Source organism: Calliphora vicina, chromosome 3 (assembly GCF_958450345.1).
Source record: "Calliphora vicina chromosome 3, idCalVici1.1, whole genome shotgun sequence".
In the NCBI taxonomy this organism is placed as follows: Eukaryota; Metazoa; Arthropoda; class Insecta; order Diptera; family Calliphoridae; genus Calliphora; species Calliphora vicina.
The window spans coordinates 105306529-106459961 of NC_088782.1; the positions used below are offsets into that span (position 1 = coordinate 105306529).

Below are 1153433 nucleotides of genomic sequence, written 5' to 3' on the forward strand. Positions count from 1 at the left end.
TTGCTGGACATAAATTTTATTTAAGATAAAACTTTTCTCGAAAAAAAAAAACACAATTTCTTCATTCACATTGTCGTTCGTTTATACATATATTTCTACTTTTCCTTCATGCTGCGAATAACACAACACAGACAATTGTTATATTTTGTATCATAAAATTGTGAATTACTACAACAAAACACACAAACCTAGTGACATTTGCTTATAAAAGAAACGAAAACACGTACAGAGAGACAGAGAGAGAGGAGCAGAAAGTATTGTACGTTGTAGCCGGAAATAGCAAAAAAAAAAGTTTTAAAGAAAAAACAAACTTGCACTTGCTGTTGCTGGCGTTTGTTTTTTTTTCGGTGGAGTTATAAACGTTACCAACCACCATAGAGACAACGAACGGAAACACAATTGGGAAAAATGTGTTCAAAAACACAATTTTGTTTTTTAAATTTACGCACATATTTAATATATTTATGCTGTTATTTACTCATCATGGTAGCAGCTGGTTCCCGGGTGGTCAATGGTTTGAAATGTTACTGTAATCCAAAGGAATGTGATGTTATACGTGCACTGGATTGTCCGGGCAAGGGTTTAATGCTGTGGGATCCATGCAAGTAAGTTAAACAAAATATGATTACATTTGTTATGCTAAAATGTAAATATAATAAAGCAAAGAATTCCTAGAAAAAAGATGCATATTTTTATGCATGCGGTGTAGCATTACAAAATAAGTAAATTTTAAGAATTAAAGAACAAATAATATTGAAATCTGTTTTATTCAAATGTGAAAACAATTTTTGGGTAAATCTTTTATTTGCTGAATCAAATTGTTTTGAAAAATTATAATGGACTATATAGTGAACCTGTTTTTCTATAATTTAGGAAAAGGTTTGAAATTTGTATGCAAAATCGACTAGAGGTTTCACATTTTGTTTGCAGTTTTGGGTCAAAGTATCAAGATTTTCCAAAAATTAAATGTTAAAAAAGCATCCAACCAAAAATTGTTTTTGAATTTAATTTATTCATAGATGGTTAAATATAAAAAAAACTAGCTTAACCGGAAGCCCTACCCCTGGTAGTAAAATAAAAAAATAAGAAAACAAGTAAGAAAGTCAAGCCCGACCATATAATACCCTACACTAAGTAACAGAGAAAAAACATTTTTTTTTTTAAATTTCAATAATTTATATTTTTGAGTGATTTTCGGAAGTGGGCCTTATATGGGAGCTATGACGAATTATGGACCGATCACTATGAAATTAGGTCGCGATTTATGTCTATATTAAAGGTAACTATATTCAATTTTGTGTGTATACCAAAATTTTTAAGCGATTTATGCACGTTAAAGTGATTTTCGGAAGCGGGTCTATATGGGAACTATGACTAATTATGGACCGATCGTAACAAAATTTGGTGCATATATAAATTAAACATTTATGACGGATATAGTCCAATTTCGGAAGGACATTTCTATGGGGGCATGGTGAAATAATGGACCGATTTCAGTCAGTTTCAATAGGCTTAGTCCTTGGGACTAAAAAATAATACGTACCAAATTTTATCGAAATATCTTTAAAATTGCGACCTGTACTCTGCGCACAAGGTTTACATGGACAGTAGGGTTCTATAAGTCGATTGTTCGATTGTTCGAACAGTCGACTTTTTGCTGAAAAAAGTCGATATCGACTTTTTGGTCGGAAAAAAGTCGAATAGTCGATAAAAGTCGAAAATAGTCAATAAATGCCGAATAGTTAATAACATCACTTATATACATATATTTTAAGATCATTGCCTTCATCTATTTCAATGTAATCATTATAAATGTCATCCTCAATATCACTTTCGACGACCGTTTCAAAATCACATTCTCCATCACATTCAACTCCAATTTAAAATTTAGATTATTAATTGCGATTCTTCTACTATTTTGCCAGCTAAATAACAAATATGTTATTCCGTACCTTTTATTTTCATTAGTTGATGTCCTAATTTTGAAAGATTTGTTTTTAGAATTGTAACTTCTTGCAGTAATATTTACATATTTATAGAAGGATCGAAGTCCCTTTGTCTTTAGTTATTTGTCGAATTTCAGAAACAATATAATTCTTGTGAGTTATTACTTATCTAAATTTGAAATTATGAGAAATTTTAAACAATTTAATAAATTTAAATATATATGTACATTTATTCGTTTTATTCGATTATTCTACATAAAATTGTTCGAATTATTCGTTATTCGAAAATGGCCATTTTTAAATTGTTCGAATAATTATTCGTAAGATATTATTCGATTAATCGAACGATCATTAGTCGAATGAATAATCTAGTATTTTCCTATAAACGAACTTTAATTTATGGGCCACTGTTGCATTATTAATAATGTGTGGATGATTCTTTGTTATGTATTGTTTAGTTTCAGCTCTGTCACAGTCATTGTGCTTTCATTCTGGGCATTATTTGCATAAACTTTACGGGCCATGTATCCCCATAAGTTCTCCATTGGGTTTAAGTCCGGACTACAAGCCGTCCAGTCCAACAGAGGACGGCTATGTTCATTAAACCAATGGAATAGGCAATGTTCATCCATTTTTTCATCCATATATGAGAGAAGACCATCTTCCAACAGTTCGTTATAAATCGCACTATTCATTCCATGTCCATTTCATATATTTTCTTGCGAATTTTAGACGATTTTCTTTATGGTGCTTTTTTAGCATTGGTTTACATTTTGGCTTTTTCCATTTTATGTTTTCATCGTTTCGTAAAATGTGTGCAACGTGTTTTGAAATCACTGGAAGATTCAAATTATTATTTATTTGTGTGGAATTCAATTTGTTGAGGGTTGCTCCTTTTTTTATTAGATTAAATTGTCTTCTTGTTATACCCTACACCACCATAGTGGGGAGGGTATTATGCGTTTGTGCAGATGTTTGTAACGTCCAAAAATATTAGTCTAGCACCCACCTTAAAGTATACCGATCGACTTAGAATCACTTTCTGAGTCGATTAAACGATGTCCGCCCGTCCGTCCGTCCGTCCGTCTGGTTGGCTGGCTGGCTGGCTGTCCATGTAAACCTTGTGCGCAAAGTACAGGTCGCAATTTTGAATATATTTCGATAAAATTTGGTACATATAATTTTTTCGGCCCAAGGACGAACCCTATTGAAACTGGCTGAAATCGGTCCATTATTTCATATAGCCCCCATACAAATGTCCTCCCGAAATTGGACTTTATCGGTCATAAATGTTTATTTATATATGTATCTACACAAATTTCGCTCCAAATAACTTTTATACATACGAAATTCATGTCACCAAATTTTATTACGATCGGTGCATAATTAGTCATAGCTCCCATATAAGACCCGCTTCCGAAAATCACTTTAACGTGCATAAATCGCTTAAAAATGTTGGTATACACACAAAATTCAACATAGTTAACTTTAATATAGACATAAATCACACGACCTAATTTTATGGTGATCGGTCCATAATTGGTCATAGCTCCCATATAAGGCCCACTTCCAAAAATCACTCAAAAATATAAATTATTGATATTTTAAAAGAAAAATTTTTTTACTCATTTACTTGGTGTAGGGTATTATATGGTCGGGCTTGACCGACCATACTTTCTTACTTGTTAGTTTTGTATTTCCCTTTGTAGGTTTGCGAACTCCATAATTTTGACCTTTCTTCAAGAAATTTCGCACCACACTTTCCGAACGATCGATTTTACGTCCAATTTCTCTATTGGAACATCCTTGGTCGTGAAAAAATTTAATTTGAGTCTTTTCTTGATCGGACAAAAAAGTTCCCAGGGGCATCTTTAAAAGTGACGAAATTTATTGATTCAAATAGAAAAAGTTGCAGTAAATTGAGATGTTACTATTAGAAACGGTTGAAATATAAACTAAAATTGATAATATTTTATTTTTGGTAACTTTTTTAAAAACTAATTTCACGTCTGCGTTTATACGAATCTTCCACTTAAAATAGCACCAAGAACATTTGATCGCATAATTAAGGCAAACAACAAGAATAAGAAAAAAAACTTGTTTACTTTCAAAAAGTACCGTTATGTAGTCTCTCATTAAAAAAGCTAAATTTTGCTTTTGGATGAGAACAACTAAGATATAACAAAACAAGTAAGAAAGTATGGTCGGTCAAGCCCGACCATATAATACCCTACACCAAGTAAATGAGTAAAAATATTTTTCTTTTAAAATATCAATAATTTATATTTTTGATTGATTTTTGGAAGTGGGCCTTATATGGGAGCTATGACCAATTATGGACCGATCACCATACAATTAGGTCGTGTGATTTATGTCTATATTAAAGTTAACTATGTTGAATTTTGTGTGTATACCAACATTTTTAAGCGATTTATGCACGTTAAAGTGATTTTCGGAAGCGGGTCTTATATGGGAGCTATGACTAATTATGCACCGATCGTAATAAAATTTGGTGACATGAATTTCGTATGTATAAAAGTTATTTGGAGCGAAATTTGTGTAGATACATATATAAATAAACATTTATGACCGATAAAGTCCAATTTTAGGGAGGACATTTGTATGGGGGCTATATGAAATAATGGACCGATTTCAGCCAGTTTCAATAGGGTTCGTCCTTGGGCCGAAAAAATTATATGTACCAAATTTTATCGAAATATATTTAAAATTGCGACCTGTACTTTGCGCACAAGGTTCACATGGACAGCCAGCCAGCCAACCAGACGGACGGACGGACGGACGGACGGACGGACATCGTTTAATCGACTCAGAAAGTGATTCTAAGTCGATCGGTATACTTTAAGGTGGGTGCTAGACTAATATTTTTGGACGTTACAAACATCTGCACAAACGCATAATACCCTCCCCACTATGGTGGTGTAGGGTATAAATACAGAAAAAAATTAAGTGCGTTTATAGGAATATGCACCAGTGTATTGCTGAATTTCATGGGGATCAATTTTGTGTAAGATCTTAATCCTGTATCTCGTCTTTTTAGTTGTCACTTTGACCATTTTTTCAAGAAATTCCAAACAAAAGCCCTTTAAAAATATTGTACCAACAATTTTAGACGGAAAATTACAGTGTGGGTCACCAAAGATACAAAAGTTGTAAATAAAGCTCTTAAGGCTTAATTAGCAAAATTACACGGTTCTAAAATTTTTTAAATAAATCCCCAAGAAACCAAGTACCACCCGAATGAGCTATTAAAACCATACATATTATGCATGAAATATTTGAATCCTTAAATGTCATTTTTGAAAGGACTTTTTTTGATTTTCTCGAAAGGAGTGTCAAATTGACACCCTTTTCCACAAAAATTATCCTCATAAAATTCCATCATATAACTCTGACAATAAGAATTCTCTCAGACATTAACTTACAACAAATTTATACCCTACACCACCATAGTGGGGAGGGTATTATGTGTTTGTGCAGATGTTTGTAACGCCCAAAAATGTTAGTCTAACACCCACCTTAAAGTATACCGATCGACTTAGAATCACTTTCTGAGTCGATTAAACGATCTCCGTCCGTCTGGCTGGCTGGTTGGTTGTCCATGTAAACCTTTTGCGCAGAGTACAGGTCGCAATTTTGAAGATATTTCGATAAAATTTGGTACATATAATTTTTTTGGCCCAAGGCCGAAGTCTATTGAAACTGCCAGAAATCGGTCCATTATGTCACCTAGCCCCCATACAAATGTAATCCCGAAATTGGACTTTATCGGTCATAAATGTTTATCTACACAAAATTCGCTCCAAATAAATTTTATATATATATTGTATATATACAAAATTCATGTCACCAAATTTTGTTACGATCGGTCCATAATTAGTCATAGCTCCCATATAGACCCGCTTCCGAAAATCACTTTAACGAGCATAAATCGCTTCAAAATGTTGGTATACACACAAAATTCAATATAGTTAACTTTCATAGAGACATAAATCACACGACGTAATTTCATGGCGATTGGTCCAAAATAGCTCCTATATGAGGCCCACTTCCGAAAATCACTCAAAAATATAAATTATTGAAATTTTAAAAGAAAAATGTTTTTGCTCTTTTACTTAGTGTAGGGTATTATATGGTCGGGCTTGACCGACCATACTTTCTTACTTGTTTTTATTTACTATAATGCTGGACTATAAGTTTATTCTACAAAAATTATCTAATCAATATGGCCATTCAGAAGTATGGCGTCGCTATTCTGTTCCAAAAATGTTGTTGGACGGTGTTATATAAGACAATTATGAATGTCCAAGTCATTTTCAGAGGGAAACTTTGTATGGGGACTAAAGACAAATAGTTATAGTTTTTCGCCACACTTTTTAGTAAAATTTCAGAGTACAGAGAACTAGTTTGTGCAAAATTATTCAAGGATTACCAAGTAATCAGCATATCTATGACGTCTCAAATAGTATTCCAAGGGGGCACATTTGTCAACAAAGAAAATTTGTGGAAAGTTTCAGCCAACTACCTCCTTTCGATTGGGCCCAAACTTTTTATTAACAGACAGACACAGACATATCGTTTTAGAATGATTGGGGGTCTGTGATGAATATTTCGATGTGTTGAAAATAATGAATGCTTTCTTTGTTTGCTTACACAGTGCAACAGTGAATAAAACACACGATCATGACTATATAGGTTCGAATCTACTACCAAAGGTTTGTAAAAACTTATACTCAGTTTGTCCATTTTGGTGACCGATTTTTTTTTATGGGTCCCCCAAAGTTTCTGAAAATCAGTGGGGCCTCTAAAAAAGGTGTCATCAGTTTTTGGTTAACACTAGTTCAGACATTGTGATACGGCTTAACTTTATATGGCAATACCATAGCTAAGACTCCGCCAAATAATTTTTTTGTTAATATAGTATGATCAAGTCCACACTTCTATGTTGTGCTGTATTATTTACTCGGCTGAGGTTTAATTTTTTTTTAAATTTTGCTCGATCTTTTTTTTGTATTTTATATATGAAAGGTCGAAATTTATTTTTTATATATGGCGTATATTTGCGATAAAATTCTAAAGAAAATAAAACAAACCTGATAACAATTATTTCGTCCCTATAAAAAGTTGAAGCATCCTTTTATATATTTCAACTTTGTATGCGTGAGTTTTTTAAGTTTTTTCCCAAAAAAGTCCCCATATTTTTTCTTTTATAAAAAACTAATTTTCTTCGTGGCTATATACATTTATGACCTGGAAAGAGCACATAACGCAAAAACGTATAAAGAAAAACCTGACTAACTTCAGCGGACATTGTACCCCCCAGCCCTATCCAAACTTGGCCAATTTTGAAACAAAATTTTAGGTTTGAGTAAAAAATTCTAAAAACGCAAAGCACCGATCCTCAAAAACTCATCATATTTGTATAGCTCTATATGTTTTTTATATACACACCGATCCTCAAAAACTCATCATATTTGTATAGCTCTATATGTTTTTTATATACACACAAGACGTTTTTACTATCATAGTGTAACTAACGTCAAAGTGGGCTATTTTCTAAAAAAAAATCAGTTTTTGGAACACATTTTCCCCGTTTTAGGAATTTCGGTTTTTGAAAACAAAGAATGGCAACATTAGTGATGCCATTGACTTAAGAACATTTAAATCTATATTACTTCCAAATTTTATTGTGATGTCTGTAACTGTTCAAATGAAAAATTAGGAGTCCCAGGAAGTTATTCCAAAAAAAGTAAAAAAAACATTTTTTTCCTATTTTTTTCAACAAGATGCATGAAAAAGCTATTTTTTGGAAAAAATTCTTAATAAAATTTATTTGGCGGGCTCTTAGCTATATTATTGCCATACAAAGTTAAGCCGTATCACAAAGTCTGAATAAGCTGTTAACCAAAAACTGATGACACCTTTCTTAGAGGCCCCACTGATTTTCAGAAACTGTGGGGGCGCATAAAAAGAAATCGGTCACCAAAATGGACAAACTGAGTATAGGGTTTTACTACCCTTTGGTAGTAGAGTGGAACCTATACTGTCATGATCTTGTGTTTTTCCAAAAGTCTTCATTTGTTGCATAGTGTTATAAACTAAACTTTTTACAATGTTTATGGAAACTGATATAAAGAGTCCATGATAAATACTTGAGCCCAGAAAAATTGTCTCTCCTAATTTGGGTTAAGTACTAAGAAATAGTGTAAATATGTCGTAGTCCATAAAAAATTCGATACGAAATCACTTAATCAAAATAAGTTTACCATATTTTATTGTTGAAATACATTCCATTTATGTAGCAAATAAAAACTTGTTTAATACCAATTAATCTAATTTAAAATTTAACTTATTTTCATATTTCTTTAATTTTAGATGTTGTCGTATATGCGCCAAAACATTAGGTGAAACCTGCGGTGGACCTGGTGATTTTTCGGGACAATGTGAACCACCACTTAAATGTGTAACAAAATTACCCATATCAAGTGGTTTAGGTGTTTGTATGGGTAAGTTTGAATTTGTTTTCTCTCTGCCTTTAGAGTTTACGAACTTCTCCTTTCATTATCATTTTACCTTGGTATTTTTTGGCCATAAAAAAATTCATGGTCATTTGCCAGTGCATGGCTGGTATCATTTCCGGATAATCTTTGGCATTTATGGTATAATTCCTGACATAATAAAGTTTGTTCTAAAATAATAAAAACATATTGCTTAATGATAATATTTTATATGATAATATTGTATGCATACCGGTAATATAGGACATTTCTTGGGTAAATTACTGCTTCTTAACAATTCTGTCATGGCCACCTTTATGGCCACCACCTTTGAATAGGCCAATTCTAATGCCTTGCAGCCATCAACATCAAACTTCATGAGATTCATATTGCGATTGTCTTTTTTGATCACATCAAACATTAATTTAACACTGAACTCACTAACAGTTTGATTTAACATGAATTCTACATATAACTGACGATTTGAGGGCAAAGAGTTCTTAAACATCTTTAATAAACCTTTGTTGATAATATCGAATTCAAATGAGTCGACAGCAATGTAAATTTTGTCGCGATGCTAAGAAATAAAAAAACAGTAAAATAATAATTACAAAAATCCCTTCAACTTAGTTCACTTTTCATAGAATACCTTTAAGTTTATATCTAAATGTTACTTACTCTATTGTTTGCATCTATTGTATAAATTAAACAAATTATAAAAACTATTATCCGCCCATATATTCCATACATTTTATGCTACAAACTTATTTTGTTATTTTTAACAAATAAAAACCTTTTTACTAAATGTATAATATAATAATAACTTTTAATAATAAAATCTGTTGTTAGCTATTAAAATGAAATTAATATGCATTCAATATTTATAAGTTAATTAAGTAATACTGTCACAGTTGTGCAATAATTATTATGTGTTAAATAGATTTCTGTATAAAACAATTTAAAATAGATTAGTCCAAAGTTTGAACATTTTTGGAATATATAGAAAAATAGTTTCATTGTTTCATGAGGTCAACTAAGTAGTTTAAATACATTTAATTGCTTTGATTTCTTGTATGGTTTTATTTTGTCATATTAAATAAACTATTTATTTATAAATGAAACATTAGTTGTTAAATTATATTTAAAATCAATCTTTGCAATACAGATTTATTTCAAGAAGTTGTAAAACTTAAAGGTATATATTTACGATTCTATATCGAACGTATTTAAAAGTTGCATAATCAGTAAAATCTTAGCTGATTTTATATACTTACGTTGAAATGTCGTCTGGTTACCACAAAATGATTCCCCTTTGCAGATATTGATATAGCCGAAATTTGAGCTCGATTAAACAACGTTAACCCGTCGTCGCTCAAACTTTTGAGGTACATTGTCAGGGGGAAAATATGCAATTTGTTCAGTTTTTGAAAAAATGTTGCCATTAAAAAATTACTTTTGCAATTTAATTTAAAAGAATTGAAATGTGAACGTAATTGTCGTTCTAATCAGATATAAAAGACAAAAATTGGTCAAAAATTGTTAAAGTTATTAAAAATTCGCCAGTCCATTAATGTGTCTCAGGCCACTAGAACAAGAAATGTTGGAACAAAATTAACATATTTTGAGAAATATTAAAACAAAAGTTTATTCTTACTTAAAATATATCCATATTTACTTGTATATGAGATTTTGTCTTAGTAGGAAACCGTTAACCTATTCGCAGCTATGACCAAAAAAAAATTATTTTTTCAACGGCAGTTTCAAAATTCCATTTTCAAATTTTTAAAAATTTTGTTAAACAAATTTTAGAATTTTTTGATCATTGAGAACATATGATTTCAAAAGTTGAGTTTCATTTTAACCCCAAGTGCCATTAATGGTTAATTTCCATTTTTGTGTTGTTATTATAAATACAAGACTTCATGTTATATTTTTCTTAAGTTTCATCAAAATCGGCCCAAAAATATATAACATTTCGCTATCTTTCCATTATAAATACCAAATATTGATAAATTTCACCTTTAGCCTTTACTATTTGAGGTTTAGTAAAACTTTCAGAATATATTTATAATTACCTGGACTATAATATTCTGAATAGGTTTTACTTAAAATTCGTAACAGTAAGGAAATATGGCCAAAAAATTAGTTTTTCTCCAAAATCGCAAAATTTATATCGCTATAGGAGATATTGGCGTATCTTTTTAATATTATTGTTCCCTATTATGTTGTTAAGTAATTCCTATATGATGATCAAAAAATTCAATAATGGCCTGGCGAATTTTTAATAACTTTAACATTTTTTAACCTTTATGTCAACGGCAATATACCTGGGTATGTTTTGCATTATTTTTGCTGTATTTTTGAATTGCATATTCGGATCGACTTGAAATTTCTTGATATCCAAGCCAGAACTATTTTCGGTAATTGCACAAGTTTAATTAGGATAGGATCACCCGTTTGGAAGATAAAGCCAATCTACAAAGATGCACCTTTACGTTAACAGCATACATACCTGTGTATCCATAGTAAAACACATGCAAATATAATGATAAAAAAATAACATGTATTTGAATTTAAAAAAAATAAATAAATTTTTGGGAAAAAAGTACTTTTTTTATTTTTAAGTTATCTAAAAAAATTCAAAGAAGACAAATTTAAAAATTGTTGATACGGAGGAGACCAGGTCCATTCAAATAACGCATATTTTTTATGTAAAATACAACTTTAGGGCAAAAATTCTCAAATCCCATAGTAAATATCAAAATAAGGTAACTTATTATAGATGGCCAAATATGTTCTTAATTATTTTGTAAAGGGTTCCGATAACCCCGCTCCTGGTGTGATTATTATAGCAAAAAAACTAAAAAATCCAATTTTTGAGATTTTTCAAAACGGGATTCCTGATTATAAATTTCAAAAAATTGTTTTTATTTTTCTATTTTTTGACATACCTACACAACCAGTTTTTTCAAAAAACAATAACTAAATGTATGGGTAACAAAATAAAAAAAATATAATACAGAAATTCCAACAAACGAGTTAGTTACTAGCATTTTTATGCTAACGGCATGCCATTCACCATACAGAACGTATGAACATACCCAGGTATGTTGCTGTTGACGTGCGTAAAGCAGTTCTGCTGTTGACATAAAGGTTAACCAATTTTTGTCTTTTATATCTCATTAGAACGACAATTATGTACATATTTCAATTATTTTAAATTAAATTGCAAAAGTAATTTTTTATGTGCAAACTTTTTACAAAAACTGAAAAATTTGCATATTTTCCACCTGGAAATTAACCTCAAAACTTTGAGCGACGAGCGGCACAGGTTAACGTAGTTTAATCAAGCTCAAATTTTGGCTATCTCAATATCTGGAAAGGGGAATCGTTTTGTGGGGTCCATACGAACAAGATTCCGAAATTTTTTTCCCCATATGAGATCCGGCAGCAATCTCCACTTTTGTTGTTTTCGAAATAAATAAGAAAAACTTGTATTTCTAAAGAAACTTAAATTTTTTATTTAAATGTTTTGCTAATTAGTATAGAAGAAAAAGACCAATATGCCAACCAAGTTTGATCCATATCCTCACTGAGGTTTGCGGGTAAATGCGACCTGAAATTTGGAGATTGCTGTGTTTGTTTCAACAAAGTGGGCATTGCTGCCTTTGAAATAACCAAATTTGTTATAAAATAATAAATACTAAATCGATTTTTGTTTTTTTTTTTTAATTTTTTGGAAATTTTTTTTTCAAAAATTTTCTTTTGGAATTTTATAAATTTTAAAAAAAAAATTTTGTTTTAAAATTTTTTTTTTTGGTCAAAAAAAAATTCGTTTTAAAAAATGTGTTTGCGGATTTTGACCAATTGTAGGTCCAACTTATATACATCGTTGCAAAGATCTTGAAAATATCTATCATTAGCTATCCATACTGTCTATATTAATGAATTACTAATCAAAAATAGGTACAAAATCGAGGTGTGGACCGATTTTGCTGATTTTAAATAGGAAACTTCTCGAAAGTATCTCTGACAGAATTATTAAAGATTTGGATCCCGAAGATATCTGATTTCAACAAACAGACGGACAGACAGACTGACATGGCTTAATCGACTCCTCTATCCGCTATATAAGGATCCAGAATATATATACTTTATAGGGTCGGAAAATTATATTATGGAAATTATAAACGGAATGACAAACTTATATAAGTATACCCTTCTCACCAAGGTGAAGGGTATAAAAACAAAACCTACTACTGATAAATGTTCAGAAGTCACATCAAATGTTATTGAGCATTGAGTTTTTATCTAGTTACATTGCTGGATATTTCCTTAGGATCAGAAGGCATGTATATTCGTTGACCAGGATATTATTACATTCAACTAGGACCTTGTAAAGTTATCTACCTCTAACGGTCACTAACTACGAACATCAGAATGTAGTCAATAAATGATCGCCTAGTTATATGGAATTCTTCAACTTTTTCGTAGTAATCGAAAATCATTGGGAGAATTGAATTGAACAATCCAGCCGAATGTAAGTTCTTCACGTATATTCCATTGATAACTCATCAAGGGCATAATGTCATACATGATTTCTTCTTAAGATGCCAATACCATCATTAGCTTTCTGCAGGGTACCTCATACATGATCATATCATACATGATGAAGTAAATATATTGTGATCCAAAGCAATCATAATATGACCAAAATTAAGAACAACTGAAATCATATTACAATCCAAAGTAATCACATACGATTTGGTAATTTCTGTTACTGGGTGGGATGTCGAAACGATATCGGAAAGACTGCTCTGAGTATAACCACCAAGTGGTGTTTGGAATGTAATTGGGGGTTGATCATTAATCCAGCTAAGACAATTCTAGTACCATTTACCAAACGGAGAGTTATACGACTCATATAGCCTACATTGAATGGCTCATCTATAAAGTTTTCTAAGGATGTTAAATATCTTGGGGTTACATTTGATAGCAATTCTCACTTATCCAACATTATCAAAAAAGCTGCCAGCGACTTTTTGGTAAAAGTGACGGTTAAAACCGGAGATGATTTACGGTTATAAGTTCAATAGTAACATATGCTGCCTTGGATACATGATTTCGGCTCATCGGTATCTCTATTACTGGATCCATGAGGACCTGTCCCACTCATGCTCTGGGTGCAATTCAACACATCCCACCCTTACATATATTGATAATGGAGGAGGCCTACAGGAGTGCATCCAGGTTACAGGGGTACATGCGCATTGTAGGCATCTTTAGAAATGATCCTAGTATTGCGATATCAGACTATATGTCACCAACTTTGGTGTTACATAGAAAGTTTAGGGTCTTTATACCTGAAAGGGACGAGTGGTGAAATCAGATATGGTGGCAGGCTAATGCCGATCAAGCGTGGTTTATTGATGGTACCATATATACTAATTGTGATACTGGGCTGGTATTTAAGGGCCCAATTTTCAAAGAGGTACCCCAATGGGTACATTGGGAATATTTCAGGCGTAGATTTACGCCATCCTTATATGGTCCAATGAATGTTTGAGAAGGAGATTAAGGAATACTAAGATATTTGTTATGTCGGATAGCCAGGCTGCTCTTAGAGCCTTATCATCATATGAAGTGAGGTCTGGTGTTGTTATGTTGTTATCCTTGAATGAACTCGGTACACACAATGAACTCACATTTTACTGGGTACCTGGCCATGAAGGTCACGCTGGCAATGAATGCGCCCGACGCTCGTTTATAGGCCCTGAACCGTTCTTCGGCATCCCATGTGGATACACTATGGAACGTATTCGTTCTTGGGTTGTATCGGAATTTGCCCGATTTTGGGGTAATTTATCAAATTACCTATCCAGGGTCATTGCTTTCGTTCGGAAAGGGTGACTTGGGAATACTTACTAGATTATTCACCGGACACTGTGGTTTAAAGTACGACCAATTTATTTTAGGCAATGTTGCGAATGAACAGTGCAGGTTTTGTTAACTTCATGCCGAAACCTTTGAATATGTTCTATGCGACTGCCCAATGTGCAGAATATATTCTATTCACACGTCAGCCACTTTTACCATTTATTTTAACTTTAGTATCATACTGGGATCAATAAGCAAATAATTAATAATGGACTTAATCGACAGCCTGTGACTATCATTGAAAAATCGACGATTCTACTACTGTCATATCTATGAGTTGATAGATCTCGTTGGTGCATGGTGTAAATGGTAGAGACATGAAACCGTAATATACCATCATGTCAACGCTCGACCACATGTTGCAATACATGTTAAATCATTTTTAGAATGAAGTGGTTGGGAAGTTTTGCTTCACTCGCTTTATAGTCCAGACTTTAGCCACTGCGAATACTATTTATTTCGATCGATGCAGGACGGTCTCTCTGGGATACGTTTCACTTTGGAACAGAATAACCGATATAATGGGTCAGTGGAAATGCTTAATTTTAATGGATTTTTAGAGAAGATATTGTAAATTGTTGTCGAAAAGTTTTTTAGTATTTTAAAACAGTTTACCCAGTCTATCATTTTCGAATATTGCATACCAAATTACATGTATTTATAACCCATAGTATTAATAAAATCAAATAAATACAAAATATTTTTTTCAAATTTGCATTTCAACAAATTTAGCGCTTTCGTATTCTTCCTTTCATCACCAAATTACCCTGATAATGTTTATCAAAATAGAAATCCGTTAATGTTTGAAACGCCATAATTGGAGTAAACCTAGGATAGTCTTCTTCATTAAATGTATAATTACGCATATAATATAATTCATCCTAAAAAAACCAAAATTAAATAAACAAATATGATGGTCATAGAAATAAAACATTCACCTTACCGCTTTCACTGGACAACTCTTGGGTAAATTACCACTGCGAAATATTTCCCTGGTTATGGTTGCTATCAACGGCAAAGTATAGGCCGACTCCAAACCCTTGCAACCATCAATATTAATCGACAATATATTAATGCGTTTGTTGTCCTTCTTAACCATGTCAAATTTATATCTAAGCTCGATTTCAGTCACATAGCGACTGAGCATAACTTCGATCGTCAGGTATTTTTGGCGTAATAATTTATAGTTCAAAGTTTTTACATAGTTGGGAGAGGTCTTATTAAAACGGAATTCATGGATTTCAATGACAAAATCACGCTGTAAGAAAAATTTGTTTTTTTAATTTCTTTTATTTGTATCAAATCATGTTTCTGCCTACCTTAGCTTCAGCATAAATAGTTGTTGTGCACATCAGCAGTGTTACGATGAGCCACATTTCTTTTTTAGCCAGTTGCCTTGAAACTAAATGTTTATGCTTTGATTAGTTACTGCTGCTGCTCTATTGGCATGACAAATTCCGTTGTCTGGGTGATGATTTAATTTTGTTTTATTCTGCTTGTTTGTGTTTCGGTCAATGGTGATGGTAATTTCATTTAATTAACATTAATTAAATGTAGATTAATGTCTTTATTAAACTTAATTAAGCACAGTGAGTAGGCAAATTAATTGACTTTTAGTGGAAAGTAAGAGAAAACGTTGCAAAACTGTATTAATACTTATAAATGTGCTACTGAACTGAAACTGAAATAAATAAAAGAAACTTTTGTTGAAAAGCTTTTAGACTTTTAGAGCAATCATTTGTTTCTTATGCTAAATAAACTTTTTCAATTGAAAGGCTTTTATTAAGAATAAATTAATCAAAATAGAAATTTTCATAAATTTTAAGAAAAGATTTTTCATGAATTTGTTTATATTTTTGTGTAAAAAGTAATAACATATTTTTACCCAAAAAAACCAATAAGCTGAAATGGTTTACATTCTTCACAAATAAATATGAATCATCTAAGATATTTTTTATAAATAACTAATAATCACAAATAAAGTATAACTATCTTATCTTTTATTAAAATAAAGCTGTATTTCTTTCAGCTTTTTTCATCTTTTAAAATTTAAAGCTTTTTTGCTTTAAGCTTTTTTTGTGAAAGAAGTTTTTTGAAAAACTTAATAAATAGAAAATAAACTCTTTTTAAAAGTAAATCTTCAAAAAAATCAACAAAAAAGTTTATTACAAAAAAGAAAAACCTCACAAAAGGCTTATTTAACAACACTTCAGAAACTTTTATGAAAAAATCGTATTTTTTAATGCTTTTCAAAAAAGTTTTTTGTCTTAAAAGGCAGAATTTTCACCAAAAGCAGTATTCCTATTAGTTTTTTTTCACCTTTTAAAAGTTTTATATAAAAATTTTTTTTTGGAAAAACTTACTAACAGTAACAAGGAAAAATACCAATAAAAACAAGTAAGAAAGTATGGTCGGTCAAGCCCCACCATATAATACCCTACACTAAGTAAAAGAGCAAAAACATTTTTTTTTTTAAAATTTCAATAATTTATATTTTTGAGTGATTTTCGGAAGTGGGCCTTATATGGGGGCTATGACCAATTATGGAACGATCACCATGAAATTAGGTCGTGTGATTTATGTCTATATTAAAGTTAACTATGTTGAATTTTGTGTATGTACCAACATTTTTAAGCGATTTATGCACGTTAAAGTGATTTTCGGAAGCGGGTCTACTAATTATGGACCAATCGTAACAAAATTTGGTGACATGAATTTTGTGTATACAAAACTTATTTGGAGCAGAATTTGTGGAGATACATTTATAAATTAAACATTTATGACCGATAAAGTCCAATTTCGGGAGGACGGGAGGCTAGGTTTTCAGCCAGTTTCAACAGGCTTGGTCCTTGAGCCGAAAAAATAATATATACCAAATTTCATCGAAATATCTTCAAAATTGCGACCTGTACTCTGCGCACAAGGTTTACATGGACAGCCAGCCAGCCAGCCGACCAGACGGACGGACATCATTTAATCGACTCAGAATGTGAATCTAAGTCGATCGGTATACTTTAAGGTGGGTGTTAGACTAATATTTTTGGGCGTTACAAACATCTGCACAAACGCATTATACCCTCCCCACTATGGTGGTGTAGGGTATAATTAAATTAATATACACTCATTGAAAATGGAAAGCTTCAAAAAAGATTATTTCCCCAAAAACACTTTCTCACCAAAGAGCTTTTCTCGCTGAATTTTAGTTAGAAAAACTGTTTTAAAACTAATAAGAAAGTATGGTCGGTCAAGCACGAACATATAATACCCTACACTAAATAAGTCAGCAAAACATTTTTCTTTTAAAACAAGTAAAAAAGTATGGTCGGTTAAGCCCGACCATATAATACCCTACACTAAGTAAATGTTTTTCCAAAAACATTTTTCTTTTAAAATATCAATAATTTATATTCGTGACAGATTTTCGGAAGTGGGACTTATATGGGAGGCATGATCAGTTATGGACCGATCACCATGAAATTAGGTCGTGTGATTTATGTCTATATGAAAGTAATTTATGTTAAATTTTGTGTGTATAGCATAATTTTTAAGAGATTTATGCAGGTTAAAGTGATTTTCTGTAGCGGGGCCATATGTAAGCTATGAGCAATTATGGACCGATCGTAACAAAATTTTGTGACATGAATTTTGTATATATAAAACTTATTTGGAGCGAATTTTGTGAAGATACATGTTTAAATTAAACATTTATGAATGATAAAGTTCAATTTCGGGAGGACATTTGTGTGGGGGCTAGGTGAAATAATGGATCGATTTCTGGCAGTTTCAATATGCTTCGTCCTTGGTGTACCAAATTTGATCGAAAGTACTTTGCGCACAAGGTTTACATGGACAGTCAACCAGCCAACCAGACGGACGGACGGACGGACATTGTTTAACCTTTATGTCAACGGCAACATACCTGCCGGAAAACAGCCAAAACTGTTTTCCGAAATTTTCCCAAATTTGGTTAGGATAGGATCACCCGTATGGAAGATAAAGCCCATTTACAAAGTTTCACCCTTACGTCTACAGCATATATACCTTAGGGTGGCCCTTAATAAACGAAAGTTGGATTTTAGCCATTCTCACCCCTCAGTTTGGTGAACATTAGTAAAAACATCATCCTGAAAAAATGTTAGGTAAATCGGTTGGGGTTAAGACGTGCCGCAAGCCCCCTGAAGTTTTGAGATGCATTTACAAGGGAAAAAAATGCATTTTTTTTCAGTTTTTGTAAAAATTTTGCCATTAAAAAATTACTTCTGCAATTTAATTTAAAGGAATAGAAATGTGAACGCAATTGTCGTTCTAATGAGACATAAAAAACAGAAATTGGTCAAAAAATGTTAAAGTTATTAAAATATCGCCAGGCCTTTAACGTGTCTCAGGCAACTAGAACAAGAAAGGTAGGAACAAAATTAACATATTTTGATAAATATTAAAATAAAAGCTAATTTTTACTTAAAATATGTCCATATTTACATGTATATGAGTTTTTGTCTCCGTAGGATACCGTTAACCTATTCTTAGTTGTGAACAAAAAAATAAAATTTTTTTAACGGCAGTTTCAAAACTCCATTTTCAATTTTTTAAAAATTTTGTTAATCAAATTTCAGAATTTTTTGATCATCTCATTGGGATTTATTAAGAATATAATAGGGAATAAAAATTTGAAAAAATTATGAAAATTGGGGAATTTTGTTTTTTTTTGGTCCGTTATTATTCCTGAACATTGCCTCGTCTATCAGCCACATAAAAACCTTCACTCGAAAGTTATGAAAAGTCTGTCAGTCAGTTTCATCATCAATCACACAACAGGTGTTTTTATTTATAAAATTTTACCTAAATTTTCGGTTTTTTGCTTCTAACTTCTTTATGCTATTTCCATCTGGAATTTTCTGAACTTTATACGACTTCAACACAGCATTAACTTTGGCTCTTTAAATAAAAGATTCAGAGCTATTAATATTACGAGCTGTTTTTCTCATAGAAATGTTCGATGACCTTCGAAAGAGTTGTTCGTTTTCCTTTACCTTACAAATATCTGTTAGACATTTTTTTCTTTACCTTTAAAATCTACGAAAATTTAACAAAAAAAGCTTTAAAAGCAAAAAAACATTAATACAAAATATCCTTCTTTACACCAAATAAATACCAAAGACTCAAAAATTCAAGCACTTGAAAATGTTGTTGTAATTTGACTTGAATGCAAATGTAATTATGTTTTAAACTTGAAAAATTCTTGAAAAATTAAATATTTTTCAAACAAAAAACATATGACTTGAATTTATGTTTCCTTTTTACTGGAGAATGCTTTTGAAATAAAGTGTAATACAACTGTAATTCAATTGCTTGACTATAATTCAAGGCTTGAATTACACTTGCTTTCAACTTGAATTCCAGTGAAATTGCTTATGAAGGCAATCAAAGAAATTTCTCCAAAATAAAAAAAGAAAGCCTATCGCAATGTAGGTCTGTGTTGATTAACAACTCGCTCGTTATTGTTATTATTTCTTAAGATCAATTAGGCTCGTTTTAATTTTTTGGGCTTTTCTGGCAAGAGTGTGATGAAAGCTTCATATAACGGTTCCTGTTGTACGTATGGCTTTTAGTTAGGATAAACCCAGGTTGAGACCATAAAATCTGATCGATAGTGGAGATCCATTTATTATTCAAATCATAAATTGGTGGACCAGCATTTATAACTAGACGTATGAACTGATGCAGTACCATTATCACTCTTGATTTAAATAACAAAGTTTAGGCGTTCCAGCTTCCTATATTAAGATACAGGACGACTAGTGACTTACTTGAATTGACGTGGGATAACCTAGCAATTTATGAGTCTTTCTACTCCGCCATTAAACTTTAAATAGCAAAAAAAAAAGACTTTTTAAGCAAAAAATTTTGAAGAATAACTTTTGTTTGAAAAAATTTTTCCATTAAATTTTGATATGTTGATATTTTTGATCAAAAATAGCTTGGAATTATTTTCAGTAGCAATAATAGCTACAGAACTCTTTTTACATTTTAATTTACTTTTACAACCTTAACAAAAAAAAACTGACTTTTCACAAACTTTCGAAAATACACATACTCTACACTTTATCATCAAACCACTCATGAGTTCTTATTTAAAGATCAAGGCCATTATTTAAGTACATTTTTTTTTCTTTTTTCACAACTCTTCAACCTTACAGCTGCTGTTTCAGAACATTGTTGCCATTATTGTTGTTACAGCTTTTCCTATTATCTCGTCTGTATCAACACATCTTTACACACAAATTTACATTATAATTTTCTGTTGTTCTCTGCACAGAAATTATGAAAAATGTTCATCAGGATGAAAATAAAACCCTTTTCTATGATTGAAATTTAACAAACAAAAGAGCAGACCAACCGAAACATTTTTTTTTACATTCACAAAGTTTCATTTGACTCGTTCGCATTGACTTGACTGCACTTCTACTTTTCTCCCAAATCCTCAAGCGTATGCGGCCATGATAAAGTTGAATAAAGTTTAAGGGGCAAACAAAATTATTGTAGACTGCCTTTAAATTTAACTGAAAAGAGAAGAAATTTTACAGATGATTTTCATAATAATGTTGCAGAAAAAAAAAAACGTTTTTTGTTTCTTGAATTTTATGACTATTTATATGTCTTCATTCATAAAAAACTGATTATGTTACACATTGAAAAGGAGATACACCAAAATTTGGCAAAAAAAAGGGTAAACTAAAAGTGTAGAATTCTATTTTTAAACATAGATAGATCCTTGTTATATATATTATGTCATCAAAGTGCTGTTTTACCTTTTAAGATGGGATATAAAATCAAATATTGTGGTTCGTCAGAGCAGTTTTTAACTATGGCACCAAAATTTCCAAAAATTAATATATTTCCTAAAAGAAGCACGTCTGCCTTTACTTACCATATTAAATAATATTAAGTTTTGGTGTTTTCAAACTAAATACATTAGTGGCCACCAATTTTTTCATCAACTGAATTTTAAGTGCGATAGAGCCAAAATAAAAGGACCTCTAAGGGCATGAAATTTATTATTAATGTTTCTAGTTTCTGAAAAATGTTTGGAAAAATCGGTAAAACATATATGGACAAAGATATGTGGAAATACGTTGACCCACCTCAGCGAACATCCGCTGTTAATAACATGATATGACCGAAACTAATGGAACTAAAAATACGAAATTTGGTCCGAATATTATACAATAACAAAATTATAATGATATAAATGTTAGAAAATATGTTTATTTAAAAAAAAAAAATTTGGTGAAGTTGTCGAAAAATTTTATGTGTTTTGTGACTCAAAACATGCAATTTTTGATTTTTTTTGCGAAATCAAAAATTTTGTTGACTTTTTTTTCGAAATGGGCCCTCTTTATACCCTGCACCACATAGTGGAGAGGGTATAATGCGTTTGTGCAGATGTTTGTAACGCCCAAAAATATTAGTCTAACACCCACCTTAAAGTATATCGATCAACTTAGAATCACTTTCTGAGTCGATTAAACAATGTCCGTCCGTCCGTCCGTCTGGTCGGCTGGCTGGCTGTCCATGTAAACCTTGTGCGCAGAGTACAGTTCGCAATTTTGAAGATATTTCGATCAAATTTGGTACATGTTATTTTTTCGGCCCAAGGACCAAGCCTATTGAAACTGGCTGAAATCAGCCCATTATTTCACCTAGCCCCCATACAAATGTCCTTCCGAAATTGGACTTTATCGGTCATAAATGTTTAATTTATAAATGTATCTCCACAAATTGCGCTCCAAATAAGTTTTATATATACAAAATTTATGTCACCAAATTTTGTTATGATCGGTCCATAATTAGTCATAGCTCCCATATAGACCCGCTTCCGAAAATCACTTTAACGTGCATAAATCGCTTAAAAATGTTGGTATACTCACAAAATTCAACATAGTAAACTTTCTCATATACATAAATCACACTATCTAATTTTATATTGATCGGTCTATAATTGGTCATAGCCCCCATATAAGGCCCACTTCCGAAAATCACTCACGAATATAAATTATTGAAATTTTAAATGAAAAATGTTTTTGCTCTTTTACTTAGTATTATATAGTCGGGCTTGAACGACCATACTTTCTTACTTGTTTTTCTGAAGGTTTTGGTTCAACGCACCTAAAGACTGGCATTTTAAGCACAATTTTCTGTAGAGCAAAAATTGCAAATCTGATTTCAACAGTCGATTCTGCATCAAAAATTAATACAATTGATGTTTTTTGAAACCTTAAAAATAGTTCAAAAAACAAACAACAGGGGCGCAATTCTCATAAAAAAAAAGAATTTTAGTTTTTTTAAACATGCACGATGAAAATGCATTTTAAGCTTCGCAAAGCTGCACCAATATTTCCTTTCTATCACTAACCACAGACGTTCGGACGTTAAGTCCTCGGCTGTTGGCTGTTGGCTGTTTTGCTGTTGAAGCAGTTCCTCCTCAGAGCGTTGCCGTTTAGGCCCAGCAGATGCGGCTTGTTCTGCTGCATCTGCGCTGAAAGGAGGATTTGAACTGCCCAGCTCAGCAAGTTGGGCCTTATCCCAGCTAAGTTTCGACAACTCGTCGATATTAAGCGCTTAGGATCCAAGTAGGCTTTTGTACGAAAGCCCACTTTGATGGTTCTTTGCGAATTGGGGCGTTCGGATCTGCAGTAGTGGTTGGACCCAACTTTTGGTTTGACTATCACACCTGTAAAATCTTCGCTGGGACATCTGTCTTATCGACAGTGTCCAACAAAGGGGTTGTTGCTGGTATATTACCAGCAAGGGCTAATGCAGCTTTGGATGTGCTCGGCTTGAAATCCAAGGCTACCTCGCGGCTTTTAACTCTCCGTTAGTCGCAATAATTTTCAATTGAGACTAGTAGCAATTTATAAAATTGATATCAATAAAAAAGGCGCGTTTTAAAATAATCTCTTCACTTTTTATTTCAAAAACATAAAAACAATATTAAATGCAATATATTTAAAAGAGTAATACAAAAACAATTGCAGTAAAAATATTATTTTATCAAAAAATAGCTTACAATTTACAAAATAATCAAACTGTCACCAGAAGGTTGAACAGATGACTTTTTGCAATCAGCCAGCTTATGTCAAGAAGTTCAGACCGTTTGTTAAAAATGTTTCTCAAGATATTGACATCGCTCGAGCTATTGTCAGGGCCAGTGACCTGTTGCAGAAGAAGCCAGACTGAGAACTCTACATGGATTCGAAAATATTAAAACGAAATATTTTTATACCCTTCACCATTAGTGGCAAGGGTATATATAAGTTTGTCATTCCGTTTCTAATTTCTACATTTTTCATTTGAGACCCCACAAAGTATATAAATTCTGGTTCATTATACATAGCGGGGTCGAAATAGCCATATTCGCCTGACCGTCTGTATCTTGAAATCGACTTTCAGTAGCCTTACATACATCAATATATCCGACATAGACCCATTTAAAATCGAGAAAATCGGCCCACAAATAGCTGATATATAAGAACAACCTCGATTTTTGATAGACATATATATCTGGATTACAAAGCCGTTAATATAGACAATATGGATATATAATGATAGATATTTCAAAGACCTTTGCAACGGCGAATACAAGGTCGTAGCAAGTCTGACTTACAATGGCTCAATTTCGGGAAAAATATTTTTTAGCCCGACATTTTTTTTTAAACAAAAAAAATTTGGTTGTCATAAAATTTTTGCACTAATAACACTGTCCAACTAATTGAGAGTTTTTGGTTGAAACAGAATAGCGACCCTATAATTCTGAAAGGGCATGTTGAGATCATAAACTTATAATCCAGCTGATCTCATTTGTTTTACAGTGGGTCAAAGTTTTAATTTTTTGGTCGAAGGAAGCATTCAGGAATTCTTAAAAATCTTCAAGGTGGTCTACTTCATTTATGAAATTATAGGTACGAACATTATGCGCAGAAAGACTTCTACTTACAATGATGAGCTTCCTGTATGATGAGGCAAACTTGGGTTCAACAGTATATTACAAACTAAAAATAGTCTACTTATATTGTCCTTATATACATATATAACGGTCCTAGGATTCCAACCTTGACATCTTGAAAGTATCAATTTAGTGCCTTATATTGTCTTTTGTATTAGATATTTAAGTTTGCTTTAAGTATCATTCCATGAGTGTAAGAAAGTAAGTTAGATGACCAGATTTCAGAAAAAACATACCTTTGCAAACCTTGGATCTTTTACTAATATAATGCTATAGATTTACTCTAAACATTACACTTTTATAAAAAAAACACTCACTTTTAGTACACTCTTTCTAAAGTTAATTTGCTTTAAAGCTCCCACAAATATATAAAATAACAAAATTATGAAAGTCTACATACATATTTGTACGCATAAAAACCAATTTTCCCAAAAAAAAAAAAAAAAAAACAAAAAACACTAAAACCGTTCACATGCCAATTTATTTGTTTATTTATTTTTCATAATTTTTTTTTTTGGGTTGGTAAGAGTTTTTACAACCATATAAAAACCATATTTTTCTTACGTAGGCTATATGTGGTTATGATTGCCACAGAAAGTCATAATGAAACCCTTTTCTCTAGCATGCCATTACATATGTCAAGTGTAGAATTAAGAGGAGGGTATAGTCGATTTGTCAATTTGTTTGCCGCACCACAAATTGTTGGTTAGTTGAAATGGTTATAATAAGATGTAGCATTGTAAAGCTAAAATGTAAAAGTAATCTGGTTTTTGAATTAACTCAATATTAGGATCCATGGTGAATAAGTTCTGTTAGTAGTGAGAGACCTGACTAAAAAAAATTTCAACATTCTCTAGACTTGATCTCAAGGAATCAAGAAATCAGGTATTAAATCCCCTTGCCTCATCGCTGAACAAAATTTTGCGATATTATTGTGGTCTAGTGATTTTCAAAGTAAATTTAGATGATTTGGTATCGTTTTTCAAGCCTCAATCTTTCAATGCTGATCATAAATATTAAAAAGTGATCACAGTTCAACAGATCGTTTAACAGTTAACCCTTTCGTAAATTCTATCGGCCATATTTACTCACCAGCTATTTTGTGATCTTGCTTAACATCTCCCCAAACAAAACAAAACTTGGCATAGTGTTTTTAAAATTCGTTGTTTCCTATTCTAGCCCAATTTCAACCACAATATATCTATTACACACATTACATTTACAATTTCACAATATTCACCCCTTTTTTCTCTGTGGCAAATCACCCCCTTAAGGATATTTTGTTAAAATTATCATTGACATATGCATTGCTATTCATATATACCCCGACAAACTCACAATCATTTATATAATACATTTTATAACTTTATAGAAGATTGTCATTCATTTCATATTTCCATTTTCTTTTTTTTTTTTTTCATCTACCCTTCATGTTTATTTGTTATTTGGTCGTAACTTTAGGCAGTTTTCATTCTGTAGAAGTGAGTGTTTGCAAGTTTGTTTGTGCGTTTGTTTTCCCTGTCATTTATAGTAGGCGTTGGGGGAAAATTGGTTTCCTTTTCGTTTTGACATCTAAATTTATAACAAATCATAAAATATATTTCTTCTCTGCAAATTTTCATACATACTTAATATGTGTAGTTATGTGTGTGTGGAAAGAAAAAATTCAACAAATTTATCAAGAAGATTGTGAAAATTTAATCATATTTTTGGCAATTTTTTTTTCCTGTCTATAAACGAATGGGAAATATCATACATATATTTTTCAAGAAGTTTTAAGTGAATGTGTGTACATTAGAATGCTACAAAAAAATTAAATTGCGAATATTGGACATCCGCCCCTGAAATTGTTGTACTGATTGTAGAAGTACATATGTGCAGTAAATGATTAGGATGAGAGAATAACTGGTGGCGCCAGGGCTCTGAAGTTTGGAGATGTATTTACAAGAGAAAACATGTTTTTTTTGCAGTCTTTACAAAAATAATTGAAATGTGGTCATAATTATCGTTCTAAGATAAAATCTACATACACTTGGCCGCATAAGTTTACGTACAAACTACTTAATATATTTTAATAGACTATTTTAGCCGTAAGTAACAACGGTAGTCATTTGAAATTGGTTTTTATGTATAGATAAACATTTGAAAATTACGATAGGTATTTTCTTTTCTTTTTGCATTAGCAAAGTTTGGTAAAAATTGACAGCTTAAAAACAATGGTATGCTAACTTTTCGTGTATGCGAAAGTATGCGTACATACAAATTAAACGTAATTTGTAACTGTTTTTGTTATTGTGTGATACTAAAATACTGCAGTTTTTGTTTCAAACTCATCATTTTGGAATACTTTCAAGAAATGGCAAACAGAAAATTAATTAATGTACACTCTAAAAAATGCATGTAAAATTACTACCATAAAGCGAGTAAGTTTTCGTGTAAAATTACAGAAAATGCGGAAATTTAAGCACAATATGTTTATTGAAATGTGTTGCATACTTTTATCTGCAGAAGTACATACAAATTATAGTAATTTGAATAATTTTAAACATGTTTATAATATAATAGGCATTTTAACTTTAAAATTACATACATTGTATGTAAATGAAAGTTTTACACAAAAAGTGTGTAATCGTACTTACTTAAAACGAATAATATATTAATTGTCAAAAATTTTGTTTCTATATAATAAAACATCAAAAAATCGATACAATAAAATTTATTATAAAAAATATGTGAAAAACAAGTAAGAGTACTATATTCGGCCGTGCCGAATCTTAAATACCCTCCACCTAAATATGATGGTATACGCAGTTTACGCAGAAGATATTTTATTTCAAATGTACAAAAAATTGTATCTAATTCAGCAATTTATGACTGAAATTCCTATTAGAACGTTTGACTCAGTTAATTATTGTCTTTTAATTGAGAAATTGTCGTCTAAATTTAATTGTTCTAAATCTTCGTGTAAATTATTATTTTCTTACATAGGTAACCGTAAACAGTTTGTTGGAACTGGGTTAAACGATCTACAATATCTGAGTGTCAAAGTGGCGCACAGTGGTATGAGAAAAAAAGAGGGAAATAAATCTGTAACTTCTAAACCCTTAGTCCGATTTTAATGAAATTTCACATGCGCAAAGGGGAAGTGTTGTCGAGTTTAAGTCTGGACCTCAACATTTTTCCCTTTTAACCTCAAGTGAAGAAACAGAGTATAAAAAAGGGTATACAAATATATTTAGACAAATTTCAAAATATTTGGTTGTGGGACTTATGTGTTAGCTATGACCTATTATCGTTCGATTGTTATAAAATATTTTAACGTGATTTTTATGTATTTATATATAAAATTCAGTATTATGATTTTTGAATACAAATTACTGATCTGTATACTATTTTTATTTAATATATGGATGCTATGACCTATTATGGTCCTAAGTATTTAAGGGCTATTTTTGTAGAATTTCATATAAACAACGCTATTAACAAGAATGGATCTTATGTGGAAGCTATGCCGAATTATGCACCAATATTTAAAAAAATTTGTAGTACGATTATTGGATACAAATTACTCATCGGTGTAAAATTTTGGTTCAGTATAGATTTTTATGGATATTTGTGCAGGGTAATGTGTTTTCCTGAAGTAGTTCTTATATGGAGGTTATGACCAATTATGGGCCTATCATCATAAAATTTTATACATCGATTTTTGTATATATTGAATAAATTTGTTTTGAATTTCAACCTGATAACTATATTTGTAAGAAATTTATGAGGATATTAGTGATTTTCGGGAGTGGACCTTATATGGGAGCTATGGTTAAATATGGACCGATATTCACAAAATCCAGAAGTATGATTACTGGATTCAAATTACTGGATCTGTGCGTAATTTCATTTTGATATCGATATGTTTTTAATACTTTTTAAGGTTAATATCTTTTTTCGGAAATGGGCCTTATAGGGGAGCTATGACCAATTATCGGCCAATCTGCATAAAATTTGGTACAGTGATATCTATATATATGAGTATAAATTTTGTCGAATTTTAGCATGATAAATTTATAAGAGATTTATGAGTACTTAACTGATTTTTGGAAGTGGACCTTATATGGGAGCTATGGTCAAATATGGACCGATATTCACAAAATCCAGTAGTATGATTTCTAAATATAAACTATGGATGTGTGTGAAATTTTGTTTTGATATTGATATTTTTTAGATATTTATGTAGGTTATTGTGTTTTTCGGAAGTGGTCCTTATATGGGAGCTATAACCAATTATCGGCCGATTTTCATAGAATTAGGTACAGCGATTTTGGTATATATGGGGATTATTCGTGTCGAATTTCAACTTGATAGCGATATTTATAAGACATTTATGCTTATTTAAGAGATTTTCGGAAGTGTACTTTATATGGGGGCTATGGTCAAATATGGGCCGATCCACGAAAAATGTTGTAATATAATTTCTTTTACCACGAAACTTATTTTCGCTGAATTTCATGTGGATATTCCTATTCTGTAGGCATTTATAGACCATATAACCATATTTCGGGAAGAAATTTGTATGGGGGCTAGGAGAAATCTTGGACCGATTCTTATAATTTTAACCAGAGTTACTCCTTTTATCATAAAAGTAACGAGTGCAAAATTTTATGATATTACCTGCAATATATTTACAAAAAATGTCCAAAAATATATGAAAATTATCAATTTTTTTTTGAGGTTGTCCCACATTTTCATTCATAACTTTGGTTCCACTGTTCCGATTTCGCTGATTTTCAATACCAAACTGCTTAGGAGAATAATAAACAGTTTTCTTGCAAGTTTAACCATTTTGTTTGCCTATTTTGGACGTGAGCGTGTTTTACACAGACAGACAGACAGACGGACAGACAGACGGACATGGCTAAATCGACTTAAAATTTCATAAGGATCAATAATATATATACTTTGTTGGGTCGCAGATGAATATTTCTCAATGTTACACACGGAATGACAAACTTATATATACCCTCATTCACCACTTATGGTGGTGGAGGGTATAAAAAGAGACAAATTAATAAAAAAAATTATATAAATATTTAAGTAAACAATATAAAGGAATACATATATTTCATGTAGATCAGCCTTCATGCGCCCTTTAATACAATTTATATATCTTGAACCAGTTTTTCAATAGCATCGGCGGTCAGGAAGAATTTGTCAAGATCTGTGAGTTTTTGTAAATTGGGCGCATGGAAATCAATAACATTATCGATTTGTTGCGAAGGGAATCGTGCATAAACATTGGAAATATTACCTACCACCGGTGTTGGTATGCCAGAAATAGAGTATAAAAGGAAGACTTTCTTTACAGCTCGATTGATATAAGAAGAACAAACATGCTGCCGAAGATCTCTGATAACATACATATGTAGTTATGGAATACTACTCAAATTAATTTTCAATGTGAACGTTATCTAGAATATGGATCACGTCTCTTCAAGAAGCCACTAAATTTATATTTTATACATATGTATACATACATATAAGTAGTTGCCGAATGCGAATATCCTAGAAAGAATTTTCTAAATTTTTAATAAAACATTCTTGCATCTAATCAATTGAAACAAATGTCTCGTTTTTATATATATTGAATGGAAATTGGAACCATATGATTTGTTTAATATAAAACATTTGTAATGTATACATATATTACATGTAGTTTGAAGCAGTTTAATTGTAGCTTTACATATTAAAAATGTTTTTTTAGACATAGAAAATTTAATTTACATGAAATCGGTATGTTTCTAAACATTTTTTAGACACATAAATAGGTAAATTTACACACTTTTTGTTTATTTGTTTTACATACAATGTGCTTATGTATTTGAATTTACACACAACATGTATTTTTACCATAATTATAGTAGGAGAAAAGTTACCTACTATAAATGGAGTAAATTTACATGATAATTTATTAGAGTGTAGCTGAATTATTATATATTTACGGAAACAAGGGAAAACTTTGCTCGAAATCGATCAAGTAGTTGAAAGTACTTACTCCTCCATCCCAAGAGTGATAAACAATTAACTGAACGCGAAAAAAGGGTTATAATGCAATCTGTGAAGGAAAACCCCAGATTTACTGTATCGAAAATGGCTGAAAACTTAAATTTACAATTTAATGAACATGTGTCCAAAGACACTGTGCTCAGAATTTTGAAAAATGCCAACTATAGAAGCCATGTAGCACGGAAAAAGCTATCAGTTTTGATAGTTAATAGACAAAAACGAATTGCTTTCACTAAAGAACTCATAAATATGCCTCCAGAGTTCTGGATAAATGTTCTGTTCACGGATGAATGCAAGTACTGCATCTTTGGCATAAAAGACCATCAGTTTATTTGGAGAAAACCCTGTACAGAGCTTAGTCCCAAAAATTTAAAACCAACAGTTAAGCATGGTACGAAACCATATAATAACATTAAAGGAAATGCTTCAAATAGTATTAACTGAGGAATGAAGAAATATTATTTTATTTTATTTTATTTATTCATTAATAATCAAAAAGCCTTCTTTGGCCAAAAACGATTACATAGATATATATGAGTAAGAAATTAATAATAGTAATAACACTAAGTATAATTAAATTACATCCAATACTTATGAAAGAAACAAAAACTAATATTACCTAAAAATAGCACGACTAGCAGAAACTAATTAATAATTTATAATAACCCTAAATGTTTAACCTATAGCCATATGTATAGATTTATTTAAGATTATTAAAAATAATTTATTTTCATTAAAACTTTGATTTTTTTTTTAAGTTCCTTAATACCATTTTCTTAAACTTCACCAATCCCCCAGAGAATTTTCGTTCATCATATGGTATAAATGTGTTCCAGAGCCTACATAGTCTGACTGTAAACGATCTTTGCATAAGTAAAGTATTAATCCTAGGACATATCAAGGCCGCTGTCCTGATGGAATTAGAGAAAGTAAAAAGCCTCACTAGATATTCCGGCGCACCAGATTTTATTACCTTAAAAAAGAATAAAAGTCCCCAAAAATTCAAAAACATAGGCCGTGACATGTGATGAAATACTTAATCCATAAACAAATCTTATTATACGATTTAATTTTCTCAAAATGTATTACACCTCCAGACGAATAAATCTCTAATCCATAAAGAATGATCGGCATAAGTAATGACTTGGCTATTAGTTTCCTTATCTTCAATGGAAAATAAAGTCAAACACTATATATACGTCTCAACGAAAAACAAATCCTAGACACAATTATTATTACCATGTATATCAAATGTTAATTTATCATCCAAATAAATACCTAATACCCTGTAGCTCGATACAAACTCTATTGGCACATTATCCACTAAAATTACATTTCCACCTAAATTAAAATGGCCAAACTTCATTGCATATGTCTTCAATGGATTCAGATTCATTCCATTCTCTTCAGACCATCGACAAATTCTCCCAATATCAATGTTTATTAAGTTCAGGTAATCTACCATCGACATACCTCTTTCCAGGAATGCAAGTATCTGTATGTCACCAGCATAAATATGTGGTTTACAAAATGAAAGAACAGTCATAAGATCATTAATATACATTGTAAAAAATAATGGGCCCATTATAGAACCCTGAGGCACACCACGGTTCATAACTTCCGTCCGAGATCTTCTACCATCTATCTGTATAAACTGCCGCCTATTATGCAACAATGAGTACATAAGCCTACAGGCCGTAGAAGTAAAATTAAATTGATTGTATATTTTCGCTATAAGCCTTCCATGGCGGATAGAATTGAAAGCTTTTGTATAATCTAGAAAAATGCCAATAGCACCAAGACCATCATCTAAATATTTTCTAATATCCTCAACCATTCCAATGACCAATGTAGATGTACTGTGATAAGTCCTAAAACCTGATTGTGATGGAGAAATAAAACCTTCAGTATCTAAATGGTTCAAAATCCTACAATGTAATATGTTCTCAAATATCTTAGCAAAAATGGGCAAAATACTTATTGGCCTAAAATCACCATAGCTCATAGGATACCTCACCTTTGGTAAAGGTATTACCTTAGCTAATTTCCAATTCTGAGGAAAATTAGATACCATCAAAATTGTATTATAAATGTGTTTTAAAGGAAAAATCAAACGCAAAAAACGCATTGGTAGCTCATCATGTCCCACTGCCCGCGACCTAATTTTACCTAATGCCCACAAAATGTCAATGTCCTCAATTCTCTCAAATGAGAAGGTGCCCTGGGATCCTAAATTATCATCAAAATAATCTTCTACCACACAATCGGGTTCAAGTATAAAACTCTTATTCAGCTGATCCAGATCAATATCAACACTTGAATTGCCATTCTCAATAATGCCAACACCCCTTAACTTATTCCAAATAGATTGTGGATTACACTCCTTAAACATTCGGCCACAAATTTCCCGACTTATCCTCCTCATAGCACTCTTAAGACTATTCCTATATTTACAAAAGACAGCCCACCACGCAGAACAAGGTAATTCTCTATAGGCCCTATACGATAAATCTCTCCACTCTCTGGCTCTTTTAATTGTAGGGTGATCTAACCAATTAATTTTACCCCTCATTTTGCATCTCCTTAATGGAACATGTTTATCAAATAGACAAAAAATTAGGTCATTGAAATAATCAAGTTGTTCATCAGGATTCACCGAACAATATTATTATTAATAAATATTAGTTAAAATACACCGAAAAACTGGTTTCATCAATGACAAAACGCCTTCATGATGTTCTTGGTCGTCCGGGTTATCCAACTAATTATTAAAATACAGTTTAATTTATAAAAATCAGTAACATTTTTTTTTTATGTACGCAAACTTTTGCCTACATGCGGAAGTTTTGTCGATTCTTAAATATGCATTTTACAATGCAGGTGTGTTCTTAAATATTTAAGAGTTTTATATAAAAATTTACAAATGAGTAGCGTTTATTTTTATATCCAAAATTAGAGTAGACTTTTAATTTTTCGTTCTTGTACGCAAACTTATGCGGCCAAGTGTATGTATATTCTACATACCTACGTCCGCTGTATGCTCTGAAACCATCCAACCGATTAGCTCCAAACTGGTTTCATTAGAAAAAAAATTGATAAATATGGGTTTAGACTCCAAAAAACTATATTGGGTCCATTTTCGAATTTTCCCATACAAACATTCCCGATGAGTAAATCCACTAAGAAGGGATTTTTGAAATTGTAATTGTAGGATGGGAAAATGGATAAAAACGGGTAAAATCGGGTAAAATCGGTATCACATCACCAGAAATAAAAAGCTAGCACCAAAAGTCCAACCTAATCTGAATTTATACAAAAAACAAGTCGGGATTTCTTAAACCCCGAAGCCCGGGATTTTTTAATTTTAAATCCCGAGATTTTCCAAATCCCGTTTTTCATAAATAAATAGGGGAAATTGTAATTTTTGTGTGCCTTTTTCAAGGATTTTGACATTCTACATGCCCGAATATCGCAAAGTGATGTTCTCCAAAGTTGTTAAGCTCAACGCCAGCAAAAACATAGTTAATAAAGGAAAACGGTATTTTTGGTTTTCCTTGAGTGGAGATCTGGAAAATCAATTCTTTACCTTTTTTTGTAAGTTATCTAAAAAACCCCAATTTAAATCCTCTTCAAACGAAATTGATTAAAATCTCAGATGAAAATATTTCGATTGCTCAAAGGCTAAAAGATATTATTAATAAATGTAAAAAACCCAAATAATTATATCGAAACCAAATTATAATGTAGATTTACACTTGCAAAAGAAATAGATCATTTTATTTCTGAAGGAACAAGAGGAAAATACTTACAGATTTGTTATAACTATTTGCAAACGGTTTTGCCTATGTGAAAGATAGAATGTGAATGATGTTTTTCTGCAGCAATGTATTTCGGAAAAAAATACTCATGCAAGTATTTTATTTCAATCAAATGTACATATCGCACTGGTTTCTCTAAAGAGCGTCAACTCAAAATTTTTAAATTTTCACTTTTTGCAAGAAATCGATGTTCTACCCACTGTAAAAATCTGCTATCATTTTCTTTACTCTTTCGCCAAAAAATACAGTTGTAGCCGTACAGTTGTTTCATTGTAATGTATTGAAAATAAAATAGTTTTTTGCTTCTATTGAACATTTTTAAATTTTGAGTTGACGCTCTTTTCCGAAACCAGTGCGATATGTAATTTATTTATGAATTATATTTATGTTTTTGCTTTTTTTATGTGTAATACAACATACTTGCTAAATAAAAAAATTACTTTGAATTGTAAAGACATAATTATTAGGGTGGCCCTTAATAAACGAAAGTTGGATTTTGGCTATTCTCACCCTCCAGTTTGGTGAACATTAGTAAAAAAATCATCCTGAACAAATTTTAGGTAAATCGTTTGGGGTTAAGACGTGCCGCAAGCCCTCTGAAGTTTTGAGATGCATTTACAAGGGGAAAAAATGCATTTTTTTCAGTTTTTGTAAAAATTTTACCATTAAAAATTACTTTTGCCATTTAATTAAAAAGAATCGAAATGTGAACGTAACTTTCGTTCTAATGAGACATAAAAAACAGAAATTGGTCAAAAAATGTTAAAGTTATTAAAAATTCGCCAGGCCATTAACGTGTCTCAGGCAACTAGAACAAGAAAGGTAGGAACAAAATTATCATATTTTGATAAATATTAAAATAAAAACTCATTTTTACTTAAAATATGTCCATATTTACTTGTATATGAGTTTTTGTCTCCGTAGGATACCGTTAACCTATTCTTAGTTATGAACAAAAAAATAAAATTTTTTTAACGGCAGTTTCAAAACTCCATTTTCAATTTTTTAAAAATTTTGTTAAACAAATTACAGAATTTTTTGATCATCTCATTGGGATTTATTAAGAATATAATAGGGAATAAAAATGTGAAAAAGTTATGAAAATATCTCTTATAGTTTGTCCGTACCTGCGATTTAAATTTTGAAATTTTCGAGAAAAACCAATTATTTGGCAATTTTTACTTGAATGAGCTCTATTTCCTTACTCTTATAAATTTTGAGCAAAACTTATTCTGAATATTATAGTCCAGATAATTCTAAATATACTCTGAAACTTTTAATAAAATCGGAAAACGTTAATCCTTAAATCGTGAAGGTCAAAGGTCAAATTTTTCAATATTTGGAATTTCTCTTGGAAAGATTTCGAAATGTTCGAAATGTTGTATATTTTTGGGACGATTATGATGAAATTTAACAAAAATATAATACAAAGCCTAGTATTTACAAAAACAGCAGAAATATTAAAATAAACCCAATAGAGCACTTGGGGTTAAAATGACCCCAAACTTTTAAAATCATTATTTTTGTAATTTTAACCCCAAGTGCCATTAAGCGTTAATTTCCATTATTGTGCTGTTATTATAAACCCTACAGTTTATGTTATATTTTTCTTAAGTTTCATCAAAATCGGCCCAAAAGTATATAATATTTCGCTATCTCTCTATGAAAAATTCCAAATATTGAAAAATTTGATCTTTGACCTCACGATTTAAGGATTAACGTTTTCCGATTTTAGTAAAAGTTTCAGAGTATATTTAGAATTATCTGAACTATAATATTCTAAATAAGTTTTGCTCAAAATTCATTAGAGTAAGGAAATAGAGCTCATTCAAGTAAAAATTGCCAAATAATTGGTTTTTCTCGAAAATTTCAAAATTTAAATCGCAGGTACGGAAAAACTATAAGAGATATTTTCATAATTTTTTCACATTTTTATTCCCTATTATATTCTTAATAAATCCCAATGAGATGATCAAAAAATTCTGAAATTTGTTTAACAAAATTTTTAAAAAATTGAAAATGGAGTTTTGAAACTGCCGTTAAAAAAATTTTATTTTTTTGTTCATAACTAAGAATAGGTTAACGGTATCCTACGGAGACAAAAACTCATATACAAGTAAATATGGACATATTTTAAGTAAAAATTAGTTTTTATTTTAATATTTATCAAAATATGTTAATTTTGTTCATACCTTTCTTGTTCTAGTTGCCTGACACACGTTAATGGCCTGGCGATTTTTTAATAACTTTAAAATTTTTTGACCAATATCAGTTTTTTATGTCTCATTAGAACAACAATTGCGTACACATTTCTATTATTTTAAAATAAATTGGAAAAGTAATTTTTTAATGGCAAAATTTTTACAAAAACTGAAAAAAATGCATTTTTTCCCCTTGTAAATGCATCTCAAAACTTCAGAGGGCTTGCGGCACGTCTTAACCCCAACCGATTTACATAAAATTTTTTCAGGATGATTTTTTTTACTAATGTTCACCAAACTGGGGGGTGAGAATGGCCAAAATCCAACTTTCGTTTATTAAGGGCCACCCTAATAATTATGCATGTTTTCTTTCTTATAATTTTCGGGATTTAGATTTCCCGAAAATCCCGAAATCCCGACCCGGGGTTTCTTTACCAAATCCCGAACCCTGGGATTTTTAAAAATCAGTCCCGATTAGCATCTCTAACTGTAACTGTATTAATGAAAAACGTATGCTTTATATTTCAAATAAATACTAATCATACGCCTAGCTAGTACTATAAAAATTACTCCCAAAAATATGCTGCAAATATTCCAGTTTAGACTGTATGCTATTAATATGAAGTATACTTATTTTTATGATTAAATATCAATCATACGTTTAAATTGTATGCAATTGCACCATGATTTTTTATTACAATAAGTTTTGAGCGGCTAAATATATGTATTTCTTCGCGGTTTTCTGAGTTTAATTTGTAAATGATGTGGCTACAAAAAGTCTTTAATGTTTAATCGGAGTGTCATCAGGAGACATGACTGTGGTCCTAATGTTGCCATTTGTAGTTTTTATTAATTATTTCTAGGGGAGCATTAGCATGGTATAATAAAGTCTTCGTTGAAAAGGTCTTTCGGTTCTAAACTGCATTATTAATACCACTTTTACCTTGTATGACACAAACCACAAAAAAAAAATATTTCTTCATGTTTCCTAAATCTATAATGTAATTTATAGTACGTGAAACATTTTATTTTATTTAACAAACAATGCTGCCATAACTACTAATTATACAAATGATATTAACAATAAACTACTATGTTTCATTTAATTAAAATTAATCATATGTTCAAGATATTAGTATGAGCTAAATACATATTGTTAACCACACAAATTGCTGTGGGCAGGAGGAGAAACACAAACAAAAACTATTGTTTATTACAGTTGTATCAAGGTAATAAAGTTAACAATAACATGCTAATACTAATGCAGCATATGGAGTCGTTAACAAATATTAAATCGTATTAACAAATTCATAAATAAACTTCTTAGAAAAAGTAATAACAAAAAAACAAAGCAGTTAGAAAAAAAATGTAGAAAAATGGTTAAAGGCTTACTGCTTTGGCATATGTACAAATCAACAGAAAACAGTCAGCACAAAAATAGAAATTAATATTGAAATAATAAAAGCTTCAGGCATTAAAGAGAATATTTTCAAATGTTTACTGCTTCACCTCACCAAATGGTGAAGTAATAATTTTTGAATATAGTGTTTGAAATACTAAAAAATACAACTTTTTAATTTTCACAAATTTAGAGTCCTCGATTTAGGTTTTACGGTTGTGTAGTTAGTTCTCTTCTGAATATTCGACCCAAATGTTTGCTGGGTTCTTCCCACAATAATGGGCTATTTATACTCCACATAAATACAAATCTTTCTCTATAATATACAAAAACACATTTATCCCCTTCCTACATATTTCTATAAAAAGAAGTACTCGTACCTCCACCAACTCAAAAACATCAATAACTTTCGTATGAATGTGAAAATTTTGTTTATTTGTTTTATGTTATGCTTGTGTTAGTATAAAAACTTTAGTTAACATACAAAAATAAGTTAATATTCTACTAAAACAAATACACTTATTAACAGCAGAAACTTTCTTGTACATATGTGAGAGTACTCAACGCCATCTCGCCACCACTTAGCAACAGATTTAACTTTGTTCCGTTCTGTATTCCTAAATGTTTTTTGAAGTTTTTGTACTTGTTTTTTATACTAACACTATTACAATCAGTTTAGATTTTTACTAATAATACACGCACTTCAGTTTCACTCTCACATATACAGTAAAAGCTAAAACAAAAATAGCAACAACATCAAGAGATATAATAACAACATCAACAATAATTCAAATAGCAACAACCATATAGAGAATCATAAAATAACTGCGTCATAAGTCAGGGTAGCCTGAAAGTATGCTAATATAATTTTACTTTAACATAACAGTGGCGTGAATAAAATTAAAACATTAAAAATGTGTCATCAGTTTTTGGCCAACAGCTAGTTCAGACTTGGTGATACCACTTAACTTTATATGGCAATAATATAGCTAAGAATCCGCCAAACTAATTTTGTTAACAAGTTTTCCCAAAAAATATCTGTTTCGTGCATTTTTTTTGTAGAAAAATATAGGACTAAACAATTTTTTTAACTTTTTTCGAATCTATCAGCAGAAGGTCAATTGATAAAGAAGAGTTTTGGTTGAAATAACGACACTTTTGTTACCCCTTCTAAAATTTAGCCGCAACTGTAAAACTCGATCACTAAGGTAGAAACATTTGATTGACAACAAATTTTTTGCTATCAACAATCTGTTTTCTATGAGTAGCAAATGAGTTTGATCTACTTATCTCTGCTGAAAAAAAAACCACGATAATATCAGCCAATCAACGATATGCATCCAAATGTTTCAAACTATCAATACCAGGCAACAGTTTCATCCCTATAAGTTTCATAGCCCTACTTGGAATCCGATCCAGCCGCTACAAACTTGACCTTGCAGCCTCGACCCATACATGGGAATTATATTTCATCTTTTGACGATTGAAGGTAGTGTATATATAAACTAGATCAGATGGGGATAAATATGTCCGAAAAAATCTCACGAAACCTAAGCACCTTTGAAACATTAAAAATAAAACCATTCCAACGAACATCACACTGTACTCTCGTGCCTGGAATTGAAAGCTTTCAGGACCTCCAAACAGTTGCCTTACCAAACGAAATCATAATAGTGGTGAACTCTTTTGTCATTTCTGTATTAATAGGCAACACATTAAAATGAACCCTGTTCCATTTATCACATCTGGATATCGATGGATTGATCCGTATCAGTGTTGCCAGTTTAGCCTTTTTGAGGCCTTTTTATTTACTCTTCAGCCTCGAAATTTTGGTTTTAGCTTCGTGGCTTTGTTCTAGCCTTTTCTTAATTTCAAAATAGCCTTTTTTGAAATTAAAAAAGGCTAAAAATTTCGAGACTAAAGAGTAAATAAAAAGGCTAAATTTATATTTGTGAACCATTTTCATTTTAATTCATTACTGATTTTCATTTAGCTTTTCAACATACTCAAGAATTGTGCAATATTAAAAGAACAAATAACAATTGCCAATATCAAGTGGTTCAAAATGAAATAGAGTATTTTATATCTGAAAGCTTAAATGTCTAGCAAATTCTCTTTCAAGACAAAATTGTTATTACACATTATATTCATCATTATATAATGGACAAGAGCCCCACAAACTCTTGAAGGTTTGTGATACTAGATGGCGATCAATAGCCGTTAAACGTCTTGTGGATCTATGCTTCGAGTTAAAACCCATTTTGTTTTAATTTCGTCAAACCAGCAATTCTAAAAAGCCAAACTTTTAAGTAATTAATTAATACACTGATTATAATTTGGCGTAACATCTTTTTTTAAAACCAGTATTGCACAAAGTACAAAAAGTAAATAAATCATTTGCTGTTTTCTGATTTAAAATTCAAGGAATTTGATCCACTATCGTCGCCAATTGAAAATTGTTTAATGTTTTTGACACATTTTTCATACTAGTTTGATGAACGAGAGATAAAATAAAGAACGTTTTAATTAGTGAAGATTATGACAAAAATAATACGACAAATTAAAATAATTGAGCAATTGCGACAAATATTACCATATGAAAACTCTACGCAAAATCAATTTTTTCCCGTTGATAATAAAGTAGTAAAACCAAAAAAAATATATTATGTCATATTGATAGTGAATAAATAAGTGCTAATAAAAGTGCTAATAAAATTACGAAGCTTAAGGCTCAGGGGCAGAATATATTAAACTACAAATGGACAAATATAGAACCAACAATGTCCATAAGAATGAAAAATGAATAAGAATGACAAATATTAATCTCTTCTGGAAGATAATAAATTGGATTTGATGTGATTGTTAATATAGCTATCATGAAAATTAATACAAGGGAAGTAGAAAGAATAGAGCTCAATATAAATTATTTGGAATAAACGAAGAAAATTGAAATTAAATGCGAAAATTCAAACCCAAAACCAAATGAGATCAGTTTCGAAACTACTGAATCATGACTCAACCGGAAAAATGTCTTCCCTATGCGGTGTATTGATCGACAATACTGTTCTGAAAGAAAAAGGTCAAAGGTTTATTCGATTATAAATAACTAACAACGTGAAAGTTCAAAATCACTTTCCATAAACTTCGAGAGTACAGAACAATTAGCGATTGGTCGGTCTTTCGAGTTGATTGCTATGAAATTTAGAAGCAATAAGGAATATGAACAAACTTTCTTTCCTACCCGAGTTCTAAAAAAAAATATTTTAGGAGTAGTACAACAGAAATTCGATATCATAGTTACCAATTAATCGAAAGTGGAGAATATTAGAATTTGATGGAATATAATACAATGACCGCTCAGGAGAGGACGAATTGAAGCAACTGAAATTGCAATCGATTCTCCAGTGGACAATTTTTTGAACCCTTAAAAGAAGTTCCAAACATCCAAAAATCTTCTACTTTGAAATCGATGTCTTCCGATCGGGATAAAACCAATTGTCTAAAATTTTAGTATTCAGTGATATTCTTTGAATTATTACAAATAAATTATAATAAACAAGTAAGAGTACTATATTCGACCGTACCAAATCTTAAATACCCTACACCTAAATATGATGGTATAACAACAGAAATAATATAACAATTGTTAGAAAGACTAGATTACGCAGAAGATATTTTATTTCAATTGTACAAAAAATTGTATCTAATTCAGCAATTTACAATTGAAATTCCTAATAGAACGTATGAAAATTAACAATTTATATACTTAATAATTAGTTAACACGTTTGGATCAAAATTTTTCCTTGTTAACCTCAAGTGAAGAAACAGAGTATAAAAAAGGGTATACAAATATATTTGGTCAAATTTCAAAATATTGGGTTGTGGGACTTATATGGGAGCTATGACCTATTGTGATTTGATTGTCATAAAATATTTTAACGTGATTTTTATGGACTTATATGGGTGCTGTGGCCAATTATGTACCAATATTCACAAAATTCAGTGTTATGATTTTAGAATACAAATTACTGATCTGTGTACAATTTTGGTTTAATATATAGATGCTAAGACCTATTATGGTCCTAAATATTTGAGGGCCATTTTTGTAGAATTTCATATAAACAACGCTATTAACAAAAGTGGACCTATGCCGAATTATAAACAAATATTTAAAAAATCTTGTAGTATGATTCTTGGATACAAATTACTGATTGGTGTAAAATTTTGGTTCAGTACAATTTTTTTTTGGATATTTGTGCAGGCTAATGTGTTTTCCTGAAGTTGTTCTTATATGGAGGCTATGACCAATTATGGGCCTATCATCACAAAATTTGGTAAATCGATTTTTATATATATTGAATAAATTTGTTTCGAATTTCAACCTAATAACTATATTTGTAAGAAATTTATGAGGATTTTAGTGATTTTCGGGAGTGGACCATATATGGGAGCTATGGTTAAATATGGACCTATATTCACAAAATTCAGAAGTATGATTACTGGATACAAATTACTGATCTGGGCGTTAATTCATTTTGATAACGATATGTTTTAAATATTTTTTAAGGTTAATATCTTTTTCGGAAATGGGCCTTATAGGGGAGCTATGGCCAATTATCGGCCAATCTGCATATAATTTAGTACAGTGATTTCTATGTATATGAGTGCTATTTTTGTCGAATTTTAACATGATAAAGGTATTTTTAAGAGATTTATGAGCACTTAACTGATTTTCGGAAGTGGACCTTATATTGGAGCTATGGTCAAATATGGACCGATATTTACAAAATCCTGTAGCATGATTTCTAAATATAAATTATGGATCTTTGTAAAATTTTGTTTTGATATTGATATTTTTTAGATATTTATGTAGGTTAATGTGTTTTTCGGAAGTGGTCCTTATATGGGAGCTATAACCAATTATCGGCCGATCTTCATAGAATTAAGTACAGCGATTTTGGTATATATGGGGACTATTTTTGATGAATTTCAACTTAATAGCGATATTTATAAGACATTTATGCTTATTTAAGTAATTTTCGGAAATGAACTTTATATGGGAGCTACGGTCAAATATAGGTCGATCCACAAAAAATTTCGTGTTATAATTTTTTTAAGCACAAAACTAATTTTTACTGAATTTGGTGTGGATACTGCAATTTTGTAGGCATTTACAGACCATATAACCATATTTCGGGAATAAATGTGTATGGGGGCTAGGAGAAATAATGAACCGATTCTTATAATTTTCGCCAGAGTTAGTCCCTTTAACATAAAAATAACGTGTGTAAAATTTGATGGTATTATCTGCAATATATTTGCACAAATAACGAATACTATGTTAAAATTATCCAGTTTTTTTTAGGTTGTCTCACATTTTGGTTCATAACTTTGGCTCCACTGAACCGATTTTGCTGATTTTCAATACCAAACTGCTTAGGAGAACAATAAACATTTTTTTGCAAGTCTAGCAATTTTGTTTGCCTATTTTGGACGTGAGCGTGTTTTACACAGACAGACAGACAGACAGACGGACATGGCTCAATCGACTAAGAATTTCATAAGGAGCAATAATATATAACTTTGTTGGGTCTCAGATGAATATTTCTCAATGTTACACACGGAATGACAAACTTATATATACCCTCATTCACCACTTATGGTGGTGGAGGGTATAAAAATGAACTTAAGCCTAATTAAAAATTTACTTTCAACTTACCTATTGATCTTTGCAAAATGTGTCCCAAATAGTTTAGATAGTTATTCCTTTAATCTTTCGAAAACAAATTTAAAAAAAAAAAATAAAAAAAATTTTACATTTTTTTTCGAATTCAAAAACTTTTTATAACCTACACCACCATAGTGGGGAGGGTATTATGCGTTTGTGCAGATGTTACATCATCTAACACCCACCTTAAAGTATACCGATCGACTTAGAATCACTTTCTGAGTCGACTAAGCGATGTCCGTCCGTCCGTCTGGTTGGCTGGCTGGCTGTCCATGTAAACCTTGTGCGCAGAGTACAGGTCGCAATTTTGAAGATATTTCGATCAAATTTGGTGCATATCATTTTTTCAAGGACCAAGCCTATTTAAACTGGCTGAAATCGGTCCATTATTTCACCTAGCGCCCATACAAATGTCCTCCCGAAATTGGACTTTATCGGTCATAAATGTTTAATTTATATATGTATCTCCACAAATTCCGCTCCAAATAAGTTTTATATACACAAAATTGATGTCACCAAATTTTGTTACTATCGGTCCATAATTAGTCATAGCTCCCAATAGACCCGCTTCCGAAAATCACCTTAACGTGCATAAATCGCTTAAAAATGTTGGTAAACACACAAAATTCAACATAGTTAACTTTAATATAGACATAAATCACACGACCTAATTTCATGGTGATCGGTCCATAATTGGTCATAGCCCCCATACAACCCCACTTCCGAAAATCACTCAAAAATATAAATTATTGAAATTTTAAAAGAAAATTTTTTTTTGCTCTTTTACTTAGTGTAGGGTATTATATGGTCGGGCTTGACCAATTATTTATAAATTCACTGACATTTATTGTTGGGGGATAAGCTAGTTTCTATGCGCATTTCACAGGTTTCTTAGGCCAGATCATCAGGAAACCTTTTCACAAAAGACTTTAGAAAAACTAAAGATATTATACAAATGAAGCTATAGAGTAAAAAAATTTCAATTTTGAAAAAAAAAATTCAACAAAGTTTTTGATTTTGCAAAAAAAAAATCCAAAATTTTATGTTTTGAGTTACAAAACATTTATTTTGATAGATATCCAACTTGCATCCTGCTAAGCGACCAAATAGGTCTTCAAGGAAAATATCAAAGCTTTATTTTCACTTGATATGAAATCCCCCATTTGTATACAGATTAGCGCATCGAATTTGATTTGATTTCTCTCTTTCGATCTTTTAAATTTTGGTTACCCTGAGCATCATAAACTAAAAAGGTAACATAATCATTAAGTTATTTATGAAAATTATGGCCATGATGAAGATGAAGATGATTATGATGACGTAGATGTTGATGTTACTTGTTTAAGTTGAAAATGTCTATTTATCTTAAGTTTGTTATTGTTATTGTTTTGTGAGGTTGTTGTTGGTAGTGATGATAATGATGTTTGTATTTCTCTTAGAATACAAAGATGATGTTGATAGCAAGTAAACTTTATGTAATAAAAACACACATACATTTGAATTTCTAGCATTGTATGTTTGTGTGTACTTAAGTAGAAATTCGTACTAAACAATACTAAACAAGTACTAATGTGTTGAATAGCTCATAGGAAAACGGACACTCTGTTAAAATATCATGCATATCGTTAGCTGAAATGCAGAACAGCATAACAATCAAAAAATTCAAAACTGAGTTACGTACAGCTCATCAAGGTTCATGTATCCAAAAACGTTTAGCTTTCTATTTTTAAAAATATCGCATTTATTAAAGAAAGAAAATCACATTTGTAACCACAACACTTATCATTTTATTAGGTTTATTGTCTCTCCTGTAAAATTTTAAAAAGTGTTAATAGGACCTTTAGCATTTTGAGTGAGGATATGCACATTTACTACAAAACATCTTCAACAACATCAACTACTAGAAAGAAGTACATATTATGTACTATAGAGTCGTATTTGTGTGCATTACGAAATATACATACATACACGCATTTCCTGGTTAACAAAAGACAAGTTTCGAGTTTATCTTTTTATGTACTTGTACGTACATAATAACAAAATGGAATATTATCTTAGCTAAATATATATGTACAATAATAATAACCAAAAAGTAATACAGTCAATTGTTTAATTATTGGCCAATGTTTTGACAGTGTAAATGCTTATTCTATCTACCTGTGTGTTTAAAACAAATTCACATCTAAAATATGAAACTTAAATAAACTAATTTTATACAGAATGTTGGTCATTCTTCTAGAGAGATTGGTATTAAAAATCAACAAAATCAAATCAGTAGAATAAAAATTATGCACCAAAATGTGACACAACCTCCAACAGTTTTTAAGTATTTTCCAACAAAACTCTTTACAACATTGTTACGCTAGCTTAGTTTGTTGTTGTTGCTAAAAAGTTTTCATTTTCTTGTCTTGCGGAAACTAAAAACTTACATTTCAACTGTAAAATTTTATCTAGAGCACAACAAGTGTATAAAAACAACAAATTGTATTATTTTTAATGAGTGTATGTTTCCGTCCGTCCGTCTGTCTGTCTGCGTGTGTGGATTGTAAAAAACCCATAGCAATCTTTGAAAAGTGTTAGCAAATGTGTATTAGAAACAGTGTTAATAGTAGTTGTATTAGTGTTAGTTAGTTTCTTACTCGTATGTCACAAGTTAGTTGTTGTTAGTTTTTTTTTCTATTTGTTTCTATACAAAACCCCTTACATATGAAAGTTTTTATATCTTCTGTCATCTTGTTTTCTTTTTCATTTCTCCCTCGAAACATTGTAGCATTTTATGTAGTTCGTTGACATTTTTCCATCAAAAAGCATAAAAACTATAAGAAAAAAAATGTTTACTTTCATATGAAGTAGTTTTTATAGAATGTTTATCGTTATTTCTTACTAGAATTCTTTTGAGTTTTTCTATTTTATTTCGTTTTTTTGTTGCGTCATAATTCTGTTGCCTTGTAATAAAGTCAAACATTTAAAGATTGTTTGTTTAAGAAAGAAATAAAAGAAAAGTACGTATGTGCAAGCAAAAGTTTACTTTATGTTTTCTTGTCAAAAGAAAAATAAATGTCAGAAGTAATTTAGTTTTTTGTTTTATCATTTGCAGGAGAAATAATTTCTGTCATTTGTTTTTTTTAGCAAAAAGTTGATATGAAGAAGGCAGATTAAAAGATACACTTGTTTTACGCAGGCCTAATTAGTTATTAAAAGTTATTGTGAAGAAACTTTCTTTGAAAAAATTATTTTAAATGCATATAAGCAAAAAAGTTTTCATTACTTATTTATTACTAAAAAATCATACGTCACAGATAAAATGTTCACCAAGTATTAAGGTGTACTAAAAAATCTTTAACTATTAGCTTAATACTGCTCTTAGCGAATAACAACAGGTTCTGCAGCATTCCTTGAGACATCACATTATATCACTTCTCTAGTAAGAGTCTGGAAAAAGGATTGTATTTTAGCCTAAGACTGTAAAGTCTATGTTTAGCTTTATTCCAATATCTTTATTTATTTAGTGGCGACATGGTGTAGTGATTAAAGTGCTTGCTAACAAAACCAAGCAGCCCAGGTTCGATTCCTGGCAGAGGACGAAAAATTAAAAAATCATGGTTTTCGAGTTTTTAAAAATTAACCTCCCTCTAAACAATCCATCAAAGAAGCCCCCAGACCACTAATCCACCTGGAAAAGAGGACAGCATCATGCAAAAGGTAAGACAGCCCGCCACCCCCCGTGAAAAAAGGTAGGCATCAAAGATCAGCAAGGTTCCCCACCACTACACAAAATGCACAGAGGGCGTTGTTTCTAGGCAACGAGAGATGGCAGCACCAGTATCCTGGACCAGCTAAAGCAGATCAATCATCTACTTAGCTGGATCAACCGATTAACGAAACTGACACAAGGCAATAATAACAATCAATTGAATCATTATGGCTACATCATACATGTATCCGATGACCCGCTACAGCAGACCAATCATCTACTTAGCTGGAACAACAACCGTTTAAACCATTGGTAGGCAAAAAGAGGCATTTAATTTGTGTGCTCTTTTGGGTAAAAAATAAAATATCCACAACAACATTAAGAAACTGAATGAATTGTGTGTATTTTTACGCTCTTTTGTTCACATTCGGGTTGTTTGACGAAAATCATCGTAACCTGAACAATATGAACGCCTACCATGGGTTTAAACTAATACAAACAATAACAATTGATTTTAATGGCAACATCGTACATGAAGACGCACGATACTCCAATAATAAGGACAACGCAATCTAGATGGGAAATTAGCGAAAAACAAATACTTCAACACTTCGTATAAGATAGAGATGCTTTGTGGAAACCAAATGCCCCCAAGTGGGGTAATGGAGAAAAAAAAATGACTTTATTTAGACTGGGTGCAGAATTAAAACCAGGTTTTTATGAAGTCTATGTTTAGCTTCAACAGTAGGCCTTTATTAAGTCTACGTTTAGCTTCAATCGACTGCCTTTATATATTATAGTTCCTCTTTAATAAACTGCAATCGTAGATCCTCATACAGTCTAAAATAAACTGCAATCAAAGATCCCCACATAGTCTAAAATGAACTGCAATCATGGATCTTCATATCGTCTTATATGAACTGCAATCGCAGATCCTCATATAGTCTAAAATTAACTCCAATCAAAGATCCTCCTAAAATGAACCCCAATCAAAGGTCCACATATAGTCTAAAATAAACTCCAATCAAAGATCCTCATATAGTCTAAAATGAACTCCAATCAATCGTAGATCCTCATATAGTCTAAAATGAACTCCAATCAAAGATCCTCATATCGTCCAAAATTAACTCCAATCAAAGGTCCTCATATAGTCGAAAATGTACTCCAATCGTAAATCTTCATATCGTCTTAAATGAACTGCAATCGTGGATCCTCATATAGTCTAAAATAAACTTCAATCAAATATCCTCATATCGTTTAAAATTAACTCAAATCAAAGGTCCACATATAGCCTAAAATGAACTCTAATCAAAGATCCTCATAAAGTCTAAAATTAATTTCAATCATAGATCTTCATATAGTTTAAAATGAACTGCAACCGTAGATCCTCTTATAGTCTAAAATGAACTGAAATCGTAGATCCTCATATAGTCTAAAATGAACTTCAATCATAGATCTTCATATCGTCTTAAATGAACTGCAATCGTAGATTCTCATATAGTCTAAAATTAACGCCAATAAAAGATCCTCATATAGCCTAAAATGAACTCTAATCAAAGATCCTCATAAAGTCTAAAATTAATTTCAATCATAGATCTTCATATAGTTTAAAATGTACTGCAATCGTAGATCCTCATATAGTCTAAAATGAACTCCAATCGTAGATCTTCATATCGTCCTAAATGAACTGCAATCGTGGATCCTCATAAAGTCTAAAATGAACTTCAATCGTAGATCTTCATATCGTTTAAAATGAACTGCAATCGTAGATCTTCATATAGTCTAAAATTAACGCCAATAAAAGATCCTCATATTGCTAAAATGAACTCAAATCAAAGGTCCTCATATAGTCTAAAATGAACTCCAATCAAAGTCTAAAATTAACTTCAATCATAGATCTTCATATCGTTTAAAATGTACTGCAATCGTAGATCCTCATATAGCCTACATTGAATTCCAATCGTAGATCTTCATATCGTCTCATAAAGTCTAAACTGAACTTCAATCATAGATCTTCATATCGTCTTAAATGAACTTCAATCGTAGATCCTCATATAGTCTAAAATTAACGCCAATCAAAGATCCTCTTATCGCCTGAAATGAACTCATATCAAAGATCCTCATAAAGTCTAAAATGAACTTCAATCGTAGATCTTCATATCGTCTTAAATGAACTGCAATCGTAGATCCTTGTATAGTCTAAAATTAACACCAATAAAAGATCCTCATATCGCCTAAAATGAACTCAAATCAAAGGTCCACATATAGCCTAAAATGAATTCCAATCAAAGATCATCATAAAGTCTAAAATTAATTTCAATCATAGATCTTCATATCGTCTTAAATGAACTGCAATCGTAGATCGTCATGTAGTCTAAAATGAACTCCAATCGTAGATCTTCATATCGTCCTAAATGAACTGCAATTGTGCATCCTCATACAGTCTAAAATAAACTCCAATCAAAGATCCTCATAAAGTCTAAAATGAATTTCAGTCGTAGATCTTCATATCGTTTAAAATGAACTGCAATCGTAGATCCTCATATAGCCTACAATGAACTCCAATCGTAGATCTTCATATCGTCTTAAATGAACTGCAATCATGGATCCTCACATAGTATAAAATGAACTCAAATCAAAGGTCCTTATATAGTCTAAAATGAACTCCAATCACAGATCCTCATAAAGTCTAAAATTCACTTCAATCATAGATCTTCATATCGTTTAAAATGAACTGCAATCGTAGATCCTCATATAGTCTTAGATTAGCTTCAGTCGTAGGTATTTACAAGATCTAAATTTAGCTTTAATCGTACGATTTTCTAAAGTTTAAGTTTACTTCAATTAATTAAGTAAAAGTTTTGGTTTAATCGTAGATCCTTAAATAGTCTTAGTTTGGCGTCAGTCCTAAGCTTTGTTATATCTAAGTTTAGTTTCAACAGCAGGTCTTTATGGAGTCTAAGTTAAGTTTCAACCGAAGTTAATATTAAATTGTAAGTGTTTCTGCAACCTATGTTTAGCTTCCATCATAGTCCTCAATATGGACTGAGTTGAGCTTAGATTGCAGATCTTTATGCAGCCAAATATTACCATCAATCGTAGGTCTTTATACTGTTTAAGCTTAGCTCAAATATTTGGTATTTATATAGATTAGCTGCAAACGTAGGTCTATGAAATGTATAATTTGAGCTTAAAATATAGGTTTTTATAAAGCTGGAGTGTTTCTTTCATCATAGGCCTTTATAGAATCTAAGTTTTCATCTAAACTTCAGCCAAATGTCTTTATGTAATTAAATTGCAACTTTAATACTCTTTATAAAGTCTAGAATAAGTCCTGCTTATGCTGTAGGTCTTTATGAAGTCTTAGTTTATCTTCAACTGAATGAATGTCTTTATAAAGGCAAAGTTTTGCTTCAAATTTAGGTGTTCTCTTACTTGATAGCACTGATTATTGGGGAAGTCATGAGAAGGATTTTTTGAGGGTATTTTAATCACAGGTTTTTATTCTTTCCAATGAAAATCAAACCGGCTGCTACACTGAAGCTTTTAGATCGGTTCTATTGTTCGAATTTTGAATTTTTGACTCATCCAAAGAATCACCCCTATCGCGAAACGATATTTCACATGAAATATGTTCCCATTTTTCGTTCATGAACTTTGTTCAGGTGAAAAAATTCCCCATGTTCTGAAGTTTTTAGATGGAATTTTGTAAGCAATAAACAGCTGTTACGAACAAAATCAACTATTGTGAATGAAAAGTTCATGGGAAAATCACGATAACAATATTCCCTTCGAGGGAAATGGATATTTCATGAGAACATAAATTTCACATGTTTTTCACGATATTCGTGGTTATTATGGAAAACAAAAATTTTATTTTTGTAAGTTTTTGTTATCTAACAATTTTTACCAGTTTTAAACATTATTTGGGCAAATCACTGAAATTTATTGCCGAGAATAAACAAGTACATATGAGCATTTCATTGGTTATCGAGGCAAATCATCAGGAAACCTTCTTTAGGAAACTAAAGAATTCATACAATACAAATAAAACTATAGAGCAAATGAGAATTACAGATACTCAAGCTTAGACAAAACACCACCACCAAACAATGATTTTATCTTTTCTTGCATTACCTATTACAATTGGTTGTTGTTTTCCGACTCCGACTGTAGTTTCTGAAAAAAAAAAACAGTTTCAAATGTTTATGTTTAAATTTCAAACTTTTCGATTTAGATACATAAACATATAAATCTTCTCTGTCAAATAGTTCGACCTTTTTCAACACTTACACAATTTTTACTTTTTTCCAAATTCTTTAAAAAGAACTATACTAAGTAAATTCTAGCAATATCTCATACAAATGCCAAACATCTATACAGACATACTTGAAAATGAGTTTGTCAAGATGAAATGAACACAAAAAACTTTATGACATTTGTATGACAAAAATTGCACAAAAAAAAAGCTGTAAAAAAACAACAAAAACTACAGCAAAGGTTTAGAAAGCAAACAAATAACTGAGAGAATCTGAACCAGCAGTTAGTTTACAAGTTTGACTTGAAAAGAAGAGGAATAAAAAGTGGAAAAGTAGAAGAAGAAAAAATACATGTATAACCAGACAACTCTTTATCAAAAACCATAGCAAATCAAACAACTTGATCAAAGGACCATACTGTACATGCTGCTGAATGATGATGTGGATGCTGATGATGATAAAGTTACTCAATCAATGTTGAACATAAAATGAGAACAAAAACAAGAAAAAACCAGAAAAATTACAACCAGACATTTCAAGAACAGTTTTACAAACAAAAACTTTTTATTTAAAAAAAATATAAAAAAAAAAATACACATAAGTACAATACAATACAATACCATTCCATTTTATTTGCAAACAAAGAAGAATATACTATATTGAACAAAGAGTTGTTGTGAATGGAATAGAAAGTATTTAATAGAACTACTAAACTAGGGTGGCAACCATTTATAACAAAAACCATAGAAAATTTATTATATAGATTTTTCTGTATTTCCTAAATGCGGCAAAAAAAACTTAAACTTAAAACATTTGTTTAAAAATTTTCTTTTACAAATGAAAAACTTAGTAAAAAGATTGCTAAAGTGCAGCATAATAGCATTAAAGCTTAATGCTGAACACAACATCAATTGCAATATAAAATCAAAGCCTACCTTAAGGGGCTGCTCGGTTTTCTTTAAAGGCATACAAATCTATAAAATCAAAGTCTTCCTGTAGGCTTTTGTTTTACTTAATGTACTGTAACAAAGAGAGCATATGTTTATGGTAAAATTATTTAAAATGGATTTAAATAAAACAAGTAAGGACGTATGGTCGGTCAAGCCCGACCTTATAATACCCTACACTAAGTAAAAGAGCAAAAACATTTTTCTTTTAAAATTTCAATAATTTATATTTTTGAGTGATTTTCGGAAGTGGGCCTTATATGGGGGCTATGACCAATTACCATGAAATTAGGTCGTGTGATTTATGCCTATATGAAAGTTATTTATATTGAATTTTGTGTATATACCAACATTTATAAGCGATTCATGCACGTTAAAGTGATTTTCGGAAGCGAGTCTATATGGGAGCTATGACTAATTATGGACCGATTGTAACAAAATTTGGTGACATGAATTTTGTATATATAAAACTTATTCGGAGCGGAATTTGTGGAGATACATATATAAATTAAACATTTATGACCGATAAAGTCCAATTTCGGGAGGACATTTGTATGGGGGCTAGGTGAAACAATGGACCGATTTTATCCAGTTTCAATAGGCTTGGTCCTTGAGCCGAAAAAATAATATATAACAAATTTCATCGAAATATCTTCAAAATTGCGACCTGTACTCTGCGCACAAGGTTTACATGGACAGCCGGCCAGCCGACCAGACGGACGGACGGTCGGACATGTTTGGGCGTTACAAACATCTGCACAAACGCATTATACCCTCCCCACTATGGTGGTGTAGGGTATAAAAATCTAGTAAAAGAGGTATTCGAAAATGTGGTGGAAGTTTAAATGCTCTCTACAAAACTAAAAATGAAACTGGCTTCAATTGTATGCTTATGAGGTCTAAATTTATCTACAATCTAAGGTCTTTATATGGTCAAATTTATACAGTAAAAGCTAATCATCAACCGTAAGCTTTATTGAGTCTATGTTTAGCTTAAATCTCTTTTTATAGTCCATGTTTATCTTCATAAATGTGCAGTCATAATTTAGCTTCAATTGTCGGTTTTTATGAAGTCTTATTTTAGCCCAATCATAAGTCTTTATTAAGTCTCAGTATAACTTTAAGGTTCAATCGTAAGTCTTTATAAATTGAAATTTTTTATTCAATCTTAAGTTGTGTTTTGGGTCAACTATGGATGGCCACCTAAACTAAAGTTGAGTTGTCAGTTTCCAAAATGGCATTGCAGATTGCAATTAGCAGCTAGCTTTTTCTATTGCCAAATTGGCAACGAGAAATTTGTATTTACCCTCCAACAACACAACAGAAGTATAACACCGTAATATTTTGAGTCATTGTAATATAACCATATACGGATACCACTACGTGATAAAATACGAAAAAAAAAGACCAAAAGACCATTTTTGCCCAAAGTCATGCTATTTTTTATGGGCTCCCAAAGATTTGGTGTATTTTTGGCACATTTTAGGTACATTTTAGTAGTTCATTGTTTCTTTGAATTTTGAACAGGTTGCTACCTATGGACGTAAACAAGGGAAAACATTTTTAAAAGTTTTTTGCGATTTTGATCTTGAAGATGAAGTTTTTTTGATTTTATATGTTCACAATTTATGTTCTTTATGACAAGGGTTACAATTTTGCAAGATATGAGCCTGAAAAAAATTATTACTTTTTTGCAAAAATTACACCTAGCCACAAATCTTTGGGGGCCCATAAAAAAAGTGTATGACTTTGGCAAAACTGGGAGATGGGTATTTTTTCTTTTGTCTTTTATCACGTAATAGTGTCCATTTATGGTTATTTTTCGTGTGTAATCGGCCCATTAGTCTAACTTTAGTCATAGCCCTTTATGATGTCGTATTCTAGTCTCAATCGTAGGTCTTGCTGTAATCTAAGTGTAACTTCAATACAATGTCTTTATGTATTCATTGTCTAGTTTTTATCGCAGATCTTTATGAACTCTTAGTTTAGTTTCAGTAATCTACTCTACCTTAAATTGTAGGTCTAAATAGTAAATGTTTAGCTTCGATCATAGGAATTTATGTAGTAATTGTCTAGAGGTAGACAAGTCTTTATGTAGTCTTGCCTCAATCGCAGGTCTTTATATAATCGTAGGTAGTTCAGCTTCAATCATTAACCTTCATGTGGTCTTATTATAGCTTCAATAATCTTTATGTAGCCTTAGCACTTAGCTTCAATAGTAAGTCTTTAGTCTAGTTTCAATTGTAGTTCTTTATGTAGTCTAAATTTGGCTTCTTTCGTAGATCTTCAATCGTAGATCTAGGTTTAGATTCGATTGTAGATCTTAATGTAGTTTAAGTTTATCTTCAATCATAGATTTTATGTAGTCTAATTTTAGTTAAAATTATAGGGGTTTATACACTATTTGTCTATCTTCACTTTGTAGGTCTTTATGTAGTCTATGTTCAGCTTCCATCGTAGATCTTTATTCAATATATGTTTAGCTTCAATCTTAGATCTGAATGTAGTTTAAATTTATCTTCAGTAGTAGAATGAATGTTCAGATTCCAGGATAATCTTTTATCTATAATGATGTCAAGGTACTTTGTACTATCCCTGATCTCAAGACTGATGCGATTCAGTCTAGGGGATCTAAAGTCATCGATCTAGTACCTCCTAGTGAAGAGAAACAATTCCGTTTCACACTCACTCAATGTACTTAAAGCAGATTCCATAAAACTAGATTTTGTATCCAGAAATTTACTAAATATTAATACCACAACGTCATCAGCGTAAGCGATGTGGCAGGGTATTCATAGCCATGTTCCACAAAAGTGAATGTACACCTCACTGCGGGATTGACATTATTAAAAACACCTTCTATATTGAGTAAGGCAACAAGTGAATACTCCTTATGTGATAGCGACTCTTCAATGGAGCCGACTAGCTGTTACCACAAATCTACCCTTGGTATAGGTATGTTGGGTTTTAGAGATGAGTCATTCTCATGTATATATCAATCACCCTCTCTAGAGTTTTCAACATAAATGATGCAAGACTTATTGGTCTATAATTCTTTGGTTTAGTGTGAGTTGGCTTGCCTCCTTTCGGGATGAAAACGTTTCTACATCTCGTCCATCGTGTAGGTATATAGGTCCATCTGATACACGCTAAGTATATACAGGGCACACTTAGAATGGTGACTGCGATGAAACAGCTGATTATTTTTTATTCTAGTTGAACTGTCAATTCACTTGCGGTTGTTGTGGCGAAAAATACATCAAACCCAAAAGCAAAAACAACAATAGGCAACTTTGACAGTTCACTTATCTTTTATCAAAAACAAAGTACCTGTTGTTTTTGTATTATTGTATTTATTGTAGTGATGCAGCCATGGTACCACTGTATCCTCGTTCTTCTGAAGATCAGCTGGGATGATGTTATCCGGCCAGGGGGATTTAAACGGGTCAATTGCCCAATGGATTATTTCCTTGTTCACTGGAACAAAGTTAACACACGGCACAGCACCCCTATTCACAGTCTCATCATTGACAGGGAGGCAGCCTGGGAAATGAGTGTCAAGAAAGACCTCAAGTGTCTCACTACTATTCAGAGTCCATCCACCACAGGGTTTCTGAATGTAGCTTGGTATAACCGGAGAGGTTGATAAAATGTTACGTAATCGGTTGGAGGATTCTTCCACGCTGCTACAGAAGTCCCTCCAGTCATTCCTTTTTGCGTTTCTCGTGTGGTTCTTAAAATGATTAATATGCCGGGTTTTTTCCCAGCCTCTTTGCCTCGTAGAACAGTTTACGACATGTCCTGCTGGCATGAGCTATCTTAGGGTTATACAAAGATCGGCTTACAGGTCATGCTAGTAGCCGATTGAAACGCTCTGTCAATGTTTCTACAGCTACCTCAATATCGTCACTACTTTCAATATTGTCACTACCTTCAATATCGGGCGGGAAGGGTACAGTAAGTATATATCTTTGCATACCCCAGTTAGTCTTTCTCCTATTTAGAATGTTATTCTCACTAATGTCAACTACACTAATATTAAAATCAATATATTGATGATCAGAAAAGGAGCAGTCGCTTGAGACAGCCCAGTTAGTAATGATACTGTGGTGTTCAGAACTCACAAGTGTTAAGTCTAGCGCAGCACTTCTATTTGAAACAATGTAGGTTGGTTCTGAACCTCTATTTACTACTTCCAAACTACTACCAAGTATGAAGGTAAAAATATTCTAACCTCTTTTTCACTACGCTGCGAACAGCATCATACTGTAGTAATGTAGCTGGAGACTGCTGTAATCAGACAAAATGTAGATATTCAAAACCAGATGTAGAGCCAGAATACAGGATCTATAGCCCTTCAAACATAGTCCACAGATCTGATGCTGATAGAGCCAAGGTTTCTGGACCATGACTAGCTCCTCCCCTCTCTGGGTAATTCGGAGGAGCAGTGCAGCGGATGTTGCTTTAGAGTGGTGAAGATTGATTTAAGTCAACATCACCATGCTCCATTGAAACAACAGTGACGTTGGCGTACTCCTGGTCAGAGTTCTGGAGGGCGTCCTCGGCAACCGGCTCGTCCATCCGTTTAAAGAAGGTAGCAACCATCTCTGAGACAGAATTGGTAACTTCAGTGTCGAGTGGACCGACGGTATCGCTGAAATCCATGCCTTCTTCCGATAGCATGGTTTTAATATCACCTAAGAAGGAGATATCGCCTTTGCTGTCGCTTCGGTAGAGACGCGCAGGATGATCGTACCAATTTCATAGTAGACCTTCCATTGTGTTTTTTTATCGGCTCCAAAAAGTCCTTGTTCAGGACAACGATCGCCTTTCTCGAAAACCCCTCAGCTGTGTTAGCTGCGGGTTACAGCACTGGAGAATCTCCAAGATCTCCACCAGGCTACATGGCTCTGCTAGAATTTTAGCTATGAATCTAAGCTTTCGGGTTATCGCACTCACCGATACCATCTCAAGCCTAGATCCCGGCCATACCTCACCTAGCGATATAACCGCCATCGTCATCTACACAATACTTCAACCTCACGTGACCGTGGTACCAACCAGCACCATAGCATTACGGAGGAGTGCCTGGGTTCACTTTGAGAACCTTCCAGAATACCCCTACCAATTTTTGCTTCACCATATACCAACTTGATTGGGATATGGATCCGTCATTGATACTCCTGTCGATAACAGACCTAACGGAGTTGTCTTTGACGATTCACGCTTGTGGATTTCGGACAGACAAAATAAGCGGAGCAGAACAGACGCTACCAGACAGAGGTCGAGGGTAGTTCTTAGTATGACACTCAAAGTGTGCCCTTTTGGAATTGAAGACCCTACCGGAGACAGCCAACTCAAGTTAATATGTCCCCTCCAACATAGCCAATACAGATCATCGCACTTAAGCTTCAGCATCACATCAAGATGAAATGTAGTATAAGTTTATTTTAAATTTTTATGTAGTGGTAGTTTAACTTCAATCACAAATCTTCATGTAGTCTAATTTTAGCTTCAGTTCTAAGTTTTTTTTTTTTTGTAGTTTACCAGCAATCGTAGGGTTATATCTGGCCTTAGAATGTATTCAATCATAGGTCTCTCTCTGTTCAGTCAAATTTAGTCAAAGTTAATCTTCAATCGTATGTAATACAAGTTTGTTGAAAATCTTGATATAACATAAATATTTAATTGAAAAGTTTATCTTTAGCATTATTTTTAGGTCTTAGTTTAGCTTTAGTTATAGGAGTTACTAAAGCCTATGTTTAGCTTTAGTCACAGGCTCTTCTGAGCTCTATATTTAACTTCAACCATAAATGTTATTATTTCCCTAATTTTTACAGAACAATTTCTTACTCCTTATTCAAATCTAAATTAAGATTTATGACGCCGAACAAAAAACCCTTTAAATTAACTTTTAAAGAAACTTTTATTTAATAGTTCTTTTGCTCATCTCATTGTTGCTGCTTTTCTATTGTTAGTCGTATATTCCCTACAACCCAACAGCAGCAACAATAATAAGTATCATTTCAATGTAACAACACTGACAACACAAACTGCGACAAAACAACAAAGAAGCAATAGCAACAACAATAAAATATTTTGTTATGCTTTTGTGTTGAGCCAGGAAGAGAATTTTTTTTGCCAAATAATAAAAATGAAACCGTAGCCCAAGACAATACGTTAGATACCTACAATGTAAAATAACTATGCAGCTAAAAAAAAGTAAATGAAAATATACCAAATTCTATAGCATACTTTTGGGAAGCCTGAAAAGATTTAATGTGACCATCTAAATCAATATTAGCATTTTCAATTAAAAAGCTGTAACAAAGAAATTAATGGAAAATTATTGAAAAAAATTAAATTGTTGTAGCAACAATTGTTGCAAATGTAAATCAACATTGCAGTTGGTCTCATTAAATTTAATTTATAAAATTTCTTACATATATGGTTATTTAAAAGTATGTTTTTTTGATTTTGTTTAGCTTTATTTTCATTCATCCACATTTTGTGTACTCTCCCAACAACAGCAAATATATATTTTTTGCCTTTTTGTGTTACTTTGTTTTGTTGTAGCTAAAGGAGCATTAGAAGAATTAAGAGCAACAAAAAAAAAAGGAAGAAAAAATTTGGTAGTGCAAACTTGGCAAAAAAATTTTATTAAAAAAACACACATGTGTTGGCCTTTTTTACTTTAGACTACTTGCACCATGCCCAGAAGGCACATGTTGTGTAGGTTGAGCATTTCATACTTGAAATTATTTTATGGTTTAAATTTCATCGGAAGAGTTTTCTTTTTAAAGGAACAGACTTTCTCTACGAAAATGTAAATAGTAACTTTGAATTTCTTTATAATGAAATGAGAAGAAAAAATAACAAAATTGCAGGAAGTTAACAGATGTTTTGTGAAATTTTATTTAAAAAGGATATCTTGAAATTGTTTGTTTAACAAAAATTTTGGCAAAAGTAAGAATTAGGATTAAATATGATTTTTGAGGATTTTAGGAAAAAAAGTTTGGGGAGTTTCCGATGCTATAGGAAATATTTCATTAATTTGATTCAAGTGTTTATTGTGAGTAAAATTCATAACTTGAAATTTAAAAATAAAATTTTGAAAATAAAGAAATTAATTGATATGCAAAACAACACAATTATTTCGAATTCATCTCATTTATGTGTCCACGAGAAATCAACCCTTTTTTTGCTGCTAAATTACTTCAGTCTTTGTTCCTTTTATAAATTATTATTATATTTAGGTAACAATTCTGGACAATGAAAACTGGCTAGCTTGTCAATCACGAAGCACCACAATAAACGTATTCGAACTAACTCTGGACATCAACAGAGAAGTAGCTTGACACTATTTCCTTCATACTCTGCTCATCACAACATACATATACAAAAATCAGCTGTGAATGAGAGAATAATGATAAAGCTTAGACCTTACTGATGATGATCTACTAACCAAACACTTTGAAAGATAGGTGGCCATGAGTATTATTTGTCACGAATAGGCGAATTGAGTTATTGCCAAAAAAAAACTGAAGAAGATGTTTTTAGAAAATATATATATTTTTTCTTCTTGGAGCACAACAAAGGGGTGACCCCTACTCATGTAAAGCATTATGTTTGTACTGGAAAAATAGTTTATTGGATAGAGGAAAGAGGGAGTAGTGTTTGTGAACATTTTACCTACATTGAAAATGACAGTAAACACTCTGTGGTTTCACATGCAGACAGTAAGGCTAAATAACAAATTTTCCCTGTAGTGTGTTATGCGGTTCACTGGCCAATCTACCAACGTGTATTACGTAAAAATCTACGGGTATCAGGAACAAGTTCTCTAATTTTATCGGAACTCATTCCATTGTAATACCGACAGAACAGTGAAACGCAGCCCACATTACGCCGGTGCTCCAGCAAATACATAGAGTTGGACACCCTCCTGTCACCAAAAATCACCTTCGTCCTCTTCTGTACATGGTCGAGAAGCTTCAAAATTGACTTTTTGGAAATAATTCGGTATCTTGGGAACTATTGGAGATATTGTTACGAAATTTCACATGGTTTGTGCTGAGGTGTTTTCGAGTTGATTTACGTTTGTTCAGCATGGGCGCCAGTACGTAGCCCCTCAAAGTAGGTCACCTCGCGTCTCAAATTTTTTAAAAAAATCTCCAAAAATCAATTTATGATTCGAATGAGCTGAAATTTTGAACATAAATAGTTCTTGATGAGATCTACCAAAAATATGCTTACAAAAGTAGGTTATCTCTATTAGTTGAAGAGATATTCAGGTTTATTGATTTCTTTTTAATTTTTTGGTTTTTTAGATATGGCGGGCCTGCGGAGGGTCGAATTTTATTTTTAAAATATCAGCTATATTGGCGATAAAATTCTAAATAAAATAAAAAGTTATACGCATCCAAAGTTGGAACTTGTAAAAAGGGCCGTACTTTTTAAGTTCTTTCCCAAAAAAACCCATATATTTTTTTCTTTTGTAGAAAAAAAGTATCTTTGGGACTATATAAAATTTTTATATGATCCGGAAAAATGCAAAAGAGTGGAAAAAGTCCTATCCAAACTTGGCCAATTTAAAAAAAAAATTCGGTTTGAGTAAAAAATTCTAAAAAGGCAAAGCACCGATCCACCAAGAAGCTCCATATTTGTATAACCCCATATGTTTCTTAAATACCTATTAAGAATTTTTACTATCACACGATAAATAACGTCACAGTAGGCACTTTTCTAAAAAAAAAACTCAGTTTTTGGAACACATTTTCCCCCTTTTAGGAATTTTAGTATTTGAAAATAAAAAATTTAAAAAATTCTAATGCTATTGATTTAAGGATATTTGAGTCTATATTGGTTCCAAATTTTGTTATGATATCTTTAATTTAACATTAATTCAAATTTTATATTTTTATTCGTGGAAATTCACCAAATGAAATTTTTTTAGTTTTTAAGGTAAATGAAGTCCCAAAATTTTATAAAATTATTTAATTTTACTAAAAAGACAATCTAAATGTTTTCAACAATATAAAATACTTATACAAAAAGCTTTTATTTACTCCTTAGAAGTGCCACAAACCTTTCCCCCTTTGACAAATTTGTACGTTTTTTCATGATATTTTAAAAATAAATTTCGACCCTCCGTAGGCCCGCCATATCTAAACCATAAAAAGATCGAGAAAAATTAAAAAAAATAAATCAATAAACCTGAATATCTCTTCAACTAATAGAGATAACCTACACTTGTAAGCGTATTTTTTGTAGATATTCTCAATATTACAAATTTCAGCTCATTCGGATCATAAATGGATTTTTGGATATTTTTTTTAAAAAATTTTAGATCCGAGGTGACCAACTTTGAGGGGCTACGTACTGGACCCAATTAGCGCTGGAAGCTGAAAAAACGTAAATCAACCTTTTTCGGTCGGATATAGGTGGTGCAAATAGTGTGCAGATCAGATAGAGTGAAGTATTTCCTACATCGCTTCAGAAAACGGAGACACTTGAAATATTCTTTCGATACTTAAAAAATATATTTTAACCCAGAAAATCAAGAGCGTCTGATTCCAAAATATTTACACCACCCAGCGACGTACTCTGTCGTTCGTTTTTGTGTGAATATGTTACACTGACTTTTACAAGAGTTGAAAGTGGCCCTATTTGCATGACCCCATTCTGAGATTGGGAATCATAGGCTTGGTCTATAAACAAATGAATATGAATGGAAAATGTTGCTGTTATCTGCAAAATAATAGATACACGCAGAGAAAAAATATAATTGTACATGGTTATAGTAACCATTTAAATAGTGTTACAAGATTTTTAACAATATTATAGTCACAGTAACTATATACATGATTGTGGTAACCTTAATATGGTTAATTTATGATTCATATGATTGTATCAACCATATATATGGTTACAGTAAACAAATATATGTTTATGACAACCATATTTATGATGAATAATTTTATCATAATATGTTGTTCTCAGATTATGATAAGCTTTAAGCCGAGAGCAACATAATATGATAAGTCATATGAATGGTTGTCACAAACATATATTTGTTTACTGTAACCATATATATGGTTGATACAATCATGTGAATCGTAAATTAACCATATTATGGTTACCACAATCAAAAAAAACTTGTAACAATATTGAAATGGTTACAGTAACCATGCCCAATTATATTTTTTCTCTGCGTGTAGGATTAGAAGTCTGACGTAGAACGTCATTTGGAAAAATAAGGAATAGAGTAGGTGAAAGAATGCAGCCTTACGGTACCCCTGAATGAGATCCCATGTATAACAACTCGTATTGTGCGATATCTGAGAAAGCTCGATATAAAACGAGAGAACTTAATACCAACACCAAAAGCAATAAGTTTTGATAAAAAACACTTTTTTTCCGCCAAAAATATAAACGGAACGATATCATTTTTCCGATAGGAAGGCTAGTAAAGCTCTCGTAGTGCGTCCTCTACGAAAGCCATATTGGCTGTTGTTATGTAAATTGTTGGACTCCAAATATTTAACCAGATGGTACTCTAACCTACTCTCCATAACTATGGAAAGTGCAGAACAAATTTCCTTCAAACTTTCATAATTAATCACTTATTACTCTCACTTATTGAAATCTGTCCATATTTCCACAAGTTAAAAGCTATACAAAGTTGTCCTAACCCGAGGTATTCAACTTTAATACAAAATTTAAAATTTTGTTAAAGCCCATGTCCTTCTCTGCGATTCGGTAATACATCATTTTGCAATCGGACTAGTAATTTAGAAGATTAAAATTTATTATCACTATTTTGCGATTGACCACACTATATTATGAAAAATATTAGTGTCAAATGAAAGCTTTCATTTAGCCTGATACCAAAATCTTGTGGGCATTAAAATATTTCAAGGACTTATGGTACAATTTTGAAAACCAAAATACTATGATCGCATGGAATCTGGGAAACTTTGGACAAGATACTAAAAGTATATTGGAAAGTCTGGACGAAATACTGGACAATAATGATGAATTCACTTCCAGACTTTTCTTGGACAGAAGATTCTTTGTGTTAATAGCCACTGGACAAAATGGAAGAACAAACTGCCCAAGATAGGTCTAAGCACTAAGATGTTCAGTAGCAATGGATGTCAGTCAGTAAGATTATCATGCCTTCATTAAGGTTTTACTGAATATTCGAGTAACGCCAATATTTTAAATCTATTTTGGGTGCTTCTATGTTTGATCCAATTTGGTCGTTCAATACCGGCTATATCTAATATGAACTAATTCGAATCTATAGCTTGGATAGGCTAACAAAGAAAGGTATATAATTGACGTCATTTATTCGTCTTTCGAAGGCAAATTTCAAACCAGAGTATTAATTTTCCTATAGTAAATTCTATAGAAGTCTCCAGAACTATGTCGAAATGGTTGTACATCTTCTCTGCTGTCTTGTTTTAGCAGTTTGGACAAGATGCTCGATGGCTTCTTTTTGTATAACGTTATGGATCTGGCTAAGATGGAAGTCAGAGCTGTAAGCCAATGAGCTTTGCAGTTTGTGTTGCCTAATTAATATTTCTTATATTGACCCTATCTCTCCAATAAGCAGAACTAGTCAAATATAACATAAGTAGCAACAATAATAATGTATAATTGCAGTTTTTTTAGTTTCAAATTCTCACTTCTTCTACTGAAAGAATGTTGGTCTTTAAAAAAACTTTTAAAATGTATATTTAAAAGATTATAAAAATGAAACATTATTTAACGCCGATATATTTCAGTCTGATAAATTATATAAAATAAATTGAAGAGCTAAATCAACTAGATGAGTAAAATATTGAATACTTTTAAAACCTAGTACTTTGATATTTTAACAGACTCTTTAGACTACTTAGTTATCAATTATAATACTATAAAATATTCCATTGGAACATTGTGGTGACCTACAGCTTCATTAACTCACAAAATTTACTTAACATTACTTAAGGCTACTTATTTTTTGCCATTTAGTTATTACAAATTTTCAACAGATTTTCCGATTTTGCTAATCTTATAATTTGATTCCATTTCATACAACTCTCTTTTAGCCATTATCCCTTAAGCTTTCATTAAATTACTGATTTTAACAAAAAAAAAAAAAGGATTTTAAATACGATAAAGGAGAAAACAAGTAAGAGTGTTATAATCGGCTGTGCCGAATCTTATATACTCTTCACCAAAGTATACTTTAAGAAAAATATTAAAAACTATTTTTGGTGAAAATAAATTTGGTGACAAAAAAAAACTTTAGTGAAAAATCTGAAATATATCCCAGCCATTTGTTGTCCGATTTTTCTGATTATAAACAGCAACCTAAGTTGGACTATAGTGGATATATTGATCAATCAATCATGTATATAAATTATTTTGTGGCTTGGGAAAATTGATTTTAACATACAGCCAGATCCTGTCATAGATAGACAGACTCATGGCTATATCGACCCCGTTGTCTATAACCATCCACAATGTGTAGACTTTATGGGGTCACAAATGAAAATCATAGAAATTATAAACAGAATGATAAACTTATATACTTGGTGAAGGGCATAAAAACTACATTTTTGCCAATATAAGCCACAACAAAATGTACTTGAAAATTTAGTTGCATAGAAAACTAAACGAAATTTGTTTTTGCAGCAGTAAATTCTATGAAATATAAAGCTGCAGAGATGTGTTTGTTTAACTAAATATTACAGAGTAAATTACAGGCACATTCACACTCTGTTACAGAAATATGCAAAAATCAAATCCCTTTTTCGGTTTTTCTATAAAATCCTTTATTTTATTAAATAATTTACAGTCATTCCAGTTGTTAGGAAGAAAAACCTTTTGTGTTAGCACAGCATTGCTGTACTTTTTATACCCTCCACCACCATATGTGGTGAATGAGGGTATATATAAGTTTGTCATTCCGTGTGTAACATTGAGAAATATTCATCTGAGACCCAACAAAGTATATATATTATTGATCCTTATGAAATTCTAAGTCGATTGAGCCATGTCCGTCTGTCTGTCCGTCTGTCCGTCTGTGTAAAACACGCTCACGTCCAAAATACGCAAACAAACTTAGTAGAGTTGCAAGAAAAATGTTTATTATTGTCCTAAGCAGTTTGGTATTGAAAATCAGCGAAATCGGTACAGTGCAACCAAAGTTATGAATGAAAATGTGGGACAACCTCAAAAAAAAATTTATAATTTTCACATATTTTTGGACATTTTTTGTAAATATATTGCAGCTAATATCATAAAATTTTGCACTCGTTACTTTTATGATAAAAGAAGTAACTCTGGTGAAAATTATAAGAATCGGTCCATGATTTCTCCTAGCCCCCATACAAATTTCTTCCCGAAATAAGGTTCTATGGTCTATAAATGCCTACAAAATAGGAATATCCACATGAAATTCAGCAAAAATAAGTTTCGTAGTAAAAGAAATTATATTACAAAATTTTTCGCGGATCGGCCCATATTTGACCATAGCCCCCATATAAAGTACACTTCCGAAAATCTCTTAAATAAGCATAAATGTCTTATAAATATCGGTATCAAGTTGAAATTTGACATGAATAATCCCCATATATACCAAAATCGCTGTACCTAATTCTATGAAGATCGGCCGATAATTGGTTATAGCTCCCATATAAGGACCACTTCCGAAAAACACAATAACCTACATAAATATCTAAAAAATATCAATATCAAAACAAAATTTCACACACATCCATAGTTTATATTTAGAAATCATACTACTGGATTTTGTGAATATCGGTCCATATTTGACCATAGCTCCCATATAAGGTCCACTTCCAAAAATCAGTTAAGTACTCATAAATCTCTTATAAATACATTTATCATGCTAAAATTCCACACAAATTATACTCATATATATAGATATCACTGTTCCAAATTTTATGCAGATTGGCCGATAATTGGTCATAGCTCCCCTATAAGGCCCATTTCCGAAAAAAGATATTAACCTTAAAAAGTATTAAAAACATATCGATATCAAAATGAAATTACGCACAGATCCAGTAATTTGAATCCAGTAATCATACTTCTGGATTTTGTGAATATCGGTCCATATTTAACCATAGCTCCCATATAAGGTCCACTCCCGAAAATCACTAATATCCTCATAAATTTCTTACAAATATAGTTATCAGGTTGAAATTCAAAACAAATTTATTCAATATATACAAAAATCGGTATACCAAATTTTATGATGATAGGCCCATAATTGGTCATAACCTCCATATAAGAACCACTTCAGGAAAACACAATACCGTGCACAAATATCCATAAAAATCTACACTCAACCAAAATTTTACACCGATCAGTAATTTGTATCCAAGAATCGTACTACAAGATTTTTTAAATATTGGTGCATAATTCGGCATAGCTCCCACATAAGGTCCACTCTTGTTAATAGCGTTGTTTATATGAAATTCTACAAAAAAAGCCCTTAAATACTTAGGATCAGAATAGGTCATAGCATCCATATATTTAATCAAAATGGTACACAGATCAGTAATTTGTATTCAAAAATCATAATACTGAATTTTGTGAATATTGGTCCATAATTGGCCACAGCTCTCATATAAATACATAAAAATCACGTAAAAATATTTTATGACAATCGAATCATAATAGGTCATAGCTCCCGCAAAAGTCCCACAACCAAATATTTGGAAATTTGTCTAAATATATTTGAATACCCTTTTTTTATACTCTGTTTCTTCACTTGAGGTTAAAAGGGAAAAATGTTGATCCAAACGTATTAACTAATTATTAAGTATATAAATTGTTAAATTTCATTTCATGAGGTCCAGACTTAAACTCGACAACACTTCCCCTTTGCGCATGTGAAATTTCATTAAAATCGGACTAAGGGTTTAGAAGTTACAGATTTATTTCCCTCTTTTTTTTCTCATACCACTGTGCGCCACTTTGACACTCAGGTATTGTAGATCGTTTAACCCAGTTCCAACAAACTGTTAACGGTTACCTATGTAAGAAAATAATAATTTACACGATGATTTAGAAAAATTAAGTTTAGATGACAATTTCTCAATTAAAAGACAATAATTAACTGTGTCAAAAGTTCTAATAGGAATTTCAGTTATAAATTGCTGAATTAGAAATACATTTTTGTACATTTGAAATAAAATATCTTCTGCGTAAACTAGTCTTTCTAACAATTGTTATATTATTTCAGCTTTTATACCATCATATTTAGGTGGAGGGTATTTAAGATTCGGCACGGCCGAATATAGTACTCTTACTTGTTTGGTATTTATTTTTAAGTTTCACTAATATTGTATAGTCTATTTTAAGGCGCCCTTAAAATTGTCAATTATTAACATAAATTCTAAGTACACAAAGAATCCCTTACTTTCCGTTTAAGCCTATAAATAAAGCTTATTTGTTTTGGTGAAGCACTCTTTCTTTTGTATGGTTAAAAATTGAATGGTTCAAATGAATGAGAAAAGAATTGTAAAGCAATGAATGGGAACCCTCTTTGGCGGTAACAAAATAACATAAATTTAATTTACAAAAGCATATTTAAGAGCCAATTTGAATACATGACCTTTAATGGTTGACTAAAGTATAGAAAAAATAGGGTAATAAATACTAGTTGAGGAATGTTTTAAAAAGCACCGAAACTTTAGGAGGATATTAACAAGAGAAATGAACCATTTATAAAAATAGCTTTGAGAAAAATTAGTTTAAAAAATGTAGTAAATATAATACAAATAATAATGGAATTTTAGCGAATTATAGATTTAAATATGAAGTAAAGTTTATTTATTTATTTATTTTGCTTGCTCCAGCACTCAGGAAATGACCCCTACTCATGCAATGCATTGTGTTGGATAATTGTTGATATGAAGGGAGTAGTATTTGGGGACTTTTGATTTTAATTTTCCTATATCGAAATTGACAGGATAGTCTTCAGCAAGAAAGGGGTTTCCCTGAAATGTGTAGTGCTGAATACACTCCAGTCACCGACAAGCATCTTTGGCCTCTACGAACGAGTAACTCCAAAATAGACATATATGAGAGTTGTATTGTGAATAGTAAGGAGATCAGATGGTGTAAAGTATTTCCTAAAACGTTTTTGATAACAAAGGTAATTTAACACTTCTTTCGCCATTTGCAAAATATGTTTTGTTGAGAGGACATTTCGTACTTTAATATTTATACCACCCATAGATGAATCAACATGATATAACGTGCGTTTGTCTTTTAATATCCTCGCAACCCTATTAAGAGGTTGTCACAAGATCTTGGTTTAGTGTAACATTCATGTTTTGCCTCAATGACCAATCTCCGTCAGGCTTGGTCTATAATTGAATGAATACGAATGTAAAATGATGCTGTCATCTGCAAAGGTTTGGAAATTTGACGTAGATGGTAGGTTAGACAAATAAGGAGTAGAGTAGGAGAAAGAACAGAGCCTTGCGTTACCCCTGAGTTAATCTTGAAGTCGTCTGATGAGATGCCATCTAAAACAATCCACACCCCATCAAGCATCTTAGAAATTTCTCGTTCCATTTTTCCGAGCAACTCGTTCCATTTTTCCGAGCAAGTCTCCCATAGAGCACCCTCTACGAAAGCCATACTGCCGGTCGCTAAGTAAATTGTTGGACTCCAAATATTTTCAAGATGGTAGTTAACCATACTCTTCATAACTTTGAAAAGTACAAAAAATATAGCTATTGGGTGATAATTTTTAGGGTTGTTAGCCACTTCCTTTGCAGAAATTGGCGTAAATTTCCATCATACAGGAAATTAATTTTCAATAATTCAAAGAACTCATTGATAAGTTACGAATCTCCTTACTAGACTGTCATTCCCCGCTGTAGGCTTCTTCAGCAATCTTCAATTGTCGAATATCTCAAACATATAAAAAAATATGATTTGGTGCCTATGAAAACAATCCCGAAAGAATAATTTCGGGCATACGGCGACCATGGCTGTGCTTAACGAAGCGCAATCTGCACGTTCTGGACATTTAATTTAGGGCAAATTTTTCGAGCATTGCTGGCCGTATTGTTGCTGGTTTATCAGCAAAAACCAGTGACTGCACGTGATCCCACAGGAAATAATCGAGAGGTGTCAAATCCCACGATCTTGGAGCCCAATTGGCAGGTATATTTCTCGAAATCATATTATCGCCAAATTTTTATTTCAATACAACGCTGTATAACACGTAGCGCCATCCTTTTGAAGCCACATCTCATCCGGATCAGTGGCTTCTATATTTTCAAACCAAAAATCAATGATCATGGTGTGGTAAGGATCTCTATTTACCGTAGCATGACAGTTTTAAAAAAATAAGGTCCGATGATTCCACCAGCTTGTAAACCGCACCAAATGTTGCACTTTTCTAGATATAATCGAGGGCGTAGGGCCCGTTGTGGGTTGGGCTCACTGCATACGCGGAAATTTTGTTTATTAACACACCCGTTAAGCCAAAAATTCGCCTATAAGTTGCGAAAATTGATGACTGATTTCCAAAGTATTGGCTGCATGAATTAATAATGCGGGATTTTTTAAAATTATTATCTTATGTTTTAAAATACAATATAAATTTATTCAAAGTATTGGTCATTGCGGAATAGAAGGGATATATCTAGGTTGATGGCAGTATTAACGGGACACTGGGCGTTAGGCAAGCACGCATATCGCCTGGGACTCCCCTTTAACGACCATTGCCGCAGTTGTAAGGATAGGGAAAAGGAGGAAACGACTTTCCACCTTCTCTGCGAATGCCCAGCTCTGAGTGTCAAGAGACATAAATTCATGGGCAACTATACATTGACCAACCTTGGTGAGGTAGCCGGGTCTAAACTCAATGACCTACTAAGATATCTCACAGCTACAGGTTGGGTCTAGCTAGCACTTTTTAGTTACATTGCGATGTAAACGACAATACATCTGACGAGTGGTGTGGTCTCATCAAAACGGGGTCCCTTCGACTCTACTTGATTGTTCGCACGTAGTGAACTACCACGTAAACCAACCAACCATTGGCCATTGCTAGCTATGACCATTTACCATCTTTCTGGAAACATATGGATTCCGAGCCAAAAGAACTGCTTATCTTTTGCAGCCAATAACGAATAAAGCCAATATCGGATGTTCTGTTCCAAAGTGAAGCGTATCGCATAGAGAGCGTTCTGCATCGATCGAAACAAATAGTATTCGGACGGGGCACAGTGTCGGATTTGTGTAATCTAGAGGGACTAAAGTCTGTATTTTAAAAACGGGTAAAGATAATTCAATGATTTTATAAACACAGGTTTCCTACGTCTTGGTACATTTTAGGAGAAAAACTTGAGGTGGGCGTGACATTATTACGCCTACCTCCCATACAAATGCTAAAATCAAAATTATAATATTTATACCATACACCACCATAGTGGGAATGGTATACTGGGTTATGTTTGCTGATGTTTGTAATGTAAAAAAGTATTGTCCCAACGTCCACCTTAGAGTATAACAATCTGCTCAGGATCACTTTCTGAGTGTATTTTGCGATGTCCGTCCGTCCTTCTTTCCGTCCATATAGACCTTATAATCATACTACAGGTCGCAATTTCAAATATAATTCTCCTAGCCTCCATACAATTGCCCTATCTGAAAATAGTTAAACTCTCATAAATATTTTAGTTATATAGATATACAAACCACTTTAACTAGCATAAATTTCTTAAAAATATTGGTATAGCAATAAAATTAAACACAAATAAGTTATACATATGCAAAAGTCTTTTCACCAAATTTTATAACGATCGGTCCATAATTGGTCATTGCTCCCATATGAAGCCCACTACTGAAACTCAGTAGCAATGGCTCTCAGACTTCATGTACTTTCAAAAATTCATAAACAAAACAACTTTGTCGCTTCCAGTACTAATATTTCCATACATAAAATCGAAAACACGGTCATGTCTTTTTGCTTTGTTGAAAGTCAAATTTCGAAAATTTCACTACGAACAACTTGTTTGGTCATGATGATTTTATGGGTAAAAATTTCCAGGGGGTCAATTGGGGTGGATTTTCTTTTTTGTTTCAAGAAATAGAAAGGATGGTAAACACTATAGTAACAAAAATTTCACTGATTTCAACTGAACTGAACTCCATAACTTTTTCTCTATTGAAAACTTAAAATTAAAAAAAAAAAAAATCTTACCGTAAATGGATGTCTTGAATATCACTGCTAAACAAATTTTGCTGGCTTTCTTTTAAAATGCAATAAAACTTTTATATTGTAAAAATATTGTAGTCTAATATTCAAAAAAATATTAAAAAGCAACAAAATGCAACGTATCCAAACATTGATTATTTTTATCAAGAACTATTTAAAATGTCTAAGGTCAATAAAACATCTCACTTTCTGATACTATTATATTGTTGTTGTTTACATATTTTGTTTTCAAAATTGTTTTAGTAAATACCGGGGTTGTTGTTTATTGTACTATATACATTTTTTGACACTGTGCGGGGTCTGGACTAAGAACAGAGCTCAAAAAAAAACTTAACACACGTTTTTCATTAAAACTTTTAAGTATTATATGATTTTTTTATCAAGTTACCTTTGTAAAGCATGTCAGTTGTTATATTTTATGTCAATTATGTTCATTTGCTGTTAATCTGATTAAAATGAATGATGAAATTGCGTACTAAAATTATTAAATATTTTCAACAAAACCCTACTCGGTCCTACAAAAAGTTGGCCAAACAATGAAAGTTCTGCCTTCAAACTGATGCCAATGTTATTAACCCTGTATTAACCGACGGTACTTATAAGTACCATAACAATAGTAAGCTTACAAAATAAAAAAAAAAACTTTTTTTGAACCCTTTTTCCCAAAAGTACTTTAAAGAACACTATCATCTTTGAAATAATATATTTGTTTTGCCTATTGGCAAACTCGCTTAGCCAGAATAACGGTGAATTATTTCATGTTCCCATTGTGGTATTTATGTTGTAATGATAAAAATACTGTTTTGTAAAATACCATAAAATAGACTTGTAATACTAAATGTTATAAAAGTTACAAAACTAATCAATATATTAATAAAATGTAAACAAAAATCTATGAGTTTTTTTAATCTTTTGGCTGATGCTGAATCAACGGTACCAGGCTCCTTTCGGTACCTTGCAGGTCCTCCACAAAGTTAAAATTTTGTAAATAACTTCTTGAAGTCCTTATTTTAAATATTTCATAAAAAAATAAAACTTTTTCAACCATATAAAGCCTTGGTCCACAAAGGGTTAAACAGTATCGGGAGAACTTGTCCGTTGATAGAAATCCTGGTTCATATAGAAGGAATGGTCCACATGATGTTTCTAAAGTCAATAAATAAAAAACATTTTCAAAAGAGCTCCCAAAATATCCGGTAGGAAAGCAGTCCGGTTAGCTTAGTACTAACTAAAACATAAAAGGCACAAAAAGTTCATGACAAGAACTCTGCTAAAAATTTAGAGGCCAGAGACAGAGCACGGAAATTGGTTTCAAATTTGATGACGAAACGTATGTTCTGAAAAATTTTTCGAATATTCCGGGTCAATATTTTTATGTTGCTGATGCTCGAGAGAATGTTGTAGAAAAGTTTAGGACCCAAAGGCAGATAATTTTCCCAAAAATTTCTTGGCATGGCAAACAATATGCAGTTGCGGCAAAAGAAGCCAAACATTTATTACAAAGGACTCTATAAATACCGAAATGTACATCAAGGAATGTCTACAAAAGACTTCTTTATGTGTCCACTTATTATTGGTACTGATTTGACATACTGTCACTATGGTAAGCAAGGTCTTTAGTGGAACAAGAGAGATGTATTTGTGCCAAGAGAGGTAAATCCTCCAAACTGCCTGAAGCTAAGGCCAGTGGAGAGATATTGGGCTCTTGTTAAAAGAGAATTGAAGAGCACAAAAAAAGGTGTCCAAATTTGTGGTAGATTTTAAACGCAGATGAATTACCTATTGCAACAAAGTGACAGAAACTCAATAAAAACCTTAATGGAGGCGTTTCCGGAAAAGGTTCATAAATTCATCACTATTGATTAGAACTATAAAAATAATAGTTTTTTGTAAATTGTAATAATAAATTCAATCAAACAAAATAATCAAAACTTGAAGTTTAGTCGTTTAATTTTTATTAACATTTTTGAAATTATTGAAATTAGTTTCTCAACTGTCCAGCACATTATAGAAAGGTTTCGCAACGAAAATAGAATAGACGATAAGGGTACATCTGCGCCAAATAAACTATTTAATAATGCAGATAAGATATGGATTGTCCGTAAAGTTAAAGAAAACCCCAATTTAAGTGCAGATCTACCCTTATCGTCTATTCTATTTTCGTTGCGAAACCTTTCTATAATGTGCTAAACAGTTGAGGAGCTAATTGCAATAATTTCAAAAATTTATCGTTGGATTTTGCACTGTTTCAAATGACGAATAGCGTCTTTTCTTTTCTCAACTGAAGTTTGTTTTCCCATTTTAAAATTTAAGATAATTTCAACTTGTTTTTATAAAAATTCTTTAAAAATTACCGTTATTGCACCGTTATTTCATTATCACAGAATGTATAAAATATACTACATCATTTAAGCTGTGAGTTTATTTTAACGAGAAAATTATTTTTTTCATTAATATTACTTCAATTAGATTGGTTTTTGTTATTTTTTCTTCCTCAGCATTATAACAGGGCATATGTCATTACATTTTATATAAAATTTGATTGATGAATTGAATGAACATTGAATAATTTTCTAAGCTGTGAGTCATTGTATATGTATGTTAACATTTTTGGATATCTTCTCCTTATAAAGCGGATGAGGCAAAACTTCCCAACCACTTCATTCAAATTTCTTTTTACCGGGTATTGCAACATATGGCAGAGCGTCGTAATGATCGAATATTACGGTTACATGGCTGGCAGCATATTCTGGGCGTCTCTCGGCCAATGTTCGCGTCAAATGAATCAGTTGCATTCGGTACAGGTTCGCTGTGATGGTATGGTCTGATTTCAGCAGCCCATAATAGATAGGATTCTTTTGCTCTCACCAAATACAGATAGCGCTACGAATATTTGCCTTTGGTGTCGATTCGGCTGCTAGTCCGAGCTGTAACGCTTCGGGTTATTGAAATGGATCTATTTTGCATTGCATATAATGATTCGGAGCAAAAGTGATTTTCTTTCTAGCGTTCAAGCATTATTTCGTTGAAGCAAAATCGTCTTTCAAGGTCGCTCGGATTAGAAATGATTAGAAATTGCTGCATGAGTAGCTCCCAAACGTTTTGAAATAGCTGCTTCAGTAGCTCCAATTTTTTTTATTTTGCAAGCTCTTGTTGAGTCTTACAGCAATCTGCATGGAGTAATGTCTTCAAACTGTTTTAGGTGGCCTGCTTGATATTTGTCTTCCAAATCAAAATCACCACTTATGAACTGCACAAACCATCTCTCGCACATTGATACCCCATAAGCTTTTTATTAAATTAAAGAAGTAAAGCAAAACTTCCTCCATATGACGCTGTGCTGCTACAAAATTCGACATTTTCGAAGCAAAAAAACTTTGTTGTTTACACTATAATATTCAGTAGCTAAGTGCGGATAAATGATAGAAATGTATCCTCCAAAATGACATATAAGTTATTAAAAACAAAACCGCATTCAAAACATACATCATCTATTGTAAATGCCGCATTTTTAAGTCATACAACCAATACAATAATAAAAATTGTTTTAATTATAAAGAAAAAATCTAAGAAGTCTATAAAAATGTGAGATACCATAATCTACAAAACAATTGACTAACCTTTTTCCTGTAAAATTATAAATCATTCCACTAAATTTATAAAATTTCTAAAACTTTTCCACCTTAAAACAGAAAATAAAACAAAATTTCAATTTCAAGGGTTTTTAATTTCCTGTAATCATGGCGTAAATAACATTTTCTGTTTATGCTGCCTTTTTAACTTACAACTCAAGTTGTAAAGAAATAAAATTCATATAAATTTTCAACACTTTTAAGGAAAAATATAAGAATCTCTATTTAATTGTTTTCCTTTATCATCTATCAAATGACTTCTATTCTTTGCATAACCTTTTTTTTTTTGCTCTAGTTTATTGTTCTTTTTTTGTTTTTATGTGTTACATTTTCCAATCCTTGCTTCCTTGTTCAAGAATGAAAGAATGAAAAGAAATTGCTTAGACAACAAGAAACCAGAAACAATTGTACAAAAAACAATAAAGCAAAATGGTTTTTATATAAAAAGAAAAAAAAATTAAAAAGTATAAACACAGGCCTATTATTACCATAAAAGTATAATAAAATAACAATTGTTTAAAGAAACACTTGAAAACAAAGAACAACATTTTATTTTTCTTGTGGAGTTTTATAAATTTAACTTCCTCTTTAATGTTAAAATGAAAATAGTTTATATATTCCAATATCAAGTTATAAATACTGACATTTATTCTTAAGAATCATAGAAATACTTGATGTTTATGTAAAAACTCTTTAAGAATTACTAAGCCATGTTCTAATCAAAAGCATTTATTAAATTTTTTATAATATTTCATTTCCCAGAAATATGGTTCTTTAAACAAAACATGTTTATTTCATATTTTACATAATATTTGAAGCAACAAATTTCCTTATTCAATTAAATTGTTTTTATACAAATGTTTACTAATTTTCTGACTTTTCCTCAATTCCTGGGATGTAAAATCTCATTGTTTAATTTCTAGTTAAACAATTGCAAAACATAAACAATATGTTTTGTTAAATAACAACTATATATGTTCATATGTATGTTAAATTTAAATTTGTATGAAACATTTCAACTTCAATAAACATCAAAATTTTTCATAATTTTTTTTATTAAAAATAATTTTTATATAATATCAAAAATTATACTATATTTTAAAGTTAAATTGCCGACACAAATAAATAATGATAAAAATTTTATAAAAAAAATAAAATATTTTAACAAAAATATCAACAATCGTTTGTAAATATTGCTGAAATAACAATACAATAACCATAAATATAAATATGAAAAATAAAAATAAATCTATAGTTGAGGCTGTGTATTGTTTTAACAACCTACATAATTGTTGTGCAAAAATTAACTCAATTCGTTTGTTATTAAAGAACAACTAGACGTATGATGAATATTTATTTTATATTTGCATAACAATAATACTCATACGTACAGTAGAACAAATATAAGGAAAACAAGTAAGAAAATATAGTCGGTCAAGCTAATAAAACATATATGGGGCATTTCATGTCAAGTGAACCAACTTTTGAAATCGATGTCTTCCGATCGGGATGAAATTTGCACCAAGGTTAGCTCTATTGGATAGTAACTCAGACACAATTTTTCAACAACATCGGTCGAGAACTCTCTGAGTTATAGGGGGTAAAATTTTGACAATTTGGTCAAACAGGGGTTTTTTCTTATCCATGTAACTTATTTATTTTATTTATTTATATTTTATTAACAATATAATTACAAATTATATGCTAATATTAAATGAGCAATGGCATCGTAGGCCTTCAGCTCAACACATATGTAACTTAAATTTAATGTTAGAGGTTGTTAAATTTTGTCAAATAAGTTGCATTTCTTTAGAAATTGATTAATTATTTGGATATTATTTGGAGAAGGATTGGATAGATATAATTTTGGATCTGTATTTTGAAAAATGTGCATTCGTGTGGCACTAAATTTTGGACAATCTAAAAGAAAATGGGATGGATTGGTTAAATTTGCAGTACAATTACAATATTTTTGGACATCGATGTTGAGTAAGTGTCCGTGAGTGATTCTCGTATGGCCAAGTCTTAGTCGGGTAAATTTTACTACTTCTAATCTATTAGTATCTAATGATGTTAGTTCATTTATTGTGTTTCTGCTGCAGTTGATTGTCTTATACCATGTAGAAGTACTGTTAAATATTAGGTTTCTGTCAATTATATTGAAGTGATTAAATATAAATTTGTTTGAATCGTTTAGATCAAAGTTAGAGTGAGTATAAATGGGAGATGTGACTGCGCTTTTGGCTGTTTGATCAGCAAACTCGTTTCCTATTATATTACAATGCCCTGGTAGCCACATGATTAATATATTTGGGTATTTATCTATTAGAATATTTCTAACGTGAGTAACATAAATATTATTATTGGAGATATTCATAATGGATTTAATTGCTGATAGAGAATCTGTACAAATAACAAATTTACCCGATTTAGATTTTAGGTGTAGCATGGCTTCATAAATAGCAATTAGTTCCGCTGTGTATATAGAGGTGTGAGTTGGGAGTAAGAACTTACTTATGACTTTATTTTCAGTAGTGATACTAAAAGATACAGAATTTTGCGTTTTTGATCCGTCTGTGTAAATAAATATATGGGACCTAAGTTTGTTTTTTATTTCGTTAAATAATGATTTAAATTGGAAAGAGCTAGTGTAGTTTCTTGTAAATTTTGACATTGAGATATCAAAAATATCTGAATTCAAGGCCCATGGAGGGTGGTTTATCCTTTTTGGAAAGTCAGCTTTTAGTGATATATTTAATGTATGGCATTTTTGTATTATCTGATAAAGGACTGAAGGAATTCTTGGAATTTTCCTAGCTCTAGATAATTTTAATACTATTTGCCTAAGGGGTGAAAAATTGTCGTATACAATTGTTCTAAAGAGTTTCGTTGTTAAAATATCTCTTTGGGTAATTAATGGTAAAATGTTTGCTTCGAACAAAAGGTTTTTTGTATTGGTAGTACGGAAGGCTCCTAAAGCGCTCCGTGTTGCAGAATTTATGATTGTGTCTAATTTTCTTAAATCGGACTTAGGCGCAAGGCCGTAGATGGGTAGTAGGTAATTAATTTTGGTTAATATAATTGTTTTTATGATAGAAATGAGTGTTTTGGAATTGCAATTAAATTTAAGACTTGATAGACATTTTAAAACATTAAGCCTGTTAGTCAAAGATGAACTTAAAAAATTTATGTGATCTTTCCAGTTATAACTCTTGTTTATATAAAGGCCCAATAGTCTTAGTGTAGTAACTTCATTTATATAAAAGTTGCTGGACTGAATAATACACCGACAGTTCTTCTTTTTGCATATATGTAGGTATTTACATTTTGTACGCGATAGTGTGGCTCCAGAGAACTGACACCAGTTATTAATATTGTCAAAAAGACTATTAAGTTGGAGAACTGGATTTTTCTTATTTGATTTAATAATAATATTGAGATCGTCGGCGTATGCAGATAGGCTTATTCCCTTAGTAAAGGAGATTAGGCAGTATAGTCTATTGAATGCTATTAGGAATAGAATAACCGAAATGGGGGATCCCTGAGGGATACCATTCTGTAAGGTGAGTGGTGGAGAGTATTGTTTACCTATTCTTACTGTTATTTTCCTATTGGTCATAAAGTTAAATATATATTTCATAATTTTAGGTCCTACCTCCCATTCGACTAGTTGGTCTAAAACGGAATGAATACCTACTCTATCGAACGCTTTCAAAAAATCAAGTGATATGATTGTGACATGCTTTCGTAGTGATAGGGCATTCGCAATTTGGTAATCTACGTACAGTAGACTATCGATTGTCGATTTCCCCTTTTTGAAGCCAAATTGATGGTTACTTAGTAGTTTGTGTGATGTTACAAACCACCATAACCGGTTGGCTATAATTCTGTCAAGAACTTTAGAAATGCAGGGGTTGAGAGAAATTGGTCTGTAGGAATTGATCATAGACTTGTCGCAATTTGGTTTGAGAATTGGTATTATTATGCTGTTCTTATATTTTTGTGGAATGTAACTTGAAAATATATCATTAAAATGTTTTAAAATTCTTTTTTTTGTTGAAATTGGTAGCATTTTGAGCATTGGGTAGGATATTCTATCCATACCTGGGGTTTTACCACTAAGTCTGCCTAAAACAGATTCAAGTTCGATAAGTGTAATGTGTTCCTCTATTCTTGCGGCACCTCGACATGCTATAGCCGCCGGAGGTCCTAATCTGTATTTATCTTTATTTAAACGAAATGTGTTGTCGAAATTGTCATCAGCGGAATTATTAGACCAAAACTTGGCAAATTCGTATGCTATTTTGCTTTTGTCTATTATATTGAATTTAGGATCATCAGTGGAAGTGATACAGTGAATATTGTGGCTCGTTTTATAACCAGTTAATAATCTAATATTACTCCAAATTTTTTCTACTGGTGTTGAATATTTAATAGATGATGTGAAACTTAATAAAGATTTTCTCTTTGATATTTTGATTTCCCTTTTATAAATAGCATTTTCTTTTTTGTATTTCAGGAGGTTCGACTGTGTCATATTTCGCTTAAATAAGTGCCAAGCTTTATTTTTTGTCCTCTTAAGGTTTTCTAAATTGGTGTTCCACCACGGTACTAAATTTTTTATTTTCGGGTTTGACAGCGGAATAGAAGAATTGGCTGATTGAAGGATAATTTTTGTTATGTTAGCACTCTCCTTGTTAACATTAGAACTGATAGGATGTGACATGTCATACTTAAGACAGTTTTCTTTAAATTTTTCCCAATTAGCATCCTTTACTCTGAATTTGCGCCTACACTCATTAGAATTGTCAAGATTTGAAAACAGTGAAATAATAATGGGGAAGTGATCACTGCCACAAAGGTCACTATCAGTTTTCCATACGGTATGTGGGGCCAAATCAGAGGAGCAAAATGATATATCGATATAAGAGTATGTGCCATGTGTGTTTAAATGAGTAGGTGATTTATCATTTAATATAATTAGGTTAGAGTCATTTATGTATTTAAATATGGTATTTCCCCTTCTATTGCTAGATTGAGAACCCCAACTTATATGAGAACCGTTAAAATCACCAGTTATGAGTTCAGTTAAACCTGGGTCGTCAAACATATTCTTTAGGTTACTAATGCTAAAGTTTTGATTAGGAGGTATGTAAGAATTTGTAAAATTAAATTTTATTTTAGATGTAATAGAAAAACGTAAAGCGTCGAAATCATTAGCTATATTAACCTGACTGTGTTTGAGAGAATTGTGTATCAAAATAGCTACGCCACCAAATCTTGTTGTGGAGGTATTAATATGGTAGAAAGAGAAGTTAATTGGTATTGGAATATTAGGGTAGTTATGAATGTGAGTTTCTTGTAATGATATAATTTTTGGGCTATATCTTTTTATCAAAATCTGTAGCTCACTATAATTGTTCAAATATCCGTTTATATTCCACTGTATAACGTTGAGTGCCATACAAAGGATAAAATAAAAAAAATATTTATATAAATCAGTCGTTCTGTTCTATGTTTTAGGTTTAGTAAAGGAGCTAGTTTTTTTAATATGAATTTATGGTTACATTTGGGAGGAAAGTTAATAGGTATATATATTACATATGATAATTTTATTATGTGATGGTAAAATAGTATATTATTGATAAAATATAACTTAAAAATATTGGTAAACGATAAATGTAAAATTATAATATACATTAATTTAGTTGTATAAAATTGATAATACATAATAAGGTGATTACTCATCCATTTCATCATTAACGTTTACAATAATATCTTTTTTTGGTTTAGTCTTTGGTGTAGATTTTTGAGGTTTGCCAGCAGCTTTATATCTAGCTTGAAGTCTTTTTGAAGTTGTTCTAGGCAGAATTTTTACTTTTGTTTCTTTGTTGGGTAGAGAAATATTGGGTTGGGGCAATAAGTCAGTTTCAAAGTCAGATAGCGAATCATATGTTGTAAGTTTAGTATTAGTTGTTAGTTTTGATGTTGTAGCAGGTTGTATAAACAAACTGGATACTGAATCCTTTGATGTTGGCATCGAGTAATTGAATGGTGTTTTATTGTTGATGTTGGCAACTGAAGAATATAAAGATCCATCATGCTGGTGGCGTTCATTGTAAATTTTTTGGGCAGTTTTGTTGTCTACTTTTTCAATAGTTTTAATAGCTTGTAATTCTTTATGTTTTATAAATACGGGACATTTTTTGTCTTTTGAAGAGTGTTTTGTATTGTGTATTTTGTAATGTATGCAATTCACACAGTTTATTTCATTTTCGCATTCTTCTTCAGTATCTGTATTGAGATGAAATTCTTTTGCACAGTGGAAGCAGATTTTATTATTTTTGCAAAACTTTGCAATATGTCCAAATTGTTGACAATTGTTGCATTTTGTTGGAAGCGGTATGTATGGGCGAACATTAACTTTTTGGTATCCGATTTTAATATCGTTGGGTAAGGATGACGACGAGAATGTAAGTATAGTAAGTCCGGTTTCAATTGGTTGGTTATTAACAAACTTCATAATTTTCTTAACTTCACAAACATTTTGGTCGGTCAATTCGCTAGTGATTTCCGTCTCTGGTATACCTCTTAAATCGTTTGAGTATATTACTCCTCTCGTTTGGTTTAGTACTTTATACTCAGTTATTTCCACTGTTATTGAGTCGGAGAGTGCAATCAGTGTTGTTAGTTTATTTGCCTGTACGTAATTTTTTGTTTTTATTAAAATATTTCCACTCAATAATTTTTTGCATTCTTCCACTTCACCGTTACAAGTGTAATCAATTGCTTTTTTTAACAAGAACGGAGAGACATTCGCAAGTGTATCATCACTATTGGTTCTCTTCATTATTAAATATATGGGACCAGGTTGAGAGAAATTGAGTGATTTTGTATTATCCCAATTGAGAGTTGGAGATAATTTGTGAGTTGACAAATTGTCCGGTGGTTTTTTCATAATTGTTTTTTGTTTTATGTTCTTAAATAGAACACGTTGATAATGTAAATTATAATTTTTTTGTTTTTTATTTTTACACTTTTTATTTACAAAAAGTTTTATATTTTTTGATAGAAGTTTTTGGCGATGTTGATATAATGTTTTAAATAAATAATCGTTTGAATTTTATCTATTAATTTTTTATTTACTTAGTATTAATATCCACTAGCGAGAAGACGTTTGCTCTGAATTAAGCTACGAGTCGAACTGATCCATGTAACTTATTACCTATTGTTCTTAGCAAAATGTGTCCCAAATAGTATAGATAGCTATTTCTTCGATCTTTCGAAAAAAAATATTTAAAAAAAAAAAAAAAAAAATTTTAATATTTTTTTTCCGAAATCAAAAACTTTTTTGACTTTTTTTTAAAATACGTCCTTTTTTTTTTTTTTTTTTTTTTTCTTAAAATAAATTTTAGATATTTTCCTTGAACACCTACTTGGTCGCTTAGTGGGATGCGAGTGGGATATCTATCAAAATAAATATTTTGTAACTCAAAACATAAAATTTTTGACTTTTTTTGCAAAATCAAAAACTTTGTTGACTTTTTTTTTCAAAATGGACCCTTTTTTAATCTTTTTTTTTACGTCAAACAAAAGCTTAGATATTATCCTTGAAGACCCTTTTGGTCGCTTAGTGGGATGCGAGTGGGATATCTATCAAAATAAATATTTTTTAACTCAAGACTTACAATTTTTGACTTTTTTTTTGCAAATACGATTTTTTTTCCAAATGGGCCCTTTTTTTAAAATTTTTTTTGTAGTCAAAAGAAAGCTTAGGTCCATTCCTTTAAGATATTTTTAGTCCCTTAGTGGGATGCGAGTGGGATATCTATCAAAATAAATATTTTGTAACGCAAGACATACAAATTTTTAATTTTTTTTTGCAAAATCAAAATTTTTTTCCAATATGGGCCCTTTTTTAATTTTTTTTTTTTGCTCAAAAGAAAGCCTAGGTCCATTCCTTTAAGATATTTTTAGTCCCTTAGTGGGATGCGAGTGGGATATCTATCAAAATAAATATTTTGTAACAATTTTTTAATTTTTTTTTGCAAAATCGAAATTTTTTTCCAATATGGGACTTTTTTTTAAAATTTTTTTTTTGCTCAAAAGAAAGCTTAGGTCTTTTCCTTTAAGACCTATTTTGTCACTTAGGAAGATGTGAGTAGGATATCTATTAAAATAAAAATGTTGTAACTCAAGACATTCAATTATTGACTTTTTTTTTGCAAATTCGAATTTTTTTTCAAAATGGGCCCTTTTTAAAAATTTTTTTTTAGTCAAAAGAAAGCTTAGGTCCATTCCTTTAAGATATTTTAGGTCCCTTAGTGGGATACGAGTGGGATATCTATCAAAATAAATATTTTTTAACTCAAGATATACAATTTTTGATTTTTTGGCAAAATCAAAAACTTTTTTGACTTTTTTTTAAAATGGGCCCTTTTTGTAATTTTTTTTTTGCTATAAAGAAAGCTTAGGCCTATTCCTTTAAGATGGTTTTGATCGCTTAGTGGGATGCGAGTGGGATATATATCAAAATAAATGTTTTGTAACTCAAGACATACAATTTTTGTGTTAAAACATTTATTTTGATAGATATCCCACTCGCATCCCACTAAGGGACTAAAAATATCTTAAAGGAATGGACCTAGGCTTTCTTTTGAGCAAAAAAAAAATTAAAAAAGGGCCCATATTGGAAAAAAATTTAGATTTTGCAAAAAAAAATTAAAAAATTGTATGTCTTGCGTTACAAAATATTTATTTTGATAGATATCCCACTCGCATCCCACTAAGGGACTAAAAATATCTTAAAGGAATGGACCTAAGCTTTCTTTTGACTACAAAAGGGTCTTCAAGGATAATATCTAAGCTTTTGTTTGACCTAAAAAAAAAGATTAAAAAAGGGTCCATTTTGAAAAAAAAAGTCAACAAAGTTTTTGATTTTGCAAAAAAAGTCAAAAATTTTATGTTTTGAGTTACAAAATATTTATTTTGATAGATATCCCACTCGCATCCCACTAAGCGACCAAGTAGGTGTTCAAGGAAAATATCTAAACTTTATTTTAAGAAAAAAAAAAAAAAAAAGAGAAAAAATTTTAAAAAAAAGTCAAAAAAGTTTTTGATTTCGGAAAAAAAATATTAAAAATTTTTTATTTTTTTTTTTAAATATTTTTTTTCGAAAGATCGAAGAAATAGCTATCTATACTATTTGGGACACATTTTGCTAAGAACAATAGGTAATAAGTTACATGGATAAGAAAAAACCCCTGTTTGACCAAATTATCAAAATTTTACCCCCTATAACTCAGAGAGTTCTCGACCGATGTTGTTGAAAAATTGTGTCTGAGTTACTATCCAATAGAGCTAACCTTGGTGCAAATTTCATCCCGATCGGAAGACATCGATTTCAAAAGTTGGTTCACTTGACATGAAATTCCCCATATATACCCTGCACCACCATAGTGGGGAGGGTATTATGCGTTTGTGCAGATGTTTGTAACGCCCAAAAATATTAGTCTAACACCCACCTTAAAGTATACCGATCGACTTAGAATCACTTTCTTTTAAGCGATGTCCGTCCGTCCGTCTGGTCGGCTGGCTGGCTGGCTGTCCATGTATTGTGCGCAGAGTACAGGTCGCAATTTTGAAGATATTTCGATCAAATTTGGTAGATATTATTTTTTCGGCTCAAGGACTAAGCCTATTAAAACTGGCTGAAATCGGTCCACTATTTCACCTATCCCCCATACAAATGTCCTCCCCATATAGACCCGCTTCCGAAAATCACTTTAACGTGCATAAATCGCTTCAACATAGTTAACTTTAATATAGACATAAATCACACGACCTAATTTCATGGTGATCGGTCCATAATTGGTCATAGCCCCATATAACCCCACTTCCGAAAATCACTCAAAATATAAATTATTGAAATTTTAAAAGACAAATTTTTTTTTGCTCTTTTACTTAGTGTAGGGTATTATATGGTCGGGCTTAACCGACCATACATTCTTACTTGTTTTCTTTTAAAAAATTTAATAATTTATGTTCTCGGAATTGGGTCTTATATAAGATCTATGACCAATTATGTACAGATCGTCCTGAAATTAGGTAGCGTGATTTCTTTCTATATGATACTTATTTGTGTTGAATTTTATTTGAATACCAATATTTTTGTGAGATTTATGCTCCTAAAAGCGATTTTCGGAAGTAGGCCTTATATGGGAGCTATGTTCAATTATGAGCCGATCGCCATGAAATTAGTTTTCTATATGAAATTATTTGTGTTGAATTTTTTTTTTTTTTTTGAACACTAAAATTTTTAAGGTTTTATGCTCGTTAAGTGTGCCTTATATGAGACATTTTTAGGTGTGATTAATTTTTATATAATTTTTATTTTTGAAAACATTTTTGTGCATTTCTATATACACCATATATGGCCGATGATGAACCGATTTTTACAAGTTTCAATACATCCACGTGCCAAATTTTATCAAAATTACAAAAAATTTACATGGACAGCCAGTCAGCCAACTAGTCAGAAGGACGGACAGACGGCCGGCATTCCTTAATGGTTTTGGGCGTTATAAACATAAGCATAAATGGTGTGGATTATAATTACATTTAAAAAACATGCAAGTGAGCTATATTCGGATGTGACGAATCTTATATACCCATTAGCAAATTATACTTTAACAACAACACTAAATTTTAATGTACATCTTGGGATAAATCCGTGCAAAAAAGAACTTATACTTTTCATTACATATACGAGCTTCAGGATCAAGAGGCCAACAAGGTAAAAAATGGGGATCTCTTGTATGGTGGATTGCAACTAGAAATAACTATGTCGTTATATAAAATCCACAGATCAGTCTAGCCCTATTACCTTCGATCGTAATCCTACCTTCGGACTAAATTACTTCATATACAGATTTTAATAGGGTTTTTAAAGTCTTATTTCCCTCCAGGAGTGAGTGGTGTAGGGGTAATCTTGTGTACGAATACTACATCGGGATATGAGATCATATTTGTAATCATGTTAGCTTTCAATATACTAGAAATATATATCTAGAAATAATATATCTCGTGCAATTTTGGTATTTTTTGTCAACAGTCTGGAGGAACTTCTCTCATTAAATGCCTACATAACTTCATCTTCATTAGTCATGCAATGTAAGAATGCTATTTCAAGGCAAGGTCCTCAATCCGACATTACTTTAGTTTGGGTTCCTGCTATTAGACACTACTACGTCAATGAACATTCAAACGAGTTAGCCAAAATGGGATCTGCTTTGGATATCTAAAATGCAGTTGCAGTAGCAATACATGTAGGCCGGCCAACTTAATGTGTCCCTTTTTTAACCAAAAACCAACTATGCAACTGATAACCGTAATAGAAATGATATAACAAGGTTGCTGGTGAACAAGAGGAAATGATTTTCTACTTCTCTGTGCATAACCAGCCCTGAGTGTCAAAAGGCACAGATTCCTGGGCAACTATATCGACCCCTTTGCGCGAAATTATCGTATGTTACAAAAACCAAATTTCACAGGAGAGCGTCATTATTATTGAATTTCTTTGCTTTGGCTGGTATCATCAATACCAAATTTTAAATCGGATACAATAACCGATTTATTAAATTAAATTTCACATACGATAAAAATAACTTAGTAATATTTCCATAAATATAGCGAATATCGATATAATATTTTACTATGTAAAAATGTAACATACGATAATTTCGCGCAAAGGGGTCGATATATTAACCACCGTTGGTGAGATATCTGGGTTTAGAATCAATGACTTACTGAGTCATCTCACGGCTACAGGTTTTGTCTAATAACAGCGACATTTTAGCATGCATTACGATGTAAATGACACTACATCTGTATATTAGAGTGTCCCTTAGAATTAAATTTTTGGAAATGTTGAGACGGTACCCCCTGAAAACTTGTGTAATGACATAAAATACCACCAAAAATTTTTTAGCTTGTTCTAAGAAGGGCAACCCGTGCCGACTTAGCGATTTAGTTTTGAGATGCATTTTTTTCAGTTTTTGTAAAAATTTTGCCATTAAATAATTACTTTTGCAATTTAATTTAAAAGAATCGAAATGTGTAAGTAATTGTCGTTCTAATAAGATATAAAAGACAAAAATTGGTTAAAAAATGTTAATGTTATTAAAAAATCGCCAGTGTCTCAGGCCACTAGAACATTAAATGTAGGAACAAAATTAACATATTTTGAGAAATATTAAAATAAAAGTTTATTTTTACTTAGAATATATCCATATTTACTTGTATATGAGTTTTTGTCTTCGTAGAATACCGTTAACCTATGCCCAGGTATGACCAAAAAAAATTATTTTTTTTAACGGCAGTTTTAAAACTCCATTTTCAAATTTTTAAAAATTTTGTTAAACAAATTTCAGAATTTTTTGATCATCACATGGGGATTTATTGACAACATAATAGGGAATAAAAATATGAAAAAAATATGACAATACCTCCTATAGTTTTTCCTAACCTGCGATTTAAATTTTGAGATTTTCGGGACGGGATTTCGGGATTCTTTACCAAATCCCTAACCCCGGGATTTTCAAAAATCAGTCCCGATTAGCATCTCTAGTTTCATCTGCAAGCTATAAAAAGTGGAACCGGTATCGAAAGATGTTAGGCAACTTTTGTTGGATCCATTACTTCCTAGTGATTCATCAGTCTCTGAAGTCGACTAATTTAAATAAATTTTAAAAATCTCATAATAAAAATTCACAAAATTGTAACAAGTGTTATTAGCTTAATTACTCTTTATTTCATTGTTTAATTATAACTAAATTATTTATAATAATGAAATAAAATCATTTCATAACTAATAATTGTTATTCGTTTTTAAAAATAAACTTATTAATAAAACAGAAAAAAGTTTAATTTTGTATGAATATTTCGACCTATGCCGGCTACCCTATTGTCCAAAATCTATAGATTTAAATAGTTTCTTGCTATAAATAAAATTACTTATATAATTTAAATTTTTCGAAAGATATATTAAAATAATTTCTTACAATTGAAAATAGTATAGAATTTCTTCCGAGGTAGTGTAGTTTAGCAGCCTCTCCCGCTCATTCTGCTAAGGTAGCAGTACCCATTTTGCATTACTTTATTAGCTTACCTCCTTGCCTGCAATATTTCCATATAAATGAAATTAATTTAGCCAAGCGTTTAAAAGATACGAATTTAGTTCCACTAAATTAGGGTTTTCTCCCACTGTGCATCAGTGATAATAATTGCATAATAAATTTTAACAATTATATAACTTTTAAGCTATTATTCCAATAATACAAAGAAGAAAATTGCATTTAAAAGCAGCTCTTTTATGAACTAGTTTAGATATAGAGACACAAAGTTGACCTTCTTAAAATCTAAAAAAATACAAAATTTTTAAATTCACTAAACTCTTTCAAATTTATAAATAATTCAGAGGCCTCAACTAAAACTGTTGCCGCTTTATATTTTTTCGGAAGATTTTAAATTTTCTAGTTTAAATAGAAAAATTAAAACAATACCAGAAACCCATTTCTATAAATTCTCTCAAGAGTGCATAAAGTAAAAATAAAATTGAAATTTCATGATAGCAAGTTAACTAAGTCTCCATTTAAAAATAAGGAAAGGAAATTAGCCGTGCTGGTGGCAGTGATAATTAGCCACCGATGCTGTGGTTGACATTACATTCCACTCTTACCTATCATAATTTATATTCTATAACACATTGTTTCAATTCATGCATATATTTTCAAGACTATAAATAACCAACATCTTAATACGTTCAAGCTTAGTTATATTCAAACCTACCTTATCCATTCTTTTCTCAAATTAGCACAGACTTCGAACGAAGAAGACGAATTCTGCACGTTAATAGTAAATACTTGTGAATTGCCATATTGACAGATTCATGTTGACACACATTTGCAAAAGACTCCTTAATTATTTTGGTATTATTTTTGACCATTAAGAGTTAAATCTTTCTTATATTTAGTTCTGTGTTCATTATTTACAAAACTATCTATTACAATTTATTAAAGTAAAATTTGTTTTAAATTTTTGCCACTTTTCATTTCATACTTTTAACGTTTTTATCCTCAAGCTGTTGCTGGTCAATTAAAAAGTGCCCAAAAGCTACTGGAAAATAAAACTTTCAAGTGCAATTACATTAACCGTTTTTTTTTTTTTGTTAAAAATTCAAATAAAAAAGAGCACTTTAATTTTCCATAATTATTATGCTGCTTCAAAAAATAAGTGATTAATTGTTACTTAACTGTTTCGCTTACGCCTTTGAGTTACAAACAATGGATGTTCACATATAACTCGTTTAATGAAATGTTGTTGTTGTTGTTTTTATTTTTGTTGCTACTTCTGTTGTAGTTTTATATGAATAATAATCATTTGGTTCTCCCTCTTTACCTTTTTTGATTAAGGTAATTTAATATTAAAGTAAACACTCAGCAGTTTTACTCACTACAACCCAGCGGGAAAAATATGCAGTAAAGAGGCCTTCCTAAAAGCCTTCTTTTGCAGACACAAGGACTTCTAGCCGCATTGCAAAATCATTTAAATTTTACACGGCGTGTCATTGCGAGCCAAGGCCTTGCACACTCGCTGCTGTTAGAGGGCTGAGAGAAGGCCTACTTAGGAAGGGCTACTAGAAGGCCTACTTTGCAAGGGCTTCTAGAAGGCCTAATTAGGAAGAGCTATTAGAAGGTCTACTTTGGAAGGGCTATTTGCAGGGCTGCTATATGGACTTATGTCTGTACAAAAACCTGTTATTACTGATCTAATGAAAGGCCTGTAGAGGAATGTCATATGGAATGCCTAGAAAGGTAGGACTACTGCAAAGTCTTATGGAAGGGCTACATGAGAAAGCCTAATAATGTGCCTAAAAGAGAAAAAAAGCATTAGAAACGTCCATGGTAGACGTTTTATAGAACGTCTACCATGGAAGACCTATTTGAAGTCTTATTAGAAGATCTATAATAAAAATAAGAATTAAAATGAAGTTGTTTGTTTAATTTTTTGAAACATGATAATTTCTGATTACATACTTAAAAAAACAACAAAAATAAATAAGAAGCCACATCAAGCAATTTATTGTTGTAAATTTTGTAATGAGAGTTAATCAAAGAGAGGCAGAGTATTTTATTTTTTGATGTAGACTATTTTTATTTAACCACTTGTTATTAGAAGGGGATTCATAGGCCTTCTTGAACACCTTCTAAGAGCAGGCAGTGTGGAATGAGTATCGGATCTTTTAGAATGTGTAAGTATGCCTTTTAGAAGGCCTACAAACTGAAGTCCTATAACTTTTTCCCGCTGGGAATGTATGTTTTGTGTAAGTGTATGTATGTTATTGTTGTGGGTTTTCCTGCTCTCAGCTCTGGTATTCTCTTGATTTTACTGTTATTCGTTTAACATGTTTAAGCATGAATAAGTTTATTAAGCACTCATACATTTGCGCTAGGTATGTACACATGTAAATAGGTAAGTATGTGAGTGTGTGTGTGTGTGTGCTTGCATACATTTACATGTTATCAATAATGCTTGAATAAAATATTTCTTTTGTTTTTTTTTTTTTTGCTCTGTCTGTTTTATTCTCACAATCGATTACACATCACAAATATAGTGCAAAATCAGTTTTCAGGTATGGGAATGTTTAAAGGGTATATAATTAATTTTCAGTTAGAAGAAACATTTTTGTTTATATCAATTTAAAAAAGTATGGAAATTATTTTAATGATATTGAAGTTAGAGTTTTTCTTTTCCCGGGAAATCGGGATTCATTTTGAAAATTCCCGGAATCCGGCCTTTAACGATGAGGACTATGTAATTGGATACAAATAAAAAAATCGATTAAAAATTTAATATAAAGAGGGAAACTGGCACGATTTCTAATTTTGGATATATACAAACTTGTCACCATTTGTCATTTGAATCGTAATGGCTTAGGCCCTAATTTTGTAAATCACGTCACCAAATATTTATGTGGAAAGCCAAAACAAAATTTCAAAAATTTTAAAAATTTGTTTTTGTTTTATATACAAATATAATTATGAAAGGCAAACCAACGCTTGAATTTTGGTGCGTTTGTTCTGTTCAGAATTTGTACATAAAACAAAAACAAATTTTTAAAATTTTTGAAATTTTGTTTTTGCTTTCCACATAAATATTTGGTGACGTGATTTACAAAATTAGGGCCTTAATTTCCATTAGATTATGTTCTACCTTCGTTAATTCAGTTAATTTGCAAAAAAATAAATATTTTATTTTTTTAATTTTGAATTGCATTGTTCTGCTTATTAAATCAAAAATTAAGTAAAGATATTAATTAAAATTTGATGATAATCCAATAATATTAAACAAAATTCAATTCCAAAAATTTGGTTTTATTCCAAAAATTTTAGTTTTACTCTTTGTGAAAACAGCAAAATACTAAAAAGCTACACTTTCGATCAGATACAATTCTGTGACAGCCGTGAACATTCATGAGTTTTTGGAATATTTTGAATAATAAACTTATTATTAGTTTATTTGGGTTGAATTTTTGTTCTTGTATGAATCTTCTGCATTTGTTTAAGCTTCTTTTAGAGAAAATCAAGTTCAATAAAATCACAAAAAACTAAGGAAAATAATTCCCGGGAATTCTCGCACAATTTCCCAGGATTTCGGGATTGAAAATTTTACGGAATTCCCGGGATTTCTCGTCCCGAGAATTCCCGTGAAAAACTCTAATTGAAGTCTATAATATAAATGGATTTAAAGATATTAAAATAAAGTACCACTTAAAGAAAGCATCATTTTAAGAAAGCTCTATTTAAAGAAAGTACCATTTCAAGAAAGTACCATTTAAAGAAAATAACATTCAAAAAAGTACCATTTCAAGAAAGTTCCATTTTAAGAAATTTCTATTTAAAGAAAGTACCATTTCAAGAAAGTACCATTTAAAGAAAATACCATTCAAAGAACGTACCATTTAAAGAAAGTACCATTTTGAAACAAATGATTTACAATTTAAAGAACCATTTAAAGAAAGTTTCACTTAAAGAAAGTACCATTTAAAGAATGTACCATTTTGAAGCATTAGACATTAAGTCTAAAATATAAATGCACAATTTACAGAAAGTACAATTTAAAGAAGATACCATTTAATGAAAGTACTATTTAAAGAAAGTACAGTTTAAAGGAGGTACAATTTAGAGAAAGTACCATTTAAAGAAAGTTTAATTTAAAGAAAGTTCCATTTAAAGAAAGTACCATTTAAAGAAAGTTCCACTAAAAAGAAAGTTCCATTTAAAGAAAGTTCCATTTAAAGAAAATTCCATTTAAATAATGTACCATTTAAAAAACATACTTCTAAAAAAGAACCAAGTATCACTTGAAGGAAGCATAATTTAAAGAAAGTGACATATGAAAGAAAGCATATTTAAAGAAAGTACAATTTAATGAAAGTACAATTTAATGAAAGTACCACTTAAAGAAAGAACCATTTAAGAAAAGAAAAAATTTGCAGAAAGTACAATTTTTCGGTTATCTTTTTAGTCTAATATGAGTTTAAGAAGTACAGTAGTTGTTGCTTAAATATATTTCAGATTTGAATCATTTGCTCTAATTTGATTATTGTTAGTTATATTTATAAAACAAAATATTCAAAATATACATTTCCAAGTGCTTCAAATTTTAGTGCTAGTAAATTTGCAAATAATTCTAGATAATTATAATAAAAAAAAATTATTTTATTCAATTTGAGACATAATGTGACAGGGAAAAGATATGTCTGAACTTGAACTTGGTTAGGTTGAAGGATTGAAAGAATTGATGCCGAGAAACTATGAAGGAAGATTTTGCATTAAGATAACCGGAAGCGTAAGAGATCGTATGTGAAACCCGGCCAACCAGCTGAATCGACGTCAAATCCAAATAACCATGGCGCTAAGATAATGATCTGTATTTGGTGGGACCAAAAGGGTCCTATCTATTATGAGCTGCTGAAATCTGGTCAGATAATCATAGGAAATATAGCCGAAAAACGACCAGAATATGCAGACAGATATGAAGCTGTAATATTTGCAATATCTGTTTAAAACTATTTAGAACGAAGTGGTTGGGAAGTTTTGCCTCACCAGCTTTATTTTCCAGACCTTGCCCTGTCCGACTACTGTTTGATTTGGTCGAAGCAGAATGCTCTTTCTGGGCTACACTTCATTTTGGAAAAGAATCCTGCGTTTTTAAGTCATACATCCAATATATGTATATAAACTTGAATCTTCTATTTTTCCTTAAATTAGAAAAATTCATTTCAAGATCTAATTGTTTTAAAAAACTCAATAATTTAGGAATACAAATCTGTCATTAGCATTTAAATGATTTAAAATTAGCTAATAACTTGGACTCAGGGTCCATTGTGTTGATAATTACACAGTAATACACTCAAAAATAAGTGCAGGTTGTAGGTCTGGCTGGTTCTAAAAGTTCCAGTACACCCTCAAATTTCCGAGATATAGGCAAAATTATTTAACCGATTTTAAATATTTAAAAAGCATTCAAAAGGTACGAACGAGGTGTTTCCAATTATATATACTCCCACCATTCTATTAATATAAATATGTAGAGAGTTTTCGAATGAAATTGCAACAAAACAGAAAACGCTTATTTGTTTTCAACGTTAAAACAAATAATTTATAAAACCTTTATAAAAAAAAGATTTAATGTAAGCAAAAAATGTATTATATTCATGTACTTTTGTGGCAGTTATGAAGGAATTTATATACAGGTGTTGAAACTACCAATGTTTGCACTTCTCTGAGCTCATATTTGAGATTCGTGGTCTTATTTTTCTCGATTTTTATTTCGGATAATCTACAAAAACTCTTCTAAAGATCTCTCAAAATATTTTTTATTTAAAAAAATGTGGACATTTTTTCACTTTAGAAAGTCTGGAATTTCAAGGGTGTTGGAAACACCATAATCACCTGGGCGTGACAGTTGTATGATGGAACATTTAAGAATAACTTTCTGTTTAAAACAATAATCTCTGATGTTTCTTTTTATGAAATGATTAATTTTGTGTACACATTTCATAATATATTAATTAGAATTTATGGTCAAATCAAATTCCAAAAAGTCAAAACTTCTAACTTACATCTGACTGATTAAGATCCATATATTTGTTTTACAAAAAAGATTATATTCTACTTTGTACATCTTATTTACTTCCACTTCTCTGCCTTTCTCTGCCAGTTGATGTAAAAAATAACAAATTGTTCCCGAAGATAATTGATAAAATATGAAAAAAATTACAAATCATCATTTTGAGATAACTACAAGCCAGATTTTCAAATGGGGTTTTAAAGTATTAAGGCAAAACATAACATAATTCAAAATAAGTCCAAAAACCACTAATAGCTTATATACATTTCTTTTGGCCAGTGTCAAATTTTTGTTGCAATTTCATTCTTCATACGTTATTACTAGTGTTTTCAGATTTGTATATTATTGGAAAAATCTGTACATATTTAAATAAATAAAATAGTGAAAGTATATATAAACATTTTTAAATTGGTTATATAATGACTGTTTTAAAAATGTTTAAATATGCGGGTCCAAAAAAATATACTTTTGCCTATATCTCTCCTATATTTTAGGGTGTATTGGAACTTTTAAAACCGGTTTTGTAATATACTCAGCCAGAGCTACAACCTGCACTAGGTCATTCGGCAAGTTATTGCAATTTTTATACCCTACACCACCATAGTGGGAAGGGTATAATGCGTTTGTGCAGATGTTTGTAACGCCCAAAAATATTAGTCTAATACCCACCTTAAAGTATTAAAGATCGATTTAGAATCACTTTCTGAGTCGATTAAACGATGTCCGTCCGTCCGTCCGTCTGGCCGGCTGGCTGGCTGTCCATGTAAACCTTGTGCGCAGAGTACAGTCGCAATTTTGAAGATATTTCGATGAAATTTGGTGCAAGCCAAGCCTATTGAAACTGGCTGAAATCGGTCCACTATTTCACCTAGCCCCCATGCAAATGTCCTCCCGAAATTGGACTTTATCGGTCATAAATGTTTAATTTATATATGTATCTCCACAAATTCCGCTCCAAATAAGTTTTATATACACAAAATTCATGTCACCAAATTTTGTTACGATCGGTCCATAATTAGTCATAGCTCCCATATAGACCCGCTTCCGAAAATCACTTTAACGTGCATAAATCGCTTGAAACTGTTGCTAACCACACAAAATTCAACATACTTAACTTTAATATAGACATAAATCACACGACCTAATTTCATGGTGATCGGTCCATAATTGGTCCACTTCCGAAAATCACTCAAAAATATAAATTATTGAAATTTTAAAAGAAAAATGTTTTTGTTCTTTTACTTAGTATAGGGTATTATATGGTCGGGCTTGACCGACAATACTTCCTTACTTGTTTTTTTATAATACAGTGTTATTATCCTTACAGACTTCATATCATTTGGAGTTATAAACTTTTTATCAAACGGAATAGTATTTTAATGTGTTATGATTTTTGTTCTGTAACCTCATTATACACAGTTAAATCCATTTTACTGACTTCAGTTAATATGATCCTTTTTCTTAGCCTAACCTGTAAGTCACTTTAGCACACAACTCCCCCCATCTCCGAATTTTTCAAAAGGAATAAAAACAGTACTTAATTTACTGACTGTGCATAATCATTCACTAATATAAACATAAGTTGGGCTTTTCTCAGCTTATATGAACATCCGGCAAAGAAAAGCAGTTAAACACATACACAGAAAGGCAGGCAAAAAAAAACACCTTAGTTCAGCTATATTCAAACAAACAAAAGCTTTAATAACACCAACAACAGCAACAACATTATCAATAACGGCAGCAAAAATAACAAGAACAACAATAATAACCCTAATCCATTTAATTTATTTAAGAAGAATACAAATACATACTAATGATTACATATGCAAGCACATGCTTGCTTAAACAAAAAGGAAATAAAAACGAAAAGGGGCATGAAGCCGAAGAGGGTTTATCAGAAACTGAGCAGTAATCTACAGACAAGGTATGAGCCTGCAAACAGAGAGCATGTTAATGCTCAATTGTTAGCATAACACAAACTGACATGAATATGTCAATAACCCTTAACAAACCAAATTGAATTTTGAATATCTGTATGTTTAGTCAAGTTTGAGCGTGAGTACGAATATATAAAGATTTTCTAAACTTGTTTAAGTTTTGTTTGGCTTAAAGCTAATTCTATGTATTTTTTTCTCTTTTTGTCTTGAGCGCAAATTTGTGTCAGACACTACAATAAAAACCAAACAAATTGTTATGGAGAGTTGATAAGAACGAATAATAATATTTTCTTTTGTGAATGCTGAAGACAATAGGATAATGGTGTGGCTGGGTGTTTTTAAATGTATGCACACTTATAGGGACACATGACAAAAGACAGGGTTTAGACAAATTAAATTATCAACTGTCAATAATGATACTTTTATCAAGGAGTAATATAATCTGATGTGCAGGATTATGTAAAGACTTAAGGTATAACTTCCTACTTAAATTTCACTGTGGAACAGGCATTTTGTTGCCCGAGATTTGTACTAGGTTTTGTACAAGTTGATGAAACCTAATTACTATTTTATACTTGTTTTTTTTTCCAGTCAGATCACGTTTTTGAAATTTATATTTTCATTGAATTTGGGTGTTTTTGTTAAAAATTTTGGGTAATGCAGATTAGAATGTAAAATTTTTATACCCTACCATAGTGGAGAGGGTATTATGCGTTTTTGCAAATGTTTGTAACGCCCAAAAATAGTAGTCCAAAACCCACATTAAAGTATCACATTCTGAGTCGATTAAACGATGTCCGTCCGTCTGGCTGGCTGGCTGGCTGGTTGTCTGTCCATGTAAACCTTGTGCGCAAAGTACGGGTCGCAATTCTGAAGATATTTCGATAACATTTCGTACATATAGTTTATTCGGCCCAAGGACCAAGCCTTTTGAATCTGGCTGAAATCGGTCCATTATTTCACCTAGCCCCCATACAAATGTCCTCCCGAAATTGGACTTTATCGATCATAAATGTCTAATTTATATAAGTATCTACACAAATTCTGCTCCAAATATGATTTATATATACAAAATTCATGTCACCAAATTTTGTTATGATCGGTCCATAATTAGTCATAGCTCCCATATAGACCCGTTTCCGAAAATCACTTTAAAATGCATAATTCTCTAAAAAAAATTTTGGTATAGACACAAAATTCAACACAGTAAACTTTCACATAGACATAAATCACACGACCTAATTTCATAGTGATCGGTCCATAATTGATCAAAGCTCCCATATAGACCCGCTTCAGAAAATCACTTTAACGTGCATAAACCGCTTAAAAATGTTGGTATACACACAAAATTTAACATAGTAAACTTTCATATAGACATAAATCACACGACCTAATTTCATGCTGATCAGCCATAATTAGTCATAGCCCCCATATAAGGCCCACTTCCGAAAATCACTCAAAAATATAAATTATTGAAATTTTAAAAGAAAAATGTTTTTGCAAATTTACATAGTGTAGGGTATTATATGGTCGGGCTTGACCGTAAATACTTTCTTACATGTTTTAGCATGAAACTGGTCTACGTAAACATATGTCTGTTTTGAATATAATAATTCTGGTGGATGTTTAAGCATATTTGTCTTAAGCATATAAAGCTGAAATTTGATTTTCGCTGAGCTTTTAACACATGTTCGCCACAAATGGAACAAAACATATTAGGATCTTTATTACTGCACTCATCTTACTAATCATAATGAAATAATATAATAAGAGAAATTATATCTATAAAAAAAAGCAAGAAATTAAAACATTTTTTTATTTTTGAGGCCTTCGCTGTCAATTTCGGAAAAAAAGAAGAAATATTGATAGCTTAAGTAGTTTTTTCTAATAATATAAAAAATATCGAAGATATTTTATGATCATGCTAATCTACAAAAATAAATCTTTAGTCTTGGTATAATCATGTAGGTGTTAAACATTAAACTTACAAACATTTGTATAATTTTTTTAATATGAAGAAGTAAGAGAGCTATATTCGGCTGTGCCGAATCTTATATACCCTTTACCAAATTATACTTCAAAATTTTAAATATTTTAAGGTAAACAAAATTTAATTTTTTTTTCATTTTTTGGAAACAAATTTTTTTCGATTGTTATTTATTTTTTTTTTAAATTTAATTTTTTTTTTTTTTTAATTTTAAAAAATTTTTTTTTTGTGAAAAACAAATTCGGCTTAAAATTTTTTTTTCCGATTTTGACCCATTGTAGGTGCAACTTACTATGGTCTTATATACGTCGTTGCAAAGGTCTTTGAAATATCTATCATTAGATATCCATTTTGTATATATTAATCAGTGTTTAAAAAACTAGACTATAAGTAGCAGTAGCAACGAAAAAACACAAGTAGTCTAGTTAAAAAATTAATAAAAACTCGGAGTCAATAATTACTACTACTACTGCTACCTTCACATTTTGGTAGCAGTAGTTGTAGTAGTACTAATAAAAGAAAAATTTAAAATTAGCAGAGTAATTTATTTTCTTTTGCTACCTTAAAAAAGAAAAACTTTTGATGTAGCAGTCATTATTTTTTTATTAATTCTGCTACTTTTAAAATTTAGTAGTAATAGAAGTAGCAGTTGAGGTAGTAAAAGAAGTAGCCAAATAAGTATATTATGTGTTGTTGTTGTGAATGTATATTTGTGTAAGTTAGTCGTGTTGTAAACAAAAGTTCGGTTTTTTTTGTTATACACACAGAAAACACGATCCTTCTGTTAGCAACACGAACATCTGAGACGAATAAAAACGAATAATTCTTTCAAAGAGTCTCAAAACAAAAACAACACACAGTGTTTAATTCTGTCAATTTTGGTGTTATGACTGAAGATTTTCTTTTTTGACTACTTTTATTGCTACCGTAACTGCAGCATCAACTGCTACCTTAAAAATTAAAACTCGATATAGAGCAGTAGCAATGATTTGTATTTTTATGCTACTACTCCATTTACAATTCATGTTTTATTACTACTGCTCTGTTAAGAGTTTTATATTTTGAAGGTAGCAGTAGTTTTAAAAAAACAAGAAAACGAAAAAAGACAAATGCAACTGCTACCGCTACATACACTTTTTGGAAGCAGTAGTTGTAGCAACAGTTAAAAATTTGTTAGTTATCGTAGCTTTTTAAACACTGATATTAATGACTTAGTAATCCAGATATACAGTGAGCCTCAAAAGTGAGTTTTTTAAGATAATAAAAATACGATTAAAATTTTAAATTTTCGGTTTGTTGGATATTGGGATGAATAATAGATTCGGTTGTGAAAAAAAAAGATTTAAGTCGGACTATAATGGTTTTAATAATCTTAAAAAAAATCAAAAAAATCGCTGGTGTTTACTCACTTTTGAGGCTGTGTGTAGGTAAAAAATAGGTAATAAATCGAGGTTGTCTTGGTTTTTACCTCATATCTCGGCCATTTGCAGACCGATTTTGCTGATTCTAAATAGGAAACTTTTCGAAAGCATGTCTGACAGAATTATTGAAGATTAGGATCCCGAAGATATCTGGGGTCTTCAGAAAATTGATTTCAAGAGACGGACAGACAGACGGACATGGCTTAATCGACTCCGCTATCTATAAGGATCCAAAATATATATACTTTATAGGGTCGGAAAATTATATTGTGAAATTACAAACGGAATATCAAACTTATATATACCCTTATGTATAAATATTTCCTAAAATAATAAGACTATTTATGCCGTCTTTATTGTTTTGTCATAACTAAGCAGTGTAAATCTAAGTCGAAAGGGAAAATCTGTTCATCGAGCCCCTGCAACGACTTATATAACGCTACAATAAGTCGGATCTACAATGGATCAAAGTCGGGGAATTTTTAACCCGATTTTATTTAACAAAAAAAAAATTATATTAAAATTTTTCACTAATAAATTAAAAAAAAAATTGGCAAAAAAAATTTTCACTAAAAAATTAAAAAAAAATTAAATAATTTTGAAATGAAAATTAAAAAAAAAATTTGTTCTTTTTTCAGCTGACTCAAATTTGAAATAGCAACACTTATGAGTGTTGCTCACATCAGTCATATTTTTTTCGTGTTATTATTTTATGACATACGACTTTATGACTACCGTGTGAATAACTTTTTTACATTAAAATATAAAACAATGTAAAATATGTGATTCTTTTTGGAAATTTACCGATTTTTACGAAATTAAGAGTTATATTTTTATTTTATTAAGAAATTAACATTGTTTGTTTTTTACATTTTAAAATTTAAATTTGATACCTGAAAAAAATATCTTAAATTTTTAATTGTTTCCTTTATATTTTTCCTAAATACTAGTACTTTAAGCATCCATCTTCATTCCACAATAATGAAACAAAAAAGTTAATAAAAAAAAACTGAACACACTTTTCCCAGACTTTCCTGGCATATTGTTGATGGCTGTGCTGCTCGCAGAGTCTAGTGCGTATAAGTGTTATTAATTAATTCCCAACACGTATACGTCCGCAAGACCTTTTAAGAGTATTTGCAAATATTTTATGCAAGTAGTCGTATTTTAACACAAATTTATGTATTGTTGTTTTCTTAAGCATACTGAGCCTTTAAAAGGAGTACACATGATTACTCTTTAATATAAAATGAAAGAACTTCCTGTTTTATTTAAAAATAAAGATAAACACAAACATGCAATAAATAAAAACTCAACATAAAGCTGTATTTGTTTAACTGTAAGTAAAATAAGGACTTTTCATTTAAAACAGAAGTAGAAAAGGAGAACAAATATTTATTATGTAAAATATTAAAAGATTAGAAAAGAAGTGTAATTAATTAGTTTATTGTAAGATAAGGGATGTAATTATTGTACATACTTATTGATATATTTGTATGTAAGCAGAGTAATTTTGTGTTTGTTTAATAGAATTTCAAAAGCTAATATTGTAAAACTCAATAATGCCAATAGCCTTTTGTAAAACAGTTTCATTTATTGCGTACATTTTTTATATATTTTGTTTTTAATTATGTGAATTTATTTTTGTATTTTCAGATTTACCCTTCTCATCGGCATCTTCAACATATCATTTACATACAAATTGTACAAAATCAGAGACAATACGAGTAGAATCGGGTTGCGAAATCACCAATAAACGCTGTCAGTGTTGGCCCACACTGAAAGTGTGTCGCAATCAATTGGATACGGGTGTGGGGACGACGGATATACGATGGCATTTTAAAACGTTAGAGGTGAGTTAATCTAAATTAAAACAATAAATTTAAATAAGGGCAGCAAATTAATGTTTAAACAATCATTTAATACCTCATGGAAAATCCCTACACTAGCTCTCATAGGATAGAGGTTTTACAAAATTTGGTTTAACTCAGGTCAAAGTCTCCGAAAGCTATCTTTGCAAAATCTAAAGTTTCATCTGAGTTTAATATTTAAATATCAGTTTCAATGCATCTCAGTGTCTTTTAAGAAGTTTTTCTGAATCAGTCTCAGAACCCAGTTGGTGTAAAAATAGCTTTACTTATGATCTTTGTAATATTTTTTTAGTTTTATTACCCCAATTTTTACTGTTAACATGCTGCAATATTTCACCATTTAGTTTCTTTTATAATCCCTAACACACAGACACCAAAAATAATTTCTCAATAGTCAAACAGACAATGCAAGATAAAGATTGTATTAAAAAGTTAAAGACACAAAAAGTAAAATCATTCCAGCAGTTCCAACTAAGTGACCTGCACTAGTGATTTTACCTACACATCATTTGATTCACCACTAGTTACAGAATTAGCTAGAGGAAGTCAATTGACCCTGTATAAACTATAAAGACAAAACTGCCCAAGGATACTTAGTGGCAGTTGATTCTCTGATAGACAATATCCGGTGGATAAAATAACTATTTTTTTATAATACCAAAATCTAATTTTTAGTAACTGCACTCTAGATTACTAAGAGACAATAAAGTGACGATTGACTACTCGCTAGATTTCCTAGGGTACATAAAGTAAGTAATTGACAATTGGAGTCCGTCAAGTAATTAGACAATAGTGGTGTAACTGCCTAAAAGAAATACATTGATTTTTCAGTAGTCCCCGCAGAACTGCTGGAATACGACAGCCAATTCCATGCGTATAAGTGACTGGCAAAATATATAAATATGTATATATATAAGGGTGGCCCATCTTTTTCACTTTTTGGAATTTCGTGCTCGCAAGATCTAAAACTGTTCCACGTCGTCTAAAATTTTAGAAAAGTTTAGAAGTTGCAAATATTTTCTGTCATAAATTTATGGTTTTTATACCCTACACCACCATAAGTGGTGAATGAGGGTATATATAACTTTGTCATTCCGTGTGTAACATTGAGAAATATTCATCTGAGACACAACAAAGTATATATATTATTGATCCTTATGAAAGTCGATTGACCTATGTCCGTCTGTCTGTCCGTCCGTCGGTATGTCTGTGTAAAACACGCTCACGTCCAAAATAGACAAACAAAATTGCTAAACCTGCTAGAAAAATGTTTATTGTTCTCCTAAGCAGTTTGGTATTGAAAATCAGCAATATCGGTTCAGTGGAACCAGAGTTATGAACCAAAATGTCTCACATAAATGTCTCACCTAAAAAAAAACATGATAATTTTAAAATTGTTTTTGTTATTTGTGCAAATATGTTGCACATAATACCATCAAATTTTAACACGTTATTGCTATGTAAAAAGGACTAACTCTGGTAAAAATTATAGAAATCGGTCCATGATTTCACCTAGCCCCCATACAAATTTCTACCCGAAATATGGTTCTATGGTCTGTAAATGCGTACCAAACTGCAGTATCCACACAAAATTCAGGAAAAATAAGTTTTGTGCTTAAAAAATTACAACACGAAATTTTTTGTGGATCGGCCTATATTTGACCTTAGCTCCCATATAAAGTTCATTTCCGAAAATCACTTAAATAAGCATAAATGTCTTATAAATATCGCTATTAAGTTGAAATTCGTCATAAATAGTCCCCATATATACCAAAATCGATATACATAATTCTATGAAGATCGGCCAATAATTGGTTATAGCTCTCATATAAGGACCACTTCCGAAAAACACATTAAACTACATAAAGATCTAAAAAATATCAATATCAAAACAAAATTTTATAAAAATCTCTAATTTATATTTAGAAATCATACTACAGGATTTTGTGAATATCGGTTCATATTTGACCATAGCTCCCATATAAGGTCCACTTCTGAAAATCAGTTTAGTACTCATAAATCTCTTCTAAATAGCTTTATCATGATAAAATTCGACAAAAATAATAAGTATATACATACATTTGTTAACAACGTTGTTTATATGAAATTCTACAAAAATAGCCCTTAAATACTTAGGACCATAATAGGTCATAGCATAAATATATTAAATAAAAATAGTACACTGATCAGTAATTTGTATTCAAAAATCATAATACTGAATTTTGTGAATATTGGTCCATAATTGGCCACAGCTCTCATATGAATACATAAAAATCACGTAAAAATATTTTATGACAATCGAATCATAATAGGTCATAGCTCCCGCATAAGTCCCACAACCAAATATTTGGAAATTTGTCTAAATATATTTGTATACCCTTTTTTATACTCTGTTTCTTCACTTGATGTTAAAAGGGAAAAATGTTGATCCAAACGTATTAACTGATTATTAAATATATAAATTGTTAAATTTCATACGTTCTAATAGGAATTTCAGTTATAAATTGCTGAATTAGATACAATTTTTTGTACATTTGAAATAAAATATCTTCCACGTAAACTAGTCTTTCTAACAATTGTTATATTATTTCAGTTTTTATACCATCATATAATGTGGAGGGTATTTAAGATTCGGCACGGCCGAATATAGTACTCTTAGTTGTTTAATTTTAAATTTCCGGGATCTAACCTGTCCAATAATTCAAAGTTACACCTCTACACTAAAAATTATGATTTTCAAGGCTGTTAATAATGATGCACACTGGTTCAGAATTGGTTTACAGTTTTACAGCTTCCTAGGTATAATGAGGGCCAGCGCGTGACCCCTCAAAATTGGTCATCTAGAGCCTAACATTTTTTAAAAAAAAATCGCCAAAAATCCATTTATGATCCGATTGAACTGAAATTTAAAAAATAAATAGTCATTGAGAGGGTCTACAAAAAAAATGTGCTTTTATATGTAGGTTATCGCTTTTAGTTGAACAGATATTTAGGTTTATTTATTTTTTTTAATTTTGCTCGATTTGTTTTTTAAAAAATCATCTTTTTAAAAAATAATTACAACGTACTAACAGTTATCTCGTCTCTATAAAAAGTTACTCGCATCCAAAGTTGAAACATGTACGTTTTTTTTTCCAAAAAAGTCCCTATATTTTTTTTCTTTTGTAGAAAAAAATTTTCTTCGGGACTATACCAAATTTGTATATGAACCAAAAAGAAAACTTAATACAAAAGCATGTGAAGTAAAATTTGGCCCACTTAAGCGAACTCATTCCGCACAAGACCTATCAAAACTTCGACAATTTATAAAAAAACAATAGGTATAAGTAAAAATTTCTAAAAACGCTAAGCACCGATCCTCGAAAAAGCTCCATATTTTTATATATGTTTCGAAATAGCAGCTGCAACCGATAGAACAAAAGATTTATACAGAATTGCTAAGTAACTAACCCAAAAAACGTTTTCTACTAACAAACCACCCAGCAAAAACTTTACTTACCTAGTAAGCCAGCAAGTATAATTGGAGCAAAGCGATAACTACTTATTATTTGACTGAAACACTACTTACCGTTGTTCAAGATTTTTAAAAAATTCAGGGGTCAAGCTTACAAATGTACTTACAATCAGTTGAGAAATAAGTAGAAAATTCACAACAAGAATATGTAGCTAAAAAAAAAACACAAAAAATATTGCCAGTCACATTATTTGCTTGTGCTTGATAGTCAAGCTCCTAACTCACTGCTCCATGTACGAGTTATTTTATTGGAAGTTAACAATAGTTTTAACATCAACATATAAATGAATATGATATGAACAAAAAAATTAATGGCTTTGACAGGTGACGAACCACTAACCTCCCGTTTTCCAGTCAAACACACTAGATAGCTGTGCTAAATGCAAAAGTTCATTACCAGCCTGTATAAAAATAAGTACTTATTCTAGTAAATAAAATAATGTGCTGGGTAACCACCACTCCTTACAAAAGAATGCATGAAATAACTAGTTGTCATTACAAAAATTTACAAAATTTTTGCTGGGCACTTAAGAACAGAAATGGAGATTTAGTCACATCCCAAAAAGACCAGATGGATGTATGGCTTATTATTAATATACCAAAAAAAGGAGACTTGCCACAATGTAAAAATTGGCGTGGCATAACCCTTATCAATATCGCAAACAAGATAATCTCTCAAGTCATCAACAAAAGGCTATCACTCGCACTCGATCCGCTTCTCCGCAATGAACAGGCTGGCTTTTGTCCCCGCAAATCATGCATTGAACAATCTGTTGAGTGGAGGACGCCGCTCTACTTGATATTCATCGATTTTGAGAAAGCATTCGATACGCATTCCCATTCAGCCAAATGGAGTACACTAGCATGCAAAGGCGCCCCAACAAAAATAATTGATATTTTTAAAGCCCTATATCACAACGCAGACTTGTGAATTCTTCATGATGGCTATATTAGTGACTCATTCAGAATTAAAACTGGAGTGAGACAAAGCCCTAGTCGCCCCTACTTTTGAATATCGTCCTGGACAACATAATGAGATGCCTCGTTTGAACAGAGGGGAATAACTTGTCTACTATCTCACAACTTCAATGACATGCAGGCTAAGATCAATGCAGTACAAACTGAAGATAAATATTGCCAAGACTAAGGCAATGAGAATTAATGCTTCTAACAACAGAGCATTCGCAATAGATGAGAAGAATATTGAAGACGTATCAATGTTCTGCTATGTCGGCAACGACGTAAGAAATCGAATAAAAGCTGGTAAACAGTATTTTGGTATCTTAAACCCCATATGGCGATCAGCACATATTTCGAAAAGAACCAAAATAAACATATTTAATTCCTGCATAAAATCATCTCATCTTTATGGATGTGAATCGTGGAATGTAGCCCAGAAGGATTTTAACTTGTTACAGGTCTTCATAAATCGATGCCTGCGGAGAATTTCAAAAATATTCTGGCCAGTTACGATTCCAAATGAAAGACTATGGTTCCAAACCTCCCAAAACCCCGTACATATCGAGATCCGAAAAAGAAAATGGTGCTGGCTAGGGCATACTCTACGAAAGCCCGTTGACGATGTCACAAGACAATCTGTCGAGTGGAATCCGCAAGGAAGGCGTAGCAAAGGAAATTGAAGCTGCCAAACAACGCTGGAATGAGATAAAAACACTTTCATCGGACAAATCAGAATGGAATAAATTTGTTATGGCCCTGTGCTTCCTATAGGAACTACGGGAACTTATATATATGTTTCTTAAACATCTGCAAAGCCTTTTTACTATCACAAGGTAAGTAACATCACAGTAGGCACTTTTCAAAAAAAATCAGTTTTTGGAACACCTTTTTCCCATGTTAGGAATTTCGGCATTTAAAAATAAAAAATATTAAAAACTATAATGCTAATGATTTAAGGAGACTTGGATCTATATCCAAGTCAATCCTCTAGTCCTAGGGTTTTCAGCAATACCAAATATTTATATAATAAGCTTATACTCACTCTTCAGAAGCTCCACAAACCTTGCCCCCTTTCACAAATTTTTATGTTTTTTGAAATGGATATTAATTTTGTTTATTTTTATTTAAGCTTGAGGTCACTTTTTTTATAAATAATTATATTTATTTATTTTCAATATTTCGCTACTCTTTGTGTAGCATCATCAGGAAAATAGTTTAATAAATTAATTATAATAACAAATTGTTTTTTTCAATATTTCAATAAAATTGTCAAAATGAAAAAATTTTAAATATTATACAAACAAAAATATTCAAAAAATATTTAGAACAAAAAATATTTAACTTCTGTTTCCGTTTTTATAAACTAAGTGTCTGTAGTTTTGAGCAACATTATCTGTATCTGCCTTAAAATTAATTCTTAGATTTGTTGGTACATTTATAATTTGTAACATTTCTAACATATAACGACGTTTATAATTATTTTCTGTATTCAAAACTAATATATTTTCAAAGTCAGGATAGTGATTCAAATTAGCACAATGTGTGCTAATTTGAATCACTATCCTGACTTTGAAAATATATTAGTTTTGAATACAGAAAATAATTATAAACGTCGTTATATGTTAGAAATGTTACAAATTATAAATGTACCAACAAATCTAAGAATTAATTTTAAGGCAGATACAGATAATGTTGCTCAAAACTACAGACACTTAGTTTATAAAAACGGAAACAGAAGTTAAATATTTTTTGTTCTAAATATTTTTTGAATATTTTTGTTTGTATAATATTTAAAATTTTTTCATTTTGACAATTTTATTGAAATATTGAAAAAACAATTTGTTATTATAATTAATTTATTAAACTATTTTCCTGATGATGCTACACAAAGAGTAGCGAAATATTGAAAATAAATAAATATAATTATTTATAAAAAAAGTGACCTCAAGCTTAAATAAAAATAAACAAAATTAATAATAAAAAAGGTCGAAAAATCAGACATTATCATGAAATGGATATTTTGAGATATTTGTTAAGAAAGAAAAAGAAAACTAGTAAAAGTTATTCGATTTTTCTTAAATGTTTAGCATTTAATTTTTAGATGACGGACCACCCTAGTGTGTTTATTTGATAAAATGTATTTGATTGCAATGCTTATAAAGTGCATCTCTATTGTTAGCATCAGCTTGATGTGACATCTTACAATGATGCTGCTGCTGCTGATGCTTCCAGCTGCCTTTTTTTCACTTAATGCCCTCTCACAGTATCACAGATACATTGTCATGGCGCCAGCATAATGCCATGTATGTATAACATAAACTTATGTGTTTTTATTGCGCTTGCAAGGACCTATTGTTGCAACATTTGTTATAGATCTTTGTTAAGCGCTGACATCTACCACAAATTACAGACATTTAATCAATGTCTTAACTGCTGTTACCCACACCATTGTACTAACGTTACTATAGAGATTTCCTTGACAATTTCTATAACTAACGTACGAATTATTTTACTACTGCTGTTTTGCAGCTTGGTGATTCTTGAATTTTCTTTTGACATATTTTATGGCTGACTTTTAATTTAACAAATTTCGTATGACAATATAGGCAATCAAATGATTGTGTGTGTGTTTTTGTGCATTTAAGAGTTTTTTTTGTGACCTGAAATTAACTGCAGTTGCTTTAATAAATTGTGTGTTTTTTTTCTCTTATTTTCGTTTTAGGACTGCCAATTAAATTTACAAAATTTAATAAAACTTGAAATGGAATTTGATGAGGACTACACAATCTCACCGAGCACTTTTACATATAAAAAGCTGAGAAGAAGGAGGAAACGATCATTAAGTAGAAAAAGGTAAGTTGCTTAAACAAAAAGGAAAATGTTTATAAAAATGTAAATTAAGCTCTTAAAAAAATTAAGTTAAACAGAATTAAAAAAAAAAAACGTAAATTTAGAGCAAAGAAACGAAAACATTCATTGTTTCTCATTTTTTAACAAGTTCCTGGGTACATAGATTAGTTTCTACTGCCTTAAATGTCTAAAAACACAAATACGTTTGAAATTTGGTTAATTTTCAAATTATATACTCCATTAGCCTCTTTTTGAAGTAAGTTCGAAATTTCGAACTTAACTTTGAATTTTGAAAAATTGTGTAAACCTGTTACTTTAGCTCAAAATTTATTTAAACCCGTTTTAATTTATATTTTTCTTAATATTTTCATTGTTCAAATTTTCTAAAAGTGAAAATTGTTTCAGGAAACTAAATTTGAGACTATAGTACGAAATATATCACTTTATTTAATGTGTAAAACTCTTGCAACTCATAACTTTCGTTTGCCAGTTTACCATTCAAATTTGGCACTTATTAGAATATGTTTGGAATTTAAAATTTTACTTCGAATTGACGAACATTTTGTAAAAAGTATTATTATTGTATTGAGTGCTTAAACTTAATTTAAAACCTGTTAATTTTTTTAAATTAAAATGTTCTAAAATGTAGCATCTTTTAGACGTAAATTTGAAATTTTGAATTTTCGAAATTGTCGAAAACCATTTAAAAGCAAACAAAATAACATCAACCTTATTTAATAGTTTTCTATGCTCAAATTTCGAACTTTAGAAAATGATGTAAAATGTGCTATTATACTATTCACCTTCGTGAGAAGGGTATATATAAGTTTGTCATTCCGTTTGTAATTTCTACATTTTTCTTTTCCGACTCTATAAAGTATATATATTCTGGATCCTTATAGATAGCGGAGTCGATTAAGCCATGTCCGTCTGTCTGTTGAAATCAATTTTCTGATGACCCCAGATATCTTCTGGATCCAAATCTTCAATAATTCTGTCAGACATGCTTTCGAGAATTTTGCTATTTAAAATCAGTAAAATCGGTCCACAAATGGCTGAGATATGAGGAAAAAACCAAGACAACCTTGATTTTTGACCTATATCTGGATTACTAAGACATTAATATAGACAATATGGATATCTAATGATAGATATTTCAAAGACATTTGCAACGACGTATATAAGACCATAGTAAGTTGGACCTACAATGGATCTAAATCGGAAAAAAATTTTTTAACCCGAATTTTTTTTTCACAAAAAAAAAATTTTTTAAATTTAAAAAAAAAAATTTTAAAAATTTAAAATAACAATCCAAAAAAAATTGTTTCCAAAAAATGAAAAAAACAACTGGAAAAAAATTAAATTTTGTTTAGCTTAAAATATTTAAAATTTGTAAGTATAATTTGGTGAAGGGTAATAAGGCACAGCCGAATATAGATCTCTTACTTGTTTTTCATGAAATTATTGAATTATAATTTATGTTTAATTATTACCCTTCACCTTCGTAAGAAAGGTATACATATAAGTTTGTCATTCCGTTTGTAATTTCCACAATATAATTTACCGACCCTATAAAGTATATATATTCTGGAGCCTTATAAATAGCGGAGTCGATTAAGCCATGGCCGTCCGTCTGTCTATCCGTCTGTTGAAATCAATTTTCTGAAGACTCCAGATATCTTCGGGATCCAAATCTTCAATAATTCTGTCAGACATGCTTTCGAGAAGTTTCCTATTTAAGATCAGCAAAATCTGTCCACAAATGGCTGAGATATGAGCAAAAAACCAGGACAACCTCGATTTTTTACCAATTTTCTACATATATCTGGATTACTAAGTCACAAATATAGACAATATGGATATCTGATGATAGATATTTTAAAAACCTTTACAACGACGTATATAAGACCATAGTAAGTTGGACCTACAATGGGTCAAAATTTTTTTAAAATCTAAAAAAAAAAATATTAAATTTAAAAAAAATTTAAAATAACAATTGGAAAAAAATGTCTAAAAAATTAAATATTGGAGAAAAAATAAATTTTGTTTACCTAAAAATATTTAAAAATTTGTATTTTGAAGTATAATTTGGTGAAGGGTATATAAGATTCGGCACAGCCGAATATAGCTCTCTTACTTGTTTTCAATTAAAATTTGACTTTCTAAATAAGAAATAAGAAAAAAAAATTTAGATAAATTCGAAAATTTTAATTATCAAAATTGTCCAAAACCAAGCAAACTCTTTAAAACGCCACATTATTTAATGGTTTTCTTGTAATTTTCTATGTTCGAATTTCGAGCTTAACTTCGAATATTCAAAAATTATGTAAAATATTTGAGTTTTGCATGAAATGATCATTTATTTTTAATTTTACTTAAAATTTTCTATGTTCGAATTCTTTAAATGTGCAAACACAAGTACAAAATTTATATTTTGTACTTGTTTATAGAAGAACTTCTTAGGGGTTAATTCAGAAGCGCAAGCAGTAAATTTCTTTAAAAAATGTATATGATAATCATTCAGTTTTCAACTAAATTTGGAGTGTCTTTCACAATAACCCTCTAAAATAAAAAAAAACAAGAGAGCTATATTCGGCTGTGCCAAATCTTATATATCCTTCACCAAATTATATTTAAAAATATTTTTTAAATATTATTATTTAAACAAAATTAATTTTTTTCCCAAATTATTTTTACTTTTTTTTAAAAAAAAGTTTTTTTGAATTTTTTTTAAATATTTTTTAATTTAAAAAAAATGTTTGGAAAAAGAATTTATGACAAAAAAAATTTTTTGATGAATAAAAAATCGGTTTAAAAAATATTTTTCCCGATTTTGGCCCATTGTTGGTCCAACTTACTATAGCCTTATATACATCGTTGCAATGGACTTTGAAATATCTATCATTTGATATCCATATTGTCTATATAGATCAAAAATAGGACAAAAATCGAGGTTGTATATATGTATATATCTCAGCCATTTGTGGGCCGATTTTGTCGATTTTAAATAGCAACCGAACCGGAAGAATTCCCGAATCATTTATATAAGTTATTTGGGGTCTACGGAAAGTTAATTTCAACATACAGACGGACAGACGGACATGGCTATATCGACTTCGCTATCTATAACGATCCAGAATATATATCGATGGATTAATATAAAAAAGGCGTAACTATTTTTTTTTTTTAATATATCAATATAAAAAAGGTATATTAAATAACTTCATTAAAATAAAAGTGTTATGTATGTGAACAATAAAACGCACGCGATTGCACTCTGTATCAGACTGGTTTATTGAATTCTTATTTTCATATTCTTAACCTACGCTTTCTGTTAGATTTGGTATTAATATAACTGTTCCTCTCTTATTTCTATTTACATTTTACATATATATCAAAAAGAAAATAAATTTTAAATGAGAAATAAAATGTGATGTATCTTCTCATTAAAACAAGTAAGAAAGTATGGCCATATAATACCCTACACCAAGTAAATGAGTAAAAATATTTTTCTTTTAAAATATCAATAATTTATATTCGTGAGTGATTTTCGGAAGTGGGCCTTATATGGGAGCTATGACCAATTATAGACCGATCACCATACAATTAAGTCGTGTGATTTATGTCTATATGAAAGTTATTTATATTGAATTTTGTGTATATACCAACATTTTTAAGTGATTTAAGCACGTTAAAGTGATTTTCGGAAGCGGGTCTATATGGGAGCTATGACTAATTATGGACCGATCATAACAAAATTTAGTGACATGAATTTTGTATATATAAAACTTATTTGATCGAAATTTGTGTAGATACATATATAAATTAAACAGTTATGACCGATAAATTCCAATTTCGAGATGACATTTGTATGGGGGCTAGGTGAAATAATGGACCGATTTCAGCCAATTTCAATAGGCTTCGTCCTTGGGCCGAATTATATGTACCAAATTTTATAGAAATATCTTCAAAATTGCGACCTGTACTCTGCGCACAAGGTTTACATGGACAGCCAGCCAGCCAACCAGACGGACGGACATCGTTTAATCGACTCAGAAAGTGATTCTAAGTCGATCGGTATACTTTAAGGTGGGTGTTAGACCAATATTTTTAGGCGTTACACACATCTGCACAAACGCATAATACCCTCCCCACTATGGTGGTGTAGGGTATAAATAGCATTAAAACTTTTTTGTGTCTAAAATTTCATGGATTTTATTAAGTTTTTTCATTCTCCTGTAAAGTAACAAAAAATCGAGTTACGCCTTTTTTATATTAAGCCATCGATATACTCTGTGGGGTGGCAAATGAAAAATGTTGAAATTACAAACGGAATGACAAACTCTTATATACCCTTTCCACTCATGGCGAAGGGTATAAAAAAAAAGTTTCTAGTTTATGATTAAATTTTGTTACCTTAAGGCATAAGTTCGAAATTTCGAATTTAATTTCGAAATTGTGGGAAATGGTCTTGGGGACCAACAAATCGATTCAAAGCCACCTTATTTACTATGTATTTTCTGATGTTTGAATTTCGAAGATAACTTCGAATTTTCGAAAATGATGTAAAAATTTATTTAAAACATGTTTATTTTTTAATTTTTGTAAAATTTCTATATGTACCACAGCACAAAAAAGAACAAGTAAGAAAGTATGGTCGATCAAGCCTGACCAAAACATTTTTCTTTTAAATTTTCCATAATTTTTCGAAAGACTAATTTTCGAAAGTTGGCCTTATATGGGAGCTATGACTTAAAAATGCGGGATCTACAATAGATGTCATATCTATTGAACGTGGTTTTTGTCTTTTATAACTTATATGTTATTTTGAAGGGTACATATTTGTCATTTATTCTCACTTAGTTACTGAGTATAAGAAACAAATTTTTTTTGTTCAAACAAAGCATCATAATCGGGAAGTTTTGTTTTGCTTCTTTAATATTTTTTTAAAAAAAGTGACCTGGAAGCAGACCGATTAGGCATAACTCCATGAAGAATGTTGTAAAACTCAATAAGTGCTTGGAAAATCATTGGGAGCTACTCAAGTATCAATTTCAACTGTATTCATCCAAAAGCAGGGAAATTGGTTACCATACAAATTGAAGCCGAGATATAGCTTGAACGCTATAAAAGTAAATCATTTTTGCACTGAATCATTATTTGCGATATAAAATGAATTTATTACGATAACGCGAATTGTAAGAGATCATCGAATCGACAACAAAGCAAAATATCCATGTCGCTAAGATAATTCTCTGTATTTGGTGGGGGGCAAAAATGTCCTATCTATTATGAGCTGCTGAAATCTAAACAGACCATCACAGAGAACCTGTACCGAACGTAATTTGAAGCACAAATTGCCTGAAAAACGTGCAGAATATGCGTCAGACATGAAACCGTAAGATGATGTTATGAAAACGCTCGGCAACATGTTGCAATACCTGTTAAAAAAGTATTTAGAATGAGGAGGTTAGGAAGTTTCGCCTCAACCACTTTATAGTGCAGACCGTGGCCCGACCGACTACTATTTGTTTCGATCGATGCAAAATGCTATATCTGGTACATGCTTTCGAACTTAATTCCGAATTTTCCAAATTTTGCAGATAAAGCTAAAAATTATTAAAAATCATCAACTTTTTAAATCTTCTTTGAAATTTTTGACTAGAATTTGTGATACATACTCGAATTTACTTATAATATTGTCAATAGTGTTACTTTATAACATTATTTTCTGCATTTTTCTCTATAATTTTCGAATAAAGGTTAAATTTTCTTAATATACTTGTTTATTGATTACTTTATACACTAACAATATTCTGTTATATTTATTTTCAAATCCCACAATTTCCTCTTTAAAAAACTGTTCTCTTTTTCACTAAACAAAAAAAAAAAAAAAAAACTTGTAACCAGAAGTTTGTTTTCTGTGTTATATTTGCAACAACTTTTTCCATTTTCAGTTTTATTGTAAAATTGTTGTCGTTGCTGTTCTTCTAACTAGTTGTTGTTTTATGTCCTTAAAGTTATGAAAACAACATTGACCACGGAAATGTATTCGTATAACTTTTCAATATTCTTGCTAACAGAAAACTTTCAAAAGAAAACATTTGTTTTGTTAACAATATTTTACACAAATTTAGCTGGAAATACTTTTATACATCAATTTTGATTTCAAGAACTTTTCCCAAAGAAAGTTTTTATATACTAAAATACTCCATAATAAACCAAAGTTTGTGGAAAAACTAATTAATTTGACATAAATCAAATATATTTTGAGGCAACTCAAACAATCAAATAAAAACAAATTTCAAAATAACTAGTATTTTAAACATAACTGTAGTTACTTAAAAGAAACAATATATTACGTACACTTTCAAATAACTATGTTATACATGTAACAAACTCTAAGTACTAGGGTATTCAATCGATTAACCGTTAATCGGTTAACCGATTAATTTTGGACGGTTAACTGTTCGAATAATTTGAAATTGCTGATTTTCAAATAACAAATAAACCGATTAATTTGTGTCGATTAACCGATTAACCGAAATTTATTTTTTTTGCACATTTTTGTATTTATTTTTCAGTTTCAATTCAAATACAAATTTCAAATTAAAATTAGATATTTTTTAAACATGATTAGTGAGTATGTATAACAACTGACATATTTAATTTACATGTATTTGAAACTTTGTTTGTATTTACATTTATAGACGAAACTTTTTTTTGAAATGAGTCTTTTATCATAACTAAACGAAACTATTAAATTAATAAAAATCTAAAACAATCCAAAAATGAATATTCTTTATCATGCTTGTTGATTTCTCCAACATATACAATCTGCGAGAAAGTTTTTTTTCAAGAAAAGTTTTATTAAATCTAAAGAAAAAAATCGTTTAAATTATACTATTTTTATAAAAGATTATTTCAGAAGATCTCACTAAAACCCCAAAAAGAACTCACACATCGCTCATTTGCTGCAACAACGTCATAATTCAAAAAAGTCGTTTCGAGAAAAACGTCTTTGAATATTTTATGACATTTTACTATTTCTTAAATAAGTTTTCAACAAATCATGCGATTTCAGAAATATTAACAGTAGATGTTAATATCTTTCTAATCTGTATTTAACCAAATTTTCACTTATCAAATATACTAGAGAACATGAATTTTAATTTTGATGTTTACAACAAAAAAACACTCACACACAAAAAATAATTGACTTTTTTGAAAACTGATGAAACTATATGAAAGATTATAGAACAGCGTATATTTTGTATTACTCAGTTCATAAAACACGGATTTTTAGTTATGACGTTGTTGCAGCAAATAGGCGATATGTTTATAAAAATGATCTCAAATACCTTATTTGCTGTTTTTTATGTTTTTGTACACAAAATTCGTTGTTGTATTTTAAATTTAAAATGAAAATATAAATTATTCGGTTAATCGAATAATTTTAAATTAACCGATTATTAACCGAATATATCTAATCCTCGATTAATTATTTGCTTGATTAACCGATTAAACCAGAAACCCGATTAATTGAATACCCTACTAAGTACCCAGAAGTTTTAGGAGACAGTCCCGAACTTACGATTTTTACCTACCATTTAGGGAAACAACTAGTTATATAACTAGTTCCGTTGCTAGTTATTTTAACACGTTCATGTCCTGAGCAGGGGATCAATTGACCCCTTTTGATTACTTCTGGTGGGTAAAATAAAAAATAGGTTACTTAGAGACACTAAAGAGACAATTGACTTCACTAGATTACATAGGATCAGTGTTGCCAGGAGCTGGCAAAAAAGAAGCTATATTGGCTTCAAAAAAGGCCAGAAAAAGCTAAACCGCTTTAGAAGAAAAGCCAAAAAAAAAGCTAAAATATTATAAATTAAGAATTTAGGTTTATATTTATTTTTAAATAAAAAACTAAACAATTTTCAATGTTCATAAAATTCATCTGCTTTACTTAAAGGAAGTACTAAAAAGTTAAATACTAGATTAACCATGTCAGAAAATGAACATTGTTGGTTCTATATTTGTCCATTTGTAGTTTAATGTATTCTGCCCCGGAGCCTTAAGCTTCGTAATTTCATTAGCACTTTAATTTTTCACTATCAATATGACATAATATATTTTTTTTGGTTTTACTACTTTAAGTGTATTATCAACGGATAAAAAATCGATTTTGCGAAGAGTTTTCATATGGTAATCTTTGTCGCAATTGCTCAATTAGTTTAATTTGTCGTATTATTTTTGTCATAATCTTCACTAATTAAAATGTTCTTTATTTTATCTCTCATTCATCAAACTAGTATGAAAAATGTGGCAAAAACGTTTGTATTGTATTACATTTTCAAAACACAAACTATGTAGAAGAAATTTTAAATCGGAAAACAGCAAATCATTTATTTACCTTTTGTCCTTTGTGCAATACTGGTTTTAAAAAAAGATGGTACGCCAAATTATAATCAGTGTAATTACTTAAAAGTTTGGCTTTTTAGCATTGACGAAATTAAAACAAAATGGGTTTTAACTCGAAGCATAGATCCACAAGACGTTTGGCTATTAAGCGCCATCGAGTATCACAAGCCTTCAAGGGGCTCTTGTCCATTATATAATGATGAATATAATGTGTAATAACAATTTTGTCTTGAAAGAGAATTTGGTAGACATTTTAGCTTTCAGATATAAAATACACTATTTCAATTTGAAGCACTTGATATTGGCAATTGTTATTTGTTCTTTTAATACTGCACAATTCTTGAGTATGTTGAAAGGCTAAATGAAAATCAGTAATGAATTAAAATGAAAATGGTTCACAAATATAAATTTAGCCTTTTTATTTACTCTTTAGTTTCGAAATTTTTAGGCTTTTTTAATTTCAAAAAAGGCTATTTTGAAATTAAGAAAAGGCAAAAAAAAGCCACGAAGCTAAAACCAAAATTTCGAGGCTAAAGAGTAAATGAAAAGGCTAAATTTAGCCTCAAAAAGGCTAAACTGGCAACACTGCATAGGATGTATGCAGTAACCAATTACCTTCTTTCTGCTCAACTAAGGCCCAAAATATATAAATTGTAGTCAGCCAAGTGATCTGAAATTAGTGAGGGATACATTAACAACTTGCATAACTGCTGGGTATATATGTAACATTATGTAGTATATACATCAGACAATTTACAACTGTACCACCACCATTACCATTACTTCTTCGAGCAACACTTTGAACATAATGCAGTAGACACGTGAGCAGAAACTTTAAATTTGTGTTTGTTATTTCCTCTACTCTTTTCGTAATTCTTTCAAAAAGGAAGTAATATTGTAAAAGTAGACATAATAAACAATTTACAGCGCTAACAAAAACTGGCATGTTTATTCTTACATTCAAATCACAAACACTTACAATTGCAACGTTCTGTTTGGCGTAATTTACTGACACATAATAAACTAATTTTTTTTGTTAGATTGCAGCAATTTGGTATGTGTTGCAAAAGCTGAATTATTCAAATATAAATATTTCATTATTGTTGCAATTATTGAGAGTTTTAAAAATTGTTGGAATTTAGCATCATGTTTGGTCACTAATTGGCTGTATATAATATTCATTGATAAAGTCAGCACAAATGATGGAAAAGTCCGTTAATAATCTGAATCACAAACACGTTTAGAGATCTCGTAACTTAATTTTTCTTTTTTCAATTATAAAGCAGTCGTTTGGTATCTCATCTTGGTAAAATTGTTACTTACAAGGTATCAATGAAGCAGAGAAACTGGCTAACTGCTCCGATTATAAGTCCTCGTAATAAATTCATGAACCTGGACAGAAACACAAAGCGTAGCGGCGTGGAAGGTTCCTCTGAGACGAGTCGCTTGCGCAGGTCTTCTCACCTTCGCCCGCTGTCCCCAGACGTCGACCGAAAGCTGGACTACTAGTGGAAAATAAACCGAATTGCCGAATTTTCCGTTGAGCCTTTGAAGTCTCAATTCTCATAAACGAGGATAGACTCTTAGTTTGGTCATATATTCGAGAGTCCTGGACCAGATGTACTTTAGCTTTCAGGGGCTTCTCATACTAGACCTAAGGATTTTAGGCCTATTAATCGATCGTCCTTCCTCTCGAAGAAAGGAAAGGATAATCGATCTGCACCTTCGTTCATAAATTGATGCTACTCGACTTTCTTTGTCTCAGCATGCCTACATGAAGGGCAGATCTGTTGAGACGGCTTATACTCGATTGTAGGATTTGTGGAAAAATCACTCGAGCACAAATTTATGCATTGGTGGTCCTTTATTTTTTCGGCTTTAGGCTGACTGAATTATATAAGTCTATTATCTGATTCATAGGTAGACTTTTGACCAATAGAGTTATTATTTCTTCTATGGGGACTGCTACTATCTTTAGACTAGGGAATCGGGGACGCCGCCGGGAAAAGTTTTATCTTCACTCTTGTGGAATCATGCCATTAATCTACGGCTCATTACATTAGACTCCATGAAGTGCAAAACTGTCGCATATACTGATGATGTTGCTGTGGCTGTTTCTGGGAAACATTTTGACACATTATCACAATGCCTACTAACTTCACTTAGTACACTTTGCCATTGAAGCACTTATGGTGGACCTAGTTGTGAATCCTGGGAAAATGGTGCTTGTGCTCTTTTCAAGAAGGTATAAAATTCAATCCTTCCCATTACCGCACTTTAACGGAGTGAAACTTATGCTCTCGGATAGTGCAAATTACCTAGGTAACATTCTAGAATCCAAGCTATCCTGGAGCCCGAACATGTAAGCGAGAGCATCAAAGGCGGATATTGCTATTTATACCTATGGAAGGGCCATTGGCAGGACCTGGGGAATAAGCCTTTGGAATGCGAAATGGTTATTTGACATGATGGTAAAGCCCATAATAATGCATTAGTATGCTGGAAGTCTCTAAGCAAATTCATAGGAGGTCTGGATGTACCGGCCTCCTGTGAACATTGGCTACTGCACTCCCTTACCCTTTATTGACGAGTTACCTTCTGCTAGGGACACGTTTGCTATTTGCACAGATGGCTCCAAGTTCTGTGGTTGGGGTGGGTGGTGTATTCTATATTCCTCGTGTAGCTTCAGGCTGCAAGATCAATGTAGTGTAACTCAAACTCAGAATTCAGCAATCAAAAGTACTGTACACTGGATAAACTACTATAGGTTATTTGGTGAATATCCGAATTTTTACAGTAAGCCTGCTATCAAATCATTTTATGGTGTCTCTTCGACATCCAGATTGATACATGAAGGTGAGTAACATATTCTCTTTTTTTTTGCCCTGCTCTATCGGGGCACAGACTACGACAATGGGTAGTCCCTTATCGGGAGTGGATGTTAGGAAGATAGATACCGTTTTTAGCGCTTCATGTCTTCATGTGAAGAAGCTCTTGAGGACATAAACATGATCCTTAGGGTTTTTAGGCTGAATTTGACCGATGGCATGGGTTATGTTGGCTTTGTGGACCTGCGACTTAAGAAAACCCGACAAGAAAAATCCTAATGTCAAATCGCAGAATCACTTTGGCATCGTCCACTTTGGAATTTTGAATAGTTCTAGTCCATTTTCCAATTCATTGTGTGACATGTAGCACCATCCTGCTGGAATTACATTACAGCAAACTACCCAGCATAAATTGCACTTATCTTAGATTTGCAACATATGCAAGATTTGCAACGAACAGTGGTTTCCGCTATTAATATAGTTCAATTCAGGCTAAAATGAATAGTTTTTCTTAGTAAGATTTAATTTAAATGTGCTTAATTCCCAATTTAATTATTTATAAATTCACTGAAATTGATTATTGGGGGACAGGTTAGTTCCTATTCGCATTACTAGTTGATCTATAGTCATCGTCGCATTCGAAGTGATAAAGACCAATGATACCGCGAGACAGTAACGTTTTCTACTCTATATCGACATAGTTAAAAATTTGCGATCCGTTAGTAGCAATCAATTTTAATAGAGACTAGTCGCAATGTATCAAAATAATATCAATAAAAAAAACTGCGCATTTGAAAATAATCTCTTCACTTTATATTTCGAAAACATAAAAATAATATTAAATTCAAAGTATTTAAAAGAGTAATAAAAATAAAATTGCAGTAAAAATATATTTTTATCAAAAAATAGCTTAAAATTTAGGGTGTAAAAAAAAATTCACAATAAAAAAAATGTTTGCTTGTATCAACCAGATCCGTTGCGACTAACCGAGGGTTAAATAGCCGCTATCTTTTGATGTAATGCAGTTGATGTTAAGTCTAACAACGCCTACAATACAATGACTTACTGAAATCTGCTGTTACTATTTGTATACACAGTGCCATCTTCTAGAAGTTTCATGATCTAGACAAATCTAGAATGTTCTATTACTAGATAAGCCTTAATATTATTTTTAGCATCTTCAACTGTTACTGCTGTTATACTTATAAACAATGTTAATAACAGCGTTTTATCAACATTGTTGATAAGTAGAAGTTTCGATCAATGGAAACGTTTATAAAAATGATGAATGTAGCAAGCATTCGTTACATGCCATTAAATTCAAATTAATAATGCAATTTTGTAACAATATTTCATGGAATGGAAAATCTTGCATATAAACAATCGATAGTCATATTTAAAATGTATGTAAAATTTACTTTATAAACGAAATTTAAGATATCTTAAGAGTTATTTACAAAATGCTAATGCATTATTTACATTACCATTTATAATTTACCTTAAAGTTATATTTTAATTTTCCAGTGTTGATTGCTAAAATAAATTTTATTTTCTCCCAGACATATTAATGCTATAAAACACTTATTTTCCATTAAAATGTATAAATGTTTTAAGTGCAGCTTTTAGCTTTACAATTTCTATTAAAATTTTGAGCATACCAACCCAGGTGTATATTCTTGATGCCACAAATGAATTTGTCCTTGAAATTAGGCAACATTTTCAAAGAAATATTACTTTAATTTGTTATTGTCTTAAATTTATTTTGCCCACAGACAATAAAAATGCCTTCCATTTCTACTTCTGCTTATATTGTATTCATTTTAAATGTTTATTCAAGCGAAAAACACAAATATTATTTACAGTACAGTTGTTGCATAGAAACGTTTTTCGTTGTTTATTTTAATATTATTTAAACACTGTTATTTAAAATCATTTAATTAGAGAAACCTAAACCTATTGTGTGGTATACTTTTAGGGATCTTTTTCTTAATATTTCCACAGTTTATTTTGTTAAGCAACAAAAAATTTTGTAGATTTTGTAAGGAATTTTAGCTTTATTGTTGATTTAATGGACTTAATTAAGTAAGAAACTGTTTTAGCATTTAGTAAGATAAACTTAAGAGACTGCTTTTATTGTATACAAATAAATATTATACAAATCTGAAGTATAATTTAAATTAATCATTTAGAAAATGTCAAAAATCTTCAAGACAAGTATTATTCTGGTTGAAGATAAAATAGTTGCATACTTTAGGGCATTAAACAAGAGAGAGGAGACATTTAACAAGAAGATTGATGTTAAACTTGGAAGATTTTATTAAGCAGGGAAAAATTTATTTAATATCGGTTTCCAGGATACTCTTTTCAGTGAAGGTCTAGATATTTCATTATACAGAAGTCAGTCTATACTTTCTTAGTAGATAAGCTAGTTTGATGTTGCTTCAAAAAGAAGAATTTTAGTATCAGATTTTTAAATAACATTTTGATATTTTCAGTGATTTTGTCACTTTGGAAAGATCCAAACTAAACCAAACGCAAAGTTTCTGACAGATTTATAAATATATTCTTTACACTCTCTCTCCCGCAATGATATTTTTGATAAGTATATCTGCAGGATACTTAACACTATTCAAAGATTTGTGTGAAGAACTATTGTAAACGTTTCTTAATACACTGATTTAAAAACTAATAATATTTAAGATAATTTAATAAAATAAAAACTTAAAAGTATGCTTTAGTTTATGAACCAGAAATTTATTATATCAGCCTCAAGTTATGCAATTACCAAATATGAAAACATATGAATTATTAATTTTCTAAAATATATACTATACACAAAACTAAAGCAACCTATTTTCAAAGGCAATACTCACATAAATAAAATAAACTATTTAGAAAAACTGGCCAAATATGATAAACATTTTTAAAAATAAAACAAATGTTTATCTATGCTCGAATAAGCAAACAAATATTCTATCATAAAACATTGCCTAATTTAAGGCATTAAATATTCACTGTCTGTTCTAAGGATGTAACTGTCAAATATGTTGTTTTTAATTTAAAATCACAAACAAAAATACTCTAACAATTTTAAAATATGTATTACAACTTCAAATATTTATAAATGCAAACAAAAAACAAGTAAGAGTACTATATTCGGCCGTGCCGAATTTTAAATACCCTCCACCTAAATATGATGGTATAAAAGCTGAAATAATATAACAATTGTTAGAAAGACTAGTTTACGCAGAAGATATTTTATTTCAAATGTACAAAAAATTGTATATAATTCAGCAATTTATAACTGAAATTCCTATTAGAACGTTTGACACAGTAAATTATTGTCTTTTAATTGAGAAATTGTCGTCTAAATTAAATTTTTCTAAATCTTCGTGTAAATTGTTATTTTCTTACATAGGTAACCGTGAACAGTTTGTTGGAACTGGGTTAAACGATCTACAATATCTGAGTGTCAAAGTGGCGCACAGTGGTATGAGAAAAAAAAAAGTGGGAAATAAATCTGTAACTTCTAAACATGCGCAAAGGGGAAGTGTTGTCGAGTTTAAGTCTGGACTTCATGAAATGAAATTTAACAATTTATATACTTAATAATTAGTTAATACGTTTGGATCAACATTTTTCCCTCAAGTGAAGAAACAGAGTATAAAAAAGTGTATACAAATATATTTAGACAAATTTCAAAATATTTGGTTGTGGGACTTATGCGGGAGCTATGACCTATTATGATTCGATTGTCATAAAATATTTTTACGTGATTTGTATGTATTTATATGAGAGCTGTGGCCAATTATGGACCAATATTCACAAAATTCAGTATTATGATTTTTGAATACAAATTACTGATCTGGGTACTATTTTGGTTTAATATATGGATGCTATGACCTATTATGGTCCTAAGTATTTAAGGGCTATTTTTGTAGAATTTCATATAAACAACGATATTAACAAGAGTGACCCTTATGTGGGAGCTATGCCGAATTATGCACCAATATTTAAAAAATCTTGTAGTGCGATTCTTGGGTACAAATTACGGATCGGTGTAAAATTTTGGTTCAGTATAGATTTTTATGGATATTTGTGCAGGTTAATGTGTTTTCCTGAAGTGGATCTTATATGGAGGTTATGACCAATTATTGGCCTATCATCATAAAATTTGGTACATCGATTTTTGTATATATTGAATAAATTTGTTTTGAATTTCAACTTGATAACTATATTTGTAAGAAATTTATGAAGATATTAGTGATTTTCGGGTGTGGACCTTATATGGGAGCTATGGTTAAATATGGACCGATATTCGCAAAATCCAGAAGTATGATTACTGGATTCAAATTACTGGATCTGTGCGTAATTTCATTTTTATATCGATATGTTTTTAATATTTTTTAAGGTTAATATCTTTTTTCGGAAATGGGCCCTATAGGGGAGCTATGACCAATTATCGGCCAATCTGCATAAAATTTGGTACAGTGATATCTATATATATGAGTATAATTTTTGTCGAATTTTAGCATGATAAATGTATGTATAAGAGATTTATGAGTACTTAACTGATTTTTGGAAGTGGACCTTATATGGGAGGTATGGTCAAATATGGACCGATATTCACAAAATCCAGTAGTATGATTTCTAAATATAAATTACGGATCTGTGTGAAATTTTGTTTTGATATTGATATTTTTTAGATATTTATGTAGGTTATTGTGTTTTTCGGAAGTGGTCCTTATATGGGAGCTATAACCTATTATCGGCCGATCTTCATATAATTAGGTACAGCGATTTTGGTATATATGGGGATTATTCGTGTCTAATTTCAACTTGATAGCGATATTTGTAAGACATTTATGGTTATTTAAGAGATTTTCGGAAGTGTACTTTATATAGGGGATATGGTTAAATATGGACCGATCCACGAAAAATTTTGTAATATAATTTCTTTTACCACGAGACTTATTTTTGCTGAATTTTATGTTGATATTCCTATTCTGTAGGCATTTATAGACCATAGAACCATATTTCGGGAAAAAATTTGTATGGGGGCTAGGAGAAATCATGGACCGATTCTTATAATTTTCACCAAAGTTACTCCGTTTATCATAAAAGTAACGAGTGCAAAATTTTATGATATTAGCTGCAATATATTTACAAAAAATGTCCAAAAATATGTGAAAATTATCAATTTTTTTTGAGGTTGTCCCACATTTTCATTCATAACTTTGGTTCCACTGTACCGATTTCGCTGATTTTCAATACCAAACTGCTTAGGACAATAATAAACATTTTTCTTTACTAAGTTTGTTTGCGTATTTTGGGCGTGAGCGTGTTTTACACAGACGGACAGACAGACGGGCATGGCTCAATCGACTTAGAATTTCATAAGGATCAATAATATATATACTTTGTTGGGTCTCAGATGAATATTTCTCAATGTTACACACGGAATGACAAACTTATATATACCCTCATTCACCACTTATGGTGGTGGAGGGTATAAAAAAAACTACACACTTTATACAACATAAGACTAAAAACCCACATAATAAAATCAACATTTTTTTTTTTAAACCCGGACAACATTGATTGCAGCTCTAAATGTACATATAGGTATATTAGGGAGGACCTTATTTTGTGTTTTTTGGGAATTTTGAGGGTTCCCTAAAATCATTAATTTTTAGAAATATTTTTTCACGAATTAAAAAAATCGAAAACTTTTTTCACGATTCTAATAAGTGCTAAATGGATTTTTTGGGTTATTGTAAAAATTTAGCCATTAAATAACTACTTTTGCCATTTAATTTAAAAGAATCGAAATGTGTACGTAATTGGCCTTCTAATAAAATATAAAACACTAAAATTGGTTAAAAAATGTTAAAGTTATTAAAAAATCGCCAGGCCATTAATGTGTCTCAGGCCACTAGAACAAGAAATGTAGAAACAAAATTAACATATTTTGAGAAATGTTAAAATAAAAGCTTATTTTTACTTAAAATATATCCATTTTTAAAAATTATGTTAAACAAATTTCAGAATTTTGTAATCATCACATTGGGATTTATTGAGAACATAATAGGAAATAAAAATGTGAAAAAGTATGACAATACCTCTTATAGTTTTTCCGTACCTGCGATTTAAATTTTGCGATTTTCGAGAAACACTAATGTTTTGGCCATATTTTTGCGAATGAGCCCAATTTCCTTACTTTTATAAACTTTAAGTAAAACCTATTCAGAAGATTATAGTCCATGCTATTTTAAATATAGTCTGAAAGTTTTACTAAAATCGGAAATCAACCCTTAAATCGAGAAGGTCAAAGGTAAAATTTTTCAATATTAGGAATTTCTCATGGAAAATAGCGAAATCTTATATATTTTTGGGCCGATATTGATGAAACTTAAGGAAAATATAACATGAGGCCTAGTATTTACAAAAACAGCAGAAAACTTTAAATTAACCCTTAATAGCACTTGGAGTTCAAATGACCCCAATCTTCTGAAATTGGCAAATTACGAGGATATTTTTTTTCTAACATAAATTTCGACAAAAGTCATTTAACTCTTTCCGGTATAGTAGTCACTTTTCTAACCATCTTTTCTAGAGTCTTCAAACAATTTTTAGGCAGAATCCACATTTTTTGAAAATAAATCTGGTATTTCTAAACGGCTGGTCCGATCGGAATAAAATCGGTAGCCAATAGGTTGTAGCCAAGGAGTATTCGAGTTTAAGTTATTAAAATGGGCCCTACAAATGGTCCACGAACGACGCTATGGGAGCTCATCGACATGTAAAATTTTTAAACAAGTAAATATGCTTACGTGTGCTATTTATCTCTTATAATTTCCTAGGTAGTAGATTTTTGCTGTTTTTTGGGCGAAAAGGTGACCTAACTTTTATTTTTATTAAAAAAAACTTTCTTTAAGAATATATATCTTGGTATAAAAATTATGTTCTATTTTTCGATTATTTTACGCCCTTCGGAAATTGACCTATTTTTATCAATATTTCAATATTCCGTTTTCTAATCCCAAAGCTGGGATTAGAAAACGGAAAGCAGCTTTGGAAACCTTGATATGTTCCCTATTTATCCCCGAAGTATTTTCCCAGCCCCAAAGGAAATATGGACTCTATGGGCAAATTTTCGCTCCAATTTTTAGGAATTTCGGGATTCCCTTTGACTTTGAGAAGTTTTATTACACTTTGTTATTTAGAATGACAAATTTAAAAAACGTTGAAAATTTCATTGAGTTTCTAAAACTAAAATTTTGTATCAAAATTTTAATAGGATTGCATATATTATGAATAATTTGGTCCACATTTATTCCGAGTAATTTGTTTAGACAAGCTAATTTTTGGTCTTACAAATAAAATTTCAAGTGAATATGTGAATTAGATTCAAAAATATGCCACTTTTAAAATCTTTGATATCGGATGGGAATTTCGATTCTGCCCCACTGTGGAGCGTTTGGGAATGTGTCTGCAGTCTTGTACCCGACGACGAAGAGAATTAGTAGGTCGATCAGATGATGGTGCTCGGTGCTATACCTTCGGGGCTCCTATCAAAATCTATTAGTGACATGATATACATGAATTAGAGAATGTCTCACATACACAGCTATTTCTTTTGTTGTGTTCAGAAAGTTTACTCAAAATTATAACTTTTACGCTAAGACAATTTTTATCATAGTTATTTTTAATGCTAACCGGCATGATGGTTAATAAACTAACCCCCTTAACCCATAAAATCAGCTAGTTGTTTTTATACCCTCCACCACCATAAGTGGTGAATGAGGGTATATATAAGTTTGTCGTTCCGTGTGTAACATTGATAAATATTCATCTGAGACCCAACAAAGTATATATATTATTGATCCTTATGAAATTCTAAGTCGATTGAGCCATGTCCGTCTGTCTGTCCGTCTGTGTAAAACACGCTCACGTCCAAAATACGCAAACAAACTTAATAGAGTTGTAAGAAAACTGTTTATTATTGTCCTAAGCAGTTTGGTATTGAAAATCAGCGAAGTCGGTACAGTGGAATCAAAGTTATGAATGAAAATGTGGGACAACCTCAAAAAAAAAATTGATAATTTTCACATATTTTTGGACATTTTTTGTAAATATATTGCAGCTAATATCATAAAATTTTGCACTCGTTACTTTCATGATAAAAGGAGTAACTATGGTGAAAATTATAAGAATCGGTCCATGATTTCTCCTAGCCCCCATACAAATTTCTTCCCGAAATATGGTTCTATGGTCTATAAATGCCTACAGAATAGGAATATCCACATAAAATTCAGCAACAATAAGTTTCGTGGTAAAAGAAATTACGTTACAAAATTGTTCGTGGATCGGCCCTTTTTTGACCATAGCCCCCATATAAAGTACACTTCCGAAAATCTCTTAAATAAGCATAAATGTCTTATAAATATCGCTATCAAGTTGAAATTCGACATGAATAATCCCCACATATACCAAAATCGCTGTACCTAATTCTTTGAAGATCGGCCGATAATTGGTTATAGCTCCCATATAAGGACCACTTCCGAAAAACACAATAACCTACATAAATATCTAAAAAATATCAATATCAAAACAAAATTTCACACACATCCATAGTTTGTATTTAGAAATCATACTACTGGATTTTGTGAATATCGGTCCATATTTGACCATAGCTCCCATATAAGGTCCACTTCCAAAAATCAGTTAAGTACTCATAAAACTCTTATAAATACATTTATCATGCTAAAATTCGACAAAAATTATACTCAAGTATATAGATATCACTGTACCAAATTTTATGCAGGTTGGCCTATAATTGGTTATAGCTCCCCTATAAGGCCCATTTCCGAAAAAAGATATTAACCTTAAAAAGTATTAAAAACATATCGATATCAAAATGAAATTACGCACAGATCCAGTAATTTGAATCCAGTAATCATACTTCTGGATTTTGTGAATATCGGTCCATATTTAACCATAGCTCCCATATAAGGTCCACTCCCGAAAATCACTAATATCCTCATAAATTTCTTACAAATATAGTTATCAGGTTGAAATTCAAAACAAATTTATTCAATATACACAAAAATCGATGTACCAAATTTTATGATGATAGGCCCATAATTGGTCATAACCTCCATATAAGAACTTCTTCAGGAAAACACATTACCCTGCACAAATATCCATAAAAATCTACACTACTACAAGATTTTTTAAATATTAGTGCATAATTCGGCATAGCTAACACATAAGGTCCACTCTTGTTAATAGCGTTGTTTATATGAAATTCTACAAAAATAACCCTTAAATACTTAGGACCGTAATAGGTCATAGCATCACCAAAATAGTACACAGATCAGTAATTTTTATTCAAAAATCATAATACTGAATTTTGTGAATATTGGTCCAGCTCTCATATAAATACATAAAAATCACGTAAAAATATTTTATGACAATCGAATCAGAATAGGTCATAGCTCCCGCATAAGTCCCACAACCAAATATTTTGAAATTTGCCTAATATATTTGTATACCCTTTTTTATACTCTGTTTCTTCACTTGAGGTTAAAAGGGAAAAAATTTTGATCCAAACGTATTAACTAATTATTAAGTATATAAATTGTTAAATTTCATACGTTCTAATAGGAATTTCAGTTACAAATTGCTGAATTAGATACAATTTTTTGTACATTTGAAATAAAATATCTTCTGCGTAAACTAGTCTTTCTAACAATTGTTATATTATTTCAGTTGTTATGCCATCATATTTAGGTGGAGGGTATTTAAGATTCGGCACGGCCGAATATAGTACTCTTACTTGTTTTAATTAAAAAAAGTGCCCATTTTGAAAAAAAGAGTTCGAATTTGCAAAAAAAAAGTCAATAATTGTATGTCTTGAGTTACAAAATATTTATTTCTAAGCGACAAAATACACACAGCCTTAAAAGTGAGTAAACACCAGCGAATTTATTATTTTTTTAAGATCATGAAAATCATTATAGTCCGACTTAAATCTATTTTTTCACAACCAAAAATATTTTTCAAGCCCATCTCCAACAAACCGAAACTTTAAAATTTTAATCGAAGGATAAATTTTAGAATTTTCATTTTCTTAAAAAATATCCAATAATTTTTGGTGTGTACTCACTTTTGAGGGTCACTGTATGTCTTAAAGGAAAAGACCTATGCTTTCCTTTGAACAAAAAAAAAAATTTTAAAAATCTATTTTGCAAAAAAATTTAAAAAATTGTATGCTTTTCGTTACAATATATTTATTTTAATAGAGATCCCACTCGCATCCCACTAAGCGACCAAAAATATCTTAAAGGAATGGACCTAAGCTTTTTTTGAGCAAAAAAATGTTTAAAAAAGGCACATATTGGAAAAAATTTAGATTTTGCAAATTTAAAAAAAAAATTAAAAAATGTTATGTTTAGCGTTACAAAATAATTATTTCGATAGATATAGATATAGCATAAAAAAATATTAAAATTTTTTTATTTTTTTTTTAATATTTTTTTTCGAAAGATTGAAGAAACAGCTATCTAAGCTATTTGGGTAACATTTTGCTAAGAACAATAGGTAATAAGATACATGGATAAGAAAAAACAACTGCTTGGCCAAAATTTAAAATTTGACCGCCTCTAACTCAGAGTTCTCGACAGATCTATTGGAAAAATTGAGTCTGAGTTACTATCCAATAGAACTAACCTTGGTGCATTCATCCCGATCGGAATACATCGATTTCAAAAGTTGGTTTACTTGACATGAAATGCCCCATATATGAACCCTAATTAAAGTAAAAGTGCAATTGTTTTCATTATAAACTTAAACACATAAAACTGTGGCTGAAAGAGTTAAAACTGTAAGAGATTAATCAATTTATGAAATTCTGTACAGTTCGGACCATAAAAAATTCAAGAAGGCCAAAACTACATATTGATGGTGGGTAACAAGGGTGACTTATTCAAATCAAAGACAAGATTTTTAATTTTTTGAAATGTAAAATATGGGATTTGAGCATCGAATAACCAAAACATAAGGTCCACCCTAATATACATATATAAGCAAATATATGTTTGAATATTTAAGCATAAACGTGCGATAAGCATTTGTATGTGTAAATCTTAATGTCTCACAACAGCCTCATGCTTAACACCCTACACTGCTCAAATGAAATACAATTTCTTTTTTGCTTAACTTGTCATTTTTTTTTTATTTTTGTCTGTCTTACATATAAGTACTCGTATTATATATTCCATGTAGTACATTTTTATGTAGCAAAAATGTTGTATATAAGACATTTGGTATATATATTTCTGTACACATTATACATTATATAAAACCCTCATTATGTGTTATGAAATGCCAACCTATTTATATTATTTACTCTGATGCCATTAGCAACATCCTACAGATTGTCTTTTTTTTATTTCGTTATTTCGTTTTTTTTTCTTTCTGGTTGGTGCCATTCAAACTGCCAAAACAGCAAACTGGCAACTTGTTGCTCCGACAGTTTTGTTGGTCGGGGGGCAAAAATAAAATAAATTCTTGAAAGGAAAATTAAATTTTATTTAAGACTATACCATACACAGTAAATATGTTGTAATACAATTGTGCGTGTAGATTTAATAATATTATTTGGTTCAAATAGATTATGTGTAATATTTGATATTAATGAAAAGTTATCATAAATACTAATAAAGAAGAGGGCAGCAAAATAGCGCTATGGAGAAAATATTACATTTTAAAGCATTTAAAACCGGTTTTTGTAGAAACATTTTTTAATTTTTGTCGAATTTCCGCACTACTTATTGAACTCTCTTCCTAAGATGAAACTAATTGACTGGAAATTACCACAAACCAGTCAGATTTTATTCCATTCTCCAGAAGTTAGTTTTCATGTAATAAATTTCCAATTTAATTATGGATAAATCCACTGATATTTATTGTTGCATTTCTTTTGTTTTACTATGTCCTTGCTCTCTGCTGTTTTCTCATGTATATTGTATGAAAATAAAAATATTCATTTATATGTCCTTTGATTATTATTGTTATGAAGTTTATTATGTTTAAGAATTATTACAGTTTTCTTGCTTTGTTCTTTGTAAAAGCTTTTTATTAATTTTATTTTCCAAGATCTTATGCATTTAGTATTATCTTACGGAGGTCGTAGAATGTAATGTGAAATACAGATTATGTGGCAATAAAATATTTATCTACTTATATACAAAACATTTTTAAAATGTAGGGATAAAAACTTTTTTTGCCATAGAAATTAGTATTTGCTTATTTTTGTCATTACTAGAGCTTTAAATATGTATGACAGACTATTGCATTTAATAGTTTGTATGAAAATAACTACTGCATAGCAGACTTTAAGGGGCACAAATATCTGGACTAGCTTAATATTATATCGCCCGGCTTTGCCCGGTAGCATTTACTAATGTCTGTTCTTACTTATTTGCAAATCTAAATTTGTACTGCATACTTTAGGGAGCTTTTTTATTACAGTTGACTCAGCCAAATCGCTCCAGCCGTTCTCACGTGATGACATTACATACATGGACCATTTCATTTTTATATATATAGACTAGCTAAAACCCGGTGCACAGTGGTATAGATTTGAATAATATTTGACATGCTTAAAGAAGAAGTGTTGTCGAGTATAAGTTTTGAATTTGGACCGCATGGGCCCAAAACCAGAGCGGCCAGGGGTCCCCAAAGTACGACACCTCGGGTATGTTCATTTTTTAAAACGATCCTATTTCTTTGTCTGTTTTCGGATTTCAATTACATATATAGAATCTCCTCGTCGAGCACTATCCATTATCTCTTCTAGCTTAGGAGATATTTACATTTGAAAATAAAATTTTAAACATTTTTCTACTCCAGTTTTTTTGATAACAGTGGGTCTAAATATATCCCGGTTTTCTCTATTATTCTTTTGTTGGACTAAAAACAAATGTATATGTCAAACCACAAAAGAACTGTTTAAAAAGCGAGACTGACTCTACAATTATATTTATTTGAAATTACAAATTTTAATTTTTCGCTAGATTTTGGGATAAAATTGTATTAGGAATTTATACTTTATGGAAAGCTAACTTTATATTAAATATTTTAAATGAAAACAAATTTGAAAATTATTGATACCGAGGGGACCAGGTTCATCCAAAAACGCATATTTTTATGAAAAATTCAAATTTAGGGCAAAAATTCTCAAATCGCATAGTTGATATCAAAATATAGTAACCTATTTTAGATGGCCAAATATGTTTTTAATTAGTTTGTAAAGAGTTCCGATAACCTCGCTCCTGGTATGGATATCATAGCCAAAAAACTAAAAAAATCCATTTTTGGGATTTTAAAACATTTTTTTCAAATTCAAAATTTGTTTCTATTTCCATTTTAAATAGAAAAATCTATATAACTGTAAAACATCTTTTAAAAAAATATTCATAAATAAAAATTTAATTTCAATTTGAAAAATTTGTATCTATGCAAAAACTCAATAAAAGCATTTTTTGACATATTTTTCAAAAAAGTATTCCACGAATTTTTTAGTTGTCAAAATTTATATATATTTTTGAAAAATAGACAAAATCCCCTATTTATTGATATATAATATGTCTACATAATGTTCTTTATGTGGAAAGTTAATTAGGGAAAACTTAACAACTTACAGAGAATTTAGCTTTTGTATTGCTCGACGAGGAAATTTAATTTTTTTGAAATCGGAACATAGACTAATGGTAGGGTCACACACGGCAAATATTTGCTCAAAAAAGCATAACCACTTTTTATTAGCACAAATTTGTTTGACGTGTTTACTCTTACAAGTGTTTTGTAAGATTAAACAGCATCAAATAAAACAAAACAAAATTTTTTGCTTTGAATCATCCTAAGTAATAAAATTTTTTGAAATAAATAAAAGAATTCAAATGTATTTCATTTAGTTGTTACGTCTTTTTCGTCAAATATTTGTCATGTGTGAGCCTACCTTAAGAAATAGGATCGTTTTACAAATTGAATATACTTTGGGGACCCCTGGCCGCACCCCTGTTGGGCATATGCGTTCCAAATTCAAAACTTAAACTCGACAACACTTTTCCTTTGCGCCTGTACAATTTTATTTATGGCGCAAAGGAAACTTCTAAGGGTTTAGCAGTTATAGATTTATTTCCCTCTTTTTTTTTCTATACCACTGTGCGGTGTGCTTCGCTAAACATATCGTAATGAAATAAAAAGTTTCGAGTTAAAAAAAATATGTTTATTTAGTAATTAAAATCTACAGTGTTCCTTTTTAATTAATTCTCATCATATTATCTTACAATATATTTATGGAGTTTTTTTTTTCTGCCATAAATGTTGATTGGTAATAATCATAGTTGGGGGTAGTGCACTAATTTTTAACTATCACTAATAGTTAGTGGTAGTGTAAAATAATTCACTAATTTTTTTAATGTTTAGTGATGAGTTGAAAAATATAAGCCTCACTCAATAATAGTGATAGTGTAGTTAAAATTGTTTAACTAATATTATTTTGAAAATAGTTAAAATATTTTTTTTTGGAGCCTAATGAAATAATTTTTTCTACACTAAAATTTTTAGTTAAAAAAATATTCCTGCACTTTTTTTTTAACAAAGAAATGTTTTACTCTATTCATAGTTTAAGTTAATATATTTAAGGAAAAAACGTAAAAGCGGTATATAAATACACAAATTACAATAAAAAGAGAAATAAGCAATTACACAGAAAATAATTAGCGATTATTGGCTTTAAGTAAAACAAGCTTTTCGAAATTCGAATCACTTAATTTTTTTCTCAGAGGAGAATCCACCATTCTACTAAAAGAAAATAAACGCTCTACTGGAGCAGAAGAAGTCAAAGGCGTGTTAAATTTAAAAAAAACATTTGCCTTATTATTGGATATTTTTTGAGACTGCAAATATCAGTGTCCGAGCTTAAAAGGAACGCACGTATTTCACTTTCTATGCTATCTTTCTGCACAATGGTTGAAGGTCCTAATATTGAAGATGTTAATAAACTAAGTAATTTCTTCAATAACTTTTTCACTTACTGTCAATTTCCCCAAAATCTAAGAATCCTACATTATCAGTGTTTTTTGTGTTATATTTCTTCGGATGCTGCAAAACACTTTGAAGATTGCTCAACAAACATCTTTATATTTAATGTTCTAGTTTAAACTGGAATAACTTCATGATCACTAATTTTGAATATATTAGTTCAAAGAAAATTATTGAAGCTTTTTTTTAGTTATTGTTAAATTTTTTAACTATTAGAGTTTAGTGCTTATTTCTACACTACCACTCAATTGATTTATAGTTAAAAAATATTAGTGATAAAAATATAAGCTCCACTACCACTAAAGCTGATGAAAATTAGTTAAAAATATATTTTTTAAAATAATATTTAGTGCTAGTGAAATGTTGATTGCACTCAACATTTAGTGCACTACCCTCAACTCTGGTAATAATATTGCCCTAAAACCCCGAAAATATGCTACATGTTTCACCTTAAATTTTATCAAAGGGTTAGAAAGGCAGCACAGCTTTTCTTGTTGTTGTTTTTGAAGTTCGTTTGTGTTAGTGAGATTGTTTTTCAATTTTTTGATTATTTTTTCTTCGGGGACCAGCACTCAGAATGACACCGACTCGTACAAAGAATTGTGTTGGAACTAAGAAAATCGGTTATGGGAGGAAAATTAAATGACACTTCAGCGGGAAGTTTGTTCCACATACGTACAGTTCAGCTAAATAACGAATTATCTCCGTAGTGTATTGTGCGCTCAGCTGGCCAATCGACCACAAAGGCATGTGTTGTTGATGAAAAACTTGTATTACGTAAAAATCTTAGGGTATCAGGAACAAGTTCCCTAATTTCATCAGAACACTTTCCTTTGTAGTACCGTTAAAACAGTGACACGCAACCCAAATTGCGACGATGCTCCAGCGAATCAATAGAGCGAATCCTGCTGCCACCAATAACTACATTCGCCTTCTCCTGTACGCGGTCGAGAATCTACAAAATAGACTTTGCAGCACCGACCCATACATGGAAGTTATATTCCATTTTTGGTCGGATACAGGTGGTGTAAGTATGGAGTGAAGTAATTCCTACATCCTGACACTCGAATGCTTCTTTCGACACTTGAAAAATGTTTTTAGGCCATCGGACATAACATTTTATTCTCATGCCCAGAACATCAAGGGCGTCTGATTACACAATATTATCCACATATAAATACAGATGAAACGACATGGTATGTAGTTCGTTTTTGTGCAACATGTAATACTGAGTCTTGCGAGAGTTGAAAGCGACCCTATACGAAGATTGTCCCGGAAAGATCCCGATTAAGAGAATCATAAATGTTTTGCCTCATTGCTCCAATCTCTGACATGTTTGGTATGTAACTGAATGAATATGAATGGGAAATGTTGTTGTTACAGAATAAGTTCGGTACAGGTTCCCTGTTATAATCTGGTCAGATTTCAGTAGCTCCCACTAAATACAGCGAATTACCTTAGCGCCAAGAATATTTGGCTTTGGTGTCGATTCGGATGGTTGGTCGGGCTTCACATACGATCTCATTCGCTGTCGTGTAAAAATGATTTTCTTTCATAGAGTTCAAACATCATTTCGGAAATGTAAAATCGTCTATCAAGGTCTCAAGGCTTCAATTCGTATGATACCCAATTTCCCTGCTTTTGGATGTATCCTGCTGCACGCAACCGTTTAAATTACTGCTTGAGTAGCTCCCAATGATTTTGCAAACTCTTGATGATTTTTACAATAATCTTTATGCCTCCAATTCTTAGGTTAGGTTATAAAGGCAGAAAGGCTCACTGGGTCCACGAATTTGTCCCTTTGTAATACCCTAAGGATCATGCTCAGGTCCTCAAGAGGTCCTTCACATTTCAGAAATGGGTTCAGTGCCGAACCAACCCGACGCACGAAAAGGACTACCTATTATCGCAGTCCGAGCCCCCGACAAAAGATAGGAGAGCTGTTCAACCTTTTCCTCCTCTTCTCATCGTGACAACTTCTACAGAAGTCATTGTATGGAGTGTTCAGTCTTGCAGGCTAGCCCGTGATAGCCCCTTGAGGAACATATTATGGTCAAAAACAGGCCTTGTGAGCTTCTATATCGCGTAGTTTGTCAGATTAGACCATCTCAGCTCAGCAAACTCAAATAATTTACCCTGTATTTGTGATTTATAGCAATATAGCAGCAAACAGACAAAAATATCGATCACATCAACTTGTAGATGTGAGCCTTTTTTGGCCAATTCATCCGCAATATCATTGCCAAGTATATCAGAGTGACCCGGCACCCAGAATAATATCAGGTTAGAATGTCTCGCCATCTCGTTAAGAGATAACCCGCATTAATTTACCAATATGGATGTCGAGTAGGCACCAGATAGGGATTTGATTGCAGGCTTACGGTGAGTACAAATTCAGATAATCACTGAAATCACAGCTTAAACTACACTACATTGATCCTGCAGCCTGAAACACACCCTCTTCTGAAAATGGGGAATATAGAAGCCACCACAAATCCCAATCGCAGACTTGGAGCCATCTGTATAGATGACAAATGTGTCCCTAGAAGAAGGTATCTCGCCCAATGTTACAGTAGTGGGAGTGCAGTAGTCAATGTTAACACGGAGATAAGATACACTTCCCAAAATAGACGCATGCCCGGTATAAACAGACCATCATCCTACAGTACTTAGCCTAACCGCCGAATTTATGGCCAATTGTTTGACCATGAGTTCAGCCGGTAGCCAGTACACCATAACGAATAATCATTAGTGCCAAGATTCGCAGAATTCTCTCAATCATCCCACAGAAGCATTCCACCATACTATTGCTCCATACATTAGTATGGGCTTTACCAGCCATAAATAGCGATAGCCGCCTTGGACGCTCTCGCTTGGATTTTCGGGCTCAAGGATAGCTTAGACTCTAGAACGATTCCTAGATACTTCGCACTTAAGTTCCAATCCGTTAAGGAGTGGTAATGGGAACGAGGGGATTATGTGCCCTGTTGAAAAAAGCACAAGCTCCGATTCACACCAAGTCCACCAGCAGTGCTCCACTGGCTGAGTGTACTAAATGAAGTCCTCCAATTCTTGGTCTGCAAACTTTTTTGGCTGGCTTGTGCAAAATTTGTCTTCCGTGTCAAAATGAACCGCACAAACCATCTCTCTCTTACATTGGAATAGTGGCACTTTCTTCAAATTAAAAATAAAGCAAAAATTCCCGCATATGAACCCTTCAGATAGGACCCCATCTATTGTAAATTTCGCATTTTGAAGTCACACACCCATTAAAGTAATTGAATTTGATAATTTTGCTTCAAATAATGATCTAAACTATATTTTATTGGTTACAACTAATAAATAGTTTTTTAAACGAGAATTATTGTCGCCATTATAAAAATTAATAATCTTTACTTCACTTATTGATTAATGAGAGTTGATATCCTCAATTTATTACATTTGTTGTTATTTTATTTCACGTAAAAATCTGCAGCATACCTTTAGGCTCATGAACCTAAAAATGTTGATCAACCCGTTGGATTTTTTATAATAAATATTACCCTGTCAATCATTCACACTAAATTATCTACCTTTATCATCCCATCAGCCGACGGCATAATCAATATTCTACTGTCTACTTACAAGCATTTCATCTGCATTATTTTATATTATATTATTCTTGTTTTATTACATTTCACCCTACATTTATTTATATATTATCCTGAATGTAGTTACTTGTTGTACTTATGTTATATGATGTCCTTTATTTCATTTCACTTCACTTTACTTGTAGTCGTACATACTTGTCTCTTTAAGATTTAATGTCATTTGTTATATTGTCTTGTTCTATTAGATTTTATGTGATTACCAGATATCCTGTGCCATCAAATGAGAAAAATTATATTAGAAATGTGCCAAAACAACAAAAAAAATTCTCAAATTCTCACAGAAAAGTGTGGGATAGGCAACAGAAATGTGAATTGTGGTTTTTGTACGTTGTAGAAATATTTATTTGAGTTGGTTTTAATACTGACAGTTGGTTAAACTTATTAGTGTTGAAATTAATTTCGATTTAAGGAAAACAGGATGTGCTTGGTAATAGCAGGAAAACAATCAGATGATATATTTATAGAAATTTATATTAAAGCTGATTAAAAGAATTTTTATATTTATGTTGCTTCAATGTAGAGAGGAAACATTTCGATGAGGATCCTATATCTTGCCTAATTTTCTTGTTAAAATTTTGTTAAAACTTTTTGAACTTATTAAACACCTTTAATTAATTCCTTTATTATGAATATACATTTTCAAATAGCCAAATGAGCAACCTATTAATTTATTTTCCACAAAACCCTAAAACTAGACAACAGAATTTTTTTTTTAACACCTGACAATTATCATTTTCAAAATTAGAAAACTTTTGCTTTATTTTTAGTACCCTTTTTTATTTCATTATCTTTATTAAAAACACATTAATTTCATTCAAATTATAGTCTGACCTTGTTTCATTTACAACTTTTCTTATTATTATTTTCAAATTAAAAAAAAATGTTTATTATAACCCTTAATTATTACTATAAATACAATTTTAAATTATGCCTTAATGTATGCCAGCAATGTTTATAAATGTTTTTCAATTCTCTTCTTTAGCATTATTAAATTTACATAAACATGGTAATTTCTTCAGTAGACGACTGACTGACCTTCAAACATGCTCAACAGAAAATATATATTTTTTTTTCTTAACGAAATGTTATAAAAAGTAAATAATATGCGTATAATAACATGTCTGAGAAACATGCAATAAGTATAAGAAATTTTATACAAAACAAAAGAAGTAACGTAATAAAGGCAATAATAATAATAAAAGAAAAGTTTTAAGCTAGAAAAAAAGAAAAAAAATACATGAATAACATAAAATATATTTATATGGCCCGAAGTAACAATGGTACTAGTATTAAAAACCAGCAAATTCAACATAAATTCAAATAAATACTAGGATTATTTCTGAAGATTTATTCTTAATTCTCTGGTTAATTATTTTACAAAAATAATCGTAGAATTTATTAGGTAACTTAATACCTGTTATACCATGTATTAATAATAAGATTTATGCCCGTAATTTCAACAAAAAAATGTACCTAAAAGGTAACTTGACATTAATTTCAAATCTATGTTTACGGGTAAAACTTAACAAATATTTTTACTCTATAAATAACAAAGCACTGGTGGATACCTCTTTGTTGAAATTACGGGCAATCACAGTGGATTATATAAGGTGTTTGCATCTCATAAATGATTTTTGCAAATAATTGAAATTAACCATAAAACAACCTGTATCGTAAAGTTAAGATGCCAAGCAATAATTATTTGCTGGTGCATATTCCTATAAACGCACACTACATTTTTTTTTTTATGCTAAAAATTTGTTTATTAAATTACTTAAGACTTCACTTAAAATATTGTTTACAAAAAAAATTCATTTGTACTTTATTTATTTTTATACCCTCCACCACCATAAGTGGTGAATTAGGGTATATATAAGTTTGTCATTCCGTGTGTAACATTGATAAATATTCATCTGAGACCCAACAAAGTATATATATTATTGATTCTTATGAAATTCTAAGTCGATTGAGCCATGTCCGTCTGTCTGTCCGTCTGTGTAAAACACGCTCACGTCCAAAATACGCAAACAAACTTAGTAGAGTTGCAAGAAAAATGTTTATTATTGTCCTAAGCAGTTTGGTATTGAAAATCAGCGAATTCGGTACAGTGGAACCAAAGTTATGAATGAAAATGTGGGACAACCTCAAAAAAAAATTGATAATTTTCATATATGTATTTTTGGACATTTTTTGTAAATATATTGCAGCTAATATCATAAAATTTTGCACTCGTTACTTTTATGATAAAAGGAGTAACTCTGGTTAAAATTATAAGAATCGGTCCAAGATTTCTCCTAGCCCCCATACAAATTTCTTCCCGAAATATGGTTATATGGTCTATAAATGCCTACAGAATAGGAATATCCACATGAAATTCAGCGAAAATAAGTTTCGTGGTAAAAGAAATTATATTACAAACTTTTTCGTGGATCGGCCTATATTTGACCATAGCCCCCATATAAAGTACACTTCCAAAAATCTCTTAAATAAGCATAAATGTCTTATAAATATCGCTATCAAGTTGAAATTCGACATGAATAATCCCAATATATACCAAAATTGCTGTACCTAATTCTATGAAAATCGGCCGATAATTGGTTATAGCTCCCATATAAGGACCACTTCCGAAAAACACAATAACCTACATAAATATCAAAAAATATCAATATCAAAAGAAAATTTCACACACATCCATAGTTTATATTTAGAAATCATACTACTGGATTTTGTGAATATCGGTCCATATTTGACCATAGCTCCCATATAAGCTCCACTTCCAAAAATCAGTTAAGTACTCATAAATCTCTTATAAATACATTTATCATGCTAAAATTCGACAAAAATTATACTCATATATATAGATATCACTGTACCAAATTTTATGCAGATTGGCCGATAATTGGTCATAGCTCCCCTATAAGGCCCATTTCCGAAAAAAGATATTAACCTTAAAAATTATTAAAAACATATCGATATCAAAATGAAATTACGCACAGATCCAGTAATTTGAATCCAGTAATCATACTTCTGGATTTTGTGAATATCGGTCCATATTTAACCATAGCTCCCATATAAGGTCCACTCCCGAAAATCACTAATATCCTCATAAATTTCTTACAAATATAGTTATCAGGTTGAAATTCAAAACAAATTTATTCAATATATACAAAAATCGATGTACCAAATTTTATGATGATAGGCCCATAATTGGTCATAACCTCCATATAAGAACTACTTCTGAATGTATGACAACCTAAAAAAAAACATGATAATTTTAAAATTGTTTTTGTTATATGTGCAAATATATTGCAGATAATACCATCAAATTTTGCACAAATTATTTTTATAGTAAAAGGACTAATTCTGGTAAAAATTATAGGAATCGGTCCATGATTTCTCCTAGCCCCCATACAAATTTCTTCCCGAAATATAGTTCTATGGTCTGTAAATGCCTACCAAATTGTAGTATCGACACAAAATTCAGGAAAAATAAGTTTCGTGCTTAAAAAAATCACAACGCCAAATTTTTTGTAGACCGGCCCATATTTGACCATAGCCCCCATATAAAGTTCAATTCCGAAAATCAGTTAAATCAGCATAAATGTCTTATTAATATCGCTATTAAGTTTAAATTCGTCATAAATAGTCCCAATATATACCAAAATCGCTGTACCTAATTCTATGAAGATCGGCCGATAATTGGTTATAGCTCCCATATAAGGACCACTTCCGAAAAACACATTAATCTATATAAATATCTGAAAAATATCAATATCAAAACAAAATTTTATACAAATCTCTAATTTATATTTAGAAATCATAAATTTCATAAATTCAACAAAAATAATAAGTATATACATAGAAATTTCTGTACCAAATTTTACGCAGATTGGCCGATAATTGGTCATAGCTCCCCTATAAGGCCCATTTCCGAAAAAAGATATTAACCTTAATAAATATTTAAAACAAATCGATATCAAAATGAAGTTACGCACAGATCAGTAATTTTTATCCAGCAATCATACTACTGTGAATATCGGTCCATATTTAACCATAGCTCCCATATAAGGTCCACTCTCGAAAATCACTAAACTCGTCATAAATTTCATACAAATATATTTATCAGGTTGAAATTCGAAACAAATTTTTTCAATATATACAAAAATCAATGTACCAAATGTTACGATGATAGGCCCATAATTGGTCATATAAGAACTACTTTCGGAAAACATATTAACCTTCACAAATATCCAAAAAAATCTATAATGAACTAAAATTTTACACCGATCAGTAATTTGTATCCAAGAATCGTACTACAAGATTTTTAAATATTGGTCCATAATTCGTCATAGCTCCCATATAAGGTCCACTCTTGTTAATGGCGTTGTTTATATGAAATTGTACAAAAATAGCACTCAAATACTTAGGCCCATAATAGGTCATAGGTTCCATATATTGAATCAAAATAGTTCACAGATCAGTAATTTTTAAAATCATACTACTGAGTTTTGTGAATATCGATCCATAATACATAAAAATCACGTTAAAATATTTTATGACAATCGACTCATAATAGGTCATATCTCCCATATAAGTCCCAAAAGCCAATATCTTGAAATTTGTCTAAATACATATACCCTTTTTTATACCCTCCACCACCATAAGTGGTGAATGAGGGTATATATAAGTTTGTCATTCCGTGTGTAACATTGAGAAATATTCATCTGAGACCCAACAAAGTATATATATTATTGATCCTTATGAAATTCTAAGTCGATTGAGCCATGTCCGTCTGTCTGTCTGTCCGTCTGTGTAAAACACGCTAACGTCCAAAATACGCAAACAAACTTAGTAGAGTTGCAAGAAAAATGTTTATTATTGTCCTAAGCAGGAAATTCAAAACAAATTTATTCAATATAGACAAAAATCGTTGTACAAAATTTTATGATGATAGGCCCATAATTGGTCATAACCTCCATGTAAGAACCACTTCAGGAAAACACATTAACCTGCACAAATATCCATAAAAATCTATACTGAAGCAAAATTGTACACCGATCAGTAATTTGTATTCAAGAATCGTACTACAAGATTCTTTAAATATTAGTCCATAATTCGGCATAGCTCCCATATAAGGTCCACTCTTGTTAATAGCGTTGTTTATATGAAATTCTAAATAAATAGCCCTTAAATACTTAGGACCATAATAGGTCATAGCATCCATATATTAAAATAAAATAGTACACAGATCAGTAATTTGTATTCAAAAATCATAATACTGAATATTGGTCCATAATTGGCCACAGCTCTCACACAAAAACATAAAAATCACGTAAAAATATTTTATGACAATCGAATCATAATAGGTCATAGCTCCCACATAAGTCCCACAACCAAATATTTTGAAATGTGTCTAAATATATTTGCATACCCTTTTTTATACTCTGTTTCTTCACTTGGTGTTAAAAGGGAAAAATGTTGATCCAAACGTATTAACTAATTATTAAGTATATAAATTGTTAAATTTCATACGTTCTAATAGGAATTTCAGTTATAAATTGCTGAATTAGATACAATTTTTTTTTATAGATAATTGGATGATTTTTCTTTTGTTATGTTGATAAAATAATAGTCTTTAAGAGCTGCTATGATTTGTCATTGTACCGTTATTAATTTTTTTCTCAGGTACTATATTTTAGCCAAATTTGAATTTCAGTCGAGTAAAAGTGCTTAGGGTCAAAAGGGGTTAAACAAATTTTACAACCAGGAGAAAGTCCAAAGTGTCCTCTTTAAGCCTATATATACTTGTTGACCTGTTTTGACCTGTTTGTTGAACGCTTTCTTCATTTGAATGAAATTACTCCCAAATTTTTGTTCTATTTTTATTTTATTTGTTCCTATGACTGGCGCAAAGTACAAGTCGCAATTTTGAAGATATTGCGATAAAATTTGGTACATAAATTTTTTTTCGGCCCAAGGACGAAGTCTATTGAAAATTACTGAAATCGGTCCACTATTTCACCTAGCATCCATACAAATGTTCTCCCGAAGTTATACTTTATCGGTCGTAAATGGTTAATTTATATATGTATCTACACAAATTTTGCTCCAAATAAGTTTTATATAAACTGAATTAATGTCACCTAATTTTATGATGATCGGTCCATAATCCCATATAAGGCCCGCTTCCGAAAATCACTTTAACGAGCATAAATCTCTTAAAAATGTTGGTATAAATACAAAAATCAATAGAAATAACTTTCATATAGACATAAATCACACGACCTAATTTCATGGCGATAGGTCCATAATTAGTCATAGCTCCCATATAAGACCCGCTTCCGATAATCATTCACGAACATAAATTATAGTGTAGGGTATTATATAGTCGAGCTTGGCCGAACACACTTCCTTACTTGTTTTTATCTGCTGATAACTTTTTTAATAAGTATAGCTGATTCAAAAAACAAAAAAATTTGCATTTTCATACTAAATGCTATAAAAAATTCAAATTTAACCTTAAATTGCTCAAAAACTGCTGAACCGATTTTAATGAAATTAAAACTGGAGAAAAATTCAAGAAGTTATCTGTCCACCAAAAAAAAAATATCTCTATCAGTTCAAAAGTTACAGAGTTTTGGCCGATGAAAAACGAAAATGAGCCACTGTGCGGCCTGGCATTGATTAAACTAATTTTTTAAGCAGATTGGAATCAATTTCCTCCCAGAGTTGTTTAATTCTTAGTTTCGGCTCTGTCACAGTCATTATGCTTTCATTTTGGGCACTATTGGCATAAACTGTACGGCCCATGTATCCCCACAAGTTCTCCATTGGGTTTAAGTCCGGACTACAAGCCGGCCAGTCCAACAGAGGAAGGCTGTGTTCATTAAACCAAGATTTCGATTGCTTAGAAACATGGATAGCAGCATTATCTTGTTGGAATATGCAATCTTCATCCATTTTTTCATCCATAAATTAGAGAAGAGCATCTTCCAACAGTTCGTTATAAACCGCACTATTCATTTTTGTAGAAACAAAACATATTTTCAACTTGCCAACTGCAGAAAACGCTGCCCAAACCATAACACTGCCACCACCGAAATTACGTTTTGACATCCGAACATCGTTTGATCTCAAATCGTGGTATAGCATGAGTATCAGTCAGGACCTTCTAAATTAAATTTCTTTTAGTCAGAGCAAATTACTTTTTTCCACTCATCTGTCCATTTTATATATTTTCTTGCGAAATTTAGACAATTTTCGTTATGGTGCCTTTTTAGCATGGTTTACATTTCGGCTTTTTCCATTTTATGTTTTCATCGTTTCGTAAAATGTGTGCAACGTGTTTGGAAGTCACTGAAAGATTCAATTTATTTTTTATTTGTGTGTAATTCAATTTGTTGCAGGTTGTTTTATTATATTAAGTTGTCTTCTTGTTAGTTTTGTATTTCTCTTTGTAGGTTTACCAACTCCATAATTTTTACCTTTCTTCAAGAAATTTCGCACCACAATTTCCGAACGATCGATATTACGTCCAATTTCTCTATTGGAACATCATTGGTCGTGAAAAAATTGTATTTGAATCTTCTTTTGATCGGACAAAAAAGTTCACTTGGGCATTTTTAAAAGTGATGAAATTTATTGATTCAAAAAACTAAAATTGATAATATTTTATATTTGGTAACTTTTTTAAAAACAAATTTCACGTCTGCGTTTATACGAATCTTCCACTTAAAATAGCACCAAGAACATTTGATCGCATAATTAAGGAAAACAGCAAAAATAAGAAAAAAAAACTTGTTTACTTTCATAAAGTACCGTTAAGTTGTCTCTCATTAAAAAAGTAAAATTTTGCTTTTGGATAAGAACAACAAATACATAACAAAACTACAGAAAAAATTAAGTGCGTTTATAGGAATATGCACCAGTGTAGTTATTATGTCAACAGAAGTATTCGAAAATGGCGACAGAATACACTACTTTCTACTTTAAATATTTGGGGAGTTAAAATTATATCATATTCAACGATGTATTTTTAATATTTATAATTATTTTTTTAGAATTGTTATACCTAGTTGGAAAGGGTATGTTGTCCAGATTTTGTATTTGTAAAGAGTTTTGTACATATTGTTAGATGATTTGAAATTTATTCATTTAAGATATGCCGCCGATCTAGTTTTAACATAGAATTAAATTTTAACACATTATCTAAAATATATATCCAAATTAGCTGCCTATAAACAAATGGCATACAAAAATGTTGAGCAACTCAGAAATTTAAGAAAAATATTATCAAATTTTTTTGATTTTAGTTGCATTTCATAGCTTATTTTGCTAGTATAGGTTATATAAATTTATAACCACATATAATGTATATTTAGTTCCTAACAAAACAGTGTTTTAACTTTTTTAACCGGACGAAAATTGTAAAACTTATTCAACTTTTCATTAACACCTTTTATGGTGGGGAGGGTATTAAAGTATACCCATCCTTAAAGTATACCCATCGACTTAGAATCGCTTTCTGAGTCGATTAAAGGATGTCCTTCCATCCGTCCGTCTGGTTGGCTGACTGGCTGTCCTCGCAATTTTGAAGGTATTTAGATCAAATTTTGTGCATAGTATTTTTTCGGCCCAAAGACCAAGCCTGTTGAGACTAGCTGAAATCGGTCCATTATTTCACCTAGCCCCCATACAAATGTCCTTCCGAAATTGGACTTTATCGGTCATAAATATTTAATTTATATATGTATCTCCACAAATTCCGCTCCAAACAAGTTTTATATATACAAAATTCATGTCACCAAATTTTGTTACGATCGGTCCATAATTAGTCATAGCTCCCATATAGACCCGCTTCCGAAAATCACTTTAACGTGCATAAATCGCTTAAAAATGTTGGTATACACACAAAATTCAACATAGTAAACTTTCATATAGACATAAATCGCACGACCTAATTTTACGATTATCGGTCCATAATTGGTCATAGCCCCCATATAAGGCCCACTTCCGAAAATCACTAAAAAATATAAATTATTGATATTTTAAAAGAAAAATGATTTCTTACTTGTTTTTTTTTAATATCTTTTGCAAATATAAACCGATTTTAATAAGTAATGTCTCATTTTTGTCTATATAATTATCTTTAAAGCACTGCGCAAAAAAAATAGGTTTTTTTAGAAAAAATTAAAATAATTATTGAAGAATTTGAAATTTTACGAAAAAATTAAAAAAATGCTAAACTCTTTATAAAAACTTACATAATTTCATTAAATATTCATTTATTTATGAAAAAGTAATTCCATGTCTCTCCATAATTGTTAGAGTTAGAGGTACTATAGTACTATTACTTACAAAAATTAAAAAAAAAATCTAAATTGTATTTTTAACCGTTAAATTTTTTTTTTTTTTAATAATTCGATTTTTATGATTAAAAATACATATTAAAGCCTAAAGCCCCATCTCAAAGAACCACCATATGTGTAGCGATGTAATTGGTTCTGGATAACATTTCGAATTTACATTCTAAGAGCGATTTTGTTTCGACTACGAATTCTCCTGGCGTTCTTACCTGTCCATATCATACTAACAGTGCTTAGTTTTTCGTGTTGTTTTTTTTTTTTGGTCATAAGGATTGAGAGTTGGTTGTTGGGAAACTGTAGAGGACATATATGGTTCAACCGTAGGGGACATATATGAACAGTAAAATTCAGCTCTAAGCGTCTATTTAACTACTCACTAGTAATTTAAGTTATCATGCTCCTTAACCGTATAAGAAGTTCAAAAGTACCGCACAACACACTACAGGGAAAATTTGTTCTTTCGCCGTACTGTACGTATGTGGAACAAACTTCCCGCTGAAGTGTTTTCTGTCATTTCCAATGTGGGAAAGTTCAAATCGAATGTCCACAAAACTACTCCCTCTTTCCTCCCTCCCATAATATATTTGTCTAGATCAGTGATGTTCAAAAATAAAAATGAAGATATTTGGGGAGAGAGCTACCCAGCAAACATAATGTCAAACACTTAAAATAACAACAAAATGAAGAAAGTCTGAATTTAGAATTTTTGTCAAATAAAACCAATTTATTAAATGAATATAATTTAAATTTTATGGAAATGAAAGAATATACATTATACGGCCGAAATACTCTAAAATTTTTTATTTATTTTTAACTTTGTTTTTTGTGTTCAATTGTAATTGAAACGCGTGTGTTTGCTATGCTTCATCCAAAAACCAACCAACAACAATGCTTATTGAATTTCTGAAAAAATGAGACATTTATTACGCTCTTTAAAAGAGCGTAACAAATGTGTTTAAATTTTTTAAACAATTGTTGTATGGGATGAACATCACTGGTCTAGATCCAGCACAATGCTTTGCATGAATAGGGGTCATTCCCTGATTACTGATCCAAGAAGAAAAAAATAGGTTGTCCAACGATCCAACTTCACCTTCTAAACCTACTCCCTCTTCCTTTCACCCACTTGTAAGTTTGGGTCAGGTCAACAGGTAGAGACAGGAAAGAGAGCAGCTCACTTGCGTTCAAACAAAAGGTCCCTTTATATTACCTGAAAATAGAAATAGAAGAGGCCCAGATAAAGATGAAAAGAGAACGGGAAAATCAGAGAGAATAAGAAGTAGAATAAATAAAGAAAAAGGTCATTTGACGGATACGAGGTCACTCCGAGGAGACTCCTATGTTTGATTTGAGTAGCCAATTTCTATTCCTACTAAAAGCGTTGATGAATTTTAACTTCATGTCCGATAGCTCAGATAGACTATTTAAAGAAGGATGTCTCAGAAAACTGATGCGTAGATATCCTAATGCCGGTCAATGATAAAGAAGATAAAAATGGTCTCATTTTGCTCTTCATTTTAACAACTTCTACAGAAAAGTCGTTATAGGAGAGGCCAAGTTTCGTCGCATGGTTGCAAATGATACAGTATCCGGTTATCACCGCCACGACATCGCTTAATTGTGAGCGTGTCAGGCCAAGAAGATGTTCGCCCTAGGTTTAGTCGGGGCCATATCATTCTGGTAATCGTACAGGTGGATTCACATCACCATCTTGTCAGAGCGAGCTCACAGTAAAATTTACTTATTTGCGACTAGCAATTAGATAAAGGAAGTGAAATAATCTGATGGGGACAGATTACTTTAAATCTTCCAAGCCTTTGGGATTTTGGGAGTTGAAGCTTTAAAGGAAGATTATAATTTTAATCACTCAAGTTAGTGATTAAAATTATATAGGGTTTTGTTAAGAGAAAAAAATAAAAAAGAGATTAATAGTTTTTTTTTTCAAAACGTTATAAAAGTATTTTATTTTAGGTTTTTTGTTACCTTTTCTTTTGGGTTATATGTAGGGGAAGCACTTCAATTGTGGTAAGTATAATTCAATATTATGGTAAGTATATGATTTAGGGTTACGGTAAGTATATATTTTAGGGTTACGGTAAGTATACAATATGTATGTAAATGATTTAGATTTACGGTAAGTATTTAAAATTGAAATATATAAATACAGTAAAAATTGAGATAAATTTGATGTTCCGAATTTGAAGTTGTTCAGCCTGTTGCTAAGTGAGACGTGAAAGATTTATAATTATATTTTTATGTTTCAACATTTTCTGTTCGCAACAAATACGAATCATTTTTGGAACATTCCCGTTACTATGTTGCTAGCAACTTCAAATACATTAATTAAATTAAGGTAATATATATTTGTCTGTTAACAATTCAAATTTAAATTAATCGTACATTTGGAATTCATATACATATAATAATACAATTTTCAAATCCATGTTTAAATAGGTTAAATATAAAAATCTTCTATTAAGTTTATTGTCTAAACTTAGGTTTAGACAGGAAGGAATGTCCCTGCTTGATATCTTGTTATAACTGAGCCAGTTAGCCGACCTGTTAGTGACCTATTTTTTAGTTTGAATAATGCTACATTCATTTGGAATTCTGAAAGATAACCGCCAACTTGATCTCCCTTCCTAGAACCGTCCGTATAGACTGAGAAACTCGTTGTGGTATGTGAAGGTTCATCCATTGATTCCATGTAATATGCAATAATCAAGATTCTGTTTACTTCGGATTATACTAGCGTGACCGTATGGTACATGCTTCCGTGCACCAATCGCATTTATCCAGAGGGCCGTGGTGAATGCCATTTTTCTGGCTATTAGGTCTACAGATATCCAGTTTAATATTGTAAAGAGTGACTTTGTTGGAGTCATACTTAGAGCTCCTGTTGTCAGGATTTCCATTCTCCTTAAAACCTTCTTGAATTGCATGCCTTTGTCTAGTGCCTTCCACCATACAGAGAATCCATACAATAATATCGTCTTAATGATCGTATCAAATGGCCAATTCACAATTCTAATACCCCAAGACCCAGACTTCGGATGTCCTTGCTGGGGTATTCCAGGATAGTTTACTATCCAGAATAACACCCAAGTATTTTGCGCTATCCAATGTTAGTTCAACACCATTTAATCGGAGTAGATAGAAATAAAGAATCTTGTACTTCCTTGTGAATAATACAAGTTCGGTTTAGCTTGGATTCACACTCAGTTCACTGTCAGTACTCCACTCACTTAGTATACTGAGTGCACTTTCCAACCGATGTGATATCGTGCCCAAGTGGTTTCCAGAGGCTACCACTGCTACGTCATCCGCATAGGCGCCAGTCCTATAACCCATGAGAACAATTTCCTGAGCACCCTATTTATGGCCAGATTACACAGAAGTGGTAATAAGACACCTCATTGATGCGTATCCTTCGTGGCCATTCTCGTGATCGTGTCCATTCCCTTTTCAGAACGAATGACCCTGTAGTGTAAAAGGTTTATCATAAACCCAACAATCGATTGGCCCTGACCAAGATCTTGTAGGGCTGATCCTACAGTTGCAGATTCTACATTTTTGAAAGCTCTTTCTATATCCAGAAAGGCCAATAATGTAAAATTTTCAAATTCAAGGGATTTCTCAATGAACATCACTAAGGAGTGAGATGCTGTCTCAACAGAGTTCCCCTTCATGTAGGCATGTTGCGAACAAGATAGTGATCCTGGTTTCAATGATACTCGTATGTGAATACCAATGATTCTCTCAAGGGTTTTCAACAAGAATGATGATAGACTTTTTGATCTAAAATCGTTTGCTTTGGTGTGTGGAGTTTTAGCTCGTTAAGGAATGAATATCACAGTGCATTCGGTTCATCGATTTGGTATGTACGACCATGTGAGACAGGCATGATAAATAACTCTCAGCCAAGGAGTGACCAGATCTATATTTTTCTGTAGATCCAGGTATTATGAAATCCGGGCCCGGAGACTTGTAAAAAGGATTGCAGTATAATCAACATATTTATGACTGCTCAAACAGTATTCAGGGAGGACATTTGTGTGGGAGCTAGGTGAAATCATTGACCGGCAATATCTTCAATACCAAACAAACCGACTCGCTCCAGAAAGACGGGCGGACATAACTAGATCCTCTTAAAATGTCATGTAGACCCTTGATATATACTCGTTTTTGGTTCTGCAGCCAATATTTCAATATGTTACAATTGGAATGACAAAATAAATATATCCCTTATCTATTTTTATGAAACGAATAAATAAGCAAATTTCCTGGAAAAGAATTTTTATTATAAACTCCTAGCAAATTTAAAGCTTTTAAAGCTTTAAGTACAACTTCAATAGCAATTTAAAATATCATAGTATTTTTTATCACAATGCAACTAAATTTCATAAATCTTCTTAAATTCTTAAACTAATATTGGAACTTTTCTCTGTGACACACTTAGAATGTATAAAGATAAAATAAAAACAACACTAAAGATGTGCTCAAACTTATTCTCCTGTTGGGTATACATTCTTTGTTGCCTTTAAACTAAACCTAAAAGTATGCTACAAGTTTTGTGCATTAAACTATAGAGTGAAATACAACACAGCCAACTGCAGCCAACTCAGATTGTTGAATAAACTGCTGCACTTGTCTAACTATGAAAAGTATGCTACTAAATATTTGTTGTTGAACAGTTAGACAATCCTTAAAAGTATGCTGTACAAATAAAGCTTAAATGCTGTATGGCTGGGTTTGAAGGTTTATTTTTTATTGAAAAGTTGTCTGATACTTTTTTTTTAATTTATCGAAATTTTATCTAAACAAAGTAATTATTTGAAGGTAAAAAGTTTAAGTAAATATTTTTGGTATATTTTAGTGTTTATTTGAAAAAAAAAATGTTGTGGGAATTGAGTTTGTTATGCAATTTTAACAAAATATATTTAGCTACATTTTGGGTAATATTATGGAAAATTTGAAAGAAATTAATTACATTTTTTTGCACAAATTTTAAATTAATTTTCTATACTTTTGAAATGATTGTTTTATCAAAACTAAATGTATACATTTTATGAAAATTTGTAAAGAAATTAAATATATTTTTCTGCTCAAAATTTAAGCCAGTGGGTCAATCATAAAATTATATTGCATACTTTTGGGTTGATTTTTTTTTCAAACCTATTTCTATTTGCTCTTAAATATATGAATTTTCAAAAATTTATATAAATTTGCACCAGCTACAATCCCTTAATCTATATATTTTGCCATATTTATTTGTTAGCTCCACACAATTTTGCCAAATTAAATGAAAATATTTTTTTAGCATTTATTTTCTATGCATTTGAATGGGAATTTTATACAAATATAAAACCAATTTTATATATACATTTCTCACTGCTTGTGTTATTCTGTTTTGTTTTAATTAAAATTATTTTAAGCTCGAAATTTATTACAAATCAAAATTTATTAAAAACAAAACAAAAGCAGACATTGTATTTAATACTCCTAAAAGGAATAATTTGTTATAAAACCCGCATAAAAGTATGCTGTACTTTTCCCATGCATTTAGTGGTATTAAGTAAATTTGTGCTAAAATTTATTCTACTGAGATTTAATAAAAGGCTGCAAAATCATAAACAATTTTGTAGATTATAAAATTGGCAACTAAATTTACTTAAATTCTTACCAAACTCTCAAAAATTTTTACAATTCTTGTAATAAAAAGTATCGAATATTGCCTTCCACTTTTTGTTTCTCTCTCTCTCTCTTACTAAACAAAAGGTTAATTGAAGCCTATTTTGCTTAATAAATGCACTTTTACAATGACTTGTTTTCTTTTTATAAATACCTTGGGCAATTTTTTTTTACTTTTCAAAACTCTTAATTAAATTTTTATGTAAATTCCCTTCTAACGAATTTGTAACATGCCTGGTTTTTTATTAAACTCACTAAAAGCCTGGCCATTAGCAAAAAATAAAAATGAAAAAAAAAAAATTGAGAAAATATCTATCATTCCACTTCAGGTAAAACTAAAATTATTTACACTCGAATAACATTGAGTAGACAGCTTAAAACTATGCTACACATTTCAATTAAACGTAATCCCCAAAGTGTAGGCAACAAAATATACACGCAATATATACACAAATTTAAGCTTTTAATTTAAATGAAATTTAAGAAGCTTTAATAACTAATCAAACTTTTCACAAAGATGAAAGCATGTGCATGTTTAACTGATAATTAAAGGATAATACAAAATGGATTTAAAAAAAATATATTACAAATTCTGTCAAAAACTTTATTCTATATATATAATAATTATATTAAATTTTCTGTTAACAACTGCTAAATAACATTTTTACCTTGAACTTTTATTTTTTTATTTTTTTTTGCTAAAAAAAGTTTTATTAACTTTCACTGATGTTGGCTCAAATAAAAGCTTTGTATATTAAAAACTATATAAAGTACCCAACAAAATTTATAAAATGTCAAAGCGAAAAAATTGAGTAACTAGAAAACTATAGCAAAATAACATTTTATATGGAATAGTATACTTTAGCATGAAATGGTCATTAGCTTTTAACGTCAACAAACTTTTTTTCATTCTTTTTTTATTAAACCGTGGCCATTAAACATGATACAGTTGGGGATTAAGTTAATGGAACGTAGAAATGAAATTTGGCAAGGTTTTTTTTTTAACCAGAATTGCTGTTAAAGCAAATATGATTTTTTTTTTTTAAATTTTAACAGTAACTATTTTGGCACTATAGCTCTCAACTATTTGGCACTATAGCTCTCAACTTTAATCAAAATGACGTAGTCAGTATCAGCGAGGTTCAATAAATATTCCCACTATTTATGGAACACGATTTCATTAATGTGGCTGCAGCGTCTGTCTTAGCAGTAGAGTATCCTGTCAATATAATTTTTCAAGACTTTGTTGGCCGGTACTGGTTCTATCTCCGAAACGGCTCGAATAATATTAGCTTTAAGGGTGTGGATCGTTTCTGGATAATTTGCATATCATTGTTATTTACATAGCACCCCACAAGAAAATGTCTAAAGGCCTATCGATACCATTATGTATGGAATATAACATCGTGTAAATGTCCACTAAGGCTTCGTGACGCGCATCCAAAATGACTCTGGCTCATAAATCAGGCTGGAATTGGCCGATGGCATTGTTATGTTGTCTTCGAGGGCCGCAGTGGTCTATGATCTATAAGCATACACCTGCGACTTAACAAGAACAAGTCTAACGAGGTCAAATGGCACAATCTCGGTAGCCTGTTCACATCATCTATACATGAGTCAATCATACCCTCAAATAGTTAGTGCAGAATATCCAATACGGCATGATTTGAGTGACACGAGGCACAGAGGGATTTTGGTGTCAAAAAGTCAATTTTTCAAACACTTAATTTCAAAAATCAAATGATGCAGTTTTGTAGAAAAATGTTTAAAGATTTGTTTGAGAAATGTTTAAAGAAAAATAAAATTTTTTTTTTTAAATTAAAGTAAAATCCATGCAAGGGTTTTAAGCAAAAATTTACTTATATTTTCACGCAATTCAGTGGTTTATATATGTATAATTTTCCTAATAATACCATTTACCTTTAACATATTTGAAAAATATAGCATTTCTCCATAAAAAAAATGGGGATATCATAAACCGTTACGAAGATATGGCCATATTTATAAGCCTCTAAAAATTATTTTATTTTTGATTTTCATGAAGAAAAAAAAATGTAGCCCCACTTTCCCCCAAGCTGTTTTTTCAATAAAATGAAAGGCAGGATTGTCTTATTTCGATTTAAACAAATAATAGTTTTCGGAAGTTTTCGGAACAGGACGAAAACTTAACATTTTTTGTCGAATAATAATACCAAAAAAAAATGTATCTATGTATGGATTTCGTGGGCGGTGGGCGTGACCGATTTTATTGAAACTCGACATGCGTTCCTTTTTGGTTTCAATAAATGTATCTACCAAATTTCTAGAATTTTATGCGAAAAAATAAATTTGGATTGTATGGGCAGTGGGCGTTGGGCATGGTCGATTTTGATAAAATTTAATTTTTTTCTTAATTTAGTCCATATAATTCTGGGTGCCAAATTTCAATGTTCAACGATCACTCCTTATAATTTTTGCACAAAAATGTATTGCATTTGGATTGCATGGGCGGTATGCGGTGGGCATGGCCGATTTTAATAAAACTTAGCATACTTAGCATGTTGCAGAAAATATATGTATCAAATTTCTAGACTTTTACCTGGATAGAAACAATTTTATGCGAAAAAATCTATTTGGATTGTATGGGCAGTGGGCGTTGGGCGTGTTCGATTTTGATAAAATTTTATTTTTTTCTTCGTTTGGTTCATATAATTCTCGGTGCCAAATTTCAGTGCTCTACGACCACCAAACAAATGTATGAAGCCATCCCTCTGTGCGAGGCGCCGTCCTGTCTGCATTAGAGTTTCGTCTTCGGTGTTAACCGAGTTTTTATGGCTTAAAATCGAAAATCGATTATTTGGCTTATGGTAAATAAATGGTATCAAAGTGCGAGAGATAGTTTTTTGCGGTGCAGAAGTAGTGATTTTGACCGGCAGACAAATATTTTGAAGACCCAGAATTGGATGCATTACTCCATGAAGATTGTTGTCAAACTAAATAAGAGTTTTCAAAATCATTGGGGTCTACTCAAGCAGCAATTTCAAGAAAAAAAATCCTGCGAGCAGAACGACTCATCCAAAAGCAAGGAACTTGGGTACCATAAGAATTGAAGTTGAGAGACCTTGAAAGTCGATTTTGCATGTCCCAAATGATAAAAGAAAATCATTTATATATCGAAACATAACTGGCTATGAAAAATGGAACCATTTCAATAACACGAAGCGTAAGATATCGTTTGTGAAGATCGGACAACCAAATATTCATGGCGCTAAGCTTATTCCTTGCATCACAAGGACCAGGTTATCACATGAAAACTGCACCGAAAGCAAATGATTCATTTAAAGCGAACAACGTCCAGAATATGAGGCAGACTTGAAACCATAGTATTTATCATAACTCGACCTCATGTTGCAATATCTGTTCCGCCCGCTTTAGTAGATGTAGAAAGGGGGTGCGACTACGATGAAAACGAATGGGGATTCGACTACGATGATAATGATAAGGGATTCGACTACGATGAAAATGATAAGGGATTCGACTATGATAAAATTAAAAGGGGAGTCAGTCTTTGGACAAACAAAATATTTTTCAAGAGCACGTGAAAGCTGTTCAACAGATCATGAAAGCTGTTCAACAGCTCATGAAAGCTGATCAACAGCTCTTGGAAGCTGTTCAATAGCTCTTAAAAGCTGTTCCACAGCTCTTGAAAATTATTTTGTTTGTTCAAAAACTGAATCCCCTTTTAATTTCATCGTAGTCGACTCCCCATTCATTTTCATCGTAGTCAAATCCCTTCCTACACCCCCTTTCTACATCTACTCGCTTTAGAAACCCGATTTTGACCCGTCTCTCTCTCTGGGATACGCTTCACTTCAGAACAGAGTGTCCAAAATTGGGTTTATTGGTTCTTGGCCTCAGATGATGACCAGTTCTTTCGGTTCGGAATCCATATGTTGCCAGAAAGATGGTAAAATGTCATAGCTAATAATAGACAATACTTTGAATAAATTTATAAAGTAAAAATGTTTCAAAATAAATTCTAAAAAAACCAAAACCGAACATAACATAACATAACCCGAACCAATAGGTTTTCATATTTTTAAAACCGAACCACAGTTTTCGATTTTTTTAAAACACTAAACTACATCGATATAATTCAATTTATACAGCAAAAGACAGTTATCATATTGCGAAATCGAGTCTTTTTTTCGAATAAGTTCTCAATTATTTTCCATTATTCCTAATGAATTGTTGAACAATGAAAACGCTTTGAACTCTCGTGTAATACTAAATTTTTTCTAACGCTGAACTGTCAGCTGTCAAACTGTTTTGTTTTTTTGGCACTAAATTAAAATTGTGCGTTAATTTTGGAACACGCTTTATTCACATTTTACCTGATTACCTTGCAATAAAGGTTTTTGGTGTATATTTCCTGATTCTTAAATGCCTGAATTTCAAAAGATCTTGCAAAAAAACGACATCTGAGTAATTTCAATTGCAAGAACGTATTTTTGTTAAAACTGTATTCCAGTTTCGATACTTTACCCACAATGACTATTTAATTTTCACAATTCTTTTCAAGCTCACCAGCCACTGTTGCAATTCAAATACTCTGTTTCTGTGCCACTTACATTCTGCGCATAGAAACCTGCACAAACATGCAAACATTTGCAAGTATTTATACATCTGTGTAGGTATTTGTTCATTTGCATTTAATTTAAAGGTAAACTAATACAATAGCAAAAAGCACTACAAACAGCAAAAAAATAGAATCAGTCTCTTTCTCTCTCACTCTCGATAACACAGCATCAGAATATCAAAAATGGCGTATTGGTTTCCAATTGTTACAAATACGTTTTTGTTTTAATGCCTTTTCATTTGAGTTTTTGTTGTTGTTGTTGTTGTTATTGTTTCTCCTGTAGTTTATTTGTTTTTCATTTTGAGTAAATTTTAGTGATTCTATTTATTTGTGTAATTGATCTCCTTAATGGTCATAGTTCAATGGAGTAGAGTTTTTATTTGAACATTTTATACAACAATTTTCCAACCACTAAATGATATGGCATGAATGAATGAATGAATGTATTGAATGAATGAATGTATATAGTTGTTGTCGATGTTGTTATTGTTAGTATCAAAACAAGAAAATTTAATTGTAGCTGAAAACAACTAACAAACATAAATAAAAGTACTAAAATGCAGCAGTGTTACAGATAAAAGCAGTTGTGTTAGAAGATTGTAGAGGAAAGGGATTTGGAAGTGTGTTTGTATAGGGTATAGGAAAACAAAAGTTTAGGATGGTATTAAGTTAAAAATGAGGTTAAAATATTCTAAAACAAGTAAGAGAGGTATACCAAATTATACTTAAAAATACAAATTTTAAATATTTTTAGGTAAACAAATTTTTTTTCCAATTTTTTTTTTAATTTTTTTCGAATTTAAAAATTTTCTTTGATTTTTAAAATTTTTCTTTTTTGGTGGAAAAAAAATTCGGGTTAAATTTTGTTTCCGATTTTGACTCATTGTACGTTCAACTTACTATGGGCTTATATAAATCGTTGCAAAGGTCTTTGAAATATCTATCATTAGATATCCATATTGTGTATATTAATCACTTACTAATCCAGATATATGTAGGTCAAAAATAGGTAAAAAATCGAGGTTGTCCTGGTTTTTTCCTCATACCTCAGCCATTTGTGGATCGGTTTTGCTGATTTTAAATAGGAAACTTCTCGAAAGCATATCTGACAGAACTATTGAAAATTTGTATCCCGACGATATCTGGGTTCTTCAGAAAATTGATTTCAACAGACAGACGGACATGACTTAATCGACTCCGCTATCTATAAGGATCCAGAATATATATACTTTATAGGGTCGGAAAATTATATTGTGGAAATTACAAACGGAATGAAAAATTTATAAATACCCTTCTCACGAAGCACAGTGGTTTAGAAAGTTTTTTTTTTGGAAATAATTCGGTATCTTGGGAACTATTTGAGATATTGTTACGAAATTTCCAATGGAATGAGCTGAGGTGTTTTCGAGTTGATTTAAGTTTGTTCAGCTTCCTCGGGCCAATGGGGGCCAGTGCGAAGCCCCTAAAAGTTGGTCACCTCTGGTCTCAAATTTATTAAAAAAATCGCCAAAAATCCATTATTATCCGAATGAGCTGAAATTTTGAATGTAAATGGTCCTTGAGAAGATCTACAAAAACTAGGCTTACAAGTGTAGGTTATTTCTATTAGTTGAAGAGATATTCAGGTTTATTGATTTATTTTTTTTTTAATTTTGCTCGATCTTTTTATGGTTTTTTAGATATGGCGGGCCTACGGAGGGTTATTATTTTTATTATATTAAGGTAAATAATTTTATAAAATTTTGGGACTTCATTTACCTTAAAAACTAAAAAAAAATCATATTGTGATTTTCCACGAATAAAAATATAAAATTTTAATTAATGTAAAATTTTAACAATTAAAGATAACATAACAAAATTTGGAACCAATATAGACCAAAATGTCCTTAAATCAATGGCATTAGAATTTTTGAAATTTTTTATTTTCAAATACTGAAATTCCTAAAACGGGGAAAATGTGTTCCAAAAACTGAGTTTTTTTAGAAAAGTGCCTACTGTGACGTTATTTACCATGTGATAGTAAAAATACTTAGCACGTATTTAAAAAACATATGGGGTTATACAAATATAGAGATTTTTCGTGGAATTTTTTACTCAAACCGAATTTTTTTTTTAAATTGGCCAAGTTTGGATAGGACTGGGGGGTGGTATGTCCGTTTAAGTGAGCCAAGTTTTTCTTTGCACGCTTTTGCATTAAGTTATCTTTCCGGATCATATAAAAATTATATATAGTCCCGAAGAAATTTTTTTTCTACAAAAGAAAAAATATATGGGCTTTTTTGGGAAAAAACGTAAAAAATGCGGTCCTTTTTACAAGTTCCAAATTTGGATGCGTATAACCTTTTATAGGGAGGAGATAACTGTTAGCAAGTTGTTTTTATTTTATTTAGAATTTTATCGCCAATATAGCTGATATTTTAAAACTAAATTTCGACCCTCCGTAGGCCCGCCATATCTAAAAAACCATAAAAAGATCGAGGAGAATTAAAAAAAATAAATCAATAAACTTGAATATCTCTTCAACTAATAGAGATAACCTACACTACTAGATCTTCTGAAAGACTATTTATATCCAAATTTTAGCTCATTCGGATCATTAATGGATTTTTGGGGATTTTTTTTAAAAAAATTTGAGACCCGAGGTGACCAAATTTGAGGGGCTACGTACTTGCCCGCATTAGCGCTAGGAAGCTGTACAAACGTAAGTCAACTCGAAAACACCTCAGCTCAAACCATGTGAAATTTCGTAACAATATCTCCAATAGTTCCAAGATACCGAATGATTTTCAAAAAAAAAAGTTTTTAAACCACTGTGCGAAGGTGAAGGGTACTTTTACAGTGGTTTTAAAAAGCATAAGTAAGTTTGTTTCCATTTCAATTGTGCGTCACTTGTTAAATGGATATTTACAACACATATTCATGTTAAATTCAGCTATCTCAATATTAAATGAGCCTGTGAGCATATCGTTCAAAGATGTAATATGCAATAATAGATTTTTTTATAACAAACACAAACTGCGAAGCGTTTTGCTTGTCTGCAGCTACACCCACAGTCTCTGGCGGGAATCGAACCCGCAACCAGCACACTATCGACTAGTCTATCAGGGCATTTGTGAATTTTATTTTGTTTAATGATTTTTATACGTCTTTATGTCTGTACGGGGATGGGTCAATAAGTCCGCGACTTTTTGAATTTCCCGGCTCTTAACTGAAAGGACAACATTGCTTCTGTCAACAAGGATCTGTCAGTTGACTCCTGGCAAAATTTGAATAAGCTGGCGCATTTAGTTTGTCAGATTTGAGACTTGAGGAGCAATTGGAAAACAATTAATTGCGTCTGCTCTTTAAGCATACGAAAGGGCTAAGCTTGATAAACTGCACCATCAATTTCAATGGTAAAAAAGTGGTTTATTGCATTTCATTGTGGCCCTACAAGCACGGAATATGCCGAACGTTATGGACGCCCAGTTGAGGTCTCTACACCCGAAACAATTGAAAACAAGTAAGAAAGTATAGTTGGTCAAGCCCGACAATATGATACCCTACACCGAGAAGAGCAGTTTTCTTTTAAAATTAGGTGACATGTCTTCTATATATACACAGAGAAAACAGATTCGTGATAGCAACCGAATTTGTTGCCAATCGAATGATTCGGTTGCACACATAGAATTTGTCAGTTATAACAACTGAAAGTCAGTTGATAAAGAAGAATTTCAGTTGAAGCAACCAAACTTTAGTTGCCAATTCCAAAATATTGTAGCCACAAATTCGGTTGCTAGCACGAATCTGTTTTCTCTGTGTATGAATCTTACTTGTGCAAAATTTTGTTGGAATACCAGCATTTTTAAGGGATTTATGCTGTTTAAAGTGATTTTCGAAACTGGGCCTTATATGGGAGCTATGACTAATTATGGACCGATCATCACAAAATTTGGTGGTGCGAGTAAGGCTTATATAAAACTTATTTGTGCTGAATTTGGTTTGGATATCAATATAAATAAGATATTTATTAGAGCTTAATTATTTTCAGATAGGGCAATCGTATGGGAGCTACTAGAAATAATGGACCGATTATAACCAAATTAAATAAGAACCGTCCTTGGAATAAAAGAGAAGCTTGTACCAAATTTTTGTTTTTTTTTGTTGAATTATCATTGAAATTGCGACCTGTACTTTGATTACAAATTTACATGGACGGAAGGACGGACGGACATCGCTAAATCGACTCAGAAAGTGATACTGAGCAGATTGATATACTTTTAGGTGGATTTTGGGACAATATTTAGGCATGTTACAAACATCAGCACTAACCCAATATACCCTCCCCACAAAGACGGTGTAGGTTATAAAAATCACGATATGGTGTTGGCCGATCGAAGACTGAAAGTGCGAGAGATTGTTTAAGTCATAGGCATCTCACATGGCTCAGTGATTTCAATTTTGAATGAGAAAGCTTTCCATCAGGAGTACAAAAGGGTACATACATGTGCGATTTCCATTGCAAAAATCCATGAATTAGGCTTCTTCCACCTTATTCTCCGGATTTAGCCCCTAGTGATCATTTCTTGTTTCGAAACCTGAAGAAATGACTCTGAGGATAGAGATTAAACACCAACATCATCATCGTTGGATGACATCGATAAATCTTATTTTTTGGAAGGGATAACAAAATTGGAGAAACGTTGGTTAGAGCTCAAAAGAGACTATGTTGAAAAATACAATATTTTTTTGTCAAAACAAAACTCTTTAGATTTAGCTGCTGCTATATTTTTATCCACAACTGCCTGTGCTCTTATTGTTTTAATTTCAACAGAAATATGTATGTCAACAAAAAGTGAAAAAAAACCCAGAATAAATATCGATTGATTGCATAATAGTTTGGGCAATTTTGCTAACAATATTAAAGCATACTTTTAGGCATGCAAATAGTTTCATACAAAAAAGACTAACTAAAATTTGTTTTACAAAAAAAAAACAGCTACTAAATATAAAAAATATATAACAAATTTAATTTCTGACTTTTTAGTACTCGTAACTAACGCCATTACAACTCATTTGTTCATACTCATTCATCTCATTTAATTTCACCTTGACAAATTTGTTACGTTTATCGACTTTTTCAACTATAACTTTTATTCCGTTCATTTCTGCAACATTTCCAAAGAATTGTATTCATTTATTTTAAACACATTTCTGCTGCACGAGCAGCCAACAGTCATTACAAAATATCCGTTTTGTAATATTTCTAGTAAAATGGGGAAAAAAAAAGAAGAAAAATATATATATATATCTGTACATTGACTCAAATATACCATGTAGCGGAGCAGCTACACTACCTTATAAATTTCTTCTTCAGTAAATAAAGGTTATAAATTTTATTTCCTTCAAGTGCAGTACGAATGCAACAAAGTGTGCAAACACTTGTTGGTGTCATTTCTACACCCCCAAAAACATTAATAATTTTGCAACGCGACCTACAGCAACACTTAGTACTTATACTATGTGAACGTAGAAAATGTATAAAACTTAAGTTTTTTTTGTTTTTTTTTTTTGGATTCTTATAAGAGTAGGTTTGAAATTATTTAACAAACCCATACATATTTGAAATGTTTATGTGCTCTCGGTGTATAAAGTGTTTTATATACACTCGTGCGAATATTTTAAAAGAAACTTCAAAGGTGTAGCCTTAAGTTTCACTTAAAAAAATAACACTCTTGCACGAAGAGAAAGTTAAGGACACTAAATGTCCTTTAGAGAACACATTATTATGCAATTGAAATGACACAATTTTTCACACATTCTTTTTTTTTGTTGGTTTTTTAATGAAAAACTTAACTATGATACTAAATACAAAGACTTAAACTAGTTAAATAGTGTCTTCAGAAGAAAAAAAAACATTTTGTGAAAATATACAAATACTTTTTTGAGAAAATTTTATCAAGACAATTTAACTGAAATTAAATAAAAATAATGTATTAGCACCGTGATAAAGGTTTTCTCTAAACTACTTGTACTGATCATGACAGCTGAATGGATCATCAACAATAGAGAGGATTTTAAAAAAAAATTGCGAAGTGAGTTATAAATTTAATCAATTGGTGATGCTAAAAACACTGGTTGTCCAAACAAAACGATGAAATGTAGATATAGAAGCATTGAATAAGTGTGCTGGAGTAAATCCAAGATCATCCAATCGGCGTCATGGTCAATGTTTTAAAATTACTTGAAGCTCTCTACAGCAAAACTCACTTAAGATATGTATGTGTCTACATGCTTCAATTTCAATTGACACAATAATGATCATGCAAGGAGTCTGCCGAAATTTGTTAGTTAAAATCAGCCATATTGTTGAAGCTATTATAAGAAAATTGTGAAGGTTCAAGTCATTTTCTGAGGGGGAACTTCTATGAGGACTAGAGACAAATGTTGCCCGATTTTCGCCATACTTTACTTCAGAGTACTAAAAACAAATTTAAATTAGGATTGACGCATAATCATCATATTTATGGCTATCGAGCAAATAATTAATCGGAGTTTAGATTTAATCGGTCAATAATCGATGAATTTTAAATTATTCGATTAACCGAATAATTTCTATTTTAAATTTAAAATAAAACAACGAATTTTGTGTACTTATTTAAGTATTTTATTAATAACAAGTTATACTTCAAATTATATTTCAAAATAAAACAAGTAAGGAAGTATGGTCGGTCAAGCCCGACCATATAATACCCTACACCAAGTAAATGAGTAAAAATATTTTTCTTTTAAAATATCAATAATTTATATTTTCGAGTGATTTTCGGAAGTGGGCCTTATATGGGAGCTATGACCAATTATGGACCGATCACCATAAAATTAGGTCGTGTGATTTATGTCTATATTAAAGTTAACAATGTTGAATTTTGTGTGTATACCAACATTTTTAAGCGATTTATGCACGTTAAAGTGATTTTCGGAAGCGGGTGTATATGGGAGCTATGACTAATTATGGACCGATCGTAACAAAATTTGGTGACATGAATTTTGTATATATAAAACTCGAGGGGACATTTGTATGGGGGCTAGGTGAAATAATGTACCGATTTCAGCCAGTTTCAATAGGCTTGGTCCTTGGGCCGAAAAAATAATATGTACTAAATTTGATCGAAATATCTTCAAAATTGCGACCTGTACTCTGCGCACAAAGTTTACATGGACAGCCAGCCAACCAGACGGACGGACGGACATCGTATAATCGACTCAGAAAGTGATTCTAAGTCGATCGGTATACTTTAAGGTGGGTGTTAGACTAATATTTTTGGGCGTTGCAAAAATCTGCAGAAACGCATTATACCCTCCCCATTAAAAACATAAAAATTTATATTAATTAAATAATTGTACTAAAAGTATCACCAAAAAAGTCTGCACTGTCATGACATGTCATTTAAATGCTATAATTGCTCAGAAAGGACGACCTACCACATACTAAATGCAATTAATTTTAATATTGGGATCCCTTGCCTTAAAACGGTTAACTGTACGGAGACTTTTTGGTGATACTTTTAGTAGAATTATTGAATTTATGTAAATTTTTATGTTTTTAATGAAAATGTTTGTATTTATGTTGATTTCTAGTCTATAATTTTTTTTTATAAAATTAATTAAAATAAATTTTTAATATGTATTGAAAAGTGACCATAAAATGCTAGTTTATATTATAAGTATTTCTGTACGGAGACTTAATTGATTCAGTGTATATCCTTTTTGGTTCTACCACCAATCTTACGATATGTTACAAATGGAATAACAAACTCAATATACCATCCATCTTTTTTGTGGTGGATATAAAAATTGCACTTGCAAAATGAAAGCAATGTATTGTTGCAAAACTGAACTCATATGTATAGACTGCATATAACAAAAAATAGTTGAGGTAAATATAAAAAGAATACAAAATTGTATAACATTTTTGTTATTTTTCTTGATAAATATGTGTTTATAAAATGAAAAATTAAGGGCAATAATTGTATGATTTTTATTTTTTGTATCGTAAATATATATAGTACATGAATTTAATTATAAAGAAATTATCTTTACACTTGACCTATTTGTGTTATTTTACACAGAAATTAAATCATATATGCAAGCAGATAATTCTTTGAAGAAGAGATGTGGAAAATGTAGGGCTTTTAAAATGTGTTTGATACATGAAGAAGCATATTTGGTTGCTATTTATTAAATTCTTATGATTTAATTTAAATTTTGTAAAACTTAAGGAATTTATTCTACTCAATGTATGATTGTAACATGTTAGGTTTTGTTGATGTTTAGTATTAGATTGCAACACTTTTCTCAAAAATCTTTTACAGTTTCTTATTATATAAATTATTCTACCAACATTTTGCAAATTATTTTCTTTATTCACAAGCTTTATTAACTATCATTACCGCTTTACATTTTTTTCTTTATTTTATATAAACAAATCCCCTGTCTTTGTCATAAGATTAAACAATTTATTTTCACAAAAAGAACATTATTAAAATTAGACCAAATTTTACACAAATATAAACTACATCCACACAAACACATGTAGTTTTAGTGCTAAAACTTTAATTTTCCTTTTGAAAAGTTTCATATACATAAATTAATCCCTGCAATCATATCAAAAATTTATACATGACTGCTTAAAGCTGCAGTTTTATAAATTTTTATTATATTTATGTATGTTGCAAGCAACAAATATATAAAATCTTTGTTTTATATAATGCAGACATATATCTATACAATATACATTAGGTAGGCACTTATTTTTAGAACTTTTTTGATTTTCGATAATCCCAAGATATGTTTTTAGCAACATATGGATTGCGAGCCAAAAGAACTGCTCAACTTTTGAAGCGTATAGTTATTATGTCAACAGAAGTATTCGAAAATGGCGACAGAATACACTACTTTCGACTTTAAAGATTTGGGGAGTTAAAATTATACCATATTCAAGGTCGTATTTTTAATATTTATAATTATTTTTTTAGGATTGTTATACTTTGTTGGAAAGGATATTTTGTCCAGATTCTACCTTTGTAATGAGTTTTGTATATATTGTTAGCAGATTTGAAACTTATTCATTTGAAATATATAATGTTTTTTGGCTTACCTACGCAACTTTGACTTGGATATTAACTATTGGGGCCGTTTGCCGCCGATCTAGTTTTCACATAGAATTAAAATCTAACTTATTATCTAAAAGATATATGAAAATTAGCTGCATTTTGTGCCTATAAAGAAATTGCACGCAAAAATATTGAGCAACTCAGAAATTAAAAAAAAAAAATATCAACTTTTTTTGAATTTAGTTGCTTTTCAGTGCTTATTTTGCTATGGTAGCTTATAAAAATTTATAACTATATATAAAGTAAATTTAGTTCTAAACAAAACAGTGTTTTAATATTTCTATTCGGATTGTAAAAGTTATTCAAATTTTCATTAACACCTTTTATAGTATTTTAACCCTCAGCACCATATAATACCCTACACTAAGTAAAAGAGCAAAAAAAATTTCTTTTAAAATTTCAATAATTTATATTTTTGAGTGATTTTCGGAAGTGGGGTTATATGGGGGCTATGACCAATTATGGACCGATCACCATGAAATTAGGTCATGTGATTTATGTCTATATTAAAGTTAACTATGTTGAATTTTGTGTGTTTACCAAAATTTTTAAGCGATTTATGCACGTTAAAGTGATTTTCGGAAGCGTGTCTATATGGGAGCTATGACTAATTATGGACCGATCGTAACAAAATTTAGTGACATGAATTTTGTGTATATAAAACTTATTTGGAGCGGAATTTGTGGAGATACATATATAAATTAAACATTTATGACCGATAAAGTCCAATTTCGGGAGGACATTCGTATGGGGGCTAGGTGAAATAGTGGACCGATTTCAGCCAGTTTCAATAGGCTTGGTCCTTGAGCCGAAAAAATAATATGTACCAAATTTGATCGAAATATCTTCAAAATTGCGACCTGTACTCTGCGCACAAGGTTTACATGGACAGCCAGCCAACCAGACGGACGGACGGACGGACGGACGGACGGACATCGCTTAATCGACTCAGAAAGTCGATCGGTATACTTTAAGGTGGGTGTTAGACTAATATTTTTGGGCGTTACAAACATCTGCACAAACTCACTATGGTGGTATAGGGTATAACAAAAAACTAAGTACAAAAAATATTTTTTGGACAATTTTTAATTTACAAGGTAAATTTTTTCAAACTTTTTTCGAAAAAGTTTAATAACTTTTGCAAATATAAACCGATTTTAACAAGTAAAGTCTTATTTTTGTCTATATAAAATTATCTTTAAAACACTGTGCATAAAAAAAAAGGTTTTCATAGAAAAAAATTTAAATAACTATTGTTGACTTTGAAAAATTACGAAAAAAAAAGAAAAAAATGTGAAACTTTTCATAAAAACTTACATAATTTCATGAAATATGCAGACATTTATGAAAGACTAATTCGATAAAAAAGACAAAAAATGTAATTTTAACCGTTCATAACTTTTTATTTAATCATTCGATTTTTATGATTAAAAATCCACGTTAAAGCTTAAAGTCCCACCTATTCAACAAAAAAATATAAAATAATCTTACAGAAATCCGTATTCATTCAAAAATTACAGATTTTTGATCCGAAAATTACCAAAATTTTCCACTGTGCGTTGTCATCATGGAATATTATGGTTTCATGTATGTTCAATACTCAATTCAAATTAATCAGTTGCATTCTGTATAGGTTCCCTGTGATAGTCCGGCCAGATTTTATCAGCTTATAATAGCATTACCTTAGAGCCATGGATATTTGGCTCTGGTGTCGGCAGGCTAGCCGGGCTTCACATACGAGCTCTTAGGCTTCGGGTTATCGTAATGGATCCAGTCAGTATTCATTGCAAGTAATGATTCGGTTCAAAATTGATTTTCATCAAGGTCTTTCAAGGTCTATCGGCTTCAATTCGTATGGAACCCAATTTAATTGACTTTGGATGAACCCTGCTACTCGCAAATGTTTTTAAATTGCTGCCTGAATATTTCGATGATTTCGCAAGCTCTTGTTAAGTTTTACGACAATCGTCATGGAGTATTGCTTCCAATTCTTGTTTTTTGTCTTCCGTGGCAAAATCAACACTTCTTTGATTTTACGCCGTTTATTATAATATAAAATATTTTTTAGATTTTAGGCTAGGTGAAATCATGCACCGATACTGCCCATTTTCAATACTAAACAAACCTTATCAACAGAGAGTATTTGTGAACAATTTGTAACAGCTACACAGTGAAGACAGATTCACCGAATTTGTTGCCAATCGAATGATTCTGCCTTAGTGATCGATTTTTGCAGTTGCGGCTACAAAATTTTAGAAGTGGTAAGAAGACTTTTGCAGCTTAAACCGAAATTCTTCTTTGTTTAGTGATTTTCTGTTGCTATAACCGAAAAATTCTATGTGTGCAACCAAATCATTCGATTGGCAACAAATTCGATTGCTATTACGAATCTGTTTTCTCTATGTAGGTCCTTTCTATCTTAAAAAAAAATTAAACCGCAGTGTCCGGAGAATAATCTAGTTAGTGTTCTCAAGTCAGCCTTTCCGAAATATAGGAATTACTGAGAACTACATTTGGATAGGGTAATCAACCGTCTAAGTAAATTACTGGTAAATTACCTCAAAATCGGGCAAATTCCGATTCAACTGTAGTGCATCCACGTGGAATGCAAAAGAACGTTTCGGGATCTATGAACGAGCGTCGGTCGCCCCTGTTGGCCAGACACTCAGCAAGTTCATTACCAAGGGGACGTTCATAGCCAGGTACCCAGCACAATGTGAGTTCATTGTGCGCACCACATTCATTCAAGGATGTCCAGCCTTCCATAACAACATCAGACCTGCCTTAATATGATGATAAGGCTCTAAGACCTTATCATTATACCTTTAATTCGCAACCTTTAATTTCGCGAATTAAAGGTTGCGTTGTAAAGCAGTTGTTGGAAAGCAGTTGTACTGCTTTCCAGTACGCCAGAAGAAACACAAGCCACAATATATCCTTGACTGCAACGCAGCCAAAGGAGGCGTCGATGCGATGGACAAAATACTTTCGCGTATTCAACTAAAAGCAAAACTTTGTGCTGGCTTTTGGAAATGTTCTTTAACTTTCTAGATATTAGCGCTCTAGCCGTATTCGTTATATATTTTGAAAAGAACGACCACATCCACCAAACAGACAAACGACGAAAGTTTCCGCGAAGTCTTGCAGAAGAGCTCTTCATGCCACCAATAGAACAGCACTCTGGGTATTAGGCCATGCTCCAACTCCCCTGACTACTGAAATGGCACTCGGTAGCGCATACTATTGTTTTTTTTTATATGTTGACATAGTTTTCCATACAAATACGTATTTGCTACAAATGTAGACTTTCGACTGCCAAGGTTGTTTTACAATCCCGAGCACATAAAGGTTAAACATTCATTAGAACATGTAAAAATGTGTAATATACGATTATTAATTTTGTTACAATTTGCTTATGATGTTGTTACATATTTTTTTTTTCTTATAAACATATGGATTTTAGCTGATAAAGTTGAAATTATTCATTTTGTTTTTGTTAAATTATTTTGGTTATTTTGTTGAACATTTATTTCGCTTAAAATAAGTTGTTAATATTTCTAAATATGTGTTTTAAATTTAACAGTGATATTTTAGCTCACACTGTTGTAATTAACACTGATCAACTAGTTAGCAGCTTTGAAAACTGCATTATCCACCTGACGCATAAGAACGCACTAAAACGCATAGAAACGCATACTCAAATCTGCGTTGATTTTAATATTTTTCCGAACACTTTCATAAACCAAAGCGTGGTTTGTCTTTATAAAAACTTGTTTCCTTCTTTTCTAACTCGAACTTCAATCCAGAAACATCTAATAAAGTTAAATAAAATTTTTTTAATTTTTGTTTAATATCCTTAAAGGACATTAATTAACTACATATTTTTATAATACAACTCAAATTGATAAATCCATTCAAGGTAATTTGCTAAAATAAATAAGTTTAAAACAGTTGATCATTAGCTAAATTATACATTTCATCAAATTTTATTAGTGATTGCTAAACGCCTTGAAAATTTTTCACACATTTATTGAATTCTGGAAGATTAAATTGTTGAACAGAATAAAACATCCAAAGAAAGGTAATATGTTCACATGTTAATTTAAATAAAATCTAATAAAATATTTTCCACAGGAACATTTTATAAACCCTAATATACAGTGGTGGACATATTCCCCAAGCCACCACTGTACCATTTTTTATTGCAACCCAAAAATTTATCAAAACGAAATTGGCATATATGAGTTTTGTGTACTCAAATAGAAAAAAGAGGAAGAAAGAATAAAAAACACAAATCGTCATTAAGCAAAGATCAATTTCTACAACATCAGATTTATTTTGCAATAATCCATAAATAGAGAAGTTCATAAAGAAATCCATGTGTTAAAACCAGAATTATTGTGAAGATCCAATTGCAAATAAAAACCAAAATCAAGAAAAGTGAGAATCATCAGATAAATTTATATTAAAATATTCCAACATTCCATGAAGAATAATACTGAATCCAAATGAATCCATCGTATTGGTCATAAATCAGTCTCAAATCAAATCCATCTAAAACAAAATCAATTAAAATTATAAAATTATCAAGTAAGTGTTAAGTTTTTCAAATCATAGTTTGATTAAAAAAAAAACAATTTGGCAATAAATATTTTTAAATAACAACAAATATAAAAAATATGATTCAATTCTAAAATATAATAAATAAGTTAAAATTTCAACATCTTAAAATCTAAAATTCACTAAACTATGTTAAAACAAATACTATAAACTATTCTTAAACCTATTCAAAATTCTAAAAAGTTATAAATTAAAACAAAACATGATTTGGAAACCTTAACTAATATTGCACATTTTTATCACAGCTCAAAAACATCATTATAATAAGTGTCTATTTAAGTAAATTAGTGTTAATCAACGTTATGGAAATAATTTGTACATGCAAAACAAAAATTTAACTTCCAACCTAATTTGTCTTAAGAAATCTGCAGCGGATTGTCGAGGCCTCAACATTCAGCAGCTCCAGATACCCTAAATTGGTGAGTGAATTTTATAATTTTCGGAATTTTTTTTATGTTTTGCATATATTTTAATTTAAAAAGTGAGAAAAAAGTAACAACAACAATGATATTGCTATTCAATTAAAATTTTACTAAATAATATTCAATTAATACCGTCATTCGAGGGTTAGGTGTTACCTAAACATGCTTTTATTAAAGCAATAAAATAATATATTTTGTTATTCTTTTTTGTGCGACCTTCTTCTTATTTTTTTCAACGATCTTTTTATTCTTAATGATCATTAAGCAATGCATTTATTGATCTTGTTTTTGTTACTTATTTACACTACAATATAAATATATTAGTACAGCCCTAAAGAATTTTATTAAATTTGTTTATATTGTTACACATTTATTAAATTATTTCTTTATTGTTATAAAATTTGTTCATTGTTTGAATAATTGAAATTTAATTGTTATTCTATATTGAAATATATTCCTGAACGGATTTTTAATGAATTATTAGGAATAAATATTTTAATTTTCAATAATAATATGCTTGGTAAATCTAAATTTTTTATATGAATAAAATGAGAAATTTAATTATGGAACTATAAAAATTTTGTTGAAGTTTTCGTGATGTGAGAAAGTGTAAGTGTGTGAATAGAGTTAGGGATCTTATTCCAATTTGCCCAATAAGATCAATGGAAGGGTGGGTTAAGAGGCATTCCATCTCCATAACATCTGGGAGATCGGTCACACAGTTGTGGTCAAATTTATACACATTTAGGTTGAAAATATCGGGTCAAGCTTTTATCATCTTTTGTTTTAAATCAACCTGATTTTACTTCATTTTGTTGTAGTTTAGGGAGTCTATAACAAATATTTGTGAATGTCGAATTTTAAGTAGGACATAGGACAACGCGAACAAGAACCCTGCCGCCCGACTGACCGCTAGTGGCATATCAATGGCTCCCGCTAGTTCGTTTGTTTTATCTAGTTTTTATTTTATTTTTTCCTATTTAACCTGAACACTTGATACTCAAAAAGGTTCTTATTTTTATATGGTATTTTGATTCTGTGGAAGTATTCATGCTGTCTCCCAAGTATTCATATGTTCAGTCCATTGTACATTACATAAATTGGCGCCCAACGTGGGGCACGGAAGTGTTACGAAAATTTTAAATATTAAACCAAGTCACCTTTATTATATTATGCACTTTCTGCTCTAAACTTTTAAATTTCATTCTATTGAAAATGTTAAAATTTTGAATAAGTGTAGCTTACTTTTTGTCCAATACTTTTTATACTTTCTTCGGATTTTCAACATTTTGGCGAATGAAGACCGAATTGTTGACCAGAAAGATCCCTGAAAATACTTTGTATATAAGTAAACAGCGAATTCTAAAGTTTTAATATATTCTAAAAGAATTCCATTTTTTTATTTAATTTAAAGTATATTTGTTTAGATATCATTATCCTGATATAATGTGGAATATATTAATTTAGCTGATATGCAATTTAATATCCCATAATATTAGTTTATGAAGTAGAAAAAGTAGCATAATGGTTTATAAATATATTTTGAATGAAAATATGAAGATGCAATTTCCATAGCCCAAACTTTTTCTTCTTTTATAAATTTGATCACACTATTTATCCACACTTACGAAAATCTCACACAGAAACGAAAACTTATATGATTTGTTGAAAACTTATATCTTGTTACATATTTTTTTTGAACATAAAAAAGCAAATAGAATTTGCAAAACTTTTTACATTAGATCTTTGGATTTTAAAATTACATTTTGTCTGAATAATCCAATTAATATTGCGATTTGTCCCATTAGTCCGTCTGCTTAAATTATTTTGAAATACGCTTTATTCTCCCTAGAAATTTTTCTCTTTTTATTGTGACTTTTGATATTGTCTATTCCAAGTACTTGAAACTTGTCATACTTCAAAATGTCTTTAATGTATTCGCCACACAAAACACAGGACCAAGCTCAAGGTTTGGCAGTTGATCCTCCCGTTACGGAAAACATTTGTATTGTGTGTAATGAAATCATTACTGACACACAAGAGATCTTAATTATAAACACATGTAGTCATGAGTTTCATAGAAACTGCATTGAGAATATATTATCACAATCATCTGAATGTCCATATTGTAAAGCTAGTTGTGAATTAGCAGATCTTGTTGTTAAGAGACTAGATACTCAGCCACCTAAAAATAGTCCTAGACCTAAACAAGGTAAAACAGGCAAACCAAGAGGCGCAATGGCAAAAAAATATAATACTAGACATAATACTAGGAGTTTAGCTCAATATTTTACACAACAATCTTCTCAAGATATCAATAATTCTAACGCACATGTTCAATCAGATGAGATAACTTATAGTCCTCAGGCTGATCAGCAAGCTGATATCAGACCTCAAATTCCCCAGACCAATAATAATCAAAATTTTTCGAATAATATTGACTACGGTCAAATAAATCAAATGATTGAGAATACTATAACACGTTTGTTAGGAAATCTTAACCTTATTCCCAATCCTGCTAATCAGCAGCAAAATATTCCAACCCAGACAAGACCAACTCAAGTACCACCAACTGTTTCAGCAAATAACCAATATTTACAACCACCTCAATACAATATTTCGTCTGAACCTATTCGTATATCAGGAAATCAAATTGATTCTGGCTATCATCTAAAAGTTGATAAAATCACTGCGATAATCCAAAATTGGAATATCAAGTTTGATGGCTCCACTAATGGACTAACCGTAGAGGAATTCCTGTATAGAGTTAGGTCCCTTACTTCTGAAAATTTCAGTGGAAACTTTGGTATCATTTGCAAAAATCTTCCAATGCTTTTAACCGGTAAAGCTCGAGACTGGTACTGGAGGTACCACAAGCAAGTAGAAAAAATAGAATGGTCCGAGTTTTGCGCTGCGTTAAGGTACCAATACAAAGATTTTAGATCAAATTTTGATGTAAGAGAGGAAGTAAGAAATCGTAAAATGAAACAAAGTGAAACTTTTGAAACTTTCTATGAAAATATCTGTTCTATGCTCGATAGACTAGAAAACCCAATTCCCGAAACAGAACTGGTAGAAATTTTAACCAGGAATCTGAGACCAGACATTAGGCATGAACTTCTGTACGTTCCAATCTATTCTATTGCACACTTAAGAAAACTTGTGCAGATGAGAGAAAATCTTTTGTCAGATGATCATTTTAGACGTAATTTAGCATCAAAACCCATTCCAAGCTCATTTCCAAGACGTGCTGTTGCCGAGGTTGATTTTGACGAAAATAACCTTGAAAATTCTTCAAATTCTTTTGAAATTGCCGTCGACGCTATTCACAATCGACCAACTGTTCGCAAATGCTGGAATTGTGAAGAGCTGGGACACCACTGGGAAGACTGTCTCCAGGACAGAATCGTCTTCTGCTATGGTTGTGGTACAAAGGACGTATATAAGCCGCAGTGTCCTCGATGTTCTCTTAAAAGGTTATCTAATTCAAAAAACTAGAAAAAGTCAAAAATTTTACTCAATTTTCCAAAATACAAAACTCTCAGACTATACCTAATACTGATGAAAACATGAAAATACTACCCCATATTGAAAACAAAAATTCTCCTTTAAATCGTATTATTTATCCACACAAACCATATCATGAACGACTTAAAAATTATCTTATTATTCGAAACAAAATTTTCAATTCTATTTCTTCATTGTCCATTGTTCCCAAAAGGAAACCAAAAAGATCAACACTGCGCCTAAGACGATACTTTAAATTCCGCAAATTAGTTTCAAATTGTGTTATTTCTGCTATTATTAATAATGAAAATGACAAACGCTTTTATGCAAAAATAAAATTTCTAAATTTTGTAGAATATGGTTTACTCGACACAGGCGCGAATGTCTCGTGTATAGGTTCAAATTTAGCTGGTTATAATTTTTCTAATTTTCCAAATTTTCATCCCCTCAAAAGCCACGTCAAAACTGCTGATAGTAGGGTGCAAAAGACTACAGGCATGTTAGATGTTGATGTTATGTTTAAGGATCAAGTCCAAAAGATCAAATTTTTAATCGTTCCAACTATTTCGCAAAGAGTTATATTAGGATTAGACTTTTGGAAGTCATTTAAATTAGCCGCAGACATTTTTGATTCTGCAATCGTGTCAATTCCGTCTGTCCGTTCGACTTTATACACAGATTTATCCGAGTTGTCCGTTTTTGAAAAACCGTCCGATGTTTTGTCCGAATCTTTAGAAAAGTCTGAAAGAATAGACGAATTCAAATACCCTTTGACTTCAAGCCAGACTCAACAGTTAAACACAATAATAGATCTTTTTCCAAATTTCGCAAAACAGGGTTTAGGTAGAACAACTTTAATAACCCACGAAATTGATGTTGGTGATTCGAAACCCATCAAACAAAGATTTTATCCCGTATCCCCTGCTGTTGAAAAATTGATGTACCAGGAAATAGACAGAATGTTAGATCTAGGAGTCATAGAAGAATCCACATCCGCATGGAGTTCTCCTATGCGACTTGTTGTTAAACCCAATAAAATTAGACTTTGTTTGGACGCCAGGAAACTCAACAATTTTACCAAGAAAGACGCGTACCCCTTACCCAATATTGAAGGAATTTTTTCCAGGCTTCCAAAAGCAAATATAATTTCTAAGCTTGACTTGAAAGATGCATATTGGCAGATAGGCCTAGCCAATCAGTCCAAGGCACTAACAGCGTTTACGGTACCAGGCAGACCGCTGTACCAGTTTGTTGTCATGCCTTTTGGTCTTTGCACAGCACCACAAACGATGTGTCGTCTGATGGACCAGCTCATTCCCCCAGACCTACGCCACTGTGTCTTCGGTTACCTTGATGACCTCGTAATAGTTTCGGAAGATTTTCAATCACATTTAACAACCCTTGTAAAGGTAGCTGACCAATTCCGTAAAGCAAATTTAACTCTAAATATTGCAAAAAGCGCATTTTGTGTCACACAAGTAAAATACTTAGGTTTTGTCATAGGCCATGGTGGTATACAAACGGATCCAGAAAAGGTTGAGGCAATTTTGAAATGGCCTACACCCAAAAACATTAAACAAGTCCGCGGTTTTCTTGGAATTGCAGGTTGGTACCGAAGGTTCATTGAAAATTTTTCCACGGAAGTTTTTCCAATAACCGAAGTACTATCAACTAAACGCAAATTCAATTGGACTCCCGAGGCACAAAAGGCCTTTGAAAAAATTAAACTTTTGCTCACAACCACACCAGTTTTATCAAATCCCGACTTTTCCCGTAAATTCTATTTACATTGTGACGCATCTGACTTTGGTATAGGAGCTGTTTTAGTACAGTTAGACGAAAACGGGCAGGAAAAACCGATAGCGTACATGTCAAAGAAATTAAACACCGCACAACGTAATTATAGTGTGACGGAAAGGGAGTGCCTTGCAGCCCTCGAAGCAATAAAGAAATTCCGTTGCTACCTAGAACTTCAGGAGTTTGAAGTCATTACGGACCACTCCTCTCTTGTATGGCTTATGAAACAACCAGACCTTTCAGGCAGATTAGCTCGATGGGTGTTTAAATTGCAATCTTTTAAATTTACAGTAAGCCATCGAAAGGGTAAAGACCACGTTGTCCCTGACGCCTTAAGTCGAATTTACTATCCCGAAGTCTCAGATATTCACATGATCGAACCGGAAATAGACATGAATTCCCCACATTTTAACGATTCTGACTATATGGACCTTAAGAAAAATGTTTTAGAAAATGCAGAAAAATACCCAGATATTAAAATAATAGAAAATTTTGTGTACATAAGAACTAACCATTATACAGGAAACATAGATGAAGAACAATTTTCTTGGAAATTATGGATCCCTATGCAACTGAGGTTAGATGTCATCAAAAACATTCATGAATCCATTACAGTACATGGTGGAATGGCAAAAACTCTTGAAATGGTTAGAAGAAACTTTTATTGGCCAGGTATGGTTACAAATGTTAGAGATTTTGTCAGGGAATGTGAAACTTGTAAGCAAACCAAAGCACCAAACATGATTTTGAAACCGGAAATGAGTCAGCCAACCATTTCCTGTAGACCATTTCAAAGGTTATTTATAGATATTTTAGGACCATACCCTAGAAGTAAAAATGGTCACATTGGTCTCCTAATAGTGCTTGATCATTTCTCCAAGTTTCATTGGCTTTGTCCACTAAGAAAATTTACTGCTAAAGCTATCAACAGTTTTCTTTTAAGCAGTATATTTCATATATATGGCATTCCTGAGTACATTGTAAGCGACAACGGATCACAATTTCGATCAAATGAGTTCGAAACCTTTTTGACCAAATTGGGTATAAAACACACTCTCACTGCATTATATGCCCCGCAGTCAAATGCGTCCGAACGTGTAAACCGCTCTATAATTTCCGGTATTAGAACTTTTTTGAAAACCGATCAAAAAGAATGGGATGAAAACATAAGTTCGATAAGTTGTTCCTTAAGAAATGCATATCATCAAACCATAAAATGCTCTCCATACCAAGCCATATTTGGCATGGAAATGATAACACACGGATCCTCGTATGACTTACTTAGAAAACTGAAAATGTTAGAAGAACCACTTAATCCTCTTACAAAAGAAGATAGTTTACATTTGTTGCGTAAAAATATTAAACAAAATATTAGAGAATCATTTGAAACTAATAAACATAATTATAATCTAAGAGCCAGACCTATACAGTATCAAATTGGACAAGAAGTCTTCCGCAGAAACTTCTCCCAAAGTAATTTTTCGAAAAACTATAATGCCAAGTTAGCCCCTATTTTCCTTAAAGCGAAAATTCGAGAACGAACAGGAAACAATTGCTATGTTTTGGAGGATATGGACGGAAAAGTTATTGGAACTTTCCACGCGAAAGATATTCGCCCGTAACCAATCCTTTTTTACTTTTCCATAATCGTTTTTCCGTCTAATTCTGTTGTTTAAGAAACCATAATTATCTGGTTTGTAATATACGATTATTAATTTTGTTACAATTTGCTTATGATGTTGTTACATATTTTTTTTTTCTTATAAACATATGGATTTTAGCTGATAAAGTTGAAATTATTCATTTTGTTTTTGTTAAATTATTTTGGTTATTTTGTTGAACATTTATTTCGCTTAAAATAAGTTGTTAATATTTCTAAATATGTGTTTTAAATTTAACAGTGATATTTTAGCTCACACTGTTGTAATTAACACTGATCAACTAGTTAGCAGCTTTGAAAACTGCATTATCCACCTGACGCATAAGAACGCACTAAAACGCATAGAAACGCATACTCAAATCTGCGTTGATTTTAATATTTTTCTGAACACTTTCATAAACCAAAGCGTGGTTTGTCTTTATAAAAACTTGTTTCCTTCTTTTCTAACTCGAACTTCAATCCAGAAACATCTAATAAAGTTAAATAAAATTTTTTTAATTTTTGTTTAATATCCTTAAAGGACATTAATTAACTACATATTTTTATAATACAACTCAAATTGATAAATCCATTCAAGGTAATTTGCTAAAATAAATAAGTTTAAAACAGTTGATCATTAGCTAAATTATACATTTCATCAAATTTTATTAGTGATTGCTAAACGCCTTGAAAATTTTTCACACATTTATTGAATTCTGGAAGATTAAATTGTTGAACAGAATAAAACATCCAAAGAAAGGTAATATGTTCACATGTTAATTTAAATAAAATCTAATAAAATATTTTCCACAGGAACATTTTATAAACCCTAATATACAGTGGTGGACATATTCCCCAAGCCACCACTGTACCATTTTTTATTGCAACCCAAAAATTTATCAAAACGAAATTGGCATATATGAGTTTTGTGTACTCAAATAGAAAAAAGAGGAAGAAAGAATAAAAAACACAAATCGTCATTAAGCAAAGATCAATTTCTACAACATCAGATTTATTTTGCAATAATCCATAAATAGAGAAGTTCATAAAGAAATCCATGTGTTAAAACCAGAATTATTGTGAAGATCCAATTGCAAATAAAAACCAAAATCAAGAAAAGTGAGAATCATCAGATAAATTTATATTAAAATATTCCAACATTCCATGAAGAATAATACTGAATCCAAATGAATCCATCGTATTGGTCATAAATCAGTCTCAAATCAAATCCATCTAAAACAAAATCAATTAAAATTATAAAATTATCAAGTAAGTGTTAAGTTTTTCAAATCATAGTTTGATTAAAAAAAAAACAATTTGGCAATAAATATTTTTAAATAACAACAAATATAAAAAATATGATTCAATTCTAAAATATAATAAATAAGTTAAAATTTCAACATCTTAAAATCTAAAATTCACTAAACTATGTTAAAACAAATACTATAAACTATTCTTAAACCTATTCAAAATTCTAAAAAGTTATAAATTAAAACAAAACATGATTTGGAAACCTTAACTAATATTGCACATTTTTATCACAGCTCAAAAACATCATTATAATAAGTGTCTATTTAAGTAAATTAGTGTTAATCAACGTTATGGAAATAATTTGTACATGCAAAACAAAAATTTAACTTCCAACCTAATTTGTCTTAAGAAATCTGCAGCGGATTGTCGAGGCCTCAACATTCAGCAGCTCCAGATACCCTAAATTGGTGAGTGAATTTTATAATTTTCGGAATTTTTTTTATGTTTTGCATATATTTTAATTTAAAAAGTGAGAAAAAAGTAACAACAACAATGATATTGCTATTCAATTAAAATTTTACTAAATAATATTCAATTAATACCGTCATTCGAGGGTTAGGTGTTACCTAAACATGCTTTTATTAAAGCAATAAAATAATATATTTTGTTATTCTTTTTTGTGCGACCTTCTTCTTATTTTTTTCAACGATCTTTTTATTCTTAATGATCATTAAGCAATGCATTTATTGATCTTGTTTTTGTTACTTATTTACACTACAATATAAATATATTAGTACAGCCCTAAAGAATTTTATTAAATTTGTTTATATTGTTACACATTTATTAAATTATTTCTTTATTGTTATAAAATTTGTTCATTGTTTGAATAATTGAAATTTAATTGTTATTCTATATTGAAATATATTCCTGAACGGATTTTTAATGAATTATTAGGAATAAATATTTTAATTTTCAATAATAATATGCTTGGTAAATCTAAATTTTTTATATGAATAAAATGAGAAATTTAATTATGGAACTATAAAAATTTTGTTGAAGTTTTCGTGATGTGAGAAAGTGTAAGTGTGTGAATAGAGTTAGGGATCTTATTCCAATTTGCCCAATAAGATCAATGGAAGGGTGGGTTAAGAGGCATTCCATCTCCATAACATCTGGGAGATCGGTCACACAGTTGTGGTCAAATTTATACACATTTAGGTTGAAAATATCGGGTCAAGCTTTTATCATCTTTTGTTTTAAATCAACCTGATTTTACTTCATTTTGTTGTAGTTTAGGGAGTCTATAACAAATATTTGTGAATGTCGAATTTTAAGTAGGACATAGGACAACGCGAACAAGAACCCTGCCGCCCGACTGACCGCTAGTGGCATATCAATGGCTCCCGCTAGTTCGTTTGTTTTATCTAGTTTTTATTTTATTTTTTCCTATTTAACCTGAACACTTGATACTCAAAAAGGTTCTTATTTTTATATGGTATTTTGATTCTGTGGAAGTATTCATGCTGTCTCCCAAGTATTCATATGTTCAGTCCATTGTACATTACAAATGGCGTAAATCTCCGCCTGAAGTATTGATGGAAATGTACTCATTGGGATACCCCTTTGAAAATTGGAGGCCATAATAGGCAAAACAAATATTTTATTCCAAAGATGATAGTTTATTTCAAAGTACTTTTAAGCAAAATGGCTCAAAATATATTTTGTTTTCATTTTGTAATCTTATTATTGTTATAATACTTATAAGTACCGTCGGTCGACAAAGGGTTAAAACATTTTATTAAACTATATCACAGGTTAAAAGCTTCTTTTTTTAGATTTTCTCCATGTAATACAGTAATTTGCCATCATCCAAGCGACATTGGTGTCTATCTTCCATTACATTTAAATCTTGATAAAAACATTCTCATTTTTCTTCGCTACACGATCCGAGAATTTTAAGAAACTTGCCTAAATTACTGTGCAGATATAATCAATTCCTTAGAGTTTTCTACCTTCTGATTTCCTAAGAAATTGTTCATAACAGCAACAAAATATTTCCAGGCCGCTGCTTCTAAATCATTTATTTAATGTATGAAATAGTTGTCTTTCATTATTCAGTAATCATATATGAACACTTTCCTGAAAAAAGGGCAAAACTTGGATGAATTTTATCTAATGCCTTCACATTTTACTTCATAAGTCCCAATTTGATGTTTAATAAAGGCAAAATTAACTAATCTCTGGAATCCAAAGGCGTATTAATTTGTTTCCAACTGTCATGTTTGGTCATGTTTTGTTCTTCTGTCCCATAAACAGGTGAAATATGGAAATTTAGTGAAGCCAATTTGTCGACTTAACAAGAAATTAACCATTTTTAAATCGTCACTCATTGGTAGTCCGAGTAAATTTGTTATTAACAAGATCTGCCTAATTTTTGAAATACCCAGTATTCAATAAATTCCTTATAGAGAGAAATTGTCACTAATTTCTGATCACTTGGCTGACTACAATTTATTGCAAAGTGAAGCTAATTGGTTACTTTATACATCCCATGTAACCTAGCGTGAAGTCAATTGTCTCTTTAGTGTCTCTAAGTAATCTAGAGTATAATCACTTTAAAAGTTTATTTTGTACTGCACTTTATTGTGACTAATTCGTACAAATTGATTTTATACAAATTGTGTTGATATAATTCTCATATAGTTTATTTTCTTTTTGCTTAAGTATACTGACATCTCATGTAACTTAGCGTGAAGTCAATTGCCGCTTTTGTGTCTCTAAATAATCTAGATTGTAGTCATATTAAGCACTTATTTTGTACTGTAATTTCGAAAGTAGTCCACCAGAAGTAATATATTGGAGATTTGTCGGTGGAAGATTTGTTTACAAGCAATCGGTTATTTGACTGTCAGTGAAATGTATTTTTAACAGACTTTTTGAGATCAATTAGCACCCGCACATGTTAAAATAACCAGTCATGTAGCTGGTAAAGTAACCAGTTAGGTAGCTAATAAGTTAATTGACTCTATGTAACCGGTGTTAATTGACTCTTTGTAATCCAAAAGGGTTAATTCACCTCCTGCTTACGACATGCACGGTCATGCATGGACATGATCTAGTTCTCTCGCAAAATAATATGTAAAATCGCTTATTCGGACAGTCTCTAAAGATTTGTTGGGAAGAGTCACCCTAATATACATACTGATAAATTTATGCACATTTGCATATACAAAGTATCTACCTTATGTTGGGTATGTTAATGTTTGTGTTACAGGACGAAGACCACACCTACTGTATTTACAGATATACATATGTATAAGGTAAAATATGCAGTAGATATTCATACAAATGGTCAAACAGTAAAATATTTTTGGTATGGAAAGTTATTATTGATATGGTCAGATCAAATACAAAACCACATATCAGTCTTAAAATATTTATTATGAAAAAATCAAGTCATTGGATTTTTGAAGAAATTTTTTTTATTTTTGCTGTCCATTCTCTAAAGCTCTGTACAGTAATTACATGATTCCGAATTTGGCTAGGAAAGTATTTATACTATTGGTGACAGGTTATAATTCATGCAAAAGATTGTTAATTTAAGTTTTTCTTTATTTTATTTTGTTCATTATTTCTTTAATTTCCTTAAGATATAATGAAAAACATTTGATTGTTTATTAAAATTGAATTTTAAGCTACATTTAGCTTAACAAAATTAACAACTTCTATGAGCTGCCACTGTATTTTATATTGTATCCTGCAAGTTAAAATACAAGGATATAATTTGAATATAAAACTTAAATATAACAAGGATTTATTAAAATAATACACATGCCAGCAACATGCAGTACAGACGTAAAAATATACATACATATTTTTTCCAAAAAATAATCTTGCACCAAAAAATTTACTAAAAGGATTAAGAACTAAGTAAGAAATTATGAAAAATATGGTAAACTAAAGCAAAATTCCATTTAATTTTGTAAAAATAATGCTTTATTTTATTTTAATATGAAAGAGTATCAAATTCTAAGAATAAGAATATGCACTGAAGCTTTTAATTCATAACAAGGAATTTTAAATTTCCATGAATATGTATCATGAATTCTACCAAAGAGCACAGAAAAAATAAATGTTTGTCATGATATCATATCATAGGTTGTACACATAGAATTTTTCGGTTCTATCAACAGAAAGTCAGTTGATAAAGAAGAATTTCGATTGAAGCAATTATCCTTTGGTTACCCCTTCCAAAATTTTATATCCACAACTGTAAAATTCGGTCACTAAGGTAGAATCATTCGATCGGCAACAAATTCGGTTGCTATATCGAATCAGTTTTCTCTGCGTATCATTAGATATCCATATTGTCTATATTAATGACATAATAATCCAGATATAGGTCAAAAATCGAGGATGGTTTTTTCCTCATATCTCAATAATCGAGGTTGGTTTTTTCCTCATATCTCAGTCATTTGTGGACCGATATTTTAAGTAGGAAACTTCTCGAAAGCATGCCTGACAGAATTATTGAAGATTTGCATCCCGATGATATCTGGGGTCTTCAGAAAATTGATTTCAACAGACAGACGGACATGGCTTAATCGACTCCGCTATCTATAAGGATCCAGAATATGTATACTTTATAGGGACGGAAAATTATATTGTGGAAATTACAAATGGGATGACAAACTTATATATATCCTTCTTACGAAGGTGAAGGGTATAAAAATATGTGTTTACTAAATATGATAAAAATTGGAAGACCCAAGATCAGGTTGTTTGTGATGTCTTAAATCAATGATCGACGTCTCGAAATTTTATACTCGGATTCTTCTCGCAGCTGAATTTATGACCCAAATTTCATCCCGGAAACCAGGAAGATTCTGATCCAATCCAAGAGGGCAAGTTTATCACAGAAAAATCTCGAGCCAATGACCGTTTTCTTTTTTAAATCAGCAGTGCAGACTGTGATCGCGTCTGCAATAGAACATAGTTTACAGACAGTCGTCTCCAGTCGATATTCATAGCTTTAAGGTCCTATCAAAGTAGGTACTATGCAATCCACCTGAGAGCGAAGTAGAGTCGAAGCGACCCCATTTTGACAAGACCACGCAACGCGTTAGATGTAGTATCAGCCATGAGATATCTTAGTAAGTCATTAAATTTAGTCCCAAAGTATTTTTCCATATCCTTACAGCTTCGACAGTGGTCGTTAAGGAGGAGTCAAAGGTGACTTGCATACTTGCCTAGCATCCAGTTCCTTCAATTTCGGGTAATAATGGAAGGCTGTCATTTTGTATTGTTTACATTCGAGGGATCTCTCTATAACTCTTACGATTTCATGCAGAGCTGTTTCTGTAGAGCGACCCTTAAGAGTGCTGACTGCTTCAGAGTAATGGTGTGCCCAACGTTTTAATTTGGAAAGATGAAAGACTAATTGGACGAAAGTCCTTCGTATTCTCCGGACTTTTTAGGAATATAAACGTCCGTAACCTAGTACGCCTATGATATCCTATCATAGGAGATAATGTCGATATTGGATAGAGTCCTACTTACACTCATAATATCCGTAGCAACATCCTTGCAGCGTGGGAAGTGAGTATTCAGTAGGATATCAAGTGACTCTGTTGAGGATTCGGACCAGGTCTTCTTTCATTTTAATATATGTAGAATTTGATTGCTCCTTGGCTAGAGTTCAGCTTAGAGTCATTTGTGTTATCTACAGATTCACAGAAACTTCTCCATGAACTTTTGTTTGCGACTACTATAGCTTTTTTGTAAACGTTTACATTATCGTGATAGGTTTACCACGATTTGTTATTATAGCTAACGTTAAAGGCCCTACGTATTTCCCTACGTAGCTTAGGTAGCTCCTATAGTTCCATCATGGAGTGAAGCTTTCTTTTTTGGGTTTAATAGTTGCCGCCATTCTCATGAGGGAACTGACTATTATCGCCCAGTTATTTATAGAATACAGTAAGCTGTATCATAAACATTTTCCTACTATGATTATGGTAATAATTTTCCCAACCCACGATGATTACTTTACCTTCGCAGATTGGAAAAGGATCGCATGATTTCAATAGAGAATGTCTCATACTTAACTAGTTCAAATTCTTGGTTCTTGGATTAAGACTACTTTGACAATTTTCTTTTCTTTGAAAAGCTGCATTCATCTGTTTCTGAATCATAATGATGTTAATTGAGCCTATATGTAATATCCCATTGAGAGGAACGCAGGAGTCGTAAGGATTCTAAAAAAATATATTTTCCTACTCCCTTGTTACTAGCTAGTCCTTTCAATCGTCCACTCCCTTGTTCTTACTATTAAAATGCGCTACTGTGGCTTCATACTCCAAGATAAATGGAGGAACTCACAATCTCTCCGTCAACCGAAAAGAACCCTGGTTCAGGGAGACGATTTTTATCCCTGCGTTTGGCCAAAGTTCGTCAACTCCTCAAATGACGTTTTTTAGAAAACCTGGATCATTCTAACTGGCACTTCCGATGATTTGGATACCATTTGTCCATTTTTCGTTATCATATGACCTTTAAACCTCATGATCTATAGACGTCATTTAAAGCTCAGGTGCTGATATTAAGCTGGGTAATATTTGCAGCTACTTGCCTTTAGAGAACTGCATCTCACTTGATATTTCCCACTTTATACTAAATCGGTTTGCAGGACCTTTTATAGAAGTTGCTATGGATGGACGTACGCCAAAAGTCTAAGAGTTGAGACGGAACATTGGTTTAGCCTTGTTCACAAGCCGTTCTGGTTTTATTCAGACTTTCGCGTGCCTTCGTACTTCTGAATGTGGTAGACACTCGATCTGGTACGTCCAACCCATTTTAATATACCGAAGACAGTCTTCCAGCTTTTTGCGTTTGTCCTAGTCTTTGGTCATCCAACTGGGGTCTTCCTTTACAAGGCCATATGTATCCGGATTGTATTCTTGTTTAATACCGAAGAGGTTGTCGCACATTTCTCTATCCTGTGTAGTCAGAAATATGTCAACCCCTGTAGCATTATTACCAAACCGACAGATTCATTCAGACTTTCCTATGATATTGTTACGTTTTTACCTTTTAATTAGGTTTAATTAGGTTTAAATAAACCTAATTCTTTTGATTGCAAATAAATGCAGTTTTGTAGTTTAAAATTGTAACAAATCTTTATATATTACACAACAATTAAAATAGTCACTGTATTTTAGTGTACACACTTATGTTGCACACTTTATAATGTGCAAGTATCGGAGTTCAGTATTAAATGCGAATGGTATTGCATCATTGCAAATGCAAAATTGTAAATGTTTTTGTGTGTATTTTGTTATTGGATTACGGTAAAATTTTGCATTTGCAATGATGCTAGACCATTCGCTCTTAACAGTGAATACCGCTATTATAAACTAAAAACCAACTGCAACCGCAGCCACTATTTATACACAGCGCCATCTTCGTTCTAGTAGCATCATAAAAGTTCTACTTCTGCAATGTTCAACTCAAAGCTTTTATTTTCCACAGATATGTTAATAATGTCCTCAGTTATATTAACTGCTGTTAATTGGCCTGTAAACAACATTGTCCACAATTAGAGGCCTCCAGAAATAGAAATGTTGAGAAACATGATGCAACTTTAAACCATCTGTTAAAACCGTGACATTTGAATTCAAATACAATTTCGTAACAATATTAATACAACAATGCCAAACCGAAACAGAAGTGCAGATAGAGACTCAGTACCAGACCTTAACTTAGATAACAGACACTACTGAGTTGATGTCATGATCGCTGTAAATCAAAAGAATGTCCTGTCCCCTCTTAATATAGTGGCAGACACTATGAGGTATTGGATGGGTTTTTATTAAATCACTGTCATAGGATTCAAGGTGACCATCGTGGTTGTCACTATGACCCAATGCCCATAAAATGGTATTGGGTTTTAATGAAAAGTACTCTGCAGTTTATAGACTACTTTTGAGTAATACAGACGGTTTGTAGTAGTCATTACAAAGTTATGATAAGTTTTTGCTCAGACAGTTCGTCAATTGTGATCTTTTCTAAATAAAATTTTATTTAAATAAATAAAAAATCGTTAAAGATAAGTGGAATATCTGTTTTTACAGGTCATGCTTATTTCGTCGAATATTTCATTACAGTTAACGTACCTTGGGTAACGGTTATAATTTTAGCAAAATTTGCTACATTTGTTGATACCTTTTTTAGAGTTCTGCTAAAAAATACAAGTCACTTTGTATTCTTATATTCGTAAAAATGCTAAAATGTGTCTGTTTGTTATAATAAATGAATTTTCTTACGTTTATAACTTGTATCAGGAGGCATATTAAAAGCTTATTAGGCCACTTCATTCTTATTAACAACATTCTGCTAAACTATATTTAGATTTTTAGCAAACTCATTTAACCATTTAGCCCAAGAATCATACACACGCATAATCATACAATAAATATGCTACTAAATTAATTAATTTAGTAGAGAGACACATTTTCATAAAGCACAAACCAACTTACTACTCCTTGACTTAAGTTGGCAAGCCAAAAACACTTGATTCTAGCTATTCATTTGGTATGTTCATCTTTTGTTTTGGGGAGACGAAGGAAAATGGTGAGATAAAATCAAATTAATTTATTGAAGGTCAAGTTGAGAGATTTTCCTGCCTTTGCTAGCAAGACCTTGCTAGGGTGAATGTAATAAAAAACCAGGAAAAACCCTAAAATTATGCAATAATTTTTGTTTGCTAAGATAAATATTTCTGCAAGGCAACAACACCTTAAGATCAAAAGCAGAAATATTGCTGGAAATTTAAAGGGGTAAATGTGATGGTCCTATGAAGTAATTAATTAAATTTTAGCACACACCTTTTTGTGAGAAATTGTGACAAATCAAGTTTGAGGAAATATTTTAGAAGGAAAAGAAAATTAATTAATTTTTGAAGAATATTTAAGGCTATAAAAGTGATTAATAATTGATGGATTATTTATGAGTTCATAAAATATGCAAAGAGATAAACAAACCAGGGATAGTTTTAGGTGCTACACTAAAACCAAAAACTAAAGTATAGTTTTAGGGGGTTGCAATAATGAAAGAGTTTTTTATTAAATTGACAAAACAAAGAATATTTTGTAGCAAGTGATATTTAGCTAAGCTTTAAGACTCCTAAAATATTTTAAATTTGTGAAATTTTGTATTATTATTAACATTTCCTTTCTGTGTCTTTCTCTCTTTCTAGCAAATTTATTCTACACTAATGCTTTTGGGGTTTACAAAGCATTTGCCATGAAGCTTTTGTTATAAACATAAATAAAATAAGCAGAAAATGACCACCACCCATTCCTAAATAAATGAAGCCGACAAAACCTAAAAAGTTTATAATTAAAACAAGACAAAACCCACAAATACTTTTTTTGTATAAATGTATTGTAAATGCTTGCCTAGTGATTAAATAAAATATATAATTAAATTAATTAACATATAAAATACATAAAACTACATAAAACTGCTAAATAAATAATTTATAATTAATTGTATTTATACCTAAAATATTTATATAAATAAAAAAAGAAACTAAAATATAATTAAAATAATAAAAAAATAACAAAATAAATGTGTGTTATTGAAAGAAAAATTAAAAAAAGCTTTTTATGTTTTCAAAGCTTTACAAAACAAACCAAAAGCTTAACTATAATGAAAACTCATTTTTGTAAAAACTAAAATAAATTTGTAAAAATTTTAGACAAAAATTATAAAATATAGTCATACAACTAAATATATATTTAAAAAAAAAGTATACAAATGTTAAAATAATGTTTAAACAAAACATAACAATAATATAATCATAAATAATGAACAGAAACCAATTTAATCGAAAGGGAAGCTTTTTTTCAAAATAACTTGCAGATTGAAAATTATGAAATAAAATTCAAAAAAAAAAACGATAATTTCAACAAGACAATAGTTTCAATAAGCTCTTTATCATAATTATCAATAAATACATTTAGCAAATATTTAATAATTAAAAGCTAAAAAGTGGAATCTGGAGCTTTTTATTGAAAACTGTAAGCTTGTTATGTATAGAAAAACTTTTAGACCAGACAACTTTTTGAAAAGTTTCATATATTGGGTGTATGACTTAAAAATGCGGGATTTATAATAACTACAGTATCTTTTGAACGAGGTTTTTGTTTTAACCTTTATGTCAACGGCAACATACCTGGGTATGTTTTGCTCTGAATAATATAATCGGATCGACTTGAAATTTCTTGATATCCTAGCCAAAACTAGAATAGGATCACCCGTTTGGAAGATATCGCCCATTTACAAAGTTACACCCTTACATCAACAGCATACATACCTGGGTATCCATAGTAAAACACATGCAAATATAATGATAAAATTGAAAATTTAAGTATTTTGTTCAACGTTTTTACCCTCCACATTTTTGATAACAAAGGGTTCAAATATATCCCGATTGTCTCCATTTTTCTTTTATTGGACTAACAACAAATGTATATGTCAAACAAAAAAAGAGTTATTTAAAAATCGTGACTGACTCCAATGTTATATGTATTTGAATTTAAAAAAATTTAAAAAGCCGATTTTTCTCTAGTTTTTGGAGAAAAAGTACTTTTTTATTTTTAAGTTATCTAAAAAATTTCAAAGATAATGTATTAGGAATTTATACTTTTTGAAAAGCCAACCTTGCTTTAAATATTTTGTGTGAAAATAAATTTAAAAATTCTTGATATGGAGGCGACCAGGTCCCTTCAAATAACGCCTATTTTTTATGTAAAATTCAAATTTAGGACAAAAATTCTCAAATCGCATAGTCGATATCAAAATAAGGTAACCTAGTTTAGATGGCTAAATATGTTCTTAATTATTCTGTAAAGGGTTTCGATAACAGCGCTCCTGGTGTGGGTATTATAGCAAAAAAATTAAAAAATTCCATTTTTGGGATTTTTCAAAACTTTTTTGGGAATTACGGGATTCCTGATTAAAAATTTAAAAATTTGTTTTTATGTTTCTATATCTAATAGAATGGTCTATATAAAAGTAAGATTTCATTAAAAACTATTGATAAATAAAAAAATTATTTTAATTTGAAAAATTTGTATCTTTGTAAAAACTCAATAAAATGCATTTTTTGTCATATCTACTAGGGTTTTCATTCGACTAATGATCCTTCGATTAAACGAATAATGTCTTACGAATAATTATTCGAACAATTTAAAAATGGCCATTTTAGAATAACGAATAATTCGAACAATTTTATGTAGAATAATCGAATAAAACGAATAAATGTTCATATATGTATGTATATTTGAATTTATTAAATTGCTTAAAATTTTTGTCTATTCTAACAAAATAAAAAATAAATAATACAGAAATTCCAACAAACGAGTTAGATATTAGCATTTTTATGCTAACGGCAGCCATTCACCATACAAAACGTATGAACATACCCAGGTATGTTGCTGTTGACGTGCGTAAAGCAGTTCTGCTATTGACATGAAGGTTAAATAATTTGTATGTCATTATTCTCACTTAGCTATTGAACATTATAGTGTAAACAACAAAGTTTTTTTTTGCTTCGAAAATGTTGAATTTTATACCAACGAATCGTCATATGCGGGAAGTTTTGCTTTACTTCTTTAATTTGCAAAAAAAACTGCCTCTGAAGCACACCGATTGCTCGCCAAAGCTTTTGGGGAATGTGTTCAATCGGTTTCAACGTGCGAGAGATGGTTTTCTCGGTTCAGAAGTGGTGATTTTAATACGGATGACAAAGATCGCCCAGGCCAGCCAAAAAAGTTTGAAGACCAAGAATTGAAGGAATTACTTCATGAAAATTGTTGACGAACTCAACAAGAGCTTGCAAAATCATTGCGAGCTAGTCAATCAGCAATTTCAAAACATTTGCGAGCAACAGGATTTATCCAAAAGCAGTTAAATTGGTTAAAAACTACCTTCTACGCCAAACTTCCAAACCGTAGCAACATTTACCATTCATCTTCATTCAATTATAGACAAATCCTGTTGGTGATTAGGGCAGTGAGGCAAAACACGGATGATACGCTTAACCAAGATCTTGAATCTCCGAATGGGGTCAATTCTAATGCACGCAATACTCAATGTTGTATGTAACACACAAACGCTCAACAGATTATGTTGCTCCATCTGTTTTTATGAATGGTGTAAATATTAAGGCATCAGAAGCTCTTGATGTTCTAGGTATGACTATTGAGTGCGATGTCCGCTGGACAAAACACATTTTTCAAGTGTCGAAAGAAGCATTCATGTGCCTTGGTTTTCAAAATAGTTGTAAGAAATACTTCACTGCATCTGATCTCCTTACTATTTATAGCACTTATGTCCGACCCAAAATAGAATACAACTCAATACAGAATATAACTCTCATGTGTGGGCAGGTGCTTCGAAGTCTATTTTGGAGTTACTCAATTGCGTACAGGAAAGTGCAAAGGTGCTTATCGGTGACAGTAGGGTATCCAGCTCTAACTGGAACATAGCACAGTGCGGCTAGAGAACCGTTTGTGCGGCCAAAAGTCGAAAAATATATAAAAATTACCCAAAAACTGTTATATGGGGGTTTCTGGGGTCGCTGATTACGAACTCGATATCAGAATTAGCAAATTCAAAATGGCCGACTTAATATGGCGTCATGTCATACGAAAAAAATTGTAAAAAATTAAATGAATTTGCTAATTGATTAAATTAATTGAAAATTTATTAAAAATTAACAAATTTAAAATTGTGGAATACAATATGGCGATGTTGCATACTAAAACAAGTAAGAAAGTGAGTAATTCAATAATTTATTTTCATGAATGATTTTCAGAAGTTGGTCTTATATGGGAGCTATGACTAATTATATACCGATCATTACGTTTCAAAGCACCGAATCCAACAATTTAAAGTTGTACAAATATTCAACGAGCTGCTACGGGTAGCTGAATTTTATTTATTTGTTACACAGTACTTTTACTTACTACCTCCAATAGTTTAGAGAACAGGATCTAGCAAGATAAAAAAAGAATTCACTCAATCATATCCATTATGTTTGAAAAAATAAAAAAAATAGTCCAGACATATCCTTTTCTGGAAATTTACTATTTAAAAATTTACTGATATTCAGCTGTAGCATACATTTTGTTTCGTTTGACTTGCTGGAAGATCCTACTAGACGATCTTTACTACGGTAGCGAGCCATTCGTGTGAAGGCCTCATTCAAACTAAAATTATGGGCATTGGAGGCAAGGGACCTTATTACGAATATTTGGCCGACTTTAGGCCACACTTTGCATCGTCGCTATGTGGGTTGTGTTTCACTGTTCTACCGATACAATAATGGTATGTGCTCTGCTGAAATTATGGAACTTGTTCCCGAAACCCGTAGTTTTTTACGCAATACGAGGGCTTATAAATTCGTTGTTGACTGGACAGTGAATCTCACAACACATTACTGAGAAAATCCGTTCATTAGCTGTATTATCCGTATGCGGAATAAGCTTCATTCTGAAGTCTTTCCTGTCACTTTAAATATTCAAATTAAATGTCCACAAATACTACTACCACAAACTATACTCCCTCCCATAACCGATTTTCCACAATGCATTGCATGAGTAGGGGTTATCTAATGAGTGCTGCTCCAAAAAAAAGATAATGAAATCCGACCAGACTATCACAGGGAACTTGCACCGAACTCATGTGATTCGTTTGAATATGAAACCCTAAAATTCCGTCATGACAACGCTCAGCCACATGTTACAATACCTGCAAAAAACCATTTAGAATGAAGTGGTTGAGAAGTTGTTCCTCACCCGCTTTATACTCCAAACCGTTCCTGTTCGACAACTATTTGTGTCGATCGATACAGAAAGCTCTCTCTAGGACACGCTTTACTTTGGAACTGAGTATCCAAAATTTGCTTGATTCGTTTAAGACCTCAAAAAAAGGACAGCTCTTTTCATAGATCATAGCTAACAATGGCCAATACTATGAATAAATTTATATTGTACAAAATTTAAAAAAATAAGCATTTTTAAGTTATACACCCAATAGAAAACTTTTACAACAGTTTTGTATAGAAAACCAGAAAACTGTTCAACAAGTTTTGTATAGACAACATTTTGTTAGAAAACTCGCCGACCAGTTTTGTATATAGACAACATTAAGATCATTTTTGTGTAGAAATCTTGCATAAAACTTTTAGATGAGTATTGTGAACTTTTAGTCCAATTTGGTGTAGAAAACTTTTAGACCAGTTTTGTGTACAGAACTATTCGAATAGTTATGTATGGAAAACTTCTAGAACAGTTTTATATAGAAAACTGTTCGATCAGTTATGTATAGAAAGTCTTTAAGACCAGTTTTGTATAGAATACTTAGAGACGAAATATTTAGGCCACAAAACATTTAGAAGAAATTGTATCAAACTTTTTTATATCATTTTTGTATAAAAAATTGTAGACTAGTTTTGTATTGAAAACTTTTAAACCGGTTCTGTATAGAAAACTTGTAGACCAGACATGTAGACAAGATTTTTATAAGGACTGAGATCGAAAATATCATTTTTAATTTGATTGAAATTATTTGTAAACAATAGTGATGAGTTTATGAACCTTTTCCGGAAACCCTTCCATTAAGATTTTTATTGAGCTTTCTGTCAATTTCTTCGAACAGGTTATCCATCTCCCTTTAAAATCTATCACTCTTTTGGACACCTTTTTTGTTCTCTTCAATTATCTGTTAACAAGATCCCAATATCTCTACACTGGCCTTAGCTCCAGGAAGTTTGGAGGATTTCTCTCTCTTGGAACAAATAACATATTATTGCTCTTGTACCACTCAAGACCTTGCTTACCATAGTGACAGGATGCCAAATCTGGCGAAAAATAAGTGGACACATTAAGAAGTCTTATGAATGGAAGCATCCTCTTTTGTAAACATTAATTTTGATGTACATTTCGGTAACAAAAGTTGTCTCCTTTTCCACAACTGCATATTGCTTGTCATGCCAAGAACTTCTTGGGAAAATTTTCTGCTTTTGGGTCCTAAACTTTTCCACAACATTCAGTCGAGCATCAGCAACATAAAAATATTAACCCGGAAGCTGAGCACAAATTTCCATACGTACGTTTCGTCATCCATTATGCAGCAGGTATAAAATTTGAAACTAATGTCCGTGCTCTGTCTTTGGCCTCTAAATTTTTCGTAGAGTTCCTGTCAGGAACTTTTTAGGCCTTTTATGTTTTTCAACCTGCATTAGCTTTAATATTTTGTATCAAATAGTGCGAGTATTGAGCTAACCAGATGTGTTGGGAGCTCTTTTGAAAATGCTTTCTATTTATTGGTTTTAGAAACATCATGTGGACCATTCCTTTTACATTAACCAGGCTTTCTATCAACGGACAAGTTCTCCCGATACTATTTAATAACATTGGAATCAGTTTAACGGTAGATCTGTGATTGTTTGGCTAATTTTTTGTGGGACCTAGTTGGGTTTTCTTGAAAATATTTAATAATTTTCGTACGAACTTATTTCTCTTCACACATTTTAATCGGATTAACTGCTTTACAAAGGTAACTTGATCCTAAAAACAAATCAAATAATACTTGGGTTAAAAGTTTTAAGGAAAAACGTGTGTTAAGGATTTTTCGATCTCAGTCCAGTTTTGTATAGAAAATTTGTATACCTATTTTGTAGATTATAGAAATCATTTAGAGGGGGTTTGTACTGGAAACTTTTGGAACATTTAGGCCATCTTTGTACTTCTCGATCTTCATTTTTCTAACAACTATGTTGAAATCAGGAAATTTTGGCTAGATTTGTAACTTTTTGGTTTTTACTTAAACAGATCTTAGCGATTCCAGCAAAAACCCATCGCTAACCTTTCGTTCGACTTTCTGTATCCCATTGAGCTCCCGTTAATATGAAATGAAACAAGGAAATATAATGGATGTAATCGACCTCTATAAATAATTGAATGACATCCATATTTTGTCCAATAAAACAACGAATAGATTCTTTATTTTCTTACAAAAAGTTTTGTACGCTTTTAGTTTTGTTCATATAAACCTTTTAGTAATTAGAAGATTTACTAAAGTAATTCCTTCATATTTAAAATCAGTGATCGGCACTCATAGCGACAAGGTGCCGAACAGGAACGACTAATCACATGTATACAATACGATTGTAAGCGCAACAGGTTACAATTATCAAAAGGGGAACAAATTGAAGATTGTGCCTCAAAAATAAAAACATAAAATTTGTTTTGCCGACCACTGCTTTATATTCATCCCACCACTTTTTAGCTTTTAATTTTAACATCAACAATAAGATAACTTCTTTTTTTATATAAATAAAAACAAATAATAAACAAAATTATATACATATTTGTCTATATATATTATATATTAGCGCTCGTATATAATAAAATAAATATTTATAAACATTTCTTATATAAAATATATTAAACCAAAAAAAAAACGAAAAACAAATAACAAAATTTAAATATAATTGTTGATATAAATAATTGATTTATTTTATAAATGTAAATATTTAAAAACCAAAACAAACAGTATAAAACAATACAAAATACAAAAATTATTTACTTATAAATGTTAAACAAGGAATACATAATTACAATTAAGTTAATAATTATATAAATGAAAGAATTATTGTATAAGGTAAATAAAACAAACAAAAGAAATTAAAAAAAGTAATAATAAACAGAAAGAAACAAAATTCAATAAAAAGCAAAAACTTATAAAAAAAATTAACAAAGAAGTTCAGAGTTGTATTTAGTTCTTTAAATAAAAAAGGTTTGTAATTGACTTGATAAATTTCTGAACACTTTTGAAAACTAGGCTCCATTATCTTTCCAGTGATATATAATATCCTATTGCTTATGATATTTTGAATTACTACAGCGGGCATCACTCCTCTTGAAAAATTATCTTGTAGCTTTGTTTATGTTAAACATTACTAGATATTGTGAGTTTTTATATAAGTAATCGAATTTTATCAGAAATATGAGTGATCACAGATCGAGCTCCTTTTTTTGATTAAACACTTATTGGCCAAGTTATTAGCGAATTTAGGTATTTTGAGGTTTTATATAAAAAATCGATTTTTGTTTAGAAATATGAGTGATCACAGATCGAGCTCATTTTCTTGATTAAACGCTTATTAGCCAAGTTATTAGCGAATTTAGATATTTTGAGTTTTTATGTAAAAAATATGAGTGATCACAGATCGAGCTCCTTTTCTTGATTAAACGCTTATTTTGACTTTTTATATAAAAAAATCGATATTTTGAGATTTTATACATAAAAAAATTGATTTTTTGTCAGAAATATGAGTGATCAGAGATCGAGCTCCTTTTCTTGATTTAACGCTTATTGGCCAAGTTATTAGCGAATTTAGATATTTTGAGTTTTTACATAAAACAATTGATTTTTTGTCACAAATATGCGTGATCACAGATCGAACTCCTTTTCTTGATTTAACGCTTATTGGCCAAGTTATTAGCGAATTTAGATATTTTGAGTTTTTACATAAAAAAATAGATTTTGTTGTCAGAAATATGAGTGATCAGAGATCGAGCTCCTTTTTTTTGATTTAACGCTTATTGGCCAAGTTATTAGCGAATTTATATATTTTGAGTTTTTATATAAAAAATCAATTTTTTGTCAGAAATATGAGTGACCACACATCGAGCTGCTTTTCTTGATTAAACGCTTATTGATATGATATGATTAAATATGAATAATCACAGATCGAGCTATTTTTCTTGATTAAACGATTATTGCCCAAGTTATTAGCGAATTTAGGTATTTTAAGTTTTTATATAAAAAATCTAATTTTGTTCAGAAATATGAGTGATCACAGATAGAGCTCCTTTTAGATATTTTGACTATTTATATAAAAAATCTAATTTTGTTCAGAAATATGAGTGATCACAGATCGAGCTCCTTTGCTTGATTAAACTCTTATTGGCCAAGTTATTAGCGAATTTAAATATTTTGACTATTTATATAAAAAATCGAATTTTGTTCAGAAATATGAGTGATCACAGATCGAGCTCCTTTTGTTGATTAAACGCTTATTGGCCAAGTTATTAGCGAATTTATATATTATGAGGTTTTATATAAAAAATCCATTTTTTGTCAGAAATATGAGTGATCACAGATCAAGCTCCTTTTCTTGAATGAAGATATTTTGAGTTTTTATAAAAAAAATCGATTTGTGGTCAGAAAGATAGAAACGAGAGTTTATAAGTTACAGATTACAGGTTCGCTGCTACTCATATGTTCATGTCAATTTCATCAGCCAGTTAATAATAAAAGATTTATTTACAAAATATTTAAATTTTGCCCCACTGTGCGCTAATTCCATACCTTTTAATACAGAATGTTAAATTATCTCTGTTAATTTAAAACAATTGTTTTTTGAATTTCAGTTACCAGCAGTAATTCCCGTCTTTTGTCAAGTTCATTTTATAAAAGCTTTTGTGTATAAGCCCAGTAAATAAATTAAGCTAACAAAAGCTTTATATTATTCTTTAGAGATCTTTAAAAGCCTTTGCTGTATAATGCTCTTTAATTTTACATTTAAACTTTTTTATCAAAAGCTTTTTTCGCTCTTTTTCTTTAAAGTGTTATTGCTCTTATTTAACTAATAATTTGCTCTTTTATACTTTCCCCTCTTTTGGTATTTTCTTTGTTACTCATAACTTTATATAGTATAATTTTAACCCTTTTTAGTATTTCTGTGTTTTGTTTATCATTGATTACCTATAAACATTTTGTAGACCATAAATTTGTTGTGTGTTTTAATAACTTAATTAGTTTTCATATTACCCTTTCTTTTAGCATGTTTTGTAGTAGGGGGAGTATGTAGTTTTCCAATAAATAAAATCTGTTTTTATGGTTTTTTCACATGTTTAAAATCTATAACAGAGCAAAATGTAGTAATAGACTTAAAAATATGAATATAATAAAAGAAATATGCCCTTCATTTTGGTGTCCTCGAGGTGGCGGCAAATTTTCGTTTTGTAGTTTTTTTTTTTTGTGGGCAAAGAAAAGGTCTATTAAGAAGTTTATGGTTGTAAAAATGATGTACATTGAGAAAAAAGATTTTGTTATAAAATAGAGAAGGTCGATTCTCATTGAAATTCCAAATCGGATGTTTGTTGTCGGAACTAAAGCTCATTAGCGCTCAAGTTTAGGGAGTTCGAAGGTCACATGTTGACCCCTCGTAGTTGATATACTGTAGAAAGAAAATTCTAACAAAAAGTCAATATGTGACCACCTAAATTTTATAAAAATTCTAACTTGAATTTAAGTTTTGTTTCTGATCAAAGCTTACTAGCGTTCACAATTAGGGAGTTCTTAGATTACATGTTGACCTCTCGTAATTGATTTCCTTTAGAAATTGAAAATCTATTCTCTCAGTGTATTTGGAACTTTCCTAGCACATCATTTACATTGACCTCTACTAAGCTTTTTTCTTTACTGAAAAGAACCCTCCAAAAAAATGTTGAATAAAAAACCAATTTCTTTTGAAACCAATAGGCGAAGGTCAATTATTAGGTCATCTTTAATTAAATGACTGTGTTAAATAAAAATAAAGTGTAAAAATAAATAAAACGGTTTAATCATCTAATAGACGAAAAATTTATTGCAATTTATAACAAATATTTTATGGAATTTTCCAAAAAAAAAGATGATATTTAAATGACAAACAATAGAAGTAACTAATAAATCAGCCACTTATGAAAATAGGCTTCACATTTTGTTGGCAAAATACTGTAAAACGCACAATTTTATGGTTCAATTAATTAATGCATTAAATGGTTATATAGTTAAACAGCTGATCGCTTGAAAACGTAATGAAACCATTATTTGTCGAAAAGTCTGAAATAGAGGGTAAATTGTGTGAGATTTTTTGATATCGAAAATTTCTCTCTCTTATTTAACTCTTAAATATTTAAAAATCGTTTGTTCTCTTAAATATTTGCGTTATTATTTTTAAGAGCTTATTGTTGAAGATTTTCTCTTTAAAGCTTTTTTGTAACATATTTGTATTTATGTTTATCTTAAAATTTTAATCAATTGTTTATTTTAAAATGCAAAAGAAATTTTTTCAAATTTTTCTATTAGACATGGTGTCACCTATTCAAAATAAAACATATATTTGTATAGGGAATAAAATGATAATGAAACATTTCTCTCTCAGAAGTTATAGAAGATTATATTGGAAATACACTTGCTGATCTTGTTCATAATAGACGCTTTTTTATATATATAAAGTATAGCGTCAGCTAAACACTACCTGTGAAAATACTAGAGCATGGTAATGCAAAAGGTAATAATTGACTCATATGAATGAAATCATGAAGCCAAGCTTTTGGTTTTGTTCATTATATTTCATTTTTTAAAAATGTATCTCAAAAACATACTTGTATTTGCATTACCCTTTCTACAGTTTAATCTCTTTTATGTTTAAATATTCTCTTTAACTTAATCTGGCTCTTAAACAAATATATTTCTACATACCTGCATGTTTTAATCAATTTGTTAACACCTGATAATTAATTTTTGTTGTGTCGTTCTGTTTGGTCAAACATTTAATGACTTGATTTTTTGTAACCCCTCAAAACAAATATAATAAAAAAGAGCGAGATAATAATAATGCCAGACGTATAATAAAAACATAAATTCCTGAAAACTGAAATAAAAATATTGAAAAGTTTTCACAATTTTCAAGATCTCTTTATCGATGTGGCAATAAATATAATTTATAATATTATTACATTTTTACCTTTTAAAAATGGTGGTTTATTTCCTATATAAACCGTATTTTTTAATTGAAATAACAACAGTTTAGTAATTTAAAATTGTAACAACTATTTATTAAATAAAACAAGTAAGAGTACTATATTCGGCCGTGCCGAATCTTAAATACCCTCCACCTAAATATGATGGTATAAAAACTGAAATAATAAAACAATTGTTAGAAAGACTAGTTTACGCAGAAGATATTTTATTTAAAATGTTCAAAAAATGTTATCTAATTAAACAATTTATAATTGAAATTCCTATTAGAACGTATGAAATTTAACAATTTATATACTTAATAATTAGCTAATACGTTTGGATCAACATTTTTCCTTTTTAACCTCAAGTGAAGAAACAGAGTATAAAAAAAATATATTTTTAGACAAATTTTGAAAATATTTGGTTGTGGGACTTATGTGGGAGCTATGATTCGATTGTCATAAAATATTTTTACGTGATTTTTATGTATTTATATGAGAGCTGTGGCCAATTATGGACCAATATTCACAAAATTCAGTATTATGATTTTTGAATACAAATTACTGATCTGTGTACTATTTTGGTTTAATATATGGATGCTATGACCTATTATGGTCCTAAGTATTTAAGGGTTATTTTTGTAGAATTTCATATAAACAACGCTATTAACAAGAGTGGACCTTATATGGAATTATGGACCAATATTTAAAAAATCTTGTAGTACGATTCTTGGTTCAGTATAGATTTTTATGGATATTTGTGCAGGTTAATGTGTTTTCCTGAAGTAGTTCTTTATGGATCATCATAAAATTTTGTACATCGATTTTTGTATATATTGAATAAATTTGTTTTGAATAACAACCTGTTAACTATATTTGTAAGAAATTTATGAGGATTTAGTGATTTTCGGGAGTGGACCTTATATGGGAGCTATGGTTAAATATGGACCGATATTCACAAAATCCAGAAGTATGACTACTGTATACAAATTACTGATCTGTGCGTAATTTCATTTTGATATCGATAGTTTTTAATATTTTTTAAGGTTAATATCTTTTTTCGGAAATGGGCCTTATAGGGGAGCTATGACCAATTATCGGCCAATCTGCATAAAATTTGGTACAGTGATATCTATGTATATGAGTATAATTTTTGTCGAATTTTAGCATGATAAATGTATTTATAAGAGATTTATGAGTACTTAACTGATTTTTGGAAGTGGACCTTATATGGGAGCTATGGTCGAATATGGACCGATATTCACAAAATCCAGTAGTATGATTTCTAAATATAAACTACGGATGTGTGTGAAATTTTGTTTTGATATTGATATTTTTTAAGTATTTATGTAGGTTATTGTGTTTTTCGGAAGTGGTCCTTATATGAGAGCTATAACCAATTATCGGCCGATCTTCATAGAATTAGGTACAACAATTTTGGTATATATGGGGATAATTTATGTCGAATTTCAACTTGATAGCGACATTTATAAGACATTTATGCTTATTTAAGGGATTTTCGGAAGTGTACTTTATATGGGGGCTATGGTCAAATATGGGCCGATCCACGAAACATTTTGTAATATAATTTTTTTTTACCACGAAACTTATTTTTGCTGAATTTTATATGGATATTCCTATTCTGTAGGCATTTATAGACCATAGAACCATATTTCGGAAAGAAATTTGTATGAGGGCTAGGAGAAATCTTGGACCGATTCTTATAATTTTCACCAGAGTTACTCCTTTTATCATAAAAGTAACGAGTGCAAAATTTTATGATATTAGCTGCAATATATTTAAAAAATGTCCAAAAATATGTGAAAATTATCAATTTTTTTTTGAGGTTGTCCCACATTTTAATTCATAACTTTGGTTCCACTGTACGGATTTCGCTGATTTTCAATACCAAACTGCTTAGGACAATAATAAACATTTTTCTTGCAACTCTACAAAGTTTGTTTGCGTATTTTGAACGTGAGCATGTTTTACACAGACGGACAGACAGACGGACATGGCTCAAAATTTCATAAGGATCAATAATATATATACTTTGTTGGGTCTCAGATGAATATTTCTCAATGTTACACACGGAATGACAAACTTATATATACCCTCATTCACCAATTAATATAAGTACAAGAATACACTTGTAATGCATTTGATGTTAATTCTAACAGCGCCTATGATAAACTAACTGACTGCTATTTCATATACACAGTGCCATCTTCTAGTAGTTTCATGAATTATCAATCTAACAGGTAAAACTAGAATGTTCTATTTCTAGAGTTTTTAGCAGCTATGTTACTACTGTTAGCAGCTTTAACAGTTAATTAATTTTACAGACAATTTTAACAACAGTGTGTTATCAACAATGTTGATAAGTAGAAGATTCGAGCACTGGAAATGTTTGAATGTTGCTGAATGTTGCAAGCAGCCGTTACAGGCCGTTAAAATCAAATCGTAGCAATTTGTATAAGAAATAATATGAAGTAAATATCTTATTCCGACTCAATTCATTTATTTATTCACAACATGTAAGGAAATACGATTTGGTGAATGTGATATCAATAACGAATTATGTATATTTCTCAAAAAAGTTGAGTTAAATATAATCTACAGGTCTTCTTTTATATATTGATTTGTCATTGTAAACGTGAATGATGATCTACTTATCATAGTTCGAATGACAATCTGAAAATCCTAAAAATTTAAATCATGTGAAATAAGCTCTATTCACTGCATTGCGAAAATTCTAAGAGTTTGTGTTTAGGTTTTCAATACAATCATATGAATATCTTCGATGTAATTTCGTTATCGCAATTTAGATCAGGGAGTGAGGATAATTTTAATAGAAGGTACAAAAGTTGACAAATATTCGTGTTACAATATGTAACATTAGCCTAAGATCTGTTTAGATAATTATAGGGGACCTGCATAACCTCCTCTAGATGTTAGTATCCCACATATCTGACAATAGGACCATTGATACTTCTACAGTTGAATATTTTGTATATAGAGAAGCATTATTACCGGCATAGATTGGATGTCAGATAAGTACTCATTAGAGAATTCTAGGCTTCCTACTAGAGGTAACAAAATCCAAATATTCTCCCTGTATCTTCAGTAAAACCTAAGATATTGAATTTCCTTAGTTTATGTAGTTGAAATCGATATCGAGAAATTCCTGTCGGATAAAATTTAATCTAATGATATAATTCGGAGCACACCTAGATGAAAGAATGATACCAGTGCCAGTCATTCTAATAAAGATCTCAAATAAACTATTATTTATTCCTTCGTTTGTATATTCTTATTAGTAACTTAGAAACTAATTAAATACCGTAATTAAAATATAAGAGAGATTATAAAGAAAAACATGTATTTTCTGATAGCGAAATATCGTATAACCATCTTAAAATGTTTTCGACTTCAATACGCCTATTAATAGTTTAGTCCAAATCATCTATAATTTAGCTCTTAGAAGTTTTAGAACCAAAAACAAGGATTGTGTTTGTGTGCCGATATCTGGTTTAGAAAGGCACATGATACATACAAATCAAGAGCCTTAGATACACTTGCTTGACATTCCACGATATCATCGAATCCAGAAATACTCCCAAATTGTGTTTAGACAGATTCCACATACTCTTCGAGTTTCAGGCTTATGAGATGGATAGGATAAAAATTTAGGCATAACATCTATAGAACCAAGTTGTGCAATAAATTAAATTATGTCTATAGGGGAAGTTCCGCACCGCATAGATGTCATTATCAACGATGTGATATTATTGAAGGATACCTCTATATTTAAGAAAGCCATCGTTGCATATTTCCCAATCTAGACAGTTTTATCAATGTACCACATGAATAAATGAACAGCGGTTTCCACGGTTATGATTAATTTAGAGTTTTTTCATCCTTTTTCAGCCTGGTTGGTCATCCAGGTGAAGCTCCACACCTTGATGTTATGCCCCAAGGGCAAATATGCAGCAAAACCGGGGCTCCGAGGTGCATGGACCTCATTCCTGATAAGAATCTAATCCTTTTAAATTCGCAGCTGACTAGAGTCTAGTACTACTGAAATTCATTGGCCCCAGGACCTGTCTTGTTGATGAGGTCACTTTGGTGAACATCTAGTGGTTGTGGTTTCAAATCCAAAGCGGGTAGAAGATTGTTGGTTTAACAAATATCAATTGTCCTAGTGGCAAATTTCGGGCTACCAATTGTATCTTATTAGATTAGCAGAAGCAACAGAGCGATTGAAAGTAGCTGACAGCAATTGGGCTGGTGGCATTCTCGAAGGTCAAATGTTTGTGGTGACAGAACACATACTTTGACTTTTATGGGCCGGAGCTTTCAAAGTCAGAGATCGTAAACCAGTACCAGACCGGATGTTGCTGCTTTGATAATTGTCTTGGGCTTGCTAATTGACTAGCTAGCTACGGATTGCAGAGATTAGATAGTCCGAGCTCTCGAGCAAGATGTTTATGCATTGATCTGTGCAGTCAATGTACAAGAAGTGTACTTCGAACCACAACGGTTTTTATGAGAAATAATTTTGTTGAGCAGCTTTTTTCGCGTTCTGGACCTGTTAACTGGATGTGAAGTCAGCCAGAAATTGTTCTTTGGGGACATAATTAAGTTTCTGATATCCAGTTCTATTTTAAGTGTTAATTATTAAAAAAAGCTATAAATTATCACCCTACAGAACGCTTAAAAATGGAACAACTTTGGATTTTACAAACCAATTTCTATCGATTTCAAAATGTTGTAGGATAATCGGCCATTTTTTTAAATATAAGAAAAATTATGACAAAACAAAAGAAAATTATTTAAAAATTTTGAGAAATGCCGAGAGCTCGGTGCTGTAGATTTCATTTATTAGAAAATCATTTTAATGTATCCGAAAATTGTGTGCAAAACAAAATGAAATTAGTTCCATGACATTTAGAAATTACATTTTTATTAAATGCCTAGCTTTCTCATTCTATAATGATGCAATTGAGGCTATCAGCGCAAAAGTGGTGTAACCCCAAACTATTTATTTAGTGGCATATTCAACTAACACCACTTTTGCTACATTACTTTCTTATATTATGCTCTGTGCAAAAACAATTTTCTCCGCTCCATCTGATTTTGAATACCAAAAGGTTGTTTACCCCACTTTTGTCTTAATATTGGTAATGTAAGGACTGTGTGCAACACCGGAACAGCAACCAAAAAAATTGTGGGTTACACCAATTTTGCGCTGATGGCCTCAATCTATCTATATGTATAAAAATGGATGTTTGTATGTGGGTATGTATGTGTGTATGTTCCGAATGAACTCAAAAACGGCTGGACCGATTTTGATGAAATTTTTAGGTAATCTTCAGAATAGTCTAGCGGGTAACACTGTATAGTCAGATTTTTAATTTTCGGTCTGTGGGCGGAGGGGCGTTGCAAAATCAAATTTTTACATTTTACCGCTAATGCCATCTATATACATATATAACAAGTAAGAGTGCTATATTCGGCTGTGCCGAATCTTATATACCCTTCACCAAATTATACTTCAAAATTTTAAATATTTTTAGGTAAACAAAATTTAATTTTTTACCAGTTTTTTTTCATTTTTTGGAAAAAAAAATTTTTCGATTGTTATTTTAAATTTTTTTTTTTTTAAATTTAAAAAATTTTTTTTTTTGTTTTTTAAAATTTTTTTTTTTTGAAAAAAAATAATTCGGGTTAAGATTTTTTTTCGATTGTAGTTCCAACTTACTATGGTCTTATATACGTCGTTGCAAATGTCTTTGAAATATCTGTCATTATTAATGTCTTAGTAATCCAGATATAGGTCAAAAATAGGTCAAAAATCGAGGTTGTCTTGGTTCTTTCCTCATATCTCAGCCATTTGTGGACCGATTTTGCTGATTTTAAATAGCAAAATTCTCGAAAGCATGTCTAACAGAATTATTGAAGATTTGGTACCCGAAGATATCTGGGGTCTTCAGAAAATTGATTTCAACAGACAGACAGACGGACATGGCTTAATCGACTCCGCTATCTATAAGGATCCAGAATATATATACTTTATAGGGTCGGAAATGAAAAATGTAGAAATTACAAACGGAATGACAAACTTATATATACCCTTCTCACGAAGCTGAAGGGTATAAAAAACGGCTGGACCGATTTTGATGCAATTTTCAGGGGATCTTCAGAAAAGCCCAGCGGTTATCACTGTAAAGACAGATTTTTGATATTCGGTGTGTCGGCGGAGGGGTGTGTAAAAATCCAATTTTTACATTATACCGCTAATGCCCTATATTTCATAAAAATGGATGTGTTCCGTACTGACTCAAAAATGGCTGGACCGATTTTGATGATATTTTCACGGAGTCTTCAGAAAAGCCTTTTGGGTAACAGTGTAAAGTCAGATTTTAATTTTCGGTCTGCAGGTGCATGAATAAGAAATTTCCATACTGAATTTTTGAATTCATTGGAACCAGCCGAAATGCCACTACATGTATTAACATTGAAGGTTGGTTCACCGACTTTGTCCGACACTGTAAATTAAAATCAAGATCGATATACAATATAAAACAGATGTTTTCTAAAGGCCAGCAACGCGGACCGGGTTCAGCTAGTTAATAATATAACAATTCGACTTTCTGTGCGAAAGCTTTTTGATCACATTAAAGGAAGAAAATACCTCCAATTTGACTCAAATTAAATGATTTCACCATCTCGTAATATTAAGAATTTTAATTTGCAAAGCAGATGAGATGGTGATGGTACGGCTATTTAGCCGTACCCATTTAAAAACTTGCCTGCCCTGATATCCACAACATTATTCCAATTTATATTAATTAAAAATTATGAATAACAAACCTTTCCCAATACAGCCCCACTTACCCATTTAGCCAAACAAAAAACCCATTATCTGGCCACACTCATACCCAACAGCTCCAAACAAATGTTCCATTTGCCAAAACATACCACAGCAAACATTCTCCCACTCACAATACACATTACTACTCTCCCCAACTATTTTCCCCAACTCTTTTATGAGTGCACGTGTTCGTGTGTGAGTATCCCCAAAATGATGAGTGATATTTATGCTCTTTAATTAAGCTTTTTTTTTGGTTCTGTAGTTTTTTAATAGTTTACTACTAAAAAAAATGACTCTTCTCTTACAGTGCGTTCGTTACTCTCACACCACTTTAGCTGAGGCTAGTGTATTGTAGTGGTCTATCACTGTTTTTATGGTGGGTACCCCAATATTCGTTCATTTCTCATTTTCAAACAAAAACCAACAACCACATAATAAAGCAAAACAACAACAAAAACATAATAATAAAACAAACAAATAAAAAAAGTTGTTTTTAAGAATATCGCTGTGTCTTTTACAAATCAGTATTCATTTAAAAGCGAATTAAATAAGACGGTGTGAATTTTTTTTTTCGAAAAACAGAAGAAAAATAATTTGTGAAAATTTCAATAAAAAGCAATTAATTTACGTAAAAAATACCTATTTGTACTAAACTAAACGTAAATAGTTTGAGAAAAATTTACAAACAAAATTAAAATTTTATTATAAATAAAAAAAAAAATTGTGAATTTTGTGGAATTAAATAAATTAAACCTTTATAAAAGTTTTAAAATTAAATAAAAGTTAATAAAAGTTGGAAAAAAAATTTAAAAACAAATTTTTTTCTTTGAAGTAATTGGCGGAAAATGTGTTCAAATTAAAATGTACGTAAGAAAATGCGTGTGTAAATTAAATGTATGAACCAAAAAAAAAAATCAATTATTGTATGTAATTTTAGTGTTGTGTATAAAGAGAATAAAACGATTAATGGTTACTCATTTAAAAAAATTTCAGGTTTGAAATCTAAAGATCTAACAATCAACAAAAAAAAATATATTAAATGATAGTGTTAAAAAGCAAAAGCCTAGGGCTATTAATCGATTATTTGTTATCTTGAAATTAATTCAAATTGGTTTGAACAGAATATCTACATACTACATATGTTTTTAAAAATTTAAAAATTGTGTGTGTGAATGGTGTTTAAAATTTACAAAAATCTAGCATTTCACAAAAATGTGAAATTAAAATTTAATTTTAAACATTTACTTGTGTAATTAAATTAAATTTGTTATATTTGATTTAATCTATTCAAAAGTGGGCATATGATTTTTTAATTAAATTAATCGATTCATTTATTTCATTTGATTTTTTATTACAAAGTTAGGCTTGAATAATAAATGAAGACAAATCAAGAGCTGATTTATAAATTTATAAAATGTACAACTTTTTTATTAGTGTTTATCGTTTAATCAAATATTTTTTTTTTTGTAATTTAGATTTTTTATATAAAATTTTTAAAATAAAGTTTTACTTTCACATTATTTGTTTTAATTTGTGTTGCAATTCTTTGCCTCTCTATTTAAAATTTTAATCGGTTATTCTAAATGAGTAATAATTCTTGAAAAAAATTTATAAATAAATTGAAAACTGAACTATATATTTTACTATTTATATGAAAAATTTAATCAATTAAATATGATGCTAAATATAATTCGAATAATAAATTAGGTATTATTAGAATAATGAATTTAATTCAGTACAAATATGTTATAAGATAAATAAGATTTTATTAAAATAAAAATAAAAATTGTAGATTCCACTTTATTCGAATAAACCAATAATCGACTAAATGTAAATCGAATAAACGTAAATCTAAGAATCGATTTAATGTAAATCGCACAATCAATTAAACATTATTCGTATTAACGATTAGAATTATTCGAATAATAGTTTTAAGTTTTATTCAAATAATCTGTTTTATTTAAATCGAATAATTTAATAAACGTAAATCGAATAATCGATTCAAAATTAATCGAATAATCGATTTTAAATTAATCGAATAATCGATTAAAATTTAAAAAAAAAGTTTTAAGTTTTATTCGAATAATTTATTTCGTTTAAATCGAATAATCGCAAATTTATATTTTTTAGATTAATATAATCAAATACATTTTCAATTAAATTTTATATAATATATTTAGCTTAATTCGAATAATTATTTTTTTAAAATCGAATATTAGTTGAAAATAAGCAAAATTTTAGTAGAATAATAAAATTAAATGCTCGATAACACTTGTATAATCGAATAAATTGTATTCGAATAATTTATTTAATTTTTTTTTTTTTTTTAACGTTTTATTGATTTATTGAATCTGTCTATTTTGACCTTACAATAAGTATTCAAATCTTATAACTAAAATTAAATATATTTGCTCTTCAGCAGGAGAGCCATAATGGTAAACTGTCACTCATCTTAGCGGGGTGGTAGATCTGCTCTACGGAGCCTGGATCGGGTTTGGGTCTGCACAAGTTGTCTTGCAAGCGTATTGGGATGGTTTCGCAGCTTCACAATATATTTCTCACGGACTTTCTTGAACTCTTCCTTTACCAATGTCACTTCTAGGTCTCTGTGGATGTTTTCATTTCTTATGTACCATGGTGCTCCCGTCATAGTCCTAAGAATTTTAGATTGGGCCCTCTGTATAAGATCAATACTGGTGTTGCTAGCCATTCCCCATAATTGAATTCCATATGTCCAAATTGGTTTTAAAACGGTCTTATACAGGATGACATTATATTCAAGGCTTAATTTTGATTGGTCACTGATTAACCAATGAAACCTAGAGGCTTTTAACTTCATGTGAAGTCTCTTGGTTTCTATGTGTCGGCGCCAAGTAAGCCGTCTATCTAGATGAATATCAAGGTAGGTGACATAATCAGACTGCGGTATATTAACGTTGTTGAGTGTGACAGATGGGCAATTTCCTCTCCTTAGAGCGAACGTAACATGTTTACTTTTCAGCTCATTTACCTTTATTCGCCAGTTTTTCAACCATGACTCCACACGTACGAGGTAATTCTGTAGTTGACTAGATGCCATGAGTGGGTTTTCATCTGAGCTAATAATGGCGGTATCATCAGCAAATGTTGAAATTGTTAGTTTATCGCACGTAGGGAGGTCGGAGGTGTAAATCAAATATAGCGTAGGTCCTAGTACACTTCCCTGTGGAACGCCAGCTCCAATCTTCTATTCTCTCGTCACATAATCATTGTACTTAACTCTGAAAAGTCTATTCGATAAATAAGACTTCAGCAATTTATGAGTACATAGTGGTAGTAAACATTTGATTTTATGTGCTAGACCCTTATGCCATACCTTGTCAAAAGCCTGAGAAACGTCTAAAAAGACGGCAGAACAATATTTCTTTAATTCAAAAGATTTTCTAATATGTCCAGTTAAACGATTGACCTGTTCAATGGTGCCATGATGTTCACGGAAACCAAATTGGTGTACTGGGATAATGTTTCCATCATTCAAAAAAGGAATTATCTTTTCCTGGAATATTTTCTCGAATATCTTCGACAAACAAGGGAGTAGGCTAATAGGTCTATAAGAAGATGGCAGGGTTAAATCTTTACCCGGTTTAGGTATCATTATTATTTGAGAAATTTTCCAATTTTTTGGATAAATTCCTAGTTTCAAGATCGCATTAAACAATATAGATAGCACAATTATTGCCACATTTGGTAGGTTCTTAATCATTGATGGCGTTATTAAATCATATCCCGGTGATTTTTTCAAGTCTAATTTATTTTTAATTACTCTATTAACATCCTCAGGACTAATGTCGAATTGGGCTGCATTAGCCATTGTTGAAGCTGGCAGTTCTTCTAGTTCAAACTCATTTGCCGTGGAGTTGGGTTGAAATACTTCACTTAAATGTTCAGCAAATACTGAGGCTTTTTCTATAGCACTTCGTGCCCAGGTTCCGTCAGCTTTTCTTAAAGCGCTTTGTGCCTCTACCGGTGGCTTAATGTTCCTCGTTGCCTTCCAAAGAGAGAAATTTGTGTATTTTGTACTCGTCAAACTTTTAATATATTTTTCGTTTATGCGATCCTCCTCTAAATGAAGGGCTCTTTTCAGTTTTCGTACTGCTGCGGACAGCCTCTGCTTTGCAGCAGGTGATCTATTATGTTGCCATTCTCTTCTGAGTCTTCTCTTTTCGAGAAGAAGTCTTTCAATATCCGAACTTGAAATAGGCGTATTAGTTTTTGGAGGGATCTGGCACCTAGAGTGTTCCAGAGCCGAAACAATCATTGACGTGAAGTCATTAACGGTCCTATCTATGTCTTCCTCACACTGTAAATTAGGATTTGTGTGGATATGACTGCTGATATATTTCCTATATTTTAGCCAATTTGTCTTAAAATACAAAGAGTCCTTAGGAAATCTTGGGGTGTTGGGTCTCTCACAATAATTAATAATTACAGGAGAGTGGTCAGAAGATAGATCATAGGATATTTCTGTGGATATTGCATTCCGAATAATATTTCTGCATATGGCGAAGTCTATTAGATCAGGAATTTTTCTAGGATCAGTTGGCCAATAAGTTGGGTGTCCAGGAGACACAAAATCTAAGCAATTTTTGCGATCAACTAGAGCTTTATACAGCTGTCTACCTCTGGGATTTACCAATCGCGAACCCCAATATGTATGTTTGGCATTGTAGTCTCCACATGCCAGAAACCGATCTCCTAGTGTTATAAAGAATTCTTCAAATTTTTCCTTGGTCATCGAAAAACGTGGTGGGCAATATATAGAGCTCAGAGTTAGGTCTCCAGCTGGGTATTCAAGGCGAATAGATGTTGCTTGCATATAATCCTTTGAAAACGCTTCTAGGGCATAGTGTCTCAATCGGTTTCTAATTATGATACCGGTACCGCCATGTGCCTTACCATCCGGATGGTTTGTGTAATAAAATGAGTATCCTGATATATTAAAGTTATATCTATTTGTAAGATGTGTCTCCGAAATTAACATCACATCGATGCTTTTATTTAACATAAAATGGGAAATTTCCGATTTGTGCTGGTTTAAACCATTTGCATTCCAGAAAAATTTAATTTAACTCTTAATAAACTTTATTGGTATAATAGACTATTCAAATAACTGATTTAATTTGAATCGAATAATCGTTTCTAATAAACTCGATTATATTAGAATTAAGAATAAAACAAAGATTTTTTAATACTTTATACGATTAGATTCCATTTTATTTAATTGATAGATGGAATTTTATTCGAATAATTAATTTAATTTTAATCGATTAAAGATTCTAATCGAATAAAGTATTATACAAACTTTTATTTTATTGCAATATTATAATAAAATTGTGTATAATAGTTTATTTGATTATACTAAATTGTATTCGATAAATATATGGAATTTTGTTCAAATATATATGTACATTCGAATAATTTAATTTAAATTGAATAATCGTTTCGAATAAATAAAATTTTGTTAGAATTATAAATAGAATACAATTTTTTAATACTTTACACTATTAGATTTTATTTCATAAATATATATAATTATATTCGAAAGATGGGTTTAATTTAACTTGAGTAATACTTTATTCATTTCGAATAAATTCAATTTTATTAGAATATCATAATAAAAATTAATTTTCGATAGCATTTGTATAATCTAATAAATATTATTCGAGTAATCTATTTCATTTAAGTCGTAATACATTTTATTATAATAATATATTAAGTTTTATTCGAATAATTGATTTAATTTAAATCGAATAATTGTTTCGATAAATTAAATTTTATTAGAATTATGAATAAAATCAAATTTTTTCAATTAATATATGGAATTTTAATAGAATTTAATTTAACTCGAGTAATAAATTTTATTCGAATAAATAATTTAAATCGATTAAAACGATAATTCGTTTAGAATAAATTCAATTTTTTTAGAACAATGTAATAGAATAAAATTTTGCATATTACTTTATTTGATTAGATTAAATTTTATTCGATAAATAGATGGATTTTTGTTCAAATAATATTATGGTTTATTCGAATAATCGATTTAATTTAAATTGATGAATCTTATAATTTTGTTCGAATAATCTATTTAATTTAACTCTTAATAAACTTTATTGGAATAATAGATTAGGTTTTATTCGAATAATCGTTTCGAATAAATTCAATTTTATTAGAATTATGAATAAAACTAAGTTTTTGTAATACTTTATATTATTAGATTCCATTTTATTTAATTAATAGATAGAAGTTTATTCGAATAATGTATTTTTAATTTTACTGGAGTTATAAATTGTATTCGAATAAATAATTTAATTTAAAGCGATTAAAACAATTATTCGTAGAATCAAATTTTGTACAATACTTTATTCGATTATATTAAAATTTAGTCTATAAGTAGATGTAATTTTATTCAAATAATATATTAAGGTTTATTTGAATAATTGATTTAATTTGAATCGAATAATCGTTTCGAATAGATTCAATTTTATTAGAATTATTAATAAAACTAAGTTTTTGTAATACTTTATATTATTAGATTCCATTTTATTTAATGAATAGATGGAACTTAATTCAAAGAATGTATTTAATTTAACTAGAGTAATAAATTTAATTCGAATAAATAGTTTAAATCGATTAAAATGATCATTCGTTTTGAATAAATTCAATTTTGATAGAACAATGCAAAATAATAAAATTTTGAATATTACATTATTCGATTAGATTAAATTTTATTCGATAAATAGAAGGAATTTTATTCCAAAAATTTGTTAAGGTTTATTCGAACAATCGATTTAATTTAAATCGAAAAATCTTATAAGATAATTGAAATTTTATTAATATTTTTTTTTTTATTTTTATTCACAATTCGAATTTTATAAAACAATATTTTTTTTGTTTTAAATGGAGTGATCTCGCAAATGCGATCATCTTAAGACGAATATTATATTTGATTCCATTCAAATAAAAATGTTAATTTAGAAACCATATTCAAATTCGATTAAATTTTATTCGAATAAAATGAGTAATCATTGTTTAAAAATTTAAATTAAATTATATTTCCGATTGTATTGTAAAATTTTTGAATATCTTTATTAATTAAGATGACCTATTTATTTATTTAGATAAAGAGAGATCTTGAAAATACCATATGACTCTACCTATATCCAGATTTAACTTACAGTCAAGGAGAGAAAAATAGCTAAATTTTTAGATTAAAATGAATTTCAGAATTCATCGCCTGTCACGATCCTAGTAACGTCTCTTGGAGGCAAGGATTCTGACTTTTTAAATCTTTCAGTGAATAGGAAGGAGCCTTTTTAGACTTCATGAGTAATGACCGCAATTCAATATGGAAAATTCTTACAAATATTATAAATAGAATCACAGTCAAAACTTGTCATCTTGCATATCATTTTAATCGGTTAATTTTTAATCGAATAATTCAGTGTTTATTTCATTTACTTGTTTATAATACTCGTAACCGTTTTATCTATAAAAAACTAACATTAAGCATTTACTCATTAAAAAACACCACTAAAAAACACAAAACAAAAAAATCAACAACAGTGATGGCCAAAAATAAAGGAAATTTCTGATTTTATTAATTTTGACTCCTTTAAAGTCGTAGTTCGCAAAAAGACTTATTTATAATAACTTATTATATTGTACTATTTGGGAGCCTTAATAATAATCTATTCATTTGTATCACATTAAAATATTGGTCGTAGACTATAAAACTTTGTCCATTCAGCGGTTGAAGTCTAGAGTCAGTTGAAGTCATTTGATCAGAAATGTTTGGTATTGAATATGGACAAAATTGGTGGAACCAAAAAAGTTTTTGAACAAAATGCACGAAGAGACATTGACAAGAAATTTGTCATAGTAATTTCTAGTCTATATCTCGCTCTATATTTACAGCATTCAAATATTTCATTTCAGTTTTACATTTAATTAATTCAAATTATTTTTAATTTATTCTTAACACTCGCTCGACAAAAGAGCGATAAGAATGCTCTAGTTGATAGCAAACATTGCATAGATTTCATATCTTCTGGACACCCAACTTATTGGCCAACTGATCCTACGGAAAAATTCCTGATCGAATACACTTCGCCATATGTAGAATTATTAGTCGAAACTCAGTATCCACAGAAATATCTAATTATCTCTCTTCTGACCATTCTCCTGTAATTGTCACTTATTGCGAGAAAGGCACAATATTTGCTGAACATTTAATAAAGTATTTCAACCTGATTCCACGGAAAATGAGTTCGAGATCGAAGAAAAAACCTACCAAATGTGGCAATAATTGTGCTATCTATATTGTTTAATGCGAAATATTGGACATTTTTTCAAGTAAAAATGATACCAAAACCGGGTAAAGATTTAACTCTACCATCTTCTTATAGACTTATTATCCCACTCCCTTGTTTTTCGAAGTTATTCGATAAAATATTCCAAGAAAAGGACATACCTTTTTTGAATGATGAACAAATTATCCTAGTTAATCAATGTGGTTTTCGTGCGCAGCATGGCACTATTGGACAGGTCAATCGTTTAAATGAATTCAAAGAATTCAACTAACGCAGACCATCATGGGATAGTTGCTAGGTTCCTAAGAGGTGCAATTTGCATGTTCGGTCTATACACCTTAGTTCCTTCACAGATAACCCGGAGTGGGTACTAAAGGTTCGCTTACCTAAAAGCCTTTCACGTAGATCACCCAGTGCCGGACAATTACAAAGGAAGTGTATGATGGTCTCTTCCTCATTCTGAAAACTTTTGCAGAAGTCGTGGTAAGGTAACCCAAGTCTTGCGGCATGAATGTGCAATGCCCGGTAATCATCGCCACCATGTTGCTGAGTCGTTGTAGTCAAAGTAGATACGACGTGCGTTTACAATCCAACGCAGGTCATATCATCCTCGTAATGACACAGGTGGATTCATTGCTCTTGCTTGGGCAAGTTCGTGATATACGTATCAGCTCCATGCAAGTTGACAACGGGATTCCACAAAGGATGTCTATTTGTCATCCGACATCAAGGCTCCTCTTCCCACCAAGTAATTAGCAATACAATTGCTTCCATTGTCCCTGTTGCTTTTATACCTCTGCCTGAAGGATGCTGCATCCATTTGATAGTCTAAAGGATATTCTTATTCCTAATTCAGGAATGTATACACCTTCGCCCACTCTATCCCCCTTTTTGGACCCATCCGTATAGATGGATAGCCTCATTTCATCGACGAAGAGACCATCAACAGGCTCCATACTGGATGGGATTGAGAAACCGAAGTTTCTCAGAATTTGGGAGTGCAGTAATCAATATTGTTTCGTTTTAACCTTCTCAAAACGTTGGTTTATTTCCTTTAAATAAACCGGATACTTTTGATTGCAAATAAAAGCCGTTTAGTAGTTTGAAAATTGTAACAACTCTTTATTTATTTAAAATGTACAACAACAGAAATAAATAGTCACTCAGTGTTTTTTAAACACGTTTATAAATTCGCTGAAATAAAGACACACTTTATAATGTACACGAATTCACTTGAAAAACACAGCACACTTTAAGGCACTCAATTGATGTTTATTTGAATAGCGTCTCTGATAAACTCACTAACGACTGCAATCTCTGCCACTATTTATAACACTGCCATCTGCACTCTAGATTTCTCTTTAACTGTCTGTGGTGTACTTTCTACAATGTCCTTTAACTGAATATTCGAATTCGAATATACGGTCGCAGCAAACAGCGTTGCCAACTTACGATCGATGGTCAACTGAAAGCTTTTATTCAATGTTAATAATGCCCACAGATATGTTAAAGTTTGCTATTACAGCACTGTTATTTGAAAGCATTATGCAACTTTAAATCAGCCGTTAAAATCGTTATATTTGAATTCAAGTACAATTTCGTTACAATATGATCAGGAAGATTTTGTGTACTTCCTATTATGCAAGCATGTCAATATCTAAAATTCCATGCATTGCAGGCGTTTAGCCTAAAGGCCGTGTTCAATGCCAGTTTCCTGGCCATTATATCTACTGGAATCCAGTTAAGTAGAGTAAAAAGCTAGTTCGTCGCGGTAGTTCGCAATGCCCCTGTTATCACGATTGCCATGCTTATTAATAACCTTTCAAAGAGTGTGCGATTGTCCTCCACCAGACAGATACCCCATAGAATAATAGAGGATTAGTAACCGTGTCAACTAGCCAATTCATGTTCCAGGTTCTAATACCCCATATCATACCTATGGCCTTTTTGCAGACATACATAGCCGTTATGGCCTTATCTGCCATTGCCTCTATATTGAGTTTCCAGTATAATTTCTTGTCGAGTATGATGCCCGGGTACTTTGCATTATCCGAGAGCGACAATTCGGTTCCGCTCAGTCGTGGTAACGTAAAGTTAGGGATCTTAGTCCGTAATAAGAACAATATAAGTTCAGTTTTACTGGGATTTACTGAAACTGCCACTGCTACAGTTGGGAATCTAATTTCCTGAGCAGAAAATTTAAGGCCAGGTTCCGAAGTGGAGATAGGACATCCTCCTGGGGAGTGCCTCAGGAAAAATCATCACAACCCGCCTCCAAAATGACATTCGATTCTACCATATCTGTATAAACTCTTCTATCCATTTTCTTAACACCTTCCACTGTATTTTCCAACACTAATTACACACTATTGTTGTTTTGTTGTTGTTGTTGCTGGTAGGTGTAGTGAGAGTGTTTTTGTTGTTAGTGTTGTTGTTGCTATTGTGCACATTGTCTTGTGTGAGTACATAAATTTCAATGCTTTTTTACTTGTAATTGTTTGGAATACATCGATTTTTTTTGTTGTTTATTTTTGTACATTTTTGGTTTTTCATGTCTCTCCTTCATCGTTGTTGTGTTTGTCATGTGTGAGTGACATTAATTTGGTGTCTTTTTGTTGTTGTTATTTTTCTTTCTTTTGCAGTTGTTGTTTTGTTTGCTTGTGATGGTGTTAAAGTTTTTCCTACGTTTAGGGTTTTTTTTAACGTTTTTCTTCAAAAAAAAAAAAAAAACAAGCAAACAGAAATTGTACTCAAACTTAAAGTAGTGGTGCCGCAGTGCATTCGGTTTTTCATAATGTTTTGTTGGTTTTTTGATAAGAGTTGTAATTTTTTCCTGTGTGGAAGTGTCTGTGAGTGTTGGGGTGGTACAGGTGCCGGGGGATTTAGAGATTAGTTCGGCCAACTGTATGTAACAGTAACAAGTGAGAATGTTATATTCGGCTGTGCCGAATCTATTAAACCTTCCATCAATATGTGACAATTATGTACCGATCCTCATAAAACTTGGTAGAACGATTTACGTTCATACATAACGTCATCACGATATTAATTACACTCTCCAACAAATTAAGACTTTTTGATTGAAACAGAATAGCGACCCTATAATTCTGAAATGTCGTGTTCAGTAGATAATTTTTGTAGAATAAACTTTAAAGGCCTGTTTCACGATGCCGAAAGAAAAATGGTTCGAACAAATTTGTATGAAAGAATTTAAAAAACTGAGTGTTTTTCATTCAAATTTTTTCGACTCATTTTTCTTTCGACATCATGAAACAGGCCTTTAGTCCAGCTGGCCTGAGTTTTTTGTTTTGTTCTACGGCGCCCGTAGAACAAGTGAGGTTGCAAACCATTGATTAACCCTATTTTACAGGAAATTGTCCAACGACTTCAAATATGCTACTATTATTACAATGGGATTTTTGATTCAGAAGATATAGGCCTCCAAAGTTGACTGATTTTCAGTATTAAAAAACAGACCATTTTTAGGTAATTTGGTATCTCAAAAACTAGGTAACGGATCGTCATTCTTTTTAATTCTACAGATAGATATATTTGTTAAGAACTCGATATTTACCAACTATACATTTTTTCAATATTTCCCAACTTTGATGGAAAATAAAAAAAAAACTATAAATTTCTATAATCAAGGAACTTATAAAATAAGTTCTTTGATTATTGCTTTACTTAATGCAAAAATTTCCAGCTTCCCGTCCTTGCCCCATTTTTTGTTGGAGGTAAAATTTAGAAAAAATACATTTTTCCAAAAATTGGTTGCATGAATTTTTGATAAATTTATGACATAAAACCCATTAAATCTTTTAATGGTTGCAATATTTTACAAAAAATTTTAAAATAAATTTAAAAAAAAATAAAGTTTTTCTGGAATATTTGACAAAAAATTTAAAAATAAATTAAAAAAAAAATTTAAATCTTTTCTGGAATAATTTTAAATCATAAAACTAAACATAAAAAATCAAATTTAAAAAAAAATATTTTATTTTACCCAAAAAATTGATTTTTCTACAAATTTCAACTTTGTTAACCCATTAGCTGGCAAGTAAAAGGCGTAGAAACACTCATTCAAACACTCATTTCATAGGTTGATTAATTATCTATCATAAATTTTTTTATTATCTCAATTGGTTCAAAAGTTATGATTTTTGCAACGAAAAAACTCAAATGGCGCCACTGTGCGACGGGAGTATTATACTAATTGCATAAAAAAATGTTGTATGTTAATGTCTGAGAGAATTTTTATTGTTAGAGTTATATTACGTAATTGTATGGGGATAATTTTTGTAGAAGATCTTAACCCTCTAGCTCCTCTCTTTGGGGGTCAATTTGAGCCCTTTTTCTAGAAAATCATAAAAGTTCTTATAAAAATATTCCACGAAAATTTTTCCAGGAAAATGATGCTATACACAAAATATATTACTGGAAATAATTTTTTATACAAAATATTCGTATACAAACAATTTTCCATATAATTTTACAATAGAAAATGCAGTTTTACATGAAACACAGAGCAGTTTTGTAACATTTTAGATAAGTCGCGATAATACTACGGTACTTTTAAATATAAAATAGTTTCAGAAAAATTACGACCGTATCAACTTTTACATACCCTCTTCTCCACTAATAACACTATACAACAAAATCAAATGTTTTCCAAAATTACAAGGTCCGACTAATAAATTTTGATAGAGGAGACAAAAAAAAAGACATATGTAAGATCTCTTTTGTTGTGTCTTATTTCTGACTTTCGGTTTGAATTTTCCGTTTTGGTGTATTTAAGGGCTTATAGTAAAATTTCACGTATAATATTTTTGCGGAACATTTTAACCCCTTAAACCCCAGTTTTAATGGAGTTTGTTGCTCTTTTTAAAACGAAGGACAAAAAAGACCCATACTTTGAGGATCTAGAGGGTTAACATATTCTACAAAAATATTCTCCGTAACATTTTGCATAAATTTGCTGAATATATGTTATACCTAAAATGTTCTTTAAAATAAAATTCTTAATAAATGCGAAATTAACCCTCGGCTCTCTTTTGTTATGTCTTATTTCTGACTTTCTGGTTGAATTTTCCGTTTTGGTGTATTTAAGGACTTATAGTAAAATTTTATGGGTAATATTTTTGCGGAACATTTTAACCCCTTAAATCCCTGTTGTAATGGTGTTTTTTGCTCATTTTTAAAAGAAGGACAAAAAAGACCCATGCCTTGAGGATTTAGAGGGTTAACATATTCTACAAAAATGTTCTTCGTAATATTTTACATAAATTTGCTGAACACATTTCATACCTAAAATGTAAGGATCACATGGTTTCTTATGACAATTAACAATAAGAATGTGCCAGAGTTGGGTAACTTTAAGCCCCCCTCAAATGAAATTCAGATGTAAACTTTAAAAACGCCGATACACGTGTCTTTTGTTTTTTGTCTCCTCTAACAAAATTTATTGGTCGGACCTCAACATTTTGAAGAGATCGAAATTTTTGCTTCGAAGTTTTATATTAACGATCAATTACCATTTAAATTCCAATCAACAGTGAACCACCACTTTTCGAAAGGGTGTAATTGAATTCGCCCTTGCCTCTTAATTTTGTTTTTTTTATTAGTTTCGTTATTGTTTAGATTTCGTGTTGTTTAGTAATCGTTGTTGTTGTAGTTGTTATTGCTATGTTTTTATTGTTCACTCTAAATATTTAGTCTAACCCACATTATGCGTGTTTTTCAAATGCCCTCTTTTTCTGGGTTATTGTTGGTGTATGTCACCAAAAACTCTCCAAATAACTGTTATTGTTAAGTTTTGTTATTATTATACCCACATACATAGAGAAATTACTCTATTTACAAGAATTATCTTAGACTGACATTGTTTACCGTTACGTTTCCAAATAATGGGTAGAAAAATTAAGTGAGAGAAGAAAACCTCAATTATAAGGTAAAGAACTTGAAATATTTTATTTATTTTTTTGAAGAAAATTAAATTTTAACCCACTGTATTGTTATGAAATACTTAAATATTTATTTATTATTGAATTTTTGTTTGTTAATTGAAAATTATTTATTATTATTAATAAAAATTATTTGAATATAGTGGCACAGATTTTGCAAGTCAGTAAGAAACAAACTGTTTTATACGAAATAAAAAATAAAATAACAAAAAAGCAGTAATTTAATTAAATTTGTTCACCATAAACAGCTTAAATAAGCTCAAGAATTTCGTGTGCTTTATAATTGTTTCCAAAATGGGGTTAATTGTTAATAATACTAATAGTTTTCAGGCACATTTATTATATCAATTCAATTAAATTTCATTGTGTTATTTACAGTACAACAATTCATCGAAAAATGTGTTTTTGTTACCCCCATTAAAATTAACTATGTATGCGCTTAGGATCCAGAGCAAGTCAGGAAACACATCCTTCACGAATCTTCAATATCCAGTTATAGTCGACATTATATCTCAAAAGCTGTGTAAGAGCTCAAGAACGAATCAAGCCAATATCGTATACCAGGGATAGCAAATGGAATTTAGAAATTGTATCAATCAGCATCCGAAACTGTACTTTTTCGACAGTAATTGTACCAAAACTAGGATATAATAGAATATTTTTTTTTGGAATTTCCAGTGAAATTTCGGAATTTTTTTAAAGTTACAATGAAGAGTTGTAATGAATAAATTTGTATCAATTCCATTACATGCATTCATTCTTTTGGTTGTAGCAACAGATATTCAGTTGATAATGAAGCATCGTAGTTTAAATTATCGAATTTTTGTCACGCATCTAACATTTTTTATACAAAGCAGAAAAATTCTGTCATTAAGAATTACACATTCTATGGATATTCATATTCAACAGAAAATAATGCCAATAATAATGGCTTAAATTTGTTTATATGCTTTTTGGTTTGAAAAACACTGTCACCCATGCCGCTATTTCTTCTTTATTTCAAAAACTCATAAGTATAATTTTAAAAATTCTATTGTTAATATTTTGGTATAATTGATAGAGAACATAAATTCGTAAATTGTTTTAAATATATTCAGCCTAACTACAAAAGCCTTAAATTTGATTTTAAGACCATAAATTTGACTATTATTTTAAGGGCCTCATTTTCTAAAAGGAAGCGTTTAGAAGCGTAAGTATGAAGAATACTGGGAAAAAGGTTTAACACTTGAATTTTTTTTTAACGTTTGTCGTTGCGTTTTATAAAATGTGGTCCTAAATTTCGTACCATAAAAGAAATGTAAAATATAATTTAAAATGTTGTTTTATTATTTTTGTTTTGAACTTTTATGTACATTTTGTTTTTTTTTTAATTTTTTGAAATTTCTTTTTTTTATTAATTGAAAAATATTTTTAATTATTTGAATGTATATGTTGGACTGAAATAAATAAAAACAAAAGTCCTATTTTTAAATAAAGTTGACTTTAACAAAAATTAACTTTAAAATTTCTTTCGTAGTTAGGGTTATTAACTGTTAAATAAATTTTCAAATTGTACCAAATGAGTCATTGGTGTACCATTGTACTTTTTATGATCAAATTGTAGCAAAAAAAGTACAATTGTACCAATTTTGCCATCCCTGTCGTATACTCTGTTCCAAAGAGAAGCGTATCGCAGATAGAGAGTTGTACATCGATCAAAACGAATAGTAGTCAGCAATTTTAGCATACTACTTAAGCAATATTGAGATCAAATACTTCCGATTTTACGAGATATATAGGCTAGGGTGGCCCTTAATAAACGAAAGTTGGATTTTAGCCATTCTCACCCCCAGTTTGGTGAACATTAGTAAAAAAATCATCCTGAAAAAATTGTAGGTAAATCGGTTGGGGTTAAGACGTGCCGCAAGCCCTCTGAAGTTTTGAGATGCATTTACAAGGGGAAAAAATACATTTTTTTCAGTTCTTGTAAAAATGTTGCCATTAAAAAATTACTTTTGCAATTTAATTTAAAAGAATAGAAATGTGAACGCAATTGTCGTTCTAATGAGACATAAAAAACAGAAATTGGTCAAAAAATCATAAAGTTATTAAAATATCGCCAGGCCATTAACGCGTCTCAGGCAACTATAACAAGAAAGGTAGGAACAAAATTAACATTTTTTGATAAATATTAAAATAAAAGCTCATTTTTACTTAAAATATATCCATATTTACTTGTATATGAGTTTTTGTCTCCGTAGGATACCGTTAACCTATTCTTAGTTATGAACAAAAAAATAAAATTTTTTTAACGGCAGTTTTAAAACTCCATTTTCAAATTTTTAAAAATTTTGTTAAACAAATTTCAGAATTTTTTGATCATCTCATTGGGATTTATTAAGAATATAATAGGGAATAAAAATGTGAAAACATTATTAAAATATCTCTTATAGTTTTTCCGTACCTGCGATTTAAATTTGGAAATTTTCAAGAAAAACCAATTATTTGGCAATTTTTACTCGAATGAGCTCTATTTCCTTACTCTTATGAATTTTAAGCAAAACTTATTCAGAATATTATAGTGCAGATAATTCTAAATATACTCTGAAACTTTTACTAAAATCGGAGAACATTAATCCTTAAATCGTGAAGGTCAAAGGTCAAATTTTTCAATATTTGGAATTTTTCATGGAAAGATTTCGAAATGTTCGAAAATTTTATTTTTTTGTTCATAACTAAGAATAGGTTAACGGTATCCTACGGAGACAAAAACTCATATACAAGTAAATATGAACATCTTTTAAGTAAAAATGAGCTTTTATTTTAATATTTATCAAAATATGTTAATTTTGTTCCTACCTTTCTTGTTCTAGTTGCCTGAGACACGTTAATGGCCTGGCGAATTTTTAATAACTTTAAAATTTTTTAACCAATTTCTGTTTTTTATGTCTCATTAGAACGAAAATTGCGTACACATTTCGATTCTTTTAAATTAAATTGCAAAAGTAATTTTTTAATGGCAAAATTTTTACAAAAACTGAAAAAAATGAATTTTTTCCCCTTGTAAATGCATCTCAAAACTTCAGAGGGCTTGCGGCACGTCTTAACCCCGACCAGTTTACCTAAAAATTTTTCAGGATGATTTTTTTACTAATGTTCACCAAACTGGAGGGTGAGAATGGCCAAAATCCAACTTTTGTTTATTAAGGGCCACCCTAATATAGGCAGACTAGTGTAAATGTCCCACACACAATGTTTAGAAATAATAAAGATTCTTTTAAAACCCCTTTTTAATCTACCCACGTTTATCAATTTCTATTCATTATTTCCTAAATTACTTTACAATTACACTTGATTTCAATTCAATTACTGTTGCTTTGATTTCAGTTTTTTTTTTTTACAAACTCATCATCATAAATTCGATTTTATTATTATATTAAGTATTTGTTTTCCTCTCCGTTTTTTTTTTGCTTTCTACAAATCATTTTATTACTTTGTATTGAAGCTAGTTTGTGTGTTTTGTTGAAATCTTTCGCTACTTAGAAGCCAATTAATAAAAATATTTCTAATGTACATACAAAGATATATAATAAACATTTGATTTCATTACTTAGCACTTTAAGATGATTTGATTTCTTCACATATATACATATTTCTATTCTACTCAAGTTCCGTTTTGAAATTCTTTTAAGTTGTTGGTTTTTTTTGCTCTATTTGCTACCCTTATACTTCATTCCCTAGCCCTCCCCTAAAACATTTATTGAATTTATTAGTTATAATTTGTCTATAATTTATATTTGATTTGTTTGTGGTGGCATTTTTAAAATTTGTTTATTTAGTTTAGTTAAGATTCTCATGTGTTCTATGAGTGTGTTTCATATTTTCGTTTTTATTGTAATTTGAACTCAATAACTGAGAGTTATGAGTTCTGCCTGCCATCGTTTGACTATTATTACTATTTCCCATTGATTGGCTGTGGTGAGGGTTTTTTGGTATTTTGTTCCCTTTTTTGTGATATTGTGACTTTGAAAATAGTTGTTTAATTTTCTGGTTTAAATTAGTATACCCACCAACAAATAGATGGGGGCATACTGATTTTATAATTTCGTTTGTGACATGACGAAATATGTATATTTTCTATTGATCAGAAAAGTTTGGTATTGAAAATAGGCAATATTGGTCAAGTAGAAGCAGAGTTATGCACCAAAATGAGAGACAATAATATTGATATTCTTTAAATATGGGTTGCTGGTTTCTTTAAAAATATAGCAGATAATACAATGCAATTTTTCACACGTTGCACAGTGGATTCAATGAAACCTAAATTGGCGATAAATTCATAGAAGCCGTAGTTTTGAAATATTATATTTTTTATAAGCCCATAAAAACACAGCATTTAAGAAAAAAAAACTAATTTTTTTTTAACCCATTTTTCGGAAAAAAGACATTAGCTCACAATTTATGCTGTAACTTTGGAATGGAAAGCGATAAATTAATGAATAAAATTGGAGATAAAAGCATACATAATGTGCTTTTAAAAAATTCAAATAATAAATTTTATAGATGTATTTATATTAGTACAAATTTAACTTTAAAACCAATTTTTGTTTTACAAAAAATTTTATAAATGAACAAGTTTTTCAAAAAACTCACAAACAAGAATATTATAATTTTTTAGTAATGAATAGGGTTTTTAATTTCTCGACCTTTTTTGATTCCCGGGAATCGGTAAAATTTTTCTCTACATTCCCGGATACTCGCATATTCCCGAAATATATAATAATACTGTAAACTATAAATATTATAGCAAAATTTCATATACAAACTTAGTGTTATAATCATTATATATAGAAATTCGTAGTTGTTAATTAAATTTGAGCTTAATTCACTAAAATCTTAATCCGTAATTAAAAAATGTGAGCCTTTCATTTCATAAATCCATTCCCAATATTTAATTCTTTAGCTTCCTTCCAAAAGCTTCATTTAAATTGAATTAATTTTGAAGTTAATTAATAACAGAATTTATTCAAACTTTGAATGATTAAATTTTTGTTAATTCAGATCTACTTCAAATCCTTTTAAGTAAAAGGAATGAATTCAATACATTTAACTGAATAGTTAAGAGATAAAATTTATGTTGATCTCGAAAATTTTCAAATTATTGCATTCAAAGGTGAGTTTTTATAATAGAACATCTGCAAAACACACTCATTATAAAGCTGACATTGTTACCAAGGACTATTGCTGTGTTTCCTTTCAAGACCAAAATCAATTCTATACTTGAAAATAGCAAATGGTATGCCGCGATCAAAAGTAGGGACCTTTGTTCTACTACTGTTTTCTGGAATAATTCCCACCGGTCAATCTTGGCATTGAAAATTATTCGCCTTTATTTCTAGATCGTGCAGTTTTCCATGTGCTTTTTTAAATGTTCATTCGAAAAACTCCAAATAAATAATAATAGTAAGTGGTCTATTATTGCCGAGATATAAACGAAAAATTTAAAAAAAAACTTTTCACTTTCAAAAAAAAAAATAGAGTTCTAACATGAATCCCGGGAATCGGGTAGTGAAAAATTGGCAAAATTCCCGGGAAATTTGTCCCGGGAATTCCCGGGATAAAAACCCTAGCAATGAATAATCATAAATACATAAAAACATAACTTTAAAAAAATGGTAGAAAATCTTTTTTTAACCTGTTTTGTTTCAGCATATGTTTTTTAGCAACAGGAGTTCTTTCACTATAACTTAAATAAGTAAACAAGTAAGAAAGTATGGTCGGTCAAGCCCGACCATATAATACCCTACACTAAGTAAAAGATCAAAAACATTTTTCTTTTAAAATTTCAATAATTTATATTTTTGAGTGATTTTCGGAAGTGGGCCTTATATGGGGCTATGACCAATTATGGACCGATCATCATGAAATTAGGTCGTGTGATTTATGTCTGTATTAGAGTTAACTATGTTGAATTTTGTGTGTATGCCAACATTTTTAAGCGATTTATGCACGTTAAAGTGATTTTCGGAAGCGGGTCTTATATGGGGGCTAGGACCAATTATGGACCGATCACCTTGAAATTAGGTCGTGTGATTTATGTCTTAATGATATAATTTTGTGTATATACCAAAATTTTTATGAGATTTATGCACGTTTAAGTGATTTTCGGAAGCGAATCTATATGGGAGCTATGACTAATTATGGACCGATCGTAACAAAATTTGGTAACATGAATTTTGTGTATATAAAACTTATAAAAGAAAACCAAATAGACTAGATTTTATTCATTAAACTTTGAGTTTTCACTTATTTCTTGCTGGTTGCCTAAATTTCAAACTAATTTCATGATCTGATAGAGCTTCTTCAGCTTGTTCACGTTGACCATGCACTTGAGTGGTTTCGGGAATTTCCCATGTGGGATCTGCTTCACTGTCATCTACAGTATTTACAAGTGATAAATTCAGTTTCAGAAATAAATAATAAAAGGTAAAATATTTTAAACTTACCAGCATTATAATAAGTTTCAGAGAATTTGTCAATACTATTTTCAGATTCACTCATTTTTAATGATTTTACGTACCAAAAATAACAGACAATCAACAATTATTAACATACTGGATTGCATTATTTTTTTCTTTTTTGGCAAATAATTCACAAAGTGCGCTAAGGTATTTTGAAACAGGTGTTTTGATAACAAGTGATAAAATTACTCACTAGATTTTAGCTCAGCACTTATCTGAATTCACTCACTCAGTCCATGTGAAAAATGTATTTTAATATTTGTTTAGAGCACAATGTGTTTAAGTGCTCATGTACCCCTTGTGCTCCAAGCAAAACAGGTATTTTACAAGTGCTGGAATTGGTCGCCATATCTCGCCAACGGATGAGAGTCCCACATTCAACTCTTGTGCTATGAACTTCTCTGAACTTTATATACTAACTCCATATGTTAACTTAATTTTAGAAAAAAGGAACTTGAACCCCTTGTGCCCCTCAATTAAATATGCATAAATCTCTTCAAAATATCGTTATCAGTTTGAAATTCGTTATCAATAATCCACATGTACACAAAAATCTGCGTCCAAACTTTATAAAGATCTGCCCATAATTGAGCATAGCAGCGATATAAGGACCACTTCCGAAAAACACATTAATCAAAATAAATTATTTATAAATAACGATATCGAAGTAAAATTTTACACAGATCTGTTGTATGTATGAAAAAATCTTACTAGGTATTGAATTTAGTGTAAATCAGTCCACAATTAGCCATAGTTCCCAAATAAGATCCACTTCCGAGAATAACTTTATTGTGGTCCTAGAGGGGCTAAATTGGGGGATGAAATTTTCCCAAAAATTGTGTGTAAAAATCGACGAAATTGGTGCAACAAAATATTTTCAGAACATATTGTTACGAAATTGTACTTGAATTCAAATATAACGATTTTAAGGGCTGATTTAAAAGTAGCATGAAATCATTATGAAATCATCATAACAGTGCTGTAATAGCAAACTGTAACATATCTGTGGGCATTATTAAATAAAAGCTTTCAGTTGACCATTGATCGTAAGTTGGCAACGCTGTATTCGAATTCGAATATTCAGTTAAAGAACATTGTAGAAAGTACACCACAGATGGCGTATGATCTAGAATATTCGAACTTTGACAGTTAAAGAGCAATCTAGAGTGCAGATGGCAGTGTTATAAATAGTGGCAGAGGTTGCAGTCGTGAGCCAGTTTATCAGAGACGCTTTTCGAATAAACATCAACTGAGTGCCTTAAAGTGTGTTGTGTTTTTCAAGTAAATTCGTGTACATTATAAATTGTGTCTGTATTTCTGAGAATTTATAAACGTGTATAAAAAACATTGAGTCGCTATTTAATTCTGTTGTTGTATATTTCAAAGAAATAAAGAGTTGTTACAATTTTCAAACTACTAAACGGCTTTTATTTGCAATCAAAAGTATCCGGTTTATTTAAAAGAATTTAACCAAGCGTTTTGAAAAGGTTAAAACGTAACAATATTTTGATCCCAATAACATTCAAAAGTAGGAATCTTACAAGGTGAAATTTAACACTAATATTTTCTAATAATATAAAATATAAAACTAACCAAATCGTGTTAATCAGATAAATGCGTTTATACCAAATGCACAATAATCAGTGCCCGTATTATATTGGTGGTGGGTATATAAGATTCGGCACAGCCGAATATAATACTCTTACTTGTTATTATTTTATTGTTTTTACCCTTATACATACAAAATAGCTGAAGTATGTTAAAATTTCAAAGTTAATTTGATTGAATTTTATTTTGATTTGTGTGTTTTTTAATTGTTGACCCATATAAAGTGCTATTTAATTGAAAATTCATCAACAATTCCTCGAAATCGAATTTTGAAATTGAATTCCTCTATAACAGTAATGGGCACCCAAAGCCCCTAGGGTCGACTATTCAGATGTACACAACATCTACAAGGGAAACAAATTGGAGAATTTCCATCAAAAACACAATCAAAACATTCTTTGTATGCACCATTACAATACAGTTACTAATGTGACATGTTCTGTTTTTGCCGACCACTGCTTTATAGAGAGCTCTTTCATACAACTGAGAAAGAGTTTAAAATAGAGAAACCGAAGTATTATATGAAGCCGTTTTCGATAGAATTTTCTTTAGAATGATTGTAAGTTTTTTTAGGTCAATGGTCACACAAAATCGATTTTTTTCATAAAACTTATTTATTTTGCTTCCTACAATCCTACTTTTTATAATTCACCACTAATTTGTCATAATACCCTCCCATTTACACGATAGCTAAATTGAAAGTATTTGAATAAAAATAGTTTTGGGGTAAAACCGTTTGCTGTAACCACCCCTCATCGATTACATGTAATTATATTCTTTTGTAATTTAGCTATGTGTAAATAATGATGATGATTTTGTACATATTTCCCATTTGAAAGACTCTGAATGTTTGTAATAAAATTTATTGATTTTACGATTATCGCTTCATTAACAAATGAATAGAGAAAAAACTGCTTAACTTAATGATTTAAATAATTGTTTTTGTATTATTTTTCAACAATTAATTGTTTTTCAAAAGTTTTGTTTTTGTTTTTTTGTTCTATTGTAAGTAATTTGAACAATACAGAAAATTATTGAAGGTTGCAACAAATTCTAAAGTGTGAAATAATATATGAAATATACATTTATCTTAACAGATAACGTCATTTAGGTCTGTTTCAGTACATATGTATTTAGTTTAACGTTAAAACTTTTCAAATTAACAATTAAATTTATGATCTGTTTGCTCATAAATCTTTAAAAACATTTTATGGTTTTTAGTTGTTTAATTTAAATCTATAGTGTGTGGTGTATTGTAATTTGATTTGAATCTTTTAAGGTTTGTATTACAAATCGTTTAACATAAATTACAGTGACATAAATTAATTGTTTGTTTAAATATGGGGCGTATGATTTTATACATTTTATGCGAGTAACCACTTTAACAAGTAACCAATAAAATTTTAAAATAAATACAAGTTTTAATTAAAATTTTAATTACAATAAATTGCATCAAGAAACAAAAAAAATAATTTTATATCTAAAATTCATATTCAATGCAAGTAACCACTTAAAATATTAACGAATAACCATTACAATAACAAGTATTCACCAACATTTCAATAGAAATATTGTTTTTAATCGAAATTTAAAAAAAAAATTTATCAAATATAAAGTTGGAAACTTAAAATTAGTCGGGTAACCATTAGAAAAAATAACGAGTAACCACAAAAATTATAAAAAAATATATAAATGTTTCTATATAAAATTAATTTAGAAATAACAAACAAATTGATTTTATATATAAAAATCACTTTTAGCGAAAGTAACCACTTAAAATATTGAAGAGTAACCATTGCAATTTTAAAAGAATTACAATTGTTTATACAAATTGAGAAAAATATATACATATATCTAAAAAAAAATAATTTAGAAACAACAAGAAATTGATTTTATATAAAAAAAATATTTTTTAATAAAAGTAACCACTTAAAATATTAACGAGTAACCATTGGAATTTTAACAGAATTGCAAGTTTTTATTGAAATTTCGTTAAAAAACACATTGCATGGGAAACATTTAGTACAAATTCACTTCGAAACTTTAACTTAGTGCGGATAACCACTTGCAATAATAACGAGTAACCATAAACATTGAGATGACTATGCAAATGTTTCAATATTAAATTCATTTAGAAACAACAAACAATTAATTTTATGCCTAAAATCCACTTTTAGTGAAAGTAACCACTTAATATATTAACGAGTAACCATTAGAATATCAAAAGAATTTAAATTTTTTATTGAAATACCGCTAACAATACATTGTTTGGGAAACATTTTGCATAAATTAACTTCGAAACTTTAATTTAGTCGGGTAACCACTTGCAAAAATAACGAGTAACCATAACAATTGAGGAGAATATATAATTATTTCTATATACCATTAATTAAGAAACAATACATAATTGATTTTATGCCTAAAATCCACTTTTAGTGAAAGTAACCGCTTAAAATATTAACGAGTAACCATTCGAATTTCAAAAGAATTTAAATTGTTTATTGAAATACCGCTAACAATACATAGCATGGGAAACATTTTGTATAATTTCAGTTCGAAACTTTAACTAAGTCGGGTAACCACTTGCAAAAAAACACAAGTAACCATACAAATTGAGGAGAATATATGAATATTTCTATATACAATTAATTAATTGACAATACATAATTGATTTTATGGCAAAACTTAATATTTTAGACAAGTAACCACTCAAAAAATTAACGAGTAACCATACATTTTTTTGAAAATATTTAAATCTTTTTATATTAAATTAATAATGAAACAGATTGCTACTGATTTTATATCCAAAAGTAAAATTTTATATAAGTAACCACTTAAAAAATAAACGGTTACTCTTTTATAATTATAATTTTAATATGATTTATAATTATAATTTGAAAATAATAACAGCTATTAATTAAATTTGAATATCATGACTAAAATTTTGTTAATATTAAGTTCTTAAACGTAGTCGGGTAACCACTTGCAAAAATAACGAGTAACCATTCATATTTTTCAAAATATGTATGTATATACATAAATTTGTTTGTAAAAAAAAATTAAAATAAAATTTAAAACCCAGAAACAATTGATTTTATGCTTTAAACTCAAATTTTATTCAAGTAACCACTTAAAAAATTAAGGAGTAGCCATAAACATTTTTGAATACATTTACAGTTTTTAAACGAAACGTTTATATACATAAATTCTATGGTAAATATATTTTAAATTTTATGTTAGAAACTTTAATTTTAGCGAGTAACCACTTGGAAAAAAACGAGTAACCATTGAAACTGTAATAAATATTTAAATGTTGCTATATACAATTAATTTAAAATCACAACAAACGATTAATTTCTGTCAAAAATAATTATTTTATGCAAGTAACCGTTTAAAAATTTAATAAGTAACCATTAAAATTTTAAAATAATTACAGTTTTTAAGAGAAAATTTAATATAAATAAATTATGTTGGAAATTTCTGTCAAAAATAATTATTTTATGCAAGTAACCGTTTAAAAATTTAATAAGTAACCATTAAAATTTTAAAATAATTACAGTTTTTAAGAGAAACTTTAATATAAATCAATTATGTGGGAAAAATATATCTAATATCAAATTAGAAACTTAAACTTAGTCGGGTAACCACTTTCAAAAGTAACAAGTAACCATTCATATTTCTAAAAATATATACAGTTTTTTGTACAAAATAAATTTTACAACTACAATCAATTGGTTTTATGTTTTAAATTCAGATTTTGTGCAAGTAACCACTTATAAAATTAACGAGTAACCATAAAAATTGTTATATAATTACAGTTTAAAATAAATTTTTTATATAAATAAATTGTATAGTGAAAACTTAGTAAATTTTAAGCTCGAATCTTTAATTTTGTCGAATAACCACTTGCAGAAGTAACGAGTAACCATAAAATTTATCAATATTATATAAATATTCCTACCTAAAATGAATACAAAACAATAAAACAAAGGATTTTAAGTCTAAAATTCATACTTTATGGAAGTAACCACTTTAAAAATTTACGAGTAACCACCAACTTTCCAGTTTTTAACTAGAGTAAGAATTAGGTAATTTATGTTAAAAAAAATTAAAACTCAGCTTTTATTAACGTTTTCTTCTTTCTGAAGTATTTGTTCACTTAAGCCAGACAGTTTTTTTAGCAATGTTTTGCGTCAACACTTATTAACACGCTTGAATTAAACAAAGGAATTTGCTTAATTCATTAAATAGTTAGTGACTTGTCAAATTAATATTTAACAGTCCCCTTTTGCAATGACGTGCAAATCATAATTCAGGCATTACTCAGGTTTCCACAAGTTGAAGGAACTTCAATTTGGTACATATTTATTTTACGCTTTCTAATAATTTTGCTTAACTTCAAATTGTTAATAAACACTTTCATGACACCAACATTTTTATAAAGTTTATTTTTAAATTCTCCCCTAAATTAATTTCTTAGGTAAATTTTGGAAGTTTTTTTTTTATTTACGAAATCAATTGCGTTTTATTTTCTTTTCCTTTTGCACCTTCGATTTACTTAATGATAATATAATCTTGTTTTTAATGTTATTTTTATTTTGTAAAATTTTATTTAAAAATTTATATTCAAAATCAGCTTATTTGCCGCCTTCTATTTGTTTAAGAATTTAACATTATAAATGATATTTTAACAAGTCTAGGGAGGAGGGAGACAAAAAGAAATGATTTAAAAAATATCGTGTCATTTTCTGGCAAAGAAAGTTGGTTTGGTTTTTTTTTTGGTTAAACCACAACAGATTTAAAAGATATCCCAGCAAAAATTTTGTTAAAAAATTAACGAGTAACCACCAACATTTTAACAGAATTACAGTTTCTAAATAAAATTGATTGAGGAAACAAAGATTTTATGTCAAAAATTCACATTTTTTCTTAAACATTAAGTTATAAAATTTAACTTAGTCAAGTAACCACATGCGAAAATAACGAGTAACCACAAAAAATCTAAGAAATATATAAATGTTTCTTTACACAACTAATTTAAAAACAGCATGTAATATTTTTATATCCAAATTTTATATTTTATGCAAGTAACCACTTGCAAAAATAACGAGTAACCATCAAAATTTTAATACAATTAGACTTTTTAAATGAAATTTGCAAATCAACAAATTGTCTAGGGAAAAATTCGTAAACATTATGTTAAAAAAGTTAACTTAGTCAAGTAACCACTTGCAAAAATAAGGAGTAACCACAAAAAAATTAATGAGTAACCACCAAAATTTTAACAGAATTACACTTTTTAAATGAAATTTTTATATAAATAAATTGCATGCGAAAAATTTCTTAAATATTAGGATAAAAACTTTAATTTAGTCAAGTAACCACTTGCAAAAATAACGAGTAACCACAAAAATTGCAAGATGTATATAAATATTTCTTTACACAATTAATTTAGAAACAACATGTAATATATTTTATGTCCAAAATTTGTATTTTATGTAAGTAACCACTTCAAAAATTAACGAGTAACCACCAAAATTTTAACAGAATTACAGTTTTAAAATAAAATTTGTATATTAATAAATTGCCTGGGGAAAATTTCGTAAATATTAATTTAAAACTTTAACTTAGTCAAGTAACCACTTACAATAATAACGAGTAACCACAAAAATTGCAAGATATACATAAATATTTCTTTATACAATTAATTTAGAAACAGCATATACTACATTATATTCCTAAAATTTATATTTTATGGAAGTAACCACTTCAAAAATTAATGAGTAACCACCAAAATTTTAACAGAATTATACTTTTGAAATGAAATTTATAAATAAATAAATTGCCTGGCGAAAATTTCTTAAATATTAAGTTAAAAACATTAACATAGTCAAGTAACCACTTGCAAAAATAACGAGTAACCACAAAAATTCTAAGAAATATATAAATATTTCTGGCCACAATTAATAGGGAAATATAATGTAATATATTCTATGTCTTAAATTTATATTTTATGCAAGTAACCACTTCAAAAATTAACGAGTAACCACCAACATTTTAACAGAATTACAATTTTAAAATAAAATTTGTATATTAATAAATTGCCAGGGGAAAATTTCGTAAATATTTATTTAAAAACTTTAACTAAGTTAAGTAACCACTTGCAAAAATAACGAGTAACCACAAAAATTCTAAGAAATATATAAATATTTCTGGCCACAATTAATAGGGAAATATAATGTAATATATTCTATGTCTTAAATTTATATTTTATGCAAGTAACCACTTCAAAAATTAACGAGTAACCACCAAAATTTTAACAGAATTACACTTTTTAAATGAAAGTTATAAATCAATAAATTGCATGTGAAAAATTTTCTAAATATTAGATTAAAAACTAGTTAAAGTCGGGTAACCACTTGCAAAAATAACGAGTAACCACAAAAATAGCAAGAAATAAATTAATATTTCGAGTAACCACAAAAATAGCAAGAAATAAATTAATATTTCTTTATACAATTAATTTATAAACAGCATGTAATACATTTTATATCTAAAATTTATATTTTATGCAAGTAACCACATACAAAATTAGCGAGTAACCACTAAAATTGCAAGAATTATATGAATATTTCTTTGCACAATTAATTAAGAAACAGCATGTAACAAATTTTATGTCTAAAATTAATATTTTGTGCAAGTAACCACTTAAGAAATTAACGAGTAACCACTAAAATTTTAACAGAATTTCACTTTTTAAATGAAATTTGTATATAAATAAATATAAATAATTGCCTGGCGAAAATTTCGTAAATATTAATTTAACTTAGTCAAGTAACCACTTGCAAAAATAACGAGTAACCACAAAAATTCTAAGAAATATATAAATATTTCTGGCCACAATTAATAGGGAAATATAATGTAATATATTCTATGTCTTAAATTTATATTTTATGCAAGTAACCACTTCAAAAATTAACGAGTAACCACCAACATTTTAACAGAATTACAATTTTAAAATAAAATTTGTATATTAATAAATTGCCAGGGGAAAATTTCGTAAATATTAATTTAAAAACTTTAACTAAGTTAAGTAACCACTTGCAAAAATAACGAGTAACCACAAAAATTCTAAGAAATATATAAATATTTCTGGCCACAATTAATAGGGAAATATAATGTAATATATTCTATGTCTTAAATTTATATTTTATGCAAGTAACCACTTCAAAAATTAACGAGTAACCACCAAAATTTTAACAGAATTACACTTTTTAAATGAAAGTTATAAATCAATAAATTGCATGTGAAAAATTTTCTAAATATTAGATTAAAAACTAGTTAAAGTCGGGTAACCACTTGCAAAAATAACGAGTAACCACAAAAATAGCTAGAAATAAATTAATATTTCTTTATACAATTAATTTATAAACAGCATGTAATACATTTTATATCTAAAATTTATATTTTATGCAAGTAACCACATACAAAATTAGCGAGTAACCACTAAAATTGCAAGAATTATATGAATATTTCTTTGCACAATTAATTAAGAAACAGCATGTAACAAATTTTATGTCTAAAATTTATATTTTGTGCAAGTAACCACTTCAAAAATTAACGTGTAACCACTAAAATTTTAACAGAATTTCACTTTTTAAATGAAATTTGTATATAAATAAATATAAATAATTGCCTGGCGAAAATTTCGTAAATATTAATTTAACTTAGTCAAGTAACCACTTGCAACAATAACGAGTAACCACAACAATTCTAAGAAATATATAAATATTTCTGGCCACAATTAATAGGGAAACATAATGTAATATATTCTATGTCTTAAATTTATATTTTATGCAAGTAACCACTTCAAAAATTAACGAGTAACCACCAAAATTTTAACAGAAATACACGTTTGAAATGAAATTTGTATACTATAAAAAATTACCTGAGGAAAATTTTAAATAAATATTAAGTTAAAAACACTAACTTAGTCGAGTAGCCACTTGCAAAAAGAACGAGTAACCACAAAAATTCTAAGAAATATATAAATATTTCTCTACACAATTAATTTTAACAGAATTACACTTTAAATTAAACTTGTGTATCAATAAACTGCCAGAGAAAAATTTCGGTAAATATTAAATTAAAAACTTTAACTTAGTCAAAAATTGCAAAAATTATGAGTAACCATTAATATTGTGAAAAATATATAAATGTTTCTGTACAGAATTATGTTAAAAAGAACAAAAAATTAATTTTATGTCTAAAATTCATATTTTTTCCAAGTAACCACTTCAAAAATTAACAAGTACCATCAACATTTTAAAAGAATTTCCAGTTCTAATTGAAATTTTTATATCACTAAATTGTTTGGTGAAAATATCGTAAAATTTAGGTGAAAAACTTTAAGTTAGTCGGTTAATCATTTGCAAAAATAACGAGTAACCATAAAATGATGATGAAAAATTTAAAAATGTTTCTTCATACTATTTTGTACAACTTACAAAGTATTACTGTAAACTACTCCATACCTCCTTCTCTGGCACTCTCTCTCTGAGTTAGTCATTACTTTGAATATTTCGATATTTGAAAAATTTTTCACTGGGTTATAATTTCGCTAAATTGTTTATGTTGTATATTAAACAAATTAATGTTTTAAATATTTTTTCTGCCGTTTTTTTTTTGCTTTATTCTTCTATTTCATTTAAAATGTGGGAGTGTGTGATATTTATGTTTATTTTTTCATTTCGCCAATTTCATTATAATAATACTTTTTTCATTTTATTTTATTATTTTTTTATGAATTATTAATAATGAATGTATACGCGTTTTGTCTTTTTGTCAACATCATTTCAAATGATATGCGCATTTTTCAACTTTATGGTATTGACTAGACAAATATTATATTTAAACAAAAAAAAAAGCGTTTTTTGTTTTCATCGTAATCGATAAATAATAACGGAGATTATAAGTAGAGCTGAAATTGATTCTAAAAAAAAAAATATTAATAAAAAAAGATTTTTTTTTAATTTCAAATTTGAATAAAACTTGGATTAAGTAGAGTGAGAGGGAGAAGTAAGTAGGTGTAGCCTATGAAAGTGTTAAGAAAATGAGTCAAATCTTTTTGGATTCGTTAGAATTAATCATAATTTGTTTGTTTGCTGTGGGGCTCTTTAAATAAATTACAAGAAAGTTTTGAAAATATATAATTGTTTAGCTCAGAGATCGGCATAAAGAGAACATATAATCTAATCTGATATTGATTGTGGTTTTTAATTTCTAATATTTATGATCATTGTAAACATTCGTATTGTTTTAGCTAAATAAATAATTATATTCGGCACCTGGTGGTTATGAGTGTCGACCACTGATTTAGAGCACTTATATAGCGCTGCACAGTGGTATGAGAATAAAAAAAGAGGGAAATAAATATGTAACTTCTAAACCCTTACGTTGATTTGAATGAAATTTGACATGCTCAAAGAGGAAGTGTAGTCGAGTTTAAGTTTAGAACTTGGACCTCATGACCCACCAGGAGCGGGACCAGGGGTTCCCAAAGTAGGACACATCGGGTATGTTAAATTTTTGAAATGATCCTATTTCTTCGTTTGTGTTCCGATTTAAAAAAAATTACACACACAAAATCTTCGCGTCAAGCACTACATAAAACTTCGTCGTAGCTATCAATTATCTCTTATAGCTTAGGAAATTTTGAAAATTTAATTTTCAACATTTTTTACCACCCTACACCAGTTTTTTGGTGACCGCGATTCCAAATCTTCTCCGATTTTATCCATTTTTCTTTTATAGGATTAACAATAGATCCATATATCAAATAAAGAAAGAAGTGTTTAAAAATCATGACTGAGTCCAAAGTTACATGCATTTGAATATAAAAAAATTAGAAAAGGCGATTTTTCGCAATTTTTTTGGGATAAAAGTACTTTTATTCTTTTTAAGTTATCTAAAAATTTTCTAAGAGGATGTATAATGAAGTTGTACTTTTTTAAAAGCTAACTTTACGCAAAATATTTAAAATGAAAAAAACATTTATAATTTTTGATACCGACGGAATCAGGTCCATTTAAAAAATGCCTATTTTTTATGTAAAATTCAACTTTAGGGCAAAAATTCTCAAATCGCATACTCGATATAAAAATATAGTAAACTATTTTAGATGGCCCAATAAGTTCTTAATTATCTTATAAAGGGTTCCGATAACCCCGCTCCTATTATGGATATTATAGCCAAAAAAGGAAAAAATCACATTTTTGGGATTTTTCAAGATTTTTTTTGGAATTGCGGGATATTTGATTACAAATTTTAAAATTTGTTTTTATTTTTCCATTTTAAATAGAAAAATCTACATAACTGTGAAATTTCGTTAAAAAATATTCATAAATAAAAATGTTATTTCAATTTGAAAAATTTGTATCTATGCAAAAACTCAATAAAAAGCATTTTTTGTCATATTTTTCAAAAAAGTATTCCATGAATTTTTTAATTGTCAAAAGTTATATACATTTTGGAAAAGTAGACAAAATCCTCTATCCACTGATATATAACATGTCTACCTTATGTTTTTTACGTGTTAAATAAATTAGGGAAAACGTAACAACTCGCTGAGAATTTACCTAGCACTGTTATTTACATTCATAAAAATGTTATTATGTAGGCAACATGCTTTTTTATGGATTTCTATGTTAGTTAAATTCGGCGTAATGGTTTAGAAGTTACAGATTTATTTCCCTCTTCTTTTATTCTCATACCACTGTGCGCTGTAAAAGAGAATATAAATACAAAAGAGAGAACTATTTAGTTCTATGAATAAAAATATGCAAATCTTTACATAATTTTTTTGCTCTCATGAATATTAATATTCTCTAAATATTGTTTTAATACAATAAATAAACAAACTTAACACTTCATTAATTATAACAATATCCCTTTAAACAAAAAAATTAAATATTGAATTAATCGAATTTTTTTCTATTCTTTTTTATTTACAGGATCTCATTGGTTTATTACAACAAATAATTACTAATAGTGCAAATTTTCTATAACAACAAAAAAAAACTAAAATAATAAATTAAATACATAAATTAAAATTATAAATAAATAATTGTCCATCATTATTACTATGGTTAAAATAAATTTGTTCAACACGGTTTTAAATTAATTACAATAATTTCAAACAAACAACAACAACAAGAAAAAAAAAACAAGAATCAATTATAAATAAATAAAATAATAATAAATTTAGTTTACATAAATCTTTTTAATATAAGCAAATAATATTGTCATCATATAAGCAAATATTGCAATAATAAATAAAATAAAATTTTAGACCAAAAAATATATGAAAAAAAATTAAGCAAAAAAATCTGTATGCTAATGAATTGCTGTTAAAAAATTGTAACCTATTAATTATAAATAAAATGTATAATTAAAATTTATTTTTTTAATTTATGTAAAAAAAAACCCTCTCAACAATATTAAAACACATCAATAACCATAAAGACTTGTTGAAAAATTTATCAGGTTAGTAAAACAACACAGAAATTTTTATTAAATAAATATGAAAAAAAATAGATGTTATTTTTATTAATAATCATAATTAATTAACAATAAATTAATTATATGGCCTATCATTAAGTTTTCGTGTTAAAACTAATTAATTGTTAAAACAAGCCATTAATTTGTTTTAGTAAAGGAAATAATTATTTACAATACATAGTTAATAAGTAGTTTGTAAAAAAAATGTCTATTCCAGGGGAAAAGGGGGCATAAATAAGTAAATTGTTTGCTTTCTAAGCGGCAAATTTCAAAGAAAAACTGTAATTCTTCTAAAATTGTAATGGTTACTCGTTACATTTTCAAGTGGTTACTTGTATTAAATGTGAATTTTAGACATAAAATTAATAGCAATTTGTTTCTAAATTAATTATATTTAAACAAGTAAGAGTGCTATATTCGGCTGTGCCGAATCTAAATATTTTTAGGTAAACAAAATTTAATTTTTTTTCCAGTTGTTTTTTTAATTTTTTGGAAAAAAACATTTTTCGATTGTTATTTTAAATTTTTTTTTTTAAATTTAAAACTTTTTTTTTTAAAATTTAAAAAATTTTTTTTTTTTTGAAAAAAAAAATCGGGTTAAAATTTTGTTTCCCGATTTTGACCCATTGTAGGTCCAACTTACTAAGGTCTTATATACGTCGTTGCAAATGTCTTTGAAATATCTATCATTAGATATCCATATTGTCTATATTAATGTCTTAGTAATCCAGATATAGGTAAAAAAAATAGGTCAAAAATCGAGGTTGTCTTGGTTTTTTCTTCATATCTCAACCATTTGTGAACCGATTTTGCTGATTTTAAATAGCAAAATTCTCGAAAGCATGTCTGACAGAATTATTGAAGATTTGGATCCCGAAGATATCTGGGGTCTTCAGAAAACTGATTTCAACAGACAGACGGACATGGCTTAATCGACTCCGCTATCTATAAGGATCCAGAATATATATACTTTATAGGGTCGGAAATGAAAAATGTAGAAATTACAAACGGAATGACAAACTTATATATACCCTTCTCACGAAGGTGAAGGGTATAAAAAAGTTTTATATTTTTCACAATTTTTAAGGTTACTCATTATTTTTACAAGTGGTTACTCAACTATGTTAAAATGTCCTACATAATATTATCAACTTTCTCCCTCATTTAATGTATTTATATTAAAATTTATTATAAAAATTGTACTTCTTCTAAAATGGTAATGGTTACTCGTTAATTTTTCAAGTGGTTACTTGCATAAAATGTGAATTTTTGACAAAATATCAATTGCATGTGGTTTCTAAATTAATTTTGTATAAAAAAATGTATATGTAATCCACAATTATAATGGTTACTCGTTATTTTTTCAAGTGGTTACTCGACCATGTTAAATATTTTAACTTAATATTTAAATTTTTTTCCCCCATTTAATGTATTTATATTGAAATTTAAATTAAAAACTAAAATTCTTTCAAAATTTTAATGGTTACTCGTTACTTTTTCAAGTGGTTACTTGCATAAAGTGTAAATTTTAGGCTTCAAATCAATACCAATTTGTTTCTAAATTAGTTTTATATAGAAACCTTTATATAATTTTCACAATCTTTGTGGTTACTCATTATTTTTACAAGTGGTTACTCGACTAAGTTAAAGTTGCTTACTTAATATTTTCTACATATTCTTTATACAATTTATTTATATTGAAATTACAATAAAAGAAATTAAATTCCCTTACAACTTTGATGGTTACTCGTTACTTTTTCAAGTGGTTACTTGCATAAACTGTAAATTTTAGACTTAAAATCAATACCAATTTGTTTCTAAATTAATTTTAAATAGAAACCTTTATAAATTTTTCGCAATCTTTGTGGTTACTCATTATTTTTGCAAGTGGTTACTCGACTAAGTTAAAGTTGCTTACTTAATATTTTCTACATATTCTTTATGCAGTTTATTTATATTGAATTTACAATAAAAGAAATGAAATACCTTTACAATTTTGATGATTACTCGTTACTTTTTCAAGTGGTTACTTAAATAAAATGTAAATTTTATACTTAAATTGAATTTACAATAAAAGAAATGAAGTACCTTTACAATTTTGATGATTACTAGTTACTTTTTCAAGTGGTTACTTAAATAAAATGTAAATTTTATACTTAAAATCAATACCAACTTATATCTAATTTAATTTTAAATAGAAACATTTATATATTTTTTACAATCTTCGTGGTTACTCAATATTTTTGCAAGTGGTTAAATTTTTCTCATGCATTTTATTTATATTAAAATACCAATAAAAACTGTAATTCCTTTAAAATGATGGTTACTCGTTAATGTTTTAAGTGGTTACTTAAATAAAAAGTGAATTTTAAACATGAAATCAATAGCAATTTGTTTCTAAATTAATTTGTTTTAGAAAAACTTATATATTTTTCACAATTTGTATGGTTACTCGTTAGTTTTGCAAATGGTTACCCGACTAATTTCATGTTTCCAATGTAATATTTACAAAATGTTCCCCATTTTCTTAATTTGTATTAAAATTACAATAAAGAACTGTAATTATTTAAAAATTTTAATGGTTACTCGTTAATGTTTTAAGTGGTTACTTAAATAAAATGTGAATTTTAAACATAAAATCTGTAGAAGTTTGTTTCTAAATTAAATTCTTATAGAAAAAGCTACATGTTTTTCAAAATTTTTATGGTTACTCGTTAGTTTTGCAAATGGTTACCCGACTAAGTTCATGTTTCCAATGTAATATTTACAAAATGTTCCCCATTTTCTTAATTTGTATTAAAATTACAATAAAGAACTGTAATTATATAAAAATTTTAATGGTTACTCGTTGATTTTTGAAATGGTTACTTAAATAAAATGTACATTTTTTAAATAAAATCAATTGTCTGTTGTTTCAAGATTAATTGTATAGATAAATCGTTATATGTTTTCACACATTTTATGGTTACTCGTTATTTTTTCAACTGGTTACGCGTTTCAGTAAAAGTTTCATACTTAATGTTAACAAAATTTTCTCCTTATCAATAAATTGATAGCCATTTTTCAACGAAAAACTGTTAATCTTTAAAAATTTAAATGGTTACTCGTTAATTTTTTAAGTGGTTACTTGCCTAAAATATTAATTCTACACATAAAATCTATTTTTTGAGGTTTCTAAAGTAATTTTATATAGAAACATTTATATAATTTTTACAATTTTCATGGTTACTCGTTATTTTTGCAAGTGGTTACCCGAATAAATTAAAGTTTCAAACTCAATGCTTACAAAATTTTCCCCATGAAATTTATTGATATTCTAATTATAACGAAAAACATTAATTTATTTAAAATTTTTATGGTTACTCGTTAAATTTTTTAAGTGGTTACTTAAATAAAATATAAATTTTAGACATTAAGTAAATTGCATTTTGTTTAAAAAGTAATTGTATAAAGCAACATTTATATAATTTTCAAAATTTGTATGGTTACTCGTTATATTTGCAGGCGGTTACCCGAATAGATTAAAGTTTCTAACTTGATGTTTACAAAATTTTCCCAATGCACTTTATAGTTATACAAATTTATTTTAATTTTTTTGAAATTCTTTTAAAATTTTGATGGTTACTCGTTGATTTTCTAAGTGGTTACTTGTTTAAAATATTAATTTTAGATATTGAAACAATTGCTTGTCCTTTTACATAATCAGGTTCTTGATACACGATTCGTTAAATTAAGTTAGAATGTAATTTGTTATTGTAAATAAATTTATATTTTAAATATGTGAAAATAATTCAAATTATTTATTTTCTTATTTATATTTTCAGCTCAACAACACCATTATTCAGCGAGCAAATAATAAAAAATTAAACAAAAAAGTATTTGAGTTTTAAAATTTTACATTATAATCAAAACAAATTTTTCAAAAGTATTTAAAAATTGTATTAAAAAATAACAAAAAATAAAGTAATTTTTATTACAAAAAAAAAATCTAAATTATTTTAAAATTTTTTCAAAATTTTCTTAAACATAAAAATATATTATTCATCATTGTGTTCACTAAGTGCTAAATACAGTCTTAATTAAAAAATTATAAATATAAATTATTACCAAGATTAAAAGATATAAAGAAAATAAATAATATTTTCAAATAAATTGTATTTGAAAAAACACAGCGTAGCGTGATCACTAAACACAAGCATTAAACATGAATCATAAAATTAGCTGGGATTACATCATTTTCTGGAGCAGCATACTCACTTTTTTGGTGCTCAGCCATACAGCCAATGGAATATTAACAGGTATTTAGAAATTTCTTTTAATATCTTTGAAAAATAAATGAGAACTGTCAAGACTGTCTAAATAATTAATTATATTTTGGCTAAGTAAACAAAACAAGTGGTTTGTGCTTTTGTTTTCGAATTTAATATTTCAATTAGCTAAACAATTTGAAAATACTATTAATAATTTAATAAGCAAACAAATATTTATGAATGTGTTTTAAAGGTTATTGAAATGACAGTTCTATTTATAAATTCAGTGAAATTTTAAACCAAAATTCAGTGAAAGGTTACAGAAATGACAAGTTCATTAAAAAAAATTCAACGATCTTGATTTTTTATGCGATAAAATAGACTCAACTTTATTTTCAGTTCCAGTTTTCTTTAACTCTTGTTAAATTTCCATTATATTTCGCAAAAAATGGTATTAAAATTCATTTGAGCTAAAAACTTTAATTTCAAAGTAAATTATTTCAATATAATTTCTCTGACGTCTAAACATTTTCAAGTGTCTCCTACTCATCTATTGTATTTTAAAATATTTCAGGAATGTCTTGATTAAATATTGAAACTTGCAAAATAATAAATAATAAAAGTGCTTGAAAATGCAAAGAAAAAAACACAACATTTGTTTATTTAGAACAATCAAAATAAACAACTGAGGGAGAATATAACAATATAATGATAAAAACAACAACAACAACACCAGTAGTTATAATAACAAATTCTTTTGTTTAATAAAATTCATTTATTTGTTTAATATTTAACAAAAAAAAGATGTGACTGATTGACTTATAAAATTATAAAAAAAGAAATTAAACTAAGTGAATGATAGTTGTTATTAGACGAATATTTTTAATAATAAATTCTAAGGTAATTTAAATATTTTCATCTTATGATGAAAAACAACAACAAAATAAATTATTTACTAAAGAAATATTTTCTTTGCAATAAAAAAACATTGTTTTTAAACATACGTAAACTCTAAAAATAACAAATTAAACCAAATTAAGAAACAAACACAAAACATTTTTAGTATATTTAAACAAAAAAAAAAGAAAAATTCTACAAAATAGAAAATAAGGTGAAATTATTTGCTAGAACAACAACAAATAAAAACAAGTAAGAAAGTATGATCGGTCAAGCCCGACCATATAATACCCTACACTAAGTAAAAGAGCAAAAACATTTTTCTTTTAAAATTTCAATAATTTATATTTTTGAGTGATTTTCGGAAGTGGGCCTTATATGGGGGCTAGGACCAATTATGGACCGATCACCTTGAAATTAGGTCGTGTGATTTATGTCTTAATGATAAAATGTTGTGAGTATACCAACATTTTTAAGCGATTTATGCACGCTAAAGTGATTTTCGGAAGCGGGTTTATATGGGAGCTATGACTAATTATGGACCGATCGTAACAACATTTAGTGACATGAATTTTGTATATATAAAACTTATTTGGAACGGAATTTGTGGAGATACATATATAAATTAAACATTTATGACCGATAAAGACCAACTTCGAGAGGACATTTGTATGGGGGCTAGGTGAAATAATAGACCGTTTTCATCCAGTTTCAATAGACTTCGTCTTTGGGCCGAAGAAATTATATGTACCAAATTTGATCGAAATACCTTCAAAATTGCGACCTGTACTCTGTGCACAAGGTTTACATGAACAGCCAGCCGACCAGACGGACGGACGGACGGACATCGTTTAATCGACTCAGAAAGTGATTCTAAGTCGATCGGTATACTTTAAGGTGGGTGTTAGACTAATATTTTTGGGAGTTACAAACATCTGCACAAACGCATTATACCCTCCCCACTATGGTGGTGAAGGGTATAATTAAACATTTATGACTGATAAAGTCCAACTTCGAGAGGACATTTGTATGGGGGCTAGGTGAAATAATGGACCGATTTCAGCCAGTTTCATCCTTGGGCCGAAGAAATTACATGTGCCAAATTTGATTGAAATATCTTCAAAATTGCGACCTGTACTATGTGCACAAGGTTTACATGAACAGCCAGCCAACCAGCCAGACGGACGGACGGACATCGTTTAATCGACTCAGAAAGTGATTCTAAGTCGATCGGTAAGGTGGGTCTTAGACTAATATTTTTGGGCGTTACAAACATCTGCACAAACGCATTATTCCCTCCCCACTATGGTGGTGTAGGCTATAACACTGGGCGATTATAACTTCTCTCGACTTATATCGAGCTTTCTCAGAGATCATACTATACAATTTGTTGTAAATGGAATCTCATCAAACGAGTTCAAAATCAATTCTATGGTACAGCAAGGCCCTATTCTTTCGCCTCCTGCATTTGTTATCTTTTTAAACGACCTTCTATGTCAAAATTCCAACTCTTTAGTCAATTATAGACCCAACCTATGAATGGTGTTGTACGAATAGATTCAATTAGAATGCTTACAAGACTCAATGACCTTAGTCTCGTGCAGTTCACTTCGGTCCAATAATCGTTCCCTTTGTGTCGAAGGAAGCATTTAGGTGCCTTGATTTTCTAAAACGGTGTAGGAAATACTTCAATCCATCTGATCTCTTTACTATGTACAACACTTATAAACGACCTAAAATGGAATACAACTCTCATGTATGGGCCGGTGCTTCGAAATATTTTTGGAGATATTCGTCTGCATACAGGAGAGGGGAAGGTGCTTATCTGTGGCAGTATCCAGCTCTAGTCACTCACTGGAACGTCGTCGCATTTTGGCATGTATTTCAATTTTCTACCAATACTACAATGGAATCTGCTCTGCTGAAATTAGGAAACTTGTTTCCGAAACCCGTAGTTTTTTTTACCCAATACACGTTCTTCGGCAAGGGCTCACTAATTCATGGATCCAACATCTTATTTCATGGAAAATTCGATATTTAGCTGTCAGAGGAATAAGCGTCCTGCTGAAGTCTTCAATATTGAAAAATTCAATATATAAATAACCTTTTTTCGTAGTTCCAACACAATGCAATGCATGAGTAGGGGTTATCCCCTGACTGGTGGTCCAAGCAAAAAACCAAAAAAAATGGGGAGGTTCAAGTCTCCATTGATTTTCATAGACATCTCAGGAGCGGCACCATTGGAACTCAAATTATGTCACCTCAGACATGCAACATTTTTAAACGGTTGAGATTTGTTTCTTTCATATTAGCATATTCAAAAGACCACGATAAGACCTATAAAAATATGATTGCAAGTGATATTTATCTCTTAGAGTTAGTGAGTTGTGAAATCGTGCAAAAAAAAAAATTGGAAAGACAAACAAAATGAAATTGTTGGGTGTATGACTTATTCAAAGTATTGGCCCTTGTTATCTATGATCTTTTCCCATCTTTCTGTCAACATATAGATTCCGAGCCAAAAGAACTGTTCATATTTTGGAGGCCAAGAACGAATCAAACCCATTTCGGATACTCTGTTCCAAAGTGAAGTATATCCCAGATAGAGTGCTCTCTATCGATTGAAACAAACAGTAGTAGGACGGTGCACGATCTGGTCTATAAGGCGGGTGAGGCAAAACTTCCCAACCACTTCATTCTACTTAAATACTTGCATAATGTTGCCGAACATTGTCATGATTGAATTTTACGGGTTCCTGTCTGGCCGCATATTCTGGGAGTTTTTCGGCAAATGCTTCCTTCAAACGAATCAGTTGCATTCGGTATAGATTCCATGTGATGGTCTGTCCAGATTTCAGCAGCTCGTAATAGATAGAACACTTTTGCTGCCACCAAATACAGAGCAATACCTTATCGCCATGGATATTTTTCTTTGTTGTCGATTAGGCTAGTTGGCCGGGCTTCTCATACGATCTCTTACTCTTCGGGTTATTGTAATGGATCCATTTTCATCGTAAGTAATGATTCGATGATTTTCTTTTAAAGCGTTTAAACACCATTTCAGATATGCAAAATCGTCTTTCAAAGTCTCTCAGCTTCAATTCGTATGGTATCTATTTTCCATACATTTGGATGAATCCTGCTGCTCCAAAAAATTTAGCAAGCTCTTGTTGAGTTATACAACTATCTTCCTAGAGTAATGCCTCCAATTCTTAGTCTACAAACTTTTTTGGCTTCGTTGTCTTCCGTGTCAAAATCACCTCTTCTGAACCACACAAACCATCTCTCGCTCGTTGAAACCGATGGAACACAAACTTTGGTGAGCAATCGGTGTGCTTCAACGGCAGTTTTTTTCCAAATTAAAGAAGTAAAGCAAAACTTCGCGCATATGACGATTCGTTGGTATAAAATTCCACATTTTCGAAGGAAAAAAACTTTGTTGTTTACACTATAATGTTCAATAACCAATTGAGAATAACACTGTGTATAATTTAAGTCATGGAAATATAACCATATACGGACACCAGTACATGATAAAAGACCAAAAAAGACCCGTGCCCAAATTCATTCACTTTGTTTTATGGGCCCCCAAAGCATTTATCATTTTCTCAGGCTCATAACTTGCAAATAGTTCGGAATTTTGATTTACTCTCTGAGGCAAAGTTGTAGCTCTTGACAAAAATTGTAAACCGATGTAATCAATAAAACTTCATCTTCAAGATCAAAATCGCAAAAACCTTTAAAAAAAATTGAAAATAAATTATAATACAGTGTTTAAATTTACGATTAATGTTTTCGTGAGTACTTCGCGAATCCCAAATATGTTTATATGGTCCCCCAGAGGACCGCTGACAGCTTTGTGAGAACCGTTGCCTTATTATGTTTTGATACAGTGTTTAAATTTAAGATTAATATTTTCGTGAGTACTTCGCGAATCCCAAGTATGTTTTTATGGTCCCCCAGAGGACCGCTGACAGCCTTGTGAGCAAAAGTCCAGAATGGATTGTTCATGACAAATGTATTTATGCACTAACTAACTAAGTCGTGAAAGTTCTTTCACCTTGACATTAAATGTGACAAACAGACAAAGAGCGAAGCTGAAACTGGGCAGTCACTTACAGTGATCCTCAATAGTGACTATACACCAAAAATTATTTGTTTTTTATTAAGATAATGAAAATTCTAAAATTTATCCATCGATTCAAATTTTAAAGCTTCGGTTTGTTGGAGATTGGGTTGAATAATAGATTCGGTTGTGAAAAAAAAAGATTTAAGTCGGACTATAATGATTTTAATAATTTTTAAAAAAAATCAAAAAAATCGCTGGTGTTTACTCACTTTTGAGGCTGTGTGTATCTAATAGAACAGGCAGTTTATATTAGATCGTCCATCCCAATGTCAGGTCAAGATGGCCTTTAGCAAAGAAACAAACCATCAACAACAAAATTATAATTTTTGAGGAAATAAGTTTTTTTCACATCATTTATTGAGCGATATATGACCAATTTTAATGGTATTTGTTCAAAATTATTGTGAAAACCACTAATTACCTATAAGTGTACAGAATTCATTCACTTAATAACGAAACAATGACAAACGCAATGACAAACTTATAACCTTAGCACCATAATAATGAAGGGTATCAATATAAATTTGAGAAGAAAAAAAACGTAAACAAATAAATCAAAAATAAATAACACAAATATTTCGTATTAAAGAAAAAAATTGGGGGTTCAAATCACACAAGTGCATAAATGCAGGTGTTCACACTTGCAACAAAATAAAAATTGGCGTGAATTTCAAAGCACTGTGGGGAGGAGGGGTGAAAAAAAGTCAAATTGTAATAACTACAGAACTTTGAAAATTAATGCACTAATGAAAACAAATCCTATTATAGTGATAAAGAAAGAGTTTATAATCCTGTATACAGGGATGTATATTGTTACGTTTTAACCTTTTCAAAACGTTTGTTTATTTCCGGATACTTTTGATTGCAAATAAAAGCCGTTTAGTAGTTTGAAAATTGTAACAACTCTTTATTTATTTAAAGTGTACAACAACAGAATTAAATAGTCACTCAGTGTTTTTATACACGTTTATAAATTCGCAGAAATAAAGACACACTTTATAATGTACACGAATTCACTTGAAAAACACAGCACACTTTAAGGCACACAGTTGATGTTTATTCGAAAAGCGTCTCTGATAAACTCACTAACGACTGCAACCTCTGCCACTATTTATAACACTGCCATCTGCACTCTAGATTTCTTTTTAACTATCTAGAGGTTTCTAATACATACGCCATCTGTGGTGTACTTTCTACAATGTTCTTTAACTGAATATTCGAATTCGAATATACGGTCGCAGCAAACAGCGTTGCCAACTTACGATCAATGGTCAACTGAAAGCTTTTATTCAATGTTAATAATGCACACAGATATGTTACAGTTTGCTATTACAGCACTGCTATTTGAAAGCATTCTGCTACTTTTAAATTAGCCGTTAAAATCGTTATATTTGAATTCAAGTACAATTTCGTAACAATATGTAGTTTCAATACAGAGACTAGCATAGAGGAGAAAAGTGGAAAAACTGATTGAAAAAATTGGAATTCTTTTGAGAAAGAAGAAAATCGATTAAAGAAGTAAAATTTCTATTATATTTCTAAGACATTTCAATACATTTAGGCAATAAATCTACTAAAAAAAATTAGTTTTGATAAAAAATACAAATTTTGGAGAGACTATATCTTAAACCATGTCTAGCACTGAATACTGTGCAGAAAGTTATAATTTGATCATATTATTATTATTAGTTTGGCAAATATTTATTAAGCAGTTTAGAAGTTTTATACCAAGATTTATATTAAAAGGTAAAAAATCACACTTTTAAAACCAAAACAAAATGTTACTTGCCTCTACTAATTGTCTCTTTTCCCCTCTCCTAGCATTTCTATTTCCATAAATTATTGATTCAAAACATTTTATGCCAAAATGCTAAAATAATTTCATAGCGCCAGTTATAATAAAATAAAGAAGCTCCGTCTACACATGGGCATCCCACATAATTGAATTAATTATACGAGCAGTAGTGGCGCTTATTAGAGCAAAAAAATTTAAAAATAAAACAGCAAATTTTTAAATACAAACAAACAAACTGAATAAAACAATAATAATTGTATTTATGAATGAAATTTTTGTGTGGTCTAGAAACCAAAAAAAAAAACTACAGAAAACTGCCTCAGCTACAATGCTCACACTCACAATAAAATAAATACGTTGGAAATGCTATACAAAACAAAAAATTAAAAAATTAAAAAAAAAATATTTTCAAAATGATTTAATTAAAAACGTTGAGAGAAAAATATGGAAAAAAAACATATAATGCAAATCAATAAAATTTGATTTTTTAAGACTGAAATTAGGTAAACAAAATTATTTTTTTTCGAAATTTTTTTTAAAGTTTTTTCCAATTTTTTTGTTTAAAGATGCGAGATTTTTAGTAAAATTGACAATTTTTTTTTTCAAATAATCGTTTTAATTAAAATATAGGTAACTAGCTTGAACCGGTGCGCTTCGCTACCTCTGTCGAAGTAAAATAAAAAAAATTTGAAAAGATTTTATAAGCAAATAAATGAATATAATTAATACCGGAATTTCTTGTTTGTGATTAATTGCATACTATGCCGTTGAAGGTATAAAAAATATCCTGTGATTTTAAAAAAATCTTGAAGTTTTTTTAAGACATTCGCCTATTTTTAGTCAGACTCCTTAGAATGATATGAAAGCTATTTATTATAATAGTTAAAGTAATGCTTCAAATGAGTTATTTTGTTACCATTGTAGATAAAATATATAAATATTCGAATATCAAGTGTATCTAATTGTAAGAGTCTTTAAACTTTGTGTAAATTACGTTGATGCCAGTGTCCTGTTATGTCAGAAATTAAGATGGGGTGACACACCCCTTGTTCCCATCCGTCCCATTTTTGGATAAACTTCATGTACTGATAAGAAATTGATTCGTATAAAGTTTGAAGGCTGTCGCAATAATAGTTCTGCAGATATTCGAAAATACTATATACTTTGCAATGGAAGTTCCACGCCCACTTATCCACTCCCGCCCATTTCAAGCTATTCTATGTAAAATGATAAGAGAGCTATTCGGACAAAGTTGGAAGAAACTAGTAATTATAGATCTCAAGATATTTAGAAATAACTAATTACTTTGCATGGGAGGTGACTCACCCCGAGTTCCGATCCTTCCCATTTTTATACCCTTCACCTTCGTGAGAAGGGTATATATAAGTTTGTCATTCCGTTTGTAATTTCTACATTTTTCATTTCCGACCCTATAAAGTATATATATTCTGGATCCTTTTAGATAGCGGAGTCGATTAAGCCATGGCCATCTGTCTGTCTGCCTGTCTGTCCGTCTGTCTGTCTGTCTGTCTGTTGAAATCAATTTTCTGAAGACCCCAGATATCTTTGGTATCGAAATCTTCAATAATTCTGTCAGACATGCTTTCGAGAATTTTGCTGATTTTATGAGGAAAAAACCAAGACAACATCGATTTTTGACCTATTTTTGACCTATATCTGGATTACTGAGACATTAATATAGACAATATGGATATCTAATCATAGATATTTCAAAGACATTTGCAACGACGTATATAAGACCATAGTAAGTTGGACCTACAATGCTTCAAAATCGGAAAAAAAATTTTAAACCCGAATTTTTTTTTCAAAAAAAAAAAAAATTAAAAAACCAAAAAAAAAATTTTAAAATTTAAAAAAAATAATTTTTAAAATTTAAAATAATCGAAAAAAAATGAAGCACTCTTACTTGTTTTAATTAACTTCTTGCACTGATAAGGAATTAACCCATATGAAGTTTGAAGCCTTTCACATTTACATGTCTCCAGATATTCGAAAATAACTATTTAGTTTGTATGGTAGGTACCACGCCCACTAACTTAATACCGCCCATTTTCTGCCAAACCATGTAAAATGATAAGGGTGCTATTCGGACTAAATTTCAAGACTTCCACAATTATAGTTCACCATATATTTGAAAATAACTATTTACTTTGTATGAGAGATATCACACCCCCTGTTCCGATCCATTCCATTTTAAGTTAAACTTCAAACAGTGATACGAAATTGATTCGTGTAAAGTTTGAAGATAGTCTCAATTTTAGTTCTGTAGATATTCGAAAATAACTATTTACTTTGTATGGGTGGTACAAATTTTGCCCTCTTTTGTCCCTTTGTGGTCCAAGTTAAGAAAAACTATATAGTCTATTATTGCTTCCAAGTAAAGGAATATCTATGTTCCAAATTTCAATCAAATCGATGCTGCACTTTACTCTTGATTGTTTAAGAACTAAAGGTACCAATTTTACCGGCTTTCCCCCTTTAAATCTCTTTCTGGTCCAAGTAGGATATAGCCTATTGACGCTTCCAAGTAAGGATCTATCTATGTTCCAAATTTCAATAAAAGCGGTTCAGCCGTTTAGGCGTGATGCTCAAACAAACCAACAAACAAACTTACAAAGACATTTATACAAAGACATATATTTATATAAAGCGGCATATAAAGTGTTATATATCAGTGGATAGGTAATTAAATCTAGTTTTTAAAAATTTTAAAAGTTTTTTAATATTTTTAGTTTTATAATAGTTTAATAGCCTTTTAAAAAGTTGGTTTATATAGAAATATTATTATCATATTTTTGGTGTAAGTTGATCAAGTTGAAATAAAGTAAAACAAATAATTATTATCAAGGCAAGGATTTTTATGCACTAAAATATTCAAAATATGCGCTTATAATATGCACTATAAAGAGAGAAAATATGCAGTAAAAATGACAAAAATATGCAATCAAAACAAGTTTTTTATTTGAAATATATTTATTAATAAAAGAAAAATATAAATTTAACTATTTTCAGATATGACTAGGAGAAACAATCGACTGAAAAGATTTTACCACATTTTGTCGAATTTTCTTAGACAAAAACACACGACTTCGTTACATCATATGTATCCGACGGTAAATGCACTGTTCTGCAGGTATTATCGAATTCCTCCGTTAGCAAAAGTTTAATGATTTCTTGCAAGCATTAATTTTCTTACAATATGGTGGTACATTAGGATGGTAGGAACAAATATCTGGTGGATAACAAAAATATTGATATATCATACTTTAAGATCCGACTGTAAATGGCAAAGATATAACGAAAAATGCAAAAAAGGCGACCCCTAGGTTCGACAAACAAATTTTTTTTTTCCTAAATGTCATGCAGAAATAAATTATATTAGGGGGTGTACGGGGAATTTGTTTTTGAGGTACGGTCTAATGTACAGTGTACACTGATATAAAAATATCGAGCCCTTAGCGCCAAATTATCGTAAGCGACATTTTTAAAATTTTTGTTTTATTGCAGAAATTAAAATTTTATGGACCGAATGATGTTTTAGCGTTCTCAGAATATCAAAATTGTTAATAACATCAAAAATATAGGGGGTAAGATTTTATCGTAAGTCAATGTTTATATTTTACAGTAAACAAATTTTATCGTAAGCGACACTCAGTGGTATAGAAAAAAAGAGGGAAATAAATCTGTAACTTCTAAATGGTTATATTGGTTTGAATGAAATTTCACGTGCACAAAGAAGAAGTGTTGTCGAGTTTAAGTTTTGAACGTGGATCTCATGGGCTCACCAGGGGCGCGACCAATGGCCCTCAAAGTAAGACACCTCGGGTATGTTACATTTTTAAAACGATATTATTTCTTGGTTTGAGCTTCGATTTCAGTAACATTATACATGAATAGAATCTTCTCATCGAGTACTACAAAAAACCTTGTCGAAGCTATCAATTATCTATTATAGCTTAGGAGATATTCGCATTTGAAAATTAATTTTTCAAAATTTTTACCCACCCTACTCCAGTTTCATGATAACAGCGTATCCAAATATTTACCGATTTTCTCCAGTTTTCCTTTATTGGACTAACAACACATGTGTGTGTCAAATGGAAAAAGAACTGTTTAAAAATAATGACTAAGTCCAAAGTTATATGCATTTGAATTTAAAAAATTTTTAAAAAGCAATTTTTCGCTATTTTTTTGGGAAAAAATAACTTTTTTTCTTTTTAAGTTATCGCAAACAATTTCTAAGAGGATGTATAAGAAATTTCTACTTTCTGAAAGCTTAGTTTTCATAAAATATTTTAAAGGAAAACCAATTTCAAAATTGTTGTTACCGAGGGGACCAGATCCTTTCAAAAAACACCTATTTTTTATGTAAAATTAAAATTTAGGGCAAAAATTCTCAAATCGCATATTCGATATCAAAATATAGTAACCGATTTTAGATGGCCCAATATGCTTTTAATTATTTTGTAAAGGGTCATGATAACCCCGACCCTGGTATGGCTATTATAGCCAAAAAACTAAAAATTACCATTTTTGGAATTTTTCAACACTTTTTTGGGAATTGCTGGATTGCTGATAATAAATTTCAAAATTCGTTTTTATTTTTCCATTTTAAATAGAAAAGTCTATATAACTGTGAAATTTCATTAAAAACTATTTATAAATAAAAATTTTATTTCAATTCGAAAAATTTTTATCTATGCAAAAATTCAATAAAAAACATTTTTTGTCATATTTTTCAATAAAGTATTCCATGAATTTTTAATTGTCAAAAGTTATAAATATTTGTGAAAAATAGACAAATAGCTTGAACGAAATTGTATTATATCGCATCGTAACATTTTTAGTTCTATGTATAAATTTCAAAATAATCAAAAAAACCTTCTCCTGTAAAATTTGTGTTTTGTCGCTTACGATAATTTGGCGCTAAGGGCTCGATATATCCAAAAGAAAATTAAATATGCAATAAAATGGAAAAATATGCTAAATATAGGCATTTAAAAGAAAAATATGCAAACTATGCATTTATAACAAAATATGCAAAAATATGCAACAACAACTCGATGCCATTTTGTTGTAAATTCTTCGATTCGGAAAGATATATTGTCAGAAATGATTTTGAGTTACTGACTACAAACATGCATTTGCATAGAAATCCTTGCCCTGATTATTATATATCAATGAATAGGTGCTTATGTCTAGTATTTAAAGAGTCTAAAAGGTTTTTATTTATTTTGCTATATAGTGGTCTAACAATGTTGCACAGTGGCTTGTTTTTTGGAAAAATTTCCATATCTGGGGAACTATTGTAGATATTGTGACGAAATTTCACATGGTTGAAGCTGAGGTACTGTTGTTCAACTTCCAGGGCGTAATGGGGGCCAGTGCGTGGACCTTCTAAGTTGGCTGCGTCTAGTCTCACATTTAAAAAAAAAATAATTTTTGATCCGAAATTTAAAATATAAATAGTCCTTAAGAATAAGCTTACACGTGCAGGTTATCTGTTTTAGTTGAAGAGGAATTAAGTTTATTTATTTATATTTTTTACATTTGCACGTTCTTTTTTTTTGACATTGCGGGCCTAAGGAGGGTCGACATTTTTTTAAAATATCAGCTTTAGTGACGTTAAAATTCCAAATAAAATAAAAGCAATTTTCTAGCACTGATCTCGTCGTCCTATAAAAAGTTACATGCATCCAAATTTGGAACATGTAAAATGAGCCGAATTTTTCAAGTTTTTTCCCAAAAACGTCACTATATTTTTTCTTCTGTAGAAAAAAGTTTTCTTCCAGTTAATATAAAATGTTTATATGATCCGGAAAGAGAACTTAATTGAAAAGCGTGTACAGTAAAATTTGGTTCCCTTAAGCGGACATAGTACCCCTCAGCCCTATCCAAACTAGGACAATTTAAAAAAAAAATTAGGTTTGAGTAATATATTCTAAAAACGCAAAGCACCAATCCTCCAAAAGGCTCTATATTTCCATAACCCTATCTATAACGATCCATAATATATATGTATACTTTGTGGGGTCGAAAAAGAAAAAAATAAAAAAAAATAAAAATGTAGAAATTACAAAGGGAATGACACTCATGGTGAAGGGTATACAAATGCGGGATTTGCAATAGATGGCGTATATTTTGAACGCGATTTTTGTTTTAATAACTTATAAGTCATTTTGAATTATATTTGTCATTTAATCTCACTCAATAACTAGAACGAATTTTGTGTCAACAAAGCGCCATATGCGGGAAGTTTTGCTTTACTTCTTTAATTTAAAAAATAGTGCCGCTGAAACACACCGATTTCTCATCAAAGCTTATGGACCGTTCAGAAGTGGTTTCAGTGCCGTTCAGATGTAGTGCATTTGACACGGAAGACAAAGATCGGCCAGGCCAGCAAAAATAGTTTGAAGACCAAGATTTGCAGGGTCTTTGTTACAATAACAAAATAATTGTAAAATTTACATACAATTTTCTGAAAATAAGCGAATTCACTTAATTGTGAATATGATCGATATCTCATTTTGTTCTCATTACATGTGGCTTTACGACAAAGCAATAAATCTAAACAATTTCTTCGTTTTCGATTTTTCATGATTTTTTTAAAACAAAAAAATTGGATATTTTTACATAAAAATTAAATTTTTTGCTTCGATTTGTTATTATAACTCCGAAACTACTGAGCCGATTAAAACGCAATATATATATGTAAAAATTTGTACATAGCATGGGAAAAATATTTTCAATATTCAATCAATCGAAAGAAGAACATTAACTACTCAATTTTATGTGTATCAAATACAAAAGATAAATTTTGTGAAAATGAGCGAATTCACTGAATTGTGAATAAATTCGAAAAGAATCAATCGATTTTTATCATCGATATCTTATTTTATTCCTATTATACTTAGCTTTTCGACAAAGTAATAAACCTAAACAAGTTCTGCCGTTTTCGATTTTTCATGAATTTTTTAAAACACAAAATTTTGCTATTTTCACGTAGAAAATATATTTATACCCTGTACCACCATAGTGGGGAGGGTATAATGCATTTGTGCAGATGTTTGTAACGCCCAAAAATATTAGTCTAACACCCACCTTAAAGTATACCGATCGACTTAGAATCACTTTCTGAGTCGATTAAACGATGTCCGTCCGTTCGTCCGTCTGGTCGGCTGGCTGGCTGGCTGTCCATGTAAACCTTGTGCGCAGAGTACAGGTCGCAATTTTGAAGATATTTCGATGAAATTTGTTAGATATTATTTTTTCGGTTCAGGGACCAAGCCTATTGAAACTGGCTGAAATCGGTCCATTATTTCACCTAGCCCCCATACAAATGTCCTTCCGAAATTGGACTTTATTGGTCATAAATGTTTAATTTATAAAGGCATCTCCACAAATTCGCCTTCAAATAAGTTTTATATATAAAAAATTCAAGTCACCAAATTTTGTTACGATCAGTCCATAATTAGTCATAGCTCCCATATAGACCCGCTTCCGAAAATCACTTTAAAGTGCATAAATCGCTTAAAAATGTTGGTATACTCACAAAATTCAACATAGTAAACTTTCATATAGACACAAATCACACGACATAATTTCATGGTGATCGGTCCGTAATTGGTCATAGCCCCCATATAAGGCCCACTTCCGAAAGTCACTCAAAAATACAAATTATTGAAATTTTAAAAGAAAAATGTTTTTACTCTTTTACTTAGTGTAGGGTATTATATGGTCGGACTTGACCGACCATACTTTCTTTGTTATTATAACTGCGAAACTACTGCACCGATTAAAACGCAATATATAAACGGATTAAAGGCTATGTAAATTCGAACTTTCCTAAGTTTACTTAAATAATATCGGACTAACCCCTTAGCGGTTAGTGAAGGCTTTTTTTGCTTTTGGCCTGTGTAATGAAGGTTTATAAGAATCAACATTAAATGTATATAGATGAATATTTCTCAGTATTCAACATGAAATGACAAATTCCTTAACAAAAGGTAGAAGTGGAAACTAGAAAAATAAAAGTTTGAAATAAAAAATTTTCTTTCTACTTTAAATTTAAAAAATTATTTTTTTTAAAAAATTTAAATCTCCCTATAAAACATCGTGACTGAACACGTGTTCATTCAACTTTGTGCGGTTGAGAGAAATATACTTACTTCCGTTTCCTGCATTCCCCTAAATCTTAATCGTTATCGCTCTAAAAATTCTTACCACTTTTTGGCAACAAAAATTTTTTTAAAAAAAGAATCTATTTATAATTCCCAAGAGCAGCTTATTACTTAAAACCGCAATGAAAAACAAAACTACACAAACAAAAAATTTAAATAGTAACGCTCTACTTAACGTAATTTTTAAGCATTTTTTTTATTATTATCAATTTCCCTTTCCTTTAAAAGACGAAGAAACTGAAGTAACTTCAACAAAAAAAAAAAATCGTATAAACAATTTGTTTTTGCTACACTTTTTTAGCGTTTATTATTATTTTTTGTTGTTGTTGCTGTCATACACACCCACACGCGTGTTTTGAATATCAAATCGCGTTATTTGACATACATTTGAGTAGTGAGTATGGTTTTGTTGCTGTTTTCATTATTATTTCATTTAATTTTTTATTAAAATTTAATTTGATTTGCTGCTGTTTTGTTGTATTTTTTTATTTATATATATTTTTTTTGTTTTATTTATTTACTCTTATATTACTTAACAAAGAAATAATACTAGTAAAAACATCAATATAGACTGGTAATAATAATGATGTGTAGCACAGTGGCTAAAAGAGCAAGAAATAAAAGGGGAAATAATTATCGAACTATTGGAAATTTATGAAAACATACAATCATAGAGAAAATAACAATATAAGCTAAAGCAGTATTAGAAATTGTTTTGAGGTTGTCTTACATTTTGCTCCATAACTTTTTTTCCACTAAACCGATTTTGCTGATTTTCAATAGCAATCTACCTAGGGCAACAATAAACATTTTGCAAAAAACTCATTAATTTCGGTTAAGTATTTTCAACATGAGCATGTTTTACACACACTTTTGTCTGTTTAGCCAAATAACCTTATAATTTCATAAGTAGCAAGACTTTATAAACTTCAAAGGCTGTCTGCAAAATATTTTCTGAAAGACAAACTCTTTTGGTGATGGCCTCTACTTTCAATCGGCCCACTGTTCATTGTAGTTGGTATTTGGAATGTTTTTTTTTATCATTTCAAATTGTTTTTGCTCTGTTTTTTTAGCATATCAACAATAAAAACAATAAAATACACTTTTAAAAATCACAGCAACAACAAACACCAGCTGGGTTTTAAAAACAGTTGTTGCGAATTGCGATTTTGTTAAAAAAAAACTACTCGTCCAAACTCTACGAATATTTGCTAATATTGTTGTATTTGTAGCTACACATTTCCTTATCAGTATTTAACCGGCAAAGTGAAGCAAAACAGCCATCACACATCATACATAATAGAAACTACGAAAAAGAAGCAGCATTTGAAAACAAAAACGAAGAAGAAATACAAAAAAAACGTTCACTACGAAATGCCGGCTACATTAGTCACTCACTACTCACACGCTTTTTATATCGTAATCCAAATTCATTTCTGTATGAATGAAATTTGCAAAAAAAAAAAAAAATAAAAAAAACATGCTTCGCAACACAGTTAAAGTAGCATACATTTTGACAGGCAGTAGTAAGAAAAATCTGTTGCTCCATTTTTAACATTAAACATTCACATCAAATTTTATTTCAAATATTTTGCATGGTTTTTAATTTGAGATCCCTTTTGTTGATGAACAAAAAATTTTGTTGTATACAAACAGAAATACGTAAGAGTTTTTAAGGAAATTGATTAAAGTTCAAGTTTTACAGTAGGAGTTTGTTACATTTGGAGTGTAACTAACCAGAGGGTATAATTCGAAAGAAATCGTATTCGAATTTTCATGTGTAAAGAATAGAAATTCAAATGATTTTCTTTTCCAATCGAATTACACCATCCATAAATAAACATAGATCGGAAACTCTCTTGTCAAAGACCTAACTCAGTTTTCAAAAATCAAAGTGGTGAGAATGTATTAGTAAAAAGACCAGTTCTAGGAGACAGTACCGAACTAGTGATTTTACCCATCATTTATGGTAGGAGCTAGTTACTCCAATAGCCACATGACTAGTTATTCTAACACGGGCATGTCCTAAGCAGGGGGTCAATTGTCTCTTTTTGATTACAATGCGACTGTATAATACCTTGTCCAAAGTATGCAACGCATTGGATTCACATACTGGTTACATAGCGCCATTTACCTTACTAGCTTCGCAACTAGTTACTTGATCAGCTACTTGACTAGTTATTTTAACTCGTGCATGTCCTAAGCAGGGGGTCAATTTACCCTTTCGATTACAATGTGACTATCTGATAGCTAATCGAAAGTAGTCAACACTTCTGGTGGGTAAAATAAAGTGCAGTACAAAAAAAAGTTTGAAGTGACTTCACTAAAGTGACTATAGTCAATAGTCATCATGCTATTTTACATGGGATACCAGATACTTAAGCAATAATAACAAGTAAGAAAGTATGGTCGGTCAAGCCCGACCATATAATACCCTACACCAAGTAAATGTGTACAAACATTTTTCTTTTAAAATATCAATAATTTATATTCGTGACTGATTTTCGGAAGTGGGCCTTATATGGCAGCTATGACTAATTATGGACCGATCACCATAAAATTAGGTCACGTGATTTATGTCTATATGGAAGTTATTTATGTTGAATTTTGTGTATATACCAAAATTTTTAAGTGATTTAAGCACGTTAAAGTGATTTTCGGAAGCGGGTCTATATAAGAACTATGACTAATTATGGACCGATCGTAACAAAATTTGGTGACATGAATTTTGTATATATAAAGCTTATTTGGAGCGAAATTTGTGTAGATACATATATAAACAAGTAAGAAAGTATGGTCGGTCAAGCCCGACCATATAATACCCTACACTAAGTAAAAGAGTAAAAACATTTTTCTTTTAAAATTTCAATAATTTGTATTTTTGAGTGATTTTCGGAAGTGGGCATTATATGGGGGCTATAACCAATTATGGACCGATCACCATGAAATTAGGTCGTGTGATTTGTGTATATATGAAAGTTTGATATGTTGAATTTTGTGAGTATACCAAAATTTTTAAGCGATTTATGCACGTTAAAGTGATTTTCGGAAGCGTGTCTATATGGCAGCTATGACTAATTATGGACCGATCGTAACAAAATTTGGTGACATGAATTTTGTATATACAAAACTTATTTGGAGCGAAATTTATGTAGATACATATATAAATTATACATTTATGACCGATAAAGTCCAATTTCGAAAAGACATTTGTATGGGGGCTAGGTGAAATAATGGACCGATTTCAGCCAGTTTCAATAGGCTTCGTCCTTGGGCCGAAAAAATTATATGTACCAAATTTTATCGAAATATCTTCAAAATTGCGACCTGTACTCTGCGCACAAGGTTTACATGGACAGCCAGCCAACCAGCCAGACGGACGGACATCGTTTTTTCGACTCAGAAAGTGAAGTCGATCGGTATACTTTAAGGTGGGTGTTAGGCCAATATTTTTGGGCGTTACACACATCTGCACAAACGCATAATACCCTCCCCACTATGGTGGTGTACGGTATAAAAATAAACTGTATGAGAATTATATCAACACAATTTGTATGAAACCAGTTTGTAAGAATAACTCACAAAACGTTTAAAGTGACTACACTCCAGATTACTTAGAGACACTTAGGTGGCAATTGTCTTCACGCTAGATTACTTGGGATGTATAAAGTAACCAATTGTCTTCTCTCTGCACTACAGACTGCACACACGTGTCAAATGGTCAAAATATATAAATTGGAGTCAGACAAGTGATAAGGCATTTGTGACAATTACTGTCTTTAAGGGATACATTGACTACTTACTTAACTGCTGGCTATGTGTATTTTTTTTTGTTAGAGTTTTTTTCTAATTGCCCCTATATGTGTATTTCTCTATGAATTACACAATAACCTCTCAGCTGTAATAATATAGCATGTTTTTTGCCATTTGGGAAAACCCTTTTCGATTCTACTCAAACTTCAGATGGCTTATTTTTCTCATATATTTAGCTTATATTGATAAGGGAGGCTCTAATTGACGTTCCACGCTAAATGAGAGGATTTTGCTTAAGATAGTTTTGGTCCTTCAGTTTCAGATCGATCCTTTCTAAGCTTTGTTTCGTGATGTATAATTTCTTCTCATATAACTCTTCTGATTCCCCAAATAAATGGCTTTTGATGTGTTTCAGATCGGGCTCCGTATTCAGCAGTAAATATTTGTTCCTAATTTGAACTTCTTTTCGCTTCTATAAGATAGTCTTCATGCTGATTAGATGGCTTAGAACAAACCTCAGAGTCAGTCTCTTAAATTGTATATGATCTTTTTTAAAAATGTAGGGATCTTAATGCTGGTTATTTCACCAATACCTGAAGTGTTAAATTTGTTCCCCATTTGTTAAGATGATTTAAAGACTCTCAAAAATGCTTTTTATGGTATAATAAAAACTTAACTTATCCTAGGACATCCCCAATTAAGACAATATGTTTGCTTTTAATTTTTTCAAATTTAATGCTCTCCTGAATCGACATAATCTTATTCAGGAAAGAAGTTTTTTTTTCTTCGAAAATGTTGAAATTTGTGTCAACAAAGCGTCATATGCTGGAAGTTTTGCTTTACTTCTTTAATTTGAAAATCGTGACGCTGAAGCACACCGATTGCTCACCAAAGCTTATGGTGAGTTTTTTTTATCGGTCTAAACGTGCGAGAGATGGTTTGTGTGGTCAAGAGTTTGTGAAAGAGAGATTTGGTATGTCTGAAATGCTGCTTCAACGCTATAATAGAAAATATTTGTTTACAACCAGTCATTACTTGGATACATTATTATAACTCAAAGCGAAAGATATCGTATTTGAAGCCCGGTCAACCAGTCGAATCGACACTACAGCGAATGTAGAGGACGATCTACGGGATCAACGTTGTTATAGATGAAGTCTCGTCAAACGAGATCAAAATCAATTCAGGAGTACCGCAAGACTCCGTCCTTTCTCCTTCCATATGAGGCGAAACAAGAATGTTACGCTTAACCAAGATCTTGTAACAATCTCTGAATGGGATCAATGTTCACTAGAGTGTCCCAAATTTTTTTTTTGGAATTTCGAAACGCATACCCTCTAATTTTTTATATATATAAAACTATAGTTAAATATGAAATTTTGTCTTTCTATCATGATTGCAACCCGTGCCGACTTGCGATTTAGTTTTGTGGTGCATTTACAAGAGGAAAAAATTCAATTTTTTTAGTTTTTGTAAAAGTTTTGCCATTAAATTATTACTTTTGCAATTTAATTTAAAAGAATCGATATGTGTAATTGTCGTTCTAATAAGACATAAAACACAAAAATTGGATAAAAAATGTTAAAGTTATTAAAAAATCGCCAGGCCACTAGAACAAGAAACGTATGAACAAAATTAACATATTTTGAGAAATATTAAAATAAAAGCTCATTTTTACTTAAAATATATCCATATTTACCTGTGTATTTGTAGGTATGACCAAAAAACTCTATTTTAAAATTTTAAAAAATTTTGTTAAACAAATTTCAGAATTTTTTGATCACCTCATAGGGATTTATTGAGAATATAATAGGGAATAAAAATATGAAAAAATTATGAAAATATCTCCTATAGTTTTTTTGTACCTGCGATTTACATTTTGAAATTTTCGAGAAAAACCAATTATTTGGCAATTTTTTGGCGAATGAGATCTATTTCTTTTCTGTTATGAATTTTAAGTAAAACCTATTCAGAATATTATAGTCCAGATAATTCTAAATATACTCTGAAAGTTTTATTAAAATTGGGAAACGTTTCACCCTAAATCGTAAAGGTCAATTGTCAAATTTTTCAATATTTGGAATTCCTAATTTAAAGATATAGAAATGTTATTTATTTTTGGGCCGATTTTGATGAATTTTAAGAAAAATATACCATAATCTCTAGGGTTTTTAATATCAGCACACGAATGGAAATTAACCCTTAATGGCACTTGGGGTTTAAATGACCCCAAACTTTTAAAATCATAATTTTTTTATGGTTTTTGAAGTTTGGGGTCATTTTAACCCCAAGTGCTATATTGGGTCAATTTTAATTTTTCTGCTGTTTTGTAAATATTAGGCTTTGTGTTATATTTTTGTTAAGTTTCATCAAAATTGGCCCAAAAATATACAACATTTCTCTATCTTTCGTTAAAGTTATATTTTATTCAATGCCCATGCATAATAACATAAATTCGTATTAAATAATTAGTGAAATAAATATGTTTAAAACTTTAAATGTGTTTTTCTCATATTTTCAAAAAATGGAGTTACCTAGTTTTTCCAACCCACCACAGAAATATTTAAGAGTCAGAAACTCTTGATGACTATTCAGTGCAATATCCGCTGGACAATACACATTTTTCAAGAGTCGAAGGATGTATTAAATTGCCTTGGTTTTCTAAAACGGTGCATCTGATCTCCTTACAGCACTTATATCCGACCAAAATGTTATACTATTTTGCAATTGCTTGGCCGGATACAGGAGATGGCGAAGGTGCTTATCGGTGGCACTAGGGTATCCAGCTCTATTGACTAACTGAAACATGGTAGCAATGTGGGTTTTGTTTCACTGTTCTACCGATACTACAATGGAATATGCTCTGCTTAAATTTGGGAACTTGTTCCCTTTACGCAATACACCTTCTTCGACAAGTGTTCATAAAATCTTCGTCGGCTGGACAGTGGATCGACAACACATTCCAAGGAATATTCGTTCTTTAGCCATGCCGTCCGTATGTGGAATAAGCTAACATATTTCAATCCCCCCTTGGGGCACGGATATGCATCTTTTTAGCTCCAGACCTTGATGTTGTGCTTCGAGGGGAAATATGGAGCGAAACCGGGGCTCCGAGGTGCACGGACCTCTTTGCTGGTGAGAATTTAATTTTTTTAAATTCGCAGCTGACTAGAGTCTTATCTAGTACCACGGGGATCCTTTGGCACCAGGACTTCGGTCCTGAAGGATCATTGGTGTTGGTCACTTCGGGTGATGTCGTGGTTTAAACCCAAAATCGCGGGAAGAAGATCGTTGGTTAAAGTACTGATGTTTGGGCTAGTGACAAACTTCGGAACACCAAATGAATCTTCTGGGTGCTGTTGCTGAGTACAACAGAGCCATTGAAAGTAGTAGATAACAACTAGCGTTGTGCTCAGGAAATGTATTGGGTCAGTACGATTCGTGATGTACTGGTCGTTGGTCTTGGTCGAGGTCGAGGTCTGAAGTGTGTGTTATAGTATTCACACTCTGACTTTTATCGGCCGGGAACGGGAAGTCAGAGATCATATATTGGACTGGATTACTAGGCCGGATGTTGCAGCTCTGATAATTGTCCTTGGGCTTGTTAGTTGATTAGCAGGTATTAGATAACCCAAGCAAGGGGTTTGTGCATTGATCTGTGCAATCTTTGTACATGAATTTGCCAATTGTGTGTTCGTTGCAAGGCATTCAATGGCGGTGATAGACGCATTGTTTCTATCTGGTGTTTAAGGCCCATGCGGCAGGTGCTCACGCAAATCTAAGACAATTTCTGTCACTTTCAATATACAACCTATTTTCCTAGTTCCATCACAATGTATTGAATGAGTAGGGGTCATCTCTCAGTGCTGATCTTAGATTATGAAGGCAGCTACCAGCTCACTTGGGTCCATAAATTGGTCCCTTTGTGTTACCCTAAAGGATCATGCTCAGGACCTCAAGAGGTCCTTCACATATCAGAACTGGGTTCAATGCCGAACCAACATGTCGCACGAATGAACGAATCCATCCTCCTGACATCCAGAGTAGATAGATCCGATAGGCCGTGCAAAAATGGACTACCTATTGCCGCAGTCCGAGCCCCTGCTAGGGCAGGTCAAAGGCAGAGGAGATGTTCAATCTGGCAACTCCTACAAAAGTCATTATATGGAGTATTCAGTCTCCTAGCATGTGCACCTATCAAGCAGTGCCCCGTGAGCACTGATATCAGAGCTCGTAGCCTAGCCCGAGGTAGTCCCGTGAGGGACATGGACCTATGATGGTCAAAAATGGGCCATGTGAGTCTCGATATCGAGCAATTTGTCAAATTAGACCATCTGAGTTGAGCAGACTCAAATAATTTACGCTGTATGATTGTCTTACAGCAGGATAGCGGTAAACCGACCAAGTGATCGATCTCATAAATTTGCTGATCTTGGACCCCTTTCACACTAGGCAATTTATGTCGGGTTAAGGAGAAGAAAATTTTACATGCTATTTTGTTGTTGGGCAAGAGACTTGCGCAACTAGATTGCCTAGTGTGAAAGGGGTCTTACACTTATTTCTTTTAATCTCTCAAACAACTTAACATCACTACTGCAAAACCGTTCCCTTTTCAAATCATTTCGTAACATTCTTAAGCAATGTTATGGTAGTGTATAAATTAGCAATGTTTTAGTACTCGTGCACTTATTTCCATATCTGGGAATCATTCAAAAGGTATTTTGTTGATTATTCATACCTTCCCTACTACGTATTTAAAATCAAGCGTTTTGAATTATTTTTTTTTTTTATTTGTTTAATTTGTCATTTATAGTAAACAAATGATAAACAATTAATATGAAAAGTGTGTTAAAAATTGCATTAAATTAGGGTGTTTCCCTATTTAAGTGGTATTTAAAATATGCATACATGTCAAATAATGGCATTAAGTGATTTTAGATATAAACTTCATTTAGTAGAAAATAAAGAAACGAATAATATTCTTGAATTTCTTATGTTTTTTATTGTTTATGAAAGGCTGATATATCTTCAAACAAATTGTAGAATTTGCCAAAATGCTTTTGGATTTCATTCCTTCCAAATACCAGCCTTCTTACCCCTCCTAAATTCTCTTGCTCTGGTTATACCAACATACATCTTTTGTAAGGCGATTATTAAATATAAAAATGTTAAATGTAAATATTTGTTTAGCACATTCCCCAACAAATATTTATAAAATAACAAAATCAAATAAAAAAAAATGCAAATAACCCGAAAATACTTTAAAGGGGCACGGTAAAATTAAGCAAAGGGGAAAGGAAGGAAGGTTTTAAATTTCCTTGAAAATGGAAGGTCATTTTTAAATATAAAACAAGCAAAGAAATTCCTTAAATATTTCACTTTATAAATATTTCAAAAACGAACAGAATAACAAACTTCCATAAACTAAAGAAAAAACTAAAAAAAACAGCAATGAACATTAAGGTGGCACTTAAATTCCAACAGGAAATTAATTAGAATTTTAAATGCACCCCCACACACATGTGTGCCGCCATAATGACCCTGCACAATCATATACGGAAAACATACCTGAAACATCTGTCTGTTCTAGTTTCAACTAAAAATTTATTTTCAGTTTATTGTTCTCACGAAAATAAAGAATATTTTTTTTTTGTTTCAAAATTTTTGGCACAAATAAATTACAATTTAAAGTACAAGTGTTATGGAGTACAAATGTGTGTTTTGTTTTTTTTTTAGTTTTTATTTTTCGGGAAATTTCACAATAATAGAAGTCTATAAATTTATAGAATATGGTGGTCGAATGTAGGAAGCAGCATATAAATAAATGTTTAATTTATATGTACAAGCTACTTTTGCAGCAAAACTAAATCACTCATACAAATGATTTCAATTCTATTGACTCGCAAATGCCTGAAATGCAGGCCGTTCCGTCATGTGAACGGAAAATGATTCATAGTTTTTTAGTTTGAAAAAAGTTTTGATTTTTTTATTGTAGTTTTTTTGTGCGTTTATTTTTTTGTATTTAGTTATGTATTTAGAAATATGCAAAATTTATTCTGTTTCATTTGAAATAGAAATGTATGTTTGTGAGATGGTTGCATGGAAACTATAAAATTAGAGGAAGATTTAGTTTTTATAGAAGTTTTGAAATGTTTGACTAAATGAATATCAACTATGCATTGAAAGTACCACGCCCATCTCCTTAAATCCGCCCATTATTAACGAAAGTTATTCAAAAATTTGTTTAAGGCTTAAAAATTATATTAGAACCTCCAATTATGACAATAAGTTCATAAAATGGTTAATCAAATCTTGTCTCTTTTAAAATACGTTATCAAATGTTCCAAAGTTTAACTGTCAAACATTTCAGTCAGGCAGTTTGTTTTAGTGTTTAAACCAATGGACTTATTAAGACCCCAACACTTTGAATTTTTACTAAAATTTCCCTCAAGTTTTATTAAAAATCTATTAATAAACATAAGATAATTTGGTACTTTTTGATGAAAATTTGCAAATATTTACAAATTTGATCTTTGACCTCCTTGCTCAGTGGCACAGAATAAAAATATTTTGGAAACAAATCTGCCGTTTTTAACTAACTGACTCCATTGACATTTGATTTCACATAGCCATAGCAGAGGAGTATTCAAGCTTTGACGACTTATCCCACATACCGCTAAGAAACGGCGCTGAGCGGTTTCAAAATGGGCAGCCCTAGCAGAGGAGTATTCGAGATTGGACGACTTTCCCCACAGACCGATTAGAAATGTTGCTGAGAGGTCTCAAAATGGGTTCCGCAGACATGCAACATTTTTAAACGGTTTTTTGCTTATAGTGGTTTCTCTAAAGCCTTCCGAATTTAACCTACTTTTTTTTTTCGAAATTTTGAATTTAGGATAGGTTTGGTTTCAGGCATCCCTCGTAGATCAGCTCACTTGGGTGCATTTTTTTTAAACAAAAACAAACTGCGAAGCGTTTTGCTTGTCTGCAGTCTCTGGAGGGAATCGAACACGCAACCCCCAGATTGATAGTCCAGCATACTATCGTGTATTCTATCATGGCACCCACAGCTGGTCCCTTTTTGATACCCAAGAAGTAAACAGCAGGATACCTATACGACATCCGTTATTTCCAAGATGAACCAACCAGATTCTCCGATGAAGGATTGATGCGTCTCAGATTCATCCTTGATAAGTCATCTAAACACGAAATGAAAGGAGTTCAAAGAATACGTTCCCTCAGAGCCAGGCAATGACGGAATTGTTGGGACACAGTCTCCTTCTCTTCATCGTTTCGGCAGCTTCTTCAGTATTCATTCAACAGTAGGTCCATTTTTCTAGCAAGTGTTTTAGTTATACGGTGTCTTATAAAGAAAGAAAAAAATTAGCCTTATTTGCTCTTGACTGATTTCTATAAGTTATTTGTCCTGGTTGACCTCTCGATAACACAGGTGGATTTATTAGTCCACCTATTCTCTGCAGACTAATATAGTTTCTGCGGTACAACCATCTTGAATTTTGCAAGGGAAATTGCTTCCTTAGCCATCATTTTCACCTTTTGGCCAATCCATCTGCTAAACAAGTACTCTGATTTCCATCGTGTCCAGAGACCCATATAAGCATTATCCTAGAATGTTTCTCTATCTCATTTATGCATACCCGGATTTCCACGGTTAACCTAGATGTCGTGAAGACATCTACTATTCCGTTAACGGAAGCCTTCAGATATTCAATAATACCTCAGCAGTTGGATACTCGTTTTAGGGCAGTAATTTCCTCCAGAAGAGCAGATATCCAAAGAGCTCCTAGATAGAATACATGCTCCAATTCTACCTGCGTCTTTAGCGAAATAGAGCTAGAGCTTATTGCCCTTCAAATATAGTCCACAGATCTGATCGTGATTACTCCAGGGCTCCTGGACAATGACTAACTCTTCCCTCCTATGGGCCAATCGGAGGAGCAGTGCAGCGGAGGCTGCTTTAGAGTGGTTAGATTGATTTGAATCTATCTCACCATACTCCATTTTAACAACTGTGACGTTAGCATCCTCCTGATATTAGTTCAGGAGAGCATCCACATCAACTGCCTCGTCCATTCCTTCAAAGAAGGTATCAAACATCTCAGAGACAGAGTTATATTCAGTGTCGATTGGACAGACGGTATCGGTCTACTCCAGCCTTCTTCTGAAATCATGGGTTTTACATAACTTGAGGATGTATTGATTTAGTTGTCTCTTCGATAAACGCATAGGATGATTGTTCCAAATACATAGCAGACCTTCCCTTGCAATTTCCTTAGCGGCTACAAAGAGCCCTTGTTCAGGAGAGCGATTGCCTTTCTCGAAGATCCATTAGCGTCCGTAACTTTCACAACTTTTCAAACTTGAGTTGGAAGATGTGGGTTACATTTCTATAAAGAAGGTACCAAACATCTTAGAAACCGAGTATTTTCACGATCGATTGGACAGACGGTATCGCTGTACTCCGGGCTTCTTCTGAAAGCATGGGTTTTACATGTTTAAAAAGTAACGCCTTTGTTGTCGCCTCGATGAACGCGTAGGATGATTGTTCCAAATACATAGCAGACCTTCCCTTGCAATTTCCTTAGCGGCTACAAAGAGTGCTTGCTCAGGAGAGCGATTGCCTTTCTCGAATATCCATTAGCGTCCGTAACTTTCACAACTTTTCAAACTTGAGATGATGTGGGTTACATTCCTTTAATGAAAATACCAATCATCTCAGAGACAGAGATATTTTCAGTATCGATTGGACAGACGGTATCGCTGTACTCCATGACTTCTCCTGAAAGCATGAGGTTTACATCACTTGAGAAGGTATCGCCTTTTTTGAGTCTCGGTAAACGCGAAGGATGATTGTTCCAAATCCATACTAGACCTTCCCTTGCAATTTCCTCAACGGCTACGAAGAGTTCTTGCTCAGGAGAGCGATTGCGTTTCTCGAAGATCCATTAGCGTCCGTAACTTTCACAACTTTTCAAATTTGAGTTGCAAGCTATGGGTTACATATCTTCAAAGAAGGTACCAAACATCTCAGAGTCTGAGGTATCTTCAGGGTCGATTGTACAGACGGCATCGCTGTACTCCAGTCTTCTTCTGAAAGGTTTACATCACCTAAGAAGGTATAGCCTTTGTTGTCGCTTCGGTAAACGCGAAGGATGATTGTACCAAATCCATAGTAGACCTTCCCTTAGGGGCTACAAAGAGTTCTTGGTCAAGATAGGGTTCGCCTTTCTCGAAGATGTCTTAGCGTCCGTAACTTTTCGAACTTGATTTGGAAGCTGTGGGTTACATTCCTTTAAAGAAGGTTCCAAACATCTCAGAGACAGAGGTATTTACAGTGTCGATTGGAGAGACGGTATCGCTGTACTCAATAACTTCTTCTGAAACCATGGGTTTTACATCACTTGAGGAGGTATCGCCTTTGTTGTCGCTTCGGTAAACGCCCAGGATCCAAATACATAGCAGAGCTTTCCTTGCAATTTCCTTAGCGGCTACAAAGAGTCCTTGCTCAATATAGCGATCGCCTTTCTTGAAGCGTCCGTAACTTTCACAACTTTTCGAACTTGATTGGAAGCTGTGGATTACATTTATTTAAAGAAGAAGAGATTAGACAAACGGTATCGCTGTACTCCGGCATTCTTCTGAAAGCATCACTTGAGGAAGTATCGCTTTTGTTGTTGTTTCGGTAAACGCGCAGGATCTATAGAAGACCTTCCTCTGCATTTTCCTCAGCTTCTATAAAGAGTTCTTGTTCAATATAGCGTTAGCCTTTCTCGAAGATTCTTAAGCGTCCGTAAATTTCATAACGTTTCAATCTTCAGTTGAAAGCTGTGAATTACAGCACTGTAGAATCTGCAAGATCTCCTCCTGGCTTGATGGCTCAGCTGGAATTTTAGCTATGGATCTAGGCTTTAGGGGTATCTCTTTCACCGATACCACCTCAAGCTTAGATCGCGGCCATACTTCACAGCCGTCTTGAGTTGCAACGCTAAGTGTTCAACTACACAAGACATTAAATTGGCGTGACCCTGATATCAACCAGCATCATTGCATTACAGAGGATTGCCTGGGTTCTATTTGAGAACATTCCAGAACAGCCCTAACAGTTTTTGCTTCAGCATATCCCAATTTCATTGGGATTCTTCACTGACACTCCTGGCTAAGCATTCTATTTGTTACCATCTTTACATTTTCCATACAATTTTATTAAAATAAGATGTTTGTTGTTAAAAATTATTTTTTTTTTTATATTTTTTCGATCATTAAGTTTAAACCATTTTTTTAAAAAATTAACACTCTATAGCGTATCACAGAAGCTTCAACAAGCTCCTCCACAATGTGTTTATTAGTTAATTTCTTAAATAAATTATTAAAAATTACGCGAATATATTAAATATACATTCCAACATACACACTCACACACATAATCATTAAATATAAACAAAAATTGTACATAAATACATACGACTATAATTATAATTTATGATCACCCTGATCTTCAAAAAAAAAAACAAATAATAATAGAAATATTTTCGGTATATTCATGTGTGAGTGAGCGTATCTATGATGACGCCGAAATTTGTTCAAATTCACGTGACGTGGGTGGTATTGGAATTGAAAGAAGATCAGAAAAAAAACACACAGAGGCTAGAAAAAAGATAATGGACGGACAAAAAAAGAGCTTATGAATAGATATAAATGATTTTGTATGAGTGTAAAATGAATATGGAACACATGTGAATTGGAGGAGGTTATATGTAGAAAAAAAATAAAACAACAAAAGTTTAATTATTTCAAAACAAACAAAAATTTTATGGCGCTATTATTAAAATAATAAAGAAATTATTATTATTATTTTTATTTTTTAATATTTAGTTTGAAGTTCATTGATACTTGAAATTTATGGCTTATGAGTTTGATGTGTTTATAAAATTGTTGAGATTTTTGAGCTACAAAAGGTATATTAAATGGAGAATATTAAAACAAGATATTAATATTAATTAGCAAAAAATATTAAAAACCTGAGTTTTGTTTTAAATACAGCGTTTTTCAGTTGTCTTTACAAAGTTAAATTGTGTCAACTAAAACAAATGTTTGATGTAACATAACAATTTCAATTGATACCATTACTTGATCATTACTCTCTCATTTTCATACTTTATTTAAATATATTCATTTAATTCATTACCTTAAACATCTAAATTCAATTTCATCATTGTTAACCACTGTCTACATGTCTACTCGTACTTTGCAAAATCATATATGTATCTATGTTTGTCTACAAAATTACTCATCTTTGAAATATTTTTTTTGTTTAGTTTTTTTTCTTTGCTAAATTTTGTTGTTTAGTTTCAAAAGAAAGTGAAATGACTAGACGTAAATAATTTACACAATACTTATAGCAGCAGAACAGCAGTGGCAAACAAAGTGGCTCATAATAAAATTTTACTTTTAAATAAATTATTATTTAAGAGAAAGAAAAACGCAGCAAAAAAATAACAATTCATAATTAAATGTAATTGTTTTGAATTGAAAAATAAAACGGATATTTTAATTTAAGTGTTTAAACACTTAAAAACAAAGTACTACTAGTGTAATTAAAGGAACTATTTATAAATAAATATGAATCATATATAAGAAAGTGAAGAGTAGTTCACTTAAAGAAACTATTTGTACTTTATTTAAATCATATAGATATGAAAAACGTTGAAAATAAGTTCATCATAAAGTAACATCTACTTCTTACTAAGAACTTGGTCAAAGTTGGATATAATGGATATGTTTTATTTTTGATTCTGTCATAAAATTTTAAGTATCTCTGTAAAACATACTCAGGTCTAAAATATCCAAGCAAAATTAATGAAATTCACCTAAAATGTTAACTATACTGCTATGATGTTTGTTATTGAAAATCTTTAAAATCCGTTCATTAGAATAAAAGTACTGAAGCAAAATGTGAAACAACATATTGTTACGAAATTACATTGCTGCTTGCAACAATCATCATGTTTATAAACATTTCCATTTGTACTGATCAACAATGTATAACACGCTGTTATTAACATTGCACAGTGGTATGAGAAAAAAAAAAGATAGAAATAAATCTGTAACTTCTAAACCCTTAGTCCGATTTGAATGAAATTTTACATGCGCACAGACGAAGTGTTTTCGAGTTTAAGTTTTTAATTTTGACAGCACGGGCCCACCGGGGGTGCGGCCAGGGTTCCCCAAAGTAGGACACCTCGGGTATGTTCAATTTTTAAAACGATCCTATTTCTTCGGCTGTGTTCCGATTTCAATACGATCACATATATAGAATCTCCTCGTCGAGCACTACAAATTATCTCTTATAACTTAGGAGATATTCGCATTTGAAAATTAAATTTTCATCATTTTTACCCACCCTACTCCAGTTTTTTGATAACAGCGGATCCAAATATTTCCCGATTTTCTCCATTTTTCTTTTGTTGGACTAACAATAAATTTATGTATGAAATATAGAAAGAATTGTTTAAAAATCACGACTGAGTCCAAAGTTACATGCGTTTGAATTTTAAAAATTTTAAAGGGGCGATTTTTCGCTATTTTTTTGGGAAAAAATGAAAAAGTCGATTGTTCGAACAATTGCACAATCGACTTACAGACCCCTATTAGTTACTTCGGTTCTAAATTTTTTTTAAAAAAAAATCGTAAAAAATCCATTTATGATCCGAATGAACTGAAACTTAAAATATAAATAGATTTTTTTTTAATTTTGCTCTATCTTTTTATGTTTTTTTAGATATGGCGGGCCTACGGAGGTTAAAAATATATTTTTAAAATATCAGCTATATTGACGATAAATTCAAAACTAAATAAAAATAATTTCCTAACAGTTAACAGAAGAAGCTCCATATTTGTATAACTTTATATGTTTCTTAAATACTTAAAAAGATTTTTTACTATCACACGCTAAATAACGTCACAGTAGGCACTTTTCTAAAAAAAACTTAGTTTTTAGAACCTATTTTCCCTGTTTTAGGAATTTCGGTATTTAAAAATAAAAATGTCAAAGATTAAAATGTCGTTGATTTAAGGACACTTGGGTCTACATTAGTTCCAAATTTTGTTATGATATTTATAACCCTTACAATTTTACATGAATTCAAATTTTATATTTTTCTTCGTGGAAAATCTCCATAAGATAATTTTTTTAGTTTTTAAGGTAAATGATGCCGGAAAATTCATAAAATTTAATAACTCTATTAGATTTCAATCTTCAAGTCCTAACGTTTTCACCATTACCAAATACTTATATAATAATCTAATACTTACTCTTCAGAAGCTCCCTTTGAAATTTTTTTTCGTTTTTATATACATTGCACGCAAAATCTGTTACACCAAACTCTCTTTCAAGTCTTCAAAATATTTTTTTTATGCATTTGGAAGAAACAATAGAATAAAAAATTTGTTCAAGGACATAAAGGACGAATGGATTCTGAGATATTGTAGGTGCAGCCAGCTGGACATTCGTAACCAAATGAAATAAAAAAAAATTATTTATATAGACATTTTGATACCCTTCACCTTCGTGAGAAGTATATATATATATAAGTTTGTCATTCCGTTTGCTATTTTCCACAACATATTATTCCGACCCAATAACGTATACATATTCTGGATCTTTATAGATAGCGGAGTCGATTAAGCCATTTCCGTCTGTCCGTCTGTCTGTTGAAATCAACTTTCCGAAGCCCCCGAATAACTTACATACACGATTCATACATCAATATCTCCGGAATTCTTCCGGCTCGGCTGCTGTTTAAAATCGAGAAAATCGGTCTACAATGAACAAATAAGGACAACCCCGATTTATGACCTATTTTTGACCTATATCTGTATTACTAAGTCATTAATATAGACAATATGGATATCTAATGATAGATATTCCAAAGACCTTTATAAGACCATAGTAAGTTGGACCTATATGTTTAAAAATTGGAAAAAAAAATTTTCTAATCCAATTTTTTTTTTCACCAAAAAAAAAAAATTTTTAAAATTAAAAAATTTAAAATTTAAAAAAAAAATTTTAAATTTTTTAAAAAAAAATTAAATTTAAATTTAAAATAACAATTCGAAATTTTTTTTTCCAAAAAATTAAAAAAACAACTTTGGAAAAACATTATAAATTTTGTTTACCTAAAAATATTTAAAATTTGTATTTTGAAGTACAATTTGGTGAAGGGTATATAAGATTCAGCACAGCCGAATATAGCTCTGTTACTTGTTCTTTTTAAGTTCATGAAAATAAATATACTCCTGGATGAAAATTGATTGATTAGGAATGGAGCACTATTCTTCCGATATTTCCTCTTCAAAAGTCAAACAGTTTTGTTCCACCTAATTTTCTTCATCAACAGCAATATCTTCAATATCGCTTTCCATGAGCAGGTCAACAATCTGTTACTCTGTAAGTTTACTTGGCATTTTTTTCGTAATTGGTTACATGTAAAAATCTTCTGGACATGTAAAAAAAATGCTAAATGCCCTTAGTCTAACAATAAATTTAATGAACATTTATGTACCTTACCCTAATTATTGAATTGTTAACAATAAAATTATATATTTCTTTTAGTTTTTATACTTCATAACCAGGGCAACCAAAAGTATGCAATATCATATTTTTTACTGTGCGTCGTATAAACATATGAGTTAATTATTTATGCGTTTCAGACAATTTTAAGAATTTTGCCATCGATTTTTTAGTGCATATTTTTGCATATTTTGCTCTCTACAGCATATTTTATCATATTTTGCTTTTTATAGCATATTTTGGCATATTTAGCTCATAACTGCATATTTTTGTCGCATATTTGCTTTTTTTAATTATTTTGTTTTCTTAATATAATTTTATTGTTTGCATTGTAATTTTTCATTTCTATATTTTACTATTTTTCAGGATCCAATGATAATTGGCCTAAGTTACTTAAAGAAAAAATTAGAATACCCATAATCGCCATATCTTCATTGAATTTTCGTGGACTTAAGGGAGCTTAATTTCCGTATATTTAAATTAAATTAAAAAAATACAAATACAAATATCAACATTTAACACAAATCAACACTAAGCACCAAAGTCCCAAAAATTCAAGCACTTGTTGGAATTTGACTTGTTGGAATTTGACTTGAATGCAAATGTAATTATGTTTTAAACTTGAAAAATTAAATATTTTTCAAACAAAAAACATATGGCATGAATTTATGTTTCCTTTTTACTGGAGAATGCTATTGAAATAAAGTGTAATACAACTGTAATTCAATTGCTTGACTATAATTAAAGGCTTAAATTACACATACATTCAACTTGAATTGCAGTAAAAATGCTTATTGGGTAAATAAAATTTCAAAATTATTATGTATTATGGACAATTTCTTAACAAAATTTTTGGATACATTTTCAAAATACAAAAAAAACTAAAGTTTTCTTTAGACAGTTATGGTTAGGCATTGACAGTTTACCACTAATATAAAATTATTAAACAAATGTTCAGAATATTAAGATCCATTGAAAACCACGCATTCATTGTTCGTTAATAAATTTACACAAATTCTAACGAAGATATTAGATAGATAGAGGAAACAATGCGAAGCGTTTTGCTTGTCTGCTGATACAGCCAGAGTCTCTGACAGGAATCGAACTTGCAACTCTCAGATTGATAGTCCAGCACATCAATATCTTCTAGTATATCGGGTCTCCCATTTTGAGTCCCAATGATAATCGCCGCAGTCTTAAATAAAAAACATCATTTAACAAATTGTAAGGCTTTTTGATAATTCTATTTAAATTTTTGAAGCCGAATTTATTTAGATGTTAACCTAAATACATGATGAATGCTCCAAAATCCATATAAATTTTTCCACTCTCCAACGAGTTTTTTTTAAATATAATTCATGTAGAATAGAAGCATTTAGAGAAATTTATGCACAACATCCTCTCCCATCCATCTCCCATCCCATCCATATTGGGGCACATGAATTCAGAAAGTTAAATATTATCCTAATAATTACTAAACAAAGTATTAGACAGTTTAAAATTGAATTGATCAATTGATTAGGATTGTCTAAAAAACTCTACGTAAATTTAAAACAAAGAATTTGAAAATTTGAAAACTTAAGTAAATACATAGTAATTTATTGCAATAATAAAATGAATGAGCTCAATATTTTTTTTACTTTCTACTTATTTGTTTAATAAAACTTTGAAATTCAACAAAAACCAACTATTTTTAAGTACATAATTTTATATTTTAAGAGCATATTTTTCGTTTTTAAGTGCATATTTTATGCGCATAAAACACTTTTTTTAGAGCATATTTTTGGTTGCCCTGTTCATAACTTTAAAAAAATTAATTGGAATAGTTGAGTGCTCAAGAAAACTTGTTGTACGAACAACTGATCACAAAATTAATTAAAAAATTTTTAGTGTGACCTGCTTAAAAAAAATTCCCGGTTTTTAGAACAAAAACTATGTTCAGCTAGCTTTATAAATGGTCGTAAGACGAAAAATATTTTTTTTTTAATCAGGTCTTCAGACGTTAAACAAATGTCCAGTACGCTGCCAGGACCGAGGAGGTTAAGACAGTATGTATTTGAATTCAAAATTTACATTTGATATGTTAGTATGTATACCAAATTACATCCAAAACATAATATTAAATTGTTTTTTAAAGTGTTTTACCTACCAACCATACCAAATTTAAAAATCAAAACAATACATTAATCATAAAGACTTGCGAAAGTTGTCATCAGTAAAATCCATTACTAAACTACTTCTGGGTAATTTCAACGGTATATACTACTTATTAATATGACTCCTAATAAGTTTTTAAAACTATAGGTAAATTAAATCATAATTTAAATTAATAAAAAAAAGTATAAATAAATCCATTTCTTAATTTCTTAATTACATCAATCCTTAGGAATTATTGAAGTTTTAATCAGTAAAAACTAAAAGCTATTCATTACTAGACTACTATTAAGTAATGCAAAAAGTAGATTATATTCATTACTATGTTAAAACTACTGGTAGTTTTAATCATAGTTTATATGAATGAATTAAACATAATTAAATCTAGTTCTTTGTTATTAACATAAATCCAAAAATATCTGTGAAATAAAGCACAAGCAAATAATAAAAGAGTCTCAATTATCAAGGCAAAGATTTATTTCACAGAGATTTTTCATGTTATTTACGGCTTAATTATTATTATATTTTTTTTTTGCTTAATTTTTGGTTTGGTACTTTTCTGTTTATATATTATGTATATCTTCTAATTTATTTAGTTTCAGTTTCTTTTGTTAAACAAAAGTAAAATGAAAGAAAAAAATAAATAAAACTGAACAAAAATTGTTCAAAAGATTTTAATCATTGAAAAAGACCTTTTTCTTCTCTCGTATATATGTTGGTTCGCCTTCCTCATTATGTTAAAATTACTGCTGCGTCTTTTATTGAAGTGTGTTTCAAACCCGTCGTGATGGTAATTTAAGACAAATTGAGTTGGTTGTAGGGGAAGTGGGGTCTAGCTACAGAAGTTAAAACAAAATGTGGTAAAAATTTTAATTATAAAAATATTGCATGTGCCCTATTTTGAGGGGTCTTTGGGCCACTCATGTGGTGTCTTAGGGGACTGGAAACCTTTGCTGTGTTAGTGTAAAATTATATGTCAATTAGATTTGCCAGTTAGAAATGGCAGATTTATTTTCGAAATATTTTAAATCTGCCTTACTTTGCAGTGGTCTATGACCCCCTGGGGATAAGCAATATTTAATTTTTACTTTAGCTTCGGGGAAGTTTTGTTAAGCGTATTATTTCCCAATATATATCTTTAAAACTTCCACCTTCAATACTGCACTAATTCGCCTTAAAGTAGGGCATCGCAAATGGTTAAAGTAGTGTTTAAATTAGCTAAATTAGTTTATTTTAACGTATAAATCAAGCTTTACTTTCATGTTATTTCATTCTTTGTTGTTGTTTATAATTTTGGTAAAATTCTCAACTAAACAAAAAAAAAAGAGACGAAATAAAAGTAAAATATATTTCCTGTGATATTTTATGGGGTAGAAAACAGAAATAAACAAAATAAATTTTTAACAAAAAGTTTGTATTTTTTCATTATTTGGTGTGACTGGCAACCTTTGCTCTTGAGCATCATTAAAGCCAGCTTGAGGGCATTTACCTTTACTTTTTTTTTTGCGCCAGCGATTTTAATTTAGTTTATTTTTTGTTAAATTAAGTGTTTGGTACTGTCTTTTTGTTGTGTTTATATTATTTTTTTTTTGCTATTATAAAAGAAAGAAAAAATTGTATACAATCAAATTAAAATTAGTCATTGCGTTTTGTTGTTCAGTTTTCGCTTAATTTGAAATTATTTATTTTGTTGGAAGTTTGTTCAAAGATTAACCCATTTAGGGTGGTAATAATAAACAAGAGAATCGAAAAAATTGGTCTATTACAGATGACGGAAATTCGAATAATTATGTTTTCTTTATTTCCCCACATTTCCCTAAAATGGCTAATATTAGCGAATTGCAATGCACTGAAAATTTTTAATTTTTTTTGATTGATTTTAGTATCGAGAGAAAACTATTAAATAAAACAAGTTCTTTTGCTAATTATTTCATAAAATTTCCATGGTTTTTTTCCCCTCTAATATCTATAATTATTTGCCATAGTTTAATAGGCGCCTCCAATAACTAAAGCAACACCCACGCGATTGAATTTCTATATTAAACGTCATTAATGGTTCCAGTGATTTTAGTATTCATGATATTGATGGCACCTTGACAATGCCAAACAGTGGCAAATAAAACAAGAAAGCGTGTTTCATTCGGCTGCATAGTGGGGCAGAATTTGAAAATAAATCTCGAATTTCTAAAAGGCTGGTATGATCGGGTTTAAATTTGACATGGGTGTAGCCAAGGATTTTAAGTTATTGAAATGGGCCCTACAAATAATCCAGGGACACCGCTATGGTGCTCAAAGTAGGGTTTCCCATCCGATTTCAAAGACTTTTATATTTTTGGAAAGCTCTCGAGTAGGTCTTGAAACATGCTTTAGTGTGCTATTTATCTCTTATAAATTCCGAGTTAAAAGCATTTCAAAATTAAAATTTTAAAATTCTGGTCGTACTTTTGGACCGAATGATATCGAATTTTTTTTTTTTAGCTAGACAACTAAATTACCATAACATACAAAAGATTTCAGAGCAGTACCAATTATGGATCCAAAAATAAACGATTTTAATTTTAAAAATTCCAAAAATAGAAGATTTTTGCAATTTTTTGGGCGAAAATGTGACTTAACTCTTTATACCCTACACCACCATAGTGGGGAGGGTATTATGCGTTTGTGCAGATGTTTGTAACGCCCACCTTAAAGTATACCGATCGACTTAGAACCCCTTTCTAAGTCGATTAAACGATGTCCGACCCTCCGTCCGTCCGTTGACTGGCTGTCCATGTAAAACTTGTGCGCAGAGTACAGGTCGCAATTTTGCAGATATTTCGATCAAATTTGGTATATATCATTTTTTCGGCCCAAGGACCAAGCCTATTGAAAATGGCTGTAATCGGTCCATTATTTCACCTACCCCCCATACAAATGTCCTTCCGAAATTGGACTTTATCGTTCATAAATGTTTAATTTATAAATGTATATCCACAAATTGCGCTCCAAATAAGTTTTATATATACAAAATTCATGCCACCAAATTTTGTTACGATCGGTCCATAATTAGTCATAGCTCCCATATAGACCCGCTTCCGAAAATCACATTAACGTGCATAAATCGCTTAAAAATTTTGGTGTACTCACAAAATTCAACGTTGTTAACTCTCATATAGACATAAATCACACGACCTAATTTCATGGTGATCGGTCCATAATTGGTCATAGCCCCCATATAAGGCCCACTTCCGAAAATCACTCAAAAATATAAATTATTGATATTTTAAAAGAAAAATGTTTTTGCTCTTTTAGTTAGTGTAGGGTATCTTTAAGAACCTTTACGGAGATCATTTTAATATAAACAAGACCAAGTCACCAAATCATACTTCAAAATAAAAATTTTAAATATTTTTAGGTAAACAAAATTTATTTTTTTTCAATGTTGCTTTTTTAATCTTTTGGAAAAATTTTTTTTTCTATTTGTTCTTTTGAAAATCTTTTAAATTTTTTTTTTTTAAATTTAAAAATTTTTTTTTTTAATATTAAGCGAAAAAAACTTTTGGTGAAATAAAAAATTCGAATTAAAAAATATTTTGTCCGATTTTGACCCATTGTATTATATAAGTCGTTGCAAAGGTCTTAGTAATCCAGCTATAGGTCAAAAATCTTGGGATTTGACCTATTTTTTTTTATAAAAGTTTCAACTTTGGAATCAGAAAACTGAAATCAGATTTGGAAACCTTGATCTGTTCCCTATTTATCCCCAAAGTACTTTCTCAGCCCCGAAGGAAATGTGGATCCTATGTAGTGTTTATAAACCGGTTAACCGGTTAACCGAAAAACCGGTTTTTCTTCGAAATCTCGGTTTTTTGCGAACCGGTTAATTTAAAATGTTGATTTTCGGTTAACCGGTTTATCCGGTTTTTATCACTCGGTTAACCGGTTTTTAAAATTTAGGTTTAAAATTAAGAAATCTCATGGTTTTGTGCATTTTTTATATTCATTGTACAAACATTATTGGTTTGATTTGAAACCTAAACTGCTGATTTACAATATAAACCTATTTAGATTGATATTTTTAAGAATTACAATGATTCTAAATAGTAGAGGACGATGAGTTTACTTAAAAACTTTTTCAGAATAAATTGCACATAATCAAACTATAAAAATTAAATTCCGCAGAATTCTAGAAGTTAAGCAAAATCTTAATAATGATTCATTATAAACTTAGTGATGATTTTACCAAACGTCAAGTTGAATTTGATGTGCATACCTTCTTTCAATCAATTTGACTTCATTAGTGTGTTTTGTTCTTAAAATTTTATTTTATTATTCATTTCGTTAGCTTAGTGTACAAAGTCCTTTTCAGAAATAACAACGTTCCAAAATCCATAATTTGAAATATTTTGAAATCTGATAATGGAGTTTTATTAATTATTAGGTATGATTTATAATGACAAATAATCACAGCTAAGAAGAAGTGCGTTTGCTTCTTATAGGCCCTTTTTTGGGACTTGCTACATTTTCTATTCCATATCAGAAAAATTTAATGAATAAACCAATAATTAAAACAAGTATATTATATATTTAGTAACATATTTATACTCAATTCCATTTGACTGAGATAATAATTTTGAAATTTTTACAAAATAAAATGGACTTAGCACTTTTGTATATTCATAGGTATTTAATATTAACCATTCCTGACTACTAAAAACTACAAATTTTAAAGCTGTATATACTTTATTGGACATTTTATGTTTTCTACATATATATGACGGTTAACCGGTTTAACCGGTTTTTTCGATGTCGGTTAACCGAAAAACCGGTTTTCTAAAAAAGCCCAATTTTCGGTTAACCGACAAACCGGTTTTTTAAAAAGTCGGTTTTTTATAAACACTAATCCTATGAGTAAAATTAAAAAAAATAACTTTTTGTGATTTTCGCTCCAATTTTTACGAATTGAAGGTTTCCCTTTGACCTTTTGAAAGGTTTCTTACACGTTGTGATTTACAATGTTAATTTACAAGTTTAAAAAACTTTGAAAATTTAATTGAGTTTTTTTTTAATAAATAAAGATTTTATTACATATTTATTATTTTAAAACTAAAATTTGTATCAAAATTTTAATAGGATTGCAAATATGTATTAGGAACAATTTGATCCACATTTATTTCGAACTAATTTTTTTGGTTTACATACGATACAAACAAATTTCAAATAGCTTTGCGTAGAAGATTTGGGTACAAAAAATCGTTCCTAAGCCCTTCGGAATTTGACCTATTTTTTATAAAAATTACAACTTTGGACCACATGTTCTAAAATCCCAAAGCTGGAATCAGAAAACGGAAATCAGCCTTGGAATCCTTGATGTGTTCCCTATTTATCCCCAAAGTATTTTCCCATCCCCGAAGGAAATATGGAGATTTTTGAGATTTTCGCCTAATTTTTATGAATTGCGGGATTCCCTTTGTGTTTTAGAATGACAAGTTTAAAAAACTTTGAAAATTTCATTGAGTTTTGCTAATAAATAAAGATTGTATTACATATTTATTTTGTTTCTAAAACTTAAATTTGTATCAAAATTTTAATAGGATCGCAAATATTAGGAACAATTTGATCCACATTTATTTCGAACTAATTTTTTGGGTGCAGAAAAAGTTAATTTTCGGTCTAACAAAAAAATTCAAATCAATATCTCAATTAGATTCAAAAATATTCCACTTAAAAACTTCGTCCTTTAAAAATATTCTACATATGTTTAATTATTAAAAGTCTTCTATAAATTTTTTAATTCTTAAAAAGTTTATACATTTTTGAAAATTAGGTGCAATTTCTTACACTCTGATATATAATTTGTATATCCTATATTTTTCAGAAGTCTCATTAATGTCTTCAAAATACATAACTCACAGTAATTAACTTCATCTTGTATCTAGTATTATCAGATTTTTGGTAATGCAGTAGCTGGCAATGCAGTGCACAATAATATCAAATATTTGTAATTTTAAAGCATTTTGTTTGTTTCAGCAATTATATGTTTGTGTTCATAAGTTCTCTATGAAGCTGTCAAACTAATATTTTATGAAAAATTTCTCATAATTTTTAACCTCCACTGTAGCTCATCATCATCATATACATACATATATTTTGTATTTTTCTTATATATTTTTTATTTCTATTTAAATAATTTTCTGTTTTTACTGATAAGCGGCTAATAGGCAGAAAATTATTCAACTTGTAGATATTAATTTTTTTTATATCATTTGTTTTTTTTATTATTTATTTATTATTTATTCACACACAACTTAAAGATGAACTAAATTGTTTATGCATAAATTTAATAAAGTGATATAGATAAAATGAAATAAAAATAAAAACATAAATAAACAACTAACAACTTTTGAATTTAACATATTAAATAAAAATTTTGTTAAAAATAAATGTAAGAAGTAAGTGATTTTGTTTTTTGTTAAAAAGACAAATTATGTTAATGACAAATCGTGAGATAGTCACTTGTAAAGATAATAAAATAAATTACCATAATAAAAATCAAAAATCAAACATTTATTATATGAAATGGTTGTTGGTGTTGGTTTAGAAGGTAATTTACCACAAAATGTTTAATTTTTTTTAGAAAAAGATAAACAAGAAATGTTAATATGTTTACAAGGAAATTAATATGTAGAGTGAATTTATTTATGTGTCAGTATAAATTGTTAATAATTTTCCATAAAATTTCAATTATGTAGATGATATTGATAACAAAAAGTGTTTTTATACCCTACACCACCATAGTGGGGGGTATTACGAGTTTATGCTGATGTTTCTAACACCCACCTTAAACGGATCGACTCAGAATCATTTTTCTGCCTGGCTGTCCATGTAAATTTGTGTGCAAAGTACAGGTCGCAATTTCGAAGGTATTTAAATAAAACTTGTCACATTATTATCTGCGGCCCAAAGACGAAGCCCATTGAAATATCGATCCATTATTTCATCCACATTATTTCCATACAAATGTCCTCCAGAAATATGATTTTATTGACCACAAATGCTTGATTTATATTGATATCCACTTCAATTTTTCCACAAATAAGTTTTATATACAAACTAGAAAGAAATCACGCGACCAAATTTCATGGTGATCGGTTCATAATTTGTCAGAGCTCCCATATAAGGCCCACTTCCGAAAATCACTCACAAAAAAAAAAAATAATTGAAATTTTAATAGAATAATGATTTTCTCATACTCAGTTGTCGGGCTTAACCGACTATGATTTCTTACTTGATTATTTATAAAGAAAATTTTAATGTATATTCTAGTCTAAACTGCCTTTCCTACGATATAAGAATGAGCCCTTTATTCTTAGCTGTTGATATTTGATACAGTTAGTTGACATCTTAAAGATCTACGATTGCAAAAGATATGACATCATAGAAATCTGACATTAAGCTAGATCTTGAGATCATAAAGATGTAGGATTGATATTAACCTTTCACTTATGACGTGAAAATTTTTGACATAGTCACAGATGTGGTGTAAATTTTACACCTTAAATTTTTTGCAAAAAATTTTACTTTTAAAAACATTTTTTCGTTACAATTTGCTTTTCAAAAATAAGATACAACAATTTTAATTTAAAAAAATTAAAAAAAGAAAGCAAAATGTTATTTGAAACAAAAATCCAGGCACTTTATTTCGAAAACCTTTTTGATAAAACTTTAAAAAAATGAAGAGAGGGTGTAAAATTTACCACCACCTCATAAGTTAAAGGTTAAAATTTGACACCATAAATACCTAAGATTAAAGATAACATTTAACTACATTAAGACCTATGACTGAAGCTAAAATTAGACATCATTAGGATCTATGATTGAAGCTACAATTTAATAACATAAAGTCATGAAATATTGAAGTTGTGATTAAGACATCAGAGAGTCCTACACACAAAAGTGGATTAAATCTTTTATTTCTAAGCGGATATTTCGATTTTAACAAAATTTTACATGGATACAGAAGAGGTGTAATTGTGTTAAAGTTTTGAATTTGGATATTTAAGGTGGGCGCATGGGGCCCCCAAATTGAGCGACATGAAAAATTTAAACCGATTGTAAATTTTTGTGTTCGATCCGATTTGAAGGATTTTAATACGAAGAGTCTTCCAATATGAACTTCCGAACTTTGACAGCTGAAAGTGGCCATATTTTTGGAGCTACGTCTGTGAAATTGGCTGTCATTTATTCATTTAGCGTTTAGCAACACCTGCAAATAATAAAATTGTTTTATCAAATTGGAAGTTCTGTTCGTTTTTCATCAAAAAAACATCTTCAGCCATGAGGCCCATTTCTGGATGAATGATTACGTCAACAAACAAAAATTGTCGAATTTGTTATGATACCAATCCACATGAGATCCAATAGCGTCCAAAGCATCCCGAAAAGTCACTGTTTGGTGAGGATTTTTGATCGGTCCACATTTCTTTGATAACAACGTTGAGGCCATCACCGTCAACGGCGAGAGTTATAGGTCGATTATTACCAACTTCCTTTGGCCTGAATTGTATAAGATGGACACCAACGACATATTGTTTCAACAGGACGATGCTACCTGCCACACAGCTCATTTCACATTGTGGGGCTAGGTGATGTTAACTGGTCACCGACATCGCGCGATTTGACCCCGTTAGACATTTTCTTGTGTGTTTTTCTGAAGTCGAAGGCCTGAATTATTCGGCAGATTCTCATTTAGTTAGTTAGTTGGTTCGTTAAAATTTGGAACTCCATATTAGATTTTAACCACTAAAGCTGGGTTTCCGAATACACCGTAATCGGCGCCGATAACGAAAACTGAAAAACGTTGGTGTTCGTCACCGTCTCGTTCCCGAATTGTTTTCGTTGGTTGCGTTGCTGCAAAAAACAGAAACGAAATTATTTTTTAATTTTGGATGTCCCACATTAAATAGAACTTCATTATTTTTGAAAAATCTATTATTTCTTCCAATAAAGAAAATTTTTTTTTTATTCATTTTGATTTTCTTTAAATTTGAAATAAAAAAATAATGAAAATAATTTCGTTCCTATAGCACCGAAAACAACCTACTTGAAGTTGTTTTCCTTCCGGCCCCAAAAGACAAGTTTTTCGTTACTGATCGGTGCAGTTTCGTTCCCAATTTTCGTTGCCGATTTCTGATTTCGTTTTCGGTGGCAATTACGGTGTATGCGGAAACGTAGTTTAAGGTGTCGCGACATGTCGTTTAAAAGGTTTTATTGTCATATCGAGCCCTTAGCGCCAAATTATCGTAAGCGACATTTTTAAAATTTTTGTTTTATTGCAGAAATTAAAATTTTATGGACCGACTGATGTTTTAGCGTTCTCAGAATATCAAAATTGTTAATAACATCAAAAATATAGGGGGTAAGATTTTATCGTAAGTCAATGTTTATTAATTTTATAGTAAGCGACACTCAGTGGTATAGAAAAAAAGAGGGAAATAAATCTGTAACTTCTAAATGGTTAGATTGGTTTGAATGAAATTTCACGTGCGCAAAGAAGAAGTGCTGTCGAGTTTAAGTTTTGAACGTGGACCTCATGGGCCCACCAGGGATTTTCTCCAGTTTTCCTTTATTGAACTAACAACACATGTGTGTGTCAAATGGAAAAATAACTGTTTAAAAATAATGACTAAGTCCAAAGTTATATGCATTTGAATTTAAAATTTTTTTAAAAAGCAATTTTTCGCTATTTTTTTGGTAAAAAAGAACTTTTTTTCTTTTTAAGTTATCGCAAAAAATTTCTAAGAGGATGTATAAGGAATTTATACTTTCTGAAAGCTAAGTTTTCATAAAATATTTTAAATGAAAAAAAATTAAAAATTTTTGTTACCGAGGGGACCAGGTCCATTCAAAAAACACCAATTTTTTTATGTAAAATTAAACTTTAGGGCAAAAATTCTCAAATCGCATATCGATATGAAAATAAAATAACCGATTTTAAATGGCCCAATATGATTTTAATTAGTTTGTGAAGGATTCCGATAACCCCGACCCTGGTATGGATACTAAAAATTACCATTTTTTGGAATTTTTCAACACTTTTTTTGGGAATTGCGGGATTGCTGATAATAAATTTCAAAATTAGTTTTTATTTTTCCATTTTAAATAGAAAAATCTACATAACTGTGAAATTTCATTAAAAACTATTTATAAATAAAAATTTAATTTCAATTCGAAAAATTTTTATCTATGCAAAAATTCAATAAAAAACATTTTTTGTCATATTTTTCTATAAAGTATTCCATGAATTTTTAATTGTCAAAAGTTATAAATATTTGTGAAAAATAGACAAATAGCTTGAACGAAATTGTATTATATCGCATCATAATATTTTTAATTCTATGTATAAATTTCAAAATAATCAAAAAAAACCTTCTCCTGTAAAATTTGTGTTTTGTTGCTTACGATAATTTGGCGCTAAGGGCTCGATATAATAAAATAAATTTTATGATTTGATGTTCCGAAAAATGTTTCTAAGGGCGGTTTTTTCACTTGAAGATCAAATGCCAATTAATACTCCAATTAGTTAATCTAAAAATAAATTTAATCAAACGTTAACCCACTTTGATATTTTTGGGTTCTATTTTATGTAAAAAGTACCAAAAATAAGTAAAATTTTTACTCCTTAAGGGTTTTAAATCCCTTATTATATCTATGATTAGTTGTTCAAGAAAAACATACGGTTCTTAAAAAGTACTAACAAACATAGTTTTTACATGTTTTGTCCCCCAAAATCTTCAAAAAAGTACCAAACACCTTATCATCCTGTAACATGTACTAAATAATCTAATGTTAATCCATTTTGATGTTTTTGGGTTCTAATTTAAACTTCCTAGTATTGACAAAAACAACGTCAGAAAATGTCACATTTTGTTATCAAAACAGTGAGTAATTTATGAATAAAAAGAAGTAGCTGGTTGTGTGTTGAGAAAATAAATTGAAAAAATTCTGAAAAATCAAATTGAAACAAAAAAATCTATTCAAATAATATATTGTTACGAAATTGCACTTGAATTCAAATATAATGATTTTAAGGGCTGATTTAAAAGTAGCATAATGATTTCAAATAACAGTGCTGTAATAGCAAACTGTAACATATCTGTGGGCATTATTAAATAAAAGCTTTCAGTTGACTATTGATCGTAAGTTGGCAACGCTGTATTCGAATATTCAGTTAAAGAACATTGTAGAAATAGAGCTTTCTAGATGGTAATGCAGTGTTATAAATAGTGGCAGAGGTTGCAGTCGTTAGTCAGTTTATCAGAGACGCTTTTCGAATAAACATCAACTGAGTGCCTTAAAGTGTGCTGTGTTTTTCAACTAAATTCGTGTACATTATAAATTGTGTTTGTATTTCTGAGAATTTATAAACGTGTATAAAAAACATTGAGTGGCTATTTAATTCTGTGGTTGTTGTACATTTTGAATAAATAAAGAGTTGTTACAATTTTTAAACTACTAAACGTCTTTTATTTGCAATCAAAAGTATCCGGTTTATTTAAAGGAAATAAACCAAACGTTTTGAAAAGGTTAAAACGTAACAATATTTTCAGGTCTCTTAAATCTTCCTTAGTACAGTTATGATCCCTTTTTTATGTCTTCCTATAAAAATATGTTTACATCAGCTATTTGTACTTTCGGATTTATTGCAGAGTTTAAACTGTCAGTATTGGCCGCTTAAAATAGCAAATAAAACAAAATAATCGACGACCCAAAAACAATATTCAATTTAGTCTCAAATATTCATCTCAAAAACTCGTCCTAAGGTTTAAATTTATAATTAATTGCCTGTTAATTATTGATACCATTTTCTTTTAATCGTTTAATTTTAGAAATTTTTTTTATTTTGAAATATTGTTCATATGATATCTTTAATTATTTTTTGCTTAAAAAGCTGATTTTTATATTTGTTTTATTTATCAACTTTACGCAACGTTTAGTTAATTTTCCTTTAAATATTTTTATTTAAATCAGCAAATTTTTTTTATTTATATTAAACGTTTTCTTTATTTCATATTTTTAGCTAAAAGTTCAATGACTTTAGAAAAACTTATTGAGTTCACAATTTATTTTAAACAATATTGCAAAAGTTATTAAACTTTAACAAACATGAGTTGTTAAAGAATTTAATCAAATGTTCAGTAGAATGGTTCAGTGGTGTAATATGAACGGCCGGAGTTTTGTTTAATCAAATAATAAATGAAACAGCATGAAGTTTTCATTTCACTTTTTATAGTTTAATTGCTGGTTTTGCTACAAAACTAAGTGATGGGCATTCATAGCCAGCAGGGCCCAAACAAGATCGATTATTTCCCTATTAACATCAATAATGCCAACGAAGTCATAATAAATTGCTGATCAGATTTTAACAGAGAAATAAAATACTTAGCTTGTAATATAATCCAGGTTCTCTTTATGCCCACCTCTGATTTTGAAAGTTAGTTTTTTGTTAATTTCTTTAGTTTTTTTGTTTCGGGTAACCACCCCTTTTCATTAATGTCTAAAGTATTTTGTTTTAATTGTCTCTACAAGTTCAAAATCCATTTTTTTGCCTCTTATCTCTAACAAAATAAAACCATAAACGTTTAAAAGCCACATTTATTACCCCATCTAGAGAGTGAGTTTTGCTTTGCTTTTCTTTTTTTTCGGTCAAAACAAATTGTAGACATTTTAGCCAACATTCTCTAATGAAATGGCTTTTGACTTGAAATATATTTCTTCTGCTGTCATTCTATATATTGTAGTTGGTTGCTTTTGGTGGCAGCGCGTATCGTTTGCTCCATTTATAAAATTCAACTGACCTCATCCATCAAAATACCAGTGACTGCCACAAGTCCAACAAAGCAGAGCAGTTAGTAGCAGTTGTATTGGCTTTAGCGGTAGTAACCAAAACTAAACCCCTTTTTTTGTTGTTCTAAATTTATTAAAACAATGACCCACGATTTGGTTCTCTTTGGTGGTGGCTAAAAATAAAATCAACCAACATTTTTTTGTTATTTTTTGCCACTTCACTACATGTGTAAACTCATACTAACGTTTTTGTTTTATTGTTTTTATCGTTTTTGTTTATAGAGTTTAATATTTATTTTTTTTATACAAATGGGGGATTCAAACGGTCTGCTATTAGTTCATATTGTCATAATGTCCTAATATTTCACAATGGTTTGAAAATGTTGTTATTGGCTTTCAAGCTAAAAATGTCTTAAAATAATACTACTAGATCTGTGTAGAGACCTGTGCCGAACGCCTAAGAGTCTGAACTTCGAGTCGTGAAATATTATTTCATTATGACAATATGACATGATAGGAGACCTTGTGAATTGGCCAAATATTTTTTTATTTTTTGATGTTTTCTGCTTTTCAAATTTCACTGCAGGCGTCAATGTTTTGCTTTGTGCTCTTATTGTTTTAGTTTAGTTCAGTTAATAAGCCAGACGTCTGCGGCGATTTGTTGTAGTGTATTTGTTGCTATTGTTTATTTTATTGACCAATAATGCCACTACATTAATAACAATTTGTGTTGCTAACAATATATTTTGTTGTTATTTTGTTATTGTTTTACTTTAAAACAGAAAACAAATATTTTGTAGCATAAATGAAGAGAATAGAAAGAAATTTTATAGCGTCAAATGACTAATAAAATCAATAATAACAAGTTTTGGTGAAATGAAAACAATCATGTTCGATGGCTAATATCCCATCCATTTATAGATCGTTATTATTGAATTTCAATAGGAAAATTCTCTACTGTATATGTGTTATATTGATGCAAGAGATAGGACCTTAATATATCTGGAGTCTTCGTAAAGTTGATTGCAACTAACAGGCGGACTTTGTTCCCTAACGATAAGGATTTTACCATTCAAACATATCGTCCTTTTTACGCATTCTCTTTTCAATTTTATTAAAAAAAATTTTTTTTTAATTTTTTTTTTAAATTTTTATTAAAGAAAATAATTTTACGATAAAAGTTTTTTTTGTTAAAAAAAAGGGTTAAATTTTTTTTCCCGATTTTGACCCATTGCAGGTCCGAATTACTATGGCGTTGCAAAGGTCTTTGAAATATCTGTCATAAGATATCCATATTGTCTATATTAATGACTTAGTTATTCAGATAGAGATAAATAATAGGTCAAAAATCGCGATTTTCCTTGTTTTTATACCCTTTACCTTCGTGAGAAGGGTATAATGGAGCATTTCATGTCAAGTGAACCAACTTTTGAAATCGATGTCTTCCGATCGGGATGAAATTTGCACCAAGGTTAGTTCGATCGGTCAAGAACTCTCGGAGTTAGAGGGGTTCACAATTTGACATTTTGGCCAAACATGTGATTTTTCTCATCCATGTAACTTATTACCTATTGTTCTTTGGAAAATGTGTCCCAAATAGTGTCCCAAAAAATAAAAAAATTTTAATATTTTTAATCAAAAACTTTTTTGACTTTTTTTTCAAAATGTGCGCTTTTTTTTCCTTAAAATAAAGTTTAGATATTTTCCTTGAGAACCTATCTGGTCGCTTAGAGGGATGCGAGTTCTATATCTATCAAAAAAATATTTTGTAGCTCAAAACATGCAATTTTTGATTTTTTTTTGCAAAATCAAAAACTTTGTTGACTTTTTTTTCGAAATGGGCCCTCTTTTTAATTTTTTTTTGCTCAACAGAAAGCTCATATATTTTTGTAACTCAAAATATGCAATTTTTATACCCTCCACCACCATAAGTGGTGAATGAGGGTATATATAAGTTTGTCATTCCGTGTGTAACATTGAGAAATATTCATCTGAGACCCAAAAAGTATATATATTATTGATCCTTATGAAATTCTAAGTCGATTAAGCCATGTCCGTCTGTCTGTCCGTCTGTCCGTCTGTCTGTCGGTCTGTCCGTCTGTCCGTCTGTCTGTCTGTGTAAAACACGCTCACGTCCAAAATAGGCAAACAAAATTGGTAGACTTACAAAAAAAATGTTTATTGTTCTCCTAAGCAGTTTGGTATTGAAAATCAGCAAAATCGGTTCAGTGGAACCAGAGTTATGAACCAAAATGTGAGACAACCTAAAAAAAAACTTGATAATTTTAACATAGTTTTCCTTATTTGTGCAAATATATTGCAGATAATACCATAAAATTGCACACACGTTATTTTTATGTTAAAGGGACTAACTCTGGCGAAAATTATAAGAATCGGTCCATGATTTCTCCTAGCCCCCATACAAATTTCTTCCCGAAATATGGTTATTAGGTCTGTAAATGCCTACAAAATTGCAGTATCCACACAAAATTCAGGAGAAATAAATTTCGTGCTTAAAAAAATTACAAACCCAAATTTTTTGTGGATCGGCCCATATTTGACCGTAACCCCCATATAAAGTTCATTTCCGAAAATCACTTAAATAAGCATAAATGTCTTTTAAATATCGCTATTAAGTTAAAATTCGTCATAAATAGTCCCCATATATACCAAAATCGCTGTACCTAATTCTATGAAGATCGGCCGATAATTGGTTATAGCTCCCATATAAGGACCACTTCCGAAAAACACAATAACCTACATAAATATCTAAAAAATATCAATATCAAAACAAAATTTTACATAGATCCATAATTTGTACTTAGAAATCATACTACAGGATTTTGTGAATATCGGTCCATATTTGACCATAGCTCCCATATAAGGTCCACTTCCGAAAATCAGTTATGTACTCATAAATCTCTTATAAATATCTTTATCATGCTAAAATTCGACAAAAATAATACTCATGTACATAGAAATCACTGTACTAAATTGTATGCAGATTGGCCGATAATTGGTCATAGCTCCCCTATAAGGCCCATTTCCGAAAAAGATGTTAACATTAAAAAATATTTAAAACATATCATAGCTCCAATATAAGGTCCACTCCACTCCGAAAATCACTAAAATCCTCATAAATTTGTTACAAATATAGTTATCAGGTTGAAATTCGAAACAAATTTATTCAATATATACAAAAATCGATGTACCAAATTTTATGATGGTAGGCCCAGTATTGGTCATAGCCTCCATATAAGAACTACTTCAGGAAAACACATTAACCTGCACAAATATTCAAAAAAATCTGTACTGAACCAAAACTTTACACCGATCAGTAATTTGTATCCAAGAATCGAGCTACAAGATTTTTTAAATTTTCGTCCATAATTCGGCATAGCTCCTATATAAGGTCCACTTTTGTTAATAGCGTTGTTTATATGAAATTCTACAAAAATAGCCCTCAAATACTTAGGACTATAATAGGTCATAGCTTCATATATTGAACCAAAATAGTACACAGATCAGTAATTTGTATTCAAAAATCATAATACTGCATTTTGTGAATATCGGTACATAATTGGCCACAGCACCCATATAAGTCCATAAAAATCACGTTAAAATATTTTATGACAATCAAATCATAATTGGTCATAGTTCCCATATAAGTCCCACAACCAAATATTTTGAAATTTGTCTAAATATATTCGTATACCCTTTTTTATACTCTGTTTCTTCACTTGATGTTAAAAGGGAAAAATGTTGAACCAAACGTATTAGCTGATTATTAAGTATATAAATTATTAAATTTCATACGTTCTAATAGGAATTTCAGTTAAAAATTGCTGAATTAGATAAAATTTTTTGTAAAATATCTTCTGCGTAAACTAGTCTTTCTAACAATTGTTATATTATTTCAGTTTTTATACCATCATATTTAGGTGGAGGGTATTTAAGATTCGGCACGGCCGAATATTGTACTCTTACTTGTTTTTACTTTTTTTGCAAAATCTAGTTTTTTTTTAAAAAAATGGGCCCTTTTTAAAATTTTTTTTTGCTCAAAACAAAGCTTGGGTCTATTCCTTTAAGACCTATTTGGTTGCTTAGTGGGATGCGAGTGGGATATATAGCAAAATAAATGTTTTGTAAATCAAGTTATACAATTTTTTTGCAAAATGGTATTTTAGTGGGATCGAAAGACATCGATTTTAAAAGTTGGTTCACTTGACGTCAAATCCCCCATATATAAAACTTATTTGGAGCGGAATTTGTGGAGATACATATATAAATGAAACATTTATGACCGATAAAGTCCAATTTCGGAAGGACATTTGTATGGGGGCTAGGTGAAATAATGGACCGATTTCAGCCAGTTTGAATAGGCTTGGTCCTTGGCGAAAAAATAATATGTACCAAATTTGATCGAAATATATTCAAAAATGGGACCTGTACTCTGCGCACAAGGTTTACATGGACAGCCAACCAGACGGACGGACGGACGGACATCGGATAATCGACTCAGAAAGTGATTCTAAGTCGATCGGTATACTTTATATCTCAGCCATTTGTGGGCTGATTACTATTATATAAAACCGGGCCTATAGCGGATATATTGATGTATGAATCGTGTATGTAAGTTATTCGGGGGCTTCGGAAAGTTGATTTCAACAACAGCCATACAGACGGATATGGCTTAATCGACTCCGCTATCTATAAAGATCCAGAATATATATACTTTTTAGGGACGGAAAATTATATTGTGGAAAATACAAACGGAATGACAAACTTATAAGTTTGTCATTCCGTTTGTATTTTCCATAAATTTCATTTTCAACCTTAGCCTTTTTAGAAGTCGTTGACATTTTGAATTTTGTAAGTATTTATGTAAATAACACACGTCTTAACTTTAACGCTGTTTCTAAAAAACTGATTTCCGTATGTCTTCAGAATGACAATAAATAGTTTTTTAAGATCATATAGGTAGTACGTTTTAATGAATGAGTCTAAAATCTTTTATTAGGGTCAAGAAGGGCTTACATACTAAAGTACATAGTTTAACCAAATATTACAAATAATAATAAAAATAAACCACCATATAAATAACCTCCCTGTCAACTTCTACCTCTCCACCCACTTCTTAAAGTCAAATGTCATAAAATAATAAATAAACTGGTACTTCGGAGAAGGGCCATAAAATATTTCCACTTGATTCCAAAAATTTGTTTCTGGGGCACCTGATATTTTAACAATGAAAATCACGTGCGCTGAAAACTACCTCTAGGATTGACTAAAAAAGCCGCAAGATACAAAACTCAGAGAAATTTTGGGGGTGGAAAATTAATAGCGGTCGGCCTCATATTGCACCCCTCCAGTGGCTATTATCGGTCAGTTGTTGTGGTTTTTATTTTTAAGGTTTTAGAAACACTTACACACAAATATGAAAAAAATCAATTTAAAAACATTTGTCTTGAGTTACAAAACATTTATTTTGATAGATATCCCACTCGCATCCCACTAAGCGACCAAAAAGGTTTTAAAGGAAAAGACCTAAGCTTTCTTTTGAGAAAAAAAAATTAATAAAAAAAGAGTCCATTTTTGAAAAAAAAGTCAAAAAGGTTTTTGATTTTTCAAAAAAAAAGTAAAAATTGTATGTCTTGAGTTACAAAACATTTTTTTTATAGATATCCCACTCGCATCCCACTAAGCGACAAAAAGGATGTTAAATGAAAACACATAAGCTTTCTTCTGAGCAAAAAAAAAAAATTAAAAAATGGGTCCATTTTTTAATTTTCATCGCGATCGGAAGACATCGATTTCAAAAGTTGGTTCACTTGACGTGAAATGCCCCTTATATATCTATACTAGGATATTCGAATTATTCGATTTTTCTCTTGTTCGAATAAAACGAATAATTCGAATAAGAGATTTTAACTTGTTCGAATAATTTGAACACACGTTTTAAATTAATCGAATTATTCGAATAATTTAATTTTTTTAAAAAAGTAAAGAATGAAGTTTTGATGTCGGTTTTTTAATATTTTGTTGTTAAAGAAAAACAAAAAATAACGTTAAAGTTAACAATCAAGTATTGATAATGTTAAAAAACATTCGAAAACAAAGTCCATCATTAAATTTTCAACAGAAATATTCAGATCGGATTAACTCCCGAACAATCTACAAAACAATTGACTAGCAAACCCTTCAGTTTCTGTTTTGGAGCTATGCTTTAAATTGAAAATTGGAGCTACTTGGACATGATCCTGAATTCAAATACAATATAAACGTTTTAAGAACTTTTTTATGTCGTTCATTAATTCGGGGTTTAAATTGAGTAACTAATTCTTAAGTAAATTAATTATTCACTATTTCTAAATTATTTACAACAAATTGTATTATACATCAAGTTAAGCAACGTTGCCGAATCTTTGCTTAATAAAGTGGTCTTAAGGAATTAAACAATAAAGGGAATCTGTCCAAAGTTTGATAACATTGTCAGTGAACGTGGCTAACGAGGCAGTGCATGATGGACGCATTTACAAATATGCAAAAAGTTTATTATCATGTTAGACAAAGATGTTCAACGATGTTCAAAATCATATATAAGACGAACTCCAAGCTTTTCTTGCATCAAAACGTTAGTTTGAAATATTTGTGTTTATCATTCGATTTATTAAATTTTTTTTTCAATCAATTTATATATTTTAAATTTAATATACATTTTAATTCTTAGAACTAATCCCGCGAAGCCATTTGGCTTGTCTGCAGGATATATTAAAGTTAAGGATTAAATATATACATTTTATTTGTAGTTTTCATTGCGATTCTATGAAATGTTTTTTTTTAAATTTGATATTTTGCAACACTTTATTTTAAGATCATGGCCTTCATCTATTTCAATGTAATCATTATAAATGTCATCCTCAATATCACTTTCGACGACCGTTTCAAAATTACATTCTCCATCACATTCAACTCCACTATAATCTAAATTAAAATTTTGATTATTAATTGCGATTCTTCTAATATTTCGCCAGCTAAATAACAAATATTTTATTCCGTACCTTCTATTTTCATTTGTTCAAGTTAAACATTTTGAAAGATTTGTTTTTAGAATTGTAACTATTGGAACTCCCATCTACATTGATTGAAAGTGCTTTTGTCTTTAGTTATTTGCCGAATTTCAGAAACAATACAATTTTTGTGAGTCATTATTACTTATTTAAATTTGAAATTATGAAAATTTTAAGCAATTTAATAAATTTAAATATGTATGAACATTTATTCGTTTTATTCGATTATTCTACATAAAATTGTCCGAATTATTCGTTATTCGAAAATGGCAATTTTTAAATTGTTCGAATAATTAGTCGAATGAATACCCTACTAAGTACTTAATAATTCAATAAAAACGACAATCTTAAGAAAAACACAGTATTTTCTATTTAAATAAAACCAATTTTGTTGAATTTCTATTGAAAATCTGGAAATATTTTTAAAGCAGATTTTAAAATTTGTTTCTAAACAAATAAACAATATTTTTGTTTATAATAATAGTAATTGATAAGAACAGTATTATTAACACTTTTCAATTGTCTGCATTTTATATTATAACCATTTAGTTATTATTTATTAATGCTAGTCAAGATAAGACCAAAAGCAATTAATAAATGACAAAATTACAGTAAATGGTATAAACTAAATGTCCAATGTCATAATTATATGCTTTTATTGAATGCAATTAGTTAACAAATTGAAAATCTTTAGTTTATTGGCTCTTAGCGACAACATATTGCATGCATTGAAGTGAGAAAGTATTTGATTTTTGTTTAAAGTAATAAAAACATGATGAAGATATGTTCACCTCAAAATAATCGAGATTCAAAAACACCATTTTACATATGATTGCTGAAGAAGTGCTTTTTCCAATGCTCAATCTAATACCGAATCCAAATTAACAGTTACTTAAGAACTGTTTGTTCGAAATAAAAGTGAAATTCTCTACGACAGGTAGAGAATCTTTTTTTACAGTACGTCAAAGTTTTAATTTTTTTTTATGGAAGGGAGCATTATATTATATGAAAAAAATGTTGTAAGTTAATGTTTGAGAGAATTCTTATTATCAGAGTTATATTGTGGAATTTGATGGGGATTATTTTTGTGGAAGATGTTAACCCTTTATCTCCTCTCTTTAGGGGTCAATTTGGCTCTTTTTTGACCTATAGAAATTAAAAGCAGAACAGTTTAACAATCTCATGCAGGAGTTTACAAATCTCATTAACGCATGCGCATAATATTGTTTTTTATAGGCTGCGCGTTTCCTTCATCATATGAGATTATTATCTTAAATCTAGGATTCCCCCTCCCCCTTCCACAGTTCTCTCAACCTCACTTCTAGGGTTAATGGACTCGTTACCTTTTAGTGTTTTTTTTTTGAAATTTCACATTGGAATGGCATAAAAACTATTTACAATTAAATTAAAAAAGGTTACATAAATAACAAAATAAAATACAAGAAGTTCAATTAAACCACAAACTCATTCATTATGGTAGTAACATAAGGTTTCTTGTACCCCCTCAAAACATAATGATTAATGAACATTTTGTTAATTCCTTAAAGAAAAAAAAAAAAAAATATGACAACAAAGACATGTCGGTTTAATTAAGTGGCCAACATAAAAAAAAAATAAATTATTTTAAACTTCTTTTGGTGTTACCGTGAGCTTTAATAAACAAGTACTGTAATTGCGGGGTTTTAATCAAAAATTAAAAGAACAGTTAAGAGGGAAGCGGTAACAGGGAGGAGACTAATAAAGATCGAAAGGTTTTTATTTTAGATCTTAATTATGAATTGTTGACCACCAGCAAACTTATATATAAATGAAATCCAAACTGAAATTAAACAAAAATACTTATATTTTCATTCAAACTAGTAAATAAATTAACTACAAAGTCAAATATACAAAATATTGTAAAAAAATGATTTATAAGGCGACCCTTTTATACACATAAATTTAACATATTGTATGTATGACTTAACAAATGAAAAACATTATTTAAACATTAACATATGAAGTGATTGAACATAATTGTAATTACGTTTAATTATACTTTAACAATAAAATAGATTAATCAAATGTTTTTAAATAAAAAATTATAGGCCACATTTTTTTCTAAAAAAGCAACACTAACATGTCTATTTTTGTACACGCAGAGAAATAATAAAGTACCATCAACAATACAACTTTTTTACAAGTTTTTTAACAATATTATAGTCACTGAAACTATTTGTATGATTGCGGTAATCATAATAAGTTTATGTTATCATTCACATGATTGTAGCAATCATACATATATGATTGTAGTAATATATACTTCACCATATTGTGCTAGGAATATGGTTATCAAAATCTGAGAATAACATACATATATCATGACCATGAGCATGATTTCCATAAGCATATATTGGGTGTATGTCTTAAAAATGAGGGATTTATTAAAATTTTTAGCTTTTATTTTGAAACATTTGTTCAATATAAATTTATTCAAAGTATTGTCAGCTATAACCTATTCCCGGGTATTTTGCCAACTTTTCACTACCCGATTCCCGGGATTTTTAGTCGGGATTCCCGGGAATTAAAAACTGACGAAACTACAAAGAAAACAAGTTAGGACTCGATTTTTTTTTTAAAAAAATGAAAAGTTTTTTTTCTACAATTTTTCGTTTATATCTCTGCAATAATAGACCGCTTATTATTATTATTTATTTGGGGGTTTTCGAATGAACATTTAAAAAAGCATATGGAGAGCTGCACGATCTAGAAATAAAGTTGAATAATCTTCAATGCCAAGATTGAACGGTGCGAATTATTCCAGAAAACAATAGTAGAACAAAGGCCCCTACTTTTGATGGCGGCACACCATTTGGTATTTTCAGTTATAGAATTGATTTTGGTCTTGGAAAGGAAACACAACAATAGTCCTTGGTAACAATGATAGCTTTATAATGAGTGTGTTTTGCAGATGTTGTATTATAAAAATTCACCTTTGAAACCAATTATTTGGAAATTTTCGAGATAAACATAAATTTTATCTCTTAACTATTCAGTTAAATGTATTGAATTCATTCCTTTGACATTTTTTTTTCAATTCATTTTGAAAATTATTAAAAACTAAAGAAAACTGAATGAAGAAAAACCATTGTAACTCAATTTGTAGTAGATTTGAATCAACAAAAATTAATCATTCAATGTTTGAATAAATTTCTGTTATTAATTAACTTCAAAATTAATTCAATTTAAATGAAGCTTTTGAAGGAAGCTAAAGAATTAGATATTGGGAATGGATTTATGAAATGAAAGGCTGACATTTTTTAATTACGGATTATGTTTTTAGTGAATTAAGCTCAAATTTAATTAATTAATACGAAGCTCTATATATAATGATTATAACACTAAGTTTTTATATGAAACTTTGCTAATAATTCATAGTTTTATATTTCGGGAATAGCCGGGTACCCGGGAATGTAGATACAAATTTTACCGATTCCCGGGAATAAAAAAAGGTCGAAAAATTAAAAACCCTAATTCCGAGACAAAATAACTGCTCATCTTTTCAGACCAAGAATGAATCAAGCCAATTTCGGATACTCTATTCCAAAGTGAAGCGTATCACATAGAGAGCGTCATGTATCGCACAGGACAGAATACGATTTTTTTGGAAATAAATTTGGCATTTCTAAACGGCTGGTCCGATCGGGATAAATTTTGATGTGGGCCTAGCCAAGGAGTGTTCTAGTTAAGGTTATTCAAATGAGACCTACAAATGCTCCAGGGGCGGCGCTATGGTGGTTCAAATTAGGGTACCTTGGACATGTAAAATTTTAAAACATGTGCAATTTTTTGTTTCCCGATAGTTGTCCGATTTCAAAGATTTTTATATTTTTGGAAAGCGCTCAGATTGGCCTTTGTTAGTTAGACAAATAAATTACGAATAACATACAAAAGATTTCAGAGCAATATCTATTATGGATCCTTAAAAAAATAATAATTTTTTGCTGTTTTTTGGGCGAAAAGGTGACTTAACTCTTTGTATACCCTCCACCTCCACCTCCGAAAATCACTAAAATAAGCATAAGACCACTCCCGAAAATCACTAAAATCCTCATAAATCTCTTACAAATATAGTTATCTGGTTGAAATTCGATATCAAAATGATAGCCTCAATATAAGAACCACCTCCGGAAAATACATTAACCTGCACAAATATCCAAAATAATCTGTAGTGAACCATAGCTCCCATATAAGGTCCACTCTTGTTAATAGCGTTGTTTATATGAAATTCTACAAAAATAGCCCTTAAATACTTAGGACCATAATAGGTCATAGCTTCCATATATTGAACCAAAATAGTACACAGATCAGTATATTGTATTCAAAAATCATACTACTGAATTTAGTGATTATCGGTCCATAATTGGCCACAGCTCCCGTATAAATACATAAAAATTACGTTAAAATATTTTATGACAATCATATCATAATAGATCATAGCCCCATGTAAGTCCTACAACCCAATATTTTGAAATTTGTCTAAATATATTTGTATACCCTTTTTATACCCTTCAGCTTCGTGAGAAGGGTATATATAAGTTTGTCATTCCGTTTGTAATTTCTACATTTTTCATTTCCGACCCTATAAAGTATATATATTCTGGATCCTTATAGATAGCGGAGTCGATTAAGCCATGTCCGTCTGTCTGTCTGTCTGTCTGTCTGTCTGTCTGTCCGTCTGTCTGTCTGTCTGTTGAAATCAATTTTCTGAAGGCCCCAGATATCTCCGGGATCCAAATCTTCAACAATTCTGTCAGACATACTTTCGAGAATTTTGCTATTTAAAATCAGCAAAATCCGTCCATAAATAACGGAGATATGAGCAAAAATCCGAGACAACCTCTGAAAATTTCATCAAAAAACACAATGTATTGCATGCTTTGACAAAAAAACAACAAAACGTATGCATGGATGTGCAAGCTTTGTGTATTTGGTTTTTTTTTGTGTTTTGTTTCTTTTGGCGTTGTTGTTGTTTTTTATACAACTAAAGTTTAGTTTGGTTGTGTGTTGGTTTTTTTTGACAAAAAAACAACAAATCGTATGTTTGGGTGTGCATGCTTTGGGTTTTTTTTTTGTGTTTTGTTTCTTTTGGCGTTGTGGTTGTTTTTTATACAATTAAACGTATGTTTGGATGTGTGTTGGTTTCATTGCCTTGCGTATTTTGTTTTTTCTTTTGGTGTTTTGTTTCGTTTGGCGTTGTTGTTGTTTTTTGTGTTCTTGATAAATTTAGGATGCTGTACGCTGAAAGTGGGCAATGTACATACATATATAATAATTATAAAAAATAATAATGCATCCACAACAAAGGTGAAGGGTATATAAGATTCGGCATAGCCGAATATAGCACTCTTACTTGTTTATACTCTGTTTCTTCACTTGAGGTTAAAAAGGAAAAATGTTCCAAACGTATTAACTAATTATTAAGTATATAAATTCTTCTAATAGGAATTTCTATTATAAATTGCTGAATTAGATACAATGCTTGAAATAAAATATCTTCTGCGTAAACTAACAATTATATTATTTCAGTTGTTATACCATCATATTAAGGTGGAGGGTATTTAAGATTCGGCAGTGCCGAATATAGTACTCTTACTTGTTTTAATTAAAAAAAAACTTTTTTTAACAAGAAGATTTTGGTATAAAAAACGTGTCCTATTTTTCGACTCTCCCTTCGAATGTGACCTATTTTTTTTTATCAAAATTTGCAATTTGGACCACATGTTCTAAAATCCCAAAGCTGGGATCAGAAAACGAAAAGCAGCTTTTGAAACCTTGATGTTTTCCCTATTTACTCCCGAAGTATTTTCCCAGCCCCGAAGGAAATGTGGACAAAATTGTAAAAAATTTAATTTTTGGGATTTTAGCTCCAATTTTTTGGAATTGTGGGATTCCCTTTGACAAGTTTTTTTACACTTTATTATTTATAATGACAAATTTAAAAACTTTGAAAATTTCATTGGGTTGCGTTAATACTTAAATAAAGACTTTATTACATATTACATATTTATTGAGTTTCTAAAACTAAAATATGTATCAATTTATTTTGATAAAAAAATATAGGTCACATTATTCGTAAAATAGGACACGTGTTGTCCGTAAAGATACCTTACAGAAAAACATAAAATTGCTATATATTCTTTAAGAAAGTTTTTTTTTAATAAAAAAAGAGTCAAGCCACCTTTTCCCCAAAAAAACAGCAAAAATCTGCTATTTTTTGAATACTTAAATTGAAAATCGTTTATTTTTGAATCCATAATCGATATTGCTCTGAAATCTTTTGTATCTTATTGGTAATTAATTGTCTAACTAACAAAAGATATTTTAGTACCTTCGGTCCAAAAGTACGCCCTATATTTTTAAAAAACCGGATCAAGGTATGGCAAAATTTTAAAATTTAAATTTTGAAATGCCTATAAATTAGAAATTGTAAGAGATAAATAGCTCAGGCAGGCATATTTTTCCAGACCTAGCCAAGTGCTTTCCAAAAATATCGGATGGGAAACAAAAAAAATTGCACGTGTTTATATATTTTACATGTCGAAAGTACCCTAATTTGAGTCACACGTTAAATTTTATAACAACCGGACCAGCCGTTTAGAAATGCCAGATTTATTTCCAAAAAATCTTGATTATGCCCCACTCTGATGTTGACAGGTTGGTGCACCAAACCAATATAAATATTGCTATTTGCGTACAGCTTGTATTTATATTAAAGCTGTAAACGAAATTTTCAATAAACCTTAACAATGAATGCGCATTAGAGTGACAATCAGTTGTATGGAAAAAAATTTTTGTTAAAATTTTGAAGAGTGCCGGGTTGAATATTGTGACACTAGGCCTAAATGTTAAGTGCTGAAAATTTGAGCCAAATCGGGCAACGATTTCTGGACGCGCATCGAGGTCAAAGTTCAGATATATAAAACATTTTACTGTTAATATGGAATAAATAGGTGAAACTCGTTAACTTTCTGCATTGTTTTCTAGAAATATGTGGATTTATTTATATTAATGAATATTACATTAAAAAAATTTTTTTGGAAATTAACCCTGTATCTCCTTTGGTTCAAAATGACCCAAAAACTGTATTATCGCCAAAATTAGAGAAAAATGCAAATTTTTCAGTTTTTGAAAAAATTTTGCTACTAAATAAATACTTTTGCAATTGAATGCAAAAGAATCGAAATATGTACGTAATTATCGTTGTAATGAGATATAAATGACAAAATTTTATTAAAAAATTTTAAAGTTATTACAAATTCGCCAGACCATTAACGTGTTTCAGGCCACTTGAACAAAAAATTTAGGAACAAAATTAAGATATTTCGAGAAAAATTAAAATAAGAGCTCATTTTTACTTAAAATATATCCATATTTACTTGTATATGAGTTTTTGTCTTCGTAGGATACCGTTAACCTATTCGCAGGTATGGCCAAAAAAAATAATTTTTTTAACGGCTATTTCAAAACTCCATTTTCAAATTTTTAAAAATTTTGTTAAACAAATTTCAGACTTTTTCGATCATCACATTGGGGTTTATTGAGATCAAAATAGGGAATAAAAATATGAAAAAATTATGTCAATACCTCTTACAGTTTTTCCGTACCTGCGATTTAAATTTTGCGTTTTTCAAGAAAAACTAATTTTTTGTCGATATTTAGGCGAATGAGTCCAATTTCCTTACTGTTATAAATTTTAAGTAAAACCTATTCATAATATTATAGTCCTTGTAATTTTAAATATGTTCTGAAAGTTTTACTAAAATCGGAAAACGATAACCTTTGAATCGTGAAGGTCAAAGGTCTAATTTTTCAATATTTGGAATTTCTAATGAAAAGATAGCGAAATGTTATATATTTTTGTGCCGATTTTCATGAAATTTGAGGAAAATATATATTGGGGTCTAGCATTTACAACAACAGTGAAAAAATGGATTTTAACCTTTAAGAGGACTTGGGGTCAAAATGGTTGTGTTTTTCGTGATTTTAAAAGTTGAGGGTAAGTTGGACCCCAAGTGCTGCTAAGGGTTAATTTCCATTTTTGTGCTGTTATTTTAAATTCTGGACTTTATGTTATATTTTCCTTAAGTTGCAATAAAATCGGCCCAAAAATATATAACATTTCGCAATCTTTTCATTAGAAATTCCAAATATTGAAAAATATGACCTTTGACCTTCACGATTTAAAGGTTATCGTTTTCCGATTTTAGTAAAACTCTTAGACCATATTTAAAATTACCAGGATTATAATACTATGAATAAGTTTTACTTAAAATTTATAACAGTAAGGAAATTGGACTCATTCGCCTAAATATGGACAAATAATTAGTTTTTCTTGAAAATCGCAAAATTTAAATCGCAGGTACGGAAAACCTGTAAGAGGTATTGACATAATTTTTTCATATTTTTATTCCCTATTTTGATCTCAATAAACCCCAATGTGATGATCGAAAAAATCTGAAATTTGTTTAACAAAATTTTTAAAAATTTGAAAATGGAGTTTTGAAACATCCATTAAAAAAAATTATTTTTTTTGGCCATACCTGCGAATAGGTTAACGGTATCCTACGAAGACAAAAACTCATATACAAGTAAATATGGACATATTTTAAGTAAAAATGAGCTTTTATTTTAATTTTTCTCGAAATATCATAATTTTTTTCCTAAATTGTTTGTTCAAGTGGCCTGAAACACGTTAATGGTCTGGCGAATTTGTAATAACTTTAAAATTTTTTAATCAAATTTTGTCATTTATATCTCATTACAACGATAATTACGTACATATTTCGATTCTTTTGCATTCAATTGCAAAAGTATTTATTTAGTAGCAAAATTTTTTCAAAAACTGAAAAATTTGCATTTTTCTCTAATTTTGGCGATAATACAGTTTTTGGGTCGTTTTGAACCAAAGGAGATCAGGGTTAATTTCCAAAATTTTTTTTTAATGTAATATTCATTAATATAAATAAATCTACATATTTCTAGAAAACAATGCAGAAAGTTAACGAGTTTCACCTATTTATTCCATATTAACAGTAAAATTTTGCATATATCTGAACTTTGACCTCGATGCGCGTCCAGAAATCGTTGCCCGATTTGGCTCAAATTTTCAGCACTTAACATTTAGGCCTAGTGTCACAATATTCCACCCGGCACTCTTTGAAATCTAAAAAAAAAATCGGCTGTCACTCTAATGCGCATGTCCAAAAAATAGTCGACTTCTACGTTGACAAAGCAGTACTTAAGCAAATACAAAACAGTTGATGCCGATTTAAATTCTTTTTTGCTTAGGCATGCGCAGTAATGACTAAAATTCTATTATGTAAAAGAAACGCAATTTTGTGTATCTGTTTGCAGAAATATTACGCTTGTGCATCAGCTATTTATAGTAAAACTTTAAACCGAAGCGTGTGGGAATTTTTTGTACCAACACAAAATTTCAAAACAGTTAATGTTGAAATAAAAAATCTTTTTTGCTCAGACATGCGCAGTAATGACAAAAATTTTATTATTGAAATCAAACGCAAACATGTGCATCAGCTATTTATACTAAAACTTTAAACCGAAGCGAATGGGAAGTTTTTGTATTAAAGTGATGAACGGAAATGTTTGTTTGGACCGATAATCACAAAATTCTGTAGTAGGTATGATTATACCCTACACCACCATAGTGGGGAGGGTATTATGCGTTTGTGCAGATGTTTGTAACGCCCAAAAATATTTGTCTAACCTTAAAGTATACCGATCGACTTAGAATCACTTTCTGAGTCGATTAAACGATGTCCGTCCGTCTGGTTGGCTGGCTGTCCATGTAAACTTTGTGCGCAGAGTACAGGTCGCAATTTTGAAGATATTTCGATGAAATTTAGTACATATTATTTTTTCGGCTCAAGGACCAAGCCTATTGAAACTGGCTGAAATCGGTCCATTATTTCACCTAGCCCCCATACAAATGTCCTCCCGAAATTGGACTTTATCGGTCATAAATGTTTAATTTATATATGTATCTCCACAAATTCCGCTCCAAATAAGTTTTATATACACAAAATTCATGTCACCAAATTTTGTTACGATCGGTCCATAATTAGTCATAGCTCCCATATAGACCAGCTTCCGAAAATCACTTTAACGTGCATAAATCGCTTAAAAATGTCGGTAAACACACAAAATTCAACATAGTTAACTTTAATATACACATAAATCACACGACCTAATTTCATGGTGATCGGTCCATAATTGGTCATAGCCCCCATATAAGGCCCACTTCCGAAAATCACTCAAAAATATAAATTATTGAAATTTTAAAAGAAAATTTTTTTTTGTTCTTTTACTTAGTGTAAGGTATTATATGGTCGGGCTTGACCGACCATACTTTCTTACTTGTTTTAAAATATAATTTACGGATCTGTGTAAAATTTTAGTTTGATATTGATATTTTTTTAGATATTTATGCAGGTTAATGTGGTTTTCGGAACAGGTCCTTATATGAAAGCAATAAATAATTATGAGTCGATCTTCATAGAATAGCGATATTTATACGATATGTACGTGTATTTGAGCAATTTTCGGAAGTGAACTTTATATGGGGGCTATGGTCAAACATGGACCGATCCACTAAAAATTTTTGTCTTGTGATTTATATTATCACGAAACATATTTTTGCTGAATTCTGTATGGATACTGCAATTCTGTAGGCATTTATGGTCTTTAGCACCCTATATCGGAAAGAAGTTTGAATTGGAGCTTGGAAAAATGATGGACCGCTTCCTCTAATTTTCAACAGTGTTAGTCCTTTTATCATAAAAATAACGCGTTATGTTATAAAAACAAGTACGAAAGTATGGTCCGTCAAGCCCGACCATATAATACCCTACTCTAAGTAAATGTGCAAAAACATTTTTCTTTTAAAACATCAATAATTTATATTCGTGACTGATTTTCGGAAGTGGGCCTTATATGGGAGCTATGATCAATTATGGACCGATCACCATGAAATTAGGTCGAGTAATTTAAGTCTATATGGAAGTTATTTATGTTGAATTTTGTGTGTATACCAATATTTTTAAGAGATTTATGCATGTTAAAGTGATTTTCGGAAGTGGGCCTTATATGGGAGCTATGACCAATTATGGACCGATCACCATAAAATTAAGTCGTGTGATTTATGTCTATATTAAAGTTAAATATATTGAATTTTGTGTGTATACCAACATTTTTAAGCGATTTATGCACGTTAAAGTGATTTTCAGAAGCGGGTCTATATGGGAGCTGTGACTAATTATAGACCGATCGTAACAAAATTTGGTGACATGAATTTCGTATATATAAAACTTATTTGGTGCGAAATTTGTGGAGATAATTACATAAATTAAACATTTATAACCGATAAAGTCCAATTTTGAGAGGACATTTGTATGGGGGCTAGGTAAAATAATGGACTGATTTCAGCCAGTTTCAATAGGCTTGGTCCATGGGCCGAAAAAACTATATGTACCAAATTTTATCGAAATATCTGCAAAATTGCGACTAGTAATTTGCGCACAAAGTTTATATGGACAGACAACCAGCCAGCCAGCCGACCAGACGGACGGACATCGTTTAATCGACTCAGAAAGTGATTCTAAGTCAATCGGTATACTTTAAGGTGGGTGTTAGGCTAATATTTTTGAGCGTTACAAACATCTGCACAAACGCATTATACTCTCCCACTATTGGTATAGGGTATAAATATATGAAAATTATCAATTTTTATACCCTTCAGCTTCGTGAGAAGGGTATATATAAGTTTGTCATTCCGTTTGTAATTTCTACATTTTTCATTTCCGACCCTATAAAGTATATATATTCTGGATCCTTATAGATAGCGGAGTCGATTAAGCCATGTCCGTCTGTCTGTCTGTCTGTCTGTCTGTCTGTCTGTCTGTCTGTCTGTCCGTCTGTCTGTCTGTCTGTTGAAATCAATTTTCTGAAGGCCCCAGATATCTCCGGGATCCAAATCTTCAACAATTCTGTCAGACATACTTTCGAGAATTTTGCTATTTAAAATCAGCAAAATCCGTCCATAAATAACGGAGATATGAGCAAAAATCCGAGACAACCTCTGAAAATTTCATCAAAAAACACAATGTATTGCATGCTTTGACAAAAAAACAACAAAACGTATGCATGGATGTGCAAGCTTTGTGTATTTGGTTTTTTTTTGTGTTTTGTTTCTTTTGGCGTTGTTGTTGTTTTTTATACAACTAAAGTTTAGTTTGGTTGTGTGTTGGTTTTTTTTGACAAAAAAACAACAAATCGTATGTTTGGGTGTGCATGCTTTGGGTTTTTTTTTTGTGTTTTGTTTCTTTTGGCGTTGTGGTTGTTTTTTATACAATTAAACGTATGTTTGGATGTGTGTTGGTTTCATTGCCTTGCGTATTTTGTTTTTTCTTTTGGTGTTTTGTTTCGTTTGGCGTTGTTGTTGTTTTTTGTGTTCTTGATAAATTTAGGATGCTGTACGCTGAAAGTGGGCAATGTACATACATATATACTAATTATAAAAAATAATAATGCATCCACAACAAAGGTGAAGGGTATATAAGATTCGGCATAGCCGAATATAGCACTCTTACTTGTTTTTTTTAGGTTGTCTCACATTATGGTTCATAACTTTGGTTCAACTGTACCGATTTTGCTGATTTTTAATACCAAACTTCTTAGGACAATAACTAAATTTTTTTTTAAAGTTTACTTAGTTTGTTTGTGTATTTTGGAAGTAAGAGTGTTTTACACAGACGGACAGACAGGATCAATAATATGTGTATTAGAGTGACAATCAGTTGTATGGAAAAACATTTTTTTTTTAAATTTTGAAGATTGCCGGGTGGAATATTGTGACACTAGGCCTAAAAGTTAAATGCTGAAAATTTGAGCCAAATCGGACAACGATTTCTGGACGCGCATCGATGTCAAAATTCAGATATATGCAAAATTTTTCTATTTATATGGAATAAATAGGTGAAACTCGTTAACTTGCTGCATTGTTTCCTAGAAATGTATAGATTTATTTATATTAATGAATATTACATTAAAAAATTTTCCTTTGGTTCAAAATGACCCAAAAACTGTATTATCGCCACAATTCGGAAAAAATGCATAAATTTTCAGGATTTGGAAAGATGTTTCTATTAAATAAATACTTTTGCAATTGAATGCAAAAGAATCGAAATGTGTGCGTAATTATCATTGTAATGAGATATAAATGACAAAATTTGATTAAAAAATTTTAAAGTTATTACAAATTCGCCAGACCATTAACGTGTCTCAGGCCACTTGAACAAGAAATTTAGGAAGAAAAATTAACATATTTCGAGAAAAATTAAAATAAAAGCTAATTGTTATTTAAAATATATCCATATTTACTTGTGTATTAGTTTTTGTCTTCGTACGATACCATTAACTTATTCGCAGAATATTTTTTTAACGGCTGCAGAAGGCTGTTTCGAATCTTCAAATTTTTAAAAATTTTGTTAAACAAATTTCAGAATTTTTTGATCATTTCATTGGGATTTATTGAGATTATAATAGGGAATAAAAATATGAAAAAATTATGTCAATACCTCTTACAGTTTTTCCGTACCTGCGATTTAAATTTTAGCGATTTTCAAGAAAAACTAATTTTTTGTCCATATGTTGGCGTAAAAACTATTCATGAAATTATTGTCCTGGTAATTTTAAATATGGTCTGAAAGTTTTATTAAAATCGGAAAACGTACACTGTATATACTTAGTTGGGTCTTAGATGAATATTTCTATTGTTGACGAAGAATAATATTAGACCTTGGGAGCATCGAAAATCCAAAAAGAGCAAAACATGGGCACTCCTAGGGTTTGTGAAAATAACTATAAAACAAACAGTAATATAACAGATAACAAAAATATCATTATTTAACCACTTCTTAGTAATGTACTGAAGAGTATGTTATTCAGTAATTTGCAAGTCATTGCCAAGTTTAGCTGGAATGTTTTTCTATATCTCATTGATAATATATTAGATCATCCACTAAAACTTATTTTTATTTTCTTTACAGGTAAATTTCCTAACATTATAAGAAGAAAACGCCCTAAGTAAATATTTAAGTAAGTTGTATTAAATTGTATATTATATTTGTAATTGTTAGTAATTGCAATGTGTTTATCCAAGTGTTAAAACAGAGCAGGAAAACTAAATTTAAAGAATTCCCAAATTCAATTTCATAAATGGTTCCATTACGATAACCCGAAGCGTGAGAGATCGTATGAGAAGTCCGGTCATCCAGCCATGCTCTGTTGAAATTTTAAACATGATTAATGCGAAAATTAAAACATGATTAATGCGACATGAACGGTCCTGCTTATATCGAGCAAATTTATATTTTTACATAAAATACAGAACATTGATTGAAAGTATCAAATGAGCTGCAGGAGTACGAGTACTTTGGTACTTTTGAATATTAAATAGTAACAAAAAGAGTATGATCCTATTAATTTTTCCATCTCTGACTTTGACTCATCCAGTTATTTGTAATATCGCTTTTGTAATTTATTTAACCAACTGTTTTAAGCCATTTCCTTATATTCCCTAACATCGAATTAATTGTCGTATACCCCTTGCTTCCATACTTCAAAGGAATTTATTTTTTAAGAGGAATGTTTCTGTTCTATTATTCTAACAAAACCTTTGTTAATCATAATTGTTAAGAAATGCACACGTTTCCTTATAAATAAATACATTTTTTTTAATAAAACACAAATATTTACACTCTCTTTACACAAAATAAAGGTTGCAAAACATAAAAAATTAAAACAAATTAATATTTTACGATAATTACAATAATAACAAATTTCCATTACTCTCAACGCCCTCAGTTAAATTTCAGTTCTAAGGTCTATTACAGTGTTTTTATTTTCTATATTATTTATATGTTGTTTTTTTTAATTTTATTTATAATTCCCAACACTCAATTGTTAGCCTATCGATAAAAAAAAATCGTTAAAATTGTTAGAAAAAAAACACAACAAATTTAAAAAAAGAAAATATAACAAAAAATAAATTGTTTTGATTTATTGAGAAGCCCAATACACAACCAAAAAAAAAATAAAAATAATAAAAAACGGAAATCAAACATCAAATATTGGTGATGATGATAACGTACAAGTGCCAAACCTGCCAACAAAATAATCAAACTCTGAAGGCTTTTATGTATAAAAAAAATACAATATAAAATTATTTGTTTTTTTCTTTTCGATTTTATTTTATACGAGTTTATTACAACAGCAGTATCAATGAGGGGAATCTATGGAAACATGTAGGGAAAAAGTGAATGTTTGCAGTTTATATAAATAGAAAGAAAATGGGTAACGATAGACTGGCAAACATACAGACATACATATGGGTATTCACTGATATAGACAAAACTCCCTGTTGACATGTTTACCTAGTTTTGGGTTTGAAGACACTGTTTCCAATTTTAGTAAAATTACTGTTCGATAAGACAAACTATTCATTTAATGTTTGTTATATTTTAATTTCTCATTGTCTTAATATTTGAGGCCAACAACTTTTTTTATTTTTTCATAAAAACGTAATCCGATTCCAACAGATTTTAATTGACAAACTTACGTTTGCTTTACTTTTCTTTCGAGATTGAGGTATAAATTGTATGTAAATTACTGCTCCAAATTTTAAATACCATACATCTAAGTTATAGTTACAGAAAGTTTTGTATTTGTTAACATTTTCGAAAACTAGACCTCCTTACCTTTCCAGTGCTATATAATATGTCATATTTTATTGTTTATTACATATTAAAATACTACTGCGCACATCACTCCTCTTGAAAAATCCTATTTTAGCTTTTTTAATGTTAACGATTACCTACTATGCGCTTCTCATTATTGCTTGTACTAACAGCTCTTACGTATTCCTCTTTGTTTTGTTGTTGTTTTTGTTATGGATCGTGGTTTTTCGTACTTTTTGGGTTATTGTTAGCATAAGTTGACATTTTAAATCAAAAATTCAAATAAATTAAATGAATTTTTTTTATACCCTTTACCTTTACGACCCTATAAAGTATATATATTCTGGATCCTTATAGATAGCGGAGTCGATTAATCCATATACGTCTGTCTGTTGAAATCAATTTTCTGAACATCCCAGATATCTTCGGGATCCAAAGCTTCAATAATTCTGTCACACATGCTTTCGAGAATTTTCCTATTTAAAATCAGCAAAATCGGTCCACAAATAGCTTAGATATGGAAAAAACCAGGACAACCTCGATTTTTGACCTATATCTGGATTACTAAGTCATTAATATAGACAATATGGATATCATAGATATTTCAAAGACCTTTGCAACGACAAAGTGGAAATAAATCTGTAACTTCTAAATGAATTGCCCGCTTTTAATAAAATTTCCCGCGGCTATAGAGGAGGTGTTGATAAGTTTAAGTTTTGAATTTGGACTAATAACACCAAGGGGGGGCCGAGCCAAAATGCCCCAAATTGGGGCACCTCGGGTATATCAAAAATTAAAAATGATGCCAAATTTTTGTTTGCAATCCGATTTGAAAGATTTATATATATATGGAATCGACTAGCCATATATTATCTCTTATAGTTTACGAGTTATACGCATTTGAAAAGTAAAATTTTATTTTATTTACCTACCTTGGTCTGGTTTTTTGCTAATAACGATCCAATTCTTTCCCGATTTTCTTGAAATATAATTTTTTGAATTAAAAAGACATGTATTAATAATATTATGAAAGAATTGTTTAAAAACATCTACTGAGTCAAAAGTTATGTGCATTCAAACTTAAAAAAAATAAAAAAGTCGTTTTTTCGCCATTTTTTTTCTAAAAAAGTATTTACATTAATTTTAAATTATACAGAAAATAAGAAAAAGATAAATAGTGTATTTATATTTTTCTGAAAGACAACATTTCGGGAAATATTCCAAAAGCAAAATAATATGAAAGTTCGTTTTATTACGTGGTCCAGAGCCTTCCGAAATAGACCTATTTTTATATAAATTTCAAATTTAGACAACATTTTCTCAAATCGCATAGCTGCTTTCAAAAAATTAAGACCTGTTTTGTATGTCCCAATATGTTCTTCAATATTGTGCAAAGGGATTTCATAGCCCCGAGCTTGGTGCCTTCAATAAATCAAAAAATCTAAAAAATCCCAATTTTGGGATTTTTGGAAATTTTTTTGAGAATTGTGGGATTGTCATTAACAATTCACAAATATCTTTTTCACTTTTGGATTTGGATCGAAAGTATCTATATAAGTGTAAAATTTCATTAAAAACGATTCATAAACAAAACTTTTATTTCATTTTAAAAATTAAAATTTTCCAAAAAAAATTAGCTATAATATTTTATTCCCATATTTTTGAAAAAAGTCTTCTATAATTTTTTTAATTCTTAAAAATTGTGTATATTTTTGAAAAGAGGACATAATTTCCTACATGTTGATATATAATATGTATATCTTTTCTTTTCCCGTAGCATAATTAATGGCTTTCAAATACATAACTCGCAGTAATTAGCCTTATCTTGTAGTTTTCTCCGATGTTTGGTAATGCAGTCGCCGGTTATGCAGTGCACTAAAATATATTACAAAACGGCAAGAATCTATAAATTTTCAGTTTGTTGTTGATTTGAAATCCATGAATTAGACTACGGGAAAAACTTAAACTTATCAACACCTCCTCTATAGCCACGGGAAATTTTATTAAAATCTGGTAATTCGTTTAGAAGTTACAGATTTATTTCCACTTTTTTTTCAGATCCCCCACTGTGCGACTTATATAAGACCATAGTAAGTTGGACCTACAATGGGTCAAAATCGGAAAAAAAATTTTGTAATCAAATTTTTTTTCTCCAAAAAAAAAAAATTTTAAAAACCCAAATTTTTTTTAAAAAATTTCAAAAATTTCAAAATAATTCAAAATTTTTTTTTTCAAAAAATGAACAAAACAACTTTGGGAAAAAAATAAATTTTGTTTACCTATAAATATTTTTAAAATTTGTATTTTGAGGTATAATTTGGTGAAGGGTATATAAGATTCGCCACAGCCGATTATAGCTCTCTTACTCGTTTTAAATAATTCGGTATCTCGCGAGCTATTAGATACATTGTTACGAAATTTCTCACGGTTGGATCTGAGACGTTTTTGAGATTATTAACAGTTGTTCAACTTTCTAGGGTTAATAATTAACAATTTTTAAAAAAAAATCTCCAAAAATCCATTTATGATTCCAATGAGCTGAAGTTTTAAATATAAATAGTCCTTGAGAAGATCTACATAAAATATCCTTACATGTGTAGGAAGATATATTAAGGTTTACTGAATTATATTTTTTAATTTTGCACAATCTTTTTATGGTTTTTATATATGGCGGGCCATCGGAGGGACGAGATTTATTTTTAAAAATTATCTGTATTGGCGATAAAATTCTAAACAAAATAAAAAAACTTGCTGACAGTTATCTCGTCATTATTTAAAGTTACACGCATCCAAAGTTGGAACTTGTTAAAAGGGACGTATTTTTTAAGTTTTTCCCAAAATTTGTAGAAAAAAATTTTCTTCACCACTATATAAAATGTATAAATGGTACGAAAAGACAACTTAATGTAAAAGCGTGTAAAGTAAAACTTGTCTCTCTTGAGCGGACCTAGTCCCCACCAGAACTATCCAAACTTGACCAAATTTTTTTAAAAAAAAATTAAGTTTGAGTAAAAAATTCTAGAAACACAAAGCATCTATCCCAGATAAAGCTCAATATTTGTATAACAATATATATTATTTAATTACATAAAACAATTTTTTACTATCACACTATAAATAACGTCACAGTAGGCACTTTTTTAAAAAAAACTCAGTTTTTGGAACTCATTTTCCCCGTTTTAGGAATTTCGGTATTTGAAAATAAAAAATGTCAAATCTTAAAATGCCATTGATTTAAAGGCATTCGGTTCTATATTGTTTCCAAATTTTGTTATGATATCTTTAACCTTTAAAATTTTACATTAATTCAAATTTTATATTTTTCTTCATGGAAAATCACCATTTTAAATTTTTTTTAGGTTTTAAGATAAATGACATCCAAAAAATTTATGAAATTATTTAATTTTACTAAAATAACAATCTTCAAGTCCTAGAGTTTTCACCAATATCAAATACTTATATATAGAGCTTACATATACTATTCTGCAGCTTAACAAACCTTGCTCCCTTTGAAAAATTTTAACGTTTTTTCATGTATTGCATTCGACAATTTTATCCAGAAATGAGCCTCATCACTGTCACACACGTCGTTGTCTACTGTGATTTACCTACAACGTCTAGGTCAATTAATTATACGAGTACAGGCCCAACACGTAAAGTTCCACAAGTTTTGGTCTGCAAAAAACCAAGTTCGTGTGAGCGATGCGTAATCGACTGTTTCGTCCGTCTGTTCGTCTTTCTGTCTGTTGAAAACACGATAGCGAGCAAACGAATAGCTGGCTGAAATTTTTGACAACTACTCTCTATTTATAAGGATTGTTTGGTGTGGAATATGGGCAATATTGGTTTATGATTTTATCTAGTCCCCATAAAAATGTCCCCCCGGAATACTGTTTAAGCAGTCATAAATATGCTGATTATGCTGCAATCCTGATCAAATTTTGCACGAATTAGTTGTAATTAATTCTTACTAGCTATGATCTTTTCCCATCTTTCTGACAACATATGGATTCCGAGGCAAAAGAACTGTTCATCTTTTGAGGTCAAGAACGAATCAAGCCAATTTCGGATACTCTGTTTCAAAGTGAAGCGTATCCCAGAAAGAGCGTTCTACATCGATCAAACCAAATATTAATTGGAAGGAGTAAGTTCTGGATTATAAAGCGGGTGAGGTAAAACTTCCCAACTACTTCATTCTAAATAGTTTTTAACAGGTTCCAAAGGGAAGCGTAGCTCAGAGAGAGAGTGTTCTCCAGCTATCGAAAATGGGCACAGTCTGGACTATAAAGCGGGTCAGGCAAAACTTCACAACCACATCATTCTAAATACATTTTACCAGGTATAGCAACATGTGGTCGAGCGTTGTCATGATGGAATATTACGGTGTCATGTCTGTTCGCATATTCTGGACGTTTTTCGACCAAGGCTGGCTTCAAATGAATCAGCATTCAGTACAGGTTCTCTGTGATGGTTTGGTCAGATTTCAGCAGCTCATAATAGATAGAACCCTTTTGGGCTCACAAAATACAGAGCATTTCCATAATTCCATGGATGTTTGGTTTTCGTGTAGATTCAGCTGGTTGGCCGGGCTTCACATACGATCTCTTACGCTTCGGATTATTGCAATGGATCCATTTTTCATAGCAAGTAATGATTCGGTGAAAAAAATTCATCATTTCGGACATGCAAAATTGTCTTTCAAGGTCTCTCGCCTTAATTTCGTATGGTACCCAATTTTGCTTGAGTAGCTGCCAATAATTTTGCAAGCTCTTGTTGAGTTTGACAACAATCTTCATGGATTAATGCCTCCAATTCTTGATCTTCAAACTTGTTTGGCTGGCGTGAGCGATTTTTGTCTTCTGTGTCAAAATCACCACTTCCGAACCGCATATCCTCACTTTGAAACTGATGGTGTGCTTCAATAAGTAAAGCAAAACTTCACGCATATGACGTTTTATTGGTACAAAATTCGAAATTTTCGAAGCAAAAAAAAATCTTGTTCTTTACACAATAATTTTCAGTAACTAAGTGAGAATAAATGACTGATATGTACCCTTCAAAATAACATATCTATATATAAAAAATGAAATAGTCCAAGTATGTAATGTCATCACGTGAGAACGGATGGAGCATTTTGGCTGATTTTTTTTTTATTCGATTCGAAATTTTCAGGAGATGGTTTGTAAAGAAAAAAAATTCCAGGTAAAACTCGGATATTTTTTATTTTTTTTGAGTTCAGTCAACTGTAATAGAAAAGCTCCCTAAAGTATGCAGTACAAATTTAGATATTTTATATGCAAATAAATAAGAATTGGCAGATGTATGTGGGTTGGAAACACTTCAAGAACTAACATTAGTAAACAGCTACCGGGCGAAGCCGGGCGGTCAACTAGTAAGTTATTAAAACCAAAAACCGCTTTCAAAAGATAGGTTAAAACAATATTAGTGGTAACTATAATTTAATACGCAAGTTTTTCATTTAACTTCAGGAAACAGTGTAACCATATTCTTCAGGGTAATTCTCTTTTATTTTTTTGTTCAACTGTAACACATTCTATTCACTTACGCCCCTCGTTATCTTTTACTGACAAATGTGTATCTATCGAGTTAATGGCAAATGTTTTGGTTGTTTTCATGATTACCATTGATTGTTACAATCTGAAAACGCTAGCTATACTATGTTTGATGTTTGTGTTTAAGCTTTGAAATTTATGGTTAATGAATTTCTGTGTGTTTGAAGATATTAGATACGATTATTGGTAGGTGAACAAAAAAGCTAATTAAAATGTCTATTTACCTTTGGCAAAGCAATAGATAGATAATCATTTAAATATTAAATAACACAGATGTAAATAGAAACAAACTCCCACGCTTCAAAAGATGTTATTAGTTATGCTAAAACCAAAAGGCTTTTAATGTATTTTTGGGGCAAAACAGTAGCAAGTGTTGTTAGGTTTGGTTATAGATTGACATTAATAGTTTGATTTTTTTATGGAGCTTATAACCATATTGTAATTTATTTGGTATATTTAATAATATTTCCATTTTGGCGCCATATTGTTTAAGAAGACAGGAAATTGATTTGGAATATTTCATTTCAATATATTTATGCATTAAAGTTTACTAAAATATGTTGTGGTATTTATTAATCTGCAATAGATTTATGAAATATTTCATTAATAACTAAGTTTTTTATTTATATTGTTTTATTTTTAATTAAACTTTATCGCTGTGAGTCTAATTTGTCTGGCGGCGGGCTGGCGTAGTATTTGGTCTGTCAAAAATGGATGAAATTATATAATAATGTTGGTCGAAATTTGTGATATCATAAATAACTTAAAACACTGAAGGTATATTCACAGTTTTATACAAGTTTAAGCAAATTTAAAGTCTACTTTTAGGCTGTGCTAAATTCTTACTATAAACAACTAAGCAATGCATACATTATTCGTATGCTTTGCTTAAATGCTCATACTATTTCCTTTCTATAAAATATATTTCGGATCTAAATTTGCCAATGACTAATATTTCAAGACCTTCAAATTTATTTTAAAGATTTTTCTAAAACTCTAACTTATTTTTTATTCATTTTATATGATATTTTTCTTAGACTGTGAATCATCTCTTTAAAATCTCCCAATTTTAATTACTATTTAAACACAAATTTATAATTTACTACCCGTATTTCTATTCTGTTGCTGTTTCTATATAATCTGACAGCTAGATTTATATAATTAACCGTGATTATCATTTAATTGGCGGTTTAGTAGTGTATTATAATAAAAACCAACATACATACATATAAAGAGAAATGTTTAAAACTTTAAACCCTCTATAATTAACATAAAATATAAAATGAATTTTTAACAAAATATTTATTCATAATACAAATAATAATTTCAGGTGAACGGCTATTGCAAATACTCTATTTGAAATGTTATAAAAGTTAACAAAATAAGGCATTGTTGTATTAATTTGAGTTAAGATTTTATAAAAGCGGAAATTAAAATTGAGATTATTTCAATAAACAATATAAGTAGAGTTATTTTTATGGGAATTTATGTGACTGATACTAAAATGTAAAATAAATTTGAACTAAAGTTTAAGGGTGATATGCTTGCAAAAAGGCTTAAAAGCAACAAACAAATCGTTAATAATTAAGTATTGGGTGCATGACTTAAAAATGCGGGATTTACAATAGATGGCGGATCTTTTGAAAGCGGCTTTTTAATACTTTATATGTCATTTTGAAGCATACATATTTGTCATTTATTCTCACTTAGTTATTGAACATTATAGTGCAAACAACAACCTTTTTTTGCTTCGAAAATGTAGAATTTTGTATTAACAAAGCGTCATATGCGGGAAGTTTTTCATTACTTCTTTAATATAAAAAATACTGTCGCTGAAGCTCATCGAATGCTAACTAAAGCTTGCGGTGAATGTATTCCATCGGTTTGTACATGCGAGAGTTAAAAAAACAAGTAACAGAGCTATATTCGGCTGTACCGAACCTCATATACCCTTCACCAAATTATACTTAAAAATATTTTTTTTAAATATTTTTATTTAAACAAAATAAAATTTTTTTTTTAAAAAAAATTATTTAAAATTTTTTTTTTCCAAATTGTTTTTTAAAAAAAGTTTTTTTAATTTTTTTTTTTTAGAGCTATATTCAGCTGTGCCGAATCTTATATACAATTCACCAAATTATACTTAAAAATATTTTTTTTTAAAATATTTTTAATGATCGCCCAGACCAATTAAAAAAACAAGTAACAGAGCTATATTCGGCTGTGCCGAACCTCATACACCCTTCACCAAATTATACTTAAAAATATTTTTATTTAAACAAAATAATTTTTTTTTTTTAAAAAAATGTTGTCGATTTTAAATTTTTTTTTCAAAATTGTTTTTTAAAAAAAGTTTTTTTAAATTTTTTTTAGAGCTATATTCGGCTGTGCCGAATCTTATATACCATTCACCAAATTATACTTAAGTTTTTTTAAATTTTTTTAATTTAAAAAAAAGAATTTATGAGAAAAAAAATTTTTTTGATGAAAAAAAAATTCGGGTTAAAAAATATTTTTCCCGATTTTGACCCATTGTAGGTCCAACTTACTATAGCCTTATATACATCGTTGCAATGGACTTTGAAATATTTATCATTAGATATCCATATTGATCAAAAATAGGCCAAATTTCGAGGTTTTCCCTGTTTTTTCCTAATATCTCAGCCATTTATGGGCCGGATTCTCGATATATTGATGTATCAATCATGTATGTAAGTTATTTGGAGGCTTCGGAAAGTTGACTTCAGCATACAGACGGACAGAAGGACATGGATATATCGACTTTGCTATCTATAACGATCCAGAATATGACAAACTTATATATACCCTTGCCACTCATGCCGAAGGATTTAAAAATTCGAAGCCCAAGAATTGGAGGCATTTTTCATGAATGTTGTTGTCAAACTTAACGAATAGAAGCCAAAAAATATTGATAAATGATTTTACATGTTCGAAATGTTGTTTAAACGCTATAAAAGAAAATAATTTTTGCACCGAGTAATTATTTGCATTGAAAAATGGATCTGCTACGAGGAGTAAGAGATCTTCGTGAAGACCAGCCAAATCGACACCATAGCTAAATATCCATAGCGCTAAGATAATGCTCTGTATTTGGTGGGACCAATAGATTCCTATTTATTATGAGCTGTTTAAATCTGGCCAGACCATCACAGGGACCTATACCGAATGCGACACCGTATGAAACCGTAATATTCCATAATGAGAACGCACATTTGGAAATAAAACTGGCATTTCTAAACGCCTGATCCGGTCGGGATAAAATATGACGTGAACAAATGCTCCAGGAGCGGCGCTACGGAGCTCAATGTAGGATACCTTCGTCAAGTAAAATGTTTAAACATGTGGCATATTTTTTGTTTCTCATCCGATTTCCAAGATTTTTATAGTATTGGAAAGCGCTGGGCAAGGCCTTGAACATGCTTGCGTGTCTTATAATTTCATTTCAAAATTGAAATTTTAAAATTTTTCCATACCTTGTTCTGTTTTTTAAAAATATAGGGCATACTTTTGGACCAAATGGACTCGACTTTTTTTTTGTTAGTTAGACAACTAAATTACCAATAAAAGATTTCAGTGCAATATCAATTAAACGATTTTCAATTCAAAAATTCCCCCAAAAAAAATAAAGATTTTTTCTGATTTTTAGGCGAAAAGGTGACTAAACTCTTTTTTTTTAAAAAAAACTTTATTTAAGGATATATGTATATGTTTTTGTGTAAGGTATCTTTACGGAGAACATTTTGGTATAAAACACATGTCCTATTATTCGAATATGTCTCCCCTACGCCCTTCGGAATTTGACCTATTTTTTTATCAAAATTTCAACTTTGGGCCATATGTTCTAAAACGGAAAGCAGAATTGGAAATCTTGATGTGTTCCCTATTTATCTCCAAAGTATTTTCCCATCCCCAAAGGAAATGTAAATCCTATAGGCAAAATTGTAAAAATAGCATTTTTGGTATTTTCGCTCCAATTTTTAGGAATTGCGGGATTCCCTTTGACCTTTTGACAAGTTTTTTTACACTTTGATATTTAGAATGACAAATTGAAAAAAATCATTGAAAATTTCATTGAGTTTTGTTAATAAATAAAGATTATATTACATATTTATTGGGTTTCTAAAACTAAAAATTGTATCAAAATTTTAATAGAATTGAAATTACTTGGAACAATTTGATTCACATTTATTTCGAACTAATTTTTTTAATTTTTGGTCTTACAAAAAAAAGTTTCAAGTCAATATCTCAATTAGATTCAAAAATATGCAAAAATATTGCACTTTGAAAGAAAGGCAAAGGTTATAAAGATGGGTAAAGATCATAGACAACAATGGCCAACACTTTAAATAAATTTATATGGTACAATGTTTCAAAATAGAAGCTAAAAATTTAAAAAAAATAACGTATTTTTAGGTCAACCCAATAAATCATTAATAACTTTGTAAATACTTCGATTCTGGAGAAACTAAGCTCAATCACTAATAGGATTACTCTTATTTTATATCAGAAATCGATTTTTAAAAAACTCAAATATTTTACATCGTTAATGACTTTGTAAATACTGCGATTTTAGAGAAAATAAGCTCAACAGAATTTTAGTATAAAACAAGTAAGAAAGTATGATCGGTCAAGCCCGAACATATAATACCCTACACTAAGTAAAAGAGCAAAAATATTTCTTGTTTTAAAATTTCAATAATTTATATTTTTGAGTGATTTTCGGAAGTGGGCCTTATATGGGGGCTATGACCAATTATGAACCGATCACCATGAAATTAGGTCGTGTGATTTATGGCTATATGAAAGTTATTTATCTTGAATTTTGTGTGTATACCAACATTTTTAAGCGATTTAAGCACGTTAAAGTGATTTTCGGAAGCGGGTCTACATGGGAGCTATGACTAATTATGGACCGATCGTAACAAAATTTGGTGACATGAATTTTGTATATATAAAACTTATTTGGAGCGAAATTTGTGTAGATACATATATAAATTAAACATTTATGACCGATAAAGTCCAATTTCGGGAGGACATTTGTATGGGGGCTTGGTGAAATAATGGATCGATTTCAGCCAGTTTCAATAGGCTTCGTCCTTGGGCCGTACCAAATTTTATCGAAATATCTTCAAAATTGCGACCTGTACTCTGTGCACAAGGTTTACATGGACAGCCAGCCAACCAACCAACCAGCCAGCCAGCCAGACGGACATTGTTTAATCGACTCAGAAAGTGATTCTAAGTCGATCGGTATAATTTAATATTTTTGGGCGTTACACACATCTGCACAAACGCATAATACCCTCCCCACTATGGTGCTGTAGGGTATAATTAACGGAAAACAATAAATACTGTTTAAAATTACATCTTTCCTGTAGATAAACATTAATAAATTGCTAGTAAATACAAAACTCTAAATTAGAAACTATTTTAAAATGTCTTCTAGAATGTGCAAAATAAACCCAGACCATTTTTTGTTTTATTTGCTGAAAAATTATTCAGCCAAATCGAGATTTTCCTATAACACAAACACTGCAAAATGCTTATTTACAGTAAAAAATTTCGTAAAAGCTTTAGCTAAGACAAAGCCAGCATTTCAATATTTATGCAGCGTGTTCCCGAGTCTTTCTGAGGCTAAATTAAAAGAAGGGATATTTGTGGGTCCTCAAATAAGAAAAATTTTGGATGATACCAAATTTGAGTGTATATTAACCGATGTTGAAAAGGCATTCTTTTAAACTTGTTGTTCAAGAATTTTTGGGGAATAAGAAAAGTCTAAATTACAGAGATATTATTGCGAATTTATTACATAATTTTGAACTGATGGGTGTAAATATGTCCCTCAAAATTCACTTTTTACATTCTCATGTGGATTTCTTTCCGGAAAACCTCGGACACATGAGTGACGAACATGGAGAGCGTTTCCATCAAGATTTGAAGTATTTCGAGAGGAATTATCAAGGTTTTTGGGATCAGAATATGCTAGGAGACTACTGTTGGAGTGTCGTGAGGGAGACAAATGAAAATAATTATAAAATGAGAACTAAAAGACTTCACTATTAATTTTTTTGTCCCAATTTAATGTACATTTTTATATGTTTCGTTTTTAATAAATATCTCAAAAGTTTGACGTCCAGAATTTTTTTTAAATATTTTTTCCGAAGTTAGATGACCTAAATACACAAATCCCCATATGTTTCAATTCATGAGCAAAAACCTTGTAAACTAGTGTAATTGTTAATATTAATTTAATCAATAAGTGTTTACTAAAAATTTCCCATTTATGGAAATCATTTAAAACAAATATTGTTAAATCTTTTTACTAAAAATTTTCTTTTTTTTTTCTTTGCAGGTAAGATCTGAAATAAAACAAGTAAGAAAGTATGGTCGGTCAAGCCCGACCATATAATACCCTACACTAAGTAAAAGAGCAAAAAAAATTTTTCTTTAAAATTTCATTAATTTATATTTTTGAGTGATTTTTGGAAGTGGGCCTTATATGGGAGCTTTGACCAATTATGGACCGATCACCATAAAATTAGGTTGTGTGATTTATGTCTATATTAAAGTTAACTATGTTGAATTTTATGTGTTTACCAACATTTTTAAGCGATTTATGCACGTTAAAGTGATTTTCGGAAGCGGGTCTATATGGGAGCTATGACTAATTATGGACCGATCGTAACAAAATTTGGGGACATGAATTTTGTATATATAAAACTTATTTGGAGCGAAATTTGTGTAGATACATAGATAAATTCAACATTTATGACCGATAAAGTCCAATTTCGAGGGGACATTTGTATGGGGGCTAGGTGAAATAATGGACCGATTTCAGCCAGTTTCAATAGGCTTGGTCCTTGGGCCGAAAAAGTAATATGTACCAAATTTGATCGAAATATCTTCAAAATTGCGACCTGTACTCTGCGCACAAGGTTTACATGGACAGCCAGCCAGCCAGCCAGCCAACCAGACGGACGGACGGACGGACGGACGGACGGACATCGTTTAATCGACTCAGAAAGTGATTCTAAGTCGATCGGTATACTTTAAGGTGGGTGTTAGACTAATATTTTTGGGCGTTACAAACATCTGCACAAACGCATAATACCCTCCCCACTATGGTGGTGTAGGGTATAATGAATGAATTTACCAGAAAACAGGTTATTACAAAAAAATTAATTCCATTTAAAAGCCAAACAAATTTATGGTTTCATTTGCCTACAATTAAATATTTTACACATTTTAATTACATTTACTTCCAATATTATAATTTTCCATTTTATTTGTTTGTTAATTTTTATATATTTAACCATAATTTTGTTTCTTTTTTTTACGATATCTTTCCTGTTAATTATACTTTGGTTAATGTTTCTTAATTTTAACCCTCACGAAAACAACACAAACGTGCCAATTTCTACCAACAAAAAGTTCAAAGACTTGGTTGGTTAAAAGGAAAAAAAAAACAAAACAACAGCCAGTAGAAAATAATCTTGATTTTTATTCTTTCAATTAATGTTAAACAACGTGTAAAACATTTCATGAAATTATATTAAATTACAGGAAATTATGGTTTTAATTTAACAATAAAAATATATAAAAATATATTTTGACAAAGACAAAAAAAAAACTGAAACTGAAAACAATTAAACGGAATCATAAAATAATGACGCCCATGTCATTGTTGAAATCATTAAATCGAAATTGGTTAAATGGAATAGCCAACGAATGTTTGTGATTTCAAAAAATGAGAGACAAATGTTGAAAATAGATAATTTATTTTTTTACAGTCAATTTACTGAAAAGTCATGAAGTGTGGTTAATAAACGAGATAAAGTTAATTTGGAGATTTAATGATTTTGCCATAGTTTTTTTCTAAACAAACCTATAAATTTGAATAGGCTTTTATTTCAACGAGGGTCAAGCTAGAATTATTTAAGAAAACTAATGAAATAATATATTATTTTGGAACACAAACTTAAAACTTTATTTAAAACTTTCCTTTCTTAATAATGGAGGCATGAATTTCGGCCGATATTAAATGTATTTTGCCCATATACATATTAACTTTAGTGCTAAAATTCATTTCCGGTGTTATAGGCGGAAAGTAATCAGGATTCATGGCAAAATGGGCCACAGTATAATTGACATTCTATGAAAAAAAAAACAAATTCTTCTTAAAAAAAACTCTTGAAATGAAATTCAAATTCAAACTTACCGCCATAAAGGGACAACTTTTGGGAAAATTACCACCATATCTCAATTTCTTTAAAATAGCCGACACCACCGGATTGCTGGACTTAAACGTAGACAATTTACAGCCATCCACCTTAAGTTTCATAACCTCCACATCTGCTTTGCCCACTTGTATCATATGCACCCGGAAATCAATTAACAGCTTTGTTATATTCTTTCTATACATAACATAGCCACTTATATAGTTGCCTTGATTCCTTGGCAACTGCACTATGGGACATTCATATCCTATCACATATTCAGCATTCGTTACGGAACAATTCGATTTGTTAAATATTATATCGAAATTTCTCTAAAAATATTTAATCTTTTATTATCACTTTAACTATTTTTTCAATTTCTATTTACCGCTGCCTGCAGTGTTTTTATAAGGCACATTACTAAAACCAGATTTTTTAATAAAATTTTCCACATTTTGAAAACTTTTCCATTTTCAGTGTGACGTTTGCTGTTGTATCGAGACTTTTGTTTTTTAACAGTAGCTTTTCCAGTGTCTGATAGTTTTATTTATGTATGCAGCTTGATATTTCTAGTAATTGTTTTATAATTACTTTATTCTAGACATCTGCATATAATCAGAAATATTTAATACTTTGCACGAGTTAATATGTCCTAAATAGTGTTATGTTGCCACATATTTATATTTTCCAGAGAATGAATTGTAATAGAGCCATGTTTTAAATGGGTTTAGGTCTCGGCTAAGCTAAACAAAAGTTAAATGTTGCAATAAGTTCTTAAACAAAACAGAAAACTTTTCCATTATGTTAACTGATCGATGTAGTTTTACTCATATATAAAAATAAATAAATTCCAATAAATTTTTTGTCATTATACCCTACACCACCATGGTGGAGAGTATATATTGGGTTAGTGCTGATATTCGTAACGTGGACAAATATTGTCCAACAACCACCTTAAAGTATACCAATCTGCTCAGGATCACCTTCTGAGTTGATTAAGCGTTGTCCGTCGTAATTAAACTATAGATTGCTATTTCAAAGATAATTTTACAAAATTTGGCACAAAATATTCTAGTGTTCCAAGGACAAAGTTTGGTATTCAATACAAATAAGTTATATATATACAAAAGTGATGTCACCAAATGTTTTAACGTTCGCTCCATAACTACTCATATCTCCTATATAAGGCCCACTTCCGAAAATCATTTTAACAATTTTTTTAATAAAATTCAACACAAATAAGTTTTATATATACAGAAGATATCCCAGATATCTTCTGTATATATGGAGAAAAACTGCCTTTCCGGTTTTTCGTTTTGTGATCCTCTATCCTTTTTAAAGGACTTCAAAATTTCAAAGAAGTACTTTTTTCAAAAAATATTTAAAAATTCTTCTGCTGATCCAACAATGCCAAGTGTGATGTCAAAAGAACAAGAATAGTTGTAAAATATTTTTTATTATCTTCATTTTATTCTGTCAGGATCAAGAGATGTCAAAAATGTCCTTTAAAATATTTATCATTTAATATCCTTTAAGCTTGTTAAAATCCTTTTAAAACAAGTAAGGAAGTATGGTCGGTCAAGCCCAAACGGTCATCGCACAGCCCAAACGGCTGGAGCTAGAATCACGAAATTTTAACTTCCTCCCTCCCCAAAACGATCCGATAAGAAGGGATTTTTGGAAATTCGAACGTTTAGGGGGTAAAAAAGGGCAAAAACGGGTAAATTCGGTAACCTTATATCTTCAAAACTAATAAAGATACAAAAAAACTTAAAATAGCATGTTAGTCCATTTAAAAAAAAAGCTGACAGGTGTTTCGTACTTTTTGGAAATTCGAAACATTTAGGGGAGAAAACGGGTAAAAACTGTATTTTGGTACTTTTTTTGCACCCCATGTATCTTTTAAACCAATAAACATAGAAACAAATTTTAAATCGTATTCTTTAAATAATAAAAAATAAAAAATATAAGTTTGGTACTTTTTGGAAATTCGAAACCTTAAGGGATAAAAATTGTGTTTATTTTTGGTACTTTTTCATAAAATATTTTTTTCTATAATTTGACATAGACATACGAATATTTTATTATGAGCTCCCACCACGACAGAAATTTATTTGAATTAAATTTTACCAAAGCAATGGGGATAAAAAAGGTACCAAAAAGGGGATAAAATCGGGAAAATACTTTTTATTGAAATTATTAAGCCAATTTTGATAATTTTTTAACATTGGTTCTGGATTCGTACAAAAATTAACTAACAGGGTGTTATTTGGAACTCGAATGCCAAGGTGTATATTGGGCCAAATCCGGGTAAACAGTTTGGTACTTTTTTTAAAACTTATTTTTTCTTGGGCACATTAACACAGATTTTAATATTTTGAGACATGTCTGTAGCATAAACAATTTTAACAAAATGGAATATTTTTAAAGTTCGAACTTGATTGTTTCAAGGAAGAAAACGGAAATTGGTACTTTTCTCTTAATGGTACTTTTTTTAATATTTTAAATTATTTCACTTATCGACATTAAAGTTAGCTGATATGTATCTGAGTGAAGTTTGTGTTAGGAATAGGGTACAATATTTAGGTACCAAAATGTGAGAACTGAACTATAGGTACTTTTTTATTCATCTAATGGTACTTTTTGAATTTTATATGACAATGGTCTTAGAAACATGAAATTAAGCATATATGGTCCTAAGTGAGTGTGAATTTTAGGGGTAGACTTTTTGGTACTTTTTCTTTAATTGAATGGTACTTTTTGTAATTTCTTCACCAATGAACCTAGAAACATGAAATAAAGCTTACATGGGCCAGAGTTGGTGGGCATCTACAAGTGAATGCTTTTTGGTACTTTTTCTATATTATAATGGTACTTTTTGAATTTTCTATAATAATGGACCTAGAAATATGTAATTAAGCGTATATGGTCCTATGTGAGTAAAAATTCAAGCCGATACTTCATGGTACTTTTTCTTTATTATAATGGTACTTTTTTTTAATTTTGTATAACAATGGACATAGAAACATGAAATTAAGCATACTCGGTCCTAAGTCAGTGAGAATTGTAGAGGAGACTTTTTGGTACTTTTTCTTTATTCGAATGGTACTTTTTGTAATTTCTTCACCAATTAACCTAAAACCATGAAATTAAGCTTATATGGGAGTGAGTGGGAAACCACAAGTGGGGGCTTTTTGATACTTTTTATATATTCTAATGTTACTTTTTGAATTTTCTGCTATAATGGACATAGTAATATGAAATTAGGCGTCTATGGTCCCAAGTGAGTGAAAATTCAAGGCCATACTTCTTGGTACTTTTTCTCATAGGTACTTTTTTGAATTTACTATAATAACGGACCTAGAATTTTATAGAAACAAAATTAGTTGATAATATAGGATAGGCTATAAAAATTTAAAATTCAAACTTGACGGGTTATGGTTTGAGTGGTTTGTTTATTGCAATGGTACTTTTTGAAAATTTTATAATAATAAACCTAAAAATTTAAAATTAGGCACACATGATTCTGAATGAATTTGAATTCACAAAAGGTGACTTTAGTGGTAACTTTCTCTTGCATTTTCTATAATAATGGAGAAATATGAAATTAGACATTTACAATCAGATTCACAAAGGGAGACTTAATAGTACGATTTCACTCTTCTAATTGGGGTGGCGAAGAGCACCGGGTCAGCTAGTAATTTATATTTTTGAGTGATTTCCGGAAGTGGGCCTTATATGGGGGCTATGACCAATTATGGACCGATCACCATGAAATTAGGTCGTGTGAGTTATGTCTATATTAAAGTTAACTATGTTGAATTTTGTGTGTTTACCAACATTTTTAAGCGATTTATGCACGTTAAAGTGATTTTCGGAAGCGGGTCTATATGGGAGCTATGACCAATTATGGACCGATCGTAACAAAATTTGGTGGCATGAATTTTGTGTATATAAAACTTATTTGGAGCGGAATTTGTGCAGATACATATATAAATTAAACATTTATGACCGATAAAGTCCAATTTCGGGAGGACATTTGTATGGGGGCTAGGTGAAATAGTGGACCGATTTTAGCCAGTTTCAATAGGCTTGGTTCTTGAGCCGAAAAAATAATATGTACCAAGATTTACATGGACATCCAGCCAGCCAGCCGACCAGACGGACGGACGGACATCGCTTAATCGACTCAGAAAGTGATTCTAAGTCGATCGGTATACTTTAAGGTGGGTGTTAGACTAATATTTTTGGGCGTTACAAACATCTGCACAAACGCATAATACCCTCCCCACTATGGTGGTGTAGGGTATAATGATTTTCATAATCGAGTAATATTTTTTTTTTTAAATAATTCGATAAAATGGCTAGTATTTGGTTAAATTTTAATCGATACAATGTAAATCAAATTATCAACCAATTCATTAATTTTTATATGATTATTCGAAAATTTCTATTTATATAATCGATTAAATTTTGCCTTACAATATTAATAAAATAATCCATAAAATTTTATTCATATGATTAATTAAATTTTAATCTTAACAATTTTATTCGAATACTGTATTAAATTTTAGTCGTAAACATTTTATTCGAATTGTCAATTATATTTAAATATTTGATTTTAAGATTTAGTTTTCTTAATTTTTTTTATTTAATTTATAAGTTTTTCCGCGATTAAATATTTTTTGAATAATCAAGTAAATTTAAATCAATAAAATATTAAATATACATTTAATTAAATTTTATTCAAATATCAATTAGTTTTGTTTTAAACGATTAATATCTACTCGAATATTTTATAAATATTTTTAAGAAAGAATTTTAAAAATTTCTTTCTCTAAATAAATATAATTTCAATAAATTAATTGATCAAATATTAATAAAATAATTTGAGAATTTATTACAGAATAATGAATAAAATTTTAGTGGAATAATCGATCAAATTGAAATCGAAAAACTTTAATAAAATAATCTATTAGTTTTTAGCCGAATATAGATTCATTATTTTTAAATAATTCAATTTAATTGAAGAATTAAGTAAATTCTAGTTTAATTTTAAAATTTTAATTCTCTAAATTTGTTTAAATTTTATTAAATTTTTTTATCGAATATCAAAAGCTTCTATTTTAAAAATCTATTAGTTTTTAAAAGAAAAATATTAAAGTTTTAATAGTAAATATTTTAGTCGAGAAATTAATATATTTTACGAATTAATTTTAATATTAATCTAAACAATATTAATCAAGTAATCAAATTAATTTTACTTGAATTGATTTATTCTTTTTGAAAAAAATTATAAATCTTTATTAGAATAATCGATTAAAATCGAAAAAATTGTATTCGAATAATCGATTAATTTTTAAAAGTAAAAAGTTCATTAATTTTGAATAAAATAATCGATTACATTTTATTAGCATAATCAATTTAATCGATTGTAATACAAAAACACTTAACTACAAGACGGCATTTAGATCTATTATTCGATAAGTACAAACATAGATATAAACGAGTTTCAGCGATCAATTTTTTCAACATTTCATTTGAAAACAAGCCATCCCGATTGTTTATTAGATAATTCTGTATTAACGTTCAAAAATCTCTTTTTTGACGACCAAATGTTTACGAAATTTCTGATATAAATAAAGAAGACAATGACCATAATCGAAGCAAGTGAAACAAATCACATGATTTTATTTTGTATTTTCAAGAGTTATTTAAAAAAAATTATTTAAAACTCTATATACAAAACGCAGCTATTATATTATTGAGGTGACAAATATTCTTTGACTAGATCAAATAGTTACCACACACTTTATTTTACTTCTTCCATATCCATATCAACCATATTCAAATATTTATAACTTTGAATGCTAATTTTTCAATTTAGATTTTCTCTTCATAATTCTAGCTGCTATATTACAATATATTATATGCTTTTTATTAATAAACAAATTGATTTTGGTAGTGAAATTCATTTCCGGTGTATAGCCTGGAAAATAATCTGGATTCAAAGCAAAGTGGGCCATAGAGTAGGTGAAATTCTGTAATGAAATGAAAACATTTGCAAATAACTATTCATTGCAATTAAACAGTTTCTACTTACTGCTGTTAGAGGACAATTACTTGGAAAGTTATCTCCCTTGATTAGATTCTTAAAAATCGCTGCTACCATGGGATTTTTACTCTGAAAGCTGCTCAATTTACAGGCATCAGTGCGAAATTTCAAAAAATCTACATTTTTATGTTTATTTGGTTGCGGAACACTGATGGTAAAATCCATTATAATACCACTGATATTCTGTTTGGGCATGAAGAGCACCTGCAAATAGTTGCCACGATTTTTAGGCATCTCCTTAATGGGACACACAAACAAACTCATCCAGGTGACATCCATAATGGTGCAATTCGCTTTGGTCCAGCGTATATCAAATGAACGCTTTAATTGTAGCAACATTAAATGTTTGATTTCCTTCCTACCTTAAAATTAAACTTACCGATGATTTGGTATCCTTGAATTGGTGATAAATAACGCATATTACTAGTAAATAGGTTTTGGAATTCATTGTTAGTTTTCTGTTTGCTGATGATGTTTTTGCTTTATTTGTTTAATTTAAAATATGGTTTTGTAAAATTGTTTAATTTAGATTATGCTCATTTACTGATTTTGGGTTGAAAATTGATTTTTAATTGTTCGATTAAGTCAATTAGTTCAAATTAAACACATGTAATAATTGTTCATAGTCATTTACGTATTAGTTTATATGCATTGAAAGTGTTTGCTAGACGCAGTTTAAACTCAGGCAGGTTAATATTGTTTTAATATGGCTACTGGTTAACAGATGGCAGTATTCAAATTAAATTGTTTAACATATTATTCGAATAATAACTAAATTCCGTAAATAAATTCAAATTTTATTCTAATAATTTATAATTATTGTTCGATTAGTGGATAAATACTTCAATATAATTCTTAAATAATATAGTTGATAAAATGAGAATCAAATAATCGATTAAATTTTACTCGAATAAATAATATTATTCGACATTGATATTTAAAAAAACAAATTTAAAATTTAATCGGGAAAAATTTATCCGAATTTTATTCGAATATTGAATATTATTTGATATTGATATTTGGAAAAATCAATTTAAAATAAATACATTTGAATCGTAAAAATGTTATGCGAATTATCGATCGAAATCTAATTTATTTAATTCTCCAAATCAATTTAATTTTTAATCGGATACTACAATATTCAATAATGTTAATAAATTGATTTAATTTTACTCAAATTCGAACGAAAAAATAATTAAATTTTAATCGTAAAATTGTTTTCGAATAATCGATTAAACAATCAATTTTATTCGATAATTTAATTTAATTCTTAAACAAATTATTTGTTTTTCCAATAATCTTTAAAATTTTAATCGAATAGATTTTTTTATAAATACTTTAGCGTTATTCGACTGATTGTCTTAAAAATCTATTAATTTGTATACGAAAAATTAATAAAAATTGTATCTTAAAAATTTTATTCGAATAATCGATTATATTCCAAATTTTTTAGAATAATCAATATAATGCTCTAAATCAATTTATTTTCCTTTTAATAATCTATAAAATTTGAATCGATTAATTTTTATTCGAATAATCAATAAAGTCGTATAATCGTCAAAGCAACATTTATTCCATATACAATTTACTTTTTCTTTATAACACTAGCCATCAGCTGGACAGCCAACAAATGTGTCTTATCCGTAAACATACTAAATTTGATAGAAAAATTCATTTCCGGAGTATAGCCTGGAAAATAGTCGGGATTTAAAGATAAATTCTCCACATTATAGGTGTTATTCTGAGAAACAAAATTAAAATAATTTTAAAAGTAAATCATTAAAAAAAAAACAAGAAACCTACCGCTTTTAAAGGACAACTGCTGGGAAAATTGGCCGACTGATATAACTGCTTAAACAAAGCAGTGATGACCGGATTTGTCGACTGATATTTGGACATGCTACAGCCATCCGAACGAAATTTAATCAAATCCATATCCTTATTACGTCTGCCCGGCATTGAGACCCTAAAATCCAATAAAACTCTCTCAATATCCTGGCTAAATTGGACATGAGCTGAAACATAATTGCCACGATTGCGGGGGTATTCGTGAATTGAACAATTAAAGAAACCAAAGTGGGGTTTTGAGAGGGCCGAACAGGTGGCACGACGCCAGCGTATATCAAAATTACGCTAAAGGGGAATGAAGGATATTACATATTTGATAATTATGTATAAAAACTTACCAGTGAGTGGATATATTTATAATTTAAAGTTATTAGTGTAATGATTACAAAATATTTCAATAAAGTCATTATAAATGTCTGCTAAATATTGAATTTTTTGTTTATTTTATAATTTAGCTTTAGTTTTAGGTGCTTTATTTGAGATATTTGAAAGGCAATTGAATTATAATTGTCATTTGTTTTTCAATTTATGACCAGAGTTAGAATTTTGCAAATAGTTTTATAATTACAGACACATTTGCAAGTTATTTTTTTATATGTATTTGAATAGGTTTTACAAAATAGGTTTTAATTGGTTTCAATATTTTAAACACATGATTTAGGCTTTTTACTTTCTGTAGCCTTCACCATGAGTTGTAGTTTATTGTTGCATTTGTGCTTTCTACAAATTTCATTTACGATTTCATAAAGTCTTTATAATCTCTATTCTTTAGATATCGATGTCAACATAACGATGCCCCTTTGATCATTTGTCTGTAGAAATCAATCAAGAGACAAACGGTCAAACGGGCAATGATATATTGATTATGATATCTACAGGATACGAAACATTTTTACATTATGGAGCCTCAAATGTCCCTAAATAACGAATGGTTATAAAGACGAAAACATTTAAATATAACGGACATGATCCCGTTTAGATTGCTATTGAAAATCGCCCTATAAATGGCTGAGGTAGGACAAGAGAATAATAGTCAAAAAATAAACCAAATCGGTCCATAAATGGCCTATATGTAAGTGAATATATTTCCATATTTTTTTCGAAAAACTAAAATCAATAAAATTCCAATTTTGTTTACAAAAACGATTTTCTGATAAATATGATTCACCTAAAACTTATTTTCAACCGTTATAACCAAAATATTGCTCTTGATAGTTTTCCGATCTTGTGAATATGATCATTAACATTTCCGCTCTCTCTCTCTCTGTATCTCTCTTTTGATTAACATTTCCACTCTCTGTCTCTCTCTCTTTTGATTAAATTTTTAATATGAAATTTGGAACAGCTCTCAATTTGTCGTATCTAAATTGAGACTTGTTCAAAATTTCGTATTAAAACAAGTAAGAAAGTTTGGTCGGTCAAGCCCGAGCATATAATATCCTTTTCTTTTAAAATTTCAATAATTTATATTTTTGAGTGATTTTCGGAAGTGGGCCTTTATGGGGGCTATGACCAATTATGGACCGATCACCATAAAATTAGGTCGTGTGATTTATGTCTCTATGAAAGTTTACTATGTTGAATTTTGTATGTTTACCAACATTTTTAAGCGATTTATGCACGTTAAAGTGATTTTCGGAAGCGGATCTATATGGGAGCTATGACCAATTATGGACCGATCGTAACAAAATTTGGTGACATGAATTTTGTGTATATAAAACTTATTTGGAGCAGAATTTGTGGAGATACATATATAAATTAAACATTTATGACCGATAAAGTCCAATTTCGGGAGGATATTTGTATGGGGGCTAGGTGAAATAATGGACCGATTTCAGCCAGTTTCAATAGGCTTGGTCCTTGAGCCGAAAAAATAATATGTATCAAATTTCATCGAAATATCTTCAAAAATTGCGACCTGTACTCTGCGCACAAGGTTTACATGGACCAGACGGACGGACGGACATCGTTTAATCGATTCAGAAAGTGATTCTAAGTCGATCGGTATACTTTAAGGTGGGTGTTAGACTAATATTTTTGCACAAACGCATAATACCCTCCCCACTATGGTGGTGTAGGGTATAAATATAATCAAAAGAGAGAGAGAGGAAATAATAATGATCATATTCATACCACTTCCCCTCTATCTCTCTCTCACTCTCTCTGTCTCTTTTGAAAATGATCTAATTATTAGATTCTAATTATTATTAGAATCTAATATCATCAAATAATTTAAATTTTCTTAACTCCACTGAAGATTTTTATACATAGTTTTTTATATAAAACAATTTTTCTTAAAAAAAACTCTTTTTCCATTTATTCCTCCAACCAATTACTTTTTATGAACAACACTTGCCACCGCATTGGCGGTCAGCAAAAGAATTTTATCCGTATACATACTAAGTTTAATAGTAAACGTCATGGCCGGTGTATAGCCAGGAAAATAATCAGGATTTAGCGACAGATTCTCCATAGAATAGGTTATGTTCTAAAAAAATCACCAAAAATAACCATGAAAAACTAAATAAAATCAAAAAAAAAAACACCCACTCACCGCCTCCAGAGGACAATCGCCCGAAAAATTGCCCGTTTGCAGTAATTGCTTGGTCAATGCTGTAACCACTGGATTAGACGATTTACGCTTGGACATGCTACAGCCATCCGATCTAAATTTAATTAATTCCATCTCCTTTTTACCCTCCGTAGGCATTGATACTCTCACGTCCAACAATACCCTCTCAATAGTTTGGCTAAATTGTAAATGAACTGTAACATAGTTGCCACGATTACGTGGCCATTCATAGATCGTGCAATTGAAAAAGCCAAAGTGGGGTTTGGACGCTATGGTGCAGTTGGCACTTCTCCAGCGTATGTCAAAGGAGCGCTGTAATAAAAGAACATATCAAATTTACCATTGAATTTACTTTTAACAAATTTATTATGCTCACCAAAGTATTAAGAGCTTTTGGGTATAAAGTTATTAGCAGAATTGTTACATATAATTTCATTGAAACCATTTTAAAGTACTGTTAAGCTGTTCTATTTTTCTAATTTTTTTTTTCTGCAAAATTTTGGTTAATAATTTAGTTTTAGTTAGGTGTTTTAAATTAGATTTTTGAAAAGCAATTGAATTAGGTGGCATAGTATTTTGCCTTTTTAATATTTAGTTTCATTTAGAATTTAAAAATAGATTCATAATTATTTGCAAATGTTTATCATTAAATCTGCAAAGTCGGTTCAGGCTGAATTAAATATACTCTACACAGCAGTATTTCATTCAAAACCTCGTACTACAGATAGCACAGCAGTTAAGCAAGTAGTAAATGGTTCCAGTTTATATAATTTTGGATTATTTGGCACGTTGTGCTCTTTGTAGTGCAGAGAGAAGTAAATTGGTTACAATATACCTCTCAGGTAATCTGGCGTGGAGTCAATTGTCACTTAAGTGTCTCTAAGTTATTTAGAGTGTAGTCACTTCAAACATTTATTTTGTACTGCACTTTAGAAAAAAGATGTTTTACCCACCAGAAGTAAACTATTGTAGAGTTTACGTAGGAAGGTTAGTTTGAGTGACTGTCAGTGAGAGGTATTTTTAACCGACTATTTGAGTTCACTTAGCACTCGAACATGTTAAAATAACTAGTTATATAGCTGATCAAGTAACCAGTTGGGTAGCTAGTAAGGTATGTACTTTGGACCAGCTATCAGAAAGTCTGATTGTAATTCAAAGTGGTCCATTGACACCTAGATAATTATGTAGCTCAACATTTTTATACATTTTGGTGTACATAGTGCGGATTCGTCTGTGTCACCGAAATAATCCAAGTTAGCACTACCATGACCTTTTAACCATTTCAAAACGGTAGCCATCCTCAATCTTCCTACATTTTTTTTTAAAAGCATAACATTTGACATTAAGCGACAAAAGGTTAAATTGTTTGTCATCAAGTTATTTACATATTTAACAAAAACCCAAAGGTCAAATTTTAGGACAATGAAATAGTACACCTTTTAAAAGGTTTTAAAAAACAAACGTTATTTTGAAAACAATAAAAACTTCATTTATTTAAACATGCTCATCATTTTGTTTGTAATATTTTCTATTTCATATTTTTATTTTTTGTTAATTGTGTCAATTGTATTTCGTTATGGTTGTTATTTTTATTGCAAATTGAATTATAATGACATGATTAACTAACAAATTATTATAATTAATATATAATTACATCAAATGATGAGTACAATTGAAATAAAATATTCAATTGAATATAATGATGTACTTGTCACATACTCGTATATTACGAGTTTAAACTTTAAAGCAATAGAGGGAGCTGATTAAAATTTAAGGTTTTAGAAAGGGTGGGTTTTAGAGAGAGAAGTTAAGATATTCGTTTATTTAATTTTTATTTACTTATTAACTTTGTAATTAGCAATCTAGAAATAACTATAATAAATATAATATCTGTATTATATATGTCTTATACTAAAGACTACCGTCTTATACTAAAGACTACCGTATTATACTAAAGACTACCGTCTTATACTAAAGACTACCGTCTTATACTAAAGACTACCGTCTTATACTAAAGACTACCGTCTTATACTAAAGACTACCGTCTTATACTAAAGACTATCGTCTTATACTAAAGACTACCGTCTTATACTAAAGACTACCATCTTATACTAAAGACTACCTTCTTATACTATAGACTAACGTATTATACTAAAGTCTTATACTAAAGACTACCGTCTTATACTAAATACTACCGTTTTATTCTAAAGACTACCGTCTTATACTAAAGACTACCGTCTTATACTAAAGACTAACGTCTTATACTAAAGATTAACGTCTTATACTAAAGACTACCGTCTTATACTAAAGACTACCGTCTTATACTAAAGACTAACGTCTTATACTAAAGATTAACGTCTTATACGAAAGACTACCGTCTTATACTAAAGACTAACATCTTATACTAAAGACTACCGTCTTATACTAAAGACTAACTTCTTATACCAAAGACTACCGTCTTATACTAAAGACTAACGTCTTATACTAAAGACTAACTTCTTATACTAAAGACAACCGTCTTATACTAAAGACTAACTGCCTTATACTAAAGACTACCGTCTTACATTAAAGACTAACTTCTTATACTACAGACTTCCGTCTTATACTAAATACTATCGTCTTATACTAAAAACTAACGTCTTATACTAAAGACTACCGTCTTATACTAAATACTACCATCTTATACTAAAGACTATCGTCTTATACTAAAGACTACCGTCTTATACTAAAGACTAACTGTCTTATACTAAAGACTACCGTCTTACACTAAAGACTAACAGCCTTATACTAAAGACTACCGTCTTACACTAAAGACTAACTTCTTATACTACAGACTTCCGTCTTATACTAAAGTCTTATACTAAATACTATCGTCTTATACTAAAAACTAACGTCTTATACTAAAGACTAACGTCTTATACTAAAGAATACCGTCTTATACTAAAGACTACTACCGTCTTATACTAAAGACTAACGTCTTATACTAGAGACTACCGTCTTATACTAAATACTACCGTTTTATTCTAAAGACTACCGTCTTATACTAAAGACTACCTTCTTATACTAAAAACTACTACCGTCTTATACTAAAGACTACCACCATCTTATACTAAAGACTACCGTCTTATACTAAATACTACCGTTTTATTCTAAAGAATACCGTCTTATACTAAAGACTATCGTCTTATACTAAAGACTATCGTCTTATACTAAAGACTATCGTCTTATACTAAAGACTATCGTCTTATACTAAAGACTACCATCTTATACTAAAGACTACTGTCTTATGCTAAAGACTACCGTCTTATACTAAAGACTACCGTCTTATACAAAATACTACCGTCTTAGAGGTGGTTAGTTTATTAACCACCATGGCGGTTGGCATTAAAATTAATTATAATAAACCGCAAAGAGTAAGATCAGTATACCAAGGATCCAACTAACGTCGATCCTTGCATGATAATTACATATCACCGTTATCGATCAAATCATTTTAGGAATGTACAGTAATTTTCTAGTTATATTTAAATATTATTTATATACACAGCCAACTTATCTGTTTCATTACATTTCGTTTAGTCCCTCTTTCCGTTCGTTTATCTAAATATTTGCCTGCTAAACTTCTCCAACATTTCCAGCCTGCCCTTCAGTTTAAACAATTTCTAACTTTTGCTAACTCAATATTTATTACTTGCTTTAAACTTTTTTCTGACAACATACTTATGTATTTCCCTGCCTCCCACGCAATTTTCACAGTAGCTAAACTTTTCATGATTCACTTAATTTCTTTTAGTTCCCGGTATTTTCTCTTTTTTGTATACAGTCATCAAAATGAAATTATATTCTACTTGCTTTTATTAACGTTCAGAACAAGAAAAAAAAAAGGGAAAAATAGTTAAAAAGAATGAATGAATGGCTGACATTTGCATTAAATGCCAATGCTGTTTGTAAGTAAATTGAATAGCAAACGTCATCTCTATGACATCCTTCCTTATGTTTGTTGCTGTCATTATAGTAACTGAACAATTCGTTCTTTAGCTAAAAATTGTTCTATTTAAACTTCTTTCGATTTTTTTTTCAAACCATTTCATTTTACTTCGACTTCCTGCTGGGTTACAGACTCTTAAAACTGGTGTGGTGGTGGTTGATGGGTCTGTAAGATGTTTGGGTCCAACTGGCTGGTTGGTTGACTGTTGAGTGTAATGCTTGTTCGACTGGCTATTATAGTAATAATAACAATAATCATTCGTCCTTCCGTACATCCTTAATGCATTTGTCATATGGCCAGACATAAGCCATGAAGTCGATGGCGTGTGTTTTGTTGCTGTTGGTGATTCCCATAAAGGGAATATAAAATAAGCATTAAAAAGCATAAAACATTGTAAATATTATTATGCAGTCAAGTGAAATAAATGATAAAAAAATAACCAAGGAAATCAACAAGATACTGTTCACTTTTCCTTAGTACTTCGTTTTCTTTTTTTATTAGCAGAGATTTTCGTATTTTGGGAATAACTCAGTTTCTTTTTTTTTGTAATATTCTGCATTTTTACAGTTTGTCATTTGCCAGCTGTATATTGGTTTAATCGAATTTATTAATATTTAATAATATTTTTAAGGAATTTTTGTTGTTTTATTAAGAAGCAAATCAGGCTGTCAGCCGGAAAGCATGATAATAATGACGTTAAAAAAATAAGGATATTATATTGTACTATAAATACTTCAAGATAATTTTAATACTACTAATATGACGATAAAAATTACTCTTTAAATATTAAAAATGTTTAAATAAAATTCAAAACAGTTTAGTATTAGACTGTAGTCTTCTTTAGTATAAGATTGTAGTCTTCTTTAGTATAAGACTGTTGGTTTCTTTAGTATAAGACGGTAGTCTTTTGTATAAGACGGTAGTCTTTAGTATAAGACGGTAGTCTTTAGTATAAGACGGTAGTCTTTAGTATAAGATGGTAGTCTTTAGTATAAGAGGGTAGTCTTTAGTATAAGACGGTAGTCTTTAGTATAAGACGGTAGTCTTTAGTATAAGAGGGTAGTCTTTAGTATAAGACGGTAGTCTTTAGTATAAGACGGTAGTCTTTAGTATAAGACGGTAGTCTTTAGTATAAGACGGTAGTTTTTAGTATAAGACGGTAGTCTTTAGTATAAGACGGTAGTCTTTAGTATAAGACGGTAGTCTTTAGTATAAGACGGTAGTCTTTAGTATAAGACGGTAGTCTTTAGTATAAGACGGTAGTCTTTAGTATAAGACGGTAGTCTTTAGTATAAGACGGTAGTCTTTAGTATAAGACGGTAGTCTTTAGTATAAGACGGTAGTCTTTAGTATAAGACGGTAGTCTTTAGTATAAGACGGTAGTCTTTAGTATAAGACGGTAGTCTTTAGTATAAGACGGTAGTCTTTAGTATAAGACGGTAGTCTTTAGTATAAGACGGTAGTCTTTAGTATAAGACGGTAGTCTTTAGTATAAGACGGTAGTCTTTAGTATAAGACGGTAGTCTTTAGTATAAGACGGTAGTCTTTAGTATAAGATGGTAGTCTTTAGTATAAGACGGTAGTCTTTAGTATAAGACGGTAGTCTTTAGTATAAGACGGTAGTCTTTAGTATAAGACGGTAGTCTTTAGTATAAGACGGTAGTCTTTAGTATAAGACGGTAGTCTTTAGTATAAGACGGTAGTCTTTAGTATAAGACGGTAGTCTTTAGTATAAGACGGTAGTCTTTAGTATAAGACGGTAGTCTTTAGTATAAGACGGTAGACTTTAGTATAAGATGGTAGTAGTCTTTAGTATAAGACGGTAGTCTTTAGTATAAGACGGTAGTCTTTAGTATAAGACGGTAGACTTTAGTATAAGACGGTAGTCTTTAGTATAAGACGGTAGTATTTAGTATAAGATGGTAGTCTTTAGTATAAGACGGTAGTCGTTAGTATAAGACGGTAGTATTCTTTAGTATAAGATGGTAGTCTTTAGTATAAGACGGTAGTCTTTAGTATAAGATGGTAGTCTTTAGTATAAGACGGTAGTCTTTAGTATAAGACGGTAGTCTTTAGTATAAGATGGTAGTCTTTAGTATAAGATGGTAGTCTTTAGTATAAGACGGTAGTCTTTAGTATAAGACGGTAGTCTTTAGTATAAGACGGTAGTCTTTAGTATAAGACGGTAGTCTTTAGTATAAGACGGTAGTCTTTAGTATAGGACGGTAGTCTTTAGTATAAGACGGTAGTCTTTAGTATATGACGGTAGTCTTTAGTATATGACGGTAGTCTTTAGTATAAGACGGTAGTCTTTAATATAAGACGGTAGTCTTTTGTATAAGACGGTAGTCTTTTGTATAAGACGGTAGTCTTTAGTATAAGACGGTAGTCTTTAGTATAAGACGGTAGACTTTAGTATAAGATGGTAGTAGTCTTTAGTATAAGACGGTAGTCTTTAGTATAAGACGGTAGTCTTTAGTATAAGACGGTAGACTTTAGTATAAGACGGTAGTCTTTAGTATAAGACGGTAGACTTTAGTATAAGACGGTAGTCTTTAGTATAAGACGGTAGTATTTAGTATAAGATGGTAGTCTTTAGTATAAGACGGTAGTCGTTAGTATAAGACGGTAGTATTCTTTAGTATAAGATGGTAGTCTTTAGTATAAGACGGTAGTCTTTAGTATAAGATGGTAGTCTTTAGTATAAGACGGTAGTCTTTAGTATAAGACGGTAGTCTTTAGTATAAGACGGTAGTCTTTAGTATAAGATGGTAGTCTTTAGTATAAGACGGTAGTCTTTAGTATAAGACGGTAGTCTTTAGTATAGGACGGTAGTCTTTAGTATAAGACGGTAGTCTTTAGTACAAGACGGTAGTCTTTAGTATAAGACGGTAGTCTTTAGTATAAGACGGTAGTCTTTAATATAAGACGGTAGTCTTTTGTATAAGACGGTAGTCTTTTGTATAAGACGGTAGTCTTTAGTATAAGACGGTAGTCTTTAGTATAAGACGGTAGTCTTTAGTATAAGACGGTAGACTTTAGTATAAGATGGTAGTAGTCTTTAGTATAAGACGGTAGTCTTTAGTATAAGACGGTAGTCTTTAGTATAAGACGGTAGACTTTAGTATAAGACGGTAGTCTTTAGTATAAGACGGTAGTATTTAGTATAAGATGGTAGTCTTTAGTATAAGACGGTAGTCGTTAGTATAAGACGGTAGTATTCTTTAGTATAAGATGGTAGTCTTTAGTATAAGATGGTAGTCTTTAGTATAAGATGGTAGTCTTTAGTATAAGACGGTAGTCTTTAGTATAAGATGGTAGTCTTTAGTATAAGATGGTAGTCTTTAGTATAAGACGGTAGTCTTTAGTATAAGACGGTAGTCTTTAGTATAAGACGGTAGTCTTTAGTATAAGACGGTAGTCTTTAGTATAAGACGGTAGTCTTTAGTATAATACGGTAGTCTTTAGTATAAGACGGTAGCCTTTAGTATAAGACGGTAGTCTTTAGTATAAGACGGTAGTCTTTAGTATAAGACGGTAGTCTTTAGTATAGGACGGTAGTCTTTAGTATAAGACGGTAGTCTTTAGTACAAGACGGTAGTCTTTAGTATAAGACGGTAGTCTTTAGTATAAGACGGTAGTCTTTAATATAAGACGGTAGTCTTTTGTATAAGACGGTAGTCTTTTGTATAAGACGGTAGTCTTTTGTATAAGACGGTAGTCTTTTGTATAAGACGGTAGTAGTCTTTAGTATAAGACGGTAGTCTTTAGTATACGACGGTAGTCTTTATTATAAGACGGTAGTAGTCTTTAGTATAAGACGGTAGTAGTCCTTAGTATAAGACGGTAGTCTTTAGTATAAGACGGTAGTCCTTAGTATAAGACGGTAGTTTTTAGTATAAGACGGTAGTCCTTAGTATAAGACTTTAGTCCTTAGTATAAGACGGTAGACTTTAGTATAAGACGGTAGTCTTTAGTATAAGACGGTAGTCTTTAGTATAAGACGGTAGTCTTTAGTATAAGACGGTAGTATTTAGTATAAGACGGTAGTCTTTAGTATAAGACGGTAGTCTTTAGTATAAGACGGTAGTCTTTAGTATAAGACGGTAGTCTTTAGTATAAGACGGTAGTCTTTAGTATAAGACGGTAGTCTTTAGTATAGGACGGTAGTCTTTAGTATAAGACGGTAGTCTTTAGTATATGACGGTAGTCTTTAGTATATGACGGTAGTCTTTAGTATAAGACGGTAGTCTTTAATATAAGACGGTAGTCTTTTGTATAAGACGGTAGTCTTTTGTATAAGACGGTAGTCTTTAGTATAAGACGGTAGTCTTTAGTATAAGACGGTAGACTTTAGTATAAGATGGTAGTAGTCTTTAGTATAAGACGGTAGTCTTTAGTATAAGACGGTAGTCTTTAGTATAAGACGGTAGACTTTAGTATAAGACGGTAGTCTTTAGTATAAGACGGTAGACTTTAGTATAAGACGGTAGTCTTTAGTATAAGACGGTAGTATTTAGTATAAGATGGTAGTCTTTAGTATAAGACGGTAGTCGTTAGTATAAGACGGTAGTATTCTTTAGTATAAGATGGTAGTCTTTAGTATAAGACGGTAGTCTTTAGTATAAGATGGTAGTCTTTAGTATAAGACGGTAGTCTTTAGTATAAGACGGTAGTCTTTAGTATAAGACGGTAGTCTTTAGTATAAGACGGTAGTCTTTAGTATAAGACGGTAGTCTTTAGTATAGGACGGTAGTCTTTAGTATAAGACGGTAGTCTTTAGTATATGACGGTAGTCTTTAGTATATGACGGTAGTCTTTAGTATAAGACGGTAGTCTTTAATATAAGACGGTAGTCTTTTGTATAAGACGGTAGTCTTTTGTATAAGACGGTAGTCTTTAGTATAAGACGGTAGTCTTTAGTATAAGACGGTAGACTTTAGTATAAGATGGTAGTAGTCTTTAGTATAAGACGGTAGTCTTTAGTATAAGACGGTAGTCTTTAGTATAAGACGGTAGACTTTAGTATAAGACGGTAGTCTTTAGTATAAGACGGTAGACTTTAGTATAAGACGGTAGTCTTTAGTATAAGACGGTAGTATTTAGTATAAGATGGTAGTCTTTAGTATAAGACGGTAGTCGTTAGTATAAGACGGTAGTATTCTTTAGTATAAGATGGTAGTCTTTAGTATAAGACGGTAGTCTTTAGTATAAGATGGTAGTCTTTAGTATAAGACGGTAGTCTTTAGTATAAGACGGTAGTCTTTAGTATAAGACGGTAGTCTTTAGTATAAGATGGTAGTCTTTAGTATAAGACGGTAGTCTTTAGTATAAGACGGTAGTCTTTAGTATAGGACGGTAGTCTTTAGTATAAGACGGTAGTCTTTAGTACAAGACGGTAGTCTTTAGTATAAGACGGTAGTCTTTAGTATAAGACGGTAGTCTTTAATATAAGACGGTAGTCTTTTGTATAAGACGGTAGTCTTTTGTATAAGACGGTAGTCTTTAGTATAAGACGGTAGTCTTTAGTATAAGACGGTAGTCTTTAGTATAAGACGGTAGACTTTAGTATAAGATGGTAGTAGTCTTTAGTATAAGACGGTAGTCTTTAGTATAAGACGGTAGTCTTTAGTATAAGACGGTAGACTTTAGTATAAGACGGTAGTCTTTAGTATAAGACGGTAGTATTTAGTATAAGATGGTAGTCTTTAGTATAAGACGGTAGTCGTTAGTATAAGACGGTAGTATTCTTTAGTATAAGATGGTAGTCTTTAGTATAAGATGGTAGTCTTTAGTATAAGATGGTAGTCTTTAGTATAAGACGGTAGTCTTTAGTATAAGATGGTAGTCTTTAGTATAAGATGGTAGTCTTTAGTATAAGACGGTAGTCTTTAGTATAAGACGGTAGTCTTTAGTATAAGACGGTAGTCTTTAGTATAAGACGGTAGTCTTTAGTATAAGACGGTAGTCTTTAGTATAATACGGTAGTCTTTAGTATAAGACGGTAGTCTTTAGTATAAGACGGTAGTCTTTAGTATAAGACGGTAGTCTTTAGTATAAGACGGTAGTCTTTAGTATAGGACGGTAGTCTTTAGTATAAGACGGTAGTCTTTAGTACAAGACGGTAGTCTTTAGTATAAGACGGTAGTCTTTAGTATAAGACGGTAGTCTTTAATATAAGACGGTAGTCTTTTGTATAAGACGGTAGTCTTTTGTATAAGACGGTAGTCTTTTGTATAAGACGGTAGTCTTTTGTATAAGACGGTAGTAGTCTTTAGTATAAGACGGTAGTCTTTAGTATACGACGGTAGTCTTTATTATAAGACGGTAGTAGTCTTTAGTATAAGACGGTAGTAGTCCTTAGTATAAGACGGTAGTCTTTAGTATAAGACGGTAGTCCTTAGTATAAGACGGTAGTTTTTAGTATAAGACGGTAGTCCTTAGTATAAGACTTTAGTCCTTAGTATAAGACGGTAGACTTTAGTATAAGACGGTAGTCTTTAGTATAAGACGGTAGTCTTTAGTATAAGACGGTAGTCTTTAGTATAAGACGGTAGTATTTAGTATAAGACGGTAGTCTTTAGTATAAGACGGTAGTCTTTAGTATAAGACGGTAGTCTTTAGTATAAGACGGTAGTCTTTAATATAAGACGGTAGTTTTTAGTACAAGACGGTAGTATTTAAAATCATAAGATAACAAATGAAATTTATTTTACATTGATACAAAAAGTAGTTCAAGGTCTTGGCAAACTTAATTTTTCAAAACATAACCAGTAACCAAATAACAATTCTTAGTTTGCAAGAACTCAACTCTTTGCCTTGTCACACCTTCCCTGCTTACGACGACAAACCATTGTTCCAGCAACACTTTAGAAAATAAAATAACTTTTTGATAAATTTCAAAAGAAAAATTTAATTGGCCTTTTAAATGTTAGAAAAATACCATATAATTGACAGTTACTTTTTTCGTATTTTTTTTTTGTGTAAAAAACACTTTAAAGAATCAAATACCTACTTAAATATAAATATAACTCTTTTTTTATAAATGTTTCAATTTTTCGTGGCTTTCAAAAAGCAAAAGTTTAAAAATACAATCAACATTTTGGTGTTTTTTTTGGGATTGTAGATCTGTTATCGCTCATGATGATTGTGACGGGTTCATGTTTCTTAAACCGAATCAACCAAGATTAAATGAAAACAAAAAGTGGGCCTGATAAATATCTTGAATTACTGTTAGAGTGTTGAAAAAACACTAACAGCTAAATAACACAAGTTTACGAAAACAAAATATTTTTTTTTTTAGATAAAAAAAATTTTTTTTTTTGTTCAATGAATGAAACATATATTTTGGAAATAAACTAGGCAATTCTAACCAATGTTACAATTTTTTAAGCAAATCTATTCGAAAAATTAAGGATAATTTTGGTCAAAATGTATGCATTCATTTAAAAATTTTGAATTTAATATTTTTTCGTGACTAGGTGGATTGAGATATTTGCTTAAAACAAATTAAAGTCAAGTTAAGAATGAAAAAATGTCTAAATTGAAACTTGAAAATTTTTTAAAGTACATATAGAGACTTCCGAACTTTGATAGTTGATAGCGGCCATATTGTTGAAGCTGCATCTATTGAATTGGTTTTCAATTATTCAGTTTTTTTTGGCAAATCGTCATGGGCATTATCTACCGAAGACATCGCCACTGTGGTGAGAGTGTGCAGGAGAATCGGAGGCAGCCGATTTCGCGACGCTCACACGAACTTGACCTATTTCAGACCAAAACTTGTTGAATTTAGCTTGTTTTAATTCAATTTACCTGACCTAGAAGCTGTAGGTAAACCACAATAGACAACGACATGTTTTCGCTGAATGAGCCCTGGAGCCGTTGAATACTAACTTAACCTAATTTGCATGAATAAATCATTTTCAGCGATGAGGCTCATTTCTGCATAAAATTGTCGAATGCCACACACGAAAAACCGTAAACATTTTTCAAAGAAGGCAAGGTTTGTGGAGCTTCTGAAGAATAAATATAAGCTTTATATATAAGTATTTGGTACTGGTGAAAACCTTAGGATTGATATTCTGGTAATATTAAATAATTTAATCGATTTTTTGGACGTAATTTACCTTAAAAACTAAAGAAATTATAAAATTGAGATTTTCCATAAAGAAAAATATAAAATTTGAATTAATGTAAAATTTGAACGGTCAAAGATATCATAACAAAATTTTCAACTAATGTAGATCCAAGTTTTCTTAAATCTATGACACTATAATTTTTGATATGTTTTATTTTGAAATATCGAAATTCCTAAAATGGGGAAAATGTGTTTCAAAAACTGATTTTTTTTAGAAAAGTGCCTACTGTGACGTTATTTATCATGGAATATTAAAAAAACTTTGTATGTATTTAAGAAATATATAGGGTTATACCAGTATGAAACTTTTTCGAGGATCGGTGCTTTTCGTTTTTATAATTTTTTTACTCAAACCTAAAATTTTGTTTTAAATTGGCCAAGTTTGGATAGTTCTAGGGGGTACTATGTCCGCTTAAGTTATCCAAATTTTACTTTACACGATTTACCATTAAGTTCTCTCTCCGGATCATATAAAAGTTGTATATAGTCCCGAAGAAAATTTTTTTCTACAAACTATAGAATATAAAGACTTTTTTTGGGAAAAAACGAACAAAATATGGCCCTTTTTACATTTTCCAACAGGTACGTAAAAACTATAAGAGATATTTTCATAATTTTTTCATACTTTTATTCCCTATTATGATCTCAATAAATCCCAATGAGATGATAAAAAAATTCTGAAATTTTTTTAACAAAATTTTAAAAAATTTGAAAATGGAGCTTAGAAACTGCCGTTAAAAAAATTTTATTTTTTTGTAAATATGGATATATTTTAAGTAAAAATGAGCTTTTATGTTAATATTTATCTAAATATGTTAATTTTTTTCCTAAATTTCTTGTTCAAGTGACCTGAGACACGTTAATGGTCTGGCGAATTTGTAATAACTTTAACATTTTTAAACCAAATTTTGTCATTTATATCTCATTACAACAATAATTACGTACACATTGCGATTATTTTGCATTCAATTGCAAAAGTATTTATTTAGTAGCAAAATTTTTACAAAAACTGAAAAACGAATTTCGGCGATAGTACAGTTTTTGGGTAATTTTGACCCAAAGGAGATACAGGGTTAATTTCCCAAGAAAAATTTTTAATGTAATATTCATTAATATAAATAAATCTACATATTTCTAGACAAAATGCAGAAAGTTAACGAGTTTCACTTATTTATTTCATATAAATAGTAAAATTTTCCATATATCTGAACTTTGACTTCGATGGGCGTCGATTTGGCTCAAATTTTCAGCACTTATCTTTTAAGCCTAGTGTCACAATATTCCATCCGGCACTCTTCAAAATTTTAAAACACCTTTTTTCCATACCACTGATTTTCACTCTAATATACATGTATGTTTGTTGTAGATTTTCTTATGAACTATTTATATTTGAAATTTCAGCTTATTCGAATCATACTTGGATTTTTGGTGATTTTTCTAAAAAAAATGTGAGACCCCAGGTGGCGTTTATTTTGCTAATTAAGCGTAAAGTGATTTATTTACAACTTTGGTATCTTCATTGACCCCACTAATATTTTCCGGCAAAAATTTTTGAAAGGCCTTTTTTATGTTCTCGAAAAAAGGGTCTAATTGACAGCTAAAGACAGAAGTTAGAGGGTTAAGGTCTTCCACAAAAATTATCCCCATAAAATTCCACAATATAACTCTGACAATAAGAATGCTCTCAGACATTAACTTACAAGATTTTTTTTATATAGTATAATGCTCCCTTCGACCAGAAAATGAAAACTTTGAACCACTGTAAAAAAGAATTCAGACCAGCTGGACTATAAGTTTATTCTACAAAAATGATCTACTCAACATGCTCTTTCAGAATTAGAGGGTCGCTATTCTGTTCCAATCAAAAAGTCTAAATTTGTTGGATAGTGTTATTATTATCATCATGTATATCAGAAGTTTGACGTCCTGAATTTTTCTCAATATTTTTCACATCTTGAACAAAAACCTTGTAAACTAGTGCAAAACAGACAGACGAAAAAACAACAAAATAAATTGTGTTAAAGTTTTAGATTTTGTTTGTAAAAATTAACAAACGTTTGTTTTATTATAAAACAAAAATTGATATAAGAGAAAGGAAAGTAAAGTTTAATAGACGAAGGCTTAGTTTTTGGTTAGTAAAACTGGTGTTAAAAAGTAAATAAATTTATCGGACATTTGAAATCTTAATTAGTTTCTATAATCTTATTAATCTTGTGAAATTGATTGTAAAATGAAAGTGAAAATAAAACATTAAAGTTAATTAAAAATAGGGGAGGGCTGTAATCATAAATTATGGCGGGCTTGGAAGTTTTTAACTTTCTGAAGCCATTGATAGATGTTAGACATCTTTCCATTTATATCATATTGAGTCTCTGATCCCAGATTTCTGTAAATTGTACACTTATTCTCCTATACAATCCCGACCTATGTAAACTTAGCCCTTCCGCTCTTCGATGTAGTTTATAGTGTAAAACTACTCTTAACAGTAGTACTTTATGGTCGCTCTTTCTCGTCTATACTATTTATACCCTACACTACCATAGTGGGGAGGGTATTATGCGTTTGTGCAGATGTTTGTAACGACCAAAAATATTAGTCTAACACCCACCTTAAAGTATACCGATCGACTTAGGATCACTTTCTGAGTCGATTAAACGATGTCCATCCGTCCGTCCGTCTGGTTGGCTGGCTGGCTGGCTGGCTGGCTGGCTGGCTGGCTGGCTGGCTGGCTGGCTGGCTGTCCATGTAAACCTTGTGCGCAGAGTACAGGTCGCAATTTTAAAGATATTTCGATCAAATTTGATACATATTATTTTTTCGGCCCAAGGACCAATTCTATTGAAACTGGCTGAAATCGGTGCATTATTTCACCTAGCTCCCATACAAATGTCCTTCCGAAATTGAACTTTATCGGTCATAAATGTTTAATTTATAAATGTATCTCCACAAATTACGCTCCAAATAAGTCTTATATATACAAAATTCATGTCACCAAATTTTGTTACGATCGGTCCATAATTAGTCATAGCTCCCATATAGACCCGCTCCCGAAAATCACTTTAACGTGCATAAATCACTTAAAAATGTTGGTATATTCACAAAATTCAACATAGTAAACTTTCATATAGACACAAATCACACGACATAATTTCATGGTGATCGGTCCATAATTGGTCATAGCCCCCATATAAGACCCACTTCCGAAAATCACTCAAAAATATAAACTATTGAAATTTTAAAAGAAAAATGTTTTTGCTCTTTTACTTAGTGTAGGGTATTATATGGTCGGGCTTGACCGACCATACTTTCTTACTGGTTTTTATTTGTTCCTGGCTTTTCATTCGCTACTTAACAAACAAGTAATAGAGATATAGTCGGCTTTGTAGAATCTTATATATCCTTCACCAAAGTATACGTTAAGATAAAAATCGAAAATATTTTTTGGTGAAAAAATTTTAATATTAAAAAAATATGGTTGAAAAAAAATTGGGCTCAAAAAAATTGTTTTCCCGATATTGACCCATTTTTGGCGGAATATATCTATCATCAGGTATCCACATTGTCCATATAAATGACTTGGTAGTTCAAATATAGATCAAAAATATATAAAAATTGGAGGTAGTCGTGATAATATCTCAGCCATTTATGGGTCGATTTTCTCGATTTTACATAACAACCGAACTGAGACTATAGCGGATATACTGATGTATGAATCATGTATGTAAGTTATTTGAGGGCTACGGAAATTTGATTTCAACATACAACCGGACAGACGGACAAGACTCCGCTATCTATACCAGGGGTCGCAAATAAAAAATGTAGCAATTACAAACGGAATGACAGACTTATATATACCCTTTCCACTCATGTTGAATGGTATAACTAGTGACGTCTGCCTTTTAACACATTTCACGTTATATTTCAAATCAATAATTTATTGCAGTTTTGTTCTGTATTTTTCAAAAATAAACAGCATAAAAGGTTTTCAATATTTTGATAAAGTTTTTTTCTGTTTTGTTTAGTTTAGTTGTTTGTTATTTTTATTGTTTTGATTTTATGTGTTTCTTCAGCTTCTAGTCCAACATACAAACAAACAGTAGCAAGTTGCCAGTAGTGAAAAGAGTTTTAAATGGCTGTGATTTATTACTTGGCAGTTTGTTTGCGGGTGGATTGTATTTGAGCTATAAATAAAAGGCGCTTCAAATATTTGAGTTATAACATATTTTTAGTATTTTATTTATACAAAACTATTTTGATTTTTTTAATTTTAATTGCCTTATGCTAAGTCCAAAGTTCTTTTAGGGTCCGATGACATTTTCTGTAAAAAATCATTAAACACTGTTTACGTATGCAGCTTTAAAATTACTGTTTTTGCTGGAGGTTTGGTTTTTTTTTCAGTTGCTCTTTTTATTTCATATTTTGTTGTTGTTTGTTTTTAATTTTTTGTTATAAATAAATTTTTGTGAAATCAACACTTTTGTGTTTATTTTTAATTAATCAGCAATAAAATAAAATAAGTTCAAAAATAAACGTTTACAGTTTTTGTTAAGAATGTGAAAATTTAAGAAAATTATACGAAATTTAATTTATGATTTAATGAAAAACTTTCTAGAACCAAATTATTTTAAGGAACTTATAATGCTTTTATGGGTAAAATTCTAAAAAATATTAAAATTGGGATTTCCATTTATATTAAAATTATAGATTTATGAAATTTCCATTTTCATAATTTTTTTCTAAATATAAGTATTTTTTAAATACCGACAACAATTTCACTCCGAATTCCACTAAAATTAAATTTTTTGCTAAGAAAAAACTTTTCTCAATTTTTAGGTGTTCTTCAATCGTGCTTCTAATCCATTTAATTCATTTTATGTCCAAATTTCTAAAGCTCCAAATCTCCCACCGAATAAAAATTTAAATACCCTAGTGTGTTTTGAATATGCCAGCCCCCCACCAAATGTGATCCGAAAAAGGGCAAAAGTCCTTGTGATATTCTTTGTTAAAACAAACAGTCACATATTTTGGATATAAAACAAGTAAGAAAGTATGGTCGGTCAAGCTCGACCATATAATATCCTACACTAAGTAAATGCTTTTCCAAAAACATTTTTCTTTTAATATATCAATAATTTATATTCGTGACTGATTTTCAGAAGTGGGCCTTATATGGAGCTATGATCAGTTATGGACCGATCACCATGAAATTAGGTCGTGTGATTTATGTCTATATGAAAGTTATTTATGTTGAATTTTGTGTGTATACCACAATTTTTAAGCGATTTATGCACGTTAAAGTGATTTTCGGAAGCGGGTTTATATGGGAGCTATGACTAATTACGGACCGATCGTAACAAAATTTGGTGACATGAATTTTGTATATATAAAACTTATTTGGAGAGCAATTTGTTGAGATCCATTTATAAATTAAACATTTATGACCGATAAAGTCCAATTTCGGAAGGACATTTGTATGGGGGCTAGGTGAAATAATGGACCGATGTACCAAATTGTATCGAAATATCTTCAAAAGTGCGACCTGTACTTTGCGCACAAGGTTTACATGGACAGACGGACGGACGGACATCGTTCAGAAAGTGATTACAAGTCGATCGGTATACTTTAAGGCGGGTGTAAGATTACTTTTTGGGCGTTACAAACATCTGCACAAACGCATTATACCCTCCCCACTATGGTGGTGTAGGGTATAATAAAAGCTCTCGAAATATCACAATTTTCAATTTTAACCACAGCTCACAAAATTTGTAAAAATTATTTGACTTTGACCGCTCACTGCCAATAAAGTAAGTTACTCACAACTGTACTTTTAGCAGTTAATTGATGTATTATTTAATGCACTTTAACCCAATACCAAACATGACTTTGACAGATAAAGTTCAGCTTATGAATTAATCGCCAATTTTGGTACATTTCACCATCATTTTGAAATTTACGGTCTTTAACGACTGCTTGCAACATTCATCATGTTTGTAAACATTTCCAGTGCTTAAAACTTGATAACACGCTGTTATTAACATTGTGTGTAAGTATAACAATATTAACTGTTAAATCTGCTAAAAGCTCTAGAAATAGAACATTCTAGTTTTGTTTGTTAGATAGATGACGTGGTGGCCAGTTCACATCACCTTCACGTGAGATGACCATGCCCTCAAATCGCTCGTGCAGAATGTTTAATGTGGCATGAGCTGTGTGGCACGTAGCGCCGCAAAATTTATGTACCAAATTTTATCTCAATATCTTCAAAATTGCGACATGTAATTTGTGCCAGTCAATTGAACAAATAAAATAAAAATAGAACAAAAATTTGGGAGTAATTTCATTCAAACGAAACAACTGTTCAACAAACAGGTCAAAACAGGTCAACAAGTATATATAGGCTTAAAGAGGACACTTTGAACTTTCTCCTGGTTGTAAAATTTGTTTAAGCCCTTTTGACCCTAAGCACTTTTACTCCACTGAAATTCAAATTTGGCTAAAATATAGTACCTGAGAGAAAAATTAATAACACATCAGTTATAAACGGTACAATGACAAATCATATCAGCTCTTAAAGACTATTACCCTACCAACATAACAAAAAGAAAAATCATCCAATTATCTATAATAGTTTGGGAGTAATGATAATTTACTTCTGATCAAATTTACAAAAATCACATTTTTATAAAATGACATAAAATATTTGACTTTAACAGCTTGCCAGGCACACAATTGACAATATTTTTATCTAATTTTTTGGCTACCTTTTCAATGTATTTACTATTGAGTGGCATTAAAATTTTTGAAATCGGAGTTAACAAAAAGTTGGACTTTTGGCCGATGAAATTGAGATATGAGCCACCGTGCGCCGTCCTGTTAAAACCACATGTCGTTGGTGTCCATATCATCCAATTCAAACCAAAACGATAATGGCCTGGACAACGTCGCACAGTGGTATGAGAATAAAAAAAGAGGGAAATAAATCTGTAACTTCTAAACCCTTACGCCGATTTGAATGAAATTTCACATGCGCAAAGAGGAAGTCGAGTTTAAGTTTTGAATTTGGTCCTCATGAGCCCACCAGGAGCGGGACCAGGGGTTTCCAAATTAGGACACCTCGGGTATGTTCAATTTTTAAAATTATCCTATTTCTTCGCTTGTGTTCCGATTTAAAAAAAATTACACATATAGAATCAATTATCTTTTATACCTTAGGAGATATTCGCATTTGAAAATTTAATTTTCAACATTTTTACCCACCCAACTCCAGTTTTTTGGTGACCGCGGTTCCAAATATTCCCCGATTTTATCCATTTTTCTTTTATAGGATTAACAATAGATGTATATATCAAATAAAGAAAGAAAATCATGGCTGAGTCCAAAGTTACATGCATTTGAATTTAAAAAAATTAAAAAAGGCGATTTTTCACAATTTTTTAGGGAAAAAAGTACTTTTATTCTTTTTAAGTTATCTAAAAAATTTCTAAGAGGATGTATAATGAATTTGTAGTTTTTGAAAAGCCAACTTTACGCCAAATATTCTAAATGAAAAAAACATTTATAATTTTTCACACCGACGGGATCAGGTCCATTCAAAAATGACTATTTTTTATGTAAAATTCAACTTTAGTGCAAAAATTCGCAAATCACATATTCGATATCAAAATATAGTAACCTATTTTAGATGGCCCAATAAGTTCTTAATTATTTTGTAAATGGTTCCGATAACCCCGCCCCTGGTATGGATATTATAGCCAAAAAACGAAAAAATCCCATTTTTGGAATTTTTTAAGGTTTTTTTGAGAATTGCGGGATACTTGATAACAAATTTCAAAATATGTTTTTATTTTTCCATTTTAAATAGAAAAATCTACATAACAGTGAAATTTCATTAAAAAACATTCATAAATAAAAATTTGATTTCAATTTAAAAAATGTGTATCTATGCAAAATTCAATAAAAAGCATTTTTTGTCATATTTTTCAAAAAAGTATTCCATGAATTTTTTAATTGTAAAAAGTTATATACATTTTTGAAAAGTAGACAAAATCCTCTATCCATTGATATATAACGCGTCTACCTTATGATTTTTACGTGTCAAATAAATTAGGGAAAACTTAACAACTCGCTGAGAATTTAACTAACATAGAAATTCATAAAAAAGCATGTTGCCTACATAACACCATTTTTATGAATGTAAATAACAGTGCTAGGTAAATTCTCAGCAAGTTGTTAAGTTTTCCCTAATTTATTTGACACGTAAAAAATATAAGGTAGACATGTTATATATCAATGGATAGAGGACTTCAATGTGTGATACCAGTCACCCATTGTCTTTAAATTGAAAGATCACTCTTTGCAATACAACAAAATTAAATCGATCAATTACACAGAAAAAAAGATAAAACTTTTTTTTTGGTTCAAAATACACAAAATTCGAAATATTTTCAGTAATATAAAATAGTCTTATAAAAATGGTTAAATTTAAGATTTATTTTAACATCTTAGTTTTAATTTAATTAATAAGATTAAAACAATTTTCTTCTCTTTTCAGGTGAGATATAAAAAAAATAAGACAGACATCTTGAAAAAATGAGGTAAAACTATGGAAGTTCCCTTCCCAAAGCTATACTCCTGCTGTATTTATTGATATCAAGCGCACCAAAAGTTAAAAAGAATTATTTCAGTTTATTTAAGCATCGAAATGAACTCCTCTTTTTAATTTTTTATTGAACTAACACTTTTTATATGCTTCAAACCCATTTTGTTAGTGGCTTATTTAAAAATCAATAGCAATTAATGGATCATTATTGCTATTGATTTTTTTAATATTTTGACGTTTCTAAGATTTGTTTAGTAAATATTAGAAAAAAACCCCAAACGTCAATAATATGAATAATTACCTGCAGATATTCATTTCATTTCTTTATTTGAAATGCAAAATCTACACACAAAATAAATCAAAACAACGCAATTACTAATAACAAATAAACAAACAAAATATATGATTTATTAAAATAACAAACAAAATAACAATACGAAAACGCTACAAAGTCCGGCTTAACATGGGTAATAATAAATGATGGCGGCGCCAACAATTTGTTTAACTATTATTTGGCTATTGTCAAGTTCAGTTGTGTTTGGTTTGGTTTATTTTGTTTTCGCTTTCAATTTATTATTAGAACCACAACAGAAAACTGATATTATTTATTTAAAAAATTTAACATCAAATTGCATTAGCAAGTCTGTATAAAATAACGTTTTTGCTGTTTGCTAAGAATTTATTTAAAGATTAAATTTGTTAAACAAATACAATGAACGGAGCGACTAAAAACCACAAAAGTTATGAAAAGTACTTGACAAGCTGAGTGAATGACCAAAACAACACCTACACTTGCTGTTTTAAATGAAATAATAAAAACTAAACTAAATAAAAAAAAAACTTAAAACCACAAAGTTTTTTAATTTCATTTGGGTGTTTTTTTGTTAAAAAAAACAATGCATTTTAAAATAAACTTTAATAGTTTTAAATAACTTGGTTAAACCACAATGAATTTGCAATATTATTGAGCGGTTAGGTAGGTTTTACATAAAAGTAAGCAAAGAAAATTTATGTTGAATTTAACTTTTTTTAAGCTGAATATAGTGTGAAAATTTAAAAGTAGATTTTTCACAATATTTTCCGGACTCTAAAAAAGAGCTCTTGCACTATTTTCTTTACTTAATGCATTTGTGAACATTATTTGCATTTGTTTTGCTTAGTGTAAATATACTTTTTTGTGAATACATTTGTATTTTTTACCAAGTGTCTCTTCTTATGTTCGTTTGAAAGTCCTTACACATCCTGCAAATATCCGCCGAGGCTTGGCTGGGTGTCACGAATCCGAAATGTCCAATTTTCCATAACTCTGACAAATAAATCAGGCTTAAATTGACAGATTGTATGGGTTGTGTTGGTTTTGAGAGCCGCTGTGGTATGTGGCTTATTTTCATAGACCTAAGACTTAAGAAAACCAAGAAAAAATATAACGAGGTCAAATCGAAAGTTCTCCACTTGAGATGACCATGCACAGTGGGGCACAATCGAAATTTTTTTAAAATAAATCTGGTATTTCTAAATGGCTGGTTCGATCGGAATAAAATTTGACGTGAGCATAGCCATGGAGCATTCGAGTTCAATTTATTAAAATGGGCCCTACATATGATCCAGGGGCGGCGCTATGGTGGCTCAAAGTAAGGTACCTTCGACATGTAAAATTTTTAAACACGTGCTATATTTTTATTTCCCATCCGATTTCAAAGAATTTTATCTTTTTGAAAAGCACTATTTATCTCTTATAATTACCGAGTTATAGGCGTTTCAAAATTAAAATTTTAAAATTTTTCCATACCTTGCACACTGTGGTAAATCACAAATCTAGCTGGACAAAATTAAAAAATAAATGTCTGTCAATATTCCTTCTGATCATTTAATAAGCTTCTTAATACAATAGGGAACTGTAATTCATGTTTTGTTTTTTTGGTTTTTAGCTCTGATTAGGAAAAACTAAGCTTTAAAGTCAGTTGTTGTCAACAGGTACATTAAGATTTCAAAGAGAAGTGTATGTTTTGTGTGACTTTGGTTTATGATTAAAAAGGCTACGGTGATTTTATTGTCATAATTTTTTTTATATTATTATTAAGCTCCATTTCAAGGAAATATGCAACAATTTTCATTTAATTATGTCCAGTGTAACTATTAAAAAAACTATTTTTTATATAAAATAAAATATTTCCTTTTTTCAAATAGAGTTAAAGCTGTTTATTCCGCATAGTTCCGCTGTAAAACTATATTTGGGTTAATCTGTCAAGTGTTCACTTTAAGGTAAATCAAAAACATCTTGCGCATTTTTGCGACCGCCATACATTTTTTTTCACTTTTCCAGTATGACTTCTACTTTTTCACGACAGAAAATTTTTGAAGAATGGGTAAAAACTCCCAAAATACTTTGCTAAAAAAAAGTTGGTTTTTTTTAATCGTTTATATATTTGAACTCATTTTTTATATGACTCATAAGTGAGAAGTGAACCCAACGTGATTTATTAATTTTGTCCAGTTAGATTTGCGATCTACCACACTGTGCCTTGGTCCGATTTTTTAAAAATATAGGTCGTACTTTTGGACCGAATGAAGTCGAATTTTTTTGTTAGTTAGACAACTATATTACCAATAATATACAAAAGATTTCAGAACAATATCAATTATGGATCCAAAAATTAATGATTTTCAATTTTTTATTACAAAAAAACTTTCTTTAAGAATATATAACAATTTTCTGCCTTACTGTAAGGTATCTTTACGGAGAACATTTTGGTATAAAAACAAGTAAGGAAGTATGGTCGGTCAAGCCCGACCATATAATACCCTACACTAAGTAAAAGAGCAAAAACATTTCTCTTTTAAAGTTTCAATAATTTAAATTTTTGAGTGATTTTCGGAAGTGGGCCTTATATGGGGTCTATGACCAATTATGGACCGATCACCATGAAATTAGGTCGTGTGATTTATGTCTATATTAAAGTTAACTATGTTGAATTTTGTGTGTATACCAACATTTTTAAGCGATTTATGCACGTTAAAGTGATTTTCGGAAGCGGGTCTATATGGGAGCTATGACTAATTATGGACCGATCGTGACAAAATTTGGTGGCATAAATTTTGTGTATATAAAACTTATTTGGAGCGGAATTTGTGGAGATACATATATAAATTAAACATTTATGACCGATAAAGTCCAATTTCGGGAGGACATTTGTATGGGGGCTAGGTGAAATAATGGACCGATTTCAGCCAGTTTCCTTGAGCCGAAAAAATAATATGTTCCAAATTTCATCGAAATATCTTCAAAATTGCGACCTGTACTCTGCGCACAAGGTTTACATGGACAGCCAGCCAGCCGACCAGACGGACGGACGGACGGACATCGTTTAATCTACTCAGAAAGTGATTCTAAGTCGATCGGTATACTTTAGGGTGGGTGTTAGACTAATATTTTTGGGCGTTACAAACATCTGCACAAACGCATTATACCCTCCTCACTATGGTGGTGTAGGGTATAAATATGTTCTATTTTTCGAATATGTCGGCCTTACGGCCTTCGGAAATTGACCTATTTTTTATCAAAATTTTAATATTAGCTGCCTTGGAAACCTTGATGTGTTCCCTAGATATCCCCAAAGTATTTTCCCAACCCCAAGGGAAGTGTGGACTCAATGGGCAAAATTACAAAAAATGCCATTTTTGGGATTTTCGCTCCAATTTTTCGGAATTGCGGGATTGCCTTTGACCTTTTTTTACACTTTCTTATTTAGAATAACAAATTTAAAAAACTTTGAAAATTTCATTGAGTTTTGTCAATAAATAAAGATTTTATTAGATAATACATATTTATTGAGTTCCAAAAACTAAAATTTGTATCAAAATTTTAATAGGATTGCAAATATTAGGACCAATTTGATCCTCATTTATTCCGAACTGATTTGTTCTGTTTAGATAAGTTATAAAAAAAAATTTCAAGTCAATATCTTAATTAGATTCAAAAATATGCCACTTTTAAAACTCAGTCTTTCAAAAATATTGCACATTTTCAGATTTGTTTATTAACAAAATCGATAAGCCAAAAATGAGTCTCATCACTTAACATAATTTTGCGATAAGACAGTCGTCTATAAGTATCATGAATCGATGACTGATTTTCAAAGTAAATTTTTATAATGAGGTGGCGTTGTTCAAGCTTCAATCTATTCATGATGATTTGTCAGAGTATACTGATCATAAATGTCAAAAAGTGAGCGCAGTATGACAGTTCGTTTGACAGTTAATCTTTTTGAAAGTTCTATGTGGCTTAAAAAACACCCTTTATATATAAGTAATAATGGAAAATTCGTCAAAATATCTAAAAATATGTAGAACATTTACACATTCTTTTTATTTCAAACATTGCTTACTCATTGTTTACATCATGTAAATAATAAAAAATTCTTCTACATTATCATTCATATAATTAACATAAACTTTTCAGATTACTTACCCTACAAAACATGATATTTCGCTTTATTTACCTGAATTTTACATTATGTAAATTATGGTAAATCAATAATTTACCATTTATAAACATAAGTGGTTATTGAAACAGGCAGTTTTTGCTTCTTAAATAATTATTTACATATTGTTTACATTATGTAAATAATATTTTTTGTTATAAAACTCAATAGTTAAACAATTTTGTAGTTAACTGTTATTTCAATTAGTATTTACCTGTAATTTACCTAAATTTTACATCATGTAAATAATAAAAAATCTATTAATATATAAAGTAATTGTTTACATAATTGTAACATGGTGTAAACTATATTGTTTTTGTTATAAAACTCAATACTTAAATGATTTTGAGTTTAACTGTTATTTTAAATATAGATTATCAGCTGTTTACATAAATTTTACATAATGTAAAGAATTTTAAATAAATTAATTAACATTTATTTACTTAAATATTTATTGCTTGTGGTGGTTTTAATTATTTAAAAATTGTTTACATAGTTTAAATAATGTTTTGTAATATTTAATGCAACTGGCAGTTTGAACATCCAAAGCAATTATTTATACATTGCGATTGTAATTTACTTTTCTTTTCTCATTTGCCACCGCATAAATTATATATATTCGAATTTAGAAGTTGTTTACTTATGAAACACTTTTTACACGCTGTAATTAATTTTTAATTGATGTAAATAAATGACTATTGCAACATATTTTCAGTATTTACTTCAATTCTACAGCTACCTCTTATTTTAAATATAATTTACTCGTTGTTTACATTATGTCAACAATTACAAATTTTTTAAATAAATATTTATATTCAAAATAATTCCTGTGTAACAATTTCAACATGTTTTAATTAATTTTTACATGGTGTAAATAAATATTTTTTCAATTCAATTTTATTTACTCCACTTCATAGTTTACACTTATTTTCTACATTCTTTACTCATTGTTTACATTATGTAAACAATTAAAAATTTCTTTAAATATTTTTTTAATTAAAATTATAGCTACATGCTTGTTTACATTATAAAAATTACAATTTACATTATTTCCATAAATTTTACCTTATGTAAACAAAGTAAAAACTACTAGGCTGAATTCTGCACAAAAGAATTTATGAATTCTTTGCAATCAATGTTCTTTACGCATTGTTTACATTATCTAAACAATTGCAAATTTCTTAAAATAAATTGTTATAGTCAAATAATAGCTACATGCTTGTTTACATTATAAAAAATAACAATTTATATTATTTACATAAATCTTACCTAATGTAAACAAAGTAAAATTTACTAGGCTGAATTCTGCACAAAAAAAAATTATGAATTCTTTGCCATCAATATTCTTGACGCATTGTTTACATTATGTAAACAATTGCAAATTTCTTTAAATAAATTGTTATAGTCAAATTATAGCTACGTGCTTGTTTACATTATATAAATTACAATTTACATTATTTACATACATTTTACCTAATGTAAACAAAGTAAAATTTACTAGGCTGAATTCTGCACAAAAAAAAATTATGAATTCTTTGCCATCAATATTCTTTACGCATTGTTTACATTATGTAAACAATTGTAAATTTCTTTAAATAAATTGTTATAGTCAAGTAATAGCTACATGCTTGTTTACTTTATAAAAATTACAATTTACATTATTTACATAAATTTTACCTAATGTAGACAATGTTAAATTTACTTTGCTGAATTCTGCATAAAAAGATTATGAATTCTTTGCAGTCAATATTCTTTACGCATTGTTTACATTATGTAAACAATTGCAAATTTCTTTAAATCAATTTTTATAGTCAAATTATAGCTACTTGCTGGTTTACATTATAAAAATTACAATTTACATTATTTACATAAATTTTACCTAATGTAGACAATGTCAAATTTAATTGGCTGAATTCAGCATAAAAAGATTATCAATTCTTTGCCATCAAAATAATAAATTACATTATTTACATATAGTTTACATAGGGTAAAAAATTGATTTTTTGTAATTAATACTTGTCAAAATTTAAATTTGTTTTCAACACTTATTTTACATGATGTAGACAACGTTAAAATTTTAGTATTCAGAAGTATTCAGACTTATACCAAATTGGTTTACATTTACTTCTTTAATCTTGCTAACAATTTATTATTTACATAAAACATTAATATGTTCTGAAAACTCGGTTTTTACATAATTGACATATACAAATTACAGTTGGTGAAAAATGTAGAATTACACTTATCTAGTTTTCTAAAATCCAGTAAATTTATTTTAATATTCGTTTTGCACTTTGACTTCAAATTCGATTGTTTACATTATTTACATGCATTTTACATCATGTAAATAATGCTTAAAAATCGTTCTTTCTTAATAAATATGAAAAGGATATAGACACTTTTGAGGACAATATATTTTCTCATTTTTACCACATATTTACATATTTTACCTAATGTAAAGAATTAAAAATTTGGTAGTTTCACTTAATTTGAATCAGAAAATACATAAAAGTAATACTTAAATTATTTAACGCTATTAATCATATTGTTTACATAATGTCAACAATAAGAAAATTCCATCATTAAATTTTCGAAATCTGCATTATGTTAAGAATTCTAAAACTTGTTTGTCATACGAAATATTTTTATAATGTCAACAATTAGTGGTCATTTTATAAACACTAATTAATTAATCAATTTATTTTCTTAAAGAGTTCTTTACATTTATTGCTATATATTTTACAAAATTTACCTAAATGTCATATGTTGTTCTAATGTAAACAATTCATATTTTATTAATTGCTAGCACCAGCATTTTCCAATTTAAATTAAAATACATTGTTGTGTTTTATAAAACTTTATATTTACAATTAAATTAATTAATACCTTACAACATGTATGCATTTATTTTATAACATATTTGAAATTTTCTATAGAATTAAATTAAATTTAATTTATTTGTTATACAGTTTGCCACCAGCACAGCACATAAATTGCTAACAGTTTGTTAAATATTTGTTTTAGTTATTGTAACAACAAGAAATCCTATTATTATCACCACTATTTTAAATGACAAATTTCCAATTTATTTTTAAATCCATTTATACATTCTAATATTTATTTCATTTACTTACTGCTACATTTTAAATCCCTATTTTTTGTTTTGTTTGCTGTAGTATTGTTATTGTCACAAATAAGTAGTTATGTAAATGGTAAAATCAATATTTACATTTTGTGTATTTAATGTGTTAATTGCATATTGACACTAGTTGCAGCAGCACCAACAACTGCTGCCACATAACCAAAGCCACAATTACAATACTTGTTACAAAACACTGAAAAACATTATGTTTATTTGTACCTTATACACAGATATTTCGGGTCTAGTACAATGTTAATGTTTACACGTGTAAATAAAGGATTTTTGACAGCATAATACTGGTGAGCTTGTGATACACACAGAGAGATGGAGTAAACAGGAAAATTATATTTGCTTGTATTTTACAATATTTTAAACATTTTGTAAATATTCTATTTATTTAATTTATATTGTGGTCTATACATAGGCAAATACTGATTCACAATACCTCTTGAGAAATTTAAGGAAATGCTGTCGAACAATCCTGATGAACACTACACTATTTGTGTCCTCAGTAGTCAAACTGGTAATGTATTGTAAATATTAGTTATCAGGATTATTTGTAGATAAATATTACATTTCTCCAAAATTAAACTATAAAATTTCCAACTGGGTTTGATTTATATTCAATTAGACTGATTTAATTGCTAAGTAAATTACTAAATTCACGCAAGTACAGGCTAAAAGAATCTGTTTTGAATGACAATTTTAGCTTTAAACAACTAAGAGAGCTATACTCGGCTGTGCCGAATCATATATACCCTTCACCAAATAATACTTAAAAATAAAAGTTTTAAATATTTTTAGGTTAACAAAATTTATTTTTTTTCCAAAGTAGTTATTAAGTTGTTAAGTTTTCCCTAATTAATTTGCCACGTAAAAAACATAAGGTAGACATATTATATATCAATGGATAGAGGATTTTGTCTATTTTTCAAAAATGTATATAACTTTTGACAATTAAAAAATTCATGGAATACTTGTTTGAAAAATATGACAAAAAATGCTTTTTATTAAGTTTTTGCATAGATACAAATTTTTTAAATTATAATAACATTTTTATTTATCAATATTTTTTAATGAAATTTTAAACTTATATAGATTTTCTTATTGAAAATTTAAAAATAAAAACAAATTTTGAAATTTGTAATCATGAATTCCGCAATTCCCAAAAAAGTATTGAAAACTTCCAAAAATGGAATATTTTCATTTTTTGGCTATAATATCCATAATAGGGGCGGGGTTATCGGAACCCTTTACAAAATAATTAAGAACATATTGGGCCATCTAAAATAGGTTACTATATTTTGATATTGACTATGCGATTTGAGAATTTTTGCCCTGAATTTTACATAAAAAATAGGCGTTTTTTGAATGGACTTGGTCCCCTGGGTATCAAAAATTATAAATTTTTTTTTGATTCAAAATATTTGACGTTAATTTAGCTTTTCAAAAAGTATACATTCATTATACATCCTCTTAGAAATTTTTTAGATAACTGAAAAAGAATAAAAGTACTTTTTTCTCAAAAAAATAGCGAAAAATCGCCTTTTTTAATTTTTTTTAATTCAAATGCATGTAACTTTGGACTCAGTCATGGTTTTTAAACAATTCTTCATTTATTTGATATATACATTTGTTGTTAATCCTATAAAAGAAAAATGGACAAAAAATCGGTAAATATTTGGAACCGCGGTCATCAAAAAACTGGAGTAGGGTGGGTAAAAATGTTGAAAATTTAATTTTCAAATGCGGATATCTCCTAAGCTATAAGAGATAATTGATAGATACAGGTTTTATGTAGTGCTCAATGAGATGATTTTATATATGTTATTTTTTTGAAATCGGAACACAATCGAAGAAATAGTATCGTTTTTAAAATTGACCATGCCCGAGATGTCCTACTTTGGGACCCTTGGCCCAGCTCCTGTTGGGCTCATGAGGCCCAGATTCAAAACTTAAACTCGACAACACTTCCCCTTTGAGCATGTGAAATTTCATTCAAATCGAAGTAAGGGAAGTTAGAAGTTACAGATTTATTTCCCTCTTTTTTTTCTCATACCAATGTGCGTCGTTGGAAAGGTGTTTGAAATATCTATCATTAGATATCCATATTTTTTTTAGTTTAAGAAATTAAAAGAAAACATAACGGCTCTCACGGTTCGAATATTTTCGCATATTTCTACATGTACCTCAAAATAAGTTCCGTTTTATGTCACGTACGATATACCCTTATTTCGCTCAATATTTTGGACAACAATATTTCGAAAGAACTTTTTATTATTTTAAAATATAATACCCTCTAAATGCAATATAAAAACCAAATTATTTTTCAGTTACTCTTATTTTTGCAAAATCTATTCCACTCTATAGGCGTACAAATGTCACGTACGATGATATGGAATTGCCCATATACCATTCTCCAAATTATACTTGAAAATAAAAATTTTAAATATTTTTAGGTAAACAAAATTTAATTTTTTTTCCAAAGTTGTTTTTTTTTAATTTTAAAATTTTTTTGTTTTTTCAATTTTTTTTTCAATATTTAGCGAAAAAAAAATTTTGGTGAAAAAAAAAATTTCGGGCTAAAAAATATTTTTTCCGATTTTGATCCATTGTAGGTCCAACTTACTATGGTTTTATATACGTCGTTGCAAAGGTCTTTGAAATATCTATCATTAGATATCCATATTGTCTATATTAATGACTTAGTAATCCAGATATAGGTCAAAATCCGAGGTTGTCGTGGTTTTATCCTTATATCTCAGCCATTTGCGGAACAATTTTATCGATTTTAAATAGCAACCGAGCCGGAAGAATTCCGGAGATGTTGATGTATGAATCGTGTATATACATTTTTTGGGGGCTTCGGCAAGTTGACTTCAACAGAAAGACATGGCTTAATCGACTCCGCTATCTATAAGGATCCAAAATATATATACTTTATAGAGTCGGAAAATTATATTGTGGAAATTACAAATGGAATGACAAACTTATAATTATAATTATGCAACAAAAGTATCATTGATAAATTTTCCATTTTATTAGGTCTATTTTAATTTAAGCTTCAATCGTGAGTATTAGGGGTTTATAATGTCTTAATTTCGCTTTAATTGTAGATCTTTATATAGTCTAAATTTAACTTAAACCGTAACTCTTAAAAGAGTCTAAGCTTAGCCTCAATCATAGATCTTTATAAAGTCTAAGTTTAGCTTACATTGTAGCTCCTTATAGAGTCTAATTTTAGCTTTAATCGTAGCTTTTAAAAGAGTCTAAGTTTAGCTTACATCGTAGCCCTTTATAAAGTCTAAGTTTAGCCTCAATCATAGATCTTTAAAAATTCTAAGTTTAGCTTCAATCGTGGCTTTTTATAGAGTCTATGTTTAATCACAGTCGTGGCTTTTGACACAGTCTAAGTTTAGCCTAAATTGTAGCTCTTTATAGAGTCTAAGTTCAGCTTCAATCATATACCTTTATAAATTCTAAGTTAAGCTTCAAATGCCGTTCCTTATAGAGTCTTAGTTTAGACTCAATCATAGATCCTTATAAAGTCTAAGTTTACTTTAAATTGTAGCTCCTTATAGAGTCTAAGTTTAGCTTCAATCGTAGCTCTTTATAGGGTCTAAGTTTAGCCTCAATCATAGCTTTATATAGAGTCTTTGCTTAGCTTCAAATGTAGCTCATAAAACAGTCTAAGTATAGCTTCAATCGTAGCTCCTTATAGTGTCTAAGTAAGGCTTCAATCGCAGATCTTTAAAGAGTCCAAGTGTAGCTTCAATCATGCATTTTTATTGGTGCGGAATTTTTTTAAATTTTTATTTTTTATTTTTAAAAATTTGTATACCCTACACCACCATAGTGGGGAGGGTATAATGCGTTTGTGCAGATGTTTGTAACGCCCAAAAATATTAGTCTAACACCCACCTTAAAGTATACCGGTCGACTTCGAATCACTTTCTCCGTCCGTCCATCCGTCCGTCTGGCTGGCTGTCCATGTAAACCTTGTGCGCAGAGTACAGATCGCAATTTTGAAGATATTCCGATAAAATTTGGTACATATTATTTTTTCGGCCCAAGGACCAAGCCTATTGAAACTGGCTGAAATCGGTCCATTATTTCACCTAGCCCCCATACAAATGTCCTCTAGAAATTGGACTTTATCGGTCATAAATGTTTAATTTATACATGTATCTCCACAAATTCCGCTCCAAATATGTTTTATATATACAAAATTCATGTCACCAAATTTTGTTGCGATGGGTCCATAATTAGTCATAGCTCCCATATAGACCCGCTTCCGAAAATCACTTTAACGTGCATAAATCGCTTAAAAATGTTGGTAAACACACAAAATTCAACATAGTTAACTTTAATATAGACATAAATCACATGATCTAATTTCATGGTGATCGGTCCATAATTGGTCATAGCCCCCATATAACCCCACTTCCGAAAATCACTCAAAAATATAAATTATTGAAATTTTAAAAGAAATTTTTTTTTTGCTCTTTTACTTAGTGTAGGGTGTTATATGGTCGGGCTTTAGCTATGACCTTTTCCCATCTTTCTTACAACATATGGATTCTGAGCAAAAAGAACTGCTCATTTTTTGAAGCCGAGAATGAATCATGCCAATATAGGATACTCTGTTCCAAAGTGGATGGTATTGCAGAAAGAGCGTTCTGTATTGATTGAAACAAATAGTAGTCGGAAACTTCCCAACCACTTCATTCTAAATACTTATTAACAGGTATTGCGACATGTGGCCGAGAGCTGTCGTGATGTAATATTACGGTTTCATATCTGGCCGTAAATTCTGGGCGTTTTTCGGCCAATGCTGGCTTCAAAGGAATCAGTTGCGTTCGGCCTGATGGTACCCTTTTGCTCCAATTAGAGAATTATCTTAACGCCATGGATATTTGGCTTTGGTGTCGATTCAGCTGGTTGGCATGGATTCGAATATGATCTCTTACGTTTTGGGTTAAATTTTTCATCGCAAATAATGATTCGCTGCAAAAATGATTTTCTTTTCTAGCGTTCAGGCATCATTTCGGACAAGCAAAATCGTCTTTCAAGGTTACTCGGCCTCAATTCGTATAATACCCAATTTCCCTGCTTTTGGATGAATCCTGCTGCTAGCAAAAGTTTTGAAATAACTGCTTGAATAGCACCCAATAATTTTGCAAGCTTTTGTTGCGATTTATAAGAATCTTCATGGATTATTGCTTCCAATTCTTGGTCTTCAAACTTTTTTGGCTGCCCTGAGTGATCTTTGTCTTCCATGTCAAAATTACCACTTCAAAACAGCATAAACCATTTCTCGTACATTGAAACCGATGAAAAACACTCACCATAAGCTTTGGTGAACAATCTGAGTGCTTCAGCGGCACTTTTTTACAAATTAAAGAAGTACAAAATTCGACATTTTCGAAGCAACAAAACCTTTGTTGTTTACACTATCCCTTATTTTGAAGTCAGGCATCCAATAAATAGTGAGATTTAAATTTCATTTTATGTCTAACAATTCCTATTGTGCTTTATTATTTATGGATAGCTCTTTGTTTTAAAATTAACTTTATAATTTCTTTTTTCCACCTAAAGATAGTATTTATTTTTTTGTTTTTTTTTAGCTAATAATAATGTTTAGAAATCACTTTATTAACTTCCTTTGTCTTAAGTAAACAACCACTTAAAATATTCAAATATTGATTTGCACACAAACCATTCGAAATATACATAGAGTGCAAAATGGGATATACTATAAAAATAATTTTAATTATAATCTTTTATAAGCCATAAACAATGAATTTTCGTATATATTTAACAAAAATAAATCTAAAGTAAACAAATTATTGCAACGTTAAAACTGTAAAATAAATAAATAAAAAAAAAATAATTTCTTAAATACCAGATACCAGAAACAAACAAAAAAAAATATTCAAATTGTTTAATTCTACAAATGAGGCTGCTGCTAATGATGAGTAAATAAATAACCTTGATTAAGATTTTTGTATAAAATTTTTAAAAGGAATTTCAAATATTTTAAAAATGCATTTCGTACTTATGGTAATCGCAAGTGCAATAAATTGAATTGATTTGAATTGAATTGCTTTTATACAAATAATAACAAAGAAAAGATGCCAAATTGTTTTTGTTATAGAAATTACGTCAGTTAGTTAGTATTTACAGGAAATTCAACAAAATAAATAATTAAAATATTTTGTTGTTATTGATTTTCCTTGACATTTGAATGAAATTTCAAAAATAATTTCTATAACGTTTGGTGGCACCCTTAACACGTACATCCAGAATTTTCCGTTTTTGATCGGCCGTAAATAATGTAAATACAACTTGAAATTTTAAATTTGGCAAAGGAAAATGTTGACTGTTAACCTCAAAGTAATCCAAACCATATGTTTTGTTCTGGAAATACAGAAAACAGAAATGAGCAATAATTTTACAAAGAAACGTGCCAAATTAGGAAATTTTTTTAATTTTAATTAAAATAATTTTATGAAATAAAATTTGTTGCAGCTAACCTTTACTATGGGACATTTTTGCGGAAATCCACTCTGTTTGTTTAACTCTTTTAGCGCCAGTTTTGGTATGGTCTGTTTGTTAAATACTCCATTTAGAACCTCACAGGCATCTGCTTTGAAATCCATTGCATGCAATTGTCTTTTATCGGGTTTTTCAAAATGCAGTGAAAATTGTATGGGTAGTTTACGTAAGGCTTGGGCGAAGGTAAATGTGCCATTGATAAGTTTACGACCCTGCCGCTGCACCAATTGTACATCCATGTGGGGCAAAATATCCTTTAAATATACCTCGGTCTCTAAATCGTGCAGAACTATATCAACTAAGAGCTGAAGGAAAAATATAAACAAAATATATATGAACTTTTTATTTTATGAAAAAAACAGAAAATGTTGAATTAGAGAAAGCGCTTTGGTTTTTTCAACAATGAAACAATCATATTCCGTTTCCATCAGAAATTTTAAAATCAAAAGCAAAATTATTTTATGTAAAGTTAAGGGGGAATGACGATGTTTCTGCTTTGTTATATCCTATCCATAGTGGGGAGGATATAATGCGTTTGTGCAGATGTTTATAACGCTCAAAAATATTAGTCTAACACCCACCTAAAAGTATACCGATCGACTTAGAATCACTTTCTGGGTCGATTGTCCGTCCGTCCGTCTGGCTGGTCGGCTGGCTGGCTGCCTGTCCATGTAAACCTTGTGCGCAGAGTACAGGTCGCAATTTTGAAGATATTTCGATAAAATTTTGTACATATTATTTTTTCGCCCCAAGGACCAAGCCTATTGAATCTGGCTGAAATCGGTCCATTATTTCACCTAGCCCCCATACAAATGTCCTTCCGAAATTGGACTTTATCTGTCATAAATGATTAATTTATAAATGTATCTCCACAAATTGAGCTTCAAATAACTTTTATATATACAAAATTCATGTCACCAAATTTTGTTACGATCGGTACATAATTAGTCATAGCTCCCATATAGACCAGCTTCCGAAAATCACTTTAACGTGCATAAATCGCTTAAAAATGTTGGTATACACACAAAATTCAACATAGATAACTTTAATATAAACATAAATCACACGACCTAATTTTATGGTGATCGGTTCATAATTGGTCATAGCCCCCATATAAGGGCCACTTCCGGAAATCACTCAAAAATATAAATTATTGAAATTTTAAAAGAAAAATATTTTTACTCATTTACTTGGTGTAGGGTATTATATGGTCGGGCTTGACCGACCATACTTTTTTACTTGTTTAATTTAGATACTGATTTTTTATAATATTATTTTTGTTTTTGAATAAATATATCTGCAACAAAAGAGTAAATTCATGTTTTATTTGACTTAGAATATTTTAAGAATTTTCAATACTAAAGTCCGGACAACTCGATAATTCGACAGATCCTAAACTATATGTTTCTGGATTGTGGAAGTTGCACTGTGTTAAATCCCGACACTTTTCAGACAATTTATGCGAAATGATCCAGATGCTTGAAAATTATGTCCTTTTCCGTGAGAAGTTGGAAAAAATTCCATTCAACGTGAAATTACTCAAAATTAATTTGTATTTAAATTCAATGGTCAAAAATATAGCTGTCAATCGAACCATCTTGTTAACACTTAATTAATGATAAAAACACATTAAAAATTAAAGTTTTTTTTATATAAAATTAGGATATCTGAGCTAGTGTTGGATTTGGTAATCATTTTTGTATGAATGACCATCGAAATACACTGTTTTTGGGACTTGTCCATATGGATTTTTTATAATATTATTTTTGCTGCAACATTAATTTTATCTGCAACAAGAGAGTATTTTCTTTAATCCCGACAGTTTTCAGACAATTTATGCGAAATGATTCGGACAAAGTTTGAAGAATCTTGCAACTATAGTTCACAAGATGTTTATAAATAACATTTAAGTTTGCACAGTGGGACAGAATCAAAATTTTTTGGAAATAAATTTAGCATTTCTAAACTGCTGGCATTAAATTTGACGTGGGCGTAGCAAAGGTGTACTAGAGTTAAAGTTATTAAAATGGGTCCTACAAATAATCCAGGGGGTGGCGATAAGTGCAATATTTTTGAAGGACGGAGTTTTTGAATCTAATTGCTATATTGTTTTTTTTTTGTAAGAAAAAAAAAAGCTCGGAATAAATGTGGATCAAATTGTTCCTAAGATTTGCAATACTATTCAAAATTTGGCACAAATTTTAGATTTTGAATCTCAATAAATATTTAATAAAATGTTTATTTGTTAAAAAAAACTCAATGGAATTTTCATTTTTTTTTTTTAAATTTGTCATTCTAAATAACAAACTTATCAAAAGTCAAAGAGAATTCCTAAAAATTGGAGCGATAATCCCAAAAATTAAATTTTTTTAAACTTTGCTCATATGATTTCCTTCGGGGCTGTGAAAATACTTTGGGGATAGATAGGGAACACATCAAGGTTTCCAAGACTGCTTTTCATTTTCTGATTCCAGCTTTGGGATATTAGAACATGTCTCCCAAATTTGAAATTTTTATAAGAAAATAGGTCAAATTCCAAAGGGCGTAGGGGCGACATCTTCAAAAAATTGGACAACTTTTTTATACCTAAATATTCTCGATAAAAATACCTTAAAGAAAAACATAAAATTAAACTATACAACACCAAAAAAAATTACGAGGTCCGACCAATAAATTTTGATAGAGGAGACAAAGAAAAAAGACACGTGTATCGGCGTTTTGAAAGTTTACATCTGAATTTCATTTGAGGGGGGGTTAAAGTTTCCCAACTCTGGCACATTCTTATTGTTAATCGTCATAAGAAACCATGTGATCCTTACATTTTAGGTATAAAATGTGTTCAGCAAAGTTATGTAAAATGTTATGGAGAATATTTTTGTAGAATATGTGAACCCTCTAAATCCTCAAGGCATGGGTCTTTTTTGTCCTTCTTTTTAAAAAAAGCATCAAACTCCATTAAATCAGGGATTTAAATGCTTTAAATGTTCCGCAAAAATTTTATCCGTGAAATTTTACTATAAGTCCCTGAATACACCAAAATGGAAAATTCAACCAGAAAGTCAGAAATAAGACACAACAAAAGAGAGCTTAGGGTTAAATTCGCATTTATTAAGGACATGTTTTTTACACCAAAATATTCTCCGTAAAGATACCTTAGAGAAATATATAAAATTGTTATATGTTGTTAAAGAAAGTTTATTTTTAATAAAAAAAAAGAGTTAAGTCACCTTTGCGCCCAAAAAACAGCAAAAATCTACTATTTTTTTAATTTTTAAATTGAAAATCGTTTAGAATTGGATCCATAATGGATTTTGCTCTGAAATATTTTGTATATTATTCGTAATTTAGTTGTCTAACTAACAAAAGATCGAGAAAAAAATTCGAGATCATTCGGTGCAAAAGTACGACCTATATTTTTAAAAAAAACGGACCTAGGTATGGCAAAATTTTAAAATTTCAATTTTGAAATGCCTATTACTTGGAAATTATAAGAGATAAATTGCACACTAAAGCCGAGCGCTTTCCAAAAACAAAAGAATAGGGAAACAAAAGAATAGCACGTGTTTAAAAATTTTACATGTCGAAGGTAACCTACTTTGAGTCCCCATATTGCCGACCTTCAAGCATTTGTACGAACAAGCAAACAAACCAACCAACCAACCAACCAACCAACCAACAAACAAACAAAAATTTTCGTTCATCACTTTATTACAAAAACTTCCCATTCACTTCGGTGCACATTTTTGCGTTTCTTTTCAATAATAGAATTTTTGTCTTTACTGCGCATGTCTGAGAAAAAAAGAATTTTTATTTCAACATTAACTGTTTTCAAATTTTGTTTAGTACAAAAAATTCCCACACGCTTCGGTTTAAAGTTTTAGTATAAATAGCTGATGCACAAGCGTAATATGTCTGCAAACAGATACAAAAATTTGCGTTTCTTTTACATAATCGAATTTTAGTCATTACTGCGCATGCCTGAGCAAAAAAGAATTTAAATCAGCATCAACTGTTTTGTGTGTACTTAAGTACTGCTTTGTCAACGTAGAAGAAGTCTGCTATTTTTTTGACATGCGCATTAATTTTAAAGGTTTATTGAAAATTTCGTTTACAGCTTTAATATAAATACAAGCTGTATGCAAAAAGCAATATTTATATTGGTTTGGTGCACCAAACTGTCAACATCACATTGGGACAGAATCAAAAATGTTTGGAAATAAATCTGGTATTTCTAAACGGCTGGGCCGTTCGGGTTAAAATTTGACGTGGGTGTAGCCAAGGAGTATTTGAGTTCAAGTAATTAAAATGGGTACTACAAATACTCCAGGGGCGGCGCTGTTAGTGCTCAAAGTAGGGTACCTTCAATATGTTCACATTAAAACACGTGCAATTTTTTTTCCCATCCTATTTCAAAGATTTTTATATTTTTGGAAAACACTCGGTTACATCTTGAAAAAACAATAGCGTGAGCTATTTATCTCTTATAATTACCGAGTAATGGGCACTTCAAAATTGAAATTTTAAAATTTTGCCATACCATTGTCCGCTTTTTTTTAAATATTGGGCGCACTTTTGGACCGAATGGTCTCGAATTTCTTTTGTTAGTTAGACAACTAAATTACCAATAATATACAAAAGATTTCACAGCAATATCAACTATGGATCCAAAAATAAACGATTTTTAATTTAAATATTAAAAAAATAGTAGATTTTTTTATGTTTTTGGGCATAAAGGTGACTCAGCTCTTTGTATTAAACGGATATTCAGCTAAACTCCGCACAGTAATAAGAAATTAATTCGTCAAAAATTTCAAACACTTTTACAATTATAGTTCGTTATTCGAAATTAATATTTATTTTGTATAATTTTTACTTTGTGTAATATCAGTGTAAAACCTGTAATCGTTTAGCCACAAAAAATATCATCACTTTAATGAATTTAACACCATCTCAAAACTACAAATCTCAATTTAATGTCTTGAAAATTCAAAATATGGTGCAGAATTTTGTTGTCTATCGAGCTGCGTACTTAGTTTTTTAAATATCAAATAACATATATTTTAATTCAAATTAATTTACAGAGTGTATCAATAGTACCTCCCAGAGAAATTATTTCTCCAAAAAAAGCTTTAAAGTTAAAAAATAGAGCTTTTTATAGCAGAAACGCCTTTTAGTGAAAAAAATATATATTTTCCGTCAATAACTTCGTTTCATTAAAAATTCGTTTAACCTAACATTGAAAAAAAAATGTTTTAGCTTTTTCATAAGCAAAAGCACAAAAAGCATTATTAACATAAAAAAGCTGTCAAAACTGTTATTGCAAAACAAAGGCGGCAAACTGTTGCTTGCTTAAATCTTTGGACACCCTTTATTTCACTAAAAACACATATTCTCGGTTATAAAACAAGATTATATAAGAACCATTACACACACAACTCTTGTTTATAACTTTTCATTTAATAAATTCATCAATAAAAAGCTTTTTTTCAAATAACGTTTCCCAAAAAAGAGCTTCTTTTACTAAATAATACCTGTACACCAAAAAAGATTTTTCAGGAAAAAGTAGAGTCGTGTCATTAGAAAGATTATTCCCAACAAAAAAATATTTTCATTAAAATGCATTTACACTAAAAAGCTTTTTTAGTGAAAAAAGTTATTTTTTTTGCCAAAAAGAGCTTTTAGATAAAGAACAACAAAAAAAACCTAATGTAACACTCAAGTATATTTTTTGTCTCATTAAGAAAGCTTTTATATCGTATAGACTATTTTGCAACAAAAAGCTAAAAAAAAGCTTTTCTAAAATTCGTAAAAATGTTTTTTTGAAAACATCCCCAAAATTGTTTATTTAAAACAGGCGAATGCTGCACTCATTTATCAATTAAAATACAATTACAATAAGTGCTTTAAACAAATTTGAAATGTGGAACATAAAAAAAGTTATCTTTCACAAAAATCACACAAAAAGAGTAGCATTAATATTTACACCAAAAGTTTTTCATAAAACACACAAGAGCTTTTTGACTAAAAGCACATTGTTAGAAATTTACTTAAAAAAAAGTTATTATTTCAAAATAGATTTTTAATTGAAAAAGCTTTTTTTACAAAATCTTTTTCTTAAAAAGGCGAGTGTAGCACTTCTTTACATTAGAAGGTTTTTGAAAAATGATTTAAAAAGCTTTCTAACCATAAAATATACATAGAAGCCTATTGAAACTGGCTGAAATCGGTCTATTATTTCACCTAGCCCCCATACAAAGTCCCCTCGAAATTGGACTTTATCGGTCATAAATGTTTAATTTATCTATGTATCAACACAAATTTCGCTCCAAATAAGTTTTATATATACAGAATTGATGTCACCAAATTTTGTTACGATCGGTCCATAATTAGTCATAGCTCCCATATAGACCCGCTTCCGAAAATCACTTTAACGTGCATAAATCGCTTAAAAATGTTGGTATACACACAAAATTCAACATAGTTAACTTTAATATAGACATAAATCACTCGACCTAATTTCAAGGTGATCGGTCCATAATTGGTCATAGCTCCCATATAAGGCCCACTTCCGAAAATCACTCATGAATATAAATTATTGATATTTTAAAAGAAAAATATTTTTACTCATTTACTTGGTGTAGGGTATTATATGGTCGGGCTTGACCGACCATACTTTCTTACTTGTTAACTATAAAAATGATAATGAAAAGGTTCTCTTCCATAAAATTTACAAAACAAGCTTTTACTTCAATAAATCTTTTACCAAAAAAGGTTCTCTTCCGGAGTCGATTAAGCCACGTCAGTATGTCTATTTGTCTGTCTGTTAAAATCAATTTTCTGAAGACCCCAGATATATTCGGGATCCAAATCTTTAATAATTCTGTCAGACATGCTTTCGAGAAGTTTCCTATTTAAAATCGGTCCACAAATGGTTGAGATATGAGGAAAAAACCAGGACAACCTCGATTTTTGACCTATATCTGGATTACTGTCATTAATATAGACAATACCTTTGTAACGACGTATATAAGACCATAGTAAGTTGGACCTAGAATGGGTCAAACCCGGAAAAAATATTTTTTAACCAAATTTTTTTTTCACCAAAAAAAAAATTTTAAAAATCAAAAAATATTTTTAAAATTTAAAAAAAAAAATTCGAAAAAAAATTTTTTTTCCAAAAAATTAAAAAGCAACTTTGTAAAAAAAAATAATAAAAATAAATTGTAGTTAAGATAGTAAGTGTCTTAGGTATCTGTTTTGAATTATTTTAAACCTAAACTTCTTGTAAATGCAAATAACAGCCAACTTAATACATTGTCTAAAACATTTTAATTTTATTAAAGTGCAAATGAATTATTACTAATCATTTCAAAACTTTTCTTCAAAAATTTAACTGCGAGAACGTTTTGTTGCCCCTTTCAAACCAATGTAAATAATTTTCCGTTTCTTATCGGATCTATAAAGTGTCACAGCGGCAATAAATTTTAAATTGGAAAAAGGAAATTGAGGCACATCAAACTCATAGTTTTCCAAAGTATAAGTTTTGTTCTAAAAAAAATGAAAATTTAAATTTGAATTGAAATTAGAAAGTACTATAAGCCACAACTCACCGCTTCGATGGGACAGCTTTTGGGAAAACCCTTCTGCTTGATCAATTCTTTCAATACTAATTTGGGTAATTTCAATTTACTGTAGGTACCATTGAGAAAACTACAGACGTCTATCATTAAATCCATAACGTCGAAACGGGTTTTGTCGGGCTTTTCAAAGGTCAGGGAAAATTTTATGTTCATATGTGGTATAACTTGATTATACTGAAAAAAACCGTTTAAGACACGGCGTCCCTGCCAGGTTACCAAGTGGACATCGAGCAGAGTGACAATATCTTTGACATAGTTTTCGGTGTGTACATCGTTAAGGACAATGCCAACGAAAGCCTAGAGAGGAGAAGGTTTAGAAAAGTAGTGGTTAAGAAATATTTACATTTAAAACTCAAGGTGACCAATTTTACAAAGATATACAATTCCAGCGAAATTTTTATTTAATAGAAAATTTCCAAAAGGAAAATAATTTAGCAACAAAACTACCAGTTATTCTTTGAAATGTCAGTCTTTATTCAAATTACTTAAAGGTCAATTGTTTTTTATATTCAATAATTTTCTTTAAAACCTTTAAACACAGTCTTTAAATGAAATTAAACTTACATTAGGCGCTTTGGCGGCCAACAACACTTGACACCAAATTAAAAACAACCAAAAACTTTTACACATTTTTCTTTTTCCCCAAAAACGAACTTTAAAACAACGCGTTTCAACAGCCACAACTAAACGCCTTTAGTATTATTTTATTTAGAAAAAAAAATTGTCCCCCTAAAAATTCTAAAATTTTTAATTGCCTTTTAATGCATATTAAATTATAATTAAGTTATTATTCTAAACATTTTAATTACAACAATAGTAATTCCGGATTAATAACATTTTAATTTATATTAAAACTTTCCAACATTACACAGAAATATACATAATTTAAATTTAAAATAAATTAATAATTAAATTCCCTTTAGTGCTGGAACCTAAAGCTCTTAACTGCTTTTTGTTTTACCTTATTTAGTAGCATTTTGTAGTTACTTATTCATACATGACTACAACCAACAAAAGCCCACACCAATGCTTCTATTGCGCTTTTAAATGTCATACCTTCAGTTAGCTGTTGCCATTTAAAATGTCCCCAAAAATAAAAGCTTTTCTTTGACTTTAAAAGACTTTACCCTTGAGTAGGTGCAAGCGGTGCCACTTTGTCTCCAACTATGTTGATTTTGTTCCTAGTTTCTTTCTTTTTCTTTGGCTGTAGTTGTACAATAATAAATTGGAATTCTCTTAAGAGACTTAAATTAACAGCTAAAGTGTCGTTTTTGTGTTCAGTTTTGTTTTTTCCATTTCTTTAGAAAATTAATTGTTCGTTATTCTAAATAAGCAATTTCGTTGGAAATTGTACTGAACTTAAAGTTCATTACAAAACAGGAGAAGGAAAATTAAAAAAAAAAAACAAAAAAAAATTAAATATTTTAAAGACTGGTTTATTTGATAAAACTACCAAAGACCTATTCAAATTAAACTCAATATGTTCCTTTTAAACCACAAAACATTCGGAAACTCCAGGATTCAGACAAGCTTCGATGCTTTCTCATGTTGGTAAATCTGTTACATTAACCCTGCTCGTATAAACCGTTGAGAACCATAATGATAGGCTTGACATTCTGCGAAGCCTTTTGGATTTTCTGCAGATACACGCAGAGTCCTAAGCGGGAATCGAACCCACAAGCCTCAGATTCATAGACCAGCACACTATCGCCTAGTCTGGAGCTACACATCAGGTATATATTCTAATTTTCTAACCAATAAGTACATATTTCGACAAGTCTAATAATTCAAATTTACTCCTTAATCATTATCGGGTAACTTCCAATTAAAATAGTCCCAATGTACGACTATTAGCCACTGTTTTACTCAATATAAAGTTTCTTACCTTCGGATCCGGAAGTGTTGTAGTGATGAGGCTCATAAGCTGATAAAAAAAACTCTTCCTCATTTATCCCAATTCAATCCAAAAAGTGTATTTGATATAGTAACATAAGAGTCTCCTCTTTTGTCCAAGATTACTCCGAAAATTTTGCTTTAATCAGACGTGAAAAATGGCAATCAGATTCAGAGAGGATGTATTCAGAACTTGGCGCAATAACCAAAACGCAAAAAATGATTCGCTACACAAAAAGGCAAGATCTTCGTATGTCAAAGTACTAAGGCGCGAATAAGCTCTATACAAGCAAAGCCTTCGTACTAAAGTTCTTACTACTCCCCGGGGTAGTAAAAGCTTTCGGTCATTCGTTAAAAGAGTAAAGGATAATGCTAGTTCCTTAATTCCGACTCTTTTAAAGGATGACCAAACATTCATTGACCCGGTTGATACCGTTAACCTTTTAGCTGAATTATTCGCAAGTCATTCTCACTTGACGGAAACTGATATACAATCACTGCCCGAAAGAGTATTACTAACTATGCCAAGTATATTGTTTCGAGCTCGTGGTGTTAAAAGGGTTTTATCAGATCTCAACGTAAAAAAATCTTCTGGGCCATATGGTATACCAGCACTGGTCTTGAAGCAGTGTTCTTCTACCCCAGATCGTCCATTAGCTAACCTTTTAAGCACTTTATACCGTGCCGGTAAATTTCCTGTATGTTGGAAGGTTGCTAATGTAACTCCAGTTCCTAAAAGGGGAGAGGCTAGGTTGGGTTATGAAGGCAGCTAGTATTACCTCACTTGGGTAAATTAATTGGTCCCTTTGTGCTACCCTAAGGATCATGCTCAGGTCCACATGTCGGAATTGGCTTCATTGCCGAACCAATCTGACGCACAAATGAACGAATCTATATTCCTGACATTCACAGTAGATAGATCAGCTAGGCCGTGCAAAAATGGACTGCCTATTGTCGCAGTCCGAACCCCCGATAGAGCAGGGCAAAAACAGAGGAGATGTTCAACAGTTTTCTCCTAGTCTTCATCATGGCAACTTCTACAAAAGTCATTATATGGATTGTTTAGTCTCCTAGCATGTTTAGTCTCATGCAGTACCCAAGGGAGAGGCTAACAACCCTGAAAATTATCGCCCAATAGTTATTTGTTCTGCACTTTCCAAAGTTATGGAGATTGTAAATAACCACCATCTTGTGAAATATTTAGAGTCCAACAATCTACTCAGCGACCGGCAGTATGACTTTCGTAGAGGAGGCTCTACCGGAAACTTGCTAGGCTTCATATCGGAAAAAAGGTGTGGATCTATTCACCGTGTTTGTGAAAGTAAAGTGGTGGCCCTAGATATATCCAAGGCGTTTGATAGAATGTGACATGGTGCAATTTTATTTAAACTTATTGCTTTTGGTGTCGGTAATAACTTATCTCGATTTATATCGCACTTTACGAGCTATTATTTCAAGATAAATTCATGGGTCCCCAAAGACTCCGTTCTTTTTCCTTCTACGTCAAATTTCCAAACCTATATATTCTTTTGACTATGTTACTTCATCTGTATTTATGGATGGTGTAAATCAGACGTTTTTGATGTTCTGGTCATGAAAATAGAATGCGATGTCCGCTGGTCTAAACACATTTTCCAAGTGCCGCAAGAAGCATACAAGTGTATCGGTTTTCTGAAACGGTGTAGAAATTATTTCACTCCATCTGATCTCCTCACTATTTACAAAACCTTTATCCGACCTAAAATGGAATACAACTCCCATGTATGCGAAGGACAGTAGGGTATCGAACTCTACCTTATGTTTTTTAAGTGGCAAATTAATTAGGGAAAACTTTACAACTCGCAGATAATTTACCTAACACAGTAATTGATAAAAAATCATGTTGCCTACATAACAACATTTTTATGAATGTAAATAACAGTGCTAGGTAAATGATCTGCTAGTTGTTAAGTTTTCCCTAATTAATTTGTCACGTAAAAAACATAAGGTAGCCATGTGGATAGAGGATTTTCAATATTGTATATAACTTTTGACAATTAAAAAATTCATGGAATACTTTTTTGAAAAATATGACAAAAAATGCTTTTTATTTACTTTTTGCATAGATACAAATTTTTCAAATTGTAATCAAATTTTTATTTATGAATATTTTTTAATGAAATTTTATACTTATATAGATTTTTTTATTGAAAAAGGAAAAATAAAAACAAATTTTGAAATTTGTAATCACGAATCCCGCAATTCCCAAAAAAGTATTGAAAAATTCCAAAAATGGGATATTTTTGTTTTTTGGCTATAATATCCATAAGAGGGGCGGAGTTATCGGAACCCTTTACCAAAATGATTAAGAACATATTGGGCCATCTAAAATGGGTTACTATATTTTGATATCGACTATGCGATTTGAGAATTTTTGCCCCAAAGTTGAATTTTACATAAAAAATAGGCGTTTTTTGAATGGACGTGGTCCCCTCGGTATCAAAAATTATACATCTTTTTTTCATTTAAAATATTTGGTGTAAAGTTAGCTTTTCAAAAAGTATAAATTCATTATACATCCTTTTAGAAATTTTTTAGATAACTTAAAAACAAAACAAGTAAGAGTACTATATTCGGCCGTGCCGAATCTTAAATACCCTCCACCTAAATATGATGGTATAAAAGCTGAAATAATATAATAATTGTTAGAAAGACTAGTTTACGCAGAAGATATTTTATTTCAAATGTATAAAAAATTGTATCTAATTCAGCAATTTGTAACTGAAATTCCTATTAGAACGTATGAAATTTAATAATTTATATATTTAATAATCAGTTAATACGTTTGGATCAACATTTTTCCCATTTAACATCAAGTGAAGAAACAGAGTATAAACAAGTAAGAGTACTATATTCGGCCATGCTAGTTTACGCAGAAGATACTTTATTTCAAATGTACAAAAAATTTTATCTAATTCAGCAATTTATAACTGAAATTCCTATTAGAACGTTTGACACAGTTAATTATTGTCTTTTAATTGAGAAATTGTCGTCTAATTTTAATTATTCTAATCTTCGTGTAAATTATTATTTTCTTACATAGGTAACCGTAAACAGTTTGTTGGAACCGGGTTAAACGATCTGCAATATCTGAGTGTCAAAGTGGCGCACAGTGGTATGAGAAAAAAAAGAGGGAAATAAATCTGTAACTTCTAAACCCTTAGTCCGATTTTATTGAAATTTCACATGCGCCAAGGGGAAGTGTTGTCGAGTTTAAGTCTGGACCTCATGAAATGAAATTTAACAATTTATATACTTAATAATTAGTTAATATGTTTGGATCAACATTTTTCCCTTTTAACCACAAGCGAAAAAACAGAGTATAAAAAAAGGGTATACAAATATATTTAGACAAATATCTGGTTGTGGGACTTATGCGGGAGCTATGACCTATTATGATTCGATTGTCATAAAATATTTTTACGTGATTTTTATGTATTTATATGAGAGCTGTGGCCAATTATGGACCAATATTCACAAAATTCAGTATTATGATTTTTGAATACAAATTACTGATCTGTGTACTATTTTGGTTAAATATATGGATGCTATGACCTATTATGATCCTAAGTATTTAAGGGCTTTTTTTGTAGAATTTCATATAAACAACGCTATTAACAAGAATGGATCTTATGTGGGAGCTATGCCGAATTATGGACCAATATTTAAAAAATCTTGTAGTACGATTCTTGGATACAAATTACTGATCGGTGTAAAATTTTGGTTCAGTACTGATTATTTTGGATATTTGTGCACGGTAATGTGTTTTCCTGAAATAGTTCTTATATGGAGGTTATGACCAATTATGGGCCTATCATCATAAAATTTGGTACATCGACTTTTGTATATATTGAATAAATTTGTTTTATATTTCAACCTGATAACTATATTTGTAAGAAATTTATGAGGATTTTAGGGATTTCCGGGAGTGGACCTTATATGGGAGCTATGGTTAAATATGGACCGATATTCACAAAATCCAGAAGTATGATTACTGGATTCAAATTACTGGATCTGTGCGTAATTTCATTTTGATATCGATATGTTTTTAATACTTTTTAAGGTTAATATCTTTTTTCGGAAATGGGCCTTATAGGGAAGCTATGACCAATTATCGGCCAATCTGCATAAAATTTGGTACAGTGATATCTATATATATGAGTATAACTTTTGTCGAATTTTAGCATGATAAATGTATTTATATGAGATTTAACTGATTTTTGGAAGTGGACCTTATATGGGAGCTGTGGTCAAATATGGACCGATATTCACAAAATCCAGTAGTATGATTTCAAAGTATAAACTATGCATGTGTGTGAAATTTTGTTTTGATATTGATATTTTTTAGATATTTATGTAGGTTATTGTGTTTTTCGGAAGTGGTCCTTATATGAGAGCTATAACAAATTATCGGCCGATCTTCATAGAATTATGTGCAGCGATTTTGGTATATATGGGGATTATTCATGTCGAATTTCAACTTGATAGCGATATTTATAAGACATTTATGCTTATTTAAGAGATTTTCGGAAGTGTACTTTATATGGGGGCTATGGTAAAATATGGGCCGATCCATGAAAAATTTTGTAATATAATTTCTTTTACCACGAAACTTATTTTTGTTGAATTTCATGTGGATATTCCTATTCTGTAGGCATTTATAGACCATAGAACCATATTTCGGGAAGAAATTTGTATGGGGGCTAGGAGAAATCATGGACCGATTCTTATAATTTTCACCAGAGTTACTCCTTTTATCACAAAAGTAACGAGTGCAAAATTGTATGATATTAGCTGCAATAAATTTACAAAAAATGTCCAAAAATATGTGAAAATTATCAATTTTTTTTTGAGGTTGTCCTACATTTTCATTCATAACTTTGGTTCCACTGTACCGATTTCGCTGATTTTCAATACCAAACTGCTTAGGACAATAGTAAACATTTTTCTTGCAACTCTACTAAGTTTGTTTGCGTATTTTGGACGTGAGCGTGTTTTACACAGACGGACAGACGGACAGACAGACGGACATGGCTCAATCGACTTAGAATTTCATAAGGATCAATAATATATATACTTTGTTGGGTCTCAGATGAATATTTCTCAATGTTACACACGGAATGACAAACTTATATATACCCTCATTCACCACTTATGGTGGTGGAGGGTATAAAAAGTACTTTTTTCACAAAAAAAATAGCGAAAAATCGCTTTTTTAATTTTTTTTAAAATCAAATGCATGTAACTTTGGACTCAGTCATGATTTTTAAACAATTCTTTCTTTAGTTGACATATACATCTGTTGTTAATCCTATGAAAGAATAATGGAGAAAATTGGAACCGCGGTCATCAAAAAACTGCAGTAGAATGGGTAAAAATGTTGAAAATTTAATTTTCAAATGCGAATATCTCCTAGGCTATAAGAGATATGTAGTGCTCGATGAGAAGATTCTATATATGTAATTTTTTTTAAATCGGAACACAAACGATGAAATAGAATCATTTTAAAAATTGGCCATACCCGAGGTGTCCTACTTTGAGACCCCTGGCCCAGCTCCTGACGGGCTTATGAGGTCCAGATTCAAAACTTAAACACTTCCCCTTTGCGCATGTGCAATTTCATTCAAATCGGACTAAGGGTTTAGAAGTTACAGATTTATTTCCCTCTTTTTTTTTTCTCATACCACTGTGCAACGTAATGAAGAGCTGTACCTGCCTTTAATATAAACTTGCGGGTTAGTAAATTAATACTGTTTATAATAAATTCGCCTGCAGTTATTTGTAGTTTATCCACAATTGCTGTAAAATATTGAAAAAGATCAACTATCTGAATGATAAGCCTTGTCAAAAGTTCCTCCGGCATACGTTTTCGTAACCTGAAAGTATTCTTTACCTTCTATAGGCCCACCCTTAGATCTCCCATAAACCCTTTAAAACCACTCTTCTTATCGTTATATATTTCTGGGTTAATTAAACTCGTTTCATGTCTGTTAACAGGCTTTGATTCAACTGGAATTTTAGTGTCCTTTTCAAGCATGGATATGGTTCTTCCAATATTAATGCTAGACTACACTGGCGGAGTGATAACTCGTTAAAACGTACTATATTTGTGCCCAACTACTATTTACCATTATTCGTCTCCCTAACATATCCAGTAGTATCACTATATCCTTAGCTGTGGTACCATACTGCTATCCCCTGTTTTATTATATAACACAGAGGAACAAAATTGACATTTTGGTTTGGTGCCTCGGAAAATGTTTTTGATAAAACATGTATGTTTTATGTTTTTTTGTTCCTAAATATAATTTCGCTTGTTATATTATTTCATTATAGCTAGTAAGATGAGATGCTGTGTTAAAGATCCTAATATGTTTTCTTACATTTGTGGCGAATATATATTAAAAGATCAGCGAAAATCAATTACATACCCTGTTCTCCAATTGTATTTTGGTTACTTTGGTATTCAAATTGTCAACTTAGACAATTCCTGGATATATAATGTAGAAATAAATCTATATGTTAGTAAAAATTATTTTTTTTCTATAAATTACTAATGTTTTTAAAAAAAATTTTAAGATATTTTCACAAAAAAACGCTGTAAATAACGTAAATACAAAATTCGCAATATTTTAAAAATATCAAATGAAGTATTTATATAGCTGTAGTTAGATTTAAATGTGTATTAAGAAATAAGACTAATGACTATCTAAAAATTAACTTATAAAAAAAATTGTTTTTTAGGATCTAAAATTCCGGGATATTATCTAAATATTTCATTAAATTTTTAACTAATTTTTCATTTTAATTAAAAACTATGTTCGCTATAATGCCTTGAATGTTCAGTGCTAAATTTTTATTTAAAATTTTCATAATGCACAATTTTATTAAGGATAAAGCTAAAAGAGTAAAATTTCAACTTTCCTGAAAGATCAGACAAATATACCAAAACATCCATTAGAATTATTATAGTCAAAAGAAGCATATGTTTAAGTAGACCAGCCTCATGCTAAATAAATTTCACATTCTTAGCTGCGTTACCCAATTTTTTTAAGAAAACACCAAAAAATAGGATATTCAATGAAAATATAAAAACCGCGATATTTCGAAAACGCGAGCTGACTGGAAAAAAACAAGTATAACATAGTAATGAGGGTTCATCAGCTTGTACAAAACGTAGTTCAAATCTCGGGCACCAAAATCTCTGTTCCGCAGTGTAATCCTTTTTAAAAGTACATGTATATAAAGCGGCTAGAACAAATATTACCCGATCAATGATCTTAACTTAACTCTATGTGGTTTAGTGGTCACTTTACTTACCACCTCTTCTGTAGTCTTTAGAACATAGTTTATTGGCATCTATTGGCATTTTGCTAAACAATTATATTTTTTGAAGTCATCGTTAATGGTTTTTGCCAAAACTTTGCCGTGGGTGATCTGTAGAGTGTCCCTTATAAGCCAATGTTTTTTTGGGAATTTAGAAACGGGTACCTTCTATTTATACCCTACACCACCATAGTGGGGAGGGTATAATGCGTTTGTGCAGATGTTCGTAATATCCACCTTAAAATATACCGATACACTTTCTCAATCGATGTCCGTCCGCCCGTCTGCCTGGCTGTGCATGTAAACTTTTTGCGTAGAGCACAGGTCAAATTTGGTACATATTATTTTTTTGGCCCAAGGACCAAGCCTATTGAAACTGGCTGAAATCGGTCCGTTATTTCACCTAGCCCCGATACAAATGTCCTTCCGAAATTGGACTTTATCGGTCATAAATATTTAATTTATAAATGTATCTCCACAAATTCCTTCAATATGTAATTGAACATTCAATCCATTAAATCAGCAATCACATTTCACTCATTGTTGGAATATTAATAGAAAAGTTATGTTTTATTAAGTTGGATATTGAAAATATTTCCATATCTTTCGACTGGAAAATTGCTTAGAAACATTTCTGACTTTTTGGTTGAATGTTCCGTTTTGATGTAAAATTTCACGTATAATTTGTTTGCAGAACATTTTATCCCCTTAAATCCCTGTTTTAATGGTGGTTTTTGCCGTTTTTTAAAAGAAGGACAAAAAAGACCCATGCCTTGAGGATTTAGAGGGTTAACATATTCTACAAAAATGTTCTCCGTAATATTTTGCATAAATTTGCTGAATACTTTTTATACCTAAAATGTAAGGATCACAGAGTTGGGAAACTTTAACACCCCCTCATATTAAATTCAGATGTAAACTTTTAAAACGCCGATACACTTGTCTTTTTTTTTTTGTCTCCTCTATCAAAATTTATTGGTCGGACCTCGTAATTTTTTGGTGTTGTACAGTGTTATTTGCTCCTGAAACTGATTTAAAATTTTCAATATTTAGATTATTATAACAGATAACTCACATGACAGTTTTATATGTAAATCATGTGCAGCTTCTTAGAATTTTGTAGTCAAAGATGCTCTAATATTTTCTGCCGGTATTAGGGCATTTAATCATGCGCGGCTTGAAATTGTGTCCAAAGACTACATCCAGTGTATCCTAATCCGAAAGTTTTCCTATAAAAGGATAGATAGGAAACAGTCTGGAAACTCGATATCCTGATCGATGCTCTTCACTGGAATGGGTAACTCAAGAACTTATCATTTAGTTCGCAGTTCCATCATGTCGACATCTACCCAAACATTATTTTTAACGACCATTTTTTGGTATGATCTTCCAATGTAGCTTTCGAATTCCTTGGGTTGTATGTTTAAGGTACTTTGTTTGCTCTTTCCTATGATATAGGAAGACTTTACAGTTGAACTGTATGCGTCCATGTACTTAAGCCTCCACATAGGGATATAAAGACTATTCTTCACGGAGGCAGTATTTTCAATTATTTGGAATATAGGCTAAATTTAACACTTCATGAATAAAAGTTCATTTTTGCAAGTGAGCAAAAGTGAAAATTACGATTGGTTGTGCTCAATTCAAAATGTCTTATCTTGTTCATAAGCAATCCCATTCTAAATACTTACTTTTTTATTAAAAATCCTTTATTTATTTTCCCCCACATAAATAATTGAATATGCAATTGACTCAAGTTTAAATATTTCTTTTATTTACGACATTATTACCAGAGTAACATGCAATCATTACAACTTGTCAATAGACATACAAATCTACATAAATTTGTGCACCCCAGGAAGTGTCTCTCAATGTATGTAAGTGCGTAGCCCACTGTATATGCTTGTCTGTCTGTCTGTCTATGGGAATGTGAGTATATTTATGTCAAAATAACTTTATTGTAACGAGACTACAATGCAACATTGCAAAGTCATATTTTCTACTACAACATACAACAAACAGTAACATTAAATGTCAAGCATTAGAACTGACACTGCACAAACAAATGAACATAAACATACAAATTAGGGTGGTACTTATTTTGCGGTTTTTGTGTTTTTAATGGGAGCTACATGAGAGATTTTGGAGAAAGCATTTGAGTGTTAGATGAAAGAGAATAATTTGAGACATTGGTTGCATAGAAAATTAAATAATTTCGAAATAAGAACCACCCTAATACAAATATTTATACAAACACAAACAGTGAGTGGAAGTTTTAAACATGTGGCACGTTTGACAGTTACACAAAAGTGTGTGCTTTTAGCTAGGAGGGTAGTTTTAAAAGTATGACTTTGGAAAGATGCGAAGTTTTAACACCTTAGCGCTAATATTAAGGAATTATTCAAAAACTTTTCATATAACCCTCTTTAATGGCTGCTTAAATTAGTGTGCATTCAAGTGTTTGTGTGTGCGTATGTAAGTTATTAGCACAATAAGGTTGCAAGTGCACTTGATGCATTATACGAGTACTTTATAGTTATTGTAAATAAACATAATGCTACAACACATACACACAATATTATTACTTACATACCTGGCCATAAATTACCTGTAGGTAATTACAAACAAAATTGGAACAAAATTAACATTTGAAGCCAGTCAACAACGAAAGACAAACTGACATATGCATTGTTATATTACACTCGTCTTCAGTGTCTTCAAATGTTTCTGAAGATGAAAATTTAAAAAAACGATAATTTAGTTGATTTTTAACACAACTAAGAAGATAAGATTTAGCACTTAACTCTTTGCGGTTTAGTGGTCACTTTACTTACCACCTCTTCTGTAGTCTTTAGAATATAGTTTATTGGCATCTATTGGCATTTTGCTAAACAATTATATTTTTTGAAGTTATCGTTAATGGTTTTTGCCAAAACTTTGCCGTCAGGGTGATCTGTAGAGTGTCCCTTATAAGCCAATGTTTTTTTGGGAATTTAGAAACGGGTACCTTCTATTTATACCCTACACCACCATAGTGGGGAGGGTATAATGCGTTTGTGCAGATGTTCGTAATATCCACCTTAAAATATACCGATACACTTTCTCAGTCGATGTCCGTCCGTCCGTCTGCCTGGCTGTGCATGTAAACTTTTTGCGTAGAGCACAGGTCAAATTTGGTACATATTATTTTTTTGGCCCAAGGACCAAGCCTATTGAAACTGGCTGAAATCGGTCCGTTATTTCACCTAGCCCCGATACAAATGTCCTTCCGAAATTTGACTTTATCGGTCATAAATATTTAATTTATAAATGTATCTCCACAAATTCCTTCAATATGTAATTGAACATTCAATCCATTAAATCAGCAATCACATTTGACTCATTGTTGGAATATTAATAGAAAAGTTATGTTTTATTAAGTTGGATATTGAAAATATTTCCATATCTTTCGACTGGAAAATTGCTTAGAAACATTTCTGACTTTTTGGTTGAATGTTCCGTTTTGATGTAAAATTTCACGTATAATTTGTTTGCAGAACATTTTATCCCCTTAAATCCCTGTTTTAATGGTGGTTTTTGCCGTTTTTTAAAAGAAGGACAAAAATGACCCATGCCTTGAGGATTTAGAGGGTTAACATATTCTACAAAAATGTTCTCCGTAATATTTTGCATAAATTTGCTGAATACTTTTTATACCTAAAATGTAAGGATCACAGAGTTGGGAAACTTTAACACCCCCTCATATTAAATTCAGATGTAAACTTTCAAAACGCCGATACGCTTGTCTTTTTTTTTTTGTCTCCTCTATCAAAATTTATTGGTCGGACCTCGTAATTTTTTGGTGTTGTACAGTGTTATTTGCTCATGAAACTGATTTAAAATTTAGATTATTATAACAGATAACTCACATGGCAGTTTTATATGTAAATCATATGCAGCTTCTTAGAATTTTGTAGTCAAAGATGCTCTAATATTTTCTGCCGGTATTAGGGCATTTAATCATGCGCGGCTTGAAATTGTGTCCAAAGACTACATCCAGTGTATCCTAATCCCAAAGTCTTCCTATAAGAGGATAGATAGGAAACAGTCTGGAAACTCGATATCCTGATCGATGCTCTTCACTGGAATGGGTAACTCAAGAACTTATCATTTAGTTCGCAGTTCCATCATGTCGACATCTACCCAAACATTATTTTTAACGACCATTTTTTGGTATGATCTTCCAATGTAGCTTTCGAATTGCTTGGGTTGTATGTTTAAGGTACTTTGTTTGCTCTTTCCTATGATATAGGAAGACGTTACAGTTGAACTGTATGCGTCCATGTACTTAAGCCTCCACATAGGGATATAAAGACTATTCTTCGCGGAGGCATTTTCAATTATTTGGAATATGGGCTAAATTTAACACTTCATGAACAAAAGTTAATTTTAGCAAGTGAGCAAAAGTGAAAATTTTGATTGGTTGTGCTCAATTCAAAATGTCTTATCTTGTTCGTAAGCAATCCCATTCTAAATACTTACTTTTTTATTAAAAATCCTTTATTTTTTTTCCCCACATAAATAATTGAATATGCAATTGACTCAAGTTTAAATATTTCTTACGACATTATTACTAGAGTAACATGCAATCATTACAACTTGTCAATAGACATACAAATCTACATAAATTTGTGCACCCCAGGAAGTGTCTCTCAATGTATGTAAGTGCGTAGCCCACTGTATATGCTTGTCTGTCTGTCTGTCTGTCTGTCTGTCTATGGGAATGTGAGTATATTTATGTCAAAATAACTTTATTGTAACGAGACTACAATGCAACATTGCAAAGTCATATTTTCTACTACAACATACAACAAACAGTAACATTAAATGTCAAGCATTAGAACTGACACTGCACAAACAAATGAACATAAACATACAAATTAGGGTGGTACTTATTTTGCGGTTTTTGGGTTTTTAATGGGACCTACATGAGAGATTTTGGAGAAAGCCTTTGAGTGTTAGATGACAGATAACAATTTGAGACATTGGTTGCATAGAAAATTAAATAATTTCGAAATAAGAACCACCCTAATACAAATATTTATACAAACACAAACAGTGAGTGGAAGTTTTAAACATGTGGCACGTTTGACAGTTACACAAAAGTGTGTGCTTGGAGCTAGGAGGGTAGTTTTAAAAGTATGACTTTGGAAAGATGCGAAGTTTTAACACCTTAGCGCTAATATTAAGGAATTATTCAAAAACTTTTCATATAACCCTCTTTAATGGCTGCTTAAATTAGTGTGCATTCAAGTGTTTATGTGTGCGTATGTAAGTTATTAGCACAATAAGGTTGCAAGTGCACTTGATGCATTATACGAGTACTTTATAGTTATTGTAAATAAACATAATGCTACAACACATACACACAATATTATTACTTACATACCTGGCCATAAATTACCTGTAGGTAATTACAAACAAAATTGGAACAAAATTAACATTTGAAGCCAGTCAACAACGAAAGACAAACTGACATATGAATTGTTATATTGCACTCGTCTTCAGTGTCTTCAAATGTTTCTGAAGATGAAAATTTAAACAAACGATAATTTAGTTGATTTTTAACACAACTTGGAAGATAAGATTTAGCACTTAATTTTTTGCGGTTTAGTGGTCACTTTACTTACCACCTCTTCTGTAGTCTTTAGAACATAGTTTATTGGCATCTATTGACATTTTGCTAAACAATTATATTCTTTGAAGTCATCGTTAATGTTTTTTTGCCAAAACTTTGCCGTCAGGGTGATCTGTAGAGTGTCCCTTATAAGCCAATGTTTTTTTGGGAATTTAGAAACGGGTACCCTCTATTTATACCCTACACCACCATAGTGGGGAGGGTATAATGCGTTTGTGTAGATGTTCGTAACGCCCAAAAATATTAGTCTAACACCCACCTTAAAGTATACCGATCGACATAACATGGGATTTGGCCAAATTGACAACATAATAGGTAATAAAAATATGAAAAAAGTATCTCAATATCTCCTATAGTTTTTCCGTACCTGCGATATAAATTTTGCGATTTTCAAGAAAAACTAATTTTTTGGCCATATTTTGACGAATGAGCACAATTGCCTTACTGTTATAAATTTTAAGTAAAATCTGTCCAGATAATTTTAAATATAGTCTGAAAGTTTTCCTAAAATCAGAAAACGTTAACCCTTAAATCGTGAAGGTCAAAGGTCAAATGTTTCAATATTTGGAATTTCTAATGGAAATATTGCGAAATGTTATATATTTTTGGGCCGATTTTAATGAAACTTAAGAAAAATATAACACATAGTCTATTATTTACAAAAACAGAAGACAAATTAAAATTAACCCTTAATGGCACTTGGGATCAAAATGACTGTGTTTTTCCTGATTTTAAAAGTTTAGGGTCATTTGAATCCCAAGTGCTATTAAGGGTTAATTACCATTTCCAACTAACTCCACAAAAATCGTTGGAATTGGGTGTTGTGTTATGTTTTGATTTATTTTTTTTTACTTTTTATAATAAACTAAAATTTATTAAAGTAAAAATACAATTTTTATTTTAATTTTAAACTTCTATTATAGTTAAACAAAATTAAATGTTTAATTAACTAAAATTATCAATCATATCTTTGTATTTAGTTACATTTTAGTTTGATCAGAAATACATTTTTATATTAATTTTTTGTTTAATTTGCATAAACATCATAATTAAGCAATTTAAGAAACTTTTATTTTTTGCTGACACTTCAAAATAATGTTAAAATACTTCAAGTCATTAACCTGCTTGCTTGGTGTTTTGTTAAGTGTGTGAACGCTACAGTCTGCTATAAAATACTTAAAAATTGGTAAAGATATGTAGACCTAAAAATATTGAGCTATTTCAAAAAGAAAATGGACAATAGCGATATGGAAATTTCGCTATAGCGAAACACAGATGTCAAGTAAATGGATATCGCTATGTTGTGGATAAGATATGTAGACCAAAAAATAGTTAATGAATATCGTTTTATTTTCCCAATATTACTCCTTGCGGGGGCTTGTCTTTTTTGTGATTTCCCCAACTTTGATGGACACCTTTAGAAAAAAATCGTGTCATAATTGGAATGCAGATAGAAATGTTGATGGTGTTTTAAGAATTTAATCAGTCTGAAAACCAAACTAGAAGAAAACTACCTTTGAGATCTAAACAGAGACACATCTGGTATCACAAAGAGCATGATAACGAGGAACTACGGCCCCAGTCTGATATTAGTTTGGCAAAGAGTGCATGCTTAACACATGACGTTAATAGTACTGGCTGGAGTTTAATAAGACTCTGACTCCTAAACAAGAGAAATTTTCGCGTTCAAATAGCGAAAACTTTGAACTATAACCATGGTCATGATGACGCACAGTGGGCAGAATAACATTTTTTTGGAAATAAATCTGACATTTCAAACTTTGAGTGTCATATTTATACCATTCACCACCAAAGTGGGGAGGGTATTATGCGTTTGTGCAGATGTTTGTAACGCCCAAAAATATTAGTCTAACACACACCTTAAAGTATACCGATCGACTTAGAATCACTTTATGAGTCGATTAAACGATGTCCGTCCGTCTGGTTGGCTGGCTGGCTCGCTGGCTGTCCATGTAAACCTTGTGCGCAGAGTACAGGTTGCAATTTTGAAAATTTGGTAATAATTATTTCTTCGGCCCAAGGACCAAGCCTATTGAAACTGGCTGAAATCAGTCCATTATTTCACCTAGCCCCCATACAAATGTCCTTTCGAAATTGGACTTTATCGGTCATAAATGTTTAATTTATAAATTTATCTCCACAAATTGCGCTCCAAATAAGTCTTATATATACAAAATTGATGTTACCAAATTTTGTTGCGATCGGTCCATAATTAGTCATAGCTCCCATATAGACCCGCTTCCGAAAATCACTTTAACGTGCATAAATCGCTTCAAAATGTTGGTACACTCACAAAATTCAACATAGTAAACTTTCATATAGACACAAATCGCACGACCTAATTTCATGGTGATCGGTCCATAATTGGTCATAGCCCCCATATAAGGCCCACTTCCGAAAATCACTCAAAAATACAAATTATTGAAATTTTAAAAGAAAAATGTTTTTACTCTTTTACCTTTATACTTTCATACTTGTTTTTAATCTAATTGAGATATTGACTTGAAATCTTTTTTGTAAGACAAAAAATTAGCTTAGCTAAACAAAAAAAAATTAGTTCGGAATAAATGTGGATCAAATTCCAATATTTGCAATCCTATTAAAATTCTGATACAAATTTTAGTTTTAGAAACTCAATAAATATGTAATATGTAATAAAATCTTTATTTATTAACGAAACTCAATGAAATTTTCAATGATTTTTAAATTTGGCATTCTAAATAACAAAGTGTGAAAAAACTTGTCAATAGGTAAAATTGGAGAGAAATTCTCAAAAATGGTATTTTTACAATTTTATCCATAGGGTCCACATTTCCTTCGGGGCTGAAAAAATACTTTGGGGATAAATAAAGGACACATCAAGGTTTTTAAAACTGCTTTCCATTTTCTGATCCATGCTTTCGGATTTTAAAACATGTGGCCCAAAGTTGATAAAAAAATGGCTAAAATTCCGAAGGACGTATGGGCGACATATTCGAAAAATTGGACATATATTTTATACCAAAACATAAAATTTTTATATGTTCTTAAAGAAAGTAGATTTTAATAAAAAAAAACAGTTAAGACACTTGTTCTTCCAAAAACAGCAAAAATCTACTATATTTTGATCCATAATTGATCTTGCTCTAAAATATTTTTTATATTTTTTATATAATTTGGTCTAAAGAACAAAAAAGAAAATCGAGTCCATTCGGTCCAAAAGTACGACCTATATTTTTTAAAAAAGCGGACCGAGGAATGGCAAAAATTTAAAATTTCATTTTTGAAATGCCTATAACTCTGAAATTGTAAGAGATAAATAGAACAAGACCAAGCCGATCGCTTTCTCAAAATATAATAATCTTTGAAATCCGATGGGAAACAAAACAATGGCACGTGTTTAAAAATTTACATGTCGAGCATTTCTAGAGTCCATTTTAATAACTTAAACTCGATCGTTCTCTCGTAACTTAAACTCGATCGAGTATTAAACTTAATCGTTTAATTCTGATCGTACCAGCCGTTTATAAATGCCAGATTTATTTCCAAAAAATGTTGATTCTGCCTCACTCTGTGACGTTGATAAACGCTTTGTATTTTCCCCGTCACGGCAGTTGATCTTCGCAATTCTGTCAAAATATCACTCGAAAAAACGAGTCTCATGTATCCAGTTCGAGATGAATCTATTACTACTGCGGTTATGGTTGGTCTGCTGCTAGAGTTACCGGTGCAGTATAATTCGTGAATGACTGGCGTACAAACTATAGCAGGAAGAAATTTGGATAAACTTAATTTTGTGTTAAAATCCTAGAAATACATTAATCGGTTGTGCAAAAAAACTAATCAAACTAAGAACTATTTGGCTGAGATGCAAACTATGTTTCCCAACTCGTGAATGAGTACAAATACCTACAAATTAGCTTGATATGCCAAACGGAAGTGCACAAAGTTGGGCAAAATTCATGTGTGAAACTGCTGTCTCCTATTGAAAAAAATGTTGTCCTGAGAAGAAGGCACAATTGCAGTGACACCCACTTATGGATAAGTATACAAAGACCTACAGTTTAGCTTGATAGATGCAAAGCAAAGTGCCCAAAGTTTATCAAATTTCATGCGTGAAACTGAAGGGCTGTTTTAATGAGCTTAATTATTCAATCACTTTGTAGGTTCCATGTGGTCTCTGTCTTAATAAATAATGTAAATGCCAGAAAATCTTTGAACACGAAATTCGAAAAAGCTCACATAATTGATTTGAAAGATCTTGAAATAATAAAAAAAAATGTTGCCTGTAATCATACATGAACCTTTGTACAGATAGTACAGATTGTTTGACGATAAAGTATTTGAAATATAAACTTCCTTGATACTAGATACATTCAAACCCAAGAACATAAAAGCTGCTATCCCGTTTCGGTCCAAAAATACATTCTATAAGGTGGACCAAGGTATGGCAAAATTTAAAATTTCCATTTTGAAACGACAATAACCCGAAAATTATAAGAGACGAATAGCACACGAAAGCTTGTTTTTTCGAGACCTAGTCGAACGCTTTCCAAAAATATAAAATTTTAAATCGGATGGGAAACAAAAAATGGCACGTGTTTAAAAATTTTACATGTAGAAGGTAACCTACTTTGAGCTCCCATTGCGCCGCCCTTGGATTATTTGTAGGGCCCATTATAATAATTTAAATTAAAATACTCCATGTCTATACCCACGTCAAATTTAATGCCAAACAATTTTTATTCTGCCCCACTGTGCATCAGCCAACACCATATCATGCATTTTTTTAATCTTTTCACATCTAAAGACCTCAACTGGGCGTCCAGAACATCCGGCGTGTTCCCTACTTGTACGGCTACAATGTAATTCAGTAAACCACTTATTTACCATTGAAATTGATGGTACAGAGTTCTGATAGTATTATTTATTGAAGGTTTTTATAAGCAAATTTTCCTTCTCCAAGCATTTAATTCCTTCAAATGCCCCTTAGAATAAAAATTTAATAATATTTTAGATGTAAGGTAGTATATCCAATTCTCTTTTATCTAAGTTTTAAAGGAATGATTTATTGAAATCAAATAAATTTATAAAAAAAAGAGTTCTCATAGCATTTACCAAGATTAGCCTTGGTTTGATTGATGATTTTTTCCCGCAAAAAATAATGCTTAATTAATTGTTGATAGAAGCGGGCTTATTCACCCGTTCTAGATTTTTAATTTTTTCTACTGAAAAAAATGGACTACAGCAGATTAGTTTTCCGTTTTAAGACATGAAATACTGCGGTTTCGCTATCGGTTAAAACCAAACATAAAACTCTATAGTAGAGTATATAACAGTCATACTCTACTGCCAATTTCTATCTCATTAAACTCAAATTGCCAGCAGCATTTTCTCTATCTCCCATAAACATCTAGAAAATTTTGCAAAAAAAAATAAACTTCTCAAATATAAATTAAATCACCAAATTATTTATAAATATCATGTATTACTTGTACTTGTCAATAATTACTCGCTCATTACAATACAAAAAAAAAATAAATAAAAAAATACTCGTTTATCTGCAAAATTTGAACGACAAAAAAGATATATATGAAGTCATGACAATAACAGCACAAAAACTGTAAGATACTAAAGTACCAACCAAAAATCTATTTAAAAAGTCACCCAGGCAATGAATTGTGTGTCTGCCTAGTTTCATACTTGTACGTTATTATGCTGGGTTTGTAGGGTCAGTCTGTCGATTTTGGTAGACAGTTTTGAATTGTTTTGTCCAACAAAATTGTATTTTAGCCATTATGACAGCAACAACTATAATAACAATGAACAAAAAGTTATTATTATTGTTATTTGCTGTTGTGTTATTAACAATGACGCGGCACAAGTGACACAAGTAGGTTTTTTTGCCCTGTGTAGTTTGACAACAATTTCAAGTGTTTATGAATTGCTTTTTAAACAGAATTGAGAGTTTTTAGAAAATAAAGTTTTGACAAAAAAAAAAATCACCAGAAGTACTTGACAACTTTAGGTTGTTTGGTGAAAAAAAAAAATAGAAAGAAAGAAAAAAATTAAATAAAAAAATAATTAAAAAGTTGCTTTATTATTATTTTTTATTAATTTAAAAACTTTTCTATTGTAGGTAAGTGTTGGGAAATTTATTTAAAATTTTAGTTATTGTTAAAATAGGAATGACAGGGAAACTTGTTATTGTAACATTGGGGATTTTTTATTCAAAGTTTTAGACATTGTTATGAACTTTTCCCATCTTTCTGGCAACATATGGATTTCGAGGCAAAAGAACACTGTTCATATTTTTTAAGCCAATTTCGGATATTCTGTTCTGAAGTGCAGCGGATGGGGCACGATCTGGACTCTAAGGTGGGTGAGGCAAAACTTCCCAACCTAGCCTAGCGCACAGTGGGGCAGAATTAAAATTTTTTTGAAAATAAATCTTAACCTTTATATCAACGGCAACATACCTGGGTATGTTTTGCATTTTCAAAATACTGTATCTCTGACTTTTATATTCGAATCGACTTGAAATTTCCTGATATCCTAGCCAAAACTGTTTTCCGCAATTGTCCCAAGTTTGCTTAGGATAGGAGCAACCGCTTGGAAGATAAAGCCCATTTACAAAGCTGAACTTACGTCAACAGCATACATACCTGGGTATCCATAGTAAAACGCATGCAAATATAATGATAAAATTGAAAAGTTTTTACCCAACCCACCGGGACCATATATATCCCGATTTTCTCAATTTTTCTTTTATTGGACTAACAACAAATCTATATATCAAACAAAAAAGTTATTTAAAAATCGCGACTGACTCCAAAGTTATATGTATTTGAATTTAAATAAATTAAAAAAGCGATTTTTGGGTAGTTTTTGGGAAAAAGTACTTTTTTATACCCTCCACCACCATAAGTGGTGAATGAGGGTATATATAAGTTTGTCATTCCGTATATAACATTGAGAAATATTCATCTGAGACCCAACAAAGTATATATATTATTGGTCCTTATGAAATTCTAAGTCGATTGAGCAATGTCCGTCTGTCTGTCTGTCTGTCTGTCTGTCTGTCTGTCTGTCTGTCTGTCTGTCTGTCTGTCTGTCTGTCTGTCTGTCTGTCTGTCTGTCTGTCTGTCTGTCTGTCTGTCTGTCTGTCTGTCTGTCTGTCTGTCTGTCTGTCTGTCTGTCTGTCTGTCTGTCTGTCTGTCTGTCTGTCTGTCTGTCTGTCTGTCTGTCTGTCTGTCTGTCTGTCTGTCTGTCTGTCTGTCTGTCTGTCTGTCTGTCTGTCTGTCTGTCTGTCTGTCTGTCTGTCTGTCTGTCTGTCTGTCTGTCTGTCTGTCTGTCTGTCTGTCTGTCTGTCTGTCTGTCTGTCTGTCTGTCTGTCTGTCTGTCTGTCTGTCTGTCTGTCTGTCTGTCTGTCTGTCTGTCTGTCTGTCTGTCTGTCTGTCTGTCTGTCTGTCTGTCTGTCTGTCTGTCTGTCTGTCTGTCTGTCTGTCTGTCTGTCTGTCTGTCTGTCTGTCTGTCTGTCTGTCTGTCTGTCTGTCTGTCTGTCTGTCTGTCTGTCTGTCTGTCTGTCTGTCTGTCTGTCTGTCTGTCTGTCTGTCTGTCTGTCTGTCTGTCTGTCTGTCTGTCTGTCTGTCTGTCTGTCTGTCTGTCTGTCTGTCTGTCTGTCTGTCTGTCTGTCTGTCTGTCTGTCTGTCTGTCTGTCTGTCTGTCTGTCTGTCTGTCTGTCTGTCTGTCTGTCTGTCTGTCTGTCTGTCTGTCTGTCTGTCTGTCTGTCTGTCTGTCTGTCTGTCTGTCTGTCTGTCTGTCTGTCTGTCTGTCTGTCTGTCTGTCTGTCTGTCTGTCTGTCTGTCTGTCTGTCTGTCTGTCTGTCTGTCTGTCTGTCTGTCTGTCTGTCTGTCTGTCTGTCTGTCTGTCTGTCTGTCTGTCTGTCTGTCTGTCTGTCTGTCTGTCTGTCTGTCTGTCTGTCTGTCTGTCTGTCTGTCTGTCTGTCTGTCTGTCTGTCTGTCTGTCTGTCTGTCTGTCTGTCTGTCTGTCTGTCTGTCTGTCTGTCTGTCTGTCTGTCTGTCTGTCTGTCTGTCTGTCTGTCTGTCCGTCTGTCTATCTGTGTAAAACACGCTCACGTCCAAAATAGGCAAACAAAATTGGTACACTTGCAAAAAAAATGTTTACTGTTCTCCTAAGCAGTTTGGTATTGAAAATCAGCAAAATCGGTTCAGTGGAATCAGAGTTATAAACCAAAATGTGAGACAACCTAAAAAAAAACTTGATAATTTTAACATAGTTTTTGTTCTTTGTGCAAATATATTGCAGATAATACCATAAAATTTTACACACGTTATTTTTGTGTTAAAAGGACTAACTCTGGCGAAAATTATAAGAATCGGTCCATGATTTCTCCTAGCCCCCATACAAATTTCTTCCCGAAATATGGTTCTATGGTCTGTAAATGCCTACAAAATTGCAAAATCCACACAAAATTCAGGAAAAATAAGTTTCGTGCTTAAAAAGATCACAACACCAAATTTTTTGTGGATCGGCCCATATTTGACCATAGCCCCCATATAAAGTTCATATCCGAAAATCACTTAAATAAGCATAAATCTCTTATAAATATCGCTATTAAGTTGAAATTCGTCATAAATAGTCCACATATATACCAAAGTCGCTGTACCTAATTCTATGAAGATCGGCCGATAATTGGTTATAGCTCCCCTATAAGGCCCATTTCGGAAAAAGATATTAACCAACATAAATATCTAAAAAATATCAATACCAAAACAAAATTTTACAAAGATCCATAATTTATACTTAGAAATCATACTACAGGCTTTTGTGAATATCGGTCCATATTTGACCATAGCTCCCATATAAGGTCCACTCCCGAAAATCACCAAAATCCGCATAAATTTCTTACAAATATAGTTATCAGGTTGAAATTCGAAACAAGTTTATTCAATATATACAAAAATCAATGTACTGAATTTTATGAAGATAGGCCCATAATTGATCATAGCCTCCATATAAGAACCACTTCAGGAAAACACATTAACCTGCACAAATATCCAAAAAAATCTGTACTGAACCAAAATTTTACACCGATCAGTAATTTCTATCCAAGAATCGTACTACAAGTTTTTTAAATATTGGTCCATAATTCGGCATAGCTCCCATATAAGGTCCACTCTTATAAATAGCGTTGTTTATATGAAATTCTAAAAAAATAGCCCTCAAATACTTAGGCCAATAATAGGTCATAGCTTCCACATATTGAACCAAAATAGTACACAGATCAGTAATTTTTAAAATCATACTGCTGAATTTTGTGAATATCGGTCCATAATTGGCCACAGCTCCCATATATGTACATAAAAATCAGGTTAAAATATTTTATGAAAAATCGAATCATAATAGGTCATAGCTTCCATATAAGTGCCACAACCAAATATTTTGAAATTTGTCTAAATATATTTGCATAACCTTTTTTATACTCTGTTTCTTCACTTGAGGTTAAAAGGGAAAATTGTTGATCCAAACGTATTAACTTATTATTATGTATATAAATTGTTAAATTTCATACGTTCTAATAGGAATTTCAATTGTAAGTTGCTGAATTAGATACAATTTTTTGTACACTTGAAATAAAATATGATCTGCGTAAACTAGTCTTTCTAACAATTGTTATATTATTTTAGTTGTTATACCATCATATTTAGGTGGAGGGTATATTCGGCACTGCCGAATATAGTACTCTTACTTGTTTTATTTTTAAGTTATCTAAAAAATTTCCAAGAAGATGTATTAGGAATTTATAATTTTTGAAAAGCTATCTTTACACTAACTATTTTAAATGAAAATAAATTTAAAAGTTGTTGATACGGAGGTGACCAGGTCCATTCAAATAACGCCTATTTTTTATGTAAAATTTAACTTTAGGGCAAAAATTCTTAAATCGAGTAGTCGATATCAAAATAAAGTAACCCATTTTAGATGGCCAAATATGTTCTTAATTATTTTGTAAAGGGTTCGGATAACCCCGTACCTGTTGTGGATATTATAGCAAAGAAACAAAAAAATTCCATTTTAGTTTTGTTGATAAATATAGATTTTATTACATACTAGTTGACCGGCTTCGCCCGGTAGCATTTACTAATGTTAGTTCTTCAAGTTTCTCCAACCCACATGCACCTGTTCTTATATATTAGCAAATAAAATATCTACATTTGTACTGCATACTTTAGGGAGCTTGTTTTATTACAGCTGACTGGACTCAAACAATTTTTTTTCGAGTTTTACCCGGAATTTTTGAATTTTTTTCTTTACAAACCATCTCCTGAAATTTCGAATAGATCATAACAGTCATACTCTACTGCCAATTTCTTTCTCATTATTGTATAGCTTTCAATTTAAACTCAAATTGCCAGCAGCATTTTCTCTATCTCCCTAAAACATCTAGAAAATTTTGCAAAAAAATAAACTTCTCAAATATAAATTAAATCACCAAATTATTTATAAATATCATGTATTACTTGTACTTGTCAATAATTACTCGCTCATTACAAAAAAAAAAAATAAATAAAAAAAAAAAATACTCGTTTATCTGCAAAATTTAAACGAGAAAAAAATATATATGAAGTCATGACAATAACAGCACAAAAACTGTAAGATACTAAAGTACCAACCAAAAATCTATTTAAAAAATCTCCTGAAAATTTCGAATAGAATAAAAAAAAATCAGCCAAATCGCTCCAGCCGTTCTCACGTGATGACATTACATACATGGACCATTTCATTTTTATACCTTACACCACCATATTGGGGAGGGAATTATGCGTTTGTGCAGATGTTTGTAACGCCCAAAAATATTAGTCTAACACCATCCTTAAAGTATACCGAAGAATCGCTTTCTGAGTCGATTAAACGATGTCCGTCCTTCCGTCCGTCTGGTTGGCTGAAAACTGTCTGAAATCGGTCCATTATTTCACCTAGCCCCCATACAAATGTCCTTCCGAAATTGGACTTTATCGGTCATAAATATTTAATTTATAAATGTATCTCCACAAATTGCTCTTCAAATAAGTTTTATATATACAAAATTCATGTCGCCAAATTTTGTTACGGTCGGTCCATAATTAGTCATAGCTCCCATATAGAGCCGCTTCACTTTAACGTGCATAAATCGCTTAAAAATTTTGGTATACTCACAAAATTCAACATAGTAAACTTTCATACAGACATAAATCACACGACCTAATTTCATGGTGATCGGTCCATAATTGGTCATAGCTCCCATATAAGGCCCACTTCCGAAAATCACTCAAAAATATAAATTACTGAAATTTTAAAAGAAAAATGTTTTTGCTCTTTTACTTAGTGTATGGTATTATATGGTCGGGCTTGACCGACCTTACTTTCTCACTTGTTATATATATAGATAACATATTTATTGAGTTTCTAAAACAAAAATTTGTAATTTAATAGAATTGCAAATATTAGGAACAATTTGATCCACATTTATTCCAAACTCATTTTTTTTTTGTTTTTTTTTTGTTTAGATAAGTTAATTTTTGGTCGTACAAACAAAATTTTAAGTCAATATCTCAATTAGATTCAAAAATATGCCACTTTGAAACTCCGTCCTTTAAAAATATTGCACTTTTTCATATTTCAGTATAAAATGTGAAAATTACATCTCATCTCTATGTTAACCTGTGTATTAAATTCTAGACTTTAATAAATAATTTTCTTTTTCATTGCAGGTATTTACTACAACCATATAGAATATACATAGAGCGGAAACTCTTCTATCAAAGACCTAACTCAGTTGTCAGAAACCTAAGTGGTGAGAATGTATTTGTGGAAAAAACTATGTGAAAACAACATTCGTATGATTATTTTGAATAATTTTTTTTTTGAGTTTTTTTTCTAGTTTCCGCTCTATGTTTCTCCATAACTTCAACCCCCTTCCAATATGTTGTTTAGCTTAGTAAGTATTTAAAATTTAATTTGTAATATTTTCTAGCAATTTAATTACTTACTTTATCGCCTAATGATGTAATTGAAAACAAAATCGATTGTATATTCAATATAGATGCACAATATTCTAAATTTATTTGCATTTATGACTTAATTGTTCTCAAGGTTCTCACCGACACTTGACAATCCAAGTGTCTCAGTAGTTTATTTTTATATTTCTAACTCATTTATAAAAACCACCTCAAATTAGTGTCATATTTTACACTTAACTGATACTCGTATTATTGTGGTTGTGGATAAGTTTGTTTTTTTTCTTGCTTATTTTGCATATGCCTGGCGGTTTAACAATGGCATCAAAATGATTTCATCTAGTGACTTTCAAAATTTTGTTTTCAGCTCAAAAGCTAAATCTAATGTTGCATTAACAAATTTACTAATAAAATGTCAAATAAATAATGTATTTTGTATTAATGTTGTATGGTTTTTTTTTTTTGTATAATTACTTTAACAAGCAGTATTAAATAACATTTGTTCAGGTTTTCGTTTATAAACTGTCATTTGGTTTGATGTTTAACTAATTCTCACACAGATGTTGCACAGCAGACAGTTAGTCAGTCACTTGAAGGTGATATTTTTTTTCGTGTAGCTTAGATATTTTCTCAAGAGGAATACTACACCTTGAAATGTAGTTTGATACACTAAATAGTACATAAAATATAATTTTAAAGATGTGAAGACTTAATGAAGACAGTGGCTGGCAAAAGTGATGGGAAGCTGGCAAAAGTGATGGGAAAATTTTTAAATGAATTGTATTCAGCATTAAGTTTATGTACTAAATTTTCAAAAAAACATTGAATTTTGTAGACTGAATGACTTCTTCGCCAGCCATTGGCTTTCTCGGATATCTTCAGTTGTGGAAAAATATAATCAACACAAGTTCCCATCATTCTAGCATAAATATACATACTGACTATATTATTTAGGGTTCTAAAATTCGTTTTTCAAACACTCAAACAAATGATAAAACAGTCCATGTTATAAAAAAGTAAAAAAAAATCAAGAATTGAAAAAGTCAACTTTTATAAAAAACAAGTAAGAGAGCTATATTCGGCGGAGCCGAATCTTATATACCCTTCACCAAATTATACTTCAAAATAAAAATTTTAAATATTTTTAGGTGAACAAAATTTATTTTTTTTTTAAGTTTTTTCATTTTTTGGATTTTTTTTAAATTTTTAAAAAAAAATTTTGGTTTTTTAATTTTTTTTTGGTGAAAAAAAAAATTCGGGTTAAAAAATATTTTTTTTCGATTTTGACCCATTATATGTCCAACATACTATGGTCTTATATACGTCGTTGCAAAGGTCTTTGAAATATCTATCATTAGATATCCATATTGTCTATATTAATGACTCAATCCAGATATAGGTCAAAAATCGAGGTTGTCCCTGTTTTTTCCTCATATCTCAGCCATTTGTGGACCGATTTTGCTTATATTAAGTAGAAAACTTCTCGAAAGCATGTCTGACAGAATTATTGAAGATTTGGATTCCGAAGATATCTGGGGTCTTCAGAAAATTGATTTCAACAGACAGACAGATAAATAAATAAAGTACATCCAAATTTTAAACATATACTAGATTCTATAACGCATGTCTAAAAAATGTGCTCGATATGACAAATGATGTGTAAAATAAAACAAAATCAAACGAGCGACCAAATTTTAAAATGTCAAAAAGTCTACTTTTCAACAAAAATAAATAAAAATTTACTGGATACGTTTCACAATTAACATTCTTGATTTAAAAAGTAAAAAAAAAATACATAAACAAATTAAAAAGTGGATAAAATATTTTTCATGTATTAAAGACATGAAAAGTCAACTTAAAAAAATCGAAAAGACGACTTTTTGCTGTCTTTCGTAATTAAAACAAGTCGATAAAAGTCATACTTTTAAAGTATTAAAATAATCACTTTTTCAAAAAAAAAAACCAAAATCGAACAATCGGCTTTTTGTATATAAAACTAATAAATACCAACTGAAAAAGTCGATAAAATTCATACTTTCCAAGTAAACATTTCAAAAAAAATCGAACAATCGACTTTTTTTAAAAAATTCACTTTTAAAAAAAAAATTAAAACTTTTACTATTTGAAGACTTTCTAATAAAAAAAATCGAACAATCGGCTTTTTGTAAATAAAACTAAGAAACCAACATATTTTCATAAAAAATCTAAGAAACGAATTTTTAAAAAATTCGAACAATCAGTTTTTTTGTAAATAAAACTAATAAATACAAACTGAAAAAGTCGATAAAAGTCATACTTTCCAAAAAAAATCTTGAGAAGCCCAGAATCACTTTAAAAAAAAATCAAAATTTTACTATTTGAGGACTTTCTAATAACAAAATCGAATAATCAGCTTTTTGTAAATAAAACTAAGAAAACAAAATATTTTCATAAAAAATCTAGCAAACAAAATCTGACTATTTGAGGAATTTCTACTAAAAAAAATCGAATAATCAGCTTTTTTTTTTGTAAATAAAACTAATAAATACAAACTGAAAATGTCGATTAAAGTCATACTTTCCAAGTCAACATTTTCAAAAAAAATCTTGAAAAGCCCAGATTTTTTCATAAAAAATCGAACAATCGACTTTTTTATAAAAAGTAAATAAATCAAGAAATTAATAATACTTATATAAATCAAAAAGTCAACTTGCCAAAAAATAAAGTAAAAACTACAATAATTAATTAAAAATGGCAACAAAAGTCATATTTTTCAAATATTGAAAAAGAGGAAAAGTAAACAAAAAATCGCAAAGCCAACTTTTTGTCTAATAATATTAATCGATCGCTCTTGTTATAATTAATAAAAAAATCAAGTTTAAAAAATGTACATAAAAGTCACAATTTTTAAGTATTGAAAATGTCAAAAAGTCAAAGAAAATTAAAAAATACGAATTTCTGAGGATTTTTTTAAATACAAGAATCGAACAATTGGTTTTAATACTTTACAACACATACAGTATTAAGAAAACTGGAAAGGTGGGAAAGCTCTTCAAACTGCCTTGGAAAGACGACTTTTTGTCAAACAGTCGAAAAATATAAAAATATAAAAACTGGATGAAATTCAAAATTTTCAAGTATGTATTAAAAAATTCGAAAAGTCGGCATTTTGCTGAATTTTTTAATCAATAAATTATTCTAAAAATTGAAAAAGTCGTAAAGAAATTTTAAAATAAAACTCGTAAAGCCGACTTTTTGATATTTTTTGAAATCGAACATATGTATTTGTAAAAAATAATAGATTTAAAATGACGATAAGGTAATATTTTTCAAGTATTGAAAAAAATCAATTTTAAAAAAATCGGATATACTACTTTTTGCTGACTTTTTTTAATTAGTGGCTCAATTGGCTTTATTATTATAAAAAGTACAAATTTCTTAATTAAAAATTCTTTAAAAAATCCAAAATCATTCTTTTGACAAACATCCAGTAATCAACATTTTTGTTAAAAAAAAAGTCAGGAATTAAAACAAGCGATAAAAGTCATATCTTTCTAATATTGAAAACCTCAATGTGAATAAAAACCATAAAGTCGACTTGTTGCTGACTTTTTTGTAAACGAATAATTGTTTTAAATAAGTATAAAAATCGAGAATTATTGGGTATATTACTTAAAAATGCGATGTTTTTTCAAACGTTTACCTTTTATTTTGAAAAATTTGTACAATATAAATTTATTCAAAGTATTACAAGGTCTAATAGCTATGACATTCTGGCAACATAAGGATTCCGAGCCAAAAGAACTGCTCATCTTTTGTGGACAAGAACGAATCAAGTCAATATCGTACACCCTATTCAAAGTGAAGCGTATCCCAGAGCAAGCATTCTGTATCAATCGAAACAAAAGGCGTTTATATTGTTCAGGTTACGATGATTTTCGTCAAACAACCCGAATGTGAACAAAAGAGCGTAAAAATACACACATTTCATTCAGTTTCTTGATGTTGTTGTGGATATTTTATTCTTTATCCAAAAGCACACATCCAGAGCACACAAATTAAATGCCTCTTTTTGCCTACCAATGGTCTAGCCTATAAAGCGAAAGAGGCAAAACTTGTCATTTACTTTATTCTAAATACTTTTTAACAGGTATAGCAACATGTGGCCGAGCGTTGTCATGATGGAATGTTACGGCTTCATGTCTGGCCTCATATTCTGGACGTTTTTCGGTCAATGCTCGCATTAAACGAATCAGTTATGTTTGGTACAGGTTCCCTGTGATAGCTAGTCAGATTTCACCAGCTCATAGTAGATAGGACCCTTTAGCTCCCACCAAATACAGACTGGTAATGGATGTTTGACTTTGGTGTCGATTTGGCTGGTTGGCCGGCCTTAACATACGATCACTTACGCTTCGAGTTATTGTAATGGTTCCTGTTTTTATCGCAAGTAATGATTTGGTGCAAAAATTATTCTTTTATAGCGTTCAAGCATCATTTCGGACATGAAAAATCGTCTTTCAAGGTCTTTTGGCTTCAGCTAGAATGGTACCCAATTTTCCAGCTTTTCGATAAATCTTGATGCTCAAAAACATTTTGAAATTGCTGCTTGAGTAGCTCCCAATGATTCTGCAGAGAAAAAAATCGTTGTGTTTACACTATATTGCACAGTGGTTTAGAAACTTTTTTTTTTTTGGAAATAATTCGGTATCTCGGGAACTATTGCAGATATTATTATAGCTGAGGTGTTTTTGAGTTGAATTACATTTGTTCAGCTTCCTAGGGGTAATACGGGCCAGTTTGTGCCCCCTCAAAGTTGGTCACCTCGGGTCTCAAAATTTTTAAAAAAATCCCCAAAAATTCATTTATGATATGAGCTGAAATTTAAAATATAAATAGTCCTTGAGAAGATCTACGAAAAATACACTTACATGTGTAGGTTATCTCCTTCAGTTGAAGAGATATTTAGGTTTATTTTTTTTTTTAATTTTGCTAGATTTAAAATTCTAAATAAAATAAAAAAAACTTGGTAACAGTTATCTCGCCCGTGTAAAAAGTTACACGCATCCAAAGTTGGAACATGTAAAATGGGCCTAATTTTTTACGAAAAAAGTCCCTATATTTTTTCTTTTGTAGAAACAAATTTTCTTTGGGACTATATACAATTTTTATATGTTCCGGAAAGAAAACTTAATGCAAAAGCATGTAAAGTAAAATTGGGCTCACTTAAGCGGACACAGTATCCCCCAGGCCTATCCAAACTTGGACAATTTTAAAAAAAATATTTAGGTTTCAGTAAAAAATTCTAAAAAAGAAAAGCACCGATCCTCGAAAAAGTTCCGTAGTTGTATAATCCTATATGTTGTTTAAATACTTAGAAAGTTGTTTTACTATCACACGGTAAATAGCGTCACAGTAGGCACTTTTCTAAAAAAACTCAGTTTTTGGAACACATTTTCCCCGTTTTAGGAATTTCGGTATTTGAAAATAGAAAATGTCAAAAATTATAATGTCATTAATTTAAGGACATTTGGATCTAAATTAGTTCCCAATTTTGTTATGATATCTTTAACCGTTAAAATTTTTCATTAAATCAAATTTTATATTTTTATTCGTGGAAAATCACCATATGAATGTTTTTTTAGTTTTTAAGGTAAATGAAGTCCCAAAATTTTATAAAATTATTTAATTTTACTAAAATATCAATCCTCAGGTCATAATGTTTTCAACAGTATCAAATACTTATATAAAAAGCCTTTATTTACTCCTCAGAAGTTCCACAAACCTTGCCCGCTTTGACAAATTTGTACATTTTTTCATATCTAACCATGTGAAATTTTATAATAATATCTCCAATAGTTCCCGAGATACCGAATTATTTCCAAAAAAAAAAAGTTTCTAAACCACTGTGTATTGTTAAATAACTATGTGAGAATAAATGACAGATGTACCCTTCAAAATGACACACCGCGTTCAAAAGATACTTCATCCAATAAAAAAAAGTCTATAAAAGCATACTTTTCAATAATTCTAAGAAAACTTTCAAAATCTTTGTTTCTTATTTTTTACTTTGTTTGATGTAATTCTGATTGGTACTAAAGTGATGAGAATTCTATACTAAATATGATGAAAATTTTGTTTTCTTTTTCTAAAAATCCTTAGTAATAAAAGTTGCTTTTACATTTAATCCCCCAATGTGTTTTAAATATGACATCTCTTAAGATTAATTATTTTATTGTCATTATAACGCTTCAATTTCATTATCTAACCCCCTTTATCCACCCTTTTAATTACTTCTTACGCCCACTGTATTTATGGTGGCATATAAGACATGCATGTTGACACGAAAATCATACAATGTTTTCAAAATGACATGATTTCTTCTTTACCTTCAGAAAATTGTGTTATATGGTGACATTTAATGTGAATTTCCAGTGAATTTATTTTAACACATGTCTGCAAATTTTGTGTTCTTCACATTCTATTCATTGTTTTTTCTTGTTCTTTTACTACATGTTGGTTGTTTAATGTTTATTTTCTTAAAATGACAACAGCTACAAAAAAAAAAAATAACCCAAAAATGGAACAACAAAAAAAGATGATTACTGCTTAAGGCTGTTTGTGCTGTGCTAGCTGTATGAGTACCATGGCCCAGCTCTGTAAAGAAGACAAGCACAAAAAAAGAGTTCCTTAAGTAATTTACCACTTGAATTATTTCATCAACGAAATAAAAATAAATCTTGGTAAAAAAAACAACAACTATAATATGCACAGACGCATTTCACAAAAATAAAAATCCAAAAATATTTTCATACACAATACCCAGCATAAGAAAAATGTTAATGGCTTTACGTGAAAACAGGTCCGTAGTGTATAAAAAGCTTAGTCAAATAACATAAAAGCTACAAAGGTACACACAGCAATATCAACCCGCAAGCTTCAGTGAACTTTAAATGTTGTCTTGGTTGTAGAACCACAGCGCAGCAATAAAAAAAGGTATAAAATGTCTTTATTATCACCCCAGTTAGTAGAAGGGTGTTTGTGTGAGAATATTTCTGTCAATTAAATTTCAAACAAAATTAAATCCAAATGCGAGGGAGTTGTGAAAAGTTTGTGATTAAAGCAGATAAAACTGAGTGGAAACGTATAGATTATACACTTTAACTAATGGGAGATGAATGTTTGTTTGCTTTAGTTTAGCACCTAATGAAATTGTTCAAGCATTGCGTTTCTAAATGCTAAGTTTCATCTTTCGGTGAACTGGCAGAAAGGGTTAAATTCTGCCGCTCAGTTAATGCTAGCAAGTTCACTTGTGTCCATAAATTGGAACCTTTGTGATACCCTTAAACGATCGGGATCCGATCCCGTGTGTGATTCGCTACCGAACCAATACAGAGAACTAACTAATGACTGAATATTTCATCCTAATATTCACATTTTTTGCACAATGACGCAGTCATTGTCCCCAATAGAACAGGATAAATACAGAAGAGGTATTCCAACATCTCCGCCTTGTCTTTATCATGACAAATTTTGCAGAAGTCATAAGAATGATGATTCAATCTCCTCGCTTGCGCATCTTTTAAACAGTACCTTTCGTAATATTGAGAGTATCATCAAATATGCCGACTTATGATAGTCGTACATAATCCTTGTTAGTTTCGATATCGCATCTAAGAAGATCATCACAAGTTTCCCTCTGATTAAACTTACAGCATGAATGCCGAACTAGTTCTGGCCAGTTCGTCCTGAATGTTATTGTCAGGTACATCAGAGTAACCCATAATAACTCCACGTTATGAGACACCCGTCATTCATATACCAATCTGGATGTAGTAGATTAGACTGCAGGTTTACTGTTGGTTCAGATCCGGCTTATCTAACCGCATATCCTATAGTATCTCAGTCAATGTACAGCCTTCTTGGTGGACGAAATCGCATCCTGGATAACGCAGCCCCTTCTAAAACCGGGGAATATAAAAGCTCACCCCAGCCGCATATTTACACACAGCCACAAAAGTGAGTAAACACCAGCGAATTTTTTGATTTTTTAGGATCATGAAAATAATTATAGCCGACTTAATTCTTTTTTTTTCACAACCGAATCTATTATTCATCCCAATCTCCAACAAACCGAAACATTAAAATTTTAATCGATCGATAAATATTAGGATTTTCATTATCTTTTGAGGCTCACTTTATACATATCTATATAGATCTATGTAGAACGTGTAACCTATTGATGGTTACGCTGGTGTTCGATACAGAAAATTATTGGTCAAGGAAGAGAAAGCGTGTGCAATAGTCAGTATTCGCAGGGATGTTAGACATAGATCTCAGAATAAATTGGTTTTCCCAGATCAACATGCCCCCATGAGAATGTCCAGCGAATGTTAGACATAGATCTCAGAATATTAGGTTTTCCCAGATCAACATGCCCCCATGAGAATGTCCAGTGAATTCAAAGACCACTGTTTGGGATATGGAGTACTTCCCCAAGGCGAAGAAATGCTTGATGCTACCTAGATGCACTAAGGCTTATTTCAGAACAGTATGTGTCTAAGATTAACGTGGGTACCTGTCATGATGTCCCAACCTCACGGTGCTCTTAACACTGGATATAATCAATGCGTCTATCTCGTTTATTGACTGCACATATTAATGCACAAACCCCTTGCTCGGGCTATCTAATCCCTTGCCAGTATAGCTATATAGAAATCAAAGCAGAAACATTCAGCCTGGTAAACCAGTCCGATATATGATCTCTGACTTCAAAAGCTCCCAGCCGATAAAAGTCAAAGTATGTGTTTCTGACACCACATATAATAGACCTCGACCAAGAGCCAAGCCTGACGATCAGTATATCACGAATGCCACCGCTCCAATACGTTTCCTGAGCACATAGCCAAATGCTATCTGCTTCTTTTAATGACCTTGTTTGGCACTAACACCTAGTAAGATACAATTGGTGGCCCAAAATTTTCCACTGGCACAAATACCAGTCTTCCACCCGCTTTGGTATTTAAACCACAGCCAATACATGTTCACCGAAGCGACTTCACCAATAACCAGTCAGGACAAGTCCTGGGGTCACTGACTACCGTAGTACTAGATAAGACGCTAGTGAGCTGTGAATTTAAAAATATTAAATTCTAAACAGGAATGAGGTCCATGCACCTCGGAGCCCCGGTGTCACCGCATATTTTGCCTTTGAACATAACATCAAGGAAAGGAGCTTCACCAGTATGTCAAACCCAATAGCTTAGTAATAAAACATTATTTTTATTCGAAATTCCTCGCCGTGATTCCGTTTATGGATGCTTAATATTGTGAGAACTTATATTGGAAGCTGTATGGAAGCAATTACGATTCGCACTGGTTTTTTTGCTGGACAGTACCTTAATAACTTTTCAATGATTTTGAAGTTTTTCTGGCTTAGATACTATATATTATTGGTTGCTGCTAGAGCTTTAGAAATATCTTAAAATTGACTCTGTTCTATACAAAACCCCATGCACAGATTATCGTAAAGTGGTGACTAAGGGAATCATGCATATTTTGCCTCATATCTCCGACAACCTTACCTATAATTGGAAGAATATTAATATATTAATAGTAAACGCTGTTGTCTAGAAAGCCTTCACCTATCGAATGGAATGATACCATATTTCCGATAAGAAAGAACGATCTCTAAAATAGTCATATTGCAATCGCTATGAAAATTGTTGGACTCCAAGTAAAGGGAGTTTTTTCCAAATAGAACTTGAAATTGCAAAAAAAATATATTTTAATCCAAATTTTTTTATTCGAAAGATCAATACATTGCATTTGAAAATGATTTCGGTCATATGCGTTCTTGACGAAGCGCATTCTAGACGTTTAATTATGGGCCACCTTTTCGAGTATTACTTGCCGTATGTCACTAATAACGCGAACAATGTTGATCTCCAATGCGTCAATTTTTGCATAAACCAGTGATTTTACGTGGCTCTACAGGAAATAATCGAGAGTTCACAAATCGCATGACCTTGGAGGACAATTGACAGGTCAATTACTTGAAATCAAGTTATCGCAAAATTATGATTTCAATAAATATGTCTTTTTTCTGACTTTCTGTTGGACTTTTCCGTTTTGATGTATTCAGGGACTTATAGTAAAATTTCACGTGTAATTTTTTTGCAGAACAGTTTAACCCCTTAAATCCCTGTTTTAATGGTGGTTTTTGCACTTTTTTAAAAGAAGGACAAAAAAGACCCATGCCTTGTGGATTTAGAGGGTTAACATATTCTACAAAAATATTCTTCGTAACATTTTACATAACTTTGCTGAACACATTTTATACCTAAAATGTAAGGATCACATGGTTTCTTATGACGATTAGAGTTGGGAAACTCGTAATTTTTGTTGGTGTTGTATAGTGTAATAAAAGTGGTTGATTGGTTTTCATCAAGTGCAAATTAATTGTAAATAATGCAGTCGATTAATGTAAGTCGACCTCTAAAAAAAGCGAAACTGCATTATCCTAGCGTTATCCTTTACACTTTTTTATTCTATTGTAATGACAAGTTTTTAATGTTTGCTCTGTGGATTTCATGTCTGATTAAACCGAAAATTTCTTTAATATAATGAAATTCTCCAGCATAATTATGTTGTCAACTATTTTCGTCATTGATATTACTTTGCATACCTAATATTATTCCAATTGAAATGCCCTAAGGAATCGTTGGGCTTGGCCAAGAGATCCTCTTTGTAGTTAAAGGTTGAACATTTTGTAGCTTTCGGTGATACGGTGCGAAGAAGGTGATAATGCTGTCAAGCGTAGAATACATTATAGGGAAATTTCTTCCTTTGTTATTTGAACTATTAGCTGGATATATACAACTCCTCCCATTGTTTAAAATAAATGATAGGAAGAATGTTGTTAGGAAATTATGTTATCAATTTGAAGTTAACTGTCTGTAACGGCTGCTTGCTACATTAATCATGTATATAAACATTTGCATCAGTAGAAACTTCTACTTATCAACAATGTTGATAACACACTGTTATTAACATTGTTTATAAGTATGACAACATTAACTATTAAAGCTGCTAACATTAACATTAAAGCTGCTAACATTAACATTAAAGCTCCTAAAAACTCTAGAAATAGAACGTTCTAGTTTTGTGAGTTAGATAATTCATGAAACTACTAGAAGATGACACTGTGTATATAAATAGTAACAACAACTTGGAGATGAGTTAGTCTATTTTAGGTTATATTCATTGGTAATTTTTAAGTAAAACAAAAGCTTAATAAAAAACGATAACGAAGCTAAACTTCACATGTCACGATTGGTTATCAGAAGAAGAAAATTTTGTTCTGAAGTCTTCGCTAACAATTGAATAAACATATGAAACAATCCTCGCACTTAATGCATTCCTGACAGTAAAACCTGTAAAATGTCTTAAGTATTCCCTTAATGGATCGTAAAGCATGATGTCTGGAATCTTCTAAGATTAAAATGTTTCCCCTTGCCAGAAAATCACGCGCTCCTGCCGCATTTTCCCTTCGGCGTGTATAATGCTAATAATACGCGAATACGGACAGATTGTCAGATGTAGGCATGTATGTACAAATAAATGCTAAAATAATTATAAGTCATTTTTATTGTTTTTATTATAAACTTGATTTATTTTCATATTTTTTTAATTTATTTCATGTTAAAGTCAATGGTTTCGTCACTATGAGTCTTTTCATATTGTTTCTTTTATTTTGTTTTGTGTATAATGTTTGGCTGTAACTTAGATTTAATAATGTTGATGATCGTCAGCGTCAGCGTCATCATAATCATTATTATTATCATTATCATTGTCATTATTATAACTTATGAGCTGCTTAACATCATTATTGTCAGCAGGCATTATTAAAACACATTATATTTGTAGTAATATCATTATATTTGAGCAGCTTAAGCTACAAACTCTTACATTTATGCCCAAACAGATACATACCTTCATGTTTCTTATTATTATTGTCTTTATCTTTATTTTTAATTATTTACACTTTTTTGAAAACAGCAAAAACAATACATACATATAATAAAAAGGTACTTTGATGTGTAACGTAACTCAGCATGGAGTTTTGAAGTTGAGATATCAATGATTTATAATCTGCTTCTGGCGGCATTGATCATTTTTTTTTCATAAACTCAAACTGAAAACTGTGAAATATTTATGGCTGGAAGCTATTAAAAGCGTGCCGGATGGATTAAAATATATGTAAGAGAATAAAAAATATATGAAAAAATAAAAATTTATACAAATAAATTGGTGTATAAAGCGTGATTGTAGTAAATGTTACGACTGTGTTCTTAAGTATCAGATAAATAAAAGATTTTTAGGTTGATATGATGTGAACTATTTTACAAGAACCGAAAATCCGATTTTCGCTTAAATCTCTGCCATGTATGAGCTGATTTTGGATGACTCACACATACATTTCTGATAAAAATTCATTCGAAAAAAAAAAAATCGAATTTAAAAAATTTCTATAGAAATGTACTCGAATAGAACAATTTTCAATAGAAACAAGTAAGAAAGTATGATCGGTCAAGCCCGACCATATAATACCCTACACTAAGTAAAAGAGCAAAAACATTTTTCTTTTAAAATTTCAATAATTTATATTTTTGAGTGATTTTCGGAAGTGGGCCTTATATGGGGGCTATGACCAATTATGGACCGATCACCATGAAATTAGGTCGTGTGATTTATGTCTATATGAAAATTTACTATGTTGAATTTTGTGAGTATACCAACATTTTTAAGCAATTTATGCACGTTAAAGTGATTTTCGGAAGCGGGTCAATATGGGAGCTATGACTAATTATGGACCGTTCGTAACGAAAATTGGTGACATGAATTTTGTGTGAATTGTATATATTCCAATTTCGGAAGGACATTTGTATGGGGGCTAGGTGAAAAAATGGACCGATTACAGCCATTTTCAATAGGCTTGGTCCTTAGGCCGAAAAAATATGTACCAAATTTGATCGAAATATCTTCAAAATTGCGACCTGTACTCTGCGCACAAGGTTTACATGGACAGCCAGCCTGCCAGCCAGCCAGCCAACCAGACGGACATCGTTTAATAGACTCAGAAAGTGATTCTAAGTCGATCGGTATACTTTAAGGTGGGTGTTAGACTAATATTTTTGGGCGTTACAAACATCTGCACAAACGCATAACACCCTCCCCACTATGGTGGTGTAGGGTATACAAATATTTGAATAGAAAATTGTTCATAAAAATGTTTTCGATTCGAAAATTTTACTTACAAATTTATTCGAATAGAAAATTTTCGTTGGAAATTTATTCAAATAGAAAATTTTCATTGGAAATTTATTCGAATAAATTTTTTTTTTTAAATTTATTCGACTGAAAAATTTTCTATACAAAATAATTCCGAATAGAAAATTTTTTATAGAAATCAATTCGAACAGAATATTTTTTAAAGAAATTATAACATTTTCTATAGAAATTTATTCGAACAGATAGATATACGAGTTATAAATTTCCTAGGGAAATTTATTTGCCTGAAATTTTTTTGTAAATACTTATTCGAATAGAAAATTTCCCGTAAAAAGTTATTCGAATAAAAATTTTTTTTATAGAATTTAGTCTAGAAAATTGTGAATAGAAATTCATACAAAAAAAAAATATTAAAGAAATTAATTCGGATAGAAAATGTTCGAATAATATTGCACAGTGGGGCAGAATCAAAATTCTTTGGGAAATAATTCTGGAATTTCTAAATGGTTGGTCCGATCATGATAAAGTTTGATGTGGGCGTAGAAAAGGCATACTAGAGGAATACTGGACCCTACAAATTCCAGGGGCGGAACATTATTAGGAACAATTTGATCCACACTTTTCAGAACTATTTTTTTTCTGATAAGATAAGTTAATTTTTGGTCTTAACATCTCAATTAGATTAAAAAAATATGCCACTTTAAAACTTCGTCCTTCAAAAAATATTGCACTTTTTCATATTTTAATATAAAATGTCAGAACCATTGATGCTGAATAAAATATTGTTACGTTTTAACCTTTTCAAAACGTTGGTTTATTTCCTTTAAATAAACCGAATACTTTTGATTGCAAATAAAAGCCGTTTAGTAGTTTGAAAATTTTAACAACTCTTTATTCATTTAAAATGTACAACAAAAGAATTAAATAGTCACTCGGTGTTTTTTTACACGCTTATAAATTCGCAGAAATACAGACACAGTTTATAATGTACACGAATTCACTTGAAAAATTAAGGCACCCAGTTGATGTTTATTCGAATAGAGTCTCTGATAACCTAAACTCATGACTGCAACCTCTGCCACTATTTATAACACTGCCATCTGCACTCTAGATTGTTCTTTAACTGTCAAAGCTCGTATATTTTAGAGCTTTCGAATACACACGCCATCTCTGGTGAACTTTCTACAATGTTATTTAACTGTCAAAGCTCGTATATTTGAATTCGAATATACGATCAATGATCAATGATCAACTCAAATCTTTTATTCAATGTTAATAATGCCCACAGACATGTTACAGTTTGAGAGGCACTGCTGTTTGAAAGCATTATGCAACTTTAAATCAGCCATTGAAATCGTTATATTTATATACAATTTTTTTATTATGAAAAAGTGCAATATTTTTGAAGGCAAGAGTTTTAAAACGGAATATTTTTGAATCCAATTGAGACATTGACTTGAATTTTTTTGTTTGTAAGGCCAAAAATTAACTTATCTAAACAAAAATAATTGGCTTGGAATAAATATGGATCAAATTGTTCTTAATATTTGCAATCCCATTAAAATTTTGATACAGTTTTAGAAACTCAATAAATATGTTGATACATAAAATCTTTATTATTAACAAAACTCAATGAAATTTTCAACGTTTTTGTTTTTAAATTAATCATTCTAAATAACAGAGTGAAAAAACTTGTCAAAATGTCAAAGGGAATCCCGCAATTCCTAAAAATTGAAGCGAAAGTCCCAAAAATGGCATTTTTTACAATTTTACCAATAGGGTCCTCATATCCTTCGGGATGGGAAAATACTTTGGGGAGAAATAGGGAACACATTGAGATTGGGATTTTAGAACATGTGGCCCAATGTTTAAATTTTGATAAAAAAAAAAAAGGTAAAATTCGTGTTTTTTGGATCCATAATTGATATTGCTCTGAAATATTTTGTATGTTATTGGTGTCTATCTAACAACAAAATAGATGCTAGTCGATGTATTTTGTTGTTGTATCAGACATAAGATTTGATGCATTTTTGTTTGACAAATTGTAGTGTCTCGTCTCTATGTATAATTCTCTATGATATTTGTATCAAATAAAATGTATTTTAAATAACTTTTCAAAATGTCTGGTGTAACTCTCTATCTGTTTGCTTATTTGTGTTTCAATTTCATTACAAAAATTTAATTTTTACTAGAAATGTATGTACGATTCCTTTCCATTCAAAACAGACACTGTCTTTAAGAATTTTTATTGGTTTTTGTATCTGTCTTGGATTTTTCTTTATTAATTTCTGAACTTCCAAATGACAATTACTATTTGTTCTTTTTTTTTCCTCATAATTTCATTAATTTTAAAAAAAAATCTCGTAACAGAAACTTGTTTCAATTTCAGCATTGACTGACTACCCCCCTTTGACAGGCCCTTTCGTAAACTACAGGCCGATAAGAAAACAACTGAAAAAAGTCGTGTAATTTTGAAAATAAAAGACAACAATACCAAAGATAGATACTGAATATATAGTAAATTCATATCTACAAGAACAACAGAAAACATTTAGCATTTTATATTTACAATATAACACCACAACATGTTTTGTCGCCATTTAATTTTCAATGTCAATGTCAAGTTTAAGGCTGTCATGAAAATTGTTGTTACTTTTATTTTTTGCTGCTGCTCCGCTCCGCTCTGTTGCCACACATTTTAGTTGAATTGAATTGAGTTTCTTTATTTGCTTGTGTTTTTTATTTCTCTGTATTTTTTGTATGTTTGAGTGTTTTTAATTCATTAGTGGTTGTTGTTGTTTATCTTGGGAGTATGTTGTCAGAGTGGCAAATGTTCTTTCTTCAAGTATCTTGCACTAAGTCCATAATATTAAATTAAATTGTTTTTGCCATTTCTGTTTTACTTTTATCGGTGTCTTGTCGATTAAATTTGAAATACGTCATCTTCAATTGCACTTAAATCTACTTACGTTTAATGAAATTAGCAAAAGTCTTGATAAAGCAGAACTAATTGATAATTATGTACAAACATATTTTTGTTATCAATTATCAAAACTTTGATTTACCTTTCAAATGAATTCTACCAAGGATTTTTGTTTTTTTACCAAAGAATTTAATCTTAATTTGTGCCCCTTAAAACGTTGCCATGTTACACTTTTGTATATTCTATATTATTTATAGAATTTTAAAAATCTTATTTCATAATCGTGTTCAATGAACAAAAGTCGAATGTAAAAGGTCTTCCGAACTTTGACAAATGATAGCGGCCATATTTTTGAAGCTATATTTATCGAATAGGATGGCATTCATTCAGTTGGTTTTGTCAAATCACTCAAAAAATCATAAAAAAAAATCATATTCAGCAATAATGCCCATTTCTGGATGAATGGGTGTGTCAACAAACCAAATTAGTAAATTTGGGAAGATGCCAATCCACATGATATACAAGAGTGTCCAATGAATTCCGAAAAAGTCACTGTTTGATGTGGATTTTTGCCAGGCAGCGTAATCGCTCCATATTTCTTTGAGAACTACATTGGCCAGACCATCACCTTCAACGGCAAGCGTTATAGATCGATGATAACCATATTATTTTCGTCTGAATTGAATGATATGGACGCCAAGGACATAATGATTCAACAGGGGCTACGTACCTCACAACTCATACCACATTGTACATTCTGCATGAGCGATTTGAGGACATGATCATCTCACGGTAATATGATGTTTAGTTTTCCCTAATTTATTTGACACGTAAAAAACATAAGATAGACATATTATATATCAATGGATAGTGGACTTTGTCTACTTTTCAAAATTGTATATAACTTTTGACAATTAAAAAATTCATGGAACACTTTTTTGAAAAATATGACAAAAAATGTTTTTTATTGAATTTTGCATAGATACAAATTTTTCAAATTGAAATAAAATTTTTATTTATGAATATTTTTTAATGAAATTTCACAGTTATGTAGATTTTTCTATTTAAAATGGAAAAATAGAACAAATTTTGAAATTTATAAGCAGGAATCCGGCAATTCCCAAAAAAGTATTGAAAAATCCCAAAAATGTGATTTTTTCGTTTTTTGGCTATAGTATCCATACCAGGGGTGGGGTTATCGGAACCCTTTACAAACTAATTAAGATCTCATTGGTCAATCTAAAATAGATTACTATATTTTGATATCGAGTATGCGATTTGAGAATTTTTGCCTTAAAGTTGAATTTTACATAAAAAAGAGGCATTTTTTGAATGGACCTGATCCCGTCGGTATCAAAAATTATAAATGTTTTTTTCATTTAAAATATTTGGCGTAAAGTTAGCTTTTCAAAAAGTACAAAGTCATTATACATCCTTTTAGAATATTTTTAGATAACTTAAAAAGAATAAAAGTACTTTTTTCCCCAAAAAATTGCGAAAAGTCACCTTTTTTAATTTTTTTATATTCAAATGCATGTAACTTTGGACTCAGTCATGATTTTTAAACACTTCATTCTTTATTTGATATACAGATCTATTGTTAATTCTATAAAAGAAAAATGGATAAAATCGGAGACCGCGGTCACCAAAAAACTAGCGTAGGGTGGGTAAAAATGTTGAAAATTAAATTTTCAAATGCGAATATCTCCTAAGCTATAAGAGATAATTGATAGCCACGACGAGGTTTTATGTAGTGCTCGACGAGGTGTGCAGAGAATGTGTCGTGATAAATTCTACAGATGTCATTGAGAGGCATGTTTAACCTTCGCTTTACCAATACCCACCCGGGTGACCACATCGATTTTATTGGTTTAATATTTTTTTTAAGTTTGTTTCGATTTAAATGAAATTTGTACTCACTGAACAAATTCTAGAGTTCTATAGAATTTAATAGAACCATTTTAAACTTTTTATAAGGTTTTTTCAATTTTTTAAAATTTCGTTCGTGGCATATATTTATAGAAGTGTAGTGTCACCCGGGTGGGTATTGGTAAACCATGTACATAAAAAAACCTTTGGTAAAGCGAAGGTTAATCTCCTTTAATGCGCACCAATTAAGTAGCGCTCTTTAAGTATGTGTATTAGAATCCGTAGACGATTCCATAAGAGCCCCGTTGTATACGGGTCATGTAAGCATCGATATCGACCAAGTAGTCAAAATAGACCATCTGGTCTAAGCAGACGCATATAGTTCGCGCTGTATAAGTGACTTACAGCATGAAAGTGGTATCCCAATCAATTGATCGATCTCTTCGTCTTGCAAGCATGAGCCTGCTTTGGCCAGTCCATCCGTGATAATGTTCCCAGGTACATCAAACGGGCTAGATCTTTCAATCGCAAAATTCGAGATTACCCCGGTATAATTCGGAATCCCTGGATTTATCCAAATTTCGTGATATTTGTTTCTCATTGTCCAGAATTTCGGGAAGGATAAATATCTCTTTTTAAAGTGAAAGAAACTTAGACACATTGTGTAACATTAACTTCAATTTCTGCAGCCATTTCTCGAACTCATTTATATGAGACTGGAGTTGTTCAGATGCTAAAAAGGGGTTTCTGTGAATACTTGCAAATGAAGTATGGTCAGCAAAGATATATTTGCGAGTCACTGTGTTCGTTTACAATGTGTATATGAGCGGCCCTAGAAATTTGTCGTGCCCAACTCTTTCAAGTACTAGACAAAATTTATGATATATTAACCGCGAACCATTCGTTTTTTTCATTCCTTCATGGAGAGATGTTCCAATACGATAGATTTTCTTAGTGGAATTGAACGCATGTAATCTCAGCCAAACATTTATCTTCAATGTTCCTATGCCCGGGTACCCAGATAAGGTGACCAATTACTATCTTGCGATCTCTTCTAGAGACATTCTAATTTTCTAGGGATCCAATAGTCGTCTTACTATCACTGATTATGAAAATATTACTGCCTGATATCCGGTGATACAAATTATGTTACTAGGCTGGCATTATTTGGACTGGAATTACACTCAGTTCAATTTTAGTTGGGCCGAGAAGATACCACATCCAACTCTTGTTTATGGTTTAGTGTCGTCTTAACGGTAATCCACAGGTTTAGCCAAATTAAAATTATAATGAATTTGAGCAAATCCATGTATTTCCATGCTCCAGAGTCATGCAGCCGCATTGCTGTGTTAGCAGTCATCCAAGGGGTAAATATGTCAAAGGGGTGGGTATAAAATAAAACAAACAATAAAACAAACCTTGTAATAAAACTACAGGTCGCAGGTTTAAAGATAATTCGACAAAATTTGGCATAAACCTTTATATTGCCCCTAGGGCAAAGGCTGTTGAATTTGTTTAGAATCAGCCCATTATTTATCCTAGCCCCCATACAATTGGCCTATTTGAAAATAGTTATAGCTCTCATAAATATCTTAATTATAAACATATTCAAACCAAATTTAGCACAATTACGTTTTATGTAAGCCGAACTCTCAGGACCATATTTCGTGACGATCGGTCAATAATATTCCATAGCTCCCACATAAGCAACATTCTCGAAAATGTCATTAATATACATAAATCTCTGAAATATGTCAGTATCGAAACATAATTCAACACAAATATGTTTCATATATTCACAATTCATCCCACCAAATTTTGTGATGATTGGTCAATAATTAGTCATAGCTCCCATATAAGGCCCACTACCGAAAATGTATAAATATTGAAATAAGATTCAACACAAATAAGTTTCATATCAAAAGAAAACTCTTTATAATCATATACCCGGTGTAGGGTATCATAAGGTCGGTCTTGTCCCACTATACCATTTTACTTGTTTATTAAAAAGTCTTCTTCGTTGCTTTTCACAAAGGATTTTGTTATATTGTTTTCGAATGAAATATTAAAATAAAATATAAAAAATCAAATAATTTAAATTTAAAATATTTATAGAAGGATGAAATTTTGGCATGTGATATTCAATATTTGGATCTTTAACTCACTATTTTTTTAAAAAAAAATTATTGGAAATCTAAAAGGATATTCAAGGATAAAAATTTGAAAGGACATTTTTGACATCTTTTGATCTTTATAGGATAAAACCGAAATAATACGAAATACTTTACAACTCTTCTTGATCATTTGACACCAAATTTGAGATAATGGGATGATCAGAAGTATTTTAAAACATTTTTTTAAAAATGTACTATTCTGAAAATTTGAAGTCCTTTTAAAAGGAAACAGGATCACGAAATGAAAAACTGAAAACGTAGTTTTTCTCCATTTAATTTATTGTTTCAGACGTATATCATCCGGTTGGTTGTGCCGAATCTTATATACCCTTCACCAAATTATACTTAAAAATATTTTTTTTTTTTTTAAATATTTTTATTTAAACAAAATAAAAATTTTTTTTTAATGTTTTAAAATTTTTTAAATTTTTTTTTTTTCCAAATTGTTTTTAAATTTATTTTTAAAAAAGTTTTTTCAAATTTTTTTAATTAATTTTTTTGGAAAAAGAATTTATGACAAAAAAAAATTTTTTGATGAAAAAAAAATTGGGGTTAAAAAATATATTTTTCCGATTTTGACCCATTGTATGTCCAACTTACTATGGTCTTATATACGTCGTTGCAAAGGTCTTTGAAATATCTATCATTAGATATCCATATTGTCTATATTAATGACTTAGTAATCTAGATATAGGTCAAAAATCGAGGTTGTCCTACTGCCATTTGTGGACCGATTTTCTCGATTTTAAATAGCGACCGAGCCGGAAGAATTTCGGAGATATTGATGTATTAGTCGTGTATGTAAGTTATTTGGGGGCTTCGGAAAGTTGATTTCAACACACAGACGGACAGACGGACATGGCTATATCGATTCCGCTATCTATAACGATCCAGAATATATATACCAAAAGTCGCAAATGAAAAATGTGGAAATTACAAACGGAATGACAAACTTATATATACCCTTGCCACTCATGGTGAGGGGTATAACAATTTAAACAAATTGTGATTGAATTTTTCTATATGTTATCAAAATTTTGCTCTACATTAAAGGGATTCCTTGTATCTGGCGCATGTGCCCCAGGGGTAGTTATGAGGTTTAATATAAATTTTGTTCGTACTTCAAATTACATGGTCGACAAAAACTATTGTCACTTATTGTTCACTATTATGGACATTCTATCACCAACCAATATCTTTTTTGTATCACAAAAACTAAAGAAGTTAGCACAAAAAATTCACACGCTGAAATATTTTCAAAGATTGTTGAAAAACCATTAGCAGCGTCTGCCTCACATCATACGTAAAATTAAACTTTCCAATTTTCAGGGATGATAAATAATCGATAAAAGAAAACATAACTTGATAATGTAACAAAATCGATTACTCGGTTTTTAAGTTATTCAGTATTGGCAGATGTGCCCCTATGGCGAATGATCCCCCTTCTACCCTACTTCCTTTATCTTTGGATTACTAAGGTCTTTTATCGCCTAGAGAATAGCAGCTTCTCCGTTTTAGCTGTGCTTCACCCTAGCCCGTTTACATGGAACCATATACATTAGAAATTGTATATGATTCCAGAACTTCCGATAATTGGTTAGAATGTTCACCGATCATTTCAGCTATTAGCGACTTAAGATTGAAATTTTATATCCAGCAAACGCTTACTAAGAATTCGTGTCTTTCTGCCGGTGATTTGGAAGTGATCCTTAACTTGATTAACAGATTGCTATACAAACTAAATGACTTGGGTTACGATATCACAACGCAACCTTATACTGGACTTATGTAAGTTTTTGGCAGCTGCCAAACCAACCTAATCTTACTGTGGATAGCTAAATCAACAAACTAAGGAGACAATTTTACAACTTTAACCAAGAGTGTTAACAAATTCCATATGGAATGATATACATTCGTATTTAGAAGTGTGTTAAAATCTGCCAATGGCCTCAAATTTATTTAAACAATCTGTGTATGATGAAAATTATGAAAATATCTAAACTTCCAAGGTTTTATTTCTAACTTATGTATTTCTAAATACAAAATCATAGCAACAAACAGAGAAAACCTAAACATATAAACAACAATTTCCCAATTATTCCATTTACCCATTAAAATAAGTATTTCAATAAATTATAATTATTTAAGCCAGCCCCTTTTTTGTATAAAATTCAGCAATATGCCTGATGTTAGGCAACAATTGTTATTTTGCTATGACAGCCTTAAGGTATGCAATTAGAATAACAAATTATATTAAACATTTAATAAATATTAAATTATTAGTTTATATTCAAACGTGTTTTCGTTTTAAAATTAGATTTATTTTGTAGCTGTGAGTATTTTATGTGTATAATGTATAATTAGATAAACATTTGATTTTTTTTTTATATTTCAAACATTTTTACACTCGCATAGTCTTATTCATGAGAAAATGCCAAATGATAACATTTACTTTTCACAAAAAAATTGTAAGTAAATAAATACCAAATGTATAATTTATCTCTAAATATAATCAAACATACAGTTTTGCTGGTTTTCTACTGAATTAAAAACGATTTATTATGTAATTAAGAAGACAACAATGACGACGACGATGGCGATGAGGAAAAAGTCGTGACTTATATTTATCTTGCAGCAATTGTTATGAGTTTAAAATAACAACTTTAAAACAAAAGCAAAAAAATATATAAATTGTCTCAATTTGCTAAAACTGGGGACTATAACGCGAGAAATTTCAATTAAAGCGATTTTTCAAAAGCCACTAAAACTGAGGATTACTTAGAAATATCTTGTGCCGTTTGTAGTTGGTGGCTTTCATTCTAAATGTACTTATAAGTAGTAAAAAATACTATTTACTTTTATTCCATTTAACTTATTATTTAGTTTGTTTTGTACTTTATTTAATACAATTTATTTTTTTTTATTTTTTGTTATTTAACTTGTGCGAATTTCTGTGTATTTATGTTTCGTCTTAAAACAAATATTTATTTGTTGAAACAAAAAATTATCGCAAAATACCAAAAAAGAAGACTTAACAGAAAAAAAAACTATGTGTATATGACCTACTTTTGCAACTAGTGGGTTGTATATTTTTGTTTTATTGTTGTCTTGCGGCAAACCGACTCATTCACAAAAAGAGTCGTTTTGTTTAGATCAAAAAGAAAAATAAAACTGAATGTTTTTAGAAATTGATACTTTAAGGAAAAATATACAATGATTTTGTAAACAAAATATTAGTGTTTGTAAACACTTTCTGTAGTTTTTTTTTCTTTAATAAATATTTAAGCTCTTTTTTCAGCTTTTTGTTATGGTGATATTTTTTGTTGTGTTGTACTTTTTGTACTTTAAAAGAGACAAATAATCTATTTGTTAGATACATTCACACTGAGCAATATTTTTGACAAAATAAGCATTATCACTGCTTTCAGCAACTATTTAAGATGTAAACCAATAACAAATATATATCTATTAGCGAACAAATCTACAACAGAACAAAACCCACACAAAACTACTTCCAAAACTACTTCCATCATATAAAATACATTTATTCTGTAGGAGAGATGTTAGTGCTACGGTTGTTTGCTAGCTTGCGCAATTGATCATTTTGCATCTAAGTACACGAAAAGCTTTCGTCCCTTCGCCCTTCGGAATTTAACCTATTTTTTTTTATCAAAATTTCAACTTTAGGCCACATGTTCTAAAATTCCAAAGCTGCGAATAAAAAACGGAAAGCAGCTTTGGAAACCTTGATTTGTTCCCTATTTATCCCTATAATATTTTCCTAGCCCCGAAGGAAATGTGATCCTATGGCCAAATTTTTAAAAATAGCATTTTTGGGATTTTCGATTGCGGGATTCCTTTTAACCTCTTGATATTTTTTATTACATTTTCTTATTTAGAAAGACAAATTTAAAAAACGTTGAAAATTTCATTGAGTTTTGTTAATAAATAACGATTTTATTACATATTACATATTTATTGAGTTTTTTAAAACTAAAATTTGTATCAAAATTTTAATAGGATTGCAAAAATTAGGAACAATTTGATCCACATTTATTCCGAACTAATTTTTTTTGTTTAGATAAGTTAATTTTTGGTCGTACAAAAAAAAAATGATACACAGAAAAAAGTTTCAACATAAATATTATGATTTGATTTCATTGATTTCAATTCATAACATTTATTAATATTTTCTTAAATAGTATGACTTTTTGCATATTTTATGTTTTCAAACTAAATTTAGAAGGCTTGGAAAATATAATTACAATTTATTTACATATGTATACATACATATTTGTATGTTGTTTGAAAATTTTCCTGGATTTTTTTTATTTTTTTGTTTTTCAGCTTCAAAATGAGAAAATATGTGCGAAATTGACACATTTTTTTAACAGGATGCTATGCTTTAATGTTTATGAATGTTTTATAATTTTTAATGATATTTTTAAAATTTCAGATGTTGTTGATATTCATTTTGAAATATTGGCCATAATAGCCATATTTATGCAAACAGTTTTGATATAATTCATTACACAATACAATTATAATGCAATTTATTACAAAATATTAAATTTATGTAAAAAAACAAAAATTTGCGTCATGTACAAATTAAAAATATTTATGAACATGTTCTTATTCTGAATGAAAAAAGTTTGGAAAAAAAAGTCATGTTCGATTAATAATATTTATTACAAAATTCATTCCAATTATGAATTTCTTTTTTCTATGTACTTTAAAATAAAAATTTTAAATATTTTTAGCTAAAGAAAATTTAAATGTTTTCCAGTTGTTTTTTCGAAATTGTTTTCTAATTTTTTTTTTAATTTAAAAAAAAAAATAATTTTTTTTTTAATATTTAGCGAAAAAAAAATGTTTTGGTGAAAAAAAAATTCGTGTTAAAAAATATTTTTTCCGATTTTGACCCATTGTAGGTCCAACTTACTATGGTCTTATATACGACGTTGCACAGGTCTTTGAAATATCTATCATTAGATAACCATATTGTCTATATTAATGATATTCTGGATCATTATAGATAGCGAAGTCGGTATAGCCATGTCCGTCTGTGTGTTGAAATCAACTTTTCAATACATCGGGAATTCTTCTGGCTCGGTTACTATTTACAATCGACCAAATCGACAGAAAATTTATAAAAATTTTTTAGTAAGAAAAAGTGCAATATTTTTGAAGGACGGAGTTTTAAAGTGGCATATTTTTGAATCTAATTGAGATATTGACTTGACATTTTTTTGTAAGACCAAAAATTAACAAATATAGCTCGGAATGAATGCGGATCAAATTTTTCCTAATATTTGCAATCCTATTAAAATTTTGATATAAATTTTACTTTTAGAAACTCAATGAATATGTAATATATAATAAAATCTTTATTTATTAACAAAACTCAATGAAATTTTTAGCGTTTTTTTAATTTGTCATTCTAAATAACAAGGTGTATAAAAACTTGTCAAAAGGTCAAACGGAATCCCTCAATTCTTAAAAATTGGAGCAAAAATCCCAAAAATGGTATTTTTTACAATTTTTCCTATAAGGTCCACATTTCCTTCGGGGCCTGGAAAATGCTTTAAGGATTAATAGGAAACACATCAGGGTTTTTAAAGCTGCTTTCCGTTTTCTGATCCCTGCTTTGGGATTTTAGAACATGTGGCCCAAAATTGAAATTTTGATAAAATCTCTTAAATCTTTTGTATGTTATTGTTAATTTAGTTGTCTAACTAACAAACAAAAATTCGAGTCCATTCGGTAAAAGTTCGCCCTATATTTTTAAAAAAATTTAAAATTTCGATTTTGAAATGCCTATAACTAGGAAATTATAAGAGATAAATAGCACACGCAAGAATATTTTTTCAAAATATAAAATTCTTTGAAATCGGATTTGAAGTAAAAAAATGGCACGTGTTTAAACATTTTACGTGTCGAAGGTACCCTACTTTTCCATTTTAATAACTTAAACTCGAATACTCCTTGGCTACGCCCAATTCAAATTTTATCCCGCTCGGACCAGCCGTTTAGAAATGCCAGATTTATTTGCAAAAAATTTCGATTCTTCCTCACTGTGCGATGTATATAAGGCTATACTAAGTTGGACCTACAATGGGTCATAATCGGGAAAAATATTTTTTAAGCTGAATTTTTTTTTAATCTAAAAATTTCCAAAAAAAACTTTTTTTTAAAATTAAAAAAAAAAGTTTTAAAAGCTTTTTTAAAAAAAATTAAAAAACAATTAGGAAAAAAAAATTTGAAAACTATTTAAAAAAAATTACTTTTGTTTAAATAAAAATATTTTTAAGTATAATTTGGTGAAGGGTATATAAGATTCGGCATAGCCGAATATAGCTCTCTTACTTGTTCAAACTCATTTCAAAATTTTGACTTTGATAAAAAATATTTCACGATTAGGAGATATTGCCAACAAATGTTTTACGTTTTATTTTGGAATTTTATGGAAATAAGAGGACATTTAAAAAAAAATCATTGATTTATTTATTGAAATATTTTCATATTTGTACAAGTTACAAGATTTACAATGTTTTCCTAACCAGAAGTGGTAAACTTTGACACCGCGTGTCTCACCTTGTATTCTAACGGTGTGGTCACAAAATTTAATTTTCTTAAAGCCTTTATCCTCATCTAAGATTCGTTCATACATCATTTTGCACTCGGCTCAGTAGTTTAGAAGATTCAGATTTATTACGACTTTTTTGATGAAAGACCAAAAAAATAGGGGTCCGTGTCTCCCAGTTTTACCCAAAGTCATGGGGCCTCGGTGTTTTGGCCATAAACTATTAAAGTTTATAAACTAGAGCATACTTTTAGGCAGCATTAAAAAAAATAATTTCTAAATTTATTTTGAATTTTTTAAAGTTTTTTGCGATTTTGATCATGAAGATGACGTTTTTTTTTGTTTTATATGTTTACAATTTTTGTTCTTTATGACAAGGGCTCCAACTTTGCCTCAAAGAGTAAATCAAAATTCCGAATTTTTTGCAAGATATGAGCCTAAAACAATTATCACTTTTTGCAAAAACTACACCGAGGGCCCAAATCTTAGGGGGCCCATAAAAAAAGTGCATGAATTTGTGCAAAACTGGGAGACACGGGTCTTTTTTTTGTCTTTTATCACGTAGTTGTGTCCGTATAAGGTTATATTTTTTCGTGTTGCACTCTGTAATTCAATTACAGCATGAGTCATTTTCTGGTCGAGTACTTTCTCGTTTCGATAATCAAAGGTCTACGCCAACAAGCTCTCTACCGCTCGATCATTGAGGAATGCAATTCAATGCTTCATCTATGAAATTCAGCCAAATTTATGTAAAATGGTCATGGAACATTTCGACAAAAGTATGCGTATAAGCCAACAATACCTTGGTATTTTCCATTTAATTAAAATTTTTCGTTAATTTTGGCACACCTTTTACATGGTCATGTAAAGCCTCACTAATAATAATAACAATACAGTCCCCAAAAACATGAAATATTTTGACAGCTGTCATTTACATAAACAATGTAATTAAATTTGTTGTTTTACAAGTATTTATCATACAATTTACATTTAACAAGATTATCATCTTGATTTTATTTTTAGTTATTTTTATTTTTTGGTTCTGTATTTTAGCTTCCCAAAGAATTACTTGTAAGTAGTAGTTGTTTTTTTCAATTCAACATTTTAATTGTAAGTTGTGAATAAGAGCAGCTGAAAGTTGAGTGTTTGAGTTAAATCAAAACATAAAACTTCTTAAACATTTTTTGAAAAATATTCAAGTATTTGTTCATGTACGATATACAACTTGACATTAATCATGTAATCTTGTTTGTTATTACTCGCATTCAAGTGGACCTTTAAAAATGTTTCCTACTACTGTGATTGTGATGGCTGGAGCAGTGAACGTGGTGTGCCCACTTTGGAAAATATGTGTGTGTTTAAGGGAATAAGTGGTAGGCAGTTGCTGGGGGTATTACAGATTGATAAGGATTTCATATGTAAATAAGTAGTTAGTATAAAATCTGTTGGGGTATCATTAGTTTGTCATAGAATTTGTAGTGAACGACACGCTACGTCATAGATAAATACACATAGTTCAAACTCTAAAGGTCTTTAATTTAAGGACTAAATAGCTCTACTACATCTCTTATTCCCCTACTACCATTAATCATTATTTTCTTAATACTTGTAACATTAAACTCCCCCCATTTCAATTTTGGTACCCTCCCTCCCTCCTTCCCTCAAACAATTTGTAAGTGTTTTGTCTCCAAAAACTTTATAACATGACTTCAGCTGTCATGTTAAACAAATTGTTTATTTGTAAGTAAATACAATACAAAATCTTTTTGCTACAACTCATAAGACTTTGTATTTATTTTATTTATTATTATTATTGTCCAAAAAAAAACACTTTTAACAAAACATTTCATTTTGTTTTAATGACTTAAAGTCGTAAATTCTGCATGTGAGTTGGGTTTTTTTTGTGTTGGTCCGGTAATTCATACTCATATATGACACGTGCCAAGATTAAATGACATGGATACGAGTATGAAGGGATTACAATTGTTGAGTTTCCTCTCTGTGTCTCTGTCTGTTTGTGTTTTTGAAGTAAGTAAATGATATGAAATAAAATTAATAGGAATCGTATGAAACAAAGTAGATAATTTTTTTTAATAATTATTAAACCGATTAAATGTATTTATAGGGAATAGGAAAACGAAATGAAAACTGTCATATATTGAGGATAATACTAGAGGGGACAGTATATATTAGGCAGGCTCTTATTTTATATTTTGTAGATATTCTGTGTTTCCAAGGTCTAAAATTGGTTATTGTCATCTGAAATTTAGGAAAAATCACATTAAGTTTAGATTTTGCACATTTTATTTGAAGATTATTTAAAAAAGAAGTTCAAAAAATTAAATGTTGAAAACAAAGTCCAATAAAAACAAGTAAGAAAATATAGTCGGTCAAGGCCGACCATATGATACACTACACCAATCTAATTATGGATCAATCGCAATAAAAATAGGTGGCATGACTTCTGTATATATGAAACCTATTTGTGTTGAATTTTATTTGAATACCAATATTTTTAAGAAATCTACACTCATTCAAATGATTTTCGGAAGTGGCCATTTATAGGAGCAATGACTGATTATGGACCGATCGTTATACAATTTAGTGACATGACTTTTGTATATATATACAAATTATTTGTGTTGAGTTTTATTAGAATACCAATATTTTTAAGAAATTTATGATACTTAAAGTGATTTTCGGAAGTGGGTCTATTGGTAGCTGTGACTAATTATGGACCGATCATCACAAAATTTGGTGAGGCCAGTTTGAAATCTATAAAACTTACCCTCCCCACTATGGTGGTGTAGGGTATAAATAGTTTTCATATAAATGTTTAAATTAAAATATCACAAGCAAAATCGGTATTAAATTTTGGTTCGATAACGATATTCATAAGATTTTTATTTAGATTAATATATTTTTCGGATGTGGTCCTTATATAGGACCTATGACCAATTATGGGTGGATCTTCACAAAATCCAATACTATGATTTTTGCTTTTATATAACAGATCTACAGTCACACAGTGGTTTAGAAACTTTTTTTTTTGGAAATAATTCGGTATCTCGGGAACTATTGGAGATATTATTACAAAATTTCACATGGTTAGAGCTGAGGTGTTTTTGAGTTGAATTACATTTGTTCAGCTTCCTAGGGGTAATACGGGCCAGTTTCTACCCCCTCAAAGTTGGTCACCTCGGGTCTCAAAATTTTTAAAAAAATCCCCAAAAATTCAATTATGATCCGAAAGAGCTGAAATTTAAAATATAAATAGTCCTTGAGAAGATCTACGAAAAATACACTTACATGTGTAGGTTATCTCCTTCAGTTGAAGAGATATTTAGGTTTATTTTTTTTTTTTTAATTTTGCTTGATTTTTTGTTGTTGTTTTTTAGATATGGCGGCCCTACGGAGGAAATTTGTTTCTACAAAAGAAAAAATATAGGGACTTTTTTAGGAAAAATCGTAAAAAATTAGGCCCATTTTACATGTTCCAACTTTGGATGCGTGTAACTTTTTACACGGACGAGATAACTGTTACCAAGTTTTTTTTATTTTATTTAGAATTTTATTGCCAATATAGCTGATATTTTGAAAAAAAAATTCGACCCTCCGTAGGGCCGCCATATCTAAAACACAAAAAAAAATCGAGCAAACATTTTTTGTAGATCTTCTCAAGGACTATTTATATTTTAAATTTCAGCTCATTCGGATCATAAATGAATTTTTGGAGAGTTTTTTAAAAATTTTGAGACCCGAGGTGACCAACTTTGAGGGGGCATTTAAAACTGTACACTTTCTTTTGACGCATTAAAAATGGAGTATTTTTGGTTTTGTTGTTACTGTTTTTGTTGCAGTTGAAATAGTTTAGTTTTTTGTTCATATATTGCAAGAGAACAATTAAATGTTTTGTTAAATATACTAGAACTGGAGAAAAAATTGTTTTTTAATATGTAAATAAAATGTTTTAAATGTAAAAACAAGTTGTACACTTTCATATATATCAATGAACGCGAATCGATGACTGATTTTCAAAGGAAATTTGGATAATTTGAAAGCGTCAACAACATTCATGATTATTCTGATCATAAATGTCAAAAAGTGGGAGCAGAATGACAGTTCATTTGACAGCTAACTCTTTCTCGTGAGTTCTATCGGACTTACAAAAAAAAGCATTTAGTAGTTTTGTTCTATTTGCCATTTAAGAGTATTTCAGCTGTTCTATCTTTGAAAGTGTTCACAATATGAAAAATTTTGTTGCCCATTCAATTTTCTGAGCAGAGGATTTGCTCTAAATAAAATTCACAATTAAATTCTCAATAGTTATATTTTCCAGCGTCCATCGTTATATGCCGGAAGTTTTACTTTACTTCTTTAATTCGAAGAAAATCGCCGCTAAAGCTTATGGTGACTGTGTTCTATCAGTTTCAACGTGCGAGAGATGTGCGGTTCAGAAGTGGTGATTTTGGCACGGAATACAGAAATCACCCAGGTCAGCCAAAACAATTTAAAGACCAAGAATTGGAGGCATGAAGATTGTTATCAAACTCAACAAGAGCTTACAAAATCAGTTCGACCTACTCAAACAGCAATTTCAAAACGTTTGCGAGTAGCAGGATTCATCCAAAAGTAGGGAAATTCCACCGAATCATTACTTGCCATGCAAAATGTATTCATTGCGAAAACCCGTAGCATAAGATAAAGTATGTGAAGAAAGGCCAACCAGCCAAATTGACACCAAAACAAATATACATGGCGCTTATGTAAATCTATGTATTTGGTGGCAGCAAAATTGTAAGACCAGACCATTACAGGGTATCTGTTAAGGTAATCGAATTATTCTATTTTTCTCTTGTTCGAATAAAACGAATAATTCGAATAAGAGATTTTAACTTGTTCGAATAATTCGATCACACATTTAAAATTAATCGAATTATCCGAATAATTTAAATTTTTTTAAAAAAGTAAAGAATGAAGTTTTGATGTCGGTTTTTTAATATTTTATTGTTAAAGAAAAACAAAAAATAACGTTAAAGTTAACAATTCAAGTATTGATAATGTTAAAAAACATTCGAAAACAAAGTCCATCATTAAATTTTCATCAGCAATATTCTGATAAGATTAACTCCCGAACAATCTACAAAACAATTGACTAGCAATTTCCGTTTTGGAGCTATGCTTTAAAAAATTTGAGGTAGTTGGACATGATTCTGAATTCAAATACAATTAAGAATACGTATTAAAAACTTTTTTTATATCGTTCATTAATTCGGGTTTTAAATTGAGCAACTAATTCTTTAGTAAATTAATTATTCACTATTTCTAAATTATTTATAACAAATTATATTACACCCTCAAGCTCTATTAACGTTGCCGAATCTTTGATTTATAAAGTGGTCATAGGGAATTACACAAATCTGTCCAAAGTTTGAAGTTAGGCAGTGCTAATTTGAAGTTAGGCAGTGCATGATTGACGCATTTACAAAAAGTTTATTATTTATTAACTTATATACATAAATTTTAAGATCATTGCCTTCATCTATTTCAATGTAATCATTATAAATGTCATCCTCAATATCACTTTCGATGACCGTTTCAAAATCACATTCTCCATCACATTCAACTCCACTTTAATCGAAGTTAATATTTTGATATTAATTGCGATTGTTCTAATATTTCGCCAGCTAAATAACAAATATTTTATTCCGTACCTTTTATTTTTATTAGTTCAAGTCCTAAGTTAAACATTTTGAAAGATTTGTTTTTAAAATTGTAACTTCTTGCAGTAATATTTATAGAAGGAGCTATCGGAACACTCATCTACAGTGATCGAAAGTCTCTTTGTCTTTAGTTATTTGTCGAATTTCGGAAACAATACAATTTTTTTAATCATTTTTTAAACTTATTTAAATTTGAAATTATGAAAAATTTGAATCAATTTATCAATTTTAATCAATTTATTAAATTTAAATATATACGAACATTTATTCGTTTTATTCGATTATTCAACATAAAATTGTTCGAATTATTCGTTATTCGAAAATGGCCATTTTTAAATTGTTCGAGTAATTATTCGTATGAAATTATTCGATTAATCGAACTCTCATTCGTCGAACGAATACCCTAGTATCTGTACCGAATGCAACTGATACGTTTGATGAGAGCATTCGCCGAAAAACGCCCAGAATATGTGAGACATAAAACCGTAATATTCCGTCATGACAACTTTCGTACACATAAAAAGAATTGAGAATGAAGTGGTTTTGAAATTTTGCTTCATCCGCATTATAGTCAAGACTACTATTTGTTTCTATGACTGCAGAACGCTCTCTGTGGAATACGATTCTCTTTAGAATAGAGTATCCGATATTGACTTAATTCGTCCTTGGCCTCAAAAAATGAGCAGTTATTTTGGCTCGAAATCCATATATTGCCAGAAAAATGATACCTAGCACAATTGTGCTATGAAATGGATATAATTGCTTTAGAACCATGGTAGGCGTTCATATTGTTCAGGTAACGATGATTTTCGTCAAACAACCCGAATGTGAACAAAAGAGCGTAATAGAGCGTAAAAATACACACAATTCATTCAGTTTCTTGATGTTGTTGTGGTTATTTTATTTTTTACCCAAAAGAGCACACAACTTAAATGCCTCTTTTTGCCTACCAATGCTTTAGATTCTAAAGCAGGGATTGTCATTTCATAGCACAATTGTGCAGACGAACAACGCACATATTCTTATTCTCTTTAAAAGAGCATAACAAATGCCTCATTTTTTCAGAAATTCATTAAGCATTGTTGTTGGTTGGTTTTTGGACGAAGCATAGCAAACACACGCGTTTCAATTACAATTGAACACAAAACAACAAAGTCAGAAATAAATAAAAAAAATTTAAAGAATTTCGGCCGTAGAATGTATATTTTTTTATTTCCTTAAAATTTAAATTAAATTCTTTTAATAAATTTGTTATATCTGGCAAAAATTCTAAATCTAAACATTCTTTATTTTGTTCTTATTTTAAGTGTTTGACATTATGTTTGCTGGGTAGCTCTCTCACCAATACAATGACAGTTTTAGTTTTGGTAATCCCTGTTCTAAAGTTTAGAACATAGGTGGCCAAACATGCCCTTGAGGGCATTGTGTTGTTCTCACTAATACACACGCAATACGAATGTTCTCAGCAAAAACTCAAAATAAACACAAAACAAAAACAATTTAATTTAATTTTCGGTGCATTTTCGGTGCAAAGTACACATATCCCAGCAGTTCGAGGAAACAGTACCGAACTAGTGATTTTACCCATCATTTAGGGTGGGAGCTAGTCACTTCAATAGCCACGTGACTAGCCATTTTAACACGGGCATGTCCTAGGCTGACCCCCTGCCTTGTTGTCTCCTTTTGACGTTGACTACTTTGGACCAACTTATAGTTGGTCCAAAGTAGTCAACGTATTGGATTCACATACCGGTTACATAGAGTCAGTTACCTTACTAGCTACCAAACTGGTTATGCGGAAGATTATTGACCCCAAATAGTCAGTCTAAAAGACATATCCTTCTGGTGAGTTAAATAACTACTTTCTAAAGTACAGCACAAAATAATATTTTAAAGTGACTTCAGCGTAGATTACTTAGAGACACTAAAGTGACGATTGTCTTCCTGCCAGATTACTTGTGGTGTATAAAGAAACCAATTGTCTTCTCTCTGCACTACAAAGAGCACATACGTGTCAAATGGCCAAAATATATAAATTGGAGTCAGCCAAGTGATAAGACATTTGAGTACGAATTACTCACAAAACGATTAAGGTGACTACATTCCAGATTACTTAGAGACACTTAAGTGACGATCGTCTTCACGCTAGATTACTTGGGATGTATAAAGTAACCAATTGTCTTTTCTCTGCACTACAAAGTGCACACACTTGTCAAATGACCAAAATATATAAATTGGAGGCAGCCAAGTGATAAGACATTTGTGAAAATTACTGTCTTTAAGGGATACATTGACTACTTGCTTAACTGCTGGGATATTCATTTGTGTTCTCTTTTATATTTTACACTACACCATATGCATTTTAAACACTCTCTTTCTGGCCACCTCTGCTTTAGAATGACAACATCGATGATTTTTGTACAGCGATGAAATTTGCTTGAACAGATCAAATGATACAATATCAACAAATATATGATTACAGCTTTACAAGATCCGCATCCAGTATTTACTACGACTTCATCCATCGATTCTACTAAGTGACTAGTAAGTTGGGTCCCTTTTGGCTAACAGTGTCGACCGCTGCTTTAGAATAAATACATGTTTAGCATAAACATTTTTCAATTCGGCACTCATCTCTTTGTTAAACTCTTTCTCTAGACACTGATGTCTAACCACAACACTCCTGTTAGCAAAACTAACAAGTTGTTTGAAATTTTCTCAAATTATTTTTCTTTTGTTAAAATCCAGCCAAATCATTTCAATCTAAATCTGAACTGTAAACCATTTTAAATTGCTGTCAATCATATTTAAAATTTGTTATTTTCAAGCTGTTTAGAATTTAAATGCCAAAATCATACAAAAAATATATGTATGTATATGTAAACAGATTGGCCAAATAGTTTTGACCATTAATCGCCTGCCTTTTAATCCGATCAATTTATTCAAATGTCCACAAGCTTAACAGTCAGTCAGTTGTATATACGATATACAACACTACGTCCATTGGTCAAGCTGTTATTGAAGCAATTGATGTTAAAATGCAATTTTGTATGGTCAACTAGAAATGGAGTTTAGCGTGTGGACAAAATTGTATGAACGAGTTCTAGTGTATTAATGGCAATGTGTAGTCATTTGTATGCCATAGAGATTTAAGCCAGTTTAAAAATTATTTTTTTTTTTTTTATTTTATAAGTATTAAAGGCATTAAAGATAATTTTTTTGTTTGCAACGGCGCATTAGAATACATTTTATACAAAAAAATAAATGTAGTTAAAGAAATTATGCATAATCGAGCATAAAATTTGTTGGTTGTTGTTAGTGTGGTTGGTTGGATGATTTTGGTTGCTGGCTTGTTTGCCTGGTTATTGGCAACATGTCTTTAAACAGGAAGTTTATGTTTCTGTTATTGCCATGAGTTGAATTATGTTGAATTTTGATTAAAATCTTTGCTAAATTGTTACATGTTAGTAATTGTATGCGCAGTGATGGTTATGACCAACATTTGCGGTTTTAAAGGCCAGCTTAAATAGCGTCAGTTTGAGATTTTAGTCTATAGATAGTACAGTATTTTATAGATGATAAAAAAGAACCCTAATATTTCTACATATACTGCATAAACTCATAACATGCTTGGCAACATGTACATTTCCACAAATTATACACATATACACAAATTATACACATATATATAGATATCAATGTACCAAATTTTATGCAGATTGGCCGATAAAATTTGGTACATTTTAACCTTAAAAAATATTAAAAACTATCGATATCATAATGAAATTAATTGTATACAGTAATCATACTTCTGGATTTTGTGAATATCGGTACATATTTAGCCATAGCTCCCATATAAGGTCCACTCCCGAAAATCACTAATATCCTCATAAATTTCTTACAAATATAGTTATCAGGTTGAAATTCAAAACAAATTTATTCAAAATCGATGTACCAAATTTTATGATGGTAGGCCCATAATTGGTCATAACCTCCATATAAGAACTACTTCAGGAAAACACATTACCGTGCACAAATATCCATAAAAATCTACACTCAACCAAAATTTTACACCGATCAGTAATTTGTATCCAAGAATCGTACTACAAGATTTTTTAAATATTGGTGCATAATTCGGCATAGCTCCCACATAAGGTCCACTCTTGTTAATAGCGTTGTTTATATGAAATTCTACAAAAAAAGCCCTTAAATACTTAGGATCATAATAGGTCATAGCATCCATATATTTAACCAAAATGGTACACAGATCAGTAATTTGTATTCAAAAATCATAATACTGAATTTTGTGAATATTGGTCCATAATTGGCCACAGCTCTCATATAAATACATAAAAATCACGTAAAAATATTCTATGACAATCGAATCTAATAGGTCATAGCTCCCGCAAAAGTCCCACAACCAAATATTTTGAAATTTGTCTAAATATATTTGTATACCCTTTTTTTTATACTCTGTTTCTTCACTTGAGGTTAAAAGGGAAAAATGTTGATCCAAACGTATTAACTAATTATTAAGTATACAAATTGTTAAATTTCATTTCATGAGGTCCAGACTTAAACTCGACAACACTTTCCCTTTGCGCATGTGAAATTTCATTAAAATCGGACTAAGGGTTTAGAAGTTACAGATTTATTTCCCTCTTTTTTTTTTTCTCATACCACTGTGCGCCACTTTGACACTCAGATATTGTAAATCGTTTAACCCAGTTCCAACAAACTGTTTTATAATAATTTACACGAAGATTTAGAAAAATTAAATTTAGACGACAATTTATCAATTAAAAGACAATAATTAACTGTGTCAAACGTTCTAATAGGAATTTCAGTTATAAATTGCTGAATTAGATACAATTTGTTGTACATTTGAAATAAAATATAGTCTTTCTAACAATTGTTATATTATTTCAGTTGTTATACCATCATATTTAGGTGGAGGGTATTTAAGATTCGGCACGGCCGAATATAGTACTCTTACTTGTTTTTCTATTCGTTCATTCATATATTCAATAAATCGATGGTTGCTGTCGGCGTATGGCACGTAGCGCCATCTAATTGAAACCACATCTAGGCCAGATCAATGTCATCCATATTTTTAAACAAAAAAATCATTGATCACGATAACGATCTCCATTGAAGATATAAGGTTCGATGATGCCACCAGCGTGTAAATCTATACTCTCATCTAGAGAGTATGTTGCATGAAATCTATCTACAGTTCGAAGAATGGCTTGCTCATATAGAGGATTATATGCGCCATAAAAGTCACGAATTCATCTATAAGTTGAACGAATCGATGAATGATTTTCAAAATAAATTTGGTGAATTTGGCAGCGTTGGTAAAGCGCCAATCTGTTCATGATGATTTGCCAGAGAATACCGATCATAAATGTCAAAAAGTGAGCGCAATATGACAATTCATTTGACATTGCTTAAAAAAACGTCCTTTATATGAATAAAAGAAAATGTAAAAAATAAAATCATTCATATTTTCAATATTTCTCAAATGTGCATAAATAACGCGGTTCAGCAGCAAAACAAATGCTTCACTAACCACTATATAGATTTGATGCATTATGGTTACCTAAGTACAAAACTGGTAACATTTTTTAATTCTATGGATAGATTTAAAAAAAAATTTGTTAGATGTTTCTCCACATAATTTATCATAACTCAAAAAAGGTTAGTCCGATATTATTGAAGTGAACTTAGAAAAGTTCAAATTTATATAACCTTCGAAAGAATTACATTAACTACTCAATTTTATGTATATCAAACAAAAAAGTAAAATTTTGTGAAATTGTGAATAAATTCGAAAAGAATAAATCCATTTTTATAACAGATATCTCATTTTTTTGCTATTATATGTGGCTTTGCGATAAAGCAATAAATCTTAACAATTTTTGGCGTTTTCGATTTTTCATGATTTTTTTAAAATAAAAAAAATTCTGTTTTCACCTAAAAAATATATTTTTTGCTTCAATTTGTTATTATAACTCCGAAACTACTGAGCCGATTAAAACGCAATATATAAGTGAAAAATAGTACATAGCATGGGGAAATTGTTTTCAAATTTAAATCAATCGAAAGAAGAGCATTAACTACACAATTTTATGTATATCAAATAAAAAAGTAAAATTTTTAGAAAATGAGCCAATTCACTTAATTGTGAATAAATTCAAAAAGAATGAATCAATTTTTATGATGGATATCTCATTTTGTTTCCATTACATGTTGCTTTGCTATAAAGCAGTAAATCTTGGCAATTTTTGGCGTTTTCGATTTTTCACAATTTTTTTAAAACAAAAAAATTTTATATTTTCACCTAAAAGATATATATTTTGCTTCAATTTGTTATTATAACTCCGAAACTACTGAGCCGATTAAAACGCAATATATATGTGAAAAATTGTACATAGCATGGGGAAATTGCTTTCAAATTTCAATCAATCGAAAGAAGAGCATTAACTACTCAATTTTATGTATATCAAACAAAAGAGTAAAATTTTGTGAAAATGAGCGAATTCGCTTAATTGTGAATAAATTCGAAAAGATTAAATCCATTTTTAAAAAAGATATCTCATTTTTTTGCTATTATATGTGGCTTTGCGATAAAGCAATAAACCTTAGCAATTTTTGGCGTTTTCGATTTTTCATGATTTTTTTAAAATAAAAAAATCTATTTTCACCTAAAAAATTTATTTTTTGCTTCAATTTGTTGTTATAACTCCGAAACTACTGAGCCGATTAAAACGCAATATATATGTGAAAAATTGTACATAGCATGGGGAAATTGCTTTCAAATTTCAATCAATCGAAAGAAGAGCATTAACTACTCAATTTTATGTATATCAAACAAAAAAGTAAAATTTTGTGAAAATGAGCTAATTCACTTAATTGTGAATAAATTCGAAAAGAATGAATCAATTTTTATAATCGATATCTCATTTTGTTTCCACTACATGTGGCTTTATAATAAAGCAATAAATTCGAACGATTTCTGCCGTTTTCGATTTTTTATGATTTTTTTAAAAACAAAAAAATTTTATTTTCACCTAAAAGATATATTTTTTGCTTCAATTTGTTATTATAACTCCGAAACTACTGAGCCGATTAAAACGCAATATATAAGTGAAACATAGCACATAGCATGAGGAAATTGTTTTCAAAATTCAATCAATCAAAAGAAGAACATTAACTAGTCAATTTTATGTATATCAAATAAAAAAGTAAAATTTTGTGAAAATGAGCGAAATCACTTAATTGTGAATAAATTCGAAAAGAATAAATCTATTTTTATAATAGATATCTCATTTTTTGCTATTATATGTGGCTTTGCGATAAAGCAATAAATCTTAGCAATTTTTGGCGTTTTCGATTTTTTATGATTTTTTTAAAAACAAAAAAATTCAATTTTCACCTAAAAGATATATTTTTTGCTTCAATTTGTTATTATAACTCCGAAACTACTGAGCCGATTAAAACGCAATATATATGTGAAAAATTGTACATAGCATGGGGAAATTGTTTTCAAAATTCAATCAATCAAAAGAAGAAGATTAACAAAAAAGTAAAATTTTGTGAAAATGAGCGAATTCGCTTAATTGTGAATAAATTCGAAAAGAATAAATCCATTTTTAAAACAGATATCTCATTTGTTTGCTATTATATGTGGCTTTGCGATAAAGCAATAAACCTTATCAATTTTTGGCGTTTTCGATTTTTCACAATTTTTTAAAAACAAAAAAATTTTATATTTTCACCTAAAAAATATATTTTTTGCTTCAATTTGTTATTATAACTCCGAAGCTACTGAGCCGATTAAAACGCAATATATATGTGAAAAATTGTACATAGCATGGGGAAATTGCTTTCAAATTTCAATCAATCGAAAGAAGAGCATTAACTACTCAATTTTATGTATATCAAACAAAAGAGTAAAATTTTGTGAAAATGAGCGAATTCGCTTAATTGTGAATAAATTCGAAAAGAATAAATCTATTTTTATAATGGATATCTCATTTTTTTGCTATTATATGTGGCTTTGCGATAAAGCAATAAATCTTAGCAAATTTTGGCGTTTTCGATTTTTTATGATTTTTTTAAAAACAAAAAAATTCTATTTTCACCTAAAAGATATATTTTTGGCTTCAATTTGTTATTATAACTCCGAAACTACTGAGCCGATTAAAACGCAATATATATGTAAAAAATTGTACATAGCATGGGAATACTATTTTCAAAATTCAATCAATCGAAAGAAGAGCATTAACTACTCAATTTTATGTATATCATATTTATATTACTGGAACCAAATTTTGTTTTCAATTTATCGCCCGACCTATTATTGATGAATAATGTATTAAAAATTATGATATTTCAATTGTCTGACCTCAAACTTAATATTAATATTAAATCGGAATCGGTTTCGTGTAATCAGCGATTTTCTAGGCTTTTCCTCTCACTTTATCCGTTCAACTATCAGAAGCATTATACTGTAAATTCATAAAACCTGCTTACTTTGAGTTAAACCAGATGAATTGCTAGTAGAAGTAGTTCTAACATTTCTAAGATTTATGTAGTCTAGTCTAATGTTTATATTATAGTTGTGTGTTTTTTAAATTTATTACTATTTAATTTTATTGATTTATATATAAATTATATTTAATGAGTTCTTTCACACTTATTATGAATATAAGTATTTGATTTGGTAGATATTTTCAAAAGCGTGCCGCTTGAACAAAATTTATAAAAAAAATGCTGCATAATTAATCCTCTTTATGTAGCCATAAAATGATTTAACATGTTTATTTAATTTTATTGTTTTTCTATGCCAAAAAAAAAAATTACTTAACAAATGTTCTGTGTATTATTGAGTTTAACACTTTGTTGCTGCTGCTGCTTGCTGTGATTTATAAATTATAAACAAATTGTTAAACAAATTTTAAAAATTCATTGTGTATTCAGCAGCAAACACTTGCATTTGAATTAATTATAAAGCGGGGCTTAGTTAGAAGTAACCCAGTGAGTATTTTTGGGGAAAAAATTAATGAAATTATCGAACGGCTAAGTTATAAATAGCTTAGAGAACATTTGTAAGTCGAAATAATAAAAATGATCGCTTTGAAATTGGGTTCCTTGCTGGTCTATCAATCTGAGGGTTGCGGGTTCGATTCCCGCCAGAGTCTTTGGGTGTATCCCGCAGACAAGCAAAAGGCTTTGCAGTTTGTGTCTGTTTATGATTTTAAGATGTCTGTAAATTTTTCCTAAGACTTTAGGATGTTGAATGTTGAATTCATTATGTAGTTCCCTTATTTTAGTTACTTTCCTTTATTCAAAGTTCTTTTTTTTTTAAAAAATTCTTCCTTCTCTCTTCTACTCAACACTTTCCACTTGAAATCCAATAAAAACTCATTCAGACATTCTTTAATACAACTTTTGCCAAATAGAAAAAAAAACATTTAAACAAAAAAACACAAAGCCGCCTTGTTCAACAAAATATATAAATTTATTATGCACAACATGAATTAAATGTTGCTGTTTCATACCAACAGCAACACGATTTCTTTGCGAACAACAGTTTTTGCTGCTACTGCTGCCGCTGCTATTTCTAAAGTTCTTTTTCTATGCAAGTTGAACAATACATAATATATTTTTCAGTTGCTATTTTATCACGTGACTAATTTTGAAAGCAGTGACATTTATGCATTAAGCAAAAAAAGAAACGAAACATATTTATTTATTTAAACATTCAAATTGCACAGTACACTAAACTAAAATTGTTTGACTAATTTAATATTTAACGATTTTATTTTATTTCTTTATTTTTTCTTCGTCTATTTGCAGGTATGTTGCCAACAATTTTCTTTGCAAGCACGTAAACTTTTAAACTTGTTAGTTGTTGTTTTCTATTTTTTCAAAAATAAACTTAAACAGGTAAGAAATACAAATTTTTTTGAAAAAAAAAAATAAAGTTAAAATAAATAAAAATTGTTATTGTAACAATATTTAATTGGATTGTGTAATAGTTGCTAAGTATAACAGTTTGTTGTACGTTTTAAAAATTATAAAATTGGTTTAAACAAAAACTACTGTCATATAATAAGATTTGAGAGCAATATTTGAATATAAAGATGTAGAAACTTATTATACATTTGAATACCTACTTGAATTATTTTACATTCTCAAAGCAATGACAAAACTTATTTATGGGAAAACTTTTGTTTATATCTACTAAAGTTTCGTATGATTAAAGCCTAAAATAAAATAATGTTTTTGAATTTCTAAAAACAACTGGTTAATTTGATATATCTACAGTTAATATCAACTTAATTTGTGAATTTAAAATAAACAAAACAAAATAAAATAAATATTACAGCAAATTGCCAATTTACAGAAAAATATAGAGGGAAATTGAGGGAGTTTGAGGGAGATTGAAAAAACGGACTACTAATAGCAATCTGATGACTTTAAACAGCAAATTTTGGGAACAATTATGACATATTTTTTGACAACTTGACTATAAATAGATAGTTTATAGAAACCTGACTATATATAGCAAATTTAGAGAAAGAGAATATAAATAGCTAAATTTGGGAAAGTTGGTTAAAAATAACAAATTTAAGGAAATTTGACTATAAATAGCAAATTCAAGGAATCTTGAATATAAAGATAAAATTTAGCAAATTTGACTGTAAAATAAATAAATAACAAATCTAGAAAAACTTGACTATAAATAGCAAATTTAAGGAAACTTGACTGTAAAGATCAAATTTATGAAAACTTATTATTAATAGCAAATTTTGGGAAAATCTACTATAAAAAGCTGCAAAAAAGTACAAGAAATACTGAAATGTCAAAAAATATTGGTTAGTATAACAGTTGTATTAAATTTTTTATACCCTACACCACCATAGTATTATGCGAGGGTATTATGCGTTTGTGCAGATGTTTGTAACGTCCAAAAATATTAGTCTAACACCCACCTTAAAGTATACCGATCGACTTAGAATCACTTTCTGAGTCGATTAAATGATGTCCGTCCGTCCGTCTGGTTGGCTGTCCATGTAAACCTTGTGCGCAGAGTACAGATTGCAATTTTTAAAATTTGGTACATATTATTTTTTCGGTCCAAGGACCAAGCCTATTGAAACTGGCTGAAATCGGTCCATTATTTCACCTAGCCCCCATACAAATGTCCTTCCGAAAATGGATTTTATCGGTCATAAATGTTTAATTTATTAATGTATCGCCAAAAATTGCGCACCAAATAAGTTTTATATATATAAAATTCATGTCACCAAATTTTGTTACGATCGGTCCATAATTAGACATCACTTTAACGTCCATAAATCGCTTAAAAATTTTGGTATACTCACAAAATTCAACATAGTAAACTTTCATATAGACATAAATTACACGACCTAATTTCATGGTGATCGGTCCATAATTGTTCATAGCCCCCATATAAGGCCCGCTTCCGAAAATCACTCAAAAATATAAATTATTGAAATTTTAGAAAAAAAATGCTTTTGGTCTTTTACTTAGTGGGGCTTGACCGACCAGAACGCCTATTAACCCTGGGTGAACTGACCCAAGGAAGCTACAAGTCATGTCGGACGAATTTAGATCAAGTGATAGAAGGGGACTGGGGGTCTATATAGAGAACCCAGAGCACAAGTAGATTCATAATGCAATCTGCTATGTACAAGCCCTGATAGACAAATATTGTATTGTTTGCAAGGAGAATCCCCGGTGAGGAGTCAATCGTCTCATTATCCATCACTACAGCCCGTCCAGTCAGTTTACATAGCAAAGAATGGTCTAGGTATGCACAGCGGGGCAGAATCAAATTTTTTTGGAAATAAATCTGGCATTTCTAAACGGCTCATCCGATAAAATTTGACATGGGCGTTTCCAAGGAGTATATAAGTTTAAGTTATTCAAATGGACCATACAAATGATCCAGGGGAGGCGCTATGGTGGCTCAAAGTAGGGTACCTTCGACATGTACAATATTTAAACACGTGCAATCTTTTTGTTTCCCATCCGATTTCAAAGATTTTTATATTTTTGTCTCGGTTAGGTCTGGAAAAAACATAATTTCCGAGTTATAGACATTTCAAAATTGAAATTTTAAAATTTTGACATAACATGGTAATTTTTAAAGAAAATTTATACAATTTTTATACCCTACACCACCTAATTTCATGGTGATCGGTCCATAATTGGTCATAGCCCCCATATAAGGCCCACTTCCGAAAATCATTCAAAAATATAAATTATTGAAATTTTAAAAGAAAAATGTTTTTGCTCTTTTACTCGGGTCAAGCCCGACCACACTTTCTTACTTGTTTTAGTATGAAAAAGTGCAATATTTTTGAAGGACGGAATTTTAAAGTGGCATATTTTTTAATCTTATTGAGATATTGACTTGAAATTTTTTTTTGTAAGACCAAAAATTAACTTATCTAAACAAAAAAATATAAAACGGAATAAATGTGGATCTAATTGTTCCTAATATTTGCAATCCTATTAAAATTTTGATTCAAATACGCCCATGGCAAATTTTATCCCGATAGGATGAGCCGTTTAGAAATGACAGATTTATTTCCAAAAAGTTTTGATTCTGACCCACTGTGGTATGTAGTTGTCAATATTCCGTATAGTCCGGTAGTAACTAATCCAAGATCCTGTAGTGTCCAGAGTCCTTACCAGATCATTTGCCAGCAGTTTCTAATATTCTGTATGAAAACAATGGATGTGATCTTGTTTCGAATAGACTGACCTGATTATGTATGTACTTTGTTGGCTCTCAGATAAATATTTCTAGTTTAGTATAGGGTATGTCTAACCTAAACTATACATCAACCTTAAATTTTCCATTTGCATATGTACTAAATATAATTTTATCTCTTATCGCAAATGTCCCACTTTATGAGCATTTCATTTGAAAACAGTTTTCACAATATAACAATTAAAATTCCAATTTTCCTCTTACAACTCCGTCAGCTTCCGTTTAATTTATGAAACACTGAATTCTAATCAGTAACAACCATCTTGAAATTGGCTACAAATTAACAATTTTTTAAATACTACACACATGTTATGTTGTATTGTGTTTAGTTTGTTTGTAGAATATTTCTATTTTAATTTTCAAATGCTGCAGAACAGAACAGAAAAAACTAATTTAAAATTCAAACAATTTATATTATAATTATCTTATCTAATGTTTAAACACTCACACTTTAGTGCACACACGCCCATCAACCAGACAACCAACCACTTCAATTTATTTATTTTCAATAACCTACTCTGCGAGTAAAATGACAAAATAATTTACTAAATTAACTTTACATGTTCTGAAAATAAATAATAAAAAAAAAACATAGATAGACATGCAAATACATGCATAGCAAACAAATATACAACAAGTTGCACTTGTAAAAAAAAACAATTTTTAAATAAATTAAGTTTTGTTTTATTAATTAAAAATGACATAAAAATAGTGGGCTCTAATGGCTAAAACTTAAACTGACAACTTCATACAGTGTGGAGAATTAAATATTGTTCAGCTATGAAACTGGTCTTTTTCCTGGTTGATTTAAAAGCACTTTCTATAAGTTTCCCTGGCATTTGTTTGAAGCGATTAAACTCCCCCGTCCACATACATATTTCCTTTATCAAATAATTTTCAACCATTTTGTATTGCTTATTTAAATCAAAAATCATAAAATTAGACCCAAAGCTTCAAACAATTTATTTTCATTATCAAATAAGATTGATTAATTACTAATAAAGAAAACCCTCATTCACCGTTTTTAATGAAGTGCTAAAAAGTCATCAATTCAACCAACCAGCAACACTTCTATTGTTTAATTTTACGCTGTAATTTTTATGACAAATTTATTACAGTGCGTTGTAAAAACAAAACAAAACTAATTAAAAATACCCAGAAACCCTTTTTTAATGATTTTTGTCATCAAGATAACAGCCAGACATCAAGATGCTTATTTAACGGCTGTTAAGTTTCAAAGGTTGTCTTAAAGGCGGTGTAAATATTGTAACATAGCTGGTCTTTAAATCGATATAAAGATTGCCAGAAAATATTTTAATTAAAAATATTTCAGAAAAGATAAAAAGCAGATAAAAACAGGAGTTTAACAGTTCGTGACTTTAGTTCGTTTAAATGTTTCTTTCATACACAGAGAAAACTGATTCGTGTTGGCAATCAAATGATTCGGTTGCACTCACGCAATTGTTCGGTTCTATCAACAGAGACTCAGTTGATAAAGAAGAGTTTCGGTTGAAGCAACCAAACTTTTGTTATCCCTTCTAAAATTTTTGTAACCATAACTGTAAAATTCTGTCAGTAAGTTAGAATCATTCGATTGCAACTAATTCAGTTGCTACTACGAATCTGTTTTCTTGGCGTGTCATCTTTAGCTTTGAAATCCTAAATTTGTTGTATAACGCTTCCTCACTAAATTAGCTGGATGATTGTTCTCCTCCTCGTTCTTAACTCCGCAGCTCTGATAGAAATGCTTGCATTCAACACCAAGTTTCCGCTCCAATTTAACTGTCATGTGAAACAGTGTTCAGATATCACAAATAGCATCATAGAAATATGACTCCTAGTAATCAAAAGCATTAAAAGTGGTTGATCATCGCTTCAGTTCTTTGCTAAAGTCTAAGTTTTCAAGATAGGAGAAAAGAGATACACATTACAAAACTTATGGGATCCGTGTGGTAGTTCACAGTCAAATCCGTCTTTAGTCATTCCTTTTAGAGACTACTGGCAATCAAATCTTACATTGGTCCTCAAAAACTATGATTTCATGATATCTGCAACTGTGATGATGATTTTAATTCCCACCAAGGCTTCGACTTCCTTAGTCGCCTGAATTTCTGCATTAAAAAATAAAACTAAACTGATTAGGAAGCCACTCTTCAAGTAGTTCCTTTGGGTCCATCCAAAACTTTTACCATTGTGATACCCAAGGGGTCAACAGTAGGTCACTCAACCGACACGCATTGTTTTCATAGCGAACCAACCAAATTCTCTGATCAGTATGTAAATGAGATTAATTCAATGCAGGTCTTCCAAGCATGAGAGTAATGGGACATCAAATATTCGCTCCCTCATACTAATCAAGGGCGAACATTGACAGAATAGTTTAGTCATCGTAGCTTTCTCATTTCATCAAATTCTACAACAGTCAGTGAATTACTAAAGCTTTAAGGGCGGAATCCAGTAAGTAAATTTGTAATGTCAACGCGTTGAGCATATATGACGTTGCAACGTTATTGTTTAATCCCAAATAGTTTCTGTTTGAAACGATTCTTACAGTTTACAAGACAAATGGCAGAAAAGCAGGCACAATACTTATACTCTAACCAATCTGTCCATTTCATCAAATGTGTTGAGGATTTTTGTCTTCCTTAGACACTGAATTTCCGTATTAAAAAATACTACAGTGATTCGGTAGCCACTCTTCAAGTAGTTCCTTTGTGTCAATCTAAAAGTGATACCATTTTAAAACCCAAGGGATCAACAGTAGGTCACTCAATCCGCACGCGTTGTTTTCATAATGAACCAACAAAATTCTTTGATGAATACGTATATGTATCTAAAGTTTAGCCTTGATAGATCTCCCATGAGATCATGAGAGAAATGGGGCTGCAAATATAAAGTTCATCGTAGTAGCCACGTGCGGACATTGAATAGTTTAGGCATCATCTCTTCCTCATTAAAACAACTTTCACAATACTGTTTGAATTATGAAAACTTTAAGGGCGGAATTCAGTATGTAGTTTCAACTGCCAACGTCATATAAGGGCAAAATCGACCAAGAAGTAACCAAATCGACCCAGAAGAAGTAGTTGGCAGTAGGTCACTCAACCGACACGCATTATTTCCATAACGAACCAACGAAATTCTCTGATGATTATGTATCTGAGATTTATTCAATACTGGTCTTCCAAGCATGAGCGGAAAGGGACAGCAAAAGCCAGACAGAATAGTTTAGTCATCGTATCTTCCTCACTAAAACATCTTCTACAATAACACTGTACAACACAAAAAAAATTACAAGGTCCGACCAATACATTTTAATAGAGGTGACAAAAAAAAAGATACGTGTATCGGCGTTTTGAAAGTTTACATCTGAATTTCATTTGAGGGGGGGGGGGGTGTTAAAGTTTCCCAACTTTGGCAAATCTGGTCAATGCTGTAGATTGCGGTGGATCAACTCTTTGTAATACTTTCTCCTCAGTAAAGTATACTCTTTGACCATTTTTCAGATAAACGGCTAAATGAACCACAGTTGGATGTCTTTCATGAATAGAAAAATTAAAAAAATGCGCCAAATTGTTTCTTTACTGCTAACATAGTGGCTCATTTGAAATGGAGTGACTTCATCGTTGGAATTCTCCGCACTAACTCAGCGGACATATTAGTGGGCGTGTAAAAAACTGCTGTGGTCTATAGCGAATATAAAAAATACCCAAATCGGTCCAAGCTTTCTGCGATGTTAAATATATCATTTTTTTTTCAGTAAAAACTTTCACTTTCTGGTTCTAAATGCTGTCCGTCTGTCAGGCCGGTTGGCTGGCTGTCCATTTAACACTGTGCGCAGAGTACAGGTCGCAATTTTGAAGATATTTCGATCAAATTTGGTACATATAATTTTTTCGGCCCAAGGACCAAGCCTATTGAAACTGGCTGAAATCGGTACATTATTTCACCTAGCCCCCATACAAATGTCCATCCGAAATTGGACTTTATCGATCATAAATGTTTAATTTATATATGTATATGAACCTAATAAGTTTTATATATACAAAATTCATGTCACCAAATTTTGTTACGATCGGTCCATAATTAGTCATAGCTCCCATATAGACCCGCTTCCGATAATCACTTTAACGTGCGTAAGTCGCTTGAAAATAATTGGTCATAGCCCCCATATAAGGCCCACTTCCGAAAATCACTCAAAAATATAAATTATTGAAATTTTAAAAGAAAAATGTTTTTGCTCTTTTACTTAGTTGAGGGTATTATATGGTCGGGCTTGACCGACCATACTTTCTTACTTGTTTTCTCTACCGCTGTGTGTCGTATTTTTCTATTTCGTATTTTCTATTATAGTATTAGTTTAGCTTCAATCGTCAGTTTTTATATAGTCTTAGTTTAGCTTTAATACTAGAATTTCCAACGACTATTTGGTTAAAGTGCTATAGGCTCCAAATTATCAAAGTTTTAAGGAAATACTCGCAGCTAAAACTTTACAAAATAGTGAATTAAAATGCTAATAGTCTGAATCTATATCATATTTGAAAAATTTCGCCATGTTAAAGAGTGTCTAACATGCACCCCAGTATGTAAATTGATCTGTATTAGGGACAAGATTAATCTCTTGACAAGTTAAAGTTTCCGGCAGTAATAGAGATTATGCTGATGTCAATAATAAAATGAAGTAATTTTTGTAAATGACAGTTATTTTTTTTATTAATATTTCTTGCAACATCCATCTTAATTCTATAATATTTAATGATGACAGACAAAAATACTAAGAAAAAGAGAAAAATTCTAATAAAAAGGAAGCTAAGCCTTTAATAAAGATATGTCATCCCTTTTTTCTGGTTTGCATGAGTCATATTGAAGGCGTTAAACTTATATATTAGACAGCAGGTGTGGAAATGGATTAAATAGCCACTACTTTACATAAGGAATACCAACAAAATGTGTTTCTTTGACAAATAAGCATGTTTAATCGTTTAAAAAACAAAAAAAGAGGAGGATAATAAAATTTATTAAAAGTTAATTTTATGGTTGCATGGTTCCACACCTTATTTTATGTTTTTTTCTGCTAAAAAACTAACCCTTTAACGTTAAGAAGAAATTGTCAATTTCCTTTTTTAGTTAAGGAAATATTGCCAGGCAATCTTTTTGTTTTCGTGCTATTTCTAAGGGACTTTTTTATTTAAATTCAGCTTTTAAATGTTTATCTTCCTTTATTAAAACCAGCTAATGGAGTTGAGGCAAGTCATTGCTTAAGAAATAAAAGATTCTTTGTAGTTTTTTTTTTGTCTTATAATTTGTCGCTTTTGTCCAGTTTATCTTTGTTTTCTTTAAAGGAAGATGTTAATTTGTTTCCTAACTTTATAATTAGTTTTCCTCCCAAAAAAAGAGGAAACATGGTTTTTGGAGATTTCTTAATATGTTTGGCAGCCTTTGGCAATATAAATTTATGCTGGCATACAAATTAGGGGACAAATTTAAATTTTATTGTAGAAAAGGGACGAAATTAATAAGCAGTGCATTTGAAAATAATACGTTAAGGATTATTTATTTATTTAGAAAAACATATGACAGCTTTAAATTGTTGGAACTAGAAGAAATTGGTTTTTAGCATTCAAGTTAGAAGGTTTTCATCTCTGTTGAAATTTTCTGTTAAGACGAAATACTGAAACTAATGTTTCTTGCTGACAAGGTCAAAACAGCAGATTATGAAAGCCAATGCGAAAATCAAAGATTGTAATTAGATCCCTAACATGAATAGTAAAGGAAAATAGGTCTACAAGTTTGATAATAAACAGGGCTATGACATTTTGACATGGGATAAAAGAGAGTGTGAAGATAATTGTGATGTTCTCATACAACAAGATTTACTTTTCTTATACAGATAAAACCGATTCGTAATAGCAACCGAATTTGGCAACAATCGAATGATTCGCTTGTACACAACGAATTTTTCGGTTCTAGTAACAAAAAATCAATGGATAAAGAACTTCAGTTGAAGAAACCAAAGTTTTGTTACCCCTTCTAAAATTTTGTAGCCTTTACCATTCATAACAACCAAATTTATTGCCAATCGAATGATTCGGTTGTACACAACGAATTTTTCGGTTCTAGTAACAAAAAATCAATGGATAAATAAGAATTTCGGTTGAAGAAACCAAAGTTTTATTACCCCTTCTAAAATTTTGTAGCCACAACTGAAAAATTCGTTCACCAAGGCAGATTTATTCGATTTGCAACAAATTCGGTTGCTATTACGAATCTGTTTTCTCTGTGTATGGAAAGCTACTTCTACTAATTCCTTTTTTCTATAAGATTACATAAGAAAATGTTTTATAATATGTAACTTTTTTTGCTAAAAGTAATGCATGTTAATTGCAGAATTTAATTTCTGTATTATTATCATATTCTTAACTTCATATGCCACTATATGCAATGTATATTATGCATTGACAAATCCCACATAAATATCTGAGCACATATTTCTATAAATTATTAATTTCACTATATCATCCTCAACAAAATCCACATCTGCAGTGCATAAAATGTCACCATCATCGTGACCAGCAACAATAAGTGCAACACCATCATTATAGGCTTTCAAAGCACACAACAGTTGTTGTATTTGACCAAATGACCAACGACCAAACAACCCAACATCCAATGCATTCAATGCTGACCAATACCAATCATGCCAGCAACAAAAAACTACCAACCAATATCATCATCATCATCCGTAGCAGCAGCAGCAATATTAAGCTTAAGCAACAACATCATTAATGTTGCACGATAGCAATACCAACCAAATGAATGAATTGAACATATAAAATAAATCGATGTTCAAACAGTAGCAGACACTGCAATTATTATCAACATCATCATCAGTATCATTATTATTATTATGACATATTATTAAACATACTACATACGTACATTTGTTCAGCATAAATATAAGGACCAGATAATATTTTCGTATAAATTACATATCCAATGACGTAAAACATTTTCAATTTTTAAGAACACTGACAAGAATATTGTAATGAAAAGTAACTTTATTCTAGATGCTAAGTTGGTTATGCTCGAATTAAGTTAACCCTGAATCCAGTTATTGAATAAACTAAAAAAACGAAATTCCGCAATAAAATTACCTTAAGTAAACCTTTTTTATACCCTCCACCACCATAAGTGGTGTATGAGGGTATATATAAGTTTGTCATTCCGTGTGTAACATTAAGAAATATTCATCTGAGACACAACAAAGTATATATATTATTGATCCTTATGAAATTCTAAGTCGATTGAGCCATGTCCGTCTGTCTGTCCGTCTGTCTGTCTGTCTGTCTGTGTAAAACACGCTCACGTCCAAAATAGGCAAACAAAGTTGGTAGACTTGCAAAAAAATGTTTATTGTTCTCCTAAGCAGTTTCGTATTGAAAATCAGCCAAATCGGTTCAGTGGAACCAGAGTTATGAGCCAAAATGTGAGACAACCTAAAAAAAAACTTGATAATTTTAACATAGTTTTCGTTATTTGTGCATTTTGCATTTTGTATTTTTATGTTAAAGGGACTAACTCTGGCGAAAATTATAAGAATCGGTCCATGATTTCTCCTAGCCCCCATACAAATTTCTTCCCGAAATATAGTTATATGGTCTGTAAATGCCTACAAAATTGCAGTATCCACACAAAATTCAGGCAAAATATGTTTCGTGCTTAACAAAATTACAACTCCAAATTTTTTGTGGATCGGCCCATATTTGACTGTAGTTCCCATATAAAGTTCACTTCCGAAAATCACTTAAATAAGCATAAATATCTTATAAATATCGCTATTAAGTTGAAATTTGTCACAAATAGTACCCATATATACCAAAATCGCTGTACCTAATTCTATGAAGATCGGCCGATAATTGTTTATAGCTCCCATATAAGGACCACTTCCAAAAAACATATTAACCTACATAAATATCTAAAAAATATCAATATCAAAACAAAATTTTACATAGATCCATAATTTATACTTAGAAATCATATTACAGGATTTTGTGAATATCGGTCCATATTTGACCATAGCTCCCATATAAGGTTCATTTCCGAAAATCAGTTAAGTACTCATCTCTTATAAATATCTTTATCATGCTGAAATTCGACAAAAATAATACTCATATACATATAATTCACTGTACTAAATTGTATGCAGATTGGCCGATAATTGGTCATCATATCTCCCCTATAAGGGCCATTTCCGAAAAAGATATTAACCTTAATGAAATAACGCACAAATCAGTAATTTGTATTCAAAAATCATAATATTGAATTTTGTGAATATCGGTACATATTTAACCATAGCTCCCATATAAGGTTCACTCCCGAAAATCACTAAAATCGTCATAAATTTCTTACAAATATAGTTATCAGATTGAAATTCGAAACAAATTTATTCAATATACATATATAAAAATCGATGTACCAAATTTTATGATGATATGCCCATAATTGGTCATAGCCTCCATATAGCAACCACTTCAGGAAAACAATTTAACCTGCACAAATATCCAAAAAGTCTGTACTGAACCAAAATTTTACAACGATCAGTAATTTGTATCCAAGAATCGTACTACAAGATTTTTTAAATATTGGTCCATAATTCGGCATAGCTCCCATATAAGGTCCACTCTTGTAAATACTTAGGCCCATAATAGGTTACAGCTTCCATATATTAAACAAAAATAGTACACAGATCAGTAATTAGTATTCAAAAATCATAATACTGAATTTTGTGAGTATTGGTCAATAATTGGCCACAGCACCCATATAAGTCCATAAAAATCACGTTAAAATATTTTATGACAATCAATACATAACAGGTCATAGCTCCCATATAAGTCCCACAACCAAGTATTTTGAAATTTGACCAAATATATTTGTATACCCTTTTTTATACTCTGTTTCTTCACTTGAGGTTAAAAGGGAAAAATGTTGATCCAAACGTATTAACTAATTATTAAGTATATAAATTGTTAAATTTCATACGTTCTAATAGGAATTTCAGTTATAAATTGCTGAATTAGATACAATTTTTTTTTCATTTGAAATAAAATATCTTCTGCGTAAACTAGTCTTTCTAACAATTGTTATATTATTTCAGTTGTTATGCCATCGTATTTAGGTGGAGGGTATTTAAGATTCGCCGAATATAGTACTCTTACTTGTTTAATTTGCTATGTTATTTTAGAAATTTATTTTTTTTGTTAAAAAAAATAAAAAAATTTTAACAAAATTTTGAAATTTTTGTTTTTTTAAACCGCATAAAAAATTGGATAATGCAGCTACACTGTTAATTTTTCATATGCGCATAGAAAACAAAGTTATAAACAAAACAAGTCATAAATGATTAAAATCTGTCCGCAGCTTTCAATATTATAAACAAAAGATAAAACAAATATCCCCTAATAACATTTTAATATTTTTTCCCATATTTTTACAAAAACTATTTTTTTAATTCTTAAAAATTGTATACACTTTTGAAAAGCAGGCATAATTTCCTATACGTCGATATATAATATATATGGGGCATTTCATGTCAAGTGAACCAACTTTTGAAATCGATGTCTTCCGATCGGGATGAAATTTGCACCAAGGTTAGCTCTATTGGATAGTAACTCAGACACAATTTTTCAACAACATCGGTCGAGAACTCTCTGAGTTATAGGGGGTAAAATTTTGACAATTTGGTCAAACAGGGGTTTTTTCTTATCCATGTAACTTATTACCTATTGTTCTTAGCAAAATGTGTCCCAAATAGTATAGATAGCTATTTCTTCGATCTTTCGAAAAAAAATATTAAAAAAAAAAAATAAAAAATTTTTAATATTTTTTTTCCGAAATCAAAAACTTTTTTGACTTTTTTTTAAAATTTTTTCTCTTTTTTTTTTTTTTTTTTTTTTTTTTCTTAAAATAAAGTTTAGATATTTTCCTTGAACACCTACTTGGTCGCTTAGTGGGATGCGAGTGGGATATCTATCAAAATAAATATTTTGTAACTCAAAACATAAAATTTTTGACTTTTTTTGCAAAATCAAAAATTTTGTTGACTTTTTTTTTTCAAAATGGACCCTTTTTTAATCTTTTTTTTAGGTCAAACAAAAGCTTAGATATTATCCTTGAAGACCCTTTTGGTCGCTTAGTGGGATGCGAGTGGGATATCTATCAAAATAAATATTTTTTAACTCAAGACTTACAATTTTTGACTTTTTTTTTTGCAAATACGATTTTTTTTTCCAAATGGGCCCTTTTTTTAAAATTTTTTTTGTAGTCAAAAGAAAGCTTAGGTCCATTCCTTTAAGATATTTTTAGTCCCTTAGTGGGATGCGAGTAGGATATCTATCAAAATAAATATTTTGTAACGCAAGACATACAATTTTTTAATTTTTTTTTGCAAAATCAAAATTTTTTTCCAATATGGGCCCTTTTTTAATTTTTTTTTTTTGCTCAAAAGAAAGCCTAGGTCCATTCCTTTAAGATATTTTTAGTCCCTTAGTGGGATGCGAGTGGGATATCTATCCAAATAAATATTTTGTAACGCAAGACATACAATTTTTTAATTTTTTTTTGCAAAATCAAAATTTTTTTCCAATATGGGCCCTTTTTTAATTTTTTTTTTGCTCAAAAGAAAGCCTAGGTCCATTCCTTTAAGATATTTTTAGTCCCTTAGTGGGATTAGGGCCCATTTGGAAAAAAAATCGTATTTGCAAAAAAAAAAGTCAAAAATTGTAAGTCTTGAGTTAAAAAATATTTATTTTGATAGATATCCCACTCGCATCCCACTAAGCGACCAAAAGGGTCTTCAAGGATAATATCTAAGCTTTTGTTTGACCTAAAAAAAAAGATTAAAAAAGGGTCCATTTTGAAAAAAAAAAGTCAACAAAGTTTTTGATTTTGCAAAAAAAGTCAAAAATTTTATGTTTTGAGTTACAAAATATTTATTTTGATAGATATCCCACTCGCATCCCACTAAGCGACCAAGTAGGTGTTCAAGGAAAATATCTAAACTTTATTTTAAGAAAAAAAAAAAAAAAAAAAAAAGGGAAAAAAAAGAGAACAAATTTTAAAAAAAAGTCAAAAAAGTTTTTGATTTCGGAAAAAAAATATTAAAAATTTTTTATTTTTTTTTTTAAATATTTTTTTTCGAAAGATCGAAGAAATAGCTATCTATACTATTTGGGACACATTTTGCTAAGAACAATAGGTAATAAGTTACATGGATAAGAAAAAACCCCTGTTTGACCAAATTGTCAAAATTTTACCCCCTATAACTCAGAGAGTTCTCGACCGATGTTGTTGAAAAATTGTGTCAGAGTTACTATCCAATAGAGCTAACCTTGGTGCAAATTTCATCCCGATCGGAAGACATCGATTTCAAAAGTTGGTTCACTTGACATGAAATGCCCCATATATATCTTGTCTTTTCTACTAGTCAAATTTATGGATTCAAATTCAACAACAAAAAGAAAATTTACTGAATCTTGGCATTTTGTAATATATTTTTGTGCACTGCATTGCCGACTATTGCAGTACTAAACATAGGAGAACCCTGCAAGATGTAGCTAATTACTGCGATTTATGTATTTTGTTAAAATATTATGGGATATTTGTTTTATATGTTGTGAATAAAATCAAAAATTGTGTATAGATTTTAATAATTTTTTATTTATTTTTTTTTTGCCAAAAAAATACAGAAAAAAGTGTTAAATTCGTGTAATATGACTTCAAATGAAAATTGAAAATGTGAAAAGAGAATTATCAAAATGTACCGAATCTTTCCTGTATAAAGGAAATTTGTTTAAAAGCGCCGAGTACTACTTCGTATATAACTTTTTAAATGTAACATTTAATGTTCTCTTGTTCGTCGCACTAATATTTTGTTCAACACTTGTAGCAATTGTTTGGTCTAACCATCACAGGAAAATTCTATTCTTAGTAACGAAAATTCATTTAACAATTAGAATTTAAAGATTTTAATAGTCTCTATATAGAACTTCTACTTATTAACACGATGTTATCAATATTGTTGTGGAGTATAACAGAAAAATCAATGTATAACAGTTTCAAAAGCATTACATGATAATTTTCAAAAAAGATCACTATTAAGTGTTTCACTGGCAGCAATAAGCAGACTAGTCAGTTTTCTGTGAATTCTGAATTTTTTGTGGATCTAGCATTTAACTAATGAAGATGGAAGTCTCATGATGTGGAAAATGAATACAAAAATACTACATTCTATATCAAATAAAACTAACTCAACTAGTACACAGCTAAACAACCAAAATAACGCTTTAGAACGTGCTATTATTTCCTCGGTCAATAACGCGACATTCGTGCGCCACAAAAAAACATTAGTTTCATATCAAATAAAATTTATTTAACAATTATGAATTATTACGCAGATTAGCAACTAAAATATCACTTTAGAACGTTGATATGCTGGTAATTCCCCAGTCAATAACGCGACATTCGTGCGCCATAAAGTAGAAATTTTTATTCTTGTATTTTTGGGTAAAAGTTAGAATTTATCATTTTGTTGTTTCCAATATATTAGCAATAAACATGGTCTCTAGAACGCGACAATAAATATAAGTAATATTTGACAGCAACTGTAGAAATTTAAAAAATTAAAAAAGAATACACTTACGATATCGAATGCTACATACATTGAAATTCAAAATAAAATATTTATAGTGGTTATAATTTAGGTACAAGAACGCGACATTAGAACATAGATGAAATCAAATGAAAATCTAAAAAAATATACTTACGATATCGACCGCAAAATATTCGAATTCCTTATAATAGTAAGTTAAATAGATGATATTTACAATAGACCCTGACAATGAAGATCGTTGATGACGACCTTGGCAGGGTAGAAAATGCATTCCAATTTGCTAATTGTCTAAAATTTTAGTATTCAGTGATAGTTTTTGAATTATTACAAATAAATTATAATCAAATGAACTTATGCCTAATTAAAATTTACTTTCAAAGTGGTTTAAAATATTAATCGTGGTTTAGATACATGAACGCGATATTAGAACATAAACAAATCCAAATGAAAATTATATCGTTGAAGAAATCTCAACAATAGTTTGTTTTTTTTTGTATTCATATTTCAATAGCATTTGAGTAGTTTTCTTAAGTGCAAAATGTAGATTTTGATGTTTCAGATATATTAGCACTGAACATTGCATCTAGAAAGTGACAGTAATATAATTAATATAACTGATATCCAAAAATCTTAAACAAACACTTATGATAGCGAACGCTACATTCTTTGAAAGTCAAAATAAAATATTTAGAGTGATTATAATTGAGGCACAAGAACGTGTACATTGAAACATTAATAGATTTGACTCGAATGCTGAATAAAATATAACAATAGCACAAATTATTTTAAAATGCGTGTACCATTACCATTATTATAGGGCTATTGTTAACTATGTAGACTTTGTTATGCTTCCCACTGTACATAACCTAGACTCTGCTTGTTCATCAAGCAAAAACTTAGGAATGACAAAAACTCTCTTTAAGTATTTATAAGATTTTGTTAGATTCATACAAGATCGACCGCTCAGTAACAATAATTCTGGATAGTACGGTTCAGTTTTGTACTCCGTTGAATATCGCTATGACTAATAAAGTTTTCTTTGGATATCGTGACATATTGCAATCCAAAGTCTTTAAAATAACCTGGACATCATAAACAGTTTAGCATGTAGAAAAGTCCATGGATATTATGGCGTTGGAATGCTACTCTCTAGAATACAGAATCATAAGGAAACAAAGCTCTTACTAATCATCTACTGCAGGTGGATTTTGTAGCCTTCTTAAAACTCCCTTCAATACATTTTAGTATGTTGTCTTCTTAATATAAGCTCATAAATAGAATTGCACAATCTTTTGAAGATATAAAACAGTTCCCTATAAGATCCGCCCCATTTCCCAAGCTCCTACACATTTACGAAAATTATATTTAATACACGAATTAAATCGAAAGGAAAAAAGTATATTCAAAAACCCAACATCAATGATATGGCGTTGACCAACGTCAAACAGCATTCTCGTACCTTTAATCGAAAGAGTATCGCAACAATTTCGTTAGCCATACATAGAGATGAATTATTGATTCATTTGTGTTTCAATAGGCCTTAATTTAAAATGCTTTAAAATTAACCTAGTCCAGTAAATGATTTATGGTTTAATGACAATGAGTGACAAATAATATTAAGTGATTGTTAACAAATTCAAAAGAAATAAGAGAGCTCTGTGGAACTCCAGAGTTCACTACTGGCCACGAGGAAAACTTCAAATAAGACGAAAACACCAAGTCAAATACATTGGAAATATACAGTGCTACTATCTTAATCTCAGAGTATTGATCGAAAGAAAATCCTTTAGATCTCTCTGCGGAATTCATATTGACTATCATTGAAAAGTAAATTTTTTTTTAAAATAATTGGCAAAGTTCAACAACTGCTTTCGGGAGTGCAGAACGAATTCCGACTAGACGGCAATTATCCTGGTTGGAGAGGTCGCTACTTTTGGGAATTCGTTGGAAGCTAACTAACTTTTAATAATGGGAAAAATGCCAGATGAATATGAAAGGCAGAAAAGATTAATAAATGTACGAGAGGGCGTTGTGGAGTACCATAGGCATCGATTGATTGCAGTCAGGCATATGGAATTTGATAAAAAAAACATTTCCGGCGAAAGATTAGCTCTCTCTTTAGCTTTATTCACAATACACTCACTCTCAGTAGCGCAGGAATTATAGCACCGGTACTGTTCCTAAACCTCTTGACAAAGTATCAAAAATTCTTTCTTTTCTTTGGGCATCAAGTATTTTAGGAAGACGTCTTTCGCAAGTATTAAATACAGTACCCTCTTGTCTGTTTATAAAGCTGCTCAGTATAAATATATTTATGTTTGTGCCAATTCTGAAAGGCCATATGTTTGGCTTGTTTTGCGAATTGTTCTATTAAACCGAGATTTGTTATTCGTCTTAGTATGCAAAGTTTCATCCCCAACAAAAACATATTCTCTACCTTCTCAAAAGCTGCGTCTATGTTATCGTCGAGAAAGCACAGTTTCAAATTCAAATGTTGGAGCTCATTTCAACGTGCCTGTTCGTAAAGAAACAGCAATCTGCCAAATGTTACGTTTCATGACACATTGATATGTGGCATATCTATCAACTTCATTCACTTATTAAACTTTATCAAATAACACATTTTCAAGCCACACCCTGCTAATTTCGAAACCTTAGCATACACACTATTAAGTATATGTATATTCATTGTTCAAGCAACAATATAAAAATGAAAAAAAAACCAAAATGCATCTAGTGAAAATGCTGGCCACATAAACGCATAGAGGCATGTGGCGTACAAGCATTACGTATGTAAAACACAATACAACAAAAACAAGTGAACTACACCAACAATTATTGTCCTAGTAGTGGCAGTTGTTACTTGCTAGCTTTTGTTGCTTTAGCTGCTGCCGTTGTCCAGTAGTTGTAACTTTAATGTAAATTTTATGGTTTTAATTGAGGCGCATTTAAAAGTATTAATTTCAATACACGATTCAGTTGTATCTTTTTCCATCTTTTCCTTACACATCAAACCCAAAGACCAAGGCTTTTCAGTGGCAAAAAACGAGGAGGGGTGGGGGTTTATTTGACAAAACAAGGCATTTTACAATTTATGGCTGCAAAAAGATTTAACACACGCGTCCGGCAACTTATGTGAAAGTCCTCTGTGGCAGTAAGCATCTTCCATTTTCGTGTTAAATTTAAATTTATTTTAATCTTTTTCGATTGTCTAGTGTACAATACAAGGTGATTGGTTTGCAAATGAAAAATCCTTGTATTTCACTGTGAGTTGTTGCTGGTTGATAAAGTTAATTTTCCTGTTTTTTTTATACTTTTCCATGTTGGCCTTTTCATGTGCTGCATGTATCATGTATTGCCAAACAGCAGTATGTATGGAAAACATGTTTTTTTTAATGTTGTTTTACTTTAATGAACTTCTTTTGATCATAATTATTTTTAAATTTCTTTTGCCACTTTTCTTATTTATTTCCGGATTTTTTCTTAATTGCAAAGAATATGGCTTAAGTTTTTGTCATTAAAATGTTGAAATTTGAGATTGCGGTAAGAAATAAGGTCAGTTTAAATGAAAAGCAATAAGGAAAACTCAATTATTATATTTGTACAGATTTATTTGGATTGTATTAATAGGAAATATTCATACAGTTTTTAATTTAGTGAAATGTAACATTTGTGACCATTTATTTATGATGTAAAGGAAATATTTTTACCAAGATCATATATCGTTAGATAGAAAATTACCTCAGCTTTTTAACAGTGTATTAATACTTAACTTTTATTCAGTGTTAATAATATTGTTACTAAATTTTAAGTATTCTCAAATATTTTTTTTGGAAAAAAAATTTTCGTTTCTAAATTTTTAAATAAAATTTCGGGTTTAAGAAAACTTTTTTCCCTTACAATTAAAGCCTTAAATCTTACCTTTAATTTACCGGTCTTATTTCTTTTCTATCATTTTTATTTCCCAAGTTATTTTAATTTTTCTCTATTAACATTTTAATTAATATTAATCATACGCTATGTTAAACTTTTTATTAAAATTACTCATATTTCTTCTTCTAAGCAGAATATTTTAAAAATTTGTATGCTATTATCGTAACTTATTACTTGTTTTGTTTATATATATAAATTTTGTTTAAAAATCTATGAATTGAAAGTGATATTAAGACTTTTGCAACATTCTAATTTTGTAAACCAAATGTATGGAACTTGACATTGAGGCAATAAAGTAGGTAATTCTGTATATAAGAAAAGAATAAGAAAGCCTATATTTTTTGGTTACTACCTACAGCTTTACTTGGACTTCATTGATACCAAATTATCACAAAGTTTTAAATTTAGCGAAATGTATCATTGGTGTATATTTATTTATGAACATCAAGGATATAAATATAAAAATATTGCATATCAGTATATAGAAAATTATGTTAAATTTTTAACAGTGTAGAAATTATTTAATTTTGTTAGGTGTCAATAATATTAATACGAAAGTTTTAAAATTTTCAAATAAATTTTTTGAAAAATAATTTTTATTTGAAAATATTTTAATAAAATTTACGGCATAAGAAAACTTTATTTAATTATAATTAAAGCCTTAAATTTTGGCTTTAATTTCCAGGTTTAATTATTTTTTTATTAGTATTATTTCCCAAGTTATTTTAATTTTTCTCTGTTAATATTTTAATTAATATTAATCATACGCTATGTTAAAATTTTTATTAAAATTACTCATATTTCTTTTTCTAAGCTGAATATTTTAAGATTTGCATTAAATTTTCGTAACTTATTGCTTTATTTTTGGTTTAAATATCAAAGTTGTTTATAAAATCTAAGAACTGAAAGAGATATTCAGACTTTTGCCAACTTTCTAATTTTGTAGACCAAATTATTTGAAATTACGGAAAGAATGTAGATAATTCTGTATATAAAAATTAATAAGAAAGACTAAATTATTTAGCTACTGCATCTCTACTTGGACTTCACTTCATTTTCACACAATTTTAAAATTAGCGAAATGTATTATTTGTGTACATGTATTTATGATTATTAGGCCATAAATATACAAATATTGTATATCAGTGAATAGAAAATTCTGTCAGCTTTTTAACAGTGCAAAACTAAATTAATTTTGTTAAGTTTCAATAATATTAAAACCAAATTTTTAAAATTTTCAAATAAATTTTTTGAGAAAAAAAAATTTCATTTCAAAATTTTTAAATAAAATTTCATGTTTAAGAAAACTTTTTTACGAAGTAATTAAAGCCTAAAATGTTACCTTTAATTTTCCAGATTTCTTTCTTTTCTACCATTTTTATTTCCCAAGTTATTTTAATAATTCTCGGATAACCCTTGAATTAATATTAATCATACGCCATGTTAAACTTCTTATTAAAATTACTCATGCTAAGCAGAACATTTTAAAATTTGTAGTCTATTTTCGTAACTTATTGCCTTTTCTGTTTATATATATCAAACTTGTTTATAAGAAATTAAAAAGATATTAAGACTTTTTCCAAAATTCTAATTTTATAGACCAAATGTATGAAATTTAAGATTGCGGAAAGAATGTAGTTAGGTCTATATATATAAAAACGAATAATAAAGAAAATAATTTTTTTACTACAGCTTTACTTGGACTTAATTGATAGCAAATTTTCCCACAATTATAAATTTAGCGAAATATATCATTTGTGTACTTTTATTTATGAAAATCAGACTATAAATATACAAATATTGTATATCAGTGAATAGAAAATTGTGCCAGCCTTTTAACAGTGCAGAAATAAATCAATTTTGTTAAGTGTCAATAATATTAATACCAAATTTTTAAAATTTTCAAATAAATTTTTTGAGAGAAAAATTTTCATTTAAATTTTTTGAGAGAAAAATGTTCATTTAAAAAGTTTTTGAGAGAAAAATTTTCATTTAAAAATTTTTAAATAAAATTTCGGGTTTAAGAAAACTTTTTTAAGATGTAATTAAAGCCTAAAATATTACCTTTAATTTTCCAGATTTCCTTCTTTTCTATCTATTTTATTTCTCAAGTTATTTAAATATTCCTCGGTTAACCCTTGAATTAATATTAATCATACGATACGTTTAAGTTTTTATTAAGCATGCAATTTCAAAATTTTAAATATATTTTCATAATTTACTGTGTCACCTTTTTAACAGTGTATAAATAATTAAATTTAGTGTACTGTAAACAATAGTAGAACCGGTTTTTAAGATTCTCAAATACATATATTTTTTGTAAAAAAAAATTATTCATTTGAAATTTTTTAATAAAATTTTCTTTATAAGACTACTTTTTTTAATACAATTGAAGCCTAAAGTCTAACATTTAATTTCGCGTTTTTATTTATTTTTCATCCCTTTCATTTCTCAAGTTATTTTAATATTTCTCGGTTAACCCCTGAATTAATATCAATCATACGCTATGTTAAACTATTTATTAAAATTACTCATATTTGCTTTCCCAAGCCTCCAATTTTAAAACTTGTATTCTATTTTTATAATCTACTGGTTATATTGTTAATATCTAAAATCTTATTAATGCTTTTGTCAACTTTGTACGAATAATATCAGCAGAATTTGTATATGATTTCCAATTTAGGAACTACTGATTAATGATTAATCGCTAGCTTAATTCATAATTTTATTGACTCATCTTATATAATCTAATGACCTAATTCCGTATTTAAAATAAGAAAAAATCGGAATAAAACGGTTGAATAATTTATTTTAATGCTTGTATTTGTAGTTTTTTAATTGAAATTTGTGTGTTTCTTTGATTAATTAGTTTTACTTTGTGTTAATTCTGTCAAAATCTATGACATGCGATGTCATTTAAGAGCCATACTATATAGTATTCGTTTTTGTACAATGTGTATTTGTTTATAATTTTCAGCCATATGTCAAATTTTATTTAAATATTTGCGTAATGCCATTGTCGCAGCTTGAATTCACCCCATCTAAATGCAATTTTTTTTGTTTTTTTTTTTTTGTTTGTAGTAAAGTGACGACAGAAAGCTACAGAGAAACGAAAATAAATAGATTTATTATATTAGACAAATAAAAAAAATTGTGTTTCACAATAAAACCTTGAAAATAAAACAGCTGTCAATCATAAGGCATGCAATGCGTTTTTTAAAAACCATATATATCAGTGGGATTTGCGTTTTTATTTTGGCCAAAAATGACCCTGAAACCAAATGAGTTTATTGTCAAAAAATATATATGTATGAATGTAGGTTTAAATGAATTTGGTCATGTAAATAATTGTTGGAGAATTGTTTGTTTTAAAATTTCTGCTATTTGTTTTCGGTAGAATGTAATTAATCATATAAAAAAATAACAAATAAGGGGGAATAAATGTTTAAAATGGGTTTAGTTTTGGAAAATGTAAAATATTGAAAAATATTAATGTTTTAAAAGCATTGTTCTAAGAACTTTTGTAAAATTTCCCAAAATAAAATTTTTAAATTTTTTATCTTAAGCAAATTTTTACTAAAATATACGATAACTTACATTGTGTTTTCCTTTTAATTAAAGCCTAAATTCTAGGTTTTAATATATTTCTTTTTTTTGGCTCTATTCTATTTAGTTCCCAAGTTACTTCATTTATAATGCACTAACCCCTGAATTAATATTAATCATACGCCACCTTAACAGTTTCATTCAAATTACTGTAAAATACTGTAAAAACATATCAATAATATTATAATGAGTTTAAACAGAATGTTAAGGTAAAGCTTAATAATCATTAAGAAATGTTTGGTAACTAAGGCCTTTTCATCTATATTTTTGGAAATAAATATTTTATTTTTCACATTTAAATTTCATAAAAAAAATTGATTTTATAATGAAAATGAATTTTAGTTAAATAAAAGCCTTTAGTGCTTCTTTTAATTTCCTAATATTTTTGATCATTAAATCATTTTGTTTTAAAATTAATTCATGGTTAATTAATTAAGTCTTGAATTAATATTAATCATAATCATTCCTGAGCACTTATTTATGACTTAAAGGATATATATATACACCAAGACTATATATTAATAGATATGGAATTGCCTCAGCTTTTTAACAGTTTATTAAACTTAAATTTTATTAAGTGTTCATAATATTCGTACTAAATTTTTAGAATTCTCAAATTATTTTTTTTATAATTTATAATTTCATTTTAATTTATTTTAATAAAATTTAAGGTATACGAAAACTTTATTTAATCACAATTAAAGCCTTAAATAATACCTTTAATTTCCCAGTTTTGTATCTTTTCTAACGTTTTTATTCACCAAGTTATTTTAATATTTCTCGGTTAACCCTTTAATTAATATTAATCATACGCTATGTGAAACTTTTTTTTATTAAAATTAGTCTTATTCTTTTTCTAAGCAGAATGTTTTAAAATTTATATTCTATTTTCATAACTTATTGCTTTTTTCGTACAAAATGTTTCAAATAATTTTTTTTTAATTTTTCATTTGAATTTTTTTTTATAAAATTTATGTTATAACAAAAATTTATTTAGACTTAATTAAAGCCTTAATTGTTACCTTTAATTTCCAGGTTTTATTTATTTGCTATCCTTTTTATTTCTAAAGTTATTAATATTTATTAATTAACCGTTGAATTAATATTAATCATACGCTCCTTTAAGAATTTTATTCAAATGATCATAAATTATTTTAAAAACATACGAACAATAAAAAAACTTGATTTCTAGCTGCATGCTTAAGTAAAACATAATGAAAATAATAAATAAATAAATAACTTACAGAATTAGCTATAAAAAATTGGGGAATATTTTTTTAATTTTGTAAATCATTTTTTGGCAAATTTGGTTTTTTAGTGAAAATTTGTTTTAAAAAAATTAATTTCTTAAATGTTTTCTTTCATTTCATGTTCTTTTATCTGCTCTACCTCATTTAGTTTTTAAGTTATTTAGATAGTCCTCTTTTAACTCTTGAATTAATATCAATCATACGCCCCATATAATATTTTCATTACAATTACTATAAATATTGAAAAATTACATATTTGAGAATTTTTTTATTTAAAAATAGAATGAAAGAATTAGTTTCGAAATAAATTGTTTTGTTAATAAAACTTTATTTGGACTTTATTGACATTTGTGTCTATTTATTTATGATATTTAGAATACAAAAACATCACTATTATGTAACATTGCACAACTACTAGGTACATCAGTATATAGGAAATTGTGTCTGCTTGTTAGCAGTGTATAAATAATTACATTTTTTTAGTACCCGATTTTTAAAATTCTCAAATATATTTTTTTGTAAAAAAAAAATTATTCATTTGAAAATTTTTTAATAAAATTTACTGTATAAGAATACTCTTTTCTAACACAATTAAAGCTTAAAGTCTTACATTTAATTTCATGATTTTAGTTCTTTGCTATCCCTTTAAATTCTCAAGTTATTTGAATATTTCTCGATTAACCCCTGAATTAATATCAATCATACGCTCCATATAATATTTTCTTTGAAATTATTGTAAATAATGAAAAATTACATATTTGAGAATTTTTTTTAATTAAAAATAATCTTGGAATACTCATTATAGTAGTAAAATATATTTTATAACTTAAAATGTTTAAAAAAAAAATTTCAAATTGACAAAATTTTTGAAAGGATTTTTAAATTTCAATAACAAATTTCTGAATTGAATTTAATTCTATATAAATTTGTGAATTCATTAAAATTAAAGTCTAAGTCTCTGGCTTTCATTTTGCTTTTCCAAACCTCTATAATCGTTCAAAACTCAGATATAATATTAATCATACGTTACGTTTCATAAAAGATATATTTCAATGAAATTTTGACTATTATAACAATATTGAGTTAGAATTAAAAAATAGTCTTTCTCTCATTTCGGTCCTCACCATTCCAATTAATGTTCAATAAATTTTCTAATTCCTCTTATTAACTCTGAAATAATATTAATAATAAAACCTGCAGCAAATACAAGAAAAGAGTAACAATGTTGAATTAAGCTATAATTATATGGAACTTTTAGCAAAAATTAAATATGAGTTATAAAAAATAAAGCCATTTAAAAAAATTTTAAAAATTTAAAAAAAAAATAATTTTTTCTGTTATTTCCTAGGCTAAGTTTCATAAATAAATTGTTTATATACAAATTTGTTTACATTACAATTAAAGCCCTAAATGTTTGCTTTCATTTCTCAATTTACTCTCCTCTCTACCTCTTTTACTTTCTCTTTTATTTAAATAATTCTCTTTTAACTCCTGAATTAATATCAATCATACGCTCCGTTTAAATTTTCATTAAAATTGCCTTACAATACCTTAGTTAAAATTTTCATCATTTGTCAGACATTTTCTCAAAATATTTGTTTAGTTTTCATCATTTATTCTTTATTTATTTTGTATAAGTATATCGACTTTTTTTCATATAAATAAATCATCATATACAATATACATATAGTATATCTTGTTGCCAAAGGTAAATAAGAGATTTTTATTCTGTATTTTACAGTAAATCATCATTATACAACTGTCATACACATAAGACAAATTTATAACTCAGTTGAGTTGCAAAAAAAAAAAGAAAAACTAACTATAAGGGAGAAAAAAGTTTTGCTTGTACATATATTTTCATTTTAATGAAAAAAAAATCATCATTTATTGTTGAATTGAAACTGAGAAAACTGATGCACCTACATTGAGGACATGAAAATCGGAGGCCTCAGGACAAATGTCAGGAATAATTTACTATTTTTTTCTATTAAGGAGGTTTGCAATATCAAAATTTCTGGCCACATTTTTTTTTATTTTGTTTTTGACGAGCTATGGACTTTAAATATTGAAATAAATTTATGATTTCTTTGATTTAAATAAGAGAAAAAAGGACTTGAAATTCCTAATTTTTAAGAAAACTAAAAATTTATTAAGATTTAAGCTAAATTTATTAAACTTTTATTTTGAGTCCTAAGGGGCGTATGATTGATATTAATTCTAATGATATTTAGCCAAAACTTTAATAACTTTAAAACCAGTAAAGATTTTTAGAAAATGTTTAAAGATTCTAAATGAAGATATATTACAGATTAACAAACTAAATACATTGATTAAATATCGCATAAAAAACCCCAACAAATTATAGTAATTACAGAGAAATTTTAAATTTATAAACCGTGTTTCTAATCACTGGTGTAACTAAATATTGAATCATTCATTGTAATAACAATAGCATCATGTGTGTTTATTTTTTAAACCCCCCTCCACCATTTCTCTGCACATATTTATTTTTACTTGTTTTCATAACAAAAGGGAGAGATATTTGTTTGATATATTTATTATTTGCAACTCCTTTGCATTTTTTCTATTTTTATTTTTATTTGAAATTTTCTGCTATACAAATATATATTACAAATATTTACCTTAAGGTTGTAAAATAACAATAACTTGTTATTAAACCAAAATAAAATATGAGGAAGTTTAAACCAGTAAAAAAAATATTTTGGGGAAAGTTGATGTTGGTTTAAAAAATATAAAAATAATTTATTAGTTTTGTTTAAAATAATACATATTCAAAACTATTTAAGATTTATAGCATAAAGTTTGAGGGTTAAAAAAAACGTTTAAAGTGTTATATAATGTGAAGTAGTTACAAAGCTATAGAAAATTTTGTAATTTAAAACAATAATTAATATCAATTATACGCCAGAGTGTCTGGAAATAATGGAAATTAGTTAAAAGGCTTCAAAGTATAAAATATTAAAGTGATTTTATAGAAATTTTTAAGGAATATAAAGTTAAAGAAGGAATTTTGAATTAGGATTTCAAATATTGCTTAGTATTAGTATAGAATATTCTGAAAAAGGCATGAAAAGTTCTCCAATAGTTGCTGGGATATTGTTTTTAAATTTCTTAATGCAGAAACTCAACTTGTATACATATAAGAACTTTGTGAATCTATAAAATAGATAATCATTCAATCTATTATATAGGAAGCTATGATTTCAGTAGCTGTGGTAGAATTCTGTCAATAGTTCTTATAAATCTGATCTTATTTATAGGTTAGAAAGGGATCACATACAAATTCTGTGTGTTTTCATATGATATATGAAGAGTCATTATAAGGATATATTCTACGATGCAGTAAAGCTTTTTTCGAAGCTGATTTTTCATTACCTAGACTGCTACAGGTTCTGCAAGTACTTCTTCCTTCGAATCCTAAATTATTTTTGGAGAGATAAGGTTACGCAATGTTTCTTCATTTCATATATCTTTGTTAAACAGATCTAGAAGGAATATATCTGTGAAACAGTCTAGATTGTGAGCGAAGCAGTCACCTAGGTATCTTTGTCTGTATTTATGTAGAGCAACTTACCAGCAATGAAAGTGCAGTAGATATGACGAATCATGCCGGAAGTGCAAAACAAATAGACCGAAGAGTAAGATATCTAAGTTTACATTTGTGTAAAGCAGTTGTACTAATTGCTCTTCGTGTAGCTATTACTATGGAAGTCCTTTCAACATCACAAGTCTAATAGGATTCCTATCTGGAATGTAAAGATGTGGTGTTCGTAATTCTTGAATCCAATCAGGGTGATATTGCATATTTTTCGAATGAAAGGCGTCCCTCCAGATATCTCAGTATGTGTTCCTGTAGAGCAAGATAACTTCAAAGAAGATGTTGTAGCCATTCTTCGTCATCCAAACAGTATATGCGCTGCTCCAGTCCAGAACAGGCAGCAAAAGCAAAAATAGCTCTGTCAGCATTTGTGTAAAGTGGGTCAATAATAATAAAGGTCTTGCAAATTCGACTTTTCCTTATTAACTGAAAATCTTTTACAGTAGCCATCAACACGACGTCCATATGACAGAGAAAGAATAATTGTAATCCCTACTGGATCTAAGATAATCTCGATAATTTTTGTTTAGCTTTAAAATTATTACATGCTCAATTAATTAACTCTTGAATTAATATTAATAATAATCATTCCTAAGCATATGAAATACAATATATACAACAATGTTATATATTAATGGATCAGCTTTTTAATATCTAAATTTTATTAAGTGTTAATAATATTCGTACAAAATTTTTAAAATTCTCAAATCATTTTTTTTTAATTTTTTCATTTGAAATTTTTTATATAAAATTTAAGTTATAACAAAACTTTAGTTCAACATAATTGAAGCCTTGAATGTTACCTTTAATTTCCAGATTTTACTTATTTTCTAACCTTTTTATTACCAAAGCTATTTTAATATTTCTCGCTTAACCCTTGAATTAATATTAATCATACGCTATTATAAAAGTATTTTTAAAATTACCATAAAGTACTATAAAAACATATGAACAATAAAAATCATGACTTGAAACAATATGTTTAAGTAAAGCTTAAATATTTGTCATAAAAAAATTGGGAATTTTTTTTATTTTGTAAGGACATTTCTTAGAAAAAATAACAAAATGAATTTCTTAAATGTTTCCTTTAATTTCATGTTTTTTTTTATCTTCTCTATCTCATTTAGTTTTTAAGTTATTAAGATATTACTCTTTTAACTTCTGAATTAATATCAATCATACGCCCCATATAATATTTTCATAAAAATTACTGTAAATACAGAAAAATTACATATTTGAGAACTTTTTTTCAATTACAAATAATCTTTGAGTAACCATTAATAGTAGTAAAACATATCGAGGACCTATATTCAGTAGTTGCTTTAAAAAATATTTTAGAATACCGAATTTTAATAACTCAAGTAATACGAGAAAAAAAAAACAGTTTTTTGGCTCTCCTGAAATGTTGTGTTTTTTAAGATAGAGGGTTTCGAATATACAGATTGTAAAAATTAAATATGAACATATTTAGGGGGCTACAAATTTGTTTATTAAATTAGTTAAGACTTCACTTAAAATATTGTTTACAAAAAAAATTCATTTGTACTTTATTTATTTTTTTTCCTTAATTTTCGAGATTAACAGCCAGTTTTAAGGGTATTTTCCTATAAACGCACATTAATTCATGGGCCACTGTAGCACTATTAATAATATGTGGATGATCCTTTTTTATGGATTGTTTCAAATTTACGGCCTGGCATTGATTCCACTAATTTTTTAGGCAGATTGGAATCAATTTCCTCCCAGACTTGTTTAATTCTTAGTTTAAGCTCTGTCACAGTCATTATGCTTTCATTTTGGGCATTATTTGCATAAACTTTACAGGCAATGTACCCCACAAGTTCTCCATTGGGTTTAAGTCCGGACTACAAGCCGGCCAGTCCAACAGAGCAATGTTATGTTCATTAAACCAAGATTTAGACTGCTTAGAAACCTGGATTGCAGCATTATCTTGTTGCAATATGCAATCTTCATTCATTTTTTTCATCCACAAATGAGAGAAGAGCATCTTCCAACAGTTCGTTATAAATCGCACTATTAATTTTTGTCGAAACAAAACATATTTTCGACTTGCCAACTGCAGAAAATAAAAAATGCGAAACTTTTTATAAAAGCTTACATAATTTCATGAAATATGCAGATATTTATGAAAGACTAGTTCGATGCCTCTACATAATTGTTTAAAATTTTCAAATCGGTATAAAAATATATGAGTTTGAGGTACTATAGTACTATTACTTTTATACAAAAACTCAAAAAATTTATTTTTAACCGTTCATAACTTTTTTTTTAATAACTATAACACTGCCACCACCGAAATTACGTTTTGACATCCGAATTTTTTTCCGTCAGAGAAAACTACTTTTTTCCACTCATCTGTACATTTTACATATTTTCTTGCGAATTTTTGACGGTTTTCTTTATGGTGCTTTTTTAGCATTGGTTTACATTTCGGCTTTTTCCATTTTATGTTTTCATCGTTTCGTAAAATGTATGCAAGGTGTTTGGAAGTCACTGGAGGATTCAATTTATTCTTTATTTGTGTGCAATTCAATTTGTTGCGGGTTGCTTCTTGATTCATTAGATTAAGTTGTCTTCTTGTTAGTTTTGTATTTCCCTTTGTAGGTTTGCAAACTCCATAATTTTTACCTTTCTTCAAGAATTTTCGCACCACACTTTCCAAACGATCGATTTTACGTCCAATTTCTCTATTGGAACATCCTTAGTCGTAAAAAAATTTAATTTGAATCTTTTCTTGATCGGACAAAAAAGTTCCCTTGGGCGTGATGAAATTTATCGATTCAAATAGAAAAAGTTGCAGTAAATTGAGATGTTACTATTAGAAACGTACATTTGGTTGAAAAAAAAAAACTAAAATTGATAATATTTTATTTTTGGTAACTTTTTTAAAAACAAATTTCACGTCTGCGTTTATACAAATCTTCCACTTAAAATAGCATCAAGAACATTTGATCGCATAATTAAGGCAAACAACAAGAATAAGAAAAAAAACTTAATTACTTTCAAAAAGTATCGATAAGTTATCTCTCATTAAAAAAGTTAAATTTTGCATTTGGATGAGAACAACTAAGATATCACAAAACAAGTAAGAAAGTATGGTCGGTCAAGCCCGACCATATAATACCCTACACTAAGTAAAAGAGCAAAAAAAATTTTTCTTTTAAAATTTCAATAATTTACATTTTTGAGTGATTTTTGGAAGTGGGCCTTATATGGGAGCTATGACCAATTATGGACCGATCACCATGAAATTAGGTCGTGTGATTTATGTCTATATTAAAGTTAACTATGTTGAATTTTGTGTGTTTACCAACATTTTTAAGCGATTTATGCACGTTAAAGTGATTTTCGGAAGCGGGTCTATATGGAAGCTATGACTAATTATGGACCGATCGTAACAAAATTTGGTGACATGAATTTTGTATATATAAAACTTATTTGGAGCGAAATTTGTGTAGATACATAGATAAATTAAACGTTTATGACCGATAAAGTCCAATTTCGAGGGGACATTTGTATGGGGGCTAGGTGAAATAATGGACCGATTTCAGCCAGTTTCAATAGGCTTGGTCCTTGGGCCGAAAAAGTAATATGCACCAAATTTGATCGAAATATCTTCAAAATTGCGACCTGTACTCTGCGCACAAGGTTTACATGGACAGCCAGCCAGCCAGCCAGCCAGCCAACCAGACGGACGGACGGACGGACGGACATCGTTTAATCGACTCAGAAAGTGATTCTAAGTCGATCGGTATACTTTAAGGTGGGTGTTAGACTAATATTTTTGGGCGTTACAAACATCTGCACAAACGCATAATACCCTCCCCACTATGGTGGTGTAGGGTATAATTAAACATTTATTTCGGGAGGATATTTGTATGGGGGCTAGGTGAAATAGTGGACCGATTTCAGCCAGTTTCAATAGGCTTGGTCCTTGAGCCGAAAAAATAATATGTACCAAATTTGATCGAAATATCTTCAAAATTGCGACCTGTACTCTGCGCACAAGGTTTACATGGACAGCCAGCCAGCCAGCCAGCCAGCCGACCAGACGGACGGACGGACGGACATCGCTTAATCGACTCAGAAAGTGATTCTAAGTCGATCGGTATACTTTAAGGTGGGTGTTAGACTAATATTTTTGGGCGTTACAAACATCTGCACAAACGCATAATACCCTCCCCACTATGGTGGTGTAGGTTATAAATACAGAAACAAATTAAGTGCGTTTATAGGAATATGCACCAGTGTAGGGGATCGATATTTTATAAATTAAAATTTTCAAACAAAAATTTTCAAATTGACAAAGGATAAGGGAGGATTTTTAAATCTGAATAATTTTTGGAATCAATCTGTATCAGACGATATTTTATGTAAAACACTGGAGATCCTCAGTATCTTCATAAATATTCTGGTTACATCCAGCTTATACAAAATGTTACCTTTGGAGTATAATTAATATTTTTTGTATATATTTTTACAAAAATGTTTATAACTCTCTTTACTACAAAAAAAAATTTTATTTTTCAAGCAATTTGCAAAGCTAATAGATAAAGTTATGAAACCATGTATGAATATAGAAAAAAAATGATTTTAAAAAAATAATTGCGACATATTTTAACTGATGATTTTCGATATTTACAAAAACGTTCTTACTAACATACGAGAAGGTTAGGGGTTGTCACTAATATCTTCTGAGGTTTTTGTATACAATAATGATAATCTAGTCTAAAGATCTGTAAGACCGGGCATACTCAATGTTTAAATATATTTTTTTCATTCAAAAAAAAATATTTAAACATTGATTAAGGTTAACATAGCATCTATTCTATAATGTCTCTATTTAATTGTAATAAAATTTAAGCTCAATTGGTTATGTCATTAAAAAGTTGTGAGTCATTTAGAAAAATTTTTACTGGACGTATGATTAATATTATTTGTGTATATTTTAACATAATTCTTCATAACTCTATTTATTTCTAACAGAATTTATATTTTTCCAGCAACTTTTAAATCTAATAGATTAGGCTTTAACCTTATGTATAAATAACCTCCAATATACAGACAATATTGAAAGGATAAGACAGGGAAACGGTGTTTTGACGAAATTTGTTGTATCTGATTTTTCATAAAATTTATTGAATGTATCCCAGCAGTGTCAACATTATAAGAGTTATACAGTTATAACTAAAATGAACTATTCATTGATCTCTGAGAAAGATATTTGCTCACCATAATGATTTGCTGAACGGAAACTCTGTAAGTATAGTATCATTAAAAGTAAAATTAGTTTTTTTTCGAATTTGTATTGCTTCACAATTGTTTTGTTGTTTAATGATTTTTCAGAAAATAAGCTGAATCCTATTTTTTAATTTGTCTATTTATCTGTCAAAAAATTTAAGTTTTGTTGTTGAAGTAGTTTAAAAGTTATGATCCACTAAAGAAATTGTTAACCTGGACGTATGATTAATATTAATTTGAGTATATTTTTTACAAAATTGTTCATAATTCTCCTAAGTTTTAAGTTAATTTATACTTTTGTAGGTATTTTTTTTGTAAGCTTTTATCTGATATGCAAATAACGTCTAATATACAGCCAACTTTAAAATGAGAAAGCTGGAAGGAACTAGTTGTTTTTCGAAATTGTCTTATTTGATGTCTAATAAAATTGTTTGAATAGAACTCAGCAGTTTAAGTGTTACGTAATACTAAAATTAAATGTGCTGATTTATTAAAAAGTCAGGTAATCTGTATTAGTCATAATGCATAATAAAGGAAAATCTAAAAAGTATAATGTTCTCAATACAAAAAGTTTATTTTTTACAATTTGTGATAATTTTCAATATCCAGAAAATCTTAGCTTAATTCCATAATATGTTTACTTTATTGTCCTGCAATATTAACTCAATTGGTTAAATGTTTGAAAAGTTATGATTCATCGAACAAAAATTCAACTCAGGCGTATGATTAATATTAAATAGTGTATATTTTTATAAAATTTAATATAACTCTGATCACACTTAAACAATTTTATATTTATATACCAATTTAGAAAGCTAATAGTTTGAGAATTATTGAGATGTATAAAAAACGTTTAACATACTTACTATTTTATAAGAAATAAGCAAGTAAAATTTAATTTTTTTAAATAAAAAAAAAATTATTTTTATATTTTTGTTTTCAACAAATGCTGAGATTCTAAATGCTATAAACTAATAAGAAAAAGTATGTAATAGAACAATGGACAATTGGTGAAAGACAAAATAATACTATTAGGAATAAAATCTATTCCAAATGTCAACAAAAAGGAGTGCTTATTTCAAACATTTTTTTTTTGTGTTTCCTTTGTTTAATTTGTTTTATAAAAAAATTAAGAAGTTTTTGTAAAACTAACGAAGTGCGTAATTTTCAATTTGTTATCAAAATTTTCCATTTTTTATTAGTAATCAATAGTTTGCTAAATAATTTCCCCCCTTGTTGGTTTTAAATGCTTTTTAAAAGTTTTTAAAAAAAACTCCCCCTTTTATTCAACAAGTTCTATTTTTAAACTCTTTCTTATCAGTTTATAAATAAGTACATTGAGTGAGTACACATTCTTTAGATAAAACAAAAAAAATTTAAATTTAGCACCACTAAATATAATTTAATCGCTTGTGCTATTGTTTGCAAATTAGATTAAATAAAACGTGTTAGATTAGAAACAAAACTTACAAGTTAAAAAGGTTTTATGAAAGCTTAAATTTCTATTTAATCTATATGGGTTAGAGGGATTTTGGAAAATAAATTTTACACTATCAGTGATTTGTTGAAAATGATTTAAATGTATTTCTTTCAAATAAGGTTTAGTTTGAAATCAGTATTAAGGGAAAGAGAGTTTGAAAGGTTTAGTTTAAATTTAAATTTAAATTTAAATACAGGGAACAACTTTATTAGTTTTCTTGTAAAATGGAAATTAGGAAATTTACTCCCAATTAATATTAATCATACGTCACCCTAACATAAAATAATAAAAAACCATTTTTAAGTATTTTTTACAGCACAATTTCTTAGTTCATGGGAATTATGTTAAAAATATAATTTTATTTATTAAATAAACAAGAAAATAATAAAGTCATCTAATGATGTTTGATAAAAATTCAAATGAAAAATTCATTCAATTTTTATGTTTTACTTTCCTAAAAATCTAACCTTAATTTGTTGGCCTTCCAACTGTCTATTACTGTTACATTTAATGCAAGTATTTCTAAAAATAATTTATTTCTTTTATATCAATGATTTTAAAATTTTTTTTATTAACTGTTCTGTATAATACACAAGTTTTCCCCTAAAACTTTTCTTAACATTAACAACTACAACTGCCTTCTCTTTTTACTGCAGTTAGCCACAAACCAACTAATAAAACATTGTTGGGATAGAAAAAAATCGAATTTTTTTAATATAAAAATAACATTAATCGTAACCTGGCGTCATTTAAACACTAAATGATTGTATGTGTCTATTTTAACTGTCTCGTCTATTTGAAACAAACAAACAAACAAAAAAAAAACGTTAGAAAAAATAGCATTTGAAAAAACTCAACTGACAGCTAATAAATCCCCTTGCAACTGACCAAAAAAACTAAATGCTTAAAATATTTAATAGACAAAAATCGAGCAAAAAAAAAAACAACCAAAACCACGTCATATGCAATTTAATTCAAACAAACAAATGTTACTTACATTTAAAACTATAAAACATTTTTTTGTTTCTGTATTTTACGTATATTTTAAAATTTATGATCTCATAATGGGGTTTTAAGCTTAAACATTTGAAACGTTAAATGGGGGAAAAAAATCGTATAGTAGTGATTTTGATCTTAAAGTAATTGATCGTAAACAATAAAGTAGATTTATTTAAACAGAAATTTATAGACAAAAAAAACGTTAATATTATTTATAAAAAATTACATTTACATAAGTTTTAAATTAAATAAAAAGATATAAATAAAAACGGAAAAAATTATCATAAAAGTAAAGCCGACAAATGAAACGCATTTATCATATAACAAGACAGTGGTTAAAAACAAACAAAATCTAAGAAACTTAATTTAATTAAAACAAATTCAGTTAATTTTTTTTGTATAAATTTACCCAATAAAAACAATTTTGTTATTTCCTTAGATCTCCTTTTCAAAGTTTCAAAATTTCAACTTTATGCCGTTATTAGTTAAAAAGTTATAAGTATTTTAATATTTTGTTCTCTGAGGCGTATGATTAATAATAATTTTTTAATATTTTTACAAAATCTCTCATAACTTTGGTAATAAAAAACCAATTTTATATTTTTATAACAATTTGAGAAGCTTAGAAATAAAACATTCATTTTATAAATAATTGACATCAAAAGTTGAAATAAGTTGGGAAGCAGGAGCTAAGTAAATGTCAAATATTTTATATTCCCAGTTTGATTTGTTAGCATATGTGATTAATATTTTAGATCTCATTTTTATTACCTTTTCATTTCAGCTTTATAGCGTTAAAAGTTATGAATCATTTAATATATTAAGCCCTTAGGCGTATGATTAATAATAATTTTGTTATAGTTTTACTAAATCGCTCATAAGTCGTGTAATTATATTTTTATACAGACTTCGAAAGCTAAAAGAGTAGACATTTATTTAAATAATAATTGACATCTATAATAGAAATTATTTGGGAAGAAAATATCAAGATTCTTACATTTAAACCTTGATTTCATAGCACATGTGATTTTAAGCAATTAATCCAACAAATAGGTTTACATTTTCTTTTGATTCCGTTTAGATATAGTCTCCTTACAATCTTACTAAGAGGCTCTTATGAGCGCTGCTTCCAGTTGGATTCTTCAAAGATTTTTAGGACTTCTATTTCCTTATCACCAGTTGCAAATATTATTTGCAATTGCAAGTATTATGTTAATATTATCCTCGCAGCAGTACCATCTTATATTTTTCTTCCACGAAATAAATATCAATGGCAATAAGCGTAATAGTGCTGCTTTCTCTAAGATTTTCTCTATAAGTTATTGAAGACTCATAATATTTCTGTAGATTTTTATAAAATACCTCTTAACCTGGTAATTAAGCAACTAATTTTAAAGTTCTGTAACGATTTTAAAGGCGAAAATGTTAGGCCCTTTTCTGGTATTTCCCTTAAAATGCAATATGCAGCTGAAACTATATCAGACTGCACAAAACAGTTGGACCAACAAGCCTTCCTGTGCTATAACGAGGTCTACTTGACCCGTAAATGATGCCAGCAGGACGAATCTACTTATGGAATTCCGTTGTGAGCAAATAAGACTCATTGTTGCCTTCATTGGGACACATGCTTGAAGGCTGGGCCTAAGGTACAATAACTACTGCAGGAGCTGTCATAATGAGGAGGAGGAGACGGTGTCTCACCTATGCTGCCAATGGCCGGCTCTGAAAAACCTGTGGGAACGCATCCTCGGAATTCCTTTCCTATCATGCCTGAATGAGCTAGCAAGGATAAGTCTTACACGAATCTACTCCTTCATCAGGAAATCTGGTTGGTTTAACTTGAAGACAAGGGACGCATAATAAATACCCTGCTGTTTCCCCTTGGTTATCACAACGGAATCAGTTTTGAATCTACCCAAGTGAGCTGCTTGAAGAAAAATGCTTCGCAGTTTGTTTTCAATTAAAAAAAAATAAAAAAAATTAAAAATAAATTTTTATTAAAAAAACTTTAAGCAAACAATCTTAAAAACATATCAGCTCTTTCGCCAACATTTATATTTTCTAGCTACAAAATTTCAGTTGAAACGGTTAAGTATTTATACAATTATGAGTCATTTTAAAAAACTGTCACCTGGTGCGTATGATTAATATTAATTTTTATATATTTTTATAAAATTTTCAATAACTCTGAATATCCTCAAACAAATTAAAAGTTTTGTAGCAATTTTAAAAGCTATTAAATTGAACATATATCACAAGTAGAAATAATAATTAAATTAATATAAAAAACTTTAAAAGAAGAGGCCTAGTAACTTAATTTTTTTTTCCAATTTTTCATTTTTGATAATTTGTCAAATCTATTACTACTTTAAATGTATTTAATTCAGGAATATATGAGTAGTTTGTTTATAACTAGAACAGAACAGAATATCTTCCGATATTTTCTTTCTTCAATATGGTTCATATTTGAGCAGTTTGTTTATAACTAGTCTAGAACAGAAAATCTTTCGATATTTCCTTTCTTCGATATGGACCATAGAAGAAAGCAAATTATATGTGTTTAGTCTATGTGTTTTAACTATTTTTATATTATATGAGCACGGAAAATATTGCGATATTTCTCTTTAACATAGAATAAATTTTCAACTCGGCCGTACGATTAATATTGATTAGTGCACATTCATAGAAGCTTTATAATAACTTTGAATATTCGAAACAATTTGTGAAGCTAACTGATTATGAAACTTGAAACATACGCAGATTTTCTAAAAGAGAAGACAATTTTGTATTAGAAATTGGCTTACAAATGTTAGCAAAAAATGTATTGAATAAATAACTGCTATGTTGAATAGTTGGAAATTTACGAATCATTGAAGGCACCAGTTCATCAATATTTTTATGGACGTAGGTATAAATTTGCATATGCAGAAGTTATATTGTAAAAAGCACCTTCTGTTAGTGCAGTTTATTCTAATTCCATTAAGTATTTCAAATTTTCAAACTATATTTTTAGCACAATTTTCATCTGTAAACAATCAAAGCATTATTCTTTTCTATAGCAGTGTTAGCCACTGGTTTAAAGTGCTATTCTTTTGTATTATAAAACTATATTATTGTCATTAAATTTCAGCTCATCTGCTTAATTGGTTGCTAAGTTACAAGTCTTCAAAGAAATTGTTTACTTAGGCGTATGATTAATATTAATTTGTATCTATGTTTATTAAATAAGTCATAACTCGTTTAATATTAAAACAAATTTGTATTGTAATATCAAAATGAAAAGGTAACATATTAAGCTTTGCTATCCATATCAATAAACTTTAATGAACCAACAATTTTGAAAGATGGAAGAATCAAACTCTTAAATTTTTAGGCCCAATTATATTTTCCAAAAATTTATTGACTAAAAAATCTCAGAATTTTTAATATTATAAAATATTGAGAATAAATATTACTCAATTGACAAAATTTAATAGTTGTTGGTCAATATTTCTGTAGTTTTGTTCAGTATTTCAAATTTTCAAATTATATTTTTAGCACAATTTCCATCTGTAAACAATCAAATAATTATTTTTTTCTATAGCGGTAGACAAGCTGGTTTAAAGTGTTTTTCTTTTCTATAAGAAAACTATATTATTGTCATCAAATTTCAGCTCATTTGCTTAATTGGTTGCTAAATTACAAGTATCCAAAGAAATTGTTTACTTAGGCGTATGATTAATAATAATTTGTGTCTATTTTTATAAAATTGTTCATAACTCGTTTAATTTTAAACCAAATTTTTATTTTAATATCAAAATTGAAAGGTAATATATTAAGCTTTGCTAACCATATCAATAAACTTCAACAGCTTTGATAAACTCTTAAATTTTTTAGACCCATTATATTTGCCTAAAATTTATTGACTTAAAAATCTCAGAATTTTTAATATTATAAAATATTGAGAATAAATATTACTCAATTGACAAAATGTCATGGTCAATATTTCTGTAGTTTTGTTCAGTATTTCAAATTTTCAAATTATATTTTTAGCACAATTTTCATTTGTAAACAATCAAATCTTATTCTTTTTTTATAGCGGTAGCCAAGCTTGGTTTAAAGTGTTCTTGTTTTCTATAAGAACACTATATTATTGTCATGAAATTTCAGCTCATTTGGTAAATTGGTTGCTTAATTACAAGTCTCCAAGGAAATTTTTCACTTAGGCGTATGATTAATATTAATTTGTGGCTGTGTTTATAAAATTGTGCATAACTCGTTTAATTTTAAACCAAATATTTATTTTAATATTAAAATGAAAAGGTAATATATTAAGCTTTGATAAAGCTTTAATGAGGCAACAATTTTCAAAGATGGAAGGAACCAAATTTCAAATTTTGTTAAGCCTAATTATATTTTCCTAAAATTTATTGACTAAAAAATCTCAGCATTTTGAATATTACGAAATATTGAGGATAAATATTACCAAATTGATAAAATGTAATAGTATGAGGTCAATATTTCTATAGATTTGAAAATTTGGTTTTCCATTTTAAAATTTGGTTTTCCATCCGTACAATAAATAATCATAAAGCTTTTTATTAAACATAATGATACTTCTGATACTTTCCTGTTTTCAAAAACACTGTCTGCCACTGTTGACCATGTGTGGTTTAATATTTTTTATCCACCACCACCTTTGTTTAAATATTTTTTTTCATCCATCATTTATAAATATATATTTTTTAAATTTTTATTTTTTTTTTTGTTGCGAACCAGTATTATCTTTGGCCATTATTTTAATAACAATAATAATAGTTAATTGTAAAACTTAATATTTAAGTGCTGACAGGCTAGTAAATTTTTAATGCATGATAAATGTGTGGATATTAACTATTATTTTTTTGCTGTTTCAAAATGACTTTTAATGAAATTACAGTAATTTTTGGTTAATAATAAAAAAGATTTTAAAACGTTTGTAAAGATTAGTATTTAAGCATTCAAAACTAAGTTTGAAATACAAAATAATAACAGGAATTAAGAAATTACAAGGAATTTGCTAAATTTTAAAACTAAATAATATTAATCATACGCCTTAGATTACAGCAAATGTAAATTTATGAAATTTTTATTTTAAGGCAGTCAATTTAGTTTTAAACATTATTTTAGTTAACAATAGAGTTTCTAAAACATGACTGAAATATTTCTAACATAATTGCACTTAAGTTTGATAAAATTTTGTTAACCTTGCTTGTCATTTTAACAAAATTTCAAATATTTTCACATGGATGTTTTTTGGTTGCAAATCAAATTTAATATCTTGATATTTTTTCCAATCAATATGTGTTCAATTTGTGCAAAAATAACAAAAATAAAACAAAAACACTAAATACCATAATTGCGAATTCCCCTATCGCTTTAGCACATGACATTATTTAATGCATTTTTACAAAACTATATCAAATAAAATGACAAAAAATATCTGAACAAGAGTTTTTAATTAAAACAAAATAAAATAAATAAACTAATGCAATTATTTTCAAACACGCAATACGTTTATGTAGCTTTTTGTGTTTGTTTTTTTTATATTTTTATTATTATTTTTTTAATTAATGTTTATTTGCTAACATTAAAAATATACAGAAAAAACAACACAAAAATTGATAATAAATACAAAAAACAAATTGTGATATCAAGGCTATTTAGTATTTCGTTAAAAAAAAACAACAGAAAATAATGAACAATAGTTTTAGTTTTCAACTAAATGAAATAAACCACAAAATTTTAATTACAATATTTACATAAATATTTTGGTAAATAAATGTTATTTTATTTAAAAAGTTACACACATATGTTGAAAAGTATATTTCTAAATGAACTGTCATTTTAGGAGAAACTTAATTATTGGAATATGTTTTACAAAATGATTAAAAAAAATTAATAATCTGACAGAGCAAATAAAAATGGTCTTTTAAATTACATTTTATTTGTCATAAAATTTTATCTCAGTTTTGCTATGTTATCAAAGCACAAACATCAGCAGTATTCAGTTTTAGTATGCTAAAGTTATGCAGCATCTTCTAAAGCTGCTGTATAATTTTCAAATTTTTTATTTTCTAAATTCAATTTTTAACAAAATTTTCTTACATAAACTATCAGTTCAATGCAGTATTATTCTCCTTAATACCAACACTTTAATATCATAAAATTTGAGCTAAGTTATTTAGGTAAGGTTCCATGGGCAGCCACGCATTTGGGTCCATTCAAAACTGATGCCATTTTTATACCCAAGAAATAAACAGCAGGATACTTATTCGACATACGTTGTATCCAAGTTTAACCAACTATATTCTCTGATCCTTGATAACTCATCTGAACACGAGAGAAAGGGAGTTCATAGAATACGTTTCCTCAAGTTTGTTAGAGCCGGGCAATGGAAGCATATGTAGCACACAGTATCCTCCTCTTCTTCAATAACTTTATTTTCAACACTTTAGTATCATACAATTTTAGCTCAGTTGTTTTGTTTATGTTCCATTATCAAGCAGCTCAATTGGGTTCATTCAAAACAGATCCCATTGTGTTGAACCAACCAGATTCTCAGATGAAGGCATGCATGCATTTCTGATTCATCCTTGATAACTCATCTAAACACTAGATGAAGAGGGTTCCAAGAATACGTTCCCACAAGTTTTTTAGAGGCGGACAACGGCGGTATAGCTAGGACACAGTTTTATCCTATTCTTCGTTTCGACCGCTTCTACAGTAGTCGATAAATAGTAGGCTCATTTTTCTAGAATGTGTTCCAATTATGCTGTGTCCTGTAATAAAATAAACAATTTGACTTATTTGCTTACAAAGTAATTCTATAAGTAGATTCGTCCAGGTCTACCACGTGGATGCATTAGTCCTCTGTTCAGTCTCATATAGTTTCTGCTGTATAACTGTCTTACATTTTGCATTTAGCCATCATCGTTCCCCTTCTGTCCCATTTGTCTGCTATGCAATTATCCTGATTTCAATCGTGTCCAGGAATCCTTATAAGCGTTATCCCGGAATGTCTCGCTATCTCATTTAGGGATACCCGATATTCCTTGGTTAACCTATATGTCGTGAAGTGACCTGGTAGTTCATTAATGGCGGACTTGTTAACAGTAAATATATCATCGATATTCGATAATACCTCAGGCAGTTGGATACACATTGTATCGCAGTAATTTCCGCCTAAAGAGCAGTGAAAAAGTTATATAGTCCGAAGTAGGATTTTATCCCTTAGATCTCGATAAAGAAACCTGCACAGACCCTATTACCCCTTTTTGGAGAGCAGCTATTTATCCCTACTCGGAATTATTATATGGAATTGCATGTCAAAAAGTGGTTTTTCAATGCAGTAGTCGACATTTCCTTGAATGTTCCAATAGCAGTCCATTTTAGAGTGCCCAGCATTCAGATAGCCATTTTCATCACCATCAAGTCAACTGGTAGCCAGTTTCAAATAATGAAAAGAGATTTAGAAGAAGTAGACTTTACAGCGCAGTTATCAGTATTGCAATACTTATAAGCACAGTTGCTTTAGTAATTCGAAAGTTACAACTCATTAAAAAATTATCCATTCCTGGCGTATGATTAATATTAATTGATGTATATTTTTATAAAATTTACCATAACTCTGGCTGTATTTAATAAATTTTATATCTTTATACTAATTTGAAAAGCTATTAGATAAGGCATTAGTCATATATATAAATAACTTATAAAATACAGACATCATTAAAAACAGAAATTAACAAAAACTGAATTTTGTTTTCGAATTTCCCTTTATTGATTTCTCAAACAAAAAATGTATTGCATTCAGTTTGAAAGCTATGAAATATCATTGAAGAGATTTGTACATTTTTCATTATGAATTAGTAACGTATCCAGAGTTAGTTTTTCCTATAAAATGCTGTGACATAACCTATCTAATCGGCCACAAATGCAAAAGCTCTTGTTGAATGACGAGTAGTATACAAAACAATGTGGATATGGGAAAAAGTTTTCTAATTTTGGCCAAATACTTGCAATTGTAGTACCGATAACATTGAAATACAAAGCACGATGTGACGATGCCCCAGGGAATCCTTCTGCCTCTGCTGTACACAATCGATAATCTCCAAAATAGACTTTGAAGGTCCGACCATACATACATCCATTTTCATTCGGATACAGATTGTGTAAGTAGAGAGTTCAGATGCAGTGAAGTAACTATTTCATATACCGTTTGACTGTTACTTACGAGACTTGAAAAACGTATTTAATTTTCATGACCAGAAGTGCAAGAGTTTCAGATTGCTTAATAAATACTACATCAATATAGATGATGAAACATGATTTCTCATACTATCATGTGTCGAAGTACAATATTGAACGTATCGAGCAAAAAAATAAGCTCTTTTCGCACAACACAATTCAGAGATAGTCACAGGATCTTCATTAAATGTATCATTCTTCCTTCATTGCTCCAATCTTTAACAGGCTTGGCTTACAGTCGAATGAATACGAATGTAAAATATTATGCTGTCTTAGATAATAAAGAATAGGTAGAATATGAAGTTTACCATAGAGATTAATTTTGAAAATTTAATCTATATATATAAAACTGCTACACCATCTATAACAACTCGTAAAGCTGATCTCCCAGAAAGCTCAATATAAATCGAGAGAAGTTATCACCAACAACAATAAATTTTCTTAAAAGTCAACCATGACGGATTTTATTAATTTACTGGAACGTATGATTGCGTTTTGTCTCCCACATTATTCCTAATCCTCCTAGATGGGGTAATGGAACAAACAAACATCGATGCTCCTCATGGTATACGCTGGAATCTAAGCGAACGTCTAAACGATATAGACTATGCGGATGATATATGTTTGTTTACCCACAGATTCGAGGATATACAACAAAAACTTTTATGCCTTGATAAGAACGCAAGGAAAGTTGGTCTTAAGATAAACGTAAACAAGACGAAACTCATGCGGATTGGCACCATCAACTCAACTCCTCTTTCACTACATGGAACTACAATTGAGGATGTTGACTCTTTTTGCTATTTGGGTAGTCGCATTTCGAAGGATGGCGGTTCTGGTATGGACATAACGGACCGCATCAACAAAGCCAGAGTCGCATTTCATTCGCTAAACAAAGTTTGGCGAGCGAACAATATATCTATTCCTACAAAAATTAGGATATTTAATTGCAGTGTAAAATCCGTATTACTCTACAGCTGCACTACATGGAGCACAACGCAAACCACACTCCAAAAGTTGCAAACATTTGTGAATCGTTGCCTTAGACAAATTCTCCGCATATTCTGGCCACATTGGGTGACTAACCAACAACTTTTGTACATGGCCAAATGTGTACCGATCGAGCTAGAAATTAAACGTCGAAAATGGTCTTGGATTGGCCATATTCTACGAAGACCATGCAATGAAATTAGCAGAGAGGCACTCGATTGGAATCCGCAAGGTCACCGCCTGCCTGGACGCCCACGAAACACTTGGGTGAGGATGGTAAGAAGAGAAGTCGAAAGCTGCAACAAGTCGTGGATCCAAGTCAAAGCTCTAGCCAATGATCGTTCCAAATGGAGAGAATTTACGGACGCCCTATGTTCAACATGAACTTTTATACATTTATCCGATATGTATAATATCAATTCATTTATATGTATAAATAAAAGGAACTATATATATATATATATGATTGATATTAATTGTGGATAATGTAAACAAATAGCTTTATAACTTCTAAACTTATTGAAACATTTACAACTTTTAAAGACTTTCTCATTAAAAAGGCTTTAGGCAATGGAATCATTATCAAAAATTTTAAATAATTTTTTCCAAACTGTGCGAAAATTAAACATATGCGGCAAAAATATTGCTTGATTTTAATTTGTTTTACATAACCAAAACTTTAAATGAAATTTCCTTCTAATGGTGTATAAAAGTATTATTAATTAATTAAGGTGTCGTTATTTATTGCTAATTTTTAACAATAATTAGTTTTATTCTACTTGAATACTAGAAATAGATTGTAAATGTGTTGTTGATTTAGTTGTTTAGAAGTCAAAATATCTCAACAACTTGGCTTAAATTTCAATTTTAAATATTTTATTCCCTGGAGCGTATGATTAATATTAATTCTAGGATAATTTTACAATTTACTCTATAGCTTTTAAACCGAGTGTTTAAACAAAGAAATTATTAAACAGATTTTTACCAAAGACCTTAAAGTGTAGATGGATTACAAATAATTATGTTTAAAGACATCGTAAATTACAAATTAGTAACAAGACTTGGCTTAATTTTACCTCATTAAAATTTTAACTGCTTGTTTATGAAAAGAGGCTTAACTATTGCTTGATTTTCAGTTTTTATTTGTGAAGTCAAAAACATAAATAATATTTTTAATTCTTAGTGTAAAGTAGTATTTTGTCTTTTTTATTGCTGGTTTTTGAACCATAATTATGTTCAAGCTTCTTGGCTTTCACTAGTAGTTTGTAAAATATAATGGAATACAAAAGTTTAACTGCTTATTTATCGATTTAGTTTGTTAAAAGTCCATATTTGGCTTAAATTTCAATTTTAAATATTTTGTTCAATGCAGCGTATGATTAATAGTAATTATGGGATAATTCTACAATTTATTCAATAGTTTTTAAACCGAGTGTTTAAACAAAGAAAGTATTAAACAGATTTTTAGCGAAGACCTTAAAGTATAGATGGATTACAAATAATATTAAATAATTATGTTTAAAGATATCGTAAATGATAAATTGGTAACAAAACTTTGGATTAATTTTAACAATATTTATATGAATTAAAAGTTTAACTAATTGTTTATTTACCGAAGCTTAACTATTGCTTGATTTTCAGTTTTTAATTATGAATTATTTATTGCTAGTTTTTCAACCATAATTATGTTCAAGCTTCTTGGCTTTCACTAGTATTTTGTAAACTATAATAGAATATAAAACTGTTTAACTGCTTATTTATCAATTTCGTTTGTTAAAAGTCTAAATTTTTCAACAGCTTAGCTTAAATTTCTGTTTTAAATATTTTGTTCAATGCAGCGTATGATTAATATTAATTCTGGTATAATTTTACAATTTACTCAATAGCTTTTAAACCGAGAGTTTAAATAAAGAAATTATTAAACAGCTTTTTTGCAAAGACCTTAAATAATAGATGGATTACAAATACTAATAAATAATTATGTTCAAAGACATCGCAAATGTCAAATTAGTAAAAAACTTTGCATATATTTTACCAAATTCAATAAAATTAATAATTCGTAGTGCAAATTATTATCTTGTCATTATTTATTGCTAGTTTTTGAACCATAATTATGTTCAACATTCTTGTCTTCCACTAGTAGTTTGTAACAAATAATAGAATATAAAAGTTTAACAGATTACTTATCGATTTAGCTTGTTAGAAAATGAGGCGTATGATTAATATTAATTATGGAGTAACTTTACTATTTAACCAATAACTGCTAAACCAATTGATTAAACAAATAAATTTATTAAGTGAGTTATTGTAAAGGCCTTAAAGTATAAAATGATTACTTACATAATGACATAATTATATTTATAAGCTTCGCAAATGACAATTTGGTATCAAAAGTTTTGTTTAAAACTTAAAGTTTAACTACTTGCTTATTAAAACACAATAAACTCCAAGCATAGGTCCTTTATATGTTCCTTTATTACTGCAATATTAATGTGTCAATAATTCCGTTTAGCACAACTTACTTTTTATTCAGCAACACTTTGCATTTATGCTTTTATAGTCACAATCCCGGTTGCTATCGCCTTAGCTAAATAGGATATTTAAGACTTTAAATAAGTTTATATCTTTTCAATTCTATTTTCCCTAGTTTAGCTATAATTGCAGCCTTGACTTACAGTTTTCATAGTCTGTTAGCACAGCGTCATCGTTTATGTATGGCAATTACTTCCTGACATCTTTCGCTGTTACTCAAATATGCTTTGTATTCTGTTAGATTTCTGTTGCTTTTTTTGTAGTTGTTTGTGTTCTCCTGTTGTTCCGCTGACAAATTGAATTAAGGGCTCTTAAGGTTTTGCACTGTTAAAGATTATTTAAGAGTGAATTAAATTAAAATGCGGTAAAAGTTGCTGCAATTTATTTGTTTTCTGTTTCATCATCATTGTTGGCATACTTTAAGCCTTTTTTTTTGTTAGCTTATTTCTAACTTCATAGTTGTTTTCTGTGTTTTTGTATTTTGTATGCATTTATCTCTCATTATAGCCTGATGATGGTGGCAGTGGTTTGGTTGCCGTTTTTTCATCTCTTTAGTTGTTTAGCTTGATGAGCTAATGTTGCTCAACTTCAAGTTGATAAAGATTAAAATGTTTATTTAGTTTCTTCATTTTCTACTTTTACTTATTAAGGACTTTTTCTTCGTTTTTATGTTTTTTTTCTTTCTGTTTATATTCTTTTTCTAAGAAACTGGAAAATAATTAGAGCAAAGTATTGTTAGGAATAATAATAAATGAAAATTAAATTCATTAAAAATGTAAGAAGTGGAAAAAGTGGAAACATAAACTGTGAGAGTTTAAATAGAAATTAAAAATTAGTTTTTAAATGGTGCATTTATTTATTTAAATTGTTTTAAATAATGTTTCAATTTCAAGATGTTAAAAAGCATTAACCTTTAAGGCCAATGTTTTAAAGTAACTTCCTTTGAAACCTTATAAAAATATGATCCAATTTTCTTAGAATTTAATAAGAAGTTTATTTTTTTAGTTTGCTAATTGCTGTGTTAAATATAGTACAAACTATTTTTCACAGTAATAGTTAAAGATACTCTTACATTTCTTGCAAATTCCAAAGAAATTTTAATTTTAAAAATTTGGTTATACGGAACGTATGATTAATATTAATTAAGAATTAATTTTATTTTTGACATAAAAACTTGTATTACACTGTGCGTAATTTATATTGAAGTATAACCATATACGGACAACAGTACGTGATAAAAGACCAACAAAAAAATACCCGTGTCTCCCAGTTTTGCCCAAGGTTATGCACTTTTTTTATTTGCCCCCAAAGATTTGGGACCTCGGTGTAATTTTTGCAAAAAAAGAGATAATTTTCTCAGGCTCATATCTTGCAAAGAGTTCGGAATTTTGATTTACTCTCTGAGGCAAAAATGTAACCCTTGTCATAAAGAACAAAAACTGTGAACATATTAAATCAAATAAACTTCATCTTCAAGATCAAAATCGCAAAAAACTTTAAAAACTTTTCATGTTGGACTGAAGTACTTCTAAAAGACTAATGAATGAGTGAGTCATGGCTGCAGTTACAGAATTTATGGGTAAATGATAGTGAAAATAAGTAAATGATATTGCAACTTATATAGTTGTATCTTACAGTCTTAAATAATTTATTTAGTTAAGACGGTAACAACATAAAACATAAATGGTAAGTTTTGTTGAAAAATAAGTTCTGTTAAATGGTATTACTGAAACATTGCAGTAACAATCCCAAAAAAACTGTTTACTTGGAACTAATAATTGTTTAATAAAAAAGCAGTTAAACTTTTAATTTGTATAAATAGTATTAAAAGCAAGCAAAAGTTTTTTAATCAATTTATCATTTAAGAGGCCTTTTAAAAGAATAATTTTAGTTTTTATTTACTAGTTTTATACTGTGAAGTATTTAAAGTAAATCTCTTGATAAACTTTTTCATATAAGCGCATGCTTTGGATGCTATTGGCCAAATAGAACAATTTCTTGAGAATTAATATTAATCATACGTTAAATGGCACAAATATTTAAAATTAAAATTTAACGTAAGCTTTAGAGAAATTATAACTGCTAACCAACTAAATAGATAAGTAATCAATTCTAGTGCTAGTTTTGCAAATTGTTTAATAAAACAGCCGCTAAACTTTTAATTTGTATAAATAGTATTAAAAGCAAGCAAAAGTTTTGTAATCAATTTATCATTTAAGAAGCCTTTAAAAAGAATTATTTAATTTTTTTATTTAATAGTATTGTAATGTGAGGCCTTTAAAGTAAATCTCTTTATAAACTTTTTCATTTAAGGGCATGTAGATGCTATTGGTTAAATAGTTTAATTTCTCTAGAATTAATATTACTCATACGTTTACTAGAACAAATATTTAAAAATTACTGCTAACCAACTAAATCGATAAGTAATCTGTTAAAGTATTTTTATTCTATTAACTTCATTAAACTACTAGTAGCATTCTAGTACTTTTTTTTTGCAAAATCTAGCAACAAATGCTGACAAATAATACTTAATGCTATGAATTAATAATTACACTGTCCAAAAGCATTTTTGAAACAGAATAGCGACCCTATAATTCTGATAAGGCATGTTGAGTAAATCATTTTTGTAGAATAAACTTATAGTCCAGCTGGTCTGATTGTTTTTTATAGTGGGTCAAAGTTTTAATTTTTTGATCGAAGGGTGCATTATACTAACTGAAAAAATTGTTGTAAGTTAATGTCTGAGAGAATTCTTATTGTCAGAGTTATATCGTGAAATTTTATGGTGATAATTTTTATGGAAGATCTTAACCCTCTATCTCCACTCTTTAGGTGTCAATTTGACCCATCTTTGAGAAAATCAAAAAAAAAATATTTTAAAAAAGAACGTTTAAGCATTAAAATATTCTGTGAAAATGTTTGCCGGAAGATTTTTATTTAAACAAAATTAATTTTTTTTTTCCAAATTGTTTTTTTAATTTTTTTAAAAAAAGTTTTTTAAAATTTTTTTTTTAATTTTTAAAAAAAAAAAATTCGGGAAAAAGAATTTATGGCCAAAAAAAAATTTTTGATAAAAAAAATAAAAAAAATATTTTTCCCGATTTTGACCCATTGTAGCTCCATCTTACTATATCGTTGCAATGGACTTTGAAATATCTATCATTACATATCCATATTGTCTATATTAATAAATTAGTACTCCAGATATAGATCAAAAATAGGGCAAAAATCGAGGTTGTCCCGGTTTTTCCCTTATATCTCAGCCATTTGTGGGCCGATTTTGTCGATTTTAAATAGCAACCGAGCCGATATATTGATGTATGAATCATGCATGTAAGTTATTTGGAGACCACGGAAAGTTTATTTTAACATACAGACGGACAGACGGACATGGCTATATCGACTTCGCTATCTATGACGATCCACAATATATATACTTTGTGGGGTCGCAAATGAAAAATGTAGAAATTACAAACGGAATGACAAACTTATATATACCCTTGCCACTCATGGCGAAGGGTATAAAAATAATTTAATTCTTAAATTCACAAAAAGGCTAAAAACCGGTTATTAGAACCGGTTTTTGATAGAAAAAACATAAAACCGGTTTTTTTGACGCTTTCTTGGTATTTTATGACGCTTTTTTGGTATAGTTACCCTTTTATTTTTTCCAAATACCCTTTCTTAAAAAATGGTATTTTTTGACGCTTTTTCCATATTTTGTGGCGCTTTTGGTGCTTTTTGTTAAATGCATGTGATTTTGTAACAAATCAAACTTATAAAAGATCTAGGGGCTAATTACCGCAGTCGAGCATGTATCCGATCATGTTTTTGGTATTCTCTTATTTGATATTGAATAAAATGTATAGAAAATTATAATGATTGAGTTCGAAATTTATTTCGATTACGAGTCGGACAATTTGCCCCCTGAGTATTTCATTAAAATCGTTTTTTGGCCCGCTGATGATGATGATTATTAAAAAGATGTATTTGAAATGTATTATTTCGTTTTGTATTGAATTGTTATTTTATTTTAAGGTTTTGTTTACTCCTAACCCCCACTAACACGAAGTCTGGTTATGCATTAACTAAAAGTTATACTCAAATAATTTACGCTGTATGGTTGACTTACAGCAAGATAGAGTAAACCGACCAAGTGATCGATCTCGTCAATATGTAGACGTGAGCCTCTTTTGGCCAGTTCATCCGCAATAGCATTGCCGGGTACACCAGAGTGACCAGGCACCCAGAATAACTCCAGGTTAGAATGTCTCGCCATCTCATTAAGAGATACCCGGCATTCATGTACCAATCTGGATATCGAGTAGACGCTAGATAGGGATTTGATAGCAGGCTTACTGTCGCTACATATTCGGATATTCACACCAAATAGCCTATAGTACTTCATGCAGTGTACCGCCCTTTTGATCGCTGAAATCTCAGCTTGAATTACACTAGATTGATCATGTAGCCTGAAACACACCCTCTTCTGAAGATGGGGAATATAAAAGCCTCCACCCATCCCATCCGCAGACTTGGAGCCATCTGTGTATATGACAAGCGTGTCCATAGAGAAGGGAGACTCGCCCGCCAATGACACAGAGAAGCGCCTGTCAATAAAGGGTAAGGGAGTGCAGTAATCAATATTAACAGGGAGATAAGATATACTACCCAAAATAGACGCATGGTCAGTACATCTGGACTTCCATGCTCCAGCAGTACTTAACCTAACCGCCGAATTTATGGCCAATTCTTTGGCCATTAGATCAGCCGGTAGCCAGTGCATCATTACAATCAGAGCACGAGACGGAGTACTGCGCAGCGCACCCGTAATCATTAGTGCAGATATTCGCAGGGTTCTCTCAATTATCCCACAGTAGGTGGATTTACTTACAGCCTCCCACCAAACTAGTGCTCCATACATTAGTATGGGCTTAACCACCATGTCGAAAAGCCATTTCGCATTCCTAGGGCTTATTCCCCAGGTACTCCCAATGGCCCTTCTGCAGGCATATATGGCGATAGCCGCCTTGGACGCTCTCGCATGAATATTCTGGCTCCAGGATAGCTTAGAGTCTAGAATAATTCCCAGATACTTAGCACTACCCGAGAGCTTAAGTTCCACTCCGTTAAGGCGCGGTAGTGGGAACGAGGGGATTTTGTACCTTCTGGAGAAAAGCACAAGCTCTGTTTTCCCAGGATTCACACGCAGTCCACTAGCAGTGCTCCACTGGCTGAGTGTACTAAGTGAAGTTTGTAGGCATTGTGATAATGTGTCCAGGTTAGTTAATATATAACCAGACTTCGTGTTACTGCGGGTAAGTAAATAATAAAATAAATAATTTAATTAAAAACTTAAACCTGTTTTTTATATTTAAAGTTTTTTGATTTTTATCATTGTTTTGAGTGCAAATTTTACCCTTTTTACCCGTTTTGAATGTGTTATTTGCAAGTGAAAAAATAAATTTTAAAATTTTTTTGTTAAAATTTTACTTTTTTCTCTTGGCGCTTTTTACTCTTTTTTTCGTAATTTTTTTACCCGTTTTTGCTATACATTTGACGCTTTTCTTCATTTCTAAAATGGCAACACTGATCTGATATAAACCATAGTTAAATATCACTCATACGATAAGATGACCAAATATTGAAATATTTAGTAAAAACGTCATCTAAAAGAAACTTAAAGTTTTAATTTGCCAAAATGGTAAGCAGATGCATTAAATACTTATTTAAAAACAAAGAAATGATTTTGTTTAATTTAAACTCCGATAAAATATCAATTATTTAAGACTAAATAAATTAAATTTTAGAAAACTTTAACTTATTCGAAAAAACTTTAAAAATTATTGATGTTTTAACTCAAAAGTATCCGTTTTTTTTTAAACATCTTAATATACAGCCTTAGAAACAAAACAGCTTCACAAAATCTTTCAAATTTCATTTCACCCAAAAGTTATGAAAAGAAATCTGAAATAAACCATAATTAAATATCACTCATACGCACCAGCTAACAAAATATTTAAATATTTAGTAAAAAGGTTATGTAAAAGAAACTTAAAGTTTTAAATGGCCAAAATAGTAAACAGTTACCTAAAATACTTATTTATAATTAAGGCAATAATATTCTTAATTTGAAATTAAAAACATTATACTAAAATAAAAATATTTGTTTAAGATTAAATAAATTAAATTCTTTAAAACTTTAATTTATTACAAAAACATTTTAAAATTATTGATTTGTTATTATTGTTATTGATCTGTTAATATACAGCCTTAGAATCAAAACAGCTTTACAAAATCTTTTAAATTTCATTTCACCCAAAAGTTATGAAAAGAAATCTGAAATAAACCATAATTAAATACCAATCATACGCACCAGATAACCAAATATTGAAATATTTATTAAATCATACTGTGGCTGCTATTTAATATTCTAGCATTTATTCACAGGTCACTAAAACAAAAACTAAGTTAAAGATATCTTAAACCAATTTATAAGACCATTTCTAAACCATGTAAAAAAAAATATCACTGCTACTAATAAAAATCAATAATTTAATATTAATTATATACCATATTCCATACAATATTAATAAATTAGAAAAATCCCCCTCTTTAAAGAAATTAAATACATTGTTTTATAAAAACCCTCTTTTCTTTATACAAGTATAAAAGAAAATTTCACTGATGACTAAACAGTGTTGACTGTTTGCGACTGTGTACCAAAGGCTTACAAAAAACCTCTACAACATCTACCACTAATGCAACTTAAGCTCATCATGCTTCATTTGCTTTAACATTTCTTAGTTTTCTATTTAGTTTCATCTTTTTTCACACAACAAACAGTTTTTTTCCTTTGCAGCATCACAGAGAGTTTATTAAAAAAGCAGGGAAAATGCAAAAAAAAACTGAAACAAGCAACTAGAACAACAAGTTAATGCTAATGTTTTTTTAAGACTTATTAAGCTCTTTTGCAGCAAATTTTTCATTTTTTTTTTGTAATAACAGCCAGTAATTTCTTTATCAGAGAGCTGCACTGAAATTTTAATATATTTTTAAATTCATTATAGAAATTATAAGAAAATTATTATTATGGTAAAAGGGAAAAAATAAATATAATATTAATTAACATAAAGAGTAAGTAAATAAATTGTAAAAAAGAGATTTAGTAACAGTTTAACTAAAATTTAAGAAGTCTTTCGAATGCATAATTTAAAAACTTAATCAAGTTTTAAGTGGCCACAACTATCTGTTATTTTACAGCTTTGTTTATTTTAAATTATATAAATAAGCCAAAAAGTTATTAACAAAAATATAATAAAACTCCTAATTAATATTAATCATACGCAACCAGTAACAAAATATTAAAAATTAAAATTGTAAGCTAAATTCAAAGAAATTTAAAAGTTTTTATTTCATATTGTGATAAACAACTGCTTTGAGTTTATAATAAGAAAGAAATCAATAATTTTAAAATCTGTGTTCTAAAAATATTTTCCTTTTTAAACACACTTAAATTTTCTCTCTTTATTTTTCCATAAACATTATTTTGCTATTGACTTTTTTGTCATTTTAACACAATTTATAGGTTTTTTGTTTTCCCGCCATGTCTTATTAAAAATATATAAAAACATTTTAATGTTTTTCTAAACACCTTCAGGCAACATTCATTATAAAAGTGCCGGCAAAGTAACGCGTGCAAGTCTACGTGCACGAGAGCTTTAACACGCCAACATTTATACAATATCAGCTAAAATACATAAATTCTTTTTTTTTATAACAAATTACTTTCAAATACTTATTTGCAATGAAAAACAACAAAAAATAATTTAAAATTATTTATGCTAAACACATCTGTGCGTCTAAGACTTTTTCCATATTTTTTTTTTCATATAAACTGTCTTACGTTTGTATTTTCTCAGTAAATAAGGGAAACCCAACCTGTAGTACTTTCATAATAATGTCATTGTAAGAGCGGTTCGGTAAATAAATCTTTATTAAATAAATATATACATATAAATATGGGAATGAAAATTTTGTTTTTCGCAAAGTTTACACTGGCTACTTTAATTGTTAAAATTCAGATTGAACACAAAAAGTAAATTAAGCCAACAATGTTATAAATAATGCCAAACAAGCCAAACCCATTACTGGTGTTGGGAGGAAATTAATGTTTTGTTGAACATGAATGAATCAAACCAAAATCGGATACTCTATTCCAAATTGAAGCGTATCCCAGAGAGAGAGAGAGAGTTCTGCCTCGATCGTAACAAATAGTAGTCGGACGGTGGAAGGTCTGGACTAAACAAAGGATGAGGCAAAACTACCCAACCACTTCATTTTTAATAGTTTTTAACAGGTACTGTAACATGTGGCCGAGTGTTGTCATGATGGAATGTTAAAATTTAATGATTCAGTGCAAACAATATTTTATTTTATAGCTTTCAAGCTGTATTTAGAACATGTGAAATCTTCTTTCAAAGTCTCTCGACTTCAATTCGTATGGTACCCAATTTCCCTGCTTTGGGACGAATCAAGCTGCTCGAAAACGTTTTGAAATTGCTGATTGATTAACTGCTATTGATTTTGCAAGCTTTTGTTGAGTTTGACAACAATCTTCGTGGAATAATGCCTACAATTCTTGGTCTTCAAACATTTTTGTCTGGCCTGGGCGATCTGTGTCTTCCGTGACAATATCACCACATCTGAACCGAACAAACCATCTTATGGTACCCAATTTCCCTGCTTTTATAAGAATCAAGCTGCTCGAAAACGTTTTGAAATTGCTGATTGAGTAACTCCCTTTGATTTTGCAAGCTTTTGTTGAGTTTGACAACAATCTTCATGGAGTAATGCCTACAATTCTTGGTCTTCAAACATTTTTGTCTGGCCTGGGCGATCTCTGTCTTCCGTGACAAAATCACCACATGTGAACCGAACAAACCTTCTCTCGCACATTGAAACCGACACATTCTCCATAAGAAATGGTGAGGAAATGGTATACTTCAGCGGCACTTTGTTTCAAAGTAAAGTAGTAAAGCGAAACTTCCCGGGTATGACACTTTGTTGTTTGTGTAGCTTATATCTTTATTGCTTTTAATTTTGCTTCATATTTTTATAGTTTTTTAAACGAAGTGTCGAAATTTATTTTTAAAATATCAGCTATATTGGCAAAAAGCTTTTACTTACTACTCAGAAGTTCTACAAACCTTGCCCCCTTTGACAAATTTATACGTTTTTTCATATATTTCATGCAAAATGTTACTAACATATGAAATGTTAATTTTAAATTCAAACACATACTGACCTAACAGCAATTTTGGTGTAACAGATTTTCAACGCATTATATGAAAAAACATACAAATTTGTCAAAGGGGGCAAGGTTTGTGGAACTTCTGAGGAGTAAATAAAGGCTTTTTATAAAAGTATTTAATATTGTTGAAAACCCTAGGACTTAAGGATTGATATTTTAGTAAAACTAAATCATTTTATAAAATTTTGGGACGTCATTTACCTTAAAAACTAAAAAAATTATAATATGGTGATTTTCCACGAATAAAAATATTAAATTTGAATTATTGTAAAACTTTAACAGCTAAAGATATCATAAGAAAATTTGAAACCAATATAGACTCAAATGTCCTTAACTCAGTGGCATTAGAACTTTTGAAATTTTTTATTATCAAATACCCAAATTCCTAAAACGCCGAAAATGTGTTCCAAAAACTGAGTTTTTCTAGAAAAGTACCTACTGTGACGTCATCTACCTTGTGCTAGTAAAAACTCTTAGTAGATATTTAAGAAACATATGGGTTTATACAAATATGGAGGTTTTTCGTGGATCGGTGCTTTGCCTTTTTAGGAATTTTTACTCAAACCGAAATTTTTTTTTAAAATTGGTCAAGTTTGGATAGTTCTCGGGGGTTGATATGTCCGCTTAACAGAGCCAAATTTTTCTTTACACACTTTTGCATTAAGTTAGCTTTCCGGATCATATAAAAATTCTATATAGTAACGAAGAAAATTTTTTTCTACAAAAGAAAAAATATGTGGGCTTTTTTGAAAAAAAACGTAAAAAAATTCGGCCCTTTTTACAAGTTCCAACTTTGGATGCGTATAACTTTTTACACGGAAGAAATAACTGTTAACAAGTTTTTTTTTATTTTATTTAGAATATTATAAATAAATTTCGATCCATATCTAAAAAACCATAAAAATATGGAACAAAATTAAAAGAAAATAAATCAATAAACCTGAATATCTCTTCAACTAATAGAGACAACCTACTCTTGTAGATCTTCTCAAGGACTATTTATATTTAAAATTTCTGCTCATTCGGATCACAAATGGATTTTTGTCGATTTTCTTAAAAAAATTGAGACCCGAGGTGACCAACTTTGAGGGGCTACGCACTGGCCCCCATTAGCGCTAGGAAGCTGAACAAACGGAAATCAACTCAGAAATACCTCAGCTCAAACCGTGTGAAGCTTCGTAATAATATCTCCAATAGTTCCTAACATACAGAATTATTTCCAAAAAAAGAGTTTCTAAACTACTGTGCGTTGTTGACCCTTTTATATTTAGGGTCAAATTTGTGCAATTCATATAATTTAGGACCTTTACACTAAAAAATATTAAAATGTTTAAATAAAGGGACTTCCAATAATGCCTTTCGAAGAGTTGATAGCGGTCAATTTGTTCAAGCTGCATCTGTCGTTTATTCAGCATGTTTTGGTAAATTACCGTAGTGGGATATAGCTTTCAACGACACGTTCAAATGATGAAATTGTTTTATCAATATGGGTGTTCTCTTCGGTCAACATTCTGCGCGCGTCACCCATTTTACCGTGAGGCCTATTTATGGATGTATAGGTACGCCAAAAACTAACTTCTCGACTTTGGCACTAAACCCATTCATATGAGATCCTAGAGTGTACAATGCATCCCTAAAAACTCACTGTTTGGTGTCGACGATGTCATCGATTCATATTTCGTTGAGAACGACGTCGGCCAGCACATAACCGTCAATCGGAGGTTTCACGCCCACTTTACCAATTCCGACCCTTTTTAGCCAAACTTAGTAAAATGATAAAGGTAGGGCCACACATGGCCCTGAATTCTTTTATTTATTTCAAAAACTCCTTTTACTTACGACTATTCAAAACAACAAATGTTGTTTTATTTTATTTGATGCTGTTTGATCTTACAAAACACTTGTAAGAGTAAACACGTCAAACAAATTTGTGGTAATAAAAGTGGTTACACTTTTTTGAGTAAATATTTGCAGAGTTTGAATAATTTCGTAATTATAGTTCTCAATATATTTAGCAATAAGTGTTTACTTTGTATGGGAAGAGACTTACCCCCTGTTCCGATCCCTCCCATTTTTTGGTTAAACTTCAAAAATAAATATTTACTTTGTATGGGAGGGTCCATAAGAAATTTATTCGTATAAAGTTTGAAGACTGTCAAAGTTGTAGTTCTAAAGATATACGAAAATAACTATTAATTTTGTATGGGTAGTACTACTCCCATTTTCAGCCATTAGGCTAAAATGATACAGAAGTAAATTCCGCGAAGTTTGCGGCTTTCACATTTGTAGTTCACCAGATTCACCAGATATTCCTTAATAACTATTTACTTTGTGTGCCACTACCACTTAAATTTTCAAAATAAAAACAAGTAAGAAAGTATGGTCGGTCAAGACCGACCATATAATACCCTACACTAAGTAAAAGAGCAAAAACATTTTTCTTTTAAAATTTCAATAATTTATATTTTTGAGTGATTTTCGGAAGTGGGCCTTATATGAGGGCTATGACCAATTATGGACCGATCACAATGAAATTAGGTCGTTTGATTTATGTCTATATGAAAGTTTACTATGTTGAATTTTGTGAGTATACCAACATATTCAAGCGATTTATGCACGTTAAAGTGATTTTCGGAAGCGGGTCTAAATGGGAGCTATGACTAATTATGGACCGATCGTAACAAAATTTGGTGACATGAATTTTGTGTATACAAAACTTATTTGGAGCGGAATTTGTGGAGATACATATATAAATTAAACATTTATGACTGATAAAGTCCACTTTCGGGAGGACATTTGTATGGGGGCTAGGTGAAATAATGGACCGATTTCAGCCAGTTTCAATAATCTTCGTCCTTGGGCCCAAGAAATAATATGTACCAAATTTGATTGAAATATCTTCAAAATTGCGACCTGTACTCTGCGCACAAGGTTTACATGGACAGCCAGCCAGCCAGCCAACCGATCAGCCAGCCCGACGGACGGACGGACATCGTTTAATCGACTCAGAAAGTGATTCTAAGTCGATCGGTATACTTTAAGGTGGGTGTTAGACTAATATTTTGGGCGTTACAAACATCTGCACAAACGCATTATACCCTCCCCATTATGGTGGTGTAGGGTATAACTAGCCTATTTTTCCTTCCAGATATACAGTCCATCAGAGTCCTTCTTGAGTGGCAAGGGAATATATAAGTTTGTCATTCCGTTTGTACTTTCTACATTTTTTATTTGTGACCCATAAAGTACGTTATTTATGCATCAGTATATCTGCTATAGTCCCGGTTCGGTTGCTATTTAAAATCGAGAAAATCAATTTCTTACATATTTTTGACATAAATCTTGATAGATATATTAAAGACATAATTTTTAAACCGATTTTTTTTCTTATCAAAAAAATATTTTTTCGCCATAGAATTTTTTTCACTAGTAAAATTTTTTCAGTTCAAAAATTTAAAAAAAAAATTAAGTAAAAAAAATTTACCAAAAAAATATTTTCAATCTTTATTTCAATGAATACTTTGGTGAAGGGTATAACATTTGGCACTGCCGAATATACATTGATCTCTTCGAAATCCACCAATTTCAAATCGAAAATCCAAAAACCGCAAAATAAAGTCCACCCTAATGTATACACTTAGTATATATTGCTATTTATGTACTCGCATGTAGTTAAAAATATATTTATTTCTTTAGTTATTTAGTCTTATAATGAAATAGTGAATTAATTAAACAATGCACAGTGGGCTCGATTCAAAAACAGTGGTCATAAAACTGAATCTTGTAAACAACTGGTGCGATTGCAAAATGATTTTGAGAATACCTCTGGTTAGGAAAACTCAAAATTTGTTTTTTTTCCAAAGTGGTTTTTTCATTTTTTGGAAAAAAAATGTTTCAAACTGTTTTTTTAAATTTTAAAATTTTTTTTAAAACTTTAAAACATTTTTTTTAAATTTTTTTTTAATATTTAGCGAAAAAAAGACTTTTGGTGAAACAAAAAATCGGGTTATAAAATATTTCTTCCGATTTTGACCAATTTTTAGGTCCAACTTATATTGCAAAGATCCAGATATAGGTCAAAAATCGAAGTTGTCCTTGGTTTTTTCTTATATCTCAGCCATTTGTGGACCGATTTTCTCGATTTTATTGATGTATGAAAGTTATTTGGGGGCTTCGGAAAGTTGATTTCAACAGACAGACAGACGGACATGGCTTAATCGACTCCGATATCTATCTTTATACAATCGGAAAATTATATTTTGGAAATTACAAACGGAATGACAAACTTCTCACGAATGTAAAGGGCATAAAAATAGCTAGATTTTGAGAAAAATTGAGCTTAATAGATTGTAATATTTCTCAATGATTTTTTAAAAAAATGATAAAATTTTTACATATTTGATAAGAACTTTCTTTAGCAATTACTAAAAATTAATTATTAAATCGATATGGACTTGCACCCTACTTTAGGCAATGATCTTTGCAATATAAGTTGGACCTAAAATTGGTCAAAATCGGAAAAAATATTTTTTAACCCGATTTTTTGTTTCACCAAATGTCTTTCTTCGATCATTGCCTAAAGTAGGGCGCAAGTCCATATCGCTTTAATAATTAATTTTTAGTAATGTCTAAAGAAGTTTATCATAAAAATAAACAAAATTTCTCATCGTTTATTAATTTTTTGTTTACAAATTATAAAAAACATATCTATATATATATAAAAGAGTGAGGTTACTGACTGACTGAATGACTGAGTGATTTATTATCCCACAGCCCAAACGACTGAAGCTACAATCATGAAATTTTAACTGTGGGTTTCTCCCTCCCCAAAACGATCCACTAAGTAGGGATTTTTGGAAATTCGAACGTTTAGGCGGTAAAAAAGGGTAAAAACGGGTAAATTCGGTAACCTTATATCTTCAAAACTAATAAAGATACAGAAAAACTTGAAATTGCATGTTACTCCATTTAAAAAATAAGCTGACAGGTGTTTCGTACTTTTTCGAAATTCGAACCTTTTAGGGATGAAAAGGGGTAAAAACTCTATTTTGGTACTTTTTTCGCACCCTATGTATCTTTTAAACCAATAAACATAGAAACAAAATTTAAATCGTATTCTTTACTTATCAAAAAAAATAAAAAGCATAAGTTTGGTACTTTTTGGAAATACGAACCCTTAAGGGATAAAAATTGTGTTTATTTTTGGTACTTTTTCATAAAATATGTTTTTCTATAATTTGACATAGACATTCGAATATTTTACTATAAGCTCCCACCACGATACAGAAATTTATTTTAATAATATTTTACCACCGCATTGGGGATAAAAAAGGTACCAAAAAGGCGATAAAATCGGGAAAATACGTTTTATTGCAAATCATTAAGCCGATTTTGATAATTTTTTTAACATTGTTTCCTGGATTCATACAAAAATTAACTAACAGGTTGTTATTTGTAACTCGAGTGCCATGGTGTATTTTAGGCAAAATCCGGGTAAACAGTTTGGTACTTTTTTAAACCATATTTATTATTGGGCTCATTAACACAGATTTTAATCGATTGAGACATGTCTGTAGCATAAACAACTTTTGCAAAATGAAATATTTTTAAATTTCAAAATTTGAGGGGTGTTCAAGGAGGAAAAGGGAAATTGGTACTTTTCTCCCAATGGTACCTTTTTAATATTTTAAATTATTTCACTTAGACATTAAAGTTAGCTGATATGTATCTGAGTGAAGTTAGTGTTGAAATAATGGTACCTATAGGTACCATGAGAACTGTGAGAACTGAACTATAGGTACTTTTTCATTCTTCTAATGGTACTTTTTGAATTTTGTATTACAATGAACTTAGAAACATGAAATTAAGCATATATGGTCCTAAGTGGGTGAGAATTCTAGGGGAAGACTTTTTGATACTTTTTCTTTATTTGAATGGTACTTTTTGTAATTTCTTCACCAATGAACCTTGAAACATGAAATAAAGCTTACATGGGCCCGATTGGGTGGGAATCCACAAGTGGCTGCTTTTTGGTACTTTTTCTATATTCTAATGGTACTTTTTGAATTTTCTATAATAATGGATATGAAATTAAGTGTATATGGTCCTAAGTGAGTGAAAATTCAAGCGGTACTTTTTTTTATTATAACGGTACTTTTTTTAATTTTCTATAATAATGGACTTAGAAACATGAAATTAAGCGTACATGGTCCTAAGTGAGTGATAATTCTAAGGGGAGACTTTTTGGTACTTTTTATTTATTCTAATGGTACTTTTTGTAATTTCTTCACCAATGAACCTAGAAGTAAGTGGGAAACTACAAGTATATATGGTCCTAAGTGAGTGAAAATTCAAGGGGATACTTCATGATACTTTTTCATTAATCTAATGGTACTTTTTTGAAATTTCTATAACAATGGACTTAGAAACATGAAATTAAACATATATCTTCCTAAGTGAGTTAGGATTCTAATGATACTTTTTTGAAATTTCTATAACAATGGACTTAGAATCATTAAATTAAGCATATATGGTCCTAAGTGAGTTAGGATTCTAGGGTAGTATTGCTTTATTCGAATGGTACTTTTAGTAATTTTTTCAACAATGAATTTCGAAACATGAAATAAAGATTATATGCACTGGAGTGAGCGGGAGACTTAATGGTAGTATTTCTTTCTTCTAATTGGGGTGGCGAAGCGCACCGGGTCAGCTAGTTTATTATAAATCATGTGCCTTTAATTCTTACCCATTCGACCCAAAACCTGAACAGTGGTGCAGACTTTATAAAAATATACAAATTTTTTAATAGCAATTTATTCAACTACATAAAAATTATACAAAAATTTATGTTTTCAATATTTTCATTTCATTATTTCATTAAAGATATAACAATCAGTTTAACTTTTAATAACTATTACCATATCTAATTTCATTAATTCATATATTTCCATATTTGTACTGGCTACAAACTGTTTAAAGCTATTTTCCAACCAGAGGTGGTCAACTTTGACTCTCTATATCTCACGTAGTATTCTAACAAGGCGACCACTTATTAAATTTTCTTAAAGCTTATGTCCTCCTCTATGATTCGCTCATTTATCATTTTGCAATCGGACCAGTAATTTTGAAAACTCAGATTACAGATTAGATTATTACAACTTTTCATCGCTGTGTGCCCACTGTGCAACGAGTATAAAAATATTTATTTCACTTACATATCTTTTTAACATTTCAATTAAGAATTTTCTTTAGCGATTTAATCATAAATGCGTTGCGTTTTGCTACAGAAATAAATTAAAAGAATAATTTCTCTATCCATTAATGCAGTTATTTAAATGATTTCGTCATCTTAACAGTAATGAATTGAAAGTTCACTTGGTTTTTGGTATCGCATGACCTTTACTGGAGATACTTAAGTTCAGATATCAATCACCAATATCTGCAATAAATTTGTGAAATTTTGTTCCCATGAAATATCCATTTCCCTCGAATGGAAAATTGCTTTTGTAATATTCCCATGAACTTTTCATTCGCAATAGTTGATTTTGTTCCTAACAGCTGCTTATTGTTTACAAAATTCCATCTAAAAATTTAACAATTTTCATGTGAACAAAGTTGATAAACGAAAAATGGAAAAAGGGATCATATTTCATGTGAAATATTGATTCGCAATCATTAAAATTTATCAGTATTTCCCTTCATTTCAATATTTTGTTTTACCAAATTGTATTTCTCTACATTTACCACTCTGCATTCCACTCTTTCAAACAACTGACAGTTTCCATTGACTAGTGCTAGTGAACTTATTTTTATTGAAAACAAAGTGCGTCTAAAAACATTATAAACTGTCAACTGTCACGCAATTTGGGCTACTCCACCAAACAGAATGGTTTGAAATAGTAATAAATATAGAAAAAACAGTTTGTCTTAACATTTATGTTTAAATATGTTTTTGCTCTATAGATTTTTTATAAGCCAATTAAGAGGATTTGTTGTCGGTTAAATGAGGTGAACGTTCATTTATTTTCAAAAAAAAAACCAACTAGAAATACAAATAAATTACAGCAATGTAGTACACAATTTAAAACAAAACTTATATACAGTACTAATATACATAAGTATTTAAGAATACAGTACAGGAGCTTTTAAGCATCGTTAACTATTGCTGCTGCTGCTGTTGCTGTTACCGCCGCTGCTTGTATGTTTGTTTGCTAAATTTTAAATTATGCCATTTTATTTAAGTGCCTGCATACACATGAATTACTTTTTGAAATGTTTTCGCAAAATTTGTTGCAAATTAAATGACACTTGACAATAGTGATTTTCAATTATAATGTAATAATTGAATTAAATTACGTTTATTAAATGTTTACATTTCAAGGACTATTTATTTGCTGGAAGGTTGAAAGTGTTATTGTCATTAAATAAATTTGCATGTGCGTGAGGAAATAAGTTCAAACGAAATTATAATTTAAATACAAGAGCCTTAAAGGAGTGGCAAAGGATGGCATAATATAACCATAAAATGCAAATAGCAAAAGAAATTTGTATTTTCACAAAAATCACTTAATTTCAGCGAATTCCTAAAAATATTCTGACTCCATAAACTCATTACAAATGGTATTTTTTTCGACCCGATAGAACATACAAAAGGTTTAACTGTCAAACGAAATGTCATACTGCCCTCAATTTTTGACATTTATTGTCAGTATAATCTGGCAAATCATCGTGAATAGATTGATGTTTGAACAACGCTACCAAATTATCCAAATTTACTTTAAAAATTGGTCATCGAAATCATGTTCAGCGATGAGGCTCATTGGGTTTGTTGAAAAATGTTTACACGTTGCACAGTGGTTTAGAAACTTTTATTTTTTGGAAATAATTCGGTATCTCTGGAAATATTGGAGATATTGTTACGAAATTTATTTATTTATTTTTATTTATGTATTATTTTGTTTTTTCTATACAAAAGACTTAGAAGTCTTATATTCCAGTACAGAACTGAGGATTTGTTAAACACATTATATAAAATATTGCCTAGTATAACTTAATTTTTATAAAATGAATCAAATAGATTAAAAATTGAGAGAATATAATAATTACAATATAATATAGAAATACAATAATAATAACTAAACATTAGATTTGGTTTTTAATTTGAAAACAATTTAATAATGTTTCTTTTAAATTTAAACGCATTGCTGATGGTTTGAGAACTGTGGGGGAGTGAGTTCCAGAAAGGTATTGCATATGTAAAGAATTGCCATTTAGAGATAAGGCTACTAGATTTAAATATAATTAATCTTTTTCCTCTATTTGATCTGCAAAATAGTAGTCGTTCATAAAGGTGGTTAGGTTGTCGCGTATATATTATTTTATGAAGGAAAATCAGTACTCGTGTTTTAAGTAAGTTATCAAAACTAATTCCATATATTTTATGCGAAAATGCTGAGATGTGGTCGTATCTTTTTAATCCGTACACATAGCGAATAATATTATTAAATGTTATGTTAAGTTTTCTTATACTTCGTGAATCACTGCTGGCAAATAGCTAGGTAGTTAGGTACGTTTTAGCAAGCATAATACGAATATTTAACAGAGTACAGTGTTGAGTGTGCCAAAGAGAATGTATGCCCACAAACGTAATTAATATGATCTGACCACGTCAGAGTATTGTTGAACATAATTAAAAGATTCATAGCATTGCTTACAATTTCAATTGCTTGATTGTTTACAATTATATTAACATTAGATGTTTAATAGTTGGTTTTTAAGTTTTTTCCGATAATTATGCATTTAGATTTCCTTGGATTAATATTCAGTCCACTTGCTGTTGCCCACAAATAAATATCATTTAATTCCTTGTTCAATGTTTTAACACATAGTTCAAACGATGTAACTTTACAGCTAATGTAAAGCTGAATATCATCCGCATACATTCTAATTTTACATTCTTGTAGTTTTGTTTGTAGGTCGTTGGAATACAGTGAAAACAAAAGAGGGCCTAGGATTGAGCCTTGAGGAACACCTCTTCTTATTGGCAAGGGCTTACCATTTGTGTTGAGAGCTTTAACATACTGAGTCCTGTTACTAAGATAGAAATGAATTAAATTCATGGCCGTTGTTGAAAACCCAAACATATTCCTCAATTTGTAACATAGAACATTGTGATCTACAGTATCAAATGCCTTAAAGTGATCTAGTAGAACTAAGAATGTAACATGTCCAACGTCAACATCTTTCCTTATGTCTTCAGCAACATCCACCAGAGCAGTTATGCAACTATTATTTTTTCGAGAGCCTGATTGTTTATCAGTTAATAAATCAGTTATTATCAATAAATTCTATTATTTGGTTGTCAATTAGTTTTTCTAGAACTTTCGAGAGAAATGGTAAAATTGCTATGGGTCTATATTCAGAATTTGATTTGGGTATCCGAATAATTTCTGCAGTTTTCCAGCATGTAGGGTAAGAACTTGTAAAAGAAACTGTTCATTAATTTCATCTGCATTATTTAGTTGTAACTCCTGCTTCATTTTTCCAATGCCAATTTCTCGAATTATTTGCCATTTTTTCCTACCATCCAGGGAATTTTTCAGCATATAAATCAGATTTAGCTTTTCGGATTAACTTATTAACTGAATTGCTGAGTATGCGATGGTTTTAAAACGTTTCCATCTAGAATAAGCTAAGTCTCTAATATAAATGGCATTTCACATGGCTGAAGCTGAGGTATTTTCTAATTGATTTGCGTTTGATCAGTTTCCTACTGCTAATGGGGTGCAGTGCCCAACTCTACAAAGTTGGTCACCTCAGGTCTCAAATTTAAAAAAAAAAGAAATCGCCAAAAATCAATTTATAATCCCAATGAGCTGAAATTTTAAATATTATTAGTCCTTAAGAAGAAGAACAAAAATACATGTGTAGGTCATCTCTATTAGTTAGAGAGATATTCAGGATTAATGAATTACTTTTTCTAATTTTGCTAGATATTTTAATGGTTTTTTTGATATGGCGGGCCTACGGAGGTTTGAAATTTATTTCTAAAATATCAGCTATATTGGCGATAAAATTGTAAATAAAATAAAAAAAAAAAAAATTCGGTTTGAGTAAAAAATTATAAAAAAAAGCACCGATCTACGAAAAGGCTCCACATTTGCATAACACTATATGTTTATTAAATAATTAAAATTTCTTTTTTACTTTCACACGGTAACTAACGTCACAAAAGTGCGTACTTTTCTAAAAAAAAACTCAGTTTTTGGAACACATTTTTCCCGTTTTAGGAATTTAGATATTTGAAAATAAAAAATGTCAAAATTTCTAATGCCATTCATTTAAGGCCATTTGAATCTATATTAGTTCCCAATTTTTTTATGATATCTTTAATCGTTAAATTTCTACATTAATTCAAACTTTATATTTTTCTTCATGAAAAATTATCTTATTATATTTTTTTAGTTTTCCCAAAAATTCATAAAATTGTTTAGTTTTACTAAACTATCAATCTTCCAGTCCTAGGATTTTCACCAATATCAAATACTTATATAAAAAACCTTTAATTCCTCCTCAGAAGTTTCACAAACTTTGCCCCTTTAACAAATTTGTACGTTTTTTCATGTATTGCGCGCGCTGACAAGCATTTCGATCAATGGTGATCGTTACCCCAGCATGATCTATGATTTTTTATTTGAAAATATGGATGTCATTGATCGGCTCTAGATATGGTTTCATCTGGTTTATTCCATCGATTTATTGAAATCAAAATTTGGCGATAACTTGATTTCAATAAATGGGCCTGTCAAATTGGTCTCCAAGGTCATGCAATTTGACACCTCTCGATTTTTGCTGATAAACCAGCAAAAATTAACGTCTTGGAAGATAACATTGTTCGTGTTATTCATGATATACGAAAAATTGGCCCCAAATTGGTCTCCCAGAATTTTTCAAATGTTTTCATTAAAATTTACTTTTTTGTGTTAATTTTTTTACAATTTCAAGTTCGTCGTGCTTCAAAAAAGTGGTCACTTTTCTAACCACCTTTTCTAGAGTCTTTAAACATTTTTTAGTGACATCTATTGGCATTTTGCAAAACAATTAAATTTTTGTAAGTCGTTGTATAAGTTTACGGCAAAACTTTGCCTTCAGGTGTTGCTCTGGTTTGATTAATATATTAATTCGAAAAAAGGGTCAAATTGAGCCCTAAAGAGTGGAGATAGAGGGTTAAGATCTTACACGAAAATTATCCCAATAAAATTGCACAATATAACTCTGACAATAAGAATTTTCTTAACTTACAATATTTTTCAGTTAGTATAATGCTCCCTACGATCAAAAAATGAAAACTTTGACCCATTCTGTTCCAATCAAAAAGTCTCTATTTGTTGGACAGTGTAATTGGAGAATGTCTCACCTACATAGCTGTGTATATATATCTGTGTCGTTTGTTTTGTTCAGAAAATTTTGTCAAAATGATAAGTTTTCAAACAAATTTATACGCTACGAAAATTTGTATCATAATTATTTTTAATGCCAAACGGTGGTTAATAAACTAACCAACTTATTCCTAACTTATTTTGTGATCAATTGTCGTTACCCAGCACATATTTAAAATCGAGAAAATCGGCCAACAAATGACTTAGATATAAAAATACAGTTACAACTTCGGTTTTTGGCGTATTTTTTATCTAAATCTTGATTAATAAGTCATTAATTAATATAGACAGTATGGATATCTAATCGGTAAAAAATTTTTTTAAAATCGATTTTTTTTTTAAAACAAAAAAAAATTTTTGATAAAAATTTTCGTCACTAATAAATTTAAAAAAAAATTAAAAAAAAAATTTGGAAACAAATTTTGAGAAAAAAATTTATTTATATTTTTATGTTAAAACCATTGTTCGAATAATTACCAAATACAAACCCTAATCTTGTAGAGAAAACATCTTGCTAGCATGTTCTCTATTTATTTTCTATTTCACTAACAATCTTTAGCAAAATTGATTTAATTCATATAATATCAGTAACACACATAACTAATTGGCAAAATATTGGCTTAAAACTATCAAATTATCCCCTAAAGTAATTACAAAGTCATTAATATTTAAATAAGTAACTGGAAAAAAACTAAAACCACCTCAATATGCACAAGAAATTCTTCAACAACAAAAAACTAATTTTAAACCAAACAAAATTCTAATTACAAACTATAACCCACTTAAATGCATGCAATCTTAGTAAATCCCATTAAAATTTAAGCAGATCATTAGAGAGAGAGAGGGACAGCAAAGTCAACAACCACAACAAAGTCAATAAACAAGTGGTAACATAGACACGCTAATAAGAAAACGTTTAGAAAAATTATCTAACAACAGCAACAAATTCCCCCTTTTTTTCCTCAACAGATTCACCAAATACCAAAAATTACCAATAAACCCTTAAGGCATGTTATTAAAATTAACATGGGTTAAAAACAGAAAGGCGTCAACAGCAACTGAACAGAAATCGTTAAGAAAAAATTGGCCAAAAAAAAAAAAACACCAAACTGTTTGAACAAAATAAAAACAATTTTCAAAGCTGTCAAATATTTAAACTCATAAACACATATAAACACTCTAACGATTGCTTGTATAAGATCTGGTCTTTTGTGTAAGTTAGTAGAAAAAAAAGCTAAACAAAATTAATGAAAATACAAATTGATTGAAAAAATAAAAAAAAAATTTCAAACCCTCATATACAAATTTGTTTAATTTTATTTTTTTTTTCTTCTAAAAAAATCTTTACTATGAAAAACATTTGCAAATTGGCTCTTTCTAGGGGGTCTCTGTGGTGGTGTTTGCTAAACAGACACATCAAAAAAGTGTCAAAAACACAACTATATTTACATAGTTATAGTTAAATAATTTACATACATGTGATAAGCATGTGTTTAGCCCAAAGACTGTTAAATTGGCGGTGGAAAGACAGACAGCCAGACAGACCCAATAAGTTTTTTTTAGAGTTTTAACACCAGACATCTTAAAAAAATAGAAATAAAATCAAAATTTGTAAAAAAAAATCTGGGCAAACTGTTTAAAGCTGTCAATTGCATATGAAATTGTAAGATAAATATTTAAAACAACATTTTATTAAACACCAATAAATACAAAACTAAATCAATATCCGGTTTAGAGAAAAATCACATCACATTAACAGGTTATTTAAAAAAATAAATCGGGGAAAATGCTAAACAAACTTTTCTGAATACAGTAACATAGAAGAGTCTCAACGAATTTAAATGAATACTTAAAAACTACCACAAAATATAGATCGAAGGAGTTCAAAAAAAAAACAAGTAAGAGTACTATATTCGGCTGTGCCGAATCTTAAATACCCTCCTCCTAAATATGATGGTATAAAAACTGAAATAATATAACAATTGTTAGAAAGACTAGTTTACGCAGAAGATATTTTATTTCAAATGTACAAAAAATTGTATCTAATTCAGCAATTTATAACTGAAATTCCTATTAGAACGTATGAAATTTAACAATTTATATACTTAATAATTAGTTAATACGTTTGGATCAACATTTTTCCCTTTTAACCTCAAGTGAAGAAACAGAGTATAAACAAGTAAGAGTGCTATATTCGGCTGTGCCGAATCTTATATACCCTTCACCAAATTATACTTCAAAATTTTAAATATTTTTAGGTAAACAAAATTTATTTTTTTTTCCAGTTGTTTTTTTAATTTTTTGGAAAAAAAAATTTTCGATTGTTATTTAATTTTTTTTTTTTAAATTTTAAAAATTTTTTTTTTTTCAATTTTAAAAAAAAAAATTTTTTAAATTTTAAAAATTTTTTTTTCGTTTTTTCAATTTAAAAAAAAAAAAAAAAATTCGGGTTCAAAATTTTTTTTCCCGATTTTGACCCATTGTAGGTCCAACTTACTATGGTCTTATATACGTCGTTGCAAATGTCTTTGAAATATCTATCATTAGATATCCATATTGTCTATATTAATGTCTTAGTAATCCAGATATAGGTAAAAAAATAGGTCAAAAATCGAGGTTGTCTTGGTTTTTTCCTCATATCTCAGCCATTTGTGGACCGATTTTGCTGATTTTAAATAGCAAAATTCTCGAAAGCATGTCTGACAGAATTATTGAAGATTTGGATCCCGAAGATATCTGGGGTCTTCAGAAAACTGATTTCAACAGACAGACAGACAGACAGACGGACAGACAGACAGACAGACAGACAGACGGACATGGCTTAATCGACTCCGCTATCTATAAGGATCCAGAATATATATACTTTATAGGGTCGGAAATGAAAAATGTAGAAATTACAAACGGAATGACAAACTTATATATACCCTTCTCACGAAGCTGAAGGGTATAAAAAAGGGTATACAAATATATTTAGACAAATTTCAAACAATTTGGTTGTGGAAATTATGTGGGAGCTATGACCTATTATGATTCGATTGTCATAAAATATTTTAACGTGATTTTTATGAACTTGTATGGGTGCTGTGGCCAATTATGTACCGATATTCACAAAATTCAGTATTATGATTTTTGAATTCAAATTACTGATCTGTGTACTATTTTGGTTCAATATATGGAAGCTATGACCTATTATAGTCCTAAGTATTTGAGGGCTATTTTTGTAGAATTTCATATAAACAACGCTATTAACAAGAGTGGAACTTATATGGGAGCTATGGCGAATTATGGACCAATATTTAAAAAATCTTGTAGTACGATTCTTGGATACAAATTACTGATCGGTGTGAAATTTTGGTTCAGTATAGATTTTTATGAATATTTGTGCAGCTTAATGTGTTTTCCTGCAGTGGTTCTTATATGGTGGTTATGACCAATTATGGGCTATCATCATAAAATTTGGTACATCGATTTTTTTTTATATATTGAATAAATTTGTTTTGAATTTCAACCTGATAACTATATTTGTAAGAAATTAATGAGGATTTTAGTGATTTTCGGGAGTGGACCTTATATGGGAGCTATGGTTAAATATGGACCAATATTCACAGTAGTATGATTACTGGATACAAATTACTGATCTGTGCGTAATTTCATTTTGATATCGATATGTTTTTAATACTTTTTAAGGTTAATATCTTTTTTTCGGAAATGGGTCTTATAGGGGAGCTATGACCAATTATCGGCCAATCTGCATAAAATTTGGTACAGTGATATCTATATATATGCGTATTATTTTTGTCGAATTTTAGCATGGTAAAGGTATTTATAAGAGATTTGAGTACTTAATTGATTTTTTGAAGTGGACCTTATATGGGGGCTATGGTCAAATATGGACCGATATTCACAAAATCTTGTAGTATGATTTCTAAATATAAATTATGGATCTGTGTGGAATTTTGTTTTGATATTGATATTTTTTAGATATTTATGTAGGTTATTGTGTTTTTCGGAAGTGGTCCTTATATGGGAGCTATACCAATTATTGGCCGATCTTCATAGAATTAGCTACAGCGATTTTGGTATATATAAAGATTATTTGTGTCGAATTTCAACTTGATAGCGACATTTATAAGACATTTATGCTTATTTAAGAGATTTTCGGAAGTGTACTTTATATGGGGGCTATGGTCAAATATGGGCCGATTCACGAAACATTTTGTATTATAATTGTTTTTACCACGAAACATATTTTTGCTGAATTTTTTATGGATATTCTTATTCTGTAGGCATTTATAGACCATAGAACCATATTTCGGGAAGAAATTTGTATGTGAGCTAGGAGAAATCTTGGACCGATTCTTATAATTTTCACCAGAGTTATGCCTTTTATCATAAAAGTAACGAGTGCAAAATTTTATAATATTAGCTGCAATATATTTACAAAAAATGTCCAAAAATATGTGAAAATTATAAATTTTTTTTTGAGGTTGTCCCACATTTTAATTCATAACTTTGGTTCCACTGTACCGATTTGGCTGATTTCCAATACCAAACTGCTTAGGACAATAATAAACATTTTTCTTGCAACTCTACTAAGTTTGTTTGCGTATTTTGGACGTGAGCGTGTTTTAAACAGATGGACAGACAGACAGACGGACAGACAGAAGGACATGGCTCAATCGACTTAGAATTACATAAGGATCAATAATATATATACTTTGTTGGGTGTCAGATGAATATTTCTCAATGTTACACACGGAATGACAAACTTATATGTATATGCCCTCATTCACCACTTATGGTGGTGGAGGGTATACAAAATCAGTCGACAGTTGCTTGGTACTTTTCTGAGAAAACGGGTGAAATTACATTTTGGTACTTATTTGTTCCCATGTGGTTTTTAAACGACTACATATAAGTTAATTTTAAATCATATTCTTTACTTAGGAAAAAAATATCAAATACAAATTTGGTACCTTTTAAAATTTCGAACTTTCAAGGCGTAAAAATAGTACAAATTTTTGGTACTTTTTTCCATAAAATATTTTTTTCTGTAAATTGACATAGACACATGAATCTTTTATTATGAGCTTACACTACGATACTGAAATTTACTTGGAAAAAATATCAAATAGAAGTTTGGTACTTTTTTTAAAAAAATAAGGCTTAAAAATAGCACTAATTATTGGTACTTTTTTTCATAAAATGTGTTTTTCTATAAATAGACACATGAATATTTTATTATGAGCTAGCAATACGAAACTGAAATTTATTTGAATAAAATTGGTATCATTGATATGGGTAAAAATTCAAAAGAAAATAATTTTATTGTTGACAATTTAAAAAAAAAATTTGTAAAAAAGTTTTTTTTTCGAAATAGTTTTTTTTAAATTTTTTTCCAAATTTTTTTTAATTTTTTAAAAACTTATTAGTGAAAAAAAAAATTTGTGGGAAAAATTTGTGGGAAAAATTTTTTTTTGTAAAATATTTTTTCCGATTTTAACCCATTGTAGGTACAAATTACTATATATACATCGTTGCAATGGACTTTGAAATATCTATCATCAGATATCCATATTGTCTATATTAAAAAATCCTCTAGAATTGTTTTAGTTTTTCAATAATTTTTTAATAAATTAGCAATGTGCCTGAAATAAAGTGAATTAAATTCGGGTTCGTTCGACTATTGCTTCCTCACAGCTATACCGCAATACATAGGTAAATTACATGTGTATTTTTCAAACAACATTTGCCTGTTTATCAATTAACAACTTTTTCAACATCAGTGAAAGCTTTTAATGGCAAAAGCAAACATATTTACATTATATTTTTCATAATTAACCGTTACAAATTTTCTCCACCACAAAGAGATTTGTATACACATACATACATTTGTACGATGATTACATATTCGTATAAATAAGAGTATATGGTTGGATGAAGTTAGAAAGGGCCTAACTCGATATACGATATTCTATTATAGAGTAAAAAACATAGTTGTGGTATGGTCACAGCCAATTTTAAACATATTATGTTATAATTCTTCATCATCGAAATGATTAACACAATCATATACTTAATTATTATAACCATTTATATGACTGCAACATATGGATGAGTCAGAAGCAAAAAGGCCTTACAAAATCTAAACGCATTGATTTTGTAAGGAGTAAATTAGAATAGCTTCTGAAAAATATCAAATAAGATTCAAACTCTATACCAATTTTTCATATTTTTAAATGGCCAATATTTAAATAATAGAAGAACAAAATAATTTTCGAAAAGTAGAGTTAGGCCTTTTAGCTTCTGTCACATCCATATTATGATTGCAGCTCACTAAATAATTTAGTGGCATAATATTGTTGAATATCTTAAAATCGTTTTAAAAAAGGCTGCCCTTTTGTAGACTCCTTCAAATATACAAATACCTATAAATTACTGAATTTTTAAAGAAAATGAGATAGTACTTCCTTTTTACTTTAAACCATCGATATGTCTACACTTAGAAAAAGCTGAAGTATGTGAAACTTATGTAAAAACGTACAGAAATTAATAAAAAAAAATTAATTTTTCCAAAACTAACAAATCTTAATCCAATAAATCCTGAAGATTTTTGAAGTATTTCTAAATTATTATTAAATTTACTCTAAAATATAATCCGTATTATTTGTTAAAGTGTACACAACATATTTCCCAGCAGTTTAACACGTAGTCAATGTACCACACGTTCAATATATATTGACCGCGATCCAGTATAGCGATATTTATTGAACGTGTAGCATACGGTATTGATGGATCGCGATCCAAATCGCAGAATAACCTCATTTTGCATGATCCATTTCAATGGATCGCGATCCAAATATCACAATATATATTGAACGTGTAGCAGTGCCCTTAAACAGTAAATTTCACAGGGCAACAAATTCGAACAAATTTCAGAGGCTTTTTAAACCACTACACCACTATTGATGTATAGTGTTTCCACTAGTACCAATATGGTTCAAATTTTAAATACTATGGAGATGTTTTTTAAAAAAAAATTTTTAAGTAAAATTATAAATTTATTTAGACGTTTCTCCATATAAATAATGATAACTCAAAAAGGGTTAGTCCGCTTATATTAAAATAAACTTAAAAAAATTTAAATTTCCATAGCCTTTAATCCATTTATATATTGCGTTTTAATCGGCTCCATAGTTTCAAAGTTATAATAACAAATTGAAGCAAAAAATATATTTTTTATGTGAAAATAAAAAAAAAAAATTGTTTTAAAAAAATCATGAAAAATCGAAAACGGCAAAAATTTTTCAGATTTATTAATTTATCGCAAAGCCACATGCAATGGGAACAAAATGATTTATCAACCATAAAAAGCGATGGATTCTTTTCGAATTTATTCACACTTAAGTGAATTCGCTCATTTTCACAAAATTTTAGTTTTCTCTTTGATTTTCATAAAATTTAGTAGTTAATGTTCTTCTATCGATCAATTGGATTCTGAAAACATTTTCCCCATGCTATGTACAAATTTTCATATATATATTTCGTTTCAAGCGGCTCAGTAGTTTCAGAGTTATAATAACAAATTAAAGCAAAAAATATATTTTTTACTTGAAAATAGAATTTTTTTTGGTTTTAAAAAAATCATGAAATATCGAAAACGGCAGAAATTGTTCAGATTTATTGATTTATCGCAAAGCCTCGTCTACTATGAACAAAATGACATATTGATCATAAAAATCGATGGGTTCTTATTCAATTTATTTACAATTAAGTGAATTCGCTCATTTTCACAAAAAAATTTTCTGTTTGATTTAGTAGTTAATGTTCTTCTTTCGATTGATTAAATTTTTAAAGCATTTTCCTCAAGCTATGTACAAATTTTCATAAACATGTTGCATTGGAATCGGCTCAGTAGTTTCGTAGTTATAATAACAAATTGAAGCAAAAAATATATTTTTTTATGTGAAAATTGCAAATTTGTTTGTTTTAAAAAAATCGTGAAAAATCGAAAACGTCAGAAATTTTTCACATTTATTGCTTTGTCGTAAAGCCACAAGTAATAGCAACAAAATGAGATACCGATCATAAAAGTCGATGGATTATATTCTAATTTATTTACAATTAAGTAAATTCGCTCATTTTCACAAAAATTTAAAATTTTGTTTTAAACAAATCATGAAAAATTGAGAACGTCAAAAATTTTTCAGATTTATTGCTTTAACGCAAAGCCATATGCAATAGAAAGAAAATGAGATATCGACAGTAAAAATCTATGGATTATTTTCGAATTTATTCACAATTAAGTGAATTAGCTCATTTTCACAAAATTTTAGTTTTTTATTTGATATGAATAAAACTGAGTAGTTAATGTTTTTCTTTCGATTAATTGAATTTTGAAAACATTTTCCCCATCCTATATAAAAATTTTCACATATATATTGCATTTTAATCGTTTTAATCGGCTCAGTAGTTTCGATGTTAAAATAACAAATTGAAGCAAAAAATATATTTTTTACGTGAAAATTGCAATTTTTTTTTTGTTTTAAAAAAATCATGAAAAATTGAACACGGCAAAAATTTTTCAGATTTATTGCTTTATCGCAAAGCCACATGCAATAGAAACCAATTAAGATATCGATCATAAAAATCGATGGGTTGTTTTTGAATTTATTTACAATTTAGTGAATTCGCTCATTTTCACAAAATTTTAGTTTTCTGTTTTTTTTTTTGTTTTAAAAAAATCATGAAAAATCTAAAACGCCAAAAATTGTTCAGATTAATTGCTTTATTGAAAAGCCATGTGTCTTGTTTTTGTAACCAAAATAAAACACATGCAAAATTTACACTCGAAGTACATGCTTGTAAGCACATACAATTTTGTGAAAATGAGCGAATTCACTATATTGTAAATAAATTCAAAAACAACAAATCGATTTTTATGATCGATATCTTAATTTGTCTCTATTACATGTGGCTTTGTGATGGAGTAATAAGTCTGAACAATTTCTGCCGTTTTCGATTTTTCATGATTTTTTCAAAACAAAAATTTAGTTAGCTTGTAATTTTTGTTTGTTGTGAAAATGAGCGAATTCACTTAATTGTGAATAAATTCGAAAAGAATCAATCGATTTTTATAAACGATATCTCTATTTTCATGTAATTATATTTTCAGCTAAACGCCCAGAATTGCTGGGTGGTATATGTATATTTAAACACATACATACATAAATTTAGCTATCTCTGTATCTATTGATTTGTTTATTTTCGCACTGTAATTACCCACTTTTTGAAACAAACGCATTTATTCTCACCATAACTCACATACATTCGAGTGTAATACTACGAGTAGTTTGCATTTTGGAGTAATTTCATAAATATTTATTATTAACAATATGTTTGATTTTAAATATACTATAATAATAATAACAGAAGCAGACAGCAGCTAACCAAAAGAACAACAAATATTCGCTTTCAAAACAGAAGGCGTGTTTAACATAAATTCATAAACACATACTCATAGATATATGGAGTTTTAGATAGACCGATTTTAAGTTCATTTAATTTCAGTGCTTTATTTGTTAAAGCCTTTATATACATACCTAACTACATACCAATTTAGCATACAAGTGTGAAAATTATGCTAAAAATATGTTTTAACAACTAATTAGCATCAATTATAAAATTGTTTGTAGATATTTACTTTTATATACAGTATTTTTACGTAGCTACATAACTTAGACTGGTCCTGATTTTCTTCTTTTGATTGAAAATATAACTGTAACAACTCTTTATTTAATCAAACACGATAATTCAAATAGTCACCACACTTTATAATTTACAAGAATATACTGGTAATACAGCGCCTACGATATACTGTCTGACTCACAGCTAACCGTTACTATTTACATACACACTGCCATCTTCTAGTAGTTTCATGAATTATCTAACTGAAAAAACAGGATTGTTCTATTTCCACAATGATCACCTAAAGCTTTTAGCAGCTTTAATGTTAATGCTATTAGATATAACATTTTAAATGATTCAATCTTTAAAAAATTAAAAAAAAATCAGTTCCAGATAAGTACCAGTCTAGTGTAGCAAATTTAATATTTACCATTAGAAAGTATTATTAATAAACTGTGAATAAATTTTAAATTTAATAGATAATATAAACAACTGCAATGTACAAGGTTTGTGCTCACAATAAAATGTCGATAGATTTGCATTAAGTAGTTACTAATTATAGGTATATGCTGGTTTTAGTGTATATTTCAAAGTAATACTTATGTATTTATTTTAATTATAACAGATTTATTTTAACCTAAATTAGATTAAATATTATATTTGTTAATTAAAATATTATACAATTTTGTAAATTATATTTAGGCAAACACAAATCTACATATGTAAACTTACATATGCATTTAGTTATTTGTAAAGTATTTTCCTAATTTGTAATTAAATTGATTAATGTGTATTTTCTGTTTTATATTTCAGGTAAACAAAATCAAGCAAACTGCATTAATTTTATTAATATTGTAAGTATTTATAATAAATTGTTTAAATTAATTAGCAAATATTGAACATGATTCCGACACATGACTGGTTCCTTGTGTAAAAGTCGCTTTAATATGACATTGTTTTCAGAGGAGAAATGGATGCATTTGAAAATACTCCATGAAAAGTTTCTAATCCAATTACACTAAGACAAGAACTTTTGTTCCAGAAATGAATTTTATCCTTGGAGTCATGATTTTTTTTTTTTCATTAGAAGTGATTTTTGATTTTTTATTTCCATTGAATACTGTAAATTTTGTTAAATTTGAATAATTTATAAATTTTGGTATAAAAACAGCCAAATTAAATTAACATGTAGTTTTAGTTTATTTATTGTAAATAGACAAAATCATGTTTAACATATTAACAAAATAATTTACAGTATTTACATAAATATTTTTAGTTTGCACTTTGCAAGTTGTACAAAACAGAGCTGTATTTTTGAATTAATTCGCGAATTATTAATGCATTGAATTAAAAAAAAAAAATAATTGAATGAAATTTGAGACAATTCAAATGAATTTGGTAAAAATTAATTGAAATTTATTTCCAATTCAAATGAATTTGTTAAAGTGAATTGCAATTCGTTTTCAATTCGTTTGAATTGAGTTGATTTTGAATTCATTCAAATGAATTAGAACAATGAATTTCAATTCAAATGAATGAAATCAAAAATGAGTTGCAATCAATCAAATTCATAAAATTGGAATTAATTTTACAGATTCATTTGAATTAAAAACGAATTGCCAATCATTTTTACAAATTCATTTGAATTGGAAGTGAATTGAAATTCATTTTTGCCTAATGCGTTTGAATTGATTCAAATTTCATTCAATTCTTTTTTGTTGCGAAAAGAATTACTTCAAAATTTAGCTAATTCGTAACGAATTAAAATCAAAAAAGAATGATAATGTAAAAATTATAGTAAATACAAAAGCATATATATGAGAGTGTCCATAACAACTTGAACAGACATTAACTTTATCGGATTTGTCATCACCGATCTCAAAGAGCAAATCATATTATTATTATTAGTGAGGCTTCGCGCACTACGGCGCATAGGATCTTTTGTGCAGCCTTAAAGTTTCATCATTTATTCTATTTGATGACAGATCAATTACATTCCCCGGGGTCATAAAGGCCCTTCCGAGCCATTTTTTTCTGCATATTGCCAGCATTGGGCAGTCGCATAGAATATGTATGTTCAGAGATTTCAGCTTGAAGTTCACAAAACCTACACAGCATTACCTAACATAAATTAGTGTTACCTAAAACCTTAGTGTCCGGTGAATTATCCAGTAAGTATTGTAAATTCAATCTTTCCGAGCGATAGCAACAATTGATGTCTGTGTTTGGACAGAGTAATGAACCTTTTGGACAGTCTAAGTCCTGGTAAATTAACCCAAAATCGGTGCCTTTTACTTAGGATGTCAAAGAACTTTTCAGGGCCTATGAACGGGCGTCGGTTATCCCTATTGGCTTTCATAGCCAGGTACCCAGTACAAGGTGAGTTCATTGTGCGCGCTGAGATCATTCAAAGCCGTCCATAACAACATCAGACCTTACTTCAAATGATGATAAGGCTCTAAGAGCAGCTATAAATATCCTATTATTCCTTACTCTCCTTCTTAAACATTCATTAGATCATATAAGGATGGCGTAAAATTTCCGCCTGAAATACAGATGGGAATGTATCCATTGGGATACCAATTTTAGCCTGTTTGGAGCCATCGTTAAACTACACCTGATCGGCATTATCTTGCCACCATGTCCGATTTATCCATTCATCCCTTTCAGGTATAATGACACTAAACTTCCTATCTAACACCAAAGTTGGTGACATATAGTCCGATACTTGGATCATTCCCAAAGATGCCTAGAATACGAATGACCCAACCATATCGCCCGGCATTATACATGATATCCCCGGTAGTCTGGATGCACTCCTACACCATCCTGCAACAGGCCGCTCGGCCACTCTAGATCCGCCATGTTTTGCTTTTGAAACGGAGATACCTCGTTTAGGGTGCTGGTGTACACCGGACGGTCATTGGACACCGAAGAGGCTTAGACATTATCAACAGATTAGCTATGTTACTCATTCGGGACCCTGCAGCAAATTCTGCTTGCCTCATTAAGTTTATGATTTGAGTCTAGTACTGGTCAAAAATGTGAATGGTGTTTCAGTTTTAACAAAAAATGTATTATATTAAGATCGAGACCTTTTTAAGTATTATATATGATTCTATCTCCTCCCAAAAAACCTTGTAGTTCAACCAACTGTGAGTAGCCCTAATACTCATAAATACTTATTTACAAATATGTATCTACGATTATATAAAAATAATGGTTTATAATAGCAAATGAGTTTCCCTTTTAATATGTATAAATTAATTAAGTTTATGTATTTTTTTCTTACATTCTCTTTTGCGTTAAAAGGATTAACAAAATGAGTTATTTTTTCATCCTTGTTTTTTTTTTGACAAAATCTTCGCTTTATAAATATGTATGTAATTAATAGTTAATTAAATATTACTACTTTTTAACTATACATACAATACATATAAAGGGTCATTTATTAATCGCTTCTTATTTTTAAATTTAAATAAAACAAGTTGTTATATATTATGGATATCATGTGGATTGGTAACGTCCCAAATTCGAAAATTTTGTTAGTTAACATACCTATTTATCCAGAAATAGACCTCTTCTTTTATAATTTTTTCGTACTAGCGATTTGGCAAAACAAACTATAGTTTGAACAACATTAACTACTCAATTTTATGTATTATAAACAAAAAACAAAAATTTTGTGAAAATGAGCGAATTCCCTTAATTGTGAATAAATTTGAAAATAATTAATAGATCTTTAAGACCGATATCTTATTTTGTTCCTATTACATGTGGCTTTACGAGAAAGTAATAATTCTAAACAATTTTTGGCGTTTTCGATTTTTCATGATTTTTTTAAAACAAACAAATTTGCTATTTTCACGTAAAAAATATATTTTTTGCTTCAATTTGTTATTATAACTCCGAAACTAGTGAGCCGTTTCAGAAGCAAAATATATGTGAAAATTTGTACATAGCATGGGGAAATGCTTTCAAAATTCAACCAATCGAAAGAAGAACATTAACTACTCAATGTTATGTATAACAAACAAAAAAACTAAAATTTTGTGAAAATGAGCGAATTCACTTAATTGTAAATAAATTCGAAAATAATTAATAGATCTTTACGATCGATATCTTATTTTGTTCCCATTACATGTGGCTTCGCGAGAAAGTAATAAATCTTGGCGTTTTCGATTTTTAATGATTTTTTAAAACAAACAAATTTGATATTATCACGTAAAAAATATATCTTTTGCTTCAATTTGTTATTATAACTCCGAAACTACTGAGCCGATTGAAACACAATATATACATGAAAATTTGTATATAGCATGGGAAAAATGTTTTTAAAATTTAATCAAAAGAAGAAGAACATTAACTACTCAATTTTATGTATAACAAACAAAAAACTTAAATTTTGTGAAAATGAGCGAATTCACTTAATAAATTCGAAAATAATCAATCGATATTTATGTTAGATATCTTATATTGTTCCCATTGCATGTGACATTGAGATAAAGCAATAAATCTGAACAAATTTTGACGTTTTCGATTTTTCATGATTTTTTAAAAACAAAAACAAATCAATTTTCACGTAAAAAATATATTTTTTTTCTAGAATTTGTTATTATATCTCCGAAACTAGTGAGCCGATTGAAAAGCAAAATATATGTGAAAATTTGTACATATCATTGGGATAATGTTTTCAAAATTCAATCAATCGAAAGAAGAACATTAACTACTCTATTTTATGTATATCAAACAAAAAACAAAATTTTGTGAAAATGAGCGAATTCACTTAATTGTCAATAAATTCGAAAATAATCAATCGATATTTATGTTCAATATCTTATTTTGTTCCTACTACATGTGACTTGGCGAGAAAGCAATAAGTCTGATTAATTTCTGCCGCTTTCGATTTTTCATGATTTTTTTAAAACAAAAAAATTTTCTATTTTCACCTAAAAAATATATTTGTTGCTTTAATTTGTTATTATAACTCCGAAATTATTGAGCTGATTTAAACAAAATATTTACATAAAAATTTTGTACATACCATGGGAAAATGATTTTAAAATTCAATCATTCAAAAGATGAATATTAACTATTCAATTTATGTATATCAAACAAGAAACTAAAATTTTGTGAAAATGAGCGAATTCATTTAATTGTAAATAAATTTGAAAATAATCAATCGATTTTTGTGATGGATATCTTATTTTGTTGCTACTACACGTGGCTTTTCTATAAAGCATTAAATCTGAACAATTTCTGCCGTTTTATATTTTTCATGATTTTTTTTTAAACAAAAAAATAGCTTTTTTCACGTAAAAATATATTTTTTTCTAGAATTTGTTATTATAACTCCGATTGAAACGCAATATGTGATGTATATGTGAAAATTTGTGCATAGCATAGGGAAAATATTTTCAAAATTCAATCAAAAAACTAAAATTTTGTGAAAATGAGCGAATTAACTTAGTTGTGAATAAAGTCGAAAAGAATCCATAGATTTTTATGAATGATATCTCATTTTGTTCCTATTACATGTGGCTTTACGATAAAGCAATAAATCTGAACCATTTTTGCCGTTTTCGATTTTTCATGATTTTTTTAAACCAAAAAAAAATGCTATTTTCACCTAAAAAATATATTTTTTGCTTTAATTTGTTATTATAACTCCGAAACTTTTGAGCCGATTCAAACACAATATTTAAACGAGTTAAAGTTTATGCAAATTTCAACTATTTTAAGCTTATTTTAATAACATTGGACTAATCGTTTTTGAGTTATCATTAATTATGTGGAGAAACGTCTAAAAAAATTTATAATTTTACTTAAAAATTTATAAAAAAAACTCTTCATGGATTTAAAATTTGGACGATATTTGTACATCAAAATTGTGTAAATCCTTTACAATTGTTTCGATTTTGTTGCCCTGTGCTATTTATTCAGCCTGTTTCACAGATGTAGCTTCAACAATATGTACCTTTATTTAAGTAATAAATTCTCATTTAATTATGTTATTTTGTATAAGGATTGTAATTAAAAGGGATTTCTTTGAGCAAAATTAAAAATGAAAAACTACATTTTAATTAAAATAAGATTACAATTTATGTTTATGTCAGATTATGAAAAATACATAGTTTTGAAATGGAAAAATGAAACACAAAAAAAATCAACTGACATTACGCAGACTATTTATTATTAAAATTTTCTTGGAAACTTACAAACACAGACAATAGCTTATCTCCAGGTCTACCATTACCTTTTACCATCAACAACCAACCAACCAACAACAACCCACTCTAAATACCATTTAAAGACTTCAAAGACATCAACTAAATAGATAAATAAATAGTAAAAAACCAAGAAGTAAACAAAAAATTGTCTCCAACACATTCATCCAATTCCAATTCCCTCATTCTGTCTGTATAATTGCATTTAAACACCGTCAAAAACTATAAATTATCATTTAAGAGCAAACAGCAAATCGCCCTGTTTACTCGTATAAGGAAATATCATGTCAATTGTCATTGATTACAAATGTAAAAATAATTTTTTACATAAATTACAGCATGTTTGACTTCACACACAAATAATGGTATTTATAAAGCAGACAATAAAAACAAAAATTTAAAAGAAAACTTTATATAAAACAGGAAACTGCAAGTTGCAAACAACCAACGCTTTAAAATAAACATTAACTTTGGTAGCCACAAAACTGACATTTTGGTAATAGATGGCAAAAATGAAAAAAATGGAAAAAAAGACAAAAATTTAAAGTTAGATATGCAGATCACAATAGCAAGCAAGCAAGCTACAAAGAGTAGTAAGATAAACAAACTGACAACAATAGAAATATTTAAGGTCACTAACCTTAGACAACAACACAAGTTGCAGCAATAAAGTCAGCACCTTAAAAAGCAACCACGAGATACAGACAAAAAGTTACAGACAATTGTTAAAATTTGTTTTCGAACACAACAACTACTTTTTGAATTTTAGTAATGACAGCTAGTTGCCACCTACATTATTTTGTAATGAGTGGTCGTTACCAAGTACATTATTTTATTTGAACAGGTTGATAATGAACTTTTGTAGACAAGCGTTTGTTGAGTTCAGAGGCCTACAAGCCAAATATCGCAAGATAAAGATGGTCGTGCCACAAGAAGAAATAATTTCATTAATACTCTTCAATATATATCTTGTAAGGCTTACAAAGATATATTAAGCAGACCTTCATACCATTTCAAAATCTGTACAGAAATATAAATTGAGTTTATGAACTTCGATATCCATTGTGTCTCTTTTCACATCTTGAACTATGGAAGTATGGGCGGTATTGAACTTCTTAACAGAATAAATATGCCTAAAATGTTTTCTCATCTTTAAGAGATGAGAAAATGAATTAAGGTCCTAAAAGATCTTGCCAAACTTATTGGGAGATAAAGAAGGAGAAGTAGCAACAAATGATATCTCTTCTAAAATATGATATCACAGTATGGATCTCACTTTCCAGCGAATGCACTTCGTAAAGCAACAGGTAACATCAAGATGACGAAGGTAGGCAACACAGTGTATTATTTCACCTGACAAGTCACCTCAATCCATTCTTATGCAATATCCCTTTTCAGCATACATTCGGATGGACTTACCACGCTATGATTGTGACATCCATGAAGTCATCAGTACCGACGCACAGTGGCGCCCGTAGAACAAGTGAGATTGCAAATATCAAAAGTTGCATGTGCCCCAAAAAATATTTTTTATACCCTACACCATCATAGTGGGGAGGGTATTATGCGTTTGTGCAGATGTTTGTAACGCCCAAAAATATTAGTCTAACACCCACCTTAAAGTATACCGATCGACTTAGAATCACTTTCTGAGTCGATTAAACGATGTCCGTCCGTCCGTCCGTCCGTCTGGTCGGCTGGCTGGCTGGCTGTCCATTTAAGACGAGAAAAATCGTCGTGTATGAATCCTGCTACGCGCAAACGTCTTGAAATTTGCTCCATAAGTAGCTCCTAATGCAAACTCCAATTGAGTTTACAACAATATTTATGGAGTAATGCCTCTAATAGTTTTTTTTTGGCCTGGGCGATCAAGTGCATGAAAACTCATTTTTACAAAACAAACCAGAAAATTCAATACTATATTTTTTCACACAACTAACTGCCATTATCCCCAAACACCTAAAATTGGACATAATTTTCAAATTATACACGTTTAAAAAATCATAAAACAAAATTATTTACAACCTCTACACCCACCAACAAAAACACAGAAAATATGAACGTATTCCACAATGTTCTTCTAAACAATGTTTAAAAAAAAATGTAAATTATTACTTCAACAACATTATAATTTTCCTATTGTTAATTTTTATCTATAATTTATGATACTTTACTGTCCGAACAACACAAACAAAAAAGGAATAAAAGGAACAGACAAAGCTATAAAAAAAATCTTTACACAAATTATTACACAATTACCTTCAATAACAATGGCGTAGAAGAGGTCTCTTATAACAGTTTTTTTTTCACAATTTTCTTTCAGTTTTGAAATTTTTTTTTTCTTTTTACTGGCGCGCCCAAATAACTTTCAAGTGTTGACCACTTTAAGTAATTTTCTTACACGTTTTTTTTCTCTTAGTTTTTATTCATGTTTTGTCTGTGTAAAACGTTACCTTTTGTGTGATTTTCCCTCCTTTCTTTTTTGTAAACTGAAATAGCAAGTGTAACTGGCAAGAGAAGAGCATCAGTGGCAATAACAAGGGAAACATTACAAAAAAACTACTCCTGTTCATTTATGGTGGCTCTAGATTTTTTGAAATATAAACGCCTATAAAATAAGCTTAATATAGTTATAATGACCACACAATTGTGACGGAAATAAGAGCATGGCTCTGAAAATTTGATTCTGAACAAAAAAATATCTCTTTTGAACAAAATGTTTATTAAATTAACATTCCACACTAAAATATTTCTAATTAGATATTCCAAACTGTCTACATAACTAACCATTACTTTAGTAGTTTTTATTTTTTTTTACAATTAATATCGCATTCCGTCCCACTGTGCATTTGCACATCTGTCATTAAACACCGTTCTACAAATACAGCTATCCAATAAAATTTCTCCACCAGTTCTAAAATTGGCACATATCAAAACATTTAAATGCATTTAGTAAGAATTTTCAATTAAAAACTGTTGCAAAAAATTAAATGTAGCTGGATGGCTGGCTGGCACTTGCCAAGTAAAAATCCATTAGAAATTGTGCTAAAAGTAAATAGTCTAACACACACACGTGCTGAAAAAGGGGGAAAATAAATACTTATATGATTAAAGCTAAAAGCCGACAACTATAACTGTCAGTCAAAGTCAAAGTCCACATTAGACAGATAAATTTCACAGAAAAAAGATTTAAATCTTTAAAAGACATTTTATGCATTTGAAATATTTAAATAAAAAAAAATGTAAAGTAAAGACAGTAGATAAACTAGAAAGTGGAAAGCAGCCAGTGATGTAAAAGTGAATGTTCTAAATTAATTCCTGGAAATCAAACGATTCCTTATAAATAAAGTGAAGTTTATTTGTAAAGCATCTATATGTCTATGTCTAGTCTATGTCTAGTCTATGTCTAGTCTATGTCTATGTCTAGTCTATGTCTAGTCTATGTCTAGTCTATGTCTAGTCTATGTCTAGTCTATGTCTAGTCTATGTCTAGTCTATGTCTAGTCTATGTCTAGTCTATGTCTAGTCTATGTCTAGTCTATGTCTAGTCTATGTCTAGTCTATGTCTAGTCTATGTCTAGTCTATGTCTAGTCTATGTCTAGTCTATGTCTAGTCTATGTCTAGTCTATGTCTAGTCTATGTCTAGTCTATGTCTAGTCTATGTCTAGTCTATGTCTAGTCTATGTCTAGTCTATGTCTAGTCTATGTCTAGTCTATGTCTAGTCTATGTCTAGTCTATGTCTAGTCTATGTCTAGTCTATGTCTAGTCTATGTCTAGTCTATGTCTAGTCTATGTCTAGTCTATGTCTAGTCTATGTCTAGTCTATGTCTAGTCTATGTCTAGTCTATGTCTAGTCTATGTCTAGTCTATGTCTAGTCTATGTCTAGTCTATGTCTAGTCTATGTCTAGTCTATGTCTAGTCTATGTCTAGTCTATGTCTAGTCTATGTCTAGTCTATGTCTAGTCTATGTCTAGTCTATGTCTAGTCTATGTCTAGTCTATGTCTAGTCTATGTCTAGTCTATGTCTAGTCTATGTCTAGTCTATGTCTAGTCTATGTCTAGTCTATGTCTAGTCTATGTCTAGTCTATGTCTAGTCTATGTCTAGTCTATGTCTAGTCTATGTCTAGTCTATGTCTAGTCTATGTCTAGTCTATGTCTAGTCTATGTCTAGTCTATGTCTAGTCTATGTCTAGTCTATGTCTAGTCTATGTCTAGTCTATGTCTAGTCTATGTCTAGTCTATGTCTAGTCTATGTCTAGTCTATGTCTAGTCTATGTCTAGTCTATGTCTAGTCTATGTCTAGTCTATGTCTAGTCTATGTCTAGTCTATGTCTAGTCTATGTCTAGTCTATGTCTAGTCTATGTCTAGTCTATGTCTAGTCTATGTCTAGTCTATGTCTAGTCTATGTCTAGTCTATGTCTAGTCTATGTCTAGTCTATGTCTAGTCTATGTCTAGTCTATGTCTAGTCTATGTCTAGTCTATGTCTAGTCTATGTCTAGTCTATGTCTAGTCTATGTCTAGTCTATGTCTAGTCTATGTCTAGTCTATGTCTAGTCTATGTCTAGTCTATGTCTAGTCTATGTCTAGTCTATGTCTAGTCTATGTCTAGTCTATGTCTAGTCTATGTCTAGTCTATGTCTAGTCTATGTCTAGTCTATGTCTAGTCTATGTCTAGTCTATGTCTAGTCTATGTCTAGTCTATGTCTAGTCTATGTCTAGTCTATGTCTAGTCTATGTCTAGTCTATGTCTAGTCTATGTCTAGTCTATGTCTAGTCTATGTCTAGTCTATGTCTAGTCTATGTCTAGTCCATGTCTAGTCTATGTCTAGTCTATGTCTAGTCTATGTCTAGTCTATGTCTAGTCTATGTCTAGTCTATGTCTAGTCTATGTCTAGTCTATGTCTAGTCTATGTCTAGTCTATGTCTAGTCTATGTCTAGTCTATGTCTAGTCTATGTCTAGTCTATGTCTAGTCTATGTCTAGTCTATGTCTAGTCTATGTCTAGTCTATGTCTAGTCTATGTCTAGTCTATGTCTAGTCTATGTCTAGTCTATGTCTAGTCTATGTCTAGTCTATGTCTAGTCTATGTCTAGTCTATGTCTAGTCTATGTCTAGTCTATGTCTAGTCTATGTCTAGTCTATGTCTAGTCTATGTCTAGTCTATGTCTAGTCTATGTCTAGTCTATGTCTAGTCTATGTCTAGTCTATGTCTAGTCTATGTCTAGTCTATGTCTAGTCTATGTCTAGTCTATGTCTAGTCTATGTCTAGTCTATGTCTAGTCTATGTCTAGTCTATGTCTAGTCTATGTCTAGTCTATGTCTAGTCTATGTCTAGTCTATGTCTAGTCTATGTCTAGTCTATGTCTAGTCTATGTCTAGTCTATGTCTAGTCTATGTCTAGTCTATGTCTAGTCTATGTCTAGTCTATGTCTAGTCTATGTCTAGTCTATGTCTAGTCTATGTCTAGTCTATGTCTAGTCTATGTCTAGTCTATGTCTAGTCTATGTCTAGTCTATGTGTAGTCTATGTGTAGTCTATGTCTAGTCTATGTCTAGTCTATGTCTAGTCTATGTCTAGTCTATGTCTAGTCTATGTCTAGTCTATGTCTAGTCTATGTCTAGTCTATGTCTAGTCTATGTCTAGTCTATGTCTAGTCTATGTCTAGTCTATGTCTAGTCCATGTCTAGTCTATGTCTAGTCTATGTCTAGTCTATGTCTAGTCTATGTCTAGTCTATGTCTAGTCTATGTCTAGTCTATGTCTAGTCTATGTCTAGTCTATGTCTAGTCTATGTCTAGTCTATGTCTAGTCTATGTCTAGTCTATGTCTAGTCTATGTCTAGTCTATGTCTAGTCTATGTCTAGTCTATGTCTAGTCTATGTCTAGTCTATGTCTAGTCTATGTCTAGTCTATGTCTAGTCTATGTCTAGTCTATGTCTAGTCTATGTCTAGTCTATGTCTAGTCTATGTCTAGTCTATGTCTAGTCTATGTCTAGTCTATGTCTAGTCTATGTCTAGTCTATGTCTAGTCTATGTCTAGTCTATGTCTAGTCTATGTCTAGTCTATGTCTAGTCTATGTCTAGTCTATGTCTAGTCTATGTCTAGTCTATGTCTAGTCTATGTCTAGTCTATGTCTAGTCTATGTCTAGTCTATGTCTAGTCTATGTCTAGTCTATGTCTAGTCTATGTCTAGTCTATGTCTAGTCTATGTCTAGTCTATGTCTAGTCTATGTCTAGTCTATGTCTAGTCTATGTCTAGTCTATGTCTAGTCTATGTCTAGTCTATGTCTAGTCTATGTCTAGTCTATGTCTAGTCTATGTCTAGTCTATGTCTAGTCTATGTCTAGTCTATGTCTAGTCTATGTCTAGTCTATGTCTAGTCTATGTCTAGTCTATGTCTAGTCTATGTCTAGTCTATGTCTAGTCTATGTCTAGTCTATGTCTATGTCTAGTCTATGTCTAGTCTATGTCTAGTCTATGTCTATGTCTAGTCTATGTCTAGTCTATGTCTAGTCTATGTCTAGTCTATGTCTAGTCTATGTCTAGTCTATGTCTAGTCTATGTCTAGTCTATGTCTAGTCTATGTCTAGTCTATGTCTAGTCTATGTCTAGTCTATGTCTAGTCTATGTCTAGTCTATGTCTAGTCTATGTCTAGTCTATGTCTAGTCTATGTCTAGTCTATGTCTAGTCTATGTCTAGTCTATGTCTAGTCTATGTCTAGTCTATGTCTAGTCTATGTCTAGTCTATGTCTAGTCTATGTCTAGTCTATGTCTAGTCTATGTCTAGTCTATGTCTAGTCTATGTCTAGTCTATGTCTAGTCTATGTCTAGTCTATGTCTAGTCTATGTCTAGTCTATGTCTAGTCTATGTCTAGTCTATGTCTAGTCTATGTCTAGTCTATGTCTAGTCTATGTCTAGTCTATGTCTAGTCTATGTCTAGTCTATGTCTAGTCTATGTCTAGTCTATGTCTAGTCTATGTCTAGTCTATGTCTAGTCTATGTCTAGTCTATGTCTAGTCTATGTCTAGTCTATGTCTAGTCTATGTCTAGTCTATGTCTAGTCTATGTCTAGTCTATGTCTAGTCTATGTGTAGTCTATGTGTAGTCTATGTCTAGTCTATGTCTAGTCTATGTCTAGTCTATGTCTAGTCTATGTCTAGTCTATGTCTAGTCTATGTCTAGTCTATGTCTAGTCTATGTCTAGTCTATGTCTAGTCTATGTCTAGTCTATGTCTAGTCTATGTCTAGTCTATGTCTAGTCTATGTCTAGTCTATGTCTAGTCTATGTCTAGTCTATGTCTAGTCTATGTCTAGTCTATGTCTAGTCTATGTCTAGTCTATGTCTAGTCTATGTCTAGTCTATGTCTAGTCTATGTCTAGTCTATGTCTAGTCTATGTCTAGTCTATGTCTAGTCTATGTCTAGTCTATGTCTAGTCTATGTCTAGTCTATGTCTAGTCTATGTGTAGTCTATGTCTAGTCTATGTCTAGTCTATGTGTAGTCTATGTGTAGTCTATGTCTAGTCTATGTCTAGTCTATGTCTAGTCTATGTCTAGTCTATGTCTAGTCTATGTCTAGTCTATGTCTAGTCTATGTCTAGTCTATGTCTAGTCTATGTCTAGTCTATGTCTAGTCTATGTCTAGTCCATGTCTAGTCTATGTCTAGTCTATGTCTTTGTCACTTCTCACAACTTTTCACTGTTTCGGTAAAACCAAACAGAAAACAATTAAAACTACACATCAGATGTGCAGTTTTATTTATTGCTAAATAAAATTACTACAGAAATAATAAAATCGGCAAAATGTAAAATAAAACTATTACATCTAATATAGCCGACATTCTCTAACACATCACCAAAACCACCAGCATCATCCATAATCAATGAGACGTCAAAACGGCTGGCTGTGGCATGTGTGCGAGTAGTTTTTTTTTTGGCATTTTTTCCGTTAAACCACTAACTATTCCAATTGGGTAACCCAAGTGATAGGCGATCATGTGAGGTAAGAGGGGTTTTGGAAAAAAAACATAGAAATAAATAATATTGTTTGTGCAGTTATTTTAAATATTTACTACGTAGTAAAATAGACATTTTAAAATGCAAGGCAAACCCAGCAAGACTTTTTTTTGATAGATTTGAAAAGAGAAAATAGTCATAAAATAAAAATAACTAGGAATAGTATATATATGATGGTTGAGAAGTAAAGTAAGTTTTTCAGTCAGAAATTGGTTTATTCAATGCTTTTCAGATTGAAAAATATAAATTAGAAATCTCCATATTTTAATTTTTGAAGTAAAGCGTATTAATAATTTAGTATATTGGTTATAGGATCGGTGTATGAATAAAAACTATAGGACCACAAGTTTCACTGGGTTATTTTTTAATGAAAATTGTATTTTTAATTAAAAACCCCATTATGAACTAACAAAATCGCGTTGAACATGATTAAGTATGAATGCGCATGCAACGGCAAAAAAGACCTCAAAATTTAAAATAATAATGAATGATAATTGAAAATTACATATTGTAGATTAAATATTTTGATTTCGTCTTGTGCAAATAAATTGATTGAAAATGGTCAATAATAATTTGTTGTTGTATGTATATAAATTTTTAAATTGTTATTATGTTTATAAAGGGAACATTTAATTATCATCATTCACGAGAAGAGAGAGTGAGGAGGGGATCACGAACATGAAGTGTTAAGTTGCGTTATTTGTATTTGCTCAAGTAAGTATTTACACAGTGTGCAATTATTGTTGATACAAAATTTATCAATTAAATATTTGTTAGTATTATTATAAATGTTTTTGTATTTGTTGCATTTGTAATTTATTAATAAAATTATATTGAATTAATGAAGTGTGCTCATATTTATTGTAATGTGCTGTGTATGTGCAGTTTGAGTTAAGTATCTACTCAGGAAATAACAAATTAATTTTGTATACATTTTGGTATTTGCAATTAATGAGATAATGAGAATTTTAATTAAAAAAAAGATTTTTTTCTTTATACTAAAAATGTTTAATAGTATTATCATTTAAATTGTAAAAATCAATCAAAAGTTATTATAATAAATAATGGGATATTAGTGTGCTGCAAAATTGTAAAGAGAAAAATGTTAAATTTATATTCCATCAGCTTAATGCTTAGGTTTGTTTTATTTATTTTATCTTTAGGTCAATAAATTATAACATTTCCAATTACTGCTCCTTATAAATGAATTAATGCCCTCTAGCCTCATACGATATCCCAGAAACCTTACGCGTATATCTCCAGAAGATGAAGTTGTCAAAACTCCTCGTTTTGACAACTTCTACAGAAGTCGTTGTATGGCAAGCCAAGTCTATTCGCATGATTGCCAAAAGTGCAGTGTCCGGTTATGACCGCCACTACACCACTCAATTGTGAGCGTGTCAAGCCAAGAATGATGGCTGATATTTCAGCCTAAATAATGCTACATTCATTTGGAAGTCTAAAAGATAACCTGCGCCAATCCGATCTTCCTTCATAGAACCGTCTGTATAGACTGAGATACCCGTTGTGTCATATAAAGGTCCGTCCATTGCTTCCGTATTATGCGGAATTGAGAAACCGAAATTCCTCGACATGAAGGGCCTAGAAATGCAGTAATCTATATTATCCGGAAGAGTCCGAATACTGCCTATTATACTGGTGTGACCGTACGGAGCATGTTTCCACGCCCCAATCGCGTTTAGCCTGAATGCAGAGGTAAATGCCATTTTCCTTGCCATTAGATCCATGGGGATCCAATTCAATATAGTAAAGGGCGACTTTGTTGCGGTCGTCCTTTGAGCTCCTGTTATCAGGATTACCATTCTTCTTAAAATCTTCTCGAATAGCATGCGAATTGAGCCTTTGTCTAGTGCCTTCCACCAGACAGAAACTCCATAGAATAGTGTCGGCTTAATGGCCGTATCACATAGCCAGTTGACAAACTGGGGTCTAATACCCCACTGCGTATCTATTGCCTTCTTAGAGATGTACGTCAAAAGCTTTGACGGCTATTTGAAAGGGTATTGGGTTTCCAGGATAGTTTGCTATCCAGAATAACTCCTAAGTATTTCGCATTGTCCAATAGTGTTAGTTCAACACCATTTAATCGGGGAAACGAGAAATGAGGAATCTTTTACTTCTTGTACTTCGGTTTTGCTTGGATTAACACTCAATCCACTGAGATCCAACTTCCTGAGCAAACAGAAGCGGTGATAAGACGCCTCCTTGAGGCGTGGCCCTGGTGGCCATTCTCGTGATCATTGCCGTTTCCTTTTCGGAACGAATGATCCTGTATCGTAAAAGGTTCATGATGAACCTTACAGTTGATTGGTCCAGACCAAGATCCTGTAGAGCTGAAACTATAGTTGCAGATTCTACACTATTCAAGGCTCCTTCTATATCCAGAAAGGCTGTTATACTAAGGCCTTTGGTTTCAACATCAATTTCCAAAAAATCCTGATAGTCTTAGTTTTTTGTTCATGTCTTAATAATTTATGGACCGATTTTGCAGATATTCAATGTCAAAGATTTAGGTTTCTCAAATATCTAAGACCTTTAAAATGTTGATTTCAAAAATTCTCGAACGTATGTATCTGATAAATTGATATTGAGGTACGATATCTAAAGCCTTTGGAAAATGATTTCGGTCGAGGTAGTTGTTGTTGTTGTTGTAGTAGCAGCATAAACCATTTTACAATATTTAATCAGGGGCTTCTGCATGTTGTTCAAGTTCAAGGAATTGTGCTATTTCGACTTGTTGAGTCCATAAATCCACATGACTAAGTGAAGTCGGGTTAGCTGGAGGGTTTCATGAAGACCCTGACTACATACTGGCCATAAGTTAAGGACGAAATGGTCTACGAGGGGCCAAAAGTCAATAAGCCTGTTGTTGTATCCTGATCTTAGTTGTGCCAGAACGACGCCTGTTTTACGCAGCAGAATCTTCTGGGGGTCTGCTATCAGTAGTGAGTGGCCTCCAAGTATGACATTCATACGGTATCCTGCTACCGCGTAATTGATGGCGTCTCTATGAATGTCATTCACAGCTTAGTGAACTGAATGTCTCCTCGTATTTGCGTCTCCTCATATTTGCATAGATCCTGTCTAACATGCCTCGGGGGAGACTCCAACTGGGTGATGTCGAATTTTGGATGACTCCTTCGGTGAAATCCCAGAAAGAAATGTTGCGTCAACATGACGTTGTGTTCCATGACCAGTAGAACCTTAGTTTCCTCTTTAAGGTGGTGTTCGGAGGTAATTTGAAGGCAGCCTGTGACGATCCTTAAGACTGCATTTTCACAGCTTTGAATATTTCTCCACTGAGTATAACTCATCGAAGGCGAGCACACTGGAGCAGCATAGTTTGTCTTATAGTTAGCTACCAAGGTTTCTTTCTCCATACCCCAAGCACTGCCGGCTAGTGGCTTGAGGACCTTGTTCCTATTTCAAAGTTTGTACCCCAACGACCATGATGCCTAAGTTAAGTTCTACCTCCTTCGTCTAGGTGGTGAAGAGTGTTGCTGATGACTTCATTGATGATAACTGCCGGTTACGTGCAGTGATGAAATTTTGAATTTCATTGAGATAACCATTTACCGAGGAAGTCGTGTCTTTTTGGTCATAACTCAGAAATATGTATAACGATTTTGCTAATTTTTAATAACAGAATTTTTGAACGAATATCTGATATATTGCTGAAAGATTTGGGTCCGTCGGATATATAAGGCTTTAGGAGAATTTATTTCAACTAATCGGTTCCCAAAAATTGAGGTAGTGGAGGTTTTTTCGTAATATTTCAGCCAATTCTTTATGGATTTTGCAGATTTTCACTACTTTTATGTAAGTTATGGGTTCTTAGGATATATGGAGCATTTTAATATCACCGCTTTGGATGATTTTTAACTGCAAACTTTTATATGATACATAGCTGCAAGATTTAATTCGTATAATTTAGGGGTCTTTTAAAAGTTGATTTCAATCGACATCAACATCGAGGTTGTCTTGATTATTTTCTCAAGTACTTTACGGGTCGATGTTGCTGATGTTTAATATCAAAATTCCTCAACGTATATTCCAAATATTGATTGTACATATAAGATTTCGATCTGTATGATATCTGAGGGGTTTTAGTCACTTATTCACCAATTTTGGTGAACGAATATATCCGATGACACAATCTATAGATCCGTGTGGAAGTAGCACCTTTCGGAGAGTTGTTTTGCTCATATCATAGAAATTTATAAGCCGATTTTGATTTAGCAGGTCTAAGGTCTTATACTATCTATAAGTATCTGGAATATATCTACTTTATCGGATCGCACATGAATATTTTAGAAATCACAAACGTCATGACAAACTTATGAACCTTAACACTCATGCTGAAGGGCCTAATAAAATAAACAACAATAACACATCAAATTCAATATTTAGCAAAAAAAAAAAAAATAATTTAAAATAACATAACTAAAGTATGTACTTTGAATTTTATTCCATATACCGCTATGAAACGTCTGTAAAACATAAACAAAAGTCACATGTAACATGCAACATCAAGCGACACATGTGGCATGTCAATTGTGTAAACATACTTGTAGAAAACAATAACAACTAAGACAACATCTCAAAAAAACTATTTTACAAAGGCAACAACTCACATAAAAGAAGCACTCTAGGCGCAGGCATGCCAAACAAACAGACAGCTAGGGAAAGCATCCACTCACTCACTGAATGTAACTGCCAGACTGGCTGCAAGACATAGCAAACGAAGCCAGCTAGCATTTTACAAAGTAACAATTTCGCCCACTGACACATTAAATATAATCGAACGAAGTATTAAACAAAAATCCATCATATGAAAAGTACAAAGCTACATTGTTTGCAGCAGCTACACATAAGCAGTCTGTCAGCTACGCTTGGTGTATGACAGCCAGTAAACCAACCATCTAAATAGTCAAGTCAACCAGCCAACCAACCAACATGCACATAAGTAATTGCCCTTATTTACGTTAACAAGATCAATTTACGCCTCATTGATCGTTTTCGTTTGATTGTTTGTTTGTTTGTTTGTTTGTTTTGCTGTTTATTTATTTAGTTTCTTTAGAGCTCCACAACTCACACATGCCTGCCACCACCACCATCCAACCATCATTACCACCACAACCACCAACATAAAAACTAAACGAGTTGAGTTGAACTCAACTGAAGGGAGCCATGCCCAGCAGTTAAGCAAGTAGTCAATGTATCCTTTATAGACAGTTATTGTCACTAGTGTCTGATTACTTGGCTAACTCCAATTAATGTATTTTGGGACATTTGCTACATATGTGCTCTTTGTAGTGCAGAGAGAAGTGGTTACTTTATACATCCCAGGTAATCTAGCATGAAGTCAATTGTCTCTATGTAATCTAGTGAGTAGTCACTTTAAGCTTTTAATTTGTACTGCTATTTTTTGTAAGTAATTCGTTTAAACTGGTTTTATACAAATTGTGTTGATATAATTCTCATATAGTTTATTTACTTTTTGCTTAATAAAACTGACATCCCATGTCACCTCGTTTGAAGTCAATTGTCACTTTAGTGTCTCTAAGTAACCTAGAGTGTAGATATGTTTATTTAGTACTGCACCTTAAAAAGTAGTTATTTTACCCACCAAAAGTAATCTATGGGAGAGTTGTCGGAGGAAGGTTTGTTTACAAAGCAATAGTTTATTAGACTGTCTTTTCAACTGACTATTTTAGGTCAATTATCACCCGTATATGTTCAAAAACTAGTTGTATAGCTGATCAGGTAACCAGTTTGGTAACTAGTAAAGTTATTGACTCTATGTAACCGGTGTATGAATCTAATGTGATGACTACTCTGAACCAGCTATAAGACAGTCTCACTGTAATAAAAAAGGGTAAATTAAACTCCTGCTTTGGACATGCACGTGTTAAAATAACAAGATTTGTAACTAGTAGTCACCCTAATTGATAGGTAAACTCGATTGTTTGGGACAGTCTCCTAGAACTGCTGGGTGTACGGTAAGTGTGCTTGTGCTGTGAGTATTGTCTAGGCGCTGTGTCGTTCAAAGTCTTTATAAAAGTACAATAATGTTTTTATTGTTTCTTAAATGATTTCAATAAGAAGCCATATAAAGATTGGTGCAGCATGACATGATTTGGGGTAAACGATGTGATACAGTGTGGCTGAAGAAGAGGTGTTTTCTATCTAATAAATATATTAAAAGAAAAATTCTGATAAACCATATTTTTGTATCTAAACTAAATAATAAATGAGTATAATCTTCGGGATTATTTCTGTTGTCAAATTTTGCAAGATCTTGTTATACCCTACACCACCATATTGGGGAGGGTATAATGCGTTTGTGCAGATATTTGTAACGCTCAAAAATATTAGTCTAACACCCACCTTAAAGAATACCGATCGACTTAGAATAACTTTCTGAGTCGATTATTAAGATATTTCGATCAAATTTGGTGCATATTATTTTTTTCGGCCCAAGGACGAAGCCTTTTGAAACTGGCTGAAATCGGTCCATTATTTCACCTAGCCCCCATACAAATGTCCTTCCGAAATTGGACTTTATCGCTCATAAATGTTTAATTTATTTATGTATCTCCACAAATTCCTCTCCAAATAAGTTTTATATATACAAAATTCAATTCACCAAATTTTGTTACGATCGGTCCATAACTAGTCATAGCTCCCATATAGACTCGCTTCCGAAAATCACTTTAACGTGCATAAATCGCTTAAAAACGTTGGTCTACCCACAAAATTCCACATAGTTAACTTTAATATAGACATAAATCACACGACCTAATTTCATGGTGATCGGTCCATAATTGGTCATAGCTCTCATATAAGGCCCACTTCCGAAAATCACTCACGAATATAAATTATTGATATTTTAAAAGAAAAATATTTTTACTCATTTACTTGGTGTAGGGTATTATATGGTCCATACTTTCTTACTTGTTTTTGTCTAGATTTTGTCTCCATCTCACAAAATCTCGGACGATATTCCCATTGATATTTAACCTCCAAAAACTCTCCACTATCTATATACATCTCCTAAATCATTTTCTTTTCAGTAATAACTATTTATAACACCCCCTTCTAAAAAACTCTTTTTCCAACTTCATTGGTGAGTTATTTAAGGCAAAAAGTTATTATGATCGCAAAATCTAAGATAATCATTAAAATAAAATTTACATTAAAATGAAGTCATAGAAATGCAAATTAAAATACCATAATGTTGGCAAATGGGTACAAATGTAAGTAGATTTTGTAAAGGCACGTGCCATAATTACTTAGAGCAATGCAACCAAATCTGAGAAAATTTTTCTAAAAAAGTATATAAACTTCAGAAAAAAAATATAACTTCAAAAAGAAAACAGACAATCTCCAAGTGAAGTTTATTACAAATCGAACCAAGTTTATTACAATGGATCAACTATTTGTAAAGCATATTTTTAGCCAGTCGTAACTACTTCTAATTGAGGCTATCAGTGCGAAGGTGGTGTAACTCCAAACTATTTATTTAGTGGTATATTACACCACTTTTGTCACATTCCTTTTTCAGCTCCACTTGCTTTTGAATACCAAAAGGTAGCTTACTTTTGTATTGAAATAGGTAATGTAAACAAAGCAACAACAAAAATTGTGGGTTACACCACTTTTGCGCTGATGGCCAGAACTATAAATGGACTAAGCTAGTCAAATTGAAAAATATTCTCGAAATTGACTTTAATCTAGAAAATGGTAAAATTTTAGCTTGTAATGCTTCATTAAGAAACTATATTACACTGTTATCAATATAAAGTATCAATTAAATCTCCGTTTCAAAGAATAGAGATATATCAACGCATTTTAAATCTAAGGGGACCAATAAGGTAGTTCATAGTCTGACCGGGTTCCTTTGCACTAAATTCAAAATGATCCTTAATTCACAGTCTGCTCGATTATAAATTAAAGTAAATCAAGATTTTTTTGTTTCATCTATCAGAATAGATATTCAAGTCGTTGTGGATACCGCATGCGATCAAGACTAGTCCGCAACTTTCATCGTTCCTTTCCTTGAAAAACATGCAGAAAAAAAATATAGTTGTACATGTTTACAGTAACCATTTCAACATTATTAAAAGTCGTTTAACAATATTATAGTCACAGTAACCATTTACATGATTGTGGTACCATAATATGGTTAATTTACGATTCACATGATTATAACAACCATATATATGGTTACAGTAAACAAGTATATATATGTGTGACAACAATTTACCATATTATGTTGCTCTCGGCTAATTGATATCATAATAATAGAACAACATATAGATTCATCATAACAATGGTTGTCAGAAACATATACTTGTTTACTGTAACCATATATATGGTTAATACAAACATGTGAATCGTAAGTTAACCATATTAAAACAGAAATAAGTAGCGCATGTCTAATTGCAGTGGAGAGTCAGTGGAATTGGTACGTGCACACAACTCTTTCCATTGATCTCAGTAATATTAAGGAATGACTGTTATCCTGTTCGCTGTTCCATAATATTCAGCTGAATCTACTATCCGGATGCAATGCTAATTGGCCCTTCCGTGTTGATTAATGTCTGTGTTGTTTCCATATTTTCTTAAAAAAAGTTTTATTTTGTTGGTATATATCAGTAAAGGAAAAACAATTTACTTAAAATTACTTTGATTTGATTTATTTAATAGCATAAGCGACAATTTTTCACCCTTAAATGTTAATATTCCAAACATGAATGTAATTTTTTGATTTCATGAAAAAAGTGGGAGAATGCATTTCTGTAACTTTTCTCTATTGAAAAATTCGAGTAGCAGTGGACGAATCTAAATCTGCGGTTATTCTTTACTATACAAAGGCAATTATTGATTTTGGAGTGCTGATGGTAAACGCTTCCTTGATGTCCAGAATGGCTATCAATGTGTAATCCCTAAAATATTGAGATTTGTCTGTACATTTTCACCTGATCAGATCAGTTGAACTCCTTATCTTATATGCATGCAGGTAATAGTCCAGAAAGCTTTATAGTAATTACAGAAGAAATTATTTTAGCTCTTAAGTCTCTAGCATTGTATTAGAGTACCTTCCATATCTGATAACTTTAAACAGCATTCATAAATCCTCAATATCTAAAGACTTATACAATCCGATACAGTTTGAAGTTCCGCTGGTACAATGTCGGGACGACTAATGCTGATGTAATTACCGAATCATCATTAAAATATATCAGACTGTGATGAAACATTTTTATCGCTTAAATTCCTAGGAATGTAAATTTCAAGTAGATTAGTCGATAGATTAATATTGACTTTGGCAAACATTTCCATTTCCATGAATCAATATTCTGCGAAAAAATTAACACATTCGTGTGCAATTTGACATCATTTGTTGTCGATTTGACACAATCTGTTGTTGGTTTGACATCGTCCGTTGTCAATCTGACACTATTTCCCGTTTTGTGGATATTGAACATTATGTTCAAACTATAGGTGTTATTTTTTGAAGTACACAATTTATTATTACTTGAAATATATCAAGGACAAGGAAGAAATCTATTGTTATGATCAGTATAGTTTTTCATCTATCTGCATATAAATATTCTCTCGAACTAGGGCTCTAATGATTCTATATTTTGGGCACAATTACTCAGCGCTTATGAAAGTCACTTTAACGCTTATAAAAAAAATAGCAGAACCTGGTTCGCGTTGCTGGCCCTTAGAAAACATCTGTTTTATATTGCATCTTGATCCAACATTCAATGTTAATACATGTAGTGGCATTCCGGCTGGTTCCAATGAATTCAAACATTCAATAGGATAATAGACGGCTTGTTGTTCGTTCATTACTGTGTCAATCGATTTGCATTTTACTGCATATTTTTACGTTTCGGCAGAAGCGTAGTAAATGCACACGCATGTCCGTTGATAGCATTCGGCTTCTATAGCTTCATTTCCAGAGAAATAAATTTAAAGTAACTTCGTATCATCATTAGGAAGCGGGAGCAATGATCCAATTATGTGGTACATTTCACCTTGAACTTTAAAGGTGGGCATGAAGACGACATCATTTGAAAGCATGAGTTGCTCTTTTGGATATTTTGAAGGAAGTGCTTGGTGCTTGAGCAGCTCAATAATTGGTGGCAGAATAACTTTACCATTCGAACAGCACATTTCTGGGGACTCCTTAAGGAACATCAAAACGCTGCAATATAAGAAATGTTTGTTCATTGCGTCACTCAGTTCGTTATTATGAATCCTGTAGTCAACATACTTATTATAATAAAATGCCGGCAACTTTAAAAATGTTTGGGACAAAATTAATTTGTTTGCCAAAATATTTTTTTTGTACAACAATCACTGAAATAACAATCACATTGAAAGTCTGTATATAGGAAACTAAGTAAATTATCTATAAGAATTGAAGAAAATGTCGATCAACAATTATACAATAATCTTTATAGCCTACACCACCATAGTGGGGAGGATATAATGCGTTTGTGCAGATGTTTGTAACGCCCAAAAATATTAGTCTAACACCCACCTTAAAGTATACCTATCGACTTACTGAGTCGATTAAACGATGTCCGTCCGTCCGTCTGGTCAGCTGGCTGGCTGGCTGTCCATTTAAACCTTGTGCGCAGAGTACAGGTCGCAATTTTAAAGATATTTCGATGAAATTTCGTACATATTATTTTTTCGGCTCAAGGAACAAGCCTATTGAAACTGGCTGAAATCGGTCCATTATTTCACCTAGCCCCCATACAAATGTCCTCCCGAAATTGGACTTTATCGGTCATAAATGTTTAATTTATATATGTATCTCCACAAATTCCGCTCCAAATAAACACAAAATTCCTGTCACCAAATTTTGTTACGATCGGTCCATAATTATTCATAGCTCCCATATAAACCCGCTTCCGAAAATCACTTTAACGTGCATTAATCGCTTAAAAATGTTGGTATACTCACAAAATTCAACATAGTATACTTTCATGTAGACATAAATCACACGACCTAATTTCATGGTGATTGCTCCATAATTGGACATAGCCCCCATATAAGGCCCACTTCCGAAAATCACTCGTTTTTGCTCTTTTACTTAGTGTAGGGTATTATATGGTCGGGCTTGACCGACCATACTTTCTTACTTGTTTTTTGATATCAAAATGTGTAAATTTTGCCACTCCTCTCCGCCCACAGACCGAAAATCAAAAATCTGACTTTACAGTGTTAGCCACTGGGCTATTTTGAAGATTCCCTGAAAATTAGCGGTATAATATAAAAATTTAATTTTTACACGCCCCTAGACCGAATATCAAATATCTGATTGCATACATTTGGGAGAAAAGATAATAGCAGTAGTTTTCTTATTTGTGCCCAGTACATATTTTTAATCGCATTTTTCACATGTGCTCCTATTTGTAGTAACATCAATTATCTATTAACATTTTACAGCAAATGACCAACAAAACAAATCGATTACTGCACAGTCTAGTTCTAAATTAGCCAACAAAGTAAACATTTTCAATTAAATCAGTTTTGAGCGATTTCTTTGCCAACTTTAATTGAATTTTAATTATTTATTTGTTACAAAACAAAAAAAAAACAAAGACAACCAAAAACTTAGCAGCCCACAAAACAAATTTTAATTGTTTTCTAGTACCTACACAATATGTACTCTGGCTCATACAAAAAATAAAAATAAAACAAAAATGTAGTAGCAAGCAATAACAGCAAAAATCAAGCACGTGTTTGCTGTCAACATTTACACCACAATACATACACCACACACACATTCATACATACGCATTTAAAGTGTTTAAAATTAAATTTTGTTGTTGTTTTTGTTGTTGCTTTTTTCTGGTTTTCAATAAAAATTTAAAGCCATTAGACATCATTGTCCAACCACGACGACTACTGACTACTTGTTAAAACATCAATTTGTTATGCTACGTTTTTGGAATACAAAAAATTCTTTTTTAGCGGCACTTTTTTTTCATTTCTTGGATTTCATCTTTAAAATGTACGCCATGGCCCAGGGTTTTCTTTGCTGTATTGTTGATGTTTTAGTTTTTCATTTTTTACAGCAATGTGTATGAAGTAAAGACCTGCACAAGCTGCATTGTTTAACATGAAGACAATTGCCACATGATGCTTTTGTCATGTCATGTTATGTTCTTTTACCTACTTAACAGCAACACGCAAAGGCAATGTATATCAAAACAAAAAACAAATGCAGCATCATTTTAACAACATCATAACACACACAACATTAAAAAAATTAACAGATGCATGGATGACATGGAAAATAATTTCAAGTCATTTAAATCATGTATGATGCATTTTGTATGAGATGATTTCAATTCATTTGTAGTATTTATTGTGTGCAATAAGAAAAAATTGACTATAAAAATACAACTGAAATTTATATTTATATTATATAGTAGGTCAAAATAAAAATACGAAAGTACACCAATGGGTTTTTCAATGTTGTTTTGGAAAATTTTACAATATTTAGTAATATTACCTGTTATATTATTACTTAAAAAGGAATGCATATTCCACGCTTAAGCCATAAAATGCCAATAATTTTCATGGAATTAAAAATTTAATGTTTTTCACATATATATTTTAAATACTACCTGACTTAGGTACGACCGCTCGAATATTATTAACGGGACATTTAATAATTACATTGCAAAATAAAATAAAACTCCATGAACAAAGCCAATTGGCCTATTAGACGGTGTTTAATTAAAGAAAATTAAATTAATGTATAACTCCTTAACGGTGAAGTTTATAATATATTTAATGATATTAAAGACAAACGTGTTTATTATACTCGTTGTAAAAACGTGTTTAAATTTAATGAAATGTCTCTGAATCTTTCGAGGCATAATTGCTACAAAAATTTAAATCTACGAAAATGTTCCAGTGGAACAAATGCAACTGCCCAACGATTTGAAGAAAAAGTGTAGGGCATTTCTTGCGTAACTTCACAGATTTTTTTTTCCTATTTTTTGTTTTCAAATAAAATCTAGGAGGCTTGAACAAAATTATTTAAATTTCCTAGTATATTTTTATGTTATTCAAAAATGTTTGAAATTTTTCTTGGAAAATATTTTATTTTTTTATGATTTTCAGCTATACAATGAGAAAATATGGGCTAAATTTACTTCATTTTTGAAATTTAATTATATTATTTACGTTTCAGCCTTTTCGATACATTTAGAAATATTGGACAATATTGGGATATTATACAAAAATATTTGAAATACATAATGCAATTTATTATAAAATAGCAACAAATTTGTGTAAAAAAAAGCAAAAATTTCCTTCATGTACAATTTTGTAATATTTATGAAGATGTTCTTATTCTGAATGAAAAAAGTTTGGAAAAAATTCATATTCGATTAATAATATTTATTAAAAAATTCATTCCAATTATGAATTTCTTTTTCCTGTGTTACACTTTATTATTTACATATATTTTTTTAAAAATCCTTATATTATTTGCTCTAAATATTTAAAAAAAATATATAATGCTAAATAATAATAGTTCTCAAATTTTCACAGTTCAGGAGTTGTGTACAGTTTCATTCTGCTATGCAATTTTATTCTGCCTAACAATGCGACACTTGTTAACATCATTTCAACTCAAGCTACCACACATAACAACAGCATCATCAATAGCTATAGACATGACATGGCACAACACGGTTTTCGCGGCGCGAAGACATGGTACAACATGGTTTTTGCGGCGCGATGACATTGAACAACATGATGTGCGCGTCGACACAACAAAACAAAGCATCAAATTTTGAAGTAAGGCATTTTTCTACAAAATGTTGTCTTGTGCAGGCCTTTAGTATGAAGCCTCTTTTCTTGTTGTTGTTTGAGTATAGCATCATCATTTACTCAATTGTTTCGATTAGTTAACTGTTCGATTTGTACAGAGAGAGTGTGTGTGTTTGTGCATGATTGTTGTTTTGGTTGTTATTGTTATAGTTATTGTTTTTATGGCTCTTTAATGTTTTCTCTAGTTGTTTTTAACAACAACAACAATAATAGCATAAACAAAACAAGAAAAATTCATTGTAGCGGTTTCTTTTTTTGTTCTCCATTAATGTTTGTATGAGTGTAAGAGAGTGTTTAGAGAAATATTTATTTAATAGAATGATTTCTCAATATTGATTAGCTATTTTCGTATTGAAATTTTTATTGTGTGTGTTTGTGCAAATGTCTTGTTGTTGCTGTTTTTAATTTGTTTTGTTTATAGTATTTCTTTTAATTTTGTTTATTAAACGATTTGTTTTTATTTCAAATGTTTAGTTTTGTCTTTTATTTCGTATTTTTTATATTGCTGAAAACATTACTGACCTAGTGTGTTGTTTATTTTATTAAACCATTTAAATTTTATGGTTTGTTTGTTAGAAAACAAAACAATAGAATGAAACTTATTTTAATTTCATGATATTTCCACATTTTTAAAACACTATTTTGCAAAATTAGAGAACATTGTTAAGCATTTTTGTTATGACTAAAAAAAACTTGAAATGATTTTAACAATTTGTAAATATTACTTATGGAACACTATAGGTTGGTCCTTAGTTTACATTTTTTTCAATTTTCTATACTCTCTAGCTCTAAAATTGTTCTCCATCATCCAAAAAACAGCTGAAAAACTTAGTTTTGGTCCAAATAAATTTTAGCATTTGGATTTCAGATGATATAGAACAATTTTAGACCTAGGGATCATAGAAAATGCAAAATAAAAGCCATTCTTTTCAATTCCTTATAAATTTTCGAAATTTCTTTACTTTTTTTTAGGTCAACTTTTATGTACTCTTCCCAAAAACTATATTTATGTAGTTTTTCCTTTAGCATAAAACAAAACAACACAATAAAATTGCAATTTATCTGCATAAAATAAATAGTACGCGCATATTTTTTGAAATGTTCAGTTTCCACATATGTAAAATACACGACAGCATTTCTACCACTCTCTAACAACAACTTAAATTTATGAGACCATGATATATTAGATGATATTTGGTCATAAATCTTGCAAGTACTTAAAGAAAAAACACAACAACTACAACCAGAGCAAAAGCCAAGGAAAAAAAATAGCTAGAAACTATAGCAGACAATTTTGTTGGAACGAGCTAAGCAACATTTAACAAGAAATATTCATTTTCATCTAAACATCTGTGTCTACTTTTATTTAAAGGTTTTATTTTTTTGCACTCACTCACTCAATTCATTTGGGAGAAATATTTTTTTTATACATGAAATTTGTTTAAAAATTGGCAAACGCCTTAAATTTTTCAATAATACATAAATTTTACACATAAAATGGCAACCTGTTTAAGCAAAAAAAGAAAAATTAAATAAATAAATAAATTTCTGAAAAAAAAGTATTTAAAGAGAAATGTTTATTTATTATAGCCTTAAAATGTAGACAAAAAATTTGGCCTAAATAAAAAATAAGCTTGAAGTTTAAAAAAAAAATCAATAATATTGTAGAAAGAAAAAAACAAATAGAGAAAATATTTTTTAGGCGTTATTTTGACAGTTTTATTGGAAATTGTTAAAAATTGTTATAAGAAAAGAAAAATACAGTGGAAACTAAAGGATAATAAGAAACATTAATCAATGAGTTTTAAACAAAATTTGGTAAAAAATATTATCAATTACACAGGTCAACAGCAAAAAAAAACTTAACTAACCATTATATAGATTTGATGCATCATGGCTACCTAAGTAAAAAAATGGTAAAAACAAAAATTATAAATTTTGTTAGACATTTCTTCACATAATTAATGATAACTAAAAAACGGTTAGACCCTTATTATTAAAATAAACTTATAAAAGTTGAGATTTGTATAGTCTTTAATCAGCTTATATATTGCATTTTAATCGGCTCAGTAGTTTCGGAGTTATAATAACAAATTCTTGAAAAAATATATTTTTTACGTGAAAATAGCAAATTTTTATGTTTTAAAAATATTATGAAAAATCGAAAATGACAGAAATTGTTTAGATTTACTGCTTTATCACAAAGCCACATGTAATAGAAATAAAATGAGATACCGATCATAAAAATCGATTGATTTTTTTTCGAATTTATTCACAATTAAGTGATTTCGCTCATTTTCACAAAATTTTAGTTTTTTGTTTGATATACATAGAATTGAGTAGTTAATGTTCTTCTTTCGATTGACTGAACTATGAAAAGGTTTTCCCATGCTATGCACAAATTTTCACATGTATATTGCATTTTAATCGGCTCAGTAGTTTCGGAGTTATAATAACAAATTTAAGCAAAAATATATTTTTTACGTAAAAATATAAAATTTTTTTGTTTTAAAAAAATCATGAAAAATCGAAAACGGCAGAAATTGTTCAGATTTATTGCTTTATCGTAAAGCCACATGTAATAGCAACAAAATAACATATCAATCACAAAAATCGATGGATTGTTTTCGAGTTTATTCACTATTAAATGAATTCGCTCATTTTCACAAAATTTTATTTTTTTGTTTGATATACTTAAAATTAATAGTTAATGTTCTTCTTTCGATTGATTGAATTTTGAAAACATTTTCCCCATGCTATGCACAAGTTTTCACATGTATATTGCGTTTTAATCGGCTCAGTAGTTTCGGAGTTATAATAACAAATCGAAGCAAAAAATATATTTTTTACGTGAAAATATAATTTTTTTGTTTTATAAAAAATCATGAAAAATCTAAAACACCAAAAATTTTAGAGATTTATTGCTTTACTTCAAAGCTACATGTAATAGCAACAAAATGAGATATCCATCACAAAAATCTATGAATTATTTTCGAATTTATTCACTTTTAAGTGAATTCGCTCATTTCCATCCAAAAGCAGGGAAATTGGATACCATACGAATTGAAGGTGAGAGACCATGAGAGAGTCGATATAAAAGAAAATAATTTTTGCACCAACTCATTACTTGCGATGAAAAATGGATCCATTGCAATAACCCAAGACGTAAGAGAACATATGTAAAACCGGCAAACCAGCCAAATCGATACTAAAGCTAAATTTCCATGGTGCTAACGTAATGCTCTGTATTTGTTGGGAGCAAAAGGGTCATATTTATTATGAGCTGCCAACCAGGCCCTACTATGGTACTTGTACCGAATACAATTGATTGGTTTGTAGCGAGCATTGGCCCAAAAACTCCCAAAATATTCGACCAGTCATGAAACAACTCTAGGCCACATTTTGCAATACCTCTTAAAACCTATTTAGAAAGAAGTGGTTGGGAAGTTTTGCCTCAACCGTCTTATAATCCAAACCTTGCCCCGTTCGACTACTTTATGTTTCGATCGATTCAGAACACTCTCTCTGGGTTACGCTTCATTTCACAACAGAATATTCGAAATTGGCTTGATTCGTTTTTGGTCTCAAAATATGAGCAGCTCTTTTAGCGAGGAGTAAAAAGTTTAGAAGTAAACATCTAAAACGAAGGATTTCCTTGAACTTTTTATGATAATGTCTTTTGATTTTTCTACATTAGTGAACCAGGAAACATTAATTTTAGTACTTTAGTAAGTTCGAAAGTGAAACACCAAAAAGGAATCATAAAAAGGAGCGTTTTGATTTTTCTATTGAAGAATACATATGTTTCAGAATGAATTAAGACAATTTAGGGTACCTTTTGATTTCTTTAAATAAATGAGCCTATTAGATAAACATAATGGTACTTTTTTCTTCTTCGATTTAATGAAGAATTTAGAGGCATTTGAAATTTGATAACAAAGCCAGGCTACGTTAATGGCGAGTTAATTGTTATTTTCTATATTAGTGATCCTTAAAACATGAAATTAGCTAAAAATGTTTCCGAATGAAGTAAGATCCCACAATGGGACAACTTATGGTACTTTCTGAATCCTTAACAAAGTCAGAGCTATTCATCGGTTGGTACTATTTAGGTTAGATTAGGTTAGGTTACGTGGGTTGCCCAAAAATTAGTGAGTTCACACGGAGGCCCTGTTACCCATTGTGGTACTATTAGAAATACTGAGATTTCATACATGAAGGGAGAATAGTTTCCCTCCATAATTTCGTTGACTATGTGATTCCTGTGGTCCCCTCGAGAACCAACCGGTACTTCTATACAACTGATCATTCTTATATACTAGTGACACATCACTGAGACAGTCGAGATCATGAAAAAGAGCGCTACCAAGATGTAGTAGTCTTCGTAAGGCTAGGCAGTCACATATATGGTGTTGTACCGATTCCTCCTCGTCTTCATCCAAATAACTTCTACAATAGCTATAACGTGGGTAAGCCATACGTTCACACATGTGTCCAATCATACAGTGCCCAGTGATTATACCCGTAACAAGCCTAATCGAATTCCTACTAAGAGACAAACGAGTCTTAGTCCTATCCTCTGTCAGAGTGAGCCAGAGCATTTTGGATATTTTACAAGTTATGATATTTGACAACCTGAGTTCCGTCTCACTCAAAGCACATTCATCTATCAATTTCGATACTGCCGCCAATGGAGTGTAAATATCCATTTGAGGAAGAGTTAAGTCTAGGAGCGACCCGTTGTTCGTTTCAACGGATGCCCTCAAGTCCTGAAACCCATATCAACTCTACGTGATGTTGTGTTAGTTGTGCAAGTGATTGGATATAATTGAGAAGACATTTCGACATAATAAAGTTGGACTTAAGAACCTTGATTGATGCAAAGCTGTCCAAGTAGAAATGTATTGTCGAATTTTCGAAATTGAGTTCCCGGATTCTGCTCGCGGCTGTATCGATGGCATACATCTCTGTCTGGAAAACCATGCAGATATCGGATAATCAAAGAGATAACAAAAGGACCAGTTCATCTGAGAAAATTCCCGAGCCCATGCCTCTTTCTGTATTTGAACCATCAGTGTAGATTGATATCATGTCGTCCCTAAGGACAGAGTTCGCCTCCCAATCATCCCTTGTCAGTATTCTGATCCTAAATGTTCTATCAAAATTCGGTGTAGGTACTATAGAGTCCAATCATGCCCCATGATTGGATTGTCTATATTTTGTAAAATGGTCTTATGACCAATACGATCATGCTTCAGTCCGCTCGAGTGTTTAAGTCGTAGAGCAGACTTAGCAGAAATCAATTTGATATATAAGGAGCCGCAGAATAAAAGTTACTTTTTCGAATTTTTTTACAAACAAATTTTTTTGGTATTTTTATAAGATTTGGGTTGAAATCTTGTAGAAAAAATCAATTTCCCAAAATTTTTAAATTTTCAAAAAAGTACCTTTGTGTATATATCAAGGGGAGTTATATTTAGCATCGTATGTAGACTGGCCTGCTTGGAGGTAATTGCAAGACATGCTAGCCTTTGTACCTTATTTAAAATAGAAAGGTGAGTCTTAATGTCCACCGCTATCCACCAAACAAGAGGCCCATAGGTTCTATTTACTTGAATTAATGTTTGCAGGACTTTGGACGAATTTCCAATTATTTTCATTGATCAGATAAAATCTCAGGATATTAGTATACAAAATTTTTTGGACCTCCTTTATAAATTTCAAAAAAATGTTTAGTTTATAATCAAAATCAAAATCAAAAAAAAACAAGTAAGAGAGCTATATTCAGCTGTGCCGAATCTTATATACCCTTCACCAAATTATACTTTAAAATAAAAATTTTAAATATTTTTAGGTAAACAAAATTTAAATTTTTTTTGCAGTTGTGTTTTCGAAATGGTTTTTTAAATTTTTTTTTTTAATTTTAAAAAAAAAAATTTTTTAGTTTTTAATTTTTTTTTTAATATTTAGTGAAAAAAAATTTTGGTGAAAAAAAAAAATTCGGGTTAAAAAATATTTTTTCCGATTTTGACCCATTGTAGGTCCAACTTACTATGGTCGTCGTTGCACAGGTCTTTAAAATATCTATCATTATGTATCCATATTGTCTATATTAATGATTTAGTAATACAGACATGGGTCAAAAATAGGTCAAAAATCGAGGTTGTCCTGGTTTTTCCTTATATCTCAGCCATTTGTGGACCGATTTTCTCAATTTTAAATAGCAACTGAGCCGGAAGAATTTCGGAGATATTGATGTATTATTCGTGTATGTAAGTTTGGGGGCTTCAGAAAGTTGATTTCAACACACAGACGGACAGACGGACATGGCTATATCGACTCCGCTATCTATAACGATTCAGAATATATATACTTTGTGGGGTCGCAAATGAAAAATGTAGAAATTACAAACGGAATGACAAACTTATATATACCCTTGCCACTCATGGTGAAGGGTATAAAAAACGTAATCGCTTAGAGGAAATGAATTTCATAAAAATCCAATAAAATCTGTAAACACTGAAATTTCAAATTAAATCAAGTTAATTCCTTTTTGCATTAAATGAAATATGAGCTTTCAATTGAAAATATATAGAAACACTTTCATTGTATTAATGGTACTTTATGGATTTTCAAGCCCTTATTTGGAATCCTATTAGTACTATTTCTTTCCCATTAAGGTACTTTTTGGTTTTTTCTTAATAAAATAAACTAGAAACATGAAAAATGTTAAATGTGAAGTATGTTTTGGTTCATGTCCATAAAACAAAGCTGCTACTGTAACCCAAAGCTGTTCCCATCTGCTATTAGTGGTGGTGTGAAGAGTAGGAGATCTTGAATTATCTTGGTGCCTCAACTAATTGCGAGCGCCACATATTTATAATGCCAGGCTTTAAAGAAGAACAAAATGTAAAAAAGGAAAAATAAATAAAATATGTTGCATGCTTGTTGCATGTTAAGTTTATTAGCTGTTATTGCTACTTCTGCTTTAAACTAAAATTTTTGCTATTTAAATAAGTAGCACTGGTAAGAAATACCACAGGCTGCCAGGTTTTGTAGTTGCTGCCAGTGGAAGCTGGCTGGCGGTAACATATAAATTACACCAACAACAACAACCAAAAAGTAACAATGTTAACAGTGGTGGCAACAGTTTGTTGCCTATTTTCTTATATGGCTGTACTAGTTCTTTCGTTAACTGGCTGTCATTGCATTTGGCAGCACTCTATATTTAAACTAAAATTTATAAGTAGATTGTTTATGATCATGTAAGAAATTAATTTAAAATAGTTTTTTTTTATTCGTTTTTTTTTTGGAATTTATCTCGTACTTGAAATCAAACATGCAAAGCAGCATTTTTGCGAGTAACGTAAGGTAAGTATTTCTTTACGTTTAACAAGCTGTCTGCTAGAATTTGTTTGTCAGCCAAAGTAATATTTCCTGTATATGGGAAGAGTGAAACCCGGGCTGGCGGCTGGTTTGCAAGTGATGTGTTATCAGTAGTAATTGCTTTCAAGGTGTGTTATTTGTTTCTTGGCTTTTACTCTAGAGGACAACTTGTCTGTTTTTTTTTTGTTTGTGCTGCATCGCATCTGCTGTTAAGCTGGCTGCCGGTGTGTGAGGTTTGTTTTTGCTTGATTGCTGTTACTGTTGATTTTAATAACGAGTTGTTGGCAGCAGTCAACTGGTTGTCATGTTGTAACTGATTTTCTGTTATTTTTTTTTTGTTTTGTTGGTGTCTCATTTTAATTTGAGGATGTTGTCTTTATTTGTGGTGATTATCAATTTTATTAAAAGGCTTGTTGTGTAAAAAGAAATCTATAGATTAATTGTGGCCATCGTTGTTATTTGCATAAGTTGCAATTACATTTGCATACTTGTATAATTGATTTATGGTGATGGAGAGTGGCCGGAAAGCTTTGTTGGCTGGTCTATAAAGGGGTTGATGCTGGAGATTTTATGTATTATTGACCTTAGCTATAAGAAAACTAATTTATTTAGTTTGAAAGTTACTCACATGCAATTTCAAATACTTAAATATGCGGTAATATGTATTTATGGGAGATGCCACGCCCACTATTCCCAAAATGTTAAAATTTGCCACATATAAACATACGATAACATAAATACATATTTGGCATCATACCACTATGGAAAAAAGGCCCTGGATTGGCATTCAAATAATAATATCAATTTTGTACCACGGCACAATGTCAGATTTAAATAATCCAGAGCAGGAAAAGGCAAAACATGGGCGCCGCGTTTTTCATTTACTCTTCTCTTACGTACGTGTGCACGCACATTGTGGAGAAATAAACAACTTTTAATCAGTCTAGCTTGAGAACTCAAATAAGCAGGTTGTGTATCGTTTTTTTATCGCACAATTTAAGAATCAGCGTTGCCAGTGAAAAAAAAATGTCCCAAATTTTAAAGATGTGTGATGAACAATATGAGATTTTACATTTTTAATTGGGGAAAAGAGACGAAAATTTACTGGCAACACCGATTCGTGGTGAGAGAGTGTATATCTAATACAATCGTAAAATGCAATAGTATAGGATGCCTTTCCCTGATCTAGAGGGACTAACGTCTGAATTTTAAAAACGGGTAAAGATATTTCAATGATTTTTGAAACATAGTTTTCCTACGATTTGATACATTTTTGGAGAAAACATTTAGATGGGCGTGGCAATATTACGCCTACCTCTCATACAAATGTTAAAATCAAAATTTTAATATGTAAATCATACACCATCATAGTGGGGAGGATATAGTACAAAAATACTGTCCTAACATCCACCTCAGAGTATACCAATCTGCTTAGGATCACTTTCTGAGTGTATTTAGCGAAGTCCGTCCGTCCGTCTGTCCATCGATGTAAACCTTGTAATCACACTACGGTCGCAATTTCAAAGATAATTCGACAAAATTTGGTACAGTTTTTTATATTGCCCCAAGGACAAAGCTTATTGAAGTTGGTTAGAATAGGTTCATTATTTCTCAAAGCCCCCATACGATTGCCCTATCTGAAAATAGTTAAAATCTCATAAATATCATATTTATATAGATATCCAAATCAAATTCAACACAAATAAGTTTTACATAAGCCGAACTCGCACCACCAAATCTTGTGACGATTGGTCCATAATTAGTCATAGCTCCCATATAAGACCCACTTCCGAAAATCACTTTAACTAGCATAAATCTCTTAAAACTATTGGTATTGCAATGGAATTTAATACAAATAAGTTATATATAAGCAAAAGTCATTTCACCAAATTTTATTACGATCGGTCCATAATTGGTCATAGCTACAATGTGAGGCCCACTTCCGAAAATCCACAGCAACGGCTCCCGTTGCTGTGGATTATCGGAAGTCGACTTTCTAAAATTCTTTATCGACTTTCTAAAATTCATAAACAAAAGTCTACAACTTTGTCGTTTCCAGTACTTATATATAAAATCAATAAACACGGTCATGTCTTTTTGCTTTTTTGAATGCCAAATTTCGAAAATTTCATTACGAACAACTTGTTTAGTCACGATGCTTTTATAGGTAAACATTTTCCGGGGCTGAATTGGGGTGGATTTTCTTTTTTGTTTCTAGAAATAGAAAGGATGGTAAACGCTACAGTTAATAAAAACTTCAGTGAACTCAACTTTTTTTCTATTGAAAACTTAAAATTAAAAAAAAAATCTTACCTAAAATGGATTTCTAGAATATCACTGCCAAACAAATTTAGCTGGCTTTATTTTTAAATGGAATGAAACTGTTATTTAGTAAAAATATTGTAGTCTAATATTCAAAAAGAATTTTAAAAAATATCAAAAAAAAAAAACAAAATTCAACATATTCAAGTAACGAAATTGGGCTCTTGTAAATAAAGGAATTAAAGAATACAGGAAAGGTATCCCAGGACATGTCCGATTTTAAGCGTAAGTGGTAACGGAAGCAACTATAAAATCTTTAATGGGAGGATTTCCAGAAAAAGTGGAAACAATTTATAAATATCGAGTAATATACCAACATTTTAATGTTTAATGAATTCGAACATTCTTTGGATAAATTTACATATTTTTGAGAATTTTTATATTGAACGGTTTAAGTTTTATTTAACAAGTATAAGTTTTCTTTGGCTCACTCTTTATATTAAAAACTAGTTGACCGGCCCGGCTTCGCCCAGTAGTTATTTACTAATGTTAGTTCTTCAAGTTTCTCCAATCCACATACACCTGCCTGTTCTTATTTATTTGCAAATAAAATATCTAAATTTGTACTGCATACTTTAGGGGCTTTTTTATTACAGTTGACTGGACTAAAAAAAAAATTTCACAGTTTTACCCGGAATTTGAATTTTTTTCTTTACAAACCATCTCCTGAAAATTTCGAATCGAATAAAAAAAAATCACGTTAATAAACAGAACGCGGAATATTGCCATCCTTAATCACCACCAAGAGGAAGATGATTTTTCATCAAAAATAATCATGAGTGATGAGGCCCATTTCCATCTTAGCGGGTACGTAAATAAGCAAAATTTACGCTTCTGGGGCACTGAAAATCCGCGTGTAACCCACGAAGAGCCATTACACCTGCTCAAAGTCACTGTATGGTGTGCTGTTTTCGCTGGAGTAGTCATCGGACCTTTTTTCTTCGAAGACGTCGCGGGCCAAACGGTTACTGTGAATGGTGAGCGCTACAGAGCAATGATCAACGAGTTCTTTTTGCCGCAACTTGATGAATTGGGATTGGAAAACATGTGGTTCCAACAGGACGGTGCAACGGCACACACTGCATGTGCCACAACCGATATGCTGAAGGATGCATTTCCCGGGCGCCCGTTTTGGCGATTTGCACTGGCCAGCAAGATCGCCTGATTTGACAGCTCCAGACTTTTTTTTGTGGGGCTTTTTGAAGTCGCGGGTTTATGTCAACAAGCCTCAGACTCTTGCAGCTCTTAAAGACAATATCCGTCAAGAATGTGAGGACCTATCGCCGGAAGTTTTGGCCAAAGTGATGGAAAATGCCATAAAAAGGGCTCAAATAACAATCAATTGTGGCGGCGGCCATTTACATGACATCATATTCTCGACTTGATGTAAAAAAATTAAAAGACCAAATAAATATAATCCACAAGAAGAATCAATTTCTTCATTGTTTTTTTAATTACAGCCAAAAAAACATCGGAAGTTTACTTTTGCGCCACCTTGTAGATGTCATTGTAAGTTTATTTGTTCCGCAATCTAGCCAAAGGTCTAAAGCGATGTTATTCAAATTAGGAACAGATATCGACTCATACATATGAGGAGTCGCAGAACAAAGGGTACTTTTTGAAAATTTTAAAATTTTGGGAAATTGATTTTTTGTAGAAGATTTCAATCCAAATATTATAAAAATACCAACAAATTAATTTGTAAAAAAATTGGAAAAAGTACCTTTTGTTCTGCGGCTCCTCATATATATTTTCAAAACATAATGGGATAAGAATGGGTAAAAACGGGTAAAATTGGTTCCTTTTCTTCTTAAACAATGATTATTCTTTGTATTAAAGCGATAAAAATTGTTATTTTTAGATTTCTGTAGTCACAAAAATATGTATTAGAAAAATACCTTTGGGAAGTCTATCTTCAAGGGTGTAAAAATAAGAATTTTGGGTTTATGTTTTAATGTTTGAAATATCAATATATTAAAAGACACAGAAACTCATCAACAACATACATTTTGAAAATTCAGCCTAAAGTGCTAAAAGAGAATAAAGATTTGGCTTTTTGGTACCTCTTGTAACTGTTGTTCTAACACAAAAAAATTTGTGTTGTAGCTCTATAGGATCACAAAAATATGTATTTGAGAAATATTTTGTTCAAAATCGTGAGGCCACCCTTAAAGGATAAATATGCGTAAGAAGTGGAATTTTGTATTTATTTGAAATAAATCAAATACAAACATGCAATTGTAAATATAGATTTTTAAAAAAGTATATCATTGCTACCATTTTCATACTCTGTTCTAAATCGATAAAAATTGAGTTGTAGCTTTAAAAAATATTTTTTATACCCTCCACCACCATAAGTGGTGAATGAGAAATATTCATCTGAGACCCAACAAAGTATATATATTATTGATCCTTATGAAATTCTAAGTCGATTGAGCCATGTCCGTCTGTCTGTCTGTCTGTGTAAAACACACTCACGTCCAAAATAGACAAACAAAATTGGTAGACTTGCAAAAAAAAATATTTACTGTTCTCCTAAGCAGTTTGGTATTGAAAATCAGCAAAATCGGTTCAGTGGAACCAGAATTATGAACCAAAATGTGGGGCAACCTAAAAAAAAACTTGATAATTTTAAAATATGTTTTTGTTATTTGTGCAAATATATTGCAGATAATCAAATTTTACACACGTTATTTTTATGTTAAAAGGACTAACTCTGGTAAAAATTATAGGAATCCGTCCATGATTTCTCCTAGCCCCCATACAAATTTCTTCCCGAAATATGGTTCTATGATCTGTAAATGCCTACAAAATTTCAGTATCCACACAAAATTCTGGAAAAATAAGTCTTGTGCTTAAAAAAATCACAACACCAAATTTTTTGTGGATCGGTCCATATTTGACTATAGCCCCCATATAAAGTTCACTTCCGAAAATCACTTAAATAAGCATAAATGTCTTATAAATATCGATATTAAGTTGAAATTCGTCATAAATTGTCCCCACATATACGAATATCGCTATACCTAATTATATGAAGATCGGCCCATAATTGGTTATAGCTTCCACCATAGAGAATTATACATAGAGACGAGACACTACGATTTGTCAAACAAAAATACAACAAAAAATATGTTTGATACAACAACAAAATACATTGACTTGCATGTATTTTGTTGTTGCGAGAGATAGGTTTTTGACAACAGACTTAGGTTTTTGACAATTACGTCTCGTCTCTATGTTACCCTATGCTTTCCACTTCCTAAAGAAACATTAACCTACATAATAAATATCTATAAAATATAAATATCAAAACAAAATTTTATACAGATCAGTAATTTATATTTACAAATCATACTACAGGATTTTGTGAATATCGGTCCATATATGGTCCACTTCCGAAGATCAGTTAAGTACTCATAAATCGCTTATAAATACCTTTATCATGCTAAAAATCACTGACCCAAATTTTAGGCAGATTTTTTGATGGTTGGTATAGTTCCCACATAAGGCCAATTTCCGAAAAAGATATTCACCTTAATAAATATTTAAAATATATCGATAACAAAATGAAATTACGCACCTATCATTAATTTGTTTCCAGCAATCATACTAGTGGCTTTTGTGAATATCGGTCCATATTTAACCATAGCTCCCATATAAGGTCCACTCCCGAAAATCACTAAAATCCAAATTTGTTCAATATATACAAAAATCGTTGTACAAAATGTTATGATAATAGGCCCATAATAGGTCATAGCCTTCATATAAAAACTTTCGGAAAACACATTAACCTGCACAAATATCAAAAAAAAATTTGTACTGACCAAAATTTTACACCGATCAGTAATTTGTATCCATGAATCGTACTACAAGATTTTTTAAATATTGGTTCATAATTCGGCATTGCTCCCATATAAGGTCCACTCTTGGTAATAGTTAGCGTTGTTTATACGAAATTCTTCAAAAATAACCCTCAAATACTTAGGCCCATAATAGGTCATAGCTTCCATATATTGAACCAAAATAGTATGCAAATCAGTAATTTGAATTCAAAAATCATACTAATGAATTTTGTGAGTATCGGTCCATAATTGGCCACAGCTTCCAATGACAATCGAATCATAATAGGTCATAGCTTCCATATAAGTCCCACAACCCAATATTTTGAAATTTTTCTAAATATATTTGTATACCCTTTTGGCCAACAGCTAATTCAGACTTGGTGATATCGCTTAACTTTATATGGCTAAGAGTTGGCTAAATAAATTTTATTAAATTTTTTTCCCAGAAAATAGAAGAAAAAATATTTTTACCTGTTTTTAGAATAACTTCCAGGGACTCCTAATTTTTCACTAACAATATTTAGCAAAGTTGTAACTACGGTAAAACTGAACAACTCTTGTGAACATAACAATGCAATCTGAACATATCTATGCACTCTAAATAGCTCACAATGATCAGTTTGATCACATTGTTTTGACGCTAAAACAAAGATTTTTTGTTAAAAAACTTATGATCAAGTGTACACTTCTCTATTAAAAGAAGGACACGAAAAAGCTATTTTAAAAAAAAAAAAAATAATAATAAAATTAGTTTGGTAGACTCTTAGCTATATTATATTAATATATAGTTAAGCATTATCACCAAGTCTGAATTAGCTGTTGGCCAAAAACTGATGTAACTGATTTTATAAATTGTAGGGGGCCCATAAAAAAAATGTATCACCGAAATTGTCAAACTGAGTATAGGGTTTTACTACCTTATGGCAGTAGAATACTGTCATGGCCGTGCGTTTTTCACTGTTGCACTGTGGAAAATGGAATTAAGAATTAATTCATTCGAACCTTTTGTTTCTAGTAATATGAATATTAAATTCTTGCTTTTAATAAATAATTAACAATATCTTTTAATTTTCTTTTTCATTGCAGGTATTTATGTACTTCAACCCCCATCCCTTAGCTTAGTAAGTATTTAAAACTTAATTTGTACATTCAATATAGATGCACAATATCAAAATTTATTTGAACTTATTCACCGGTCCAGACCAAAAAAGAATGAAACCCCCTGCATCGCCAGGTACAAAAAGCTGTTACATATTGTAATATATTTTCCTACAGACTACAATACGTTGAGCAATTGTTTGCTGATTAAAAATTTCTTAAATTCTTTAAACACCAAAATGTTTCAATTCTTTTTTCCCCCCACAAAATTTGTCTTTTTCTAAACAGAGGTGCAAAACAAATTATATACAAGCTTCTGAGTGTAATTGTGTCCCTCTGTTTTAGTGGCAATTTCTTTATAAATTCCAAATTGGTCATATTGACATTCTAATGTTACTAAGAACATTTATCAGCCACATGGATGAATGGCTAATGAAGAGGCCAGCTAAGCAACAAGCACACAAACACAAACACTTAGGAGCACTCCCAACAAACAGGCATCATTCGTTTTTAAACCACACAGGAAATGCATGTTGTTGGACAAAACAACATCATGTTGCTGGGATCGGATAGGAAACTACAGAATAAGCATCAGAATATTTAAAAGCAACAAACAAATTGAAATACTCTAGAGATAGAGAGAGTGAGAAAAAACCAGAGAAATGGAAACGAGCAAAACTGAAACAAAACAAACCGTAAATGTTAAAGATGCATGCAGCCAGGTTTCCTCAACTAAGTATACGGAAGTGGGTAGCCCATATAGGGAGAAAAGTTTTTATTTGCATTGTTGGCTTCTAAGCAGTTTCGGTTTTCTGCTACAAAACAAAACCAACTTGTGGTTAATAATGTAACAAAACTACTAACTGCAAAATTTAGCAAAAAAAAAAAATGTTTGCTAAATAGCATTTGGTCAAATTTAAAATTTCCTTTTTAAAACTTTTTTTTAAAATAATGCTCTGGCTGTTATGTATAGGCCTGTTTTTAAAACGTACTAGATTTTTGCTAATTTTTTGAGCATAAATACATGTATCTAGTAGCCAGTATACGGAATTCATTTAGAGATGTGTATATATATTAGGGTACCCCATATCTTGAACCTTTTCGATTTCCAAAGATCCACAGATTTGAAATTTGTATCCGTCATCAAAAACTCAAATGCTGAAAATTTCAGCAAAATCAGTTAACATTTACAGATTTTATTTCATGATTAAAGTTTTGGATCAATTAGAAATTAACTAGCACAGACAAAAACCACATTTACAGTTTCAAAAAGTACCCTTTGTAGTATGTAAACCACTCACCCAGATGTTTCTTAAATTTTATTTTGATTCCAAAATTTTTAAGAGATTTATGCTCGTAAAGAGATTTTTGGAAGTGGGCCTTATGTGGGAGATATGATCAATTATGGATTGAATATTTATATAAATAAAACATTTATGGCAAAAACTTCATATTACCGGAAGACATTTTTATTGGAGCTATGTGTAATATTGGACCGATTTGAAGCATTTTACGAAAACAAGCATCTACCAAATCGCAATCAATGTTTCTTCAAAATTGTCAACCGTACTTTTCGCACAAGGTTTACATGGACAGTAGGGTGGGTAAAAATTTTTTTTTCTAAAATTTTTGAAAGGCTCAGCAATAAAAATGTGCCAAATGGTGTAGCTAATATGTATCTAAAATTGTATTGCATTATTTTAAGTTTTACTACCTCCGGATCGCGATTGAATTTTTAGAAAGAGTAAATTTTTTACATCACATTAATAATACTTTTTTATGCGAAATAATATTAACTACACAGAAAAAACTATTTCCTAAACCATTTCAATTCCAATATATATATATTACATATTGAACTGGTTTCAATTATTTTATAATTGCATCAAGTATTCATGTTTTCAAAAACAAAATTTTCCTGTATTTTCTAATGAATTTTGAGCTTTGAATTTGATAATTTTTGACAATTGAATATACAATTTTCGTTATTGGTTGAACTTTAAATACAAAAATTATTGAATAAATTATTTTCGTAATTGAAAACATATTTTTGTTATTTTTTGTGTTTTCTATTACGAAAATTATCTATTCAATAATTTTTGTATTTAAAATTCAACCAATAACGAAAATTGCATAGTAGAAAAATAGAAGGTAGTTTCATTCTCTCTTTATTTTTTAAAATTCTACGTCTGACATGCTTAAGGATTTTGACGTTTTCGTTAAAATAGTAATACCATATTAATTAAAAATTTTCCCATATATTCTTTGAAGTTTGTGAAAAAATTAATACATAATTTTCATTAATTTGAAAAATATTAAAAAAAAATATAAAAAATATTTACTATCAAATTGGGATCAAAGGTAAAATTTTCATTTTCAAATATTTCAAAGCTAATTTGTGAACATTATTTTAAGATTTAACAAACATGAGTTGCATTTTCCCCAACTGCGAAAATACCAAATAATTTTGCAAAAATTCAAATGTAAATTTTTTAAAGTCCCTACATTACCTAACAAACGACAATAGTGGCTGGATGTACATTAGGGTGGCCCTTAATAAACGAAAGTTGGATTTTGGCCATTCTCACCCTCCAGTTTGGTGAACATTAGTAAAAAAATCATCCTGAAAAAATTTTAGGTAAATCGGTTGGGTATAAGACGTGCCGCAAGCCCTCTGAAGTTTTGAGATGCATTTACAAGGGGAAAAAATGCATTTTTTTCAGTTTTTGTAAAAATTTTGCCATTAAAAAATTACTTTTGTAATTTAATTTAAAAGAATCGAAATGTGTACATAATTGTCGTTCTAATGAGACATAAAAAACAGAAATCGGTAAAAAAATTTTAAAGTTATTAAAAATTCGCCAGGCCATTAACGTGTCTCAGGCCAATAGAACAAGAAATGTAGGAACAAAATTAACATATTTTGATAAATATTAAAATAAAAGCTCATATTTACTTAAAATATGTCCATATATACTTGTTTATGAGTTTTTGTCTTCGTAGGATACCGTTAAACTATTCTTAGGTATGAACAAAAAATAAAATTTTTTTAACGGCAGTTTCAAAACTCCATTTTCAAATTTTTAAAAATTTTGTTAAACAAATTTCAGAATTTGTTGATCATCTCATTGGGATTTATTAAGAATATAATAGGGAATAAAAATGTGAAAAAATTATGAAAATATCTCTTATAGTTTTTTCGTACCTGCGATTTAAATTTTGAAATTTTCGAGAAAAACCAATTATTTGGCAATTTTTAGGCCAATGAGCTCTATTTCCTTACTCTTATGATTTTTAAGTAAGAGCTATTCAGAATAATATAGTCCAGGTAATTCTAAATATAGTCTGAAAGTTTTACTGAAATCGGAAAACGTTAACCCTTAAATCGTGAAGGTCAAAGGTCAAATTTTTCAATATTTGGAATTTCTCTTGGAAAGATTTCAAAATGATCGAAATGTTGTATATTTTTGGGCCGATTTTGACGAAATTTAACAAAAAATATAACATAAACTCTAGGAAAAACTATAAGAGATATTTTCATAATTTTTTCACATTTTTATTCCCTATTATATTCTTAATAAATCCCAATGAGATGATCAAAAAATTCTGAAATTTGTTTAACACAATTTTTAAAAATTTTAAAATGGAGTTTTGAAACTGCCGTTAAAAAAATTTTATTTTTTTGTTCATACCTAAGAATAGTTTAACGGTATCCTACGAAGACAAAAACTCATATACAAGTATATATGGACATATTTTTTCAGGATGATTTTTTTACTAATGTTCACCAAACTGGGGGGTGAGAATGGCCAAAATCCAACTTTCGTTTATTAAGGGCCACCCTAATGTACATATGTAAAACTTGCGAAGAAGATTTGCCGAAAGAGCCAATGGTGTGCTCCGACCATTTCCTTAAAAGCAATATTTCAGTTAATACATTAACTTCCAACACAACATACTTAATACATTTTTATTTAAATACTAAATTATAAATTACACATTTTTTGTAAAAAATGTCTCTAAAATAAAAATCATTTTTAGGAATGTGGCAACGCTTTTTATAATGCTCACAAAATAAGGAAACTTCAAAAAACCTTATTTGAAAAAAAAATTTGATTGAAACTACCTTCTATATTTTTATCATGGAAAATTGTATATTCAATTGTCTAAATTATCAAATTCAAAACTCAAAATTCAATAGAAAATATCAGAAAATTTTGTTTTTGAGCACATGAATACTTGATTCAATTATAAAATAATTGAAACCAGTTCAAAATGTGGTAAATGTTTGAATTGAAATATAATTTTTTCTGTATACAGATACCAATATAAAATATTAGAATTCAAATCCGGATTCTTACAGTTACATTTCAGCAAAGCACGTATTTACATATTACTTTTTTATACAAATACCCTAAAAATTATTTAATTCGATAAATTAGGGAAAAAGTGCTATTATTTATTTGGTTTTCATAATCTGAGAAATGAAGCGTAACAAGTATAGTTGGAAGTGTTCCTTATTTTTTGTTTTGTGTGATTTGAAATATAATATATTGCCAACCTATGCAGATCTGATGAAATTTTATGAGTGGGCCAGTCATAACCTTAACACATTGACTGCCACGTCGGACACATATGTGTGACAGTGCACTATGCGGTTAACGCCACGTCGGACACATATGTCCGACACGACTTTTATTCTCTCTAGCCATGTCAGACAATAGTGCTAGATTTTAAGAATTTTTTCGATGTTGTCTGGAAGTTTCTCATCAAAACTGTAATCTTCACATTCTTCATCACTTTCAGAACTTGTACTGAGTATTTTTTCTAACTCAGTATCCCATAAAAAATTCCAAAAAAATCCTGTGGCCCCCAGCATCTTATTTGCTGAAAGTGCCTTGGCAGTCAATGTGTTAAATATGAGAAGGAAGCTAAAAAAGAGCCAACATATAAAGAAATAGAAGCCAAAAAATACATGCTGGAGAACGAATTTTGATAACATACCAGATAACGGTTACACAAAAGACTATAAGTAGCCAGATATATTGTGCAGTGCATCTGAACTTGAATATGATCAGTCGGATTGTGAAGAAACAGAACAATTACAATTATGAACATTAAAATCTTTTTCTTGGATTCGGGTATATCACACAATTTTTTAATTGCATATTCGTTTACTAGATTGGATATCATTTGAACCTAATTGTGTATCATTTGTATGTTGCATATGAATGAACTGCCTGCCATTCAGACACCTGTTTCAACATATTGATGGTGGTAAATTAAGACCACAGACATTTTTGGGAAAAATTTTAAAATTTTTAGGACCAATAGTGAAGTTTAAACCAATTACCACGAACTTACCAGAGCTTTGCGTTGAATATATAAGTGCAGATCTTCGTCTATATATTTCAGTAGAGAACAAATCTAATCTAACTCTTGCAATTTATATTGTAAATGTTTACGCTCCAGTATGGTTTTCTATAAAAACTCTTTCCAGTTGTAAAGGAGGACTTCGACACATTTTTGAACTAATTAAACTTAGCAGATATTAAATACAACTTTGAAGGTTTGTCGGCCCAGTGATTCAAAGAAGCAGCACATCCTCAAAACTTATAAATTGTAATGTTAACAGATCCACAACAACATATTCGTGAATTAGCTGTCCATCGAATTTTGGAAAATAGATCCACAAGTCAAATAAATTACGGCTGTTTCAGATACCAATTTTTTTTGTTTCGAAAAATTTGTTTGAAAAATATTTACGACATACTACGCTACAACACTACAACATCAATTGTGAATTGGGCAATTGAAAAAATGGATATTTCGAAAATATCGATTAACATATATTTATATTTATAAATATAAAGCAAACATTTTTTTATTATTTTCTTCATAAATAGATCTATCAATGGAATCAAAAATAATGACGATCCGTTACCTAGTTTTTTGAGATATGGTATCTGAAAGCGATTCTCTGTCGATCGGTATGGTGCATAAACAACAGCACAATGACAATAAACCCTTCCCACTTTAGTGGTGTTGGGTATAAATACTGTTCAAAGCGATTTGGATTAGATATTGCTACGTTTTTACCTTTTAAAAATGGTGGTCTATTTCTTTTAAATAAACCGTATTCATTTCACTGCATATAAAAGCGAGCAATAGTTTAAAAATTGCAACGACTGTTTATTTAAAAACAAACTTTATAATTTGCAATAATACACTGGTAATACAGTTGATGTTAACTCTAACAGCGCCCACGATATACTGATTGCACAGCAACTCGCTGTTACTATTTATATACACAGTTCCCTCTTCTAGTAGTTTCATGAATTATTGAACGATAAAACTCGAATGTTTCCACAATGATCACCTAGAGCTTTTAAAACTGCTTCATTCTTATACACAATATTAACAACAGCGTGTAATCAATATTGTTGATAAGTAGAATATTCTACTGAAGGAAATGTTTATAAACCTCCATTTGATAAGTTCCAGAGATCCCTGTTGCTGATGGTGTTGGGCCAGAATATCCTACATAAGATTCCGAGGCACTTTTTGTTCTACGTATTAAACTGATTGGCCTTGTAGCATGATGTTATCTGTGCTGACATTGTTAATTCTCATGGTTTTAGTTTTCTTGATATTTATCTCAAGTCCAACATTACGCTCTAATCATTCCAGATCTGGTAGTTTTGTTTCCATGTTGGAGATTTTGTGCGAGAACAGACAAATATCATCCGCATAATTTAAATCCTCAATTTGGCATGAGATACTTCATGTAATTCCTCTTCTCTCTAAACAGACTTCGCTAGACAGTTGGTAATAAAGGGTATCATTATTTTACTCCACCGTTAGTATGAAATGGTTGACTTATGTTCCCGATGTGAAGAACTGAGAGTTCTGCATCCTCGTACATAGCTCTGATGATTCGAATTATTTTCTGGGGTAATCCTTTCCTACTCAAATGGCAGTTCATTTGATGTTATAGAAAGCTTTCTTGAAGTCTATGAACAGTAGATACAGGGCGTACGCCACTTTTCGGTAAGTTTACAATTATGCCTTTTTTCAAATTAAGAAGCTGCCTCTCTACCACCCAGACTGATGCGATGTGAGGCTGTAGAAGTTCAGCTGTGGTTTCGATGTCAGCCCGTAGAATTTCGGCTAGTTTTCCATCTTCGCCTGCTTCCTTATTACTTCTTAATTTTACGATGGCCTCTTTTATCTCATTTATACTGTGATGGTAGTATTAAATACTCACGATATTTCCTGCAGGACTGCTGTTGTTTGTTTCGTTATCTTCGGTAGCTTCATCCACGATGACGTTACTAACTTCTTCGAAATACTATTTCCATCTTTGCGTTTGTGCATCACTGTTTGTGAGACAATCTATCGTCTGGTGAAGTTCTGGCTAGCTGCTTCTTCTGCTGATATTGGTAGCCCTTCCAGGAAATTTATTTTTACAGCTTTATTTACTTGTTTAGCCAGTAGTTGGTACTGCTTCCTTGTAGAATTGTTACTGTTTAGCTGCAGCCTAAGTTCCCTTCATTGCGAATATTGAAAATCTAAAACTATTTTAATTGGAATGATCCATACCAATTATGGACTTTTTTTTTCAACATTTATTTTTTTTAAATTAGTTTGAAAATAACTTGAGCCTAAACTAAAAACCTCAAATAAATTATACAATCTCTAAATTTTATTCGATTTTACTGAAATTTGCTTTTCCATGATAAAAAACAATTTTAGATTTTGGGAACATCGGAAAATATGGTTCATCCTAATATCGCAATGCATCAAAGTACACCAAAACTAAAAAAAAAACAAAATACCCACTTTGCCACAACGGATGCATTTTATTAATACATCTAAACGCCTGTGGCAATTATACACTGCTGTTGTTACGAACACGTTAAAAGCAAATTCATCTACAGCTTAAAAACAACAACAAAAACAATTGCTACTACAGCGAACACCACGTTAAAGTGATACATGATGTATGCAAACGTTTGTACATTTCTATGACTGTGCAACATGAACATGCCACCATCATCATCACATTGCATGAGTAGGAGCATTGTATGTTCAACATTGTATTTAATGCATGTCCACATAAATATTTTTACTTTGTTGTTTTCTGTTTTTGATGTTGTTTTTGTTTTTGTTGTTGTTGTTTCACTCTCCCTCTGATGTGGCACATACTCGTATATTGACATACAATACACTGTTGTTAGATACAATTAAGTGTCTAGAAACACATGTTTCACAAAACGTGTGATGAAAATTAAGAAGCCAATAGTATTTTATAAAACAAAAATGAAAAAAAGTTTTAAACTAGTAATAAATTGTTTAAAAAACAACAAATTTTCCACAAAAAAATTTGTGTTGCAACAATATTTAAAAGATTCTAATTTGAATTTGTACGAAATTTTTATTATAAATTTATAATCAAAATATTATACAGCCCAATTATGAAAAAAAATTCCCCGGGAATTTTTCCCTTTTCTTTTTTTTAACATAGAATTAGAAAAGGGAAAAAACCCTTTTGGGCTGATAGTAAATATTTCATCCAAATTGCTTTGATTTTAATTTTCTAGAAGTTGTTTAGCTTCCCACTTAGTCTGATTCAATAGATGTAGTTTTCCATATTTCTGGAATATTGGACATATATGTTGCTGAAGTTCACAACAAAATAAAGATAATTTCGGATATTTTTCGTGTGTTGTGATCGCGAAAGAATATAAAGTATTTGTTCAGATAGATCTCCTATTGGTAGCATATTGTGTTGAATTACTTGTTCCCCATGGTACTAAATTTTATGAACTGTGGATGGCATATATCTCCAAGAATATTTTTCGTTATATGTTGAGTTTAGCTGTTTGCTGCATCCTAAAAATTGACTTATTTATTCATGATCTATATCTATGTTAGATACAGCTGTTTCTCGATATGAAAAGAATCTCCTTGCAGCATTTCCATAATTTTTTATTCTTTACATACCAGGTATTTAAATATTTTCAAATCTTTTTCCCAATTTTTCAGGTATTTAAACTACTCGGGTATTTCCTATTTTTGAAACGATATCAACAATTTTAAGTTCCACCAAGAACGAATCAAGCCAATTTCGGATACTCTGTTCTGAACTGAAGCATATCGCAGAGAGAGCGTACTGCATCGATCGAAACAAATAGTAGTCGGACGGGACAAGGTCTAGTCTTTAAAGCGGGTGGGGCAAAACTTCCCAACCACTTCATTCTAAATAATTTTTAACAGGTATTGCAACATGTTGCCGAGCGTTGTCATGATGAAATATTACGGTTTCATGTCTGGCCGCATATTCTGGGCGTTTTTCGGCCAATGCTCGCTTTTAACGAATCAGTTACGTTCGGTACAAGTTCCCTGTGAAAGTCTCGTAAGATTACAGCAGCTCATAATAGATGGGAACCTTTAGCTGCCACAAAATACAGAGAATTATCTTAGCTCCATGGATATTTGGCTTTGGTGTTAATTAGTAATGTATCCATTTTTCATCACAAGTAATTATTCGGAGCAAAAATGATTTTCTTTTACAGCGCACAGCGGTATAGAAAAACAAGTAAGAAAGTATGGTCGGTCAAGCCCGACCATATAATACCCTACACCAAGTAAATGATTAAAAATATTTTTTCTTTTAAAATATCAATAATTTATATTCGAGCTATGACCAATTATGGACCGATCACCTTGAAATTAGATCGTGTGATTTAAGTCTATATTAAAGTTAACTATGTTGAATTTTGTGTGTATACCAACATTTTTATGCACGTTAAAGTGATTTTCGGAAGCGGGTCTATATGGGAGGTATGACTAATTATGGACCGATCGTAACAAAATTTGGTGACATGAATATTGTATATATAAAACTTATTTGGAGCGAAATTTGTGTAGATACATAGATAAATTAAACATTTATGACCGATAAAGACCAATTTCGAGGGGACATTTGTATGGAGGCTAGGTGAAATAATGGACCGATTTCAGCCAGTTTCAATAGGCTTGGTCCTTGGGCCGAAAAAGTAATATGTACCAAATTTGATCGAAATATCTTCAAAATTGCGACCTGTACTCTGCGCACAAGGTTTACATGGACAGCCAGCCAGCCAGCCAGCCAGCCAGCCAGCCAGCCAGCCAACCAGACGGACGGACGGACGGACATCGTTTAATCGACTCAGAAAGTGATTCTAAGTCGATCGGTATACTTTAAGGTGGGTGCTAGACTAATATTTTTGGACGTTACAAACATCTGCACAAACGCATAATACCCTCCCCACTATGGTGGTGTAGGGTATAAATAGAGGGAAATAAATCTGTAACTCCTAAACGGTTAGTCTGATTTGAATAAAATTGGACATGCGCAAGGAAGAAGTGCTTTCGTCGAGCACTTCGTCTTAGCTTTCAATTTTCAATATTTCTACCCATCCTACTCAACTTTTAGGATAACAGCGGGTTCAAATATTTCCCATTTTTCTAAATTTTCTTTTCTCGAATTAACAACAATGTATACGTCAAACAAATTTGAAAAATTATATTTTGGAAAATAGTCCGTGGGGAGGGTATGTAAGTTTGTCTTTCCGTTTGAAATTTCCAAAATATAATTTTCCGACCCTATAAAGTATTTATATTCCGGATTCTTATAGATAGTGGAGTCGATTAAGAAAATGTCCGTTTGTCTGTCTGTTGAAATCAATTTTCTGAAGACCCCAGATATCTTCGGGTTCCAAATCTTCAATAATTCTGTCAGACATGCTTTCGAGAAGTTTCCTATTTAAAATCAGCAAAATCGGTCCACAAATGGCGGAGATATGAGAAAAAAACCGGGACAACCTCGATTTTTGACCTATTTTTTATCTCTATCTGGATTACTAAGTCATTAATATAGATAATATGGATATCTAATGATATATATTTCAAAGACCTTTACAACGACGTATATAAGACCATAGTAAGTTGGACCTACAATGGGTCAAAATCGGAAAAATTATTTTTTAACCCGAATTTTTTTTTCAACAAAAAAAAAATTAAAAAACCAAAAAAATTTTTTCAAAAAATTAACAAAAAAAAAATTAAAATAACAATTCGAAAAATTTTTTTTTTCAAAAAATTAAAAAAACAGCTTTGGAAAAATAAATTTTGTTTACCTAAAAATATTTAAAATTTGTATTTTGAAGCACAGCCGAATATAGCTCTCTTACTTGTTTTCTGTTAAAGATAAGTCTAAAAAACTTCTAAGAAGATGTATAAGGAATTTATACTTTTTGAAAAGCTAACTTTACACCAAACATTTTAAATGAAAAAAACTTTGAACATTTTAGATATCGAGGGGGCTAGGTCCATCCAAAAAGCTTTAATTTTATTCAAATCGCATAGTCGTTATCAAAATATAGTAACCCATTTTTGATGGCCAAATATGTTCTTAACCCTTCGTCAGGCAAACATTTTTTTATTATAAATTTTTTTAAACACCCTAAACTTTAAAAATATGTATACTTTTAATGCAATTTTATTTGTATTACTCTCTTCAATACTTTGAATTTAGTTCCAATATTCACCCCTAAAACGACAAACTATGTATTTATTCACTTAACTTTTTAATTTGTTACCGCGATATTATATAAATTTCCAAATATTTAACTGAAACTATACACACTTATTTAATATTTGTTTTAGTTTTTCTTCAATTGTTAGTAAATTGATGTTTGAAATTGAATTTTTTTGTAACAAAAATTTTAATTCAATTATTTTTTTTTGACATTTCATTTTGTTTTTTTTCTAATTTTCTTTTGTTTGACGTTATAGGGAATATATAATTGAGAACATACTTTCTAATAATTGTACCTAGCTTTGTCTGCCATGATTGTTTTTAGGTTTTCGAAATAAAAAGTGAAGAGATTATTTACAAACGCGCCGTTTTTTTATTGATATCAATTTGATACATTGAGACTAGTCTCTATTGAAATTGATTGCAATTAACGGAGGGTTAATTATTGTATAAAGGGATTCGATAAGCCCGCTCCTAGTATGGATATTATAGTAAAAAAACTAAGAAATCCCATTTTTGGGATTTTCCGTTAGATTATTCACGAGACTTCTAGCAGATGGCGCTGTATATATAAATAGTAACAGCGAGTTGTGAGTGAGTCAGTGTATCGTAGGCGCTGTTATAGTTAACATCAACTGTATTACCAGTGTTTTCTTGTAAAGTATAAAGTGTGTTTTTAAAATGTGTGTATATTAAAAGAGAGTGACATATAAATTGGTATGTAATTTTAAATAACTAAAGAGTAGTTACAATTTTTAAACTAATGTTCGCTTTTATTTGCAATTAAAAACAAGTAAGAAAGTATGGTCGGTCAAAATCGACCATATAATACCCTACACTAAGTAAAAGAGCAAAAACATTTTTCTTTTAAAATTTCAATAATTTATATTTTTGAGTGATATTCGGGAGTAGTCCTTATATGGGAGCTATGACCAATTATGGACCGATCACCATGAAATTAGGACGTGTGATTTATGTCTATATGAAAGTTAAATATGTTGAATTGTGTATACTAACATTTTTTTAGAGATTTATGCACGTTAAAGTGATTTTCAGAAGCCGGTCTATATGGGAGCTATGACTAATTATGGACCGATCGTAACAAAATTTAGTGACATCAATTCTGTATATATAAACTTGGAGCGAAATTTGTGGAGATACATATATAAATTTAACATGACCGATATAGTCCAATTTCGGAAGGACATTTGTATGGGGGCTAGGTGAAATAATGGACCGATTTCAGCCAGTTTCAATAGGCTTGGTCCTTGGGCCAAATAAATAATATGTAATTTGATCGAAATATCTTCAAAATTGCGACCTGTACTTTGCGCACAAAGTTTACATGGACAGACGGACGGACGGACATTGTTTAATCGACTTAGTCGATCGGTATACTTTAAGGTGGGTGTTAGACTAATATTTTTGGGCGTTACAAACATCCGCACAAACGTATTATACCCTCCCCACTATGGTGGTGAAGGGTATAAATACGGTTTATTTAAAGAAAATAAACCACCGTTTTTAAAAGGTAAAAACGCAATAATATTATGCAATTTGAAATTCTACAAAATCGGGGTTATCATAGAATCCAATCATACACAGAAATAGTACATTGGTCTTGTATATTCGATCTAGAATTAAATACTTTATCGATTAAAAAAAGGAATTCATTGGATTAATTGAATTAAAAAGTAATTATTCTATAAGATAGGGCAATTACAAAAATATCAATAAAATTGTAAAAAATACACTTTTGCCTTTGAAATTTATGCCACAAATGTGGGCTTTTTTACTGAATATTTTTCCATCAAAAACTCATTTTCATGAACATCTAAGAAGGATGATATTGACTGCCTATTTCAAGATGTCGAAAGAAAAATTAGTCGAAAAAAATTTTTATGAAAAATACTTAGTTTTTAAATTTCTTTCGAATAGTTTTCATACAAATTTGTTTGAATCATTTTTCTTTCGACATCGTGAAACAGACCTTGAATATAGTCCCTTAATAGTTTTATTAACATTTTAGATTTTTGTTGTTATAATGAATTTAAACAGTAGAATTTGTATTATAATCATTTGAGTTTTCTGTTGATACCCTCTGAACACCTTCTACTTTTTATTAAATAGCTTCAGACCAAAATTAGTAGGTTTTCAATTGTATTGAAATATTGTGGAGCTGATTAAGTTAAACATCCTTTTAGTAAAATCGCTTATTACAAAGTGCTAATGTTCTAAATAAATCTCTATAAAAAATGTATTTAGAATACCAAAGTTATTTATAACTAAAATACCAAATATTTGGAATGAAATATTGCAAGTTAGATTCCTGAGTTTTAAAATATGTAAAATTTCAAAATAATTCCTCGACTTTAACAATATTGAAATCATTTCTAAAGAATAGTTAGGAAAAAATCTAAAATTCTAATAAAATATATAACGGGGCGTATGATTGTTATTAATTAACAAAGAATCTTACAAAAACCTAAATAACTTTGTCATTACTTATTATAATTAAGTCATTTAAAACAGAAAAAAGCAGAAGATTGTTAAGTGTTTAAGTAAATACTAACAATATTTTTATTACTAGACACAGTCTTTTTACTCTAAGTAAATTTGTGTCAAAACTTCAAAAGTTATTTCTAAGCTATTATTATAAACTTTATTAACAAGACATGTTATATTTAGTAAAATTTCCTAAAAGCTTTATAAAGTTTCTAAGCAATTGTTTTAGTTTTATAGATGTCCATCTAGTTGAGAAAAAAATTTACAATTCATGAAAAGTCTCTTCTTTTGGTAAACTAATCTTAAGGCTATTCAAACTTAGATAAATATATGCTAATTAAAACAAAATTAAACTTATGAATAGCTTCTAAATTTTTGTTAGCAATTATTTTACCCCAAAACTATTTCATATTAAGAAAAAAATGCAAACAATTTTTTATGTCATAAGTTGGCATGAAGAATATGAAAAATTTCTGTTGCTAATTTTAACAAAATTTTATATTTTGGTTTAGTTTATTTTTCATGCTACTGCTGCTGCATAATTTTTCTCTAATTCTAAGAAAATGCTCAAGGATTTTGCCATTACATACATACATATGTGTAGGTAGTACAAAATTTCCATATCCTTTTACATTCATACATATATGCTTTTATACACACATAAATACTAGTATACAATTTACAAAATGTAACACCATAATAAAATGTAGTTTATTCTTAAAAATAGTCTTGCATTTTAATATACTTTCTGCATAGAGTCGTACTCTTCTGCACTCTCATGCCACACTAGCATAATGAATTGTTTTAAAACTGAAAAATCTTGAAAATGAAAAAAAAAAAAAAAAAAAAAAAAGTTTTTACGTAAAAAGGATGTATAAGGATATAATATATCCTGCATAATGTTTGTATAGAAAAGTGTATATATATATGTAGCTTGTTCTATGCAAATGTCTAAAGACACAATATGGGTAAACGCATTTGTAAGCTAAAATTAGAACTAAGTAAAGAGAAATTGCATTTGGAATATCAAAGGAGTATAAAGAATATAAATTTAATAAAAATACTTATAACTTCTAAGCATAAGAACATAAAACTATTAAATTATACATAAAAAGTAACAAATCTGTAAGCAAATCATAGATAAATTTACATATTTAAAGAATTTAACTGAAGACGTATGATTAATATTAATTCAGAGTTAATTCAACAAAAACCTACATAACTTTTTATATAATAAAGATATTTCAATAATTTAAAAGCTAAACAAAAGCCAATAGATTGCTTAATATCCCCTTAAATTTACTTTAAAATATATACCTTATAAATATAAAAAAATATTTTTGAAATTTAAATTTTTCAAAAAAAAACTATAAAACTTTTAACTCATGGACTTACCCATATATATTTTTCATTTAAACTACTTCAGTTGTGTTGTGCAATTGTTTTATAGACATTATTCATGACTGCATAAATGAAAATAGCAAAATAAAATATTAAGAAACTCAATGCTTACGCCCTTTTCTCTCTCAAATTGTAAAGTCTAATTTAAAATTTGCCTGGCAAAACTCTTCTAGCATCTTCTTGAGTCTTACATAAAATTGTAATGTTAAAAACATACATCATTTGCAACATATTTACTTAAATCTACATACATGTATGTAGTTTTGTAAATAAATTCATTAACATAATTTTTTATTTCACACCAAAACCCCACCCCCTACTTTGCTTAGCTTCGCTTAATAATTTATGCTTATTTTTTTGTTATTTATTCATTTAGTAGACTTTTAGCGTACTGCTTTATTATACAAAATTTATAAACTTCATTTAAAATATAAATAAATTTTTGCCAACAATAATTCGCCAAATAAACTAAAAAGCTGGAGAAAATAAGTTTCCAAACAAACGAAATTAAAATGAAATTTCATAATTTTTGTTTACGTAAAATTTTGTTAATTGTTATTTGCTTAAATTAATTTCATTACAAATAATTGCAAAATGTTTGCAATAAATTTTTTTTTTTTTGGAATTTTGACAATTTATTCTGCAACTACACACAGAACTTGGAACAGCAAAATATTTGTTTTGAAAACTACTGACAGCAAAAGCTCATTAAATATGTTGAGTCTTGTTTAATATTTACATTTTATAAATGCCACCAAGCAACTTTCTCTATAAGTCTTGAGAGACTTTAGAAGAAAAACTTAAAGCCTGGCGTGTGATTAATATTAATTCAAAAGTATAAACTAAAATTTAAATAACTTTTTTGTTTTTTAAGTTATTGGCATAGTTTAAGGTTTTAAGAAATTAGAATATATTGACTACATCTCTATAAAAGGTAATATTATTTAAAAACAATTAAAGAGCAATATTCAGCTGTGCCTTATCCTATATAACCTTCACCAAATTATACTTAAAAAAACTTTTTATACTTTTTTTTCCAAAGTTGTTTTTTAATTTTTTGAAAAAAAAAAAAATTTGGAATTGTTTTTTTAAAGAAGCCGGAAGAATACCGGAGATATTGATGTATGAATCATATATGTAAGTTATTTTGGGGATTCGAAAAGATGTGGAAATTACAAACGGAATGACAAACTTGTATACACCCTTCTCACGAAGGTGAAGGGTTTAAGAAACGAGAAATATGAAATTTTGCCATTAAATTTTAATTAGGATAAAACTATATTCTGCTCAGTTTATTAAAAAGAAGTAGCTATATCTATTGACTTGGCAAATCACAACAATTTATGAAATTTTGACACACAATATGAACATAGAGCCTCAAAAGTGAATAACCACCACTGAATTATTTGATATTTATACTCTACACCACCATAGTGGGGACGGTATTATGCGTTTGTGCTGATGTTTCTAACGTCTAAAAATATTTATCTAACACCCATCTTGAACTATACCGATCGGCTCATAATCACTCACAGATCCGTTCATAATTAGTCATAGCTCCCACATAAGTGCCTCTTACGAAAATCATTCACGAAAATATTTTACTACAATTTTAAATGAAAAATATTTTTGCACATTTACTTAGTGTAGGGTATTATATGGTCGGGCTACTTTCTTACTTGTTTTAAGACAAAGAAAATCATAAAATCCATCCATCAATTAAAATTTAAAATTTTCAGATTATGACGAGTTCTGAAAATGTTCACTTTTGACTGTCATAGTATCGTGGTACTTTTATCGAAATTAAATAATTAAAAATAATGATTTGATATGTCAATTTAATATTATATTAATCACAAAAATACGATAATTTAGCTCTTTTTGTTTTTCTCATTAGAGAGTATTAAAGCAAATATGAAAAATTTTGTTTGAGGCGTATGATTGATATTAATTCGAAACCAATTTAAGTTTTAAGAACAGTACACTCCTTTAGCTATATCTAATTATAAATACTATATTAAGAAATTTATTTAAAGCACAGTAACATTGCTATAAAGTAGAAATATTTATTTTTTAAGAGAATGAAAATCATAAAATCTATGCTTCGACTAAAATTTAAAATGTCGAATTTATTAAATCCAACCTGTAGCATATTTCAGTAGGTCATTAAGTCTAGAACCAGATACCTCACCAAGGTTGGTTAATATATGCTGCCCAAGAATCTGTTCATTTTGAAAATCATTTCCTCTGTTTCCCTATTCTTACAGCTACAACAGTGGTTGTTAAAGAGGAGTCCAAGGTAATTTGCATGCTTGCCTATCATCTAGTGTCTCGTTAATACTGCCAGCAACCTTGATATATCCCCTCTGTTAAGGGCTATCAGTTGCATAGTTCGGTTTTCGTTAAAACAGGGCCACATTACATGTATCTAAATTGCGCGATCTATTCTCAGCCTTTGTAAGAAAGTGTCTGAGATAATACTTTTAATAATCCCCAGTGAAATTGCTAACGAAACCGTATTGGAGATATCCAAGCAGATCCCATTCTGGCTAACTCATGCACCTGTTCATTGCCATAGTACTTAGTCTCTATGTGCAATGATAGATGTCATAGCCTTGACAGAGCATTCTTAAATTGCCTAACTAATGAAGATGAAGTTGTATAGACGCAGAGAAAAAATATAGTTGTACATCTTTAGCATAACCATTTCAAAATTTTTACATGTTTTTAACAATAATTTGGTCAGTGTAATAATGTATATGCTTGCGGTAACCATAATATGTTTAAGTTACCATCATTGTAGCAATCATATATATTTGTATAAATTGTCTTAATATTTAATTCATCAACAAGTCAATGGTTTTGATTAGTCACATTAAAATAAGAAAAAGTGCAATATCAAACGATCAAAGGGATTCCGCAATTATTAAAAATTGTAGCAAAAATCCCAAAAATGGTATTTTGTATAATTTTGCCCGCAGGGTCCACATTTACTCAGCCTTGGAATTTTAGAACATGTGACATGAAAGTTATTCGTGATTAATTTTATGTTTATACCAACATTTTTAAGAGATTTATGCTCGTTAAAGTGATTTTCGGAAATGAGCCTTATATGGGAGCTATGACCAATTATGGACCGATCGCCATGAAATTAGGTCGCGTAATTCGTGTCTATATTGAAGTTATTTATGTTGAATTTTATGTGTATACCTAAATTTTTTGGTGATTTATGCATGTTAAAGTGATTTTCGGGTGCGGGTCTTATATGGGAGCTATGACTAATTATGGACCGATCATAATAAAATTTGGTGACATGAATTCGGTATATATAAAACTTATTTGGAGCAAAATTTGTGGAGATACATATATAAATCAAACATTTATGACCGATCAAGTCCAATTTCTGGAGGACATTTGTATGGGGGCTAGCTGAAATAATGGACCGATTTCTTCCAGTTTCAATAGGCTCCGTCCTTAGGCCAAAACAATTATATGTACCAAATTTTATCCAAATATCTTCAAAATTGCGATCTGTACTCTGCGCACAAGGTTTACATGGACAGCCAGCCGACCAGCCAGCCGGACGTACGGACGGACGGACATCGTTTAATCGACTCAGAAAGTGATTCTAAGTCGATCGGTATACCTTAAGGTTGGTGTTAAACAAATATTTTTGGGCGTTACAAACATCTGCACAAATGCATTATACCCTCCCCACTATGGTGGCGAATTCCGAAGGACGTAGGGGCGACATATTTTAAAAATTTCAATTTTGAAATGCCTATAACTCGGAAATTATAAGAAAATATAAAAATATTTGAAATTGGATGGGAAAAATGTCGAAGGTACCCTACTTTGAGCCCCATAGCGCCGTCCCTGGAGGATTTTTGGAGCCAATTTTAATAACTTAAACTCGAATACTCCTTTGCTGCGCCGGTGTCAAATTTTATCGCGATCGACTGGGCGTTTAGAAATGCTAGATTTATTTCTAGCGACTTTTTATAAAATAAGTAATTTTTCATGAAACAATATATTTTTTGGTTAAAAAGTTATTCGGAAATATTCGGACTTTTTGATTTTTGACGATATTGAGTCTTATATATACAATTTTTGGTTTTTCGCGAAATTAGCGATTTTTTAAAAAATGCGATTTTATTGTTTACTAGCATAACCCGGTGTACTTCGCTACAACTACCCCTACCCCTGCAATCCCGACCATTTTCAGACAATCTCTGTAAAATGGTAAGAGAGCTATGCGGACAAAGTTTGAATAACCTTGCAATTATTACTTTGTATGGAAGGTGACTCACATCCTTTTCCGACCCCTCCCATTTTGGTTACCCAGATGTTCGAAATCAATATTTACTCTGTATGGGAGGTGCTACGCCCTCTAATCTAATTCCGTCTATATTCAGCTAAACTCCGCACAGTAATAACAAATTAATTCGTAAAAAGTTTAAACACTTTTACAATTATAGTTCTACAGATACTCAAAATTAATTATTTACTTTGTATAGGGCCACGCCCACTATTCCAATCCCGAACAATTTCTGCGAAACTATGCAAAATTATAAATGAGCCATTTAGACTAAGTTTAAAGAATCTTGCAATTATAGTTCACAAAATATTTAGAAATAACTATTTAGTTTGTATGGAAGGTGACTCACCATTTGTTCCGACCCGTCCCATTTTTTATTAAACTTCATGCCGTGATAAGAAATTGATTCGCATGATGTTTGAAAACCGTCACAATTATAGTTCTGAACATTTATAAAATAAATATTTACTTATGTGCAATCCCAATAAGCATTTTTACTGGAATTCAAGTTGAAAGCAAGTGTAATTCAAGCCTTGAATTATAGTCAAGCAATTGAATTACAGTTGTATTACACTTTATTTCAATAGCATTCTCCAGTAAAAAGGAAACATAAATTTAAGCCATATGTTTTTTGTTTGAAAAATAAATAAATTTTCAAATATTTTTTATGTCTAAAGTATAATTACATTTGAATTCAAGTCAAATTTTCAACAAAATGTTCAAGTGCTTGAATTTTTGGGGCTTTGGTGCTTACTGGGAATTACATATTTACCCCCATATGTATAAACAGTTTTTAAATTTGTCAAAGGGTTATAAAACAAATTTTGAATGGAAATTTTGTTTATAAACCTTTGATAAATTTAAAAATTGTTTATGCATATGGGAGTTAGGAAACAAAAAAAAAACACCTTCAAAATATAGGTTTTTAAGTGACTTTGAATTACTAAAGTCTTCTTCTTTGTTTTCTATAACAACTCTCACTTAAAACAGAGCGAAATCAATACTGTTTAATTGTTTCTCTTATTTATTTACAACAACAAATTGGACAAACACGCATTGTTTGTTTACATTTTAGCTTAAGGTTCACATGTACACGTTTTTGCATATGTATTAGTAACATCTTTACACGCTTATAACTCCTAAAAAACTGACCCGATTTCAATAAAATATATATTCTGCACTTCTGTGAAGAAATCCCTTTAAAATGGTATATTTTTTACCCTAATTGAATGTATAATGAGAGCGTAAAAGGGGTCTAAAGAAATCGACTTGCCTATTAATATTATGATTGGCCATATTTTGTCAAATTAATATTTTGAGATTTTTCGTGGTTATTATTTTTGAAATTTGTTTATTCAGTTGCTATTTTTGGAAATCTGTGATTTTCAAATTAAGAATTTTCGGTATAATTGAAGATTTTACTGCATTTGACGATTCATGGTGAAATTAGTTGTTGCTTATAAAATTGGCAATTTTTTAAAGACCTAACGATTTTTTATTAATTTTGTGATTAATTTCATATTCTTTTTTATAGTCCCTAATAGATCTAAAACCCTTTTAATTAAAAACTGCACTAATTGTATTTAATGTATTTAATTAAAATTCTAAAATGGTTGTATTATAACACCGTATTTTTTTTATTTGTTCTTATTTGCATTTTAGTTCATAACACTTGCCTATTTGTACAACGTAATGTAAATAAATAATAAATAGTCATACTGGCTCTAAAATGCAATTGACATCAAATTTCTTTTGATACATATAAAATAAATAAATTAAAACCGAAAAAAAACGATTTGCATTCAAAGCACATTTTATCTATTTAAATAAAGATACAGAGCAACTGCAACAAACGAATATAAATGAATGAATGCAATGAATGAAAAACCAGCGCCTCTTATGATTAATTCATGTCACACATTTTGTTGTTTTGGCTTTTAAACTGTATAGCTCTGGTGGTATTTTGTTTTCAACATTTTTAATTCATATGCGAAATTTTAAGTTGGCGTTTTTCAAACACATCAAACAACCATATACAAAATACTTACCACAAGCAGCCATAACAGCAAAATAAAAAACGTTATTAATACCAGGCCAAACATTTGTGCGGTATTTGTTTAACAGTTACTACATGTCAACCACGCATATTAAATCATATCAGTATTTTTTTTTTATTTTTTTAAAAAAAATAGTGCAAAAAAATTGATTAAACTATTTGAAAATATAGAAATTACACTTTACTTTAGCCCACTACTTATAACAGGTGTTGTCAAGTCAACGGCTTCAAATTTATTGTTTATGCATACAAAATGTTTAACAGTAAGCTGGTTTTGTTTGCTGCTTATTTAAATTGTCGTTATGTGTAATAAAAGTAAAAGCTATTAGATTACAGGTATTAAAGGGACTTAGACGAATTAAAAATACCCTTAGATGTGGGATTTAAAGTTTACAAATAAGTGAATGTATAACTTCTATAAGCAGTTTTAAAAATGTTCATAGGTGACGTATGATTAATATTAATTCATAAGTAGTTTAAAGAAAATCTCTATAACATTTTTGATTTTAGAGGAATCCAGGAAATTGAAATAGAAAATGAAAGCTTAAAATCAAGACTTAATAACAGCATTATATGTTTTCCCAAAATGTCAATTTTCTTTAAGAAATTTTTACATCGAATTTTGTACATAATTCTTTATTTATTATTAATGCACATTTTAAGTAGCTCTGTTGTTAGAAATGTTTTTGTTAATCATCTTCAAATATAATGTACAAATATGCAACATTTCGGTTTATAGAAGCAGTTTTAACACTTTTCATAGGTGGCGTATGATTAATATTAATACAGTAGTAATTTAAGGAAAATCTCTATAATTTTTTTGAATTTTAAATAATTAAAGAAATTTAAAAAGCAAATAAGACCATAATATCAAGAGTTTCTAATAGTATAATAAGTTTTCAAAATATCTTATTTTTCTTTAACAAAATATTACATAGAATTTATGGCATAGCAATACATTACTTCAAATATGTAAATTTTATGCTGGTGTATTGTATGAAATTGTTGGTCAAAATATTCCTGTAAACATAATTTTCAAATCAAAGAATTTACAACTTCTATAAGCTATCCCAACACTTTTCGTAAGTGACGTATGATTAATATTAATTCCTTAATAGTTTAAGGAAAATCTCTATAACTTTTTAGAATTGTATGGACTAAAGAAATTTAAACAGTAAATATAAGCATCAAATCAACAGTTTCTAATAACTTAATAAGTTTTCAAAATATATTATTTTTTTTAAGAAAATATTACATTACATTTAACATATACATACTAAATTACTTTAATTGTATGCAGCTAATGTATACTAAAATCTTATTCGAAATGTTCTTGTTAATTATATTCCAATATGATTTACAAATATGCAAATATATTGTTTCTATAAGTAATGTTAATTTTTTTCGTATGTGGCGTATGATTAATATTAATTGAAAAGTAATTAAAGGAAAATCTCTATAACTTTTTTTGATTTTTAAGGCATTAATGACATTTAAAAAGCAGACGAATGAATACAATCTAAGATTTCTAAAAACACAAAGCATGTTCAAAATGTGTTATTTTTATTTAAGAAAATATTACATATAAATTATCACCTAACATATTAACTGAATTATTTAAATTTTGATCTGATCTATTGCATTAAATTCTTGGTCGCAATATTCCAATTAATCAGCAGCAAAAATAGTTCTCAAATCAAAGAATTAACAACTTCTATAAGCAGTTGTAACACTTTTCGTAGGTGGCGTATGATTAATATTAATTCAGTAGTAGTTATAGGAAAATCTCTATAACTTTTCTGATTTTTAAGTTATTAATGAAATTTAAAAAGCAAATGAAAGTAAAAAGCAAATGTTATGAATTACATAATCAGTTTTTAGAAATATTAATTTTTATTTAAGAAAATATTACTTAGCACAAAACTCTTTATTACCTGAATTATGCAAAATTTATAATGAAGTATTGTACTAAAAACCTTGTTCAAAATATTCTAGTGAATCATTTAGAAACATAGTTTTTAAGTCAGGGAATATGCAAGGTCTATAAGCAGTTTTAACACTTTTTGCAGGTGACGTATGCTTAATATTAATTAAGCAGTAGTTTTGGGAAAACCTTAAAACTTTTTAGAATTTCAAGGAATTAAGAAAATTTAAAAAGAAAATGAAAGCATACAATTGACAGTTTCTAATAATAATAATAAAGTATTTCATTTAATATATTTAAATTTAAATAAAACAACCTGTGTGTGAGATGTCTTCGAAATTTGTTATTCGTTTGAGAGACCATTATCGATGCCATTATGTATGAAATATAACATTGTGCAAATGTCCGCCGCAGTTTTGCTGGGAGCCGCGCATCCGATATATCCAATATGACTATGATTTATGTTGGCTTTGAGGATCGCATAGGTCTGCGACTTCAGAGAATCCCACAAGAAAAGTCTAACGGGGTGAAATCGCACGATGTCGGAAAATATCACTTCAAATTTACCACAAAACTCTATATTACCTGAATTATGCAAAATTTATAATGAAATATTGTACTAAAAACCTTGTTCAAAATATTCTAGAGAATCATTTAGAAACATAGTTTTTAAGTCAGGGAATATGCAGGTCTATAAGCAGTTTTAACACTTTTTGTAGGTGACGTATGATTAATATTAATTAAGCAGTAGTTTTGGGAAAACCTTAAAACTTTTTAGAATTTCAAGGAATTAAAGAAATTTAAAAAGAAAAAATTAAAGCATACAATTGACAGTTTCTAATAATAATAATAATAAAGTCTTTCATTTAATATATTTAAATTTAAATAAAACAACCTGTGTGTGAGATGTCTTCGAAAGTTGTTATTCGTTTGAGAGACCTATCGATGCCATTATGTATGAAATATAACATTGTGCAAATGTCAGCCACAGTTTTGCTGGGAGCCGCGCATCCGATATATCCAATATTCCATGACTATGATTTATGTTGACTTTGAGGATCGCATAGATCTGCGACTTCAGAGAGTTGCACAAGCAAAGCCTAACGGGGTCAAATCGCACGATGTCGGTGACCAGTTCACATCACCTCCACGTGAAATGACCATGCCTTCAAATTGCTCGGAGAGAATGTCCAATGTGGCATGTGCTGTGTGAAACGTAATACCGTCCTCTTAAAACCACATGTCGTTTGGTGTCCTTATAATCAGGCCAAAAGAAGTTGGCCAATAGGCCTCATCGTTGACGTAAATGGCAGGGCCAACTTCGTTCACAAAGAAATGTAGGACAATCGGCTAGGTTGACATGACAGAGACAATATATTGGTTAATGAGATGGGTTTAAGATGAACACAGAACGGAACAGGTGTATAAAAGACGAACATTTTGGACAGTAACAGTTACTCAGAGTGACAAGTGTAAATTTTCCTGATTGCATTAGAGTATTTTGAATTATTGTTTATTAATATAATTTGAATTGGATGAAGTATTTTATTTAGAGAGAGAGAAGCTCAACCAAGTTGAAATAATTAAGCCAGAAAGGGAAGTAGAGTTCTACAATTGGAAGCTAAGCCATAGAGATAGAAAAGCAAAGGTAGTTTTCCACAGCAATGTGAACCGCTGACACCACCAAGCCAAAATCCACATCAAGCAGTGACTTTTTCAAAATTCATTTGGACGGTTTTGTATCTCATGTTGACGTACCCCTTCATCCAGAAACGCGCCTCATCCCTGAACATGTTGTTTATACCCTTCACCACCATAGTGGGGAGGGTATAATGCGTTTGTGCAGAAGTTTGTAACGCCCAAAAATATTAGTCTAACACCCACCTTAAATCACTTTCTGAGTCGATTAAACAATGTCCGTCCTTCCGTCTGGTCGGCTGGCTGTCCATGTAAACCTTGTGCGCAGAGTACAAGGTACATATTATTTTTTCGGCTCAAGGACCTATTGAAACTGGCTGAAATCGGTCTATTATTTCACCTAGCCCCCATACAAATGTCCTTCCGAAATTGGTCATAATGTTTAATTTATATATGTATCTCCACAAATTCCGCTTCAAATAGGTTTTATATATACAAAATTCATGTCACCAAATTTTGTTACGATCGGTCCATAATTAGTCATAGCACCCATATAAACCCGCTTCCGAAAATCACTTCAACGTGCATAAATCTCTTAAAAATGTTGGTATACTCACAAAATTCAACATAGTAAACTTTCATGTAGACCTAATTTCATGGTGATCGGTCCATAATTGGTCATAGCCCCCATATAAGGCCCACTTCCGAAAATCACTCAAAAATATAAATTATTGAAATTTTAAAATAAAAATGTTTTTGCTCTTTTACTTAGTGTAGGGTATTATATGTTCGGGCTTGACCGACCATGCTTTCTTACTTGTTTTTATTAAAATTAAGGTCTGTTTCCAACTGCTTCAGGACCCATTCAGTGAACATACATCGTTGTTGTTAGATGCTGAACCCAGCCATGGTGATTTGACAAAAGAATCTGAATAAATGACAGCTAACTCGACAGATTTAGCATCAACAATATGGCCGCAATTAACTGTCAAAGTTCAGAAGTCCCTATTGGAGGCCCTATTTATATTACTTGAATTAAAATATTTTCCGAAGTATTCTAGTTAATCTAGAAAGTAGTTTATGATGAACTAATCACACCTATTCTCTTTTTGAAGGGTATACTTCAACCAAAACACTTTATTCATTTACTCTCTTCCTACGTAATTTAAATGTGTGGACATATAAATATTTTTCGTCTAGCAAAATTATAACTCAAAATCTAACTGGACTTTTTAATTGAAAATACCAACAAACAAAATCAAAAAATTATGAAAAAAAGGAATATTGATATTACTAAGAGGCTGTAAAGAATCTTACGTACCCTTCACCTTAGTACCCAGTAAAAAACTTGAGCTGCTTTTCGGAGTACTTAGGAAAAAAATAATTTTTTGATGTAATTCGAAAAAATCGCTTCTTAGATGCAGTAGAAAAAGGGAATTAATGATCAATTGTAAGCGAAAAAACAAAGATATGATTAAAACAGAACAAAACCCATGCAATTTAAAGTTGTACAAACGGCCTAACAAACTAATATATCCACTACCACTACTCATGGTAAAGTCTACAAATAAAAATTGTAGGCCGTTTATGTGTTTTTTTTATGCAACTCTGGCTGTCTACTGCATCATTTAAATGGTGTTGAAATTTAATTTTAAACAAAGATAAACTAAATTGCGTGTGCGCAACTGGCAGACAAAAATAATAAGAAAAAACTAAGCGTGGTTTAGAGGAACTTTAGATTAGATGCAATAGATAATTTTTTTTGTAATTAAAAAAAATAGTTTTTGAAATATGGCTGTCCACAAGAATAAAGTGGTCAGCTATGTCTGACAAGACTACCCACCATTTTTCTAAATTGAAAAGGAACATTTTAATGCAAATAAATTTCAAAGAGACAGATTTATTATATCCAATAAAATGGTTTTAGTTGTGGCGTAGCAAAAGAGGTTATTGAACTTTAGAACTTTTGTTTAACAAAAAAAGCTGTATTACTGGTTTAATGTATATAACAATCATGGTTCAAATATTCTGGGTAATTGTAAACAAATATAAATATTTAATGTGTAAATTTAGAATTTATTTTCTTTAGCAGGCGTATAATTAATATTAATTATGTACAAGTTTTAAGAAAATCCCTATAACTTTTTTGAGTTTTGAGGAATAAAACAAAACTAAAAAGTAAATGAAAGTATTTATACCAAAGTTGCTTTAAGCGTAATAAGTTTTTATAAATTCTGATTTTTGTTTAAGTGAAAATTCCATTGAATTTGAAACAAGACATTATATTACAGCAATTTCATAAGTTTTAATGCAGCTGTAATATAATAAAATCTTGCTCAAAATATCCTTGTTAATCATGTATCAAATTTGTATCATGTATCAATTTCCATAAGCAATTCTAACAAATTCCATAGGTAACGTATAAGTAATATTAATATGCAACTAATTCTAAGAATATCTCTATAATTTTTTTAAAATTCAATATATTAAATAAATTTCAAATGTAAATCAGAGTTTAAACTGAAGAGTTTACAATAACAAATTAAGTTTTCAGAAATTGTTATTTTTGTTTAAGAAACTTTTTCATAGAAATTAACCTAATGCTGTATATTAAAAAAATAAGTTGCAAATTTTATGCATTTATGTTGTACTAAAATCTTAATTGCAATATTCTTATGAATCATGTTTAAATAGAGTTTTTTAATATGCAAAATTCCAGCTTGTATAGGCAGTTATAACAGTTTCGTTAGGTGGCGTATGATTAATATTAATTCAGTAGTAGCTTCAGGAAAATCTCTATAACTTTTTAGTTTTATTAAGAATCTAGAAAATATAAATGGAAATCAAAAGCATAAATTCAAGAGTTTTTAACAGCATTGTAAGTTTTTAAAATATGTTTAGAATATTCTACAGAATATAATACAAAGCTCTACATAAATTGTGAGAATTGTAGGCAGATGTATTAGGCTTAATTCCAAACTTTTTACAGCATTACAACAACTCGAAATATTCCTGATAATCATGTATCAAATTTGTTTTGCTTATAGGCAAATGAACATCCTCCATAAGCAATTCTAACAAATTCCATAGGTGACGTATAATTAATATTAATCTGTAATTCTAAGAATATCTCTATAATTTTTTTAAAATTCAATATATTAAATAAATTTAAAATATAAATGAGAGTTTAAACTGAAGAGTTTCCAATAACAAATGAAGTTTTCAGAAATTGTTATTTTTCTTTAAGAAACTTTTTTATAGAAATTAACCTAATGCTGTATATTAAAAAAATTATTTGCAAATTTTATGCATTTATGTTGTACTAAAATCTTAATTGCAATATTCCTATGAATCATATTTAAATATAGTTAATTAATATGCAAAATTCCAGCTTGTATAGGCAGTTTTAACACTTTCGTTAGGTGGCGTATGATTAATATTAATTCAAGAGTAATTAAAGGAAAATCTTTATAACTTTTTTGTTTTTTAATCAATCCAAGCAACTAAAAAAGAAAATGAAAGAGAAGACTTATAACCTTCTGTCGATATAAAAAGTTTTTAAATTTAAACATTTTCCTATAAGAAAAAATTTAGTTAAAAAGTCGATATAGCATTAATTATTTTCAAATATTTTTTAAAATCTCTCAAATTTTTATATTTTATTGCTTATTGTTTAGATTTTATTGAATATAAAGAATTTTTTATTTATAGTATCAATTACATTGTTATAAAATTCAAATAAAATATCAATAATGTATTAGTTATACAACAAATGTGGCATCTGATGGCTTGTCAATCGCAATATGATTGCGATATAAAAATCATTGGCATTCAATTAAAATTGTTGGTGTTTATTGATATAAAATTTTGTATTTCTTTTTTTTCCTTCATTCTTACACATATCTGTAAAAAGAGAGCAGTAATAAAAATTTTGTTTTATATTTGTTACGTCAATACAAATAGACAAAAAACAAACTAACGTCAAAAAAATACACGACAGCAATTTGTTTATGATGCCACATCTGGTCTCAAATCAATGTAAAAATAAATAAATAAAAACGAACCCATAAAAACAATTTTTTTAAATAAATTTACGTTTTCAATTTGGTTGGCATTTAGCAAAAATACCTCACAACTGTAATCAATAATAAAAATATACTGAACCGTAGTATAAAACCATAACATAAATATCAGAATACCAATGGAAACAAATTTAAAATAATAAATACAAACACCTTTAAATAATTTACAGAAATGTAAATGCAATTACATACAATTTTTAAACAGAATATTGTCAAAATATTTATAAATACAAAAGACAACATGACAAAACAAGGTTAGCAAAAAATAAAATAAATAAAAAGTAAATTTCAGGGAATTAAAAATTATACAAAAAACAAATAATTTACTAAATATTTATCACTATATCAAATTAATCATCATTATATATATATTTGCCCAGTCTTTTATATTATTCTTAAAATCTAATCTTATCCTTGATTTAAACATTCATTGACTTTAGCTTAACTTTTATTATTCCAAAAAAAAAACAAATTTTACTTCTCATAAATTATTCATTTATATAAATTTGTCAGTTTTAATTAGACATTAATTAAATATTTATACAAGTTTGTTTGCATTTCTCTATGTGTGTTTGTCTATCTTTCTCGAAATCCAACACAAATGTAAATAAAACTTAATTCTAATTACTTCAAATACAATCAAAAGAAAATATTACAGAAAAACTTAAAAAAAATAAAGTAAATTTAAATGAAATGAGTATTTAATTATTTAGCTTTCAATGGCGTATAAGTAATATCAATTATGAGGTTTAGTTGAAATGTGTTTGATAAATGGTTTAATTTATAGAGAAAATTTAAATTAAATGGATTTTTAATTGAAATATTTAATAAGCATTGAAGTGAAATATTACAATAAAAGAAAATTTAATGTATTGATATGAAATCAAGTGTAATATTTACAATAGATCTCCAAAATAAGCTTTAAGGAAAAACAGCCATATACAATTCCTAACTGTTTTCTAAATGACAATGGGGTAAACATTAGGTTCGTCCTTATTTAGCACTTTTCGATTAATGCTAGACTTACAGCTTAAGTAAAAGCAAACATACCTTCTTGAATTTTTAACGATAAATGACAATTCCATTTGCCAAAAGAAATAGAAGTTGCTTTAAAGTCGGTAATATCGTCCACAGCTTTCGCATATTACCTGTTTGGTTACCTCATTTTAAGTCTCATCTGTATTATGATCTGCAGTATCAGCTGAAGTCTCATTTATAGAATTTTCTTTTATATCAACGTAGCATCTTTTTTATTTTAATTTTCTAGGGTCTGATTGTCTATTATTATAGTCTCGTCTACAATATCGTTTATAGTATTGTCTTTTGATTCGCCAATAGTGTCGCCTTGTCGATAGTCTCGTCTATAGTCTCATCTATAGTCACATCTGCGGTCTCGTCTGCAATCTCGTCTGTAGTCTCGTCTATGATCTCGCTTATAGACTTGTCTCGTCTATAGTCTCGTCTATAGATTTGTCTCGTCCATTCGTATGTCACCGATTCCAAGACGAAAGAACGAAACTAGAGACTCAGCTACGATGCAGCTTAACAACAGAAAATATTGTAGACGTCATGATTACATCGGAAGAATACTGGGAATGTATAAAACAAATCATAACGTAGGTAAATTAATGCTTAAGAAGGGAGGAGCAGATTCGAAAGCAACTTCGCGTGGAAAATGATGATAAAAGGTAGATCAGCGACAACTGCTGACCACCCCGCGATGTAATACCTTACAGCAGTCCCGCGGAGTGTGGCGTTGACGATGGAGATGGTTTTAGTCGTTATGAATCCGACATACTCAATTGGGACCTATGCAAGGTTTCCACCTCCAATACAAAAAAAAGGCTTGTCTCGTCTATAGTCTCGTCAATAGTCTCATCTATAGTCTCGTCAATAGTCTCATCTATAGTCTCATCTATAGTCTCGTCTATAGTCTCGTCTATAGTCTCATCTATAGTCTCGTCTATAGTCTCATCTATAGTCTCGTCTATAGTCTCATCTATAGTCTCGTCTATAGTCTCATCTATAGTCTCATCTATAGTCTCATCTATAGTCTCATCTATAGTCTCATCTATAGTCTCATCTATAGTCTCATCTATAGTCTCGTCTATAGTCTCGTCTATAGTCTCGTCTATAGTCTCGTCTATAGTCTCGTCTACAGTCTCGTCTATAGTCTCGTCTACAGTCTCGTCTATAGTCTCGTCTATAGTCTCGTCTATATTCTCGTCTATAGTCTCGTCTATAGTCTCGTCTATAGTCTCGTCTATATTCTCGTCTATAGTCTCGTCTATAGTCTCGTCTATAGTCTCGTCTATAGTCTCGTCTATAGTCTCGTCTATAGTCTCGTCTATAGTCTCGTCTATAGTCTCGTCTATAGTCTCGTCTATAGTCTCGTCTATAGTCTCGTCTATAGTCTCGTCTATAGTCTCGTCTATAGTCTCGTCTATAGTCTCGTCTATAGTCTCGTCTATAGTCTCGTCTATAGTCTCGTCTATGGTCTCGTCTATAGTCTCGTCTATAGTCTCGCCTATAGTCTCGTCTATAGTCTCGCCTATAGTCTCGTCTATAGTCTAGTCTATAGTCTAGTCTATAGTCTCGTCTATAGTCTCGTCTATAGTCTCGTCTATGGTCTCGTCTATAGTCTCGTCTATAGTCTCGTCTAGAGTCTCGTCTATAGTCTCGTCTATAGTCTCGTCTATAGTCTCGTCTATAGTCTCGTCTATAGTCTCGTCTATAGTCTCGTCTATAGTCTCGTCTATAGTCTCGTCTATAGTCTCGTCTATAGTCTCGTCTATAGTCTCGTCTATGGTCTCATCTATAGTCTCGTCTATAGTCTCGTCTATAGTCTCGTCTATAGTCTCGTCTATAGTCTCGTCTATAGTCTCGTCTATAGTCTCGTCTATAGTCTCGTCTATAGTCTCGTCTATAGTCTCGTCTATAGTCTCGTCTATGGTCTCGTCTATGGTCTCGTCTATAGTCTCGTCTATAGTCTCGTCTATAGTCTCGCCTATAGTCTCGTCTATAGTCTCGTCTATAGTCTCGTCTATAGTCTCGTCTATAGTCTCGTCTATAGTCTCGTCTATAGTCTCGTCTATAGTCTCGCCTATAGTCTCGTCTATAGTCTAGTCTATAGTCTAGTCTATAGTCTCGTCTATAGTCTCGTCTATAGTCTCGTCTATGGTCTCGTCTATAGTCTCGTCTATAGTCTCGTCTAGAGTCTCGTCTATAGTCTCGTCTATAGTCTCGTCTATAGTCTCGTCTATAGTCTCGTCTATAGTCTCGTCTATAGTCTCGTCTATAGTCTCGTCTATAGTCTCGTCTATAGTCTCGTCTATAGTCTCGTCTATAGTCTCGTCTATAGTCTCGTCTATAGTCTCGTCTATAGTCTCGTCTATAGTCTCGTCTATAGTCTCGTCTATAGTCTCGTCTATAGTCTCGTCTATAGTCTCGTCTATAGTCTCGTCTATAGTCTCGTCTATAGTCTCGTCTATAGTCTCGTCTATAGTCTCGTCTATGGTCTCGTCTATAGTCTCGTCTATAGTCTCGTCTATAGTCTCGTCTATAGTCTCGTCTATAGTCTCGTCTATAGTCTCGTCTATAGTCTCGTCTATAGTCTCGTCTATGGTCTCGTCTATAGTCTCGTCTATAGTCTCGTCTATGGTCTCGTCTATAGTCTCATCTATGGTCTCGTCTATAGTCTCGCCTATAGTCTCGTCTATAGTCTCGCCTATAGTCTCGTCTATAGTCTAGTCTATAGTCTAGTCTATAGTCTCGTCTATAGTCTCGTCTATAGTCTCGTCTATGGTCTCGTCTATAGTCTCGTCTATGGTCTCGTCTATAGTCTCGTCTATAGTCTCGTCTAGAGTCTCGTCTATAGTCTCGTCTATAGTCTCGTCTATAGTCTCGTCTATAGTCTCGTCTATAGTCTCGTCTATAGTCTCGTCTATAGTCTCGTCTATAGTCTCGTCTATAGTCTCGTCTATAGTCTCGCCTATAGTCTATTCTATAGTCTCGTCTATAGTCTCGTCAATAGTCTCGTCTATAGTCTCGTCTATAGTCTCGTCTATAGTCTCGTCTATAGTCTCGTCTATAGTCTCGTCTATAGTCTCGTCTATAGTCTCGTCTATAGTCTCGTCTATAGTCTCGTCTATAGTCTCGTCTATAGTCTCGTCTATAGTCTCGTCTATGGTCTCGTCTATAGTCTCGTCTATAGTCTCGTCTATAGTCTCGTCTATAGTCTCGTCTATAGTCTCGTCTATAGTCTCGTCTATAGTCTCGTCTATAGTCTCGTCTATAGTCTCGTCTATAGTCTCGTCTATAGTCTCGTCTATAGTCTCGTCTATAGTCTCGTCTATAGTCTCGTCTATAGTCTCGTCTATAGTCTCGTCTATAGTCTCGTCTATAGTCTCGTCTATAGTCTCGTCTATAGTCTCATCTATAGTCTCATCTATAGTCTCATCTATAGTCTCATCTATAGTCTCATCTATAGTCCCGTCTTATCCATAGTCTCGTCTTATCCATAGTCTCGTCTTATCCATAGTCTCGTCTATATCCTCATAAGGAGTGAGATCGAAAAATTCTTAACACACGTTTTTCATTACATTTTTTAACCCAAGTATTATTTGAATTTTTTTTTGATCAAGTTACCTTTGAAAAACATGTCAGTTATTATGTGTAATGTCAATTATATTAATTTTTTTGTTAATCTGATTAAAATGAGTGACCAGAAAAAAGTGCGTACTGAAATTATTAAATATTTTCAACAAAACCCAACTTGGTCTTACAAAAAGTTGGCCAAGCATACAAAGGTCTGCCGTCAAACTGTTTCCAATGTTATTAAACAGTACCGGGAGAACTTGTCAGTTGATAGAAAACCTGGTTCAGGTAGAAGGAATGGTCCACATGATGTTTCTAAAGCCAAAAAAATAGAACGCATTTTCAAAAGAGCTCCCAACACATCCGGTAGGAAAGCAGCCCGGTTAGCTCAGTGCTCGGACTATTTGGTACGAAAAGTTAAAGCTAATGCAGGTTTAAAAACATACAAGGCTCAAAAAGTTCCTGACAGGAACGCTACTAAAAATTTAGAGGCCAAAAACAGAGCACGGAAATTGAAGTCAAGTTTTATAAAAAAATATTCTTGCTGCATAATGGATGACGAAACGTATGTTCTGGCAGATTTTTCGCAACTTCCAGGTCAAAAATTTTATGTTGCTGATGCTCGAGGGAATGTTGAAGAAAAGTTTAGGACCCAAAAGCAGACAAAATTTCCCAGAAAGTTCTTGGTATGGCAAGCAATATGCAGTTGCGGCAAAAGAAGCCACTCATTTGTTACAACGGGCTCTATAAATACCGAAATTTACATCAAGGAATGTTTACAAAAAAGGCTGCTTCCATTCATAAGACTTCATAATGTGTCCACTTATTTTTGGCCTGACTTGGCATCCTGTCACTATGGCAAACAAGCCCTTGAGTGGTACAAGAACAATAATGTGGTATTTGTACCAAGAGAGGCAAATCCTCCAAACTGCCCGGAGCTAAGGCCAGTGGAGAGATATTGGGCTCTTGTTAAAAGAGAATTGAAGAGTACAAAAAAGGTGTCCAAAAGTGTGGTAGATTTTAAACGGAGATGGACTACATGTTCGAGCAAAGTGACAGAAAGCACTATAAAAACGTTAATGGAAGGGTTTCCGAAAAAGGTTCAAAATTTCATCACTAGTGATTAAAACTATAAAAATAATTTTTTTTGTAAATTGTAATAATAATTTCAATCAAATAAAAAAAAAATTAAAGCTGTAAGTTTAGTGGTTTCTTTTTTATAAACATATATGTATGTTAAGAATTTTTCGATCTCACTCCTTATATAGTTTATGGCCTAGGTGAGAGTCTCTAGTCTCGTTTTTATCCTCGTCTATAGTCTCGTCTCTGATCTTATCTGTAGTTTTGTCTATAGTCTCGTCTATATTCAAGTCTTGTCCAAAGTCTATGGTCTTATTAACAGTGTCGTCGATTGTCTCGTCTATAGATTCATCTATAGATTCGTCTATGGTCTTGGCTATGTTCCCGCATTATCTTCTTCTGTAATCTTCCATAGTCTCGGCTATAGTCTCATAGTATCGTCTATAATCTGGTCTAGAAATTTTGTAATATCTTCTATATTTCCATGCATAGTCTCCTTCTTTGTCTGGTTTAATATATTGTCTGCAATTTTATCAGCCTCTCCTGTAAATTCTTCTATAGTCTCGTATTTTAGAATTGTTTGTTATAATATAAACTAATTCATAAATTAAGCATTAAAACTATTTCGTTTTTTTCTTTATAACATAATTCTTGTATTACATATAAATTTTACAAAGAGTTTTATGAAAAAACATCTTCTGTAAGCCTCAAAATCTTACTCAATACACCAGCAAAATAGTTTTACAGGTTTTCATTTAATTAATAATACCCATACGTCACCCTAAACTCTGAGCCAAAAAAATCATTTATTTTCCTTTTCATTAGAAAATCTATCAATTTTTTTTCATTTAATTTATTGCATAAAACACTACTTTTTATACCTTAAACAAATTTGCATTTAATGTAAGCCATTTTTCATAACAAATTGTATAATTTGTTTATTTACTTCCTTTTTATTTCCAAATTTACAGTATTTATTTTGGCATAAACATTTTTGTTTATCGTTCAATGATTTATTTTAACAGCAATTAGTTTAACCAAATGAATTGTGTATTAATAAACTTCCTTATACTATTATTTAAAGCTGTATATTCATAGCTATTATTGTTATTTATAATAACAAAATCCCTAAAAGTAAAATACACAATAAGTATTGTATTGTATTGTAAAATATTTTGTGTGTATTTGTTATTAATTGGTTTTATTTGTTAAATGTTTTGTTTGTTATTTTCAGTATTATTTATCTTTTGTTTAGTTTTATATATAATCGGAGATATATTTTTTTATTAATGTAGCTGTTGTGTGCACTTTTTGGTTATAAACTGTAAATCATGTTAACGCTTCTGCGTATCTCTATACAAAGTCTATAGATATTGTAGTTATTGGGTAATATTTTATATATATTTTCCTTTTTTTTCATTTTACTATGCGTTTTTTATTTTTATTTCTATAATACATCTACACTCGGTTTAAGAACTTAATTGTGTGCATGAAAATCTGTAATTTAATGGCATCAATATGTTTTATAATTTAAAAAGTAATTTATTTTCTGTAGCAAGTTACAATGTGAAGGGAAAGAGTGTAAATTAAATTACCACCAAGTATTGTTAAAGATTTTCTTTTATGTTTTAATATAATTATAGTAAAATGTAAAAAAATGTAAAGCTATTCATTTGAAAGACTGCAATTGCTTTAATTGGTTTTAAAGCAATTTAAGTTGTATGAAATTAAGTGGGTAATATATTCGGTCAATAGTTATATTTAAAGTGTATAGTTTCTTATATAGTCTCATCCACAATCTCATATGTTGTCAATAGTTTATGTATAGAGTCGTCAGTAGTTTCGTCTGTCGTCTCTTCTGTAGTTTCGCCTCTAATATCATCTGTAGTCTTGTCTGTAGTCTCGTCTGTAGACTCGTCTGTAGTCTCGTCTGTAGTCTCGTCTGTAGTCTCGTCTGTAGACTCGTCTGTAGTCTCGTCTGTAGTCTCATCTGTAGTCTCGTCTGTAGTCTCGTCTGTAGTCTCGTCTGTAGACTCGTCTGTAGTCTCGTTTGTAGTCTCGTCTGTAGTCTCGTTTGTAGTCTCGTCTGTAGTCTCGTCTGTAGCCTCGTCTGTAGTCTCGTCTGTAGTCTCATCTGTAGTCTCGTCTGTAGACTCGTCTGTAGTCTCGTCTGTAGTCTCGTCTGTAGTCTCGTCTGTAGACTCGTCTGTAGTCTCGTCTGTAGTCTCATCTGTAGTCTCGTCTGTAGTCTCGTCTGTAGTCTCTTCTGTAGTCTCGTCTGTAGTCTCCTCTATAGTCTCGTCTGTAGTCTCGTCTGTAGACTCGTCTGTAGTCTCGTCTGTAGTCTGGTCTGTAGTCTCCTCTATAATCTCCTCTATAGTCTCGTCTGTAGTCTCCTCTGTAGACTCGTCTGTAGTCTCGTCTGTAGTCTGGTCTGTAGTCTCCTCTATAGTCTCGTCTGTAGTCTCGTCTGTAGTCTCGTCTGTAGTCTGGTCTGTAGTCTCCTCTATAGTCTCGTCTGTAGTCTCGTCTGTAGTCTCGTCTGTAGTCTCGTCTGTAGTCTCTTCTGTAGTCTCGTCTGTAGTCTCGCCTGTAGTCTCGTCTGTAGTCTCCTCTATAGTCTCGTCTGTAGTCTCGTATGTAGTCTCGTCTGTAGTCTCGTCTGTAGTCTCGTCTGTAGTCTGGTCTGTAGTCTCCTCTATAGTCTCGTCTGTAGTCTCGTCTGTAGACTCGTCTGTAGTCTCGTCTGTAGTCTCATCTGTAGTCTCGTCTGTAGACTCGTCTGTAGTCTCGTCTGTAGTCTCGTCTGTAGTCTCGTCTGTAGTCTCGTCTGTAGACTCGTCTGTAGTCTCGTCTGTAGACTCGTCTGTAGTCTCGTCTGTAGTCTCGTCTGTAGACTCGTCTGTAGTCTCGTCTGTAGTCTCATCTGTAGTCTCGTCTGTAGTCTCGTCTGTAGTCTCTTCTGTAGTCTCGTCTGTAGTCTCGCCTGTAGTCTCGTCTGTAGTCTCCTCTATAGTCTCGTCTGTAGTCTCGTCTGTAGACTCGTCTGTAGTCTCGTCTGTAGTCTCGTCTGTAGTCTGGTCTGTAGTCTCCTCTATAGTCTCGTCTGTAGTCTCGTCTGTAGACTCGTCTGTAGTCTCGTCTGTAGTCTCGTCTGTAGTCTGGTCTGTAGTCTCCTCTATAGTCTCGTCTGTAGTCTCGTCTATAGACTCGTCTGTAGTCTCGTCTGTAGTCTCGTCTGTAGTCTCTTCTGTAGTCTCGTCTGTAGTCTCGCCTGTAGTCTCGTCTGTAGTCTCGTCTGTAGTCTCGTCTGTAGTCTCGCCTGTAGTCTCGTCTGTAGTCTCGTCTATAGTCTCGTCTGTAGTCTCGTCTATAGTCTCGTCTGTAGTCTCGTCTTTAATCTCGTATGTAGTCTCGTATATAGTCTCGTATATAGTCTCGTCTGTAGTCTCGTCTGTAGTCTCGTCTGTAGTCACGTCTGTAGTCTCGTCTGCAGTCTCGCCTGTAATCTCATTTAATTGCTGTTAACTAAATCATTGAGTGAAATATTAAATTGTTTGTGGCCAAAATGAAATCACAAACTATTTAAAAAAGAAGTAACTAAACAAATTATAGTGTTTTTGGGGAAAATAGGTCATATTGAAAGCAAATTGGTTTTGGGTATTAAATATCAATGTTTGTTTCCAATAAATGTTAAGAAAAATATTAGTTACAAAGAAACATTTATTTATTTTAAAGTTTTAGCTCATAGTGACGTATGAGTATTATTAGTTTGTAAGTTAGGGAAGGAAAGGCTGTATTTGTGTATAGATAGATACTGATAAAGTCGATTAGAAATAGTTAGGGCTCTTAAAAATAAAGAAATTTTAAAAAATTCGAAAGTATTTTTTTCAGAATATTTTAATTGAATATAACAAAATTGTGTTTCAATAATAGCATTGAAATTAATTACGTGTAAATAAATACAACAAAAACAAAACAAGTTGCCATTTTATCTAAAAAAAAAACTGAAATATTTTAAGACAATTTTAAATACACTTGCATCAAAAAAACTACGCCCCCATTTGAATGCCTCATTAATTGTTATTTATTTAACAATTTTTTTCTTTCCTTGTCTTTGCAGGTAATTGTAAATGTTTTAAAAATACACATATCTGTCAGCACTTTGTAACGCCACAAAAAATGCATGTAAATAAGTAAGTTTTTTGTTTGCAATTATTTTCATGACTAAAATCAAAATCTAATTAATTACATTAAATTAACACACCCACTAGCAACATAGACACTTAGTCTAATTTCTTAACAAAAACCCATTGTTAATTTAGCAAAAAAATAACACTAAATAAATAAAATCCCACACAAACATTTTATAAAGTTTTGTCAATTTCTCAGAACACGATTTTTATCAAAATATTTTAACAAATTTAATGAAATCTAAGAAAATTACCAAACTGTAATTGTTGAAATAATTGTGTGACACTAAAACAAAATCTACGACAAATGAGCGAATGACCTTTAAATGGACTCAATCAATTAAAATGCACAACAACAAATTGACAGGCCATTAAATAAGCAAAAAACAAAAAGAAAAAGCAGCAACAAATAAATTTGTTAAAAACAATGTAATTAAATAAATCATTTAAATGTTTGTTTTACAGTTTGAAGGCAATAGAAATGAATTCAAATTTTAAGATTTTAAATGATTTATGGTGGTCATTAAATTTTAGTGGTTTTTGTAGGGGGCGTATGAACAATAATATTAAATAAATTAATAAAATTAATATTAATCATACGTACAGCTAAAAACCTCTGTAATAAATCTTAATAAATTATAGGAATTATTAAATTCGCATATATTTTTAATATTTTATATGTAACAAAAATTAATAAAATTAACAGTCCGTTTATCTATGTTAAAAAGTGAAAATATTGTATGAAAATCATTGGAAAATATTTAAAACTTGTTTAATTTTACTCTTCTTTTGGCTTAAAGGACTTGATTTCATATTTAAGAGATGAAAAACATTATCACCTCTAGACTCATCTATAGTATTTTCTTGTCTGAATTCTCGTCTATAGTCTTATCAACAGCCTCATTCATCTATAGTATTGTCTCTAGTCTCATCATCTCCACCTAAAATTTCATCTTTAGTCACGTCGAAAATCTCGTATTTAGTCTCGTCTATAATCTCGTCTATAGTTTCGTCTTTAGACTCGTCTCCAGTCTCGTCTCGTCTATAGTCTCGTCTATAGTCTCGTCTATAGTCTCGTCTATAGTCTCGTCTATAGTCTCGTCTATAGTCTCGTCTATAGTCTCGTCTATAGTCTCGTCTATAGTCTCGTCTATAGTCTCGTCTATAGTCTCGTCTATAGTCTCGTCTATAGTCTCGTCTATAGTCTCGTCTATAGTCTCGTCTATAGTCTCGTCTATAGTCTCGTCTATAGTCTCGTCTATAGTCTCGTCTATAGTCTCGTCTATAGTCTCGTCTATAGTCTCGTCTATAGTCTCGTCTATAGTCTCGTCTATAGTCTCGTCTATAGTCTCGTCTGTAGTCTCGTCTATAGTCTCGTCTATAGTCTCGTCTATAGTCTCGTCTATAGTCTCGTCTATAGTCTCGTCTATAGTCTCGTCTATAGTCTCGTCTATAGTCTCGTCTATAGTCTCGTCTATAGTCACGTCTATAATCTATTTTTGTCTCGTTACTATTCTTGTCCGTAGATTCGTCTAAAATTTCATCTTTAGTCACGTTGAAAATCTCGTATGTAGTCTCGTCTATAATCTCGTCTATAGTTTCGTCTTTAGACTCGTCTCCAGTCTCGTCTCTGGTATCTTCTCTAGTCTCGAGACTATAGTCTCGTCTATAGTCTCGTCTATAGTCTCGTCTATAGTCTCGTCTATAGTCTCGTCTATAGTCTCGTCTATAGTCTCGTCTATAGTCTCGTCTATAGTCTCGTCAATAGTCTCGTCTATAGTCTCGTCTATAGTCTCGTCTATAGTATCGTCTATAGTCTCGTCTATAGTCTCGTCTATAGTCTCGTCTATAGTATCGTCTATAGTCTCGTCTATAGTCTCGTCTATAGTCTCGTCTATAGTCTCGTCTATAGTCTCGTCTATAGTCTCGTCTATAGTCTCGTCTATAGTCTCGTCTATAGTCTCGCCTATAGTCTCGTCTATAGTCTCGTCTATAGTCTCGTCTATAGTCTCGTCTATAGTCTCGTCTATAGTCTCGTCTATAGTCTATTCTATAGTCTCGTCTATTGTCTCGTCTATAGTCTCGTCTATAGTCTCGTCTATTGTGTCGTCTCCAGTCTCGTCTATAGTCTCGTCAATAGTCTCGTCTATAGTCTCGTCTATAGTCTCGTCTATAGTCTCGTCTATAGTCTTGTCTATAGTCTCGTCTATAGTCTCGTCTATAGTCTCGTCTATAGTCTCGTCTATAGTCTCGTCTATAGTCTCGTCTATAGTCTCGTCTATAGTCTCGTCTATAGTCTCGTCTATAGTCTCGTCTATAGTCTCATCTATAGTCTCGTCTATAGTCTCGTCTATAGTCTCGTCTATAGTCTCGTCTATAGTATCGTCTATAGTCTCGTCTATAGTCTCGTCTATAGTCTCGTCTATTGTGTCGTCTCCAGTCTCGTCTATAGTCTCGTCAATAGTCTCGTCTATAGTCTCGTCTATAGTCTCGTCTATAGTCTCGTCTATAGTCTCGTCTATAGTATCGTCTATAGTCTCGTCTATAGTCTCGTCTATAGTCTCGTCTATAGTCTCGTCTATAGTATCGTCTATAGTCTCGTCTATAGTCTCGTCTATAGTCTCGTCTATAGTCTCGTCTATAGTCTCGTCAATAGTCTCGTCTATAGTCTCGTCTATAGTCTCGTCTATAGTCTATTCTATAGTCTCTTCGTTTGTCTCGTCTATAGTCTCGACTATAGTCTCGTCTATTGTGTCGTCTCCAGTCTCGTCTATATTCTCTCTATAGTCTCATCTCCAGTCTCGCCTATAGTCTATTCTATAGTCTCGTCTATAGTCTCGTCAATAGTCTCGTCTATAGTCTCGTCTATAGTCTCGTCTATAGTCTCGTCTATAGTCTCGTCTATAGTATCGTCTCTCGGTCATCTGTAGGTTCATCAGTAATCTTCTCTCTTGCATCTTCTATATAGTAGTATCTATAATCTCAACTGCTGATTCGTTACATGTCAGAATTTGTACTAATTTTCTTTACAACACACTTTAGCAAACATACGTAAAAAAAACCTGTAACTGAAACCAGTTTTCTTTTTAAATTAATAAAGTACATAATATACTTTTTATATATTAAAATGCAATTTGTAGCCAAGTGCCGGAAACCATAAGTTATGCATTTTACTACCACTAACAATATTTTTCTTCCACTCTTACATGTAAATCCCCTTGAAGTACAGCATAAATGAATGTTAAATAATGAAAAAATGTACAAGAATCAAAGGCAACATATGTACCATTTGCAGAGAGCGTTAACGATTTTTATAACATTTAAAAATTCCTTTTTCTCTATATAAACGTGCATACATATTTAGTGTAATAATGTTTTCTTTCTCTTTATAACAAGATCATGTTAAGTACATTAAAAATAAATGATTGTATGTAAAAAAATAGCTATTTTACTTGGTTTTTTTTTTTCTGTTACATTCTTTCAATTTTACTGTGTAATGCATAGCATTTCATCTAGCAGACAAATTGAATTTTACGCTATAGTTTCATGCACAAGTACTCGTGAAGATACACAGTAGTTTTACATATAAATTACAAAAACACATGTTAGTATGTAAAGTAAATGAATATGTATTTACGTATATGTATCTCAACATATACGTAGAAGCATAAAACTAATATTAGTTTGAGTAAAATATATGCATGTGTTCAAGTATGAAAACACACTCTTATCAATTGCCAAAAGACAGAGTTTTTAAATGCGTGAGTGAGTGTTTTTTTAGGGGAAAAAGTAAATTGAAATTGTATGTTTTACGTATCATTTGTTCAAGATTTTGTTGCTTAAAGAGGGTTGAAATAATAAGAAATTTGATTGGAAAAAAAATGCAAGGAAAATAGAGAACTTGTAAGGGAATAAAATTAACTTAAACAAATTTATAACACGTACTTGATGATTTTCAATATGAATATTCAATAAAGTTTGACATCATTCGTAGTTCTCTATATATTAAAAATTTAGCTTCAGTTTTAGATCTTTAGAGGGTTTAAGTTTTATTTAAATTTTAGGTCTTTATATTGTAAAAGTTATGCTTTAATAGTCTTTATAGATTGCAACTTTTCGATGGTTTTTTGGTAGGAGGCGTATCTGCAATATTAAATAATTTAAATAAATTAATATTAATCATACGTACGAGTAAACTTCAGTCATAAATCGTAATAAATTACAGAAATTAATTAAGGTGTAATTGTGTAAATATTGTAAGAAAATCACTAGAAAATATTTTGAATTTATTGTATTTCTAGTATATAGTCTGTTGTAAATTTCTTGTATAGCCTCATCTATATTAACGTACAACTTTTCACCTCTAGTCTCGTATAAAGTCTTGTCTATACTCTCATCTCCACTATCGCCTATTTTCTTGCCTCCAGTCTCACATCTGGTCTAAGTCTCATCTGTACTATCTTCTGTAGTCTGGTCTATAGTCTCGCCACTATTCCCACCTGTAGCCTCACCTCTATTATCGCCCCATGTCTCACCTATCATCTCGCCTCCAGGCTCATATCTAATTTCGTCTATAGTCTCGCTTCCAGTCTCGTCTCTTGTAACGGCTCTATTCTTTAGGTATGTCTGTGGATATGTCTCTATTTCGTCTATAGCCTCATCTGTAATCTCCTTTATAGTCTCGTCTATAGTCTCGGCTCTAATCACGTTTCTAGTATAGCCTCTAGCCTCGGCTCTAGTTATCCCCTTACTCCGTCTATATTCTCGTCAAAATCTCATCTGTAATCTCCTTTATACTTTCGTCTATAGTATCGACTATAGTCTCGACTATGGTATCGGCTCTCTTCTATAGCCTTGCCTCCAACCTGGCCTCTATTATCAATTCTAGTTCCAAATTTAGTCTGGTATCTGGCCTCGTCTCTAGTTTCAAATATATTCCCACCTCTCGTATCTTCTCGCCTCTAACCTCGCTTCTGGCTCGCCTCTATTCTCGGATCTAGTTACGTCTCTATTCCGTCTACAGTCTCGCCTGTCATCTCCGTTTCATCTATAGACTCAACTATAGTCTCGGCTTTAATCTCGTTTCTATTCTTGTCTCTAGTCTCGGCTCTAGTTACGCCTCTATTTCGTCTATAGTTTTGTCATAATCTCATCTGTAATCTCCTTTATACTCTCGTCTATAGTATTGACTATAGTCTCGACTACGGTCTCGGCTCTAGTCTCTTCTATTGCCTTCATCTCATCTCTAATCTCGGCTCTAGCTACGCCTCTATTCCGTCTACAGTCTCGTCTGTTATCTCCTTTATAATCTCGTTTCTAGTCTTGCCTCTAGTCTTGGTTCTAGTTACGCCTCTACTCCGTCTATAGTCTCGTCTAAATCTCATTTGTAATCTCCTTTATACTTTCGTCTATAGTGTCAAATATAGTCCAATCTCGCTTTTAGTATCGGCTCTAGTTACGCCTCTATTCCGTCCATAGTCTCGTCCTTTGTACTCGTCTCTAGTATCGGATCTATTCTCGTCTCTAGTATCGGCTCTATTCTCACCTCTAACCTCGCTTCTAGTCTCGCCTCTAGTCTCGCCTCTAGTCTCGGCTCTAGTTACACCTCTATTCCATCTATAGTCTCGTCTGTAATCTCCTTTATAGTCTCGTCTATAGTATCGTCTATTGTCACGACTATAGTCTTCGCCTCTAGTTCTTAATCTATTCCATCCTGTCATATATCGTCTCGCCTCTACTCTCGTCTCTAGTATTGTAATGTACAAAACGAAAACTCGATGTGAAAATGTTGCAATACCATAAACACATGAGATAAAACCTCCCATTACATTTTACTTGTAAAAACAAATAAAACCGCATTGGGTGTGGGCAGTTTAGAAGAGAGAGGACTGCGGGAGCCATTAAGTTGCTAGCAACAGTCGGATTGGGGTAGTTCGGTCCTTCCCTATCTAAATGCATGTTCAATTACAAAGTTTTTTATAGACTCCCTATTTTGTGTTTGAATAAAGATGTCAGGACCAGGCTAACTAGATTACTTAATAAAAGCGAATTTTGCCCCAAATCTAGTCATATTGAAAAGTGATGCTGATGTTAATCGAATAATCTTAATATATGTATCTCTCAATGATGTTGTTCGAGATACTGCCTCGTAACCCTCTCCTGCCATAGTTTCCTAGGCAAATTAAAGAAACCCCGAAATTAAATTATCAATTATGCATTAAACTATTGGATCCATTAAAAGAAAACACCTGAAGATTTTAAATTAGCATTCCATTATAAAAACTGATTTATTCAACCCATTAAACATAATTATATATCAAAAGCAATTTTATAAAAAAAAAAATATGATCTTTTAGGAACTAATAATCTTGAATTGAAAAATAATTAGAATAAAATATAAAACTATTTGATTCATATTAATAATTATACATAAGTTCATAAAGGGTTAATAAATAATATTTTTCTTCTTTTAATTAATATTTGATGTTTGGCAAATCAAAGAAACAAAATTCAACATTTACATCGTTGTTATTGCAAAGAGATTTAATTAAAGAGAAAACAAAATCATGTAAAAGAGTTGCGTTTAATTAAGCATATCATAATGAATACTGTAAATTAACATAACTTTACTCTTAATTGCATTATGATGAATGTTGTTTCTTAATAAAGATAATGCAAAATTATGATAATAAAAAAATGTTGTAAACGACTTACCGCATCACACCGATCTGATGAAGGCCTCCAACAAGAATTCGTTGATGTGGTTTCGAAGAATTTCTTTTTGATGTGTAATTTAAATATGGATTTGCATTATTTTGTAGATTGCCATTTACGTTAGTAATAATTCATAATAACTAAATATATGTTAGTTGTTTAGATAGATATATTGTGCAATATTAGATTTTAGTAGAACATAGATTAATTTAGATTTTTAAGTTTTCTTCTGTGATATTAAATTAAGATTATAAATTTAAACAAAAATCTTCAAAATTTGCCAACATTTTCATTCTGGAAAAACTACAATTTGATTAACAATAACCACATTATTTAATTTTTGTGTAATATTTAGACTTTTTAATTTATTTCATTATTGTATCAAATTGTAAGTTTTAAGAAATTATGTTGAAGATTTTAAATTAGTAATGTTTTAGTTAAATTTAAATTTTGTTTTTTAAAATAGTTTGTGATATTAGGTTAAGTTACATATTTGAAAAATTCTGATTAATGTTTAATTATGCAAAATTTTGAGGCTTGTTTAAAATGATTTGTTTAGGTTAATTTAGTTTTAAGACATTTTGTTTTAATTAGGTTATTTTAGTTTTTAACAAATAATTTTCATAATTTTAGGTTACTTTAGTGTTAATTAAATAGGTTTCAGAAATTTAGGTTAGATTTAAGTTGAGCATGGATTTTTATAAGACTTTTGGTTAACAAATGTTTAAATCATATTGTTAATATTTTTAGATTTTGTTGTTAGAATTTTTGGCAAAACTATTATTTAGACTTTTGTTAAGCTTTTGTTCGTTATCCGGATTATCTTGCAGAGTAATCTTTTTTCTTATCATCTGATTGTTGTCTTTACTTGGTTAGAAATCACGTTGACAATTTGGATACAAGCTCCAACAATTTCCACTTTTTCACGAGAAATGATGTTTAATCGTTTATATCTAATGTTTAAAAATTGTGTCACATTATAATTTAGAAATTTGTATATGATGGAACAGAATATAGTTACCTAATCTTCCAAAGATGAAAATTGTAGAGATCAAGATTCCCAAATGTTCTTTCAAGTCTTAGGCCAGAATGCCTCTTACACAACTACGAGACATGAAATGAAAACGTGATCCAGTAATGTTTTTCGAGACAAAATGCTCTATTTCCAAAAATATTATTCAAAATCGTTTAATATTCGAAATGAATTGAATTGAATAAAAAATATTACCCGATATCTGGATTGTTAAATTTTTTTAAATTTTAATTGCAGTTGATATCTATTACACTTTATGTAATTTGTTAAATAGTCTTTTCAAAAGCAGTTAACACGTTTTAGGTTTTATTACGTTGAAGTTAAAAAGCCAAAAGAAAGACGCAATTCAATTTTGCATTAAAAGTCGATTTTGATTCTAGAAATTTCAGAATACGGTATTAAGAATGGTAGAAGAAGAAGTATATAAAATATTGTTGTATGCAAATAGTATTAAATCGTTTGTTAATACTTTGTGGATATTACTTTTTGTTACTAGTGCTAAAAAATCGCTAAATAAAAATCACCAACAAAAATATTATTTAGGGTATGTAAAGCAATTAAGATTGAAACAGAAAGTTTTCAGTTAATTGAATTAATTAACTTTGCTTGTATTTTAAAATTGTAATTATATTTTATAATTTAATTAATTTAATGTATATCCATATATTTTTGTTCATGCTTAACAAATCTAAAAGTGACTGTGAATGATAATGCAGTGCATCTGCTATAAAACCTACCACAGCAAGAATAATGAGAAGTATATATTAAGATAAAAACAGGAACAAAACAAAAGCTGAATACATCTGTTAAAAGTGCAAAGTCAAACAAAAACAAATGTGTAAAAAATTTAATAAAATTGATTGCTTAATAAAAACTAAAATCAAATAATCACTCGACATAATTATACTCAAAATTGTGGGTCGTGTCAGCAGAATTACTCTCTTATAAGGTATGTAAAATGTTCTTGTTTTAAGTTTACGAATGATCATTAAACAAGTTAATTTGCATTTATATTTTTCAGACCAGAGGTTTTGAAAGTTTACTCTTGGGGAATTTTGTACTTCTGAGGACTGATGTTACAATCTACAAAAAAATATAAATTAAGCTGGTATTTTTATAAACAATTTTAATATAAAGAGCATAGATTAAATTCTTTTAGTAAATATTTTGTATTTTAAGCAAAGCAAATGTGATATATTTGTATTTTATTTATACACCATTTCCAAATGAAATAAAATTACTATTTTGCAGAAGTAACATAAACATTATTTTTTCCAACGACCATTACAGTATCGGCTCTATTCTCGCCTCTAACCTCGCTTCTAGTCTCGCCTCTAGTCTCGCCTCTAGTCTCGGCTCTAGTTACACCTCTATTCCATCTATAGTCTCGTCTGTAATCTCCTTTATAGTCTCGTCTATAGTATCGTCTATGGTCTCGACTATAGTCTCGGCTGTAGATACGCCTCTATTCTGTCTATAATCTCATGTGTAATCTCATTTATACTCTCGTCTATAGTTTCGACTATAGTCACGACTATGGTCTCAGCTCTAGTCTCTTCTATAGTCTCTATTCTCGGATCTAGTTTCGTGTCTATTCCGTCCACAGTCTCGTCTGTAATCTCCTTTATAGTCTCGCCTATAGTATCATCTATATACTCGACTATAGTCTCGGCTCTAATCTCGTTTCTAGTGTTGGTACTAGTTACACCTCTATTCCGTCTATAGTATCGTCTAAATCTCATCTGTGATCTCCTTTATACTTATCGTCTGTCCTCTAGTCTCATTTCTATCATCGGCTCTATTCTCGCCTCTAACCTCGTCTAGTCTCGCCTCTAGTCTCGCCTCTAGTATCGGCTATATTCTCGTCTGTACTATCGACTATAGTTTCTTCTATAGCCTCTTCTCGTCCATAACCTCGTCTATAATCTCATCTATAATTTCGTCTCTAATCTCGCTTCTAGTCTCAGCTCTATAGTCTCGTCTACATCTCATCTGTAATCTCTTTTATTCTCTTATCTATAGTATTGCTTATAGTTTCGACTATGGTCTCGTCTCAAGTCTCATCTATAGCCTTCCCTCTAGTCCCATATTTATTGTGGTATCTGGACTCACTTGTAGTTCCAAATCTAGTCCCGCCTCTCATACATCGTCTCGCCTCTATTCCGAGACGATTCTAGACGAGACTATAAGTCTCTTCTAATTCTCTTCTGTCTCTATTGTCTATTCTATATTCTCTTTTATAGTATCTTCTATAGTCCCATCTATAATCTCGTCTCTAATCTCGCTTCTATTCTCGGAACTAGATACGCCTCTATTCTGTATATAGAATCGTATAAATCTCGTATGTAATATATTTTATAGTCTCGTCTATAGTATCAGCTCTAGTCTGGCCTCTAGCCTGACCTCTATTATCGCTTTTAGTCTCTTCTCAAGTCTCGCCTCTCGTCTCGTCAATAGTCTCGTCTAGATCATCATCTATAATCTGACCTCTAGTCTCGCGTATGGTTTAGTCTAATATGTTATCTCCTCTATAGTCTATAGAGTTGTCTATATTTTCGTTTATAGTTTCGCCTATAGTCTCGTCTATGGTCTACACTCTAGTCTCTTTTATAGTGCTTATTTTCTCCTTAAGTATAGGCTATAGTCTCGATTATAGTCTATAGTCTCGATTATAGTCTATAGTATTTTCTGCAGTCTCGTGTATATACTCGTCGCATCTATAGTTTCGTCTATAGTCACGTCTCTAGTCTTGTCCATAATTCTAACGCACTAGTCTCGCCTATTCTCGTCTATAGTCTCGCCAGTATTATCGTCTACTAGTATCGTCTACCTATAACTTCTTTACATTGTTTAAGTTTAATTCTTTATATAGCCTAAATTTGACCTCAATTGTAGTTCTTTATGAAGTCTAAATTTATATTTCGCAGTTCTTTATATAGTACAAATTTAGCTTCAATCTACTTTGTCCACTCCAAGTGTATTAAATTTTACTTAAAACTGTTGCTGACTACTTTAAATCTTTATCGTTTTTTTCTTTAGTTTCAATAATATTTCTCAAAAACGTATGCCAGCTTATCCTCAAATATTTCCATATCCCTGTCATATTTCCCTTTCAAAAGTAATAAAGTTTTCTTTAACACATCCAAATATTTGTTTACTAACTATATAAAATTTATTTGCATATTATTGTTGCTGTACACATACTATTTCTCTAAATATTTATGTATATATTTATTGTATTATCAAATAAACTAAACAAATTCACAAAATAAATATTAAATAAATAAAAGAAAAGAAAAACGAACGAATGAAAGCAAATCAGAATAAAAAATAACGCCATATAAACAAATATTGGACTTTGTACTGTCAATAACTGGCTCGAGCAACAACAAGTTGTTGTCAAAATTTCAACTTTTTTAGGGGAGGGGGTACTTTTTTTTCTTTTTTATTGAGATAAATTTCAAGTGTGCACAAGAAAGTGTGACTTTTGTTTGAGTTTTTTTCATTCTACTTTTTTGAACATGATAATGAGCTTGTAGACAGTTGTTGATGTTTATAATAATAATGAGCTTGACAATGATGATTATGATAATGATGAGGTTTTTTTAAATGTTTTGTATGAAAAAAAATCAACAACAAGCCATTAATTTTGGCATTTAAATTGTCATAAAAATCGTTTTCTTTAATTTTTTCAGCTTTGCATTCATAAATGTTCACAATAAATTTATAGTTGGAAATAAATTTGAGCAAAAGTATTCATAAATGGCAAAACAAAACAAAAAAAAATACGTAAAAATAAAAATTCTTTAGGTTAATGAAACTAAAATTTGATCGTTTATAAATATAGGTCAATCAATTATGATTTGCAAATCAATGAAATCAATATGTTAAATGAAAAAAGATGACTTCAATAAATATTTTCAATAAAATATTGAACGAATATTTGTTTAAGAATTGATTTCTTATTAGGTTAGCTAAAAGAAATTGAAATAATTTGGTGTGGAATTTAATTATAAAACCATTAAAAATTTAAAAGTTTTAATTTGCTTTAACTAGCATTTCTAAAAACTAGAGAATTTTTATACATTTTTATTGTCTGTTTAAATTATTTGTGTATTTATTACAAACTAAAGAATTGTTTTTCATATTTCTTTAAGTTTTATAAACATTTTAAGCTCTTTAGTTTAAAAAACATTTAATTAAATATTATGCAGCAAAATGGCCCCAACAGAAGACTCTGTCTACGTAGTGTATACATACAAAATTATAAACTTTTGCTTGAAAAATATTAAAAAAAAAGTAACAGTTAACATATAAATCTACTAACAATGGCTAACAATACTTAGAAAACATTGCTTTTTTGAACTTAAAATCTTGTCATTTATGTAAATTTCACAAAAAGTTAGAAAACATCATTACACCAAAGCTTTTAAATGAATTTTCGTTATACAGAAAATAAGATAATCAAATAATCCTGTTGCTTTCATACTATTATGTTTTTACCTTTTAAAACCCGTGGTTTATTTCCTTTCAATCTATATATGGGGCATTTCATGTCAAGTGAACCAACTTTTGAAATCGATGTCTTCCGAACGTTACTCTTTTATATATATATAAAAGAGTAACGTTACTGACTGACTGACTGACTGACTGATTCATCATCGCACAGCCCAAATGGCTGAAGCTAGAATCACGAAATTTTAACTGTGGGTTCCTCCCTCCCCAAAACGATCCGATAAGAAGGGATTTTTGGAAATTCGAACGTTTAGGGGGTAAAAAAGGGTAAAAACGGGAAACCTTATATCTTCCAAACTAATAAAGATACAAAAAAATAATAAAAATGCATGTTACTCCATTTAAAAAATAAGCTGACAGGTGTTTCGTACTTTTTCGAAATTCGAAACTTTTAGGGGAGAAAATGGGTAAAAACTGTATTTTGGTACTTTTTTGGCACCCTATGTATCTTTTAAACCAATAAACATAGAATCAAATTTTAAATCGTATTCTCTACTTATCAAAAAATAAAAAATATAAGTTTGGTACTTTTTGGAAATTCGAAACCTTAAGGGATAAAAATTGTGTTTATTTTTGGTACTTTTTCATAAAATATGTTTTTCTATAATTTGACATAGACATACGAGCTCCCACCACGTTACAGAAATTTATTTGAATAAAATTGTACCACCTCAATGGGGATAAAAAAGGTACCGAAAAGGGGATAAAATCGGGACAATACATTATATTTGAAATTATTAAGCCAATTTTGATAATTTTTTTAACATTGGTTCCTGGATTCATACAGAATTTAACTAACAGGGTGTTATTTGGAACTCGTGTGCCAAGGTGTATATTGCTCCAAATCCGGGTAAACAGTTTGGTACTTTTTTAAAAACATATTTTTTCTTGGGCACATTAACACAGATTTTAATATTTTGAGACATGTTTGTAGCATAAACAATTTTGGCAAAATGGAATATTTTTAAAGTTCGAACTTGAAAAGAAAAGGGAAATTGGTACTTTTCTCCTAATGGTACTTTTTTAATATTTTAAATTATTTCACTTATCGACATTAAAGTGAGTGAAGTTTGTGTTAGGCATAGGGTACAATATTTAGGTACCAAAATGTGAGAACTGAATTTAGGTACTTTTTTTATTCATCTAATGGTACTTTTTGAATTTTATATGACAATGGACTTAGAAACATGAAATTAAGCATATATGGGAGTGAGTGGGAAACCACAAGTGGGGGCTGTTTGGTACTTTTTATATATTATGATGGTACTTTTTGAATTTTCTGTAATAATGGACATAGAAATATGAAATTAGGCGTCTATGTTCCCAAGTGAGTGAATATTCAAGGCCATACTTCTTGGTACTTTTTCTATGTTCTCATATGTACTTTTGTGAATTTACTATAATAATGGACCTAGCGTTTCCGAAAAACCGAAGAATTTCAAAACCGCGGTTTCGTTTTTTTTTGGGGTTTTGTGATAATTTTTAAATATTAATTGTTATAGAAACAAAATTAGTTGATAATATAGGAAAGGCTATACAAATTTAAAATTCAAACTTGACGTTATGGTTTAGAGAATGCGAATTCAAAAGTGATAATCAATGGTACTATTTGTTTATTGCAATGGTACTTTTTGAATATTTTATAATAATAAACCTAAAAGTTAAAAATTAGTCACACATGATTCTGAATGAATTTTAATTCACAAAAGGTGACTTTAGTGGTAACTTTCTTTTGCATTTTCTATAATAATGGACCCAGAAATATGAAATTAGACATTTACAATTAGATTTACAAAGGAGACTTAATAGTACTATTTCATTCTTCTAATTGGGGTGGCGAAGCACACCGGGTCAGCTAGTAAATAATATTCTTTTAATTGTTAACAAAAGCGATCAGTAGATCAAAAATTGTAACAGCTCTTGATTTTTAAATTACCACAACAATTTAAAATCTTTTAGAACATACACTTTAATAATACCCTTTACTATTTACAAGAAAATATAGCTGATGCTAATTCTAACCGTACCTATGATATATTGACTCACTCACAACTCGCTGCTACTACTTCTATACACAGCGTCATCTTCTAGAAGTCTCACGAATAATCTTTAGCAGAACATTATTTTATATCTTATAAACTACAAACTAACATGGCAAAACCTTTTTCCAAGATCTCAATCCGTGAAATCGTGAAAAACAATCTAATTCAGAAGTTTGAAATGAGTATGAAAAAAGCATATATTTGAAAAATTAAACTTTATTTTTTTAAACAAAAATTTAAATGTATTTAGCCAATGCACGCACGGTGCACAGTGGTATGAGAATAAAAAAGATGGAAATAAATCTGTAACTTCTAAACCCTTACGCCGATTTGAATGAAATTTCACATGCGCAAAGAGGTAGTATAGTCGAATTTAAGTTTTGAATTTGAGGTAAATTCTCAGCGAGTTGTTTAGTTTTTCCTAATTTATTTGACACGTAAAAAACATAAGGTAGACATGTTATATATCAATGGATAGAGGATTTTGTCTACTTTTCAAAAATGTTTATAACTTTTGACAATTAAAAAATTCATGGAATACTTTTTTGAAAAATATGACAAAATATGCTTTTTATTGAATTTTGCATAGATAAAAATTTTTCAAACTGAAATAAAATTTTTATTTATGAATATTTTTTAATGAAATTTCACAGTTATATAGATTTTTCTATTCAAAATGGAAAAATAAAAACAAATTTTGAAATGTGTTATCAAGTATCCCGCAATTCCCAAAAAAGTATTGAAAAATTCCAAAAATGGGAAATTTTCGTTTTTTAGCTATAATATCCATACCAGGGGCGGGGTTATCGGAACCTTTTACAAAATAATAAGGAATGTATTGGGCCATCTAAAACGGGTTACTATATTTTGATATCGACTATGCAATTAGAGAATTTTTGCCCTAAATTTGAATTTTACATAAAAAATAGGCGTTTTTTGAATGGACCTGGTCCCTTCGGTATCAAAAATTATAAATTTTTTTTTCATTTAAAATATTTGGCGTAAAGTTAGCTTTTCAAAAAGTACAAATTCATTATACATCCTGTTAGAAAATTTTTAGATAACTTAAAAAGAATAAAAGTACTTTTTTCCCAAAAAAAATTGCGAAAAATCGCCTGTTTTAATTTTTTTAAAATCAACTTTATGTAACTTTGGACTCCAACATGATTTTTAAACCATTATTTCTTTATTAGATATATACATCTGTTGTTAATCCTATAAAAGAGAAATGGAGAAAATCAAGAAATATTTGAAACCGAGATCAACGGGAGTAGGGTGGGTAAAAATGTTGAAAATTTAATTTTCAAATGCGAATATCTCCTAAGCTATAAGAGATAATTGACGAGGTTTTATGTAGTGCTCCTTTGAGCATGTGAAATTTCATTCAAATCGAAATAAGGGTTTAGAAGTTACAGATTTATTTCCCTGTTTCTCATAACACTGTGCACCGTGCAATGGTCGAAAATAGTGATTTATCTAACAAAATTCTAAATTTATCATTAAATTAAAAAATGAAGCATCGAGTTTTTAAAATTTCTTCACAAATTATAATAAATTTATTCTATTTGGAAGAGATCCTTTATTTAGCTGCTACCCGTCCGCTCAGAAACATGGACAGTGGAGAAGATTTTGTAAAAATGCTCAAATATTTTAAAGCATTTTATTGAACTGCATAAAAATTATACCAAACATTTTTATTTTTTATGAAATTTTTGCTATTGTTTTAAATGATGAAAACTTTTGTTTTTCACTGCTAATATACGCCCACCAAAAGAGACAAACACTTTTTAATCTTCCCAACACTCAGAAACATATATACTTGTCACAGATTCTCAGAAACAAACCCAGCAGTTAATCAGGTAGTTAATGTATCCCTTATAGCCAATAATTGTCACTAATGTCTAACAACTTGGCTGATTTCAATTTATATAATTTGGGTAATTTGATACCTATGTGATCTTTGTAGTGCAGCGAGAAGTCAATTGGTTACTTTATACATCCCATGTAATGTAGCGTGAAGTCAATTGTCACTTAAGTGTCTCTTAGTAATGTAGACTGTAGCCACTTAAAACATTTATTTTGTACTGCACTTTAAAAAGTAGCTATTTTATCCACCAAGTAGCTATTATATCCACCAGTAATCTCTTGGAGAGCTGTCGGAGGAAGGTTTGAGGTCGGTTAGCACCCGTTCATATTAAAATAACTAGTTATGTGGCTGTTCAACTAACCAGTTAGCTAGCTAGTAAAGTAACTGACTCTATGTAACCGGCATGTGAAGCCAATGTGTTGACTATTTTGGATCAGCTATCAGACAGTCTCATTGTAATCCAAAAGCGTCAATTGACTCCATTCTTAGGACATCCACGTGTTAATATAGATGTCCTAAGGATAGTCTCCTAGAACTGCTGGAAGGTTGCCGTCATTGTTGACTCCATTTCCGTTTTAATACCTTCTTCTATTTTATTCTTTTGCACAAGCATGTCTGTATCTTTGTACGTATGTATGTATGTTTCTATGCTCCATTTGTATAAAGCCCGGCAGTTTTAAAGGTAGCAGTAATATCGCTCCTTTCACGATTATTGTTACAAATTACTTTACTAATGTAATATTAGCAGACAAGACAATTTTTTTTCTTATTTTTGCACATTTTTCTGTTTTTTTTTTATTTTTTTTACAACTATGTGTTAAAAAGTTCATATTTTTTTTAAAATTTCGGTTAAGAAATACAGTACTTTACATAAATTTTAAAAGTAAACATAATTTTTCAAGTTTTTGTTGGCTTAATTTTTGTGATATTTTTTTCCTATAAACACCGATTTTGTATCATTTTTTGTTCTCTCTGAATATTAGTCATCCGCTATATTTGCATTACTTTTCATCCAACAAAATCACTAGAACGAAATCTATATATTAAGTATTGGTTAAGGAAATTAAACAAATCAAACCAAATGCTTAAGTACATAAATACACAAAAGAGGCTATTAAATTCGCCAACTCAAAGCATTGGAAGTAGATTGGTTGTTGGACTTTACTTTTCATCAAAAATCTACAGGGTTCAAGGATATGAATAGGTTGCAATAGTGTGGCTATACAATGTAAACTCTATAATATTCCCTTATAAGCTCACGAAACACATTTATACCCTTCCAATATAAATATAATGGTGGTTCATATTTAAATTTTATTGAATTTTATATGCTTTCAAGGCCTAAAATTGTTCTCACCGTTATCTAAAAACAAAGTGCGGAAAATTTCATCAAAATCGAAGAAGGTCCATGGATGTTTAAATATTAAAATTTGCTGACATCGTTTACCTATTATAATTTCATATCAATGCCAAATTTTACATTTAATAACTTTTTTTTAAACGAAATTATTTTTATGGTTAGGAAAGCTCATTTAGTTTTTAAAAATATTTCATAAAACTACCTTTGGTAACATATTTTCTAATATTTAATTTCAGATTTGTTCTTTGCTTCCTAATTTATTATCGAAAAAGTTAGGTCATTCATGTAAAATTTGAAATTTGGTGTACATTTAAGGAAAACACACTTGATCCATCTCAAAAAATATTATAAGTTACATATAGGAGTTGGCCAAATAAACATTGACGTTAGAAAAGTATGTAATTTTTGTAAATGGCTTCAATTAGGTTTATAATTAAAAATAACATAAATGATCCATTAAAAAAATTTCGACATAAAAATACATGGTTTGGCCAATTCAGCATAGACGTAAATAACTCTCAAACTTACAATATTCTCTGCGAGTTGTTAAGTTTTCCCTAATTAATTTGCCACGTAAAAAACATAAGGTTGACATGTTATACATCAATGTATAGAGGATTTTGTCTACTTTTTAATGTGTATAGCTTTTGACAATTACAAAATTCATGGAATACTTTTTTGAAAAATATGACAAAAAATGCTATTTTATTAAGTTTTTGCAAAATTTGTAATTTTAAATTTCTATGACTTTGTTAACCCTTTTTATAAATCGACCACTCTCTACACTAAAATGTATTAAATTTGTATACCTATTGACCGCTTTTTGAGTCGATTTAACGGTCCGTCCGTCTATCTGGCTGGAGCATAAGTACGAAGCTTATTAAAACTAGTATTATTTAGTACATTATCTCATCTAGCCCCCATACAAATATTCTCCCAACAAGTAAATATTTGTGGCAACCATTTTTATGAGATAATTATGTTGTTCACGAATTATGGTTATCAACTCTGAGAACAACATATTATGATGTAATGATTCATCATGAACATGATTGCCATAAACATGTATATTTTTACTACAATCATATATAGACTGACACAATCATGTAAATGGTAACATAAACATATTATGGTTACCGCAATATCAAATATATCTGAACAACAAAGAACGTCTTTTCCAGGAGGCCCTATTGTGTCAACAACTGACGGACGGACATAGCTAGATTGTCTTAGAATTTTATAAGGACCCAGAATATCTAAGGAGTGAGATCTAAAAACCTTAACACAAGTTTTTCATTGAAACTTTTAAACCAAGTATTATTTGATTTTTTTGTTGTCAAGTTACCTTTGAAAAGTATGTCAGTTATTATATTTAATGTCAATTACGTTCATTTGTTGTTAATCTTAGTGACTAGAAAAAAGTGCGTGCTAAAATTATTAAATATTTTCAAATATATATTTCAAATAAATATTGGCCAAACAATCAAGGTTCTGCTGCCAAGCTGATTCCAATATTATTAAACAGTATCGGGAGAACTTGTCCGTTGATAGAAAACCTGGTTCAGGTAGTAGAAATGGTCTACATTATGTTTCTAAAGCAAATAAATAGAAAGCATTTTCAAAACAGCTACCAACACATCCGGTAGCAAAGCAGTCTGGTTAGCTCAGTACTCGGGCTATTTGGTTAAAGACAATGCAGGTTTAAAAACATACAAGGCCCAAAAAGTTGCTGACAGGAACTCTGCTAAAAACTAATAAAAAACAAGTAAGAGTGCTATATTCGGTTGTGCCGAATCTTATATACCCTTCACCAAATTATACTTCAAAATTTTAAATATTTTTAAAACAACTGCAAAAAAAATAAATTTAGTTTACCTAAAAATATTTAAAATTTTTATTTTGGAGATAATTTTGTTTTTTATAACCTACACCACCATAGTGGGGAGGGTATAATGCGTTTGTGCAGATGTGTGTAACGCCCAAAAATATTAGTCTAACACCCACCTTAAAGTATACCGATCGGCTTAGAATCACTTTCTGAGTCGATTAAACGATGTCCGTCCGTCCGTCCGCCCGTCTGGCTGGTCGGCTGGCTGTCCATGTAAACCTTGTGCGCAGAGTACAGGTCGCAATTTTGAAGATATTTCGATCAAATTTGGCACATATTATTTTTTCGGCTCAAGGACCAAGCCTATTGAAACTGGCTGAAATCGGTCCATTATTTCACCTAGCCCCCATACAAATGTCCTCCCGAAATTGGACTTTATCGGTCATAAATGTTTAATTTATATATGTATCTCCACAAATTCCGCTCGAAATAAGTTTTATATACACAAAATTCATGTCACCAAATTTTGTTACGATCGGTCCTTAATTAGTCATAGCTCCCATATAGACCCGCTTCCGAAAATCACTTTAACGTGCATAAATCGCTTAAAAATGTTGGTATACACACAAAATTCAACATAGTTAACTTTAATATAGACATAAATCACACGACCTAATTTCATGGTGATCGGTCCATAACTGGTCATAGCCCCCATATAAGGCCCACTTCCGAAAATCACTCAAAAATATAAATTATTGAAATTTTAAAAGAAAAATTTTTTTTGCTCTTTTACTTAGTGTAGGGTATTATTTGGTCGGGCCGACCATACTTTCTTACTTGTTTTTTTTTTTTTGGATTCAGAAAACTTATATATGTATTTTGAAAAACATCTATGTGGAAATGTAATAAAAAAAAAACAATTTTAAATTGAAAATTTTTTCAACATTTAATTTTTTTCGTTCAAACTTTCAGTATTGGGTTTATAGATGAGGGAGAACAATTTTAGATCTTGAAAGCATTGAAAATACTTAATTTGATAAACAAACACAAACTGTGAAAGTTTTTGGTTGTCTGCAGATACACCCAGAGTATTTGGCGGGAATCGAACCCTTAACCTTCATATTGATAGTTCAACCCACTATCTTCTAGTCTAATGAGGGCCACCCTATTACACATAGACAATGCTGCGTTTACACACTTACTTCTGCTCCCATTCACTTATTATGATGACACTTTAATGGCATTAATGCTTTAAACGTTTAATAAATTATACTTTTTGTATCCAATAGTAGTATCACATTTTAAGACTGCCTTAGTTTAGTGCAAACAAACTACTACTACAGTAGTTATGTAATGCATTGTTTAGCGTAAATAGCAGTCGAGTAGAGTAGTGAGATGAGTTGAGTTGAGTTGAATTGAGTTTAAAGCGTGTAGAAAATGTGTTGAAAACTGACGACAAGTAAAGCTCAGCATGCTTCACTTTAATTTTACACACTTTAGATGGAGAGCAGTTGCAGTAATAGCTATGCCGCTGCTGTCATAAATAACAACTTTATAAATAGTTTGTTGTTGAATATTGAGCAGAATCATTGATTGCTGGTATCATAAAGGGGCTGGCTGGAAGCCAGGGGGGTTATTTTACTTAATAGGATTGAGGTTTGAAGAGGATTTATCGAATTGTGTGCTAAAGGCCGGGCTAAAGAATAAGAAACTTGAGGAAATAAATATGTTTTAGTGCTGCTTTTATAGGAATTGATTGTATGTGTATATTTCAACATAAGCCCCTTTATGTAATGTTTAAAACCCCCCTAATTGACCTTTGAAGTTCTCCTATAATTCCAATTAATTTCACTTAATAAAACATCCAAAAAAATAATTGTAATTACTTCAAAAATGTTTTTTTTATTTGCCGCTATTAAACATTAACTAATGATATATTATACTCTCATAACAACAACAATGTCTGTCTACTTTAATAATTATATTAATTACAATTTTATTTAAATTTTTGTCTTTTCCAGGTAATTTAAAAAACATATTTAAAAAATCCTTTAAAACTTTATAACCAGGAACAGAGTGAGTTATTTTTTTTTATTTTTTGCATAAATATTTAATTTCGTTGCCATAACATTTTGCCTTATAAGCGGGGCCACACAAATTGCTCATTCCCTGGCTGTAAGGGTAGTGAATTTGTACAGAAATATTTTATACAACTACAAAAGATTCATACACAGATATGTACCTGTATATACAGAATTCATGGACATTCTTGTGACTGTTAGTAAATAAGAGAATATTCAGCAAAAGCTGCTTGCAAGAAAATTAAAAAAAAAAAAAGTGTCATGGTTGCAATAGCAACCAGTCCAAATTGAAAACAATAACAACAACAAGTTGGTTATGTTGGCTTCACCATGGAAGGTATATATTTTCCATGATACTGGCGATTTTTCAAAATTAGCGTTTCATTGTAAAATTATAAATTATTTTGCTTTTCTATGATATTAGAGATTTTTTGTGAAATTAATCAATTTAATTAAAGTTAAAATGAGTGTCATGTTTGTCATTCCGTTTAAAAATTTCGACATTTTTCTTTTTCGACCCCAAAAAGTATCTATATTCTGGATCGTTGTAGATAACGGAGTCGATAATGCTATGACCGTCTGTCCGTCTGTTGAAATCATTTTTCCATAGCTTTCATACATGATTGATACGTCAATATATCCGCTGTAGTCCAACTTAGGATGCTGTTTAAAATCGAGAAAATCTGCCCATAAATGGCTGAAATATAAGCAAAAACCCACGAATACCTCGATTTTTTTATTGTTTTTACTATGCGCCAAAAGAACTGAACATCTTTTGAGGCCAATAACGAATCAAGCTATTTTCGGATACTCTGTTCTGAAGTGAAGCATATCCCAGAACGAGCGTTCTGTATTGGGTTTATAACCAAATTTTTCAATATTTGTACAATATAAATTTGTACAAAGTATTGTCCATTGTTAGCTATGACCATTCCCCATATTTCTATCAATATATGGAATTCACGCCTAATTAACTGCTGAACTTTTGAGGACACGAAAAAATCAAGCCATTTTCGGATACTCTATTCTGATGTAAAGCTTATCCCAGAGAGAGCGATCTGCATCGATCGAAACACAAAGCAGTCGGACGGGGCAAGGTCTAGACTAAAAGGAGGTTGAGGCAAAACTTCCCATACACTTATTTCTAAATAGTTTTTAACAACTATTGTAACATGTGGCCTAGCTTTGTCATGATGGAATTTTACGGTTTAATGTCTGGCCTCATATTATGTGCGGTTTTCGGATAGAGCTCGCTCCAAACGAATTAGCTGCATTCGGATAGATTCGTTGTGATAGGTTCGTTGTGATGAGCGGCTCACTTGGGTCCATTTAAAACCGGTCCATTTGTGATACCAAAGAAGTAAACAGCAGGGTATTTATAATAAGTCTGTTGAATCTGAGGTGAACCAACCAGATTCTCTGATGAAGGAGTGGATTCGTCTTCGATTCATTATTGCTAGCTCATCATAACATGATAGGAATAGGATTCATGATGGAATTTTACGGTTTAATGTCTGGCCGCATATTCTAGGCGGATAATGCTCGCTTCAAACGAATTAGCTGTGTTCGGCACTGGTTCGCTGTGATAGGTTAGATTAGGTTCCATGAGCAGTGAAAACTGTTCCCATTGTGATACCCAAAGAGTAAACATCAGGGTATTTATAATATGTCCGTTGTCTCCGAGGAGAACCAACCAGAGTCTCTGATGAAGGAGTGGATTCGTCTTAGATTCATCCTTGATAGCTCATGTAAACACGAAGGATTCCAAAGAAATGTTCCATCAAGTTTGTCAGAGCCGGGCATTGGCAGAATAGGTGGGACACAGTCTCCTCTTCTTCTTCGTTATGATATCCATCGTGTCCAGGGACCCATATAAGCGTTATCCTATAATGTCTGGCTATCTCATTCAGGGATACCTGGCATTCGTCGGTTAACCTAGATATCCTGAAGACACCCGTACCTTTGAGGAGGTAGACCTTATAGCTCCTGTAATAAGTATCGCAATAGTCCTTAGATCTCACACAACGGCCTTCCGGTGAGTAGCATTCACCAAGGCGTGTCACCACACTATTATTCCATAATCAAGAAGGGTTTAACAACATATAGATCTTGTTAATCCTATTCAGAATGTTGAAATTCCAGGATAATTTTGTTAGAATGATGCCAAGATGATTTGCATTATTCCAGACCTCAAGACTGATTTCATTCAGTCTAGGTGATCTAAAATTATCGATCTTGTACCTCCCAGTGAAGAGAACTAGTTCCGTCTTTTGGACACCACTTTCTAAGTATACTTAATGCCGATTTCTTACAACAAGTTATTTTATCCAGAAATTTACCAGATATTAATACCGTAACATCATCAGCATACGGAAATGTTTCTATCCTTCTGCTATCCATTTTGAGCAGCAGGATATTCATAGCTATGTTCCACAGAAGTGGTGCGAGGTTCCACGATTGTTCACTTTTGAGACACTAATGCCAACTAACGTAGCACTCTATAACCGAGTAACTTTTCAACTATTCGGCATATACATAGATCAAACCCAAGTCCATCCATCTCAGATAGGATAGCAACGGGCCCGACATTATTAAAAGCTCCTTCTATATCGAGGAAGGTAACAAGTGAATATGTACTGCTTGTGTGATAGCGACTCTTCAATGGAACCAAGTAACGAATGTAAAGCTGCTTCCATAGATCTACCCTTGTTGTAGGCATGTTGTGATTTAGAGATGAGTACCGTCTCAAGCCTTTCTCAAGTGTACATCAATCATCCTTTTTAGAGTTTTCAGCAGAAATGATGCTAATCGACTAATCGGTCTGTAATCCTTTGGTTTAGTGTGAGTCGCCTTAACTACTTTCGGAGTGAAGACGACTCTACACCTCGTCCACCATGTAGGAATATGTGATTGAGCCATGGTAAAACTATTTCTTCATTCGACTGAAGATCAGCAGAAATAGCCACATTTCTGGAGCTCATAATAGATAGGACCCTCTTGGTCCCACCAAATACAGAAGACATCACATACGATCTCTTATGCTTCGGGTTATCGTAATGACTCCATATTTTATCACAAGTAATGATTCGGTGCAAAACTTATTTTCTTTTATAGCTTGAATATCAATTTCAAACATGAAAAATCGTATTTTAAGGTCTCTCGACTTCAATTCGTATGGTTTCCATTTTTCATGCTTTTGGATGATTCCTGCTGCTCGCAAACGTTTTTAAATTGCTGCTTGAGTAGCTCCCAATGATTTTACAAGCTCTTGCTGAGTTTGACAACAATATTCATGGAGTAATGCCTTCAATTCTTGGTCTTCAAACTTTTTTTTAGCTCTCCTGGACGATCTTCTATAGTATATTGAAACCGAGGGAACACATTCACCATAAGCTTTGGTGAGCAAGCGCTGAAGCCCAGCGTCACTTTTTTCAAATTAAATACGTAAAGCAAAACTTCCGGCATATGACGCTTCAATATATGTGTGAAAAGAGAGCAATATTGTTTGATTTCTTTTCATTGACATTACTCTCTTATTTCGTTCTATCTATGTGTTTATTCTACAGCACACGCATTGCACAAAAATAAACAAAATCTGTCAGCCTGGTCCTAGCTTTCTCACAGAAAGCGTAACACCGCTTGTTTATAACCAAACATTTTTTTTCGCCAACTGTTTGTTCACCAACTTAAACAAATTTTCCACATAATTACGCCCAGCTGTTGGCCAAACAATCGGCTCTTTTGTTCCCGGTATGAACTGCATGACCAAGAATCCAGAACAATGTTAATTTATTTTCCCTCTATATATAGTTCACAGATGCTTCTGCTCAAGCACTCTCTAGTGTACATGAATTTGCAAATTTACATAATATTCGCACAGTTTCGCTACTTCATTTGAAGGAATTTGTAATTTTGTTTCAGATTTTCAGGTATCAAATTTTCATATACATATAAATCAATCCATTTTATTGTGAAATTTTGTGAAATTTTGTGAAATTTGTGATTTTTGAGAAGTTTTGATTTTTTTTTAAATATTAAACATTGAGATTTTGCTAAAATCAAGATAGTTTTTTACAGATTTGGCTGATTTTAATTAACGGAAATTTTGGAATAAAAATCAGAATAGATTATTGATCTATATCTGGATTGCTAACACAGAGAAAACCGATTCGTGATAGTAACCGAATTTGTTGCCAATCTAGTGACCGTATTTTACAGTTGTGGCTACAAAATTTTAGAAGGGGTAACAGCCGATTGGTTTCTTCAACTGAAATTCTTTTTTATCAACTGACTTTCTGTTGATAGAACAGAAAAATTCTATGTGTACAACCGAATCATTCGATTGGCAACAAATTCGGTTGCTATCACGAATCTGTTTTCTGTGTGAGTTCATTAATACAGACAATATGGATATCTAATGAAAAAACCTCTGCAACGACATATATAAGGCAATAGTAAATAGGACCAACAATTTTTCTCACTTAAAAATTTAAAAAAAAAAAAAAATTTTAAAAAATTAAAAAATTCTTATAAAATTTTTTTTTAAAAATTTAAAAAAATTATTTTGTTGTGTAAAAATTTATTAAATGAAAATTAAAATAATTTCCTATAATTTCGTGAAGATTAGACTCCCATTTCAGGATTAAATGGAGATAATTTCTGGCAATTATGAAATGACAAACTTATTTATGCACTTATTATGAAAAGGGAAGGAAAAAAACATTCAGGATTATTAAACATTCATCTGTATTTGAAAGGAAATTGGTATTTTTGTTAGTTGTTATAATTAATTGTAAAATTATTGTTAAACTTAAACAAATAAATAAATAAATTCTTTCCTACATAATTACGCTCTACTAACCTTATTAACAACATAACTCCATACACATAAATTACAGCCAACAATTACCAATTAAGTTATTATACAAATACAATTAAAATTTAAAATATCTGTTATCCTGCAAGTAAAAATTTTAATTAAAATTTATGTCCATTAATACCCCCATAGTATTACATTCCTTAGGCTTAAATTGGCTCGAAAAGTATGCAAAAAAAAAGTTTAAGTTTTCAAGGATATTATTGCTGTCCCAGGCATTTAACGCTGAGATTAATAAACAGCAATTTTAAATAAACCTGACAAATGATATTGTTATTTATAGAGATGCAGCACAAATAGACATTTGCCAAATGGAGATATAAACCTTATTCGCATTAAATAGCAACGACAATAAACCTCTTTAACATTGAGCTCATTTAAGAGCGCACAACAAAAAATGTGTTAAACATTAAATATAATTTTAACAATATTAAAAAAATATATTTATATTATAACAATAACAATGAAAAGGAAAAACTATATTTAATGAATGTAATTATCACTGGCATTTTTATAGTGTGAGAGATAATAACAATGGGAAATATTAAGTTGGGGGGTTTTAAAAGAATTTGAAATGCCCTTCTCTTGAAAACTTTTGTTTGAAAATTAAAAAAATGGTTTTTAGCCTCAATCGTAATCCAAATTTAGCCTCAATCGTGGTTCGCTAAATAGTCCAAATTTAGCTTGAATCGTAGTTCTAAATTATATTTATTATATTAGGAGCCAATTATAGCTTCTCAAACAACTACTTATGTAATTAGTAAGGTAACTGTATCTATTTTACCGGTATGTGAATTCCCATGAAACTACTTTGAACTCTGTCACTGAACTAGTTCTTCTTATGAATCCAGCATATAAAGCCTTCTGCTGTAGTACCCAAAATATCATTACAAAGCACATTAAATTCAATTGAACTGCAATATAATTGTTAAAATAAAAATGGAAAATTAAAAATGACTATCTCTCTGGGAAGGACAATGAAAACGAAAAACTTTGTGCAAATAACACAATAATAAAAGTTAAAGCATGTAAGTGAATCATGTAGTTTATTATATTAATTAATTAATTAATTTTTTAACATAATTAGGGTGGTGTAAACTACATAATTAATGTAAAATAAAAAAAGGGCAAAAATAGTAACATTTTTCAATTCTATGGAGAGATTTTTTTTTTAAATTTTTAAGTAAAATTTTAAATTTTGTTAGACGTTTTTCCGCATAATTCATGATAACTCAAAAACGGTTAGTCCGATATTATTAAAATAAACTTAGAAAAATTTAAATTTACAAAGACATATCAACTATTCAATTCTATGTATATCAAACAAAAAAACTAAAATTTTGTGAAAATGAGCGAATTCACTTAATTGTGGATGAATTCGAAACGAATCCATCGATTTTTATAAACGATATCTCATTTTTTTCCTATTACATATGGCTTTGCGAACAAGTAATAAATATAAAAAATTTTTGGCGTTTTCAATTTTTCATGATTTTTTTAAAACAAAAAAATTTTTGTTTTGTAAAATTGTAAAAAATATATTTTTTTCTTCAATTCGTTATTATAACTCCGAAACTACTGAGTCAATTGAAATATAATATATACGTAAAAATTTGCACAAAGTATAGGGAAAATGTTTTTATAATTCAATAAATCAAAAGATGACCATTAACTACTCAATTTTATGTATATCAAACCAAAAAACTAAAATTTTGTGAAAATGAGCGAATTCACTTAATTGTGGATAAATTCGAAGAGAATTCATAAATTTTTATGTTCGATATCTAATTTTGTTCCCATTATATGTGGCTTTGCGATAAAGCAATACATCTAAATAATTTCTGGCGTTTACGATTTTTTATGATTTTTTTAAAACAAAAATTTTTTTTATTTTCTCGTAAAAAATATATTTTTTGATTCAATTTGTTATTTAACTCTGAAACAACTGAGCCGATTGAAATGCAATATATACATGGAAATTTGTACATAGCATGGGAAAAATGTTTTTATATTTCAATCAATCGAAAGAAGTACTTTAACTACTCAATTTTATGCATATCAAACAAAAAAACTAAAATTTTCTGAAAATGAGCGAATTCACTTAATTGTGAATAAATTAAAAAATAATCCATTGCTTTTTATGACCTATATCTCATTTTGTTCCTGTTACATATGGCTTTGCGATAAAGCAATAAATCTGAAAAAAATAGCTATTTTCACGAAAAAAAAAAATATTTTTTCTTCAATTTATTATTATAACGCTGAAACTACTGAGCCGATTGAAACGTAATATATATGAAAGTTTAAACTCAGCATGAAAAAAATGCTTTCAAAATTCACTCAATCGAAAGAAGAACATTAACTACTCAATTTTATGTATAACTAACAAAAAACTAAAATTTTGTGAAAATGAGCTCATTCACTTAATTGTCAATAAATTTGAAAATAATTCATCGCTTTTTATGACTTATACCCATTTTGCTCCTATTACATGTGGCTTTGCGATAAAGTAATAAATCTGAACAATTTCAGACGATTTCGATTTTTCATGATTTTTTGAAAACCAAAAAATTTTATATTTTCATGTAAAAAATATATTTTTTGCTTCCATTTCTTATTGTAACTGCGAAACTAATGAGCCAATTGAAATGCAATATATATACATGAAAATTTGTATATATTTCAATCAATCGTAAGAAGACCTTTAACTACTCAATTTGATGCATATCAAACAAAACAACTAAAATTTTCTGAAAATGAGCGAATTCTTTTAAATCTGAATAAATTCGAAAATAATCCATGGATTTTTATAAGCGATATCTCATTTTATTTCTACTACATGTGGCTTTGCAATAAAGTAATAAATCTAAAAAATTTCTGCCTTTTTCGATTTTTCATGATTTTTTTAAAACAAAAAAATTTGCTATTTTCACCTAAAAAATATATTTTTTGCTTTAATTTCTTATTATAACTCCGAAACTACTGAGCCGATTGAAATGCAACATATACAATTTGTTCATAGCCAGGGGAAAATGTTTTTAAAATTCAATCAATCGAAAGAAGAACACTACTCAATTTTATGTATATCAAAAAAAGAAAAAAACAAAATTTTGTGAAAATGAGCTAATTCACTCAATTGTGAATAAATTCGAAAATAATCCATCCAAAGCTATATCTCATTTTGTTTCTACTACATGTGGCTTTGCAATAAAGTAAAAAATCTAAACAATTTTTGCCATTTTCAATATTTCATGATTTTTTTAAAACAAAAAAAAATTCTATTTTCACATAAAAAATATATTTTTTGCTTTAATTTGTTATTATAACTCCGAAACTAATGAGCCAATTGAAATGCAATATATATATATATATATGAAAATTTGTATATAGCATGGGGAAAATGTTTTCTTAATTCAGTCAATCGAAAGAAGAACACTAACTACTCAATTTTATGTATATCAAACCAAAAAACTACAATTTTGTAAAAATGAGCGAATTCTTTTAAATGTAAATAAATCCGAAAATAATCCATTGATTTTTACTAGCAAAATCTTATTTTATTTCTATTATATGCGGCTTTGCGATAAAGCAATAAATCTGAACATTTTTTTGGCGTTTTCGATTTGTCATGATTTTTTTAAAACAAAAAAATTTGCTATTTTCACGTAAAAACTAGAATTTTTGCTTCAATTTGTTATTATAACACCGAAACTACTAAAAAAAATTATAATTTTACTTTAACATTTTTCAAAAAAGTATCTCTCAAGAAACATCAATATCAGTACCCTATTAATATTAACTTAAGTTAAATTAATTTGTATGCACAACTTGTTCGTATATTTTGTGTCTGTATAAAACCGAAAAAAACTGCAGTGTTAAACTTATTTAACTTATATTGGAGAAAAATGTATTAAAAAACCACATTAACATGGCCATTAAATGACATTCACAGTCACGAACATGTGCGTTGATTGGTAAGGTTTTATTAACAACTGCATATCCATGGACTTTGGGGAGATTGTGTGAAAATATTAAGGAAATTTATCACAGATTTAAGGCAACTCTCATACAGAGTAGTGTAGCCATAACAAATTAAGTTGTTATGCTAATTTGAGATGTGAAAACGCATGCAGTGGAATCTTGGTAATGACAGATTAATATACTTTCTAAGATTACTACACAATGTAAACATTACTTTTAAGTAGTTTACAAACAATGTTGTTTTGCTCTAACTATGAATTTAAGCAGCACAACTTCATAATTTTTGCAGATTTTTCTTTTTAAATTTTGCAGATGTTATAGGGCAAATGGAAACCGCTGAAGATTATTTGGCGTTCTTATCCTTATTTTACATTGTTTAAACAAGAACTTTAGATGAGAGTTTAGGGTTCTTGAGAGGTTCCAGAGTCTGTGGGTCCTTAACATATAGTTCAAAGTCTTCAGAGAAATATATGTGAAGAGGGTAAATTCGCCGAAAATTTCACATAGACGACCTGAAAATATAACCTTCAAAGTGTCTATTAACTATATTTGCAGTCGTTCAGTGCTATTGGAACTTTCCAGTAGAAATTGGGACTATCTTTAAAGCACTTCGATAAATGAGCTTCAAAAAATAAGATTTAAACAAAGCAAACACCAAAAAAGCTTCCAACTGGGAACTCGACATACAAAAACCATGACTGCTGTAAGAGAGAGAGTGAGCTCCACACTTGTCCTCCAGCATCTGCCACGCATACCCTATACATGAAAGCAAGTTTGGTTTTTTACTTCCAACTTAGATTTTCGTGCCGTTTTTTCTTAAAAATTTTACTTAAAACTTATTACATGATGAAATGAAACGGTATCCTTGAAAATATATTGGGCAATATCATCTCCAATGTAAATAGTCCACTTTGCACGATGACTTTACGGCTATATGTGAATCTCTATTCTGTTTGCTTTAAACATATCAAGTTATCACGATATTTGCAAATAAATTTTGGGAATTATTTTATTATGATCATTATCTAAACTAGATTTGCTCCTGTTCTCTTTTTCTCTTCCTTTAAAGCCTCTTTGAATTAAGAATTCCACCACAATTTATCTTCCCAACTCAATGAATCCTTATAGTCTTGATTAATTTATTTAAAAATTATACATATACCGTTTCAATTTAACATATTTATAACTTCATTGGCCTTAATTTATTGTGAGTATTTATTCACCCATTAGGAAATTACAAACTTCAAAGTAAAGTTAAAAGCCTAGACCTTTTTATGTCTTGCATAAATACAAATATTCAAATAAATCTCCGGGAGGTAAAGTAATATTTTATTTCCATATTAATAATGAACTAAATACAGAGACAGTTAATATATATAAAATTTCCTGAAGATCCTCAAATATTTACCTAAACTCTGGAATTAAGCACCTCTGACATTCTACTTAAGCGATTATGATGATTTTTCATACCAAACAGCTAAGAACAATGATAAATATTCTTAGTGGATTTCATTGACCTAGGTTTTGTATTTTGACGTCAGAGGGTTTTACACACACATGGCCAGAAGGTCATGTCAATGTTATGTTTTTACCTTTTCAAAGCGGTGGTTTATTTCCTTTAAATACAGCGTATTATTTTAATTACAAATGAAAGCGATCTGTACTTTAACAAGTAAGAGTGCTATATTTGGCTGGCCCGAATCTTATGTATAATATTCACCAAATTATACTTCAAAATAAAAATTTAAAATATTTTTTGGTAAACTAAATTTATTTTTTTTCCCGAAGTTGTTTTTTTAATTTTTTGGAAAAAAAAAATTTCGAATTGTTATTTGAAATTTTTTTTTAAATTTTTTTAATTTTTAAAACTTTTTTTTTAAATTTAAAAAAAAAATTTTTTTTTTTGTGAAAAAAAAATCGGGTTAAATTTTTACCGATTTTGACTCATTATAGGTCCAACTTACTATGGTCTTATATGTCGTTGCAAAGGTCTTTGAAATATCTATCATTAGATATCCATGACTTTTGACAAAAATAGGTCAAAAATCGAGGTTATCCTGGTTTTTTCCTCATATATCAGCCATTTGTGGACCGATTTTGCTGATTTTAAATAGGAAACTTCTCGAAAGCATGTCTGACAGAATTATTGAAGATTTGTATTCCAAAGATATCTGGGGTCTTCATAAAATTTATTTCAACAGACAGACAGAAAGACAGACGGACATTGACATGGACATGGCTTAATCGACTCCGCTATCTATAAGGATCCAGAATATATATCGCATATATACACGCACAAACTATTTATATACACAGTGTTATCTTCTAATAATTTCATGAAATAGTCACTCTGTTTTATTACACACACTATAAAAACACATACATTGGTAATACAGTTTATGTTAACTCTAACAGCGCCTACGATATACTGTCTACTCGATGTTAATATTATATACGCAGCGCCATCTTCTAGTAGTTTCATGATTTATCTAACGGACAAAACTAGAATGTTCTATTTCCACAATGACCGACTAGAGCATTTAGAAGCTATAATGTTAGCAGCTTTAACGGTTAATGTTGTCAAAGTTATAAACAATGTTAATAAAAGATTCTTATTTACATTGCACAGTGGTTTAGAAACTCTTTTCTTTTGGAAATAATTCCGTATATCGGGAACTATTGGATATATTGTTCTATTGGATATATTATTCTGAGTTGATTTACAATTGTTCAGCTTAGTAGGGGTAATGGGGGTTAGTGCTTGGCCCCTCAAAGATGGGCACCTCAAGTCTCACATTTTTTAAAAAAAATTGCCAAAAATCCATTTATGATCTGAATGAAGATCCTTGAGAAGATCTACAAAAAATATGATCATTTATTTTACGCCAATTTTGCTCGATCTTTGTTTGGTGTTTTATATATGACAGGCCTATGTAGGGTCGAAATTCTAAATAAATTAGAAACAACTTGCTAACAGTTGTCTAGTCCCTATAAAAAGTAACAAGCATCCAAAGTAAAAACATGTAAAAGGTGCAGTATTCTTTAAGTTTTTTACCAAAAAATCCGAAAAGAGAATTTAATGCAAAAGCGTGTAAAGTAAAACTTGGCTCACTTTAGCGTACATATTCCCCCTTTTAAATCCAAATTTAATAAAAAAATTGTTTTGAGTAAAAAATTTTAAAAATACAAAGCACTTGAAAAAGCTCCATATTTGTATAAACCTACATGTTATTTAAATACATACAAAGTTTTATTTAATATCACATGGTAAATACCGTCACAGTATGTACTTTTCCTTGTTTTATGAATTTCGATATTTGAAAATAAAAAATATAAAATTTGGATCAATATTGGTTCCAAATTTTGTTATGATATTTTTAATTGTTAAAATTTTACATTAATTCAAATTTTATATTTTATATTTTTCTTAATGAAAAATCATCATATTATATTATTTTTTTATAAATATCGTACACTTACTCTTCAGAAGCTCCACAAACCGTGGCTCTTTATAAATATTGCATTTCTGCAATTAAGGCTCTGTTACAATTAAGTTCATAACTTTTTTTTACTAAAGGAATTTTTCTGATTTTCGAAAGCAAAGTTTCTAAAACAATGACAAATATTTTAAGCAAATTTCATTTATATAGGATATGTAGTTTGCACCTTATAGTGTTTTACACACACGCCACTAATGCACGGTAAGAAGTTTTAAATAATCGACATAAACAATATCAGAGAAAATTCATGCAATTTCGTATGATTTCGTCCTGTATGTTGAAATCAACTTCCCGTAGCCCCCAAATAATTTACATACATGATTCATATATCAATATATTCGCTATAGACCCGGTTCGGTTGATATTTAAAATAGAGAAAATCGGCCCAAAAATGGCTGAGATATAATTTTTGATCTATATCTGGATTACTAAGCCATTAAATAGAAAATTTGGATATCTAATGATAGATATTTCAAAGAATTTTGCAAAATACAACGGCATAGTAAGTTGAACCTGCTGTGGGTCATTTAAAAAAATTTTAAATGACAACTAAAATACAAGTAAGAAAGTATGGTTGGTCAAGCCCGACCATATAATACCCTACACTATGTAAAAGAGCAAAAACATTTTTCTTTTAAAATTTCAATAATTTATATTCGTGAGTGATTTTCGGAAGTGGGCCTTATATGGGAGCTATGACCAATTATGGACCGATCACCATAAAATTAGGTCGTATGATTTATGTCTCTATGAAAGTTATTTATGTTGAATTTTGTGTATATACCAACATTTTTAAGTGATTTAAGCACGTTAAAGTGATTTTCGGAAAGGGGTCTATATGGGAGCTATGACTAATTATGGACCGATCGTAACAAAATTTGGTGACATGAATTTTGTATATATAAAACTTATTTGGACCGCAATTTGTGGAGATACATTTATAAATTAAACATTTATGACCGATAAAGTCCAATTTCGGAAGGACATTTGTATGGGGGCTAGGTGAAATAATGGACCGATTTCAGCCAGTTTCAATTGGCTTAGTCCTTGGGCCGAAAAAATAATATGTACCAAATTTGATCGAAATATCTTCAACATTGCGAACTGTACTTTGCGCACAAGGTTTACATGGACAGCCAGCCAGCCAGATGGACGGACGGACATCGTTTAATCGACTCAGAAAGTGATTCTAAGTCGATCGGTATACTTTAAGGTGGGTGTTAGACCAATATTTTTGGGCGTTACACACATTTTCACAAACGCATACTACCCTCCTCACTATGGTGGTGTAGGGTATAAATATAAAATTTGGATCTATATTGGTTCCAAATTTTGTTATGATATCTTTAACCTTTACAATTTTACACTTATTGAAATTTTATATTTTTGTTAATGGAAAATCACCTTTTTTATTTTTTTTAGTTTTTAGGTAATGACGTCCGAAAAATTCATAAAATTATTTAATTTCACTTAAATATCAGTCTTCAAGTCCTATCGTTTTCACCAATACCAAATACTTATATAAAGAACATATATTTATTCTTCAGAAGCTCCACAAACCTCGCCACCTTTAAAAATTTTAAAGTTTTTTCATATATGGTATTTCTGCAATCAAGGTTCTGTTACAATTAAGTTTCTAACTTTTTGTTTACTCAATGAATTTTTTTGATTTTCGAAAGAAAAGTTTCTAAAACAATGACAAATATTTTAAGCAAATTTCATTTATTTAGGATATTTAGTTTGCACCTCATAGAGTTTTACACTCACGGCCAGAAGTTTTAAATAATCGACATAAAGAATATCGGAGAAAATTCATGCAATTTCGAATATTACTTTAAGATCCTCAATATATTTGCCTAAACTGTGCAATAAATCTTCACTTACATTTAAGTATATAACTTTTTATATCCTTCATCAGAGGTACATATAAGTTTGCCATTCCGTTTATAATTTTTACATTTTTCATTTGCAACTAGCGGAGTCGATATTGCCATTTCTGTCTGTCCGTCTGTCCGCCTGTCCTGTATGTTGAAATCAACTTTCCATAGACCACAAATAACTTACATACATGATTCATACACCAATATATCCGCTGTAGATCCGGTTCGATTGCTATTTAATATCGAGAAACTCAGACCACAAATGGCTGAGATATAAGGAAAAAACCAAGACAACCTCGAGAACCTATTTTTGATCAATATCTGGATTACTAACTCATTAATTCAAAGAATTTTGCGAAATATAACGCCATAGTAAGTCGACCCCGTAGTGGTTTAAAATCGAAAAAAATATTTTTTAAATCCGAATTTTTTTTTTTCACCAAAAAAAAAAGAAAAATTTGAAAAAATTAAAAAATATGAAAACAATTTTTGGCATAAAAATGTTTTCAATAATAATTTAAATGAAAATTAAAAAAAAAAAATTTTAATTTTTTTACTCATAAATATTTAAAATTTTTAGTTTAAAGTATAATTTGGTGAAGTTTATATAAGATTCAGTACCGACGAATATAACTCTCTTACTAGTTTTATACATAAACGACTTTGCTGATTTTGAATAGTAAACTGCTTAGGACAATGATTCTAATATGTTTCAAATAAAAAGTGATCAGTAGATCAGTTTTACAGAAAATTCTGAAGTTTTAAATTTTTAGACCTGAATCTTATATTTGTCACAATTCAACGAAATCACGCAGTTCAACATATTATTCAAATGGCACACTACCAGAAAAAATTTTAAGAAAAGTTTCAAGGTCTGTAGGTTTAAGCGCTGCGGCATTTTAAATGGTTATGTACAGACAGGCTGAAGTACGAACATATTGGCCTATAACTTTTGTTCTCTCTTACAGATTTTATCCCTTTTCAATATTAAACATTTCTTAGCTGCTGAAATGTGCAAAATTCCATCTCACTAGGTCCTTCCCTCTAGACTCTATTCAACAGACAGACAGACAGACGGATGGACATAGCTAGATCATGTTAGAACTTTATAAAGAATCCAAAATATAAACCTTCTGGTATTCAGATTTAGGCCATAATTAAAGATTTTTGAAAATGGGCTATTTCCACGAGGATAAAATCTACAATATACTTGACTATTAGTCACTTTCCAACTGGGTTTCTATGATTAAAAACATTCTCATACATTTACCACTCAGATGCTTCAACAAGCACACTCGCACAATAACAACAACAAAAAAATAACAATCATTATGCCACAAGTGAATTTAATTGCAATTTATGTTCATTTTATGTGTATCAGCGTATGTTTGTATAAAAGTGTTATTTATATGCTCGTTCGTATTTTAAATACAATTTTGAAAAACAGAACATGAAACTCTCCTTACTGCCAGCACTTGTATGAATTTAATTAATATCAGCAGAAAACAACCAACAAGAATAATAAATTTGTGTATAAAATATCACAATAAAACTTAAAAACTAAAATGAAATAAATAAAATAAAATAAAATAAAAGGCAAAAAGACAACAAATTTAAAATAGTAAAGAATTGGAAAGGAGTTACATACTTTTAGGCATAGTTTGGGACATTTATTGAAAATAAAGAAGATCTCCAAAGCAAATTGTTTCAACATTAATACACATCTACAGTTTATGTTTTTGCTCCTTTTTCCTAAATAGTGTAGGAAATACAACAACAACCAATAAAACTACAACAATATTTTTACTTAAACTCATCTACACAGCTAAGCAACAATATTTGTGATGCAAATGATATTCGTTAAAAAAAATATCAACATATTCGGAGGTAGTCTCCCTTTTTAGTTTATAACTTTTTTCTTTTCAAACACTTTCGCTGATTTTCAATAACAAACTGCCTAGGACTATGATAAATATTCTGGGAGAATTTTATTAAAGCAGGGTTTGATTTTTATACGTTAGACTGTTTTACACACACACGGGCAGAAAAATATAGCAAAATCGAATTAGAATGACAAGAATAAATATAATTTAAAAAGGTATTACATGAATACTTCTAGCTATTATATATAAAATGGCAAATTTATACTTATAACCCTATTTTACAACTGCATATGGGTGCTATAAGCATAGATTATAACCTAAAGATCTAAAGAAAATAATGAATTTTAAACGAACTTCAAAAAGAATTTTTGAAGAAATTTATGAAAATTAAAAACCAATATATAAAATTCTTAAACTATTCATAAAATTACTTTAAAACTCTGCTAAATATTTTCTAAACTCTGCCATCGAAATTCTCTTACATTTATGTTTACAACTTTTTTTCTTTTTAAACAATTTAGCTAATTTTCAATAGCTAAATTTTTAGAATAATGATAATCATTTTAAGCGAATTTAATTAATTCAGTTTAATTATTTTAAACGTAGGAGTGTTGTACACACACAAACAAATGCACTAATGGATGGTGTTTGGAATTAAAATTATTTAAATATTGTAGGTTGTCAATATTTCTAAGCATTACTCACAGATAGTACAAACTTCTATACAATACTTTTTTATCACAAATCCTGAAATATGAAATAAATTCTATAAAAGGCTAAATTCATAAAATTTAGATATCAAACATAAGTTTTGTTTAGAATATTGGAAAAAAACAAAATTTATACAGTCCAACAAATTAAAACTTTTTGATACCAGAATTCTGAAAGGGCATGTTGAGTACATCATTGTTGTAGAAAAAAGTTATAGTTCAGCTGGTCTGAGTTTTTTTTACAGTGAGTCAAAGTTTTCATTTTTTGATTGAAGGGAGCATTATACTAAATCAAAAAAATGTTGTAAGTTAATGTCTGAGAGAATTCCTGTTGTCAGAGTTATATTGTGGAATTTTATAAAGATCATTTTTGTGGAAGATCTTAACCTAACTTTTATTTATAAAAAGCTTTTAATGAAATTTCACAGTTATGTAGATTTTTCAATTTAAAATGGAAAAATAACAACGAATTTTGAAATTTATTATCAGCAATCCCGCAATTTCCAAAAACTGTCGAAAAATTCCAAAAATGGTAATTTTTAGTTTTTTGGCATAATATCCATACCAGGGTCGGGGTTATCGGTACCCTTTACAAAATAATTAGAAACATATTGAGCCACCTATAATCGGTTATTATATATTGATATCGGATACGCGATTTGAGAATTTTTGCCCCAAAGTTTTATTTTACATAAAAAATAGGTGTTTTTTGAAAGGACCTGGTCCCCTCAACAATTTTTAAATTAGTTTTCCTTTAAAATATTTTATGAGAACTTAGCTTTCAGAAAGTAGAAATTCCTTATACATCCTCTTAGAAATGTTTTTTCTATAACTCAAAAAGAAAAAAATTCTTTTTTCCCAAAAAATTAGCGAAAAATCGCATTTTAAAATTTTTTAAATTAAAATGCATATAACTTTGGACTTAGTCATTACTTTTAAACAATTCTTTTTCCATTTGACACATACATGTGTTGTTAGTCCAATAAAGGAAAACTGGAGAAAATCGGGAAATATTTGGATACGCTGTTATCAAAAAACTGGAGCAGGGTGGGTAAAAATGTTGAAAATTTAAATTTTAAATGCTAATTACTACTAAACTGTAATAGATAATTGACAGCTACCGCGACGTTTTTTGTAGTGCTCGATGAGAATATTCTATATGTATAATTTTTTTGAAATCGGAACTCAAACCAAGAAATAATATCGTTTTAAAAATATAACATACCCGAGGTGTCCTACTTTGAGGGCCCTTGGCCTCGCCCATGTTGGGCTCATGAGGTCCATGTTCAAAACTTAAATACGACAACACTTCTTCTTTGCGCATGTGAAATTTCATTCAAACCGATCTTACCATTTAGAAGTTACAGATTTATTTCCCTGTTTTTTTTTCTATACCACTGTGTGTCGCTTACGATAAAATTTGTTTATTGTAAAATATAAACATTGACTTACGATAAAATCGTACCCCCTATATTTTTGATGTTATTAACAATTTTGGTCCATAAAATTTTAAAACAAAAATTTTAAAAATGTCGCTTACGATAATTTGGCTCTAAGGGCTCGATAACATTCGCGTTTCTAGCATAACGGCAACTGTAAATTGCATAAAATATTATAAATGATAACAGAATACCTACAAAGGACCATGTTTCGATCCCCTATTCCGTAACTATGCATCTCCTTTAGGGTGGGTCGATTTTGCATTCGATATTATGTCATCGATTTTTCGATAGCTTTTGGCAAGAGGAAAAAATTTCGACTTTTTCAGAAAAAACTATTTCAGAAAAAGTCAAAAAATAAAAATAATAGGAAATAAACAACACCAAACATCCTGCGAAGTGGTCACACGATAGTGGATGTTTGGTAAACGCGGCCTAAATCTTGCGGAACTCTTTGCAATGGCTTCCACGATCTCTCGCTCTTTCAATCTCCGATCGGCCAACACCATATAGTGATTTTTTTAAAAAAAATTTGAAGTCTAGAAACCTCTATCTCGGTATCTTCCGTGCATGTATGACCACAACGAAATTCAGTAAACCACTTTCTTACCATTGAAGCCATCAATGGTAAGAAAGTGGTCAAGCCATACCTTGATTTTGGTGATGGCTTTTTTCCGCAAAAAATAATGCCTAATGAGCAAACGAATTTCACTTTTTACCATTTTAAGATCAAGTCTCTCGTAGTCTGCTATCAATGGCTGTCAAACACAAATTTTGACAGAAGTCAACTAACAGATGCCTATTGGCAGGAGTAGTGTTTCTGTTTTAGATAAGAGGCTGGAAATTCAAAAAGTCATGGACTATATACACTAAACATGAAAGCTGATCTCTAACCAACCCGTAAATTTCCATTTTTATTCAGTTTGTGCACAACATTACTTCCAGGTATGCCAGTCTTTTCATTAAGTACTCCTAAACTATACCGTATAATTATTATTTAATTGAAGTAATATTATTCATACGACCCGACTTCTTATAAACTTCATGTCTTAATGAAAAACATTGTAGATGAAAATAATATAAAAACTAAGCTTAAGGCTGTCAAATTGGAACTCCCCGAGTGTTAACAAACTTTTTTTCCCTCTCTGCATTAAAGCAGTTCAAAATGCAAATAATGATCCAGAAATGTTTCAAAATGGCATCCAAAATATCTCTTAACTCATGAACAGCTAAATACATATAATTTCAATATTATATACATACGTATTAAAGGAATTTTGTTTTCGTTTTAATTTAAACATCAAAAATAAATGTCTCACAATGAAAGTAATAAAAAATTAAAAGGCATAAACGGTGATTCTTTTAAAAAAAAATTGATTTTAATTTAGAAAATTACACTCTGCTACAAAATGACACTTTTTGTCAGAACTTGAAAAGCCACCTAATGGAGGTTGTAGGCCTAGGTAAGGACATAATAAAACCGTTTTCAAAGATTTTGAAACACCCTCAAAATTTTGAGATATTTTGAAAAAACTGTTTTAGGGTAGGTCGTAGTACTTTAGTACCTCTAACTCACACATTTTCGACCGATTTAAAAATTTTGAACAATTCTAGTTAGGTAAAGAATTAAGCTTTCATAAAATGTATGCATAAGATATATATTCCTCGAAATTGTGTAAGATTTTATAAAAAGTTTGGCATTCTTTTTTATTTTTTTTTTCCTAATTTTTCAAATTCAACAATTTTTTTCCACAGTATTTTATAGACATAAAAACGAGATATTAGTTGTCAAAATCGGTTTGTACTTGCAAAAGTTATTAAACTTTTTCGAAAAAAGATCCACAAAATTTACCTTGTAAATTAAAAATTTTAGAACAAATTTTGTTTGTATAGTTTTTTGTTTATTTTTTATTCATATGGGCTGGGGGAGAAAATACTAAAAAAAAATGTGTTAATGAAAAGTTGAATAACTTTTACAATTTTCAACCGATTTGAATAATTAAAACGATGGTTTGTTACGAACTAAATTTCCTTAATACATTGATATAAATTTTTACAAGCTTCCATATCAAAATAAGCAATGAAAAGCGATTAAAATCAAAAAAGTTGATAAATTTAGTTTTCCTTTTAGATATTCTTAACAAAAACAATACTTATAACTAACAAATGCATCAAAAAATGCACGCGTGCAGTTTTCTTTTTTTTATCAGTTTAAAACTTTAAAGTCGGACAGAGATTGACTGAGTTACAGATCGATAAGTTCACGGACATAACTGAAAACGGTTTTTTCAGAATAACTTCTGAATTTGAGGGTGTTTTGGAAATTTTCTGACACAATTTCTAATGTACTCAGCAAGCCCTATAACCTACGCTAGGTCGTTTTCCAAGTTTTTTTCCATCGTAGCAGCTTGTTATTTTCTCCAAAGTACACCGCATTTGAAAAATGTTTTAAAAATTCAATCATTCGAAAGAAGAACATAACTATTCAATTTTATCAAACTAAAATTATGTGAAAATGAGCGAATTCACTTAATTGTGAATAAATTCGAAAATAATCCTTCGATATTTATTGTCGTTAACTCGACAAAGTAATAAACATTAACAATTTCTGCCTTTTTCGATTTTTTATGATTTTTTTAAAACAAAAAAATTAGCTATTTTCACATAAAAAATATATATTATGCTTCAATTTGTTACTATAACTCCGACACTACTGAGCCGATTGAAACACAATGTATATATGAAAATTTGTACATAGTATGGGAAAAATGTTTTAAAAATTCAATAAATCGAAACAAGACACTAACTGCTCAATATTATGTATATTTAACAAAAAACTAAAAATTTGTGAAAATGAGCGAATTCACTTAACTATGAATAAATTCGAAAATAAATCATTGATTTTTATGGTCGATATCTCATTTTGTTTCTACTACATGCGGCTTTAAGATAAAGTAATAAATCTGAACAATTTCTGCCGTTTTCGATTTTTTATGATTTTTTTAAAACAAAAAAATTTGCTATTTTAACATACAAAATATATTTTTTGCTTCAATTTGTTATTATAACTCTGAAGCTGCTTAACCGATTAAAACGCAATATATAATCGCATTAAAGGCTATGTAAATCTCAACTTTTCTAAGCATATTTTAATAACATCGGACTAACCCTTTTTGAGTTATCATTAGTTATGTGGAGAAACGTCTAAAAAAAATATAAGCTAAGAACCTATGCTTTCAGAAAATTATACTTATTTCTACCTTGTTGCCTTTTTTGAAAGATTAACATAATTAACAAATTAACATTATTCAAATGAAGCCATAATTATATTTAAAAAGTAAATTTTATAGTCTAACATATTTTTAAATTAAAACTGAATTGAATATGAATTCTTATGACCTATTAATTTTGTTTATAATAAAGATATTTACTTCATGTTGTCATCCTTATTTAATAAAGATATTTTAAGAAAGCTGCTTTAATTTTAATTTAAACATCAACAATAAAATCCCCATAAATAAAATGAAATAAAATGTGTTAGTGTTCTAAAAAAAAAAGAAAATTTTTACTTGTTTTATAATTTTCATTTTTTTTTTTTTTTTTGTTATTTTGGCAGTTATTTTTTTAGAGTACCTTCTGCTCAATTACTTTAACTAGGAGAACAAAAAAAACAACAAACTTTTCAAACACAGAAGAAGCAAAAAATATCGAAAAAAAACACATTCAAATCCATACACAACACACTTTTGTTTTTTTGTTTGCAACTGAACTTTTTTGTGGCACACAAACTTTATTTAACAGTTTTTTCAGCTGTTAAAGTGATAGAGCACAGCATTTTTTCTTCTTCATATTATTTAGCATAGATTCGGTTTTTTATTTTTTTGCACAAACAAATATTTCACAAACATACTATAACTGCGAGTGAAATGAAAAAGAAAAAAAGAAATGTACTTCATTTGCTGTTGATGCCTCACTTTTGTAACCACACTTGAAATTCATTAGCACAGTTTGTGCAACAGCCGGCAGAAAATGTAGCAGCAAAACATCTATGCTGTTTGCAAGTTAAGTCTACTTTTTTTATCACATATTCCTTCGAATTTTGTGAGTGTATTTGTTGCCTCAGCAGACAAAATTTTGTGCCCCAAAAACAAACACACTCTTATGCACATGTTGCCAAACAAAAAATAAATAAAAAAAAAATAAGTTGAAAATTCAAACCCATAGTTTTTTTCAGTTTCTGGTTAACTTTTCCACTAACAATGAATTGCAATTAAAAAAGTTTTTTTTCTATAAAGTCATAATATATTTTAATAGTTTAGCCTCAAAACTGTATAGAAAATATTAAAGTAATATTTAAATTGCAGTAATAATAATAAATTGTGGTCATAAATGGCATTTGTTATACAAGTTTCTTTATAACGGAGGCGTATGATTGTCAATGAATAAAAATAATATTAATCATACGTACATAGTTTCAAATTAAATTGTAAAGAAATAACTATATATCTTTTAAACAGCTGGGATTATTGAAAAGCTTTGAATACACAAATTATAGACAAGGAATTTATCTTTCAGAAAATTTAACTCCTAACTTATTTTTCATAATACAGTCTGCGGTACAGGGTGTCAAAGTTTACCACTTTAAATGAGAACAAATGTCTAGCAATTCTTTGCTATTTTAGGTTTCTGCATAGAAATTAATCAGAGTAATTGCTTTACATCGAAATCAATCGAAAGAAGAACATTAACTACTCAATTTTATGTATATCAACCAAAAAATAAAAATTTTGTGAAAATGAGCGAATTCACTTAATTGTGTATAAATTCGAAAATAATGAATAGATTTTTATGATGGATATTGCATTTTATTAATATTACATGTAGCTTTGCGATAAATTAACAAACCTGAACAATTTCTGCCATTTTCGATTTTTCATAATTTTTTTAAAACAAAAAAATTACTATTTTCAAGTAAAAAATAAATTTTTTGCTTCAATTTGTTTTTATAACTCCGAAACTACTGAGCCGATTGAAACTCAATATATATGTATGTGAAAACTTGCACATAGCTTGGGGAAAATGTTTTAAAAATTCAATAAATCAAAAGAAGAACATTAATTTTATGTATATCAAACAAAAAATTAAAATTTTGTGAAAATGAGCGAATTCACTTAATTGTGAATAAATTTGAAAAGAACCAATCGATTTTTATGTTTGATATCTCATTTTATTCCTAAGACATGTGGCTTTGTAAAGCAATAAATCTGAACAATTTCTGCCGTTTTCGATTTTCCATGATTTTTTTTAAAACAAAAAATTTTATATTTTTAAGTAAAAAATTAATTTTCTTCAATTTGTTATTATAACTCCGAAACTACTGAGCCCATTGAAACTCAATATATATATGAAAATTTGCACATAGCTTGCGGAAAATGTTTTCAAAATTCAATCAATCAAAAGAAGAACATTAATTTTATGTATATCAAACAATATACTGAAATTTTGTTAAAATGAGCGAATTCACTTAATTGTGAATGAATTCGAAAATAATGAATATATTTTTATTGTGAATATCGCATTTTATTACTATTACATGTGGCTTTGTGATAAAGCAATACATCTGAACAATTTCTGCCGCTTTCGATTTTTCATGATTTTTTTTAAAACAAAAAAATTTGGTAATTTCACATAAAAAATATATTTTTTGCTTCAATTTGTTATTATAACTCCGAAACTACTGAGCCTATATAAGCAGATGAAAGGCAACGCAAATTTCAATTTTGCTAAGTTTGAGACTAACCCTGTTTGAGTTATTATTAATTTGTCTTAAAAAAATTATAATTTTACTTAAAAATTTAAAAAAAAAATACCTTCATAGAATTTAAAATCTGGACTATATTTGTACTACTGGAACTACAATACATCAAAATTGTGTAGTGGTTAAAAATCCTTTAACATTTTTTCGATTTTGTTGCCTTGTGTTGACAGTATGTTTGATTAAAGATTTTCTTAAACTGAGACGTATGATTAATATTAAATTTAAATAATTAAAAAATAAATATTAGTCATACGTACCCAATTGCCAAATAAATGATAATAAATTCCTATATATCTTCTAAACAACAAATTCCATTGGAAATTATTGTAGGAGAAAATAATACAAAAGGACTTAAGATTTCCGAAAATATAACCTGTTAACACCTTGTTATAATACAGGCCGAACTATAAGCTGTCAAAGTTGACCAAAAATTCAAATTAAATTTAATCTTAAAAGTTTGTCCCAAAAATTATATGGATATAATTTAAAAATGTTTCTAAAACTGGGTGGATTACATTATCGGTTTGCATACTAAAATTTGTTTCAGCTTTCTGTAAGTTTTCTTTACAATTTTCTGTAACTTAGAGCGTATGCTTATTATTTAATTGAAATAATAATAATTATACGTAACCATTTCAAAAATTAGTGTTAAAGAATACCTGTAGTTATATATTTTACCATAGTTCCAAGGAGTAGCATACCATAGACATATACAAATAGATCGGAAACTCGCCTGTCAAAGACCTAACTCAGTTGTCAAAAACCTAAGTGTTTTTTCTAGTTTTCGCTCTATGAATACTTTCTCTATGGAGCATACGGCCTTAACAAATAAATTTGTAATTTCTCGCCATGTATATCCTGCCTCTAGTGCTTCTACCTTTCGACTCCATGTAATAGCCGGTGTAGCTCTTGTGCGACTACCGTGAGGATTCCAATCCAGAGCTGAGCGTGCGATATCATGATATGGTCATTTATAATGATCGGATGATTGACCATAAAGCCGCATATATGATGACGTTCGGCCAGAACATGCGCATAATTTTTTTGTAAGCAGCAGTTGATAAAGGCTTGTAGATCCTGCAATTATTTGCTGGTTTCGTCTCATGTCTCGCCGCCGTTAATAACTACTGATACTATTTTATTCAACATGCTTAATAACGTGATTCATCTACAATTCTTGCAATCAGAAAAGTTATAATCTCATCCGTGAGTTCAGTCGGCAGTGTTTCGCTATCCCAGAAGTCCGATATGAGCGGATGCAAAAGTTCAGTAGGTAGTCTGGACTAGGTGCTTTATTGGAATTCAAGAATCAAATCATGTTTGATATTTCGGAGAAACTCGAGTGTGCGGTGTCAAATTGATTGTCCTCTTGGTGTTCAAAACAGTTACATATGCTTTCTGTCGGTGTTTGACAAGGTTCACAGAGATGTTTTGTGTAATATTCTTCCCATATCTTGGTAAAACGGCTTCTGATGACAGGCACTTCTAGTCTGTTGGTGTTAAATTTTTTCTGGAAAGCCTTTTTATTATTCTTTATGGGAACAACTTTAAAATGTATGGTGGCGATTCCACGTGTGTTATGTACATCCAACAGAGACCCACATTTCTTTTTTAGCTGATGGCGATGTGGTCAATTTGATTTTCGATTGAGCGATTGGATGATAACCATGTCATCTAATGAATCGGCTTATAAGGGAAGAGAGTATCGCTAATGACAAGACTATGAATGACGCAGTGGCCCGATAAGAATTTGCCGTTCTCGGTCATGGATCCAATTACGGATCTAGCATATAGCAATTCCGTGGTGGCCCATTATCGATACCATGCCAGTGTTGTTGTTGCCCAGTTGAGCATTTAATTCACCAAGAAGGATGACTATATCGCGCTTTGGTAATACTGTTTTAAAACTCCTCTTTCTGTTCGTAATCAACAGCTTCGGTTGGGGTAACTGTTGTGTTCCTCACTCGTGTTGGAAATCTGGCTTTCCATTCTGTCAGAATACATATATATCTTCTAAATTATGAGTTATTTTAAAAAATAATGATATAAAATTTACAGAAAAGAAACTAAGCTTTCACAAAATTTAACCTGTAATAAAGGCTACTGGTTTTTAAAGTATTGCACTCGTACATTTTTAAATGCTTAGCAAGTGTTGGGAATTATAACATCTTTTTAAAGGTAACTTAATTGAAGTCATACTAACCCTTTAAAGTCAATTTATGTACTTCAAAATATTTACAAATTAAAATTTAATTGCAACATTTGAATGTATTTTTAAGACTGAGTGTTTTCCATACAAATTTTCTTTACTAGCTTTTATTTCGACTATCAGTAAGTAAAAAAGCAGTATATCACATTTGAACTTGTAATTGTAATTGTTTTGAAATGTATACAAATTTTCCAGAGTTTTTACTTTATGTAAATTAGGCAATAATATCATTTAAATGAAGTCATGTTTACCCTTTTAAGCTTAATTCTTTAGGTCCAAATCTTCACAAATTAAAATTAAATTGAAAGTGAAAAGTTTGTTGAAAAATTTATATGAAAATCATTCGAATATATTTTTAAAACTGACTGTTTTCCACTCAAATATTATTCACTAACTGTTCTTTTCAATTTAAAATTGTCTTTAATCGGGGGCTTATGATTATTATTTAATTAAAATAATCATACGTACCTCAATTGCAAAATATATTTTAACAAATACCTGTATATCTTGTAAACTACTAGCTCTATTAAAAAACATTGTAGGTTAGTCTAATAGAAAAGGACCTAAGCTTTCAGAAAATATATCATGTATTTACCTAGTTATAATAGAGGCTGAGCTACAGGCTGCTAAAGTTCACCACCTCGAGAGTTAAAATAACTTATGACTTTTACAAATCTGTAGCATTTTTTTTAAGAATTTTAACTTTTTGTTAAGTAGACATTAAGGTTATTTAAATTAAGTCATGTTTACCCTTTTAAGTTTATTTTCATAGTTTAAAAATATTCATAAAATGAATTAAAATTGGAAGTGAAAAGTAAACAAAATGATATGGAAATCCTTTGATAATGTTTTAAAACGAAGTGTTTTCCATACAAAAGCTGCTTACTAACTGTTTTTTCGACTATCAGTAAGTTTTATTTAAAACTAGTTGACCGCCCCGGCTTCGCCCGGTAGCATTTACTAATGTTAGTTCGTCAAGTTTCTCCAACCCTGCCTGGTCTTATTTATTTGCAAGTAAAATATCTAAATTTGTACTGCATACTTTAGGGGCTTTTTTATTACAATTGATTGGACCCAAAAAAGCCGGTTTTAGCCGTAATTTTTTAATCTTCTTTACAAACCATCTCCAAATCAGCCAAATCGCTCCAGCCGTTCTCACGTGATGACATTACATACATGGACCATTTCATTTTTATATATGTATATAGATTAGTTTTTATCTAAAGCGTATGATTAATATTTAATTGGAATAATATTAATCATACGTACCCAATTGAAAAATATATGTTAACAAATACTTGTATATCTTCTAAAATAATAATTATATTAAAAAACATTATACGTGAGTATAATAGAAAAGGACATAAGCTTTCATAAAATATAACCTATAACTATGTCGTTACAATAGAGGCTGAGCTACAGGCTGCGAAAGTTGACCCCCTCGATCGTTAAAATAACTCACGACTTTAACAATTCTGTATCATATTTCAGAATTGAAATAAGTCCTGATTGCCCTTTTAAGTTTACCTTCATAAGTAGTATAAAATATTCATAAAATGAATTAAAATTGGAAGTGAAAAGTGAACAAAATTATATGGAAATCATTGGATAATGTTTTTAATACGGAGTGTGTTTCATTGAAATATTGTTCGCTAACTTTTCTTTTGTAAGTTTTATTAACAATTTTCTTTACTATGGAGCGTATGCTTATTATGTAATTGAAATACTATTAATTATACGCACCCAATTTCAAAAAAAATGTGTTATTGAAATACGTTTTATATAATAAATTTACACTACGGCCAAAGCTTTATAAATATGTAAACTATAACCCACCTATTCGAGTTCAAAAACACAGCTACAGGTTATCTAAATCAAACTCCTAGATTGTAAAATAATCTTTATTAAAGAGCTCATAACCGTAAGAATTCTTCTGGCATCATATTACTTTTAATTTACAAACGTACTTAAAAAGTATTGTCTTATTTACCACAATTTCTAAACAAATATGATTTTCCGCTTTTAAACATTCATGGAAATATATATGTATATTCTTCTAAAGTATTAAATGTCTCTGACAGCAAGCACTCAAGTTCAAAAACACTTTCTCTATTTCATTTGTATTTATTATAATGAAATATTTACATTCATTTACACATTTTATTATTTTCATTTTCATTATTATTATTTTATTTTAGCTTTATGTCCTTGTTATGTTAAGGATTTCCTTCAAATGTACTTAAAGACACACGTGTCAAGGTATTTTCACTGTGTTTTAAGACTCTATAAAATAGACAAAATATTCATTTTAAACATCATTTAAATTATGTGAAAATATGTTAGAATGTTTTGTAATTTTAATATAGAGAACAAGTACTTTTAAGAGTGTCTTAAATTAATGTTAATGTTGAGTAACAAAAAAATAGCTGAGTAAGTTTTCAAGACATTTATTAAGTAATTTAAGAAGGAACATGATAAAAGTGTTCAATAAATGATTTAGATCTTGTGATCTCCGAAAACATTTAATTACAGTCATAAAGATAGTTGATAAACCATATTTTATATGGTTTTAAATATCTTATATAAGTTTTGCCAAGTCCTTCCGTTTAATTAAAATAAAAACTTTGTTTCTTATGTCTTTGACATTATAATTTCTGGTCTTGTCAAAAAGAAAAAAAGCTAAAATACTTTTTTATCTTTCCCTTTTAAGTTAACTTTTGTTTCTAACATTCTGTCAAATATATATTTAGCTATGATAGCAAATTGTTTTTTTGTTCTTTCTTCCTTTTTTTTGTCTTTTGTTTTTTTACTTAAATGATGTCTTTTTTGTTCTTCATTGTCCTGTTTTTGTCATCAAATAAATTTGATATATTCCGTTTTAGAAACTTCACATCGTAACCAACAAATAAGTTTATTGTTTTGTATATATACTATAGAATTTCAAAACACTTTAGCGTATGAAATACAAAACTAAAACTATTGAAATTCAATTAAAATACTTCTCTTGTGCTAAGCTCTTTGGTATAGAAAATCAAAAAAATTGGCTTGGTAGAAAAAAAGTAATGTCCAATTGTGTGTGTAAATCACTACTACGCTCGAAATAAAGACACGAAATTATTAAGATTCTACTAAATTATTACTGACTAACCTAGGCTCTTCGGTATTAAAATTCAACCAAATCGGCTTTGTAGGAAAAAAGGTATAAAGCAAAATGTAAAACACCTCCAATATGATTTAAAGATTTTTCAAGAAATTTGTTTTCATTATGGTTCCACTTACTGAAATAGTTGTTGTATAATGTTCATGACTTTTATGCGGAGTTGTTGTTTTATTTGTTGTTGTATTGTTTTCGTTGAATATGTGTATGGCTATCAATGTTGAAACAAGTGTAATTTTACTTTTAGTTAAAGGGCATTTAAGATTCGCTGTAACCTTTTTAAACCTATATAAATTTGTTTTTATAGTTAAAAAAATACTTACAACAGTATCTAAAATCCATATTAAAAAATAATTCTACTTACAAACGACTTTCTTTTAAACATTATTACGTATTTGTTCAAGGCAGAGAAAAATTTTTACATAAACCCAACCAAAGTTTGTTAATGGAGTAAAAAACTAAAAAATATTGAACTTTTTTTTTACATAAATCTAGATTTAAAAGCAATAAGCAACAAAGAAAACTGAAACAAATTAAATTATTTAACACTAAAACTGGTGAAGGGGGTTGAAACTTTATAAAATAAAGACAGCAAAGTATACACAAAGAAAACAGATTCGTAGTAGCAACCGAATTTGTTGCCAATCGAATGTTTCTATCTTAGTGAGCGAATTTTATAGTTGTGGCTACAACATTTTAAAAGAGGTAGCAAAACTTTGGTTCCTTTAACCGAAATTCTTGTTCATCAACTGACTTTCTGTTGATAGAAACGAAAAATTCTATGTCTACAATCGACTCCTTCGATTGGCAACAAATTCGCTTGCTATTACGAATCTATTTCCTCTGTGTAATAGAGATATGTTCTTTTTTTACTTTCTATGAAAGATTTTAATTTTCATTTACCTTAATAACGGTATTGGCAATTGTAGTGTTAAAAATCCTCTTTTTCAAAAAAACATAAAAATGTTTAAACATGTCACTTTTTGTAATGCTTTTCATGCCTACAAATTGACAATACGAATGACATCATTAAAAAGTTTTTAACATTTTCATTATTATTATTTTTGAGTATATAAAATACAAATAAGTATAGATTTTCCTCGTACAAACAAATATGTTCCACAAACATAATACAAATTTAAATAATAATGAAGTTGAATAAATATATTTATTTATTATCGAAATACTTGTTAGAAGATGTCAAGATTTTGTAGTTGACATAAAGGGAAATGCTTGTGGCATGAGGAAGGAACTTTAGTCAAATTCTAAATAATTGTCAAATTCATAATGAAAATAAATAATAATGACAATAACACAATGATTTTGGTGCCATTAAAACTAAAATTGATTTTAAGTATATTAGATGCCCCGATTCTAACAGTATACACATTTTTTCAGTACTACGTAATCTACCAAAATACACTTATCCCAGCGAGCTTTAAAAAGACCTAACATTTAGCATAATATTTAATATAAAGTATGCCCCAAATATGACTTAAAAATAATAATTTAAAAAAAAATTCAAACATAAAATTTTTAAAATATTTTACATTTATCAAATTTAGAATTTTATTTGCTAATAAGTATATTAGTTAGCATTTAAAAAAAGGAAAATTTAATTAAATTTCCAAGAAATATTGCTAAAAATCTTAAAATTTGCCAAGTTTTAACATGACGTATGAGTAATATTAATACAAAGGCTGATTTACTTAAATGTTCCTAACTTTAATAATGTGGCCGCTATAAAAAAGGTTTATAGCTTCAACTATTCACAAGATTCCAAGCTTTAATAGGAACTAAAACCTAGCATAATGTTTATTGGAAAGTATACCCCAAATAAGACTTCAAAATAGAAATTACAAAAAAAATTCCAAACATAAAATTTTAAAAATTATTTACATTAATCGAATTTTGAATTTTATTCAATATTAAACGTTATTTAACATATGAAAAAGGAATATTTTATTAAATTTTCAAGAAATATTGCTAAAAATCTTAAAATTTGCCAAATTTTAACATGACGTATGAGTAATATTAATACAAAGGTTGATTTACATGTACATATATTCTCATAAGTTTACTCTATTAAAAAAATTTAGCCTAACAAAACTTCACAAGATCCTAAAGACTAAAAGCATTATAAAAATAGAACAAAGTCTTAAGGGAAAGTATGTACAAATTTAAACATTAAAATTATCTATCTATCTTTCCTTACTTGATGAAACGGTCCTCCTTGTTCTTCTTTATACGATTCAAGATTTTCAAGAAATTTGCCGAAATCATTATGCAGATAATGTACTTTTATTTCTTCTTCTTCTGTCCTTTTAACTTGCTGTGCAGCATAGGGCCTCTACAAAATTTCTCCAAGATATTCCTCTGTTTTCTATATCTTTTCCATGTGGTCTTTGACCGACCTCTTGGTGGCTTAAAAAATAATTTGGATACGACTTGTTCGACCATCTTGTTCTTTATGCAATTTTGAATGTCTATAACTACAATGATTGATTCCTCATAACTTTCAGCCATCTGATTTCCAAGGAAAATTTTCACAACGACAACTAAAAATTTCATAGCCGCTCATTCATTGAATATATGAAATCTTTGTGTCATTAGCCATCAGAAATACAAATTTTTAGCTTTTTTATACTCAAACCTGGAATTTTATCTCATGCCTTCACACATTGCTTCATAAGTAACAATTTGATGTGTGATGAGAGCAAAATGATCTTATCTCTGGAAATCAAAGGTGGGTTTCTCTCATAAGCCAGACTTTCTTGATCAAATAGTCATGTTTTGCTCTGCTGTCCCATAAGCAGATGAAACATGGCAATTTAGTGAATGTATTCACTTTATTGACCTAACAAGAAATTACCTATTTTTTAGTCGACTCATACAACCTATTGATGATTCGAGTACTTAAGTTTTTTTTAAAACAATATCTAGCTTTTGATACTCCTCCTTAAATTTCTTAGAATGAGCAGTAGGCACATCTGCATGCTTATTACCAATATCTAGTAAAAAACATATTTTAAACTTCGCTTTGAGCTGTCAATAAATTCATTAGGTTTTGTAGATTGAGAGTTCCATTTTCGATAAAGGACACCAAGGTCATTACAAAAACCATATAATTTTCTGCACTTAAAAATGGAAGAAGTTCTTTTTCGTGCATCTCACTCAAATGAGATTTTCTTACCTTGAGTAAAATGATTTATTTCTCTGAGTCTAGATGCCAGCTTTTCACAGATCTAGAAAGTTCAAAGTCTCTTATCACTTAAGTCATTTTGTGAAAAAGTGAAGTCATCGTTAACACTTCCACCACTTAGATGATGGGAGTTTTTATGGATTGATTGATTATAAAGATTTTTCTTATAAAATTTAATGGGATCTATGATTAATTATGGACCGATCATGTGGATATCGCTTAATCGACTCAGAAAATAATACTGAACAGATTAGTATACTTCGTTGGGACAATATTTCTGCACCTTACAAACATCAGCTCTAACCCAATATACCCTCCCCACTATGGTGGTGTAGAGTATAAATAGCAGTCATCAATGTGGTTTTTCGTCCAAATCATAGGTACACCAAACTTCACATGACTACGTTTACCGCTTTCGCACTGACTTAAATGTTCAGTACACACTTTGCACTCAATGTTTGGCACCCATGGCAAACATGGAGTACCATAATCTCCATCTTAAAGTAATTGAAAAACATGATTCTCACTATGGCTGTTATAGGTTTTCTAAACTTTTGGACTGTGCATTCACCACAAACCACATTATGTCATTGTGAAAACTTCTTCGCGATATGGACATAATGTTATTGGATGTATGACTTAAAAAAAAAAGAAATTTTTCAAGTTTCTAGATTCATTTTTAAACATTTGTACAATATAAATTTATTTACAGTATTGATCAATGTTAGTTATGACCTTTTCCCATCTGTCTGGCAAAGAGAACTGCTCATCTTTTGAGGACAAGATCGAATCAAGCCAATTTCGGATACTATGTTCCGAAGTGAAGCGTATCGCACAGAGAGTGTTCTGCATTGATCGAAATAAATAGTAGTCGGGCGGGGCAAGGTCTGGCCTATAAAGCGGATGAGGCAAAACATCCCAACCACTTAATTTTAAATAGTTTTCAACTGGTATTGCAACACAAGGCCGAACGTTGTCATGATGGAATATTACGGTTTCATGTTTGGGCGTTTTTCTGCAAATGCTCACTTCAAACGAATCATTTGAGTTTGGTACAGGTTGCCTTTGATGGTTTGGCCAGATTTCAGCAGCTCATAATAGATTGGACCCTTTTGGTCACACCAAATACAGATAATTACCTTAGCGGCAGGGATATTTGGCTTTGGTGTCGATTCGGCAGGTGCAGAGCTTCGCATACTATCTCTTATCCTTCGGCTTATCGTAATGCATCCATTTTTCATAGCAAGTAATGATTCGGTGAAAAAATGTTTTTCTTTTATAGCGTTCAAGAAGCATATCGGACATACAAAATCATCTTTCTAGGTTTCTCGGCTTCAATTCATATGGTACCCAATTTCCCTACTTTTGAATGAAACCTGCTGCTCGTAAACGTTTTAACGTTGTTGCTTGAGTAGCTCTCAATGATTTTCCAAGCTCTTGTTGAGTTTGACAATAATCTTCATGGAGTAATGCCTCCAATTCTTGGTCGTCAAACTTTTTTGGCTGGCGATTTGTGTCTTCCTTGTCAAAATCACCACTTCGGAACCCCACAAACCATCTCTCGCATGTTGAAACCGATGAAACACATTCACCGTAAGTTTTGGTGAGCAATCGTGCAGCAAAGTAAAGCAAAACTTCCCGCATATGACGCTTTGTTGACACAAAATTCTACATTTTCGAAGCAAAATAAAACTTTGTTGATTACACTATAATATTCAATAACTAAGCGAGAATAAATGACATATATGTACCCTTCAAAATGACATATAAATTACTGAAAAAACCGCTATTGTAAATCCTACATTTTTAAGTCATACGCCCAATAATTTAATTTATTTAATAAAGAATTTTTTGTAATTTTTAAGTATATCGATCAACGGATTTTCATTTAGGATCATGTGTATCATATTTAATGATTCTAGGTTCACTATTATAAACTATTTAAAAAGTACCTGAAGAATAAAGAAAAAGCACTACCACAAATGCTTAAATTCATATTTCTTGGTCCATAATTATAGAAAAATAATCATTGGTTCTCCCTTTTTGGTACTTCAATACTATTCTTGATTGTTACTTCATTCAGAAGCCTATTAGATAACTTAATTGTTGGTAAGTTAAATAATTTAAAATATTAAAAAAACTACCATCCGGAGAAAAAGTACTAAGTTTCCCTTTTCTTCCTGAAAAGCCGTCAAGTTTGAAATTTCAAACTACTCCATTTGGCGGACATGTCTCAAAGGATTTAAATCTGTGTTTATGTGATCAAGAAAAAATATATTTTATGAAAGTAATAAACTGTTTACCCGAATTTGTGCCAATCTACACCTTGCCATTCGAATGCCGAATAGCAACCTGTTAGCTAATTTTTATATGACTAGAAGAAAGTACCAAAAGGGGGTAAAAATCGGAAAAATACATTTTATTCAAAATTATTAAGCTAATTTTGAATCAAGAAAGTACTAAACTGTTTACTGTTTTTTTAGTCATACAAAAATTAACTAACAGGTTGCTATTCGGCATTCGAGTGGCAAAGTGTAGATTGGCACAAATCCGGGTAAACAGTTTAGTACTTTCTTGAATCAAAATTGACATAATAATTTTGAATAAAGTCTATTTTTCCCATTTTTGGTAGTTTTTTCAAATAAATTTCAGTATTGTAGAGCGAGCTCATGAAAAACTATTCATATGACTTTGTTTATTTATAGAAGAACATATTTTATGAAAAACAAGTACCATAAATAAATGCAATTGTTACCCCTTAATTGTTATAATTTCCAAAAAGTACCAAATCGGTATTAGGTAATTTTTTATAAGTAAAGAATACGATTTAAAATTTATCTCAATATTTAATGGTTTAAAAGAATACCAAATTACCGTTTTCCCCTAATAAATAAACACAATTTTTGCCCCTTAAGGGGAATTTCCAAAAAAGTACCAAAACTGTATTTGAGAATTTTTTAGTTGTGAAGAATACGATTTAAAATGTATGTCAATGTTAATGGTTTAGAAGAGTGTCAAAATAGAGTTCTTACCCGATTATGCCAAAAAAAAGGACTACAAATAAACACTATTTTTACCCCTTAAGGGCTGGAATTTCCAAAAATAACCAAATTTGTATTTGCTACTTTTCTATAAGTAATTTATGTCAGTGTTTAATGGTTTAAAAGAGTGGCAAAATAATGATTTTATCCGATTTCTCCCCTAAAAGGTTCGTATTTTAAAAACAAAGTACCAAAACATCTGTCTGGAAAATGTTGTTAACCCTAATAATGATGAAAATCTTTGGCATAGAATAAACATATGGAATGGAAAAATTACTCTCTTTTCACACATACGGGTGATACAATAACAAAATACATGCAATACATTCTCATGAATTAGGTTTTTGACAACAGACTTAGGTTTTTGGCTCTCAGTTACCTATCTAGTTGTTGTCTATGATCTGGGGTCTTATATTCTCCTTAATATATTCCAAAAATTGTATTGTATTCACTTATTCTGTTTTATAAATTATTTATCTTCCTTTCAATTGTAAAAGCAGGCTTTGTCATAAATTTTGCCTTTTCCTTACTTTTTTTCTATGAACCTTGAGCTCTTAAAATGTCTATTGATATTTAAATAATTTTACACTTGTAAAGATTTCTGTTTACACCTCACAAATCGTAGATATGATGGCGGGCATGGGATTTTATGTAATTTTTAGGCTTGAAAATGAACAAATATGTAAATATCTAGTATTTGTATGACAAGTGCCTGAGTATGGCAAGTGTATTGTATTCGTATTATTTTACTCCCATGTACGGGTATGTATGTATAGTTAGTAGAATGTGATAGGTGTTGACAATTTATTTATCATGTTGCTTACGTTGACATTTATAATGATAATCATTGTCACAGGATGTATTGTATTGTGCAGAAACAGAACGAACGAAGGATGTTCTTCTTTACACATGTATTGTACATTTGTATGTTTTAACATTCACACATGTCTATGTTCTCTTGTGTCTAAACTTATACATCATCACCTTTTTTTTTGTTTAGTTGTGTACTTATACATCTGTAAGCATATGTGCTGGGTATGTAAAGTTCTGTTTTGAAGCATCATTCAAAATATTGTAAGATGACATCTGTCAAAGTGTAATTTACATTGTCGAGATCATTTCAAAAAACTACATACATATATATTTGCACCTTCTTTTCTTATTTTTCCATTCAATTCCTTCCATTTCGTTGATGTTGTTTTGTGTGTGTTGTACTGTTGATTTCATTATTTAATTTGCCGTTGATGGATGTCTTTAAAATGTCAAGTATATTGAAATACACAATTGAGAATTTTCAATAATAAATTAAAATATGACAGAATGATTTGTAGTATGTGTATAAAATTTATTTAAAAATTTTAGAAATTTATTGAAATTTTATATAAACATAAGAGCATAAGTTTAGCTTTAAACGTATGTCATTCTAGAGTCGAAGTTCAGCTTCAATCATAGGTCTTTTTGGATTCTAAGTTCAGCTTCAATCGTAGAGTCGAAGTCTTGCTTCAATCGTAGGTCCTAATTGAGTCTAAGTTCAGCTTATATCGTAGGTCTTTCTAGAGTCAAAGATCAGCTTCAATCTCAGGTCTTTACAGAGTCTAAGTTTACCTTCATTCCTAGGTCTATATAGAGTCTAAGTTTAACTTCAATCCTAAATATTTATATAGTCTTAATTAAGCTTAAATCGTAGGTCTTTCCAGAGTCTAGTTTAGCTTCAACCTCAAGTCTTTAGAGAGTCTAAGTTCATCTTCAATCATAGGGGTTTCTACAGTCTAAGTTCAGTTTCAATCGTAGCTCTTTACAGAGTCTAAGTTTAGCTTCAATCACAGGACTTTACAGAATCTAATTTCACCTTCAATCATAGATCTTTACAGAGTCTAAGTTTAGCTTCAGTCTTAGGACTTTACAGAGTCTAAGTTCATGTCCAATCATAGGTCTTTATATAGTCGAAGTCTTGCTTCAATCGTAGATCCTAATTGAGTCTAAGTTTAGCTTCAATCGTAGTTCTTTATAGAGCCTAAGTTCAGCTTCAATCGTTGGTCTTTATAGAGTCGTAGTCTTGCTTCAATCGTAGGTCCTAGTTGAGTCTAAGTTCAGCTTCTATCGTAGGTCTTTCTAGAGTCGAAGATCAGCATCAATCTCAGGTCTTTACAGAGTCTAAGTTCAAATTCAATCATAGGTCTTTATTCAGTCAAAGTCTAGATTCAATCGTAGGTCCTAATTGAGTCTAAGTTTAGTTTCCATCTCAGTCGAAGTATAGCTCCATTAAGTCCTAGTTGAGTCTAACTTTTTCCTATATCGTAGGTATTTCTAGAGTCGAAGTTCAGCTTCAATCGTAGTCCTTTACAGAGGCTAAGTTTAGCTTCAATCTCAGTCGAAGTATAGCTTCAATCGTAGGTCCTAATTGAGTCTAACTATATCCTATATCGTAGGTCTTTCTAGAGTCGAAGTTCAGCTTCAATCATAGTCCTTTACAGAGTCTAAGTTTAGCTTCAATCTCAGGACTTTAGAGAGTCTAAGTTCACCTTCAATCATAGGACTTTATAGAGTCGAAGTTTAACTGCTATCGTAGATATTTCTACAGTCTACGTTTAGCTTCAATCTCAGGCCTTTACAGAGTCTAAGACCCCTTCAATCAAAGGTCTTTGTAGAGTCGAAGTATTGCTTCAATCGAAGGTCCTAATTGAATCTAAGTTTAGCTTCTATCGTAGGTCTTTCTAGAGTCAAAGTTCAGCTTCAATCTCAGGTCTTTACAGAGCCTAAGTTCACCTTCAATCATAGATCTTTATAGAGTCGAAGTTTAGCTTCGACCGTAGTTCCTAACTGAGTCTTAGTTTACCATCAATCATAAGTCTTTATAGAGTCGAAGTCTAGCTTTAATCGTAGGTCTTTCTACAGTCTAAGTTTAGCATCAATCTCACCCTTTACATAGTATAAGTTCACATTCAATCACAAGTCTTTGTAGAATCGAAGTATAATTGCAATCGTAGGTCCCAATTGATTCTAAGTTTACCATCAATCGTATGCCCTTTTAGAGTCTAAGATTAGCTTCAATCGTAGGTCTTTATAAAGTCTAAGATCATGTTTAATTATGGGTCTGTATAGAATCTGAGTTTCTGAGGTCTTATTAGAGTCCAAGTTTGGCTTCAATTGTAGGTTCTTTTAGAGTCTAAGTTTAGCCTCAATCATAGGCCTTTTTAGAGTCTAAGTTTAGCTTCAATCGTAGGTCTTTTCAGAGTCTAAATTTAGCTTCTATCGTAGGTCTTCCTAGAGTCTACGTTTAGCTTTAATCGTAGATCTTTATAAAGTCTATGATCATGTTTAATTATGGGTCTGTATAGAATCTGAATTTACCTTCAAACATAGGGTTTTACGGAGTCTAAGTTTATCGTAGGCCTTTATACCGTATTTTTTATTGTATATGTCCTGGATAGCTATGTCGGATTCATTCCGACATCGCCATAATCAGGTAATACTTAGCAGCGTGGTCATCATTTTCTTACTGGGCTTGCGATTGTACTGCTCTAAGCTGCTTTCGAAGCTGATCTTCTTTCTTTAGCAATTCAATTTACGTATCTTATAAATCCTTTTATACGATCCCAGTTTACCTCTGAAGCCAACATAGTATCTACGATATTCTGCGGTGTTAAACTGCTACCTAGGTGCCTTTCAAGCCTTCCTCGTTCTTCTCTAAATCTTTCGTGAAAACATTTTCACTTCTTCCTACTTGTCTTTATACAGTCTAAGATTAGCTTTAATCGTATTTCTGTATACAGTCTAAGTTAGGTTTAAACATAGGTATTTAGAGAGTCTGCTTCAAATTATCAGCCCCATATGAATATACCCACCTTAGCTTGTATAAAATATTTTTATAAAAAATAATTTATGATATTGTTATTTTCAAATAAATAATAAATTTTATTAAATATATGTATATCTACTATTATTTGTTGTTTTTTTTTAACATGAAACTTGTCTGCTTCCAACATTTACATAGAAAACATGCTGTATATTGAAGATATCAATAAATTGTGTTTTTATCAAATAGTTTCTATAGAATTTTTATATGAATACTTTTTAAAATTGGTTTAATACATATATTTATATAGAATTTTCTATTTATTTTTGTTCACTTGTGTGAAAATTTATTTGTATATTTGTCCATTTCTCTGTATTGAATAAAATAGTCAAATATTTGTTTCACATTTATTGATTTTTGTCACTTGATCAATTAAATTGAAATTTTTTTTGATTGACATTATTGTTGGAAAAGTATTTGAGTGGGCCACTACTCACTGACCTTTTAGTAAAACATATCAATAACTGTTTGGAAATCCTTGAAAAAAAACATTTCATATTAAATACCTAAAACGACTAGTAATGAATTTGGCTGGACGGTTTTGTATTAAAATTAAAATTTATTAACACATCAAAGAATTCCACAAATCATTAACAAAATCAGAATTCTAGTATCTCTTTAACAATAACGTATAACATCAGGTAGGTCACATAATATATTTTAAAATTTATTTTTTAAATCCTAATAGTAGATTACACAAACTGTTGTCTTGCCTACTTTTTTTTTTCTTCTTTAAAATTAAACCTACCAAACAAAACAGCGCTATTTTTCGTTTAATACAAAAAACAATTTAAAATCTTCATTTATTTTTATTCTCTGGGGATAATTTGTCAAAACTGTCTTCGAACAAAATGTTGGCATTTCGTTTCGTTTCTTTTTATGGCATTGTCCTCGAAAAATTATTACTACAAAGAAAACTCTACAAACAAACAAAAAAAAAAGCTAAAGAAAACAAAATACTTATTAACAAAACAAAATAATAGAAAAATAGGAAAATAAAATTGTTGCTTTTTAGACAAAATACATAAGTACATAGGAAAATATAAAAAGCAGAAAAGAACTAACAACCTAGAGACAATGATACCCAGCAGTTCTGGATAAGATCAGACTCTATAAAGACCTTCGATTGAAGATAAACTTATGTTCTGTTTTTCTATAGCGAACGAGTGATTTGAGTGAACATTTTACATGTATTTTGTTTTTGTTACAAAACACATATTAAATTTCCTGTCAAAGTACTCGTTCGCTATAGAAAAACAGCACATTAGACTCTAAAAAACCTACGACTGAGCTAAACTTTGACTCTAAAAATACCTACATTTGAAGCTAAACTTACTTATCTAAAAAGACCAACGATTGAAGCTAATGTTAGACTCTAAAACCACCTACGCTTGAAGCTCAACTTAGACTCACAAAATACCTACGAATAAAGCTAAACTTTGATTCTAAAAACACCTATGTTTGGAGCTAAATATAGAATCTTAAAATTCCTAAGATTGAAGCTAAACTTAGACTCTAAAAATATATATTATTGAAGCTAAACTTAGACTCTGTAAAAACCTACGATTGAAGCTAAACTTAGACTCCATTCAAACCTACGATTGAGGCAAACCTTGACTATAAAAAGACATATGATTGAAGCTAAACTTAGACTCTAATAAGATCAATGATTTAAGCTAAACTTAGACTCTGTAAAAACCTATAATTGATGCTAAACATAGAATTCATAAAGACCTAAGACCTGAAGCTAAATTTAGACTCTAAAAGGACCTACAATTGATTATAAACTTAGACTCTAATAAGACCAAAGAAGCTGAAGCTGAACTTTGACTCCAAAAATACTTACGATTGAAGCTAAACTTAGACTCTAGAAGGACCTACGATTGAAGCTAAACTTCGACTCTAAAAATACATACAATTGCAGCTAAACTTAGACTCCTCAAGAAACTACGATTGAAGCTAAACTCAGACTCTAAAAATACCCACGATTGAAATTGAACTTAGGCTCTAAAAATACCAATGATTGAAGCTGAACTTAGGCTCTAAAAATATCAATGATTTAAGCTAAACTTAGACTCTGTAAAAACCTATGATTGATGCTAAACATAGAATTCATAAAGACCTACGATTGAAGCTAAAATTAGGCTTTAAAATATATACGATTGAAGCTAAACTTATGCATACGATTGAAGATAAACTTAGACTCTAAAAATACCCACACTTGAAGCTAAATTTAAACTCTAAAAAGACCTACGTTTGGAGCCAAACATAGACTCTATTCAAACCTACAATTGAAGCCAAACTTAGACTCTATTCAAACCTACAATTGAAGTTAAATTTAAACTCTAAAAACACCTACGATTGAAGCTAAACTTTGACTCCAAAAATACCTATGATTGGAGCTAAACTTAAGCTCTATACAAACCTACGATTGAAGCTTATCTTAGACTCTAAAAAGACCTACGATTGAAGCTAAATTTATACTCTAAAAAGACCTACAATTGAAGCGAAATTTAATCTCTAAAAAGACCTACGATTGAAGCTTAACTCAGACTATAAAAGGGCCTACGATTGAAGCTAAACTTAGACTCTTCGAGGACCTACGATTGAAGCTAAATTCAGGCTCTTCAAGGACCTACGATTGAAGCTAAACACAGACTCTAAAAAGGCCCACGATTGAAGCTGATCTTAGGCTCTAAAAAGACCAATGATTGGAGCTAAACCTAGTATCTAAAAGGACATACAATTGAAGCTAAACTTAGATTCTAAACACTAAAAAGACCTACGATTGGAGCTAAACTTAGACTCTAAAAAGACCTACGATTGAAGCCAAACTTAAGCTCTATACAAACCTACGACTGAAGTTTAACTTAGACTCTAAAAAGACCTACGATTGAAGCTAAACTTAGTATCTAAAAGGACATACAATTGAAGCTAAACTTAGATTCTATACAAACCTACGATTGAAGCTTAACTTAGACTCTATTGAAACCTACTATTGAGGCTAAACTTAGACTCTATTCAAAACTACGATTTAAGCTTAACTTAGAGTCTAAAAATACATACGATTGAAGCTAAACTTAGACTCTATTCAAACCTACGATTGAAGCTAAACTTATATACTTTAAACACCTATGATTGAAGTTAAACTTAGGCTGTAAAAAGACCTATGATTGAACCTAAATTTAGACTCAGGCTTAGAAGCATTAGTGCAAAATTAATCACATCTACCTTTTAAACTGACGGGTACAAACATTTGTTTTAAATCTTTAAGAATTCTGTTTTAAAATATGCCTCAGTGTAAGTATTTTGGCTGTATGTGTTTATATTGCCCAAGGTCTTCTTACAGCCTGATGTTTTTGGACTAGACTTAAGCTAAATATTTAACAAGTTTTCACTTTAATTTTATGTTTTTTCTTCTTTAAATTTTTTTTCTAATTTTGTGGCACTTTCTTCACTGCCTCACTTTTCTGATGGCAGTCATAAGATCGTCGCTGAAAACCACCAGGAATTCCATAAGGAGACATGCGTTTTATATCTCAGGCGTTATTAAATGTTACGTGACACGCATTATAATGCCAAAAATTAAATGGAATAAAATATTATAAATTGTTTTATGGATTTAGTGGTGGGAAGTGTGAGGAAAGTTTTTTTTTAGAATTTTTGTATTTGCCTGCAGCTTATAACAGTTTGAAGGCAGCTTATAACAAACAAATAAAAGCTATTGAGATTAAAAGAAACAAGCTTTTGTATTTGGTAAAGTGAAAAGATTAAAAAAGTAAACAGCTCACATCAGTTGATTGCAGAAAATAAGCTATAATTTAAAACTAAAATTTGTTTTACCAAATAAATTTTGTATATACCAAAGTCATGTCACCTAATCTTGTGATGATCGGTCCATAATTAGTCATAGCTCCCATATAAGGTATGCTTGCGAAAATTACTTTAACGAGCATTAATCTTATATTTTTGGTTGCCCTGTTCATGACAATAATTATGATGATATTAAGGATAATGATCACAAGCCAGCATATTATTAAGTAAATACTACTACCAGCAGCATCACAAACAACAACAGCAATTGGCTTTTAAGATACTTTTTACAAAACTCTTACACAACTGAATATATGACAAAAATGTCGCAAATTAACAGGCTCAACTGTATGGAATGGATGGAATAATTGTGGAATGGAAAGTAAAACCAGTAAACTTTTAAACAAGAGATGCAAACATTTTCCAAACACAAGAAGAGACTCCTACTCCTACTAATAAAATTATTTATTATATCCCTTCTCAGGACACCTTACTATCTTCATTTCCTCCACATAAATTATTAAAACATACGTTCATTGTGCACACACATTTGTATGCACTTGCATACAAATGTGCATCTCCTTCATGCATATGCATGCATGGTTGTATATTGCCTTGAATATTTTAAAATTGTGCCAGCAAACAAAATTGTACCAAATACATACTCAAACACAGCCAGACACACTTCAACATTATGTGAACCAAAAACATGTGTACGAATATGTATCGTATCGTTTCTTGCTTGTTGTTTTTTAGTTGTGTTCGTTTGTATTGCATTGTACGTTTGTTGTTTCCGTATCCGTTTCCTTTCCAATTGTTATTGTCTTTGATGTTGTTAATGGTGTTTTTGTTGTTGCTACTGCTGTGCTGTGTTGATGTTGATGTTGTCGTTATTTTTTTACCCATATGAATGCAAATAAAAATTATGCTTATATAAAATATTCCCTGTACATTTGTAGGAATGCATGTATTTATAAATGTATACATAACTCATCAACTTGTACTTGATTGTATGTACATATGTGAAGTTTTGTAGGTACATACATACAAATATAAATAATATTCTTCATAAAATATATAAGCAATATGGTTGTTTAAGAATGTATATGTTTTTATTTACATATGTATGAATGTTGGGTTTTTTTTAATATGAATCTTATATTTTTATGTTCACTATTATTTGCAATTGGCTGATACTTGCAATCTGTGTGAAGTGAAAGAAATACATGACAAAATGAAGAACATTTTCATAGAATCTAATTTTAGTTCTCTTTTATTTCTGTTCTAGTTCTGTTCTAGTTCTGTTCTAGTTCTCTTTTATTTCTGTTCTAGTTCTGTTCTAGTTCTGTTCTAGTTCTGTTCTAGTTCTGTTCTAGTTCTGTTCTAGTTCTGTTCTAGTTCTGTTCTAGTTCTGTTCTAGTTCTGTTCTAGTTCTGTTCTAGTTCTGTTCTAGTTCTGTTCTAGTTCTGTTCTAGTTCTGTTCTAGTTCTGTTCTAGTTCTGTTCTAGTTCTGTTCTAGTTCTGTTCTAGTTCTGTTCTAGTTCTGTTCTAGTTCTGTTCTAGTTCTGTTCTAGTTCTGTTCTAGTTCTGTTCTAGTTCTGTTCTAGTTCTGTTCTAGTTCTGTTCTAGTTCTGTTCTAGTTCTGTTCTAGTTCTGTTCTAGTTCTGTTCTAGTTCTGTTCTAGTTCTGTTCTAGTTCTGTTCTAGTTCTGTTCTAGTTCTGTTCTAGTTCTGTTCTAGTTCTGTTCTAGTTCTGTTCTAGTTCTGTTCTAGTTCTGTTCTAGTTCTGTTCTAGTTCTGTTCTAGTTCTGTTCTAGTTCTGTTCTAGTTCTGTTCTAGTTCTGTTCTAGTTCTGTTCTAGTTCTGTTCTAGTTCTGTTCTAGTTCTGTTCTAGTTCTGTTCTAGTTCTGTTCTAGTTCTGTTCTAGTTCTGTTCTAGTTCTGTTCTAGTTCTGTTCTAGTTCTGTTCTAGTTCTGTTCTAGTTCTGTTCTAGTTCTGTTCTAGTTCTGTTCTAGTTCTGTTCTAGTTCTGTTCTAGTTCTGTTCTAGTTCTGTTCTAGTTCTGTTCTAGTTCTGTTCTAGTTCTGTTCTAGTTCTGTTCTAGTTCTGTTCTAGTTCTGTTCTAGTTCTGTTCTAGTTCTGTTCTAGTTCTGTTCTAGTTCTGTTCTAGTTCTGTTCTAGTTCTGTTCTAGTTCTGTTCTAGTTCTGTTCTAGTTCTGTTCTAGTTCTGTTCTAGTTCTGTTCTAGTTCTGTTCTAGTTCTGTTCTAGTTCTGTTCTAGTTCTGTTCTAGTTCTGTTCTAGTTCTGTTCTAGTTCTGTTCTAGTTCTGTTCTAGTTCTGTTCTAGTTCTGTTCTAGTTCTGTTCTAGTTCTGTTCTAGTTCTGTTCTAGTTCTGTTCTAGTTCTGTTCTAGTTCTGTTCTAGTTCTGTTCTAGTTCTGTTCTAGTTCTGTTCTAGTTCTGTTCTAGTTCTGTTCTAGTTCTGTTCTAGTTCTGTTCTAGTTCTGTTCTAGTTCTGTTCTAGTTCTGTTCTAGTTCTGTTCTAGTTCTGTTCTAGTTCTGTTCTGTTCTAGTTCTAGTTCTGTTCTAGTTCTGTTCTAGTTCTGTTCTAGTTCTGTTCTAGTTCTGTTCTAGTTCTGTTCTAGTTCTGTTCTAGTTCTGTTCTAGTTCTGTTCTAGTTCTGTTCTAGTTCTGTTCTAGTTCTGTTCTAGTTCTGTTCTAGTTCTGTTCTAGTTCTGTTCTAGTTCTGTTCTAGTTCTATTCTAGTTCTGTTCTAGTTCTGTTCTAGTTCTGTTCTAGTTCTGTTCTAGTTCTGTTCTAGTTCTGTTCTAGTTCTGTTCTAGTTCTGTTCTAGTTCTGTTCTAGTTCTGTTCTAGTTCTGTTCTAGTTCTGTTCTAGTTCTGTTCTAGTTCTGTTCTAGTTCTGTTCTAGTTCTGTTCTAGTTCTGTTCTAGTTCTGTTCTAGTTCTGTTCTAGTTCTGTTCTAGTTCTGTTCTAGTTCTGTTCTAGTTCTGTTCTAGTTCTGTTCTAGTTCTGTTCTAGTTCTGTTCTAGTTCTGTTCTAGTTCTGTTCTAGTTCTGTTCTAGTTCTGTTCTAGTTCTGTTCTAGTTCTGTTCTAGTTCTGTTCTAGTTCTGTTCTAGTTCTGTTCTAGTTCTGTTCTAGTTCTGTTCTAGTTCTGTTCTAGTTCTGTTCTAGTTCTGTTCTAGTTCTGTTCTAGTTCTGTTCTAGTTCTGTTCTAGTTCTGTTCTAGTTCTGTTCTAGTTCTGTTCTAGTTCTGTTCTAGTTCTGTTCTAGTTCTGTTCTAGTTCTGTTCTAGTTCTGTTCTGTTCTAGTTCTAGTTCTGTTCTAGTTCTGTTCTAGTTCTGTTCTAGTTCTGTTCTAGTTCTGTTCTAGTTCTGTTCTAGTTCTGTTCTAGTTCTGTTCTAGTTCTGTTCTAGTTCTGTTCTAGTTCTGTTCTAGTTCTGTTCTAGTTCTGTTCTAGTTCTATTCTAGTTCTGTTCTAGTTCTGTTCTAGTTCTGTTCTAGTTCTGTTCTAGTTCTGTTCTAGTTCTGTTCTAGTTCTGTTCTAGTTCTGTTCTAGTTCTGTTCTAGTTCTGTTCTAGTTCTGTTCTAGTTCTGTTCTAGTTCTGTTCTAGTTCTGTTCTAGTTCTGTTCTAGTTCTGTTCTAGTTCTGTTCTAGTTCTGTTCTAGTTCTGTTCTAGTTCTGTTCTAGTTCTGTTCTAGTTCTGTTCTAGTTCTGTTCTAGTTCTGTTCTAGTTCTGTTCTAGTTCTGTTCTAGTTCTGTTCTAGTTCTGTTCTAGTTCTGTTCTAGTTCTGTTCTAGTTCTGTTCTAGTTCTGTTCTAGTTCTGTTCTAGTTCTGTTCTAGTTCTGTTCTAGTTCTGTTCTAGTTCTGTTCTAGTTCTGTTCTAGTTCTGTTCTAGTTCTGTTCTAGTTCTGTTCTAGTTCTGTTCTAGTTCTGTTCTAGTTCTGTTCTAGTTCTGTTCTAGTTCTGTTCTAGTTCTGTTCTAGTTCTGTTCTAGTTCTGTTCTAGTTCTGTTCTAGTTCTGTTCTAGTTCTGTTCTAGTTCTGTTCTAGTTCTGTTCTAGTTCTGTTCTAGTTCTGTTCTAGTTCTGTTCTAGTTCTGTTCTAGTTCTGTTCTAGTTCTGTTCTAGTTCTGTTCTAGTTCTGTTCTAGTTCTGTTCTAGTTCTGTTCTAGTTCTGTTCTAGTTCTGTTCTAGTTCTGTTCTAGTTCTGTTCTAGTTCTGTTCTAGTTCTGTTCTAGTTCTGTTCTAGTTCTGTTCTAGTTCTGTTCTAGTTCTGTTCTAGTTCTGTTCTAGTTCTGTTCTAGTTCTGTTCTAGTTCTGTTCTAGTTCTGTTCTAGTTCTGTTCTAGTTGTCTTCCTAAGTTTCCTTGAAATATCAATATTATTTCTTTCACTGTCATTTCATAAACCCCATATTTTTCATGCATTATAACTCTGTCGCAATATCCGTTTTGCTAAGGATATTTCCTCTTTTATATATGCGATACGTATACATGCTTTTCCCCCATCCTTCTTAAATCAGTTCATACGACAAAAATGTATGAATATAAATATTTTTTTATGATAGATTCCTTTCAGTCCTTTCTGTCCTTTCAAGGATTGCAAATTAAAAGGACTTTATTTATGCAGTTGTGCAAATACTCTTAATTCTGATTGTGGAGCATAAAAATCCATCTGACAAAAAATAAATATAAGGCTGATGTAAAACCTATAGATTAAATCATCTTCACAGAGAAACAAGGCAGTAAAGGAAATATTTTTTTAGCCTATTTCTTATCAATCAAGTACTAGAAATATAATTTGCAGGCAGTATTTGCCACTTCAATTTCGAGGGTTAAATATTAACAATAGTTTCTTTAATATATTGTAATATATTAATAATTTATTTCACAAACAACTAGTTAAACAATAGTTTTCCAAATGCTTTCAACTATTTTCTATTCCTTCGTAGTTCCCACTTACAAAATGGTCATATGTGGCCAAGTTCCCAGAAAACCTTAACTTTTGTTTTTAAAAGTTATTTCGAAAACTTTCCATGTTTGTACGATTTTTAGGAGACTCTCAGGAAAACTGTAATGTCCCCAAGAAACTAAGTTCATTGTCATTTTCAGGGAGAAGCGAACGTGACTTTATTACACATTGTAACATCTATTTCATCTATTGTGTGTAAGAAAATGAACAGAAAACTAAAAAAAAAAAAAACTCAAACGAAAAATGAGAAATATTTTTTTAAACTTCTTCCGCCAGTAAATTGAAAACCGATGTAAAAGAAACCAGTGCTTTACAAAAATAAAAAAAATAAAAACTTTTTTCAGTATTTTCCAATTGTTCTTTTTACAAGCAGCTACAGCAACAACATGTACATTAATGTCATAATAAATGTAACCAATGTAAGAAGAACCACCAATTCCAACAACCAGCCAGCCAGCCAAACAACAAACCAAACAGTCATCCAGCCAACCATTAGGAACACATTCATTTGTACACTTATACATTTTAAAAGAAACATATACAATCGCAAGGAAAATATGCACATTTCTTGTTATTTTTCAAAAGCGGAAATACATTCCAGATAAAGGACCACAAAAGATAGAGAAAGAGAGAAAAGTGGAGCTCTTTGCAAAAAGAAATAATCCATAATAAATACTGAGAAATTGTTAACAAAAGTACATACAAATACGAGGGAATTTATAATATCACCAGAGTTCTAGAACAGAACTAGAACAGAACTAGAACAGAACTAGAACTAGAACAGAACTAGAACAGAACTAGAACAGAACTAGAACAGAACTAGAACAGAACTAGAACAGAACTAGAACAGAACTAGAACAGAACTAGAACAGAACTAGAACAGAACTAGAACAGAACTAGAACAGAACTAGAACAGAACTAGAACAGAACTAGAACAGAACTAGAACAGAACTAGAACAGAACTAGAACAGAACTAGAACAGAACTAGAACAGAACTAGAACAGAAATAGAACAGAACTAGAACAGAACTAGAACAGAACTAGAACAGAACTAGAACAGAACTAGAACAGAACTAGAACAGAACTAGAACAGAACTAGAACAGAACTAGAACAGAACTAGAACAGAACTAGAACAGAACTAGAACAGAACTAGAACAGAACTAGAACAGAACTAGAACAGAACTAGAACAGAACTAGAACAGAACTAGAACAGAACTAGAACAGAACTAGAACAGAACTAGAACAGAACTAGAACAGAACTAGAACAGAACTAGAACAGAACTAGAACAGAACTAGAACAGAACTAGAACAGAACTAGAACAGAACTAGAACAGAACTAGAACAGAACTAGAACAGAACTAGAACAGAACTAGAACAGAACTAGAACAGAAATAGAACAGAACTAGAACAGAACTAGAACAGAACTAGAACAGAACTAGAACAGAACTAGAACAGAACTAGAACAGAACTAGAACAGAACTAGAACAGAACTAGAACAGAACTAGAACAGAACTAGAACAGAACTAGAACAGAACTAGAACAGAACTAGAACAGAACTAGAACAGAACTAGAACAGAACTAGAACAGAACTAGAACAGAACTAGAACAGAACTAGAACAGAACTAGAACAGAACTAGAACAGAACTAGAACAGAACTAGAACAGAACTAGAACAGAACTAGAACAGAACTAGAACAGAACTAGAACAGAACTAGAACAGAACTAGAACAGAACTAGAACAGAACTAGAACAGAACTAGAACAGAACTAGAACAGAACTAGAACAGAACTAGAACAGAACTAGAACAGAACTAGAACAGAACTAGAACAGAACTAGAACAGAACTAGAACAGAACTAGAACAGAACTAGAACAGAACTAGAACAGAACTAGAACAGAACTAGAACAGAACTAGAACAGAACTAGAACAGAACTAGAACAGAACTAGAACAGAACTAGAACAGAACTAGAACAGAACTAGAACAGAACTAGAACAGAACTAGAACAGAACTAGAACAGAACTAGAACAGAACTAGAACAGAACTAGAACAGAACTAGAACAGAACTAGAACAGAACTAGAACAGAACTAGAACAGAACTAGAACAGAACTAGAACAGAACTAGAACAGAACTAGAACAGAACTAGAACAGAACTAGAACAGAACTAGAACAGAACTAGAACAGAACTAGAACAGAACTAGAACAGAACTAGAACAGAACTAGAACAGAACTAGAACAGAACTAGAACAGAACTAGAACAGAACTAGAACAGAACTAGAACAGAACTAGAACAGAACTAGAACAGAACTAGAACAGAACTAGAACAGAACTAGAACAGAACTAGAACAGAACTAGAACAGAACTAGAACAGAACTAGAACAGAACTAGAACAGAACTAGAACAGAACTAGAACAGAACTAGAACAGAACTAGAACAGAACTAGAACAGAACTAGAACAGAACTAGAACAGAACTAGAACAGAACTAGAACAGAACTAGAACAGAACTAGAACAGAACTAGAACAGAACTAGAACAGAACTAGAACAGAACTAGAACAGAACTAGAACAGAACTAGAACAGAACTAGAACAGAACTAGAACAGAACTAGAACAGAACTAGAACAGAACTAGAACAGAACTAGAACAGAACTAGAACAGAACTAGAACAGAACTAGAACAGAACTAGAACAGAACTAGAACAGAACGGAACTAGAACTGGGAGCCAAATTGTTTGCATTGCCTTTGTTCACATCCCACGTTCGAACAGCCAAATAAAGAAAATAAAGTACTTTATAATATTGCTTATAATGCTGTTGTTAAATTATAAGGTTTTGATTGTAAAGGTTTTAGTTGTTACAACAAAAAAAAAGGATAATACATATTATGTTCTATATGTAGCAGTGGTCTTTGAATCATATTATTGCTGTTGTTATTGTCAATGTAATTGTAGTTGTATTAAATATTGTTGCTGAAAAAATAAGGAAATAACAGCCCAGCTACAAAGAAACTAAATTGATATAAAAATGAAATTATAGCATTTCAGGCATTTATTTCGTTTCTTTCCATTTCTTGCTTCGTTCCACAACAATAGCAAATGAATTTGAAGAGAAGAAAAAAGTAAACTAAAGAAAAATAAAAATAAAAACTCATTGAAAATAAAACAATTTTTACGTGACCAAAAAGTATGACCACAATAATAAAACAAAAACTACCAAAAAATATGTTTTTTTATGGCCAACCAACAACCAAAAAAAAAATAGGAAGAAAACCAAATGAAAATATTAACAAAATACAAAAAAATATATATTTTAAATTGCAAGGTTAAAATATACTCGAATTAATACGAAAGTTCTGGGGAAGAGAAAAAGTTATTTCCAGAAGAACTTTTAATTCTGGAAAAATAGAAACGAATTGAAAAATTCAATAGAAAATATTTGTACTAAGACAGCACCGTTTTTTACCAATAATTTTATAAAACGCTGTAATTTGCTTAAAAATTCAACTAAATAAACTTTTTATTTATTTCTTTTTAGGTAAATTTATTTAAAACAATGACATCTTAATTGTTCTGATAGGTATGTATGTAAAGTTTGTTTATAATACCAAAAACTGAACTAGAACTGAACTAGAACTGAACTAGAACTGAACTAGAACTGAACTAGAACTGAACTAGAACTGAACTAGAACTGAACTAGAACTGAACTAGAACTGAACTAGAACTGAACTAGAACTGAACTAGAACTGAACTAGAACTGAACTAGAACTGAACTAGAACTGAACTAGAACTGAACTAGAACTGAACTAGAACTGAACTAGAACTGAACTAGAACTGAACTAGAACTGAACTAGAACTGAACTAGAACTGAACTAGAACTGAACTGAACTAGAACTGAACTAGAACTGAACTAGAACTGAACTAGAACTGAACTAGAACTGAACTAGAACTGAACTAGAACTGAACTAGAACTGAACTAGAACTGAACTAGAACTGAACTAGAACTGAACTAGAACTGAACTAGAACTGAACTAGAACTGAACTAGAACTGAACTAGAACTGAACTAGAACTGAACTAGAACTGAACTAGAACTGAACTAGAACTGAACTAGAACTGAACTAGAACTGAACTAGAACTGAACTAGAACTGAACTAGAACTGAACTAGAACTGAACTAGAACTGAACTAGAACTGAACTAGAACTGAACTAGAACTGAACTAGAACTGAACTAGAACTGAACTAGAACTGAACTAGAACTGAACTAGAACTGAACTAGAACTGAACTAGAACTGAACTAGAACTGAACTAGAACTGAACTAGAACTGAACTAGAACTGAACTAGAACTGAACTAGAACTGAACTAGAACTGAACTAGAACTGAACTAGAACTGAACTAGAACTGAACTAGAACTGAACTAGAACTGAACTAGAACTGAACTAGAACTGAACTAGAACTGAACTAGAACTGAACTAGAACTGAACTAGAACTGAACTAGAACTGAACTAGAACTGAACTAGAACTGAACTAGAACTGAACTAGAACTGAACTAGAACTGAACTAGAACTGAACTAGAACTGAACTAGAACTGAACTAGAACTGAACTAGAACTGAACTAGAACTGAACTAGAACTGAACTAGAACTGAACTAGAACTGAACTAGAACTGAACTAGAACTGAACTAGAACCTGAACTAGAACTGAACTTACCTTTTTCCACTCCAATATTTATTTACCAGCATAAAGCAAATAAAGTTTTCATTTAAATATTGTTATTATTTTTATAGTTTTTTTTCTCCAAATGATCAGTAACTACACTGTACTTCCCTCACAATCTTAAATAAAAATCTACCAATTTTATGCGTTTTTTAACTTAAATTTTGTTACGTCCATTCGAGAAAAAAAGGTCACCATATTTAGTTTGTTTTAAAAAAAACACACAAAGTTTTTTCTTAGCCCGGTTACTTATTTTGGTTGTATGGCATGTTTTATGTTCTAAACAGAGGAGAAAAGAAAAAAAAACATTAAAATTACTGCACTCTGTGTATTTTTCATGGCATGAAATGTGTATGACAAAGTTTTGTGACCTGGAAAATATGAAAACGTGATTGTAATAAATGTGCTGTTTTTATGGATGGAAAGGTAGTGGATTCTTTTCATAACACAGTAACATACGATTCAGGACAGGTGAGGTTTTGAGTAAATGGTTATTTGTTGTTTTAAAGGCAACATTTCACTTAGTTGTTTTTTTTGGTTTTGTTGAAAATAAGTTATTAACTAAATAAGCTTAAACATTTTTAAGGCCGTATTATGAGTTTTGGTAAAAATATTAATTTTTTTATTTGTAGAATTTAATATTATCTAAATTTGTTTTTCAAATGTTTTGCATTTTTTTAATAATTTCATTTAAATTCATTATTGTTAATTATTTTTATTAATTTCTCATTTTACCTTGGGAATTTATTTATTTATACGTACATATATGTGTGTATAATTGTTGACATAACATTTTATTTAATTTTTAATAATTGCCAATAAATATGTTTTATTTATTGCATAAAATTAATTATTTTATACATTTTATTGTAACCAAACCGCCAATGTGGCGTATGAGTGTTACAAATTAATTAAATTTGTACGAGTTTATTTGTATGTCATGCATTTTGCATTGCAATATTATTTATATTAATCAATAAATGTTATGATATAATTCAATTAATTATATTGTATGTGATTAATATGAGATTTGCTTTGAAAATGTTAATGAATATTTCTTAGAGGTTGGCAATGGCGAAACATTTTGGTGCTGACACAGGCTAGATATCATTCTACAAAAAAATGGACAGACAAGACATTTTTATATATGTATATAGAAATCTGTGTTTGTCTATAGACAGACCAGAGACACTTTTCTATGGAAAACTGTGTCTGTCTATAGACAGACCAGAGACACTTTTCTATAGAAAACTGTGTCTACCAGAGACACTTTTCTATAGAAAACTGTGTCTACCAGAGACACTTTTCTATAGAAAACTGTGTCTACCAGAGACACTTTTCTATAGAAAACTGTGTCTACCAGAGACACTTTTCTATAGAAAACTGTGTCTACCAGAGACACTTTTCTATAGAAAACTGTGTCTACCAGAGACACTTTTCTATAGAAAACTGTGTCTACCAGAGACACTTTTCTATAGAAAACTGTGTCTACCAGAGACACTTTTCTATAGAAAACTGTGTCTACCAGAGACACTTTTCTATAGAAAACTGTGTCTACCAGAGACACTTTTCTATAGAAAACTGTGTCTACCAGAGACACTTTTCTATAGAAAACTGTGTCTACCAGAGACACTTTTCTATAGAAAACTGTGTCTACCAGAGACACTTTTCTATAGAAAACTGTGTCTACCAGAGACACTTTTCTATAGAAAACTGTGTCTACCAGAGACACTTTTCTATAGAAAACTGTGTCTACCAGAGACACTTTTCTATAGAAAACTGTGTCTACCAGAGACACTTTTCTATAGAAAACTGTGTCTACCAGAGACACTTTTCTATAGAAAACTGTGTCTACCAGAGACACTTTTCTATAGAAAACTGTGTCTACCAGAGACACTTTTCTATAGAAAACTGTGTCTACCAGAGACACTTTTCTATAGAAAACTGTGTCTACCAGAGACACTTTTCTATAGAAAATTGTGTCTACCAGAGACACTTTTCTATAGAAAACTGTGTCTACCAGAGACACTTTTCTATAGAAAACTGTGTCTACCAGAGACACTTTTCTATAGAAAACTGTGTCTACCAGAGACACTTTTCTATAGAAAACTGTGTCTACCAGAGACACTTTTCTATAGAAAACTGTGTCTACCAGAGACACTTTTCTATAGAAAACTGTGTCTACCAGAGACACTTTTCTATAGAAAACTGTGTCTACCAGAGACACTTTTCTATAGAAAACTGTGTCTACCAGAGACACTTTTCTATAGAAAACTGTGTCTACCAGAGACACTTTTCTATTTTCTACAAGACGGTAGTCTTTAGTACAAGTCTTTAGTACAAGACGGTAGTCTTTAGTACAAGACGGTAGTCTTTAGTACAAGACGGTAGTCTTTAGTACAAGACGGTAGTCTTTAGTACAAGACGGTAGTCTTTAGTACAAGACGGTAGTCTTTAGTACAAGACGGTAGTCTTTAGTACAAGACGGTAGTCTTTAGTACAAGACGGTAGTCTTTAGTACAAGACGGTAGTCTTTAGTACAACACGTTAGTCTTTAGTACAACACGTTAGTATTTATTACAACCCGGTAGTCTTTAGTACAACACGGTAGACTTTAGTACAGCACGGTAGTCTTTAGTACAGCACGGTAGTCTTTATTACAACATGGTAATCTTTAGTACAACACTGTAGTCTTTAGTACAACACGGTAGTATTTAGTACAACACTGTAGCCTTTAGTACAACACGGTAGTCTTTAGTACAATACTGTAGATTTTAGTACAACACGGTAGTCTTTAGTACAATACGGTAGATTTTAGTACAACACGGTAGTCTTTAGTACAATACGGTAGATTTTAGGACATGACGGGCATGAAGTCTGCAGATTTCATTTGAACTCTATACTAGAGTTTTAATTTTATTTTAGTTTTATCTAGAGATAGAGGAAAATTCAATGTAAGAAAAAAAATTTCGATATACAGATAAATATTAAAAAAAATCCTATTTTTTTAAAATAATTTTTAAATTTCCCTCGTATAACTCCTTACTATTTTTTGGAGAATTCTTGTCCTCCAGATAGTAAATTTTTCTCAGCCATCCTTTATTTATAGCAGTTTTAGTATTTTTTTAAATAAGGTGGCGTATGATTAATATTAATTATCAATATTTAATACAAATGCGTTAATAACTCCAAAACCCCGCTATCGATTTTACTCAAATTTGGCTAAAAAAAACTCTTAAGACTTTAAGCTATTTTATAGCTAAAAATTACCTTAATATTTCCACCCTAACTTGCATTTTTCATTAATCTAACTTAAATATTCCAAATTGATTTTTTGAGAAAAAAAAAAGTTTTTAACTTTATTATTGAAATAATGCATTAAATCTTTAAGCTTTGTTTTTTATTTTCAATTTCACTTGTGTGAAATATTTGAAAAAGTCTTTGCAGAATTTTGTTAAAGTTAAACAGGTATAAAAATATCTGGCATTAAGTAAAAATACTTAAGCCAACTTAAACAAATGCTGATACTCGTACTATTACTTGCAACTACAACTACTACCACTTACATACACTTGTACAAAAGCACTTACTAATGGTAATACAAAAGTATACATGCATACACAGACATACATACATTCACTTCAACATTTGTGGCACATAATTTGCCATGCAACTGGCAAAACAATGGAACAATAACGTAGTAAGGAAATACACAAGTTAAAACGAGTAAGATGTATCTAACTACATAGTGAATAATTTCAAAAGCTTTCTAGTTTAACTGATCCTAGTCTTCTAAAGTAGCAAAAATATGCCTGAAATAACAACTGTAAGCATGTGTATGCAAGTTTGAGCCAAGGAGTAAAAGAAAATGTATAGAAATTACAACAAAACAATATGCACAACACAAAATTTCCACGAAAAACAAAAAAAAAACAGCATCAACAAGCTATACATTTGATTGCTGCAAATAAAATTTTCCCGTTGCTGTTGTTCTAAATGCATGAAAAACATTTTTGGTGAAGTAGAGCAAGCATCATGCACAGATACCAGAATATGGAGCGCTCCCCAGCAGTTAAACAAGTAGTCAAAGTATCCTTTATGAACAGTAATTATCACAAAAGTCTGATCTGTTTACATCTTTTGGGTCATTTGACACTTATGTGCTCTTTGTAGTGCAGAGAAAAGTCAATTAGTTACTTTATACATCCCAAGTAATCCAGCATGATGACAATTGCCACTTAAGTGTTTCTAAGTAATCTAGAGTGTAGTTAATTTAAGCGTTTGTTATGTATTCCAATTTTCTGAGAGTAATTCGGTTAGTTTACAAGCAATCGGTTATTGGAATGTTTAAAGGATGTGTTTTTAATTGACTATTAGCATCCGTATATGTTAAAATAACTAGTAAACCGTTAGGTATCTAGTAAAGAAACTGACTCTATGTGAATCCAATGAGTTGACTACTTAAGACCAGTTATCAGACAGCTTCATTGTAATCAAAGGACACGCACTTGTTAGAATAACTTGTTACGTAGTTACTAGATGTGAAAAATCACTAGTTCGGGATAGTCTCCTATAACTGCTGGGTCGTTTCAAACATAGACACACAAATGCAAGCCATCACTTACAACGTCAACGACACACACATAAACAATAGAACGACGTTGTGAATAGCTGTTTTGAGAGGATCGTGGAAAAGATGCGGTAGCGGAAGTTAAATTTCTAAAAGTGCCATAACAGCGAGTGAAATAGGATGTCGAGGAAGATGAAGTTTTGGAGGTGGTTGCAGCAACACGAGGGTGGTCATGGTTTTATGAATTAATTAAAATTTTTCCCACCTCCACACGATATGACCATGCCCTCAAATCGCTCTTGCAGAATTATCCAATTTAAAAATTACATATACAGAATCTTCTTGTCGAGCACTACAAAAAACCTTGTAGTAGCTATCAATTATCTCTTACAACTCTTTAGTATAAGAAGGTAGTCTTTAGTATAAGACGGTAGTCTTTAGTATAAGACGGTAGTCTTTAGTATAAGACGGTAGTCTTTAGTATAAGACGGTAGTCTTTAGTATAAGACGGTAGTCTTTAGTATAAGACGGTAGTCTTTAGTATAAGACGGTAGTCTTTAGTATAAGACGGTAGTCTTTAGTATAAGACGGTAGTCTTTAGTATAAGGCGGTAGGTAGTCTTTAGTATAAGGCGGTAGGTAGTCTTTAGTATAAAGCGATAGGTAGTCTTTAGTATAAGACGGTAGTCTTTACTATAAGACGGTAGTCGTTAGTATAAGACTGTAGTCTTTAGTATAAGACTGTAGTCTTTAGTATAAGACTGTAGTCTTTAGTATAAGACTGTAGTCTTTAGTATAAGACTGTAGTCTTTAGTATAAGACTGTAGTATTTAGTATAAGACTGTAGTCTTTAGTATAAGACGGTAGTCTTTAGTATAAGACGGTAGGTAGTCTTTAGTATAAGACGGTAGGTAGTCTTTAGTATAAGACGGTAGGTAGTCTTTAGTATATGTCGGTAGTCTTTAGTATAAGACAGTAGTCTTTAGTATAAGACGGTAGGTAGTCTTTAGTATAAGACGGTAGTCTTTAGTATAAGTCAGTAGTCTTTAGTATAAGACGGTAGTCTTTAGTATAAGATTGTATTCCAGTTTTTTGTAAATCTTGGAATTTGTTATTAAATTTTTACATACAAATACCTGCAACCCTCGTACGAAGGTAAACAAAATTTAGTAGATGAATTTGGAAAAGTGCAGCATTTATGTGTAGCAGTGGAAGTGGAAGGAGTACAGGTTGCAATACACAGTTACAAGTGAAATTCTTTTTTTTAGCAACGTTAATATTTGCCATATTCTGTAACATACAAAGTACAAACAAACATCTGGTGGGTTTATTTGATTTCAAAATTTTTCTTCTCACAAAACAAACAGCAACATCCTCCAAAAATAGAAACAAATTTAACCATAAAGGTAAGCAAATCTAGTAAAACGGCTTGTTTTTGTTGTTTTTATCTTTGAAATAATGGAGTGTGGGGGAGTTAAGTAGTACATCATCATCATCTGTTTTGAATATACGTAAAAGAACTTGTTTTCTATTTTTAAGAAACAACTCAAAATGTATTTTGTACATACAATATTAGTAACATTAATATTGTATTATTTTCGTTTCTGTGCAATTCTTTCACTTTGGCTGGAAATTTACCAAAAAAAAAAAAAAAAATAAAAGAATGAACAACTGTAAGAGGAAAAAAATGAGAAAAATGTTGCAAGTAAATATTTTATAAACACATTTTTTATAAATGGTAATATAAAGAAAATTTAATACAAAAATATGTATTTAAATGTATGTTTAACAACAAAAGAAATTGTATACATTAACTAACATTAAATAAACATTTACCGTGGTATTATATTTAGTGCAACCAAATATTTACTGATGTTTATTTAAAAGTAAATCTATATTTAAATTAATGTTGTCTTTTGAAGCAGGTTTTATGACGTAGTTGGTAAATTATTTAAATTATTTTGAAAGTATTTTATAGGTTGTAGTGTTATTAATAGAAGTACAAAATTTTATTGAAGGAGTGTGAGTTTTAAGAAAGTTATGATGGTTTAAAGTAAAGTTGTTTGAATCAGATTTGAATTAATATTAATCATACGACCCCAGGGATATGCCAAGTTTAGTTTTTGTTATTTTGCAGTACTTTACTATAGACGGACAGATTTTTAAAGTGTGTGAAAAGTGTTTGGTCTGTCTATAGACAGCCACGGTTTTCTATAGAAAAGTGTTTGGTCCGTCCATAGACAGAACATACACAGTTTTCTATAGTAAAGTGTCTGGTCTGTCTATACTAAAGACTTATACTATAGACTTCCGTCTTATACTAAAGACTTCCGTCTTATACTAAAGACTTCCGTCTTATACTAAAGACTAAAGTCTTATACTAAAGACTAAAGTCTTATACTAAAGACTAAATTCTTATACTAAAGACTAAAGTCTTATACTAAAGACTAAAGTGTTTTACTAAAGACTAAAGTCTTATACTACAGACTAAAGTTTTATACTAATGACCAATGTCTTATACTAAAGACTAAAGCCTTATACTAAAGACTAAAATCTTATACTAAAGACCAAAGTCTTATACTAAAGACTAAAGTCTTATACTAAAGACCAAATTCTTATACTAAAGACCAAAGTCTTATACTAAAGACTAAAGTTTTATACTAAAGACTAAAGTCTTATACTAAATATTAATATAGTATACGTCTTACACTAAAGACTACCGTCTTATACTAAAGACTACCGTCTTATACTAAAGACTACCGACTTATACTAAACACTACCGTCTTATAATAAAGAGTACCTACCGTCTTATACTAAAGACTACCGTCTTATACTAAAGACTTCCGTCTTATACTAAAGACTTCCGTCTTATACTAAAGACTTCCGTCTTATACTAAAGACTTCCGTCTTATACTAAAGACTTCCGTCTTATACTAAAGACTAAAGTCTTATACTAAAGACTAAAGTCTTATACTAAAGACTAAAGTCTTATACTAAAGACTAAAGTCTTATACTAAAGACTAAAGTCTTTTACTAAAGACTAAAGTCTTATACTAAAGACTAAAGTTTTATACTAAAGACTAAAGTCTTATACTAAAGACTAAAGCCTTATACTAAAGACTAAAATCTTATACTAAAGACCAAAGTCGTATACTAAAGACTAAAGTCTTATACTAAAGACCAAAGACTTATACTAAAGACTAAAGTCTTATACTAAAGACTAAAGTCTTATACTAAATATTAATGTCTTATACTAAAGACTTCCGTCTTATACTAAAGACTTCCGTCTTATACTAAAGACTTCCGTCTTATACTAAAGACTTCCGTCTTATACTAAAGACTAAAGTCTTATACTAAAGACTAAAGTCTTATACTAAAGACTAAAGTCTTATACTAAAGACTAAAGTCTTATACTAAAGACTAAAGTCTTATACTAAAGACTAAAGTCTTATACTAAAGACTAAAGTCTTATACTAAAGACTAAAGTCTTATACTAAAGACAAAAGTCTTATACTAAAGACTAAAGTCTTATACTAAAAACTAAAGTCTTATACTAAAGACTAAAGTCTTATACTAAAGACTAAAGTCTTATACTAAAGACTAAAGTCTTATACTAAAGACTAAAATCTTATACTAAAGACCAAAGTCTTATACTAAAGACCAAAGTCTTATACTAATGACTAAAGTCCTATACTAAGGACTAAATTCTTATACTAAAGACTAATGTCTTATACTAAAGACTAAAGTCTTATACTAAAGACTAAAGTCTTATACTAGAGACTAGAGACTAAAGTCTTACACTAGAGTCTTATACTAAAACATAAAGTCTTATACTAAAGACTAAAGTCTTATACTAAAGACTAAAGTCTTATACTAAAGACTAAAGTCTTATACTAGAGACTAGAGACTAAAGTCTTACACTAAAGTCTTATACTAAAAACTAAAGTCTTATACTAAAGACTAAAGTCTTATACTAAAGACTAAAGTCTTATACTAAAGACTAAAGTCTTATACTAAAGACTAAAGTCTTATACTAAAGACTAAAGTCTTATACTAAAGACTAAAGTCTTATACTAAAGACTAAAGTCTTATACTACAGACTAAAGTCTTATACTAAAGACGAAAGTCTTATACTAAAGACTACCGTCTTATACCAAAGACTAAAGTCTTATACTAATTACTAAAGACTAAAGTCTTATACTAAAGACTAAAGTCTTATACTAAAGTCTCCAAAGTCCTATACTAAAGACAACCGTCTTATACTCAGACAACCGTCTCAGTATAAGAAAATATTTTGTGTATAAGTCAGTAAACTGAGTATGTATAAGATAACAATGAGACATATTACATATATTGCATATTTTAGAGGATCACAAATGCATAAATTTAATATTTATACTGCTGGTTTATAAAAAAACAAAATCCTGTTAATTTGTTAACTTCGTTATGCGTCCGCCAACAATAATATTGCGCAGTTAATTTTATTAACAACAAGTTTCATGACAATTCACAACAAAAAAATAATTTAATTTTTCTGTTAAATTTAGTTTTTTCCAGATTTCATTTATTAATTCTTGTAAAAAAATCATCATGGCATATTGCTTACAAACTTGTATAGAGGTAACAATTTTTTCAGAATCCTTTAACATTTTTTTTTGTTGCTGTGAATTACTCCTGTTTATAACAACAAACGACAAATTGTTATGGTTTTTGTGGTTGTCGATATGATGGTTTTGTTTTCAACAACATCAAGCTGCAAATATATAGTATTTTCTTTTTTTTGGTTTGGTTTTGTTTTTTGCATAAAAACTTTTCCTATAAGCTCATGCATAGTTTTTTATTGGATACAAATGGCCAGGCAAGAAATCAGAAAACATGAAATGAAAAAAAAGTTTTCTATTTATACACAATACAAATTCAACATACATTCAGGCATATATGCATGCAGATTTACTAACAAATTGGGGAAAAAGTAAGAAAAAGTACTAGTGTGTATGAATTAGGACAGACGATATAAATTTGTATAAAAGGTACTAGACAAATGGTACCTAATGTGCTGTTTTATCACATTTGGGTTTAATATTCATTTCACATGCCTAGTGTGTACAAAAATTAAAAGCTAACTTTGTCATAATGTGAACCAGTTTTCAGTAGTACAAAATCTACAGGTTTTCATTAGGTACTTTCCGTAAAAAGTATCAAAAACTCTAATGAGTGCTGAAAAACTCTCAAATATAGAAAAATTTACATCGGATGCCTCAATGTTTTATTAAATATTTTAATTAAACCAAACATATTTATCACTACAGTTTTTACAAAAAGTACCAACCTGTTCATGTCTGCTGGAAAAGTTTAGCTGCTGGTTGTGTGGCCACATGTGTGCGTATACTATGTATTTTTCAGTATTTATATGAGTTTGTATATTCCTTTATTTACATACACTTGTGTAAACTCAACAAAAAATATTTATATTTGTACACACACATCCTTAATTTTATTAGGGGGTACCAAAAAAAAATTAGGTATTTACAATAGATGATGCATCTTTATGTCATTTTAAAGGGTACATATCTATCATTTATTCTCACTTAGTTTTTAAACATTATAGTGTAAACAACAAAGTTTTTATTTGCTTCGAAAATGTTGGACAATATAAAATTATAATTAAAAAAAAAAAAAAAATTTAATTTTAAATTAAATTTTTATTAAACAAATTTTATGCAACCAATCTTTTAAACATTTCACCTCTTTCGCAATCAATACCGTTATCTAGCTGTAAAATTTCAGGTTAATTGGTTCAGTACTTATATAATTATAAGTCATTTAAAAAATGTTCACCTAGTGCGTATGATTAATATTAATTGCATATATTTTTATAAAATTTACCATAACTCTTAATATTCTCAAACAAATTAATATTTTTGTAGCAATTTTAAAAGCTATTAAATTAGATATGTATCACATGTATAAATAATGTTTAAAATACAAAAAGACTGTAAAACAAGAAGGGAAGTAACATGTATATATTTTTTTTAAAAATTTTCATTTTCAATAACACTGTCCAAATTGAGACTTTTTGATTGGAACAGAATAGCGACCCTACAATTCTGAAAGGGCATGTTGAGTAGATAATTTTTGTAGAATAAACTTATTTCTAAATTTTTCTGAATTTTTTTTACAGTGGGTCAAAGTTTTAATTTTTTAATCGAAGGGAGGAGTATACTAACTGAAAAAAATGTTGTAAGTTATCATTTTTGTAAGGATCATTTTTGTGGAAAATCTTCACCCTCTAGCTCCTCTCTTTAAGGGTCAATTTGACCCTTTTTTCGAGAAAATCAAAAAAAGTCCTTTCAAAAAGGACATTTAAGGATTAAAATATTCGACGAAAATTTTCGCCAGAACATTTCAGTGGAGATACCAAAGATACCAAAGATGTAAATAAAGCTCTCACCAAAAATCTATTTATGATCCGAATGAGCTGATATTTATAACTAGCACAGAAAATATTGAGATGTTTCGCTGCTACGAAATGCGTCATAGGAAAAATATTCGAATTTTTATAATAATTCTGAATATTCAATTTGCGAAGCTAACTGCTTATATTTGTAATCTTTAGTATAAGACGGTAGTCTTTAGTATAAGACGGTAGTCTTTAGTATAAGACGGTAGTCTTTAGTATAAGACTGTAGTCTTTAGTATAAGATGGTAGACTTTAGTACAAGACGGTAGTCTTTAGTATAAGACGGTTGATACAGCTCCCCAAATACTGACGCCAGGCCAAAATTTTGACAAATGGTCTCCCTAAACAAACTAAACTTTCATTTTAGTGAAGAACATCCTCCATACAAAAGGCATCACCCTAATGTATATGCATCAATATGCATACATGAGTTTGCATATAAAATTGCCATTTATGTATGTTAGTTGGTTGTGTGTAGAGGGAATATTTTACGTTTCATTTATGATGTTTTTGTTTTACAAACTCGCACACACTTGCATACATACAATCACATATGCAAGTGCATACGCATAAAAACTTGATGACTTCCGGTAATAATATTATTTGTGCTTTTTACCAAACAATAGTGACACTATCGCTAAACTGCAGGCCAGAAAAAATAATGGAAAATGTGTGTTTAAAAATTTTGGGGCAGGGAAAAGAAGAACAAATATTTTGCCATTTAAAACAACAATATGAAAAGGCAAAATAGAATAGTTGCGGGCATAAGTATTGCAAACTAGTTTGTTTTAACTGAAGTTATAAATCACAATAAAATATTACATTTGACTGTTATTTTGTAACTTTAACTCAAGAGTTTTTAATTTCTGTTTATGTTTTAAATGTTGATAGTATCATTGAATTTGCTAATCAATATTAATTTGTTGTAGTTTCTGTTTTCTTCTTAGAAAAATTTAACTTTTTTCAATTTCTGTAACCTAGAGCGTATGAGTAATATTAATTTTGGATAATATTACAATAACCTTAATAAAATCCACAGATTTTAAACCAATTCTGCTATTTATATTTTAAATTTAAGCTATTATTACAGGGCATGTAAGTGTAACACATGTTGTTTACAAAGTTGAGAAACAAACTCAAATAATTGAAACTAAACTAAAATAATCAAATATTTTTTTTCAATCTTAGCATGTAACTTTAACTCAAGAGATTTTAATTTCTGTTTATGTTTTAAGAGTAGTTAGTAGTATTAAATTTGTTAATCAAAATTTATTTCTCTTAATTTTTATTTTCTTCTTAGACAAATTTTACTTTTTCAATTTAGATAACCTAGAGCGTATGAGTAATATTAATTTTGGATAATATTACAAAAACCTTAATAAAATCCACAGATTTTACACCAATTCTGCTATTTACATTTTAAATTAAAGCTATTACTACACACCCTTATATTATACAAAATCTAGTTTAAACCATTGACATCTAAGCTAAAATAATTTAAGATAAAATAAGAAAAAAAATATTCTACATAAAAAATATTTAACATAAGCCGTTTTAAACGCCTGCCTTATATCACAACCTTAATAGAATTCCAACCCTGTTAGTATTTTAAATGTAAGAAGTATTGTTAAGTTTTCAATTTATAAAATATCCTATCTGTTTCGGCACCTTAGAAAATTTTAATTTCAATTTATGTTTTAAATGTAGCTACTATCTTTGTATATGTAAATTCAAATTAATTTCTTTTAAATTTGGTTTTCTTCTTTGAAAATTTTAACTTTTTTTCATTTTATGTAACCTAGAGCGTATGAGTAATATTAATTGCGGGTAATATTACAAAAACCTTAATAAAATCCACAGTTTTTAAACAATTTCAGCCATTTTTGATACAAATTAAAGCTAATATTACAGGTCAGGTTAGTATATTAAAATAAGTTACAAAATTCGAGAACAGAACTCAAATAATTGCAACTAAAAATTAATTTTTTTTTATTAGTCTTAAAAACAATAAATAAACATTCAAAATAAAGAAGTATTAATAAGACATTACCATAGCTATCATTAATTTCAGAATTATACTTTAAATGATTATAAAATATTACAGCACGCAAAAGAACTTTGCTCTTAATTTATTTCTGTTTAACAGTTCTTAACATAAATTTTCATGTTTAATGTAAATTTACAAAAAAATCATGGGAAAAAACTTTAATTCTTTTTATTAAGCAATTTCATTGCTTACGTATACACTGCATTAAATTATAATTTGACCAAAAGTATTACATTCATAATGCAGCACATGCTTTAACAGTTGTTATTTTTTTTTAATATTTTACCATAAAGCGGCAAACATATAAAAATATAATTTAAAACACTCACTCAAATATAAACATATGTGGAGGAATGTGTGGCTGATTTTAACTAACCCTATAGTTCTGTTAACAAAATAACATATAAGCTTTATGAAAAGTTAAAAAAAATGTTGAACATGGCTCAATAACTTCCTCCTATAACACTAGAACTCCAATTGACTCCAAGATAGATTACAATGAGGCGGTGTGATAGCTGATCCCAAGTAATATTCTGGCTGATTATAATGAAAGCTCATTGTTAATTTTTATTCTGTTAAGGTCAGTTATATGAAAATTTACGGTTAAAATAGTTCGCAATTCTATTCCCTAAAGAGATATATAAAAAAAATTCGTAGCGTAAAAGTCTTCATCTAATATAAAACAATGAAATATTCATACACCCAATTTTTTCTTTTTATTTTCGAAATTTTTAACTTTTTCATTTTATGTAACCTAGAGCGTATGATTAATATTAATTTGGGATAACTTTACGAAAATCTTAATAAAATCCACAAATTTTAAACAAATTCAACTATTTATAATTCAAATTAAAGCTGTTACTACAGATCATGTTAGTATAGAAAATCAAGATTGAAAATTGAAGAACTACACTCAAATAATTGAAATTCACGCAAAAAAACATCAGAAAATTATTATTTATTATTTCAAACAATTCAAAGTACCTCCTTCTATCAAACTACGTTTTGATTCTATTGCCATGCCTGGTTTGTGCCTTTACTTTCATAGAATTTATTTTCAGTTCATGCTCTAAATGTAGTAAAGTCTTTAGTTTTGAAAAGTAATTTTCTCAAATTTTTCTACACTTCTTAAAAAACCTTAATGTTGTTCAATGTAGAGCACATAAGGTTAATATAACAAAAACCGTAATTAAATCTAGAGATTTTAAACAAATTCAGTTATTTACAATTCAATTTAAAGCCATAATTACAAGTCATATTAGTATAGAATTTCTGAAATAAAAAGTTGGCAAATAAACTCAATATTAAATACATGAGAAGGCAGCAGATTACTTAGAGTTACATGTATTTCAAACTATTTAGTACTTCTTCTTATAAAACTTCTTTAGCTTTGTTTGAACAAAAGAAAATCAAAGTTTTTATTTTATTGTCATTATAAAAGTCCGGTTTGTAGCTGAACCTCAAGAGATTTTAATTTATCATTATATATTAAATGTAGTTAGTGTCTTCAGTTTTGTGAATTAAAATTTATTTTTTTTAATTTTGGTTTTCATCTTCAAAAATTTTTAAATTTTCAATTTATGAAACCTAGAGCGTATGAGTAATATTAATTGTGGTAAATTTAACAAAAACCTTAATAAAATCTAGGCATTTTATACAAATTAAGCTATTTATAATTGAAACTATTCAAACAAGTATTTAAACTTAAGTAAACAAAAAACTCACTACCCTCTGCATTACTTAGGGACACTAAAGTAACTATTAACTCAATGCCAGATTACCTAGGATATCTAATGTAAACTAGTGAAATATATTAATTGTCTACAGCCATGTAAAAGGAATTTCACTAGCACCCTAAAATCTAAAGGTTTATTTTTATAATATTCCAAGAAAGTGAAGGAATTAATTAAAATAACTTATACGCTCTGTTGCACATATTTTAAATATATTTTGCGTATGTTGTTCATGCAACAATTACAAACAATTTAGTGCAGGAAATTAAGGCACAATGGCAATGTATGAACCAACCAAAGAATGCAGAATATTTAAGCTTGTTTTTCTTTATTTAATGGGCTGTAAAGAAAACTCCAACAATGTGACTGCAAACACAGAGGGGAAATACTTATAGTCATAAAAAGCAGGATAATAAAAAATTAAATTATGTATTGTGTATGTAGCAATTCATGGTAATGTTTAAATGGTGAAATTTTTATGATTCTTGGTGTTATAGAGAAAGGACTGTAGGATTCTTTAGTTGCAGTAAAATTGGAAAATTATTTGTCAGGACTTTATATAAAGGTAAATTCTTCTAGCCTTTAATGGTTATGTAGAATCATTAAATTTATTCAATTCATCAAATAAAATTGTTAACTAGTCCCAACCTTGACAGGCCTAAAGGAGGACATTAAATATAAAATTGCACATCTTTCATTTTAATAATTGAAGAAGAATACTCACAAACAGGGTCAGTTTTTTTTATCATCTCTAAAGTCGACTACTTTAATAGTGGTAAAATCATACGATAAAATTTTGCCATTTGAACAAAATTGAGACAATTGTCACTTTAGTGTCCCCAAGTAATCTAGAGGGTAGTGAGTTTTTTTTTTTGTTAACTAAAGTCTAATTACTGGGTTGAATAGTTTCAGTATTAAATAGCTGAATTTGTATAAAATCTCTAGATTTTATTAAGGTTTTTGTTAAATTTACCGCAATTAATATTACTCATACGATCTAGGTTTCATAAATTGATAATTGCAAAATTTTTAAAGAAGAAAATAGAAATTAAAAAAATTAAATATTAATTCACAAAACTGAAGACACTAACTGCATTTAATATAAAAACATAAATTAAAATCACTTATGTTAAAGCTACAAACCAGGCTTTTAAAATGACAATCCAATAAAAACTTTGATTTTCTTCTGTTCAAACAAAGTTGAAATTGTTGCATAGGAAGAGGTACTCTAAATAGTTTGAAATACTTGTGGCTGTAAGTAATCTGCTCTGGATTCTTATATATTTAGTTTCAATGATTTGAGTTTATTTCTGATTTTTTTATTCCTAAAATTATATACATACTAATATGACTTTTAATAATAACTTTAAATTGAATAGCTGAATTTATTCAAAATCTCTAGATTTTATTAATGTGCTGTTTTTCTATAGCGAACGAGTACTTTGAGTGGAAATTTAACATGTGTTTTGTTATTGTAACAAAAACAAAATACATGTAAAACGTCCACTCAAAACGCTCATTCGCTATAGAAAAACAGCACATAAGGTTTTTCTTATATTAACCCCATGTGCTCTACATACATAGATTGAATAATGTTAAGATTTTCTAAGAAGAATAGAAAAATTTGAGAAAATTAATTTTCATTTACAAAACTAAATACTTTACTTCATCTAAACCATGAACTGAAAATAAAATCTATTGCAGTAAAGATACAGACTAGGCGTTTAATACAATCAAAAAGTAGTTTCATAGGAGGAGGTGGTACTATGTATAGTTTGAAATAATCTTCTGCCTTTTCATGTTTTCTTTGTGTGAGCTTCCATTATTTAGTTAAAAGCTTTTCAATCCAGATTTTCTATAGTAAAATGAGCTGAAATAACAGCTTTAATTTGAATCATAAAAAACTGAATTTGATTAAAATTTGTGGATTTTATTAAGATTTTTGTAAAATTATCCAAAATTAATATTAATCATACGCTATAGGTTACATAAAATGAAACAAGTAAGAGAGCTATATTCGAATGTGCTGAATCGTATATACCCTTCACCAATTTATACTTTAAAGTAAAAATTTTAAATATTTTTTTACCAAAACATTTTGAAAATTTAAAAAAAAAATTTCAACATAAAAAATTCAAAAAACTATTTTGAAAAAAAAGTTAATTTATTAGTGAAAAAAACTTTTGGAAATATATATTTTTAACTCGATTTTTTTTAACAAAAATAATTAAAAATTTTTTTTTTTTTCAAAATTGTTTTTTGAATTTTTAATGTTCAGTTGCTGTATATTTCATGTGCCCCTAAAAAATATTGAATAAACCTATTTTACAGGAAATTGTGCAACGATTTCAAATATGCTACTCTTATTATAATCAGATTTTTGGTTCAGAAGATATATAGTCCTTCTAAATTGACTGATTTTTAGTTTGCAAAAAAACAGACCTTTTTTAGATAATTTGGTCCGCTTTCAGATACAGTATCTCGAAAACTAGGTAAGGGATCGTCATTCTTTTCATGATTCTATTGTTAAGAAAATAATAATTAAGAAAATAATAAAAAAAACAAGTATGAGAGCTATATTCGGCTGTACCGAATCTTATATACCCTTCACCAAATTATATGTACTTTAAAATACAACATTTTAAAATTTTTTTTCAAAATTGTTTGAAAATTTAAAAAAATTCAACATTTTAAAATTTTTTTTTCGAAATTGTTTTTTTTTCAAAATTTTTTTTTAAATTTATTTTATTATTGAAAAATATTTTTCCCAATTGGTAAAATGGTAAAATTTTTCAATTCTATGGAAAGATTTTTCAAAATTCAATCAATTCAATTAACTACTAAATTTTATGTATATCAAAGAAAAAACTAAAAAAATACACTTAATTGTGAATAAACTCAAAAAGAATCCATTGATTTTTATGATCGATATCTCATTTGGTTTCTATTAGAAGAGGCTTTGCGATAAAGCAATAAATCTGAAAATCTTTTGCCATTTTCGATTTTTCATGATTTATTTAAAACAAAAAAATTTTTGCTATTTTCCTGTAAAAAAATATATGTTTTGCTTCAATTTGTTATTATATCTTCGAAACTACTGAGCCGATTAAAACACAATATATATGTGAAAATTTGTATAAATCATGGGGAAAATATTTTCAAAATCCAGTCATCCAAAAGAAGTACACTAACTACTAAATTTTATGTATATCAAACAAAAAACTAAAATTTTTGGAAAATGAATTCACTTAATTGTGAATAAATTCGAAAAGACTCCATCGATTTTTATGATCGATATCTCATTTTGTTGCTATTACATGTGGCTTTACAATAAAGCAATAAATTTAACAATTTCTACCGTTTTCGATTTTTCATTTTTTTTTAAAACAAAAAAATTTGGTATTTTCTCATAAAAAATATATTTGTTGCTTAAATTTTTTTATTATAACTTCGAAACTACTGAGCCGATTAAAACGCACTATATATGTAAAAATGTTTACATAGCATGGGGAAAATGTTTTAAAAATTCAATAATTCAAAAGATGAATATTAACTATTAAATTTTATGTATATCAAACAAAAACTAAAATTTTGTGAATATGAGCGAATTCACTTAATTGTGAATAAATTCGAAAAGAATACATTGATTTTTATGATCGATATCTCATTTTGTTCCTATTATAAGTGGCTTTGCGATAATGCAATAAATCGGATCAATTTCCACCATTTTCGATTTTTCATGATTTTTTTAAAACAAAAAATTTTGATATTTTCCCGAAAAAATATATTTTTTGCTTCAATTTTTATTATAACTCTATTAAAACGCAATATATAAATGAATTAAAGGTTATGTAAATCTAAACTATTCTAAATTATGTGAAGAACGTTTAAAAAAATTCACAATTTTACAAAAAAAATATTTTAAAAATAAACTTCTTCTTCATAGAATTTAAAATTTGGACCATATTTGTACCACTGGAACCACAATATATTTTAAAATTTGGACCATATTTGTAGTACTGGAACCACAATATATCAAAAATCTGTAGTGGTTTAAAAAGCTTCAAAAATTTGGCTTTTAAATTTTTGGATTATCTCATTTGATTCAAAACATATGAATTTTGCAACGAAAAAACTCTAATTGCTCCACTGTGCCACGTATATAAGGCCATTACAATCTATCAATCGGTCGAATCTCAAAAAATATTGTTTAACCCCAATTTTTTTATAATAAAAATTTTTTTTGTCATAATTTTTTTTTTTCACTTATAAATTTACCATGAAGTGGCAAGGACATACATGTATTTAGACCTTTCCAAATAAAGGCCACCCTACTACACATACATAACCTCTCATTACACATGCAATCATTTAAAAAAAAAACAAAAGACCCAGAGACCCCAAGATAGAAAGTTAAGCTGAAATAAGAAGGCCATAAAAAGCCAGTTCGCGTAGAGTCAAACTAACAACTAACCAAACTGTTTTGTCAACTGCCGACTGACGTCTCTATGATAGTGAAATAACAGTAAAACAACGACACAAGCTTTAACCCGACAAACATCTCTGTAAAAACAAGGACTTTCTCTACCCAGCATATGAGCAAGTATATGATGAGTCTGTGTGTAATCTCATGTAAATGAGAGTTCAAGTGAAACCGCATAATAACATAAAAATAGCGGTTAACTGTTGTCATTTCCGTTTCCTGTGTAAAATGTAAACTGTTTTTAAGGCCTGTAAATGTATGCGTGCACTATTTTTATACTGTGTGCGTTTGCTTTTACATACACATGTGCGTGTTTTGGTCAAATGTATGTGTTAAATGTGTAGATGAATTTACAACCGCCATCATTACGACTTTACTGTTGCCGTTTCGCCGTTTATATGTTTAGCTTTTATTTTTTTTTCTAAACTAAACAGCATAATGCTGCACAGTTCCATTGTCACTGCGCTGGGAATTGAAATACATAATTAAAGGTTAACACAAAAAAAGTGATAGTTTAATAAAGACACTTTAAGTGTGATAGTTTAATAAAGACACTTTAATAACAAATTTTTTGTGTTAAAAAAATCATGAAAAATCGTGAACTCCAAACATTTTTCAGATTAATTGCTTTATTGTAAAGCCACGTGTGATAGCAACAAAATGGGCTATCGACCATGAAAATCGATGGATTATTTTCGAATTTATTCACAATTAAGTTAATTCGCTCATTTTCAAAAAATTTTACTTTTTTGTTAGATATACATAAAATTGAGTAATTAAAATTGTTTTTTCGATTGATTGAATTTGGAAAACGATTTCCTTATACTACGTAGCAATTTTCACATATATATTGCGTTTCAATCGGCTAACTAGTTTCGGAGTTATAATAACAAATTGAAGCAAAAAATATATTTTTAATGGAAAATAACTAATTTTTTGTTTTAAAAAAATCATGAAAAAATCGAAAACTGCAAAAATTGTTCACAATTATTGCTTTATCGCAAAGTCACATGTAATAGGAACAAAATAAGTTAACGACAATAAAAATCGAGGATTAGTTTCGAATTTATTCACAATTAAGTGAATTCGCTCATTTTCACAAAATTTTAGTTTTCTGTTTGATATACATAAAATTCAGTAGTTAATGTTCTTCTTTCGATAGATTGAATTCTGAAAACATTTTCTCCATGTTAAGTACAAATTTTCACATATATATTGAATTTCAATCGGCTCGCTAGTTTCGGAGTTATAGTAACAAATTGAAGCAAAAAATATATTTTTTTTCGTGAAAATAAAATTTTTTTTGTTTTAAAAAAATCATGAAAAATGGAAAACGGCAAAAATTGTACAAATTTATTACTTTATCGCAAAGCTACATGTAATAGCAACAAAATGAGATATCGGTGATAAAAATCATTGGATTCTTTTCAAATTTATTCACAATTAAGAGAATTCGCTCATTTTCACAAAATTTTCGTTTTTTTGTTTGATATACATAAAATTTAATAGTTAATGTTCTTCTTCTGTATGATTGAATTTCGAAAACAGTTTCCCCATGCTATGTACAAATTTTCACGTATATAATGCGTTTTAATCGGCTCACTAGTTTCGGAGTTATAATAACTAATTGAAGCAAAAAATAAATTTTTTTATGTAAAAATGCAAATTTTTTTGTTTTAAAAAAATCATGAAAAATCAAAAACGCCAAAAATTGTTCCGATTTATTACTTTATTGTAAAGCGACATGTAATAGCAACAAAATGAGATATCGATCATAAAAATCTATTGATTAATTTCGAATTTATTCACAATTAAGTGAATTCGCTCATTTTCACAAAATTTGCAATTCCCACGTAAAAAATATATTTTTTTGCTTTATTTTGTTAATATAACTCCAAAACTACTGAGCCGATTAAAACGCAATATCTATAATGTTAATGAAAATGTTTGTATTTTGCATTTCACTTCTTTTCGAAACCCTCTGCTTTCCAATAATTATTTCGCCTTGACTATGGCCACTAGGCCATACACACAAATGGTGGTGGTCTTTATAATTTTTTAGTTTGAACTCCCTTGTTCATTGTACATACAGACAGACAGACCTACATCCGTGCATATTCCGGCAACAAAAACAAAACCACAATAAGTCTTATGCAATTTGTATGTTGTCCATGGAATGCTGAAACGCAAATGCATGACTGACAACATTAGATTTTAGTTTTGTGCAAAATGCATATTGTATTTGGGCTATAAGGAATCGGAATGTAACTGCTGTTAATATAATCGAGATTTGAAGAAAAGAATTATTTGTTTTAATGACGACTAATTCCAAAGGAAGTGGTTAAAAAAAGTAATTTCAAATAAAATTTGAGATAATTTTAACATATTTTCTATACAATCAGCCACGCCTCTTTTCTGTAATTAACCCTTGAAAGTAAATCTTATTATAGTTCCAGCTAATTGACCTCTATGTAGCAAACCAAATACATCCCCTGTATATTTCGCTTCAGTTTATAACAACGAGAAAAGAATGCATCAGACAAACAAAAAAAAAACACAACGAAAAATTCAAAAGATGAAATTTCAACTTGATTTAAAATTGAGTTTCAATGACATGGCCGAATGAATGGACAAGAATGAGATGAGAAATACCAACTTTATAGTAGTTTCGAGAAATGGCTGTTTATTTTTTTATTTTTTTTGGCAGAAAACATGAGTTGTTGCCAACGTTCACTGAAGTGAAAAATTTATTGTAGTTCCCTTTAGCTATGATGGATGTAAGGGTAAAGAATAAGTGATAGATAGCAAAAAAAATAACTGACTGAAATGAAGGATCTACAAAAAAAATTTGAGAAAAACTTGATGAATGAGACTTTAAAGATTGAATTATGGAAAAAAGAATTTTAGCATTTGTCCCTCTTTGTCGCTCTTTCTCTCTGATATAACTTAAAGTTATTAAGCTCCTAAAAGCTTTGGAATTGAATACTATTAGTTTATTTTTTTTAAATTCACTTACACTTTCTCCTGCCATTTTACAGCAATTATTTTATTTATTAACTAAAACTAACCTAAAACTAAATTTCTAAAACATATTCCCAAACTAAAATGTTTTTTGTTCAATTTGTAAATATTATAAAACCCCTTAGTTCAATCAACATTTTACAAATTTGTTACACAAAAAAATATGTTTCAAACAAAAAATTCACTTCAATGTTTCCAAAAAAAAACCTCTCTAATACATTTTGCACTCAAAAGCAAATAATTTCAAAATTTATTTGTTAGTTTTGTCTTATTTTGCCACACAAAAAGCTTTAGCTTTGATGTTGGGTTAAATAAAAAAAACCATAAAGTAAATATTTTACACAAACCATATTTAACTACAAATGGAAAGCTAGATGGATGGATGGCTGTTGTACAAGAAATCCATCATAAACAACACAACCATTTATCCACTAAAATATCATACAAATATTTGATTAACCATTTTCAAACCAAAAAATATAACGAAGAAAAACAAAAACTGAATATTGTGATAATATGCAACGGGCAAAATTCACTGCTGCAACCACATCACTTACTCCAAATGTCAATTTATAACCCCCCCCCCCCCAAAAAAAAAACCTTTAAAGTGTAGATGTTATAAGGCAGAGTATGCTAAAATATAAAACAAATAAAATGACTGAAGCGTCAACAGAAGCCGCCTAAACAGCGGCTGTTTGTAGAGTGGCAAAAACGAAACGAAATTTGTCGCATTGATGAAAATGACAATTATGAGCCTGCTGATAGACATTGATGATTGTCATCATTTAAATCATCATTGCCGTCATCGTCGCCATCATGATTTTCATGTTCATCATGTTGTTACTGTGACTGCGGCTGTAGCAACAAAGCCAACAACAAATTCCTAGAATAAATATGTATTTCCTGTTAATATGTTGATATTTTGTTGGCGCCAAATTTTTCCAAAACATTATTTTTACTCTTGCTGCTAACTGCTTGCTAAACTTTAGCTTTGCTGTATCATTGCCGGCCTGTCTGCATCTATACATCCATCGATTCTTTCAGTTCATGTTAATTTTCAACTTTTAGAATTTTGTACATTTATGGTGACAGTAAAAACACTTGCAGCTTTTATAACCTACATCAATGACAAACCTTGCAAAATTTATTTCAGAAGTTTGAATTATAGGACTATTAACAATTTCAAGCAGAAGGTAAAAAAAGACTAGACGAACTAAACTATGAACTAGACTATGAAAAGGACTATGAAAAGGACTACGAACTAGACTATGAACAAGACTATGCACGAGACTATGAACTAGACTATGAAGTAGACTATGAAATAGACTATCATCTAGACTACGAACTAGGCTATGAACTGGACTATTAACTAGACTATGAACTGGACTATGAACTAGACCATGAAGAGGACTGTGAACTAGACTATGAACTAGACTATGAACTAGACTATGAACTGGACTATGAACTAGACTATGAAGAAGACTGTGAACCAGACTATGAACTAGAAAATGAACTAGAAAATGAACTAGACTATGAACTAGACTATCATCTAGACTACGAACTAGGCTATGAACTGGACTATTAACCAGACTATGAACTAGACCATGAAGAGGACTGTGAACTAGACTATGAACTAGACTATTAATTAGACTATGAACTGGACTATGAACTAAACCATGAAGAAGACTATGAACTAGAAAATGAACTAGACTATGAACTAGACTATGAACTAGACTATGAAATATACTATGAACTAGACTATGAAGAAGACTGTGAACTTGACTATGAACTAGAAAATGAACCAGACTATGAACTAGACTATGAAGAAGACTGTGAACAAGACTATGAACTAGAAAATGAACTAGACTATGAAGTAGACTATGAAATAGACTATGAACTAGACTATGGTCTAGAATATGATCTACACTTCGAACTAGACTATGAACTGGACTATCAACTAGACTATGAACTAGACTATGAAGAAGACTGTGAACTAGACTATGAACTAGACTATAATCTAGTCTAGACTACGAACTAGGCTATGAACTGGACTATCAACTAGACTATGAACTGGATTATGAACTAGACTATGAAGAAGACTGTGAACTTGACTATGAACTAGACTATGAAGAAGACTGTGAACAAGACTATGAACTGGAAAATGAACTAGACTATGAAGTAGACTATAGAATAGACTATGAACTAGACTATGGTCTAGAATATGATCTAGACTACGAACTAGACTATGAACTGGACTATGAACTAGACTATGAACTGGACTATGAACTAGACTATGAAGAAGACTGTGAACTAGACTATGATCTAGATTGTGAACTAGACTATGAACAAGAGTATGAAATAGACTGTGAACTAGACTACGATCGAGACTATGATCTAGACTATGAACAGGACTATGAAGAAGACTGTGAACTAGACTATGAACTAGACTATGCACTAGACTCTGAACTGGACTATGAACTAGACTATAAAGCAGACTGTGAACTAGATTAAGAACTAGACAATGAATTAGACTATGATCTAGACTACGAACTAGGCTATGAAGAAGACTATGAACTAAACTATGGTCTAGAATATGAACTAGACTACGAACTAGACTATGAACTGGACTATCAACTAGACTATGAACTGGATTATGAACTAGACTGTGAAGAATACTGTGAACTAGACTATGGACTAGACTAAGAACTAGACTCTGAGCCGGACTATGATCTAGACTACGTACTAGGCTATGAAGAAGACTATGAACTGGACTATGAGCTAGACTATGAACTAGAATATGAACTGGACTATGAACTAGACTATGAAGAATACTGTGACCTAGACTATGATCTAGATTGTGAACTAGACTATGAACAAGAGTATGAAATAGACTGTGAACTAAACTACGATCGAGACTATGAACAGGACTGAAGAAGACTGTGAACTAGACTATGAACTAGACTATGATCTAGACTGTGAACTAGACTATGATCTAGACTGTGAACTAGACTATAAAGCAGACTGTGAACTAGATTATGAACTAGACTATGAACTGGACTATCAACTAGACTATGAACTAGACTATGAACTAGACTATGAACTAGACTATGAAGAAGACTGTGAACTAGACTATGATCAAGACTACGAACTAGGCTATGAAGAAGACTATGAACTGAACTATGGTCTAGAATATGATCTAGACTACGAACTAGACTATGAACTGGACTATCAGCTAGACTATGAACTAGACTATGAACTAGACTATGAACTAGACTATGCACTAGACTATGAACTTGACTATGAAATAGAACTAGACTATGAACTAGACTATAAAGAAGACTGTGAACTAGGCTATGATCTAGACTACTAACTAGGGTATGAAGAAGACTATGAACTCGACTATGAGCTAGACTATGAACTGGACTATGAACTAGACTATAAAGCAGACTGTGAACTAGATTAAGAACTAGACTATGAACTAGACTATGATCTAGACTACGAACTAGGCTGTGAAGAAGACTATGAACTGAACTATGAACTAGACAATGAACTGGACTATGAACTAGACTATGAAGAAGACTATGAACTAGACTATGAACTAGACTATGAACTAGACTATGATATAGACTGTGAACTAGACTATGAACAGGAGTATGAAATAGACTATGAACTAGACTGTGATCGAGACTATGATCTAGACTATGAACAAGACTATGAAGAAGACTGTGAACTAGACTATGAACTAGACTATGCACTAGACTATGAACTTGACTATGAAATAGAACTAGACTATGAACTAGACTATGATCTAGACTACGAACTAGGCTATGAAGAAGACTATGAACTGGACTATGAGCTCGACTATGAACTGGACTATGATCTAGACTATGAAATGGACTATGAACTAGACTATGAAGAAGACTTTGAACTAGACTATGATCTAGATTGTGAACTAGACTATGAACAAGAGTATGAAATAGACTGTGAACTAGACTGTGATCGAGACTATGATCTAGACTATGAACAAGAGTATGAAATAGACTGTGAACTAGACTATGAAGAAGACTGTGAACTAGACTATGATCAAGACTACGAACTAGGCTATGAAGAAGACTATGAACTGAACTATGGTCTAGAATATGATCTAGACTACGAACTAGACTATGAACTGGACTATCAACTAGACTATGAACTGGATTATGAACTAGACTGTGAAGAATACTGTGAACTAGACTATGGACTAGACTAAGAACTAGACTCTGAACCGGACTATGATCTAGACTACGTACTAGGCTATGAAGAAGACTATGAACTGGACTATGAGCTAGACTATGAACTAGAATATGAACTGGACTATGAACTAGACTATGAAGAATACTGTGACCTAGACTATGATCTAGATTGTGAACTAGACTATGAACAAGAGTATGAAATAGACTGTGAACTAAACTACGATCGAGACTATGAACAGGACTGAAGAAGACTGTGAACTAGACTATGAACTAGACTATGATCTAGACTGTGAACTAGACTATGATCTAGACTGTGAACTAGACTATAAAGCAGACTGTGAACTAGATTATGAACTAGACTATGAACTGGACTATCAACTAGACTATGAACTAGACTATGAACTAGACTATGAACTAGACTATGAAGAAGACTGTGAACTAGACTATGATCAAGACTACGAACTAGGCTATGAAGAAGACTATGAACTGAACTATGGTCTAGAATATGATCTAGACTACGAACTAGACTATGAACTGGACTATCAGCTAGACTATGAACTAGACTATGAACTAGACTATGAACTAGACTATGAACTTGACTATGAACTTGACTATGAAATAGAACTAGACTATGAACTAGACTATAAAGAAGACTGTGAACTAGGCTATGATCTAGACTACTAACTAGGGTATGAAGAAGACTATGAACTCGACTATGAGCTAGACTATGAACTGGACTATGAACTAGACTATAAAGCAGACTGTGAACTAGATTAAGAACTAGACTATGAACTAGACTATGATCTAGACTACGAACTAGGCTGTGAAGAAGACTATGAACTGAACTATGAACTAGACAATGAACTGGACTATGAACTAGACTATGAAGAAGACTATGAACTAGACTATGAACTAGACTATGAACTAGACTATGATATAGACTGTGAACTAGACTATGAACAGGAGTATGAAATAGACTATGAACTAGACTGTGATCGAGACTATGATCTAGACTATGAACAAGACTATGAAGAAGACTGTGAACTAGACTATGAACTAGACTATGCACTAGACTATGAACTTGACTATGAAATAGAACTAGACTATGAACTAGACTATGATCTAGACTACGAACTAGGCTATGAAGAAGACTATGAACTGGACTATGAGCTCGACTATGAACTGGACTATGATCTAGACTATGAAATGGACTATGAACTAGACTATGAAGAAGACTTTGAACTAGACTATGATCTAGATTGTGAACTAGACTATGAACAAGAGTATGAAATAGACTGTGAACTAGACTGTGATCGAGACTATGATCTAGACTATGAACTAGACTATAAAGAAAACTGTGAAAGTGTAGATGTTATAAGGCAGAGTATGCTAAAATATAAAACAAATAAAATGACTGAAGCGTCAACAGAAGCCGCCTAAACAGCGGCTGTTTGTAGAGTGGCAAAAACGAAACGAAATTTGTCGCATTGATGAAAATGACAATTATGAGCCTGCTGATAGACATTGATGATTGTCATCATTTAAATCATCATTGCCGTCATCGTCGCCATCATGATTTTCATGTTCATCATGTTGTTACTGTGACTGCGGCTGTAGCAACAAAGCCAACAACAAATTCCTAGAATAAATATGTATTTCCTGTTAATATGTTGATATTTTGTTGGCGCCAAATTTTTCCAAAACATTATTTTTACTCTTGCTGCTAACTGCTTGCTAAACTTTAGCTTTGCTGTATCATTGCCGGCCTGTCTGCATCTATACATCCATCGATTCTTTCAGTTCATGTTAATTTTCAACTTTTAGAATTTTGTACATTTATGGTGACAGTAAAAACACTTGCAGCTTTTATAACCTACATCAATGACAAACCTTGCAAAATTTATTTCAGAAGTTTGAATTATAGGACTATTAACAATTTCAAGCAGAAGGTAAAAAAAGACTAGACGAACTAAACTATGAACTAGACTATGAAAAGGACTATGAAAAGGACTACGAACTAGACTATGAACAAGACTATGCACGAGACTATGAACTAGACTATGAAGTAGACTATGAAATAGACTATCATCTAGACTACGAACTAGGCTATGAACTGGACTATTAACTAGACTATGAACTGGACTATGAACTAGACCATGAAGAGGACTGTGAACTAGACTATGAACTAGACTATGAACTAGACTATGAACTGGACTATGAACTAGACTATGAAGAAGACTGTGAACCAGACTATGAACTAGAAAATGAACTAGAAAATGAACTAGACTATGAACTAGACTATCATCTAGACTACGAACTAGGCTATGAACTGGACTATTAACCAGACTATGAACTAGACCATGAAGAGGACTGTGAACTAGACTATGAACTAGACTATTAATTAGACTATGAACTGGACTATGAACTAAACCATGAAGAAGACTATGAACTAGAAAATGAACTAGACTATGAACTAGACTATGAACTAGACTATGAAATATACTATGAACTAGACTATGAAGAAGACTGTGAACTTGACTATGAACTAGAAAATGAACCAGACTATGAACTAGACTATGAAGAAGACTGTGAACAAGACTATGAACTAGAAAATGAACTAGACTATGAAGTAGACTATGAAATAGACTATGAACTAGACTATGGTCTAGAATATGATCTACACTTCGAACTAGACTATGAACTGGACTATCAACTAGACTATGAACTAGACTATGAAGAAGACTGTGAACTAGACTATAATCTAGTCTAGACTACGAACTAGGCTATGAACTGGACTATCAACTAGACTATGAACTGGATTATGAACTAGACTATGAAGAAGACTGTGAACTTGACTATGAACTAGACTATGAAGAAGACTGTGAACAAGACTATGAACTAGAAAATGAACTAGACTATGAAGTAGACTATAGAATAGACTATGAACTAGACTATGGTCTAGAATATGATCTAGACTACGAACTAGACTATGCACTGGACTATGAACTAGACTATGAACTGGACTATGAACTAGACTATGAAGAAGACTGTGAACTAGACTATGATCTAGATTGTGAACTAGACTATGAACAAGAGTATGAAATAGACTGTGAACTAGACTACGATCGAGACTATGATCTAGACTATGAACAGGACTATGAAGAAGACTGTGAACTAGACTATGAACTAGACTATGCACTAGACTCTGAACTGGACTATGAACTAGACTATAAAGCAGACTGTGAACTAGATTAAGAACTAGACAATGAATTAGACTATGATCTAGACTACGAACTAGGCTATGAAGAAGACTATGAACTAAACTATGGTCTAGAATATGAACTAGACTACGAACTAGACTATGAACTGGACTATCAACTAGACTATGAACTGGATTATGAACTAGACTGTGAAGAATACTGTGAACTAGACTATGGACTAGACTAAGAACTAGACTCTGAGCCGGACTATGATCTAGACTACGTACTAGGCTATGAAGAAGACTATGAACTGGACTATGAGCTAGACTATGAACTAGAATATGAACTGGACTATGAACTAGACTATGAAGAATACTGTGACCTAGACTATGATCTAGATTGTGAACTAGACTATGAACAAGAGTATGAAATAGACTGTGAACTAAACTACGATCGAGACTATGAACAGGACTGAAGAAGACTGTGAACTAGACTATGAACTAGACTATGATCTAGACTGTGAACTAGACTATGATCTAGACTGTGAACTAGACTATAAAGCAGACTGTGAACTAGATTATGAACTAGACTATGAACTGGACTATCAACTAGACTATGAACTAGACTATGAACTAGACTATGAACTAGACTATGAAGAAGACTGTGAACTAGACTATGATCAAGACTACGAACTAGGCTATGAAGAAGACTATGAACTGAACTATGGTCTAGAATATGATCTAGACTACGAACTAGACTATGAACTGGACTATCAGCTAGACTATGAACTAGACTATGAACTAGACTATGAACTAGACTATGCACTAGACTATGAACTTGACTATGAAATAGAACTAGACTATGAACTAGACTATAAAGAAGACTGTGAACTAGGCTATGATCTAGACTACTAACTAGGGTATGAAGAAGACTATGAACTCGACTATGAGCTAGACTATGAACTGGACTATGAACTAGACTATAAAGCAGACTGTGAACTAGATTAAGAACTAGACTATGAACTAGACTATGATCTAGACTACGAACTAGGCTGTGAAGAAGACTATGAACTGAACTATGAACTAGACAATGAACTGGACTATGAACTAGACTATGAAGAAGACTATGAACTAGACTATGAACTAGACTATGATATAGACTGTGAACTAGACTATGAACAGGAGTATGAAATAGACTATGAACTAGACTGTGATCGAGACTATGATCTAGACTATGAACAAGACTATGAAGAAGACTGTGAACTAGACTATGAACTAGACTATGCACTAGACTATGAACTTGACTATGAAATAGAACTAGACTATGAACTAGACTATGATCTAGACTACGAACTAGGCTATGAAGAAGACTATGAACTGGACTATGAGCTCGACTATGAACTGGACTATGATCTAGACTATGAAATGGACTATGAACTAGACTATGAAGAAGACTTTGAACTAGACTATGATCTAGATTGTGAACTAGACTATGAACAAGAGTATGAAATAGACTGTGAACTAGACTGTGATCGAGACTATGATCTAGACTATGAACTAGACTATAAAGAAAACTGTGAACTAGACTAAGAACTAGACTATGAACTAGACTATGATCTAGACTACGAACTAGGCTATGAAGAAGACTATGAACTGGACTATGAGCTAGACTATGAAGAAGACTGCGAACTAGACTATGAACTAGACTATGAACTAGACTATGAACTGGATTATGAACTAGACTGTGAAGAATACTGTGAACTAGACTATGGACTAGACTAAGAACTAGACTCTGAACCGGACTATGATCTAGACTACGTACTAGGCTATGAAGAAGACTATGAACTGGACTATGAGCTAGACTATGAACTAGAATATGAACTGGACTATGAACTAGACTATGAAGAATACTGTGACCTAGACTATGATCTAGATTGTGAACTAGACTATGAACAAGAGTATGAAATAGACTGTGAACTAGACTATGAAGAAGACTGTGAACTAGACTATGATCAAGACTACGAACTAGGCTATGAAGAAGACTATGAACTGAACTATGGTCTAGAATATGATCTAGACTACGAACTAGACTATGAACTGGACTATCAACTAGACTATGAACTGGATTATGAACTAGACTGTGAAGAATACTGTGAACTAGACTATGGACTAGACTAAGAACTAGACTCTGAACCGGACTATGATCTAGACTACGTACTAGGCTATGAAGAAGACTATGAACTGGACTATGAGCTAGACTATGAACTAGAATATGAACTGGACTATGAACTAGACTATGAAGAATACTGTGACCTAGACTATGATCTAGATTGTGAACTAGACTATGAACAAGAGTATGAAATAGACTGTGAACTAAACTACGATCGAGACTATGAACAGGACTGAAGAAGACTGTGAACTAGACTATGAACTAGACTATGATCTAGACTGTGAACTAGACTATGATCTAGACTGTGAACTAGACTATAAAGCAGACTGTGAACTAGATTATGAACTAGACTATGAACTGGACTATCAACTAGACTATGAACTAGACTATGAACTAGACTATGAACTAGACTATGAAGAAGACTGTGAACTAGACTATGATCAAGACTACGAACTAGGCTATGAAGAAGACTATGAACTGAACTATGGTCTAGAATATGATCTAGACTACGAACTAGACTATGAACTGGACTATCAGCTAGACTATGAACTAGACTATGAACTAGACTATGAACTAGACTATGAACTTGACTATGAACTTGACTATGAAATAGAACTAGACTATGAACTAGACTATAAAGAAGACTGTGAACTAGGCTATGATCTAGACTACTAACTAGGGTATGAAGAAGACTATGAACTCGACTATGAGCTAGACTATGAACTGGACTATGAACTAGACTATAAAGCAGACTGTGAACTAGATTAAGAACTAGACTATGAACTAGACTATGATCTAGACTACGAACTAGGCTGTGAAGAAGACTATGAACTGAACTATGAACTAGACAATGAACTGGACTATGAACTAGACTATGAAGAAGACTATGAACTAGACTATGAACTAGACTATGAACTAGACTATGATATAGACTGTGAACTAGACTATGAACAGGAGTATGAAATAGACTATGAACTAGACTGTGATCGAGACTATGATCTAGACTATGAACAAGACTATGAAGAAGACTGTGAACTAGACTATGAACTAGACTATGCACTAGACTATGAACTTGACTATGAAATAGAACTAGACTATGAACTAGACTATGATCTAGACTACGAACTAGGCTATGAAGAAGACTATGAACTGGACTATGAGCTCGACTATGAACTGGACTATGATCTAGACTATGAAATGGACTATGAACTAGACTATGAAGAAGACTTTGAACTAGACTATGATCTAGATTGTGAACTAGACTATGAACAAGAGTATGAAATAGACTGTGAACTAGACTGTGATCGAGACTATGATCTAGACTATGAACTAGACTATAAAGAAAACTGTGAACTAGACTAAGAACTAGACTATGAACTAGACTATGATCTAGACTACGAACTAGGCTATGAAGAAGACTATGAACTGGACTATGAGCTAGACTATGAAGAAGACTGCGAACTAGACTATGAACTAGACTATGAACTAGACTATGAAATAGACTATGAACTAGACTATGAAATAGACTGTGAACTAGACTATGAGCTAGACTATGAACTAAACCATGATCTAGACTATGAAATAGACTATCATCTAGACTACGAACTGGAATATCAACTAGACTATGAACTAGACCATGAAGAGGACTGTGAACTAGACTATGAAGACTACGAACTAGGCTATGAAGAAGACTGTGAACTAGACTAAAAACTAGACTATGCACTAGACTATAATCTAGACTATGATCTAGGCTATGAAGAGGACTATGCGCTGGACTATGAACTAGCCTATGAAGAAGACTATGAACTGGACTGTGAACTAGACTATGAAATTGACTATAAACTAGACTATGAGCTAGACTATACCAAATTATATCATACTTTCTATTTTAAAATGAAGTGTATATAAAAGTCGTTACATACAAATATCTTTATAGAGCACTTTTACTTATTTTACTCTATGATTCTGTGTCAATATATGTCTTTGGGTTACTACGAGTGTTTATTTTTATGTCGCTAGCTGTGCTCTCTGTTTAAGTTGCGGCATTTTGTAGCTTAAATGCCTTTAAGCTTTTTGGATTGCAGATCCTTTTTTTTTTGTATTCTATATATAACAAATACTTACACACTGACACCAGCTCCTTCCTAGTGGTGCTGTTGTATGTAGAAGCTCATGTAGCCAGTCACTCCAAATTATGATTGCTATTTGCTGCATTATGGGTTAAATGCCAGTTAGTTGTTGACATTAATGTGGGAAAATTTCTGATGACATTTGATGGTTTAAACACACAGACATAATTATGACTCTAAGGCATATTGATTTTCGTTTGTTTGTAATCTGATTGCTGATATATTTATATAAATTTTGTGGTTAATAGTAATTGCATTAGAGAGTTTTGCAACAGCTAAGGATACACACATTAGTTTAAGGTTTTTTTGGTTTTGTATGATTAAAGCTTTAAGGGATTTGAAAACAAGTAGATGATTTGAATTAAATAAATCAAAGCAAATAAATTGATAGAAACTAAATCTTATCTAATTTAAACACACTCGATTCTGAGAATGGAAGTCTAGCTGCCGTGCAGACTTTATGTAGACGCCTCCCGACTTGTTTCATAATTATTATGATTTGTATTTTCAGGCTGTGAGATTTCTCTTTATCCCCCCTCTCTGTACAAGATTTTCATAAATATTCTAACAAATTTGTACACCTTCTTCTCCTTTCAGATTCGAATGATCTACACTGCACACACATACAATGTCCCACAAAATGTCCAGCGGACAGTTACCTCAAATCCTCACTCGACGATGAGGATGAAGACTTTGAAGACTATGACGATGAGCTGTTAGGTCACGATCCCTTTATAGAAGAAATCGGTCATTTTGAGGAATTGCCACCCGAAGTTGAACTACACGACACACACTTGCCCCAACACATTCTAAAAGAGAGACAAAAACGAGAGGTCTTCTTTCAAGAAGAAATCGAAAGATGTTGTGATGACCAGAAATGTGTCTGCAATACATGTGAAAATGTGCCCAAATGTGCTGAAGGTCATGTGGCCATAGAAGTTCACGAAGGCCAGGGAGTACCGGGCAATTGTTGCTCCATCTACAAATGTGTCAAAAAGGAGGAGTGTAAATTGGGTGTCAAGCAATCATGGTGGACAAGTAAATGTACAAAATGTTCCTGCTTTGGGGAGAGTGAATTGTGTATGCAGATTTGTCCCGAAGAGGAAATTTTACAAAATTGTTACTCTGAGTACTTACAAAAGCCCATGATGAATGGGGCATTTTGGAAAGAAGGCAGCTGTACTAGTTGTTCATGTAAGCAAGGCGATAGAAGATGTGTTATACCCGGTTGTCCCAAGTTGGCTTGTAAACATACCACAACGCTTGAGGACGAATGTTGTCCCACGTGTTTAGATGATGATGAAACAGATGAAAGACCAGAAATTGTACACAATAATGCAGAAGACATTGAAGATGTGGCAGAGGAATATGCCACAGAATCGACCACCATTGATACTCCTATAATTAAATTAAACGAAGATCATAATTCGACCATTTTTATAGACAATTCCAACTTCCCGGTGATCGATGATTCCATAATTAATGAAAGCCAAACAACTTCTCCCGAATTGGAATTAAAGGAATCTTCAACTGTTTTCATTAACCATGAGACTTTAGAAGAAATTTATTCTACTTTCAAGCCAGAAACTGAAGATCTTCTTATGCACAGTTCATCAAATACAGAAAATGAAACGTTTGTTTCAGTGCCAAAATCAGTAATAAACTCAACTTTGATTTCGGTTTTAGAAAATAAAACCTCCACAGAACAGCCAATATCTGCTGTAGAACAGAATCTACATTCTTCGCTTGAGACTTCAACAGAAGTGCCAAAATCTGCAGAAGATTCTTCTCTCGAGACCTCAACAAATGTTCCAAAAGCTGCACTAGATTCTTCTCTTGAGACTTCCACAGCAGATTCCTACACTATAGTAGAAGTACCTTTACCTACTAATAGCTCAACTACAGAAGTTGCCCAAATCGTACAGGAACTAGATGAAGATTATTCCACAACTGAAAGTACAATTACAGAAGAGACGAAATCTAAAGTTATGATGGAAATTGAACAAGATCTCTCCTCAACTGTTAGTACTACAGAGGAAGTTGTAACATCGCCTGATACTAGTGTAACCAAAACAACAACTGAAACTCCAGAAGAAAGTACCTCAGAAGAGACAACCGCCCCTGAAAGTTCTATAACAAATACAACAGAAGAAAATCTGACCACCACTTCTGCTAACTATATTGAAGAATCATCCAGCATTGCAGGAGACATGCTGTCATCCACAGTTTCCACCACTGCTGCTCCTATAGATTTTGAAACTACTAAAGCCTTAGAATCCTCCTCGGAGAACAATCATATTTCTACTACTACTTATCAACCACCCGAAACTACAGCGGCTTACTCAATTTCATACTCAACTTCAGCGGCCACCGAATCCTCTGAGTCTCAAGAATCTAGCTCCAGCATTAACACGATCTCATCTCCTACATTACCTAAGACAACAACAAATACTCCCCTAGACTCAACTTCAACTGAAACCTCAACACAACAAGCCTACTCATCATCCTCCTCCACCTCAACAACTTCTTCACCCTTTTCCACCAACCAAGACGACTCTACAACTTCAGTAACTGCAGCATCCTCCATTTGGGAAGAATCTACATTATCTTCAACTACCACAGCTCCCGAACCTCTAAAACCTTTGTATCAACCTTATGGTGATTTCAACACTGAAGAACGTACACCCAGCACCCAAAATCAAATGCGCATTATTTTCGATGAAATCGATTATGTGGTCATGATTGTATTATTTATAGGTTCCCTCTTGTGTATTTCTTTGGGTTTGATTATACGTCATACCAAGAATCGCAAGAAGATGTATTCGAGCATACCGAATTCGGAGACAAGTCTTAGTCAAAATTCGACTAATACCGTAATGACGGTGTAAGATGTGATATGTGGAACTGGTTTAACCTTAAATGGACAGAGCCGCGAAGAGACGTAGAAAGATATTAGGCACGAGATTTTAGATGTAAAGTGATTGTATGGGAATTTTAAAGGGCCAGGGTAAGATTATAACAGTTTAAATTCAAGCAAGGTACCAGGTTTATAAACTTATTTATAATCTAGTTTATAAACTGTTATAAAGTGTTATAAACTTGTTTATAGACTTGTTTATAAACTGTTATAAAGTTGTTTATAAACTGTTATAAAGTTAGTTTTAAAATTTTATAAACTTGTTTATAAACATGTTTATAGACTTGCTTATAAAACTTGTTATAAACTGTTATAAATTGTTATAAACTTGTTTATAAACTGTTATAAACTTGTTTATAAACTTGTTTATAGACATGTTAATACACTTGTTTATAAACTTTATATACTTGTTTATAAACTGTTATAAATTTGTTTATAAATTTGTTTATAAACTGTTATAAACGTGTTTGTAAACTGTAATAAACTTGTTTATAGATTAGTTTATAAACTTGTTTATAGACTTGTTTATAAACTTGTTTATATACTTGTTTATAAGCTGTTATAAACTTGTTTATAAACTGTTATAAAGTTGTTTATAAACTGTTATAAACTTGTTTATAAACTGTTATAAACGGGTTTGTAAACTGTTATAAACGGGTTTGTAAACTGTTATAATCTTGTTTATAAACTGATATAATCTTATTTATAAACTTGTTTATAAACTGTTATAAACTTCTTTATAAACTCTTATAAACTTGTTTATAATCTGTTATAAACTTGTTTATAAACTGTTATAAACATGTTTATAGACTTGTTTATAAACAGTTATAATCTTGTTTATAAACTTGTTTATATACTTGTTTATAAACTTGTTTATAAACTTGTTTATAAATGGTTATAATCATGTTTATAAACTGATACAATCTTGTTTATAAACTTGTTTATATACTTGTTTATAAACTTGTTTATAAACTTGTTTATAAACTTGATTATAGACATGTTTATAAACTTGTTTATAAACTTGATTATAGACATGTTTATAAACATGTGTATAGATTAGTTTATAGACTTGTTTATAAACTTGTTTATAAACTGTTATAAACTTGTTTTTAACTGTTATAAACTTGTTTATAAACTGTTATAAACTTGTTTATAAACTGTTATAAACTTGTTTATAAACTGTTATAAACTTGTTTATAAACTTGTTTGAAAACTGTTATAAACTAGTTTTCAAACTGTTATAAACTTGCTTATAAACTGTTATAAACTGTTATAACCTTGTTTGTAAACTGTTATAAACTCGTTTATAAACTGTTATAAACTTGTTTTCAAACTGTTATAAACATGCTTATAAACTGTTATAAACTTGTTTATAAACTGTTATAACCTTGTTTGTAAACTCTTATAAACTGTTATAAACTTGTTTATAAACTGTTATAAACATGTTTATAAACTGTTATAAACATGTTTATAAATTGTTATAAATTGTTATAAACTTGGTTATAAACTTGCTTATAAACTGTTATAAACTGTTATAAACTTGTTTATAAACTGTTTATAAACTTGTTTATAAACTGTTATAAACTTGTTTATGAACTTGTTTGTAAACTGTTATAAACTGTCATAAACTGTTATAAACTGTCATAAACTGTTATAAACTTGTTTATAAACTGTTATAAACTTGTTTATAAACTGTTATAAACTTGTTTATAAACTGTTATAAACTTGTTTATAAACTGTTATAAACTTGTTTATAAACTGTTATAAACTTGTTTATAAACTGTTATAAACTTGTTTATAAACTGTTATAAACTTGTTTATAAACTGTTATAAACTTGTTTATAAACTGTTATAAACTAGTTTATAAACTGTTATAAACTTGTTTATAAACTGTTATAAACTTGTTTATAAACTGTTATAAACTTGTTTATAAACTGTTATAAACTTGTTTATAAACTGTTATAAACTTGGTTTATAACAAATTTATAACAGTTTATAAACTTGTTTATAAACTGTTATAAATTTGTTATAAACTGTTATAAACTTGTTTATAAACTGATATAAACTTATTTAAAACCCTTACAAACTGTTATAATTTGTTTCATACTTAATATACAATTTGTTATACCCCCTTAAACTTCATTTCAATCACTTTGCCACAAAGTTAGTAGAACAAAAATTATTTTTTTTAGTTTATAGAATTTTTATTAACCCCCCCCCCCCCTACACTATTTTAATTTATTTATTTGCAAAATTATTTTTATTATTTTATTGCGGTATAAACATAATCTACATAATTATTATTCCATTGTTTATCCTATGTTTTTTTATTATTTATTTAACCCTCTTTTTTTTATTATTATTATTATTAATACTTTTTTAGTATAAAAATACCAAATTTTTTTAAAGGCGTATTATTTGCTTTTGTAATTGTTAAATATTTTTTGTATGTAAATGTGTTTATTTTAAGGCACATTAAAAAACAATTAATTATTAAACACAATAAAAAAAATATGTAAAACAAACATGATGGAAAGTATTAAATAAAAATTAATACAATTTTTAAAACGATTTATATCAACAAAAAAAAAACTAATAAAATATTGAAAATAATTTAGTTTTAATACAAAATAAAATGTAAACTTTACGTTAATAAGAAAAAAAACTTAAATAATTTAATAAATAAAAGCAAGTAATAAGCAAGTATAAGTTTTGAAAGCAAGTTAATTGTATTAAATTCTTATTGAAAACACTAATTGATATTTGCTGGCTTTTACTTTCTCTTTTTTTATAAATATTTTCTTATATATTCAACTCATATTTTTATGCTTATTAATTTATTATATTTCTTGTTTTATTTAGCATTACAAATGTGATAATTTTTTTAATAATTTAAAAAAAAATATATATATTTATATAAGTTTATTTTACTTTTTAAAATTAAATTGAATTTTAATTGTTTAAGCTAAAAAAAAAACTAAAAAAAATTTTGTAAAAATTATAAAACTTAACAAAATATAACTTTATTTTAAACTTTTTCTAAGAAGTATTATAGAAAATTTTATGTATTATTTAAAACTTTTAAAAAATTATGCACTTTAAACAAAAAACGAAAAACTTTAAACTAAACACCTTAATTTTAAAACATTTATAATATTCCACACAAAAATTCACCTTTCTAAACAAAAAAAAAATTCACAATTTTTAGGTATTATTTTAAGAATTTTTTCCAAAAATAAAAAAAAAAAATTTCAAAAATAAATTTTAAATTTTAGTTTTAGTGAAAATTTAAAACTTTATTTAGCCTAAAAGAAAAAGAAAACTGTAAACAGTAAACAGTATACTATAAATAAAAAGAAACTAATAGTTATAATTTAATTATATATAATTTTAATTAGGTTTCATTTACACGACACGATTGGTTAATTTTTCAAAATTTTCCCCCCCAAAAAAAAAACAAAAAAATTTTAAACAAAACTTTTTTTTAATGTTTAAACACTGAAAAATGCAAAAACTCCAATAAAACGACATACATATTTTTTATGATGATTATTTCTAATTTTTTATAAATTTTTACCTCTATTTTTTTATTTTATTTGAAAATTATGACTGAAATTCATTAAAGACCATTTTGTTTGTATAACTTGAAATTTGTAAGAAAATGTCTTAAACGAAATTCAAACAAAACTTATTATTATTATTTCTCTTAATAAACTATTTTTAATTAAACTATCTTTAAAGAAAACTAACTAAAATTAAAACAATTTTGTAAATATTTTTATTTAGTTTAATTTTATATTAATTTGAAAAGTTAATTTTAAATTTTTAAATAAATTATATATTGAATATTCCTATAAAAACAAAAGCAAAAAGAAAATAATGTTGTTTTTATTTGTTGAGAGAAAATATAATTTCAAATGTTGCCCTTTTTTGCCTTAATGACCTTAAATTGCACTTTTTTAAGCTGTCATTAGCCTTTTATACAACTTTTGTTAATATTTATTAAACATATTAAACATTAAAATAAACATTTTATTTCCATTAAAGTAAAGTGTGTCTTGATAAGGGGAATTTGTTTAGTTTTGCTCATTCAAGCATAATTGGTTTTATCTAATCAGTCAACAAGTTTTGTTAAATAAAAAGGTAAACAATAAAAATCAAAACAATATTTATTGATTTTTTTAACAAATACTAATATGTGGTTGTGTCAAATGCTAAAAGTCCTAACACCACTTTTCGAAAATTTATCAATTTTATTATATTACTATCTAAATAATTGTGAACTCTTTGAATATTATTTTGTTCTTCTATTTATACCCAACACCACCATAGTGCGGAGGGTATAATGCGTTTGTGCAGATGTTTGTAACGCCCAAAAATATTAGTCTAACACCCACCTTAAAGTATACCGATCGACTTAGAATCACTTTCGATTAAACGATGTCCGTCCGTCTGGCTGGCTGGTTGGTCGGCTGGCTGTCCTTGTAAACCTAGTGCGCAGAGTACAGGTCGCAATTTTGAAGATATTTCGATAAAATTTGGTACATATTATTTTTTCGGCCCAAGGACCAAGCCTATTGAAACTGGCTGAAATCGGTCCATTATTTCACCTAGCACCCATACAAATGTCCTTCCGAAATTGGACTTTATCGGTTATAAATGTTTAATTTATATATGTATCTCCACAAATTGCGCTCCAAGTAAGTTTTATATATACAAAATTCATGTCACCAAATTTTGTTACGATCGGTCCATAATTAGTCATAGCTCCCATATAGACCCGCTTCCGAAAATCACTTTAACGTGCATAAATCTCTTAAAAATGTCGGTATATACACCAAATTCAACATAAATAACTTTCATATAGACATAAATCACTCGACCTAATTTCAAGGTGATCGGTCCATAATTGGTCATAGCTCCCACATAAGGTCCATTTCGAAAATCACTCACGAATATGAATTATTGATATTTTAAAAGAAAAATCTTTTTGCTCATTTATATGGTCGGGCTTAACCGACCATACTTTCTTACTTATTATTATAAAAGACCTAGCTTCTGACACATCCATAATAACTGGTACAAATTAAAAAAAAAAAATACTTACACACAATACTTTCCTCCAGAGATACCCGACATTATTGTACAAATTTCAATGTGATATACACATTCTCGAGGCATCTAATGGCTGCAGTAAATATATGGATATCCATGATCAATAACGATTGATATTGAAGTTGTTCCGCTGCTACTTTTATGGACATAATTTCGGCTTGACATTTCCCAGCAGTTAAGCAAGTAGTCAAGCATCCCTTGTAGTCTGTAATTGTCAATAAAGTCTGATTACTTGGCTGCCTAAAGTATATATATTGTAGTGCAGAGAGAAGGCAATTAGTTACTTTATACATCCCATGTAATCTAGCGTGGAGACAATTGTCACTTAAGTGTCGCTAAGTAATCTAGAGTGTAGTCACTTTAAATGTTTATTTTGTACTGCTCTTTAGAGTTGTGGGAGACAGGTTTTTTTACAAGCCATTATTAGACAGCCTATGAGATGTCTTTTTAACTTTTGAGATCAATTAACACACGTACGTGTTGAAGTAACTAGTTATGTAGTTGAAGTAATCACTTAAGTAGCTAGTAAGGTATGTAAATCCAATGTGTTGACTACTTATGATCGACTATCACCCTAAGTGATAGAAAAAATCACTAGTTCGGGATAGACACCAATTACTGCTGGCTTACTTAGAACTAGTACTGCTTAAAATGAATTTAAATCCAGCTCTGACACCGTTTACTTAATAATATTAACGCAGATTCCAGCACTTCGAATAGTATTTTTGAATATCGGTGGAAGTTGCACAGTGGGGGGGAAGTCGCACAGTGGGGCAGAATCGAAATATTTTGGAAATAAATCTGGCATTTCTAAACGGCTGGTCCGATCGAATAAAATGTGTCCTACAATCGCTCCAGGGGCGGCGCTGTATTTAATTTTTTTAAACAAATGCCATTTTTTTGTTTCCGATTTCAAAGTTTTAAATTTTGAAATGCCTATAACTCGGAAGCGTCGAACGCTTTCCAAAAATATAAAAAACTTTGAAATCGAATGGGAAACAAAAAAAATGCACGTGTTTAAAAATTTTACATGTCGAAAGTACCCTACTTTGAGCCCCCATAGCGCCGCCCCTGAATCATTTGTAGGACCTATTTTAATAACTCAAACTCGAATACTCCCTGGCTACGCTCATGTCAAATTTAATCCCGATCAGATGAGCCGTTTAGAAATGCCAGATTTATTTCCAAAAAATTTTGATTCTGCCCCACTGTGCATCGATAGCGCACAGTGGTATGGGAAGAGGGAACCTTAGACCGATTTGAATGAAATTTGACATGCGCAAAGAAGAAGTGTTGTCGAGTTTAAGTTTTGAATTTTGACCGCATAGGTCCACCAGGGATGCGGCCAGTGGTTCCCAAAGCAGGACAACTCGAGTATGTTCAATTTTTAAAACGATCATATATTTGTGTTACGATTTCAAAAAAATTACATAGAATCTCCTCGTCGAGCACTACAAAAAAAGTTGCTATCATTTATCTCTTATTTAAAAATTAAATTTTCAACATTTTTACCCACCCTACTCTGGTTTTTGATAACAGCCGGTCTAAATATTTCCCAATTTTCTCCATTTTTTCTCTTTTATTAGACTAACAGCAAATATATAAGTTTAACAAAAACAGAATTGTTTAAAAATCGTGACTGACTCCAAAGTTATATGCATTTGAATTTAAAAATTTTAAAAAAGGAGATTTTTCGCTAGTTTTTGGAAAAAAAGTACTGTTTTTCTTTTTAAGTTATCTAAAAAACTTCTAAGAAGATGTATTAGAAATTTATACTTTCTGAAAAGCTAACTTTACATTAAATATTTTAAATGAAAACAAATTTGAAAATTGTTGATACCGACGGTCCATCCACAAAGCGAATATTTTTTGAGTCCACTCTATTAACAAAAAATCTCCCTAAAGTATGCAGTACAAATTTAGATATTTTATTTGCAAATAAATAAGACAGGTATATGTGGGTTGAAGAAACTTGAAGAACTAACATTAGTAAATGCTACCGGGCGAAGCCGGGGCGGTCAACTAGTTTTAAATAAATGAAGAGTTGTTATAATTTTAAACTACTACTGCTTTTATTTCTGAAACGTAAACACTTAACAATACATTATTTTGTTAAAATTAAGTTCAATTGTGGATATTTTATACTGCCAGTTTAGCTTCAGTCATGGATAGTTTATATCTCAAATTAAATTTCAATCTTTGATATTCAATACTCCATATTTAACATCAATCTTGCAATTTGGAATATAGAATATTCTTTAGCTTTAATCGTGGATTTTTATACCCTTCACCTTCGTGAGAAGGTTATATATAAGTTTGTCATTCCGTTTGTAATTTCTACATTTTTCATTTCCGACCCTATAAAGTATATATATTCTGGATCCTTATAGATAGCGGAGTCGATTAAGCCATGTCCGTCTGTCTGTCTGTTGAAATCAATTTTCTGAAGACCCCAGATATCTTCGGGATCCAAATCTTCAATAATTCTGTCAGACATGCTTTCGAGAAGTTTGCTATTTATTATCAGCAAAATCCATAAATAACGGAGATATGAGCAAAAAACCGGGACAACCTCGATTTTTTACCTATTTTTGATCTATATCTGGATTACTAAGTCATTAATATAGACAATATGAATATCTAATGATAGATATTTCAAAGTCCATTGCAACGATGTAGATAAGGCTATAGTAAGTTGGACCTACAATGGGACAAAATCGGGAAAAATATTTTTTAACCCGAATTTTTTTTTTCATCAAAAAATTTTTTTTGTCATAATTTTTTTTTAAAAAAAAAAAATTAAAAAACTAAAAAAAAAAATTTTAAAAAAATGTTTAAAAAAATTTGGAAAAACTTTTTTTTAAAAAAAATTAAAAAAAAATTTTTGAAAAACAATTAAAAAAAATTAAATTTTGTTTACCTAAAAATATTTAAAGAAATTTATTTTAAAGTATAATTGAGTGAAGGGTATATAAGATTCGGCACAGACTTGTTACTTGTTACTTGTTTATAATTCAAGTTTTGCTATAGTCAAAGTTAAATCTCAGATATTTTAGTATTCAAAGTTTAGCTTTATTTTCCAATTTTAAATTCAAAGAAGACCTTTTTCTTATGGTCCATGTTAAGCTGCAATCGCAAGTCCTTTTATATTCCAATTTTGGCTTCAATTGATGGCCTTTTTATAGTCCAAGTTATAGTAAATTTTAAGACTGTATTGTAAAATTAAGGTCACAGTTTTAACTTAAATTTATGATCCAAGATAAGTCCTAATAGCTGCTCTATTTATTGTCAATTTAAGGACTTCTTATAGTCATAGTTTAACTTCAATTTATGGTCCAATTTATAATCAAAGTCTATCTACAATTGAAAGGGCTTTCTGAAAATCCATGTTAAGTTCAATCAAAGATCTTGCAATGTTTCCTTCGCAAGTAATATGAAAAATCCTAAAAACCTTCAAAAAGGTCTATTTTATCCGTTGATCCAGCTCCAGGACAAACATTTTGAGAAATGGTCTGCTCAAGCGAAATGAACTTTAACTTTAGTTGGGAACATCGAACATCAAATAATGTCTAGTTGACTGAATCTCTGATATAAAGACTTCTGTAGGAGTTTACGTGATTTAGGAGAGTGAAAAAACTTCATCTTCAAGATCAAAATCTAAAAAAAACTTTAAAAAATTCGAAATAATTTGTTTTTTAAGCTGCCTAAAAGTATGCTTTAGTTTATAATAATTTAATTCATTGGTAGGCGTTCATATTGTTGAGATTACGAACATTTTCGTCACGTACACAACCCGAAAGTAAACAAAACACACAGCAAGAGCGTAAAAAATACAAATAACACATTTAGTTGCAAACAATAGAGCGTAAAAATACAAATATTTCATTTTGTTGCTTGGTGTTGTTGCGGATTTTTTATTTTTAACCCATACATGCACACAAACTACAATTTCTCTTTTTGCGCTTCCCTGATTTAATTGTTTATGGCCCAAAACACTTAATTCCTTTAGAGAGAGAGTTGTTTATTGAGATCTTAGGTACATTTTTGTAGTTGATTGTTTCCTTGTATCTTGAACGGTTTGCTACCTATAGACCTGAACAGGGGAAAAAAGGTAAAAAATTCACATTTTTTAAAGTTTTTTGCGATTTTGATCTTGAAGATGATGTTTTTTTGATGTAATTTGTGTGAAGGAAGATACACTGCGTAGAAGGTAGATACGTTTGATGACTGTTCAAACAAGTTGACTCATATAAGTTTCTCCCACAAGTTATTTTAAGTGAATCCTCTTGTTTCTGCAACAATTTGAAATATATTTTAATAAATAATTTTGTATATCAAATACATCAATTCATCAATAAAATGCCACCCAAAAGGAATCAAAAGTCGCGCTTAAACTCATTGGTTGAAATTAAGCCAACCAAGGAAAGTTTACCAAAAACTGTTACCAAAACTTCAAAACTCTTAACAATGGAAGTCAAATCCATAACAGATGCAGAAGAAGCAACATATGAAGGAGAAGATTATGAAGAAATTGAGTTTGAAGAATCCTACAATGAATTGAAAATGCCACTATCAAGGTAAAGAGAAAGGAAATATCCTAAAGAAGATATTTTTATAACATCTGTCTAGAACATCTTTGTTGATCCAGGATTATCTACAATTTAAGGCCGCACGCTGTGTGCAGCGTTTCGTGCGCGGTTGGTTAAAATGCTTGAAATATAGACGCCAACGTCTGGCAGCCATAAGGATTCAATGTGAATGGCGTAGATTTTATTGTCAGCGCATATACTTTCGCAAAGTGGAGGAGACTTTGCAGCAGCATATAGAGCAACATTATTATCGTGCTGCTCAAAAGATTCAGGCTTTATGGCGTGGTTGGTGGGTGCGTCATTACATACACGATCATACACGTTTGATGCGTTTGCAATTGTTGGCGGGAGAAGATCTGCTGTATTGTGTGGCCTTTAAGTTGCATCATTTGTTAAGAACTCATCAGATACCGGGAGTATACTCTTTGAGGAATAGCAGGTTTTTTGGGAGAAAATATCTTCATAAAATCTTGAGAATTTGTTAATATCGGTTATTATTTCCTCTCCCCTATAGCGCTCTTTCCAAAGTGGAACAACTCTTGGCTTCTTTAACATTCAAAACCTGCAATCAACGTTCGGTACAAGCCAAGGAGCAACGTCATCATGAAATTGAAGCTGCTAGAAAGCAACATAAGAAATCAGCTTATGGCACCAAAGTACCATTTCCAGGACCCGATATACACAATCTATGTACACCGAAATGTATGCCACTCTATAATGCCAAAGATGCCGATATGAGAATGTCCAAAATTTTGCAAATCTATGAAGAAGCAAATCGAGAAAGTTTGAAACCGAAGCAGTTTAGGAAGAAAGGATCTTCCAAACATTCTCAAGTCGCTGCTTATCTAGCCAAACCCTCCTCATTTTGTGATGATGTAGTGGATAGCATGAAAAAATGGAAAATTATAAAGGAAAATAATCTTAATGTGGACTCGAATGTTTTCAAAAAACCTCAAAATGTGGAGAATTTCCTTAAAGAAATTGAATCCAAAATGAGTCTTTTGCAGGGCAATTGTTATTGTAGGCGAGAATTTCTGGAAGAGTTAAATAAAGAAAAGGCAAAGCATCTGCCAGATCAGGGAAACAAAGTAACACAAAATAGACAAACATCTTCGGTAGCTAGCGAGGAGATAAAATCTTCGATGTCATCTTGTTCAGGGGTTAGTGTGGCTGAACGTTATATGGTCTCCCCAGATGAATCAAAATCGAATTCAATAAATTCTTCCGGAAGTTTCAAATATAACAATCAAGACAAAGGAGTTAATATAACAAATGCGAGTGGATAAAATACAGCTGCTGGTGATACATTTTGAAATAAATTTTATTTTTAAATAAAAACCTTTTTTTAATAAATGTTGAAATGTTTTTTGTAGATGCATCTACATTTGAAATACATGTAATTTTTTGACACTTCAGTATTCAGCTTAACTGATTACAATTTTGCAAGTTTCACAATTAAGTTTACCACATAAACAAAAAATTTTTTTTTGTTATTTCTAGTACCTGTATGTGAGGTCAGGGACCTTTCCAAACATGTTCTTTGTTTAGTAATTTATGCCAAATTCTACTTAGACAATAAAACACTTTCTCCTGGTACGAGTAAAATAAACTGAATTTACCAAAGTGGAAAATTGTTTAACCTTTTTTTCACTACAACTCATTCGAACAAAAAAGCACATATTGCGTGCATGCAGTGTGATACAAACTGTACTTGAGTTTAGCATGTTTTGTCATGCTTGAAAGTAACAACAAAAGTGCATTTTAAACAAGTACGAGTACCAATGAGGTATAACAACGGAGATGCTGAATAGAGATTACAAATCGAGGTAAAACAAGTATGAGAGCTATATCTTATATACCCTCCACCAAACTACACTTCAAAATACAAATTTTAAATATTTTTAGCTAAACAAAATTTTTTTTTGAAATGTTGTTTTTTCATTTTTTGTAAAAAAAAATTTTTCCAATTTTTATTTAAAATTTTTTTTTTTAAATTTAAAATTTTAAAAAAAAAATTTTTGTTTTCTTAAATTTTTTTTTGGTGAAAAATAAATTCGGGTTAAAAAATATTTTCCCGATTTTGACCCATTGTAGGTCCAACTTACTATAGCCTTATATATATCGTTGCAATGGACTTTGAAATATCTATCATTAAATATCCATATTGTCTATATTAATGACTGAGTAATCCAGATATACATAGGTCAAAAATCGAGGTTGTCCTGGTTTTTTCCTCATATCTCAGCCATTTTTGGACCGATTAAATAGGAAACTTCTCGAAAGCATGTCTGACAGAATTATTGAAGATTTGGAATCCGATATATGATCCAACAAAAAAACACTATCATACAAAAAATAATTGACTTTTTTTAAAAATGATAAAACTATATGAAAGACTACAGAAAACACCTGGATTTTGAGTTATGATGTTGTTGCAGCAAATGAGCGATATGTATATTCTGGGTCCGTCTGTTTAATATATGACAATTACAACGGACGTCACACTGTATTCTCGTACCTAGAACCAAAAGGTTATCTGAAACTCCAATAGTTTCTTTACCCATACGAAGAATTGATTGTGGTGAAATCTCAAGACATTTGTGTGTCAATAGGCAACACAGAGTTTTAAATGATTTGAAATTAACTCTATTCAATTGACCCCATCTGTAGATTGTTGTAAGGTCACGATTTATCAAATCATCCATATTCATTTTTGAGAAAGAGTTGGTCTATGGTCAAATTAATAAGGGTGGCAAATATTACTGAAAGAATAAATTGGATTTGAAGTGATTGTTGTAAATCATTCATGAAAATTAGAAAAAAAAAAGGGAAGGAGGAACAACAGAACTCTGGGGGACTCCAGAGCTCAATATGAAGTTCTCGGAACAAACTCCATATAGAAACTAGAAATATAACCAGAAAATTCTACCACGTCACCAAAAGAGATCAACATGCCACACCCGGTCAAATGCTTTCGAAATGTCTCTCTCCTATGTATTGATGTATTGATTGCCACCACTGTTCTGAAATAAACGCTATTTGGTCTCCAGTTAAACGACTACTGCGGAAGCCATATTATCTGTCATTAAGAGGTCTATTCGATTCCAAATAATTGACAAGGTTATAGTTTAACATGCTCTCCATAACCTTCGACAGCGCCGAAAAAATTGCGATTGGGCGATAATTATACGGATTGATGGGTTAGCTTTTGTTGGGGATTGGTTGGACGTTTCCAACCTTCTTATAATGGGTGAAAAATTCCAGATTGATATGAAAGATGGAAAATGTTTTTAAGTGGACGGTCCAGCGAGTGGGAACATTTTTTTTAACAAATGCTGCAATACAATCCGGAACAGGGGATTTGTTCATGTTGAGTCAAGAAAAATAAAAAACATTTTATTTTTCCATATTGTCTCCTTTGACCTCCAAAAAAAATAAGATTTGTCGAGATCTTCCAAACCGGTATTTGTTTATGAGATGATTTCAACGTTGGAGTTTAATAGGGATGATGAGAGAGCAATTCCTAGTCTAATTCATGGATATTAGTCATGGAAACTGCACAAATGCTGTCGTTTTTTTCAAATCATCATTAAATCGACCCAATAAGTTGGCATAATATTCGTCATTGATTGTTTTACACTTTTGAAGGCATTCAGTGTGTCGCCATGACTTTATTGGCTGACAAACCCACCTTCGCCTTCTTTGGCAACGAATCACCCCTAGAAACCCACTGTTTTGATTGATGGTTGGTCTCTGGTGTATTATGGTAGATCCACGTTTCCTCCACCTTAATGAAACTGTGAAAAAAATCGTCCATATTGAGGTTGAACAACGTCAAATACTCCTGCAAAGTTGTTAGGAAAAGGGAAAATTTTTTCATGTTAAATATTGATTGGCGATAGGGGTGAATGCTTAATGAGCACACGAAATTCACTTTTATCCATTTTCTCCTCAAGTCACACGGTAGTCTGCTATCAATGGCTGTCAAACTCAAACCAAATGAAGCAGCGTATTAAAATTTTGATAGGAGTCAACTGAAAGATGCCTATTGATAGGAGCAGTGTTGCCCTTTCAGTTAAGAGTCTAGAAATTGAAAATGCACGGACTTATTGAGCAGCCTTCGAATCAAAATGTACGTTAGTAACAACTCTTCGAGGACTGTAATAGTTTATTTAAACAAGCCTTAGAAAATATATATATTAGAGAGTTAATCCACGTTCTACTGTCAACTGTGTTTAGAAATATACCAAATAAAACACTGAGTATTTCAGTATCAAATACCTTTCTACGAAATTCTTTAACCCTCAACCAAAAATTTACAAAAGATTGTAACTACTACTACAGCTACTCTCTACAAAAATTCTTTACAACTTTTACCACTTATGACACTTTATTTCACTCTTTATTTCTCCAGTCATTCATTCCTGCCACTTGTGCACTTACTTTATCATCTTTGTTGCAACTTGCAACTTGCAATTGTTGCTGTTGTACAAGTACACTAGTACACTAACTATGTATGCGATTTGGTTAAAAATATCAAATGTACTCGCATGTAGATGATGTAGATGAGCAGCAACTTCCCCAGTTCTCTATTTAACCTTTTTTTTAGCATGTAAAACTTTCTTCTACTTCAGCTTGTCATAGTTTTTGTCATGATGTATTGCTGCCACTTTATAGTAAAGTACATGCTACGTATAGTTTAGTATAGTAGTAGTACTTGTAGTAAAATAACTTTAAAGTTTTGTATTTTGTGGTTGATATAGTTTATTTTATTTTTTCTATAAACTTTTTTCTACTTGTAAAAAAGAAAAGACTGTGGAAGAAAAACTATCATCTGTCATATATTTAAACATTTAGCAAATGTCATTTAAAACCATTAGGGAACAAGGAATTTAAGAATTCTAGGTGGCAGTGGTAGGTTTTGAGAAGCTTTACTCTGTTTTTGATAGAATTCACAAAAATAATATTCCAAATATCCAGTTTTCTTGAAAATATTCTAGATTTAGATTTTGCTTTCATTCCTGACAATAGTAGACATTTGAGCAACCATTAAACGCCTATTAAATCGTTCGAATGTTTACTGCCACAGATATTTGGTTGAGGCAACTAAATTCAATCTTAAACAAATAAATTCATTTATTTGTACCCACAAAATTCATTAGATTTGAATACAAATTTATTTTGCGCTACCTCTTTGTATGTTACCAACAATTTTCTTTCTTAAAATTATTGATATAAGACATATGATTGGTTGCAGCCACAGATATTTAGTTGGGGCAACTAAATTTAGACATACAAATACACTTTGTTTTCACTCCAGTTTGCAGCCACAGATATTTGTCAGAGGCAACTAAATTTAAACTCAAACAAATGTTTGTAGCTACAATAGCTGTTCTATCTGCATGTCACCAACAATTCCTATAAACTAAATATTCCCTAAAATTCTTCAAGTAGTCTACATATCAAAACTTAAAAAGTATGTAAAATATCACTAGGATAAATTTGAAAGGAAAGTTTTTTTTGAAAGGATTACACTTTCAGCAATTTAAGAGATTTAACATGGTTTTTTTCGTCAAACAAATGCAATTGCTCAATGAGACAACCAGGCGTCTGTACTTTTTATAATGTTGAAAGGTTTTTAAGTGGGTTTATTCTTTGGCTTTGTTGGTACGACTTATTGTCGGTTGTATAAGGAAGATTTGTGGAACAAAAATCAATTGTAAACAGGTTTGAGAAAATTTTTTATACATTGTAGAATACTAATTTTAAATGTGATTGGAGATTCCAAGAAACAATTGTAAATAGGCACCCAATTCATATGGAAATCCGGGAAAATGTCACAAACAAATCTGACTATTTCGAAGAAGAGCTCCATGTTCATCTTATGCCATCATTGCACATTCTATCCAATCTCAGAAACTTCTCAAAAAGCTTTAAAAAGTTTTCTCTTTAAAACAATTCTCAAAGGCGAATGGTAATTCTGATAACAGGAGCCTATATTAAACTGAATCCCTGTGAATTTAATGGTCAGGAAAATGGCATTCACTACGGCCTTTAGGTGCGATTGGTGCATGGAATCATGCTGCATATGATCACGGCAGTATAATCGGAAGTATACAGAATCTTCCAGATAATATTGATTATTACATCACCAGGCCCTTCCTATTGCGGAACTTTGGTTTCTCAATTCCATTCAACACGTAACTAATGGACTGTTCTTTACATAACACAACGAGTCTCTCAGTCCATACGGATGGTTCTAGGAAAGGATACCGATTTGGCGTAGGTGTCTATATTCAAGAATTCGGAATTGGGTTATCTTTGAGAATTCCAAATGAATGTAGCATTATTCAAGCTGATATATCGACCATTAAAAGGGCGGCTAACTGGCTCAGTTATAACAAGATTTCAGATAGGGATATTCGTATATATACTGATAGTCAGGCCGCAATAAAATCTTTGACAGGTGTGTAGACAACATCAAACTCAGTCCAGGAATGCCGGGCATCCTTACACAGAATGGCGAGACATACAACAGTCGTACTCATGTGGACTCGGAGTTATTACAGGCAACTGTGTTGCTGAGGCTTTGACGAAAAAAGGCGACATGATGCCTCACGCAGACATAGGCTTCCTATGCAGGATTTCGTTATCTAATTGCAAGCTACAAATTAGTAACTTTTACTATGAGCTTGCTCAAAGAAGATGGGAATGTGAGCCCACCTGTACGATAACCAGAATGAAAATACGAGGAAAGCATACAGAGGTAAGTGCAGGATCCATTTGACCGCAGCTCGTATATGACTGCTTTGAGACGACATCAATTCCGCAGTAGCAGGATACCGTATTAATGTCGTACTTGGAGGTCGCCCACCACCGATAGCAGAGTAGTTCTGGCACTAAGATCAGGATGGAGCAACAGGCTTAATTCGTTCTGGTTTCGCATAGACCGTGCCGTACTCAACTTATGCCCAGCATGTGGTCATTGTCCTCATGACACCCTCCACATGTTCAACTGTTCAGCCAACCTTACTTCACTACGTACAGTGGATTTATGGAACCACCCAGCACAATTCCTTGGCATGATTAAATATTGTAAAATTGTTTACGCTGTTACAACAACAACAACAACATAACCGAGGGCGCACAACATATCTTCTTGGCCTGACACGCTCACAATTTAGTAATGTAGTGACGGTGATAACCAGACACTACACATTTGGCAACCATGGGAGGAGACTTGGCCAGCCCTATAACGACTTCTGTAGAAGTTGTCAAAATGAAGAGGAGGATGAGACTATTTTTCATCTTCTTTGTCATTGTCCGGCATTAGGAGATCTACGCTTAAGGTTGCTGGGACATCGTTCTTAAATAGTCTTTCTGAGCTTTCGGATATGAAGCTAAAGTGCGTCAATGCCTTTATCAGGAATAGCAATTGGCTAATCAAGCCAGACACGAGAATCTCTACGGAGAGACCTAATATCCGTCAATTGACTGGTACTTAATATTCTCCTCTCTTCTTCTGACCTCATTCCTCTTTACTTCTTCTACTTATGTATTCTATCTGACTGTCCACTTATCTTTCCTTTTCTATCTTCATTTTCAGGTAACACAAACGGACCTATTGCTTGGACCCAAGTGAGCTGCTATCTTTCCTGTCTCTATCATGTAGCTGCCTGTTAACCTAACCTTTGTTCAATGTTTTCCTATAGAACAATTTGCGTTGCTTTAATGTTGAGACTATAAATTTAGTAGAACGACCTTCATTTCTCAAACTCTATTTCCTATAACTATGAAAAGTTGACTAAAACTTGACCTTCAATTAATAATTTTATCTCTATTACTCAGTTGTAAAAAACTTTGTGATAAATTTCAAAACTATTTATAATGTTTTTAATATAAAGATAAATAGATAAACTTTATAAACAAACAAGATTATTTCAACTATTAAGAACTTGGGGGAATGCAGTCGTTTAAAATTATAAAACATCTTTGTTATCAAGACATTCCATAGTTGGTAGTAAATTAAATAAAATAAACATTTAAAACAAAGAGAATAAAATAAACTAAACTAACAGCATCAATTGCTGAATAGATCATTTATTAAAAATCCAATTTAAATATTTTCCAAACTCCTTTTTATTGAGAACAAAATTTAATTGCCGCTTATACAGCTCAGCTTTATTCACTTTTAGTAACACTTTTAAAGACACTTCCACAATTATTATTTTATAACCGAAACCCAAACTTAATTTATTTTTTTTTACTTTTTTTTTGAAAAATTACAGCCAATTGTATATAACAAACTTTCATATTTTGCATTTTAAAATAAACCTGTCTTTCTAATGAACAAATATAAATTATATGTGTTAAAGTGCTGAAAATAATAAGATAATCTATTTGCTAAACAATAAAGAAGAACATTTTTAAGGAATCCTCATATTTTGTTATTAAATTTCTCTAACAAACCTCTTAAGCCTTAAACGTATCCTTTTCCTTACGTAAACTACCCATTGTGCGTATGGGATCAGATTCATTGGCATGCTTTTGTACAGTGGCTTCATGTACTCGCATAAATGGATTCCAGGACTTTTCCTCGGCAATGGTAGAAGGCACAGTGGGCGATTGGGTGGCACGTTTTAATTTGGCCCATTCAATTCTCTTCAAAATCTTATCATTTTGAGGCTCTACATGACGGGCATAGGACATGTTTTGTAAGGTATATTCATGGCCACAAAATACCTTGGTATCATCGGGTAGAGCTGCTAATTTCTCCACCAAAGCAGCATACATTTGTTCAGCAGTGCCTTCGAAGAAACGGCCACAACCTCCCTGGAATAGAGTGTCACCGGTGAAGACACATGTATCACCATTAGGTGCCTCCACAAAGTAGCATATGTGTCCAGTGGTATGACAAGGTGTAAACAAACAGGTCACATTTAAATCACCAATTTTTAAGCGATCATCTTGGGTTACTTTATGATTGAGAGCTCCTATACGTACATCGCCACCATAAACATCGAGAGGTTTGTTAAATAGTTTCACCAGTTTCTCATTGCCACCAGCATGATCCCAATGATGATGGGTGGTTAGAACTTTGGTCAAATTGACACTTTCCTGTTTAACGGCATTTATTACAGCCTCAGGATCTACTGGATCGACAATGGCAGCCTCCCGGGTGTTGCTGCAAATGATCTAAGAGATATGAGAAATTATTTGTTAAATTTATTTGAAGAAGGAGAGAATTTTTCTAAGAAACAATTGCCAGGTTTTTAATAGAAAAATGTGTGAAGTTTTTCTTATAGAAAAAACTTTACACTTTTTTCTATAGAAAAAACTTTAAGTTTTTTAAAAAGTTTAAAGTTTTTTTCTATAGAAAAAAGTGTAAAGTTTTTTCTATAGGAAAAAGTGTAAAGTTTTTTCTATAGAAAAAAGTGTAACGTTTTTTCTATAGAAAAAAGTGTAACGTTTTTTCTATAGAAAAAAGTGTAACGTTTTTTCTATAGAAAAAAGTGTAACGTTTTTTCTATAGAAAAAAGTGTAACGTTTTTTCTATAGAAAAAAGTGTAACGTTTTTTCTATAGAAAAAAGTGTAACGTTTTTTCTATAGAAAAAAGTGTAACGTTTTTTCTATAGAAAAAAGTGTAACGTTTTTTCTATAGAAAAAAGTGTAACGTTTTTTCTATAGAAAAAAGTGTAACGTTTTTTCTATAGAAAAAAGTGTAACGTTTTTTCTATAGAAAAAAGTGTAACGTTTTTTCTATAGAAAAAAGTGTAACGTTTTTTCTATAGAAAAAAGTGTAACGTTTTTTCTATAGAAAAAAGTGTAACGTTTTTTCTATAGAAAAAAGTGTAACGTTTTTTCTATAGAAAAAACGTTACACTTTTTTCTATAGAAAAAAGTGTAACGTTTTTTCTATAGAAAAAAGTGTAACGTTTTTTCTATAGAAAAAAGTGTAACGTTTTTTCTATAGAAAAAAGTGTAACGTTTTTTCTATAGAAAAAAGTGTAACGTTTTTTCTATAGAAAAAAGTGTAACGTTTTTTCTATAGAAAAAAGTGTAACGTTTTTTCTATAGAAAAAAGTGTAACGTTTTTTCTATAGAAAAAAGTGTAACGTTTTTTCTATAGAAAAAAGTGTAACGTTTTTTCTATAGAAAAAAGTGTAACGTTTTTTCTATAGAAAAAAGTGTAACGTTTTTTCTATAGAAAAAAGTGTAACGTTTTTTCTATAGAAAAAAGTGTAACGTTTTTTCTATAGAAAAAAGTGTAACGTTTTTTCTATAGAAAAAAGTGTAACGTTTTTTCTATAGAAAAAAGTGTAACGTTTTTTCTATAGAAAAAAGTGTAACGTTTTTTCTATAGAAAAAAGTGTAAAGTTGTTTCTATAGGAAAAAGTGTAAAGTTGTTTCTATAGGAAAAAGTGTAAAGTTGTTTCTATAGGAAAAAGTGTAAAGTTGTTTCTATAGGAAAAATTGTAAAGTTGTTTCTATAGGAAAAAGTGTAAAGTTGTTTCTATAGGAAAAAGTGTAAAGTTGTTTCTATAGGAAAAATTGTAAAGTTGTTTCTATAGGAAAAAGTGTAAAGTTGTTTCTATAGGAAAAAGTGTAAAGTTGTTTCTATAGGAAAAAGTGTAAAGTTGTTTCTATAGGAAAAATTGTAAAGTTGTTTCTATAGGAAAAAGTGTAAAGTTGTTTCTATAGGAAAAAGTGTAAAGTTGTTTCTATAGGAAAAAGTGTAAAGTTTTTTCTATAGGAAAAAGTGTGAAGTTTTTTCTATAGGAAAAAGTGTGAAGTTTTTTCTATAGAAATAAACGGAATAAAACTTATTTTTCTATAGAAACATATTTCATAGAAAGAAACATTTATTGTTTTTCTTTGAATAATTTAATATTGTAATAAATTTTACTTACCATGTACATGTAGTTGTCCTGAAGAGCAGGCAAAATTTTAATTTGCATGGCAGCCATTTTTAAATCTTCTATGGAACTATGCATGCCTCTGAAACCAACTTTGCGAAGTTTTTGTGCTGGAATAGAAAAAAGAAAACAAAAATATAGAAATAAAGTAACAAAAGAAGTCTTCAAATCTACAATTTTTTAAGTTTGTAACTAAATTTATTAGCGCCATCTACATCTCAACAATAACAACAAATGTTTTGATTAGCTATGACAAGAACCGAAACAAACAGAACTTTAAATAAAAATACAACACGATGATGAAGAAAAAACAACAAACAGCTGTTGCTTCTCAACGAACGAATAAAAAAAATACGAACAAGCAAAACAAAAGAAACACAAAACAAAAGATAAACAAAGAAACTCAAAATAACAAGAAATTTTCAACAAAATTAAATTTCAGACAAACGTTTGTGCTAAATAAAATGCAATAATATAGTTTTAAAAACAATAATTACAAATTTGCGTATTGTTTATATTAAATAAACGTGTACTAAAATATTCTCCATTGCCCGGCACCATTAATAAACAAACACCACCTGTCACCAACTTATTACGAGACACTGTTGGCCACCAACATCTTTGGAATGCAAGTGACCTACTACACGCCACATTGTGGCCGGCGCTGACAACAAACAAACCTCGAAAATATGTTGCGGTTAAATTTTGTAAAACCCCGTGTTTAAAACGTGACCAAAATGAAAGCATTTATAATTGATTTTAGACAAATTTTCAATAGAAAATAAATGAAACACACACACACAGCTAACGTTTTATTTGGTAACACTTGTAGTTTTTGCAAGTTTTCTTTATGCACGATTTCTTATCTGCAGTTTTTTCTATTATTGTCCATATACAGGTATAATTTTTCTCCAATTTCTTTTATTTAAGCACTTTGGAGGAGCCGATTGAATTTTGTTTTGTTACTTATTTGTTTAGTAAATAACTAATAAAGCTATTGATTTTTTGTTATTCTTAAGATTTGTAAACAAAAAGCTCTAACTAAAAAAATTAACAAAAGTTTATGCAAAATTATTTATTGTGCGTTCACTATGGAAAATAAATATTGAAAAATTCTTTTACACTGACTTACTGCGTTCGAACAACTGTTTGCGGAAAAAATTTATATGTGATAAGACCCAATGATGCCAGATACAATAGATTCGAGTATTATGCAATAGACGGGAGAAAACGGAAACGTTACATATTTGTGATTGTATTAGAAAAACGTTTTTCCAAAGATTTTCTAAAATTTCGCTATAAAAAAACCCTGAACTTTAAGTTTTCTTTTATTGAAAATCAATAAGCCTGACATTTTCCATAGAAAAACATTTCCCAGAGGGTTTTCTATAGAAAAACATATACCCTGAAGTCGTTCTAATGGAAAATCTTGGGTCTGCAGTATTTCCAAAGAAAAACATTTGTATTTTTGTCACATGGTTTTTGTATAGAAACCCAATAAAACTGATTAAAATATTAATTAAAATTATTTACATATTGCATTTTATTTTGTGCATGATATTTGTCTCAAATTCTATTCTTCATTGTGGCCATTTCATAATTTTGCTTTGTTCGTTTTAATTCTATATGTTTGTAGTTGTTTTCATTATCACCCTGTTGTTTTACAGTTTTATATGTTTCGGTTCTTGTCTTAGCTAAACCATGCATTGCTTATTGAAGTGTAGATGGCGCATATGAAGCTAGATACAAATTCGTTAAAAATTACACAGGGCGACAAACAAATTATTTTCTGTGATGAATAAAAATATTACCTTTTTCTCGAAATAAAACTGTGGGCAAATAAATTTCAAAAGAAAACACTGATTTTTATTAAAAAAAACAACGCAAATTGTTCTTTAGGAGAAAGAACGAAAAACATAATTTTTCTATAGAACAAATAATCACGAATTTTATAGGAAAAATAAACACGATTTTTTATAAGAATAACTAGTTTACCCCTATCGTAGTAAAATCGTTTTTAAATTTTTTAAAAAAAATTTAAAATATGTATTTTTGTAAACAAAATTTAATTTTTTTTTTCAAAATTGTTTTAAAATTTCTTTAAAAAAAATTGTTTTAATTGTTTTTCATTTTTTTTTTAATTTAAAATAAAATTTTTAAATATGTATTTTTAAGTAAACAAAATTTAAAATTTTTGTTTTTAAAAATTGTTTTCAAATTTTTTAAAAAATTGTTTTGAAATTTTTTTAGAATTATTTTTTTCGAAATTGTTTTTTATTTTAAAAATGTTTTTTCGAAATTTTTTTTAAATTAAAATAAAAAACAATTTCCAAATTGCCCCCAACAGATGGACAGACGGACATGGCTATATCGACCTCGATATCTTTAACGATCCAGAATATATATACTCTGTGGGGTCGCAAGTGAAAAATGTAGAAAAAGGTAGATAAACGTACTTGTCGGGAATCCGATTAAATTTCACCATGAGTTTTATGTTTATACTAAATTGTTCGATTACATGGGCAATGCTGTTACTATTTAATGTAAATTATACATGGAGAACTAAAATCACTACCTTAATTTGGAGTTTCAAATTCATGAGACTCTTGAGATAACCAATAGATAATCCTCAATCAGCAAATCTTTCCTGGGACAGAGCTAGTCATGATATCTTTATTATGCGCGGAACTTAGTAGTAGTTCTTATTGGGCTAACCTATATACTTATCGATCAATCATAAATAAATCTGATCGAGTCCCTACTAAGAACCAAAAGAGTTTTGATCCTTTCCCCTGTCAAGGAGGGCCAGAACATTCTAGATATTCTACAAGTGACAATCGTAGGTGTGCCGACTCTTAGAGTACACATTCGTTGATCATATGCATGATCGCTGGACCCCGTCTTAGCTGGATATGGTTAAGGAATGTATACAATCCAGCAGAGATTTCAAATTCACCAAATTGTCTACCACCAGCTGTCTACAAAAATTCCTGTATAATTTTCGTAGCCGACGATATCCCGTAAATTTCTAATGAGAAAACGGTGCAGATATTGAACGGTCTAATAGATACCCGATAGGTTAGGTTTCCAGGCAGCCACGAAATGAAAGAAAAGAATAGCAGCTCACGTGGGTCCAAGCAATGGTCCCTTTTGTGTTACCTGAAAGTAGAAAAAACAGAAAAAGAGGGACAGATAGAAGTGAAAAGAGAGAAGGAGTTACATGGGTTACTCTAAAGAGATCCCCATGTCTGGACTTTTTAACCAATTAATTCTCCTTATAAAGGTATTAATGCCCTCAAGCCTCATATTCGAGAGCTCAGAAAGACTATTTAGGGAATGGTGTCCCAGAAACCTTAGGCGTAGATCTCCTAATGCCGGACAGTGACAAAGAAGATGAATAATAGTCTCATCCTCCTCCTCGTTTTGACAACTTCTGCAGAAGTCGTGGTATGGCAAGCCAAGTCTCCTAGCGTGTTTACCAAAGGTGCAGTGTCCGGTTATGACCGCCACTACACCACTCAATTGTGAGCGTGTAAAGCCAAGAAGATGTGTTGTTCGTCCCCGATTCAGTCTGGGCCATATCGTTCTGGTTATAGTGCATGTGGGTTCACATCCCCATCTTGTCTGAGCGAGCTCATAGTAGAAGTTACTAATTTGTAGCTTGCATTTGGATAACGGAATCCCACATAGGAAATCTATGTCTCCGTCAGGTAACATGGCGCCTTTTTTCTTCAATAGATACCCGATGATCAAGATAATTATAGCAAATATCCGAATCAGTGCTTACACTGTGAGTCATTAGTGTAAATTTATCGTCTAAAATTTAGACTCTAAATAGTTCATCGAAGATATTTCGAATCATTCGGATTCCATCTCTATGTACTTTGTCAGTACTAATACAAACAAAAGCAGGAGCTTGACTTATTTTGTGATAATGATAATTCCTTATCTGTTGTGTTATATATTTAGTCCATTAATTCCTAGTGAAGCAAATGTGTTAGATATTAAGTACTTGGTGACTTAAATTTTTGGAAATAAGACAACCATGTTCTTGCATATATCAATTCCTTTAGTTTCATAACTTTAGTCAAATACTAAGAAAGTTATTACGAATCAATTCCATCGAAATCGAAAGCCGTAATCTAATAGGATATTTTCGTAGTAAGTATGTTTATTAGGACGCCAACTAAAAATTAAAAATCCTTATTGATAAACTATATTTTCTATCTAAAGTACTACTAATGAGTTTTTGATTATCCCTTTTTGTCAAAAAAAAAATGACACAGACATAACCTCAATATGTAATTCAATACTTAAACATGAAATTCAAATCGAAAACAGCACCCCTTCACTAAATGGTACTGCAAACCTCTGGTTTATTTTTGGGTAAAGACCTTTGGCAATTGTGTAATTGTTTGTAAAAATTGTATATTTTACGCAAACTACTTCATACTTTGGCAAATATTTGCCATTTGACAGTTAACAAAAGAATAAATATAATAATGATGACAGGTATAAAATAATAATGGAATATGAATGACATTTACAATGTCAAGAGAAGAATACATTAGACGTTTACACACACAGCCATTGTTTAAAGTGGGAAAAAGCAAATAATAAATCCTCTCTAACTACTGTAGGGGTATTAAAATATGAAAAAAAATGTGATTTTAACTGAAAAAAGGTGCGAAATGTTATAAAATTGTGTATGGCTATTGTCTAGCAGAGATTTTTTGTTATTGCCATAACCCAAACTAACAATGACAGTCATTCGTATGACGCGACACAACCTGACATTTTTGTTAAACTGTCATTATGTTTCTTTCTTATGCAGCATTGTTGTTTTCTTTTTGAAAGGCAAGGTTGTGATTGAGTGATTGCAGAGCGTTTAAGTAACTGAGTAGTTAAGGGATTAACACACATTTTAAGTATTTGTTTACAAAACATTAACCATTGTTTTGCTCCATTTTCGAGAGGTGATTGCGTGGGATTAAAAATATTTCATTCTTTCTTACTTCTAGTGTGTAGTTTGTGTGTTGTCTAATGATGAGTTTGAGGAAAAGTACTTTATTGAGAAAAATAAACAAGGCTTAAAGGGATTAACCTAAAACTAAGACTTAAAGTAAGTTAAACTGTGGAGATTATGCAAAATTGTTTAATATTCTGGATGGTTTTTAATACGAAAAGGAAGTTTGATATTCAAGGAAATGGAAATTTGGGTTTATATAAGGAAATATGAATTTTAAAGAATTGTTTTGGTTGTTTTTGACAAAGTGTAACAAAAGAAATGTTAAAAAACATAAAATAATTTTTATTAAATAAATACAATAATTAATATTTAAAATTAATGATAACATTTAATCATAATTAAACTGTTTTAGCAATATTCTTTTTATTATAAGTGGCATGTATCAAACGTATACTACGGCCCACTGTGGCCACTGGTTTCATAAAATTATTCAAGGTATCAGCTATCGGTTCCAAAATATCTCGCAACGAGGATAAAATATTAAAACAAAATATCAAGGGAGGCTGTAGAAAACCATTGAACAGCACCGTAAGCAAAGGTTTCACCAGATAATCCGAGGTCATATGCAGAAATTCCACCACAAAAATATTAACCAAGGAATACAAAACAAAGCGATACAATTGCAAGAGAAAGGTCACAATAAAAGCTACTGCGATTTGCAGACTGCCAAAGAATTCAGCCCAAAATCGGGTGGCATAACTGGTGGCTCTTTCGGCCAAAACTAAGGAGAGTAATTGGGGCGGACAATCATGAGTCTTTAGGTAGTCAGCACAGCCATGTTCAAATGGGTAAATGCCGATTTTTATTTCTGTGGAAGTGCTAAAGTTTTGATTTAAATTCTCCGGTTCCTTAAAATCATTAAATATTTTATCTAGCTCTTCAGCTTGCTGTTGTCTTTTAGAGTTCTTCATTTTATTTAAAGAATATTTTAAACGTTGGAATATTGATTTTTGTTTCGAATCCAAATTTATTGTTTTATTTAGCCTATCATCTTCAAACAGCTGCCTTTTGAGTTTCTGATTTTCACTGCTTTTATTCTTTTGCAGCCTCTTTTTGGGTTTGGTATACAACTGAAATTCAATTTTCGAGGGCGTCAATTTATTTGTGGATTTTCTTTTCAGTTCCTTGGCAACTGACTTCATTTCATAAAGTATTTTTGAATTTTCCGTTAACGTCGTGTCCGTTCCATTAGTGGCCTCGTTAAGGAATTTATTATACTTTGTATTGCTGTGATGATTGCCCCGATATAGAATTTGATTGTTCTCCGAATCTGTTGAAGAACTATAGCTCAGCATAAAACTTTTTAGCGGCGATTGCAACTTGGCTGTAACACCCACATGCTGCACCTCTATGAGATTCGATTTTGAATTCGAATTGCGTTCTTGAGGTGTATCGGACATTTTCAGTTTTTGATTTTTGTTGAATACAGCAGTAATTGAAATATATATTAGGAGAAAATTAATTCTGAATTGCAGCTCAATTTTAAAGCTATCAAAATTTAATTAAATTGTTTGACAATTGGAACAAGGCGAATTAATTATTGAATACGCCTTAAAATGGAATATAAATACAGAGAGACAAATCATGTTCCTAAAATTTTGAAAAAGTTTGAATTGGAAAAGACTGTTTTTATTCTATAAATCAAGTGGTTTAATGGGACAACCTTTAGATAATGCTATAGAAAACATCAGGTCCAATGTTTTTCTATAGAAAAAAGTCAGACCCAAAGTTCAGGCTCAAAAAAAACTTGCGACTAAAGTGTTTCTATAGAAAAATTTTGGGCCTGTAATTTGTCTATAGCAAAACCCAGGGCACACTTAGTAAGGTGACTGCATCACTACAACAAATACAACAATACAAAAACAACAGGTATTTTGTTTTTGTTAAAAAGTTGGTGAACTGTCAAAGTTGCCTGTTGTTGTTTTTGCTTTTGGGTTTGTTGTATTTTTCGCCACAACAACCACAAGTGAATTGACAGTTCAAACTGAATAAAAAAAATAATCAGCTGTTTCATCGCAGTCACCTTTCTAAGTGTGCCCTGAGCAAAACCTTGGAACTCAGGTTTAGAAAAACATTGGGTCTGTAAGATTTCAATAGTAAAAACTTAGTTCTGATGATTTTCCATAGAGAAACTTCAGTCCCCAGTTTCAATGTGCGCGAAGATCGCCAAGGCCAGCCAAAAGAGTTTAAAGACCAAGAATTGGAGGCATTACTCAGAGATTGCACAATCATTGGGAGCTACTCAAGCAGCAATTTTAAAACGTTTTCGAGCAGCAGGATTCATTCAAAAGAAGGGAAATTGAGTACCATACGAATTGAAGCCTAGAGAACTTGAAAGACGATTTTGCATGTCCGAAAGGATGCTTGAAGGCTATAAAAGAAAATTATTTTTGCACTGAATCATTACTTGCGATGAAAAATGGATCCATTACAATAACCCGAAGTATAAGAGATCGTATGTGAAGCCTGGACAACCAGCCCAATCGATACCAAAGCCAAATATTCATGGTACTAAGGTAATGCTCTGTATTTGGTGGGAAAGGATCCTATCTATTATGGGCTGCTAAAATCTGGCCAGACTATGGGCACATGTAGCGAGTATTGGCCGCAAAACGCCTAGAATATGCTGCCAGACATGAAACCGTAATATTCATTAATGACAACGCTCGGCCAAATGGTGCAATACCTGTTAAAAAGTATTTAGAATGAAGTGGTTGGGAAGTTTTGCCTCACCCGCTTGATAGTCCAGACCGTGCTCCTTCCGACTACTATTTGTTTCGATCGTACAGAACGTTCTCGCTCAGAGTATCCGATATTGGCTTGATTCCAAGAACGAATCAAGAGATGAGTAGTTCTTTTGGATCGGAATCCATATGTTGCCAGAATGATGGCAAAAGGTCATAGCTAACAATGGCCAATATTTTGAATAAATTTATATTGTACAATTGTCTCAAAATAAAAGCTAAAGATTAAAAAAAAAAATGCATTTTTAAGTCATACAACCAATAAAAATTTCCCTTTAAATTTCTAAAATTCCTTAAGCCTCTAAATATTTATTCTTAGTATTAAGATTTTATTAAAAAAAATCTTAGCATTAGTCAAATTGTCCCATAATTAGCCTTTAATAAATGCCCTAAACAAAGAAAAAAAATGTTCAATCATGCTGAACATCATTTTTCAAAATATGGTGTCAAATTTTCCTCGGCTGCCAAACATTATAAATGCGGACAAGTAAAAGTGTATGTACATACATTAAAAACTAAACTATACATATGTTTACCAAGGTAATTTTGTGGTACATTTCATTATATTTTGTTAAAACAACATCGACATTTTCCCAACTAATTGCTGGGGTTTTAGTTGTTGTAGTCGTTTTTCTTAGTTACAAGTTAGAGCACGCGTTTACACTCCCATATGGCTGAAAACAAAAATAATTGAAAGGGGTTTGTTCTTGCGTTGCTGATGTTCCTTATGTGGGACATGGCAACCAAACTGTATACAATTTGAAATGTTGTACTGGTACTAAAAATGAAGCATACTACATAAATTGTGTTTTTAGAAAGTTAATTTGGAGAGAGAGACTATGTAAAATGATGCTTAGATAAAGTTTTTTTGGATGTTGTTTGAATTTGTAAAGCAGCCAGACTTTTAGAAGGAAATATAATATTTCCCTTCTATTTTCTTCTAGTAGTCGGGCTAAGAAAATTCCAACACCAAACTTATCCAAATGACTGCAGTAATCGTCGCGGGACTTGAAGTCATTAAGCCTGTTGCTCCATACTGATCTTAGTTGTACCAGAACGACTCTTGTTTTTGGCATCTGCTATCGGGGTTGGGCGATCTCCAAATAGGACATTCTATCCTGTAATCGCCGAATTGATCGAGTCTCTATGAATGACATTTAAAGTTGCCATATACGAGCTACGTTCAAATTAATCCTGCACATACCTCTACATAATCTCCTTATATATATGTATGTACGTAGGTCCTGTCTGACATGTCTCGGTGACATTCCAGATGGAACTGTTGCTTCAACATTATGTTGTCCGTAAAATTTTAATTTGCTACAAGTAATAAGAGAGATATTGGCATGTACGTCACTCGTACGACTCCCCAAGATGTTTCAGCAATAATCAGGCCTTTGATGGCTCTTCATGGTTTCTTCATATTCTGTTGGCGTATAAAGTTGTAGAATGTCGAGACTGAGATATCATGTAGTTTACAACAATACCTATTTTCGCTTTGTCTTTCTCAAACTATATCGCCACCTACGGGATAAAAGTTTTGACCTTCAGGACAGTGGCGTCTAAATGCTTTTAATTCACCATCAATTTCGCAACAATAGTTAAATTCGGTATAGCTGGAATCTTAAGGGAAAAATCCAGTTGTAGGACAAACAAAATCATGAACAGGAATGTCAGTTGTAACTTCACCGTCTCCAGGTGTTGTAGTTCTGGAGCTTCGGTTTCGGTTTCAGTTGCGGCAGCTATTCTTCCGATTTTCCTTATTTACCAAACTTCTTATATCGCTGGGCGATCCTCGGTTCGTCAGCGTAGGTACTTCGGATGTCGTCACACTCATCTTCAAGCCCCCCTCCTTCTGCTGGAAAGTACGACCGAACTACGGACATTTTACCCGTTTAGTATAAAGGGAGCGACTGCTGCTATTGTTAGAGTTTCGCGGTACTTTCACTCTGATGCTTGAACGTTGGAATCGACGTTGAAATCGACTATGAAGATGGTCGGTCGGTAAAATCTCTGAAGCCGTACCAGATTGCTTTCTTTTGGTTAATGTAAATTGGGCTTTTAAGACGATAAAAATTATTGGGGCCATAAAGGCAAACGATTATTGGTCCAGGACTCAGTATGAAGATATCTGCTGAAGTAGTGCAATTATCCATAACCCGCAACGGAGCATCTTCATTCAATATTCAGAAAGAGGACTAGTCAATCAGTTCCACTAGCGCTCCTCCTCTTTGTCTTCCGCAAGACTTGAGTGCCAGAGCTGATTGTGAGCGTTAAATTTTCTAAGGACCAAAAGGTTCTGATATTGGGATGATTTTCCTTGGGACAGCTGGCTACTGAAGGAATGTGGACATTATAAAACTCTATATCAGTTTCCCACGATCTGACCGCAATACCTTGAATCTCAAGATATTGGTCTCTAGTTTTCAGATCGAGAGAACGAGCTTTATACTGTTATGTATGATAAATACGACGCCTTCACCGTTGCTTCTGTTGCGGTCTTTCTTGAGAACGTTGTATCCGTTACATGTATGCAGATTGGTATTACTCTTAAGTTTAGTCTTCTGGGCCACAGCCAACACTATGTTGTGTCTCAGAAAACTTATCTTTAAGGATATGACAGTTGAGCTAAAATATGGATATCAGCCCATCTCTTCGGACTGCAATCGATGGTGTGAGCTGCAACTTCAGTCATTAACTTGTAGTGTTGTTATTCGTAAATTTACAGCCTCTTCAAACTAAAACAAATTCTTCCCACAGAACCACAGTTTTAGATCTATAGGTCTAGTTAAATAATCGTCCATCATCCTATCTAATACTTTTATTCACTACAAATACTGAATGACATATCCGTCTGAAATTCATCCAAAAAAATGCATGCCTCTCCCTGCCCTAATTTGTCAAACATTTAGAATGTCAAACACAAGAAATACTGAAAGACATATCCATCTGAAATCCTTCCAAAAAATGTATGCTTCTCCCTGCTCTAAATTTCAAACATATTTTTCTCATATAATAACTTTTTTCATTCCCAAATCACAGTCCCTTTAAATTAAAACCAATCCAGCCCATCTGGCATCCACCGTTAGCTTTCCTACGGGGGAAATAAACAAACCAAAAAAGCAGCCAGATTTTGATTTATTATTTTTGGTTTGTTAGGTGTCCATTTACTTGTCTTGTTGCTGCTGGATTTGACTGTTAAGGGTGACAAAAACAAATAAATAAAAATTTACAAACTTTATTAAGTCTCTGAGGCATCAAATTATGAGTGTGAAGTTGGTAATTTATTAAATATTCTGTGGCTAATATTACAATTAAAATAAAAACCGCTAAATATTAAAAAAAATACAAACAAAAATGTTTCAAAGATTTTTTTACATGATTTCAATTCTTGGCTTAAGAAATGATTAAGATCTTAAGCCAAAATGCAAAATATTAGAACAATAAAGAAGAACACATGAATATTTCTGGGGTATTGATTTATTTTAGAGATTTTCTTAGATAGATAATTTAAATTTTTAAAACATCCGGAGGATTAAGTGTAAGACACTTTAGGCAGATAAAAATCAAAGATTTTGAAAGAAAAGAAAGTGTTATAAAACATATATCCGTTTCAATTCCATTTGATGAAAACCCCTTGAAGAAAAATTCATATTTTTTTAAAAACAAATCAAAAGCAAAATGTTGTTTATTTAATAAATTTCTTTTTAACTCCCCAAAGATTTAATTAGTAGAAAATTATAACCATTTAAACATATGTTTTCTTTCTGTATTCATCATCATCAACAGCATCATTATAATCGTGTTTATGCCCAAGTGGTGTAAAAATGAAGTGAACAATTTAAACCGAATGTTTGTAAATTAAATTTACCTCGATATGGGTTTTCCTCTTTTTGTGCCCTTTTTCCTTTTGCTCATCATGTTTATCAGCATTTAAAATGGGGAGGTTTTTCCCAACATTTTTTTCATTCATAGATTTTACTCACTAACAGATTTTTTTCTTGTTCTTCTCATTCTTTTGACATTCTCTTGACAATTGTCCTCCTGTTTGGCTGTGCACAATAACAAACAACTACAAATAATGTGTAAAAAATCTTTATATGATTTAATTGTAATTTGATATGCTTTGTTGGATTTGCTCGTTTTTTTATTTTTTTTTTTATTTTGTTTGTGAATTTCTTGTTGTTTTTGTTTAGTAATGTCACTATTCCAACAACAGCAACAACATCTTATGCAATTTCCATTTATTACAATTGTTTGTGTGTTAATCTCTCTTTGAGTGTATGTATTTGTGTTACTGTGTGTGCTTGATTGTTTATTTTTGTTTGATCCTGTTGCATACTTTGAGTTGCTAGAACGATTGCATATGTCTAGTGTTTAAACTCCTCCTACTTTTGTGTGTACAAGGAACGCCGAGAAATTGAAACAATATAATAAAGAGATTTGATTCATGTTTAACAAAGTGGCTAGGTCTAATTTTAAATTGCCTTTACTTCTTGTACCAATTGGTTTGCAGTGTAAAATAATCTTTTCATACCCAACAATATATGACTCGATTTTTTATCCGAATTCTTGGGTATTCAAAAGTTTTCTGTGAGCTTTGCAGTTGTTGCCACAAAATAGAAAAACATTTTTATACCAATCTATGAACAAGGTAATGTGGTTCCCAACTCAAATTTAGCAGAACAAAATTATACAAATAGTAACCCAGATTTTACTCATCATTGGGTTCACCACCAGTTTCAGAATTAGTTATATTGATGTCCTAGACGGAGGTCAATTGACTCTGCATTAATAAATTACGCAGAGTAAACTCCGCAATACAAAAGGACTTAGTAACAATGGATTCTCAATAGACTTAAAAGTGACAACACCATAGTTTACTTAGAGAAACTAAAGTGACGATTAAATTCACTCTAGATTACCAGGGATGCATAAAGCAACCAATTGACTTCTCTCTGCATTACATAGTGCACATACATACATGTCAAATTCCTTAAAAAATATAAATTGGATACAGCTAAGTAAGATGACTTTATAGAAAATTGAAGTTTAGAAAGGTTAACATCATCCACCTTCCCAGTCCAGCAGCTAATTTTGCTTTCCGAACCTATCAACTGATCGTGTGATATCACATCTCTGGAATTTTTCTTTGGGGTTATGTGATGTCAAAACTCTTCATCGATAAGCCAGCTACTATTGAAGACTTTGAAGCCAACATTAGAGTGATAATGAAATTATCCTTAAAAAGTAAATATCAGAGATTGTTCTTTCGGGTCATAATAAAGATTCCGATAAAAAAATTGTAACATTTTCAGTATTGTTATAATTTTGCTACTGTCAGAATACGGGGATAAGTGTTTTATTTAAAATTTAAAAACCTCTAAATGAATCATCCTATACTTATGTTTTCAACCATTTCAGTTAAGTCCTAAATAATTGACGTTTTAAAATATTTATCAATCTTTTGAAGCTTTCTCGTCTTATTTCATAGAGTTATGTCCTTCGAATGTATCAGAACAAAATCACATCATCGATTTAATCTCATTAGAATACCCAAGGGTTAAAATGCAGGTCCATAACGAACTAACCAGAGAAGAAGGGTACGGCAAATATATACGCCGTTCCATCCTGGCTAAGGATGGACATTGAAAAAATAAGAAAGACAACATCTCTTCCTCAATATGACAGCTTTTACAGAGGTCTTTGAAACGTAAACTCTGTCTAATAATGTGGGATCCAATGATGTAATGTCCTGTAATAGTTGATACCAGTAATATTATCTGCTCGGAATCAAGTAAGTAAATTTATCCTACTAGTGATCTGTGCAAGCCCAAATAGCTCCTGCTGTAAAAATATTTTACAGTGAGCTAGATCTTTGTCATTGCCTTATGCATGGACCCATATTATACGGTTAACCTAAAAGTCGAGAAAAAATTCGCTATTCCGGAGTGTTGAATAGCATGGTAGTATTTTTCATAGCCACCACACCAGGCGCCGATGCAGCTCATACATTAATATTTCCTTTTTATACCCTTCACTACATTTTTCATTGGCGACCCCACAAATTATATATATTCTGGATCGTTATAAATAGCGGAGTCGATGTAGCCATGTCCGACTGTCTGCTAAAATCAACATGATTCATACATCAATATATCCGCTATAAACCCGGTTTGGTTGATATTTAAAATCGATCTATATATGGATTACTAAGACATTAATAATATTATCACAATATGGACAAAAAATAGTTAAAGTATAAGGTGAAGGGTATATATATTAAAAATTTTTGGTTTTGAGGGACGTTTCAATTTCCTTTTCTCACCACCCTTTGGACCAATTGTCCTTTATTATGATTATATGGCCACTTAAGCCTTATTGATCCTATACTGGATATTGATATTACAGAATAGTCTTCTGTACATAATGATGCTTAGTACTATTCGTGATTTTCAGTTTTATTCCATTCAATTTCCTACCCTGGGTATTGAAATTCCTGCATTGTCTTCTGTGGAGGATTATATCAAGATTATATCTCCTTGTGAAAAGTATCAGTTCAGTCTTTCTACAGTCCACAGGAAACACTCTATACCATATACCGGCGCTAGTATTGTCCAGAATACCAAGATTCTGTGTAGTGTCACCTCAAATTTGTACACCTCGGGTCTCAATTTTTTTAAAAAATCGCCAAAAATCCATTTATGATCCGCTGATTATGATTTATTGATTTTTTTTTTAAATTTTGCTTGATCTTTTTTTGGTTTTTTAGATATGGCGGGCCAACGGATGATCGAAATTTTTTCTTACAAAATCAGCTTTATTGGTGATAAAATTCTAAATCAAATAAAAATAACTTGCTAACAGTTATGTCGTCCCTCTAAAAATGCGGCGCGCCGCATTTAAGTTGTTTGTGGATACCCCTAGGAAGCTGAACAATTGGAAATCAACTCGAAAACACCTCAGCTCCAACTATGTGAAATTTCGTAATAATATCTCTAACAGTTCCCGAGATACAGAATTATTGCCAAAAAAAATACGTTTCTGAACCACTGTGCTCTTAGGCGAGATAAATGAAACGTTTCTTCAAAATGTTGTTTAGATTTTGTCAAAAAAGCGGACGTCTGTCCTTGACATTTGCTCGACATCATATTATATACATTATTAATTCTCATATTTCTGCTTTATATTGGAATCAATCAAATTTAATTTGTCAAAAATAAAGTGTGTTTTTAAGGTAATTTATTTCATAACCTCAAATTTGCAGAGTATGTAAATGACTTCACCCTTTACCCAAATTAAACTTCTATTCGAAGGAACCCTGAAGTAACAGAATATTTGAATAGTAGCTTACAATGGCATGATTATTATTTGGAAATTAATTTGAAAATTACTGCGGCGATAGCAGCATCAGTTTTGAGATACCTTTACCCAAAATAATTGTCTCTATTCTTCTCTAAGTACTGAAACACACCTAATAACTTTGGTTTTTAGGTGTGTTTCTTTAAAGAACGGGAATGCGGACATGATAAAATTTATTATATTTTCAAATCATATATCGTATTTTAAAAATACTACCATACTTTATCAAAAAAGAAACAACCTTCAATTAGCAATGAAAATTCAAAACAAATGTCGTTGTTATTATATTCATTTTTCTCAAACAGCGACATACCGGATAGTGGAAGACATTGCTATGATTCTGCACTAAGTTAGTAAAAATATCCAATGTACAAAATTAATACGTGGCGTGGTCCATAAAGAGGAGTCTCCACGTAATATAATATCTAAGATTTCTATATTAGCAAACGTCAAATTCAATCGCAGAGAGCACAATCTCACGTGGAGACATCATATCAGCGTTTATTTGCAATTTTTTTTTAATGAATTAAAAAATGCAATGTTTTCATAAAATTGCATACGTGTTTTTAGTTTGTTTATTAATTTAAGATGTATTTTTTATAAAAAGCATTTAAAAAATTTAAAACATGAACATATTTACTTTCTGGTTATTTGAAAATTGTGAAATGTTATAATATAGTGTTCCCCTTGTTTAGGATTAATATAAATATGTATAAACAAATTTTGTTCCGCTGTTCTGCCGGCGTCATCTCTCCTATTATATCAAAGTTAATCGCAGTTGGAGACGCTGTCTTAAAGCACTTCTTTTAAGATGCCTTAACGTCTTGCGAAACTTTAGAAATCCGGAATCATAGAGAAATACACGAACTTCTCGGTACCACTTCCAATCAATATTCCATGAACAAATTCATTCAAAATATCATTAAATTTCTAATATTACATTGAATGATATTTTGTTTACAATTAGTTAATTAATGAAATTATAAATAATTCATAAATAAAATAAGTAAAAATTTCATTCAAAATCTAGATTTCATCTGATATCAAGATAAATAAACAAAATGACATACTTTAAAGTTTAAACACTGGTTGTAATGAATTAAACACTTATTTGTGTATAATTATATATCAAGTATAAACTTTTATTTACATAAATATATTTTTGTTTACAAAAAAGTTCGTAGAATTTTCAAAAACAAAAAACAATTTTGTTTATTTAAACATGGCGCGATGAAGGGGTTTCAGTTAGATGTAGATTTTTTTTAATTGTATGAGTATTAAATTAAAATGTTTTGATTTAGCAAAGTTTTGTTATAATTGTTGTACTCTACTTACTAAAAGTTTATTATATCATTCTGGATAACTATTTGAACATATTTCTAAATTGTTTGAACTCAAAAAATAATGTAGGTCTTTTATTTATAATTTCTTTATGAGTTTCTGCAATTGGTACTTAAAATAACTAATTTTGTTTGCAGTTTTTCCTTAGCTATTTATCTTTTTAGTTTATAAAGTGTACTTTCAATTCGCCTCCATCTCTAAGAATATTTTCACGCTGTAAATTTGACACCCAACTATGACAGACAACGTCAAAATATGTTTTTGTTTAAAATATACAAACATAATAGTACAATACACTTATTCATACATACATATTTATTTATTTATTGTATTTTTAAGCATATTTTTTTTCTTTATTTATTTATTGCACAAAAAATATATATAATATATTTTTGCTGATTTGAGCACATAATAAAAGTGTGGGAACCAAACCAAGAAGACAATAAACATTTGTAACGAACTTTTTTAAGGTTGACTAAAACAAAACAAAGAACAAGCCAAAATTTAATAAAATAAAAACTCAACAAAAAACAACGTTATAAAAATAGTAGTTTAATTTTATATTTAAAACAATCTTATAGGATTTATTATTTAAGCCTTTTGTAAACTTGCGGTCAATTTGACGCACGTTTGAAAAGAAGTTAATCAAAGTAAAAATTTATTTAAAAAAATAAATCCCGAACTTGATGTCATTAATCCTTGACACGCAGCCAATTAGCTGTAATAAAAATTCAAACTTGTATAAATGATTTGTATGCCTCTTTTTATCAACCAGGGGGTGTAACTATTGGCAACTGAGGGGGTGGGCAGCTTTACATGCTGATACGTGTAGAGAAGTGTGTAAAGCTTGTTAACAAATGAAAAGGATTATTGTTTTTGCAACCCTTGAAAAGAGTTATACCTGCCGGAGTTGTGTGAAAGAATTTTATTTGTTTTATATAACACCATTTCAAAGTTTTTCATTGCTTAACGCTATGATAACCAGGCTTGCTGCACTTGGAAACAGCAAATTTCGTTTAGGGGAAGGGTTATCTCTTATGTATATTTTAGGTTATGTTACGTGGGTTGCTCGCAGATTAGCGAGTTCACTCGTAGGCCTTGTGACCTATTGTGGTACCCTTAGAAATACTATTCGCCTTATTCTGAGAATTCATACATGAAAGGAGAATAGTTTCAATTCCCAATTTCGTAGGCTATGTGATTCATGTGATCCCCGTGAGAACCAACAGAAACTTCTAATAAATCTGATCATATTTACTAGTGACAAATCTCTGAGATAATCCAAATCATGAAAAAGAGCTTTACTAAGATGTAGTAGTCTTGTAAGGCCGGGCAGTCACATTGAAGGTGTTGTACTGATTCTTCCTCCTCTTCATCTAAAGAACTTCTACAATAGCTATAACATGTGTCCAATCATACAGTGACCAGTAATAATACCCTTAAGAAGACCCATCGAATTCCTACTAAGAGACAAAAGAGTTCTGGTCCTATCCCTTGCTAGTGTGGGCCAGAGCATTCTGGATATTCTACAATTGATGATATTTGACCATCTGAGTTCCATCTCTCTCACAGCCTATTCATCTATCAAATTCGATACAGTTGATGTCGTAGTTAGGCTACAAGGCGAGTCAATAAGTTCGTAACCTTTTGAATTTCCCGCCTCTTAACTGAAAGGGCAACACTGCTCCTGTCAACAGGCATCTGTCAATTGACTCCAGTAAAAATTTGAAGAAGCTGCTTCATTTAGTTTGTGTTTGACATCCATTGATAGCAGACTACTGCGTGACTACAGGAAACGTGATGTTGTGTCAGTTGTGCCAGTGATAGGATACAATTGAGAGTACATTTCGACATAATAACGTTGGAGTTAAGAGTTTTGATTGATATTTTAAATATACATGAAATTTTAGCCTGTATAACAGTCCCCCTTCTGAAATTGTGGATTATAAATGCCTTTATCTACCCCTTTTACAGACTTGGAACCATCTGTATAGCTCTGAGTCTCCAATTGGATATGATCCACCGTGGTCGATACAGAAAAACGTCTGTCATGGAGGGGTACAATATACGCAGGAATGTTAGATAAGCTTCTCAATTTACTATTTTGCGTGTCATCCTTGTTCAGGGACCTATTAAACAAAACGATAACTCAACAATATTATTTATTCTAACCCCCAGTATAACTATAAGCTGACATATAACCAGACTTCGCGTTAATGGGGGTAAGGAGGAAAATATCATAAGCATTATTTCTTGCTGAAAAAAACCGTCACTCAAACCAAGGCTAAGCTTGATAAATACTGTGCGAACTCTGCACCATAAATTACAATGGTAAAAAGGGATGTACTTAATTTCGTTATGGCAGTTCATACTCGGAAGATTCAGAACGTTCTATATACCCAGTTGAGGTATATACACCCAAAACAATTGAAAAAATTCACGATATAGTGTTGGCCGATCGGAGATTGAAAGTTCGAGAGATTGTGGAAGCCATAGACATCTCACATTACTCAGTGGTTTCAATTTTGAATGATCACTTCGGTATAAGAAAGCGTTCCGCAAGATGGCTTTCGCGTTTTCTCAAAATTGTTGTCAAACTTTGTTTCCTCGTATGCTTTCAATGGCGCATTTTAGCGCCACAAGGACCGACCTTTCACAACTCCCTTGTGAGATCTGAGTGGCAATAATGGTTAATTCTGTGGTGGTATGGTGTATTTTATGGACTCAGGTAAAATACTCGTACGTCCAATCTTTTTCCATTGGCATTGTGAATGATTAGAATCCTGAAGAAGTCGATTCGCAGCCCGACAAGATGTTTCATCTGTATGGATATACTGTCGGAACCAATAGTCTTGGATGGTTTGTCTGCGTTATGCAAATATTTCATTAAAAGCTGAGGAAGTTTGCGAACACTATGTTTCTCCCTGTCTCTCAGGATACTCAATAAATCGTCGGCAAAACGTACTCGATAACCCATAAAGGTCGGATATTGTGGTACCTGCAAAATTAATAGAGACTCTATCATCCTCTTTCGAAAGGTTGCAGATAGAGATGCTAGGTTAGGTTAGGGATTTTGATATTTTGATATAGATGAATGAGGATTTTAATTGAGTTTTGTGAGATAACTTACGAAAAAATGATTTTCCAGGACCTACTCAAGAAAACCAAAAATACCTCTTTCCTTTATTAATTATGTTGTAGCAGTCGTTGAGCTCAACAAATTTGCTGAACATCACTTTGCGATATTTGGGCAACATATAGAATGTCAAAATGCTTGAAAAAGGCACAAACAAATTACAATTTACCCTATTTATATATGAAAAACGGGATTTTGAAATCTTCGGGAACGGGATTCCCCATTTTACATCTCAAGTTGGAGATAAACCAAGTTGTGACCACAACTTGCCAAAACCTGAACTCAAGTGGCAGTTCTTTAAATATTTTTTTTCCGCTTATCTTTTATCTCATTTCGATTCAATTTTACCATCATTGAGTTGACATGGTTAACACTTGGGATTTCATTACAATCGTCAGCGACAACCGCTTGTGATCGGATGTGTGCCGCACTACGGATAAGCGGCCATCAGGAATGTAATCCACTCATATCGTAAATTAGTCTTAAAGTTTTGTTCTTTTAACTTATATAGTCCTGTCCCTAGAGATATATGGTTCCTCAATATGAATTTATGTTATTTGTTCCATCAGGATATATGTAAATATTACTCCGATAAGAGTTGATCTGCATCAGTACGATCAATACTAGACTAATATGTAGATGATCTTCTTAGAATATAATAATATCAAACTAACCCTCAATCGTTGGCGACGTATCTGGATATGTCTGGATGATCTTTTTATACCCTTCACATTTGTGAGAAAGGTATAGTTTGTCATTATAATTTTCCGACCCTATAAAGTATATATACTCTGGATTCTTATAGATTACGGAGTCCATTAAGCCATGTTCGTCTGTCTGTTGAAATTAATTTTCTGAAGACCTCAGATATCTTCGGGATCCAAATCTTCAATAATTCTGTCAGACATGCTTTCGAGAAGTTTGCTATTTAAAATCAGCAAAATCCGTCCATAAATAACGGAAATATGAGCAAAAAACCGGGACAACCTCGATTTTTGATCTATATCTGGATTACTAAGTAGATAAGCCTATAGTACGTTGGACCTACAATGGGTCAAAATCGGGAAAAATATTTTTTAACCCGAATTTTTTTTTCATCAAAAAATTTTTTTTTTTATAAATTTTTTTTCAAAAAAAAAAAAAGAATTTTTTAAAACTGAAAAAAAAATTCAAAAAATTTTAAAAAAAATTTGGAAAAACCTTTTTAAAAAAAAAATTAAAAAACAATTTCGAAAAAAAAAATTTTAAAAACAATTTTAAAAAAATTAAATTTTGTTTACCTAAAAATATTTAAAAAAATTTATTTTAAAGTATAATTTGGTGAAGGATATATAAGATTCGGCACAGCCGAATATAGCTCTCTTACTTGTTAGAATATAGTACTATCAAACTAATCCTTGTTCATTGGAACCGATTCTGAGCATTTTTTTTTAGTTAGCCTTGGATATGCCTCTGAGAGTTTTGTAGATTTGGAACCAGCAGCAGCAATATCTCAGATTGAATTTACTCCTTTGGGGCATCCATATGACTTTCATCTTCTTCTGTTATTATCCTCCAAAGTGGTTTCTTGAGCTCACTCCTAGAACAGATATTTACTTCTCTGTTCTTCATCACCTTCACCACCCTTTGCAAATAAGGTCATAACTTTTATCTCTTTTATGTAAAATATGGTGGTTTTGTTCTTATCAATCACAATCTTCCTCTTTTTCTATAAAAAAAGACTTCATTCTTCCGTTTTGTTTGCCAGTAAATTTAAGAATGATATCAGAGCGTTGTTGACCAACCTTTAGTGGTTACCTTAGGTCTGTTCTATTCGTTCGTTTGATGCTCCGAAAGTTTTGTAGAGTTGGAACCACCAGCAGCAATATTTCAAATTGAATTTACTCCTTTGGATCATCCAGATGATTGGGTTATTATCCGCCAATGTTGTTTCTCACCCCTAAATTAGATATTTCCTTCTCTGTTCTTCTTCACACTTCTACAATAGTAGAAACTAGTTGCCCAACTTTTATTCACAAATTTTTTGGTTATTATTAGCTAATAATAATCGTAATGTTTCTTTGGTTTTATGCAAGTGGGTTTTTTACCCACCTTTCATTGGCAATGAGATATACATATATTCATGAGATCCTGTGAACTTCCGGCTTTCTCAATCCCATCAGCCAGATAATTACCTTTAATGTCCCTATGTCAAGTTACCGAAATGAGGGAGACAAATTAATGTCTCACGATCTCCTCAAGAGAAACCCGGTATTCATAGACATTTTCTATGTGATATACACATTCTTTAGAAATCCAATTACCCATTTTGATAAATCCGAGAGATCATTCAGTATTAAATATCCAAATAGTGCACTTTGTACACAAGGTGGATGAGTAAGAGATAAGGTATTCAATGTTCTCCTTATCATACTCCATTGGCGTAAAAAATACCCATTAGAGTGAATATATATGGAATATCAATGCAGAATACATAATGCTCTGAGAATATATTTTTTAGTTAATACTCGACTATAATTCTAGTCTATAAATTTACCATATTTTGTATTACACTTCTAAAACATAAAAATTTTAAATTCCTACAGATTTCATTAATCTAAAATCTTACATAATCCTCTGATGAAATAATCTCCTTTACACTAATTAAGCATTTTTTCAATTTGACAATTATTTCATTTTAACATTCTATTTACTCTGAATATAAACCTTTATATCCTGACAATCTTTATTAACAATAGCTACATCTCTTTTCCACTCGTATTTTCAAGCTAAAAAGCAATACAGTAGCATTAATTTTATTACAACACCACTACGAAAACAAATTCCTTTGACAATCTATTTTTTTGTCTTTTATAAAATCTTTATATTAAAGTTGAATTCTGTGATTTGTTGTTGTAACAATCCTCTTCACAGCATTTGATTCGTTCTGCTTGTACAAACAACTGAATGAATTGGAATTGGGAAAAAATCCCTGTATTTATCTCTAATTGAAATTTGACGCTACTAGGTGACAGACAGAATACAACCAAAAAGACAGAGTTGTTGAGGCAGCAGCAGCAGCAATATAGAACTAAAGTGAATGTAAAACAACAACAAAAAAGAGTCTCATATTGCAACTGTCAGCATTAAGCTAAACTGTCACTAACTGCACATACAGATAATAGAATAGAAAAATAGATTCCTGGATTTTTTTTCCTGTAGTTTATTTTAAATATTTTAAGATTTAATCAAAAAAAAATTATTAGAAGTTCTTTTTTGAGTGTGATTAATTGATAAAGAGAAGTCGTTACAAGAATTCATTTAATAGAATTTCTGTAAAATTTTAACTAAATACTTCCTCTGCAAACTACATAAATACATTTGTTTTAATCCAAAACTAATATTCCAAAATATATTTTAAAAATAACAGAATATTGACATTAAAAATTGTATTAGCCCAAAGACTTTTAGTATCCAGAGAATAATGAGTATTTTATCAGATCATTGGGATACCGGAATAAAGTATTTCAAAACCTTAAATCCAGTTCCCTCGACTTTATCAAAATATTGCTACTATAGCCCAATAAAGCGTACTATTCCTATTTTTCGCCAAATTCCTAGAACACTGATTGCGACTTAATAAGAATGGCAAATATTGCTGTCATCTGCGAAAGAATAGAGTTGAAAGTTCAAAACAATATTGAGTATCGATCTGCTACAACTCGAATAGTGAGGAAGCTAGATTTCTACATCAGAAAATATGCTCTTAGAACTCAATTCAGATTAATAGAAGTTCCAAACACTTATCTTTGAGAACACTAAAACTGATTACATAACGGCTAAAATCCATTGGGACAAGATGATTACCTCGAATAATACTTTTGAAGTATTTACCGGTTCAATGAAAGAAAATGACATGCTAAGTTGGGGATAAGACATAGCTCTAAACTACATTTTCCAATCTGAAACATTGTCAGTGTATCATTTCAATAGGTAGTCTGACTGACATAAAGCTAAAATAAATATTAGATCGAGACCATTATCGCAGAGAGCTACAAACAACACGTGTTGAAACTGTGCTGGCTAACACGTCTCAATAATATTGGAGGTAATGAACCTGCCAATAAACTAGTAAGAACCGGAGCGGATTCTGATATATACACCCCGGCCTTGATTTCGTACACAAAACGATAATGTATCAGGTAGTGAACCACAATTTAATATAAATCTCTGAATAAGTTAGCACGGGCCATAGCGTATCTTGATACAGACATAGGTCCCCGGCCTTGAATTTGTATACAAGACGATAAGGTTTAATTTTAAATTCATTTCAGATACATACATTGTGGTATCCTTCTCCGAGATATATACACACCGATGGACAACAGGAAATTGAACAGAATACAAGGTATGAGTTAATCTGAATTGGGGATATACATATGTCCAGTTATAAAATATCTTAGATATTTGCTAAAGAAGATTCTAGGAAGATATTTGCAGATGGTGGGGTTAGAATGAAGAGAATGCACTATCACGCAATCAAATTAAATGTGTCTGGTATTTTCTCTTTCAGAATCTAGTGGAATTGAAGGGTATGGTAATATTAAAATACACTGATCTAGGAATACGATTCTGCAATGCAATCTTTAAAAATCTAATAAATTAAAATCTGCAAACCAGGTGCCAGATCTACTCTGCCTTTCTGCAGCAAGTTCTTATCTATGTCTGATATGGGCGCAATTGAAGGCGAGCGATGCTATTTAAGGCGTCTGTAGAATATCGTTTGAAGTTACGATCCAATGTATCCTGTACATATTACTGTATGTTCTTTTCGTACATACAATTATCTTTCCAAACATGTCTAGTAAGAGACTTCAACATTATAAGGTTGTTTTTAAAATGACTACTGCTAATGAAATTCCAGGATAAAGTGCAATGTCAACGACATTGTGTTCCATGATCTTAAGAACCGTTTTAACATCATATAATATTTCTTCACTGGCTATCAAAGAAGGTGACCACACTAGAACAGCGTAATTAATTCCTAATCGACAAATCATCTTGTAGTTAGCAAACGAGACTTCTTGGTCGAAAGGATGCTAGTTATCGTATTTTTTTAAGAACATTAGTTCTATTTCACAATTTAGCATGAACTTAGAAGAAGCGATGTGTCTTCGCGACATCTAGGTTAACCGAGGAATGAGATAGCGAGATATTCTAGGATAACGCTTATATGGGTCCCTGGATACGATGGAAATCAGGGAAATTGTATAGCAGATAAATTTGCCAAAAGGAGAGCTATGATCCCTTTTCTGGTATATCACTTGCAAAATGCAAGATGGCTGTACAGCAGAGACTATATGAAACTCTACAAAACAGGTGGACCAATTTAACCATCTGTGCTATAACGAGGTCGACAGTATATGATGCCGGCAGGACGAATCTACTTATGGAATTCCGTCGTAAACATATAAGGATAATTGGAACAAGAGGAGGAGTCTGTGTCCCACCTATTCTGCCAATGCCCGGCTCTGACAAACTTGAGAGATGAGCTATCAAGGATGAATCTAAGACGAATCCACTTCTTCATCATAGAACCTCGGAGAGAACGGACGTATTATTAATACACTGCTGTTTACCTCTTGGGGATCAAAATGTGATCAATATTAAATGAACCCAAGTGAGCTGCTTGACGAGTGGAACCTAACCTAGAAAAAGCGATTAATGTTCACCCCCAATATTTTCACTTCATAGCTTCACCTCTAGCTTAGGTTATAAGGATGACATTTTCCTATCCTTCACTTCATTTTTCACTCTAAAGGTAAGACTATGAAGATTTCTATAGTCTATAGCTTCCGAGAGTAAATTCAAGTTTCATGAAGTGAAGAAATTGTATAGGTAACCATATAGGCATATCGCCTGGGTATATAAAATCAAATCCACTACAAGTGTAGGTATTGGGAGTTTATAGAGATAGTAGTTAAACAGAAGTAGCAGGGAATTTGAACATTGACTCATTTCTGTTGAAACCAAAATCGTTCATCCTTGACCGAAATAAAATGTCGATGTTACTGAATTTATTCAAAGTATTGCCCATTGTTATGGCAATATGTATATGGGTTCCGAGCCAAAAGAAATACTGATCTTTTGAAGCCATGAACAAATCAATCCAATTTCGGATACTCTGCTCTAAGGTAAAGCGTATCCCAGAGAGAGCGTTCTGCATCGATCGAAACAAATAGTAGTCGGACGGGGCAAGGTCTGGACTATAAGGCGGAAAAGGCAAAACTTCCCTACCACTTCATTCTAAATAGTTTTTAACAGCTATTGCATAATGTGGCCGAGCGGTGTCATGATGGAATATTACGATTACCTTAGCGCCATGGATATTTGGCTTTGGTGTCGGTTTGGCTGGTTGGCAGGGCTTCACGTACGATCTCTTACTCTTCGGGTTATTGTAATGGATCCATTTTTCATCGCAAGTAATGATTCGGTGCAAACATGATTTTTTTATGGCGTTCAAACATCATTTTGGACATGCAAAATCGTTTTTCAAGGTCCTTCGGCATCAATTCGTATGGTACCCAATTTTCCAGATTTTGTATGAATCCTGCTACTCGCTAACATTTTGAAATTGCTTTTATGTAGCTCCCAATGATTTTTCAAGGTCTTGTTAGTGATGATGTTGCCATCTCTGGCCCTTATATTTGATGTGGTCGCGAGTTTGGATCCGCTTAACTGCTTGATGGCTTTGTAGGTCTCTCGTGCATTGCCATGAGCAGCTGCATATTCTGATACAGTCAGCTCGAGCCATTTTCTTCATCTGTTTTTCGACGTTGTAACGATGTTGTAACGATGACTTATTTGATGGAGTTCTGTTATACTGTGTGTAGTTCCATTCTAATGGCTTTCCCTTCTTTGATATTTTCCCATGTTGCGTCTCTGATCCACGGTGAGGTGTGGTGGGTGCTTGTGGCTAGTGTGTCATTTGCAGTTTTAATGCAGGCTTCGGTTATGTTTTTCCAATTCGGTTGTTGTTGATGTAACTCAAACTTTGTACACAGAACTCTTGTGCAACTGATGTTTGTTGCACAGGTGCACATTGAATTTCTTCCTGGCTGATCACAAGTATCTGTATATTCCGCTCCTCTGATTGCTTTTACGTCCATCAGGCAACCCATAAACTTTCTGATCTGATTACGGGTAATATCATCTGAAGAAGATCCTGAGACGTTTAGGACTGTACTCCATTAAGGCATTCTTCATTTTGGTTGTGAGTAGTAAACCAACTGCGTTTATATGAGAGTTTGGGTTACCGCTAAAGATAAAATGGTGACCAGAGACAGTGCGCAACTCTACACTACCTTTCCATCTAACTTCACATAGTCCTAGGATTTCAAGCCGGTATCTAACCATGTCATTGCATACTTCCACCACGCGATGATTCTGATAGCGTCCTTACGTTCCATGATCAGAATCGTTTCCTTGTTCGATACTCAATGTGTTGTGCCGTATTAACCAATCCATTACTTATAATTGTGTCGTTTCGTTGATAATGTCTTCGACTTATCAGGCCTGCAAGCTAACTACGGTGATACTGGAGAAACATATTTATTTTACTGGGTATAGGGTTTACCGCGTTGCCTGAAACCCTCCTCCTTTTTCCGGGCTTCTGAACGGTAGGCTAATGACAGGCGGAGCCTACCGGACACCATTGTAAATCCCGCATATTAAGAACATATTGGATGAGGAAATATAGAGACCCAACCTCTGATTGCATAATACATTTATACAGTTTGCTAATTACACTGTTAATTTCATCCAAAAAAAAGTTTATGCCAAACATTTTTTTTATCATTTACCATAACGAAATGCATCGTCAAAGAAAATACTTTCAAGAATTTAAAAAAAAAATAGAACAAACATTTTAAAATTCCCTAGAATTTTTTGGTATATTTGATACTTTGAATGGCAATTGCATAAAAACATAACAACAAATACATCAAGCATGCAAAAACCAAACGAAGAAATAGATAAACAAACAAACAAAATAACTGTACTAATTGACAAATAAACAAATGGCCGCAAAATGTGATGCAATAAAATGACAACTAAAAGAAAATTGACAGCAAAAAGGATTTGATTACATTCAATTTTGTTATAGACAAGAATTTAAAATAATATTGAAAATAAAATCAATAATTTTTTTTTATCTAAATCATGAAATTAGTTGATAATAAACTAGGTCAAGGTTAGTTAATAAAACAAAACAAAATAGTTTTCTAAAATATCAAATTATTTGCAACCAAAAAAAACACACAATTTCTAAAGAAAAAAATATTTAAACCGGAATTAACAAACAATATCTATCATCTGGTAGAGAATATGAAACCATGATGTAACATTGAATGAATAATATTAAGGGAAAGGGAAGGAAACAGCAACAAAAACTAACCTGTTCCTGTTCATACAACAACTAGGGACACCAAAAAAAATGGCGGCTGTCAAAGAAAAGAATAACGTCAACAGCAACGCCCTCTGATAAAACAGGATATGAGGCCAGGAATATGTATATTTATTTATGCCTAAGTGAAAACAACCCTTAAATTAAATGTTTCATTACCAAAATGTTCTTATGTCAGCTGTTAATGTTTGTATGTTTCACTAACAAACTCGCTTTACAATTCGTCCGTTTTTTTCACTACAAAACTGACAGAGTGTGTGTGTCACTTGTACAGTAAGTAAAAGTGTTGTTGTGTTAGTTAGTCTTGTCTTGCATTCATCCATTTTCAATGTTTCTGTTTCATTTTCATTTGTTGCCCTGCATAATTATATTTTGAGCAATTTGTCAGTTCAATTAGAACTTCGCAGGCGTGCGGTTGTTTAACAATTTATTAATGTAACGGTAACGTTTTACTAACGGTTAACTCATAAAAATTCAATATTATTATGTGTTTTATACTAAAAAAAAGAGCATAAACCAAAATTTAAAAGATTAAAAAATATATATAATAAATTTATATTGAAATATATAAAGTGCTAAATAAATGTGCAGCAGTGTTTTGTGTGTTTAAATGTTTGTTAAAAATATGGATACTACTTTGTCGTCATCTTTGAATGGTGGTGATTTAGATTCAACTAGTTCCGGCGGTGCCTCATCTGATAATTCAACCGTTAATCAGGATAATATGCATTCTCCCATATCATATGGAACACTATTTCTGCCAAATTCGGGTAAGTGGTTTAATGGATAAAAATAATGTTCTGTGTTTACTCAGGGCAGGGAAAACTCATACGGTTTTAACTAATAAAGTTAAGATGAAGTTTTGGAAAAAAATTTTACAGTTGCCCATTTACTTCCACAAAATGTAGTCAAAATATTAATTTTTTTTTTATAAGAAAAGCAATTAAATCAAGAAATTTTACTAATATGAACTCCCACTACAGTTTTTATCACTTCCATCTAGGGTTTTTATCCCGGGAATTCCCGGTACAAATTTCCCGGGAATTTTCCCAATTTTTCACTACCCGATTCCCAAGATTTTTAGTCTGGAATCCCGGGAATTAAAAACTGACAAAAATACATAGAAAACAAGTTAGAACTCTTTTTTTCACCAGAAAACAGTAAAAAGTTTTTTAAAGTTTTTTGCTTATATCTCGGCAATAATAGACCGCTTATTATTATTATTTATTTGGGGTTTTTCGTATGAAAATTTAAAAAGTGAATTTCTTTAAATTTCTTCTTCAAATCCATAACAAAATAGCTTCAAAAATTTATTAAATGATTAAATTTTTCTTTAATTCAAATCTAGTACATAAAGGCTTAAGACAATTTGCTCAATTAATTTTGTAAATGATTTGATTTAACAAAAAATTAATCATTCAAAGTTTGAATAAATTCTGTTATTAATTAACTTTAAAATTAATTCAGTTTAAATAAAGGCTTTGGAATGAATCTAAAAAATTCAATATTAGGAATGGATTTATGGAATGAAAGGTTGACATTCTTTAATTACGGATTAAGATTTTAGTGAATTAAGCACAAATTTTATTAATCAATTCGAAGCTCTGATATTTAATAATTATAAAACTAAGTTTTTATATGAAATTTGGCCGGGTACCCGGGAATGTAGAAAAAAATTTCCCGATTCCCTGGAATCAAAAAAGGTCGGGAAATTAAAAACCCTACTTCCATCGCATCAAAATCTAATCTATCAATTTTATTCAACAAAATCACTTTATAGTAAAATAATTGTTAGCACAGAACATGCGTCTAAAATTCAATAAACTCTATAATGGAAATCAAAAATTTTTATTTTCACAATTTAAGGACCATTATTACAACTTGCCGTTATAGTTAAAGGTAACTTTAAGCAATAGGAAAAGGTACCCTTAAAGGTAACTTTAACTATAACGGCAAGTTGTAATAATGGCCCTAAATCGTTTTAATATACAATAAAATAACGGTATTTTCGATTATTTCCGTAATTGCAATTGCAGTTATTACGGCAACTATGTTTTAAGGTAACGGAAGTCTAGCTGAAAGCATATTTAAGAGCTAACGGTAGCCAAACTAGAAAATATCACTAACCTGAAGTGCAATCACTTGATCTCAAGCTAATTAAATTTTTGCAGCTTCAAAATTTCAATATTGCTTTAAAAAATCAAGTGAATTTCTATAGGAACTAAATCCCATTACTCTTGATCTAATCTATCAATTTTAATCAACTAAATCACTTTATAGTAGCATTAATAAACTAATTGTTATTAGCAATGTTGGCCACCCATTCTAAATGATTAAAAGGTAACGGTATTGTTTTAATTTCCGACTAATTAGTAAAAATATTTTATTAAAATTCGAAAATGATTGACAACTTTTGACGAAAAATCAGCATTTTTCAATTGACTTAAGTTGGGGGCAATGATTGTTTTTCAATCATTCATTCATGATGTCTTTTTCAATTCCATAAGTTTCTATTTTAGAAAGACTGATTTGTTCAAAATACTCTACATTAAGAAACATTTTCTTTCGCATAACCCCCTGTCTATACTTGACAAATATTTATCATAACAATTAATGACGTTTGTTGTCAAGAGAAATTTGTCTGATCAAAAATACTAACCCCCTGTCCATACTTGACAAATATTTATTATAACAATTAATGACGTTTGTTGTCAAGACAAAGTTGTCTGTGCAAAAGCACTAACAATTTTGTCATAACGAAGCAATAATACTAATAAATGGAGACTATACTGGATAATTTTTTATCGTGACAACAATTTTGACGTTTATCATGATAAAAATTTATCAGGTATAGACAGGGGGTAATAAATGGAGACTATACTAGATAATTTTTATACCCTTCACCTTCGTGAGAAGGGTATATATAAGTTTGTCATTCCGTTTGTAATTTCTATATTTTTCATTTCCGACCCTATAAAGTATATGTATATATTCTGGATCCTTATAGATAGCGGAGTCAATTAAGCTGTCCGTCTGTTGAAATCAATTTTCTGAAGACCCCAGATATCTTCGAGATCCAAATCTTCAATAATTCTGTCAGACATGCTATTTAAAATCAGCAAAATCGGTCCACAAATGGCTGAGATATGAGGAAAAACCCAGGACAACCTCGATTTCTGACCTATTTTTGACCTATATCTGGATTACTAAGTCATTAATATAGAAAATTGGTCAAAATCGGAAAAAATATTTTTTAACCTGATTTTTTTCACCAAATTAAATTTTAAATTTTTATAAAAATTTAAAAAAAAAAATTTTTATTTAAAAAATTTTAAAAAACAATTCAATATTTTTTTTTCCAAAAAATGAAAAAACTGCAAAATAAATTTTGTTTACCTAAAAATATTTAAAATTTTTATTTTGAAGTATAATTTCCTCATTTCTTTAAAAACTGACTTAGCATTGTGAAATAACTGCTTTAGGTTGATCATCCCACCAGATAAAAATATCAGGGTTTTCAGAAGAAACAGTTCACAATTTACTTTGACTTTTATTAAATGATTTGGCTCGTTTTGAAAGTTCATAACCCCAAATTTACCCACCCTATACTTAACATCGAAAGTGTTTCGATTGGCGCTACGAACAAAGTCCCCAAACCAAAAATGGATTAAAGCCCCAAAATTTTATTCAGAAAAAAACATCAACGAAATTTAGGGACTTAGTTCATATTTTGGGGATTTATTTCATTATTAAAATTGAGGACTGAAAATGAAATAAATCCCCAAAATTTTTTTGTGGAGAAGCTGAGAGCATCTTGATTTATGTCAATATGAAAAAATGGGGATTTATTTTATTCCAAGTTTTTTTATTAAAAACAATTGGGGAATTAGTTCACGTTGGATCGGGGGTTTAGTTCCTTTTGTTGGGGATTTATTTTATTTAAGACTATAGGGTTTTAATTCATAATGAATTAAGCCCCCAATTTTGGGGTTTTAATTCATTTTCTGATTGCGGACTTCGTTCATTGGGGGCTTTGTTCGTAGCGCCGTTTCGATTAAATTCGAATTAACATGTGGTCGTACTTGAACTTCAAAGCCATTCGATTTTCAGGCACAATATCTATCTGAAAGATCTAACTCTGGTTTATATTAGATTTCGGACAGGCTTTGGTCGGGCTAAGGAATTTTAAACTCAGGTATTGTAGTATGTACTTGTTGTTATTAAAAATTACTGATTTTTACACCAGTTTTCATCTGGAAATTTCGCAATACCTCTATAATTTAGCATCTAAACGAAACTTAAAAAATTGTCACTTGATTTATACCAAAAATTAAATTGATTATCGATTATTGATATCGTCTGTGTGAAAAGAGAATAATTTTTTTCAATTTTTTCCATTGACATTTGTCTTTCCTTCCCTTCTACATATTTATTCTATGATTACATGTTTAAAACAGTTGATTTATTTTAATTACTCGCATTTAATCACAACTTTTGAAAAAGTCTTGTGTTGAATAGGATCCACTATATAAACTTTTAATGTATCTCTATTCTTCCAAGAGAATTTTTCCATGTCGAATTAAGGTTATTTAAGGATTGTTTTCAGATTCAAATCAAATACAATAATACTCCATTCTGATACGATTCTAAAGCGGAATCCCTACCGTAGAACCAAGCTTATGATAGGCTTCAATTTAAAGTCCAATAGTTCAGACAGTTCATGGAATCCCATGAATATCATTTGTTTGCTGGCAAACACCGGACAGTGACAAATAAAGTATTCATCATTCTTCTCCTCGTTCTCTACGGATGTTTGCGGATGTTCAAAATCCAGTGACAGTAGGTTTAGGAGTATATTTATCGCACCCATGAGTGTTGTGTAAAGAGCTCAGACAATATCGAGGCCATTCTCTATGCCTTTATTTGATACATGCTTTTGACTATTGAAATAACAGAATTTCGTTCATTTATCTGTACAGAGTTTCCATTACATTGCACTATTCTCTTTGAAGCTTAATATTTTCTAGATAACCGTATTTCTATGGTTCTAATAGTCTTAGATTTTGGAATGATATCCATTTTACACCTATCGTGGTCTGAATATCCATCCCACAGTTGTCTTCTGCAGTACCTGATGTGTTCAGTTGTTCCTTTTTGAACTCCCGGAAACCTTTATTCTTTTCCATCTCCCAAATAATAATATGATGTCTAAGCCGCATTTTACAATGCAGAAATTAAAAGGCAGACAGATGAAGTTTGTGGGCGAGGGGTTCAAGAGGTAGAGTGTTAATTACACAGGTTTAGGTTAGTTCATAAGAGAATGAGAAAAATGTCTGCCTTTCAATTTCTGCATTGTCATAACATTCTGTGTAGGTATTTATTTCCCTATTCTTGATTTGAGAACAGTTCAATATTTCGTTGTAGTTCAATGCCACGAAAACAGAATAGTAATTTCTTTTGAATTCATTATCAGAATTCCATTCCAATCAATTTAATTAATAATTTTGGTTCTTTAAGAAATTAATCGGGGGTCCGTCATTCAATTCGGTTCAAAATAGTTTGGTTATCATTGATCTATTCCGCTGTTGGAGATGGAGATGGCCTTACCAACATCGTTCTCAAAGAAGTATGGAGCAATAATACTGCCAGCCCATAATCCTCACCAAACAGTGACTTCTTCAAAATTTGGGGACCTAACGAACATTGATTTGGATAATAAATTTGTATCATTTGCTGCTCAATCGAGTAACTTGTCATGGTGATTTAACATAACTGACTGCATAATAATCAATTCGATTTTAAATGAATTTTAATACCTAAAACTGTTGTCCGTTTAGGAACCTCAGAGTTGGTGTTTTACAACATAGTTTAAATTCGAAGGGGGCCGGGTTAAACTCTATTAGAAAATTGTAGGCTTTTTCGATTTGTATGACATTGTAAGCTTGTTCTTTGCAGTCCTATGAGTATATTAAAATATTCGGAATCTACCCTGAGATGAATGGGGATCCATCGTAGATTTTTACTTTATTCTTGTGGTCATCGGAGTTTAATCTCAAGCAATTTCTATTAAACCTTTAATACGTTTTTATAATCATATATTAAATACTAATTAATAAAATGTTTAATACCCTTAACACTTTCAATTAGTGTCTCACAGTTTAAATATGTAGTTATCGCGTGACCAACAATTGAAGCGTCATAATGACGCTATAATTTTTCTTTTATCATATTCACCAAAAAACTATTCCCTGCCTAAGCACATTTTTCAGGAGTAATATTACGAAAACGAATACTCTACTTGTTGGAAAACATACAAACAACAATTTGAACACAATGAGGAACAAACAATTAAACGAATTCTAGGAATGCTTTTTTATTTAAACACAAATCATTATTAAATTACATTTGTTTAAAGCAAGACAGACCGCCACAAATTATATTCAAATTATAATTTATTAAATTTCATTTAATTTAAGGTTATCGTGGTAATATCTCCTGTAAAACAGTGTTACATTTGGATAAATTCTCACCATATGCCACAGACAAGGAGCTGGATCGTAGATTTCATGATATAACCAATGATTATGATAAATCTCCGCCACCTACAGCCACCGCTTCACCCATTTATCCCAGTCTAAATGGTATAATATTTGATAGTGGGGTTGGTGTGGGTTCTCTGCCAAGTGATCTCAATGGTAATACGAAAAATCTCAGCAATAATACCATGAATGTGGGCACAATGTCTTTGGGGAATAACCAGCATGCGGCCACAGATGCTTTGGGTAATTTAAATCGTACGGCAGCGAGTTTAAATGGTTCGGGTTTATTGACGAACATAACAGGTTCGCATAATAATGTGGGAAATATACAAATGGATCGTAAATTTTTGCAATTTACCACAGATCAGGTCAGTGTTTTTATTTTAAAGAATTATTAATGATTGCTCATTTATTAACTCTCCGTATATTTCTATTTTCTTTTCCCCTCCAGATACAATGCATGTGTGAGGCCTTACAGCAAAAGGGCGACATTGATAAACTCACCACATTTCTGTGCAATCTACCCGCCTCGGAGCTATTCAAAAACAACGAAAGCGTTTTACGAGCACGCGCCATTGTTGCCTACCATCGCGGCCAGTATCATGAACTCTATAAATTATTGGAATCCCATTGTTTTTCCATGAAACATCATGCTGATTTACAAAATTTATGGTTCAAAGCTCATTACAAAGAGGCTGAAAATGTCAGAGGTCGCCCACTGGGCGCTGTCGATAAATATCGTTTAAGAAAGAAATATCCTTTGCCCAAAACAATTTGGGATGGCGAGGAGACGGTGTATTGTTTTAAGGAGAAGAGTCGTAATGCTTTAAAGGATTGCTATCAGACAAATCGTTATCCCACGCCGGATGAGAAAAAAACATTGGCCAAAAAGACCGGCTTGACGCTGACACAAGTATCAAATTGGTTTAAGAATCGAAGGCAGAGGGATAGAACGCCACAACAGAGACCGTAAGTAAAGGATTTTATTTTTTTTTTAATTTTAGCAAAATTTCACGATAAATCAGAATGTGGAAGGCAAAAATTTGAGGCGAAGTCGGTTTTTTTGTATACCACAGAGTTTAAAACTCTGCCACGCGGCTACTAAGAAAATATTTGAGGGAAATAATTTAAAAGCCTTTAGCCCAGTTGAAGTCAAATCCGGCATTCTAAGGAAATATTTAAGATGAAACCGGCTTTCAAACAATCCGCCATGTTTATAAACTTTTAGCGTAAAAAAAAACTCTCAAAAAATATTCCGGCAAGATCTACGATTGATGCTAAATTATGACTACAGAATACCTGCCATTGAAGCAAAAATGTATAGAGAGACTTGCTATTGTAGCAAAAAATATGACTGCAGAAGCTAAAATATGACAACAGAAATGCCTACTATTGAAGCTAGAATATGACAACAGAAGGGCGAGAATAGACTACTGAAAGACCATCGATTAAAGCTAAAATGTGACTACAGAAAGGCCTACTACTAAGGCTAGAATATTTAATAGATAACAGAAGGGCCTAAGATTGAAGTTGAAATATGACAACATAAAGATCTACTACTGAGGCTAGAATATGACTACAGAAAGCTAAAATAAGACAACAGAAAGACCTACTATTGAGGCTAGAATAGACTACTGACAGACCAACGACTACAGACAGACCAAGGATTGATGCTAGATTGTGACTAAAGAAAGACCAATGATTAAAGCTGAAATATGATTACAGAAAGAACAAATATTGATGCTAGATTGTGACTACAGAAAGACCAATGATTAAAGCTAAAATATGATTACAGAAAGACCAAGGATTGATGCTAGATTGTGGCTATAAAAGGACCTACTATTGAGGCTAGACTATTACTATAGAAATCTAAAATAAGACAACAGAAAGACCTACTCTTGAGGGTAGAATAGACTACAGAAAGACCAACGATTATAGCTAAAATATTATATAGAAAGACCAACGATTATAGCTAAAATATGATACAGAAAGACCAAGGATTGATGCTATTTTGTGACTAATAAAGTCCAATGATTGATGCTAGATTATGACTACAGAAATGCCAATGATTAAAGCTAAAATATGGTTACAGAAAGACCAAATATTGATGCTAGATTGTGACTACAGAAAAACCTACTATTGAGGCTAGATTATGACTACAGAAATACATACTATTGAGGCTAGAATACTACTACAGAAAGACCATGGATTGCAGCTAGATTATAACTACAGAAAGACCTACTATTGGGGCTAGTATATCACTACAGAAGGACCAATGATTAAATCTAATTCAATACAATTTTTTTTAATATTTACCGAAAAAAAATGTTGGTGAAACAAAAAAAATAGGGTTTAAAAAATATTTTTTCCGATTTTGACCAATTGTAGATCCAACTATGGTTTTATATACGCCATTGCAAAGGTATTTGAAATATCTATCATTAGATATCCATATTGTCTATATTAATGACTTAGTAATCCAGATATAGGTCAAAAATAGGTGAAAAATCGAGGTTGTCCTGGTTTTTCCTCATATCTCAGCCATTTGTGGACCGATTTTTCTGATTTTAAATAGCAAACTTCTCAAAAGCATGTCTGGCAGAATTATTGAAGATTTGGATCCCGAAAATATCTGGGGTCTTCAGAAAATTTATTTCAACAGACAGACGGACATGGCTTAATCGATTCCGCTATCTATAAGGATCCAGAATATATATACATTATAGGGTCGGAAATGAAAAATGTAGAAATTCTCACGAAGGTGAAGGGTATAAAAACCCTACGATTGAAGCTGAAATTGAACAACAAAATGACCCACGATTGAAGCTAAAACTAATTATTTCAATGAGTTAAAACTGTTGGAAATAAATGTTTGAATTCCATTAATTTTGAAATTTAATGCTGAATTTTATTATTTACATCTGCCTATTAATCAAATATTTATTTAATTTCTTTGAAAATCTTAACACTTGTAATAAGTATTAAATTTATGATAATTTTCACATAAACTCCAAGAAGACCCTTTAAAAATCATAACAATTTCCAAACTAAATATCAAATTTCATAATCCAATTAAAGAATCTGAAAAAACACAAAAATTTACAAGAAACTGTTACTAAAACAATTTTCATTTAACACAAAATCAAACACTTTGGTGATTTGAAAGAAATAAAAAATGCATAAATAGCACACTTAAAGGCAGCACTTAAAATAAGATCTGGACAGAAATTCCCCATAACTCATAAAAAGAACTCTTTAGACCATATGGAAAGAAAGAAATAAATAAAACTGCTAAGTTTTTTCTATACATTTTGGGATGAAATTGGCATTAAAATACAGTAAAAATTGACCATTAAAATAGGCACGTACACTAAATACCAGCCAAGCCAGAAAGCCTAAACCCAATACTAAGTGCCACACAATTGCATACAACACTTTACTAATAATTAAATACAAATCCCTACCAAACACATTGCAGTTTCCAGTGGTGGTACAGCATCATCCACACACTTCAATGAGTTTTATGTTTAAACAAAAAAAAAATCATTAAAAATAAAAACTCAAAACCGAACACACAACAATTATAAATGCTTTAAATATTAAAGCAGTACAATTTAAATAAAATTAGACTAAAGGACGCCTACGTAGTTGTTGCACCATGAATGAAAAGTGCCTGTGGCATACGTACGCCATGTGCAACATATTGTTTTAGTTAAAGCAAAAGAAAGGGCACACAAAAAAAAAAAAGACTCCACAGGAGGGCGTGAATAATTTAAAAAGGACAAGTGCCATTTTATTTAACACATGTTTAATTTCTATCTTTGTTTTTTTTTTGTATAACTACTTAAGATATTCCTTTAATTTTTAAAAATTTATATTAATTTTTACATTTACTTTTTCTTCATATTTCTTTTTAGTGACATTATGTCTGTACTGCCTGTTCAGCAACTGGATCCTAATGGTTTTCCTCGTATGTTTAATGCTCCAAGTTATTATCCCGAGACAATATTTAATGGTCAATAACATTAGTTGTTAGATGTAAATTTATATAATTTTTAAGTTTCTTTATAAGGCGAATTTATATAAATTCGCCTTGTTTCTTTATTTTTTGTTTTGTTATGACACAATCAAGGCGAATCTAATATTAGATTCGCCTTGAACACAAGTTTTTTTATTTGACATTTATGAAATGCAGAGCTAACATTTAGAGCATACTTTTAGGCGGTTTTAAAAAGGGGAGATTAAGGGAAATCAGAATTAAAAGGAATTAAAACATAATTTTGTTTGGCATTGAGGTATTTTAAATACAAATTATTTAAATTACTGCTTAAAAGTATCTATGAAATAAAAAAAAAAAACTTTGGAATATTCAACAAGTCCAGCTTTAACAAACCATTATTTCGTTAAGAATATTAAAAAATCAATCGCGTTCTTTTTACAATATTACAAAGGGAATAGTATAAATTGTAATCATAAATAAGGATTCTGATTTTAAACACCATTTTCACTAAGCACACAATGTCATATCGCAAAATAAATGCTAAATCTAAACTGCTGTTCAGATTTATTTTAAATTTGGAAAATCTATAAATGAGGAGTTAGGTTTACAGAATACAGCGTAAATACAATACATTTTTGAATGATCAGCAAGATTTTTGGATAAAAAGTTTAACATTTATTAAATCCACATTTTTTAATTTCCTTTAAATTCTGTTTACCCTTAAAACTAAACAGCCTAAAACTATGCTCCTATCAAAGCTTCGAAAGAATTAATTCTTAATGGAATTTTCAAAATCATATTAAATATTATCCTCTTAACAATTCCATTAAACCATTCGGCACTTATTAATTCGATGTCTTAAATCCTTAGCACTCCAAACGTATTGAATTCATTCCTTTTAGAAATAAAAGTTTTCTTTAATTCAAAACTATTATAAAATAGCTTAATAATATCCCAATAAGATTTTTACTGGAATTCAAGTTGAAAGTAAATGTAATTCAAGCCTTGAATATATAGTAAATCAATTGAATTACAGCTGTATTACACTTTATTTCAATAGCATTCTCCAGTAAAATGGAATGATAAATCCAAGCCATATGTTTTTTGTTTAAAAAATATTTAAATTTTTCAAATATTTTTTAAGTTTAAAACATAATTAAATTAGCATTCAAATCAAATTCCACCATTTCAAATGTTCAAGTGCTTGAATTTTTGGGGCTTTGGTGCTTATTGGGTATATGTTGAATGATTCAAATATTCTTCAACTCAAATATATTACAAATAAGTTCAATTCAATCTAATAAGTCTTAATTTCTTTCAAATCGTTTTGTTATTTAATTAAAACTAAATAAAATCAAATTGAAAAAATATTTAATTCAATTTGTATTAGATTCAAAAGATTTCAGTTATGAATGAATTCTATTTCGAATTAATTCAAAGATGTAGATGTAGAATTCATTCAATTTATAAATTAAAACCTTTTAAGGTAAATAATTCGATTTTGAGAATGAATTTATGAAAAAAAGACTGACAATTTTTAATTTCAAATTAAGATTCTTGTGAATTAAGCTCAAATTGAATTAATTAAATCGAAGCTCCTTTAAATGTTTATTTAAAAAAAGAAACTATTATTTCTATCGATGTTATAACATAAACTGTGACACCCCTCAATTGTTTTCTTCTGTAAATATTAGTTAAAAGTCATAAAATGACTATTAAACAATGTATTGTAGTAATGTAAATGTATGTATGTTTTTATTAAAGAAATAGATAATAATTTTTAAGTTTAATTTGCAATAAATATAGCTTTAAGATAAATAAATAAAATACGTAAATAAATTTTAATGAAAACAAAGAGTTTTTTGGATTTTTTTAAACTGGCAAATGGGGTTATTAAAAACCGGGATAAGTCTATAGTGAGTTACAATACAATGGAAACTTTTTTGAAAACGTTACTCCTTCATTTCAGTTTTCAAAAACATGACCTTTTTGTATATTTCTAAGAAAATTCAAATTTACTAGGTTTTCTATTAAAATATAGTAAATTTCAGCATTCAAGTTTAAAAAAATTACATTCATAGTATGTGATTATATCCTAAGGAACAATGGCAACTTTTATTTCAATATTTATATTATTTTGATACTTTTTCTGATTAATTGCTTATTGGCCAAGTTATTAGCGAATTTAGATATTTTGAGTTTTTATATAAAAAATCGATGTTTTGTCAGAAGAATGAGTGATCACAGATCGAGCTCATTTTTTTGATTAAACGCTTATTGGCCAAGTTATTAACGAATTTAGATATTTTGAGTTTTTATATAAAAAATCGATTTTTTGTCAGAAATATGAGTTATCACAGATCGAGCTTCTTTTTTTGATTAAACGCTTATTAGCCAAGTTATTAACGAATTTAGATATTTGAGTTTTTATATAACAAGATCGATTTTTGGCCAGAAATATGAGTGATCACAGATCGAGCTTCTTTTCTTGATTAAACGCTTATTGGCCAAGTTATTAACGAATTTAGATATTTTGAGTTTTTATATAAAAAGATCGATTTTTTGTCAGAAATATGAGTGATCACAGATCGAGCTCCTTTCCTTGATTAAAAGCTTATTGGCCAAGTTATTAGCGAATTTAGATATTTTGAGTTTTTATATAAAAATATCGATTTTTTGTCAGTAATATGAGTGATCACAGATCGAGCTCCTTTTCTTGATTAATTTAGATATTTTGAGTTTTTGTATAAAAAATAGATTTTTTGTCAGAAATATGAGTGATCACAGATCTGGCTCCTTTTCTTGATTAAACGCTTATTGGCCAAGTTATTAACAAATTTAGATATTTTGAGCTTTTATATAAAAATATCGATTTTTGTTCAGAAATATGAGTGATCACAGATCGAGCTTCTTTTGTTGATTAAACGCTTATTAGCCAAGTTATTAGCGAATTTTGATATTTTGAAACTTGTTTGAAAACGTTATTCCTTCATTTCAGTTTTCAAAAACATGACCTTTTTGTATATTTCTAAGAAAATTCAAATTTACTAGGTTTTCTATTAAAATATAGTAAATTTCAGCATTCAAGTTTAAAAAAAAATACATTCATAGTATGTGATTATATCCTAAGGAACAATGGAAACTTTTATTTCAATATTTCTTTTATTTTTATACTTTTTCTGATTAAACGCTTATTGGCCAAGTTATTAACGAATTTAGATATTTTGAGCTTTTATATAAAAATATCGATTTTTGGTCAGAAATATGAGTGATCACAGATCGAGCTCCTTTTCTTGATTAAACGCTTATTGGCCAAGTTATTAGCGAATTTAGAGTTTTTATATAAAAATATCGATTTTTGGCCAGAAATATGAGTGATCACAGATCGAGCTCCTTTTCTTGATTAAACGCTTATTGGCAGAGTTATTAACGAATTTAGATATTTTGAGTTTTTATATAAAAATATCGATTTTTGTTCAGAAATATGAGTGATCACAGATCGAGCTTCTTTTCTTGATTTCTTATTTTGAGTTTTTATATAAAAAATCGATTTTTGTTCAGAAATGTGAGAGATCACAGATCGAGCTCCTTTCTTGATTAAGCGCTTATTGGCCAAGTTATTAGCGAATTTAGATAATTTGAGTTTTTATATAAAAATATCGATTTTTGTCCAGAAATATGAGTGATCACAAATCGAGCTCCTTTTCTTGATTAAACGGTTATTGGCAGAGTTACTAACGAATTTAGATATTTTGAATTTTTATATAAAAAAAAACGATTTTAGTTCAGAAATATGAGTGATCACAGATCGAGCTCCTTTCTTGATTAAGCGCTTATTAGCCAAGTTATTAGCGAATTTAGATATTTTGAGTTTTTATATAAAAAAATTGATTTTTGTTCAGAAATATGAGTGATCACAGATCGAGCTTCTTTTCTTGATTAAACGCTTATTAGCCAAGTTATTAGCGAATTTAGATATTTTGAGTTTTTATATAAAAATATCGATTTTTGGCCAGAAATATGAGTGATCACAGATCGAGCTTCTTTTCTTGATTAAACGCTTATTGGCCAAGTTATTAACGAATTTAGATATTTTGAGTTTTTATATAAAAAGATCGATTTTTTGTCAGAAATATGAGTAATCACAGATCGAGCTCCTTTCCTTGATTAAAAGCTTATTGGTCAAGTTATTAACGAATTTAGATATTTTGAGTTTTTATATAAAAAATTGATTTTTGTTCCAAGTTATTAACGAATTTAGATATTTTGAGTTTTTATATCAAAATATCGATTTTTGGCCAGAAATATGAGTGATCACAGATCGTGCTCCTTTTCTTGACTAAACGCTTATTGGCCAAGTTATTAGCGAATTTAGATATTTTGAGTTTCTGCGATTGTGGGCCTGATAAATTTTTCTTACGAACATTTAAAAACAAATTAGCCAAATAGGTGCAGCCGTTTTCCGATTTTAGATAAATCGAAAAAAGTGAGCGTAAATTTTTCCTTCAGTAGAAACTTAAACTGGATAACTACGAACATTTAAACAAAAAATTAACCAAATCGGTGTAGCCGTTTTCCGATTTTAGATAAATCGGAAAAAAGTGGGTGTTAAAGTGGGCGTTGTCAATTTTTCATTCCATAAAAACCTAAGTTGGACTATGACCAACATTTAAAGAAAAAAAATTGTCTAAATCAGTCTAGCCGTTCTCAACTGATGCAATTACCAATGAACGACATTTTATTTTTATTTATATAGATAGATTTTCTAATATTTTTTTTCGCACAATAGAGGCTAGAATCAAGATTTGCGAAAATTTAAAAACCAAAAAACTATCTATGATAAATATTAATAAATCAACAGTTTCAAAAATTATTAAAAAAAAATGTAAGAATGCTATATTCGGCTGTGCCGAATCTTATATACCCTTCATCTTATCGACACCGCTATCTATAAGGATACTTTATAGAGTTACAGATTCATTTTAAATGATGTTATGTATTTATACGTTGAGGAAAATATGCCCTAAGTTGGAGATTATAGCACGACAATGACCCCAAACAAATCTCCGTAACCGAGTGGTTACAATCCAATGAGGTAATTGTTTTGAAGTGGGCTGCCCAATCGCCAATACTTTCTATTGGAAAATGTAGATCGCAAAATACGAACTCAAAATTATATTGAATATTTTTATACCCGCCATCATTCCATATTTGTCACATTAGTATAAATATTCTGGGTCCTCTTGAGATTCTAATGCGTCTGTCCATCTGTGTGTCTGTTGAAAACAGTATAGTCGTTCTAGAACTAGAGATTTTGGAACAATTTCCCGAATGTTTTTAATTTTTGTTGTTGATATAAGTAAATAAATATTACAACAACAAAATACATGTAAAATGTCCACTCAAAGCACTCGCTTGTATTATAAAACGAATAAGAAAGTATAGTCGGACAAGTCCAATATTATGATACCCTACACCGAGTATATGATTATAAACAGTTTTCTTTTGATATGAAACTTAAGATATTTATGATCGATAAAGTGATTTTCGGTAGTGGAATTGTTTTTTTTACATTTACATTTCTCGAATGTACCATTTTTACACATTTGTAATTTTCTTAATAAATAAAATACATACTAAGTAGGTATGTACCAATGACACATTCTTATGGGCCTTGTCTTAATACAAATTTCTGTACACTATCAAATTAGTCAACTGAAACAACCCAGGAACTGCTACTAACCAACCACTAGTTTGATACTAAACAAACCAATAGCAACAGCTACAACAACAACGCACATACACACAATTGTGGGGTTGTTGTTATTGTTTCTTTTATACAACGTTCTACTTTTGTTTTATTTTGTTTATGTTTTCTTCTTTATGTTATTTTTATTATCATTTTCTTTATAATTCCCATTTGGTTAATATTCATTTGAATAGAAATATCATGAGTTTAGCTATGAAAAATTAAGACTATACTTCACAGGATCATTTCTGTAGTCAGTCTTCATTTATTTTCATTGCAAAATGAAAAACACTAAATCTGCGATGAAGAGGTATATCGTTTTATCTGTAGCGTGAGGTTTTGTACTTTGTCTTTGTTCTAGTTAGACACTTTTTAAGTGTTTAGCTGGTGGGACAATGTTTCTTCGATGATCGCTTGGTTTTCACGGATAAAACGACTTCTGAGTGGCTTTTTAAATAATCAATTTCAAATATAATTATTAAGTTATATATAATAATAGATCTTACATTATTGTCAGAAAAATGTTTGTCTTAAATCTGACAATCGTGAAACACATTGCCATTGTCAGATTGATTATTGAAAGATAATTGTCAGATGTGCGAAGTTTATGCATTGGCAGACCATTTAAAAACTAGCTAAAGTTCGTATTAATTAATATAATATTAAAAAACAAAAGAGAGATAAAATTGGAAAAAAAATTAAATTAAAAAGTGGATAGGGACATTTCAATTAATGACACCTGTGTCATAGATTGCAGCTATGAGCCAATGTTATTGAATTTTATTATCCAGTCTTCAACAGGATGTGAACAAGGCCCAAATAAAAATCAAAAAGTTAAAGTTGAATCCGTGTGGTCACATGAAAATGTTATCAAACTTATCGAGGAAGTTGAGACACGGCGAAGTTTATGGGTATAAACTTCCAAAAGTTATATTATGGCAAGAGGTCGCAGATGCCATCCAGATAAGTTTAAACGATTGCACTAAAAAAATGGGTAAATTTTCGCACCTTTGTAATTTGGAAAAATTCAAAAGAACAAAGTCAGGCCAAGGCACTGATGAACAATTTTAAATTGTTTGTTTTATATGATTTGACAGTTCTGTAATAAAATTTACTAAGTTGCTGCTTGCAATTTGATATCTCCGTGTCCATGTACCCATCCTGTTTAAGGATTCCTGGACTATGTTCGACCTGTCGTATATATACTGGCTATCAGTATATCTTGTTATAACTGAGCCAGTTAGCTGCCCTTTTAATAGCCGATATTTCAGCAATAATGTTTTATTCATTTGGAATTCTAAAAGATAACATAATTCTGTATTCCTGAATGTAGACACCTCCGCCAAGTTGTTAGATGGGAAGGGCCTGGAAGTGCAATAATCAATATTATATGGAAGATTCTATGTACATCCGATTATACTGGCGAGATCGTATGGGCCATGTTTCCATACATACTATATCCAGTCTCAAACTTTTTATTTGACATATTTTCTTCACAAAAATTTACAAATCAGTTTACGTGGGTCTAATATGTCAGGTAAGATTTTTAATACTATTTGATTAATGAGGAACGTTTGATTATGTTTTAATAAATAACCTTATAATGCCATTATCGCCCCTGTTCTGTAAATCGAAGCCGAGTAACAATTTGAATTTTTGACCAATTTACATACATATTTTGGTGTATTTTTAATGTACAAAATCGTGCGATTTGCAAAACATCGATTATTCGTCTTTAAAAATCGCTCTTATTGGAATAATGAGTCCAATAAAAATTAAATATTTATTTCCGTTAAATTACGGGTATTGTACGATTTCACTTCGTTTTTTACGGTATCATGGAAACTTTTCTATATAGCATTTAATTCCTACATTTTTAGTAAAATAATAAAATACATACCACCAATGAAACATTCTTATAGGCCTTTTGTTAATACAAATTTCTGTACACTATCAAATGAGTCAACTGAAACAACTGCTACTAACCCACCACTATCTCGATACTAAACAAACCAATAGCAGCAGCTACAACAACAACGCACATACACACAATTGTGGGGTTTTGTTTTATTTTGTTTATGTTTTCTTCTTTGTTATTTTTATTATCATTTTCTTTATAATTCCCATTTGGTTAATATTCAGTTGAATAGAAATATCATGAGTTTAGCTATGAAAAATTAAGACTATACTTCACAGGATCATTTCTGTAGTCAGTCTTCATTTATTTTCATTGCAAAATGAAAAACACTAAATCTGCGATGAAGAGGTATATCGTTTTATCTGTAGCGTGAGGTTTTGTACTTTGTCTTTGTTCTAGTTAGATGCTTTTTAAGTGTTTAGCTGGTGGGACAATGTTTCTTCGATGATCGCTTGGTTTTCACGGATAAAACGACTTCTGAGTGTTTTTTTAAATAATCAATTTCAAATATAATAACATACTTCACTTTAGCTAGTTTGGTTGGTTTGTTCCGATCACAGACTATAAAATCTGGGTTAGACGAACGTTGATGGAATTGTAACCGAAATATTGACTTAATAATAAGGCTTTAATGCAATTTAGAACATTAAAAAGGTTTCATAAGTTTTTAACATAAACAAACAAAATATTTTTCAGTCGGTCAATTTGTTTTTTTTTTACATCAAATAATTATTTTCTTTTTATTCGCCAGTTTATAGCCGGAACTATATTTGTTATATAAACACTCATTAGCCTGCTCCAATAATATTAATTGTTCGTAATTCATTTTAATATAAATAAATTTAATTTTTTTGTTTAATTATGTTCTGTTTAATTTTTCTCACTTGTTGCTGATTGAAACTGTCAAAATTTAAACAGCTGTTTGATAGTGTTATCAACACAATTTATTAAATACTGTTCAAGCGATTTTATAATTATTTGTGATTCTAAATAAAATGTATTAAACTTTATTTGGTAATATAAGGTGACCATACGTCCTCTTTTTTAGAGGACAATCATATATTTTAACTGGCTGTCATATATAAAATTTGTGTCATTTTTTTTATAATCTGAAATCTTTTGTCTCTACGACCAGTAATGTTAGTCTGGATTTGTATTCAGCAATTTTTCTTGAAGCAAGTATCTTCAATTTTCTTCTAAAATTGGCCGCTTGTTTACACGTATAAAGTCTGTGCTCTTAGCTATTGTTTATGTTCTTGTTTTTCAGCTGCCAGAAAAATTGCCTTTATTCGGCGTTGCCAACTAATTATCTTTCAATAACAGGGTGCATACGACATTTAATTTCTTATTTTTAGGAATATTTTTATTTCTTGATTTTTCTGCTTAATTTATCTTTTTACCATTATTACTTTTGGTTTGTTTTTATTTTGCGAATTAGTAACACTATTTTAAAATAAAAAAAAGTAAATTTAACGGTTTTTTGACCAATTTGAACAATTATTTCGCAATGTGAACAAATGGTGTTGGCTAAAGAACATAATTACATAATTATTTCCAAGTTTATTGCGTGTTGACCCCATTTTAGGTATTTTCAAATACCGTTTCAATATTTATTAGTATTTTAGAAATCCCATTTCTCTGAATTCCCAAAATCGCCAAAAATAAATTTGGCGATCTATAAATTAACTTTTAATGCCATCTTAACACACGTTCGCAAAATTCTTCTTCTTCATATAAATGTCAATCAACCTAGAATGATAACAAACATTCGTCAATGACGTATAACAGCTGATGCAAGTAATTTTTTTTATGTTTACTAAAAAGAGGAGGAGAAATAGAATAAAGAAGAAAACCAGAGAAATTCTCATATTTTCGACAAAAATAATTAAATTGCCATGGAAAATAAAGCGAATAATGCTGGACCCAGTTTAAGTCAGTATTTCGCCAATGATCCACCCAGTTTCTTTGATGAGCTAGCCGGGTCTCAGGAAAAACAAGGTAACCAAATTGATTCTATATTATCAGCAATGAACAATCCATTTTTTTCAATTGTTTTATAGAAAATAATACGAAGCAAATACCTTTGGCATCACAAAAATCTGCTGCTTTGGCAAATCCTTTGCAAATGACAATGCCTACTAGCAACTCATCACCACCCACTGGTTTATTTACTCCAGGCAATTTGACATCTAATACTTTCACCGGAGGATTTAAACCTCCCGATTACATAGAGAATCCTGCAGAATTGGAAGAAGACTTAAAAATAAACGATGATGTGAGAAACTTCTGGGAGCCTCCACACACAGAACCCGGGGTGCCACCACTGCTGACTATGCCAGGCATTCAAACTGCTAATGATTTGGTATTAAAAAATTATAGTTGTTTTAACATTATTAATAAAAATTAGATTTTTAATTTAATCTGCAGCCCGATTTGATAGCTACAGCTGTTTCCAAACATTTGGGTGAAACCGAACTGGCTCAACGTAAAGTTTTGGGCGTAGATAATGTTACACAGGATGAACGTGGCTTAAGATCACTTATAGTAGCTGGCTGCTATAGGTCAGCTGTAAATCTTACAGGACGGCTATTAACCATTTATGGTCAGGGATTTGGACGTGCTGGTCAACCAGCCAAACATTCTCCACACTCTTTACAACTATGGTTTACACGTCTAGCTCTGCTCGCCAAGCTGGGCGAATTCGAGATTTTGCAGCAAGAGGCCGAACCTTTTGAGCAACTAAATAAACCAGATGTCTACTATGAGGTCAGCATAAAATATACAGTTTAATTAAAAATATTCTGAAATGTTTAACATTCTTTCAGTTTTACCCCGAAATGTATCCTGGCAAAACTGGTTCAATCGCTTGCTTTTCATTTCATTTATTACTAGCCGAATTGCCTATTTACTTGGGTAATCCTCAATTAGCTTTGGATCGTCTTTCAGAGCTCTATGTTATTTGTAATGAAATTAAACAATTTTATGCGAGCAAACAACCAAGCGAAGCTCAAGATTTTTGGAAAAAACGGGAACTTCGGGTATTGCATGCCATAGTGAATTGCGCAATTATAGTAAGTTTTTATTTTGTGTTATATAAAAATATGGCGAACAATTTAAATAAAATTGCAATTACAGCTTAAAAAATATAATCTCATAGATGATGTCATAAGTAGCATGATTGTGGAACGTTCGGACTTGGATAAAGAAGAGCGTAGAGCTTTATTTTCAGCCTGGGGCAGAATCTATTTACAAATTGGTGATATTTTTGGGGCAGAACAAAAATTTGCTGAAGCACGCCGCTTGAGAAAGATGTAAGATTGTTGAGCTACTATTGTTTATATATTAACACATTTTATTTATTTACTGTAGAGGCTCCCAACCGGATATACGTGACTTGGTGGACAAGGGTCTTATAACTGTGGCGAAAAATGATTTTCCCGAAGCTTATGCCACCTTCCAAAAAGCTCTACACCTAGAAACAGGAAATACTATGATTTTAAATAATATGGGTGTTTGCCTTTTATATGCTGGCAAACTTAAAGATGCTATAAATCTCTTTGAGAGGGCCATCAATTTAAATCCTCAAAAATCTTTAAACGAAAGCCTTTTAGTTAATCTATCTACTTTATATGAGTTAGAATCAAATAATTCTAAGAACAAAAAACTTAATTTATTGAGATTAATTAATCGTTATAAGCCCGATTTGAATATTAGTTTAGAGATTTGTTTGAAATTGCAAACACCCAATTAATTATTAGTAAATTATAAAACATATTAAATAACTTTCACTTTATTAGTAAACAAAAGACATTTTTAACAAGTATTTTAGTTTTGCCCTCCATTGTGTATACAATACCTTTTTATGTATATTTTATAACAAACAAATATTTATGGTTTCTGTTAAAATAAAATATAATTTATTAAGAACAAGAATTGATATGGTGGTGAAAAATTTGGTTGGATTTGTTTGATAGCGGTAACAAGACTAAATACAGGGATGTTTTATTTTAGAAATGATTGGTAACGCGGTCAGATGTAACAAAAATAAATGGATTTTGTTGAAAACTTTAAGTGGTTGTATTCGATTAAAAGGTAATTTATTTATTATGGAAACAAGTTTCGAATGAGCGTGTGCCGAAAGTACTATAGTAAATTAAAAACTTGTGGTGAATGATATGAAATATTTTTCGACTTTGTTAAATTTTGACAATATAGAATGTTTGTGATTTCAATAAGCATACTTTAAGTAGAATTCCCACAACAGATACCCAAAAAACATACTTTCCTCGGGACACTCCAATAAACACCTGGCTGAAAGCTATGTAGATAAAAATCGATTGACCTATTTGGAAAGTGCTATATTATTTTGTTATTTACATATGTTTCTTATAAAGTTTTTAGTTAAATAAATGTAGAGTGAATTCAAACATTAAATATCAGTTAAAAATATTCATTTATTTATTTCCTCATAGACCGTTATTATAACAGAGATGTTATTCATGACCATTAGGTTGGCAATGCCATTTATTTTCACCTATTTGTAAGTAAAATCAATTTTAAAATTAAATAAAACCTTTTATTTCCACATAAAACTGAAATTCAAAATATTTTATATTCTTTTTTTATTACTAATATTATTAAAAAAATTTTTTTGTTATTTTTTCATGTCTCTTTTGTCTTGTAACCGCAACATAAAACAGAGATGTTAACAAGCAATTCAAACAAAAAGTTGGCTATACTCTAATTTCTTAAAACCTTGTTTTTTACTAAAAATAAAACAAAATCATATATTTAAATGTTTTAAATTATATTTATAATAAAAAATTTTAATTTGCAACATTAAATTTTATTATTTAAAGTGATTTTCTCATTAATATCTCTCTTTTCGTAAACAGCAACTCTGTGTTTACCTCTAAAAATGTCACAAAATTAAACAGCTCTGCTTTTGTAATACAACACTTCGTTTCGTCATCGCCATTTTCTTTTCTAATTCCTCGAAGAAGAAATACCACAAAACGAAATCAAACTTCGGCACGAACGGATGGAAAAAAATTCTGTGTGAAAAATTTTTTAATAACACGCCAAAAATTATTCACGTAAATTTTTTTTGTTGTTTTTGTTTATCAAAACAGCACTTGATGCCTTCGTTAAATGTTAACAAGTGTTGCGCGTAATTTACAAAGAAAATTAAATAATACAATTATTACCAAAACGAAACTAAACACGGTGAGTTGTGCTGCCACCAGAAAAAGTTGAAAAAAATACGAAGGAAATTTTTTCTTTACACCAGAAAAAAATTTATATGACGAAGTAGTGGCTATAAGCACAATACAAAATGAATAATAAATATGAAAACTCGAGTACAATTGCTGCAATACTTGAAAAATATTAAGCAATAACATGATTTTTAACAATATTTCTAAAAGTGTTATGGACAAATTTGCAAATGAAACTTAAAACCTATACAAAGTTTTTTTTCTTCTACAAATATTGACTTCCTATGGCCAGGCCCTGTGTGTGTACACCGTACTTCTATAGAGCGAAAAAGAAAGTGTAGAGAAATTTTTGTAAAATATAGTGGCGGTTTTTTTTTCTATTGTATTGCAACTTCTAAGGATTTGTTGTCGTAAAATCCTGAAATTATTAGCAAAACTATGTTGGATTTATGAAATGTTCAGGGCAATTGTGGTTAAACAATTGTCTTGCATATCGAATAGACTTTTTAGTGCTTTCGTAAAAAAGCGCGCCATTATGTGACGTAGACATTTAACACCTTTCGTACTCATTGGGGTCTTTTGAGGGCAGTGATTGTTTGCTTCTCTATTTGTGAGCTGAAAGTAAATTATGTATTTTATTTGTATTGCATTAATTTTTTCATAAATATTTATTTTTTTCATTATGGAATTTAATTACATTCTTGATTTTGTTTTATTATTTACAGAGTACTGTTTCGTCAAAACATTTTGTTTTCATTTTATTGGTGTATTTTTGTTTTTATTATGTTTTTTGCATTTATTTTTGTTCTTTAAGTTCTCTTTAAAGTTATTTAATTACAAAAACATACTTTGTTGAAATTTTCTCTCTTAATTGTTCTCTTACTGTTTGTTTTTATGGCTTCTCTTCTTGTTTTGTTTTATGTTTTTTGGTTTCTCTTCACATTCAACTTGTTGATTTTAGAGATTTTAGTTTGTTTTAACAGGTAAAATAAATCGTGCATAGTAAAAAATTACCTTTTTTGTATCTATGTATGTATTTGTTTGTTTGTACTTTACACTCTGTGTTCTTTAAAAATATTGATCTTATTTATATTTGGCTAAAATATTTATTTGTTTTATAGAAAAAAGTAATTAGATTGCAACTAATTTGCAAATTGATTTGCTAAATTCGATAAAATTGTATACTTTTCCAAAAAAAAACGAGGAACTTTGCGTAATTTTTTTTGAGTTAAAATTGACGATTTCAAATTGATATAATTAAATCAGAATTATTTCTTTGTTTAAATGTTAAATAGCTAATTTTTCAATCTAAATTTCTAATACTATATATTTGGGGTATTCACATGGTCTACTATTAGTCAAATTGTCATTATGTCCTAATATATTATAACATGTAGTTGTTGTTTTGTTTTAATCAAAAAAAAGTATTATTTTATGGCAAAACAATAAACATAGTTCATATCATAGGGTAATATAGAGACGAGACGTAATTGTCAAAAACCTAACTCTTGCAGCAACCAAATACATGCTAGCCAATGTATTTTGTTGTTGTATCAAACATATAATTTGTTGTATTATTGTTTGACATATCAAAGTGTCTCGTCTCTATGTATAATTCTCATTGGTTTAAAATTGTCTTATTAGCTTAGAACTTTTTTTGATTGAAACACAACAAAAATTTGTTTAAACTATCATAATATATTAGGACATAATGACAATATGACCAAATAGTATGACCGTGTGAATACCCCAATTGTATTAATATTAACATGTATGTACTTATAATACAATAAACGAATTCGGCAAATGTATAATTTTGAGTCCGTATTTTGCGGTCTACAATTTCACATAGATTTTCTATGGGCTAGAGGTGTTGCATTGTAACCACTCGTATACAAACTAAGAGTGTTTAGGGTAATTTTCGAGCTCGAATTTTCTAACTAGGTGCATATTCACCTATGTGTAAGGATACATAACATCGTTTAAAATCGATATGTATCCGATTTCAGTCATGAATTGGACCGACTACATTCTATAAATGTATTTGTGTTAAACTGTAATGCTTCAAAATGCTCAATTTCATTATATTTTAATCGAAACCTACTAAATTTGAATTTATTTTAGAAAGATACATGTACATTTGGTAAAACGAAAGGTTTTTTGAAAACCGAAATTACGGAATATTGTTTTGTAATGTCACTCACTATGTGTATCCAAAAATTAATAAAATAGGTTGAACCCGTTGTTGTTATTGTCGTCAAAAGTTCTTCTTTGGGAAAACAACTTCCGGTTGATACAGCTAAGTTGACAATCATTAAACGAGTAAAGGTAGGATCACACATGTCAAATATTTGACGAAAAAGACACTAAATAAAATATAATTTAATTCTTTTATTTATTTCAAAAACTCCTTTTACTTAGGACAATTCAAAACAAACATTTAGTATTATTTTATTTGATGCTGTTTGATCTTGCAGAGAAAACAACGTCAAACAGATGTGTGCTAAAAAAAGTGGTTACGCTTTTTATACCCTTCATCTTCGTGAGAAGGGTATATATAAGTTTGTCATTCCGTTTGTAATTTCTACATTTTTCATTTCCGACCCTATAAATTATATAAATTCTGGATCCTTATAGATAGCGGAGTCGATTAAGCCATGTCCGTCTGTCTGTCTGTTGAAATCAATTTTCTGAAGACCCCAGATATCTTCGGGATCCAAATCTTCAATAATTCTGTCAGACATGCTTTCGAGAAGTTTGCTATTAAAATCAGCAAAAAATTTAAAAAAAATTTTAAAAAAAATTAAAAAACAATTTCAAAAAAAAAAATTTGAAAAAAAATTAAATTTTGCTTACCTTAAAAACCTTTAAAAAAATTTATTTTAAAGTATAATTTGGTGAAGGGTATATAAGATTCGGCACAGCCGAATATAGCTCTCTTACTTGTTTGAGTAAATATTTGCCATGTGTGAGCCTACCTTAAGACTCGGATCGTTCTGGATTTCATTAATCAGTAAAAATTTACAGTAATCAGTAAAATAATTTTTATATATACGGAAGTCATGTCTCCCATATATGTAAGAAATCACTCATTTCCGGAAATCACTCACGAAAATAAATTATAGAACATTTTAAAAGAAAAATTTTGTTATTCATTTATTCAGTGTAGGGTATTATATTAATCGGGATTGACCGACCACATTTTCTTGTTTTTATATGTATATTATACGGGCTTGACCCGATGCGCTTCGCATTTTATAAAAAAAGTGAGTAGTGAAAAGGAGGCAGTGCTGTTAGCTTTTCAAGTTTCTCCCAAAAAATTCTTTTATTAAGAAAAATGACAAGTGAAAACGAGACAGTTAGATTTAGTTCATCGGGTTTTCCATGGGGGTTTCCTAAAATTTTCTCATACTTAAAAAATTGAGAAGTGAAAAGCAGGCAATATATTAACAACTTAAAAAAATTCTCCAAAAATGTCTCTTATTAAGAAAAATGAGAAGTTATTAAAAACTTAAAATTTCCGAGTTTTGCCAGGAATTTTTGATTTTTTATTTACAAACCATCTCCTAAAAAATTTTAATCGAATAAAAATAATCAGCCAAATCGTACCTGCCGATCACTTAATTTTTATATATACAGTGGCGGCCAGCCAATTTGGGGCAAATATATGAATTTTTTTATCGAGTGAATTTTAAGTGCGATCGTGCCAAAACAAACGGACTTTGGGTAGGAAATTTAGTACATACTGATATTTTTAGTTGCTCAAAAATGTTTAGAAAAATCGGTTCAACATATATGGATAAAGATATGTGAAAATATGTACATTGATCCGCCTCAGTGAACATCCGCTGTTAATAACATGATATAACCGAAACGAGTGGAACTAAAAATACGAAATTTGATCTGAATATGTTCTAATAATAAAAATATAATTACATAAAAGTTAGGAAATATATTATAGGAAATATAATAATATAATATTTTTTTATACAGTTCTAAAGTGCAACTCTAAAATTATCAAGTAAGTGGTTAGTTTTCGGTATCTGAAAAATTATGTATTTATATACTTGATACCTCAATATACCTCAATACTTTGGCTTACACTAAATCAGGCTCGAATCCAGGGGTGTGGAAAAAGGAACTTTCTGCCCAAAACCGAAAAGTTTTAATATAAAAAAGGAAAAAACAGAAAAATGTGAAATAAATTTTACTTTATTTCAACATCCCCACCCCATATAGTTGAACTGGATCCGTGCCTGCAATAATTGATATTTTCTTTCAATTTTACGGTGATTTTATTTATTAATTCTGAATAGGTAGAATATTGATACAACGATATCGTTTGAAATCAACTTTCCAAGTCCAGAAGATATCTTATTGACCCCTATATAGCATCAATGTGTATATCCTATATACTTTGGAGAATTTTACTAAACAAAATTTTTTTTCCCAAAGTTGTTTTTTCATTTTTTGTAAAATTTTTTTTTCGAATTGTTATTTTAAGATTTTTTTTTTTTTAAATTTTAAATATTTTTAGGTAAACAAAATTTTTTTTCTAAAGTTTCATTTTTTGTAAAATTTTTTTTCCAATTGTTATTTTATATTTTTTTTTAATTTTTAAAAAAAAAAATTGTTTTTAAATTTTTTTTTTTGGTGAAAAAAAATTCGGGTTAAAATTTACAACTTATCTTATATACGTCGTTGCAAAGGTATTTGAAATATCTATCATTAGATATCCATATTGTCTATATTAATGACTTAGTAATCCAGACATAGGTCAAAAATAGGTAAAAATCGAGGTTGTCCTGGTTTTTTCCTGATACCTCAGCCATTTGTGGACCGATTTTGCTGATTTTAAATAGGAAACTTCTAGAAAGCATGTCTGACAGAATTATTGTAGATTTGGATCCCGAAGATATCTGGGGTCTTCAGAAAAATGATTTCAACAGACAGACCGACAGACGGACATGGCTTAATCGACTCGGCTATCTATAAGGATCCAGGATATTATACTTTATAGGGTCGGAAAATTATATTGTGGAAATTACAAACGGAATGACAAACTTATATATACCCTTCTCACGAAGGTGAAGTGTATAAAAACGGCTACATTGATCCGTAAATGGCTCAGGTATGAGCTATAGAACTCGATTGTCTCTTTTTCAGCAAACAAATTTTAAATTTTATTATTTCACAAAACTTTTCAATATTTTTTTTTATCAAACATTTGTTGTTTAGTCTCAGATAAATTTTAAAAAATCTTTTTTGTTTTATTTATTTTCTACTGCATATTTTTTCTTTTACTTTTAAGGTTTAAAGTACTTTTTGTTTCATTATTGAATAAAATTATAAAAAAATTAAATTTTGTTGGACATATTTAAAAATAACTTTTTATGACATATTTTATTTTTTAGATAAATCTATAATTAGATTTTCAAACAAGAAGAGCATCATGTATATTTTTCACATTTTTTATTATAATTATTAAACAAAAATTCAAACAAAAATGTTTGCAATTGTAGAGAATTTTGGAATGCGTAAAACACAAATAACACTTTACTGAACTTGCATATTTAATTTTAATATTATAAACATGTTTGTAACATTTATTTACCTTTTTTCTGCAAATAAAAATAAATTACAAAAATATATTTTTTAAATTTTTATCAAAAATGTGTTTTTATTTCAATTTTTCAAAAAAAAAAAAAAATAAAATATCTTTATTACAACTATTAAATGAAAATAGTTTTGAAACAAAATATTTTTGTTCACTTTGTTGATTTCTTTCTTTAAATTGTTTTTGTTGTTTGCTTTTAACAATTCTATGCAAACCCCTTTTAATTGAATTTTTAAAACTTAATAAACGTAGTACACCCTCCGTTAACAACGAATTCTAAAAGACATCTAAAATCGTTCGCTAGTGTATCAATGATTATAGACTTCTTTTTGGTTTAAAAAAAATAAAATAAAACAACAACCATGTAAAAAAGTATGAAAAAAATACACACTCACAGCCACTCAAACCTACAAGAGCGTTTATTTATTTAGTTTTTTTTGTGTAAACGAAAAGAAACGAAATACTAAATGCTCACATTTATTTTTGAAATTAAAAAAGAGTGCATTTAATGCGAGAGTATTTAAACGACCATTTATTTATTTATTCTGGCGATGGTTGTTGGTTAAAGTGCTCGAAAACTCAAGAAAAAGTACAAATGTGAAAAGTAAACAAACTTTTTTTTGTTAAATTTATTTAATTTTTTAATGAATCTTTTTTTGCTATACTTAATTAGGAGTTAATTTTAGAATATTATTGTTATTATTTTTTAATTATCTTATTTCTAACTTTAATTTTTTTACTTTCTACTTTACTCTAACGTTAGTCGATGGATGTTTTTAAGTTGCCTGCTTATTTATGACTTTCTTGCCTGTGTTCTCCATTTCTATGAAAATGTACTTTTTTTGTAGTTATTGGTTCTGGTTTTTCGTAGAGGTCGTCATCGTCGTCAGTTTTTGTTGCTTAAACATCATCCTCATTCGGTTTTTTTTTGTAGGTATTTAATTTGTTTTTGTTTTTAGCAGTTGTTAGGTTGTTTATTTATTTGTATTTATTGCAGTATGTGTTGTGTTCTTGTTGTTAATTTGAGAACAAATTTAGTGTTTGCCCCTAGATGTTGTTGTATTTGAAATCTGTTCTGTTTCTCTATTCTCCAACAGAATTTGACAGCTGTTATTTTGTATTAGTAATGGGTAATGTTGTAGTTTTTATGTTTATTAGTTATGAAAAGAGAGCTATTTAAATGATGTACTTACCTACAATATGTAAATAAATTTACCTGCTAAAGCTGTTTGTATTCAGATCATGGTTTCATTTAACTGTTTTATAAATTTGTCCAATACTGTTAGGAATAACAATTGGAATATATGTATTTTCAGAGATGTAGGGAATTTAAACCAAGTCACAGAGTTATGAAAGCTGGCAAATTATTAACATTTTAATAAGCAGGGAAACCAAAATATGCAAATGCATGTTTTTTTTGGTGAGTCTAATGAGCACATGGATAAGATATTTACACGTTTCAGAACTATTTAAGAATTTTGGCATCAATTTGTTAGTGCATATTTTTGCATATTTTACCCTTAAATACATATTTTTGCATATATTTGTTTTAAGAGCATATTTATGTCATATTTTGCGTTTTTAGAGCATATTTTACTGTTTAGTAGCATATTTTGAGTTTATCAAAAACAAATTTTGTCTTACTTATTTTTCGCTGTTGTGTTACTTCCTTTGTTTAAAATTCAAAATTGAAAAATAGATGGCTTTTCACCAAAAAAAAATTTAAAAAACAGAAATTTTTTTTTAAAATTTAAAATAACAATTCGAAAAATTTTTTTATCCAAAAAAAGAAAAAACTGAAAAAAATTTTTATTTTGAAGTATAATTAGGTGAAGGGTATATAAGATTCGGCACAGCCGAATATAGCTCTCTTACTTGTTTTAATATACAATAAGCACTATTTTAATAATAGCTCCATCTAAATATCAAATTTTAGTTCAAATTCAAACTTAACCGTTCTAAGTGTTAAAGAAATATTGTCTTTTAAATTTGCTCCTGTAACATCAGTTGATGTCGAAAGAACATTTTCTATGTTTAAAAATGTTTTCAGATCCAATAGACAACGATTTTTATTTGAAAATTTAAGTAAATTTTTTTTTGGTTAAAAATTATGTAAAAGTTTGTTTTTTTAAGAGCATATTTTTTAAATTTTAAGAGCATATTTTAAAGTTTTTACTGCATATTTAAAGCGCCTAAAACGCTTTTTTTAGAGCATATTTTCGGTTTCCCTGTTAATAAGAAATGCTCTTTGATAATGCAAATATGTCCCTAAAATATATTTTTTAAAATATGAACCTATAAAACAACTAAAATTTACATTCGTCGTAGATTATTTAAAAATTCACTTTTCAGAAAACCTGGTTTTGGTTGATCGAAAAATTGAATTTTTTTTAATAAAACCGGTTTCGAATACGGTTTTATATGAAGTATTATTTCTGTTTGTCATTATTTTTACGGTGAAGTCCATTTCTGGATGAATGGATACGTTAACAAACAAAATTGCCGAATTTGGGACGATACCAATCCACATGAGATCTAAGAGCGTTCAATGTATTCCGAAAAGGCACTGTTTGCTGTGGATTTTGGGCTGGTGACTTCATCAGTACATATTTCTTTAAGAATGACATTGGCCAGGCCATAATCGTCAACAGCGAGCGCTAAAGGTCGATGATTACCAATTTCTTTTGGTCTGATTTGGATGATATGGACACTTACGACATGCTTATGTCGCATTGGATATTCTGAACGAGCGATTTAAAGGCATGTTCATCTCACGTGGAGGTGATGTGAACTGGCCACCGAAATCGTTCGATTTGACCCCGATAAACCTTTTTTCAATTTTTAATTCAAAACCAAACCCATTGGGCCAAATATGGCTTATATTCTACTCAACTTTTTCTTGTGGGGTTTTCTTAAGTCGCTGGTCTATGCGATTAAACCTAAAACCACAGCGGCCTACAAAGCCAACATAACCCATGTCATCGATCAAATTCAACCTGATTCATATGCCAGGGTTATGGAAAATTGGACATTTCAAACGAATAAAAAATGTCGATGATATCTCACACACACTTTTTTTATTTAAAATTTAAAGATAGGAAGCGCGTAACGAAAGACCTGATCGGAATTGATAATCCATAACCGTCTTGGGTTGATAATAATATTCTGGAAATTTGCCACTAAATGGCTGAGCTACAAACTAACCAACAGTTGAATATTTTTCGAATGGTTAGCGATATGCGAATGATTGAATGAACATTATTTTCACTGGTGATAAAAGTTTAAAAATTGTTGGTCAACTGAGAATATAATATATAATTTATAAAAGCACATTTTTAAAGCATTTCCAAAATCTGAAACATGTTTAATGCTCCAAATTTTTGAGCATATTGAACAAAAACAAGTAAGAGATCTATATTCGGCTGTGCCGAATCTTATATACCCTTCACCAAATTATATTTCAAAATACAAATTTTAAATATTTTTTAGGTAAACAAAATTTATTTATTTTTTTTTCAAAGTTGTTTTTCTCATTTTTTTGAATAATTTTTTTTTTCGAATTGTCATTTTAAATTTTTTTTTTAAATTTAAAAAAAAATTTTGGGTTTATTTTATTTTTTTTTTGTGATTTTGACCCATTGTAGGTCCAACTTATATACGTCATTGCAAAGGTCTTTGAAATGTCTATCATTAGATATTTATATTGTCTATATTAATGGCTTAGTAATCCAGATATAAGTAACAAATCGAGGCTGTCCTGGTTTTTTCCTCATATCTCAGCCATTTGTGGACACTTAATTGTACTGCTCCTAGTGATGGGTACAATTAAGTGTCTCGATTTTATTTATTTCTAGCTTCAATACAAAGCATGAAATACAAAATACAGTATTTCATGCTTTATGAAGTTTGATTTTTGTATATTGTAATAATACAATCTATTTGGAATTATCCTTTAAACATTAAAAATATAATTTACTCTCGTTTGTTTTCAGATTTAACCACATCATCATGGCAGCTAATAACAATATGCACAACATGCACAACATGCATCATGGTCTGCCGCCACAACAGACCAACCTAATGCCAATGACAAGCGGCGTTATGCCACAAAGTGTCATTGCCTCCACGGGCACGGTTAGTCCCATGGTACCACACATGAATATGCCACAGCAAAATAATATCGCAACCAATCAGACAGCTTGGGATCAATTAACTGCAACTGCAAATAATAACACAAACATCAATACTTCACTAATAATCGGTGGAGGTGGCAGCGGCGGCGTCGGCATTGGTATCTTAGGACCCAACATTATTTCTTCAACAGCAGCTCCAACTGCATCCATACTACATGATCCAAATGCACCGGGTTCCACAAATATAATGACCTCTTTAATAACCGGAGCCAATTCTCCAGCAGGTCCCACTTGCTCCTCACCGTCGACTCCCACAAAATCGGGCCCCTCTCCCATGGAACATATGATGGCTCATACACCACAGGGCGGACCACCACCCATGTATACATCGGGTGGCGGTTATGGCGAAGAGCTAACGGCAGAGCTGGTAAACCAGGGTTGGCGTAAATTTTGGTCTAAAAGAGAAAACCGTCCTTATTATTGGAATAAAATTACTGGAGAGTCATTGTGGGAAATGCCCGGTGCAAGACCTTTTGATCCTCTAACCGATCCTTTGGGTATATCACATCCCGGTGGCCACATACCGCCACCAATGCATCATCCCCATCCACACATGCAGCAACATCATCATCTGAAACGGCGTCCATCCGATGATATGCACATGCATCCTCATGGTCATCAGCCACCGCCAATGAAAAAATTCATATTGTCCGGTCCCTGGGATCTCGAGGTGTGCACCAATGCTGTCATTGTGGAAAGACCACCAACTCTATTGCCTCAGCCTCATCCCGAAATAGAAGCGCTGCGCGCTGCTTACACCATGAAATTGGTAAAAACTTACGAAGATCTTTGTATGAGGCGAGAGAACATAAAGGCCCCCAAGGACTCCTTTAATCGCTGGTTAATCGAACGCAAAGTTATCGATACCGGCTGTGATCCACTGTTGCCCAGCAATTGCTTACCCGAGATTTCATCAGCCATGTATCGCGAAATCATGAACGATATACCGATTAAGATTGTTAAGCCCAAATTTACCGGAGATGCTAGAAAACAATTGTCCCGTTACGCCGAAGCGGCTAAAAATATCATAGAATCGAGATCTTCACCATCCGAATCGAAGAAGGTGGTTAAATGGAATGTTGAAGATACATTCCAATGGCTAAGGCGTACGGTGGGGGCCAGCTATGAAGATTTTCAAGATCGCTTGGCTCACTTAAGGCGACAATGCGAACCACATCTAACCGAGACAGTCAAGAGCTCCGTAGAGGCATTGTGTGCAAAAATATATCATTTATCCGCAGAACATGCACGCAAAATACGAGAACGTCACATGCAATTGTTAAAGGAACATGGTATACCCGAGCCAACACCTCCGCCACCACCACCACACCTCAAAAAGGTCTGGTGTTATCCCATACAGTTTGCCGTGCCCTCTCCCCGAATGCCCGCTATAGAATATGTCCAAGATCGCGATCACATGATTATCAAATACACACCAACCGCTTTAAATCAACCAGATGCTCAATACATAAATCTAACACATTTACAAAAGCTGGAACAGCTGTATCGTCACAATTGCTTCGATGACAAGAAATTCGATTTGTTTATTGGTCGTGTGTGGTGTCTGTTGAAACGCTATCAAACATTTTTGGGCAATGTTTTGAATTCTTCCCAAGAAGCTGAACTAACACAGGCTTCATTGCCCACACCGGTATTCGAGTGTTTGCATCGGCATTTCGGTGTCACATTCGAATGTTTCGCTTCGCCTTTTAATTCATATTTTCGTCAATATTGTTCAGCATTTGCAGACACCGATGCTTATTTCGGTTCAAGGGGGTAAGTGTAATGGAATAGGGTTATATTTATCTTTTATGAATATTTTTTTATTTTTACAGACCCTTTTTGGATTTCAAACCAGTTTCGGGTTCATTTCAAGTTAATCCTCCTCATTGTGAGGAATTAATAGATGCGTCACTTTTGCATATTGATAAATTGCTTTCAGAAACAATGGAACCTTTAAGGTAGGTTTTTTGTATACCTGAATTGTACCTAGATGAACTACATAATTTCTATGTTTATTGTTTGTTTTAGCTTTATTGTCTTCTTGCCGGAATGGAAAAGTATTTCCAAATTGGAGGAGAACATTTATAAACGTCGTTCTATGGTCGTTTTGGGTATGGCCCATGAATATCGTCATGGCTATCAGCATATTATAGCAAAGTAAGTATTTAAAATTATGCAACTTAGCCCACAAATAGCTGGAATATGAATGAATGAATCTAAATATACACTTTCATTACAGAAGTGATGTCAGTGTCAAATGTATGCAGGGCACTCAAGTGGTATGGTTGCAAAATAGTGCCGGCCACGCATGCTGGGGACCCAATGAAAACCGTGTCGAATCTCTACGCGAAGCATTCCGACCACAAAGAGATCGTGAGCGTGAACGTGAGCGACAAGCAGCAGCTGCGTCCTCAGCATCATCGAACGCATCACAGCCATCAACATCAACACAGGCCTCTGCAAATGCCACATCAATGGGTCACTCTTCATCATCATCAATATCTGCAAATACCACAACATCGATGGGAGGTGGAGGCGGTGGCGGTTCCACACCGCAGCATCAACAAATTTACACAACTAGTAATAACAGCACCATGGGCTTTACACCCTCACCATCGACCATAACAACTACAACTACCACACCCACATGTCTGGCCTCACCCTCGGGAGCCTCAACATCCAGTGGTATATCATCAATTAGTTCATATGGTGGTAATCCCGGTATGTCTCCTTCTCCTTTATCACCCCATACACCACCATCTAATTATCATGCTTCAGCTTCACCAGCTCTAAGTCTACAAAGTGATTGCTCTTCACCCTCATCATCCACAACATCACTGTCGCCAGCTCCCCTCTTGGACATGGGTAATACCACAACATCTGCAAATGTTTCCATAACAGCAACGGCCACAACATCGGGAACATCTGCAGCTGCCGCCGCGGCGTTTGCTTCTTTGGTAGCCAGTGGTAATGCAGGAGTTAATAATCCCGCTACATCAGCACCAGGTGCTATAACTACTACAGCTCAACAAACTGTTATTAATTCAGCAGTTTAAAGATCCCCCCCAAACAAAGAAAAACAAAAAAATATTTTTGAGGTTAGTTTTAACAATAATTTTTCTATTACAAATTGAGGTTAGGTTTATTTTCAGTTTATTTTTTTCGTTCTCATTGTTTTTTTTTTATATTTTGTATATAATTTTCTTTTTTTAGTTTTTTTTTTTAGAAGTTAAGTTTACAAAAAAAAAGTTTATGAAAAAAACTTAAAAAAACACAACATTTATATTTATAAACTGCTTTTTTACGTTCTTGTCACATTTACACAGGTTTTATGTAAAAAATGAACAGATTATAAAAAAATTTTGATAACAAGAACACTTTGCAGAAAAATCTGTTCAAAAACCTGAAAATCTGACTGATATCGGAGAAAAGAGCACACATTTTATGGGTGTGTTAAAGTTAAATTTGAATTCGAAGTTATTTTGGGAAATCGTAACCCAAAATTGTTAAAAAAAAGAATCATGCTTATGAAAAATTATCGTTGTTGCAGAAAGCTAAATATTAACTTCAACAATTTGAATTTGAAATTACTAGGGAAAATCGTAACGAAGAAAATAGTTTCGAAATACAATGTATAAAGCATAGAGAATAAACGCACTTATCAAAGACCTAACTCTAAACCCTAAGTGGTAATAATATAAAATGAAATTGCATTTTTGTAAGCAGAACAAAATGCTTATTATTGTTATATTTGTATGAGAATTTTAAAAAATGTTCACTGGTTTTGCAAGATCTCTTCCTAGAAAAGTTTAAAATAGTAGAAGGTATATACTCTATACATCTTTTTGTGTGGGGCCATTGTGTCTCTAGATGTATTTGTTATTATTTTCGTTTTTTATTTTAAATACTATTTATTAGATTTTAATAATTTGTTTTAAAATTAACCTAAATCATTGAAATTGTTCCTTCCGGTGCGTACATTATTCATCAAGGAATCACTAGAAATTATTTTTTTTTTATTATCGTAGAAAACTGTAAATTCGGGTTTGTTATAATTTTATTAAGATTTCATATATATGATTAGTTTGAACTAATCATCTGATACAGATGTTTCAGTTTTGTTTCACTTCAGTTTAATTTTTTACGCTCTTGATGTGAGTATTGTTTACGAACGTGCTATGTACATGTAAAGTGCCAAAAATTTTCGATCGCGCGACCATTTTCCGGCTAGATCTAGCGATTTTATTTTCATTTAGCCATAAAAAATGGCTAGATTTAATCTAGCCGGAAGATCTAGCCATTTTATTTTGTCTTAGCCATTTTTATTTTATAATTTTCCTAAACATTTTTGGATTTTTTTAAAAATAAAACAATATTTTTTATCAAATGACAAAGAAACTTTTTAAACAAATTCGTCTATTGATGATTTGATGAGAATATTATTGATTTTATGAAAACAGGCTTCGAAATTGTTTCCAAAGCAAACGCATCAGGCATAATCAAAAACTAATTTTGCATTTTTTCAATGGATCCGATTTTGAATGTAAGTGCCCAGAAATTCGTTTAATTTATCAAAAAGGAAAAAAAATATTGATATTACAATCTTTATCCCCATTTTCTCAATCTCTGGTTATTTTTATGGTGACGATATACTGACAGTTCTCATACAAAAATTCTATTAATTGGAAGTATGTGTATCGTTACGAAAAACGATAACCGGAGATTGAGAAAATGGGGGTTAATCTGCTAAACCTCATTAACACGAAGTCGGTAAAAATTATTTTTGAAAACTGTCAGAGTAACTATTAGTTAACACATAACCAGACTTCGTGGTAATGGGGGCAAGAAATGTAATATTTATGAATTTGTATTCAGTTATTTTTTAGCCATTTTTAATTCAAAATCTAGCCATTTTCTGAGCTGAAGAGTTGGCAACCTTGCGCGCGACACTGGTCAAAAGAGTAATTTTGTTTAATTTTTGTCATTGACATTTTTATTTTCACTTGTATGTATTTATTTTATGCCATTCTAATGAAATTACACACCGAAAATTTAACATGTGTTTTGTTGTAACAAAAACAAAATATATTTTCAAAATTATTCTCAGAAATTTCACGATTGTGTTATTTGACTGGGTTTGTCACTCTCGTAGTTTTAATCGGTCAACATTTAATAATGTCTATAGTTTTATAAAACGATTTAAGAACTCCGACTAAGTTGCATCTGAAAACAATGCGAAATTCGTTTCGAAAGAGAATTTTTTCAAATCAGAAGACATGTAAATGTAAACTAATTTAAATCACTAGATTATTATTGAGCATCTTAATTCTTCAAGGATATAAAATATCAATTTGTATAAAATCGTTTAGTAGCTCCAGTAGCCATTCTACTTTTGACTTTCTATAGCTGAAAAAAGCTATCGAATCCAATCATTCAATTGGCAACAAAAATGATACTGTATCATTTAAAAGGACACTTATAAAAAAATTCGCGTAATTTCTAAAAAAAAAATTCGATTAGAATCCGTCCATTTAAATTTTTTACATACTAAGAGCTAGTTTTTGGGATACATTACATTCTTTGTTTACACCTAGCTTAAACTAAAAATTGAGTTTCTCATTTATTGTTAATTTAGTTATAATCTAGGTTTAACTGACATCATTGCCGAATTAAACCTAAGTAAGAACTGTCAAAAAAAAACAGCTTAAAAATAAAATAAACTATTCAGCATAGCAGTTGTTTAATTGATACTAGGATCGCCTGGTGGCCAAAATTCTACCATTTTTAAAACGCTTTTTACCACTTTTATGGAATTTTTTTTATATTGTGCGCATCTAGAGAAAACAACCTTTTTAAACCATATATATTTCATCAATATTGGTGGACAATAACACACTTAAAAGTGTACCACAAAAAAACGTGTGGCCTATTTATATATAAGAAGATAAGATGCTTTATTAACGTCAATATAATAATGGCAATGCTAACCAAATTGACAGCTTGTAATCCATAAATGAGAAACACATGTCCGCCTAAATTTGTTTCACGTTTAATTTAACAGCGTGTTAATCTAAGTTTAACTGATAAGTAAAAAAAACTAGCACTAAATTAAACTATTCTGAACCAAGTTTAACTAATGATCAGAAAACAGTCATATTTACCCCGTACGATTTTGCAAAGCGATTTCAGAATAAGGAGGCTTCATTTGGGAGAGATTTTTGTGTTTTTGTCTTGAATTAGATTAGTTAAACTAAAAATAAATCTAATCTAACGTTAACACATTTTGATGTTTTTAGGTTCTAGTTGAAACTTTGACTATTGCCATACAGAATGTCTGAAAATGTCACAATTTGTTATCAAAACCATTGAGAAACATAGAGCGGAAACTAGAAAAAAAACTCAAACAAAACAAATAATCACACATACGAGTTTGTTTTTGTATTCTCATAGCTTTTTCTACTAATACATTCTAATCACTTAGGTATCTGACAATTGCTATTCTCTATTATCAAAACACAGAAATTTATGAAGAAGATCAAATGAATATAAATGGAAAATCACGAAAACTTAAATGAAAATAAAAAAATTATTCAAATATTATATTTTCAGGTCACTAAAATCTTCAACTGTACTGGAATAATAAATATTTTGTTTGTTTTCATAAAAAATTCTGTTTATCAGGCCTGTCACACATTTTGTTCGGAATGGTTTTAATTCCGTAGTTTTTATTCCGATCGATTTCGTTTTAGATTCTTCAGATTCCGAGTAATTTATTAATTCCAAAAATATTTAATAATTCTATATTTCTGATTTAGATTTGACAGCTTTTCATACATACATATATTAAAACAAAAGGGAAGCTTTTGCTGCAGAAATTGATTAAAAATTTTAGAAAAACAAATAATTACAAAGAAATATCGATTCCACTTTGAAAAATGAAAGTGGTTTCATTCCGAAAGAAATTTTCGTTTTACTTTTTCTGAAGAAGCAAAATACGGAATTAATTCCACTTTCGATCGGAATGGAATTCTGTGACAAGCCTGTATATTTATATTTCATCAGCTTTTCGTACTTTGGGATTTTTTGCAAATATTAAAACGCCAATATCGTTTGCTTAAAGTACGAGAAGCAAATAAAACAAAATAATCGACGACCCAAAAACAATATTCGTAGATTGAACTTAAAACTTGCCCTTGATAGAAAATTTCATATAAGAAGCAACATTGTATAAATCCCGCTTCTTTAAATTATGTTTTTTATTTCAAAACTGAATTTTACCGCTGTTGTTTCTATTGTACCATAATATGTCGTAAAATCTAACCGTGTAAACCCACTTTTTAAATTGTATTAAAGTTATAAATGGATAAACGGGTTAGAGACAGATATCGTCCTATGCAATTAACTAACGTGGATTTGTTCAAACATTTTCTAAACTTAGACAAAAGAAAGTGATTTTAATTTTTCGAATTCAAATTTAAATTTAACTCACCAAAACTACAAATAAGGACAAAGTAAAACAAAATATTTTTCGTGGCAATTTTAATGCTTTAAGTCTTTTTTTATTATTATTATTATTATTTAATATTATACAATATATAGAATATTTTCTTTTTTATTATTATTTATAAAATATTTCTTTATAAATTTAATTTATATATACAATATATTTAAAAAAAATCACAATTAAATGTAGGCAAACATAAAACATTTCATGATTAACAAAATATTATTACAAAACAAACAACAACAAAAAACAGCTCATTTTGAATGTACAAAAATATTAACAAAACTCTTTATAAAACAAAAGACCCGCCCTGAATTGTTAGGAAAATAAAACTAAAACTCCCTCTTAACTAAAATTTCAATATTTGCAAAATTAATAAACAAAAAAAAAATGAATTAAAATAAACTTTCATAAACACTTAAAACCGGTTTTTTTTTGCAAATTGAAATAACAAATTAAATAAATTAAAATTTTAGATATTTGTTTAAAATGTTATTTTAAATTGTAAACCAACAACTTAATATTTATGTCATTATATTAAAAAATAAAATCCGATTTATTAGACAAATTGTAAAAAAACAAATATTTAATAATTACAAAATGAAATTAATATTAAAAATATTAAAAAAAAATATTTAGCAACAAAAAATTAGTTAATAAGAGTAAATATAATCCAAAACCCACTCCCAAAAAAAATCTTCATAGAGCTTTAAAAAGCTTTTAGCAAAATAACTGGAAATATATGAAAAGAAAATATCATTAAATAATATCAAATGCATACATACAGGTATGTCACAGACATCAAATTCTTGCGAAAGTGAGAACTTAAACGTATTTAGCTTCTATAGAAAAACAAAAGATTTCAATTTCACATTTTTCACTTTTAAAAGTGCCAAATAAATATTTCTTTCATAAGCTTAGCAAGTTGCCCCTTAAGGCATGTAAAGTTTTTGTATCAGAACCAAAGCATTACGAATTGCAACATACGATTATTTTCACTTTCGTAAAATTTCTATGACACACCTGATAATTAACTATAGTATATCATCACCACAATATGAAAATAATTGTTCTTAAAGAAAAATAAACTTTTTTAAATCATAATGAAAAAAAAAACACCACATAATTCCTATTTAAACTAAAATAATTATAAACATAAATCACTTGAATTCATAATGTTAATTGTATATCCTTCCCCCCTTCATTACATTATTTTCTTTTTTGTTACAAATATTTCCTACAGCAATAAAAAATATTCAAAACATTTATTTTTTTTAATAACAACTTGTTGGTCTCTTTATTTATTTTGTTCAACATTATTTTTTATTTGAATTTTACATAAATATAACAACAACAAAAACACACCTTTATAATTCAACTTATATTTTAGAAAAAATTTTAGCAAACAAATTTTGAATAATAAAAAAAAATACTGTTGGAGCCCCAATATTGAATAGAATGAAATAAATTATTACTATTTGTTAAAAACGTAAACCTAATAAACGAAATGAAAAATATAAAAAAACAAATTATTTCATCTTATAAAAGAAAAATATAAACAACAATAATAAAAGGTGTAGTTCTAATCGAAATGTTTTAAAAATGTTGTTTTATTAAATACTAGCTAAATCGATGCGCTTCGCTGCCCAATCATGAAACATATACATATATCACTTATATTTGCAAGCAAAAATCGATTTATCAAATTAATACGCTAAATAGTGACCCAAATGGAAAAAAAGGATGAGTTTGTTCATATATGTACATATCGTCACCTGAAATGCAAAAAGGTGTGGGAATTTGGTATAGTTATTTTTTCCTGCTTTAATCTTCAAATATAAACAAACAAATGCTATCGGGACCAGTCTGAATCTTGAGGTATCTAAAGGAATGTTTTTTGTTATAAGGAAAGCACATTTGAATGATCAAGGTTGCATTATTTTCAGTAGTTTTTTGATTGAAATTAAATTAATTGTTTGTTGAATACTAACGAGAAACCATCGTAAATTATTGGTTTTACTTTTCTTGTTGTGTTATGCGGTTGCTAAAACACTATTCAGTTGAAGCAATGATAGAATATGTATTTAACCCTCCGTTACTCGCAACGGATCTAGTTGATACAGGAAAAAAAATTTTATTGTACATTTTTTTAAGCGATTTTTTGATAAAAATATATTTATACTGCAATTTTATTTGTATTATTCTTTTAAATACATTGAACATTGTTTTTATGTTTTTGAAAAAGTGAAGAGATTATTTTCAAACGCGCCTTGTTGAGGCCCGTGCAATGGATGATGAGGACGATGGCGAAATTTAATTTTTGTGAGGTACCTGAAGCAACTTTTCCGGGTTTTTTCAGATCAGGTAGAGAATATTTAAAATTTTGTAAAACCATTAAAATGCAATAAAATGTTATTCTTAGAATTTAATAATTAAGGGTATACATTTCAAAAATTCAACTTTTGGTGTAATTTATTTTCTTGTGTTTGTTGTAACTAAAATTAAATTTTTCCACATTTCCATTTTTCCAAAAAAAAAAACGAAATGAATACCCTTATTAAGATAATGTTAAATACACTCACGAATGTTGTTATTGAGTCATCGATTACTTTTCTTTATTTGCTAGTTTAAGCGGCCAATATTGTTGGGTTAATCTTAGCAAAAAATCCCAAATCTTAAACAGCTGATGAAAAAATTTACATATATGAAAACAAAGATACAAATTTAACACATACCAAAATGTTACAAAAACAAACAAAATCGTTTTACAACTGATCGACTGTATATCATTTAATTTATATTATTTCTACATTTATTATTTTAAATTAACATTTAAAGTCTTTTTTAAATTTAACAGATTTTTATTTAATGCAACTCTGTAAATTTTTGATCCCTAAAGCTAGGTACTCTGTTCAAAATTTCGTGCGAAGTGCTGTCAAACTACATATAAAATATTTGGAATGAAATATATGCGAAATAATTTCACAAAAGCAGTACTCTGTTTTTATTGTGGAAAACATGTGAAATAAATCTGGCAACCTTATTTTTCCACACGAAATAGCATACGCAGCACTTTTTTCGCACGAAATTAAAACCAAGAGCTAGCTGTCAAACAGCATGTAAAATTTTTCGCATGAAAAAACCATAATTTTTCGCAAATATCAAGGCGAATTTATAGATTCGCCTTGGCAAATATGAACAGAGTACTAGGCTTAACATTTATATACAACTCTGCTCACACTTAATGTATACTACCTTTTGCTCTCAACTCTGTAGTCAAAATAGTATTTAAGCAAAGCCAGCAGCATCCATGAAATCACTTTGCACACATCCTTCGAATAACAAGCGGCTTTGTCTAGAATTCATTTTCCGGACGGGTTATAATTTGTTTTGAAGTATTTCATAAATGTAATAAAAGTGAAATCCATTGTTTTTTTTTCAAACCTCGGTTTTGTTCAACAATATAATCTTAGAAACATTATTTCATAGACGCCTAACGTGTGGCTAGAAATAAAACGCAACGGATATAAGAAAATAATTTTAATCTCTCTTGTGATCTGATAACATCGAGCAGCAATGAGTGGTAATGCAAGATGTGGATCATTAACACAATGCTCGGCTCGTTTCAATGGACAAAGAAATCCAGCTGCTGTCGAAAAGTTTTTGTCTGCAATCAGCCTTTATAAAGACATCGAACAAATTTCTGACATCGATGCTTTGCGTGGATTGCCATTGCTATTAAAAGATTATGCTGCGTCTTGGTGGATGGGTGTGAAAAATACTGTATGTACGTTTGAGCAGGCAATAGCTCTCATTCGGACTACATTCACCCCAACTGATCTTGACTGGCGCATTTTTGTCACGTTTTTTGAAAATAAACAACAAAAGAATGAGCCAATTGATAGCTTCATTTGTAAAAAGAGACTACTTCTTTCACAACTTAAGGTACCTCCATGTGAAGTTATTCAACTGAATTTATTATACGGCATGATTAACATCAAAATAAGAGAGCGTGTATGTCGTGAAAGTTTTAATACTTTTGAGGAATTAATTTCGGCCACCCGTGAAGCAGAGTTGTTTTTTTTAGAAGCTCAACCTCTGACGACAGCTGCAACTGAAGTGAGAAAGGAAGTTTCTTACTCAAACCGCTGCTGTTTCTGTCGTATGAAAGGTCATTCCATAGAAACGTGTTTTAAAAAGATAAAGCGTGATGAGTCACAAAGTGGTCAACAAGCAACACAACAAAATTCAAATTTGTTTGGTAATCACCCAAAACAACAGCAAGATATGATGCGCAAATCCACATTTTTTTGCTATGGATGTGGTGCACCTGGTGTGTATAGATCAAACTGTCCTCCCTGTAATGGAAATACTAGAGACAGCCCGCTGCATTTTGCCCTCAACTCGATCTTATCTACAGTTATTGGACATTCATTACCCACAACTAACGTGGAATTCTTTGGCCTTAAGGGTGAAGCTGTATTTGATAGTGGTGCTAAAACCAGCGTTGTTAGCTTGGAATTTATGAAAATTCTTACTGACAACAAATGTGATTTTCAAGATTTTGTCGCAGAAGTTACCCTGGCAGATGGTTCCATTTCTACAGGTAAAGTCATGTCTACTATTTGTAATGTAATTATTGGCTGCAGAATACACAGAATAAAACTTATATACCTACCAAATGCCATGCAAAAGAGAACTCTTCTTGGTACTGACTTCCTGGAACTAGCAGGTATTGTACTTAATATGGCCCAGAAATATTGGTATTTTGAAGATGAACCAAAACGAAAGTATAAGTTTACAAATTTATTGGAAACGAATATTGTTTCTATGCCAAATAATGAAAGAATATCCCCGGGCACACGAGAAAAAGAGATGCCTGCAAATCTAATGCCCCAACAACCATCATCTGCTGAATTATTGTCTCCTATGCGTACATATGTTACCGAATATTCTCCGCATTGCAGTCAGTCAATAATTCGAAGTACAACACCCGTTGAAGAGCAGCTACATCAAAGTATCAGTGAAGATGCTCCACCAGCTAAAGTTCCCAAAATTGAAAGAGAAGACACTGGTCCAGGGGGAGAGCTGAGATGAGCATCCCATCAAATATGCCAGCGGTCATAGGTTTATGTCTCTGGTTCAGAAAGTAGTGTGGATATTTGAATAGTGGTGGTTTAAGATATTTATTTTAAAAAAAATTTATTTTGTTAAAACTTTAAACACCAATATTCAAATATCCACATTACGTTCTAGCGTAGAATAATTACGTTTAGTTAAAAAATAAGTATTTTGTTAATAAGCTTAGAATAAGCCGATCAAGGCGATTTTATTATAAGGTGGTTTCGATTCTATAAGAAGTATAACATTTACAAAAACCAATTTGATTTTCTTTAAATACATTGTAATTCGAAATGTTTTCATTTCGAATCGAATTAGGGAGTAACCCCCTGCTTTTGACTGACTACAACTTATATGAATTCGTCTTGTTAAAAATAGTATATTAATAGACCGCCGGTTACATGAATAAAATAACTTTCGTTTCTGCCTTGAACTAATAAAAAGGATGTCTCAGTAAGAGTACACTCTTTAAATTTAGTGTAATTTGTTTGTGCCGTGAGGGCCATTTGACTGATATTTGATTCCATACATAATCGGAACAGGCCTCCTTTACAATCCAATAAAAAAATCAAAACTATCTCAAAAAAATACTTGTTTTTATTTTGAAATGAAAAGGTGCTTCCTTACTGAAACAACCTATATATAGTCGTAGATCGGAAACTCTCCTGTCAAACACCTAACTCACTTGTCAAAAACCTATGAGGTAAGAATGTATTAGTAAAAAAAATCTATGTGGAAACAAAATCAATACTCGTATGTGTGATTATTTTTCTAGATTAATTTTTTTTTTCTAAATTCTGCTCTGCTATATTTCGCTTCAGTGCCACCATTAAAATAAAACTATAAATGAGCTTTACTTAAACTTGAATGCTTAAGTTTCCATTGTATTCTCACTCACTTAATTATTGTCTGTACACAGAACTTAGTACCCAAGATATAGACAGATCTCTAGCTCATCCCAAAAATTCTATCTAATCCCAAAATAAAAATATGTAGATTGTTGAAGTTTTTTCTTTTATTATCATTTTAAGTCAATTAGTCCCCTTTTACAATGCAGAAATTGAAAGGCAGACATTTTTCTTATTATCTTTTGAACTTGCCTAAACACTCTACCTCTTCAACCCCTCGCCAACAAACTTCGTCTGTCTGCCATTCAATTTCTGCATTGCAAAACGGGACTTAGCCAATATTTTCCACAAAAAATATTAGAAAAACAACTAAACTTAATAAAGAAAATTAAATAAATTGGAACAAAACTAACTATTTTACACCAAATGTATTCTTAAGGGCAAACTAAAATTGTATTTTACAATAGAAAAAATGTATAGGTATAAACAAAAGAAATAAACGCAATTACTTTTAAATAAATACAAAATAATAAACGCAAAGCCAAAAATGATTAGATTAGTTAGAGTGTGTGCTAAGTATTAACACAAATCTTATCAGCTGAAAATTAGAAAAGACACACACATATATTCCAAGCAAAGGTATTATAAACAATATCTTAGATTGCTTAGCGGCTGGGCTAAAATTGTTAAATACATATTTTTTGTATATTCTTTACTATTTGACTATTTGTTTAATGACTTAAATGTTTAAGTAAGAGGCATAAAGCTTTTTGTTTTACATAATTTCTAAACTGGAATCACTGTTTTTAGTAACGACCTCTGTTTCAGATGAACCCGACCCAGAGCCAGTGTCGTTAACAATTTCATTATCATCCGATTGGCTATTTCGTAATATCCGACGGGGCGATGATGACGACAGTTGCCAAGCGGGAATAGAAGGGGCACCCACAGACGCTACTAAAGGCGAGGGGAATTGTTTGCGGTTCAATAGTAAACCTTTAATAGCCTCTAGGTCACTTTTAAATTGATTAAATTCACGCATAAATTGTTGGGTTTGATCACGTTGTTCGCGGGCCAAGCTTTCCTTGACCTGAGTCAGTTCTGCCTTTACTTCTGTTATGCGCGTATCGACTTTTTTGTCGATATCCGTTAAGGCCTCATCAACAGATTTCTTCTTTTTGCCACCAAATAAAAAGGTTTGCAGAAATTTCTATCAATTATAAATGTAAATAATATTAGAATATCTTAAACTTGTTATTATTTTACAATAATACACACTCACCTTCCAAAACATGAAAATGGCATAGGCTACACCGCCCATCAAAGCCATGGAATGTAGTATTTCTTTTAGACGTCCTAAAGCTGTGGGCTTTGGCTGCTGCAAAGCCAACTGGGCATGTGTTTGTGAAGCATTTATTCCCATATTAATGACTGTTGGAGAATTTGGATCCTGACTAAAGACTCCAGCCCTTTCACAGGCAATTTGTATCTCGGTCGAAGTTAGACCTTTGGACCTTAGAAACTGTTGTTTCTGCAGCAAAGTTGTATGGCGAACTTTGGCATTATTTAGAAAATTCACAGCAGTTGTTATCTAGGAATAAGAAAATAGCATTGCTTTAAACAAATCCAATTACGTTCCCATTTTACTTACCAAAGCCTCACGTGGTGCTGGTTCTTCTTGGCTCATTTGTATGGCTAACTGTCCTTCCTTCAATACATTGTTGTCCATGTTGTGTTGTAGCTCTGTTGTTGTTATATTTACCGTATCACCGGTATCGGTATTGCTTGACATACTTAATTCTACTGCAATTTTAATTTTAACTTATTTTATTATTTTCTAATCTTATAAAGGTTTTCTTTTGTTTTTTTTTATAAATTCCTTCTTTAGTTGTCGTCTGTTGTTGTATTTTCCCGTATTTGCATAAAATTTGAAAAATAATTAATAAAATGCTGATGAATTGAGAGAGAGTGACTGATTGTAGTGTTGCCAATTTTATGTATATTTTAACAAGGAGAAATGGGAAGAGTTGTAATAATTGGTATTTGGAAGTATTTGAAAGGGATATTGAAAGAAACGTTATAAAAAATATTTTTCAAAATTTAAATCAAAAAGCATTTCTAAATTAAAATAACGGTATAAAAAGATTAGTTAATCCACTCGGAGAACCTTTAGGTCCATTGTGATTACATTCAATAGTAGTAAGATAATTATAAGTGGATAGTAACAAAATTAAAATCCGATAGATACATTGTAGAAATTTAAAAATGTATGAACTTTCATACATCCACCTGATGCCCTTTGGGAACTTTATTATTTCTCTTAGTTTGTCGCTGTGGCATAGGCCAATGACAAAATATATTTTATACTGTCTCTATTTCCTCGACATCCCATATACTAATTCTGGACTTGGGAGTTGATGAGGAGAGTTGTCAGTTTGGCAGATGCTGCCTCATTGTGGTTCAGATTTATTTGAATCACAAATGAGTTCCTCAAATTAATCTAGTAGCTATTAGTTTAGCAATATCGTTCAACATTTTTAAATTTGTATTGCACATCCCTGATTTCATGCTACCAATTGTTTTTTACTAACAATTGGCAACTCGTTTATAAACAGCTGCTTTGTTAGAAAGAGCCCGCTATATAAACAACTTCATTGACATTCTGTACAACAAGTGAAATAGCTAGATAAAAAAATTGTGACGAAGAAAAAAAATAATTTTCCGGAGTTCGAACGCATAATTTCACAAATCAATCAAGTTTTTAAATTTCTAATGCATTAAATTCTAACAAAAACGACAGAAAACGCACAAAAACAGTGAATGAATTATTAAAGTTTGACAATATATAAAAATTATTGTAAACAATTAAAAGTATCTTCCAGAAAAACTCTCCAAAAAAAATACTACTGAAAAACTACCAAGTGCCAAGCAATTGCATTTTCACACACACACACATAAACTAACGAAAAAAAACAGCCTTCATACAAGTAACATTTGTGGCTGTGCATTGTTGGGAGAAAAAACTAAAAAGTGAAATTCCATGGCTTGTGCAGCAACAGCTGCAGGTAAAGATGCCAATACAGGAAGCACAAATTCGGGTTTAGTGGCGGCTGCTACTGGTGGTGGTGGCGGTAGTGGAGCAACAGCATCAACTTCTAGCTCGGCCGTAGCGGGAGCTGTTGGTGGCGGAGGCCAAACATCAGCTGCAACCGTTGTGGATGGAGCTCCGCAATCCAACGGCGGTGGTGTCATGAATCGTCAATCACGTTTTGCAATGGAGGGTGTAGGCGCCAGAGTTATAAGAGGTCCCGATTGGAAATGGGGTAAACAGGTAGGTGTGATTTATTTTATTACAGGAAATTGATGGTAGAATGTTTATTAGAATTGTAAATTTGTTTATTTGTCTGGCTGGGGTGTGTGTAGAATAATGTCTAAACGATGGTGTATGACAACATTATGCCACTGCTTGTATTCATTTATTGTCATTGACCTTTTATTTGACTTTTTGGTTTGGTAATTGATTGAATATAATTTAATTGTTGTTGTTATATTCTTGTTTGGGTTAACGTTTGGAGTAATTTATTTCTATAGAAATAATCGATATGAATTTGTTAAAATGTAATTGAAAAGAAAACATCTTTAAGAAGGTTAAAAAAATAAGCAATATTTCACTTTGGATTAATAATATTACAAATTGAATACCATTTAAAATCAAGTTTCGAGACATTTTCCACTAATTTTCATAAAAATCAAAAAGTATACAATTATGCTTTTTATAATAATTTCCTTTGTTTCAAAACGCTTTGATTTATAAAATGAGCCTATTAAACAAAGCTCAAATCAATTAGTTTAAGGGTATTTATTAGATAATAATAAAAAGCTTGCAATAAAAAATATATTCGAAAATGCTCATTAGATGAGCTTATCCTCGATTAAAGCTTTTAATTTTTTGAATCTCAATTTTATTCTTCATGAGTATTTATTCTTACACAGGTTGTTTTTTATTTAAAATATCAAACACAAAACAAAAAGACGCAATACATTATCAATAAATACATTTTTAATTGAACGCTTATAAAAAAGCCGGTCTTTCAAAGCTAAAATCGATAAGCAAGGTTTATTTTTAAATAAACTGTATAAACAAAATTAAAATATAGCAATTAAAACGAATAGTGAAACACACTATCATTCAAATAAATAAAAAAAATTTCAGAAAACTTTCCACTCGTAAATATTGTAAAAACTGTTTACTGTTGCAGCAAAAAAATTTGGAAGTAGTTCAAAGTGAATGTAATTTCCACGATTTCTTAAATTCGAATAAATTTAAAATTTTATGAAAAGTGATTTCAATCACGATGTTTTTTAATCATATGAAAATAAACTATAAATTCGAATTTTCGAACATATCTTAAAAAGCTTGTTTTCTAAAACTACATTGAAAATTCTTTAAAATTCATGAACATCTTTAATTTTTTTTAAAAAATGTTAAGTTCGAAATTGAAAATTTTTAGAAACTTTCCATAAATAAAACTAAAATTGTTTCGAACATATCTTAAAAAACTTATATTCTAAAACTACATTAAAAATTCATTAACGTATTTAATATTTTTTTAAAAAATTTGAAGTTCGAAATCGAAAATTTTAAGAAATTTGCCACAAATAAAACTAATATTGTTTTTTAAGAATCCTCATGATCTCGAGATTATTTTACAGCTTTCGATAATTCGAACTTATGTTCGAACATTTTTTATGAATGATCTGGAGATTATTTTAACAACATTATTATTATTATTATATTATTGCGCACTACATTGAAAATTCTTTAAAATTCAAGAACATCTTAAATTTTATTTTAAGTTCGAAATTGAAAATTTTATGAAATTTGCCATAAATAAAACTAATTGTTTCGAACATATCTTAAAAAGATTATATTCTAAAACTAAATTGAAAATTCTTTAAATGAATGTCTTTAATATTTTTTTTTAAAGATTTTTAAGTTCGAAATTGAAAATTTTAAGAAATTTGCTATAAGTAAAACTAAAATTGGTTTTTTTTAAGAATCCTCATGATTTCTAGATTATATTAACAACTTTCAAAAAATGTTCGAACATAAGTTCGAATATTCGAACATAATATTCCATTGACATCAGATTCAAGCATGGTCTAGAGATTATTTTAACCACTTTAAACATAACTTCCAATTTTCTAACATAATATTGCACTGTCAACAGGTCTATTCATAAATGCCAAATTTTAGCCTATTTGGGCTACGAGAACTGGTTCTAAATTCTAAAAACATACATACAAACAATAAACAAACATTGCAAGTTAAATAAAAGCTTGTAAAAAATGCTGGAATTCAGATTTAATTAGCAATACTTGAAATTTTTTTTTAGTGCTTGATTTTGAAACTTATTAACATCCGGACTACTGATATCAAAAACGTTGTTTGATAGCAATTTTTGTTGACAATATAGATTTAATAATAGAGACTTAAAAATACAAAATTTGTAAAAGAAAATGTGTCCCAAAAATCTAAATTATCATTACAAATCACAGCAAATAAGTAATACTACTCCATTAACACATTTCACAATTATTTAAAACTAATGGATTTTAGAAGCTTTTTTGTGTCTGCTGTAAAATTTGTGCAAAGGGACTTATCTCGTTTGCACACTAAGCTAACGATATATATTTTTATGGTCAAAAATACTTTTTTTTAGAAGAAACAATTTATTAAACCAAAAATTACGGAAAAAAATTGACTTTGATTTTTAAAATCGACTCATGCCTAAATACTTTAATTAGGTTTTAATTTAATCAATTGATTTGAAAGTACACAATCATCCGAATTTAAAAAAAAAATACACAAATTGTTATAATATACACTTAAGTGAAACAATAATAAAATTTCTACTATAAACATCCAGTGTCTAGTGATAGCAACTACAAAAATATGCATTTAAATAATAAAACACGTTTGAATTATCGTGTGTTAATCAAAGTATTTAGAAAAAAAAAAACAAATTTATTCTACTAAAACATTAAACTAAATTATACACTTGTTTACCATAGGATGGTGGGGAAGGTCATGTTGGCACTGTGCGAAATTTCGAATCTTCCGAAGAAGTCGTTGTTGTGTGGGATAATGGCACTGCTGCTAATTATCGTTGCGCCGGCGCTTACGATTTACGTATACTGGATAGTGCACCCACTGGCATTAAGCATGATGGCACCATGTGCGATACCTGCCGTCAACAGCCCATCTTCGGTATACGCTGGAAGTGTGCAGAGTGTGTTAACTATGATTTGTGTTCGATATGTTATCATGGCGATAAACATCATTTGCGACATCGTTTCTATCGTATTGCCACGCCTGGCGGTGAACGTACTATGATCGAACCACGTCGTAAATCTAAAAAAGTAGCAGTACGTGGTATATTTCCAGGAGCTAGAGTGGTACGCGGTGTCGATTGGCAGTGGGAGGATCAGGATGGTGGTGTGGGTCGCCGTGGCAAAGTTAATGAAATACAGGATTGGTCTTCGGCCTCGCCACGTTCGGCGGCTTATGTTGTGTGGGATAATGGTGCGAAGAATCTGTATCGTGTGGGTTTTGAAGGAATGGCTGATTTGAAGGTAAGTGGATATGTCGATTTTAAACAATGAAGATTGTTGATAACGCCATTGGCAGGGTAGAAAATGTATTCCAATTTGCCAAAGAGTCTTTTAGTTCGGAAAAAAAATAACTTTCACTTCAATTTTAATACAATTACGATTATTATTAACAGAAATTAATATTTCTGCGTAGTTAAATATTGCGATTACTTCAGGCTTAATTCCTAGAGTAAAAATACTCTAGAATGTATAATGTAAAATTACATTCCTTAACCTCTTTATCCTTTCTCTAGGTCGTTAACGATGCCAAAGGCAATACAGTTTATCGCGATCATCTTCCACTTTTGGGAGAAAATGGCCCGGGCAAGGGACCACATGGCTTTCAAATTGGCGACAAAGTTACCGTCGATTTGGACTTGGAAATTGTGCAATCTTTGCAACATGGCCATGGTGGTTGGACAGACGGTATGTTTGAGTGTCTTAATAATGTTGGTTTGGTCGTGGGTATCGATGAGGATCACGACATAGTCGTTGGTTACAATTCCGGTAATCGTTGGACTTTTAATCCGGCCGTGCTTACAAAAGTGGCCTCTCCAACGACAGCACCGCCAGAATTTCAGGTTGGTGATATTGTCAAGATATGCTCGGACGTAGAGAGTATTAAACAATTGCAAAGGGGTCATGGTGAATGGGCCGACGCCATGCAATTGACATTGGGCAAAGTGGGTAGAGTGCAACAGGTATATCATGATAATGATCTGAAAGTAGAGGTGGGTAATACATCGTGGACCTATAATCCATTGGCGGTTACCAAGGTGGCTTCGGCCAATGCTGATGGCAGTTGTGTGCCCGTAATATCAAGTGGTGAACGTTTGTCGGCTATTTTAAAGAAATTATTTGAGCCCAGTGTTTCGGGTGATGCCACAGAGGAGTTTGTTAAGGCAGCGGCTAATGGTTATGCGGTAGGTTTTAATTGTGTAAGGAAAATTTATACATATACTATTTATATAATTTATATTTAAAGGCCCGTTGTGAGGAATATTTAACTGGTGCGGTACAGGCTTCCAGCAGTTCATCTTCGTCCGCTACAGCCCAATCATCTGCAGCCGCTTCCCAGCCCGTTAATACCATAGCAGATGTTAATGGAGTATTTGCTGGTCATACTGCTTTACAGGCTGCTAGCCAAAATGGTCACATTGAAGTCATACAAGTCTTATTGTGCCATAATGTAGATGTTGAAATCGAAGATAAAGATGGTGACCGTGCCGTACACCATGCAGCTTTTGGTGATGAACCAGCTGTTATTGAGTTACTCTCTAAGGCTGGGGCAGATCTTAATGCTCGCAATAAACGCCGACAAACTGCTTTGCATATAGCAGTCAATAAGGGCCATTTGAATGTGGTCAAAACTCTATTAAGTTTAGGTTGCCATCCTAGTTTGCAGGACTCCGAGGGTGATACGCCCCTACACGATGCCATTTCTAAAGAACACGATGAAATGCTTAGCTTATTGCTGGACTATGGCGCCGATATAACTCTTACCAATAACAATGGTTTCAATGCCTTGCATCATGCTTCCCTTAAGGGTAATCCTAGTGCTATGAAGATTTTATTAACGAAAACCAATCGTCCCTGGATTGTGGAGGAAAAGAAAGATGATGGTTATACCGCCCTACATTTGGCCGCTTTAAATAATCATGTTGAAATTGCCGAATTACTGGTACACATGGGCAAGGCCAATATGGATAGACAAAATGTTAATCTACAGACTGCCTTACATTTGGCTGTAGAACGTCAGCATGTACAGATTGTTAAGCTGTTGGTGCAGGAGGGAGCCAATCTTAACATACCCGATAAGGACGGTGACACACCTCTACATGAAGCCTTAAGACACCACACTCTATCACAGTTGAAACAGCTGCAAGATGTTGAAGGTTTTGGCAAACTATTGATGGGTCTTAGAAATCCTAATAACAAAAAAGCTTCGGCTTCTATAGCCTGTTTTTTGGCTGCCAATGGAGCAGATTTAACTTTGAAGAATCGTAAATTGCAAACACCTTTAGATTTGTGTCCAGATCCGAATCTATGCAAGACATTGGTGAAATGCTACAACGAACGTAAGACCGATGATTCGGATTTGCCGGGTAATGTAGCTGGCACCAGTACAAGAGCTAAAGCTTTGGCCCATACTTCCGTAACTGCTAATCCAAGACCTTTATCAGCAGTGGCAGCTGCAGGTCCATCTTCTATTAATTCAGCAGTTCCGGCTAATATGCCACTACTTGCGGTTACCACGGGTTCAGTTAATGGTGGTCTTAATACTTTGGCCCAGGATCTAACACAATCATTGCATATATCTTCCTCAGCCACCGATACAACAAATGCTTCCACTTTGGAGGAATGCTTCTTATGTTCCGACTATAAACGTGATACGGTATTTAAGGTAAGTTTATTGATTTGAGTTCTTGGGAGAATCAAATTAATTTATGATTTATTTTTGTTATTGTATAGCCTTGTGGCCATGTTTGCTGCTGCGATAATTGTGCTCCTAGAGTTAAAAAATGTTTGATTTGTCGCGAGGCTGTATCCTCACGTGAAAAAATCGATGAGTGTTTGGTTTGCTCGGATCGCAGGGCTGCGGTATTCTTTAAACCCTGCGGCCATATGGTAGCCTGTGAGAATTGTTCCAGTTTAATGAAAAAATGTGTCTTGTGTCGTACCCAAATAGAAGAAATCATGCCTTATTCATTGTGTTGTGGCGGAGAGGGAAGCATAGAAAAGGTAATTTTTTATATTCAATGGATAAACTGTATGGAATTAAGTTTTGTTTTATTAGTATTTATACTTGTTGCAGGTGCAAAATCCCAATATGCATAATGAAAATGAAAAGCCTCAGGCTATGCTGCCTACGGGCGGTGGTATTAATACTTCCGGTCATGGAGTGGCCATGAATAATACCCTAACCACTACACCCAATGGCAATGCTGCTCAACAGGTTCAATCTCAAAATAATCTATTGGCAGCCGCAGCAGCAGCTAATAATGCTGGTAACAGTGTTATGGTAGCACCCTCCAATGTTAACAATTTCCAAATGGATGATGTGCAAAAGCTCAAACAACAATTACAGGATATTAAAGAACAGGTAAGGATTTGATTAAGTTATAAGCACACATTGTTTCTTGACAATGCTTTTTCTTCTCTTAAATATTTATTAATTTTATTGTTTCTCTCATTTCAGACCATGTGTCCTGTTTGCTTTGATCGCATGAAGAATATGGTATTCCTTTGTGGTCATGGTACTTGTCAAAATTGTGGCGATCAAATTGACGGTTGTCCCATTTGCCGCAAGACCGTCGAAAAACGTATTTTATTATTTTAAACTTATTAAATAGTCTCCCTGCTATTTATATTTCCAAAAGTAGTTACACATATACAACACAAAAATTCCCTGCCTTATTAACAGACTATTATTATTTATTTTCATACATTTAACTCTTAGTTGCACCGCAAAAAACCCTAATAGCATTTTAAAAGCTTTTTTTATCTCATTAATTTTACATCATGGTATTGAAAATTTTCAAAGAAAATCTTGTTAAAAACTACTGACTATTGACTCTAACAATTTCAATAATATATCACTCGACTTTTATTTGCATTTCATTAACATTTTTATTCGTTAAAAACATTATTTGTTTCACTCATTCTTTTTTTATATAGTTTATATATAAATTTCTTTTATTAGTTTTCAACATTTTTTTCTTAGAATACGTACATGATTTTTACAAATAACAAACTTTATTATTTTGCGTAATAATCCCCATAATATTATATACATACAATATATATTTTATATACATTAAAAAAAAGTTTCCCAGAATTTATTTTAGAAAAAGAGCTGAAGGGAGTTATAAAAGGAGGAATTAATTTTTGTTCTTAATAAAATATGGATTTCAATAAAACTATCACAAGGAGTAGTAAATGGTTATCTCAACAAAAGCCACAATTTCTCCAATGCGCGCAACCAGCACCACTTCATCAAATGCAACAACAAACCCCTCGTACCCACGACAATTTATAATTCGCCCCGGAATGACACCAATCTCATTCGGCCAAAGATTGTCAACTCAGCAACAGCTGTAACAATCGGAAGTTTTTTTCCCAGATGAGCAGAATATGACGGCAATTTTACTCAATATCTTTTTAATTATGGCCGGCGTTGAACAAAATCCAGCTCCAGAAATCTGGTTTTGCTCAGTGTGTCATACCCACATAATGCTAAACACCGCCTCAGTTTTATGCACTGCCTGCCTGAAACGGTGCTCAAGTCTCGCCAGTCACAGCGAAGATTTTTAAGCTCCCCAGACATTTCCATTGTCTGCCCGTCGCTACTTGCATTCACCACCTGGCAAACCCAAAATTCATTAAACTCAAACCACATACTCATCTTGGTCACCGTATAGAAGCCTTCGTCAATTGCATCTCCTCCCATGTGCCAGAAAGGGAGAAAAGGTCTTTAGAGATACTCAAGTCGGCAAGGCGCTTAATTACCGCAGGCAGTGTCCCTATTATTAGACCCAATATTCCTTCTCAAGCAGCACACTTGGCAGAACTTGCGTGCCTGCAACCTAGCTGATGGGCAAATTGATGGCCGATATGATTAATAACATGAATGAAAACCGCCGCAACAAATGGTTAGCCCACCTCAGCTACTACACAATCGACTTTAACAATACTCAATATACAGATGACAAGAAATGTGCCATTTGTCAAACATCCCACCTCGCAAAACCGAGACAAAAGAGCTATAGTCGGGATAACCAAGAATCTCAAACGATACTCCGAGCCCTATTCCTTCAATCCCGATCATCATCTCCAAATCTAAACCCGCTAAAGCTCTTGGTCCTAATAGGATCTCTATGCTGATGTTAAAGAAACTCGGTACAGTAGCGCTGGAATTTCTCACTCAACTCGAGAAACTCTCCAATTAGTGATTCCATATTTCTAGTAGGTAGAGCGAATTGTTCCTATTCTGAAACCCGACCAACCCAGCACAACTAGGTACTCATACCGCCCGATTTGAAATCTCTACTGTTGCCTTTACTGCTCCAGCCAAAAATGTCCTGTGTTTCCCTATCCCTACTAGTGAATGGTATGAAAAGCTAATTATCGATTTTCGACTTTTCGATCAACCATTTTCATTTCGATTTTTACGGTCGATTAATCGTAACCAATAATCGATTTTTTAATAATCGACCTGCATTTTTGGGAACTTTAGCAAATGACACATATACGCTATAATTACGGATTAAAATCATATTTTGGAAGAGTATTATAACTCCTTTATGTTGAGGTGCTCATTTTATAAACAGTAACGGCAAACATTTGACAAAAATTTTATGGAAAAAATTTCGTAACTTTTATAAAAATTTCTTAAGGTTCAAAAAATTTCGCATTCAAAAATGAGGTCCTCCGTGAATATTTTCCGATGTCACCTGAAGATTATTATATTGCAAATTTTAATGAAAGCAAAGACAATACTAAAAATTGCGGAATTGTATTTCTATCGATTTCAGCATAAAAATCGGAGTATATAATCGATCACGAAATAATCGTTTATAGACCCTGAAAATCGATTTTCGACCATAATCGTAATCGATTTACCATTCACTAATACCTACCTTTAAACAGTTGCATAAAACAGATCTTCTAGATTCATAAAATCCAGAGCCTATAATACTTTTGAGTGCAAAGATTTAGGGCTTACATAACACGCACTTTGCTATTGGTTTACATTTGTATGTCAACAAACTGGTTTCAAGGCGAATATTTACAATCAAACAGATTTGTTCACGACTGATTTGTTCAAATAAGGTTTGATATACATAATTTTATTAATTTTTCATACATAACAATCGAACTATTGTTGATTTGTTAAAACGATTTACTTTTCAAATCGATAAATATTTTTTTTTTATTATTTTATTAAACTTTCACAAATTTTTTAACTGCTTAACCATATTCCTCATATATTTTAATTATTTGATAAAATGGCCACTACTTCAAAAACTCGACGTGGTTCAAAAACCACCCACCTAAATAAACCTAACCGGGAATATTCAAAGGAATCTCCGTCCACAGATTCATCATCAAAATTCGATACAAAACCGACAACTACAACAATGAAATATCAAACCACAAGACATGACAGGATATCGGAACAGACTTTGTATATACAAAATCTGCAATTTCCCTCTGCAAGTTACAATAAATCCGCAATATATAAAGTAAAATGTCAGAGAAATGAGCCAAAACGGCCCGAATCGAATACAACAACTCCAGCTAAGGAGCGTGGTTACGATTTCACTAGTTCTACAAACTCATATTTTGCACAAATGCTGGTAACAGTGCCGAAGAAATTTCAAGCCAAATGTTCTTCAACCTCCTCTGATGCTAAGACCAGAAACAAACAGTCTTCGGAAACTATGAAAAGCACAACACAAACTAGCCAAACACATACAGACACTTCACAGCAAATGATAGATAGCAAACACAAGGGCTCTCAGAAGTCTTTGAATTTTCATGGAGCCGAATGGCGGAGACCTTGTAAAGAGAGTTTTGTAGCCGGAGCTCCACGCAAATTCACGGGGACTTGTCCAACAAACTATGAGCAATTATCCAAAATGTCCAAATCACGACAAAAATTCTTCTTAACTCAGGATCCTCGTAAAGTCCATTGTCTAGTCAATCCGGCGGTTTTACGCAGCAAAGAGTACTCGAGAAAAAAAGAATTTAATACACTAACAAAAATGGTTAAACATGCTCAAAATGTTTGTGCCGCCACCGCCTCCGAATCATCGGAGGATTTCATTTGTGAGGTAATAGATTTGGAGAATCCTTTACAATTGGATTTTCAGGGTCTGGACTATAGCAATACCTATCAGAAAGATGAACAGGATTTTCAAAATCAGCGTAACTATCGAAGAGTTTGTCGCTACATGGAGCGTAGGAGAGTCAAGACGGAAACGCAAAGAAATGTTGAGCAGCAATTACACGAGGAAATGATAAATGTAAGAAGATGTTTTAGTACTAATAATGGGTCAGTTATGGATGGCAACCGAACAAAAGATGCATTGTCAGTTTTTGAAATGGTATTACAGATTTGAACTGGCAGCTATAATTTTCTGTTGCCAAATTGGCAATCAGAAATTTGTGGTTGCCTTCCGACAATGCAACTGAAGTTCGGTTGCCATCCATAATATACCCAAAATGCATATGACCAATACTGACTAAATTCTGTAAATTTGATGAGAAAGTATTACACATTTAATCACTTAAATTACCATTTAGATACCCAAACGTTTCGATATACGAGATCGCAATGAACCCGTACATACCATTCCACCTGAAACGCCACTTCAACTGGGTAAACTATATCGTTCAACCGACAAGCCTTACAATCAAAACATGATAAACATGGAAAAAGAACGCCGTCAAGAACGGTACAAGGATCTATACTTGCGCAACAAGGAACGACAAGTGCAGGATAAACAAGCAAATGAAATCCGTAAAAAGGCAGAGACAGACAATTTAGCTCTAACTCTAGCTGATGCAAATCTTAAGAAACTTATAGCAAACATTGATGAATCCATTGAGAGATGTGCGGGAAAAGAATTGAATTTAAAAAAATCTCAAAATGTAAGACGTACATATCCGCACACTATGCAGGAGACTAAACATTTCAAAAGTGTTTTAAAGCAAATGAATCTTATAAGACGAGATAAAGCCAGAATCACAAAAAAGTTCTATTTGGAGCGTAAAGGTAAATCAAAAGAATTTCCAGCTGCCGACTTGGAACTAAGTTCAGATACTGTCGATCGCGCTGAAGAAGGCTCTAAACTTACTGAGCAATCTACAGACGATGAGGATAACATGCAAGTGGGTAAGCAGGAAAGCATATTTAAGCTCAGGGGGTTTCATTATAAATTGGGATCCAACTTGAGAGGAAAATTCACCCAACATGAAAAGCTGCAGGGTACTCGTAAAGAAAAGAACTGCATGACTCGAGATCAATGGTTAAAGGAATTGGCACCAAAAAAACAACAAATTAAATTAGATGTGGAAATGGGTATACAAAAGTTGCGCACACCAGACGATCCTCAGTTGGTGTTGTTTCCACCACCATTTGGTTTCAAACCACCTGAAGCCCAATACTCTACTATAAGAGAGTATGTGAGCAAACCCTTAGGCCGCCATTATGATCGTGTTAGACGTAAAAATTTGAAATTAGCCCAACCTCGCCTACGCTATAATGTCAAGAAGTTCAACTTGATCAGTTATCGTTTCGGTGATACCGTCAAAAGATTTTCCCAGCTTAAAGATCCTTTGGACGATGTACAAATTTTAAAACTTAAAAGCACCAACGAGTTTATTTCAGCCAAAGCTCTTAAGGAGAAACGCCGGCAAGAGGAAATTAAACAAAAGAGACTAAAACTTTTGGGTATTCCCTGGCGACCAGTAAAGAAGTCTCGTTTGCAAACAAAATGCGAAAATTCCTCAACCAGTTCGGAATCGGACTGGGTGCCACAACAGGAGCCTCTGGCAGAAGATTTACAGGAAGATAGATTTTGCCAGACTGAAAACCCAAAAAAATCATTAAGAATGCGTGGTAATATGCCGGCTCCCAAATACAGGGAACCCACTTTACGCCAACATCCCCGAAATCCTAGAGATTATAACAATCAAAGAGTTCCTTCGGAAATGTTTGATCAAATAGTAATGACTACTAACTTGCCGTATATGCAGAAATTGGATCAGGATAAGGTAGAATTCGCTAATGTTGAGCAGAAAAAGAGGCCCTACACTGATATATTTGAGTCCAGACATCATCATGATCACTGGAAGGCCACCCAGGTCAAGCAGGTAGATGTTCACTACCAACCTCATGTGGTTATACCTGAAATTACGAAAGTCTTGAAAAAGTCCGATCGTCTGGTAATAGAAAACTTTCATATGGCTAACCCACCTTGTAACCAGTTTGTTGATATGGCTCTCAGCTTGCCGCAATATGAAATCGATGAAATGATAAAAGATCATCAGCTAAATGCCTCTAAACCTAAGTCAAAGGAAACACATGCAATAAAATCAAAAAGTTTGTGCACTCAAAAAGATTATAAGCTACAATCTCGTGATCCTAAAGAATTACAAGATCTTGATTATCCAGGCCGCCAGCAGTACTTGCAATTACTTAAAGATGTGCGTGAATCGTTTAAGGAAAATCAATATATTGATGAATCCGAAGAAAAACTTTGTGTAAATAAATCTGAGCTCCTCAAAGAGTTGGAAGAGGATTTAAAAAGCATAGAAAGTTGTTTAACTTCGTTAAGTAGTTCAATTTGTACAAATCTCACTAACGACAGTGGCAGTTATTTGCTAATGGAAGGTAAAGAAAAGATACCTCTAGATTTTATACGCAAATCTATAGTACCCTTTGAGGAATTGCAGAGGTCACGTTTCCAGGCCTTTCCCATAGATGTGGACAAAGAGCAAGCCAATCCGTTCCAAGTTCTGCCTTTTTCGGGCCAAAAGAAAGCCCAACTAGAATTAAATACGGCAAAAGATAGCTTTTTCACTTTTAATACACGCCTTAAAAATGGCTTGCGTCTGCGCCTGGAAGTACCCGTAGAAGATGTTAGAGACAAGTTATTAGGCCAAGGAAAGATGAAATACAAAGGTGTGGTCACCACCGATATAGATGAAAACTACGTGGAAGAGTTAAAGAGACGCCCTCCCATAAAGTTGTTTAAATTCAAAACGGGTCAATCATTTATCAAAGACGCTTTGCGCTTAAAGTTTGAATCCATGTTAATACAAGGTCAAATGGTGCGCACCAAAATCTACGATCGCCTTAACGAGCAACATTGGAGCGACATGCAAAGGGTTAAAGAACTATTTGAAAAGCTTTTTGCCAAGTGGGAGAAGCGGGAATATGATTCAGCCATGGCTGTAGTATATAAAGTGAAAAACTTCTACGACGAAACCGATCGTTTGAAAACAAACTTGAAAACGCTAGAACGTGATTTGGTCATGTTGAATATGGACATTGTGTTCATAGAGGGCCATTGGGTGCGCTGTGTTATGCTGCAAAATTTCCACTATTTACTGGGAGGTCAAGAGTGGCGTTTACAGCACGATTGGATACATCGTCTGGATAATAACGAAGATGAATTGGAAAATTTTGAAGCCTCTATAGCGAAACGTTCCACTATGAATATACGTAAACGGGAGAAAGACGATGCTTGGGCTATAAAGGCTTACTACGAAGAGGAGTATTTACAAAATAAACATGATAATCTTATTGTATTTCCTAATGCCGAAAGCTTCCTCGAAGGCTTGGACAATTTAAAAACAAAAACCTTTATTTTACTACTCGAAATGCATTTTACTTTGGCCATACAAACGGAATTGCAGCATAAGTTGGAAACCTTTGTGGACTGGTGTGCAGAGGATTTGCATGATAAAGAGCAGTATGTCAGCAGAAAATGTGCAAAATTATATTTCATGACCGATCGAGCCAAATGGTTAAGTCAACGTACTTTACGATTTCTCGAATATCCCATAGAAGAGTGCTTCAACGAAAAAATGTTCCATAGAGATCGTGCTATTATAGTTGAAGCTTGGCGACGGATTGTGCCCGGCAATTTGAGAGGATCAAGTGAACAAGAATTGTATACCATCGATATGGTAGCCATGATGTCGGAAGTAGTGATGGAACTTATAGGTAAGAATTAGCCGAATATAGCTCCTTTACGTGTTTTAATTTAATTAATGTCCTAATTATTGTTACTTCAAGCTAAATTCGAAACCATACCCATGGATATTACTCGTGAAACTGAAAATAAACTACGAACGCACCGGTCATATTTACGTAAGCAATCCTATCAGGCCTATCATATTGAACGAAGAATCGACTTGGAAATGAAAAAGGTGGTTAAAAATCTTGAACCACCCTATCAGAAACCGAAACGCCCAACAAAACTACCACGATATTATATTAGAAAACGTACAAGAACCGTTAAAATCGAAGAGAAGAAAATTTCAGAACGTGCTAAATTCTTGTTCCGGGCTTTTCACGAGGAAGGTCTCACCGAGGTCACAGTCGATACAAGAGACAGTATCACACGAGCCGACACCACACAAGAACAAATAGTGCCCTTCTATTTTGATCATTTTCTGAAATTAAATGGCTATACACCAAATTATAATTTCAAAACAAAAATCGAAATGAGAGATGGTTCGGAAATCGAACGTTTTCAGGTTAAAACGGTTATACCGGAAATACAGGAGCGCATGAAACAGTGGGAGACTATGAAGAGGAAAATTATGGAAGAAAATATTGCTCAAAATCCAAAAATGTATGTTGATGTAATGACTTAGTTTTTTTTATTTGTTTTATTTTAAACCATATATATGGAAAATATATTTAAAATTATGATTACTATTTGCTTGTTTATATATTGGAATTATAAAATGTTATTGAGATTTAAAATATTTCATGGGTTAAAAAATAATCCCTCCCTCTATCGGTTAAATCATACGAAAAAATGCAACCGTGCAAGATAACATATGTTTGACATCTCGCAGTGGCTGTCAAAAATACTGTTGGTTACTTCATAGGAATTTTCATGTAACTGATTGAAAATTATTAAGTATTTTTTAATTAAAAATTACAAAACGACATGCTATATTTACGTAAAACCCAAGAGTTGGCCATAAAGTAAGTATCTTACTAAAAATCTTTTCTAAAACTCATTGTTAAAACTCGGTTTTTTTGTCAAACAAAACAGACATGTAGCAGCACGTTTATTGGCCGGTGGAAATCGTAACTATAGCAAAGATTATGCCTCTTCAGACGACGAAAAGGAACATAAAAAATCGGCAGCAAAGAAAGAAAAAGCCGGTCAGGAAGCCAGCAGTCCAAATGAGGAATCTGCTTCGGCCAAGTTAAATCGTTTGTTGGCGTCCATGCAAACGGCTGATGATCAAATAAATTTTGCCAAACGTTCCGATGTGGTTACTAAGCCGGGTGAGGCTAATAAGCGGAAAAAGTTTCAACAAAAACAAGAAGTAGAGTCGAAAGACATTTTTGCAGCTGCCAAAAAAGTAGCTTCAATGTTGGGTGATGAAAAGCAGCAACAACAGCAAACTGAATCGGAATTGTTGGCCAGATTATTGGGAGGTAAACCGACAACAAGCTCTTCAACAACAGACGAACAAAAATCAGCAGCGTCGTCCTCTACAGAAAACGATATTAGCTTAAGTGAACTTATTGTGGGCATGAAAATCGACCGTCGCCAGCCACAAAAGGAACCCACTTCCACACGAAGTGATTTTGTTAGGGGCAGCATGGCATCGAAAAGCAAACAACAATATAATAAAAACCAACAAAACTACTGGAAGGATAGAGGTTCGGCACAACGCAAACGTGAAGCTGAAGTTTATACGGGAAGTGTAAATCTTTTTGGTGGCGAACCATTAGGCATCTTTACAGATCCCTCAACCTTGAAGGTTTCTACAGATTTGTTGCCTACTTGGTCATATCTACAACAGCAAGCTCTTAAGGTCCAGGTTTCCCATCCACCTTCGAATTATTTCGACAAACTAGCCAACTGGACGGAACAGGGTAAAATCTGGCGTTTTCCCATAGACAACGAGCAAGATTGGTTGGACGAAAAGGATGTTGATTTTTCGGAGCATATATTTTTGGAACAACATTTGGAAGGTTGGTGTCCCAACCGTGGCCCTGTACGACACTTTATGGAGTTAGTATGCGTGGGTTTATCCAAGAATCCCTATATTACTGCTAAGGAGAAAAAAGATCACATTATGTGGTATAGAGAATATTTCGAATCCAAAAAGGATATTTTAAGGGAATTAATGGATAAAGATCCTAAAGTTGCGAAAAATGTTGCTGGTCAGCAACAAAAACAAGTTGAAGCTTAGTGCAAAATAAGAGAAGCATTTCCAGTAAAATGTTAATAATTGTTAAAAGTTGGATAATAAACTAATTGATAAAAATAGTTGAAAAATTAAAAATTTTGAGAATTTTACAAATTGGAATTTAAACTTCATAGGAAATTAAACGCTTATGTGGTATTACGGCATCTTTACGGCATCCGATCTGTATCGATTACTGTGCAATTCAATTAGAAAGGAGATACGAATATCAAAGTACTTAGAGCAAGGTTGGCTAACGGAAACGCTAATTTCGTGTATTTCGGTAACGGTAATTTCATCCTGAATAAAATTTATAAATATTTAAAATACGTTGACAAAGGTGGTATTTTATAGAATATCGGTAACGGTAATTTCAGTTATTTCGGTAATCAAAAGGGTATTTTAGGTGTAACGGTAGCCAAAAATGGAAAGCGTCACTTTATTTAGTGTTGCTTTAAAATATAAAAAACTTGAAACTATTTCTGAAATCGCTTAATAATTTGTCTGAACCACATTACTATCATATTGTTTTTGTGCTTTTCAGACAAAATAATTGTTCAAATGTGCGATTTAGACATTTTGCCGTGTTAAAAAGAAGTAAAATTGGACAGACTTCATTATTCTATTATTATTTATTCTTTTTCCATATTCGGCAACACCGTACAGTGGGGGAATTTCGATTTGATTTGAAATCCATAAGTTTGACTATGGAATAGATAAAACATACATAGCGCTTAATAATGCAGTACGCGTTTTTGACACAAATAGTTAACACCACTGCTATTAGTAATTTATGCCAGGGATGGCAAATGGAATTTAAAAATTGTACCAATCAGCATCAGAAATTGTACTTTTTCGACTGTAATTGTACCAAAACTAGGGCTTTTTGAAATTTCGGGATTTTTTTAAAGTTACAATGAACAAATGAACAGTTGTAATGAATAAATAAATGGATCGATTCCATTATATCCATTCTTTTGGTTCTAGCAACAGATATTCAGTTGATAATAAAGCATCGTAATTTAAATTATCGAATTTTTGTCACCCATCTAACATTTTTTAGCCACAGCAGAAAAATTCTGTCATTAAGAATTACAAATTCTATGGATATTCATATTCAACAGAAAATAGTGGCTTAAATTTGTTTATATGCTTTTTGGCTTGAAAACACGTAAAATTACGGGTGTGACAAGATTAGTCAAATGACGCTATTTCTTCTTTATTTCAAAAACTCATAAGTAAATTTTAAAAAGTTTATTGTTAATATTTTGGTATAATTGATAGAGAACATAAATTCGTAAATTGCTTTTAATATATTAACTGTGAAATAAATTTTAAAATTGTACCAAATGAGTCAATTTTAAAATTGAAATTGTACCAAAAAAAAGTACAATTGTACCAATTTTGCCATCCATGATTTATGCTCTTTCCACATTCTCTTAAAACTAGAGTTCACTCAAAATATGAGAGTTAAATTGAGTGGGTCTACAAATTTTCAATTGGCAACTCTAATTACCAAATACTGCGTATTTTTGCAACACTGTGAGTTCAACAACAGTCAGTGTTGCCATTTCTAAATAATTTTCGTTAAATTAAGCGTTTTTAAAGCAAATATATATTTTGCAAAACAAAAAAACTATAAATTATCAGCCGGGTTTTTCAAGGAAAAGTCTGTTATAACCCTGTAAGTGATTAAACTAAATATAATTAAGAATAATTTATATTAAAATAAAGTAAATTTTGATATTAAAATATGGCCTTAAAAAATAGCGTTTTTTAAACACTAATAAACAACACTTCACTTGTCTAATAGTGCTTTGCTGTTCGTAAAAAGAAGAAGACTTTTTAACAGTGTTGATTTGACATTACGAGAAGTTAAACGTGTTGGAAAACGAGCGGTCGCAATTTTAGAAATACACGATAAAAATAAATTTTACATTTTTATATTAATTTAAAATTTTTGTGTGTTTATACGAGATAGACAACAAAAACTAGAAAATAAACAACATTAAACGATTTAAGCCTAATTTAATTATAAATTAATGGTTACAACTTAAGCTTAATAGTGAAAACTAATAAAAATATATTTTATTTTGTACGAAAAAAAATACAAAAATAAAATTTTTCGAACTGTTGCGCACACACCTTTTCATATAACCATATATATAAAGGCAAATAATACAAAAAAAAAACTGAAAAGTAAATACGATAAAAATATATAAAAAAAAGCCAAGTCGCGCAAAGTGTACGTACATAAAATAATAAAAAAATTAAAGAAAGATAAGAAAACACAATAAGAAAGAAAACAAGCAACAAAATTAGTGAATGAGCTCACACAAAGTTTTGGCAAAGAGCAAAACAAAACAAACAAAAATGCAATAACAAAGTAAAGGAACAAAAATATAAACCGCAAAAAACGACGAAAAAATCCAAAACTATTTTTAACGCAAAAAATTATATTATAAAAGATAAAAGCAAAAGAAAATAAAGAATTAAAAGAAAATTACGTGTTGCCTGAAATATTTTTGTTGAGTGAATTTGCTTTGTTGAAAAAGTTGAAAAGAGAATAAAAATTAATAGAAGGCAAAAAAAAGAGCGAGCAAAGTAAATGAGTGTGTTTACTTTAAGAAAAATGCATTACTGATAATAAGAAGAAGATTTAAAAAAACATCACTACAAACGGCAAAAATACGAGTCATCAATTAAATTTGTGTTTTCTTAATTTTCTTTTTTGTGTTGAAAATTCAGTTTAATTTTCGTCTTTTCTTTTGAAATAGTGTTAATTTTTCTAAACACTAACAAACCAGTGCAATATTTCTATAAGAAAAACACAAGATTTTAAAACAAAATTAATGGTTAAAATTTAGAAAAATGTAAGTGAAAGCTGTGAAAAGTTACATTCAATTATTTATTAAATATTAGGAAATATTTCTAAAATTATTAATAGAATTCCTATTGTGTATTATTAATTGCAATTTTTTTATTGCTTTTCATTTCACATTTATCTTTTATATACATTTTGCTCAAAGCTGTAACTAATTTGACACGAATGAGGTTTTCGAAACGTAATTGAAAAATTCCGTTGTTATTGTCAACGTCTGCTGAGACGTTAGCAGAGGCCGCATAAAGTGTTTTTAGTTGTTGTTTTTGTATCTGTGTTGTTGTGTGCTGGTATTGATGCATAAATTGTGTTTGTATTTAAATGACGTCGGATTTTTTTTTATTTTATTTATTTTGAATGTATGAGGTTTTGTTGTTTTTGCTTTCAACAGAGCAGACACTCAAAGGCAGCAGCACAGACAAACAAAACAATAAAAATTTGTAAATAAATTGTAAATATTTAGAAGTATAAAAAAATTGCAATTTAAATTAAAAAAAAGAAATGTTAACAAAACAAAATTATTAAAAATAACAATTGAAAACGAGAATTATTAATGAAACGTGAGCTTAGGTAACCAACTAAACTAATTGAGCAGATACATATTTAAATTGTTTTTAGAATTTATTAAAAAAATAACTTTAAGTAGAATGAAGTACAGAATATGTAATGTTAAAAATATGGAAGTGGGGTTCTTATTTTTTTGTCGACTTTTTCAATTCCCAAGAAATAATAACAAATATAATTATTACCAGGAATTCCTGGGATTATACTAAATTAAACCAAAAACTGTAACGTTTTTGTATTAATCGGTCAAAGTATTATAGTCACTATTGTCTCTAATATGAATATCCTTCGAAGTTTTAAATAAGTATCTCAATAATTCTTTTAAGAACTTGAAAATTAAATTTTTCATTAAGATCTACTAGAAAAATGTTAATTTTCCTGTTTTAATAAACATTAGTCTGTTTTTGTCATACAGAGAAAATATGTATGGTTGTGATAATCATCTAATTTATTTTTAATCAAATGATTTCGTCAAAATGTTTCAGTTATGACTAAATATTTTAGTTGGGTTGGCATAAATTTGGGTATTAAATCGTAATTATTTTTTGTCAAATGATTTTCTATTGCTAGCATAGAAAAAATCATTAGATTTAATTGAATAATTCGATTTGCTATAAATTACAATTGTTGTTTTAAGAAGAACAATTTTATAAAGAAATTCCCGAAATTTCCCGGGAATTCTGGGGAAACTCAAAAATATTACTCAAATAATCACACATACCAGTATTTTTTTCATTTCACATAGCCTTTTTTACAAATACCTTCTCATCCGGGATGCACTAAGTAAGGTGAAATCAACAACACAGCTGATTTTGTTCTTTTTAAAAAATAATTTAAATTTAACGGCCGTTTTTTTGTTAATATGCAAAAATAAAATTTGTTTATTTTTTATTTGTCAAATTCAATTTTGACAAAATCTATGCTCTTGTCAGCAAGAAATATTGTATTTGTTGTGTTTGTTGTCGAAACGCTCTCACCTTACTTAATACATCATGTTCTCACCACTTAGGTTTTTGACAACTGAGTTAGGTCACATTAAGCATCAAAAACCCAAAAATTCAAGCACTTGAACATTTTGTTGGAATTTGAATTACAAATGTAATTATGTTTTGAACTTGAAAAATATTTGAAATAATTAAATATTTTTCGAACAAAAAACATATGACTTGAATTTATGTTTCCTTTTTACTGGAGAATGCTAATAAAATAAATTGTTATACAACTGTAATTCAAATGATTGACAATAATTCAAGACTTGAACTTGCTTTCAACTTCAATTCCAGTAAAAATGCTTATTGGGGTGTTTGACAGGAAATTTGTATTTTTATAAAAATTGTCTGGCACTTTTAGTGACTCAGTATTCTCTTTCCCTTCATTTTTTATTATTGCTTCACAGAGAAGATGCATTAAAGAATCAATCGTCTCCTTTGAAATATGTTGCCATTCCCTTATTGCTGCATCTGATAAAGCTTACTGTGAGGTATAATTTTGAGTCCATATTTTACGATCTACAATTATTAGTGTTTTTTTTTACTTGTCCTCCATTGTATTTCCCTTCGGACGTCTTACAAATGTTTACTGCTTAGTAAATTGTATATGGATTCATCCAAAAAACAGTATTCCTTATCTGCATCGACCAGTACTTTGTTTTAAGAACTTGCTATTAAACTATCTTGTTTTCCTCCTAGTTTTTTAAAAACCAGGTTTTTTCGCGGTACTTTGTTTTAAGAACTTGCTATTAAACTATCTTGTTTTCCTCCTAGTTTTTAAAAACCAAGTTTTTTCGCGGTTTACCCGGTTTTTATCACTCGCATAACCGTTTTTTAAATATGGCACTAAAATCTATAAATTTCATAATTTTAGGAAATTTTATTATTTTGTATATTCATTGTTATACACACTTGTCCAATTCACAATCGGTGTTGTAGCAATTCAATTTCTTTATGATTATTTATTTTTGCAATATTTTCACTTTTAATTGCCATTGTAAATTTAGAGTTTTATTTGGCAAATGTAAAAAACAACCAAGAATTTTGTTTCATTTAAATTTACACATAACTCCCTGTCTATACTTGACAAATAATTATCATAACAATTAATGACGTTTGTTGTCAAGACAAAGTTGTCTTAGCAAAAGCACTAACAATTTTGTCATAACGAAGCAATAATACTAATAAATGGAGACTATACCTGATAATTTTTTATCTTGACAACCATTTTGACGTTTATCATGATAAAAATTTGTCAAGTATAGACAGGGGGTAACAAAAGCACTAACAATAAAGCAATAATACTAATAAATGGGAACTATACCTGATATTTTTTTATCTTAACGTTTATCTGTGACGTTTATAATGATAAAAATGTATCAGGTATAGACAGGGGGTAAACAATACACAAATTTTTATAATTTTCAACATCTGATTTGGCATTTTTAAATTGACAAACGTCAAATTTGACATCTTCTTTATACTCTGTGATTTTTTTATCAGAAATGTCAGTTCGATTCCGTCTAATCAGGGCAGTATGAAGATTTTTTTAAAATTTTTATTGTGAAACATTTGTACAATATAAATTTATTCAAATTCTTCTTCTTATTCTCATTCTTCTGGCAACATATGGATTTCGAGCCAGAAGATCTGCTAATCTTTTGAGGCCAAGAGTGAATCAAGCCAATATCGTATACTCTGTTCCAAAGTATCCCAGATAGAGAGAGGTTGAGGCAAAATTTCGTTTTTCGGCCAATGCTCGCTTCAAATGAATCAGTTGTGTTCGATATAGGTTCCCTTTGACATCTATTGTAAAGCCCGCATTTTTAAAAAAGAGAAATGAAGATATAAAGGTGCTGTGGCGAAACTCTGTGCCTTGATATTTTATATATTTTTTTAGAGTAATATTTATAAATAAACAAATTTTAATTCCCTCAACATTTTCTTCTCTTTTCAGTTTTCTTTTACCGCAGCATACCGCCCAGTGTTTTTACAATAAATTTTCTTTTATTCACAAATTAGTTGTCGTTATTTTTTTTTTTTAAATCACTTCACTAAAAAGAAATTATATTTTCTGAAAAAAATTAAATATAATACGAATTAAAGTGCATTTTTTGTGTGAAATTTTTTAAATATATTTTATATTTAAAATATTTGTCTTTTAACAAATCCTGATTTGTTGAAATCATCCAGCTATCTCTATTAATTTCCAACATCAGAGGATCAACACATCGATTTTTTTTGTGTTTGTTTTTAAATTTATTTATTTCTTCTGTAAACAACATTTTATGCTTAAATGGATGCAACATCTATAATCACACAAGTCGCCCGCGATGATGAACAATTGAATGTCTATCCCAATGAAAAAGGTAAGTGTAAGATATTTTGAATGTTTTTTTTTTTGTTTAGAAAGGTTGTTACAATTACACAATATGTAGTAGATATCAATAAAATTGATTGACAGTTGACAAAAATAACAAGGTTGCCAACATGCTAGACAACTGTCATATGTTTACTTGTTTATTTAAACGTATTGAGTAATAAAAATAACTACTAGTGACCTCTAATCTATACATATATATTGTAGAATGTATTAAATCAAAATCAAAAGCTTTATGTTTATTGTTGTTTTGGCCATAAATCTGATAAGTTGTTTGTTGTTATTTTTTTTTTAAAATTTATTGATTTAGAGCCTACACAATAAAGCCTACATAATTTTTATTATAAATCTTTAACCCTTTATAGTAATTTTAAGTTTCTGAATGACATAATGTTTAATAGCACTTTCGTTCTGCAGTTGATTTAATTAATTTAATATATGCTTAATTCACTAAAATCTCTTTCACAATGATACAAACATTTTCAGGTGCCCCGATTGACTAGCCGATAGTGTGCTAGACTATCAATCTGATGGTTGCGGGTTCGATTCCAGGCAAGCAAAACTGCGAAGCTGTTTCAAATCTCACCCATTGAGATTTAAAGCTGCCAATCCCAGAAACAGTTATTATTCCTGTTATAGGAATATATCTTCGCAGTTTATGTTTGTTTAAAATAAAATTAAAAGGCTTTTATATTAATCGGCAAGAAAAACAGAAGTTTTAAGCGAGATTTAAAGCTGCCAATCCCAAAACTAGTCATTATTCCTTTTATAGATCTGTATCTTATAATTCAAAAAGACTGCATCTGAAACTATGGCATTCTGACAACACCTTCAGAAGTCTATTAGTTAACCAGAGTCTTCTAGCAAGAGTGCAGAATTTACAGTAGTCTGTTATTAACGCCACAATGTTGCGCAGTGGGAAAGTTGTAGTCTCAGAAGATATGCTGTATATTTTGGTCCAACCTAGGCTATATCATCCTTTTCTTCAACTAATCTGAGCAATCTCATTTAAAATATCACTTATGCGCTGTTTACACTTAGATGCCGGAAGTTCTAATTGGAAATATGAAAGTTTTCGCCAATTTATCTTCAACATTGTTGCCTGTTATGTCCCAATGTTCTCGCATATAGTTGCGAATGTCTGGCCTTCCCCTTTTAGGGATTCATGGTCTAGACTCAATATCGTATACATATCTATCAGCAATTTTCTCTCGGCTTCAGAATATTTACGAATATACCTATCAGACATTTAGCTGCTCTTTTCATATCAGATATCACGTCCTGAATTATACTACAGCCTCTTCAGATTCTAAAAGACATCAATATCCCAAAATTCCTGGATGTAGACGATTTCTCCAACTCGTACTCTCCTTTTAAAGCCATCAGTGTAAGCGGAGGGGAGCCCATCCGCTAATTCCTTGTCATTGGGGTTTAACAAAACGAAGTTTCATGAGAATATCACAGAATCATTGCGAAGATCGATTTCGTTGGAGTTGTTTGCAGTGTCCTGTTATCTGGATTAGCATTCTCCTCAATACTCTTTCAAAGAGAATACAGTTTGGGGTCTGTTCTAGTTCTTTTATGCCTGTATAATGGAGGATGAAGAGTTTTGGATGTGGAAGGTCTTCTGGAATTGTCGAGAGACTCTGCTTTCTGGCGAAGAGCTAGATATCACTGTGATATCTACTAACAATCAGAAGGCAGAGGGATTACCTATCACCGATGAGGACAAGGGGGAATCCAAAATAGTCGAATGTTAGAAAATCGCTTTTCGCCGTGTAGGAGTTGCCAACTGCCCCTCCACGTGATATTTTGACTACCAGCCGAACGAAGGAAAAGAAAGATAGGAGCCGAAGCCGGAAACGTCCAACTTATCTGGCTAAGATGGAGAAGAGAGATCCGGCTACATTTACCTCAAAGGAGAATTAACGCTGAATTACAAAGAATTTCGGGTCCTCTAACTGCTGTTTTGGGTTGGTCTTCTCTGGGGAGTGTCATGCAGATACTGATGTCTACCAAGCTTTCGTAAGGGTGTAGGGTCGGTGACCTCAGCAGCATGTCGCTTAGGTGAAAAAAAGAACGGTGGTACTCCAACTTCTTAAATGCTCAGGACTTTGGCAAAAGCTATGGATGATAGTAGGGTAGCAACCTCATCGTCACAGGTAACAAGGGTGAAGAGAGCAATGAAACTTCCGGCTAGTTACCTTAAGGTATTCCGTAAAGAGGTTTCATCATTTCGCGAGAAAGATGCTTCGATTTTGTTTATAAAACTTTGTCATTCTTTTATTTATATCTCGATTACCAAGTCATGTACATAGACAATATGGATAACAAATTAGAGGCATTCAAAGACCTCTCAAACGACGTATATAAGACACCTTTCATATTTGGTAATTTAGTTGCTCAAGTCTGTATTTCATTTAAAAAAAAATAAATGCAAGAACAAGCAAGTCTATACTCAAATTTGAAAACATATTTTCCTTATCACGACCTCACCTCTGACACCAACAAACACAAAAATTGCGCAAGAGTTTGCCCAACTAATTGCCTAATGTGAAACGCGTCAAACTCCTGATATTCTTTCACCAAATGTTTATTTCACCAATCTTTAAACTTTTGCGATGTGTAAGGGCACTGCTACACGTTCAATATATATTGTGATATTTGGATCGCGATCCATTTTATTGGATCACGCAAAATTAGGTTATTCTGCAATTTGGATCGCGATCCATCAATACTGCATGCTACACGTTCAATAAATATCGCGATACTGGATCGCGGTCAATATATATTGAACGTGTAGCAGTGCCCTAAATCTAATCTAATCTAAACTACTCCCAGTGCTGCATTATTTGTCACTTGAAAATACCGTTATTTCAAAAAAGGCCCAAATGTAAACAAACTGCAAAAAGTAAACAACAGAGTTGCCAGTGCGCAAATATTTCATATTGTTGTATAAATATGACTGCTGCATTATTTTTTTTTACATTTTGAAAAAGATATAAAAAACTTATCGCTAAAAACCTACTTAAAAAAGAAATCCTACATACTTTTATTGATGTGTATGTATTAACCCTTTAAATCATTTTTTGTTTATTTATTACTCTCTAAATACGTCATTATGTTGCTGTTGTTGTTATTATTTTTTGCTCAATTGACTGGCTAGTTTTTGGATGAATCATTCTGCAGACTTTTTACAAGTTTCTTTTTTTCTCGATATTTTTGTTTTTTTTTTGTTTACATTTTTTCTTAAGCCGGTTATTTTATTTATTTCTTTAGTTTTTTCCTATATACTCGTATATATTATTATAATTATCTCATATGTATGAAGTAGATATGTATTTATATTTAAATAAATATGCCTGCTGGCAAGTGTGAGGCTTGGTGTTTTTTTTATACTTTTTATATGATTTAAATATTTTAGTGGCTGACCTTTATTTCTTTTAAAGCTTTTATTTTTCTTATATAAAGAATGTGAAAGTTATCAGTCAGTTATATTTCCATTCATACTTGTACACTTGCCTTGTTTTCTTTTTTTTTTTTTTGTCTGTATGTTTTGAATTTTTCTCATAATCTTATTAAAAAAATTTCTTTTTCATTTCCTAAACATAGTATGCAAAAAGAAAATAATTTATGCTTTGTGCATATTAAATACATATTTGTTTTAATATTTGTTAATTAAAATTTCTAGACATACCACCTGTATGGATCATTAATGTATAAAAAACATAATTTATTTGTAATTGTTTTCTATTTAGGGGTGTGCACATGCATGATTTTACACGTGTCAAAATGATTTTGAATTTAATTAGTTCTCAAAATTGTTTTGTAGTAATTTAATTATTATTATGCTTAGTAGGAAAGCAATTGTTTAAATCTTTGATAACTATTGATTCCTCTAACCAATTTTTAACAAATGACCTTAAACATTTTATAAATAATTTCTCTTTTTAATTGTATTCAATTTTGAGTTCATTTCCATTAATTCATTTTTGGTCATACTATTTATTTCAAATCTTTATTTATAATTTTTAAATTATCTTATTTGTTGTCTGCAATGAACCAAAAATTTTGACATTTTAATTTTACAGCACATTATGTTTATATATCATCATCAACATGTTTGGTTTATAATATTTTTTTTTAAATTGTTGAAGGTAATTCAAAGTTTATTGAACTTGAAATACAAATAAAAATAAGTATGTACAATATACATATATAACGAACCAGCAGCAAACTCTTTTTTTTATTTTCAAACATTTTAAAACTGAAAGTCAATGTAGTGAACTGAGGCAATGTGGTGCAAAGTTTTTTTTTTCGTTTTCGTAATTTTATTTTATTTCGTTTATTCTTTTTTTTTTTGTTTGTTTAAATGAGTGCATTTCTTATTTATTTTATTTGTTGTAGGTATATAAATTTTAATTTAATCGGAATAAATTTGTTTAGATTAAATGTAAAACATTGAATTATTTTTTTTTTATTTCATTTTTAGTTTAAACAAAATTATAAATTAAATTTATAGTCTATGATTTATTTTCTTTTTATTTAATGAGTTTGAGGTTAGAACTCAATTAAAATTGTAATTTTTCATTGAATGTTTGTAATAGAAATTATTGTTTATGTGAAAAATCCATGTAACAAAGCGAAAATATTTGCAAATTGTTTTATTTTGAAATCGATCTCTCCATGTAAAAGTAAAAGAGTGTAACAGCTTTAAAACTAATGGACATCCATTTTCCATGCTGCTCTCTCCTCACAGAGGTGATCTGTTTGATGTTACTTTGACCATTTGTGGCCAGAGACTGATGTGGGGCCTAAGTCAGTGCACTACGGCTTTATCCTCAAGACTAGAAAGACATATCGTATCTAGCTTCCTTTTGAAATCTCTGGATAGGGTGACTGATGTTCATCTGAGAATATCGATTAGAGCTAGTCTTCAATAATGTCACCAAGTCAGGTCTTGGCTCTACCAAGACTCTGGATAGGGTGATTTATATTAATTTGAGTCTTAACATGAATATACAAAGAATCTTTTGAGACATTATTAGTGGCTTTCTTGAATATGGAGGGAGTCATCAGTAATGTTATATTGGACATACAATCACTTGATATTGGCCAGTCTATTATTGCATTTATAGAGAGGCTTGTGATCCTCAGTGGTCTTTCCTCTACTATGGATTCTGTTAACATCTCTAAAATGGCAAACAGCGGGCGTCCACAAGGTGATGTTTTATCTCCAACTTCTGAAGCGTTCAGGGCTGAGAGCACCAACGTTCTTATTTACACCTAAGCGATATGCTGTTTAGGTCGCCAACCCTACACCCTTACGAGTGTTTGCCTGGTCGACGTCAGCATCTGCATGACACTCCCCAGAAGAGGACGAACCCAAAGCTATAGTTAGAGACCGTAAATTCATTCGAATATAGCGACGTTCTGCCGATGCTTTTTGAGAAGATACTCCAAAGCCGGATCTCTCTTCTTCATCTTAGCCAGATAAGCTAGAGATTTCCGGACTTCGCTCCTAGCTTTCACTTCCTTCGTTCGGCTGGTATTTAAAATATCACGTGGAGAGGCACTTGGCAACTTCTGCACGGCGACCTGACGAACAAGCTTGGCGCCCTCGATGGCATGTGGGCGATCTTCTACCAATCGACTCTTTTGGATTCCCTTGTACTCGTCGGTGCGAGGTGATCTCTCTGCCTTCTGACTGTTAGTAGATATCAGAGTGATATCTGGGTCATTGTCAGAGAGCACAGCCATCTCCTCGAATTTTTGAATGGTAATCGATTCATCAATAGAGTCTCTCGACAATCCTAGAAGACCGTCCACATCCAAAACCCTAACCAGCCCTTCAGGCTCCATTATCCTGACATGAACCTTAGGGTATGACCTTTATCTCCCACGGGTTTCTCTTCGTCCCTGTAAACCTTAGCTGCAACCTTAGATATCCCATCCTCAGAACTCCCTTCCTTACCTACTACTGCTACTACAACCTTTTCAATTAAATTTCTGTCTTCAATTTTGTTCCCACGAGAGTGAACGTAATAACGGACCATCGTACACAGTGGCATGCAACTAGGCAACTAACATACAACAGCATTTTACCCTGACTCTGAGGGGAGCTGTTAGCGGTTAGTTTCTTTAAGCACTAACTATCCACACAGGCCTTCGGCACTGCTAACAACCACGTTGGCCTTAAAAGTGTATAATAGATTGCGTAGGGGATATTTAAGTTCAACACTTAGTGAAAAGGGTCTAAGGCAATGTACTAATGTATAATGCTTTTGTTTGGTGGATGGCTATTGGCATTCAATCATAGTTGGTCTTTTGATAGGATCTTACGGATCTCGGATATGCGGACTACACCATCCAAGGCCCTCGTTACCATACTGAACTGGTTGACCTTATGGTTAAGAACGTTGCTCTCGACGCTGCCCTGAAACTCGATACTACTGGCGGAAAACCATCGGAATTGACTAATTCACAATCAGATCTTTCTTCGACTGGGTATTAAGGATGATAGGCTGGAGGGATACTTTAAATCCAAGGCAAACCATTTGAGATCTTCAATAGAGATCAAAGGTTGTTGGAAAGGCTTTTATTACACGGCCTTAGTAGTGTTCACGGATCAGTGTAGTGTTCTTTAGTCCTAGATCTCAGCTGTAATTAGCTGAAAACTAGCTAAAACTTTACCGAATATCCGGGGAGAATATTCGGATTTATGGTGATATTCAGGTCGCTCTAAATCCTCTTATGTACCTGTCTGTACAATATCCCATCTTGTCCTGGTGTGAACGAGATGCTGAGACATTTTCCAGTTGGAAGTCTCTCCATTTTGGCCACTGAATCTGCATTTTAACCAACAAATGATAGGTTCAGTGGGAAGAGCTGCAAAAGTGATAAACAATCAGCGTATTTAAATCAGTATGTTCGTTGTGTCCGATTGAATCTTCCATGTAATGATTTCTATAGGAGTTGTCTCGATGAAGGAGAGGAGTTGGGTAACCTTATCGGCTACTGCTCAGACCTGCTGGTCAAACTGATTATGCTACATGACGGTTATATGCAAGACGGACTTCAGAGATGCTGAGACATTTTACAGTTGGAAGGCTCCCTGAATCCTCATTTGGATTGAACGCATGATTGGTGTACCGCTTTTAACGAGCAAAGTATAGGTCCATTGGAAAATCTAAGATTGCGCTCAGACGAGAAGGTCTTTTGAGACCACTATATATGAATTTCGAAGAGCTGCAACCCTGATAAACAATCAGCGGAATCGACTACGGAATGTAGTGTATTTAAATCAGTATGTTCCTTGTGCCCGCTTGAATCTTCCATGTAATGTATTCCAATGGAGTTGTCATGATGAATGAGTGGAAGTGGCAAACCTTCTCGGTCACTGCCCAGACCTGAGTTTGACCTAAAACTGGTAAAGCATGTCAGAAGATTGCAAAATGGGTCAAATGAGAGAATTGCCTTTTTCTTCTTGACCCTATTACCCAGGTATCACAATGGGACCCATAGAGAGCCCACGAGTGTCAATCTATTGAGTTGACTGCCTGTATAACTGACCGACTACGGAATGTAGTGTATTTAAATCAGTCGGTATGTTTGGATTACTGATAATTTAAATCAATATTTTCGAATTTGTGCACTGTTTTAGCAAAATATTTAAGTAGTTATACAATACTAGCTGTCCCGACAAACGTTGTTCTGCCATAGCTCACACAAAGTTTGAAGACTCCCACTATAATAGTACTCCAGATATGCATTAATAAATTTTTACTTTATATGGGAGGTGCCATGCCCATTGTTCCTATATAGATGAATTGTGAATCTAAACCATCCAGGGACCCACTCAAATACACACAAAAAATTTCATCGAAAACGGCCCAGCTGTTAAGGAGGAGTTCAGTTACTAACACACGTACAGAAGAATTATATATATAAAGATAAAGATATTATGAAAAAGATAATCAATTGCTTTATTCAGTTCATTTTTGATTAATTAAACAGCCAAAAATGCTCTTGCGAAAAGCATGTCTACCATGTCTCCACTGCATTAGAAAATGAAATAGAATTCAATCCAAGTTAACAATTTTGTTTAATAAATAGATTGTTGTATACAACAATTGTTGTTGTTTTGTGTTAAATAATGAAACGCAATTGTTGCTTATTTTATTTATTTTTTTCTCAGCTTGAAAAGAAGCTGTAAAAATAATACTATATTTCTAATACACAAAAACTAGTTTAACAACTTTTAAAAAAATTGTATTCGTTTGTTTGTTATTTTTTTTTTGTAAAGTACATTTTTTTAAGTTGATTTTTGTTACTAGTATTTATTATATTTATTTTTTTTTTGTTGTTTTGCATTTTATTTTGTAGTTAGTGAATTTGGTTTTGTACATTTTGGTATTTGAAATGATGTAAACTGAAACCTACACAGTTTCTTTTTCTTTTTCTTGTTTTTTCTTTTTTTGCTATTCTTTCAAGTTTCTTGTGGATTTTATTTCCGTTTTTTTTTTCATCTAATCATGTTTTTATTTGATTTGCTCTCATTTTCTTGTCGATGCCCCCTCCCCTTTAAGATGAGATGAAGTTTGGTTGTTGTTGTTGTTGATGTTGTGGTTGTTATTATGTTGCTGCTTTTGCTGGTTTGACGCATACGGCGTCAAGTTAACAACTTGTTTTAGTTTTAGTTGGGTTGGTATCCATTGAAAAATTAACTGAGAAAACTTTAAAGTTACTTTAATTTGATCTTTTGACCTTAACTGATAAGTGTTAAATAAACAGAAATTTAAAGACATGTTTCGAATTTTCAAAGAAATAAATGATAATACAAATGTTAGGCAATCTATTAATAATTCATTGCTAAAAATTTTGTTTAGTTATAAGCGTTTTCAAAATGCAAAAACAACCGTTATTAGTCAAAAGCATCAAATAAATTATTAAAATTATTTAAATAATTTTAACTAAAAATATTAAACAAATATTATGTCATACATTTTGAATGTTTATAATAGCCAGCCATTCATTAATTTTTGTTTATTTAGCTACATTAAATATTTATTATTATTTTACTTTTTTGTTAAATATTTTGCTCTTTCTTTGCTTTTGTTTTCATCAAACTAGTTAGTTTTTGTTATTGTTTTATTTCGGTCTATTGTTTGAGTTTTAAAACGACTTGAAATTCACTTGTTAACTTATTTATTTTTTAATATTAATACTACATATCATGTTGCTTGATGATTTTCATTGTGTTTTGATATGAAAATCAAGATATTTTGTTTAGATACACGATTTTTTTTATTATTATTATAACACACATTTTTTTTTATCGTATATGATCATCAGTCTTCTTATTTTTGTGGGGCACACATTTTTTTGTTTTATTTTTCAAAGACTTTTGATATTTTTTTCGTTTTTTTTTTACTTTTCAAGGTCTAAATTTTATGTGAATTTTGTTTTATTTGTTTTTGTTTTTAATTTATTTATTCATTTATAGCAATATTTTGCTATATTAACGTTGTTGTGTTATCTGTAGTCCAATTGTCTGTCCATTAAAAAAAATATAAAATTTTTTTAGCGAATGAGATGCTTTTTTAAACACATTATTTAGTTTTTATTTAATCTTTTTAAATTTGCTTAATGTTTTGAAATTTATGTTTGGAAAGTCATATTTTTACATCCAGACGTGCAAATTGTTATTTCTTAACATAAACACCACATGTCTAACCTTCTGCTTATGTTCAAGGGGTGGAGAACATGTAAACATGAAATGTATTTTTGTAAAATCATATTTTTATAATTATTCCTATTTATTTGTTGATTTTTTTGCGAAGTAAATGTTCAAACACAAGCAATAGAATTCGACAACTGCAAACCTAAAAATGTCCAGGCTTTTATTGTCTCTATGTTATCTACTCAGGATTCAATTGTAAACATAAAAATGTCCAGACTCTTATTGGCCCTATGTTATCTATTCAGGAATCAATTGTCACTTTACGGACCCTATGTGGGTGGAGATTGAGCAGTTAGAAAGTAAACAACTATGAGGCCGAAAGAGAGTTATAATAAAGAAGTTACGTTTGTAAACATATCTTGAAGTTTACATTTTTTAAAACAAAAAAATGCCTTTGTAGTCACTTTATTAGCCCCTTGTTATCTAAGCCGAAACCAACTGCCACTTTACTGAACTGGTCAGTTAGAAAGTAAACAACAATGAGGCAGAGAGGAGAGAATGAATAAAACCTTTTTTTCGAATTTGACAATTGCAAACATAAAGCTTTTGAGCTTGCAAACACTTTATTGTTCTTTGCGACAGATTAATTTATTTTCGTATTAAAATAATATAGTAGCACAAATACTACTTTTTTAAAAGATCTTCAAAGGGAAGAACTATAATTTTTTTTTTAAAGAAAATTAGATTGCATTCAATAAATTAGAATTAATATTACCAAACAAAGTCCAATAAATTGGCTGGAAAAAGTTTTTTTTTTAACAATATTTAAAAAATTAGCAAAAATACTACTTTTTGAAAAAAGTCTTAAAAAGAAAAATATGTAATTTTTTGTATACAAATAACATTTTAGGTTGTATTTAATACAAAAAAAAAATAGTAGTAGAAATACTACTTTTTTAAAAACGCTTAAAATATTCGAAATATGAATGTTTTAAATTAAAATACTTTGCTGAACAGATTTTTACAATTATCTAACAATTTTTTTGGGATTTTTTAGCTACTACTTTTTTAAAAACACTTAAAAGATTCAAAATATGAATGTTTTAAATTAAAATACTTTGCTGGACAGATTTTTACAATTCTCTAATTTTTTGTTTGGAATTTTTTAGCTTTCTAATATGAAAAAAAAATAGTAGTAGAAATACTACTTTTTTAAAAAAGCCCAAAAATATTCTAAATATAAATGTTTTAAATTAAAATACTTTGCTGGACAGATTTTTACAATTCTCTAACTTCTTTTTGCAATTTTTTAGCTACTACTTTTTTAAAAAAGCCTAAAAATATTCAAAATATGAATGTTTTAAATTAAAATACTTTGCTGGGTAGATTTTTGCAATTCTCTAACTTTTTTTTGGAATTTTTTAGCTTTCTAATATGAAAAAAAAAATAGTAGTAAAAATACTACTTTTTTAAAAACGGCTTAAAAAATTCAAAATGTGAATATTCTAAATTAAAATACTTTGCTGGACAGATTTTTGCAATTCTCTTACGTTTTAGTAAAAAAATAAAATAGTAGTATATATACTACATATTTGAAAAGTCTTTGCAAACACTTTATTGTCCTGTTATCAATTGTCGATTTATTGAAAATTTTAGAATTTAAATTTTTCTAAAAGTTCTAAAAAATGTTATAATTATTTTTATTTTAAAGTCTTTAAATATCACGGAAGTTCTTTTTATATTTTTAGACATATATTTCAAGTGCCAAAAATGAATTTCCTTTTAAATTCTTTTTAATGAATTTTAACTTAAATGGAATTTACACAAATTGTTCATAACAATTTTTTTAACTAATTTTAACAAAAGAAAAGAATTATTCATTTAAATTTGTTTACCATTTATTTATTTTAATTTATTTTTTGTTTAATTTATTATTTTGCTGTTTTTGTTATGAACCATAGCAAACAGCAAGTGTGAATTGGAATTTTATTGAAAATACATTTGTCCACAATTAACATGTGTATGTGATAATAGAACGTCAAATGTACGTCAACGAGACTAGCAATAGACAGCCAAAGCATTTTGTGTCATTCCCTTCTCACTTTTATAACAAAACCACAAATGATACGAGTAACATCATCATCATCATCATGGTGGTGATATAAACGAGTCAAGTATTCAATCAAAGCTTTGTGTTTTATTTTACAATTTAAACATGACACAACACGAATAACACTTCACCAAAGCCAGCTTTTGTTAAATTTGGCAATTTTTTCCATTCATTTTTAATAATCACTCTTAAATTTAAATTTGGGGCCTTTGTACAAGTATGTGTTTGGCTAACTGTTTGAATAATTGGTAAAGTCAACCAAATATTTGTTAAAATTGAGGAATGTCAACAAAAAAAAAAGAAAAAAACTTCATAAAAAAAGTAAGTGTTAATGACTTTAATAAAAACCTCAAATAGATTTATGTTAATTAATAAAAACCTCAAATAAACTTTGCAAAAAAAATCAGCAACTTCAATTTACCCAATTTATTGTTTGTTATAAGTTGGCAACTTTGACAATGATGATGATGTCACTGCTAACAGCTGACTCACATAACCTTAAAATGGTGGCTACACCAACATTAACATGTAAAAAAGTGAAATGTCAGCCAAACGTTTTATAAATAGTTATTTTTTTTAAAACTAATTCTATATTTGTAACTAACTAAAAGTTATTTTTAAGTCACGATTTCCCTGCCTAATTCTAACACATTTTTTTAGTTTTTTCAGACATTCTTTAGCGTTTTGTAGATTGATTGTTTTCTTTTTTTGTGGCCGTTTGTATTAAGACACGCTTGTGCCTTGACATAAAAGGGGTTAATGACATTCAATTGTAGATGACCAAAATAATACAAATTTACACATTTAATTTATAAATTAAAACCTCAATGAAGCTCAATTGGAAATTTGAATAAAGTGTTAAAGTTAACGAAAATTCTGAATAAAATCAATAACTAGAGATCATAACCAAAGGTTTCATACGTTGCGGAATTTGTCAATTATTAAAATAAAAAAATTAAGATGCCCCACAATTGATTATATTTCCAAATTATCATTCATATGGAGCCGCCGGCCTTGCACAACTATTAAAAACTTCCATTTGTTTCCAAATATAATTTGAGTAAACTTTCACTTAAAAAATATGAAATAAATTAAACAATTAGGGTCCATAACTTCCACATTTTACTTATTATAGGAATTTCAAGGTTTATTTTCTTCCAAAATAACCACAATTGATAATAGTTCTTCTTCCAAATTGTCAATCATACATAATGACAACGGTAAAATTGCAAAACACAACATAAATATTCTTCTTCTTCCAAATTGTCATTCACACTGAATGATAACCTTAAACTAATGTACATTTTTTCCATCTATTTTCATAACGCAAAATTTGCCACATTATTGTTTTAAGAATCTTTTTAATTTCATTCCTTTAGCATTTTTTAAATAATAATTACTTAAATCATTGCTAACTACGCAATCAATCCCACTTTCTACTGCATGTCTGTCAGCCTGTCTACCTTTAATTTATCTTTGTTTACAAATTAAAAGAACAATTATTTATACAAATTTTTTTGTTTGTCTTGCCTACACGAAGCGTGTGTGTTAATTTGGTCAATAACACTGCATTTTAATTTAAAACAATTATCGTGATAATGGATAAAATGTGACACACACAACACCAGCCAGCCAGCAAAACAGCTTGTTAAAATGCTTATAGCTGTCAATTTCTTTTATAAATAAAGAGAGTGAGAGTCTCAGTGCATTTGAGGAAAATTAAATTATTTTCTATTGTCTCAGATTTAAGCTCTTTAATTTTCACTTAAAAATTAATGAATGCCTAATTAAATACAATATATTTTCGCTTTAACAGCATTTGACATAATTTCAATGTGTTAAATTTCTATATTTTTCATTTGCGACCGCATAAAGTTTATATTTTCTGAATCGTTATAGATGGCATAGTCGATATAGCCATTTCCGTCTGTCTGTTGAAATCAACTTTCCGAAGCTCACAAATATGTTTCATTCATGATTGTTACATCATTATATCCGCTATAGTCCAACTTGGATAGCTATTTAAAATCGAGAAAATCGGTCCACAAATGGCTGAGATATAAGCAATAATCCGCTATTACCTCTAAACATTAAATTCCGCATTACAAAAGGACACCTAGTGATAATTGACACTTGCTAAAGTGCTTTAAAAAAATAGTTTCAAATGACTACATTCTAGATTACTAAGAAACACTAAAGTGGTAATTGACTCCATGCTAGATTACCAGGGATGTATAATGTAACCAAAAAGTTTTCACTGAATTATAAAGAGCACATACGTGTCAAAAGATCCAAAACCATCTAAATTGAAGACAGCCAATTGATAATTACTGTAGAGCTGATAGGAATTTAACTTTGGATTAAGGAGTGTAGGAATACAAATGGTCACCACATATTTTTCTTAATAAATTATAAAAATCTAGTTAAAAAATTTAACAACAAATAGTTTTACTTTTAATTCTGACTTGCTGCAGTATTTTTATACCCTTCGCCATGAGTGTCAAGGGTATATATAAGTTTGTCATTCCGTTTGTAATTTCTAAATTTTTCATTTGCGACCCCACAAAGTAGATATGGATTATAAGTATAAATTTGTTTGACATAAATTATTTCTCCAAATAAAAAAATTTTAAAAATTAAAAAAAAAAATTGGAAAAAACTTTTTTTAAAAAAAATTATAAAACAATTTCGAAAAGAAAAAATTTAAAAAAAATTAAAAAAACTTTTTTATAAAAAAATTTGAAAAAAAAATATTTAAATTTTGTTTACCTGAAAATATTTAAAAAAAAAATATTTTTAAGTATAATTTGGTGGAGGATATCTAAGATTCGGCACAGCAGAATATAGCTCTCTTACTTGTATTTTATAATTTGTTTCAAATGACTACATTCTAGATTAGTAAGAAACACTAAAGTCGTAATTGACTTCATGCTAGATTACCAGGGATGTATAATGTAACCAATGAGTATTCTCTGGATTAAAAAGAGCACATACGTGTCAATGTTGCTATTTTTATGGACACAATTAGTTTCTAAAAATCTTATTGAGCTTATTTTGCCGTTGATGGCAAATTTTATGTTTAAGTTTTCTGTTATTGCTTATGATTTAAATTTTTGTATTATTATTATTATTTAGTTTTTGCTCTTCTAAATATTTATGTGTGCTGTGGGTAGTGATGGTGGTCATTGTCCTAAGGTCATTGCTATTTTCTGTAGCAATTCACCAAATAATTAATACTTTCATTCGCTGTCTGTTTCTGTCTGCTTGTTTTGTTAATTTTTGATGGACAACTTTGTAGCACAAAGACGCACATAAATTATAAATGATAATTTCACATTTTTTTTGTATTTAACAGTAAATTTAACAACTGGGTGTATTTAATGCCACATTCTTTAAAAATTAAAGTGAAAATATTTGAAACACTGATTGTTTTTTCGTTTAATATTAAACGTTTTTTCAAAATACCTTGGGTTTCGTCTACATTATTTTGAAACAAAGCTCTTATTTAGATATGGCTATTAGCCTTATAAAGTGAATTGTTTTATTTCACTAAAGTCCATTTTATTTTGTGAAAACCCCTAAATTTGACATAAAATAAAAAGCAACCTTTTTAGTTTTTAATTTCTTTGAGGTTTCTTCATTTAAATTTGCCAAAATTAAAACTCTGACAAATTCGCCTTATTGTTTTGTCAATTAAATCTGGTTTTCCCATTTTCTTGAGTTTGCAAATTTAAACAATTGTTTTGATTTACAAACAGCAACACACGAGCAACGCTTTTTTTCTTGTTATTTCATTTTACCAGCCTTAAGGCATTTAAAACAAATTTTAGTTTTATATTTTTCACAAAAAACACAAAATTTATCATACAGCGAATTGTTTATGACAATTACTACAGCCATACTACTCATACACTCAAACAACAGTGACAGATTAGTAATTAAAGTCAGTCTGTCAGTCTCTTGATAATGTCAACACAGGTGATGCCAGATGGATTAGTTTTTCTGACTTTAAGGAATTCATAATTTAAATCGCTATGAATGCAATGTTAAGTTTGCATGAACAACAATTCTAGTTTATATTATACTTTTGTTAACAAAGGAAGTACAGGTCACTGAACTTATTCTGCGTAGTATTTGCTTTTATTGCATTTTGTTTTATTTTCTTTTTTCTTCTTTATTTTTAAGGGTTTGCCATAAAAAAAACGCGTGCTAATATTAGTACGTGTAATTTGAACATGTTGTGTTGTACTCTCGTGCTGTTTTCAAGACCCTGCTACCTGTGCGCCATTGCATTGTTGTAACAACATGTGTTTGTTGTTTATTTTTTATGATTTACCCACCACCTGTGTTGCAATTGTCTCTTTGTCTGTCTGTCGTATCTTAATTTTATGGTATTTTCGGGTTATTTTTGTCTGTGCAAAAGTTTTTGTACAAACTCTGTGTGTGTTTTTCTCCATTGCTTACAAACAACTTTCACTATCTTTTTATAATTATTACCAAAAAAAGGTTTGTAGTTGGCTAGAAAATTATTTTCTCCCATAATTAAGTAGTTTCTAATTTAGTGGTTCTGGGAAAAGGTTGTTTCCTCAAAAATGTTATTGCGTTTTAGCTGGAAAAACTAAATTTACGTTAATTAGTTGTTAAACATAATTTACAATTAAGCGTAGTCAGTTAAAGTGGCTATCCTATCAACTACGACTGAATCAAAAATTTAATTACCCAGCGGTGTAAATTTAATTATAAAGCGGTGTCCTTGCAGACACAAGGACACCCAGGAGCATTGCAAAATCGTTTTAATTTTACACAGCGTGTCATTGGGATCCAAGGCCTTTCATACTCGTTTCTGTTACAGCGCTGATATAATGCCATCTTAAACTGGCTTATTATAAGGTCTTTCGTCGAAGGTATGTAAGGAGAACTTTCGCGTAATGCCTCACGGAATGTCTATGTAGGAGCCTAATTGAAGGTGTGTTGAAGCAAGCTCAAATTTAACTTAAGAAAGAACTACGATTGAAGCGAAAATTAAACTTTAGAAAGAACTACGATTGAAGCGAAAATTAAACTTTAGAAAGACCTACGATTGAAGCTAAAATTTTACTTTAGAAAGACCTTCGATTGAAGGTAAAATTTAACTTTAGAAAGACCAACGATTGAAGCTAAAATTTAAGTTTAGAACGACCTACTATTGAAGCTAAAATTTAACTTTAGAGAGACCTACGATTGAAGCTAAACTTAAACTACGATTGAAGCTAAAATTTAACTTTAGAATGACCTATGATTGAAGCTAAAATTTAACTATAGAAAGACCTACGATTGAAGCTAAAATTTTACTTTCGAAAGTCCTACGATTGAAGCTAAAATTTAACTTTAGAATGGCTCGAACAACTACTGCCGATTTGCAATATTATGAATTGTACGTTTTGTATTATTTTTTTTTGGCATCCATCTAGAATTTGATATATTTTCTATACATTTTATGCTGGTCCTTTTGTAATTTAACTTCAAATTGAAATTTTGGTATTCAGTTCCAGTCAATCCAGTCAAACAAAAACAAAGAACCCCAGCAGTTCTAGTCTGATTACTTGACTGAATCCTACTTATATATTTTTGAGCACTTTGACAAAATTCCATTAAGATGTTATTTTATACATCCCATGTAATCTAGAGTGTAATCAATTGCCACTTTAGTGTTTCTAAGTAATCAAGGGTGTAGTCACTTTAAACTTCTAGAAAATAGTTATTTTCTAGATCCAGTTATCACTAATTGTCATTTTCTAATGCCGAGGTTATTCTTCATAATATATTTAGGGTCAATTGACTGTATAGGTAAAATCACAAGTTTGTGAGCACTGACCCAGTACTGCTGGGACCTTCTTTAATCTAGTGTGTTTGGATAAATGTTTAATTGTCTTTTGGTAACTGATTAGCACAAGTTCTCTGGGTAAAAGTTGCAGCTATACATTCTATAGATAAATATATAATGGAATAAATACAAATAGCTTGGAAAATGTTTAAAAAGTACCAACATGTTAGATTTTAAAACGAAAGAAGAGAGTGTTACTGCAATGCATTCAGGAAAGAATTCATTGAAACTGGATGATGAAGAGAGTGAGTGCAGACACTAAGTATATGCATCATTTAGTGCCAAATACAGTGAGACAAATAGTGTATCCTACCATTTTAACATACTAATCAGAGGTTATGAAAAGTTAAAGAAATAATGAAGTCAGGCGAGATCACATAAATTTGATTGGTTTCAGCTCTCCACAAAAATTATGGTCTTCTTAACGATAGTTTTAATTTTATTTTCGTTAATCTTAGATTATTTTGACGTTAATAATTCCTGGTTCCACTGTTGATGTAAACTCATTTTATGCACTTGCAAGTCTGCCACCTTTTTTCATTTTGCCAAGATTATTTTTTTGCACTGTTTTGTAATACGTATTCCTTCATTGTTGTGCGAGTGTACCAGGAAAGCAACAACAACAAAAAACCAAACAGACAGACATAAAGTTAAATACTGAGACGGACAGACATACCGACATACAATCACATTTACATAGACAGACACTCGGAAACTTTTTATTCTACAGAAATTCTCAAACCTTTACTGTTTTGTTTGCAGCTATTTATTCATTCACCCATTCTATTTATTTTTGTTCTTTGGGTTGTTTTTATTTTTTGTTTACTCTTTGCTTTTCTCATTTTCATAATAGAATTGCAGCGCGTGCTACAATGTTGCTGCTTACATACAGACAGACAGACACACAAAATTACAGCTACACTTTAATGGTGTGATAATAATGACAGCTCAGTTGTTGATGTTTATGTTAAAAACGCCAAAAATAACTCGCTTAAATTCCTCAATACTGGTTTCAAATTAGTTCTTTTAGGGTCATATTAACAGAAATATTTAAAAAATAAACTTGTCATTTAAGTCAGAGCGAAATTATCGTTATTATTAAAATACCTTTAAGCCAAAATACCGTTATTGAAATAATGTTAATTTAAAATTTAACTACATAAAGACCTACAATTGAGCTTTGGAAAGACCTACGATTGAAGCTAAAATTTAACATTAATAAAACCTACCATTAAAGATAAAATTTAATTTTGGAAATATCTATGATTGAAGCTAAAAATGAACTTTGGAATGGTCTCCTATTGAACTTAGGAAAGCCATACGATTGAAGCTAAAATTGAACTTTGGAAAGGTCTACTATTAAACTTTGGAAAGACCTCCTATTGAAGCTAAAATTGAACTTTGGAAAGGTCTACGATTGAAGCTAAAATTTAACTTTGGAATGGTCTCCTATTGAACTTTGGAAAGCCATGCGATTGAAGCTAAAATTTAAATTTGAAAAGGTCTACGATTGAGGCTAAAATTGAACTTTGGAAAGGTGTCCTATTGAACTTTGAAAAGATCTACTATTGAGGGTAAAATTGAACTTTGGAAAGACCTACGATTGAGGCTAAAATTGATCTTTGGAATGGTCTCCTATTCAACTTTGGAAAGATCTAGTATTGAAGCTAAAATTTATCTTTGAAATGGACTACGATTGATGCTGAAATTGAACTTTGGAAAGGTCTACGATTGAAGCTAAAATTGAACTTTGGAAAGACATACGATTGTAGCTAAAGTTTAACTTTGGAAAGACCTACTATTGGATCTAAAATTGAAATTTGGAAAGACCTACGATTGATGCTAAAATTTAATTTTGGAATGGTCTTAGATTGTAGTTAATATTTAACTTTGGAAAGGTCTACTATTGAAACTAAAATTATACTTTGAAAGACTTACGATTGAAGCTAAAATTGAACTTTGGAAAAGTCTCATATTGAACTCTTATGGACGTCTACGATTGAAGCTAAAGTTGAACAACATAAAGACCTACGATTTAAGCTGAAATTGAACTTTGGAAAGGTCTGCTATTGAACTTCTATGAATATCTACGATTGAAGCTAAAATTGAACTAGATAATGACCTACAATTAAATTCTAGTTAAAGATCTTAAATTTCTAACTAAATTTAAAACTCAAGCTTCTTTTTTAAAATCTTAATGTCAATTTACCTGAGTGTTGCGTACATCTGCAAAGAGACAAAAAGTCAATTCAAATATTAACCCGAACATCTGGCATGTTTAACTAAAAATAACTTTTAGTTGAAATTACACATTGTATGATGTTAAATTTGGAAACAAAAAATTGGGGGGAGAACACAGAAATATTTTTTGTCCACAGATGTACCTCTGGCAATAAAGTAAAGGTGGTTGTTTTCAAGTGGGGATGACAATTTCCATTGTAGAATCTAATAATGGACGCGCAACACATTGTTAAAAAAAAAACAAATTAAGACTAAAACAAAAATCAATATTAATCTTCTGTAAAAATACTTATACAATACAATTTATAAATGATGCTGCTGCTGCTGTTGGTGATGGGGATGATGATGTAAAATGTATTTTTAATATGGACATTTGTTCAAATCTATTTTGGTGTTAAAAATAAAAACGAAATTGTGTTAAATAATTTCATTAACGGCCCCCCAGCAAGTATCTGTTGATACTTTATTTGGGGGGAATGAACACACCTCACATCATTTCTTGTAGAAAGAATATTTTGTTTTATGGGTTTCACATTTAAAAAAAAAATATATATATTTAAAAAGAAACTAAAAATAACGTTACAATTGTTTCAATATGTCAAAATAAAATGAGAGGCAGAGAAAGCTGAAAATTAAACGCACACAGTGGTACTATGGGTGTTTTATTAAGGGATGCTGCTAGAGACGTCAAATAATCTAACTTTTTTTGTTTTAAACTTTAAAGTTATTAACAAACATAAAGTTTTAAAATAAATATAAAAAATTGAATTGGTTAAATTTTAGTTATCAATGAATTGGACATTTTAGGAAATTATTTGAGGTTTTATTAGGGGCGAAATAAATGACAATTGTGCGATTATTAACGGCTTTTTAAAATACTTTTTTGTTGCATATAATATCTCTTTTTTCAACACCCTTTAAGAACACTGAAAATTTCTGCATATTTTTTATTTATATTTTTGGTTTCTGTGTCTGGTATTTTTTTTTGTTTTTTTTTTCTTTCTTCGTTCTTCAAAATATTTTAACATGTGTTTGGTTGGGTTTTAAGTACATGATGTTATTTTTGTATTAAATTTTTAATGTAACATAAATTGAAAATAAAAATATTTCACTCTATGGCTACATCACTTACACATGTGTTTATGTATTTTATGTACTTGTAGTATATATTATTTTTTTACATACATTTTGCCACACACATTTCCGCTTGACATAAATTTTGACAAAAAGAGAAATATACAACGAACGTATGTGTACAGAAAAAAATCAACAAAATTTGTCCAAAAAAAAAAAAGAAAACCCATAAAATTTTTATAGGCTGCCTAAAATGATACAGACAGATTTAAAGGAAAAATTAATTAAATTAAAAAAATGTTGATTAAATCTAGCAATAGACTTTAATCTTTGCTTTCAATTTCATGACAATCTCTTTTTATAAGGATAAATTTTAGTTATACGAATATTATTGATATAAAAAATTCTTAACATTTAAGAAAAACATTTAAAATATATAATAAATGTTTATAGCAACATATGGCAACACTATTTGTTTACATACAGCTGTTTATTACCGTTACATTATCACGTAACATGTAAGATGTCATTCTAGGTTGAATTATTATTATATGTATGTAGAAGAAGAAGAATATTCTCACGTAACAGGAATTACACAGCAGGGATGTAAATGTTAGTACATACTAATAACAGGGGTGGGCATTTTAGTGGTTATCCTACAGCAACAATGAATTACTGTAAAAAAGTAACAAACTGCTAAATAATATTAATTTTTACTTTATATCATTAATAAAATATTTTATTCTCCCTCTACAAGGAAACACATCAATATAAACTATAATATTATCTAAAATGTCTTAATATATCTCAACTATGTTTTGTACAGTGTTCATTACATACAGTGATTGACAATACAATGGGAACTTTTCCCAATATTTAACTAATAGGTCAATTTTAGATTATTGATAACCTGGCGGGGTGTAATTTTTCGGAATTTCTTAATAAACGATGTTGTCTTGTAGTAGTTTTGCGAGGGCTTCCTCCCAAAGGTTGAGTTTTTACTCTTCCTGTGCCACGATTTTTTTTATAATTTTTGAAACTGTTGATTTTTTAATTGAATATTTATCATTATAGAAAAACTTAAATTAAGGAATATACATATTTAAAAAAAATCGTTTCTTTTGTATTTATTTTCCTATAGAAAGGGTTTCAAGGTCATTTATTTAATGGAAATAAAATATTTTTTTTAATTTTCCATTAAATCCCACATTTCATTCATATTCTTCCAACTTCTTCCTTAAAAAGCAAATTTCTATTTAACATAAAGTTTTTTTTTTGGCCATCTAGTTCCGCCTTTATATCTGCCCTCTTTGTATTAATAAATTTAATTTTCGCCATTTGCAATCGATCAAACCATATAATTAAAATGTAAATTACTAATCACATTGTTTATAACAACAACAACAACAATTATTATAATTGTTGTAACTTACAAACTCGTGACCATAAATATTTTTTATTACTAACTATAATCATTATATAAACGACAACATCATTATTATCTTCATAATCATCTTCAGCAGAATATACAATAGAATATTTCAATAACTTTATCTGTCTGTATCCACCTCTTTCAATTAGCTCCCTCTGCACCACCCCTCTTTCTCATTTATTAAAACCCCTTTAACAGCAACAACAACTCACTTATTGTTTACAACTTTATTAGTACATTTTCTCCTCCATTTTACTGTAACAATAATACACAAACACACACACACATACATAAATTGTTTGATTGTGATGTTGTTGTTTTGTTTGTTACAACAACATTTTTGTTGTAGTTTTTAATTGCCATTTAATCTTCTATGGATTGACGTCAGTCAGTATATTTTGTCTATCTACATATGTTTTTTATTATTATTATTTTTTGTTGTTTTGTTTGCAGTTTTGATTTTTTTTTTTTGTAGAGACAATTTTTTTTAAATTGGTTGCCTTGTACATAAATAGTGAGAGGGAGAGTAATGACCTTTAATATTTTGCATAATGTTGCCACTGTTGTTGGGGATGAAGTGTAGAGCTGCCAGTTTGTTTATAAGGTCAGTTGTATGACAAATTTCTTAAGGAATCTTTGAATTTTTAGTTTATTTTTGGCTTAAAAAAGAATTTTTTCACATTCTTTAATCAATGGATAGATAACTTTTACCATTATCTGTATTTAATTACCGAAATTCTTAAAACGGGGAAATTATGTTCCAAAAATTTTGTTTTTTTTATTGTCAAAATCTCTTGAACAAAAAGAGATATCCCTATATCTAAATAAAAAAATTCATGACATTCGGACAAGAATTTAATTGTTGGTGATCCATGCAAATACAATGCAACTCAAAATTTCAAGCAAGCACTGACTATGTGCAATTTCATTAATCTATCTCCAATCGTTCACGAACTACCGAATTATTTGCAGAATAAAAAGTTTTTAAAACACTGTGCAACGTTTTCTTATAGATTATATTGGTTTTAGTTTTAAAAGTTTCCAAAGAAAGTTTCAAAAAAAAGTTATTTACTTCAATTATACACAATATAAATCTGTACGAAAAATTTAGCTGGAAATTTGTTTTCATTTTATTTCACATTTATTCCAATCATATTTTATTTAACTATTTGCATACTAACTTTTTCACCAACACATCATCTCAACCGTTTTATTTTCCCATTGTACTAAACTATAATACTAAACTATTAAATTAGCATTTTCCTTATTTCATGTAGACTACATACAACTTATTTGTTAATAATAAATTTCAAAAAAAAGAAGCAAAAACAATTTTATTCATTTATTTTCAATATCCGTTTTGTTATAGTGTTCGCTCACAGTTTAGTTTACATAAATAAGTATTTATTTATTTAATTGTTTATGTTTCTTATCTTGTTAATTCATCTCTGCTGCATTTTTATTTCTATTGTTTTTAATTTCTTTTTGTTAACTTGTTTTATTTTTTTAATTTCTGTAAATTCGCTTTAGCCTTTACGTTTTTTTTCTTTCAGTGTATAAAATGGTGGAGCTCTCAGCTCTCACCCTCTCCCTCTCATAATTAATTTGTTTGTTTACATTTTGTATTTTTTTTTGTTAGTTTATTCCTTTGCTTTGTGTTATTGTTGTTTATTAAGACAATTTCATTGTAGTGTTTGTTGTTGTTGGTTTTTATTTTATTTTTTATTTAACCTGCACATTTATCAGCTTAATTAAGTTTTAAATTACATATAATTTGTGATAAATGTGATTACAATCAAAATCCTAGACTTATTCACCAACTACACAGATATGAGTTAATAAATAAATGATTAATTTTTGAAAGTAGTCAATTTTGTGTAGCTTAATTAGGGGAGGATTATGAAATAAAAAATAAAAATTATAAATTGTTATAAGAAAATTGAAAATTACACTTTTATCGCCCTAAAAAAAGGTATACTTTTGGGGTTTGTGAATACCCTGATGGGGTATTTTAAACTCAGGACAACATTGATTCTGAATTTTCGAGACGACCAAATTTCAGAAAAAGTAAAAAAAAATACTTTTTTACAACTTTTATTTTTAATGTTTTTTTCGGCTGATTTAATTTTGTTAAATATTACCTTAAATATTTAGTAGTGGACATTTTTTTTCCTAATGCCAAAAGCTATCCAAAAATCGATGGCACAATATCGACAAATTTTTGTCTATACAAATCGGGATTTTATTAGTCAATTTTGATGAAGTTTTAAGCCTTGTTGTTCTCTTTATAGTTATTTTTTATTACTTATTATTTATATTTTATTAACAATGTTTTCAATATATTTTTTTGTTTAATTGCAGGTACGTACATACATGTGAAACCATTAACTTTATTAAATGGGGATTTTTATTTTATTTAAAACGCAAGTAAGTCATTAATTAATTAGATGATCGTTATAAAAATGCGGTAATGCTAATTTAATAAGATCAACAAATTGATATAAATAATGCTGTCATGCTATTTTTTTTAAACCACATTATATTAAAGTAAAACTTTTTTTTATTTAAATACAATCGAAAAACTTTTTTCTGCAACGTAACTTGTTTTGAATAATTAAGGAGGTTGCACCACATATTTTAGCATTTGGTTGCAAAAATATCTATAAAAATTCGAATTCATATTAGTTTCTGAGAAAATGTTTTTATAAATTATAAAATTTTTTGAAAAATTCCTTAAAAACTTTGAAAACAGGTCATAATTGGCTAAAATTTAGGGGTTACTCTTTTTTGTGTCCTTTTTATTACCATTTTTGCATCACTTAAAAGTACTAAATATATCAACCTTGCTTTTATCTCTCTCTCTTCTCTACATAAACAGTGTATCCAACTTATATTTGTTTGCCTACTAGTGCTAGCATAAAAAACAAACATTTGTTTTAACATATTTCTTTGTTATTGTATATATTTAAACAAATTTTCACCTAAAACTGTTAATATTGTCATCAAAACTTGTATATATTGTTGCCGCAATAACCTTCTTTTCTATTTTTAGCCAACTTTTATTTTATTATGTGAAATTGAAATGTTTTCTTCTTTTTTTTGGCAAATTTTTTTATAGCTTTGTTTTTAATATAATTTATGTCATTAAAAAGAAATGTAACAACATGGTTTTTCATTTCTATAGGTATTTTTGGTTTGTTGGTTTGCCATTTCATGTTCCATTTTAACCCTGACCTTTTCCATTTGTCTTTACATTGTAGTCATACTTGTATATATACATGTTAATAACGCGCCAAATATAAAAATAACTATAAATTTATAGTTTTTTTTTATGACAAAATTGTTGTTCTTAATGTAAAAATCCAATTTTGTTACCACAATTTGTGGATTTTATGATTTTTAATAAAAACTATACGTCTTGGTTTTGCTTCTTTAACTTGTAAATGTTACAAAACATTTTGTAAATTAAAAGAAAGAAATAAATAGTTGTAATATATGTAAATATATAGTTTTGTACTTCATAAAAGTAAAGGTTAAACAAAAACACACCTATTTTTTCATATATATATATTCCAAGCAAGATTTTTAGCTTATAGAATATTATTAACAGCAATATGTAATAGGGGGTGGAAAGGTTAAAGTTCATTTTCTTAAAGATGCCAGCAAATGTGATAATATTGCCAAGAACATAAAGAAAATATATTCAAATTAGTGAAGGTTTCCATTTATTATTATTTTTGGTTATAAGTTTAAAAGAAAATTATATAGTTTCAGCATTTATGAGGAGTTATGTAAATAATAATAATCTTTAGTTAAATTTTAGCTTTAATCGTAGGGTCTTATGTATTTAAATTTAAGTTTCAATCTCAGGTCTTTGTAAAGTTCAATTTTAGCTTCAATCGCAGGTCTTTCCAAAGTTAAATTTTTGTTTCAATCGTAGGTTTTTCCAAAGTTCAATTTTAGATTCAATCGTAGACCTTTCCAAAATTCAATTTTAGCTACAAACGTAGATAGACCATTCCAAAATTAAATTTTAGCTTCAATCGTAGGTCTTTCCAACGTCCAATTCTAGATTAAATCGTAGGTCTTTCCAACGTCCAATTCTAGATTCAATCGTAGACCTTCCAAAGTTCTATTTTAGCTACAAACGTAAACCATTCCAAAAATTAAATTTTAGCTTTAATCGTAAGTCTTTCTAATGTTCAATTTCATCTTAAATCGTAGGTCTTTCTAAAATTCAATTTTATCTTCAATCGTAGGTCTATCCAATGTTCAATTTTAGCTTCAATGTTAAATTTTGGTCTTTCTAAAGTTAAATTTTATAAAAAATTTTCAATCTTGGTTAAACTCAATATTTTCATAAATTATTTCATAAATCCCCTTATTTTCCGTTTGATCGGCCAAATGTAAATACTTATTGCCAACAAACCTTAAAAAATTAAATATTTTCAATAACTTTTTGAATTTGTTTGTATATAATTGGAATTCTTAAGAAATTAATTTCATTGGCAAATCTCGAACAAGAAATCAATGATAAATATCCGCCATTAGCAATGAGTCAAATAAACATAAAAATTTTTGATATTTGTTCACCGGAAATCAATTTTTATCTGAAAAAAAGGAAATTTTCATTTAATTGTTATTCTTTTTAGTTAAGTATTTTAGTAAAACTGGACATTTTTCAATATATTGTATATTAAATAATAAAATATATAAAGACCTATGATAGAAGCTAAAATTGCACTAAATAAAGACCTATAATTGAAGCTAAAATTGGACCGATCCCATATTTTTTGATGGTGAGTATAAAAAAATTAAATTGTCAGTTTTTTGTTTTTGTTTTTGTTTTTTTGCAACATTTTATTAAATAATACAACTACAAAAACAATTAGAAAAAATTTAAAAAAAAAACATCTTATCGTCTCTGTGAGATTTTTGTTCACATTTATGTGTAATTTAGCCCAAGGTTGTCTGTCTGCTAAATAACTAAACTTTTGTTTTGTTGTTGTTGCTTGAAAGATTTTTTTAAATTGATTTGATTTTTTCTTAATCCTCATTTAATAAACAAAAATAATTGAGAAAAACTCGCCCTTTCTATTGACCTAGAAAGTTTATAAATATTCGTTTTGAATTTTTTTTTCTGCTAGCGCTCTTAAAATATCTTTTTTACACTCTAATGAAATTTGTTTATGCTCGAATACACATTTGCACATTTAAAGGGATTAAAATAAGTTGCTACTTTATTGATGATAATAATAATAAAAGTAGTAATTTTACAACGTTTAGAACTTGTTTAGAGATAATTTTTTTAAATAATGGCATTTTATAACCATAGGAATAATTTGCTGAGTAAATAGTTAATTTTTTGAACAAACGTTAGGGATTTTTAAAATTACGTCTTTTGTTAGTTTGACAAAACTATATATTGTTTAATTAACTGCAGTGTAATAAAGATTTAACTTGCGAAATCGCATATTTGGCATCACTGCTTTATGTCAAACATTTTTTTTATGCAAATGGTTGGCAACGATGCCACTCTAAGGATGTTGTGGGAAAACATCAGGGATGGAAATGTTGACAGAATGTTAATTTTATTTAATAGTTAACCAAAGTAATTAAAAATATACATTAGAGTGTCCCTTAGAATTAAAAACTTTCGTAATGACCTAAAATATCACCAAAAAATTGTTTAGCTTGTTCTAAGAAGGGCAACCCGTGCCGACTTTCGATTTAGTTTTGAGGTGCATTTACAAGGGGGAAAATGCATTTTTTCAGTTTTTTATATGTGTATGTATTGTCGTTCTAATAATATATAAAAGACAAAAATTGGTTAAAAAATGATAAAGTTATTAAAAAATCGCCAGGCCATTAACGTGTCTCAGGCCACTAGAACAAGAAATGTAGGAACAAAATTAACATATTTTGAGAAATATTAAAACAAAAGTTAATTTTTACTTAAAATATATCCATATTTACTTGTATATGAGTTCTTATCTTCATAGGATACAGTTAACCTATTCGCAGGTATAACCAAAAAAAATATTTTTTTAATGGCAGTTTCAAAACTCCAATTTCAAATTTTTAAAAATTTTGTTAAACAAATTTTAGAATTTTTTGATCATCACATGGGGATTTATTGACAACATAATAGGGAATAAAAATGTGAAAAATGTATGTCAATACCTCCTATAGATTTTTTGTACCTGCGATATAAATTTTTCGATTTTCGAGAAAAACTAATTTTTTAGCCATATTTTGGCGAATGAGCCCAAATGCCATACTGTTATTAATTTTAATTAAAATCTATTCAGAATATTATAGTCCAGGTAATTTTAAATATAGTCTGAAAGTTTTCCTAAAATCGGAAAACGGTAAACCCTTAAATCGTGAAGGTCAATATTTGGAATTTCTAATGGAAAGATAGCGAATTGTTAAATATTTTTGGGCCGATTTTGATGAATTTTAAGAAAAATATAACATGAAGTCTAGTATTTATAATAACTGCACAAATATTAAAATTAACCCTTAATAGCACTTGGGGTGCAAATGACCCTGAACTTGTAAAATTACGAAAAATAGTAATTTATACCCCAAGTGCTATTAAGGGTTAATTTCCATTTTTGTGCTGTATTGTTAATACTAGACTTCATGTAATATTTTTCTTAAGACTCATAAAAATCGTCCAAAAATATATAAAACTTCGCTATCTTTCCATTAGAAATTTTAAATATTGAAAAGTTTGACCTTTGACCTTCACGATTTCAGACTAGACTTTTTTTCAAATGACGCATATGACGTTGCGTTGGCACAAAATTCGACATTTTCAAAGCAAAACTTTGTTGTTTACAATATAATTAATCTATATATAAAAAAATGAAATGGTCCATTTTTGTAATGTCATCACGTGAGAACGGCTGGAGCGATTTGGCTGATTTTTTTTTATTCGATTCGAAATTTTCTGGATAAAATTTTTTTAAAAAAAAATTTCGGTTAAAACTCGGAAATTCTTTTTTTGTGAGTCCAGTCAACTGCAATAATAAAAGCTCCCTAAAGTATGCAGTACAAATTTAGATATTTTATTTGCAAATAAATAAGAATTGGCCAAATCCCGATCCGATTTTCAAAAATCAGTCCCGAATAGCATTTCTACTTGCAATACATCATGTACGCAATTTTTTTATCGTAGATTTTTGAAATATGGGGAAATATTAGGGTAGATTTTAACCAACCAAATATCGGGGATTTTCATCTCGATAAAATGATATATAAAATGCCGCGTGAAGCATAGAACTGTATCAGTTGTTAACAAAGTTTGTCTAAGAATACTTTTTGAAGAATGTTTCAAATAAATATTTGGAATATTTTTTTTTTTTAAAGAAGAAAAAGTGAAAAAGTAATAGTTTACAAATAATACCAACGATTTGCAAAGTTTTAAGTCTACAAAGAGATATTAATATTCAAAGTTTTCATCATAGAACTCATGGAGTATCTAAGGGAAAAGAAACCTTGGTGGCTGACTAAACTATTTTTGCAACAAGTTATTGCTGAAAACAGTAAAATGTTAACATTAAACATTAAAGAAGACATGATTTTAATGATGCCATTTAAAATTAAACAAGACATGATTTTAATTTTGGCAAATGTGAAGACGGGTTATGTTGAAAAAAGCAATTAATTCATTTAACAAAGAAAAATAACAAATATGAAATCATAAATATTTTAAATAATACTAATTTAGTAATTCCATGTATTTGAAAGTATTTTAAATATCCCTAAAGCTTTATTCTAAATTTCTTGTTCCATACCGACTTTGTAGCACAATCTAAAATTTCATTTTACTAGACCAGATGCTTTGAAAACTAAAATTTTAACTGATTTCCCTATGTAGCATTTATAGGTTCCATAGTATTTATTATATTTATTTGGGTCTTTAGATAAAACGAAGACTTTAAATATAAAAGTATACATGAGATTTTTTATGTTAGATTATGGAACAGAATAATTTTTACATAAATTACTCTGGGTAAATGAAATTTTTTATTTTTTTTAAAAAAAAATCGTAAATCTTTAAGTGGACTTTGTTTAAATAAGGAAAATGTTCAAGTAACTAGCTTTCTAGGGAATGTTTTAATATTAATCATTTTATTAAAAGGCTGAGAATGTTTTTTAAATTAAAATAGGGTAAATGTCATCAACCATTGGGTAACATAGACACGAGACATAATTGTCAAAAGCTTAAGTCTGTTGTCCTAACTCTTGCAACAACAAAATACATGTTAGTTAATGTATTTTGTTGTAGTATCAGACATACGATTTGTTTTTGTCTCGTCTCTATACATAATTCTCTATGACGTCAACTATTCGTCATTTGCTTTAAAAAAATGTTTGACATAAAGCAGTGTTGCCAAACAAAACTTTTATTATATTTTAGTGTTGCATTGTTTTATGAATATAATTAATTAAAAATTACAGATTTATTTCTACATTTTTTTTTGGAAATTCCCCCACTTTGACATTTCACCTAATATTATTTCTCTGATTGCGATTCTTTCTCATTGTCTAACTTAATTATGTTTTTTAGCTTAAAATTAAAAATTTCTTAAGAAAAATAACATGTATCGATCGTTCGGTTGCTAAATTTTTCATGAAACCTTATTAAATACTTTTTTATTAGTAGTCTTGGCAATATATTTTGAATAATTAAATAAACATAAAGGTATTATGGTCAGCCGATCTCAAGTCTGCTGAATTTTAAATTAACATTAGAGACTAAACCACTGTAAAGTTATGCTCACATTATTCAAATATTTCAAATACATATAAAGAACACTTTTTAATAAGAAAAATTGTCATTTAGACCAGAACACAGCACATTATTCGATTCTAATTGTTCTTACCAATATTATGTAACATCAACTAAACATTTGCTGAAAATAGTACTTACTATGATTTTAACAAATATTTGAACAATATTGGGTAAAATACAGTTTTGTAAATTTACTTGCTAGTTTTTAAAATTTTTGAAAATTTCCAATACAAAAAGTAAATAAAGTATTGGAAATTAGTAAAACTAGCAAGTAAAAGAACAGACGTAAATATTTTTTTAACCGAAATTTATTTATCTTCAATGCCTAAATAATTGTTTATAGCTTTATGGAATCTATATGTTCTCTTAGGGAATCAGCTATTAAAATCAACGCCATATTTTAAACATTTTCCCCCTCTATAAAGCCTTCTTTAATTTGTATTCTGAAGTCTTAGTTTGTCTACATAGTTAATTATTTTTTTTATTTTATTGCCAACTTAAAACTTTATTACAAAATTATATATCCAGTAATCAAATTAAATCTTATTATATCTCTTATATGTAAAATCAACCTTAGAATTAAGTTTTTAATAAAATAAATGAAAAATATTTATTTATGTCTGCTCAATCCTAATTGTTTTATTAAATATGTATAACAATACAAAAAAGACTAAAAGTTTGATCCACTGTCTTCTTAACCATGAAGACGAACTAATGGCATTGTAGGATAAACTGTAAATATAAACAAAATATCAAAGGAGAAAAATTGCTCAATTTGGCGGCCTCTCGTATTAAATGTAAACAAAATAACAAAAAAGAGAGAACAATTATCCAATATGGCGGCCTCTTGTTAGTCAGTGTTGTAATTTGTTGTAAAATGTAAATAAAGTGTAAAATGAACTGCTACAAATAAGACTTTATTTTGAAACTAGATTTCTTCATATTTTTTAACGATTTCAACCAAATAATATATTGTTTTTTAATTAGAACCAAATATATTTTGATTTTAAATAAAAAAACAATGTTTTATTGAAGTTGTTTTTTTAAAAATTTCAAAAAATTAATCGAAAGTTGTTTCATATTCAAAATATCACAATTTTGTTTTACAAATTCGTGCTATTATTGTTTGCAAGAGAGATACATTTTATAAACTATTTTGTGTGAACTCTTCTATAGCAGAATACTGTTATTAGCTGCCTTCTTTAAAATATCTTCAATTTAGATACAATTTCATAAGAATTTGGGTGTGTTCGTAAATGCAGTAACACTGCATCACTGCAGCATAATAAAAGTTGAGCATTCAAACGTTTTTTAATGCAAATTGTTGCCACTGATGTCGCAAATTTATGCAAACACCGCAACAATTAGTTCACTGGTGAAAGTTTCCGGGTCATTGCATCAAAGATGAACCAATTTACTGCATTCACGAACGCACCCTTTTAACTTTAAACTTACAATAAAATCACATAAGAACAACACATTTGACTAAATAATATTGAAATATATTTTTCTCTGAGTTTTGACTGTTTCCACACGAAAAACTACTTTAACAATTTTGACATTATTTATTTAGATCACAGTCACATTCATATTCATTAGAGGCAAAACTCAAGCCTAAAGCTACTTTGTCATGTCACTTTACTGCAGTATTAAATAAATGAGAATTCATATTTTACTAGCGTTGCTGTTGTACGTCCCTTTTTTCAAGTATAAAAAAAAACTCTAAAAACTTATGAACAACTGCATAAGTTGTTATAAAATAAAGTAAAGCAGCAACAACATCTGCAACGAAATATTAGCGCCATTTTTAACACTCTCCTCATAAACAACAATTTATATGCAAAAATCCTACAAAAAAAGAAGAAAATGTGAGAAAAAAAATACCAATTTCCTTTGTAAACACTTTTGTACTCGTACCTAATAATATGGCCATATTGTTAATATAGGTTTGACAATAATTTGACATATTTTGTTGTTGTTCTTTCTCTCGTTCTGCCTTTTGTTTTAATGTTGATAATGTTGTTGTGACGTTTTTGTGCATAATTTTATGAACTTTGTTTTGTGCAACATGGCGGAAATGCGAGCGAAAGAGTTTTAGTGAATGATTGAGGTCTAAAAGAGAAGAAGGCTTTTTTCAGTTATTATGATTTAATAAATGGCAACTTTAAGTGATTTAGAACTTGTCCCTTTATTTAGATAACCCATATTACTACTTATTTTAACGTATAAAACATAAATTACATAAAATATAAATATTCTAATTCAAAAACAATTAAATATGTAGATAAACTAAGACATTAGAATGTTAACTGAAGTTTGCTTTATAGAGGGGGGAAATGTTTAATAGCTGATTCCCTAAGTGGTTCCATAATGATGTAAACAATTATTTAGGTATTGAAGATGAATAAATTTCAGTTCGTTTACTTGCTAGTTTTACTAATTTCCAATATTTTTTTTTAACTTTTTGTATTGAAAATTTTCCAAAAAAAATTAAAAACTAGCAAATAAATTTACAAAACTGTAAGTTACCCCATATTGTTCAAATATTTGTAATAATCAAAGTAAGTTCTATTTTCAGCAAATGTTTATTTGATATTATATAACATTGGTAAGAACAATTAGAATCCAATAATATACTAATGATAATGTGAGGAGCCGCAGAACAAAAGGTACTTTTTCGAATTTTTTTACAAATTGATTTTATGATATTTTTATAATATTTGGGTTGAAATCTTCTAGAAAATATCAATTTCCCAAAATTTTTAAATTTTCAAAAAAGTACATTTTGTTGTGCGGCTCCTCATGTGATGTGTTATGGTCTAAATTACAGCTTTTTTTATTAAAAAAAAAACTTAATGAAAGTGTTTATTCTTCTTTTACTTATTTGAACAATGTGAGCATAACTTTACAATATTTTAGTTTGTAAAGTTATTTTAAAATCGTTATAAAATCTGTTATTTTAAAATCGTGTGACCATAATACCTTTATATTTCTTTAATGTTTCAAAATATATTGCCAAGACTACTAATAAAAAAGTATTTAATAAGATTTCATGAAAAATTTAGCAACCGAACGATCGATACAGGTTACTTTTCTTAAGAAATTTTTAATTTCAAGCTAAAAAACATAATTCTGTTAGACAATGAGAGAGAATCGCAATGTGAGAAATAATAATAGGTCAAATGTCAAATGTCGAAAAACAAGTGGAAATAAATCTGTAATTTCTAGACGGATAGTTCGATTTCAATAAAATATACATATTGACCCCTATCGCGAATCAAAATTTCACATGTTCACAACTCTGTTCAAGAATTCCCCATGTTGTGAAATTTTTAGATGGAATTTTGTAAACAATAAACAGCTGTTACGAACAAAATCAACTATTGTGAATGAAAAGTTCAAGGGGAATATCACGATAGCAATTTTCCCTTCGAGGGAAATAGATATTTCATGGTTTGCCGATAGGGGTATAAAATGTATAAAATTTTAAAGAATTACAAAATTCAAAGAAAATTTTTGGCAAAAATAAGAAAATTTTTGCAAAAATAAGAAAATTTTTTTTCTAGGTTGTTTTTTTTTTGAAAATTAAAATTTTTGAAATGTATAAAAAAGGTTATTATTAATACGTCCTTTTTTAATGGCATTTTGATTAAAATGCAAAAGTCAAGAAAATAAAGATTTGCTATTGAGAATCCCACAATTACCAAAAAAAAATATTCAAAAATCCCAATAATGGGTTTTTAAAATTTTTGTCTCTATTTGGGTACCAAGATCGGGACGAAAAATTCCCTTTGCTAAATAATTCACAATATATTTGGAACATACAAAAGGGATTTTAATTTTTCGAATGCGCTTAATGTTGATATTTACATAAAAATTGATCTATTTTGGAAGTAATACAAATTTTTAAATTATTTTTTCTCTTTTATAAAATATAACCATTCGGAAAAATATTGATACATTCTCAACTTTTTAAAAATTTTCTGTAAAACTAACATTTTTCGTAAAGAAAAATTCGAAAAATTTATAGAATAAATATTTAAATTGTTTCAATAAATATTTTATCAAATTATGCTTAGCCTTACAGATTCCTAAGTTAACTTACTCTTTTGATTCTACGTTTTTTTTAGTGTAAGAAATATTAGCAACATTAAATCATATATTATAATATAAACACATATTTAAATTTATGAAAGTAAGTAAAAAATAAAAAATAAAACTGCTCTAAAAAAATTAGATATAAACCACTTACTTAAAATGAGCCTATTTACAATACACAATGTACGAACGCATAAATAAATGAATAGACTAAATGTGAATATTATTTTATACATATTTTATATTGTGTACATTAATACTAGTGTGTATTTCATTATGAAAATAATAATGAAAAAATATTACTTATATGCTCGAAAGTTGACACATGACAGGGATGGTAAACTGAATAAAGTAAGTACATACTTATGGAGATAGACGTTTTTGGATATAAGTTTTAGATTTTTGGAATAGAAGAAACAACTTGCAGGTTACTAAGAATTATTTTGGAACTTAGGAGAAAATTTTGTAATCTTTAGTTTTTTGAGACTTATTAATGTTTTACATTTAGTAATTCACATTTTGCATTCCTGACACTTGCCACAATAATGGGGTCATATTGTTTGTGTTGGTATGCAGCAAAACGCACCAGCACCCAGTTCTCTTAACAAATTATTCTATATGATTTTTTTACATATAAACGACCTAAGCCAGAGTACTTAGTTGTACGAGTACGTTGTAGTCTCACTGGAATAGTAGGCACATGTAGTAGCAAAACATACAAAGTTAGTGTATGCCTGCCTAGTTTATAAGTAAAAGTTGTGGGTTCATATTGAGGTCGTCAGTAGTTTGTTTAACTTGTGTATGCACGAAATAAAAACAAAACAAAAAAAAAACAAAATAATAAAAACGCGTTTTTTCCACATTCTTTTTTAAAAGCGTGTATATAAAGCGTATTTTATAATTGAGGTTAGTGTGTGATAGAGATACTTATGTACAACTAATTTTATATGTAAGTAAAATAAAATTGTTTTAATTTAGTTTATACATTATTTCTTGTTTTTAGTTTCTGCTTGAGTAGCTCTAGAAAATAAATAAACTAAAGCCTAGGCAAATTGGTAGTAAGAAATAGCAGTAATAAGTCTTTGAATTTATAATTTGAGGTTAACCAGCATATTCATTAATTGTGGCAACACTGATTATCATACAACAAACACTCTGCTCACTCACTGACACGCACTCATGCTCTCATACTTGTACTCAAGCTCAGCAAAATGTAAACAAACAAATCATCAACACAATAACACAAACTCAAACATACTCGAAAAACTGTCACCATTTTAAAGCCATAGAAATGTTACAACAAAATATACTTGGTTTTCTTTGGTTTTTTTCTTTATTAATAATTAATTAAATACTTATTTTTTTGTATTTATTAATATATATTATTAAAAATAATGATATCATCATTCATTGCAAAACCTTTAACTTTACTTACTCACAAATTATAGTCAATTGTCAAGTGTGTGTTTATAATTATGTTTTAATATTTATTTGTGGAAAAAATGATAAATTTAATCTATTATTTATTTAAGCATTTATATTTATAAACTTTTAAACATTTCTTCAGTTTGTTTATCAGTATTTAAAGCTACATTAAATAATTTCTTAAGATTTTGAATTAGTTTGACATTTCAAGTGTTAACAAGACTTGACAGTTTTGTTGTTGTTAGAATTTTAAAAAAAATCGTGGCTAATTAACAAATAAAAGTCGGAAAATAACAGTTATTAGCTTTTTATTTTTTTGAGCAGAAATACAAGTTTTTTGACTAGAATTTTATTAAAATCTAGTTCAATTTATCAAAATGGTATGCGTTCAAAATTCAATAATAACTGTTATTTTCGGTCCCTGAACAATTCCTCGAATTTACCAGAACTGAAACCAACAGAAGAATATTTGTCAATTATAAAAGCATTTTAAAGAAGACATGAATGCTAATCAGAACTATTAAAGAATTTAGAACTAAGTGGAATATGGCAGCCAAAAAAGTACAAACCCTAATAGGATTCTTTAAAAAATGTCCAAAGTTTTTCTTAAAAATCAACTTGGCACTTTTTTTTTGTAATTTGTCTAAAACAAAGTGATGTAATTTAAATAAAACAAGTAAGAGAGCTATATTCGGCTGTGTTGAATCTTGTATACCCTTCACCAAATTGTACTTCAAAATACAAATTTTAAATATTTTTAGGTAAAATTTTTTTTTTCGAATTTTTGTTTTAAATTTTATTTTTTAAACTTTAAAATTTTTTTTTTATTTTTTTTTTGTGGTGATTGTAGCTCCAACTTTCTTTGGTCTTATATACGTCGTTGCAAAGGTCTTTGAAATATCGATCATTAGATATCCATATTGTCTATATTAATGTCTTAGTAATCCTGATATAGGTCAAAAATAGAGGTTGTCCTGGTTTTTTCCTCATATCTCAGCCATTTGTGGACCGAAAGCATTTCTGACAGAATTATTGAAGATTTGGAACCCGAAGATATCTGGGTTCTTCAGAAAATTGATTTCAACAGACAGAAGGACAGGCAGACATGGCTTAATCGACTCCGCTATCTATAAGGATCCAGAATATTTATACTTTATAGGGTGGGAAAATTATATTGAGGAAATTACAAACGGAATGACAAACTTATATACTTTCACGAAGGCTAAGGAAAAAAGCCTATTTTAGTGTTGATTGAAATTCTTAACTCTTTATAGAAATACCAAGTGTTGTATTGTGTCGACCAATAGTCGTAAGTTTTATATTTATAACCACTTATGTCAGCTGCTAATCAGCTGTCATATTGAAAAACGTATGATCGCTTCCAAATATTGATAGCCTGTGATAAAATACTTCATTAAAACCAAAGGCATGCCAAATTGATTAATCGATTTCATAATGAAATTATAAATAAAGTTCTATTGCTATAAATTACATTTGCTTAATTGAAAATTAAGTATGTAGCTGGCAGCCCAGCTACTTAAGTACGTTTACACAGTAACTTTATGGTTTTTCTTACTAAATATTAACATTTTCGATGAAAATTGATATTTTTTAAGATATTTGCACGTTTTTTTATTGCTAAACACTATTTTGAAATAAATTTAAATATAATTATTGTTTCGAAGAAATATTGTTTGTGCAAAATGTGTAATTTTTATCAAAGTTGTTATTTTACTACTTTAACCAGCCCTGTGTTAAGTGGCATCTTAAGCAACCCTGTCATTTATTAGTAGAGATGTTGCCATATTTGGGAAATGGGCGTTTTTTGTTTAACAACTGCAAAATTAAGGGGAACTGTTAAAGACCTAAGATTTGAAAAAAGCGATTTTGAAGTTTGAGCTACATCACAGTGGGACCAATTGCAATGCAATAAAGGCTCATAAGCTTAAATTTTTAATGAAAAATATAAAATATTGGCGATACTATAGACTGTATGGAGTTATGTTTGAATAATGCCTAGTAGGTCACCATTATTTTTATTTTGTTTTTAGTAATTTTTGAGATATTTAGAAAATTGTGGTGAAAAAACTTTTTTTCACAACAATTAAAAATAATGGTTTTATTAAAAATTCATAAAATATCGAAAAAACTGGTATTTTGTAGACCAGCATTTAATTTAATTCATATTACTAACAATGAATACAATTCTATTAAATATTTGTTTAAAAAGAGGAATTTTTAACAAAATTGATATTTTACTACTTTTATCAACCCTGTAATTAGTGGCATCTTAAGCAACCCTGTCATTTATTAGTAGAGATGTTGTCATATTTGGGAATTAGGAGTTTTTCGTATATTGGCTGAAAACGTAAGGGGATCTTTAAAATACCCAAGATTAGGCCAGAAAACTAAGTAAAATTTGACAGTCAACAAAATCACTTAAATAATGTGGAAAAACATGACGTCAAGCTGTCTTATAATTAATTTAAAACTTATTAAACGATTTTATATACAATTACTTGTAACAATAATTTATTTTACATTATATTTTCTCTAGAATCTCATAATTTTTCTTTTAATAATATTTTTTTTTCATACTACAATTTATATTCAATTAAAATTCATTCCATATTAATAGAAAGAAACAAAATCCCATTTCTACAATTTTAATTATGACTTTTTAACGCGTGCGAATTTTGTCTAAACATATTTAAAAAAAAATTATTTTATTTGTTTTTATTGTGCTAGAGAGAGCAAGAGTGCCTCATTAACACTGAGTAAATAAACATTTTGAGAAATTAATTAGAAAAGTTAAGTAAACAAAAGTAGACACAACAATGCATACAAAATATAAATTGAGTAACAAAAAATAAAGAATAGAAAGCAAAAGTAATAGCCATACCTAAATAAATGCTATAGGAAAATCCATCTTTGACAGTGCGTTAGGTAGTGAAGTTGGCTGCAGAAGATTTAAGTTTTTGTTTATATTCTTTACATATTCTTTACTTTGTATATACAAACTGTGGACAAAATATTTGCCAAGGCGTTGACACTCTTGTTTAGTTAAGCTACTTTAGCTTTAACACTGGACGGCAGAAAACGCAACGCTCTCAACGTTTTTATTTAGGTAAGGCTGTACATTTTATAAGTACAATAAATAAATGTAGCTTTAATCTCTTGTCTAAATCTCTAAATAATTTGTATAGAAATTATTGTTAGCGACAACAATAGAATTAATATTCACAGCTAAAAGTGGGAATGAAAAAAATTAATTACACAAAAATTTTAATTATAAAACATAGCAGAATGCTGGGTTTAAGTTAAATAGTAATGAAAATATATACAATCTTGTTAAATTTTTGTGGTGTTAATAAAGTTTGATTATTTTTTGAACTTAGGAATGAAACTGTTTGACAACCAAGCAAAATTTTTGAGATAAATTTCCTGCTATAATAATCTTATGGGCCATAGATCTTTATATGATGATTAGTGATCATGAAAGCCTTTCTAAACATTTGTGTAGTGTTCTAATAAGAGAAATACTTAAGTAATTCCCAAATTTTATTTTTGAATTCGAGTTCTTTTTGTTAATCCAGAAAGAAGTATTGCCACACTACTGCATAATAAAAGTTAGGCATCACTTACAGATCACAATGTGAATTAATTTAATTATTCACAATAATTATCTACAGGATCGTGAGTACTTAGCTAAATCAAAAGTTAAATGATGAGTAAATAGGATTTATTGGTTGCATTTGGTAAACAAATTATCACACAATTCTTATTCAAGTTATTGTGAATTATTAAAGCGCCTGTGTCCTATAATCCTCTTTTTATATACCCCATATATTGTTGGTTTCTTTATACATTGTGACTCATAAACCAAGTTTATTTATTTTTATTTGGTCATAAAAGAATTTAATAAACTTTTTTTTTTTTGAACAACTCATGGTGAAATATTGAAAATATTAAAATGTTCATATACGAACAAACAGCCATACAGCGAAGTTCAAAATACTTGTTAAAGAAACTGCCACATAAAGCAACAGTACAACTCGTACGAAGCAATGACAAATAAAAATCCAATGTCCTTAATATGAAAATCAAAATGGGGGACAATATAAGGAGACTTGAAGGCCACAGAACTTTAACAATAAAGAAGGATTTTTATACTAACATTATATTTTAATCTGCTGAATAGCATCAGAGATATTTAGAAAGTTTTTAAAATGTGTAATTTTTGACATAGCTGATATTTTACTACTTTAATCAACCCTGTAGTTAGTGCCATCTTAAGCAACCCTGTTTTCTATTAGTAGAGATGTTGCCTTATTTGTGAAAGTGCGTTTTTCGTTTAACAGCTGCAACATTAAGGGGGAACTGTAAAATACCTAAGATTTAAACAAAAAGCGATTGGGAACTTTGAGCTACATCACAGTGTGACTAATTGTTCATAAGCTTAATTTTTTAATGAAAAAAGTAAAATATTGACGATACTAAAGACTATAAGGAGCTATTTTGGAAAAATTCGTAGCAGGCCATCATTATTTTTATTCTGTTTGTAATAATTTTAAAAATTGCAGAAAATTGTGTTGAAAAAACATTTTTTTCACAACAATTAAAAATATTTGTTTAATAAAAAATTTGTAAAATATAGAAAAAAGTTTATTTTGTAGACCAGCATAAAATTTAATTTATATTACTTAACAATGAATAAAATTATATTAAATATTTGTTTAAAATGTGGAATTTTTAACAAAGCTGATATTTTACTACTTTAACCAGCCCTGTAGTTAGTGCCATCCTAAGCAACCTTGTCATTTATTAATAGAGATGTTGCCATATTTGGGAAACAGGCTTTTTCTTTATATTTGCTGGAAACGTAAGGGGAACTGTAAAATACCTAAGATTCGGTCAAAAAATGGATTAGCAACTGCAGCGCAGTGGCACCAATTGTAGTGCCTTGCTTTTTTCTTAAGATAAATTTTAAAAATATGTTTAAAAGAATAGTTTTTTAAAGTGTGATTGTTTTCCTTAATTTGTGTCTCATTGAAGCAGTGTTTTAAAACTTTTTGCTTCTAGGAAATTTTCATTTAAAATCGTTTTGAATACAACTTACCGGTTTTAGTTAATTACTCCCCACCCTGAGATTATCTATTGTGAATTATTAATTTAATTCACAATTTGTTCTAAAAGTGATTCCAAGTTTTGTTGTTAATAAGCAGTGTTGCAATATTACTGAATTTACGTACCTACTCTGAGTTTAAAGTTTACATTTCTTTTATGAAGGGCTTAAGTATTTTTCTGTTTCCCTTTAGTTTTCATATGAATGTTTGTAGACATAAAGGAAATATACGCTACAAAAATTTTCTTTTCTATACTGTTTTTAATTTTCTTTATTTTTTTTTATTAATTTTTTTGTTTGTTAGCTTCAAAAGGAAAACAAAGCTTTGGCTTCATATTGAAAAGAAAATAAACATAAAGTTTTTATTTTCTTTTTCCACACACAAATTCTTTTGTATAGCAGTGACACTAAAAATAAAAATTAAAGAAAAATATGAGATATTGATTGATATTTTTATTGTTAACACAACTAGGATTAATCATTATTTAAATAAATTTTCTTAAAGGATATGCTTGCAATCAAAAACGACATAAATTAAAAAATCATATTGAATTAAACTATTATTTGGGCCAAGGCTTTTGTATTTGTTATGACATTTAAATTTGAAATAAAAACCATATAATTATTTATAATTTAAAAGCTTTTCTACCCTACTCAGTAAATGATGATGACTGACCTTCTTATACTAACTAGCATTTTAAACGTCTAATAAGTGTTATTGATTTTTTTCTTTGCTATGAGTAGGTACTTTTATAGGTCAACAAAATTGTATGTACGGTCTTTTGTAAAATAATATGTAGTTCCATTGCATTAAACTCGAATTAGAGAACAATAAATTAAAGTTTATTAAATATTTGTTTAAAATGGGTAATTTTTAAGAAAGTTGAAATTTTACTACTTTAACCAGCCCTGTAATTAGTGGTAATTTAAGCAACCCTGGCATTTATTAGCAGAGATGTTGCCATATTTGGGAAAAAGTCTAAAAGAGGTTTTTAAATGGCTGTAAAATTAAGGGGAAATGTAGAAGGTCTAAGATTAGGCCAAAAAAGAATCTTAGTTTTTTAATGATAAAATGTAATATGTTGTTTCCAGAATATCATTTTGTCGCCCTGTGTAAATCTGTGACGAACTAAGTAAAATTTCCAAACTGAACTGAATTTTAATAATGACTACTACAACTATTTTTAGTCAATTAATTTATGCAAATATTGTTATTTACGTTTTTGTAGTTGTTGTTGTTTTTAACTGCAAAATAACTATAAAATATGTACACACACAATAAACAAAATGTTATTGTTAGTAGTGCACTTGACCTTCACCTTTATGGGGCGATTTTTTTGTATTTGTTTTGGAAATAAACAAATGAATTTATTTATTTGATGTTCGTTATAAACAAGTTGTCATTACAACAAATAAATAAATACCAGAACTGATGTTACACTTAAAAAAATATGTAGTTGAATTAATAAAATGCCATTTTTTTTTGAAACAATTAGAAATTTGTCCTAATTTTTAAATGTTAGCTTTTTTCTTTCCATTGACGAACAACGATATACGAGATTATAGACGAGACTATGACGAGATTGTAGGTGAGACCATAGACGAGAATATACATACGAGATTAGTAGACGAAACTATAGACGAGACTGTATATGAGACTATATGGACAAGACTAGATGAGATATTATAGACGAGACTAGAGGCGATACTATAGACGAGACTGTAAGTGAGACCAAAGACGAGAAACTATATACGATATTATTGACGAGACCATAGACGAGACTGTAGTTGAGACAATAGACGAGAATCTATATACGAGATTTGTAGACGTAACTATAGACTAGATTATAGACTATAACGCGACTATAGACGAGACGATTAACTATAGACAAGAACTGTAGGTGAGACCATAGACGAAAAACTATACACGAGATTAGTAAACGAAACTATAGACGAGCCTTAGGCGAGATTATAGACGATACAATAAGCGAGACTTTCAATTTTGAAAGTTGAAAACGAACCTAAAAAAGTAATAAAAAAATTCCTAAATTATTTTATCTAGTTTTCTTCAAGTGTATTTAAAAATGTTGACCTTTATTTAAACATATTTTTTTTAGCTGTTTGTTTTTCTAACAACAATAATTTTTGGGGGAAAATATTTTATTGTTAAAATTCCTATTATATTCATGATTGTATTTGTTTAATTTTTTTATATAAAGTTGAACAGTTTTGTTGTTATTTCTACATTTTAAAACTTATCTTGTTTACTTTTTTACTTGACGAGAAAAGTATTAAATTTGTTTTATTTATTTTTCACTTTTTTTTTTGATATTTCATATCACGTGTCTAAAATAAAAATATTTGTGTTTAAAGTTAACAATCTTTTTAATGTCATTGCGGTTTTATTTAACAAAAAAGTTAGCAATTATGATATCATCTCTATCAATTTTAAACGTCAAATAATACAATTATTTTTGGCAAAAATATTTGTTTTGAATTAAGTACTTATTTACTTCAAAGAGGAGTTAAAAAGGAACATGATTTTGTTTGTTTTTTTATTTATTTAAAGTGTAGTAACTACATATTTATATTTATTTGTCATAATTTTTTTTTATTTTCTATATTACTGACATTCAAACCTTCGTTCGTATGTAGCCACAGTTTTTTTTATGAGCTTAGATAATACCCATATTATCTGGGCTATAAATGTTTTATTTGTGTAATAAAATATTAAAAAGGTTTTTTTGTTCATACTGAAAATGAGTAAAATATTTAGGAATTAAAAATTTATAAAAAACACAAATAAAATGTTGAGATACACAAAGTGAAGGTTAAAAATAATGATAAAAAAAATTCCGCATTTTGCCGGCATCCAGAGATTACAGTAATTTTATCTTTATTCGAATATTTTTCTTGCACAAGCAAGGAAATTTGGTTTTCTTTTCTAATTTCGTTTTCTTTACAAGTAAATTCTATAGAAGAGACTATAGATGAGTATATAGACGAGACTATAGACGAGACCATGGAAAAGATTATAGTCTCGTCTATAGAAAAAAATATAATCGAGACTATAAACGAGACTATAGACGATACTATAGAGAAGACTAGAGGAGAGACTATAACGAGACTATAGACGAGACTATACATAAGACTATAGATGAGACTATAGACTAGACTATAGACTAGACTAGACTATAGACGAGACTATAGACGAGACTATAGACTAGACTATAGACGAGACTATAGACGAGACTATAGACGAGACTATAGACAAGACTATAGACGAGACTATAGACAACACTATAGACGAGACTATAGAAAAGACTATAGACGAGACTATAGACTAGACTATAGACGAGACTATAGACGAGACTATAGACGAGACTATAGACGAGACTATAGACGAGACTATAGACGAGACTATAGACGAGGCTATATACGAGACTATAGACAAGACTATAGACGAGACTATAGACTAGACTATAGACGAGACTATAGACGAGACTATAGACAAGACTATAGACGAGACTATAGACAAGACTATAGACAAGACTATAGACGAGACTATAGACGAGACTATAGACGAGACTATAGACGAGACTATAGACGAGACTATAGACGAGACTATAGACAAGACTATAGACAAGACTATAGACGAGACTATAGACGAGACTATAGACGAGACTATAGACGAGACTATAGACGAGACTATAGACGAGACTATAGACGAGACTATAGACGAGACTATAGACGAGACTATAGACGAGACTATAGACGAGACTATAGACGAGACTATAGACGAGACTAGAGATGAGACTAGAGGCGAGACTAGAGGCGAGACTAGAGGCGAGACTAGAGGCGAGATAATAGACGAGAGTATAGACGAGACTATAGACGAGACTATAGACGAAACTATAGACGAGACTATAGACAAGACTATAGACGAGACTATAGACGAGACTATAGACGAGACTATAGACGAGACTATAGACGAGACTAGAGATGAGACTAAAGGCGAGACTAGAGGCGAGACTAGAGGCGAGACTAGAGGCGAGACTAGAGGCGAGATAATAGACGAGAGTATAGACGAGACTATAGACAAGACTATAGACGAGACTATAGACGAGACTATAGACAAGACTATAGACGAGACTATAGACGAGACTATAGACGAGACTATAGACGAGACTATAGACGAGACTATAGACGAGACTAGAGATGAGACTAGAGGCGAGACTAGAGGCGAGACTAGAGGCGAGACTAGAGGCGAGACTAGAGGCGAGACTAGAGGCGAGACTAGAGGCGAGACTAGAGGCGAGATAATAGACGAGACTATAGACGAGACTAGAGGCGAGACTATAGACGAGACTATAGGCGAGACTAGAGGCGAGACTATAGAAGAGACTAGAGGCGAGACTATAGAAGAGACTAGAGGCGAGACTAAAGGCGAGACTATAGACGAGACTATAGACGAGACTAGAGGCGAGACTATAGACGAGACTAGAGGCGAGACTAGAGGCGAGACTATAGACGAGACTAGAGGCGAGACATATGGCGATACTGTAGTGAAGATACGACACTAGAATCTAGGCTAAGACGAGATCTCCTGCAAAAACCAGGAAATTTGGTTTTCTTTTGTAAACTATTAATTTACCTATAAATATAATAAAATTATTTGTTATTTATAAATTCGTTTTCTTTTTCTTTACAGGTAATTTCTTATTTTCCTTAATAAAATATAAAAGGTTTAAATTCATATTCAAAATATTTGGGTAAGTTTGTTTTTATTTACATTAATTGCAAATAAAGCCTAACATAGGGTAACATAGAGACGAGGCGTAATTGTCAAAAACCTATCACTCGCAACAACAAAATACATGCTAGTCAATGTATTTTGTTGTTGTATCAAATATATTTTTTGTTGTATTTTTGTTTGACAAATCGTAGTGTCTCGTCTCTATGTATAATTCTCTATGAAGCCTAACTTAACCCTTAACTGGTATGGACCCCAACAATAAAAAAAATTACTTAAAAACAAAAGGTTTCTATTTATATAAGAAAAAAGTTATGTTATATACAAACTGAATTAATAAAACTTTTATTTCTATATAAGAAAAAGTTGTTTAATTTAAAAAATAAAAAAAAAATTAAATTAATTAGAACCCCGGATACCAATTACGTAACTGGAAATATCGACACCAGTTAAGGGTTAAGGCTGCCTTAAATGGTTGTTGTCTATACTATAGGAATCAACTCTGTTTACCAGCTTTGGCGTTTATTTTAAGCTTTTATATCAGTGTAATCACTAGTTAGACATTTCAAAAAGTCTTTAATATTAATCTTAAATTTAGTTTTTTTCATTTTAAAACTAGTTTCTTATTAATTTCCTGCTGTGAAAGCAATTAGTCTTTATTATTAGTTTGATTGTATGGCACACCTTTCTTTTATAACTAATAATTTATGTTTATAAAGCATATTTTAAGGCTTTCATTCATTAATTTACAACAAACTTTTAATCATTGTCATGTATATATTCTTATTGTTTTGTTGTTGTTGGTGTTATCTTTCTTGTGTTAAACGAATTATATTGTAATTTATTATTGTTCAGTGTCAAATGTATTTGACAAACTGTAACTCAGCACATCAAAATATTTTGTTGCAGGGCAAAAAGCTGCAAGGAGACAATAGGGTGGAGTAATAAGTGGTGAACAATTGAGAGAAATCTAATAATTTGCTAATTATAAAGAAACAGTTGAATAAGGTATACGAAAGGAGAACAATTCAACAAGAAGAATTTGAAAGACGTTAAAAAGCAAGTAAATTTGGTATAATTATACATTTTATATATACAATATGGCAACACCACAATGTGAGAAAGAGTAAGAAAAAGCAAACTTGGCAGCACTGCTTCACAGTATGAGAAAGAGTACGTAAAAGCAGACTAGACATCACTGCTTTATATTAAACTGGCAGTGATGCCACACATTATTGATCCCTTAGTGAAACTTTAAGAAATTAAATAAAATTTTAAAAACTAAGGAAACCCCCTATGCCTATACGCACCGGCTGTGTTTTTTGCAACCATTTGTCATGCATTGTTTACAAGAACTGTCAGTTATGTTTTTTTTGTTTATACCTTCTTCAAATCCCACAAATAAAAACCCTCTATATATATGATTATTGCAACAAAATGTGTCATCATTGTCTGGTTGACTTTACAACATATTGTGGTTACTGCTGCTCATGATGAAGCTATAGTTGAAGACAATGATTTTTATTGCAAATACCAGTAGGATGATGACTACAATGAGATGAGAGCATAAAGTTAAAGAAGACATTGTGCACGCATTTAAAAAGTCAGCACAATTGTTGAAACTTTGGTTTTACTTTAGTTGTCGGTACTGGCAATTTGAAGATTATATACAAGTCAAAACAAGACGCACAAGACAGACAATGACAGAAAACTTACTTATGCGTGTGTAAAATTGAAGAAATTAACAGAAAATAATACAATTGTGGTAATTTTTTACAACAATAGTTATAATCACAATGATTTCTTTTGTTCTGTTTTCGAGGCGACTATAACTGGCACTCTGTGAGTTTGAGTTTATTGTGCAGCAAGGAAAAACAGTTAAATGAATTATTTTTTAGGGAAATTGATTGAGGAAATGAAAAAAATCAATAAATTCTATTTAAATAACATGTTTATGTCCAATTTCATTATGATATTAATTATTATAAGGCAATTATGAATGTTCAAATCATTTTCTGGAGGGATCTTGAATGGATACTAGCGACAAATGTTGCCCGATTTTCGTATAATTTCAGAGTACTTAGAACTAGTTTGTGCAAAATATTATTAGGATTGCTGAATAATCAACATATTTATGAGTGCTCAAACAGTATTCCTTCAATGTAAGCTGAATACGATGTTGCTGTTGTTTTCATTATAATTAAGTAGCAGACTACATGGCGACAATTGCTGCCAACTGTATTTGTAGTCGTGTAGCTGTGTAGCCTGCTGTGGTCTATGTGTTTGAAACATACATGAAATATTTGTTCTGTTTTCGCTCTTTGTTGAGAATCTTGTTGATGCTCGTATTGTGTACATGTAAATAGCCGAAGTTACTCGGCCCCTGAGGGCAATGGGCGCGAATCATTTATTTAGATATATTTGGGTTAAATAAAAGGGATTTTTAATTGCCTTTTTAAAAAGCTAAAATTAAGATGTTTAATTTAAAAATCTCTTGCATGAAGCCGGACATTAAGAAATAATTTTTTTCACATGAGTTTTAAAACATTTTTGTTATTTTTTAAACACTGTTGCAACAAACAAGTAAGATATATTCGGCTGTGCTGTATATTATATGTACTTCAAAATACAAATTTTAAATATTTTTAGGTAAACAAAATTTATTTTTTTTCCAAAGTAGTTTTTTTATTTTATTTGAATTTTTTTTTTAAATTTAAAAAAAAAAATTTTTGTTTTTTAAATTTTTTTTTGTGAAAAAAAAATTCGGGTTAAAAAATATTTTTTCCGATTTTGACCCATTCCACGTCGTTGCAAAGATCTTTGAAATATCTATCATTAGATATCCATATTGTCCATATCAATGACTTATTAATCCAGATTTAGGTCAAAAATCGAGGTTGTCCTGGTTTTTTCCTCATATATCAGCCATTTGTGGACCGATTTTGCTGATTTTAAATAGAAAACTTCTCGAAAGCATTTCTGACAGAATTATTGAAGATTTAGATCCCGAAAATATCTGAGGACTTCAGAAAATTGATTTCAACAGACAGACGGACAGACAGGCGGACATTGCTTAATCGACTCCGCTATCTATAAGGATCCAGAATATATATATACTTTATAGGATCGGAAAATTATATTGTGGAAATTACAAACGGAATAACATACTTATATATACCCTTCTCACGAAGGTGAAGGATATAAAACTAACATTTAATTGTATTAAAGCAACATAGTTAAAACAAATGAAAAACATTTTGCCGCTTCAACTCTTTATCTGGTGTGGAATGAAGTGCAGTGTAACATCCCAGCGGGACAAATATGCAGTAAAGACGCCTTCCTAAATGCCTCATTTTTGCAGACATAAGGAGTTCTAGGCGCATTGCAAAATCATTTTAATTTTACACGGCCTGTCATTGCGAGCAAAGGCCTTGAATATTCTCTGCTGTTTTTATTGTTGTAAATTTGTAAAGAGAGTTAATGAAAGAAATGCAGAGTGTTTTCATTAACTCACTTGTTATTAGAAGGGGATTCATAGGTCTTCTTGAACACTTTCTAAGAGTGAGGAATGACTATCGGATCTTTAAGAATGTGTATGTCTTTTAGAAGGCCTACAAACTAAAGTCCTATAATTTTTTTCCGCTGGGATAGTCTTCTTAAATATACATATTTACTTGCACACACCCATTGCAACACATATTGTTGCGAGACGTGACATAAGTACTAGATATTTTTCTACTTTCGTAATTTTTTTTTTCTTTCTTGTGCCTCTCCGACATCATCGTGTATTTAAAATTATACTTTTATCACTGCAGTCACAGCGATTCTTAAGCTTTACATATAAACAGTGAGTGGCAATACAATGGACACCAATAATACAGTCATGTTTGGCGGTGGCAATGTTAAGGTGTGTGGCAGTTATTCAGGTCAAGTTATGGTTGCAATTTATATCATAAAATATACTATGACTTCCAGCACGACAATGACCCCAAACACATTTCGAGGGCTGTAACCGAGTGGTGACCTGTCCAAACGTCAGATCTCAATCCCATAGAAATCCTATGGGAAATTGTAGATCGCAAAATACGGACTCAAATTTATACCTTCCATTTGTTTGGGGGTTTTGAATTATTAGTTTGAAAAAGTTTCCATGGTATTGTCAACCACTCTAAGTGGCCCAGAAAAGAAAGGGCATTGTTTGATATTTTTATACACTTCACCTTCGTGAGAAGGGTATATATAAGTTTGTCATTCCGTTTATAATTTCCACAATATAATTTTCCGACCCTATAAAGTATATATATTCTGGATCCTTATAGATAGCGGAGTCGATTAAGCCATGTCCGCCTGTCTGTCTGTTGAAATCAATTTGAAGACCCCAGATATCTTCGGGATCCAAATCTTCAATAATTCTGTCAGACATGCTTTCGAGAAGTTTGATATTTAAAATTAGCAAAATCGATTCACAAATGGCTGAGATATAAGAAAAAAACCGGACAATCTCTATTTTTGGCCTATTTTTGATCTATATCTGGATTACTAATATAGGCAATATGGATACCTAATGATAGATGTTTCAAAGACCTTTGCAACGACCTACAATGGGTCAAAATCGGAAAAATATTTTTTAATCCGATTTTTTTTTTCACCAAAAAAATAAATTGAATAACAAAATAAAATTTAAAATTAAAAAAAAATTAAATTTTTTACAAAAATATTAAAAAAAAACAACTTTGAAAAAAAAAATTTGTTTACCTAAAAATATTTAAAATTTTTATTTTGAAGTATAATTTGGTAAAAGGTATATAAGATTCGGAAGAGCAGAATATAGCTCTCTTACTTGTTTTATTTTGTTTTGGTATTTTGGTACGTGTATGTATGTTATTTTAATTTCTTGTAGTTAAAGTTTTCCTGCAACTTCTCCTTTATTTTTATTTTATTATAACAAAAAACTTTACCTTTTCTTCTTTGCCTCTGCAGAATAAATTTAATTTAAAAAAAATATACAAACTGTATTGAAACTAAATGAAATACAATTACCCGAAATCATAACATAATTTTGAAAATTGCCAATGAATATAAACTGAATTATTATTGAATTTTTGTTTATATATCAATAACTATTGCCACCCTGTTGTATTACCTGTGAATTATGTAGGACATTTATATTTGCCCCATACTTGGGTTTCTCCATTACCGGTGTCTATTCAAATATATGCTACGACAAACATGATTTTCATACTGATGACGAAGTTGTCAAACATCATCATTACCAGGGCTGTGATTTGCATGCCGATGCATGCTACTTTTTCATATCAAAACTTATTAAATTGTTTGACTCCCTTCACCACGACTGGTAAGTCCCTTTGTAATTTCTACAATATTGTTATGGGCTCTTAAAAAGTATGTATATATTAGATCCTTATAAGAAGAGAAAGTTGTGCGTCAGTACGTATGATGATTAAAATATTGTTACGTTTTTACCTTTTAAAAACGGTGGTTTATTTCCTTTAAATAAACCGTATTCCTTTGATTGCAAATAGAAGCTATCAGTTGTTAAAAAAAATGCAACAACTCTTTATTTATTTAAATGACTCGCTGTTACTATTTATATACAGTGGCACATTCTAGTAGTTTCATGAATCATCTAACGGACAAAACTAGAATGTTCTATTTTGTAGAGCTTTTGGCAGTTTTAATGTTAATGTTAGCATGTTGTTTGTCATACTTATACACAATGTTAATAACAGCGTGTTATCAAGATTGTTGATAAGTAGAAGTTTTTACTGACCGTTAAGACCGTTAAATTGAAATTGATAATGCAATTTCGTTTAGGTTTAAAAATCACAGCCCTGACTGACAATCACCATCATCATCATATTTATGCAATAGAACGTTCATTTTACGTGTGTATGTCAAGTTAAAAGAAACAACATCAAAAACACAAGTTAAGTCGCGCATTATTTGTTCGAAAAACTCTACTGCAGCTGACACTTGAGCATTATTTTTTTGTTGTTGTTCGCCAGAGTTACACATTTTGCTGCAAGAAATAAATACAAATAATAAAACATTTTTACAGTGTGTTGATGACTGGTGGGTGTGCCTTTGTTATGTTGTTATTTTTTTTATTACAGAATTCTTCTTGCTGTATAGAAATAACTTGTAATAATATAAAAAAGGCGTTGTTTATAAAACAGTTTAGTGCAAAACAAAAAATTGAAATTATATACATGAATAAAACGTATTATTCATGTGCAAATAGTTTTATCTGTTTATTTTAAGTTTAATTTTAATATTTAACAAAGGTTTTTACAGTTTTCACAATGTTTTGTACTATTTTCTAGGAAGGGAAACAATTATTTTAGATTAAATAGAATTTTTACAAATTACAACAAAACAATTTTGAGTTTTGTAAAATTATTTACTACGTTCTGACAGATTTTAAGATAAATACACAAAATTTTATGATTTTTAGTCTTAAATTTAAGTGTTTGCTTATTATAAACATATGGCAACATCAAATATAACTGCCATCTTCAAAGCAAAAGGTAAACAAACTACAACTGTGTTGCCAACCTTAATTGTTAAGAGAGTAAAAACACGCTAGAAAACAATATAAATACATCCCTTTGTAATTTCTACAATATTCATATTCATTCCATCGTACATCAACCTAAAATTAACCTTGGGTCTTTTGATTTTGTTAATTTTTTTTGCAATTCTATATCCTATGAAAATTGTTACGAATTTCTTTTAAAATGCCATAACTTTGGTTGTGTGAAATATTTTAAATGAATAACTTTATTTTTAAAATTTTAAATATTTTAAATACTTTCTAATATTCTTAAACATTTCTGTACATATTTCATAAATTATTATTTCAATGATGAATGAGTATTTTGCCTTTAACAATATAGAAACAAAAACAAAATTAAAAATAAGTTCAAAAACATTTCCTTTACTTATATGGCCCCCACAAAAAAAGAAAAAAAATATAACATACACATTAAAATATATGAAATTATTATTTAGACATTTTTTTGCTCAAGATCATAAACAAATTAAAAAAGAAATAAAAAGAATATGTACAATGTCATCATCAGCCATATGTACTATGAAGACTGTACCGAGTTATTAATTTTTTAATTCAAAGCAGAGACGGAAAATAACTCGTACACGTATTCAAATTATCTAAATTATCACTTATTTGAAGATAATACAAAATAAATCATATCAAAATAGCTGTTATAAAATGATATCTATAACGAGATATGACACAGATTCAACAATAGTCTGGACCGATTTAAGCCACATCAAAACAGTTTTATGATCACAATATTGAATATGTTCAAAACGAGCTAAATTCAAGAAATGTCCCTCACGGTCATAATACAAATTGGAGCCATCAACCATGACAAATAGGATTCTATTAAAAAAAACTGTCTGAAATCATAGAAAATTGAACAATTTACAAAATAATGGATCAATCTATAGTTCAGATAATTCCTGAATAATCATGATTATTATATTAGTTGTTTTTTTAATAACTTGATACAGTCTTTTCTGTATATTTGAATTGAGGAATATGTTTATTATATGAGAATTTATTGCTATTTTTCTGCTTAAAGAATTTTTAAGATAAGATATTAATTATAAGTTTTTATATACAATAAATAAAACAAATAGTGAGAAAAAAAACTGAAAATTGTGAAGGTCTTTCTGCATGTTACTGATAATAACATAAACATGAACAAAATTATTTTAAATTTAATTAAAAAGAATAAAAAAAAACATCTGGTGTTTTTTTTTTGCAATAACAAATTATCAGTTCAGGTGGTATAAATGACACTAGTTTTAAAGAAAATGTGGTATCAAAGTTTAGCTTGTTTAAGGTTTAAATATTTCCTAAAAATATTAAACAAAAATTAAAAGATTAAAAGCTGAACAAAAATCTGTACATTAATTTAAAATCTTCAAAAAAATTTTTAAATTTGTGAGATCTCAAGTTTTTAATATTAGATTTATGCTTTTAATTGAAAAAATCTAATAAATTCATTGGAAAATAACTTAAAATAACATAAAACTATGCGACAGCCATAAATCTGTCAGCTTTTGTTTATGTTGCTTTGTTTACATTTTCTTTTGAACTAATGGTAATAGTAGAGTGATGCCAAGTTCAAAAATGTGTACGTAGTGGGAAATTGCTAACAATAGTATTTTTTTGATTGTTAATTTTTCAATTATTTAACATCATTAATTACATGAACAAAATTATTTTAAATTAAATTAAAAATTAGAAAAAAAACATGTGCGGTTTTATTTAGCAACAACAATGACAAACAAATGCTATCAGTTCAGTTGGTATAAATGACACTATTTTTAAAGAAAATGTGGTATCAAAATTTTGCTTTAAACTGTTGTTTAAAGTTAAAATTTTTCTTAGAAATATTAAACAAAAATGATGTTTATGTTTATTTAAACTAGAAAAAATTTGTACATTTATTTAAAATCTTTAAATTTAAATTTATTAAATTTATGATATCTTTAGTTTTTAATATTTGATTTATGCTTTTAATTAAAAAAAAACTAATAAAATCATTGGAAAATAACATAAAACTATGCGACAGACTTAAATCTGTCAGCTTTTGTTTATGTTGCTTTGTTTACATTTTCTTTGGAAATAGCTGTAAAAGTACAGTGCTGCCAAGTTAATAAATTTAGTACGTAATTGGAAATCCCTAACAATTAGTGAACAATAGTATTTTTCGGTTATTTTCTCAATTATTAAACATGATTTATTAGATTTTGCCTAATGTAGTGCAAATTTTAAGGCAAATAATTAGATTACTTTAGTTTTAAAGAGTTTTTGTTCAAATTGATAAAGAAAAATATTGAGGAGATTCATAAAACGCATTTTATACCATATTTTTATAAATCATTATGGAACAATTTAGTCCTTATTATAAACAAGACATTATAAATTATAGAAACTTTCTCTTTGTAATGTACAATTTTCCAAATTGATTTAAAATTGTAATTAAACTTTGTCCACAAGTTTTCTATGCTTTTGGTAGCACCACAAAACCTTTAAATCAATATAAAAGCAAATTTTGCCTCTTTACTCTTTATTGTTATTAATAAAACTTTTTTTTGAAATCCCTGTAGTGTAAAAATAATTTAATTTAAATTGCACGTGTTTGCAACACACAGAGGCTGACGGTGAGCAGATACACGCTAAAACCACAATATAACCAAATTCTATTTAGCACTAATTAAAAATTAATTAAATAGCGGATAAAACAAAAAAAAAAGTAATTCATTTATAATACTTTGTTTTTTCAAAGCAATGGCCTGTAATCTACATTTATTATGCACAATGTTATTAAATTTACCTTAAGCCACAAAAAATAAAACGCAAATGCAAAAGAGAAATACAGTACAGAGCTGCTAAAAATACTGGCCAGCATACTTTATAGACATTTAAATCATAGTCTACTTTAAGGCTGGCTATTTTCCAGCATTTAGCAATTGTTTACATTGTAATATTTCTAAAAGCTTTAGCATACTGTACAGTCATTTAATACATACAATAATATTGAATACTTTTAGGCTTCATTTAATTCTTATTTCATTATTTGTTTTATTGCTTATACTCTTTTTCCATGATTTATCCGAGTTCAAATCAATAAAGATTGCTTTACTGTTACAACGCAAAACCAAATATTATTGCCTAAGCTCTATAAAACACAAATAAAGGCAGATGAAACAGAAAATAATGAAATTGTCTAAGAAAAAATAAAACCCATTTCGTGTATTTTGTTTAACATCTTTTGATTTTTCTTTAAATGAATAACAAAAACCTTTTAGAGATTATTTTCTTTTTAGATAAACATAAAAATGATTATAATTTTGATCACAAAATATTTGCATTAAGCAGAAAAAATTTAAATTAATTAATTGAAATAAATTCTTGGAAGAAAGTAAAATAAAATAATTTCTTAAAACTTTTTGCTAATAAGCTGCCTTAAAAACTCGCAAACTCTACAAAACATTATTGGCAGCATATTTTTAGCTAAACTTTTTCAATTAATAAAATTTACCTTTTTAAGATGTTGAGTAAATCAGTTACCTGCTAATGTATTCAAATAATCCACATAACCTGCTTATCTTAAGATATAAAAAATTAAGCATTCAAAAAAATGTGAAACAAATGACGGATTTTTTATATTATATACTTAATTATTCAGTTATTTTAAAATTAACCTTAGTAAGTTATGTCGCCTGTGGTTCCTATTGTAATCGGTGTGGTAATAAATTAGTACGCCATTTTAAATCTCACCCTCACTCTCTCCCTCTCTTTATCTTGTTTGCTTCTTCTTTTTGTATCAAAACAAACCTAAAAAATATCCTTATAAATTTCATTTTAAGCTGAATAAATAAGAAAAATATATAAAATATTTACTTTTTCTATTAAATATATTTAGTATGTATGTGTTACCAAGGTGTAGTTTCTTCCTCTTGATGATGATTTGATTTATTTGCCTCTAAATGGCTTTAAGTGTTAGAAAAAAAAAAGAATAGAAAGAAAAGAAAACCAACTAAAGACAAGTCAAGAACAAAACGCCATGTAACGATAATAGAAAAAATTAAATTATGCGTTACTAATGGACTTTACTTAAGAAAAAAAATATAAGCATATATATCTACTCTAACCACATCAACGGAAATGATAATTTTTCATATAATAGAATGAAAGAAAATGAAAAGAAAAATGTAAAGGTCATGTTAGAAAAATTGGTTTTTTATTAAGCAAAAAATCAGTGGGAAAAATCTTAAGTAAATATAGGTGGTCGGTGTTCTCCCAACACCTGCTGAGTTAATGTTATTGAATAGTTAAATATTGTTTCAAGGAGGAGGAGGAGCAGGTTACCTCTTTTTCCATTTACTTTAAGTGAACTTTAAGTAAAACATGACAAATGCCTACTTTACCTACTTTTTCATTTTGTGAGTTTATTTTTCTATACCAATGACATTTTGTATTAAAATGCTACTTAAACTAGTTCTCTGCTGTTATAAAAAAGTATGCTGCTGATAAAAGTTTTAAATACCGCCTAATAGTATACTTGTTTTATGGCTTTAAAGAAAATAGCTGTGAAGCTAAATTGACATTTTTATTATAAACTTTATAATATAGAAAAGTTAAAATAGACCCTACATTAGGCATAAATAATAAAAACTTTAACTGGAGTTGTCTCCCAATTATAGCTGTTAGTTTTATAACTAAAGAGTATAATATTGAAAAAAAAATTAATTTAATTATTATAACAATAATATTGTGTAAAAATCTATAATTTTAAGTACTTAAAATAATAATTATAAATTATTTTGTGATTTGCAGCTACAAAATAAATACGTTAAGTTGGCATCACTGTTGAAATACCGTTGCTTCAAAGGAAAAGGTAAATAAAGCAACATAAACAAAAGCTGAGAGATTTAAGGTTACCGGATCATTTTATGTTCCTCAATATGTGACATTTTTAACTAAAAATGTTTAATATTAATAGTTGAGGCTTTGTACTAACTATAGGTTAAGATTTTACTATTAACGGGGGTAATTGTTTAAGTATTAACTAAAAGATAACGGTACATTAGCTTGTTTAGCAAACGATAAGTGTTTACGATAACCCGGTTCAAGGTGAATAACCGAATAATCGACTATTTGATTACAAGATGTCTTTATCATTATTCTTCTTAATGAAATTAAGTAAACAATAAAAACTTTAACTGAAGTTGTCTCCCAATTACAATTTTATAAATAACGAACATTAATTTAATTATTAAAGCAATAATAGTGTGTAATTTTGTAACTAAAAATCTGTAATATTAAGTACTTAAAATAAAAATTATAAATTATTTTGTGATTTGCAGCTACAAAATAAATGCATTAAGATGGCATCACTGTAGAATTACCGTTGCTTCAAAGGAAAAGGTAAACAAAGCAACATAAACAAAAGCTAATAGATTTAAGGTTACCGGATCATTTGATATTTCTCAATATGTGACATTTTTAACTAAAAATGTTTAATAGGTTAAGATTTTACAATTAACGGGGGTAATTGTTTAAGTATTAACTAAAAGCTTACGCTACATTAGCTCATTTAGCAAACGATAAGAGTTTACGATAACCCAGTTCAAGGTGAATAACCGAATAATCGACTATTTGATTACAAAATATCTTTATCATTATTGTTTAATCTTTATTTATAAAAATAAACTATTTAACATTAGCCGCATATTCATAAGCGGTTATTAAAGTTATCAAAGGTTGACAACAGGAATTTTGTATAGAAAAAGTGCATAAATAATCGCATGTTAATGATAATTTGTGAATATTTAACAATTAAAAACAATCATTGTTTTTATAATTGCCTTTTCATTTATTAATTTCAAAGAACTAGTATTTTACTCCAAAATTGATGTTCTCTTAGTCGACCATAATCGTTTTTAAATATTGCTTCATATTCATTATTTTCTATTTTATATTTTTATTTTTGTGTGGGCCTCTGCTCTTATGTCTTACTAATGGTTTGAATAGTACTTAAAAATACATTTACGTTTTGTGGCTTGTTGACGTTACGTCAAAATATGTCAACTGTCAAATGGGGCACAACCAAAAAAAAAAACAGACACAAGAAATATTATTTTCTTATGCATACGTATTTGCCACATACAAATAACCAACAACTTTTCGACATTAACTACTTTGGAAAACCGTAAAAAAACAAACGGTTGTTCATGAAAACTTGCAGAAAAAATAAAAATGAAAATGAAAAATTTGCCATGTCAGTTTGACGTAGCAGGGAAAAATAGTATGTGCCTTGTTCTGGTTGTAGTCTAGTGCTGCAAATGTTTATTTGATAAATCTAAAAAGAAAAGGGCAAAATAAAAATAGTAGTTTTTAAATATTTAAGTGCTATATATGGATTTAAAGAATTTTTAAAATTTAAATAAAGCTTATGAATTAAAGACATGATATAGATAGCGGAGTCGATTAAGCCATGTCCGTCTGTCTGTCTGTTGAAATCAATTTTCTGAAGACCCCAGATATCTTCGGGATCCAAATCTTTAATAATTTTGTCAGACATGCGAGAAGTTTTCTGTTTAAAATCATCAAAATCGGTCCACAAATGGCTGAGATATGAGGAAAAAACTAGGACAACCTCGATTTTTGACCTATATCTGGATTACAAAGTCATTAATGTAGACAATATGGATATATAATGATAGATATTTCAAAGACCTTTGCAACGACGTATATAAGACCATAGTAAGTTGGACCTACAATGGGTCCTACAATTTTTTTTTTAATTTAGAAAACAATTTTTTTTTTAAAATTCATCTAATTTACAAATTCCAAAAAAAAAATGTCAAAAAAATGAAAAAAAAAATAAATTTTGTTTACCTAAAAATATTTAGAATTTGTATTTTGAAGTATAATTTGGTGAAGGGTATATAAGATTCGGCACAGCCGAATATAGCTCTCTTACTTGTTTTTTATTAAAATTTACTTAAAAATTTGTTTCATCCTTTATTAATTTATTACTTTTTTCTTATCTCTTTACAGGTAATATTTTGTTGCTCTATAGAGAAATAAATTTAATTAAATTGTTGCTTACAAACAACATTAGTTAAGTTTGCAATATAACAGGTATTTACTGTGATATTTAATAATGATACTGTGATGTGCAATTTCACTGACAATTTAATCATGTTAAAATGTGAATATGTTGGCAAAATCATAAGGCTTTTCATACAATATTTATTTAAACACCATTTCCTGTGATATTTAAGGGTTCGAAGGACCATCGGTTTAAGTATTTGACTTAAAATTCATAATATACAAACTCCTAAAACAGATGGTCTTTCGAACCATTAATCCTAACAAATGTTTTAACATGTAAAACCATGCATTATCCGTCTGGAAGAACTTTCATGATTTCCACCAAAAAACTATTGGAAAAATAGGTTCCAAAGTACCCCATGTCGGTAGATAATAAAAATATGATTATGTTTATTTTTGCCCCGATATGGTGTTCTTTGTATGATTATGACACTTTATTAGTTTATTAACCACTGAAATGTAAAAATCTTTTTGCACTAATTGTTAAGCAGGGTGTATTTAGCTCATAACGCCCCATATGAGACAGACTTTCATTTATAAATATTTAATTTACAACAACAAACAACAACAAAAACCGCAACATGAATGATAATAATTAACTTGAATAAACATGACTGGGTGTTTTCATATGAATGTACAGAGGCGTATGAGTAACATTATTATCAAACATTATAATTAATAATAATCATACGCAATGATGTTGCCTTAAACGAATAAATTTTAATAATTTCATATTGTATTTTCGTGTTGAATTTCAATGTTTTTTTTTCATTCTTTTGTTCATAATAATGATTGATGGTTTTAACAGTTATTCTTAATTACAATAATATGAAAAATATGTATGTCTCATTAGCAAAACATTTATGTTTAAAGTTGTGTAAGCAAAAAATCTCTTTAACTTAAAAGTGGCTTAAATGTTTTATATTTGTCTGAATGTTTTTTTTGTTTAGTTTTGTTTCACTAAAACGGAAGCACTTTCAATACGTTGTAAAGCCAAACAAAGCACAACAACAAACAACCTTCCTCAACACCCACCAGCAGCAGCAACCAACTGATTTTTAAACATTTTATTCATCACAGTGTTTAAACAAACATAGAATTTATTTTTTATACAACTTGCATTTGTGTTTATATTTATATAGAAAAAAAATAATGTAAAACGTGTATGTCTTTTTTTCGTTTATTTGTGTTTACAAAATTATTGCACCATGGGTTAACTATAATGAGAAATTTAATAAATAATCAATGGCAACTTTTTCAAAATATTCAATAAATTGGTTACAATCCAAAGATATTTTTAGAAATTTATATTTGTTTAGTATTCGCTTAATATTTACTTTTAAATATAATAACATAATTTTAGCTAGTCACATTATTCATTTCATATTTTATATTTATATTTAGAATCAGCTCTATATATTAATAACATTTTTTGAATTTAACGTTTATTTTTCATGCAACTCTATGTTTATTTAAGTACTATTCAGAATCAACACTGTATATTAGTTAATTTAGTACATATTTTGACAACAATGGAAATGTAAAGAATTGCTATAACCCTAGGTCTCCACGTAGCAATTTTTGTTGCTAAGCTCAAGCAATAACGTCTGCAGAGTGATTGCTGATTGCTTTAGATGGAGAAAACGTTCGTCACAAATACAAAATTTTCAACGCGAGAAGGGGGGATAATATGGATATCTAATGATAGATATTTCAAAGTCCTTTGCAACGATTGGCAAAATATTTTACAACCCGAAAAAAAATAGTTTTTAATAATAAATTAAAAAAAAAATTTGGAAAAAATAAAAAACAACAATTTTGAAAAAATAAAATTTTTTAAATTTTGTTTACCTAAAAATATTTAAATTTTTATTTTAAAGTAAAATTTAGTGAACATTCGGAACATTCGTATATAGCTCTCTTACTTGTTTTTTATTAACATTTTCCTTTAATTGTTCCCATAGTGTTCTTATGCCACTACTGAGTTTAGTAGCCTCTAAGCAGACAAGCCTCATTTGTAATTTGTTTTTTCTTTCTTCTTTTATTCCCCTCCCTACTGCTGCTTTTTGTTTTGACTTTGTAAGTTTTTGCTGCAGCTTAACATATATCCCAACAGTTTTACAAGTAGTCAGTGAATTCCTTAGAGACAGTAATTGTCACTAATGTCTTGATCACTTGGCTGACTTCAATTTATTTATTTGTACCATTTGACAGCATGTGCAGAGGGAAGTTAATTGGTTACGTTATACATTCCAGGTAATCTAGCGTGAAGTCAATTGCCACTTTAGTGTCTCTAAGTAATCTAGAGTGTAGCCACTTTAAAATTATATTTTGTACTGCTCTTTAGAAAGTAGTTATTTTAACCACCAGAAGTAATCTATTGGAGAGTAGTCTAAGGAAGGTCTATTTACAAACAAACGGTTATTGGACTGTCTAGGAGATGTCTTTTTAAATGGCAATTTGAGGTCAATTAGCTTTCCATTATCAGCCGTACATTTAAAAACAACAGCTAGGTAGCTAGTAAGGTAGCTGACTGAATCTAATGCGTTGACTACTTCGGATCAGCTATTACGCAGTCTATTTGTAATCTATGTAAAGTCAATTGATCACCTGCTTATGGCTCTCACATGTTAAAATAACTAGTCACGTAGCTATTTATGTAACTAGTGATCACCCAAAATAATCACTAGTTCGGGACAGTCCCCCAGAACTGCTGGTATATACCTTAACAACAACATTGGCAAAATCGTTCAACAAGTGTGTGTGGGCTCCAGCCAACAACAACCAAAGCAGCAGCAAAAAACTTAGACTCCAAAGAATATACAATATAAAAAAAATATATATAAAAAAACATAACAACAAAACAAAAATTTAGCAAAATTCATATCTACATAATAAAAGAGAAACAAAACAAAAGAAAACAAACAACAAACACTCAACTACACTAAACTAAACTCTCTTGTTCTTTCATTCATGCCTCTATTGGATGGAAAATGTAAAATGTTCTTTTGTTGTTTGTTTTTGTATGAATTTTTTTATGGCCACAGACGCCGACAAAGGCCATGCAAGTCATAATTTACGTTTGCGGTTTAAGAAAAGTAAAAAGGAAATGGCAATAACAACAACCAACTACTACTAATGCTAAAAAAAAACAGCAATAACAAAAATCAAAACATACTTGCCAACATACTTACATACTTGTATAAAAAAGTAGTTACAAACAAACTACATACTTGCTTAAATACGTAGTAGTAGAAATTATTATTGTTATAGAGATGTTGTTGGTTGTATTTCTAACAAGATTATTTCTTACGCTGCCTTATAAATTATGGTAAATAATAGAGTTTTTCTTCTTTAGTATTCTTATAATAAAATCTCATGCATGTAATTCTAATATTATTATTTTCTTTATCAAATTGTGGTTGCTGTTTTTGTTTCGATTTCTTGGCCATGATTATTTTTTCTCTTCGTATAAATTGCCATCGTGGGATTATTTGAAAACTAAATACAATCGATTTAGATGGATGGTGTTGGTTTAAAGAAAATATTATTATGACTAAGATATGTTTTTATATTTAATAGAGATGGGGCAAATTCTTCTAGCAAAGAATTATTTAAGAGCTATTTAACTAACTTATTTAAAACTCGTTTAATAAGGTGTTTTTTAATAAAAAGGGTAACTTGTCTATAGAGTAATAAACGATTACTGAAGTTGGCTAATATCTTTGCATCTTATGTTAAGAAATAGATTTTTAATACAGCTTTTAATATGAATACAATAACAATAAAAGTGTTTCAAAACCTTTGATAAAAAGAAAAGTTAAATTACCTTAGCTAACGTTAGGGAAAGTTATATTAAAAACTTTAATGACTTTCAAACTTTCATTTTCCAAAAGCTTTTAGTATTTATGTAAAAAGACAACACAATTTACTATAGAACATGTAAGAGAGCTATATTCGGCTGTGCCAAATCTTAGATACCCTTCACCAAATTATACTTCAAAATAAAATTTTTAAATATTTTTAGGTAACATTTCATTTTTTTTTAAATTTTTTCTTTTCGAAATTGTTTTTTATTTTTTTTTAAAAAAAGTTTTTTTCAATTTTTAAAAGAAAATTTTTTTTTGGAAAAATAATTTGACAAACTAAAATTTTTGATGAAAAAATCGGGTTAAAAATATTTTCCCGATTTTGACCCATTGTAGGTCCAACTTACTATAGCTTTGTATACATCGTTGCAGTGGACTTTAAGATATCTATCATTAGATATCCATATTGTCTATACTACTGACTTAGTAATCCAGATATAGATCAAAAATATGTCAAAAATCGAGGTTTTCCTTTTTTGACAGGAAAGTTTTTTGTTTTCACATAGTTTTTTTCTACTAATACATTCTCACCACTTAGGTTTCTGACAACTGAGTTAGGTCTTTGACAGAAGAGTTTCCGCTCTATGTCTATTCTCTATGCTAAAAACTATCTGTGTTAAATACTCAATTAATAAGTCAGATGTAAAAAGTCAACATTTGTGAGGAAGATCTTCTAAAACTATTCCAAGACAACTTTACACGGTATTGTCAAACACTTAATAATCCTATATAATAATCAAATTTAGTTATACCAAAAATATTTTATAAAAACTTAAACAAAATTCAACAAAAAAAACCTTACAATAATTTAAGAATAAATTATAAACTTTTTATTCTTTTTAAAGACTCTTCAAATGAGTTTGCTAAACAACTGCCCGCCTTTAAGAAAAAGGTGTTAACATTTTACCGCCCAGCCAATTTAAAAAGTAACTTACAAGTGGCTGTAGTTAATAATTAACATTATACTCCTTACCCTAATTAATTGTTTCTGTTTGAAATTCACAGCTTGTTTTCATGAAAACAATTTTCAAAAGTTACAAGAGTCTCTTAATGTTTTAAATAAAAAAAAGTTTCATGTTCAAAGGAAAATGTTTTTTCAACATGTTTTACTTAAAGAGTTGGCCACCTTAAGAAGTTTCTAGTAAGATGCGTTTACTTGTTAAATGCTTTAAACACATAGACTACAGCAGGCTACAGGACTACAAATGCCGTTGGCAGCAGTTGTCGTCCTGGAAACAGCTACTTAATTATAATGAAAACAACAGCAACATCTTAAAATTATGTTGACAGCACTAGATCTGTTCATTGTCCTTTACGAAAAAAAAAATTAGCTTAAGTTGGCTACAGCGGCAAAGGTCATGTAAATAATAATCTTCATATAAACGTGTGTATTTTAATTTTGTCAGATTGTGGTCGGTAGTCTGTTGTAGTCTATGTGTTTAAAGCATAAAGGAGAGAGGAGTAAAATGTTACCACCCAGCACTCCATTTTAATGTTTTTTGCTACTTTATTTTACAACTCTTCATAACATATACTCAAAGTGTACGTACAAACTTACATACATTCATATGTAAATGAGGTGTCAATATCAGTGTACAAAGCGCCAACAAAAACAACAACAACTACATTAGTAGCAACAAACATAGGGGGATAATAAACTCTTTAGTGCATGTAAAATAAGTAAATTTCTCTCTTTATAGTCTTCCCTTTAGTTAACATTTTTTTTGTTGTTTTGTTCTTGGTCCTTTGTTTTTAAAAACTTCCTACATATGTAGTTACTACTGGTTTATTAGAGTCCTTTAAACTTTGTTGCATGAATAAAGAAATATGTTAAGACATCTAGGCCTTGAATAGCGGAAAATGTATTTGCAATTTGATGCAAATATATTTTTCTATGCTTAATACAACGATTTTACAAGTGAAAAGTTTATTTTGCTAAAAAACATTATATTTTTCTTAAAATATTAATAATATTTTGTAGCTAAATAAACTTTTCACTTTTAAAATAGTTGTACTAAGAATAGAAAAATATATTTTTCAATACTACTACTAATACTTCATTTATTTTTAATGTTTCAGAAGATTTTATGCACAGACATGGACGAGCCAAAACGGGTATGATGCTTTAGCGTGTCATCAGAGCAAGAAAGAGACATAACTATTAAATTTATTATACCCTTCAGCTTCGTGAGAAGGGTATATATAAGTTTGTCATTCCGTTTGTAATTTCTACATTTTTCATTTCCGACCCTATAAAGTATATATATTCTGGATCCTTATAGATAGCGGAGTCGATTAAGCCATGTCCGTCTGTCTGTCTGTTGAAATCAATTTTCTGAAGGCCCCAGATATCTCCGGGATCCAAATCTTCAACAATTCTGTCAGACATACTTTCGAGAATTTTGCTATTTAAAATCAGCAAAATCCGTCCATAAATAACGGAGATATGAGCAAAAATCCGAGACAACCTCTGAAAATTTCATCAAAAAACACAATGTATTGCATGCTTTGACAAAAAAACAACAAAACGTATGCTTGGGTGTGCAAGCTTTGTGTATTTGGTTTTTTTTTTGTTTTTTGTTTCTTTTGGCGTTGTTGTTGTTTTTTATACAACTAAACGTTTGTTTGGTTGTGTGTTGGTTTTTTTGACAAAAAAGCAACAAAACGTATGTTTTTGGATGTGCATGCTTTGCGTATTTTGTTTTTTTTGTGTTTTGTTTCTTTTGGCGTTGTTGTTGTTTTTTATACAACTAAACGTTTGTTTGGTTGTGTGTTGGTTTTTTTGACAAAAAATCAACAAATCTTATGTTTGAATGTGCATGCTTTGCGTATTTTGTTTCTTTTGGCGTTGTTGTTGTTTTTTATACAATTAAACGTATGTTTGGATGTGTGTTGGTTTCATTGCCTTGCGTATTTTGTTTTTTCTTTTGGTGTTTTGTTTCGTTTGGCGTTGTTGTTGTTTTTTGTGTTCTTGATAAATTTAGGATGCTGTACGCTGAAAGTGGGCAATGTACATACATACAGCTATGGACATATAAATGGCACATTTTACCAAAAGTTCTTTCTTATGCTACTATATCGTAAATACTATTAACAAACAAAAAATGTTTGGTTTTTTGCAAAGTTTTATTACTTATCTTTAAAATGAATATAAACAAAAATTTAAATTCATTATTTTAAAAAAATTTCTTTATTAAGAAAAAAAACACCACTGAAATCAGCTGGACACATAAATGGCACAATTTTTAAAAAAGAGAAAAAAATCATTTTAATATTTCATTTGTTGGTTTTTTGGTATGTACAAATATTTTACTATTAATATTAGTGATGTAGCCTTTGTTTTTGATAACAGCTTCGCACCTGCGACCCATATTTTCCACTAGTTTTTGGCATTTTGTTTTGGGTATGGCATACGAATCTTTCTGAGCTGCCAACCACAGATCGTCCATATTTTTATAATTTTATTGTTGCTGTATCAACCTTGACTTCGTTCCAAAGGTCCTCTATAGGATTTAAGTCAGGGCACTGGGCTTGCCAATCCAAAACTTCGATCTTCTCTGCACAAAACCACATCTTTTACTACTTTAGACGAGTGTTTGGGGTCAATATCTTGCATTAACTGGCATGGAATCGAAGGCATATGGCTCCATATGGTTTATTATAATATCTAAGTACTGAAACTTATCCATTTTGTCATTGATTTTTATAAGGGGACCTACGCCATGCCAAGAAAATGCACCCTAAACCATAATGCTATCACCACCGCGTTTCTCCATCTTCTGAATGAACCGAGGATTGTACACTTGTCCTTAAGGACGATGAACAAAGGTTCTGCCATCTGTTCCTATCCTATTAATTTTTGTTTCGTCACTCCATAACACGTTTTTCCAAAAAATAATGGGCTTTTCTCTATGGGTTCTGGCGAAGACTAATTGTTTTGAAATATTTTTGGTTTGGGGTGTTTTTTTTTTGGCATGGCGTAGGTCCCCTTATAAAAATCAATGGCTAAATGGATAAGTTTCAGTACTTAGATATTATAATAAACCATATGGAGCCATATGCCTTCGATTCCATGCCAATTAATGCAAGATATTGACCCCAAACACTCGTCTAAAGAAGTAAAAGATGTAGTTTTGTGCAGAGAAGATCGAAGTTTTGGATTGGCAAGCCCAGTGCCCTGACTTAAATCCTATAGAGGACCTTTGGAACGAAGTCAAGGTTGATACAGCAACAATAAAATTATAAAAATATGGACGATCTGTGGTCGGCAGCTCAGAAAGATTCGTATGCCATACCCAAAACAAAATGCCAAAAACTAGTGGAAAATATGGGTCGCAGGTGCGAAGCTGTTATCAAAAACAAAGGCTACATCACTAATATTAATAGTAAAATATTTGTACATACCAAAAAACCAACAAATGAAATATTAAAATGATTTTTTTCTCTTTTTTAAAAATTGTGCCATTTATGTGTCCAGCTGATTTCAGTGGTGTTTTTTTTCTTAATAAAGAAATTTTTTTAAAATAATGAATTTAAATTTTTGTTTATATTCATTTTAAAGATAAGTAATAAAACTTTGCAAAAAACCAAAAATTTTTTGTTTGTTAATAGTATTTACGATATAGTAGTATAAGAAAGAACTTTTGGTAAAATGTGCCATTTATATGTCCATAGCTGTATATACTAATTATAAAAATAATAATGCATCCACAACAAAGGTGAAGGGTATATAAGATTCGGCATAGCCGAATATAGCACTCTTACTTGTTTTTTTTTAAATTATATTTATTAGTATGAGAGCTTCTTTGTGTAAAAGTTTTCCATAAGCAGCTGAACATTGGCAAACATTTATACAAATATTAAATCTTTAATAATTTGTAATATTTCATGTTACTTTGTTAATTCATCATATATCTCTGTTAATATCGTTGGGTGAAATGTTAAAAATTTTATACTTTGAGGGTTAAAAGCAGTTTTCAAAAATTCTCCAGAAAGTCAATTGTTGTTTGACAAAATCGGTGGCATAATTGTCAACCATTTGCATTAAACAACATTTGACGTAAAGCAGTGATGCCAACTATGCTTTTTCAACCGCATTTCTTTTATTATGCTACAAAACATAGTTGATTATTTTTAGTAGTTTCCAAACATAGAAACACCGAAAAACGATTTTCTTCCAAAAGAAACCACTAAATTTTCCAAAATTGCGAACAATAAAATAATATTACTCAATTATAGAAGTAACTTAAAAGTGGTACGAATAGGAAAAACTCCGATCTATCGGGAAGTATTAATCAAGAACTTTAAAAAACACTGTTTCAACTTTAGAAGAGTTACAGAATTTGGCAACCAAATTAAAAATTTTAATGATAATTTTTTTTCATTGCATTTCTATAGTTACTCTTGATATAAGCAATATGAAGCTACTGTAACACCAAATTCATACGATTTTGTTGAAAGAAACATCATAAGAAACATCATGCTTGACATAAATGAACTTCTACAAAAACCTAAATAAAATATATTACTTTTTTTAACCTTTTTACAGATTGTATTGTTAAAGCAAATATCATATTGCATTCAAGCTAACGATATCTAATATTTTGTTATACATACATAAGTATATTGTAGTTAACACTCTTATAGATCTGTGTTTAGTCCCTATAATTACCCAGCAAACATAGTTTTTTATAAAATTTTCTAACAACATGGTATTCTCATTCGAAATTGAATCGTTTATTTCAAAAACCAGTCAAGCTACAAAAAATCCTAAATTGAGTTATTGGGCGAATACTGTTTTGTAAAGGTAAATGCATCGTTTAATGCAAAAAAAAATTAAATACAGCCACCCTAGAAATGCGTGTTTAGTGTAGAAAGAAGTCAAGTGACAGCGCTTGACTGGCCTTCTGCCCTAATACATATATTTTTTCATAAATATTGTAGGTCTTAATAAATGTGAAACAAATAAATGATTAAGGATTATGTTGTTTAAGATTTTTTTTTAAATTGTAACGATTTCGCTGACATTTCTGTATCAAAATTTAAATTAAATATAACATTCAAACCGCTCTGTTTAGGTTTGAGAAATATTTGACAGTTACATTTGATAATAAGTTGAAAATAATATAAATTTTCAATCGTTAGACTTTGTGTTTGATGGGTGGCATGTGATGTATAGTCATACAGGGTGTTTAACATGATGTGATATTTTTAAAAATACATATCACAGAATAATTAAGCTACTACCCAGCAGTTTTAGGAGACTGTTCCGAACTAGTGATTTTACATATTATTTAGGGTGACAGCTAATTACATTACTAGCTGCGTAACTAGTTATTTTAACACGTGCATGTCTTAAGCAATCAATCAATTGGCCCTTTTTGATTACAATGATACATAGATTCAGTTTACTTACTAGCTACCGGACTGGTTACTTGATCAGCTACATAACTAGTTATTTTAACATGTACGGGAGCTAATTGACCTCAAATGTCAGTTAAAATGACATCTCATAGACAGTCCTATAACCGATTGCATGTAAACAAATCTTTCTCCGACAACTCTCCAATAAATTATTTACGGTGGGTAAAATAACTACTTTCTAAAATGCTGTACAGAATGAACGTTTAAAGTGGCTACACTCTATGTTACTTAGAGACACTAAAGTGACAATTGACTTCACGCTTGGTACATGTGATGTCAGTATACTTAAGCAATTTATATAAAACAGTTTGTACGAATTACTCATAAAAAATGCTGTACACAATTAACGTTCAAAGTGACTACACTCTAGATTACTTAGAGACACTTAAGTGCCAATTATCTTCACGCTTGATTACATGGGATGTATAAAGTAACCAATTGACTTTACACTGCACTACTAAGAGCAGTTCTATTTTCGAATGAATCCACCAACAATTTAAGAGGCAGTGATGGCTCTAATTTTAGTACTTGGAGTCCAGTTTCTTACTCCTCGGCCTTACAAATGTTCGCTCATAACAACATTTTCAATTGTATTTGGATTCATCATTTCTATATCAACTAGTTTAAATATTCTTTGGCAAATTGGTAAAAGTTCATGTTTTTGAGAACTGAAATTAAGGAATATGCTTAGTTTTAAAATAGTTTTCATTTTACTGTCACTCACTATATATAAAAATTATGTTGTGTAAATTCACTTATTGTTACACCCTTTTCTTTAACTTATAGTTATTGAAGTATGCCTTACTTAACTATTACTTTTTTCTTGAAATTGTTTTTCTTTTGCCTCACAAAACGCCAACAATATTCTTAACTATTATTCTTATTTACTGCCTAGCAGTACAAGAAGCAGCTTGTGGCAGAAGGAGGAGTGTAAGTAGTCATACTCGTACAGTAAGAGGAGTGTAATGGCTTCTAGTATGTACTTACAAGGAATTATGTGTATTATGATGATTATAATATATTTTTTTGATGTATGTTTGTATAATATAGGTAAATATAATATAATCTATGAATAAATGTAGAGGAAGAAATAAATGTTAAATTTTAAACATAGATTTATTTAAATATAATTTTTGGATTCTTTAATATTCTGTTTTTTTTATTTATTTATCCCCTGCTTCCATTTCAATTTATTTCAAATTTCCACTTGATTAAATCGCCTTGCCCTGTTTAAGCTCTTCTTCATTGACAATATAAATTTATTTTTTAATATTATTTAACATTTTTTTTGGAGGGTATTAGTTATTTGATTATTATTTCAACATTTTATAATCCCTTTTGGATTTGTGTGCTTGATCTATTTATTGTTTTTTTTTGTTGTTTGCATTGGCGATTATGTTGGGGATGCCAAAAATAAAATAGAAATTCCAATTACGTTGTGTTTTTGTTTTACAGAGATGCCAGATTTGAGCTGAATTCTATATTTTATGCAAAAAAATATAAAAAATTAACAGCATTAATGTAAAATAGAATTTGTTTTTATTAAATAGCTTAAAATTATAATTAATTTGTAGTTTTGTTTAAATAGTCTAGATTTTTTAAAAAATATTATTGAAATTTATGTTTAAATTACTTTAAAATAAATGAATTTATTAGCCAGTATGATTTTTAGCATAAATTCAGAGTTATTTACCTCTTTACAATATAAATTTCTGCTTTAATAGGAACATTTTTATTAATTTGTATAAATTTACAAAGATATGGCCATTTTGTTGACCAATTTTCCATACCTGATGTATCTGGCAACATTAACCCGCCATTTTATTTTTTTTTTGTTTTTTGTCATGTTGTAAATGGGTGTGTTTGAGTGAGTATGTATTTATGTGGTAACGGTAATAGAGAAGGGAGAGAGTATTTGGTTTATTTCCATGGTTTTTCTTTTGAACTTACACACTCACTGCACTCACTACCTGTCCAATGTCAATGTTATTTGAAATTTTACACCGTCTGTGATTTATAGAGCATTCAAATTTAAAATATTTATTTGTCCATTTTATTTATTGGATTTTTTATTAGAAATGAATAGAATAAAAGGACTGGTGTTTGGTTTTGTTATAAATACATGGTTTTAAAAGATTAACTCTGGGATTGTAGAGCTATACATATACAATGAACAAAAGCAAAGGAAAATTTTTGAAAATATATATTGTGTTGACTAAAATAAAGATTTAATATTTAAGATAGAAAAACTTTTAAAAAAGGATGTGATAATTAAGAAAATGTAATTGTAAAACAAATTATTTTAACAATATTGACATGGCCTGTTTATGTCTCCAAAAGACCCCTAATTTACATGCTACACAGACATAATGTCTTTAATTAAACATGCAAACATTTACATTATTCTTGTAATAAACTCCTAAAAGGACCTTCAACAAGTATTTTTGTTTCCATTCCTACTGTTGGATGTAGTACTCTGCAATAAGCAAATAACCCATATTTAAAATATTTCACAAAACCATAAATTAACATATTTTTGTAGAAATACTACAAGAAATAGCTAACAAAAGTTTAAGAATATTACACAAGTTTAAATGTGATAAAGATGCTAGGAATTTGTATATATACAAATTTTAAATAATACACTTAATGTACATACATACAGATATACAAATATTTGTAAGGATATGTGTGTGTTTAAGGATAAACATTTATGTGCTTGACACAAGTGCTTTTAAAACCCATTTATTCGAGATGCACATTTATTAGTGTATGCAGGGAAATATTGAAAATTGCAGAGTGAAAATTAAGGGGTTGCAAACAAATTAAAGGTACTTTTTTTAATCCCTTTACTGTCAGTTCAGTTTTGAATTTCGTATAGAAACTTTACTCTCAGATCAGAGTAGAGTTTCTTATAAAATTGGACTATATTAAGACATACGATTGAAGCTAAAATTGGACTATATTATGAGCTACGACTGAAGCTAAAGTTCGACTATATTAAGACCTACGATTGAAGCTAAAATTGGACTATATTAAGACCTTCAATTAAAGCTAAAATTGGACTTCATTAAGACCTTCAATTAAAGCTTAAATTGGACTATATTAAGACCAACGATAGAAGCCAAAATTGGACTATATTAAGACCTACGATTGAAGCTAAAATTGGAATCCATTAAGACCTATGATTGAAGTTAAAATTGAACTATACTAAGACCTACGATTGAAGCTAAAATTGGACTATATTAAGACCTACGATTGAAGCTAAAATTGGACTATATTAAGACCTACGATCGGAACTTAAATTGGAAAATATTAAGACCTACGATTGAAACTGAATTTATACTATATTATGACCTACGATTGAAGCTAAGATTGGACTATATTAAGACCTAAGACTGAAGCTAAATTGGACTATATTAAGACCAACGATTGAAGCTAAAATTGGACTATATTAAAACCTACGGCCGAAGCCAAACTGGGACTAGACCTTCTATTGAATTTTAAATCTTAGTACAGGCGCGGATCCAGAGAGGGTGAAATTGGATTCCCCCCCAAAAAAAAACCCGAAAAATTTTCATATAAACACGTAACCGAATCTTATTATACAAATTATACTTAAAAATAATTTTTTTTTTAATATTTTTAGGTAAACAAAATTAAATTTTTTTTTTCGAAATTTTTTTCTTTTTGAAATTGTTTTTTAATTTTTTTTAAAAAAGTTTTTTCAAAATTTTTTTTTAATTTTTAAAAATTTTTGGAAAAATAATTTTGATGAAAAAGGAAATTCGGGTTAAAAAATATTTTTCCCGATTTTGACCCATTGTAGGTCCTACTTACTATAGCTATACATACATCGTTGCAATGGACTTTAAAATATCTATCATTAGATATCCATATTGTCTATATTAATGACTTAGTAATCCAGATATAGATCAAAAATAGGCCAAAAATCTAGGGTTTAACAGGTTTTTTCCTTATATCTCAGCCATTTGTGGGCCGATTTTGTCGATTTTAAATATCAACCGAGCCGGAAGAATTCCCGATATATTGAAGTATGTATGTCATGTTTATCATGTATGTAAGTTATTTAGGGGCTACGGAAAGTTGATTTCAACATACAGACGGACATGGCTATATCGACTTCGCTATCTATAACGATCCAGAATATATATACTTTGTGGGGTCGCAAATGAAAAATATAGAAATTACAACGGAATGACTTGCCACTCATGCCGAAGGGTATAAAAAGAAGAAGAAAAAGAAAAATGTAGAACAAATTTTGATTTTTTCCCCCCAAAATTTTTGACCTGGATCCTGTTTTAGTTTATATCTTACACCCCTAATAGTTTCTTTGTATTTCAACAAATGATAATTTTGTAAATTGTTCTTGATAAAGAAAAACATTTTTTTGATTATTTTTTCTTTTTGTTCATACATTTAGCCAATAAAAACTAGAGAGCAATGAACTTGAAAAGTTTTATTTTTTATTTGAGGGTAACAAATGGAAAAAAATATTGTGTAAAATACTAAAAAAGTATTTTATTTTTTTTTAAAAAAAAACTAAGAAATTTCCATTTAAATGCACTTAAACTTAATAATATTGGCAAGAGAAAAGTTCATGAAAAATGAGATTTGTACGTGTAAAAAGTTGTTAATTTTTTTTTGTAATAAAGTTAACAAATGAAATAAAAGGAAGTTGGATGGTTGGTTGGATGCTGGAATAGTAGAATGTTAGAATGTGTCATTAAATGGCTACATTGGGTTACACTTACAAATTTGCTTTGTTCGTTGTATAATGTATTTAAAAAAGATATTAATATTGTTGCAAGTAAAAGAGAAGTTAAGGAAAAAGGAATAGAGTTTCTGAAACAAAGGCTATTTGAGAGGAAAGCTAAATTATGGAATTGCAATATGTAGTAAATTAAGTTTAAATTGTAAGTAAGAGGAAAGAAATAAATGAATATTGTATGAAAATTTTATATAGTTTAGTTTTATTTATGAAACTAGTTAAAGCTTTAATCCTTGTTAAAATCAGATATAATATTGTAGTTAATTTAGTTTATCAATTAATTTTTGGGCCCCTAATAAAGTTCTATCTTTATTACTCTCTGATTTAATAAATGAAAACTATTGCCTACATTTAAGGCTGTTTTATATTTCGTATTACATTTTTTTTAAACAACACGCAATATTACGCCTCAATAAAATAAAATGCGCAATATTTTTCCTTATAATGAAACATAATGAATAAAATATTTTATGTTTAGTATAAATGAGACCTAAAGCAAGACGCTTGATTTTAATTAAAACAAAATAAAGGGTATACTTTAAGGCTTAAAATAATAAATACAATTAAGTGGTTCTTAAACAAAATCATATTAAACACATTTAAGCGTTTTTTTTTAAACTTTGTTAAGCTAAATTAACAATAAAAAGTTTCAGTAACAAAAAAAAATTGTATGAAAAATTTTGTAAAAATTGATTGCTATGCTACAAAATTGTCAAATACGTATCCTTGTTGTCAAGTTAGTAGTTTATGGTTTATAGTTTGATTTTAGTTTGTTTTTTTTTTAATTTTATTTACTATGCTCACTCTGCCAAGGAATATATCCCATCAATGTCAACTGGCATTTTCCTGTCTCTTGCAAAAAAAAAAAATAGCATTTACACATTGCTGGAACTGGCTTAAGCGACAGTCTGTATGTCTAAAGTTTAACAAAAAACAAACTTTTTGCACAAAAATTAAACGAACTAACAAAAAACCAACCTACTAGGTTTTCGTTTTTTTTTCGAAAAGTTCATTTGTTCTAACTTGTCTGAGTACAGGGTGTTTTGAAAATTATTTAAAAATGATCCTTCTCAAGCTCATATCTTGCAAACAGTTCGCCCTTGCCATAAAGAACACAAATTGTGAACATATAAAATCAAAAAAACTTCTTCAAGATCAGGTCCATAGGTAGCAAACCGTTCAAAATTCAAGGAAATAATAAACTACAAAAATGTACCTAAGATCTCAATAAACAACTTTCTAGAACATATGAACTCCCTAGGAATGATTCTTAACACCGTTGAGATAGGTAGTAAGAAAAAACTAAAGGAATTAAGTTAAATTAAAGCATACTTTTATGCAGCTTTAAAAAAAATTTATTTCGATTTTTTTAAAGTTTTTTTTGTGATTTTAATCTTGAAGAAAATGTTTTTTGTATTTTATATTTTCAAAATTTTTGTTCTTTATGACAAGGGCTACAACTTTGCCTCAAAGAGTAAATCAAAATTCCGAACTGTTTGCAAGAATGAGCCTGAGAAAATGATCTGTTTTTTGCTAAAATTACACCGAGACCCCAAATCTTTGGGGGCCCATAAAAAAAGTGCATGACTTTGGGCAAAACTAGGAGACATGGGTCTTTTATCACGTAGTGGTGTCCGTATATGGTTATATTTCCATGACTCAAGCAATTACACACAGTGTTAGACAACATATTGAACTACAAAAAGTCCTACTACTGCCGCTTAAATTTTACTACAAAATACCTACAATTGATGTTAACATTGGACTACATAAAGATCTACGGTTGAAGCTAAAAATGGAGCAAGATCTACGATTGTCTAAAATCTATTTGTAGTAGATTTGGATTGAAGGAATATTTAGTTATTCAATAATTTTTATAAAGCTATTTTGTAACTTATTTGTGTTAAATAAAACTTGAATGATTCAATAGGGAATAATTCCATAAAGAATGAATTCTCAAAGTAATGAGTTCAAAAGGCCTTATTTATATTCAAATTTTAAATCAATAATTTGTATTTATTAGTCTAAAATTGAGAATAAACTTAAATTTATGTTGAGCAACATATTATTCTCAAATGTTTATCAAATCATGCTCAAATGTTTGACATTTAATTTGAAATCATTTACAATTTGTTTGCATTTCGTTATTTATTATTTGCAATCTATATTTGTTTAATAAAAATTTAAGATTAGTACAGATTTGTAGTGATCTTCTACTTTTTGCATCTGAGAATAAAACAAGTAAGAGAGCTATATTCGGCTTTGCCGAATCTTAGATGCCCTTCAAATTATACTTCAAAGTACAAATTTTAAACATTTTTAGGTAAACAAAATTTATTTTTTTTCCAAAGTAGTTTTTTTTAATTTTTTTTTTTAATTTTAAAAAATAATTTTTGTTTTTAAATTTTTTTATTTTTTTTTTTTTGGTTAAAAAATATTTTTTCCAATTTTGACCCATTGTAGGTCCAACTTTCTATGGTCTTATATACATCGTTGCAAAGGTCTTTGAAATATCTATCATTAGATATCCATATTGTCTATATTAATGACTTAGTAATCCAGACATAGGTCAAAAATCGAGGTTGTCCTTGTTTTTTCCTCATATCTCAGCTATTTGTGGATCGATTTTGCTGATTTTAAATAGGAAACTTCTCGAGAGCATATCTGACACAATTATTGAGGATTTGAATCCCGAAGATATCTGGGGTCTTCAGAAAATTGATTTCAACAGACAGACAGACGGACATGGCTTAATCGACTCCGCTATCTATAAGGATCCAGAATATATATACTTTATAGGGTCGGAAAATTATATTGTGGAAATTACAAAAGGAATGGTAAAACTCGGAAATTTTTTATTTTTTTTAGCCCAGTCAACTGTAATAAAAAAGCTCCCTAAAGTATGTAGTACAAATTTAGATATTTGATTTGCAAATAAATAAGAACAGGCAGGTGTATGTGGGTTGGAGAAACTTGAAGAACTAACATTAGTAAATGCTACCGGGCGAAGCCGGGGGGCGGTCAACTAGTTATTTATAAAATATGATATACTTATATTCTACAATATAAACATATAACCAAAATTCTATCAACAAACTTTGTTTAGCAAATGTCATGAGCCACAGGCCGATCGTTAATTAAAAATCTATCTAAATCATTTTTATTTTATTTATTTATGCATAAATTTTTCTGGATTTTATATTAATAATAACAACAACAACAAAAAAACCATACACAAGCATATTAAATGTTGTTTATTTATAAATTTTATTGGGTTTTTCATCTTTAGCTTGACCCATTTGCTTGCTGAAATACATATATTTGTATATAAAGATCGTTTATATAGAAATTCAAATTCATATATTTTTATCATAAAATTTTTCGCATACTTTTTGGCAAATTTCCAAATTACGTAGGCGATGTCTACTTTTACGAGTAATATACTATATTTTAATTATAGTACATGTGTGATCATTATGATCATTGTGATTATTGTGATGATGATCGTGTTGATTAAGGCTGTGGCCGTAAAATAATTATCATTATTATGATTATTATTGTTGTTATTTTTTATATGGTGACGAAAATAATAAACAATTTTAATTGTATTTTTTCATTGCTAGTCAAATTATTATAATAATTCTCATTTTATATTATTTAAAATGATAATTTTTTATGTATCTCTAGGAAATAAAATTGTTTAATTAACATATCGCCAGATGTGTGTATGAAGGAATGTGCACACGAGAGAGGGAGAGAGAGAGAGTGTTAATTAAATTCGTGATAAAATATAATTGCAAAAATTATATTTTGCAATTATTGGATAGCAGGCTATTATAAAATTCATTAAATGATCAATACCAATTTATTATTGTATCATGATCATTATCATTCTAAAGCACAATATAAATATATAAAGAATGCCTTTAAAAATTATCCCTGTAACTAGAATTCTTTCCTTTCTTTTCAACTCGCTGGCCTAATTTATTACAGGGCAGTCATGAAGGAAGTCATCGTCAAAAATACTTTATCTGTAAATGACAGCTACACAAAAAATGCCTCTGCTGTCAGTCGGTTTGAGTAGCCAGAGTTGATTATCTTGACATTAGGAAAAAGTAGCTTGATTTTGAAAAAAAAAAACTCACCATGGTCGTCCCATAGATAATAATATATCAGATATAATCATCAGACAAATCGCTGTCCTTTTTCATAAACTCCATTAAAATTATAAATAATTCTACAAATTTAATCAAAATTGAACAATTCCTTTTCTCATCCCTTAAAATATGCTTTATTTGTTTTGTTTTGTTGATAATAGCAAAACAAATATTGTTTTATTTATAAAAATCTTCGTTAAATCCAACAAAATTGTTTTGCAAAATAAATAAATATTTTTTTGTTTTAAGCTAATATTTGTTTTAATTAAAATACAATGCTTATTTCTTTAGCATTTTTTTTTAGTTTGTGTACAAATAATTTATAATCTTATTAATTAAAAATTTAAATAATAAGCAATATTGCAATTATAAGTAAATGTTCTTCTCTTTTTTCTTTGCAGGTAAATTTCTTTTTTACACTCTCTTAAAATTGTTTTTATTAAAATCCATCAGGTAAGCTATAAAAATGTTTTAAAGTCTGGCCTTCGAAATATTTCTGATCCTACTTAAAATCGAACAAAATCTATTTGAAACCTATCAACTATATACAACCAATCCAATCATAGATAAGCAGGTTATATCGCGTTTCTTTGCGAGAGTTGCGGATATAGTTATTGAAATACATATTGATATAAACATTTAGGAGCGATATAATTTTGGCTGAGATATAAGCTCTGAAAGCTCTACCAGATAACTTACAGAACTAAAAATGCTCAAATATGTCAGAAATAGGTTCTGTGTAGAAATAATCATCCAAATCGTTCAATAAATAGTTGTAATATAAGCAAAATATTGAATAAAGTTTTTAAATTTTTTTGCGATTTTGATCTTGAAGATGAAGTTTTTTTTGATTTCATATGTTCACAATTTTTGTTCTTTATGACAAAGGCTACAACTTTGCCTCAGAGAGTAAATCAAAATTCCGAACTGTTTGCAAGATATGAACCTGAGAAAATTATCACTTTTTTTTGCAAAAATTACACCGAGTCCCCAAATCTTTGGGGGCCCATAAAAAAAAGTGCATGACTTTGGGCAAAACTGGGAGACACGGGTCTTTTTTTTGGTCCTTTATCACGTAGTGGTAAATGACTCAAAAAATTACACACAGGGAATTTAACCCTTAATGCCTGATTTTTACTTTTATTTTTTTAAAAGGTAACAAATATTTAGTTGATTTTTATTTATTATATTTCCTTTAGCTTTAGTTTGATTTAGAATTTCTTTGGCTGAAACTTTTCGTACTCCATTTGATTTTGCTGAAGAAGAATCTGAATTAGTATAAAGCTTATGTTCGCCTAAAATTAAGTTGAACTGGAATGTAGACAATTGGCAACAATATGTATTAAAAAGTTAAGTGTTTTGGATTGAGTACTTTTTTCAAAAAAACTAGTAGAAATACTACTATTTAGAAAAAGCTCTTTTTTATGAAAAATCTGACTTAAATAGTCTAAGGGCCATTATTACAACTTGCCGTTATAGTTAAAGGTAACTTTAAGCAATAGAAAAAGGTACCTTAAAGGTAACTTTAACTATAACGGCAAGTTGTAATAATGGCCCTAAATGATTTTTTATTGACTAATTTTTTTGTTTCAAAAAAGTAATAGAAAAACTACTATGTATTTAAAAATTGCAATTTTTACTTATTAAAGATAATGTTAGATTTGTCAGAAAACCTATTTTATTTTGGTTTAAGGACTATTTAAAAAAGTAGTAGAAAAACAAATAGTTTTAAAACGACATTCTTTATGAAAAATCTTGTTTAAATTAACTAAATCATGAGTTTTAATATTTTTTAGAAAATATTTCCAAAAAAAAGTAGTAGAAATACTAACAATTTTAAAATATACTCTTTATTAAAAATTCATATTTGATTTATTATTTATTAAAGAGGCTACTAAATTTGGTTTCACTATTTTTTTTAAAAAAAAAGTATTAAAAATATTACAATTTGAAAAAAGGCACATTTTATGGAAAATTTTTTAAATACATAAAAATGTATGCCAAAGATGATATAAAACTTGTAATGTTTGGCATTAAATATTAAAAATATTACAATTTCAAAAAAAGGCACATTTTATGGAACATTTTTCAAATACATAAAAAATTATGACAAACATGACATAAAACTTGTATCTAAACTTTAGATTCTAAAGCATATTTTTGGCAAATTAATAATTTTTTTTGAAAAGTAGCTAATATTTTTGAATTAACTACTTTTTTTGGAAAAAGTAATAAAAAAATACTACTATTTAAAAATAGTCACATTTTATGAAAAATTTGTCAATAAAACGTATGTAAAACCTGACTGTGTTTCTTTTCAACATTTATTTTTTGCTTTAAAGCTTATTTTTGGGAATTTTAAGCAGAATACTAGAAATACTACTTTTTTTAAAAATGGTTTATATATGAAAATTTTATTTTAAATAACATAAAACTGAAATGAAAAATATTTTAAAGAAATTTTAAAAATACTAGCCAAATGAAACACAACTTATGTAGAAAGTTTATTTGAAAGAAATTCCTAAATTTTTAACAAAACGTAGTAGAGATACAACTATTTTCAAAAAAAAATATGCTTAATACATAAAACTTATTAAAGAGACTGCTAAATTGATTGTAAAATGGATTTACTACTTTTTTAGAAATAGTAGTAGATATACTACTATTTGAAAAAGGGAACATTTTAGGGAAAATTTGTCAATTACATAAAAATTAATGCAAAACATGACATAAAAATTGTATTCTGAGCATATTTTTTTTGCAATTGTTTCGATTTAAAAAAGTAGTAGAAATACTACTATTTGAATAAAGGTATTTTTTTAATAAAACGTAAAGAAAATGCATACAAAATTGGCATATAAATATATATATTTTTAATTTAAATTTTATTTATGAAAATTTTGAGCATTTTTAAAAATATTACTTTGGGTAGGTCCAACACGAAATTCAGTATACCTCACCTAAGTCAAGCCATCCTCACTAGGCTGTCCAAAAAAAATTTTGGAATTAATTAAGAATTAATTGATCTTTCAAACTGCATTGTTAGTTTGTTTTTTTCATTTTCATAAAAATTTTAAAAGTTATAAAGCCTTATTTACAAAATTTATGGAAAAATTTCGAAAATTTGTAATGTAGGGCACCTTAATGAGCCAATTTATTACAAAAACTAAAAATGTTTGCACACCAAAATAAAGCATGGACATTTTTCTTTTAAACTGTGTCCTCAAAAGTAATGAAAATCGTGGGTTTTGTCTAAGTTATGAAGAAAACTCAAAAAAAGGCCGACAAACCCGATTTTTGGCAAAAACTCGACTTGAGCGACCTCTAAACCACTTCCGAAAAATCTGAAAAAAATCTCAAAAATACTCTACCCTATAAGCTTTCAAATTATGCTTGAGCACCCATGAAAATAAAAAAAAATACAAATTTTTGGGACACACTAATCCTCACTGTGTTTAGGTTTTTATACAAAAATATTTTTAACAAACATAATTTTCGGTTTTTTATAACCCAACTCCCTCATAGCATAGCTCAGCCTAAATGTATACTGTCATTTATTATTGCTTTATTTACAAATTTCCCAGAAATTTGAATACATATTTTATTGGTTTCTTAAGTTACTTTATGTTAATGTTATTATTATTACAAATATGCTTTACATTTTTTATTAAAATCCTTACAAAATAGAATTATACATACTTTAATATCTTAACAATTTAAATTTCAAGTGCCTAACGTGTGTGTAATCTGTTTTTATTGAAATCTTGATTTCATTTTTTCATTGGAAACATTTAACAATGTTACTATGAAGAAAAATGTTTGTAATTTTTTTGTCTACTTGAAAATCTTGATCAAATTCCTGTTAATGCTAAAATTTAAATTTTCTTCTTTCTTCCTGAAAGTATGCTGTATATGTTTGTGTTTTTTATCTCAAATCAAAATATTCTGTTTATTGTTGAACTTTTTTTATTGCTTTTCATTTCTTATGGTCTTGTTTTCTTTGCTGCATTATTATTCTAGTTTAAATTGTTGTTTATCCTTAGCTTTTGTTTCCCCTTTCGAAATTGTCATGTATTCAGTATGACCAGACAACAAAAGCAGCCATCCTGTAGCCATTAATCAAATACTTTACTTACATGCTCTCAAATGATACACATACTACAGTTTTTTTTCTACTAAGTACATTTTGTTTTATGCTACAGAAACATTTTGTTTGCAACACCTAAATGTATGCAATATTTAAGCAGCATATATTGTCCCTGTATGTATGTTTTTTTTTATTATTTTGTATTCCTTTCCATCAGCTTTATTAACAAAAGAAAATATAAAAATTTCATAAATTTTGCTGTGGAGACAAAAGAATTTTATACGTGTTAAGAATTGTTTATGGCGTTTTTATGCAGACAGTTGTGGCTCATTCGAAATGTTCAAATTGTCCTTCTTTATGTTAAAGTTTTAGGTGATGCTTGTGTCGTTATGCAATGTTTTTCTGAAAATATTTATAATAAAATAGAAAAACGAAAACGTGGCATGTTTAATTTTGTTTTTATTATAACCTTTTTTCATTTTATTTAACTTACCTTTAGATATTTATTTGAAAAGCTATAGCCTTATTAGAGTAATAAAAAATAAATTTATATAATTTTCGTGTGATAACCATAAAAAAAAACTTTATTTTATTTTAATATGTCAAAGCAATTCAGGGAAATTGTTTATTATGAGTAATATAATAATAATAAACACAAAAAATTAAACAATTAAATAAATGATAAAATAAAGGTAGACTTTAGTTTTTAAATATATTAAATATACATATTTAAAGTCTTTAATTATTTAACTACAATTTTCCTTAACAAATTTCCTTATTATAAATTTGGCCCCATTTTGTCTGTTTTAAATTAATTGTAAACCCTGAAACAAGCTTTCTGTTTCAAAATAATAAACACAAAAAATTAAACAATTAAATAAATAATAAAATAAATTTAGCCTATGGGTAGAATTTAGTTTTTAAATATATTAAATATACATATTTAAAGTCTTTAATTATTTAACTACAATTTTCCTTAACAAATTTCCTCATTATAAATTTGGCCGCATTGTGTCTGTTTTAAATTAATTGTAATCCCTGTAACAAGCTTTCTGTTTCACTGCTCATTGAAAGCCTCCTAAATGTATGCTCTCAATTATAACAATAACTTTTATTGTTTTGTTGTTAAATGTTCCCTGGAAAGTATGCTTTAAAAATAATATTTTAATTAGCTTAGAAACTGTTTTGTCTTTAATTCTGGTAAATCCCTAGGTATTTTTTATATAAACAAAAGCAAAACAGTAACAGTAAAGTTAAACATTAAATAAAATTTAGGAATTGTTATTTTTAGGGTTGCAACAAGTGTTATTACCTTCCTTACTTTTATTTTTAATAAAAATTCTTACAATTTTTGTAACAGTTTCGTCAATTCCGTGGTATTTAAAACATTATTTGCATGTTCAGGTTCCATTTAAATTTTAAATTCACTGCTGGTAATAACAAATAAACACTTTTATGAATGATTAAATACACAACCATTTGTTCAGTGTTATAATAAACTATGTAACAATAAAATATGGTTAGCTGATGTCGTGAAAATAATTTGTAATTTATTTAATATTTTAAAATAAAACTAATTTAAATATAAACAAAGTATAGAGGCGTAAAATGTAAACAACAAAATTTGCTAAATGTTTGTTTTTCTCTCCACAAACATAATTTAAACACAATTTGCTAGAACGCCCTAAAGTAGGCTTTTTATTTGGTAGCAATTTTAAATTATTTCAAACAAATTGTTTAAAATGTATTAAATTTCATATTAAATTAAGATTTATTAAACTGTAAGATATAAATAGACTGAATTTTAAATAGAACACAAACATTATTTTACACAAAATTGCTAGAATGGATTTAAAGTAATTTGTCTAAGAAAAAATTCAAAATAATTCAAACAAATACATAAATATAAAGACCTACGATTGAAGCTAAAATTGGACTAAATAAAGACCTAAGATTGAAGCTAAAATTGGACTACATAAAGACCTACGATTGAAGCTAAAATTGGACTAAATAAAGACCTAAGATTGAAGCTAAAATTGGACTAAATAAAGACCTACAATTGAAGCTAAAATTTTAATACATAAAGACCTAAGATTGAAGCTAAAATTAGAATACATAGAGACCTACAATTGAAGCTAAAATTGGACTAAATAAAGACCTAAAATTGAAGCTAAAATTGGACTTCATAAAGATCTACAACTGAAGCTAAAATTGGGCTACAGAAAACCTAAGATTGAAGCTAAAATTAGACTACATAAAGACCTACAATTGAAGCTAAAATTGGACTAAATAAAGACCTAAGATTGAAGCTAAAATTGGACTACATAAAGACCTACGATTGAAGCTAAAATTGGACTAAATAAAGACCTAAGATTGAAGCTAAAATTGGACTTCATAAAGATCTACAACTGAAGCTAAAATTGGGCTACAGAAAACCTAAGATTGAAGCTAAAATTGGACTAAATAAAGACCTAAGATTGAAGCTAAAATTGGAGTACATAAAGACCTAAGATTGAAGCTATAATTGGGCTACATAAAGACCTACGATTGAAGCTAAAATTGGACTACATAAATACCTACAATTGAAGCTAAAATTTTACTACATAAAGACCTACAATTGAAGCTAAAATTTTACTACATAAAGACCTAAGATTGAAGCTAAAATTAGACTACATAAAGACCTACAATTGAAGCTAAAATTGGACTAAATAAAGACCTAAGATTGAAGCTAAAATTGGACTAAATAAAGACCTACAATTGAAGCTAAAATTTTACTACATAAAGACTTACAATTGAAGCTAAAATTGGACTAAATAAAGACCTAAGATTGAAGCTAAAATTGGACTACATAAAGACCTACGATTGAAGCTAAAATTGGACTAAATAAAGACCTCAGATTGAAGCTAAAATTGGACTTCACAAAGATCTACAACTGAAGCTAAAATTGGGCTACAGAAAACCTAAGATTGAAGCTAAAATTGGGCTACATAAAGACCCAAGATTGAAGCTAAAATTGGACTACATAAAATACCTACGATTGAATCTAAAATTGGACTAAATAAAGACCTAAGATTGAAGCTAAAATTGGACTAAATAAAGACCTACAATTGAAGCTAAAATTTTACTACATAAAGACCTAAGATTGAAGCTAAAATTAGACTACATAAAGACCTACAATTGAAGCCAAAATTGGACTAAATAAAGACCTAAGATTGAAGCTAAAATTGGACTTCATAAAGATCTACAACTGAAGCTAAAATTGGGCTACAGAAAACCTAAGATTGAAGCTAAAATTGGGCTACATAAAGACCCAAGATTGAAGCTAAAATTGGACTACATAAAGACCTACGATTGAAACTAAAATTGGGCTACATAAAGACCTACGATTGAAGCTAAAATTGGGCTACAGAAAGACCTACGATTGAAGCTAAAATTGGGCTACATAAAGACCTAAGATTGTAGCTAAAATTGGACTACATAAAGACCTTCGACCTTTGGACTTCATAAACACCAACAATTTGTGCTAAAATTGGGCAACAGTATCCCCTTCGATTGAAGCTAAATTTGGACCTGCGATATAACATCGATAAAACATTTATTTATAAGATAAAATCAAACAAAATATTAATTGTCTACTTTTAGGCTTGATATACAAACATTAAAAATCTCCATGCTACATATTATGATTTCATTTTATTTCTCTTTTTATACCCTTCACCTTCGTGAGAAGTTTGTCATTCCGTTTGTAATTTCTACATTTTTCATTTCCGACCCTATAAAGTATATATATTCTGGATTCTTATAGATAGCGGAGTCGATTAAGCCATGTCCGTCTGTCTGTTGAAATCAATTTTCTGAAGACCCCAGATATCTTCGGGATCCAAATATTCAGTAATTCTGTCAGACATGCTTTCGAGAAGTTTGCTATTTAAAATCAGCAAAATCGGTCCACAAATGGCTGAGATATGAGAAAAAAACCAGGACAACCTCGATTTTTGACCTATATCTGGATTACTAAGTCATTAATATAGACAATATGGATATCTAATGATAGATATTTCAAAGACTTTTGCAATGATGTATTAAGTTGGACCTACAATGGATCAAAATCTGAAAAAATATTTTTTAACACGATTTTTTTTTCACCAATATTTTTTTTCGTTAAATATTAAAAAAAAAATTAAAACACAAACAAAAATGTTTAAAATTTAAAAAAAACAATTGGAAACATTTTTTTTCCAAAAAAATAAATTTAGTTTACCTAAAAAATTTTGGTGAAGGGTATATAAAATTCGGCACAGCCGAATATAGCTCTCTTACTTGTTATATTTTCTATTCATAATTAAATTTTTTGCCTATACTTTGTTATTTTATTTTGCTTTATTTTCATTTAAACCTCTTACCCATCTAATCCAATTTTGTTGTGCTAGTATTAGTATTGTTTTTTCCTTCTTCTTTTAACTAAAGAAATTTTGAATTTTTTCCTTCTTCTTTTAACTAAAGAAAACTGTAGTCTGCTTCCAGGTGTCTAACAAAATACAATATGTATTTGTTCTGCAGTTACCAACAATTAATTTCTACAACCTGTTCTACATTTTCTTGTTCTTTTTCGAACTCTACTTGCTTTATTTTGTACAAAGTCGTTGTCCTTTCCTGCTCGTATTGACATGTTGCAAAAAAAAAAAACTAAATATTTAGCACTAAAATTCAATCAACGCCTAACAATGACATTAATTTGTTTAAAGCCATGATGTTCTTGTTTTCATTTTATTTCTATTTTTTTTTTTTGTCACATAAATTTTATCATCCCCAAGAACCTGACTAAAAGAATACTCTTGTCCAATGGTTGTAAATAATAACATCATGTCGACATCCTAATGGACAGTCACATTTTGTGATTTATTTATAACAATATCTAGGAAATGCAAAAGGATGAGGATGTTTAGAGACAATTTTAAATGTTAGATTCTGTAGGATATGACAGTTTGGGGGAAAAAAATAACATAATTTGTTTTATCACTTCCTTTATTGATGTTATTTTTTCTTTTTTTTTGTTCATGCTGCTCAATAAAAGCAATTTATACTTTGCTTTGATGCAAAAAGTATGCTTTATATTTTTGTGTATATTAAAGGCTATAAGTAGGCTATATAATTTGAGTGTTTTCTTTTGGGCTTTAAATGATGTGGGAGAGTTAAATAAGTGCTATTTTTAAATAATTTTTAGTTAATAAAATGTTTTGTTTGAATTTTTGTTTATTTTTTTATATATTTCACCAAACATCGCCAATTTCACAAATTGTACAAATTTAATAAAACTTTATGAAAATTGTAGAGAATTTATTTGTCCCTTACGAGATTTGTAAAATGTTTTATAACAGTTCTTTTGATTGATTTATTTTTTGTAACTAAACAAAGTGATAATTTGTTAAATTGCAAGTTAAGTCGCTGCATTTAATAGATTTTTTTTTGTTTCTTTAACAAAACATTTCCGTATTATATAATCCATACCTGCATACTCTTATTTGCAGTAACTTCTACGGTAATTAGCCTTCCTTATATGTTAGAATTACTTACTTATTTCATGGTTGTATAAGGTCAGTAGTCCGATATAATAAAACACCTTCCAACATTTACATTTTACTTTCTTAGCACGTCGCAATAGTTTAAATTTTACCTTCGTATAGATTTTTTGTTTGTTCTTTCCTTTTTCTTGTAATCAATTATTTACTGTATAGAAATCTTACAAGTTTTTGTAACAAAATGCCACATTGCAAGTGACTCAACCCCAAATGTTTACTCAAATGTAAACCATTCAGAACGTTAATTTCAAATTCTGTTTGGTACAAATTGTTAGTTTTACTGTATGTACAACATTTTATGGAGAGGTAAGAGATAAATCAAAGTAATGAACACAGGATGTCTTTTAATTAATTCTATAACAGTAATAAATATAAAATCATAGAAAATTGTTTTTATACAAAAATTGTGTATTACAGATTTTGTGTAGAAAATTGTTTGTATAACAGTTTTTTTATAAAAAAAAAAATTGGTGTATAACAGTTTTTATATAGAAAAATTTGTATACATATGACAGTTTTTTTCTATAGCAAATGTTTTCTTTAAACATTTTATGTATAACAGTTTCTTATATAGAAAACGGTATGTATAACAGTTGTTTCTATTGACGATTGTGTGTATTATAGTTTTTTTTATAGAAAACTGTGTGTATAACAATTTTTTCTTTAAAACAATTATATATAACAGTTTTTTCTATAGAAAATTGTGTATATAACAGTTTATTTTCTATTTAAGATTTTTTCTATAGAAAATTGGGTGTTTAATATAGAAAATTGTTTGTATAACTGATTTGTCTATGGACAAATTTGTGTATAGCAGCATTTTCTATAGAATTTTGTTTGTATAACAGTTTTTTTATAGGAAATTGTATGTGTAGCAATTTTTTATTTCAAAAATTGTGTGTATAACAGTTTTTCTACAGAAAATTGTGTATGTAACAGTTATTACTATAGAAAATTGTATGTTTAACAGTTTTTCTATAGGAAAGTGTGTGTTTAAGAGTTTTTTCTATAGAAAAATTTGTGTAACAGTTTTTCTATAGAAAATTATTCGTATAACAGTTTTTCTATAGAAAATTGTGTGTATAATAGTTTTTTCTATAGAAAATTGTATGTGTAGCAATTTTTATATAGAAAATTGTGTTATAACACTTTATTTTCTATTGAAGATTGTGTATATAATAGTTTTTTTTTTTATAGAAAATTGTGTTTTTAATAGTTTTTTCTTTAAAATATTGTGTGTATAACAGCTTTTCTATAGGAAATTTGTGTGTATAACAGTTTTTTCTATAGACAATTTTGTGTTTATAGAAAATTGTTTGTATAGCAGATTTTTCTATGGACAAATTTTTGTAGAGCAGCATTTTTTATGGAAAATTGTGTGTTTAAGAGTTTTTTCTATTAAAAATTGTGTGTTTAATTGTTTTTTCTTTACAAAATTGTTTTTTTCTATAGGAAATTGAGTGAATAATAGTTTCTTGTATAGAAAATTGTGTGTCTAGCAATTTTTTCTTTAAAAAATTGTGTGTATAATAGTTTTTCTACAGAAAAATTTGTGCATAACAGTCTTTTCTTTAAAAAAAATTGTGTGTATAACAAAATTTTCAGCAAAAAATTGTGTGTATAACTGTTTTTTCTATAGACAATTTTTTATTTTATAGTTTTTCTATAGAAAATTTTATGTTTAACAGTTTTTTCTATAGACAACTTTCTATATAACAGTTTTTTCTATAGAATATTGTGTTTTTAACTGTTTTTTCCTTAAAAAATTGTGTGTATAACAGGTTTTCCTATAGAAAATTTTATGTATAACAGTATTTTCTATAGAAAAACTTGTGTATAACAGTTTTTTTATATGGCAAAATATGTGTATAACAGTTTTTTCTATAGAAAATTATGTGTAAAACAGTTTTTTCTATAGAAAATTGTGTTTATATCAGTTTTTTTCTATAGAAAATTGTGTATTTAATAGTTTTTTCTTAAACAAATTGTGTGTATAACAGCTTTTCTATAGAAAAATTATGTGTATAACAGTTTTTTCTATAGAAAATTGTGTTTATAACAGTTTTTTTCTATAGAAAATTATTTGTATAACAGTTTTTTCTATAGAAAATTGTATTTATAACAGTTTTTTTCTATAGAAAATTGTGTTTATAACAGTTTTTTTCTATAGAATATTGTGTTTTTAATTTTTTTTCCTTAAAAAATTGTGTGTATAACAGGTTTTTCTATAGAAAATTTTATGTATAACTGTATTTTCTATAGAAAAACTTGTGTATAACAGTTTTTTTATATGGCAAAATATGTGTATAACAGTTTTTTCTATAGAAAATTTTGTGTGTAACAGCTTTTTCTATAGAAAATTGAGTGTATAACAGTTTTTTTCTATAGAACATTTTGTGTATAACAGTTTTGTCTATAGACAGTTGTGTGCATAACAGTTTTTCTTTAAAAAATTATGTGTATAACAGTTCTCTCTATAGAAATTTTTTGTATAACAGCTTTTTCTATAGAAAAATTGTGTGTATAACAGTTTTTCCAATAAAAATGTTTCTATAAAAAAATGTGTGTATAAAAACTTTATTTATTAACATTTATTTTGTAATCCATAGCACTTTGAGCTAGTTTATTTGATCTCAGTCCTTAAATAAACATAGTAAATGTTACTTACTGCAAAATACTATGGCATATGTTAAGGGTTGGCGGTTTTACTAGTATAAATGTCATCGCCTAAGTTGTTGGTAAAGGTAAACACCATTTTAAAATGTAACAAACACTAACCCATACAAACAAGCAAATATGTATGGATGTGTTTTTGTGTGTTTATATTCTTCTTCTGCTTCTATTTACCTTTTTATAGGTTTATATTATTACCGTTAATTTTTATTTTCTATATGCTGCTTCTCATTCTCGTAATAAGAGAGCTGTATAGTGAAAGAGTGAGAGAGAGTGTGGGGGAATTGGTAAAGGGTAACTGTCTTGCGGTTTTTACTTTTTACAAAAAAAATGGTAGTTTACATTACATTGACGTAGTCGTACATTTAGACGTAATTGTGTTGAGTATAAAAACGAGGTATAGTATAGATTTTACACTTAATATGTGTGTCTAATAAGGTGTACAAGTACATCCATATATTGTTGAGTATTGTTGCTGTTGTTGTCTTATTTATTGCAAGCATATAATGTAATTTCCGTTGAAAATAAAATTGTTTGTAATTTCATTTTATTTTGTTTCACAAATGAAAGAGAAACTTGTATATTTTTTGTATATTGTTAACAGTATGTTTTTAATAGGGTTTATTAAAGGTATTATCGATTGAAATAAAAGAAAAACTAAATTATAATAATTATTGTTGCTATTTTTTTTTTTATTTCTGGGCTGTTTTAATAAGGAACAATTAAATGAATAGTTGGGTTACCAGGTCGTTAAGTAAACTGGGTCATAAAATATAATGATGAACCACGCGTTTTATGAAGTAGAACAGTTTCGATTATTTTACAATAACAAGTAATTTTGGGAAATAAATATATATTTAAACTACTGCGAGTAATTAACTTTGGATATAAAAGATTTGGTCTTTATGTAGTCCAATTTCAGCTTCAATCATATGTTTTAAAGCAGTAAAATTTTAGCTTCAATTGTAGGTCCTTATGTAGTTCAATTATAGTTTCAAAAGTAGGTCTTCACTTACATTACAAACTGAACACCTCCACCCACTTAAAGTATGCCTTAATTGATTTGTCTCAGTGCTATCATTTCGAAATTTACTCAAACGTATACTTAACATTAAGCTTTTACCATTTATCCTTAAAATATACTTTAAAATTCTTTGTAACACATGTGTTCTTAACAATCTCAATTGTTTCAAATACACATATTGTTATACATCCCAAACAGTTTTCCAAGGAAATGAAAAGTGTTATAAATTTAATATTATACATTCTATTTTACCACAAATCCTTAAAATACACATGATATTTTTTAATTCCATTTACAGTTTTCCATGTAAAAAAGTATGCTTTACACTTAAACTTTTACCTTTAATCCTTAAAATATGCTTAAAATGTCAATGAGCTGCTGTCTTGGCAAAGAAAGAACACACGCGTTATTAAATAATATATAAATTGAAATCCCTTAAGTATACTTTAATTTTGGAAACTTTTAAAGTCTTTAAGTAAACCTAAATCCAAAAACAAATTTGAATGTAAAACAAAATAGCGATTTAATAATAGTAATAATTTGTACATGTTAGTTATACTTATAGTTTAACTATGCCAATATTTATTTACTTTTACAACATTTAAAAATTTTAATTTTAAAAACTAACTAATATTGATATTTGTACTAACAGCTTTTTAAAAAAATTGTAATGAAAATTAATGCTGAAATGCTTTTAAAGTCTTACACATTTTTACAATTTCCAATGGGAATATTCGCTTGCTTTTTAATGCGATTTCTGTAGCTCAACTCAAATTAACTCAAACTGTGTATTAAGTATTAAGTAAGAAAAAACCACAATAAATAAATTGAAATATTGTGTTTTTTTTCGACAAATGATTTCATCTCACTGTCGTTTGCCAGAACTATAGATGGAGAAGTGCGAAAAACATATTAAATGAAAACAAAAGTTGAAAAGTTATAAATATGTTTTTCTTTAATTTTAAAATTGTGCTGAAATTTAAGAAAAGGAATAAATAATATTTTCCCTACTGAGATATGTATTAATTTGACTTATAAAGTTAGCATAGTAATGAAGATTCTGGCAACCTCCAGATTCATAGACTAGTTCACCAAATATCCCAGGTTAGGTTTAATTGGCAGTCGCCTGAAGTATAGCCGTTGTGATTATTTAAGGACCTACAATTGAAGCTGGAATATGACTACAGTAGGACTAACGGTTGAAGCTAAAATATGACTACAGATGCACCTACAATTGAAGTTAAAATGTGACCACAGTTCATGCTAAAATATGACTACAGAAGGACCTACAATTGAAGCTAGAATATGACTACAGTAAGACCTACGGTTGAAGCTAGAATATGACTACAGAAGGACCTACGGTTGATGCTATAATATGACTACAGAAGGTCCTACGATTGAAGCTACAATATGAGTACAATAAGACCTACGGTTGAAGCTAAAATATGACTGCGGAATGATGACTACTAAAATATGACTACTAAAATATGACTACAGAGAGAATGCAAATATCAGGTTCGAATTTATGTTGGCGCCTGGTTTCAACTCTGTTGTTTCCTTTTATGACCACGTGTTTAGGAACTCTGTAATTCTTGGACAATTTTCGATGTGATGTACACACGTTATAGAGACCAAATGATCGCTTTGCTATCAGTAAATATGTTGATATTCCTGTCCCATGATACCATGATACTGAAGTTGTTTTTAGCTTGAATTACGCTACCGTAATCTGGTTGCCTAAGGGACAATCTCAGATTCAACAGGTCCGAATAGATACCACATCCGACCTTTTCATGTAATTTTGATCCTGATCAGTTAATATCAGGATGACGTTCTCCGAATGATGACCATTATCATAGTCAGATCTATTGACCTTCACCAAATTATGGCCATTATCATAGAGATCTATTCGGTATCTTCGCCATAAAACTTGCATCTAAAACTTTTTCTGGAGAAAAACTGTTTCAATTTGGAAGATATTTTCTATAGAAAAACTTTCTCCATTTTGAAGATTTTTTTCTATAGAAAAACTGTCTCCATTTCGGAGACTTTTGTTAGAGAAGAACTGTCTCAATTTGGAAGATTTTTTTCTATAGAAAAACTGTCTCCATTTCAGAGACTTTCTAGATATAAACTGTCTCCACTTGGGAGACTAGAGAATGCGAGATTTTTTGGAGAATAACTGTATCCCTTTGGAGGAATTTTTCTAGAGAAAAACAGAAGATTTTTTTCTATAGAAAAACTGTCTCCATTTCGGAGACTTTTTCTAGAGAAGAACTGTCTCAATTTGGAAGATTTTTTTTCCAAATTTAGTAGATTTTTTCCAAAGAAAAACTGTCTCCATTTGGGAGACTTTTTCTAGAGAAAAATTGTCTCTATATGGAAGACTTTTTCTAGACATAATCTGTATCAATATGGGAGACTTTTTCTAGAGAAAAACTGTCTAAATTTGGAAGAATTTTTCTCCACTTGGAAGACTTTTTCTAAGGAAGAACTGTCCACATTTGGGAGACTTTTTCTAGAGAAAAACTGTCTCTATATGGAAGACTTTTTCTAGACATAATCTGTATCTATATGGGAGACTTTTTCTAGAGAAAAACTGTCTAAATTTGGAAGAATTTTTCTCCACTTGGAAGACTTTTTCTAAGGAAGAACTGTCCACATTTGGGAGACTTTTTCTAGAGAAAAACTGTCTCTATATGGAAGACTTTTTCTAGACATAATCTGTATCTATATGGGAGACTTTTTCTAGAGAAAAACTGTATAAATATGGGACGATTTTTCTAAAGAATAACTGCCTCCATTTCGGAGATTTTCTAGATAAAAACTGTCTCCACTTGGTAGACTTTTTCTAGGGATGGATTGTCCACATTTGGGAGACATTTTCTAGAGAAAAACTGTCTCTATATGAGAAATTTTTTTTTATAGAATAACTGTAACTGGAAGAATTTTTCTAGAGAAAAACTGTCTCAATTTGGAAGATATTTTTCTATAGAAAAACTGTCTCCATTTCGTAGACTTTCTAGATATACACTGTTTCCATTTGGGAGACTTTTTCTAGAGAAAAACTGTCTCCATTTGGAAGAATTTTTGTATTTTAAAGTTTTTTTGATGAAAAAATATTTTTTTCAATTTTGTAGGTCCAACTATGGTCTTATATACGTCGTTGCAAAGGTCTTTGAAATATCTATCATAAGATATCCATATTGTCTATATTAATGACTTAGTAATCCAGACATAGGTCAAAAATAGATCAAAAACCGAGGTTGTCCTGGTTTTTTCCCATATCTCATATCCATTTGTGGACCGATTTTGCTGATTTTAAATAGCAAACTTCTCGAAGAATGTCGAAGAATTATTGAAAATTTGGATCCCGAAGATACCTGGGGTCTTCAGAAAATTAATTTCAACAGACAGACGGACATAGACAGACATGGCTTAATCGACTCCGCTATCTATAAGGATCCAGAATATATATACTTTACTTTATTACAAACGGAATGACAAACTTATATATACCCTTCTCACGAAGGTGAAGGGTATACAAATAATTACTTTAAATATTACATTATGTAATGTTAAATTATTAATATTGAAATCGATCTAAAATGTAAACTTTTTTTTCAGACCCTGTTTCTGACACTTGTTGTAAATTTAATTGATTCCATCAAGAAAAAAACAATAATTAAAATTTATTTATAAAAAACCTAATAACCTTTTTATACTTAAATTGAAAAAAATAAAAAAAAACAACTTAATTGTTTGGGTAACCATGGTTTTGACATTTGTTGTAAAAACTTTATTGCCTTGCTTGCCTGCCTTCCATTTTGCAGGCTAAAAAACCAACTTTAAACGCCTAAAAGTATGTCATCTACATACACAATTTAAAATTTCCATTTTTAATTTAACCCTGCTGTAAGTAACGCTGCTCTTAGCTCAGCTTGATATTATTGCCTTAATAAATATTATAAATTATACTATTAAGGTAAAATTTTCAACTTAATTAAAGTTGTTTGTTTTATACTACTTCCGTTAAAACTCATTTAACGCATAATTGAGACATTTCCAACATAAATGTCAACATAAAAAAAACAACAAATATTTTATGAACTCATACATGCTATTTGCTACATAAGGCTAATTAAATTAATTCATGTTTTCATATGCTTTTTATTTTTTTTTTTGTTACAAATAAACTCTTTAAAAGCCTTGTTAATAAAAACAAAAAGTTGCTTAAACGTCAAACGTTTAACATTGAATCCAATTTGCTGTGAACTTCAACTTTCGACACGTAACGGAAATTAAACCATTTTCGTGCACGTTTTAATACAAAAAACGCATTTCCGTTTTTATATTATGACCTGTATTAACAATTAAATTATTGTTACTTTTATGCTTAAATTGTTGCCCTAGAAGGCAGGTTTTATTTAAATTAGTAAATGTCAAATTGAATTTAATTTAATAAGGTAAATTGAACTGTTGATTGGTGTAAAATAAAATTTTTGTTTAAATGAGTAACGAATCATGGCAGTTCCTTTTATAGAAATTTAGACATTTCTAGGCAGAGAAAATATAATTCACTGGAACTTATGAATTTGTTAAGAATTGAAATTAACATAATTTTTTTATAAAATTAAGGAATTTCTAAACAAACGTTTCGTCGAAAACTTTTATAATTTTAATAATTTATATTTATTTCATTAACGATTTTATCTAATTTTTTACTTTACAGATGACGTGGAACGTTTAAAACCACAAAAACGCGGTTTCTTTCAATCAATTTTATGCTGTTGGCGGCGTAATCGTACAAAAACAAATCAAAATGGCACACCCATTGACGGTTCAACAACACCGCCACCATTACCGGACCAACAAAGGTACCTACTACCTCAGGTTAGGCATTCGGATATGCACAAAAAATGTATGGTTATCGATTTGGATGAAACATTAGTGCACAGTAGTTTTAAGGTAAGTTTTAATGACGCATTTTTCAAATACTTTCAGCCTAACCACAAAAGCCCTAAAGTCGATTTTAAGTCGAAATTTCGTATCATAAAACAAATTTCAAATATAATTTAAAATGTTGTTTTATTATTATAAAATAAGCTTTATGTACATTTTGTTTTTTTTTTAAGTTTTTGAAATTTGTTTCTTTTATTTACATTCATTGAAAAATATTTTCATTTATTTGAATGTATGTATAAGTTAGAAAAAGTTTTGAAAGCTTTTTTAAAATGTTTCTTATGGTACGAAAAAGGCAAAAGTTCTATTTTAAAATAAAGTCGATTTTAACAAAAATTAACTTTAAAATTTCTTTTATAGTTAGGCGGGTTTTTTTTTTAATATCTATTCAAATTATACTAAACTTTATGGGGTTTCTAAAAAGATTTGTAGAGAAGAAGTATCATTGAATGCTTATGTTTATCCATGCAATTTTATTTGTGTTGTAGTCCTTTGTAAATAAAGCACATGTCAATATATAGTTTATTCCTTAATAAAATTACGTCATGGTTGGTAAACTTTGGTGTAATTAAAAAGGTAAATTTTATAGTGGCTAATGTGTAAATAAAATGAGAAATAACCTCGAATCTGAATAATGATACTTTAAGAACAAATTATAAAGAAATTCTCGAATGAAAATAAATTTATATAAATAAAGGATAATGCTAGTTCCTCAATTCCGATTCTTTCAAAGGAGGACCAAACATTCATTAACACGGTTGATAAAGCTAATCTTTTAGCTGAATTAGACGCAAGTAATTCTCACTTGCCGGAAAGTGATTAACCACTGCCCGAACTAGAAAGAGTATCAGTGACTATGTCAAGTATATATTCGAGCTCCTTCTGTTAAAAGGTTTTTATCGGATTTCAACGTAAATAAATCTTCTGAGCCAGTTATTGGAAGGTTGCTAATGTAACACCAATTCCTAAAAAAGAGAGAGGCAACAACCTTGAAAATGATCACTCAATAGCAATTTGTTCTGCACTTTCCAAAGTTAGGGAGAGTCCAACAATCTACTCAGTGACCGGCAGTATGGCTTTCGTAGTGGACGATCTACGGGAGACTTGCTAGCCTTCCTATCGGAAAATTGGTGTCGTTCTATTCACCGTTTTGGCGAAAGTAATGTGGTGGCTCTAGATATTTCCAAGGTATTTCGATAGAGTGTGGCATTGAGCACATTTATCAAAACTTATTTCTTTTGGTGTCGGTAATAACTTCTCTCGATTTATATCGAGCTTTCTCAGAGTTCACACTATACGAATTGTTATAGATGGGATCTCAACAAACGAGCTTAAGATAAATTGAGGGGTACTGCAAGGCTCCGTTCTTTCTCGTACTCTATTACTTATGTTTCTAAACCAGTGGTGCCCGAACACATACCATCAAAGCTTTGATTGTGTTGTTAAAACAGCGGAGAATTTGATTTGATTTTGTTCTGTGAGATGAAATCAAAGCAACAAACACATGATCATTATAAGAACAGCGGAGAATTTGATTTGATTTTGTTCTCTGAGATGAAAACAAATCAACAAACACATGATCATTATAAGAAAACGCACAAGTAAGCTTATAGTGTATGTGTATCAAAGTAACGTCAGCAGAATTTTCTTGCCCTATTACGCGTGCTACGGAATTGTGATTTCGGGCACCACTGTTCTAAACTAATCGTTTGCAGCTGACGGGCAACATTTACCATCCATACTCATTCAGTTATAGAAAAAGCCTGTCGGAGATTGGGGAAATCCATCCCTTTTGTGATCGATTGGCGAGTGGACCGCACAACACACTACAGTCAAAATTCGTTCTTTAGCCGTGGAACTAACTTTTCGCTGAAGTCTTTTCTGTCATTTTCAATGTAGAAAAATTCAAACCGAATGTCCACAAACACTACTCCCTCTTTCCTCCCTCCCATAACCTCAGGGGTCATCCCCTGAGTGATGGTCCAAGAAGAATAAAAAAACTGATTATTTATGTTCGAAATTTAATTAATTTCAATAAAAATGTTGAAGTATTTTTTGATCCTAAATATCCACTTTTCGAATTTTATACATTTTTAGAAACAATAATAGTTTTAGACAATGTTCGAAAATTCGAATTTAATTTCGAAAAATTTAAATTTTTTCCAATTTGTTGCAAATTACCTACTACTGTAAATAAAAACCAATAATTTTTTTTAGATTTTTTCGAATTTTTAGCCATTTTGAAAATTCAAACTTAATAAACGTTAAGAAATTTATAAAAAAAAATTTAAGAAAAATATTTATGAATTTCTATAAAATTTCTGAAAATATCAAAATTTAAGAATTTTTGGATTATTTAATACCATTTTTGAAAATTCAAACTCAATTTCGAATATTCAAAATTTCTGCCAAAAGATTTCTGTTAATATTCTTTTAATAAAATTTCTGAAAATATCAAAATTTAAGAATTTTCGGATTATTTAATACCATTTTCAAAAATTCGAACTCAATTTCGAAAATTCAAAATTTCTGCCAAAAGATTTTTGTTAATATTCTTTTAATAAATATAAACTCAAATTGTTAATTTTGAAAATTCGAACTTAAGAAACTGGTAAACAAATAATTTCTTTAAAATTTATAAAAATAATTAAAGTTAATTTATTTTATAAACCAAAAATTCAATTAATTCATCTAAAGAGTTCAATTGTTAACAAATAACAATCACGATAATCGTATTTATTAACAATTGAACTCTTTAGATGAATTTTTAACTTTAATTTTTTTTCGATATTTGTTTGAATGAAAAATTTTTAAAATTTTATATTTATTTTAAAAATATAAACTGAATTTCTAATAATTTAAGACCATGTTCGAAAATTCGAACTCAATTTCGAAAATTCAAAATTTCTGTCAAAATATTTCTATTCATCCACTATTAATAAATATGAACAACAATTTTAAATTTTTCGTTATTTTCTAATATTTAGAAAATTCGAACTTAATAAATTTTAAGCAATTTTAGAGAAACAATGATTTTTTATAGAAATTTTAAAATTTTCTTACATTTTATTAACATGTTCGAAAATGTTAATTTAATTGACGACGTAATTCGATTTGAACGATCACATCTTCCAATTACAATGTATTAATCATACAAATTCGAACATTTTCGTTTTCAAATTAAATAAAATTACGGAGTAACCCGTATAATGCCATTTATAATGGTAATGGTACGTGCAAATTTCCTAATTAAAAAAAATTAATAATGATTGGAAATTATAGTCTTTCTTAAATGTAAGAAGCTATGTTTAAATTTCATTTGATATTAAAATGTATAGTTTTTCTAACGTTGGACTTTGTGTTTAAAAGGTAAATGCAGTAAATTTGGTGCATCGCTGATATATTGTATGCAAAACTGCTTGCGGTTTTCCAATTTGTCGCCAGAATAAATTATATTTTATCACCACAGAGAATGCAAACGCTTTCTCTGTGGTGATCCTTTCAATTTTCTTATAATTTCGTATTGTATCATTGTCACTTAGTCCACTAATTTGCGTCCCCAATAATGTCGGCCTGTTAAACTGCAACCTTTTGCATCTGGAAATGATGCCATTGTATTAAACAACAATGATGCCCAATATGCAATTTCAAAAGCTAAACTTTGATATTTTGCTAATATTGCTTTTAAAAGGACATAGAGAAACTATTTAAAAACATATATAACCGCGTTTACGAGATTAGCGTAAAATTTTATTTATTTTATTTGTAAAAGTTCACACTCTCATTGGCTTACAAACACATTCTATATAGAAATTAATTTAAAAACACATGTACCTCTCGTATGTGTTAATAATATATTGTGGCTAATAAATACTGCTCTTCTCTTTGTTATTTAGCTGTTTACACATGAAATTTCCTTGAATTCTATAAATACTACTCGCATGCTTTTGTGTTCATCAACACCATCGTGCTCATTGCATAGTTTGTGGCGTTGTTTTAAAATCTCTTTGAAGAGCAGTTTGTCCTCTTCGTGCTTCCTTCCGTCTGTTGTTCTTTTCAAGGATATTGTAATATATTTTTTCTGCTTTTAATTTAATTTTCTATAAAAATAAACTAATTTAATTGTAATGCTTTGTTTAAGGATTAAAATGTTTTATTTTGCTCTTTGTACATGGTTTTTTGAAGCATACTTTTAGGTGTTTAGTTTTAATTGAATGATGAAAACATATTTTTTGGAAACTAAAATTATAGAAATATTTATACAATGATGATGATCTAAATTCTCTCAATTCTAATAAAATAATGCCTAATTTAGTTTCCTGCGACTATTTTCTTATTAAAGGATAACTAGGCTTTAGATAGAAAAATATGGAGTTCATGGATTTTTGAAGAAATCTTTTATATATTTTTAAAATAAAATTTAGCTTGGCTTAATTTAAACGAAACGTTCCGACTTGTCATATATAGGAAATATTTTGACAATATTCGCCATATTTAACTGCTAAAAATATCTTTTGCCATATTTCAGGCAACTAACATTATTTTCATTTAGTCTTTCCTTAAAATCATGCTTAAATTCCGATTAACCTCTACTTCCTAATCTTTTTTTTATGACATTATTTATACCATTATTCTCTCTTTTTTATTTGTATGTTTATTCAAGTGAAATTAAAAATTTATTTTTAAAACTCTCCATTATTCATAATGCTACTAACATAACATCATTTTTCAAAATATTTATGTATATAAAAACCCCAACATGTTGAAAAATAAATTGTGCATCATTGTGCTTTACTTATTTATAGTATTTCCAAATTTTGTTGCATACTTTGAGGCTATTTCATATATATATACACAATTTATTGCATACTCCTAGGGTATTGTTTGGTAAATTACTTTTACATACTATTTTTTTGTGATTTTGTTATCATTGTTATTGACGTTTCGGTTTTCTTTTTTTATATGGCCATTCAATTGTGTTTGAACAAAAAGCAAGATTTCACTGTAAAATGTTGACTGCAAATATCAACATCAATATGGTTGGAATACAATTTTTTGTGGTTTTAATGTTGTTGAAGTGTTTCAATGTTAAATATGTCAGACTGTTTAACGGTTTGTCAGCATAGACTGTGTTTCCAAGGGAGTATATAAAAATAAAAACTAAATTTTTTCTTGGCATCGACCAATGAGTCATCCTTTTTAAGTATTTATACACATACCACAAATTGTAGCAAAAATAATGTAAAATTTATGATTCATTTTTTTTGGCAAAAGTTGTGAATGTAAAAAAAAACTTCACTTCTTTTTTAAACTTTTGTTTTTCTTAAATAAACTTTTAAATATTTATTTTTTGTTTTGTTTACTTCCTTTTTAGCCAATTCCAAATGCTGATTTTATTGTACCAGTTGAAATTGATGGCACCATTCATCAGGTGTACGTTTTAAAACGGCCCTATGTTGATGAATTCCTACGAAAGATGGGCGAATTATATGAATGTGTATTATTTACAGCATCACTAGCCAAATATGCAGATCCAGTTGCCGATCTGTTAGATAAGTAAGTAGCTCACTTCTTCATCATTTGATTTATATAAATGTAGTCTCCATATTCTCTACTTTATGATCATAATAAATTTATATCAAAACTGAAACATAGAGACAAGACGTAATTGTCAAAAACCTAACTCTTGTTGTATCAAACATATGAGTTGTTGTTTTTTTGTTTGACTAATCGCAGAGTCTCGTCTCTATGCATTATTCTCTATGACTTGAGATTTATTTATTAATTTCTTTTTATTTCTTTAAACAGATGGAATGTTTTTCGTGCAAGACTGTTTAGGGAATCATGCGTTTATTACAGGGGTAATTATATTAAGGATTTAAATCGCCTTGGACGCGATTTACAAAAAATTGTTATTGTTGATAATTCACCAGCTAGTTATATATTTCATCCAGACAATGCGGTAAGTTCAATTTTATTATTACGAAAAAATTAACTATTATTTTAATTTTCAAAACCATAAGAAATTGGATTTCTTAATTATTCCTTTTTAGCAATCATAATGATTTAATTCATAGATTTAATTTTGTAGTACGTAAGACTTAAGCCAAGTTTTTGACTTGTCATTTAAATACATATTTAATTAATTTTTACTTAAAATTAAGTTGTATTTAAATACAGTAGCACTACTAAATATCAAAAATAACCAAAACAAAAATTTATACATTTTGCCCAATAAGAAATAAAAGTTTGTTAAACAAAAAATTAATCGTAGGAAATTGTACAAAATAAGCTCCAATTGCCCCGCAGCGGAATTGTAGTTTTTGCAAGACGCTGTTTTTAGAAAGACGCCGTATTTTTGTTTTTTTTTTTCACGACAATAGAGTGAAAAAAACCAAACAACAAAAGTCAGCTGTCAAAAACATATGGTAGTTTATGAAACTTAAATAGAATTTAAATGGCCGACGTTGGCCATTTAAGTATCATTTAAAAAAGCACTGAGAAACTCATTTTCGTATTTAAATAGAACTTAAATATAATTCATATTTAAATACGAAGTCAAAAACTGGCTCTTAAGACTTCAATAAGCTTTCCTTATTGAAGACTTCTATTTCTTCGAATTCAAATATAAATTAGCTTAATCAAAGTTACTGACTCATTAAATTTTTCTTTAATTAATATTTAACAATTTGTTTCATTAATTTTGTAAATGATTGAAAACAAAACACAATAAAATTGAATGAAGAAAAAATGTTTGCATTCAATTTGAATTAGATTTGAATTTGTAAAAATTTAATAATTCAAAGGGTGAAAGAAGTATATTAGGAATTAATTCAATAATGAATAAATTCTTTTTAAAGGATTAGTTTTTTGAGAATGAATTAATGGAATGGATCGCTGATATTTTAGTTCTTAGTTATTTTAAAAACTACCGGACTCATTAAAATAAAATTTATAATTTAAGAAAGCTATTACACCTTCTTTTTATATCAATAAATAGCTTTTTAATATTTAACAAGGTTGGCTACCGGTTACCGCTAAGCTACTGTTTTAGAAATAATTGCAATTACCGTTACCGATATTCTTGTTTAATGTAGACTACTGATACAGGATGGGCAAATTTGAGGTTGGGAAGGAACTAGGATTAAAAACACACTCTTTTTTGAGAAGATAGTCAAGCGGCATAAAAATACAAGATAATTTTATCATTCAACAACTGAATTGTTTGCCCGGATGTGTGGCTGGTGATGACATCTTGTTAATCAATAGATTTACTTTTAAAAAATCCACCATATGTCCCCACAGTTTCGCTCTATCTCAAAGTATTTAATTAATAGGAAATGTATCAAATCTTCCAAAAGAACTCCTATGTTGGTAACGCTATTATTTCAAACTGACTTTATTTTGTCATTAGAAATCTTACGAAATAAGTGAAAAATATATGTAAAACAAATGATTTCTTTCGTGTATATTTGTATATATAAAGTTACTTAACACGTTTAACCACTAAAATAACGATATAAGATTTGACATAAACGAATCTACAACATTCATGTTTCTCTAATTTAATCTTTAACTAACCATTTGTTTTTGTACTTTATTTACAGGTTCCTGTGAAATCATGGTTTGATGATGCCAGTGATTGTGAACTATTGGAACTGATACCTTTGTTTGAGAAATTAAGCAAAGTCGATTCTGTATATAGTGTTTTGTGCAATTCAAATAATCCCTTAAACAATCACAATCAACAGCAGCAGCAACAACAACAGCAACAACAACAAGCACAGAACCAACAGCAACTGCAGCCAACACCACAACATCAAATGAATCAACAACAACAGCAGCAGCAACAACAGACTATAACAGCAACAACTATTATAACTCAAGCTTCAACATTATCCACGCCAACAATATTAACGTCACAGCAACAGCAGCAAATACAACAGCAACAACAACCAGGAAGTCCGCCCAATTCAAATGATTTAAACAATAAAACGTAACATCAGTGGGAATTAATGTTTATAAATATTTAATTTTCAAAAATTAAAAAAACCCATTTTTTTGTTTAAAAATTATAAAAAAAAAGTGAAAAAAAAATTGCAAAAAAAATAAGAATTGAAAATAATGCATATTATATATACTATATATATTTTTTAAAAAATAATTTATTTTTTAAGATTTTATTTGTTGAAAAAAGAAAAAAAAATAACATTAACAGAATTATTTTTTATTTTCTTAAGTTGTTTTTATTTAACATTTATTTAACTTGACACATTTTGTTGTTTTAAAAGCGATATTTTTTTTCAAATGATTTAAGAAAAATTTAAAGAATTTACGGTAAATTTGAAAATTTGTTATTTAAGAACGATTTCGACTTTAAAAAGAAAATTAACAAAAATTCAGCAATCGAAATTATTAAATTGTAAAATATGACACTCAAAAACTATTTGATTTTAAATAATTGTAAATATTGCGATTTCGAACTAAATACTTTATTAAATGAAAGTAATCAACTGAGAGCTATTGGTTCTTATTCGATAATATGAAATTTTAAAGTTTATTTGGACATTACGAAAACAAATGAAAACTGTACTAATTCGAACTAAAAATTTATAATAAAAAAAAAATTATAAAACCATCGAGTTCTTATTTATAAGTATATTTAAAATCAATTCGAAAATATGAAATTTAAATTAAAATAAAAAAAAAATACTAATAAAGAATATTAACAACTTAGAGCAATTGGTTCTTATTCAAAATTATATGTTTTCAGAATGGTTCGAAACAAATTTATGTACCTTTTAAAAGTGATCTGTTGGTATTAAATAAAAATCTTAAAATCACTTCTTAAAATATGGTTAGTTTATTTTAAGAAATTATTAAATGAAAAGAAGCCAATTCGATTCAATTATTTACTTATGTTATGTTGTATTTAACATTATTATTTGACATTTCTTGAGGTATTATCAGATTTTTATACAGACAGTTTTCATTTTATCTTTAATCTAGTACGAAACTATCGTAGGCGTAAGACGTTTACGCCAACCACGATAAGGATGAATAATTTGAAAACTATGACAGCTACTACATTTCACTCCGATTATTCGAAGCTCTTTAGAAATAGATTATTATTTATTTAATTATTATTTTCAAAAAGTTATTTGGTGATTCAATTATAATATATTTTTTTTAAATTATACAGTTTCGAACACAAAAAACTAAATTTTATAAATATTTTGGTGCCATATTGAAAAAAAATGGCTTTTATTCTGTAATAGTGTTGGGCATAATCGTTCGTTTTACCGATTGTTCATATTTATTCAGAACAAATATGTATTTGCAGAACAGGTGATATTTTTAAATAAGTTTTTTTCAAAATATAAGCGGTAATAATCTACTGTAATTTCAAACGAATAAAGTCAAAAAAAGAACATCTTCTCACAAACTTGTGAATATATTTCTTATATGGAAAACTTCATGTTAATATCGAATTAAAATGCCAGTTATATACCACCAGTCTTGAACACATTCCGTTCGGAATGTTTTCCATTTCGTAGTTACTATTCCTATCGCTTTAGTTTCTTCAAATTCCGTTAATTTTATAACTTCGCAAAACTTTTAATAAGTCTATTTACTTCAATTTTAAATTGAAAAAGCTTTTTGCATTACAAAACCAAAACGTAATGGAATTTATAAGAAATACAAAAAAATATCAGTACCACTTGTAAAACTAGAAGTGAATTCATTTCGAAAAACGTTTTCGTTTTATTTTTTCCAAAGCGGCAAATTGCGGAATTAATTCCACTTTCGATCAGAATGTAATGCTGTGACAGCAGGGATAAACGTAAGACATTTATCGACGTTGACATTCGAAAAAAACTTTATTAAAATATGATCAAAATTAAAGTTTTAATACACTATTTCAATAAATTTTAAATGAATGGAAACTAATTCCAAATTAAAATAAATTATTTTACAAATATATTCCTCCATTTAAGAGGAATATCTGTGTTCTAACATAATAACATTCGGAATAAATGGTTGCATTCCAAAATCAAATAAGTTTCAAGGAATTAGACAAACAAATGAAAATGTTTTCAGTCAGTTTGAAAAAGAAATTATAAAATTAATTTGTTTTAAAGTTAAACTGGAATTCGAAAACTAAAATTACGAATTTCTATGTTAAATACACTAATTATTCGAAAGTGTTTTATTTTGAATCATATTACGAAGTAACTCCTCTGTTTCAGAGCTTAAAATTAATTTATTAAATTTGAGTTTAATTCACTAAAATATTAATTTGGAATTAAAAAATGTCAGCTGTTCATACCATAAATCCATTCCGAACATATAATTCTTTAGCTTCATTCATCGTTGAATTAATTCATATGATTCAATTTTTGTTAATTGAAATCTAATCCAAACTGAATTAAAATTTTTTTTCTTTGCTTTAATCATTTTCAAAATTGACTTAATCCTTTTTGTAATAGATTTGAATTGAAGAAAAAATTTAATCATTCAATACATTTTCAAGACTATTATCAGGCCTGTCACAGCAAACCATTTCAATCGAAAGTGGAAATAATTCCGTATTTCGCTTATTTAGAAAAAGTAGAATGAAAATTTCTTTCGGAATGAATTGGAATTGACATTTCCAATTTATTACTTGTTTTTCTTAAAATTTTAATCAATTTCTGTACCAAATACTTCACTTTTGTTTTAATATAAAAAACGCTGTCAAATTAAAATCAGAAATACAGAATTATTAAATATTTTTGGAATTAACAAATTACACGGAATCTAAAGAACCTAAAACTAAATCGATCGGAATAAAAACTACGGAATTGAAACCATTCGAACATTTTGCTGATTCAACAAGGAATTAATTCTATAAAGATTAAATTCTTAAAAGAATGAATGAACTTTTGGAGTACAAAGGAATTAAGCCTATGAATTAATTCATAATGAATTCGTTAACGGAATGGTTAAGATATACCCCCATATGCATAAACAGTTTATAAATTTATCAAAGGTTTATGAAACAGATTTTGTATGGAAATTTTGTTTTATAAACCTTTGATAAATTTATAAACTGTTTATGCATATGGGGGATAGCTTTTATTTTGATGTTGGAAATGGAATTAAGAATTCTTCCGAACCTTTGCCCTGTTTTTACTTAATTTTCGAAAATTATTAAATTTCGAAAGCAGCATTTTTGTTATTTATTTTTTAAATAGTAATAATATTCTTTGAATTATTACAGATTAATTGTAATAAATGAACTTGACCAAAATTAAAAATTTACTTTCAAACCACTTCCTATTGGTAAACCTTATTTTATTTCAAAATAAGTATTTTTATTCTATATTCTAAGAAACATTTTTAGAATTTGACAAAAAGAAATGTTATTCAAAATAAAAAACACAGATTACAACTAGATAGGTAACAGAGTGCCAAAATCTTAAGTGTGTTGTCAAAAACGTAATTCTTGAGAATGTAATGAAAAGAGAGTAATTTTGTTGAATTTTTTTCATTGACATTTCTCTCACCTTCCGTTCTATATATTTATTCTATGATATAAACCACAGATTACACAGATATGAATCACATGATACCAGTAATATGGAAACAGAAACCAAATAAAAGAAAATGCCAAATGATTCAATGAATTGGAACAACTCAATTCAATTTGATCGAAAACTGTAAACCGAAACGGAGTAACTTTTTCAAAATGAATTCATATATTTTGAATTTCTTTAAATCGAATTTATTTACTTTCGAGTAAATAAACTTTTATCAATGTACTAATCGGGCGACTGGAACCTCAAATTATTTTTAAAATACTCGATTTACAGAAATTTATTACATTTTTTTTTATTTAATTTAATTTTATTTAAAGATTTTCGAATTTGAGTAAGAAATTCACATTTTTTGGTGTTCCGTAAATCGAATCTATAGGGATTTACTCGTTTTACATTCGAGTAAACCAGACTGTTTCAATGTACAAAAACGTGCGGCTTGCAGAACATCAATTATACTTTTTTGAAAATCGATCGGTTTCGATATCACTCAATTTACAGAACAGGGGCGATTATATTTAAAAGCTTTCGTTTCAAAATCAATGAAAAAAGTTTAAAATTTTGTTCCAAAAACTTGAAAATTTTTTATTGGAATTTTTTAATCCTTTTTCTGTGGAAACTTTAAGAATTTAAAAAATAAACAACTCTATTTAATCAGCTGCGAATTTAATTAAGATGAAATTCGTTTGTTATGGACTGTTTTAACGAACTCCTGGAGAGTTTTTTTGTTCCAAAAACTTGAAAATTTTTTATTGGAATTTTTTAATCCTTTTTCTGTGGAAACTTTAAGAATTTAAAAAATAAACAACTCTATTTAATCAGCTGCGAATTTAATTAAGATAAAATTCGTTTGTTATGGACTGTTTTAACGAACTCCTGGAGAGTTTATTGGTAACTCAGTTCGAAATGCTTACATGTTTTCAATTCAAATTTACCGTTTTTACTTTAAATTCTTTAATTTTTGCAATATTTTAACAATTTTTATTTAATACTTTAAATTTTATTTAATTTCATTGAAAAAATCCGCAAACTCTAAAAGATCATTAAAAAAATTTAAAATTTTTTTCTACATGTATTTAAATATTAAATAACAAACTTTATATACATATAAAGAAGAAGAAAAAACAACAACAAACTATGTATTTGTATACATAATATATATATATACATACATACTAATTTATATATAAAAAATGGTTAAACCCTTTAATTTTATAACAAACAAAAAATATAAGCAAAAATCTATATATTTGCAATAAAAAAATAATAAAATTATTAATACAAAAGAAACAAAAAAAAAAATCAAATATTTATATATTTTTTAATAAATATCTAAAAAAGAAAAAAATATATATAATAAATGGAATATATAAAAAACAACATATTTTTTAATACAATCTTAAATATAAAGAAAAATATATATATGAAGAAAAAACTACTAAATACTACTTCCCTGCCCTCATTCACATATTAACTAATAATTAATAACAGAAAGAAACAAATATAAAAGAAATATAAATAAAAACCCACAAATACCAGAAATCCTTAATTATAATTTAAAAACCCGCCTAAAGGTATAAGAGAGTTTTTTTTTGTATTAATTTACCCACAATATTTAAATTTTAATTTAAAGCCGATTTTGAGGGCCTTGAGCTTAAAGAAAAAAGCTTCAACATAAACAAGAGTCTTTATTTCTTATAATTATAAATATTTTTTTTAATTTTTAATCCTTTTTGTTTTAACACATTTTTTTAACAAAATAAAACGTGTGTGTGTTTTTTGAATTAAACAAGTAACAAACAATTAATTTAATTTTGTTTATTCATTTTTAAATTAACTTCATTATTTTAACTTATATGATTTTTTTTAATTTATATAAATATATTTTCTAATTTAGTTAAAAATTGAAATAATAATTAAAAAAATAATATTAAGTTTTAAGCTTAAACACGAAAAAAAAACAACAAATTCAGAAAATCAAAATGATAATAAAGTTTTAATTTACCACCAAAGTTTTCTTTTGTTTATTTTTTAATTTATTTTAATTTTTCTGCTTATGTTTTGTTAAAAAAAAAAAACAAATATTTATTATTGAAAATGCTTTATTGTTTTTCAAAATACTTGTCAAGAAGTTTAAAGCAAATTTGGATAAATTCGAAGTTCTTTTTCAGAATATGTTAATGTTAAAGACGACTCGAATGTAAATATTTTCGAAATTCAAATGATAAACTGAGAAAATGCCTAAACAAAATAGCTTGATCCATTCCTCAGGGTAACATACAGACGTCAAAAACCTTATGGGTAAAAACCGGTTTTCGAATAATTCGAAAAAGCGTAATTTTTAAAAACCGGTTTTCGGTTTTTTCTATCAAAAACCGGTTCAAATAACCGGATTTTAGCCTTTTTTGTCAATTTAAGAATTGAGTGGCAAGGGTATATAAAGTTTGTCATTCCGTTTGTAATTTCTACATTTTTCATTTGCGACCCCACAAAGTATATATATATATTCTGGATCGTTATACACTGAATCAATTAAGTCTTGTCCGTCGATTAAGCCATGTCCGTCTCTCTGTCTGTTGAAATCAGTTTTCTGAAGACCCCAGATATCTTCGGGATCCAAATCTTCAATAATTCTGTCAGACATGCTTTCGAGAATTTTGCTATTTAAAATCAGCAAAATCGGTCCACAAATGGCTGAGATATGAGGAAAAAACCAAGACGACCTCGATTTTTGACCTACATATATCTGGATTACTAAGACATTAATATAGACAATATGGATATCTAATGATAGATATTTTAAAGACATTTGCAACGACGTATATAAGACCATAGTAAGTTGGACCTACAATGGGTCAAAATCGGAAAAAAAGAAATTTAAACCCGAATTTTTTTTTCAAAAAAAAAAAATTTAAAAAACAAAAAAAAAAACAGGGTTTCGATATTCAGCTCTAGCAACATATTTCTTACATTTGACTATGCAGTAAATATGAAATTATCTCATTTCATCACAATCAGCTAATATAAATATTCATACTGTTCGTTCGTATTACTATTAAAATTGCAATGCTAGTCTGCAATTTTTAGTAGCAAACACAATCCATTGCATATCCACCAAAATATATGTTCGTGCTTTAGTACCACACACAGTTTTTCTGTCGTGCTAATATTGCACTCCATTCGTTTTATTTTGTTGTGCTGGCAAACTTTTCTAGCAAAAATACACACTTCTGTAGTTGTGCTATAGCACAATTGACATTTCTGCAATTGATGCTATCAGTTGCTGTTCTTGATAAGTGCATAACAACATATCAGTAAACACACCCAATGTACAGTTGGGCAGAATCAAAATTTTTTTGAAATATATCTGGCATTTCTAAACGGCTGATCTGATCAGGATAAAATTTGACGCGGGCATAGCCAAGGAGTATTCGAGTTTAAATTATTGAAATGGGACCTACAAATGCCTCAGGGGCGGCGCTATGGGGGCTCAGAATAGGGTACCTTCGTCATGCAAAATTTTTAAACACGTGCCATTTTTTTGTTTCCCATTCGATTTCAAAGAGTTTTATATGTTTAGAAAGCGCTCGCCTATGTCTTGAAAAAATATGCTTGTGTGTGCTATTTATCTCTTATACTTTTCGAGTTATAGGCATTTCAAAATTGAAATTTTAAAATTTTGCCATACCTTGGTCCGCTTTTTTAAAAATATAGGTCGTACTTTTGTACCGAACGGGCTCGATTTTTTTTTGTTAGTTAGACAACTAAATTATCAGTAATATACAAAATATTTCAGAGTAATATCGATTATAGATCCAAAAATAAACGATTTTCAATTTAAGAATTCAAAAAATAGTAGATTTTTGCTGTTTTTTGGATGAAAAGGTGACTTAAATCTTTTTTATTAAAAAAAAACTTTCTTTAAGAACATATAACAATTTTATGTTTTTCTGTAAGGTAGCTTTACAGAGAACATTTTGATATAAAAAACATGTCCTATTTTTTGAACATGTTGCCCTTTCGTCCTTCGGAATTTGACCTATTTTTTGATAAAAATTTCAACTTTGGGCCACATGTTCTAAAATCCCAAAGTTGGGATCAAAAAACGGAAAGCAGCTTTAGAAACCTTGATTTGTTCCCTGTTTATCCCCAAAGTATTTTCCCAGCCCCGAAGGAAATGTAGACCATATGGTTAAAATTGTAAAAAATAAAATTTTCGGGATTTTCGCTTAAATTTTTAGGAATTGTGGGATTCCTTTTAACCTTTTGAAAAGTTTTTTTACACTTTGTAATTTGGAATGACAAATTTAAAAAACGTTGAAAATTTCATTGAGTTTTGCTAATAAATAAAGATTTTATTACATATTACATATTTATTGAGTTTCTAAAACTAAAATTTTTATCAAAATTTTAATAGGATTGCAAATACATATTAGGAACAATTTGATCCACATTTATTCCGAACATTTTTTTTCTTGTTTAGATATTTTAATTTTTGGTCTTACAAAAAAAATGCAAGTCAATATCTCAGTTAGATTCAAAAATATTTACACTAATGAATAATCGTTATTTCGTATTACATACTTGACAATAAAATAACTAGCAGCATCCAAATAGCCAAAAAACAAGAAATATCAATGCAACCATAGCAAAGCAACCAAAGAAATGTAAATTGCTGCCAGAGAAAATTGATAGCACAACAAAACAAAAACGAATGCTGACGCGCAATATTAGTTCGGCAAAAAAGTGTGTATGCTGCTATAGCACGAACATATATTTTGGTTGTTGTGCTACAATAACGAGTTGTCAACTGGTTGTATCTGCTACTAGAAATTGCAAACTAACTTTGCAATTTGTATAGTAATATATGAATAGTAACAGCAATTTATATTAGCAGAGTTATACAAAATTATAATAGTAACTATATTTTTAGTATGCAGATTGATAAAAATGTATATTTACTGCAATTGACGGCTAATATAGTAGCAATTGTAAACCCTGAAAAAAAATTTTAAAATTTAAAAAAAAAATTTAAATAACAATCAAAAAATTTTTTTTCCAAAAAATGAAAAAAGCAACTGGAAAAAAATTTAATTTTGTTTATCTAAAAATATTTAAAATTTTGAAGTATAATTTGGTGAAGGGTATATAAGATTTGGCACAGCCAAGAAATCAACATAAACAAACTACAAACATTTTCATTAAAAACATAAAAATTTACATAAATTCAATAATTGTACGAAAAGTATCACCAAAAAAGTCCGTTTTAAGGCAAGGAATCCCAATATTAATCTTAATTGAATTTAATATGTGGTAGGTCCTCCTTTCTGAGCAATTGCTTCATTTTAGTGGCTGTGCATGGAATGGACCAGCTTTGTTGTTGTCAGGGAATCCAAAAATAAGCAAATTTTAATGGAAAATTATTATTAACTTGCAAAATGAAGGAAAATATTTTTTAAAAATAAAAAAATTAAAAAAAAATTTGGAAAAATTTTTTTTAAAAAAATTAAAAAATAATTTTGTTTAAATAAAAATATTTTTAAGTATAATTTGGTGAAGAGTATATAAGATTCGGCACAGCCGATAAGTAATCGCATAAAATCTTAAAATAAATTTTAAAAAATATTCGATTTTGTCGAATAATTCGAGACAAAAAAACCGGTTTGTCGAATAACTCGAAAACCGTCCTTCTGTAAAACCGGTTAAAAAAACCGGAAAATTGGAAAAAAAAACCGATTTTTTCGAATAATTCGAAAACCGATTTGACAACTCTAAACGCAGCTGAAGATCAGTGGATCGGAGAATATCAGGCCTGTCATACATTTTGCTCGGATTGATTTCAATTCCGTAGTTATTATTCCTATCGATTTTGTTTTAGCTTCTTCAGATTCCGTTTGATTTTGTTAATTCCAAAAAGATTTAATTTTTTTCTGAAGAAACAAAATATGGAATTAATTCCACTTTCGATCGGAATGGTATTCGTTGACAGGGGGTTATATTTTGTTATTGTAACTCCAGTAAGTGTTTACTTTAGAGCCCTTTATTTTTGGCTGGTTTCTTTAATTTTTTTTATAATTGTTTGAAACGTCCTTCAACAATGTCCCTTTTTGTCTTTTAGGATTCTTATACAAAATAGCCTAATATCTTCCCAATGCAATAAGTTTAGTTTGGTGGATTTCTCTTGTTCCAAAATGAACTTAATTATTATCTATACTGACAAAGTGTGAAATTAGGCCAAATGTTGAAAGACACTTTATGCTGACCTTTCCAAAACAATTATAAAAAGTGGTTTCTTTCACTTACAATATTTATAATTGTTTTGTACGTCCTTTAAAAATCCTTTGTCCATTTTGTGTCCTTTAGGTTTCTTATAAAAAATAACCGAATATATTTTCACAGGCAGTTTCTTTTTGGAATTGAAAAAATTCACATATTTTTGTGTTCTATAAATCGAATTGATTCGTTTTTGAAAATCATGCGTTTTGGAAACCACACGATTTACAGAATAGATGTGAATCTTAATATTTATACAGCCCAATTATGAATAAAAAATTCCGCCAGAGTTTTTTCCCATTGAATTTGAATAGGAAAAATGAAAAAAGGGGAAAAACTCCCGGGGAATTTTTATTCATAATTGGGCTGATAATTATACAACCCATTGTTAAATTCTTGACCTAAAAACTCAGCAACATAAAAATTTTGACCTCAAAGCTGCGACGACATCTGAAAATACGTATGTATACATTTCGTCATCCTTAAGCAGCAGGAGTATTTTGGAGTCTAATGGGACGATTATGAATGGTAACCGAACTTCAGTTGCGTTGCCAGAGGGCAAAATGTATTCATTTCTTTTCGAGACGGGTTTTCTGTCAATCGAAAATATTTTGAAGAATGAAGTTTCTTCAGGAAATTCAGAATTCAACTTGATTAAAAATTTTTGGAGTCGATTTACAGTGTAATCGTTTCTTAATTTTTCGTAGTTTTGTATACAATTATTTCCGAAACCGATTTTCTATTAATCTTCTTCGGTCAATACGATTAGTTAAATTTCAGTCTATTGAAAAAAACAAAACTATTTCTGAAATAGCAAGTAAGAGTGCTATATTCGACTGTGCCGATTCTTATATACCCTTCACCAAAAATTGGGGTGAACAAAAATGTGGGTGGAAATAGTTTTAAAAATCGATGTATTCGCGGTTTTTTCTTATATCTCAGTTATTTGTAGGCCGATGTTCTCGATTTTAAATGTCAACCTAAGTTGGAATATAGCATAAAAATTATTTTAGTGAAAAAAAAAAATTGGGTGGAAATAGATTAAAAAATCGAGGGTCGCAGTTTTTCATTATATCTCAGTTATTTGTGGGCCTATATTCTCGATTTTAAATGGCAACTTTAGCGAATATATTGATTTATCCAGATGGGGAGGGCTTCGGAAAGTTGATTTCAATATACAAACGGACTGACTCATCGCAAATGAAAAATGTGGAAATTACCAACGGAAAATGTCCAAATTTCAAATTACCACGCATGGTGAAATGTATAAAAATTAATAAGGGAATAAATAGGCTGCCAATTTTTATAAATCATATTTTGTTAACTAAAATATAAATATTTTAGATACTAACTATAATTTCATGAGTTGATATTGTGTGTATTATTAGTCTTATGCTTTTGGGCATTCAAATTAAATTAAAATTACTTTAAAATTGTGTCCATGAAAAAATATAAATTTAAAAAAATTTCTAGGCTGCCAAAAAATAACCCATTTATCCGTCCAGTGATTGTATACCTCAAATCTTCAAAATCTTCAGCACCTTTTAAATCTTAAACTACTAGAACTACCACTCAATTTTTTTTTTTTAATCTAGTAACAATTCTACATTTGTATACCCTTCACCATGAATGGCAAGGTTATATATAAGTTTGTTATTGCGTTTGTAATTTCATTATTTTTCATTTGCGACTCTATAAAGTATAAATATTCTGGATCGTCATAGATATCGGAGTCGATCTGTTGAAATAAACATTCCGAAGTCCCCAAATATTTTTCATACACATAAAATGATTAATCTGCTATAGTTGAAATTAGGTTGCTGTTTTAAATAGAAACAAGTAAGAGAGCTATATTCGGCTGTGCCGAATCTTATATACCCTTCACCAAATTATACTTCAAAATAAAAATTTTAAATATTTTTAGGTAAACAAAATATATTTTTTTTCAGTTTTTGGAAAAAAAATTTTCGAATTGTTTTTTAAATTTTTTTTTTCATATTTAACGAAATTTTAATATTTAAATTTTTTTTTAAATTTTTTTTTAATATTTAGCGAAAAAAAAATTCGGGTTAAAAAATATTTTTTCCGATTTTGACCCATTGTAGGTCCAATTTACTATGGTCTTATATACGTCATTGCAAAGGTCTTTGAAATTTCTATCATTAGATATCCATATTGTCTATATTAATGGCTTAGTAATCCAGATATATGTATGACAAAAATCGAGGTTGTCTTGGTTTTTTTTCCTTATATCTCAGCCATTTGTGGACCGATTTTCTCGATTTTAAATAGCAGCCGAGCCCGAAGAATTGCGGAGATATTGATGTATGGATCGTGTATGTAAGTTATTTGGGATATTTGGAAAGTTGATTTCAACAGACAGACGGACATGGCTTAATCGACTCCGCTATCTATAAGGATCCAGAATATATATACTTTATAGGGTCGGAAATGAAAAATGTAGAAATTACAAACGAAATGACAATATAAGCAAAAAACCGCGACTACCGCGATTTCTCCACTAAAACATTTTTTCCACCAACATTTTTTCTCAATACCATAGATACATTGTCCTGTAAATTCGCAGACAAGTTCAAAAACGGTTTCCTTCTTTCCCTGGTACTGGCAGATGCGACATTAACTATTGAAGAGTAGTCCAATTCTCTTGTATTCTTATAGATCGTCCAATGACGCGTTAACACTGGCATTTAACCTCGAAATACCCTTCTGGTTTCTTAGGTCGAGAAGGAACAACTGCCCAACCAACCCTACTTTACTATGTCCAATGGATTTATGGACTAACGCAGTAGAAGTAGTTCGATTCTTTGGGCTAGACCACCACGCAAAACCATCGGATTTGAAAATTGTATAGTTTTATCGGTTACTACAACTTATTGAGTTAGAGACTTTGCAATAAATAATTACGGATACTCTTTCAAATGAGGACAGTGTTTGGTCTCATCGAAAAATTAGTCTAAGGAATTTCTATGAAATCCTCTCAAAAAGTATACAGCCCAATTATGAATAAAAAAATCGCCGGGAGTTTGTTCCCCGGGAGTGTTTTCCCATTGAATTTGAATAGGGAAAAGGGAAAAAACTCCCGGGGAATTTTTATTCATAATTGGGCATAACTTTTTAAAAATTATTGAAAACAATAACTAGCTAATATTTGAACATTCAAACGAAAATATTTGTTTTGGTAACTTTTTAAATTATATTATTTTTTATTTAATTTTTTAATTGTTTGATTTTATTAGATACATACTGATTTGACATTTCAACAAACCTCTTAGAACAGCAACAGTTTACAGGGCTTTGAAAACCAAACCCAAATTAATATAAGCTTCATTAGCCTGACTTAAATTACATAAATATGCTTTAAAAGTACTTTAATTATTTTGAGAATATAAATAAAAAAGACCAAGCTTTGACAAATTATAACTGTAGATAAAAAATAAATATTTATATTAAACTATTTTTGCTAAATGATTACAATATAAGAAACACCAAACAAAAAGATAATTTAAAAAATATAGTCGGTCACTAATCGACTTAAATATTCTACACCACCAATAATAATAAAGAAAATATATAAAATTAAAGAAATTTGCCAAAGTTTACAGTCAATTTGGAACCAACTTTAAAGCAATAAAAATCTGAACTATCTATAAAAAAATACAATTGCAAAAGCTAAAGTAGGTCTTTAAACATTTGAAGAACAATAAACTGAAAAAAAACCCTATTGTTATGTTTTTACCTTTTAAAAATAGTGGTTTATTTGCTTAAATAAATCGGATTCTTTTAATTGCAAATAAAAGCGACAAGTAGTTTAAAAATTGTAACAACTATTTATTAGGTTAAATTTACACTGCAACAGTTTAAATAGTCATATTGTTTAAATAAAAATATTGTTACGTTTTTACCTTTTAAAAACAGTGGTTTATTTGCTTTAACGGATTCTTTCAATTTCAATAAAAGCGACAAGTAGTTTAAATATTTTAAAAACTCTTTATTTAATTAAATTTACACTACAACATTTTAAATAATAATTCTCTTTTAATACACAAATTCATATTGGTTTGATATTAAGTCAAGCAGTGTTTACCATATACTGATTTCTCAGCAACTCGATGTTACCTTTTATAAGCACCGCGCCTTCTTCAAGCAATTTCCAGTATTATATATTTCTACAATGATCACCCAGAGCTTTTAAAGCTGCTTCACAGTTAATGTTGCTTCTATAGCTGGAAATGTTTATAAACATGATGAATGTTGCTAGCTGCCGTTACAGATGGTTAAATTCAAATTGATAATTCAATTTCGTAACAATATATTCCAAATTCCATTAAAATCAAAAAAGATAAATCTAGACTCAAGATTTCAAAATAACTATATAACCCCATGAATTGCCTTAATATTACAAAAAGTTTCAGCTTATACTCCAAAATAAATTATAAACATTTCCTCGAAAATCTATTGACAGACATACGGACCAAACATATTTTTTACAATTTATCTCGTGGGTGTAGAATATTTCATCAATAAAAATAAACCCACCTATATAAAAATATACATAAATCATTAAAAAAAAAACTATGTACATCATTAAAAAGCCTCTGTAAACTGTTAAAAATATATGTAATACCGATTTATTTGCTGCAAATATATAACAAACTTTGTTTTTTTTTATATAAACTCAAAACGTTATAAACGGCTAAAGAACTTTTTTGATAAAAATATTTTAAAATTAATGCTAAATAAAAAAAAAAGTATATATCATAGGCTTAAATTTAATTTTAAGTACCAAAAAATTTAATAAAAGAAAACTATATTTGTATTAAACTAAGTACTACTCCTACTCCCTTTTTAAAACCGAAAACAATTTTAAGTTTGGCTTTATTTTATTATAAAACTACTATAAACAATTTTTTTTATAAAATATCTGTATGGGAAAAAAACATTTTTAATTTTCATTTGTGTATTTGTAATAATCTCAAAATTTATTAAAGAAAATAAATAAAAATTAATTGAAATACATGGAAAAAAAGGAATAAATTAAAAAAAATATATATAGAAAACTGTGTTTTATTTCAATGAATAATAGGAGGGGATAAAAGAAGATATCAATATCTGAAGAAGTTTTAAGCATAAACAGTTCTATAAATACTGATGCTTGTGCTTTAATACTAAACGCAAAGTGTCCTTTTCTGAACCGATTGGCACCAAAAAAATAGTGTAAAAATAATAGTTAGGGATGACAAAATTTCGGATATTTCAATCGTAATTCTTCTTTCTCAATTGACTTTTCTTTGTTAGAACCGAAATCCGAAAACCGAATCGGTTGGAACAGTCATTAAAGTAAGTAAAACTTATATGGAGCGAAATTTGTGTAGATATCTATATAAATTAAAAATGTATTACCCATAAAGATCTATTACACTGACTCAGAAAGTGATTCTGATTCGATCGTGGGTGGGTGTTAGACTAATATTTTTGGAGGTTACAAACATTAGCACTAATGGTGTTTTCTTTTCTGGCATAAATGATGCATTTATTCTGCCATTTACCCTTTTTTGTGTTCTTTTCTGAAAAAATGTAGTTTGGTCGTGTTCTTTTCTAAAAATGTTACCCTAAACCCCTGAATATATGCTACATGTTTCACCCTCAATTTTATCAAAGGGTTAGAAATGCACCACTTTTTATGTAAGCAAAAAGTATAGTTTTATAATATTTAGAAGCTACATAAAAGAAAAGTGCATAAATGGTAATGATTTTTGTTCTATTGTGATCGTTAAAAATGTAACACATTATGAGGGTATGGGTAACATTTAATAAATGGTACACAATATATAGGCAACATTTTGTGTCAAAAAAGAAAACACCATAAGCCAATATAACCTTCCCACTATGGTGGTGTAGGGTATAATGATGGTGATAGAGTATCCAAAACCGGTCAAACGGTTTTTTCATCTTTGTAAACTCCACCGGTTTCGGTTTTTTTAACTTTTCGGTTTTTTGACAAACCGGTTTTTGTAAGACGGTTAACCGGTTTTAATGAAATATATTTTCTAAAGCTCATTCACACATATTTATGAAAAACGTTGATACCATTTTTAAAAATATTGATTTATTTTATAGAAAATTATAGCATTTGACATTATTTCGTAAAAGATATAAAATAATTGCATAAAGATAGACTTCAACAAGTAAGAGAGCTATATTCGGCTGTGCCGAATCTTATATACCCTTCACCAAATTATACTTCAAAATAAAAATTTTAAATATTTTTAGGTAAACAAAATTTCGAATTGTTTTTTTTAATTTAAAATTTAATTATTTTTTTTTAACTTTTAAATTTTTTTTTTATAATTTAAAATTTTTTTTTTTTAAATTTAAAATTTTTTTTTAATTATCATTACATATCCATTTGTGGACCGATTTTGCTGATTTACTGGGGTCTTCAGAAAATTGATTGCAAACAGACATACAGACAGACGAATATGGCTTAATCGACTCCGCTATCTATAAGGATCCACAATATATATACTTTATAGGGTCGGAAATGAAAAATGTAGAAATTACAAACGGAATGACAAACTTATATATACTAGGGTATTCATTCGACTAATGATCGTTCGATTAATCGAATAATTACTTACGAATAATTATTCGAACAATTTAAAAATGGCCATTCTCGAATAACGAATAATTCGAACAATTTTATGTAGAATAATCGAATAAAACGAATAAATGTTCATATACATATATTTAAATTTATTAAATTGCTTAAAACTTTTCATAATTCCAAATTTAAGTGAGTAATAATGACTCACAAAAATTGTATTGTTTCTGAAATTCGACAAATAACTAAAGACAAATGGACTTTCGATCACTGTAGATGAGTGTTTCGATAGCTTCTTCTATAAATATATAAATACTACTGCAAGAAGTTACAATTCTAAAAAAAATCTTTCAAAATTTTTAACTTAAGACTTGAACCCATGAAAATAAATGGTACGGAATAAAATATTTGTTATTTAGCTGGCGAAATATTAGAAGAATCGCAATTAATAATCAAAATATTAACTTAGATTAAAGTGGAGTTGAATATGATGGGGAATAGGCATGCCAATCCCGAAATCCCGATCCCGAAAATTCCGGGATTTTTCGGGATCGGGATTTCTCGAATCCCGGAATTTGTGAAAAAGAATCCCGGGATTTGTTAATCCCGAAATATTATGAGATTTTTGATATTTTAGGAAGATTTTTGAAGCACCGAAAATACTTAGAAAGCTAATTTTCAGCATATTTATAATACTAATCTCGCTTCAAATCCAAACGCAGCCAGATTTTTTCATTTGAATCAGAGAGCAGCACGTCTCCCTTGCATTGACAGGCTTTTACAGAATTTGCACTTTTACGAAATTTATGTTCAAGTTATTTTCTGAAGGGGACTAGGGGCAAATGTTGCCCGATTTCCGCAGTACTTTACAGTATAATTTCAGAATACTTACAACTTATTTTGTGCAAAATTTTATAAGGATTGCCGCATAATCAAGATATGTATGACTGCTCAAACAGTACTCCGGAGGACAATTGTAAGGAGCTAGGGGAAATCATGGACCATTTTATTTTAATGCATTAGTTTTTGATTTGTTATGTTTTTACTTAAATATATTAATGAAATTAATAGTTTTTATTGTTTAATTTGATGTTTTTGACGTTTAACTAAAATCCCGAAGGATTTCGGGATTTCATTTCTAAAATCCCGAATCCCGGGATTTGTAAAACCCAGTCCCGTTTGGCATCCCTAATAGGGAATGTGATTTTGAAATGATTGCATTGAAATAGATGAAGGCCATGATCTTAAAATATATGTATATAAGTGATGTTATTAACCACGTACGTAAGTGTTGCAAGATATTTAATAAATCGAATGATAAACACAAATATTGCAAACTAACATTTTGTTGCACGAAAAGCATGGAGTTCGTCTTATACATGATTTTGAACATCGTTGAACATCTTTGTCTAACACGGTAATAAACTTTTTGCGTATTTGTAAATGCGTCGATCATGCAGTGCCTTTGGACAGATTCCCTTTATTGTGTAATTCCCCAAGACCTCTTTATTAAGCAATGATTCGGCAACGTTGATAAAGCTTGATGTATAATACAATTTGTTATAAATAATTTAAAAATAGTGAATAATTAATTTACTAAACAATTAGTTATTCAATTTAAAATCCGAACGACATAAAAAAGTTTTTAATACGTTTATGTTGTATTTTAATTCAGGATCATGTCCAACTAGCTACAATTTTTTAAAGCATAGCTCCAAAACGGAAACTAACGGGGTTGCTAGTCAATTGTTTTGTGATTGTTCGGGAGTTAATCTGATAAGAATATTTCTGTTGAAAATTTAATGATGGACTTTGTTTTCGAATGTTTTTTAACATTATCAATACTTAAATTGTTAACTTTAACGTTATTTTTTGTTTTTGTTTAACAATAAAATATTAAAAAACCGACATCAAAACTTCACTCTTCACTTTTTTAAAAAAATTTAAATTATTCGAATAATTCGATTAATTTTAAACGTGTGAACGAATTATTCGAACAAGTTAAAATCTCTTATTCGAATTATTCGTTTTATTCGAACAAAAGAAAAATCGAATAATTCGAATACCCTAATATATACCCTTCTCACGAAGGTGAATTGTATAAAAATGCAAAATTTCGAAGATTTAGTACACAATTCATAACACATTCCCTATTAGCTTCCACAAATAAAAATAAATTTAATGAGACCTTTTTCATATTAAATAAAAAATTTAATATAAACCGGTTTTTTTGAAGACAAAAACTGAAACCGTTTAACCGGTTTTTTCAAAAACACACTTTTTCGGTTAAACCTGAAACCGGTTTTTCAAATTTGCCGGTTTTTTGGACACTCTATCATCCCAATTATGAAAAAAAAATTCCACGGAAGTTTTTTCCCATTTCGTTTTTTATACCCTTCACCTTCGTGAGAAGGGTATATATAAGTTTGTCATTCCGTTTATAATTTCCACAATATAATTTTCCGACCCTATATATAAAGTATATATATTCTGGATACTTATAGATAGCGGAGTCGATTAAGTCATGTCGGTCTGTCTGTTGAAATCAATTTAATGAAGACCCCAGATATCATCGGGATCCAAATCTCCAATAATTCTGTCAGACATGCTTTCGAGAAGTTTCCTATTTAAAATCAGCAAAATCGGTCCACAAATGGCTAGATATGAGGAAAAAACCAGGACAACCTCGATTTTTGACCTACATATGTATATCTGGATTACTAAGACATTAATATAGACAATATGGATATCTAATGATAGATATTTCAAAAACCTTTGCAACGACGTATATAAGACCATAGTAAGATGGACCTACAATGGGTAAAAATCGGAAAAAATATTTTTAACCCGATTTTTTTTCACCAAAAACAAAAAAAAAAATTTAAATTTAAAAAAAAAATTTTAAATTTAAAAAAAAAAATTTAAATTTAAAAAAAAAAATTTTTAAATTTAAAATAAAAAAATTTTTAAAAAAAATTTTGAAATTTAAAATAAAAAATTTAAAAAAAAAATTTTAAAATTTTTCAAAAAAAATTAAAAAACAACTTTGAAAAAAAAAATTTTGTTTACCTAAAAATATTTAAAATTTGTATTTTGAATTTATTTGAATAAGATTCGGCACAGCCAAATATAGCTCTCTTACTTGTTTAACATAGAATTTGAATAGGAAAAAACTACCCACGAATTTTTTTCATAATTGGGCTGTATGTGTAATGCTGTAGTTAGAACTACTCCTTCAAGTACTGCCGGCTAACGATTTGAGAATTTCTACTTTGCAATTTGTACTTAATTGGCATGAGCTAAAGAAGTAATGAACCTGTCAATTGACACAATTTCGGATTAGTTTCGTTCACAGTATGTTATTGATTGTCTTAATGGTATTATTTATCTGTTCAAGATCGGACTGAATCGAATAAATGCGTTCATTGGTTCATAAGAGATTAGGACGGAGGAAGAAATCGTGTGAATATTTAAACCCTCTTTTAAAGAATTATTATTTTTTGCCCTGTTTGCTTCAAATATAAATAAAAATGCTTTGTATTTAATAATTTTTATTGAAGTTTTTTGTTTGTTTTAATTTTTTTATTTATTTTATATTAATTAATCATCGAATTTTGTTTTGTTTGTTTTTTGTGTTTTTTTGATCTTTGATTTTATAATATGTATTCATATACTAATTGATAATAATCTTATAAGTGGTTTAATGTCTTTTTATTTAAATCATTATGTTCGATTATGTTTAATTTTAGAATTTTGTCTAATTTCTTTATAGTTCTGGTTTTCATTTACACATTTTCGTTACTTATAAATTGTTTATTGTTTATAATGACATTTACACACAAATAGTACATAGAAAGATATTTTTTTGTTAACACAATCATTGTGTTAATAATGATTTTTGTATTATTGTATTTACTTTAAAGGTAATACATATTACAGCTTAAATTATTAATTATTATTATTATTATTATAATTTGTATTTTATTATTAATAAATACCACACAAAAATAAAATATTTATACAAATAAATTTTTATATAAAACTATAAAAAGGCTTTTGAGGTAATTAATGCAAAAAACATTTAGAGCAACATTTTCACAATATAAGTTTTCAAGAATTTTTGCAACATTTATTTCGTTTTTCTTTTTATAATATTTGTTTATTATGGACTTGATAAGTTTCGTTTACGGAATATTGTGAATATTACTTTATTATATTATTATTTTTATATAAGCATAAAATGGAATAATTACTAAAATTAAAAAGAAACTATTTTAATTTGTAAAAAAAATATCTGTATGTGAATAAAAATATAAAACTTTGTAACATATCATCGTCATCTTATGGCGTTTTAGTAAGAATAAACAAAAAGTTGCGCGCAATGGAAAAATGTTTTAAAAACAAACACTTTCCTTTTTTATTATTTATTATTTAGAAGAACACTACTCAATAATAATTTGGCAAATAAATTTTGGAGAGTAAAATAAAGTTTTGCTATGATGTTAAACTTGTGAGGGGGGCTTGAGAATGTCAGCTATTTATGGGACACAAGGCAGTTCAATAAAGGAGATAATAACCAATTGTAGAAAGCAATTTATCAAGTGGTACACACAGTTAATATTTTTTAGTCATTATGGATATCAAAATAAATATAAAAATTCAGAAATACATCGATAACTGCAACTGCAATTTTTCTAGAGAAAATCTTGTTATCGATAACTGCAATTTTTCTAGAGAAAATCCTGTTATCGATAACTGCAATTTTTCTACAGAAAATCTTGTTATCGATAACTGCAATTTTTCTACAAAAAATCTTGTTATCGATAACTGCAATTTTTCTAGATAAAATCTTGTTATCGATAACTGCAATTTTTCTAGAGAAAATCTTGTTATCGATAACTGCAATTTTTCAACAAAAAAATCTTGTTATCGATAACTTTTTCTAGTGAAAATCTTGTTATCGATAACTGCAATTTTTCTATAGGAAATTTCGTTATCGATAACTCCAATTTTCTACAGAAAATTTTGTTATCGATAACTGCAATTTTTCTAGTGAAAATCTTGTTATCGATAACTGCAATTTTTCTAGTGAAAATCTTGTTATCGATAACTGCAATTTTTCTATAGGAAATCTCGTTATCGATAACTGCAATATTTTTTAGAGAAAATCTTGTTATTGATAATTGCAGAGATATTTTTTTTATCGAAAACTGGATTTTTTAAATAAAATCTTGTTATCGATTAATAACTGCAGTTTTTTCTGGAGAAAATCTTATTATTGAAATATAACTGCAGTTATTTCTATAGATAATTTTGTTATCGATAACTGCAGTTTTTCTATAGAAAGTATTGTTATCGATCGATAACGCAGTTTTTTCTATAGTTATCGATCGATAACTGCAGTTTTCTGTATAGAAAATATTGTTATCGATCGGTTATTTCAGTTTTGTCTATAAAAAAAATACAGCTATCGATAACATGAGTTCTTTTAGAAATAATTTCAGTTATCGAAATAAAGTTTTTCTAAGGAAAAATACAAATCTGCAAGATTTTTAGAAAGAGTTATACAAATCAATTGTTTTAGGACTATAGGATTATGTTACAAAAAAAATGGAAAAATTTTAAAGCGATATCATGAATAAAGCCTTCATGATTTCAAATGAAAAATAATGTTTGAATATTCATGTTAATATGTTAAGGTAAAAGCTCCCTAAATAGTTTAGACTCTAGTTAATTTTTCATAGTCAATGTTTGTATAAAAATAACAAGCCGAAAATCAGTACTTATTTATTTTTTTCTTTGTAACAAAATCAGTCATAATATTCTAAGTAGATGGATGACTTTTAAGATTTATATTTTGGGTGTATAACTTAAAAAGAAGATTTTTTTTTGTTTTATTTTGAAACATTTGTACAATATAAATTTATTCAAAGAAAATGTCATTTCTAACAATGACCTTTTCTCATCTTTTTTGCAACATATGGATTCCGGGAAAAAAGAACTGCTCCTCTATTGAGGCCTAGAACGATTCAATCCTATTTCGGATACTCTGTTCTGAAGTCAAGCGTATCCCAGAGAGAGCGTTCTGCATTGATCGAAACAAAAGTAGTCGGACGGGGCAAGATATGGACTATAAAGCGGGTGATGCAAAACTTCCCAACTACTTCTTTGTAAATAGTTTTTAACACGTATTGCGACATGTGGCCGAAAGGTATCGTAATGGAATATTACGGATTCATGTCTGGTCACATATTCTGGGCACTTGTTGGCCAATGCTCGCTTCATACGAATCAGTTGCGTTCGGTACAGGTTCAATGTGTAGGTCTGGCCAGATTTCAGCAGCTCATAATAGACAGGACCCTTTGGCCCCACCAAATCCAGAGCATTATCTTACCGCCATGGATATTTGGCTTTGGTGTCGATTTGGCTGGTTTGCCGGGCTTCACATACGATCGGTTATGCATCGGGTTATCGTAATGAATCCATTTTTCATCGCAAGAAATGATTCGGTACAAAATTCAACATTTTTTATACCAAAAAAAGCTTTGTTATTTACACTATCATATTCAATAACTAAGTGAGAATAAATGACAGATTCAAAAAATACTTGATTCCCGTATTTTTAAGTTATACACCCAATAGTAAGTGTTTTTTGCAGAATGAACTAAAATTTTGTTGAGCAGCATTTAAAATATAAAACAATAATTAACATAAAAAAAATTGTAAACTTATAAAATTTGAAATAATAACTACATTATTTTTGAGTTAAGAATTTTGTTTATAATTTGAAATCTGATTTTTTCATTTGGTTTCTTTAATGTATATAATTACAATTATTACTCGTATATTTATTAATATTTTGTTGTATTATTAAATGCAATTTTAAGTAACATTTTCCTTCGTTTTTCTTCTTTATTCTTTTTTTCGTTCATATATATAAACAATTATATAAGGTAATTTGATTTGAATTTAACTTGTTTTTTTTATTAATTCGCTTAAAGTCGCTTGGTAAAAAATAAAATATTATTAAAAAACTTGTATGTGCTGTAGTTTTAGTATAATTTAAATTAATTAATTTATTAATATTTAAGTTATGACTAGACTTAAGTGCAAAAAATAATTTTTTTCAAATTCTTTTTGAAATTATCATTTATTCTTATATGAATTTTATTTTAATATTGTTTTTTTATTGTTTAAAAAAATGTTTTCGATATATTTGTAACAATTTTGATTAAAAAAGAAAATTTTGTAATATTTGGTGTTTTAATTTCGTTCTTTTGTTTTGTTTTGTTTTTATTTTATAACCATTATTAAATTTGTTGAGATAACATGAGAAAAAAGTGTAAGTGAAATTTATATAATTTATATATATAATTATGAGCTGTTATTTAATTCTATATGCTTTTTTGTTGTGGGAGTATATTAGGATTAGAGTTAATTACAGTAAGCTCTTTGTAAAGAAATTTGAGTTGAGAATTGTTTATTTAAAGATTATAATAAAACTTGTTAGAATGAAGTTGCTTTCTAAAGAAAAAATATAAAAAGATTTAAATCCATTCACATATTGCTAATAAAATTACCTTACTCATGTACTATTTTCTTGGTGAATATATTGAAATTTACAATATAAAACAAACAATAAACAACTCAAGTTTCCTCTTCTTTGTTCTTTCGATTTATTAACGTGGCAATTAAAAAACAATTCCTATTTAAGTAGCTTTTTGTTGTGTTCTACAAACAAATTTATGTTTAACGATTTATTCATTACGCAAAGAATTATGTTTTAGGTTTTGCAATCTTATTAATGGTTTACTTAAAAACTAAAAAGAAAATAATTTACATGTCTTTTGTTTATCAATTTCTATAATAATAAAGAGGAAGTGTTGGAAAAAAGGTAACACAGTTATAGAAAATATTTTGCAAATGTTACATAATGCTACAAAATTATTTTAACATATTTTCTATATACTAAGTACAAAGAATCGGTTTGCGATGACGTTTATTTCTTTTTAATAATTTTAATTTGTTTACAAAAAAATTTATTTTGTATTCTTAATGTTTCTTTCTTTCGCTTAATATTGAATTCATCATATGTTTGTTTTATAAGGTGGTTTAAATTACATTTACAACATAAAAATATGGCTTTTCTTCCTAAATATGTAAGTATACAAAAACAAAAAAAAAACTTGAGCAGCACTTAAAAAAAAATAAAATAAAAAAAATATGGAAAATATTAGCACATATTAATTAATACTCTCTAAATAAATACTTATATATTTTTTTGTATAAAAAAAAGCTTTGTTGGTTTGTTGTTATTTTATAGTTAAAGTTTAGTTTATAGTAGTAGAGAAATAAATACAAATACGTACACCTAATACAGTAAGCCTAAAATTATAAACTATATGATAACTAATACATACTTTGTAAAAAATAAAAAATAAAAATAAAAAATTATATAAATAACTCAATATTACCTTGGTTTAATGTGGTTTTCTTTGATTTAAACATTAGCTATGGGTGCATTGCGCGTCATCGCATCCCGATTCGACTTGTCCTACACATACTGAAAATTATGCGAAGCCGCCGACGATTCCTCACCATTGCGCAGCAATGGTTCATGTTCTATAGTCTTATTAGCCTGCACATCATAATCATAGTAGTTCATCCAATCGATACGTTTCGGTTTTAGCAAACCGAAACATGTACACTCCAAGAAATCGACCATGTTATTGAAAGCACCACGTGTAAAAGGCGATTGACCATTGCGTGCCTGGAAATGTCGATATCTTCCTCGATTCATGCGTTCGTTTGTGGTCATGCCTAAACATATAACTTGATATGTTTGACAAATGGTGAGTAGTATGACCCAGGACATGTGTAGCAGAGCGTTGGCCATAACCCAGCCAATCCAAGCATTACAATCACCAATGGCACGTAATGCGGCAAGAAAATCTTTATGTAAATTATTAGAATAATGGGTGAATTAAAAATTTGTTGCATATAAAAATATTTAAAGTAATTTAACAACTAATGAAGAGTGGCATATTTTCGGATAGTCGGTAAAAAAAAAAGATTTTCTAAAAAAAAACTGCAGTTATCTATCGATAACAAGATTTTCTATGAAAAAATACCTGCTGTTATTAATTGATTACAAGATTTTCTGTATAAAAAGGGGAGTTATCGATTGATGACAAGATTTTCTACAGAAAAACCGCAGTTATCGAACGATAACAAAATTTTCTATCGAAAAACTACAGTTATCGATGGATAACAAGATTTTCTATAGAAAAACTGCAGTTAGCGATCAATAATAAGATTTTCTATAGATGGATAATAACGTGTTTATATAGAAAATCGATCATAAAGTAGATTTTCAATAAAAAAAATCGTCAGTTATAGATTGATTTTCCATAAAAAAAACCCAGTTATAGATCGATTACAAGATTTTCTATTAAAAACATCCCGTTGTCGACCACAAATATAGATTTTCTATAAAAAAAACTGCAGCTATTTATCGCCAAGATTTTATACTGAAAAAGTTGTTCGATAACAAGAATTTTCTATTAAAAAATTGCAAGTATCGTTCGATAACTAGATTTTCGTTAGGCAAACTGCAGTTATCGATCGATAACAAGATTTTCTTAAGAAAAATTGCAGTTATCAATCGATAACAAGATTTTACTATATCGTTCGATAACAAGAATTTCTATTGAAAAATTGCAAGTATCGTTCGATAACTAGATTTTCTTTAGGCAAAGTGCTATAAAAAAAAACTGCAGTAATCGAACGATAGCAAGATTTTCTATAGAAAACCTTCAGTTTTTGATTGATAATAAGATTTTGTATAGAAAAACTTCAGTTTTTGTTTTATAACAAGATTTTCTATATAAAAATTGCAGTTATCGAACGATAGCAAGATTTTCTATAAAAAAAACTGCAGTTATCGATCGAAAACAAGATTGAGAAAAACTGCTGTTATCGATCGATTGCAAGATTTTTATATACAAAAAACCCAGTGATCGATCGAAAATAAATATATATAAAAAAAAACAATACTATAGTAGAAAAAAACCAGTTATCGGTTAAAAAAATATTTAGACAACAATGCTGTTAAATCCAATTTTTGATAACAAAAATTTCTATAAATAAATTCAGTTGTTGATCACAAACATTTCTATAGAGAAACATTTTCATTTGGAACGAATTTTGTGAACTGTTTCTTAATGATATGTTAATTAACAACATTTAACTCAATATCGTCAAACCGACTTACCCCCATTAACAGGAAGTCTGGTTATGTGTAAGCTAATAGTTATACTGACAGTTTTCATACAAAAATAATTTTAATCGATAACCAGACTTCGTGTTAACGGGGATTAGGAGGTGATTCTGTGTCGAAACGTATACGTAAAAGCGGTGTAAGGCCATTACTTTTGGTACAAACTAAAAATATCACAACAAAATTATCTTCCATTAAATACATCGAATAGGAATTCATGATTTAAGGTTTATTATCTAATCAATATATCAGAGTGATCTAAAAAAAATACATGATAACGTATTCAACTTTGTTACTTGTTCTAATCTGTTATTACTCACCATTAAAATTAACATTACAACTGTTCATATAATAGAAAGAGCCACCGTAAACCATCCAACCGCACATAACCAAAAGCATCCAGAGAAAACCCATAAAGTAGGTATGATTCTTTAAGCCAATACAATTGCCAACCCAGGGGCAATGGTGATCAAAACGGGCCACACAACGATCGCAAACACTGCAATGTTTTGAACGTATAGGACGTCTAACTAAACAGCCAGAACAAAATGAGGAGGGTTCAAAGCCAATGCCACCACGTTCTGATAATTCCACAATGGTCTATTAAATAAAAGAAAACGAAAATTAAATAACTTTTAATTATTAAAATAAATTACATATACAAACCTTAAATCTTTGTTCCTGTGTTGGTTGTATAATGCCCGGATCACCCTTCCAAGACTTAAGAAAACATACCCATAACCCGCCGGAACATATTAAAAACAGAACCGTTGTACCAAACGATACCACATCGACAATGTACACAAACCATGTGATATAAAACCAGGCTTTCGTAGCACAATACACACTGAGTGGCAGCAAAGCCATTAAGTGATCATCAAATAATGCCTTCCCTAAAGTATGAAATACGGCATAGAGACAACCCAGTAAAAAGAACTTTATAATGTACAGAGTGTTTAAGGTGAATATAACACCGGCCAAATAGAAGGCAGTAAAGGGGCATGCTACCATTGACCACCAACGCAAGCGTTTGTCATGTTTGACACGTGTTATCAGAGATCTTCGTTGCTGCGACGACAACGAGGCATCCTTAATGCGTTCCATAACTTTTGCACTTATCCAAACGGCACCGGATTGCGACTCGAGCATTGTTAGTGGCGTTTCGCCCCGTAAATTGGGCACATCTAAGGAAGCTTTGGATTTTAAGACTAAAGTATTAATCGCTGTGGCATTACGTGCCAATATAGCCCAGTGTAAGGCGGTATTGCCATGTGTATAGTCAACCATGGCGGGATTAGCACCGAGGGTTAGAAGTAAACGTACGGGATCTAAAGCACATACCTAGAAAAAGTGTTAAAGTTAAAGTGCATGTTGATTTGTGAAGTAGTAATCTAAAAAGTTGTATTATATTTGTGTGAATGTATTTATCTAAGTATTTTCCATATTATGACACACAGAGCCAGGGGGGTGAAAAAAGCAAATCCCCCCAAAAGAGAACATTTTTAATATAAAAATATGGAAAAAAATAATAAAATTTATGTGAGTAATTTTTTGTTGAAAATTTTTATAGAATTCAATAGTTTTCAATTTATTAAAAGTAATGAGGGATTCGTTGTCCACTCCATCTTCAATAACTCTTTTGCAACCATCAACTACGGATAGAAATTATGTTAGAATAGAAAAATTCGGTTCACACAAATGACTCAAATTAATGTTTAGATGGTGATTGAGAATATAATTAAATAAGACCTTTATGAATCTTGTTTACATTTTAAATTAACACATTTTGCCGCAGACTCTTTTCAAGTCTATTTGAGGATTTAATTATTAAACAGAAAGAAACTTAAAGAAGTTTATCTTTATTTGATGATTCAATTATTGAACTGAAAGAAGTATAACTTTTATAACTAATTTGACATTTTTGAATTTAATTTAAAGGTGAATATGAGTGGAAATGATTATACCAAACATTTTAGAAACTTTTTTTTAAATTTCCGCATGGCCAAAATCCATTTAGAGCTATTGTTTCTAGGTCAAAGTTGCTTAGAATTCTTGCTTATTTTTTATACATGCATACAATTTGAGCCACCTTAATAAATGTACTTTTAAGGATTTCATTTAAATACTCGATATCAATTTCACAACGAACCGTGTCATTTTAAAAAATTATTTATTGGAATTTTTCACTATGTAAATCTCACACAAATTATTTAAAAATTATATTGAAATTCGTTAACCGCTTACCTTCCAAGCAGCCCACATTAATGCCGTCATACCACCACGATCCTGTAAATCTGGATCAACACCTTTGGCTATGAAATACGCCACCAATGCTGTGTGTGCAAACTGAGCTGCAATATGTATGCAGGAGCAACCCTCCGCATCGCGTATACGCGGATCAGCTCCGGCAGCCATTAGGAGAACAACAGCACCCAAATGACCTTGTCTTGTGGCCCAATGCAGAGGTGTAGCATTAAGTTCACCACCCAATGCATCAACTACAGCACCTTTTTCCAAAAAATATTTTATAATATCACGGCGATTATTGATTGCTGCCCAATGCAATAAAGTGACCGTTTCACTGTCCGGCTGATTAACATCCCAGCCGGATTCCACTAATTCTTTGACTCTTGCTGTAGCCCCATACTGAGTGGCTTTGACAATGTCAAAACCACTGTAGTCAGGTTCTATGGGTGCACTTGGTGGCTGTTGAGCCATTAAGGCACCCTGCCGTTCGGCTTCGCGTTCTGCCTCTGTGTTGGGGGCACAAGACCCGGTCGTCGCTGCATTGCAAGCACTTTGATACATGTTTTGCGGTTTCTTAAACATTTTATTGCTTTTTACGATTTTTTAAGTTTTCTCCGTTTTGATTATTCAATAGTCACAAAAAAAAACTTTTTTTTTTGTAACTCGTTTAGAGGATATTTTATGGTGCAAGTGGTGATTCACCCACCTCCTCTTTTTTATTTATTACGTACCCTTGCACGATTTTTTTTACGATTTTCTCACTTTAAAACATTTTTGTGTTTAATGATTTTTGATCTTAACTACAGTTTGCACTTTTGTCACACGTCTGCGACTATTTATCAATGTTTTTCTATAGATTTGTGTTGATTTTTTCACAAAAATTATAGTTTTTTTATCGCCCCGAAGAAAAACTTTTTCTCAAAGCAGTAAATTTTCTTAACATGACAGTTGTGTGTGGTGACATTAGAATTTTAATGACATTTTATTTAGTTGATAAAAATAACGCAAGATGGAGCTTATTATGAATAGTGTTGCTAACTTTACGAATAAACGTTTATTTAAATTATAACAGAATTAAGGTATTATAACAGCAAACCGTTAATTTAAAATGTTAGTATAAAATATTTTAAAATTGTTATTAATTAAAACTTTAAAGGAAAATTATTTTTAGAAAATTGATTCTAGACTGAAATACAATTTTAAAATCCTATATTCACAAAATTTATCTAGATGTCAATATTTGTTAGCAATAATATGATTTTCGGAAGTATAGTATGATTTTTGCAACATATAACTGATATGAGTAAAATTTTAGTTCCATATCGATATTTACAATCGATATATTAAATTTATATTTGTAAGAGATTCATGCGTATTTGCCTGATTCAATACAGGGTCTTAATGCATTGATTTTGATTTTTGGTTTTTGACATTTGCTGTTTTTGTAGAACTAACACCACCTTTTACGAATTCTCCAAAAAAACATATGTTTTCTATAAAAACAGAGTTGTTACAAAGCAACAATTTCGCAAGTTTGACCCAGAGATGCAAGCCGTAACGGCGCGACTGGCGGCTAGCCGGCTAGCTGATTTTTTCCAACAAGCCACGCCGCCGCCGATTTACTCGGCTGAGCGGCGGCTTAATTTCGAGCCGATTTTAAAAAAAAACTTAAATATACATAGTTTTATGAATGTAACTTTTTTACAATAATCGTCCCAAAATACAACACTGTTTGCCGGTTACATTATTATATAAATCCGAATACTGATTATTAAAAGCAATCGGTTATATAGAATCGGTTATAGATTTTTTATTAAAAGTTTAAAATTCAAATTCAACGTTGTGAAAAGTGAAAATTTAAATAAAAGTGAAAATTTAAATAAAATTAATAATGAGTCGAAAAATAAATAGTTATTTTAAATTAAAAAACGACAAGAGACAAAATACGGAACTAGCCAGTTCCGAAACAATTAATGAGGCTGAAATACTCGGTGCCCAATCTTTCCGAACTGAGGATGAAGTCTTGGAGGGCAGCTCTGATGATGATATCCCCCTTATTCAAAATTATGCCGATCATCAAGTCGGTGAATACCAACAAATTCTACGGCGCAACAAAGCTGCGAAGGAAGTGGCCAAAATTGTTCTCAGCGAGAGAAGAGGAACAGGGTCAATAGTCTGGGACTATTTTGGCACTTTGACCCTCCGCGGGAAGTCAATTTTTGAAAAATACCGTTTCTGCAAATTATGTTTCGAAATGGAGCATACAACTTTAAAAGGGTAAGTTCATTTTTATAGTCATTTTTACGTTTTTGATAAAAATGAATGCTATATATAGTTTCGCCGTATCCACCTCAACTTCCAACCACATTACGCACCTAAGAAGCGTACACGAAATTGAATTAAAAACAAAGAATTCAGAAATTAGTTTAAAAAAAACCACTGAAGCTCTTTCAGGATCATCTTCAAGTAAGAATAAAAAAAAAGAGGATGAAAAATTTGCCAATGCTAGAAGAATCGCAGAAATGTGTTGTTCGGATCTGCAGGCATTCAACATAGTTGAAAGGAAAGGGTTTCAAAAATATATATCTCATTTAAAGCCAGAACTGGAATTTCCCAGAAGCCGAACTATAGCCACTACAGCGTTGCAGGATGTATATGAAGTCTACTTAGGCATAGTTAAAACTATTTTGAATGATGCTCCAAAACAAATTTCGATAGTGTTAGATTTGTGGACAGACAATTACAAAAAAAATGCATACATAAACATAAAGGTTCATTATTGCAAAAAGTTTGAAATGGTTTCAGCTTCACTAACAACAGAATGTTTTTCCCACCCCCATACCGGCTCACGTATTGCCGATACAGTAACATCAACATTAAGTAAATTTAAAATAAATGATAGGGTCATTCATGCAGTAAGCGATGGAGGATCCAATATAATATCGGGTTTAAAAATATCTAACATATTGCGATACGAGTGCATGGCGCACTCTCTACATCGCTTCTTGGTCCACGACATTCTTGAGCACTACGAATTTGAAGCAATTAAACAAACAGTGAAAAAACTTAAAGAAGTGTATAAAAAATTATCATATGCCACAGAGGAGTTGGCTTCAATTCAAAAAGACTATAAGGACGATAGTTTAATTGATATGCTTCTACAAAGCAATGAAATTGCGGAGTCATTGCAATTAGAGGAGGAGTTTGGATTGTCAATTGAAAAGCTACAAGAGGAAGGATCCACCACCTTAAAAAATTCCAACGATACCCGTTGGAATACTCTTCTTTACATGTTCCGAAGTTTCTCTAAAAATTTCAATGCTATAAATATTGCCTTAATTAAAGCGGGTAAGGAAGCTTTTATATTTAATGAAATGGAGAAGAAGCTTATTAAGGGGTTTATGGAATTCTTGGCAATTTTTGAAAAAGCCACCACATATTTACAAGGCCGAAGTTATCCAACAATTTGCAGTGCAATATTTTTTTACGAAAATATTTTAAGCCAGCTCGAAAATAATGAAAGCGTGGCTGAATTTGGAATAATGATTTCGTTATACAACTTTACGAAAGAAAACTTTAACAAACGTTTTAAAATAAAAAAAATTCATGTTGTCGCCGCGTTGCTGGATCCGTGCCAACGTAACTGGCCAATTTTGGACAATTGGTTAAAAAAAATTCCAAAGAACAGCCAAATGGATTTAAACCAAGTTTTAGATGTTGAGTACACCGAAGGCCTCTATATCACAAAAGAAGATTTAATTTATAAAGAATTATTAAAAATATTAAATGACAATCCCCCAGCTCCCGTTGAGCATATTGTTGAACAACCCGGACCTTCAAAAAAAAAACCGGTGAGTAAAAAAACATATAAATTCATATGTAAGTTTCTATAATCTTCATGTATTCAAACACTTTCAATTACAGAAGATATCCCAACTTCGAAAGGAAATGTTAGATTTTGTGGCATCAACCAGCACGCAAACAACAAGCCATTCCAACATCTCACGGGAAATAAAAACATACTTTGATGCACCACAGGAAGATTTGGAATGTTTAGAATGGTGGAAAAAAAATGAAGAGGTTAGTATTATTTTAAAACCTTTAACAGTTCAATTTTTGATAAGATATCTTTTGTTTTAAGTATTATCCCAACTTATCCAAATTGGCAAATTTTTGTTTTGGGATTCCTGCCACTTCCGCATCATCAGAGGAAGCATTTTCTGTAGCTGGGGCATGTATAACCGCCAAGAGAAGCCGACTAAATCCCTTTACCGTAAAGAGACAACTATTTGTGCACGATAACAACCATTTGGTAGAGCCAATACTAAATATTAAGTAATTTTCCTATTAAAATCCAGACTGTGCCAATCAAAAGTACTACGATCTCTTTAATTTTATGTTTATTTTTATTTATTAATTGTTAAATGAATAAAACATTGTTTTTTACGTTTTGTTTAAGCTTATTTATTTTTCTTCTCCGAGAATGACGTTTGTATTTACGTTTTTTATGCTTTAATTCGGCGCAGCTGATTTTTTTTTTAAGCCGATAAAAACATCGGCGCAAACCAGCTGAGCCGCCGCCGCTGAAAATTTTTGGATTTCAGCCGCCGCCGAAAATTTTCAATCGGCTTGCTTCTCTGGTTTGACCGCGCAAAAAACATTTTTACATTTTAGCGTTTGTTATAGAAAAGTATTTTAAAGATAAAACAAACTACGAAGAAATGTTCTAAAAATTTGCCAACCGTATATATTTTTTAAGCACTTTAAAATAAAACAAAATGAGTAACTTTGCTAACAAACGAAAAGTTGGAGCAGCAGCTGGTACCACAAATGGGACTTCAAATGGCCAGGCTAAAAAACCAAGGTAAGCTAAAAAAATATTATATTGCATGGGAATAGACTTAATACTCAAATTTTTTAGAAATTACGATGACGAAGATGATGATATGGCTGGTGGCTTTGAGGTAGATTTTAACAACGATGACATGGACATGACCCAACTAATGGGCGATGGTCCAGAAAATCAACAAACCTCTGTGAAATGGTCTCGTGTGGATCCACCTGAATTGGATTGTGAAACTGATCCTTTGATTTTTCAACAAATAGATATTGAAAATTATTTAGGTGCCCCCTTGCCCGGCATGCCGGGTGCACGTTTGGGTCCAGTGCCAATTATACGCATGTATGGCATAACCATGGAGGGCAATTCAGTGTGTTGTCATGTTCATGGCTTTTGTCCGTATTTCTATTTGGCTGCTCCCAAAGGTTTTGAACAAAAACATTGCTACGACTTGAGGGCTGCCTTGGATAGAAAAGTTTTAGCGGATATGCGCGGCGGTAACAAAGACAATGTGCAGGAGGCTGTTTTAAGTGTGGAATTAATAGAACGTTTAAATATTTATGGTTATCAGGGTGATGAGAAACAAAGGTATATAAAAATAACCCTGTCTATGCCAAAGTTTGTGGCAGCAGCTTCCAGATTGTTGAAAAAAGAAGTTATTTATAATGAATTTGATTTTCAAGACTGCCGTACATTTGAGAATAACATAGATTTTGATATACGTTTCATGGTGGACTGTGCAGTAGTGGGCTGTAATTGGATTGAATTGCCGCCCGGAAGTTGGCGCAAAAGAGGTCGCAATTCCAAACCATTGCCCGAAAGTCGTTGCCAGTTGGAAGTAGATGTGGCCTTTGATAAATTTATATCGCACGAACCCGAAGGTGAATGGAGTAAAGTGGCTCCTTTTCGTATTTTGTCTTTTGACATTGAATGCGCTGGACGCAAGGGCATATTTCCCGAGCCTAAAATGGATCCTGTTATACAGATCGCTAATATGGTAATAAGACAAGGTGACCCGGAGCCATTTATACGCAATGTATTTACTTTGAAAGTCTGTGCGCCTATAGTGGGCAGCCAGGTTTTATGTTTCGATACCGAAAAAGAACTACTAGATAAATGGTCCAGTTTTGTGCGTGAAGTGGATCCAGACATTTTAACGGGATATAATATAAATAATTTTGACATTCCATATCTGCTAAATAGAGCAGCCCATTTAAAGGTTAAAAACTTTGAATATTTGGGTAGAATTAAAAATATACGCTCTGTTATAAAAGAACAGGTTTTGCAGTCCAAACAAATGGGCCGTCGAGAAAATAAGTATGTCAATTTTGAGGGTAGAGTGCCATTTGATTTACTTTTTGTCTTGCTGAGAGATTACAAGTTAAGATCTTATACTTTGAATGCAGTGAGTTACCAATTTTTACAAGAACAAAAAGATGATGTTCATCACAGCATCATCACTGATTTGCAGAATGGCGATGAGCAAACACGCAGACGTTTAGCTATGTATTGCCTTAAGGATGCATATCTGCCGCTGAGACTCCTCGATAAACTTATGTCAATTGTGAATTATATGGAAATGGCCAGGGTTACTGGTGTTACCTTAGAATCTCTGCTTACTAGAGGCCAACAGATTAAAGTTTTGTCTCAATTGCTGCGTAAAGCCAAAACAAAAGGTTTCATTATGCCTTCATATACATCTCAAGGCTCGGATGAACAGTATGAGGGGGCCACAGTTATTGAACCCAAACGTGGCTACTATGCTGACCCCATATCAACTCTCGATTTTGCTTCTCTATATCCCAGTATAATGATGGCTCATAATCTATGTTACACAACACTATTACAACCGGGCATGAAAGATAAATTGGGATTGAGTGACAATGATTTCGAGAAAACACCCTCAAATAATACTTTTGTTAAAGCCTCGGTGCGCAGAGGTTTACTACCAGAAATTTTGGAATCTTTGCTGGGGGCTCGTAAACGTGCCAAAAATGATTTAAAAGTTGAAACAGATCCCTTTAAACGTAAAGTTTTAGATGGTCGTCAATTAGCTTTGAAAATCTCTGCCAATTCTGTATATGGTTTTACCGGAGCCCAAGTAGGTAAGCTGCCTTGTTTGGAAATTTCTGGATCGGTAACCTCGTACGGGCGCACCATGATTGAACTGACTAAAAACGAAGTAGAATCCCATTATACACGTGCCAATGGCTATGAAAATGATGCTGTGGTCATTTATGGTGATACAGATTCAGTAATGGTAAATTTCGGCGTTAAATCCCTTGAGAAAAGTATGGAATTGGGAAAAGAAGCTGCTGAATTGGTGTCGGCGAAATTTGTTAGTCCAATAAAACTCGAATTCGAAAAGGTTTACTATCCCTATTTGCTAATTAATAAGAAAAGATATGCTGGCCTTTACTTTACAAGGCCAGAAACCTATGACAAAATGGATTGTAAGGGAATTGAGACAGTGCGTCGTGATAACTCTCCTTTGGTAGCAAATCTAATGAACACTTGCTTGCAAAAACTACTCATCGAAAGAAATCCCGATGGCGCTGTTGAATATGTTAAACAAGTTATATCCGATTTGTTGTGTAATCGCATTGACATTTCACAGTTGGTTATAACAAAGGAATTGGCCAAAACAGATTATGCTGCCAAACAGGCTCATGTTGAGTTGGCGGCAAAAATGAAGAAAAGAGATCCTGGTACAGCGCCAAAATTGGGAGATCGTGTTCCCTATGTTATATGTGCGGCAGCCAAAAATACTCCAGCCTATGCTAAAGCCGAAGATCCATTATACGTGCTAGAGAACAGTGTACCCATAGACGCAAATTATTATTTGGAACAACAATTATCCAAGCCACTATTAAGAATATTCGAACCAATTTTAGGAGATAAAGCTGAATCCATTTTATTAAGTAAGTGCATTATAATTAAAACTATACATAATCTATTTAATACTTTTATTTCATAAACATTCTAGAGGGCGAACATACACGTACACGCACTGTGGTGACCTCTAAAGTTGGCGGTCTGGCGGGTTTTATGACGAAAAAATCTTCCTGTTTGGGCTGTAAAACACTAATGCCTAAAGGCTATGAAAATGAGCCATTATGTCCACACTGTGAACCTAAAATAGGTGAATTGTATATGAAAGAAGTGGTGGCCAAGCGACAGATGGAAGAGAAATTTTCACGTTTATGGACGGAATGCCAAAGATGTCAGGGATCATTGCATGAGGAAGTATTATGTTCCAATCGTGATTGTCCCATATTCTATATGAGACAAAAGATACGCATGGACTTGGATACGCAGGAGAAGCGTGTAAGGCGTTTTGGTGCGCCTGAGTGGTGAAGGGTATTGTAAAATGCCTAGTTTATAAGAATGGAAGGAATTCAATGATATTTTTGTTATTTTTTAACTGTGTGGACTTATTAGTGCACATCAAAATAAAATTATATGTTTATTTATCATTTAATGAAGTGCTTACAATAATTAAGAAAGTTAAGTTTTATAAATATAAAGTTTTTGGAGAGTGTGGTAAAAGTAAGTAATCGGCAACCTTAAAATGTGTACATTAGTATGGCAACAGATGTTGCTTCAACAATCAAATAAAACAAAGCTAAATACCAGTTTCTATATCTCAGACGAGTACTTTGAGTGAAAATTTTAAATGTATTTTGTTACAATAACAAAATATATATTAAATTTTCACTCAGATAGGATATAGAAACATGGGTAAATCGAAATAAAAAGAAAAAAATATGGTATTAGACTCTTGTGAGTGATATGCATACTCATTTGCGACAAGTCTGTCTTAACTCAACAAATTGTCGTTACGCTAACAAAAATTTGAGATAAACTGCCTTATTTTTTGTCATTAACTTACCAAACTATTTTCATATATCTCTATTGGTTCCACAGTTATCATTCGACTGTGACTATAGCGGATATATTGATGTATAAATCATGTTTGTAAGTTATCTAAGGGCTACGGAAAGTTGATTTCAACAGGAGGACATGGCTATATCGATACCGCTAACTATAACGATCCAGATTTACTTTAAAAATTGCGACGAACATAATTTCTGCGTTTGAGAAATAAGAAAATCGAATGGCCCTATAAGTTTTAAAATTGGATTTTTTTCCACACATTTCCATCAGAAAATATACCAATGAGAATCCTTTTTCTTTTATTAAAATAAAGGTACGTAAAGTCGATTTAAATATTTCTTAAAAATGTTTAGTGCAAAGCTATTATAAGGAAGGAAATTCCAAAATACGTATCATTCATCACTCTATTCCAAATCGATCGTTTAGAATTCGATCGATTTGCATCACATACTTGATTGATGTTATTTTTACATGGCTTTCGCTTAAAGTGAAAGTTTTTTGCTTTCCTGAAAAGATTTCTTATTGATTTAATTAAACAATTAAATGTAAAAAGAACCGTTTTAATTTTGATTTCGAAAATAAGGCAATTTTATGTGGAATCATCTGATAGTATTTATTCAGATGAAAGTTTTGTAGAACTCATTTACGACATCCTCGTCAATATGTATTTATAACGCAATATTAATTGTGGAACAAAATATGGACAAAAACCAGAATAATGTTTAATTTTCCATAAGATAAGAACATTAATACTACAAGACTCACTGCCTTTAAAAAATCTGCTACGAAGACTTTTTACATTCAGCAATTTTAAAGAAATTCTTATCTATCAATTGATTAGAAATTCATACTGAAAATTGTCTTTAATTATATAGAAAACATACATACATTCTGTTTGCTTAAAAACACTAGAGTAACCTAAACGTATAAGATAATTACTCCATGAAAACCCTTGCATAGCTTTTTATAATTACTCTAATATTACATTTATTGTATTATTTTGTTTTGTTTACTAAATTTAAGTATAAAAAAAATTCTATGACATACTAAAATCTTAAAAGGGGAGGATAAAAAAGAGTGGTTAGAGCTTTCTTCATGTATCTGTTTCGCTATAACAGAAATGACACAAGACAAATAGGTTTGTTTATAAACTTGTTTATGATTTTTTTGTTTTTAATTGCATATTTATAATTACTTAAAATTACAAACAAAAAAGAAGGAATCGTTCAGTAGGGGGGGGGATAGAAATTAAACAAATAAAATATTTCTTTGACATAATTGAATACGAAAGGTATTGGTATTTTTTTAGGGTTGTATGGGAGGAAAAGATGTAGTAGGTTAAGTAAATACGACTATTTACGACTTTGTAAAGTATTGGAAAGCCAATCCATAGCTTGGTCAAGACCTTCACCCTTGGTCGCAGATGTTTTGAATATTTGGAAAGTACGATTTTTTAGATTCTCCAAGCCTAAAGCATGATGTACTTCAGCCACAGTCATACAGCCTTCCATATCTTGTTTGTTGGCTAATACTACCAAAACGGCACCGGCAAGTTCTTCTTCCTACAAAGTGCCCAAATAAATAAATCCTTCTTATTTAACAAATCACATTACATTTCCAACTTACCCTTAACATGTATAAAAGCTCATCTTTGGAAATGCCTATTCTATCACGATCTGCGGAGTCTACCACATATATTATAGCATCTGTGTTGCTATAATAACAACGCCAGTAGGGTCTAAACCAAAAAAACTTTCATTGTATTTCATGTAATTCCTTATTAATTGTGTTTTTCATACCTTATACTTGTTTGTCCACCCAAATCCCATACTTGGAATTTTAAATTTTTATATGTCACCTGTTCCACATTAAAACCTATGGTTGGTATAGTGGTCACCACTTCTCCCACTTGTAGTCTATACAATATTGTTGTTTTGCCAGCACCATCTAAGCCCAGAATCAATATACGCATTTCACGAGATCCCAGTAAACCACGAAAATAACTTAGTACTCCTCCTGTTAATTGGGATAGAAAAACAAGAAAACAACATATTTATCCTTTTTTGCCAAAATGTTGACTCACTACGTCACTTTTTATGTTGTGTTTGTGTATTTTCCGATTATGTTTCTTTTAATTAGAATATTTTTTTACTAACCCATGTTTTCTTAATATTAGTTATTTAGTTGTGATTGAAATATAATTCTCCTTAGTTTCTATACTTTTACAGTATTTTTTTTATTAATTTTTCTTTAAAAATATGCAAAAAATTTATCGGCTGTCCAATATATTTTCCTAATTTTTTTCGTTTTAATAAACTGTCAAATGAAACGGTTAAGAAAAAGGGGAGAAATGTCATGACTAGAAAAAATGACAACAAATCGTAAGAGGGGAAGTTATGAAACGGTTATGACGTGTCGGCATATTTACAAGCTTGCCAGATAAATGCAATTTGTGAAGAAAAGTTTTGAGAAATCGAATTTTTAATTTATTGCAGGATTTTCTTAATTAAAAATTAAAAAAACATGATTTTATTTCATTAAAAAGTAATAATTTCCATTTAAATTTATAATTCTCAGCTTTGGTATTTCGCATTTATCTAAAAGAAACGTGATAGCAAATATTTAATATGTTTGTTTTATAATTTTACGAAATTGAACTTTTTTTATTTTACTTTATTAATATAACGAAAAAAAACTGAAATTTTACTGAGTCATTGGTTTATACGCAATTTATTTGTGTAACTCAATTATACAACTTTATTCTTCCATTCTTAATATTTGGTATAACCTAGATTAATAAATATTAGATTAATTAAACATTTCTTTTAATTAAATTCTGCCCAAATAGGAATTTTAAAAAACATTTAAGCGGGGTAAATGGTATTATTTAGTTATTCGAATATTTTTGAGTTATTTTGCCAATCTGGTAACTTCATCCGGCTCATGACTGCGCTGCTCACGTCGTGAGTCGCTCATATTGGCAAAAGGATTTTTTAATGGTTTTTTTTTGTAGTGATAAAAGGGGGGTCTTCAAACCAATCAGTCCTATAAGAAATACATGGTGTATGTGTGTATTGTGTTTGAGGTAGCCAGTTGAGCTTGATGAGTTAAACAATCTGGCAATATTTTTTTCAGTTTGATGATACAAGGCGAATTCGTTTAGGGTGGATTCAGTCAAATAGCTGGTTAAATTTTTTCGCTTGTTTTGGTTCTAGAGTCTGTCAAAGCTTGTTTTTATATTTCAACATCTAAATATTCTAAGATAATTAACAAAATCTTTATTTTTACATAAATAAGTCAAGCCCCTACTATTTAATTGTACACACTATATTAAGCTTAATACACATTTTTTACGTTTTTGGTAATACCAATTGTTGTTTTTGTATTACTGCCACCACCTTATTTGAATTCGCCTTCACTGCGGCATTGTCATGTTTATTGTTTTTTTCGCCGCCATTGCCAGAGTATTTTTTTGTGAGCGTGTGTGTCGCGTCGTATGAAAAGTGTTAATCTTTTTGCATTTTTGTGAAAATTATAAATTTTCATTTAAAAAACTAAATATAACGCAAGAAATTTAATAAAATATTAAAATCTAGTGAAAGATTAATGTAATTTAAAAAGAATTTCCCAAAAATTTTTGAAAAATAAACACAAAAATAGTATTAAAGTGGTGGTTGTGTGTGCGTGCTACAAAGTGTATAACACGAAAATTTTTGCAGAAAAATATTTTTTTTAAATAGAATATTTACAAGTTTGAACAATAAGAAAAAGTAAAAAAATGACTTCGCCTTCACCGGCGAATAGTCCCATGCCCCCGCCACAGGCTCCGAGCCCCATGGGACCGCCATCTCAAAGTCCGGCACCGTCACCCTCACCACATAGCCCGTATCCGCATCCAGGGCCACAGCAGGGCCCTGGTGGTCCGCCCGGCCAAGGAGTACCCTCGGGACCGCCAGGTTCACAAGGTCATCAAGGTCCACCTCATGGACCGCCTCATATGCAAGGACCACCGCCAGGAGCCGGTCAACATGGTCCACCACCTCCTGGTCATCCAGGAGCGCCCTATGGTCATCCTATGCAACATGGACCGCCACACGGTCCCCCTCATGGTGGTCCTCAGCATGGCCCCATGCCAACACAGCAACATGGCGTGGTCACACAGCATGGACCACCACCACCCGGTCAGCATGGCCCTCCTGGACAACAGGGAGTCCCACCAACAGGACCTCCAATGGGTCATGGACCACCACCGCATGGTGGACCACCTCATGGTATGCCCCAACAACAACCTGGATCACAAGGTGGTCCACCGCCACATTTGAATGGACCTCCAGGCCAGGGGCCACCAGGTCCCCAGGGACATCATATGCCTCCACATCATCAAGGCATGGGTAAATACATACTTGAAATCTAACATTATTTTGAGTTAACTGTATACTCAACAAACGTTTTAAATTTTTCAGGTCCTCACATGAGTATGCAAATGCCTCCGCAAGGACCCAATATGCCACCAATGGGTTTTCAAACACATGGCATGCCACCCAATGTAAGTACAGTTTTTGACTTGCAATTTATTAAGCATAATTTAAACTCTCTTAATTAAGTCAGCACAGATTTTTCTAATTGTTGATTGTATTCTAATATTATAGAAGTAATAGGTTTACATTTCCCTGAGAAACTCTGATTTACTGAACAAATTTTGTTAATGTCTATATATCGAGGCCTTAAAATACATTCACCCGGCATCAGTCTTTTAATTTTTTTGCCGAAACCCATATTTGACTACTATCCAAACAAATGTTTTACATAGCAGTACTTTTATATCTATTGTAAATGTCAATTTAAGGTCTTTTAAATTATATGCATATCTTCGAGATCAAATAATTAAATTTAAGTCCTTTCATATCTATTGTAATTGCGAATTAAAGTCTTTTAAATGATGCCAATTACTTTGTGATCGAATAATTATTATAGAAGTTTTTTTTTTTTTGGAAATCCTAAGTAGACGTAATTTCTGAAAGTTTTATGTCTAGCAGTATTTTCATATCTATTTTAAATACTAATTTAAATCGTTTTTAAGTTCCTCATATTATTATGGCAAATATTTAAGATTATAGGTGAGTGAAGAAGCTCAATAATTTCCATTTATTGATATTAATACAATTCAAGCATTTTCACAAATATACACATATTATTTAAATTCAAAATGAGTTAAGGCATCGGCCTCCTCAATTAGCTGTTTAACTTCCTTAAGCAGCTCCTCGGTTGAGGCACAAATCAAATCAGGTTTCATGATATTAAAAGGAGCCCCACTTGTATGGGTTATAACACCTCCGGCTTCGGTTAATATTACCGCACCGGCCGCAATATCCCAGGGCTGTAAATCCTCTACATGAAAACACTGGAAACTACCTTTGGCCACATAACACAAAGTCAAAGCAGCACTGCCACAACCACGAGTTCTAAAGTAGTAACAAATTGAAAGTGGTTTTTAGTTAGCAATTTAGTTAGTGTTGTAGTTAGTCTCACTTACCCGGTACCATTTGAAGCCAGTTTGCACAATCGTTTAACATTTTTATCTCTTACGGCCGGGACATGTATCAACGAGATTTCATAGCCAACCACTGCATTTTTAATCTGTAAAAGAAACATGTTGGGTATTATACAGTTTCTTCTTTTGGGAAATAGTACAATATGGTAAATATTTAGTTCTGCTTTTGGAAATCAAACTACAAATAGATCTGTTTGGAGGGTAAAAGGATAAAAATTTGTTCTTATATAGGAGCTAAAGATAGAAGTAAATTTTCAAACATTTTATCAGATAATCAAAAAGTGACAGTGGTTGTAGTACTTTTTGGAAATTCTGCCATTTAGGTGTATAGGCTATGTATCTTCTAACAAATAAACCCAGATATAACAAATCACATGTTAAATTTTTGGGATATAGAAACTGGGGAAAGTGTATTTTTCGAATATTGGTTTTTTAATCTTCTGTATAATTTGTATAAAGGGACTTTGTTTGTTTGCACACTAAGCTTACGATATTTAGTTTTTTTTGTTTTGGTAATGCATATACAATATTCACTAAGATTGTAATTTCGGATAATAAAATGTTTAGGGGATAAAAGGGTATTTTATATTACCAAACCTAATAAAGTTATAAAAGAATTTTAATCAAAAAATAGGGAAATTCAGACGATTAGGTGACATCTTTTGGTAGCCTTTGAATTTTCTAACAAATAAACCCAGTTAAAGTGTTGGCGCAATTCCAAAATTTTAACTATTATTGTACTTTTTCATACTTTTCTTATTTACATATTTTTACAATACACTTAATGAGGAGGGTATTTTGTGCAGATGTTAGTTAGGTTTCTTATTAGCGTTTGTTCAATATAATTTTCTATACCTTTTATTCGATATCGAAAAAAATAAGAGAATCCCAAAAATAAAAAAACTCGAAAGTTCGAATAGGTATTCGATCGTGTTGGACTGCGGTAATTAGCCCACAGGTCGCAATTGAAGCATATTGAAACTGGTTGAAATTGTCCATTATTTCACCCAGCCCCCATATAAATGTCCTCCCGAAATTGGAATTTATCGGTGATAATAGATGCCTGATTTCTATAGGCACTCACAAAAAATTCACCGCAAATAAGTTTTATCTATATAAATAAAAATCAAATGTCGTTCGTTGGTAATTGCATCAGTAGAGGCCGGACCGATTTAGACAATTTTTTTTTTAAATGTTGGTCATAGCCCAACTTAGGTTTTTACGGAATGAAAAATTGACCACGCCCACTTTTACCCCCACTTTTTTCGATTTATCTAAAATAGGAAAACGGCTACATCGATTTAGCTCATTTTTTGTTTAAATGATCATAGTAATCCAATTTAAGTTTTTACTGAAAGAAAATTGACCACGCCAATTAAAAACTCAAAATATCTAAATTCGCTAATAACTTGGCCAATAAGCGTTTAATCAAGAAAAGGAGCTCGATCTGTGATCACTCATATTATTTAACAAAAATCGATTTTTTATATAAAAACTCAAAATATCTAAATTCGCTAATAACTTGGCCAATAAGCGTTTAATCAAGAAAAGGAGCTCGACTATGATCACTCATATTTCTGACCAAAAATCGATTTTTTATATAAAAGTTCAGAATATCTAAAATCGCTAATAACTTGGCCAATAAGCGATTAATCAAGAAAAGGAGCTCGATCTGTGATCACTTATATTTCTGACAAAAATTCGATTACTTATATAAAAACTCAAAATATGTACACTGATTTACATGTATTCAGTTGTTGCTGACAACAAACTTAGGTTCTTTGTCTCTCAGTAGCGCTTCTATGTATATTTTATTCTAGTTAGGATGACAAAATTTTAATCGTAATTCTTCTATGTCAACTAATTTTCTGTTGCTAGTATCGACATAATCTATGGATATAATCCGTATCGAATCTTTTTTTATATTGCAGAGAAATTTTCTCAAATTCGAACCCTATTGTAAGCAGATAATCTAAATGATATTTAAATATATGTCATAACTTGTAAATGCTAATATTACAGTTTATAATTTTATCTGACTTATATTGCACTTTGTAGATGATTTTCTCAGACTTGTTTAGCTTCTTAACCATAAATTTAAATAAAAAATTTTAGCTTTGCTTAGTTTTATTAACATAGTCTAGTTACTTGAAGCAAACTGGGTAGAATCTTTGTTGATATTTGAATTGAGTTTATATGCAATCAAAAAACAAAATAAATTAAATAATAAAGTTTGTTTACTGCATGATTTAACAAAATACAATGAAATCTAGTACACTTGTTGTACATATTTACTTTTTAACACTCTATTCTTAAACAAATGATTATAAGCAAGAAAATCTTTATCAATTGTCAAAAAACACACACAAAAACGATAAGACAACGAACAAACACACAAATACTCATGCACACAATCGCTCAACTAACCTACTAACCACTTACCGAAGTACATTTTTTGGAAACTTCTATAGGTTGACCATTTAAATAGGCACCGTGACCCTTCCAGGCCGAATACATTTCATTGGCAATGGGATTGTAAATAACACCCACAACTAACTCTTTATTGATGGCCAGACCCACAGATATACAACAATGTGGTATGCGATTGATAAAATTTGTAGTACCATCTATGGGATCAATAATCCATGTTGGGGCATCAGTTAGCTCAGCTAGACGTTTGTTGGCTGCCGATTCTTCTTCGCCTATGTATTTTGATTCTGGAAAAGCGGCCTGTAAACCCGATATCAAAAGATCTTCTATTTGTTTATCATAAACCGTAACTAAATCGTAATAGGCAGATTTTACTTCAAAAGTTGACTCTGTTTTTAAGTAACCCTCACGCATTATGGGGCCACATTTCATTACCAAGTTTAAGGCAACATCGTAATATTTTTTCAATTCTTCTTTGGTTGGAGAGGACATTTCAATTAGAATTCAATTGTTATTTATTTTATTATTTTTCGTTTTGTGGAGATGATAAATTTTTCGTTACGTGTGTTTTTTAGTGTTGATTAGACGAGTATTTTGTATAAACTAAAAAAATAAACTAATGAGTATTTATGAAATCGAATGCAAGAGAGTATATATAGTAAATACTTGCCCATACTAGCACTTCAGATAATATTTTGTTTTTGTTGTTTCACTAAAACAGAGTTGCCAAGTTGTTTTAGATAGAGTGGTATAGGGGATAAAATTTAAAAATGATTGGTTAAAAATAGGTAAAAAATCAGTGTAGTCGCATTTATTTTTTTGCTAATATCTCAGCTATTTGTGGACCGATTTTAAATAATAACAGCACTATACCCAACATATTGATATACATATTAATTTAAATGTTGATTTCAACAGACGGATAACATGGCTATATCGACTCCGCTATCTATAACGATTTAGAAAATCTTAAGAAATTTGTTATACCCTTCGGCATAAGTTTGTCATTCCGTTTATAATTTCTACATTTTTCATTTGCGACCCCACAAAGTATTTATATTCTGGATCGTTATAGATAGCGGAGTCGATATAGCCATATCCGTCTGTGTGTTGAAATCAACTTTCCGAAGCGACCTACAATGGGTCAAAATCGGAAAAAATATTTTTTAACCCGAATTTTTTTTTTACCAAAAAATTATTTTTCACTGAATATTAAAAAAAAAAATTAACTTAAATTTTTTTTAAAAAATTTAAAAATTAAAAAAATAATTTTAAAAAACAACTTTGGAAAAAAAATTATAATTTTGTTTATCTAAAAATATTTAAAATATTTATTTTAAAGTATAAGATTCGGCACAGCCGAACATAGCTCTCTTACTTGTTTTGATCTATATCTGGATTACTAAATCATTAATATATACAATATGGATATCTAATGATATATATTTCAAATTCCATTGAAACGATGTATATAAGGCTATAGCAAGTTGGACCTGCAATGGATCGAAATAGGGAAAAAAATGTTTAACCCGAATTTTTTTTCATCAAAAATTTTTTTCAAAAACATTTTTTTTAAAAAATTAAAAAATAATTGGAAAAAACTTTTTAAAAAAAATAAAAATAAAATTAAAATTTTTAATTTTGTTTAAATAAAAATATTTAAAAACAAATATTTTTTAATATAATTTGGTGAAGGGTATATAAGATTCGGCACAGCCGAATATAGCTCTCTTACTTGTTTTTTATTATATCATTAATATGTACTTTTATTTACTAATGTTGTGCAAAAAATAACAATTATGGTATTGACATAACAATGAAAACTTTAATTTTTACGAAAATTGTCTGGACCTTTAATTCACTAGTAGTTTGTTGAATATTTCTAGTTTTTATTCCTACTTCACGACAACGATGCTTTGTGCCAATTAAAGATTCAATCACTTCCTTTGCTATATTTTGCCGTTTCCATATAACCACATCTGACTGTTAAAGCTTCCTTTGTCGTATAATTTTGACTCCGTATTTTGCGACCTACAATTTTTCATAGGTTTTCACTTACCTTATTGGATAGTTACAATGTTTGGGGGCAATGTCGTACTGGAATTTCCTAACTAGAGTCATATTTGCATCAGTGTATAGATAAAACCATCGTTTAAAGTCGATCTGTATTCAATTCATATCTTATATGATCACTGACTCTTGTACGAAAACAGAACCGTATTCCATTTCTGTCTCGACCAGTTTAAGTGTTCTTTGCCAAATTATATACGATCAGTACAGATTTTTTAAAAATAAGATGTTTGTCGCAGGCCGATATCAACCAAGAATAGACTCGTTTTCCCTACGAATAACAGTCCCAGATCTAATAACCTCCCCGGAAGTCATTTATGTAAATTTCTTAAACACTTGCTATTAAATTATCTTGTTTTTGATGCCTATTATGAACTAAATTCGATTTTCGACTGTAGTCGAAATAGCTGATCGAACGAATTGTCATTTGGTATTATGGCGCACTTTCGTTGCTTACAACCTTAGACCTGCATAAAATTAACGAAAATGTTTCAGTTAGTGGTATTTGGTCCACCAAAAACAAATAAAATTACATATACTTACATTTTTAACAATATTTTTAATTCTATTTGCAGTATCGAAAGCAAAATTGTGTTCGTTGAAAAATTCGATGCACAACGAAATCACAAAGTATACAGAGGTGTCAAATTTGACAGTTCAAAAACACTAAAATCAGCTTTTTTTGAAATTGTTTCGATAGAAAGAGAAAACAAATTTGAGGTTTAATACAGATAGTGCGTTAAAACAAACAACTATATAAATAAGCACAAAACCAAACCAGTTGAAATTGTTTCGAGCGAAAGAGACAAATATATTTTTTTGCCATGTCGCCTCTGTATACTTTGTGACGAAATTTTCGACAGCGATGCCAACTTATAATACGAATTTTACATTCGATAGTCGATATTCGATAGCCAACGAACATCGTTTGTCGAATGCAACTCAAAATAAGGGCCTTTGAGTAGTTTTACGAGGTCTTCTTCCCAAATGTTGTGTTTGCCTCAATCCAGCATTAAAATCGTTTAATGGGTATTTTGGTTTTTAAATTATCGCAAATCTTGACTCTAGCCAGTTAAAAAACTTATTTTGCGAATATAATTACAAAAAGAACTTGTCAAAATAAAATAAATATTGAAATAACGGTAAAACATGATGTTTTTTGCTTCATTCTTTTTCGCAGAAGATGGGAAGATTTTCCCGATTTTCAATAGCAACCGAACCAGCACCATACCTGATATATTGATGTACCAATCATGTTTCATGCATTTTTTAAGAAGATATAAATGTAAAGAAATGTATCAAGAACTCCCTTATAGGGTTTTTACACTTATGTAAAAACCCTATTGTTTTTAATAAAACAAAATGAATTGAGACTGGTTTTCTTTTTTGTACGTGTATAAATTATTACCAGGTTTTAATTTTAAACGACAAATTTAAAGTAAACAACACTATTAACTCAACTACTTTTCATGGTCCTTCGAACCAGAAATATTTAAATATGTTTCTTTAAAGCATGTATTAAAATATGAACATTTATTTCAACAAACTTGTTTTTAATTAAAATCTCTATGTGGATTAGAAAACATTTATTATTTAGAATTAATTTTTATTTTTTTTTGTCTAAATTTGGCAACCCTGTTTAAGAGAAAGAAGTATAAAAAAACAACAAAAAGTAACACTCAATTATTTTTCTCCCATACAAAACTCTCTTAAATTGCACTAAATAAAAGCTTTTTTTCTTCAAACAAAATTCCTACAGTCAAACACAGACTTGAATAACAATAATATAAAAATGTAAAATTTCAAAATATGCATATCATTAAGTATTAAAACTTTTCTAAGTAGACTTTTATTATAATATATAGAGAAACAAATTTCATTAAACAATAACCAAAGAAATTAAAATGTATACTACTACTTCAATTTTATATGAACAACAACAGGTAATAATAATAAAACTAATTAATTTAAATTGCAATTGAAACAATCAAAAAAAAACAAATAAAAAAAAATATATAAAATATCTTACAAAAAGCAAATATTTGTATATATGTAAATTACATTAATTTTCCTCGCCACCAACTGACTTTTGTTGATCGGCCTTGCGTATTAATGTTTCTATTTCGAGGCGTAATTTCTCGGTACCGGCACATATAAGGTCTGGTTTCATTATATCAAATTTACCACCATATGGATGTGTTACCACTCCGCCAGCCTCTCTGATAAGCAAATAACCGGCAGCACAATCCCAGGGATACATGTCTTCGATGTGAAATGCATCTAAATTACCAGCGGCTACCATGCATAGAGCATCGACAACACATGAATAGGAGAGTAATCTGTAATGAAAAAAAATGTAAATATAATTTAGTTTATTTCTTTTTTGTTATTATGGAATGACATGATGAAATAAGCGCGCCAGTAACTATAAATTAATTTTAAAAATGACACACTTAAATATAAAATATGGTTTATTTTGTTTAATTAATTGCAATCATAAAAATATTAGATAATAGAGAATTCATAAAAATAATTTTATTTTTATATGAGCCTTAACGAATATAACTAAATGAGTCCTAAGACAATGAAATTTTGTGCTGTCTGTTAAGACAAATTGTTTCTGTTACTTCACAGCATTTCGTTTTAAATATTATTCAAATATGTTTTCATAGCTGCACTTGCATAAGACTACAGTTTAAATGACTATAACAATTTTTTTTCCAAAAAACATTTGAGAGTCGTATTCATTTGGCAATAGAACGAGTGAGTTCTCCATATACTATTGACATAATGTCAATAAATGCATGGTGTTATTAAATTCAACCAGAAAAATGAGCTTAATTAATAACACAAGTTTAAAAAAAAATATTTTTTTTGTACTAATTTCACATAAGCCTAGTTGACCACATTTTTGAGCGGACGAGTAAAAAATAAATTTCAATCTACATATTATAATAAGTGAGGAAATTTTAAAAAACTATGCGACATTTTTCGGAATTTTGTTTAAAGAAAAACACTATTTTCGACCATTGAAGTTAGTTGTTATCAATATTACACCATTTTTAAAAATCTTTAAGAAAACTTTAAAAATAATTAATTTTTCATATACTCACTTCTAAATTTTAAATTTGATTATTTTTCACGAATGGCAGTCGGTTTGAGATATTGGTAAAGAGTTTCTACATATAGTTAAGAGTTTATTGTAAATAAGAGAAATTTTTAAACAAAATTATAGACAACTTGATGCAAGATATTTGCTAAGAACAAAACAGTAAAGTCTAGGAAAAATCGAAAATTTTAACATAAATATCTTTTAAAATATAAGAGATAAGTAGAAATTTGTGACCGATTATGGTATATAATAGACTAGGCTATTGGCGATGAAATAAAATAAATAAATAACTTAGGGAAATAAAAAGTATTTTCTTTATTATCCTTTTTTCTTTATAACAAAAATGCTTGTACTAATTGTGTATTTGTAGAAGTTAGGAACTCTACAAAACTTTTCAAACTAGAGGTAGTCTACTTTGATGTATCTCACTTTGTATTCTCATTTCTACATTATTTTGCAATTGGATCAGTATTTTAGAAAAGTCGGATTTATTACCACTTTTTTCCGGAATTATCAAGGTTTTTGGCACCAGAATATGCAATTGTTAGAGTGTCGTGAGGAAGACAAATGAAAATATTTATAAAAAAATAATTAACACTGTTCAGTTTTAATTATTATTCCAATTTTAATGTTATTTAAGTATTCTCTTAATAAATATCTCAAAAGTTTGACGCTCTGGATTTTTTTTTCAATATTTTTGCCGCAGTTAGAGGTCCTAAAGTAACTAATCCATATATGTTTCACATCATGAACAAAAACCTTGTGAAATAGTGTAAACTGTTTGATTTATTGATACACAAAAGGCTCGAGAGTAGACATATCGCTCATTTGCTGCAATAACGTCATAATTAAAAAAAAGTCGTTTCGAGAAAAACGGCTGTAAATGTTTTATGACATTTTACCATTTCTTAAATACATTTTCAACAAATCATGCGATTTCAGAAATTAAACCTGGGTAATGTGGATTTTGATAATCGGATACCATTTCGTTTCTACCAAACAAGAGGTTATACAGTGGTGGCCAGGAATTTAAGACAAAAATTGTTTGCTAAATTCTACGTGATTGTCAATTATTTTTTCAAATATTTCCACAAATATGTATGCATGAGGACTGTTTTAACACACAAGTGTGTTTTATTCGACTGGGTCAATTCACAAATATTCACCACGAACATATAAAATTTTTCTACAACTTGACCAAAAATTTTTTTTTTTAAATAAACTTATTTTCTCACATTTATATCATTATAATTTTATTATTATAAAATATTCGGACCAAATTTCGTATTTTTAGTTCCATTAGTTTCGGTCACATCATGTTATTAACAGCGGATGTTCGCTGAGGTGGGTCAACGTATTTCCACATATCTTTGTCCATATATGTTTTACCGATTTTTCCAAACATTTTTCAGAAACTAGAAACATTAATAATACATTTCATACCCTTAGAGGTCCTTTTATTTTGGTTCAATCGCACTTAAAATTCAGTTGATGAAAAAAATTCAAGTATTTGTCTTAAATTGGTGGCCACCACTGTATATAAGTTTGTCATTCCGTTTTTAATTTCTACATTTTTATTTGCCGACCCATAAATTATATATAGATTCTGGATGCTTATATATAGCTGAAGCCTTTAAATAACTTGCATTCATCATTGACACCACAATATATCTCCTGGTTTGTAGTTGTTATTTCTAGTTGTATAATCTACTTTCAAATAGCTGAGCTATAAGCAAAAAACCACGACAAATCGGGGTATTGTTACCAATTGAACAATTTTTTATCTATATATGGATATCCAATTTCAAAGATATTTCCAATGTGTCAAAATCGGGAAAAATAATATTTTAATCCGAATTTTTTTTACAAAAATTTTATGATAAATAATTTTGGATTAATATTTGAACACTTCTTGTGTTCCCATGCCAATATAAATACAAATTTACCACAAATTAAAATAACTTCGTAATACTCAATTCGATTTAAAGGGTTCCCAATTTCCCGGACTTTTTCCATTTCCGGAAATAAAGCCATTCAAAGCAGTTTTCATTGACTGTTGCTAGAATTGAAAAAAATCTCTGAATATTATCTAATGATTTGATTTGCAACATATCACTACAAATCGGTATTATCCGTGCAGATATATAGTCTAACTTTTAGAAGAAAACTTATAAAGAAAATCCCAAAAATTTGCCTACAAAACAAACAACCTTAGTTAGCACATTGTGTATTGAAAATCTGATATTAGCTCTTTTATATGACACAGTATAACAACAAGAAAAACGTTGCATTTACATATATATATTTATATATTGTTTTGTATTAAAATCTCAATTTTCATAAAAAGTGGACTTTGCCTAGTCTTGCGAACCTTCAATCGGCGTTATAATTTTCTATTGAAAATCTAATTTCAATCGTATTTTGTGGTAGTAGAAGCATTGGGTTTGAATTTGTTGATTATGATAAAAAGCTGCTAAAGTATTTAATAAAAAAAATATTGAGTTGTATTTCGTTGTCAAAAGCATCGTCTGAGTCATTCTAAATAATTTTTACTATTTTTAAATCTTTATAATTATCGTGTGTATTCTTATTGCAGTTACTGTAATAATGTTGCCTAAACATTACAAAATAAGAAGTTTACAATTCTAATTGATTGAACAAAATATATTATTTCGAAAGTAATCGAATTGTTTATAAATAAGCAAGTTCTTTAGATAAAATCATTATTTACCGTAAAACATTTAGTAATTTAAAATTCTGCTCACAAGTTTTTTTTATTGTCTTAACAAAGACACTAACTTGTTTTTAAAAACAATAAATAACAATAGATTTTTTTTTTAAATTATATTTGTATAACTCACCTTCTAGCTTGAGCGGCTATATAATATATACGTTTAATATGTTTATTACGTATTTTTTTGGCATGCAACAACGATACCTCATAGCTCACATTGGCATCGTTCATCTGCATAAATAATATGGAATATTAATATTTTAATTAACTTTAAATTAAGCAAGAGCCACTTACCTTTTCACATTTGCTAACTGCAATAGGTTGTCCATTGCAGAAGGCTCCTTGTCCTAATTTTGTAGTATAGATTTTGATTTGTGGCGCCACATTAACAACACCCAATACAATTTCCTTGTTAATTGCCAAACCAATTGAAACACAAGTATGCGGTATTTGAGCTATAAAATTAGAAGTACCATCTATGGGATCTATTATCCAAGTGGGAGCATTTGTTAGCTCTTTTGTTATGTTGTTATTTTTGGCAGTGTCTTCTTCACCAATAAATTTATGCTCAGGATATTTTTTCAAAATTTCAGACCATAAAAAATCCTCAATACGATTATCATAATCGGTGACAACATCATAGAAATCTGTTTTAATGTCTACTTTTTTCGTATCCAAATTATAGCCTTCCATTAAAATTTCTCCTGCTTTTAAGGCCAATGGATAAATGAAATCGTACAATTCATTTATAAGTTCTTTGGAGGCCATATTTAAAATGTTATACTTTAAAATTTATTAACAGAAAATAGTTTAGTTTTTTTTTCAATAATATTTTTTTTTTGTTAATTAAACTCACTTGATTTTAATAATTGCTACCGTTACTGTTAGATGTTTTGTAAACACTGACAAGTTTTCAATTAAAAAAATCTTATATTTTTTTTTTGTATCTTAGCCCCAAAACGGGTTTATTAACATGATATTCTGTTTTTTTCTGTCTTCATACAGACGTTGTATATTCTGCTCAGTGGCAATGTCTATGCTCTCTTGCTTGTGTTTTTGATATGTAGAACTTTGGCTGAGATTAAAGAGAAGAAAGAATATTTTTTTTGAACAGAGGCGTATCTGGCTAAAACTTTATTAAAAGAAAATAGCATCAAAGTAACTGTCGAAGGCAGGGTTCAAGGGGTTTTATTTGGGCTGGGGTAGATAGATTTGATTATTTTTTATGCGAATCGTACAATTCCTATTACCGATATCAATACATAATTAATCGAAATAAATATCACCTAAAAATATGTGATTTTATTTGTAAATCCTCATAAATCACCCATATCGCGAATCAATATTTCACTTGAAATATGTTTCCTTTTCCCACTTTTCGTTCATCATCTATGTTAACATGAAAAAATTCCCCATGTAGTGAAGTTTTTAGATGGAATTTTGTAAACACTAAACAGCTGTTACGAAAAAATCAACTATTGTGAATGAAAAGTTCATCACGTTAGCAATTTTCCCTTCGAGGAAAATGGATATTTCATGGGAACATAAATTTCACATCTTATTGCCGATATGGGTGAATAATAGATTTGTTAAGTTACAAATAGGAACCTGTAGTTTGCAAGCTCACTTATTTTAAACAGTTTTTTTTTTAATTTTTTGCCTTACCAAAAAATAAAAAAATCTGCATAAAATATTGAACAAATACTGAAAACAAATGATTATTGAACTCGCCTGAAATATGTATACAAATGGACTTAGCACATTTGCACATGAATTCCATTATATTTAATTGTTTAAATACTGTAAAATAAATCAACATTTTAGGGCTGTTAGCCCTGGGAATATTCGCCACAGTTCGTATTTAAATTTTAATATGGGTATTTTTTAAAAAATAATAATTGTTACATTAATATATCAGTAGAGTTGTCAAACCGGTTTTTGAATTATTCGAAAAACCGGGTTTTTCCAATTTTACTGTTTTTTTTAAACCGGTTTTTACAAAAGGACGGTTTTCGAGTTATTCGACAAACCGGTTTTTTGTCCCGAATTATTCGACGAAATCGAATATTTTTTAAAATTTATTTTAAGATTTTATACGATTATTTTTAATAATTTTAATACAACAAATAAGAGAGCTATATTCGGCCGTGCCGAATCTTATATACCCTTCACCAAATTATACTTAAATATAGTTTTTTAAAAAAGTTTTTTCCAATTTTTTTTTTAATTTTTTATTTTTAAAAAATCTTTTTTGGGGAAAATCTATTTATGACAAAAAATTCAAAAAAATATTTTTCCGATTTTGACCCTTTGTGGGGTCCAACTTACTATGGTCTGATATATGTAGTTGCACAGGTCTTTGAAATATCTATCATTATATATCCATATTGTCTATATTAATGATTTAGTAATCCAGATATGGGTCAAAAATCGAGGTTGTCCTGGGTTTTTCCTTATATCTCAGCCATTTGTGGACCGATTTTCTCGATTTTAAATATCAATCGAGCTGGAGGAATTCCCGATATATTGATGTATGAATCACGTATGTAAGTTATTTGGGGTCCACGGAAAGTTGATTTCAACATACAGGCGGACAGACGGACATATCGACTTCGCTATCTATAACGATCCAGAATATATATACTTTGTGGGGTCGCAAATGAAAAATGTAGAAATTACAAACCACTCAATTCTTAAATTGACAAAAAAGGCTAAAAACAGGTTATTCGAACCGGTTTTTGATAGAAAAAACCGAAAACCGGTTTTTAAAAATTATGCTTTTTCGAATTATTCGAAAACCGAATGTCGAATATTTGACAACTCTATATGTATATCAGATAAAGTCCTGATATAATTTCTTTTTGTGTACATACAGTGAATGACAATACAATAGACACTTTTTTCAAAACGATATTCCAATTTTTTAAAAACAATTTTTTATTTTACCAAAAATATTTGTAAATTTTCTATATTTTCTATTAAAATATAGAATATCTCCTAAATCTACTCCAAGAAAACATAATTTAATAGCAAAAGATTTTAAGAAATTCCCAAAAATTACTACCGGGAGGTTATTTTGCCTTTTCATTGTATTATAAAAAACTTTATATCAGAGATTAAAAACTAGGCTTAACAATGGGCCAATTTCGGGACAAATTTTCAACAAGATTTTTGGTACGATTCGGAATAGCAGAATATAACACTCTTGTTTAAGAATATTTTGCAGTTTATAGCAAGGTATTGTGTTCAAAGTGGCGAAACATTTTCTGTCCATATTAATTGCAATATTGCGAGACTAACGTGAGCAAAACAAAACTAGAAAAAAACTGTGTATTGTTGCTCTCATCTTTATGTTTAGTTTGATGTAAAAATTTCACACAAATGTTAATTGTCTGTACAGTTAATAAAGAAAACGTGAAAACTATGTTGGTGGAGACGACATTTAACAGAACACTAAATTTAATGAAATTGTTTGTTTTTGTTTAACAAATGTATCTACTCTGTGACAATATTAATTTTAACCAATAGAGTACTTGTTTTTTTGTTATAAAATTTTATACTTACCCCCATAGAATAATATGTAGGTTGACAGAATATTTGGTTTTGCATTAATTTCAAAATCGAATTTCAGTTAGTATTCGATATAAAGCATGTTGCCGATTATTAAAATTTGTATTCACTATATTGGAACAAGAACGAAACCTATGGTTATGATAGTTTCATGATTTCTTATTTAACAGACATAGATTTATTATAAGATTTAGATAAATTGAGAAAAAAAATATATAAAATTAAGATAAAGGAAGTAGTTTTCTCATTTTTTGTGCTGCATAAGTTGTTACCTATTTTCAAAATTGTCCCGCTTTTTGCAAAAATTAAACTGGTAACTCTAACATTAGGGTACAAATGATTTTGTAAATACAGTAATTTTTCAGGTTCGAGACTTTAAAGACACTGCAAATTATTTCACCAACATTTCTGATGTAAAGATTTGTTTTCTGAAGAAAAAAAATATTCCGTTTTATTCACTATAATTTCTTATGGGCCAAATTTGATTTTTTTTTATCATTAATTACATGTGTATTAAAAATTTGTAGAGTTCTTTTTTTGTGTACGTCTCTGTATGTAATTTTTTTTAAATATCTCTTATCTACACTATGTTTGCTGTGAAGCTTCATAGATAATTTTAAAAACAAGCATCTATTTTATTTTTGTGTACGAACAAAATGTTCTAATACTTTTTGTAGTTACTACTTTTTAATCGTTAAAGGAAAATATGAAATATGTAAGTACTTTTAACAATTTTGAAATTGCACGTAAAATATTCAGTTTAAAAGACAAACTAAAACTATACATATGTATGTAAAGATTTGTTTGCATATCATGCAATATTAAAACTTTATGCTGGGGAAAAACATGGGGTTAATAATTTGGAACTCTTTTTATAATATATGTAAAGCGGCAAACGTTTAATAAACAATTAAAATTAAAAAATACCGTTTTATAAAACTCTTTATTATTAGATATTTTATTAAAACAAGGATTAAACAGACTTAATTTCTAAAAGATTAGAATCGAGACAGATTAAATACAAAAATATGAATGATAAACAGAATTTTTGAAAAAACAACATTTTATTATATGTTTATATGCAGTTTCTTAAGTACTTTATTATCAAGATTTGCAAAAAAAGATATATTTTAATTAACAAAAGTGTAAACATTCTGTTGCAGTTTTCTATGGTATTTTGTAGACTGTTTACGAATGTTTACGATTTATATTGTAATTTCATAAAGACCTACTATTTAAGCTAAACTGGGACTCAACTAAAGCTCCATAAAGACATATGATTGAAGCTAAACTAGGATTTCATAAAGACATACACTTGAAGATAAAATGGGACTAAATAAATACATAGGATTGAAGTTAAAAAGGGACTAAATAAAGTCTACATAAAGACCTAGGATTGAAGTTAAACAAAAAGACCTACGATTGGAGATAAACTGGGACTTAACTATATTGTTAAATTTTTTGACTCAAAAAGTTATACTTTGACTCTGTAGTTATAAGATTTCTTTGTTTTCGTAAAGGCCACGAAAGCAATATATGAATAATGTGTTAAAAATTATTTGTTAATAGAAATAATAATGGTAATTCGCTAGTGAATGTGCAAGTCTTTTAGAAAAATACCCCATTATGGAAGTTCGAATATAATTTCTGACCTACGATAGGAAACAAAATCAGGAGAAAATATGCATCCGCAACATATACGAACAATTTAAAATATCTTTCTATTTTCCAAAACTATTTAAATGTTTTAATGTGTTATATCGTAATTTTGCAGATTTAGAAAACAATACAAAATACAGAAGTAAAATTGAATTTTTCTACATATTGCTACTTTTACATATGTCATCCATATTTCCAGGGCCCCCCATCTGTTCCAGGCCAAGGTCCACCTGGTCCTCCCGAACGTGCTGGACAAGAAAACTTACATGCTTTGCAACGTGCTATTGACACAATGGAAGAGAAAGGTCTGCAAGAGGATCCTCGATACACTCAACTTCTCGCCATACGCGCCACCTCGAAACATCAGCACTTAACCAGCAATCAAATAAATATGTTGAGAACACAAATAACAGCATATCGTCTGTTGGCACGCAATAAACCAATTTCCATGCAAATGCAACAAGCATTTCAACAGGCAGCCCAACAACAACAGCAGCAACAGGGGCCACCTGGACCAACTATACCAGGACACCCAGGTGTACCCGGACCAGCACCAGGACCTCCGGGACCACAGCAGCCTGGTCAGACGGGCACACCACCGCAATGCCCAACACCGCCAGCATCGCCCTATGGTCAGCCACCGGGAGCGGGCAAAATGCAACCACCACCCCATGTGCAACAGCAAATGCCACCTGGACAAATTGGACAGATAGGTGGTCCACAACCTGGACCTACACCTATACCGCAAGATATGCATCAAATGGCCAATGGCGGTAAACCACCAGGACCTCCCATGATGGGTGGTGGACAGCCACCTATTTCATCTCCCATGCCCGCGACCATGGCAGGTCAAGGTATACGGCCTCCAGGACCCGCTGGCATGCCTCCACAAGTTGTCCCCAAGCAGGGAGCACCTCCACCACAACAGCCCATGCCCAAACCAAATCGCATTACAACAGTGGCCAAACCACAAGGTTTGGATCCCATAGTTTTGTTGCAGGAAAGAGAAAATCGTATTGCTTCTCGTATCGCTTTACGTATGCAGGAACTACAGCGTTTACCCACCACTATGCCGGAAGATCTAAGGCTACAGGCGGCTATAGAGTTGAGAGCATTACGAGTGCTAAACTTTCAAAGACAATTGAGAACTGAAATAGTCCAATGCACCAGACGTGATACTACGCTAGAAACGGCTGTAAATATTAAAGCCTACAAGAGAACTAAAAGACAAGGTTTGCGCGAAGCTCGTGCAACAGAGAAACTGGAGAAACAACAAAAACTGGAAGCGGAACGTAAACGCAGACAAAAACATCAAGAATTTCTGGCGGCCGTTTTGCAACATGGCAAAGATTTCAAGGAATATCATCGTAACAATAAGGCTCAATTGGCCAGAATGAATAAGGCCATTATGAACCATCACGCCAATGCAGAGCGTGAACAAAAGAAGGAACAAGAACGCATAGAAAAGGAACGTATGCGTCGTTTGATGGCCGAGGATGAAGAGGGTTATCGTAAACTTATCGATCAAAAGAAGGATAAACGTTTGGCATTCCTACTCTCGCAAACCGATGAATACATTGGCAATCTCACTCAGATGGTGAAGCAACACAAAGACGATCAAATGAAGAAAAAGGACGAAGAACACAAACGTTTGCTGCAATACAAGAAGGAGTTGTTAATGAGTGGCGAATACATAAATATCGATGACAGCAGTGTAGCGGCTGATTTGCATGTCGCCGTTATGGAACAAAGCACTGGCAAGAAATTGACCGGAGAGGATGGTCCTGTGCTAAAAAATTTGCATAGATGGCTGGAACAACATCCCGGCTGGGATTGGATGGAAGATGATGATAACTGCAACAACGAAGAGGAAGACGCTAAGCTCAAAGAACAAAAGGAAAGAGAAGAGGAGGGACTAGCGAAAATGAAAGAGGAAGGAGAAAAGAATGATGAAAACGCCATGAATGAAGATCCTTCCGGATTTTTGAAAACGGTTAAAGTAGAAGATGATGAGTACCGCACAGAGGAACAAACCTATTACAGTATTGCCCACACTGTACATGAAAAGGTCCATGAACAGGCCAGTATTATGGTTAATGGTCAATTGAAAGAGTACCAGTTGAAGGGTTTGGAATGGTTGGTGTCTTTGTATAACAATAACTTAAATGGCATCTTGGCCGATGAAATGGGTTTGGGAAAAACTATTCAAACCATTTCGTTGGTAACGTATTTAATGGATCGCAAGAAGGTTATGGGTCCATTTTTGATTATTGTGCCCCTCTCTACTTTGCCTAATTGGGTTTTGGAATTTGAAAAATGGGCTCCTTCGGTGGCTGTTGTCAGCTATAAGGGTTCTCCCCAGGGTCGCAGACTCTTGCAAAATCAAATGCGCGCCACTAAATTTAATGTTTTACTCACCACGTATGAATATGTTATAAAAGATAAAGCGGTGTTGGCCAAGATCCAGTGGAAATACATGATTATTGATGAAGGTCATCGTATGAAAAATCATCACTGCAAACTTACACAGGTTTTGAATACTCACTATATAGCTCCCTATCGTTTACTGTTGACCGGTACTCCATTGCAAAACAAGCTGCCCGAGCTGTGGGCTCTATTGAATTTCTTGTTACCCTCAATTTTCAAATCGTGCTCCACATTTGAGCAATGGTTTAACGCTCCCTTCGCCACTACCGGTGAGAAGGTCGAACTAAATGAAGAAGAAACTATTTTGATTATCCGACGTTTGCACAAGGTATTGCGTCCCTTCTTGCTGAGACGTCTGAAAAAGGAAGTCGAACATCAATTGCCCGACAAAGTGGAATACATCATCAAGTGCGACATGTCTGGCTTGCAGAGAGTGCTCTACAAACATATGCAAAGCAAGGGAGTACTACTTACCGATGGCTCAGAGAAAGGTAAACATGGCAAGGGTGGTGCCAAGGCTCTTATGAACACCATTGTGCAATTGCGTAAACTTTGCAATCATCCATTTATGTTCCAACATATTGAAGAGAAATTCAGCGAACACACCGGTGTTCATGGTATGGTTTCCGGACCCGATCTTTACAGAGTGTCGGGCAAATTTGAACTGCTAGATCGTATCTTACCCAAACTCAAAGCCAGCAATCATAGAGTTTTGCTTTTCTGTCAAATGACGCAATGCATGACAATTATCGAGGACTACTTGGGCTGGCGCCAATTTGGTTACTTACGTTTGGATGGTACCACCAAAGCCGAAGATCGTGGTGAACTTTTGAGGAAATTCAATGCCAAGGATTCAGACTACTTTGTCTTTTTGCTGTCAACTCGAGCGGGTGGTTTGGGTTTGAATTTACAAACAGCCGATACTGTGGTGATTTTCGATTCCGATTGGAATCCCCATCAGGATTTACAAGCTCAAGATCGTGCCCATCGTATTGGCCAGCGTAATGAGGTGCGTGTCTTGCGTCTTATGACAGTAAATTCTGTAGAAGAGCGTATTTTGGCGGCGGCACGTTACAAGCTGAATATGGACGAAAAGGTTATTCAGGCGGGTATGTTCGATCAAAAGTCAACGGGCAGTGAGCGTCAGCAATTCTTGCAGACTATCCTACATGCTGACGATGCCGATGAGGAAGAAGAAAATGAGGTGCCCGACGATGAAATGGTCAATATGATGATTGCGCGTAGTGAAGATGAAATTGAGTTGTTCAAACAGATGGACATTGATCGTAAGAAAGAGGATGAGCGTATACATCCGGGCAGAGAACGTTTAATAGATGAATCTGAATTGCCCGATTGGTTGACCAAGGATGATGATGAAGTAGAACGTTGGCACACCTATGAGGAGGATATTATTTTGGGTAAGTGGATCAGCCTACAAGCTCAATACTTACACGAGTCTTAAATTATCTTTTGTACAACATACTAATATTCTTCTGTTCTGTTTTTATAGGTCGCGGTTCCCGTCAGCGCAAGGAAGTCGATTATACCGATAGTCTTACCGAAAAGGAACTACTACGAGCCATTGATGATGGCGCTGAATTTGAAGACGAAGAAGATGAGGAAGAAGCTAAACGCAAGCGACGTAAACGTAAAAACCGTAAAGATGATTCCGATGATGAATCTGTGGTTGGCCAATCGATTAAACGCAGACGTCGTCAAAATATCGATAAAAAACTTAAGAAACAAATGGTTAAAATAATGTCCACTGTTATTAAATACACCCATGAAGATGGTCGCATCATATCGGAACCTTTTATGAAGCTACCTTCCAGGCAACGTTTGCCAGATTATTATGAAATTATTAAGCGGCCGGTAGACATAAAGAAAATCCTCCAACGTATAGAAGATTGTAAATATGCGGATTTGGATGATTTACAAAAGGATTTTGTGCAACTTTGTCAAAATGCTCAAATCTATAATGAGGAGAATTCTTTAATCTATTTAGACTCCATAGAATTGGAGAAGGTATTTGTGAATGCCAAACAACGCATACAGGCACAATCTTCACAAAATTCCTCGACCACCGGCGAAGGTGGCAATCTATCGGATAATTCGGATAACGATGATAATTCCGGACAAGATAATTCAGATGATGAAGAGATTGCCTCGACATCAGCGGCCGCCGTTAAAATGAAATTAAAACTTAACAAAACCATCGCTAGCACACCATCCACCCCTACTCCCTCAGCATCATCAGCCGCACCACCAGTAAGTGCATCGACCAGTAAAAAGCAAACAAGACGTAAACGTTCTCAAAAGAAATATACCATATCGGACGATGATGACGACGATATGGATTAGCTACCACTTGGAGTGGTATTCTCTTTGCAACAGCAGCAAACTCATAATGAATAAAAAAGATGCTTAGGAGGAATGATACACAAAAAAAACATTCTCTATAAACAATTTTAAACTTTGGTTTTTCGGTTTGATTTAGTTGTTAATATTTTTGCTTGTCCTTATTTTTTTAATCATATTTATTCTTATAATTGGTTTAAAATTTTATCCACTCTATAGATTTTGTAAAATTTTGTTCAATAATTTGCTTTTAATCAGTTTTTTTTTTAAGTATGTCTTTTGTTTCGAAACACATATACGTATTTCTTTTAGTTTACATTTATTATAGACGCAAATAAAAATATAATATATAAGATATACAATTTGCAAAAGATAAAAATACAAATTTGCTATTCTTCATAATTAGATTTAAAAAAAAATTAAAATTGAAAATGTAATTCAAAATTATTCTAACATACATTTATTAAAAAAAAAAAATATTCAATATAAAATAAAAATCCATACATAAAATAATATTACTGTTTTTATTTCATTGCGGTATGGTTACTAATGGTGAGAGCTAGTGAGAGAGCGTGGAAGGATCATGATTTCCTATCGACAAATTAAATAAGAGATGTAGCTTTCTCTAATTAAAAAAACTTTAAATTTTGAATATACCCATCTTTTCCGTAAATCGAGTAATTTCAAAAACGAGCGATTTTAAAAAACGAATAGTTTTTTAAAATCGCATGATTTTGTACATTGAAACAGGTTTGAGAACGTATGATCATGCAATGAATTTGCTTTGATTACGCAACGCCCCTTATGGACATTGATAGGATGTTCAAGGGTTTGATTCCTTCCAGACGGGCATGGAGAAGAGTATATACTGATTGCTCCAATATGATGAACTGTGGAGTTGGATACCAAAATTTCGTACAAGCAGTCGAGACAGGCTAACTGTGGAATATCTTGGCAATTAGCCTTAATAGCAAGTCAATTAATCTTAAAGTCAAAATAATGTACGTCTATTATTATTATAGGGTCATCGAAGTGTCGGGAAATTGTCAAATGATTATCTCTATCAAAGATTATTTGATTATTGTTTCAAACCTTTAAAAAGTGGACAATTATGTTCTAAAAAGGTAAACAAGTACCATTATAGACAAACATACGCTATGGTTAAATACAAATTATTAAAAAAAGAAGTAAGAGAGCTATATTCGGCTGTGCCGAATCTTATATACCCTTCACTAAATTATACTAAATAAAAATTTTAAATATTTTTTGGTAAACAAAATTTTTTTTTCAGTTTTTTAATTTTTTGGAAAAAAAAATGTTCGAATTGTTTTTTTTTTTAAATTTAACTTTTTTTTTTGTTTTTTCAATTTTTTTTTAATATTTAGCGAAAAAAAATCGTGTTAAAAAATATTTGTCCGATTTTGACCCATTGTAGGTCCAATGGTAGGTAGGTTATATATACGTCATTGCAAAGGTCTTTGAAATATCTATCATTAGATATCCATATTGTCTTTAATAATGACTTAGTAATCCAGATATAGGTAAAAAATATGTCAAAAATCGAGGTTGTCGTGGTTTTTTCATCATATCAGCCATTTGTGGACCGATTAAATAGCAAAATAGCTCGAAAGCATGTCTGACAGATTATTGAAGATTTGGATCCCGAAGATATCTGGGGTCTTCAGAAAATTGATTTCAACAGACAGATAGACGGACATGGCTTAATCGACTCCGCTATCTATAAGGATCCAGAATATAGGTGAAGGGTATAATAATTAAGAATTGACTTTTATGAACATTAACCCACATTAACACGAAGTCTGGTTATATTAAATAATAGTTATACTGACAATTTTCAATTAATATAGAAAGGTCGAATCTCGTTTTTTTTCAAAATCGGGTTTTTTACATATTCTGCTAGACAAAACTCAAATAGACATCCCTTAAAAAATTCCGTTTCCTATGTTGACGAATAACAGATTTACAGTAATTATAAAAAAGTCCTAACTCATTTAAAAAATCGTGTGAAAGAAAAACCCTAAATAACTCATTTAAAGTGGAATGCGTATTTTTATACCCTCCACCACCACAAGTGGTGAATGAGGGTATACACGGAATGTGTAACATTGAGAAATATTCATCTGAGACCCAACAAAGTATATATTTTCTTGATCCTTATGAAATTCTAAGTCCAAATATACGCAAACAAAATTGGTCGACTTGCAAAAAATATGTTTATTGTTGTCCTAAGCAGTTTGGTATTGAAAATTAGCAAAATCGGTTCAGTAGAACCAGAGCTATGAACCAAAATGTGAGACAACCTACAACAAAATTGACCATTTTCACATATTTTTGGTTATTTGTGTTATTTGCAGATAGCCCCCATATAAAGTTCACTTCCGAAAATCACTTAAATTAGCATAAATATCTTATAAATATCGCTATTAAGTTGAAATTCGTCATAAATAATCCCCATATATACCAAAATCGCTATACCTAATTATATGATGATCGGCCTATAATTGGTTATAGCTCCCATATATATTAACCTAAAAAATATGTATGCAGGTGGAGGGTATTTAAGATTCGGCAAAGCTGAATATACCGTTCTAACTTGTTGGGTTTATATTAAAACAAACAACTCTTCTAAAAATATTTTTTGATATACATCAGAGAACTGCAAAATTCACTTTTTTTCTTGATTTAATCATATAATAAATTTGTTAATCACATTTAATCGTTCAACAAAACTCAATATTGAATACAATTGAAATCGTTCTGGCAAACATTTCATTTCAATGATTGTGATTAGTATGATCAAACATGTTTTATTCACATTTTTGAATAAAACAATTTTTTGTTGTGGAATAAAATCAAAACATAATTTTATACTCAAACACATTGTCAATAATTCAAAAATATTAATAAAAAAACTGATATTGAATAAAATCAAAATATTCAGGAAACAAGAGAATATAAATAAAAAACTTTCACTTTTAAGAAATGTCAGAAGACCAAGCTTTTGTGCTAGATCAGATATCTAAAAATGTTTACACCTTGTCGGCGCGTCGCAAAGGAAAAATTTCAGTGTGGAACATATTATACGAAATAATAAAAGAAGATGAATCTATATTAGAAGAATATTTATACTGCCGCACATGTTCCAAGATTCTCAAGTATATACCAAGCTAAATGTCTAATTTAAGTCGCCACAAGTGCTGCAAATTCATTAAAGAGTCAAAATCTTTAACGAGTGTTTCAGCAGAAGACAAAAAGGCCGCCATTCATACATGTGTAGCATGGACTACCGAAGATTGTCAACCATTTTCAGCAATTAATGGTTCTGGGTTCATCAAGCTGGCAAAGTTTTTTATAAATATAGGAGCAAAATATGGGCATAATGTCGATATCGAAGATCTACTTCCAGATGCCACAACTGTTTCTCGTACAGTGCAGAAGCTAGCAGAGGAAAAGAAGAAAGAATTATCAAAGGAAATAGCTGAGGTAGTACAAAGCGGAGCTGCATCTGCAACAATACATTTGTGGTCGGATAATTACGTCCACAGACATTTTTTGGGCGTTACATTACACTACCAAAAGAATCAACTTGCTAATATTTTAAGCAAGTTGAAAGATTTATTTTTGGAATTAGGCGTTAATAGTTTGGAAAAAATTAAATTCGTGACAGATAGGGGGTCGAACGTTGTAAAGGCGTTAGAAAATAATGTACGTTTGAACTGTAGCAGCCACTTGTTCGCAAACGTTTTAGAACATTCATTTAAAGAAACAGAGGAGCTAAAAGAAATTGTAGAAGCGTGCAAAAAAATTATTAAATACTTTAAAAAAGCAAATTTACAGCACCACTTAGCAACATCTTTAAAAAATTAATCAGGGTTTAAAATTAGTTAAACGTTTTTTACATTTGACTACCGACTGCGCAATAAATATGAATCGTTTTCATATTAATGTGCACAAATACTGAAAATATACAAACTATAAACCAATGCCATATATGCACAAGCTTCATGGTAGAAATATTTGTCGCAGTTTTTCCAAAAATATTTTGCCTTACAAAATATTTTACGTTGCAGCTAGAAGACAAAATGAAAATTTTGCATTTTTAAATCTTTTGCTGCCTAAATATATGTATATTTTTAGTTAGCAAAAACAAATGAAATTGCTTGTGTATAATATACAAAAAAATTACTACAAAAACATCATACATACAAACAAATTGCAGCGTGAAAACCATAAACTGCAAACGATATGCGCAGTGAAAAATTCAAACAATGAAAATATGGAAGATGCTAAATGTAGACTGCCAAACCATACGAAGTTGAAAAATGTAAAATACGAAATTGTGCAAAGTTAAAAATGTTTAAAGCGAAAATGTTTATTTTTAAAATATTTCCGCCGCATATATGGTTTTGTTTTGCCGCATATAGTCATTGAGTAGAAAAATGTGAAAAAAACTATGAAGTTGATTTGGGTGTACAAAATAAAAATTGTATTGAAATGTGTGTTAATAAAGAATTTTAGTGCAATAAAATAGAAGTTTTATTTTTTGAGGTATGTAATTGTATGTATTGTGAAAGATAAATTAAATTAAATAAGATTCTGGACAAAGGATAGCTAGCGGAGGATATTATTATTGAATTTTTTGATTGATTGGCTTTTTTAATACGAATTCAAATGTATTCATGCTGGTGGTAATAGGAGTCCAGAAAAATTAGTAAGAAAAAAAATAATTTTGTATGTAAAGCGGTTAAAAAAGGATATATAATGCAACAACAAAATGTGACAACAACAGCCAAATACCATAAATAACAGGATCATTCATTTTATGAATAAAATCTATCATAATAAAGTGTTGTACATTCAAATGTTTCCTTTCGTAAAATTTGTAACAGGAGAACAAACAAAAAAATAAGCAGCATAGAAAATAATTGTGGAAGAACAATTTTATGTGTAAGATATAATGCAAAAAAGGCACAGGTATAATTACAACAGTAGCAAAAGGAAATTAACTGCAACAACATCAACTTATACACACAAGTAGGTAATTATGATATAAAATTGCTGTATGTGTGTACATACAACAACAATTTATGCAAAAATTATAAACAAATACATAAATAGGTTCAATAGTGATCGTGAGTGATTTTGTAGCAGGAGAAAAAAGGATAAAGAGGAATGATAGAAAATGTAAGCATCAACAAAAGAAAGGAAAATAGTTAAAAAGGGATAGAAAATGCAACAACCAGATTATGGAAGGACACATGCATGAAAGCAAGAATAATTTATCACTACAAATGAATACAAAGAGGTTATAAATAACAGGAGATACGAAATTTAAGAAAGTTCCTGAAAATATAATTCTGCAATGAAGAAAATTTTACTGTATACAAATATCAAGTGAGAGCGAAAATGATCGACTTTGTTTGTGTTTTTAAAATTTAAATGCTCATTCATATGTATCCATTCGTAGTATTTCTAACAGGAGAACAAAAAAACAAATAAGCAACAGAGAACAAATTATGCAACGAAGGCACAACAAATTTTTTACATAGGCACGAGTGCAGCAGGAGAAAAAGGAAATACAACAACAACTACTTAACTACTACCTCAAGTAATTTTGAAATGCAACTGTTGGTTGTGTGTCCTCTAGCTGCATAAAGCAACAACAACACATTCAAAAAATAGGAACAAATACAAAGCAAAGGAATTTCTAGACATGTGGTGGAGTACCGTTGCAATTAATTGCATTTTGTTGTTTCTTTACTGTTAATGTAGAAAATTAAAAAGTCAACAACAACTTGTGCAATCTGAAATGCAAATGAGTATGATTGGCTGAGCGTTTGTAACAGGAGTAAAATAAAAAAAGTATAGAATGCTAAAAAAAATATATGTATTGTGAAGGATAGGAATGCAGTGAAAGTACATTCAAGAAGGTTATGAGCAAAGGATAGCGGATGATATTATTATTGCATTGTTTGTGTAGAACTGATTTTTGTTGAATACCGTTACAGATCATTTTTTATTACGCATTTTGGTTTATTTTTAGATCGAGGAATTTTTGTCATGTGCACTGAGTTGTTGTTTTTTGTAAAGGATTTTTGTGCGTATTTGTTTTTTATTATTTGTACACTTGTCGTTGTGTCCGTTAGTTTTTTTTCGCGAATAGTTGTAATATTGATTGCAGAATTATATTTTCAGGAACTTTCTTAAATTTCGTATCTCCTGTTATTTATAACCTCTTTGTATTCATTTGTAGTGATAAATTATTCTTGCTTTCATGCATGTGTCCTTCCATAATCTGGTTGTTGCATTTTCTATCCCTTTTTAACTATTTTCCTTTCTTTTGTTGATGCTTACATTTTCTATCATTCCTCTTTATCCTTTTTTCTCCTGCTACAAAATCACTCACGATCACTATTGAACCTATTTATGTATTTGTTTATAATTTTTGCATAAATTGTTGTTGTATGTACACACATACAGCAATTTTATATCATCCCAGCAGTTAAGCAAGTAGTCAATGTATCCCTTAAAGACAGTAATTGTCACAAATGTCTTATCACTTGGCTGACTCCATTTTATATATTTTGGTCATTTGACACGTGTGTGCACTTTGTAGTGCAGAGAGAAGACAATTGGTTACGTTATGCATCCCAAGTAATCTAGCGTGAAGACAATTGTCACTTAAGTGTCTCTAAGTAATCTAGAGTGTAGTCACTTTAAACGTTTTGTGAGTAATTCGTACAAAGTAATCTAGAGTGTAGTCACTTTAAACGTTTTGTGAGTAATTCGTACAAACTGGTTTTTTACAAATTGTGTTAATATAATTCTAATACAGTTTATTTTTATTTTTGCTTAAGTATACTGATATCGCATGTAACATAGCATGAAGTCAATAGTCACTTTAGTGTCTCTTAGTAACCTATGATGAAGTCACTTCAAACTTTTTTTTGTACTGCAGTTTATTTTACCCACCAGAAGCGTTGACTACCTTCGATCAGCTATCCGATAGTCACATTGTAATCAAAAGGGTCAATTGACCCTCTGCTTAGGACATGCACGTGTTAAAAAAACTAGTCAAGTAGCTGATCAAGTAACCAGTTACAAAGCTAGCAAGGTAACTGACGCTATGTAACCAGTTTGTGAATCCAATGCGTTGCCTACTTTGGACCAGCTATTAGACAGTCCCATTGTAATCAAAAAGAGGCAATTGACCCCCTGCCTAGGACATGCCCGTGTTAAAATGACTAGTCACGTGGCTATTGAAGTAACTAGCTCCCACCCTAAATGATGGGTAAAATCACTAGTTCGATACTGTCTCCTAGAACTGCTGGGATAATTACCTACTTGTGTGTATAAGTTGATGTTGTTGCAGTTAATTTCCTTTTGCTACTGTTGTAATTATACCTGTGCCTTTTTTGCATTATATCTTACACATAAAATTGTTCTTCCACAATTATTTTCTATGCTGCTTATTTTTTTGTTTGTTCTCCTGTTACAAATTTTACGAAAGGAGACATTTGAATGTACAACACTTTATTATGATAGATTTTATTCATAAAATGAATGATCCTGTTATTTATGGTATTTGGCTGTTGTTGTCACATTTTGTTGTTGCATTATATATCCTTTTTTAACCGCTTTACATACAAAATTATTTTTTTTTCTTACTAATTTTTCTGGACTCCTATTACCACCAGCATGAATACATTTGAATTCGTATTAAAAAAGCCAATCAATCAAAAAATTCAATAATAATATCCTCCGCTAGCTATCCTTTGTCCAGAATCTTATTTAATTTAATTTATCTTTCACAATACATACAATTACATACCTCAAAAAATAAAACTTCTATTTTATTGCACTAAAATTCTTTATTAACACACATTTCAATACAATTTTTATTTTGTACACCCAAATCAACTTCATAGTTTTTTTCACATTTTTCTACTCAATGACTATATGCGGCAAAACAAAACCATATATGCGGCGGAAATATTTTAAAAATAAACATTTTCGCTTTAAACATTTTTAACTTTGCACAATTTCGTATTTTACATTTTTCAACTTCGTATGGTTTGGCAGTCTACTTTTAGCATCTTCCATATTTTCATTGTTTGAATTTTTCACTGCGCATATCGTTTGCAGTTTATGGTTTTCACGCTGCAATTTGTTTGCATGTATGATGTTTTTGTAGTAATTTTTTGTATATTATACACAAGCAATTTCATTTGTTTTTGCTAACCAAAAATATACATATATTTAGGCAGCAAAAGATTTAAAAATGCAAAATTTTCATTTTGTCTTCTAGCTGCAACGTAAAATATTTTGTAAGGCAAAATATTTTTGGAAAAACTGCGACAAATATTTCTACCATGAAGCTTGTGCATATATGGAATTGGAAAATAGTATTTATATTTTTAGTATGTATACAATGAAATATTATCTTGTTAAATATTTGTTGCAGTTTTCATGTAAAATTATGAATTTTTTTGCAATTTTTTGACTAATATAGTAGTAATTTTAAACTCTGAAATTAATGTCCCACGAGATGGAATTCAAACTTCAATATGTTTAAATCAATCGTGAATAATTGGTTTCAAATCAATGAAATTCTAAAAGAAAAAGAAGAAAGTCAGAGATTGCTACTAATAAGTATTTCCACTCTTAAGCAACTAGTGGACTTATGTGGTGATTTTGATATTATATTTAAGAAGTTACAACTTTGTAGCACACCTTCTATGTGTTTTATAATACCTTCAATTACAAAAATAAAAAGACTATGTGAACCTAGAAATTTAGATGTAGCTGCTATATTGTCCCTAAAGGAGAAAATTATCAATAATGTTGATAAAATTTGGACTACAAATTTGAGTTTGTGGCAAAAAACTGCATTCTTTTTGTATCCACCAGCATTAAGAATGCAACACGATTTAAGTGAAATCAAGAATTTTTGCGTTTCACTAATTGAACATTTTAATGAAGAAACTCCTATACCAATATCAACAAACACTGTGTCTGATCCTGTAGCTAATTTCCAATTGTCATTGACCGATGACAATATTTCATCAGATTCGGATGCAGAATCTACCAAAAAATCATTAAAAATAAATACCCAGTTTTTTTCCCTGATTTATTTAAAAACCCAATATCGCGAATTATAAAAACACCTGCAGAGGAGATAAATAGATATTACAATGAAACTGTTGATATTTCTGAGGACTTTGATGTACTTAAATGGTGGAAATTAAATGAATCGTCTTATCCATTATTATCTAAACTTGCATTACAAATCCATTCTATTCCTGCCAGCAGTGCAGCCTCCGAACGAGCTTTTTCATTGGCAGGAAACGTAATAACTAAGAAAAGAAACCAACTTGGACCAAAATCTGTTGACAGTTTGTTATTTTTGCACTCATATTCTAAAAATTTCTAAAAATATTAATTTTGTTTGCCATGAATAAATTTTTTTTGTTATTTTATTTTTTGCATATTTTTTAACACTTTTGAATATAAAAATTTACAAAAATTTGCTGAAATTTTAAGGTTTGGGAACATCTGGTGTCTGTAATTATGTTCGAATATTCCAAGTTAAAGTCCAAGTAATGTTCGAAAAAATGTTAAGCCTTAAAGTAATCTCCCGGCCATAAAAACTAAAAAAACTTGTTCTAAAAATTCGAACTCATGTTCGAAAATATTTTAAAGCTGTTGAAAACTTTTTTTCGCAATATTCAAACTAATGTTCTAAAGTGTAAAAGATTAAATTTAAAATCATATACATACATATTTATATACATAATAGTTATGTATAGTATGTAAATTGTTTTGCTTTTTCTTTATAAAAGCAAAAAGTCATACCAGTTGATTATTGTCTTTTTTGAGTTTTATTTTAATCAAAATAATCATTTTTGAATTGAACGAATCAAAACCCAAAATGATTAGAATAAAGTATGCAATGATTTTAATCAGAGAGCCAACAAAATGTACATGGTTTGATTGAGTTAAAATCAGTTGTGAATAATTGAATCCAAACAAGTATGATTGTTCGAATACAAAACAATGATTTTCTATTCATAAAGCAACAAAATTTTCAAGTTTGATTTATATAAAAAACAAATTTGATTTTTTTGTTCAAGCAATTTTGAACATTTGAATGAAAATATATAAAATATAATCATTTTTAATGTGTGAATATTTTTCAATCACCCATTGCAGTTCTCTGGTCCATATTAATGGCATATTTTCCGATGCATATGGAAGCATTACGTTTTCCAATATGTCTCTATACCCACTAGCATTCATGGTATCTTCTATTCGGAATATCGGACCAACACCATTCCATGAAAAGCAACCCCAAACCATTATGTTTCCCCCGCCATGGTTTACCGTCTTTTTTGTAAATTTAACGTGGAATTCTTTTCCTTTTGGTCGGCTTACATTTCTTTGGCAGTCGTTTCCAAACAAATTTATTTTTGTTTCGTCGCTCCATAAAATATTTCTCCATTTTTTTCGCCTTCACACCCGGACCATTGTAAGTGCTCTTTAGCAAATTCTAATCTTGTCTTGATATTTTTTTGGCGCATTAGTGGCACTTTTCTGGCAATTCTTCCCGGCAATTTAGCTTGTAAAAGACGACGACGAACTGTTTGTGGACTGATTTCGTTACATAGCTCCGCAGAAATAGCTTTCGATGATATGAAAGGGTCTTTTTTAACCATAAGGACGATCCGCCTATCTGTTTCTGGACTGGTTTTCTTTGGTCTACCGCGAGTTTCTCTTTTTTGTTTTTTAGATAAAGCATTTTGGACAAAATGTAAAGATCTTCCTATGCTCTTTGCTATTTCCCGTAATGATTTTCCTTGATTTCTCATCGTTTGAACAATTTTTTTCTCATCTTCGGTACAATGATGATTTCGTCCCATTTTCTTCAAAAGAGTCCTATTTTTTATAAAATTGTTGCTAAAATTTAAATTATACCTACTTACTGTTTCACGTAAATAGGAACAAAAAATTGCACAAAAAAAAAATTGTATATAAACAAATTACAAATTACTGATGTGTATCTATTTTTATGAGCAAATAATTTTTTGTAATTCAAATAAATTCGTTTTTAAAAATCAACATGAAAGCAAATAGTTGCCAGATTTTTGACTGACATGACATTGCCAGATAGAAATTTTAATAATATGATGTATTCTTAACGCTTGCGAGGAAATTTTCAATGTTACCGCCATTTAAATTTTTTCCAATTAGGTGTATCTATTATTTTGAGCAGATGTGTATATATTTCAAATTCCATTGAAACGATGTATATAAGGCTATAGCAAGTTGGACCTACAATGGATCGAAATAGGGAAAAAAATGTTTAACCCGAATTTTTTTCATCAAAATTTTTTTTAAAAAATTAAAAAATAATTGGAAAAAACTTTTTAAAAAAAATAAAAATAAAATTAAAATTTTTAACAAAACAAATATTTTTTAATATAATTTGGTGAAGGGTATATAAGATTCGGCACAGCCGAATATAGCTCTCTTACTTGTTTTTTATTATTTCATTAATATGTACTTTTATTTACTAATGTTGTGCAAAAAATAACAATTATGGTATTGACATAACAATGAAAACTTTAATTTTTACGAAAATTGTCTGGACCTTTAATTCACTAGTAGTTTGTTGAATATTTCTAGTTTTTATTCCTACTTCACGACAACGATGCTTTGTGCCAATTAAAGATTCAATCACTTCCTTTGCTATATTTTGCCGTTTCCATATAACCACATCTGACTGTTAAAGCTTCCTTTGTCGTATAATTTTGACTCCGTATTTTGCGACCTACAATTTTTCATAGGTTTTCACTTACCTTATTGGATAGTTACAATGTTTGGGGGCAATGTCGTACTGGAATTTCCTAACTAGAGTCATATTTGCATCAGTGTATAGATAAAACCATCGTTTAAAGTCGATCTGTATTCAATTCATATCTTATATGATCACTGACTCTTGTACGAAAACAGAACCGTATTCCATTTCTGTCTCGACCAGTTTAAGTGTTCTTTGCCAAATTATATACGATCAGTACAGATTTTTTAAAAATAAGATGTTTGTCGCAGGCCGATATCAACCAAGAATAGACTCGTTTTCCCTACGAATAACAGTCCCAGATCTAATAACCTCCCCGGAAGTCATTTATGTAAATTTCTTAAACACTTGCTATTAAATTATCTTGTTTTTGATGCCTATTATGAACTAAATTCGATTTTCGACTGTAGTCGAAATAGCTGATCGAACGAATTGTCATTTGGTATTATGGCGCACTTTCGTTGCTTACAACCTTAGACCTGCATAAAATTAACGAAAATGTTTCAGTTAGTGGTATTTGGTCCACCAAAAACAAATAAAATTACATATACTTACATTTTTAACAATATTTTTAATTCTATTTGCAGTATCGAAAGCAAAATTGTGTTCGTTGAAAAATTCGATGCACAACGAAATCACAAAGTATACAGAGGTGTCAAATTTGACAGTTCAAAAACACTAAAATCAGCTTTTTTTGAAATTGTTTCGATAGAAAGAGAAAACAAATTTGAGGTTTAATACAGATAGTGCGTTAAAACAAACAACTATATAAATAAGCACAAAACCAAACCAGTTGAAATTGTTTCGAGCGAAAGAGACAAATATATTTTTTTGCCATGTCGCCTCTGTATACTTTGTGACGAAATTTTCGACAGCGATGCCAACTTATAATACGAATTTTACATTCGATAGTCGATATTCGATAGCCAACGAACATCGTTTGTCGAATGCAACTCAAAATAAGGGCCTTTGAGTAGTTTTACGAGGTCTTCTTCCCAAATGTTGTGTTTGCCTCAATCCAGCATTAAAATCGTTTAATGGGTATTTTGGTTTTTAAATTATCGCAAATCTTGACTCTAGCCAGTTAAAAAACTTATTTTGCGAATATAATTACAAAAAGAACTTGTCAAAATAAAATAAATATTGAAATAACGGTAAAACATGATGTTTTTTGCTTCATTCTTTTTCGCAGAAGATGGGAAGATTTTCCCGATTTTCAATAGCAACCGAACCAGCACCATACCTGATATATTGATGTACCAATCATGTTTCATGCATTTTTTAAGAAGATATAAATGTAAAGAAATGTATCAAGAACTCCCTTATAGGGTTTTTACACTTATGTAAAAACCCTATTGTTTTTAATAAAACAAAATGAATTGAGACTGGTTTTCTTTTTTGTACGTGTATAAATTATTACCAGGTTTTAATTTTAAACGACAAATTTAAAGTAAACAACACTATTAACTCAACTACTTTTCATGGTCCTTCGAACCAGAAATATTTAAATATGTTTCTTTAAAGCATGTATTAAAATATGAACATTTATTTCAACAAACTTGTTTTTAATTAAAATCTCTATGTGGATTAGAAAACATTTATTATTTAGAATTAATTTTTATTTTTTTTTGTCTAAATTTGGCAACCCTGTTTAAGAGAAAGAAGTATAAAAAAACAACAAAAAGTAACACTCAATTATTTTTCTCCCATACAAAACTCTCTTAAATTGCACTAAATAAAAGCTTTTTTTCTTCAAACAAAATTCCTACAGTCAAACACAGACTTGAATAACAATAATATAAAAATGTAAAATTTCAAAATATGCATATCATTAAGTATTAAAACTTTTCTAAGTAGACTTTTATTATAATATATAGAGAAACAAATTTCATTAAACAATAACCAAAGAAATTAAAATGTATACTACTACTTCAATTTTATATGAACAACAACAGGTAATAATAATAAAACTAATTAATTTAAATTGCAATTGAAACAATCAAAAAAAAACAAATAAAAAAAAATATATAAAATATCTTACAAAAAGCAAATATTTGTATATATGTAAATTACATTAATTTTCCTCGCCACCAACTGACTTTTGTTGATCGGCCTTGCGTATTAATGTTTCTATTTCGAGGCGTAATTTCTCGGTACCGGCACATATAAGGTCTGGTTTCATTATATCAAATTTACCACCATATGGATGTGTTACCACTCCGCCAGCCTCTCTGATAAGCAAATAACCGGCAGCACAATCCCAGGGATACATGTCTTCGATGTGAAATGCATCTAAATTACCAGCGGCTACCATGCATAGAGCATCGACAACACATGAATAGGAGAGTAATCTGTAATGAAAAAAAATGTAAATATAATTTAGTTTATTTCTTTTTTGTTATTATGGAATGACATGATGAAATAAGCGCGCCAGTAACTATAAATTAATTTTAAAAATGACACACTTAAATATAAAATATGGTTTATTTTGTTTAATTAATTGCAATCATAAAAATATTAGATAATAGAGAATTCATAAAAATAATTTTATTTTTATATGAGCCTTAACGAATATAACTAAATGAGTCCTAAGACAATGAAATTTTGTGCTGTCTGTTAAGACAAATTGTTTCTGTTACTTCACAGCATTTCGTTTTAAATATTATTCAAATATGTTTTCATAGCTGCACTTGCATAAGACTACAGTTTAAATGACTATAACAATTTTTTTTCCAAAAAACATTTGAGAGTCGTATTCATTTGGCAATAGAACGAGTGAGTTCTCCATATACTATTGACATAATGTCAATAAATGCATGGTGTTATTAAATTCAACCAGAAAAATGAGCTTAATTAATAACACAAGTTTAAAAAAAAATATTTTTTTTGTACTAATTTCACATAAGCCTAGTTGACCACATTTTTGAGCGGACGAGTAAAAAATAAATTTCAATCTACATATTATAATAAGTGAGGAAATTTTAAAAAACTATGCGACATTTTTCGGAATTTTGTTTAAAGAAAAACACTATTTTCGACCATTGAAGTTAGTTGTTATCAATATTACACCATTTTTAAAAATCTTTAAGAAAACTTTAAAAATAATTAATTTTTCATATACTCACTTCTAAATTTTAAATTTGATTATTTTTCACGAATGGCAGTCGGTTTGAGATATTGGTAAAGAGTTTCTACATATAGTTAAGAGTTTATTGTAAATAAGAGAAATTTTTAAACAAAATTATAGACAACTTGATGCAAGATATTTGCTAAGAACAAAACAGTAAAGTCTAGGAAAAATCGAAAATTTTAACATAAATATCATTTAAAATATAAGAGATAAGTAGAAATTTGTGACCGATTATGGTATATAATAGACTAGGCTATTGGCGATGAAATAAAATAAATAAATAAATAACTTAGGGAAATAAAAAGTATTTTCTTTATTATCCTTTTTTCTTTATAACAAAAATGCTTGTACTAATTGTGTATTTGTAGAAGTTAGGAACTCTACAAAACTTTTCAAACTAGATGTAGTCTACTTTGATGTATCTCACTTTGTATTCTCATTTCTACATTATTTTCCAATTGGATCAGTATTTTAGAAAAGTCGGATTTATTACCACTTTTTTCCGGAATTATCAAGGTTTTTGGCACCAGAATATGCAATTGCTAGAGTGTCGTGAGGAAGACAAATGAAAATATTTATAAAAAAATAATTAACACTGTTCAGTTTTAATTATTATTCCAATTTTAATGTTATTTAAGTATTCTCTTTCTTAATAAATATCTCAAAAGTTTGACGCTCTGGATTTTTTTTTCAATATTTTTGCCGCAGTTAGAGGTCCTAAAGTAACTTATCCATATATGTTTCATATCATGAACAAAAACCTTGTGAAATAGTGTAAACTGTTTTATTGATTGATACACAAACGGCTCGAGTATAGACATATCGCTCATTTGCTGCAATAACGTAATAATTCGAAAAAAGTCGTTTCGAGAAAAACGGATTTTGGAAAATCGGATACCATTTCGTTTCTACCAAACAAGAGGTTATATATAAGTTTGTCATTCCGTTTTTAATTTCTACATTTTTATTTGCCGACCCATAAAGTATATATGTATACTCTGGATCCTTATATATAGCCGAAGCCTCCAAATAACTTGCATTCATCATTGATACATCAATATATCTCCTGGTGTGTAGTTGTTATTTAAATTCAGAAAATCTACTTTCAAATAGCTGAGATATAAGCAAAAAACCACGACAAATCGGGGTATTGTTACCAATTGAACAATTTTCCCAATGGGTTAAATATATTTTTTAATCCCGAATTTTTTTTACAAACATTTTTTGATAAATAATTTTGGATTAATATTTGCACACTCAGTAGTGCCTCTCGTGTTCCCATGCCAATAATAAATAAAAATTTACCACAAATTAAAATAACTTCTTAATACTCAATTCGATTTAAAGGATTCCCAATTTCCCGGACTTTTTCCATTTCAAGAAATTAAGCCAAAAAAGATTTGAATAATCAGTTTTCATTGACTGTTGCTAGAATTGAAAAAATCTGTGAATATAATGTAATCATTTGATTTGTAGTATATCACAAGAAATCGGTATTATCTGTGCAGAAATATAGTCTAACTTTTAGAAGAAAACTTATAAAGAAAATCCCAAAAATTAGCCTACAAAACAAACAACCCTAGTTAGCACATTGTGTATTGAAAATCTGATCTTAGCTCTTTTGTATGACACTGCATAACAACAAGAAAAACGTTGCATTTACATATATATATTTATATATTGTTTTGTATTAAAATCTCAATTTTCATAAAAAGTGGACTTTGAATATTCTTGCGAACCTTCAATCGGCGTTATAATTTTCTATTGAAAATCTAATTTCAATCGTATTTTGTGGTAGTAGAAGCATTGAGTTTGAATTTGTTGATTATGATAAAAAGCAGCTAAAGTATTTAATACAAAATATTGAGTTGTACTTCATTGTATTTCGTTGTCAAAAGCATCGTCTGAGTCATTCTAAATAATTTTTACTATTTTTAAATCTTTATAATTATCGTGTGTATTCTTATTGCTATTACTGTAATAATGTTGCCTAAACATTACAAAATAAGAAGTTTACAATTCTAATTAATTGAACAAAATATATTATTTCGAAAGTAATCGAATTGTTTATAAATAAGCAAGTTCTTTAGATAAAATCATTATTTACCGTAAAACATTTAGTAATTTAAAATTCTGCTCACAAGTTTTTTTTATTGTCTTAACAAAGACACTAACTTGTTTTTAAAAACAATAAATAACAATAGATTTTTTTTTTAAATTATATTTGTATAACTCACCTTCTAGCTTGAGCGGCTATATAATATATGCGTTTAATATGTTTATTACTAGGGGGCGGATTTATATGCAAATGCATGTTTTTTCTCGAACGTCCAACTACAATGTAGACCAATTATATATCTGAATCGCACATTTTGATGCAAAATGGCATCGATTTGTTAGTGCATATTTTTGCATATTTTATTTATAATGCATATTTTGTTATATTTTACTTCAAAATGCATATTTATATGCATATTATGCCAATTTTTAATAAAAATATAATTTTTTGTCATTAATGGGCAATACATTATTTCGACATTTTTTTTTGTCGAATTTATTATAGAAATAGCAGTAGATAACATTTACTAACTAACTTCTTTCGACATCGAGAAACTGGCATTAAGTTCTTCATTTCTTTAACAGTAATTGAAAATTATCATTTCAAAACACTTTTCTTCAAAAAAGTTTAGTTTTTTTAAGTATTAAAAAATCATTAAATGTATCGAAAAACATTCATATTTGTTTTAATTGCAAATTCGATTTATAAGAGATTTCGTTATCGAAAGATTCACATACACAGTTACCGCTCCTGACAGTAATTTCTACGAGACTGTCGTAAACTAGTGATTTTGGATAACTTAGAGACACTATAGATTACATAGAGACACTTAAGTGATAATTGTCTTTATGCTAGATTCCATGGGATGTACAAAGTAACCAATTGACTTCTCTCTGCATTACAAATAGCACGTCAAATGACCCAAAATATATAAATTGGAGTCAGCCAAGTGATCAGATATTATTTCCCTCTATAAGGGATACATTTACTAATTGCTTGGTTATTACGAGATAAATATTAAGGTTGGATGCTACTTTACAGCACGATCAAAAGCTCTAAAGATTATGGATTTAAACAAGTATTCATACCAAGATATTACAATTAATATATCGTCCATCGTTTTTTTAGAAGAAAAAATAGTTTTAGAACTTTATTTGTTTAATTCCTGGTATAATTTAAAGAGTTCTAACTGCTGGCAACAGTGTTGTGTATTTTTTGGACATTTCGAATTCCATACTTAATTATTTTATGTTTCTGCACAAAAATATAAGTGCATATTTTTTAAATTTTGAGGTCATATTTTGATTTTTTTGAAGCATATTTTAGGCGCATATTTTCCAATAATAAATGCATGAAAATCCGCCCCCTATTTATTACGTATTTTTTTGGCATGCAACAACGATACCTCATAGCTCACATTGGCATCGTTCATCTGCATAAATAATATGGAATATTAATATTTTAATTAACTTTAAATTAAGCAAGAGCCACTTACCTTTTCACATTTGCTAACTGCAATAGGTTGTCCATTGCAGAAGGCTCCTTGTCCTAATTTTGTAGTATAGATTTTGTTTTGTGGCGCCACATTAACAACACCCAATACAATTTCCTTATTAATTGCCAAACCAATTGAAACACAAGTATGCGGTATTTGAGCTATAAAATTAGAAGTACCATCTATGGGATCTATTATCCAAGTGGGAGCATTTGTTAGCTCTTTTGTTATGTTGTTATTTTTGGCAGTGTCTTCTTCATCAATAAATTTATGATCAGGATATTTTTTCAAAATTTCAGACCATAAAAAATCCTCAATACGATTATCATAATCGGTGACAACATCATAGAAATCTGTTTTAATGTCTACTTTTTTCGTATCCAAATTATAGCCTTCCATTAAAATTTCTCCTGCTTTTAAGGCCAATGGATAAATGAAATCGTACAATTCATTTATAAGTTCTTTGGAGGCCATATTTAAAATGTTATACTTTAAAATTTATTAACAGAAAATAGTTTAGTTTTTTTTTCAATAATATTTTTTTTTTGTTAATTAAACTCACTTGATTTTAATAATTGCTACCGTTACTGTTAGATGTTTTGTAAACACTGACAAGTTTTCAATTAAAAAAATCTTATATTTTTTTTTTTGTATCTTAGCCCCAAAACGGGTTTATTAACATGATATTCTGTTTTTTTCTGTCTTCATACAGACGTTGTATATTCTGCTCAGTGGCAATGTCTATGCTCTCTTGCTTGTGTTTTTGATATGTAGAACTTTGGCTGAGATTAAAGAGAAGAAAGAATATTTTTTTGAACAGAGGCGTATCTGGCTAGAACTTAATTAAAAGAAAATAGCATCAAAGTAACTGTTGAAGGCAGGGTTCAAGGGGTTTTATTTGGGCTGGGGTAGATAGATTTGATTATTTTTTATGCGAATCGTACAATTCCTTTACCGATATCAATACATAATTAATCGAAAAAATATCACCTAAAAATATGTGATTTTATTTGTAAATCCTCATAAATCACCCATATCGCGAATCAATATTTCACTTGAAATATGTTTCCTTTTCCCACTTTTCGTTCATCATCTATGTTAACATGAAAAAATTCCCCATGTAGTGAAGTTTTTAGATGGAATTTTGTAAACACTAAACAGCTGTTACGAAAAAATCAACTATTGTGAATGAAAAGTTCATCACGTTAGCAATTTTCCCTTCGAGGAAAATGGATATTTCATGGGAACATAAATTTCACATCTTATTGCCGATATGGGTGAATAATAGATTTGTTAAGTTACAAATAGGAACCTGTAGTTTGCAAGCTCACTTATTTTAAACAGTTTTTTTTTTAATTGTTTGCCTTACCAAAAAATAAAAAAATCTGCATAAAATATTGAACAAATACTGAAAACAAATGATTATTGAACTCGCCTGAAATATGTATACAAATGGACTTAGCACATTTGCACATGAATTCCATTATATTTAATTGTTTAAATACTGTAAAATAAATCAACATTTTAGGGCTGTTAGCCCTGGGAATATTCGCCACAGTTCGTATTTAAATTTTAATATGGGTATTTTTTAAAAAATAATAATTGTTACATTAATATATCAGTAGAGTTGTCAAACCGGTTTTTGAATTATTCGAAAAACCGGGTTTTTCCAATTTTACTGTTTTTTTTAAACCGGTTTTTACAAAAGGACGGTTTTCGAGTTATTCGACAAACCGGTTTTTTGTCCCGAATTATTCGACGAAATCGAATATTTTTTAAAATTTATTTTAAGATTTTATACGATTATTTTTAATAATTTTAATACAACAAATAAGAGAGCTATATTCGGCCGTGCCGAATCTTATATACCCTTCACCAAATTATACTTAAATATAGTTTTTTAAAAAAGTTTTTTCCAATTTTTTTTTTAATTTTTTATTTTTAAAAAATCTTTTTTGGGGAAAATCTATTTATGACAAAAAATTCAAAAAAATATTTTTCCGATTTTGACCCTTTGTGGGGTCCAACTTACTATGGTCTTATATATGTAGTTGCACAGGTCTTTGAAATATCTATCAATAGATATCCATATTGTCTATATTAATGATTTAGTAATCCAGATATGGGTCAAAAATCGAGGTTGTCCTGGGTTTTTCCTTATATCTCAGCCATTTGTGGACCGATTTTTTCAATTTTAAATATCAATCGAGCCGGAAGAATTCCCGATATATTGATGTATGAATCACGTATGTATGTAAGTTATTTGGGGGCCACGGAAAGTTGATTTCAACATACAGGCGGACATACGGACATATCGACTTCGCTATCTATAACGATCCAGAATATATATACTTTGTGGGGTCGCAAATGAAAAATGTAGAAATTACAAACCACTCAATTCTTAAATTGACAAAAAAAGGCTAAAAACAGGTTATTCGAACCGGTTTTTGATAGAAAAAACCGAAAACCGGTTTTTAAAAATTATGCTTTTTCGAATTATTCGAAAACCGAATGTCGAATATTTGACAACTCTATATGTATATCAGATAAAGTCCTGATATAATTTCTTTTTGTGTACATACAGTGAATGACAATACAATAGACACTTTTTTCAAAACGATATTCCAATTTTTTAAAAACAATTTTTTATTTTACCAAAAATATTTGTAAATTTTCTATATTTTTTATTAAAATATAGAATATCTCCTAAATCTACTCCAAGAAAACATAATTTAATAGCAAACGATTTTAAGAAATTCCCAAAAATTACTACCGGGAGGTTATTTTGCCTTTTCATTGTATTGTCAAAAAACTGTATATCAGGGATTAAAAACTCGGCTCCACAATGGGCCAATTTCGGGATAAATTTTAAAAAATAATAGTTTTTCAACAGGATTTTTGGTAAAGATAATTCGGAATAGCAGAATATAACACTCTTGTTTAAGAATTTTTTGCAGTTTATATCAAGGTATTGTGTTCAAAGTGGCGAAACATTTTCTGTCCATATTAATTGCAATATTGCGAGACTAACGTGAGCAAAACAAAACTAGAAAAAAAATCTGTGTATTGTTGCTCTCCTCTTTATGTTTAGTTTGTTGTAAAAATTTCACACAAATGTTAATTGTCTGTACAGTTAATAAAGCAAACGTGAAAACTATGTTGGTGGAGACGACATTTAACAGAACACTAAATTTAATGAAATTGTTTGTTTTTGTTTTTGTTTAACAAATGTATCTACTCTGTGACAATATTAATTTTAACCAATAGAGTACTTGTTTTTTTGTTATAAAATTTTATACTTACCCCCATAGAATAATATGTAGGTTGACAGAATATTTGGTTTTGCATTAATTTCAAAATCGAATTTCAGTTAGTATTCGATATAAAGCATGTTGCCGATTATTAAAATTTGTATTCACTATATTGGAACAAGAACGAAACCTATGGTTATGATAGTTTCATGATTTCTTATTTAACAGACATAGATTTATTATAAGATTTAGATAAATTGAGAAAAAAAATATATAAAATTAAGATAAAGGAAGTAGTTTTCTCATTTTTTGTGCTGCATAAGTTGTTACCTATTTTCAAAATTGTCCCGCTTTTTGCAAAAATTAAACTGGTAACTCTAACATTAGGGTACAAATGATTTTGTAAATACAGTAATTTTTCAGGTTCGAGACTTTAAAGACACTGCAAATTATTTCACCAACATTTCTGATGTAAAGATTTGTTTTCTGAAGAAAAAAAATATTCCGTTTTATTCACTATAATTTCTTATGGGCCAAATTTGATTTTTTTTTATCATTAATTACATGTGTATTAAAAATTTGTAGAGTTCTTTTTTTGTGTACGTCTCTGTATGTAATTTTTTTTAAATATCTCTTATCTACACTATGTTTGCTGTGAAGCTTCATAGATAATTTTAAAAACAAGCATCTATTTTATTTTTGTGTACGAACAAAATGTTCTAATACTTTTTGTAGTTACTACTTTTTAATCGTTAAAGGAAAATATGAAATATGTAAGTACTTTTAACAATTTTGAAATTGCACGTAAAATATTCAGTTTAAAAGACAAACTAAAACTATACATATGTATGTAAAGATTTGTTTGCATATCATGCAATATTAAAACTTTATGCTGGGGAAAAACATGGGGTTAATAATTTGGAACTCTTTTTATAATAAGGAGTGAGATCGAAAAATTCTTAACACACGTTTTTCATTACATTTTTTAACCCAAGTATTATTTGAATTTTTTTTTGATCAAGTTACCTTTGAAAAACATGTCAGTTATTATGTGTAATGTCAATTATATTAATTTTTTTGTTAATCTGATTAAAATGAGTGACCAGAAAAAAGTGCGTACTGAAATTATTAAATATTTTCAACAAAACCCAACTTGGTCTTACAAAAAGTTGGCCAAGCATACAAAGGTCTGCCGTCAAACTGTTTCCAATGTTATTAAACAGTACCGGGAGAACTTGTCAGTTGATAGAAAACCTGGTTCAGGTAGAAGGAATGGTCCACATGATGTTTCTAAAGCCAAAAAAATAGAACGCATTTTCAAAAGAGCTCCCAACACATCCGGTAGGAAAGCAGCCCGGTTAGCTCAGTGCTCGGACTATTTGGTACGAAAAGTTAAAGCTAATGCAGGTTTAAAAACATACAAGGCTCAAAAAGTTCCTGACAGGAACGCTACTAAAAATTTAGAGGCCAAAAACAGAGCACGGAAATTGAAGTCAAGTTTTATAAAAAAATATTCTTGCTGCATAATGGATGACGAAACGTATGTTCTGGCAGATTTTTCGCAACTTCCAGGTCAAAAATTTTATGTTGCTGATGCTCGAGGGAATGTTGAAGAAAAGTTTAGGACCCAAAAGCAGACAAAATTTCCCAGAAAGTTCTTGGTATGGCAAGCAATATGCAGTTGCGGCAAAAGAAGCCACTCATTTGTTACAACGGGCTCTATAAATACCGAAATTTACATCAAGGAATGTTTACAAAAAAGGCTGCTTCCATTCATAAGACTTCATAATGTGTCCACTTATTTTTGGCCTGACTTGGCATCCTGTCACTATGGCAAACAAGCCCTTGAGTGGTACAAGAACAATAATGTGGTATTTGTACCAAGAGAGGCAAATCCTCCAAACTGCCCGGAGCTAAGGCCAGTGGAGAGATATTGGGCTCTTGTTAAAAGAGAATTGAAGAGTACAAAAAAGGTGTCCAAAAGTGTGGTAGATTTTAAACGGAGATGGACTACATGTTCGAGCAAAGTGACAGAAAGCACTATAAAAACGTTAATGGAAGGGTTTCCGAAAAAGGTTCAAAATTTCATCACTAGTGATTAAAACTATAAAAATAATTTTTTTTGTAAATTGTAATAATAATTTCAATCAAATAAAAAAAAAATTAAAGCTGTAAGTTTAGTGGTTTCTTTTTTATAAACATATATGTATGTTAAGAATTTTTCGATCTCACTCCTTATATGTAAAGCGGCAAACGTTTAATAAACAATTAAAATTAAAAAATACCGTTTTATAAAACTCTTTATTATTATTTTATTAAAACAAGGACAAGGAACAGACTTAATTTCTAAAAGATTAGAATCGAGACAGATTAAATACAAAAATATGAATGATAAACAGAATTTTTGAAAAAACAACATTTTATTATATGTTTATATGCAGTTTCTTAAGTACTTTATTATCAAGATTTGCAAAAAAAGATATATTTTAATTAACAAAAGTGTAAACATTCAGTTGCAGTTTTCTATGGTATTTTGTAGACTGTTTACGAATGTTTACGATTTATATTGTAATTTCATAAAGACCTACTATTTAAGCTAAACTGGGACTCAACTAAAGCTCCATAAAGACATATGATTGAAGCTAAACTAGGATTTCATAAAGACATACACTTGAAGATAAAATGGGACTAAATAAATACATAGGATTGAAGTTAAAAAGGGACTAAATAAAGTCTACATAAAGACCTAGGATTGAAGTTAAACAAAAAGACCTACGATTGGAGATAAACTGGGACTTAACTATATTGTTAAATTTTTTGACTCAAAAAGTTATACTTTGACTCTGTAGTTATACGATTTCTTTGTTTTCGTAAAGGCCACGAAAGCAATATATGAATAATGTGTTAAAAATTATTTGTTAATAGAAATAATAATGGTAATTCGCTAGTGAATGTGCAAGTCTTTTAGAAAAATACCCCATTATGGAAGTTCGAATATAATTTCTGACCTACGATAGGAAACAAAATCAGGAGAAAATATGCATCCGCAACATATACGAACAATTTAAAATATCTTTCTATTTTCCAAAACTATTTAAATGTTTTAATGTGTTATATCGTAATTTTGCAGATTGAGAAAACAATACAAAATACAGAAGTAAAATTGAATTTTTCTACATATTCTCTAACCTTTACATATGTCATACGTATTTCCAGGGCCCCCCATCTGTTCCAGGCCAAGGTCCACCTGGTCCTCCCGAACGTGCTGGACAAGAAAACTTACATGCTTTGCAACGTGCTATTGACACAATGGAAGAGAAAGGTCTGCAAGAGGATCCTCGATACACTCAACTTCTCGCCATACGCGCCACCTCGAAACATCAGCACTTAACCAGCAATCAAATAAATATGTTGAGAACACAAATAACAGCATATCGTCTGTTGGCACGCAATAAACCAATTTCCATGCAAATGCAACAAGCATTTCAACAGGCAGCCCAACAACAACAGCAGCAACAGGGGCCACCTGGACCAACTATACCAGGACACCCAGGTGTACCCGGACCAGCACCAGGACCTCCGGGACCACAGCAGCCTGGTCAGACGGGCACACCACCGCAATGCCCAACACCGCCAGCATCGCCCTATGGTCAGCCACCGGGAGCGGGCAAAATGCAACCACCACCCCATGTGCAACAGCAAATGCCACCTGGACAAATTGGACAGATAGGTGGTCCACAACCTGGACCTACACCTATACCGCAAGATATGCATCAAATGGCCAATGGCGGTAAACCACCAGGACCGCCCATGATGGGTGGTGGACAGCCACCCATTTCATCTCCCATGCCCGCGACCATGGCAGGTCAAGGTATACGGCCTCCAGGACCCGCTGGCATGCCTCCACAAGTTGTCCCCAAGCAGGGAGCACCTCCACCACAACAGCCCATGCCCAAACCAAATCGCATTACGACAGTGGCCAAACCACAAGGTTTGGATCCCATAGTTTTGTTGCAGGAAAGAGAAAATCGTATTGCTTCTCGTATCGCTTTACGTATGCAGGAACTACAGCGTTTACCCACCACTATGCCGGAAGATCTAAGGCTACAGGCGGCTATAGAGTTGAGAGCATTACGAGTGCTAAACTTTCAAAGACAATTGAGAACTGAAATAGTCCAATGCACCAGACGTGATACTACGCTAGAAACGGCTGTAAATATTAAAGCCTACAAGAGAACTAAAAGACAAGGTTTGCGCGAAGCTCGTGCAACAGAGAAACTGGAGAAACAACAAAAACTGGAAGCGGAACGTAAACGCAGACAAAAACATCAAGAATTTCTGGCGGCCGTTTTGCAACATGGCAAAGATTTCAAGGAATATCATCGTAACAATAAGGCTCAATTGGCCAGAATGAATAAGGCCATTATGAACCATCACGCCAATGCAGAGCGTGAACAAAAGAAGGAACAAGAACGCATAGAAAAGGAACGTATGCGTCGTTTGATGGCCGAGGATGAAGAGGGTTATCGTAAACTTATCGATCAAAAGAAGGATAAACGTTTGGCATTCCTGCTCTCGCAAACCGATGAATACATTGGCAATCTCACTCAGATGGTGAAGCAACACAAAGACGATCAAATGAAGAAAAAGGACGAAGAACACAAACGTTTGCTGCAATACAAGAAGGAGTTGTTAATGAGTGGCGAATACATAAATATCGATGACAGCAGTGTAGCGGCTGATTTGCATGTCGCCGTTATGGAACAAAGCACTGGCAAGAAATTGACCGGAGAGGATGGTCCTGTGCTAAAAAATTTGCATAGATGGCTGGAACAACATCCCGGCTGGGATTGGATGGAAGACGATGATAACTGTAACAACGAAGAGGAAGACGCCAAGCTCAAAGAACAAAAGGAAAGAGAAGAGGAGGGACTAGCGAAAATGAAAGAGGAAGGAGAAAAGAATGATGAAAACGCCATGAATGAAGATCCTTCCGGCTTTTTGAAAACGGTAAAAGTAGAAGATGATGAGTACCGCACAGAGGAACAAACCTATTACAGTATTGCCCACACTGTACATGAAAAGGTCCATGAACAGGCCAGTATTATGGTTAATGGTCAATTGAAAGAGTACCAGTTGAAGGGTTTGGAATGGTTGGTGTCTTTGTATAACAATAACTTAAATGGCATCTTGGCCGATGAAATGGGTTTGGGGAAAACTATTCAAACCATTTCGTTGGTAACGTATTTAATGGATCGCAAGAAGGTTATGGGTCCATTTTTGATTATTGTGCCCCTCTCTACTTTGCCTAATTGGGTTTTGGAATTTGAAAAATGGGCTCCTTCGGTGGCTGTTGTCAGCTATAAGGGTTCTCCCCAGGGTCGCAGACTCTTGCAAAATCAAATGCGCGCCACTAAATTTAATGTTTTACTCACCACTTATGAATATGTTATAAAAGATAAAGCGGTGTTGGCCAAGATCCAGTGGAAATACATGATTATTGATGAAGGTCATCGTATGAAAAATCATCACTGCAAACTTACACAGGTTTTGAATACTCACTATATAGCTCCCTATCGTTTACTGTTGACCGGTACTCCATTGCAAAACAAGCTGCCCGAGCTGTGGGCTCTATTGAATTTCTTGTTACCCTCAATTTTCAAATCGTGCTCCACATTTGAGCAATGGTTTAATGCTCCCTTCGCCACTACCGGTGAGAAGGTCGAACTAAATGAAGAAGAAACTATTTTGATTATCCGACGTTTGCACAAGGTATTGCGTCCCTTCTTGCTGAGACGTCTGAAAAAGGAAGTCGAACATCAATTGCCCGACAAAGTGGAATACATCATCAAGTGCGACATGTCTGGCTTGCAGAGAGTGCTCTACAAACATATGCAAAGCAAGGGAGTACTACTTACCGATGGCTCAGAGAAGGGTAAACACGGCAAGGGTGGTGCCAAGGCTCTTATGAACACTATTGTGCAATTGCGTAAACTTTGCAATCATCCATTTATGTTCCAACATATTGAAGAGAAATTCAGCGAACACACCGGTGTTCATGGCATGGTTTCCGGACCTGATCTTTACAGAGTTTCAGGCAAATTTGAACTGCTAGATCGTATCTTACCCAAGCTCAAAGCCAGCAATCATAGAGTTTTGCTTTTCTGTCAAATGACGCAATGCATGACAATTATCGAGGACTACTTGGGCTGGCGCCAATTTGGTTACTTACGTTTGGATGGTACCACCAAAGCCGAAGATCGTGGTGAACTTTTGAGGAAATTCAATGCCAAGGATTCAGACTACTTTGTCTTTTTGCTGTCAACTCGAGCGGGTGGTTTGGGTTTGAATTTACAAACAGCCGATACTGTGGTGATTTTCGATTCCGATTGGAATCCCCATCAGGATTTACAAGCTCAAGATCGTGCCCATCGTATTGGCCAGCGTAATGAGGTGCGTGTCTTGCGTCTTATGACAGTAAATTCGGTAGAAGAGCGTATTTTGGCGACGGCACGTTACAAGCTGAATATGGACGAAAAGGTTATTCAGGCGGGTATGTTCGATCAAAAGTCAACGGGCAGTGAGCGTCAGCAATTCTTGCAGACTATCCTACATGCTGACGATGCCGATGAGGAAGAAGAAAATCAGGTGCCCGACGATGAAATGGTCAATATGATGATTGCACGTAGTGAAGATGAAATTGAGTTGTTCAAACAGATGGACATTGATCGTAAGAAAGAGGATGAGCGTATACATCCGGGCAGAGAACGTTTAATAGATGAATCTGAATTGCCCGATTGGTTGACCAAGGATGATGCTGAAGTAGAACGTTGGCACACCTATGAGGAGGATATTATTTTGGGTAAGTGGATCAGCCTACAAGCTCAATACTTACACGAGTTTTAAATGATCTTTTGTACAACATACTAATATTCTTCTGTTCTGTTTTTATAGGTCGCGGTTCCCGTCAGCGCAAGGAAGTCGATTATACCGATAGTCTTACCGAAAAGGAACTATTACGAGCCATTGATGATGGCGCTGAATTTGAAGACGAAGAAGATGAGGAAGAAGCTAAACGCAAGCGACGTAAACGTAAAAACCGTAAAGATGATTCCGATGATGAATCTGTGGTGGGCCAATCGATTAAACGCAGACGTCGTCAAAATATCGATAAAAAACTTAAGAAGCAAATGGTTAAAATAATGTCAACTGTTATTAAATACACCCATGAAGATGGTCGCATCATATCGGAACCTTTTATGAAGCTACCTTCCAGGCAACGTTTGCCAGATTACTATGAAATTATTAAGCGGCCGGTAGACATAAAGAAAATCCTCCAACGTATAGAAGATTGTAAATATGCGGATTTGGATGATTTACAAAAGGATTTTGTGCAACTTTGTCAAAATGCTCAAATCTATAATGAGGAGAATTCTTTAATCTATTTAGACTCCATAGAATTGGAGAAGGTATTTGTGAATGCCAAACAACGCATACAGGCACAATCTTCACAAAATTCCTCGACCACCGGCGAAGGTGGCAATCTATCGGATAATTCGGATAACGATGATAATTCCGGACAAGATAATTCAGATGATGAAGAGATTGCCTCGACATCAGCGGCCGCCGTTAAAATGAAATTAAAACTTAACAAAACCATCGCTAGCACACCATCCACCCCTACTCCCTCAGCATCATCAGCCGCACCACCAGTAAGTGCATCGACCAGTAAAAAGCAAACAAGACGTAAACGTTCTCAAAAGAAATATACCATATCGGACGATGATGACGACGATATGGATTAGCTACCACTTGGAGTGGTATTCTCTTTGCAACAGCAGCAAACTCATAATGAATAAAAAAGATGCTTAGGAGGAATGATACACAAAAAAAACATTCTCTATAAACAATTTTAAACTTTGGTTTTTCGGTTTGATTTAGTTGTTAATATTTTTGCTTGTCCTTATTTTTTTAATCATATTTATTCTTATAATTGGTTTAAAATTTTATCCACTCTATAGATTTTGTAAAATTTTGTTCAATAATTTGCTTTTAATCAGTTTTTTTTTTAAGTATGTCTTTTGTTTCGAAACACATATACGTATTTCTTTTAGTTTACATTTATTATAGACGCAAATAAAAATATAATATATAAGATATACAATTTGCAAAAGATAAAAATACAAATTTGCTATTCTTCATAATTAGATTTAAAAAAAATTAAAATTGAAAATGTAATTCAAAATTATTCTAACATACATTTATTAAAAAAAAAAATATTCAATATAAAATAAAAATCCATACATAAAATAATATTACTGTTTTTATTTCATTGCGGTATGGTTACTAATGGTGAGAGCTAGTGAGAGAGCGTGGAAGGATCATGATTTCCTATCGACAAATTAAATAAGAGATGTAGCTTTCTCTAATTAAAAAAACTTTAAATTTTGAATATACCCATCTTTTCCGTAAATCGATGAACTGTGGAGTTGGATACCAAAATATCGTACAAGCAGTCGAGACAGGCTAACTGTGGAATATCTTGGCAATTAGCCTTAATAGCAAGTCAATTAATCTTAAAGTCAAAATAATGTACGTCTGTTATTATTATAGGGTCATCGAAGTGTCGGGAAATTGTCAAATGATTATCTCTATCAAAGATTAAAATTTATTTGATTATTGTTTCAAATCTTTAAAAAATGGACAATTATGTTCTAAAAAGGTAAACAAGTACCATGTTTGCCTATAAACATACACTATGGTTAAATACAAATTATTAAAAAAACAAGTAAGAGAGCTATATTCGGCTGTGCCGAATCTTATATACCCTTCACTAAATTATACTTCAAAATAAAAATTTTAAATATTTTTAGGTAAACAAAAATTTGGTTTTTTCATATTTTGGAAAAAAAATTTAAAATTTTTTTTTTGTTTTTTCAATTATTTTTAATATTTAGCGAAAAAAAATCGTGTTAAAACATATTTGTCCGATTTTGACCCATTGTAGGTCCAATGATAGGTACCATAGAGAATAGACATATAGCGGAAACTCTCCTGTCAAAGGCCTAACTCAGTTGCCAGAAACCTAAGTGGTGAGAATGTATTAGTAGAAAAAACTATGTGAAAATAAAAACAACACTCGTATGTGTGATTATTTTGAGTAATTTTTTTGTTTGAGTTGAGTTCCTAGTTTCCGCTCTATGTTTCTCTATGGTAGGTACTATGGTTTTATATACGTCATTGCAAAGGTCTTTGAAATATCTATCATTAGATATCCATATTGTCTTTAATAATGACTTAGTAATCCAGATTTCTGTCCTGGTTTTTTCCTCATATCTCAGCCATTTGAAGATTTGGATCCCGAAGATATCTGGGGTCTTCAGAAAATTGATTTCAACAGACAGACGGACTTGGCTTAATCGACTCCGCTATCTATAAGGATCCATTAATTAAATAATAGTTGTAAGCCTCCATTTACGCGGTACTTTATTTACGCGAATTTGATATAACGCGAACTCAAATTAGTAACCATTTTTTCAAATACGCGACTTTTTTTACACGATTTTCATATAATGCGGCAACAAACAACAGGAAATGAAAAAAACACAAGCGAATAACAGATTTCTTTTTTGAAAACTTCGTTAATTTTTATGAATTTTATGTTATGTTTTGATCTCTTTTATGTATTAGAATATTTTGTTTTTTTAATTGAAATTTTTTCCTTAATTTTCGATAAGAAATAATTTTTTTAGTTTAGTTTTTTTACTTTACTTTTGTTTTAAGTAAGTTTTTAGAAGTACAAATAAAATAAGTTTACTTAAAGTATATATCGTCGCCTTAAATGCAAACGAACGTAACTACATTTTTATTGTTTTTACAGGATACGTTATAAAATCAATAATAATAGAGTATTCTTGGCAATTGTTCAATCAATCAAAAACTCGATTTTAAATTTTTGTGTAGTTACGTCCGCTTTCATTTAAGGTGACGATATGTATGTATGTACATTTGTGTTTTCTATTTAACGCGATTTTTAGGTCCCAATTTCTTTTTTGTTATGTGACTGATGTATTGTTTTACGCGAAATAAAAAATTATTACCCCCACAAAAGCATTTCGTTCTAAATTAGAACCTCGTTTTACGCGAATTTGATTTACACGCAATTTTTTTGGCCCAACAAACCGCGTAAATGGAGGCCTAGCTGTACTGACAATTTTCAAAAAAAATTTCAAACTTGAAATAACTAAATTACAAAAAAATACATTTTAGAACATACATATCGATGGCTTAATATAGAAATGTTAAATCTCGTTTTTTTTTCAAAATATTAATATTATATGTTAAAATAATATGTTGACGAGTAACAGATTTACAGTAATTATAAAAAAGTCCTAACTCATTTAAAAAATCGTTTGAAAGAAAAACCTCTAACTCATTTAAAGTGGAATGCATATTTTTTGGTTTATATTAAAGAAAACTACTTTTCTAAAAATATTTTTTTGATATAAAACAAATTTTTAGTTGGTTTTTTTTTCAATTTCACTTTCTGATATTATTGAGTTTTTTGCTTCTCCTTTAAAGTAACTAAAAGTTGAGATACGACCTTTCTATAATAATCCATCGATATGTATTAAAAACTTAACAAATATCCACAAACAAAACGATGTCAAATCCTTAAATACATAGTTCTAAAACGTAAAAATATCTTAGCCAATAGTCCATACAGCAACAAACATGCAATGGCTAATTTCCGGTTTTTCCCGATAATAACCTTACAGCAATAAAACACGCTGTACTATGTTTTAAACATTCTAAGTAACATATTTAGTAAAGAGAGAATAAAAAGGAATTTCTTCCGCATTATACAAAGGCATTTTCTCAAACAGGTACTAATTTCAAATTAGGTGTTTTAACATAGATTTTAACGTAAACATACTTAGATTAAATAACGGTTTACATACACTACCCACTCTACCTCAGTGACTAACAGGTGTTTATAAATAACAAATTATGCCTGCACATATCAAAACCACACTCATTTAAGAGAGTAACTAAAGTAATATTATTATTTTTTTTTAGTGTAAAAGAGAAATTGTGTATGGAAAAAGGGTACTTGATTTACAACATAAGAGTACAAATACCAGCACCATAACAAAAAAACCACTCCAAACATGAATATAGGTTAAAAATCCCATTATATACACTGTACGCATACGGCTATTTGGTGAAAAACTGATTCATAAAATTAAAAACATGGAATAGAAACAACTAACAGAAAATACTACATTCCATACATGGTAAGACAAGGTGAAAGACGTGCATACAGGCTGGCTGGAAGGCAGGCATTTAGTAGAACAACTCTAACTACTTTAAAGAAAAAATAACGTATTAAGTACATTGGTAATACAATGACAAAGACAACGAACGACCAGCATTAAAAAGCGGCTAAAACAACAAAACATTTACACACTTTTTTTTATTTTGAAGTGAGAGTTGGCATTAAGAGATGAGGGAAAAATCAATGTCTTAAGTTGGAGATTTAAGAGGAGAGCGTGTGTACGAGTATTTGAATAAAAAAAAGTTATAAAAATAGTTTGTGGTATGAATGGTTTAGTATCAAACCAATAAGACGTGGCGTTGGATGGAAGAATTTTAATAAAGAAACTAATTTTAAAAGAAAAATACATATTAAACGCAATGCAGTAATATTAAAAAATCAGCTAACAAATAATTTAAATAAACAAGTTTATATAAGAGGGATAAATATTAAACAAAAAAAAATCAATTTGTAATAGTGAAAGTGTAAAAGAAATTTCAAGATATTTTTTAACAAAAAAAAAACCAACAAAAACAATGTGTAAATTTAAATTTAGCACAATTTAACAAACGATTACAAAATTAACTTGGATTACATTAAAATAGTGCTAATTGTATGAGAAACACCATGTCTGCAAATTCAAATAGTACTTTACAACGGCGTAAAGCGTCTAAAAGCAAATCAAAACATTTTAATGACAAAGATCAGTTAATAACCGCTGTCGCAGAGCCCCCCACGACGTCACAAACTGATAAAAACGAAAGACTTCAATCGAACAGAGAAAGCAACAAACTTGAAAACAAGAAAAACTATACCACTGCTAACTGTTCAGCGACTGCAACGGCTGCAGTAGCAGCGGCTACAACAACAACATTTACCACCACAATACACAACTTATGCAATGGAAATATTACACCAATAGTAAATTGTTGTCGTGATATAAATTGTTGCTTAAATGCAACAACCACAGCCACATTAGCCACTTGCCAGCCACTCTTAAGAGACTCCACAACAACAATATCAAAAGAGTCTAGCCTACGACGTTCAATATCCAGCTCTAGATCATATTTGAGCAGTGAAAAAGTGTCCAGACCAGTGACACCAGAAAAACACACACAACTGGATAGCATCACTTTGGAGCCGGATAAGTTTGTTTTACAAATTAACTTGGATATATTTGCTTGGACTCTATTTGTGTTGGGCTTTCTAACGCGCTTCTATAAACTATCCTATCCCCGCAATGTGGTCTTTGACGAACTGCACTATGGCAAATTTATCAGCCACTACATAAGAAATATATTCTTTTTCGATCAACATCCGCCGCTGGGCAAACAGATTATTGGCTCGGTAGCTCAATTCATTGGCTTTAATGGCAATTTTTCGGTATCACGTATTGGTTCGGAATATAATGAAGATATACCCATATTTTGGTTACGTTTTGTACCGGCCTTGTGTGGCAGTCTCTTGCCCAGTACTGTCTATCATTTGCTGCTAGAGGCTGGCATTTCGAAATGGTGCTCTTTGTTGGGCGGTCTTTTGATTGTTTTTGACAATGCTCTGCTCACCCAATCGCGGTTTGTTCTTATGGAATCTATGCTATTGCTGTTCTGTTCGGTTGGTTTATATTTTTTGCTCAAATTCCAAAAATCACAATTTCCTCAAATAAGTTGGTTGTTATATGGTGTGGCAGCGTCCTGCCTGCTGACCTGTGCTATGTGTGTGAAATATGTGGGATTTTTGACGTTTTGTTTAGCTGCATATTTGATCTTACGCTACTTTTGGAATTTGATATATGATGCTACAAAAACGAGTAAGTAGAAGCTTTATTTTTTTTTATTTTTATATCAACCGCTTAAAAGCTAGATCGGCGAGAATTGCTATAAAGAATAGTTTATTTCTCTGTAAAAATAGGTTGAAATTGATCCGTTGCTCTTCAAAATTTATTTACAAAGAAATATATTTGATGAAATTTTGAACCTTTTTCGAAAGGTTGCATTATGGTTTTCCATCTCCGTTTAAAATCGACCACACTTTAGGACACCTTTTCTGTGCTCTTCAATTTTCGTTTAACAAGAGCCCAATATCACTCCACTGGCCTCAGATCCAGGCAGTTTATTCTTGTACCACTCAAAACCTTTCTTACCATAGTGACAAATGCCAAATCAGGCCAAAAATAAGCGGACACATTAAGAAGTCTTGTGAATGGAAACATCCTTTTTGTAAACATTCCTTGATGTAAATTTCGGTATTTATAGAGCCCTATGTAACAAATGTTTGGCTTTTTTGCCGCAACTGCATATTGCTTGCCATACCAAGAACTTTTTGGGAAATTTTGACTGCTTTTGGGTCCTAAACTTTTCTTCAACATTCCCTTGAGCATCTGCAACATAAAAAAATTGACCCAGAAGCTGCGAAAAATTTTCCATACGTACATTTCGTCATCGATTATGCAGCAGGTATATTTTTTGTATAAAATTTTACTTCAATTTCCGTGCTCTGTCTTTGGCCTCTAAATTTTTGCAGAGTTCCTGTCAGGAACTTTTTGATGCTTGTATGCTTTTAACCCTGCATTGGCTTTAACTTTTCGTACCAAATAGTCCGTGTACTGACCTAACCGGACTGCTTTCCTATAGGAGGTGTTGGGAGCTCTTTAGAAAATGCTTGCTATTTTTTTTGGCTTTAGAAACATCATGTGGACCATTCCTTTTGGCTGAACCAGGTTTTATATCAACTGACAAGTTCTACCGGTACTGTTTGATAACATTAGAAACAGGTTGATAGCAGACCTTTGATTGTTTGGCCAACTTTTTGTAGGACCAAGTTGGGTTTTGTGGAAAATATTTACAAATTTTAGTACGCACTTATTTCTGGTCACTCATTTTAATCAGATTAAGAACAAATGAACATAATTGAAATTAAACATAATAACTGACATGCTTTACAAAGGTAACTTGATAAAAAAAAATCAAATAATACTTGGGTTAAAAGCTTTGATGAAAAACGTGTGTTAAGAATTTTACGATCTCAGTCCTTAGTAGTGACTGCTAATAATATGGCAAATATTATTGTTTGAATTTGAAATCCAGCTACCTTGGAAAAACTCCTTGGGTTGTTTTATTAAATATTTTATCATAGTTCCCAGCAAACACAAAGTAAATCATTTAAAAAATATGGATTTTCCATTTGATATCAAATGTAATTTTAAACCTGTCAAATATTGAGAAGAAGCTCCAATATTTGGAACAAAGCTATTATTTCCAAATACAAATCATTTTACATTTGCGAAAGGTTTTGATTCCTCATTTTGAGATCAAACCTCCCCAATGTTGCTGGGTAAAGATCACTTATATAAGAAAAACAAGTAAGAAAGTATGGTCGGTCAAGCCCGAACATATAATACCCTACACTGATTAAATGAGCAAAATCATTTTTCCATTCAAATATCAATAATTTATATTCGTGAGTTATTTTCGGAAGTGGGTCTGGAAGCTATGACCAATTATGGACCGATCACCATGAAATTATTTCGTGTGATTTATGTCTATTGCATTAAGACCTATGAATATAGCTAAATTGAGACGGATTAAACTGGGACTAATCTAAGTCTGCTTTTACACACAGCAAGTTTACTTGAAGCAAGTCTCTTCGATTCCCTTTTAAACTTGCTCGACTGTTTACACACAGCAAGTCTGTGTTCAATTTTGTATGTCAAAACCTAATAGACGCCATAATGAAAATGAGAAAACAAAAGAGAATTGAAGAGACTTGCCAGTACAAGCAAGTGTGTACCCCTATTCTTTCTTCTTGCCTCTCTCTCCTATAAACTCTAGACTTGCGCAAGAAAACTTGCCCTGTGTAAAGGCAGACTAAGACTGTATAAAAATAAACGATTGAAGCAAAACTGGGCATAAACTAAGACTGCAAAAAGACCTACGACTGAAGCATAACAGGGACTAAACTAAGACTCCATAAATAACTACGATTGAAGCCAAACTGGGACTGAATAAAGATCAACGATTGAAGCTAAACTAGGACTAAATAAAGTCTACATAAAGACATACGATTGAAGCTAAACTTGAACTACATAAAGATCTACCTACTGAAGCTAACGTGGGACTAAACTAAGACTGCATAAACCCCTATGATTATAGCTAAATTGAGACAGATTAAACTGGGACTAATCTAAGACTGCATAAAAACCAACGATTGAAGCAAAACTGCCTATACAATTGAAACAAAAGGACTATATAAAGATCTACGATTGAAGCTTAACTGAGACTAAACTAAGACTACAAAAAGACTTACGCCTGAAGCTAACCTGGAACTGCATAAAGCTAAGCTAATTGAAGCTAAGCCGGGGGGCCTATTGCGATGCGAAACCAATTTCGATACGAAAGGTAAATGCGATAAGAATACAATTTGGTACTCTGTGTCGTCTACGCAAACGCTTTCGCATAAAGAAACAAGACTGGCACCACAAAATAAACAATAGCGTAGAATGACAAAATGAAATGTCAAAACTTGTAAATAAAATCATTTTAAACTAATTTTTTGTGCGATGCGAAAACGAAATAAAGGGTACCAATTGTACCATTTTTCTTTCGCATCGCAATAGAGAGTAACACCCCGGGACGTAATAAAGAGCTACAATTGAAGCTAAAATGGGACTAAACTAGGACAGCATAAAGACATACGATTGAAGTCCTTTTGACAAACATTTAATATGGATTCTAAAATTGATTGTTACAGAACAGAAATAGTAATTCATTCAATAGCAAGATAATCCGCAATATTTTCATTGAAAGTTAAAAATTCTATAAGAAAAAATTTAAAATATTAACACAGATGTACAAATGTTGATAAATTTTTGAACTCGAGAAAGCAACATAGGAGCGTGTTCAAAATTCAAAGACAAAATTCGATCATGAATGTTCTAAGTCTTTTGAAAAGCAATATAGGAATTCAAAATTTCTTTGGTAATAGAAAGAATAAAGGTAATTCGCCCGTGAATATTGCAATTTCTATCCTAACAACGGAGACGTTTCTTACATTTATCTAACAACAAGAGATTCGTAACCTTTCAGCTGCTGGTTCAAAATCGTGCAAATATGAAATAATGACATTTTTATTTTATTAAAGGTTTATAAAACAAATTTTCTTCCATTTTAATTAGGATACTATTAAATATTGCTAATTTAATTCAATTGGAACGCATATGCAATCGGAAAAAAATTATATTTTCCAAAACTATTTAGAGATTTTACTGATAACAATGCAAAAATATGCACAGTTGTAACTAGTTTTTGATTTGTATGGAAAGACTAAAGAAACTTTAGTATCAAAAAACTGAATAAAGACAAACAAAAAATAAGTTTTCGTTGGTGTAAATAGCAATTTCGTCCTGGAATTTTATTATTTCTAGAGTTCGCTCAAACACTTTCTTTCAAAACTTTTATTGAAATATAAGAGATATTTTTTTAAGTTTTAAAGGAGTTTCCCCCTGGAAAACAAATCTTTTACGATATCATGAAGAGCTATGGTTAATTTTGTTAATTTCTCCCTATCATTAAAGTTGTCAAATCTAAAAATCTTTATATTTTTCCAGCATTCCACTTACTACTACAATCTGCCGTACAAATTTTTATATTTACCATCATACCGATTTGTATTTATTTGGGTATATTTTACATACATCTGAACACTCTCTATCGTGCTGGACCACATGACAGTGTCATGACCAGTGCTTTTCAGGCTTCCTTAGAAGGCGGTTTAGCCTCGATAACTAAAGGTCAGCCCATAAAAGTGGCACATGGTTCACAAATTACACTCCGGCATACACATGGTCGTACATGTTGGTTACATTCACATGCTCACGTTTACCCAGTACGTTATCCCGACAAACGTGGTTCATCGCACCAACAACAGGTGACATGTTACTCCTTTAAAGATGTCAACAATTGGTGGATTGTTAAAAGGCCGGAACGTGATGATTTGGTAGTGGGTGATGAACCCGATGCAATACGTCATGGTGATATAATACAGCTGGTGCATGGTATAACGAGTAGAGCTTTAAATTCTCATGATGTGGCAGCACCTATAACACCACAGTGTCAAGAAGTTTCTTGTTACATTGACTATGAAATCAATATGGAAGGAGAGATTTTGTGGAAAGTTGATATTCTCAATAAGGATACGGTAGGAGGTTATTTTTTTTTAAGACACATGCAAGGTAATGCTAATGTTTGATGTTTTTTTCTTTGGTGTAAAAAGGAGGGACCAGTTTGGCATGCTATTAAATCTGAGGTACGTTTAATACATGTTTCAACCGGAGCTGCTATGAGATATACCGGACGCCTGTTACCTGATTGGGGTTTTAATCAGCATGAAGTTGCTGCCGATCGTGTTATAGATCATAAAGATTCCATATGGAATGTTGAAGAGCATCGTTATACGAAAGGTAATTATTTTGATTGTTTATTTTGAGTTTTACAATTAGTTGAAAATATATGTAGCTCTAAACCTTGGAATTAATGACTAAGGACTTTTTACGTTTAAGAGAGAGACTGACTAATAATAATCAGACAATAGGTGTGTTCGCGTGCTTTCCAGTAAAAAATATCCAGTAACTTTATTTTAGAGAGTAAAAATAAATTACTCTCAATCTGAAAAATTACAAAAAAGTACGCGAACAATTTGTAAAAATAAGATGTATTTTATTATAAATCAATTCAAAACGTTTGTATTGTGTTATTTTACTTCTTATCTTTGCAAAACTTGTAAATTGTATTAATTTTCAACTTTTTAGTTTTGTTTACATTAGCAACCATGTTTTAAACATATTTTTTATGTTGATATTTTTTACTGGACAAAAAATCTCCAGTAAAAAATATCATGTTCTCTAGCTACGAACTGTCACTTTTAACACTCTCTTGCTCTCTCGTTACAAGTTTTTACAAGTAAACGAACAGAATCCATTAACTTCCAGTGATAATTTGTACAAATTATCAAGTACGCGAACACTACTAATATAGGTGCCGAAATATGGCTCCCCTCCTGCAATATAACAACAAAGTTGAGAATTAGCTGTAACTGCAACTATGTATATAAATAAATACCTACGATTGAACGTAATCTGAGGCCACCTAAGATTGAAGCTATTCTGGGGCTATATACAGATTTGCGATTGAAGCTAATCTGGGACTACATAAAGATTTATTATTGAAGCTAATCTGGTACTACATTAGGGCCATAATGATCTATGATTAAAGCTAAAGTGGGACGACAGCCCAATTATGTATAAAAATTCAAATTCAATGGGAAAAAACTTCCGGGTAACAAACTCCCGCGGAATTTTTTATTCATAATTGGTCTGATAGACTTACGATTGAAGCAAAAATGGAGGAAAATGGATGGGTTTAAAAATCAAGGGAAAACGTGACAATTTGAATTTGCTTTTTAAATTTCCAATATATTTTAATCCCTTAATCGTTATTACAAACATTTTCATATATAAATATTCCTCTTTCCAGCTACAGACGAACGCGAACGAGAAAAACAACTACTTGCCGCTGAGATGTTACCCACGAAACCCACAGCTCTCACATTTTTCGACAAATTTTTCGAGTTACAATCGAAAATGCTTTGGCATGGCCCACAAATTCAAGCCCATATGTATAGTTCAGAGCCCATGGAATGGCCGTTACTATCTAAGGGTATAGCCTATTGGCTGGATAACAAATCCAATGGACAAATACATTTACTAGGCAACATACTAATTTGGTATACCAGCACTATAAGTGTTTTTGTCTATATGATTTTGGGTTTATTTTATATTTTACGTCGACGTCGTTTATGCTACGATATCGATCAGTCGGAATGGCAGAAATTTCTATCTGTGGGTCATATATTTTTTGCCGGCTATTTAATACATTTTCTACCCTATTTCTTTATGGAACGTACTCTGTTTTTACATCATTATTTTCCAGCATTTTTATTTAAACTTCAACTACTGTGCTATGTAATCGAACACATAGATTATTTGTTGCGACGCTATTGTGGTTTCGCTTTATGGATGGTACGATCTTATCGTTTGGGTGTTATTAGCTGGTTTGTGGCCGTTGTCTCGGTTTACATACGTTTCTTGCCACTGAGTTATGGTTTGCAGAAGTTAACGGCTGAAGAGGTTACTAAATTGCGCTGGAAAGATACATGGGATTTTGTCATACAAAGGGATATAGTAGTACATTAATCGTATGATTTAAGTTGTTTAAATTATGTATGTATAGGCCGGAAAATAAAAATAAATTGTATTTAATATTTGTTAATTAAATTAAAATTAAGTTTAAGTAAAAATTTATACACAAATATAATTATTTAAATACATATTAAAATTTACTTACATATAAACTCAAATTATTTTTAGTAATTATCAAAATATTTTTCTGATCATCTTCAGTTAGCTGGACAATTTTTAAAAAAACGAACTTCATGGATTTTTGTGGCAGCAAGGAACTCACTCAGCTATCTTTAGTAAAACCTTTACTACTGTGACCTAACTAGGATACTGCACGAGGCAGGTCTTATCGGTCAGGACATTATTCCATCTGGAAATTCTGATCATAGGGTCGCGATCTTCAACTTCGGTGCCTCACCCCCAGTAGGGATAATTGGGTTGGATTCGATAAACTGTTCGATGGTGTTTTCACTGACGGATCCAAGATGGACTCTGGTACAGGGGCCGGGATTTATCTATTTGACAAGGATATTAAAAGTTCATATAGACTCTCCAATGAATGCAGCGTCTTCCAGGCAGAGATATTCGCGATCTGGAAAGCCACAGAGTTGACAAAGGCACACGTCAATGAGTGGTGTGTAGTGACTAAATACGTGGACGGTCAGGCGGCATTTAAGGCTCTGGAATGTCATTTAATACATTCCAACTTAGTGGAAGACTGTAGGAGAGCTCTCAAGGAGTTATTGGTACACTACTCAATTAGATTGTGCTGGGTACCGGGGCACTGTGATATACAGGGAAATGAGGTAGCAGACCAACACCAACAAAAACACTGATTGAGTTGGATATTTATAGCCTCAGGATTGTAGTTGGTGTGATAACAGGTCATTGTTCAATTGGGGCCTTCATAGGCAAATGGGATAATGGCACCCAGGATTTCTGTAGGGTGTGTGGGGATATAGAGGAGCTATAGACAGAAGAGCATATTGTGTGCAACTGCCCTAAACTACAGAGTCATAGATTTAAGTAAGTAAGTAAGTAAACACTTTATTGAGACTTTTTTTTTAATATGAGATACAAACGACCGTATAACAAAATATAATCTTAGAACTATTATTGTCTTATTCTAATACACTATGTGTGAGGCAAAAGCAACTTGCTTAAAAAAATGAATAAGTAAAAGCGAACAGCTCAATATATGAAAAAAAATGCTTGCTCCCGGCATTAGGTGTGACGAACAGAGCGATAGTCTGTAAACAAAATAAATAAACATAAAACTAAATAACACTTAAACTAAACAGCTGTTAATAACAATAACAAACAGAGAACATTTATATCACAGAATGTTAACGAATTGTAAATATTACAAAGTGTAAAAAGTTCATAAATTGGAATAATTAAAATTAATTATAATAATATAAAATAGACAATCATTAGTATTCGAAAATACAAATTGTATAATAAAATAAATGTATAAATAAAATATCACAGTTTCTTTCTTATTTCCTTCCTTTCAGCCCCTATGGGAGCCTGGGAGTGTTTCCCTGTAGAAATCCGGTAGTATAAGCTGAACGGGATCGTCGTTGTCAATTAATTGGTTCAAAATACCTATTGGAGACAGGTAAGTACATCTTGACCACTCTATTTCCTTCTCAAACTCATACATATCGTTCATCAGTGTATTTTCATGGAGAGCTAAATTATCAGCAAATTTCCTCTGGAGCCGTAAGGCGTATTTGCAGAGTGGTACCACAGCAGATTGTCCATAAATGTATGTATTAGAAAATCGTTTTGTATAGCTTTGAAAATTCCTGCCAATACATTTCCTTAGTATTCTTCGCTCAAAAATTTCCAATTCCCTGGCCACCGTTGGAGAGATAGAGAACCATATGGGGAATGCATATATGAGTGTCGGCCTGATAGCTACTTTATAAAGAAGAAGTTTTGTCGCCTGTGGAAGATATTTGCTGTTCATTAAACCGGAAAACATACCCGATATTCTCTTGGCCCTCGTTAAGAACAATCTGGCATGATTATTAAATTTCATTAACTTGTTAAAATTAACGCCCAGGTACTTAATGGTGTCCTTAAATGGAATATCCATACCGTCAAGAGAGAGCTGCAAAAGTTTGCTCTCTGGAACCACAAATCTGGCACATTTACCAGAAGCATTTCTCAGGCAGATGGCTTCAGATTTGGCTGCATTAATCCTGATTCCCCAAGATTTGTAAAAAGAATTTACAACACCAAGATGGAACGCCGCGTTAGTAAGCGCTTGTATTGGAGATTCATTATGTGAGTAGATTAAACAATCGTCTGCATACAATATAGCCTTTGAGTTCTCAGTTGAATGCGGAAAATCGTGGAGAAATAAATTGAATAGAAAGGGTGCCAAAACACTACCCTGGGGGACACCACTCTTTACGCTATCGAAACTGGAGGATGAACCGTTTATTTGAACACAAAATTTACGGTCGGAGAAATAACTTTGAAATAGCTTTATAAGATAAGGATCAACTCCTAGCTCCACCAGTTTATACAATATTCCCTTATGCCAAGCGGAATCGAATGCTTTTTCAATGTCTAACGATAAAGCTACCGTACATATTTTATCTCTCAGTTTTTTTGTGATGTCACCGTGGAATTTCAGAAGAGCATGTTGAGTCGAGTGAAATTGTTTGAAGCCAAATTGAAATGCAGATATCGGACTAACTATGAATTCTCCTTCCAGTTTATCCTTCAAGACGTGTTCAAATATCTTTCCAATGTTTGAGAGCATTGAAATAGGGCGAAAATCTTCGATATTGTTGCTGTTCTCCTTTTTCCTCAACGGAATTATCTTAGCCGATTTCCACACAGCTGGAAAATAGTAATTGTTAATACAATTATTAAAGATGATGGTAAGTAGCTTTATTGCCGTATCAGGTAGCTTTTTTATAAGAAAATTTGAAATTTCATCCATGCCGCTTGATTTTTTGTTGTTAATTTCACGTATAATATCTTTTACAGACCCAACATTAGTAAAGTGGTATGCATCTTGGTTTTCAACAGAGTTAAATAATCCATCGAACGAGTAAATATGCTGGGGAATGACATCAACACAAGACGAAATACGGGCATCTATATCCGCAATGGCTCCTTCCGGAATATTTTCGCTGTATACTGTTGCATAGTATTCTCGGAAGTGCTCCGAAATTTCAGATTCATTGGAGATAATGGTGTTGTTGACACAAACTGATTTGCAAAATGTTGACTTTCTTTTTCCCATTAGTTTATATACTTCCTTGAACGCAGATGGGCCTGGTTTAATTTTCTCAAGTTTACTATTAAAACTCTTCGCTTGTTCGATAATTACTAGTTCTTTTATAATCGTCCTTAAAAGCTGGACTTGCTTCGATAGTATAATATACTCCTGACTCAGCCTGTTTCCGGTGCGATGATAAATCCTTTTTAACTCTTTTTGCCATCTATGCTTTACTTTGAAGAATTTTCTTATATTCTCAGAAAGTGGTAATTTGTTGTTCTTTATTTCAATTTTTTCCGTGTGGTTGTTATGAGCAGTTATTAAGTTGGTATTAAACACATTTATCAATCGGTCAATTTCATGATTCTCAATATTTCTATTCTCAGAAGGTAACAGACTGCAAGAGACATTTTCCATTTCGCGCTGAAAAAGGTTCCAATTGGTATTCTTGTAGGATGTATAACGGCGAGGTATTTGTAAAATGAATTCACAGGATTCTAATCTTAATTCCAATTTGATGGGATAATGGTCTGAGAACGAAGAAAGACTTGATGTTCTAAAATTATCAGAGCTGGTGTTAATTACATGAGGACTTAGTAAAAAGTGGTCAAGAAAAGATGAGCCATTCGGATACGAAGGCGTAATGTCGCAAAGCCGAACCACATCTAAAGCGTTATCAAGGAGCCAACTTTTGAGTACCTTTCCGTTGCCATTTTCAATTAAATCGCCCCAAACCGGATTCTTGGCATTTAGGTCACCACCTAATATAAAACCATCAAATCCACTGGCCATATCTAAAATTTTACTTAGTCCATCGGAGAGAGAAGAAGAAGTATAGTTGCACGGAATATATATGGAACCAATTAAAAACTTTTTACGTATTTCATTTATGTTAAAATCCACTTGAATAAAAATTCCATTGAATCCAATGTTGGAAATATCTATAAGATTGTAAGAAATTGTGTTCTTTATTGCTATAGCCACTCCAATATGTGAGCCGTCATATATGAAACTATAACCATTAAGTCTTACATTACCAGTTCTGCGTAGATGGCACTCTTGGATGAATGCGATGTCAATTTGGTTATGAAAAAGAGTATTCAAGAGATCAATTTGTCTACTTGTATCAACAAGAGATCTGACATTGAAGGTAAGAAAATTTATGTGTCTAGGGCCCATAAACGCTTTTAACTTTGTTAAGGAGGCTCAAAAATAAAGATTTGGCCTCAGGTTTTGACATAGATTTATATTCACATAGAAATTTATTTATCTCACGATCCAATGACTGTTCTTCTGGTTCCATAAAAAATTCAGCAAGCTTTAAAAATTCGTCTATAATGGTCGATTTTTGTTTCTGAGGATTTACGATATTCCTCTGACTATGGTGGAATAAACTCGCAAAAGACTTTCCTGGAGAAATTAGAGGGGAGTTGATAGCCCTATGGACGTTTTCCTTAGCAATAGTTTTTACCTCCCGAGCTTTATTAATCCGTTCATTTCTTCCCGACACAAACTTCTTATAGGCTGAACAACCTCTCCAATTTGCTGGGTGGCCAGATTCGCCACAGTTTACACAAGTGGGCTCAGTGTCATCATTAAGTTGATTGCGGGGGCAAGCACCAGGATCATGTGTCGCATCACATTTTACACATTTAAAAGCAGAGTTGCAGTTTCGGGAAATGTGACCCCAATGCTGGCACCTGTGACATTGTATTTCCTTTTCCTTCCTTTTCGGTTTTTCCCACCCTATGCATTGGTTTAGTAAAAATTTTATTGATGAGACATCACCCAATTTTTTACCGGGTACCAGTGTAATAAGAAAAAGACCTGTGTCCAAATTATTTTTTTTGGAATAAGTTGTCGTAAATTTAGTTACTTTAGAAACTATGCCAGGAAATGTTTCATCCAATGCGGCTTTTATGTCATCTACTTCGGTACTGTAATATAGACCACGGAGAACCAGCGACACTTGTTTCATTTCTTTTGGGGTAAATGAATAAGAATTAATTTTCTTTTCCCTCAATAAATTCATCATTTCAGCATGAACGGATGCATCTGAAAGATAAAGTTTGGCTTTATGATTATTAACATTCTTTATCTTAAAACAAATTTTAGGTGTTTTTGCTTCCAGCTGCTGACACAAAAGTCCAACGTTCACATTATATAGAAAGATAGGCGGGCAAAAAGGTTTATCAGCAGGTTTCACAGGCTGCGCCTTTGCAATGTTGTTGCGTTTAGCAGTTGTGGCAGTGTTGTTGCATTCAAATTCTAAGTCTGCAAGAATAGAAAATCTGTTTTGCGATGTCGGGAACCTTCCGTTCAAACTTGAAACGTCAATACTAGTTGGTGGAGTCGCATCCAGTCTCTTCCTCTTCACACATATGTCCTCCAAACCATTCTCGTCATCAGTGGCTAAAGGTAAATTAACGGCAGGGCCATTTTCCTCATATTCAGCATCCATCCCAAGAGAAGAAAAACACTTCTCCATACAATTACGGTTGTTGCCAGTACAGGTTTACTAATCGTAATCTCCAATAAATTAAATTCAGGTAATAAAATACCAAAATTCGCAAAACAAAAAAAAATTAAATATATAAAACAAAATTTTGTTATAAGCACGTCTATCCAGCTCAACGTCAAGATAACAATCCCAGTCATAGATTTAAATAACTAGGAAATATATTTCTGGATGAACTAGGTAATGTTGCTGGCTGTAAACTGAGTTACATACTAGGTTTTATCAAGGGGAATATGTTGGCTATTTAAGGGACGTTCTACAGCGAGTTCAAATCCGTAACAACATTTTTCTTCTTTTTCTTTTCCCATGTAGAGTTGGATTTAAAAAATATATATGTACCATTAATCACGAACATAGTACATGGCCCAAATACTATTCAACAGACGTTCTATTTGTCGTGTCAAATAATGAGAAACCCGTGTGGATTTCTTTATCTACCATTGTGCCAATTTTAAATAAAAGCTTTTATTTTATCAGCCGTTATATTCAAAGTTGTTATAAAATATCATCCGATACCAACCATGAGCTATGGAATGCATACCATAGTGATCTTGGTATCGAGAAAATTTCTTCCCACAATCAGTGACATTACACTGGCACACATTACACATTACCGGAGCTACAAGGTGTGGTCTTTGTAGCAGACGGCCCAGAGCACCATTCTGTATTTACTGCCCATTGATGAATACGTAATGGGAATGGCGACAAGAGGTTTACACAGGTTGTATGAGTCGATTTTACTGAGGTCGAGGGAAATAAGTTCATGGAACGGAAATATAGAGATCCCGGATAGGGATGTATGAAAGAGATCCGGCAGATTCCGACGAATCAAAAATGGAAATAGGAACAAGTTTTGGTGTCTACATCAAAGTTGGCTACCGTTACCCCTAAAATAATCCTTCATATCGGTTACCAAAATAAGTAAGCTAGTGGCGTTACACCTAATAACAAAAAGGTTTATTGTCAATAATCTTTAAAATTGACTTGCAATAAAAGATATTTTATTGTTACATAAAAATTAACACAAAATCGTTCTTCAGGTACAAAAAATAAAACTATAAAAAATACAAACAAAAAATAAAGTTATAGTTGCTCCCATTTCAGTTTCTAAAGCTAAAGGTTTTTCCTGTTCGCAAAAATACTAAAACCATTTTATATTTGAATGAATAATTTAGAATTATTAATTGAAACTATGGATGTGTGATTAATCGAATAATCAAACATTCTGATTAATCTATTAAAGGTATTTATAGACGGCAATACTGAGTATTAACAGTTTTCAAATTAAAAATATTATTGAAATCAGTCGGTATTTCAAAAAATCGTTTACACTGCATAAAAATAAATGTTTTTTCGTAACTTTACACGATAGTATTACAAATATTTTATTTCTTTGTTGGTTGATATTTTTCTGAAAATTTTATTTTTCTTTTATATTTTCTTGACATTTTTATTTGCCTTATTTGTTTTTATAAATACATACCCGATACATATGAAAATAAAATGTTTTTGAATTGTTTTAAACAAATTTTGAATACCGACCGTAAATCAAAAAAATCATTCGTATTTTTTGAAAATCTAATACAAATTTTTTTTAGACGATGAAATTGTATTATGATACTTGAATTTTAGACAAATATTAATACTGAGTATTGCCGTCTATAAATACCTTAATAAACATTTCCGATTGACCAAAAGTATGATTAATCAATTAATTTGAATTTTGATCTTGAAAACAAACCACCGATATGCCGAATAGTAAACTTTCAAACAATTATTAAAAATATCACAACCATTTGTGGGCCGATTTTGTCGATTTTAAATAGCAACCGAATCGGAACTATAGCGGATTTATGAATCATGTATGTAAGTTACTTGGAGGCTACGGAAAGTTGATTTCAACATACAGACGGACATCGACTCCGCTATCTATAACGATCCGGAATATATACTTTATGGTGTCGCAAATGAAAAATGTAGAAATTACAAACAAAAATTACACAAAATTCAAATAATTTCTTTGAAATTATTCAAATTGTAGTATCTAATCATAGAGAAACATAGAGCGGAAACTAGAAAAAAACTCAAACAAAAAGTAAGAAAAAAATCTGACAACTGAGTTAGGTCCATAGAGAATAGACATAGAGCGGAAACTCTCCTGTCAAAAACCTAACTCAGTTGTCAGAAACCAGAAACCGTAGCCCCACCCGCCACTACGGCAGAACCGAACGCCCCCATTCGCAAAGAACCATCCAGGAGGGCTTTCGTGCAAAGGCGTGCCGCCATGCGCATTATCGACCGGCTTGGATCCAAGTCGGCCGATGCGCTTAACATCGACGAATTGTCGAAACTAAGTTGGGCTAAGGCTCAACTGGCTGAGCTGGACAGCTCAAACACTCCTCCAAGCGCAGATGCAGCGAACCAAGGCGCATCTGCTGGGCCCAAACGGCAACGCTCAGAGGAGGAGCTGCTCCAGCAGCAGAACACACAGCCGAAGACTAAACGTCCGAAGCAAGAGGCTCGTGTGATAAGAAGGCCTTACAGTGAAGTTGCTCGCAATCCACTTGTAAGGGCTATTATCGACAGGAGTGTTGATGACGGAGCTATCTCCCAGGAGAAATGGCTGAAAATCCGTCAGGGTATGCTGGGGGTATACTGGAAGATTCTCAAGGAGAATCCCGGTCCATCCCCGCAAAACGACGATGCTGGCTGGTATCAAGGCCATGTAAAACTGCTAGCGTGTACCAATGACCGCTCAGCTCTACTGCTAAAATTAGCAATTGCGTCCCTAGGGGAATTGTGGCCTGGCGCGAAACTGGACGTGATCCCGGTAAACGAGATACCTCGTAGACCGAGATCAGTCACAGTTATTCCGGCGGAGCCACATGAACCTGAGGAGATTCTGGCATACATTCAGAGCGGTAATCCCGATCTACCAACCCATAACTGGAAGGTGGTTAAGGTTTCCGCTCCTGAAGGTGCGCATAGAAAGGTGGTCGTAGTCCTTAACAAGGAATCCTTGGCGCCACTACGTGAGAGGCAAAGCAAGATTTACTATGGTTTCGATAGTATCAAGCTGCGCATCTACCGTGGTGACGACAAGCTCGACCCCGAAACTTCTGGTGTTAAACTGGAAGCTCCGCAGGATATGGACTGCAAAATTAAACTGGACGACCCCGCAAGCTCTGAGGACAAAATGGAGACCCAATCACACTCCAGTATGGTTGGGGACCTATTCTGCGCTCTGGGTGATGTGGAGGATGAAGATGTTCTTCTGGAATCAGACCCAGAAGACATCGACGTTACGGTCATATATGATCCAGACCATGGTGAAGGCGATCCAAGTGAACCTTCACCACTCTAAGGCAACTTCGGCTGCCCTGCTCCTCCACATTGCTAAATATGGGGAGGACATTGCGTTGGTCCAGGAGCCGTGGATACACAATGGCGAAATTCGTGGACTCAACGCCAAAAAGTACAAACTTTTGTACATAAGACGCACAGGTAAAATAAGATCTTGCATTTTGGTTAAGAACCATCTTAATATCTTCATTCTTCCTGATTACAGCGATGAAGATACAGTAGCTGCTGCTTGGGAGACAGGTGCAGGTAAGGTGTGGCTGCTCTCGAGCTATATGGCGCACGACCAGGTTGAACCACCACCGAATAACCTGGTATCTAATATGATGCGTGCCGCAAATAGGGCCAGAACTCCTGTAATTATCGGAGCTGATGCAAATGCTCACCACACAATCTGGGGTAGCTCAGATAGAAACGAACGAGGTGAGTACATTCTAGACTTCATATTAGACTTTAATCTGGTAGTTGTCAATCGAGGTTCAGAACCTACTTTTGTGGTAGCAAATAGGCAAGAAGTTCTGGACATTACGCTTGTCAGTGCAAGCCACTCGCAACTCATAAGGAATTGGAAGGTTTCAGATGATTGCTCTCTGTCTGATCACAGGTATCTGACATTCTTAATAGAATTGGAAGTTGAGAAGGAAAAGCCTTTTCTAAATAGGAGGAAAACCAATTGGGATGATCACAGGCGGATCCTTGATGGTTTACTTCCCTCACCCCCTCTCATAGGTGACACTAGGGACATTGAAAGCGCTGTGGAAAAGCTCACACTTTCTCTCAGTGAGGCCACAAGACGTACATGCACTCCCTCTGCTCGCAGAGGAAAGGTAAGACCTCCATGGTGGTCTTTAGACATAGCGAACACTAGGCGTAATTGTCGTAAACTATTCAACGAGGCGAAAAGATCAGGCAACTGGTCAATGTATAAGTCTATGTTGAACAAATTTAAGAATATGGTCAGGAGCGCGAAACGTAAGTCCTGGAGGAATTTCTGCAGCGGCGTCGAAAGTTCCTCTGAGACAAATCGTCTGCGCAAGATCTTATCGAAAACACCAACTGTTCAAGGTTATATTCAGAAACAGGATGGTAGGTGGACTACTGATGGACGTGAGACACTAGAAGTACTCATGGACACTCATTTTCCGGGGAACTTGCCTCCGGATATTGCTAGTGCATCCCAACCGAACAATCGGACAACTTCGTCAATTATACTTGACGAACATTTAATAAAATGGGCCATACGGAGTTTTGACTCTTACAAGTCTCCGGGCCCAGATGGTATAATACCCGCTGATCTACAGAATAATATAGATCTAGTCACTCCTTGGCTGATAACTATCTATCATGCCTGTCTTGCATGGTCCTACATACCAAAACGGTGGACCGAATGCACTGTGACATTCATCCCGAAAGGGGGGAAAGCGTCACACACCAAAGCAAAAGATTTCAGACCGATAAGTCTATCATCATTCTTGCTGAAAACCCTTGAAAGAATCATCGACATCCACATACGAGTGTCTTTGAAACAAGGATCAGTATCTCCCTCTCAACACGCCTACATGAAAGGCAAATCCGTTGAGACAGCACTTCACTCCTTAGTGGGATATATTGAGAAATCCCTTGAATTTGGTAATTTCTCGTTAGTGGCCTTTCTGGATATAGAAGGAGCCTTCAATAACGTAGAATCTGCAACTATCGTTTCAGCTCTACAGGATCTTGGTTTAGACCAATCAACTGTAAGGTTCGTCACAAACCTTCTACGATACAGGATCATTCGCTCCGAAAAGGGAACGGCAGTGATCACGAGAATGGCCACTAGGGGTACACCTCAGGGAGGTGTCTTATCGCCACTTCTGTGGAATTTGGCCATAAATTGTCTGCTCAGGAAATTGGATCTCTTAGGTTATAAAACTGTCGCCTACGCGGATGACGTCGCGGTGGCAGTCTCTGGGATCCACTTGGACACGATATCACAACGCCTGGAACATGCACTCAGTATACTGAGTCGGTGGAGTACGGACAGTGGATTGAGTGTAAACCCAGGCAAAACTGAACTTGTACTGTTCACAAGGAGGTACAAGATTCCTCATTTCTCGCTTCCCCGATTAAATGGTGTTGAACTAACACTATCGGACAATGCGAAATACTTAGGAGTTATTCTGGATAGTAAACTATCCTGGAAACCCAATACCCTTTCAAGGACGTCAAAAGCCTTGACGGCTATGTATGTCTGTAAGAGGGCGATAGGTACGCAATGGGGTATTAGACCCCAGTTTGTCAACTGGCTATGTGATGCGGTTATTAAGCCGACACTATTTTATGGAGTTTCTGTCTGGTGGAAGGCACTAGACAGTGGCTCGACGTGTATGCTATTCGAGAGAGTGTTAAGGAGAATGGCAATCCTGATAACAGGAGCTTTAAGAACGACCGCAACAAAGTCGCTCTTTACTATATTGAACTGGATCCCTGTGGATCTTACGGCAAGAAAAATGGCATTTACTTCTGCCTTTAGGCTAAACGCGATTGGTGCGTGGAAACACGCTCCATATGGTCACGCCAGCATAATAGGTAGTATTCAGACTCTTCCGGAGAATATCGATTACTGCATTTCTAGGCCCTTCTTAGCGAGGAATTTCGATTTCTCAATTCCGTGTGGTACGGAAGCAATGAACGGGCCCTTACATGACACAACGGGTCTCTCAGTCTATACGGACGGTTCTGTGAAGGGAGATCGAGTTGGCGTAGGTGTCTATATTCGGGAACTCGATATTAGGTTATCTTTCAGACTTCCGAATGAATGTAGCATTATTCAGGCTGAATTATCGGCCATCAAAAGGGCGGCTAACTGGCTTAGTTATAACAAGATATCTGACAGGGATATTTGTATATATACTGACAGTCAGGCAGCTATAAAATCCCTGACAGGTGTATACACAACATCTAACTTAGTCCAGGAATGCCGGGCATCCTTAAACAGGATGGCGAGACATTCAATAGTCGTACTCAAGTGGGTACGGGGACACGGGGATATTACTATTACGGGCAACTGTGTTGCCGATGATCTGGCGAGAAAAGGCGCCATGTTACCTGACGGAGACATAGATTTCCTATGTGGGATTCCGTTATCCAAATGCAAGCTACAAATTAGTAACTTCTACTATGAGCTCGCTCAGGCAAGATGGGACTGTGAACCCACATGCACTATGACCAGGACGATATGGCCCCGACTAAATCGGGGACGGACAATTCATCTTCTTGGCTTTACACGCTCACAATTGAGTGGTGTAGTGGCGGTCATAACTGGACACTGCACCTTTGGTAATCACGCTAGGAGACTTGGTTTGCCGTACCACGACTTCTGCAGAAGTTGTCAAAATGAGGAGGAGGATGAAACTATTTTTCATCTTCTTTGTCATTGTCCGGCATTAGGAGATCTACGCCTAAGGTTTCTGGGGCATCGTTCCCTTGATAGTCTCTCTGAGCTCTCGAATATGAGGCTTGAGGGCATTAGTGCCTTTATAGGTAGAAGTAATTGGTTGAAAAGACCAGACACGGGGATCACTTTAGAGTGACCCAATGATCGCCGACTCATTGGCACGTAAATTCTCCAAGATCTCCTCCCTCCTCCCTCTCTTTTTCTTCTTACATCTCCTCCTTAACTTCTTCAATCTTCTTCTTCTCCCTTTTCACTTATATCTGTCCCTCCTTCTTCTTCTCTCTTCTACTTTCAGGTAACACAAAAGGACCATTGATGGACCCATGTGAGCTGCTCTTTCTATCTTCCTTATTTCGTGGCTGCCTGGAAAACCTAACCTAACCTAAGTGTTGAGAATGTATTAGTAGAAACAAGTAAGAGTGCTATATTCGGCTGTGCCGAATGTTATATACCCTTCACCAAATTATACTTCAAAATTTTAAATATTTTAGGTAAACAAAATTTAATTTTTTTTCCAGTTGTTTTTTTCATTTTTGGAAAAAAAAAATTTTCGATTGTTATTTTAATTTTTAAAATTTAAAATTTTTTTTTAATTTTAAAAAATTTTTTTTTGTGAAAAAAAAATCGGGTTAAAATTTTTTTTTCCGATTTTTACCCTTGTGTAAATAATCCAAAAAATATACATACCTTAGAATCTTAATTGTTGCTCTGAACATATATTTAAATTGTTAACCAACCTTTTGCATATAAATAAACGGTACTTGAATGATAGTTAGTCTATTTGTTATTTTTACGTTTTAATAAAAACATCTTAGCATTTTATTTATTTTCTTGTTTCGTTTTCTCAAAAATAAAAAGCAAAACCACGTTGAACATAACTTAAGCCAATATCGGAACCAGGTGGAAAATCATTACGCAATTGTAAGTATTTTTGAGAAGTCCAAAAGGCAAAATTCTGCAAATGAATAATAATTTTAAGATATGATTAGTATTTTTACCGAGTGCAAACAAATGCTATTTCGAGTGGTATGACTTTAAATATTTTAAGTTATTAAATTTGTTATTCATTTAAAAAAAAATCCAATCACATTTTTGGGAAAATATTTAAAGTGTATTGCATACACTGAAAAGTTAATTAAATACATCATCATAATGTTTAATTAAATACAATCTAAAAACAATCGTTTAATGATTTCATGTAATTGCTTTGTTGTACTTAGCCCAATAATCGAACATTTTAACAGCGGGTCTTGTCGCATAAGAGCGATACGTTCGCGCTATTAAAAGGAAGTTTTTTAAAATTTTATTATAAATGCGTGAAATTAAATTTAAAATCGGATTAATTTCCGCATTGCACGTCTAATAAAGCAACAGTAATTATCCAAATAACTGATATTCAACTTACTTTCTCAATTTCATCCTCCAAACCCGACATACGATAATAGACACAAAGCGATGAAGAACGTTTTTCCTTTTGTAAATATTTCGCCAACGAATTTAATAATGATGCATCCAAATTCAGACAATAACTAACATCCAAATGTTTTAGTTTAGGGCATAAATGTAAAATGTCCAATATCATTAAAGCCTCCAAATTCTGGGCATGTCTGAGGCATAGAATTTCCAAACGATTGAAAGGGCAACACAAACATTCTTCGTGTGATTTAAAATCATAATTACACAAAGCCAACAATTTTAGATTCGAAGGATTTAGATAATGAAAGTCAGAGATCCAAGTCTTGCTGACGGGAAGAAAATGAAAATCAATGGCTAAACCCTGTAAAAGTGAGCCCTTTTCGCGTAAAATGTGATAATATTCTTTAGTTTCGTAGATTTTATAATCGAATGTATCGATGTTTTGTATGCGTGAAACATCAATATCCTGATCCAGCAGTACTTGTAGATGTTTAAGACGAGGCAGTTTGAGTACGTTTTCCAGCACTGGCTTAAGGGAATTTAAATTTAATTTGAGTTCTTGTAAATTAAGACATTCGGAAATTTCTGGCATTAGCTGTAGATGTGATACTTCAAATGTGCGCATATCTAATACTTTTAGATATTTAAGATTCAATAAAATATCTTTGAGATATTTTTCCTGTATTTCATAGACTTTTGTCTGCTCATCGTACAAATGTAACTCTTCCAAATATTTCAAATTTGTCAAGTAATGGCCGGTAATGGGCACAGTTATGTGAAGATATTTCAAATTAGGCACTAATTTCGTCAATGATTCCATATCATCATCCTGGGGATAACAATCCATAATGTCATCTTGAAATTCGCAGCGATGTATGGCAGTAAAACAATCAATGCCGCACTCTTCCATTTCCTTGAGAAAAACATTTAAACACTCGTCTATAATCCTTAAAGTGTGGAACTCGGTTTTCATGGCTTTTAGAAAATACTCAAAATCATCAAAGTTTGGTAACACAGTTGGCAGTTCGTTAAAGGCTAAAATTTTATATTCAGGTTGACGTTTCCACAGACCCACTATAATGTTGCGAAAACGTCTGCAGCTTTTGGCAATTTGTATTTGGTTGGGTAAATCATGTATTCTTTCGAATATACATTCTAAACAATCATCATTTAATTCTGTAATATCTGCCGAACCATTATTAATTGTATCCTCTGGAAGAACCAAGATATCCAAATTCATTCTGTTTAGTTTTACCAACAAAATATCGCACATAGCACAGACTCACTCACCTTTATTTTGTTGTTCCTCCATTGTCTTTCTATTCAGGTGTTAAATTAAAAAATAATAATTATTTATTTACAAAACAAATCCACTTTCAAGGCGTATTAAACTTTTTTTTAGCAGTGTTCATCAGTTTTTTGCTGCTGCTTGCCAAAATCTGTATGCAATTGCAGCTGTTCATTGTTTAGAAAGAGGGTGTGAAAATAAACGTCAGTAAAGATAGTAACAGCCAAAAGCGGGAAATATTTCATTGTAAATAAATGTATTGAAAATTTAACAGAACGGTTCAATGTGCATCCGTATTGGAAAGGATTCATTTGTTGTAATTGGAAAAAATACAGTAATTAAAAAGTATTTTATTTCTAATAATTAATTAAGTATTTATTGAATACACTGGCAACACTGGATGTGAGCTTTTTAATAACTCTCTTAAGGACTTTTGGGCATGGATGTATAATTCAGTACTATTGTGTTTTATTCAGGGCTGTGATTCAATAAAACGTTATTCTTTTACTAATATCGTGTTATGTATAACGATTTGTTCCCTTTCAACTTGCAACTTATTGTTTATGAAATATATAATACATAAATACATAAAATGGATTAAAACATTTATACGTTTTGATCCTTTTCGATTTTTAAAATATGTTTTGACGGATCAGTTTTTTTATAACTTCTACTTTTCTACTTCGACATGATGAGCCCTTCTGCAACTTCAGTTGGCGTGTAAAGTTGTGGTGTGTCCGAGAATGGAAGATAATGTCGTTTGGGAACAATACTTCTGTTTTCCTTGTCTCAATCAAGGCCCTATCATCCTTCACCGCAACTTAATCCGCTTGTCCTTACTAACCAAACTGCTAATATCACGTTTCAGCTGAGCGATCCTAAGGTCGTCAAGGTTGGTACTTCGGATGTCATCACTCTTATCTGGATATTCGACCAGCATGGATGAATCGAACGGCTGATGCCGGAATTGGTAGACCATTGAACTAGAGTGTCCAAAAAACCGGCAAATATGAAAAACCGGTTTCCGCTTTAACCGAAAAAGTGTGTTTTTGAAAAAACCGGTTTTGATTATTGTCTTTTAAAAAACCGGTTAAACGGTTTCAGTTTTTGTCTTCAAAAAACCGGTTAACCGATTTATATTAAATTTTTATTTAGCATTTTTAAATTTTTAAAACTCTATCTTTATGCAATTATTTTATATCTTTTACGAAATATTGTCAAATGCTATAATTTTCTATAAAATAAATCAATATTTTTAAAAATTGTATCAAAGTTTTTATAAATATGTATATTTCATTAAAACCGGTTTGTCAAAAAACCGAAAAGTTAAAAAACCCGAAACCGATGGAGTTTACAAAGATGAAAAAACCTGTTGACCGGTTTTCGATTTTGGATACTCTACACTGAACATATATGGTGGGTAAATGTAATTTTTTACATTTTTATTGAATTATGTTTCTTTAAATAGATATAACGAAACTTTGTTCAAAAGTACTAAACTTGTCCAGATTCATTATAACCTTACTCTACTGTATTTACGATTTCTTTTTAATATACAACCCTGCAGCTGGCCGTTAAGTTTAAAATTATTTTGTTTTCAAACACTATACTGTGACATCACATTTTATTTTCATGGTCATTTAAAAACAATAATATAGATTTAAACAATTCGACGACGACAACAACAAGAAACGATCTACAAGAATATACACAAAATATTTAGTAATAAAGTGTAAACTGAAGTGTTAAGAGTCCGAACTAGGCAATCAAATTATAAAAATAAAAAAGTAAAATACTATAAAAAATCATAACAAAAATTTAAAAAAAAATTTGCATAAAAATTGTAATAGTAAATTAATTTACTACTAACTTGTGAATTAGCTGAATAATTTAAAAGTGATTAATTATTTAGTGATTAATAAAATTATTGTTAAAATAGTGATTATCTAATTAAACAAAAAAATGTAAAAATACATGATTGCTTTGTGTAGTGTCAGAAAAGATAAATCTTTTTTTATTTAGAAGCAGATGTTTTGCTCTTTCCTTACCTTTCTTTTTCATTAAAGATATAAAAATAAATATTTTTCACTTTCTTTTTAGATATTTAAGAAAAAAAATCAAACCAAAACACGCGTTTATCTGTCGAATACAATTTAATTAATTCGTCAACAAAATTTAAACAAAACAACTGTGTTCTCTTAAAAAAATTAACTGAACATTCATTTAAGAGCTTATTTGAGGGGTTCTCTTGTTTATTATAGAAAACAATAACAAAATATTTTAGAAAAAAGCTCTTTTTAGTTTTGACAGCAATTTTGTTGTTGTAAAACAAGTGTGTGTGTGTGTGTACGAATTTGTAGAAATTTTTTTCTTTGTATCTCAGTTTTTATAAAACTCTTCAAACTGGCAGTCGACGGGTCTAGCATTTACGATATGCTGAAATTTTTGGTAAGTTTCTAGTATTCTTCGACTGATTTAATAAATAAATATTGTAAAATTATGTTTTAAATACCAAAAAATTCAGTGAAAATAGTTTAGTGCAAATGATAGCGTAATTTAAATTGCAAGTGTCATAGTTGTTGTTTTTCTTCTCGCTTTCATTTATTTTGATTTTATCATTTGACGTTTTATTTTTGGTTTTATGATTTCATTATTTTCATTTAATATTCCACATCTGTCCTAAGGTTTTTGTTGTTTTTTCTTCTTTGTCTTCTTCAAATTAATCCAACATCGAAAATGTTTGTTTTATGTGGAAAAAAACTGGTTTAATTATATAATTCTTCTTTATTTGTTAACAAATTGCAGAAATTTCCTTTTTTAATGATAAAAATTATGTGTTAATTTAAATAAATTTGACATAATTTACACTTATATCTTTACAATATTATAGTTCAAAGGGCAAATTGAGAAGAGTTGCCAGCGAAACTTGAATTGGAAATTTTCGCATTTGTGAATCTTTTTACTTTCCCAGTAATAACAGATTCATAAACTGTGGACTTTTTCAGTACTTTTCTTCTGACTGATCATACACAATTCGTCCAAATGTTTTACATTTTCTGATACCTCTTCTATAATATCTCAGTATGATTTATGTATTTATCATGGATGTATCAAACATATCGTAGTGGACATATATCTTTGTTGTTTTATCAGGTCTGCAGTTGTCGAAAGTTCATTCCCGGGGAAATAAATTGTTGTTGTTGTAGCAGCAGTGTTTGCTGAGTTGACAGCCCTTGGCCGAGTGAACTCGGGTCATTCCGGTGCGTAGAACCGGCTGTCGTGGGAATGTGGGAAATAAATTCCGGTCCACACTGCTGTCAATGAGTTGACAACTGTCGATTGTGATTCGGGGTCGTTCCAAGCGAACATTGTTATGAGTTTATTAGATTTTGGGTTCAAATCATGATCCCTAGCATTTTTTGCAAATATTTTAATGATACCTATGAGACGTAATTGTCAAAAACCTAAGACTGTCGTCAAAAACCTAACTATTGCAACAAGAAAATACATGCTAGTCAATGTATTTTGTTGTTGTATCAGACATATGATTTGTTGTATTTTTGTTTGACAAATCAGAGTGTCTCGTCTCTATATATAATTATCTATGATAAAACCCATTGGGTAACATAGAGACGAGACGTAATTGTCAAAAACCTAACTCTTGCAACAACAAAATACATGCTAGTCAATGTATTTTGTTGTTGTATCAGACATGATTTGTTGTATTTTTGTTTGACAAGTCGGAGTGTCTCTATGTATAATTCTCTATGATAAAACCCTTAGCCCGTTTTAAATAATTTTCATTTCATTATGCTTATAATTAGGAATGCTGAGTTTCCGTATTAGGTTTTAATACAATATTTACTAAGATTTTAGAGGAAACTATTTTATAATAAAATTATTTAAATTAATTGATTTTACAATTTTAATTACAGTTAACGTTTAGTGCTGGTATTTACACCGGTCTCTATATCAGCCAAAACTATGAGGTAATTAATACAAACAAATGTAATATTGATTTTTTAATAATTATACTTTTTTTATTTCTCTTAATATTCTAGGTTCCTCGCGTTGATGAACCCAGCAAAATAATTGATAAAATTAAGGAGTTGGCTGATGAACATCGTAAAAAGTAATAATAAATTTAAACATTTAATTGTTAAATTAAAAGAAAAACAAAAACAACCTCATTATTTCAATTTCTAACTTTTTGTTTTCTTTTATCTATAACTTTAAGAAATGTACGCTTTAAGGTCTTATTAAAAAAAGTTTTAAACAAAACATAATTGTTTTACTATTTATTGATTTTATTATAAAACACATTTACAACAAATTCTTTCTTATTTTTCGGCAAGTTGGAACAATTTTGTTAAAGAAATTTCAAATAACCGCAAAGAAAAATAAATACCAGCAGGCCAAAATTTCAAAATAGCAAGATTTTATGGAATTCAACAAATTTTAATTCAAGGCAAAGCAAAATTCAATTGGAAGAGTTAAATAAACATCAGTTTCTAATATAAATTTACATAAATATTGTCAAATTGAAAGAATCCCGAATAAAATATTCAAAATCAATTTAAATATACATACATACCTATGTATTCTCTTAACAATTCCATTCATCACGAATTAATTCGTTATCTTAATTTATAATATTAGATTTGAATGGACCCAAGCGAGCTGCTTGAGGAGCGACTGCCCATGGAACCTAATTTATAATAAAATTTGTTTATTTTTATTCAATTCAAATCTATCACGACAGGCTTAATAACATGTTTCACAACATCGGATGAATGATTTCGTTCGCATTCTAAGCGAAAGAAAACTGATTCGAAAACATCTTGAAATTTATATGAACGAATCGGTTTCCTTTCGATATTGAGAAACCAGTTATAAGTCAATTTATTTCAATTCGTTTTGTAAATGATTAAAAACAAATTGAAGAAAAATTATTTAATTCAATTTGAATTAACAAAAATTCAAAGGTTGTAATAATCAGAGCTTTTTTCGAAGCTCTGATTATGCATAAAACTACATTACAAAGAAGTAGTTCCAGCAGTGATTTAACTTATGATGATGTGGTTCGATTTAGGTGAATCATACATGATTTTTACATTAGCATGTCATTGGAGGTCATGTGTTTATGTGAATCCATCATGTATGTTTGACACTCGTACGATTGTGAAATCGCATGTGAGTTGCAAATCTCCAGAGTTGTTTCTGCATGTTCTGAAACTCATGCGTTTTGCATGTGATTTGCTCTCTGCAATTTTCAAATTTCTAATATTTTTTTAATATTTTATTTTTCGAAATACAATGTATAAAGCATACAATTTCGAATTTCTTTTCGAAAGGAGTTACATAATAACCCCCCAGCTTCTTATTTAAATCGCCAGTACATAAAAAGACAATGGTCAGACAAAATTAACAAAACCAAAGAAAATTTTTTAAATTTCATATTTTTAATTAAACATTTTTAGAAAATTTTTCTAGTTTTGATTTAAATAATTTAATTAATTCATAATTTTATTGTTTTTTTAAGATTGGTTTAGTCTAAATACATCACTTAAGTAAACTCTTGCGATTTGAACTCGCCAATAGTTTCTCGTTTGCGATTTACAGAACACCTCTCTAGCGAGTCCAAGTCGCAAATGTTATGCAAAGTACGAGTGTCAGAACACGTTTGTGAAAAATATTTTTATTGATTTTACAGTATGTAAAATTTATTATGATAGTCAATTTTTCAGTTTTGAAACATTAATTAAGAATTACACACTGCTTGAACGTTAAGGGAAAAATAACAGTTTCTGTTACGAAAAATGTCTCCTTTGTTTCCTCCTGGCGATTGAATTCGAATATGGTTACAGTCAATCACACGTAGAACTTTTGGAAACTTTGCAATTGATAAAAAAATCTGCCACATTTTTTGAGAAAATTACAGTTTTTATTTTTTCATAAAAAAAAAACAAGCTCAAGTAGTTAAACCTTATCAGGGTTTAAAATTAGTTAAACGTTTTTTACATTTGACTACCGACTGCGCAATAAATATGAATCGTTTTCATATTAATGTGCACAAATACTGAAAATATACAAACTATAAACCAATGCCATATATGCACAAGCTTCATGGTAGAAATATTTGTCGCAGTTTTTCCAAAAATATTTTGCCTTACAAAATATTTTACGTTGCAGCTAGAAGACAAAATGAAAATTTTGCATTTTTAAATCTTTTGCTGCCTAAATATATGTATATTTTTGGTTAGCAAAAACAAATGAAATTGCTTGTGTATAATATACAAAAAAATTACTACAAAAACATCATACATGCAAACAAATTGCAGCGTGAAAACCATAAACTGCAAACGATATGCGCAGTGAAAAATTCAAACAATGAAAATATGGAAGATGCTAAAAGTAGACTGCCAAACCATACGAAGTTGAAAAATGTAAAATACGAAATTGTGCAAAGTTAAAAATGTTTAAAGCGAAAATGTTTATTTTTAAAATATTTCCGCCGCATATATGGTTTTGTTTTGCCGCATATAGTCATTGAGTAGAAAAATGTGAAAAAAAACTATGAAGTTGATTTGGGTGTACAAAATAAAAATTGTATTGAAATGTGTGTTAATAAAGAATTTTAGTGCAATAAAATAGAAGTTTTATTTTTTGAGGTATGTAATTGTATGTATTGTGAAAGATAAATTAAATTAAATAAGATTCTGGGCACAGGATAGCTAGCGGAGGATATTATTATTGAATTTTTTGATTGATTGGCTTTTTTAATACGAATTCAAATGTATTCATGCTGGTGGTAATAGGAGTCCAGAAAAATTAGTAAGAAAAAAAATAATTTTGTATGTAAAGCGGTTAAAAAAGGATATATAATGCAACAACAAAATGTGACAACAACAGCCAAATACCATAAATAACAGGATCATTCATTTTATGAATAAAATCTATCATAATAAAGTGTTGTACATTCAAATGTTTCCTTTCGTAAAATTTGTAACAGGAGAACAAACAAAAAAATAAGCAGCATAGAAAATAATTGTGGAAGAACAATTTTATGTGTAAGATATAATGCAAAAAAGGCACAGGTATAATTACAACAGTAGCAAAAGGAAATTAACTGCAACAACATCAACTTATACACACAAGTAGGTAATTATGATATAAAATTGCTGGATGTGTGTACATACAACAACAATTTATGCAAAAATCATAAAGAAATACATAAATAGGTTCAGTCGTGATCGTGAGTGATTTTGTAGCAGGAGAAAAAAGGATAAAGAGGAATGATAGAAAATGTAAGTATCAACAAAAGAAAGGAAAATAGTTAAAAAGGGATAGAAAATGCAACAACCAGATTATGGAAGGACACATGCATGAAAGCAAGAATAATTTATCACTACAAATGAATACAAAGAGGTTATAAATAACAGGAGATACGAAATTTAAGAAAGTTCCTGAAAATATAATTCTGCAATCAATATTACAACTATTCGCGAAAAAAAATAACGGACACAACGACAAGTGTACAAATAATAAAAAACAAATACGCACAAAAATCCTTTACAAAAAACAACAACTCAGTGCACATGACAAAAATTCCTCGATCTAAAAATAAACCAAAATGCGTAATAAAAAATGATCTGTAACGGTATTCAACAAAAATCAGTTCTACACAAACAATGCAATAATAATATCATCCGCTATCCTTTGCTCATAACCTTCTTGAATGTACTTTCACTGCATTCCTATCCTTCACAATACATATATTTTTTTTTAGCATTCTATATTTTTTTTATTTTACTCCTGTTACAAACGCTCAGCCAATCATACTCATTTGCATTTCAGATTGCACAAGTTGTTGTTGACTTTTTAATTTTCTACATTAACAGTAAAGAAACAACAAAATGCAATTAATTGCAACGGTACTCCACCACATGTCTAGAAATTCCTTTGCTTTGTATTTGTTCCTATTTTTTGAATGTGTTGTTGTTGCATTATGCAGCTAGAGGACACACAACCAACAGTTGCATTTCAAAATTACTTGAGGTAGTAGTTAAGTAGTTGTTGTTGTATTTCCTTTTTCTCCTGCTGCACTCGTGCCTATGTAAAAAATTTGTTGTGCCTTCGTTGCATAATTTGTTCTCTGTTGCTTATTTGTTTTTTTGTTCTCCTGTTAGAAATACTACGAATGGATACATATGAATGAGCATTTAAACTTTAAATGCTCATTCATATGTATTAAATTTTAAAAACACAAACAAAGTCGATCATTTTCGCTCTCACTTGATATTTGTATACAGTAAAATTTTCTTCATTGTAGAATTATATTTTCAGGAACTTTCTTAAATTTCGTATCTCCTGTTATTTATAACCTCTTTGTATTCATTTGTAGTGATAAATTATTCTTGCTTTCATGCATGTGTCCTTCCATAATCTGGTTGTTGCATTTTCTATCCCTTTTTAACTCTTTTCCTTTCTTTTGTTGATACTTACATTTTCTATCATTCCTCTTTATCCTTTTTTTCTCCTGCTACAAAATCACTCACGATCACAACTGAACCTATTTATGTATTTGTTTATGATTTTTGCATAAATTGTTGTTGTATGTACACACATACAGCAATTTTATATCATAATTACCTACTTGTGTGTATAAGTTGATGTTGTTGCAGTTAATTTCCTTTTGCTACTGTTGTAATTATACCTGTGCCTTTTTTGCATTATATCTTACACATAAAATTGTTCTTCCACAATTATTTTCTATGCTGCTTATTTTTTTGTTTGTTCTCCTGTTGCAAATTTTACGAAAGGAAACATTTGAATGTACAACACTTTATTATGATAGATTTTATTCATAAAATGAATGATCCTGTTATTTATGGTATTTGGCTGTTGTTGTCACATTTTGTTGTTGCGTTATATATCCTTTTTTAACCGCTTTACATACAAAATTATTTTTTTTCTTACTAATTTTTCTGGACTCCTATTACCACCAGCATGAATACATTTGAATTCGTATTAAAAAAGCCAATCAATCAAAAAATTCAATAATAATATCCTCCGCTAGCTATCCTGTGTCCAGAATCTTATTTAATTTAATTTATCTTTCACAATACATACAATTACATACCTCAAAAAATAAAACTTCTATTTTATTGCACTAAAATTCTTTATTAACACACATTTCAATACAATTTTTATTTTGTACACCCAAATCAACTTCATAGTTTTTTTCACATTTTTCTACTCAATGACTATATGCGGCAAAACAAAACCATATATGCGGCGGAAATATTTTAAAAATAAACATTTTCGCTTTAAACATTTTTAACTTTACACAATTTCGTATTTTACATTTTTCAACTTCGTATGGTTTGGCAGTCTACTTTTAGCATCTTCCATATTTTCATTGTTTGAATTTTTCACTGCGCATATCGTTTGCAGTTTATGGTTTTCACGCTGTAATTTGTTTACATGTATGATGTTTTTGTAGTAATTTTTTGTATATTATACACAAGCAATTTAATTTGTTTTTGCTAACCAAAAATATACATATATTTAGGCAGCAAAAGATTTAAAAATGCAAAATTTTCATTTTGTCTTCTAGCTGCAACGTAAAATATTTTGTAAGGCAAAATATTTTTGGAAAAACTGCGACAAATATTTCTACCATGAAGCTTGTGCATATATGGAATTGGAAAATAGTATTTATATTTTTAGTATGTATACAATGAAATATTATCTTGTTAAATATTTGTTGCAGTTTTCATGTAAAATTATGATTTTTTTTGCAATTTTTTGACTAATATAGTAGTAATTTTAAACTCTGAACCTTATCATTCAGTTTTAGGTTAAAGTCTACTTGTAATAAGCAAATTATCTGCCTGCTAACATCCTAACTTTAACTATTGGTAAGTTGTAATAATGTGCCTTAAAATCACATCGGAACTTAAATATGACAATAGTTATGTATGTAGGAATTTAAAAATAACGGCATTTCAATACTGTTACCGTTAACTAATAGTTATACTGACCGTTAAAATTATTTTTGTATGAAAACTGTCAGTATAACTATTAGTTAACACATAACCAAACTTCGTGTTAATGGGAGTTAGTCATAGAAAAAGACCTTAAAGTAACATTATCTTAAGTATTAGATAAAAAATTAATAAAACCTATTTTAATATAAACTTTAATTTATCTTTCATACAGAAATCCTGCCGAGCAGCTATTGCACGATGTTAAGAAAGGAGCCAAGAAGATTATAGATTAAATATATGTACATACTTCTTTTAATGCTTGTTGGAGGCTTTAGATAAATTTTATGATTTTTTAATTTTTATATTTGAATATTTAAAAAAAACTTATGTTCTTAAACTTTTTTTAATTTGAAATTCAATTTTAAAATTTTAATTTTTTTATAAAATTAAATATTGTTTATTTGTATAGTATTTTTGTGTTTTTTTTTTTTTGGTTGTAATTTAGCGATCTCTTAAAATACTGAATTTTTAAAAGACTATTTACTAGTAGGAGACAACATGATGTATTTAGACAATACTGTCACGTTACCATTGTGCAAAAGTTTTCAATTTCTCAAGTGTTAAAAATGGTGAAGTGAATACCTCTATTTTAAATGAATTCGAATTATATAGATAAAATTCCATTTAGTATTAAAAAACCTATTAAATATAACTTTTACTTGAGATTTTAAAATATTTTTAAGTAATAAATTGGCGATGCAATTTTGGAATTGATGTTCTTTTTTATTACGTCTCATCTTGAACAACCCTCATAAAGTAGAAGCTATCTGTTATTGCGAAAGTTTTATAAAACAAACGCAGCAGCCTTTTATTAAATACTTTCCAAAATATTTTCAGTTGTAAATTGCTTTAACATTTATTTTACAACCCCTCCTAATAAAGTGCAAATTTTATAAATATATATTTATATATTTTATTAAACATTATATAGTTCCTTGTTTTTTTAAATTAAAATGCTAAATAATTATTTTGTTTAAATAAATGATACACCACCACCATAATATTCAATACGCGTTTGTGGTTCCACAAATGCCAGCCAATCGGATGCATGCGTTGGCAACAGTCCCATACTATTGCACTTATAGAGAGCCACAGCTACATTAGCTAAATTACCTAAGAAATATACTAGCCTCTGACCGGTACCTTGAGCACCCTCGGCCATTTTGGAGGTGACTTGAGTAGAGAACATGGCCTTAATGGGTCGTATTAACATCATGCCAATCATCATAATGGGAAAAATGGAAATTGTATTGCCGGACATGTACATTATAAATAAATTCATTGGTATCTTAAATTGAAAAGAAAAACATTAATCGAATTTATACATTTATATATTTCCACTAAGTTAAAAACTAACCTGTTTTAGAGGGCCTAAAGCCAAATCCCAAGATTTCTTAATAACCAAACGTTGATCTCTTACAATTTCGGTTTGATTGACCAGAGCATTAGCATTATAACCTGGAGGTGCGGGTAAATCATTTGATTTGCTGCTTTAATAAAATAAATTAAAAAATATATGAATATAAATATTGAGTTCACAGTTTTTGATTATGGATCGTTGAGCTTTACTTTAACTTACTTGGTATTAAAGTCCAAAGACCATTTGCTTTTCTTGGAGGCTTGTTTAGCTGACATTTTTGGTATTTCTTTTCAATATTATTTACTAATAATTTACTAATTAATATTAATTTGTATCAAATTTACTTGTAAAAATACACGCACTGCAAGTGAAAAAACATAGAGATAAATTCACCACGATAATGTCACCAGATGACAAGAGTAAATAAACTGTCAGTCAGGGGTATGTTCAGTAATGGATACAACAATACTGCGGTTGTTTTCGTTTCAGCCGCTGTATTATGAATAACAAATTACCGTTATAAATTTATTTTTAGGGCGTTTCAATAATAGTTCTTATTTTGATTTTTGTTATGATTTGATTTGGCAATAAAATGAAATCATGATTAGGACTACAAATAAGTTTATGAGTTTGGTTTTTAAAAAAATATATTTTCAGCATCATCAGCGTCGTGTCGAAACGCAGTCGATTATTCACTTCATAGAAGTATATACCAGTATATAATTATATACTACTACAAGTTTGTCATTCCCACGACAGCCGGTTCTACGCACCGGAATGACCCGAGTTCACTCGGCCAAGGGCTGTCAACACAGCAATCACTGCTGCTACAACAACTACAAGTTTGTCATTACGTTTGTAATTTCCACAATTTTCATTTGCGACTCCATAAAGTAGTAAATATATATGTATATATATTTGCGTGGATATATATTTGCGACTCCATAAAGTAGTATATACGATGGATATACTTCTATGAAGTGAATAATCGACTGCATTTCGACACGACGCGTCAGCATCATCAAAATATATTTTTTTAAAAACCAAACACATAAACTTATTTGTAGTCCTAAAAACGATTTATTTACAAACAATTTCGATATCGAAATAATGATAAAATGTATATACTAAATTTCTTGCTCGTTTTCGAATGCCATAATCTCAAATATCGGGTTAGTATTAGGGTGCTATAAAACAATTATTCGTACAAAAAGTCCTATTTAAATAAATTGAAAAACTCGATTTTTCAAAAATCGAAAAAAGTTGAAAGGTTTATTCGACCCTGTTGTGTAAATCGAGTGGTTTCAAAAAAAGCCCTCCCAGTTCTATAAACTGAATATGAGTAACGTTTTCGTTTTAAAACAAATTCACTTTAAATCGAAACCTGGTAACGATGTTGTTCTGTAATAACTCGAATCCAAACCTGGGGGGTTACTCCGGAATTACAACATATTTAGCACACATTTTCGTTTTCGGATTGAGTTACGCAATAATCCACTGTTTCAATGTACAAAATCATGCGATTTGCAGAACATAAATTGTCGTCTGTATACATATGTATATGATTGATACTGCAATATATCCACTATATAAATTCGGCCAAAAATGGCTGATATAAGCAAAAAACCTCCATTTTTTATATCTATATCTGGATTACTGAGTTATTCACCCTTATCGTGGTTGGCGTAAACGTCATACACCTACGACAGTTTCGTACTAGATTAAGCAGTTTGCATTTTATCTTTAATCTAGTACGAAACAGTCGTAGGCGTAAAATGTTTACGCCAACCACGATAAGGGTGATTAACATAGACAATACGGAAATCTAATTATAGACATTGCAAAGACCTTTCCAACGACGTACATATATAAAGCCATTAGGACGGACAATGGGTCAAAATCGGAAAATATATTTAACCCAAATTTTTTTTTCTATAAAACATTTCTTTCATTCTTTATACAAAAATATACTTTGCTGAAGGGTGAAAACAACTCGATTTGCAGAACAGGGGGACAAAATTAAATTCCCCTTCTCTAGCAAATAACCAATTTCACGAGTTTAACTGAGTACGACAAACAAAATAATTTTTTTTTTTATTACACAGTTTTTTTTATTTAAATTTAATTTTTCTTTTTTTATTTTTAATTATATTTAAATATAAAGTATGTGTTGTAGTAGTTGGTTGGTTGTAGAATGTTGTTTGATGTTATTTTATTATTACTTGTTTTTTTCTTTTTGTTTGTAGCAAATAAAAATTATTGTTTGATACAATTTGCGAATTGTTTAAAGAAAAAAACCAATACATAAACATTGACATTGACAAACAATAAATGTGAATAGAAAAACAAAGAATGGAGCACAAACAACACTAATGAAGAAGGTTAAATCAAAAAAAGAAAAAAATAAAAGACAAAACATAATTAAATATTTTTTTAAGAAAAAAAATATTACATTATTTAAAAATATATGTATGTATATTTAAATTAAAAAAAAAATTAAATATAGAGCATAAAATTATACTTAGAAAAGTGTGGGTTGGTTTTTTAATTCCGTATTCTTTATAGTTATATGGATTTTTCTTTAATTTATATTGTTTTAACATACAATTCTTTTAATTTTTTTTATTATTTTGTTGTAAACATTATTTTTTTGTATTAAAAAGATGACGGTTTTTCTGTATTTTTTCATTTGTCTTCTTTTCTTGTGGATGTTGTTGTTTTAGCCTAAAAATAGAAAGAGTTTTTGTTGTTGTTTAAGCTAACTTTTTTTACAACTGTCTTGAGAGAATTTTCGGGTTGTTGTTAAAAAGTTGTCTCTACTAATTTAATTTGATAGAAATGTGTTTTTTTCTTCTTGTTTTTGATGGTTGGTTTGGTTTTTATTTATATTTTTTTTTGTTTATTAACTTTATTTTGTTTTCTGGGTTTTCTTTTTATTATATTTTAAATCAAAATTATTTCTTATGTTTTGTATGTTATATTTGAATTATTATTATTTGTTGTTGTTGTTGATTTTTGTGGTTGATTTTTTCTTTATTTGTTTTTTATATTTTGTTTAAATTTATTTTACTGCTGCGGATTCTAAGTTAAAGAAAATATACGACGACGACGATTTTGTTTATTTAGCGATTAGCATTCTTAAGTTGATTGGACAACCAATCAAGACCCTCATAGAGACCATCGCCGCTGGTTGCACACGTCGCCTGAATATACCAATTGCGGTTTCTTAGTGAGTGAAGACCGAGTTTATCAGTGATTTCGGCTGCATTCATTGCATTTGGCAGATCCTAAAATTAGATATTACAAAATGTAGAAGAAACATTATTAATAAGTTATTGACAATAAATGGTAATTTGTGTTGGGGGGAACATGACTTTGTTTATAAAACAGGAGAATAATAAATATAAAAAAAAAATAATTAAATTAAAAAAACTTTTTAAATGAAAAAAGCTTTTGGTGTAAATGTTTTTATACTAAAGCTTTTTTTATTTTTTAGGCTTTTCATATGAAAAAAGCTTTTAAAAAGACATTAAAAAATCTTAGGTTTTAAATTATTTATTTTTAGTTGTTACAAAGATTAAAAAAAAACTTTTTGTGAAAGTAGTGCACACATATTTTTTCAATACCCAAAAAAGGTTTTTTGTTGATATAGTGTAAATTGTTTATACTTTTTATAAGAAAAAAACTTTTTACACAGAAAAAGCTATTTTGTAAAGCAATTAATTTATATATATTACATATATATTATATATTAAACTTAAATGGTTCTCATTATTCTATTTAAAAAACTGTAAACCTCAAACAACCGACAGTTATTTTTTTTTATAAAATATTAAGAGACAACCAGTTGGATGACTATATTAAAACATATTAAGTTGAACTTTATGTTGTCTTTTGTTGTAAAACACTATTTAAAACATATTTTTGTTTCATTTTTATTAGCGTTTATTATAATAGCATACTATTATTCTATTGTTTTTTTGTTGTCAATAAACAAATTAATAAGTAGCATGTTACTATAGAGAAATTAATAGAAAGTCACACATAGTATGTATGAAGTTTGCTTTGCTTATCTATAAAAAAAAACCTTATCACATTGCCAAAGCGATCAAATCGAAAAAATATGTACAAACAAATATTTTAACATACATAATTCAAGAGATAAAAAAAGAAATTAAAGTAAAAAAGTAAATTTGGGGCATATTCAGTATTTTTCAGAAAATTTGTTTATATGTCATGATAAATAATATGCAAACATATCTTCAACATACCTGTTTGTTAGCGAATATAAGTAAAACAGCATCTCTGAGCTCATCTTCAGCCAACATACGCATCAGTTCTTCTCTCGCTTCACCAATACGTTCTCTGTCATTGCTGTCAACGACGAAAATGAGACCCTAAAATTTAAAATAAAAGACAAATCAATTAAATTAAGTAATAGTAATTAAATAGAGAAAACTTTTTCAAAATGTTTTAACATTTCCAACAAAATTATTGTCATAATTTTCTAAATAAACCATTTATTTTATTACTTACTTGTGTATTTTGGAAGTAATGCCTCCACAATGGACGAATTTTGTCTTGACCGCCCACATCCCACACTGTAAAGCTAATATTCTTGTATTCTACAGTCTCGACGTTGAAACCTTAAATAAACAAACAAACAAAAAGAATGCATTTCATTTAGTTATTTTTTATTTACTCTTAGCAAATAATGTTCAGTTCACTCACCAATGGTAGGTATCGTTGTTACAATTTCGCCTAATTTAAGTTTGTACAAAATTGTAGTTTTACCAGCAGCATCTAAACCGACCATCAATATTCTCATTTCCTTTTTGCCAAAGAGTCCTTTGAATAAATTTGCAAAGACATTCCCCATATTTACGTCTGCTGTTGTAGTTTTTGTTGTCGAGTGTAATGTAGTGTTTTCTTATTTATTATATATAAAAAAGTTAAAACTTTTATTGGAATTATTATTCAAAAGCCTGTTTGTTAATCAAATTACCAGGGAGTATATAATTATTCGGTAATTTGAGCTCTACCCGATTTTATTTTATCTGGAATGAAAAGAACAAAAAATTATAAATTAAAATAAATTTAAAAAATATTTAAAGTTTATTTAATTGGAATAAATTTAATATTAAAGAATATTCCAATTTGATTGGTATCTGAATGTATCCAACATGATTGTGTTAAATCCTGAACATGTTTTCTAAAACCTAAGTGGTGAGAAAATATTAACAAAAACACTATCAAGGATGAAAGAGTTGATACGATCGTAATTTTTCGATACTATATCATATTCAAAAGTGCCGTAGTACTCCCGCCACATAAATGTATTGTATAAAATGTATTTTTTTATTAATAATCGGATGTATCTTCTGTATAACAGTATTTCCTATAGAAAATATTCTGCATTACAGTATTTTCTGTGTAACAGAATTTTTATAGACCAAAAAAACTACGCCAATTTGAAAATAAACAACATTTTAAATTTTAGTACTCTGGAGGTTGAAAAAAAAACTGTAATTTAAATAGTATTCTGATAACGAACAAAACAAAAATTATGTGTATGTGTAATTTGACTTTTTTTAAGATTTCTCTCTGTGTATACTCTATGTAAATGTTTTTAATGCCCCAATTTCTAAATGTCTGTTCATCGTTTTTTGTAATGGTACTCTGGCTGTTAAAATAATTTGCGAATGAAAATGTTTGGTATGTCTAACGTTACGCTTAAAAATAACTAGACATTGAGATAATAGGGGTAAAGAATCTCTCTCCCATTCAATAATAAATTTTTTCAAAAAATTCCCTAAAATATAATATTTCTATATGTATGCATATCACATTTTTTTCCATTTAAATAGGCCACAAATATTTGAAGATTATTTTTCATTTACAACATCTGAAACACCACACAAAATGATGTTAAATATAAAAAATTTTGTTTGCAAAGAAAGCCAGAAAAAAAGAGCAGAGGAGTCGAATAAAAATTGAAGACAAAAAAAAGCATAAATTGTGTCATACAAAATACAAAGTATGTATGAATAAATGTGGTGTATACTAAGCATGTGTAAAAGGGAGGGGAAATTCATTACTACGTTGTAAACGATAAAAAAAAATCATAATAACAAAATATATAGTATGTATGGTGATAAGATTTAGCTTTAACTAAATAGCACAGATTTTTGTTTGTTTGAGCTCATGAATCATAGACAATTAAGCAACAACAAACATTTTTATAAATTTATGATAGCATTCCAAAACTTTCTAAAAACTATTGTGTAAAACACTGTATTAGAAGTTCAACAAAAGAATTTATTAAAACAAAACCTCTTAATAAATCCAAGAAATCAAAAGTAAATTGGTTTAGGGCAAGATACATTTCCCAAAATGTTAGTTAAAAATAACATATTGAAATCTTTTTTTTTTTAGTTTATCTACCCTATTAATGTCTTGTTGATGTGTTCTTTATGGTAGAAGTATATATAGTCATTACTTTATTATTTCAATTAACCATATGTCAGTGTTTATTCTGGTACGCTGGTTGTTAAACTTAAATTAAGTGTATTTATTTAGCCAGTCAATGGTCAGCAATATATGTACTTCTGGTTGGTTTAATAAAGCTTTTTGCTACAAAAAATATTAATTGTACAAGTGCAAATGTATAAAAAAAAAATATGAATGTTTATGCTTCTTTTATGTACTTACAAAATAACTTGTGCGTTATAATTTTTTGATTTTAAAATGTTTTGTTATACATAGACAGTAGCAATAATAAATCTATGTACGCTTGTCTGTTTACTTATATAATTAAGTACATACATATTTATATAGCACAAATGCTAAATTTTACAACCACCCACCCAAATGTAACCTCTTACTACAAATTTGAAAATTATAATGATGGATATACAAATAAAAACAAGTCATATCAGCCCATATGTGTATTTTCTTAAAGCCTTAAGGAATTGCTTCAAACGGAAATACTATTCTTATTATATGAAATAATAATTATTCACACTAAAGTTGATTTATTTGCAATAATTCAAAGAATACATAGGATAAGTAAGTTTAGAGACTCAGTAGACTTTCTGCCCGTGACAAGCAGTTCCAAAATGTAAACAAGGGACGGAAATTTAAATTGTTGAAAATTAAGTGCTGTATCAAAATAATATTTTTATACCGAATTTGATATCAAATTTGTTCATCCTTAGAGTACTAAAATTGAATTTAGAAATACAAACAATTTTATATCGAAAATTTTTCTATAGAAAAAACTACAATAAACAAATTAAAAAAAAAACATTTTGTATTATTAATTTAGAAGTTATTTACATTTAATTTAATATTGTATTATTATTATTAATAATTATATTGAATTGTATTTAGGGATTTTCTTTTCTAATATATATTTATTGGCCTTATAGGCTTTTTATAAATAGTTTTAGAGTATCAAATTGGCACGGGAGTACAACGATACTTTTCATCATGAAATGGTATCAAAAGAATTACGATCGTGCCCGATGCCTGATGTATCATTTTTCACATCTCCCGGAAACATATTTCAAAAACGTTTGCCAAACATAAAAACTAAAGTTTTCATAGATGAAAAGAAATATGATACCACCAAGTTGGTATTTCTTAAAATGCTTGATTTTAAATAAAATTGCAAAATGTTTTATTTTTTTAATTTATTACTCTTGCTTATAACTATTCAAGAGCAAGGCTAGACAGTTGCAAGTTTTTTTTTGTTTGTTTTCGATTTCAAAGAAAATAATTGACAGAAGTAGCTTTTAAAGCAATTGCATTTATGGTTTCTGTTACTATGCTCCAATAATTCTACGTTTTTAGTTGAACAATGAAAAAAAAAGAGGAAAATGATAATAATAAACTTTTAATTGTCTTGCAAATGTTCACAGTGTTTAATGAATAAGCTGAATTGATGATTTTAAAGGGTGGCCAAGAAAAATATGTTATTTGCATCTTTTGCCTAACGAATTTAGATCCTAAAACATTTTTGTGAAAATAAGAATTTATTCAAGGTTGGCTACCGTTAACTCTAAATACCGTTACCGCTAAAAAATGTTTATGTGCGAGTTAATTTTGTTAAATTTGCCATTCATTTTTATATGATACATAAGAAATTATAGATTTTCAGTCCTTTATAATAGAATCAATGAATTGTTCCCGAAATAATTAAGAAATTAAGTTTAGCTTTGCCATAATTTTGAAATACTTTCCAGTTTATAGTTAATGATTCCAATGGAACTTTTAAAAGTTTATCAAATCACACAACGGAAAGTGGAATAGGATTATTAATATATCAAAAGTTTTAAAAATTAATCAAATTTTACTGTTGGCAGAAATGTATGGTATTATAACTTTACTTAATTTGATAAATTTTTGTTTTTTAAAAATAAGTGGGTTAATTTATATTATTTATATATTAAAACACAATGTATAGAGAGAATTAAGGTTTTAAAATGACAAATAGTTATCTATATTTATCCATATGTTTAAATAAAGCAAACTTCCTAATAACTTTTAGTCCAATATGACTTTTCCTTGCAAACAATACATACGATATTTTTGAAATATGAAATTAAAAAGTGGCGCCTAAACACTGAATGTAAAAGTACTTACATTCAAAAAATAAATGTAGACTATGAACTTTAAAGCTATATTGAAGACTGACAGATTAATTAATGTTTGATAAGATTATTGATTTTATTTTGCTCTTAAAGAGAAAAGCAAAAACAAAAAAAAAATAATTTAAACTTTTTTCAAAAGGAAAAAATAATGAAATGTATATGATAAAAAAGGGAAAAAATAAATAAAAAACGGAAATAATATAAACAGATTTAACAAGATAAATATCAAAAGACAATGACGTTGAATATAATAAGAAAATAACATTTGCACAATACGATACGAATGAGTATATTGAGGAGAAGGATGAAGGGAGAGGGAAGTATTCAAAAGGGGGTTATTTGAAAGAATACTAGTAGTGAAATGTGTTAAAGTGAGTCAGCAGTGTGGTGTTGGAAATAAATTATAATGATTAATACTTAAAATATTACTTTTTGCTGAAATAATTAAGTCATTTTTAATGAATAACTTTTTTTTTACAATATTATCTTTAAAACCACTGTTTTTTGTCAAAACTTTGTTGCTTGCGTAGCTTTTACTAAAAAGAAACTCAACATAGACAACGCCGCCACCTTAATTTAATTGAAATATTCTTAACACTTTTAAGGCAATTAATTAACTATTTTATAAAGTTGTATGTGCACATTACCGCTTGTACTAATAGTACTAGAACTTAAAACTAAAAAAAATAATTTTCTATTAATTTAAATTTTTTTTTTTCACTTTTTTTGCCAACAGCACCACCCTACGTCACACGAATACGAAAAAGAAACTTTACTTAATAGTGTGGTGAAAAAATTAGTAAAACGGAGATTTAAAAAAAATTTTATGACAATACACCAACAACAACAATGTTACTAAAGAAAATTTATAATTCACCACAATTATGATGACGGCGACGTAATTTTTCACTCTTTTTTAAGGATTATTTCGTGTACAAAAAGCCCAGTCAATAAACTTTAACTAAAAGATATTTTCACTTGTTTTTTTTATAGTAAAATCACCATCAGAAATAAATTAAAAATGTTTGTTATAACAACAAATCACATAGAAAATGGCAAAAAAAATCTTTAATTCAATAAACGCCTCCACAAAATTATGTTTGCTTATACGTACACACACTGGTTTTACTTAAATAAATGTTAAAAAAATTATGTTTACTTAGTTTTTATTTCAATTAAGTTATTACTTCTTTTCTTTAAATAATTTTATTTTCACAACTTTTTCTCCAATATTAACTTTTTCTTTCTGCTATCAGGAAACAATGGTGAGAATAAGTGACGACAACGAATAGAAAGAAAAACCGAATGCATCAATAAACAGAGATGCCACATTAAATCTAAGAATAAATAATATAAACCTAGTAATTTTTTTTTATTTAATACACTACAACTACGCAATAAATAACCAACTAATCAAAAACTAAACGAAATAAAATCTAAATTAAATAAATTGCACCTGCTAAATTTACAAATAAAAACTTTCAATTGGATTATAAACAATATGGCATCATTTAATTTTTTATACAACACTGAATTGCAAAAATTTCGCTTTTCACCAAAGAAAAGAGAACACAATAGTGAACTCTGCTAAAACGAAAAAGCAAATAATGAAGAAAAAATTCACCACATGCCGTCAATGCTATACAAATATTCACATAAAAATTTGCCATGTTTTTTTTAAAATTTAACACTTTCTAAACTAAACAAATGATAAAAACAATAATCTTTCATACGCACCAATTAATTAAATAAAATGTACACAAATTTGTGCAGAATAATTACGAGAAACTGCTGGAAATTAATTAAAAAACGGGAGAGCAAAGATTTAACTTGTACAACGACAAAAAATTAGCAAACCGATAATGACAAAAGAACAATGCACACACATATATAAAATGTATATTCCTTGCAGAAACTAATGGAGAAAAAGAGATGACTACATAACACTTATATGAATATCAAAAGAAAAAGCTGCCACGTCGTGTTTCAACAGTAAATGCAAAAACGCAACAACTATATACACATTATTTAGAGCTACCAGATTTTTTTATAACACACCGGTTTGTTGTTGTGCGAAGAGGTGAATTTAGAAGGAAACAAATAAATATGGCGTCTTTTGGAAAAAAATCTTTTTGCTTCTATTCTTTTCTGTTATACAGGTTACACACACTCATACACCATAAAAAAATATGTTTTATCCAAAATCACCTTTTTTGCGTTATCCACTTGTTGAATCACAACTTTGCAAAGGGAATGTAAGTATTTTGTTCGTTTTTAAAAGTTTTTGCAAACTTCTTGTTATAAAAACAAGTTTTTATTTAATTTTTGCTTGAGTTTTCTTTGGACGTGGAAAGTGTAATGTTTTCTTTCCGCAAAACAATTCAACACACCACGATATGACAAGAAAAATGTCAGTACAATAGAAAATAAAATAAATGTTAAAGCAAAAGAAACAATGAAAAATAACAAAACAGTGTTGTATTTCATAGAGACTATTAACGAAATCGTAAACGTAACAAAAACCGTTAGATTCAATAAAAAATTTATCATATTATAATCAGGAAAACAGAATTATTAAATCTTTTTATCTTTAAAATTCATGGTAATATAAAAAGTCCCTTTGGACCAAAATAACTTATTAGTTAAATTATTAACTGAATAAATATACATTAAACAATTTTATACATACATATATTCAAATAAAATTTTATTCGATTTCACTTAAACTTAATAGGAATTAACAAATCAAACAAAATCTGCAGAAGCAAAAACGATATCGATCGGCTTTGCTTTTATTGATTTAAATTATATTCTATTACTATGAAAACGTAATTATCAAAGTGCTATTATTTCTAATTCTTTCAGTTCAGTTTATTAGAAGATCTGTTGGTATGGCTTTGTCGTACTCCTATCAATACCACCTATCGCGTAAATATCCTAACATATTCAACAGAATCATTTAAAAATGAAGTTGAAACAATTTTAAAACAACGTTATAAACTGCCTCCAAAAATCCATACTCTGCCTGATTTACCCGAACTATTATGTATAGGTCCTACAGAAATCTCACCCAAGCCCAATGAACAACAAAAAGAAATCATTGTGGACACTTGCTGTGGTGCGGCTGTATTAAGAGGGGCACATATTTATGCAATCGGAGTCTTAGCCATGGAGTCTGGTACTAAGGAGGGTGATCTGGTGAATGTATATGCTGATTTATCGCAAAAATGTAAAAAAGGTTTAAATATACGTTTTGAATCCAATGAGAAGATATATTTGGGTCAAGGTAAAGTTTTAATGCAACGCTATCAAATATACAGATCCGAAGGTCCTATGCATGGCATAGCTGTTGAAATGATAAATACCATATCAGGAGTTCCCTCTATAGGTGATTTAAGTAATGCTCAAGTACTACTACAGAATCTACCTTCTATTGTATGTGGTAGGGTGTTGGATCCACAAAAAGGTGAGATCATACTTGATATGTGTTCAGCACCTGGCAACAAAACCACCCACTTAGCAGAATTGATAAAAGATCACGGTACTATAATAGCATTAGATAAAACTGAAACCAAAATTAAACTTGTTAAAGATAAAATTGAAAGAAACCAACTGCAGTCTATCAAAGCTTATGCCTTTGATTCCACAAAATCCTACGCTGCAGATTTGTCATGTAATAGTGTGGATTTAAAACCTCCATTTAAATCGCAGACGTTTGATCGTATTTTATTAGATGCTCCTTGCAGTGCTTTAGGTAATAGACCAATGTTGTCTAGTAATATGACACCAAAAATGCTGGAATCTTATACCAAAGTTCAAAAGAAACTATTTTCTAATGCAGTGCCATTGCTGAAATCGGGTGGAACTTTGGTTTATAGTACTTGCACTGTAAATATGGCCGAAAATGAGGAAATGGTTGTGTGGGCTTTAGAAAAGTTTCCCGATTTGATTTTACAACCCGCCACACCAGTATATGGTGGACCTTCCTGGCCCTGTGATGGTTTAAGCGATGCCAACCGCTCTATGCTACAGCGTTTTGGTCCAGCTGATAATAAAATGGATGCGGTTGGATTTTTTATAGCTAAATTTTTAAAAGGATAAAAAATAAAATTGATTTTTAACTATTGAATCATGGTGGTGTTTTAATGAAGAGGAAGTAAAACGTCTTATTTTTTAAGTAATTTCTTGACCATTTAGTTGATTTATTTCTGACACACTGACGTCAATTCAAAATCTTGAATTCGACTGTTACTATAGGGTGTCCCAAAATTCAGAAAAATTTTGAATGTACCGCCATTTGTTCAGTCAATCACTGTTTGGTGCAGATTTTGCACTGGAGTCACCATTCTTCTACGATTCAATAAAACGACAACCTGAAGAAAATAAGTAAGAGAGCTATATATCGTCACCTTAAATGCAAACGAACGTAACTACACTTTTATTTTTTTACAGAAGCAATTTTTTGCATTTGAATTTCTTTAAAAAATTAAGTTGAATTATTGAAAAATTGTATGCAAGAGTTTCTTTTGAAAACTTTTTTATTAGCTTTAAGTTTTAATCATAATAATTCAAATTTGATATTTAATTGGTTGTTGTTTCAGTTTAAATCTATTTATATATTTTGTTTTAATTTTCAATTAATATTTTTTTTTTCATTAAAAAATAATATTTAAAAAATGTGAACTTAAATTATGTGTATTTTATTGTATTAATTTACTTTTATAAACTGCGTTTATTATTTAATAATTATAAAGTTAAACCAAATTGTTTTTTTTGTTTGTTTCTATTTTATTTTATTTAATTAATTTTTGACATTATTATTATATTTTATTTAATTATTGATAATATATCCATTGAATTGGATAATAATAATGGAAAATAACTACTGATAGTAAGTGTTTCTTTCAGATATATATATTTTTTAAATTAAAGTATTAAAAACTAAAAAGAAAATAACTTAACAAAACGAAAAAATAAAATGAATAATTTACAAATTGATTTCTGTTGTCTCTCTAATTAAAAAGTAAACCAATGATCAATTAAACGTTTACGTATTTATATTTATATACTAAATATTTGTTTTTGTTTCTTCTATATCGTAAAGTATTAATTAATTAAATTAAATTACATTGTCTGCCATGTATAGAATATTTAAAGCGAGGGTTTTTTGTTTTTATTTTATATATTTCTTTTAATTTGTTTTGTGAATTGGAGGAAAAAATTCGTTTACACACATTAATTAATAGCCTAAGCCGCAATATTCAGAGCCTTAAATTCATCATCATGCATCTCTGTCATCATAAATGTACCATCTTGCAATAATAGAACAACGCGACGGGTACCACCTAAAAAAGATTACAAAAAATATATATTATACGATTAAAAAACAAGTATTCTTTTCACCATAGTAATTTCTAAAATTTATATCAACTTACCCGGCGATGGTAAATCGGCCTGTACAACTTCTGCGGGTATATTCGCCTCTTGGCCATCGGATCCATCACCCGTTTGTATGCACAATTGACTGGTGGCTCCGGGCTGAGCATTGGCTGCTTGCACTGCAATTTGTTGCTGCTGCTGCTGTTGTTGGGCTGCAGCCAATGCCTGGTGCTGGGCTAGTTCAGCTTCTGTCATGGTCACCACTTGAGTGGTGCCATCTTCTTGTGTGGTCTTAACCAAATACTGACCACCACTGCCGTCACCCGCTGCCGCTGCCAGAGCTTCAGCTTGTTGTTCGGCTGGTAATTGGGCTACCGCTTCGGCTACAGCATTGTCGAGCGTAAGTACTTGATTTTCATTTTCACCTTCAGCAGCTGCCACGTAAGCGAATTGTTGTTCACCATCGGGTCCCTGTGTTACGAGTATTGTTTGACCTTCGGCATTTTTGCCAGCAACTTGATAGACGGTGCCATCTTCGCCGGTTACCAGTAGAGGTGTGCCATCTTCGTTGGTAAGCATTTGATCTTGGGTGAGCAACAGGTTAGGATCGATATCATGTAATTGTTGTTGCTGCTGCTGCTGTTGTTGTTGTTGTTGTTGCTGCTGCTGCTCTTGATGCAGTAAATTGTGTAGCTGCTGTTGCTGCTGATGATGTTCTGTTACCAATTGTGTTTGCAAAACGCCACCACTTTGTTGTTGCTGCTGATCTTCTTGGCCGATTATATTGCCGGTAATTGGACACAATTGGGCTTGATGTTGTGGCTCTTCCTCCTGTTGCTGCACTATTTGTTGCTGTACATGTTGCTGCGATTGTTTTCTTTGAGCTATGGGCGCACTGCTGCGTTGAGCTGGACCTGTTAGCTGTTGCACCTTTTGTATATGTACTTGGGACTGTTGCCTCTGTCGTTGCTGTTGTTGCTGCTGATGTTGTTGCCGTTGGGCTACAACATCATCCCGAGTCATAACCTTCTTGGTAACCTTTAGGTCGCCCGACTTGGATAGCTGCAAGATTTTTTGTTCCGGTGTAACTGCTTTGCTTTGTTGAGCAACTCGTTGGTTGTTGCTGGCCACGTTGGAGGCACCCTGACGCGGTATAATCATGCGTCCCGATGACGGTGATGTTTGGGTTACAGTGCGCGATGGCATACCAGAACGTTGAACTGGTGTTGAGGCACCCACTGGCACAGTTTTGCGTTGAATGGTTGTACCACTGGGTGTACGTACGATTTGTTGCTGCACCACTTGTCGACCGGCCTGAGTGGGTGTTGCACGTCCGCCAGCCGGTGTACTAATAGTGCGAACATGTTGTGTTCTTGTTTGAATTTGTGGTTTGGGTTCTGCCACTACGGCAGCTATAGCTGGCTGTGTTATTGGGGTTGGAGAGAGTGTATCACTGCTTTCGGTGACCGAACCTACGCGCACTATACCCGAATTTGAAACAGCAGCTTCACCTTTGGATAAAACACGTATTTGAGCTTCAGATTTTAGGTTCTGTAAATAAAAGAATTACATGTTGGTAAAAAAGAAAAAGTTTGTTAAAAAATTAATGGGGAAACAAAATTTCTGAAAAAAAGGAATTTGGTGAAAAATTGGTGATTACTCTTCAGCAAATACTTTCAAGATAAAGATTGGAAATAATTTTTTTTTTGGTGGAAAATATTTAATTTCGGGTGAAAAAATATTTTTACCCATTGTCGGTCCAAATTTCTATGGCGTTCATACATTGTTGGAAAGGTATTTATTTGACATGTCTATCATTAGATATCGATATTATCTATGTTAATGTGTAATCCAGATATAGATCCAAAGATCAAAAAAATGCTTATATCTCAGATATTTGTGAGTCGATTTTCCCGAATTTAGATAGCAACCGAACCAGGACTATATTCATGTATCAATCATGTACATATGAAAGTTATTTGGGGGATTCGAAAAGATAATGTCAACAGACTGACGATTCCGACCATCTATAACGATCCAAAATATATATATTTTATTTCTTTTCTATAAAATTTTTATAATTTTTATGATTTTTTGAAATTCTTTAGGAAATTCTGATTTGAAATTACTTCCATCGAAAAATCTCTATTTTGAAATTGTTTTAATTTTCAGAATTTTTGGTTATATAATATTTAAGATGAGAGCGTAAATGTATTTGCTTGTGTTTTCTTTTTTTTAAGCCTTTTATTATAGCTTACCATAGTACTGCCGTTAAATCCTGGTTTCTTTACAACACCAGACGCATTTGAATCTTGTGTTATAATTACCTCAGCTGAATTTGGTAGGCCTTCAGTGCGTCCAGAGGCCGAGCCATTAACTTTGATTTGTTTATTCTGTAAACAAGAATAAGGAGTTTCTAGCTCAGTTAAATTACTTTAAAAATAAAGACTCAAGCTTAGAATAAAAAAAAACAATGAGCTAAAAATTGGCATATACCCTTCAGCTTGATGTTCTGAATATAAGGCGAAGTTCAAATGTAACATATTTAGTTTTATATGCTTTGCCTTGAGAGGAAATTTATAAGATTGTCATTACGTTTGAACTTTTGATTGAACAATATTTGGGTCTATGTTGAAATCAACTTTCAATTATATGGTTCCTAGAATTTTGCAATTAAAAATAAGAAAATTGGCTAACTTATGAGCAGAGACCTGCGCTAAACGGTTGTGAGTCAAATTCTAGAGACAATGAACAGAATTTTTTTTTGTTTTATTTATATACAAGCATCATTACATACGCATAGACCACGGGATCAGAACATGATCAGTAATTTACCTTCTAACAACGCGAAAGTTCATAAAAAATATCCACAAATAATCAAAAATCAATCAATAGCTGGACACATTATAACAGAGAAATAAAGTGTATTAAATGTTATTATAATCCTAGTTCCATGTTCTAAATATATGTCAGTATGCGTAAAGGAAAAAGTTATAAGAAGTTAAGTACATTTTAAGATAATTCTTATAAAACATTTGCTCTTGCTCTTATTAGTACTTTGTAAAAGTTAACGAGCCTAAGGTAACTGCCAACTTTTAGCTCACTCTCTATTATCTTATTATTCGAGATTAAATTCTAAATAATTTTTCCAAAACTCTACTTACATTATCGATTTTCGTTTTAACTTCTACCGATACAGCATTGCCATATTTCATTTTCTTTAGAGTATTAAGCGGTATTAGGTTTTCTTCAAAATCTTCCATGGTATTGGTGGTGGAGGGTGGCACATCACTTGCATTTGAATCATTATAATCCGAGTCATCTAGTTTACGTTTAATGCCGCCCGCTGGACGATTCGAACCTGTGCTGGTGTTCATAGGCCAATCTTTTTCATTTTCCTGGTGCTGAGTTAACTCGGAACTGGGGGAATTTGCCGCCGAACTGTTGGTACCGGCCACCCACTGTTTAACTTGATCCATAGCCTTGGTTTTTGATGAGCGTTGTGGTCTTTCGGAGGGAGATGCCAATTGTGGCTTATTGGCTTCTAAATAAGATAAATTCGAATTTATATTTGTTGTTAAGTTTTTGGTTATAATTATTTAATTTACCGGTTTCTAAAGTCTTATTGACTTCTAAAGGTTTGGGTGCATTAGCAGCGGCTGCTGCGGCCTGTTGTTTGGCCTGCAAAGCAGCACGAGTTTCCTTTTGGCGGGCCAACTGTTTTTCAAAGGTTTCCAAAAGATGAGGAACATTTTCTAAGTGAGATGCGGGTTCCCAAGTATTTTGTTCCAAACTGCGATTTTCCCATTTAACCAAATATTCATGCATACGTCGTCGTGGATTAAAACGTTTGGCCACAATTTTTTCCACATTTTCTTCAACCACTTCCTCGCTGTTGGGTATGGAGCGTTTGGCACGACGTCTGTAAATTTAATAAAAAAAAAACATTAAAAAGTATAAGTTATTAAATAACTAAGCTTTACTAACGTTAAAGGTTTAGCTGGTGTATTTGCTGCTGCTGGTGTTGTGGTAGCTGCTAAAGGTTTGCTGGTTGGTAGTTGAGGCGCTGTTATGGGCTTTTTGGTAATCTTTTGAGTGGCATTACTGGATAAAGGAGATTTCATAGGTGATGTTTCATTTTCCGAATCGGCTGTGGAATTATTACTGGATGGTATAATTTTATTAGGAGGTTTTAAATTTGCTACTTGTGGTTTAGTTTGAGCTAATGGTTCTGCAAATAAAAAATATGGTTTAAGTTTAGTTTCTTTTTATTATTATTATATTTCTTTCTAAAACACTTACTTCTGCCTGGAGATGCTCCATCGGCAGAGTTATTCACCACAGTTTTTGTTATTTTTACAGGCATTTCTTGTAGATTTCCTTGTGATACTTTAGCAAATGACTGTATGGTACGACCAGCTACTATCCAGGTCTCTCTTAAAGTTTCCTCCATTTTAACCCATGTCTGATATAGAGCCCACGAATTTGGACTTGATACATTGTTGTCTTTGTTATTATTCAACTGGGTAGCCTTCCATAGTAAAAAGGCCCAAATTTTGGGTTTTGTATCATTACATTCACGTACATTATTGTTTTCCTTGTAGCAGGGCTTTAGTTTATGTTGTTTAAACTCCTCCACAAAGTGGAAAACTGTTAAACAGCGACCACACACTAAAACATCTATGGTGGCCATTTCCTCTTGGGCATCTATAAAAATTTTATAATTGATAAGTAAATAAATAAGTATAAGAAAAATTACAGTTATTACTTACTTTTTATTAATTTAGAGTGTTTGCCGATTTCGGTAGGAGTTATTTCTCGCCCAACCATGTTTGATAAATATTGGTATAACTAAAATCAGAAAAGAGTATGAAAACTGTATAAATTAACGATTCTTTTTTAAAAGCAATTATTTTTATATTCAGATTAAAAATAGTTATTATTTGTTTCTAAGCAAATATCGCTAAAAGCTCAACACTTCTTTGTGCCCGTTACATTAACAAAAACCGTTGTAAAACGTCAACAATTCTCAGTGAATACCCGATTGCAATAAGAAGCTCAACATCGCAACACAGTTTTAGTACAGTTTTGTATGAATGCAACACTGTTTTTAAAACTTTTTTTCTCCCGTTTTCTTTTAATCTTCATATTCTATGCAAAAAAAACTAAGAACATGATAAAAATGCAGCAGATAAGAAAAATGATAGAATATATGAAAACACAATAAATTTAAAAAACAAAACGTAGAGAAATAAGAATGAAGCATGTTGTATAGAGAATACAAAAAATTGTGCATAAACCACTTACAGGGAGCTCCTAGTTAAAAAAGCGGCGCCAAAATTGTAAAAAACAAGATTAACAAAGATTTTTCAACACCATGACGGCACAAGATTTACAAAATAAGTAAATTAAAATCTAGCAACACAACTAATTACTATTAACACTTATTAAAAGAAATATTTGCTTAAAGCGGATTTTTGCTATTGGAACAAGTTTTCAGAATTTCAGATCTTATTAGCACACACACAATTTTATGGCTTTATATAAGTTTTATTCTAACAAATTACCTTTAATTACTTTAAACAAAGTATTTTTATTCAAATAAACTTTCTTTTAGATGTTAAAATTCTTTTCGTTTCAGTCACTAGTAGTGCCTTTTTTCTTCTCTTGCAAGCACTTTCCTTTTTGTGTTTTTATTTTAAACGATTTCTTTGGCGAATCTTTTGTTTATATTACTTTCATTGGCAACTTATTAATATTGTCTTAATGCTGCTTGATAATTTATTAATTATTGCATTTTAATTGTGTGGTATTTTGTTAGAAAATCACTGTATTTATTTTAATTCTTGAGCTAAAATGCAAAGAACTACACACAACGAAAGCAAATGAACAAATCTTCCGTTCGCCTCAGAATGGAAGCAGTTTTTTGGCCAATCAGCTTGCGAGTTGTAGTTAGGCAATAAATTCTTTTAAATTCACCTCAGTTTTACAGGGTTGTATTTAAGGTTTTGTTTAAGGTGTTATCAGTTTAAAGTGCATACATAATATAAACTAGAAGAACTTACAAACACTTAATTATAGACCAGTAAATTCTGAATATTCTTTTATTTCTGTACTTAGTTCATCTACAATTGCATTAAAATGGAACATGGTGAGGAGGAAGATCCAAAGGAATACCGCTGGGAAACCGGCTATGAAAAAACATGGTAAATTTTATTTGTTTAATTGCAAGACAAAAACTAACCTAAAATTTTGTGTTTGGAATCCTTAGGGAGGCCATCAAGGAAGATGATGATGGTCTATTGGACAGTGCCATTGCTGAGCTTATACAAAAAGCGAAGCGCAAAAGGCAACAACAAAAGACCATGCAAAATAAATTGGGAATGATGCGCCATATGTATTTGATATTAGACTGTTCGGAATCCATGTCCGTGCCGGATTTAAAACCCACCCGTTTATTATGCACTCTTAAGGTAATTTATATTCATAAGCTTCTAAACTTTCCCCTATTGAATACATTTCTTCATATTGTATTAAAGCTGTTGGAGGTATTCATTGAGGAATTTTTCGATCAAAATCCCATAAGTCAAATGGGTTTAATAGTGCTGAAAAGCAAACGAGCAGAAAAGATTACCGATTTGACGGGAACAGCTAAATTGCATCTTAAAGCCTTGGAGGGGTAACTAATTATTAAATGCCATCAAAAAATAATTAACCAATAAACATTTTCTTACATCTTTTTTAGTTTAAAAAAAGTAAATCTCACCGGTGAACCTTCTTTGCAAAATGGCTTGGATTTGGCTTTGAAAACTTTAAAAGTAGTACCCTCACATGCCTCACGAGAAATTTTAATCATTATGGGTTCTCTAACCACCTGCGACCCCATTGATATTACCCAAACCATAGAAACCCTAAAGCAGGAGGGCATTCGATGTTCAGTAATTTCGTTATCGGCCGAAATCCATGTCTGCCGCTATTTAACTTCACAAACGAATGGCACTTATGGCGCCGTTTTAGATGACAGCCACTATCGTGATCAACTTTTATCACAGGTTGATCCACCACCAGCTGCCCAGATGCAAGAAAATTCTCTCATCAAAATGGGCTTTCCTCATGCCAAGCAAGATGAGGGCAAAGATCCGCCCCTTTCTATGTGCATGTGTCACATAGAAAATAGCGAAGAGCCTAGCAAACTTACCTCGGTGGGTTTTTATTGTCCTCAGTGTTTTAGTAAATATTGTGAATTGCCTGTCGAGTGTCAAACTTGTGGTTTGACCTTAGTTTCTGCACCGCATTTGGCCCGTTCATACCATCATCTCTTCCCCGTGCAACATTTCACCGAATTGGTGTATAATGGCCAGGCTGCCGTTTGTTATGCTTGCCAAAAGCCCTTAACTGAAGCCGCCGATAAAAATGTCTATCGCTGTGAGTCTTGTTCGCAAATTTATTGCATTGATTGTGATATTTTCATACACGAGACTTTACACATTTGTGTGGGTTGTAATACTATACCCGGAGTGGCTGCCCAAGTACATGCTAGGAAACCTCAAGCCCCACCGCCAGGTATGATGATGGTGGGTTCATCTTTGGGTCAACGTTTTTAAGGAAATAAACAGCATCTTTAAAAAGAAAAAAGGTAATAAAGACATTAGTTATAAACAAAAATGGAAAGTATTAAAGGGAGGCAGGCAGTTTTTGTTTTTCAATAAAATGTTGGTGTAGATGCTGCTGTAAATATTGTAATGGAAACATTTGTGAAACTCTATAATATCACCTAAAATAATTACTCGACCGCCAAGGTATTGATAACATCAAAAAAGATATTTAATCAGCAGTTACGATATATATCTCAAACATCTCAAAACATTATTGATCGTCCATATCCCAAACTATTTTCAAATATGCCCTTTAATTCCAAAGAGATTAATAAATATTTTTCCGTGGCTTTCATATAAAAACTGCTTTTTTCTACCCTAAAAAGTTGCATAAAAAACATATAGAACATAGAATAAGAAATTGATGGCTTGTGAAGATGTAGGATTAAATACACCAAAATTTAGTGAACAATTTCTTGTCCGTACATGAATTTGTCTAGGGTGGACAACTCTTGTCGATATTATGTTCTTGTTCGAAGAACGTTGTCGGATCATTTGTTCGCAAAACTGACGCAAATTAAAAATGCGGAAATTACAAACGGAAAAACAAACGTTTTCTCCAAACAGAAGAACATGAACAAATTTGTGTAATTCTGCGGACGTTTTGTTTTTGTGCTTACATAAAATTTTTGAAATTTTAAAAATTTTTTCTTTAAAATTTAAAATTTTTTTTTTAAATTTTTAATTTTTTTTTAATATTTAGCGAAAAAAACTTTTGGTGAAAAAAAAATTCGGTTAAAAAATATTTTTCCCGATTTTGACGCATTGTAGGTCCATCTTACTATGCTTAGTAATCCAGATATAGCTAAAAAATAGGTGAAAAATCGAGGTTGTCCTGGTTTTTTCCTTATATCTCAGCCATTTGTGGACCGATTTTCTCGATTTTCAGACAGACAGACGGACATGACTTAATCTACTCCGCTATCTATAAGGATCCAGAATATATATTCTTTATAGGGTCGGACATGAAAAATGTAGAAATTACAAACGGAATGACAAACAAAACTGTATATATACTCTTCTCACGAAGGTGAAGGGTAAAAAAGAAAATTGTTGTGATTTAAATAAAGACAATTTCAAAAGTTATCAACCAATTGAGTAAAATATCTTTCGATTTATCTAAATTTAAAATTTGATTACGACATCATAATCCGTTTGAATTTTACATTGTAATTAAAATTTTACTTAATGAAAAATCACGTAAATTTCAACTGAAAATTGTTTGGAAACATTTTTCTTTAAATTGTTACCAATCAAGTTCTGCATCGAAGTAAAGGCCAAGTAATTGTGCTATTTTACCTGGGTTAGTCCATTAATCCAACAATTTACGGTCAGTTTAATATGTGCAGGGTATCATGGGGACCCAGGCCACATGTTGTGCTTACATTTGGGACCGCACGGTATATGTGGGACCAGTAGACATTAAGCTTGTTGCTCCATCCCCACCTCAGTTGTGTCACGATATTTATGCGAACGCCTTATAGATGGCGTCTCTTTGAATGTCGTTCCAGGCTGCCGTCTACTAATTCCTACTCAATTGATACTTAACATATATCAGTGTTTTCAATGGTACTTCGTGTAATGTCTTGGGTGAGTTTTCATCTGTGTGATGTTGAAGCTAGAACGATTCATCCGAGACGACTCATCAAGATGACAACATAACATTGTGAAGAACCTTCATTTCTAACCTTAAGGCAACATTTTGTCAGTTTTAAATATTTTCCACTAGGCATTACTCAACTGGAGCAGCGTAAATGACCATTGACCGTGCTTGTTCTACTTCGGAATTTATGCGCCACTGCAAAGGTATGAACTGAAAGAGGCTGTCAAAGTTGATCCACTAAATGTTCAGATGGTTCAAAATCGACTATGACGCCAAGATAGAGCTTTAAATTCATTGTCCAGGATGTGTATTTCTCCGAAATAACCATTCACCAGTCCCCATAGGTCATCAATGTTCCGTCCCGTCGCCATAATGCTGGCGTCTTCGTGTTGTTGGACATTGTGGATTAGGATATCCTGGAAGGCTCAAAAATATAAACAAATAAATTGTATCATTTATTTCGTAATATTTAATTATGCGATATAGTAATTTATCTTGGCAACTATGCTTTGGACGTTAAATATATAGAAAAAGCACAGCATACCATTAGGCAGAAAATATAAATATGTAGTAACAATAGACTGCCAAAATTTTCCTTTTATTGTTATAAAAAATATTTAATTACACTAATCTATTGCGCATTAAATTTGAAGAAGTGTTTACATATGAGAATAGTTTCTTAGTTTTTAATAAAAATTAAATTTTACATACAGAATGGCAAATTTCAGAGGGAGATAAAAGCAACTCCCTGGCAAGGGGATTTGGTTGATCCATTAGTTTTAACAAGTGGTTTAAGCTGGAGAGTTTGATCTCCTCGCGTATTATGGAAATATTGAGAATACTATTGCGAATGTACCTGTTATTGTCCTTAACAGTACTGACTGCTTTCTTTGCAATTTTTCAACGTTAGATGAGGAGGCTGTTCGCATATCGGTTTTATGACTGTCTTGTACAAAAGTACTTTTTATTTCAAGTCTAGAGCAGACCGTGGGCCAATTAGCCAGTGCAACTGAACTGACTTTAATTATACCCTTCACCTTGTGAGAAGGGTATATACATTTTTCATTTCCGACCCTATAAAGTATATATATTCTGGATCCTTATTGATAGCGGAGTCGTTTAAGCCAAGTCCGTCTGTCTATCTGTTGAAATCAACTTTCCGAAGCCCCCAAATAACTTACATACACGATTCATACATCAATATCTCTGGTTGCTAAATCGAGAAAATCGGTCCACAAATGGGTGAGATATAAGGAAAAAACCAGGACAACCTCGATTTTTGACCTATTTTTTGACCTAGTATATGTATCTGGATTACTAAGTCATTAATATAGACAATATGGATATCTAATGATAGATATTTCAAAGACCTGTGCAACGACGTATATAAGACCATAGTAAGTTGGACCTACAATGGGTCAAAATTTCAAATATTTTTTAAATTTAATAATAAAAAAAAATTAAAAACACAATTCGAAAAAAAAATTGGAAAACAAAAATAAATAAATAAAAATAAATTTTGTTTACCTAAAAATATTTAAAATTTTTATTTTGTAGTATAATTTGGTGAGGGGTATATAAGATTCGGCACAGCCGAATACAGCTCTCTTACTTGTTTTTGTTTTTTTCTAGTTTCCTCTCTATGTTCCTCTATGCCTGAGGTAAAATAAGAAATTGTTCCCGATGCTAATATAAAAACAAGTAAGAAAGTATGGTCGGTCAAGCCCGACCATATAATACCCTACACTAAGTAAAAGAGCAAAAACATTTTTGTTTTTAAATTTCAATAATTTATATTATTGAGTGATTTTCGGAAGTGGGACTTATATGGGGGCTATGACCAATTATGGACCGATCACCATGAAATTAGGTCGTGTGATTAATGTCTATATGAGAGTTTACTATGTTGAATTTTGTGAGTATACCAAAATTTTTTAGCGATTTATGCACGTTAAAGTGATTTTCGGAAGCGGGTCTATGACTAATTATGGACCGATCGTAACAAAATTTGGTGACATGAATTTTGTATATATAAATCTTATTTGGAGCGCAACTTGTGGAGATACATTTATAAATTAAACATATATGACCGATAAAGTCCAATTTCGGAAGGACATTTGTATGGGGGCTAGGTGAAATAATGGACCGATTTCAGCTAGTTTCAGTAGGCTTGGTCCTTGGGCCGAAAAAATAATATGTATCAAATTTGATTGAAATATCTTCAAAATTGCGACCTGTACTCTTCGCACAAGGATTTTTGAAGTATTATGGGGTTTTGGACAAATGACAAAAAATAACGTAATTCAAAATGATTCCTGATTTTGAATTTAAACATTTTTGTTTAAATTTTTTCCAAATACATACGTTATTAGGGGATAAATATTAAATTTGTTATTAACATTTTCTCTAAAAATAATCGGAGCTTTATAAATAAAATTGACTGCAAAGTTTGGCTTAAACATTTATTGGATTTGTTCTTTTACGTATCTGTTCTTTCAAGCAAATATTTTTTAATTTGTTACTCATTATTTATTGTATCATTTGGGAAACCGAAGTTCATTTACTAAGTCATAATTAAACACTTTAGTTGGTAGTACTCGTACATATGTATATTCAAATATTTGATTTTAATTTGCATTCAAAACAAATTCGTTATGGGGGAGAGAGCTTGCAATAGTGTCGGTTAAAAAAAAAGTACAAAAGTAATGAGTGGCTGCTTGTTAAATAGTGATTTGCTCATTTTCAACATAAAAACAAAGAATTATAATTAAGAATGAATACTAATTTTAATAATGTGCTAATACTTAGTAAACGATGTTGCCACAATAAAAATATTGACATGAGAAATGGAAATTATTTTACATTTCTTAATTTGAAAAGAAAATTGTTCGAATTTGTAATTCGAAAATATTTACTTTCGAATCATATTACCCACTAACCCCCCTTTATTGTAACAATATTGAAATTAAGCCTATTTCAACAATGTACCCATTCAAAAATTGTAAAACTTTTTAAACAAATCTAAAACTCCATTTTTATGTGTGTTTAACTGTAATTGCGAATACCCACTATTAAAAACAATATATATACCCCTGTAACTGGCAACTCTGCTCTTTAAGGTTTTCTAACGAACGAGAGCCAAAAAATGCAAATGAGTATCTCAGCTTATTAATGATCTACAAAAGTTCAACATCGGCTGTTACTTTTGTGGTTATTTATGTGAACTTTAACGGTTCAAAGCTTTCGTTTCTTTTCAGAGAGCAGTAAACAAGTGCTTGTTTATTTCTTTTCGTATCTTAAAATTTCAAAATAATATTAATATAATTTGAATTTGTCAGTATTGTTTTATTTGTGTGGTATTTATTCAGTTACCTTTCTGAAAGCCAAGTTTAAAAAAGTGTTTTCTAAAGACTTTTTACACAAGTGTTGAACAACTATTAGTCATTAAAAAAATAATTTAACTAATTATTAAACAAATTCAAAGAAATAAATGCAAATATATTAAAGAAAAAAGAGTGTGTGCTTTAATAAAAAAATAATTGTAAGCCAAACTTTTGATGACCTTAAAAAGTTTATTTATAAAGTAAATAAACAATAAAAAAATATTACGTGTAATTTTTAATAAAATTTATTAACCGGTGAGTTATAAACAAATTATAAAAAGTAAGCTTTGGAACAATAATACAACAGAACTATTTCGAAATTTATCAAATATAAATTTACTTATTTCCAATTATAAATTCTAGAAAAAACTTGTTTTTATTTTTAGTCTTTTGTTGCTCTAGGTCAGTCTCTAAAACAATATTTTGAATATGTTTTTATATAGACTTCCTTGTTTTTGTTGGTGATATTTCGAATACATATCATATTTATTATGTTTTAAAAATATACGACAACTTGTTATTTATTTAAATTACTGATTTTTAAATCAAACCAGTTCTGAGAATTATTTCACCCACACAAAACACGATTTCATTGATATAAATAATAGTCAGTCTATTTGTTTACCTATTAGTTTCTCTATTTTCCAATATTTTGTTTACAAAAGTATTGAAAATTTCCAACCATAGTAGAAAAATAGAAGGTAGTTTCATTCTCTCTTTATTTTTTAAAATTCTACGTCTGACATGCTTAAGGATTTTGACGTTTTCGTTAAAATAGTAATGCCATATCAATTTCAAATTTTCCCTTTGGGAATACATAATTATCATTAATTTGAAAATTATTAAAAAAATAGAAAAAATATTTACCCAACAACAACAACAGTTTATGGATATATGTAAAGCTTGCGAAGAAGATTTGACAAAACAGCCAATGGTGTGCTCCGACCATTTAGTTAAAAGTAATATTTCAGTTAAAACAAAGCGTGTGAGATTGGATATGAATGCTGTCCCAATGAACACAAGGTAACTTCAAAATACTATTTATTATGTAAACATATTTTGGGATATATATCATCGATTATTACCGATCATAATCCATTAACTATGCACACTGGAGTAGAATCGAAATTATTTGAAAATAAATCTCGTATTTCGAAACGGCGTACCCAAGGAATATTCGAGTTTAAGATTTGAAAATGAACCCCACAAATACTTCAATGGCGGCGCTATGGGACCCAAAGTAGAGCACCTTCGACATGTAAATTTGTTAAACGCATGCCATTTTTTGTTTTCCATCCGATTTCAAAGACTTTTTATATTTTCTTAGAGTGCTCGGCTAGATCTCTTATAATTAAACCTCCATTTAAAAGATATAAAATATTTACATAGTAATAAAAAAATGAAGAAAATACATACATATAAAAATAGTCAACGTGTTTTAATAAGTAATCGAACGTTAGGAATTGAATCAATAACTCCCAACACAACATAATACATTTTTATTTAAATAATAAATTAAATTACACATTTTTTGTAAAAAAATTCTCGAAAATCATAATCATTTTTTGGAATGTGGCAACGCTTTTTATAATGCTCACAAAAAAAGGAAACTTCAAAAAACCTTATTTTTAAAAAAAAAAAATGATTGAAACTACCTTCTATATTTTTATCATGTTTCCAACTATTCAATTAATAGGTAACAAATAGGGTATTCGAATTATTCGATTTTTCTCTTGTTCGAATAAAACGAATAATTCGAATAAGAGATTTTAACTTGTTCGAATAATTCGATCACATGTTTAAAATTAATCAAATTATTCGAATAATTTAATTTTTTTAAAAAAAGTAAAGAATGAAGTTTTGATGTCGGATTTTTAACATTTGTTTGTTAAAGAAAACCAAAAAAATAACGTTAAAGTTAACAATTCAAGTATTGATAATGTTAAAAAACATTCGAAAACAAAGTCCATCATTAAATTTTCAACAGAAATATTCTCATCAGAATAACTCTCGAACAATCTACAAAACAATTGACTAGCAAACCCCTTTTTCCGTTTTGGAGCTATGCTTTAAAAAATTTGAGCTAGTTGGACATAATCCTGAATTCAAATACAATATAAACGTATTAAGAACTTTTTTATGTCGTTCATTAATTCGGGTTTTCAATTGAGTAACTAATTCTGTAGTAAATTAATTATTCACTATTTCTAAATTATTTATAACAAATTGTATTATAAATCAAGCTCTATCAACGTTGCCGAATCTTTGCTTAATAAAGTGGTCTTGGGGAATTACACAATAAAGGGAATCTGTCCAAAGTTTGATATCATTGTCAGTGAACGTGGCTAATTTGAAGTCAGGCAGTGCATGATTGACGCATTTACAAATACGCAAAAAGTTTATTAACATGTTAGACAAAGATATTCAAAATCATGTATAAGACGAACTCCATGCTTTTCTTGCAACAAAACATTAGTTTGCAATATTTGTGTTTATCATTCGATTTATTAAAAATTTTGGAACACTTACGTACGCGGTTAATAACATCACATATATATGTACATATATTTTAAGATCATGGCCTTCATCTATTTCAATGTAATCATTATAAATATCATCCTCAACATCACTTTCGACGACCGTTTCAAAATCACATTCTCCATCACATTCATCTCCACTTTAATCTAAGTTACAATTTTGATTATTAATAGCGATTATTCTAATATTTCGCCCGCGAAATAACAAATATTTTATTCCGTATCTTTTATTGGTTCAAATCCTAAGTTAAAAATTTTGAATGATTTGTTTTTAGAATTGTAACTTCTTGAAGTAATATTTATATATTTATAGAAGGAGCTATCGGAACAATTTGTCTCTTTGTCTTTAGTTATTTGTCCAATTTCAGAAACAATACAATTTTTGTGAGTCATTATTACTTATTTAAATTTGAAATTATGACAAATTTTAATTAATTTAATAAATTTAAATATATATGAACATTTATTCGTTTTAATCGATTATTCTACATAAAATTGTTCGAATTATTCGTTATTCGAAAATGGCCATTTTGAAATTATTCGTAAGAAATTATTCGATTAATCGAACGATCATTAGTCGAATGAATACCCTAGTAACAAACCAATAAAAAAACATTTAATATTTTATATTTCTTTGTATTTCATTAACACAACTTTTAGTTACTTACATATTAACACAAACATATTGGGTGTATAACTTAAAAATGCGAGATTCACGACAGATGGCGTATCTTTTGAACGCGGTTTTTGTCTTTATTAAATTATATGTCATTTTGAAGGGTACATATCTGTAATTTATTCTCACTTAGTTATTGAAAAACAAGTAAGAGTGCTATATTCGGCTGTGCCGAATCTTATATAACCTTCACCAAATTATACTTCAAAATACAAATTTAAATTTTTTTTTCAAAGTTGTTTTTTTTTAATTTTTTGGAAATTTTTTTTTTCCAATTGTTATTTTAATTATTTTTTTTGTGAAAAAAAATTCGGGTTAAAAAAATATTTTTTCCGATTTTGACCCATTGTAGGTCCAACTTACTACGTCGTTGCAAAGGTCTTTGAAATATCTATCATTAGATATACATATTGTCTATATTAATGACTTAGTAATCCAGATATAGGTGAAAAATAGGTCAAAATAGGTTTTTTTTCTCATATCTCAGCCATTTGTGGACCGATTTTGCTGATTTTAAATAGGAAACTTCTCGAAAGCATGTCAGATAAAATTATTGAAGATTTGGATCCCGAAGATATCTGGGGTCTTCAGAAAATTGATTTCAACAGACAGACAGACGGACATGGCTTAATCGAGTCCGCTATCTATAAGGATCCAGAATATATATACTTTATAGGGTCGGAAAATTATATTGTGGAAATTACAAACGGAATGACAAACTTATATACCCTTCTCACGAAGGTGAAGGGTATAACAACGTTTTTTTTTGCTTCGAAAATTTCGAATTTTATGCCAACAAAGCGTCATGTGCGGGAAATTTTGCTTAACTTATTTAATTTGCAAAAAAAGTGCCGCAGAAGCACACCGATTGCTTACCAAAGCTTATGGTGAATGTGTTCCATCGGTTTCAACGTCCGAGAGATGGTTTCTCCGGCTCAAAAGTAATGTTTACTTTCATATCGTTTTACACAATAACCCTCATGTATTCGGACAATATTGATTTATTCTTTGTGTAAAAGCAAAATACTAAAATAATTTTACTTTCGATTGGAATAGAATTCTGCGACAGCTGTGAACATTTACGAGTTTTTGGAATATTTTTAAGAATGAACTTGTTATTGGTCTATTTGGGTTAAATTTTTTTTTCTTGTATACATAAATCTTCTTCATTTGTATTGGAGCTTTAAGCTCCCGTCCGGGGAATTCCCGTGAAAAACTCTAACTGCGACCCATAAGATCTTTTGTGCAGCCTTAGATTGTTCATGCTAACAGATTTATGCTACGTATAAAGCCAAGTATTCTATTTGGTGAGATATTATCAATTACGTCCCCCGGGGCCATAAAGGCCCTTCCGAGCCATTTAGTTGTGCATATTGCCAGCATTGGGCAGTCGCATAGAAAATGTTCAGAGGTTTCGGCATGAAGTCCACAAAACCTGCGCTGTTCATTCTCAACGCTAACTAAAATAAATTGGTGATACTTTAAATCACAGTGTCCGGTGAATAATCCAGTAAGTATCCTCAAGTCAATCTTTCCAAGCGAAAGCAACGACTGAGATCTACGTCTGGATAGGGTAATGAATCGTTTGGACTGTCTTAGTCCTGGTAAATTACCCAAAAATCCTGGTAAATTACCCAAAAATCGATTCAACCCAAGAATGAATACGTTCCATAGTGTATCTACGTGGGATGCCAAAGAACGGTTCAAAGAACAAACAGCGCGTTCATTGCCAGTGTGCACCGAGTTCATTCAAGGATGTCCAGCAGTCCTATCATGTGTAACCTATAGATAAGCCATTCAATGTAGGCTCTATGAGTCTAATAACTCTCCGCTTTGTAAATGGTGCAAGAATTGTCTTTGCTGGGTTAATGGTCAGCCCCCTTTCCACGCACCACTTGGTGGTTATATTCAGAGTAGTCTGAATCCTTTCCGATATCGTTACGTCATTCCACTCAGTAACAGTGATTACTAAATTGTCGGCCTAACCATATTTGCGGAATCCTAAGTTGTTAAGTTCATCCAGAAATTCATCGATAACTAGAGTCCACAATAGAGGCGATAGTAAGCCACCTTGTGGATATCCCCTAGTTGCCCTAATAGTCTTCGATGATCCTCCTAAATCCAACTGAACAAGACTGGATGACAGCATTTCCAAAATCTATTTCCTTATAATATAAGGAACCCCTTTTCAATGCATTATGACATATTGTCGAAGGCCCCCTGAATGTCAATAAACGCACAAAGCGATATGTAATTAGCACCTATGGCCTTCTCTATTAGCGTTGTCACATGATGAATGGCAGTCACCATAGATTTACCAGGTTGATAAGCAAACAGGAAGCGGTGTATTGGCTTCATCAATAGATATGTATCCCTTATACAACTATCGTGTAGTTTCTCCATCGTTTTCAAGAAAAACGAACTGAGACTAATTGGTCTATACGACTTTGGTAATTGTTCAGATTTGCCCCCAGCCTTAGGTATAAAGACCACTTTTACCTTGCGCCAAATCGTTGTCACATGACAAGACAGTAGACTTGATAGACCTCCTTTTTGTAGAAAGCATGGAAAAAATTCTATCTGTTTCGGGGATTTAAATGGGCTAAATTTAGATAACGTCCACTTTACCCATTCTATACCAATGATTGTACCTACCAACTGGCGATTACCTTTCGATATGTTTGAATCGGAGTTGGACTTAAAGACATTGAACCAGGAAAGTGAGTATCTTTCAGGTCTCCTCCGGTGACTCAGTGTACGTACCGTCTGGACGTTTCAGCATATAAAGACATACCAATGATCCCGAGATTATCAATGTTCTTGCAGTAGCTGCGCCACTATGATCTTTTTGATCTCTGGATTTCCCTATTGTATTCGTTGAGAGCCGTTTTGTAGGTGATCCAGTCGCCGGTATGTTTGGTTCTGTTGAATAATCGTCTTGCCTCTACTCTTCAAAACCCAAATTCAAAACTTAAACTCGACCACACTTCCTCTTTGCGCATGTGAAATTTCATTCAAACCGGACTAACCGTTCAGAATTTACAAATTTATTTCCCTTTTTAAGTTTGTCATTCCCTTTGTAATTTCTATATTTTTCATTTCCGATCCTATAAAGTATATATATTCTAGATCGTTATAGATAGCGGAGTCGATTAAGCCATGTCCGTCTGTCTGTCTGTTGAAATCAATTTTCTGAAGACCCCAGATATCTACGGAATCCAAATCTTCAATAATTCTATCTGACATGCTTTCGAGAAGTTTCCTATTTAAAATCAGCTAAATCGGTCCACAAATGGCTGAGATATGAGGAAAAAATCAGGACAACCTAAATTTTTGACCTATATCTGGATTACTAAGTCATTAATATGGATATCTTACCAAAGTTGGACCTACAATGGGTCAAAATCGGAAAAAATACTTTTTAATCCGAATTTTTTTTATTTTTCCAATTTTTTTTCACCAAAAAATTTTTTTTTTTAAATTTAAAAAAAAAATAAAATTTTGGAAAAAATCTTTTTTAACCCAAATTTTTTTTTTCACAAAAATTTTAAATAATTCGAAAAAATATTTTTTAAAAATTTTTGTTCACCAAAAAAATTTTCCAAAACATTAAAAAAAACAACTTTGAAAAAAAATTAATTTTGTTTACCTAAAAATATTTAAAATTTGTTTTTATACCCTACACCACCATAGTGGGGAGGGTATTATGCGTTTGTGCAGATGTTTATAACGCCCAAAAATATTAGTTTGAAGATATTTCGATAAAATATGGTACATATTATTTATTCAGCCCAAGGACCAATGGCTGAAATCGGTCCATTATTTAACCTAGCCCCCATTCAAATGTCCTTCCGAAATTGGACTTTATCGGTCATAAATGTTTAATTTATAAATGTATCTCCACAAATTCCGCTCCAAATAAGTTTTATATACACAAAAATCATGTCACCAAATTTTGTTACGATCGGTCCATAATTAGTCATAGCTCCCATATAGACCCGCTTCCGAAAATCACTTTATCGTGCATAAATCGCTTAAAAATGTTGGTATACAAACAAAATTCAACATAGTAAACTTTCATAGAGACATAAATCACACGACCTACTTACATGGTAATCGGTCCATAATTGGTCATAGCTCCCATAAAGGCCCACTTCCGAAAATCACTCAAAAATATAAATTATTGAAATTTTAAAAGAAAAATGTTTTTGCTCTTCTACTTAGTGTAGGGTATTATATGGTCGGGCTTGACCGACCATACTTTCTTACTTGTTTTAAGTATAAATTGGTGAAGGGTATATAAGATTCGGCACAGCCAAATATAGCTGTCTTACATGTTTTTCTATATCACTGTGCACCGGTTAAATCTAGTTAATTGATCTAAATTGATAAAATTTTAAAATTAATTCATTTCTCTTTGAGTGTTACTTTTAGCTATAAAAAATGCAACATTTATATTTCCTTAAATTTTTTACATTTAATATTTACTCGCATTAAATGTTCAGTTTGTTAGTTTTCTAATTCTTTTTGTCTGACTCAAAAACCAGACCAGTAGCCGTTTAAATTTAAATATTTTGAATTATGTATGTAAAAATGTTTTATTATTTTTTTTTGTGAATTTTGTTGTCTACATTTTACAGCAGGTGCCAGATGGTAGTACTCGTATTTAGTAGACTTGTAAATTTTTTTTTCGTCATCATCGTTTTTATGTGTTTTAATTAGCATTTTATTTTTATGAAACTTGAACAGAAATTCTTTGCTAAAAATAATGTTTATTATCATATGTACGTTAAAATTGTGCAAAAGATGAGGAAATCTCTCAACGGTCAGACAGACGAATACAAACTAATTTAAATATGACAAATTAAGAAGCAGTTAAAAAAAGCAAAAATAATTTGGAGGTGTGACACATTTAAATTTAGACAATTACTCAAATTAATTTGGAGCTACTGTGTAAGATGGAGTAAAAAATACCGTACTGTTGGGATGTTTGGAATTTGTTACATAAATTATTTAAAGAATTAAAGTAACAACCGAATGATTTCCAATCTATCAACCGATTTGAGCTTCTGATCCTTGACCACTTTTCACCTGTATAATCTGGCTGGACTTTTGATATTTTTTGTTAAATGTCAGCAGGCAACTGTACTAAAAAATTTAATAGATTTTTGAACTTCAACATTTCTGAAATGTCAGCTGTAGGGTATTCAAAATATGTAGGTCTATATATTAGTATAAAACATTTAAAGGGGTTGATCAACCGTTAACTAGTCTCTTTGTAGTGAATAAGGTGGATGGTGTCATTGTTTTTAAACGTTAATTAACCTTGGCAGTGATTTTAATGCAAAACAATGATGTGGAATGGAATACAAAAATTTCTGTTACCGATTGCATACAAAATTAGATAGTGAATTTTTAAAAAAATATTCAACAACATAAATTGCCTCCTTGTTTTTGCCATAAAATTATAATAAATCATTTATTGTCATTAAAAAGTTCGGTCATTAAAGTGGTTTTTTGCGCAAAACTTTTCATTTTAAGTATTTAAATATTTAAATTACCAACACTTTATGCAAATTGTCTATAAATCTTGTGTTGTAGCAATAAAGTTGTTCTTTTGTTGTAAATCGTAAATTTTAACTTAAATGCTAATAATTTTTATGAACTAAATAACAAATTAGTTATAAATTAGAGATGATAAATTTACATCTTTATGGCTGGAATATGTTGAACTGTGCAAATGAATTGAGTATTTATAAATGGGAGTCCTAAACATTTTGCAATATGGGGTGGTTCAGAGAGCAGTAGATTACAAAATAAATGGTAATAAATATTCATATTTTAATTTACAGAAGCAAAATAGATCTGGATTGGTTAACAACTCGCGGTTAATTGGCAATCAATTTCGTTTTCTTGCCTTCGATAATTTTTCGTCTCGTTCTGGCGCGTGTGTGATGTAAGTCTTCGTATAACGGTTCATGTTCTACGTCGATTACACCTACCGCGTGTCTTTTAATTTGTATAAACCCTGGTGGAGATCATAAAAACTCGAAGTAAGAACTGTAGGAGTACCATTATCACTCTTGATTTTAATAACAAAGTATAAGCGTTCCAGCTTCCTATATGAAGATATAGATCGAGTAGGGACTTACTTTAATTGACGTGAGATAACCTGGGCTCTCTTGAATATACGGCTGTCAGTCGGCAGACTGGTTTTAGCAACTGATTGTCGATTGGCAAAGAAGCATTACGCTTGAAATAACGGAATTTTTGTCACTCAGCCACAGAACTTCGCATGTTTTCCAGATTTGATATAGTCGGAGTTCTTAAGTTTAGAGTTGGGCATAATCGTTCTTTTTACTGATTGCTCGTTTTTGTTCAGAACAAATAAATGAACAAGTTCGTTCTTTTTGTTCAGTTGTTCACTTCTATTCTGTGGTGTTTGACTGCACTAAGTGAATGAACAATTGCTCTCTTAATGTTTTTGCAGTGAACAAAACGAACAGGTCACTTCTGCTTTTGGAAAAAGAATTTGATTTTACTAATAAAGAACGAAAAGAAAGAAGAAGAAGAATAATTATATCAAGTTCAAACAACATAAATTCCATTTAAAAGCGTTTTCAAAATATAACTTTCATATAATGACAGATGACCAAAAGGAATAAAGTGAAAAAAAAGAACAATAAAGAACAAGATGATTGAACAACTTCACATTGTTCATTTGACTGAATTGTTCAATTGAACTTGTTCGTTCATGAACAACCCAACTCTACTTAAGTTTGTTAATAAAACGAAAGAATATACACTCGAATTTCTAATATTGGAATAAAAATACATCTTAAGATGACTGGACTGCAAAAAGAGTCCTCCTAGATATCACAATCTTAGTCTTCACTCATGTTTATAAGGCGAATGCGATCATCGGTGTGATAATTTTCTCTGATTTTTTTTTTCAATTACCCTCTTGGGGGCATAAAGCATCTTCATTTTACAATCTTCCCATGTAAGATTGCACTGCCCTAGTTCTTGGAGTATCGTGCGTCTCCATGTATTCTTTGGTCGACCACGGCTTCTTGAACCTTGAGGTTCAAGAAGCCGTACTTGTTATACCGTCATACTTGTTATACCGTCATACTTGACGACTTGTTATACCGTCAGGATTCTTTCTGATAGTATGGTCGATCCACCTCCATTTCCTACATATTATTTAAGTTGAATAGTAGAAGCTTTCTGCCAATTCAACTGGTTGGCTTTGTAGCATGATGCTGTCGGTGATTAGGTTTTCTTGATATTATCTCAAGTCCAACATTGCGTGCTAATCTTTCCAAATCTTCTACTTTTTCTTGCATGTTTGAGATCTTCTGCGAGAGTAGACAAAAATCATCCGCATAATCCAAATCCTCGACTTAACGAGAGAGGCTCCATTTTATTCCTCTTCTCTCTAAACTGACTTTCGCTCATGATGTCATGACATCCTTGTTTTATTCCAGCGTTTGTATGAAATGGTTGGCTTATATTCCCGTTGTGAAGAACTGATAGTTCTGCATCCTCGTACATAGCTCTGATGGTTCGAGTTATTTCTGGGGTACTCATTTTCTTCTCAATGCTTTCCATATGGCAGTCCGTCTGATGGTAGACATTGTTCTATTATAATGCGTAGAATGTTGGCCTGGTCTATGTAGCTCCTGTTTGGCCGGAAACCTGCCTGCTCATTACGTAGAATGTTCTCCATTTTAATTTGAAGCCTTCTCTGTATTATGACTGCTAGTATCTTGTATATGGTGTTAAGCTGATTAATTCCTCTCCAGTTGCTGCAAGCTTTCAAGTCGCCACTTTTCGCTAACTTAACGATGATGCCATTCTTCCAATTTGTAGATAGCCTTTCCTCCTCCCAGACTGATGTGATGTGTGGTCGTAGAAGTTCACCTGATTACCTTGTCCTTTTGATATCTCTCCGACTATCCAATACTTGATATGGCTTGTATTTTGAGTTAGACAATCAAGCAGCAATTTCAGTTCGTAGGACAGGTTATCCTTCGCTTTACCAAAGGTTTTTTATGTACGTGATTTACCAATACCCACCCGGGTGATACTGCACTTCTATACATATATCCGATGAACAAAATTTTAAAAAATCGAAAAAACCTTATAAAAAGTTTAAAATGTTTTTATTAAATATTATGGAACTCTAAAATTTGTTGATTGAGTCTAAATTTTATTTAAATCGAAACAAAATGAAAAAAATGATTAAGCTAACAAAAACCGAGTGGTCACCCGGGTGGGTATTGGTAAAGCGAAGGTTAAGTTGGTGTACTCATATGCCCAGCTCTCTTATGGATATGTTCTTTAACTTTTCCATAAGCCTAAAAACCATGGTCGCCTAGGTTAAGAACGAGTTCTCTCAATATAATTTCTTATCGATTTCCAAAAATATTCTAGGTTTGGCATAATGTGTAATTCGACAAAATTTAGGACAGGGACACAGGTAATGTTGTGGTGTTTTGCCACTTACTCACACGTTTTATATATCGTATTGTCGGATAGACCAATACGGGCCAGATGAGCTTTTAACTCCGTTTTTTGTTTATTCTGGTTCAGAATTCCCTTTGTTTTGTTTAAGTTTGGGTTTCCCTAAAGGATATCAGTCGTTCTGCCTACTGTAGAGTTCTGACATTCTCGGACATGTTATTTTATTGCCCACTCGTTTAGTTCACTCTAAATCCTTGGAAATGCTTTGGTATTTTTCAGATTGATCCCCTAACGTATAACTTCGTTTCGTTTCGGATATTGCTCGTGATCCATATTTTCTCTAGATTTTCTCAATTGTAGTACGAGTTAAATTCATTCTTGCATTGTAAACGTGTCGAGTTTTAACGTTTATAATTAATTAGGGTTTTTCTAACTGGTTGACTATTCGTAGAAATACGAGCTGGAGTTTTGTTATCAATCCTTTTTAACCATTTAATGACAAATAATCACCATGATCTAAGTCTAAAAAACAGTACTGTGATCTGAAAAACGAAGGTATTTACCTATTTTTCGGCTTAGTTTGTAGAATCCCATTCCCGTTGGGTGAACTATTTTTTAATCATCTTTATAAATTGGTTTCTTGGTTATTCCTTACTATTATTACTTCATCCCACTCTTCTCCACTGGTATTATTATCATTCATTAGTAATATTATCCTCTGGTAGGATATTTATTAGCCTTTCCATGGTACATGGTTCCATGATCATTTATCAGCCACTCTTCCATTACCATCGATCTGGTTGCATCAAAGACTGCTTCATATTTCAGCTGTATTTCGATCGATAGTATCGATAAAATATTCTCAATACATTTTGTCTGTATTTTTTGAAGAGGATTTATATTTACCTTATTCTCTTAGGATGTCCACATTCGTGTATATCCAGTATGTCATCTACTACTCAGCTATCAATGTGGTCCTTTCAGTATAGTCTCCAATCGAGTACTACTCCAAGGTTTTTGACTTTCTTCGTAATTTGTTTGGAATTATCCGCTTTCTAGTGAAAATACAAATTATCGGGGTTTACATTTAATCCTCTCTATGGCCCTACCACCTTGTGGGGTTCCTTTGCATATTCTGTTTATTAGGTTTGTGTCATTTGCCTCACAATTTATCCATCTGTTTCCCAACATATGACCTGTCCAAGCAATTGTTACCTGGTCACCATTTATACATTTTTATTTTATATCTATTGGCTGCTGATTTGATTTGAGCCTTTTATTGCATATAATTTTTCTGCATCAATCTCGGTTGCCTTTTATTACCATGGTTTCCTAAGGGTCAGGCAATAACCGCACAGTGGTATAGAACAAAAATAGAGGGAAATAAATATGTAACTTCTAAACGGTAAGTCCAATTTGAATGAAATTTCACATGCACAAAGAGGAAGGAATTGTCGAGTTTAAGTTTTGAACTTGGACCTCATGGGCCCTCCAGGGGCGCGACCAAGGGTTCTCAAGGTAGGACACCTAGAGTATGTTACATTTTTAAAACGATCCTATTTCTTCGTTTGTGTTCCGATTTCAAAAATAATTCATATATAGCACTACAAAAAGCTATCAATTATCTCTTATAGCTTAGTAGATATTCGCATTTGAGAATTAAATTTTCAACATTTTTTCCCACCCTACTCCAGTTTTTGGATAACAGCGGATCCAAATATTGGATTAACAACACATGTATGTGTCAAATAGAAAACAAATAAGAAAGTATGATCGGTCAAGTCCGACCATATAATACCCTACACCAAGTAAATGAGTAAAAATATTTTTCTTTTAAAATGTCAATAATTTATATTCCTGAGTGATTTTCGGAAGTGAGCCTTATATGAGAGTTATGACCAATTATGGACCGATCACCATAAAATTAGGTCGTGTGATTTATGTCTATATGAAAGTTATTTATATTGAATTTTGTGTATACACCAGCATTTTTAAGCGATTTATGCACGTTAAAGTGATTTTCGGAAGCTGGTCTCTATGGGAGCTATGACTAATTATGGAGCGATCGTAACAAAATTTGGTGACATGAATTCTGTATATATAAAACTTATTTGGAGCGAAATTTGTGTAGATACATATATAAATTAAACATTTATGACCGATAAAGTCCAATTTCGAGAGGACATTTGTATGGGGGCTAGGTGAAATAATGGACCGATTTCAGCCAGTTTCAATAGGCATGGTCCTTGGACCGAAAAAATTATATGTACCAAATTTTTATCGAAATATCTTCAAAATTGCGATCTGTACTCTGCGCACAAGGTTTACATGGACAGCCAGCCAGACGGACGGACGGACGGACATCTTTTAATCCATTCAGAAAGTGATTCTAAGTCGATCGGTATACTTTAAGGTGGGTGTTAGACCAATATTTTTGGGCGTTACACACATCAGCACAAACGCATAATACCCTTCCCACTATGGTGGTGTAGGGTACAAAAATTGTTTAAAAATAATGACTAAGTCCAAAGTTATATGTATTTGAATTAAAAAAAATTTAAAAAGGCGATTTTTCGCTAATTTCTTGGGAAAAAAGTAAAAGAAAACATTTTAAGTTATCAGAAAAAATGTCAAAGAGGATGTACAAAGAATTTATACTTTTTAAAAAGCTAACTTTTCATCAAATATTTTAAATGAAATTAAATTTGAAAATTGTTGATACCGAGGGGACCAGGTCCATTCAAAATAACGCCTATTTTTTATGTAAAATTCAACTTTTGGACAAAAATACTCAAATCGCATATTCGATATCAAAATATAGTAACCCATTTTAGATGACCCAATATGTTTTTAATTATTTTGTAAAGGGTTCCGATAACCCCGATCCTGGTATGGATATTATAGCCAAAAAACTAAAAATTCCCATTTTTGGGATTTTTCAACTCTTTTTTGGGAATTGCGAGATTGCTGATAATAAATTTTAAAATTTGTTTTTATTTTTTCATTATAAATAGAAAAATCTATGTAACTGTGAAATTTCATTAAAAACTATTCATAAATAAAAATTTTATTTCAATTTGAAAAATTTTGTATCAGCAAAAATTCAATAAAAAACATTTTTTGTCATATTTTTCAAAAAAAATATTCCATGAGCGCACTTCACTGTTGCGTGAAAGAGCTTAATTTTGAGCATAGAAAATGAGAAGATGAGTTAGAAATTTCAGGTTGCTTCTTATATGAGGCCTAAAGCCAAATATTGTCTGCGTAATCAAGATAATTTAGGCGAGTTTCATTAGTAATCAAAGTTATTTTTTTAGTTGTTGAATAAAATATACGAGGTCCTCGTGAAGATTTAGAAAGTGGACATTGAACGTGTTGCGTACTTTTTCTATGATTTCGGATGACATCAAGGATAATTTTATTGAAGAAGTTGTTATTGAATATCTTCTTGGTAAATAACTATTAACAGTTTGAGTTAAAGATTCTCGGGAGGAAGATGGTAGAGAACTGCCTTGCCAAATCGCCTACCTTTAATTACATATGTTGTGGGTATTTTAAGTAAAGAGCTTACTGGCTATATACTATTCACCGCTTTATAATTTGTATTTGTATAGTCATTTTAGAATATTTCATTATAAATTTAAAACGTTTAGTTGTTGCATACATACATATGAAACAGCTAAACATCCTTTTTAATTAAAAATTCTAAACATTAGTTGAGTGATTGTTATCAATAAAACTAAACCACAAAATCATGATTTTTGTTTTCACAATTATTTATTCAATCACTTTTTTTTTGTGCTTTGACTGGACAATTTGTTTGTCATAATTTAGACCATGTTATTTACCGTAAATATGCCTCATTTGGAAAAACGTTGACGTTTGATAGCAAATTTTTGATTTGAAAATTTTATGCATACATACACACCATTACAAAAGTATACATACGATGGACTTATTGGGCTTTTTTTTAAACATCTATATATTTAAAACAAGTAAGAAAGTATGGTCGGTCAAGCCCGACCATATAATACCCTACACTAAGTAAAAGAGTAAAAACATTTTTCTTTTAAAATTTCAATAATTTGTATTTTTGAGAGATTTTCGGAAGTGGGCCTTATATGGGGGCTATGACCAATTATGGACCGATCACCATGAAATTAGGTCGTGTGATTTATGTCTATATGAAAGTTTACTATGTTGAATTTTGTGAGTATACCAACATTTTTAAGCGATTTATGCACGTTAAAGTGATTTTCGGAAGCGGGTCTATATGGGAGCTATGACTAATTATGGACTGATCGTAACAAAATTTGGTTACATGAATTTTATATATATAAAACTTATTTGGAGCGGAATTTGTGGAGATACATATATAAATTAAACATTTATGAGCGATAAAGTCCAATTTCAGAAGGACATTTGTATGGGGGCTAGGTGAAATAATGGACCGATTTCAGCCAGATTCAATAGGCTTGGTCCTTGGGCCGGAAAAATAATATGTACCAAATTTGATCGAAATATCTTCAAAATTGCGACCTGTACTCTGCGCACAAGGTTTACGTGGACAGCCAGCCAGCCAGCCGACCAGACGGACGGACGGACATTGTTTAATCGACTCAGAAAGTGATTCTAAGTCGATCGGTATACTTTAAGGTGGGTGTTAGACTAATATTTTTGGGCGTTACAAACATCTGCACAAACGCATAATACCCTCCCCACTATGGTGGTGCAGGGTATAAATACAAGGACTGACTCTTTCATTCACTCACTGACTCATCAGTGAGTGGGTGAGTGAGTGAGTGAATGAATGAGTCAGGCCTTGTATTTTGATATAATAGATGTTTACAAAAAAGCCCAATAAGTCGATCGTATGTATACTTTTGTAACGGTGTGTATATTGTTTTTTTCGGGTGACAAACCGCTGGACAATAATTGAAGTATTAAATTGAAAATAAACAAATTGAATGTGTGGTTATTTTCCATATAAAAATAATTACAAACTCTATAACAATTTGGGTTTATTTGGTATAAAGGTAATAAATTGAACGATAAACTGGTTAGAATAATAAATCGAAAAAGAAAACATAATGCAGAATAAAGTTTTAAATGTTAATCATAAAATAAGGAATAAATTAGTTACAATAAGAAGAGAATAGAGAAGCATTATTTGAATATAAAAGCGTGACCTCTTTAAATGTTGTTTGCTGTTACCAAAGTCATGTAAGATCTAATAAATATTTGCAGAAAATAGTGTTAATGCTTATTACGTCAACTATTTTATAAATGTGAAAGTAATTTATTAATTTCATAAGCAGAAATATAAAAAAAACAACTTGGCAACAAAATTTGTTAATTGTTTTATCAATTCATTATTTTTCTCAAATGTTGTTTTCAAAAATTCGTTAAAATTTTTATGATAGAACACAGTTCAATCATCATGTTGGTGTGGATCGATTAGATTTAAAAAACATCGTGGCAGTTAACACGTATCAAGTGTTTTAAGAGTTGTTTTCTAAAAAAAATGTTTCCAGCTGTCAAAGTAACAACTGTCAATCTGCTAAAAGTTTTGCAATCTAAAGTATTATTATTATTAAATATAATTTGGTATATCTAAATCAAATTTTTGAGTTTTTGAATGTTTAGGACTGATCAAATAAATCGTGTAAAAAATTAAATTTTTTATTGATTTAAATTTTTTGTTCCTAAATGCAGATCCATTCTTTTTTGTCTGAACTTTTATTTTTTGAAAACTCTATTGCCTGTAGTTGCATTCCTCCCTCTTTTTCAATTCTTTTGTGACATTCTAATCATCTAGTGTGCTGAACTATCAATCTGAGGGTTGGGGGTTTCATTCCTGGCATAAAAAATAATGTTTTTATAACCATAATTGAAGCAAAAACCTAAATTTATTTTATTAATATATTCAAGTGTTTATTGTTTAATCAAATGTATCAATTAAATTTATTTATGTATTTCTAAATGAAACCACAAAATATGCATGTTTTCATAAAAAGTATCCAATATACATATTTTATACAAACATTTACTACAAATTTATGTGTGAATATTTTCAAATAAACCAAATTATATTTAATGATTTATTTTCATTACAAAATCAACACATTAACCGCAAATACTACCAACTTGTTGGTGTCTATTGCTTTTTAAATTATTATTTTAATTTTGGTTTTTTTTTCTATAGGAAAATTTGTTAAATCCGGTTTTAATTAAAACTCAAAATCGTTGAGGCATAAATGACTTTGTTTTTTTCTAATTTGTACTCAAATTATAAATTTAAGTACACAATTAGCAATATATTTAATACGAATTTTATATAATATTTCTACGAAAAGTATTTGTGGTTTAATATAAAATTCTAAAGTTATTATTTTACAATGATTATTTAATAATTCTTAATCATATTAACTAAACAGTGATATAAATAGGTGACACTTTAGGAACATTAATTTAAAATCACATGAAATTTCACATAAGCATATCAGAGGAGTATTTAACACTAGGAGCGCCGCTACGGATTATCAAAGTAGTTCACCTCTGACATTTGTGGTTTTGTTGGAGGATTGTCCAAGGATTTTAATATATTTCTAAATTCCTCGATTAATGGTATAACAAACATGCCTGTGTGTGCTATTTATCTCTTATGGTTAGTGAGTTCTACGCATTTGAAAATTAAAATTTCAGAATTTCTCCAATTTCTCTGGCCTAGTTTTTTTCACAATATCAAACACAATTTCATACAAATTGTTCCTGTTAGTTAAACAATAAATAATAAAATGATATGAAAAAAGTTTCAAAGTAATATCTTTTAAGACCAAACATAATTAATTTTAAATTTGATAATTGAGAAAATATTGAAATTTTGAAAAATCGCTATTACTCTTAGCTTCCTAGAAAAAAAGGTTCTTAAGAAATTTATGTTTTCATAGTTTTTTTGGAAAGTAACCTCAACAATAATAGCTTAAAAATACAAAAACCTCTAAAATATACGATTTCCTTTCTTATTTTTCATCGAAATTTTAAATTCATTTTAAGTGTTCAAAAATCTCAAAGCTGGGATTTTTGGAATTGCTGCATTTTCTTTGTTTCTACCTTTAAATTTGCTATCAAAAAGTGTGCCGACATAACAAATTTAATTGTAATATGTCAACGTACAAACCTTTTATTGGATATATATAAAGAGTGATCCAGAAAAAAACTTATATTTGTATTAAGTTAAATAAAACTTAAACCATTCAATATAAAAACTCTCAAAAATACGTAAATTTATTCAAATATTGTACAAATGCATTAAACATTAAAATATTGGCATATTACTCGGTACAGTGCTGTAAATGAATCATCATTAATTTTTTAATTAATTCGTGAATCATTTCAAATGAATTTGGTGAAAATAAATTGCAATTCATTTTCAATTCAAATGGATTTGTCAAATAAATTGCAATTCGTTTCTAATTCAAATGAATTTGTCAAAGGGAATTGCAATTAATTTCCAATTCGTTTGAATTGATTTTGAATTAATTCAAATGAATTAGCAATTCATTTGAATTGATTGAAATTTGTATTTATTTTGTAAGTAAATCTACAGTAAGCATCACTGTCGTCTTATTATTCAACTAATTTTTTATGTAAAAGACAGAAAGCATTACTCCAAAGACAAAAGAAATCTTAGATTTTAAATTCCCATGATATACTGGAATTGCCAGGTAGGGTCAGAATAGGAATTGAATTATTTGGTATCGGCGAAAATCTTATCAAGATGGGAAAATTTTGTTTATTTGCGAAAAGAAACTAAAATTTTTATCAAATTTATTGTTTAAATAATCTCATATTTGTATATTATGGAAAATATCTTTTTTTTAAATTTTCAATCGAATTTTAAAGATTCTAGCAACTTTGGATCTCAACATAATATTTTTTGCTGTCAAAGCTATGTTCGTTTACTCGAAATTCATACTACTTTTACTACAATTGCAATTCCATGGAGAAATTTGTTTACTTTTCGTACTGAATATTTTCATTTTGTTAGGAGAAATTTCCATTTTTCATTCCCCCTAGATCTGCTCTTGAATTTGATTAATTGCAACTCATTTTTGATTTCATTCATTTGAATTGTAATTCATTGTTCTAATTCATTTGAATGAATTCAAAATCAATTCAATTCAAACGAATTGCAAATGAATTGCAATTCATTTTTACAAATTCATTTGAATTGGAAATGAATTGTTTGCCTAATTACTTTGAATTGATTCAAATTTCATTACATTCTTTTTTGTTGTGAAAAGAATTAATTTAAAATTTAGCTAATTCGTAATGTATTAAAATCAAAAAATCATTTACAGCTCTTATACACTTTTCCCGGAAATCCTCCCAATAAAGATTTTTTTCGATGCCCATTTTGTCTGAAATAACAGTTTAAAACTAATGATTTAGAAAAGATAATATCTGAAATATATTTAAAAGCTAACGTGATTAAAAAAATAATAATTTGTTGGACCAAGGATACGTTTTGGCTGGAATAATGGGTATAAGATTTTTCTGACTCTCTCCTTATATATAAATGAATGTATGTCCGTTTATTTGATTATACCTTATAAGAGACTAATCCCTAGACTTACCAACAGTACAGTTTTCATCGGGACAGACCAGTTTTAGAGTCGAATGTCCCGTGTCCCGGCGATACTCTGATCTAGACGGCATTTGTCCCGTTTTAAAAAACATAACTTTTTCAATAATAAATATAAACAAAATTTAAAATACCTATAGGATGTTTTATTTTCTTAAATATAGTATTTTCTCAAAACTGAAAATCACTATTTAACAATATACTTAGAGCATTAACTTCCATGAATTCCGAAAAAACTCATTCAATTATATATCAAAAAATGTTTACAGTATACTGTAAACATTTTTTAATATTCATGAAAAATAAGTGACATGATACTCGCTTTAGGATGCTTCTACCTTTAGGTAAAGCTGAGTTGTTGATCCATTTCAATTTCAGCTTAAGATGTGCTTAGTTTGTTGAATTTATTACTTCAAATAAAGATTTAATAAAAGCTGACAAAAGTGATTAAAAATATACATTTAAAATTAAGGACTGAAATAATTAAACTTTATTAAATACTAGCTTAATCCGTTGTGCTTCGCAATCCCTACGTAGTAAAATAAAAATACGTGAACGATTTTATAAACTATTTATATTAAGGGTCCTCATGTAAATGCTTATATGCCTCGTAAACTGTGCAATCTGTGCATTTTTATACTCTCGCAAATGAACTGTCAAAAAATGTATGGAAATTCGTTTGCACAACTCGGATAAGTTTGCGCGACAATTTAGACTCGCAAACTTGAATTTATTGTGCATTTGATGAATCAGCTGCTTTTGTTTACTTTTATTAATAAGAAATAAAAATCAAATAAAATATAAAAATTTTGAGCATGTGAAAATTGTGTAACTTTAGAACAGAATGATTGTATTAAATGACATTGTATATGAAAGCATTAACCAACAGCTAGAACATAAATAAAATCTTACAAACTATGTATATCACCGTTTGTACCAAAGATTTAACTTTCATTCAACATTTTTAAAATTAAAATTTATACAATTTGAAAATTTATTTTTTAAGGCTTTTGTTGAATTTATTTTTATTTGACATTTGTATCAAATAGAGAGAAATTTAATGTATAAACTTGCACAAAATTGAAAAGGTGGGTTCATGAAACACGTCGCGCAAATTTGCACAATTGAACAAATGGGAAACTTAAGCGTTTAAATGAGTACCCTTATTATGCTTTTGTGCAGATGTGTGTAACGCCCAAAAATATTAGTCAAATGAAAAATGATTTTGCTCATTTACTTAGTGTATTGTTTATATGTATTATACGGACAAAGTTTGAAGAATCTCGCAATTATAGTTCTGAAGATATTTCTTTTACTTTCTGTGGTAGGTGATTCACCCCCTGTTCCGATCCTTCCAATTTTTGGTTAAACTTCATGCCGTGATATGAAATTGATTCATATAAAGTTTGAAGAATTTCACAATTATAGTACTCCAGATATTTGAAAATACATATTTACTTTCTAAAAATCCAATTCCGCCCATTTTTAGGCAATCTCTGTATAAGAAATTGATTCATAAAAAGTCTAAATACTTTTACGATTATAGTTCTTTAGATATTCGAAATTAAAAGTTTACATTGTATGAGAGGTGCCACTCCCTCTAACACAATGTCATTTTCATCCAAACTTTATAGAATAGTAAGGATGATATTAGGGCAAAATTTTAAGACTTCCACAATTATAGCTCTCCAGATATTCGAAAATAACTATTTACTCTCTGTGGATGGTGCCACACCCCCTATTCCGATCTGTCCCATTTTTGGTTAGATAAGGAATTGGCTCGTATAAAGTTCGAAGAATTTCACAGTGATAGTTCTCCAGATATTCGAAAATAACTAGAGCCAAATTTTACAGGAGAAGGTTTTTTCGATTATTTTGAAATTTATACATAGAATTAAAACTTTTATGATGCGATATTATAATTTCGTTCAAGCTATTTGTCTATTTTTCAAAAATATGTATAACTTTTGACAATTAAAAATTCATGGAATACTTTATTGAAAAATATGACAAACAAATATTTTTTATTGAATTTTTGCATAGATATAAATTTTTCGAATTGAAATAAAATACTTATTTATGAATAATTTTTAATGAAATTTCACAGTTATGTAAAATTTTCTATTTAAAATGGAAAACTAAAAACAAATTTTGAAATTTATTATCAGCAATCCCGCAATTCCCAAAAAAGTGTTGAAAAATTCCAAAAATGGAAATTTTTTGTTTTTTGGCTATAATATCCATAACAGGGTCGGAGTTATCGGAATCCTTTACAAAATAATTAAAAACATATTGGGCCATCTAAAATCGGTTATTATATTTTGATACCGAATATGTGATTTGAGAATTTTTGGCCTAAAGTTTAATTTTACATAAAAAATAGGTGTTTTTTGAATAGACCTGGTCCCCTCGGTAATAAGAATTTGTAATTGTTTTTTCATTAAAAATATTTTATGAAAACCTAGCTTTCAGAAAGTATAAATTCCTTTTACATCCTCTTAGAAAAAAGAAAAAAAGATCTTTTTTCCCAAAAAATTAGCGAAAAATCGGCTTTTCAAAATGTTTTAAATTCAAATGCATATAACTTTGGACTTAGTCATTATTTTTAAACAGTTCGTTTCTTATTTGACACATACGTATGTTGTTAGTCCAATGAAGGAAAACTGGAGAAAATCGGAAAATATTTGGATACGCTGTTATCAAAAAACTGGAGTAGGTTGGTAAAAATTAGGAAAATTTAATTTTCAAATGCGAATATCTCCTAGGCTATAAGAGACAATTGATAGCTACGACTAGGTCTTTTGTAGCACTCAGTGAAGAGATTTTATGTGTGTAATTTTTTTGAAATCGGAACACAAACGAAGAAATAGGTTCATTTTAAAAATGTAATATACCCGAGGTGTCCTACTTTGAGGACTCTTGGTTACGGCCCTGGTGGGCAAATGAGGTCCACGTTCAGAACGTAAACTCGAGAACACTTCTTCTTTGCGCATGTGAAATTTCATTCAAACCAATCTAACCATTTAGAAGTTACAGATTTATTTCCCTCTTTTTTTTCTATACCACTATGTGTCGCTTACGATAAAATTCGTTTACTGTAAAATGTAAACATTTTGAGAACGCTAAAACATCAGTCGGTCCATAAAATATTAATTTTTGCAATAAAAAACAAATTTTGAAAATGTCGCTTACGATAATTTGGCGCTAAGGGCTCGAACTATTTACTTTGTATATCGACACCTTTGCGCGAAATTATCGTATATTACATTTTTACATACAGCCCAATTATGAATAAAAATTCCCCGGGAGTTTTTCTCTTTTCTCATTTTTCCTATTCATATTCAATGGGAAAAAATTTCCGGGGAACAAACTCCCGGGGAATTTTTTATTCATAATTGGGCTGATAGTAAAATATTATAACGATATTCGCTATATTTATGGAAATATTACTAAGTTAATTTTATCGTATGTAAAATTTAATTTACTAAATCGGTTATTGTATCGATCTAAAATTTGGTATTCATGATACCAGCCAAAGCAAAGAAATTTAATAATAATAACGCTCTCCTGTAATAGTTTACCAGATATTCCATAATAACTATTTACTTTGTATGGGAAGTGCGACGCTCACTTGAAATTTCAAAATAGCCTATTTGTCCTTCCAGATATAGGGGAACATACAAAACAAATTTCATGAGCATCGGTCCCGTGGTTTATTCTGCTCTATGTCACAAACAAATAAACATACATACATACATTAATTTTGTTCATTTAATATTAACTATTCCGATTTTATTTACGGTTTTGTTTTGTTAAAGTTTTATGAGTATATTTTACATAATTAATATAAATGTGTTATAGTTGATTTTAATAAATAAAATAGGATAATAATTATAATCGAATTTGTTTGTATTTTTCTCTGATCGTTTAGTGGTCTCCCGTTTTGGAAATTTCACAAGGTGGCAAGTCTATTAATCCTCTAGACCGATCTCATCAACTTTTTACTGTATATTCCTCTATATCTGGAAGTGGGCGTGGCACCTCCCATAAAAAGTAAATAGTTATTATGGTAAATCAGGTGAATTATAATTGTCAATGTCACAAAACTTCGCGGAATTTACTTCGGTACCATTGTGTACCGAATGGACTCGATTTTATGATTCCAAAAAATTGAATTTGACAGATTTCATTCACCTTTAAAACTACAAAATCTTTGCTGCATTAAGAAAATTTAAAAAAAATTGTAATTATCTATTGCTTAACGTTTTAATTGTGTTTCAAAACACCTGTTAATGTTTATTTAGTTTTGTTTATATTTTTCTCTAAAACATGAATTGCGTTTAAAATTGTTATTTAGATTTGTGTTTTTTTTTGTATTATTACAACATTTAACTATGTATGTGCTAAGACTACTTACTACATTCCCATTCCCACAACCTTAACCTTGTTTACCTTGATTCAATACAAATGTGACTAATGAAACACCATGTTTTTAATTTTATTTATAATGAAATAGTTATAGAAATGGAAAATAATTTTCTGGTAATAAAATATTCGCAGTAGAAACCAGTTAAGTGAAAAAAGCCACAATTAACTGCACAGTTAATAATAATATTATGGTTTTTAATGAGAAGTTTGTGTGAAATGTATTGAAAATTCAGCATATTTGTTAAATGTTTTGTTTCATAAATACATATATTATAGGAATAAATTGATTAATTCAATGTAAAAGTATAGTAATGTAATTAGAGTTAAAAAGCAATGACATTTAATTAAATTTCATATTTACATTTTAAAATGATCGTTGAGTCATGTTTACTGGTCAAAGAATATTGAAAAATAGCAAAATATTGAACCCTGGTGAATCTTTATATCTTAATTGATCAATCATATATTCAGCTCCGATCACTTCCATGCTTAGCTTTGCAAATTTTAATATTTTATTTTAATATTTCGTTTAACACCTACTTTTTCTTTTAGTGTAGCTTTTAATTTTCCTTTGTTCTTCTATCCATTGCAATTAATCTTATTAAATTTTCGTATTTACTTTGCATTTAGTTTAAATACAACTCTAGTAATTCCTATTTACAGTTACTTTCTTCTTTAAACAATTTTTATTTCTACTCTTTGTTTTGTTCCAATTCGTAACTATAATTTTTGTAATTTTTAATTGTTTGATTTAAATTAGTTGCTTTTATTCTTTTAAAATTAATTTAAGTAAATATTAAGGAACCCACCCATACCAAGCTTAAAATCGTTAGTGAAATTTATATGAAAAAAAAAACTAAGAAATGCTCACAAATTAATTAAAGTTTATACAGAAAGCAAAAGCTCTAAAAGGAATTAACATTAAAAAGTTAATAAATAATTTAATAAATCTCAGTAAGTATAACATGTGAACGCTGTTTTCTTATTATTTGTCTTGAAAACTAAATATTAAATTCCTATAGTCTACATAGTCTTTGAACTAATTGATTAGATAAAAAGGTTTTTTAGTGAAGTTAATACTATCAATTACATATTTACTTAACTGTGACGTCGGTCATATAATTGCATTATCACTTTATTTTAAGTATCATTGAAAATATAGAAAGTCAACTATTCAAAATTCTGTTGTTATGCATCTTTATAAACTAAACAACGAAAGCTGCATTACTTAGAAGTCGTTTAATAATGACTTCATTAATATTGCCTTAAACTTCACTATATTTTTTCCGAAATACAAAACCAGCCTTGTATTCATCTGTTACCGTATCGTTCCGTAGTAATTAACCTGATATATTCTGGTTTTATCGCTAACGACTTTTGTAAGTTTTTTTTAATGATATCAAAGTAACATCATATTTATGACCCTATTTGTAAGCGTTTGTGAAAAGTAATTGCCTCCAATGAAATCGTTGTGTTAAAATAATTGGTATTAGCAATCCACTACATAGTAATTTAGAAGGTCTTAACTATGGGTTATCCAATAAACTTCACATAAATATTTCAGTTTTAAAAGTGATTTCAAAAACCAATATCAATTATTTTAAAGTTTTTCCTTTTTGAATTTTAAGCTCAATTTTCTTTATAATTTAATAAAAGTAATAACATTAACTTAAAGTAAACGCATTTGAATTTTTTTAATAGCTTTGTTTAAGTGAAATATATTTAACAAATTATTTAATTCATTGCTGTATAACTACCCCATATTGTTAAAAGCTTTTACTATTTGTTAAGAAATAAGAGAAAAAAAAGCATGGCGGAAAAATACACAATTTTCCACACACTTTTTGCGTTTCTAGCAATAAAAGCGACGACTTTCTTTTAAAATTTGTTTTGCAGCAACAAGGATTTTTAAGAAAATAAAATAAAACAATAATAATAAGTTGAAAAAAAACAAAATTTAAATACGCTCTTTTGAGTGTGCAATGTTGCCTATAAAATGCAATAACTGCCAAAAGGAGTCACAACACTTGAGTAAACAGCAGGGATAGAAAATGAAAAATTCTGTTCAGTAACAAAATATTATTTAAATAGTACTTTTTCCAAACTCAAAGTACTAAAATTTAACATTTTTAATTTATTTTCATAAAAATACTGTTATACACAATATTTTCTATAGAAAATACTGTTATACATAAGACTTTCTATAGAAATTACAATATTTTCTATAGAAACTACTAGTATATACAAAATTGTTTTATAGAAAATATTGTTATACTCAAGATGATCTAAAGAATACTGTTATATTGAAGTTTTTTTAGAGAAAATACTGTTATACTAAAAAATTTCTTTATAAAATACTGTTATACTGAAGATTTTCTATAGAATACTGTTATATTGAAGATTGTTTAGAGAAAATACTGTTATACTGAAGATTTTAATTTTCTAAACTCAGAGTATTAAAATTTTAATTAATTATATCCTACACCACCATAGTGGGGAGGGTATTATGCGTTTGTGCAGATGTTTGTAACGCCCAAAAATATTAGTCTAACCCACCTTAAAGTATACCGATCGACTTAGAATCACTTTCTGGGTCGATTAAGCGATGTCCGTCCGTCTGGTCGGCTGGTCGGCTGGCTGGCTGGCTGGCTGGCTGGCTGTCCATGTAAACCTTGTGCGCATAGTACAGGTCGCAATTTTGAAGATATTTCGATGAAATTTGATACATATTATTTTTGTCGGCTCAAGGACCAAGCCTATTGAAACTGGCTGAAATCGGTCCATTATTTCACCTAGCCCCCATACAAATGTCCTCCCGAAATCGGACTTTATCGGTCATAAATGTTTAATTTATATATGTATCTCCACAAATTCCGCTCGAAATAAGTTTTATATACACAAAATGCATGTCACCAAATTTTGTTACGATCGGTCCATAATTAGTCATAGCTCCCATATAGACCCGCTTCCGAAAATCTCTTTAACGTGCATAAATCGCTTAAAAATGTTGGTAAACACACAAAATTCAACATAGTTAACTTTAATATAGACGTAAATCACACGACCTAATTTCATAGTGATCGGTCCATAATTGGTCATAGCCCCCATATAAGGCCCACTTCCAAAAACACACTAAATTATTGAAATTTTAAATGAAACATTTTTTTGCTCTTTTACTTAGTGTAGGGTATTATATGGACGGGCTTGACCGACCATACTTTCTTACTTGTTTTTATATTAGCGTAGTTTTGTCTTGCAAATCATCTCTTTATACTGTTATATTGAAGATTTTGTAGAAATGTCTTTATAAAATACTGTTATACTGAAGATTTTAATTCTAAAATACTGTTATACACAAGATGTTCTATAGAAAATATTGTTATATACCAGATTTTTTATAGATAATGCTGTTATATACAAGATTTTCTATACAAAATAAGTTTTACTGAAAATGTTCTATACAAAATACAGTTATACAGATTTTCAATAAAAAAATACTGTTATACACCAGATTTTCTATAGAAAATAATGTAATGTTACAATAGAAAATAGTTATCTATAGCAGAAAATATAAAAATATGAATTGAGGAATTCACAACAGATGGCGTATCTTTTGAACGCACTTTTGTCTTTAACCCTCCGTTACTCGCAACTGATCTGGTTGATACAGGCAAACATTTTTAATCACCCTAAATTTTAAGCTATTTTTTGATAAAATAATATTTTTACTGCAATTTTTTTTGTATTACTCTTTTAAATACATTGCATATAATATTGCTTTCGAAATAAAAAGTGAAGATATTATTTTCAAACGCGCCTTTTTTTATTGATATCAATTTGATACATTGCGACTAGTCTCGATTGAAAATGATTGCGACTAACGGAGGGTTAATAACGTATCCGTCATTTTGAAGGGTACATATCTGTCATTTATTCTCACTTAGTTATTGAACATTATAGTGTAAACAACAAAGTTTTTTTTTTTGCTTCGAATATGTCGAATTTTGTGCCAACAATATGATGAATGTTTTCCATCGGTTTCAACGTGAAAGAAATGGTTTGTGCATTTCAGAACTGGTGATTTTAATACGGAAGACCAAGATCGCCCAGTCCTGCTAAAAAAGTTTGAAGACCAAGAATTGGAGGCATTACTGCACGATGTTAAACAAGAGCTTGTAAAATCAATATACTCAAGCAGTAATTTCAAAATGTTTGCGAGCAGCATGATTAATCCAAAAGCTGGGAAATTGGGTACCATATGAATAGAAACCTTGAAAGACGATTTTGCATATTCGAAATGATGCTTGAACGCTATAAAATATCATTACTTGCGATGATAAATGGATACATTACGATAACCCGAAGCGTAAGAGATCATATGTGAAGCCTGGTCAACTAGCCCACAGTCGGGCTGAATCAAAATTTTTTGGAAATAAATCTTGCATTTCTAAACGGATGGTTCGATCAGGATAAAATTTGACTTAGGCGTAGACAAGGAGTATTCGCGTTTAAATTATTAAAATGGACCTTTCAAATGATCCAGGGGCCGCGTCATGCTGGCTCAAAGTAGGGTACCTTCCGAGTTATAGGCATTTCAAAATTGAAGTTTTAAAATTTTTCCATACCTTGACCCGCTTTTTTAAAAATATAGGGCGTACTTTTGGACCGAATGGACTCAAATTTTCTTTGTTAGTTAGACAACTAAATTACCTATTATATACAAACTAGCATAACCCGGTGCACTTCGCTACCCCTACCCTAGTAAAATTAAAAAAATATGAATGGAAATACGAAAATAACACATACAAAATTTGAGAATCTCTCAATTACAGTTCACTTGATAGTCGAAAATAACTAACTAATTTTGTATGGGAGATACCACTCCACTGCTCTGATCCCACCCATTTTTAAACCTTTTATGTAAATATCAAGCTTTACTTTAACATTCCTTTATAAGGGAGGGGTCATTCCTACTAAGCCGATCATGCTTAGCTAAACTTCGAACAGGGGTCAGGAATAAATTCGTTTTTAGCTAACCTCCTTAGAATTGTAATAAATTGATTGATACAGAGTTTAAATTCTTTTAGAATTATAGTTCTCCAGATATTCAAAATTAATTATTTACTTTGCGCCATAACCACTAATGCAATCCCGACCATTTTCAGCCAATCTTTGTAAAATGGTAAGAGAGCTATACGAACAAAGTTTGAAGAACCTTGCAATTATTACTTTGTATAGGAGGTGACTCACATCCTTTTCCGACCTCTCCCATTTTGGGTGCTATGCCCTCTAATCTAATTCCGTCTATATTCAGCTAAACTCCGCACATTAATAAGAAATTAATTCGATAAAAGTTTAAACACTTTTTCAATTATAGTTCTACAGATATTCGAAATTAATTATATACTTTGTATAGGGTGTGCCATCCCGAACAATTTCAGCGAAACTATGAAAATTTATAAAAGAGCCATTTAGACTAAGTTTGAAGAATCTTGCAATTATATTTCACAAAATATTTAGAAATAACTATTTACTTTGTATGGGAGGCGACTCACTATTTTTTCCGACCAGTCCCATTTTTCATTAAACTTCATGCAGTGATAAACCGTTGAAAATCGTCACAATTATACAATAACTATTTACTTATCTACAATTACATATTTACACCCATATGAATGAACAGTTTTTTAAATTTGTCAAAGGTTTATAAAACAAATTTTGCTTTATAAACCTTTGATAAATTTAAAAATTGTTTATGCATATGGGAGTTAGAAATTAAAAAAACACCTTCAAAATATATTTATTAAAGCGAATTTAAATTACTAAATTCTTCTTCTTTGTTTTCTATAACAACTCTCACTTAAAACAGAGCGAAATCAATACTGTTTAATTCTTTCTCCTATTTATTTACCACAACAAACTGAACAAACACGCGATGCTTTGTTTACTTTTTAGCTTAAGGTTCACATGTACACGTTTTTGCATATGTGTTAGTAACATCTTTAAGCGCTTATAACTCCTAAAAAACTGAACCGATTTCAATAAAATATATATTTTGCACTTCAGTGAATAAATCCCTTTGAAATGGTGTATTTCTTGCCCAAATTAAATGTATAATGTGAGAGTAAAAGGGGTCTAAAGAAATCGACTTGCCTATTAATATTATGATTATGATGATTTTAGATCAATATATATGTTGGAACATAAAATAAACGATTTTCAATTTAAAAATTAAAAAAACTAGTACATTTTAGCTGTTTTTTGGGCAAAAAGGTGAGTTAACTGTTTTTTTTATTAAAAAAATTTTCCTTAAGAACATATGTATAACAATTTTATGTTTTTCTGTAAGGTATCTGTATGAAGAACATTTTAGTATAAAAAACATGTCCTATTTTTTGAATATGTCGCCCCTACACTCTTCGGAATTTGACCTATTTTTTTATAAAAAATTAAGTTTTGGGCCACATGTTCTAAAATCTCAAAGCTGGGATCAGATAACGGAAAGCAGATTTGGAAACTTGTTGTGTTCCCTACACGCAGAGAAAAACTATAGTTGGGCATGGTTACTGTAACCATTTCAATATTGTTACAAGTTTTTTAACTATATTATAGTCACAGTAACCATTTACATGATTGTGGTAACCATAATATGGTTAACTTACGATTCACATGATTGTCTCAACCATATATATGGTTACAGTAAACATATATACATACAGTGGTGGTCAAAACATATGCAACCAGCAACAGAATTTTACAAAAGTTGTTTAAACTAGTTTAAGATGTAAACAAAAATATTCATTTGCTTATAATATTTTTTAATTAATGCTTTAATAATAAGAATATGAAATTTAGTTCAGAATTTTTTGCATTGAAAAGAAAAAAAATTTAAAAAACTACGTATGGGTTGATATTTCATTGGCCAAAACATATGCAACTAATTGCTTCGAAAACACTTATGTCTATAAAACATAATATTTGGTGACAAATCCTATATTTTCAATGACGGCCTTACATCGGCAAGGCAGTGAAGATATCAAATTGGCAATAAAATTTTCAGGAATAGCGTTCCAAGCGTCTACCAATCCTTGAAACATAATATCTGAATTAGTACTATTTTCGGGGTCGCTTCTTTGATTAACGTTTTCCCAAATGTTCTCAATGGGATTTAGATCTGGTAATTGTGGTGGCCATTCCATTACCGAAACACTTTCTTGTGCTAACCACGATTTAACAACATGTGAAGAGTGCTTGGGGTCGTTATCGTGCTGAATAACTCATCGAAGAGGCTTATTATCCTCAGAATTTGGAGGCATTACTCTTTCCAAGATGTCTCTATAGATAAATCCATCCATTATTTCGTTAATTTAGAGCGATGGGCCAACTCCAGCAGCAGAAAAACAACCCCCAAACCATTACGTTATAGTCACAGTAACCATAAATGGTTACTGTGACTATTAATTTTTGGTCTTACAAAAGAAAAATTTCAAGTCAATATAAAAAATTTTTCACTTTTAGTATAAAATGTGGTTGGTGTCCACGTAATAAGAAAATTTATAAAAAAAATTTAGTTTGAAAAAGTGCAATATTTTTGAAGGACAGAGTTTTAAAGTGGCATATTCAATGTTTCAACGTTTGAAGTTTTCAACGTTTTTTAAATTTGTCATTCTGAATTACAAAGTGTAAAAACCTTGTCAAAAGGTTTAGAAATGCCAGATTTATAGCGAGAGAGCATTGGCCGAAAAACGCTCAGAATATGCGACCAGACATGAAACCGTAGTATTCCATCATGACAACGCTCACCCACATTTTGCAATATCTGTTAAAAACTATTTAGAAAGAAGTGGTTGGGAAGTTTTGTCTCACCCGCCATATAGTTCAGACCTTACCCCGCCAGAATACTATTTGTTTTGATGCAGCACACTCTCTCTGGGATATGCTTCACTTCAGAACAGAGTCAATCTTGCTTGAAAGTATCAAATGAGTCTCGGGAGTACCATGGTACTTTTCAATATAAAATAGTATCAGAAAAAGTACTATCGTGTTAACTTATCCCTCCCTGCTGCACAGTGTGTGTTTCAGCGTAACTGAGAATTTAGTTGTTGTTTTGTGTTGTTGCTGTTGTTTAAAGAATTATTTTTCAATGAGTTCAAGCAAAAGTACAGTGGCATTTTTTTATTGAGACATTTTGTACCAAGTTTTGCTTACTACACTCCCTCCATCCAACTATTTTTACGCTGTCGTAGAGCACATAACAACAATATTTCATCAACAATTTCATTTATTTGAACTGAACTCAATGCAAGCTACTGCCCCATTCACTATGCTGCTGAAGTGGCTGGTTGACACAGTGTTTCGTTTAGGTGAAATAATGAATTTTCAAATTCTTTAGAAGAACTTCCCGCTAAATCTTATAGTATTACAATAATTTTTTAACCACCCTGAAATCGTTACACTGTAAAACTTTTACTATTGTTGCACAATGTAAGGATTTAAAACAAATGCAACAAAAATAACAGCAACCAGCTCGAAACTGGCAAAAAACACTTTGTGTAATTACTACAAAATGTTCACAGTCTTGTTGCTGCTAAAATGGGGGGATGGCTTTAATGGGCCGACTACTTGGCCCACAGGGTTTTTACTTTGAATTACTCTTACCCCCACAAACCTGCAGTTAAACCATTACAAGTAATGTCTTTATTGAAAAAAAACAACATAAACTTTTATTAAAGGATTTATATTAAATCAACAAATTTATTAAATAAAATTTTACTTAGTCAGACTATGACGAAAATTTACATCATAAATTATTGAAATTATCAACGGATTGCTAATAAATTAGCAAAAATTAAAAAATTTTCTATATTATCTTACAACCACATGCTTTACAGTTTAAAGTTCTCAGAATACCTAAGTCATTTTAAGAAAAACTTAGGTGACAACTTATTTTTATACCCTTCACCTTCGTGAAAAGGGTATATGTATAAGTTTGTCATTCCGTTTGTAATTTCCACAATATAATTTTCCGACCCTATAAAGTATATATATTCTGGATCCTTATAGATAGCGGAGTCGATTAAGCCATGTCCGTCTGTCTGTCTGTTGAAATCAATTTTATGAAGACCCCATAATTCTGTCAGACATGCTTTCGAGAAGTTTCCTATTTAAAATCAGCAAAATCGGTCCACAAATGGCTGAGATATGAGGAAAAAACCTGGACAACCTCGATTTTTGACCTATATCTGGATTACTAAGTCTTTAATATAGACAATATGGATATCTATTGATAGATATTTTATAGACCTTTGCAACGACGTATATAAGACCATACAATGGGAAATCGGAAAAAATATTTTTTAATATTTTTATACCCTTCAAACTGCGTGTATAAGTTTGTCATTCCGTTTGTAATTTCCACAATATTATTTTCCGACCCTATAAAGTATATATATTCTGGATCCTTATAGATAGCGGAGTCGATTAAGCCATGTCCGTCTGTCTGTCTGTCTGTTGAAATCAATTTTCTGAATACCCCAGATATCTTCGGGATCCATATGTTTAATAATTCTGTCAGACATGTTTTCGAGTAGTTTAAGTTTAAAATCAGCAAAATCGGTCCAGATAAGAGGAAAAAACCATTACAACCTCGATTTTTACCTATTTTTGACCTATATCTGGATTACTAAGTCATTAATATAGACAATATGGAAATCTAATGATAGATATTTCAAAGACCTTTGCAATGACGTATATAAGACCATAGTAAGTTGGACCTACAATGGGTCAAAAAAAAATTTTTAATTTAAAAAAAAAAATTTAAATTTAAAAAAAAAAAATTTGGAATTTAAAATAACAATTCGAAAATTTTTTTTCCAAATATTAAAAAAAAAACAACTTTGAAAAAAAAAATTAATTTTGTTTACCTAAAAATATTTAAAATTTGTATTTTGAAGTATAATTTGGTGAAGGGTATATAAGATTCGGCACAGCCGAATATAGCTCTCTTACTTGTTTATATACACGCAGAAAAAAACATTTTTGTAGTAAACATAATCTAATAGAAACATTTTATGACTGTAGTCCAAACATATTATGATTATTAGTACAATATTATGATCAAATATAGTCGTTATCCGGGCAAGGGTACTTCCGAACCCTTCCTATACCGTATGGGAAAATGCAGTTCACCATTCTGCATTTACGAAGAGGAAGAAGTTTTAGATGACGCCGAACATATCTTTTTTACCTAGCACCACTGGGCCGAGCGCCGTAGTAGGCTCGAAGAAGTGATCGGTTCCATAGCAGTCACAAACATCATACATAGACGCAGTGGCGTTAAAAGCGGAGCCCGGACGCGGGTACAAAGTATTGAAGTGGTAAACTCCATATAGGGGGCCACCTCGAAGTAATGTGGAAACGGTTCCGAGGTAGTACAATTAACCGATGATGGCAAGAGGTGGATTTTTAGCCGGTAGCAAATGAGTCCGGCATGCGACGAGCTTGACGATCTCGTTAGAAGCGAAACGCATTTTCCCATCTTGAACCGCAAAAAAAAAAGAAAAAAATAAACCATGCCGAACCATATTTTTTCTCTGCATGTTTTAGAGATTTCTTACATTGAAACGATTAAATACAACAAGTAACTTAATTGCTATTGTAAATTTATACTTCAATAAATTGTAGATAAGATTATTATTATGAAAAAAAAACTCTTCAAACTGTCTGCAATTTGGTATGTTAAAAAACGACTATCGTACCTAGTAGATCGTATCAATCAGACATCAGCACATGTGAGAGTAAAAGTATTTTAAACGAAATCTTTTCGGAAAAACCTATATATGACTCATATGAAAATTTAAAGCAATATAAATGATTATCTAGAAGTTCTGATAACTACGCATAATAATGAAGGTTAATATCATTAAATTTTGATATAGATTTTTTAAACAGATTTTTTATTACAGTTACAAGGCTTTGATAAGCCAACCCAATTCGAAAACTGATTTTATGTGTTAATTTTATTACTAAATATATGTCTTGGCCACTCCCACCAAAAATCTTTCCATTAATGTTTAATGTATTTAAACTTATCGGATTATTTCAGCCAGTCCTTAGACTTTTCAACTTGTGACATCTATACTGCTCTCTTTAGAGAGAATGTACTATCTTTCAAGACTGTTATTGTGATTGACACGACATTGGATATATATAAATTACTCAGGGGATACCCCTATAAATGCAATGCATTGTGTTGATGTTATGAGCAGTGTTTAAAAAGCTACGATAACTAACAAATTTTTAACTGTTGCTACAACTACTGCTTCAAAAAAGTGTATGTAGCAGTAGCATTTGTCTTTTTTCGTTTTCTTGTTTTTTTTTAAAACTACTGCTACCTTCAAAATATAAAACTCTTAACAGAGCAGTAGTAATGAAACATGAATTGTAAATGGAGCAGTAGCATAAAAATACAAATCATTGCTACTGCTCTATATCGAGTATTAATTTTTATTGTTTAGAAATAAGGTAGCAGTTAAGTAGCAGTTGATGCAGCAGTTAAGGTAGCACTAAAAGTAGTCAAAAAAGAAAATATTCAGTCATAACACCAAAATTGACAGAATTAAACACTGTGTGTTGTTTTTGTTTTGAGAGTGTTTGAAAGAATTATTCGTTTTTATTCGTCTCAGATGTTCGTGTTGCTAACAGAAAGATCGTGTTGTCTGTGTTATAACAAAAAAGCCGAACTTTTGTTTACAACACGACCAACTTACACAAATATACATTCACAACAACAACACACAATATACTTTTTTGGCTGAAGATTTTTATTTTTGACTTATTTTATTGCTACCTCAACTGCTACTTAGCTGCTACTTCAACTGCTACTTAACTGCTACTTCTTCTACTATCTCAACTGCTGCTTTTATTACTGCTAATTTTAAAATTAGCAGAATTAATAAAAAACTAATGACTCTGCTACATCAAAACTTTTTCTTTTTTAAGGTAGCAATAGAAAATAAATTACTCTGCTACTTATAAATTTTTCTTTTATTGATGCTACTACAACTACTGCTACCAAAATGTGAAGGTAGCAGTAGTAATTGATTGACTCCGAGTTTTTATTAATTTTTTAACTAGACTACTTGTGTTTTTTCGTTGCTACTGCTACTTGTAGTCTAGTTTTTTAAACACTGGTTATGAGATGGAGGAAAGAGGGAGTTGTGTTTGTGGACGTTTGACTTGAATTGATAAATTAAAAATATTCCGCCGGGAATACATTGGCAGGTAGTTGATTCCACATACGTATGGTTCGGTCAAAAAAAGAATTTCCCCATAATGTGTCGTGCGGTCGATACTCAAATTTATTGCAAATGGCTGCGATCTGCGCGATAGTTGTGTGCTCCGAATGAAACTGCGCGTGTTAGGTATGAGATTACTTATGTTTGCTGAACAGCACCCGTGATAATATCTGTAAAATGAGCTCACATTCCGACGATGTTCTAAAGTATCGCACTTCAACCACACTTCTTTGAATCCGGTCCAGCATCTCTAGTCTTGATCTTGCCCGGCTCATATGTGGTAATAATATTCCATTTTTGGACGACTGAAGCTATTGTATATACGAAGATGATCGGAAGGGGAGAAATATGTCCGACACCGTCTCAAGAAACCCAAGCACCTAAAGGTTTCCTTCGCAAAATTTAATATATGATGATTCAACAGACGTCACACTGCATTCTCGTACCTAGAATCAAAAGGATATCTGAAACTACAACAATTTCGTTACCCATACGAAGAATTGATTGTAGTGCAATCTCAAGACGTTTGTGTGTCGTTAGTAGGGTTCCTAATTTCCAGGACTTCTTCTTTTCCGGAAGGAAATTAAAAAATCGTTTCATTCCCGGGAATTCCCGGGAATTTTTTAAAACTAAATTAAACCAAACAAGTAAGAGTACTATATTCGGCCGTGCCGAATCTTAAATACCCCCCACCTAAATATGATAGTATAACAACTGAAATAATATAACAATTGTTAGTAAGACTACTTACGCAGAAGATATTTTATTTCAAATGTACAAAAAATTGCATACAATTCAGCAATTTATAACTGAAGTTCCTATTAGAACGTATGAAATTTAACAATTTATATACTTAATAATTAGTTAATAAGTTTGGATCAACATTTTTCCCTTTTAATCCAAAGTGAAGAAACAGAGTATAAAAAAGGGTATACAAATATATTTAGACCAATTTCAAAATATTTGGTTGTGGGACCTTTGTGGGAGCTATGACCTACTATGATTCGATTGTCATAAAATATTTTTACGTGATTTTTATGTATTTATTTGAGACCTGTGGCCAATTATGGACCAATATTCACAAAATTCAGTATTATGATTTTTGAATACAAATTACTGATCTGTGTACTATTTTGGTTTAATATATGGATGCTATGACCTATTATGATCCTAAGTATTTAAGGGCTATTTTTGTAGAATTTCATATAAACAACGCTATTAACAAGAGTGGATCTTATATGGGAGCTATACCGAATTATGGACCAATATTTAAAAAATCTTGTAGTACGATTCTTGGATACAAATTACTGATCGGTGTAAAATTTTGGTTCAGTATAGATTTTTTTGGATATTTGTGCAGGTTAATGTATTTTCCTTATATGGAGGTTATGACCAATTATGGACCTACCATCATAAAATTTGGTACATCGATTTTTGTATATATTGAATAAATTTGTTTTGAATTTCAACCTGATGTGATTTTTTGGAGTGGACCTTATATGGGAGCTATGGTTAAATATGGACCGATATTCACAAAATCCAGAAGTATGATTACTGGATACAAATTACTGACCTGTGCGTAATTTAATTTTGATATCGATAGTTTTTAATATTTTTAAGGTTAATATCTTTTTTCGGAAATGGGCCTTATAGGGGAGCTATGACCAATTATCGGCCAATCTGCATAAAATTTGGTACAGTGGTATCTATAGATATGAGTATAATTTTTGTCGAATTTTAGCATGATAAATGTATTAATAAGAGATTTATGAGTACTTAATTGATTTTTGGAAGTGGACCTTATATGGGAGCTATGGTCAAATATGGACCGATATTCACAAAATCCAGTAGTATGATTTCTAAATATAAACTACGGATGTGTGTGAAATTTTGTTTTGATATTTTTTAGATATTTATGTAGGTTATTGTGTTTTTCGGAAGTGGTCCATAAATGGGAGCTATAACCAATTATTGGCCGATCTTCATAGAATTAGGTAAAGCGATTTTGGTATATATGGGGATTACTTATGTCGAATTTGAACTTGATAGCGACATTAATAAGACATTTATGATTATTTAAGATATTTTCGGAAGTGTACTTTATATGGAGGCTATGGTCAAATATGGGCCGATCCACGAAAAATTTTGTAATATAAGTTTTTTACCACGAAACTTATTTTTGCTGAATTTTGTGTGGATACTGCAATTTTGTAGGCATTTATAGACAATAGAACCATATTTCGGGAAGATATTTGTAAAGTAACGAGTGCAAAATTTTATGATATTAGCTGCAATATATTTACAAAAAATGTCCAAAAATATGTGAAAATTATCAATTTTTTTTTGAGGTTGTCCCACATTTTAATTCATAACTTTGGTTCCACTGTACCGCTTTCGCTGATTTTCAATATCAAAGTACTTAGGACAATAGTAAACATTTTTCTTGCAACTCTACTAAGTTTGTTTGCGTATTTTGGACGTGAGCTTGTTTTACACAGACGGACAGACGGACAGACAGACGGACATGGCTCAATCGACTTAGAATTTCATAAGGATCGATAATATATATACTTTGTTGGGTCTCAGATGAATATTTCTCAATGTTACACACGGAATGACAAACTCATATATACCCTCATTCACCACTTATGGTGGTGGAGGGTATAAAAACAGAAAATTTTTTTCGAATAAATTGACTTATAATTGTATCAGGGTTTTAAAAGAAGTATAAAATAACTATATTTGGTTGTACAATGTTGATCCAGCCTTTATAAGGGTTTCTAATTTAATAGTTTTAATCCGTATAAAATCAATAAATTCTTTGTTTAATTAAAAAACTTAAGAATTTCGACTATGTTAAATCTGTAAAACATGCGTAGTAAGACACTGATTGTAGATAAACAAATTTGAAATTTTTCCCCCAAGTCAATAGGCAACACTGAGTTTTGAGCGCATTGAAATTAACTCGGTTCAATTCACCCTATCTGGAGATTGTCACGATTTATCGAGTCATTCATATTCATTCTTGAGAGTTTGGCCTATGGTCAAATGAATATGAGTGACAGATATTACTCTCA

General features: G+C 30.4%; 31 protein-coding genes, 1 long non-coding RNA gene and 2 other non-coding genes across 43 annotated transcripts; 21 read left to right on the forward strand and 13 right to left on the reverse strand.

The window, feature by feature from the left end:
• Window positions 1–306: 306 nt before the first annotated feature.
• On the forward strand, window positions 307–190590 carry cmpy (crimpy). Its single transcript, XM_065505210.1, has 5 exons — window positions 307–605; window positions 8340–8470; window positions 101597–101793; window positions 109008–109138; window positions 190470–190590. The coding sequence occupies exons 1-5, from the start codon at window positions 409–411 to the stop codon at window positions 190486–190488; spliced, it is 675 nt and encodes a 224-aa protein (XP_065361282.1). The 5' UTR covers window positions 307–408; the 3' UTR covers window positions 190489–190590.
• Window positions 190591–209445: 18855 nt separating this feature from the next.
• LOC135955227 (uncharacterized) lies at window positions 209446–727460 on the forward strand. Its single transcript, XM_065505555.1, has 4 exons — window positions 209446–209820; window positions 242386–242917; window positions 246757–247230; window positions 724963–727460. The coding sequence occupies exons 3-4, from the start codon at window positions 247137–247139 to the stop codon at window positions 727251–727253; spliced, it is 2385 nt and encodes a 794-aa protein (XP_065361627.1). The 5' UTR covers window positions 209446–209820; window positions 242386–242917; window positions 246757–247136; the 3' UTR covers window positions 727254–727460.
• On the reverse strand, window positions 331963–338766 carry LOC135953801 (uncharacterized). The gene is made up of 4 exons (XM_065503807.1): window positions 338698–338766; window positions 338307–338639; window positions 332206–332535; window positions 331963–332139 (listed from the first exon to the last, which is right to left on the reverse strand). Exons 1-4 carry the CDS (start codon window positions 338764–338766, stop codon window positions 331978–331980), a joined length of 894 nt encoding a protein of 297 aa, XP_065359879.1. The 3' UTR covers window positions 331963–331977.
• Window positions 727461–736756: 9296 nt separating the features above from the next.
• LOC135955666 (uncharacterized) lies at window positions 736757–738272 on the forward strand. The gene is made up of 3 exons (XM_065506025.1): window positions 736757–736974; window positions 737027–737425; window positions 737501–738272. Exons 1-3 carry the CDS (start codon window positions 736757–736759, stop codon window positions 738270–738272), a joined length of 1389 nt encoding a protein of 462 aa, XP_065362097.1.
• A 6987-nt stretch (window positions 738273–745259) lies between these two features.
• On the reverse strand, window positions 745260–748721 carry tzn (tenzing norgay). 2 transcript variants are annotated; one of them, XM_065504294.1, is made up of 3 exons: window positions 748584–748721; window positions 747898–748013; window positions 745260–746181 (listed from the first exon to the last, which is right to left on the reverse strand). In XM_065504294.1, the coding sequence occupies exons 1-3, from the start codon at window positions 748648–748650 to the stop codon at window positions 745459–745461; spliced, it is 906 nt and encodes a 301-aa protein (XP_065360366.1). In that variant the 5' UTR covers window positions 748651–748721; the 3' UTR covers window positions 745260–745458. The 2 variants fall into 2 exon arrangements, with proteins under 2 accessions (XP_065360366.1, XP_065360365.1); XM_065504293.1 differs by having other exon boundaries at window positions 748401–748650.
• A 4549-nt stretch (window positions 748722–753270) lies between these two features.
• LOC135955834 (uncharacterized) lies at window positions 753271–754368 on the reverse strand. The gene has a single exon (XM_065506199.1). It carries the CDS (start codon window positions 754330–754332, stop codon window positions 753271–753273), a length of 1062 nt encoding a protein of 353 aa, XP_065362271.1. The 5' UTR covers window positions 754333–754368.
• A 22200-nt stretch (window positions 754369–776568) lies between these two features.
• Window positions 776569–786553, forward strand: Six4. Its single transcript, XM_065505296.1, has 4 exons — window positions 776569–776728; window positions 782435–782865; window positions 782949–783466; window positions 786415–786553. Exons 1-4 carry the CDS (start codon window positions 776569–776571, stop codon window positions 786518–786520), a joined length of 1215 nt encoding a protein of 404 aa, XP_065361368.1. The 3' UTR covers window positions 786521–786553.
• Window positions 786554–792469: 5916 nt separating this feature from the next.
• On the forward strand, window positions 792470–792694 carry LOC135956102 (small nucleolar RNA U3). The gene has a single exon (XR_010576343.1). It is a non-coding gene; the product is annotated as a small nucleolar RNA U3 (small nucleolar RNA).
• A 1731-nt stretch (window positions 792695–794425) lies between these two features.
• On the forward strand, window positions 794426–794648 carry LOC135956103 (small nucleolar RNA U3). The gene has a single exon (XR_010576344.1). It is a non-coding gene; the product is annotated as a small nucleolar RNA U3 (small nucleolar RNA).
• A 1338-nt stretch (window positions 794649–795986) lies between these two features.
• LOC135954935 (trafficking protein particle complex subunit 12) lies at window positions 795987–798097 on the forward strand. The gene is made up of 6 exons (XM_065505183.1): window positions 795987–796162; window positions 796225–796526; window positions 796592–796930; window positions 796990–797235; window positions 797300–797475; window positions 797534–798097. The coding sequence occupies exons 1-6, from the start codon at window positions 796060–796062 to the stop codon at window positions 797913–797915; spliced, it is 1548 nt and encodes a 515-aa protein (XP_065361255.1). The 5' UTR covers window positions 795987–796059; the 3' UTR covers window positions 797916–798097.
• A 1095-nt stretch (window positions 798098–799192) lies between these two features.
• On the forward strand, window positions 799193–818289 carry Pcif1 (Phosphorylated CTD-interacting factor 1). Of its 2 annotated transcripts, XM_065504488.1 has the most exons (6): window positions 799193–799390; window positions 808990–810966; window positions 811026–811151; window positions 811222–811350; window positions 811433–811914; window positions 811972–818289. In XM_065504488.1, the coding sequence occupies exons 2-6, from the start codon at window positions 809006–809008 to the stop codon at window positions 812247–812249; spliced, it is 2976 nt and encodes a 991-aa protein (XP_065360560.1). In that variant the 5' UTR covers window positions 799193–799390; window positions 808990–809005; the 3' UTR covers window positions 812250–818289. The 2 variants fall into 2 exon arrangements, with proteins under 2 accessions (XP_065360560.1, XP_065360559.1); XM_065504487.1 differs by having other exon boundaries at window positions 811433–818289.
• Window positions 818290–822815: 4526 nt separating this feature from the next.
• On the reverse strand, window positions 822816–824580 carry Pex14 (peroxin 14). The gene is made up of 3 exons (XM_065505435.1): window positions 824318–824580; window positions 823949–824257; window positions 822816–823876 (listed from the first exon to the last, which is right to left on the reverse strand). The coding sequence occupies exons 1-3, from the start codon at window positions 824456–824458 to the stop codon at window positions 823442–823444; spliced, it is 885 nt and encodes a 294-aa protein (XP_065361507.1). The 5' UTR covers window positions 824459–824580; the 3' UTR covers window positions 822816–823441.
• Window positions 824581–825365: 785 nt separating this feature from the next.
• Window positions 825366–833147, forward strand: mib1 (mind bomb 1). Of its 2 annotated transcripts, none has more exons than XM_065506426.1 (7): window positions 825366–825997; window positions 828742–829302; window positions 829575–830243; window positions 830306–831724; window positions 831793–832062; window positions 832136–832423; window positions 832520–833147. In XM_065506426.1, the coding sequence occupies exons 1-7, from the start codon at window positions 825707–825709 to the stop codon at window positions 832658–832660; spliced, it is 3639 nt and encodes a 1212-aa protein (XP_065362498.1). In that variant the 5' UTR covers window positions 825366–825706; the 3' UTR covers window positions 832661–833147. The 2 variants fall into 2 exon arrangements, with proteins under 2 accessions (XP_065362498.1, XP_065362497.1); XM_065506425.1 differs by having other exon boundaries at window positions 825367–825997; window positions 832118–832423.
• Window positions 833148–835302: 2155 nt separating this feature from the next.
• LOC135954462 (uncharacterized) lies at window positions 835303–840737 on the forward strand. The gene is made up of 3 exons (XM_065504638.1): window positions 835303–836348; window positions 836629–840058; window positions 840131–840737. The coding sequence occupies exons 1-3, from the start codon at window positions 835329–835331 to the stop codon at window positions 840712–840714; spliced, it is 5034 nt and encodes a 1677-aa protein (XP_065360710.1). The 5' UTR covers window positions 835303–835328; the 3' UTR covers window positions 840715–840737.
• A 175-nt stretch (window positions 840738–840912) lies between these two features.
• On the forward strand, window positions 840913–842373 carry mRpS31 (mitochondrial ribosomal protein S31). Its single transcript, XM_065503601.1, has 2 exons — window positions 840913–841054; window positions 841125–842373. The coding sequence occupies exons 1-2, from the start codon at window positions 841017–841019 to the stop codon at window positions 842278–842280; spliced, it is 1194 nt and encodes a 397-aa protein (XP_065359673.1). The 5' UTR covers window positions 840913–841016; the 3' UTR covers window positions 842281–842373.
• A 1731-nt stretch (window positions 842374–844104) lies between these two features.
• On the forward strand, window positions 844105–960535 carry hzg (herzog). Its single transcript, XM_065503007.1, has 6 exons — window positions 844105–845147; window positions 848666–849077; window positions 946715–946950; window positions 952319–952500; window positions 952753–952906; window positions 954552–960535. The coding sequence occupies exons 2-6, from the start codon at window positions 849005–849007 to the stop codon at window positions 954942–954944; spliced, it is 1038 nt and encodes a 345-aa protein (XP_065359079.1). The 5' UTR covers window positions 844105–845147; window positions 848666–849004; the 3' UTR covers window positions 954945–960535.
• Window positions 960536–979484: 18949 nt separating this feature from the next.
• On the reverse strand, window positions 979485–984896 carry Hip14 (palmitoyltransferase Hip14). The gene is made up of 4 exons (XM_065505164.1): window positions 983942–984896; window positions 982364–983038; window positions 982018–982297; window positions 979485–980370 (listed from the first exon to the last, which is right to left on the reverse strand). Exons 1-4 carry the CDS (start codon window positions 984524–984526, stop codon window positions 979973–979975), a joined length of 1938 nt encoding a protein of 645 aa, XP_065361236.1. The 5' UTR covers window positions 984527–984896; the 3' UTR covers window positions 979485–979972.
• Window positions 984897–988614: 3718 nt separating this feature from the next.
• DNApol-delta (DNA polymerase delta) lies at window positions 988615–992290 on the forward strand. Its single transcript, XM_065502731.1, has 3 exons — window positions 988615–988808; window positions 988866–991705; window positions 991771–992290. The coding sequence occupies exons 1-3, from the start codon at window positions 988723–988725 to the stop codon at window positions 992139–992141; spliced, it is 3297 nt and encodes a 1098-aa protein (XP_065358803.1). The 5' UTR covers window positions 988615–988722; the 3' UTR covers window positions 992142–992290.
• Window positions 992291–993820: 1530 nt separating this feature from the next.
• Window positions 993821–994998, reverse strand: Arl1 (ADP ribosylation factor-like 1). The gene is made up of 4 exons (XM_065504790.1): window positions 994838–994998; window positions 994481–994697; window positions 994308–994419; window positions 993821–994243 (listed from the first exon to the last, which is right to left on the reverse strand). The coding sequence occupies exons 1-4, from the start codon at window positions 994839–994841 to the stop codon at window positions 994034–994036; spliced, it is 543 nt and encodes a 180-aa protein (XP_065360862.1). The 5' UTR covers window positions 994842–994998; the 3' UTR covers window positions 993821–994033.
• Window positions 994999–996194: 1196 nt separating this feature from the next.
• On the forward strand, window positions 996195–1019105 carry brm (ATP-dependent helicase brm). 2 transcript variants are annotated; one of them, XM_065504029.1, is made up of 4 exons: window positions 996195–997072; window positions 997145–997227; window positions 1014007–1017652; window positions 1017745–1019105. In XM_065504029.1, exons 1-4 carry the CDS (start codon window positions 996460–996462, stop codon window positions 1018593–1018595), a joined length of 5193 nt encoding a protein of 1730 aa, XP_065360101.1. In that variant the 5' UTR covers window positions 996195–996459; the 3' UTR covers window positions 1018596–1019105. The 2 variants fall into 2 exon arrangements, with proteins under 2 accessions (XP_065360101.1, XP_065360102.1); XM_065504030.1 differs by lacking the exons at window positions 996195–997072; window positions 997145–997227 and adding an exon at window positions 1004622–1004675.
• On the reverse strand, window positions 997786–1001282 carry LOC135953987 (uncharacterized). The gene is made up of 3 exons (XM_065504031.1): window positions 1000675–1001282; window positions 998215–998318; window positions 997786–998143 (listed from the first exon to the last, which is right to left on the reverse strand). The coding sequence occupies exons 1-3, from the start codon at window positions 1001152–1001154 to the stop codon at window positions 997873–997875; spliced, it is 855 nt and encodes a 284-aa protein (XP_065360103.1). The 5' UTR covers window positions 1001155–1001282; the 3' UTR covers window positions 997786–997872.
• LOC135953988 (inositol monophosphatase 2-like) lies at window positions 1004543–1009569 on the reverse strand. Its single transcript, XM_065504032.1, has 4 exons — window positions 1009435–1009569; window positions 1008873–1009361; window positions 1008706–1008809; window positions 1004543–1005071 (listed from the first exon to the last, which is right to left on the reverse strand). Exons 2-4 carry the CDS (start codon window positions 1009344–1009346, stop codon window positions 1004795–1004797), a joined length of 855 nt encoding a protein of 284 aa, XP_065360104.1. The 5' UTR covers window positions 1009347–1009361; window positions 1009435–1009569; the 3' UTR covers window positions 1004543–1004794.
• Window positions 1019106–1032301: 13196 nt separating the features above from the next.
• On the reverse strand, window positions 1032302–1037863 carry LOC135955809 (inositol monophosphatase 2-like). 2 transcript variants are annotated; one of them, XM_065506174.1, is made up of 5 exons: window positions 1037717–1037820; window positions 1037155–1037643; window positions 1037037–1037091; window positions 1035838–1035886; window positions 1032302–1032821 (listed from the first exon to the last, which is right to left on the reverse strand). In XM_065506174.1, exons 2-5 carry the CDS (start codon window positions 1037626–1037628, stop codon window positions 1032545–1032547), a joined length of 855 nt encoding a protein of 284 aa, XP_065362246.1. In that variant the 5' UTR covers window positions 1037629–1037643; window positions 1037717–1037820; the 3' UTR covers window positions 1032302–1032544. The 2 variants fall into 2 exon arrangements, 1 of the variants encoding a protein (XP_065362246.1); XR_010576301.1 differs by lacking the exons at window positions 1035838–1035886; window positions 1037037–1037091; window positions 1037155–1037643 and having other exon boundaries at window positions 1032582–1032821; window positions 1037717–1037863.
• Window positions 1032341–1048718, forward strand: LOC135955808 (ATP-dependent helicase brm-like). The gene is made up of 3 exons (XM_065506172.1): window positions 1032341–1032425; window positions 1043622–1047267; window positions 1047360–1048718. The coding sequence occupies exons 1-3, from the start codon at window positions 1032387–1032389 to the stop codon at window positions 1048208–1048210; spliced, it is 4536 nt and encodes a 1511-aa protein (XP_065362244.1). The 5' UTR covers window positions 1032341–1032386; the 3' UTR covers window positions 1048211–1048718.
• Window positions 1048719–1052306: 3588 nt separating this feature from the next.
• Window positions 1052307–1060128, forward strand: rt (Protein O-mannosyltransferase rt). The gene is made up of 4 exons (XM_065505568.1): window positions 1052307–1053532; window positions 1057328–1057917; window positions 1057993–1058179; window positions 1059252–1060128. The coding sequence occupies exons 1-4, from the start codon at window positions 1052338–1052340 to the stop codon at window positions 1059968–1059970; spliced, it is 2691 nt and encodes an 896-aa protein (XP_065361640.1). The 5' UTR covers window positions 1052307–1052337; the 3' UTR covers window positions 1059971–1060128.
• A 992-nt stretch (window positions 1060129–1061120) lies between these two features.
• LOC135955074 (uncharacterized) lies at window positions 1061121–1064158 on the forward strand. 3 transcript variants are annotated; one of them, XR_010576283.1, is made up of 5 exons: window positions 1061121–1061311; window positions 1061473–1061576; window positions 1061634–1062855; window positions 1062965–1063527; window positions 1063586–1064158. It is a non-coding gene; the product is annotated as an uncharacterized LOC135955074 (long non-coding RNA). The 3 variants fall into 3 exon arrangements; XR_010576284.1 differs by having other exon boundaries at window positions 1061125–1061311; window positions 1061634–1061726; window positions 1061787–1062855; window positions 1062965–1064158; XR_010576282.1 differs by having other exon boundaries at window positions 1061126–1061311; window positions 1062965–1064158.
• A 3768-nt stretch (window positions 1064159–1067926) lies between these two features.
• LOC135954896 (uncharacterized) lies at window positions 1067927–1069496 on the forward strand. Its single transcript, XM_065505140.1, has 2 exons — window positions 1067927–1069221; window positions 1069286–1069496. Exon 1 carries the CDS (start codon window positions 1068002–1068004, stop codon window positions 1069079–1069081), a length of 1080 nt encoding a protein of 359 aa, XP_065361212.1. The 5' UTR covers window positions 1067927–1068001; the 3' UTR covers window positions 1069082–1069221; window positions 1069286–1069496.
• A 3797-nt stretch (window positions 1069497–1073293) lies between these two features.
• On the reverse strand, window positions 1073294–1075395 carry LOC135953459 (uncharacterized). Its single transcript, XM_065503367.1, has 3 exons — window positions 1075220–1075395; window positions 1073919–1075141; window positions 1073294–1073468 (listed from the first exon to the last, which is right to left on the reverse strand). The coding sequence occupies exons 1-3, from the start codon at window positions 1075239–1075241 to the stop codon at window positions 1073358–1073360; spliced, it is 1356 nt and encodes a 451-aa protein (XP_065359439.1). The 5' UTR covers window positions 1075242–1075395; the 3' UTR covers window positions 1073294–1073357.
• A 1983-nt stretch (window positions 1075396–1077378) lies between these two features.
• LOC135954098 (short transmembrane mitochondrial protein 1) lies at window positions 1077379–1085680 on the forward strand. The gene is made up of 4 exons (XM_065504162.1): window positions 1077379–1077665; window positions 1079153–1079206; window positions 1079279–1079349; window positions 1085442–1085680. The coding sequence occupies exons 1-4, from the start codon at window positions 1077651–1077653 to the stop codon at window positions 1085500–1085502; spliced, it is 201 nt and encodes a 66-aa protein (XP_065360234.1). The 5' UTR covers window positions 1077379–1077650; the 3' UTR covers window positions 1085503–1085680.
• A 477-nt stretch (window positions 1085681–1086157) lies between these two features.
• EMC4 (ER membrane protein complex subunit 4) lies at window positions 1086158–1087024 on the reverse strand. 2 transcript variants are annotated; one of them, XM_065503608.1, is made up of 3 exons: window positions 1086849–1087024; window positions 1086627–1086756; window positions 1086158–1086557 (listed from the first exon to the last, which is right to left on the reverse strand). In XM_065503608.1, exons 1-3 carry the CDS (start codon window positions 1086902–1086904, stop codon window positions 1086243–1086245), a joined length of 501 nt encoding a protein of 166 aa, XP_065359680.1. In that variant the 5' UTR covers window positions 1086905–1087024; the 3' UTR covers window positions 1086158–1086242. The 2 variants fall into 2 exon arrangements, with proteins under 2 accessions (XP_065359680.1, XP_065359679.1); XM_065503607.1 differs by having other exon boundaries at window positions 1086627–1086759.
• A 2275-nt stretch (window positions 1087025–1089299) lies between these two features.
• On the reverse strand, window positions 1089300–1096575 carry Arf79F (ADP-ribosylation factor 1). The gene is made up of 6 exons (XM_065505030.1): window positions 1096471–1096575; window positions 1091635–1091686; window positions 1091361–1091558; window positions 1091166–1091275; window positions 1090901–1091026; window positions 1089300–1089916 (listed from the first exon to the last, which is right to left on the reverse strand). Exons 3-6 carry the CDS (start codon window positions 1091506–1091508, stop codon window positions 1089752–1089754), a joined length of 549 nt encoding a protein of 182 aa, XP_065361102.1. The 5' UTR covers window positions 1091509–1091558; window positions 1091635–1091686; window positions 1096471–1096575; the 3' UTR covers window positions 1089300–1089751.
• A 355-nt stretch (window positions 1096576–1096930) lies between these two features.
• On the forward strand, window positions 1096931–1099412 carry LOC135954795 (tRNA (cytosine(72)-C(5))-methyltransferase NSUN6). The gene is made up of 2 exons (XM_065505029.1): window positions 1096931–1097538; window positions 1098149–1099412. Exons 1-2 carry the CDS (start codon window positions 1097473–1097475, stop codon window positions 1099382–1099384), a joined length of 1302 nt encoding a protein of 433 aa, XP_065361101.1. The 5' UTR covers window positions 1096931–1097472; the 3' UTR covers window positions 1099385–1099412.
• Window positions 1099413–1100472: 1060 nt separating this feature from the next.
• Chro (chromator) lies at window positions 1100473–1106557 on the reverse strand. Of its 2 annotated transcripts, XM_065506504.1 has the most exons (9): window positions 1106230–1106556; window positions 1105435–1105513; window positions 1104965–1105369; window positions 1104650–1104893; window positions 1104271–1104584; window positions 1103827–1104206; window positions 1102921–1103055; window positions 1100719–1102213; window positions 1100473–1100628 (listed from the first exon to the last, which is right to left on the reverse strand). In XM_065506504.1, exons 2-9 carry the CDS (start codon window positions 1105490–1105492, stop codon window positions 1100531–1100533), a joined length of 3129 nt encoding a protein of 1042 aa, XP_065362576.1. In that variant the 5' UTR covers window positions 1105493–1105513; window positions 1106230–1106556; the 3' UTR covers window positions 1100473–1100530. The 2 variants fall into 2 exon arrangements, with proteins under 2 accessions (XP_065362576.1, XP_065362577.1); XM_065506505.1 differs by lacking the exon at window positions 1102921–1103055 and having other exon boundaries at window positions 1106230–1106557.
• Window positions 1106558–1106712: 155 nt separating this feature from the next.
• Ssl1 (general transcription factor IIH subunit 2 Ssl1) lies at window positions 1106713–1108314 on the forward strand. The gene is made up of 4 exons (XM_065506506.1): window positions 1106713–1106868; window positions 1106934–1107135; window positions 1107202–1107341; window positions 1107408–1108314. The coding sequence occupies exons 1-4, from the start codon at window positions 1106804–1106806 to the stop codon at window positions 1108264–1108266; spliced, it is 1266 nt and encodes a 421-aa protein (XP_065362578.1). The 5' UTR covers window positions 1106713–1106803; the 3' UTR covers window positions 1108267–1108314.
• Window positions 1108315–1153433: the final 45119 nt, after the last annotated feature.

Coding starts and splice junctions, on each gene's coding strand:
- cmpy (XM_065505210.1), top strand. CDS start 409: ATGTGTTCAAAAACACAATTTTGTTTTTTAAATTTACGCACATATTTA. Junction 8,471..101,596: donor TGGTTTAGGTGTTTGTATGG/GTAAGTTTGAAT, acceptor TTGTATTTTCAG/ATTTACCCTTCTCATCGGCA. Junction 101,794..109,007: donor GGCATTTTAAAACGTTAGAG/GTGAGTTAATCT, acceptor TTTTCGTTTTAG/GACTGCCAATTAAATTTACA.
- LOC135955227 (XM_065505555.1), top strand. CDS start 247,137: ATGAATCATAAAATTAGCTGGGATTACATCATTTTCTGGAGCAGCATA. Junction 247,231..724,962: donor AGCCAATGGAATATTAACAG/GTATTTAGAAAT, acceptor TTCTCCTTTCAG/ATTCGAATGATCTACACTGC.
- LOC135953801 (XM_065503807.1), bottom strand. CDS start 338,766: ATGAATTCCAAAACCTATTTACTAGTAATATGCGTTATTTATCACCAA. Junction 338,640..338,697: donor TCAAGGATACCAAATCATCG/GTAAGTTTAATT, acceptor CTACAATTAAAG/CGTTCATTTGATATACGCTG. Junction 332,536..338,306: donor GTAATTGTCCTCTAACAGCA/GTAAGTAGAAAC, acceptor AAATATTTTTAG/AGAAATTTCGATATAATATT.
- LOC135955666 (XM_065506025.1), top strand. CDS start 736,757: ATGCCACCCAAAAGGAATCAAAAGTCGCGCTTAAACTCATTGGTTGAA. Junction 736,975..737,026: donor TTGAAAATGCCACTATCAAG/GTAAAGAGAAAG, acceptor ACATCTGTCTAG/AACATCTTTGTTGATCCAGG. Junction 737,426..737,500: donor TACTCTTTGAGGAATAGCAG/GTTTTTTGGGAG, acceptor TCTCCCCTATAG/CGCTCTTTCCAAAGTGGAAC.
- tzn (XM_065504293.1), bottom strand. CDS start 748,650: ATGCTTTCATTTTGGTCACGTTTTAAACACGGGGTTTTACAAAATTTA. Junction 748,014..748,400: donor TATAAACAATACGCAAATTT/GTAATTATTGTT, acceptor TTTCTATTCCAG/CACAAAAACTTCGCAAAGTT. Junction 746,182..747,897: donor AGGACAACTACATGTACATG/GTAAGTAAAATT, acceptor CATATCTCTTAG/ATCATTTGCAGCAACACCCG.
- LOC135955834 (XM_065506199.1), bottom strand. CDS start 754,332: ATGTCCGATACACCTCAAGAACGCAATTCGAATTCAAAATCGAATCTC.
- Six4 (XM_065505296.1), top strand. CDS start 776,569: ATGTTTGTTAAAAATATGGATACTACTTTGTCGTCATCTTTGAATGGT. Junction 776,729..782,434: donor ACTATTTCTGCCAAATTCGG/GTAAGTGGTTTA, acceptor ATTTAATTTAAG/GTTATCGTGGTAATATCTCC. Junction 783,467..786,414: donor AGAACGCCACAACAGAGACC/GTAAGTAAAGGA, acceptor ATTTCTTTTTAG/TGACATTATGTCTGTACTGC.
- LOC135954935 (XM_065505183.1), top strand. CDS start 796,060: ATGGAAAATAAAGCGAATAATGCTGGACCCAGTTTAAGTCAGTATTTC. Junction 796,931..796,989: donor AACCAGATGTCTACTATGAG/GTCAGCATAAAA, acceptor ACATTCTTTCAG/TTTTACCCCGAAATGTATCC. Junction 797,476..797,533: donor GCACGCCGCTTGAGAAAGAT/GTAAGATTGTTG, acceptor TATTTACTGTAG/AGGCTCCCAACCGGATATAC.
- Pcif1 (XM_065504487.1), top strand. CDS start 809,006: ATGGCAGCTAATAACAATATGCACAACATGCACAACATGCATCATGGT. Junction 811,152..811,221: donor GAAACAATGGAACCTTTAAG/GTAGGTTTTTTG, acceptor TGTTTGTTTTAG/CTTTATTGTCTTCTTGCCGG. Junction 811,351..811,432: donor TATCAGCATATTATAGCAAA/GTAAGTATTTAA, acceptor CTTTCATTACAG/AAGTGATGTCAGTGTCAAAT.
- Pex14 (XM_065505435.1), bottom strand. CDS start 824,458: ATGTCAAGCAATACCGATACCGGTGATACGGTAAATATAACAACAACA. Junction 824,258..824,317: donor CAGCACCACGTGAGGCTTTG/GTAAGTAAAATG, acceptor TCTTATTCCTAG/ATAACAACTGCTGTGAATTT. Junction 823,877..823,948: donor CCATTTTCATGTTTTGGAAG/GTGAGTGTGTAT, acceptor TATAATTGATAG/AAATTTCTGCAAACCTTTTT.
- mib1 (XM_065506425.1), top strand. CDS start 825,707: ATGGCTTGTGCAGCAACAGCTGCAGGTAAAGATGCCAATACAGGAAGC. Junction 831,725..831,792: donor AACGTGATACGGTATTTAAG/GTAAGTTTATTG, acceptor GTTATTGTATAG/CCTTGTGGCCATGTTTGCTG. Junction 832,063..832,117: donor GAGAGGGAAGCATAGAAAAG/GTAATTTTTTAT, acceptor TTGTTTTATTAG/TATTTATACTTGTTGCAGGT.
- LOC135954462 (XM_065504638.1), top strand. CDS start 835,329: ATGGCCACTACTTCAAAAACTCGACGTGGTTCAAAAACCACCCACCTA. Junction 836,349..836,628: donor TACACGAGGAAATGATAAAT/GTAAGAAGATGT, acceptor ATTACCATTTAG/ATACCCAAACGTTTCGATAT. Junction 840,059..840,130: donor AGTAGTGATGGAACTTATAG/GTAAGAATTAGC, acceptor TGTTACTTCAAG/CTAAATTCGAAACCATACCC.
- mRpS31 (XM_065503601.1), top strand. CDS start 841,017: ATGCTATATTTACGTAAAACCCAAGAGTTGGCCATAAA. Junction 841,055..841,124: donor ACCCAAGAGTTGGCCATAAA/GTAAGTATCTTA, acceptor CAAACAAAACAG/ACATGTAGCAGCACGTTTAT.
- hzg (XM_065503007.1), top strand. CDS start 849,005: ATGGATGCAACATCTATAATCACACAAGTCGCCCGCGATGATGAACAA. Junction 946,951..952,318: donor TAGTGCACAGTAGTTTTAAG/GTAAGTTTTAAT, acceptor CTTCCTTTTTAG/CCAATTCCAAATGCTGATTT. Junction 952,907..954,551: donor TATTTCATCCAGACAATGCG/GTAAGTTCAATT, acceptor CTTTATTTACAG/GTTCCTGTGAAATCATGGTT.
- Hip14 (XM_065505164.1), bottom strand. CDS start 984,526: ATGTTTAAGAAACCGCAAAACATGTATCAAAGTGCTTGCAATGCAGCG. Junction 983,039..983,941: donor TAATGTGGGCTGCTTGGAAG/GTAAGCGGTTAA, acceptor CACTTTTTCTAG/GTATGTGCTTTAGATCCCGT. Junction 980,371..982,017: donor TTGTAATGTTAATTTTAATG/GTGAGTAATAAC, acceptor ATTTACATAAAG/ATTTTCTTGCCGCATTACGT.
- DNApol-delta (XM_065502731.1), top strand. CDS start 988,723: ATGAGTAACTTTGCTAACAAACGAAAAGTTGGAGCAGCAGCTGGTACC. Junction 988,809..988,865: donor GGCCAGGCTAAAAAACCAAG/GTAAGCTAAAAA, acceptor CAAATTTTTTAG/AAATTACGATGACGAAGATG. Junction 991,706..991,770: donor AGCTGAATCCATTTTATTAA/GTAAGTGCATTA, acceptor TAAACATTCTAG/AGGGCGAACATACACGTACA.
- Arl1 (XM_065504790.1), bottom strand. Junction 994,420..994,480: donor GGTGGACAAACAAGTATAAG/GTATGAAAAACA, acceptor TTTTTGGTTTAG/ACCCTACTGGCGTTGTTATT. Junction 994,244..994,307: donor AGCTTTTATACATGTTAAGG/GTAAGTTGGAAA, acceptor GGCACTTTGTAG/GAAGAAGAACTTGCCGGTGC.
- brm (XM_065504029.1), top strand. CDS start 996,460: ATGACTTCGCCTTCACCGGCGAATAGTCCCATGCCCCCGCCACAGGCT. Junction 997,073..997,144: donor TCCACATCATCAAGGCATGG/GTAAATACATAC, acceptor TAAATTTTTCAG/GTCCTCACATGAGTATGCAA. Junction 997,228..1,014,006: donor CACATGGCATGCCACCCAAT/GTAAGTACAGTT, acceptor CCATATTTCCAG/GGCCCCCCATCTGTTCCAGG.
- LOC135953987 (XM_065504031.1), bottom strand. CDS start 1,001,154: ATGTCCTCTCCAACCAAAGAAGAATTGAAAAAATATTACGATGTTGCC. Junction 998,319..1,000,674: donor TTTCCAAAAAATGTACTTCG/GTAAGTGGTTAG, acceptor TTTCTTTTACAG/ATTAAAAATGCAGTGGTTGG. Junction 998,144..998,214: donor CTGGCTTCAAATGGTACCGG/GTAAGTGAGACT, acceptor TTACTACTTTAG/AACTCGTGGTTGTGGCAGTG.
- LOC135953988 (XM_065504032.1), bottom strand. CDS start 1,009,346: ATGGCCTCCAAAGAACTTATAAATGAATTGTACGATTTCATTTATCCA. Junction 1,008,810..1,008,872: donor CAGTTAGCAAATGTGAAAAG/GTAAGTGGCTCT, acceptor TTATTTATGCAG/ATGAACGATGCCAATGTGAG. Junction 1,005,072..1,008,705: donor ATAGCCGCTCAAGCTAGAAG/GTGAGTTATACA, acceptor TTTTCATTACAG/ATTACTCTCCTATTCATGTG.
- LOC135955808 (XM_065506172.1), top strand. CDS start 1,032,387: ATGTATACTACTACTTCAATTTTATATGAACAACAACAG. Junction 1,032,426..1,043,621: donor TTTTATATGAACAACAACAG/GTAATAATAATA, acceptor ACGTATTTCCAG/GGCCCCCCATCTGTTCCAGG. Junction 1,047,268..1,047,359: donor TGAGGAGGATATTATTTTGG/GTAAGTGGATCA, acceptor CTGTTTTTATAG/GTCGCGGTTCCCGTCAGCGC.
- LOC135955809 (XM_065506174.1), bottom strand. CDS start 1,037,628: ATGGCCTCCAAAGAACTTATAAATGAATTGTACGATTTCATTTATCCA. Junction 1,037,092..1,037,154: donor CAGTTAGCAAATGTGAAAAG/GTAAGTGGCTCT, acceptor TTATTTATGCAG/ATGAACGATGCCAATGTGAG. Junction 1,035,887..1,037,036: donor GTTGCATGCCAAAAAAATAC/GTAATAAATAGG, acceptor ATCCGCCCCCTA/GTAATAAACATATTAAACGC.
- rt (XM_065505568.1), top strand. CDS start 1,052,338: ATGAGAAACACCATGTCTGCAAATTCAAATAGTACTTTACAACGGCGT. Junction 1,053,533..1,057,327: donor ATATGATGCTACAAAAACGA/GTAAGTAGAAGC, acceptor ATATTTTTCCAG/CATTCCACTTACTACTACAA. Junction 1,057,918..1,057,992: donor ATATTCTCAATAAGGATACG/GTAGGAGGTTAT, acceptor TGGTGTAAAAAG/GAGGGACCAGTTTGGCATGC.
- LOC135954896 (XM_065505140.1), top strand. CDS start 1,068,002: ATGCGCATTATCGACCGGCTTGGATCCAAGTCGGCCGATGCGCTTAAC.
- LOC135953459 (XM_065503367.1), bottom strand. CDS start 1,075,241: ATGGAGGAACAACAAAATAAAG. Junction 1,075,142..1,075,219: donor GGAGGAACAACAAAATAAAG/GTGAGTGAGTCT, acceptor TGGTTCTTCCAG/AGGATACAATTAATAATGGT. Junction 1,073,469..1,073,918: donor TGGAGGATGAAATTGAGAAA/GTAAGTTGAATA, acceptor ATTCATTTGCAG/AATTTTGCCTTTTGGACTTC.
- LOC135954098 (XM_065504162.1), top strand. Junction 1,079,207..1,079,278: donor ATATCAGCCAAAACTATGAG/GTAATTAATACA, acceptor TTAATATTCTAG/GTTCCTCGCGTTGATGAACC. Junction 1,079,350..1,085,441: donor GCTGATGAACATCGTAAAAA/GTAATAATAAAT, acceptor TCTTTCATACAG/AAATCCTGCCGAGCAGCTAT.
- EMC4 (XM_065503607.1), bottom strand. CDS start 1,086,904: ATGTCAGCTAAACAAGCCTCCAAGAAAAGCAAATGGTCTTTGGACTTT. Junction 1,086,760..1,086,848: donor TCTTTGGACTTTAATACCAA/GTAAGTTAAAGT, acceptor ATTTTATTAAAG/CAGCAAATCAAATGATTTAC. Junction 1,086,558..1,086,626: donor CTTTAGGCCCTCTAAAACAG/GTTAGTTTTTAA, acceptor TTTCAATTTAAG/ATACCAATGAATTTATTTAT.
- Arf79F (XM_065505030.1), bottom strand. CDS start 1,091,508: ATGGGGAATGTCTTTGCAAATTTATTCAAAGGACTCTTTGGCAAAAAG. Junction 1,091,276..1,091,360: donor AACAACGATACCTACCATTG/GTGAGTGAACTG, acceptor TGTTTATTTAAG/GTTTCAACGTCGAGACTGTA. Junction 1,091,027..1,091,165: donor ATTACTTCCAAAATACACAA/GTAAGTAATAAA, acceptor TTTAAATTTTAG/GGTCTCATTTTCGTCGTTGA.
- LOC135954795 (XM_065505029.1), top strand. CDS start 1,097,473: ATGTTTTATCCAAAATCACCTTTTTTGCGTTATCCACTTGTTGAATCA. Junction 1,097,539..1,098,148: donor CACAACTTTGCAAAGGGAAT/GTAAGTATTTTG, acceptor TAATTCTTTCAG/TTCAGTTTATTAGAAGATCT.
- Chro (XM_065506504.1), bottom strand. CDS start 1,105,492: ATGGTTGGGCGAGAAATAACTCCTACCGAAATCGGCAAACACTCTAAA. Junction 1,105,370..1,105,434: donor ACACTCTAAATTAATAAAAA/GTAAGTAATAAC, acceptor AAATTTTTATAG/ATGCCCAAGAGGAAATGGCC. Junction 1,100,629..1,100,718: donor GGCCGATTTACCATCGCCGG/GTAAGTTGATAT, acceptor AATCTTTTTTAG/GTGGTACCCGTCGCGTTGTT.
- Ssl1 (XM_065506506.1), top strand. CDS start 1,106,804: ATGGAACATGGTGAGGAGGAAGATCCAAAGGAATACCGCTGGGAAACC. Junction 1,106,869..1,106,933: donor ACCGGCTATGAAAAAACATG/GTAAATTTTATT, acceptor TGGAATCCTTAG/GGAGGCCATCAAGGAAGATG. Junction 1,107,136..1,107,201: donor GTTTATTATGCACTCTTAAG/GTAATTTATATT, acceptor ATTGTATTAAAG/CTGTTGGAGGTATTCATTGA.